At 42.3% G+C, this 1,153,433-nt stretch overlaps 2 protein-coding genes across 2 annotated transcripts; both read right to left on the bottom strand.

Annotated features, from left to right (window-relative positions):
* Positions 1-96,594: 96,594 nt before the first annotated feature.
* Positions 96,595-135,567, bottom strand: GYPC (glycophorin C (Gerbich blood group)). The gene is made up of 3 exons (XM_048486455.1): positions 135,330-135,567; positions 105,710-105,760; positions 96,595-97,360 (listed from the first exon to the last, which is right to left on the bottom strand). Exons 1-3 carry the CDS (start codon positions 135,361-135,363, stop codon positions 97,164-97,166), a joined length of 282 nt encoding a protein of 93 aa, XP_048342412.1. The 5' UTR covers positions 135,364-135,567; the 3' UTR covers positions 96,595-97,163.
* Positions 135,568-629,370: 493,803 nt separating this feature from the next.
* CNTNAP5 (contactin associated protein family member 5) lies at positions 629,371-1,142,019 on the bottom strand. The gene is made up of 25 exons (XM_048484843.1): positions 1,141,686-1,142,019; positions 1,009,918-1,010,028; positions 994,935-995,128; positions 938,500-938,647; positions 917,427-917,630; positions 906,993-907,177; positions 901,261-901,404; positions 881,068-881,332; positions 879,680-879,829; positions 872,332-872,503; positions 841,618-841,724; positions 801,756-801,875; positions 786,074-786,274; positions 718,228-718,384; positions 708,604-708,731; positions 707,879-708,049; positions 697,943-698,161; positions 694,855-695,094; positions 690,067-690,291; positions 669,640-669,770; positions 666,450-666,537; positions 643,559-643,777; positions 631,170-631,241; positions 630,077-630,084; positions 629,371-629,559 (listed from the first exon to the last, which is right to left on the bottom strand). Exons 1-25 carry the CDS (start codon positions 1,141,759-1,141,761, stop codon positions 629,371-629,373), a joined length of 3,924 nt encoding a protein of 1,307 aa, XP_048340800.1. The 5' UTR covers positions 1,141,762-1,142,019.
* Between the last annotated feature and the right edge of the window lie 11,414 nt (positions 1,142,020-1,153,433).

Below are 1,153,433 nucleotides of genomic sequence, written 5' to 3'. Positions count from 1 at the left end.
GAGTCCATTTCAACCCTGAAACTTTGGAGATGGATTTAATCCTCAAAAGGAAAACAAACCTTAGAGAAGCCCCAAGCCCTGCAGTTTGCATATCTTATTGATATCATAAAGGTGTGTGTGTTTCCCCTTGAACAAACAGGCTTCAAAACTAATCTCCCCTCAGCTCAAATTGAATTTAAATATAATCAAACTTGTATTGCTTCAAAGCACTCATTTATCTTGCTTAAAACTTATATGCAGTTCTCACTGGGACTAGTTCTATTGTCTGTTTGCTTTTGTTTTCTGAAATCTGCTGTCCTCAGCATTGTCTGCTTGGAAAGAGATGATAGATGGGGCACTGAGCACATCCGTTATCCACTATCTGCAAGAGCATAACCCATCTGTATGGCCTCTCCTATCCTACCATCATAGTTACAGCTAAGTTCAAGAGGAGCCAACTGTTAAGCAGTTCAAAGCAGGGTTTGGAAAGGAAGATTACATACAGCATGACTGATGCATTGGTAGGGTCTGTTGTAACAGCTGCTCCTCTTTAAAAACAATGAAAATCACCCGACTGTCCTCAACCAGGACCAGAGCCTTCTTGGCTCTGGCACCGGCCTCATGTCAAATGAGACCTGGGCCCTGTGAGATTCACTGCAGTTCCACAAGAGCTGCAAGACAGTGCTGTCCTGCCAGGCTTATAGCTGAGGACAGCAACCATCTCCATCTTAGCTGATCTCCCTTCCCTTGCCCTTTTTGTTCACTTTTTCCTTCTGTTACATTCTTGTATTTACCTGATTGTCTCCTGCTTGCTAGGGTTTATTATATAGCTTGTGGCATCATAAAGTTAAAATTGAATCTGTATTGAAATTGTACCTGTGTGCAATATGATTTTACCATGTGAATGGATTGTCGTAAGCCACTCTGAGCCAGCCTAGGTGGGGGAGAGCGGTCTATAAATTTAATACATAAATAAATTTCACATCAATCATAGCAAGAAGTTTTCTATACCAATGTAGCTTTTTCCTAGTATAAAGATTGGGCTATGAGTAGAATTTTACCAGGAATGATTTTGCACTTCAATTTATCTGAATTAACAAGATTGTATTTACTTTTTATATGTAAGTATGTACTTACTTAGTAAATATGCTCTTTGATACAAATAAATAAACACATTAGAGAATAGACTCTCATGTAGGGAAACCATGTCTTACACTATCATCATCCTGCACCCCTGGTCCCTCACCATTGCCAGGTGCAGCAGCAGGAGAAATGTGGGTGGAAAAGTGATGCCTCAGGGATGCTGCAGTGTCATTTCCAGTCACACCACTAGAGGCCACTGGTGCGGGATTTGGGGGTAGGACTGCCAGATTCCAAGTTAGGAAAGTAGAGGCTGGGAAGGTCAGGGACCACAGTGGGCTACAATCAGTGGTGGCATTCAAATAATTTAACAACCGGTTCTGGCGGTGGGAGTCAAATAATTTAACAACTGGTTGTTCACAAGCACCATTTTAACAACCAGTTCTGCCAAAGTGGCGCGAACCTGCTGAATCCCACCACTGGCTACAATGCCACAGAATCCACCCTCCAAAGCATCCATTTTCTCCAGGTGAACTGTTCTCTGGAGATGAGCTGTGATTCTAGAGGCTCTCCAGGCTCTGCCTGGAGGCTGGCATCCCTTCACAGAACATCTGGTCATGTATGCAGATACATAAACACATTATACTTGGTTGGATCCAGTGAACATTCCACTGGTGTAAAATCAAGGAAGAAGTCTCTGTTGGTCATCCAAAAGCTTGTGATGGGGATGACAGGATTTTCTCAGACAAACGCCATGTGCAATGGGGGCTTATAAATGGAAATTGTGTATGATTTAGCAAAAAAAAAAGCTGTCTGGATTAAACCCACAGTCTTATATTACTAGATGAGAAAACTAACCCTGAAGTGTAGAGCCACCCTCCCTCTAACATAGAACCACTGTCTTTCTACTTCTGAGCCAATTTCTAGGTCTTTTCCAGGCCATTCCTATTGTCCAGAGCACAGCTATGTTAAGAATCCTCTAGGATTTTTGCCTTTTGTGGAAGCACTGTCCAGAAAGGGATTGATGAGAGATAGTCAGGATGCTGGCTTATCAGCCTTGAAGATCATTTGTTGTTACAGAAGAGTAGGGTCCTCCAGAAACCTGCCCAAGAGGAACAGTTTAGATAATACCCCAGAAGAGTCTACCCTTTTCTATCCTTCCAGAATACCTTCCACTTGCAGAACATGCAGATATGCCTATGCTCACCATTACCATGACCAAGTTAATATAATGCAGGCATCGGGGACCATTAGTTTGGACACATCATAAAAAGAGGAGCTTTAGAATAGCAAGGGGTCAACCCTGTGCCTGATGCAGGAAGAAATGCTGTAAGACAAGTTCAGAAATTAAATATAATATAGGGCAATAAATATAATGTGTTTTTACTGTTTGAATGTTTTAATTGTGATGTTTTAATGTGGTACACTTGGATTAATTTATTGTATTTTTATGTTGTTCACCGCCCTGAGCCCTTCGGGGGAGGGTGGTCAAAAAATTAAATATAAATGAAGTAAAATAAATGTGATGGGCATCAGAGCATGTTTACCAGACCCGTATAACTGACTTCTCTGTGTGTTTCTCTGTGGCGTATTCTTTCCTGCCTAAGGGAATGTAAGTGCCTTTGGGAAAGGTTGGTCTCTTGCCTCTTGGGGTGCTACAATGCTCTGTCTATCTTTCTATTGCTAATCAAACTGATCAAACTGTGCTTTAACTGTGAATCCATTTCTGTGTTTACTGGGTCCAGGGGAATAGTGGGAATCTTCCCAATAGTGTATTATCTCATCCTCTTCAAGGAAGAGCTGATCCTCCTCCCTCTGATAGAGGCTTCTGGGTGATCTGATCGGCAAACAAGTTTCCCTGGGAAGCAGCGTTAACTTGTGGGTATACCTGCTTCAGGCCAACTCTGCAAGCTCCAAGGAACACTCTGGACCCAATTTCCTGCATGTCAGTACCAAGTCAGACTATTGGTCCATTTAAGCCAGCATTGTCTGCCAAGAATGTATGTTTGAAACACAACACGTCAAGATCTCATAAAAACACAACCTGTTCTTTAACAAAGCTAAACAGGTACCATCATATTAAAGAATACAAGCAAATTTTCAAAGAATAAAATATACCACCTTTACATAGTACATGAGGGAAGGTAGAAGTTTGTCTTTGTCCAGTAGATAACCCTTGAACTTTAAACCAAACAGGCAGGTGCCAGAATAATGAACATGATTTCATAACTGATGCCATTAGTATTTCTATTTATTTTCATTAGAACAGCAACAATGATGAAAATGACATTTTAGTTTTGCTTTCCCATTCATTAATAAGCAGATACACATTCCTAGGAAGAGGTAATAACCTGCTTTTGCCCTAGCTTTCATGACAAACAACCTGAAATCATGTTTGTGTTGCTGCCAAGAATGCTCATTTAACTGCATTTATATCACATTCATTTTCCTGCTGATGCTATTCCAAAATATCACTTTATAAGATTACTAAATGGTTTGCCTCAGGTGGGTGCTTTAAAATGTGAAGAAGGAAACAGGGTGACAATATGAGGACAAGTGTCAGCCCATATGGCAATTCCAGAGTGTTAGATTTCGTTTAGAGTCATGGATATGCCCAGTAGTGTGTGTGACTGCAGTTTATAGAAAGTTCTCCAGAGACATAAATGTAAAAGGTAAAACTTACATTTATTCAATCATCTTCAGTTCACAACTTTGTTCCAAGAAAAGGTAAATAGAAAGAACCCTAGTCTAAAGAGATTACTTTCCCTATGACAAGTGGGCACAACTAACGCGCCATCACGTGTGTGGAGGTGAGAGAATGCTGCAGTGGGAAAAGGCCCCACTGAACAGGCTGCCATTGACCATGCACTCGGTTCAAAGGCTAGAGCAGAAGTGAAGCTAGCATGGGGAAGAAAGGAAGTTAGTGGGCGGTCTCCTGGCCCAGACAAGGAGGGCAAACAAGAGAGGCAACATCACAGTTAGAATGATATACAGCACCCCCCAGTGTCCAGGCATGCAGAAGTCGCTTATTCCAACACAGAGGGCCTGTCAATGATCCACAAAACAAATGTCTTTCTACAAGGACAAAGGACAGTGACTGAGATGAATCCGCAGGGACTGTCCTCCTTTCTAGGGCCTAAGATGGCTTTCTTGGACTGGACATATTGACAAGCACTTTAAATTAAATATTCACGTAAAACAACTTCCAAATGCCTATGGTCGATTCCACACAGAATAATTATATCTGGGTTACATTCGGTATTTAAAAATCTGGGTCTGTTCTATCCCAATTTCTTCCTTTTGCATGGGTGTCCGTTTCTATGAAGGAGTTCAGTTAAGACCGGAAGGAAATACTCCAATTACTTTTGCACTAGACCGGCTTTTTTTGTTTTTACAACAAAGGTGCAGCACGCATGCACGAACATCCCAGGTGTGCTACATTTTGATTGGCTCTTCCCCCTTCCCAAAGGCAATGCTTCTGATTGACAGATCCACAGAAACCACAGGACACACCCACCCCTTTTCTCTAGCTCTGGAAAGGACCCAGTGGAGTGAGCAACATGGCAAGCACGTTGTGCTATACAAAGTAAAAACTTTTGACCAATACAGGGCAGAGCACTATGTCCCATCCACATCTAAAGGTGTGCAGGAAACCACAGCACGAGATACTCACTCTCCCCCCCCCCCCTAACATTTGACTGGTCTTTGGGGCTGTCATGGAATGAGAGCATCCTGCCAGGCAGGCACTTCCCCACCCCTCCCTTCCCAGGATCCCATTGGGAACGTGAGCCAGGAGCTGCAGGACTGGGCTGGCTGTGGCTCGGCTAGTGAGTAGCGCTTGGCAAGAGTGAGCTGGAGCAGGGTGAGCATGAAGTAAGGCAGGGAGATCAGGCAGTGGGGTGGGAAAAATAAACGGTGATGTGCTACATTACAACTATCTCCCTGGTTGGTGTAGGAGCCAAGAATATCATGTAACAGACATAGTTTACATGCTCAAGTCTAAATTCAGATGGAAAAGTTAAAAGGATCATTATTATAAAAGAAACCCAGAACCCTGCTGATGTGTGCAGTCTTTGCCCATAATTATGCTTTAGAATTAATTGAATAGCCTGGAGGGGTTTTTTTTGTACTGTGTATGTTAATAGTATCTAAAATTGTTTTCTTCCCTTATATCTGTAGTATATTATCTAAGAAATGACCTATTAATAAGATCTGCTGTCAAAATTGCAGAAATGAGCAGCTTTAGAATTAACAATTCAACCTGTGTGTATGTGTATCTGTGTTCCCAATCTGTTTAGGTAATGATTATTTTTCGAAAGCTCTTTCAAGTATTAGCCCAGGGGGACAGCCCTTGAAGTGGTATTTAATATTGAGTGTAACATCCTTTGAGATATGGCATTCATGTGTGGGGTTCTTGTCAGGAGCCTTGTGCAGCTCTTAAATGTGACTTGCCAGCTGTTCAAGAAAATCAGTGGATGTCAAAGAGAAATAGCCCAATGTTATGTATGTATTAGGGTTGCACCCCAACTGTCACTCATGAAGTCAGGGTAGCTGTCACGAAGCCTTTTTTACAGTCTACATGCTTTGTTTTCTCCCCCACCCCCAATTATCATAATATTGTATGTTATTAATTAGTATTGGTGGTAGCTGAGAGGATTTTGGGAACTATGTTAAATGTAAGTTGTTTCTTATGAATGACAAAGCTAATACAGCAGTGCGGAGATGGCCTTTCATAGCTATACTGTCAATTGCCAGCAGAGATAAAGGTTATTGTGAGAAAAATATCTGGCTGGCCTCTCACTCCCTTTGTTTGCTTGGTGCCTGGTCATATAATAGAAATTAATTGTCATTCTGATGGAGGTGACCCATCTAGCCTGCGAAGATATTCTAACTTCTGCTAGTCATGGGGGAGGAGGCATTCGGAAGGTAATGCTGTCAGCAACTTCACCGAGATAGGGCAAGTGGCCCGATTGGTCCAGGAGTCTCATGTAATGTGGGATTTCTTGATAAAAGTAGGGGTTCTACTGAGTGGTGTTTTATGTGGCTGTTTTATTATTGGGAATATTTTGACTGTTGAGTCAATTTTTATTGCTATTGTCCTTTTGTTTTGATTTTGCTTTGATTTTGATCTGCTGTCAGATGTTTGCTATTTTAATAGCAAACTGGAAGCAACATCAAAAGCCCCTTTGGCTGAGAGCTTGCAGCATAAACAGTTCCTAAACAAATATATAAGTATGCTAGTTTGTGCAGGGAATTTAAAAAAAATAAGCCTCCCCACTCAAAGTCTCAGATTTTATCCCTCACATCATCTTGCTCATGGTATGTTGTCTTTCCCAAGCAGTACAAAACTTGCCAGACTCTGTGAGAGTATACAGTTTCAATCTAGTGGAAGGCATTTTGAATCCTGAGACAGCACAGTTATAAAAACACACTTTTAATGTGATCATCTTTTTTTAAAATAAACAGTCAGATTCCTCACTTTTCATCCTTTCAGAAATGTGCCATCATATAATTTAATTTGGTTCAATTTAGTCTTCTGGTGTTTATCGTAATGTGCATAATTCTTTTGAATTTCTGTAATTTGCCTTAATTCATTATGTTTGTTTCATTTGTCCGTGTGAACGTGGAATGGACACAAACTAATTAAGACAAATCCATGATTTTAAAATGCAGCTTTCAGCTGATTAGGTGATATGTTTTTGCATTATGTGGTACATTTTCTGCTAATTACAGTTTATCTGAGGAAAAGTCAGTACCCAATATTTTGATGTCATGAAGATTTACTTTTTAACTCTGTAAATATTCGACCCTGTTGGCAAATCCTAAATTCAGTTTCCAGATCATGTGGAAGAAATGTTTCTCCTATTCCTCCTGATATTATCTTCCAGGTTCAGCAAGAGAGTTCTGCACATGGAGGTCTCATTCATATAAAGATAAATGATACACAATGGGTACCTGCATTACTCTGCTCATGATGTCTAGATTAGGCTCAAATGTACAGCTGGGAGAAGATTTATAGGGAGGGAGCACCATAAGATCAGTTCTCCTAGAGAAAACTGTTGCTTTGGAAGCTGGATTCTGTGGTATTATTTTCACAGAGGCCTCTCCCCTCCTCAAACCCTGCTATCCCCTGACTCCATACCACAAATCTCCAGGAATTTGCAAACCCAGAATTGGCAACCCTACCCCTTATAAATACTCCAGCACCCCTTGCAAACTTTCTAGCTTGCATTGTTTTAAAACTTCTAGTCCTTTTCCTTACAGGGATAAAATGCAAAAAAAGAATGCAATTTTTCTCCTCATTGCCTCATAAGGACTAGGAGATGAAACTCTAACCCCTTTTTGGCATTGGCACACCATTTATTCATTAAACTCATGCAGGGGTGTACTGCCCACAGGGACGGGGACAGGTTAAAAGACCCTGGGCACACCGGCGGGGGGTGCAAAATTGCCTTCCCTCCTCCCCCGCACCTCCCCGGGGGTCATTTGATGCCCCTGTCCCTGTTGGCAGTATGCGGCGCCCATCCGTGCTGCCTCATTTCCTCCCCAAGCCCTGGGGGTCGCAGAGGCAGCTCGGTCAGGCACCGCAGGACCGCAGCACCCTGCCCCCACTTCCTTGCAGACTGGAGGTGGCAAGGGGGTGACTTGGATGGGTACCGTGGCAGCAGGCCACTCCAGGAGCTGGCCTGCTGCTGTGGTGCCTGTCCGAGCTGCCCCCGAGCCCCGGCCTCGAGCAGGGGTTGTCCTCGGGTGCAATTTTCCCTGATATACCTCTGAACTCATGCCATGCACCATCATCTTGTCTCTCACTGCCCTTTCCTTATTTCTTCACTGCTTTGCCTTCTCCCTGCTGTTGCAGAAGCAAGTAATAACACTGTGCAGGAAGAGAACCTGAATCTGACATTCCGCCCTCCCACCTCCAATCTCAATCAAGGGAGACCTGGGAACCCTAAGTGAAGAACTTGTTTCTTGATTAGGCTGAGTCTCCCCTCTGCTCTCTCAGCAGTGAACAGCCATGCTCCAAAACTGGATACATCCCATGTATCAATTCTTCTCTATGCAGATGATGCTGTCCTCTCTCGATCCAGAGTTGGCCTCAGATGCTTAATGAAGTGCTGTGTGGATTACTGTGAATCCAACAGACTGACAATTAATTATGAAAAAACTAAGGTTTGGGTCTTCTCTAGGTGCTTTAAGAAGCTCACATGGGCAATGAATAGCACCCAAATTGAACAGGTTAAGTGCTATAAGTACCTCGGCCTTTTATTTTCCTATAACCTTTCATGGGCAACCCATAGGAAGGCCGCTCTCCTTGCTACATCTAACAGTATGTCAGCATTACTACATTTCTTCTACAGCGGTGGCCATTCCTTTATCCCTCCTGCCCTCAAATTTTTCAATGCCAAAGTCGCCTCGAGATTGCTTTATGGAGTCCCAATTTGGATTCAAGTTATTAACCACTCCTTGAATTCCCTTCATTGATGATGCCAAAACAGTTTACTGCATCAAGGCAATACTCAATAGCCAAACCTCCCTCCAAATTTAACGAGTGATTATTGCAGTTTTATCTTTTAATATGTATTTTAAAACCAACTGGTTAATTACAGCATAAAGTAGGATGTAAAAGTGTCACACTGTAATTGTCAGATAGTCATGATCATCTTACTAACACTTCCCAGGAAATAAAATTTGTAAGCTCAAGGTTTTTTTTTTCCAAAGGATATAACAGTAAACTTACAATTTCATTTTCCTAAAAATTCCTGCTTATTCCACAAATGTTTTCAAAGTTTGTTTATGGTAAAAGTTTTTTTTCACAGTGTTAATTTTAACATTTATGCATTTTTTTCCCCATCGCTACAGTATTTAACAATATGTCCATTATTTAGACGAGGAATTGTGCAGTTTTAAACACCTATCACCATCCTCAGTTTTACTCAGCTTTAAAACACTTTTTCATCTTCCTTTAATTTTGAGGGTGGGGGATTGGGAGGGAGTCCTCACAGTGGAATAGCCTAAGGCCTGTCTTCTTCTAAATCCAGGCCTGTGCTTGTGCTCCTTGATCTGGGGCCCACATATTTGAAGGACCACCGCTTTCTACAGGAATTAAACTGCTAAGCACACCCAATTCAGTTGCTCATCCTGATGGTGATTTTTCTGCAGGTAGGATATTCCTCTACTGAATGCTCAGCAGCATTTTCTATCATTGCTCTAGCCTTCTGCAATGTATTCCCAGTGGCAGATTGCAGAGTTCTGTCTCTCCTAGAATGTTAGAGAACATGCACAACTGTTTTACTTCAAAGGGCCTTCTGCTGAGGAACTGGATTATATATACTTTTGAATTAGAGCTTTATCTGTTTTTACATGAGATGATTGCTTATTTGTGATTTGACTGAATATTGAGTTTGCTGCACAAACATTATTTTATCTGTTTTCGTAAGTCATCCTGAACTTTATCAAAGAACAAGATAATCTTTACACACAGAGACATTAAATTAAGGTTGGAAGTCCTTGATGCTGAAGAAGGTTTAACGCTCTAAACAAAATTTGTGAAATGAACATACTTCAAAATACTATTTTTCAAAATAGCAATCTTGTTTAGAAACTAGTGAGTTTTAGTTGATTTTAAGTTCAATAAATGCTGCTCATTTTAAAAGTTTACTACATATACAAAGAGCCACACCAAAATTCTATGATATATAAGGATCAGATACAAAAGTTCAAAAGAAATTGAAAATCCTAAAAAAAAAACAGAAGTGGAAATATCAGATATGCAAAATAATAATGAAGAAACATAATCAATGAAGAATTTGAAGAGTATTAAATGAATGAAAAATGTAAATATTTTATTTATGTATGTATTTAGGATATTCTGTGCTGTCTCTTCAGAGTCCTACTCAAGGACTCACCACAACATGAAGAACAAGCTATTAAAAACAAGCTATTGGATCTAAGGAGAATAAAACAGAAACAGACCATTTAAAAATGATGATAAAAATCCCTACTTAAAATAATAATAATAATCAATGCACAATAAATGCATAAAGTGAATGAAAATACATGCTAGGTTAAATAATATTATATTATTAAATGGTTAATAAATAATGAAGAATAACCAGTTGTATTTCCATGGATGCAAATGATATTGAGCTGCTTAAACTGAGGGGAGATGTACCAAAACCTTTTCCTTTTTTAAATTGCTACTTTCCCATCGTTACCACAGCTCCATATTGATTTTGTTTTTAGTGTAGGAACAGAGACCCGCAGAAAGGCCCTCTCTTTATCTAAAGTGTACTGATAAAAATAAGCTGGGGAGCTTTGACAAATTTTTAGCAACTGTCATAAAAGCCAAAACAAAAATGGCCAAACAAGTTTTTTTTAACTGATCATTTGGGCACTCTGATCAGAAAGATTTGCCTCACACAAGGAAGGAGAAGCTGGCTTTTTAAATCAGCACTCAGTAGAGGCTCTCTTATCTTAAACTTTGCTCTGGAAGGGCAGTGATGGATCACACCTGCTACCAGTGCTGGTCTCTTCTGCTTTTGTCCTTGAAATGTTAACAGGTTGTTTTCTGTGTGTGAAAGAAACCAGGTTGTTGTTAGGAACCAAAAGACTCTTGTTATTTGTACTGAAGAATGTAGCTCTCCTTCTTTTCTTGACAATGTATTACTCAAGATAAACTGCTTGAACCATACAATCTTTCTCTCACTCAGACATATAAATGCATCTAAAATAGAACAGATTAGTCTCGATTTTTATTCTACGTGATTTTTATTCTACATGATTCCAGCCCATCACTGCTTTATGAATACTCTGCCTTGGATCTAACGGAACATTTCAATGGATGGATGGCTTTCCATCAGCAGAGGGCACCTTTCTGATCTCGCCTGCTGCAGCCTCAAATGCCTCCTGTTTCAGGGAGCATTTGGAGTTACAGCAGGAGAGAGGAGGCACGAAGCTCCATCAGTGGAAATCCTGTCTGCATGGAATGACTTGTTGAGCATTCACACACGCATTCCAGGATACTTATGGACATTTCATATATTATATAAATTATATAGATGCATACACACTTTGATATACACTCAAACACATTCAACCATAAATATCCTTCCATATGTGAGGCCTGACAGCCTAGAAAATTAAAATTCCTGGACCATGGATATCATGCTCATGGACGATCTATGCAATCATGTCTTTGAACACATAAACTTGAATGCAGGGCCAGCAGCTGCAACCCTACTGCATATAATTTGTAAACAAGACTATAATCCTCCCTTAAAACAAAGGATTGCTGCATTCTCAGTACAGGGGAAAGTTAGGGAGCAGTGCAAACTTAGTTGTGGTCTCTTTTTCCCATGAAAATCAAAGATTGTGCTGGCCAGAACAGAAACCTTGGGTGAGGGAAGAGTTTCTTTTACAGGATGATTATGCTTAAAAGATGGGTGATTTCAATAAAATCCTCTAAACACTGCTACTGTGTCGCTGCCAACGGAATAAGCAAAAGTTAAATTTGCAGTGCAATCCCAAACAGAGTTGCTCCTTTCTAGGCTCAATTGCCTTCAGTGGGTTTAGAAGGGTGTGACTCTATTTTGGATTGGACTGCTGACTTGTTTCCTCTATGGAACTCTTGTAGAAAATTAGCCCTGTTTGTCTTTGTGACATCCACTGAACCCAAACATAAATTATTGCTGTTTCCCTTGTAACATATTAGCACCTCTGTTTTATTAATCTTTCTTATCTCTGCAGCAGTTGCCTGAGCTGTGGAATAAGAAAAAATGTTGATTTGAAATGCTGACTGTGCATTTTAAACATAGCTCACATCCCAAATTTGAAGTTTCAAGTTTGCCCTACTTTTGAACAGAGAACATGCTTTTGAATGTTAGTTACAGCCTGTTATTAAATTTAAGGTTCTGTTTCAGTTTACTGACTCTAATATGACTATCTTGCCATGTCAGACTCATTATATAAGAATAGTACTTCATTCAAATCAGCTCATTACTTTTGCAAAATGTTTTGGAAATATAGGCATCAGGTAGGATCTCACAAAGAGCAGAAGCAAATAGCACGGAGGTAATTTGTAATACACACGAAGCTGCCTTATATGTTAGTGGTCTGACTACTCCCCTAATCCTAAGAGGCAGTAAAAGGCAGTAAAAGAGTGCTAACACCCTTCAATATATGCGTATGGTGTATGTTTGGTTCAAATTGGCCCCAGCAGGGATAAAATGCAGTCCAGACAGAAGACACCTGTCATTTAAGGAGGGATGATTCAAACACTAACCTTGTCATTCCTCCCCACACTCTTAATGGAATGCAAGCTGTAGAACAATGGGCCTCCTGCCAGACACTGCTAATCCTACCAGGATTGATGTCATATTTCCCCACTGAAAATACCCCTTGAGTAGAAGTATTACTGACAGAATAGAGAAGCAATCACCATCACCAGATGTACCTTTGTTGCTGTTCCATGTGTTGAGAGTATGTTTCTTGTCTTGGACCAGAGAGACAGGATGGGAATACTATTGGTTTACTTTTCACCACACTGCCCAACAGCATCCCTGTTTGCGCTGAATGAGGCACTCATTGAGGTAGTATTAGAGGTCCCCAGCTTTTTCGTTCACACCAAGGATGCCTCAAGTGGAACATGGTAGGACCCAGTGGTGGGATTCAAACATTTTAACAACAGGTTCCGATGGTGGTGGGATTCAAATAATGACTTTTAAAAAGTATTAAAAATATATTTTAATATCACTTTTTATTTTAAGTATTTAAAATATTAATACTTAATTAAAAATATTTTAAGTATTAAAAAGTGATATTTTAAATTTTAATAACAGGTTCTACAGAACCTTCGGAACCCCCTGAATCCCACCTCTGATAGGACCTCATGACCTCCATGACAGCTATGGGCATTGGTTCTCCCCTCCTCCCCAAAGAGGTCAATGAGTTTCTGGCTCTACACATGAAGCAGGGCACACACCTGACCTGGTGTTCATAACAGAGCAAAGGGATGGTGGCAGTGGTGGGATCCAAACAAATTAATAACAGGTTCCAATGGTAGTGGGATTCAAACAGTGGCGCCGCTGCACACACGCACCTCCAGTCCCTATTGGGCAGGGAGGTTGCTTTTGTAACCCCTTCTTGGCACTCAGAAAAAATTAGTAACCACTTCTAGAGAAGTGATGAGAACTGGTTGGATCCCACCTCTGGATGGTGGCCTGTTGGTGGAAGACTTTGAGATCTGCCTGTTGTCATGGTTGGATCACCACTTGGTGAAATTTGGACTATTGGTTCTGCCTGCATACTGCAGAGGTGTGAGACTAATTGAGATGGTCCGACCTCAGAGCAAAATGGAATCTGAGGGATTCCTGAGGGCTCTGGGGGAATTTCCGGCCAACATGGCTGGTGTACCTGTCAAAATACAGGTTGTGCTATTGAATGGTGAGATGACCAGAGTCATTGACACAATTGCTCCCAAGTGCCCTTGACCTACTGATAGAACCTGAATGGCCCCAAGGACATAGGTAAGGGGGGGTTCCAAGTTCAAACCCCCCATTACATGTCCAAAGCACCTACTGGGCTTCCAGCCAGCAGTCCCTCCTGCCCTTCCCTCAGGGGAGAAGAGACTATTGCCGTCCCTGGCCTCCAAGAGCTGCTTTTATAAGCACTGCGGCCGGGGGGCAGGGCTCAGGGGGCAGGGACATGCCCCCATCTATTCCTGGGGGTGTAGCCACACGTCCCCAAGCACCGCTCCCTGGCCTCAGTACTTATAAAAGCAGCTCTCCAAGGCTGAGGATTGCAGTCTCTTATGGCTTCCCTGGAGTATCTTTCTGGAGTGGCTGTAGGGATTGGGACTGGAGTCCACTGTAATGCAGTGGTTCATAACTTACCTCAGTGGCAGGCTTCAAAAAGTAGATGGGAGCAGGTGCACTAGTCCCTGGAAGCTCTGTATTGGAGTTCTCCAGGGCTCAGTTGTGTTTCCTGTATATATGAAGCCATTGGGGAGGTCATCAATATGTGGATGACACCCAGCTGTTTTTTTGGGTTCCATCTGCATCACGTGAGGCTGCCCAAGTGCTGGACTGCTGCCTGGCTGTTGTCATGGATAGGATGAGGGCCAATAAATCAAAACTGAATCCAGATAAAATGGAGGTCTATGTGTTCCAGGCTCCTGAGTCAGGGCAGTTGAGGGACACCCAGTGCTGGAAGGGGTAGTTATACCCCAGAAAGACCAGGTGTGGGATCTTGGAGTCATTCTGGATGGGATGCTGTCTCTAGAAAACCAGGTGACAATCAAGAGGGCCCATCAACATTTCCTGCTGGTGGCCCAGCTCCTCTTTTTCCTGGATTGGGATAACCTGATCACCAGATTCGACTATGGTAACACGCTATACATGGGGCTGCTTTTGAGGATGGTCCAGAAGCTTGAGGTAGTGCAGGATATGGCAGCTCATCTGCTGAGAGGTGCTTTACACCAGGATCTCATCACCCCTATTCTGAGAAGTCTTCACTGGCTTCTGATGCACTACGGGCCCAATTCAAAATGCTAGTGCTAAGGTATAAAGCTCTATATGGCTTCGGTCCTTAACACCTGAGAGAGCACATCCACCCATACATTCTGAACCGAGTGCTGAGTTCAGAAAGGGAGGCCCACCTGGCTGACACTGAGACTGTAGTAAAGCGTGGGGAATACATCTAAATAATAAATGAACAGTAATAAATTCCTTAGGCCCTGTATGTCCACAACAGTCTTTGCCTATTTCTCAATAAACCCCACTGCTGCCCACCTCTCTCTGAGCTGCCTTCTATTCTCTATTTCCCTCTAATTAATTATTAGAAGGCAGACCACCTATTTGGGTAATATATACTGAATCAGACCACTGGTTCATCAGGATCAGTATTGTTTATTCAGACTGGCAGCAGCTCTCTAGGATTTCGGGTGAAGGTCATTCCCATCACCTACTACCTGGGTCTTTCAACTGGAGATGCTGGGGACAGAACCTGGAACCTTCTGCATGCAAAACATATGCTTTCCACCCCCTCCCAATTTCCTTCCTGTTGCAAACCTTCAAATACACTCTCATGCTGTTCCTCGAGATCCTCTATATCCCTACAGCAGCAGCAGCAGCAGTAGTGTGTGTGTGTGTGTGTGGGGGGGGGGGGGTTGAGGTGGATGCATGTTAATAGTCTGTATAATCTTCAGGTATTAAAATATTTTTGAAACCTAAGAGCCAAATATAACATTTTAGATTGGAGGCTGATGTTTTGAATTGAGTAGATTTATTATTCTAATTTGCAGGAAGAAACAACCATGATTCTGAGTAAACACTGTGGATATTTGTCCAATAAATCAATAGATAATTACTCCAAAATGTTCTTTTCAAATCTGAGTTTGGGTTTTTGTTGCATAGATCCTAACAGTCTTCCTCGCTGATTGAATGCACCACATGAAGTTTAACAGTGCATCTAAAGAGATGCTTGCTTTTAGGTGTACTAATCAGAACTTATGATCAGTATCTGGAGAACTGCATGATAAAGAATCCCAGTCCTGGCCTGTTGACTTAAAAGTGCATGAAGGTGTAATTTCATGGCTGATAAAACCTTCTCCAAGGAGGTCTCATAAAGAAATGGACATTGGCTTCCCTTTACAGGGCATTTAGAAATGGATATTCAAGTAAACTGCTAATGCAGGGTAAACTCTCTGCTGATCCCATACAATCACTCCCTTTTCAGTTTGGATAGAATCCATGCCCAGTGAGGAAATTGTTGCCTACCTTTGCTTAATGAAGTCCCCAACTACTAGTCCCAGATCGTCAGCTGTTTCCCCCTTCCTTCTGCTGCACATCCATTCTTCCTCTCTTTTTCTGCACATTCTTCTGTTCTGCCTTGTGGAGTCTGCCTGCTGTTGTTGCTCTTAGTTTAGCATTGCATCTCAGCATGCTGAAAGTGAAGACATGCGGCTTCAGTAGCCAAGAAAGTATCATACCTGAATTCAGGAAATTGTTCTAAGTCTGACATGGGAATGGTTAAATTGAATTTTAACAAGAAAGAAGAACAGGAGCAGTTGGGTAGCATCCTTTTAAATTGATGTCTCCAGGACCATTAACCAAATGTATTACAACCAGACCCACAATGGCACAAAGCTCTGTACTAACACCCTGCATTGTTACCCTGAATAGGCAGTCTCCACTTAAGTTGGAAGCATTGGCTGGGGACAGGTAGGGCAAGAGGGAATAACTGGGATCAAATATCTGGATCATCCCAAGTGAGAGCTGTCAAATGAGCAGGCCGTTGTTGGAAGTTAAATAAAATTATATTGAAAACTAAACATAAAAAGGAAGTAATGGGAATATGGTATTTTAAATCTAGTGAAATAAACACAGAGAGAACATAAGAGTTATCTGGAGAAAAGAGGGAGATGGGATAGAGTGTAGGGATGGGCGATAATTAGCTCTGGTAGTTGCTGATTCTTTTTGTTGACCCAGTGTTCATAGCTGTTTGGTGGATTGTTCCACTGAATTGCTCCCTGCATAACTGCTCCATATGGTGGGTAATTGTATAAATAGATAAACCTGTTTAGCCTGATGCAAAGCTGTTTAGTGTGGGTTCATGGCTGTCTGGTATGAACCAAACAGGCTGGGTGATTGGCTGACATCTGATTGACATCTTAGGACTTGTTTTTGACTGTCAAGCATATTCATGACAAAATACACACCATCTGCAATTTTATGTGAGCTGTAGTCAGGCAGCTTGGGGGTAACTACATACCAGTGCTTCTGCTTAACTGTATACGGTAAAAGCTATGTTTTAGAAGGGCACCTCTCACAGCATTCTTTCTGCTGGAACAGCAATGCCAGTAGAAACTCTGTTTATATTGGTAAAATATAAAAGGATTGTAAAGCAATTAAAAATTAAAATATAGACTCTCCCATGGAAGCTCTTTCTTCACTGAAGTATGCTCCATGAAAGAATATTTGCAAACATCACTATATATTGCTTATATAGTTTCACTCTAATACCCTCTAGAGAAATATACCTTTTCTTTTCGTTGCCTTCTGTTCCATTAAGGTCTCTGTAATATTTCAGCTTGGGATTCATCTTGAACCACAAGGACTCCGGACGTACACAGCTGACATATCACTTTGGGAAAATAAACACATCTTGGCCTTTTAAAAAGCTTGGGGGGAAACAAATTGGAAGATTAAGTAGTTCTAATTGAAGGTATTTGTTTAATGGGGAGCTATTTATTTTGGCTGGAGAAAACACAGCAGAGGCTGGGGCAGCATAATATAAGCAGCATTATTTTAAGGTTGCCTGTTATAATTTAAACACAATTGTGTGCGCATTGTAATCATTCTTATATAGCACAGGCACAATCTTTTTTCTGCGTCCCATGAAACATATTGTGTCTCTTCAGAGGCTCCATCTCCTCAGTAGCCATGTTGCATCCTGCAGCAGTTTCCAAGTTTCACTGTTCTAGTAAGGAACTTCTTTTCTCTGTACTGTGACATTCAGAGCTATGTGCTGTGTGTTGTGTTTTCTGAGTACTGTGACATTCTAGAATCCATGCCCTATGAGGAGAGTTAGGAAGCTGGATATGTTTAGTCTGGAGAAGAGAAGGTTAAGGGGTGACTGGATGACATGATAGCCAGTGACTTAAAACAAGCCCCCAGGAAAAAATGCCACAGGAAAAATGCTAATTGAAAAAAAAAATTCACTGTCATGAATTCTCACAGGAAAAGTTATCACACAGACAAATCCCTACACGGAGAATTGCCCATGTGGTTTTTTTCATGGAACTATAGCCAGTGACCGAAAAACCCTACATGAAAAAAAAATTAACAGGAAAAATGCACACAGAAAAAAACCCCACTGTCATGAATTCTCACATGAAAAATGTGCACATGGAAAAATCCACACATAGAGAATTGCCCACATGGAGACATGCCCAAATGGAGAATTCTCCACCAAAAAAATTCCCACATGGAAAAATATGCACATATGTAATTAATATTTTAACAACTACAATCCTGTAGCCAATATCCTCTTTCTGGGTAGATCTTGGAATGGGTGGTTGTGGTGCAACTACAGGTACAATTGGATAAAACTGATTTCTAGATCCATGTCAATCAATCAAAGGCCAGGCAGGGATTCTACACAGAAACAGCCTTCGTCGCCCTCATGGATGACCTCCTCAGAGAGAGGGACAGAGGTAAGTTGGTACTCCTGGATCTTTCAGTAGACCATGGTATCCTTCTGGAGTGTCTGTGGGGGTTGGGATTGGGGTACACTGTAATGCAGTGGTTCTCGTTTTACCTTAGTAGCAAGCTCCAGAAAGTGGAAATGGGGGGCAGGTGCTCCAGTCCTTCAGAGCCTTGTGGCATTCCCCAGGCAAAGATGTAGGTAAGGTGTGTGTGTGTGTCCCAGGTTCAAAAAAACCCCATTACATGTCCAAAGCTCTGCCCCGTTTGTGGTTTTTTGTATTTTAGTGTTTTTTAAGTTTCTCATCTGCAGGGGGTGCAGTTTTTAGGCTAGCAGCACCACAATTTCAGGGATTTGTTGGGAGACTCTCCTGATGATACCATCCAGGTTTGGTGAGGTTTGGTCCAGGGGTCTAAAGTTATGTACTCCCAAAGGGGGTTCCCCCATGCTTCATTGTTTCCAATGGGAGCTAATATGGGAGATGGGGGATACACCTTTGAGAGTCCAGCTTTGGATCCCTGAACCAAACTTCACCAACCTGGGTGGTATCATCAGGAGAGTCTCCTAAAGATACCCTGAAAGTTTGGTGGTACTAGCTTAACAAAACTCAGATTCTGCGCCAGGCTCCATTTTCCCTAGCTACGTCTCTGCCCGAAAGGGAGGGCAGAAGGGACCGCTGGCTGGGAGCCCAGCTGGTGGGGGATCAGGGGGGGGCAGGTGAGTCTGCCATCCGTGGCCTCAGAGAACTGTGTTTATAAGCACTGAGGCCAGGGGGGGTCTGGGGGATGTGTGGCCACACCCCCAAGGGTGGGTTGAAGTGTGGCGCCGCCCCCGAACCTCCCCCATAAAAAATCTATACATACGTCACTGTTCCCAGGGTATGGCCCTGTTTCTTGTGCTTTTAATACCTATATGAAGCTGTTAGGGGAGGTCACCAGAGGATATGACATCGATTGTCAATTAAAAAGTGGGAGAGAGACAAAGCCCCTTGGGAGTAGCATTTTAGAGACCATTTTGGGCTGCATTAGAAAGGGACAGCAAGAAAGTCATGTTTCCCATCAGCGGAAACCTCAGGGAGATACCTCCAGATCCCTAAACATCAGAGACTATGCCGTTGCAGATGTGGATCTATAGAAACCATAACTCATATTCTTCTGGAATGCTGTCTTCACAGTAACCTGCACATGATTTTAATTCACCCCCTGCTGCTTCCAAGACTTGAGCACTCCAAGTTCCAGACCACTCACTTTCTGCTAAGTGACTGTAATCCATCGATCACCTTGGCAGTGGCTAAATTCTTGGAAAGCATTTTAAACACCTGTATTTAAATGTTTTAAAAGTTTTCTCTTTTAAATGGAAATATGCTAATAATAATTTATATGCCATTAAAGGTTAAAATGAAAATGAAAATGAAGAAAGTCATGCTCTGCAGGTGGTAATCATTCTGCCTACCAAAATGTTCTGGCAGATCTAAGGCCAAGAGTTTGGATTGCACTTTGCAAACTCTATGAATGTGTTCATTTAGCTCAGCAATTCCATGAGTATTTAAGTATCTGGTTAGCTTTAAAAATAGAAGTAGCCTTATCTTTGTTAGATTCATACATTTACAGATTGCTAAAATGCTCTGCTGATTTAAATACTTAAATCAGACATAGTGGTTTAGATACTTTATGGGAGTTTAATGCCTCATTTTGGCAATGAGATTACAGCTAATACAATCCAAAAATGGATCTGCGTATTCACAACAGCAAATCAATGCTTATGGATTGTTGTAGTGAATGACTGGTCCAAAACAGGAAGATAACTATGGCTTAGAATTATAACTTCTTTATATTCTGCATATTGATGTGCTTGGAATAAACTCTCCGCATGTCATAAATCATTACCTCTATTGATTACAATTAAGGCTTTATAAGTTATATATGAAATAGAGATTAAATGGCCCTTTCTTTCTTCATTAATAGTATCAGCTATCTCAGTTCTTCGGACTTTTAGAACTGAACTACAGTCAGAAACACAGTGGTTATAATTTTGTGGTCAGTACTTAACATTACTGTATACATTTCTCCCAGGCCCTTCACTTAGAAAAGTAACAAACTTGGAAGGTTCTGTCTCCTCCCCTAAGTAGTAATTTTATGTGTATATGGAAGTTCAAACATTCAACAATCAAGTTAAAACTGAACCTATATGATTATTATGTATGTATAAATCATTTATCCTGTAGTAATATTTCTTATTGTCAGCATGAATAGCCCAGAGTAGTCAAAACTTGGAAACTAAGTGAGATTGATAATGGTTAGTGGTGGGCACTAGGGTTTTCTTTAATCAATATTTTTCGGGTTTGTGGTTAATAATTTCACATTTTTTGGAAGAACTGAAAAAAGCTGATTCCTAATATTGGCTTATTTGAGGTTGTTGGGTTTTTAAAAAATATTTAAATGGATCTATTAGACCTCAACCTGAAAAATTCAACATTGGTAGTGGGTCTAAAGTAGCCCCAATCATGCTGAATATTTTTGACATGATTTAGGATCTTCTTATTAGATTCCTTTAACTGTTGTCTTTTGGGTGGTGGAAATCCTCCCCAAATATCAATCAGGTGTTTTTCAAGTTCTGTTCTGTTTGACTTTAGCTGAATGCACACACCTAGTGGTTAATACTTGGACAGGAGATCACCAAGAAGGCCAGGGTCACTATGCAGAGGAACGCAACAATGGGCCAACTCTATGTAGCTCTTGCCTTGAAAACCCCTTGAGGAATTGCCATAAGTCAGTTGCAATTTGACATCATTTAATTATTTAATACTTGTTTTGTTTATTTTTGGTTCTAGATGATCAGCACTATGAGGCAAACTTGGATGGTTGCCTAGCATGCCAGAGGTGGAAAGGTGTCCGAAAACATTTATGCCTCAATACCTAATGGATGGGCTCTTCCTTCCCATAGTATCAGGTTGGCCATGGCAACAAGCAGCAGCCCTGGGCAGTACCACCGACAGTCCCAGTAAAAGCAACCTGCATGGGTGCGGCTAATTAGTCTCCATAATGCAACCTGATAAAGTGCCCTAGTGCTACTCCCTTGGCCGCCACCCCTTCAAATCCATCAAATAGTCTCTGTGAATATGGTTACCAGCTCTGGGTTGGGAAATACCTGGAGATTTTTGGGGTGGACCCTGGGCAGGGTGAGGTTTGGGGAGGAGAACAAAGTGTAATGCCATGAAGCCCACCCTCCAAAGAAGCCATTTTGACCATGAGAACGTATCTTGTTTGTCTGGAGATCAGTTGTAATTGTAGGAGACCTCCAGGTACCATCTGGAAGTTGGCAACCCTTTCTGTGAACCTGCCTCTGTTCTGACAAAGACATGAAAGCTGGGAGGAGTCTGTGGCCGCTATCATCCTTCTCCACTCCTGGGTAGTTCTGAACACTACTGTAGTAATGCTGGAGCCTACTGGGGTATCCACTCCTTGTGATGGGAATGAAAAGGGGCTGAGAACTAGCATATTTCTCCCAGTCTCATCTTTCTCTGGTCCTCATCCTGCAGAAGAAAGGTGACATCTGGCACATACATCAACAGCACTTATGGAAGGGTGGAGCTATCTCAAGGAATGACTGCCTCATCAGGCTCTAAAACCACTTGAATGGAGCTCATCGCTGCCTGGGAGTGAAGAAGAATAGCAATTGCTGCCTGACTGCTGACTGTCATCCCTATGTAATGCATTGGGGTGGAGCAGACGCAAGGTCACAGAGCCATGCACTACTTGGAAAACCTTCTGCTGCTCTTTATCCAGGGAAAATGTGAGGATGGCTCCCACCAGATAAGACTGGATGTGGGAGCATGGACTGGTAAGCAGCCATTCAGATTATGCCACCACTGCCCGCAGAAGCCCTTAATGGACAGCCATTGAGCTGCAGGGCTGCAGTCTGCTCCACAGCTGCTCATAGAAAGAGCCAGGTTGAAGTCCCTCTGCTCTTGATTACAGCAATGCAACTGCCTAGTGTGGCTCTGGATTTCCTGAATCTGACTGATCAGATGAGGCTGGTTGTATTTGAATGGCCCCCTCCCATTGTATAGAGTAGGGACACCAATGTCATATTTTGCCTATGGCACCAAAAACTCTTTGGGCCAACTCTATAACCAACTGAGGCAAAATACCAAATCATCTGAGCATACAACCTCGTGTTTCTGCCTACCATGCTTATAAATACACATTTGAGAAGGTGGTTCTCTGTGACGAGTGAGGAAAGTTGGAATAGAAACAGTACATATGTTTATATTTTTAATAACTTGCAGAAATTGTCACAGACCTTTAGTACTGCCATAATGTAAGAAAACAAACTTGATTGCCTTCAAGTCATATTAATCAACACTAAACTTTTTTTTCTATGTGGTAAAACATTCAGCTTCCTTCAACTATTTACATTCTGCCCCCTACCATGTGTTTGAGGATCATTATGAGAGGATTATCCACAGATATGTGGGTGGCAGGACTTTTCAGGTTGTGAATCATATTGTCACTTCAAATCAAAAAAATTGTTGCTGGGGTGGGGGGGGGGGGCGGGGAGGATCAACCAAAGTTCACTTTTTATTCTCTTGGAAATGTGTTAAACTTGCTTGAGCAGCTTGGCTCATATCATAACCACTTCTCATATAGGGAGAAAGACCTGCTTTCTCAGTGCTGACAAAAACCTGGCAAGCCATTGTACCCAACTTTCCACTTGCAAAGAAAGGCAATGCACTGTAATGGTACTTCTTATACTTAATAAATTTGCTAGGATAACAGTTTTACACAAGTGTGGACGTGACTGGAATGGCACTGTGTCTTTAGAGCGGGCTTTAGAGCAATTCCTTTAGAGCAAGAATTGGATAGATAAAGTAGATGTTTCTACTGTAATATTTTTAATGGACTGAATGGAACAGCTAGGTCAACAGGTATTTGATTTGCTTGGTAGATATTTTTATGGCATTTTATTGTTTTTATTGACAGATTTTTTAAATTGATGACTACTTTTTAGCCACCTGAAATGCAATGGAAGCGGTATACAAAATATTACTCATTTTAGATTAATTTGGCCATAATTTTTGTATTATTCTATTATCCTTTATTGCTTTTAGGGTTCTAACATCTGAATGAAGTCTACTGTATATGAAGACATGATTAATCATGAAGTAAGTTGGTTGTTAATTTTATCAAAAATATTTCTTTTTGAATGTTTAATACATATGGAGCATAAAAAGAAGCATCTCTCTCTCTCTCTCTCTCTCTCTCTCTCTCTTTATTTTTCAGATATATTCCGTCACAGTCACAAAGATCTTAAAAAGTAATACTTATCATCTGGAACTTAGACTTGTTTAGTTTTTTGACCACTGTTTAATTTTTTGGCCATTTGGCCAAAATGCATTTTGTCAGGGTTGTGAACTGGATTTTTATGTCCATTTGTGTTATATTTGTGTGGAAATATGTTTGCAATGTACGCTGTTAAGGTCCCCATTTGTGGTGTTGTTTTAATTGGCTATCAATCTGTCTGGCCGTTTCCGCCCGGGCCAAAAATGGCGGCCTGGGGACAGTAAAAACGCCGCCCCCAGGCCGCCATTCGCACAGGCGGCGCTGCTGAAACGCAGCAGCGCTGACCTGGCTCCCCTTCCCCTCCCTCAGGGCGGCGTCAGGCTGTCCTCAAAAACACCCCTTTAAAGGGGTGTTTTGAGAAAACAGCGTGTTCCCTGCGGCGCGGTGCGAACGGCACCGCCGGGAACACGCTGTTTCCCTCTTCCCTCGCTTACTTGCCTTGTCCCTGTTGTCGCCCTGCTGTCTTCCTAAGCCCCGCCCACGCTGTCCTCTGACCCCTGGAGGTCGGAGGGCAGCGTGGGCGGGGCTTAGGAAGACAGCAGGGCGACAACGGGGACAAGGCAAGTAAGCGAGGGACAGGGAAGAGGCGGCTCCATGAGGAGCCGCCTCTCCTGAGCCGGCCTCTGCTGGGGCCGCTCGCACGAACGGCCTCCACCCCCACGCCGGCAGAATTCTTGCCGGCGTGAGGGCGCCCGGAGGCCTGTGCGGAAAGGGCCTCTGTTTATAGTATTCATACAATTTTTATAATTGAATTTTTAAACTCTAAATCTAAATGTATTTTTCACCTTTTGATATTACGGTAAATCCTGTTATTTCAGGGTTAAGTTTCCCCCTCTTTTGTTTGTTTTGAAATACAAAACCCTTCAAATGAAACACATAATCACATTTTTTTCACCTGTAGAAAACTTCACAGAAATGCACACATTCACCCTTGCCTCCTTCTGACAAGTTTGTCAGTGACCCTCAGGCTTCATCCATGAATCTGATTGGCCCCAATCCAAGCAGACAGTAAGTGGCTGTTTCAAAATGGCTTAATTGTGTTTGTAGAAGGCTGAGCTTTTCCACTAGAGGGCTCACCATCATCCATTGCTACTAAGCTATTTGCAAAGTTTTCAGTTTGTAACATGCATAATGGAATTCCGTTAGCAGGTTTTTCTTTCTTTCTTTTGTAAAGTATCCAGACTTATTCTTGTGGCAATCAGGTTGAGATATGGAGCTGCTTCAGCTTAAATGCAGCATGGCTTGGAGAGTTTTTTGTCATTCTTGAGGAATGACAACATTCTGATTGCGTGAATCACTCTGGCCAACTCTTACAAGGGCAAGGTTGGAAAGTATTTTCTTTAGCAACAATTAGGGAAACCTCTTCACCTTGAAAGAAGACTTTCCAAACCAGCTACAAAGACAGCATGATAGGACAGCCCCCCACACATTTGAAATCACACAGTCACAAGATCTGAATAAATCATGAAGAAATGGCAAGACTACTTTACTAGACGTATGGAAAGTAATGGATCAATCCAAAGTGCAAGAGATTACAATCTCAAATCATTTGAATAAGTCATAAGTAAGGTATAGGGGGAAAGCTGAAATGCCATAAACTTGTACAGATTCTGTTCATGTCCTTGGGAGTGAGATATGGGATCAACTATTGTTGTTGAAAGCACTAGCAGAAGAAGAGTGACTCAGACTTCCTATATTTGACTCTCTAGTTTAATGTGTAATAGAAAAATTCACATCTGCTTCAAGAATCTGCACAGCTGCCGACAGATGTGTGAATTTTTCCATTCACATAACATTTCACAGTCACAAAGAGAGGAAATATGACTCTCACACAGTTCTTCTGCTACAGTTATATATTACTTATTCGTTTACACTGCTCTTTCAGGAAAGAACTTGGGATAGGATGCCTGGATCTTCTGTTCTCCATTTTATCCTTATAGCGAGCCTGTCCAGTGGGTTCATAGTGAGTAAGCTTCCATGGAAAGCAGGGAATAGCTCTACTCATACCTAATCTGACAGTAATCACTGGATCATATTATTTTTATTTTGTTTTTCTGCAAAATCTAATTCTCTATTACAGTTTTTTTTAAGTAGGTCCAGTCAAGATCTTTTCTCATTCCTTCCTACACCTTTGCTACTCTTCTGATGAACATTTGGCCTTTGCCTGGATAATCTGTTGATAAGGATAATAAAAACAAAATCTCGGTTCTCTTTCTGTTTCAGAACAACAGAAATGCACCCCTACATACAGTTATGCAGAGTTTTTCCAATCTCAACCCACTCATTTCAATTGACTTGGACCAAAGCAACTCTACTTAAAGTTGTACAGTTGAGCCCATCACAGAGAATGGTGCTTGTTTCTACAAGATACTTAATGGAAGCCACAGTTGTGGTGATAGGAGGAAAAAAGCACATTTCTCCCTGAATTCCAAGGTGACAGATAAGCAGGGTAGCCCAGCACAGTAAACAAAAAGGATTTTATTATCAAAAACCCAGAGGTTCTTGGACCAGTCCATAGCCATGCATCCAAACTCAAAAAGCATGAACCCAAATGTCTTCTGTTCAAGGTCAGTTCTTTAAATGGTGCACTATTATTCATGCCCAGGAAAAGGAAAGCAATTAGCAGCCAGCAGAGCAAATGTGATAAACCCATGCAATTATGTGGTGCACACAGAGAGTTCACAGCAGTATCTATTCCAAACCACAAACAATGACCATGTGGTTAAGTTCTGAGTCATTCCAGACAATTAGACTTTTCCCCTTTTACCTCTGTGCTTAATTGGCAATCAAAGTGTTTATTGTGTGCAACAAAAGGTCTAGCAAGAGGGTCATTTTCCTATTTTTTTCCCACCTAAGGCTTTCCGGCAAACAAGGAATTAAAAACAAAACTTGTACTGAGCCAGGAAAGAAGATATAGATTCAGCAGTGCAACTGTAATGCTGAACATTTTGGTTCCTTATAAAAAAACAGAATAAAAGAAGATACATTGGGCATAGGCCAGTGCTTGGTGTCGTGGTTGGACTAGGATCTGAGAGACCCAGGTTTGAATCTCCACTCTGCCATGGAAGTTTGTTAGGTGACCTTGGCTAGTCACACACTCCCACAGTAAGCAACCTCAAAGAGTTGTAGTGAGGATTAAATGGAAGACAGGAGAATAATGTAAGCCAATTAAGGTCCCCATTAGAGAGATGGGCATGGTATAAATGACATGAATGAATAAATAAACGATGCAAATTATTTTCTAATATTATGTGTAATATGTTATTACTGTTTTTAATTGAATTAGAGGTTGATTGTTAGATTGGATTTTATTTATTATTTCTCTTACTGATCTCTTCCATATCACCTTGTTTGGTTTATTTATAGAGGTATGTTTATTAGCCTCTGCCTCTAGCCTTGCTCCTAGTCTCAATTCATAGGAGGAAGTAAAACCTGAGCAGTCCCTCCCCAAATCTCTTCCAACTGGCCCACTTATAGCTACAGCAAGCAAAAGAGTTATTGTAAGCTAACTGGAAGAAGGTATGTCTTCATAGAGGGCCTCTATTCCCTTCTCTGTTTTCCAGCAACCTTGTGTAAGCAAAGTTTTCTGTCTGTCCCCTGCAGATTAGGCAGGCTGGTTAACTCTGCCTACCTATCAAACACAGGAAGAAATCAAAGCTAATCTCTGAGACACCCACCCTTTCTCTGCCTTGTTTTCACTGGATATCAGCAAAGTCTATTTATCTGTCTAGCATGTGTGCAGAAAATAGAACTCAAGCAATGCTGATATAGAATCAGAAAAGTCACTTTCAAAATTCACTGAGATGGTGCATTCATTATCAGGAAAGGGAAATTCAGAATAAAAAACCAAATAGCCATCTCTTGCTGCCCCCTGCCTTCTACTGCCTTCCACTGCCCTGGAGACAGAAGCCCCAGAAGAATCACCAGATCAGAAAGCTCCTGAATGCCAGAAATCATTCTGCTTGTCTTTGGAACTTATCTGATGTTTACAAATGGTCACTGTTTGGGTTGGATCTTTATTAGTAAATTTCCAACAGCATATCCCACTGCCTGTCTGTGCAGAAGAAGAGTTCCAGATCTTCACGGGCACCTTCTGCAGCCGGAAATTTTTATCTTTCAGATCACAGTCTGTGAAGCCATGGCTGTTCACCCTGTGAAACTGTACAGTTTGAAAAGACATTGCTCACTTGCCATTTCCTGTTGATAAAAAGCTCAGCCTGAGTCTGATCTGTCTGTGTGCTCTTCTCCGGCAGGAAGAAGGTGCTGATTGTTTAGTTTTCTTTACTTTTCTGAAATAAATCTGTCTCTCAGCATTAAGCTGAGTTACAGGAGAGCCAGCTGAGATGGACAGCATGACTGGCTGTTAGTACAAGAAAACTCAAGAATCCTTTATTGATGCCATCAAATGTCAGAGAAGCCCTGTTTTACACATGGGTGGAACCTCTTGACTAAAAATCAGCGAGGCTAGCTGGGTGAGCATGACAGAAGAGCATTACTGCTCTGCTTGTAACAGTTTGATGCCCTCATCCAGAAGCTTGCTTCTTTGTATGGCGTTCTCGCAGCAGATCTGCAACTGCACAAGCAGAATAGATGCAGAGATAACTGTCGAGACATCCACCCACACTGTGATATACATCAGATATACGTCTGATGGAGTGAGCTCTGACTCATCAAAGCTCATGCTGGAATATATTTTATTCATGTGCCACTGAACCCCTGTTGTATTTTAATGTTAGACTCAAACATAATAATGCTGTAGCCTGAAGCGCAGGGGGAGAAGCCCAGCTACAGCTCAAGAGACTTAGTCAATATTGTTTCATTACTAGAATTGCTTAACCTTGAGCTGCTGCCCAGAGAGCAGAAGATGCTTTATTCACAGGTTAAGGTGAGTAGGAATATTAGTGAGTGAACTTAGAAACTTACTTAGTGAATTGAGGAACTTAGTCAATGGGTTGAATTTGCGGAGGGAAGGGAGGAAAATGATTGTTAAATCTGATAGGAATTGTAATGGATTATAGATTATTGACTATACTGTAGTTGGGAAGTAACACAGCATGTATAAATTGTTGAAATTGTGAAAGGAGAAACCTGTCATGCCCCCCACAGAGCCTTTAGTTATTTCCCCTTTAAGATTCAGTTTCCCTATAGTCAGGATGGTTTTGCCTTATTGTTAAGTCTTCCTTGGGAGGGTGTTTTAGTTAGCCCCTGCCCCTTTAAGACTTTTCCCAGTAGGCAATTTCCTCTCCTTACCCAGCATCCCCTGTTTTTAGTTAGTCAGTCAGTCTCACAGAGGTGTCAAGGGAAGCTGGGGTCCCTTAATATTCACAACATTCACGTGTCCATATGGTGATCCAAAGAGGAGTCCATAGGTCCCTGTGATGGTCTAAAGAGAGCAAGCCAAGACTATCAGCATCCAGAACAAAGACCAAGACCAACAGAGCCGTGAGGAAGCAAGAGACAGTGTTCCAACTGAAAGAAGCCAGAAAAGGACACAGTCTACAGCTCCTATCATCAGCAGACAAGCAAGTAACCCCCTTAGTCAGAGCCAAGGAGGAGTTAGGGGCTTGTCTTTCTCTATAAATAAAGCCATTATTTGAACTGTTAAGACTGGCTTGTGTCTCAACCTTTCTGTCCCAGCCAAGAACAGGGCACCTCCAACAGAGTCACTTGGGGGGAGGGCAGAACAAAACCTTACTACACTTTATTGCTGGATAGAGACAGCAGTATGCAAGGGAAGGTGATGCTGAGCCCAGCTCCTTTGTGAGAGACCAGTAAGGGTAAGGGATCCCAGCGTGACCCAGCGTGGTGTAGTAGTTAAGAGCAGGTGGACTCTAACCTAGAAAGTGATCTCTTACCCTAAATATAACCTGGTTCCTCTGCTTTTCAAAGCATATGTGTACCCTTAACTAGAGGTGTGCACAGAGGTGGGATCCAACCAGTTCTCACCACTTCTCTAGAAGTGGGTGCTAATTTTTTCTGAGTGCTGAGAAGGGGTTACTAAAGCAACCTCCCTGCCCAATAGGGACTGGAGGTGCGTGTGTGCGGCGGCACCACTGTTTGAATCCCACCACCATCGGAACCTGTTATTAAAATGTTTGGATCCCATCACTGGCCTTCAGTCTTGCCCCAATTCCATTTTGTTGACTGTAAACAGCCTGGGGGGCATTATTTGCCCCATTGAGAGGAGTACAGATGCAAGATAACACTTTTCCAAATTAAAATTGAAGGCTTCCACTTTCTAACTTAGAAACTATTTCTGGAACAAATAATAAAAATAGTCACACTACTTCAATTAACTTCCTCTTCAGGCTTCTGCATAAGTCACTGTTCTGCCTCTTGAACATACACCCAGAACTATGGCTCATACAGAGACACAATGGAAAGTTCCCTCTTAGTAATAACTGCTAAATATATGTAGTGTGAATGACTGAGTGATCCAACAATATCTGGTGCACAAATCCTATAGCAAGCACTGTGAATTCTGTGGGGTTTAAAATTATTATGCTCATAGTTTTCTCATAGCATACTAATATACCCAGGAAAACAATTACTGCTGCAAACAGTTGTAGTTGCTGATCATCATTTTTAGCCACAGAGAAATATAGCAGGGGGGTTTCCCTCCGGAGATTTGCTCAAAGTTACAAAGCCACTCTCTTTTCTGACATTTTATTGTTTTGCTTCTTTGGCTGGCCTTTATTTAATCACTGCTTATTTCCCTCATGAGTTCCAAAATTCTTCTTTCTCCTCTCCTCTGGGAGCTAGTTTTAGAAATTCTTGCTTTCTTTTCTATTAAGGGGATTGATCTTCTTGCACGTACTGATTATATAGCCTATAGCTATCTTGTCTGGGAAGCAGACTGAAGAGACTTGTTCAGCTAAGCTGCATCAGCAGCGCTCATGCCATGGTCTTTGATTCAGGATGTTGATAAGACTGGGAGGAAGCCTGCCAATAGAGTAAAGGAAATGTGAGGTCAACAGCTTGACTGCAAGGAATGTGTATTTTCAACCCTCTGGTGGAGATTGCTGAAATGGGAAAAGGCAGGAAAGAGATAAATGTATGTTATGTCATTCTTTTGCATTTATATATGATTCTTCTGTTTTTGAAGGTCCGCCCCTGTTTATGTATGGATTCAACTACATGCCATGTTTTCCCCCCAGGCTTTCCCAGGTCTACCCATATATTGTGAGTTCTGTGGAAGAACTTAATTCCAAGGATGTACATACCTGATTCATATTGGAACTGTAGTGCATGGAGGCAGGAAACCTCAGTCTTGCCTCTCCTGCTGTTTTCCAAACATAACACAGGTACTATTGGCCTATGGGCACTGATGGGTTACACCTATGTTTCCCCAGTACAGCAAATAGAATACCTGACAGTCATTTCTGGTTGGAAAAGCCCTAGTGTGCTGTGGTTCTAATCCAAATCAGGCCCATGCATACCTAGGATTAAATTCCCAGCAAGAAACTTGCAAAGCATGTTTGTATTGCAGCAACTCAGGGAAAACATGTGTAGTTAAACCAACAGGATATGTATGAGTAATAGAACTTACTTGAATATGTTCATTCAAGAAACGTAGCTAATAGGTAGATGAAGTTTTCAGCAACTTGAAGATGAAGTTTTCAGCAACCAAAAGAAAAAAAAAGATTTTTTTGGCCAACTGAAATGTTTAAATTACGTGGAAAGAAAATTTGAATTAAACTAGCAAACAATCAATTAAAAAAAACCTAGCATCTCAAGCCCCAAATTTCTCCCATCATTGATTAAAACTTGACAAAGTAGCCCCCATTTTTTCTGCATTCCTGACCACAAGAAACTTAAGGATACCCATTCACCTGAATGGTTTGGGGGGGGGGGGGGGCGTTATGACTTTGTGTACAGAAAGTTCCAGGTTCAGTTCCTGAGATTTCAGACTAAAGACTCTCAACAGGCTTGTATGGGCAAAGGCTTTTCTCTGCCTAAGACCCTGAAGAGAGTTAGACCAATGGTCTGATTATATCAGGCCACTTCATATATTCACGATGTTGGGAATGGACCATAGAGTGTTAGTAGCATGCTAAAGATCCTAGGTTAATTTTTCATCTAAAGGATATCAGATAAGAAGCTTCTTGTAAAGTTGTTTCTCTGTTTGAAATGCTAGAGAACTGCTCCTATTCAAAGGAGACAGTAATGGGCTGTATGGGTAGATGTGTGAGCTGAACAGCAAGAGCCAAAAAGTCCTTGGTCTTTGGTGTTATGCTCATAACTTACAACAGGTAACCTTGAATGATAGCCCAATGGAGACAGGAGATAAAAGTTGTACTGCATTTTTTTTGTTTATCTAAATTATATTTTTGTGTTTCTAGTAAACCAATTCCTGCCCCTGGTATGAAGAGAAGTGTGATAGAAATGCATAAAACCCCCCACAAATGGACCAATGGGTGGACAATGTAAGGCATCCTCTTTTTTTCCAATCATGGTTCACAAGCAATTTAAATCACAATATTTAGGCTGAACCAGTTTTGCTACATTGGAATCAGAAGTATGAGTACTTTAACTGCTTGATGTAGTATATTGAACACATCTGAGAAGTATTCAGAAAACCAGAATTTCTGGTTCATAGGCAGCAAATGTGCTGCATTTTAGCAGCCAACTGACATTTTAGCTGGATTGATAGCCTACTTATGTGACAGAAAGGAACAAAACATTGTGTAATCGAGACAATGTTATCTTTTATATAGGGCACAGCATGAGAATTGGTCATTTCAACAACCTGAGTGAGTCTCACTTTTCTTTTTCCTCAGTTTAACAACTATTTCCTGTGAAGTTGCACTCTGGACTCACCTTGGTATCATGCATAAACCATTATGAGCTGACATGACAGAGGTGAAAGCATATAAAGTATTTAGGGAGACAGGATGGCAAGTGTAGAGAATCAGTGTTGACAGCTGTCTGTCACAGTCTGAAATGTCTTGCCCATGATGTAGAGAATGGCTTTGTCTGACTAGTTGACCTACAACTTTGGGTGATGAGATCCATCGCTTAAAATGCTGAAGAGTACATCTCTTCTAACCATTAGGGCATTATAGGAAATAATAATCTTTCCATTCTGTTTATTTCTGCTCCAGATAGTTCGTATAAAAATGTATTTTCCTCGTAAGAGGCTACTCAGAAATATAATTATAAATAGGGACAATCCTGTGTTGAACAAATTAACTGTATACCAGCTTCTGATAGTGCAAGGATGTAGGTAAGGGGGTGGTGGTTCTCGGGTTCAACCCCCCCCATTGCATGTCCGAAGCTCCGCCCCCCGTTTGTGAGTTTTTGTGTTTTAAAGTGTTTTTTGTTTTTGACCTGCAGGGGGAGCATCTTTTAGGCTAGCAACACCAAAATTTCAGGCTATTGTCAGGTGGCACTCCTGATGATACCAGCCAGGTTTGGTGAAGTTTGGTTCAGGGAGTCCAACGTTATGGACCCCCAAAGGGGGTGCCCCATCCCCCATTGTTTCCAATGGGAGCTAATAGTAGATGGGGCTACCCTTTTGAGGGTCCATATCTTTGAGCCCCCTGAACCAAACTTCACTAAGCCTAAGTGAACTAAGCCAAACTTCACTAAGCCTATCCTGATGACACCACCCAGGTTTGGTGAAGGTTGGCTGAGGGGGTCCAAAGTTATGACTCCCAAAAGGGATGCCCCATCCCCCATTTTTTCCAATGGGAGCTAATAGGAGATGGGGGCTACACTTTTGAGGGTCCATAACTTTGGATTCCCTGAACCAAACTTCACCAAACCTGGGTGGTATCATCAGGAGAGTCTCCTAAATATACCCTGAAAGTTTGGTGCTGCTAGCTTAACAATTGACCCCTGACAGCACGCACCACCCAAATTTTCCCAGATTCTCTTTTTAAATCCACCCCCTTTGGAATGGATTTAAAGGGAGAATCTGAGGTCCCCAGTTTAAACATTGAAAGTGATGTTGTTTCAGGATGGGGGATAATCCACCCCAAAACAGCATCACTTTCAACATTGTTTTATCTGGGGACCTCAGATTCTCCCTTTAAGTTGGATTTAAAAGGAGAATCTGGGCTCCCTAATTTAAACACTATTGAAAGTGATGCTGTTTGGGGGTGGATTCCAGCATCACAGCAGTCGCCCATGGGAGGGGGGTGCGCAAACCTCACATTTTGCACTGGGTTCCATTTCCCCTAGCTACCCCTCTGCCTGGAGGGGAGGTAGAAGGGACTGCTAGCTGCTAGCTGAGAGCCCAGCTGGTGGGGGGGGTGGGGCAGGCAGGGGTGTCATGCCATCTCTGGCCTCAGAGAGCTGCTTTTATAAGCACTGAAGCCAGGGGCATCGCTTGGGGAGGCGTGGGGGCGTGGCTTCACCCCCCCCTAAAAATGCTAGTGGAAAGGCTCGTGGACTTTTAGGTCTCACACAGCCTACTTTCCAACAAGCTGTGTAACAACTGATCATAGCTAATACTTCTAGGGACAATATAGTGGAGCATAGCCTTTTCTGGAAACAACATTCTTCTCTCAACAATCCTTTTCCCTGATATGTGTGATTTAAGTACCATAAAGTAGCTTCTGACTCATGGTGACCCAATGAATCAATGTCCTCCAAAATGTCCTATCATTAACAGCCTTGCTAAAGTCTTCCAAACTGAAGGCTGTGGCTTCCTTTATTGAGCCAATCCATCTCATGTTAGGTCTTCCTCTTTTCCTGCTACCTTCAACCTTTCCTGGCATTATTGTCTTTTCCAGTGACTCTTGTCTTCTCCTTTGTATTCCATCAACAGCCAAGCAGCTTTGGGCAGAGGAGAAAATAGGAAAAAATATTTTGGCTGGCCAAAAGGCCATAATAAATATCTATCTATCAAGGAGAAAATATTCTGCAGGAAAGGAACACTGATGACCTTCTCACCTCTGCTGGAAGACTAGCAGTGGAGTATGTTCAAGTTAAGTGCTGCAACTTCTGAACAGCCTGCAAAGGATGATTCTTCGACAGACCAGCCTCATTGCCTCTGGGCTAGTTAGGCCCAGGTCTGGAGGAGGGTCCAGGAGAGGCATCCCCCCCCCCAGCCATCAGCTCCCTGAATAATTTTTCCGATTGCCGTAACAGCCAATCCACCCCTATCTGACCCTCTTAATATATGCTTTTAAAATTTAGCTATTGAACATTATTGATCAAGAGCTTTTACTTGCTAATATTTCAGAATCATTACCTTGGACTACTTGAATAAGGTAAACTTGGATGTAACTATATTAGAAATCTTAGCTACCTATAAGAACAATAATGTAAATGATATAATAAATTATGTTTTTTTCAATTTGAGAATCCTGTACCTATTATTGTCTTTACAAAAAAGCTTACCAAAGACTAGTAAAACATTGAAGTTTCGCTCTGAAATATACATGAGAGGATAAATCCAGGGGTTGCTTCATTTCCCAGTTTCTGATTACTTCTCGTTTATGCTTGGAGCTGATACAACACCAACAGACAGCCACCAATTTAAGTTCCAAAATCTGTAACTCACTCCTCTTGTGACCTTTGAAAAACACTTTTGTCTCCTGACAGCTGCTTCAGCAGCATCTTTCATTCCAAACACTCTGATTAGCTTAGAAGATAGAATTATCTAATTGCCAAAGGGATCTGTCATCCCTGAAGATCTCTGGCTTCCAAATAAATCTCGGGGTTCTCTTTAATTTAACATGCTTTCATATATCTTAAAACAGTAATTACATGCACTTTTCTTACAATTCTTGCTTCTTGATCACAAAATTCCAAGGGACTAACAAAATCAGTTGATGGCTTCTTTTAAGATTTCAGTGGATACCTACTTGTGGTAAATACTGCATATGTAAATAGAGATGGGAGACAATTATCTGACATTAACTACTTTTTATGTTTAAAAAATAGTCAATGCTGATGTATTTTTTTATTTTTAATTTCTGACTTGACAAATAACTTCTATCTCTTGAAAGCTGAGTGACTTTAGCTACAGATATTCATGAATCCCATGTAATACAATTGTGATGTCATCTTTGAGGAAAGAAAATGACAACTACAAAATGTTTTATTCTTTTCAGAATGTGAATTTCAGTTTTTCTCAGAATAAACAATAGCCCCTTCTCCCGTAAACATTCTTTGTATTCTGCTATGCATATAAAATGTAAAATGTTTTATTTTTCTGTTAGCTGAAATGCTTATGGGTGAAAGTATTAGTGTTAGACAATAGTGTCTATGTTTTAAAGGTATTCCCTTGTGAAATAGATGGCTGATTGGGCCCTGCTGTAAAGATGTTCAAAGAAAAGGGTTACCCTAACAAAGGCTGTTATCAGGGAGATGGGTGCTAGAATTCACACTCAACCCCTCCTGAGTAACTTAGGCCCTTTCCGCATGGGCCAAATACGGCGCCCTGGGGACGGCAAAAATGCTGTCCCCAGGGAGCCGTTCGCACAGGGGGCGCAGCTGCTTCGCAGCCGCGCCGCCCAAGCGGTGCGAAGCTGGCGTTTTCCGACCTCGCTTCCCCAGCAAGGTTTTTGGGAAACGGCAGCTTCTCGGTGCCGCTGTCAGTATGTAATGGCAGTGGCCTCGGGCGCCTCCTCCCTCCCCTTGTCACTGCCCATTCTGAGCTGTGTTCAGATCATGTCCAGCGGCTAGTCAGCTGAGGAAGTCTGGGACGCCCCGCCCATTTGAGAGCTGCAGCCCAGATCGTTCCAGCGCTGCGCTGGAAGGTCACTGCCCCGGCGCATCGCTGGAGCAGTCGCGGCAGGGCAGTGGGCGCGTCCCTCAGGCCTCCGGGCGACGCAAGGCTGGGAAGGCCACAGACACTGCAGGTCGACCGGGCTTAACGGCAGGCCCACAGCTCCGTCTTTCCAGTTGTTTCTGGGACCATTCATGTCTAAAATTCCTAGGGGTTGGGTCGGCATTGTATAATGCCTTCTAATTCAACCCTTCAATTGTAGCCATGCGGAAACGGCCTTAGAGACATCTTGTTGCCCTGTATATTTCGTCCCATGGTATTATAATGTCAATGTTGCTTTGATCAACACTTGAAGGAGGAGAACCATATATCCTGTTGTCAAAACATCTCTCAGATTCCAGAATAAACAAGGTATCACATGGGGTCAAGCTGGCACCTGAATGACCCTGTTGCCTCATTTTAATGTAAAATCTCCTACCAGGGAAGGTACCAAGGTGCATCTTTTAGACCATGTGTTGTATGAAAAAGGTTTTCATATGTCCTGGCATGTGAAGGGAGGATCTATATGACCTCACCATGATGCTGTGATGATGCTGACTTTATGACTCTGTAAACTGCATAAAACCTGGAAACCTATTTGGAAATTGGTGCTGCAGCAACAATAAACCATTCCTTTTATCTTGCCTCTTGAGTGCTAATTGGGCTAGGGCTCACGAGAACTCAATTGATGTGAATCCCCAGACACATCACTGTTACTACTGAAATAAGGAAGCACTATCATTAGATCGCTGTCCAATATGACATCACCCATCTCCCAGCTCATAACAATACCAGGTCCTGCCTCATAAATCTCAGGGTTTGTAATGCTGGGGACCTGGCAACTCTGTATATAGATAGACTGATGTATAAGTAGTTTTTTAGGTACGTGAGACCAGACTATTTTGGACTTTAAAAGTTAAATACAACACTTTAACTGGGTGATAATACATATTTAATACTGAGATCATGTATTCTGTATACTCACCTGTGCAAACATTTTGTTATATGCCAACAAATGATGCTTTCTCTTATGATGCTTTCCCTGAGGTTGCCGTCTGAGAGATGGATGACCACTGGCCATTCTCTGGAGCTATTTTCATCCATTTTGAAATTCAGATCTCAAGTAATGCATATCCAGTAACATAAGTAGTTCTGTTTTATCCTTCCTGCAGTGATCCCTTATGTTGCTGTGAGGCTATTATTTATCTCAATATTGCTATTGTCATTCATAATTTACAAAATGAGAATTGTAGCTGATTGTGAGTGAAAAATACTGGAGACCACCCAGAATATATTATTTCAACAGATATTACCCTGGTTCATATCCAATAGTATCTGGGCTTTCTAAGACAGCCATCATTTCTATGCATAGCCCTGAGGCCTCTAACTTTAGGTTAAAGAAATACATTGATATGTTTTTATCATGTAGTACTCTGGGGCCTTAATGAAATGAGCTGAACAATATGTCTGCGGTTGATGTGCAAGATTTGGCAACCCTGTTAACCTAAGTCACCCTAGTGAATTCAGTGAGAGACTTATGTTTAAATTTAGGCATGACTCTAAGTACATCGGAGAATTGGGGAAAATGTGTACGTGGAAGTATTTTTCACTTGAATTTTACATACCTGCAACTGGAGTTCATCAAGCTGATTCACTGCAGCAAGTAATATTTGCATCCCATCTCCGTTTGACAGCTTGGAGATTTCTTCCTGGTTGAGCTAATTAGCTGTTTTGCATCTCTCCTAAGCTTCTTTTCGGAAGCTCTTGTTGTGTAGAAAGGGAACTCTGGCCTGCAAGAGGGACCTGCTAGTTTGTACGTATCAACTGCATCAGACCGATATTTTCTAGACTCCAGTTTGCAGCTGGCTCCTAATGGATGCATGCACCTCAATTGGCTTTAATTACTCAGAAGAACCCTCTACTATCCTCTAGAAGGGAAGGCATTAACATTCTCTTGTCTCTGATACTGAGTTCAGCATCTCTTTGGACATGTGTTTCTCTTTGAGATCCAAGCCTTCCCATTTGGCCCTGTAACCCTCATATTCACCTGAATCAATCAGCACACATTTTTATTTACCCAAAGATATACGAGGGGTGTGTTCTCTTTATGTAGTTGTGCTAAATATAGGCAATCATATCAAAATTCCATTGTAAAAAACCCCCTTCATTTAAGAAGCTTCTGAACAGCAAATAATCAGACTCAGGCTTAGTAGGGATTTTCAGTGTCTAGTTCACTTCAAAAAAGGGTTTCTCTTTCAAGATTTCTGTATGGGCCTCAACCCACAGAGCAAAGCTGGAAAACTTCCTGCAACTAAAGAGCTCTTCCCCCAACAGAAGAGCATCTTTAGCTCAACACAACCTGTAGCCTTAAGGAATGGCTACTTAAGGCTGGAGGAACTTCCTTCAGCTTGAAATAGGATGTATACAAATGCATTTAGTAGGTGAAACATTCTGATTGGGTAAGCTCCAACATAGTTTTATCAAGTATATTTTATAGATTCATTTCTACCCCAAAGTGCCTAGGTTCCAACCATGTACAGCATGGGACATTTTAACTTTCCACAAGCTGCTAATAGACTGATGTTGGTTGAATACAAAAGCATATCAGTTGCAATGGCTGGAAAATGAAGTAAGTGAAAAGTAATATATATATATGCTCCATTAAAGCCAGCAGAAGGTCCATCAAATCCTTTTTTGTCATCTCAGAAAAGTCTACTCATTTACCTTAATGTGATAGATATATTATCTGATCATTATAAATAACCACACAGAATACACTGTTAGTGTCTTCTCCCTGAGGAATCCAAAGCATGTCCTTTGTGCTCTCCTCCTTGCATTCTGGAATAAACAATGCATATTAACTTTGGGTTTTTCTTTCTAACGCGTTTGTGTATGTTTATCATCTTGTTGAAAAATATCCATTGTGTAATCAACTGCATCATTATTACTTGCAGAAGATGTTCCAGTTGCATCTGGTTTCCCATAGCAAGACATTAATGAAATAACTGATTAGATAAGAATCAGCTGCACTTCATTTTCCCAACAAATGGAAAATGAAGCTGTGCTAATGTCCCTGTTTAGATTATACTTATTTATTCTTGAATAATGTGGTTGTGCAGCAAACAGTTATTATGCGCCGAACACACAGACGCTAAAAACTAACATCCGCTTAAATTGACTGGTAGTGGAAACCTGCTGCCTCTTAAGGTTGTGCATATAATAACTTGACAAATATATGCAGGCCTGCTGTGGGTTTAAGACTGTTCACACTGTGCCAGGGCAGCATAATCCACTTATGAGAGTCTAATCAGAAAATTCCCTCTATGCTTGTTTTACCTTCCATTTTCATGCTACTAATCTTGCCTGATTTGAATTTCTGTGGTGCAGAAAGTGCATGATATAAACCTTTAACTTGGGATTAAGTAGGTTTAGATTATGTTTAGGTTTAGGATATGAAGCTTACTGGCTGGTAATGGTACAATAAATCTCCCTTTGCAGCTTCTTGTGTATGCAGTGATGATTATGATTTCATGGTCCAGAGGGCAGTAGACCCTTGATCCAGGGAAGTTTGCGTTTCCATGCTAAAGATTCTGTGATTACTTTGAAATATGAAGGAACTTCTGAGTCCTTGAAACTTGGCACAAGAATATTTCTTACACTGAATATTTCTTACACTGCACCCATTCAACTTTTGATAAAGTTGTGCTTTTATTTTATTTGCCTTCATCTGAAAGTTCATTTACACATTAAAATCACATTTTAATTGTCCATAAGTGTTATAAATACAGTTCTGGCAGTTACTACTTCATTTTCCATTCAACCTGGACAAAAATATGAGGGCCGGGGCCCCTCTTTCATAGAATTTTCCCTAATTAATTCCAGACAGATGGAAAAGAAAAAAGGGATGCTTCATTTTTGTATGTTATTAAAGTCTAAACACATTTCTGAATGTAATGATTTCCATCCAACTTGGGTTCAAGGTTCAAAGATCTTACCATGGGCGGAAGGAATCAGATTTGCTAAGACATCAGAAGAAGAAGAAGAGTTTTGGATTTATACCCCATCGTTATCTCCAGCAAGGAGTCTCAAAGCAGTTTACAAATTCCCTTCCTTTCCCCACAACAGGCACCTTGTGAAATAGGCGGGACTGGGAGAGTTCTGAAGCATTGTGACTAAACCAAGATCAGCTGGATAAAAGAAAGGGTCTAGAAATGTGTTTTGCTTTTAATTGCCTATAAATGGGGATGCTCCAAGTCTGAAATATTGAGGGAGGATCCCTTTGTTGATGGCAAAGAAATATTTCTAGTACTCTGCTTCTCTGCTTCTATAGCTAACTGACAACCATTCCAGTTGTTCACGATAACTACTGCAGATGACAGTATCTGGGCCTTTATTCCTTTAAAAGATAAAGGGAGACCCCTGTGCAAGCACTGGGTCATTATTGACCCATGAGGTGAGGTCACATCACAACATTTACTAGATAAACTATATTTATGAGGTGGTTTGCCATTGCCTTCTCCAGTTTTTTACACTTTACCCTCAGCAAACTTTCCTAACCTTGGAAGGATGGAAGCGTGAGTCAACCTTGAACTAGCTACCTAAAACCGACTTCCATTGGCATCTAACTCAGATTGTGAGCAGAGCTTGCACTGCAGTACTGCAGCTTACAACTTTGCACCATGGGGCTCTTTATTGCTACAGGAAGAGATATTTTTCTGCAATACCTGCCTTTTTTTTTTTTGCTGATAAAATTTTAAGAATGCTCTCTGGCCTGGATATAGTATAGACATTAGGCTTGGTGACTAAATCCAAATCACCACAAAACCTGAGAGAAAACTCTCTTTTTTTGGAGGGGGGGGGGGTTTAATTTCCTGATAAAACAATCCAAACTATTTGACAAAACCGAATAGCCTGGAAGCTGATAAAGCCAAACATGATAAAGCCAAAGCTGAACATGAACCGAACTGAGCAGCCCTGCATGGAAGATTGCCCTCTGCCTCTGCTGTCCAAGCCCTTTGAGGCTTGGACAGGCAAGACGGGGGAGAGCGGGCCAGATTCTGCATGATATAGATCTGCCCCATGTGCAGGGTCTGTCTCCCGCCAGTGTTTCTCAAGCCCTATGAGTGTTAAGAAGTACCAGTGGGGGCAGTTCTCTCCCCACAATTTCTCACCCATGGAGTGGAGAGGGATAACTGTAAAATTTCAGGCTCTAGTTTTTTTTTAACTTGAATATTTTGGCAAGAGCTGAATAGAGCCAGTTTGGCTTTACTAAGTTAAAAAAACCTCAAACCTGAAATTTACCTATAGTTTCTATCAGTGCTCAGGCCTAAGAGACATACCAGTAGACAGAACTAATACATCACCTGGTCTATTTTTGGATCATTTTGCCTCAGTTTCCATAATGGCTTTCAACAAGGTCCTGGAATTTGTGAAAGCCACTACAAGCACTTTGGAACCTTGTTCTTCCTGGCTGCTAAATCACGCAAAGGCCAAATCAATGAACTCTTAGAATCTACTAGCGGACCCGGCCATGCGTTGCTGTGGCAATTGTCCTTCTCATCGCATTCCGCAACCCACACAGATGTCCATGCAGGTCCAATGATCCCCAGCATAGCCTTTTGGGGTGGTCAAATGGAATCCCTCTTTCCCTCTTCAATGCACATCGTTATATGGTGCTGTCTTGTTTTTTTAGTATAAGGTAACCCTTCCCATTCCACAACAGAACTGTCCAGAGTGTGAATCCCGCTGTCCATGAGGCTGATTTCGACATGCACAGTCCTGGCTTGGGTAAGGCAGAACTGGGGCAAGCAGGCTATCCCAGTCAGGCAGCAGAGGCAGGGTGGTGAGGCGCTCAGATCGAGGCCAGCTCCCCTGGGTTCTTAAAGGGTCAAATGCAAAAGAAGCTGGAGCCGTAGTGTTGGTCTGCCCCCCACCCTGGGCAGATTTTCTTAGAAGAAAAGAAGAACTCCAGCCTCAGCTTTAGTAAAAGAGAGCTGTGGCGAATATGGATGAGGAAGTGGGTAAGTGGTGGTTGGATGTGAGGGAGGGCTGAGTGAGGTGTGTGAGGATGAGCTGGATGTGTATGAGAGTATGTGTGTTGTGTGGTAGCAATGGGTGAGGCACAGAGAGTGAAAGTTACCAGCGTGTGAGGGGAGAAACCCCACCCGACGTTTCACACGGCAAAGTGTGTATGTGTTTCACTTCCACTCGTTTTACCTAACAGTATTACCTATTTACTGTTTTCACTGCTCATCTGTGGCCATCTGAGCGAACATTCTAAGGGCATACCAACCCCTCAGACCACAGACATGCTGGACGAACATTCTAAGGGTGACAGTTAAACACAGCCAGCTTCATGGCCTGGTGAGCCAGGAAAAAGACGTTTTACCTGGCTCAGGTATGGACTTTCGGTGATTTGAAGGTCCGATTACCTGCCTGCAACAGGGAGGAACATCCTGTGAAAATTCGGGAGCAATCCGTCCAGCAGCTTCTGAGGGAGACCATCAGGGACAAACACATGTTTAGATTTTTATATATATAGCTTATAAGTCAGCAACTAACTCAGGGAATCTTACCTTGGCCACTCAAGGAGCCAGTTATCTGTCTACTGCTTTAAAAATCATCCCTATTAAAAAAAAATGGATGTGGCCAATTATTGTCCAGTTTGTAACCTGCCCTTTCTTGGCATAATGGTTGAGAGAGCAGTAGTGGAACAACTCCAGGATTTCTTGGATAGCTCATCTGCTCTAGACCTTTTTTAGTCTGACTTCAGGCCAGGCTATGGGGTAGAGATGGTTCTGATAGCTTTAGTTGATGATCTTCATCTGAGTATAGGTAAAGGCCATGTCTCCTTGTTCCTCTTGTTGGGCTTACCTGCAGCTTTTGGTACAATAAATCATACCATCTTGTTGAGGTGCTTGGGGGTAGAAGTGAGTAACAGCGTTTGCATGTTAAATTGGTTTAAATCAATTGTCACATATTGAACTCAAAGGATTGTTATGGGAGACCAGTTGTCCTCAGGTTGGGACCTATCATGTGCAGTTCCTGTCTCCCATGCTTTGAAATCTCTATATAGATTGTCCCTTAGGACAAACCAGTTGTAGCTTGTAGGCTGGATATAATCTTTGTGTGGATGATGCCCAGCTGTATGTATCCTTATCCAAATCTCCTGCTGATATGGTAGATGTCCTGAATTGCAGCCAGCTGGTATAGTTAACTGGGTCAAAGTGAATAAATTGAAACTAAACCCTGAAAAGTCATAGCTAATGCTGGTTGAGAAGGCAGAGATCTTAGTGGACATGAAGGCAGAGATCTTAGTGGACATTGTGCTTCCCATTTCTGATGGGAGTTCAGTTGTCACTTGCTGACTTAAGAGTCTTGAGGTAATACTGGACTGAACTTTATTAATGGAGAAGCAAGTTAATACAGTTATTAAATAGTCTTTCTTCCAACTCAACCTCGCCCAAAATATGGCCCTTATTTTGATACAGCTGATCAGATTACCTGGATCCATGCTACAGTAACATCAAAACTAGACTATTGCAATGCATTGTATATTGTTCTGCCCTCAAAATCAATTCAGACAGTCCAGTTGGTACAGAATACTGCAGCTCATCTATTATTGGGGCATGACAAAGCACTGATATTACCCCAATCCTGCAAGCATTCCATTGGCTGCCCATCAATTTAAGGTATTCGCTATGACATACAAAGCACTTAATGGCCCTGGACCCTCATATCTATGAAATCTTATCTTCCCCTGTGTTCCACCATGACAGCTTTGCTCACTGGAGCAGTCTTCTGCAGATGTCAACTTGCAAATAGGCAAAATCAACAACTGCCCATACATGTTCCTTCTTCATTGTGTCTCCCACCTTATGGAATGGCCGTCTGAGAAAGTCAGGAATGCTCTCATTCTCATGGCTTTTCTCAAACTATGCAAAACTGAATGATTCAAGAGAACTTTTGCATGCAGCCAACAGACTTGGACTAAATGTTTCACAAATTTACTTAGTAAGACTATTAGGGACTGTGACCTATACTACCCTGCATTTCCTGATGAAACTGGGATTCTACTATGGAATGTTGCATCATTTAATGTGTTATGTTAATACTTATGTTCTGGTTTTGTTCTGATTTTTAGACTTCTGGTTGGTTCTACAGCACTAATCCTCTTGCATTGTTTATTGAATGTCCCATCCATTGATTGTATTGACTCATTCTGGGTAATCTGCCTTGAGTTGAAGTAAGGAAGATGGTCTATAAATAACATCATTAAGTAACAGTGTGCATTCTGAAAAAGCCTCCTCCTTGCTGTGCTGCTGCTCTGCTAACCAGGCAAATATTTAGATAGACAGTTAAGTTAGTCACAAATCATATAAAACACAAATAGATACTGTCCTTTAAAACAAGTCACCACCGTTGGATGTTCATCTCTAAGTACCGTAGTTCTTAGGATAGTTGATTATTATGGCTGCTAATCACTTTGCATCAGCGGCACTTCTATGCGTGCACACTTTTGAAACAGAAATTCAAGCCTCATCAGCAGACATTTGAATGGTTTGGTGCTAAACTGGACAGATCCAGTGATTGTCTCGCATATTACCCTCAATCAAATACATCGGAAAACTTACAGCAACTGTACTTGTATCCAGCCCTTCAACAACTGCTGATGTGTAATAAAATGAGTGTTATTTGCATCTGTAACCACCCTTTCAGGGAACACTTTGCTTTGGGTATTCATTTACAACTTAGTATGGTTTTTTCAAAGTTGCTTTTTTTCCTTAACCCCACCCCAATTCTGAGGGTTTTCCAAAGCAGAGTTCTGGATGAAGTACATCACTGCATCCCCTAAAGACTAGCTTTCCATTGAAGAATGGGAAATGAAACAGAGAGCATTGTGTAGTCTTGGCTTCCAGTTCCTCACAACCTGAGCTCCAGTCACACATGACTGCTTCAACTGGGAAAGCTCACAGTCAAGAGCTCTTGTTCCAGAAAAAAGAGCTCATGGCTAATTAACTCAAAGCCAACAGACGTTGGCTGATGCTATGTTTATTCAGGCAGCAACCCTGCCAATTACAAAGCAACAAATCTGCTAATTTTGAAGCAAGTGGGGCTTGTTTTTCTAAAGCCCTTCTATCATCTCATTGTTGGTTCCCTTTGCTATTTGATTGCCTTGATAATCAGACATGTTTATTGACAAACAGGCTACATTTGGAGGTCCTCAGTGCATTTTTCACTTCAGTTGCTATGTAATATTTAGCTTGCTGTAACTATCCATTGACAGTAGTGCTACGCTGAAACATATTGGCATGCATTTGTTCTCTATAGTTCCTCAGCAGCTCAAAATAATGTGATTTCCACTATGTAGTCTGGTTTTCTTCTACATGTGGCTATTCCTATACAATGGGTAACACCATTCATTCATGTATACACACACACACACACACGTATGTACATACATATGTACGTACTTTGCTTTTCCCATTCTTCCCCTCACTCTTGTCACCCTAGGTTCCCTTCCCCACTTCAGGAGCCAGTGTGGTGTAGTGGTTAAGAGCAGGTGGATTCTAATCTGGAGAACCAGGTTTGATTCCCCACTCCTCCACCTGAGTGGCAGAAGCTTATCTGGTGAACCAGATGTGTTTCTGCACTCCTACATTCCTGTGGGTGACCTTGGGCTAGTCACAGTTCTTCAGAACTCTCTGAGCCCCACCTACCTCACAAGGTGTCTGTTGTGGAGAGGGGAAGAGAAAGGAGCTTGTAAGCCACCTTGATTCTCTTTACAGGACAGAAAGGCAGGGTATACATCCAAACTCTTCCTCCTCCTTCTCTTCTTCTTCATAGTTGAAATTAACAATGAAATCCTGAGGGTAGCTTAGGCAGAAGCAGGAAATCTGCCTAGTTTGGTGACCGGGCAAATATCCCTGAAGTGGGTCATCAGCATCTCCAGCAACCATACTACAACACCCACAAGACATTACAGTGGTGCAGTGGTACAGCTGTGACAGACTGAATCACAGGAAGGCAGTCACAGGGACCTGGTCACAGGGGCAGGGGTATGGAGAGCCAAAAGAGGGGCCATGCACTACTGGGTCACGTCCACTGCATATAGCACATATCCCACCCTCTTGAAGACACAGGCTGCTGCTTAAGTGACCAGAGGCAGAAACACTTCTTCACGCAACGTGTGATTGGTGTTTGGAATATGCTGCCACAGGAGGTGGTGATGGCCACTAACCTGGATAGCTTTAAAAAGGGCTTGGGTAGATTTATGGAGAAGTCGATTTATGGCTACCAATCTTGATCCTCTTTGATCTGAGATTGCAAATGCCTTAACAGACCAGGTGATCGGGAGCAACAGCCGCAGAAGGCCATTGCTTTCACATCCTGCACGTGAGCTCCCAAAGGCACCTGGTGGGCCACTGCGAGTAGCAGAGAGCTGGACTAGATGGACTCTGGTCTGATCCAGCTGGCTTGTTCTTATGTTCTTATGTTCTTAAGAGTGATCCCAAGCAGGATCACCCAGGAATAAGGCCCATGTAAAGCAATAGGGGCAGCCCCCTGGACAGTGGCATAGGGAGAGCAAAAGGAACATGAAGCTGACAGGTGCTTGGTGCTATTGGCTTTGGCAGGGTTTGGTCCAGAAACAATGGGTACTAGGCACAGAGCTTGTCAACCTCCTGAACTTTTCAGAGCACTAGGGACATGATGGCTCTTGGGGGAAGTGTTTTTTTTTCTAGAGTCTTTGGGCCCCTATGGGTTGCATCACAGGTTTTGCTGGTGTAACTTTTCATCTGTTCTAGGGATCATTCCTGTGCTGAAGATGTTTAGGAAACTGAATAACTTCTGCCATGTTCCTGGGCCTGCCACCTCCCCTGCCAGCACAAGTAGTTGTGCCAGCAGTGTACGAGCAGGGGAGCTTGACAGTACCACGCTGGTATTGAACCCTTGTTACAAATGCATATATCCAGGTTACAAAGGCATATATCCAAGAAAACATCTCGAACAATTATCCCCCACCCCCACCCCCACCCCTTGCAAATGCACTGTTATTTTACATACAGTCTAAAACAGATGGTAAGAAGCAGCAATGTCCACATATGCAGGTATATGTATATTATTAAATGTGTATATATAATGGCAATTAATGTCCAAAATTAAATAATATTGACTATTGACATTCACATGTGAATGCTAACTATCTCAAATGAATTTTGAAAATGTCCATACATATTTCTGGTAGCAAATGTTGACAAGAACATTTAAATGACTATCAAGTTTCACTAGTGTGTCTCTTAGTTTTTGGATAATCACAAACTTTGTCTGGAACTATGAACATTAATATTTTAATGCCTTTCTCATTACACATGGGTAAGTTTGTGAAAGGTCAAAAAGTGCCATCCAAAGGGAAAATCCACCTGTCTGCTGCCCCCAATGCAGGGCTTCTGCTTGTTCCTTAGATTTCTGCAATTTTTTAAGGCAAGATAATGATGTTTTTTGAGCCTAAAGAACTGTATAATGCAGATTGTAGTTCAATATTAATTGTACTTTGTTGCATACAATCATGGACTTAGGAATCAGTCCATGCTGGTTTCCATTGATGGTAGGGTGGAGTGATTTCTGATCAGAAGCATTTACTTTTTGGTATCCGATCTAGTGTAGTGCAGTGGTTAACAGAGGTAAACTCTAATCTGGAGAACCAGGTTTGATTCCCGACTTCTCCACAAGAGCAGTGGACTCTTATCTGGTGAACTAGATTTTTCCCCACTCCTACACATGAAGCCTGCTAAGTGACCTTGGGCTAGTCCCAATTCCTTGGAGTTCTCTTAGCCTCACTTACATCACAAGCTGTCTATTGTGGGGAGAGGAAGTCCCTTTCTGCTCAGGTCAATAAATACAGGTGAAGGGTGGGATAAAACTCACGTCAAAGTTCCCGCCCGTAACATGGGTCTAACCTGCCTCTCACCCACACTATTGGCTGTAGGGTGTTTTTTTTTTAATTGCATTTTCAGCAATTCTTTTTTTTTTAATGCACCTCATAGCTGGCTGTGAGGCACATTCAGGGGGCTGCAATCAAACTAGAGATATACAGCCCCAGGCTTCCACCTGCATAGCCAAGAAGGGGGAATGGGCCATGACATGGCCCTGGGGATGGTCCTGCTTCCATGCGAAGGCACACACCCATAGCCTGGGAAAAGTTAATGTAACCTGCCTCTCACCTGGGTTTATTGGCCCGTGCGGAAAGGGCCGAAGGGAAGGATTTGGTAAGCCACTTTGAGACTTCTTACAGGAGATGAAGGGGGGAGGTGTAAACATAAACTCCTCCTCCTCCTCCTCCTCCTCTCCTCATTCTGCTTCTGAAGTAAATCAACAAAGATCGAAAAAATTTTCTTCATATTTCTCTCTGGGTCTTCTTTGTGTTCAGCCAAGTCAACTTAGTGAAACTTTCTAATATAGGTTTCTCTTGAAGGACCCTTGAGTACAACTTGAGGTTGTACCTTGGGACTTGGCAAAAGTCAATAGTATATTAAAAGACTAATTTGCCCCAGAGGCAAATTTATATTGCTGGCTATTTTTAATTATGGACAAAAATGGGGAGGTTCTGATGAAAGCTGATATACATGAATGAACACAGAAGACTCTATCTGCATTTCAGCCTTGAAACTGATGTCAAGTCAATTATTCAGCGCAGGGCAAGATAGGAAAAAGCTGAGTGCAAAATACAGAGCAACCACCTTGACAGAGAAAACACCAGGAAGGGCAGATGACGTCTTCCCTTCAATAGAAAACCCTACGGCTAAAATAAATGCATGCCAGACAATGCCTCTTCATATTCTTAGTATAATACAAATGACTTTGATTTTGTGCCACTATATATCACATGTCTGCACATTCCTTGGACTTTTTATGATGAGGCATCAAGGACTGTGAGAGATTTCTCTTTGCATTTCAATCAGCTTTTGCGGATCTAGCAAACTCATTAGGCATTGCAAAGTACTGATGCTTAGATTTAATTATTGGAAATGTCTACATCAACCAAATGTGAGCATGTGGGTATGCATCAGGATGGGAATGATTGACATTCTGTTTTTGTTTTTGCAATCATCTGCTTGTCCCCCTTCATAAAGATAATGTGTGAAGAGACAATATGTAGGTGTGACAGACAAGTAGAATGCAAGCCCAATTTAGAATGTCATTTTTCTTGGATTGGTTGCTAAGGAGTATACATATGCATTTGTATCCCTTTGACATCCATAAATACTGGCTTGCATTCAACAATGCATGCACAGAAGACAAATTGAATTTTCTCATGTTCCTCTCCACTTCAGAAGCCCCTTCTGAACGCTGGAAACATCATTCCTGGGATCACAGGACCTACACAAAGTCAGAAGAGGGAAAGGGGGATGAAATACTTCTTCTCTCTTTCCCCTGAGAAGTTACTCTGTTTAGGACTGTTTTGATCAAATGTACTCATGGGTTCCTTTCACATTGGTCATTTACATTGGTCATCGCATTGGTCATCCTAAAGCACACTCACGGTCTTCCAGATTCCTTATCTGAGTTAAAACAAATGGTCATGGAAGAGGAAAAAGTGTCAAGTGCATACTTAATGCATCCTGTGTCCAGGTGACCATGGCATCTTTAGTGGAGATTCTGAAATTCTATGACCTTGCTGAATAAAAGGATTCAAGATATACCCCTACACCCAGCCTCTTGCTTGCTCTTGCAATCAACCCTTGAGTTCCAAAAAAATAACAGTGGTGGATCACTTGCTTAGCTTCCCTTCTCCAAGCTCAGCTCCAAGCTCAGAAGATGGGATAAAATGATCCAGTATCAGGGCCTCCATTAATGGACAAGGAAGGCTGGACCTGTTAGGATCTAGCAAACTCATTAGGCATTGCAAAGTACTGATGCTTAGATTTAATTATTGGAAATGTCTACATCAACCAAATGTGAGCCCCTCAACTACTACCTAGAAACAGTTGATACCACTACTAAATTGCCTGGCACTTCAATCCTATTCATTTTATGGACAGCTCCCCAATCTTGCAATTAAAGTTGTTACATTTCTCTGCTGGAAAACTCCCTGATCTTGTTCAGTTGATTGTTGGCTATTGTGGTGGCAGATTGGGACATTCCACAGCATCTAGTTTCGAATTTGTCTCACTTTAAAATTATTTTTAAAAATGGCAACTTGTGCTTATGGTCAGAAGAATGGCAGTTAGTCACCAGTCACTCAGTTTAGCCAACCTGACTGACTATTACTAGTAATGAGCTTGACAACTCTTAAAGGTCCAGCACAAAGAAAAATATGCATCAGTGGACAAAAGCATGGATCTCACAGACCCTACAGAGGATGGAACTGCACTTTCCTCTGAAAAGTTCTTTCATTTGTAGTATTAAGAGGAGCAAACTCACAACTGTGTAAGGGCTTTAAGTGTACTCTTATCCTTTTGTTGTCTCTTGGCCTGAGGGCTCTTTGTCTGGAACTGACAGCATCACTTCCTTTTGTTTATTCAGCTGGATGATAAACTCAAAGTGTTTTCTTTTTTCTGAACTTTAGGCAGTGAAAAGACCAAGCACAACTGCTCAAGTGAACAAAATTGCTATTCTCTATTGATTTGAGGTACAGGAATTTAAAAAGAGGCAAGGAGAGACATCCAAATCTTATAGCTTTTGTGTTTATCTGTGTAGAAGTTTCTATAATTTCAACGAACTAGGAAAGAACATTTCTACACATAACAGCACTCTTGGCCTTAAATTACACACCAAATTGCATTCTAAAAAAACCTCAGCTGAACATTTGGAGACAGTACAAGTGTTTGCCTGAGAAGGGTACCAATCTTGACAGATTAGTAAATTTTGAAATAATTGTTCAAATAATCTAAGCAAAGCGAACAATTAAAAACAGTTCAGAAAATTCCAAATCATATAATTCTCAGCAATGAAAAAATAACTATCAGGAAAAAGTGAAAAATTAAAAAAAAATGAAAACAGTGGTCAGGCCATAGAAGGCTGGGATAAAAGCTTTCGAAAAAATCTTCTCCACATAATGAATAAACAGTTAGAAGTCTAAAGAGAAATATTTTCATTTGCATTTTCATTTGGTGCCTAAAAATCTCTGAAGTTAAGTGGGGTGAGGTGCAGCTACCAGAGTTGAATGATGGCTCTGTGGCAAGAGTGTGGCCTGGCTAGATATAAACATGGCTGGATCAGAAGTGATGGCAGGCTATCAACAATGAACCAGCTCTCTGCTCTTATGTTCCCACACCATAGACGGGATAAGGGGATGCCAGATCAGGGTGGAGAGGAAGTAGCAGGTACTGGCAGGGCAGGGATGGATTACCTCCTTGCCACAGGTTTCTGAAGCCACATGCCAGGATGGCTACCTGGGAATAATGGGATGCACATGGACAAAATTCACTTGGAACTGCAATGAGGAGGAAAATCCAAAAAGATAAAGCATAAAAGCTGATAGAATCCAACTTATTTATTTAAAAGGTATATGCTCTGTCTTTCCACTAAATGTCTCCAAAGTCACTTATACCTAAATTCAAAACAATTCAGTGATTAAAAAATAGAACAAACTAAAATAAAATGTGTAGTTAGAATAGGATATATTGAGGTGTGTGTGTATGTTTTTCCCTCCTTCAGCAAAAATATCAAAAAATATCTGGATTTAGAAGTAAGGATATCTAGGTCAAAGGGCTCATGTCGTATAAGAAGTGTAGCTCTGGCAACAAGGAATAGTTCAGAGTCTTTCTTTCAAAATCGATCTAATAGTAAACTGTCTTGCCCATATGTGAATAATCAAAGCCATGCAGTGGGTGCCCACAGGGACCCCCCCCCCCCAAAAAAAGTATGTAGAAACGTATGACCTTGTTAACAGAAAGAAAAAAACAAGCCCTTTAAAATGGCATGCTCTAGCTGGCACAAAAGGTAGAAGAGAAGCTGAAAATCAGTTAAAAGAAAGGGGAAGGGGAAATTAGCTTGCTCAAGTTCCTGAGGACTCATAGCTACTGGGGAGAGGGAGAGTTTGGTCAGGGAAGGATGAGGATTTCCAAACTTTTCTTCCACTTTTCTTTTCTTCCAAGTCTCCAATTTGTTTATTATATTTTACTCCTCATTTTCAGCCAAAAAACTGTCTCCCAAATTGGTTCATGGGAATCAAATTCTAATACAGCTAACAAAGTTGAATACTAGATGTCTCTCAAGGAGCAGATTTTCAACCAGATATTAAAGATGAAAGCAGACCTGCCTGCTTTTGGTCTTCCTTCCTTGTTTCTATGATGGCAATGAGAAATTGGAGGAAGTGAGCTTCTTCTCAAAGAGTGGATGCAGCAGAAAAAATAGATAGTACCAACGAAAGGTAGACAGATTTTTTTTTATAAACATAAGTGTAAGCCAAGTGTTTGGAGATTCCATCCTTGCAGAGAGAATCCTAGCACATCTCTATGCGTTGCCAGGCTGTGAGGTTGCTAAAGGGAAAGAAGGAAAGAAAAACACTCTTTGGGAGAATAGAAAATTAATTAAATGTTACAAGGAAGCTTGTATTATTTAAATCAAGACAATCTTAGTATTCCTAATGGGTAGAAATATGCATGGGTAAGAATATATAACTGAGCTTTAATGATATTAAAGGGGTTTTTTTTTGCTAGTACTACAGAAATGCAACCTTGGAGAGATGTGAGTGTAGTAATAATATGCCACAAGTCATTTGATCAAGCAAAAAGATATCCCTTAACTCTCCTGTACTGAGTGTTAAATCTCACATGATCTTGAGTCCTGAGATCTGATGCATGCTTACACATGGTGAGAGTAGCTAGAAGGTTAGCGGATGAAAATAGTTGAAGTCTAGGGAGCTGTACCTAAAATTGCTTTAGAACTACTAAGTATACAGAGATTGTTTATATTTTGAAATTTCTAATCAGTGGGAGGAATTTGAGAGTAGAAGAGAATGTGCCATATTTTTGAGAATCTAAACTATGCTGGCATCTTCATCTCTCCTAACTCCAATGTTGTATCTAGGAGCTGTAAGGCATGCTATTATCTTTGTAAAGTATTATGTGTGCCGATACGTTTCCACATGGAAGAAGCAAATCCTGTTGCTTGAAGGAACGCTCATGGGGATCTTAGGTCCCAAAGAGATCACTGTGCTTGTTGCATATAAGGTATAACACAACTACTCACTCATGTTCATCTACTTTTTCTGCAATGTTAAATGTATTTTCTTTATGGAAAAAATATTTCTGAAAAGTATCAAGTATGAAAAGTACTTATTAATTAAAATTATCTTCAATCTCACCTGCTCTTGCTACCTTCAGTAATGCAATCATATACACAAATCGACTGGGTGTATTGCATTTCAACATGTTAATAAGATGATGCTTGATTGGGTGGGATTTCGTGTATGATGGTCAGCCCAATCCACAAGCAGCTAGAATCATTTAACATGAGCTATTTTGGACAGGACAGGGTATAATAAACCTGTAGATTTATTATAGATTCATTAGATTTATTAGGGAGCAGCAGTGGCATAGTGGCTAAGAGCAGGTGCACTCTGATCTGGAGGAACCGGGTTTGATTCCCAGCTCTGCCGCTTGAGTTATGGAGGCTTATCTGGGGAATTCAGATTAGCCTGTGCACTCCCACACATGCCAGCTGGGTGACCTTGGGCTAGTCACAGCTTTTCGGAGCTCTCTCAGCCCCACCTACCTCACAGGGTGTTTGTTGTGAGGGGGGAAGGGCAAGGAGATTGTAAGCCCCTTTGAGTCTCCTACAGGAGAGAAAGGGGGAATATAAATCCAAACTCCTCCCCCTCCTCCTCCTCCTCCTCCTTCTCCTCCTCTTCCTCCTCCTCTTCTTCTTCTTCTTCTTCTAGATTTCCACACAACCTTAAAATTCATTTCTTTGCCTTGATTATAAATATTTGAACTCAATGCAAACCTGTGTCAATGTCTCCTAAAGGTTAGAAAGTCAGAGAGGCTGAACTGTTAATTAGTTTCCTCTCTTCTACAGCAGCCTTTAGTTTTTAGTTTAATCCACTTGCTTCTATACTAATTGACCTGCCAATCAAATGTTCCTCTTTTTTGAAATCTTTACAGGTTCTGTCTGTCCCCTTCCATCTTAAAAGTTAGTTACCAAAGTTGATAGCTCCTTTTTTTTCCTAAGCAAGAGATTCCTTTGGGAGTGTTTTTTGTAAATAGTTTTTTTCTTAGCCTGTACTACCCAAATGATCACCCACCCTAGAAATTCACCCTAGAAATTCACCATTATTGCACCATTATTGCACATTATACCAACCCTTATTGTTATCCAAGACAACTCAAGCCACCATAACATGAAATTCTAGTTATACAGCTCATAGTATTAAGGATACCTTGACACATTGTAATGCATAACTGCACTATTGGCTGCTGGATCAAATTTGAAAGCTCAGTCACATTCTTTTTAATTCTATCACAACCTCTCATCAAATCAGCCATTCTGAAATCATCCATTAATGATGCAAAGGACAGAACAGGAAATTCAAAACTTATGCATAACTTGTGGAGGAGGAAAGGTAAAATATTACAGGTAAGTTGCTCTTGTTTTGAACAACAATCCAGGAGGAAATTCACTTACTCTCTATTGCATGGTTCAATGGGCTGCAAAATTTGCTTAACAGAAGCATAACCCTAGTATGTGGAAAGAAGTGTCTTCAGGAAAGATAAGCTCAATTTGTTTTTGTCACATCTTTTTTTAATAAACTGTTGAGTTAACCACAAATTGAGGATTTCTGTCTCCGTCTTCTTCAGGCAGTTCAATCAAAAGGGAGAGAAGGCAGTGGTAGGATTCAAATAATTTAACAACCAGTTCTGGTGGTGAGATTCAAATAATTTAATAACTGGTTGATTACAAGCACCATTTTAACAACTGGTTCTGCCGAAGTGGTCGAACCTGCTGATTCCCACCACTGGGGACGGGGGTGTAAAGTGGTGGCTAGAGATGGCATCATGGCACCATCTCCAAAGAGGGAATCGGCAGTGTGGGTGCCTAGGAGGAAGGAGAAAATCTTTTTCCTGTCTGGGGAAGGCCATTTTTAGAAATGACTTACACCACCATTTTGGGTTGCATAAGTTGCACAAAAAGGGGGCATTCCTAGGCCAAAATTGCACTGGGAGGTGACTAAAGTCATTTTCGACTCCATAAGAACATAAGAACTAGCCTGCTGGATCAGACCAGAGTCCATCTAGTCCAGCACTCTGCTACTTGCAGTGGCCCACCAGGTGCCTTTGGGAGCTCACATGCAGGATGTGAAAGCAATGGCCTTCTGCTGCTGCTCCTGAGCACTTGGTCTGCTAAGGCATTTGCAATCTGAGATCAAGGAGGATCAAGATTGGTAGGCATAGATCGACTCTTTCCTGGCACCCTTCCTTCTCTCCAATTTGATCAGTATCTCAGCTCTGCGGCCTTGGGGAGGGGTTTGTGCCTGAGCATGGGCTTGCCACTGGACAGAATATTTCCTCATTATTTTAATGAAGATGTCTACCATTCATACATCCCAGCTCATGCGCATTTTTTCAACAGATTACATGGCTTGTTTTACTATATGCTGAGCAGCTGTATAGGCCACATGCAAACAAAAGGCCAATAGGCAAACAATACAAGTAATAAGTATTCAGACTTAAATGTCATGTGAAAATATAAATTTTGATATAAAGCTTGTTAATAGCAGTTAGTTTCAAACTCAGAACTAGGAGAACCAAATTCAGATCCCTACTCTTCCACGGAAGCTTGCTGGGTAACCTTGAGCTAGTCATTCGCTCTCACCTTAACCACACTCACACGGTTACTGCAAGGGTTAAAATGAAGGACAGGAGTTCAATGGACAGTGCAGTGAGTTAAAGAGTGTGGTAAAAATATGTCAAGTAGATACATAAACAAGACGTGAAATTGATATTTTCATATAAGTATGAAATTTCATATAATATAAAATTGCTAAATCAACCTATTGCAATAAAGCCCAAAACAACTAGATTCATTTGATGAACAGTGACAGCAAAACTGAGACAGCATCAGAGTTAATTTATCTTCTGCCAGCACTTATTAAATGGCAACCAATTAACAGAAAACAAGAAACACTAGAAATAAAGATGAACTTTATTCCTCAACCTTCTCTATTTAAAGAAAATAATAATAGAACACACACAATTGTTTGCATTGAATTTAGAAACTTTTCATGAGTTTTTTTGCTAAATATATCTGAAATCAGGAACTTATTAGCTAATGCTGCAGCATAGAAATAAAATGAAGCTGATTATTTAAGTAATTCTGAAATGGAGGAAGCCTATGTCAGTGATTCTGTGATTAGTCTGAACTGGACGTTTTCTGAAACAGTGGCTGTGAATGTATCAGTTTGACCCACAATCTAAATCCCTATAAACATTTCCCATCATTCGTTCATTAATTTGCTCATTTTTACTCTATTTTCCCCATCACACCTTGCTCTCTAATGGGGATCCAAAGAGGTTTACATCATTACCCACTCCTCCATTTTACCCTTGCAACAACTGTGTGAAGTGGGTTATGCTGAAAGTATGTTAATGATGCAAGGTCACCCAACAAGTTTCCATGTAGACATTCAAACCTGGGTCTTCCAGATCTTAGTCCAAGAGTCTGCAAACTGTGGCCTTTTGCTGCTCTACAGTGGCTCTCTACCCAAGCTTACTCAACTCTAGCTCTTGATTGTATGGTTATGATAGAATATGGGATAAAAAGTAGGAAGGGCCTTAATAAAATCTGCTGTTTTTAGACCCATCATTGGTATTCAGAGGCAATCCTACATGGATTTATTAATAATGCCCATTACTGGATATTCTACTTTTAGGTTTAACACTATTCAGGCTATTTATGCCTACATATGTCAACTCTGACAGATGTGTGTATGTGTGTTCTATTTATCCACTTCAGTTTGTTTTCTTGAAAATTATTCCACGGTGTTAGATATCCTGAAGGGCTGATAGACTCAAAGAACATATACCACTGAAGACAGACATTTGTTTTTAATAAGAGTAGAAAGAGTCTATGTTGCTTATACTGTCTTGTCTCTTTTCATTCATTCCTGGTAATGTTTAGGTTCACAGGACAAATAAAATGACATCACAGTGCTGTGTGTTTCCCCACTGTGAGTGCCAACATTCAAAGATGGAAGTGAAAGAACATGCAGTGTCATAATGTCATGTCATACATGGGGGAAAGAGGGAGGAAGCACCAATTGCTTTGAACATCTGTTTAGACAGATTGGGAACTTGGGCAGACTGGTTTAAACTTTGGTGAGAGGAATTACGTAAGCTTTTATTAAGAATGGTGGTTCATCTCATAGGCTAAAGTGACTTGATGGGTTTAACAGCTATGAAATAAAACTGTTAAAAATATGGATATTTCACCTACATAATTAATCAACGATCTGCTCTGCCATAAAAACAGATGGTGCCAATGTTTGCTCATTAGCTGGTAGCTACAAGTGATATCATGTGTACTTAATGTTAACATATGGCTGTATTCTTAAAGCAATGCATTGGTTTGCTATCTTTACAAAGTGGGAGTTTATCTATTCCAGGAAAAACTTTGGCACTCTGCACTGGTTGAGGACTGTGAACATGACCTCAAGAAAAAGAAACATTAAATATTGGACTTGATATTTGCTTGATATTTGTCTGTGCTGTATCAGATTAGAACTATCCAAGCAAAGACATTGTTACCAGAATATCATCTTTTAAAATCATTTATGGAAAGCAGAATTTTTGCTAGGTTATTGTTTTTGTTATCTTTAACTCTGAAATATTCACTGCTCAGGTACATTACTATTTGAACAAATAGTACATTACTGTTTGTACAACACCCTACACAAAACCTCCTTCACTTAAATGCCTGTCCAGTCCTTTGCAACATATACATGTCAAATATATATATATTGCAGTGAAAAGGTATGGCTGAGACAAGCCACAGCGTGTTAGAGAGCGGGTTGCCAACCTCCAGATGCCAGCTGGGGATCTCCAGCTATTACAACTGATCTCCAGGTGACAGAGATCAGTTCACCTGGAGAAAATGGCCACTGTGAAAGGTGGTCTCTATGGCATTACAACTTCATTGAAGTCACTTTGCTCCCCAAACCCTGCCATCCTCAGGCTCTACCCCAAAAATCTCCAGATATTTCTCAACCCAGACCTGGCAACCATACTTAGTTAACAGTCAAGCTATTTCAGAAATTTCTGGCACCCTAGGCACTTTGACTATGAAGTACCATTACTCTAAGGGTTTTTTAAGAGGATGTAAAGACAATATTCCTCTGATCATTTCACTTACCTGTCCCATTTCTCTTCATTTCTGTTGCTCCAACCCAAATACAATTTAACTTTTGCAGTACTTTAGGTTTCCCACTTTGACCTCCAATATCATAGAGCAAGACTAGAGGACTAATAAAGGCTTTCCCCACAGGGAAAGAAGACTTGATTGCATCAGAATTAATTAAAACTTTTCCAGAATGGTGGACCCCTATATTAGTAAGGCATTTTTCTCACATAAATGATTAGGGTTTGGTTTCCTTTGGAAGGAAACTGAACATCATCATCCCCATTCATAAAAAGGGGGGATAGAATGAATCCCCATAATTACAGACTAATTAGCCTGTCAGATATTTTAGCTAAATGATATACTAAGTATTTATTGAACAAGTTAGTATGTTGGGTGAATCAAAACCAGGTCATACATCCGCAACAGGCTGAATTTTAAAAAGGGCTTGGCATAGTAGATCATTGTCTAACTTTCCACCAACTGGCCCATTTGGGTATAAATGGTCCAACAAATATGCTTTATGTAGCATTCATAGATCTTGCCACAGCATTTGACTACATAGACAGGGACTATATGTGATCTTAGCTGGAAAAAAACATGGATGAGACTACTATTCTTATAATGGGAGCTGCACAAAGAAACCTCTGTTCAGATTAGGGTAGGTACATCAAGGTCCTTAACAAAAATCACTACCAATAAGGGAGTAAAACAAGGATGGGTGTTCTCCTCCCTGTTATTTATTTTGTAAATTAATAACATTGTAGAAAGGTTTTCTGGTCCACCATTTCTTCCACCTTCTCTACACCAATAAAAAATGTCAATCTTTTTATATGCGGATGATATGGCCTTAATTTCTCTCACTAAAATTGAATTAAGGAGCAACACTGCTGCAACACTTAAGTACATATCGTTAAGAAGAGACTCTTAATATTAACTATGCAAAACCAAAAGTGATTGTCTTTGGAAAAAGGCCAAATAAAAATTCATCTGGAAAATTAATGGAAATCGAATTGAGCAATGCAGCTCCTTTAAGTACCTGGGTATCACATTTAGGCAGACCCTAAATTGGAATCTGCAACTAGCTACTGTTAAACCCTCTGCATGGAGAATAGTGGGGACTATGTTTGGTTTTTTCTACTCCAGGGGTGGCCTCCTCATTGATTCAGCCTTGAAACTATGTAAAAATCTGGTTGTTCCTCATCTTTTGTATGCTACTGAAGTGTGGGGCTGGAAGGATGCAATCTAACCAAATTAGAAATCATCTAAAATTTCCTTTAGAGATGCATCTTAGCTCTTTCTAAGGTATCCCCCACAAAATTACTGAGAGTGGAAATTGTCTTGCCCTCAATTAGGTCCTTGTTCATCTAGTCATTCTAAAACTTTAGAAATGAGGTAAAAATCCCAGAACTTACTTACTTACTTACTTACTTACTTACTTACTTACTTACTTACTTACTTACTTACTTACTTACTTACTTACTTACTTACTTATTTATTAAATGTATAGACCGCCTCATCCCTGAAGGGCTCGAGGCGGCTCACAACATGACTGTTTCCAGAACAGTAAATCAATATAACATAAAATCTAACATTAAAATTCAGCAGCAATTAAAACAATAAATACAGATTAAACAACAAGGTTGTGTAAAAACACACACACAGGTGCCCGGTCTAAAGGCCAAAGGAGAATGTCCTCAGTGTACAATCTTTCAGTGTATAATCTTTCAGTGATAGGTCATGCTCTGGTTTCTTAAATAACACCCTATTTATCCTTGATGATTTATTGAAGAACTCAAGTAACAATGGTCCACTGAAGGACTGGGTGTACAACACGGATAGTTTAATAATCAGAACAACAAATTCTACAATCCAAATTTTCATTTATGGTTTAAACTATTCAAAAATGACTACCTCAGAACCCCTTATTTAATCTTACTATTCCAAAATGTAGAGTGGCTCTTACCGCCTTGTGTTTCCAAACCATGCCAATGGCAGTACTGTCTGAAATATAATAAACTGGAAAAGGAACAGCATCATTGTATTTGTGGAGAATCTTCTACATTATGTTTTATCTTGTCTACTGTATTTGGAACCCAGGGCCAAATTTCTTGATGGATCACTGAGGGGTTTAACTGGTAATCCAACCTTGAAAAGATATTTTTTATTATCAGATGCTGATTCTTATGTTACTTATAGAATACCTTTGTTTGCTTGTGCAACAAAAACAATAAGGCCAATGAGATCTCAAAGAGAGCAAGTCTATAAAATTTATTAGTATGGATGTTTTAGTTAATTTGTACTTTTAACACTTTGTGAAATGCTCATTTTATTGTTTAATTTTCATTTTAACATGCTATTGTTCTTCCTGCACCTTTTTTAAAATGGCTTTTGACTATACACAAGTAAAATTTGACTTACCTTTCTCTTCACAATCATGGTCACTAAATTAATCACTATGGAGCCATCCCTGGTATTGTCTTAGTACTCATAAGTGAACCATGACAGAACATGTATTCATACTAATAGCAAAAAAACATTGTTGCTGTTGTTTTGTTTTAGGTTTCTGCTCTGCCATTTGGCCAGATTATCATGGTTTGTAGAATTTCAGGCTTATACTCAGGCCTGGTGACAACAGAGATTTGAATTAGGAACTCAGAAACTTGGATTCATATTTCAGTGGCATTGAAATTGAATTATTGTATATCTCAAGGCATTACATTTTCTCTCATCATCCCCTTCTCATTTGTAAGATGAAGACAATAGTGGCTTAATGTCTGAGGCTGTAACAAAAGCAAGCCTAGGGAAAGCGACAAAGACTTTGCAGTTAAAAAGTATTACATAACAGATAAGCAGCAATGCTGTACTATTGATGTATCTCATCAGTGGTGGTAGCCAATCATCTGTAGATTTTGCAGAGCAGGCTTCCCCCACCTAGTATAGCTTGCTCAGCCTTCCCTCCTTGGTTTTGTTCTGAGGGGTCATAACCACTCAGGTAAAGCATAGCAAGCAAAAAAGGGCCCAGCAGTAGGAAAGGGAATGATCAGAAATTGCCATATTCTTTATATTGTCGAAGGCTTTCATGACCGGAATCACTGGGGTGCTGTGTGGTTTCCGGGCTGTATGGCCATGTTCTAGTAGCATTTTCTCCTGACATTTTGCCTGCATCTGTGGCTGGCATCTTCAGAGAAGAGCCAGGGTTGCTTGGCTTAAATACAGACCATTTTCCCTCATGCAAGCAGTTGCCACTATCATAACCAAGAGAACCAAGTTTCTGATTAGTTGATATACCACTTTCCCAAATACCCAAATGGTAGTCCAGTAAAGTTTTGTGTTTGGATTTAGGGAGCTTTTAGCAAGCTCTTCTCTCTGCGAGGAAGCTGGGAACTTCTGAAGCAAAGAATGATTTCATGACAGAGTTGATCACAAGCCTGTCATGTTTGAGGTCACAGAAGAAGCAAACAAACAACAGTAGACAGCTTCTTTGTTCCAGAGTCCCTAAAGTGCAGCTCTAAAGAGTTCAGTGTTCCATGAGGATTTAGTTTCCTTTCAAGAGTCAGTCAGCAGTTTCTCTCTTCCTCTGTCTCCTCTGCCTGACAAACATTCAGAGGATATCCAAAACTGCTTAGGGTGAAGCATGACTGACAATGAGCCCTCACTTTCCAGAAGGAGAAACTTAGTGTTCACTCTCTCTCTTTCTCAGTCTCCTCCGCCCCCGCCCCCGCCCCCGCCCCGGCCCCCACCCCCACCCCCACGCTGAGGAGTGAATATCCTAACCACATTGCTAAAGTGTGTATCGATATCCTAGCCACGTTGTGATTATTTGGAGAATATTCATCTACTCTCCACCCTATGGCTCTACTAACTATAGGGTGTGCGTGCAAGCTGTAATTCTGGGGGATCCCCAGCCAGGCCTCACCTGAAGGCATCCCTAGCTGAACCATTAAAAGACTTAATCAACAATAGTGAAATAGATTAAGCAAGACTTCCCTGTCCCCCATTGTGATCACCATTTGCATTAATATTTTCTAAACCTTTCAAATTAGACACTCTTTTCTAGTTGCATTCTTAAATAATTAACCCACAAGAACATGCTTGTACTTGGTTTGATCTTTTAAAATGACACCATTTTTTCTTAACTGTCTTTACAAAATATCATTTTCTGTTATCCTTTAGTATCAGAGCTTATTTTTCAAGACTTGGGTACTCTTTATTTCTCTTCTTTCCTTCCATCCCTAAAGCAATTGTTATAAAGCTCAGCAGCCAGGGAGTCTCTTTGCACGGATGAAGTCTTTAACATTTTCAGTCTCTAAAAACTTGCCATCTCAAGAAAAAAAGACTCTGGAATCCCCAGAGAACTGAAATTGGTCACAGTTAGCAATACTAGGTTAGATGGTTCCCGTGTCCCCCATTTGTTCATCACATAGATCTCTACAGAATTGAAATTCCCATAATCAAGCACAATAATGTTTGCATATGCATGCCCCCCACATCCTAATATGCAGAGGGACTTTGAATTTATGCAAAACTTGAAACTAAGGGAAATTCAAGAACAGTGTTCATTGCCCTACTTATCTCCTGCCATTTCAGCAGATCTGATAAGCTGAAAAATAGAAAAAGAATATAGACCATTTGCTGAGTTTTGAAGCAGGGAGAAATGATATTCTCATACTTTTATGAACACACACAAAAGGCGTGCAATAGAGAATCTCTCTGTCCCCCAAAAATAGCTGTTTCAGGAGTAATCTATTCCATCCTTCACCAGTTATTGTTTCTGAAGCTTTATTCAGATGACTGTCCAGGTGAAAAACTAGTCTGTTGTGTTTATGTGAAACAAAACATCCCTGCCAATGTCAGCCAACTGGTCTTTAGGCCAGCTGCCTTCTGCCTATGTTAAACAACATTTGATTTAAGGAACTAGTGACACATGCATGCAGCTTCTAAGTATGGCAGCTTTGCAATGCTAACTGTATGGATACTGTTAAATACATTATTTTTTAGTCTAAACATTGCACTTCAGCTGCTTTGGTTCAAGGTACTTGTGTTGCCACATCTAAAGCAAGATCATATTCATTGCACACAGGCCTTAGTTTAGTGACTTTTCTTCTGGCAAGGGAAATGCTAGCCAAAACACTTCATATAGTCTGCTAAGCTGAACTGGTTTTTCTGGAATCCTAGGGGTCAGTCTGTATAATTCCCTATTATTCCCAGCACAGCATTCCAAATATTCTTCTACAACACAACTGCAGCATGGGTGCAGACAAAGACACTTCAAATAGAGCATTTAATATTTTAGCTGTACAAAATGATAATGGGAATGATGTGATGACCACTTTATAGAAAGAAGAACAAAACCTAATGCAAAAATCATCATCTAAATTTACATGGACCAGTTATGCACAACATGTTTGCTGTGTGGTAGGGGCAAATGTCCATTGCAGCAAGATTTCTTGTTCAAACATATTTCTTCAAGCCCCTCTTTCACTTTCCATTCTCTCCACAGCAAGCAAGGTCACTTTTAGCATAATGTAATTTTTGCTTCGCCACCAGTGCAGATAAATTTGCCAGTGAGTATAATTTTGCCCTGGACCTCTAACCTCCACTCACAGCCAGCCTTCCCAATCCCTCCCACTGCCATCCATGCCTTTTCCCTTGCTTCCCTTCAATGCTGCTGGCTCCTTCAAGTGAAAAAAAAAAGCTTACCCAATATGATTTTCATTTATATATCTATAGGGACTCAAGGCTCTGATGCTTGTCCATAGCTCAGGCATAAACAATACAACTACAAACAATGATATAAATACTGAGTTAGAATGGCAGAAGTGTTTATATTGAGAAGTAATAGCCAACTTTATCATAAAAAATGATGGGAATAATTTTGCTGGTGGAAATTATCATAGATTATGAATCTAAGTTATGAATCACAATAGAAGTGATAAAAGAGGGGAAACTTTTTTCCCTAACTGTCTTGGATCGTTTCTGTGGAATGTTGAAGAAACTGTACTTGATTATGTGGGACCCACCTGACTTAGGAAACATTAGTCCCTTTTATATATCAATTGCACTGTGTAATACATTTAACCACCTTCCCTTGCCCTCTCAAAGAGATGGTTCCATTACTTTAGAAATTAACCATACAGACAAAAAAGTTGTTGATTATTACCCGGTTTCTAATTTGCAGGAGCAGGTCAACTCTAGGTCTTTGTTGATAACTTATCAGCTGTAGACCCTTTTCAGTCTGACTTCAGGCCAGGCTTTGGGACAAAGATAACTCTGCTAGCTTTAGCTGATGACCTCCATCTGAGTGTAACCAAAGGCTATGTCTTTCTGTTGCTCTTATTGGATTTATTAGAAGCCTTTATACAGTAGATCATGCCATCTTGTTCAGGTCCCTGAAGGCAGAAGTAGGAATCAGAGGATGTGTACTGAACTGGTTCAAAATCATTCCTCATGGATCAGACTCAAAGGTTTGCTACTGGAAACCAGTTGTCATCAATGTGGCATTCCTCAGGGTGCATTTCTTTCCCACAGTTTTTTAGTCTCTATGTGAAGCCCATAGGACAAATCATTTGTAGTGTGAGGGTGATGCGGTACCCATCTGAGCCACGCCTACCCCCGAGCAGAGCAGGGAAGTGGTGTGCAGGGGCAGGAGGGGGCTCTTGGAGAAGGTGTTGTGCCTGGGTGCCATTTCCCCACCAAACACCTCTGGGTAGAACCATAAGAACCATCCTGTTGAATCATATGGTTTAGTTCAACTTTTTTTCCTAGACGCCTTTGGTAGTGCAATGGTAAGACATGACATGAAGGTGATGGCCATCCATAGCTACTGACATTACTATTTAGAATTGTATATAACATAGGGGTTCTGTTTAATTATAATGGCTAACAGCTGTTGACAAATTAAATTATTGACTTGTGTGATTTTTTAATGCTACCTAAGCTAATTAATCATGTCTTGCATGATGACTATACATTGTGAAAATAAGTACTTTAATTTGCCAAAAGCTACCACAAATCAACACCATTGGGTAACCCTGACCCCTGCATTCTAATATTATGGCAGAGGAAGAAGAATATATTTTCTATTCTGCCCACACTATTACATCTATTTTTTTTAAAAAAGAGTGAACTTATCATAGGGACTGTGGTGACAGTAGAAAGGCAAGCTTTTAACGTTTTATAGATTAAATCCAGGCATTTGAATTGTTTTTGTTTTTATTTTTTAAAAAGGACAGCACTAATGATCTAAAAGGACTGTTACAGTTTAAATATCTCAGTGCATGTGTAAGGATGTCTTTTTCTGAACTGCAGCTTCTGAACAGTAGTGATTCCCTGTTTTATAATAAAATAGTAAAACAGTTAAGTGATGAATTTCAGTGCCTGGAAGGTCTGAATAACCATTGGTGGGGCTTAATTTGTATGAAGGTATTACAGTTTCTCAGCCAGATTAATGGTCCTGGTATAACTGCAGTTCCAAAGTTCTAAACCAAACGGACCATTGTAGGCCAAACACCTGCCTGAGGAGAGTATATCCATTCACTTTGGGTTACCTGAATTTTGTGTCACGGACCAGGCAATAGCAACCCAATTATGATAAGATGTCCGAAATATTATTAGCATCAAAATTAGTAAGGAAATTAGATACGAGAATATGACTGTGTGTGCAAAACTGTCAAATGAGCAAAGTATGACGTATGATTGTTTACATTTTCTTGCAGTAAGATCTACAAAACCAGCTTGCTCCCACTCCCCTCCCCATATCTGCTTTGAAACATAGTGAACATTTGATTCAATGTTTCTTCCAGACTAGAAAATCTCCCGGGTAGAGAACTCTGGTACATATATAAAGAACAGATGGCAGCTTTACAAGATGCAGTTTTGTGAGTAAAAATATTGAGGAGACAATCAAAACATCTTATAAATTCAAACATACTGAATAAAATCTAAAGGAAATCAGAGCAAGAAGTTCCCAAGACAAGGTAGGATATTAATGAGCAGCACAGAACACAGTCACAGTGCATGCTCCCTGCTTGATTAAATCTACATATTACTCTTGTTACACTTATGTACACTCTTCAGCCAACTAATGGGATTATTTGGCAGGTAATCAGCATAAACCTAGCTTTTCCCAGAGTTGAAGTGGAAGATGGGAGCCAGCTGCAGGCAGTTAAGCTATGCGCTCCAGAAGCTACTCCTTCTCCTGTTTTGTCCTAGATATCTGTTGGGACAAGCTTAGTTGACTAAAAATAGGTAAAGTTTCCCCTTTAGACATGTTCGACCCTGGGGTACCACTGCGAGCAAGCCTCTTTGTGGGGTAGTTTGCCATTGCTTTCCCTGGCTATTCTTTACCTCCTAGCTATGAGCTAGGTACCCATTTACCGAACAAGAAATGGATGGATGGCTGAGTTTACCATGAGCCAGCTGCCAGGATATCTGAACCACTGGGGGCTCGAACTCCTGACCGTATGAGTGGCAGTGCAAGAACTTAACCACTACGCCACATGGCTCCTTAGTTGACTACTTCAACATTAATATGTCTTCATAAAACATTTTGCGATATACAGAAATGCAATGAAACACAAAGCTATTGAAGTAAAAATCATTTTATTTCTTTGCAGTCAATTCAAACATGGGGCCTGCTAATCAAGGGAGTTTGAGGGCACTCATAACACCAGCTCACCAATGTTTTTTTCAGCAGTGAATCAGGGAGACCCAATGAAAAACAAATTACACTCCACCAGAAGATCATCACAGCAGTTGAGTACTGTTCACTGTCACTTTAGCCATGCTAGCAAGAAATTATAGCAGCTGCAGCAGAGATAGTGTGATGGTGCATTTGTTAGATCTTTATGATTTCTCAGCAGAGCAAAGAACCAAAGTGTTTATAGATCGGCAATCTAAACTTCGTGATGAATGTAGGTTAAATGCTTTGCCAGATACTCTTCAGTGTTTCAGTGCTACTCTTAACTGTCCATTCTTAACCACTAAAACACATACAAAACAAGCTTCAGGGAAACAAACAAACAAACCTTGGGAAAAGACAGCTGAGGCTGATGATCTAAGCTTTCATTCATCTGTATATTTCCTTTAGCAGCATTTTCTTACCCCATTTCTACTTTTACAAAGCACTTGGAAAGGAAAGACATTCTGCTCCTGCAGTCATCCCTTTGGGGAAAAGAATCAGGCACTTTAAAACAGAAGAACATTGACAGTTGAGATGCCTAACCACTCAAAGTGTCTCTTTTGTTTCGTCCTGCCTTCTCCCAAATGCATTTTTTGGGCTGTGGTTTTCAGCACTGTCCTTTTTGCCATTACCTGAAGATGCTTTCCTTCTGGCATTTCAGCATCCTAAATGTGGCTGTGCTTATCCCTCGGGAGCTGTCACCAAAATTTAAGGTGGTTCTATATGAGGAACTATTTGCCCTTTTATTTTTAACTCAGCATTCCATAAAAAACAGATTAAAGTTTCAGGCGAATGAGATGCTCAAAGGTACTCCTTCCTATGCCATGCTGCAATCCAGCAGTTTGGAAAACCCTGCTGCCATAGAGAAGCAATTCATCTAGTTCTCCAAGCCCGTTGGTAAGTCATGCATAATATATGAAAGGTATGGAACTGTCCTTGCCCAAATTGCTGATGGAAAAAATGAAAATAAATATATACACTGCAATGTGTAAGCTCTATGTTACAAATTGTAGCACGAGTTTGCTGAAAATGAAGATTGGTGGGTGGAATTTAAATATAGCTATCTTTTATTTGTTTTCTTTTAAACAGCACATAAAAATAAAAAGTTATCTGAAGCTGTATAGACAGATCTCCTTTATACATAGTCTGAGTTGCCTTTCTCTCCATAGTTTTTTTCCACACCAGCGTAGATCTGTATAAAGGCTTTGGCCTTTTAACAACAACAAAAACCTTTATTAGGCATTTAAAATAGAGTGTTACCAGACATTTATGAAGTACAAATCAAGAGTACATTCAAAATGCAGACAGAAAGACTGTATATAGCAGTATATATTACTTAAAAAAGTTCTGTCACTTGCAAAAGAAATTTTGCTACTTTTTCCAAGAGCATGACATCTGTATTGTTTAACAGAAGCCCCACAATAGAACTGTCAGAGCCTTTCAGATTTGTCTAGGGCCAGCCTGGGAGAGAAATTCCTAATGCCCACGTATCTCGGACAGTCAAGAATAATGTGAGCAAGAGTCCCCACTTGGTTTTTACAGTGTGGACAAACCCGATCCTGGAGAGGGATGGATAGGTAACGACCCTTTGTAATGGCTGATGGGAAAGTATTGGATTTGGCCCTTGTGATAATCCATCTCTGTTGGGGTTCAGTTAATAATTCAAGATATTTTGCTATGTGCCCCTGTTCCAGTATTATTCCGACAGAAAGGGGTGAGCATGATTTATTTGCTTGCCCCAGCAGGATATAGTATTCCTGTTCTAAAAGTTGGCTTTTTAAGGTTTGGAAAATCTCTCTGGGTGACAGCATACAGAGATCTTCAAGTAATAAACCTATTGAGTAAATTTTTGATTTGAGAAGTTGATACCATTCGAAGGCAAATAAGTCTGGGCGCGCAGTATATGTTAAACTGCGCACATCAGAGTTAAAGCATAATTTGATCCAATACTTGAATGTATTCAGCCATGCTCTTGTTTCAAGTAGGTTCTGACCAGTTTCTAAGCATAGTACTGCATATGGTACAGAGTGTGGTAATCCGAGTATATAGGAAGCCAGATTGTATTCTTTCAATGGAATTGTTCCATGCAATTATCCATACAGGAACTCCCTGGAGAAGTTGCTGAACTACCTTGGAGTTCAAAACTTTAGGGCTGCTGGGACATATCCCCTTCCCCTGGTATGAAAAAACTTTACGACTGCTGAAGCAGTGTGATAACTTCCTTTTATAGCAATGTCTCTGTGTCTGGCCCATGTGTCTTTATGATGAATGGTTAGGCCTAGGTATTTAAAGGACGTGGAGTGTTCGACTTTAACCCCATTAATAAGCCATCTAGAAGGCTTAAATACATTGGAAAAAATGACATTTTTTTTATTTTTCTGGGTTTAAGGACAGGAAGGCTTTGGCCCAAATGATGCAACATAACTTGTTAGCCACACCTTGCTCCACTTGGTTTTACCTTTCTGATAAGAAAAAATCCACACAGACTGGTATTTACATAAAAACTCCAATCATCATCCACAACAGAAAAGGGGCATAATCAAAACTCTGACAGATCGTGCAAAATGAATTTGTGAACCCCATCTCCTCCCTGATGAAATCAACCATCTAGACTGGGCTCTGCAGGCTAATGGCTACTCCACTACAGAAATCAGAAGAGCTTTAAGGCCAAGAAAAACCCAGAGGACTAAGGAGAAACAGCCCGCCACCGGAAAAATATTTCTACGATACATCAAGGGAATCAGATCAAATAGGGAAACTGATGAAAAAGCATTACCTACAGACCATCTTCAAACCCACCAGGAAAATACAGCAAATGCTACGCTGAGCAAAGGACAAGAGAGACCCCCTCACTTCTACAGGAGTATATCGCATACCCTGTAGCTGTGGAAAAATCTACATAGGAACCACAAAACGCAGCATTCAGACCTGTAATAAGGAACATGAAAGACACTGTCGGCTTAACCATCCTGAAAAATCTGCAGTTGCAGAACATGTGTTAAACAAAATGGGACATAATATTTTATTTGAGAACACTGAAATTCTGGACAATTCAGAAGCTTACTATGTGAGACACAGTGTGAAACAAACTTTTCTGTATGATACACCTCTGAAGATGCCAGCCACAGATGCAGAAGAAATGTTAGGAACAAAATCCACCAGACCACGGCCACACAGCCTGGAAAACCCACCAGAACCAGTTGAATCCGGCCGTGAAAGCCTTCGACAATACAAAAAAACCACACTGGTTTGGATACTATGTAGCATCAGCAGAACTGCACTAGGAAACTCCCCGCTCCATTTCTGTGTCCCTGAAATTGTGTCCTTGTAGGTCAGTGGTACCATAGGAACAGAGTGGGAGGCAAAATGAAGGTCTAGAGTGGGAGCTGCCCTTCCTTCCTCAGTCACAAGACATTTATTTACCAAAATATTTAAATCCTGCCTTTCCTCTTGACTCAAGGCAGCTTGAAAGTAGCTATTAAAACATTAGAGTTTAAAATCAAATAAACCCCCCAAATGCCTTCTGCCACCCCAAAAATATGCCTGCTTTAATATCCCTCCAAAATCCTGGCATATGAACAAGCCTTGAATTGCTTCCTGAATTCCCCTCTACTTCCTTCCTGAATTCCCCTCTACTTTCCAGGGAGGCCACTCTACAATATGGAGGTTGTGACAAAAAAAGGTCTAATACCAGGCCACCCTGAGCCAGCAGAGGGCAGTCTGAAGACCACAACTGGCACATGAAGACCACAACTGGAAGATACAAAAGGAGACAGACTGTTCTGTTCTGCCAGTGTCTCTGCTGCTAAGGTGGCCGAATGGCACTAACCAGCTTATTTCAACATTGTTGTTTGATACTCAAAAGTCTGTCCTGACAGGGTTTGCAATTATTGCTTGTGTTACGAGGCCACAGCTCAATTGAGCACCACTCCATTTGTTTTCTTTTTCTTTCTTTCTTTTTTTGGGGGATGAAAATGTACAGTACATGAAGATAGGAGCACTCAGAGCAGTTCTTGCTTAGAGAATGCTAGGCTGAAGTGCAGATTTGTCTGGTTTGGACCATTCAGCAGTCATTTTGTATGTGTGGGGGTCTATGTGGCATGCCATGTTCCAGGATGTCCTGAGACAAATTTATCTTAATAGTTTTAAAGATTTTTTTATAAAATGGATAGGGTTTTTTTAACAAATGAAAGGGAAATAAACAACTCACATGAAGCTGTGTGAGAACCTACATGCCCAAATTGATTTGAATCTAGATAAGTTGGCAGCCATTAATGAGTGATGCTCTCATATAAGACTCACAGAGACAACAGAGGAATAATACTGCACACAAAATGTGAAACATCCCCCCCCCCCCTTTTAATCATTTACCTTTTAAGTTGGAGGCAGTTCGACACAGAATGGAGAGTGGGCAGCCTCTGTGGAAAAACAGCATGTAATCATACATCTCCTCTCCACATACCCCAGTTAGACATCGATGCCATTCAGATACAGGCAGGGGCGTACCTAGGCAAACTGTAGCCCGGGGACAAAACTTGAGTTTGGCGCCCCCCCATGACCCCCCCCCCATGACCAAACAATGATTCTTTTGCACCAGGTCATTTCTAATCACCATCACATTATAGAACATGCCTCAATGCAGCAATAGTCCATACCACTCAGCAGAAATCAAACCTTTAGCCAATTTTTTCAAAATGCTTTCAAAATGTTTTATCACTGCTGTGAAAACGTTTACGGTGTTCTATCCAGCACCCCCAATTGACCCCAGCATTGGAAACACAGCACAGTGCTGGGAGGGAGGGAGAGAGGGAGAGGACAGGGACAAATTTCAAGTCATGTTTTCCACAGTAGTTGCACACATTGAATTTTAATACTGACAAAGGCACTAACTGACATGAACTCAGTCTTCTGAAAATAACTTAACTTAGAAAACATAGTCTTAGAATAACCCTGAATAACTGCTTTTCATCTGAAATATGTTTAAAGCCTATAAGGTAAGAAACTCATCTATGACACTAAGAAGGCACCCCAGATTATCTAAGAAGCCCAGTTCAGAACTATTCCATTGTAGAGATAGAACCAGCCAGCTTTGCTGAAGTTTGGATGTCTGGGCACTCATTCTGTGGGCAGCAGCTTCACCTTCAACTGGGTGCCCCATAGCATTTGCCCCTCCAAAGCAAACTTCAGCAAAGTTGACTGGTTCCTGTCAGGACACTCAGCAGCAGCCCTGAGGTAAATTTGGTGCCCCTACCCAGAGCAAGACCCCAGCAGAGCACCGCCATTGAAATCTCTACCACAGGGACAGCTTGGCATAACAGCAAGCCTCACCCAATCCCACACCTCTCACTGCTTCAAATAGAGAATAGCAGCATTTTTCCCTCCAGAAGAACAGAGGCACACACACCCTTCCCTACTGCCTTCCACACACCTCCCTTTTAAAATGAAGCCACTCTACAACACCTAATGAACTATGGACATCAAGGGGGGGGGGCACATTTGCAAGCCCTGAATCTCCTACCAAATCCACACAGCACTACACGACAGCAGAAACACAAGTCCCCCCCCCCCAAAAAAAAAAACTGAAGTGGGGAGACCCACAGGTTTGCCCAGGGCACAGCAAGAACTACAGGAAAACAAACCACTTCTAAAGAAAAGGTTGTTTTCTTTTTTTAAAAAGCTAAGACAACAAACTTAAAAGTAGAACCAAAGCAAGTTAGCAAGTAACAGCCTAGCCACAAAGCAGGGGTGGGGGGGACAAACTGGGAGAAATTTCAAACCCAAACTAACAGTAGAACAAGGTAAAATCATGAAATCACAATACTGGGCGCAGTGTGTAACACACTTCTCTCTCTGAAGATGCCAGCCACAGATGCTGGTGAAACGTTAGGAACAAGATCTACCAGACCACAGCCACACAGCCTGGAAACCCCACAACAACCAGTTGAATCCAGCCAGGAAGCCTTTGACAATACAAAATAAATTTTTGTTTTGTAAAATAAGATGTCAATGGTAAATTTTCCTTGCAATAAGAAAAGTTCTGAAGTTATGTGAACACATCAGTTAAGAAATTAGTTTTAAGTCTACTTATACCTTAGCTAAGATTTTACATCCTCTTTATTACGGAATTTAGTTTTAAGAATAATTGAATAATATAAAGAGATGCCACCCCCACCCCGTTGGCCTTCGCTGCAAAAGGGAGGAATGCCTGTTTTCAACTTTCATATGCTTAAAAGGAACAAACCTCTCTGGAAAGATGCAATTTACCAAATCTCCCTGAATAAGAATGACTTTTTCCCTTTCACATTGCAGGAGACTTGAAGCACTTGAATAAATCAACCTGAATCTTTCTCCAAAGAACTACATTATGTTTAGTTACTACATTATGTTTAGTTACACTAAACTAGTGTTATCTAAACAACAGTCCGCTCATGAGCATACATCTTATTTCAACAGCAAAGGATTAAATCCAGCAAGGTCTTGAGCACTTATCTAGACGTGTTGTCTGACAGCCTTTAGTCTCAAATACAAGGATCTCAGGCAAATTTATTCTTTACTTCAAGCATCTATTCAAGGAACATGAACTATTTGGCAGATCCCTGACACACATACCCAAAATCAAATCCTGTACTCTGCCATCCTATAGCAATCCATACACCTGTTTCCAGTGGTGGTAGTGGAAAGTGCCACTAAGTCATGGCCAATTTATGGTGACACTGTTGGGTTTTCAAAACAAAGAGATGTTCAAAGGTGGTTTGCCATTGCCTGCCTCTGCCCAATGACCCTGGATTTCTTTAACAGAGTTCCATCCAAGTACCAATGAGAGCTAACCCTGCTTAGCTTCTGAGATCTAACTAGAGAGGACCAGTCTGAGCAATCTTGTTTCCAGACACAGTCATTCATGCAGATTAGAATCCACACTGACATGCCCAGAAAGTGGGGCTTTCCCCTTTCCTTAACCATGGCATTGGCTACATCAGGGCGACGAATAGGGGCAACTAATACAGAGGGAACAATCTTGAGTATCACAGGTGTACAGACAAAATGATGGTGTCTGGAACAGAGTAGGGGTTCAGAATGAGCAAGGGGAATGAAGCTATATGTGGTGTTGAAAAGCAGTAACATATCTACCACAAGCCCTGGCCGCATGAAAGGAGGGATATTTAGTCATTGTTAAAACACAGGACTGGGAGGTGGAAAAAAAGTAGCTACGGAATAATGTGCACTCGAGGAGGAGTTGAGGGATTGTGCCAGACTATTCAGGCGTGGGGAGAGGGAGGCCAGGGGATTTCTGCCTCGTGGGTTATAAGGGTGGGGTGTCAGGACTGCTTGAGGCGTGGGCAGGGCTGCAGGGGGTAAGAGGGGACGTGCTTTTCCCTCTCCGGTTGGCTGCGTGTTAATTTGAATTGAGGCGGGGTGGGGGAAGTCCAGCAGAGGCTGAGGGGCTGGGGAGTTCCTCTTCCCGGGTGATGGGTGCTACTCAGGAGAGAGGAGCAGCAAGCTGACACATAAAAGCCCTTCAGAGGAAACCTGAGAAGCAACGTTTCAGATTGGGAGGGACAGTTCCAGCTTCCCTGGCTCACAAAGCGAGGGGATTTTCCCTCTTTGCAAAGAGCTGAGCTGCAAACAGAAGCCTGGGGTTGGAGGAGCAAGCCGTGAGGGGAGCGATGAGCTTGAACACCGAGCTTGCTCCTCCAACCCCAGGCTTCTGTTTGCGAAAGAAAGGCTCCTAGATTCAGCTGGCTGCTGGGCTGCGTCTCTCCCAATCTTAACCCATTACTTCTCAGAACTCCTAGACCCTCCCTGTGCACTCAGCTAAACTGCGTTTCTTGCTTACCTCGGACCTGGGAGGTGCTGGGAAATCTCACTCCGTGGTTGCCTCCGTTGCCCACAGCACCTCCCAGGTCCGAGGTAAGCAAGAAACGCAGTTTAGCTGAGTGCACAGGGAAAAAAAACGAGGAAACCTGAGAAGCAACGTTTCAAGATTGGGAGAGACGGTGGCTCTAAAACGAGGGGATTTTCCTCCCTCTTTGCAAAGGCCCGAGAGCTGCAAACTCTGCTCTTTTGTTTGGCACACAATGGTTGAGGGGCAGAGCCTCGGGCGCCCGTGGGCCACTTGCTGCCTGTTTCCTGCACACCGGGTGAGGCTGCCTCTCCTGCACGCCTCTTGCTGCCTCTCCATGAGTGGGCCCAGGGCGGGGCAGCAGCGGAGGCGACCATAGAAAGGAACCGGGTGAAACCACTTGTTGGGGGGAGGGGGAACGATGGGCTGGGGGAGGAAAAACAAAACTTCCTGATCGGTACGTGTGGGGGTGGGGGGGTAGTGATGGACTGGCAACAAACCTCTCTGTCCTCTGACGAGGCGCCATGGCTGCTGCGAGGGACACGAGCTGTTAGTGGTCGGCAGCGGCAGGCAGAACTCAGAGCCAAAAGACAGGGCCCGCCTCTTTCCCCCTGTGCCCGTGCTACTGCTGCTTGCTTCCTCCCGGGCTGCGTTCCTTCCCTTCTGAGCAGGGGAGGAGGTTTGTTTGCATGACCACACCCTGAGAGGCAAGGCACGCTGGTTCCAAGGAGGGCGGAGCTCACTAATGCTAAATAGACTGAGGTGGAACTGGCCCAGTGGGGCCACCGTCCAGAGTGGGCGAGGCTAAGGCAGCCTGAGCTGCCTGATAGTAATGGCTGCTGTGTAAAGCTGGCTGCCGGTGCAATGATGATGGTGAAGTCTGTGGGGGGAGGAAATTTTGCCTGGCGCCCCCACGTGACCAAAATTGTTGCGCCCGGGGACAAAGGGGACCCCTTGTCCCCTAGGTCGGTACGCCAGTGGATACAGGGGAACAATTTATAGGGCATTCAGCTTTCTCACTATCTATGAACAGGACACAAGTCAATCTGCTGGGAGCACCCCTAGTTTTTAGTGAACTTTTGTTATGGCATTTCCAATAATTGCCTCTGCAAATATGTGGAAAGCATAAAGGATTAGGCACCCATCATTTCTCTGGAGGAAAAATATATGACATGGGCATAATTGTAGCAATTCAGTATTATTAAGGGGAAAACTGAATCCTATAGGTACAGGAGGAGAAAGTACATAGGTATAGGATATGACGAGAAAGCATTATTTCTGGGTGGCAATCACTGTAAGATTAAATTTCATATAACTCATAAAGTGTGGGGTTTTAATAACAACAGCACTCTTATTGATAGTCATTCTTATGTTTGATATAACTTCATCAATGGGCAGAACACAAGAAGATAGACCCTTGCTCTGAGGGAACTTACAGTCCAAAATCTGACAGAAGGAAGACACAAAATGGAGGGCTGGGAGGATAAAGTGAGGGAGAATGGGTGTTGTTCATTCCATGCCCCCATGCTTTCCTTAACTGGGAAAGGGTGATGTATAAAACATGAAGACCAGAACATTTATTCCACATGCATACATTTTTAAAGAACAACCTTGAATGAAAACATAACTTACAGGCACAAAAATCACAACTCTGCACAAACAGTTCATTTGGTTCAGCAACCTCTCCTGGTGATCCCTGTACACTAACATAAAATTAGAAGACACAGCAGGTAACAGAGCCCCTATCAATGGTGAAGGAAGACAGGTCAATCATTTGCCCTCCTGAAACTAAGCAAGTTCTTCCTTGCCTCCTCTTCAGGGAACAGATAGTATAAAAATGTAATAGCTATATGAGAAAAGCTGACACCACTGGCTTTTTGCTATGCCATTGCCACTTTGGGAGATGGTACAGGTTGTCAGTATTTTAAACAGTTTCCTAAATAAGCACTAGTTCTCATAGACCTGGCTACCAATATATTCGGACAATATGATCAGGTTGCAGATTATAATATCTTGAAAGGGGAGAAAAAACTTTTAATTTAGTTTCTATTGTATTTTAACTCCTTGGGCAGTTGGGAGGGGGGAGGTTTGCCGCCGCCGCTGCTGATGGACTTATTCAATATGAAATTTAATTTAAAAAGCATCAGTAGCATCAATACCACAATAATAACAAGCCAAACATTGGAAAATGAATATAACTACTTATGTGAATACAAAGCCTTTTGCTGCATAAATATATAGATTGTGGAATGATAAAAGTGGCGGACAAGGAAGAATGCTAATAAAAGTTTCTAAAAATAAAAAAGATGGATAAAAGATGAAGCTTTAGCCCTGAAGCCTCCAGGTTACAAGACAAAAGGTTAGTAGAAGTTGATTCCCCATTTCTAATCTTCCATAGCTTGCATCCCATTTTACTATCAGCTTTTTATCTGCCTGTCAAAACCCCTGCCATTGCAACACAAACTGAAGGAGGATTTCTGTGCATTATAGATCCATCAGTCAATTCATAGATCATTGTGTTTTCAGAGACAGTGATTTAAATTATACCATTAGCCATTAAGTACTTTTCTTTGTTGTTAGTGATGGAGACAGCAGGAAGGAAAACATTGGTTCATAGGGGTTCTTTCCTCAAAAAGCGATGGATGAAGAGGAACCTGTTACAACCAGTCCATGTATCTTTCTGGATTTCACTTTCTGGATTTCAGTAGCACATTGGCTTTCAAGGTCATTCAAGGTCATTGCATAGAGCTGAAGGCTCTACAACAGACTGTAATCGTATGTGCATTTAGTAAATTCAATTTAATTCAGTTGAACTTATTTCTGTGTAAAAGTGAAAATTTTCAAACACTTTGGAATCAAGAGCTGCTGTTAGACACCATAGGCAGCAAAAGGAATTGACACCAGGAAAAGCCATACAAAAGCTGCCTTGGGGTTGGGGATTCTTGTAGTGCATCTGTAGTTGTTCCCTTGAAAGACACCTGAGGAGTGCATGAAGTTGGGGAAATGACATATAGGAAACAGTTAATTTTTTAAATTCCACTGCCCCAATTAAGTTTCCCCTTCCTTCATGACTGCTTATTAAGTTTTTTAAAAATTGTAGTTTATGAACCACCATGTCTGGTTTCATCCACAGTATAAGGCAGCTTCAAACATCCAAAAAGTCATGCCTCACATGTGCAATGTTCTGTATGTATGTATTCCAGCTTTTCGGATATGGGTCAAGGTCTCTTAGTTTCCCAGTTGGTCATTAGTTACTTGATGGACATAGAAATTGTTTGCCTAAAAACACCCAAACACTTCTTCCAAGCACTTTCATAGGGCCTTTCCCCACTTACCTTAAGCCCCGCGCTACTCTCCTCAAGTAGCGTGGGGCCCCCCGGCACTCCCCACGACAGGGGCGGCGACAGTGCAGCCGCCCCGACGCTGCCACTGTTGCGCCCCCTCAGCGCGCGGCATCCCTGGTGCTCTTGTAAACGGCGCCTTTTGATGACCCTGCGCAGAGCTGAGAGCAGCTCATGGCATAGGGGGGATCCTGGTGAGTGAGGAAATGCCCATAGTGATGGCTGCCATCTTGGAGTGTCATGCCATAGTGTCCATCATCCAAAGCTGCCATTTCCTCCAGGGAACTGATCTCCATAGTTTGAAAATCAGTTGTAATTCTGGATGATCTCCAAGTCTTATTTAGAGGGTGGTAACCTTTATGACTGAAGAATGCTATTGAGCTCATCTGATATAACCAGATATGTAATATCTTGAAAATTTCTCTGAAAATTGCTATTTGTACTAATTGCTCAAACAAGAGCAAATCATACGTAATTTTTTAGCTTAGTTTTTTCTCTTTTCCAAGACATGTGTCTCAGAATAGAATGATGTGGTGGAGGTGGGATTATTTGAAGTTTATATTTTTTAACATACACAGTTCCCCTGACAAGGAGCCATCTGGGACCAAAACACACTGGGCGTCTTTTAAACTTTGAATAAATCTGTTTCTGCACCCACTGGAAGCCTGTTTTTGTGCTGCCATCAAAAATAGGCCCCTGAAAAACCTTGGATAAATATGTTTAATTATATAATTAATTCACAATAACAAACTCAGTTCTTTCTTCCATTCTGGATATTTTCTCAGTTGAGAATATATCTCAAAATATTTTGGCCATTAATCTCATATCCACGGATTGCACAAACGCTATAATTGTTCCCATCATTAAAAAGGGAGACCCAGCTCTCCCAAATAACTATAGACCAATTAGTTTACTGTTCAACATTGGGAAACTATGCAAAACTTTTGTTAGTTAAGCTTCCCACATGGATTGATAAGGAAATCATGGGCCCTGAGCAGTTCGGTTTTAAAAAAGGTTACTCCACTATAGGACTACTGTCTGGTCCTTAATGCTTTAATTGACAAACACATAAGCAAAGGCGGAGCAAACCAATGACTGTTTTTGCACTTTCTAATGCTCTGTGGCTTAGCTGGGGCGTGTACCTGCTGTGAGGCTTCTCACCCTGCTTGTAGTTCCCCACTTCTGCCCCGCTCTGTCCTTCACTCGAGTCAGGGCTGATGAGGGAAACCCTGAATGGTTTCCCACAAGCCCAGGGCTTTCCCATAAGCACAGCTTAAGCACTGCGAACTCTTCTGGATTCTTTTTCATGCATGCGCAGGCAGCTTCTGTTTCCTGTGTTCGGACTGGCTGAATCTCACCCATTCCCCCCACTCACTTTCACTATTTTAGTTGTACATGACAAATCAGGTGTTGAGAATTGGCGCCCTCGTCCCCACCCATCTAAAATCCTTGCGCGTGCCATGGGACTGCCGTCCTCCACCCCCAATTTGTCTAAAGTGTAAATCTGGAATCCTTGCATGTGCAAGCAAATTGCCACCCTCCCATTCACAGCACCTGCACATGCTACTTTTCTGCCTAAGGTTTCTCCCTCCTTTATAAAAACCAAGGTTTCTCCCTCCGTTTTTTTTTCACTGCAAGGGGAAGGAGGGCACAGCTTCTCTGCGCCTGTCCATTGGTGGGGCGAGCCAGAGGGACGAGGTGGGAAAACTGGCCCCGTTTATGCTCCGGAGGATATTTGCGTGCTGGTGGAACAAAGGGGCATTTCAAAAGGACCTCAACCTTTGCAGTTCAGGAAATTCACGGAGCAAAGCCATTGCCGCGGGGCGGCTCCGGGGCAGAAATGTGGCAGCCATGCTGCAGCACCAAGGGCTGTGGGGAACTCCCAATTGCATCAGGGCATTCCCCGTGCCAACAGAGGGGCAATTTTGGCATGGAAAAACAGCCTATATGTAGTTTTCCTTCGATCTTAGGATGACCTTTGATTCAGTACGTAGAGAACTCCTAAGGTGAAAGTTGGAACCACATCTCCTTATGCTAATCACAGCCCTTTATAATAACATCATTTGCCAATTTAAATGCCCTATAACAGGCTCTAATGCCCCAAATATCAACCTCTAGGGGGCATGAAGCAAGGCTGTGTTCTGGCACCTGTGCTATTCAATCTTTACCTTAATGATCTCGCCCCTTTTCTCCTTGAGCTGAACACATATAGCCCAACCTTGAGAAATATTTCACTACCTGTTCTTTTATATGCTGACAATTCAATTCTCCTCTCAAAATTTAGAAAAGGTTTAAACCATTTACTGACTGGATGTAGTGAGCATTGTGGAAATAATAGATTAGAAGTCAGCATTCAAAAATGGTGCATTCCTTCTGTTAAATATGAGGTAACTAACCAGTGTTGCCAGCTCTGGACTTCAAAAAATTCCTGGAGATATGGAAGGGAAGGCTGGGGAGAGTGCAGTTTAAAGAAGGGAGAGATCTCATCAGGGAATAATGCCATAGAGCACCTCCTTTGAAGCAAGCATTTTGCTCCAGGAAACTGATCTCAGTTTTTAGAGATCAGTTTAATTCCAGGAGCTATCCAGGGCTTACCTGGACACGCAACATGTGATGAGAATTTTGGCAACCAATTGCACTTCTTCAGGAAATATTTAAATTCAAAAGTATTGATTGATTGTGGCTGGGTAGGTGGGAGTCAGACAAAGTTGTCCCTCTCTGGATGGGGCTGAAGTTCTCCAGTAGTTCCAATTGATCTGTAAATAGCAGAGGTCAGTTCATCTGGACGAAAACAGGCCATGGTAGACTCTATAGCATTATATCACTGCTGAGATCCCCCCCAAAACCTTACACACTCAAGGGTCTGCCCCAAAATCTCCAGGAATTTCCCAACCCAGAGTTGGAAAACCTAGACCACAGGTTTAGAGAACAGTCAGTGGCATACCATCAGAAAATGGCATCCAGGGCAACTACTGTATCCCCTGGGCCCCAAAATCGCATCCTTTCCCATCAAATCATGCACCCACCTCTCCAAAGCAGTGAACAGGTGGGAGAGCAAGTGGCAGTCAAGCAGGCAGGAGAGTGAGGTGACGGGATAGCGAGGCAGCAGGTGGGAGAGCGAGGTGGCAGGCAAGTAAGGTGGCAGTCCAGAGAGCAAAGTAGCAAAAGAGCAAAGTGGCAAGTGGGAAGAGCAAGATGGTGAGAGAGCAAGGCAGCAGGTGGGAGAGCAAGGTGAGACAGCAGGCAGGAGAGTGAGATGGCAGGCAAGTGACGCTGCAGTAGGAAGAGCAAGGTGGCAGGTGGGAGAGCGATGTGGCAGGTGAGCAAAAAAAAGGTCATATCTAGAAAGTTAACCTATTGATGTGTGATAGGAATTTTATCTCACCCTCCAATTTCCCCCAAAGCATTACTCATATACTTCAAATTTACTTGGAAAAATATGTCTTTTTCTTGGGGGATACATACAACTGTTAATTTTTTAAAAAACAGGTTTATTTGATTTGTAAAGGATAATGAAGACAGAGGCACCTGAGACAGCAGAGCAGCTTTCTCCATAATTATTCTCACTGAAGCCTCACTATAGCAACTCTCGCTGAGTGGAACATCTCCACCTCTACTGCTTATGTTCTGCTTATACAAGAAATATGCGAGGAGGGTTACTGCCTGATAAACCAGGCCAGACTTGTAAGCTTCTGTTATTTTCACTGGTGATTTGACAATTTACCAGGACAGCAAAACTCTTCTTGCTTTTAGGTGCCTCCCCCCGCCCCCCCCCCCAGTTATGTTTGAGCAGCTGTGATGTTACTGTAACTTTAGAAGTTGAAATAAGCCCTCAGAAGTGTGATTTTCTTTGTGCTCTGATATGGAAAAAATGTGTTTCAATTAATTAACCACCAAGGACAGAGGAAATTAAAATTCATGTTTCAACATTGCTCAATGAAAGAGGAATCAGTCTTTGTGTTTGTAAAAGGTTTTGCTCTATTGGGCAAAAGCTTACAGGTACGATTGCCAGTATGCATCTCTGTATGTATAACCTTTTGTTCTGCATGCATTATGCATCCCCTGCCCTGCCAATAATCAGATCTACAGAGAACACTGGCTTTTATATCTCCTAGACTAAAAAAAAACATTGGCTGTTATCTTCATGCTGTGGGGATCCGTTCATTAGCTTTGGAGGACAAGGTGTTCACTCAGGAGTCATGGGCAAAATAAATATCACTGCCATCAAACAATGCAAATTCCAATTATCTGACTGACATTCTCAAAGCAATGCATTTGTGATCGGTTTACATAGGTCAATTCTGCATGGCACAATTATACCAGGTTACAATTGGTATCTTACAATCCGGGTCTATTTTATCCCGGTTTCTCCCTTTGCATGGCTGCCTGTTTCTGTGAAGGAATCGAGGTAAGACCAGAAGGAAATACTCCAGTTTGTTTTGCATGAGGCCAGGTCTTTTGCATTTACATCGCAAGCATATCCACGTATGTGCAAACATCCTCGGTGTCCCATATTCTGATTGGCTGTTGTTTTGGGGTGGCAGCTTGAATGAACATCTCTGCCCTGCCTTTTGAATTTGAATTGCTGGTGCCTGCTTTTACACCTGCTCTGTACCCAGTTTGTCAGGAAGGTAGAAGCACGCTTTTGTGAAGCTGGGAGATCCTGGGAACTTACTTATTGGCAGGCATGGGTCCAGATTCCAGAGGTGAAGCGCCCAGCTTTACTGCTAGGTGTGTTTGTGTTGCTTGTGGCACACCTCCTCAGCCTCATGCACTTTGCCCTTGCTGGGTGCACCCACTAACAGGAAGAGATGGCCCAAGCATCTCTTCAGTCCGCTGCACTGAGGAGACGTCGCAGGCAGGCATGGCTTGCCCTGTCAACGCCCCCCAGCACCATTGTTACTCGGTTTATCCACACAGGAGCAGGGACTGGTAGCACAATTGTGTCACGGCTTGTTGGGACAGCAAGGAATGGTTGACAAATTTCTGCATGACTAGGAAGACCTTCATGAGGATTGTGGACAGCCTTAGACCCCATCTGCAGCACCAGGACACGAACATGTGGGCTTCATTCCTGGTGGAGATGATAATCAGCATGGGTATCTGGTATCTGGCCAGCCCAAACAGGTGAAACAGTAGTTTGGTGTTGGCCTGGCAACAGAAGCCATACATAAATTCTGCCTAGCTGTGAGGGTCGCGCTCTTCAGGAGGGTGGTCCATTTTGCGGATAACGTGGAACAGGTACGTGGATTCTTGTGTCCAGCTGGGTTGGCCCCTTTGTGCAGAAACTGTGTGTATCGAGCCATTTCTCGCTTTATGTTCTTGTGTCAGTAATCTCTTGTATGAGTTCTTGGCTGCCCTTCCTCAGAGCCGCTGTGCTCACACATGTCGAGTCTCCTTCCCCCTCGTGGCATTTTTTTGCTCTGTGGAGTGATGTTTTCCCATGCCTTTCTCAACAGGTCAGGTGGAATTTACTCAGTTGGATTTACTTACCCAATGTGTGGGAGCCATGGATGGATGCCTTATTCCCATCAGGAATCCTTCTGGCAGTCTGCAACCACAAGGGATGGTTCTTCGAAGTTGAGATTGGACACCCAGGCAGGAGCCATGATGCCCACATCTTCAGGGAATGTCACTTCACCCACGCTTATTCCAGGGAATCCGACACTGACTGTAGAGGGGGTTGCCGTTCCCTTGCTAGTTCTGGCTGATGGTGCATTTCCCATGAGGAAATGGCTTGTGAAGCCTTATGCTCCCCCTCATGATGCAAGGGAGCATACTGTCAATTACAGACTTTCCTGGGCAAAGAATGTGGTGGAGCTGGCATTTGGAAGACTGAAGGCCAGGTGGCATTGCCTTCTTACGAGGCTCCAGGTGACGCCCACATTGTCAACCCAGTCGTGGGAGTATGTGCTGTGCTGCACAACATATGTGAGAGCAAGAACCATGATGCTCCAGAGAGTGAGGCCTGGGCTGGAGCACTGCTGATGCAGTTGGAAGAACAGCGAGAGATTTCAGTGAAGGCACAGGAAAGGAGGCAGTACAACCCCCATGATGAGACGAATCTCGCAAAGGGCAGGGATGTACGAGATGCTTTGACCACCTACCTGCCAAGGAATGAGGGCCAATTACACTTGCTCCAGCTGTGGGAAATGGCTGTAAATTGGTGGGGTTGGGAACATGACCATTGACTGCCTCCCCCTAGCTTACTTCTTGCTCCTGCCTCTTAATATTTTGGTTGCAGTCTCCTGTCTGTGCAGGCACTTTTCGTTCTCATTATATCTAGTGTCAGATCAGCGCATGGGGGAAAATGTTCTTTTAAAAAGTTTTTTGAAACTACACAAATAAAAAACTCAGTGTGTTCTGGAACTATGGAAATGTTCACTTTTCTTCCTTGGGACCCCTGGCTTGGTGGGTAGGGTGGTTTGGACTGCAGAGGGAGGGCAGGCCCTCTCAGTTGCCTGCCAGCTGCCTCCTGTTGGACCCAGGGTTAGGGGGTCTGCCCACGTGCTGCCTGATTGTACGGGGGCTTCCACCATTTGGTGGCTGTTCTTCCTTTCACAACATTGTGTGTGAAATCCAAGTGGCCTCTACTGGCAGTGTTCTCTCGGAACCAGGCAATTATTTCTGTGCCAGACTAGGACCAGAGAGATCCAGCTTCAAATCTTTACTAAAGGCCTAGTTACATGTCATTCTCCAGATCCCAGCTGAAAGGATTGTCTTCATATTTGTGCGGACTTTTGAGATAGAGGATGCTCTTTAGACTGTCTTGGGTAGGTCATTTCACTAATTGAGTGCTATAGTGGTGGAAAGACTGAGCTCTTGCAGAGCAGGATTGGACTTGATAGACAGGCAGGCATTTGAGCAGCTACTTTTGAGTGTGTAATTGAGCTGGTAGGTGGATTTATAAAAGAGAAAAGTGGTTCTGCAAATATTTTTGAAGAACTTGAGAGACTGAAGGCCCCAGCCTGACACTAGAGCTGAAAAGTGAGTTCTGTTCTGATGTGGATGCCTTCAGCAAAGGAAAAAAAACATGACTTTGTTCCTAATAGTGAGGCTAATTTTCAGCAGTACCAATTTAGCTGACACAACACAGCCTGTTTGAGAAACGCTATCTTAGAAAGAGGATGTACTATATTTTTACTTCTTAAATATTTTGGTATTGGGGGAATAATGTTGAATGACACTAATGTGAATATTTATGACATGCAAATATTTGTCCTTCTACTTCTTTGTCTAGCAACATATTTTAAATATTTTCTGTTGAGCAAGACCAGAAATATTAGCATGGACCCTGCAGATCCTTCTATCCTACTAGGCAAATTGACCTAACAGCCAATTTTGGGGCAGGAATGGGAGGAGGAGTAATGGGCTGTGGAATGGTGCCACAGGATCCACACACATGAACAGGATCCTGACAAAGAGCTGTGTGTGAGTGAGTGTTACATATCTCTAAAAATGCTTTGGGCCAAGTGGAAAGCTTTGAATCCCCTCCCTGGCCTCCAGTTGCCTATCCCTGTTCTTCATTGTTAAAACTGTTCTTCTCCAAAGCCTACACAATTACATTTTAAAAAGAAAGAACATTTTTTTCTTCTGTTTCATGTAATGATGTGTTCTTTGCAACACATGTTGTTTATTTTGGGTTTTAACAGATTCAGAATTCTTTTATATCAGCGCTTGTCTACAAGCAGATGCTGCCCTTTAATACAAGCATTGATGAGGGCAGCCATAATGATTTAACAGCCACCAGAACATTTGAATTTCAGATGTATTTACAAATAACATTTCAAATTCTTTTCCAGCATTGACAAGTTCATTTGGCAAAGGTTGATTTTTTTTGTGTAGAAAAAAAAAAGATTTGGGATATGCTGAAGAATTAAAGTAAACAAGGTGTTTTTTATTTAATATATGTGTTGTAACTCATGTATATTGTTAACGAGTATTTTACCACGTTTGCCCACCACTTTTCTGTCTAATAGGTTTACAATTTAAAATAATGGCTAAGAAATGTATTGTCGAATCTACTGGTTATTGTGAGGTTTTGGGCTGTGTGGCCATGGTCTGGTAATTTTAGCTTTCTCCCCACCTCCCCCAGGCCTGTTTGCATCTCTGTCTACAGAATGGGAACTTTTCTCCCCCATATACCTGGTACCCTCTATGATCTGCTCTGCCTGACTTGACAGTACCATGACATGCCTCTGAAGATGCCAGCTGCAGATGTGGGTGAAACATTCAGAGCTAAAACTACCAGACCTTAGCCACACAGCCCAGCAAACCTGCAAAAACTAATGGCTAAGGAATATGGTACAAAACAAAGTTACGAAGCAGAATAAAAATGGGAAAATATAGTGGAGGGGAAGAGGAAAGCAATCAAGTGCAATGTGTCATCCCTTTCATAAAATCATCTTAAATATGACCGTGTACAGCTGCAGTTCTCAGGCTGCCACCTACTGGTTGTTCTCCCTCTTAAACTAGCCTACCTGGTATCAACCAGAGCTTGTGTCGCTTCCAATGTAGCTTCCTCCTGCTTTGTGGAACAATCTCCCTGAGGAGATGAGGAAGGCACCATCTTTAATGTCAGGTGATGCTGCAAGGTTATTTTATTTACCAATACTTTGAATGGGGTATAAGCAACAGGCATCTTTGTGAGGAAGGGGGGTTATTTAGAGTTTTATTATATGTTTTAAATTATGATTTGCAAGCTGCATTGAGCCACGAAGAATTGTAGGGTATGCATATTTTGAATAAAGAAATACATTTTTAAAAAGAAGTTGGATACCTGGACTTTAGGAGACAGTTCTGGGATAGGAGCATCGAATGACAGTTTCTCCCAGACCTTCTTGTTTAACCCCCATGTCCCCTGCTCACCGAAGCACTCCGGTAGAACAGCTACTGATCTTTGTGGCTTTTAGTCTCACTTTCTATGTTATAAAAATCTACATACGAGCAGGAATGAAAGAAATTTGCTGGGGAAATGGAGATATTTCCTTCAGAGGTTGCCTCTGGTATATAAAGGGGAAAAGTGGCATAAATTTCATGCCAGAAAAACATTCTTAGGTTTGTGTCCGTCTATTGTATAAACTTGATGGGTGAACTGTGAGCATGATACAACCATGACTCTTTTCTCAGTTTCTCCCTATCTCCTATTAACTCTAGTAAAGGGGAGAAGTCTGGTAAAGAGGCAACTCTTCTGGTTCAGGTGCAAAGAAAATCTAAGGTAGTGGGTCTCTTTTGTTAACACACACACACACACTCACTCTCTCTCTCTCTCTCTCTCTCTCTCTCTCACACACACACACACACACACACACACACACACACACACACACACACACACACAAAAGAGTGTATAGGTCAGAGGAACTAAATTCTGCCCTACTCAACACCTTCACTTGTGTGGTCATCATCCCCTCCCCTCAGCCTTATGACTAAGAAAATGAAAAAAACAAAACAGTGAAAGCTTCAGAGTGCACAGTACCGCAATGTAACCCAGATGAGGGAAGCACTTTTCACCTGTGCACTCTTTAAAAAAACCAGATATTCCCAACACCCTCACCTTGAAGATCCCAGAAAAAGAAGGAAAAACTCATACATATATTCATACTTCTCATGTGAATTTAAATGGCTTCTGTTGGAACTGCCAACTGGGGGGGGGCACTACTCCCCTTTAATAGAGGCTTAATGGGATATTGTTTACCAAGTGAGTCTGGCCTGGATCTCATCAGATGTCGGAAGCTAGCAGGGTCATTCCTACTTAGTATTTGGATGGAAGACCACCAAGGAATACCTGGTCACTCTGCAGTGGAAGGCAATGACAAACCACCTCTGTTAGTCGGTTGCCTTGAAAAACCTAGTGGGTTGCCATGAGTGGCTGCAACTTGATGGCACTTTACACACACATTTATTAAGTGATGTTACTAACCTCCATGCTATGAAATGCTTGAGTTTTCCAGTTATACATAAGAAACTTCTACTAAAGGAACATGACATTTCCCTCCAAACATGTTTGCAACTCTGCCTACAGAATGGTAACTTCCTCCACCCTCATCTACCTGATATCTCCTGTGATCTGCTCTGCCCCATTTAATGTTACAAGATTTGGCTTTAGTGAGAAGAAACAATGCAAATTTGCTCAACTCTTTCATTTATAATCTGTCATGAGTGAGATTATTTTTGCTAGTGTTATCTTTCAAAGAGAAGAAATGATTACTCAGGTGTGCTTTTAAAAAAGCTGGATTTGGAGTATGCCAGATGATTTTTTTTAAAAAAAACTGGACTCTGATTCTTTAATATCAGAAGTAAGGCTAGTCAGAAATTGTCTGACCATATCTGATGTAGGAAAAAAAATCTGTATAGATCCTATTTCTTCTGCTTTTCTTTACATTTATTATTAGATTCAGAGAACTTATGATAATCCCAAGCACAGGATTCCTTGGGTCAAACTGTGATTCATGATGTTTTAACTGCACATGTTTAATGATCAGTATCCTCTTTCATCCAACAATATGACAAGCCGCATCATATTACAAGCGACTGCTTGGCCAGAGATTACCTAAAGTTAATTATGCAGATATTGGGCACTGCTACTTTCCCAGCATGAGCAAAAACTTTCAGTGTTTATGGATTTTTTTTAAAGGAAAAGAATTATTTAAAAATTTGCATGCTAGTCTGCTTTTGGGTGATTGAAAAATGCAATCTGGCCTGAGGTTTGTGCATGTCTTCATAGAGATGAGTACATTAATAGCAAATGGCAGGTTGTTGGAATGGTCCAAATGATGCTTGAAAATATATTGTTAAAACAGAGTGAAAGTGCCTGCGATAATATAAATCAAATCCAGGTTCAGCAATCAAAGGTGACAGAATGTATGTACCATCAGCATTCTTTTCACTTCAGTGAGTGACAGGATGGCATTTAAGGCATGCCCACCCACTGCTTTTTGGCAGTAGTCCAGCACTTATAAAGCCATGATGAAACCACAAATGCACATAATGTGATAAATACTATTAAGCGGCTATGAAAAGTGATTCTCAGTTATCTCTTGCAGAGAAGCATAAACAGGATCATTTCAGCAGCAATGCTGGGACTCCAAGACAGGAAGCTTGCCAAGATTTTAAAATCATGAAACAAATGGTGCTTCAGATAATTGCTCTGCTATATGGTGCTAAATTAATCCTGTTCACACCGAATTGGAGGAGGGGTTGCTTAATATTCGTATTCATTTCATTTCTCTAAATTGCCTTTCCACCAATTATCCAAAAAAGCACCCTGCTTTAAGAATCCCGTGAGAGGATTAAAAGACTAATATTTTTTTTTCAAAAATGATACTGGCATTGTTTAGATTATTTAACCATCCTGAACATAATAAGCCATATTACTGGAAGGAGATGAAAGAATGAGACAAAAATGGTGGGGACACTTTGCAATTGAACTTTTCTGCATTGGGTTCTGAAGCTACAACAGACCCCTTCTCCTTCTCAATTCACTGAGGAGAGCAAATGATTCTTTGACCAGGCTTGTCAGATTTCCCACCTTTTTCAGGGACTGAGCTGCTGCAGGTGGTAATGTGAGGTTTAATAAAGTATTAAAAATCAACCCTATAACTGTCCCAGAAGATGGAGGGAGCCTGTTATTTTAACTCTTGGCAAACCCCTTCTCAAGGCACTAGATAAGACTGGGGCAGGTTCAAATAGAGTTAAAGTTTATTCGAATCATAGAATCATAGAGTTGGAAGAGACCACAAGGGCCATCAAGTCCACCCCCCTGCAATGCAGGAACACACAATCAAAGCACTACTGATAGATGGCCATCCAGCCTCTGTTTAAAAACCTCCAAAGAAGGAGACTCCACCACACTCCGAGGAAGTGAATCCCACTGTCGAAAAGCCCTGATGTCCAGAAAGTTCTTCCTAATGTTTAGGTGGAATTTCTTTTCCTTCACATTGAAGGAAATGTGAAGTATTTTTGTCAGTTCTAGGACTTGTTCCCCTTCTTCAGTAGAGTGCGGTTCAGGGAATCACTTTGCCTCTTTTTTTGGGGGGGGGGGTTATTTTTGGAAAGGGGATACAATATTGATATAACTGCCATTCCAGACATATTGATATTGCTGCAATTTAAAAAGTTTTAACAAAGCCCTTCATCTTGCAATTACTGGGTGCCTTTAAGATTGACAGAGTTAAGAAAAACAGGAAAAGCAGAGGCCCAATGAGACCTCAGCAAGCAGCTGTGGGCAGGCAGTAAACGCCTCCTCAGATGTAAACACAGAAATGTGAGGAGGTCATGCTACAGCCCCACTGCACAGCTAAGAGCCCTGAAATAAGTGTTCCATGCATAATGGGCCGTAGACTGCAATTAATAACTCTTTCCTGAAAGAAAGGCATACTGAATAAAAAGAGATTTACTACTGACAAGACCTGCTTAAGATTGTGCTTTTAATGTCAGAGTGAATCACCTCTTAATTTGACCCAAGAGGAAACCAAACCGAACAGAACCAAACTATTTCCTGGTCTGTTTCATAAAGGAGAATCATACAATTGGAAAGGAATAAGAAGCCTCATTCACTTATTTTTCCTCACTCCAATTGCAGTTTATCTGCTTTTTCCTGTTTATCAGAATTACCACCACAAACTGTGTCAAATTTTGTTCACATTTATGGCGAATGAACACAGTTAGGTGTGGTGTACATGATCCCAAGAACATTTTTCCACATTTCATTCTCTATGGGCTTTTTGCACAACCTGTGAATGATCTTGCAGACAGACCTCACATCAATACAAAATAGATCTCTGCATTCTTAAGACTAATCTTTCTTGCTGGACCATAAATCCTGCTATGCTTCCTATTCCATAGACTAACCTTAAGGAAAAAACAGAAATGTGCTAGAGTAATACCAAGAAAGTTGTTGGTATGAAAGATAATTCAAAATGGGCTGGATTGACTGTATCTGAAGAGCTGGTGTTTATAGGTTGCAGCACTGAACTATTTCTATCAACTTAAATAGCCCTCCTCAAGCTGTTTTTTACACCTATGTAGGAAAAATACAGGTAAGTTTTGGTGGCTGCTGTATTCCCCACATGTGTAGAAACAGTTTTCCCTTATGCATTGTTTTTTGCCCTTTCCAAAGCCATAGACATCTCAACTCATTGAGTTAAAAATGAATGTGAAAAAAATGATGGAATTCCATGTAACATATAGTGTTTGCCTTGGTTTAACAAAGAACTATGTGTTCATTTCCTGCACAGGCCTTCAGTGCAATAAGAAAGCTTGTCTAAGGATTTGGCCTAAAGTTTGTTAATGCCTTGAAAATGATCATTAGACAACCAACCTACTTTGCAAAAATACAACCAGATTGCTTTGTGTATACAAATTAGCCCACATTGGTGCATAAACATTCAATTATAATATTCCCTCAGGTTGAAAACATCTGGTCTGGATATACCCCTTATAACACTTCATCCTATTTGTTGACTTCTGGGGCTGCATGATAATGAAAAAGGTTGACCACTGGAAGATTTCCCATCTTCTTAAAAATCAATTAGGAGCTTCCATTCAAAGTACAGAGCCAGCAAGTGGGTGGTTTAGTGTTTTGTGAGATGGGAAAAACGAAAAGACAAATTAACCTTTGAGATGCATAGCATTCTCTCTAATTTCAATAACTTAAAGCAATGGGATTCACTGTGGTGGCCAACATCTGCAGGTGCTTTATAATTCACAGAATGCCACAGAAAAAAAATTACCCCTTCCCATAATACCAGGGACAGAAAGCACAATCTGCATGAGGAGGTGGGTTGTAATGGGGAGGCACTGAGAAAGACTACACAGTGAGAAAGACTACACAGTGCTACACCAAAAATAATGCCACTTTCTAACACCAATGCAGTCTTTAGACAGAGGACTGAAAAAAACCAAAAAACTAAGCACCACCTTTAAAACATTTTTATATGATTTTATTTACAACTCTGGGTTTTGTGGCATCCACAAAACAAAGGCACATTCAAACACCAGGCACTTTCAATGGGCACAGCCTAAATCAGCCCTGTCAACCTACAATTTATATTATTTTATTTATATTATTATATTATTTATATTATTTTATTTTGTGCCTGCCAACGTACGATTTATATTGCCCCAAATGAATGGATTTGATTAACACCTTGCCAAATGGATTTGATGAAAGGTACATCTTTTATACTAATGCTCACTACGCATGCCACAGACACAAATGTGGTACCCAGGCAAATTCATCTTGCCTGAATACCCTTAAGAGTTAACACCTTCATGAGTGTGTGTATCTGCACAAGCGCTTAGGTGTAGAAATGAGTATCTGAATTTTCTTCTTCTTAGAGATGGAGAGCCATGGTCTTTTTGTTTCTGTCCTGTTTACTGACCCAGCCTCCCCCCCTCAAAAGCTAGCCCACTTGAAAAATAAAGGACGAACATCTCAGCTTAAACAAAGCATTCAAAGAAAACCAATAGACACTTCAATGTTGAATCTTTATTTTAATAGTCAAAAAGATAATTAGCAATGGTCAAAACTGGGCATGTGAACTTTTTCTTTGGTTATGTTAATAATATCAACAAAAAGAAAAGAATAAATGCGAATGAAATAAATGGCTAACGTAGTGTCAAAAGCTTGTTTGGTTGCAGAGACACAACACAGATTTGGAATCAGTTTTATTTTATATATGTTGCCTCACTGAAAACGATCAGCTTGAGAATCCTACCCTTTACTGATGAAAAGCAACTTATTTTTGTAGATAAGTAAAGGCTCAGTTGGAGTGAAGGGATCCGGAAAAAGTGAAGTCTGGTTCAGAAGGATGTATGAGTCAAACAAAAGTTGGTAACAGAATACTTTGTATAGATGCTGGTAACAAGTACCACGACAAACATGGTGCTTGAATCATGCAGGATGTGTTCAGGCCCATAAGGCAATTTTTTTGAATGAACAGTATCAGGCACCCCTTCCAAGAGTAAGATTGCTGGTTATTATCCCCTTTTTACTTTTACTGTGTTCTTATCCCCTTTTTACTTTTATTTTAAATATTTATATCCCCTTAACTTCAACTCACATTTCAAAGACAGGCCAGGACTTTGCCTGTTATTATGAATTTTTATTGCTGGGAAGATTTAAATAGTCACCTGTAGGTAGTTTTTATTGCCTTATTGATTTTCTCACCTTTACCTCTCTCAACCGGTTGAAACACAAAAGGCCCATCTATGTATTAACGTTTCTTGTTTGTGGAAACTCTCCACATTTTGGTTGAAACTGGTGACTTCCACATTTTTTAAACTCCAGTTTGGGCTCCCAACTGCAGCAGATTATTTCTGAGTATCCATAGAGCTTTGATGACTTCTCATGGGCTCCCTGTGCTACATGTTTTCTCAAATTACCTTTGATGTTTCTTGCCTTCCATGGGGACTATACCCAGTGCTTCCAAAGGTACTGACCACTGTGGTGTCTTTTCCCTTATCCTTTTTCCTCACAGCTGTCATTTTCTTTCTTGTGCCCCCAGGGAGGTTCAGGTTTTTTAAATTAAAATTGACACTATCTAGAGGATTATTATCAATATATCCAATTCTCAGTGTCACTTAAATCCATTGACCGGAGCCAAGAACCAACATGAAAGATCTTTCTACAAACCTCAAAAAACCCCATCTTTGCAGAAAAAATCTGAAATCTGAATAACCACACTCATACACATATCGGGGGTTAACCATTCCCCAATAATAAAGCAGCACCTGCAGCTTTAAGAAATGAATGGCCTCAGTGGCCATTGCTAGGCAGCCACGAAGTATCCTTCCAGACTTGTTTTCTCTCTGTAAAAGGCAGGGCCCTTTCCGAGACTATGTTGGCCTTAGGGAAGGGACCCATTGGGGCCAGGCTTATCACATGAGTTCAATGACTCACTCAGGCCCAGCAGCTTGGTACTGTGCAGCTGAGACTGGTCCAGCAACTGGCACTGCACAGCTGGGCTGTAATTTTCCTGAAGAGAGGCTGCCAAGGGAGGGAAAGAAGGAAGGCTGAACAGAAAGGCAGAAATAGACAGATTGGCTGGTAGGTGGGAAGAGGAGAAACGAAGTACCCAAAGAGTAGAGGTTAAGAGTCTTTCAAGAAAAGAAAAGAGCAAATAGTGGTGAAGTGGAAAATAAGATGCCCCAAAGAAGTACTTTCAGGTCCCCTGCTTGTGGCATTATAATGTTCTACCAGTCCAGCTACCAGGCCCTCTGAAATTTTCACATTCATTTTAAGAATTCAGTTTCTAGTCTTTTCTAGTGCTGAAACACACTTTCCCCCTTTTATCTCCACAATAAATAAAGATAGAAATTTTTGTAAAAATGGAAGGTGGGAATTCATAGGATCTAGTAGATAGACTGGCATAACAGCATAATGGTTGAGCAACGTAGCTGTTGCAGATTTTTTTTAAAGGCTCTCAGTGGTGCAGGGGAGATGGCACCTGTAGGGAGAAAAGCTAGGGAAGTGCAAGTAAATCCACCATGTAGAAGCCTCATTTCCACTGCACTGAACTGACAGCCACATTACAGGGGATTCTGTCTGGAAGACACAACATTTAGAATCGTTTGCCACATATATTTTCCCAGTCATGCAGAGTTTTTATGCCAACAATTTACACTCCAAGGAACATCTAATACAAAGCATGGAATTGAAAGGATCCATGGTGCAAGCTCTTTCAACAAAGGCACTGAAAGACTAGAATTTCCTCCATAGGGAAATCCATCTCACACTTTTTCTGTTGACTTTCAGGAACCTCACAATGATGGGACATTCCTAGCTATCTTGTCATTTCTATTTTTAGCTGAATGTTGCCAATAATCTCCAATGCTCTGTTAGACTCTTATTGATTTCAAATTTTTGCATTATTGTTCTATGTCTTGCAGTGTTTTAAAGACTTTTTGAAATTAAAAATGTAATTTAAAAAGCCTTGCTAGCTGTTGTATGATATGGCCTGGAGAGTAGCATATAGCAATGGCCTCAAAGGTGTAGCTACAAGGGGAAAGGGGGTGCGCATGACACACTGGGCATGCACCTCTGTGTTCCAGGGCATGGTGGGGGCATGGTGGGGCGACAGTGAAGGACGCCCCGGTGCACTGGGCGCTTTCCCCCCTTGCTTCGCCTCTGAATGGCCTCCAATATAACAACACAATCTTACCTAATTTTTGGCCACCAATAATGGCTTAGCAAGCACTGGATAAACTCCTGCTTCTAATGCCTGCACGTGGAGGGACAGGTGATACACATAGCAGGTAACAATTCTGGTGGGGTATGTTTGACTTGGTGGGTCAGAAGTTGGCCAGACCTAAGTTGTATACCCAGTGCAGACTCAGCCTGTGCAGGTTTGTTTTGTTTAGATAGCATTTAATGATGAGTCTACACTGCACTTAAATCTCAGTCTTCTTTCAGTGAAGCAGGAGGAATGGTTCAGAGTAACAGGACAAATGATTATGTGTGGGCATGAATGATGGCATTTGTGGTCATCTCAATAGCTCTTTCGTGTGCAGATTATCCTGGGCTGAAAAAGCACCATTTCACCAAACACTGAGGTGGCAATGTAAAACCACCATGAAAGATAAACAGTTCAAGCCAGATACATAAAGGCAGTTATACAATCTGAGAAGAGCTCTAAAAGATTATCTATACTCCAAGACAGATAATAATAGGGTTTGATAAAGAAATGAGCCAGGGGAAGTGCTGAGCAAGTCAATTCTTTCCAACAAAGAAGAAGAAGAATTTGGATTTATACTCCACCTTTCTCTCCTGTAAGGAGACTCAAGGTTGCTTACAAACTCCTTTCCCTTCCTCTCCCCACAACAGACACCTTGTGAGGTAGGTGGGGCTGAGAGAGTCAAAGCCCAAAGTCACCCAGCAGGAATGCAGGAGTGGGGAAACACATCTGGTTCACCAGATAAGCCTCTGCCATCAGTTGAATGAGTGGGGAATCAAACCCGGTTCTCCAGATTAGAATCCACCTGCTCTTCATCGCTACCCCATGCTGGCTCAAAGAAGAATCTGACATCACCCAACATATATACTAATTCTTTAAAAAACTTTTTTGCCAAGATTTTCCCACAGTGTTTGTGTTTTTTTGCAAAATTCAGGATATAATGCTGTTTTGTTACTTGGGGGGTGGTATCTGCATTTTTTTTTTCACAGTGACTAGTTTATGCATGTTTAGGAAAACAAGATAGTAGGCCTTCTGCCAGAATCTAGTTTTATGCATCACATTTGTTTTGTTGTGACTTAAACTTCCTTTTCAGGTATGGTAACCATGCAGCACGGATCAATGGATATGAGGATGTTTTCCATTGGCACTTGCTATTTTTGCCAAATGTCAAGGTTTGACATTTGATGTTATTATCTGCTTCCAGTTAATCACTTATCCTGAGATTTATTTTCGTTTCTCTTGATCTGCTATTGAATTGAGCTGTGCTGCTAATCAAATCAAATAAACAGCCAAGGACCTGGTGTTTAGTTCTTCTTGAGGGCAAACAGCAATATTTCAATTAGTCCTCTTGTTTTCCTCTGTGCAATCTTCATATCCTGGTGCTTTTTGATATAGTGCCTTTGATCGATTCCCTTGAGAAGGAGAGACTTACTAAGTGTGTCTCAGTGGGGCTGCCTTTGCTCTCAGATGAAATATTCTTTCCGGCTCTCATCCATGGCTTCTTGAAGGGTAGGGTCATTTTTCAAAGCTGCATCTGCGCTTTCAGCAAATTCGGTTCCCTTTGCTTCATTGGTGTGGTAGGTGCCCTTGTGCCGGTACATGTAGTGTAGCATCACTACCAAGAGACAAATCAAAACAAGAGCCACAGCAGCAATGACACCTGTGAGAACAAGACACATTTGAAAATTTCTTTCTGTTATTAATTCCAAATAGCACAGGTTGTTTTTGCGTATGTGCTTTTTTTAAAAAAAAAAACCTAAATTGGTGCTTTCAGTTTGATCCATCAAAAAGAAAACATGCATAGATAATAACACATTAGAAAGGGAGTTTGACATTGTAATGACAAGACATTTGTTCATTTCTCCCAGTCCAGGCAAGACAAATTAAAAAAACTCAACAAATTCAGATCCTTTTCCTTCAAACTTTGGTTACTTTGTTATACTTTTCCATCCAGAAGTGGATGGAGAAATGCAAATACTCACTTTGATTCAGTGGAGGATTTCTGTGGACAGAAAGGGAGGGTGATTTCTGTCAATTCCCCATTCTGATGCAAACCTCCAACTTCTCCCTCATACTTTTCTTGGGCACTCCCTGTCTGGCCAGAATAGTATTTCAGAGGGCAGGAAAGGGGATTCCAACAAGTCATACTCACTAGGTGGAAGCTCTTCCATCTATAGAAATTACTGGTGATTCAAGACACTAATAGTGAAGGGCAGATATTTTTTGCTGTCAGTAAGGTATTAAATACTTGGATAGGGTGACCATCCGTCCCGATTTTCACGGGACACTCACGCTTTTGCATAGAGTGTCCCGCGTCCCGCTGGGCTTATGCCATTGTCCCGATTACGGACAATGGCCCGCAGCAGCACACTGCCTTTTGCGGCGGCGCTCCCCAGTCAGGAAACAGGGAAGCGCCCCAGAAGACACTGCGGCAGCCGCAGTGCCTTCTGGGGCACTTCCCTACTGACCGGGGCCCCCCCCCCCCCACCCCCCCCCCCCCCCTGATCCCCCCCCCCCCCCCCCCCCCCCCCCCCTCCATCCCCCCCCCCCCCCGGCCCCCCCCCCCACCAGCCCCCCCCTCACATCACCCACCTCCCCCCCCACCCCGACACCCCCCCCCCCCCCCCCCCCCCGCACCCCCCCCCCCCCCCACCCCCCCCCCCCCCCACCCCCCCCCCCCCCCACCCCCCCCCCCCCCCACCCCCCCCCCCCCCCACCCCCCCCCCCCCCCACCCCCCCCCCCCCCCACCCCCCCCCCCCCCCACCCCCCCCCCCCCCCACCCCCCCCCCCCCCCACCCCCCCCCCCCCCCACCCCCCCCCCCCCCCACCCCCCCCCCCCCCCACCCCCCCCCCCCCCCACCCCCCCCCCCCCCCACCCCCCCCCCCCCCCACCCCCCCCCCCCCCCACCCCCCCCCCCCCCCACCCCCCCCCCCCCCCACCCCCCCCCCCCCCCACCCCCCCCCCCCCCCACCCCCCCCCCCCCCCACCCCCCCCCCCCCCCACCCCCCCCCCCCCCCACCCCCCCCCCCCCCCACCCCCCCCCCCCCCCACCCCCCCCCCCCCCCACCCCCCCCCCCCCCCACCCCCCCCCCCCCCCACCCCCCCCCCCCCCCACCCCCCCCCCCCCCCACCCCCCCCCCCCCCCACCCCCCCCCCCCCCCACCCCCCCCCCCCCCCACCCCCCCCCCCCCCCACCCCCCCCCCCCCCCACCCCCCCCCCCCCCCACCCCCCCCCCCCCCCACCCCCCCCCCCCCCCACCCCCCCCCCCCCCCACCCCCCCCCCCCCCCACCCCCCCCCCCCCCCACCCCCCCCCCCCCCCACCCCCCCCCCCCCCCACCCCCCCCCCCCCCCACCCCCCCCCCCCCCCACCCCCCCCCCCCCCCACCCCCCCCCCCCCCCACCCCCCCCCCCCCCCACCCCCCCCCCCCCCCACCCCCCCCCCCCCCCACCCCCCCCCCCCCCCACCCCCCCCCCCCCCCACCCCCCCCCCCCCCCACCCCCCCCCCCCCCCACCCCCCCCCCCCCCCACCCCCCCCCCCCCCCACCCCCCCCCCCCCCCACCCCCCCCCCCCCCCACCCCCCCCCCCCCCCACCCCCCCCCCCCCCCACCCCCCCCCCCCCCCACCCCCCCCCCCCCCCACCCCCCCCCCCCCCCACCCCCCCCCCCCCCCACCCCCCCCCCCCCCCACCCCCCCCCCCCCCCACCCCCCCCCCCCCCCACCCCCCCCCCCCCCCACCCCCCCCCCCCCCCACCCCCCCCCCCCCCCACCCCCCCCCCCCCCCACCCCCCCCCCCCCCCACCCCCCCCCCCCCCCACCCCCCCCCCCCCCCACCCCCCCCCCCCCCCACCCCCCCCCCCCCCCACCCCCCCCCCCCCCCACCCCCCCCCCCCCCCACCCCCCCCCCCCCCCACCCCCCCCCCCCCCCACCCCCCCCCCCCCCCACCCCCCCCCCCCCCCACCCCCCCCCCCCCCCACCCCCCCCCCCCCCCACCCCCCCCCCCCCCCACCCCCCCCCCCCCCCACCCCCCCCCCCCCCCACCCCCCCCCCCCCCCACCCCCCCCCCCCCCCACCCCCCCCCCCCCCCACCCCCCCCCCCCCCCACCCCCCCCCCCCCCCACCCCCCCCCCCCCCCACCCCCCCCCCCCCCCACCCCCCCCCCCCCCCACCCCCCCCCCCCCCCACCCCCCCCCCCCCCCACCCCCCCCCCCCCCCACCCCCCCCCCCCCCCACCCCCCCCCCCCCCCACCCCCCCCCCCCCCCACCCCCCCCCCCCCCCACCCCCCCCCCCCCCCACCCCCCCCCCCCCCCACCCCCCCCCCCCCCCACCCCCCCCCCCCCCCACCCCCCCCCCCCCCCACCCCCCCCCCCCCCCACCCCCCCCCCCCCCCACCCCCCCCCCCCCCCACCCCCCCCCCCCCCCACCCCCCCCCCCCCCCACCCCCCCCCCCCCCCACCCCCCCCCCCCCCCACCCCCCCCCCCCCCCACCCCCCCCCCCCCCCACCCCCCCCCCCCCCCACCCCCCCCCCCCCCCACCCCCCCCCCCCCCCACCCCCCCCCCCCCCCACCCCCCCCCCCCCCCACCCCCCCCCCCCCCCACCCCCCCCCCCCCCCACCCCCCCCCCCCCCCACCCCCCCCCCCCCCCACCCCCCCCCCCCCCCACCCCCCCCCCCCCCCACCCCCCCCCCCCCCCACCCCCCCCCCCCCCCACCCCCCCCCCCCCCCACCCCCCCCCCCCCCCACCCCCCCCCCCCCCCACCCCCCCCCCCCCCCACCCCCCCCCCCCCCCACCCCCCCCCCCCCCCACCCCCCCCCCCCCCCACCCCCCCCCCCCCCCACCCCCCCCCCCCCCCACCCCCCCCCCCCCCCACCCCCCCCCCCCCCCACCCCCCCCCCCCCCCACCCCCCCCCCCCCCCACCCCCCCCCCCCCCCACCCCCCCCCCCCCCCACCCCCCCCCCCCCCCACCCCCCCCCCCCCCCACCCCCCCCCCCCCCCACCCCCCCCCCCCCCCACCCCCCCCCCCCCCCACCCCCCCCCCCCCCCACCCCCCCCCCCCCCCACCCCCCCCCCCCCCCACCCCCCCCCCCCCCCACCCCCCCCCCCCCCCACCCCCCCCCCCCCCCACCCCCCCCCCCCCCCACCCCCCCCCCCCCCCACCCCCCCCCCCCCCCACCCCCCCCCCCCCCCACCCCCCCCCCCCCCCACCCCCCCCCCCCCCCACCCCCCCCCCCCCCCACCCCCCCCCCCCCCCACCCCCCCCCCCCCCCACCCCCCCCCCCCCCCACCCCCCCCCCCCCCCACCCCCCCCCCCCCCCACCCCCCCCCCCCCCCACCCCCCCCCCCCCCCACCCCCCCCCCCCCCCACCCCCCCCCCCCCCCACCCCCCCCCCCCCCCACCCCCCCCCCCCCCCACCCCCCCCCCCCCCCACCCCCCCCCCCCCCCACCCCCCCCCCCCCCCACCCCCCCCCCCCCCCACCCCCCCCCCCCCCCACCCCCCCCCCCCCCCACCCCCCCCCCCCCCCACCCCCCCCCCCCCCCACCCCCCCCCCCCCCCACCCCCCCCCCCCCCCACCCCCCCCCCCCCCCACCCCCCCCCCCCCCCACCCCCCCCCCCCCCCACCCCCCCCCCCCCCCACCCCCCCCCCCCCCCACCCCCCCCCCCCCCCACCCCCCCCCCCCCCCACCCCCCCCCCCCCCCACCCCCCCCCCCCCCCACCCCCCCCCCCCCCCACCCCCCCCCCCCCCCACCCCCCCCCCCCCCCACCCCCCCCCCCCCCCACCCCCCCCCCCCCCCACCCCCCCCCCCCCCCACCCCCCCCCCCCCCCACCCCCCCCCCCCCCCACCCCCCCCCCCCCCCACCCCCCCCCCCCCCCACCCCCCCCCCCCCCCACCCCCCCCCCCCCCCACCCCCCCCCCCCCCCACCCCCCCCCCCCCCCACCCCCCCCCCCCCCCACCCCCCCCCCCCCCCACCCCCCCCCCCCCCCACCCCCCCCCCCCCCCACCCCCCCCCCCCCCCACCCCCCCCCCCCCCCACCCCCCCCCCCCCCCACCCCCCCCCCCCCCCACCCCCCCCCCCCCCCACCCCCCCCCCCCCCCACCCCCCCCCCCCCCCACCCCCCCCCCCCCCCACCCCCCCCCCCCCCCACCCCCCCCCCCCCCCACCCCCCCCCCCCCCCACCCCCCCCCCCCCCCACCCCCCCCCCCCCCCACCCCCCCCCCCCCCCACCCCCCCCCCCCCCCACCCCCCCCCCCCCCCACCCCCCCCCCCCCCCACCCCCCCCCCCCCCCACCCCCCCCCCCCCCCACCCCCCCCCCCCCCCACCCCCCCCCCCCCCCACCCCCCCCCCCCCCCACCCCCCCCCCCCCCCACCCCCCCCCCCCCCCACCCCCCCCCCCCCCCACCCCCCCCCCCCCCCACCCCCCCCCCCCCCCACCCCCCCCCCCCCCCACCCCCCCCCCCCCCCACCCCCCCCCCCCCCCACCCCCCCCCCCCCCCACCCCCCCCCCCCCCCACCCCCCCCCCCCCCCACCCCCCCCCCCCCCCACCCCCCCCCCCCCCCACCCCCCCCCCCCCCCACCCCCCCCCCCCCCCACCCCCCCCCCCCCCCACCCCCCCCCCCCCCCACCCCCCCCCCCCCCCACCCCCCCCCCCCCCCACCCCCCCCCCCCCCCACCCCCCCCCCCCCCCACCCCCCCCCCCCCCCACCCCCCCCCCCCCCCACCCCCCCCCCCCCCCACCCCCCCCCCCCCCCACCCCCCCCCCCCCCCACCCCCCCCCCCCCCCACCCCCCCCCCCCCCCACCCCCCCCCCCCCCCACCCCCCCCCCCCCCCACCCCCCCCCCCCCCCACCCCCCCCCCCCCCCACCCCCCCCCCCCCCCACCCCCCCCCCCCCCCACCCCCCCCCCCCCCCACCCCCCCCCCCCCCCACCCCCCCCCCCCCCCACCCCCCCCCCCCCCCACCCCCCCCCCCCCCCACCCCCCCCCCCCCCCACCCCCCCCCCCCCCCACCCCCCCCCCCCCCCACCCCCCCCCCCCCCCACCCCCCCCCCCCCCCACCCCCCCCCCCCCCCACCCCCCCCCCCCCCCACCCCCCCCCCCCCCCACCCCCCCCCCCCCCCACCCCCCCCCCCCCCCACCCCCCCCCCCCCCCACCCCCCCCCCCCCCCACCCCCCCCCCCCCCCACCCCCCCCCCCCCCCACCCCCCCCCCCCCCCACCCCCCCCCCCCCCCACCCCCCCCCCCCCCCACCCCCCCCCCCCCCCACCCCCCCCCCCCCCCACCCCCCCCCCCCCCCACCCCCCCCACCCACCACCCCCCCCCACTTCCCCCCCCCCCCCCTACCCCCCCCACCCCTCCCCACACCCACCCCCCAACCCCCCACACACCCCCTCCCCCCCACACCCCCCCCCCCCCCCATCCCCCCCCCCCCCCAACCCCCCCCCCCCCCCCCCCCCCCCCCCCCACCCCCCCTCCTGCTCGCCTTCTGTGCAGCTCTCAAGAAGGCGAGCAGGAGCCGGAGGCGGTGGAAGCGAGCGGCGGCCGCCGGCTGGGCCTCGCGGTTCTCGGACCGCCGCTGCCCGAGGGCCGCGCAGCAGGAGGGCAACCTCGAGGAAGCGGCTGGGCCGGGCCGGCCGGCAGAGGCGGCGCCGGGATTCCCAGGCGGAGGTTGGCGGCGGCGGCGGCGGCTGCTGCTCCGGGGCGGGAGGCCTGAGTGCAGGCCTTGAGGAAGCAGGCGGGCGGCGGGCCAGCCCGGACGGCAGAGGCGGCGCCGCGGCGGCATGATGTGGAGGACCCCGGGGGTCCCCCCCCCCCCCCCCCCCCCCCCCCCCCGCCCCCCCCCCCCCCCCTCCCCCCCCGACCCCCCCCCCCGCCCCCCCCCCCCCCCCCCCACCCCCCGCTCGCTTCCACTGCCTCCGGCTCCTGCTCGCCTTCTGTGCAGCTCTCAAGAAGGCGAGCAGGAGCCGGAGGCGGTGGAAGCGAGCGGCGGCCGCCGGCTGGGCCTCGCGGTTCGCGGTCCGCCGCTGCCCGAGGGCCACGCAGCAGGAGGGCAACCCCGAGGAAGCGGCTGGGCCAGGCCGGCCGGCAGAGGCGGCGCTGGGATTCCCAGGCGGAGGTTGGCGGCGGCGGCGGCTGCTGCTGCTCTGGGGCGGGAGGCCTGAGTGCAGGCCTTGAGGAAGCAGGCGGGCGGCAAGCCAGCCCGGACGGCAGAGGCGCCGCCGCGGCAGCATGATGTGGAGGACCCCGGGGGGTGGCAGCGACGGCTGCTCCAGGGCAGGGGCCGTGAATGGTCGTTGACCGGGACTCAGGGGAGCCGGAGGCGGTGGAAGCGAGTGGCGGCCAGCGTAGTCTGAAGCGGCCTGAAACTGGCGGTCTGAGGAGGCTCTGCCCTCCTGCTCACGCGGCTGGCCCTTGGATGGCGGCCCGGTGGCGCTCGAGAGGCACTAATGAACGCCGAGGCGCTGTCTTACTAAGTTCCACCGCCTCTCCTGGCCAGCGGCGTGGACTTGGCGCTGCGGCCTGTGGAGCTGCCGCCTGCCAGCCAGGAGTCAGTCAGAAGAGGAGGGAGGCCGGGCACCAGGGCCCGGCGGCCCGGTCATGGGGAGTCCACGATGGCAGATTTTTAGTCACGCGAGGGGAGGGCAGCCCGCCCAGCACCTAAGCAGCTATTCAGCAATCAGCAGGTGAGGCTCAGGGTGGCTGCCCATGGGGGGGGGGGGCACCCAACTCAGGTTTTGCCCGGGGGCTCAGGTTTGCCTAGGTACGCCTCTGTCCACCTGCCTCCAGGACTCTTCCAAGCCAGGGGTCAGCAGAGCTCCACCACCATGGCCAGGCTGGTGGAGAGGCAGCCATGGCAAGTGATCTTGCATTCTGGGCTTCTTAGCCTGGCATGCAAGATTGTCCCATCCCCCACCTCTCCTATCTGAGCCTTTATGGGCTGGGACAGGACAGGCAGGAAGAACAGGCATGATCTTGCATGCTAGGCTTCTCACCTCTCCTGTCTGAGCTCTTTTGGACTTGTTTCATGCCAGGAGTGGTGTATTTTCTTTGCAGGTCTCTCCCTCAGCTGTGGAGTGGAGCGTGGAATCCAGACTGAGCCCTGGGCATCATTTTACCTAGATATTCCCCTGGATGGCATGATACAGCCCAGTCTTGAACTTCTTGGAAGTTAAGCAGGGTTGGTACTTGGGAGACTTCCAAAAAAAACTCTGCAGAGGAAGACAATGACCAACCTCCTCTGCTTCTAATTTGCCTCGAAAGCCCGTTGCTGGTATGTCTGGCTGTGACTTGATAGTACTATACACACACAAAATACAATTTTAATATGTGTGTTATAATTTGTTAGCCGCTTTGGTGGCTCCTGTGAGGGAAGAAAGGCAGGATATAATTTTTGTAAATGATAATAAACAAATAAAAATAACGAATGAAAAGATGAGTATCCTTTCTTAGCAAACCTTTCCCCACTTTGGGGAAGGTGATTGTGGCAGGCATTAAAATAACTGAAATAGCAGCGAGGAGAAGAAGCTTCCTGCAATACAGCCCTAATCCGAATCAGAGTCCTGTCCAGTTTTTTTTTTAATGCTTATGAAACATCCATTCATAGCTTGGCTCTATAACATCTCTGAAGGTTTCTAGCAGTGGGGAATCTTAGTCATCACTGTTTATAAGTTTGTTACAAATACTGAATGCCAAATTTGCTATTCCCTGCTCCCAATGATATCCCAAAATCACTTGAGGAACTCTCATACCCTGTGTGAGAAACCTTTTAAATAGCAGTGTCTTGCAAGGCATCTCAGGGTTTGTTTGTTTGTTTTGCCTGAATTACATTCCAAATTTTTAGGATTATGGGCAGAATTTAGAAGGTACTGTGCAATGCTGATATCTGCAGAAAGCTGACTAGGTAGGTTTTTTTCGGTCTCTCAGAGGGAGAATCATGTTTTGCGTCTTTAAAACAATCTCTGAAATAGAGTCTTTGTTCTAGAAATATCATAGTCTTACCTCCAATGACTCCAATATCAGCTGCTGCTGGAGAGCTTTCAATATTTGCAGCTAGAAAGAAAATATATAAGATCCAATGAGACAGAAGACTTCAGGTGATAAATAACCATAGTAGTGATGGAGTGATGCTGTTTTTAACCCTTCCATTGAAATAATAAATGCGAAGCATCCAAACGGCAAAAGGAAGCCTTTAAAAAGTCTCATTCAAACACTGAGATTTGATAACATTATACATGGAAAATAAATCACTGGTCTACTGGGGTGGTAATGCTGTGACTCAAGAAAAGCTCAGTGAAATATTGCAAACATGTTTCTGGCAACATCCCCTGGTAAAAATTGCATCTGCATAAAAAAATCCTTCCCTTACAAGCTAAATGGCACTTTTGGGAAGTGGGAAAGTATATCTTTGGATCCCACCTAAACTTCTGAGGGCCCATGGTGATTCATACCTATCTCCCTTTACCACAGGAGATCTTGGATCCCCCTCACACCGGTTTCTGAGGGTCTTCTGTCCTCCAGCAGCATTGTTTTTTTTTTGGGGGGGGGGCAGCATTTGAGCTGCCACACCAGGATGGAACTGTTCCCCCAACCTGTGAAGATCTAGGCAGAATCCAACCTACTGGTCATCGAAAGCAAAAACAGCCCTTGAAAGACAGGGAAGGCACGTCAAGGCAATCTGGGTTTACTATCATATTCAACATGGGTGACTGAAAGGTGCATCAGTATCCACAGGTGAGTTTTTTTGAAGTTTTGCTGCATTTCCTTCCTTTCTTATATACATGGCTTTCCAGTACAAGGCCTCCAATACAAGTCCCTCTCTGGTTCTGATTTCCTTCTTTCTCACCAATGTATTTCCTATTACTGTACAATATTGCTAAGGGATGCATCTGTGTTTAGAGATCTTTTTCTGGGATATAAAAATGAAGCTAAAATAAAATGATTTTTTAAAAATTAAAAACAAAAGAAGTTGCAATTTTGCCAGATTTCACCTTAATAAACTCAGCAATGAAACCACCTGTTCTTTAAGTATTCACATATTCTGCACAAAATGCAACTAAAATTCTGCAAAACTAAATACATCCTCATACATAGATTACATGCTTCCATGGAGAGGGATTACATTTGATTGTGATTTCTTTTGGCCTTTCAGATCAATTTGATTAAAGCGAGATTTTTAACCTCCTTCCTAAGCTACAGTGATTATTATGACCTAATTCTTACTGGTATAGTAAACTTCTATCTGGGCTGTACCACATCAGATTGCAGGCAGGAAATTCACAAAATTTCATGGTCTTATATAAAAAGAATTCCCTGCATGTAGAAAATGTTCAGGAGAAAGTCTTCGCTAGACAAAATGGACATCTAATCTTCTGCATATATGGAATGTTTTGCGCATATCATTCTTCAGCTACACGAGCTGCTACCTGCAGCCTGAAATAGTACAGCCCAGACACAGGTGTGGTACTTTGTTTAGAACTATGCATTTCTTGCTGTGAAAGAACAGGACTTTATTACAAATAGCTGCAGCAGCAATAAAGGTGGAGGGAAGATATCTATCTGGGTCACTTGTCATAAGTAGGTGCAATATTGATGGAATGGCATTTTCCTACAGCAGGAATGAATGTCTCCAGGAATCCCAATTACATTTGCTAGTGGATTATAATAATTCTGGAATAGATGATTTTGCAGTTTAAAAGCACATGAGCTGAGGGGGGAAAGCCAAGCATGTTTTTTTTAAAAGGATCTCAGATAAGAAATTAATTTGAAAGAGTTATGAGAGACTTAAAGAAGGGGAAATAAAAACCTTGGCCTTAATTATAGCCTTTTTAAAAATCCAGATTAATAAAAAGTCAAAAAGTTTTTCACAAATAAAGTTAAATTTTAGACCAGTTTTTCCCTTTTTTTCAGTGTCTGCTAGGATTTAATGAATCAGTGCACTGAGAAAGTGTTATTTACCTATAGCTCTTTTGTTTTCTTTGATGCATTGTCCATAGTCTACAGTTCATTTTCTCTATGGCAGCTGTATAAACAGTCAATGGGCCTTGAGCATCCTTTATTGACATCCTGTATTAGTTCTTTTAAAATTATTGGATGTATACCATCCATATCCAGTTATTTGTTAATTTTTTAATTTATCAATTAGCCATAGAACATTATTTGATTCAGTTCTTCAAACAACTTGCCTTTAAAAATTGAACCAAGGTCAAGCCCAACATTTTCCACAGTGAAGAGACAGGTAACAAGAAGTTGTTCAGTTTATCCACAATCTACCTATCCTCCAGCAGGAATCAGCTTATACCTTTTCAATCTACTGGTTCAACACCTCTCCTTGCTGGATTTCTGCATCTGTTGTGCTGCTTTTAATCATCTTAATGCTTGTACCGATTATTCCTTAGGTGATCTTCTTTCTCACATAGACAGCTAAACCACTCCCCCAAATGACTTTCCATCTTGTACAACAATTATTATGACCTAGTTCTCACTGAAAGAATACACTTCTGTCTCGGCTGTACAGAGCTTATATTTAGGGAAGATGACACCACACTGATTTTCCCCATCCCACCAGTTTTCAAATAGGGCTCCTACATATATGCCTTCTTACAGAACTAAGAACTCTAATTTCCTCAGCTCAGCTCAGAATCTTCTAGCATTGGCCAACTCTTGTTGAGGCCTGGAGATACCCTAGAACAGGGGTCTTCAAACTATGGCCCTCCAGATGTTCATGGACTACAATTCCCATCAGCCCCTGCCAGCATGGCCAAGTGGTAGGGCTCATGGGAATTGTAGTCTATGAACATCTGGAGGGCCATAGTTTGAAGACCCCTGCCCTAGAATTACAACTGATCTCCAGACTACAGAGATCAGTCCCCCCCCCCACAAGAAAATGACTACTTTGGAGAGTTGAGTTGATGACATTATAACCTGCTGAAGTCCCAACCCCCCCGGCTCCACCCCAGAATCTACCCCCACATCTCCAGGAATGTAGCAGTCCAGGGTTAGTAAACCTAATTGGCATATAAATTAATTCATTGTATATAAAACAGGTGTTCTACTACTGAATTACAGGCCTTTCCTGCACATAAAACAAGACATGAATGCATGGTGTCTTAAAATGTATCCTAATTGGCTTCTGAAGATAGTATTTACTTGATACATGCCTGCGGTTGGAGTATATGTTTAATTTCTTGTCACAATCATTGGCCAAGTCACAACTCAGAGGAGCCAGAGGATTTGTAAAGAATTCCTACAGCCTCTGGAAGGGTCAGGTACTGAATTCTTTTCAGTAAAGCATATAGCTTTTCTAGGGTAAGTAAGAATTATTTGGAAGAGGGTCATTACGATGACCCAGTTTTGTGGGATACCTTTCAGTTTATGCAGTCTGAGGATGTGGGCAGGATACTTGGAAGTTAGGGATCTAATATTTGCTTGATGACCCTTGCCTTCCTAACTACTTAAATCTGCTAGAGAGGGGTGTGTGTGTGTGTGTGTGTGTGTGTGAGAGAGAGAGAGACTCTGCCCATAACACTGTTTCTACTGTCCTTTTACCGGCTTTTTTGGCCAGTGCGGAAATGGCCTTAGTTTGAGAATTAAATCCACATGGTATGTCTCAATTAATGATTTTATAATGCATGTCAGATTTTAAGGCAATAGTGTAAACCAAAAGGTAGAGGATGAATGCTGTGATTGTATAAACAACACATTTTATAATTTAACAACACACCTTCCAGAAGCAGGAATATAAACTTCAGCACTCTGTTATATTGTATCACCTTGTTAGAAGGAATGTTGTATTGATTTTTATATATTTTTAATATTTTATGCCACCTTTCACAGGGTGGTGAACAAAACAAATTAAATCATTTAAGCAATTAAAATGCAGTTAAAAGAATAAAATATTTCAATTAATGTACATAAACAAACCTCACTAGAAGGCGGGCCAATATCTACTATTGGAGATATGCAAAATCCTGGTGTCATGACTGAGAAGATGCTTTCTTGGATTGCCACCTGTCTAATTTCAGATGGCATGGTCAACTGAAGCAGGGCTTTTGAGATGACTGGAGTGAGCAAGTTGGTTCATATGGGAGAAGGCATTTGCACACAGAGCATCTCCACATGGCAAGCCTATCTTCTCATCAGGGCAGATGTTTATTTATGCAACATATTTGCTACATTATCCAGGTGTGATTTTCACTTACAAAATGGCCTCAATGCTGCTGTGCCTTTGATGGGAGAAAGCACAGGTCTTTTCCCAGTTCGGGCAAACTGCAGCTTTTCCCTCCAATTCATCAGGAATCTGAACCTGCATGAGTATGCCATGCCTGTCTCAGATTTGTTTTACATCTCTCTCCCCACTTTTCCCCTACTGTGATGCCCTTTCCCTCCACCAGGAAATGGCTTCATGTGCTGGCAACCAATGAGAAAGTGTAGCTTCAGAACTGCACAGACGCGCTCATTCAACTGCATGCAAATCCCCCCCCAAAGCCCCCCATGATTGATGTCATTAAAAGCTGAATCCTCTGCAGAGAGTAATTGCCACTCTGCAGCAGATATTGAAAAAAGGTGAGGGAAAAGTGGGTTAGGGAAGTGGGTAATTGATGTCCTGACATTCCAGTGGGAAAAGCTTTGGAATGAAAAAAAAACGTGCATAAATGGCCAAAAATTAGGAATGGGACAAACTCCTGTATCATGCAACTACTTTAATGAGGGAACTCTGATTGTAAAAACAATCTAGCTTGGACTGTTCGATCTTGGGGAAGGTTTGGATGGGGATATGATCCAGCAACTTTTTTTGAAGCTTCACAGGTCTGGGTATGGTCACTGCTTGGATACAAAACCTCCTGAGAGATTTATGTTTACCTATGCTCTTCCATGCTAGCAGAAAGGCCAAACAGAAATGAAATGAATAAATGCAAAAAGTGAATGATTTGCTGCTACTTCCTGTTGGGTGTATATGGATGAAACTTAATTCATTCTTGCAGGAGAATGAGATGCCAGGTTTCAGACTGCAAGTGGTAGGTTCCAGCTCCAAATGGGTATTTGCATAAAAAATCTCCATGCAAACAGAAAATGAGCACAGCTACTAATCTCCTCTCTCTATTTATTCCGCAAGTTTTCTATTTGTATAGAACTTGTAAGAAAAGTTCTTACAAAGTTCTTACAAAGAAAAGTTCTATTTGGATTCCCAACACTGCCTCAGCAAATGCCAGGACATTTGGGAGACAGTGTCTGTGGAGAACAGAGTTTGGGAAGGATGTGGTGCCACTTTTGGGTGATAATCTGGGTTGAGTGTTACTATGTGGAAGTCATCCCCCCCCCCATTTCTCAGTTCTTCACAGGCAGGAAGGTGGGGGTAGAGCAGGTAATGCCCCATCCAAGAGGAAAAATTGGAGATTTCAGACATGATCAGGCCATCTGAAATATTATATCAAAGTATTTACATACTTAGACTCTGATTCAAATTTCACATATCTTTCTAGAGTTAAGTTTTACCTGTTATCTATTTAAAATACTTGCTAGTAACCCTGATGCCCCACTAGACTCTGCATCCACTCTTATGAAGGGGTCCTCAGGGCAAACTCATCAATCAGACACTCTCTGTGTTGAACACCCCATTCATTGCCGCCTTCTCTTAGGTAGTGAAACTCATCAACACTACTCTTTGAAAATTAAGCAACAGCTACTCATCTGTCAATCTGGACAGGAGACAGAATAATTTGGCCTCCATTTATGTGCTAAATTATTTCAAGAATAATAATGGTGGGCCCAGAAAAAAAAAAAAAAGCTCAGCCCCACCAGTCATTTAGGTGACTGTAAATTGATTGACTTCAAAAGTCGTGGTAAAAAAATGCAGATAAACACACAGATTGCTTCAAAATCAAAACACTCGTGGCTCAGTGTTCTCTTTCTGCAACTAATGACTTTTCAGATTGCATTCAAATGCAAATATTTAATTGCATCAGGACAAAATAAAACTGACCCTGGATATTTGCTGAAAGTGTTCTTTACACAGAAGCATCATAGTTACACTGTAGCATATTTGAAGAATTAGATCCATTAGGTTAATAAACTTCAGATCATCTGAGCAGGCCAATTTTCCCTTTAAAATACAGTGGAGCCAGCTTGGTATATTTGTGCTGCCTGCAACAACTCTGCTTCTTCCCCCTCTTCCCAAAACACTAGTGGTTAGTTTTCATACTGCAGTCAAAAAATCAAAGAAAGTCAGTGTTCCTAGGAAATACCATAGTGTCATTTATGTGGTACCATTGCTTCTTGATTCGAGCAAGCTGTTACACTGTGATGTGCAGCTTCCAGAGCACAGAGGCTCTTTTGTTTTAGATTATCTAAAGCCAATGGACAATGACCAGAGATTGTGATCCTTGTTCCTTGTTCATTTTGCAAAAAAGAAAAGAAAAAACAGGCAGCACTCATGAAATCGAGCAACTTTATATTGATAACTGATACCCTGAAACCACAAAATGGACACAAGATATTGGCCATGTCTTCCAAGTCTGATGACAAGATGCTGAGCAACTCTGTAAACATCCTGCAACACTGGTGTGACTATTTTTCTAATATCAGCAATGATGAATTCCAACAACCACCCATAATGAGCTGTCCTCCTATCTTTGGCCCAGTTCCACAAATAACAGCCATGGAAGTAGAGGAATCCATCAAGAAAATGTAGAGTGGAAAGGCAACTGGCTCTGATGACATCCCAGTCGAGATCTGGAAGATGCTTTGAGAAAATGGTGCCACATTCCTAACATCATTTTTCACCTGCATTAGTACAAAAAACAAACTTCAAAAAGTTTGGACCATGAGCACAACTATACCCATTTGAAAAAAGAATGGAGACGTCCAGTGACGTAGGTATAGATTTTTTTATAGGGTGGGTTTGGGGGGCAGGGCCACACCCCCCACCTGCCCCTGGGGGCATGGCCATGCCTCCCCAAGCCCCGCCCCTGGCCTCAGTGGCTATAAAAGCAGCTCTCCAAGGCCAGGGATGGCAGACTCCCCTGCCCCACCCTCCACCAGCTGGTCTCCCAGCCAGCAGCCAGCAGTCCCTTCTGCCCTCCCCTCCGGACAAAGGCGCAGCTAGAGAAAATGGAGCCCAGTGCAAAATCTGAGTTTTGCAGGGGGCCCCCATGGGCAGCTGCTGTGATGCTGGAATCCACCCCCAAATAGCATTAGTGTCAATGGTGTTTAAACTAGGGAGCCTAGATTCTCCTTTTAAATCTACCTTAAAGGGAGAATCTGGGGTCCCAGTCAAAACAACATTGAAAGTGATGCTGTTTTGGGGTGGATTCTCCCCTACCCTGAAACAGAATCACTTTCAATGTTTAAACTGGGGACCTCAGAATCTCCCTTTAAATCCATGCCGAAGAGGGTGGATTTAAAAGGAGCTTGGGGAGCCCCCCCCCCAATAAAAAATCTATACCTACGTCTCTGAGCAGATGTCCTGCTCAGGAAGGGAAGGGGGGATTGAGTCAGGAGAAGGGGATACACCAATGATATTATCTTTGCAACAAAAGTACATTCTCATGGCTGCCCTGTCTTCCAATATTGATATGGTATTCAGTGGTAACTGAATATGGGGAGAACTTTTGCAAGCCCAACAGAAAAAATGGCAATTTATTGAATGCCCAGCAAAAAAAGAGTGCCACTGTAGCAAGATCAACAGGACTAATGTCAAACTAGACAATATCTGCAGTAAACACCGAAGGTTGGGGGCACTTCGCAAGTGCCACAGAACAAATGACAAGTACAATTTGGTGTTACTGTGTCAATGCAAGCTCAGAGGAATTAAAGTGAAACCAAATCCAAGCACTGAGTAACACTGTAAAAACTGTTTTAGGATTGCAACCTAGGAATCACTAAATGCAAGTTTCCGCCAGCTGTACCACAGTTTTGTCTTGTTGGGACACTCAATGGCTGATTACAGATGAGGGAGCTTACCTCCTCTCTGCCCCACCATGGCATCAGGCATGCACTTGAAGTGCTCTTGCTTTCTGTGGGGATAGCAGACAGCAAAAGCAGGAGGCACATGGCAACTTCCTTGCATGATGGTACAAGGACGTTTGACAGCTGCTACTTCTGCTACCTGTATGCTGCAACTTCCTTGTACTGATGTCCTGCCAGGGCTCAGTTGTCGGCACATGGTAATCAGCCACTGTGAAATCAGCCAATATGTCCCTCAGTCTGTTCCACAGATAAGAATTTTATTTACTATAAAATAGAAGTCTTTTTTCCTATTGACAGGAAGCCAACTTCCAACGTCACTGCAAACAAAATGTGCTTGCTTAAACTGACTATAAAAAATGAGGTCATTTTTTCTACTTGTATGAAATGTTGTGAGGAGGTTTCCTTTAGTGAGTGGTACAATGGCTGATAATTTCATTTATATTGGATAGAAGAGTTTCAATTGGAAGTTGTTTCCTGTTGTCAGCAATGGAAAACAAATAAAAGTGAATTAATGCTGTAATAAATTAAACAAAATAAAGATGAGAGCACAGATTAAAGCAAAGGAGGGAAGGAATTTACAGTTCTATCCTAAACAGGGCTACTCAGTCTCCTACTAAGATCTATTCAATGGGGCTTACTCCCAGAAAAGCATTCTTAAAATTCCAGCGATAGAAGTTTTGGTGTAAAGAGACTGGTTCCCTTTTAGGGAAGGGGGAAAAACTTCTGTCCAATAGGCTATCTTTCCAAAGGTACTTCCCATTTGGGACCATTCAGCAAACAAGATGCATTTTTGTACATTTCCCAAATACTTTATGAAGTGCAAAGGAGACAGTGTGGTCTGACTGCTATTATTACATAATTATTATTATTATTAACCAATATTATTAGAACACTTTTAGGATCTCTTTGTCTCTCTTAACCCCCAATGCCTCTTTCTAATGTTGGGGATCTATGGCCCTTCCACACACGCAAAATAACACGTTTTCAAACCACTCTCACAACTGTTTGCAAGTGGATTTTGCTATTCCGCACAGCTTCAAAGAGTGCTGAAAGCAGTTTGAAAGTGCATTATTCTGCATGTACGGAATGACCCTATGTGTTTATTTATAATCTCTCTGCTCCAAAGGGAGACCTGTTTTGATATACTAATGACATTTTTTGGGGAAGGTGTGATTGTCTCTTTGGGTGCCATTGGCTAATATTTGCTGGTGCCACAGATGCTTTGTCCAATTATGTGGCCATGCAGTTGATTGCAAAGGCCAGCTTTGGAACCCTACCATAGCATTAAAAGGTCTTCGAGTTTGCTATGCTTTTTGTCTGATGTCTTGGTGTAAATCAGTTGAGTGGTTTTGGAACTTTCAAATGGTGGGGAGGAGACAGAAGGACAAATCTGCTGCTTCTGGCACGTGATATGTGTTCCTTTTAAACATGATTATCCCAATGCAAAAGTGATAATCAAAATAGATAATAAGATACCTTTACTGGATCAATTTCATTTATAGGAATCTCTGAAAAACCGTGGTTTTATCAGCACACTATATTTTTTGAATATCCACCTGCCATAACATAGGCTAAAACATATTTATTGCGGAACTCTAGGCATCCAGATGATAGCAGATGCTGCAGAAGCATTGGACCAGATCATTAAGCAGTGACAGAACATGCCATTCAGTTCCTGTTGTTCACTATGAGCTTTCAGAATTAGGGTCACTCTTGACAATATGTTCCTTGATCTCTCAAAATAATATCAAATTCTATCACCCAAGAATAATCAAAGTTCTCTTTTGAAGTCCTCTTGTGTCACTTCCCAAAGCAGTGTTGATGAAACTCAGTGATGCTTAGGGTCCAAACATAAGATTATGTGGCACAAAGAGGGCAAAAGTAGATCAGAAGTACACTTCCAAGCAATTATGTCTAAGGAAAAAAATGGAGGGTAATCTTTAAAAATTCCACACACATAAAAATTCAGAAGTGTTCAGGATAGGACTCCAGCATTTCAGACAATCCACAATCTGGTGATAATCATAAAATGAATGATAACAAATGGGGCAATCATAAAATGAACATTTGTGACATTTAAATGTCACATATGTTCATTTTATGATTATTATCCAAGTATTTGTTGTTTTGATAAGGCCATTGGATCACATTGTCCTAGCAACAGATCTGTCTGGGTATTGAAAATAAGGCAAGATTTACCAATAAAATACTTCTGGAAAATATGACATATAAAGCTTTGCCAGGAAATGTTAACATCTGAATATGACAGAGAGCCAATTGTTGCATTCAGATACATAGGCAAAATAGGTCCATATCAAACTAAAGACTGTCTCTAGTTATCCCATTGGTTGCCAGGGTTGATTTGGCTGATCTGGCTGGCTAGGCAGGTGTCCTCTACTTCTTTCACTGTTCCATGTGCATTACTCCTGAGGCTGAAGATGGGTGGAAGAAGACAACCATCCCAGATAAAAGGAGTGTACTGTTCTTCAGTCAAGGGTATATGATAGCAAGGGGAATTACAGTGAAGCCTCTTGGCTCCATTGTAAAAGTCATTTTACTTATGTATCACAATAGTGGTGCCAAGGGGCAATTTGCAGATATGAAAGTGTGGGGGGAGGTTAAAGCCATTGGATGCTGTGGTCACAAACAAAAAAGAGCTGGTGAACATCTAGGAGGTACAACACTCCCAGAATGTGTGACACAAAGTCTTTGTGTTGGTCCTAAACAAACACAAGGACGTTGTAATAGGTTGATGGAGTTTCAGAGGCATTTTTGATTGTGGAACGGGTCTGCGCCCAGTTTCCATCCAAATGCTTGACCCTGAAATGTAGCATAGAATTGCTTGACATAGCAGGCGGCATCGAGGTTCAATTACCTGAAAAATTCAACCAGAACAATGGTTTTCTTAGGAACAATTGGCTGAAGCTACCTGAACATATCTGGGTTGCTATTTTCTGTTTTAACACATGTATTGTGTGAAAAAGGTACAATAATTCCTTGGGCAGTATCAACAGCTCATATAGTAGAACAGATAGCGGTAATAAAAATGATATGCATTTTACATTCAGTGTCCCTTTTGTTATCACAGCAGCACACAGCGTGAGAAGAAGTGCTCAAAGGCTTCTTTTCCACTGACAAACATAGGCTAATGATGGGGAAGGTGTGTCCCAGAATGAGGCTCCTTCCACTGAGGTGGCCAAGTGACCACCTTATACTACTTTGAGATCACCTCCCTGCCATAAGTTTACACAAGACATAACATTTGGTGGCTGCCTCTAAGGAGAGTACGTCTCTCATTCTGGAAGGGGCCCATTCTTCTTCTCAGGGACCTGGCTTGCCCAGGCACATGATCATCCCCTCATCTCAATGAGGGGAAAAAAACTGCCCTAAAGTGGGCTAAATTACCCTCACAGAGTAGGGCTTTGATGCCAACCTATCATTGGAGGTTGCCTTCTCCAGAGAACAACTGGACCTAACAGGCTGATAGGGGGTGTTCGACTGGGCAGAATCCCACTTTTCAGACAGAACGGCTCATTCAGCCTTCTAGAAGTTGAGGAGTGGAAAATGACCATGCTCTCATTTGCCCTCACTTGGCAATGTCCAGTTTTCCTCCTCCTTGGAAAAACAGATGGACTGGGTTTCACTGTCTTATTTCCCACAGGAACCCTTTCAGGTGTAGGGCTTTTTTCAACCGCTGTTGGATGCTTGGCAATAAACTATGCTGTGTGGTGGCATGCCAGCCTGGCCAACGGCCGAAGGCTTTTCCCACTACCACAATAGAAGTGGGGGCCTTCAGATCATCTTGGAACCGAACTGGTCTTGCTCCAGCCCACCTTACTCTAAGTCTGCACCTGCCATTCTGTACGCCTGTGAATCAGCAAGGCTTTGAGGACTCTGGTATGATGCACAATGACTCCATGGGGAGCTCATGGAGGCAATCAGCGGCATCTGAGGCCAGCCAAAACTATGTAGATCAACTGACTCATTTGGCAAAGGTGCTGAACATCACCTATGTCGTCCATGATGTCCCAATGACTGCAGACCCTGACTTGGACATTATCAATGAGGTAGATACCACCCACTACCGATCATTGATGGTATCCTGCAAATGTCATTAGATATCTGGGAGAAGCTTACCTTTGGGTCAGCACTCACCAGACAAGTTGAGAATCTGTACCAGCTACATGATTTGAACTCTGGTTTTTTCTGCCTCTGTCCTTTCCCCAAACTCATTGGTGATGAAGGTGGTGCTGGCTAAATCACGAGTCCAGAATGGTGTGGGCACCATTGGACAAAGTGGGGAAAAGATGGGACATGATGGGACACTGTATTTATTCTCCGGGAACAATGGTGTCTTGGTTGTCACATACCAAAAAAGGCTGCACGCGCGCTCTGTGCACTACCCACTGTGCTCTGATTGGCTGGAAGGTTTGAAGGGAGGGAACAATAAGCTGTGTCTGTCCCATTTCTCCCCACCGAACTGGCTTCGGAGTGTGATTGGAAAAAAGGTGCACTTCAATGCAAGTTCCAAAAAAACATGTGAGGGGGGGGGGGACTCGTGCCAGAACCGGGATGAAGCCGTGTTCGGCACTTGAGCTGTGGGAAGTCCTTGCCCAAATCATGATTTTTGCCATGAGTATCATGGGATAATTTGCCCATGGAGAATCGGCCACGGTGTGGTCCATCCAGTACTTTTTAAGGACCCTCAGTCTCGTGAAGACAAAGCAATGTACTCCCTGGATGTACACAATTTATACTGAACAGCACTATGTTATTTAGGGAGCCATTAGACTGGGGGAGGGGAGCACTTGCTATATGACTAAAGTTCTTTTAAAGCTAACTAAAACACTCCATGGCTGGCCTGCAAAAGTGCAGTTCCGCATGTGCCTGCACAGAGGACCACTAGATGGACAAACAGTTACAGTAAGCAACACTGTTTTTTCTTTAACACTGTTAAGTAGAAGGAAATGTATTTTAAATTATACATTCTAACACTACAGTGACTATCCCCATTCTTACACTACAGGCCCATCACTCTCTATCAGACTCTCACAAGATTGTTGTGATGATAAAACGAGAAGGGGAAAGTCATGTATGCTTCGCTGAATGCCTTGATAGAAGTCGGAGATTAAAATATAATAGACTGATATCCAGATAGTCTTATGTATATAGCAAAAATCTTAGCAGTATGGTTTCCAACTCCAGGTTGAGATATTTCTGGAAATTTGCAGGTAGAGCTTAGGGAGGGCAGGGTTTGTGGAGGGAAAGGACTTCAATGGGGTATAAGGGTATACAGTATGTCCTGTTTCTCCAGGGGAACTCATTTCTGTGGTCTGGATTTCAATTGTAAATTACGTCACAATGGGAGTTTCATTGTAGACTGTGAAATTTCATTGTAGACTGTAAATTTAGGCTAAGTGCTAGTGGCTTCTTATGAGAACTGAATACTTAAAAAATAAGGATTTGAAGTTGTGCTTCCCAGATCCAAATGCAGAAAACACTATGGAATAATAAAATAAGAATTGAGCTGAATACTGTCCACAAGCCAAGTATGATGCAGATTGCTTTGGATGAGATTGGCAAGTCTCATCTGATCTTATACGAAGTCAACTAAGACATTCCAATTATATGATGTATGTATTGTGGGAGGAGCAGTTAAGAAAAGCCAAAATGCTGTTGGAAAGCTTTTTGTTCCCTTTTCCTTTTATCCTGTCTACTTGATTGTTCTTTTCCTCTTGGGTAGTTTGGCTTTGGTCTTATGGTTCCTAACTCTGGCTTGGGAAATTCCAAGAAATTTAAGGGCAGTGCTCTTGGAGATTTGGGAGGGAGCCAATTGAGTATCTGATACGCTTTGCTCTCCAAAGCTGCCATTTCCACAAGAGGCTCCCTCAGAATTACAACTGATCTCCAGAGGACAAAAATCACTTTCCCTGAAGATAATAACTGCTTTAGAGGGTGGCATTATGCTTGCTCTTCTCAGGCTCCACCCCCAAAATTCCAGGAATTTCCCAAGTCAGAGGTGGCAACCCTAGGAAAACTGATGTTGCATCAGGTGTCACAAAACCAGAGTGCACTAATCACCATTCTTATCTGAGGTGTGCAGTGGCATAGCACCAAGGGGCCAGGGGGGTGAGTGATACATTGGGCATGCGAGGGTGTTGGGGGCATGGTGGGGGCATTCTGGAGCATTCTGGGGTGGGGGTGGATGAGGGCATGGCAGAGGTGCAGGGAGCACGTGTGCCCCAGGTGCAATTCCCCCTTGCTCCGACCTGGAGGTGTCTACTTGCATCTCAGAACATATACATTACTGAGACACTAACATGCTTCTCTCTGTTTGCTGCAATCCAAAATTGCTTAGGCCATTCTTTTCTCTGTTTCTGGTATTAAAAAGTGATGTTCCTTCAGCAACACAAGAAGAAAGAAGAGGAGCTGTGGTGGAATTAATAACCAGCATGATCTTTAATTACAGGACATGTGTTGCAGACGCCTGGAGATAGCTACAATTACCCATCTGACAAAAATAGTCATGTCGCGCTTCAGACAAGCAAGCTACTGTTTCACCTCTGCATGCACTGACTGGTCACCTCAAGGCAGCTGTCAGGATGTGTAAGTCACAGAACCATTCTGTGCACCATTTGAAAAAGAGGAGTGGGGCAGAGTGCACTTGGTGTGCCGCTTCATTGATTTAGGAGGCTGAAAAGCAATACTGTTGTGAGGACACATGGAATTCATAATTTCATCTGCTCGATTACTGCCTGGGGCAGGGTAAAGGGAGAACTACAACCTTAAACACAGGGAGTTCATAGCATGGGTAATGTGTTAACCTCAACTCCAGGACAAAAAACACAGTCTTTCTTTTTCAGGAAAGACAAGCCTCTTCAAGAAGGGGAAAGACCTTTGCCTCAGGCTTCTTTGTTTCATTTAAACCAGCCTCACACATCAGCTCTTTGGCTGGTCCCCTCACCAAAGCCTCATCTATCATCTACTTATTCAGACAAGACACTCTTCTAACAAGCACTCTGTCAAGATAGCTATTGCTGCTTGTGTCAATCACAAGTCCTGTGACCAAAAATCAGATGCTACCAAAGCCAAAGGCTTGATTTGTTTGTAACAAGTAAAAGCAGCTTAGCTGGAGTTAACCTCTGGCTCTCACCCCAGAAACAGGATGCAAGGATTAGCCAATTGTCCAGGAGTTGTGTGGGGGCAGAGGAATTTTCCTATGCAAATAATTTAATGGATTCTGGAAAACAGGGAGAAAACAAGGATGAAGTAATAGAGCTGCAGTGCAACAGCCACCTGGTCTTAGAGCTGGAGACTGTAGATTGAATTGGAAAACATTGCATGTCAGTCAGGCTGTGCTTATCCAAACTGTAAATCTCAGAAGGCTTCTCTACACATTATAAATGTAAACCAAGTTAATGCTTGTTAAATGGTTGTGGGTTTTATCAATAGTGGCTGTGGAATCATCATTCTGCATTTTGTCAGACAGCACTAGATCCTTCACTGAGCTGCAGTTTCCACTGTTTCTTGGTTGGGAGCCATGCCAGTTTAAAAGGCTTGAAACATCCTGAGATAAGCAGTGTGGGTTCACAGAGAGATTATTTTTAAATTAATTATTGACCAAGTAGTTAGAGGCAGGCTGAAGAACTTCATGGGTTTATGTAAAGAAATTCAAATCCCAGAAACATAATAGAGGTAATGTTATGTATTGGTTAGAGTGTCAGACTATGATCTGAGAGACTCAGGTTCAAATCCCTATTGTGCTAAGTCTTGCTGTGACCTTGGGCGAGTCAAATGCTCTCAGTGTAACCTTACTTACAAGGTAGGAAGAGAATGGTGTAAGCTACTTTATTACATAGTGGAGAAAGCTGGGGTGTAAACTCTATGGTAATACTTGACATCAGCCTGATGCACTGATGTCACACAACATCATTTCTACCCCCAAACACATAAGACACCTCCTCCACTCTGAATTCCACATAGCCAGGCAGGAGACATCTTGCAAGTGGCTTAGGGGGAAAAGGTGCTCTTTGAAGTGTTTTTTGAGAAAGACGTCTTGAGCAGAAATAAGGCGTCCTAAGGACGTCTTGGGAAAAACGATGCAGAGTGCCTTCCCAGGACATCTTTTTTTGGCATCCTCAGAACATCTTATTTCAACTGTGTGGAATGGACCCATTTGTCCTGGCCTGAGCTCCACAGTGTATTGGTTAGAGTGTCTGATAGCAAGTCTGGTTGTAGCAGTTGGAATGCTGGACTATCTCTGAGGATATCTAGGTTGAAATCCCTGTCCATTATGGGAAAAGAAGTGGAAAGAGAGGTGGTAACAAGGAACATACTACAGACAGAAATTCAAAGTATGTGGGCAAGAGAATTTGGGGCCAAGCTGGTGCACAAGGATTCATGAAGCCTGCAAATGGCCTCAGTGAGGAAAATGAAGCCAGCGTGGAGAGAAAGGGCAGTGAAGAAGGATATATAAATCTTGATGGCAATTTGCCCCCTGATTTTGTTACATGCAGGAACTTTAAGCAGCTGCTAAGTTAAGAGCACAACAGGAAGGAAGCTGGTTCATAAAAAGAAGTGAAGAAACTTATTCCCAGAGGACAGCTTTGTGTCTCATTTATTCTGTGCTTTGCTCCTGGGTGGCTGCAGGCTTTAAAGGTTACACATGCTGCCTCTGCATCCCTCCAGCAAGCAGAAACTCTGCCCAGCAGAGAGATGCTTTAGCTATGTGTCTAGTTGTCAAAGGCAAATCTCTAGTGGTAATCCCCCTCCCTACTCCCTGATTTTAAACCCACAGAGCATAAACCCGAAGAGAAGGTGACTAGGTCCCAGCCTTTCTTTGCAGTTTAGGAAACAAAAATCTACTGAGGCAGCTTTGAAAATTAAAAGGAGATTAATAAAGTCTGTTGATCTTGCAAGGATTGAGTTTTTTTTTCAATCTTCAAGAATTGAAATTGGGTGTGGGGGGATCCTTCATATCTGACACCATCAGAAATTGGAGCTGTGGACACCAAATATCTTCGGCAGGGCATTTTCAGAAAGGAAGTGGCTTTTGCACAGAAAAAATAAAACACTCCAGGCTATAAGTGAAAAGGAAAGATTTGTGCTTTCCTCCCCTGTAAGTTCCTTCCTTCCTGCCTTCCTTTCTGCTGACATTACACCTAGAATACCCTGGGAGAGAAGGAGAACTTTTGAAAAAGCCCATTTAGTATGAAATCAGTAGAGTGTGGAGACATGAACTATGGTCAGGAAAAGAGTGGGGAGGTGTTGGAGGATAGCAGGCTTAACAAAGTCCAGTGGATTTTGATTATTTTAAGAGTTCCCTTGTCAGCCCTCTCTGGGACACAAATTTCTATAGAATGTGATGGCTATGTCCTGTTGTGAATGATAAAACTCTTGGGAGTACCCGAGATTTTAAATTATAATGTTTCTGGCATGTCAGCTTATAAATGTCAAAAAAAGAAAAAGAAAAAGCTAGAGGCTAACGGAGCAACCTTTGGAAAAAGAATAATCAGTTATGAAAAATACTGAGATAATTATTCTCAGCAATTCCCAATTTGCACTGGGGCTGCAATCAAGAGAGCAGTAATTAAAAGTCATTGGCATGGAGGTAGGTAATAGGCAAAACATTGTGATGTGATGTCACCCCATAGGTCAGTAATTACCTGGTACTTGCACAGTATTCTGTAAATACGGAATACAGGAGACGCTCAAGAAGAGGTCTCTAAGATAACAGACTTACAATAGGCTTCACACTTCTATGCAGTCACATGACAGTTGCTTTTACCAAAGGAAAAGGAAACATGTACCCACCCTGATCCTTCCATATACATGTCAATCAATTCAGGTAATGTATTAAAAAGTAAAAATGTAAGGACAGCCCTCTGAATCAGGCCAGGTGTCCATCTAATCCCACCCCTCGAACGGCTTCCGACTTGGTGACCAACCAGATGCACATCTAGGTCGGGGGGGTAGAGAACCTGCTTTGGCTCTCGGATGTTCGGGACACGATTTCCATCGGCCCTGCCGGCAGGCCCGAGCTTTGGCCAATGGCGGTGGGGAACTTTGATGAAGTGCCTACAGGTTCCCATCAGCCCCTGCTCTAAGTAATGGCCAACTGGCCACAGCATTAAACTGATGGAAAAGCTGAGTTCTACTAAATATTAAACAAGTGGCAGTTAATTCTAAGTAACTTATTTACTGAAAAAGTATTTAGGATTGTAGAGGAAGAAGAGTTTGAATTTATATCCCACCTTTCTCTCTTGTAAGGAGACTCAAAGTAGCTCAAAAACACCTTTCTCTTTCTCTCCCACAACAAACATCTATGTGGGGTTGAGAGAGTCCAGAATAAACTGTGACTGGTCCAAGGTCACCCCGTAGAAATGATGGAGTGGGGAAACAAATCTTGTTCACCAGATAAGAGTCTGCCTCTCATGTGGAGGAGTGGAGAATCAAGCCCGATTCTCCAGATTAGAATCCACCTGCTCTTAACCACTATGCCATGCTGGCTCTCAGAGTACAACTATCCCATGCAGAGTTCCTCCAGTCTAAACCTAGTGCCATGGACTACTATATGCACAGAATTGCAATGTAAGTTACAGTTAACAATGCTAGCATTTAGCAGGGGTTAGTTTTTCCTCATGGAAACTACTATAAGAACTTTAAGCAAGGCTCTAATAAAATCAGAAGAAGCAAAGACAGTGCAATAATAAAAGTTTTAACAGCTAAATGCCCTCTGGAACAAGGGCACCTCCCACTGGCAGCCTTACACATCCTCTATGTGCTTGCTGAGTTGATGGGGGAGGGAATGAAGGGCAACTGGCGTTGTGGCAACACCATGATGTTACTCCTGCCATGACCTGGTGACATCCCTTTGACTTCTGGTGAATGCTAAAGCATCACTCCAATAGGATGACATTCCTTTTGGGCTGCTTTGGGAGTGACATCATGTCAGTGGCAAAAAGGGAAGTCTCCACCCTCTGCAACTTTCTGGCAACTTTCTCAGGGACAGAGTTTCTCAGGGACAGAGTTTCACAAAATAAAAAAGTGTAAAGGAAGAGAAGACTCAGAGTTTCAGAGCAGAAACTCTATAGTCTCAGGGCCCTTACAGTAATGACCTTTACTTTATAGATGGAAAAGCTGGTGCTGCTACATTATCTACTATTCGAATCAAAGCTTTTATATTAGTCTCCAGTCTTAAATTTAATTGCCAACATCCTGAATAGGAAGTTAACAGGCTTCCAGTAACAGTACTGCAGAACTTGTTGATTATTGTTGCGGAAGTCCAGTATTATGAACGGGCAACCAGAACTTATGACAGAAGAGTTTGTGTTTGATAATGACAGCTGATATTTTGTGAGCCTTTTAGGAAATGGCTGTGTCCATGCACCCATCAGAACTCAGAGGAGGTAAACCCTCTTTCCAGCTACAAGAAGCAGCCAGGTTTGTGTTTAAATGTGAAGTACAGTTTAGGTTCTGGCAGTGATAAAGAAGAGGAGCAAACAAACTGTTAGGAGCTGGTTGAGCACTTTGGATTTCTAGATTCGTTGAGGATATGCTAGTAGCCATGATGAGTACAGGAAGCAGTAAACCTCTCAAACCTAGTATTAGGATGCAATATTAAGGTTGCTAACTCTAGGTTGGGAAATTCTTGGAGATTTGGGGGTGGAATACAATGCCATAAACTCTACCCTCCAACTCAGTCATTTTCTCCAGGAGAACTGGTCTCTGTTGTCTGAAGATCAGCTACAATTCTGAGGCATCTCTAGCTTCCACCTGGAGGCTGGGAACCGTACACAACATCAGAGGAAGGCCTTGGCCTCTGTGCCCTATTTGTTGACTCTCTACGGCAACTGATTAGCAACTGTATGAAACAGGAGGCTGGACTAAATAGACCACTGGTCTGATGCAATTTTTACGGGATATAACACAGGGTAGTGGCTCTGTTGTCCATAATAGTGCTTGTTTGGCTTCACCAAGTGCTCTACTTGCATATTTGTAAATATAACAAAATACCGCAAATCACCAATGTTCTCTCCTCCAAAGGGAACTAATTCAGGTAAGTGTCATCCCCTGGAACCTCCTCAGTATCAGAGAAGTAGGGATCATGCATATTCTGCCTACCAATTTATCTCAGGAGGCAAATGGTAGCACTGTATATCCACTGACTCATCTTTGAAAGCAACCTTACTGTCATTCTACAGAATATGTGCCTGCCTGCACATGACTACTTCGAAGTACAATATAAAATTACCACAAGCAGAGGCTGTCACATTGCTAATTGCCCCTAACAAACAAGAAGTCTTGAGATGAATCCCAAGGTTCTTGCTCGGGTGAAATATCTGACATGCTTGAGAAAAGCAAATATATATATTTGGATAAGATTAGCACAAAATCCACATAGCATATATATCTCTGCTTAGTGCTGCATATTTAAGAAAACATTAATGAAGCCTATTAGTCCAACTGTGCAAGGTGCGTTACCTACATGTTATCTGCCCGTTACAGCACTGGATGGGCTCTTGGCCAGGCAATGATAGTCTCACTACAACAGCCATGCCTAATGTCATAAACTGGTTTTGCAATCGAATTCCACCAAAAGGAAAATTTTACTATAGAATGGGAGGATCCATTGGCAAAGGGCTCATTTGTTCAGAGTGATTACAAATGATTAATATGTCCCCTTCTGGATATAATTCCATCCATAAAGTCTCACATGTCATGGTTAGGCTTGCCAAGTTCCAGGTGGGGTCTGAAGACCTACCAGAATTCCAACAAATCTCCAGATGACGTTGGTCAGCTCTCCTAAAAGAAATATATCATTTGGAGTGTAAAATCTATGACATTATACCCCATTGAGGACTGCTCCCCTCCCCAGGCCCTGTCCTCCGTAGGTTCCACTCTGAAATCTCCAGGAATTTTCCAACTCAAACTGGAAACCCTAGGACTCATGCTTGGAAAAAGTTATGTTTTGTTACTGAAATGTTACTATGGAAGTGGGACTGCAGCCTACATTGGCTGCTTGGAGCCTTTTATACTATATTCATACCTCAACTCCCACCCCAACTTGGACATTTAATGACTCTAGGCCTAAGGTTACCAGCCTCCAAGCTGGGGCTGGATATCTATCGCTATTACATTTGATCTCCAGACAACAGAGATCAATTCACCTGGAGAAAATAGCCACTTTCGAAGGTGAATTCTATGGTATTATACCTCACTGAGGCCCTTCCTTTCCCCAAACCCTACCCTCCTCAGGGTACACCCCTAAAATATTAGCGGGGGTGTTAGGTGTGCACAAAAGTGGCAGGCCCACTGATGAAAAGATAAAGGTAAATGTTCATTAGGGAACTACATTTCAGATAGGAAAGCTGACAGGTATAGTCTGCAGCTACCTTGCTAGCTGGGGAAGGAGGGAAAGCTGAACTTCTAAGAAGGATGAAATTAGACCTAAGAATATCAGTGTAAGGATAGGCAAGAAGTGACACAAAAGAATGGAAAGGTCTCTATCTATCTGATCACTTGCTCTATCTGATCACTTGCCCATCTTCTCAGTTTCTTTGCATGCAAGACACTGCTATTTCTAATACAAAATCTCCCAGTATTTTCCCAACTTGGAACTGGCAACCTTACCCAAACCTTAGCTGAATTCATACCTGAGTCTGAAAAAGTTACCGAATTCTTATGCTGAGCTTATTTGATGTGTGAGTGGGTCGAACAATATATCTGTGGATTGAAGCCTTTTTGTTAAAGCACAACAAGCACTGAAATGAGTAACTGCATTAAACACAATATTAGTTTCCAATCAAATTAGAAGCCAGGATGGAATAAGTTAGAGCTACTTATAAAGTGTAAAATGGTAAAACATAATCTCTCCCCCCCTTTTTTTCTTTTGTTTTATGCAACCTTGCTGCATCTTGAACTCATCAATATAGCTGCTTTAAATATGAAGCTCACGTTAGAACCCTGGAACACAGTAGCCTGTATCAATCACAGGGCAATCCAAAGTTTACTAGAAACTCTTGCAGTGCAAGCTTAGCTCCACCTCAGGGCTTATCGGGGTAGAAAAATTTGGTTCTTGTAAAATAAGTATTTTTTTCATATGCTACAAAAGAAAAGGAGGTAAAAATCACTTTGCAGTGATAATGCTGAACATTAAAAAAAAAAGTTGAGCTGACGGTAATTTTCAGCAGATTTCTTCTGTTTGATTCAGACAGATCCCCGCAGTGAAACATATGTCAGAGAACAAAGGCTGTGAAAGCTTGGTCTCCCTTTTAGTTAAATCAAAGTAGATTGGTGGTTCAGAATGGCCACCCGCAGAAAACAGGCAGTCGATATTTCAGAGATGCAGTCTCAACTGGGTTTGAATTTAACAATGGGGATTATGGTGATATCTTGGAGATAACTTCATTAATATGGATTTCTGTTTCTCCTGCCTGTTGGTTTTGTATGGCACCAGTGTTATTGGTTGCAAGTAAATCATGCCACAAATCTGGTTCAGTTGGTTTGCTCTATCAAATAGAAGCCAATCCAAGCATATGGGGAAAAAAGTGATTCCGTTATATCGGATGGGTCAAATGGAAGCTATTCAGCTTCATTTGATTAATTAGCCTAGTTTTTTTAAAAAAATCTTAACCAGATTTACCCTGTTTTAAATCCATTGAAGCCAATGAGCTCAGAAGCATGTAGTTTTGCACAGGATGGTACCACAGACCCAGAGGTGGAGATCCCAGGGCGCGGGGGGTCCACATTGCATCGGGTGCATGCTTGGGGGCAGTGGTGGGATCCAAAAATTTTAATAACAGGTTCCGATGGTGGTGGGATTCAAACAGTGGTGCCGCCGCACACATGCACCTCCAGTTCCTATTGGGCAGGAGGTTGCTTTAGTAACCCCTTCTTGGCACTCAGAAAAAAAAATTAGTAACCACTAATGGTGAGAACTGGTTGGATCCCACCTCTGTTTGGGGGGACAGAAAATCGCTACCTCCCCCCGCAGCACCTTCTGCCCTCCATGGTTCCCCCCCACTTACATTAGTTCAGCCTGAAAGTGCAGTATGGAAAAGTGGCCTGTTCACTTGAGGCTGAAAACAACCTGGTGGGAACTACACTTCCCAGGAGACCTTGCGAGCCCTATCCACTAAATATCCTGGTTTGCACAGTTCCCGTTCCCAATGTGGGTTTATCCTGCAATATTTCCCTCATCCCAGGATTTTCAAAAATTGCCAATTTGGCGATTCTTTTCAAAAATCCCACATTGAACCTCTACCATGTAAACACCACAGGAGCAGAACCAGTTTATTTTTCCCAAATAGCTGCCTGCTCTCCCTGCCCTGCTGCCCACCCCCCTGATCTCCCCACCGGACCTCATGTCAGTTTTCAGCTCTGATGAGCTGCCGACTGCTACAGCCCACACTTCCCAAAATGATCTTCTAAGCACATTTTCTGCTCATGATATCGACCAGGTGCCATTTTGCCCAGGTTAATCAGGAGTGGAGTCCCAAAATGTCCCCATTTTCTTTTCTGTACATATACTGGTTGCTCGGAGTGCATAGCTATGGGGATGTGCACTTTGGGCTGAATGTTAGTGGGAATATTGGGGGGGAGGTGTCTCTCATTTTCCACAAAAACATGAGAACATGAGTGGGAATGTGATGTGATGCTGTGCCCCATTGTTTTTTGCTGTGCTAGCCATGTTGAGGCTTGCGCAGGGCCTTATCCAGAACTGGAAAGGGTGGGGCTTTGTTGCCCCCTGCTTTCTGTCTTTGACCAATCAGAAGTGCAGCCTTTTTTGTGGGTCAGCAATTCAAAAGGCAGGGCAGAGACGTTCAGTCAAGCTGCCATTCAAAAACAACAGCCAATCAGAACTTGAAATACTGCGGATGTTTGTGCATGCATGGACACGTTTATGGTGTAAATACAAAAGACCTGGGCTCGTGTGAAACAAATTGAAGTATTTCCTCCCAGAAATGAAAAGCCATGTGAAGGGGAAACCAGGATAAAATAGACCCAAGTTGTAAGATACCACTGTAACCTGGTATAATTGTGCCTTGTGGAAACGGCCCTATTGGACTTTTTATTTTGTCCTTATTTTTCCCCTTTGAGAGATGCTGCAGCGAGTCTGACAATAGGTATTGCGAGGTCTGTCACTGTTCACAATCCAATCTTCACATGTGGGTTTTTGGACCTTAGTTATTCTTGTCTCTAAAGCACCTGCATGTACACACCCACAGAGATGCCTTAAAGGAGCCAGTGTCATAAAAGACATACAGCAGAGACACACAGTGGAGGTGTCAAGACCAGCCTTTGGGGTAGCCAGGGTCAAAGGCAGGCTGCAGTTTCATGTCTGAAATACACATTACCATCTAAATGGAGGCCCATAAAACCTATAAGTCCAGAGTCTAATTCACATTCTGGAGAGACCCATTTTGTATGGTTCATAACTACAGATGGTAGGATTTTGTATCTTTAATCTAACTAGCAAAGTGCTACAAGACAAGGATAACACAAGCAGAGATTATCACATATTTTGAAAATATAATCAAGCTTTTCATACAAAAACTCTTCATAAAAGAATCCCTAAAATATCAATTGCAGAGGGGTAGCTGTGTTACTGTGTTACAGTGAAAACCAAACAAGGTCTTATGGCACCTTAAAAAGCAACAAATCAATCATCAAAGTACCCAAGATCAAAAGACTCATTCAAAAAGCTGTTGCTGTATATTTAAAGTAAATAACTCATTAATATGACACTGTTACTTTGATGGTTTATGTGAGGAGGCTGCTTAATCAAAATGAACCATCTGGATTTAACAGTTTCGTGTCTGAGGCTAAATATTGGTATTCATGCACATAATATTGTGCTCTGATTGGGCACTTGTGGAAGCTCTGATGGGGATCCCCACTTATGATTTAGACTTTTCTATCTTGCATTCTCAACCATGTCATGATTCTTATGCAAGAAGATGAGGACAAGTGAAGGATCTGTCCCACTGTCTAGCACAGGTGTCAAACTCACGGCCCTCCAGTTGTTATGGACTACAGTTCCCATCATCCCCTGCCAGCATGGTGCTGGCAGGGGATGATGGGAAGTGTAATAAGTAACATCTGGGGGGCCGCGAGTTTGACACCTACGGCTGTAGTGGAATGTCTCTGATTACCATTGGAAACAGAATGTTACTAGAATAGACAGGCTTCTGGTCTGATTTTGGGATCTTCTTATGTTCCTAGAGGCCTCCGTTTTCATTCATTCATTTAAGTTGAGGGTAAGCAACCCTATCTTCAAGAGGTCTGTGGTTGTACACTGCACTGAAAACCATTGTCTGTTAGCCTCTGGGTTGCAAAACATATATTCTATTTAATGTTGTTTTGTTTTAAAATTTTGTTTTGTTTTTATTTTCATTATCAAACTTATGTATTTTTCATTATTTACTTTTTTTCAACATTCTTTTTTCCTCTTCTCCCATTTACTGTGCAGGCCAGGCAGGGAGCGAATACAAAACAAGAATCTCTCTACCCTTTCCAATTTCCTTTGACATCTTAGATGATTTATTACAAGCAATGTGCTTTTCTCAGTAGTCCCAGTGTGCCTGATCTACATCTTGGGAAACATAATCCCAAGGGTTACCAAGGTATGACACCTTGAAGGCATCAGAGACAACACTTCAAGCACAAAGGCATCAGAGACAACATTTCAAGCACAAAGTAACTGAGGAGAGAGAGCGCATACCAGTATTCTGCTTGGCCTGGCTGGACTGCAGTAAATATTAAAAGGAAACAAGGCATAATCTGACAACTTTCTGTTCTGCTCTGTTTTGTTTTTGTGTTCCTGCTGTTCTCTAATGAGCAAAATTGTTTATCACAACAGTTTTAAAAAACCTGAAATCATTCTTTGGCATGAGGTAAAAACAGAAAATGAGCAGTGGTCCTCACTTGTGACTTTATTGCCCACAGTTAATTTATCTAAGTTAGAGAATTTATCTAAGTTGGAGATCTAAGTTGAATTTAAATCATGAGCGTTTTAAGGAAATGGAAGGCTTGATGTAACTCCTGCCTTGCTGTCCTGATCACAGTAAACCCCTAGAAATTATTTTGAAAACAGACTGTTGCATAGCTACTTGAACAAGCAGTTGGAACTATGCAGTCTGTGTTTGGGAATAGATGTAGTTGGCATAGAATTAACTTTGACAGCAGCAGGGCAGATAGGGTCACCAGCTCTGAATTGGGAAATACCTGGAGATTTCAGGGTTGGAGCATGAGGAGAGTGAGGTTAGGAGAGGGGAGGGACTTCAGCTGGTTATAATGCCATAGAGTCCACCTTTCATGGTGGCCGTTCTCATCAGGTGAACTGATCTCTCTCACCTGGAGATCAGTTGTAACAGCAGGAGATCTCCAGTTGCTAACTGGATGTTGGTAATCTTAGGGGCAGAACAAAATTCCAAATTGGCCCTGCAATGGGCTCTGCCCCTTAGCTTGGCCCTTAATGGAGAGAGGGAGGGAGGGAGGGGGGCCAATTTCCTTTCCCCAATGGAATGGGAAAGAAAGGAGCAGATCTGCAGTGGATCCTGCCTACCATCTCACACCCACCAGCAACTCCTCTTGGCCTTGCTCTGAGTTACCTTTGAGTCTGTGGTGGAATTGATGGAAAGCCTGTCTTCCAGACTATTGGTCCACCATAGACTTAATGGCCAATCTGCCCCTGGACTGCAAACAGCAGGATAGGCCAGTGCAGAGTCCAGTGAATTAATTGATGTTTATCAGTTGGCAAGTCTGCCATAATACCAGTCTGATTTTTTATGCTGTTGCAGATGCATGCCTACTGGTCACTGCTCATTAGTTTACTCACATTAGTTTTCTCTGCACATAGGCCAGATTTAACTGTGACATTGGCTGAGACCAAATTACTTTCCTCTGGAACTTTGCACTCTCCCAGCATGCCATATATCTGCTTTGCATAGGAAGCTACCCAGTTTAAGCAAGACATTGTGTGAATGCGAAGTCCCACAGCTAACTTCTTTTGCCTCACCAGGATTGTGTTTGAAGCCAGCATTAAGCACTGCTCTTTGCCCTGACACTGGTACATCAGAGCCCCTCATATTGAGGGGCCCGCCATCCCCTTTTTGGGGTGGGTTGTAATTGAGGCTTGGACGCCTTTTGTTTAAATGTTAATTGTTAGCCGCTGTTTTTATGTATTTTAAGATGTTTTATTGATGGAGCCTAAGTATTGTGTTGTATTGGATTTGCTCCTGCTTAATATTTTATACAATGTTGTTCACCGCCCGGAGCCCTTCGGGGATCGGGCGGTATAGAAATTGAAATAGACAGACAGACAGACAGACAGACAGACAGACAGACAGACAGACAGACAGACAGACAGACAGACAGACAGACAGACAGACAGACAGACAGACAGACAGATAGATAGATAGATAGATAGATAGATAGATAGATGAATGGAAGATGAATGAATGAGCCAGGCCAGGTGGAGATAGATAGATGAATATGACAGATAGGGTATAAGACAGATGGAATAGATAAAGCCAAATCTATACATGCAACAAAATTAAATGACAGAATTCTGAGATGGCAAAATGATCTGAACAATTGTGTGTGTGTGGGTTGTCATATTTTTAATGCTCCCCCATATAAAAACTCTGCAGATTAGTACTTGCAGGAGAAAGGCTTTATCATCACCTTTTTTTCAAAGCTGCAACCTGAAATGGTGAAGTCCATTCAGTCACTTCAGCACTCTACCATGTCATGCCAAGGGTTGCCAACTTCAAGATGGGCCTGGAGATCCCCCAATAGTATAACTAATCTCCTGACAATAGAGATCAATTCCTGGAGAAAACGTATGTTTTGGAGGATAGGCTCTATGGCATTGTACCCTACTGAGCTGCTTCCCCTCCAACAAACCCCACCCTCCCCAGGTTCCACTGCCAAATCTCCAGGATTTTCCCAACCCACAGCTGGAAACCCTGCCATGATACTTAATTGGGCTGCATGTATAACCCAGGCCTTAGGCTTTTGAATTAAATCTATTAGATCTATTTGCATTAGATTGTTTTTGTAATAGATCCCCCTATCACAGGGAAGCTTCCATATTTCCCCTTTCCCCAAACACAAGAAACTGACAACATTTGCAAATTAACACAACTGATCTGCAGTAGGATAGTCAGTGACATAGTCAGTTCTTTTACCCCATATATGAGGGAAAAACAAGGTTAGGTAATGCAACAGTATGAAATCTGAGAAGGAAGGATTTTTTTTGCTATTTTTGCTTTTAAAAAAATACTGCATTTGATAGGATTTGGGCGGCGGCATGCCATTTTGTTTATATCAAACTATCCATCATATCACAAAGTAGTCCATTTATTCATCCCTTGTGTTTTCAGACTGCCATGCAACTGTGTGGGCTAGAAGTTTATTTTAAAATATGCTAAGGGAGAAAGAAGGTATGTATCCCGTTTCCTCCCTTGGTACGCCAGCCTGAGAACCGGAAAACATATTCTCATATTTCACATTGGATACAGGCATACCAGAGCATGAATAGATATATCAGAAGAACCTTGATACAAATCCTGCTGAGGATAAGAATGGAGAATGCTCATATTCCATCCCTGCCTTCCTCTGGTGTCTTCCGCATTGGTGGTTTAGAATTGGATCATAAGCTCTTTGAGACCAGAGTCTTGTTAATTTTTCCCCCCTCACAATACTTCATAAAGTGCCACATACTTCATAAAGTGCTGCAGTAACGGGAGGTTTAAAAGTATTATTATTATTACTGTTATTGTTGTTATAGGGTGGGATTGTTGTTATAGAGTGGGATGTATATAAATAATCTGTAGTATTATGTTGTATTGTTAAGCAAATTCTAGTTGAATTCTTGTACTTCTCACCTCCCCACACCCCATTACTTGATCTGAGGTTCTGACACACTTTTGATGACCCCGCTGGAAACATTCTGAAACTTTAGTTATCAAGGGCTCCACTCAGTCAAGATTGACAACCATCAGATGAGGATCTGGCATGCTTCTGCCTCCTTAATCTCTCACCCAAATCTCCTGGGGTAACTTATTTTCTTATGTAATTTCTCTGCAAGCCTGTTGAACACTGGAAACAGGAAATGCAGCCTTCCTCTTCACTTCCCCTCCTTTTAGATCATTCAATTGCTGCATTTACCAAAGTTCTGAAAACAAAAATGCATTGTGGCTAAATATAGCCTGTCAGTTTGGGGCTTGGCTCTCATGTTACATAGAGACAGTTCCGTGCCTGTATAAGAGTGAGGTAGTAACGTCCCAGGAGGAGGCACAGAAAGAAAGAAAGGAAAAACCCTGCCAAACAACCAAACATTTGTTAAATGCAGAAATGAAATTAGTTTCTAGTTTCAGCAATATTTTCCATGTAAAGAAGATTCAGAAGTTTTAATCTAGAGAAAGTTATTGCAAGTGACTGTTTTGTTTGGATTCTTGCCTTGACTTTCTACGCATTCATTTTTCATTCTCCCTGCCTTGTTGCTCAAAACAGTCCCTCACAAAATCAGGAAAGGAGTAAAGTTTCAAGAACATATTTTTATACAGGAAGTTTCTTTAGATTCTGTCTTTGCATTAATCTTGTACAACGGCAGTTATACTACAGTGGAAAAATATCAAGTACTCACATGGAGGAGATGTTGTACTGTTATGGGAAGTCATCTTTTATGCATTCAGAAAGGCTCCCCCCTCTTGTTTTGTACTTGCAGTCTCGTTTCCCTAGACACAGTCCAAAGATGGATGGAGCAGAACAGCTGGAAGAACTGGGCAGAGACCAGGAGAAAGCAGCTCTTGTTCAAATGCTTCTTGTCGGGTTCCTGACCAGTTACCGCTGGAAAAGGAAGCAGCACATGTGTCATGCAGTGTGGCCTCTCCTGCTCACATGAGAAGGGGAGGGGCACTAATTTTCAGATAAGCACTAACTTACTGGGATTTTTTTTACAGTTAGCCCCATCCTCCAGCTGCCCAAAGACCTTTCTACCTTCAGCAAGCACCAAGATGAGAAGGAAATACCATTCATATTCCAAACCAAAACCTGAATGTAACTTTGTGCCAGAAATGTATGCCCATAACATACACATGCAGCCCCCCCACCCAACCCCACCCCACAATATATATATATAATTGAATGTATAGATAATGTATGTATAGATAACTGGAAAAGCTTAGTGATTAACAAAAATTAATAATGTCAAAATCCTGCTGAGGTTGATTCAACAAAGGAGCTTTCATTCTGCCACTTGGGTGTGGCAGCCTCTCAACATAAATTCCAAATTCAAACTGGATACAGAGGATGGAGTTTGAAAGACATGAAGGCAATTTGAAAGACACTTTGCTGCTTGTGGTATATATACTCATCCAGCTTTTCCTTTGGTAAATAGGTGTTTTTACCATTTCGAAAATTTTGAGGACCTGAAATGTGTCCTTCAAGGCTGACCTGTCCATTAGGTACATTCAGAGGAGGAGGACATTCAGAGGAGGCATGCCAAAACTAGCCCTGTCCTCATCTGCCAACCTGTGGCATCATGGTCTGCTACAGAAAGCAGCAGCCCCAGAGAGTGCCCCCAGTCCCAGCTGGTAAGTCTTTTTTGAGCCTGCTCCTTTCATCTCTCCAAATGGGGACAGTGGTATGCCCTCATTCCCTTTCCCCACCACCGGAAAGGTTCTGGTTGGGGTGGGGGAAAGATCCTCTTCCTGGGCCTTTTTTGCTTTGCAATTCACCCTTGGTCTAAACTAGGTTCCCATATGTTTCAGAACTAAATTCCTAGCATGGAACTCAGTACAAATCAACTCACAGTTCAAGTGTTTGTCACAAGGATTTTGTAAAGCATGAATCAGCTCTGACTCCGCAGATATGTTACTGGCAGGGCTATTTCACATTCAGCAGAGTTTTTCCACTCTTGCCACTGAAGAGCATTCTGATAGACTGGACTTTTCAAAATGGTTCCTTCACATTGCTGTCTCTTCAGCTTCAGAAGGACTTTTGGTTCTGTATAAGCTTGCTTATTTCTCTGATGCTTTGCCAGCTAGGAAAACAACAAACATTCGGGTTGGTCATTCTGATATGTAGGTACAGACTGGTGAGCGGAGGCTATAGGTAAATACAACAGGCAGCTCAGCAGAGCCTAACCTTTTTCTTACAAACTCCTGGGTGAGATAACTGCTATACTTGCACTATCCCACAACCCATGGACTGCAGGCAGCATCTGCTGTCCTCTCTCAATAATGTATGTGTTGTAATCAGTAGTGCAGCGAGAGACTACAGCATGGGTGGGGCTCCATTCAGAAAACAAGCCTTAATGAGGAACATAAACTATGTGTATTATGCATTTCTGTACTCAAGGAAGACAAATTCACACTGAATGGACAGAAGAGTGCACTCTGCAATCTTACCAATCTCATCCTATTTATGACTGGCAAAGGAAGTTCTTGCTAAATATGGTGCTTGTCAAAAGATTGTTTTGCATAGTTTGCCGAATTAAGATGTGGGAGCCTTTCCTCCAGCTATTGAAACCTGAAATTGCAAATACAATCTTCTATCCTCCCTATATTTATTGCAAAAGAAGCAGAAAGCTCCGTCAATCAAAACAGGGTTTTCAAACCAAGAACACCTATAATACCATCTATAGCTAACTGGTCAGAGTTCTTATTTTGTTCTGTGGTAAACAAACTGTGGTTATGATTTTCTTTATTTCAGTCTGGAGATCAAATTAATTTAGTTCTCTAAAAACTCTTGGTCTCTGCTGCAGTTCTGTGTTTGAAACTTAGCTATAGTTGGGCTATAGTTAGGAAGCTGTCTGTTTTCTTACAGGATTAAGTTATGAATTTGATGCCAAATGAAATTCCCAGTATTCAAAAACCACAGTCCTCCCCTGTGAATAAGGTTCCTGTGGGGGCCATATTAATAAACAAAAGATTTGTGCTCACTTACCCCTAGGCAGTGGTGGGATTCAAATAATTTAACAACCAATTCTGGTGGTGAGATTCAAATAATGTAACAACTGGTTGTTTACAAGCACTGTTTTAACAACGGGTTCTGCTGAAGTAGTGTGAACCTGCTGAATCCCACCTGACCCTAGGCCTAAATACCATATTATTTGTCTCCTGCCATGTGAAAAATAATTTCTCCAGGAATAAGAGTTCTTCAAGTCTATTGTGGAACACTGTCCTGTCCTATCTTTTTTTTTTTTGCTTCATTCAGAGTCTGGTACAACGTGATTTTTATCACTTCAGTATTTAATATCTTTCTCTTCACTCCTACATAATTTTACTTCACTGCTTGCAGGCCTTTAAAATCATGACTCCTCTTCAGCCTTGCTAACAGTTCATTTTGGTCAGTTTCATAGAGAATTCATACTTGGAAAGATTTATAACAGGATTTGCGGCTTTTTGCCCCAACTTTTCCTTTTTCCCTTTTCCCTTTTACATAGAGAATTTATACTTGAAAGACTTGTGATGGATTTCACACCAATCCCTAATGCTGATTGGAGGGGCATGACAAATGATTGATGGGGCACTGCCCCCTTTTGCCCTACCATGGCTACAGACCTGACATAGAATGGCACAGGGGAAGGAAGAACAGCAAAATCCATGGAGCAGCAAAACTGAGGATCCTCTTTCCCCAAGGAACATGAGTTGGGTCTAGAAAACCTTAATGTGTAGTTTGTCTCTGCATATAACACCTTTAATTAAAAATATAGCAATGTCAGAGAGGAAAATGATGTAAGCTGTAATGGAGGAGAAAGGTGGGATATAAATAAAGTGAATTATTTAAAAAGTAAATAAGATGAAAAAAGAAAAATACACAAAACAAAAAAAAGGTGGATTTTCCTAACAGTCATTCTTATTAGTCACATGGCCTGCTTGGAATCCAGGCTGCTTTGAAATTGAGGCTTTTAACTTAGTTCATATATCACTTGGAAAAGCTATAGTCCATGGAGCTCAATTACTTGCTTCTTCGGGGAGCCCTTCTGTTTTATGTTCCCTATACAGTACTTGCATTCTGTCAGGTTACAACCTAGGACAGCTGGGTCATTAGAATGTAGAGTGAAAGCACTCTTGGGCTTCCTGTAAGCATGATGCTGTGACAAAGAGAGCTTGGGATGAAAACACCAACTGTGTGCCAAGAAGTTCTTTGCATGAACTCACTGAGTAGCCTTAGGAAAACTCTCAGTCTCAACACTTCACCTCCTCTCTTCGTCAGCAATATGGCTGCAGAGATATTGCATGTGATGTGCTTTGAACACTTCAAAATGTGCTCCTATAAAAGCTACAGATTATTATTATGGCCCAGACAGGCCCTGTTAATGTTCCTCTTCTGATGGATTTGTTTTGTTCTGCAATGAACTAATTTACTGTGTCCTTAGGAACCCCCAATATCCTTGCCAAGATGAGGTGGATCTTGTGCTGCTGCATGCATTTTCTGAATTTTTTCATCTTTCTAATGATTACCTATTTGAAGGAGCTTTTGTGAAGGGTTTCCATACTGACCTGTCATTTCCAGGGAGTCACTCCCCAGGTCATCAATAGTGTCTCTTACATTGATCTAAAGGAGGTTTCTTGGAACATATTTGCTATAGTGTTGTTGAAACTAAGAAGGCAGGGAAAAAATCACTGGCAATCCCATGCAACTAAATCTGGACACTTAAGAAAAGTACAGTGTAAGCAGATTAAAAGAAAATAATCCAAACAATGTCCATAACAGAAAAATTGCCACTAATATCCTGGATAAACATAGATAAAATATTCAGTGTCCCTTTATTCATGGAAAGTGTACCATGGAGCTCTACACTGGGCAGTGGGCTCTCTGTTGTCTACTGGACCTCTGCTTCTCCTGCTTCAACCAGGAACAGCCTTAAAGGCTCAGATCTCATCATACCCAATAGGCTCAAGGCTAGCGCTGATAGTCTCTCCCCCTCCCTTCCTTTCCACAAACACACTCTTTCTTCCTGTGTCCCTGCCACTGCTGCCACAAGAGAAGAGAGAAGGGCTTGTTTTAAAAAGAGTCTTGTCTGAAATAACGTTTTTAAAGCCCCTTGATAATTGGGGAGGGTGGGATGGAGGCAAAAAGACACCCTCCTTGGACTGTTCCTCACAATAGCCAACTCTCTGTTATTATGATATCGAGATATTGATGTCTGAAAATGGGAGCATTTAAAGAAGCAGGAAGGAGCTGGCAACATGGAGGGAGACAAAGAAGAAGGCGTGGATGGCAGTGCGAGGGAGTGGAAAGGCTGGCCTTGGGAAGAGGGAGGGAAGGTGTCTGGGGCAAAATTGTGCTCGCTGGCGAATCTCTCCACTCTGGCAGCAAAGCATATTAAAAGTCATACTAGAAATGGTCTTGATTGCTGCTGAGATAATGGAAAGTTAAAGCAGGTCTTAAGAAAATAAGCCTGTACAAGAAATCTTGCTACAACGGACATTCACCCCCATCATGCCACAGACTCCTTGTGTATAAACAGCCATTCATTCTCTGTATTGCTGAAAGATGCCAAATCAATAACAGAGTGCTGGACCATGATAAGTAAATAAACATGTGCCATGGGCCATTTAACTCAATAAGAAAGTCCTGAACAGACTGATGCCCCGGATGGCCACTGGCAGCCAAGAAGAAAGATCAAACTTCATAGGAGGGGTGGGACAGTTGTTTGCAGGGGTTGGCTGAGCTGAACCCTGCAAACAGCTCTGCTAGCTGCCCTGCCATTTCAGATGTCTGCTTAGGTTTCTGAGAAAGCAGGGGCAGGCTGCCCTGAAGGGGTTGTGTCTCTCAATCCCTGCAGGCAGCTTTGGTGGCTGCCTTGCTGTATGCAAACCGGGAGCTGGTTTCACAGGCATCATGGGAGGGTTGCCTGCAGGAATTGGGGGTCTCAATTATGTATATAGCTGTAGCTTGACTTTGAGGGGGGGGGGACTAACCCTTAAAATGGATAACCCTAAAAAAAGCCAAAATGGATATTCTTTCTTTCTTTTGGTTCAGCCCAACCCTAATAGCTGGCACCCCAACAAGAAAATTGGGAGGGGGGAGCAAGGATAATCTATTTGGTGTTATGCTGATGTGCAGCATCACCTTTGGTACAAAACTGGAACTGATGTTGTTACGACAAAGTTATGCTGTAGGATTCACCATAAACCCTATGATTAAATCATACAATTCTGGGTGAATCCTAGAGTATTGCCCCAATGTGATGATGTCACTTCAAGTTTCATGCTAGAAGTGATGTTGCATATTTGTGTGATGCTAAAGGGTCCTCCCATTTTCCTCCATTATGCAGAGTGGTGAGAGGAAACAGTGGTGAGTGAAAACAGGGGCCCAGGCTGGGATGCCTCCTGTTATTGTAGAAGACCTGCCCCCTCCAGTAACCCCTGCAGTACTAGCTAGTAGAACTGCAGCAGCTGCTTAGTAAGGTTTGTTCCTAGGTCATTAAAACTTCCCAGTCTTTTCCTGGCATTCAGAGGAAAAGCAAGATTGTGCCTGCTTCCAGTTCTGCCTTTCACCTGATCTCACCTATACACATTCATCCCAATGCTGACACCTAATTGTGTACTAAATGTGTATACATGTAAGCTACATCCCAACCATTTAGGTATATGCAGCCTAGACATGAGAAATATGTACACAGAAAGACTCTGCTAAAATGGGGATGAAGTGAACATATATACATACATGTGATTGGGTCACAGTTTGATTTCCCTCTATGTAAACTTTATATGTTGCCAGAAAAAAATACATATAGGTTGATGGTGGAGGTGTGGTGGAACCATAGCAAGATTTCTTGTTTGGATGTATTTCACTGTGCCCCCACTTTCATTTCCACTTGCGCGAATTTATATCCTCTGGCCCCGCCTTCACTTTCTAACCTCCCTGCAGCAAGCAAGAGCACTTGTAGCACAAATTTAATTTTGCATCACAGCCAGAGCAGGCAGGATTGCCAGTGGGCCCAGCTTTGCCCTGGCCCTCTTCCCTGTACCTACATCTAGCCTGCTCATGCTGCTTTGCATGCTTCCCACTTCTCTCAGTCATGGGGCTTCTCAGCCTGCCTTTCTTCAGTTCAATTGCAGATGAACAAATGGAGCTGCTTTCTCTTTTAGCCACAGGCTGCCTGCTCCACCTCACCTGCTCCTTCAAGTTAAAGAAAAAAAGTTCACTCACATGGGCTTAGCCAAAACACACCAACCCTTGCATTCCTCACAATGATAGATTGATAGAATAAGAATGACAGAATAAGAATGGAGAGTGTTTGGAAATTACAAGCCTCTCTGCCCTGCAGGAGCAGCAACAGCAGAAAGTGGGGAGGAGGAGAGAAAATATTGGTTCTAGCAAGGCTCTAGCACAAAAATGTCCTCTTTGGCAGCATGTGATCCAGGGAATTCCTTTGCTCCTTCAAGTGGGGAGGGGGTGTTATTTTTGGAACAGTGCAGTTTAAAGGCTGCCAACAATTTTGACTACCAAGTATAGTGGGATCTGTGCCTTTAAGAAAAGTGGATGGGTGGAATTAAGAGAACCAAACTCAGAGAATTTTCTCCAAAGAAACTGTGGGTCCAGCAAAAAGTGCCCCCTTATGTGTAAACAGAAAAAATGCCAGGAGACTGGACTGTAAGCCAACTGTGCACTGAAGAGCCCCTGAAGAGCCCCAACATATTGCATTTTCTGCCATAGTTAACTACAAAGCTATTGTCTCACTCAAAACTGAACAGTGAAAACCAGCCAAGACTTTTGCGCAGAAACTCATAATGAGTCCAAGGATGCAGAGACAGCAGATCAGGAAATCTGGTGGCTGTGCAAAGAGCCTATTACAGTGCAAGTCACAGGAAGGATAAAGTAGAACTGGTTGCTTTCTTTCTTTCCAGATCCCTAGTTCAATGAACTATCAGTTGCTAGATTTGCTGTTGTTTTTCCACTTCCCCATTCCATTGTATAAACCACATGCAATGATTAGTCTGTGTGAGAACATTTCCTGCACATCTTTTGGTGAACAAAACAAGTTTGCCTTCCATCACTTCCAGGGTTTTTTCCCCCCTTGGAAAGGGTTATTGAAGCCAAAATACATTATTCTTAAACAGTAAACCAGTCCAACTCTAGGTTCGCATCTGGTGTCAGGTTCTGATGCTTTTATTTATTGTCCTTCAAAATGTAAAAAGTTTAGACCTTTAAAGAAAGAAAGAAATCTTTCCTCCTAACATTTAAACTCCTGATGCATCTGTGGATGGGAAGGTTCCACAGTCATCTGCCAAATTGGCTAGGCACTGCAATATTTACAGAAATTTAAGAACTCTGCGTTAGTTTGATTAAGCTCTTCTGGACACAGCCATGTATGGAGGCTTATATTAAACTTTGCCATAACATTCAGATAGATTTTGATCTCTTTGAGAGTCTCAGATCCCCTCAAGCTCATAACAGATGCACTCTATAAAGAGCCTTCTTTGTCTGTTTAGGAAAGGCTACACTTTTTTTTCATTTTTTTTCAAATAGACATGGAACATGGAATAAGAACAGAGAACAATAAGAAGCCTAATTCTCTCTCATTCTTTCTGATCTCAAATGCAACTGCCCTGAGGGGCAGCAGAGACACAGGACAATGAGGAAATGAAAAAATTGTGGCTGTGCCATTAAATTATTAAATTCCTCCTTGTCTGAACTTTCCTGTTACACTCATATGCAGTGGACAACAAAAGCTGAGAAGAAGAGGCCACCAAAGAAAAGCATAACACACGTTTTGTCAGAAGAATGCATTTTCTCCGGACTTGGTAGGACTTGCATCATTCAAAACAACAATGGTATTTATGGTCTGTAAATGTTCATCAACAGTCTGTAATCAATGAGAACCTAAGTCTCTGTGGCCCAATAAAGAGATGTTAATTTTAACAGCTTTCTTTTGGCCTTTGTCTTTGAGTTGAATAGCTAAGCTTCCTTTTGTTATTGCAGAATATTATACCCTCCAGCTATTTTCAAGACTGATCAGGCCCTGTTTATATGACCCATTATTTTGAGGCTGTCATTCCAGAATTCATTTCAGGCACTAGTATGTTGTTTATACATTTATAAGGCTAATCTGAGGTTAAAGTGAGTTGAAAGAACAATAGCAATCCCTGATAAAACAAGAAGCTCTTTCCTCACCTATGTTTCCTTCCCTGGTAAGTAATCACATAACCCACAACCTCTAATGACTATATCTAATGATAAGAAGGGAATTTTTGTAGAGCCTGTTAATAAGTCAAGCTTGATAGCTAAAGAGACCATATCTCCCATTACAGCAACCCTGTTTCCTGCTACTACCTGAGTGGGTGGAGAAATGAAGGTGGGGGGGGATTGATCACAACATCAAAAGTGATGTCATTCCATTAACACAAAACATGCGATGCTGAATATCTTACATCCACTGCTAGTAGTCTTTAGGTAGCCAATTCAGGATATCACCACATGACAACAAATTGTCAGTTGTTGAACAAATACATGAATAAATAAATAAACAATATTCTGTGGGAGGGTTGCCAGGCTCCTTTTGGGGGTGGGGGGAATCCCCTGCTTTGGGCCTCCTACCCTCCTAGTGCCATCCAGCTGGCTTGTGGGGGTCTCTAAAGTGAGACTTAGGCTTCAATGTTGCTAGTGTGATGACATCAGTTCTGGAACTGATATCATCACACCAGTGAGGGAGATGCTTAAGTATTTCAACTAAATGCTGTGATAGAAACAGTTTCTACCACAGAACTTTTGCTTTAACACCACAGTGGCTTCCTCCTTGTTGGCAACTTGATGATGTCACTTCATTATGCAGGTGACACTAAGGCCTAGGCCCCATTTTTAGCCTGGCAAGATTATTTTCGCATCCCTCCCCTTCTGACAATTCTAGGGGTGCACAATATGGATTTTCTGCCTCAAATGCTGAATGGCTTTGTGTCACTACTGCTTATAATCTAGGGCATCTCAGGGCCCAGTTACACACTATCCTTTACTGTCAGTTCAGAAAGAGACATAGAAGTGGACACCAAACCAGTAAGCATATGGGGTTTTAAATGTATTTTTCTATCCATGTACAGAGGTAACATTTCTGCATTGGACTTGTTTCAGCTGTAAAGATGTAGGCACCTGCAATATCAGTTCTTGTATGAGGCCAAAAGCCATTACAATCAGATGTAGCACCACCCATTCATTACATGTCAACTTCCCTGATTGCCACGATCACAACTCGTAGGTGTGCTTCAACTGTAAAACAGATAGAAATTGACTTTTATCAGTGTTGTACTTGAGAAGTTTTATTATTTACCCCTCTTCCCAACTGTATTTTTTTCTAATAACCTGCTTGTGAATATTAGTAGGTTTGGCTAATGAACATTTTATTTGATTTTCTGAAATGGTGGCATTCTAACTCCGAGGCCTAGAGGAAAAAGAAAAAATGAAAACATTATGGATGCTGAGGTCTTTGAATGGGAGTTCCTGAAAGGTTATGCAAAAAATATATTATGGCTTTAAAATAGCCCAATAGCCTGTTGTTGTTGCTTTTAGCAGCTCAGAAGTTAAACAAGTTTTTAAAAATGGTTTATATCTGCCTGCTGCAACACAAGTAATGATTTAGCAGGGCTGATTCAAATAATAAATTGCATACTGATCATTTTTGTAGTGCAGCAGGAGCACATTTAAGCTGTATCTGATTGGCTTTCATTCAAGACTCCAGCATGCTGAAGCTGAAGAAGAAAAACATTATAACAAGCTCATGGTGTTCATAATAGCCACTCAAAACAAATCAACCTCTCAGATGAACCAAGAAAATATTTACTGATTGCAGCACACTCAACCCCAAAGTTTTCTTAACATAAACCATCCGTAGTACTTCCCTTCTGAAAGCTTCCTGTTTTCATCCTTTCTATGACGAAAAGCTGCCAACCCCAAGGAGTTGAGGGTCATGAACACATCCATTTCCAATAATAACAATTGAGGGAAGGGCTTTTTAAAATGGAGCTTCTGAGAAACAGAATGTACAAAGTGGTAAAAGGCCTGTTGTTTTTTGACAGTGTGTACTATTTGCATGTGTAAAGGTGCACAAAGGTCTATTAGTGTATGGAGGTCTTAAGGCCCACTCTAGATATATTTAAGATTAAATAACAAAGAACAGTGGGAGGAATCCTACCCCTATCCTACCTTGCCCTGAACAAAATTTTAAGTGTTTCTTTAGGCTGAGACTTGGCTCTGCTTAAATGACTCTTTCTCCAACAGAAGAGCTCCTTATGCTGGAAAAAGACTCTTGGAGAAAGGTTGCTTCACCACCAGTGTGCTTTTAAAGGGAATTTGTTGTGATTATGTTTTTATACCACATAATAGCCACCGAATACTATCAACACCAGTCTTACTTTTATAAACTGTGGTATAGGTAAGGGGGAGGTTCTTGGGTTCAACCCCCCCCCCCGTGCATGTCCGAAGCTCTGCCCCTCATTTGTGTGTTTTTTGTATTGTAAAGTGTTTTTTGGTTTTTGGCCTGCAGGGGGCGCATTTTTAGACTAGCAACACCAAAATTTCAGGGATTTGTTGGGAGACTCTCCTGATGACACTACGTCCCAGGTTTGGTGAGGTGTGGTCCAGGGGGTCCAAAATTATGGACTCCCAAAGTGGGTGCCCCCATCTCCCATTGTTTCCAATGGGAGCTAATAGAAGATGGGGGCTACAACTTTGAGGTCCATATCTTGGGACCCTCTGAACCAAACTTCCCAAACCTGGGAGGTATCATCAGGATTGTCTCTTACTGACACCACCCAGGAGAGTCTCCTAAAGATACCCTGAAAGTTTGGTGCTGCTAGCTTAACAATTGCACCCCTGACAGCAGGCACCCTCCAGTTCCCCAGATTCTCCCTTTAAATCCACCCCCTTCAGCATGGATTTAAACATTGAAAGTGATACCCTAAAGCTCAATACACATATACACATACTACCTACATGCTGGAAACATAATAATTTTTAAAGTGTGTAATCATAGGAGCCTGTGGAAAAAAGTGGCAAGCTGCACTACTGCAATCAAACCTCTGCTCATGACCTGAGGTTGATCCCGATGCAAGTTGGTTTCAGGTAGCCAGCTCAAGGTTGACTTAGCCTTCTATTCTTCAGAGGCTGGTAAAATGAGTATCCAGCTTGCCGGGGGTAAAGTGTAGATAACTGGGGAAGACAACGGCAAATCACCTCGTAATCATGGTCTGCCTAGTAAACATCAGAATGTTGCGGTGTCCAAAATTTCTTTTATAAAATAGCCAGCCAACAGAAGAGATTTTCTAATAGCTTTATTTGCAAAGAAGGGGGAGCCATCCCTGCTAGGACAGATTCCACCCATCATCCAAATGCAAGCATTTATATACAGTTCCCTTCTCCCAATTAGCAAGTCCCTCTCCGTTCCTCCATTGGCTAAGAGTACTTAGAGTTCTACCTATGCAATCCGCCTTATACATATCAAGAAACCCCTTCCTTATATGTTGGAAGCCCCTTACCATTCCATGTTCATTATCAACGTCCCTTATTCAGTCCGGGGTGTGTCAGTTAGTATGTATTAGCTAATTAAGCATGCATCTTAGCCCCTTACTGATAAAACACATGCCCTTTGTCCTACTTTCAAGCAACTTTGGGGCATAACTAGTTCTGACCAGTTTTTCCCAGTCTGGTCTTGTGATCTGCTCCATCCCTGGTATGAAGAAAACATCCTGTTGCTGTTATCACAATGTGACTTCACCTCATGGGCCAGTAATGGGAAAGTCCTTGCACAGGAGACTACATTTACTTAAAGTGTGCAATCAGAAAAAACAGTTCCTCTCCTACACTAGATTTATCTATTTATTTATTTATTATGGGATTTATAAGCCACCTCACCCCCGAAGGGCTCGAGGTGGCTCACAGAATAGCTGCACATTCAACAACGATCAAAAAACATATCAAATACAGGAGTGCAGCTTAATTCATTAAAACTTAAAACTATAAAACTTAATAGCAGTTTCAATTACATACCAGTTGAAATATCAAAGCGCCCGATCTACAGGCCAACGGAGGGAGGGGATAGGTCGGCCCAAGATGGAAACCAGGGCCCGGCCAGATGGAAAACAGCAGCTTCAGTGGGGGGTGATAAAACCGCGGCCAGCCCCAAGGCTCCGCCGTGGAATGTAGCTCAGTCTTGCAGGCTCCTGCGGAACTCACCAAGCATCCCGCGAGGGCCAGGACAGCTGGAGGTAGAGCATTCCACCAGGCAGGGCCAGGAAAGCAATAAAGGCCCTGGCCGAAGGGTCGAGCCAGCCACACCCATGTCGCAGGGGCCAGGGATCTCCAGTAACTCTGCCGCCCGCCCGAACGCAGCGGCCTGTTTGGGACATAAGCAAGGGTGTTGCGGTTCCGTAGGTATGAGGGCACCATGCCACGTAAGGGGCCTTAAAGGTCATCACCAACACGGAAAACGCACATCCGAACTCCACTGGGAGCCAGTGCAGGCAGCGCCAGCACAGAAGTGATGTGATCTGAGTAACCACCAATTCACCTGTCCAGGAAGCCGGGCTGCCGCGATTCTGGACCAGCTTCAGCTTCCGGATCAGTCGCGAAAAGCGAAGGCCCCGCGTAGAAGCGAAGTTACAAGGTGCAATCCAGCCTCGAGAGTGACCGTCGCATGGATCACAGTGGCCAAGTCCCGGGACTGGGAGAGATAGAGAGCCAGTCACGAGCCTGGCGGAGGTGAAAAAACGCAACCCGAGTAACATGGGCGCACCTGGCCCTCCATGCGATAGTGCGTTAGAAGAGTCCAGGCGGACCCCAGGCTGCAGGCCAAAAGATACTGGGGCCAACTCAACTCTCTCCAAGACCAGCGGCCGAAATTTCCTGGTCTCCGGCCCAGCCAAAGGACCTCCGTCTTCATTGGATTAAGCTTTAACCTGCTCTGCCTCAACCAACCAGCGATCGACTCCAAACAGTGCTGTAGAGCTGCAGTGGCAGAGGCCGCTCCCCCCTCCATCAACAGAATGAGCTGGTGTCACATCCACATATTGGTGACAGACCGGCCCAAAGCATCGCACCAGTTGAGCGAGGGGTGGCATGTGGATGTTAAATAAGAGCGGGGAAAGCAAGGCCCCCTGGGGGACCCCACAACTAAAGTGGGGCCCTATGGGGAGCCTCATCCCCGCGCCATACCTGCTGACCCCGGCCCTGGAGAAGCGAGGCGAAATCCCACTGAAGGACGGTGCCCCGTTACTCCAGAGGTGGCCAGGCGGTGGATCAAAAGGTAAGTGATACGACCATATCAGCGGCTGCTGTAAGATCTAATAGGATCAGCAGCGCCCGATCCATATAGGTCTAGCTGCATCGCGAATTATATCTGTGATAGCGGCGAAGGCGATCTCCGTCCCATGTCCAGCATGGAAGCCGGACTGGAAAGGATCGAGCGCCAATGTGTCCTCCAGGAAACCCGCAAACATCCAACACCACTCTCTCAATTACCTTCCCCAGAAGCGAAAGATTCCGAAGCGGGCGTGGTAATTGGCCAGATCGCCAGGATCTGGGATGGTCTTTTCAAGAGTGGGTGGACCACTGCCTCCTTCAAGCCATCCGGAAGCACTCCTTTGCTCCGGGAGCAGTTGAGCTATATTCAGCAAATTAAGTCCGTAACTCCTCCCGGCAGGCTTTTATTAGCCAGGAGGGGCACAGATCCAGAAGGACGAGTAGTAGGTCTAACGGCAACTAGAGACCCTGTCAACATCGGACTCACGGAGCAGAGCAAAGCGATCCAAAGCTTGGACCTGAAGACGGCGAAAGAGCCTCAAAGTTCCCTTACTGTATCAACTGTGGCTGGAAGGTCCCGGCGGAGTGACGTGACTTTATCCACAAAAAAGCTCTGAAATGCCTCACAGCCAATAGCCACTTGAGAATTTATTAGATCCCTCCACCAAAGAGGTGAGGGACCGAACAGTCGAAAATAATTGTGCCGGGCGAGAACTATGCAGATGCGAGGAAGGATGAAAAAATGGCACTCTTCGCATATCGCATGCAACTCATGGGCCTTCATAAAGCGTCCCTATAAAGTTATTGCGTGCCACCGCCGTCGCGAAGACTTCCTCCACGCTCGCTCTGGCCGTCTGAAGTTCCCGCTTCATCTGGCGCTGACTCCCCAGTATACCAAAGGGCCTGCCGTGAGCTGGCGAGCGCAGAAGGCGCTTGGGAGCGAATTTCGCCGATGGCATCAGAGAGTCTGGAGTTCCAGTCCACCACCTGCTCATCCGGGAATTTTCCCGGGAACTCCAGAGGTCCCGCAGGGTGTTCAGGAACCCGGTCGGTTCCATAAGTCTCATGGCGGTATAAATAAGTCCGTCGCCTGGGCGAGGTTAAGCGCGGCCGATCCATCTGGACCTTCAGGGCAAAATGGTCGGACCATGGCACTCTGCTAACAGAGGATACCGCCATATCCACTCCCGCCCCAAAGACCAGGTCCAAAGTGTGACCGGCTTCATGGGTGGCGCCGGTGTTTAATAGGGAGAGTCCCAGCGTCGCCATGGATGACACCAGGTCCACTGCCGCTGAACATGAGGCGGCGTCCACATGGACGTTGAAGTCCCCCCAAGACAATAAGTCGAGGGAAGCGCAACGCCCACTCAGCCACCGCCTCCAGCAGCCGTGGCAGGCCGTCGCCGGGTGCGCTAGGCGATCGGTACACCAAGAAGACGGCCAACCTCTCCCCAGATTGGAACCAGTGCAGCACTTCCATTGACCCATGGACTGCAGTCCTTGGAGAACATCTTCTGCAGCAGTGTGCTCCTGTTATATATCTTGAAATCTGATTTCTGTGGAGGCCCTCTTCCTCAGAAGCAGGGTTAGAGGAGCACAGGAAAACTCACACTTCATGGGCCAAAGTCCTTGCACCTGTTAAAACACTATAGTAGATTCAACCTTGGCCCTTTCCACACAGGTAGAATAATGCACTTTCAATCCACTTTCAGTGCACTTTGAAGCTGGATTTTTACTGCGTGGAATAGCAAAATCCACTTGCAAACAACTGTGAAAGTGGATTGAATGTGAATTATTCTGCATGTGTGGAAGGGGCCCTTCTGTCTTTTCTTAGTGTTTGGATGGTGTTCGGGATTTGAACCATGAAGGAAGTTTTGAAATTAGACTCAGGCACATGTCTTCAGTTCCCAGTCTATAAAATGTGTATAAAAATCTTCCTATGTTAAGAGGCTGATGTGAATGAATGTGATGACAGCTGAAAAAAAATACTTTTGTTACCCAAAGGGCTAAAGGAACACTTTACAATATTTAGATGGGACTCCAGGGCTTTCTTTTTGGAACTAGGGTTCTTTTAGTTTTTCAATGATTGAGGCAGAGAAAGAAAAAAATCAGTTTTTGTTTTTGGTGGATCATTCATACATGCCCTTAAGAGTGTTAAAGTACACATACAAATGTTTCATATGTGTGTTTCATACTTTCAACACATGCTGGGCCATGGGTACACAATAGGACTCCTAAACAGATAACTCAAAGTGCTGGGAGAGAGTGCTGCAAGGGGGAAGGTTCTTCCAGATTCCATCCAACTCTGCTTTTGCCAATGGAAATAGAAGCATGGAGGAGTTTTTACCCCTTTTCTATGGCTTCACCCCTGCTTCCCTTCTGCTGGTGAAAGAAGGATGGGATGGGAACTAGAAGCTCATCCTCTCTCACAGAGTTCCCTGGCAGCACTGAGCAAACAAGCACTTATTAAGATCCCACAATGTCTATCTGCCGGTGAGTCTGGTCAGGTACCCATGACTTGACACATATTGGGCATATCATGTAACTATGCCCTAAGCAGTGACATTTTGGACTCTTTGCAGGTATATTGTGGCGTAGCAGCCAAGAAATCTAGTGGGTTGTTCAGAGGCAACTGAAACTGAGACAATATGATGTTTACTTTCTGCTAGCAGAGTTATATCCCCCAGACTGACTTGAAACAAGGGAGGTTTTATCCAGCAAAATTGATCCCTTGCTCCAGGATCTTGCACATCTGCTAGCATTGCTATAGAAAAAAGATATCTTGGCCCTCGAGTCATTTCTCTGAAATTTCGTAATACACCAGCCCTGTAACATAATCTTTTCTTTGGCATTGCTCCATAAAGAACCACCCTATCCTTCCTTTTTATCTTGTACATGATTTAAATGGAAAGTACAGTATGGAAAACTCGGACCATGCTGTACCTTGATTCTCTTTTATAAGCACACACAAAACTCAGAGAAGGGGGGAGGGAGGCACAAAGGAACAACCAGCTGGCAGCTATTATACTTGGATATTATTTCTAATGTTACTACCGGTACTTGGAAGCAAACCTTGATGGCTCAAGAAGCACCAAAATGCCTTACAGCCCAATCCAGAACCCTGGAGCAGCCAGGGACAGTGTGGCTGTAGTGCCACCCTGCCATCTCCAGAGGGCTTTTCAATGGCACCTGAAGGCAAAAAACAAAAAACCTCTTTGCCATCGAAAAGTCCTCCTTTGGATTCAATGGGCTTATACTACCCAAAAGGGTGGAATAAGTCCAAGCCCCAGGCACCAGAGTCCCAGGAGGCAAAGGTGGGGTGGAAGTCACATAACGTCAGCTCCACCTCTGGCCACACCTCTGGAACACCCCTTCTATGCTAGCAGAACCAATGGGGCCACAGGATATGGCATTCTGCATCATGTTCTGGCTGTTTTGGAGGGCTGCAGCAGCCACCTACCAGCACATTTGCCCCTGTCAGGGTCTAAAGAAGAAAACAATGGGATCTAAATGGGAAAGTCTCAGAAGGGAAAGTCTGCTGGGTAGAGCCCTGCCCCTCCACAACTCTCTTCAGCACCACTCTTCCTGATTGGGCCATTAAGTATTTTAGCACACGACTACTCAAATCACGTCCATTCTTTCTGGACACAATCCATTGGAAATATATTCTGTATAAATCCCATGGAAGTGAATGGGAATCCATCAGACATGTTCAGCCATCTGTATTTGCAGCTACCATGGCATGTTGGAAGAATAATAGGAAGGGCTATTGTCTTCAGACCCTTTTTGTAGACTGTCCAGAGGCTATCTACCATTGTAAATAGGATACTGGACTTAATGAAGCCTTGCTTTGATCTAGCAGCACTTTTCTTCTGTCCTGGGTTCCTTGAGTCTTATAATAAGTGTGTGTGTGTGTGGGGGGGGGGAATCCATCATAAACTCAACAGCTTCATTTTAAAATTAATGTGTCTCTGTGCCTACAGCTCTCTATATCCCATTGTTTTCTTCTTTAGATCCAGTGCTTGAACAAAATTACTAGGTGTTATTGAAAATATTAATTTCAATCCTCCAGCACATCCTCCAGCTCATGCAGAAGTGTGTATCTCATTAACTAGAGTTGGACAAGCATAGCAATTAAATTAAATTAATATAATAGCTTAGATATTAGTGACAACAAGGTGAAATTATGATAATGGAAAAGACTATGAAGCTTTATACTCCTCCCAGGGTTCATGTTGTAGGAATGATTCAAACAACAGTTAGCTCCTACGTTGTTTCTTACAAGTCTGCCTTTGTCAGCAATATTTGTGGGGTAAATTATCCAGACTTTTTAATGTACAGATCTTTCATTATCTCAGAGGAAGTCAGATTTTTTTTTTTATCTTGGATAGTTCGGTCAGGAATTTAACCACATTGAGTGGGCCATTTTTCCCCCTTTTCCTCATGGGATCACTGAGATGTAAACCCATTATCACTTGGCATAGGTCTCTTGGTAACAACTAACAACTCATCTCCCTGGTATGAAAAAAAAGTGTGAGGAGAAGCTGGAAGATAAGCTTTCAGCTACAGTAACCACCAAATTTTAATTTTGAGTTTCCTATTCACATTTTAAAAATCTGCAAATTAATGGAATTGTTAGCAAAGCCATGCCCCGATGCCATGTCATTTTCACTATCACTGTAATATTCCCGGGGGGGGGGGGGGGGGGATTAAGTGGCTCTATAGCTTTTTCTGCACAGCACAAATAAAATGTTCTGACGATGGAGGTAAACAAATGTTTTGGGGAGGACTTTTGCCTGGCTTCCCCCCACCCCCACCCCCAGAACGCTTTATGACATTTTATTTCTGCTCAACCTGTGTTCTTATGAAAACACTAAACTAGTGATTCTTTTTTGCCAAGTCGGCTTAAAGTTGTCTTCTGCTTGCTGTGTGGAGTTCAGGAGACAACTTTTTTCTTCTGCCCAATCAAAAAAGCTGATTATCATATTGTGTGTTTGTATCTTCAAAAACAGCTCATGATTTTAAAAAATGGAAAATCTCACATCCTGAAACTGAACAACTCCAGTCAACAAGGACATAAGAACAGCTTTATGTTATGAGAACATAAGAACAGCCCTCTTGGATCAGACCAGTGGTTTATTTAGTCTAGCATCCTGTAGCACAGAGTAGCCAACGAGCTATCTTGGAGGGGCAACGAACAAGACCTTTTGTTGATGTGGCTTCAGAGAACTTGCATTCAGTGGTTCACTACCTTTGAATGCTGAGTTTCTCTTTAGTCACTATATCTAGTAGCTACTGATAGACCTCTCTTCTGTTTATTTGCTAATCTTCACCTAAGGCTATTATGTCCACTGGCATCAAATTTCATAGTTTAATTATTCATTGAGTAAAGGAGTGCTTCTCATTTGTTGAGAGTTATTTCCCATCAGCTTCAGTGGATGCCCCGGAAATGTCACCTTTTGAAGGAAATATTCAGAAGCCTGTTACAGATACTGCACCCTCAAGTGTTGATTCACTCTTCAGGGAAGGAGAGTGGGCAGAAACACTCTGACCCCACAACCTATCTTTCTGCTGTTGCCTTGACATCTGCAAAGTGCAACCACACAGAGGAAGTGGCTCTGCATACACTTACTACCCATGATCAGCAAAGCAGGCATTGTTGATGGGGTGCATGCAGTGGTGGGATCCAAAAATTTTAATAACAGGTTCCGATGGTGGTGGGATTCAAACAGTGGTGCTGCCGCACACATGCACCTCCAGTCCCCATTGGGCAGGGAAGTTGCTTTACTAACCCCTTCTCGGCACTTAAAAAAAAATAGTAACCACTTCTAAAGAAGTGGTGAGAACTGATTGGATCTCACCTCTGGGTGCATGTGTAGCTACTACCTTTGCAGTCACACTTTTTTATTTTTTTATTTTTTATTTATTTATTTATTTATTTGTTTGTTTGTTTGTTTGTTTGTTTATTTATTTATTTATATTTCTTAGATTGAAATGCCACCCTGTCCCCTAAGGGCTCTGCTCAGGCAAGGGGCAGGGGCAGTGGGTTCATGCCTGCTCTCCCTCTCTGCATGATAAGTCAGTACATGGGGGATATCTGTACCAAATACAAGAATTAATGAGGGTTGCTAAGTACCAGCCAAATCACTCTGGTATATTGATATAGCATAATAAATTTATATAAGGGAGCTTTTAGACAATTTTATGGCGGCTGGCTTAATATTGCATGTAGCTGTAAGAGATACTTGGACAATGGATGGGGACAAACATTTTAGTTATGGTGGGGGTAAAATGTGCCCGTTAATATTTTTTTGTTAATCTAACAACTTCCTCTTAATTTGATTTATTAAAGCAGTTACTTACAAAAATGCAATGATGTATATGTATATTTGATTACTTTTGCTTTTAGTACATCTAATTATCTGACTAAACTGCTGGTGGAAGAAGGAGAACTATGTCAGATGGCTAATTGGCATATTCTTTTCAGAAAAAAAAATCTACAAAATTCTAACAGAGTTTTCAAAAGAAGAAAATGTCCTGCATGAGATGCTCATCTGATAAAGAAAACTGGGAAGATGAAATGAGAGTACTTCAACATGGCCAAATTGACCAGTTTTGTAAACAGAAGATTAGAACATGAATTGAAGGAGAAATGTTGATTTCATAAATGCAGATCCATTCTAATCATTTAAAATGTATTATTGTTATTATTACTATTGATATTACTGTTAACTTTATTTTCCTTTTCTGTAATCTTTTGTTGATAAAATAAAAATTGTTTGTAAAAAAGAGATGCTCAACTGTCCATTAGCAATGTAATATGAGTATTAATCTTAAATTAAAATTAAGCAATAGCTAGGTCTGTCTCATTTTTAAGAATGTCATAATTCTGTAAATAATTTCACAGTGTTTTTGTTTGTACCATATATTTAAAGACAGAATTATAAAATATTTTTTTAAAGTTACACCTGGATCACAGTTTGAGTGGTTTAAACTTGAAAAAAAATATTATTTTGTACATAGGGTAAGATATCAGTTCCAAATTCCTGTTCCTATTAGGCTATTCCTCCTGGTTCATCTGTCTTAGAGCTTTTCTATGTATCCTCCTAAGGTTAAGACCAGCCCCTGTATGATTGAATACAGGGGCAGCTGTGGAAGGCAGTTATGCTTGGTGGGGCACTTTTCATCAAAGAACTAGGAATAACAACCTTCCTATCCAAACTCTGCCCATATATGGCAACTGAAGCATAACCTAGAAGTCAAATTCATGTGGTGTCAGAGTACATTACCTTTTCAGCATGAAAAATTCAAGGATAAGATGAAAAGAAAGATTACCCCTAGAAAAAAAGGATGTTTATTTTCCACTGAATCAAGAACATAGGCTTATAATGCAATAAAAGTCTTTGGATTCTTTTTTTGTGATGGATCCAGCCAAGATGTTTACAATAATTTAATATCGCTATAATCAATAATGGTAATTCTCTTGTCTAAAATGTTTTGGACTGATTAGTAGGGTTGCTAACCTCTAGGTGACACCTGGAGATCTTCCAGTATTACATTTGATCTCCAGCTAACCAATATCAGTTCCCCTAAAGAAAATGTCTGTTTTGGAGGGTGGACTCTATGGCAAACCAAGCCCCCCAAGCCATGCCCTACAGAGGTAGTGGTAGAAAGTGCCATCAAGTCATAGCTGACTTATGGAAACCTTGTAGGGTTTTCAAGATAAGAAGTTTGGAAGTGGTTTGCCATTGCCTGCCTTCACTTGGGCTGAGAGAGTTCTGAGAGAACTGTGACTGGTTTAAGGTCACCCAGAAGGATTCATGTGGATGAGTGGGGAACTGAACCCAGTTCTCCAGATTAGAGTTCACTGCTCTTAACCACTTCTAGGCTCCACCTCCAAAATCTCCACATATTTCCCAACCCAGAGCTGGCAACCCTACTTATTAATGAGATCAGTTAATGGCTTTCAGTGGAAAACAACTGAGATTACAGGGGGATAGGTTAAAGCTCTATTCAGGCCCCTTTTTTGAATGTGGAAGCAAACCTTCCAGAAATGGGAAAAGATTGTGGCAAGGACTTTGGTCACACTGTTGCCTGCAGTTACTGCATAGAAATAGAAGAACCAAGCCTGAAATTAGCTTTGCTTCAGAGCTCAACGGTTTCCAATAAAATATCAAACGACATGGAACACATTCATAAACCATCAAAAGTAAATGCAATAATTTGCCAAACTAAACCAAATAAAATCAGCAAAAAATACTTATAAGAAGCAGCAGTTGATAACTTTTTCAAAATGAATGAGGTTAGGTAGCCCATTCTATAGATTCTATTCTGCCATAAAGGTGATGCTAACTTAACTTGTTTCAAAGGATGGATGGCTGGGAAGAGCAGTGGGAACAGACAGGGCCATACAGGGAGAAATATTCTTTCAGATCCATGTATCAGATGCTTCTAGTCTATTCAGTATAGTTCAATTGAGTACTGCAGGTACACAAAACAAACTCTTTTGTTAGATTATAGCAACATCTCTCTTATCTTCTTCGTTTTCACTAAGAATTGGCTCTCTATTTATGAACATGAGGCATTCACTTTATCAGCTGCTGTTTATCAGGTATAAGTGGCCCTGCAGTAGCTGATCTGTGAGATTCAGGTGTTGAAATTTAGACCTAAGCTGAGGGGCCTACACTCCTGTGCCCTGCCCAAATGTCCCTTCTGCTCCACATCCTGAGTATGTCTGCTGAAGTAAACAACAGTTAAAATCAATTGGAGAATTCACAGCTGCTACTGCCAGGGGTAGCACGGAGTCTGCAAGGGAAGCACAGTGGGAATTATTCTTGAAAAACTGGAGGAATTTAGCTACTTCTCTGTTCGCTGCCAGACAATTCTCATAGAAATGGAGATTAATATTACCATGTTGCCTTGTTCTTTGCTGTGTGTTGTGTTCTCTCACCTTTTATACATCAAATTTCCCAGCTGCATGTTGTGATATCAAAACTAGTAGGAAAAAGGCAACATCACAGGGAGATGAGAATCAATGTCCCCACCACAGATGTTACTCGTAACTTTGAATCTTCCATGCCTGTGAATGTTTTCTACTCCCTGAAGGCAAAGCTGCATTTTGACAGAGGCCGTTTCCACACGGGCAATGAATGGCGACCTGGAGACGGTAAAAATGCCGTCTCCAGGCCGCCATTCGCACGGGGGGTGCAGCTGCAACGCAGCCGCGCCGCCCTCGCGCCGCCCACCTGGCCTGAAGCAGGCGTTTCCCCAGAGCGCTTCCCAGCGCTCTTTTTGGGGAAACGCCGCAGTGAAGCTGCTGCCGAGCGAACGGCAGCGGCTTCATGCCGCTTCACTCGCTGGTATCTTCAGCCGATCTCTGAAGCTCCGGCGCGCCGCCGGTGTTTGGGGATTTTCTGCTCTGCGCCATTGAGCAGGTTAGGGGGGCGTATCCCCAGGCCTCGGCTATCGCCGGAGGCTCCTGATACGCCGCTGGTCGGCCGGGCACCGGCAAGCCCAAGGGCGCCGGCTGCCCGGTTAAATTCTGCGGAATCGCCCATGCGGACGGTCCTTAGTAGCGTCGGGTCGGCGTCATAAACGCCGACCCGGCCGTTTCCGCCTTCGTGCGGAAACGGCCATAGTTTGCTGCTCCCATACAGATGCAGACTGAAGGTAACATGCTTTTATGACCTTTTCTTTTGCCATGTTTGATGGGAGACATTATGTATGTTCCTGACAAAAAGAAGAGCGAGTTCCAACCATTTTCTGACTCACATCAATTAATCTGGAGGATATTTAGTCATGTTTTACAAGAGAGCTGAAATGTCCCAGTTCTACTTTTGATTTCTATCATTGTTCAAATCTCAGGTAAATACATGGAATTCGTTTAGTCAAACAAGGCAATTGACTGCACAGAAACTAGGTACAGTTTTGTTTGTTTCAGGTCTGTCTAACCAAGAATAAGAAGTATGAGAATAAAATTATTCTTTTTTTTTTTTTGAGGTCTGGTAGCACACCCTGTTAAAGATGTATTGACAATCTAACTTCAAATCTGTGTCCCTATACTGAAGAAAGTGCATTTGTTAATCAGGTCCCGAACAATTTAAATCAAAGGAACCATAATGTATGCCGTAGTGCCATCTGCCCTGAGTGATGGTAGCACTAGTTTAGTAATTTGTTTTACTCCCCAGTAAGCAGTCAGACTTTTTTTTCCACATCCAAAGTCCACACACACCCCTCTCCTTAAGGAGTTGTGACAAAGCTTATAATTAATGACTGTGGACAGCCCACAGTGGAGGTAGGCATCATGACCTTTGGGAACAAATCTTGTGCTATTTTGCTCATTGATATGAAAGATTCTCTGAACATTTTGCATCCTAAGCTAGCTGCATGCGGGAAATCAGCCACCAAAACTACAGCTCTTGCCAGGTTTGGAGTTGCTAGGATCTAGGAAAACATACCCCTCAGAGTAGAAACTTTAGAACTCCCATTACCACTGGCAAAAACAAAGGAGAAGAGAATTTTAATCATGACCTTCATCCTCATTTCCCTCTATGGCACTAAAGCAGTCCATGGCTTTTCTTTTCATTTGGTCATAATGGGATGTAAAATGATTCTTCCTGACACATCCTGGCTCAATATCAGTCTTCTTTCATATCTTGAAGCTGTAGTTTTTAACAATGAATAGGTCCACTCCCTAATCACCAAGGTTTTTTCCATTAAAAAGAGTTGCCCTCCAGTTAAGGGTTGCCCAGCAATCAACTGACAAAAGGCTAGGTTGGGTCAGGAACCCCTGACAATGGCAAATACTCAGGTATAGGAAGTTTTCTGAAAAGGAACATGCATTACAGCCAAACGGCAAGTTCTAGTCTACTTCGTTAACTGAACCAGTCTAGCAGTCTACCAGGTAGAGCTCCCCACAAAAGGAGGTATTTGGCATAAATATTTCAGTGCTCTCAGCTTAAAGAATGGAAGGGCAGACATTCTGACCACTTGAACCCTGATCACCCAGATCAAAACATGCCTGGGCTGCCATCCCAGGTGTTCACAGACTACAGACAGAATCTTTTGTTTAATTTTTCCTTTTTTCCACCTTTGAAGGAATAATCTCCCCCCCCCCTCAAAAAAAGTCCCCTCTGTTTTTGTTTTGGAGTTGTTCAGTTTTCTGCCTTTTACTTTTGCTCTTAGGCATTACTCCTCCCTAGAGGGACCAGCCACTCGCCTTAGGAACACCCAACAAATCAACAGCAGTTGGCCCCTCCAATAGCCCTGGAGGCACCCTGTCTATTGACATCTTTATTTTTTTTTCTGGGAAAATCTTTTCTTTTGGCCACAATGTTTCCTTTTTACCACATTTTTGGAGTTTATTGTCTAATTTGCATAGCCAGAATGCCTTGCAACCCAAATGCTCAAGTTCATCCCAGACTCAGGGGCATCGGATCAGATTTAGCCTTTTTCACCAGTCTCTCCAGTGCTGTCCGTTTGACCCTAAGAAGAAACTGACAGGATCTTCGCTCTCAACTCTTTCCTCTCATGCTTGTGATGTTCAGCCCCAGCTGTGCAGCATGCCTCCACTAATCTCTCCAATCTTTTTTTCCCCAAAGCAACCTGAGGAAAGGGCACTTTTGTAATGGAGTAGGATTGTAGTCCACTGCAAATTAGGCAGGAATCACATTAGATGTGCCTATCTCTAGGTAGTGGCTGGAGATCTCCCACTATAACAACTGATCACCAGGCAAGATAGATCAGTTCCCTTTGAAGAAACAGCTGCTTTGAAAGGTGGACTGGACATTATGGCAATATGCCATTTAAGTCCCTTCCTTCACCAAACCCCACCCTCTTCAGGTTCCACCCCACACATCTCCAGTTATTTCCCAGTCCAGAGCTGGCCACCCTCTATTCCGTGTTTCACTGCATTGTCTTCCTTGTAGCCCACTTTCTGTACTGTTTCTTTACACCTTGACATAGTTCATTGCTCCCTAATTCTGGAATGTTACCCTTGTTGTATTGCTTATTGCTGATTATCTTGTGCTGTTTGAATACACTGTTTCATCTCATGTAATCTGCCTTGAGTCCTGGTGAAAAAGTTGGACTATAAACAAAGCAAATAAATAAATAATTGACTGGTGGTCAGTGCGTATACCATAGAGAAACTATGATATTCAACAGCATAGCAACAGAGCACACAGTTTAGGTATCTGGGGAAAAACCTTGGAATTTGAACCATGCTGTGAATGACCTTCCCAATTCAGGTCTTCAAAAACATGTCCCAAAACAAAAACATAGGGAGATGAAAGCCTTTAATCCCATCCATGAAAAATAAACAAGATGGGAAACTCTCATCTTGGAATTATATTTATTTGCTTCCTTTATACCTTACTTTTCTCCCCAGTGGGGACCCAATGTGGTTTACATTATTCCCCTGTCCTCCATTTTATTCTCACAGCACTGTTATGAGGTTGGTTAGGCTGAGAGTGTGACTGATCCAAGGTTGTACAGTGAACTTCAATAGTAGAGTGAGGAACTGAAGATGTCCTGCCATTATAAAAAGTGAAAACGTATTATCCCAAGATAAGTCCAGTGTGCTTCAAATCTCATCCAAAAGCAATGGCATCTTTGTTAAAATAAACACACCAAAAAAATTCAGAATCATAATGTGACAAAAAAGAGAGCAGTGTGCTCAGCTTTGAAATTTTATCAGCCTAATTCCAACAGATAATTTCCTCATGTAATTCATCTTGTTGGGAAATGTGGCTGCAATGCATCAAACACTTCTGCCATTAAATATAATTATATGCTTTGCAGGAATAACCAGATGTTTAGTACACTGAGCAGATGTCTGTACTTCACACTGGAAGGTTATAAACCTATTTACAATAGTGATAAACCACACAAGTATTTAAATAATAACAAAAATAAACCATTGTTACTTTATCTTTTTTTTTAAAAAAATGCCTATTTGCTAAATTATTCTTTCTCTTTGAATCACTGTAAGGTACCTTTAGGTTTGCAGAAAGGTATATTGCATGATATTGTTTCAATGGGAAGGTTGACATTTATTCATGTAATTACAAACAAGGGCCTTGAGTTATTTTTATCTCTGAAAGTGAAATTTAAAGGTTATTGTGAATGGGTTCATCACATTTGTTTCCATGAAACAATAACTACTTCTGCTGTTTAAATCTCTTCATCTGGGTACAGAAGAAGTACGAAAGAAGGAACAGAATAAGTTTAGAATAACCTCAGCAAAGGGAGACGGAAAAAATGAATATTCTATTTGGGACAGTATAATGGGATATAACTTCACAAAGGAAATCAGAGCAGAACAGAAATAATCTTTGTGTAGCAACAACAGCTTATGTCTCTGTGTCATTCCTGATATAGCAGTATTTCATTCACCTTTAAACAAAGATCCAAGAGAGGTTGCAGTTCAACTTGGATGTTTCTTGATGCCTTGATTGGTAACACTCTTGTATAAGAAGTATCAGCTCCATCTATTGGTCAGCAAGTGACACTTTTTAGTATCCTTTGTTGTACTTTCATTGGAGATATGATGATCCACCATGAAGGCTCTGGTGACACATCTAGACAATACTTCATGCATTGGATGGGCTCTACCCCATTAAAGCTCAGATCTTGCTATATCTGTTTGTCACTATAGATGACAGGACATGGTTTAAACAAGTTTATCTACAGCTAACAACAGGAACAATTAACAGCTACTCAGAAGATTTGTCTTAACTCTCTCAGTCCCAGGCTCCAACTGCTTTTCCTGGTTCTGGCTAACTCCACCCATCAACACAAATTCTTAAAGGTACACAACACCATATCTTCCCCCCTTTTGAATATATAATAAATTCCAAAGCTATTTAAATAACAATATAAATCATTACTATAAATATACACAGGTTATTTTCCTGAGTTAAGGTAATAAATAAATAGACTACAATATACCCCAATAGCATCTGGAGAATATTCTTCCTTATATTAAGTTGCTATTGCCAACTATTAATCAGTCTATATATCAATAATAGTCTGTATAGCGTGCAGGTTTTCTCATTATTCTACCTGGTGAGGTTACTGTCTCTGTGATTGGCAAAGGAGAGGCCATTACTGCAGGCTGAGCTTGAGCTAGATCTGGTGTAGAAGATTAAATTCTGGTTTGAGAATCCAGTTCTAGAGTTTCTGATTCTGGAACTACTGGTTCTGCAACTAACTTGAGGCATTTTTTTTCGGTTTCTAAAAATAGTTCCAATGGCGGTCTTGACAAGGCATTTGGTTTTGTTCCACAACTACTGTAGGGCTGAGCCATTATTTGTCATCATCCTGCTTTACTCTTGTGATGCTATTGGAACTGATGGCAATGTGTGAACTCCATGGTGTTGGTCATAATGTCTTTTGTATCCTGCTTTGGCTTTCTTATCATTAATATGAACACTCATTTCATATTTGAGCATTGAAGGCACAAGGCTGTCCCTAGAGTAGGAAGTGCTGTTTGGATTTGACAGCCCATTATTACTAGTGCAGAACTATCCTGTAGCAGTTATAGAAGTAGCATGGTAGGTTAATAAAGCTAAGAATGGATCTTCCTGCTGTAAAATTTTCTTTGCAATTTGCACGGCTTTCTCTGCTTTCCTGTTTAACTGTGGAAAGTGCCGACTGGCTGTAACATGTTCAAATTGGTATGTCTGTGTAAATTCCACGAATTCTATTCCTGCAAACTGAGGTACATTCTTGGACATCAACACATCTGGACAACCATCTGGCAAATATGTTTTTCAGACAAGTAATGATTGTGGGAGTTGTCTGTCATGGAAACATTTTCTATAAATCTGGAAAAATAATAACAATCAAATAATTTCGACCTTGCAGTATACAAACATCTGCACAAACCCTTTTTTAGGGTCTGGAAGGCAAAAGGTAACAAAGATTCTTTCCTCTGGGAAGGTTAGTGTCTGACAAAATGCACAATTTTGTATGAAAAATTTGACCAGGTTGTCGCCACCACATAGAAAGTAGTGCATGCTTTCTGCATTTAGTAATACCTTGATGTCCAGTGTGAAGTTGATGTAATATGTACTATCTTTTCTCAGTAGGAATAACAATATGCTCAGCATGAAAAAGAAGTCTATGTGACACAGTAACATGTCCACACCATTCTTTGGACACACAGTATATAACTTTCTGCAACTCTGCATCAGAAGCAGTAAGAGTTTGAAAAGGATGAAGAAGAGACTATGGCTGTTTCTGCACAGCCAGAGGCAGCGGCTTCCCACCAGCATAAAAAAAGCCAGTGGAGCATCAGGACCGTTCGCATGGTCCCATGTGGCCAGTCCTGATGACGACGCTGCTGCAGGGGTGGCTCCACACTGAGCCGCCCAGGGTGTCTGCGAGGGACTTACCTTTCCTCCCTGTGCAGCTCTGGGCAGCTGGAAAGACACGCCCATGGTGCCCTCTGACCCTCAGGGATCTGCAGAGGAAGACAAGGTAAGTCCTTCACAAATACTGGAGGGGCCAAAAGTGACGGCCTCATGCCAGAGCGGTTTGCACTGCACCGGTGGGAAGACACTGCATTTTAAAAACCTTGCTCAGGGAGCGAGGTTTAAAAGCGGCATCTTTGCCCCGCTTGGGCGGGCCCAGCACAGCACTGCTGCGATGCAGCAGCACCTGCTGTGCAAACAGCGCCCCAGGGATAGTGTTTTAACCGTTTTCCTCCTGTGTGGAAACAACCTCTGAAATTGACTTTAAGTCTTGCAAAATGGCTCCATAACACTCACCTTCTTCAATTAGTGTGATAAAGTCCGTCAGTATTGATGGTCTTCAGTGGATGCCATGACAATGTATCAGTAGTAACTAGAGTTGTACCTAAATGGTAGGCTGCTTGATGATTGTTATCTCATCAAACGTAGGAGTCGTTGACATCTCATTAGAACTTTATCCAAGTCTTTATTGTTTATCAGTGATACTAGGGGTTTCTGGTCAGTGAAGTGTTGAAAATAAGACAAACCAAAGAGACATTTGGAAAAAATGTTCAGAAGTCTGAACTGTTGCTAAACAATCTTTCTCAGTCTGGGCATTTTGAGTTTCTGCATCAGTGACAGTTCTGGGACAAAATGGAATCATATTACATAAGCTTCTGCAGATTCGCCAGATTTCTGTTTCCTCTGGTAAAAACATGGCTTTTCATGGGTAAGGTTGTATTTGGGCACAAAATTAGCCTCAATTTTTTTCCAAGACTAGGTCAACGCTTTTTTTATCCTTTCTATTGCAAAGATGAAGGAATTGAAAATCTGCTGTACTTGAGGGCCATAGCATAAATCAAGGAGCATACCTGGACTTTTGCCTTTTATGCAGTTCAGTGGCAATTCTGTACCTGGAGAAGTGCTGTTTCCAGGCAGACCATCCAGCAGGCTGATTGAAGTCAAAGGACGTTTTCACACACACTGTTTGTTGCAGATCTGGCATGTGAGGTCGTTGCCGTTTCACACATTTGTTCGCACACACTTAAGCCGAAATGTGTTCCGACTCCCTTTTTGTGCCACATTCCAGCCGTTGTTCCGCATTTTTCCTGTCGCTCGATACTTGTGCAACTTTCTTGGAAAACGCAGTTTCCCCCCACAATTTGGTGCCTAGTTGCAAAACAAAAGTGGAGCGAAAGTGGATCAAGCGGCAGCAAGGGTTTACGCCCACCATGTGGAACGGTAGATTTTGATCCGCGCAATGGGAGCGACCGGGCCTACTGGCCGCTACAAGCACATTCCTTTGTTCCTTTTGCATCTCACTCAACTTCCCCTCATCCTGTTCCGGTCGCGGTACGCCTTTGTAGCTCGACTCCACAGATGGCCTCTTTGAAGGGTGAAGTTTAAAACCGCCACCCCCTTTCTGCTTTTCTCTTTGTCCCTCCCATTGTCCGGAACTGAATGGTGAAGCTGAAAGTGAAAGCTTCTGCTTACGCTTTGGCGGAGCTCCAGGAGATGCTGCTTTAAAGGATGCGGATTTTCAAGGAGGGCTGGAAAGAGGCCCTGGCCTTTGCATCTTTGAGAGGAGCGGTGAGAATATTCTCTTGTGCTGTCATGCGTACCAACGGGTGCCTTTATTTGCCTGCAGACCTCCTTTGGGGGTGGGTGGGGATGCGTATGGGTTTTTTCTCCCGCTTCCCTCTCTCATCCTGCTAAAGTAGGGTAGAGAAGAGGGTGATTCCTAACTGTTTTCGCCCCCCTCTTCTCTTAAGCGATCCAGCGCCGAAAAGTCCTCCTGGGAAACGGAACAAAGGTGAGTTCTCTCTGTGCCTTCTCCCGGAGCTGAGAAGAGAAACCAGTGAGAAAACACCCCGGCCAGTGGCGAGGGGTTAAGAACTCGCGGTATCTAATCTGGAGAAACCGGGTTTGATTCCCAGCTCTGCCGCCTGAGCTGTGGAGGCTTATCTGGGGAATTCAGATTAACCTGGGCACTCCCACACATGCCAGCTGGGTGGCCTTGGGCTAGTCACAGCTTCTCGGAGCTCTCTCAGCCCCACCTCACTACAGGGGTAATCTTTAGGCCCCACTCCTCGATCGCTCCCAGGACTGCGCCGCTTCAGCCAATCAGATTCGCTGCCATACCGGCGCATTCCCGAGTGGGATGCAAAAACCCGGGAGCTGGGCGTTTTGAAAGATAGCCGAAGATGCGCGGATCACCGGCTGCCATGTGGAATGAATGAGCCATCGAGCGACGAAACTACATTAAAAAGGTAAGGAATCAATGCAGTTCGCTTTTATTCTGGAATAAAAAGTGTGTGCAAAAACGCCCAAAGGCTTCTGGTGGGGAAAACTTTGCCATTTTCTGCTGCACCAGCTCCCCACTGTATCAGGTCTCAAAGAGAAAAAAACAGCAGACCTTTGCAAGCAGCTCTGGAAACTAGTGAAGTTCAGACTTCTGGCACCATGTTGTGATGGATGGCAGGACGAGTGTTCATGGTTTAAACACGTTTATTTACCGCAAACAGCAGGAATGATTAGAACAATTAACATCTACTCAGAAGATCTCCTTCTTAACTTTCCTGGTCCCAGGCTCCAATTGCTTTTCCCAGTTCTGGGTAACTCCACCAATCAACTCAAACTCTTAAAGGTATGCATCATCACAATTTCTGCCACAATTTTTTTTAACTTTTGTTTTACAAAACATGGTTACTCATCAGTTACACAGGAGTAACTCAGGAGAAACATAATCCTGCTATATAAAAGGCAAGGCACATTGGCGACAACTCACTTTTGAAGAGCTGCACAGGTACACAAGTGGAGAGTATAGGCTACTCATGCACCTGCACAGATCTTCAAAAAGTGAGTTCTTGGCCACCAACAGTTTTTCAGCTGAGTCTTGCCAGCCAGAAGGAAACAGCACCAGAGGGAGGGGAGGCAAACAGGCAGTGGCACTGCCAGCAGAAGCACTGCCAGTGGCCTGGAACAGCTTTTCAAGCAATGCCAGAGGCACAAGGAACTCCTTTAAAAATAGTAGCCAATCCTGCCCCCAATTGCCTGCCTGCCTCCCCCACAGGGGAGAAAGACTGGTGGCCAGCAGAACTGATGGGAAGGTGCCATAACTGATGCTTGTGTGTGCTGGAGGAAAGGAGAACCAGAGAGGAAGAGTGGTGTGTGTGTGTGTGGGGGGGGGGATTTGGAGATCTTAAAACTGTTCAAGTATACTCAGTGGGGTCAGTGCAGAGTAGGCTGTTCTACTTTTTTTTTTGCACACTCTGCACATCAAGCCTAGTTAATGTCAGAAAAGTGCCTTTAAGTTTGACATGCTGATACCAAACAATGTAGGAGTGACTTATTGATCAACATTATTCAAGGCAACTTAGTATCTTCTGTCAGCATTATCTGTTAGAGTAGGCTGCATAGATACCTGCTGTTTTTAAGAAAGTCAATCATTTCTTAACTTGGTAGCTGATGGCTTGCATTGCATGTTGCTATAAAGTAGAAAATGTAAGAGGCAGGTTCAGAAGGCCTGAATTCACATATAGCAGAATGTTTGTGTGTGAGGGGGGGGGGGTCATTTGTATCAGAATCCACACAATTTATACATAGCATATATTTTCTATACAGAAATGCTTACACCAAGGAAACATGGATCCAAATCCCTGTTCAGTAACAAGCCTACTCATTAATTCTATATAATTCTTGGATTCAGAGACTAATACAGAGGCTCCGCCTAGGTGGTGTGAGCCCTGGGTTTGGATCCCTCTATAGTGACTGCAATACTGAGATTATTGGTGACCATCAGAGGGCGCAAGTACAGAGGAGCGGCCCGTACTCAGCTTTGTACTGTGTTTTTAGTGGCAGCTTGGGCTCTTTTTGTTTCCCCTATGGAGCCTGGCTGTTGTCAATACTACTATTGTGGATATACATGTCTCCCGTTGGTGTGAGCATCGGGAAATCATTTTAGTGATATCCATTTATCTTAATGCTGACTGATATTTATTGACATCTCTGGCTCTGGTTATGTTCTGTAGTTGGTGTAATTGTAAGTAGTTAGTGGGGAATTAGTTAGGAAATAATTAATTAATTAGGAATTATTATGTGTTGGCTGTATGGTTATCTAATTTAACTTATTGTAATAGACTGCTAGCCAGCTAGATCTCGTAAGAGGCGAGCCCGAGCCCACTACAGTGGGGAGCTCTCGCCAGGAAGTTTAGATAGGTGAAGAGACAGTAGGGGAATGGGAGGGCCTCTTATGGGCCTGGGGATCCTAAGTGCCGATGGACGCGCAAATCATGATGGCAGACGGTGGCCATATGAGAGAAGATGGGAGAGATGCAGATATGCTCGCCCACCTTCTGACCTCCGTTCTATCCCGAGGAACGCAGGTGGTAGGGCTCAGGGCTACTCTGCTTCGTCACTGGTGTTGATAAATGCCAGGTCCATAAATAATAAGACCGCTCAAGCCCGAGGATAATCTCGGAGACCAACAGATAACCTTCATTTTGCATTAATGGTGACCTGCGTGCCAGAAGGGGAGACCGTCATTTTAGGCGCAGGTGAAGTCCCCACTCAGGCGTTTTGCATGCCTCCACCGGGTCACTTAACACAGTGAAAAGGTCAGTGTGAGTGGCAATAAACCATTCATTCGCGGATACCCATCCCCTTTTAGGCTGTCCCGTCCCAGAGATCAATGGTCTTGAAATGTGTTGGCCTGGAGTGGGATGGCCTCGAGAGGTTGGCAGTCCTTCCTGGTACCTACCGGGTCACTTAGCGCACTGGGAAAGCCTTGCTATGCTGCTGGAGGTGGTGGCTGACTCGGCGCTTTCGCGGTTCCTTGCGGGCTTCTTATTGTCTTGGGGACTTCAACCTTCCCATGTCGCATTAACACCTCGCGGTGGCGTAAGCCGCAGACCTTAGCGTGTCATCCTTTACATGGCGACGTAGCTTGGCCTCCTTGCGGCAAGTTCTGGCCCCACTCATGTGAGGCCAAGCATTACTTTTCGACTTGGTCTTTGGGACGGGATTGATATGGTCATATCCTCTGGCAGACAGAGTGCCATGGTCTCGACCATTATGCCCTGAATAGTCCGGATGGACGCGCTTAATGCATTATCCTTGTCTTTGCGCGACGTATGGATTTATGCCTCGCCTCACGAGACTTATGGATCCTATTGGATTCCTGAATGCTCTAAGTGGGACCCTGGAACTCTACCGGCACCCTTTTGATGGCCTGGTGGAAGACTTGGAATTCCTCGCCTTCCGATACCATCGAATGGAATCGAGTTAGTTCCCTCGCCTTCATCGGCGCCTCTTTCTGCGATCAAAGCTGGCTCCTTTGTATACTGAGGAGCTACGCTTGCATTAATGAAACGGGAGCCTGTGGACGGGCTAGATGCGAAAGTGTGGAGGAAGTCTCGCGGACGGAGCCGCTACTAACATCTTATAGGACGCTTATGAAGGCTTTGCTGCCTATGAGATGGCAAACAAAAGAGGCTTAAGAGAGGGCATTTCTTCTCCTTCTCTCTTGCATCTGCTAGCTCACTTCAGCACAATTATTTTCAGATTATTCGGGTCACTCACCTCATTGCGTCTGAGGGCCTCTACAAATCAACAATTGACTATCAGCTGTGAGGTACTTACGGCAGCTTTTTTCAGCAGACAAAGCTCGGTCATTCGGCCAGGACCTTTCCCTCTCCACCTTAGAGACAATAAGTGAACCGAGGCTCCCTTTGCTGTCTTCTGGCCCTTGTTTGGCCCAGCTTTTCCCCTGCTCTCCCTTGAAGGCCGCCATCGACAGGGCCCCTGGCTGCTGTTAGACCTACTACTCTGTCCTCTGGATCCGCGTGCTCTCCTGGCTTATTAAAGCTTGCCAGGCGGAGCTACGACCCCACCTGTTGAATATCATCAATAGCTCCCTTGAGCAAGGAGTTTTTCCGGTGGGTTGAAGGAGGTGGTCCGCGGTCCATACCTCTTAAAAGACCATCGCTAGATCCCTGAGATCTGGCCACCATCGCCTTCCGCTTCGACCTTTCGCTTCTGGGAAGGTAATTGAGAGAGTGGTGTTGGAGCAGCTTCAGGGTTTCCTGGCAGGACACATCGGCTCTTCAATCCCTTCCAGTCCGGCTTCCTCCGCTGGGCATGGGACGGAGATCGTTCTTGTCAGCCGGCCACAGACATGCCTCCGTATGCAACTTGACCAGGCGATCGGCGCTGCTGGTGTTAAGTTAGATCTCACCGCGAGCGCTTGATGTGGTCGATCACGCATCTTTTGACCTATAATCGCCTGGCCGCTTCTGGGGTGCGCAGGCACCCCGGTCCTTTCCAGTGGATTTCTCGCCTTCGCTGGCTCCGGATCGACTCCAGCAGTGTAAAGCGGGACTCAGCCTCCGGAAAAGTGCCCACTTCAGTGTGGTGGTGGACCTCAGGGAGCGCTTTCTGCTGTCCCCTGACAGCGTTATTTAACATCTATATACCCTTTGCTGCACTTCTTGTCAGCTGCGCCTATCGAGCTTTGGGCTGACCTCGTCACTAATACGCCTTCGATGATTACTAATTCTCAGCTCATTCTAAGTTGATGGAGGGGGAGCAGTCATCGCCTCTGTAGCTTTCCAGCACTGTTTGGAGGCGGTTAAGCTGGTTGGCTTGAAGCAGAGCAGGTTAAAACTCGGAATCCATCGGGCGATTGAGATCCCTCTGGCTGGGACCTGGGGAGGGGTTGGGGACTTCCAGCAGCCGTGTGGGAGTGGGGGCTACATTGGCACCGCCTCCTCCTGCCAAGACGTAGGGCCTGGGGTCCACTCTGGATCTTCGGCTCTTCTAATGGAGACCCAGGTGGGCCTTTTATGTAACCTCGGGCTATGCTTTTTTCATCTCCGCAGGCCCGACGGCTGGCCCCTCTCCTCTCCCTAAACGGATCTGGCTACTGTGATCCATGCAACGTGGTCACCTTCCAGTGCCAGGCGACTATTGCAACCTCGCTTCTGGCTTAGGCTCTTCTTCGCGGCTGATCTCGAAATTAAAACTGGTCTCAGAATGTGTGTTCAGCCCGGCTTCTACTCACAGGAGGTGTCATGAGCATCATATTTCTCACTCCTGTAAGCTAAGTGCCTGCACTGGCTACCGCTGGAATTCCTGCAATCATCTCTGCTAGGTGTTGGTGTTGACCTTTACAAGCCTTATGCTGCCTGGGACCTCCTCGCGTAGACTCTTACGGGACCGCCTTTTGCCCCTTAATACGTTGCCCTTAAATCACCTCTGGCAAGGCTTCAGCAGAGGCCAATCTACTGGTGTGATCCCTGGCCCCCTCAATGACGCTGCTGGAGCCCTCCACCGGCCAGGAGCCTTTACAGCTCTGGCCCCCTCGCCTGGTGGAACACTCTACCTCCAGCTATGGCCCTGCGGATCTTTAATGATTTCCGCAGGGCCTGCTCCGTAAGACAGAGTTGAAATCTAATCGGGCTTTGGAGAGTCCAGCTGCTGATGGCCCCCCCCTTTTAACATCTGTGGACCCTACTGTCTCTTCTTCTTCCTCTTCTCCCCTCTTCTGTTAGGGGATGTCTTTAATAGGACACCATCGATATATTGGATGCTAGAACGCTTCGCATTTTTTAATTGGGTTGGTTTCTTAAGCATATAGAGCTGTTATTTAATGATTGATTTTTTTTATTGTGCTCTCATTCTGTCTGTTTGTTCATCACTCTGGATTCTTCTGGGAGGGCAGTTTAGAAATATAATAAATAATAATAATAATAATAATAATAATTTCAAACCAATTACAACCTGCAGACTGACCTTCTTAAAAGATAGTATCACCCTGAGTTCTGCTGTCGAAAAGTCAGATAAAGATGGGATAAAAAATTACAGGTTTTCTGTGTAAAGTTTTAAGTTTGATAGGGTCAGATTACGTTACTGTTTCAATGCCAGAGGTCATAGATTACATATATTTAATTAAGTAGCAAAAAAAATGGCTGTTCGGCCTTTTCATCAGTACTGTATCATCCTACAATATAACATCATGGCTAACAATTAATGACACTAATGAATCTTGTTTATGTCATGTAAAAAGCAGAACAGCCTGTGAATTACACATATTTCCCAAGATATTGTAAAAACCTAAATAAAACTCTAAATAACTGAAACTCAATTGAGAAAAGTTTCATTTTGGAACTAGCATTTGGATTTTTTTTATGACCTGAAAAATCAAGAGCTGTGGAGGTAATAAATTCTCCTTGAATTTAGAGGCACTGACTCAGGATAGAATGAACTGTGTGCAACATTGAGGAGGAGTCATGTTTTAGAGGCAGAGCATCAGTTTTTCATGTAGAATGTTCAATCCCTGGCATCTCCAGTTGAAATAACTGGGTAGTGAGTGAAGTAAAAGACTCTGGAGATCTGATGTCCTGCAGAAATGCTCCCAGTCAGAATAGATAACACTGATCTTGATACACAGTAACCTGACTCTGTATAAAGCAACTTCATGTGTTTATAGCAGTGCTCATCAAAAGGGTAACATCTGCATATGGCAGCTATGCCCTGAATAGCATTTTGCATTGGTTCATTTTTGCATGGCTGTAACATGCAGGAGTCCAAGGGATGCTACCTGCAGTTGTCTCCAGAACCAATCAACACCAAGATGGGACTGGACAGTCCTATCAGTGGGCCCAAAGTTTCAGGCTTTCAAGAAAGGCACTATCCTACATAAGAATGAAAAGGTGCCCAGATCATGCTTGAAAGATGACAAGGGGGAATGGTGCAGTAAAATCTTTGGAAAGGGTTAACAAACTGGACAATTATTTTACTTTAGTTTTCCATTAACTGCTGCATTTTTGTACTGTTTGGAATTTGCTCACTTGTTTCCTGACTAAACAGAATTCCTGTTAAAATCACCATCACTCTGAGTACCTGGAGAGCAATACTTAATAGCCTCAGGAGTAACAAAAAAATGCATCAACTTGATTCCAGACTTACCTACTTGGGATATAGAGACAGTCAAACAAGGGAACTAATACGTGTGAATAGAATCCAATTATCCAAAATGATGCTCTGAGTTCTTTTTAAACAAATTCAGCCAACAATTTCAGCTCTCTTTACTTCAATGGGATTAGCAATGGCTGCTTATATGCATTTTTCATGAGGCAATCAAGCTTGACACCATTTTATGCTTGTATTGGGCATGTATGCAAACAGTGTAAAAAACAAGGGGGATTTGCATGATGAATAGCTGAGTCCTCTTCTCACTGCTGGTCACGTCACCCAGCCTCCTCCCCAGTCCCTCAATATCTGACAAGCATTTGGAATTCAATCATCTGCCTGCAGACCTTAAATGAGGCTGGCCAATGCTATGCCATCATTTCTCAAGGCAGTAACATTCTCTTATTTTCTAGTTGGTTCCTGAGTGGCACATTTTTTTTTGTAGATTTGCTTTCAGAAAGCATGCTGCCCACTAGGGAGGTGAATGGCATAATTCTGACACTTGCTAATTAGCCCTGAAGCCATTAATGAGATGGCTGAGCTACGTTTAATGATCTCTGTTAAGCTATTAAGGCTAAGATACTTTTAAAGATTAAGAATGTCTTCCTTGTTCGCTTGTTTGAACCAAGCAACCCTATCTAAACAGGGTCAACCTATAGCACAATGTTTTGGACATTTGCATTGGATGACACTGATGAAGCTGAAGAGCTTCTGAAGTCTACACCCATGGATATCACTGAGCATAGAGTGGAGTAACGCATGAGAGTGCAATACTTGCGATCTAGAGGAGCACACTAGTATGGGGTTCAGCACAACATAATAATGAGCAAGTCACATTATATCAAAATTCAGAATACATCAAAAAATCAACAGTCATCATAAAAAAGAATATTTATTTCTTAAATACCTTTCTTAAATAAAAGTAAATATCCAGCTAAATATTACTGATAAATGACAGGTTGATCCATAAAGTTTCTATAGTCCAAACACTGGTTATTGTGAGTTCCTTATTAGGAAGGGACATGCAGGAGATATCACAAAAAGTAGCAAATATATACAGGAATACCCTACACTGGCATAATTCTGCACTTGGTTTGCACTTGGAATACTAGTAACTATCATTTCCCTTTCATTAAGAACATAACAAGAGTCATCCTGGATCAGACCAAAGAACCATCATTTCCATTATTCTCTTCACACAGCGGTCAGCCAGCTGCCTCCAGAAAGCCCATAAGCAGGATGACTGCAACAACTCTTACCCATGCTCCCCATCCAGTAACTGTCATAGAGGCATACTGCCTCTTGTAACTGGTACTGGAAGGAGTAAATATCCATCATGGCTACCACCCATTGATAGCCCATGCTCCCCACATCTCCATTTCCTCCCTAGCACCCTAATTCGAAATTTTCTATCACATTGACTAGGACTCAGTCCAATTTTTAGGGTGATTAGTATCACTCAGTTTTGTACCTGAACCCCAGTTAATGCAGTGGACTGGGGAGGGGGTGGGTGTTGACTATGCTCCTCTCCTTATTGTTGTTATTGTTATTATTAAATTGAAAAACAATTGCCCCCCTTCTTACCGGGAATTTTTCTTATCTAGTTTGGCTTTTTCAACTTTTCCCATTGACATTGCAGAGTATTCGTATGGCCATGAAGAGTAACAGCCATGACTCAGACCTGTTATTTTCATATATGGGTCCACACAGCCAAAAAACAGAAAGAATGAAATCTAGAATTGTAGTTCCATTGGAATATACATCACTTACACCAATGGACATCTGTTGGTAAATCTAGAGGGTAATGCATGCTGTATGTGCTCCAGTTCATTGCAATGTCATCACATGAATAGGTGATGATGAAAGTAGTTAGTGGTACCATTCAAAACAACTGTGAACTGAAGATGACAATTCTGAATAGCCTCTTAGAATTCAGCAAAATCATAAATGAGCAAATTGTTTTATACTATCTTTACAAATAACAGCTAACCTGGGGTTTTCTTGCTGGAGATGTTCCTGGGGGATTATTAAAATATTATAACCAAAGCAGAAATGAGGAAAAAAAATAAGTATACTGCATAAACAGTTATGTAATTATATTTGAATTATAAATTTCCTTTCCATTAATGGAAAATGGCATAATGGTTAAGAGCAGATGCACTTTAATCTGGAGAACCGGGTTTGATTCCCTGTTCTGCCACTTAAATTGTGGAGGCTTATCTGGGGAACTAGATTAGCTTGTGCACTCCAACACATGAGAGCTGGGTGACCTTGGGCTAGTCACAGCTCTTCAGAGCTCTCTCAGCCCCACCCACCTCACAGGAGGTTTGTTGTGAGGGGGGGAGAAAGGAGGGGTACAAATCCAAACTCCTCCTCCTCCTCCTCCTCCTCCTCCTCCTCCTCTTCTTCTTCTTCTTCTTCTTATTCCTTCTCTTCTTCTTCTTCTTCTTCTTCTTTCTTCTTCTTCTTCTTCTTCTTCTTCTTCTTCTTCTTCTTCTTCTTCTTCAATACATACTAAACCTGCAGGGTTACAAGGCCACATGTGGAAGAAATGACAGTCATTATATCTGCACTGTATCCAGGATTTCCTGAGGTCTTAATTCAGAACAGGCCATCCATAACCGAGTAGAGGGAGAAACATGACACTATTTCCCTAAACTACTTCATAAAGAAGGAAGTAAAATTGGTTCTGTGAAGAGGTTAATTTTTTTTCTGTGAAGGATGGCTAAAATAAATCTCTTCACATCATAAAAAACACCCTTTAGATTTTTCAGCCTACATCTCAAGAAAAATCTAGCTTTCAAGTCAGCTGTATCTGTTATGTGGAATGGAATGCTATTTAAACTGCAACCAACCATTTTTTAAATAATAATTTTTTTAAAAACCCTGGGAAGAAAAATTAAAGTATTCTTCCTGATTTATTTCTTCAAATCTCAGACTTTTAAAAACTTGCTTACTTTTATTTTGCCGGAAAGTTACTTCATTTGACCAATTTTGGTTATTTCTTATGAGATGAAAATATAATCAGGTTTCTGGATCGAGGTTACATATTCATTTGCAACTCATCTTGTGGTTTGAATGGTCAGAATGATGCAGGTATACAGTTAGGATCAGTGTGATCCTAAGAATCCTTTCCTGTAAATAAGACCTATTGAATAGATCTGAGTAGGTTTCTAAATAGACCTGTTTAGGATGGCCTTGTAAGTGGATGGTGGTCCTCAGTCTGAGTTCAGGTGATCTCTTGCCGATGCCAGGGTCTGCTGTTCACTCAGTAGCAGTGCACTTACAGAACGCTGTAGCAACAGCTCTGGTGTTGCTGCCACCACCTAATGCTCTCTGCAAAGACATTCTATTGCTTTTTCTCATCAATAGTGCTCAGCAGTCGTAACTAGGATTCTCCTAGTCACCACAGAAGTCCCTCCCACTTTATTTAATTACCCTCTTGATTCCCTCTTCCAAGTAAAAGTCTGGGGTTTTGTAGAAGAAAAGCCCCTCCCCCCAACACACAGACATAGCATTGGGGGGGGGGGATTGTTTTTCAAGATCTGAAAGCTGAACAGTCCCTGATGTTTGGTGAAAATGTTGAAGAATTGCATCATTTTGAAAGAATGTGTCTGCCCCCTCAGATTTAAAAAAAAAGATGGAGTTTCATATTTGTTTTCAATCATACATGTGTGATGTTCTTAAGTGGAATAAGGAAGAGGAGATGCTGGGACAGGTAGAACAGCCATTCATAAAAGTACCCTTTTGCTATATTAAGGACCTTGATTGGTCACATTGAAAACAGATCAACAATTTCAGTGGTTTGTGGAAGGAATGTCATAGACCAAATTGTGGATGCCGAAGAACCTCATAAGTTTTTCCTGTTTATCTCTGATGCCTTGAACTAGACCTGCTTAGTGAAAGCAGCTGTTCTTGTGCCTACCGTAAAATAGCAAGGTGAGGAGTGAGCAGTGGAGAAACAGGTTATTTTCACAAAAACAACATAAATTTTAAATCACTTCTTACAGAGCCAAATATTTCTGGAGCCAAATACCAGAAAAAATTGCACAGACTTTGTAAGTAACCTTGACTCATTCACCTGTCTATATAATACATAATATTTTGTTGCCCTTTAGTTTACTTTCTTGGATAAGAATAGATTTAGTTATGCTACGAGGAATGGGCCCTAACTTGGATAGTCCAGCTAGCCTGATCTTGTCAGATCTTAGAAACTAAGCAGGGTCAACCTTGGTTAGTATTTGCATGGGAGACTTCCAAGATATACTGGAGTCATGAAGCAGAGACAGGCAAAGGCAAACCAGTTCCAAATGTCTTTTGTTTTGAAAATCTTATGAGGTCACCATAAATCAGCTGTGACTTGATGGCAAAAAAGAGGGATAGTTCTCAGTTGCCACAGGCATGGCAAGTAGATGCTGTTATTGCCCATAAAACTATAGAATAAAGGAGTCCCAGGCACGGTCAGTCCATGTGGATAAAAATCTCAAATTATGCTTTTGTCATGCATTTCTCCATTTTATGGTGTGGGAGTGACTGTGGAACAGCTCTCTCTTGCATCATTCAAATAGTGTCAGAAGCTGTTATTATGTAGTGGTTAGAGTGTTGTATTAGTGACCTGGGTTCCAGACTCCCACTTAGCCATAATGTTCACTAGAGTGCCTTGAGTTTCTAGAGAGACAGTATCTCTCAGACTAACCTACATCACAGGGTTGTTGTGAGGATAAAATGGGAGAACCATGCCTTGAACTCCTTGGAGAAAAGGGGGAACAAAAATATAAGTCAAAAAATATCCCAGTTTGGGTTTCTTCCACATGACCAAGGATTTCTCATGTTATGTTCACAGTGCTCTTATGTTACAAAGGTAACATGTGGATAAGCCTTCAGATGCAGCTTTCCTGGCCTCCAAATTATTCAATAATAGGTTTTAACTGATTGTATCCTGACCCTCACCCCCATCCTGTTTACTTGCCTCTTTCTAGCTCTGTTGTTTTTATTTCACATTATATAAATCTAGATTCAAGTTAAAATCTTGAAACCTAAAGCAAACTGATACATTGTCAGGAAAATAAGGGTTCTGGATTGGATAAGTGCAGTGTATTGGTAATAATTGTCCCTCCCATATTGCTCTCACTATTCTGCTTAATAAAAACAAACAGGAACAAGAGGCCAGTCAAGAAGTTTCATAAAGGAATACAGGCATGAGTTCAATTAGTGCCATCTACTGGATGAGAATCCTAAATAGAAATAAATATACTGGGCTTTTCACAATCATATATAGTGCAATTTTCGATACCTAAAAAGCACAAGATAGTCTAGGAATCAAAAATCTGGAAAAGCAGTAGGGTTTCTGTTTGCTTGTTTTGGATAAAATTAGGTGAAGTTCATCATCCATTTCCTTTTCAGTAATTATCTGAAATTAAAGTTTTATATAGATGTATATTTAACATTAATTAGCATGTTAGGACAAACCAAGTAAGATTTAGATTGGACAGTGGAGGTTTGTTGTATTTGCTTAGTTGGATACATCTTAAATTAAGTCAATTGCATTGAGGTAACGGCATATGGGATTTATGGTACTCTACTTCAATGCAACAGTTTGTCTGGGTTTCACAACAGGAACCAACCTGTCCCCCTTTACTATTTTCAAGCTCCCATGCATATTGGGAATATCACCCCAGGATAGGTCTATCCAACATTTCCCAAAAGTTTAATCTCCAAATTGTAGTTTAAATGGAAATTTGTTTCAGTTTGGAAAGTGATTTCCCAAAAGTTCAGCATCCATGTCGTTTTTGAACAGTGATGAAAGCAACTTAAATTTCTTACCAATATTGTCTCTTTTTGATGAGGCAGGCTTCAGGCAAAAGATGCTGCTTTTTTAAACAGGTCTCCCCACTGGCCTATACTGGCTTACTACTTTCACCCGTATTTTTAGCTCATCTTCGAAAGGCTGCGTGATCTCTGCCATTAAACGAGGAAGGTACTATAACAATCCATCTTTCCATCAGGCGACACATGTGTGATGAAAAGTGTCATGCACTGAAACCATGTCCTAAATTAAAATTAAAAGCACTTCATAATTAAGAAGATGTTGTAAATCAAACCAACCATGCGTAACTCTATTTTTTAATTATACACAAATATTGCATGGACTCTTAACTATATGCCACTCTAGCCTGCTGGAATGGTGTCAATTTATTTTTAAATAAATCTAACCCTAGAATTCCTATAATTTTTTTATCAGCTTAAGGGAGGGCTGTTCCTAAATTGATGCCACAATCTCCTCTTTGGCCATGAAGCTGAAAGTCTCATCTATATTTATAGCTAGTTCCTGAGCTTCATGTCTTAGCCAGGGGTGAATTTTGCCTGTAGCAGCTATTTCCATTTGTTAGAGAGAATTCTCCCTGCAATCTATGCACATGGGCACACATACCAAAAAAAAGGGGAAAAAAGATTCCTAATGGATACTTCACATTGCTCATAGGCAATAAAGTAAATTTTATTATCTTTTATAGAGAAAGTACTATGGAATATTTTATGGTCCAGTTTTGTAAAGAACTTCTTATGTAATTCCTCTTGCTGGGTCGTAGCCCCCAACTCCAGCTCCTGTTCTCACTAGAAAGAAAACTTAAGAACATATATATATATATTAAAATAAATGAGGCAGAAGGAAAAAGAGCTCTCTGAATCGTTTTCTCTCTCCCAGCCCTTTTTCATCTCATGTACTTTCACCCTGTCTCTTGAAACAGAAAAGCCATTGACAGAACAATCCAAAATCTTTCTTGCTTCTTTGGGATAGTACTTATGAAAACTCATTCATTTGCAGCACTTCAGGCTCTCTAGATACTTTGAATTTCTGTCAATTTCACCAACTTTCAGCTAGATAAAATGATCAGCTTAGTGAGGCATCCTGAGTATACTTGAAATATAATCATTATTGTTGTAGTCTGGCAGTTCAATCCAGAGCCCACTTTGGCACTGCCCTACCATCTTCAGAAGGTGGTGCAAGGCCAAGGCCACGGGCACCAGTGTCCTGGGTGGCAAAGCCAGCGTGGAAGCTGACTAACATAAGTTCTACCTCCGCCATGCCTCTGTATCACCCTTACTACCATTATTCAAAAGCAACAATAACATTTGGGTGCTGTGTGGTTTCCGGGCTGTATGGCCGTGTTCTAGCATTCTCTCCTGACGTTTCGCCTGCATCTGTGGCTGGCATCTTCAGAGGATCTGATGTTGGAAAAGCAAGTGGAGTATATATCTGTCCAGGGTGTGTGGGGAGTGTCCAGGGTGGGTGGGGAAACCTTGTCTGTGAGTAACAAAGGCGGCAACCAGGTCAATAGTTGAGGGCATCTGAATAGAAGTATGAGTAACAATGAAGACTATAGCCTGGGAGTAACCCTGTAGATAGCAAGGTCACTGGTGGGAGCATCTGAATAGAAGTATCCTGGCCTTTGTTTCTTTTGTCTATGGTCATCCTGTGTTTGTGTGGAGCTGGTTTGACACAGTCTTGACCCTAGTATTTTTCAACACTGGCAGCCAAGTTCTGTTCAGAATACAGCCCGGAAACCACACAGCACCCAAGTGATTCCGGCCGTGAAAGCCTTCGACAATATATTCAACAATAACATGATTCTCTGAAGATGCCAGCCATGGATGCAGGCGAAAAGTCAGGAGAAAATGCTACTAGAACACAGCCCGGAAACCACACAACACCTCAATAACAACACCTACCCTGGAGAAAGAGAGAAAAGGGAATATTGAGGAAAATGCATGCAGTGGAACAGAGGAAACAGTGTATGTGCAAATGAGCCATTGCACACTATCGTCTGAGGGGTGCAATAAAAGAACAGACTAGGTTATCTGCATTACGCTTGTCTCAAATACTTGCTTGTTTGTGCTCTGGCACCTGTAATTGTTTGGATGCATCTGGTCTGCCTTGCCTGGTCGGCTGTGTGCACTGCAGACAGGCACATACATTATAGCACCTGCAGCTCTAACCACCAGTGAAGCTTGTAGTGGAAGAATGGACAGTTCGATTTCAGCAGTGTTTCCCAATATGGCACCTGTGAATACCATGGCCCTCACCAGTATTTTCCTTGGTTCCTGCCAAGCTTTTCAGAAAGTAGGTGGGGTGGATATAAGGCAGTGGTTCACAGTCTGGGGTATATGTACTCCCAGGAGTACATGCCAGAGCATTTCGGGTGCATGAAAAAATATGTAATGGGTCTGCTAATCTGGGGTACAATTTTAGGGAAATGGGTTGCCAAGAGGTGCATGAGTGAAAAAAGTTATAAAGCAGAACTTGATATTGGCATGCCATAATTTAGATAAAAGGTTTTTATATTTCAAGGATCAGGAGGACTGACTTTTCCCTAGCTGGTGTGTGGTTCCATTCCCTCTTCAAGTTTTCCTTATACCAAAAAAGTGTGAGGAGAGATTTATTCCATTTGCACCATCTCCTGTGACAGCCATATTCTGTTTAGCACAACCAACTGTGGCATTTGAGGGTGGTACTCATTACCGCCTTCAAAATTTGGATATAAACATTAAAAAAGATTGGGGACTCTTACACTTTAGGCTACAAAAGGGCAGCAAAGCAACTGATACTAATTTGTACTGTTTGATATGTTTAACTGTGCCCTTATTTGGTTACCATTGAAAGGATAGTCTTACTGGTAGCTAACTAACCATGCTGTTCTTCTGATGGAATGACTTTTTTTTCTGTTTGTGAAAGAAGAGATGGTGATTTCCGTCAATTCTTCCACCCGCTGAATGCCCATACTTTCCGCATTATGCTATTCTTTAGGGTCCACTGGGACCCCGCCCCCAAACAGGAGACTTATTTCTGGGGGCTAAGTAGGCTGCAGCAGGGGAGATAGAAAAGTCTAGCTCTGCAAAGTCTATTGATGGATAGGATAGATATCAATATTTTTGTTTCTTTTATTTGAATTTGCATGGATACCCTGTCATTTAAAATCTATTAAATTATATGCCATAAAGTCAAAAGAACTGGTAGATAAATAAAATGTTTCTTGCAATGATGTCATTACTATCAGCAATGATAATGTATTTTGGGTGAAAGGGGAGAAGTTCACTGCCAACTTCAGCAATGAGGTATGATAACAATCAGGCAGAAACTGGTACCGTGCAGACCACAAAGGTAATAAAACTGAGCAGAACAGGTGCAGACAAATTTCTGCCAGGAATGAAATCAGAATTTCCCAGGCCACATCATTCCATGTCTCAGTAATACACTATTTTTAAGAAAACAGGAGTGGGAAAAGCATAAACAAGTACGTGTGGTTGCCTCATGGCATCTCTGTGTTTTTGAGATGTTCATAAATCAAACAAGTGGATGTTCTTCCTTCCTACCCAAATGGCAGTGGCTGTTTTGGGGGAAGCAAATTGTTTCCAAGACTGTGGTACATGGAGGTTATGATAATGGAGACTGCATAAGTATCTCAGGAAGCCAATTGACACTTTCATATTTCTTATTATGGCAAGCCCTCCTGTTATGAATGGCAATGAGGGAAATTTATAGCAGATTAACTTTGATTAAGGACAGATTAATTTAGGTAAACTGTCTAAATACTTAAAGCCACATTGGCGTGCTCTTCATAAATATCTTACCTTGCTGGCTTTTCCCTTTTGTCTTTTTTCAGATCTAGTTGTCTGCTGAGAGAGAAAAATATGAGGAGAAAATCTGAGATTTTTTTTAATGATTATTGCCACACAAAGCTGTATAAAATATATTTATAGCTTTTAACTCCTAATATTTTTATTTTAAATATTTTATTTTCTCACATAAAAAACAAAACACATGAACACACATACACACTCTCTCTCACACACACATATGGAAACAAAACGCAATCCATTACATGCTATATAGTGACTTCCAGTTATCTCATCTTTGACTACAAGTTAACTCTAACTTCAATGCATATAATTAACATGTTGATTCAGTAATGTTTTTCTTTAATATCTTCTGGTAATTACAATATACTGTTTTCTTTAGGTTTCAAACCCTGACACTACGTCTCTATTTGAATAATTTTTTTCAAAACATATTCTGTAAAGGGTTTCCAGTCTTGTGAGAAATTGTCAATTTCTGCGTATTTTGTAACTTTTGGAATCCTGTTCTCTTTTGTTGATGCTTACTGCAGTTCCATGCATAAACAGAGCCCTCTGTTGTTTAGGGAGGTCTTCACCCATTATTTTCAACAGAAAGTCCTCAAGTGTTTTTTTCAAAATTGTTATTTTCAAAACGTTTTTGCTTAGTAAAGTTTCTTAGGTATTATATCCCAAAAGGTCATAGCCACTTTACGTGCCCACCACATATGAAAAAGACCCCTCTTGCTGTTGATACTTCCAGCATCTATTTGACACACCTTTATACATGTTTGCCAAATTTTATGGCATTAAATGCTACGTATACATCATTTTAAAACAATTTTCTTTCAAATTGTAACATGCTGTAAATTTTAAAACATTCTTTCACAATCTCTCCCACTGTTCCATCAAGATGTTGTGGGCAACATTTCTAAACTATTTAGATATGCCTAATAAAGGTTTTTGGATTGGATTAGAGAGAGAGAGAGAGAGAGAGATGAAATTAAAAATATATTGGGGTTTTGAAGGGTCCTAAAATCATTAAAGAATCACCTTTGCTCTAAGAAATGGATGCACTCAGTGGCTATTGCTAGGCAGCCACAACAGTTTTGCCCGCATTCCAGGCTTGGTTTCTGTCAATAAAAAGTTGAGAGGCCCAGGTCCCCTTAAGGCTGTTCTGACCTGTGAAAAAGGTCTTGGTTCCAGGCTTAGCAACAACCACACAACTGCTTGCAATCTCCAGACTTGCAAGACTTCTACAGGCATAGCTTCTTGCTACTGTTCAACAGCACATACCATACAAAATCCAGTGTGGTTAGAGTTTCAAACAAGGTTCTGGGAGACCTGGGTTTGAATCACTATTCTGCTGTAGAATTTCACTGTAGAATTTCCTAACCTGCTGTAGAATTTCACTGTAGAATTTCCTAACCTGCTTCATAGGGTTATTTTGAGGATAACATGGAGGAGAGGCAAATTATGTAATCTGTTTTGGTTCCCCATTGGGGGGAAAGATGTGGTATAAATTAATTAAATTACAATATTGCAGAAGATTGGAGGGGCGGATAAGAGGTAAAGTGTGGGGAAGGGGATATAGGGGGAAATGAGGTATATCATACAAGTCCTTTCAGGATCCCCATTGCACAACTGGGACATAGTTTTCCCAGCTAGATGTAGCTGGGGGATAGAAAGAGGATTTACATCATTTATCATAAAGTAAAGCTTAGTGCCTACAGTAGGAAGGTAACATTTGTGAAAGAGTGTTAGATGTTCTACCTATACAGTGACAATAATAACCCACCACTTGGACAGTGTGTAAAATGTAATTAAAGAATTGGATAGTAGGGGAAAATGGAGTGCTAACTTTTGTTCCACATTTAGAACCTCTAAAATAGATTAACATTCCATTACCATACATAAAAGGTGTGTGCGTGGGGAATAAATCATGGTAAAATATTAACTCAACCCCTTTCTGTTCATAAGATTTTCAAAAGTTTTCTGCTATACTACTAGTAAGCCCATTCTAAGTTGCCAAGAAGGATACGGATGAGAAGCAGTTGTGACTAAAACTCAAAAAATGAAGGAAAAGGGATCCAGAAAAATTACATAATTCCTCCCCCCCCCATTTAATCCCCATTTTTCCTGTGTTGCCCAGCTGAGTGCTTGCAGCAGGTACCTGCCTGGGGCAAGAGATCCTTTATCCTAGTGTGAAAACTGCAATGCTAGGGTGGGGCATGAGGAAGAGGAAGTGATCGCACAAGGCTCTAGGAATTCTCCTAATCTCTGGTAAAAAACAAAGAGATTGACAAATTCTTGGAATATTCATTGACTCATTCGTACATTTATTCGATTTATTAGCTGCCCTCCCCCAAAGGGCTCGGGGTGGTGTACAACATAATATAAAAGCTATAATATAACAGTATTTAAAATATATGGCAATACAGTATGTTTAAAATAAAACCAGAAAACCTCAAATGGTGGTTAAAACCCTCCCATCCCCCCTGCTTAGGCCACTGGAGGCTGGGATAATAGAACCACACTCAGCCTGGCTGGCCAAATGCCTGGTGGAACAGGTCCGTTTTGCAGGCCTTGTGGAAACTCAACAAGTCCCGCAGGGCCCTGTCTCCTTAGGGCGCCTGTTCCACCAGAGCAGTGCTAGGACAGTAAAGGCTCTGGCCCTAGTAGAGGCCAGCCAGCTGTGTTTTGGGCCAGGGAGCTCTAATAGGTACTCCTCCAAAGATTGGAGGTCCTAGCAGGGCAATATGGGGAGACTCAGTCCCTCAAGTATGCAGGCCCAAGGCTGCTTATAGCCTTAAAGGTTAAAACCAGCACATCACACAAACCAGTGCATCACACAAGGCTCTAGGAATTCCCCTAAATCTCTGGTAAAGAACAAAGATATTGAAAAATTCTTGGAATATTGTGGACCTGGCAACCAGATATGAAATTACTATGCCCATGACTTCATCCTCCCCTCCTGTTTCCTCCTGCTTTGAAAGAGGGCAGAGTGGAGAACCACTGGAAGTAAGAGGTTGTCCACCACAACAGGAAACCCAGCAGGCCTATCCACATTACATCTTCCCTCCTAGCACTATCATCTCTGAGTCTGGCTTTTTGGATGACTGGCCCCTATTTAAGAGCTTTACCTTGATGGATATCATTGGTTTCTTCCAGAGTCTTTTAGATGTATTATTTTGTTTAGTTTTAAGAAAAATCTCATTCCTGAGATAGCATGGATGGTGTGAATGGTAGTGGAAATAAGCATTTCTATCCATTTTATCTTCCTGTGTAAGAAAACTGCTAGGGAATGATTCTCAGTGATAATTATATTGTCTAAAAATGGGTGATGTAAGGAATTAAGCCACTGTACAAAGGGCCACACCATCTCACCATTTCTAATCATCACAAACAGGTCATCAGGGACAAATTCAGTATCTAAGTTTAAAGCATTCAACTGGGTGGTTGTCAGGTACTCAGAGGATATATTAATAACTTAACTTTCTGTCTTGTTCTTGCTCCTTTGTGTCCTTGAAAATCCTGTTATGTATTGTTCTGTTTGCCTTTTCTTTTAGCTGCCCTGTCTAAATAGGTTCTGGTTTCAAATTCTTCCTCTGAGGAACTACAAGAAGATGAGGTACTATCAAACTCAATAAAGCTGGATGTCTCACCAGGTCACCCTTTTCCTTCATCTGTTACCTTCCCTATCCCCAGTCATCCGATTATATACAAAACCTTTCATGTAATTGACAACATCCCTACTGAACTTCTGCTATTTGGATTCTTTAAGATTATCACTTAACATTTTAATTTCCATCTCTATATTTTTGAGTTTAGACTCAAGGTCTTCTTTGGGAACGTTGTCTTTAAGTTTACTTAAATATTTTTCTACCTGTTGCTTCGAATGTGCAACTTCCTACATAACTTTTTTTCAATAATTAAAAGCATCAGGTTGTGACTTCAGTTGCACACCCTCTTTCTAACGTACCTACTATAGTCCCATGATTTGACAGTTTTGCAAAAAATCTCTCTCAAAAGCACAGTCGGTTCACCTCATATTCTTTACAGTTCAGTGTAGTTGCAATTCCGGCTTCCACCACAGATATAAAAGCAACACTCTGCTGAATTTAATTGTGCATTTGGGATCCGTTTAATAACGGCCATAAAATTCAATCTTTTGTATAAAATAAACAAGGCAGAAACAATTACAGTATCGACAAGAGATGTTTGACTTACATTGACTTACATAGTAGATAGTTATAAGGCAGTAAACATAACTTGCTTAAAAATAGTGGAAAGCACTTGGGAGACTGAGCCATAGAATATTAAGCACTGACATTTTCCTTGTCTCCTAAAATGTCTTCACTCTTCACTTTAACAGTTTTAAAGGGCACTTTGGAGCTGTTTCCTCTCTGGTTTTAAAAGACAATTAGGTGTTTCCTTTATGTACTGACTTACAAGGAAATATTTATATCTCATGACTTCCGCCATCAACTTGAAGGATTTTGATCTCAAGAAAATCTTAGGGCTATTCTAAAGAACTGGGGTGTTCTGTAAATCTTGAGAAGCTGGATGTCTCTTTGCTAGATAACTTTGAAACAATGCATTCTTGTTATTTGCTGCCAAAATATATATTGGCATATTCTAATATAACAATATTTTTATATAATCTCAAGAACTGCTTCCCAGAATCTGCACCTAAAGGACTCAGGAGGATTAGGTGATTTGCAAGAAATAAGCTATTCCAAGGCTGAGCTATTGGTTCTGCTCTAGATATTACTATTATTAACCACAGGACTTGAGGAAAACCTCCAACCTGCCAGAACCTCAGTCCTCATCAACCACCAGCATAAACTACAATGACAGCTGTTAATTGGTGGTTACAAAAATGAATGGCTGAGGAACTGAAAAATTGTTCCGTGGGCTAACTATGAATAATGTCTACTCTGCTATAAAGAATAAAATGCCAACAGCATATTTGTGATGTGCCACCACTGTTCTGAGAAACTGAATCTTGGCAGATTTTGCAATGTTACACAATATAAGTGAGCAGCTAATTCAGAGATATAGTTTTTTTCTTGTCTGAGATGTCTGTTCAAGAAAACTAAGATGTTTTAGCTGGGGTTCTCACATTAAATCAAAACAGCTTGATTGGAACAGTTTCTCATGGTGCGATTCCTTAATATTGTTACAGAATGGTACATTGAAATTTGCTTGAGACTCCATTTTTTGCCTCTAAAAATGACAGAAATAAAAGAACAGACCTTGACTCCCTAAGCAGTTGAGCAAATCTGTAAGCTCCAAAGTATCTGGTTGTTATACCTTTTAAATGAAAGTCAGCTGCCTTAGCCAAGGCAAATGCCAGTAACAAAGGAACATACAATGACGTTTTGTGGGATAAAGACATACAGTTAAACTGGCGGTCTCACCTGGCTATCTTTTCCTTTGGTTCCTGAAAAGCCTCCTGCTTTAATCACTGAGGCACAGTTAATGAAAGCAACTCAGCGTGGAAGATTTTTGCCTTTAATGATGCTCTCTCGATTGGAACATATGCAAATGACTGTTATTTAATTTAAAACCTTTTCTGCATGGATCTTGCAGATTTAAAAAATTAATTATAAAATGCAATATTTATTACTAAGGTTGTCAGCAAAACAAAAGGGTACAGTCCACTGCAGTAGCAGTGACTCTCTTGGGAGTTTGCACATGCCCATAAATCCAGATTTCAAACATTGCAATCTCTGGCTTGGCAAAAACTTATAACCATGCAGATTTTTGAAAACAGCAATTGTGGGACTTAATTTTCAATCATAGCAATAATAATAATAATAATAAGGCAATTATGGTTTGAAAAGACTGACACATGAAACAGCAGTATTTTGCCAGGAGCCAAAAGGAATAATTTAATGTGATGAGTTCAACAGCACTGCCAATATATCTACACCTACAAGTCCTGGGGAAATTAGGTTTGCAAGAAAGGGGAGGAAGGGGCTATGGTTTCCCTGGAGAAGAACCCACTTTGCATGCAGAAGATACCAGACCAAGAGAGTAATCAATCCAGGGCATTCTGTTGCTGATCTAAAAGTTACAATTCTTCTACAAAATAATTTCAAGGGGAAAGTCCTTTGTGAGATGGCTGAATTAGAATTCATCAAGAAGTTTCATGCCATGTCCTCCACTCCCCGACCTAGGTCTGAGCAAGGACTTTACTTTTTCACTCCTTGTAGCTGATAGTATTCAGCATATCCCACCCTTTGCAGATGTTAACTTGTTAGGATCGAGTCCAGGAGCACCTTAGAGACCAACAAGCATTTCTGGGTATAAGCATTTGAGAGACAAAGTTCCTTTCATTATACACTGGTAGAAATGGAGATCTCTCAGTCCTTTTATCCTAGTCAGAAGGTGGAAAGGTACAATGGATATTATTATTTGCATATTATTATGCAACGGAACAATGCATATTATTGTGAGCTTGATTAGAGCAGAGGGGAAATTCTTAGTGGTAGAAAATTAGCATCTGTAGTTAGTTTAACTATATAATTCAGCCCTGGGAAGTTTACCATCCCGAACTTGTAAATTAACTCAAGTTCAGCAATTGTAATTTCACCATAATTTTCACATTGTAATTTCACCATAATTTTTAATTATTTTTGTTTGTTTGCTTGACAATGACTGTTTTTAAGTCAGCAATGTAATTACCTGGAAGATTAAAATGTTCTTTCTCTGGTTCTGGTGGGCTTTCCAGGCTGTGTGGCCGTGGTCTGGTGGATCCTTTTCCCAACGTTTCGCCTGCATCTGTGGCTGGCATCTTCAGAGGTGCATCACAGAGGGAAGTCTTTTACACAATGTGTAACACAGGCTTCCTTCTGAGATGCACCTTTGAAGATGCCAGCCACAGATGCAGGTGAAACGTTGGGAACAGGATCCACCAGACCACAGCCACCCAGACTGGAAACCCACCAGAACCAGTTGAATCCGGCCGTGAAAGCCTTCGACAATACATTGTTCTTTCTCTTTTTTTTTAGTATCGCCGTTTTTAATGTCAGATTTATGTCCATTTGTTCTTTTCTATAGGGATTGACCTGTTTGTCTGATGTAGAGAGTGGAGGGGCACTGCTGACATTTGATGGCAAATATAACATTGGAAGATGAACAGGTAACCTGAGATGGTATGGCTAGTGTTGTTAATTCTTGTCATCAGAGTGGATATAGGATAGAGTTGCCATTTTGGTTTGTTGCAGGCCCTGGTTCCAGAGTCTGTGTCCATATTTGAACTGCTGTTGGTGAGAAGTTGTTTAAAATTATGAGGCTATCTGTGGGAAAGAAATGGTTTGCCTCCCAATAACTGTGAGAAAGGAGTATCATTGTCCAGTGTAGGTTAAGTTGTTGAACTGGTTTGAACGGAGAATTCAATTCAATTCAATAAGCCTTTATTGGCATACAGAACATACAATATAAATACAATTAAAATTACTAGATAAAACTTCACACTGGATCATAAGTTCAGTTCGCAAACCTCAGCCAGAAACTGCCACTGCGAGACAACAGTCAAGGTCATTACAGTTTAAAAGCATATTTACTTTATCAAGCTCTGTAAGGGTTTTCATAGAGTCAATGATTTGTAATAATAAACTGGATCTTGGATTCTGGTAAAGTGGGCAGTGGAGGAGAATGTGCGCAATGGAATCCAACTGCCCTGGACTGCAGGGGCAAAGCCTCTTATCGTTTGGTAGACCCTTGAGTCTTCCTCTATGGAGTGGGGATGGCATAATGTTAAATCTAGCCAGCATGTAGGCTCTCCTATATATAGGGTTGGTAAGCGCTGCAATATAGTAGGCTGGGTTTCCCTGCACAAATGGAATTGCGACGTTCATTGGCAAACAGGATTTGTTGGCCAAGCTCTGTTTGAACGGAGAGATATATGTGATCACTAGTGGTATCTGTTGTTGTTTTGTTTGGGTCTATCTTGTAGCAAGTATCATTCTGGCTTTCTTAATCTGTTCCCTTACTATGTCAGGTAGGCATCATAATTTCAAGAAAGTCTGTTGTAGATGCCACAGGTGAGAATTTCTGTCTAAGGGATTGGAACAGATGTAGCTGTAATTTAGAGCTTGGTTTTAAATACTTAAATGTTTTGGTATGGGAGGCATGTAGATGGGTGTTAACAGATGGGGGCCAAGGAAGTACACTCCAGGTTAACTGTGAAAATGGTGGCATATTGTGATGCCGTAGGAATGCTCAGGGCTGTGCCATTAATCAGAAGGACAAAGATCTGAAGTAATTGTGATTGTGGAGAAACTGGCAGAGCTTGGTAGTGAGACTGGCCATGTCTTTTCAGAGATGGAATTCCTAATAGCTTGTAGTCCATCTTTATCAGAGATGTTGATGTATAGACACTCAGCATCTATGGTGGCCAAAATAGTGTTTCCTGGAATACTGTGTACTTTTCTCAAGAAGTCTGTGGTGTCTCGTACATAACTGGGGGATCTGATGTCATAGAGGGCTTTGTTAATTTATTCAACTATAGTTTACTATTTTAATAACTTTTGAATTTGATCTGCTTTTCATATTTCATCCCACACCTAGCTAGATCAGATTCTACATTAATCATCCTTCAGCTGTAGTCCTCACCCACTCTAAATGGACGGATTAATCTTTTAACGGGATGTTGTTTTAAACTGGTAACATCTCCATACACACTCATACTCACTCACACACACACACTTTCTGAGGTTTGCAACCTTTAATGTAAATTCATAAGTCTTAAGTAAATAATTCATAAGTCTTAAGTAAATTCATGTTCATGCAGCTGATGAAGTGATCTCTGACACCAAATTCTGGTATATATATAATATATATATATAATATATATAAATAATATATATAAATGTCACTGCACTTCAGTTTTATTTTGCTGTCGCAGACTAACATGGCTACTCATGTAGAATTATAGCTTATAGACAACATGTGACTTAGAATCATAGAATTGGAAGAGACCACAAAGGCCATTGAGTCCAACCGCTTGCCGTGCCGGAATACACAGCTTAAGCACTCTTGACAGGCTCTGTTTAAAATTCTCCAAGGCATGTATTGGTGGCCCTTTTTTAAAAAGCTCATGATAAATTCAAGGGAGATGGGGGTGTAATGGATGGAAAGTTTTCTTAAGCATTAACATACTTGGGGTCTTGCTAACTCAGAAAGTAAGAAAGACAGTGAACCCATTTCTGTGCATACCTGATATTGCAGCTTCTTTGCATTAGATACCTTTTTTCTTAGTGGGTAAAGTGATATAAAACTAAGCTAAGTGAAGAAAGTGAGCTCCTCATATTAACGGTTCACATTTATCTTATATCTTTAATCCTCAGATGCCCTTTCAGAAAAGTCACAAATGCATATTTCTGTGCTTTGGATTGTCCTTCACTTTGGATTAGAAATGTCAGAAATGATCCTAGCTTTAATCAATCTAATTTACTGCAGTGCTTAATTATTCTTTTGCATCCAACCTCATCACTCATTAATGCCCTGGAAATTTTGAGCTGCACTGTGCTTTTTCATTAACCGTGTGCAACCCATCAAAAGTCAGGCACTAACAAAGTTGGCAGCCATATCCAGTTTTCACTGATGCCGCCAAGTTTACTTGAGTGCCACCAGCAGGCACATTTCATCAGCATCTGATCCCAATGAGGCTACTCCATCTGTAACTCCTTGGTCCTTGTCCTAAAAAGCAACTTGTATAATACCTTTGAAGATGAGCTATATCTGCCTGCCTTACCTGCAAACTTATCTGATCTTATGGCCTCTTTGGCAAGTGAAGGACCATAGCTTGACCAATCTGAGGAGGTGAGTCAGGTTGAACTAAATGCTGCCTACTGAAATTAATTGGAATGTTTTCACCCTCACTTGAAGAATTTGGCTCATTGCAATAGTAGAAGTGAGCAACCATGCTTTCCTATTAACTCTGATTTAATAGGAAAATTCGAGGTTCTTTTATGGTTTCTCAGGACAAAACTGAAAAAGTCTTCTTTCTCAGTCACATTAATAAAATTCAGTAGAAATAGATTTATTAAAATTGAACTTGTTGCCACAATTGTGGATAAATGGCTTATTATATAAAATGGGATAAACAGAAATGGAAAATGTACAAAAGGAAACAGATAGGTCGGGAATAGTTTTCTCAACAATGCTCAAAAATGAAAAGAAACAAAGATAAAACAAATTCGCACATCTGTACTTTCTGCTAGCACTTGCAGTGTTCGCAGTTTGGCTCAATATATTGCCTCTGCCTAGCTCTCTGCTCTCATTGACCCTCTGAACTGATTGATAAATGAGGTTTCCTTTACCATTTTGAAAACATTCCAAATTAGTCCATGTTGAAAAGACAGCATTTCCCAATTTAAAATTGTTTCAGTTCTGTTAAATGTGTAGCATGTGTTTTTGACACTCAATTTGCACTCCACTCTCTGGTGACACTGATTTCTGCAACTCAGCTGTGGAACCTATCCCACATGCTCCAATTTGACAAATGCACTCATCAAGACTGAAAAGTCAAGTTGCTTATCAAGTCTTCCAAAAAATCTCTGGCTACCATTCAATGCCCTTGTCTTGGCCATCTGAGAGAAGCTTATGCCTGAGTCCTTTGGAACTTCTTAGATTTTCTCTGCTGGTAAAAATCAGTCCTGTAGTAACTTTGAATGAGCTGAGAGACTGACCGTGATTGCTAAATAAATATTACAATCTACTATACTCTTTTCCACTGAAAGATTAAAGTACAGTTGTATATTCACCCAACACATGCTGGATGTTCTTTGTCATAGAATGATGCACTTGGGTACCAGTGCCTACATAGTTCTGCTCCCCCACACTCCACTTGCCTTTTGCCATCCCTCCTTCACCTTTAAGAGGCTAGGCGTGTGGGGTTGCCTGGCTCTGTCGCAGCATGGGGCTGGCTTTGGGGAATTTGGCTGTCTGCAGCTGCCTATGTGCTTCCTCTTGTGCTCCTGCTCCTCCCACCAGCCAAGCCTCACTGCCGCCACTGCCATTTCCTATCTTGTTGGTGAGGTGGCCTGAAGATTCCTCCCCCCGTGGGTTCCTGCTCCCCCACCCGCTGATCCTCATTGCTGCTACCATCTCCCACTCTCATTGGCCTGAAGATTCTTTCCCTGGTGGGTTCCTGCTACCCCAGCTCACTGAGCCTCACTTCCACTACCACCTCCCACTCTCATCAGCCTGAATATTCCTCCCCGCAGCAGGTTCCTGCTCCCCTCACCTACTGAGCCTCATGGTGCTGCCTCCCACCTCATCAGCAAGGCAGCCTGAAGATTTCTCCCCCCAGTGATTTCCTGCTTTCCCTACCTGCTAAGCCATGTTTAAATATGCACAGAATAATGGTTTTGACAAAGGCTGTGCTTAAAAATGAATAATTCTCATGTTCATTTGGGACTATTTTCTAATGTGGAAGCATACTATTTTCGCTCTGGCTCCACACCGTAACTGGCTGCACTTTAATCTTTCAGTGGGAAAGAGTATAAAGTCAGTAAGATTAGTTCTAATCAATATGTAGGCATCATGCTCTATTACTTCATTATTCCATGGTTGCGGCTACTTGGATGCATTTTGTGAGGCTTTCACTTCTCTTCTCTTTGATTTCTCTTTTCCCTCTCACGCTACACACACCATCAGAAATTATCCAGCTGTATTTATATATTTAATTTATTTCAAAAGTTAGACTACATTTCTCATAGGTTTTCCCCCCCCTTTTTCAAAAGCAGTGTGAGGTGTGATGCGGATGGAGAATTAAAGCTGAAACTGGGGATATCATCACAAACGTAGGATCTGGAATCCAGATCTCAGCTTATTAATTAATGTATTTATTTTATTCATTTGTACCTTTCCAGTCTCCCCAATAGTGACTCAAAGAGGCTTACATCATTTTCTTCTCCTCCATTTTATCCTCAAAATAACTCCATGAGGTAGATGAGGTTGAGAGTGTGTAACTGGCCCAAGGTAACCCAGTGAGTTTCTATGTCACGAGTATGGATTTGGACCCAGATCTCCCAGACACTAAGTCCAGCGCTCTCAACCACTACACAACACTGTTCCTTTTCAAGCACAATTATACCATTCAAAGTCAATTGAAAGCAATGGGCTCAGAAAAGTGTAACTCTGCTGAGCATAGCAATTTTGCCAGCAGATAACATTGGCAACCAGCAATCACTTATTTCTGACTTCACCTTTTCAAGACCAGTCATAGTTATGCATATATCTATCATGTACCACCTGCACAGATCTGTGTGTATGTGTGTGTGTTGTGTTTGTGTGTACTTTCTCTCATGGCTAATAAGCATGGACCTTTCACAGTTTATCACTTTTACATGCCTACTTAGTCTTTGTTTTCCCCTTGGCTTCTGCCACATTTCATCTTCCTTCATGGGGCTTCAGGTGTAACTGATGATGCTGAAAGTCAAGAGGACACTCTTTTTTTTAAAAAAAAATGTGACTCTGGCAGCTTGTTGAACTTTCTCTTCCAAATCACCTTTATCAATCTGAGTCAATGAAGCTAGATAGACGACTGTTTCCGAGGCCTATGAAATTAGGTGAGCAAATTCCAATAGAAGAGAAAACTGACATGATCATTTGGCTGAAACAGGTCATTTCTTGCAATTTGTCTGTGCACAGTCACAGACATGACATACGGATGTATTGAGGGCTATCATACATCTCTGTAGATGGAGCTCAAGTACTACAAAGAACTTTTAGTTTTAGAAAAACTTCTTACCAATTCAACATATTCCTTTACTGGTAGGGGCTCAGCTCCACCTATCACTACCAAATCAAATTAGGCTTCCAGCATATCCAATTCCAAATACATTCAAGATGCTTTGGACTGAAACATATATTTCCCTCCCCCACACACATTTTTGTTTTTTTGTTTCTAAACACACATGAAAGGATCTGGAGAATTCAAAAGTTTGCATACTTTCAGAATGTTTTGGATAGAACTAATATGATGACAATTTTTTTGTGTTATCATTAGCCTGCAATCTTTAACTTCTGCAGTTTACTATATTTATCATATTTGTCCTGTCCTTCTTCCAATGAATCCAGAAGCACATATCCTCTGACAACAATCCTTTAAGGCAGGCTAGGCAGAGGAAGAGTGTCTGACCCACAATTGTCCAATGAGCATCATGGCTGAGGGCTCAGATGATACGGAGATCATTCATCATGTTCCATCCATAAAATGCAATCTGCAGTCAGCCCTTTTAGCCCTACAATCAAAGAAGGGTGAATTTAACTATTAAATCCCCCACTCAGTTTTGTTGTTTGAAACCAGCTCCACAGTTCTGCTATTACTATTTTAAAGAAGGTATTATATGATTTTTAAACAGTGAAAGTGAGAGGCGATTGAACTCACCCTTACCTTAGGCAAACTGAGGCTGTAATTTGCATTTAACAAACAGAATGAAAAAGCCCGTGGGTACATCAAAATCAGTAAATCTAAAACTCTGATAAAATCTTGGGAACATATAAAGCTTCAAGTACTCTCCCATTGTCTCTTTTATAAGAAATAATGTTAATGCTGCCTGTTTACTAAAGAACCCCCAAGTTGCAAGTAAATTGGACGATGAGGATCAATGCTATGGGCTCCTGGAGAAGTGCCTCAGCTATCATATTTGCAGGGAGAAAAAAGGGCTTTGCTCCCACAAAGGAGGGAACAAAGGAGAATAGTAGCTCTTAGCAGCTTGTCTCCAAAGGTGATTGGCTAGGAGTGCTCTGTGGTCATCATTTGCAAGGATCCCCTTGGGAAGGGTGGAATGCCATTCACTGGGAAATCAGTAAATCAAAGAAAATCATCAGCATATGCATTTTTGGTAAGCACCTCTACTCAGAAAAATAATAGATTGTTTGGGGTAGCAGGGTTCATAATTCTCAAGAAACCCAACTTTTTATTCCTCGTTCAGGAAATCATTGTAACAATCTGAACCAATGGTTTTCATGTCTGTATTTAACTCGGGAATTTCATAATGCCCACATCCAACTAAGGACTATTATTTTAAGCTATTGAACATTTTTTGCAGTGTTTTTATGTCCCTGCCCCCCGACTTATGCTTCTGTTGTGTTTCTATTTTTAATGTTTTATTATTTTATTGTACTGGTTTACTTGAGATCTGCCTTAAGTAGATTTCTAAAGAGGGACCACATACACTTCCTAAATAAATCTTTGCCTGTGAATATCAGGCCCTCAGTTCTACAACACTCTCAAGTTTATATCTCTTATGCTCTCTGATTCCTTTTCATTTAAATGGAAAAATATGTACAATTGGAGCTAAAACTAAATCTGTCCTTGTTGTTTGCTGGGATAGCTGTCAGATTTCTCCCATATGCAGACTCCTAGGTTTACCAGCTCTCCCCTCATAACGACACAACTCCAGTTGCAAGCTGCTCACCACTTGATAGGATGATATTCATAAGACTAATTTTAAACTCATCATTGAATACGATAGAGTTTTTGCAGAATCATGAAATGGTGCTGAAGAGAAAAGTGATGTGACGCTCTTCTAGAATGCAACAGAGTTTTTGCAGAATCCTAGAACAGTGTGACATCATTTTCAGGTTTGGATTGGAAATAATGTCACATTGTCACCACAATGTTACCATCTCCCAGTCTCCTGCTGGTTGACAGTTTAAATACTTCATATTTGCTCAAAATTATACAATATCCCTATGTTTCCATGGCAAGCATCTGTCACACCAAAGCAGAGCATATTAAATTCCATGTTCTTTAAAACCCAATAGAATAAAAACGTAAAAATAATACCCACCCCCCAATCCTTGTTTTAGATGATCAGGCCAAAAGAGGGTAAACTGATATGGAATGCCTGGTATGCCTTTACTGGATGTTCCTGGGCATGGCGGGCTACAACAGGCAATCTTCCAATGGCTTATTTCTTGTTCTTCAGAAGAAGAAAGGAATCCCGTCTTTTTTTTCTACAGGAAGCCTTCCTAACTGATGTAACCTCTTGCCCCCTTTGAATCCTGTACAGCTTTACAAGGCATTTCACATTTTGTGCTCTCAGCATTTTGTTTCTTTCCACACTGAGGAAAGAGTTGAGAGTAGAGACATATGCTTCAAATAAATATATGAGCATGTGTGTTGTAATAGTACTATCCTCTTGGAAGTATTTTGGAAGAGGGAGGGGGGAGAAAAAAACTATGGAAAGGAATTGGTTTTTATTACGCCAGGTTAAACAAAAGGGAGCTGTTTTGCAAACTGGAAAGCTTGGAAATGCTGAAGCATTTGCATATATTGGGCTTCCTTCAGTGATTAGCTGATGAACTGTGCTCAGTTTTGGTAAGAAAAGAGAAGAATGGCAGCTTGAAAATGCTGAACACTGCAGCACAGCAGCTCCTGCTGCAAGGATGACATTGGAAGTTTGTCAAAGAGGAATAATTATTGTGCTTACTAATAAGGCATCTGCTAACAAACACACACAAATGAAAAAAAATTAAAGTGAATTAGAAACAAGGAATGCTTTCAAAGATGTGGGGAGGGGGAAGGGAAAGGGATTTTATTTAAATTCACAGAATAACATAAACAAGCTGTTTTTCCATTTCAATGAGGCTCTAAATTTGATCTTCTTAAATTCTTCCAAACTACTGCATTCTGTCTCAAGAATGAATTATTAGCCATAGAATTGCCATTCTAGTTAGTCTCCGTTCAAGCCCAAACTTTAATAGAAATAACCTGTCGCATTTGATTGAGTGTGATATCACAGTAGGAACCTTGAATTTAAACTGGGTCGGGGAGTGCAGAAGGGAAATGGTGTGGCTTAGGAAGCCAGCTTTTGACTAAAATGGAAATTTCATCACTGTTCCCATTGGTGCTGTCAAAAAGCAACTCCATAAAGCAATTTTCCTTCAAAGCAAAAACAAACGGGAGGGAGGATGGGGGAGACAGGCAAATGCAAAACAAAAACGAAACAAGGCAAACAGCTCCCACCCACGCTGCTCTAACCCCCTTACTGCAACATTTCGAGAATCCTCTCGTAAAATATTGTTTCCTCCCATAAAACAAGTGGCTCAAAAGGATAAAAATGAAAGAAATTTGTTTTGATCAGATCCCAAATTGAAGCCATGTTATTAAACACATTTGTTTTAGCTCCGTGGTTAATCTTTAAGGGGGAAAAAGGCAGTTGTCATAAATTAGTGATTAGGCTTGGTAAATTAAAATGAATTCTACTTCCAGACTAAGGAAATTTACACTGGAAATGAGAAAAGGAGGGTTGATGTTATATAAATAAAAGGAAGAAGGAATCATGGGCTGCTGCAGGCAAAATCAGAAACATCACCTGAACGTATTAAAAATCGATCAAATATTCTCCTGTGGCTAAGATTGTGGCAGTTAAAAAAGTTTCTGAATGTAATACAAGCATATACTTGGCTAGAACCTGTGGAATCAAAAGTACACATAATGCTTCTGGATCCAGCTTCTGAGAAAGATGGTGTGGATGCAAGCAGATAGCAAGGTGTACAGGGTGCGATAAGGCATTCTTGACTTAGCAGTTTCAAGGTCATCAGAGCTGCATCTAAAGGAATTCCCCCCACCCCCAATCTGAAAATGGTATCTTGACATTCAAATGATTGCAAACCACTGGTTCATATTATAAACCTTCTCATTTCCTCCCTGCTTATTTCAAAATAAATGTACATGAGCTTTACAGAAAAAAATACCCCACATGTCTGATTTTGGAGAAGCTGCCAGAGCATGTTTTCGTTTCCAGCAAGATTTTTTTTAACAGAGTGGGATCTTTTTTAGAGGAAACCTGAAACATCATGTGGCTCAGTGGTGGAACATCAGCTTTTTATGCAGAAGGTCCCACCTTCGGCACCAAGATCTCAAGATGATAGATGATATGAAAACTTCTCATGGAGAACTTCATGCATACAGTTGAATTATGCAGCTTGCTTTCATGCATGGGTAGTTCAGCCACAGTGCACCACTTATTTATTTGCATGCCTTTCTCTACAATTGAGGCCCAAAGCAGTTTCTTGCTCATGTTTTCCTCACAGCATCCCTAAGGCAGGCTAGGTTGTGAGTTGGTGACTGGCCCCGTCACCCAGCAAGCTTCCATGACAGAATTTGAACCTGGATTCTCCCAGATCCTTGTCCAACACTTTAACCACTACATCACACCAATTTCCTCACACAGTACATGCTGTTGTGTGATAGGTTGCAAAGTAAATGCAAGTGTATCTTTATCCACTGCTTATTTAGCTAAGGGTGACTGGTGGCTGATAGGAAGGCAATTAACTTCCTACCTACTAATTGGTGCCGCTCTTTCATAGCATGCTATAACCAATGCACAAACTCATCCCATCACATCTTATAGCACCAACCACCAGACTACGAAGTTAAGGGGTTTTTTTGCTATTAGCTCTACTTTTTGGAACAATCTCCATCCTCTAAGCTCTATATTTGGCCCTACTCTCATGCCAAAGTTTTTTAAAAATGACCATAGTAGTGTGCATTCTTATCAGGAATTCTGAATGAGAGGCTGAAATTATAAGGCTCTGGTTACCCTGGAAGCCTGCAGAGCAGGGCAGCTCATGTGATTTTCATTAATATGATTGCTAGGTTATATAGGGTGCCTGGGAATCTTTATCCAGACTGGAGTAATACTTTATGGGGTCACTCAAGCAGAGGCAGAGTGAGGAGAAGCTGCACCCCTGCTGTAGCACCGTCCACCCCTGCCCCACCCCAGAACACCCCACCAAGCCCCCTCCATGTCTCGGCCACGCCTCCACCCCAGCTGCGTCTGGGGTACCGCGCCCCCCTCGCCTCATGGGCACTATGCCATTGCACTCAAGTCAACCTTAAAGTGCTGGAAATGGAAAGCATGTGGAAAATTTAGAGTATTCAACTTACTTCCCCAACAATTAGTTTCAACAATAAGTTTATCTTTGTAGATGAAGCATTGTTAATTTAATGAAAGACATGGTTAATAATGGCATTATTTGGCTGTCATCTTTCTAGTGGCTTCTTTCCTTCAGCTTGACAGTTGACATAATTTGCAAGAAGTGCAGCTTCTTGAGAAACAATTTCCTTTTTTCTTTAGAATGATCTGTGGCAACCAATGTGTGCGACAGGAAACTCACCATCCATCAGCCCCAAGGGCTATGCTTCACAAATCCCCTTCAGAGCAAGAGCACTGCCACCCCACTTCCCAATTTCATGATCTTGAGAGAAAAATCTGTTTTACAACCCAGAAGGGGAAAAAAAGAAAAGAAAAACAAGAAAAAACAGCTGGACAATTATTCTTTATAAACAGCAGGAGAAGGCACAAAGAGAACCGAAGTATTATATCAAGGTGGGAAGAGTTGGCTTGCTGAGTTATTTAAGCCTCAGAGAAGCCAAGGAAGACTCAATTATATTGCAGACATCTGGTCATTTCCTTTGATAAGTGAATCCACACTAAGAAAGGAGAGCGTAGGAAAGGAGATGCTGAAGTCTGAGACAGGCAGAGTGCTGATTCAGGTCACCTTTCTAAGGGGCAAGAAAAACCAGCCATTGTGACATATTACCCCTCTTTCAAAGTGGGTAGTTCAGCATCTCATTAGTCTATGGTTCCGTGATGAAATCCCACATTGCCTACATGGTCTGATGGAACACTAGTCAATTTCAATTTCAAAGCCTTTTTTGGACTAGCTTGAGGAACAGGAGAGTAAAGCAGCATACTGCAGCCTGGAACAGCTACGGAGATGGGGAGCAGAATGAGATCTATGGGCCTTTCCCCACTTACCTTAAGCCCCGCGCTACTCGAGGAGAGTAGCGCGGGGTCCCTCGGCACTCCCCACTGAGAGGGGCGGTGACAGCGCAGCCGCCCCGAAGCTGCTGCTGTAGTGCCCCTCAGCGCGCAGCATCCCAGGCGCTCTTCTTAACGGCGCCTTTTGATGGCCCCGCGCAGAGCGCGGGGTCATGGGGACGGCCGGGCACGCGCTTGGGATGCTGCGCGCTGAGAGCAGCGTGCGGCATAGAGGGGAACGACGAGCGTGGGGAAAGGCCCTATATTTTTTGAAAGGGGGACAAAAGTACAGATTTGATGCCCACCATATATTATATGCATCTTCATATAATCTGCTGCATCTGCTGTACCTTCTGCATGCTGCCTGGGGCAGGTGGCCCCCTCCCCAATCTTGCTCTGCCAGATCTACAAAACTGGGGAGACAATTGTATTGTTGTCGCTTCTACAGTGGCCAGGAGGGAGACACAAAATAGTTTGTTTGGTTGAAGTTCAACCTTCATTTTAATTGACTTATGGAGCCTACCTCTTGAATGAGGTGTGTTTTACCCACAGTAATTATGACTATACCAGCAAAACCATAGCTGGAACAGCTCCAGGGCTGCTGGTGCTCCTTTTTAAATAATGGAAGTTAACACAAGATCATTGGGAGTGGGTCTAGTATAAGTATGTCTGAGAGCATCTTTCATGTTATACCAAAGTAGTGATAGAAGATCAAGAGAAACCTACACTATGAGAGTAGGCCAGAAAAATGTATGAGAGCTGGGGGTACATTACAGATGGAGGTCAGGGAACATGGTGCTGTCAGCCTCTTCTGCAATAAGACCTTGTGTGCTTGGGAGCATGAATTCAAGTTTCCGTCAACATTGCAATTTCTACACAATATATGAAAAGCAAGGAGTCTGTTCAGAAAGGCATGTGGCTGCCTGTGACAGGGCTTTTCTGACAACTGAAGAGACCCAGACAATCTTTTATGATTTTGGGGGAATCAGGTTTTTGAACTGTATTATTTTGAACTGTAAACATTTCCCTCAGGCTTTGAGTTTGCTGCCATGAAGTAATTTTTTTGGTGAGCAAGACAAACATGGAGATTACTGATGAAAATAACAACTATATGAAAATAACAACAGCTGTATGAAAATAACAACGTTTTAAAACAGATTGTTTCTTAAAAAACAGATTAGTTGCACAGGTCTTCAAGTAGTCAAAGGAGAAACCTGGCTGAGACACAATAGTTTAAACTAATTATGGCTGCAGAATGTAGTCTGATATCTCTTTAATACTTAATACTTTTGCTGGTTAAATACTAGGTTGGATTTTTTCATAAACAAAGTATTCCACCCATACCAGCCTGCTCATCACCATATACAGGCCTCATGATTGGATACTCTACTTTCTCCTGCAGGTAGGGTTAAACCACTCTGCCACACTACCAGGCAGAGCTCCCTTCTTACTGTCTTCTGTTTTGCTAAGGCAAACCCAAACTGTGAAATGTTGTGCTTCCCTCCAACATTTCATCTCCCCTCTGAAAGGTGATTGGATGTTGGAGCAGCACTCCCATAGGCACAGGGACAAAACAGCTGAATGGCCATTTCTCTTCTCAGGGGCAGGACAGCCTCCTGTCCATCACAAATGTATGCAAGCTCTGCAAACTTTTCCATTAAAAAATCTAACAAAATAAGCATCTTGACCTCAACAATATTGTCTCTGCCAAAAACCTTTCCAAGTAACCATAGAAGTTTGAGGACTGGCAGTAATTATACACTGGTGAATGCATTCTGCCCATGCTCAGGTGCACAGTTTGAATTATTATTAAATTCATTCAGAACTAAGTCTTACCTCCAACTGGGCTCCAGTAGTAACCCTCCCCCCACCAAAAAAAATCCTCCCTAAGTTTATGCCTAGACACAAATAGCACAGATTAACTTTTCTCCTCCTAAACCAGTGATATGCGTCTTTTGAGACCGAGTGCCCAAACTGCAACCCAAAACTCACTTATTTATCACAAAGTGTCAACATGGCAATTTAACCTGAATACTGAAGTTTTAGTTTAAAAAAACAGTTAGCTCCAAGGTGCGTGTTACTCAGGAGTAAGCTTGGTGGTAGTCGGTGGCTTTGCTTTGAAGCAACTGTGCAACACTTTGAATGGGTGAATCACGACCCTAGGAGGGTTTACTCAGAAGCAAGCCCCATTGCCAGCAATCGAGCTTACTCCCAGGTAAAGATCGTGCTTTAGTTCTTCCCATGAACATCAGTGGCTTTTAACAGCGCTTAACCTACAGTGCTTCCCCAAAACTAGGTCTGAAGTTTAATGCTAATAATCTCCCTGAAATACTTACACTATTATCACACTGAGGGCCTGGTGGGGGAAGGGGGAGGGGTGCGGGGGGAGAGAGAAGTAAAATTTTCGCTTTCTGAAACCCAATAACCCCACCACCAAAAATAGAAGTAAAAAGGTAGTCAAGGAAGGCAATCCTAAACAAGAATGCTGTGCAAGGGGTGGGATAACTTCAGGAAAGCTAAATTGGTGGAGCAGCCATCTAATCTGCAGTTTTTCCTTCACATGTCATCACAGCACTTGACTTCCCACAAAATGCAACAGGAACAGAAAAATAAAAGCATGGAGAATATTTTGAAATGGACCTCTCTGTCCTACATTTGCCTCTGTCAGAATGGCCCTAATTCTGACAAGGGGGGATGGGGAAGGGATGCTCAGAGCGGTAAGGGTTAGGGTTAGGCTCCTCTCCCTTTCCTGCCTGTCAATTCTTTATCCATGTGAAATGCCTTTTGTCTTTTGTACTTTTGCTTTGATCCTGTGGGAACGGGTTTGGCATCGTGAGCCTAGGGACCTTGCAAGATTTCTGCTCCCTGCCCTGGGCTTGGGCTCCCAGGCACTAAAAGCCCCATCACTCTCTCTCTCCCAGGGGAGGGGGGCCCTTAACAAACAGTTCATTCCAATTGGGATGAGTGCCTGAATCCCACCACTTTGCCTGCCCTGCTCTTGGCAGACACACTCCTCCCAATGGAAGCCCCTCACCCGGACTGCTGCTTTTTAATCCTACCCCCAAAGTTTTCGTTTGGTCCCAAAAGTTACACACCAAGAAAAGCGTGCCAGCCTCCAGCCTCCCAAGCTTTGTGGGGGAGGGGGTACTTGTGGGGCGGTAGATGGTACTTGCAGCAAATCAGGTCGACTCAAGAGGCCCTCCCTGAAGCTCAGCCCCATCCGGCAGAGCGCCTTGTGCACGGCCAGCCTGTGTAGCGTGACTCCCAACACATTTGCTGGCAGCCGCCTCTGGCTGGGTGAGGGGGGAAGGGGAAGGGGGAGATGATGGCATGCGGGCCCACAGAGACGGCTCTGAATGCCGCCTTGGGGACCCGTGTCATAGGTTCGCCATCATAGTCCTAAATGAAGGAAGACTAATAAAGATGGGTTGAAAAGCTCTAAAGCAAAAAGTAACAATAGCGTTTTATAATGTCCTGGAAGTCACTGGCAGAATATATTGATATTTAATTGTGGCAGTGGTGAAGAATAGGGGCAAAAAATCCAAACTTCACATACACGCTACAGGGGTCAGTGCTATCAGTCACAGACCAGGAAAGGGATTTAGGCGTCTTAGTTGATAGTTCCATGGGAATGTCAACTCAATGCATGGCAGCTGGGGATAATTAGGAAAGGAATTGAGAATAAAACTGCAAAGATTGTCATGCCCTTATATAAAGCAGTGGTGCGACCGCACTTGGAGTACTGTGTCCAGTTCTGGTCGCCGCATCTCAAAAAGGATATTGAGGAGATAGAAAAAGTGCAGAGAAGGGCAACAAGGATGATTGAGGGACTGGAACACCTTCCCTATGAGGAGAGGCTGCAGCGTTTGGGACTCTTTAGTTTGGAGAGGAGGCGGCTGAGGGGGATATGATTGAAGTCTACAAAATTATGCATGGGGTAGAAAATGTTGACAGAGAGACATTTTTCTCTCTTTCTCACAATACTAGAACCAGGGGGCATACATTGAAATGCTGGGGGGAAGAATTAGAACTAATAAAAGGAAACACTTCTTCACGCAACGTGTGATTGGTGTTTGGAATATGCTGCCACAGGAGGTAGTGATGGCCACTAACCTGGATAGCTTTAAAAGGGGCTTGGACAGATTTATGGAGGAGAAGTCGATTTATGGCTACCAATCTTGATCCTCCTTGATCTGAGATTGCAAATGCCTCAACAGACCAGGTGATCGGGAGCAACAGCCGCAGAAGGCCATTGCGTTCACATCCTACATGTGAGCTCCCAAAGGCACCTGGTGGGCCACTGCGAGTAGCAGAGAGCTGGACTAGATGGACTTTGGTCTGATCCAGCTGGCTTGTTCTTATGTTCTTATGTTCTTATGAATGTGAGGCTCTGAAGTTAATCCTTTAATAAGAAAAGCATAATGTATGGGATAAAGTTTTCATTTAGAGAAGTTTTTCTACCTACAGTGTTTACACATGTATACACAGAGGCATATCCTGTGACTATTCACACCTGCACTAACATTGCTTCATGACTGGTAGTTGTAATATGTGTCTGAGGTGCTATTTTTCTTCATTCTGTAAAATCATTTCATTTACTTATTCATAGAGTTTATAAGCCATTTTGTTCCAAATATTCTACAGCTGCTGCTTTAAGATCTACAGAAAGGGAGGTGGTATAATTATGGATTGTCTTTGGTTCCCCATATGCTTCGCAGGTGGAAAGAAAAAAACTGCTGAGCTGTTATCACTTCAGCTGCTATGGAAGGGCAATAATGGAGAAGAAGGAACTGCAAATGGCAAACATTGATTGGTCTATCCTTGCCTGTGCAAAGTGTGTAAGTGAGTGACAGTCATAGATACTGCAAGCAGAAAACATCTGGGAATGGAGGCTGCGGTTGTAGCTGACCTGGAAGAGGCATAGCTTAGCCAGCTTGTTAGAGTTTTCTACTGTCTTGTTCCTTATCCACCCATTCCAAATATACCTAGCCCTGATTTAAATGTGAGTCAGAAGAACTTGCCCATGTGTCTTTGCATGGTAGCCATGTACTGTTTAAACTGGGATGCTGCTTGGGCAAGAAGGTTACATCTGCTTACTTGCATGCTAGAGATCCAGAGGGCATGCAGGTGTTGCACAGCTGATCCATATCTGTGGGTCTGTGGGTCTACTTTGTGTAAAGAACAGCTCAGCTTACATGAGTTCATGGGATACACCAAAGTGACACAGGTAAATTCTTTTACTTTGCCAACATCTCATTTAATAGTGCAAACCTTAAAAAAAAGACTCCTAAGAATAAGAGCTATTGTGCAACCCCCAGCAGGATTCTGAGTAGACTGGTTTAGGATTCTCTTCAATTCGGGTCTTGGTTATAATATGGGAGGCTGGACTGACCAACAACTGGTCTGATTTTCCTTCCTGCTGTTTCCTTTTCTAGACCCCCTTCCCCCCTGCCAGTTTTCCCATTGAAAGGAGAACTGGCAAGAACTATCAGTTTTCTAATAGCTGTTTAGAGAGAAGGGATATCTGGCTTGGGAGAAAGAGATAACTGCTCCTACCAGAACACTGCTGTTCCAATCCAAATTACCCCCAACCCACCAGTCATCTTAAATTACATTAATGCTACAAAGAGGTCATGGATCTCTTGTAGAATGACCAGCTGCAGAATGGGCAACACCTGAAGATTTGGGGATGGGGGAGCCTGAGGAGGGTGGGATTTGGGGAGGGGAAGAACTTCAGTGTGGTGCAATGCCATCTAATTAAGCCCTCATGCTTCTTTTGTTTCTAGGTGACAGGTTCTTTATCAGTCTAAGAGTTTCCAGACATACTTTTATATTTAATTTTTAAGTGCCTTTTTTTTTACTATGGAACTTTTCTTCTGTTAAATTTTCTCAGAGGAGAGATTAGCTTTCCTATAACTGTAGGTGGCCACATTAAAAAGAAAATATGGATGTTTTCCAAATTGTTTTGGCAATATAATGTGAAGAGAGGGATTAAACTGGAATAAATGAGCATTGTGATATCTCCCAGGCATAATGCTCAATTCCGTGAGTTTAATGAGGCTTGTATCTCCATGTCTCACAGGCAGAAAGTGGATTGCTCCAAGTTGGCTTAGTCCTGAAGAAATAGGGTGACATGCAGCTCAACAGGACTTTTGAGTTGGGTGGGAGCAGCAATTTTGGCAGGTTACAACTTAACTATTTTACGAGAAGCTACACCTGGCAAAACACCCTCTTCTGTACATCTACTATGGGAACCCAGGTGATCATCTTATCCAAAATACCTAGAGCTGCCAACAGGCCTGGAGAAAAATGTCCTGTTCCTTGCATGGAATTAAATGAGTGTAAATTGACAACTGAAGCTTTTCATGGCAAGAAGTTGTCTGTGGTCTGGCTCTGGATTAAGTCTGACAAGTGGGCACCCATAAGAAACTTGTGGAGGCAGCTATCCCACACTCCCACCTTTGTTTCCTCCCGTCTCCCACTACTTTTCTCAGTCTCTCACTCTTTCTCCCTCTTGCCACCCCTTTTCTTATTCTCTGTCTCCTTTACGCTGCTGGAATTTGGTTAAATATGGATCAGCCCAGCCTGTGTGTGAGTGCAGTGAAGAGCATTTCCAAACAAATATATGCAAAAAAGGAAAACTTACATTTATTTCAAGTGACTTTGGATCACAGGCATTGTTCCAGTTGAAAAGTAGATAGATAGAAACCTTAGTCTAAAGAGGTAACTTTCTCTATAACAAGTAGGCATTCTAACACACCATCACATATGTGCAAGCGTGATATGCTTCTGTGGGAAAGCCCCAGCAGGAGCAGGTAGCCATTACATTGTGCTCGGTGCAAGGTAGAAGAAGACAGAAAAATGGCTGCAGGGTGAAGGAGGAGGAGTTGGTGAGCGGAGCCTAGACATGGAGAGCAAACAATAGAACAGCTTAGAGATACATAGCACCCCCCATTGTCCAGGCATGCAGAAGTCACTTATTCCAACATGTACCTATTACTCTCCTTCTCTCTCTCTCTCTCTCTCTCTCTCTCTCTCTCTCTGCCCCAACATATCACTCTCACTTTCTGGCCCCTAAAATGCTCCCTGCCACCAACGTGCTTCCCCCACACCCTGTACCACACACACACTACAGCAGTGGCGGCAGTGACTCTCCTGGAATCACAATGGATCTCCTAGCTACAGAGGTCAGTCCTCCTTTGGGTTGCCAGCTCCAGGTTGGGGGATGCCTGAAGATTTGAGAGAAGCCTCTATCTTGCAGCCTCTATCTTGGAAAATTCTTAGGCTGATTCCGCATGGGCCAAAAACAGCAGTGTGAAAACAGTATAAACCCTTTTACACCTTTTTAAACCCTTTTATACCATTTTCACACTGTTTTCACACTGCTGTTTTTGGCCCATATGGAATCAGCCTTAGTTTTTTCCACACTGGGGACCAAAACAGCTTTCATTAGTCCCCTCTCTTTTTTATCCACACAGCAACTCTGTAGGTAGGTTAGGTTGACAATATTTGACTGATCCATGATCACTCATTGAGCTTTGACAGCAAAATGGTGATTTGAACCTGGGTCTCTCAGATCCTGCTCTAAAGCTGTAACTGCTGTACCACACTGGTTTTCATAATGTGGCTGCTGTTGAACAGAAGCAAGCAGCCAAGTCTTGTTAAGTCATGGAAGCTGGTTAGTATCAGTCACCCAAAAGTTGTTGACAGGTTTAGGGTTGACAAGCTCCAGGTAGGACCTGGAGATCTCCCAGAAATACAATTGAACTCCAGACAACAGAGATCTGTTCCCCTGGAGAAAATGGATGCTAAGGAGGAGGAGGAAGAGGAGGAGGAGGAGTTTAGATTTATATCCCATTTTTTCTCTCCTGTAAGGAGACTCAAGGTGGATTACAAGCTCCTTTCCCTTCCTCTCCCCACAACAGACATCTTGTGAGGTAGGTGGGGCTGAGAGAGTTCTGAAGAACTGTGACTAGCCCAAGGTCACCCAGCAGGAATGTATGAGTGCAGAAACACATCTGGTTCACAGGAGTGGGGAATAAAACTTGGTTCTCCAGATTGGAATCCACCTGCTCTTAACCACTACACTATGCTGGTTTTGGAGGATGGACTTTTTGACATTATAACCTGCTGAGGCCTCGTCTTTCCCTAAACCCTACTCTCCTCAGATTTTAACCATAAAATCTCCAGGACTTTCTCAACCTGTAGCTGGTAATCCTATCCAGGCCTGGCCCTGTGAGTCTCTCTCAAAAGCCAAAATAGGCTTGGAAAGAGCCCTGTTCCCTCCCAGTGCATTTTATTTGCAGAACCAAGCCTGAAATCTGCAGTTGCCTAGCAACTGTCACTGAGGGAATGTGTTGCTTAAAGCTACAAGTACTTTTATAGTTTTCAGCTTTTCCAAACTCATGATATTTAAAAAATTTTTTTTGCAAACCTGGGTCTCTTTTTAGGTTTGTGGAAAGATCTGCCCTGCATGTTCACAGTTCCAGTCACAGGATTTAAGTATCCATGTAATAAAATGTTGTAAAGTACATGTAAACACATCAATCCAAAATATCAATAAAAACCCTTTTTAAAAAAGGATTTAAGTATCCAAAGACTGGCCGACTTCACTGTTAGAATATCAGATTTTAAAATGACACTTGTGGAACATAAGGACGCAGCCTTTGAACTCTGTACACACACTGTATCTCATTTAAACTAGGCTAATATGAATGCAATATCACTATGGGTTCATTTGCTACTAGCATAGAACTCATCTGGGTTATGTGCCTCTGACATGCTATTGTCACACATATAATAGTTGAACTTCCAATGTCAATGAATTGCTTGTTATGTACCAAGTCACACAGCTGAGTACTTCTTTCCAGCCAGCATCTAGCTTTATGAAGTCTTATAGTGCAATACTAAACTGAGTGATTCTCTTTTATGTCCCCTGATTTTAATTATCATACAAGGATATAACTCTGTTCCGTTTCTTTCTTCAGGAGGTCAAGCCTTTCCCTCACAATCCTGCTTCTAAGAGCACTATAGGCCCATTGTCATCCATAGTGTATCCCACATGGATATGGGTTGGAGCTGGGCTTATCATTGGCCTACTTCTGATATAAAGACTCCTGTTAGTGGGCCTGACCTCTTGGTCCTGACTGGAAGAAAAAAGATCCAGGGGCAAAAATGATGTTGCGTGACAGATAATGTCACATCTGTCTGAAACTTCAGATGTCCTGGAAGATGAGATTTCATGCACTGAGTGATGTCAGAATATGCTCTCATTAACAGCCTTGCTCAGGTCTTGCTAACTGAAGGCTGTGGCTTCCTTTATTGAGTCAATGGGCATGACAGAAGTTTATAAAATAATGCTTGCTGTATAGAACGAAAACTTTTCTCTTTGCCATATAATCCTGAAATTCAAAAATGTGCAATGAATTTTATTGTCAGAAAGGCTCACTTGTTCATTCAAAATATAGGTAATGTGTGGAATTCACTATCAAAGAATATAGCAATGGGATTTAAAAGATACTTCAAAGGAGGACCATTTGTTTGATTCAGCCAGGGCTGTTTGTAGGATCAGGGAAGTTTACAGATTACCCTTCAGTCCTGCTCAATAAAAAGTTCTTGAATTGCTTCATACTGGGAGAGTACACTTACAAATAAAGAATACTAAAACACATACTGGAAGATGACAATAAGCACAAACATAGAACAAGGCTTAAGTGAGGCCCTCTCCCATACCAGTCTCAAGGGGAGGAAATGAACTAGCTTTTGAGGACTCACTTAAAGGTATGCATACATATATATTCTTCTTCATACCGTTCTTATGTACAAAAACATCCTCAGGAAAGGTGATGGGAGGAGAAGAAAGAATACAGCTCAGGTGGGTTTGAGTCATGGTGGACTTTTAGGCCTGTCACTGGAACTCTTGGCAAGGGAACTGTTAATCTCAAAAAAAGAGTGTATATTTTTGTGATCTGTTCCTGAAGTGAAAGGGAATTGATGTTGTTGACAGAATTACTTCAATGATATTAAGCAGGAAATGAGACGAAGATTCTGAAAGAGAGAGCAGGAGAAGGGTGTCCAGTTACTTTTTACTGCTTAAAATAATGGCTATTTTTATGAATTTAAAACTGCCTAATGCTTTTTTCCTCTTGGGAATTTATCACTGCTCAATCATTTGAACTCTCAATAATGGTTTGGTAGTATTATCTAAATGCTATAAAGTGGCCCCTAGTTTAACATAGCCTAGAGCTCTTGATTTATCTTTGCAAGTCCCTCCTTGCAGAGATATCATATCTTGCAATAAGTGCAATTCAGCCACCCTTCAGGTTCCTCCAGGCCACTAACAGTGCAATCCTAAAAACGTTTTCCTGGAAGTAAAGTCCACTGAGTAGAGCTGTATTGGATTCAAAATTACCCTGCACTTGTGCTGGGAATCATTTAATCCTGGGATATTTGGGGAAATGGGCAAAGGGACTGAAATCTTATAATTTAAATAGGTAATGATTGTAAAAATGAGTAACAGGCAGGGATGAGAAATGGGAAAATTCACTGAGGTTAGTAAAACAAAAAGAGAAACTGAGTGATATTTCTGAAAAAAGGACAGAAATTTTAGAAGAGCAAGTGACAATACTAGAGATAACTTCTAACTTCACAGCGAGCAAATGCCATGGTTGATTTATTTATTTACTTTATTTATAGGTCATATTTTTCCCTGAGATAAAATGGATTATACAATATAAACACAATTCAAACAGGAAACATAAGATAGCCTATAAACAATGCAATAGGACTAGAACTGCAAAATTAGAAAACAACACAGACCTATAAAATATGATTTATGACACAGATAATGGATTAGAAAAGTAAAAGACGTAATGAGAGTAAGATGGTACATACGATTTGAAGTGAAATAGGCTATACTCTTTATTTCCCACAAAGTGGGAAAGTCATTTGCAGGATAGCACCTTCAGAAGACGTTGCTCAGATGAACAATATTAGCTGTGGACTACACCCATTCTCCTTTTTCTCCAGCCAACTGTAGCTATCCACATTTCCACTTCAACTTTTGCTTCTGTTCCGATAGTGATCGCAAGCATTTCATTGTGTCCTATTTCAAAATTGTCATGTTCCAATACTGAAAACAGTGAGGGTTTTTTTTTTTTGGGGGGGGGGGGGGGTTGGTTGGGAGGATGCTTTTCCCAGTGAATTGGCTCACTCAGTCCCTTTTGAACTGTACTGGTCTGCATTAATTTTCAATTAGTAGAATATGCAAAAATCTAGAAATAGAGAGCTATTTCTGCAGCTTTGCCCAATAGAACAGCATAGTTGGAACAATATTGCAAAGCACTTTGCAAATCAGACATGATATGTAAGTGCTAAAACATGATGCAGTAGTAATGTATGCCTATAAAAATGAAGTATATAGGTTAAAAATACTACAGGGTCCTAAGATATATATATGATTCAACAAGATAGGTCGTTCATGTCCTAGTCTTCAAGATAACAATGGCAGAGTTATATACAAAAAGGCCATGAACAGTTTCCCTAAAGGCTCATATTTTCTCTGAGCATGTGGCTTGAGATGGGAAGTTAGCGGATGAATGATTTTGTGTTATCACAAGGGGCTGGGCTCACTGGCCTTTCCTAGCTCTAAAATTCTATGATTTCAGCTCAGCAAATACAACAGTGGAATCTTTTGTTTTGAACATCTCTGCTATGGTTCCCATTGATAATCACATTATTAAATCCACTCTATTCTCATTGCAGCTGCTATAGAGCAACCAGTCCCTCACTCTTTGCTTTATTATTCTTATTACAAAAGAGAGTGGCAACTCAAGTTGCTATTTGCCTACTGGCAGTAAAGGATCTCCCACTCTGAGCCATGAAAGAATCTGGCAATGGGGTGGAAATGGTGGCAACTGGCAACATCGGTTACCCACAGAGTGAAGGTCAAGCTAGAACAGGGGTAGGGAACCTGCGGCTCTCCAGATGTTCAGGAACTACAATTCCCATCAGCCCCTACCAGCATGGCCAATTGGCCATGCTGACAGAGGCTGATGGGAATTGTAGTTCTTGAACATCTGGAGAGCCGCAGGTTCCCTACCCCTGAGCTAGAACTTTAAATCCTAAGCTTTAAATGCTGGCAGTCGGGAACCTGCCCCACTGAGTCATGTAATATTAGTAGAGGAAGAGATATGTTTATTTTCTCATTCCCCTGTTTTGATTTTCTTGTGTTTCTGTGTTGTTTTGATATTGGTTCTGTAAGGCTTCATGATGACTTATGGTTTTGCTGTTTTTGGTTTTGCTATAGTTCTGAATGGAATATGCTGGTAGGAGGTGTTGACCTGCGGTTGCTCACAGTCATGCCTCTTGGTTTTTCCCCGGAAGGAAAAAAAAAACCTGCCCCTTCCTCCACTGGAAACAATGGGAGAATGCAGATCTGGGTAACTGTTTTGTTCCAACTATGCTCAATTGGAGATCTTTGCAGGGATCTGGGAGGGCTGCTTTTCAAGGTAGAGACACCAAATTTGCAGCACAGCTGTTAGTGGCTCTCCTCAGGAAAAATATGAGTTTGGTGAAGTTTGGGTGGGGGTCAAATTCTATGCAGGGAAAGCAATGGCAACCTACCCCACAAAGAGGCTTGCCTATAAGATCACTACTTGCAGTGGTACCCCAGGGTTGAACACGACTGAAGGGGAAACTTTACCTTTACCAATTCTATGAGCATCCAAATGGAGGAAAACTGGGTGCCCACAATACTGGACACTCCCCCAAAAAAAGTTCATCGAACTTGGGAGTTCTTCTGAAGAGAATCACCATCAACTATGCTGCAAATTTGGTGCCTCTACCTTAAAAAACAGCCCCCTTCAGAGCCCCACAAAGATCTCCAATTAAATGCAATTGGAGCAAAATAGTTACTCTTTCCTCAGCTCCCTTGAAGTCAATAGTGGAAACATGTTTTTTTCTCCACAGATGTTCAGGTGTGATATTGGCCCATTAAACCCTATAGGGAATTTCTGGGGAGTTCCATGGCACTGTTTTTAAAGATAGAGGCACCAAATTTTCAGCATAGCTTCAGGTGGCTCTCCTTAGAAGAATGCTCCCCCAGGTTTGGTAATGGTTGGTTTAGCGGGTCCAGTTTTATGGGAGTGCCCTATCTTACATTTGAGTTTTCAGTTGCTTTCAGTGGAATCTGAGGACACCCCCTTTGGGAGCCCCTAAAATGGGACTTCCTGGACCCAACTTCACCAAATATGGGAGTTCTTCTAAGGAGTTACCTGCAGCTTATGATGCAAATTTGGTGCCTCTATTTTGAAACATATCCCCCTTTGAAATAAATTCCAATAGGCTTTAATGGAGCCCAACATTTTCTGGTTTCCAGAAAAAAAGGCAAAAATTTTTATCAGTATGGGTGAAAATTTGGGTGAGCATATTCAAGGGTCCTTTCTTCCCAATTGCAGAAGATTTGCAACCCTGATTTTCAAGTATCCAAACTAGGGTTTAGCATTTAGATCTCTCCCCTCCCTTCCCCCCTCTCCATTTCCCAAGCCCCAGAGGGTTTGGGAAGTCGTGGCGGTGGGGAAATCTGAATGCTGTGCGGGGCTGAGCTCAGATCTCTTCCCCACATCCCTTGCCACTGTCTCCTAAGCCCCAGAGGGTTTTCGACGTGGCAGTGGCAGGGAGATCTGAATGCTGAACTGGGCTGAGACTAGTGCAGCATTTAGATCTCTCTTCTCCCACTAGGTCCACTGCCAGAAAATTTTTATTATGTGGGGAGCAATGAATATGTGGGGGAGGGGCATCCATCACTATTTACTATATTCATAGACCCATTTTCTACTTTAGACTCATGGTATATTACATGGTATAAAGTAATGTAATGAAATAGCATGAGCGATCTCTAATACAATGCCACAGGACTAGGCTTACAAAAATTCAAGAAGTGCAAAAAAGTATCAGATCTGCTATATCAAGCAGAGCAGAAAGTGGAATCACAAAAAATGAAAGCAATGCTGTAAGATCATGGTGGAATAGCATATGCTGTGGCATAGACAGCAGTCCTGTTCTCTACTGGCATTCTAAAAATGCTTTCTCAAAGAACTATTTTACATAGTTTGAAGAATTAAAGAAGTGTGGGAGCCTTTCTTCCTGTTATTGATACTTGAAACTGCAAATACAACTTTCTTTTCTCCATAAATTTTCTGCAAAGGAAATAGAAAGCTCTGTCATTCAAAACAGAATTTTCAAACCAAGAATACCTACCATACCATCTGTAGCTAACTGGTCAGAGTTCTTATTTTGTTTTGGGGTAAACAAGCTGAGGTTGTGATTTTCTGTACCTAAGTCTGGATAACAAATTAATTTAATTCTCTAAAAACTCTTGGTCTCTGTTGCAGTCCTATGCTTGAAACTTAGCTATTGTTGGGTCAGAGTTAGGAATCTGTCTGTTTTCTTACAGGATGAAGTTTTGAAATTGATGCCAAATGAGAGTCCCAATATTCAAAACCCCAACCCACTCCTGTGACTAAGATTTTTGTGTGGTCACATTAATTATCAAAAGATTTGTGCTCACTTACCCCTAGGCCTAAATACCTTATTATTTGTCAAAAATAAGAGTTCTTCAGGACTATTGTGGACCATTGTCCTGTCCTCTCTGTCTTTTTCTTTGCTTTGTTTTGAGTCGATAAAGACAAGTCATGTCGATAAAGACAAATTATGTTCAGCTTTAACTGCTTCCAGGCTATTGAGCTCTGGGTCTTGGGAGCAAATTAAAAACCCGATACGGGTGGTTTTTTTTAATGTTTGGTAAACCTGAATCACCAAGATGGATATCAACTTTATTCAGCTTTACCAATGTTTTTTCCAGCTTTTTTCAGTTTTTTTTAAATTTTAACCCAAAATTTACCAATAGAAATTTACCAATAAAAAATATTGGTGCTCATTCCTAATCCAAATACACCAATGGGGGATGTTTGGGGGGGACACAAAACGAGTTTTAATAATGATTTCAGATTATATCCAGGTTCCTCATTATCTAGCCCTTTGGAGTGTGGCACAACTCCTTATGTATTTATCCTTGATCTTAGCCTTTGAAAGCCCCAGCACATGTTTTCATTAATTCAAAAATTCCCTTGCAGGGCCTGTTAGTTAGTAATGATGCCATAATGACCTCAGTGTCAAGTAAAATAGTTGATACATTTTGCATGTGCCACTGACTGATAGAAACCCAGGCTTCCAGTCTAAGAAGGAAGTACAAGCTTCTATGAAAAGTAAGATGCTAATTGAAAAAGCAGGAAAAGTGTGCTTCTGAAGGGAAGGGGTATTTTTAGATGACACAGGTTTGAATAGATAAAATGATGTTTGGTAAAATTAAGTAGGATGTCATGCGTAAATCTGACTAACACAGGAACAATGTTAGTTTTCATGAGTTAGAGCTCCCTTCATCAGATGCATAAAGTTAATATCTATAAGGGGAAGGGCAGGGTATAAATATGAAAAATAAATAAATAACTGATATATTTATATGGAGCAGCTGATAGTAGATTGCACTTTCTGACTTCTTGGAAGAAGGGGAAAAAAAGAAGCAATACACATTGATGAATGGTGACATTTCTCTTTGACATACACAGTTCCCAGACAGAGGAGGGTAGCAATCCCTTTATATATATAATTCTTTTATATATGCCTTTTAATGTATCAGAACATATTCCCATGACAATCAATATTGTCTATTCTGATTGACAACTGCTCCCTGGGATCTCAGGCAGAAGTCTTTGTCTAGGCTAAATAGGAAGCCTATAAGTAACATAAAGTGGGGAAAAGGTGGAGAGAAATTGGAAGTTATGCAAAGTGAAGAAGTTTAATTTTAAAAGGAGAAAGTGGCCTCACGGAGAAGAAGGTTTGGAGGAGTATCCTGGAAGTGACATCATAGGAAGGAAGGGTTTTTTGAAGAGGCATTTTGATATTACATTGCTTGTCCTTTTACCTGGAAGTGACATTAGAGGGCATGCCATCATAAAAAAAAAAAAAAAAACACCATCACATCCTTGTGCTTATATCTCCAGGTATTTTCTGAATCAGACCTTTCAACTCTGGTAGCAAATCAGGTTGGATTTTTTTTACAGCTTTGTCTATGCAAGGAGCAAATAATGACAACTGACTTTAGATCATATCTTTCACACTCAAACCAGTAGACATTTACTAAAAATATCCACAAAATCTTGTAGTTAATGTCTGAAGATTATATTTAGGGGAAGTGTGGGATGTTCTAAAACTACATAAGATCTCATCAAGACTAACTGGAAGTCACTAGGTTGGGTGCTGTGTGGTTTCCGGGCTGTATGGCCTAGCAGCATTCTCTCCTGACGTTTTGCCTGCATCTGTGGCTGGCATCTTCAGAGGATCATGCCAGCCACAGATGAAGGCGAAACGTCAGGAGAGAATGCTGCTAGAACATGGCCATACAGCCCGGAAACCACACAGCACCCAAGTGATTCCGGCCGTGAAAGCCTTCGACAATACATAGTCACTAGGTTGTTTATTGCCTCTTGCAACTTTACCATCTCCACTGTTTTCCTTCTATTTGCCGTCCAAAGGGGTTACCCTTTAAAGGCTTGGGTTCCCTTCTACCCTCTGACGTGGCCACCGGACTTTCGACTCGTCGTCATCCACCCATAACTATAATGGCCATCCCCTTGCTTCCGCCCTTACTGAGGCCAGAATCAGACTCTGCCCATTCCCACCCCTAGTGGCAATCATGGCCCGTGGTGATTCACTGCCTTCATTTATTTAAGGGTCTTGAACACAACTGGTCTCTCAAAGTTACTGATATTCTTTTCACATGTGTTCACCTGGATGACTTACTAGCAATATTTTTGTCTCCTGTTTGAAATGTTGCTGTCTCAGTGTGTTTCCTTGTCTTTACTTTTCTGACTACTCAAATGGGGTGAAGAGCTTTTTGCAAGAAATTTTAAAATAATTCCTTTGTTTTGGTTTGCCTTTCTATCTTGGCAAATGTCAAGAGCTCAGCTTGTTATTTTCAGTCTTTTTCATTTCAGGGAAAAAATAATCTTGTCAGATACATAATAAATTTGTTGAATACTTTTAAGGATTCATTTATAGAAAATTCAGCCTTTCTAAATAGGCTTCATAAACTTCTGTCTGTAGCACATCCACGCACTTACTAATTTAATATAATTAATCCTTTATTTTTGACCTTTTAGCTAACAATTAGCATTGCCTATATGAGCTACATTGTTTATCTTTTGTAAGACCAGTGATAAAGTTTTATAAATAAATTCAATATCTGATTAACTTCCTGCTCACTTGAATGGTGTTTGATTCTTTACAATATGCAAGGAGCACCGAACTTATCTGCCTCACTTACTTCCCCAGCTCAGTGAGCTCTGTATTTCAATAAATTGATACAGCCACATTTTGAATACTATATTTAGCTCTGGTTGCCTGATGTAAAAAAGATAGCATTGTGAAAGGTACAGGAAAAAAAAGCACTTTAAGTAATTAAGGGAACTGGAGCACATTCCTTATGAGGAAAGTTTAAGCATTTGACCACTTTATTGGAGGGAAAGTATTGGCTAACATAGGAGATGATAAATATTTATGCAATTATGGAGTTCCATGCAACAAGGATAATCTTTTCTCCTTCCCTTACAACTCTAGGACTCAGAAGTACTCTGTAAACTTAATAAGCAGTAGAGATAACAAGTTCTTTTCCACACAATACTAGTTATTTATTACTGGTGGGCCCCTCACTGGTGGACGGATCAAACAATAACTATTAGCCATCAGCTGCTTTCATGCCTGCTTGTGGGCTTCCCAGAGGTATCTGATTGATATTGATATTGAAAAAAGGATGCTGGTCTTGGAAAAAGGATGCTGGTCTTGGGGAACTCTTGGCCTCATCCTATAGATCTCTCGTTATATTTTTAGGCTTTGTTGAAGGATATTAGGGGTCAATGCACATACAAACTTTATAAAAGTAATCCTGCCATATCAGACCAAGGATCCTTCCAGCATTCTAATTCCCATAATGTTTAACCAGATTCTATCAGGAAAAGCAAGGAAGTCGAAACCTCCTCCTCCTAGCACTAGTATTTTTTAAAATTAGTTTTTTATTTATTTCACACAATTGAAATTCACAATCCATTTTCTACATTATGTTCAACGTCACTTTACATTTACTTTTAACTTATTTCTTTAAGTATATCATATAATGTAGAGATCAATGTTGAGGGGTGTGGTACTGAAGTGGGGTTCAATCCCAGGATAGCAGAGTTGCGCAACACACACACTGGAATGCAGCAGGAACTGAGACGCACACAGCAATTCAGCTTCACAGAAGCGGTCCTACTTTATCCAGTTCTTAGAAATGTTGCTCTCTCAGACAAAGTGCTTCTCCAGGCAGTGCGAAGACAAGTGTCTCACAATGCAAAGCACAGTGCTGCCTTATATATAGTTCACTAACCAATCATAGTTCCTTTCCCAGAAAGAGGCTGTGTAGTGTCAACTGTCATTTAGATTTTGCTGATCAGACAGTGCTCTGACAAATCCAATATCACAATTGCAAAGGTAGAATGAAAGGAGAGAGTACAAAGAGCATAAAAAGGTACAAAAGGTAAATAGCTGACTAACTGTTAAAATTGGATATTAAAGCATAGAAGTAAAGAGGGATAAGGAAAAAAAACTTTGTGGGAGAAAGAAAAAAGAAGAAGAAACAAACAGAAAGACAAAAAACAAGAAGAAAAAGCCGAGGAAGAACCTCCACTTAGCATTCACATTATGGTTGTTGTTATTTTCCTTAATTCTTGAATTCGTAGTCACTTTTTCTGTTTACATTACATTATTTCTTATAGTTACCCTTCTACAATTTCTTCTAATCTTATTTTCATCAATTCAACATTGCAAATATCTGTATAACTTCTTATATTCTTCCTTTAATTGTAAAAACTTCATTAAAGGTTGCCATATTTCTAAAATATTTCCTCCTAGCACTAGTATTCAGCTATAACACAGAAACCTTCTTTAGTCATCCTGGTGAGTAATAGTTGGTGGATCTGTTCTCCATGTATTTAATAACTTTTTAAAGTAAAGCGAGTAAGTAATCTTCACTACATCTTGTGAAAGTGAGTTCCACAAGTAAGTTACTTGTTGAGTGAAGAAATATTTCTTTTTGACAGTCCTTTCCCTCCTTAGCGAAGCAAAATCTGGAATAGGTATGCCAGTATTATGTAAGTCTTTGCCTGATGGAAAAGGGATGGGGGGGGGAGGGATGATGCTTTCATATGAAGTCAATATCTCCATCCGGGGGGGGGGGGGGTCCCTAGGACATTGGGTAGCTCTGTATTTCCATGCGCTTTACTCATATGATTTTTACCTAGGCCACCCTGGGACATCTTCCATAGTGTTCCTACCTGGTACCAGCCTCTGCTTTGTTGGAGCTCAAGTTTGCAACTTTTCTGGGTTACTGAAAAAACCTACACCACAGAAATAGTAGTAGCCCTGAAAAATAAAAATAATAACCTAATGCTTAGATTCTGGTGTCTTTCTCCCATATCTAGATTTGCACTACTGATCACAGTCACCATGTCAGCAAGCACTGCTGTTAGGTTCACTATTCCTGATTAATATGGATATTGTCTGTGGAAAGTTTATGATGCATTTGTTTCCTAGGGACATTTATGCCAAAAATATGATGGGCCAGATTGCTACAACAGCAAACATTAACTGCACTCACCCCTGATTTCTGGATCATTGCTTTTCATCCTTATTCCATACTGCCTGTACAATAACAAGGATAAGTGCCCCTCTGCATGGATTTCTTTCCTGATTTATCATCAAACTAGATGCTGACATATGAAAACAACTCCACCAGATCTCTAAACAACATATATCCACATGTCCATCAGACAAGATTTACTGGCTAATGCATAAGGATAGTAGTGCATTATGGTCATGGGTACAGCAGAGAAATTCCTTGTTTGTACCTCATTCCATTTATCAGCCAGTTCCCTGGAACATCTTAAATTAATGCCTCTTAGTCTCAGCTCCCCATCTGTAATATAGAAGTAGAGGTATCAATGCTGTAACTAGTAAATATTTGAACTGTCCTAGGTAGTAATACCGATCCATTTTGCAGGGGTAATAATAAAGATTGTTGCAATGATGTGCATTAATATACTGAAAACCTTATATAAATGCTACTGGTTATTATACTACTTCACTGCTTTTAATAACTGCTCTTCCTAGCCTCAGGGGAAAAAAAGTAAATTAGTCACCACAATCCACCATTGTGCTCTCTTGTCTCTCATGTTCATATTTAGGAGGCCTATAGTGGGAAAATAACATCAGCAGCTTTCACTTGCAATGACTGCATCAGATAATTTGTGCATTACAAGTTTAGCTAAGGGAAGAAACCACCAGTAGCATTACAATCATCCTGTAATAATATTTAAGCTAGTTCAAAACTGGTTCAATTATTATAGGTGTCTTGAAAAAAACTTTGCAAGAGCAGATTTGCGAGTGTGATGAGAATTCTTTGTGAAAGATCCCTGGTCCCTTGGCAGAATGATAAACCTGTGGGTACTTAGTTTAGAACTGTGACAGTTTAACAGGCTTTAAACTATTTAAATTTGGAATCTAGACATGCCCTACTTCTCTACTCCCACAGATGAAATCAGGGTGGGGGGTGGCGGTGGGAGCAGTCACTGCAAAAGTAATTTAGCAGGCATATGATTTTGATGCTGATACTATTTAACATTTAAGCATACCATAACTTTTCAGAACTGAGACTGTGAAGTTTTCATCCATGTGCACCTGGACACTTGGCAAAAGAGTGGGGAGAGGAAAGTAAGAAATTAAGTTCTGAGAGAAACTGGGTGATAAGGGCAATGTTAATACTTTAATAAAATATTCTCACTGATCCATAAGGTCTCCGTATGCTAATTCAGCAAGTTCACATGATGACACTATACCAGCATCTGTCAACATCAAGAGGTCACATGACAAGGTGAAAAAAGAGTAGTTTTCTTTATAGTAATCCAGGCACCTAACAGTTCCAAAATGTGTAGGAAATATGTGAATTTCTTATTCCCATTTGATTTTGCTATATGAATTGAAACCATGCCAGTGTCCAACCACTCATAAACCACTGACAGAACAGTACTGCTGTTTGTACGCATCCTCTTTTGTGTTGTGCCTTTTGTACGGACACCTCCTCTAGACACAACATTCAGCTTATCTGCTCTTCTGGAATATTTACTGAAATTTTTTTGAAAGAACTTGCTTATATCACAGAGTACTTACTTTGACAACAATATTGTTATGTAAGATTACGTTGTTTGTGAATGAAACTAATTCATGAATGTACTGTATTTAGTTATTGGATTATGATTGGAAAGCCACAGTTAGAAGATTGTAGAAAGAAAGTATTTTGTGTATATTTTTGGATATATGTGCTCGGATCATGCCGATAAAATCACAAAAGGTGTTACAGAAATTAAGATGTAACAATTTTGCTTGAATTATATTACATTGGTTTGAAATCAAATAGCCACTGCCTCAGGTGTAACGCGGTTCCTGTTGTTGACCCTCATTTTGACTCATAATCTGTTTTAGAAGGTCCAGTCATCCCCACCCCAAACCCAAACCATCAGTGGGCTGGAGCAAGAAGGGAAGCTCCTTAAAATCTGTTGATGGTTGGATTCTACAGCTTCAAGTAGTTGTCTATTTCCTCACACTGATTTTTTCCAGTAAATTATAGTTATTTTTCAACATTATTTGTATGGTAAATCAGTGTTATACATTAAAAGTAGAGGACTACTCAGATCTATGGGGAGGGGGAATTTTCAGTTTCTCCTCTGAGGCTGAATACCAAATAATAAAGTGAGTGCCCTGCCAAGTGTTGTAAATATAAGTGATCCAGCATTATACTTGGTTTGCTTTTTTGATTCATGTCTGCAGATATTGCTAGTAACATTTTTTTTAAAAAAACACCCTCATAAATACAGAGCAATAGTGATAGAAATAGATAGAATTGTAGATTTTTCGGCAAATCTGGAGGTTCCAGTGGAATGCACGGCTGGCCCTGTTGTGTGTGCATTTAGCTACATGCGCAGGAACCAGCCACATGAAATAAATTGAGTGAAATTATGTATGTTGTAATACAAGAACCATAGACATTGCCTTCAAAACTGCACAACATACATTCACTATAAAAATAAATTTATAAATTTAACAATGAAATTCGAGAATCTTGACAAAATAAGCAATGGAGGAATCATTATAGAGAATATTTTCTAATTCCTAATACACAACTGAAACATTATTTACTATTTATTAATTTATTAGATTCATTTATACCATACATTTTTCCCCAGTGGGGATCCATAGCATCTTACATCATTCTCTGCTCCTTAAATTTATGATCACAACAACCCTGTGAAGTAGATTTAGACTTAGTGTGACTCCTTTTCCAGTGATTTTTTTCCCAAGATTGATTGGAATTGTCTCCTTTATGACCTCCTAAATTGACTCAGAAGTCTGAGAAAAGTAAGATTTCCATCAGCTCTAGCTTCTATTAAATGCTGAGCTCATGCCCAGAGCATCCACTGTCCAAATGTTCTTGCCATGATGATGCCTCTAACAGTATGGGCACAAATATAAATGCTGCCAATTTGGAAACAAGGAACAAATAATCAGTATAAATACATGGGAAGTTCAACTTGAAAGTAAACAGGTATCTTGAGAAAACAAAGTTATATTTTCAAGCATATGATTTGGAATAATTGCAGCATCTTTAAAATGCTTCCTGACCAATGAGTCTAAAGACAAAAGGCAAGAGATACCATAGATGGATGCTGGTGATGCTCATGAATATAAAACAAGAGAGTTTGAAAAATGCTGCTTGAAAAGTTCACATCAGTTTTGACAAAAGCATGAACATTATGAAAGCTGAACCCAGTTTAAAATATCTCATGCACTGCTTGATGCTATGATCTAGCTTTCCTCCCAAACACATTTCCAAATGGGGACAGTACCCAGCTGTGGAGAATGGTTCTTTAAAACAAAAAAAGACAAGACCTATATTTCTTGAAAAAAAATCTATCCAAATACCTCCAGCATGAGTTCCTGACAGTAGTAGATATTGTGGCCTTTTAATTCTGTTCCTGTACTGAAATGAAGAGGAAGAGAGAGAGAGAGAGAGAGAGAGAGAGAGAGAGAGAGAGAGAATCCTTTCAGGTTGTAGAGTTAGGCAGCCCTCTGAACCCCAGGTGCTCCTCCTAATAAAGGCATTATTTCACTGACCAGAGTGCTGTGGTGATTAAAAGTGGCAGACTCTAATCTGGAGAATTGGGTATGATCCCCCACTCCTTGACATAAAGTCTCCTGGGTAACCTTGGGCTAGTCAGTGACTGTTCTCTCGGAACTCTCTCAGCCCCATCTATCCCACAAGGTGTCTGTTGTGGGGTGAGGAAGGGATTATGAGGAAGCCACTCTGAGACTTCTTAAGGTAGAGAAAAATGGGGTATAGAAACCAGCTCTTCTTTAAGCAAATCAGCATTACTTTATCAGACAGCAATGCCAGTGAATTCTCAAGTTTCCATACTGAAATTTGAATTGCAAAACTGAATAAGAATAAATTTTCCATACAAATGAATTATCAGCTCTTTCTTAGATAAGATGGCTACATTTAGGGTTATCTCCTAAGCAAGTGAAGGGGCCCAAGAAGCACATCTGTTCCACGATGAGAGAGAAACTTCCTGCTGAATATGCAAAGCCAGCATTTCTCTTCTTTGCTATGAAAATGGTCACATCTACTCCTCAAGCTATATAAAACATCAAAGGAAGCAGCAGCTCCTGGTGGTGATTTGATTTGGTGTATACTAGACCAGAGACAGATCCATCCTCAATGAAGTGATGGAGAACAATTATGCTGCCCTCCCTAAATATGGTGCTACTCAGGTTAAGCCTAATATCTATCTGCCCTGATATCTTCCAATTATGCTATTGGTGGCAGCTTCACTTCTTCTTGCTGCAAAACCAAGTGATTTTCGACAACATCGGGGCCACAGCTGGTGAAAATTATGCAAGCAGCATTGTTAACCTCCTGGCAAAGCATGGGCCCTCTGCCCCAATCACTTCCCCCAGCTGGTGACAACCCCACTTGTCAGCTTCAGGTCACTGCAATCCTGACCTCCAGGTCCTCAGCTGAAGTTCAGAATGGGGCAACCAGTTTTAACTAGCATTGTTATGGGAGTGGAATTTCTTTTTTCCTGGAATTCACTTTTAAAGATACAGTTACTGATTTAGCTTTTCTTTTTCAAAATAAGCATTTCTCTTTTATTTTGTCTTTGATTTCATTTTTGTGGTTTTCTGTTAAGCCTCTTTTTGTAGCTTCACCCCCACCCCCCACCCCTTTTTTTTGTTAAAGTTACACGTCATAGTGTGCTCTAGCAGGATGTCAGGAAGGTTTGGAAAGACTTTGCCTGCCTCCAAGCATCTGCACAAAAAAATCTTAATTTTTAAAGAATTTTCTTTCCTGCTCCTCTCTTCAAATTTATTGTATGATCAAACTGGAATTGGTTTAAAACATACTCCAAATTCCTAAAAGGAGGAAGATAAATAGATTGGTGGATTTCAGGGTGAAATTGGGTAAAAGCCAATTTGCTGTGCCTGGTCCCCTCCCAGTGGGTTTGAGATTTTCTGGGTTGCCATCCAATGTTAGGTTTTCTGCTTGCTGGTCCTTTATTGTTTGTATTTTAAATTGATTTTGTTCTTAATTGTTAATCACAATTTTAATTGTTCTATTTTTGTACACCGCCCAGAGTCCTCCTGGGTGGACGGCATAATAAATCAAATAAATAATAATAATAAGGAGAAATCCAGAATATTCTTCATAACCACTCTAGCTTCAACTCTGTTACAGCAAACAAACAAAAATCTGATTTGGCACATAGTAGAAAACAGTCATTGCAAATTCAGATAAGGTAACACAACTTGCTGAGCACTTCCACAAAATATTTCAGTGTAGCTCTTTAGTTATGGGGTTCTGTCCTGGTACTTTCAGCAGTCAGCCTACCATCCTGGCCTGTGCCCATCTTCTCTGACAACAAACCTACTATATGGCATGGAACATGATATATGTTGAAGTAAAGGGCTGTGAGGACAGCTACCATAGTAGCTCTGGTACAATAGACCCTATGCCATGTCTCCATTTCACCCAAAGGACTGACTTTTAATTGTTAACACAAGAAAGATTCTAACGAGCACTACCAATAGCTATGTAAAGTGAACATCACAGTTTTTCTGAGGTAGCCTTGCTTGAACTCACAATGCTGCCATCATCTCATTCTTTGACTTTCATTGCCTGATCTGACCACCTGGAGTATCTGTATGGTAGAGTGTTGAACTAAGATCTGGTGGATGCAGGTTTGAATTTCCACTCTGCTATGAAAGCTTGCTAGATGAGTTTATTATTTATTTATTTATTAGTTGGATTTTTATACCGCCCCATCCCCAAGGGGCTCTGGGCGGTGTACAACATAAAATCTTGGTACAATTATAAATATCATTTCTAAAACCTTTAAAAACAGCAATAAAAATAATAGTAGACAGGGCGTCCGCTAAAACCCTATTTTCAAAATCCTCCCTAAAAGGGAGAGACGGTGAGTTCCATGGGATGAAAGGGCCCAGATGTAAGGACCAAAATAAGGGGAGGGGGGCACCTTCAGCGGCTGGTCCCTCCAAAGGCCCGGTGGAACAACTCCGTCTTACAGGCCCTGCGGCACTCACCAAGATCCCGCAGGGCCCGGACAGCTGGAGGAAGAGTGTTCCACCAGGCCGGGGCCAGAGTTTAGGCCAGTCATACACTCTCAGGGCCATTCTGAGGATAAAACGGCAGGAAGGAGAGTGATATAAGTTACTGTGGGAAGAAAGGCAGATGGGTAGTCCCATCCAAATGGCTGACTATCCTGCTGCTCCCATGGAGGCTTCCTGGCAGCATGGAGAGGCTTGCAAAACAGACCTATGCCAACTATGCCAACTTTTGGGTGACTTAAGGCAGGCATGCCCCCAGCTCGCCCCGTTACACCAGCGGCGGCAGAGGTGCTGGGACACTGGTGCAATGTCTGGTGCAGTGACCCAGTGCTGGGGTGGGCTGTGGTGGCTGCATGCCAGTGGATTCACCCCTCCACCTGGGCAAGTGCCCCAGGGAGGCCAAATCGCTGGTGTGGCCATGCACTGCTCCCAAGGGTGGATTCGGCCCCTCTCTTTGAATGGGGCTGTAAAACATAGCTACATAAATAAATAGAAAATAGTCACAAGCATGAAAAAGCAATATGAATGATTTTCACTCCCACTGTTTTAATTCCCAAATCTCCATATGGATTTAGCTTCTTTGAGCAGATCAAATGTGTAATTATTCATTTTCAAGGGTTTTTTTTGGGGGGGGGGGGGTTGAGCTCCAGTTTCCTTCCTCTGCGCACATAATATATACATTTTTGTATTATCTGAACAACAGTAGATCAGCTTTACATGTTATATAGATCTTACGCATAGAAATAACTTACATTACCTGGACAAATATCATAAAAGTAGCATTTAATAACCATACATTTGGGTGCTGTGTGGTTTCCGGGCTGTATGGCCGTGTTCTAGCTGCATTCTCTCCTGACGTTTCGCCTGCATCTGTGGCTGGCATCTTCAGAGGATCTGATGTTGGGAAAGCACTTGCTTTCCCAACATCAGATCCTCTGAAGATGCCAGCCACAGATGAAGGCGAAACGTCAGGAGAGAATGCTGCTAGAACAACGCCATACAGCCCGGAAACCACACAGCACCCAAGTGATTCCGGCCGTGAAAGCCTTCGACAATACAATAACCATACAGTTTGTGTGTGTGTGTGGTAGAAACAGACCAACAAAATCTGCAACCAACAGTGGAATGCTTTAATGAAAATAGAAATAAATGTAAAAATAAATTAAATAGGGAACACTTGCTCTTCCTGAAGCAGCTGTCATGTTTCTGCACTAAAGATGTGATATAGTTCCGTAAGTATGAACAAGCCATTATTAATTTGAACGAACTGAACTATGATAAATGAAGTATTCATCACTTCTGTTGTTTAGGATGGCATGGTATATAGGATTTGATTTTATGCAGCACCAGTGGAAGGCAATAGTAAAAATGAATCTTTCCTGCCTTTCCTGTCTTCCAGCAGCTGCCTGTGAGCACTGAAAAAGGGTTGGGAACCCTTGTAGGTCTAAAGTTATATAAAATGGCTGGCTGCAATGAGGAGGCAGAAATGGTTGAAATCACCTGTCTTCCCACTTGCATCAGCAGAGCATCTAAGCTGGGATGTAACAGTAAGAAGGTTTGGATCCATTTTTTTTTCATCGTTACTTTGCTGTTTAGATATGTGTTGATGCAGGTCTTCTGCATTCAGTCCTACTATGAGTTAGTTCATGTTAGTTCAGGCTATATACTACGTTATTAACAAGATCCATAGGCTATTCTTCTCACAGTGGCTATGTCTGGAGTGGGGAAATGATCAACTTTCTGCACACACACAGGAGTATATTAGGAAGAAGCAATAAAGTTGGGTTTAATAAAAAAGATAAGTACATCCCAAATTTAAGAGCACTTGAATTCAATAGGACTTCAGTATCTGTAAATGTGTGTTGGATTGTGGCCAGGTTCTCAGATTAATCATTTCTTTTGTATCTGGTAAAGTTGTAAAAGTTATGTTCTATGGATTATCTTTTGAATATATTAATTAAATTACCTTTAAAAGGTGAGCGGGGACTCAAGGGCATATTATGTTGCTTGTCATTTTGATTTTATGTTTTCAGTCATTTCTACATGCCTATATTTAAGCTGTTTATAGTCTAGTGTTGATCATGTTACTTTGAGGCCACTTAAAGCTTTATTGTTTAATTTAAAAACTTCATGAGTAGTCTTATCCTTTTTGCTAGAAGGCTAATAACATGCCTGACTGTTTCTTTAAATGTTAATGTATGCAGAAGATTGTAATTGGACGTGTTGAGTTCATGGTGCTTGGAGTCAGTTCCCCATCAGCAGCACCTCTGACTTGACTAGAGCGGGGCTTTAAAATTAAGCTGACATTTCCGTAGTCATTGGATAATTGTCATAAGAAATCTGGACTAAATATTTTTCAAATAAGGACAGTAAAGGTAATGTACTAAACAGAAGCAATATTAAAGGACATTAAAAAGGAAATAATGAACTATTATATAATGACATTGCAAGATAATGTTATGATAGCACCAGTTAAAAATCTAATGATATAATGGCTTGTACTTGGTTTTTGAAGCATTAAAACCTACATAGCAGTGAATTTGGGGAGATTTGCTATGCTTTATTGTAGTATTTATGATGTTGATATTTGATGTTCTAAACCTCAAACAGCACCTTTCCAAAACTTGTGTGGTGTGCAAAATTTTAATTCATCTGTGATCATTGGTATGTACATTTCTAATTGCTGAGAAATGTATTTACATCAGTTATGCAAACTGTTAACCTTGAAGCTTCACTAAGTCACAGTGTGGGTTGTTTACTGTTTAAAAATGAACCTGGTTGCTAAGTCCCTCACCTCAAGGACATCTTGAAATTCTTTGCTTTCCTGAAATATCTTTTGTTTTACATCATTGCTTTTTAAACGGCATCATGTTTCTCAGCCTCAAGCCATGTAAAGAGTTTGAGATAAAATCTCAACTAGTATAAGGGCTGAACTGCAGAGTATATGAAATGAGAGATATAGTGCAATTATAAGTGCTATGCCCACTGACTTCAGTGCAACTCTTGCAATAATAGTGTTGCTCCAGTACCCAGAGGCATAGCTCCAAGGGGGCAGAGGAGTGCACAATGCACCGGGTGCACACCCCTATGGGGGTGTGCAAGTTTCGGGGGTGTGGCAGGGGCATGGCAGGGGAGGGACAGAGGTGTTCCAGGGCGGGGCAGGGAGGACACACCAGTGCACTGGGCACTTTCCCCCCTTGCTACACCTCTGCCAGTGCCCAATAAAGACACAAGACCACAGCATGTCTTATATAAAGCAGCTGGTCTAGGTCATCAGTTAACTATGGTACTTGAGGATTTGCTGCATTAGACACCCTAGCCATGGCTGCTTTTTGTTTTGGTAAATCCACCCTGGCTCCAAACTTGGTCTTAGGTTTGCACTAGCCTTGTTTGTCATTGCCCCCACATGTGTGAAGAGGTTTCCAGCCCCAGCTTCCTTCCCAGATGTGCTGTGAAGCCACTACCAGGTTCAGAAGGATGTTGCTGAGTACCAAAGGTGCTCCTTCAAATGTCCCATCTCACTGTTAAATAAGCAATGTTCTGTTCAGAATACACCTTCCATCATGGCTGATGGGTCAGACTGCTTGCTGCTATTCCCTCCCTACCAATAAGCAACCCGCCCTATCCTTGTCAAACTAGTTATGGCCTTTCGGGGAAGAGGCAGCCTATAAATCTAAAATATAAATAAATAAATAAAAAATAAATAGTTAATGACCAAGCCTAGTTAAGCTATTAATAACACCCTAGCCTGAACATCACAAAGCTGGTGAAAAAGCCTCTCTCAGTAGCTAGGGAAGATGCCCCCAAATCCCTGCTTGGCCCCAAAGGCGGCCAGCTAATCTGGGTCATGAATTCAAGGTGTTGGTTATCTCTCAGGGGAGAGACCTTGGCATTAAAAGCAGAGTGCACGGAGCTATAAGCACAGCGAAGCATCCCCAAACATGCGTAGGCACAAAGAAAAGACGGAGTCATTCGTAGTTTCTAATCTAATAAGAGGAGTATTTATTAGTGAACTCCATTAAGGATAGAAAAGTGGAGTGATAGGTCCTCCATTCTAATTTATCTGGCTGATTGGGATGGATGCAGTCAGCATCCCATCTGCACGCATGGTGCAGCGTGGAGAGTAAGGGAGAGAGAAGTGTGGAGAGGCGGAAGAAACAGGAAGGAAGGAAGTCCCTGAGAGCAGCAATCTACACATCAAAGGGATAGTGTCAGTATGATAGAGAAAGGGTGTCAATCAGGGGCAGAGTGAGGGGGAACTACGCTCGGGGAACGTGTGCGCCCTGCCCCCTGCCGCAGCACCGCCTGCCCCAGAACACCCTTGAAACACCCCCGCCATGCCCTGGCCATGCAGCGTGCCCAGAGTGTCGTGCCCCCCTGCCCTGTCAATGTCTATGACCCTTTCCACCTATCTGACCTAGTGGTAAAGCCCCCTCTGTGTTTGAGACAGGAAACAGCATACAGTTCTTCACTTCCAACACAAAGAAGTGTGGGTGGGTCAGGATCAGACCGCCCAAAGGAAAAACAGCAACAAAAGCTTCTCGCTCCAGCCTTAAGAACATAAGAAAGAGCCTGCTGGATCAGACCAGAGTCCATCTAGTCCAGCATTCTGCTACTCCCAGTGGCCCACCTGAGCCTTCACAGCCTTTTACTTGTGGCCAATCTTGCCTTCTGTTTTATTCAATTCAGACTGGGGAAAATCAATACTTACAGGCTAGGAATGCCTCTTTACAATAATAGTAATTTGCAATTTTCATTTGCAATAATAATCTGTTAATAGTTGCAAGTTCCTTGCTTAAACCTTTTTCAAGGTATTGCTACTTCTATTTGAAATATTTTTTGCAGGAACACAGAACGTACATATTCTGAAAGTGGATATTTTCCAGATTAGTGTTCTCCAGGTAGGTTTATGTGTCTAACGGTGCAATTCGAAAGAGTTAACCCATCTTGAAGTCCATTGAAACCAATGGGAATAGAGGGGTATAAGTCTACTTGGAACAGCATTGCAGGTCACTTTTATGAAACCAAAGATCAACAGGCAATCACTGAGTGAAGAGCACATGTATTGTAAAAAGTGGTGTGCATTGTGCTCTGAACTGAATATTCAGTTCACCATGAGGAAGAAATTCTGGGGTGGAAAAAAGGTATCACAGACAAATGTACAATACAAAATGTTGTTGGCAAAAAAGTAATATATTGAAATACAATTCAAAATTCCTCCAATTAATCTGATTTATGCTTTAAATTGTCAATCAATAGTTGCCAGAAAAGCAAGGTGTGATATTCATGCATTTGCAGCAACAATGACCTGCTAATTCAATCATTTTCCTCCACCAGCTATCTTCAATTCTGTACACCTTAGGACAAGGAAGGGGCAGGAACAGGAGGAAATTATGCTGTGCCAATGGCAGGACATCACTTCCATGGAAAACCCAAAAGTTGATAGTCGGAAATTTCCTACCATAGTCAGAAATCTGGGAAGCCTACTTCATTGAATGTACAACTTTTGTGCTCCTACATCTACCTGAAATCTACTGGGTCTCACCTCCACCCTTGGACCCCCTTGGCTCTAGTCATTAGAGACAAAAGATGCCATCCATCCCCATCCAAGTACCAACAATTTTAACTGCAAGGACTGTCAAACCTATTAGTCTTCATTCCTTGACTGGTATTCTGCTTGATATATCTGTGCTCTTGTTAAATTGCACACCACTTTACAGGCAGAAGTAGCTTGATTTCTGTGTGTTTGTGTGTGTGTGTTTAATGACACACACTTGCTTGTGATATTGTTTCTGAGGCCTGATTAAATAATAGATTGGGACTGCCCTGTCCAACTTCCTGTCCAAGGATCTGTGCTCCTGCTTCTGCTCCATGCATCAGTGGGAGCAAAAGGGGAGCCAAAAATCAGCATTGATCTGAGAACTAGAAGCACCATCAAGGTGTCATGTGAAACTCTAGGAATTTCCCAAGTATCTATGGTAAAAAACCAATATTTGAAACATTCCCAGAGAAGACCAATTTTAAGTCTCTGCCCCATTTTGCTCCCAGGGGGCCCTAGAACAGATTATTTTTAAATATGTAAAGAATCCATTGCCCCCACTATTTAATAGCTGCAGCCATTCTCCCTACTCTTGCAGATTTAGGCAGTGGTGCGTCTGAGTCTGAGTGTAGTTTCCAGCAGGCATAATGAGTTATTTCTGAGCAGTCCTGGTAGAAATGAAATTGACTTGAAACACAGTTTTGGTTTGTGAATTTATGTTACAAGATGCTGATTCTGCTTCATAGGCAATAAAAAGGAGTAGAAAATTGTATGCAATGTGAAGGGGTGAGGGGCAGGGCAAGTATTCATTGAGGCCTATGAAACACCAAAGCAAATGGGGTTCTGCACAAACTTGTAGCCTCTCCTAAACACAAAATAATCCATTAGCATAATAGAAAAATGTGTTCTGGTCAATAAAACATACTGTATTTAATGACCGTTTCAAATTGGATCTGGTGCTTTCTTTCTTATAATAATAGGGATTGAACATTCCTTCCCTGTTGCATTATCCCATTATTTACTGAGCAAAAAGCAAAGCTGTCAACAATGATCTTTCCTTTCCAATTAAGGCAAATAGAACAGACCATAGATCATAGTCAGGCTCATCTGAGGAAAAGGCCACCAAAGATCTGAGCACTAAGATTCAGAAAAGAATAACAACCCCACCCCCGTTTTCTCTTTGAGGTATAGCCTGAAGGCTGGTCTAACTGAATCCACTCAATTATTACTCTTGATTTCTGTTCAATGACTTTTCAACACATGTGACTGAGACTGTATCAACTGCATGTCATTATGGAGCCCACCACTGCGCTTGTTATATACTCAGGGACATTGTCCAGCTTTTGACTAACAGTTAAGGCAAGGTTAACTGGTACAAGCCATCATGGTACACACTGGTCTATCTCTATTCTACTACCTCTTCATTCTTTTATATGAAGCACAGTGAGTTCAGCGTTTAGATATTTCGACATTTTGGGATGGAAGTAGGAAGCAAAAACAGTATGGAACCAAATGCCATAAAACAAAATAAAAATCTAGTAGGAAAAACATAATTTAGGTTCATTTGGGGACCTTGCTAATCATAGATATATACAAAAGGATGAATCGCCCAAGGTATCTGAGGGGTGGTTATATTATTTTCAGCTCAGATGCATTTTTCAGGAAAGCTCAAAATGAATTTAAAAAACAAAATAAAAAATAAAAAAGCTTTTCTAATATGCACAGGAAAGCATATATAGTGCATTGAATCATTTATGCTGTTTTTTTTCAGTTAACATATATAACTGATACAGGATACGTATCCAAGTATCCTGTCTAGCTAGGACTGCCAAATCCAGGTGGTGCAGCCTGGAAAGGGAGGTGTTTGGAAAGGGGAAAAACCTCAGTAGGTATAATACCATAGACCTCATTCTCCAAGGCAGCGATTTCTCCAGAGAAACTAATTCATGTAATCTGGATATCAATTATCATTCTGGGAGCTCTCCAGGATTGACCTGGAGGCTGGCAACCTTATGTCTCTGGAGGACCAGTTACAGGGCATAGACGTCAACACCTTCCCTTGATGTTGCCTTCTGACACTAGTATTCAGAGGTTGATGTCCCCGAATTTGGAGGTTCCTTTTAGTCAGGTTGCTCATATCCACCATGAAGCTGCCTAATTTTTTCAAACTATGCCCATGGCCATCATTACGTCCTCTGGCTACAAATTCCACATTTTAATCATTTGCTGAGAAAAGAAGTATTGCCTTTTGTCCATTCCAAATCTACTGCCCATCAACTGTATTGATGCCCCCGCCCTTCCTGGTTTTTCTAAACCAATAATTACCAGGCTCTTCAGCCTTCTTTCTTAGGCCGTTTCCGCATGGAGGTGGAAACGGCTAGGTCGGCGCATTTCGCACCAACCCAACGACGCTGGGACCGTCCGCATGGACGGTCCTGGAAACAGCCGGGCAGCCGGCGCCGCGGAGCGCCAGCGCCTGGCCGACCCGGCATGTCCCCGGGCCTCCGGCATGTCGCTGAGGCCTGGGGACATGCCCCCCATGGCCCTGCGCGCCTGCTCCAGCGGCGCAGGGCAGGGGGGCATGTCCCCAGGCCTCGGCGACGCACCGGAGGCCCGGGGACAAGGTAAGTGCCGGGAACAAGGCAGGGGTGGAGGCGTTGTGAAGCCGCTGCCGTTCACTTGGCAGCGGCTTCACAGTGGCGGTTCCCCGAAAAGAGCGCTTCCAAGCGCTCTGGGGAAATGCCGGCTTCGCGACGGGCGGGCGGCGCGAGGGCGGCGCGGCTGCGATGCAGCTGCGCCCCCTGTGCGAATGGCGGCCTGGAGACGGCGTTTTTGCCGTCTCCAGGGCGCCATTAAATGGCCCATGCGGAAACGGCCTTAGGAAGGGTGTTTCAGCCCTTCAATCATCTTGGTGACCCTCTTCTGTGCTTTTTCAAAGTCCTTGTTCAAAGTCCTTTTTGAGATAAAGTGACCAGAATTTCACCTAGTATTCCAAATGAGGCCACACCATAGATCAGTGGTGGCGAACTTTTGGCACTCCAGATGTTATGGACTACAATTCCCATCAGCCCCTGCCATGCTGCCAATTGGCTGTGCTGGCAGGGGCTGATGGGAATTGTAGTCCATAACATCTGGAGTGCCAAAGGTTTGCCACCACGGCCATAGATCTATGCTGAGGCAACCATCATTTGCCACATTGTTGCCCACTCATTTGTGGAGATCTTCCTGGAGCTCTTCACAGTCAGCCTATGTTTTCCTATCTAGAATAATTCTGCAAACTTGGCCATTACGCTGCTTGCTCCAGTTCCAGATCATTTATGAACAATTTAACAGGTACCAGCCCCAGTACCAATCCTTGTGGGACCCCACTGTTAAATTCTTTCCACTGAGAAAATTGTCTCTGTTTTCATTTAGCCTCCGTCTCCACACATGTATTTACTTTATAATCCTACTCTCACTCCCAAGTGTTAGTGTGCTCTTACCAATAATACCCTGAACATTTAAACTATCATCCCCTTTGGCAGTAAGGTCACAAAGGGAGGAATGGTTTTTCAGAATTCAATTGACCTTATTCTTAGCTGAATCTCATGATTCTATTCTGATAATCGTGGTAATATTCTCTTGCACAAGGTGCCTTCTGGCAACACTTTTTTTTGGTATGAAAACATGAATACACTGGGAGAGGGGCTAGTTTTGCCAGGTCCCTATCATCCTAAACTCTGAGACTCATTGGATGGGGTCTGATGATGTCACATTGAATAGTTGTATTATTTATTTGTAGAATTTATATGCTGCACGTCCTCTTATGACTTCAGGGTGGCTTCCAACAAATAATACTACAATGAAACCATTCACTTAAGTTAATAACTAAAAACACAGACGGAAACTAAAAGATTTAACCCTAAGATACTAAAATCCTTATCCTTATTAGCCTTCAAAAGTATAAAAGGAAAGGGGAGAGAGTAGGGACAAGGTAGGCTATAGTGAGGGAGAGTAGGGACAAGGTAGGCCATAGTGAGGTAGTTGCCTCAACCATATGCTTGGTCAAACAGCTCTGTCTTACAGGTCCTGAGGAATTTTATCATGTCCCACAAGACCTGGATTTCACTGAATAGAGTGTTCCACCAGATTGAGGCCAGGGCCAAAAATGCCCTGGACCTGGTCAAGGCCCACCAAATATTTTTTTGGGCCAGGGATCACCACCAGATTGTCATTTGCTGAACGTAGCACCCTTCAGAGGACATATCGGGAGAGGTGGTCCTGCAGGTATGATGGCCCTGGCCCTGGTACAATTTAGAGCTTTAAAGGTAAGTAACAAAACCTTGAGCCTGACTTGGTACTCCGCCTGAATACTACTGCTTCCACATACCACTGGATATGTACAACATAGTATCTAGACACAGTCACTATCTTCTAGCTTTGGAAAATTAGGCTGTTTACTGTGTAAAAATAAATGTGAAAGGCAGTTAAGCTTTAGTGCCAGTTGTTGACACCTATCTTCAAGCTACATGTGCATTATAGTTAGAACAAGAAAACATGCATATAAGACTTAGAAGCCATGGATCTGCAGTGCAGACCACTAACAGACCACGGGGGGGGGGAAATATGCTTCCATTTAAACAGTGAGTCTTTTAATGATTTAATTGGTGTGCCTACATTCTATCTCAAGAGATGTTTTAAGGCATAAGACTGCAGGGGAAGATTCAGAATTGTGCTGGAAAAAGAGGGTGGGAAAGTTAGTGTTCAATCAGTGCCTTAATTATTAAAATGGGAGAATCCTAAGTTACACCTGCTCACAAAGGACTTCCTCCAGCATAGCAATTATTTCCTAATATTAGACAGAAAAATGTGGCTACTGTGTGTGGTAATGGAAAAACACTCTGTGGATGGGAGGGAGGCAGTTGAAGATATGAGTTTGACATTAGTTGTTCATCGGTGATTCTGTCCATATTCTGTCCATATTCATTCATTCTTTTACATGACAAAATGGAAGGGAGGTTTGCATCATTCTCTTAAACCAAATACCTGGGAGCGTGAAACTGGGAGTGATTTTTCTGCTTCCACTTCTTTTCCCATGGCTCCATCAGCTCCTGAGTCACAATGTTACCTTGTTGACAGTCCCCCAAGTCTCTATACTTCTCACTTCAATTTCTTCACCAATGTTCTCACAAGCAACAAGCAAAGGGCTGGGAAGAAAGGATGCTGGGACAGAGTAGAACAGAGTGAATATGCTCAAAAAGGAGTCCACTAATTCATCTCCAGCAATCTTGCCTTGTTGTTCCCTTCCTTACTTGAATGCTTTCCCTTATATCACCATAAAAAACAGCTATACACTTTTGGAAGTTGGGAATTGTGGGGGTAGGTACATAACTTATTGGAGAGCGATACTGCTCCTGTGGTATGAGCCAGCCCTTCTGTTATCAGAAGTGTTCCTTGCATCAACAGAAGGCTTGTTGTGCCAGAGATCATCAGTGGAGTAGTCTTAAATATAGGATATTTTGTTTATTGGTTCTCAGCAAACTTTAGCATTGTAGTTCTATAAACCACTCTATTATTGCTACACTCTTTAATAGGTCAACAAACTGTCAAACGTTAACTATCTCATTTCTATCTCCTTTTCCCAGAGAATTTAAGACAATGTGCACTACCCCCCCTCCAATTCATCCTCAAAATGACCTTGTGAAATAGATAAAACTAAGAGAAAGTGACTTAAGCTAAAGCCCCCAACAAGCTTCATGGCTAAGTAGGATTTGAACTCTATGTCAAGACTTTGAGCCCCAGAACCACCTGGGGTGCCCCTCCCCAGAATCTGAGGAGTCCTTCTTCTGGCCTCAGTCAGGGTGTATGGGTGTTGCTGCATTTCAGTGTCCATTTCCCAAGGTTAACAGGCACTGAGTTGGGCCATACCTACATGGAAGCATCCTCCTCGGCCATCTAGGCTCTTACCATTTTTATTCCCTTCCTCCAATCCAGGCATGATCCTTCCCCCAGATCTTCCCTTAGAGTTCCACTTGCTTCTCATTTTCCTTCCTAGCCAGGCTGGGTCTTGCCTTTTCCATGTTACTGTCCCAAGAGAGCAGAGGTCTTAGCTGGGCTTCTGTGCCTGCTCCTGGCCCTTTGCTGAGGTTCTGGGCTTCTGGTGCAACACTAGCTATGCTTGGGTGTGGCGCTTCTTGTAGGATGGGACTCTGGGCACAGTCCCTGGACACCCTAGACTTCTAGGTCCTAGTCCAACATTTTAACTGATGCATTTCCCTGGTTCTTTGCATGCTTGATGTAAGAAGACACACTGTTCTGTAAAACATGTTTTGAAAGAACCACAGTGGCAGATTTGAACCAGGACATCAGTAAGCAAAATTGCCAGGGTTGTTCAAGTTAGAAAGTTGAGCAAATATGACAAGCTGCATGTATGAGCACTTTAGCTGCCTACAAAATAAAAGGTCTCTAACGGGAGTCATATCACTTCCTTTATTTAGCTAGCATTAGTGTCAAGAGATGCTGAATTATGCATTGGGGCATTGATATGGATTTAGTAACTTTATTAAAAATGTGACTGGAAATACTAAAAAAAAAGTACTGGACAGCTTGATGATCCGATGAAGCAGCTGAAGGCACAGTAGAGTGAGGCTGAGGGTGAGATAGTGGGAACCTTTTATAACACATTCAATTTTCAAGATTAAGAGGATTCATGCTTCAGGAAGCTGTATCCTTTGCAACTGTTGAACTGTGATAAAAGTTAAACAAGGACTTTGAGAAGTCAGCTCATTTTTCGTTCTTACAGCTTCTTTGTCACCTTTGACGGTGAATCTTGACAGATGTTCAAAGATAATGTCAGATTAATGCAGTGTGAGGTTAAAAAAAAGCAGAGGTAACGTTGGGTGGTGCCAGAACTGGAGTTACTTTGACTCTTACCCATCAGTATACACTCATGTTCTACTGCGTAGTCAACACCTAAGGAATATAAAGCTTCCCAAAGAAACTGCACTTTTATCCAGTATTTTTTTCCTCTAAGAGTGTTTGCTATCTCCATGCCTATAGTCTAGGAGGAAACTCAGTGATTCATTTTAAAAGTTTCTTGTTTTAGTAGTTTGGTTAAGCATCACTTTTGGAAGTGATTCGTACAAGATTTTGAATCTGTCATTACCTGTACTTAGCATCAAAGTAAACTTTCTGCTTCTGAGTAAGCCATCAATGATCAATCAATACAAATGATTTTTTTAATCACCCAAGCAGTGGAGACAGGTCATACACATTTCAGTGGAGACAGGTCATATACAGTTGGTTGAAATAGCTCACATCTAAGTGGGTAATCACAGTTCCTATGCATGTGTTAACTGTGAATGATTCTTTATTCATATATAGCATATGCTTAGCATCTCTTTTGAAGTTTTGGATGTTGTAAACAAACCACATGCACACACAAAACAAATGGATTCTGTAGATATATGTAGATATAGAACACAAACATAGATGTACACACTCAGAGCAAAATGAGTTACAGAATTTAATTCAATTTATACAAAGTCTAGAAATGGGGAATGTGTTTTTCTACTTCTGGTATAATATATAGTGAGAATTGTTGTCCACCTGTAGGGAGATCCACAATCCCCAAATCCTCTGAAGCTCATATATCTCACTCTACATGAGATCAACACCTCCCACTTCACACATTGTTGTATCAGTGGGGGAAAGAAGGGTTTCATTTTGTTCACCCACTCAGTGAAACAGTGAATTGACTCATTCTTGCCATAGAGAATGTTATTAATTTTTTTGTTTATTAGTTCTACAGAGCCAAAACTAATCCAGCCAAGAAGCCATGTGCAAAAGTAAAACAAAAAGAATATTTAATGGTATAGTTATGGATAATTTCCATATTCTTTTCTATGCCATCCATCATACTAATCAGGTAGGAAGTTTATGAGCTCTACTGGGTCTTTCCTTTGCCTCCAAGGTATGGACATTCAGTTCAGACATCAATACAGTCAGGCTGCAGATGACATGAGAGTTCTGCTGTTACTCAAAATGCTGAGGTCTGTCCCCTTTAGAGTGGTGAGTTAGCAAAGGACAGACCTTGCTTAATGAGAGGTGATCTTGGTTGTCAAAGTTTACAAAGTTGCTTTTGCAAGAAATTCGCAGGAGAACAAAATAAAAGCTTAATAATGCTTATTAAAAAGGAAAATAATAAAATACACAAGCACACATTTCAAAGCAACAGAACACACACACAGTCCTAGGATATATATAGAGTTGAATGGATAGGCCTGGAAAAGTGAAGGAATTTGGGAATTAGATGGGCAATATTACCTGTTCCTGAAGAAGAAATCTGAAAAAGCAGAGCTTCAGGAAGGCAGGGGAGAAAGCAGATGGTATGTAGTGGAACTGAACCAAAGGCTACATCAGAAGTACTGGACACTGAGTGTTGTGTGAGGGGCTATTTATACCCCAAAATGGCCCTGAGGATATGCGAATGGATCTGAGCTTCTGAAGCAAAGGGCAAGGATGCTTTTCCGGAGAAGGGACAAAGAGAGAGATTAACTTAAGTGTTGACTAATGGGCTAGGTGACTGGCTTCATGGGCCAAGCTTGGAGTGGTAGGGGGTGAGGTTGATGAAATAACAACTTCAAGACAAAAACCAATTGGGGCTGTGGTCTTAGGAGAGATGAATTAGGAAACTGAAAATGTGATTAGTATTTTAAGGCAAATGTCAGGTAGAAACTTCACTGATGAGCGGGTTTTGCATAAAATTTGTCTAAGCGGCAGGGCTGAGACTTGAGTGTTGTTTCTCAGACTGAAGGCATTGTTCCTCTTAATAAATTCACCAGGAGATGTGCTAAGGTCTTTAGCATTGCTGATGTGGACCAGAGGATCTCCAGACTACTTGGCTGTCCTTGTAGGTGACACTGGCCACTGCAAGGAATGGGCTTCCCAACTTGATCAAGCATCTGCAGGGCACTCTAGAAGGCTGGCGGATACTGGTAACATTGTTCCAAAAACACATAAACCCCATCCACCTTATATTAGCCTGGTAACAGTGTTATGCAAGAACTTGTCTCCCACATCTGAATAAAAGATGGCAGCGAAGGTAACTGATCGAGCTGCTAAAACCCAGATTAGTTACCACATAACCAAAACAACAACTTTGAGCTAGAGAAATGCCACCTTTCTGCTCACAGTAACAAGTATCCCTTTCTCTTCAAGCCATGTTGCTGCCTGAAATCCTGACTTTGGCATCCCTCATGATGTCAAAACTGAATAGTTTGAATGGTTATTTAGAAGTTACTGGAAATATAAATCAGTGCAAAAGTTTTAGAAGTCTCCCTGTTGAGGTAAAAGACCCTTGCCTGAGTCAGAACATTCCCAAGCTCATGGGTTTGAACTAGCACTCACAACATAAAAGTTAACTGAAGCTTTATTTGAATAAGTTGCAAAATAAAACACAGAGAATCACAGCAAGACAGTTTCAGAACACAGAAAATAACAAAGCTTTACTTAGTACATACCACAGTAAAATCTTAATCAGCAGCAGGCACTTAAGCTGTTTCAGAACATGTGCAGAGTTTAGACAGAGACTGAAATTTCTTTCTCTGACTGGAACACTCCAGCTGCATCCAATTAGCTTTGCAGAGATCGAGGTACCCTGAGAAAGTACGGTGGTCTTGAACAGATAAGAATCTCTCATAAACAAGGGTTTGTACCTGAGAGACCAGCCTTCACACAAGATGGAAAATCAAGATATAAAATGGACACTATCTTGACACTCCAACATTCAGCAAATATTGGATGTTTCTAGTGAGTGGCTTATAGATTCTCACAAATTAATTCTCACTGAAAGACATCAGTTCCAGTGCTTATATTAACTCTTTAGGAGAAGGAGTTAAGTAACTCATGCCAAAATAAAAATGTATAAAAACAACAGTTTGCTCTTGCTGTGAATAAGGGGCAGATGGACAAGATATGCTGTGACAACTATGGATAAAGAAGGCTGAGTTGTGATGAAAAAAAGTCACTTTCATATCTGTGAAACTTCAGTCACATAGCAAATTTATCTCACATAGTCACACAGTGTGAAGCAGGGAGACAAGATAAGAGCCAGGCACCAAGGAACTCTGAATAATTTACACTTTGCAGGCCATCCTGACCTCTGGAATTTGGCTATAACCAGCTCTTGTCTTATCTCCAGAGCAACAAACTAGGAATTGTTCTGTTAATGTATACTCTTTAGATATTGTGTGTATGTATAAATGATCCTCCTGCACCAAGATCTATTTAGCCTGCCAGTGAGAGACTGGCAGAGCATGGGAAAGGTATACTCCATTAGATACACAAGATCATTTACAACCCCAAGGAAAAACATGTTAGTTCTGCATTGTGAAGGCTGCAATCCAAACCGGGGTGTGTGGGGGGGAGGGGGAGAGAGAGTTGAAGCCACATTGGATGCAGTGTGACCCCTATGCCAGTGTTAGTGCCACCAGTGCTGCTTAAAGAGGCACAGAAGTTGGCATTGGAGCACTTAGACCAGGTCACAGAAACCACATGGCTCCATGGGGTTGGAGCTCAGATGTTTTCCCCATGCTATCATTTCTGCACTGCAGGAGGATGCACTGGCAAGGAGTGGGGAGTTCCCGGAGTGCGGGGGGGGGGGGAAGCTGACTTTGTTTGGCTCCCAGAGGAGTTTCAGATCAGGAACACATCCTTTTAATGGTGCAGACTTAGATCACAAGCTATATGCTTCTATGAGCTTTCCCAGTAAAGAAAGGAGTTTCTTCTCCTCCCCTGGTGCCTATGCTGCCAATTGTCTCTTTTAAGGCAATGCCACATTGTTGTCCTTGTCATCAGCTCCATCCCCCCCCCCCTTTTAGGATTGGACTGTAATACCTCTTGATTGGAGAGATCAATGAAGAAGGAGGCAGCTTACAGATGCTAGGGGGGGAGGGAGGAGGAACCCAACAGCTTGCCTTCCTCCAAGGCTGGACTATATGTTGAAGGATGGTAAATTAATCAGTACTTAACTGGTTAAGTAGATAGTAACATTTCTTCCATAGTTTTTTTTAATGGCTTAGCTGCACCTTGATCTATCTTGCAGTTACCATAATTTATGCCTTGTAATCACCGGAGCGGTCCCCCAGAGCGGTCGTGCAGGGCAGGGGGGGCGTGTCCCCTGGCCTCGGCAACGTGCCGGACGGTCGCAGAGAAGGTAGGTCGACCGGGCGATGGCACAGCGCGGCGCTGTCGTCCCAGTAGTTACTGGGACAGTTTGTGCAAACGGTCTCAGAGGGGTTGGGTCAGCGTCATGTACGCCGACCCAACCTCCACCGTGGCCGTGCAGAAACGGCCTTGGTTAACTAAGGAGTTTGCACACTTCCTGATTCACTGCCCTGCTCCATGGCACACTAATGCAAAATTCCCCTTTGGCATTAGTCTCTTGGGTGGCACCAAGGAGAGAAGGAGGGGTAGATTTTCAGATCTAAGGGTGAGAGCATGCTACCAAAGAGGGAAGTGAAAGGGGCAAAAAGCAGATTTCTGCCCCAATTTCCTGACAGGACTGTGAGCCAGCGGGGGACATCTGGAGGAAAAAGTGACCTCTCACAAAGTGGTAAAGCCACTCCACTACAGCTGTCTTACTGGATTCTTGGGAAAGAGATGAAAGTGTAGAAAAAGTGTACTTTGAGTAATGTGTCAAATGGTAAAGTGTGTACTTAAAAAAATCTGGGTTCATCTGCTATACAGTCCAAAAATTTAATTCTCCTCTGATTTCCCATTGTAAGTAATAAGGACAGAAGTGAATTCCAAAATGACTTTTTCTGTTAGGTTTCTTTTTATTTTTTGTGATCATCCTAAGTAAAACCCTTCCAAGACTTGACTTGCTCATTTCCCCTGCATGTCTCCTTATTGCACTGTTCAGATATTGGAATATTGGAAAATTTATAATTACACCAGTCCGTGGATGCAGGATAACAAAATATAATTATTTTTTATTTAATCTTCCATCTGTAGCGGCAGTCATGTCTCTTCCTTACTTTAATGCAATCATTCTGACCTTCTGTGTACTGGTCCCTCCTTAAATCAATAGACCATCCTGCCTTGGAAGTTTCTTCTCTACATCACCTTCCCATAGCCTCAAAAACAAATGTGATAAAATGAGTGGATGGATTTAGGCAGTACTGCTTCTATAGCTACCACTGTGAAAAGAGTAAGGTTTCGTAGAAATGATTAATGGGAAGGACTATAATTGAAAGGTGTTTAAGGTGGTATTCATCAGCAACAGTTCATGAAATAATTCTAGTATTAAAACTAATTGGAACTGTTGCCATTAGCGTGATTGGTTTGTGAATTAGAAAGCAAAATGTTGGCTTTTCAGCTACATTTAATCAACCATTTCCATCTTTGCTTTTTGATTGCTTTCTGACACTTTTTATTAAAGAATTGGGTTATGAGAGGCTATGAGAAAAGGTTAAGTTGGGGCTAAAATACTAGGGCAGCCATATTTTCTAGAGATTAAACAGGAATTATTTCATTTTGAATTTCAATGGCTGCTATATTGGGCATCAAGACCCCCTTTCCCAATAACAGATAGGGTAAAAAAAAAAACCTAGTAGTCCCCAGCCTGGGAAAAAAATCCCTATAATTTCAGATCCAGGATTTGGGAGAGGGAGACATTGATCATGACTGCTCATGTTTTGGATGGCACATTACCAATTTGGGATTCAAATCTCTCTTGTTCTTTCAGGTTTCAGAATTTTGGATCCATTGTTTTAGATGGAGGACTAATTCAAGTGTCTAGGGCAACTATTTGTAAAGATAGTGGGATCAAATTTGCCCAGAACATAGTTCTCCCTCTAGGTTCTCTATGTTTCAGGCAGATTGGACAAACAGATTCAATTTTACAGACCCCCATAGTAGGTACCTCTCAGCACAGCACACTTTTCTCCACTATTTCCTGTGGGGAGGAAATGACAGTGGCTTGGCAAAACACTAGCCACTGATATTTTTAAAAAATCCTGCTAGCATTTTTGTACACAATGTTACAGACAATAAAATATATACCTTTCTGCTGGAAACTCTGGCTTTGCCATCCTTTCTTGTTCTGCCTGGGCTTCCTTTGGAGAATCCACCTCCCATACCTGCCTTCAAGCTAGGTGTCGACTGCAGGGATTATTTAATTATTATTAATTACTACTATTACTACTAATTAATTAATTAATTAAGGAGTTCCCAGGAAAAGAAGTGATCTGGGATGTAGGAATCCAAGGGATAAGCTACTTTCTTTTTTATATATATGTTATCTTCTGGTTGACTGTTTTTGTAACAGTGACATACTAGCTACAAGAACAGCATTTTTTCAGACTTCCAGCCATGCCATCACCATGGTGACACCTCACCAGAGATCAGAGACTGTCTTGCTTTCCCCCCCCAACTAGATTGTTATTCTAAGGCATAGGCGAAGCTACAAGGGGACAGGGGTGGGTGGGCGTCTCACAGTGGGCACATGCCTGGGTGGGTGGAAAATCACCCCTCCCCCCATCGACCTGCCTTTCACACACCCCCACTTACCTTAGTTCTTAGTTTCAGGTTTAGTTTCAGGCTGGAAAGCGGCCTGTTCCTTTCAGTCTAAAATGGGCCCTTGTGGGAACTACACTACCCAGGAGACCTTGCGAGCCCTAAGGGATCCTGGGTAGTGTAGTTCCCACTGGGATTTTTCCAGCCTGAACTGAATCGGCCATGTTTCAGCCTGAAACTAAGAACTAAGGTAAGAGGGGGGAGCGTGGGGGGCATGGGGGAGCATGAGGCGGTGCAGGAGCGGGGCCCATGGCGGAGTGGAAAACGCAGAATCCACACCGGGTGCAGTTTGGCCCAGCTACGCCTCTGTTCTAAGGTGAAAATACAGCTCTGTTGATCAACAGATCTGTAGAGATCAGGATTTAGCTTTGTTTAGGTGAGTTTGAAGGACAGGGAGCTGGGAGAATGCCAGTAACCATGGCCTCTTCATCCACTGAAGCATGCTGATTAACATTATCAACCTGGCAGTGAGATGAAAAGTGAGGCAGATTTACGGTCAAAGCTCTGGGAATGTGAAACCTCCAGTGATCTATGAACGGAAGAAATGAAAACTAAATGGAAATTTCATCAGAAACTTTGTGTCTCAGCCAGTAAGGACTTTGATTCTACTAAAAGATAAGTAACTTTTGGTTTCCAAGCTGGTCAAATGAATTGAGTAATATCATTAAGAAATCACCATTTTGAACTAAAATAAAGGACTGCTCTATAGAATTGCAATCTAGAAAGCTGTATATATCTGATAAGACAGCAATTGATATAAATCTCATCTTGTAAAGAAGGTTCTATTGCTGAATGAAAACTGTGGTATTTGTTGAAGGACAGATGGGGGAAGCAGGAAGCAGAAGATGGAATTGGAATAACAGTGGACTGTGATAAGAAGAGTGAGAAGATCATCTAGTGGTAGAATAATAAACTTTAGAACTGTGGTACAATGCTAAATTACAGAACTGTATCAACCATTTTAGAACAGAACTGTATAAATAAAACAAAATGACTGAGAAAGCACAGAATAGAGTGACAACTGACATTCAATGGAGCTGATGTTAAGTTCCATGCAGAGAGATTTGAAGGAAGGTGAAACAAAAAAATGGATCATATTGAAACAATGATTGCAAAAATTAAAGAAATAAGGAAAGTTATAAAAGGATTAATCTCTGACCTTTAAAAAGTAACAGATGATGTGAAGGCCCAAGAAACTAAAAATTAAGTACACAAGAAAGAAATCCACCAGCAAGCTAAGAAATTGCCCTGGATGAAGTTAAAACAAAAATATTGCATATTAAGAATTAGGGTTATGCCAGAGAAAGTTAGGCTCATTCCGCACACGCAGAATAATGCACTTTCAAGCTGCTTTCAGGGCTGTTTGAAGCTGTGCGGAATGGCAAAAACAGTTGTGAAAGCAGCTTGAAAGTGCATTATTTTGCGTGTGCGGAATGAGCCTTAGAGAAGTAATGTTATACACAAGATAGAAGTGAGATGGGAAGTCAATTAGGTGTTTGTTTTGCTGTTTATTCTTTACTCTTTTGTTTTGATGTTTACATATGCTTTTAAATGTCACTGTATGAATTTATGGTAATTTTATGGGAAATAAAGGTTGACACTATTTTCTGATTTCTTTTCTATGTACGGTGTGTAGTCTACCATGTTTATAGTTGTCTTAGATTATAATTTTTTTAAAAAATAAAAAGAGCAGCGTTTCCCCCAGCCTTTTTTCTGATCTTTAAAACCCACCAGTGAGAAGTTATTAAAATACATTTAAAGCGGCACATGCAGTATTCTGAGCACTCGCAGCTCAACATAGACTGCTCCATGGGAATTTCTTATTTGATACTTGTCTCCAAAAGTCATTGGCTGCCAGCACGTACCTCCTGATCCTTTGCATGGATTTGATTGGATGGGGGAAGTGCCATTGCTTGGGAAATCAGGAGACTCAAATAAAAACAAGGTGGCTATTGCTGCTGATGGCAAACCCCCAATCATGGAAAACAACATGATTTTTATTATTATTTGTAATGCCTTCTACTTTGTCATCATAACTGATTTGTAATACAAGCTAGACTAATAGAGAGTAACTGATCCAAGGTCATCCAGCGAGCTCCACATCTGAGAAAGGATTCGAACACCAGCAGCTACGTCACCCTACCTCTCACTAAGCCAACATTTCAGACCTGCATGCACTGCCCCAAAAATTGCTTTCTTTACAACCCCCTACTCTATGTTTTGAAGAAAGCTTTAGCTTTCCTCCTCATGGAGCAGTGTATGACCTGACAACCAAAATTCATGAATCACAGCTCATAGTCAAATAAACATTGGTATTAAATTTTTTTAATTTTCATTTTGGAAGATCAAGTTTGCAAGGAATTTTAGCAGAAGCTACCCTGATTTGTAGGAGCTTCAAGTGTTCTGATTTCTCAAGTTGATATGTTAACCCTGTGCTTACTAGAGATTAAGTAAAAGGTAACATGGTCATTACTGGGGAAAGGGGATGGTACTCTGGAAAAAAAAGGAGAAATGATTCTGGGAAGATTGTGCTAAGGTCCCTGATTTTTGGTGACTTTGGCTTTCACCGTTTGGGAACTAAGGATCTACTACCTTTAAAGTACAGTTGTGAAGAAATAGTTGCATACATTGTACAATTTGAGATGCAGATGCTCATTATTCAACCTTGTACAGGAGGTTTATTCTTATCTTATAGGTTATTCTTGAATACACACACAAGTCAATGCCTCATTCCAAAATAGAAAATAATAGAAAAACTTGTGTTCGCCCAGCATATCATGAGAGCACTGATCCATGTAATGTGTTAATGAACAAGAATAGCACTTACCTTGGCATCCTGAAGTCTGTTAGGAACTGCATGAATAAACAGAGGAAATAAACATAAGAGTAAGCACAGTCTCGGAAGTGAAGCATGACGTTTTAATTTTCCTTCTCAGATTCTATGTTAATTTGCATCTGTGACACATCACAGCCTCTGGGATTTCTCCCTTGCAAAACAAAACTCAGACCTCAGCAAGAATTCCCATCACTCTTTCTAAACCTGGGAATAGCTGATTTTTTTCAAAATATATTCTGAGAAAAATACAATTGTTTACCAAAAGTGTCAAATGTTGTCTGACAGTTTCCATTGAAAGTTCCAAAACTACTTAATTTAGGAACTTTTAAGTGGCATCACTTAAAATACACTGTTCAAAAATTAGGATTCTAATTTGGAAAACTGGGTTTGATTCCCCTCTTCTCCACATGAAAACAGCTGGGTGGCCTTGGGCTAGCCACCGTTCTTTCAGAACACTCTCAGCCCCACCTATCTCACAAGGTGCCTTTTATGGGGAAAAAAGGCTGCAGTCAAAACGTTGCTGGAGTGGGTTGTAGGGATCCACAGTGGCTCCAAATTTGCTTCTGGGCTCAATTTTAGGTACTAGTATTGACTTTTAAAACCCTATATAGTTTTGGAGTGGCATTCCCAGTTGTGCTGCTTCCATTATGATTCCCTGCTTACTTTTTAACATGTTTGGTGCATACATAGTGCCCTTCAAGAACTATGTGGTGCAAACTGTCTATTTGCATAGTGCTGCTCCAAAAATAACACTGTACCTGAATCCGGTCCAGAATAGTGCTGCTCCAGAATAACGCAGTATTGGACCATGGGCCACACAGCCCAAAAAACCCACAACAGCCTCTTTTGGTAATCCTTGCTAGAAAGTATAAAGTGTCTCATTGTGGTCATCTACATTAAAAAGACTAATTGGCTTCTTACTGATTGGACAAAGGAAAGATAGACTACCTCAGGAACTTTTCAAATGCTAATTGAGAGAGCAGAGGAAAAAAACCCCTTGTCATTTGTATTGTCCTAATGTAGTAACAGAGTTAGAATGTTGCCCTGACCCCACCCCCCATCAATTTTGTTAGTGTCAGCAATGACAGCAAGGCAGTGTAAATGCAGAGGAAGGGGAGAGGGAACTGACCATTTCCTTTCATTCAAACACAGAGTTCGATGACATGGGGGGGAAAAGGTCCTAACAACACTGTGCCAGGAAAGTTTTTTTCAGGCTTAAAAAAACAGTTTTTAATTGGGGGGGCATCCATGGTTTGTGCAAGAATAGAGGATGATGATGTGGAAACACACACACACACACACAAACAAGGCACATGACTAGAGTTACTGAAATGGAGAAAAACCTCTGTGTGGAATCAGCTCAGTAGTGATGGTTTCCCTCTGCAATTGTCAATCCATATGAAACTTCTGAATTAACCACCATTGTTAGAGATGGTAGGAGGTGGCCTTCTGCTGTTGCCAAGTTAACTGAACAGTGTTTTCTGCTCCTATAGTCCAGGCTTCAGCTTCTCCATACCCAGCTGCAGCTCAAGTTCTCAAATCTGCAACATCTCAGGGACCAGGCCTAAGCAGCATGCCACAGCCCTACTGGGTTGGGTTCAAAATTGCCAATCTATTAAAAAAATGCCCAGTCTCCTGCTTGTTGTCTTGGCTACGCCTGGCAACTATAACAATGGGATCAAAACGTATAGTGATTTGTGAGTATAGCCTGTGTATTTTAGGTACTCCCAAATTAAAGCTGAACTATCTAACCATCTGTCCAATCAAATTTTCACCCAGCTTATTTTAATTATTATTGTTATCCTGCACTCTCTGCCAATAACCCTCAATTTGTGTATAATCTGTAAAAACAACTAAAAGAATTATAGCTCTAAAATAAACATTTGTTTTCTTTGAAAATTTTTTTGAAATCGCTTCATTAATAATGAGTAAGCAGTTTGAAAAATAATTAGAATAGTTGGTAAAATGGCAGCAGCACTAATCTATAATAAGAAAAAAAAGACCACAAAAGTATCAGTCACAATGCACAGGCAGTACAACTATTAAACTCTGGCGGACCTTTCCCTCTGTTGATCCCAGACAGTTCAGCTATTTAAAAGAAATAACTAGCTTTTGAATTGTGCCCAGAAACCTGGTGCAGCCACTTAAAAATAACTTCCAGGTAGCAAACTTGATGCATTCTGCACCCATGGAAACTTCTGAACAGTCTTCACGTTTCTCGCATGTCAAGAGGAGTTGCTCTCTAGACCTCTCTTTCCTATCATCTGCCTCTTATCTTTGCTGGGAAGGATCAATCAGGATGGAATCATTGTTCTGTCATCACTTCTCCTGGACCCTATTTATACTTTCCCACAAAATGAGCTAAGGTTGCTTCAGAGCCAAAATGTGTTGGCAAAGGTGGTCTGCACACATGTTTTACATTCAAGGTTCTGATCTGCAGGTCAGTAGGAGCAAGACAGGACAAAAAGCAGGACCACTTTGTTACAGAAGAAAGGAGAGCAAAAACTGTCTTCAACCATAGTATCACTGAGCTCTGAAAATGCCTAGTTTCAACAACTTTTACTATGGCACCTGAGGCGTTGTTATCTTTTTGTAGAGGTGGCCTTGAAACTATGGAATACAGGAAACTGTTGTTCCGAACTGAAGCTAAGTTGTTGCCTTCTTATTCTGAAGCTGAAGAGAAGAAATTAAGGAATGTTTCTACCATCAGCTGATTTTTCTGTCCAGTGTGTCACTCAGCACTAGAGCCCATGAGTTCTATGTCCTGTCTGATTAATGCTGCACTTTAAGCCTCAGTGAGGAATCTTGGTAATTTGGATAAACATTCGAATTTTTTTTGTTCTCATTGTCTCTTCCTTTCAATCTTTGTCTCTTCCTTTCAATCTTTGCAGAAACTTTTCTTTTTATTTTTTAGAAGCGTTCGTGTTGAGTTGCTCATCCTGAGACAGGCCATTCTTACACCCAGCCCACTTTAAAAAGTACATAGACCTGCATATATTCCAGGACAGTATAGCTTGTAACCCACAAAATTGAATATTTCTCAGCAGCCATATAAAACAGTCTTCCTCTCTGGATTTCCTTTGTGGTCTCCATAGAAGTAGATATAATGGGGACATCCAGGGACAACTGCCCTGGATGGCCCCCACTGAGTCACGTGAAGGGGCACACTTCTGCCAGCCAGGTGTGGAGCAGAGCCAGGTGCCGTCCAGGCACCTGGGACGAGGGATGGGACAAGGCGAGCCATAGAGGGTCTCCACTTTTTTGCTCCCTGCTGCTGGCCAAGGTAAGTGGGGTGTGGGGGAGGCGGGGGATGGGGGACAGTGCAAGGGCCCATGGGGGGGGGGGAGAAAACTGGCAATCCACCTCCGGGCTCCATTTTTCCTAGCTACGCCCCTGGTGGTCTCCCATCCAGGGCTGACTTAGCTTAGCTTCCGAGATCTGGTGAAATCTGAATAGCCTGGACTATCCAATTAAAAGCATATAACAACCTAGTGGGGCACAATATTCTAGTTTGAGAACTGTCTGGGTCTGCAACAAGTATATGTGGTGAGAATGGTGGTCATACAGCAGACACATTGTGGATGATGAACTGTATTTCGGGTAGGCATGGATTCTCACCACCCTCTGTCAGCATCTATTTACTCCATTCCAACCCAACACCCTCAGAAAGCCTTTGCTAGATAGAATATGGGGTTGGTGAGCAAACCCTTCATCCTGATCTCCCCAGTTCCTGTCAAGCAGTCTGGACTGAATAGCTTGGAAGCTTTTCCTCACTTCCTCTGACTCTTTTACAGATGGTGCAGTAACTACCTGTTGCAACTACCAATTTCTTGCAAGGGTGTTTCCTGTCAATGGACAGTAATTCATTCCACCCTCTACTGCAATTAGGCTTGCTAGCCTCCAGGTGAGGTATGGAGACCTTTCAGAATTAGAACTCATCTGCAGGCAACAGAGGTCCATTCTCCTGGAGAAAATGGATCCTTTGGAGGGTGGTCTACATGGCATTTTAACCTGCTAAGGTCCTGTCAGTCCCCAAACCCTGCTCTCCACAGGATCTACCACAAAAATCTTCAAATATTTCCCAACCCATTCCTAGATGCAGCTCCGTGCGACCTCTGCATGGCCTATTGAGTTGAACTGTCTGATGGCCAGTCAGTTGTTGCAGCAGCAGTGAGTCTTCTAAAGGTGAGCTTTTGTCATGGCCACCCATGGGCAGCATCTTAGCCATTCAGATATTACAACTAGGGAGATAAATTTGTCTAACTTCAGAAATTATGCAGCTTAGTCAGTTGTATAGAACTGTTGTACATACGCACATGCACACACACACCATTTTTTAAAATCAATTTCTATAGCAACTGCAGAAACCCCCTGAGATTTCTTATTAAGTTCAACACTTGTGCACTTAATAAATTCATATTTCAATGGCACAATTTTGCTAATGTTCCAAAACCAATTTCCATTCCTTACATTCCAGGTTTATTGATTATGCCTCAAGATTCTTGGATCATCTGTCAGGCTTATTAAATTAATCTGTAACTAATAACTTAATTGTCTTGAGAAACAGATGTGCTACTTCCACTGAGTACTTAAATTGGGTTATAGACAGCTAAGGAAATGACAGCTTTTTTAAAAAGGGCGCAGTTCTTTTAAATCACTTAATTAACCAGGTTTTCAGGACGACTGTGGGAATAGGGCAAGTAATTCTGAGACATTAAGGACAACATTCCTTTTCAACCCAAATCTAGACAAAAGATTTGGTGTATACCCATAATTTAAGTCAGTAAACCTTTTAATAGCAAAGCAGGGCAAATTGTGACCCACCAATCATATATTGAGGTACTTACACAGAACAACCTTCAGCAGGTCTACTGAATGGGGTTTACTTAGGACTTCCAATTACCTGCCCCCATCTTCAGTTTTCTGCCCATAAGGAATTGAAGAATAGAAGAAAAAATGGTTTCCATGTAGTAAAAATCTAGGGAGATCAGCAAGATTGAAAAGTGTTGCTGTCCTCAGCCTTTGGGGCTGGTGGAACAGCTTTGTCTTATAGGCCCGGTGCAATTATGCTAAATCCTGCAGGGCTCTGGTCTCATTTGACAGAGCATTTTACCAGGACAGGACAAAAAAGTCCTGTCCATGTTTGAGAACAGCTGGACTGTTTTAGTGCCAGGGACCATCAGCAGAGTGTTACCTGATGAGCGCAACACTCTCTGGAGAACATATGAACTCTTTAGGTTTTTGAGGGTTAATACGAAAACCTTGAATCTGATCCAGTACTCTAACTGGTGCCAAATATGTGCAGGAGGGCAGAGGAAATATTTGTCTGGGGGCCTGTGGTGGCTGGAGTGGCCAGTTCTAGGTTATGAAACACTTGGCAATTTTAAAGGTGCAGCTGGTGGAAGGTGGGGTTTGGAGAGGGGAGGGACTTCAATGGGGTATAATGCCAAAAAGTCCACCTTCCAAAGCAGCCATTTTCTTCAAATGAACTATGCCTGGAGATCAGTTGTAATCCCAGTAGATCACCTGGAAGCTGGCAACACTAGTGGTGGCTCTGGTTACTGTACACTGAATAGCTGTGCAAAAGGAATTGCAGCAGTCCATCTCTACAGGATACCTGAATCTCCACATATTGCTATGATCATGGAATAGCCCTTAAAGTATTAGCCATTGAGCTAATAGCCATGGAAACACTAATTCGACATATGTATGTCATTAGATAAAGGCAAGCGTAGTCCCCTGTTCAAGAACTGGGTCATTCCTGACCCATGGAGTGATGTCACATCACGACATTCACTAGGCAGACTTTGTTTATGGGATGTTTTTCCTTTGCCTTTCCCAGTTTCTATGCTTTACTGAGTACTCATTTTATTGACCTCTGAAGGATGGAAAGCTGAATCAACCTTGAGCCAGCTACCTAAAATCAACTTCTGTCACGATCAAACTCAGGTCATGAGCAGAAATTTGACTTACCATTCTGCACTATGGGGCATGAGTAATGTGTCATTACCATAGTAGGTGGTCATCACCACAGTCATGGATTCTATTAACATAATTGTGTGGTATGTGAAGAAGTGTTTCTTTTAATTGTTCTTGAACCTCCCATAGAGAAGGATGACAAAGGGCACCCACTGCTAATAAGAGACAAAAGAAAGTCAATGAATAGGGAGCAAATATGATGACTCTTCCTTGACGCACAAGCTTAGCTGGAATGTAAGGGCATTGCTACTCCCTCCAAGCAATTTAGCAATCACAATAATACACATCAGGAAAATACAGCAAGAAATCCACAACAATCTCTTGAAAGCAAAAGGTTGAGACAGCAAGCATTTAGTTACTCTGTTCAATAATTCACAAATCAATTATAATATCATTATTATTCTCCCTTTGCTACTTAGCCTTTGTGATATTTAAAGGTCACACAGCATCTGTTTGGAAAAAGGAGGGCAATTAGCTCTGCAGTTACAAGCATATGCATCCTCTCTGCTGTTATGTCAGTGTAATGAGAGGTCCCCCTTAGCAGAAATCATCAATAGAGACTTCATTGACACAAACCCATTAAAAAGATGCACAGGGAAACTGTCTTTGTGATTGTTGGAACCCATCAAATCTGTTGTAAAGCAAGCAATGAGCTTTGTGGTTCATCATTCACTGTAACAGTACATAGTGAACTCCTGCATGACATTATGGCTGTACATGGAAACTGCTTTAGGGTTCCTCCTGACTTTACTTGAGCCTCCTGGTATTACTGAGTGAATGGTGCTTCTGCTTTGGGGAAAGTAAGCTGTGTGTTAAAAAGCTACACTTTGAGTTGCAAAAATAGCTTCTCTCTCCTGCAAAAGTCTTGTTTTAGGGGAAAGCATTAGTTCTCTCAGACTAGTGGAGTTTTGATTTTTCAGCTCTTGTAAATGGGAAAAGGGGAAGATGCTATTGTTTATGTATGTGAGAAAGAGGGAAAAGTATCTTCCAACTGTGGTGAGTTAAATTGCCAAAGCAAACCCCGGGTTTCTTAGAGAACAAGCAGATATGTCCACTGCTTCCTCTTGTGCCAGATGTGACTGAAAACAAACCAAGACCCAGTGGTGACAAAACATCTTGGTCAAGCTCTTCTTGATGCCTACATAAGTGTGAGGATCTGGAACACCCAGGTTCAAATCCCCTTTCTGCCTTGAAAATTCAATGGCTGACTTTGGGCCATTCGCCCTCTCACAACCAGACCTATCTCATAGGGTTGCTCTGAGGATAAAATGGAGGATGGGGGGGAAAAAATTAGAACCTTTTTGAGTCCCCACTGGGGAGGAAGGCAGGTTATAGATGAAATAACTAACCACTCAACAAACTACATAAATGTTTACTACTCCCATAGAATATTCATCTAGTTTTATTTAGATGATTAAAATATATCTAAATGGCTGAAATAGCCACCTTGAGTCACCCTGAATGCCTTTTGCCTATAAAGTAGAATATAATAAATTAATGAAAGAACCGAAATGAAGCAGATGTAGATCTACCTGCTGCGATACGCTTGTCTTATTTTCAGAGGCTGGAATAGCCATATTCTGCTTTCTGGGATGAAAAGAATGCCCAGTCAGAGATAAATTGCTTGTGCTAAAGCATGTATTTATTGAAGAAGATTCAGGTGTTGCAGGTGAGGTGCTGGTTACAAAGGTAATGAAAGGCTGCACAGTGTCCTTTCAGCTATATGAGACTCCAGCTCTCCAGCAAAAGAATTTTGTGGGCAATGGTCTGAGGCATGCCTGGGGTGTCCCTACAGTCCTGTCAAGCAGAGAAGCGGGATCAGCAATTACAGGCAAAAAACCTCTGCCGTTTAACAACAAAACAAGCAGGAAATCAGCCTGCTTCCTCTCTCTCAACAATTTGTACTTGTAAAAACTGTGTCTATTATCTCTTATTTCAAGCAGGTCCTTGGCCCAGCTCCTAGAACGAGCTAGGCAAATACATGGCATCTGAGGACTCACTAAGCCTCCTCACTCAAGACGTCTGAGAGCGTGAACAGGGGGATGGGTAGGCACTGTGGACTTTCTTGGAGCCTGCCCTACTTTCAGCCACTACTTCCACAACTGCTCCTGCTTAATGTGAAGGCCATCGCAGCTGGGGGAATTCTAGGAGCATTCCCAGAAATGGGGCCAACATTAGTTGGCTCTCACTGGGCTTTGGTCCAGGAATGGTAGTGGCAGGGAAGACAGTCTTACACCACAGACTTACGTCACCCTCTATGGAGAGTTTTCAGATGGCCAGGGATTCTCAACCTTCTCCTGCTTCCCTGTGCCACCTGGAAGCTCTCTAGAGGTGGAATAGCAACACAACAGCAACCTCAGGGTCTTTGAGCTACTGAGGAAAATTTAAATTTTGCAAAGGTGGTCACAGATGCCTACAGGAATCCACCCACCTGAAAGTGATAAGTATGCCAGTATGTTCGGAAAGAAAGAAAGGTTTATTTAAAAATGGCTTTTGTTGGTTTTTTCCTTCCTGTATTGGCAGATTTAATGAACATTTAATTTTTTTGTCATTCTTTTGTGAGTATATGAAGTGTGAAAATTAATTGTACTTGTTAATTGAAAAATAATTGGTTTGAAGGTAGGAATTGTCATTCAGTATAAAAAATATCCCTAGGTTTTTATACAGCAGAGCTGAACAGCTTTCTTTCATTTTGCTAAAGAAAAGAAATTGTAAATTAGTGGCATAGGGAACTGTTAGATAAATCTTCCTCATCCAAAACTTTAATAAATATACAGGACAACTTAATCCCCTAACAACTTCTCTGAAGTGTATGGAAGTGCAAAATAGGCTTCTTGATCTGTTTTACAGACTCTGCCCCATTACTCATGGAACACTTACCTTGGACCTTTTAGTATATGGTGGGGCTGATGTGTGGTCTCCTCACATTTCTCTATTTACATGCAAGGAGGCAGCTCAGTCCTTCCAGCAACTAGTCTCAGCAGGCCTCTGGTTCCTGGTTCTCTTAACTCCATCCCTCTTAGAGGCACAGATCTGATAATGCTCAGTAGTCCCAATACCATAGAGCTGATATTCTCTCCCCTCCCATCCCCTCCAACACACATTCTCTCCTGTCTCTGCCTGAGCTTCTCCTTCTTGCTGCCGATGTGGGAGAAAGTCTTATTTTTTTAAAAAAGAGGCTTTTCTAAAATAAGTTTTAAAAGCCCTTCTGATCATCAGAGAGGGCAGAAGCAGAACAGGAGAGCCAGAAACAGACCCTAAACTGGAGCCAGAAACAGACCCTGCTTGGCCTGTCTTTTACAAAACCCAACTCCGTCATATTGATATATTGATATATCAATATGAGTGTTTGGAGAAGGAAGGAAGGAAGGAAGGAGCAGGCAACATGGAAGGGGAAGTAAGGGGGAAGGCATGGATGGCAGTGGGAAGGGTGGAGCTAGGCAGGCTACTGCAACAGACATTTGGCCCCATCGCTGTCAGGATGGTTTTGTTGGAAGGGGGAACTGACAATCACACAGTAGATGTTTTGTGTGTAATTGACCTATGAATACAGTAATTTTTTTCTGTTCGTATTTTTCTTTATTATTCTCTTCTTTCTTGTACATTGTACATATTTTTAAGGATTATTCTGTGTAGCAGACAATATAAACTATTACTACCTTCTATGAGTTTCTGAGCCCAAATGGATCATGGAATAAAATATTTGTTGAAATTCATCTGTCTGAAACAGACAGATTTACTTCAGCAGATTTACTTCAGCAGACAGATTTACTTCAGCATATGTTTCATTTGTTTGTCTCTCTTACTGCAGAGAGCTACAACGGTTATCACTTGTATTTCTCAGAGGTAGGTTAAGCTGAGTGAATAGACCAATTTTCAAATGGTTCATAACTAATTGGGGATTTGAACTTGAGTTTCTTTCATTCAAAATCAACATCCTGGTAATTATACTGCACTGGTCTACAACACTTAAGGTCCAAAAGATCCTGATGAACTCCTTCTTAAATATAATGTAGTGCTGAGGTCATTTTCCAGCTCACTTTCACATCCACAGTGATAGATCTTTTTTCAAGTCCTTTCTCATGATCAGGTGACTCTTCTGCTGCTTGTGGTATATTTCTGTACTAGGGTTTGGGGTTTTTCTTCTTCTTTTGAAGAGGCTTTATATATATATAAAAGCAAACCTGGCATGGTTTGTTCACTCCTTTTATAACCTTGAAATTTGCAGCTAAAGCCCAATTTCATTTCATTGGTCAGGAAGAAATCAGGAGAGTGGACAGTTTTTCCAAAGTAAAAAGGCTCTTTGATATAGGTGTCAGCTTTTGTGCCCTCCTGTTTGTCCTTGAGCTGTCCTCATCACCTCCTTAAGGGAGCTCGGGAAAGATCCCTGAGAAAGTGAAAGAACAGTAATTTATCTCAGGGCTTTTCCTACCATCCCCTTTCTGCTTTTACCAGCTAGGAAAGGCAGGAAAGCAAGGAGTTCCTGGGAAAGCAGGTTGAAGAGGTCAAAAATGGATCTAACATGGCAAACAGAGCCTCCAGTCTGCTCCTGGTTCCAAACATGGCAGTCAGGTCCTGGGGGAGGGAAGAGATTTTATCGGCAAAAAAGTCGCCAAAGAGTCACAGCTAATAGCCACATTGTCAATTGCCAAATTAATCCACACAGTTTCACCTGACATAAACTAGTGGGTGCAACGGAAGCAACAAAATAGGATCCCTTTGCTACCTTCACCACCACTTGACAGGCCTTCGAATAAGTTTTATAAAATGTTTTTCATGTTTCATCATAAATCTGCTGCCAGCATCGCTCTAGCTGACTAAATGTTCTCTTTGTGTCCCTCAGTTTTCCCTCAGGTAAATTAGCTTGTAATTAGCACTAGTGTCAGCCTTCAGGAGCTGTTGTCTCTGTCAAAATAATTCTGCAGCTTCTGGAATCCACCTAGAGTTTTTTCCTGATATTATGACAAGGCAATTCCAGACACACCAATTCTTAATCAGATAATAAACAGTAATCGCCAACCAGACACAGTCTGCAGGATCTGTTGCCTCTGTTAAAATAAAACTGCAGCTTTAGCCACCTGGAGCTGCTAACTTAATTGACAAACACTGTGGTACACAAAGACAGTTAAATGGTAAGTCTAAACAGCAAAGTCTGAAGTTTTTGTTTATTTATTTGTTTTAATTTTACTGTGTCTCTTTTAAGTGTTGGAGGCAATAGCAAATGGGTGGTAAGGAGCAAAGCAGTCTAACTGCAAGAAAAGCATAAATAGTCAAGGTGTTCATCTGAATTTGTTCTGAAGTTTTCAAACAGTTCACCAAATATTCCTTCTGAAGATCTTCGGAATTCTGGCATAGCATGGTGGCCACAGCCACAAAATGGCAGTTGCGGCTTACCTTCAGTCACAAAACAAAGATCTTTGTGCAGTATTAGGAGCTTCTGTGAATGCAACATATTTAAAAATCAGAAGCCTTACTGGGCAAAAGCCCCAACTGGCCCTGCCCACTTTCTAAAACACTTGGTGAGTGCCATGAAAGGTGCTGGCAGGCACCATGCTACCAATGGGCACCACACTGGGGGGCCCTGTCCTATAATTGGTGTCCCTTCATTTTACAGCTATGCATATAGAACAGGTAGCAATCTGTTCTATATGCATAGCTATAAAATGTAGCTTTCATGCATCTTATTTCATAGTTTGGAATAGACTTATGGCTAAAGAGATTAGTTCCCCTTATTAAAGTCATGTTAAGCAATTAATATATTTCATTCTTTCATTCGAGAGCTAGCATGGTGTAGTGGTTAAGAGCAAGTGGATTCTAATCTGGAGAACTGGGTTTGATTCCCCACTCCTCCACCTGAGTGGCTGAGGCTTATCTGGTAAACTGTTTCTGCACTCCTACATTCCTGCTGGGTGACCTTGGCCTAGTCACAGTTCTTCAGAACTCTCTCAGCCCCACCTACCTTATAAGATATTGTGGGGAGAGGAAAGGAAAGGAACTTGTAAGCCACCTTGAGTCTCTTTACAGGAGAGAAAGGTGTGGTATAAATCTAAACTCTTCTTCTTTTCTTCTTAATGTCACCCCATTTGTAGATTGGAGACATGAACAAACATGATAGATCTTTCTCCAAACCAGAGAAATGATTTCAAAAAACAATTGAAGGTTACCCCCCGGCCCCAAAGTAACAGAAGCAACACCTGTAGTTTAAAGAATGAATGCCTTCATTGCCCATTGCTAGGAAACCACAGGATATTTCACTGGGGCCAAGCTGCCACCTGGTCTGCATGACTCCCACAGTCCCAGCTGCTTGCTACTGTTCAGTAGCCAGGGTTGTATAGTGGTTACAGCATCAGACAAGGATGTTGGAGACCCAGGTTCAAATCTTACTGGGTGACATTAGGTCAGTTATACATTCTCAATCTTACTTACCCATTGTGAGGTTAAAATGGTGGAGAGAGAATACCATCAGCAGCTTTTAGTCCTCAGTGCGGAAAATGTTTGCGTATAAATGAAAAAAACCTACCATTGAAGATGGGGAAACAGATAAAAGGTATGTGGGTGGATGGATGGGAAGGAAAAAGGAAGCATGGAAATGTGAGGATATAAGTATTGCCAAAAGGAAGAAAAGAGGCGATAGAATGGGGGATGGGGAAGGGGATAAGAGGGAAATGAAGTATCTCCCTAAAAGTTCTTGTTGGTTCCTCACCATGCAACTGAGCCTGGTAGCTGTCACCACACAACTTGGTCATGGTTTTCCCATGTACAGGCAGTCAATGAAAAGGAAGAAGGAAAAGCTGAAAGCGTATAAAATTAAGTCCATAGGTAACAAGGGAAGAAAGAAGCATGCAACGGAGAGATGCTGTGGAAGATTTCAGGGAATAGAAAGAAGAAATAATGCAAGAGGGAAATATGCCCCCCTTGTAATAGCATATTTTTTTACAGTGTATGCCAAAATATCCCCATATTGTTGGTCAAAATATCCTTATGAAGTAAATGGTTACATATATCTAGTGCTATCAGATTCTTCACAGTCAAAACCACTTCTTCACTGGTTTACAAAATCAAGGCAGTAATTTTTTAATCTGCCTTTACCTGAAGCAAATAGAATATGCATTGATGTGAATAATAACACAATGCAAAAAAAATCATTGGGGATTAAGAAATAACCTGAATCTCAATAATATAATTTCAAAAGTTGAACTGTTTGGATACTAAGATATGGCCAGTCATAAGAGATGAAGAGAAATGTCACCATGTAAAATGCAAACATGTCTGAGCAGGAAAGGAAGGCATAATTTTTTTCAGAGCTAACAGCTACTGAAGCAAGCAGGGGAAAGTGTTGAAAATAAATTTGTTTAGAGTGTGAATATAGCAGGCTGATTATGTGTCCCTCGGTTCCACTGACAATGTTTCTGGATGCAGTATTGATTTCAATGCATATGTACTTCATCTGCTCTATGGGAAAGATACATTGTGTGAAAAAGAGGAAAAAATATTGCTTCAAGTGCCCATTGCTCTGTATCCAAAGATCAGAAGTGTAGCATGCATTTGCCATTTTTCTCCTCTCTCACAACACCCAACTGAAATCTCAGGATGGTCATGTATTGCTATCACATCACAATTGAGCATTCCTGTTATTGCAGCTTTCGAACTGTTCAGGTGTCCCGGCCTCTTTTCTAACAAATAAATATGGAAGAACTTGATAGGCATCAATAAATGTCAGTACAACTGATCTATCCTACACACAAAAGTGAAAAATGAATGCCCTTTCAGAGAAAAAAAAGAAACTGCTACATTGAACTTGGGCCAATTAGTTGAGGTGGTGAAAATCCATGAAGAGCATCTCCTGATTTACAGACTTAAATTTACAGACAGTAGCCATTGGACGTCCTGATTTTAGAATAAGGCTGTGGCATGGAGGGAGCGGAGATTTAATTCTTCCCTCATGCCTGAATGGTCCACTGAGGAAAAACATACCAACAGCCTGAATGTTGCACTATGTTTACACCAGTGGGACAAATAGTAGCTCTGAAAAGGTTTATGGCTGGGAAGCTGCGTAGGAGGATGAGTTAAATGGTCCCTCCACTCCTGCTGTCATCCTGATCCATTCTGTGGCCTGCCTTAGTTACTATTTACAGGTAAAGTTGCTCAGGAGATATAATCACAGATCTTCCAATACCTCATTCTCCTTAGAATAGCATGTGCAGATCTCAGATACCAGTAGAAGCAATGGTAAGGTGAGATTTCTTTATACTATTTTCAAGCATTGCTCAATCCATCTTCTTGAAACACGCCAATATGCCAAAAAAAGTGGAATTTGGTGCCAAATCTTTTCATTAAAAAAGATAAGAAGAAAGAAGATAAACCTATCGATAACAGAGCCAGACATCAGTGTGACACTGAATAGGTTTTCCAGAGAGAATTCAAGGTAATTACCCCCGTAAAACATTACCATTGAGATGCTGGAAATCCCTAATTCGTTTGGAAATCTCTAGATCAATTTCATTGCCACTGAGGTTTGCTTGAGGGCACTGGGAATAATCTAGTCAAGTATTTCAAATATAATTTAAGATTTAAGAGGTGATTTTTGGGTGTAACTCTTACTCTCATTACTGTCCTCCCATAATGGCATGCTGAGCATATTATATATTACATTAAATTAAGGTCAATTAGCCACACAATGAAGGCTTTTTAAGAGCATTTATTTATTCGTGAATCTGTGTGTAACGAACTTGCCCCCACCCTGAAGGGCTGGCGTACAGCAGGCCAAAGGGAGAAGGCCTTAGCAACAGCCAGAAAAAGAAAAAAAAGGCTCCACAAGGAGAGAACCGACCTGATTGGCTGAAAAAGGTCCAGTAACGTTTGGCAAGAGCTAGGGGGAGCCAGTGGGCTTACAGCACTGAGAGGAGAGTTGAGTGCTGATAGGAGTCGGTCAGAGAGAGAGAGAGAGAGAGCAGAGTCTGGCAGAGAGGAGTCTGTCAGCTCTGGAAGAAAAGGATTCTGTCTCAGCAGAGTTGGCTGACAGAAGTCCAGTCCCTGTCTAAGCGGTGTATGCTTGACAGAGAGAGGAGGCCCTGACTGGGTGCAGATTGAAGTGCCCTTCAGGAGCTTGGCGGTTTTAAAACTGCCCAGACCTATCTAGTCTGCCTTGCCCCTGTGTGTATCACCAGAATCACCAGTCTGGGAGAAGCCAGTCCAGAGGCAGTGAAGCCATATTAGGACTAGTGGGAGAGAGGGAGGCCAAGTGTGCCAGAATCTCCTGGGCTTGGACTGTGTGCTTGGGTGTGATCAGTGGGTATTGGAGCAGTGAGGAATAGTGTCTGCGTGCATAAGGGAATTTATTAGTTCAAAGCTAAATCTTCCCTTAAGAGACACCTGCGTGTGTCGGTGTGCATATGAATCTGAAGTAACATCTTAAGACAAACTTATTCTGAAACCAACAAGCGTTAAACCTCTCCAGTTTACCTGAGAAGCCTCTGTTAAACCGCAAATAAAAGTTTTCAGTTTTTGTTCATTATAAAAACCTCTCCAGTCTTTATTATTTGTCGGTCAGTGTCTGTGTGTTCCCCGCAAAGGGTGGTGTCTGGGGAAAATCAGTATTGAGTGGGCTATATAAGGAAAAATATTATTGGTGGCAGCGGAGAAAGCAGAACTTATATATAAGTGGCTTTCGTTACACTGTGCCATTTGTATACAGCATCTTCTTTAAATAAAACACTCATTGATATGTTGGAATGTTTCTGTGATTAAGGCTGTGAAGTTTGACCTAAAAGAGCATTTTGAACCAGTACTTTGCTGAACTTTTTCATCAGAATGTGCAAGTGGTACAGCTGATAGAGATAGCAGCCTGCTTTTGCTGAATGCAGTAGCTGTGAGAACCAGATGCTGAAATGCAGCTTTATAAGACAATGCGTGAGCTTTGCGAGGAGCAATGGGAAAGGGCTTTTATTTCTCCTTGTCTATAGAATTCCTGCCATCCCTTTGCCATGAGCTTCTATTTGCCATATAGGGAAAAACATGCAGGTATCATATCAGAGGGCAAGATTAATCCTCAGTCTTCTCGGTCCTGATCCTAATTGAACTGCCTGTGGTTTTTAGCTTTCTTTTTAAAATGGGTGTTCTTAATCTGAGATTTCCCAGGTCATGTTGTCTATTTTGCTCCTGAGAGGGGATGTGAGTCAAGATATTCTTGCACTTAGTTCAACATTATGTCACAACATATTTTTATAGACTATGTACTTAAAGGCTAGCTTTTCCCAGTCCATGAGCACTGCCTTTATCTCTTCCTCTTATCATCTCACCGCCTTCTTATCCTGTGGCATGGTGTTTATCCTAACTGGGATTTTATCAGATTGGAACACATACTCAGAGTCTTCATCTTGGAACTCCCATGTAGATGAATGAGAACAGTTTGGATTTACACCCCGCTTTCTCTCCTGCAAGGAGACTCAAAGGGGCTTAGAAACTTCTTTCCCTTCCTCTCCCTGTAATAGACACCTTGTGAGGATGGTGGGGCTGAGAGAATTCTGAAGAGCTGTGACTAGCCCAAGGTCACACAGCAGGAATGTAGGAGTGAGGTAAATTGGTTCACCAGATAAGACTCTGCTGCTCATGTGGAAGATAGGGGAATCAAACCTGGTTCTACAGATTAGAGTCCACCTGCTCTTAACCAGTACACCACACTTTGATGTATAGCCCAGCGCTTGCAAGCTTATAAACACTTAGAGATTTATAAGCCCAGTTGAACACAAAGGGACTTATTTCTGAAGAAACATGCATAGAGTTGGAAAGTACATCAGTAATTTTTTTAAAAGGTTGTAAAGTTTCCATGGTACAGTTCCCAATAATTTGTTCTTTTTCTGCAGCATTAATTGCAAAGCTTTTACTATAAATGCCTTAAAGCAGATTACATTGAAGAGCACTTAACCTACAAAGCTACTTACTAGGAAAGTACAACCTTGTCTAATAAACAAAGCAAATAATAGAAAGATCTTTAAGCTTAAAAGCTGTAAAATTAACTTTAAAAAATGAACATTGCCAATATGGGGGAAAGAATTTTTCATCGTTAATTAAATTCACATTCAACTGTTTCTGGCATGCACAGGAGCAAAGAAAAAAAAGCCCTGTTAAAAAGTTGGTAGGAATAATTACTGCTGGAAAGGTTTGATTCACTTTTCGCTTAAACCAATTTCTCCCTATTAATTTTAAGGCTATTAGGTTTGGTTTTCATTGGTGCAGAAAAATAATTGGATTGAATGTGTTTAATATTTGCATTGCATTTAATATTTGGATTGATGAATTTGCATCTTTTCCCACCTATACTTGTTTATCTAACCTCAACATACAAAATAGTATACAAGCAAGGATCCTGAGCAAAGACATAATTCCATTGATGAATTTTCTTATGAAACGTTTGTGATCTACTATTTGGGAATCGCTTATCTAAAGGCAGAATATTAAACAAGACAGCTTGAATATGCCTTTTTTTGCCACAGGATAAGATAATTCATGGCAAAGGAAAGATATAAAATAACCTAAGAAGCACTGAAAAGTGCTTCATCAGCACCTATATATATATAATTTAGATTTAGTGTTTCTATTTGTACTAGCAGTAAAGCCCATTTCAAAATGCAATGAAATGGACTCTAGACAGGGGAGTGGGAAAGTGCAGGTGTGGGACTGGGTAGACTAGTGGCAGGTTTTCCTGGCTGCCTACCTTCTTCAACCCCTGGTAATTCTCCTGCCTCCCACTCACTCCAGGATCACTCTGGCACCACTCTGTGTCACTGTGTCAGGCTTCGCAGGTATGTTGCTACAGCCAGGCTGGAAGTCCAGAGACAAAAGTTCTGGACAAAAGGGGTGAGTTGTTTTGGGGAGCAAAAGGGAGGGTGACTAGGAGATGGGGAAGCAGGTGGCAGGCCTGGTGAGAGGGTGACTTGGTGCTGCTTCTCTGACAGGCTGGGGTTGGGTTTTGGGGTGGGGGGAAGGTAGCTTGAGGGTGAGTGGGAAGCCTGATGGGAGGGTGGTTTGGTGTTGCTTCTCCACTGATCCTGGGTTAGTTTTTGCACTGGGGAGGGTGACTGGGGGACCTGGGAAAGTGGTATCAGGGTTGGTGGAGCAACAGGTGGCAAGGCACCACTGTTTCGCTGGGCTGTGTTGGTTTTGGGGGCTGGTTTGTGTGGGTGGTGGGTGAATGGGGGGAGTGGAATGGTGGTTGTGGGGGGGAGACTGGTGGCAGGACTGGCAGGAAGGGTGGCTTCCCAGTGCCCTAGCCACTGGACCAGGCATGCTGGGTCAGGGGAGAGCGAGCAGAGGTGTGTCTGGAATACAAGGGATGCCCCCCCCCCCACCAGTGGGCATTTAGGACCAAGTTCTGCACATCAATTGTTGGAAGGTTCATCATTGGAAGGCAGTGACTGGTAGTTTCTTAGGGAATTATATATGGTAAGAAGACGTGTATCATTGTTTAATTGGATTTCTGTTCTATCCTATCTGAAAACGTAAGTGCAGGTTACAAGAGATATAAGACCATAAAACAATTCATAATCATAAAGAAAATAACCTTAACAAAAGATTGCAATGAACACCCAGTGGTAAGACTATTCTTTTACAAAAGTGCTTGTTGATAATCACTGACTGATTCTCTGCTTTCTATTTATACAACTGGCTGCCAAGTGTTGTGCTGTGAGGCAGGTCTGTCAGGGAAAGAAGAAACTAGAATTCACATCAGGCTGTGAGAATGTGCTTGCATCAATCACAGCCAATTACATTGTACAGCATTGTTTCATATGTGAAAAGTAACTCAAGATACATGGTCATACTGCTCACACACAGCCAGGTGGTTTATGAAAAGTTGGCCTCTGCTTGTGACTGGTGAACACAATAGGCGGATGTTCACTAATCCCTAATTGATGTTGTATATTGTCTACCGTAGCCAACATGGATAAGCCCCAAGGGCTCAATAACATTATGGTTTTATTGCAGCAGATGACTGCTGAGTAAGTTTGGGCCCTGTGTGATATGTATGTCTAGTTAAATAAAGCCTTTTTTGGTGTCACAGAAAACAGTTACCAAAACCACGAGCTTCTGTGTTGATGTTTTGGAGTTAGATGGGAAAGAATCAAGTAAACTAGCTAAGAAAATCAGTAGCTGTGACCTAAGAGATCTCTTCCGTCTGTCATACAAACTCAACAAGATGACTTTAGGCAACCATTTTCTCTCAGTCTTCTCCATGTTAATCAATATGGAAATAATAGTAGTGCTATACCTTAGAGGGCTGGTGTAAAAACTACAACAAGATTATGTATACGGACAATAATAATAATGCTCAGTATTTTCCATAGCACTTTTGATGTTCAAACTGTTATATAAATGCTAAGGGGTGTTATGACTGCATTGACTAGATTTTCCATATACATCTCAAATCACACTGGGAACAGCTGGTGCACTTGCTCCCTCTATGTTGGTTTTGTTCTAAGGGAGTCAGTTTCATACATACACACCATATAAAATGGCATAATGTTCTAGAGAGTCCCCTAATACTCAGCAGCAGTTTTCAGGTGTGAAAGAAGTTATTGGTAAGGTGGAAGGGGTGGAGAGCAATAACATTCCCATCAAGGCCTTGTTCTGTTTACAGAAGCCTTCTAACAACAGAAACTAAGTCCATTCTATCCAGCCCTGAACAGGGGCATACTACCCACAAGGACATGTGGGGTCACATGTCCCTGGACACAGGCCTTCTTGGAGGAGGTGCAGAATCACCCCCCACATGGTAGCAATCAAGCTAGCAGCAGCCGCAGCCGCGGCTGACCTGAAGCCAGCGAGCACAGCCCCAGCATGGCCCCATGCCCAGCCTCTCCTGCAGTGTGGCACCTGGCAGCTCCCTCTGTGCCGGGGCTGTGCTCCTGTCAGTTTCGAGCCCGTGGGTCACACTGGCCACAGGCCTGCCAGTGGCTGCAATTGCTGCTACCACTGACAGCTTGATCTTCGGCCTGTCCGTTGGCCCCTTCCTAGCCCCGGTGAGTGTGGGGTGGGCAGAGCTGCCCTTGACACAAAATGGAGCCTGGGGTGGGGGTGGGATGGGGGTGGAAAACTTATTTCTTGCCCTGCACTCCATTTTTTGTGTGTACGCCACTGGCCCTGAACATTCCTGGAATGGTGCCACTAATTTTGGAATGACTTCATTGAGCATATGCAGAATCTATCATTTTTAAATCTTGCTAATTAAATTGTGTGTGTGCTAATGATATGTCTAGGGTTGTTATTAGTCATTGACATCCAAAGTCTGAACCCAATAAAAAGACTTCAGAGGCAAGAAGTATGATAAAATAAGTATAAATTCATTTAGGCTGCAGCACCAGTTTCAAGAGGCAAAAGCAAAGGATACAAACAGTTTTCAAGTTTTATGGTGGTTTACAGAGCCATAAAGTCAGCATCATTGTAGCATCATCAATGAGGTCAGGAAGTCACCCCTTTTTAACATATTCTTAGAGGTGAAGCCCACTTCATACAATGCATGTTCAAAAAGATGCACCTTGGCACCTCCCTTGGGTGGAGATTTAAAGAATATTTATAACACGTCATCAAAGGAAATGCATATGGAGCAAATACAGACAGTTCCCGGAAATGCAGGTGAATGCAAAGTATAAATCAAGGAGTAGGTAATACAAAGCAGGAATATATCAGCATGCACTGGGAGTCCAGTCACTGGTATTATAATGTGCTCAATCGAGATAAGTGGCATTTAAAAATCTGAGCAGCAGACTCTGCATTAGTGGGACAATGCTGGGGGGGGGGAAGAGGAGGAGGAGGAGGAAGAAGCAGCAGCAGCAGCCTAGTGAACCCAAGGTGTCAGCCTGGCATCAAGGGATACATTGTTTATTCTGGAGACAGGAGGATGTTTTGACAAAACAATATATAGATGTCACCCTAGGAATGCATTTCAACATCCTTTTGGCAGCTTTACAACTGGACAGGGAAGGATTGGGTGACAGACTGTCTGCTACCCATTCAAGGTTGCCTTGAGTGCGAAGATTCAAACTAGCCTCTTTCCTGCGTGACAGGCCTAACTTTGCAATGTTGTTTGTTATGCTAAGCAAAGGGCCATTGTACATTTTATAGCTGTGCTTAATGTAACCATTTGACTTTAGCCAGGGCACCTAGCAGAAAGAGATTTAAACAAAGATTTAAGACACATTGATCCTGAATATTACTACAAGTATTTCTATATGACTCTTCCTCTGGAGACGCAAAATAACCATTATTTGTTTCTTTTAGCACCATGAGGGGGTTGCTTGCCAATTGAGCTGTTGCCTGACCTTGGTCAATTGCCAGCCTCCTTTGGGATACATTCCATCAATACCAACTAGCAATTGTTTATACTTAGAAAATGTAAACTGTATGAATAACTTATATTTATAATAATAAACTTCTATTCAACTACCTTTAACCGTTAAAATACAATCAAACACAGGGAAAGAGAGAATCAAACACAGAAAGAATATAGTTTATTTTAAAAACTCCTTTCCGGGGTGACACTACACTAACACATACAGTGTCAGACATTTCGGGGGAAAGTTTGGCTTCATTCCTAAGCAAACATCTTTCCCTTTGTGGAGCTCCTATTTGCTACTAGTCTCATTGAACTCTCCAGGCTCATTATCAGTTCACACTGTAAAAATCTATATGTGCAGAGGCAGATGGAAGGAGGGCGAGGTCGTTTGCTGCTTATTAGAGAGGAAATGTAGCCTGCTTCCTATGGGATTCCATTTCAAATACCTCAATTGAAGTGCAATATTAAAATGGCAACCTTAGAAGTGGATCACATTACATTCATGCCTTTTATAGCAACAACGCTTTTCTAGTGTTAATATTCCAGAAATGCTGTGCTGTCTTGGTCTGTTTCACATTCATTTCTTGAAGCGCGGACTTCTTACATTCTGTTACACTTTGCAGATTTGTAATGGACATTCTTGTTTCTACAGAGAAATCACAGAGTATCATGAGAGTGCATTATATGCACATCAGAATTTTGACAGACCCAGTTCTAAAACTTTAGACGCTCCCATTATGAGTTTTCGAGATTCTTTCCCAATGTGGATAAATTTATATTCCATCTCACACACGTCAGTGGCAAAATAGCCTAATTTAATAGGTCTGGATTGACTCAGTGTTTCCATTGCTTATATTGAGTTACTATTCTATGTCAGTCAGTGGAACAACTTCCAACTCCAGTCTTGTTTCATCTACAATGGTCTATCCTACACACCACAAAAAAAAACCCATCCTGGGGATATCTTAAAAAGACGTGACTGTCTCTTTTCACTCTGCCCACCTAGACGTCTGGGTTTCTGGTGTGCTTTCAAGACAGCAAAGGCATTTTAGGGGGAAAGAGGTTGTTTCCTGCCTGCCATTTTACTCTCTGGTCAGTTTCACCCTCCGTTTGCATCTGACATTTTGTGTGAAGCTGAAGGGATTCTTCCTCCCATCATTTACTGAATGTTGTCCCAGTACGTTTGTTCTTCAGACTCTGATTCCAGGTGCCTTTTCAGCCCAAAGCATACATAGTTGTACTCAGCTTGCCCTGTCGATTCCAGCAAATATACAAGAATCTTAGCAAATACAAGAATCTTAGCAACTTAGAAGACACGTCTACCTCCCATTGAAAAGCATTGGGTTGACCTGCCCTCCACAGATCGACTTGTTTCTCTGTGCAGGAAGAAAAAATGAAGACAGTCCACAGGGGACAAGTCTGAAAATGAAAATGAAAAAAACAGTTTTCATTTTAAAATGCTGATCCCCAGGATGCCAGCAGGACACATGCAGCTTTGAAAATATTTTTTTAAAAACCCATTAGCAGCAAGATGGTTGTGTCTGAAATGACGCAAAAAATCTGTTAGCAATCATCTCAAACAGATTATAAGGGCCATTTGAAAGGGGTCATAGGCAAAAGATCTCTTGTCCACCCTTCTGGGGGCTCTTTAACAGCTAATCCTTCCTTTTCTGGGTCTAGTTCGGGTAACACCCTGCCCAGGGAGATTTGTCTGTCTTTATCATTGTTTACGCCATCAGGTGAAGACTTTTAAAATTTTGTTTGGTGTTCCCTCAATTGCTCTTATTTTGTACAAATTTTGTTTGGTGTTCCTGCAATAACTCTTATTATCTTTCTTCCTTGTTTGTGAGTTTTTATGTGTTTATATCTTTTATTTTTTTAAAAAATTACTTGGATGCTTAAATTCAAACTGCCATGAAACTCACTGGGTAATATTGTACGGTTGCTTTCTCAAAGCCTAAGATAACTCATAGGTCTTTTCTAAGTGGTCAAGTAGGAAAGGAGAACTAGGTATATCACACAGAGTTCTTTGGTATAAAAATGTGAGAGATTATAGTAGGCTTTGTGAACACCAAACATAATTAAATTTAATCCATGTTTCAGATTCTCTCAATGAAATCAATGCAGCAAATATTTGGGTTGGCAAGATTATTTTAAAGGGATTATCCTCCCTTCTAGAAAGGAAATTTAAGCAGCTTGCAATAAGTTCATAAAATACAAATAAAAATACTGATAAATATTGATAAATATACAGTCAAATGCCTCAATTTAATGTTTGTCCTAGCAGGGTTTGTTTTGCAAGCAGATCATACTCAAAACAGAGCCTTTCTAGAAGATTTTCATAGATCGGGGGGGGGGGTTGGTTGGTTGGTTATGGGTATTTATAAGGGAGGGTACTTATCTATGAATCCTGGCCCTGATTACTTTTCCTCCTGTGCCATTTTCTCAGTTTGATCAGTTTTCTATTTGCCCTGTGGTGGGAAACATATCAGTAGCAATATGGTGCATGTGTGTACATGAGTTTGTGTGTGTGTACACAGGGAGTAAAATGCAGCATGCAGTTAGGGTAATTCTGCCCCTCCTTACAGTTCCAATGAAAATCACAACAGCCCATGTGGGTTATTGACTTAAAAAATGCAGGAGACCCATTCAGAGAATTCTCAAGCATACATTTTTTTCCAGACTGGGGCTCTGGTCCCCCAGCTAAAGGAATATCAAGGCTGCTTAGGAACTCCCTCAATTTGTACAGAATCTGACCTCTCTGCTAACTAGCTCCAACTTTCTGGGTCTCTGTTATATAATATACACCTGACATTGCTGGATAATTCCAGGTTCAACCAATTCCCATTCAAATCTTGTTTAGTATTTTACCATTTTAGCCAGCATGGTATAAGACATTGGTCCATCTTACACTATTCTATTTTTTCTTCTTCTTAAGCTGCAATTAAATCAAATGACCATTGCCTAAATGAATGTAGACTTTGACTATCGAAACAGAATTTTGACTTTTCTACAAAATATTCAGTATCCTGAAACAGTAAAAGAAGTCCTGCCAGGTGTATTGAACAATTCAAATTCCTTTTAATTAAGGGATATAAAAAAGGTCTTGTTTCAATTAGAAAGTAGGGCATCTATAATGAATTCAAGCAGGAAGATCGTTCCACTCCAAGTCAGTTTGTGCTCCAAGAAGGGTGAGTTGGAACTCTTTCTGAGGGCTGCTCCTGAGAGAAGGGAAAATAAATTACCCAGCATAAGAGGGAGGACTATACAGATGGTGAGGGATTGCTGCTATATTAGCTGCTGAGGCTGAAACTTGGCATGAAGCTGAGACAGACAGCAAGGCTTGAGTTAGGACTTTATTGGCAGATAAAAAGTATGTACACAGAGAATATGCTGAAGTGCGAAACCAACATGCTGGTCTTGGGCATCCTTGCTCTTATGGGCTCCCCCTGCCCAGTAATCTATCTAAAAACTTATATTTTCACAGGAAACCATATATAGATAAGGCAGTCAGTTGCCCACCCACAGGGGGTAACCTCCTGACGCACTTGCTGTCTCCCACTCATGGGCAACTGAGTGGTCTGAGAAAACATGGGGAGTGGGGTGGGGATGAAGTTGTAGATGAATTGACATGACTTATGGTCTCAGCATCTGTAACATTCTGGTAACTTCCCTAATCTCTACGGTCTTTGCAACCGAGAATTGGAGAATACCTAGTGTGTCACTGACATGTTACTTCCAGGTGATGACCTGGAAGTTATATTGTCATGTCTGTGACAGTTCTCCTTCCCATGGTCTGTCCTTCAAAAGCTCCCAAGGTTTGCCAAAACAGGGCTGGCAACACTATTAGATTGCTGTTATATTTAAACAAACCAATATTTTCCTCCATTCTCTGCAAACTAGGATTAAGCAGAGTTAGGAATTTGGGAAGGGAACAAACCATAGTTTGGGGCTCAGCTGTAATGCCAAAGTGATATGCTGTGAAAATGGGCACATTACTGAGCTGCAGACAAGGAGCTAAGGCTTCCCTGTGTAATACCAACCCAGCTTTGTCATTATACCTGAACAAGGCTGTGTTGTTTATCAATGGCTGATTCTGCACAGGCAACATGGGATCATGGAACTTATTTCAGTTGCCTGTGTCACTGTTTGCTTGGTGGCTGCAGGGGCCAGTTGGAATCACTGGGATCCCCGCAGTAGGAGGCAGCACAGTTTGCACAGGAAACACAATGTTTCTGCATGAACCATGAAGCCAAGAATTCCCCCACTTTCGGGAATTCCTGCTTGCCCTAGGTCACACAAACAAACAGGAAGCATTTGAAACTTGGGTTAAAGAAAAAAGGCGCTAATTTAGCAACTTTCATTTAACCCAGGTTCTGGAAAATAGAATGGGTTAGAAGCATTTGGGGGATGAGTTCTGTGGAAACTTCCTGAAAAAACCATTTTTAAAAAGGTCCCTGTTCTATTTGGCTTGTTTAGAATCAGAGTTTATTTCAAAATCTTAATAGCTCTTTCTTGTTTAGCATTATGTGCACTAGGCAAAAAATGATCTGATTATCAGACTGGCATCATTAGTAGTTCCTGAGTCCAGGTCAGGAATAGCAGTTGTTGCTGGGCCTTATTCTGCATCTGTGCCATGGAATGGGCTTCCAAAGGATGTGAGGAAAGTCTTGACCTTGAACAGATTTCAGAGTCTGTGCAAAGGGAAGCTTTTCCATGTGTTGTTGGTGTGTGGAGGTGATGGTTTTCTTCCTTTGATTGGTATTTTTGTTGATGTGAGTATTTTTAAAGTTGATGTCATACACTTTAATCCTTTGATCAGAAGAAAAGCACAATATCAACTTTTTAAAGAAACAAAATCCGACATTCTTCTAAATTCTTCAATGTTGCACCAAATTCCAACAGGTGGCCCATTAAATTACATCTCAAATTTTACTTTATGGGAAGTACCGTAACAACATACATTGAGACATGTTGCTTTTTATCTCATTTATTTTTTAGTTTTCCTAAAACTACTTTCATTTGTGTGAGCATTTCCACAAAGCACTGAAAAATACTCAAATTTGTAGTGGTGAAACTAAAACCTTGTAAAATGTGCATTAGGATTGCTAAGCTCCGGTAATGGAGCTATAGGGGAGTGGCATGTGTGTGCACTGTGCACCAGGTGTGCACCGGTAGGGGCAGAAAATTGCCCTGCTCCCTTCCTCTTGATATCTGAGTCAATAAATTGTAAATCCATTTCAGAGGAGGGAAGCAAATCAAAAAAGGGCAAGGGGAGGGAAGGGAAAAGAGAGAGGGAGGCCTAAGATAAATACCATTGCTGCCCTCAGCCATAGGCCTGGTGGCACAGCTCCATCTTACAGATCCTGGAGAATTGAACTAAGTCCCACAGGGCCTGGGTCTCACTTGAAAAAGTGTTCTGCCAGGCCAGGCCCAGAGTAAAAAAGACTCTGGCTTTGGCTTAGGACAGCCAGACATTTTTTGAGCCAGGGACCACCAGTAAGTTGTTGTTCTCTGAGCATAATGCTCTTTGGGGGATATATTGGAAAAGTTGGTCCTGCAGGTATGAAGATCCAAGACCAGTTATGACTTTAAATGTTAGTACCAAAACCTTATACCTGATGCACTATACCACCTGGAGCCAGTGCAGCTGATGGAGCACAAGTTGAATATGTGCTCTCCCTGATGTCTAATAAAGAGCCATGCAACGGTATTCTGAAAGCTGAAGTTTCCAAAACAGTCTCAAGGGTAGTTCCAGACACAGCATGTTACAGCAGTGGCGTAGCGCCCATGGGACAGGGGGAAATGATGCACCGGACAGAGCCACAGCAGAGGCGTGGCTGGGCCATGGATGGGGCATGGTGGGGGTGTTCCGGGGACATTCTGGGGCAGGGTGGGGACAGGCAGCGCCATGGCAGGGGCACAGGGAACATGTGCCCTGGCAGTTTCCCCTTGCTCCACCTCTGTGTTAGAATAGTCTAATGTAGAGGTGACCGTTACATGGATCACCATGCCCAGGTCAGGGCAAGATAGGTAGGACACCAAATGCCAATCTTATGCTGTTAACCATAACATGGATACATAAACATAGGCACTACATCTGCCTTGGCACCTTCTCACTTTAAAGGTCACAAACCTCACTGATGGGATTTGTAGTCCATGAACATCTGGAGAGCCACAGGTTGCAGACCCCTGACCTAGGTGAACAGGGCCATGGAATTTCATCCTATTAGTCCCCATATCTAAACAGCCACAAATTATTCTTTGGCCCTTCAACCATTTTCTTACTTAAAATTTCAAGTCTCCTTTAAAAGTGTTTCAACCCACTAGGGAAAACACCCAGGGTTAAGCATCATATGTACTTTTATGTACTTTAACTCCAGAGACCTTTCAGGCTCCTCTGAGGAATATTGCCAGTTCTATTAAAATTCTTTTCACTTTCCTTGCCTTGAAATTCTTGCAGATGTGTTCCTGTAGTCTGCCATTGCCTAGTGAATTCTAACAGCTTATCCAAATTAAAATAAATATTTCAGCAAACCTCAAATGTCAAGCTCTAGCATAATTTGTAAATTTTACTTTCAACATTTGATCTTATTATTCATATATTCATAATTTGCTATTCAGTATTATAGTTTCCTGATAAGGGAATGCTCTTTTGAAAGAAGGATTCATGTCCTTTTACACTGAGATATGTTGAGAGAAGGAAAATTCTAGAAAAACACAAGGGAAAGGGTTTGGATCAATTCCAAGAGAATACCTGGGATATGTGAAGGAAATTTAAACACCAATGAAGAGTGGTGTCAGTAGTTTTAGAGTCAAAACAGAAATGTATATAGCATTCTACAGCTATCTATTTGCACATCTGCCTTCTCTTGAACTGCTGTGTATCATAGTCAGACATTACTGCAGGGATGGATTGGGAAACTAAAAATGGCCCTGGGAAAAATGGTTTACAGTGGACCCTCACCTTCAATTTTTAGTCTAGAAAGTTTAGAAAGTGGCCCATGACTCTGTCTTAAGCATTTCAGATCAAAAGTAACTACCACCATATTCAATGGGGCTTACTCCCAGGTAAGTGTGCATGGGATTGCACTGGAAGATTGAAATCCTATGCATACTTATCTGGGAAGGGCCCCTTTGAATAAAATTGGAATTTCATCTGAGTAAAAATGCATAGTATTACTCTATAGAGGTGCTATCCTATGCACAATTACCTGAGAATGAGCTAGATTGAATAGAGCAAGACTAATTTCTTAGTAGACATACCTTAGTAGACATACCGCCTGCAAAACGATTTTAGCAGATTTGGGTGCTGTGTGGTTTCCGGGCTGTATGGCCGTGTTCTAGCAGCATTCTCTCCTGACGTTTCGCCTGCATCTGTGGCTGGCATCTTCAGAGGATCTGGCATCTTCAGAGGCTGGCATCTTCAGAGGATTTTAGCAGAGTGTGAAGAAAGAAAGAAACTGATCTTTATGGGAAAGAAAGAATAAGAAAAGTGGGGGAAATAAACAAGCAAAGAACAGACACTCCGTTTTTTTAAAAAAAATAACCTTGTCATGAAGAGTTCAGAACACGATAACCCACCTGGTGCTTTCTGCAGATACACCAATCCTGGATAAACGAACACACACACCAAGGAGCAGAGAGTATGGATTGGCTTTCCTGGTTAGGAAGAGTCAGGCTCTCTGTAATATAGAGACTACAGAGGCAAAGCAAAGAGAGACAGAGACTGGGCAGCAGAAATGTAGCCAGTACTAGAAAGGATGGAAGCAGCACAGGAAACCCTGGCTCAAGGTTTGCAGCAGCTTGTCATCCTCTGTGTAACAGAGGCAGGCTCAGTACAAAAGCCTTGCCAATCCCTAGCAGCTATTCAAGCAAAAAAGAGACACAAGTCTTGTGCAGCTGTAGTCCATGTAATGTTTATTTTCATATTTTATTTCTTTTGCAAGGTTTAGAATACTGGATCCAGGGAGCAAAAGGTCACAGAGCATGGGCAATTAGTAACGTTGTTCCTATATTACCAACTGCAAGAGTCTAAGTAGGGTTGCCAGGTTCCTCCTGGGAGATATTGGAAAGAGGGTACATGGGATGGTGATCGGCATCTGTGCATGATGGTGTCACTTCCATCATGACGTGGAAGTGCTGGCATCACACTATGGGGACACTCTTGCACTCATTTAAAATGTTTTGAGGCTGGAAATAAAACTTTTCTTTTTTGGAGGGTGGGGGAACTGAACAGAATTCCCCCCCAAAACACTTTTTAAAATTTGTACTGTGCAGAAATGGCCACAGAAAGGTTGTCTGGTTGGTTTATATGTATGTCGCAGTGACGTAAGTATGGATTTTTTATGGGAGGGTTCGGGGGCAAGGCCACGCCTGGGGGCATGGCCACATCTCCCCAAGCCCCACCCCTGGCCTCAGTGCTAATAAAAGCAGCTCTCCAAGGCCAGAGATGGCAGACTCCCATGCCCTGCCCTGCCCTGCCCTGCCTGCCCCACCCCACTCCCCCACCAGCTGTGCTCCCAGCTGGTAGCTGGCAGTCCCTTCTCCCTCCCCTCCAGGCAGAGGGGTAGCTAGGGAAAATGTAGCCCAGTGCAAAACCTGAGGTTTGCTCCCCCGCAATGGGTGGCTGTTGTGATGCTGAAATCCACCCCCAAACAGCATCTCTTTCAATGGTTTTTAAGTTAGGGAGCCCAGATTCTCCTTTTAAATCCATTTTAAAGGGAGAATCTGGGGTCCCCAGTTAAAACAACATTGAAAGTGATGCTGTTTTGGGGTAGATTATCCCCCACCCTGAAACAGCATCACTTTCAAGGTTTAATCTGGGGACCTCAGATTCTCCCTTCAAATCCATGCCGAAGGGGTTGGATTCAAAAGGAGCATCTGGGGAAATTTGGAGAGTGCCTGCTGTCAGGGGTGCAATTGTTAAACTATCAGCACCAAATTTTTAGGGTATCTTTAGGAGACTCTCATGATGATGCCACCCAGGTTTGGTGAAGTTTGGGAGATCAGTTGTAACAGTGGGAGATCTCCAGCTATCACGTGGAGGTTGGCAACCCTATTCCTATCTGAACTGTATGTTGTATATTTCAGGTTATCCAGCTTCCAAGCAAATACACTGTAGTATTGTAGGCCTGAGTCTCTTTGGGAGTGACTGCTGTGACTTAGAAAAACCAATCCTTTTTTTTTACAGAGAGCTGCTTATAAAAACAATCTCCCCAAAGCAGTCACCAGCTGCTTTAGAAGGGAAAAAGAGATTCTTCCTTCAAATGACAGCCACAACAAATGTTCAGTCAAAACTCTGTGCATAATTTGATTTTTCCTGTACATTTCTATCTAATTAATTTTGGGTAAAAAAACTTTAAAAATCAAATTAGGATAATTTGCTTCAAGAAAAGACTGTTCAAATTTATTTTTAAGAAGAATAAAACTGTAACGTTTCAATCAAAATATCAGAAGGCAAATAGAAAATTGAAAATATATAGTATAGAAGTGAGAGAATGGAAAAAAGCTGTAAAGTTCCTCTTCATTCCATAAAGTTTGGTTATATATAGACCAAGTCTATAGCCATTTGTATAATTAAATATCAACAGGCTCCAGTTGATGAAATTAGAATACATCATCAGAAGTGGGTAGAGCCTTCCATTTCTTGGTGGCTCAACACATTTTACAAGCTGTGAGTTTGCTTTTAAAGTTAGCTGCATTTCCTTCTCTGATCTCATAATTTAATTTGTAATAACACTGTATGCAAAAAAAAAACACCCTATATTACTTCCATTGCTGATAACTACTCAGGAACAGCACATAAGGGAGAATAAAATATTCCATTTTGTTGCCACTGACAACTAGAGGCGATTTTGAATGTCTCAGCACAAAAATCCTGGTTTCAATGTCACTTTTCCCTGTGTGAATCAAGCTTTCATTTTCAGACATCTGTTTTGCAACATTTTCGCACCAGTTTTCCCTGTAAAATATACACATTTTTCTGTATTATGTGTTCATCAGTCAACATTAGGCATTATGCATGCATTATACATATAAATGACATCCAATGTTCATATAAAAACACTGGTTCAAAAAACTTTATAGCATGTGTCAGGCCACACATAGTGTATGGTCCTGCGCAGCTGTGTTTTATAAAGACTGTCAAAGAAATAATACCCAAGAATCGAGTTTTGAAATAAAAAGATTTTTACTGTCCAGAATAGATCTATGACAGAGTGAGCGCTAGAGCAGAGTCACACTCACCATACAAAAGACCTCATCTTTTACAGTTTCCAAGAATACATACATCATAATTCATAATCATACCTGCATATACCCATATGATCATTTTCCCATACGTGCTTTCTTCCTTCGCATTAAAATCAAATGTGCCAGTCTGATCCTATTTTGTGTTACATAAAGACTGCATATTCCTTTCTCTTGCCTATATGCAAGGGGCCACAATATACTAAAGTCTGTCTTTCTGGTTTTCCAACCTGATCACCAGTTTCCTTTCACAGGGTGAAAGATTTCACGTACACTTATTTACTTTAAAAGGTTAAAAATGATTTTGACAAATATACTATGTGATTCTAGTAGAATAGAATTATAGTAGAATACAAGTATCATATCATTTCAGTGTTCGTTAAAATATAGAAAAACACATTTTCAATTATCTAATCAAATTCTTTTCTTTATTGCTAGGTTTATTTCACATAGGCATTCCATATAGCTAGTTTTGACAAACAAGTCTATAAAACATGTTTTCTGTCACATTTCAACCCTTAGTATGCATCTTTCTTAGTGATTTAATCTTTTCTTGCCTGCATAACTGCTATGTGACTTCTGACAAGCTGACAAACTTGGCCTAGAGAGAAAAAAACCTTTTTGAATCCTTTGGTTCTTTTAATCCATATTTCTTTAATATCAAATACAATTTTAGACATTGGTTTTCCCAATCTCACACATGTGCATTTAATACGAACAAATCTGCCAAAGAGAAAAGTGGAAAATTAAAACTGATGTCATGAATATAAACAAATATTTAAAAAGTAAGGGACATTCATTCATTCCTACAAGCGACCAAAACCCAAAAACGGGTGAGAGGCTGGTGTGCTGAATAGTCAGTGCCTGTTTTTCCTGATGACTGCCATCATGGCTTACAGTTTAAGCTCACCAGCCTTCTCTTGGCCAACACCAGGCTTTTGATGAATCCTACTACTGAAACGGTTGGATTTTATTTTCATTTTAGCATATAAGCACTGCGTGCTGGGAGAATTTTCAAAGGGTGTGAACATTCTATCTGTGTCATTTAAGTCAGCTGGCTAAAATCTCTCTCTCTATGTATTTCTGTGAGTTCAGACATTGTTTATTGTTCTGCTTGAAACCTGAAACCTGTAATCTGTAAATGTGAGAAAAGAGTAACTTTGTGTTTTCTAATGTAACAAAATAGAATAGAATAGAATACTTTATTTAGGGTCATTGACCAAATATTGTAACAAAGTAAGTAAATTAAGTTTCAACCGTTCATCTGAGGGAAAGGGTGACTTATTTACCAGGGAACAGTAACCAGCTGATTTTAACCAAGGCCCTTTCCGATGGAGGCGGAAGGGCTTGGGTCGGCATTTCTGACGCCGACCCGATGACGCTGGGACCGTCCGCATGGACGGTCCCAGAAAGAACAGGGAAGACGGCGCCGGCGCCCGGTCGACTCACCTGCTCTCCGGCCCTCCGACGCGTCGCAGGGGCCTGGGGACACGCCTCCCCTACCCTGCGTGCCTGCTTCCGTGTCGCAGAGCAGGGGGGCGTGTCCCCAGGCCCCGGTGACACGCCGGAGGGCTGGAGAGCAGGTGAGTGAAGGCAGGGAGTGTGTGTGGGGGGGGGAAGCGCCAGGAAGCAGCTGCTGTTCGCATGGCAGCGGCTTCCAGCCAGCGTTTTCAGAAAAGTGCGCTTCCCAGCGCACTCTGAAAACGCCAGCTCGGTGCCGGGCAGGCGGCACAAGGGCGGCGCGGCTGCGAAGCAGCTGCGCCCCCTGTGCGAATGGCGGCCTGGGGACGGCGTTTTTGCTGTCCCCAGGCCGCCATATTCCGCCCATGTGGAAACGGCCGAAGTAACTAGTTGATCTTAACCACCTTAGTCTCCAAACTTCTCTGCCTGCTCTGTTTGGGATCTTATGAAAGAAAGAAAAAATTAGCAGATTCAACTTAAAATTATTATTTTTTCCTTTAGAAATTCTCCCATGGCTCATCTCAAACCTTCTTGTTTTCTTCCAGTCTAAAGCTAGTCATTATCTTTTCAAGCGTGGTTTGGGCCATTTAACTTAATTTCCCTCTGGTGGTTCTCAACATTCCCCTAAACTTATCCTTGGGTAACTGGGAAGAGACCAATAGCTAAACTGGAGATAGAAGTGAAGCCTTCATCTTTAAGAAATGGATAATTTTGTTTTATTGATCCATCTGATTAAAATGTTTAATTAATATGGTAAAATTATGTTGAGTCACATTTATTTACCATATGTACATTAAGTATTTGTTTTAAATATTTATATCTCACCTTTTCCCCACTCCAAAGTGGCACACATATACAATACATTTGACCTGAAGTCAACAATAGTTCCCATTCTGCATGAAATAAATACTTCAGTGTATGGGGAGGATTTTGTCACCTACCTTGGGCTGGTAATTCAGGATCGCGTACCAGTTTATGGATTTCTGACAATAACACTTCCTACTTTGAAGTGCCTTTTACAAGATGTGCAGCTGCAAGTTATAGTACCATTAAAATTTCAGAAATGCAATATTTCAGAAATAGCATTTTCCAGTCTGGTTTTGTGTATGTTTGTATGTATGTGATGGATACACTCTCCTCAACTGATAATTTAATTGCATTTTACTAATAGCATCCTCAAATACTAAAACAAAACTTACTCTTAATCCAGTACCTTGTCTAGTTATAAAATAGATTGCACATGCCCATTCTTGCACTATCATGGGCATGCTGTAATTCATGTTCAGGAGAAGGTGCTGGCCTTCAACAAAGCCGCATGTCTCCCTTATCTCTCCGTTCATTTTTCCTCTTTGTGATGAATGCTTGGCTCGTCCACTTTGATGGCCTATGTCCCAGTCCTGTTGGCAAGGCCAGCCAACAGCATGGCTCTCTAGCAACTTGCATGCTTGCCTGTCTGCCTCCTGAGTATGCCAGGCTGCTGGTAGTAAAAGCCAAGTCCTTACTGAGTGATCCAAATAGGATTGCAAATGCTTTATGTATGTGTCAAGAGCAAATGCCATACAACTGTCTAGTAGGATGACGAATGTTTTGGACTACATAGACTACGAATGTTTTGGACTACATGAAAATAGCATATATGCTTGGCATACAGCTTCTTTAAAGTGCAAACATCAACAATTTGAGGGCATGAGTGATGACTTTAACCAAAAATGAGCACTGTGGGCAGGAGAAGTTTGCTTTTTTAATATGCTGTTTGTGAAGATTCTGACATCACTAATTGTTTTTCTTTTGCATGGATTAAACAGTTGCTACAGAATGAATATATGACTTGTTTACCCTGAGCATATAGATCATTACTTTGTATCCCATGAACTGTATGAGAAAACCAGTTCTCTGTCACCTCACCACTTCTCCCTGGTGCTGTGTTGTTTTTGGAAATTCCGTTGACAGCAGCTATGTGACTGCTTCCATGCAGTGGCCTGAAAATATGAAAATGTGGCAGCCAGGCTCCTTTCAGGAGCATCAAACAGAGACTGGATTACTTCAGTCTTATATCAACTTCACTGGCTGCCGATCGAGTACTGGATCATGTTCAAAGTGTTTGTTCTAACATTTAAGGCTGTGAGCGGTCTCTGACCTGCATACCTATGGGACTGCCTCTCCCCGTATTGCCCCACTAGATCCCTCCGTTCATTGGAAGGAAATTTACTGGAGATCCCTGGCCCGAAGGAGGTCCAGCTGGCTTTCTCAACCTCATGGAATAAGCTCCCTAATGAGATCAGGGCCCTGCAGGACTTGAATGAGTTCCGCAGGGCCTGCAAGACAGATCTTTTCCACCAGGCATTTCCATCTAGCCAGCTGACCTAATCAGTACTAACATTGGTCTCCCATGGGTGCATGGGGGGGGGGGGATTTTTGCCATCTATGGTTGTTTTAACTGTTTTAACCACTATTTTACTGGCTGTTTTATCTGTACTAAATTTACTGTTGTGCCACTCTGAGCTGTTCTTGGGAAGGGCGGGATACAAACAAACATGTACCTGCTGAGGCTGTAGCATGGAGTGATGTGAAAGTGGGTGTGACTGGCACCTTTCTCCACACCAACTGCTGCTATTGCACTTTCCCTTTCCCTTTAGCACAAGCATCCACCTGATGACTATCATGCTGTGCCCCTTGAGATTCAGCAATTCCCCCTCTCTCTTCCCAACTGAACAGCCCTCTAAAGAGCTGTAATGTGGGGATTTTAGCTCCACTTCCTCCCTGAACTGGCTGCAGGCAAAGTGACCATATAAACACTCCACCCACAACCTCCACAATTTCTTCAGTGAGCTGGATTAAAGGAGGCTTTAATAAAATCTGGACAGTTGTGGAAAAAATATAGGAGCAACAAAAGGCATCCCTGGATTGGAAGTTACATTTTATGGATGCTCCCAACTGAAGCAAGGGTTTCCCATTGTCCACATGAGACAAAATCCTTACAGATATCCTGTAACAGATATCCTTCAGCAACTGAAGAAATCATGACAGTTTACCATCTATCTGCCCATGTGTACTTCCTCCTGAACTGTCACCAGATTTATAGATTACAAGGGCACAGCTTCCCCTTCCCATGCAGTATTTTCAAATAAAGCAAGCAGAATTTCAGAGTTGATAATTTTACAAGCAACTGAGGAAAGCCTGTCTATGGCATATTCTACATGGGCCAAAAACAGCAGTGTGAAAACAGCGTGAAAATCATTTTAAACCATTTTACACAGATTTCAAACCATTTCCACACAGCTGTTTTTGGCCCATGCAGAATCCATATATGTATCAGAAGTAACTCTGTCCTCACAGTGAAGCAGAAAAATGTGACTGCTTCGGGTGAAAGGATTGCGTTGGCATTAAAGATCTGAAAATGATTCATTGTTTAACTTATGATGATGCCTTTTTAACCACCAGGAGACCCCTTTGTATTTTTCAACCACAGGCCCTAAAATGTCATGGGTTGATCCTGCCTTTGTCTATCTGCTCAGGAGGACCTTTGGATGATAGCCTACAAAAGAAATAGGGAGGGAAGGGGGGAGGGGGAAGATAGCATAGGGTACTGTCATTTCAGTGCCAGTAAAGAGTGAAAAATCATTATCAGATTTGCTTTGTCCAGACTTGCTGAGTATTGGCAAATCATGCCTATCCTCCTTGATTAAAAACTTGAAAAGGCATGACTGCCAGCTGTGCCTTGTGAACAACAGCTGTATGAGAATTAAACAGCAGGGAGAAGGGACAGTGATAGATTTAATTGAGAAGTGCATACCAGTTCATTCTGGATTTAAAAGTTGGTCCAGCATTCTTTTTTTAAAAAATCTCTGCTTGTTGATAAAGTTCTAAAGTCTAATTATACAGAAAATCCTTGTTGGTTTAAATAATCAAGTGACCAAAAAAAATCTTTCCCAGACTGAAGTGGGATGAGGGAAGGCTTTGTATGGCTGACAAAAAAGCCAAAGAACTTGGGGAGATTGTAGACTGTAAAGTATAATCTGATACAAGTTTAGAATGGCCTCTGCCATTTGTTGGCCTTCAGTGAGGTCGCACAATAGACAGGCACCACACTGCCTTCCTGAAAGTAGAGTGAAACTTTGAGGACAATGCACCCAATGAAAGGTCACTAAAGTTTAACTGAATTGTGAGGGAGTATTGTCCTTTCAGACCTGCTGTCACCTAGTAGAAGATAATGGATAAAAGGCTGTCAACTATTATAAGGAAATAGGTCTACAGACATACAGAATGTCCAAAGAATGGATTTGGGTCCAAGTGGAACCTCATGAAGCTGCTGTATACTTACAAGATTACTTTTCTACCACGGCAGTCCATGGAATCAGGAAAAGAATGGTTGTTCACAACTCAGTGAAAAGCCATTTGTGCTGTATATGAATAGCACTGTAAGAAAGGAATGTAAGGATGCAAATGAATTGATGATCAGATGACTGTCCAGTGAAAGATCAGCTCCCTGCATGTAAAGGGTGTGAACTGAATCAGCGGATGTTCTAGTATCCCATGATAGGAGACCTTCACTGAAGTTTGTCTATGAGTCTATTCACCAGGTGTGGATTAACAGTGTAGACTGAAATTTCAGGCCACTTTCTGAATAATAAGCACTGAAATGAACACTGTTAACATTTAAAGAAACTGTTGACATTTTTTTGGTGTACATGCAACTTTGTCTTTGCTAGCATCTTTGAATATGATTTTTAAAATATACTAATAATGTAGTCACCCTGAACCCTATTGGGAAGGGCGGGATATAAATCTAAGAAATAGAAATATAGTCAACTGTTCATACAAAATGCACATTATTCTTATTCACTTTCAGACAGCAATCTGAATCCCTCTGATTCTATGCTTTCGATAAAGCTCCTTCTTTGGATGCTGAAAGATCAAAGTATCCATAGTCACTTGTTTAAACTAAAATGTGATCTCTAGGCAATTCCTATGTGAGCATGACTGGCATGTGTTTATTTTCCTATTAGTAGAAGAAATATTTTAATAATGCCCTTTTATCCACTGTCACTCACGGTCATTCACCAATGTAAGAAAAAAATCATTAAGCTGTTTATGCTGCAATGTCAACATTTTGATATGTTTTCAGGCTTTTAAAATTGGCAAAATGTGAGAAACCTTATTGTTTGTTTGAATGCTAACCAGAAATGTCAAGTCTTGAAATGATCAAAGTAAAAAAAAAATAGCTGAAAGATCCCTTTTTGGATTTCATCTAAGCAACAGCAGTTTTAGCAGGGGAGATAGGGAGCTTAGATGGGGCAGGCAGGGGTGCTTAATCTTTTCCCCTCTCATATCTGTCCCAAACAGGACTCTCCATGATTTCCCTTTGTTTAGAAATAGTGGCTACACATTTCACTATACATATAATGGAAATATGTGCGTAGAGTAATGTCAACTCATGGCCGACTTATGGCGATCCCATACAATTTTCAAGAAAAGAGACAACATTCAGAGGTTGTTTGCCATTGCCTGTCTTCATGTCACATCCCTGGTATTCCTTGGAGGTCTCCCATCAAAATACTTGCCAGGGCCAAAGAGAGCTGCTATTGTTTCTCCTCTCAAAGCCAAGGAATAGGGGGAGGATGCTTTCTTGGATGCTAATTTTGGGAAAGGGATGACATGGGCCAATGTGCAGATTTCTGACAGCAGAGCAGTAGGCTCAGTTAACTGAGATATTGTCAGACTTCAAAGAAGTATTTTCCAGTAAGCCAGGAAGCATTCACTTGAGTTTGCATCACATTGATACTGGAAATCATCCACCAATTAAGGTTAAACCTTGCCCAATTAATGATCCAATGAAACCAATTGTGGCTAAAGAAATTCAGCAGATGTTAGACCATGGTGTGATCAGGAAAAGCATTTCTAAATGGGGAGAGCCCATAGTAATTATTCCAAAGAAGTGGGAATAAAATGGGCTCTAGACAGGGGGACAGTGGGCAGGGGACTGGGTGGTCTGGTGGCAGGTTTGCCACTTTTCCTGTCCACCAACCTTCACCTACCCCCACCCCTTATTCCAGCTCCCAACTCAACACCAATTTTGCCCCCCACTTCTCCAAAGGTAAGTTCATCTTAGTGTTTGGAGGTTGGGAGAGGGTGGGTGAGAGAACAGGGAGGCTTCTGGTGGGCCTTGCAGGGCATGCGGCTGGCCACCCATGTCTTTAGAGGCCTAGCTTGATGTTTGGAGGTTGGGAGAGGATGGGCAGAAAAACAGGTAGGCTTCTGGCAGGCCCGGAAGGAAGAACAGCTGGCTGCCCATGCCCCACAAGGTCTGGCTTGGTGTTTAGGGGTTGGGAGAGGGTGGGTGGGAAAATGGAGGATGGTGCCAGGGTCGGTGGGACAGCAGGCAGCAAAACTGTTCTTGCCTCTCTCTCTCTTTCTTAGTATTCAGGCCTGCAGTACTGCCAGAATAATGAATTTTAAATCTATGTAGATATTTGCTTCCTTTCTATATAGATCAGCACAACAAAGGAAATGGTATTTTGTTTCAGCTTTTATAGAAAAGTAGTCATCTAATGGTTGTTTTAAAACAATTGCTTTAAAGTTATGAAGGAATACGTGGGTAATGAGGTTTCTCTTTCTAATGGATTAAATTTGAATGGAATAGTGAAATGTTTACCAGGAGAATACTAGGACAAAATGAGTATAGCCAATTAGTCATGTTTCAGGATATCAGCCCACCACAGGAAAAAATATTTCTACCATACATCAAGGGAATTACAGATCAAATAGGGAAACTGATGAAAAAACATAACCTACAAACCATCTTCAAACCTACCAGGAAAATACAGCAGATGCTATGCTCAGCAAAGGACAACAGAGATCCCCTCACTTCTGGAGGAGACTATCACATACCCTGCAGCTGTGGAAAGGTCTACATAGGAATCACAAAATGCAGCATTCAGACTCGTATTAAGGAGCACGAAAGACACTGTCAAACATCCTAAAAAATCTGCTATAGCAGAACATGTCCTAAACAAAACTGGACATAATATTTTATTTGGGCCTAAAACAGTGGTTTGAAAATGGTGTAAAATGATTTAAAAGGGCTTACGCCGTTTTCACACCGTTTTCACACCGCTGTTTTTGGCCCATGCGGAATCCGCCTTACTGATTGGTTCCCCACCCTGAGACATGGACAACATATACCCCACTAAACATTCTCTTCTCACTAGACACAGTGTGTAACAGACTTTTCTCTGTGATACACCTCTGAAGATGCCAGCCATAGATGCAGGTGAAACGTTAGGAGCAAGTTCTACCAGACCACGGCCACGCAGCCCGGAAAACCCACCGCAACCATTATAAGGATATAATTCTTACCAAATAAATTTAAAAAATAAATAAAAATAAATAAATAAATAAAACATCCATTGTCAAAGTGGTTATATAGCCTGTTTTGTGTCCATCAGATAATATGGGTTGGAGCTCCAAGCTGCATTTTCAGTTGCAGAAAAAATACTGCCACTCACATAAGAACCCTTTCCTCAAGAGCTATAGACATCATTTGTTAGCAGTTTTTAGATCCAACCCAGCATATTGAAACTCACAGCTAACTACTGGGCCAATATTTGAAAAATATTTGACCCTTATTCTTCTCAATTATGCTGAAAAGTGATTTATTTATTTATTGTAAAAGAAAAAAAATCTGATAAAAATGAGATGACAAGCATGCCAAGGGCTTTAATCGTTCAACTGCATAGCTAGTCCCAATTAACTTGACTGGCACTGAGAGATATTCTAAAATTAGTCTCACTTACATCATCCTGGTGTCTTTATCTTGTGTTGCCATGTTTGGACGTTTACTTCTGCTTTTACTTACCAAAAACTCAAATCAGCCAATAGGAAGGAGGATGCTGAATTTTTGGTCCAATATCTTTGTGTGCCCTACTTCTGCACGGAATTTGGCTAATCACAGGGCTGTTTCAATGGAGATCAGGTAATTGAGGTTCATAATAATGCCCCTGGAGCTCAGGTAATTGAGGTGGATAAGAAGGGCATGTTTAAGTCTTCATCCTTCTTTTAAGAATGTTCTTTCAGCACCATGAGCACACAATCACTAGACTGCTCAGCTTCAAGATAAACCAAAGTATTTTTTCTTATTTATTTGTTGCCTGATTGATTTACTATCCCACCCTTCCCAACCTTAGCTGAGCTCAGAGCAGCTAATATTCATAATTAAACAATCATATAAAGACAGTTTAAATAAACAGCAGTTAAAACCCCTGACGACAGTTCAAATTCAAGTCACCCATATAAATTCCAGTTTCACCCAATTTCATAGATCTTATGAGAGTGAAATGGAGGGATGTACATGTCAATGCCCAGAGATTTCACACAGGTCTATGTCAGCTTCAGTTGTGGACTATTTCATTGGAATATTTTGGTCTTGCAAGCTCTGATCAAGAAGACAGGTGATGAGCTTCACAGCCACCATCTAGTTAACATCAGCCTCAAAGAGCAATTGAAATGGTCCAATAGTAGACCTGAAGATGGCCAAGATGCTTCCTGTTCATTCACTGTATCAATAGTTGGTGGGAGGTCACTGAGGCACATCAAGACTTTGTCCTCAAAAAAGCTCACAAAAGCCTCACAGCTAATGGCCAAATCCTAATATTTTTTGATCCTTAATATTTTTGGAAGGGATGTTAAAGATTGAATGAGCTTTAACAATTGTGTGAGGCAAGAACTAGCAGATGAAATGGCAGTCACATAGGATTGCTTCTTAATGGCCTGCACTGCAATCACATAGTATTTCATAAACATCCTATAAGATGTTCTTGTAGCTTTGTCACGAGTACACCACCAAACTCTCTTTAGATGTCTCATCTCCCATTTCATAATCTGTAATCCCCTAGCATATCAGAGGACTGGGTTTGCCTGGGAATGGAGGGGGGGGGATAACTGTCATGCCCCTGCAGAGGTTTTCCCCATTAAGCTTCAGTTTCCACTTAGTAGGGGTTTAATTCATTGTAAAGTCTTCTAAGGGAGGGAATTTTAGTTAGCCCCTGTCCCTTTAAGACATTTCCCAAAAGGCAGTTTCCCTCTTTACCCTGCAATCCCCAGTTTTAGCTCTTGCCAGTCAGTCAGAGCGAGATGCCAAGAGTAGCTGGATACTGGAATATTCGTGTTGTTTATGGTGGTCCTTGGAGCACAAGTTAAGGTTAATAGCAATTAGAACTAGACAAGGACTGAAAGAACTAAAAGGAAGCAAAACACAGTGGACTTTCTTGAAAGCAACCAAGAGAAGACATAGTCTACAGCTTCAAATCTGCTCAAGACAAGCAAGTCCTCTGATTTAGATAGACCCAAGGGAGGAGTTAGGGTCTTAATTCTCTTAAGTAATAAACCTATTGTTGAACTGTTGAACCTGGCTTGTGTCTTCCTCCCTCTGTCCTAGTCAAGTGCAGGGCACCAAAAACAGATTCACTTGGGGGGCAGAACAATAACCTTAGTGGAGTGGACCAGTCCTCCACCATCTCATTAAGTGAATCATCAGAGGGTCTAGGGTTTTCTCTCCTATTCTGCTGTTCTTCCCATATTTAACCCTCCTCCACTTTTCATTTTGAACTACTCTGCCCTACTGTAAACTGGTCATTCTGTCTTGTATCCTTGGCCCAGCTAAGCACTTCTTCTCACTTCTTCCAGAATTTCTTCCACATTATCCCACCATACTTTTTTCAGACAATCTCTCATCTGTCTCCAGGCTGCCTTGTTGTGGACTACCCAAGTAAGAGAAACAACTTGAAAAACACAACAATAGAATTGGCATTTAGCTATAAGTAATGTAACTGCACACGAGGGTAATGCAAATGTGAATGGTTTTATTAGGTTTTCATACATAAATTGCTGTGGTTCTATTGCAACAGAATAATTCAATCCTGTTCTTTTGTGCCTATCTTGATTCCCTGATTTCTCATAGGGCAATACAGTTACTTGCTGTTTGTCACCCTTCTGTCTTTATGTTCTGAAAGATTTATTGTGTGAGACTGGAACCGATGCATACAGCAGAGTGAAAAAGATCCTTCTGAGAATTGACTTAGGCTTTCATATGTAGAAGACACTTTTCATGCAACAGCCCTGATAAAGGTACTGATCTGGATAGCAGTTCACACTATTGCTGGTAATTACAGAGCAAAATCATAACAAATATACATGAAAAAATAACAAATGTACACAAATAGACCCTCATATAAAGTACTTTGAATCTTGGGCCATTATCCAGCCATGATGAAGCACATTTAAATGGCACTGACTTCAAGGGGAATGTTGAGCGTGTTTTCAATCCTCTTCACTTAACAATTCGTCTTTAATGTGCTTAATTTGCAGTGGATTGAGCCCTTAATCTTACATAAAATGATATTCCATATTCTATATCTCAATCTTGTACAAAATTAAGAAAGCTTCTTCTCACTGTTTTATTTTGTATATCCTTTTTGTTAAGTATAAAGCAAAATAAAAATCTTTTCTTCTAGCAACTTTTAAATACATTAAAATGTGTCAAAATACGTTACTCTTGGGAGTTACAAATAAATGAAACAGCAATTAATCATGTAACTTTAAGAACAAAGTCGTCATTTCTTCAAAGTTTTCAACGTTCTTTTTCATAGAGAAAAATAATTATAGGCTTGCTTGCTCAAATAGGAGTAACTAATTGGGTTTTCAGTTTTTCCAAATTAAAGTAACAGCATGTCAAGGCAAAATCTCAGATTACCAGCTACTGGCAAAACAGTATATTTCATGTTTTTTTTCTTAACAGCCAGAATAATTTAGTCACTTGGAGATAGAAATTATTGGTTGGTTCATATTACAGCTAAAACAAATTTGAGAAATATATGCTATTAAGCATTTTTTTAAAATATGAATTGGCTGAAAATTTATTTTATTTATTTTGTTTTATTAAATTTACAGACCGCCCTTCCCCAAAGGGCTCAGGGCAGTGAACAACCACAGTAAACAAAGCATTAAAACACAGTAAAACCAGCACAGTACCCCAATAATTAAAACAGGGACCATAAAAATATTAATATCAGATGGTGTTGGACTCCCCCTCCATCCCCACCCTTGTGCCCATGGGAGGCCAGCTGGAATGGTGGCAGATGTACTTAGCCAGGCTGGCCAAATGCCTGGGAGAACAGGTCTGTCTTACAGGCACTGCGGAAACTCTGCAAGTTCCGCAGGGCCCTGATCTCCCTTGGGAGCCTGTTCCACCAGGCACTGACCCGTGTAGAGGCCAGCCTGATTGCCTTTGGGCCAGGGATCACCAATAGGTCCTCCTTGGAGGAGCGGATGGACCTAACGGGGCGATATGGGGAGAGGCGATCCCTCAGGTATGCAGGTCCAAGGCCGTGAATAGCTTTGAAGGTCAAAAGCAGCACTTTAAACATGACCCAGTACTCGATTGGCAGCCAGTGCAGATGATATAGGACCAGCATAATCCAGTCCCTGCTTGAAGTCCCCGTGAGGAGCCTGGCTGCTGCACTCTGTACGAGTTTTAATTTCCAGATCGTCGCTAAAGACAAGCCTGTGTAAAGCGAATTACAGTAGTCTAGTCTGGAGGTGACCGTTGCATGAATCACAGTGGCCAGATCAGGTCGGGAAAGGTACGGGGCCAGTTGCCTTGCCTGCCACAGATGGTAAAAGGCTGTCTGGGCTGTCCAGGTGACCTGGGCCGCCAGCGACAGTGCTGGATCCAGGATCACTCCAAGGCTTTTGGCAGACAAGGCTAGCTGTAAAGCCTCGCCATATAGCGTAGGCAGGCCAAAAGGCGCCGGACGATCCCCCAAATTCGGTGCCCACAGGATCTCTGTCTTTATAGGATTTAATCATACAGCCGCATCGCCAGCTCTCAACTAAATCCAGCCATATGCGTCTAAACAATGCTGGAGAGCGTAAATAGGCCGGGGTGATGTAGTGGCCCTCCATCGCACCACGAGCTGCGCGGTTTATTCACATATATTGGCAGCCCGAAATCCCAGACTGAATCCTACAGGGGTTGCAAGTAGATAAGTTTGTGCTAATTGGGGAGAGGATCGCTCCCTGTGGCACCCCACAGACTATGGGATGTCGCCTGGAGTTCTCTCCCCCAGATGCCACCTGCAGTCCCTGGTCTTGGAGAAAAGAGGCCAGCCAGCTTAGGGCTGACCCCCGAACTCCAATACCAAAATAAAAAAGAATCAGATTTATAATTCTGTAATTTTGAATTTAAGGAAGCTATTGGATTTAAGGACCTTTTTAAAAAAACTCTACAACAATTCTGTAAAAACTAAAAAATAACTAAACTGAAACTATGAAAGTTTATTATTGTTTAATCTTGGGGTATTTTTATACCCCATAAATGTGTCCCATGGTTGTAAGGTAAATATTCTCCAAGTTACCTGGAAGGTTATCATATAGGGCTGTTTCACTCCAGAGCATTTTAAAATGGTTTCCCAGATCAGTGTTTTCTTAATGAACGCATGGGGTATGTTTTACCCCCCAATATATTAAATACAGTAGGACTGGATTTTTTAAAAAAGTACTTAAAGGGCAAAATTCAGATTTCTGGGAGTGATTTGTACCCCAGGTTTGTTTTCATTTACAGAAAGCAAACTGTATATGGCAATCAGCAGTACATTGGCAACAATGTTTACTACTGTACAGGTGACAAGGCCCTAGGAAGCCAAAGTTGTTCAGCCATTTCTGTTTTCATTTTGAGGAGGAAAAAACAACCAGGGAAGCAAATTCTCCTAAGAGTATTTCCAAAAAGACCTGTCATGAGTCTCAGCAAGAAAAGTGGCCTGTAAATAAATAAATACCAATAACTTCAGAATTTTGTAAAACATTACTCATGAGTAAAAACAGTGTGCTAAACAGCCTTGTGGATGCACAATAGGTGTGGTAGTAGAATTTTGTTTCATTATACCTTGTGGTTACTTTTGGACTTATTCAGTAGGTAAAATCTATTCTCTCCCAATGTCATACATAGGCCCTTTCTGCCAAACCTTTTAAAATTTTTGAGGCAGAAATAAAATGTTTCCTCCAAGGAGTTCCACATTGTTTCCCCCCTCTTTATGTTATGAAAACATTTTATTTCCAGCCTCAAAATGTTTTAAATGAATCCCCCTTTACAAAGCCTGAAAAGTTTTTAAAAGCATTTTTACTTGCTGTGCGATCTATTTACTACTTTTTCCATGCCTCTGTGCCATTCCTGAACGTTTTCCTCTGCTCCATTCCTATTGCACCGCCTTAAATTTATGGGGGTGGGGGTGGGTACAATCTTTGAAGCATTGATTATATGAGCTATACAGAAACACAGCATGAAGCATTGTAAACACTGGCCCCTTCCGCACATGCAAAATAATGCGTTTTCAAACCACTTTCACAACTGTTTGCAAGTGGATTTTGCCATTCCGCACAGCTTCAAAGAGCATTGAAAGCAGTTTGAAAGTGCGTTATTCTGCATGTGCGGAAGGAGCCTCTGATTCAACAAATAATTTTAAAAAGCAGGGAAAAACCATTGCCCAAGCCATGAATTGTTTTGAGGGGGTGAGTGTAGACAGACATGGTGGTGGTGGGGCAGAGGGGCTCAAAATGTTTTACAAACATTTTGTATAATTTTTGTGGAAAGGGCCACTGTGAGGTAAGGGAATTAAATAACTACTGGGGGCAGGGGCTGCTATAAAGCTGAGTAAAAATATGCATGTGAAAATACTGCCAGACAAAGAGATCAGCAACCACAGATGCAGATAAACAATAAGGTGGGCCAATTTCAACAATTCCTCCCAGAGCAGCCCAAAACACTCTTTTAAATTCTGCCACCAGGATGGGGACACTCAGGAACAGCTTAGTGGGCAATCAGAAATTTCCTGTGGAGAGAGGGATCAGCAAAAGTCACCCTCTTTTCCTTACCCCTATGGAAACCTAGGCAGGATCCAATCCATATTGTTTATACTCAGCAGACTGGTTTGCTGATTTGCAAATGGCTGTAGAATGGGGTACAGCAAAGACAGTTCTGTGATGGGTGAAATTTGGACTCCCATCAAGTTATGTGAAAACACATATGCTTGAAATAGTGCTGACTTTGTTAATCATTGCATCATTTGAAACAGTGTGCGTAACTAATTGAAATTCGAATTGATTTTAAAATTTCTCTTTGGCCTTAAATCATCAATCCAAAGAGAGACTGCAACTAAGAAATTAGAAGGAGATTGAGTCTGGGAAGGGCAGCCATGAAGGAGCTAGAAAAGATTCTTAAGTGTAAGGATGTGTCACTGGCAACCAAGGTCAAGATAATTTATGCCATAGTATTGCCCATTGCTGACAGGAAGAAAGTTGATTCAGTTGAAATGTGGTGTTGGAGGATGTTTTTTTCAGATACCGTGGACCACCAAGACAGGAAGTGCGGTAAATGGGTTCTTTATCAAATCAAGTCTTAACTTTCCCTAGAAAGTAAAATGACTAAACTGAAGCTATCACAGTTCGGTCACATTATGAAAATACAAGGTTCACTGGAAAGACAATAACGATTAGAAAATCTGGAGGCAGCAGGAAAAGAGAAAGATATACATGAAATGGATTTAGTCAGTAAAGGAAGTTACAGCCTTCAGTTTGTAAGATCTGACCTGTTGATCATAGAATGCTTTCCAGGTCATTAATTAATAAGATCACCATAATTCTAACAACCTGATGGCACAAAATATGGACACAAACTGCTGAACAGGCTCAAGCTACTTAAGAACAGTCAGATTATTTGATGAAAAATTAGATCCCTGTTTGCACCTGACAGATGGTTGACCATCCCTAGATAGAACCACATGTTAGGATTTGTTGTGTCTGGACTCCTCCAACCTGACTTTGACAGACACACATCATCTTCAAGGAAACTCATCCTCCAAGTGTGCAGGGAGAGAAAAAGCTTCAGCCTTCGCACCATGTCATTTCCTTGATCTAAACCAGCCTGGGAAGGGCTGTTTGCACTCTTGGGGGGTTGCAAATATAGTCCATTAGTTGTAAATCATAATATATAGTTAGTGCCTGAACCTGGAAGGATGCGGTTCCAAAAAGGAGGAAACCCATTTGCTGCTGATATAAAATGGCCCCTTTGCCATTTTGTTGTTGAAACATGAGTATCATTTGAAGCAGTTCAGTAACTTAACTGATCCCAAATAATGAGTAGTTGTAAGATATTTTAGAAAGATAAATGTATGGCTTGGTAGGAGATTCAGGTCCCCTCCCCTTCCTTTAGCTATTCTTTGAAAGTTAAATAAGTCATTGCACTTTATAAATAACTATTGACATTTCACATAAGACACTCTAAACATACTTCAGGGTACAAGCCCTATCGATTTAGCCACATTGTTAAGAGCATTTTCTTTATTTATTTCCATCACAGCTTGCCATGAGTTGTAGCTTCTCTGATAATTCTGTAGTTGAATTCTTTTAGAAATAAGAACCAATCTTGTAAGCTAGCCAATGAAACAAGCACATTGAGCATTTTCTATTTGCCTTTCCTGCGGTTACCTGCTGATTCAGAGCTAAATATATGTCTTAAATGGATCTCAGTTCAGCAGCAAACAAAGAGGAAAATAATTTATACTTCATTCTTAAGTGTTACTTTTATTCCTGAGACAGGCTGCTTTTGGCCAGTTATCCCCTGTCAACATGAGCAGCTTTTGATTTCCGTAATGATGCTGAAATAATAATTTTGTGATTTTTATTCTGCTGTATCTTGTTGTCAGGCTGCTGTCCATCTTGTGCAGTCCACTATGATTGACTGCAATTTAGCTAACAAGGATTGATTTTGGATAGAACCCTTCTAACATTTGCGAATCATGTGCTCTTGGAGTGCCGGTGACCCTTCACAATGGTATAAATCATAATAACAAGCCGCCAACATTTAGGGTCATGTATAATTTTGCATGAAAACACAATGAAATGCCATTAGAATCTAGAAAGCTTGGCTTAATCAAATGAAGTTGTATCAAACTGATAAAAAAAACTGACACAAATTTTAAAAGACCAGCAAACTAGGAAAGCTACCTGTGTATCTCTTGAAAGCCATTGAATAATCAAAATTAAAACTTCAATATTTTTTTTAGGAGGTAAAATAGTGAGAAAAAGTCAGGAAGGCCCAGTTTTGCACTATATGACATATTCTTGGGTGTGTTTCACAATTTCCCCCCAAAAGCATGCATAACAGGGATGAACTAATTTCTCATATTTCTCTGTTAGTCTCAAATTTCTCTGGCTGTTTCCGCATGGGTGGAATACAGTGCCCCAGGGACAGCAAAAACAAAAAAACAGCGCCGTTCTCGTGCCACCCAAGTGGCATGGAAACCCACTTTTGAACCTAACTCCACAAATGAGGTTTTTCAAAAGTGGTGCCTTCCACCTGCTGCCATGTGAACGGCAGCGGATGGAAGGTGGCGTTTCCCTCTCACCTTCCCCAACCGGCTTGCCTTCTCCTGCTGGCTGCCGTCGCATTGTGGAGGCCAGGAGACACCTCCCCCCCCCCCCGGCATCCATCTCCAGAGCTGTTGCTCTGGCCAGGGGTGTGTGTGGCCTCCACAATGCGACGGCAGCCAGCAGGAGAACCATCTGTGCGAACAGTCCCAGGGAGTGTGCATTGGCATAATTTATGCCGATGCGCCCCTGCTTGCTGGCCGTGTGGAAACGGCCTCTGTTACTGCACTGGTTTAAGTAGAACAACTTGTTCTACTTAATTCTGCCCTCGAACCGTTTGCTCCTTCAGTTTATTTTCTTCCATTTAGATTACCGGTACTTATGGACACTTGTGACTTGATAGAATTTCGCCCTGATTCTATCAAGAGCCACCATGAGCCCTAGGCAAAGATTCCATCGGCCCCCTCTTTGACCCTGATCCAACTATATACCTTAACAAAACAAATTGCTTATCCTGTGATATACTCTGTGTGCATAAATGTGAAGTGCCATCAAGTTCCAGACAACTTATAGTGACCTCATAGAGTTTTTAGAGCAAGAGACTGAGGCGCTTTGTCATTAACTTCTTCTGCATACAGACCATAGAATTCCTTGATAGTTTTCCATCCAAATACTAACCAGGGCTGACAAATTTGGACATCCACATCAGGGTGCTGCTATAATGAATCTATAACAATAAAAGTTTATGCATTTGGTTGTCCATTTGGGTCATATATAACTAAAAAAAAATAAAGCTATGAGTCTCAAAACTGGCTACCAATATCAGAATGATCATGGAAGTTTCAGTGCCAAAATGAAGAGAGTTGTAATATTCTGTCCCAGGTTATCATCAGACATGCCCCTCCCCCATCCCCTATTTGCAATGGAAGCTAAGCTTCTCTGTTGGTGGCAGATATAACTCATCCCAAAATAATGCTCTGTGTTTGGAAAGTGGATACTAGCCTTCAGATTATACAATGGCAAAAACGAAGGCATTGGAATACCTTGGAACAGGTTATTTCCACAAAGGCAACATCTAACAAGAGAGATTTTAAACAACCTGTTGTGTGCCTCTAATACTTGAACCCTTAATCTGCCAATGAAGGTGCGGACACTCTCAATCAGACCTATCTTTCAGGGAGGACAAGATAAAAATGGAGACTGCTTTTGGTCTCCATTGGGAGAAAAATTAGATTTGACATTTGTTATAAATGTGATTTTGCCTGCAGTTGACTAAGAAAGGATGATTGTCCTTTTGGCAAAAGGAAGGAATGCTTATTCTGTATTCAAACTACTGTCAAACTACTGTCAAGTACTGTGAGTGCAGAGATCAGAACCAGGTCCCTAGTATCTATAGAAGCCCTTGTGATTGGCTGTTGTGTGTTTTCCAGCCTGTGTAGCTGTGATCTGTTAGATTTGATTTTGCTCCTAATTTGTCACCCTCATCTTTGGCTGGCATCTTTAGAGGCATGTCATGGTGAGATGTGTTTCTCTCCATGGCACAGTATGGAGTCATTGCGTGGTGGGTTATGTTTTGACCACCTCACAGGGAGGTAAGACATATTTGCATGTGTCTGGGTGGAATTCATTTACAGTTGCATTTGTTGTTGGATTTGCAATCATTTTCACAACTGCATTTGCAATCATATAACCCCGCCAACAATTGCTCCACACTGCACCACAGTGAGAAACACATCTCTCTGAGACATGCCTCTGAAGATGCCAGCCATAGAGGTGGATGAAACATTACAAGCATGGCCACACAGCCCAGAAAACCCACAAAAGTCAGTTAATTCCAGCTGTGAAAGCCTTCAACAATGCCTTCATGATTGTTTAAAAGAACGAGAAGCAGCTTTCCTCTCTTCTCCCAGACAAGCTATTCATGTCATGTCAAAAATACCCTCCACATCCTCTTTTTTTAGACAGTTTGTGCCTCTCAGTATTTCTTTTTATAGCCATGTTTAATTTTGTAATTTTACATTTTCACACACGCACATATGCTAACTAATATGGGATATACTTCTTATAAGTGTAGTAGACTGTATTTTAGAAAAAAAATCAGATAATAAACGTTCAAATAAATCAGTAAGAAATCTATTTCTGTTTATTATTTTTTTCCATTCAATTTACCCTTATACCTTTATCTAAAACAAAAGTAGGGACAAAATTATTTGCGTAGAAGTGCTACATGAGAAGCGCTGGACTCACTGGGACTGATCTTGCTAGCAAACATTTTATATTATCTGTCATATAATGTGAGGCTTAATACCTAGAACAGGAAAGCAGCATTTATGAAAGGGTACTAGATGATCCACCCTAACCCCAAACTAATCCAATCTAATCAGATCTCAGAAGATGAAAAAGGTTGATTGGGTTGGTACTTGGATGGGAGACCAGCAAGGATTTAGGGTCACTAAACAGAGGCAGACATTTCTGAAGTTTCTTGTCTTGAAAACATTATGGAATTGCCTTAAGTTGGCTATGACTTGATATTTTCCACCACCACAATTAGATGTCCCATGGATACAATAACAAGAACACACTATTTAGAATGTTTAAAATGTAATTAAAGAATGGATAGAAAGGGAAAGAAACAGTTCTATCTTCTGTTTCTCATTTATAACCACTAAAACATTTCATTACAAAGTGTGTGGAGGCAAGAGAATCCTTGTACTGCTTTGGTAGATCATGGGCAGATATGAATTCCTCTGTTCTGTTCGTAATAGGGTTTGTTGCTATATTGCTATTGAGTATGTTCTAGCTGTCTATTCAGGATAGGGAGTAATAGGAATTGAGAACCTGGAAAATATAGGATGAGGGGCAGACACACAGAAAAAATGAGATGGTGGGGGAGGGTGAGAAAGGAAGATTGTCAAATGAAATAGGGAAGATTGAAATGAAATAGAGGGAAAGTGTGGAAAAGAGAAAGAGCAATTAAGAGAAGAAAGGTTCTTTTATTTTGCTAAAACACACTAAGGCCCTTTCTGCACAGGCACAATAGAGCATCTCAGGGATGGCAAAAACACCATCCCTGGGGAAGCGTTTGCACAGCAGGCGCTGCTGCAATGCAGCACCTGGAAGGTGGTGTTTCCTCCGCCTTCTCCTCCTCTCGGTAACCATTTTGCATCTTCTCCTGCATGGCTCCCACTCAAGCCAGCTGGGAGGCCAGGGATATGCCCCCCTTGGCTCTTCGCCTCCAGAGTTTCATGGTCTTCCGTGACCAGGTCCCCTGGCTTCCACAGCATGATGGGAGCCAGCAGGAGAAGGTAAGCCGGTCGGGGAAGACGCAGCCTGTGCGAAGGCTGTGCCTTCCCCTGCGCCTCTACCGGGACCGTCTGTGTGAATGGTCCTGGGGGGGGGGGTGCATCGGCATAATTTATGCCGATGCACCCCCACTCAGTGCCCGTGCGGAAAGGGCCTAACAGAGCTACCCCTTTGCAAGATTAGGCTGAGCAGATACAATTATGGAGCTGTGTAAAAGGAAAGTAAGAGGGAAACAGACTGCTGGAAACAACAACATTGATAAGAGGCTGCATCTTTGCTGTTCTTGATCATCTTGCTTCATTTCAATACTGGCTTGACTGATGGACTTATCAACATCTGCTGATAGACCAGTGTTTGTCTCAGCCTTCTGGTAGTAGCATTTTCAGAAAGATACAGCGATTAGATAATCAAAGCTACTGCTGTTTACTGTACTCGGCTTTCCCAATACCCCTTTCCCAATACCCCTAGCACTGCAGAAATGCATTAAAAGTAATGTGAATTAAAATGTGTTCACTGAATGCAACATGACTTCTCAGGTCCTTGACATGATTTGAATTTTGTATTCCCAATTTCCCGTTTCTCAGCAGCCTTGCAAAAAACAAAACAAAAAAACCCCCTAAACTTGATGTGATTGTGTGCATGATTGCATCCAGGTTACTTTCTATGGGGTACTAATGGGAAAAGACCATGCAAGAATCATAATACAGCAGTATGTGCAATCACATCAAGATTTTATTTTTGCAGTGATTTGTCAATGTACATGTATACCTCAGTAATGAAGAGGGGGACAGATACAAGTGAACTATAACTGAAGTAATTTTGGCAAACTACATGTACATAGTGCTCTGTATAACATTCAGATATACAAATGGAACAATGGGCAACTCCTAGATCAGCAGTTCTAAACCTGTGGGTAGCGACCCCTTTGGGGGTCGAACGACTCTTTTACAGGTGTCGCCTAAGACTTTCTGCATCAGTGTTCTCCATCTGTAAAATGGATAAATGTTAGGGTTGGGGGTCACCACAACATGAGGAACTGTATTAAAGGGTTGCAGCATTAGGAAGGTTGAAACCCCCTGTCCTAGATCATCAATATAGTATAGTAGTTAGAATGTTGCACTAGTTAGAAGAGAACCCATACACACTCCCCTAAGCTATTTGGAAGAAGTATGGCCCAAAATGTAATTAACTAAATAAAACAGTTCCACTTAAGACCAGGCAATCTGAAATTCAAACATTTAGGTGGGGAGAACTGCAAATGCATATGTAGTGGCTATCATAGACAAATGTCATGGTGAAATTTTACAAGAATGAGCCTTAATTGGGGACTACATCATTCAGTGCTTTAAAATCCAATAATGCAATATGGAATGTATTTATTATATTTATTTACTGTCACATTCCATATACATTCAGGGCTGTTTAGAAATACAATATCACAATTTCCGTAATAAAAATAAGTTAGAGGTTGAAAAATAACTGCTTAGAAAGTCATAAATTGTTTTTGCATAAACATCATTGACTACCATTGAAGACTTGAAATGCATGTGCCATTTGCATTACCATAAATGTGCTGAGGTGAGAAAAGACCAAAACAGTGACAAAATGCAGAGCCAGATGGACAACTTGCATGATACCAGTATTGAACACTGGCTGGTCTCTTCTGAAAAGTAAGCTGAATGCAAGTGTTAAGTGAATGCTGAGTTACTAAATATTCAGTTTCAAATCTTTTAAACCTGGTCTTCAATACCTTACGTCAGCATATCTTTCTCAGGAGCCGTTCCTCGGTCTGTAAGTTTGCCAGCTGCTTCAAAGCAGCCATCAGAAATCTGAGGACAGGAACATCACATTGAACACTTTGCCACAAAGAAAGGTCAACGGCACCTTCCTTTCTTGGTTCTTCTCCATACCAGTGATGCATTTTCAGCCTGCTTTGAGTGCAAGAAGCATGAGATTAGACAAATGTGTAATTACTTCTTGACCTGTTCCCCTCTGTTATACATTTTCATGAGATGCCATGATTCATTATTTGCATTGATATGTACAGAAGGCTGGAGCTGCTTCGTTGATATTCATTTATTCAACAGTCTGTAATCTATATTTAATGGAGTACCAGACTGTGGCATAATAAACCGTTTAAAAAAGATAGCTGCTGCTTACATGGAGGTTATTGCTTGCATAACCTGTACTTATTTTTCATTACAAACCTAAAAGAGCAAAGCATAATTCATACAAGAAAATGAAGTTAACATTTAATGGTTTAAAAATGATAGTGTGCTTTAACACCATCCAATATGCTGAGTGCTTATAAAACAAAGCAAGGGAACAAAAAGAGAATAAATACCAATAAAAAAGGCATTTATGATGCAGGATGGCTGATAGCCTAAAACAATACTTTACATTTGGTGGTTGGGCAGATTTACCTTGGGTGGGTCTGCAAGCTGTTAATTTTTGCAAATAATGTTTTCACTGAGAAAGCCTGCCTCCCATGGGTTGTTATCTAAACGCTTGTCATCATACATAAGCAAATGGTGGTTATTCAACCTGCCATTGTCCCATCTGCACATCAGATCTTGTAAGAGAGCAAAGGCCTGGTTACAATGGTTAGACAGCTGGTAAAATGCTTCAGCTAACTGGCTGTTATTTCCATTCATCCATGGAGGACTGGAAAGAAACTGTCCACTCAAGCCAGGAAGAAAAACATTGAACCTTTCTGTGAGGAGGGCTTTTTGTTTGAGTGGGAGCCACAGAGCTCTTCTCACAAAGTAAGGAGAAACTGAGCCTAAGTCTTGGTTGATATTGTCATACATTTAACAGTTACGTTAGCTACATATCTTGGTGATGGTATTTGGTACGTAAAAACTGTTTGGCTTTTCTTGTATTTTTTTAAAAAAGAAGAAGAAGAGTTTGGATTTATATCCCCCCTTTCTCTCCTGCAGGAGACTCAAAGGGACTTACAATCTCCTTGCCCTTCCCCCCTCACAACAAACACCCTGTGAGGTGGGTGGGGCTGAGAGAGCTCTGAGAAGCTGTGACTAGCCCAAGATCACCCAGCTGGTGTGTGTGGGAGTGTACAGGCTAATCTGAATTCCCCAGATAAGCCTCCACAGCTCAGGCAGCAGAGCTGGGAATCAAACCTGGTTCCTCCAGATTAGATACACGAGCTCTTAACCTCCTACGCCACTGCTGCTCTTCATGTTGTTTTGCTGAAGTTTCAATGCTTTGGACTGCTACCATTTAATGTTGCTTTTTAGTATGGTTGTGTTTTTAGGTCACGCTGTGTTCCTTGTGTATTGAGTTGCGAATTTGCCCATGACATCTACTCTAGGGAAAAAAGAACGCCATTTGCAAAGTGCAACCATGGAAAGTGCTGGGGTTCAGCCAATGCGTTACCTGTCTATGGAGTGCCTGCCCATGTGAATGCTCCATTTTTGCAGGGTTGCCAATAACACTGACAGCACAATGATGTAATTGGCTGTGCAGAAATGGCCTTAGTTACCTGGAGATGTTGGGTCCAGTTGGTGGCAAAAGGTGTCTGCAAGCTATCACATAACTTCCAGCACAATGAAAAAGTCCAGCATTGCATCAAGGAGACACTATAGCACTTGACCCCAAACTGTCTGGTTTCCTTAGAGTTTTGGGGAAAGTAACAGTTCATCTCCCGGTACAATGTCAGCACTTCTGCACTGCACCAGAAGTGACATAATTGCATATAAATACAATCTCTGCTCACTTCCCATTCCTCTCCACACCCTCTCCAAAGGTGACTGTTGTGGGGAAAGGAAGGGATTGGGATTGTAAGCCACTATGAGACACCTGAAGGGAGAGAAAAGTGGGGTATAAAAACCAACTAGTTTACAATAATCCAACCATGCGGTTACAGAAGTATGGATCGACATGGCAAGGTTTGCTGAGTCTAAGGCCGTTTCTGCACCCCACCCCCCCACCCCCGGGACCGTTCGCATGAACGGTCCCGGTAGGAGCAGGGAAGACGGCGCAGTGCTCAGTGCTGCTGCCGCTGATCGACGTGATTCTTCCCTGTGACTCAGGTAGGTCGCCTCAGGTTGAGAGACACGTCCTGCCCAGCTTGACAGCTCTGGAGTTGCAGGGCAGGGGGGCGTGTCCCCAGGCCTGGGCGACGCGCCGGAAGGTCGCAGGGAAGGTACGTTGATTGGGAAAGGGGGGAATGGCACCTTCCAGCCGCCGATTCCAGAAAACCTCACTCGGGGAGCGATGTTTGGAAACAGCGGCTTCGCACCGCTGGGGGGGAGCAAGGGCGGCGCAGCTGCAATGCAGCTGCGCTCCCCATGCAAACAGCTCCCTAGGGATGGCGTTTTTGCCATCCCTAGGGCACTGTAAATGGCCTGTGCGGAAAGGGCCAAAGAATGGAGGGAGTTAGTGAAGCAGGTGCAGTTCATAGAAGGTCACTGTGCCAACCTACTTTTCAAACAGTAAGCCTTTTTGTCCAGTAATCTCCTTTGTAGCCACCAATTAAAATGGCTACTAAGTGAGAAAAGCAGGAAATGGAAACAAAGAAAACAGAGTTCCCAAGCTTAACTTTTTTAAAAAACCCAACCCAGGTTTATAATTCTAAAGTCTCCATGTGCCCTGGATTTTGCTTTCAACCAGTAGCACTTGCCATCAGTACAAATGACAAGACGGTATTGACATCCCCGAGGTCTTTCAATGATTAGCTGCCAGGTTTGTCCAATTTCAATGAGCTTTGTTGAATGGACTGATAAGAGTGAAGATGAAATCACATTCCAAATCTAGCACCATCAATCTTTTGGGATTGATAGCTGCAACTACAATGTATGTCATTCACAATTATTGGCATTTGGGTTTCCCCCTACTCTGCAAGAGCAAGTATCTTAGGATGAAGGAATTCCTCTTGCTTCCTTAACCAATGTATTATACATGAATGCTGTAACAAACCTGAAAAGATTTTCTGCTGTATACTGAGTGTATGCATAAATAGTCTCCATGACAGCACAGATCAGGTCATAAGTATTTATTAAAAATCACTTTTGTCATAGCACAAAAATTAGGCTTGATGGAACACGTTCTTTAAAGATAAATGAACCTCATCATTCTCTCCATTCTTTTTTGTTAACCTCAGGTAAGAAATGTATTGTTTATTTTGTAGTGCAACTGTCCAAGAATTTCTGGAATAGGGAATCTACAATTCATCCTGATGAAATTTGGCTGTCCTGGAGGTAATTGTGAATGGGCAGCTGATGAATGATCAGGATAATAATAGAAGAACTTTAATAGTCCTTAATTACCAAGGATATTTTCATGAAGGCTGGGAATGTCTTTTCACTTTTTAAAATAAATTACTTATCAGAGTTTGGGAAGGTGACTACTCAGATCTAAAAAGAGGAGAAAAACAGCCTGAAGCTACTATTGTGTTTGAACTGTGGGGACCAGAAAGACAGAAGGAAAGTTGTGGGAGCTGCAGGCCAAACATCTTGTGATGAACTAAGAAGGCCACCAACATCTCCCCCTCAATGTCTAACAAATGAATTACCAGCATGAGCAACCATGTCAGATCAACTGTACAAAAGTTGACAAAAAGTATGAGGGTAAATGCCGCTCTCAAACTGACCTTGAAGCTCATCATCAAGGTCACAAATTGTCAATGTCTCTGCAGTATTTGTCAGATTTTCAAGAAAGGTGTTATAGCTGAGAATTTAATGAATCAGTCAGAACATATTCAAAGTTGCTACCAAATAATGGTCAGGAAGCAGCGGGATACAAATCAAATAAATAAATACCATTACAATGGAATTAACCAAGTGAATTGAAAACCACAGCAAAATCAGGGTTTCAATATCATTTTAATCACCCCACACAGGTATTTCAAGCCCAAGCCCATTACAAATTTGGTAAACAACCAATTTCTGAGGACTGCCAACCTCCATGCAGGGTCTGGAATTCTCTCAGAATTACAACTTGTTCAAATTATAGAGATCAGCCTCTATGGATAAAGTGGTTTCTTTGAAGGGTCAATTACATGGCATTACATTCCTGAGAAATCCCTCCCCTCACTCTACCCTCCACTGCATTTACCCCAAAATCTCTAGGAATTTCCCAGCTTTGAGTTATCAACCCTTTAAATTGCCTCAGACAATTTATTTTCCAGTTCTGTAATCCTAGTCCTACTTTATAATTTATTGGAGGTCTTCACTGTCTGAATTGCTTTCCGATATCTTGCAATCTGCCTTGAGAAGTCTGCAAAAGATATGGAAATGACTTATATTCCCTGACATATGTGCTTCTGTCACTGGCTGCTTGGTATGAGACATGGTGTTGCTGTCCTGTCCTCAGGCCTCCACTCCCATAATGGAACAAGGGGAAAATACACTCTTTGTACCAGGTATGGGTGTGTGTGTGTGTGTGTGTGTGTGTGTGTGTGTGTGTGTGTGTGTGTGTGTTGGGGTGTGTATGAAAGTATCAAGTGAAGGATTCTTTCAATGGCTAGGATTAAAACATATTCACAGGCCTACAGAATATAATGAAATAATGTGCCCAACATTCAATTCAGTCAGTTTCCCCCAAGGCGCTGAGAAAACAAATGAATAGAACAGAAATATAAAATGCAGGCAAAGCAATATCAAATGTCGTCAAAGGGGGAAAAGTCAGAAGAGAAAAAAATGGACACTTAAAATGAATACGCAAGATCCCTTTCACTACTGTATCACTGACAAAGCAAGAAAAGTAACATTGTACAGGAATTTTTTTTAAAATAAAACTGCCAAAAAGGAGAAGCTTTATCTCAGGTAGCGTTCAGTACCAAGTCAGGGTTTGGAAGAGTGTGATCATCATCCCGATGCCACTTTCTAGATTATCTGTGGACTGACTGAGCATTGAGGACAGCTATCATTTGCAAACAGTATTTAACCTTATGACAAGTGAGGAATGGAGATAGACTCACATATGCTATTTTTGTGTTATTTGATGACAGGCCTGTTTGCAAAATGATAGGCTCAGCATGCCAAAAATAGGATAGCAACTGTCACACATCCTTCGTTTTGTGTAAACACCCTGGGACTTCAAAGGCTTCTGTTCTCCAAGCACTCCTACCATTTTCATCACTTCAATTCTTTCTCTGCCCCCAATTTTCCAGGTATTTTTTTAACCCAGAGCTGGCAATCCTATCAGCAACATATATCTTTGTAGCTGTGTGATGTTTACAGTTGTGTTCATTTGAGTTACCTTCTTATATCATGGGTGGACTTTAACAAAGAGAAATGAGAAGACAGCATTATAGCCTAATTAATTCCAAATGTGGAGACGATCCAAGGAAAAATATGCCTTAGACAATATTATGAAGGCATAATGTAAATTATCTTTATGATAATTCAAACTTTATGCATATGATGAAGAAGAAGAGTTTGCTTTTATACTCCACTCAAAGAAGTTTACAATTGCCTTCCCCTCCCTAGAACAGTTGCCTTGGTCCTTTTTACCCAACTAAAATAAAATGTTTTAAGGCAGGAAATAAAATGTTTTCTCTGAGTTCCACATGGCTTTTAGACCAAAACTTTTTTTATTTCCAGCCTCAACACGTTTTATATGTATGCTGGATTTTAATTATTATTTTTGGGAAAATGTTTTCAAAACATTTTCACTTGCCGTGCTTATCTCTTTAAAACATTTTAGAAGCTTCTCTGCAGTCCCTGGACTTTCTCCTTGGTGCCATTTTCTGAGCTTGTTCTGTTGTTTTGCCTTTTACTTCAATCATTTTTTTTTTTAAAAAATGGGGGATTAAATCTTTGAGACTATGAAGACACAATGTATGGAGAATCACAGCACAAGGCCTTAAAGCACTGAAGCCACAAATCCACAGAGAAGGCAAAATAAAACCAGAGAATCACAAGATGTCCAGGAAGTATTTCAAAGGAGTGAGTGTGGAGAAACAAGGAAGATTGAAAATGTTTTGCAAACATTTCCCAAACCTTTTCAGTGACTTATGCAGAAATTACCCTTTTGAGGTAGGCAGGGCAGAGAGAGTCCTGAGAGCTGTGACTAGTCCAAGGTCACCCAAGAGGCTTCACTTGGAGGAGTGGACAATGAAACCAAGATTAGAGACCATTGCTTTTAACCACTACACCATGCTGGCAAAATACATTAGTTGATTGTCAAGGTGCCATAAGCATATTTGATAGTTTGCAGAAGGTGACTGTAACCTTGATGCCAGCTTTGTTTAAAAGAAAAAGAAGCTTCTAGCAGGGATCTATTGAATAGAGGAAAATAAAGGGGGAGTGGTATAACCCTCTCCTCATTTTCCCATTACAAATCTCCCCCAAAGTCTCTCTACTTCTACATAAGGTTCAAAATTCATGTAAGCACATATTTTATAGCGCGCACTAAGAACAGTTATGTGGTAAAGATTTTGAATGAAGAATGATAAGTAGGAAAAGGACTAAATAACTACTTCAGCAGGTTATTATTGTTTGCTTTCTCAGCCCCACCCATCTCACAGGGTGTGTGTTTTGAGGGGGGAAGGGCAAGGAGATTGTAAGCCCCTTTGAGTCTCCTGCAGGAGAGAAAGGAAGGATATAAATCCAAACTCCTCCTCCTCCTCCTCCTCCTCCTCTTCCTCCTCCTCTTCCTCTTCCTCTTCTTCTTCTTCTTCTTCTTGACAATTGAAGCTGATTTTTCTTATATGAATTCCTCTGGGGATCCAGTACATGGATTTCACCCTGGGATGTAGTAGGCATTAGCAAAATATGCCTAGTATTTGCTTATTCTCTCAGCCATGGCACTGCAATAGATTTTAGGCTACCCTTGTGTTTTTTTCCCCCAAGTAGCTATCTTTCCTTTCTTCGTTGGCATTGAAAAGTGCTGTCTGTTCCTTTCTCAAAACCCTTCTGAACCTCCAAGGCCAATCGATATGATCAAATCATTGTTGTAAATGTAAGCTAAATCCACATTTATTACCTCAGACCTCACCTGGGCTGCAGTAAATAAATGTTGGCCAGGTTACATACTGCCAGTGGAGCACCACCAATGTTAAGAACATAAGAACATAAGAACAAGCCAGCTGGATCAGACCAAAGTCCATCTAGTCCAGCTCTCTGTCAGAGACTACTCAGCAGTGGGCTCCACCAGGGTGCCTTTTGGGAGCTCCCTACATGTAGGATGTAGCAGAGCGCGAATGGCCTTCTCAAGGTTATGTTGCTCCCGATCACCCTGGTCTGTGGTTAAGGCATTTGCAATCTCAGATCAAGGGGAGGATCAAGATTAGGTAGCCATAAGCATCGACTTCTCCTCCCACATAAATCTGTCCAAGCCTCCCTTTAAAGTTAGCTTCCTATTCCAGGTTAGTGGGCCATCATCACACCTCCCTGTGGCAGCATGTAATCTCCAAACACCAATCACACGTTGGTGTGAAGAAGTGTTTCCTTTTATTAGTCCTAATTCTTCCCCCCAGCATTTTCAATGAATGCCCCCTGGTTCTAGTATTGTGAGAAAGAGAGAAAAATTTCTCTCTGTCAACATTTTCTACCCCATGCATAATTTTGTAGACTTCAATCATATCCCCCCTCAGCCGCCTCCTCTCCAAACTAAACAGTCCCAAACGCTGCAGCCTCTCCTCATAGGGAAGGTGCTCCAGTCCCTCAATCATCCTTGTTGCCCTTCTCTGCACTTTTTCTATCTCCTCAATATCCTTTTTGAGATGCGGTAACCAGAACTGGACACAGTACTCCAAGTGCGGTCGCACCACTGCTTTATATAAGGGCATGACAATCTTTGCAGTTTTATTATCAATTCCTTTTCTAATGATCCCCAGCATAGAGTTTGCCTTTTTCACATCTTGAAGTAGTCACATGTTACTGGTGCCAGCAAGGTGCACATCATGTTAAGGTGCACATCATTCATATATTGTGAGATAAAGATGATTACAGTTTAATCTCCATTTGTTTGATTTGCACTGATGAGAACTGCTCTTTCTTCAAAGAGCTACTCAAGTTAAGAGTTGCCAACTTTTTTGGACAGAACTCCTGAATCTAAGACTGTAGAAATTAAACAGATACAGCTATTTCTGAGAGTGGAGGGCACAATTGGGAATATTTAATTTCTTGCGTTTCCATTTGTTAAACTGTTCAGTGAGGAGGAGAGGGGCATAATCCTGAACTCCACTGTGCTAGTTTGTGGTTATAATAAATAAACGGTTAGTTGTAGCGGGGGAGGGGGGGAATTGCTGGCACCAGTAACATGTGACTACTTCAAGATTTATTTTTAGAGAATAGAGAGTATCTAACCCATAAAAGTTGAAGTATACGTCTGGAGGGAGCTTTTAGCCTTCACCTTCATTCCACATTCTTTTCCTTTTCTCCTCCTCTTTACTTGCTCCTTCTCTTGACAAAAAGTCTGCTCTTGTGCTTTTAATAACATGAAACAACATGTCATGAAAATAAATCCTGCAATAAAAAGTTTTGTTAGCTACATTTTTGTTGTTATTAAAGACATAGGAGTAGGGTAAGTTTTTTTTTTAAACTTTATTAAAAAAAACCAAATGAAAGCAATGGTCTAAAACACAGATAACTAAATACATTAATATAAAAATATATGAGCTTGAACGCTCTGCATATAGGACAGTTTTTTAAGCAGATAATCCTACTTTGCAGTTCCCACAGTGCTCTCTCACTCCTCTCTTTTTTGATAGAGGCGGTAGAAATGGGAAAAGGAAGCAAGATGCCTTGTTAGTAAAGCCAACTGGGGGAATTTCCTTTCTGCCTTCAGACTGTGAGCAGAGGAATGTTGTCCTAGGAGAGGAAGCCCTGGCCAGAGGCACTTTATTAGCAAGAGGGAGTTCCCCTCCTCTCCCTTCAGAGACACAAAGCACTTGCCTAACTTGCCCAGGATCTTTGTGCAGATTCTTTTTTGCACTACAGTGCAAAAGTGTAGGTGGGATTGTTCTAAGCACAAAATTGGTATCTGAAGGCTCCTGAGAATTTCTGGTAGGAACTACATGTCGTTGGATACTGCATTATTGCAGTGTACGGCAGGTAATAAAATACAACTCTCCAGGGGGAAGAGGCAAATTATAATTTCATTTCCAAAAATATTATTATAAAATAATAACAATCTAGTTTGTCACTGGAAACTGACTGATTTTAACTCTTAATTTATTTTTAGAGGATACTTGTGTTTTCAGAGAAGAGATGCTTCATTAAAAAAGTTAGACTATTGTATACATTGATTATATATGTACTTAGAGGAAAAATATGTATGTAATGTATGAGGAGTGTAATTTTGTAGTTTTGTCCCCTTTCAAAAAAAAAATGTATCCGGCCCTGCAATAATGTAGTATCCAATGACATATAGTTCCCACCAGAAATTCTTAGGAGCCTTCATATACCAATTTTGTTCTTAAGTAACCCCGTAAACAACATTAGACATTATTTTAGTTCCATGATTATTTTTCCCAACTTCTTTTCAAACAAACTGTAGCCACATGGGCTACAGTTTAAAGGAGAAAACCCATGCAGTGAGAAATGGGTTATTTAACTCTCTCTGATCAGAGTTTTAGGGTTACTAGGTCCCCTCAGCTACCAGTGGGGGTGGGTGGGGGGCATAAGATTCCAGGTTAAGCATAAGTTCCAGGTTAGGAAATTCCTGGTGATTTGAGGATGGAGTCTGGGAAAGGGTACAATTGGGTACTTCAGTGGGGTACAATGGTATGGAGGCCACTCTCCAAAACATCCATTTTCTCTCAGGGAACTGATCTCTGTAGGCTGGATATGAGCTGTAATTGCCGTCTGAGGGTGGAGTTTTGCTGGGGCGAGATTCTTATCCATAAACCACACTGTATACCTTTCGGCTGGGGTAAATCAATCGGCCATAGCCGTATTTATTAAACAAAAAACAGAAGTGTGACGTACAGAATGGGTCTTGATCTGATCGTTTAGCATCACAGCGAAACTCCAGCAGGCGGATGCTACATACTGGAGCTTCGCTCCGCCGTGGGGTTCCGCTGGGCGGACGCTCCTGGCAAGAGGTGTTCCCCAGATGGCCTGGTTGGCAGGGCGGATGCCTCTTGCTGTTGTCTGACATTCCCCAGGGAAGGGGTAGCTCCTTAGTTCCCCCCTCCCCTTGGCCCTTCCAGATCAATACCCATATGAGAAAATCATTGGCCGGCCCAAGCACATGGCCGGCACAAAGAAGGGGTTGGCCTTTTAAAGGCTTGGGTTCCCTCCCACCTTTCTATGTGGCCAGCGGGCTTCCGACTTGCCGTCATCTGCCCTAAACAATAATGGCCACCCCCTTGTTTCCACCCTCGCTGAGGTCGGGATCAGACTCTGCCCTCTTTCCACCCCAAGCGGCAATCATGGCCCGTGGTGATTCACAGCCTTCCTTTCCGGGAGATCCTCAAGTCCTACCTGTAAACGGGCATTTCCCCATCAGAAACTGCTACCAAAAGCTGATTTGACTCCTGGTGGAGGAAAATCAAACGTATCTGTATTAAGTCCATTATGGGTAAGCAGCTCAGGGATGGCAATTATGGGAAAGAGGTCCAGAGGAAAATAGGCTTCCTTTTCCTCTGCAAGCTTTCTTTTTAATGGCAACCTCTTTGACTACATTTTCCTAATAAACAAAGTTAGGGAAAATAAAAATTATGAAGAAAAATATTCCATCCTTAGGCCTGCCTATGGTTGTACCACTAAAATGTGTTGGTGGCTGGTTATACACTTTAGCTGTAGGGGTATGATGTCCTGTGTTTTCACATCCTCACACCTTCCCACTGGAGGAGATTTTTGCCACAGTAAAGAATAAAAAGACAACATCAAAAAGAAAATAGCATGATTTAAAGTACAAATTGTGGCTTTGGTGGCTGGTCTGAGATGCTGGATTTTAAACAATAGACTTTAATGTATTGTTTTTATTAGTGTTTAGGGGGAGGGGTAAGCTATCTCAAACAGCTTCCCTGGTAAGGGGCAAAAAAACTTTCTAAATAAAATTCAGAACACAATATAAAAGAGTTCACAAAATCATGGAATATTGCTATGGAATGAGTAGAAACATTTCTATATATTTTAAAAAATCTATAAAGGTTCATGAGTACTCTTCACCTTAAGTGGTACAGTCAACATCTGGGGAATTAAACTATAATATTATTTTCACTCACAACATTATGTATTTCTTTATTTCTTTCTTTATTGTTTGTTTATTTATACTTTCGACTTATTGGCCACCCTCCCCCGAAGGGCTCAGGGCAGCTTACAACATGGTAAAACAATAATCCATATATTACATAAATCATTATTATTTAAAATCAGACACAGAATTAATCTAAAAAACAGAATAAGATCCACAACATTTAGAGCTAAGCCTCCCTCTCCCCATTTTTTAAACCTGACTGAAATTTGTGAGGCAGCACCTTTTTGATTATTTTTTCTGTGTGGTCTCCTGCATGAATATTAATAATTTTTGTGACTGGTTTACCTCTGCATTTTAATTCTTGAGCATTGTTCCTGGAATAATCACATGAGGAGATGTTGCTTCAAGCCCTCAACAGACAATCTGTGTACATGTTCACTGAACGTTCATAGAATGGGAGTGAGCACAAGTTGCCCCTGCCCCCTGCCTCCTTGTGCTCTTTTGCTTATGAGCTCAGTATCTATGTGTGGAGGAACTCTAAACACTTATGTTCCATCCTTGCAATTGGGGACATTTGAAAAGTCATGTTACCAATAATAAGAACAGTACCTAAATGCATAGACATTCTCCACACATAGACAATGTGCTCACAAGTTGGTGAACACTGAGAGTTGGGGTCAGAGTTATCAGGCTCATGCACATTCCAGTTACGGTATATGTGAGTTGATTGAATGTATAAATGAATTATCTATAGAAGGCTTCTGTTTTCTTTGTTCACTGAGAAGCTTGGTGTAGTACAGAAGTGATTACTGTGTCATCTATACCGACACAGACTTAATCAATTGATAATGTAACACAACATTGTTGTTTAGTCAAGTCATTTGTCAGTAACATGCTAGAGACTGGTAGATGCTGAGAGTGCTGCTCTTGTGGCTTTTGCTGCAGCTCCTTTCCCAATTAATAGAATGTTCTTTGGTGAGAGTCCAAAGCAAAGCTTTTACTTCATGATATCACTATTAGATGCATGGTCTTGAGGACACTCTTTTATGATGTGGAGGCTATGGACAGTAGAGTCAATCTGGGGAGATAGTTGTCTGACCAGATGAAATGCACCCACCTCCTGGTATTTGTGAGTTAAGTTGCTTTTGACTTGAGATGACCCTATATCCTGGTATTGTGGGAAAAATTATTCGTGAAATCAAGATTTGTAGATGTGGAGCACAATGAAAGATTGATTGGTTGATGCAAGTTGATTTGATTTATTAGTTTTATATACCACTCCTCCCTACATATGCCCAGGGTGGTTTCCAACATATCCAATTCCAATTACCATGTAACAATTTAAAACTTACAAAATTCTAGCTTCATTTTTTTAAAAAAAGTCACAACAATTAAAATCTTACTACAATCAATACATTTCCATAGATGGTGCCAAATTTCTTTACAACCCCACTTAGAGAGTAGCCTAAATTGAACAAGGTAAAGGAAAAAAGGAAGAGGAGACCAGAGAAGGGAAAGGAAGCGGAAGGGGAACTGGAAGGCCTAGATGGCTATACTCATCTCATCAAAAGAACAAACCAAAATTTATCAAAAACAAACCACAAACAAACTACGTGCCGGACCGTCTTTGTTTTAGAATTCTCTGTTTGGGTCCTAGTGCCTACCTAGTTGTTATACACCTGCCTAGATTGCTGCCTCAACCATACATCTGGTGGAACAGTTCTGTTTTACAGGCTCTGCAAAACTATACTATATCCTGCAGGGTCCAGATCAAAGGAGAGAGAGCATTCCACCAGGTTGGAGCCAGGGCTGAAAAGGCATTGACTCTGGTTGAGGCTAGCTGGATCTTTTTAGGGCCAGTGTTTGTAATCCAGATGCAATTTTGATGTTTAAAAAACCCTCTGCAGAGCATGCCACCTGGGAGGAAAGAGTGTGTGTGTGTGTGTGTGAGAGAGAGAGAGACAGACAGACAGAGAGATCTTGGGCCACTACCCACTTACCTCACTAAACTGCAACGCCGCTGCGACCCCGCAATGAAAAGCCTCCGTGGCTTCTGACCACGGAGACATTTGTTCCCCACACGTTTGCAATTCTTGAAATAACGCGGGCAGCAAAGAGCGGGAGTTCCGTTGCAATGAGGGGAATGGAGCGCTCCGATTGGCCGTCGAACGTGTGCGTCATGAGTTACGAGAAAGTGGCGGCCAGCCGAGGGCGGGTCTCCAGTGTGATTGGCTGGGAAGAGGTTGTTTATGATACGTTCGCGACGAGCGCGGAGTGCTTAACGTCATCAAAGAGGCGCTTAACAGCCCTCTATTAAGACGCCGGCACATGCTGACGCCAGCAGTAAATCGTTGGCTGCGCTTTCAGGAGACACGCCATCAGCAGTGTTTGGAAGTGAAAGCAGAAGCCAGCTCGCGACGCCTTGCCTCTTGTACTTCCTCATTCGCTCGGGCGCCGACATTTTCCATCTTGCTCGGCACGGGCTTTGAACAAGTTGAGACGTGAAGACGTGACTTCGACTGGATGTCGACACGCGGTTCTACGTCATCACTACGCGCACTTTTAGACTGGGACACCCCCACTTAACAAGATGGCGCTCCCTGTTCCCTGATTGGCCGTGAGCTGCGCGTCACAGCGAATCAGCCGCGCGCAAACAGCCGAGGTTCCCCACAACCCCGCGGCACCCGCGGGGTTTTTAAAAAAAGTTGCTCTTTTTAGCGGAGCTAATTTGCCGCGCAGCCAGGAGGCGGGAGAGAGGTAAATCCCTGGCAGCCGCGCAGTGAGCGCCGGAGATGTGGGGAGCGTCCAGGACCCCCGTGGCTTTTAAAGAGGTGACCCCGCGGCTTATGGTGAGTGGATAGTGACCTTCTCCTGTAACTAATAATATAACCTGAGCTATTGTAAAAAGTGGCAATTTTGCAATAGAAGTGCTACCTTGAAATGAGGCTCCTGGAGTCCTTGCACTACATGGATAACTTCATATATATTGCACTGAATGCAGATCCGTTACTGAAAAGCCACAAGGCCAAAAGAGGCAAACAATTATTCTCTCCTGCAGGAGAGAAAGGGGGATATAAATCCAAACTCTTCTTCTTCTTCTTCTTCCCTTGTGAAGAATAATTCTGGCTGTGACTGAGCAGGTGTCCAAATATGCTACTGCTTATTCAGGCGTCTTCTGAATGGTTGTTTAAAAATTCCAATTGCTTCTGAAAAAGAAAAAAAGGGGGGGGGGCTTTTGAAACTGCAGGAAAAATTTTTTATCTCCTCAACATAACACGTTTCCATTTCTTAAACTACATTTCTCCTGAAAAATCCATTTTCAGGCACAGTAAACTGCAGATAAACAAGGAAAAGCTGCAGAATGGTTGACATAAAAGACACTTCTCTCCCCACTCCCAGCATTTTGAGTGTTAAAAATATATGCCTGCAGCCTGGAGATATACAAGCCATATACATTAATAAAGAAGCCCCCTGACTGAAAGCATGGTAGACTTCAGCAGTGTTGGAGGGATAGGAGATGAAAATCAATTGTTCCTGACTATTGAAGATGTACAATTATTGGATGTTGTAATTAGATAATGAAAGACCTGTTCCTAATAAATCTGCCTTATAGATTTCAGGGGCCAAGTTTAACTAAGTGTATGAAGGTTTCTCTGAGTACACAGGGAGGATTGAAACAAAACCAAAAGATCCTGCTCTTTAGCGGCAGTGATGGCGCCATCTGTTTTCGCTACCAAGTATGTTATAATTTCATAGGTTTAATATTTAAAGTTATGAATGTCAAAACTTGTTATCCACATACATCTTCTAGAGACAACTTATAAGTAGTGTTGAAAAGAGCAATTGTACCGTGTGTGCAGAATTAACCTTGGACAAATGCATATTGAACATCATTTTGTTTTGCATGTACCTAGCTGCTGGTCACTTCAAAATGCCACTCCTCCAAGCAATGTCAGAAAAAGTCCTCAACTGTTCAAAAGGCTTAGTAAGCAGGGCAATACATGAACACCTGATTTGAAAATGTGCCTTCAATTTGATGTGCAGGGAGATGAATGAATGATGTGTACTTTGAAAAGACTTAAAATATACACAATGCCACCTCTTGCATTTTCTGTGGCAAAAAAAGATCACCTGACACATTTTTTCAGTTGCAAAAGCTATAATTTTGCAAGTCTCCTTGACTCAGCATAATCATCTTGTGGTGACTAAGTCAGGCAGCCCATTCCATTCACTTTATTCTAGTAGGCAGAATGTTGAAATGCTCAATTATGGAGTTCCCTTGAACAACTCTCTCTCTGTCTGTCTGTCTGTCTGTCTGTCTGTCTGTTCCATTTACACCCCGCCCTACACCGAAGTCCCAGGATGGCTTACGTAATGGCGTTAAAAGCCTTGTTAAAATTTAAAACATTAAAAACCACCATAAAAATATCCTTTAAATCAGTCAATAAAAAGATCCATTAAAAATCCTCATCCTTCCCACCCCCATGTGGAATCTATCCTAGTTTTGTCACTATTGCAGAAATATCAAAAAGCAACTGCTAAAATTTCAGTGAGCTGCAACATTTTCAAATAGACGCTTAACAGCTCCAATGGTCACATGTAAGCCAGTACACCAATGCCATATCTAGGGGGGCAGAAGGGGCAAACAACCCAGGTGAAATTCATGTCGGGATGCATTTTGCCTACCTGCCTCACCCCCTCCCTCTCTCTTTCCTATTCCCATTTCCCAGCAACCAACTGGCAAGGCTGGGGGCTGAGATGTGTCACAGCTTGAAAGTACAGAGGAAAGTTAGGTGCATTTTTAAAATGCACCCAACTTTTCTCTGTCGCTCTGAGTGGTGGCACAACTGGACAAGAGTAGGGTAGGAGCGCACTCCCCTGGCCTAGCCCCTGCCAACCCCAGTCTTTTGCCAACTGGCAACTGTGACATCACTTGGAGGGATGGAGCAAAGTTAGGCACATTTTAAAATGAACCTAGTTTTCCTCCATCCCTCTGAGAGGTGGTGTGACTGGCAAGACACTGGGGGTGGCAGGGACAAGGCCAGAGAGGGCATGCTCATTCCCTGGCCTTGTTCCCCCCCCCCCCGCTCCAGTGTCTTGCCAGCTGCTCCACCATTCGGAAGTACAGAGGAAAGGGATGTTTGGTTTTGGTGCTGGTGGGGCATTTGGAGGCCAGAAAAGCTAGGGGGCATTTGGAGGCCAGAAAAGTCCAGCAGGGGCAGGGCATGGATAAGCCCCGCTTACCATTTTACAGGGGTATGCCACTTCAGTATGCACAAAACAATGAGTTTTTAAGAGCAGTACGCCACTGCAGCACACACACACACACACAGACAAGCACACTGAAAAATACAAACACATACACTAGCAGGGTGAGTAGAAATGATGAGGAAAATGCTGCAACAAAGACATCTGTATCCCTGCCAAACAGCAATACAATTATTATATCCCTTTCCTCATAAAAATGTCTGAATTAGCCAGAATAAACTGCATTGACGAAATACTTTGGCCTAATTATTCTATCCTGGCCTATACAAGCACACTGACACTTTGGTTTTGATTCATTTTACTGCTATAACCTTAAGATAGGAAGGGTCACTGAGAGCAGGAAAGAATTTATAGCAATAGCTGTTATATTGGAAATCCTTTTCCAGATTAAGTTTTCATTGGGAACATGACTGGTAAATTTAGTTCCAGCAATTCAATAAGGGTGACAGATGAATATTCTCTCTTATCTGGACCAGCAGCATGCAAGAGATAGACAGGGGAATAGTTGAAGCAAGCACAGATCTGGAGCATATTCCCTCTAGATTATAAAAAGCACATAAACTTTTAAAGTTGCTGTAAAGGAAAGTGTTTTAAGAAGTATTTGTAGCAAGGAAGCAAAATAGCGCATAGCCTGCTTCAGATTTTTTGGTGAGGGGGGTTATTGATTTTAAATATTTATATGCCACCTATCTTGAAAATGGCTCAAGACAGATAACAAAAAAGAGATCAAAGTGGCATCAGTAAAAACATGTAAATCAGCTCTAAACACTGAAAGCACATTAAAATATAAATTCTGATTCACCAGCCCATCCAAGAAATTATCTAGAGATTCCAGTGATGAGCATATTGTCCAACATCTCTGAACAGCTCCTTAAAAACAAAATAAAAAACACTCATTTTCCTTGATGATCATTAAAGATGATGTCTTCCTCCCTTCCTTAGCTCCTCATTCCGGAAACAGTATGACTAATTTTATGCGCAGAAGTAATTGCAATCCAAACCAATTTTGACTCCTATGTTTCTGAAACTATCACCTTAGTGTTTGATGTGGGGAAAAGTATTCTTAAATGTATCCAGGGGTCAATGGAAGGCAAGTGCTTAAAATTATCTTTAAATCAAATTGATTTCAATATAAGTGAAGAAAGGATTGTATTTACTGAATCATCAAGCATAAATCACACACACACACACACACACACACACACACACACACACACACACACACACACCCAGCCCCATTTGGTTTGCTTGGGGTTTGATTCAGCCCCGAATAGCAAGCAAAGCTAAAAAACTAGGGCCAAATCCAGAAAAAAAATTGATAACCTAAGTGATTTCATCCCTTTAAAGATTAAAGGAATTCCTCTGCAGCATGTAGCCCTTGAGAGTTCCTTTAAACCAGCTTGAAAACTTAAGCACAACACAAATAAAAATGTGTGCGGGGTATGATTGGATTTAGAAAAAAAAGAAATGTAAGAGACTAGACACCACTTGGTGATCTAATTAAAAGCAGACTAGAAAGGGGGAAATTTCTGGCTGATGGCTCCCATAATTGTAGCTTAATCTCAGCATCAGGAAAACAATAAAATTGGTGAAGAGAAGTGATAATCTCTTAATCTACTTTTTTTAAAAATGGTACTTTGATGTCGATGGCAGTTGTTGGAAAATAGATGAAAAAAAGGGAAGAGGTTCAAAGAAAATGAAAGGTGCTGAGCTGCTGCAAAGTACATTAACAGTCTGTCCTAAACCCATTTCTTAGAAGAAGGATTGCTGCCTGGTAAACAGCGGGAAGGTTTTGAGCCGTGACATCCCAGCTGCAACACTAGGCCACTTCTGGTAAAACCTGAAAGTGACATAGGGTTGCTTCAGGAACCACTGGAAAGAGTTTACGGTGATTCCTGGAAATACGCTATGTCTGGCTTTTTACTGGAAGTGACGTAGCACTGCACATGACACTGCTAGTGGCATGAAAACACTGCTTTTAAACCTCGCTCAATGAGCGAGGTTTTTCAAAGGCGGTGTCTTCCACCCGCTGCCGTGCGAACGTCAGTGGGTGGAAGGTGGTGTTTTCCCTGCACCGGACCCAAATGCCTCCTTACCTCCTCCTGGCTGTCATCCCTCTGTAAAGGCCAGGGGACATGCCTCCTAGCCTCCATCCCTGCAGCCGTCGCTCTGGCCATGGGGGTGTGTCCCCTGGCCTCCACAGAGCGACGGAAGCCAGGAGAAGGTAAGGAGGTGTTTGGAGGGCTGCATGGCCATGTGGAGCCTGCTCTGCCAGCTGTGCAGCCAGCGGGGCTGTTTGTGCAAACGGCCCTGGGCTTGCATTGGCATGAATCATGCCAATGTAGCCCCATTGCTCTGGCTGTGCAGAAACAGCCTTGGAGATAAACACAATGTAAGAGGTGCTCCCTATTATATAAATCATCCAGGTTTCCCATGATTTTCTAAAAAGAATGGAAAAAGCAAAAAGCTTCATGGGTGGGGACAACTGATCCATTAGGGGGCAGAAATAGAGGAGAAAGTAGAGAAATTCAATGAACAGAAAGGGAGGGGGATTTTAACTGAAGTGATGGTGTTTGATATCCTGGAGGACTTTTTTAGCTGCTTCTTCCAAACATGAGAATACTATTACACCCCTACAACACTTCAAGAGCAAGTCAAAGACCTTTGCCACACAAGTGAAGGAATTTTATTTTATTTATTTATTTTATTTATGGGTTTTGTATACTGCCCTACCCCGGGAGGGCTCTGGTATACAAAACCAAAACCAAAATTGACTGCTTCCCCAATATAACACAAGACAACACACAATGTTTTTTGCAGTAAAAACATATTTGCCATAGCCTTTTATTAACACATATTGGTTCAAGGTAACAGAAACATGAGGAGCAGCATGGGGGTCTGATCTGCGTGTTGGGCAGCCAAGTGGCTATCCGCCAGCAAACCAAATTTTCCTCGAGCCCACCTGCTGAGGAAAAATAACACAACACTGGAGCAGCGATGGAAACAACAGATGGGCGGTTGCCACTTCCTGTATATTCCCTTGCTGCTGGGGCGCAAGCCATAGTTGCCCACATCTGGGAGCCAACCTGTTTTGTCTTGCTCCACCCCAAACCTCTTAAGAGGTCCCAAACAAAAGTGGGTGTCTCACCCGCTGACCCCACTTACAGATCAGTCCCCCATCCGCAAACTGCCAAGGCTATGACAAAATAAAACAAAACACAAAACTGTTTAACATTAAGGGAGAGGAGGGTGGGGAGACCAGCTATGAACGGGATAAGGCAGGGCCGAGCAGCTCCCAGGCCCAGCCTTAAATAGCCCCCCAACAAACCCCTCCCTGGCTGACGTCAGGAAATCCCCTGATGTCAGCCAGAAGACAACGTGCCCATCCATTGGCCCCTCCAAATCTCACGTGCTGCAGATGGCAGCAAGATGAAGGAGGGAGGGACTTCTTTCAGCCGTTCCTTCTCTGGGCAGCAACAACAGCCACAGTAAGTCCTGGGTGCATTTTTCTATCTGGAATAACTTTGATTGTACCTATTGCACCTGTTGGTGCAATAGGTGCTTTGCACCCAATGTTGGTGGCTTTGCACCCAACGTTTTATGTATTGATTTTTTAAAAAGTTGATTGTAGCTGTTAATTGAATTTGATAGCTTGTAATTCTGAATTTCTAAGTTGTTAAATTAATAGCTGCATTTAGTGTTGTGGGTTTGCTGGGCTGCGTAGCTGTGTTCTGGCAGTTTTTGCTCCTACCATTTTGTCCACATTTATGACTGGTATTTTCACAGGCATGTAAGACATGTTTTTCTCCATGGCACTGTGCCAGCCGTAGATGCCTCGGTTTGTAGACTTTTTAAAAAATCATATATAAAAATAAATAAATGGACTGTCATCTATAGACTAGTCAGATGGAGGATGACAGGCTGCCACCCTCATGTATGTGGATGGGCATGTGATGGGGAGAGGAGCAGGAGATAGAGCATGAGGAACTGTAGCCACTACCTTCCCTCCTACATGAGCTGAGTGGGCAAGGGTTGTGGTTTACCAGTAACCCTGCAGTGCTCACCCAGAGAAGGTAGCAGCATGCCTATTTTCATGTCACTTTGAGGTGTTTCCTGGGCTGGTGCCTCCTCCACTCTCCAGATAGATTGGCCATTGTTTAGGTGGGGCCTGCAATGCTACCAGAATCTCCCAGAATTATACCTGATCTCCAGCCTACAGAAATCAGTTCCCTTGGATAAAATGACAGCTTTGGATGTCATCAGATCCTTGCTGAGTTCCCTCTGTTCTCCAAAGCTCACACAGGGAAAGCAAAGGACATCATGTGTTTAGCTTTCCTTGGTTTTTAAAGCTCCTCCCCATCTTCTGCTGCTCAGACCATAGTAGTTCCTCCCATTCTTTGAGTAACCATTTCAGGAGGATCAGAAGTCTTCCAGTGTGATGTCAGCAGACATAGAAACCTTCGAGGAGAAGTGCATGGAGAGCCTGCACGGTATAGAGGTTAAGAGGGATGGATTTTAATGTGGAGAACCGGGTTTGTTTCCCCACCCCTCCACAAGCAGCCTGCTGGGTGTCCTTGGACTGGTCTCAGTTCTTTCTGAACTCTCTCAGCCCCACCTATCTCACAAAGTGTCTGTTGTGGGGTTGTGGGGAGAGGAAGGAAAGGAAAGGAGTTTGTAAGCCACTTTAAGACTCCTTACAGCTGAAAAAAGTAGGATGTAAAACTCCTCCTTCTTCAACACAGAAGTTCTATTGCTGGAGTGGTGAATGAACTCAAGTGAAATTGACAAGCTGATCCAGTGTAGTAATGCTAGACTAAAGACAAGGGGTGGGGGATGGAGAAGGCAACAGGCAACCTCCCCAAATGCTTCTTTAGGTATTTCTGCACCAGATGCTTCCAATACTTCAAGGTGATAGTCTAAGAACAGCTTTTCATTATAACAGAGGACAAAAGTCATATGGTTTCCTAGGAAATAAAAGATCTCCACCCATAAAACAACAATTGCTCCCCATGAATCAGGGAGAGAATCTGTACATGCAGACTGATCCAGACAGTTTTGATGCCTTTGTCATTAGTTATCGTTAAGTCATTGCCTCAGGGAGACATCACAAGCTCCTATGAAATGTTAATGTTTTGTGTGCATAAAGAACAGGGCAAACAGCAGATGAACAGGCAGTGGTGGCAGCAGAGTTGTGATGAGTGGATGGGAAACTGGGAAACCAGTAAGATTATGCATGTGCAGTCCTCTTTTCTTCATGACTGAAAATACATGAATGGTTTGAACACAAGCAAATGATTGAGTGCTTGACCCTGTTGATTGCAATTGGCAAACTGATCGCAGAGCTGAACCAGCAAGTAATCAAGAATCCCTTACATTAAAAAAAGCCTAACAAAAATTATTTGTGTCCTCTTCCACCCATGATGTAGAACACTGAAGAAATTCTGACAGCTTTTTTATACTTCAGTGGTGAAAAATGTGCTACAGTATTGGGCTGGACAAAGTAGTTTTGGTTGGTGCCGCCACTCATCTCTACTCCTGTTAATCGGTAATTAATGTTTTTTGCTTGTGAACACATGCGGAAAGAATCAGACGTTTAATTACAGCCTGTGTCTAAATCAACCTGTTGCTGGCTTCTGCAGTTTACTGCCACAGATTCATATAAAAGAAAACAGCAGTTTTCTGAGGATTGATTCAGATGTTAGCTAAAAGCAATTGCACATATTTCGCCTGCCCCTTCTCCCAGCACAGTATATGAATGAGGACTTGTGGGTCCTTCTAAAAGAGAAATCTGTGAGTCCTAAAGCACTTTTGGCACTCACATGCATAGCCTCTTTTTGAGTGAGATCTATGAACCCCACCTCAGCCACTGCAGTGGAAAAAAGGACAAAAAAAGACTTATGTCTCTTGGTCACTTTGCATGTAAAGTTTAAAGCACTATTTAACAGCCTGAATATGTCTTTTTCTCAGAAATGACCCCCTTCATGATGAACAGTTACATTTTCCCCCCTGCCCTGCTGTTCAATTATTTGTTTTATTTTCAAGCTGCCCTCTTCTTGCTGGAAACGATGATCCCAGCCATACTGCAATCATGGACATGGTTCCAAATAAGCATTTTCATAGATGGAAGGATTTCTGCCTATGGAGTGCAACTTTTTCGCTTTGTGGCATCCCCAAATACTGCTCCTAGATGGTCCCATGCCTCCGGACCAGAGTGGGGAGCATTTAATTAAAACTCAGTTCACCAAAAGAGAAGAAGAAATAGCTGCACAGATCAATACAAACTGCAATCAATTAACCACTAAATGTTCAGGAAGAAAAGGAGAGACAATTTCTGTTATCTGAAGAATCACAGAGCACCAGACAGACATGGAGAAAGGTGGCCCTTCAGGTGCATTGGCCTTGGTCTTTTGATCCCTAGTATGGTATTAAGCTTTCTTAGAATGACTAGAGGGCTCGATCTTCACTATAAATTAGACCCTCATCCAACACTCACTACCCAGTAAATCTGAGCCAGCCTTTCGTTCAGTTGCTGCTGTGTACCATCTGCCTTCCACCCCACTTCCTTGGATCCCAAGTGGGCACCGGATTCTGTTTTTCTGGACCTCCTCTTCAGGAACAGTCAATGTAGCCTTCCCTCCAAATTCCTCACTTTTCTAAACCTCTCCACTTAGCACTATCTATACCCTGGGACGCTGTGAATTCTCTGCTGCTTGATTTGTGTGCTTATACATTTATATATTTTTCTTTTTTATAATAAAATTATTAAACTTTTACAAAGTTCGCCTGCAGATTTCTTATGGGGACTGATCTCTTTAAAAGTTGGCAACAATGATTCAAAGCTCGTCCAACCTTTCATTAAGCAAGTTCTGTTCTCCCTGATTCCCCCATTCTAAAAAGGACAGCTCCTAGCATTTTGGGTAACATGTACATCACATGGGAGTAAGGGGGCTGCTTGTGTTGGTGGTGCACCATATAATTGCTTACTTCATTGTATATCAGAAACATTAAAAACATGGGGTGGGAAGTGCTGGCTACTGACATGGCTACCATCAATGAGAGAAGGCTTTGAAGTTCAGGGCAAGGTTTGATACAAGAGTGTGGTAACAAGGATAGAGATACTAGAAAAACATAAGCCCATGCTAGAGTATGATAAGCTCATGGGTTTCCAGCCTATTCCCAAGTGGCACAATATGGCATGTAAGGCTGGGCTTATGTTGGGGGACATTTTATAAACTTGACACTACTGTGCCCTGTTGACACTGTGCTTATGGTATATCACTTGCTTTCTCATCAATTTATTCAGTACTAGCGGGGCCTGGCCACACGTTGCTGTGGCAATTGTCCTTCTCATCACACCCACACAGATGTCCATGCAGGTCCAATGATCTGCAGCATAGCCTTTTGGGGTGGTAAATGGAATCCCTCTTTCCCTTTTCAATTCACATCGTTATATGGTGGTGTCTTGTTTTTATAGTATAATGTAACCCTTTCCATTCCACAATGGAACAGTCCAGAGTGTGAATCCTGCTGTCCATGAGGCTGGTTTTGACACACACAGTCCTGGCTTGGGTAAGGCAGAACTGGGGCAAGCAGGCTATCCCAGTCAGGCAGCAGAGGCAGGGTGGTGAGGTGCTCAGATCGAGGCCAGTTCTCTGGGTTCTTAAAGGGCCATATGCAAAAGAAGTGGAGCCAGAAGTGTTGGTTCGCCCCCACCCCGTGGATTTTCTTAGAAGAAAAAGGCAAACTCCAGCTCGCTTTTAGTAAAAGAGAGCTGTGGTGAATAAGGGTGAGGAAGTGGGTAACTGGTGGTTGGATGTGAGGGAGGGCAGAGTGAGGTGTGTGAGGATGAGCTGGATGTGTATTGTGTGGTAGCAGTGGGTGAGGCACAGAGAGTGAAAGTTACCTGTGTGTGAGGGGGGGAACCCCACCTGACGTCTCACATGGCAAAGTGTGTATGTGTTTTACTTCCACTTGTATTACCTAACAGTATTACCTATTTACTGTTTTCACTGCTCATCTCTGCCCATCTGCACGAACATTCTAAGCCCTCATACCAAGCCTCAGGCCACAGACATGCTGCATGAACATTCTAAGGGTGACAGTTAAACACAGCCAGCTTCATGGCCTGGTGTGCCAGGAAAAAGACGTTTTACCTGGTATGGACTTTCGGCAATTTGAAGGTCCGATTACCTGCCCAGAACAGGGAGGGACGTCATGTGACAATTTGGGGGTGATCTGTCCAGCCGTTTCGGCGTTAGGGCATGACTAACAAAGTCACTGTTAGCATTTTATATAGAGAGATTTAGAGACTTGATTTTGAACATATGAATTGCTTCCATTTAATGTATTGCTTTCATTTGATCTGTGATAGTTTTTTTCACACAATCATGGCAGATTGCAGGTCTCTTCTGATAAATGAGATTATGTGGCTAAATAAGCCCACCCAAATAAAGGAGGGCAATCCTTTTTCTTTGCACTTTCCCCATAGAGTAAACTAATAAACAATATATTGGCAGCATTTTGTATGCTATTTAAAGAACATAATACAAATGGGAGATCTGATCATAGATATCCAACATTTTGTTTAGTTTATCCCTGGGGCATCTGGCATTCCAGCTATCGCAAATCTAGATAAAATTTAGCAAATGGATAAAGTCTTATTTAGGTCACTCTTGTATTGCTAAGAATTATTTCAGGCAGCCTTGGGATAGCTCAAGTCTCTTTTCCTTATAATACAGAAACATAGATGGTAGGAGGAGTGGTGCATAACATCTTCTTTTTCTGTCGCCTAAGAAGCAACTACACAAATCTAAATTCCAGATACACAGATGAATCCCACAGAAAAAGTCATATATAAATGCTGCACCAGATGACCTAATTAGCATTAATCACTGCTTTTCATTCTGATGGGTCCAACTCATTGTGGCTTTCTCCTGCAACATGATCTACTGAGTTACTCAACTGTACCATTTTTGTTCACGGTGCCTCCATTTAACTGTTGAAATTTGCTTGACTTTATGTTTTACGCCAACACAAAAATAGCAGGAAAAAATAACTGGGATTTACCAGCAGGGGCATAGGGACACTGGAGCAGCATTCAGTGCTGCATTCCACCACCATAGTGTCACCTCTCCACTGGGGCAAGTGCTCCAGGGAGGGCAAGTCTGTCAATGTGGGCCCTCGCCACTTGCAGCAGTGCATTTGCCCCTCTTTTGGATGGGCCATGATTGTTAATTGCTTGAAAACTTCAGTAAGACTGACATTGAAAACTGTTCTGTACGATGAAAAAAAAAAGTTTTCTCTCTACAGTAGTGTGATATTATTTTTTCTTTTTTTTCTTTCCAGTTGATAAATCCCTGAGAAAAAGAGCTTTTTTCTTAAGTTCCCAAGTGCATGAACTTATAGCTGTACTGTTAAATATCACCCCATTTCTATGAATTCTGGATTTGTTCCATATTTTAAGAATTTCTTCTATTAAAGTTGGTTGACAAAATTATTTTTCCTAAAGCAGGATGAATTTGTCAGGGTTACCAAGAGTCACAGTGCCCTCAAGATGAAGAGTCCTGTTTAGGTTCCTTCAACTGAACATTAGGCTTCCTCTCATTTTCCTATTAGAAAAAGTATGCTACTACTATTCCACTGCAAAAATGTACTTAACTCCCTGGACCTCACATGGTGACCTTTGTGACCAGAATTTTGTACCCCTAGAATCTATTCCTTAGCAGCCATCAAATTTAGTAGTTATGAATGTTAGGATATATGTAATAGTAATTTTGATGCCCCAAGTGCTTTCTACAATGAACAAGATGCTTAATAGATAAAAATGTGTTCTGTCTCTGTAAGGCCCATTGTGCATGGGCCAACCCCCTCCCCCCAAGGTGTAGGATAGTAAAAACCCCAGGGGTGTATGTGTTAACTTCGCACAGATCCTGCCCCTAAACGATCCTGCTCCATGTTATTTTTCCCAAACTGGGGTGTTTTTTTTGGAGAATCACGCTATTAGTAAGTCTTTTCAAAAATCCCGGGTTGCAACCTCTCGCAAGAGAATGGCCGGTAGGAGGTGCTTCATTCACCTTCGTTTTCCCTTTTAAAAATGTGTGGCTTACACCTGCATAGCAACGCAGGTGCAGATGGTCATATCGTGAGACATCAGAATGGATGTGGGGGTTCATTTGTGCATGCCTATGTAGCTACGCATCGGTGGGAAGTAAAAAAAAAAAGAGATGCATCTCCCTGCGAAGGAGCGACAGCAACCCAGATTGTTTCCATGGGCTCCAATTGCTGTCTGCACAGATGCATGTAAATTTGAAAACAGGACAATGGGTCACTTTTTCCCAACTGCAACCCTCTGTACATTTGCTGTGCAAAGGGGGCCTAAGACTTCTCAGTTCCTCTGAGGCTCTATTTAATCTCCTTTAATCTAATTTTCTTTCACTTCCTTCTTATGTATCTCACAAAACTGTACTTATTTATGACTGCCAAAGGTTCTCCATTTCAGTCTATGTCAAAAGTAGTAACACCCGTGTTAAATAACTTAGATACATCCTAATTACAAAATATCTATTGTTTATAATCATCATAAATTTTCTTGTTATTGTTATTATTATTTAATCTGCCAATATTATTTTCTGAAACTGCCCTGAAAGCCTGACCTTTGGTGAAAAAGGGAGAGATAGAAAAGCCTCTCTTGTGCTATATCCTAACTGATATAAAGAAAAGGGTTTTGGAAAATGCCTAATTTATCAAAAGTGCATGACAAGAAACCAAGAAGAGATAAATTATCAGTAGTAGTTGGTACGGAAAAATGAAATAAAATAAGAAGAGTTCCATCATAGAAACCATTAAAACATCATTAAAACAATTAAAAGAGTACAAATATGTGCAAAGACATAAAACAACTGAAACATTTGTGGGGGTGAGGTCGCTGAGGGAATATCAAACTGAACTAAAAAGGGCTTTATCCACTGGTTGAAAATGGCAACAGCAGAGGACAGACAAATATCCCTGGATAGATAATTCCAGAGTTCCAATGACACAATCAAGAAAGCCCTCTCTCAGGTTGCCATTTTCATAAAACAGGAATTTGTAAAGATGACTATAATTATCAGGTGGGTTCATAAGGGAGTAGATGGTCCTTTTCCTAATTAAGTACTTGAATAAATCTCATCCTAACACTGAATACTACTGCAGTGCCCCACTGAATAGCAATCTAAAACTTAGAATGGTGATTTTTTTGGTAGGGTAGCAAAGGGTAACCTACTCTATAGGGTAGCAAACACTTCCATATCAGTGGCACACTCTTTCCTGTCCAGCAGAGAAGACAGATACTCCTGGACAGAACCACTGATTCAGGTGGATTTCAGTGACATTTTCTTAAAACTGAAGCACCAGAGTTTTGTGAAGATCCCACTGAAACGGGTAAACATGATAGCACTGAGCTGCGAGTTTCTAAAGAAACAGCTCCCTTGAAAGGGCTGCAGCATTTGGCTTCCAAATATGGGTGTTCAGCTTGGCAAGCAAAACCAGGTTTCCCTCAGCTTCTGTTGCCTTCCACAGGAAGGCTGAACCCATTTCCAGAGGAAAATCAAAATTTGGTGCTCCCACCCATTTTCCTGAGAATGTAGTTGTATTGCCTGGATGGAATTTGCATAATATAGCTCATCATGTCATCTCATAAATAAACATTGCTCATTATTCTCTTTATGAATAAACATCATCTCCGAAGTGGAGTCACTGGGTTAAGGGCTTCACTTGAAATGATAATCTTTCTGACAAGTGTTCAGAATAGAAATAGCGAAGATTTCCAAAGGAGCCCAAAAAGAACATTCAAGAGCAGAAAGAGAAGAGAATTGCAGAACTTTCTCCCCCAACTTTTATATATCATGGAAGGCATTACAATTACTAAAACGGAGCTTCTATCACCATGGGCCAGATAATGTTTCTCAAGCACATAACTGTAACGTCAGGTCCAGTTCTTTGCACAAGGAACATAGGGAGATGCCACATAGAGAAAGCCAAGCTGTCTTTTTTAATATTACTCCACTTTCCTTTCCCCCCTCCCACTGGGAGCTGGTTATCTTGACATATCTGTGCCTATCCTTCTCCCACTTTCTGAAGTAGAGCTGAAGTCAAGAATGTTACAATACGCCTGTTTCCCAAGTGGTGTGCATATATGTGTGTATCACTCTAATATAGGGCTACTAGCAGGCCTGGCCACGCATTGCTGTGGCTGAGTGGTGAAGTGGAAAAGAAAGAAAAGGGGAAGCGAACGGTTCGAACATGTCATTGCAGAATGATTGCAAGGGAGGGGAAGGGCAAGGGGCTCCTCGCTCCCCTCCCTCCCTCCCGTTCCCTTGCATGGCAACCCAGCCGGTCCCTCCCTAACATTCCCCTTCCTCTGCTAGGGTGGGCGGGGCATGTGCAGGTGGCTGGTCCTGTCCCTTTCACTCCCTTCCCTTGCAGGCGAAATCTATCTAGCCTGTGAAAACACGCTTTGGGAGGTGCATGAGCTACGCTTGTGTTCAAATTTCAGAGCCGCTTGGTCCAGCAAACCCCTGACCTCCCTCACTCCTTCCTTCCTTCCTTCTGCTAGGGTGGGTGGGCCATGTGCAGCCATGGCTCCAACCCCATCCCTTTCTAATTCCATAAGGCAGTGGTTTTCTAAGGAAGGCATGGTTGGTCTCTCTTGTATCAGAGGGTGGTGCTGCTTTTGACGGGCCAGCAGATGGTGCTAAGTTATGAACAGAACTGTGGTTCCTAACTGGTTTACAGGTGTGGTATGTACACAATAACTTTCGGTACAGTCGCAGATATGTACAACAACATGGTGAAACAGTACTGTGGAAACAGTATGGAAACCTGGCCGCACGCGAATGCGACGTTGTGTGAAAATTTCAAAGCAATCGGTCCAGTAGTTTGGGAGATTACCTGTCAGCAGAAAAACGACTCGATAGATTTGGGTGCTGTGTGTGGTTTCCGGCCAGCTGTATGCACAGAGTTCTAGCAGCATTCTCTCCTGACGTTTCGCCTGCATCTGTGGCTGGCATCTTCAGAGGATCTGATGTTGGAAAAGCAAGTGGAGTATATATCTGTCCAGGGTGTGTGGGGGGAGGTCCAGGGTGGGGTGGGGGAAACCTTTGTCTGTGAGCACAAAGGCGCAAAACCATGGGCTAGTCAATAGTTGAGGGGCATCTGAATAGAAGTATGGAGTAACAATGAAGACTATAGCCCTCCTGGGAGTAACCCTGGTAGGATAGGCAAGGCTCACTGGTGGGGAGCATCTTGAATAGGAAGTATCCTGGCCTGTTTCTTTTGTCTATGGTCATCCTGTGTTTGTGTGGAGCTGGCTCTTGACACAGTCTTGACCCTAGTATTTTTTCAACACTGGCAGCCAAGTCTCCTGCCTCATATTTCTTGGAGTTCTCTTCCTTCCTGGGTTAAAATCTGTCCATGTGCTTATGGATTCTCCAATTGCTTCTCTGTGTAGTCTGGACGAGTGGCTTTCAGAGTGGTCCAGAATTTCTGTTTCTTTCAAATAATATTCTATGTCCAGGTTGGTTTCATTGCATGTGTTCCTTGCTATTGCTGATTTTTCTGGCTGAAATAGTTCTGCAGTGCCTTTCTCAGATATTCTTTTGATACGCGGTTCTGTAAGCGCCATGCTTATGGTTCCATGTAGACTTGTCCACAGCTGCATGGTATGCGAGTAGACTCCTGCAGTAGCTAGAGTGATCCCTCTTATCCTTTGGCTGGAACGTGAAAGCATCTGTTGAATTTTCTTAGTGGGTCTGTGGTAGGATTGTCTTGTAGGTTGTGCTTCTTCATCAGCCTTTTCCTATGCCATCAGTGGTTCCCTTTGATGTATGGTAAGAACACCTTCCCTCTAGATGGCTCTCTATACCTTTGTTCATGTGGCTTGTTCCTTGAAGTCCTTGCAGCCCTTCTGATTTCTGGGTATTAGGAGTAAATCCATTAGCTCTGTAGAGCCCCCTGCTTCTAGGTGATTCAATTCATCTTGGTAGGAGGTGAGAGGTCTCACAGATCTCTGCTCTTGGCTGCCGATGTACCAAGGATGTACCAAGGTTTTTATGGTGCTCCTTTTTTGCCCTGGATGGGCAAATCAGCCCTTCTGATTTCTGTATTAGAAAGGGCTGCAAGACCAAGAACAAGCCACATGAACAAAGATAAAGAGCCATCTAGAGGGAAGGTGTTCTTACCATACATCAAGGGAACCACTGATCGCATAGGAAAACTGATGAAGAAGCACAACCTAAGCAAACACCCATCTTACAGCGACTCCACTAAGAAAAATCTCAATGCCAGATGCTACGTTGCCCAGCGTGCTGATACAAGAGAGGGATCCTCTATAGCTACTCGTAGGAGCTCTATCGTGATACCATGTGCAGCTGTGGACAAGTCTACATAGGAACCACTCTAAACGTGATGACAGCGCACAGACAACGTATCAAAGAACATTTCTAAAGGCACCTTCGGCAGGACTATTATTCTAGCCAGAAAAATCAGCAATAGCAGAACATACAATGATAAACCAACCTGGACATATAGAATATTATTTGAAAAAACAGAAATTCTTGGACCACTTTAAAAAGCCACTAATACGTCAGAGACTACACAGAGAAGCACAAAATTGAAATCCATAAGCATGCTGGACAATTTTAACAGGGAAGGAAAGAAAACTCTGAAAATGAAACAGAACTTACGCCAGTGTTGGAAAAATACTTGTGGCCAAGCACTGTGTCAAAACCAGCTCCACACAAACACAGGATGACCATAGACAAAAGAAACAGGCCAGGATACTTCTATTCAGATGCTCCCACCAGTGACCTTGCTATCTACAGGGTTACTCCCAGGCTATAGTCCTTCATTGTTAGCTCATACTTCTATTCAGATGCCCTCAAACTATTGGACTCCATTGACGCCTTATGTTACTCATATAGACAAGGTTTCCCCACCCACCCTGGATACTCCCCACACACCCTGGACAGATATATACTCCACTTGCTTTTCCAACATCAGATCCTCTGAAGATGCCAGCCACAGATGCAGGCAAAACGTCAGGAGAGAATGCTGCTAGAACACGGCCATACAGCCCGGAAACCACACAGCACCCAAGTGATTCCGGCCGTGAAAGCCTTCGACAATGCACTGATAGATTTTTATATAGATAGATTTATCCTGTACTGGCAATCTCTGAGAGTTCTATGGTGCTAGAGCTCAGGAAGGGGCAGCATCTCTGATGCTGAGACATCATATCACAATGCTCACCTGGTAGTGACATAATGGCATTCATGTTATTGCCCCCTTTTTTCTGCTATGGGCAAGTAACTGATTAACCTATGTATATTTGTGCCATCAAGTTCCAACCAACCCAGCATGGAACTTTCAAGGCAAGAAAGAAGCAGAGATTATTTGCCATTGTCTTCCTTTGCAGAGCATTCCTTAGTGGTCCCCTAGCCAAGTATCAATGCTGGCTTCTAAGATATGAAGAGATCAGGCTATCTCAATCCACAACAATCTCTCTCTTCTTCCCTTTGGAACTACTATCACTTAAGTTGACAAAGCATGCAAAGAAATTGCAATAAAATAATTAATAAATTTTCTGACCCCTCTCTACCTCTGAACTTTGCTCCCAGGAGAGTAATTATTAAATGGAAATTAACATATTAAGTGCTGGTTACTTCTGACTCCAGATCACTGAAGTGAAGAAGTTAGCCAGGGAGTTACAAGAGAAATTTCTAAAAGTAGGCAGCAAAGGGGAGAAGTTTGGGGAAGGCCTTTTTCCCGGATCTCTACTCATATTTTAATAAAATATCATAATACTTCTTTTCTTGTTCTGGATTTTTTTAAAAGAAATACAGCTTTGATTTTGAAGTGGCTGGAAATGGGTGGGGGAAAGAATGAATGAGAAGTGGTTTGCTTTTTGCTAAAGAAAAGTGTTTTTGAGATTAGCCTTATTCTTAAAATTTCTGCTTTAGTCATTGCCCAGACACAACCTGCTTCTGAATAATTAAGAGTATACAGATGCAGTGATGAGGAAAAAGTATTATCTGTGTACTCAGTAGCACTCACATGTAAAGCTGAAAATAAACTTGTGAGCTAATTTGTTGGAGACAAACCCAAAAGTATTCTTGTGCCACTTGAACGACTAATAGAAGAATAGAGGGTTTGTTACTTAAAGGTATGACTAAGGCACAACCAGTAGCACAAGAACATAGTGTGCAAACTCACAGTTGCTTAAAACAGTGCTCAAGATGGATTTTCCTAAAGCCCATCAAGGCAATCAGGAACTCATAATGTGTGCTGTTGGGTAAGCTCACCTGGTGATCCTGTTCACAATTAAATTCTCTGACTGTCCATAGTACTGACTGTGGCCATTTCCCGACTAAATTAAATCTAGATACAACCAGGTTTCATAAGAATCAGCACCTTTTCATTGCGGTTTCACCTCCCCGCTGCAGCATGTGTGTGATGAGAACATTAATGTCTACCATGCTTTCAAACTGCAGCAATCCCCACAATTGCACAATCAAATGCACGACCTGCTCAGCGGCTCTTCCTTCCTCGTCCTGATTGGCTGTTGTGCTGTGTTGGGGTGGGATTTTTAAAAAAACTTTTTTTTGCACAGCTACATCACCATGAGCATGCATAGATATGATGGTAGTTGTTTTTCCCACTAAGCTACGTTTATGTGTTGGTTCAGTACTCTTTACCCATGCAGCTGTGCTGGCAACAAAAGTGTAATTTTAGTTAACAGTTGGCACAGAAATCACGTTCTATGCAACCACGTTTCCACGTAGCCTCCACCCGTGCGAAACAAAAATGGGGCTGCACACGAATAGCTGTGCTCTGATTGGCTAGAAGACTCTGTGTCACTGCCAACGGTGGGAAATTTAATCTAGATTGAAACCCCAATCCTCCCCACTGATCTGGATTCAACATGTTTTTTTTTTAAGGTGCAGGTTCTGAAAAAAACACGTGATCAGGGGAAGAGGGAGCACCAGAACCGGGATGAATCCATGTTCGGTGATCAGGCAGTGGGGAGTTCTTGCTGAAGCCTGGTTATTTCGCATGAGTATCACACGATTAACTGACCATGGGGAATCGACCTGTAATGTACACAAAACACTTGGGACACTGTATAAATGCCAAGTATCAGAGAACACAGCTGCCACTGCCCTTTCGAGCAAATGAGGATAATACATACATGTTTTAGTCCAGAAGACTTGTAAGAAGGTATATAATAGTACCTGTAAGTACAGGAGATCAGGAAGATACTCGTATCTTTGGTACAGGTACTTGGTACATTCACTATGCTTTAAATTAAGATCTCATTACATATCACATCTTGGTTTTTCAGCCAAAGTGGATTATTTCACACAGCTAGACATGGCATTCATGACAGTGAACTATCTGTGTTAAGAAGCTCTTAATCCTTTATCTTGTCAGCATGAGAAATGAAAATTGTTACAGCTTGAGGATCATCCCCCATTTTAGACTGACTCATCCATGTTGCTAATTGTACTGTAATGAAATGGGCTGCCATCAGATTGAATTAATCGAGACTCAAGGGAGCTGCTCTTAAAAAAAAAATCCCAATCCATATGAATAAATTTCATATTCTACCTTCTAAACAGCAAATGTTATCTGTTTCTGAGATTAAAGACTTCAAAGGCCATTCAACCAATCTGTATCTATGAAGTGTCACCCTGAGTCTTCAAGGGGAAGGGTGGCATATAAATATAATAAAGTAAAATAAAAATAAATAAATAAATCCCATGACAGAAATTCTGCTCAGGTCTATGTCACTCAGTTCAAAGCACCCTTTCAAAATTCAGAATCAAAACTATCAGCTGTTGGGCTCAAAGCTTCCAAGGCCCTCTCTGATATTAGACAGGAGCCTCAAGACACTGAACCTTTAGGCCTTCAGTTGCTACAATCATATCAAAAAATAAATTGGAGAGGAACAGAGGCTGACCATGACATCTGAGCAGATCAATCAGGGAAGATCAATCAGCGGCATCAAGCAATCCAGAGAGAGGAGAAGAAAACAAAGGGGGTGGGGGGGGGGGAGAGAAGTAGCATCCTTGGGGTAGAAGATCAGCAAAGTCAAGGTCAGGACAACTCTAAAAAATCTATTAGAAGTGGGTGGGGAGGAAGAGTGAATTAGAAGGAGAATTAACACTTGACAAAACTATATTATAGTCAGAAGGGTAAATATAAATCTAGCATCAAGAACAAATAGGTAGGGAGGTATAGAATATATTACAAATGTACCTAATACAATGAGTCAAATGTTACGCTATGCTATAAAGCATTCACGTATTGTGTCTTATAGGTGAAGAGTGAAATGGGCTGTAAGAAAGATATGGATGTCCACTATTCCTTACTGCTTTTACCTGGATGGTGCAGGTTAGCCTGATTTTGTCAGATTTTAAAAGCTAAGCAGGGTTATTTTACACATGTTGCACTTATCTTGGGGATATGCGGTTCACAGTGGGTTTTTGGCATGGTTTTTTGTTTGAACCAGAAAAACCCTCTGCAAAGTGTCCACAGCCAAGTTGAGCAGACTCCAACTTCATTGTTCCGGCTGATTGAGAAGAACTGCTTTTATGTGGACAGAAAAAGCCAGGAGGAGTGAAGAAACCCAAAGGAATCCAAATGCATGTTCATTCTCTGTGCTTTGTCTTCACTGTCCCCTAAAAAATCTCAGTTTAACTAGTTTTGGAAACTGTGGGGAGAGTTTGACCTGAGGCATCGTGAGTTTGAGGAGGGGAAAATGTGTGCATAACGGAAAACCCAATATAAAAAGAATAGATACTCACTGTGAGGAAGATCACAAGCACGTAAATAGTCAGGGTCAGATAGGAGACCACCAATACATACCAGGATTACTATGCAGAGGATTACTATGCAGAGGACCTCTGTTAGTCTCTTGCCCTGAAAACCCTATTGGCTTTTATAAGTCAGCTGTGACTTGTCAGCACTTTACACACACACATATTCTGATTAGCCCATTATGCATGGAACACTTATGTTGAGCCTGTTCTCTGTGCAATAGCCTCATAGTGGGCTCTTCTCACCTTTCTCTGTTTACACACAAGGAGGCAGCTAATAGCCTGTGGTGCAGTTTATCTCCTGAACTCTGCTAGGTCTCTGATTCTCCCCTTCTCATAACTCCACCCATAAACAGCCTTAAAGCAACAGAGCTGATATTCTCTCCCTTTCCTCTTCCCCTCCACACATGCATGCACACACACACTCTGTCTGTGCTGCCATTGCAAGAAAAGTAAGATACTTGTTTTTAAAAAGAGTCTTGCTTGAAATAAAGTTTTAAAAACCCTCCCAGCCATCGGGGAGGGCAGAAGCAAAGCATGGAAGGTGGGGTGGGGCGGGGCCCAAAAGATGCCTGCTTGTACTGTTCCTTGCAAAAGCCCTCTTTGTGGTACCAAAAGATCACTCTCTCAATCTCTCAATATGTATACTTTAGAGAAGCAGGAAGGAATCAGCAGCATGGAGAGGGTGAGAGGGGGCAAGAAATAAAATGTTTTCTCCATGCAATTCCACATTGTTTTTACCCCAAAACATTTTATTTGCCCCCGCCAAATGTTTTAAATCAACACGCTTTTAAAATGATTATTTGTTTGAAACATTTTCAAAATGCCTTCAGTTCTCTGTGTGCTTTAACATTTTTCTCCCACTCCGCACATTCCGCACATGCAGAATAATGCACGTTCAAGCTTTCAGTGCTCTTTGAAGCTGTGCGGAATAGCAAAATCCACTTGCAAACAGTTGTGAAAGTGGTTTGAAAATGCATTATTTTGCGTGTGCGGGAGGGGCCTATGTGCTGTCCCCAAATTTCCTCCTCAGTGTCATTTTCTGATCTCACTCCATTCCCCTTTGCCTGTTTATTTGCACCTTTTCTGCTTGTTTATTTTATTTTTGGGGTCTAATCTTCAATGCAGCAAGTGTGTGAGGTGCAGAGAATCACAGCATGAGGCTGTGAAGCATTGGAGTATCGATTCAACATCTAGCTTTAAAAAAAAAGAGAGCAACATCATGTAATAGTGGCCATGGCTTGTTTTGTAGGGGTGAGTGCAGGCATACATTGTGGTAAAGGGTGGTGGTGGTTTTAAAACATGTTAGGTGATTTGTGCAGACAGGGTCTATTACTTGTTATCATCCCTAATCAAGGGGAACCGTAGGTTTCCAGGTTTTAAGATTCCATTGAAAGCTTCAGTAAATATCTTTCTTCTCAGCATTGTAAGGGGAATGGGAAAAAAGTTCAGGGTATATATGTATGCATCAGAGTAGGCCCAGAATCAGGAAGTAATCTACTTTCTAAGGCTGCCAGAAGAGAAGCTGTGGTAAGAGGACTGCCAGCTTGTATCATCTAGACTGAATACGTTTCTTTCTGTCCTGATGTGATTACTTAAAACCTGTGGACCCCAGTCCATAGTCCTGGCAATGAACTTGGGTTGCCAGGCTACAACGGGCAAACTCTAGGAATAATTGGAGTGGGGATTTGCACACCAGTGCCATGTTGGCAAGCAGATGTCATTTCCATTTTAAAAAGGAAGTGACATCATCAGACTCTAAGATTTACAAAAAAATTATGATAAAACATAAGGTTGTTGGGGTCTTTTTGCATATACTACAGCATATTGAGGATCTTCAGCAAATTCCCCAAGGACCTCAAAATCTTTATTTTCTTGATAGTTTATTGTTGTTGCAGACTCATTTGACTGTAATATTGATGCCATTTTTGTCTGAAAAATAGCCCTTCTCTTTAACAGATTGGGCTATGTAGCAATACTACAGAGAGAATGACACTATTTCAAAGCAAGTGAAATTGCTGAGCAGCATATTTCCAACAATGAACCAGAAAAACAAAAACAAAGGACTACTGGGAAGTGTAGGCCTTGGCTATCCAGAAGGGCCCAGATTCCAGCTCCTTCCAGAGGGACAAGACTATACTTCCCAGCAGCCCTTACTGTAGGAAGCCATACTTCCCTCCTCCCCCCATGGTGTGCTTCTCCCTGGGGATGGCAAACCATGAAAAAGTCCCTGAAGATCAACTCTGCTTGGGAACACGGGACAAACTCTGTCAAGCCACAACTGAGCTAGAAGAGCCCACCTGCAAAAGAGCCTGTCTGCTTATGTGTGTGTGGGGGGAGGGGGCAGCATCTGAGAAAGGCAGCCTGTTTACAAAGTTAGGGGAGCCTGTTTTCATTATCTGTGATAAATTGTTGGGCCAAGAGGGGAGAAAAGGCAGTAGGAGATTGCCCACTCATTGGGCACCATTAACCCACCAACAGTCTTCTAGAACCTGCTGTATTTGTTTGTACAACGCACTTTACTGCTAGTAAAAAATGAAAATGAACCATTGTGAATGGGATGGATTGCAGCATTAATATTGCATCAAGAGCAGCACTAAAGTCCTGTTATTGCAGTTGGAAGGGATAGAGGTCCAGGTCGCACTACTTAAGTGTATGCTTCAAGACACTTGACTAGGAGTGTGCAGTCAGATACTCCTAAGCCAAAAACATACCTGAACAATTCCTTACTGATATTTTGGGGGTATATTCAGCATTCCAAATATAGCCAGGAATTTTTAAGCATTCAGTCTTAAAAAATCCCAGAAATATTTGTGATTTACCAGGAAGATTGGGAGCCATCATTGTCAGACCCCCGGGGACTGTACTAAATCACAATGGAAACACAGAAGCCATGCAGCTCTTTTCAGTGAACTTAGTCCCTTTTCCATTTTTGTGCACATACATATGTGAAGATTTATATCCCCTCAACACACAACAAACTTGTTTCTTTATCACCCCTGTTCTGTATCATTATTGCACAAAAAAGAAATCCCTCATCAGTACTAAACACACACATCTAGTAGTGAGCTACAAGTGGGAAAAAACTGAGGGGAATTATATGCTTTTGCTTCTACACTTACAAATAAATAGCTTTGTGGGAAGTCTGGTTAATCAATGCATCTGGTGCCCTCCACTGCTGTGTGTTTCATGGGTATACTTTTGAATAATAATGTGTGAACCCACAAGAGAAATCCTATGACCAATTCTGTTTTCCTAGCCTGGAGCAATAAGGTTATTGGAAAGCCTGAATCTGCCTGGTTGAACTAAAATTCACCCATTATACATATGTTCCCCCTTTTGTTTACTGCTTTTTTCAGTGTAATAATAGACCTGGGATTTAAACACATGATATACATGGCCATGTTGCATTAAGGATATTGCAGTCATAAAACTGCATGAATACGTGACCATTGCCAAGCATACATATTTCATCTAATATTTCACTGCTTCATGTATTTGGTAATACTCAGGCAATTTTCATGCAAGCATATTTGTCGTTGATGCATGTGAACACAGAAAACTGCCTTATGCTAGAAAGCAGAGAAGTATCCCTGTATTTCTTTGGCAGTCAGACTTACCTACCAATGTTTCAGAACTGAGCTGGAACAGAACACCAGACAAAAAGGATAATTCTTCCCATCTCATACACAGGATCCCCCAAATCATTCAGATAAAGATGTGTGTGTGGCCAAATTCACAACCTGCAAACAAAGTTGGGAAATTAATGGGTCAGTTTTTAGAACTACTCACTTAGGACTTTTCCCATCTATCCAGAGCTGCTGAGAGCCACCATTACTGTGGGTGTTTGGAATATCCTGGCCCAGGTTATCTCCTGGCAACTCTTTCACATACTGCTATTTACAATGGAAGCTAAGGGTCTCTATTTATGACAGGCATAACTCATCAGAAAATAATGCTATATGTTTGAAAACTGAATGACCCCAGAATGATGATTGAAGTTGCAGAGCCAAAATGAAGGAAATTGGAACATCCAGAACTAGATTATCTTCACAATAGTCAATAGATAATATAAAAGTTTTTAAGCAAACTGTTGTGGGTCTCTGATATGCAGATCCTCAATCTGCAGATCCTCACTTTGCCAAAAAAAATGCCACAACAATCAATGTCAGGAGATCTCTGGTCCATCATTTTGCCAGTTCTACCTTCTAGCTCCAATCAACTGGTACCACTGTGATCCGCCAGGTTCACTCTGTCCCACTTGACAATCATATATTTGTTAAATTATGGTTGTGAAATATTGATATATCACTGTTTAAATACATTATGATCCCAGGAGGGTTTTCAGCTGTGGGAAGGAGTGGCAATGTCTGCCAATGCTTATCTGTACCCCTGCATGCACATGGGACGGCCACTCTGCAGAAGGAACACTATTGCTTAGGTGGGTTTTGGCAATCTGGAGCTGCCCCATCAGCCCAGGCAAATGTGAGCTTGTGATGGCATGGACAAGCCCCTTGTGGAGAAAGGCGCTTAAATGTTCTGCTTTTTTTTGCTGCCACCAAAATATAATATATTTTTTTTTTAGCCCACAAAACTGATTCTAAACGGACACCACCTTGACTGGGGAACACAGAGACACACAGACAAAAATAATAATAATGACTGGAGAGGTTTGTATAAGATGAACACAAAACTTAAAACTTTTATTTGCTGGCTTTAACACAGAGGCATCTCAGATAAACTAGAGAGGTTTTACGCTTGATGGTTACTGAGAAAGTTCGCTTAAGCTTAACGGTTACTGAGGAAGTTTGGTTCTTAAAGCTTAGCGGTTACAGAGTAGTTTTGTTTTTAAGCGTATCGGTTTCAGGCACTTTACTTCATACACAACGGACACTCACAGGTGTCCCTTCACTCCAGATTTTTCTTTAAAAGATGTTTCTCAAAAGATGTTACTGTTGAGGTTTTACACTCCCTCATAAAAATAAAAATACTCAGTCCGCTGTTCCTCCTCACAAAAATACCACACTCAGTCTACACCCAGTGGGATTCAGGCATACAGCCTCCTCTCCCACACTCCCACAATCTGGCTTCTCTGCCACAGGAGTTGGGCCTCCCAAGACTGATGTTATTTTGAGGACCGACTTTTGGACTGTTAGAGGTTTCCCTCACACACACAAAATAAAACACCTGAGGGAGGACACACTCCTCCAAAACTCAGGGTATTTAGTTGTTCTGAATAGCCTCCAGCTATTCCTAAACCACAGCAGTGAGAGATCTCTGCGGATTCTCTTCACTCTGCCTCAAAAGTACCCGAGGGCACACCAGCTCACACAGAGCCACAAAGTCCGAAGACTAAATGACCGAAAGACTCCTTCCAGTCTCTAAAGGCCTGACAGTATTTTATATCATCTTGCTCATTATTTTTTCTCCTGGCCAATCAGGGCTGGCCAGGGGCTTAATCTTCTTTATAAGGCTGGTCCAATCTCCCTGGTAACCTGAATGCAGGCTAAGTACATTCGTCACAGGTGTCCCACCCTAAAAGGATGTTGCGTAAGCGAGGTTTTACAGAACCTCGGTGAAGAAACGGTACTGTTTACTTCAAACTGCTTACAGCAGATACACATACATAAAATTAGCTTATACTCTAAATACTTACTTAATGCTACTAAATTGGTACAGAAAAGAAAATGCAGGTTAATATAAACCTTACATTACTACTAAACACTTACACTTTAAAATAGCTATTTCAGCTAAACATCAAACATTAATACTATACCTGAAAAGAAGGCAATTTCAATACTCATATATTTACATTTATAATCTTCAGTTTGTTTGCTTAACATTTCTTATCAAGATGTTCACTTTATGTTCAGATGCTCCTAGACAGAGCATCGGCTAAAACATTTTCGGTACCTTGCTGTAATATAGTTTTAACATATGTATTTGAAATATTTTGGTTTGCCCACTCACAGCATCAACCTTTACCACATAGTTCACATTTGAGATTTTACTTAAGATGACATAAGGGCCCTCCCAAGAAAGTTCAAGCTTCTTCTTCTTCCTGGGTCTCAGGGCTAACACCAAATCTCCAGGCTGAAACTCTCAGTGCCTGGACTTGGCATCATACCCGTTCCTTTGCTTAGCCTTAGCTCTGCTCATGTTGTCAGCAGCAGTCTCTTTTAGTTCTTTTAAGTTCTGTTGGAGCTCTTGAAGGTAGGTAACAACGTCCTGGCTCTCAACAGTCTCTCTCCCGGCCCACACTTCTTTTAAAATGTCCCGTGGACCTCGCGGTTGACGGCCAAAGAGTAGTTCGAATGGGCTGTAGCCAGTACTTTCTTGTGGTACCTCACGATAACCGAACTGGAAATGCTGGAGCTTCTGGTCCCAGTCGTTGGGGTGATTAACAGCATACGTCTTGAGCAGTTCTTTCCTTAGGTTGGACGTAAAGGCGGTTCCCAAATCTGTGAGGATTTCTTCTGGGAAACCTAGCCTTGCAAACACAGTTGGTAAAGCGCTGGCAACAGTTTTTGCTTCAGTATCTTTCAGAGGAATTGCTTCCAGATACTTTGTGGCATGGTCCATCACTGTTAATATGTATTTGTTCCCACTTCTAGTTACTTGTGAAATAGGACCGACTACATCCAATCTTGGAAAAGGCTTCTGTCACGACAGGGATTGGTTGCAGCCTCCCCCTGGTCTTGTCTCGGGCTTTCCTCACAAGTTGACAAGCTTCACAGGACTGGCAGAAAGCTTGGATGTCTTTTCCCATTCCTGGCCAATAAAATCGGGCCTGGATTCTATCTTTTGTTTTCTTTATGCCCAGATGTCCCGCAAACGATGTGTCATGGGCTACTTGCAAAATTTTCTGGCGGTATTGGTGGGGGACTACCACCTGCTTCTTTGTTTCCCAAGCAGCAGCACCTTTCCTGCGCTTGGCTATTCTATAAAGTATGTTGTCTAGGATCTTATAGATGCAGGGAACTTCGATGGTAACTTCTGTTTCGGTTGAGGTTTCTGCCTGAGTCCAGAGTTCTTTCAAAGATTCATCCTCTCTTTGATTTGTGAGGAATTGGGACTCCTGATTGCCTAGACTTGGGATGTCAAATTCCTCAACTACAGTTTCAGCAAAGGTGGTTTGGGACTGAGATTCATTGGCTGGAATCTCACTTAAAGGAGGTTCACTTCTGGTCACCAAGTTAATCTTTTTGCATTGCTTTGCAAGGTCATTGCCAATGATGACTGGAACCTCTATGTTGTCCCACACCCCTAACGTATAGGTCCCTGTATAGTTGAGGTATTCAATGGGGACTTCCACTAGTGGGACTTCAAATTCGGGGTCACTAATTCCCTTTATTCGGTAGTATTTGTTTGGCACATATTGCTCTTTGTGCACTTTTAACGTGGATTTTATCAGGTAGGTTACTTCCAGCCCCTGCGTGGTCCCTCAATCCAGTCAGCTTTTCACCATTAATGTTAATGGTTTCTAAAAAGTCTTTATCAAGGTCTTCCTCAACCCTCCAGACCTGCAGGATTTGTGCAGGTTTCTCTGCTGGTTGAGCCTCTGCACCCCCAGTTGGGGTAACATCATGAGTGACAGTTTCACTCCTCTTAATGATTTTGACAGGTTTAGGAGCTGTGGTAATGTTAGGCTTTACTAGCTTAGGGCAGTTGGTCCTGACATGGCCCTCTTCACGGCAGTAAAAACAAATCACTCCTCCCCCTGTTGTTTGGGCTGGAGTGGTCCGCCTCGCAGGGTTGTCGTACGGGCCAGTTTTCTCTTTTGGCCTCCATTCCTGCTGTCTCTTATAGGGATTTGGGAAAACAACGCCTCCTATGTCTCCCTCTATGTCATCTTTAAATGCCCAGTTCAGCTTAATTCTGCCACGGTTGCTTTAGCCTTTTTTGTCTTTTTTTAGGAACCAACGTGAATTGAGGATGGAACTCTGCTTGTAAAACTGCTCCAAACTAAAAGATGTTTTCCAGCTCCTCCAAAAGCTGTTTTTAACTTTTAACTCCCTTCCCCACTCCACTCTATCAATAGGGCTTTGTCCATGCAACAACCTAACTGAGAGTAAGTTTCTCCTGGCTTGCGCTTTATTTCCCTGAAGGCTTTTCTGCTTTGTTCAGGGGTTAAACCAAATCTTAGTTTTACTCTTTCTTTGAAGAGATTGTAGTTGGCAATCTCCTCATCTCTGAGATCTGCATAGACCTCGCTTAACACGCCACACAATAGTGGTCGCAAAGTCAACATTCTCCTCTCCTCAGGGATTTGCAAGTCCAGACAAATCCTCTCAAAACCGGCTAAATAAGCCTCCACATTATCCCCTTTCTGATACTTAGGGAATTTCTTATGTTCAGCTGAGGTAACTTCTACACTGGCATGGTGGGGGTTGGGCAGTGTAAGCCTTCACGCGAACTGATACATATTTCTTTTCTTTTTACCGTGGAGCCATTCTGGCCAACCTTTCTGGTTTCACAGCTCTTTTCTCTCCTCTCTCTGCCTCCATTTTTTTCTCTACGTTCACTCTCTACCTGTTTTTCCCTCAGTTCACTTTCTCTCATTGCCTGTTTTTCCCTCAGTTCACTTTCTCTCAGGTCTTTTTCCCGCTCTTTTTCTGCCTGAAGTCTAGCCAGCTGTATTTCTTTTTCAAAAGCCATTCTAGCTTTCTCATTCTCTGAGGCAATTCTTGCCTTTTCGTTTTCTGCAGCAAGCTTTTTCATTTCCAGTTCTATCTTCAACTTCTCTATGTCTAGAGAAGTTGTCTGTGTCCTGCAAGGCTCGTCCCCCTGTGTTAACACAGTTTCTCCAGACTCCTGAGCCTTTCCCTCAGTTACGGCTTTTGCGCCTTTCGGTGTTGCCATTTTGTGAGGAGAAAATTACTGCTTTCCCTCACAAAAATCAGAAAAATAAACAAAGTAAAATAAAATGGGCTTTCCTCAGCATGTTGGTACTGGATTCAGGATATTACACGGATCCCGCCGCTGCCACCAGTTGTGGAGAAAGGCGCTTAAATGTTCTGCTTTTTTTTTGCTGCCACCAAAATATAAATTTATTTTTTTCTTAGCCCACAAAACTGATTCTAAACGGACACCACCTTGACTGGGGAACACAGAGACACACAGACAAAAATAATAATAAAGACTGGAGAGGTTTGTATAAGATGAACACAAAACTTAAAACTTTTATTTGCTGGCTTTAACACAGAGGCTTCTCAGATAAAACTTAGAGAGGTTTTAATGCTTGATGGTTACTGAGAAAGTTCCTTTGCTTAAGCTTTCTAATCGCAATTTACTGAGGAAGTTTGGTCTCTTAAAGAAGCTTAGCGGTTACAGAGAGTAGTTTCTTGTTTTTAAGCCGTGCATCGGTTTGCAGGTGCACTTTACTTCAATACATTAATAAACGGACACTCTACAGGTGTCCCTTTCACTCCAGATTTTTCTTTAAAAGATGTTTCTCAAAAGATGTGCTACTGTTGAGGCCTTTTACACGCTCCCCTCATAAAAATAAAAATACTCTCAGTCCGCTGTTCCTCCTCACAAAAAAATACTCACCACTTCCAGTCTACACCCGAGTGGGATTCCAGGCATACAGCCTCCTCCGGGCCTCCCCACACTCCCACAATCTGGCTTCTTCTGCCAAGCAGGAGTTGGGCCTCCCAAGACTGGGATGTTATTTTGAGGGACCCTGACTTTTGGACTGTTAGAAGGTTTTCCCCTCACACACACAAAAATACAAAACACCTGGGTAGGGCTGGAGCACACTCCTCTAAAACTCAGGGTATTTAGTTGTTCTGAATAGCCTCCAGCTATTCCTAAACCACAGCAGTGAGAGATCTCTGCGGATTCTCTTCACTCTGCCTCAAAAGTACCCGAGGGCACACCAGCTCACACAGAGCCACAAAGTCCGAAGACTAAAACGAAAGACCCTTCAGTTCTAGCGCTGACAGTATTTATATCATCTGCCTATTTTTCTCTGGCCAATCAGGGCTGGCCAGGGCTTAACTCTTTAAGGGGCGGGTCCACCCTGTAACCTGAATGCAGGCTAAGTACATTTGTCACACCCCTCTACTAGAACAACTTCTAAAAAATCACCCGACCGTCATCTTTCCCGACACTTTTTGCACAAAATGACCGTCTAAATTGTCACTTTATGCCCGGTTCTTGCTCCTCCACTTGATGTTCTCATGATTCTCTTGTTGGCTTATTGAGTCAATAAAATAGCAATATTTTGAAGCATCAGTGTCATCCAAACAAGTTGCTGCTGGTGAATGGGCTCAGTTGCGGGGTGGGGTCAGTACTATATGGCCAACACATGGTCACGATAGAATGGCGTCCACAGCTCATTTGAAGCCTTAAGCTGAATGTACAACTCTCCCCAAAACTTTGACCCTTCAAAGAACTCATGCTTTGGTGTCAGCAAGAACATCCCTGGTGATACCTAGCATTTCAGAGTGTGGGAGCGAGAAGAGTTTTGTATTTGGATGACTGACCACACCCACAATCATGTCTTGTCCGCCATTTGTGCCCATGTTCATTTATCAACCACACACTCCACATTTTAGACAGTATTGATGCTCTTTGCACTGGCAGAACTTGAAAATGAATTAGTCAGGTATGATGGCCATGCTATATCGTTATCTTGATATATCACTATGACAATTTACACTATGATGGGGTGATAATTGTGTTCTTAACCAGAAAGGTTAAGTACATTTCAATGCTGACGTGGGAGAACACCCACTGGATTGTTTCTCCCTTCCCTTTTCCTGACCTTCATTTTGACACATTCCTTTCAGACCTCCATTTTCTATGGTCTGCTGCAAACAGCTTTGCAGTGCTTCTTTGGGCTGTGCAGACCAAGGGAACACACATGTGAGGACCTGGATTAGACATCCCCTTTCAAGTGTCCAAAGCACAACCTTTCCAGCTTCTTCCAGAGGAGTAGTTTTCAGGGCAGAAATCGAAAGGCCACTTCACATAGGGGAGGGTACTTTCAACTCATGTAAGGCAACTGCTTCTTCGCCTTTCCTGGGGTTACTTTCCCATAGATCATTGAAGCAGCTCCTTCCAGCCAATTTCACTTTTGGATATCAGATTAGGTAGACAAGATCTTGTCAATTTCTGTTATGCACATTGTTTAATCAACAGATTTATGCCACCGCCCTCCACATTAAAAACCATGTTCATACTCCAACTCCTACTCTTACTTCTACTCCTACTATTACTACTATGAGATTAACAAAATGGCAGTTGCCATGGAAGTACTGTGGAGTGAGAGGTGGGTGGGATTCTCCACTGAAGTTCCCGGGAGTGGGTGAGGAGAAGGTGAAGAGGGCAGATAGGAAACCCTTGGGGTAATTCATTGTGGACTGGGATTCCCTCTGCTCTCCAAGAGGAGAAAAAAAAATTCAGTTAAAGACCACAAAATATGGGGAAGGACAGAGGTGAGAGTGGGGCCAGCTTGCAAAAATAGGTCAGCACAAGAAATGTTGCCCTGAGGAGAATTTACACTGAACGCAAAGCTGATTGTCATCCATAAGAGGCCAGAAAGTCAGCCAAGCTGCAGAAAAGAATGATTATCACAGGATCTCAGAATAAGAGTTGCCATATGCCTGCTGTCACTCAGCTGGGTGCCAGAAGAAAATCAGAGGAACAGGGGAATGCCAACATCCTGATGTGTTAACATCACTTCCAGCAACTGAAAATTATGTCAATATATCACTCACATCACACTTGGCAATTAGTCAAAAACCTGTCATTAAACCACAGAGTTTGGCTAATGCTAGCATGTCACCAGTGACATTATATTGATGGCTAGGCTCCCAGTTCACAAAAGGGCTCTCCCAGTTATTGTCAGGCTCATGCAACCCCCTTTCATTAACCAGCCCTGGTCCTATATGTCTCTCATTTTGGCTGGGTTTTACATACAAGTAATCCTTAAAAGAAACTGGAACTAAGGTCTTAGAAAAGGGACCCTGCATTCTTATAGAAAATGACCCTTCCTTCCATTGACAATAGTAAGGAACATTAATAAACCCAACATTATAGAAAAGTCTTATGAGTGTGTACATATAGGTAAAATAAGGTAAAATATATAAGGGACTACTGTAACTCCCTTATCCAAAACCATATATATGTTGATGCAGGTGGACTCAGCAACATTTTCCTAAACCATTAAGGAATGTTTGGCCAACAGGAGCTCAGATATTATACATTAACCAGAGCTGGAAGGGGCCATTCAGGCCATCTAGTCCAAACCCCTGCTCACACTAACCCTTGACATGTGTTCATTCAGCCACTGCTTGAAGACTGTCTGAGAGGGGGAGCTAGGGAAACAGCGCCTAAGGCAAGCATCCCCAAACCACCACTCCCCACCCTGCAGTGGTGGGATTAAGCAAGTTCACACCATTTCGGCAGAACCAGTTGTTAAAATGGTGCTTGTGAACAACCAGTTGTTAAATTATTTGAATCCTACCACCGGAACCAGTTGTTAAATTATTTGAATCCCACAGTGGACCACCACCCCACTCCATGGTCCAGCATCACACTCAGGCAATCCAAAGTTGGCCAGGGATGGCAACCAGAGAAGGCAACCAGCAACTGGGCCAGAAAGTTGGGGAGGCAGAAAGCCAGGGGGAGCCAGGCCATCGCTCAACTCAGCTTCCAGACACTTTCACATGTTTGGGCTCTTGCCTGTAAAGGATTTTTAAAAAAATATGCATGTATTTATACATACATAGATATAAAGAAATGCTAATAAAATACATTTCTTTTTTTTAACAGTTACCTCTGAGTTAATAGTTAAAATTCTCTGCTCCGAGGTTTATGTGTGCGTATTTGCCAAAAACATAGTCAATTTCTATATAGCTAGCAGAATGTGGAAGAATCCTCATCAGGGAGCAATTATTATTAGCCCATTCATTTGGTTGTCTTTTTGCACAAATTCTTTTTGTGAATACTGAATTCGTACTAGGTGTTCAATTCCATTATCACCTAGCCATTTATCTAGGATTTGTGTTAAATTAAGCATCTCAATGTTCCAGTCCCTTTATCAATGATCATAATAAAAGTTTAAAAGAAGAATCTATTATAGTACATTAGTTCCTTTAGTATATGTTGGTTACCCTGTTTGGTCTTCAGTTCACTGTTACAATTAATATTTAGCTTGTGTTATGCCAAGGCCACTTATCAGTACTGAATTTTATTTGCAGGGTTTCTATGTCAGAGTTCTGGTCTTGATGTTTCATCAGACACTACTGGCATCTGGATCCCAATTTCCTTTGCTTATCATATTAATATCACAGGCAAATTTTCTGAAATGTAGCTTGTTATTTTTTCATCTATTCAAATGATAGAGATAGAAAACCAAGAATCTCCACTATTTGCTTCCATAAACCATTATCCTTTGCAATTTTATTTCCAATTTCCAACCAATTTTCCACTTAGCTTGCTGTTTCTCTTTGGCGCTTTTTTATTTATTTACTTTTAATCTGATTCAGCCTTGCCTGTAACTATTTAAAATTAAAGCACAGTGAACACAGTGTGAAGAATATTATTTTCAGTGGCATTTCTGAGAAGTTTCTGGTAATGTTAACCCCTAATAAATATCAGCTTGAGAATATACAACGTGGCACTGGTATCTACAATCACTTACTCCCAGCCAAATAATGCTTCAATTGACTAAGCTTTGTCTTCCTCTCTGGTACTTCATACACAAAAGGGAGGGGGTCTTAAATACACCAGTGACTGTTTATGAAGCTGTGATAAGCGGATCCTGAGGACTTCTTTAAAGTTTAGATTAGATTTATTTAGGCATTAACAATTAGCTAAAGCAAAATAGAATACTTTCAGAGCCTAATGATATTTTCTTTTTCCACTCAAACATTTTCAGTTAACAGCAAGATATAAAAAAGGATGTAAAACTCATGACACACCAAGCTGAACACAACCCACAAACCGTGCATGAGAGCTGACCATAAATCTCCTGATTTTCCAGTACTGTTGCAAGTGCCAAAAAATGTGGGAATTTTTTTTTCAAAACAGGAACTGTTTTAAAGCTCAGAAGTGTCTGCTTCCTCTTTGCCATTCCCGAAAAGACCCAACATGCTCTTTCTCTGAAGTGGATTGGTGGTCAGCCCATAGCTCTCAGTTAGTATTCCTGGTTCCCATCCCATGGATGAGGAAATGTGACATTATTTGTGCACTTTTACTGAATTGTTCATTGCTGGTAATGTAGTATAATATTGTGCACAATAACTGGTTGTGGTCTTGCTCTCACTACATCCTGAAGAGAACCAGTGCTACTGCAACCTACTCAGTAGACAGTATAACAGCACAGTGTAACAGTCACTAGAAAAAGAAGCTTGGGAGGGCAAGCCTACTGCACCTCACAGTAAAGAATAATTTATTTGGATCATGTTGAGCTTCATTGTTTCATTAGCAAAATTATTGAGCCTGAGAAGCTGATACTTTACATTGCCATCAAGTCATAGCCAACTAATGGTGACCCCAGTAAAGGGTTTTCGTGACAAATGAGCAGAGGCGCACGAGCTTAAAGACATGGGGATACCTCCGGCACCCCCTACGTGACTGAAAGGCCTGCGCCGGTGCCCTGCACCCACCCTCCAGGGATGGGGGGAGCTCTGCTCCATGCCCCATGCCCCACCCCCACTCCCCTCCCACGGACTCCCTGGAGCCCAGCTACTGCTCTCCCCACAGCCTGGGGAGAAAGCAGTTGCCGGCCCCCATGACATTTTTTACAAACACGAAGGCCAGGTGTGGAGCTTGGGGTGGAGCTATGTCCCCAAGGGCTGGGATGCTGCCACACACCCCAAGCCCCCCCGACTCCCTGGAGTCCAGCTGCTGCTTTTCCCAGAGCCTGGGGAAAGAGCACTTGCCGCCCTTCAGGACCTGCTTTTATAAGCGCAAAGGCTGAGGGTGGGGCTTGGAGGTGGGATCATGCCCCCAAAGGCAGGGCTTGGGGTGGAGTCACACCCACAAACCCCGCCTCCCAGCATCCATGCTTATAAAAGCACATCCTGGATGCCAGCAAGTGTTCTCTCCCCAGACTCTGGAGTGGGGTGGGACCTCCAGCACTTTTAAAAGCACATCTGGGAGGCTGGTAAGTGCTCTCTCCCCAGGCTGTGGGGAGAGCAGCAGCTGGCCTCTAGGGAACCTGGGGGGTGGCTTTGGGGCATGGCCACACCCCTGAGGGAGGGCTCCCAGAGACCTAGTTGTCTCTGGCCGCCATTTTACCTTGGTATGGCTCTTCAAATGAGGACCAGAGGTGGTTTGCTGTGGCCTTCCTCTGCAGAGTGTCAAGCTTGCCCTGTCTTTCTATTGTGCTCTTCTTGGCTATTGCAGCCCTAACACCACTCTTGACCCTGCAATTAGTTGGCAGAGAGATTGGAGCCAGGTTCTTCATTGCTTCCTACTGCCCCAGTGTCTGCCTTGTCTCTTTTGGCATATGCTTTCTCTGGCTGCTCGGGCTCCTTGGTTAAGAGGCTCCTTTCTCCTCCACATCTGGCACTTTGCTTGAGTTATTTATCCAGTCCTTTCACCAAACCCTTTGTGTCTTCTTTCCCCCATCTGTTTCTCCAAGTGTTTTCCATTTTCCAGGTTTCTCCTCCTCTGTTAAGGTACCCCCTTCTCCCTGTTTCATATGACTCTCCTGTGAGTGCTGATACTTTCCCTTCTTGTCCTTCCCCCTTCCTCACATTGGAAAATTTATAGAAATCTTGTGGTGCAGTTTGAGGAAGGTGGGTTTTGGAGAGGTCTCAGCTAGATGTGAAGAAACAGAATCCACCATACAAAGCAACCATTTCCTCCATGATGACACATATTAGCTGTCTGGAGTCCAGTTGTAATTCTGGGAGATCTCCAGGTCCCACCAGGAGGTTGGAAGCAGTGCCTGTAGTTTTAAGAAACAAAAGTTCTCAGTGGCTGTTGCTAGGCAACAGTATTTCCAGACTTCTGGCCTTTTGTTTCTGTCAGTAAATGACATGGGGAGGGGCCAGGGCCCTTTCGATGATATTTTCGAGGGTATTTTGTCTTTTAAGGGAGAATTTTTTGATCAGGCCTGGCAGAAACCCTGGGAATTTTTTTTACCATACAATTTGCATGAGTTACCCAGGGCCAGCTGCTTGCTATTATTGAACAGCAGACACTCTGTGAAAGCCAGTGAGGTGTAGCAGTTAGAATATTTTGTTAGGATGTGGAAGCCTGTGGACCCTGGTGAGGTTGTGGGACTTGGGCAAGGAACTTGTTGGACAAAGATCAAAGCAAGTTCAGGGGCAACTGAGCATTCAAGGAGGTAAGAGAAGTGCTGTAGATTAACTGGTAGCAAAAAATAGTTCTTTACTGCAGTTCACATATATGAAGTATGTGGGCCCACACTCCTGGGAAGTTAACCTCAATTCTTCAGTTTAATTTGAAATCTGAAGAAAAAGAGCCCATTTCTTGCCTGAGGCCTGATGAAGAGGAGGTCCTCAAATGAGTTTCAGAAGCAGGAAGTAGATTTTGTGACATGTTGAGGAAATGCTGGTGATACATTTGTTTGGTGTAGAAGAATTTTTTTGACATCCATATGCACAATTGTTTCTGCTTGTTCTATGGTTCTTGTTTCAGCTGTCCTAGAATTAGACATCATATCTGCATATAGAATAATTAAAGTTAATGAGGCGCAATGAACCCTCTATTTCAAACCTTCGCTGATATAAGATTTCTTGTGTCAAAAGCAGTCCTCACAAATGTCTCCTCAGCCTTCTTCTGAAAACTTGGAAGTAATCTATATATCCAACAACAATACAAATATGCAAGGAAGGGTTGAGCTGTCATTTTGGCTCTGTGGCTGCTATTAAGAAACATATTTTATGGATACTGTACACATTGAAAGCCATTTTGTTTTCTCTCAGGCACACTGTGGACTGGGGGAAATGTGTTCATTCAACTATAGACCATCTGCTCTTGGCCATAATCCAGCCACGTCCAAATATAGGATCCAAGAGGAGATCTAAGCTAATCTTTAAAAAACAACTGTAATATGAACTCAGGAGTAGTAGAAGTTGAACATTACTATTTCTTGCTTTACTGTGTTTTTGTAATTGCCTTTAATGAATAGAATTGGGTTATCTTCTTACTTACGATACTTATGATACTTACTGAATATCATATATTTACAGTGCAGTCCCAAGCGTAGTGAAACTCTGATAAACTCATTGAAATTGAGTGGATTTGGAACAGTCTAATTCTGTTTAGGGGAGCTCTGAGGCTGGAGAATGCTTACGTGCCCTCCAGGTATTTAGGTATTTATTTATCACAGATCATAGAATCGTTGATTAACAAGGCATGTAGCTCTTCTTAAATACTTATTTCATTTATCCTTGCAAGAAGTCTATAAAATGGGTCCTCATTCCTTTCCTTTCCTTTTCATATGAGGGAACCCAGACTGGTACACAGTCATGTCATCTGCCAAAGAGAGATAGAGGTAAACCTTGATTCAAACCTCAGTTTTTTATATTAGAGTATATCTGAAAGAGATCTGCTGTTACCCCTTATCTAAAGTAAAGATCTTGCTCATTCCAGCTAGCTTCACCACGACACTACTGCATGACATCAAATAAACACAGACATTGCTTTCCAAGGATTTAGTGGGTTTATCTCTTGTAAATTATCAATGTATTAAAAACCACTTTCCAGATTTCTAGCTTATTCTGGTATTGTGCCAATGAATGGAACTTGGAGCAATACTTTGAAAATGAAATTATGTAGATAACATCAGGCTTATCAATTGTGCATATTGGGTTCTAAGGGGAAGGCTTAAAACTGGTCAATTTCTGAGAAGAGCTAAAGCCTGGCCCAAATCTCAGCCACTGAGGGCAGATTTTACTCCTAATGGTTTGAAGAACACACTTTTATTATCTCTTAGTGAACGATTGGTTTTCACTTATGTGGGATGTATTTAGGGACACTTATGGTGGGATGAAAACACCTCCCTCCCACTGATATGTGATCTATTGTCTACATCTTGAGACACATATTTGAATCCCTTTCAAAAAAGCTCTTATAAGTTGTTACAGTTTTCAACTTTCCTTCCACTTCAGCATGATGGATACTCATTCCCTTCCTTCCACCTGCTTTTCAAGCACGAAGAAATATCTCCATGAAGCTAGATAGTATGAAGCTACATTTTGTTGAATCAGACTATCAGTTGAATTGAATCTATACTTTCCACTCTAACAACAAGGGCACTGAGAGCTCCCAGGGAGATATCTTTCACAGCCCTACTTCCTGATGTGTTAACTTCAGAGGATTTAACCTGTGTCCGTCTGCATGGGGCTGTGTCCTTTACCACTAAACTATCACCCATTCCATGCTGCTTACATGTGTCATCTGTGGCTCATCTCTGGCAGCTGGCTACCCAGTTACTTGGATATGTGCCAGCCTCCTGAGTTCTTCTCTTCTCTTGTTGAATGTAGCATGCTGGTTCAGCAACTGCTGAGCACTCTCCTGGACTGCTGCTCTCTCTTCCTAAAAGCATCTTTGAGCATCAGCTGCAAAAAGCAAGTTCCAAATAACACAAGGCTGACAGACATCTCCCAAACAGTCAGCGCTCTCAGAAGCTGTGGCTGCCTCCTCTTACGTTATGCCCAGTTGCTGCTCCCCTAGAGAGAAACAGTGCTGCGGGAAGGTAATCATGTATTCACAAAACCATCAGCCCTTCTTCACCAGTGAAATCTCTTTGCAAGGCTCCTTTGCTACACATTGAAAATTCATCCTCTGGGATTCCTGGCATTCTTACCTTAATTGACTCTTTCAGGTCAAAACCTGAAGTCCTGAGCTACCTTGCTGTGCCGGAAAGGTATTTCTTTCACTGCATTATTTAGTAACCAGGTACCTGGCTTTGAGACTTGAAATACTCTGAAGTCTTCCAAGCTAGGCTTTTTTTTTTACACCTTGGATTATTTAAAAGGAGACAGTGATTTCTATGAAGTCCAGGCAGCAGAGACATGCGATAGACTTTTTTTCCCTAGAAAAAGCAAAGTTATCTTGTCATGTTCATAAAAAAGGTGCCAAGCTGACAACTGTTAGAAATGGAAATTCTTTGCTTATTCTCAGGGCAGGTATGGCATATCTAATACCGTGGGGAATTTCCCAGATTTACCCCCTGGAAAAAATGTAATGCAAATAAGTCTATGGGCAAAAAGGGAGACATGTTTCAACAAAATGTGCTGTCCGCATTTGGAGCATCCCAAAGTGGGCTGTGACTGTATTATGAACACTGACTCCCTTATGTGGTAACTTTCTACCTAAGTGAAGCTTGTTTCTAGAGAAGAAGTCATGTTACCTTGAAAAGTAACAGTGCAAAGTATCTGAATAACAATGGTCACATAAAAGTTCTGGTAGGGTGAATAGATAGAATCATCTCTATGCCAGCCTTAGTAATGTGTAATAACTCTGTCCACCAACTAGTGTACTTCAGTGGTACTTTGTTGCTAATAAATAAACCAAATAGATATACTTTTACTTCAATTATTGCCTTCCTTTTTATTGAAACTCAAGACACATTACAAAACATAGAAAACAATGCAATCAGTCAGCACAAGTCATCTAGTAATAATGCAGTGGGTCTGGGATGACACATTAGAAAACAATGCAAACAAAAACCCAGAATAATTGCTGTTGTAATGAGTTACAGTCTTAATTCTTATAGTCTTAAATATTAACTAAAATTGTGATCCACAATTTCATTCACCCTGCAGGCATTTTTGGGATTCTCACACCAGATGGTGAGTGCAATCATGCATGGAATAATTTGCAGCCAAAACAGTTGCCAAAGGAGTTGGATCTAACTGCAAAATGGCTACTAAGGGAGGAAGACCTAACCACAAAATTCGAGGGAATGAGGTAGTAGTAGGCCATCAGCATTTCAGGCAAAAGCTTTGTTTAATGGGATGCCTTTTAAAATTGACCTATTGTTTAAATATTTTCTTAACATAAACAAAATATATATACATATTGAACTAGTTGAGAAACCCTCATCTGGTAGTATCTATATTCATGTTGCAGGCATCAAAAGCATTATGCAGAAGGAAAAACATAAGATTATTTTCCTGGTTATATACAAGGCCGGTCATTTTCAAGCTGCAATATTGTTTATAACAAAGCCACAGTTGGTTCTGAAGTGATGGTGTTCAGTAAGACTTTGGCCTTATTTTGATAGCAACATAAATGGTTTTTTAAGCATGAACTAAATTTGCTATTATTATCAACTTTCATTTGCATTATAAATCAGTTTTAAAACTTGGGAAATATGACTTCAAGAGGTGTTCCAGTTAGGTGCATTAAGCATTTATCATGCAGTTTCATCATGTTTAGCCAGAATCAGTACCATTATGTTTTTAGAATGGTAATGGATGTGTCATCAAGTCACAACCAACTTATGGTGACCCCATGAGGTTTTCAAGGGAAGAGATGTTCAGAAGTAGTTTGCCATTGATGTCTTCTTCTTAGCAACCCTGGACATCCTTAGTGGTCTCCCATCCAAGTACTAACCAGCTTCAACCCTGCTTACCTTCCAAGAACTGATGAGATCAGGTACACCTGGGCTATCTCATTCAAGTTGTTTTTAGAATACCATTAGGTGATGCATACAACCAAAGCACTTTATATGAAACTACTTTCTGCATTATACTTATAAACACCAAAAAAAGTCAAAAAGCCTTACCTGGCCCTGCCTGCTTTCTAAAAACATTTGGTGGAGCCAGGAAAGGAATGGATGGGTGCAATGACACTCACAGGTGCCACATGGGCATCCTCTGTCCTAGGCCAATAGTGGAAAAATGTTTGATGGGATTCCTGTACCTTTAACAACATAGTTAAAAGGGATGATTGTAGGTATTCGCCTGAAATTTATTCTACTACTGAAGTATTAAATGAACAGGAAATATGAACCTGACTGAGCTCCAAGAAGTTATTGATTTTTTTAAAAAATTAGTATCCATCCATCCCTCCCCTCATTAATTTTCCTACCCAAGTAATTTTCCTACCCAAGTAAACATGATCTGCAGCATTCACACAGCCCCCCCTCTCTCTTTAAGAAAATAAATCAATAGAGAATGAGCCCCTGAATCTGCTTATTCATACATTCATTCAAAAGTATCTCCTCCATTCCACCCCCTTTGAAGGTTAAGGACAAATTCTTTCCCAGGCAAATGTTTCCGAGATTAAGCATTAGGATAGAGTGAGTTGCAGAAACATTTATCAGATCATTCAGCCCCCATCCCCAAGTTGAGTTGAATTTCCAAGGAGAAATGGTAAAACCATTTCAAAAACCAACAGATTCCAGAGTGATGGGTACAATGCAATCTGAAAGAACTGCATCTTCTCTGAGTATATGCAGAGTGCCACATTTTCAAGCAATGCTACCCCCTCCTCAAAATACAAAAGTTTGGCTCCAATCCAAGATAAATTCCCAGACATATTTTTTAAGTTCAATAATAAATTAGGAAAGGAACCACATGCTTGCCAGAGGAAATAACCAGCCGTTATCTGATTTGCTGCAGATAACAGACCCCTTGCAAGACCCCTTAAAATACACAAGAACTGCTGGAGCAAAGACTGAATTGATCACAGGCAATCAGCCCATTTTTAAACAACCCTTCTTTGAAAATAAACAAATAATCAAAATGGGACAATGTGGACACTCAGAAATACCAACTGAACAATGCACAGACTTCAGGTCAGGTCTGGGTTCTCCATAATTACTGTCAGTTCATCAGGCACTTGAAAATTCCATGGTGTAAATAAGGTCCAGCTGCATGGAGTATATATGGAGTCCCTACAGGGGTAAATAGCACCCACCTGGAACCATTTCCAGTTGGAAAAATAGTTGGAAGACTGAGGCTCCTTCTTTTAGGTAAAACTCACTGGATTTTTATCCTGAAGATGCTTTTTTTGTTATTTACCAAGTAGGGGCAAAATATGGTTAGAGTCTTGGACTAGAATCTAACAGACCCATACATACTTGTCAGGTAACCTTGGCCAGTCACATACCCTTTGCTTACCGTATCTCACAGGGTGAATCTGAAGATAAAATGGAAATAGGGAGATTGATGTAAGCTGTTTTGGGTCCCCTTTGTGGAGAAAACTGGGCTATAAAGAAAAATAAAGACTTATGACGCTGAAGTATGTGAATCAGTTCTTAGAATCATACAGTTGGAAGGGACCATACAGCCATCTAGTCCAACCCCATGTTCAATGCAGAATATTTTTTCAGGAAGACCTGTAAAGGAGTAGTGGGGGAAACTGCACCCGTGTTGCAGTGCCCCCCCCAGAACACCCCCTCCACAGCCCGGCCATGCCTCTGCCATGGCTCCACCTGGGGCGTCACGCCCCCCACCCCACCCTGTGGGCACAACACTACTGTGTAGAGGTGGCTACTATACAGATGCAAAGTTGTTTCGAATCTTCAGCAAAACATCACAGTGATTCAATAGGGGCTCATGTGTAAATTAGTAGTTAACTTATGCTGAGTTTTGAAGTTTCATATACCATAGGCTCATTCCGCACATGCAGAATAATGCACTTTCAAACTGCTTTCAGTGCTCTTTGAAGCTGTGCGGAATAGCAAAATCCACTTGCAAACAGTTGTGAAAGTGGTTTGAAAACGCATTATTTTGCGTGTGCGGAAGGGGCCATAAACTTATATGTATACAGATCAGCTGTCAGCCCAGTGCTATAATGAAAATTCCTGCCTAGTATTTGTCAAGATGTAGCTACTGTTATTTTCACCTTAGGGATGAGTTGCAGAGAAACAAAACAGCTAATTTTTCTTAGTCCATGGAGGTTCCTGATGCTGATATTTAATACCCTTCTCAGTTGTCTAATTAACTTGTATTCTGTTCCCCATCCTTCAGGGAAAGAATAAAAAAAAATTGACATTTCTGCTGCATGCCTAGCAGGTTTAATTCTGTGGGTGGACAGCAGTTCCAGGGAAATGTCTTATCACTAGCCTCATCGTAATAGATACCTGGGAGGCAGGAGTTGCAATGAAACAGGAAGTGAATGTGTTCTGAAAAGGTCTTGTTAATGCTCAAGACTTGTGTTTGAATATGTTAACGGGAATCAATAACTTGCAATAGATATTCCAAAAAGACAAAAGGATAAAATCAATTAAAGATGTCGTATCTTTGTAAATTAGAAACATCAGCCAAATCCAGTGGCTTAAAAATGGAATACAACAAGAATATTAATAAGTGGAAAGAAACTTGACAAGACTTCTAAAAGGATTGTCTTTATCTTTTTTTAAAGTAGAATTGTGTACAGAGGAAGAATGAAGGGCAAAATGATGACTGGATGGGTAGCAGTCGACATATGAATCTGTAACGTTTAGATCAATATTCTGTTCAGAATCAAGTGTGATTAATTCTTTAATCCAACAGAATTCTCAAAAAATTGGACCTCCAGAAGGGGAAAAACATTTGAGAAGTACATGTTAAGACAAAATGAATAAGTTAGTCAGAGGTAGTTCACAACCTTTGCTGCAATCAACAGACTTAAGATTTTGTGGGTATCTACAAAGCAGTGAAAATATCAAGATTCATCCAGTTACATGGGATTGGAATATAATTGATAAAAAAGTGTATTTTATATATATTGCTTAAAGTCACCTAGCATTCACTCATGCTATTTTGGAAACCCCCATGATCTCCTCTGACTGTACCACTACACCTATAAATTGAGTTGGGAAGAAAGAAATAAGGAGATTTCTTATTATTATAGTTACTACACCAGTACAGAACCACTTCCAGACTTGATCATTCAGACCTGCACACTCTTATGATCTGCCAGGTAAAGTGATAAACTCTCCACATAGCATCACCCCAGGCTGGAAAGTCCAAAATATCACCACTCCAAAAATCAGTACTTTTTTGGTTTTAGTTGATTACTGTTAAAAGGAAAAGAATAAAATGCAGACATTTAAATTTTGAAATTCTTTCAATTGAAGCCTATGAAGAATTTTTGTGGGGCTCTGGGGCCTATTTCTTTAAGGCAGAAGTGCCAGATTTGTAGTATGATTGCTGATGCCTTTCCTTACAAGAACCTTCAAGTTTGGTTAAGATTGAGTCAGAGGCCCAGATAGTCAGATTTTCATGTTTGATATTGATTGTTTTGATTCTCAGATTTGGCCTTGGTTCTCTTTGGGTGGAGCAAATGTGTTAGTTTTCTCCAAAACAATGACAACAAAGATAGTTGGGACTTCTTGTACATGTGTTTGTAAAATGAGAGCCTTTGTCTAAATCCCTCCAAATTTTGGGGATCTTTGTGTATGCAAAATGTTTTCAAGTCACAACCAACTTATGGAAGCCCTATAGGGTTTTCAAGGCAAGGACTAAAGAGGGAGTTTACCATTGCCTTCCTCTGTATATCAACCCTTAATGGTCTCCCATCCAAAGATTAACCAGGGCTGACCCTGCTTAAGCTTCCAGGATCTGATGAGATTAACCTGGCCATCCAGGTCAGGGGCAGGGGCAATTCTGGGATATCTCTGTCCTGTGGGAGGCTGGCAACCCTACATCTCTGGGTGACTTGATACCACCTGATTTGCATGACTCAGCTTGCATGACTGGCTGTTTACCACCAGTTTATTCAATAGCTATAGGGTGAATAAAACAGTATTCGTACAAAGTAAAGTCAAGGATGGGCAGAGGCTGCAAATTTGGTGACATTTGCTTGAAAAAAATAAGCCATTCCAGATCTCCAAACTGATTTTCCTACAGGAAATAATGGGCCTGAAATTCTAAACTCCAATTCATTGCATTGGAATACTTGAACATTTGTTGAGGAAGCCAGTGCCCTCCCTAAAATCCGGATCTGAGATTAAAACAAACAAAAAAAGCCCTCCCAGACTGTATTGCAGGAGAGATGAGAGGGTGATGGCTGAGAAACTAGCTTGTCTGACACCATCTATTCACTTTTCAGAAGAGGTGCAGATGAAGGCAAGGATGGACACCATAACAGGTAGAATCTCAAAGGGATTGGACTGTTTTCTGTATTCCTCTGTAGATGACCAACACAACTACAGAGTTCAGTAGAAACAGAAAACACTGACGCTTCCCAGAAAACACTCACACTGCCATGAAAGATTCAGAAAAAATGTGCAGCTATTTCAGTGTTAACTGTGATAGTCTAGGTGCAAAATGAAATGCCACTAGGTAATAATAACTTTTTACTCTCAGACAGTGATCCTAAACAAAATTTAAGTCAAGTGCTGACAAAACTAATATAGCTTGACACCAATAATAAATTGTGCAAATTCAGACAACCTTCATCATTCTTATTGTGTATTAAGTGTCATTTTATTAGATGATGCACAAATGAATGGAGCAAAAGAATAGTGTGAAATATTGTCCATTAATAGATGGAGTCCCCCCTGTGTCTCCTGTCTTTTGGTTAGACTTTGACAAATATTTCCAAAATTATTTATTGCCAGCTCCAGAATTTAAAAAAAGAGAGTTAAAAAGAATTTGTTTTTCTTGGGATGTAGTCTTGTTGGTCCAATGGGAGGAAGTCCTGATAATGAGAACCTTATATGCCATTAAATGTTGAATTGAATTGATAATGAGAACTTTCAGTAGACTGCTTCCTACTGATTTCTCTGTGTCATTTGGATGGGCCATTTTCTTTGCTTGTGTAGAGGACTATACAGGGCACATTTGCAAAGATATCCCTGTTATTTTGGTAGCTGTAAATCAGACCAGCTACTGAAGAGGAATTGAAAGTGACATCATTGCAAAACTTTGGATGCTACTGCTAGATCCTCAAGAATACTTTTCCGATGAGCAATGAATCACAAGTTCAATATGTTGACCACTTTTAACAATATTTTATACACTGATGGTGGCTGGGTTGAGTGCTAATTGCCGGAAGCATAAACTGGAGCTTGTGACATTAAGGACATGTATTTACATAGAAATTAATTTTAATATTAGTAAAGCTTACCCTATTGTTGAATGCAGTTACTGTAACTAAATGAACCGAAAAAATTAACTATATTCAATGATAATGAAGGAAGGCTGTTATATTCTTAGTTGCCTTGTTGATTCAGTCCAGCTCACGAAGTTATGCAGCCATGCCTCCCTGCCTCGAGCTAGCCACCCAGCCCCTGTTTAGCTGGAGAAAATGAGATGAGGGGCAGAGAAAAAGTACATTCTCAACACACTCCTCTTCTAGCAGCTGGGATAAAGAAATTTTTTTGGGAGGGCTGCACCATCAGCATCCTTTCCATTCAGGAGGGGAGGGGTTTGTGATTTCTACCCTTCACCTTCTCTACTCTGCCAAAGCCCAGCCCTCTTGTGACCAGCCAGCCAGGTGCAGTGAGCCATGAAAGCCAGGCAGGCAGAGAGACTGGTATGGGAAGTGGGGTGGGGGCTTTGGGCTGCCTTGCACACCCCTCCCTTAAGTGGCATCCAGGGCATCAGACCCCTCTGTTCCCCCCCCCCCCCAAATCTGCCTCTGAGTTTCAGTCACAGCTTTCAGTGATTAAAATTTTTGCTTTTATGACAGCAGGATAAAGCATCAGGAATTATCTCCGGTTACCCATTTTCTATCATCCACTGGTTCATGAAGCTGAAGCAGGTAGAACATTCAACATCACAATGCATGACATCAAGCTTCCCCCCCCCCCTCAGAAGTCCACAGCCCTATAGAGCCAATAATGCTCAAAACTTGGCCATTTCTTACCTGCCTACCCTGACAGCAACTTACAGGATATTATTGACATTCTGACAACCTCCTGACCCCTCAATGATGCACAAAGAATGTTCCAAGATTTGTCTATCACACCCCTTGTTGGTACTAAATTGGATCATCAGCCTTCAGAGGGGTGAAAACTTGGAGAAGTTGAACTCTGTAAGAACCGAAGCCAACCTAATTGACATGAAATATATTTCTTTGTCTTCCAATGAAGTCATTGATTCCAACTTATGGAGAAATCAACTGGTTTAAAAGATGTCAATGATTCTTTTTCATCTCATAAAAAATTCTGATCACAAATAGAGATACTTTTATTGAAAACTCAGTAGTAAAATGGGGAATATATGAAGGGAGAGTATGGATAAGTTCAGGGCAGATATAAGAGATGAAACACCATAGATTAGGGTTAAGAAAGATCAGGCATCTTTCCAAGAAACCACTGAAGAACCCAAATGGCACAGATGTTTCAAGAATCAAAAAAGAAGGAAAATGAAAAGAATGAAAAAATGTTGAACTGGAAGTCCAAATGGAAGAACTGCCAAAATTTTTGTAGCAGATGGGTGCATATTGCCAAAATTGTTTTTTTTTTCTATTCTGAGCTCTGAATCATATATTGTAAATGATGTAGGGTATTAGTAAGATCTTAGATGGCTATTTATATCATCTCTATGCAAATGAGAAAAGTTGTCAGGGAGACAGCAAAAGTGGGAGGGTTGTAGAACAGATTTGGAACTTGGGGCAGACACTCTTTTGGTTCTGCACTATATTGGCTTGGAGTTTTCTTTTGTTCACCTCTTCATTTGTTTGTTGTTTTAGTGTACAGGTCATGCTTAGACAACCCTTTTCCTTATTTTGTCATGGTTTTCTTCGCTGCCACTGATATGCAAGTTATGGCCCACTCTGCACGAGTCATTAAACATGGGTTTAGAACAGGGGAAAAATCCTTTTGGGGGGGGGGGCACTTCACACAGATCCTGCCCCTAAAGCGAGTCTGCCCTGTGAACCAGCTATTGAACTAACATCTGCCTCCTGCCTAGTTTACCTCATCCTTAACTAACTTCAAGTTATTATTCTCTCTTTGCCATTTTCTCTGTCTGTTAAATAAATCTGAGTTACTATGCAGGGAATGCCTTTGAAAAAGAGCAAAAAAAGTCAACAGGCATCCTCCACCTTCTGGGTGTGAACCGGGCAGAGGGAAAGTGCTTTCTTCCTTACACTACCATTATTAGAGGCACTTCAGCCCCTAAAGGGAAAAAGGCGAGAAAAAACCTGAGTGAGTAGTATCCCTGCCTGAAAAAATATAGAAGATGAAGGGAGTGCACATTCCATAGTGGTGGCTAGCACTGGGATGCAAATTAACATCTAGGTTTTTTGAGGAAAAGCAAATAAAATCCTCTCAGAAATGGCATTGCCATGTGAAGCATAAAAAGCACAAGGAGGTGGGTAGACTTAGAAGCCTGAGGCAGTAGTGACATCTCCTGAGATGAATCCTAACCAGGAATTGGAAATGATGAAATTAAAACTTGAGTTGGCTAGGACTGATGCAGAAAAGACTGGCTCCTTCCGCACACGCAAAATAATGCATTTTCAAACCACTTTCACAACTGTTTGCAAGTGGATTTTGCCATTCCGCACAGCTTCAAAGAGCACTGAAAGCAGTTTGAAAGTGCATTATTCTGCATGTGCAGAATGAGCCTCTGAAAGGGAAAATGAGAAGGGGATCTAAGTAGCCAAGATTGCAGCAGAGAGCAATTTAGCCAAAATCCAACCAGATAGAGAAATGGCAGAGAGGACAGAAAGACAAAAAGAGAGGGAGCTTAAAATGGTACAAATAGAAGCTGGAAGAACAGAAAGGCTCATTCCGCACATGCAGAATAATGCACTTTCAAACTGCTTTCAGTGCTCTTTGAAGCTGTGCGGAATAGCAAAATCCACTTGCAAACAGTTGTGAAAGTGGTTTGAAAATGCATTATTTTGCGTGTGCGGAAGGGGCCAAAGAGAGAAAGAGAACATGAAGCCAGAATGCAACATGAAAAGGAAATGTACAGTTTGAGAAAGCAGGAACTCCAGTTACAAGTAGAATTACCATAGAGAGGTGGAACATTTACCTCAGTGGAACAAAAGCGGTTTCCCCATTATCAGAAAGGCAGTGACGTGGAGAATTTTCTTTTTAGTTTTGAGAGGGCCTGCAATGACATGCAGGTATCTGAGGAGGACAGAATGAGCCCACAGATATGTGGTGACCTCACTGAAGTGTATGCTGAAATGAGGGATGAGGAAAACCTTAGATTATGAACTCTCCAAAGAGAACGCATGGGTACGTTCAAAGCTGGGGAAACTTTTGTTCAGTTGGAGTGTAGGCTCAATAGAGCCTTGATGGATAGAGGAAAGCAAAGTCGAAACTTTGGAGGAATTGAAACACCATACCAGTAATCAATTCTGCATTATATGTTAAACAGTGGCAAGAAGATATAATTTTATTTGGCAAGGCAAAAAACCAAGAATAAATATAAAATATTCATGATGCAAAGGAAAGAGATAAAGAGATGGGGAGAGAAGAGCAGCCAGGGAGGAAATAAGGTGGTTCCATTTATTATAGGCTGGAATAAAGTTGGGGGTGGGCACTCAAGGGGAAGGAAGAACAATAAAGTAAAAACCCCAAGACATGACTGGGAAGTGGAGGGCAATAGCTGGATGAGTGGCAGAGTGCTCCTGAGTAAGAAAAGAGATGTAAGATGCTGTCAACCTCACCTTCACTCACCTATTTCTGACTTTGGTGGAGTCCTGCATTGTCGGGCATGATGGAGGAAGGTGTGGGGACCTTATTGGCTAAAGAGAGATCTCACAAAGGGGCATATGGATCCCTTTGGAATTCTCTCAAAGGGTGGTGAGAACAACAAAAAGGTGAAACAAAGCATAAAATGGCTGCCAGAAGTGGTGGAACCAACTCACAAATGTCAATAAGCAAGGTTATGCATAACTCTGATAGTAACTTCAAAATTCCAGACACAAGTACTATTTAACAGAATGCCTTTAAATCAGGTCTCCTGCAGCCAATCAGAAGCCCTATTGGGCCAAAAACTCCACCTGGCCCTACCCACTTTGTGAAAACACGTGGCAGCACCAGGAAAGGTGTCCCCAGGCACCACATTGGGGGCCTCAGTCTAAGTACTCCTGTGCTGCCAAGTAATCAGTTAATGTCTGATAGTCACATTCAAAATGCAGAAAAACTATACCTAAGCTACAGAAAATGAAGCTAAAACTACAACTGCAGTGCAACAACACTTAGCTTCATGCTAGATGGGATACCTCCACAATGGTTGAATGCCTTCTTAAATGAGACAAATAGCAGTTATATTGATTGGGGAGGTGATTCTTAATATTGCAAGCAAGACATTAAGAACCTACACTGAAGAAGTGGATAAGAGGAAAATTCCACAAAATGAGCATAAAATCTTGAACCTTTTCTAGAAAAGAATGCATTATGCACATGTGCTTTTGTATAAGATTTGTTTTCTACTTGCATGTCAGGAGTGCTTGGAGCTTCACACACATATTAAATGTTTAAGTTATTTGTTGCAGTGCAGTTATCGTTTCAGTCTCAGTTTCTGTAACCAGGTATAGTTTTTCTGTGTTTAGGTTGCTTGAGCTTTTCTATACCTGTTTTGTGTGTTTGTGTGTATGTATGTGTGTGTGTGGTTGTTTAACTATAAAACATATTTAATGAAAAATTCATCACATCACTACCTGTGATTTGAAGTGACATGTTCATTTCAACTGCTTCATTCTGCTGTATGTCTACACAAAGCCTTACTTTGTCTAAAACAGATGAAATCATTCTCTCTTTTTCCTACCATCTTTTGTAATGGTATGCTGAATGTTTTTAATTCATTCTGTTTTCCTTTTCTAACGTCAACATTTTAAAATATTAAGCAGAGTGAAATCAGTAAACTGCTCTCTTTATGCATATACAAAGATGTGTTTATTTAAGCATCTAATGTGGCAGTATGAATTCCTCGGCAAATCACTAAACGGTTTGAAAAGGGTTGGGAGAGCTGGACATGAATAATAACTTAGGACGAGGTTAGAACATCTTCATGTTATATGTTTGGAGTGTATGCCATCCCATCCCAGTTCTACTCAGTAAGGTATGTAAGTAATTGCAGGTTGCCCAAATAATACCTTCTGCTGAAATTAATAATGCATTTCCTCTAGAACATTTGAACATTCTTGAAGGAGGTTTTCTTCCACTATTTTAATGTATTGATGGTAAAAGATCTCATGAATACAAACTGTGTATTAAAATATTACTATTAAGTAAACTGATGTAGGATTTTGGGCTCTATAACATTGCGGGCATTTTCACATGAGAGGCTTAAAAATTCCTTTGAGCCTCTCTTGTCCTATTCTGTCACATGAGAATGTTCTAAATGCAGCAAAGAATGCCGAAAACAATCTGTGTGTACTTTCTAGCCAATATAGGCTTTATGATTGCATTAAAGAAATTACTTTTATGTAAACACCCGTGGGATATAGCTACATTTCAAACTTTTGTTGGCTTTTATATCTGTTTGTTATGGCTTCCAAATGGAATCCTAGAAACTGGAGTGTGAGAAGGACACTGAGTATTCTAAGTTAGACACCTCTAGTCATCCCCATTCCAAGGCTTCCTGAATAGAGGTGATTAATTTTAAACAGATGTAAGTTTTCAATTGTGATGCTTTGGAAATTCTCAGTTCTGCAGGTTTGAATCAAATATTCCCACTTCAAGTTGCCTTGTCCCGTGTCAATCAAATCCATGAGTCTTTTATTTTGGTGCCAAACCAATGAGTCTTTTATTTTGGCGTCACTTTTTGTTTGCTTGGTTCAGTTTTTCCCAGTACAGAGTTGGATCATCCCAAAATTTCTACTTGCTTTAGAGCTCTCATCCAAGCAGAAATACAAGTAACAGACTGCAGTGACCGTTTGCACTAAGTCCAACATTGTCTTCCTACTTGTGTTTCCACTATTGTAAGAACCTCTGTCCCAGGGAAGTTATTGGAACAGATTTTAAAGAGCATTTGAAGTCTGTGAGCATTTGAAGAATAACTCGGGTGATCTGAAGAAGTCAGCTTGGATTTGTCCTCAAACCAACCTTGTTTCCTCTTTGAACAAGTGATCTTACTAGATTGTGGGAATGCTTTTAATGTTGTCTACCTGGACTTCAGTAAAACTTTTGAAAGTGCTCTCTATGATGTTTTGATGGGTAAACTGGAAGACTGCAAACTGGACTCTAGGATAGGCCCTTTCCGCACAGCGGAAAGGGCGCCTATCCACCGGCAGAAATTATGCCGGTGGAGAGGTGGGGGTCGTTCACACGGGAGCGTGCAAGCAGCCCCACAGCAGCCCCACAGAAGAGGTGGCTTTGCACAAAGCCGCCACTTCTGTGTCCCCCCCCATTCACCTCATCCTCCAGCGTCTCTCTGGAGGCCGGCAGGGACCCGCCCACGCTGCCCTCCGACATCTGGAGGGCAGCATGGGCGGGTCCCTGATGGCCTCCAGAGCACGCTGGAGGACAAGGTAAGTGGGGGGGGGGATGGGGAAAGTGCCATCTTCTGAGCGGTGCAGTTCGCACCGCACCGCACCGATGGGAACACGGCATTTTAGAATTATTAGGAGTGGCTTGACGCCGCTCCCGGGTGGCCAGGATGGCGCTGCTGCAATCCAGCAGCGCCTCCTGTGTGAACAGCTGCCCAGGGATGGCATTTTTGCTGTCCCTGGGCCGCTGTAAATGGCCCGTGCGGAAAGGGCCATAGTTAGTTGGATAGGGAACTGGTTGGAGAACCACAACCAAAGAGTCGTTATTAATAGCATTCCATCAGGTTGGAGGGTGGTGTCCAATGGGTTCAGTTCTGGTCCCAGTACTTTTCATTTTTATGTAAAAAAAATGGAGGGACTACTCATTTAATGTGCAGAATGGGAGGAGTAACAAACACCTCAGAAAACAGAGATAGAACAACAAAATGTAAACACACAGGAAAAGTGGCTGGATGTGAACAAGATCCAATTCAACATGGATAAATGAATAAATAAAAACAAAGAGGAACAATACAGAGCATAATTATACATACATAGCTAGATGACGGGTTAGGTATTTAATCATGATTGGCATATACATTTTCAAGAATCTGCTTGAAGGTATAGTTTGCTTGAATGTAAAATGTTCAAAATTTGAAGACTTAAATACCCAAAATATGTGCATTGTTGGCTGAAACCTGAAAAATAATAAGATAAGTCTATTGTGAATCTAATATAAGTCAAACTTTTGGCAATGCTCTCTACATTTTCACCCATTCAAAAAATTGTGATATCCAATGCCTTTTTTTGCTTTATACTGGCTATTTTTGCAATTGAACTACATATTTGTAGCTAGACCTAGGAACTGCAGTTGAATGCACTCAGTCAATTCAACCTGAAGTTAACATATGTGGGGTGGCAGTGTTTGGGTTTCCCAACCCCTCAAACCTGTGACAGAAAAGAGATTTGTTATCCTAGACAGATTAAAACACACACCCACAACCAGCATGGGCTAAGAAGGACTTGTAAAGGAATCTTCAGCTTAAATTCAAATATTTCAATGTAATAAATGTGTAAATCAGGCTGTCTGGGTCCCTTATTCTCCGGAAAGCATACATGTATAATAAGATTCTATACTGAACTTTAATTAGACATCATGGAAAGAAGCAGCCAGGCATATCTAAACCAGAGAAGCCCTCAGAAATTGATCTAAGCCCTGAGCTCATCAGAGTAATGCCCTAGATACATGAGGATAACAATGTTAAAGTGGGCAAATTTTGCAACAATACCTTGGGGAAGATTGCAGTGTAACGTGACTTGCATTTTTGCTGTGTCTCGGCACTGTTCTTTATCTCTTTCAGAGGCACAGTCACATAAACTAGTGCTCTGGAAGTGTTCGGGACTGTGTGGCGAGATGTCTTTGCCAGTACGATGCTTGGGTCAAATTGTGATTGCAGGTTGATCCAGGACTTCATGACCAGAAAACTTTGTTTATGGGGCTTCTCAGGAAGCATTAAAAGCTCTAGGGAAAATTATGCACAGTCTGAGACTTTTTAGAAATATAGATATGAAATGTAGGGAAGAACTGGGTGGAAATCTAAATGGAATGTGATATGACGCAGCTGAAGTGCATGCATGGAATCAAAGTGTGATCAAGTCAAGTTAACAATTTCAGAAGTATTGTGAAAGTGAACCTAGTGGTTACATTGGCCCAACATTAGTGAAAACTCTGGACTCTATAAACTGTGAATCAAGCCAAGTTCACAGAAGGAATGTTTACCAATGCCCCTTTAGCACTCATGAGCATTGGTGGACCTTTGAGGGTGGCATGGGATGTGGCATGAGAGGTTGTAGTGACAGGGGAAACTTGTATGAACGTTCATTCTGTTCATGCAAAAGTTTACACTAGAGTGTTACAACAGTATGCTCGCATTGTTAATGGCACAACCTTCTTATACCACCCTTTCACTAATCCAGTGGTTCTCAACCTTTCTAATGCTGCGACCCTTTAATACAGTTCCTCATGTTGTGGTGACCCCCAACCCTAACATTTATCCATTTTACAGATGGAGAACATTGATGCAGAGAGTCTTAGGCGACCCCTGTGAAAGGGTCATTTGACCCCCAAATGGGTCGCGACTGACAGGTTGAGAACTGCTGCACTAATTCCTGTGAAAAATTACCAGCTTGTTATGCGATCTATTGCTGGAGGGGCGGTGGTGGTGGAAAGAAACAGAGAGGAATGTCACAAACCAGCTAAACCCATTACTCAAGGGGGACACATGAGCTATCACAGGTCTGAATAGCTTCTTTACTTTTAATTCATAATAAATGAAGTACCTCCTGACATTTTATAAATTTTAAGAGAATTTAGCCTCAGAAGAGGTGACTCAGAAGTACTGGGAATGTAGGAAGACCTAGTAAAAATGCAGCCAGTTCTTGCATTTTACACTCTGTCCCAAATTACAGAACAAGGGGTCATTCAAAGTTAATGGCAGGCAAATTTTAAACAAATGAAATGAAATACTTCTTCATTGAGCATTTATTCACTCTGTGAAGGAGGTCAAGGTGTCAAATACCATTGCTGCATTTTAAAGGTAATTTTATGATAGTCCATAATATTTATAATTTTGCCAGCCCAAATGGAGTGACTGCATTTTCATGCCTCTATGCATTAGCTAACCTAAGGAAAGGATGAGAACTTTTTGATTCCTTCCATTACATAACTGTGTCCAACAACATGACTGTAACCAGTGCTTTTACTTGCTGCAAACTTTACTTTACAGGCAGCTTTTGAATATCACAACCAGAAGCCCTCCTGGTGGATGCCTGGGGCAGATGATAATTTCTGTATTCTACTTTCTATTCTCTAGCCTTCAGTGCTGCCATATATGAATCTAGTATAATCACACTCCAAGAGACTCACTGTCAATACCTGTGGCTTGTATTTGATGTTGCTACACCCACTGGTTTGCAACTTTAGTTATAGGAATGGATCAGCATGGGATGCACACCTCCAGTGTGATCTCCATTACTCCTGAATGCTGATGGTTGTCCATTTCTCTGTGAGGATGGTAATAAATCAAAGCCTCTTTTACACGATATGCAGCTTCTAAGGTTTTTCTCCTGCTACTTGTCACAAGCATTAAATTCTTATACTGATCCTTTCATATGAATAGTACAGGAAAGTCTTGTAGAGCAGAGTGGTAAGCTACAGTACTGTAGTCAATGCTCTGCTCACAACCTGAGTTCAATCCTGACAGAAGTTGTTCCAAACAGCCAGCTCAAGTTTGACTCAGGCTTCCACCTTCCCATTCCCAAAGCTGGTAAAAATGATACCCAGCTTGCCGGGGCTAAAGCGTAGACGACTGGGGAAGGAAATGGTCATAAACACACTCTGTATAGTAAGCATCATGATCTGACATCACACCAAGGGTCAGTAATGACCTAGTGCTTGTGTAGGGGATTATCTTTACTTTTAAGAATGATACAAAGTTATGAGACCTGAAGTATATTCAGCAAAGATTGTAGAACAGTCCTTTCTATCAGTATATGGTCTCATTATGTTGATTTTTTAACCAAATTCTGAGGCCACATTCAGAATTAGGTATATAATGATGTGTGTGTGACTGTCACGACTCCTGGTGAGTGGTCCATGGACTTAGAATCTTTAAAAGAGGGGCCTGAGAAACTAGGAGCATCACTTGACGAAGAGAAGGGAAGTCAGCAGCAGCCCCGTAACTCTGATCCATCACCTCCATTGACCACTACTGAGGAGCTAGTTGCTGAGATGTCACCCACAAAAGCTATAGCAGCCCTGCCAGATTCTGCAACAGTTATGTCAACCATACTGGATCAGGGCCTGGACCACAAATACACTGGGATTCTTCCCTATTTGGCAGGATCAGCGTAGGGAGTGGCCTCATACAGTTGCAGTTGAGAGAAGATGCAATGCCAGGATAGCAGCCCATCTTCTAGCCAGTGGGCAAGGTCATTGTTTTTCAATCTATTGAATCTATTGAATCAATCTATTGACAATCTATTACAAGATTCTGGCCCTATTGGGACCTAGCCAGGTGAATTCCAGATGCTGTCTTCAGAATATCTAGAGCAGCTTTTCCAGGGCCTATTTAAGCTGAGGATGAGGCAGAGACCTTTGCTAGATCATTAGGTTTGAAAGGCCACTAACCTTGTGCTCCATACCTGGTCCAGACCTTGCCGATCTACAATCCTTGCTCTTGAGGAGAGTAGCAGGCTCAGAAGTATGGGGCCAGAACAGTGCCAACAATTCTGAAAAAGAAAGAGTTCCTGGCAGAGGATGAGGAAACATTTCTTTAAAGAAGAATAAATTATCTGGCATTGTTTATTGACACTTTTTTTTCTATTTTCCCAACTACAAAATGAACAGAGGAGAAATTTGTTGTTATTATGTAAATTGCTGTTTGCACAGCTATAGAAGTCGAGAACTTCTGCATCTTATTTCTTAACTGTCTCACTCAGTCAAAAAATAAGGAGCAACAACAAAAGTGATAGTAACCATATATCTATATGAAGCCTAATATTTTCCTTAACAGGCACATTCGGTATGTCCTGCAGTAGTCTTGAGACCATTAGCGCACAAATTGCTTTCTTTCTACCTATGCTTCCACCTCAGCTCAAGAAAATAAGATGCATTTATTTTGCAATTTTACTTTGTAAATTAAACTCTCCTACACTTCCTTAAGTTATCCTGTAGCTTTTTATTGTCGAGGCAGTTCTTGGTCATTTCTATTCCTTCTTCATAAATTTCAAAGCAAAAACAAATGAACTGAAGTACTGTACTGCAATTTTAAGAAACTACCTTCCACAGCGACTATCATCCCAATTTGTGTGGAAAACATAAGCCTTTATCTGTGACATCCTATTTGCTCAATAGCAAACAACAATATAAAAGACTGGGTCATCCCATTGTTATCAAAAAGAAGGTAATATAGCTATTTCAAAGTAAAATCTGCCTAACAGGATGTAAAGCCTGACTGCTGTGTACAAACAATAAGTAAAGACAGAGTCAATTCAACTATTTCTGGCTCCAGCCAATAAATCAGACTACAGCACCAGAAGACACTGTAGCAGCATGGTCCAGTGTTTATATCAGTGGACTGATGGCAAAGGCAGATCTGCAAAAACATGTATTATGAAAAACGTATTATGAAAATACACTGCCTTTTCAGAAGCTTTCATCAATTACTTAAGTTCAATGTAAAGACTTCCCACCACATGTATTTAAGTTCAATGTAAAGACTTCCCACCACATGTATTTAAGTTCAATGTAAAGACTTCCCAACACATGTATTTATGGCAAAAAAATGTTTTTGCACAGCAAATAAAAAGGGTCAGTCTACAGCTCTTTCTCTTACACTGAGATTATCTTCATGTAGATAAGTACCACACATGAGGAAGAAATCTTTGCAAGCTGCCTATGAATTCCACAATCAATATGAGTAGGTTCAGAAAGGTTCAAAAAGATGTCTAAATTCCTAGTACAGTAAGACTTCCAGGTTTCCTGAATCAGTGGTACACCTTCACTAGCAGCGCTCAGTGGGCAGGCCAGGGAAAATGGGGAAGGGGGTGGAGGAAATTGCAATCACCAGTAATATGATGACATCACTTCTGGCATGGCCTGGAAGTAATTTCCCTTCATTGTCAACATCATTAGGACATACTGCAGCCCCCCCCCCCCCTTCTGTGCTGGTAGATCTCCTGCAGGTTGGCAGCCTTGAGCGAAGTAAAGAGGCTGCTATAGGCACTCCCTTGTTTGCATACTGTTTAGTTAACCTAATTTGGATCATGACCATCACGTGCATGAAGAAGTGGATTTAAGAAGAGAAGAAGAGTTTGGATTTATACCCCACCTTTCTCTCCTGTAAGGAGATTCAAGGTGACCTACAAGCTCCTTTCCCTTCCTTTCCCCACAACAGACACCTTGTGAGGTAGGTGGGGCTCAGAGAGTTCTGAAGAACTGTGACTAGCCCAAGGTCACCCAGCAGGAATGTAGCAGTGAGGAATGTAGAATTCACATCTGGTTCACCAAATAAGCCTCTGCCACTCAGGTGGAAAAGAGGGGAATCAAATCCGGCTCTCCAGATTAGAATCCATCTGCTCTTAACCACTACACTACGCTGGCTTTAATCTTCCTGTCACACTGTTTTCCTAACTTGAAAAGGCATTTGGGAGCTGCTTTTCCTCTCCTGGAAAATGTATGTGTTGCCATTGTTAAAACCCCTTCTCCGGATTTATCATGGATTTGGCCCCTGTGCAGCTGGAAAGCATGGAACTCTGAGTTCATATGTGATCCAAAGTCCCAGTGGCACCAAAAAGACTTTGTATCATGTGAACCAGTCCTATCTGAACCTCTGTTTAACTGTTTTTAGATAAGCAGAGAGGTCTGATCCCAGTTTTGTCTTACCATCTGTTGTGTGTGTGTGTGTGTGTGTGCGTGCATGCGCGTGCCTTTTTACTTATGAGTGTGGAAGCCCAATGGCCTCTGCTATTGAGTAGGAAGGGTGAATGGAGCATAGTAAGACCAACCTTTGGCTCATTAGCAGTACACTCCCCTCTTCATGGCAGCCCTTCCCAAGGTAAATAGGTCTTCTCTCAATGTGCCAAGAATGCTTGAGAATTAGGCTTAGGACAAACATCTCTACACCTTTTCCCCACTTGGCTATGCTGACATCACTTCTATTGTTTACAGCTAAACCTAATAGTTTAAAAGGATCAGTTCAACAGTATCTCCGCTAATATGTTATAACCCCCTGCCCCATACCAGTGGACTAGAAATATGGTTGGTGTAAATGCTGGCCACAGAAATGGTAATCAGGGATGACAATGTGTGGCATGGGCTTAAATTACATTGGTCAACATGTCTATCAGGCACACATATGCTGAGTCCCCTTGTTGGCCATTCCTTATCCCTTGAGAGCCAGCATTGTGTTCTGGTTAAGAGCGGTAGACTCTAATCTGGAGAAACGGGTTTGATTCCTCACTCCTACAGATGAGCAGTGAATTCTTATCTGGTGAACTAGATTTGTTCCACAATCCCACATATGAAGCTTGGGCGAGTCACAGTTCTTGGGCTAGTCACAGTTCTCGTGGCGAACCTATGGCGCTCCAGATGTTCATGAACTACAACTACAATTCCAATTGTAGTTCATGAACTACAACTACAATTCCCAACTACAATTCCCAATTGGCCATGCTGGCAGGGGCTGATGGGAATTGTAGTCCATGGACATCTGGAGTGCCATAGGTTCGCCACCACGTCTCTAAGTCCCATCTATCTCACAAGGGGGCTGTTGTGGGGAGAGGAAGGGAAGGTATTTATAAGTTGCTTTGCATCTCCTTACAGTAGAGAAAGGTGGAGTATAAATCCAAACTCTTCTTTTTCTTATTCTTCTTGAGAAACAGAAACTTGCATGGGAAATAGAAAATGAAAGTATTATACAGCCAGTGAAAAAAATAACCAACTTTGGCCACATCACATACAGTCCATTTGCATTCCAAAGCTGGAGAAAATTTAATTTGAATTAGTTACCCATGAGAGGTGAATGTACAGAATTAGTCAAGATTTATTTCTGGAAAAAATGTCTGGAAATACCTCAAAGGGATATTGGAGCATTCAGACTTACTGATAAAAAACTGATTTTTTAAAAAAGAAAATCAAATATAAGTGTAAAACTTTAAACAATACCAACTAAAGCAGACATTTTAACTAACATTTAATTCATGTCTGAGTTCTGCTATGCAGTGTGTCCATTGCACCAGATTTATGGCTGTTGCATTAATTTTATTGATTTGATTGCATTTGAAAAATCCATCAGCAACAACAATTTCCTCATCGGCATATTGGAAAGGTATATTCAGAACAGATTGTAATGAGTTAGATTTCAAATGCACATCCTTAATGACCAATAAATGAATAGAGGAGTGTGATTTAAAACTTTGAATATTTGTTAGAATAACAAGCTGGTGATACCTACCTCTGAATATGGATGGTATAAACAAGACTCATGTTCACTACAGCCTCTTCATTGTAGTAAGGAACCAGCCAATGGTGTTCATTTTATCCCCTTAACAGACTTAAAAAATGAAACATATTTCCAGGCAGATAAACATCCAAAAGGAAATCTCTGCAATTTTATCTCTACACTTGTTTATGTGCCACAATCAATTTTGTCATGTAATGCTTTGCCTGATTGCAGAAGGAGCTCATTTAATGTACTGTTACTGTCTTGGCTGAATTTTTATCACTTTCTCTAACAACTAAAATATACGTCTTTTTTTTCTTTTTCTCTACTCTTTTTTCCAGCCAGCTTGAAAAGCTGATACACTCTTACAAGCACTGCTGCTTACAATAGAACAAGACTTTGCATACTTTACACAGTGCTTCATCTTGCTCTCCGCATGTGTATAAAGTGAAGACTCTATGCAGTGCCTGATTTGCATAATTATTTTTTAACTGGAGATGTCCACAATGAAAAATAATCTATCTTCCTGATGATTTCTCCTCTCCTTTGTGTATTTTCCGAATTGGTTTACTTTCCCGTTCATCAAATGGAACTGGTGCATACCATATGAGGGCATTAGATCAAACTGTCACAAGGAAATACAAGTGTGGCATACTGAGGCAGCCAGAATGTGATTCTGTCTGTGGTGTCCCATTCTTCTTCAAGAGCCTGGTGCAAACTTCATCATGCCTCATTCCAAAGATCCCATCCCATATACAGTCTTCCATCTTATATATAATGCCATGTAGCACCACATCCCCTCTAAGCTCCTTTTCCTTGTGCAAACTCCCCTCTTCCTAAGAACTATCTCCAAATTTTCAAGATGGTCCCAAGCTGGAGTTGGCAACCCCTGGCCTCAGTAAGAGCACCTGTTTTCTACTCTCATGTATGGACCTTATGATTTCTGCTTACAGGTTTGTGTTTGTGTGTGTGTGCGTTCGTGCGTGCATGCGTGCGTGCGTGCCATCAAGTAACAGCTGATTTATGACTATCCTCAAGGCAAGAGACATCCCAAGATGGTTTGTCATTTCATGTCCCTGGTATTCCTTGGAGGAATCCCATACAAATTCTTCCCAGGTGGAGAATGTGTGAGTGGCCGAAGGTCACCTGGCAAGTTTAACCACTAAATCATGCTGGCAGTATTTTATGTCTAATTTAACATTCACTCAAAATAGGGAGGACCCCTTGGGACTATATGCAAGAAAACCAATGGAAAGCCTTTTCAAAAATATAAACAATAGTTTATGAAAAGCCATTTCTGTAGAAACTTGTTCTTCCAGTATTCAAAACCCCCAGCATCTCTAGAGTTACCAAGTTTAACCTAGAAGTTTTCTGCATAAAGGGCAACACAGCAGATATGACACACTGGATGTTATAATCTGAGAAGTGTTTCATTACTGAGAAATATTAGGGGTCCATACTTTTTTTTAAAGAACAATTGGTGACATGTTTTAAGGTCAATGTGTGACAGCCCTTCCATGCAGTTATGAGAAGTCAGATTAGTCCTTCCAGTGGTAACCTTTTCCGCAATGAATATGTTTGCTTCCTTGTCATTAAAATTCACTCTCTCTGTTTGTGATCCTGACAGTTTGTAAGATTAAATTTTCCATATATTGATTTGGATACACTACCTCTGTCAGGTGTTGATCACTAGAAACACAATTTTCCTTGTGCTGAGCTAATGTATGGTGGATGAAGAATTGAAGTCAAGTGATATGTTTTTCAGATGATATCTTTCTTTTGATTGACCACAGCCTGCTTACCCATGCCAATTAATAATAACACACATTTTCCAGTGAAGGTCTCTATTTTCCCTAGTTTTATTGTTTCTTGCTTCATTAGGGTGGACAAACACATTAAGGTGGATGGATGCAAAGACTAGGACTGCTGCATGATATTTGTGGGACACTAGAGGAGGACCGCCACAGACATGGCAAGGAATACAAGGGAGCAATCATTGCTCTAGACTGAAAAGATCTTTGTGAATGTTTTTGCAGATTAAAAACAGAGGTGGTCTGGCTCAGCTAAATATGCCATATAAGAAGTCTAGAGTCTAAAACAGAAAAACCTTGAAGAGGATAAGGAATAAAGGAATACTAGCCTCCTCCTCAAACTGCCCCTATCATCTGGTTGAGCAGTAGGTTGCTAACAGATTTTTTTGTGTGTCAGTTCAAACACAACTGATTTTGCTCCTGACTGCTAATAGACTTTTAAAATCTGTGGCACCACCCGCAAGCTTATAAAAGCAAAGGCCCCAGCATGGAGCCTTCCAGTTGCTTCTGTCCTCCCCAGAGGGGAGGGCAGAAAGGACTGCTGGCTGCTGGCTCAGAACCGGCAGCTGGGAGGGGGCGGGGCTCAGGGATGGGCCCCGCCCCAGGCGTAGCTGGGGGGGGGGAGCGCCCAGAGAACAGATGTCTCTGAGCACCATTTCCCCCCGGTACACCTCTGAGTTAAACTGATTGTTCTTTATTCATGTAAAATAAATAGATGTAAAATTAATAGATGTAAAATAAATAGATGTTACTATCATTTTCTTTTAAGTGAATCTCTGTTCAAAGTGCAAATGTATGTGTAAAGTGCTGTGACCTTGCAGGGTTTCCAATACAGGAGACGTCTAAAGGAGGTTTGCCATTGACTGCCTCTGCATGGGCTGGGAGAGTTCTGAGAGAACTGTACTGGTTCAAGGTCACCCAGTATGCTTCATAAGGAGGAATAGGGAATTGAACCTTGTTCTCAGGATTAGAGCCCACTGCTCTGAACTACTATACCACACTGGTTCTGTCAAAGGTGTAAATACTTATGCTTTAATTAAAAAAATATAAAACAGAGGCAAGATTCTTTAGAAATTCTTTAATTATGTACTATATCTAAACCAAACCAAAATCATTGTTGAGATGTACTTCTTGCCAGGAAATTAATGATAGATTCCTCAGATTCTTATGTGAAAGCCTATATCTGAATCAGGCCTAACCAGAGTCCTCTGGTATTAGGGCAACAGTGGGCAGACAAAAGGGGAGTTTTTGGGTCCTGTATCCCACTCATAAGTCTTCCATAGCTTTTGACTGGCCACCAGGTAAAAAGGATGGGGGGCCAGCTGAATCACTGGTTTGATCTAGCACTATTAACCTTGTGTTCTTATATAATGTTGGCATGTAACCTTCAAAGGTAGGAAAACTGAAATAGCTATTGCTGCTTGAGGGAAGTAGCTAAAACCCTCCTGGACTTACAGAATAAAACTGAGTACAACAAGCTTTCTTGTGTGGTAAAAGTTGCCCATAGCCATTTTATTTAACAAAATTGGTTCAAGGTAAACAAAGCATACGGCGCAGCATGGGGTCTGATCTGTGGGCTGGGCAGCTCGAGTCCTGTCCCCCAGACACCTAAATTTTCCACAGCACGCCTGCTGATGGAAAATGAAAGCACTCTGGAGCAGCTGTGAGATTCCAGATGGGCGGTTGCCACTTCCTGAAGACTCTACTGCTGCCAGGGGCGCAAGCCATAGAAGCCCACGTCTGGGCAGGTTACCCCTTGGCTTGCTCCACCCCAAACCTCATAAGGAGGTTCCAATAAAGTGGGTATTTCACCCGCTGACCCCAAACTAAAGATCAGTCCCCCATGCACAATCCGCCAACCAAATAACAAAACAAACATGCATTATTAACAAATGCCAAACAGGGAGGGGAGGGTGGGAAACTTGCGTGCTCTGGCAACTGGGGAGGAGGCTAGGCCGGGCCCAGCCTTATATAGGCTGCCCGGCCCTCCTCCTGTGTGACGTCAGGGTGCCCAGCGTCACTGCTGGGCGCTCTTGAGGCCTAAGGGAAGGTGGCAGCCAACAGGAGGCTGTTCCTTCCCCAGCAGCAATGGCGACCGCGGTGAGTCACAGCCGCTTTTTTATTGAAGGTACAAGAACTCTGTTCCCATTTAATAAGTTTAAGGGTAACCTATTTCCTCTTCATTTTAGAAAATAACACAGAATTTTAACTTTGTCTTTGGGGAGCCCTTTCCCAAATTTGGGCTGTGACACTTGCAAGAGGCATGATGAGGTCATTTATCTTTGTCTTGGTCTTGTAGATAATTTTGATAGTCTTAGGAGCTTTCGAAGAGAAGAAGAAAAGGTCCTTGTTAAAAATCTGTTTACCAGCAACATTTTTACTGCAGTCTCTCTTGAACAGCTGTGAAGAGGCAGTTAAACAAAGCTCTTTTAACACCAAAGTGTAAACATAGCCCAGTCATGCTAATATCTCCCTTGTGTATATTTCAGAAGAGGAGTACAGAAGTACAAACTAAGCATTAGCACACTCTCGGTCATTATGATTCACTATTAGAGTGAAGTACATAACAGGTTTTGTCACAACAGATTTCACATGATTACTGTGTGTCTGCATGTGTGTGTGCGTGAGAGAGAGAGAGAGAGAGAGAGGGAGGGAGGGAGGGAGGGAGAGAGAGCGCGCGTTATTAAGGATACTTTATTAATTAGGAAGAAACCTGCATAAATTTACAGATTTGTTTTTTCTGTGTAACACCTTGTCTGCTTACATTCCTTCTTCAATCTCACATGCCTCCATTCACATATGCATGCTTTCATGCACATTATTCATGTATGATACTCATATAAGTACAGTCTACACAAACCATTCAGATGCCACTAGTTGGTACACAGTTTCATTTCACAAAATATGCAGACAGAACACCCAGGGTTTGTTCCTGAGTTTTTATTAATTGGGGATGTGCACATAGTCATGGCCGCCTAGATATAAACTTCTATTGTATTTTCACAATATCAATATGATATTTGCATCCAGGGTTTATTTGGGGGGGGGGGGGGCGTTCACTTTCTGTTAGTTCATTATTCCTTTTGGGGATATTTTTGGGTGATTGGGGGAGACATCAAAAATGCAGCAGAGCTGCTGGTGCCTATCGTAAATAACCCCAAATTTTAAATAGATTGACCCAAGGTGTCCAATTCTATGGACTCTGACAGGGCCAGATATGGGGAGCAGGGCAGAAATGTTATCCAGGATGGAGATGCAGGCTCAGAGTTCTGTTTTACAGAGCTATGCCCCTGACCTTGGATGAGCTTTGACTTTTTACTTTGAATGCTGTGCTTGTACTTATGTGAGAAGGGGAGGGGCTATGGCTTGTATAAGGTCCCAGGTTCAGTTCAGTTCCAAACAGCTCCAATTAAAAGGTTCTGGTAGGAAGTGCAGTGAAAGATCTCTGCCTGAGACCCTGGAGAACTGCTGACAATCTGAGCAGATAATACTGATTTGGATTTACCATGGGTCTGGTTCAGTTTAAGGCAGCTTCTCAGTAGCTTATTTTAGACGTAAGAATGGCTTTCAGCTTACTGTAAGGTAAAGTTCTTCAAACAGCAGTAATTTCCAAATACTTTTATGCTGGGTGCATGCTGATTTCCAGCAGAAAAGTTACTTGAGCAATTTAAAACCCAGAAATTGTTTATATAGTAACTTGAAAGTAAACCCCTTTGACCTAAGTAGGGCTTACTTTTGATTGGGTATATGAAAGGTTTTAGAGGATGGCCATGACCCATGGCTCAGCTATAGTAACTACTTTGCACATAGAACATCTGAGGCTCAAGCCCCATCATCTCCAGTTTAAAAGAGCCAAGCAGTAAGTGATATGAAAGACCTCTGCCAAAGACTCTGGAAAGCAGTTGCCATTTTGACTAGACAAATGGCTGCATTGAGTATAAGGCAGATTCATGTGTGTAATAATTTTGTGAGGTCACAGAAGATAGCCCAGCACAGCTGTACCCTTCTAGTTCCAGATGGCTGAAACCATGCCAATAAAAACTTTATGCTTTAAAAAAAATCCTTACTTGCCAAAAACATAATTTATAAGGAGGCTGTGATTGCCGTATAAGGACTTCCTCTGAAGAACCACCTTTCTTTATAGTGGGTTCACCATTTCTGTTCTCTGATCTTTCTACTAGGTTATGTCATTAGAGCTTTCTTGGTGGTCCCTGCACTTTTGGAGGACAGACTGCTACATGAATATACCTTTAGGTGAACTTGCATGGAAGTGCTGTTTTGAAAGGCTTTTCTGCTGATTCTTGAATCCTTTACTGTATGCTATACTATTTTGTACGGGTGCATATGGCATGGCTTCACTGTACATTCTGTCTTAATGGATTTTGTTGGTGTATGTTCGCATATGATATGGGAACCCGTCTTAAGGAAAAGGCAGGTTCAAAGTAAATAAACAAATAGAAGTTGTCTTTAAAGTCAAATCGGTGTTCAAAAAATGCAAGAACACCAAGCAAATATTACCTTTATGATAACTGTGCATAACAGATCTTGGGGAGCTTAAAGAACTGGCTTATTGCCAGTCCCATATAGTGGGGAGTGTTGGCTTAGATCTGGAGACCCAGGTTCAAATCTCTGCTGTGCCATGGAAACTTGGTGAAGGATCTCGAGCCAGTCACACTCTTTCAGCTAACATACTTCACATGGTTGTGAGGATAAAATGGAGGAGAGGATAATAATGCCAGCTGCTTTGGGGAGAAAAGCAAATGAATTATTGCTTTATTCTATAATAGGTCAACTTTAACATTCTACAGTTGCTGGCAAGGGCCAAATTACTGCAGTCTTTTCCCTTTGCAGTTCTGTAGTACAATTCATGGAATCATTTAACTCTCTTTCATAGGTTGCCCCAGCAGTCTCTAACACTTCATTTACCATTTATTTTTAAAAAGACCTGAGCCACAGAGAACAACTGCAAGCATCCTGCATGCTTCTTGAATAGTCAGCAGGTGGAACTATTGATTTTGTTACCTCTGCTGTAAGAAACTGGAAGACCTGAGCCTTAGAAACTCATTCCAGACATTTGGTGTATCATAAAAGCCACCAGGCAGAGAAGGATGAATGGTACCACCCTGAAGCAGAGTGATACCTTTCTTACCGCACTGGCTTCAATGGACTTAGAAGGGTATAAGTCTATTTAGGGCAGGGGTAGGGAACCTGCGGCTCTCCAGATGTTCAGGAACTACAATTCCCATCAGCCTCTGTCAGCATGGCCAATTGGCCATGCTGGTAGGGGCTGATGGGAATTGTAGTTCCTGAACATCTGGAGAGCCGCAGGTTCCCTACCCCTGATTTAGGGTAAGCACAGTGTGAATCTAACAGATTGTGGCAGAAGATGTCACAGGTTGGGGTCTGTTGTGTCAGATGTTAGTCCCCAAGGGCTTCTGCCTCAATAATTCGAAGTATTTAAGGTAACACTATTCCTTTCAAATTTGCCAGAGCAAGGTTAAAGCCACATTAATTATATATATCTATATCTATATCTACACACACACACACACACACACACACACACACACACACACACACACACACACACACACAGAAAGAAAGAAAGAAAGAAAGAAAGAAAGAAAGAAAGAAAGAAAGAAAAAAGAAAGAAAGAAAGAAAGAAAGAAAGAAAGAAATTTCTAGACCAACTCCATGCCTGCAAACACCAATCACTGTTCAAATTATGCCTCCCATGGAAGATGCAACACAAGAAGTCCATTGTGGGACCCAGCAATCCTGATAGAAACAAACCAAACTAGACAGTCTCGGAAAGGGAAACCCCCGATGGGGGAAGCACTTTTGCAAACCCAGCAGAGCCCATTGCAATGTACAAAATGCCCAGGAGAACCCAGCAGCACACTAGCAGTGTAAGCTCAACGGGACTAATGTCCAAACAGAGGATCTCTGGAGTGGAAACTGAAGGCAGGTGGGCACTTTTGCAAGCCCAGCAGAATGAATGGCAATGTGCAGAAAGTCCAGGTTTACTCTGGCAGGGCAAGCTCAACAAGAATAATGTCAAGCCACAGGATCACAGCAAAACAAATCCAAGCAAGGGGGTGGAGTAATTTTGGAAGTCCTACAGATCAAATGGCAATGTACACAATGCCCAGCAGAATCAGGGTCTCAGAGACATTGCAAGATCATGCAAATCCATAGAAGAATAAAAATCCAAGCACTGAGCAGCAAGCAACACTGTAAAACTCAGGAAGGGATCACAGAGCAACACTTGCAAAGAAAACACTGAAAACTGACAGAGGCCCCTAGATGCAGAAAACAAATTGAAGAAAAGGAGAGAGAGAGATAGGGTGGGGGAGACAATCTCCTGGAGTTTGCAAATGCTTGCTTGACTCTCCAGCAGCACACATCGTAAAGCTTCAGTGGAGAAAATTAGTTCAAGTACACAGAAAAACAACAAAGTGATCAGAATACATAATTTAGGCCCTTTCCGCACAGCAAATTTAGACCGGGTTGCAGCTGGGATAAATGAACCTGGCATAGCCCAAAGCTGTTCGCATAGCTGGCAGTCCCATAGTCAGTCAGCAAATCGGTTTGGGCATGCGCTTTCGCACAGAGGCACTTACCTCACACTGATGTGCAGCTTCACATGAAGGCACCCATGTTTCCCCAGAGCCTTGCTGAAGCCAGAAGTCCCCACATGGTTCCGCAGATGGGAGATGGGAGGTAAGCAAACCCCTCCACTCCAGCTGCATAATACGCCTGGCAGCTGCAGCCGTTCACTCAGTTGTGGCTGTGAGGTGCCTTACAACAAAATAATCACATATCAAGATTTTTGTAAAACCTGGAGGGGGGGATAAGGAGTTGACACGTGTTAGGAGCAGGATCCGTGTGAAGCCCCCCCCCCCCCGGGTTTTATCCCGCCCTTAACCCAAGTTTTTGGGCCTGCGAGGAAAAAGCCTCTGTTTTACAGAGAAGCTGTAGAATATTTCTTCTCATAACTAGGAGTATAGGTGTTCCAGAACACGTAGCAAAACCCCACAGGCATATCCGCAATGAATGGGCACAAGGAGCAGAACAAGAAATGCCAAAGAAAAGATGTACTCTCCAGTCATGAGCTATTCTTTCTTCTTTTTTTAAGCAGGCCATAACTTCCTGACTTTCTCCAGTCAATCACAGGGCTGTCTCCATCAAATATTCTGGACAGGAGCAGGCTGCCCCTCCCTTACCTTACATATATAAAAACAGAATTTGAACAAAAATTGATATTTAAAGATGATATGGGCAGGTGGTTGTTGTTGGAGGTTACAGTTGCAGGATTTAAAACAATTCTAGTAGAAATGTGTCCCCCAAATGAAAAAAAAAACCTTTCAATTTAAAAAATAGGTAGAACAAAGACTATTAAAACTTATCTGTAAAAACATATTAATGGGAAATTTTAATGGAGTGATCTCGACACAGTTAAACAGGAAATCGGAAAGTGTTACCACAACTACAGAAGGTAAGGTCCATAAAAGTTTTTTTAAATTTAGTGGGGAACTTAAACTTGCAAGAGTTATGAATGCTTAAAAATGGGAATATACTTTTAATTCTGAAAGACACAGATGCCATTCAAGAATTGATATGGTTTGGACTTCAAATCTGGTCACAAATCTGGTCACAATTGATGAATATTTGCTGTAAAACCTTTTCAGACCATAATGCAGTAATATTCACTTGGAAGTAGGGGTGGGTAGCATGGTGGCCAAGTTTGCAGATGATACCAAATTATGTAGGGTGGTGAGAACCACAAAGGATTGCGAAGAGCTCCAAGCGGACCTTTATAAATTAGGTGAGTGGGCTAAGAAATGGCAAATACAGTTCAATGTAGCAAAATGTAAAGTGATGCACATAGGGGTAAAAAAAATCCAAACTTCACATACACGCTACAAAGGTCAGCGCTATCAGTCACAGACCAGGAAAGGGATTTGGGCGTCTTAGTTGATAGTTCCATGGGAATGTCAACTCAATGCATGGCAGCTGTGAAAAAGGCAAACTCTATGCTGGGGATAATTAGGAAAGGAGTTGATAATAAAACTGCAAAGATTGTCTTGCCCTTATATAAAGCTTTTGTGCGACCGCACTTGGAGTACTGTGTTCCGTTCTGGTCGCTACACATCTCAAAAGGATATTGAAGAGATAGAAAAAAGAAGTGCAGAGGAAAGGGCAACAAAGGATGATTGAGGGATTGGAGACACCTTCCTTATGAGGGAGAGTCTGCAGTGGCGTTTGGGACTCTTTAGGATATGGGGGGATATGATTGAAGTCTATAAAATTATGCATGGGGTAGAAAATGTTGACAGAGAGAAATTTCTCTCTCTCACAATACTAGAACCAGGGGGCATTCATTGAAAATGCTGGGGGGAAGAATTAGAACTAATAAAAGGAAACACTTCTTCACGCTAAACTTGTGTGATTTGGTTAATTGTACAGGAATATGTTGCCACTTGGGAGGGTGCTGATGGCCACTAACCTGGATAGCTTTAGAAAGGGCTTGGACAGATTTATGGAGAAGTCGATCTATGGCTACCAATCTTGATCCTCCTTGATCTCAGATTGCAAATTCTTATGTTCTTATGAAAAGAAAAGGTCTGTATATAGGTGAAACTAAATGAGCCATTACTGAAAAATGTAGAGATTATTAAAAAGGGAAAACAAAATGACAGTGATTTCTTGAACTAAATTTGAATAAAGGAACAAATTTAACTGTAGTGTGAGATGCCAGTAAAACATTTATGAGGGGATTTTTAATACAACAGAATATACTAAATAAAAAACTGGCACAACAGAAAATATGAAATATTTTGGACTTGATACCAAAAAAGGAACAGGAACTTTAAAAAAATCCAAATAAGAAAGAAATTGTGCACAGCATTAAGATTTTGCAACAATAAATATCCATATATTGTCGAAGGCTTTCACGGCCGGAATCACTGGGGTGCTGTGTGGTTTCTGGGCTGTATGGCCATGTTCTAGCAGCATTCTCTCCTGACGTTTTGCCTGCATCTGTGGCTGGCATCTTCAGAGGATACAGTAATTGGAAGAGAGAGAAGCAAGTGGAGTATATATATCTGTGAGTAAAGGTCAATAGGTGAGGGCATCTGAATAGGAGGCCACTGAATAGGAGGCCACTCCTATTCAGATGCCCTCACCTATTGACCTTTACTTACAGGTATATATACTCCACTTGCTTTCCTTTCCAACTATCAGATCCTCTGAAGATGCCAGCCACAGATGCAGGCAAAACGTCAGGAGAGAATGCTGCTAGAACACGGCCATACAGCCCGGAAACCACTCAGCACTCCATTAATGCTGACATTAAAAGAAATTGAATCCAACTTGTACAGTGATAAAAGACTTTTGAATGGTTTAACAAAATTAAGAAAGTCAAAATAAAGTACACCTGTTTTCAAGTTTGAAGCACCCACTCATCAATTATTTTTACAGCAGATGTAATTCTGTTACAGGTTGTTGTCTACAACAAAACAGTCCACTATAGAGGCAGCTCCCAGTCTCCTTCTAAATATGACTAAATAATGGCATCCACTTTTTGCCTTTTGAAGTAGAGTTATCAGACTTCAAGATGCAGAAAGTTCAAAGGTAACAACCAAACTATTAGCAGGTGCTTAGAGCAGCTGGAGTAGAACAGCCACCTGCTACAACATTCGCTGGTAATTAACGAGCTCATCATTAATTGCTTTACATGGTCTTCCAAATCAGCTCATGGGGAGTATCTGCTCACATCTGACTGATTTCCCATCTGAGAACATGTAAAGTGCTCATTGGTATATTTCCAGCTTCATTGGTGCCCCACCAAATTCAACAGTGTTTCCTATAACAAAGCAAAGTGTTACAGATGCATTCACACTGTAGTCTTAATATGAGTTTATGCTAGGGCACAGAGATTTCACTTTGTTCATATAACATCAGTGCAAACACTGCTGGAGGTGAAACTTAATTTAAAATTGTTCCAAATGAAACTGCTGAGCAAACAACTCGTGGAGATTATAGGAAACTCTACATGACCTTGAGCCCTCATATCTGCAGGATCATCTCTCCTCCTATGTTCTACCATTACAGCTTCATTGACCTGTTCAGAGCTTTCTGCTGGTGGCACCCTGAAAATGTACCAGATCAACAACTATCCATCCATGTGCTTTCTTTGTTTTGCAGAATGCTTTGCAGAATGGCTTTCCTAAGGAAGTAAGGAAGGCTCCTACACAGCTGTAATTTTCCAAACTATGTAAAATGGAGTTGTTCAGAAAGGCTTTTAAAAATAAATATAGAGCTATTTTTCTATAGAATGGTTAAGGAAAACAGTTAATAAAGAGAAAGGGACTGAAGACCATACTACTGTGTTTTGGATGTATGATCTGTTGGCTGAACTTGTTATCCTGTTGCTGCATTTTTTTCTCCTTATGCTATAGAATTTTTCTACATTATATCTGTATTCTGTATCATGTCTAATATGCTATGCTAATTCAGATTTCTGTGATCTTGATCTCAATATGTTGCTTAGTAGATATTGCTCATATTGATTCAATCGACTTACACTGAACAATCAATTTTGAGTCTCAGTGAGGAAGGCAGACTATAAAAGAAGTAAATAAAACTGCAAAAAATGGACAATAAAGGGCAGACAGGTTGAAAAAATAGTGCATTTGGCTGGAGATTTTTTTAAAGCATGTTTAAGACAACTAAAAATGCTTCTGATAGTATATACCCACATTTTAGTTCCACCATCACTTCCAGATCAACAGGTTTTGTAGATTTAGAAATGAAATGAAAACTTATAAAACTTGCTTAGCAGAATTGAAAGAATTGCATGCACCATGAGCAGCAATCTATCTTTTAACCTCGCTTGACTCCCAACATCTATTGTCTGTTGCCAGCCTTTGTCTCATAAAGCCCTCTTCACCCAAAGAAAGAACGTTCACTCATGCCCTTTAATTATCCTCAGTTTCTTGTTATTCTTATGCCAAAGGTGTTTTTGATCATGCTATTGTTATATGTGCACCTAGAATTGAAATTTTCAGTTAGTACTGATATTTGCTCCAGCATCCCAGTGTAGTCTATGATACAACTGAAGCTGTTGAAACCTAGGGCTTTTCCACATGCTCCTTACTTATGATTTTCTTGGAAGTTGTTCCACAAGCATTGGAATCAGTTGCTCTGCATGCATACCTTACCTGGGTATTTTCATGGTTGTGGAACCAGTTTGTTTTCTTCTACACATGATTTAAATAATGAGAATTTTAAAGGTAAACTGTTTTTTGTTGGTGGTGATGTTACCTGGGGCATCACAACATCTATTCTTTTTTAAAAAAAAATGGCACTAAAATATTGATATGTTGCTGGAGTGTTGTAACAAACTTCTTAGAATGTTCTCTGAATTGCCAGCTTTCATTTTTTTTAAGTAACCTTCTAGCCCCTTCTTGGAGAGATATACCTTTTCCCTTATATTTTGGTGCAGTTTAAAAAATAAAATAAAAATATATTGTTTTTCTTGGTGGAGGGAGGAGAGGTTTTCCAATGATAGTCCATTTTTTGAACAATAGGCTGGAGGTGGGTGAGAATGGGCAGGAGAAAGGAAACCAACAGAAACATTGTACAGGAGGAAAAGGCCAACTCAAAATCAGCCTCTAGAAAAACATCAGGGGAAAAGTTAACTGAGGAAAAAAATAACTGGGGAAAAATGAAAAACACAAAGTGAAAACTAGAGACACAAAAATGGTGCAGAAATCAGAGGAAGCAGAATAGGGCTAGAACCGTTAAGAAAACCCTAATAAGGAAATCCACATTATTCTTAATTAAGCAAAACTCATCAACTTGACAGGTATCAAAGCTGACTTCTCTTGGCACAGTAATGTAACGCCGAGTTTGGTTCAGATGACTCTCTGTAAAGCCAAAAAAGCTTTATTAAAGAAAATTAGTTGAAGTATACAGAAAAAACAACAAAGCTATCTGACTACATGTTGGCTTTTTATACCTAGGAGTATAGGTGTCCTGGACCACACAGCAAAAATCCACAGGCATTTCCACAATGAATGGACATAATGAGGAGAACAAGAAATTGCAAAGAAAAGATGTTCTCTCAATCATAGGCTATACTTTATTTTATTAAAAAGCAGCCATAACTTCCTGACCACCTCCAACCAAGTCAAGGGCTCTCTCCATCAAATATTCTAGACAGGAGCAGACTGCTCCTCCCTTACCAGATCCATGGCTGAAATGTGTGAGCTAACATGGCTTCGGCAATGATCTTGGCTAGTAACCATTGATTGGAGGAGTGGGGAAAGCTGATGTTTGCAAACAAATCAGAGTGCAGTGAAATTTTCCTCAAAGATGGTGAAGATGGCCTCTCTCTTGACAACAGGCTGCTTTCTACACATGGTCACAGTGTGAATCTGGGTCTACTTTTTCCCATTACACAATGAAATGGTGGGAGGATAGACATAGATGATGTGCTTTTGTTAACCAGCTAAAAAAGACATTTGATTTTTTCCTCTCCATCGCTACTTATTGTCCATCTCCATAGTTGTAATGTAGTTCTATCATATTATTGCAGGGGTGAACATATACCAGTAAACTATATACTAATAGCACAGTTGGCTAAAACTGAGGATACTTTAACCTGGGGACTGGAACTGTGAATGGGCACAACAGATTTTTCTGCAAATATGGAAATGGCCCTGGCTGAAGGTGGAGCTTGGGGGGCAGAGCCGACAGTATAAAACTAGAGCTGGTCAGCCTTCAAGGCTCAATTTGCTGCTGGCCTCAGCAAGGCTTGGGGCTCAAAGCATGCAGTTTAAAGCTGGACCTGGCCAGCAGAGGCCAGCAGCAAATGGGCCTCCAAACTCCACAGAGATATCAGGTTGGGGCATCTGGGCTGCAGCCTGCACCCCAACTCCTTGTGGAGTTTGGGGGTGGGGCCAGTCCGGCTGGCCTCATGGGCCAGCTGCACCACACAGGATGTGTGTGGGGGTGCTGTTAGGTCTTGGACCTTCAATCAATAAATGAGCTCTGGATTTGTTGAGCAGTAGTATTTATTGGAAAGCAACGAAGTACCCAGCTTGAGAAAGCCAGTTCTGCCAGACCTGGCTTTTGCTGACCCATTTAACCCCAAAGAATTCCACCCTCCTGTTTCCCCGAAGAAAGCAAGAAAGCAGTTAGCTTGGCGCTTCAGCCCCCCCCCCCCAGGTTGGAGATAGGGTCCCCCACTTATCTTAAGACACGCGCTACTCTCCTCAAGTAGCACGGGGTCCCCCGGCACTCCCCACGACAGGGGCAGCGACAGCGCAGCCGCCCCGACGCTGCCACTGTCGCACCCCCTCAGCGCGTGGCATCCCTGGCGCTCTTGTAAACAGCACCTTTTGATGACCCCGTGCAGGGTCGTGGGGTGCCGCGTGCTGAGAGCAGCGCACGGCATAGGGGGGATCGTGGAGAGTGGGGAAACGCCCACAGTCACCTGGCATGTCTACCCCTACAGGGCAACAAACACTTACCCTGGGAATATTGTTCCAGGGTCAGCCTACTTATCTATACATGTTACAAGCCATAAAGATCAAGGGGAGAGAGAAAAGGAAAGTTACATTATATATAGCAGGGCATTAAAATATCTCTTGTCAGAACTGGACTGAAGTGAAAGTACCCTTTCATCACCTAGATACCATCTCTATCAGTGTAAGGTGACACATACGGCACTTAGCTAGGAATGCACCTCAATCACCAGGCGCAGTTCTTGACAGGTGCTCAGCGCCCTGGGTAAGCCCCAAGCACTGGTTTAGTAAGCTATGCCCCTGGGCTTTCCTCGTTACTGCATCTTAAGAGGCGGGGGGGGGGGGCGCTTGCTGAATTTTTCACACTGCTACTCCTACTGAAAGCAGAGGTTTTAAAACAGGCAACTCTAATCATCAGACAGACTTCACCATACAAATTAAATACAGAATTATGTGGGGAAAGAAATAATTAAAAGCTATAACTCTGGATCCCTACGTTCATGCCAAACTGCAGAAAAATGCAGGGAAGCTGCTCTTAAATGGTTTGCTTATTGTTAATTTCTTCTATAGCTTACAACATACAGTTCAGTTTTTCTTTTGGCTATCTGGGAGTGTATATGCAGCTCAGTCATAAATTCTATTCATGAATTCAACCATACAGAGAAAATTTCAATAAAGTGTATTTGGGAGTGGAGAAAGGGCAAGATAGGGAAAGGAAGCTTAAGCAATAAATGAACATTACTGGGCAGTAGGTAATTTTCAACTGTTTAATTGAGAATTGTTCAGGTGAATGAGTTCCCTCTTTTTTGCTGTGATTTCATTGATTTCATTGAGACTAACTATAGAGATTGGACCATTTAAAGCACAAAAGGTAAAGTTTGTAAACCTGTACTACCTGCTCCTGAGCTTCGTTGTTTGGTTCACAGATTGCTGCAAACACTGAACTATAGTCATCTGCGTGCTGGGAATTTGGAGTTATGAGCTGTGATTAATGTGCACAGGGTATGAAGACTAGACCTACTTAAAATCTGTTTCGTTTTATAATTTGGAGATGACAGAGATAATGACCATCCCTCTGTGTTGAGAAAAGTTTGTTATATTTTAGGCAAGGACAGTAGGAAGGAAGGGGAGGAGGGAAACTCATCTACACACATAAGATAAAATAGATGTTTCCAGCAAGCATTTGGAAACATTAATTATTACTTTTTTAAAAAAATTACTCATTGATTTTATTTATATCCCCTCTTTACCCTATGGGCAAAGAGTATCATACAACAGTTTTCCTAAATGCATTTTCTAACATGAATTATGAACATGCTTGGTCCTTACATTATTACATTATTCACTGAAAAGAATTGATCAATGATATCACAAATTAATAGCACTAGGAAAACTGCAAAAGGATCACACCAGAGCTCAATACATTAATGTGCAAGTACACTGACTGATTGGTTTGGATCTTTTTACCTCACTTTTTTGAATGTAGGGTCAAAACAGCATACAATGGCCCATTATGGATAAACTCCTTACCTTGGAACCCTTCACTGCATAGTGGGGTCTCCTTGTGTTTTTCTGTTATCATGGGAGGAGGCAGCCCACAACCTGCAATGCAATTTGTCTGCTGAACTCTGCCAGGAATCTGCTTTCCCAAAGTCTCTTAACTCTGCCCATCAACTCAGCCTTAAAGGCACAGATCTTATCAGGGATGTAGGTATAGATTTTTATGGGTGGGGGTTCTGGGGGCGGGGCCATGACCTCATGCCTCCCCAAGCCCCGCCTCCAGCCTCAGCGCTTATAAAAGCAGCTCTCTGAGGCCAGGGATGGCAGACTCCCCTGCCCCGGCCTCTCTCACCCCCCCACCAACTGGGCTCCCAGCCGGCAGCTGGCAGCCCCTTCTGCCTTCCCCTCTGGGCAGAGGTGTAGCTAGGGAAAATGGAGCCTGGTGCAAAATCTGAGTTTTGCTCCCCCCCTGGGCAGCTGGTGTGATGCTGGAATCCACCCCCAAACACATCACAGTAAATGGTGTTTAAACTAGAGAGCCCAAATTCTCTTTTAAATCCACCTTAAAGGGAGAATCTAGGGTCCCCAGTTAAAACAACATTGAAAGTGATGCTGTTTTGGGGTGGATTCTACCCCACCATGAAACAGCATCACTTTCAATGTTTAAACTGGGGACCTCACATTCTCCCTTTAAATCCATGCCGAAGGAGGTGGATTTAAAAGGAGAATATGGGGAAATTTGGGGGAGGGGTGCCTGCTGTTAGGGGTGCAATTGTTAAGCTAGTAGCACCAAACTTTCAGGGTATCTTTAGGAGACTCTCCTAATGATACCACCCAGGTTTAGTGAAGTTTGGTTTAGGGGGTCCAAAGTTATGGACCCTCAAAAGTGTAGCCCTCATCTTCTGTTAGCTCCCATTTGAAACAATGGGGAATGGTGGCACCCACTTTGGGAGTCCATAACTTTGGACCCTTTGGACCAAACTTCACAACACCTAGGTAATATCAGTAAGAGACTCTCCTGATGATACCACCCAGGTTTGGTGAAGTTTGGTTTAGGGGGTCCCTGAAATTGTGGTGCTGCTAGCCTAAAAACTGCGCCCCCTGCAGGCCAAAAACCGAAAAAACCCACAAACGGGGGGGTGGAGCTTCGGACATGTAATAGGGGGGGTTGAACCCGAGAAACCTCCCCTTACCTACATTCTTGGATCTTATCACACCTGGTAGACCCAACACTGCTGACTTAATAAGACCTTCTAAATTACTGTCATATTGATTTGTAATTGTAGTTATATCGATATTATAGTCCATCCCAAAAATAATCCCTCCCAAAGTGAAAGAGGAAAAGCAATTCTCAGGACCACATGCTGCTGAAGAAGGGAACCATGAGGTAGAGCTAAAATTCTCTCCCCCTTCCTTCCCCTCCACTTCCCCCCCTCTCTCTTCCTGATGCTACTGCTGCAAAAAAGAGAGGCTTGTTTTGAGGCTTGTTTGAAATAAAGTTTTAAAAAGCTCTCCCAATCATCAGGGAGTGTGTAGGGCCAGGGAGGTGGGGTGGAGCCAGAAAGAGACCCAGCTTGTACTATTCCTTGGAAAAGTCAATTCTCTGTTACTATTATATCGAGATATTGCTATATCAATATGAGCATTTAGAGAATCAGGAAAGAGCTGGCAACATGGAAAGAGGGGTGAGGGGAAAGGGATGGATGGCAGTGCTAGGAAGTTGGAAGGGGGGAGCTAGGTAGGCTGGCCCTGGGCAAACAGAAGATGTCTGGGGCAAAGCTGTGTTCACTGGCAAACCCGCCTGCTCTGTTCATGAAGCAAATTAAAAATCACACAGAAGTGGTGTTGTTTACCATGGACAGAATGTAAAGTGAAAGCAGGGCTGAAGGAAATATGTCCATACAAAGAATCTTGCTGCGAGGGACATTCACCCCATTGTGCAGCAGACTCCTTGTGCATATAGGTCAATATCAACAAGCAATAAACCATAAACACAAAAAAATCCACCAAACTGTAAAAAAAAATCCAAACAGGAGGAAAAGGGAACAAAGCAGATCGTAAAAGTTCTACCCCTGATGGGCAGGGCCTCATTACCTAACAGTCACATTTTTTGTCATTTTCTTTCAAATGTAAACTGCTTTCTAGCAATTTCTGGAGTTTGGGAAGAAAGGTAGAAACAAGAGGGGGTGCTTATGGCCAAATTATGCAATAAGTCAAAGTGGGGTTCTATGATTAAATCTAGAGGAGTCAAAGATATAGTGCAGTTTAGCCCACTGTTGTTTGTGATGTATTTGCAAGCAAAGTATTTTCAAGCCACTCAGCAGTCTTCATAACAGTCACAAATGACTGGCTTTACTTATTACAGGCTCAGTGCTTTTAATCTTTTTTTCCCCTAGCCAACAAATTAACTGAAACTTTATGCATTAGACTGAGGTGGGAAAGGAGCTGAAGCCTGAATCATGTAGATCATGTCTGGTCTTTCATGGGATGCTTGTCTATTGCTTTATAGCTGCTAACCTTTGTGATATTGCTTAACTGTAATGAATGAGCATACAGGGGAAATATATTGGCCACAAGAATTTTACAGTACAAATCAGTAGGACTACAGAAGTGCTTTGAAAAGTTCAAGTTTTGAGTACTTCAGGTTCACAAGGAAAGTAACAAACCAGCATTCTTTTCATCTAGCAAGACCTTTGTTTGGAAAGTTTTTCCAGAATTATTTTTTGTCAGAAGTTGTTGCTAGCTCCTGACAAGATTTCAGCATCATATTCTTATGCCTTGATTTCTAAGGCTTATAATCTTGCTCCTCAGAAATCTACTTGTTAGAAGTATCTAGTTTATATGATAGTTCACCAAAGACTGACATTTCCTTCATTTCACTGCTTCTGAGTCCTGACGGTTTTAAGCATCACAGAGATGTCACTGCAAATTCCCCTTAGAACTATCATATTGTAAGGATTTGTGGTAAATACAGACACTGTGAAATAGAGATTTCAGCAACACATTCCTGACATCAACATCCAGGGTTTATCAGCAAGTTATTCTACAGTTATGGTCTCTTAGAGCCCTGCCTTTTGAGGGTCTATGGATTTTCTCAACAGAACAGGATATTGTCAGCTTGTCACTAAAATAACTATTAAATGTGGGGAAAGATTCTGAGCTACCATGAAGTTCTCTTTTTTTGTAATTTGGGGTATTCTGTTAGACTGGCAGTAAATGGTGAGCTAATTATCTGGTCATACAATGTGCTAAATTGTAAGTAAACAAGTTATATTGTTGATGAAACACAAATATATGTCACAAACTATACGGACTGTAATAATTCATTAGCAAATCACACTGAAGTCAATAGGATTTTACTCTAGACACAGTAATTCCTTTACTCACATGAAATCTTTCAACAGATGTGATTTCATGGAGCATGTCTCCTCATTCTATATTTTAGAGAAGTTTGCTGAATGAAACCATACGGAAGTGCCGTCTCATTAATGGCACTATGAATAAGGAATATTCTATGTAGGAAGGTCCATCATTGTTTAGTTATAATTGTGAAAACTGAGTGGAAGAGCTCAAAAATAGACTTCCTCTGCATAAAAAGCTAGAAATATTTTCAGCTGAATTTTCAGACCTGGGTCCAACCCAGAATGGCTTGCAAAAATGCTTGCTGTTGTCCAAAGGGTTATATAGTCTTCCTCCAAACCACAAATCATGTTGTAGTGGTTAAGAGCGGCAGAATCTAATCTGGAGATTCCCCATTCCTCTACATGAAGCCTGCTGGGTGACCTTGGCCAGTCACAGTTCTCTTAGGACTCTCTCAACCCCATGCATCTCACAAGGATCCTGTTACAATTAGAGGAAGCGATTGCAATTGTGAGCCAGTTTGAGACTGCTTAAAGTATGGAAAAGTGGGGTATAAAAGCCAACTCTTCCTAACTCCTCAACTTTTCCAATTCAAAGTTCAGCTAATGTTGATTGGAACTGCAGTTTTATCTACCTTCCAAATTAAATGGGAAGATTGAGAATATTGAGAATATTACAATTCCAGTGAACCCTGGTGGAAAGTCATGTTAGGGAAGTCTGAGAACAGTAATTTGCAAGAAAGATTGGCTCCAATCAGAAGTTATCCATGAGATCACTTGCATCTGCCCCTCACCTATGAAAAGTAAGTTAGGACAAGGGATGTAATTGATAAGAAGGGGGCAATTGGCAGTAGATGAGCATTTGGTACTGAGCACAGACAAATGCCTAGTGTCTGCTTGAAACTGCTTCAAGTGAGTACTCAGAAAAGTGAAAGCAGATTCAGGTCAAGCATAGGGATGCTGAGCCATCATCATAGTTAAACCTTTGGAAATGGTGTGTGCTTGTCCAGTGAGGCCTTTTGAGTTAATGCTAGTAGTGGTACACTGGAATTTTTTTGTGCTGATGGAGTCGCTATAATAATAACCACCAGTGTTCCAATACCGGGCTTTTGGGGAGGCTGGCTGCTGAGCGCGCCCCTCTTTGTCTTAGTCCTTTTACATTCTGGGACCATAGTTACAACGTGACCCACTGTTTTCCCCCTCGTTGGGAGGGTTTTATTGGAAGTTTTACTGTCGGACGCTGAGAAGTTTATATTAACGCTGTATTTTATGGTTTTAATGTTATGGCTTAAGGAGCCCATGTTTATTTATTTATCTATCTATATAAAAAGCTAACAGTGTTTTTGTTGATGATAGTATAACTCAGTAACTGCTGGGCCAATTCCTTGGAAAATTCCCAGCCACTATAGTCAGCCAGGTGAGAGTGTTTTTAGATGTTCACATACCTGAAATTTCACACCTGGCCCAGGTAAAACGCCTTTTTCCTGGCGCTCCATGGTGAAGGACATGTAGCTGCCTGTGTGTAACTGTCACCCTTAGAATGTTCGTGCTGCTTAGAATGTTCACTCAGATGGCCAGATATGAGCAGTGAAAACAGTACATAGGCAGTAACTTAAGTGGAAGTGAAACACATATACACACATACACACGAGGGAGAGGGAAGGGAGGGAGAGGGAGGGGTGGCATGCAAGGGAAGAGAGGGAGGGAGAGGGAAGGGATGGAGGGGAGGCATGCAAGGGAAGAGAAGTGAGAGAGGGGAGACAGTGAGGGGTGGCATGAAAGGGGGGGGAGGCAGGGGGCCCAGCATCTTGATATGACCCACCCACCCTAGCGGAGGAAAAGGGAAGGGACGGAGGGGAGAGGTGGCATGCAAGGGAAGAGAAGTGAGGGAGGGAAGATAGTGAGGGGCGACATGCAAGGGACGGGAGGGAGGGGCCAGGGCACCCTAGATTCCCTGAATACTGCGGTTACAGTTAAGAAAACCAGGCACACATTACTCAGGAGTAAGCTCAGTACAGCAACCATGACATACTTTGAATGGCTGCATCGCGCCCCTCAGAGGGTTTTCTCAGAAGCGCCACCCATTGCCACCAACCAAACTTACTCCCACGTAAAGGATCATGACCAGCCAGCCTAGATGTGTGGGAGGGGTGCCTTTCCATTCCCCCCCAAGGAATGCGGGTACACACATCAATGACATCGCACAGTATCAGGCTGCGTGTTTGCGTGAGCACGTACGGCTGGCCTCTGCAATTGATTTGCTGCTACTGTTCCTTTCACCACAATAAGCCACAGCAACGCGTGGCCGGGCCCCTCTAGTTGTTTATAATTGTTTCACATATTGTTATTTATTCTGATGTTCACCACCCAGAGCTCTTAGGGGAAGGGGCAGTATATAAATTTGAAGATAAATAAAAATAAAATAAAACATATGGACATCTTTCCACATATATAAATATATATCTAATTCCCAAGTCTGCCTCCTACCTGCAGATACTTAAATCCCCAGATAGGAAGCAGACTGACCCAAAATGTGTGTTTTTTTTAACAGGGATCTCCTAGGTCTGCAGAAAAATCTGAAAATTAAAAAAGAGGGGTTAAATCCCCATGATTTAAGAAAAATAGCATTGTCTGCACATGCACAGACAACACACTAGCCATTCAGGTCAAGAGGATGCTGGTAGCCTCACTAGGCCCAGGTTGGTGGTGATGGGGGAGAGGACGTTGCAGTGGGCAACAAAGGCTGGGAGCATTGCTGGGCCTAGGTTCATCATAGACAATAGTGGGATGAAACCGTATAAGACTCTACAGTAGAAGCTGGGAGACCCACTGGGGTCAGGATTGGCAATGGTGGCAATGAAGGGTGTAGGTGGGGAGATTGAATGAACTGCTATGTATCTGGGACTGCAGAAGGAACTATATTATCAGCACAGCATCTAACCTAAAACTCTATAAACCCAGGAATTTTTACACTGTGTAGAAAGGAGAAAAGGAGCATCTGGATCGATTCAAGAGCAGCAGTCCTTGGTTCACATCTAAAACACTTATTTATGAGCACAGAAACCAGTGATTTATCTCAACCCAGTCAGCCTCTTTGCGACACAGCACAGCAAAATGCTATAAGACGATAGATTATTTTCCATTGACAAATGGTGATGGAGGTATTGATTGCCTCAAATCTCTCTGTAGCAGTACAGACCATAAGCAATGACATGAAGAAAGGCAATGCAAAACCAGCCTCTTCCTCAAGTTTATACAAATTCATAGCTCACCCACAGTGTTACATTCTGTGTTCACCAACTTGCTTCAGAAGAGTTGCCACCAAATCTTTTTAGAATGCATTATTTACTTCCTCCATCAAAGAAGGAAGTTCTTCCTTCATCAATGTTTTACTGGAATTTACTTCCTTCATCAATGTTTCATTGGAAAACTTGAATGGGAATTGTGTGTTGGCCTGGCAGCTAGCAGGAGTCTGGATGAGGGACCGGAACTTGGGAAGTGCAGCCTTCACAACAACATGATGTCCCTTCCAGAAACCCCCAGAAGTGATGTTGGACCTGTATAGGAACCACTGGAAATTCTATGATAAAACCATAGAGTTTCCAGCAACTCCTCAAGAGGACTTAGGTGGATTCCACACAGCCATTGTATAATAAGTTGCAATCATTATAAAGGAACCCATTTTCCTTTCTCCTGTTCAAATATGTGCCATGCAGGCTGCGATTGGAGCTCATGGAAACAATCTGTGTTGCTTTCTTGTCTTTGCACGGAGATGCTTCTCTTTGGCCCACTCCGCACGGCCATAAGGACCGGTGTGCTGCTGGTAAAAAATTCCTGTTGTGGGAGAGGAGTTCACACCACTACTGCTGGAGCACAGCTGCAGCGGCATATTCCCCCCACAGCAGTGTTTTTCTGACTTGCTAGTGAAGTGAGTCTTTTGAAAAGCAGCAGCGTGCAGCCGGTGTTGAGCAAACAGCACCGGGTGCACACTGTCGCTTTTCAGTGTGCCACTTCTTAAAAAACACCTTAGCCTTCTTACCTGCATAGCTCCATCAGGCTGAGGGGTCATGCCTCCTGCCCTCTGACCCCTGGGATGTTGCCAGGGCCATAGGGGCATGACGCAGGGAAGAGGAGGTAAGCTTTACAAAAAAAGTAGCGCGCCTCCATGCGGACATGTGGATGCAGGCTGTGGCAGCTCCCAGGCTGCCCGCACACAAGTGTGCAAATGGCCCGAGGGCTACAGAGGTGTCATGTACTCTGGTACCCCACTACTCCCCAGGCCTGTGCAGAGTTGGCCTTTCTTTTTAATTTCCTGCAACACGTGCATAGTTGAGCAGGCATACAGAAATGAACCTTTGCAACCATGCCGATCGGGCCACAATATGATCAGCTGCACCTGCAGAGCTGAGCATGTGCAGCATACAAAAGTTAAAAAGAAACCAAAAAAAGACTTTGCATGAACATGTTGGTGTAGATTGGTAATACTCACTGCCACAGGGAGAAAACATGCTCGGGGGACTTTGTACCCTTGTAGGGGCACCTTCAGAGAAATCTGCCCCACAACTAACTCTGCTGGAGTGACCACCTGCACAGAATGGCGGAGCAGAAGCTTGACTTTCCCTCGGTGGTGGACAGCATACGGAACTTCCACAATGAAGCGGAAGGTGCAGAAGGAGAGGAAAGGAAAATAAAGTGCCTCCTGCTTAGCTGTTCGTGCGAGAGCAGCTCCTATTCAGGATTTTGCAAAAGGATTGCTTGTTTAGCGATTTTTGAAAATCCTGGGTTGAGGGAAATTAAATGGGCTAAACTTATTTTGGGGATGGGTCCTGTGCAAAGTCAATTTATACTGTGCCCTATTCATTACATTTGTCCTGTGTGGCATCCACTTTTCATCAATCTTCATGCCATCAGTCCAATGACTATATATATATATCTCCTGCAATTGCTGCAAGTACTGGGGAGCTGGCAAGGCTGGTCCGCAAACCATCCTTCTCTAAGCTTCGTTCATTTTCCTGAAGTTTAGGAAATGATCTGCAAGCTTCACCCATTTGGGGTTTTCTTCCTGATGAATGCTGAAAAATCACTCAAGTTTGTTTGTTTTTTTTTGATGGAAAAGCTGGGAGGGAAAAGGCCTTTGAAGTGAGTTAGTGGGGAAAAGGTATCTGCACATTGCTCCCTGGGATTTAGTTCCACATAACTTAACTGTATTTGTTCTGAGTAAGCTTTCCTGGTTACATGTATATCATTCAGTTTCGTTCTTTAATTAAAATAGTCATAAGCCTGCTTTTTTGTCTGAGCATCTCAGGACCTAAGGTGGATAGCAGTAATGTAGAAACAATTCCGTAAAAAAAATTAAAACAATATAGACACACACTAAAACCAATCTAAATACACGTTGTTCCCTCCAAACAGTGAGTTTTCCCATTTTGCTGTGCAATTCAGTGCATCTTACCCACTATTACTGATCAACTTGAAGTGCTAGCAATCGCCTGTCTTGCTACCACTGAAGCTTGCTTCTAAGTCTTGACAGTAAACTATCCCCAACCTCTCAGGAAAGGCAGCCTCTCATGCTGACTAATTATGAGACTCCATATTTCTTGTGAGTTGCTACACCACTTCTGGAGCTGAGCTCTGATTCCACTAATGTGTAAGGATAAAGCTTTCCTTTTGAATTATGCCACAAGCAGCAAGTGGGACTTGTCACAGTTTTGCTGGGTCTGTAAGATAGGGCTATTCCACCAGGTCGATGGTTGAAGGCAGCAATGGTATTTCCAACAGAACTCCTTGCTTCCAGTTTTTTGCTCCCTGTCCCTTGTTTATCTTACTGTTCTGTTCCCTTTCCCTCCTGTTTCTTAGTTAATCTCAGTTTACCACCATGAGTTATCACACATGAATTTTTTAACTGTTGTATTTAATATTATCTACTACTGTAAACCGCCCTGAGCCCGTAACAGGAAAGGCAGCCTATAAATCCAAGAATGAATTAATGAATAACTAAATAAATGAGATAAGGCCACTAAGCTTCCTTGTGTGTCAGGGAGCGAGGTAACCTAGGAAATAGCATTCTGATCCTATTTGTATTAACTTTCAATCTGAGAGCTATCTTGAAAAAGAAAAGAAACACTAAAATGGAACCAAACAGCTAGCATTTAAATTCCAGTGTTTCAGTGATGATTAATGCCATATAACTAGATGGATGCATGAGCACAGAGGTAATTTTGAATCTTCATTATTATGCATTTAGCCAGGATGCTGTGTGTATCCCTCAACTGAAGCACCTCAGTCACATTTTAATTTGTGATTTCTTCAAGAAAGGGAACTCTGCAATGATAAGTATACTTTGCCATAGAAACAAATTGCATGCGATTATCACATACAAGTTACAATTTTTTTAAAAAAAAATCTCTGAATTAATCTTCCACTTATGTCAAATGGCTCAATTTTATTGAGAACTTCCTGTCTGCAGTATACTTCCACTGTCTGTCTATTAGTGAGCAAATAAGTGAGCATAAGAATGGCTCATACACATTCTTATAATAATCTGGCTCTGGACTATTTGTGTGTGTGTGTGTGTGTGTGTGTGTGTGTACGTATATACACACATGCACACACACACACATATATATATATATATACACATATACGTTGTGTGTGTGTGTGTTTAAATAAAGTATGGCTTTCACTGTCCTGTGCCAAAAGTTTTTATTTCTAACACTATTAGGCCGTTTCTGCACGGAGGCAGAAGCGGCTAGGTCGGCGCATTTCGTGCCAACCCCGGCGACAGCTTTCGGGACCCGGTCCACATAGGCGGTCCCTGAAAACCGAGCCACGCCGCGAAGTGCTGGTGCTCCGGCCGACTCCAGCGTGTCCCCAGGCCTCCGGCCGACGTCGCCAAGTTTCCTGGGGACACGCCCTGACCCCGGCACCTGCTCGATCGGCGCCGGCATGGTAGAAGGTGATCCCCAGGCTCCTCCGGGCGACGCGCCCGAGGCCCGGAGACTAAGGTAAAGATGCCAGGAGGGAGTGGGGGGGAGGCGTCTTGAAGCCACTGCTGTTCGCTCGGCAGCGGCTTCAAGGTGGCGTTTCCCCAACAAGTACGCTTCTAAGCGCACTGGGGAAACGCCGGCTTCGCGGCGATCGGGCAGTGCGAGGGTGGCGCATCTGCAATGCAGTTGCACCCCCTGTGCGAATGGCGGCCTGGGGACGGCGTTTTTGCCGTCCCCATGCCGCCATATTCCGCCCGTGCAGAAACAGCCTCAGTATTATTGTTCCTGGGAGCCTTCTGGCAATTTCCTTCGGAACATTTTAAGGAGTGATGTTCAAGGTTAGGTAGCACTTGTGCTATCCTATAGGAAAACCTCTTTGCCTCCACCTGTGTTTTCCTTGTGAAAATAGATCAATAATACAAAACTTTGTCTCCGGTACATCATAAGAGAATGAAACCTGGATAGTGCAGTCCCTGGAATCTCAAGGAAGTAAGAAGCACAAAATTACACGGTCCTTTGCTAGGTTTGGACCATTAATGCTTGTGAGACAGTTTACTGGAAAGAGATCAAATGGATGACTGCAAGTATGTACCATCAACACGGGAAATGGTGTGAAGCAACATACACATACAAAAATAATATTCCAGCACACAGATAATTAAAAATGATTGTTTAGGCTCCTGCAAAGTAAATTGTTTTGTTGAAAGGATAAGTCCTAAGTACATATTTACTTAAGTAACCTACTGAGTCATGCTCCACGTTTTGCACAGGACATATTATCGGAAGGCACAAGCCAGCCCATGGCCACTGACACCATTTAAGACACGATTTTAGCAGTTTAAAAATTGCCAGATCAGCTCTGTGGTACAGTGGCACCTTGGTATCTTGACCCCCCCCCCCTTTGCCCTGTGCCTTTTAAGTTCCAGAACTGTCATGTCAGGTTGAAGAGGCATATGTGTATGGGAAAGCAAGATCATATGGTGCTGATGCTCTGCATTCATGATCAAGACTGGGTCCTCCTAACAATTTTTAAACTGCTAAATTCTCATCTAAAATGGTGTCATAATCATAAATTGTCCCATCTCTGCCTGTAACATGTTGTTTAGTGCTTAGGCAGTGAATTCCAGCGACACATTCTGTCTAATGTCAATGCCTCAATGGATTGAATAGATCTGGTACAGCATATGACATTCCCTATGGTCCTGGACATAAAAAAAGATTACAATTCCTTGTGAAATTTCGCCATTGCTAGAACAAATCCTTAGGCCAAGATCCTGGCCACTTGGCAGCTTGCTTTAGAGTTATTTCAACAAAGGCATTTTAAACTAAGTCACTGCCATCTGTTCTTGTTCCTAATTATAAATGGAGGGAATAGGAGGACCATAATTCACTATTGCTTCATAAAGAAAGCAGCAAGCAGAAAGAAGCAATCTAAGCATGAGGTTGCCTTAAGGCAGTCTGTTTCTTTTGTGGTATATTCATATTTCCTATACAAATCAGGAATAAAACAGCTCTCCTGAGAGGAAACCAATTCCCTTGGACAGTGATTTGTTACAAGGTTATCAGAAATTAAACACTTCTGTCTGGTGACAGCTAGTTTCCTTTAAGAACCTTACCTCAAGGTGAGTTCTATGGACTGGAATACATGAAAAGAATATTTGAGAGGTGCAGGGATGAGAAGTACATGTCCTACTGGCTATACAAAGATTGTAGAGTTACAATTCTCAAAGATACTTTTGAAGATCTTCTTTCTTAGAACATTACCAGTGGTGACCTGTGGCTCCCGCCCCCTCCCCCTGCAACAATTGCCACCATGACTCTTGGCCAGTGTCACCAACATATGAGGTTGGTGGGCACTTTGGGGGGTGGGGATATTTAAATTCCCCCAACTGATTTTTTAAAGTTTTCACTTTTTTTGCAACCTGGGGCACCCCTCTGCCCCAAGTTTGCAGAACTATTTGTTTTATATCAGTGTGGCCTCATTCCATGGATTTAAGCATGAAGACAAAAGCAGAGATAACAGTTTGTGTTTAGAGTCCCTGGCCCTTCATTTCAAGGAAGGTCATGGCTGCTTTGTGTGTGCAGGTTTGAAGGTCCGTTCCACACAGGGCTTTGCAACAGCTGCACACCGGCATATATTATGGCCCCGGGGCCATTTGCACACTGAGGTGCCAGTGGCCCCAAAGCAACTGCAGTCCACAGAAGTGCCTCTGCATGGGGACCAGGGATCGAAGGGCAGGGTGATCATGTCTCCTCCTTCCTGAGGAGGTCTGCAGGGAGAGAAGGTAAGTGTGAAAAAAGCAGGAGGCGCCTAAAAGCGGCACCTCCAACCCGGGGCCGTTTGCATGATGCCGACTAGGAAATGCTGTTTCCCAAAAGCCTTGCTCATTGAGCGAGGCAGGAAAACAGCATTTCCCCACTGGTTTCTGGGGGAAAGCACAGCACTGCCTCAATGCAGAGGCGGCAGCTATGTGAACAGCGCCCCTGGAATGGTGTTTTTACCATTCCAGAGGTGCTGTTTTGGGCCCGTGCAGAGTGGGCCAAAGTACCATCAAGTTGCAGGTGACATATGGCAGCCCAGTAGAGTTTTCAAGGCAAGAGACTAACATATGTGGTTGGCCATTGCTTTTGTCTACTTAGCAACCCTGATATTCTTTGGTGGTCTCCCATCTAAGTACTAACAAGGGCCAACCCTGCTTAGTTTTTGTGATCTGACAAGATCAGGCTAGCCCGGGCCATCCAGGTCAGGGCTTGTAGGGCTTTATAAGGGGTCAACCGGACTACTCTCCCTGGCAAAAGAGTTCAAGAGAGAGAACAATGTTACCTGAAGATGCCCAATGTCTACATGTTTTTGTCCACATTTCCATCAAATCAGCAAGGCTACCTTTTGAAGGTCAAATCTGTTATATGTACTCCCCTGTGTTCTAAAAAAGTAATTTATAAAACAAGGATGGGGCAATCTGATTTAGTGGACACCAATCCATTCACTGGCCAATTTTGCTCTAAACCTTGCAGACTCACATTTTCTTTTCACTAGAAAATAAAACTAAGTAGCCTATCCCCATTTTTCTTTTAAAATGCAGTGAACAAACAAAATGCAGTTACCAAACTTTGCTCAGGCCTTCAGCAATATCAATATTTCTTTTAAAAGTTCCAATATTATTTAACAAAATATATCCTTATGCTGTAGAGAATCACTTATTGCATAATATGTCAGGCATTTCATGGCACAATGCAGTATGCAACTCATGGAATGCTATTTTTGTTCAGGTTTTGTTGTGGCACTCACAGGCCATTTGTGCATTTGTGATACAGTAAGCATAAAGACCATTTATGCACTGCCCTGAAGTGAGCATACATTCTCTTTGGGTAAGATTCTCAGTTGCACACATTTTCTCCCTGCCAGAACTCACTGCACTATAGATCAGATAATCCCCATGGTTTCTGAAAGTGGGTAAAGTATGACTTTTCCCCTGCTTGTGCTGGGAAAGCAAAGTAGACCAGTGTCTATTTTGCTTGTTTTGGGCTTTCCACTTCTCTCAACCCTTCCCTGCCCATGTAGGAACAATTCTGCCCACTCCTCAATTGGGGATCAATGGGGCTTCTTTTTTTAAAAAATTAACACCTTGGGTATATCACAGGAGCAATGAATATTGAAATACACCCCCAACCCAAAAGATGGCATACAACCTCCCAAATCAGAGGTTGCAGATACACTCAGGAAGCAGGGGACAGGCAAAATGGCAGCTAGAGTTAGAGGAATCAGTGTGGCACATCTTTGCATGGAAACTAAAAAATGGAGGAGGGGGGGAGATCACCACTGCAGAGCAAGCAGTTTCAGGATAAGTAGTGCATGCATAAAAAGCCACATACTTTGCAATGTTTATATCAGTCCGAAGATGTGAAAATGTATTCCCCATGGAAATGAGATAAAGTAGTGTGTAAAATATTTAATATTCCTTTTCAACATTTAAAGGAAAAGCTCCCCATACATTCCATGCCTTCTTTGAACCAGGCTAACTGGATAAGAAGGCTTGTTGGTATGTTAAATTACGACATTATGCATCCTGTGATTAAAGCATTTTATCTAGTACTTTTTCCCCTTGGAAATATACCTCCAGTTGCTTTCCTAAAAGAACAGGTAATTTCATTCAGTCTCTAATTAATCACATTATTTCAGCATTTGCATACATTATATGAATTCCGTTATCTGAGCATATGGTGACTATTCCAGGAGGTGTTGCAAGGAATCCAGTTACTCTCACATATCTCAGCAAAAGACACCAGGTACCAGAGTAAGTTAAACTAAGATTTGTTAACTTTTTAAACAGCTGAGCTACAGTTTCTTGAAACTTTCCTTCATATTAATAAGGATTAACTGGCTACCCAACAGTTTTCCCAGTGTTTGGATAGAACCATAATGCCTCAAAGCTTGGAGTGGTAGTGCAATGAGACCTCATTTGAACATCAGATGTTGTTCATCAACTCCACTCCCATATGTTGTTCACCTCTTTCCAGCCAATGTGTTCTGTACACGCACATATGTCTAGTGATATAGAATGCATTTCTTACATCTGATGACATCGACATAGGCTCTAGTTCACAAGAAAATGTCATAATAACTATTTAGTAAGTAACGCAGTAAGTAAAGCATAATAACTATTTAGTAAGTAAAGATCTAGTTCAGTTATCCTTGAATCCTTGAGCTGTGTAGTGTAGACACTAGCCCTTTTTATATGTTACAGAGAACATATGTCCAATATGCATGTACATGGAGTCACCTTTTTGACAGAATGAGCAAACACACATTTACTTTCCAAATAACATCAGGGAACAATAAATGTGGAAATTCTACTTGTGCTAATTGAAACATGAGAATTACTCAATATATACAAAGAACAATCAAGTGTATGTGTGTTCATTGTAACATGAACAGGTCTTAACATTTCATTACCATGAATGCACAGTGTGTAAGTATGTAAAGTACGGAGGACTTTTATGACTTTGATAGATCATAGGGAAATATTAACTTGACACTCTTTCAATTCATAATAACACTATTGCTTCTGTGCTTCTATTGCCCTGACCTGGATGACCCCTCCTAGCCTTGTCTCAAGAGCTAAGCAAGGTTGGCCTTGGTTAGTGCTTGGAAGACAGTTCAACAAAGAAGACCAGGGTTGCTTGTTGGAATAAGCAACTTCTGCATGTCAGGACAATGGGGGGTGCTATGTATCTTTAAGCTGTTCTATTGTTTGCTCTCCATATCTAGGCTCCACCCACCAAATTCCTCCTTCTTCACCCTGCAGCCATTCTCTTTCTTCTTCTCCTTTGTTCCATGCACGATGTAATGGCTACTTGCCCGTGCTGGGGCTTTCCCACAGAAACATATCACACTCACATATACATAACTGTGTGTTGGAATGCTCACTTATTATAGGGAAAGTTATCTCTTTAGACTAGGGTTTCTATTCTATCTTCCTTTTTTGCATATATTTGTTTGGAAGAGCTCATTTATTGCACTTGCACACAGGGCTGGGCTGATACATATTCAATCAACTCCAACATTGCTATGTAGAGGAAGGCAATGGCAAACCATCTCTATTCTTTTCTTGCTTTGAGATCTGTACCAGGTAGCCATAAGTTGGCTTCAACTTGGTTGCACTTTTCATTATACTACCATTAAGAAAATAAAGAAATCAAGGGAACATTATCAGCTACAGGATAATCCCTTAAATCACCTAGACTGGAGTTTTTTGAGATACTTATTTCTGGAGTATGATCACTGATTCATAAAAGGTCTGATCTTATGGTTTAGGGATGTGTAACTGATGGATCACAATGCTTAGTGTGCTTTTACATTGTAATGCCACAGGATTTTGTACTGGTGTCACATATTTACCCAGAATATTGCAGCAGTGTAGGATGGTGCTTCTGTGCAGGATATGATAATTATTGGAGAACAGTGTACATATGGAACACAATAGTAAAAGTTTTTAAAATGGAGTTGCAACTGAAAATTGGTGCATGCATATTCCTTCACAGTGATGCTTGGATAAATAGATCTTCACAGATTTAGGATCACAATACTTTCATCTAATAGAACGTTGATTTAAGTAAGATCACACATGTAATTGTAAATAGAGAGAAATCAGGCGATATTCACTCATGAATCTGCCCTGACATATGTATAGTACAAAAGAATGAACTGATCTTATCTTTCCTCCTTTCCTAAAAAAAAAATAGGGAAAATGTGTAGCTCCTCCCCTCGCTCAATTGCTTTATACTCCTGAAGACCCAATTCAGCCATGCAGAGAAAGGTACAAAATTGTAACAATAATGATCATTCAGTAAGATGTCATACAGTCTCAACATAATGCAGCTAGGAGTTAGTTGAAGAAATGGGTAACCACACCCTACACATTTTTAGGTTTCTCTGAAAACTGCTACAGTCAAAAAGGCTGTCTTTTTCAAGGCAGGAAACTATAGAATTAGGCCATACTTTCTTGCTCTTATCCTTAAAAGTTCAGTGCCTTTTTGTAAGCACTAAGATCACAACGATGAAGGAGTTACTGATGCTGTGTCAGGTTGCCGCTGCTAAGTAATTGAGCTAAGAAATCCAGTGGCACATCTTCTGAGATTGTGGCTTGATTCCTGTTATCCTTTCTGCAGCAGATAAAAGAACATCACATCCTCAGATGTTGGCTAATGATGTAAGTGTGGCCCATGCCAAACTCTAAGGAACAATCTGAGAAATGATTTCACAGAAATAACATGCAGTCTGGCAAGACAAAGATATGGAAGGATAAGAGAAAGGGAAACTGGGATAAGATATATCTTCCTCTTTTGATCTCAGAGTTAAGAAAAAAGTTCCTGTGCAAACTTCTTGGGGTAACAACCCTAGAAGAACCCAAGCAAGGAAATAGGGCCTGTTTATATGTTGCCCCAGCTTATAGTTTATGCATGCAGCAAAGTAGGGGAGTTTAATTCTCCACAATGTATATTGAATTTAACTGGATACCTTTTCATGCTGGGTAGAAGCAATTAGTTCTAGAAGGACATCATAAGAGTCAGATTTCAGATGTCCCCAGGAAGCTGATCATATGGGCTAGTAGATGGCATTATGGTTGCAGAGGGGTACCAGGGGGCATTAAGGTTAGCAGAGGGGTGTCAGGGGGAAATGGGGCCTGGAAACAAATTGTCTTTGGGCGCCCACCCACTGCACCTGGGGGTGGGCTCCACCCTCTCCCCACCCTGCACCCCCCTCCCCTGAGCTCCCAGAGCATGGCAGCCAGCAGCCCAGCTTCTGCTCTCCCCTCTGGGGAGAGTAGAAGAGACTGTAGTCTTCTGTCCTCTGAGATGTTCTTTTATAAACATTGAAGTTGGTGGCGGGGCTTGGGGGCATGGCCATGCCCCCATCCCCACCCGAGAGTAAGGAGAGGACCTATACCGTAAGCCCTGCCCCCAAAGGGGGTGCCTATTGAATACAAACTAGATCTGCAATCCAGCAGAGTACTTTGTGCAAATGCAACTGGAAAGTTTGATGGCAAATCTTAGGCACAGGAGCTGATGAAAGTGGAGGAATTCAGGCAAGAATGCTCATGTCTAAATAAGGATTGTGATCTTCTGATTCAGTCTCCTGAAGTGAGTCAAGCTTTCCTGACCGGGTCTCTACTGATATCATCACAACAACTGCATGCAGAGCTAGGCAGTAATGTGATTACACTAAAGACATCTGCAGAAGCTCTATGCCCTGCCCAGAACTTGGTGGCTATTTCAGAGGTGGAGGAATTAACAGAGCCTGCTGCAGAATGTGAGAATTGCTGCATTTTTAATGATGTCAGCAAATCTCTATATCAATTAATAGAGTTAGGTTAATGCCAGGAGGACCCACAGTGTGCCTCTCCTCTCTTCCTTAAGCTGATTTCATGGAATTTCCATTTGGCTGGGTGGAGAAGTAAAGCTACTATCCCAAACTTTTTAAACTATATCAAAACTTTTAATGTAATTTTAATCCAACAGATTTGGTTGCCAACACAGATATCAATTCATGGGTATAGATCTCACTGTCTACAAAACCAAAACAAAAGAGTGCTACCGAGCAGGTTTGGCGATTATGGTAAAAACTGAATTGGGGGCTGACATAAGGGTCTTACCTAATTGTAATAACTTGGCGCATGTACTCCTGTTACAATGGGATCAATAGAGTTTATTGCTAGTCAATTTATACTTGCCACCAGATGAAGTTAGAATTGAACAGGATTCCCAATGGGAACAGTTCATGGAGTTCAGTCACCAACATAATAGTAGCGGGTGATTTCAAAGCAAGAGTGGGCAGGGTTAAGCCAAATACCCAGGAAATGAATATTGTCCGTGTCCCAGGGTGGGGAACCAATCAGTAAGTTTAAACACTTACTGATTGGTTTCCCACCCTGGGACATGGACAATAAATACCCCACTAAAATATCCCCTTTTCACTGGACACAGTGTATAACAGACTTCCCTCTGTAATACACCCATGAAGATGCCAGCCACAGATGCAGGCAAAATGTTAGGAACAAGATCTACCAGACCATGGCCACATAGCCCAGAAAACCCACAACAACCAGTTGAATCCAGCTGTGAAAGCCTTCGACATACAGTATTTAAGTTATATGCACTGCAAGCACAAATAGTAATCTAAAACTTTTATCAAGTACGTTTTTAAAATATATATATATATGAAGATAATAATTCAAGTGTCCTTATACCGGGAATTAACTTTATATCTCCCCACTTGAAAAAAAATCCCAGCATGCATGGAAGAAAGTGAAAATTAATTTTGCATGTTTCACATGGTCTCAGCTTATGTTGCTTTGTCTGCTACAGTACTTTAATATTGATTATAGATTCAAGGTTTTAAAGGAGAACTCTTCTTTAAAGGATATTTAAATTATATTGTTGTGGATTTCACACATTTGTGTTATACAACAGCAGTGTCAGTTTTTAACTCACTACTGCATTACATTAATTGTTTCTATAGCTTTTTAGGTTTTTAAAAATTATTTCAGTACACGAAACAAATATAGACATAGAATATAGATATTCATATTCTTACTATCTAAATTTACATTTTTAAAATTACATTTATCTTTTCAATATATTTTCATTAATAATATACTTATTGTGAAAAATATATTGCCTAATCTTTTCTTCTTCTGTTTAGGTTTAACTTAATTTAACTTTATTCTTAATTTTCAACTATATATTTGAAAAAGACGTTCCATTATTCTTGAAATTCTGAAATTTATCTACTACGTATAAAGGATGTTAGTTTTGCCATTACTAAATATTCAGTTAATTTACTCATCCATTCATTCAAATCTGGATATTTGCCTTCCATTTTGCTACATAGGTTACTCTTGCTGCCTTCACCATGTACTTGAATACTTTGCTGTACATTTTTGGAATATTACTTGGTACGATAATTAGTAGCCTATATTTTTGCGTTCAGCTCAGACGTTAGTTTTAATACCATTTGCATTTCATTTGGTAGCGTGATCCAGTATCTTCTTGCTTTCTTATATGTCTATCACATATGATAAAATATTGCACCTAGATTCTGACGTTTCCAACATTCCCAGTATAATTTACAGTTTTAGAAGTCTGTATGGTCTCCATATTTTGGTAATGAGTATTCCTTTTCTTGTTTTCCTGCTACAATCCTCTAAGATTGGAATTCTTTGGTTGTCACCTAATCCCTTTCCTTCCATTTGTTTCCAATTATAAACAATAAGAACATGCCATTGAGGTGCAACTGACTCATGACAACCCCATCCACAAGATGTACTGGACAAGTGACTTGCAGAAATAGCTTGACATTGCCTTACTTTGTATTCCAGCCTCTGCCTTAAAAAAAAGCTTGTTTATATCCCGCCCTATCCCAGATGATCTCCCATTCAAGTACCAACCATGGCTGACTCTACATAACTTCCAAGCTCTAAGGTCTCAGGCTATGCTGGACTGCTTTGGGTATTTTCTAAGTGTAAAACATTATATTCTCCTAAACTTTCCACTTTCCCCAATGATTAAAAATTCCAGAGCTTGTGCTATTTGGCCTCCTTGGTGAAAGAATGCTAAATACTTTTTTTAAAAATTGCTTTATTAACAAACATACAAGCAGACTACATGTGGAAGCAAAGAGACACTCTTGTAGGGCAGTAGACCCTACAACCTCAAAACAGATCTAGAGACATGACATTCCCAAGGGGCCCACAGTTCTCTTATCCATCATTATCTGGTTTCTTCCTTCTGTGTTTATTCCAACTCAAACAGCTATTTCCTCACTCACAAACAATCCTCTGATCTTCCTCCCAGGAGGAAGAAAAATAGTCTTCTATAAGAGTGGAATTATCAAGAGGCACTCTCCTATTAGCGCTCATTGAGAAAATATCAGCTGATCATTCTAAGCCAGCCAGCCATCAGCCATAACATTAACAAAGACCATGGATCTCACTAAGGATGTTACATTTGCCCAAACCAATAATGAAGGTCACATTCATAGTTCTTGGGTTGCAGTTTCAAATATCAGGTTCATATTTTGGTCTAATATGTATGGTGTTCCAGCATCCCTTCCTACTCTATAGAACAAACTTGGGCAATGCCCCCGCTCATCTTCATGTTGCTCCCTCTGTCCTTGGAAGGTGGTATTCCATGCTGTTAGAACAGCCTTGTTATCCATGATTCTCAAACTATACATACCATGATCTGTTATGTGGAAAATACTGGCTTCATGTCCAATCAGTAGGAAGAGAACAGTTTTTCATCAACATGCTGTGAGTTTCTTTGCATTGACTTGATCTTCTTGGAAATGTTAAATTCTCCAATTATGCAGGCAGCTCCCAAATGCTTTAAAGCCTCTTCATTCTACAACATTAAGCTTCTGGAAAGAAGCCAGATACCAACTTACACTTACTTACATGGGGAATGCACCTGGTGTCTCTGTTTCCCCTGAAATGGGGTCAGAAAAACCAACAGCTGATTGAATTCTGAAGTTAATTTTTCTGTGTGTTGTGACTGGCAGATCTATTTGTGTGAACAAAGCAGGGAGAGTGACAGGCAACAAAGTGAGGAAACTTAAAAAGTCCGGAACTCAGCTTTTCCCACTTGGATGTCAACCTAGTGGTGCCAGTTGATGGCTCTCAGTGGCTGTACTGAAAGAAATCATTTTTTTATTTTATTGCTTATTATTTTGATATCACCGTGAAGGCTCTCTCTGTGTGTATTAATATTGAACAGGAGATTAAGCCTCACAGGTTCCTGACCATAATGAGCTTTTAATGCAAGTACTGCAGTTTTACATTTTGTACAAAGGCAGCGCCTTGGTGAAGCTGAATGATGCCTTTCTGTGAAAAGTTCCAGAGTCAAACTGAGGAGGTAGTGGGCCTTAATGAAATGGCTAGATAGAGTGGGGTGGGGAATTTTGCCCATACTTTGCATGCAGATGATCTTAGTTTCATCCTTGGAACCTTCAATCTAAAGGGTCAGGAGTAGCAGGCTTTAGAAAAGGTTTTGAAGAACTTCTGCCTAGCCACAGAAGTCAGTTCTGAGCTATATGGACCAATGATCTAAAATGGTATTAGGCAGCTTCATATGCCCAATGAAGGCAAAAACACCAAATGATCAATTATAATAATAATTGTTTTTTAGTCTTCCTGTGTTTCTTACATTGTCCCTGAACTTCTCCTTATGTGCCCATATGTCTGTTGTTGAAGGGAAGGCAGCATGAAATAGCCTGATCTCATCTGTTCTCAGAAGCTAAGCAAAGTCAACATTTTGATGGGAGACCACCAAAGAAGGCTCTGCAGAAGAAGAAAAAGACAAATCACCTTTTCTTCTCTATCGTCTTGAAAGCTCATTTGGGTCACCATAATTCAGATGCAACTTTATGGCACATATGATTTTTGTATACGCAAAAGTGAAAGAAGAAGATAGGTGGCTGTAATAAAAATAAGCATTCTGTTCAATAGATTTATACCCTCCACTGCAGAATAAATGACTGTTTTAAGCCTGAAATGTGACCATATCCTTAGAAGCTGAAACATACAAAGTGCTATGTTGAGTTAACAGAATGGGACGCTGATTGAAGACACCTAATTAAGATGTTAATTAAATCTTGTCATATTCTCTCATTAAGAAAAAAAACATAGCAGTGTCAGATTGGAAATTTTCCTTGTAAATTAGCCAACGGTTGATTAACAGGTGCTCTCCATATATAATTACTGTGAAATGAAACTCCAGGCAGTTTCAGCAGGAAACATGTAGAAGCCTATCAGGTGGCCATCTATCAACAGTCCTTAGGAAGTGGTTCGTCCTCAAAGTTCTGTATAAGATCCAGATGGATTTTTGTTGTTGTTGTTTACAGGAAGCAGTGTGAGGTTGAAGAATTCTGAGGTGAAAAATTACACTGTACAAATTCAGGTTGTCAGTAGTGGATCACATATTTTGATGGTCTCATCATGTATAGTAATCTCCATGTAAGTAAAAAAAAGGGGGGTAAAGATTCTAGCTCAGCCTGCTGCTTTTTTACTCACACGGTATTTCTGTTTATGTAAAGGAACATTCAGCACCTCAAGTTGTACATCCATTTGATTATCTCAGCACTCAACTACCCCATTCCCGTCATCCAGCTTGTGCCACAGATCAGGCCTAACATACAGGGATAACTGTCATTGTTTTGTCCTACTTCTTTCTGATTAGTTGCATTTATTGTATTTCATTACACTTTATCTCAATCCCATAAGAGGTTGGAATCTTTGATCTCTCTTTTCATCCACTGTGTGTGGAACTACCAAATCTATTCCAGTCCCTTACACAGAGAATTACACCTGAAAGAGTTTTGGCAGCATTCACACCAAATCAATCTTTGCCAAAACTCCTTGTCAGCCATTTCTCATAACAATCAGCAAAATTATTTTATCCATAGCATTTGAAGAAGTGAGACCTAAGTCACAAAAGGTCATGCTGAAATAAATGTTTTTAGTCTTTAAGGTGCCATTGGATTTTTTGTTTTATTTTGCTATTTTTTCTACTATCCAGTTGAGATTGCTATAATTTTTGTAGAAGGAAGATACTGAAAAACAAGTAAACCAATACAAATTATTTGCCAATATGTACAATGTGAATAATGTAATTTTAGAGGTAGAAGAACTCACATGCATTAACTGGGGTTAATAAAAAAAACCATAAAGATACTCTCCCTCCCCATAAACAGATCCAACCTCATAAAAACAATGGTTTAAATGGCCACTGGCTGTGGATCCCACAATATAATTATTCATTGAATAGTGAAGTATTTCCCTTTGTCTACCCATCAACTTCATTGGGTGCCCCCAAGTTCCACTTTCTCCACCTCATGAGTAATCTTATGAACTTCAGTCAAGGAATCCCTTAGTCATTTTTTAAAAAATAAACTGTAATTTTTTTTATTTTCTCATCCTTTCTTGAAATTGCTCAGGACTGCATACATAGTTCTTCCCTCCTCTGTTTTAACAGCATACAAACCCCCTGAGGTATGTTAGGCTGAAAGAGAATAAGACTGGCCCAAAGTGTAGCCAACCTGACCAGTGGTAGTGCAGAAGGCGACAGAATGGTCTTTCTCCTGGAATGCTGCCCTGTCAGACCTGGCAGAACAGTGCCCTGAAAAGAGTCTGTTTGAATTCAGAAACTCCATCTTGTGATTGTGTCTGACCTTGTGGGCAAGAATGCCTAAAGGACCCCCCACACACACACACACACAAAACCCCCTCATGCTTGGCACATACTCAGGAAACAGAATTTGAATATGAACAACAGCACACCTGAATGAAACCAGTTCTCTTGTATACCTCTCTTAATCTACTCAAGAGTTTTCATCTGACTCATCCTCCTTGTGACCATCTATGTTGGGACACCCATTAAGGATCATTACCTGTTTATTGTCCAACAGCAGGCAAAACCCATCAAGACCATCAGGTCAATGGTCTGACACTCAAGACTATTACCTCCCCTAAGAACAGCAGGAAAAATCCTTTGTTCAAGGATTTCCTTTGCCCCGGGACATGTTTTTCCCATAAAAGCCCACCTCAGACCCCAGTCAGGTGTTCAATATTTTCTCACACCACCATGGTGCTCAATAATATTGTTCCAACAGCGCTAATCATCCAGATCGTAGTCATTAGGTCTCTGTTCCCTGGACGTCCACTATAAGACTGGTAAATATAATCTTTGATGCCCCATCCCTTCTCTCTGCATATATCCAAAACCTTTCATCTCTAAATTATATCCTAGGAAACCTTGTATGTGTGTGTTTTTACCCCCAGTAATTGAGTGATTGTGAGTGGGAATTTATTTCATTCCATTTCTTATTTACCCAATAAAATCCTAGAAAAAGAAATTCATTTTCTCTGCTGGTTTCTTATAGTGAGCTGAAACCCATACACAGACAATATATATCGATCAAGTTACCCAAAGCCCCTTAAGACACGCTAAGCGATTTTGTGCTCTACAGCTAATTTCCCCAACCAAAGAGGGCTGTTGCGTCCCACCATTTTGGGTAACAAAAGTGAGTATCAGAGTTTTGATCAATTACTTCTCACCTAAATGTTTTTACAGCTGCTGTTATTAACCATTTAATCCCTTTCAGTTTCAGCCACTAGATGCCTAATTTGATTATAGTTTATTACTGCTTCCTCCTGGAAGGCTGGCACCCAAAAGCCCATTCACATCAGAGCTGACATCCAGTTTGCAGCCATTTTGCCCTGATCTCTAACTGGCCTTCTCAGATTCTCCCAGCTCCACCCAGTCCCCGCATTCCACAACCCCATAGTGCCAGGCAGTCAGATAATGTAAATCACCTAGCTACACGTAAACATTCTAACTATCCCTGCTTTCCCCACCAGCTGTCAAGGGGCAGGGTGCTGGGGGGCCTCACCCTTTGGCTTTCTCAAATTTCTTGTTCTGGCTATGAAAAGTATGATGCCTTGCCTTGCATAGACCTTCAATAAAGACTACCATTGTCAATATTGGAATCCGGTTAATGTCTATTGACAGGTGACCTTACAGTGAGGGGTATTTGAATCCAAGGCCTACTCTGATTACCCAACCAGTATATCACATTGATGCTCAAGGATTAAATAGTGTGGATTTGGAGATCTCCTGGAATTACATTTCCAGACTACATTATATTTTACCCTACTGAGACTCTTCCCCTGGACTTGACTGCACTAAATAGATTCTTTCTTCTTACCCAACTTCTAGTTAGATGCATCCTGCTTGCACTATTTCCTGCTTTTTAAAAAGTACTATAATGGGGTTGGGGAATCACAGAATGCCTCATTCTGAGTAGTTTGAACCTTAAATATCTCTTGTGGTCCAATTCACCACAATGACATTAGTCATATGTGCCAGGGCCCTGCATATAACTTCAAAAAATGAAAATACTTAACATTTTTTGGGGGGAAGCATATTGTGCTTTGCAAACTCAGGCTTCAGCAGTGATTGACCATTGCTTAAATGATATCTTATGCCTGTATCCGAAAAGCTAAGAATAACTTGATTTAACTTATTTAAACATACATTTTATTCTGGCTTCTGCAGCATCTCAACAGCAAGATTTGAACACATCTGACCACACATGAACATTCCTAAAGCAAAGAGATTCACTGTCTTGACAGAACATTAATTATCACAGCTGGAGGCAGAGATGCTGTGCTTGTCATTTGCTGCTGTCAGGAAAACATTGGTATGCAGTGTGCATTGACTGAACAGCTGCTGAGCAGTTGGAGAGGCAACATTTTTGCCTCTTTGCCCTCCTTTAATGACCCATAAATATTTTATTTTATAATCTGAATTCAATATCTTTTTTTCCCCAGCAAATTTTAGCCCAAGACTTCCACTGGGATATACTTTAGAAACCATGTTCCATTAGGGGGTTGTGTCAGGTTGTGGAGTGACTATCCTGAAGCAGAGGAGACAATGAAATAATGCACATTCTGCAGTACTTGCCCATTGTTTTGGTAGTGTGGAGATTTAAATCGGCTGGATTTTTTCCCCTGTTCATTGTTTAGGATTTTGTAGATATTTTATGAATTTATTTGTGGTGGAACAATGAACGTGTCCACTGAGGTCCAGAAAGACCTGTATTCAAATTCCCACTCAATCATGAAGGTTGTTACATTGCTTTGGGCTTCTTAAGTATTTGCAGCCTAACCTACCTTGCAAAATTGTTTTGACAACAGAGTGTGGTGGAAGAACTGTATAAAATATCCTGTGCTCAGTAGAGGAAGGATAGGATTGAAAAAAAAATCAAACAAAGAATATTTTATTCAATTGTGAATTATTTTTGGAATAGTCAACAGTTTCACTTGAAATGATCAGAAGCAATATGTTTCACACTATATTTCCAATAAATTGTATTCTACTGCATAGGCTACAAAAGTGAAGGATCATTGTCAGTCTGTTTCTAGAGAGAATCTTTTTTCAATGAAACACATTTGTTTTTCATCTCACATCATCAATCACCCTGCAACCTGAATGCACATAATTCAGAACTCTTATGCCCTTTGGCTGCATCATGGCAACTTCATTAGACAGCCTGCAACTGTTGAAAGAGCAGCTAGTCCTCCGCGCCCCCCCCCCCCAAAAGGTAGTGTCTGGTGAGAATGTAGCAACTGGCAGTTTTTATATTGGCATTATCCTGTGGCTGTTCATTTTCATTATTTATCATTCTCAACATGGCCAAATTTTTGGATACTGAAATCCAGAAACTGGGGCAATGAACAGACAAATCTGCAGATCTGAAAGAAGCCCCAGATTTATAAAGCAACCTGAAATCTGGAAGAAAACATATGGGGGGTGGGGGGGTTTAACTCCTATTAATAGAAATAGTTCCACTTTAAGAAACACAGTAGTCACTGTGGTCATTGCCAAGTAACCACAACACTCCTCATGCTCTTCAGGCCTTGGTTTCTGTCAGTAAAGAAGCAGATAGGTCATTTTCCATGACTGTTTTGACTTTTGAGAGTACAACTCATTGATGCCAACCCCCCTGCAAACAGTGGGTGATATGCTTGCTACAATTCAGCAGCAGCCAATCCAAAAAAGCCATAGGATTTAGTGGTTAGAATTTCAGACTAGAATTTGGGAGATCCAGGAAGTCTACAGGGTGACCTTGGGCCAATTACACAGCCTAACCTCCCTCACAGGTTCGCTGCAAAGATGAAACGGAGATTAGGAAAAAGATATAAGTTGCTCTGGGTTTCCACACTGGAGAGTAGCAGGGTATGAATAAAGTAAATTAACACATACAGCTGAAAATGAAGGTCAAATAAGGTAGGTTGGTAAATGAATGGGGAGTAGAGGTGGAATTATGCAAAAATGAGGATGTATGGGTTGCTAGGAGGAAGAAAACAGGAAACATAATGGAAAGGGGGATTAAGCACCCATCACCAAATTCTTGGAGCTTCCCAATTGCTCAACTGGCCCAACCAGTCAGAATTTTGCAACTGGGGCACAATTTTCCCTGGCAGAGCTTTCTAGGGAAGGAAAGGAGGGAAATATGAAGACTGGGGGACAGAAAAGGGCATTGGCTGGTGGATGAACATGGGAGAAGGAAGCAGGAGAAGGAGAGAAGGTATGGAAGGCTTTCAGGAAATGAACAGAAGAAATAGTGGTGAGGAAGAAAATGAGATGCAAGTCCCTGCTTGCAATTTATGTAGTACTTTTAATGCAAGAAATATATTTAGATGCTTTAATTGGTTTGCAGCCAGCCAAGCATAACTGCAGGTGGAAGACTTTTCATTCACAAATTGTGACTTCCTTGATTCTCCCACCCCATAGCAGCCCCCAAGCCTTCCCAAATACTACTTCAGAAAGTCATACTTTATGGGCAGAAATGTTTTCATCTGAGAAAATGCTTGGCTAGCACTAAGTTACTGATTATCAGCACAACTATCATATGAGGAAAGTCAGTTTTATTTCTATGGGAAGGTAAAGAGGTTGCAAATGGATGCTTTTTCTTTTAATGTCAGTCATAGCAATTTAACAAGTATTACTCCTGCAAGACATATGGAGACTCTGCTGGCCTCTGGACTGATCTCTATTAGTACAAACAACTGGCAAGGGACTAGATTGGCTAATGTTGTCTTTAAAAAGCATTTCTTGTGCAAAGCACCTCTTTCATGCCTCTTTCATGGACTGCCTTTTTCCTCTGTCTGATTTAGCAGTAAAGCACCCTGAGCAATTGTTTTTGATGCTTTTGTGTCATTCAGCACATTTGCTATCATTATCATGTGTTAATATGGTCAATGACCAGACAAACTAGAAGGAATATGCCCTACAACAACAGCAAATAAAAGTTACATTAACTTGAATGAAGCGGCCTTCTGCCAATGGCATATATTGAATAGGGCAAGATCTTGCTGACATCCTAGGTGCTAGAAGCCGCTAGGAATAGGGCTTCAAAACATGTCATCCTACTACTTGCACTTGGGCATTTTGAGTTTTATTTATTGATACGTAATAGGCAAAATCTGTGTGGCTTGAAATCTAATTGCATAGGATCTGCAAATGCTACAAAACAAAGATCATCTTTATTGAGGATCCCAAACTGGTGTGCATGTTTTGGGAGGTAGGGGTTCCACCGCTGCTGTCTTGGAATTTTGTGCTAGTGGGGGAAAGAAAGTGAATGTAAAAATCATGTATTTTTTGGGGGGTGCTGTGTGGTTTCCGGGCTGTATGGCCGTGTTCTAGCAGCATTCTCTCCTGACGTTTTGCCTGCATCTGTGGCTGGCCACAGATGCCAGCCACAGATGCAGGCGAAACGTCAGGAGAGAATGCTGCTAGAACATGGCCATACAGCCCGGAAACCACACAGCACCCAAGTGATTCCGACGTGAAAGCCTTCGACAATACATGTATTTTTTTATTTCCTTTTCAGTCCTCAGTATACTTGATATACATTCTTTTAAAACCTTTTGTCAAAATGGACTGTTTTTCAAAATGGATGATGTTTTTTTCTAAACTGATTGGTTTGTTATTCCATACAGGTCCTGGGGGTTCACTAATTGCTGGTGCCAGGATTTTGGGGAACATGACAGACTGCAGAGGACAAACGGGCTGGAATGGGGTTGGCCATAAAGAAATTTATTTCTGCTAGCATGGCTGCACTCATGTGCCAGAAGATGTAAGTCATTGTATTGTTCTGTAAATTACGTTTCCATCCACGAAGCTCAAACAAATTGTAGCCATTGAGACCCTGAAAAGAGTTAAAAGTGATCAACTGAGCATGTTTCCACAGGAACAATCAACCTCAGCCATCTCACCTAATGAATGCCGGTGCTCATGTGCAAAAACATCAGGAAATCTTGATCTGTATCTTATTTCTAATTAAAGAATGAATAACAGTTTCAAAGCTTTCATGCCAATAAAAGAGACCATTATCATGTGCAGTGAGCATTGCTGTCACCACAAGCCCATTCCAGGCAAACATCAGCAGTAACAATGTATGCACAGGCTCCTCTCTCGAGTATGGATGTGCCCATCTCTCCATCCTTATATGGGATGGAACCTCTACATGCTGCAGGGCTGCTGCCCTTGCTCACCTTTCATGAGATACTGTACCACTCACATTGAACTGGGATTAGCATTGGTGCAAAAGTTCAGAAAAACAGTTTCTATGCATGTTTTATACTTTAAACATATAGAAAGCTTTTTGCTGAAACAGCAACAATTTTTGAACATTTCAAAGAGTTTTTTTTAAAGAAATAATAGAAATGCTTCCTCAGCTGACATCTGAAAAGGGCACATTTCACACTTGATCCAGAAGTAAACCATTTCTGCCTGATAGTATCTTTTGTTATTTTGGGTTCTATAACCGATGTTGACAGCATTCACTTATTTTTTTTTCTTTACATTATTTTTTGGAGATAATTTATTGAGCAGTGGCATGCTTTCAAATGGTGCATGCCAAACTGAATTACCTTATACTAGAAAAATACAATTACTTTTCAGAACAAAGAAGGTATTGGCAAAACCTAATGAAATTTGTTTTTGCTGCTTATGGTGTTTGAGTAATTGAAAAACGAGAAAAGCCGGTTCTTGGGCCAGAAATCATGAATTGTCTGCCAAAGGGAGAAGAAATTTTGCTGAGGAGTAAGTCAATAGCATCTGTATACCAAAGTCAGTTCAAACTGCCTTTGGAAGGGTATGTCATTGAAGAAACTGTTTCTAGTCCAAATTGGGCTGACTTATTAGGAGTGGACAATGACTATTTATCTCATACAAAGTTTGTACATAAAGGATATGTTGTTTATACATTTTCATACTATGAAAAAATGGGACAATGCCAATTTCTGTTCAGGTATGTCAACATCTGTGCTTCAAGCTGAAGATTGTTAATTATCTTGTATTTCCCCTAATTAATACATTAATGAGCCTATTAAACAGGTTTTTGTAGTTAACCCATACAGGATTCAATTAAACTATTATGAGTAAGAACATAATGGAGCTCATGCCCTTATTCATAGGACTTTAACTGTCTACCTTACTATTAAAGGAAATGTAGTTAAGATAAATAAATAAAGCCTACATGCCCAGAGGCTGTCTGAATCTCCTGATCAACTGCTGAATGACACCAGAAGACAAAAGATGCTGGAGTACCTGAATATAAATTGAATTTCCCTCTGTGTCTCTGGCAGAATAATGTTAACACATTGACCATTTACACTTATAAATTTGTCACACCCCACTGGTGGGTAATCTCATTAACTACTGTTTGAATGAGGATGCTGCACTTGATGGACATAGGTCTAACCCAGCAAAGGCAATTCTAATGTCTTAGGTAATGTTCAAGCTGTGAAGAATGCTACATCCACTCTTCTCTTTTCTTCTTTGCCTTACTTCCACCAATTATTCCTTTGGGGGCCTTTCAAGAGAGTTTTTTCTAAAGTAACCCTAGCCCCACATTCAGATTCAACCCAGCAGAACCTAACACTATGCATTCACTTCACTGAGGTTATCCCTTTGCAACATATACCAATCTGTCCCTCCCTCCTCATTTGGCTTCAGGCCCTTGAATCTATTGTGAAGATACAAAATAGTATTAACTCACATGAGGTCAGTGATGCTTTCACGCTATATGGCCAGCTAACAAATACTTGCACATTATCTTTCTGCCTGGAAAGATCTCAAGTCCTGTTTCCATAGCTTTTTCCAGTTCCTTTAATTTCAAAGGGTGTCAGCTGGTGTCCTGCCATCCTTTTCATCCTCAGATGTCACTTATACTGATTAGCAGCACCATGGGAGACAGATCCTTTGCACTTCAGCAGAGTTGTTTTTTGGTCCATTTGATAGATGCATGTCTGGCTCCTATCCTGTTTCTTTGATGGACAGAGTGTGCTCTCTGTGGTTGGGTGAATATATCTGATTGCTCATTGGGAGATGATCTGAAAAAGATAGCCCTTTTTGAACTATATAGTCCTTCATAAATTGAAAAGCCATTTAACAACATTTCCTGAATGATGAGGATCACATGGATTGCTTACAGCAATTCAAGCACCTTTTCACAGTAAAAAAATCTATGTATTAATCTGCAGATAATCAGTCCATCATCTTTTGATAACACAGTGTAAAAATTCTGTCCTACCCCACTAATTAGTGCACTGCCTGGAAATCATTGGGTGAGATCTCAGAGGGGAAGTTAAGTAAACTTGATGAGTAATGTTTTTAAGCGACTAAGAGGTTGGAGAAACTGTAACATGCTGTAGTAAATAAACGTGCTCAGTTAATGTAATTAACTATAAAAGCCCATTGCACAGCTCAGCTAGCACATAACTCAGTGCTTCAGTTTAATTGGCACTTGGTTTAGGCTGCTGGAATTGCAGTAGATTGAAAAGGGATGCAACAGAAGCAGGGCTTCATTTAAGCCAGGGTTCAGTCCCTGAACTCTTTCAAATTCAGGTTTAGCTCTAAATTGCCTGAAATAATGTTATAGAATAAGCTTTGGTACATGGACAATATCTCCAGGGAGCTGTTAAACTCTGCAAAATAAACCTGAGGGAAGTTCTGAAACTTGAGACCAAAATACTGTGTGATTCTTGAGTATGGTTAACTATTTGAGTTTCTGAACCTGAGTAAGCTACAGCTTAAGCAGCGTTCCTTTATGGTCTTTTGTATCTTCCATCGCCCATGTGACTATGGTAAAGGAGCATAAGGTTAGAGTTTTGATAGGGTGGGTCTGTTACAAGCATCATTCTAAGGGCTACAGGGAGTAATAAGAATATCGAACATAATCTCTGAGCTTCTTGAACTTAGTAAAATAAATTCAGGGACTGTACAATTTGGGAGCTTCCCTGAGCTAGGTCATGTGGGCTAGCACAAGGAAAGTATAGTTGCCTGGAACTCCAGAAGCTGAGCATTGTAGATTTTTCAACCCTCCTTTCTGTTGCCAAAGTCTTGAAAAATGGACAAAATCTAGAGAGAACAGTCTAACCACACATATACACACAAAGACTGGGTGAGAGAGAGAGAGCGTGCGCTTCTTTTTGACAACAGCAAGCAAAGTGACTGATTTTTTTAAAAAAATGCTGCAAGTATTCATAAGAATTTTACTCACAGAATTTAAAATGGGTATTAATCTGGAATAAGGATTCTTTTTACACACACACACACACACACACACACACACACACAAACAAACACAATCTCTGCCCTGATTTAGCACAAGATCAGACACTCAGTTTTTATTTCCCTCAAGCATGTGGTCAGTGATGTCCGAGATTATACCAGTGATTTGTCAAGCAAAGTCAGTGTATGTGAATGGTGCTAACAATGCATGAGCATTTATGGACCAGAGCCATATGGACTCTGATGCTTTGCTGTTCTGGGGGGTACTGGCTCATCGTAATCCTGCAGTTGCCTTTGTGGCAAAATGAGAACTATATTCTGTGTCAGTCTTAAAAGCTGACATGTAACTTATCCTGTTCTAATTATTCCCTAATTCAGTCATTACTTAAAATATTTCTGTTCCAGAGTTTGCACTTTATAACCATTCTTGTCTCGAGTCCATATAATTAATTTGGTTTTATTTAAGTACTCTGTCCCATTTGTGCTGTTCCTTTGAGATGAAGCTCTCTTGCCCAGCCTAGCAAAGAAGATATTGGTTGGCCATCCTTGAGGTGCGATTTATTTTAAAATAGCCTGTTTTGAAACTAAAACAACATTACAATATTTTTGAGAAATATTAATTAGTTCACCATATGTCCCTTAAATGAGATTATTTGATTTTTTAAATAATAGCTTGTGTACAAAAGGGAGAAAAGAACGTCAACGTATTTTGAGGATGATCGTAGGCATTCATAATCCACATCTGTAAAGAGTATGCGATAGATTAGTTATTATACTGAGCTGCTTCTTTTGAGTGCCTCCAATTTTATGTTAAGTAGCTAATTTTTTTTAATTAGCTCTGAGTATATAATCTAATGATTTATGAAGGGACAGGCAGCTAGCAGTCTAGGAACTCAGTGCTGGCTTACAGCATTGCTCTGAACCCTTGGGCATCCATAGTGTGATCAAACATTTTTTTTTCCAGTTTGAGTCTATATATGTGCACAAGATTCTTTTGTCTCCCATATGAACCTCAGGCCCTTTCGGCATAAGTTGCATAGAACATTTCCAGAATGTTTTCAATCCCCTCCCCGTTACCACAATGTTTGTCTATACTCACCTCCTTGAAAATGTTTCATGGCCACCATGAGATTTTTTTTTAATTTTTTGCTTATTCATTGAAATTATGTTTCAATCTGCTGTGGCTCCATTTAATTGACAGTTCAAGTCAACCAAAGCAGCAACATAATTAAAAACAAAAACAAACCCCCCCAAACCTCCAAACTACACCCACACAAAATGGCAAAAAATAGAGGCGAGAGGGAAAAGAGTAAGATGTGGGCTGCAAAAAAAATGGTGCCGAGGGGGCAGCTGTGGATCACACTGGGAGAAAAGCCAGCTTCAAAATAGTTCAGCAAAAAGATTAATTGTAAAAGGGTTTTAAAAAATGATGGAGAAAAAGCTGCTTGGAAACATTTTCAGAACCAAAGAGACAGGGGCACAGTGGAACTCCATGAAGGAATTGTTTTATTTCCAGCCTAAAAGTGTTGTAAGTTTCTTGTGACCAAAGGGCTTCAGTGAGAAGACCAACAAAAATGTTCTTAACCCAATTATATATCCCACCTCTGTGGTGAATTAGGAGAAAATGCTTCAAAGCTTCTTCAATTACTTCTACTGGAAAAGTGGAGGACTCATGGGGGGCGAATTAATGTGGGGAAAGGTCAAATGTTGCTGGTCATTCAGATCTTGCACAGAAGGAATTGTGGACTCTGTTTAAACCTTCTTTGCCAATCAAGAATCCTGAATATTGAAACAACTGATTAACGTAAGTAACATATCTTTTATTGTCTGCATGTGTAAGAAGATTTGACTGAAGAGAAAGAACTGAACATTTGACCTAGGTAATAAATAAAGAATTTGTGTCCAATGTGTGGACACCTATGACACCCAAACAGGTATTCCAGAAACAGGGATTCAGCTGTGTCTGCATAAAGAGCCAACCAAGATATACAATTACCAACCAAGGTGCCATACAGATAAATGTGTTCCATAAAACCAATATTGCACATGGAAAATTAAACTAATAAACAAGAGAAAGCTTGAAATTACAATGTCAATAAAAACAGTAGCAGAAAGAAAACAGTAATAAAACAAATACCTCTGCCTTTATAGTTATTCACCTAGTAATCGAATGTTTTAAACTTCACTTCACATTGAAGCAATTGGGGAAAATGGTGATGGAGAGATTTTGTAGGGACTGGTCGGGCCAGGTTATCATTCAAGGCAGAGAAGAATTTGGCAGCCGTGAAGCTTGGCTGCTTTGAAGGTAAGAATTACAAGCTACTGGTAAAACCGAAGTAGTATGAAAATCAGTGGAATCTTAAAGTCTGCTAGGCAGCCTGGTGTGAAATCAGTTTCCATGTATGTCATTAAGTACTATCCCATCCCGGCTATGGTGGGTTCTCCAGGTTGTGTGGCCATGGCATGGTAGTTTTAGCTCACAACCTTTTGCCTGCATTTATGGCTGGCATCTTCAGAGGCATGTAATGGTAAGATGTGCCATGAAGAGAAACGCATATTACTGTGACATGCCTCTGTAGATGCCAGTCATAGATGTGAAAAAAAACCATTAGCAGCTAAAACACCAGACCATGAGTACACAATCCAGAAAATCCACAACAGCCAGTTAATTCCAGATATAGAAACCTTTGACAATGTATCAGTCCATATTCCCCCAAATTAATATTCATCATCACCACTATCATGATGTCTCACTGAGGCCCTTTCCACACGAGCCAAATACAGCATCCCAGGGAGATAAACAGCATCCCTGGGAGACCGTTCGCATGGCCAGCGCTGCTGCATTTTCGAAAACAGTGGCTTCCAACTGCTGCCGTGCGAACGGCAGTGGCTGGAAGGCGCCATTTCCCTCCCTTTCCCAAACACCTTACCATCCCCCTGGCCTTCTGGCGCATCGCACAGGCCAGGGGACACACCCTCCCTGCCCTGCGACTCCAGAGCTGTCACGCAGGGCGGGGGGGGGGTGTTTCCTGGCCTGTGTGACACGTCTGAAGGCCGGAGGGACAGTAAGGCGTTCGGAGGATGGTGCAGCCTCTGCGCAGGCTGCGCCACCTTTCCCACCCCTACCAGGATCGTCCATGCAAATGGTCCTGGGGGAGGTGTGTCGGCGTCATTTACGCCTACGCACCCCCACAGCGTGGCCATGTGGAAATTGTAGGCAAAAAAGACAGGTCTCGCTGCTCAAGAAGCTTATAATAAACTAGTGGACCCAGCCACGCGTTGCTGTGGCAATTGTCCTTGTCATCACAGTCTGCAACCCACACAGATGTCCATACAGGTCCAATGATTCCCAGCATAGCCTCTGGGGAGCAGCAGTGGCATAGTGGCTAAGAGCAGGTGCACTTTGATCTGGAGGAACCGGGTTTGATTCCCAGCTCTGCAGCTTGAGTTGTGGAGGCTTATCTGGGGAATTTAGATTAGCCTGTGCACTCCCACACACACCAGCTGTGTGATCTTGGGATAGTCACAGATTTTCAGAGCTCTCTTAGCCCTACCCAACTCACAGGGTGTTTGTTGTGAGGGGTGAAGGGCAAGGAGGTTGTAAGCCCCTTTGAGTCTCTTTCAGGAGAGAAAGGGGGAATATAAATCCAAACTACTACTACTACTACTACTACTACTGCTACTACTACTACTACTACTCTTCCTCTTCTTCCTCTTCTTCTTCTTCTTCTTTTGGGGTGGTCAAATGGAATCCCTCTTTCCCTTTTCAATTCACATTATCATACATTATTATATGGTGCTGTCTTGGTTTTTAATATAAGGTAACCCTTTCCATTCCACAACGGAACTGTCCAGAGTACAAATCCCGATATCCATGAGGCTGGTTGACATGCAAAGTCCTGGCTTGGGTAAGGCAGAACTGGGGAAAGGAGGCTATCCCAGTCAGGCAGCAGAGGCAGGGTGGTGAGGCGCTCAGATTGAGGCCAGCTCCCTGGGTTCTTAAAGGGCCATGTGCAAAAGAAGTGGAGCCGGTAGTGTTGGTTTCGCCCCCACTCCCGCTGGATTGTCTTAGAAGAAAAGGCAAACTCCAGCTAAGCTTTTAGTAAAAAAGAGAGCTGTGGTGAAGGCCATGGGTGAGGAAGTGGGAAAGTGGTGGTTGGATGTGAGGGAGGGCAGAGACTGAGGTGTGTGAGGATGAGCTAGATGTGTATGTGTGTTGTGTGGTAGCAGTGGGTGAGGCACAGAGAGTGAAAGTTACCTGCATGTGAGGGGAACCCCACCTTGGACGTCTTCCCCCAAAATGGCAAAGGGAGTGTGTATGTGTTTCTACCTTCCACTTGTAAGCTACCTAACAGTATTACCTATTTACTGTTTTCACTGCTCATCTCTGCCCATCTGCACAAACATTCTAAGCCCTCATACCAAGCCCTCAGGCCACAGACAGACAGGCTGCATGAACATCTCCTATAAGGTGACAGTTAAACACATGTGGCAGCTCTTAGTATGGCTTGAAAAAGGCGCTATGGAAAAAAAAGACATTTTACCTGGCTCAGGTAAAAACTGTGTGTACTCCCCTGTCAAATGTCTAGACTTCCCATCATACTTCAAATCACACTGATGTGCACCTGCAAGTAAGTCTCCAAGATGATTTCAAGCATGATATTATCCTTTACTTAGTAATTTGGAACTGACTTTTTTTGTCTCAAATACCTGTTTTGTAAGGATAAGATTTAAAAACTTTGGTGTTTCTTAAAGTGCCTTGGGCTGCATATCAATTTGATAAAATGTATATAAAATAGAGTATGCTTCATAATTTACTACACAGGAATTCTTTAAGGAAAACAATTGTTTTATAGAAATGTGCAGGCCCTCAAAATCTCTGTTGTACAAATTCAACAATGGAATCCATGTGTGTCAGTGTCTGTAGATGGTTCTAAGGTAAGTGGAATTAATTGTCTCTTGTGATTACTAGTTTCCAGGCTATACCCTCCCCCATGCCCTTCAAAGTAGTTTGTGTTCATAGGAACATAAGGAACTTTCTTTTACTAGAAGGTTAATTGCATTTAGCTAAATACCAGCTGGGACTGAAACTGGGATTTTATGTGTACAAATGTTATTCATTTGAATAATTATTATGGCTTTCCTTATCAGCAAAAAGTTCAGTCCCAGCAGTCTCCAATAACTTCAATTCAATAAAAAATATTCATTAAGTATAGTACAATTATTATTATATCCCCCAAAATAAAAAAGATTAAAGAAAAGTTGTATGAAATATGCCACAGATCTAATTGACAATGGGTTTGTTTCATTTGAATGTATCTGGAGGACAACTGATGGACACCTTAAATTAATTCAATTTTAAATTATATCTATTCTCAATCAGCAAAGACCCATTGTATTCCTGCTGTTGTCTTCAAGAGCTTGAAGATGTCTTCAAGAGCTTCAAGATGGAGGTTACTGGTAATTTTGCAACCTGTACCTGCTGATAGTCCTTCCCATAGTCCACACATTTTTTTAAAAAAATCTTAGCAAGATGGAGTGGGTTGTAATCAGGCCAAAGCTGGAAGTTGCAAAGAAGAAAAAGAACAGTTGGTTTTTATATCCTCCTGTTCTCTACCGAAAAGAGTCTTAAAGTAGCTTGCAATTGCTTATCTTCCTCTCCCACTCCCACCCAAGGCACTTTGTAAAATAGGTGGGGCTGAGAGAATTCTGAGAGATTGTGACTAGCCCAAGGTCACCCATCAGGCTTCATATGAAGTAATGGGAAAACAAACCTAGTTAACTACATTAGAGTGCACTAGTCTTAACCACTTCACTATGCTGGCACTCAAGAGTATGTGCAAGTATCCTGGCAGGCTGGGAACCATGAGGAATTTAGTTCCTGGACATGTTTCATTATTAAAGAGTCCAATTACGTCAAAAATCAGATCAAGAAATCAACAAAAAACTAGTGGAAGGAGCTTGTTTGTTTATCATTTGCAAACAATTCAGCATTATTAATAATTTATGCTGACCCATAAAGTGTCTATAGGCCAAACACTGATTGTTGTAAGTCATATTAGAAAGTGCTACATATATGGTCTCACAATAAGTTCCAAATATACTCAGGTCTTTACTTGGGTGGTCTACACTTGGATTACTGGCTACCTTTACTATGTCCCTTTCTTTAAAATATCTCTAAGAAGTGCTTTTAGTCTCATAAACTTTTTTCTCCCTCTCTCAAAATACTAGAACTTGAGGACATCCAGTGAAGCTGATGGGCAGTAAATTCAGGATGGACAAAATAAAATACTTCTTTACACAACAAGCGATTAAAATGTAAAATTCACTGTCAGATGATGTAGTGATGGCCACAGGCATAGATAGCTTTAAAAGGGGGTTTGACTGGTACATGGAGGATAGGTCTATCAGTGGCTCCTTTCCCTGCCAATATAGTGAGCCTCTACATTTAGAAGTAGTCAACCTCTGAATCCGTACCAGGAGGCAAAATTAAAGGAAGGCTTCAACCTCTATGCCCTCTTGTCAGCCCTCCAAGGGAACTGGTTGGCCAGCTGTGTGAGACAGGATTCTAAACTAAGTGGACCACTGGTCTGATTGAGCAGAATTCTTACATTAGGTCAAAGCAGGCCTGTTTTAGATTAGATCAGACTCTGTGGTAACCTCCATAAACCCAGTGATTAGTCCCCTCCCCCATTTTTTGGATTCCATTCTATTACTAATGAGACAAATACTGTTCCACTCGGCAATGATTTCTATGTACATAAAAAATAAAATCCAGATAATAAAAAATAAAACCACTGAACTATGGTTCCTCACATTATCCTTTGTATGAATTTTGCCTTACTACTAGAGCAGAGAGGAGTAGCATAGGAGAGGAGTAGCAGGGAGAGGAGAAGTGGGACAGACAGCACTAGATGAGCTCTGTTTTTTTTCTTTTTGGAGGACTTTTCTCAGCCAAATCTTTTAATCTTTTAACAGTGTGTTTTTAACAGGGTTTTTTTTTCTTGTTTTCTTCATTCTGGCCATGTGCTTGCTCCAGACTTCTGAGAGGTGGGGCATGCTGAGAGGTGGGGTTTCCTATTAGCTCTGTTGCTCACTGTCTGGAAGCAGCAGCGCACACCTAATGGCGCACACAGGTGTTTTACTGAATAAGGACATATCTTGAGGGATAGTAGAAGGTACAGAAAACTCAAGGGGGAGGCACTCATTTGGGTGTCTTAGTCGATAGTTTCATGGGAATGTAAACTCAATGCATGGCAGCTATGAAAAAGGCAAACTCTCTGCTGGGGATAATTAGGAAAGGAATTGATAATAAATCTGCGAAGATTGTCATGCCCTTATATCAAGCAGTGGTGCGACCACACTTGGAGTACTGTGTTCAGCTCTGGTCGCCACATCTCAAAAACGATATCAAAGAGTTAGAAAAAGTGCAGAGAAGAGCAACAAGGATGATTGAGGGACTGGAGCACCTTCCTTATGAGGAGAGGGTGCAGCGTTTGAGACTCTTCAGTTTGGCGAGGAGACATCTGAGGGGGGATATGATTGAAGTCTATAAAATTATGCATGGGGTAGAAAATGTTGACAGAGAGAAATGTTTTTTCTCTTTCTCAAAATACTAGAACCAGGGGGCATACATTGAAAATGCTGGGGGGAAGAACTAGAACTAATAAAAGGAAACATTTCTTCATGCAACGTGTGATTGGTGTTTGGGATATGCTGCCACAGGTGGTGATGGCCACTAACCTGGATAGCTTTAAAAGGGGCTTGGACAGATTTATGGAGGAGAAGTCCGATCTACAGCTTCCAATCTTGATCCTCCTTGATCTGAGATTGCAAATGCCTTAGCAGACCAGGTGCTCTGGAGCAGCAGCAGCAGCAGCAGCAGCAGCAGCAGAAGGCCATTGCTTTCTGTGCCAAGAAATTGCCTGGTTGTACATAGTACTGGTTACTGGTTAACATTGCATGTTAGCTCCCCAAAGCATCTGGTGGGCCACTGCGAGTAGCAGAGTGCTGGACTAGATGGACTCTGATCTGATCCAGCAGGCTCTTTCTTACATTCTGAACAGAAGTTCATTTTTTTATTTTTAAAGACATTTCTGATGAGAAGCTCATTTTTTATTTAATTTTAATGTAGTTATACACACATTCACACACTTGGAGTTTTTAAAATCTAAGGCAGACAGCAAACCAAATAGGAAAGAAGTCATGTCCTTTGGAAAGAATATTGATTAGAAATTACCTTAATACTCCTACCTCTGAAAGCTTTCTGATGATGGTGACCATAATAACACTAATAGTAATAATAATATAAAAAGATATCGTGCTGTTGACAAATAGTAACAATTTTATATCTAATGGGATTTAAGTAATAAAGGCTGAAGGGCTGCATCAACTGCAATGAGATTAGATAGGTTATGCTTTCCTCAGTGTAATAAAACTTGTCAAATAAAGCTGAATGAAATCTCCTTATCTGTGTCTGTGGCTTATTTCTTCCCCCAGCCTCTCCTCTCTCCACAGCTCACAGAAATCACCCTTTTTTCCAGAATGGTTACACACATGACAGTTCAATTAGAGTCAAGTTAGTGAAAGTTATTGCAGGGGATTTAAAAATTATTATTTAACAGGAATCAAGGGCAACTGTGGCACTAGGCAGGAATAAGGCATTTAAAAGAACCCACACAGCTAGACTGCCATTACATGCCACTGATGGTTTCTAAATAAGGGACTGTATCTTTCAATGGTGTAAATTGGCATCAATGCTATTAAAGGGTCTTGCTCAAGTCATGCCTGGCATAATCTTTCTCATACCAGAGAACACTTGTGCCACTGGGAAGGTTGTAGCACAGAGTGGTAGAATACAAGCTTCTCAGGTCCCAAATTAAATTTCTAGCTTCAACTGAAAGGGCCTCCGGTAGCAGCTGTGAGGCAAGGCCCCTCTTTACTGGACACTTCAAAGAGGTGGTGCTGCCAGGGCTTTTTAATGGGGTGAAAACTAGTGGAACAAAATCCCAGGAGTCATGGTCATGCCAGATGCCCAAGAACTCAGATTCTTTGCTTTCATGGGATATTTGGGTTCGTGTGAGGTTTCTCTCAAACAGATTCTCTGTCTGGCAGCCTGGGGTGGATCTTAGCAGTCCTTCCTTGCTACTGCCAGGGGACATTACTGAACTAAATGGACTAAATTATCTCATTTGGTAAAAGGCAGCTATGATTACTGACAGACTTCTTGTACTGATTTTGTGTAAAGAAAAGAAACCGGAGTGTGAAAGCTGTCGGTCCAGTTGACCTCATTTATCTGCGGCATTGTTATCTCATTCCCTCCACCTCAGGGCTTCCAAGGAGGGAGGTGAAATGTTAGGAGTCGATGGGAGGCATGTGATTCAGGAGAAAGTGTAGCAATTAATTCACTATGAGATCTCAGAAAACCACTATCTTCCAGTCTTAGCTTTCATTACAGTATTTATTTACTTTACAAGGTTATTGGGGTTGTTTTTTTTTAAAAAAAACAACAACCCTGAGATGGGCACTCATAGCACTGCTGCTGTGGATTCACTTGCCCTGGTGCCATCTTTCAAAGGATGCATGAGGCTGCCTGGTCAGAGCTGGAGAGACTCCAGCCAATATGGGAGACAGTAAGATGACGATATAAAGGAGCTACATCTCCACTTAGGCAGGGTTGGTTTCTTTTTTTGCTGACTGCTGTTGATCTAACTTTCCAACATCCAGTTCAGAACATCAACAACATTTTCAGAATTAGGTGGAAAAGAAAAGTAGAGCTAGATAAATGCCTTAGGAGAAAGAAAGAAAGAAAGAAAGAAAGAAAGAAAGAAAGAAAGAAAGAAAGAAAGAAAGAAAGAAAGAAAGAAAGAAAGAAAGAAAGAAAGAAAGAAAGAAAGAAAAAAAGAAAGAAAGAAAGAAAGAAAGAAAGAAAGAAAGAAAGAAAGAAAGAAAGAAAGAAAGAAAGAAAGAAAGAAAGAAAGAAAGAAATTTCAATTTGACCCAAAGGTATGTAGAGCTAAATAAAACAAAAAATTACTTTCACTAACCAGTACTATATACAACCAGGCAATTTCTTGGCACAGGAATGTGTTTTGCTGACATAAATTATGCATTCATCTAAAACACAACCACTGTGTTAAATATCGAGTGAGAAGAGCAGGGTTGTGTGGGTCCCCCCCTTATTCTCTGCATTTTGTTGCCTTCAGCACATATGTAAAAAGAGAATATATATATATATATATATATTTCCCAGAGAAAGATGAGTAAATTTCACCCTTAAAGCTGAGAGATCACTCCAAGGCAATGTACTATCTAAAGACAAAAACATCAGCTGTAAATCAATGCTCATCGATTGAAGTAAATGAGAGCATTACCTGTAGGTAAAAGAGGTTTGCATATTTATCACTTTGGTGCTTACTTAAGATGCTTCTGCTTCAGAGTTCTTGGAGAAATAGATATTATATTAATAAAGTTCAGACACATCAGATCAATGTTTTCACATCCTTCAGATTAAAATGAATATGAGAACATTCAACTACTGTCCACTGTAAGAGGTACTCAGGAAATGTTTCTCAAAGTGCCTGCTAAGAAGAGGGAAAGGCACAATTCTTGGTCACCTGATAGGATACAGTTTCAGGGGTGAACAAATCTTTATGGACATCCACCAAATAAGCTGAATGATGTATGTTGGTGGTATTTCCAATCTCTGGTACTTCCAACCTCAATCAAAGCTGGAATTGGCTGAGGCAATGATATCTGAGACACAGGGAAGATGGGGCCATATCAGCAGAAGGGAGAGAGAATTAAAAGAAGACACTGTAGGGCTGGTGAGCTTTCCTGAATTCCTGGCAATTAGAATATAACTTACTACCATTGCAAGCATTTTTCACCGAGATTTACCATGGCACAGCATGCTGATAGGATTTTCAGTGAGGAAAGGTTGCTTTTTAATGTTTTCTTTCTTCTATTCCTCCTCAAAACTTCTCAATAATCTATCTACAAGAGGGCTTTATAGCTCCTCTGCCCTCTTATAAAAATGACCTCCATCCATCCTAGAAATATATTAGATTTTAATAAGAAATGAGCAAAGAGCCATTGTTGTAGGTCACCAGGAAAATGGTATCAAGGAACTAGAATGCCCTTGGAAAGGCACTTATACCAATGTCAAGGCCACTGCATCAAACACCAAAGAACCTCACCTTAATGCACCAACCAATTCCCTGCCCCCTCTCTCACCAAAACTACAACTGTGTAGTTTGCTGGAGCCTTCAAAAATGATGAAAAGCTCAGGGATAGCAAGTAAATAAAAAGGGAAGCAGACAAGAAAACAGAAGATATGGAACAACGTTCAATGTGTGGGGATTCCAGGATCTCCAATCATTTCTGAATTTAAAAAGAGAAATGAAAGCAGAATTATGAAGTTTAAAAGCAGTATTGTCTCAGGAAGGAAGAACCTTGATCAGGATATAAGAATGATAGGCCATTAACTTAAGACTTATGTGTGAGGAGAGTGAGTCCATGATTGTCTGAAGTGCCTTCCAAGAGTTAAACCTTCAGAATTTTTCCTCTCATAAGCCCCAATTCCTCATAATGGTGCAAACTTATCCATAGAATAGTAAGAATGCATAGTCAACAATTTGCTCAGCCATATGGCCAGACACTACAAATGACAGCTCTCCCATGATCACATGTGTAGAAGTGAATTCTAACCACATGGTAGCTATCCCGTTGATTCCATAATGTGAAGAAGAATTGACATCTGGAACATGCTGCAGTTGCATGACCATTGTGGCAGAGCGGGCTTGCTTTGCCTTGCAGGCCCTATTCCACTTCCAAGCCTTTCCCTGGGGTTGCCAAGTTTTCCTGGAGAGAGTTAGCTTTCTCTCTAGGTAAACCGCTGCCACCACCTGCCACTCTAAACACACCCTAGCAGTTGTTGAAAATAGGGTAGGCATGTAAAGCTTAGAAGGTTACAATTGCGGTCAGATCTGCAGAGTTTTGGTTGGCAAATCATATTAACCTAAAATGCAACAAACGACGTAACACCGTGGCTGGAATAAATTGGGCCGCAGCCCATTTATTGAACTGCTGGAAGCTGTGGGAGGCAAGAGGACACATCTGAGCATCGGAGCAGCACCCTTGCTGAGCCCGAACTATCCCCACCATGGGGGAAAGGACAGGAAGTTAAGGATGCCACCTGGGCGCAAGCCCATTTGTGATACCCCTTCCTGCTGGAGTGTCGGGCTTGATTGCAAGGCACTGTGGCCTGCGCCATGAGCCTGCCCCACCCCAAGTCTCTTAATGAAGCCCCCAGCTGTGGAGAGGTCCAGCTCGCAGGCTTGGCCTCTTCAAAAAGTTGTGATCCTCTGCCCACACCCACCAGGTGTGGGCAGGTAGCTCTTCCTGATGTCCCTCTAGTAGGTAGCTCTTCCTGATGTCCCTCTGGCATTTTTTAAGTCCTCCAAATCTGTGATACCTGATGGGAGAAGGGGAGGGAAAAAAAGGGGGGAGGAGCCATTTCTCCACAGCCTTAGAAAACTATTTCTCTATTGTGCATGGTTCCCACATGACTCTTTGGAACTGTTCAAATCATACAATTCAGCCAGCATTATAAGCTGAGTGGTTGTTTTCATCAGCATTACCATGAGAAGTGTAATTATGTTCTGGTCCTAAGAATACAGAAATTCAGAATACAGATACAGAATACAGAATACATAAACACACAGACACAAACAAATAAGAAGCAGAATAAGAAGCCTATATTTGGAATCTCTGCTTTAAACTTCTATCAAATTAAGTAGGCAGATTTGGCTTTGAGTTTCATGCTGGGCTTGATGGATTTTCATTATTTGATTCCATAAGTTCTCTTTATATATAAAGTGCCAAGCATTTCTTTTTGCTTCCTCCTGCTGACCCTTTCAGAATTTGTTTAAATTGTGCCATGGGACAAGCCAAAGCAAATCTCATACTTGGAAGTAGAGGATTTTTTAAAAAAAAAATTAACATAGTTTCAGCCACAGGATGATTGTGTAGGGTAAAGAAACTGGCCCTTGAAATACATTCTAAAAGATACACAATAGGCATGGAGAGTCATAAGTCAATAGTTCATATCTCATTTATTTATATATTCCAATAGCATATCAACTGCATATGAGAAGCAGGCAGGCAAAACAAGACAGAAGAACTCGGCTAAGAACATCTTTGGATGATAATACAGAGTTTAATATGTATTCAAATCTGTTCCACATCAGGAGAACAATGCTTAATTTGTTGATATATTCTGTTCTGTGCTGTAACTGCAAACAAATAGGACCAGAAACACCCATTCTGGGGAGAATTCTGAGGAACGAGATATTCACAATCTGCTGCCTGTTTCTTTTGCAACATGAATACCTAGCAATCCTACCTATTACTGCCAGAAACTTGCTTGAACAGATAAACTGTAAACCTTCATGGATACTGGGAAACTTATTGAGAACTGACTGAAAGATATCATCTGATGGTATCTTACCATTTTTAGACTTGGGTTTGAATTTAATGAATTCAAATCATCTATTTTTGGGGGGAAGGAAACCCACCAATTGAGTAATAGTCTGCCCTGCAAGCAGATTTAATAATGACCACATAGAAGTGGCAGCTTCCTACCGGTGGGACGCTGCTGTTTTTCCCGTCACCTCCACTGACCTCTTCTTCCAGCGTCACTGTAGAGGGCTGGGGGGACACACCCACGCTGCCCTCCAACCCCTGGAGGTCAGAGGGTAGTGTGGGCGTGCCCCTCCAGCCCTCCAGAGTGACGCTGGAAGAAGAGGTCAGTGTAGGGGACTGAAGGAGAGGCGGCTCCGCGTGGAGCTGCCTCTCCAGCTGGGGTGACAGTTGGGGCTGCTCGCACACTATGGTGAAAACAGTCCCCGAGCCTCCACTGGCAGCCGGTGGAGGTTCGTTTCCGCTGCCATGCAGAAACAGCCCAAGATTCAGATTTAAATGTCAAACACAAGTTTTGATTTGAATGGAAACAAAACCTGTTTTTGGGGGAAAGAAATTGGTGGGATAAGAATTAAGCATTTATTTCCTTCTGTATCTTCTCTGATGTAATTACTTTCTCCCTCAAGGCTTTTTTCAGGTGAAAAAACATCCATTTGGGCTGTGTTAACCAAAGCTGAAGTATAATGTGCAGCTTGGTAGGGATGAGAAATAAATTAGGTCATCAGTAAGAACTGCATATAAAGAAAATTATTGTGAAGACATTAAAAGTTGTATGTGTTGTGTGAGTGCGTGCATGCACTCTCACACACATGCACACACTATGGAAAATATCACTGGTGCATTACAAGTAGTTTGTGGGTTTCCACATCCCACCCCGATTAAAAATTGAACAAACAAAAAATAAAACCAGCTCCACCATCATACTAACTTTTAAAAATTTTGTGAAAGAACAAAGAAATGATTGGAAGCAGGAAAAGGGGTCTTTTATTTCTTTTCCACTGCTTTAGGAACACCAAGGAATGCTTTTTATAGCAACCAACTCAATTCTTAACTGGTGGACCTCTCTCATAGCCAAGGGAGATAAAAGATTACCAAAGCAAGGATACTTCTCTCCCTTGGTGGCAGGTCTGATAGAATCATAGTGTTGAAATGAATCAAAAAAAGTCTTCCTGTCCAACACCTGCAAAGCAGAGCCATCCACTATCAGCTGGTAATATTTTGGGGGGCCTTCTGAAGAATGGTTTGTCTGCATTGCACGTGCCACATACAGAAAGCAGATGGGCTGATGAAAGTGAATGGTGACAAAGAAACATTTTCATTTCATTTTCATATAGCAGCTACCTATGATTTTGTTTAGAAATGATGTCCAAGATGTTCTGAGAACAAACTGACTAATTTGCTTCAAAAAAGAGGAAAAAACCACCTCTGGGTAATTGGCCCAGGGGCTGCAGAACTGAGAAACATCTAGGATTGTCAGCCTTCACATAGGGCACAGGGATCTCTCAAAATTACAACTGATCTCCAGTCTACAGAGATCCATTTCCCTGGAGAAAATGGCTACTTTAGAGGGAGGACTCCCACTGAAGTCCCGCCTTTCCCAAATGCCACTCTCCTTATGCTCTACCCCCAAATCACCAGAAATTCCCCAACCCAGAATTGAAACCCTACCACACTAGTCAGATGTCTCACTAGTCCTAGTGTGTACACTTCCTCCCAAGGCAGGGGATCTCAAGGGAAAAAACAATATGCCCCCTAGCCATCAGACAAAGAATGCACAGGGTAAAGGGACTTGATTTTTGGCCCTGCTACCCCTGCCAAAAAAACCCTACTGTGACTGCCAAATCCTGAGATGTACCTGTATCTGCACCATTTTGGACTGCAAGTTTGAGATAATGTAACTCAGTGCTCTCCATACAAAATGTTTTCTTGCCTACAGAGTATTATCAGCAAGAAGTGTAAACCTCAACCTTCCCCAAGTACTTTAGAAGTAGGAAAGGGAGGGGGGGGATGCCAGCAAAGTCCATGTGTTACTGGGAGTTTATGACCACACCTTCCCAACTGGATCTAAATGCTCACTTCATTTTGACACTGTGAGAGTGGCTACATTCCACTACTGTTTCTCTTCACTTCCCATTTGTATATTTTCTGTTTTTGATAGAAAGCCTAAAAGTTGGAGCTTCCTGCATCTTTTGATTGAGGTGAGTTTCTTGAGGAGACAAAGATCAGCTGAAAATCATTAAATAAGAATAACAAATGACTACAGAAATACCTATTGTCCCTTTAACCCATTTTTATCACGTGGTAATTGTTCAGAAATTTTTTAATCCTGATTCATCAGCCTACTTTACCAAGACAATGGTCATGTGTAAAACACTCAGATTTCAAAGGACAAACTTCAAACTTAACTTCCTTACTGAAGGACCCACAATTACATCAAACTACAGACTTATGGGGGTTTTACCAACGCCAAAGGAAACGCCAAAGGAAATTTCTAGCTTCCCTTATAAGAAGCTACAAAATGTTAGAATCTACATCATGTTCATAATCATCCATTCCACATGATACAATACAAGAAGCTACATCATGTTCATAATCATCCATTCCACATGATACAATACAAGAAGCTACATCATGTTCATACTCATCCATTCCACATGATACAATACAATACAATAAACCTTTAATGGCATGTCATTAGTACACAAGAGAAAATATGAATAGGTTAAAAAAGATAAAAATTATATGTAACTTAATTAGATTAAGATTGCTTACTAATAACCAGTTTGAGAAACCTTGCAGTCTGTTCTAGGATAGCTTCAGAGTTGCTATTTAATACATATACAGTCTTTTGCTGGTCAGTCCATTTATCTGTGCCACTCAAATAGGGCAATAATAATGACATTCTTGCATTTGAATAAAGGGGACAGTGATGCAAAACATGGTCCACCGATTCTTCACAATGCATCTCACAAATGCACAATCTTTCAAGATGTGGTACTTTTTTGACCCTTCCCTGTCTTAAAAAAGAAGGCAGGGTATTACAGCTGGTTAAAGAAAGGGCCCGGTGGAGTTTAGGCTCAGAGAAAGGAAATAAGTATTCAGCCATGCTGGGACCAGTTGGGATGCCAAGGAACAGGGGGGAACATAATTTATGGGCCTTGACAAGCAAGGTTTGGACTCATACAGTCTGGCCCTGATGTTTTTGAGAATTTCATCTGGAGATAGCATGGCCAGTGTGTCAAGTGAAAGGTCCAGAGCACTGAGTTTTGCTTCAATATAGGCCCACCAAGCTGTAGAGTGCAAATTGGTTAGGGCCAAAGAAGAAAGTCTCTGATTCCCATGCTTAAAGCAGAGGTGTAACCAGTATTTAAACATCATACACCATGCCCTTGTCTCAAATAAATGTTGACCTGTTTCCAGGCAAAGTATGGCATAAGGCACTGAGTGAGGCAAACCCATACTCTTATATAAAAAGATGGACTGGATGTGCTCCACATTCCTATTCCAAGTTTGTATCCATGATGGGACTCCATAAAGGAGCTGTGGGCACACTTTAGCATTAAAAGCTCTTATTATCACAGGTAATTCATGTCCCTTTAAAAAAAAGAAACATACAATAGCCTCCATGGTTATTCTTGTAGATGCTAGAACTCGATTCCTGTGAGATGTGCACCTGGCCCTAGAGTGAAAGTTTAAGGCCAAATATTTAAATAGCTTAACTTGCTCAATCAGCTCGCCTTCAAGAAGCCATCTCGAGGGGTGCCAGACCTTTGAAAAGACAATGACTTTAGACTTAGCTTTGTTGATAGTGAGATTGTTGGTGCTGCAGTAAATTACACAACAGTTTAAAACTCGGTTTAAACCCACCTTTGTATGTGAGAGCAAGATGGCATCATCTGCATAAAGCAGGATTGGGATCCCTAAATTCTCAAGGGCGGGACTATGTGAATCCACCCCTCTCAGATCTAGGGCTTGGTCATTTAAGAAAATATTAAACAGCATGGGGGCCAAAATACAACCCTGCTTAACCCCTCTATTAGATGGATTTTTAGCAGTAAGTGCTCTTTCAAGGGTATACTTTACTCGGCAAGTATTGTTATGATGGAGCGCAAATATAAGGAAGAGTAGTCTTTTTTTCTATAGCCATTCTATCTAACTTCCTCCAGGGAAGGTCTCTAGGGACAGAGTCAAAAGTCACACTAAGATCGACAAAAGCAGCGTACAGTTTGAGCTTGTTCTTCCTTGTATATTCATCTATTAAGGTGTTCAAAGCCAAGCAATGATGGATAGCAGAATTACCTCGCTTAAAGCGAATCTGCTCGTGGCCAATTATATTATTATTGGATATTCATGAGGATAGTTCATTCAATAGGTGTCTAACATACAGTTTCTCCTTGACTGATAACAGGCTGATTGGGCGGTAGATGGAGGGGCAAGAGAAACCCCCCTTTTTATAGATGGGGACTATAATATCCACCCAAGCCTCCGGGACTCTCCCTGTCTTATCAACAGCCGTAAATAAAGATACAAGGACTGGAGCCCATCATTCTTCAAAGTTCTTCTGGTAGAAGAAAGTCAGGACCAGGGGATTTATTTCATTTAAGACAGCTGATGAGCTCTTTTACTTTGGAGATGGTAAATGGAGGCCATTCGGGGAATTCAGCTGATTGTTCTAGGCTGTATGGATTTTGGACACAAGTGGGTTCTTTAAATAAATCAAAAAAGTATTGAAACCAAATATGCCTAGGGATAATAGTAGTGTTGAATTTGGCTAAATGGGAATCACCAGATACTACTTTCCAGAATTTCCTTGAGTTGTTAGAGGTAATTGCAGACATAAGGGCCTCCCACTGAGAATTAAAAGCTTTTATCCTGCATTCCTTGTTTCCACTGTTCCCGAGTGGAAAAATACTCTTGGAGTAAGTTGCTATATTCAGATTCTTTGTACCTAACATCTATATATATACTTGTCAGTAAGCTTTTAAGCTTATAACAGTAATCCTCCAATATATGATTCCTGTTCTTGTTGTTGGGTCTCTATCTCTTTAAATTGGGAGGAGGGCAAACATTCCTTATTAATTTAGATATTAAGTCCTCACAAAGTTGAGGGGTCCTGTAATGGTCTTTACTCTGAGAGATCGCAGTCTGCAGGGTTTAGAAACTTCTGTGAATACAGACAATCATGAATCTTCGTTGCAACTAAGTCCGGCCATCTCATTTTGATTAGGTGTGGGGAGTGATTAACACCTGTAGGCACAAAATCAAAATTCTGGGTGTTCTGAGAGATCGTTAATGACAAAGGGAGATGGTCACTTAAATTATTACATTTAATATGAAAGTCCTTAACCTTATCAATAGATCCCATGGGTAGTCCAGAACTAGAAGTAGTCCAGAACACTACAACCTCTCCAAGACACAAACATGAATTCACCAGAATGGTTAAATTTATATAAACCATTTAAGGGCACCAGGCTGAAATTCAGGCAAAAATTAAACAAATTGATGCCTACCAGGTTAATTGGATGGGAGGGTGATCTGGCTGAGACATCTGTCACCCCATTGATCACCAGGGTTGACACAACACAAATAAAGTGTTTTAAGGGCAGAAATAAAAGCATTGAAGGGGAGGGGGGATTCTGCACTGCTTTTTCCCAAAAACATTTTGAGAAAGTTTTATTTTGACTTAAAACATTTTGTTTAGGATCTGTTAAACTAGTGACCTTTCTCCCGCAAAACAGTTTCAAAATGTTTCCTGCTTGCTGTGCGAAGATCAGGAAACATTTTATTTCTCCTGCCTGATTTTGAAGCTCTCACTTTCCTTTCTCCACTGCCTGCCGTCTGCTGTCATTTTTGTGCGACTTCAGTGGTTCTCTGTGCTGTCTGCCATTTGCTGAAGTGTCCTACAGATGTTTTCTCATCTAGCATCATGGCTGCCCATCATTTTTGTCATTGCTGTGCACTAATAAACTCAGTATTGCCACGCAAATGTGTTGTTTTGCCATTTTTTAAAAAATAATCAGTGAAGCATATTCTATGCTACAAAGACACAATGTCTGAATCAGCAAGGCTTCAGATACTGAGTCTCCAAAAATACAATGATGAGCGTTTTTAAATAATCATTAAAAAACTGTTATCACCTAAAATGCTTTATTTTTCCAGCTATTTGGACAACCCCCGCCCCCCGTCCCAAATGATTCATTTCAAAATGTTTGCAAAATGGTTTAAATGTTCTATGTGGAAAAAGCCACTATTTCACAGCAAACAGGAATGTGCTCCCTTTAGGAATAGTTATACATGGGAAGTCTGACCAGTTGCATTCTGCTGGGATCAGCAGTGATTCTCCGGAGCATGAATTAAAAGGTTTTCCTCAAACCTGTTTCCTGAGATTACATTAAAACTCATTTTGACAGGAATTGAACCTGGGACCTTCTGCATGCAAAGCATGTGCAGTATAACCTCTGAAATGCAGGGCCTCTCCTCAGCAAATTACCATCAATGCCAAGGCAGAGTTTAGCAGCAGAATTATCTTTTAATTTATTTTCTAAATTGCCTGCTCGGTTGATGCCTTTATCTCTGTATATTTACCAATAAATGCCTTTCTTGGTTTAAATGAGATAAACCAGTGGCTCAAAAAATACCTTATGAGCATCTGTAACATTATTGATTTGAATAGGAGTAGATACTGGAAAGTTGGAAAGACTCCATTTCAAAAACTCCTATAGAGTCTCCACAGTTTGCCATCTCTCTTTTCCTGCCATGAATCTAACAGGAGTCTGAGGGTAGTGAGGAAATGGCATTGGGGTTAATTCTCCTTTTTAATATCATGATTCTAATTCTTCTTTTTAAGGCTAAGCTACACACTGGAAGATCTAGTCATAGATCCCCTATATCAGATGTCAATTGTCCCTCAGTCATCTCCTCAAATCATCCAAGATCCTATAGCCAGCTATGCCAGTAAGTTTTTATTCTACACTATCGCCCTTTGAAACATTGTTAGAATAGAGCACATTCAAGTGACAGAAGTTAAGCTTTTATTTCAATGGCACCTCAAAATGAGTATGCGGCAGAAAATGTCAGCGGTATGAACTGATTTCTCAAGTAAGCATTCCTTCCTTTACCATTATCATTCACTCTGTTTCTCAGTTCATAATGCCTCTACCAAAGACAGGACATCTCCTCAGCCCCTTCTGTTGCAAACTCTATCTACAGACCTGCAAGCCCCTGAGCTAATGCCTCAAAAATGTTATTTTGTTCATTGCAATTGTGCTTTTTGCAGCACAATAGCTCTTCCATCACGAAAAGGCACTTGACGTCTGCTTGAGTATTCTTAGGTACCTGTGGTTTTGAATATTTCTATTCTTGATGCTCTGACGTGAGCTTAACCTCTGACAAGGCTCTTGAATAGTTCTTCTTGCATGGGGAAATCAGCCAAAGGCTTTCATAATTGAAGATGAAGTTTAACATATGAAAAGGCAAAAGGAAACGAGTGGAACTGTTCAGACAGAAGTGAATAATGGGTGTGTGGGGATAGAGCTATGTGATGGAACTTTCAGAGAGCAAGATAATGTTCCTGTCAGAAAATGAGAGAAATAACTGTGAATATTCAAGACATGCTCTCAAGGGAGAAAAAAACTTGTTTAAAGACTTCATCTCAATCCAAATGAGAATCTTAAGGCGAGACTGATATTGTAATACCAGTTGACTCCAATAAAACAAACCATACACTATTGAAAGAACTGGGCTCCTAGTCTTATCTTTTCAGTCAGCTCGACAGTTGCATCTGGGACCCACTCTTTTTCTTTCCTGATTTAAACGCTGTAACAAGGACATCATTTAGAAAGCATCCAGATTCTCTCAGTGGTCATTGTTATAAGCAATTAAATAAGCTTATGTGCATATCAAAGACAGACTTAAAGCCATTTCCTTCAGAATAGGTGTCTATTTGTTCTACATTAATAATATTACTATGGTTATGTTAATGTGAAAATCAGAAATAAAATAATTACAAAAAAGTGCTCTTGGAGTGCTCTTAAAAATAACCTTGATGTTATTCAAAAGCAAGCCTGTGAGCCTCTTAGAATCTAGGGCAGTGTTTTCCAACCTTTTTGATGTCACGGTACCCTTGACCTCATTCTTCATATCTCACGGTACCCCTGCCATCCTCCCCCCACCTTCCCCTCCCAGTTCCCCTGCTTGCTACCCCCACCTTTCCCTCCCAGGGTGAAGGGAAGCACCGGGGTGGGAGTGGGTGGGAAGTGGCTGCTGACGTTGCGGCAGGCCCTGCCCCCTGGGCCAGCTCCATATCCTTGCTGGTGCCAGTGGGAGACACTGCAAAAGAGAGCGGGGGAGGTAGCATTGCCGCGGTACCCCTGGGACATGCTCATGGCACCCCAGGGTACCACGGAACACTGGTTGGGGATCGCTGATCTAGGGAGACAAAACATGGCCCAACATGCCCAACATCCCCATCTCAGTAGCCCTGTCTGCTTGCCAGATAGTTCAAGCAAAGAGTTTCCATCTGTCCTCTGCAACACAGACAGACTGGCTAGCACTGCCGACTTACCATGCAGCTTTTATGCCTAAGTGCCATAATGCCATCATGATTAGCAAAAAGCAAAAACAGTGAGCATCAGAATTCCAAATGGGGTGATTTGGTTCAGACACAACTCTTCCAGATGGACAAGATTCCTGTTCTGTGAATACATGCAGATATCATAATACTGTTTTCCCTTTTCTCTCTTCCTAATTTTCACTGCCCAAGAAAACCAAACCAAACATCAAGATTCTTGAATGAAAGTCAGACTGGAAGAGTTCCAGCAACATGCTGCAATAAAATTGAGGCTAAAATGCTACAAAGCAAAACACATGTAATTGCCCATGATGACAGCAGCAGGGTCAGACTGCACTTGCTACTGGAGAAAAAAAAAAGACTTCCTTTCCATTCCGTCATGGAGGCTCATGTAGGTTTGAGCCTAAGCTCTACTGGAGGTACATTTTGAAACCAGTCCTACTGGGATTGTTGCTCAGCAGACAAGGAGGCATAATCCACAGATAGTGGCTTTCTTTAACCCTATCCAAACTATAGCTCAAAATGCAAGAAGAGACAGAACATATAACTGAAGAAAATATAGAAAGCCAAGCCTCAAACGGGTCAAGTCATATATCGTCTTCCCTGCAGACACACACACAATGCAAGAAACAGACATTCACCCTGTTAACATGAACACAAGAAAGATTGTCAGAACCTGTTCTGCCCCACCCCCCGCAAGTGTCTCTGCTTGAGGTGCCCTGTTTTTGGTTGGGACAAAAAGGGGGAATGCAAGCCAGTTTCTACAATTCTTAAAATGGCTTTATTCAAGGAAAGAAAGAAGACCCTAACTTCTCCCAGGGTCTAACTAAACAGAGTACTTGCTTATCCTCAGGTTGTAGGAAGCTGCAGACTTGGTTCTTATCTGGCTGCTGTTGGATGGTTGACGGTCTGTGCTTCCTTGTAGCTCTGCAATCCTTGACCTTCGCTCTCACTGTAGATAAACTTGGTTTGTTCTCTTGTTAGCCCACCATATAAACCTATGGACTCCTCTTTAAACTACCCTAAGGTTATATAGACGTTATGAACAGTGCAGACATCTTCACCCTTAGCACCTCATTGACTAACTCAGGGGTCCCCAAACTACGCCCCGGGGGCCAAATGTGGCCCCCTGAAGGCATTTATCCGGCCCGCCAGGCATGACGGCGATGGCTCCATTCATGTGCAGCGGGGGCTCGAGGGAGAGGAGGAACCAGCCCCAACGGCTGTTGATTACAGTTACATGATGGCACCCCCAAATCTCCATGAATTTTCTGACCCAGAGTTGGAAACCTTACATGTGGCAACGCCTGCTCACTTCCCTCTCAGCTACTCCGGCATGTGTTGCTCCCTCGGCTTGTCTCACCTCACTCCCATTGGCATCAGCCAGGCTGGTGAATCACTCGCTGGCTGCTAGGAAGGAAAGAACCCAGGAAGATACCTGATCCTGGGTTAGATGGAATGTTTCATTGGGAAAGTTCTGCTTCTTTTTTTTTTTACAGGGGAAGGTATTCCACAGCCTCCCCAACAATATTTGGAGCCCACCCTGTACTTGACATACTTTGGTCACTGTTCTAAAAATAGACCATGACAGAAAGGCTGAAAGGTGAAATGGAATGGAATGGAAAGAGGACCCCCCCCCCCTTCCCATGTCATAAGGATGCAAGTGATGCTTTTAAACACTGGATTTCAAGCACCTCCTGCAGTTTTCAGGGTTTGAGGCATGTTGGCAGAGATATTGCCAGTGGGCTCCAACCTGTCAGAGAGAGTTGGCTGCGAGGGTAGGCTTTGGAAATTTGGGTGCACCAAATCTTAGATTTGGCCTGAATTTGGACACATTGGGCCAAAATTGGCCAAATATGTCCTGCCCGAATATGAACAAATCCAAATGGAAGGCATTCGGACTTCTTGGGAAGGTATTTTTTGCGTTTTGACCAGTGGGGGGGTGCATTTTTAAAGCTAGCGGCACCAAACTTTCAGGTTATCATCCAAAGATGCTCCTGATGGTGACACCAATGTTTGGTGAAGTTTGGTTCAGGGGGTCTAAATTTATGGACCCCCAAGTTTAGAGTCCCTATCCCCCATTGTTTCCAAATGGAGCTAACAGGAGATGGGGGCTACCTAAACCAAACTTCACCAAACTTGGGTGGTATCATTAGAACAGTCTCTGGATGAGAACCTGAAATTTTGGTGCCACTAGCTTTACAAATGTGCCCCTGAAAAGCACCCCAAGAAATTTGCCCAGATTCTCTACTCTACAGTGCCTTGGTTCCATTGTAGCCGATGGAAAATTTCTGAGTGTGTGAGCAGGCTGCACATTTTTGAAGATTGAGGCACCAGACTTTCAAGTTGGCTCCAGGAGGCTGTCCTGGTAATAGTATGCAGGCTTGGTGAACTTTGCTTCTGGGCGTTCAATTTTATGGAAAAATGTCAGTCTTCTCCAGAAAGAAATCAGTCCAAAAATTAAAGCCTGAGAAAGATTCCTCTGTTCACTCATGAATAGTTTTTCTTCTTTATTTAGATGTTTGAGTTAGACTGGTCATAATCTTTATTCAGATTTTGGAGTTAAACTGGTCATAAGATGTTAGTGGATGTGTGAGAGTTAGTTGTGATTTTATTAGCTAAAGTTGGGGAGATATTACAGTGGCGTAGGGGGGAAATGGCACCCAGGGCAAAATGGCACCTGGGCCCTGCTTCCGAGGTCCCCATAGTGTCCCACTCACCACATCCCCCTGCCCCCACTTACCTTAGTTCAGCTGGCTGCTCTGTGCAGCTGGCTGAACTCCAGGCAACTCCAGGATGCCCCCCATTGGTCCCCCCCAAAGCCCCCCACTTACCTTAGTTCAGCTGGCTGCTCTTTGCTCCAGGCTGTTCTGGGTTATTCCAGGCTGTTCTGGGCTGCCCTCTGTAAGCCCCCTGCCCCTCCTTACCTTAGTTCAGCCACCTGCTAAGAAGGATTAGCCAGCTGAACTTCAGGCTACAAAGAGCAGCTGACTGAACTCCAGGCTGCTCCAGGATTCCGCTGAGCATGGCGGGGCAGGGGAAGGGGTGTGGGGGCAATTTTCTACCCCCATGTGACCCTAATGACATGTGCCCAGGACACAGTGCCCCTTTCCCATGGCCCCTACGCCACTGGAATATTATATGATGAATTATACACTTCATTTCTAGTATAGTTATATTTCTTTTTATATGTGTTGTAATCTAGCAGAGTTTTTGCGGTAAATAAACAATAGTTCCAGGGTACATTTAGGATGACTATGAAAATATTAGCATTTTAAGCAAAGAAACTTTTTATGTTATACCTCTATCATATAAATGCTTAACCAGATATGGCCTTTTTTGTTTTGCGTATCTTCGGCTGTTTCTGCACGGTGGCAGAAACAGCTCTCTACCAGCATAATTAATGCAGGTGGAGGCTCGGGACTGCTTACATGGTATCATGTTGGCGACCCCAAAGCTGCAGTGAACCGCCTGGGGGTTCACCCAGTTCACCTACCTCTCCTCCCTGTGCATCTCTGGACACTTGGTGGGACACATCCATGCTGCCCTCCGACTTCCAGGGATTGGACCAAAAGCAGTGCCCTCATGCTGGTGTACTTTGCACCACACCAGCAGGAAGACGCCACTTTTGAAAAAAACTCACTCAGGGAGTGAGTTTCAAAAGCAGCATTTTCATGTCAGTGGGGGTGTGTGTGTGAGTACGACACTGCTGCCAGCTGTGCAAACAGTGTCCCAGGGACAGTGTTTTTATCGTCCCTAGGGGACTGTTTTTTGGCCATGTGGAAACGACCTCTATGCGTGCCCATTGCTGCAACTGTGGTTAGCAGCTAAGAAGGATTATCTTAGAACTGCCTTCCCTAAGAGCATAGCTGTCTCTTTTCTACATACCCAGGTGTGGGCTTCTTCCATCCTGGCTTATCATAGCTTGATGGGGAGGCCAGGGGAAAGACAGCACTTGCTCCATGTTTTTAGGTAGCTTTGGGGAAAAGCTGCATGGCATCCATCCTTTCTTCCCTCAATCCCTTCCCTTTTCTCCTACTTTTCTTCCCTGCCCCTCCCACCAGCCCTTTGACCTAAGTGAAGGAGTCAGGCAGGGGGATAGAGGACCTACAGCATGCAAAGATGGCCACAGAAGAAAAGACAGCATGCTCAAAGAAAATGGTGAAGTATCTTTATTGATAATAAAACTGCAAAGATTGTCATGCCCTTATATAAAGCAGTGGTGCGACCGCACTTGGAGTACTGTGTCCAGTTCTGGTCGCCGCATCTCAAAAAGGATATTGAGGAGATAGAAAAAGTGCAGAGAAGGGCAACAAGGATGATTGAGGGACTGGAGCACCTTCCCTATGAGGAGAGGCTGCAGCGTTTGGGACTGTTTAGTTTGGAGAGGAGGCGGCTGAGGGGGGATATGATTGAAGTCTACAAAAATTATGCATTGGGTAGAAAATGTTGACAGAGAGAAATTTTTCTCTTTCTCACAATACTAGAACCAGGGGCATTCCATTGAAAATGCTGGGGGAAGAATTAGACTAATAAAAAGTGAAGGAAATCACTTCTCTTCACGCTAACGCGGTGATTGGTGTTTGGAATATGCTGCCACAGGAGGTGGGTGATGGCCACCTCTCAACCTGGATAGCTTTAAAAGGGGCTTGGACAGATTTATGGAGGAGAAGTCGCATTTACGGCGGCTGGCTACCAATCTTGATCCTCCTTGATCTGAGATTGCAAATGCCTTAACAGTCCAGGTGCTCGAGCAATAGCCACGAGAAGGCCATTGCTTTCACATCCTGCATGTGATCTCCCAAAGGCACCTGGTGGGCCACTGCGAGTAGCAGAGAGCTGGACTAGATGGACTTTGGTCTGATCCAGCTGGCTTGTTCTTATGTTCTTATCTTGATTACATCTTGATTACAATATATCTAATATAACCAGGCACCTCTCCCCACCCCCACCCCCCACAACAGGTCATGGCTTCAGGTACATCTTGAAGTCAAATGATACCACTTCAAGATTCTAGAAGGTGACCTTTCCAGAAACCAAGTAAGTTCTTTATTTGACAACATTTTTTATTTATAAGGATGTGTTCTACTAATTAAACATTTTAACTACATGAATCCAGTTTCTCTTTTGAAAAGGTTTGTGTACGTGTAGTAGTGTGAAACATTTGTTCTGACAGCTTTCATTATCTCATATGAGGCACTTCACATAATGTCATGGCAAATTGGGAGTCAGAATTTCAGGCAGTGTTCAATTTGCTGCAGTGATGATCCCATTTCCTGCAAATTGACAGTGTTCGTTCCTTTCTGTGCTGCACTTGAGTTGCTTCTGCCATTGAGGACAGAATTGTATCTAAATTAGAGGAAGGTATCAGTCTGGAAGGAGGCCTGAAACAAAAGGCAAGAACAGGTCAGTGACCACACAAAACTCCCACTGAGTTTGGCTGTAAGCCAGTATTAAGGATGTCTATCATACTGGACCAATACGAAGCCCTAAAGAAAGAGATATATTATCAGTGTAAATGCCACTGATAACTCATGCAAATTGGCAAAGGCACTCTGCTCTTATAATATGAGTGAGTGTTGGAATAACATATGTTATTACATCCTGTGAGTGCCTGCTAAACCACATGCAGATTCTACGAACTGTTTATGTCTGCCAGATTTAGGGTGAGAAATTCCTGGAGAATTGGGAGTGGAGCATGGGAGTGCAGAGTTTGAGGAAGAGATGGACTTCATAAGAATGTAATGCTATAGAGCCCACTCTCCACAGGAAGCCATTTCCTCCAGGGAAACAGTAGTCTATGGATGTAATTCTTGGAGCCCCCCAGGCCCCACCTGGAGGTTGGCAACCCCACATGTCCAAATTTTCTATATGTATTGCTACCCTTGAGACTGCTCCAGAAACTTCAGCTGGTCCAGAATGCAGTGGTGAGGGTTCTTATGAGGGCGTCATTAAGATCACATATTCAGCCTGTACTTCCACAGTTGCACTGGCTCCCAGTTGTATACAGGATAAGGTTCAAGGTTCTGGTGTTAACCTTTAAAGCCCTAAACAGCCTGGGAATGTCATATCTGCAAGAACACCTCTCCCAATACAACCTGAAGGTCTTTACGCTTGACTGGGAATAGTTGGTGGTCCCTGGAAGTGTCTGGCTATCCTCAACCAGAGCCAGAGTTTTCTCGTCTCTGGTCCCGGCCTGGTGGAACACACTGTAATCTGAGACATGGGCCCTGTGAGATATGGTCCAGAGATGCTTTACCAGGCCCATGATTGAGGCAGCAATGGGTACATTTGGGCTAGTTTCCCTATCTTTATTTTTACCCTTATTTTTTATCAATCGTTTCCAGATTTGTTTACTTTGGTTTTAAATTGTCTCCTTTATGTTCATGCCTCCTTGGCTGGTCATTAAGACTGGTGATTCAGTTAAACCAATGAAACCTTAAAAAAACCATAGACTAATTTGGCAGAACTGAATAAGACTTGTGCCAAAAATGCTGAATGGGATTTGGCTTTTTCAGCTCTTTTGGCAGCCTCCTCCTTTGCTGTGGTAGACTTTAAAGAAAACAGAATTGGGGCAGAGGAGCACTGGAACTGAATGCTGAACTCAGTGGTGGGATTCAGCAGGTTTGCACCACTTCGGCAGAACCGGTTGTTAAAATGGTGCTTGTAAACAATCAGTTGTTAAATTATTTGAATTCCCACCACTGGAACCATTTGTTAAATTATTTTAATCCCACCACTGGCTGAACTCCATCATTTAGTTCAAAGCGTGCCACACTGCTGTTTCCCAAATCCACATGGATTTGGGAAAAGGACAGGGAGAGGAGCACTTGGAGTCCAGCATTCAGTTAAAGTGTCCCCCACCCCACTGTTGTTTCCAAAGTCCTTGAGAACTTGGGAGATGCGGGTGTGGGGGAGAATTGAAAATTTAGCTTGGCATGACCAAACTAAGCATTCAGTTCACCCTGTTGCCACCACTTCTCAAGTCCTCATGGACTTGGGAAGCAGTGGAGGAGGAAGCCACTGAGCTCAGCAGTCAGCTGAAGGTCTACAAGCTGCAGCTTTTCAAGTCCACATTGACTTGAGAAGCTGCAGCAGGGAGAACCAGTAAATTTGGAATCTGGGTTTTAAAAAAACCCCAAAATTGGTAAAAAGCCAAATAAGCCAATGAATATTGGCTTTATTTGGGTTCATTGAAAATTTATGGGTTTTTAAAACCCAAACCTGAAATGTACTGCATTTTTAAAACTCACCCCTACTGGTCTCCCAAGTAATGAAATTAAACTGGAGCACCAACAGGTATGTTAATTATTGTGATTTTAATTTTATTATGCATTAATCTGTTAGCTGCTCTGAGCCTGACTTTGGTCAGTCAAGGGTGAGATACAAATCTAGTGAAATAAGATATAATAAATAAGAACAGTTCAGTTTAAACTATAGAACGGTGTTCAATTTCCCAGTCCTCCACATAAAGCCTGTTGGGTGATCCTGGACCAGTCACAGTTCTCACAGAACTCTCTCAGCACTGTGAAGGCAGGTGATGGCAAATTACGTCTGATGGCAAAAAAACCCCTACATAAGTCAGCTGTGACTTCACAGCACTTTCCACTACCAAGCTTTTGCTAGAGATTTTCATACCGTCATTCCTGGTTGAATCTCTGCTCTGTTGGCACTGAAACTCTAAAAAAAATAAGAAAAGAAAAAAAGAAGGATGTTGTTTTAATTACTGATTTATTAATACCATGGGCTTTTATGAATCATTTGGACTGAATTATCTTCTAGTCATAAAAGGTCACTTCATAGTATGAAACTGCTTTTCATAGTATATCAATCTTTAAAACCCACCACAAATTTTAAAATAGTTAACACTGGATTTGCTTCACTATTAATATTCCCCTTGAAGCACTATCACCTGTCCTTGCCCCTTAACTCTTTCTCATTATTTTTTCTTTCCTTTTGAAGTCATCTGCTTTGAATTATAATGATCTGCATGTTTGTTGGTACACAAACACAGAACTTCATTTACAAATGATATTTCATCATCAGGGAAAAGTCTGCTAGCTGAAATTTAGATCTCTTTGACTCACACTGTTAAGGGAAAAGAAAAAAATTCTTGTTTTTTAAATCTCCTGTAAACTTTATCAGATGTGGTTCTAAACAATACAGCAATTATTCCCTCCCTGTTACTTTTTGGTTGGCAGGCTATTTCCTGGTGCTGTTTTTGAATACTGTAAATGGGGAATAACTCAGATCAAGGCAACTTTGCCTTCCACATGCTTTTAACATGAATCAGCAGTATAGTGCATTCTTCTAAATTACTAAGAACAACAACAACAATTATGAAGTTCCCAGGGTCACACAAGAGGTAATGTCAACCTTCTGGCCTTGAAACCTTACAAGTTCCCTGTTTAAACTGAGAAATCATAAAGGCAACAATAATTTGCCAGCACTCCAAATGGACACCTAATGATTCATCCTGCTCAGTCTGCCCTCTAGGCATTCAGAGTTTATCCCAAACATCCTATTTAGCATCTGTCTGCAAACCCAAAACATCTGTTTATCAGTCATGTTTAAGTGGGTTAAGTAGCCACAGAAGGTTCATATCTAGAGGCAAACAGTACCATTTATAGAAAAGAGGCTTATGGTCAGGAAATAAGACCACTCAAACTTCTCATTTAAAAAGCAATATTTCTCACAGTTCTCTGCTCCTGTAGGGGTAGGTTTCCTATTTGTGCTAGTTATAGGTTTCTATGAGTCCATTTTCCAAACAGTGCCCAAGGCCGCCCTCCATGCTGGCCTGGAAAAAGCTCCCCCATTTCTCCCACCTCCCCCCACTCAGACTTGAGCTGGCTGCGGTGACCAGCAGCCTTCCAAGCCTGCCTGGCAAAAGCCCTGCCACTTCCCCCACCCTCTTCTCAACACACCCTCTCCTGGACAAAAGCCCTCCTTCCTCTCCCTCTTCCCATCCACCTCCACAAAAACCCTCCTACTTCACCCATCCCATCATTTCTCAGGCCCCACACTAACCCAGGCACACCACTCTCCTTCCAGCCCTGGCACACACCTCATCACCCTCCCTGCCAACCATGCAACAGCCCTCTTGCTCCCCCCTCCCCACCCCAAGTCAGACCTGCTGCTCTTCTGCCAGCTGTGGCATTCACCTCCCCATCACTATCATCTTTGGATTATCCTTTCTCCTGCTTTTTTTGTGGTTGCTTCGAGCAATGACGTTTCACTTACAGTTTTTCTTAATTGTTTCTTGCACATGCTCTTGTGCACATGTAGAAAAGAAATGCTGATGAGGATGTAGATTTATCCCCTCATTACTTAAATAATCCCTTGCTTCATCATCTCAGAACATGGGTTACTTTTGCAACACAACACTCTTCCATCTCGAGTTATAACTCCATAATCAGGTTCTGAATTGATCTGGGAATTCAGCAATCCCTTGACTCACTGTACTCTTGTAAAGTGGAAACCAGCAATGTCAAGCTGCCCAGTCAATAGGACAAAAATAATACATACAATGCTAGAACAGTTAGATTTGAGTCTAGTAGCACCATAGAGAATAACAAAGTTGTCAGGGCATAAGCTTTTGAGAGTCAAAGCACCCTTCATCAGACTTGGATAAGAATAGAAATTTGAGTCTTTTTACCCCAGTGAGAAGGTTGGCAGGGTACTGGGGATCCATAGTTCAGAATTTGTAAATGAACTCAAGTGCATTTTTTGGAAGTTCCTTTGTTTGAGGACTGCCACTGAATAGGGCCTAAACTTTGTATCTCACCACATATGCTAATTTTCTGTTGCCAGATATTTCCCCTCTTTTCTAATCAAGCTGATTACAATATGAATTGTACCTCTTCATCCAGAGTCCCTTCTTTGCCACACCCCTCCCACCTTCTTACAGTGATATAAAAACTCAGAAATCTCCATTCCAACTCGGGTCTGATGAAGGAAGCTTTGATTCAAAAGCTTACGGCCTGAAAATCTTGTTGGTCTCTAAGGTACTACTGGACTTTAATCTACCTTCTGAAATTATAGTGCTAGAAATATGTAGATTTTTTGCAGTCAAATCACATCTGACTTAAGAATCATAGAATCATACAGTTGGAAGAGACCCAGGGGCCATCAAGTCCAACCCCCTGCAATGCAGGAACACATAATCACTGCTGAAAGATGGTCATCCAGCCTCTGTTTAAAAACCTCCAAAGAAGGAGACTCCACCACACTCAGAGGTGCATTCCACTGTGGAACAGCCCTTAATGTCAGGAAGTTTTTCCTGATGTTTAGGTGGAATCTCTTTTCCTTCACCTTGAACCCATTCAGTGGTGTACCACTACTGGGGACATGGGGTATCCCATGTGCCCGGGCACACACCATTTTGTCACATGGGGGGGCACCGGACACTCCCCACATGACAAAACGGCATGCGTCTGAGCCACACACCACTGAGCCCCACCCCCTTCCAGCCTCCCTTTGTCATGTGAGGGTGGGGCTCAGTGGTGTGCAGCCATGGCACATTCCTGGGCCGACTGCCACAGCACCCCACCCTCCCTACAGGCCAGCTTGTGCCCTCCCCATGCCCTGGGGACGGCAGGAGCCAGCCTGCAGTGAGGCCGAGGGGGTGTGTCTGTGGTGGGCAGTGCTAGCACCCCACCCTTCCTGCAGGCTGACTTCTGCCTTCCTCAGGCCCTTGGGAGGAGAGGAGCCAGCCTGCAGGTAGGCCATGGGCACGGTGGCAGGCGGTCCCGCAGCACCCGTCTGAGCCACCCCTGATCCCCGCCCCCCCCCAGCCCTCCCTGCTGGCTTCCATAAGTGGGCCATGGGGAGCCGGGGGGGCGGGGAGGCGATCATGTCCTTGGGCACTATTTAGGCCCCATACGCCACTGAACCCATTCCTCCTGGTCCTAGTCCTAGTCTGGCGCAGCAAAAAACAAGCTTGCCTGAAATTCTGACTCCCAATTTGCCATGACATGATGGTGACCCTTGGTGGGGTTTTCAAGGCAAATGATGTTTAAAGGTGGTTTGTCATCACAACACTGGAATTCCTTGGAGGTTTCCTATCCAAATGCTTGCCAGGGTTGACCCTGCTCAGCTTCTGAGTATAACCAGTATGAAAACCCACCATTCTGGGATCCATCCATGATAGAATTTCTTCCCAGAATATGCCCCTTCCCAAATGCACCCCCTTAAAAATAGGGAACCTCATGAACAACAAGATAAAGGAGATGGAGTTCTGCAGCAGGATTGGGTAATCCATGATAATCATCCCCCTATCCATTCACAAATATCCTCCGTTGGATCCAAGTAGGAATCCTTGCTTCTGGTTTTAGTTCAGAATAATTTTGTGCTGCCATTCTGTGTTCATATATATAATATGTTCCTTTATGTTTTGCATGTTTTCATTGTCCTTAACCAATAATTGAACTGTGTACCTGTATTTGGAAACAGACTTCATCGAGAGTCAAGAAAGAGAGGTATGCAAATATATATTAAATGAAGGAATGGACAAATCCCAAAGAATTACTGTATTATTTGAACAATAAAACTTTTAGATTGTTTTGGTAAGGAACAACTAAACTTATTTTACCATTTGCTAATCCTTGTCATTGCCCAAACCAGTCATTTTTTAGCCAAGCAGTACATATTTATTTTTTAAACCTTTCCTCTCAGATTAATTCTAATTTAACTGGATTCATGACTTGACCATGGAAAGAAATTAAACAGTGCACAATACAGAAAATGTTCTTAAGTTTTCTCAAATATCTATCCAAAGTGGTAGTAAACATGTATGTTTAAAATGGATGGTGTAATGATGTTCACGGAAGCCTAAAATTAATTGGATTTCATGTTCTACTGTGATGGATTCCTATACTTTGTGGGCACTGACCAAAGATACATTTGCCTTTCTCATGCAGAGTAATTGGATTACTAGGTAGATTGAGTCTTTAATCTGTCTGATGGAGTGAGACAAAGGTCTGCTGATACATTTGGTGGTTGGAGTCGCTTTAGAAAAGGTGCTAGAGAAAAGGGTTAGTTTACATTGGCAGGGCAAGATATGTTAGTAAATAGACCACAAGGTGAACAGTGGAAGTTGTAGGTTCAAAGTTGGGTTTGGACAAGGTTCATGGAATGGGATATTGGTACAGTAGGGATGAATGATCCAAGGCAAGGAATTGCATGATTTTTCTTCAGCACAAAACAATATTCAAAAAGGACTTCCCTTTAACCATCTTCAATAGTCAGGGGTTCTACAGGAGACAGCATCTCCCCTTGCATTTCAAGACATGTGTGATTATTATGAAGGACCTCCCCATCCACACACACACACACACACACACACACACACACACACACACACACACACACACACCACAATATAAACTTTTTATATATTCTATTTTTCAATATATCTAACAGCCTAATCCAGAAGGCCAGGGATGGCAACTGCTGCACCACATTCAGAGGGGATACAGGCAGTACAATAGGCAAGTGAAAATAAGAAAAAACTCTGGCCACCAGAGAATTCCTCATAGTCCTGTAGGGTGCCCTAAGTCAGATGCCTGCACTGGGAGTGTTCTTGGAAGCCCAGTGGAAGCCCACTAAGGTTGTTTACCCACTTTAAAAAATAATGTTGAGCCAAACCGCGCTCCTTTGAATTGGTGCTTTTGAGCGCGAGGTCTGACTCTCCACCGCAGCTTGTCCCTGTAGTAAACCTTGCGGCAGCCGCAAGCTTCATGACATGCAGCATTCCCCACAACCGCGTGTTCAGTGGTCATCGGCAGGGCGCTTCTCTGTTCCGAATGGCTGGAGCGCCGGTTTGTGGGCGGAACTTGGTTTTAAAAAACCCCTGAAATCGTCGGCGAAACGTTGACGCGCACAGTCATCATCGCAAATTGAACCAATGCCTTTTTTCTTTTTGAAAAAAATGGTTTCTAATTGGCTGTCATGCTGCGGCGCGAAAATTTGTGGAACACAGAAGTGCCTGCTTTCCTTTCTCCTCCATTTCATGAGATGAATGTTCTGAATGAACAATGAAAATAAGCTGTGTCCACGTGCGCTCGAAGCAACATGCAGACGAGTGATTTCCTGGTAAAAAAAATGGCAGAAGGAAATGCTGCGTGCACATTGCGCACACCCCGCAGTGCCCTGATTGGTTCATGTCACCATGTGTGGTGGGAAATTCAAACCCACAGTGACCCCTGGCTTCCCCACTGCCTCACTCTCCCCCACAGTTGCTGCGGGGTTTTCAGAAATGTTGCTCGACCATCCAGGGGGAGAAATGATGCGAGCTGAGGAGGACGGACAGCGGCAGAGTCAGGGCCACTGCGTTGCTGCCGCTTAGGTAGTGGGGAATGCAGCAGGCCCCCGGTTTATTTGCTACAACTAACACGCAACGAAAGGTGAGTTGGAAAATGACCTAAGCTAACCTTTGGGGCAGTGAGGCTCTGTGGCAGGTGGCCTCCTCCAGGGCAGTCACTGCACAACTCTGGTGCCCAGCCACTACCCTGTTTGCCTTTCCTGCTGGAGTAAGTGCCGCTTACACCCACAGGGTGGGCAACCATGTTGGCGTGGGCTCATGCTGCTTCCAGATCCCGCTTTGCTCCCCCCAGATGGGCTGCCTGAGCTCATGGATCTTAGGGTTCTATTTGTTCTCCCACTTCATCCCAATTGTTTCCTTTCTTTACCAAAGGTTAAATAGATATGCTACCAACAAATTTTTGGATCAGACTGTAAAATTTGTCCATGCACTGAAGAAATGGGATATTTCTATGGGTATATTGAAACCACACCAGACTTTCCTATGCCTCTTCCTCCCAGTCTTCAATCAGACACGCAGGCTCTAATTGCACATCACAATTTTCTAACCGCCAGATCCTAACTTAGAAGTCCTATTCATGTAACTACTGCCAATCTTTAGCTAACTGTGCTTTCAACTGTTTAGGGAATGATGCATTTTTCACATTAAGAAAGGGGCAATATTTATGTACTTTGTGTTCCTTTAAAAGCCATTTCAAATTTTAATCAAGTAGGGTAAGATTTTACTAAGGGATATGAAAGTTCAAAAGCATTGGTTAGAGCATCAGACCAGGATAAAATCTCCTGTGCCATAGAAGCTCAATGGGTTATTTTTGGCTAACCCACTTTCTCAGCCTAACCTACCTCACAGGATTGATGTTGTATGAATAAAATGGAGTAAGGGAGAATTATCTTGTAAGTTACTTTGGGTCTCCATTGGAGAGAAAAACCCTGATGGAACTAAAGTGTATTTGGTCCATGACCTAGCTCAGTTTGCAGACAAACTGTAGATTAATTGAATGCAAAGCAGGTACATGAAACACCACCAAGTGGCCGCTGGGAAAATTGTACTGTTCTTCTGACAACCCCCTGCCCTCCCCATTCTCATTGTTAAAGAATGTATTGTTAGAAACATTCTTCCTTCCTTGAGCCTGCCATTTTATCAGTGCAACTCAACGGGTAACTAGATGTTTGAATTGGGCCAGCAATCAGACATGCAAAATATCTTCCCTTAAAAATTTAACACCCAGCTTCTCTAGGCTTCCTAATCAGTTCCAGAAATTCTACTGTGTTCTGAATATGTCTTCACAGCAGGAGTTTGTGGCAATATCAAAGATTAAGCTGTCCATACAGAATTCTGGTTAGTTATGGGGTTGCTTTTCTTGGTGTGTGTGTGTGCTTTTTAATAAGATGTCTACAATCTTGCACTGTTGATCTTTGTTTGATGAAATGACTTTTGATTCCCTACAGAAATGAGGGAAACCGAAATTCAGCAGACACAGCTTTCCCAGTCAGATTATAGCCAATGATTGATAACACTGTACCAGTTGCATTTGTTCATGTTGCTCAAATAATGAAGTCACAACTTTATTTCATACGGTTGGATCCAAAACTTATTTTCTGGTAATCGAAGACACTTCAACCAATGGAACAAAATTTCTTGCCCTTCCCCCTCACTGTGCTCCTGAAAATACAGTTTCTGGGGGCTCAGGCCCCCTTGTTACCCTCAGATATAGCATGATGAATGAATTTGGGCTCTGCAAGGAGAGAGGGTAACAAGAATTGCCTCCCTTCCACTAATGGAAAATGATCTTTGGATCTAACCATAATTACTATAAACACATATTCTGGCAAGCATTGGCATATTCTGAGGTTGAAAAACAGTTAGTCATCTAAGACCAACCAGAAGGTGCATGGAAAGATTATATTTGATTCAGAGACATGATAGCTCATAGCCCATGTTCTTAATCAATGGTCTTCAATAGGTCACAGCAGATGTTTAATGAACATCAAGCTTACACCTGTTTTACTCTTCCTTGTACAGCAGAAATAGAGCATGGAAAAGGATTTAAGAAGGATAAACTGTCTGAATTCAGTATCTGAAATCAGGGACATAGGTATAGATTTTTATGGGGTGGGTTCGGGGGGTGGAGCCATGCCCCCACCCGCCCCTGGGGGCATGGCCACACCTCCCCAAGCCCCATCCCGGCCTCAGTGCTTATAAACGCAGCTCTCCGAGGCCAGGGATGGCAGACTCCCCTCCCCCACACCGCCCCGCTGGCTGGACTCCCAGCCGGCAGCCGGCATGCCCTTCTGCCCTCCCCTCCAGGCAGAGGTGTAGCTAGGGAAAATGGAGCCCAGTGCAAAATATGAGTTTTGTGCACCCCCCCCCCCAATGGGCGGCTGCTGTGATGCTGGAATCCACTCCCAAACAGCATCATTTTCAATGGTGTTTAAACTAGGAAGCCCAGATTATCCTTTTAAATCCACCTTAAAGGGAGAATCTGGGGTCCCCAGTTAAAACAACATTGAAAGTGATGCTGTTTGGGGGTAGATTATCCTCCATCCTGAAACAGCATCACTTTCAATGTTTAAACTGGGGACCTCAGATTAAATCCATGCGAAAGGGGGTGGATTTAAAAGGAGAATCTATGGAAATTTTTTTGGGGGGTGCCTGCTGTCAGGGGTACAGGGGTACCAAACTTTCAGAGGTTTGGTGAAGTTTGGTTCAGGGGGTCCAAAGTTATGGACCCTCAAAAGTGTAACCCCAATCTCCTATTAGCTCCCATTGAAAACAATGGGGGATGTTCCACCCCTTTGGGAGTCCATAACTTTGGACCCTCTAAGCCAAACTTCACCAAGCCTGGTTAGTATCAGAAGGACACTTTTCTTATGATGCCACCCAGGTTTGGTGAAGTTTGGTTCAGGGGATCCAATGTTATGGACCCTCAAATGTGTAGCCCCCATCTCCTATTAACTCCCATTGGAAACAATGCAGGAGGCGGGCATAACTTTGAACCCCTGAACCAAACCACACCAAACCTGGGTGGTACCATCAGGACAGTCTTCTAACAAAGTTTGGTGCTGCTAGCCTAAAAACTGCATCCTCTCCAGGCAAAAAACTGGAAAAATACTAAAAATTAAAAAAGTGAAACAAGGGTGCGGAGCTTCAAACATGTAATGGGGGAGTTTGAAACCGCCCCCCCCTTACCTACATCCTGGTCTGAAATATAATATTCATATACATTTGGAAGTTGGTTGGGGACTAATACATTTTTCCTTCCCTTCCCAAACACCTCCAATTATTGAAGACCATTGGTTCTTAACTGCTATTCTGACTTCTGTAGCATAATGGTTAAGAACATCATGTAATGCCGACTCATTTCCTTGAATTCTCAAATTAACAGATTACATGGTCAGAGGATCAACAAAGTGGCTGTGTAAGTTATTGGCCCAAAGCGCTCCCTTCTAACACAGCTCAATTGGATCTGGTGGCAAGTATGCCACTGTAGGAAGCAGATGCATTAGGTCCGCAAATTAGCAGTTTCAGTTGCCCTAATCACTTATCAGAGGGAGATACCAGTAATTGTGAACTTGTCAGCTGTAAGCCACTATGCTCTTTTAAAAAGAAAAAGAAAAAGGAGGACATTGTCTTTCTGCATCTTCAATTCTCCAGTGTTCTGTGGAGCTACCTATCTATATTATCTGTAATTTCCTGTTCTTAGTGTACTGGAATCTTTTTATAAGCCCACTCTCAAGACACTTAATGAAAAACTGAAACTTTACAGCTAACAAAGGTCTTTGAGCAGCCTGTTTTAATTCTGTGCCTAAGGATTTGCAGGTGCAACTGAAAGGAATGTTTCCATTTAAAGTCTCTAATGGAGGCCATGGTTGTGTGAGCCTCTCTGTACCATCGAAAAAGGCATTTAAATCCACCTTGCCAGCGCTTTCCAAGAGGAAAGGTTAAGGTTGAAGTCTTACGAACTCTTGTAAAAATGGAAGTCCTACTGAAGCCTTTGAAGGAGATTGCATAGCTTTGCATTTTAAATCCAACAGGTATAGCTAAGATAACCAAGACCTTTGCATCTTCTAATTGTTGTGTAAACAATTTCTTTGTAATTGTGAACAGGCTGCAACCACAAAAATCACCTCTTCTACACAACTCTGCTTTGTGCCCACTGGCTGCTGGATACATGTCTGTGCTTGAGAATGCATGCTGTATTGTTAAATATCCCATTGACTTAAACCATGTTAGCAGCACTGTAGTATATGACAACTCACACAGTGAACAGACTGTTTCTTCATTAAGGATGAGCTCTCTATACTCAATAACTTTTCCTCTTTACTTTTTGTTTGCTTCATTCTATTTTATCTATATCTGAGCAAGCTTTAGTTAATTGCATTTCATATTCTTAACTCTGTGTATGTTTCTCCAAACTAACACACTAAAACAGTAGTCCTACATAGAATCATGCCATTCTAAGCCCATTGATTTTAATAGACTTAGAAGGATGCAGCTTTGGTTTGGAATGACACTAAAAGTGAATGAACTCACAGTGCAAACCTAAGCAGATCCACTCAGAAATTCCTTCTGAAATTCCCTCATTGGGGCTCACTCCCTGCACTGCCAAGAGTACTATTTTTAAGTGAGTGTATTAAGTGCCATTAAGTTGCTTCTGAGTTTTGACTCAATGTCCTCCCAAATATCCTATGATTAGACTTGCACAGGTCTTACAAACTTAGGGCCATTGCTTCCTTGATTAAATCAATTCATCTCATGTTGTCATCCTCTTTTCCTGCTGCCTTCAATCTTTTCTAGCACTATTGTCTTTTATAATGACTCTTATTTTCTCAGAATGTGACCAAAGTATAATAATCTCAGTTTAGTCATTGGGCAACTCAATCCAAAGGGGAGGGAGTGGACCTACCTCAGGAGCCAATGCAGCTGTGTGCTTGTGCAGGTGCCCACCCCACTAGCACAAGGGACAAATACCAAGCGGGTGCTTGGTAGCTGCGCAGCTTGGTGGAGCCTGACCCCAGAAGTGGCCACCATTTGTCAGCCCCACTGGTGCAGGACAATATGCTGATGACACTGTTCCAGTTGCTTGACTGGGGGTTGAACCAATATTAGTTGGCTTCCACCTGTCCTCTGCCTGCCAGAACACTGGGGTCTGGGACTTGGACTTATGCCACCCTTTTGAATGGTCTAAGTCCATAGAACCCAACTGTGGGTTTTTTTTCAGCAGCAGGGAGGGTTTTTTTCTGTTTTTTGCCTCTTCACACCTCCAAGAAGCCCTTGAGGAGGCAGCAGGGCAGCACCAGTGATGCTGCATCCTGCCAACAGGGCGTTCTGGATTGGGCTGTTAGCTTCTAGAGAGAGTTCAAGTTTGATTTGGTCTAGAACTCACTTATTTTTGTGGTAGTCCACAGTATACATAAAACTTTCCTCCAATGCAACATTTCAATTTTCTTCCTGTCTGCTATCTTCATTGTCCATCCATACATAGCAACCCACCCATACATAGTAATGGGGAATGCTGTGATATGAATTAACTTGATCTTGGTTGCCAGTGATACACCTTTATACTTAAGGATCTTTTCTTGCTCCTTTATGACTGCCCTTCCCAGTGTTAATGTTTTTTTTAAACAAAAACTGGTTAGGTAAAATGTAAAGGCAAGCACCAGGCCATTATTGAACCTTGAGGTGGCATCACATCACAACATTTTGCAAGAAGGACTAGAATTACAGGGTGGTTTACTGTTGTTTCCCCCCCAGTCATCTACACTTTATCTCCAGCAAGCTGGGTACTCATTTTACAGACCTGAGAAGGATGGAAGCCTGAGTCAACCTTGAGTCAGCTACCTGGAACCAACTTTTATCAGGATTAAACCCAGGTTGTGAGCAGAGCTTTGATTGCAGTACTGCAGCTTACCATTCTGCACCATGGGGCAATTTCTTGGCTAGAATCTCCCTTTTGGTCAATGATGGAGCCAAGAAATAGAAAATCTTAAACAATTTCATTTTCTTCATTATCAATCAAAATGTATCAACAGCCTATTTCATCTTCAAAATACTGAGTGAGCATTCTTAGTTTATCAGTTTAGGAAGAACAGCTCTGTGTTTGGAACTCAAAGTAAAATTAACCCAGACTATGGAGGTGAATACCTTCACAATGTCTGGAAAGGAAAAGAGAGAATCCTGGGTGCAAAGAACAAGGAATTGGAGAGGGAGGAATACTGCCAACTGCACATGTGCAAAAGTAGCAGATAGAACCCTACTTTTAAAGGAGGCATCCAATTAGGCACAGAAACGTACTAATCAAGCATTTGTGATGTATTAAATAGTTCACAAAACCAAAACTTTCTAGGATCATATTTCTTAGGGGCAAGCTTCATAAAGAACATTTGGATTGAGGAAAATTCAAATATCAATTGCAATTGTAGCAAACTCAACTTCTCTGTGCTATTTCCATATGACGAAGGCATATAGAGGGTATAAAACTATTAAAACTATTGAGTTTGTTTCTAATGTCTCAAATCTCAGTTCGAAACTTTCCAAGCAGGAGTCCTGTCCAAACGATGTAGGATCATTTCTTTTACTGCTTTAAAGCCTGCTCATCTTAAAATATGCAGGAAGGAATAAAGGCAGTGTCTTCAACATAACTTAATGCTGAGACAAAATGGCACCCATAACAGCTCATTTATTTTGGAAATGCAAACGTTTCCAGTTTCTGCACAACAAGATGGAAGATGGGCTTCTTCCTAATGGCTTCTCCTGGAAATCCATGAATATTAATAGTCTGGCTAATGAACCAAAAAAAAAGCCCAAGTCCTGACACTGTGATATGTGTAACCTTTCTGGAGTGCTTGTTGGATTGGTAATCTTTCTGCTTTGTCTAATTCATAGGCATATTTTTCTCCTATCATTTGTTTTAGTGCATTAAGTTAAAGTGCTTCTGTGGGGGATTCACTTGATTAATGACTAATTTCCATCATGTGTGCACTCAAGAGCAGCCTGCCATCATAGTGTTTGTGTGGAAATAAATCATATTAAAAGTCTTAAACCACATGATGGAGGGTATTTGTGTTTTTTAAAGGAATAAACAGATGAGAATACATGGAGGAAAAAGGAAGATGCATCCTTTGACTGCAGGAATTTGAAAGCTCCATCAGATATAGTGATGCATGGGCAGCCCACATTTGTTCCCAAGGTCCCTGGCTTAGGGTGCAATATACTGGTCTAGCTGCTACCAGAGCAGATGGAGATGGCTTACTTTTGTGTTGATTCTTGGAAACCAAGGATAGTGTTGCCAACAGGCATTGAGAAAAAATATCCTGTCCCATTAACAGAGGCTGAATGGGGTGTTATTCGCTGGTGATGTCATCCATATCATGACAAGCTTTAATATTTTACTCAAAGTCTGCTGGCATCCCAATTGGTAAAGGACTAGTTAGCTAATTTTTCCTAATTTTAAAGACGTGGCACTAAACATTGCTCTCTTCTCCCTTTTTGAAGTAGATATGACTGAGGGAGCCCTGACGTTGGATGGACCCAGGCTAGCCTGATCTTGTCAGATCTCAAAAACTAAGTAGGGTCAGCCTAGGTTAGAACTTGAACAGGAGATTGTCAAGGAACCCCAGAGTCATTATGCAGAGGAAGGCAATGCCAAACAATCTTAGTTTGTCTCCTGCAACTAAAACCTTACTGGGTTGCTATAAATCAGCTGCGACCTGACAGCTCTTTACACTCACATGGCTGAAAGAAAGTCCCTGGCTCAAAGTCACCCTGCGAGCTTCATGGCTGACTTTATGTTTGCACCTGGGTCTCCCAAATGCTACTCCAAAACTGACAGAACTCTTATAGTGGGAGAAAATAGCCATTCCATTACCCTACATGCCCAAGATCTATGAAGATAAAAGGAACTACAGAATATAGATGTAAACTGTTTAAGGTTTTAAGAGACCTGGATCCTTTGATCCAGGTGTATCTATATTAGTTTCTGTGATTTGTGGAACGTGCTAGCAATTTGTAGCCCACAACTCATGTCAAAGTAATGACAATATCAAATATCCATGAAGATGGTTGATGGAACCTGTGCAGTTGGGGTTGTTTTGAAAATCCTTTCCATAGTGGGGAACACCGGGGGCATAGAGCCCACAGAGAGATGTGGGGTCACAGGTCCCTGGGCAGCACCCATTTAGTCATGTAGGGGGCAGAAAATCACCTTCCACACCCTTCCTCTTTCCCCTGGGACCTTGTAGTCCACGTCTGCCTCCGTCAGCTGCCTCAGCCCTTTGCCAATGCCCGGCTCGCCTTCCCCTTTAGTGCACCCACTCAGGGGTGTCTTTCAGGCACCATCCCATCACTGCTCACCTTGTCACCCCCCTGACCCAGCCCTACTGGCCTCCCCCTTCAGTGTGCCTGCCCAGGGGCATCCCATGGATGCCATCCCATCACTCCACTCGCCTCCCCCTTCAATGCGCAAGAGCATTTGCAGCAGTGACTAGCTGCCACAGGGACCAGCTTCTGGTTTTGGATGCTGTGGTAGCCAGCTACCAAGGTAAGTCTTTTAGTGCCAGCATCCATGCCACTTTGCACAGTGCTGGTGTCATGGGCACCAATCGGGCCTTGGTCTTTCTTTGGGTACAAACTGTGGCTTTGTCCCCCTGGCCTGGTGCTGTCACTTTCTCTGTTGTGTGGGCAGTTGATCCGAGCACAAGGGGTGGGGAAGAGAACAGGGAGACAGAGGGCAAAGGGACCAGTTGCCTGGCTGATAGGTTAAGAAATTGCTGGTGCTATTGCCTGGAAGTAATCATCTCGGGGGGGGGGGGGGGGAAAAAATCATAATAATATTAAAAATGTTACTTTAAAAGAAGAAGAAAAGAAAAGCAATATCGCCACGTGCAGGCTTACAACTCAGTCCAGTCCTGAACTTGGCTTCAGCATATACAGGGTGACCCTATATATGAAGCAGGCCCCCTGAGTTCAATGAGATGTCTTCCCTTAAAAAGTCAGCAGTTTCATTTTAGCCAGACTACAAAAGCACTAAAGGAAAGGAAAACTTCTTTTCAAATTGAAGGCGGAAATTTGTTGTACGCAACGTGGTGATTTGGTAGCTAAAACTGTGAGAAAGAGTCCGATGTACTTTTTTCTGAGCCGTATATACTCATTTTAGCGACCCTGCCAGTAACCAAAAGGACCCATTCAACATAATCTGTTTTAAAGCCCGATTCAAACAGTTTTAGACATCACTCAGGCAACCAGGATGGCATATCTTAGGGGAAAATGAAGCAGGGCATGGGGGTGGGGCCTGTGGGGATTTTGCCCCTCGGCCTCCATTTTTTTTTTTTTCCTTGTAGATACTTCAGAGAACCCCCTGTTACACCCTGAACCTGGGAAGGACTCCTCTGACAATCTCAATATCATATGAGTGCAGCCTTTAAAGGAATGGGATAACATTGTCTTTCCACTGGGTTTACCAAGGTAATGAAAGATGATACACAAAGTCAGATAGAAAAAAATACATAGGACCATCAAGATGTCTTATCTATTGTACAGCGAAAGGGGTTTCTGGGTTATCCAAGTATATACACTGATGAGGGTTTGCAAATGGAAATGATGTGGCAGACAACAGCAGGAAACAGAGAAGCTCTTCAATGCAACCCATTCCAGCTTTAAGTACCATGAAACACAACAAAAGGAAAATAATACTTTGTATGTGTTACCTTAACAATCCATGCAAAGAGCACTCTACAGTGGGTCATTGTTGTTATTCCCATTTTGTGCCTGGGAATTGAGAGAGAGTGGTTTGCCTTCAGCCACGTAAGATGTTTATGATCAGACAAGATTTGAACCAAATGTGCATTCAGCAAAGGTGAACTGATCTCACCCCCTGAAAAATACCTTATCAGTATTTTGTCAGAGAGTTTCAGTTCAGCTTTGCTGAACACATACCCCTAATATTGGGGGGGGGGGGGTTCTCCCAACCCAAAGGCAGCAATTTAAAGAGAGCCCAAAGGTGGATCCCAAATACTGCTGATTTTTTCAGCATTTTTGGGTCATTTCATTTCTGCTGCTATTTAATTTTTTTTAAAGGGTGAGGTGGCAATCCTCTCTCCCCCTTCCCTCTCCCTCTCTCCTTACCTCTCCCTTTATTTACCTGAAAGCCAGGCCAAGCCAGAACTGCACTGCTGCTATCTCTGGTCTCCATATGGGGTTCAGGAGTGATGGACTGTACAGAGCTGCAAGTTGAGCTTGGTCCAGGCCAGGTGCATCTCTGTGCCACTGTCATCCACTGCTTCCAGCATCCACATGAAGCTCAGAGGTGACACGCAGCTCTGGCTATTGTCCACTACCATCTCTGACTTCTACATGTGATTTGGTGGCAGCCATCACAGCTGTTGGAGTAAAGGTAAAGGAGTGAGGGGGTAAAATTTGTATTAAGATCTAATGGATTTTTTTCCAGGAATGTGGATATTCCCAATATGAGAATTCAGGACTATCCAGGTTTCCTGAAAATCAGGTCCATTAGGCCCAAATTTGGATTTTTTCTAAAAAATAAAAATTGCACACCCCCACAATGGATTTCATGCTTCAGATCTTATTTTTATAGCCAGTCTACTTACCACTCCTGCTTTCAAAAGCCCCTGTTGCATTGAAATTCTGCCTCTAGGGGGCAATGTAGTACAGAAGATGGAATAGTTGGTGCTGGCAGGATAGATCCAGGTAGATTCAGATATATTAGGTAAACCATGTAGTTCAAGACATCTCTATGCCATGTTAACACTTGTGTTTCCCTTGGCAAACATAACAAGAATATATGCTATATGTTTATGCAACATCCTGAAGTGCTAGTGTACACAGGTCAGTCACAACTTATTAAATGCAGGCAAAATATTGTTAAGGTTTCAATAGGCCTGCAGGTTGATAAGCACAGCAGCCCGTTTCGAACCATTTCCTTTGAATTTGTTTTGCAAACAATAAAGCAATGATTGTTGCATAAAATAATTACTTTGCATCTCTTCCCCATACACTCCAGTTGCCAACATTCTACTTTTAATCAAACTCTGTGCCTGTCGTAGAAATTGAACAGGTAACAGCTTCCTGTTATTGCAATTGCATGCTGAGAAAAGCTTTGCCTAAAGCCCAGCCATAAAGTATTTTTTAAAATGACCATTCATCATATTTTCTCTCCCTTTAACTAATGTTCTGCTTCTCCCTTCTATTTGATAGGAGGCTACACGTTGAGGAAGGACCAGTCCCAAGTTTTGGGGAAGAGCCCTGGACAGAGAATGCCCAGACGATGGAGTTCCTTGTATTGTCGAAGGCTTTCTTCAGATCCTCTGAAGATGCCAGCCACAGATGCAGGCGAAACGTCAGGAGAGAATGCTGCTAGAACACGGCCATACAGCCCGGAAACCACACAGCACCCAAGATGGAGTTCCTCTTTGGATTGGAGCTTGGAACAAATCTGTAGAGAGAATCCAATCCAAATTTCTTTACAAGATTTTTGGGGTACCCCACTGTGTTACATATGCTGTTCTGTGTCTCGAATCAGGACAGCACTTGTTGGAACCCAGAGCATGGATGATTACCTTAAAATTCTGGTCTCATCTTTGCTTCAGCACTGAGGTCAAAAGCCTCACCTATTTAGCCCTCTCTGAACTGCAATCCTCTGAATGGTGGAAATCTTTAGGTCAAATCTTTAGATATCTCCTTAGAAACCTTTTTAATGCAATCTGCAAATGAAATTTGGCTATCCCTAAAAAGAAGGCTACTGGACCAGGAATACCAGTTGCTGTTGAGTACAGCCAGGACATCTTGTTCTCCTTTGCACTTAGGAATCTATCCTGAAATTAGCCTCACAGCTAAATATCTATCCCAACTGTCAGAGTCCAGGCAGAGATGGATCATTACTCGAGCTGAATGTAATGCATTCCCCTCTGCCGTTCTTAAGAGCTGACAGTTGAATATTCCACTTCTGGACAGAACATGTGCATATTGTCAGGATACTGTTGAGACCCTTGAGCATATTATGTTTTCTTGCCCGACGTACGCGTTACCTAGACTCTCCCTACTTCTCCTGGCTCTAGGGAATTTTAAAAAGTGATTCGGAGCATACAAAGACTATTCACTTGCTGAATAATAGAGACAGCAGGATAACTGGAAAAACCACTGATTTTTTTATTAGAAGTGCTCAAGTCAAAGACTTAATGGAAGCTTGATCACCTCTTCCTTACCAACCTTACATGATTTGTCCAGTTTTATGTCTTGTTTTAACACCTGCTCTGTCCTGTATTTTGTTTTATTTTTACTGATATGCCTAATAAAGGTCTGTTGAACTTGAATGCCCAGAGGCCCATTCCCATCTTCTTCTCTCCACCAGGCTTTCTGCTTACACCTCACTTCTAACTCACCTACTAACATATGTGCCCCACACCCATCTGCTCAAGAGCTCTCCCATACTTCATACTCCTGTTCCTCAGTGCTGCTGTGCATCATCCACACTTTCTAACCCAGCTATTCTTGGAAACATATGTAGCTGACAGTATACCTGGGAAAGTATATACTGTGAGCAGGTAGAGGAAGGGTGAATAGGTAGCTGGTAGGGCAGATATATGGGGGAAGGGGTCAGCAGCAGTGGGTCTTGACAAAGCTCTGGACCTTGGCAGCTGCGAGCAGGTAGAGGAAGGGTGAACAGGTAGATGGTAGGGCAGATATATGGGGGAAGGGGTGGACTTTGGCAGCTGCCCCACCTCATTTTATGCTTGTGCCATAGGAGTGTTCCTGCTATAGGAACAGTCCTCTGATATCTCAGCATGACAAACAATCCAGGAGCCCTGCTGGGAAAAACAAAACTCACACACCACTGAACTCAGCTGCTGTCTTTCCCACACTTCATGTGCAGTCCTAAAGCCACTTTCCTGAGAATAAGTCCCAGAATAACATGGGACTTATTTCGAAGCAGCCCTGCTTATGATCGCTCCTTTCCAGTGGCATGAGGCAATAGCATTTTATTGCACAAAGAATAGTTCAGGAGATAACTGGGCATCAAAGTGAAGGCTTGGCAAATATAACAAAAATCTCTAAAAGACAAATTTTAAGAGCTGACCTTACAAAACCCACCTGGGATGTTGCTGTTCACAACTAACCTTTGGGATTGAATTTCAAAGGTTGGATGAATTACAGAAAAATACCAAGTATTGATGTTTAATCACCAGGGGTTTGAGAACAAGTTTGTGACTGGAAACTATCCATGATTTCTTGGGCTGGTGACCTGGATATAGGGCCCCCCTCCCCTTGTTTGTTTTAAAAAATTGGGAGGGTGGCATGAAGGAGAAAATGCTTTGTAAACACACTAACATGAAAGAAAGTTCTTTAAAGTCAGTGTTATTTCATGAGAAGCAAAATTTAATGAGGAAAAGGGGAAATCCTTTACTGAGCCAATTGATTTCTACTTGTCTGAAGACACCATTTTCGCATACTGTTCACAAAATAAAATCAATGCTTTTTTTTCTGAAGGCTTTCCTTGCATTGGAACATAACTTTGTAACACAACAGCAGCAGATCTCTTTAAGTGCTTCTTCTTAATATCCCAGAAATATTTTCTATGGCGTACACAATATGTTGTCAAAAATCATACCTGAGTTTACTGCCTGAGCATCAATAGTGGCAAAATTCATGCTGAACATCCTTTTCCCTCTCCCCTTCTCCAAGCAATGTTGCCTTTCAGGACTCCATTATGATTTTAAAGCACCTGCCAGTGTTGCAAACTAGTCTGGTTCCTGCTGACTTCAAACTCTATTGGATCAAAGCACTCTCCTAGCATAGATGGATTCCCTGCTGTCTGCATGTATATTTCCTACCTGCCTATGATGGAGGAATGGGCTGGGAGGCCAAAAGTGTGATCTTTGAGATTCACACTAATCCCTGTTTGATCCATGGAAACCAAAAGAGATAAGAGTGGGGAAGGGAGAGCAGTTAACCTCAATTCCTTAGAACATCCATTCATGTGCATCAGTCTCCTGGTTAACCATTGAAAAAAGTGGGCAATATAGGGGATATAGAACATACAAACATAGATCTGAAAGAGACCTCCAGAGTCATCAAGTCCAACCCCCTGTTCAATGCAGGAAATTCACAGTTATCTCTTCCAACTCACCCAGTGATGCCTGCTCTAGGTCCAGAGGAGGGCAAAAACCCTGCAGGATCCCTCACACATCGGGGCTGGAGGAAAAAGCCTTCATGATCACAAAGTGGCAACTGGTGTTAGCCTGAGCATGTAAGAAAGGGCCACAAGAGCCAAGCACTGACATCTCTTCTGATCTGCCTAAGCTCACAGAACTGACTTAGGAGACATAAATACAGAGTGAAGTGGCTCAGTAGCAATACTACAAATGGTTTCCAAATGCTAGTTTTCAGGAGGAAAGTGTTCCAACTAGGTGGAGGCAATCAAAGTTATCCAGTGATAAAAGTGAGATAATGGGATTTGAGGCAAAGGGCCTGGGTTGGACAGGCGATCTGGAAGACTGAGGCCCTTTCCGCACGGGCGATAAAAAGCATCCTAGGGTCGGAAAAATGCCTCCCTAGGGAGCTGTTCGCATGGGAAGCACTGCTGCATTGCAGCAGCGCCCCCTCACTCCCCCCCAGCAGCGCGAGGAAGCTGCTTTCAAACCTCGGTCCCTGAAAGGCACCATTTCCCCTCCTTTCCTGAACACCTTACCATCCCCTCCGGCCTTCCAGAGCTGTTGTGCAGGGCAGGGGGGCGTGTCCCCTGGCCGGTGCGATGCACCGGAAGGCTGGAGGGCATGGTAAGGCATTCGGGGGGTGATGCAGCCTCTGCGCAGGCTGCACCGTCTTCCCCACCTTTACTGGGACCATCCGTGCGAACGGTCCCAGGGGGGTGCGTCAGCATCATTTATGCCGACGCACCCCTGCAGTGTGGCCATGGGGAAACAGCCTGAGTAACTTGCTTATTCCCACATGGGCAGAAGTGAAGGCTTGCAAGTCATATTTCCCACAACACAGTTAATTCTGATGAAGAATGTGGAAGGATTAAAGGTTGAACAAAGGAATATGGGAATATCACCTTGATAGTCCTTTTTGCCTTTACATATACCATTCAAACAGTATATCTACTACAGCAGGATGGTTTAGTAGTAAGACAACACAACCCCACATTTTAACAATCATGGCTATGGTTTCTTCCCTAGATGGACTTCTCTGCACCCCTAATCCACAAACCTATGCTAATCCACATTTGCTGAAGTCCCTAATTTTCAGGGACTACCCAAAGTCTTGGTGGGATCATCAAACTTTTCTTCTTTTTTCACAGTATGGCTGGCATCCGTCACTTATATTTCTTTGTTGCTCTGTAGCTGATGCATTTCTTCCCATCGGCAGCAAAAGCAATAGTGTTGTTTTCTACAAAACAATACTATAGGCAGTCATTAAAGGTTAATTTGATCAAAGGGATCAAAAGGCCAGGCTACTACAATGCAGATGCCCTCACTAATTGATTATGCTATTTTCATGGTTACTCACATGCTAAATGGATGTATCCCACCCAACACAGGCAAATCAAGCTTGCTAATTGCATCCTTTACACTTGTTAACAGGCAAATGGTTCTTTCTCCCACCCTGGACATTCCACAAGTATATATACTCCACTTGCTTTACGACCATCAGATCCTCTGAAGATGTCAGCCACAGATGTAGGCGAAATGTCAGGAGAAAATGCTACTAGAACATGGCCATACAGCCCAGAAACCATACAATACCCCAGTGATTCCAACCATGAAAGTCTTCGACAATACAAAGTACAATATTGTCTACTTCTACTGGCAGCAATTCTCCAACGTCCCAGATAAATGTATTTCACATCACCTGCTAATCTGGAGATGCTGGGAACTGAACATAGAAACTTTTTTATGCAAAGGAAATGCCCACCCCTCTATGACCAAAGCACAGATTTCTAAAATCATTCAATAAAGGGCCATCACACTACTAGATAGGAGTCTTTGTCAAACTGATAGAATCAAATTGGATTACCTTTTATCAGATAAGAATCCTTAGATATACCAGATTTTGTGCCTTGATTTGTAGAATTGGAAAAGTGTGTCATGCAGTGGATTCTTAAAGGAATTTTAATGTGTTTTATTTGTGGGCTGTTTTTGCATGGTCAAAATATCCCGAGGTGAGCATGGAAAATATCCCTGTTCAGTCAGGAATTCTGCATGGTTCCCAAAGCTGCACAGGGTCTGCCCCAGTTTTGCACTGCTATTTTCACTTTGCCCCACAACTTTCAAAAACCTCCAAAGAGGTGGTACATTTTAAAATGTTCTGCTGATCCCACTGCTACTCCCACTGCCATGCAAACGCCACTGGAGCAGAACCGGGACATTTTTCCTGCCTTGCCGCTCTGGCCCACCCCACCAATCAACAGGTGCCAGGAGCAACAAATGTTTGTGTTGGCTTTGGAAATGTTTGATTTTGCTTGCCTCCTGTTATTTTCACTTGCCCTCCTTTTCTGCCATAAAATCCATGGCTGCTTGAGAGAATCGCTGCCCTTTTAGTCTCCCCCCCCTTTTTTTCTTAATCCACAGTTTCTCCCTCTGTGATTTTTTTACCACTGCAATAAAGTCACGTCTCTTATCTTCATGGAAGAAGTTTTATCTGCGCAATTGGGTTCAAAGTCAGTTAAAACTAAACTAGTGAAAGTGAGTGCGGGAATGTGTGGAGAATCAGCCAATCAGAATGCTGGAAAGGAAGGTTGTCCACGCAGAAGAAATCGTAGTGCAAATGGAGAAAGAAGTTGGCTAGTTCAGAAACAGCTGGGTCATTAAGATCCTGGTTCTATCCTAGGATATTTTGACCATGCAAAAACAGCCATGGTGTCCCAATCTCGATAATAGTTCTATTTTTGTAATTCAGAAATGGTGTCTGGTAAGACCTTTTATCATTTTAGCTGTTTACATTTCTGGTCTATGACCATAATAAATTAACGATGATGAGGGTAATCACAAAGGTAAGGAATGAGGGGATCCTATTGCCCCTGTCATTCAAGCATCGCTTCCCAGACTTTGCTTGAGCAATGCATAAATGGACTGTTGTTCAATGTGATATTTGAGAATATCAGAGAACCTGTACTTCACATTTTATTTCTGTTAACTGCATAGCTCCATTGCTAGGTATCAACCTACAGGAACATCATGCTTTATGTATATAACGTTTACTTTTGTGGAATCTGGAGCCTTGCTAAGGAGAGGCCAGTACCTCCATTTTCTCCCTTCTTTGGGGTTGTTAACATTTGTATCCTGGCAGCAAGCAAGAAAATTCCAACCTTGGTCTCTTCCTGTCACCTTTGTTACCTTTCAGGAGTTTAAAAAGTGCTTTGAGAAATGCAATTTTTACCTCTGTTGCACCTCCTTCTCTCCCTCCCTCTCTGTTAAACATACTAATGTGATTCTTGCAGTGTTTATTGATAAAGAAAATTTATTCTGTTCAGAGTGACATTTACACTGATTATCCTCACAGCCTTTTCACTGCCTCTGCCTTTTATGGTGGTTGTATTTCTTTAGGCTGCAACTGTTCATCCCATTTTAGAAGAAGAATATTTTATTGGGATGACCATCTGATCAAATGGGATGTGCTCAGTCTGATGTATATTTGCTAGAAGAGAACAGGAGAAAGCAAAGTCATAAAAAGACTTCCAATCAATGCTTCAGTCTTTACAGGAAATGCAAATTACACTTGGCTTGCAAATTACACTTGAATTGTGAATACAAATTATGGCATTTTCTGAATTATTGTAGCAATTAGTCAATTTATTAATCCAGTGTAAGCTAATTTTGTACTATTTAGGCCAAGACCATAGGGATGAATGACCAGAGGCATACCAAAAGAATGGATTACAGTTAATGAAGTTGAATGAATATTATACATTCGAAACTGAGGTACCTGAGTTCAAATCACTAAGTAATATGTAGTTATCATTAAGGATGCTGAGAATCTCATGGTAAAGATGTTTGGCAGGTGAGTGTACCATTTTTGACAGCTTCAATCATTCATAAGATGAGTCTAGGATTTCCTTCCCTCACCACCATCCTAGTTAAACAGAATGCAAGAACTGCTTTGTGGTAGAATCACAGAATCATAGAGTTGTAAGAAACCACAAGGGCCATCAAGTCCAACCCCTTACCATGCAGGAACACATAATCAGAGCAGTCCTGATAGTTGGCCATCCAGCATCTGTTTGAAAACCTCCATTGAAGGAGACTGTACCACACTCTGAGGCAGTGTATTCCATGGTCAAGCAGCCCTTGCTGTCAGGCAGTTCTTCATAATGTTTAGGTGGAATTCCTTTCCTGTACATTGAATCTATTACTCCTTGGGTGATTCTGCACATGAGTAAAATAGGTTCGACCCAGTTCCCTGAGAAGGTTGAAGCCATTGTTGTTCCCCACTGCAACCAGCTTGATCCCAGCTCGGAGGGCGGAATCATCCTGTGCCTCTTCGCCGCTCCATTCTGATTGGCTACTGTTCTACGGCCATGTTCCGTCTATCCCCACAGACGTTATTAAAAAACTGCCACAGGAATGGAGGGACGAAGGTGGCGTTTTTGATTGGCGAGCTGTTCGAATGCCAGAAATACTCAGCTGTGATTGGCTGAATGGGGGAGTCCTGGCACCAGAGATTCTGCACTTTACTGGAATCGAGCTGAGTTAGAGCGTGATTCCCAGAAAAAAGTAGTAGTTCCCAAATGGAAATTTGACCGTTACATGGGGCGAAGCTGGTACAAAACCACGTAGATCCCAGTGGTTGTGCGGAGCACTTAGGTCGAACGCAGCTCGAACTTAGGTCGATAATGCAAGTGCGGAATCGACCCTTGCCCTAGTCTCTGGAGCAGCAGAAAAGAAGCTTCAACATGACATCTCTTCAAATATTTAAATCATGTCACTCTTAACTTTCTCTTCTCCAGACTAAACATACCCAGCTCCATAAGTGTCTTCTTGTAGGGCATGGATTCCATTTCTCAGAAACCTGGACAAGCACACACCCAACAAATAAAGAAACCCCCACACACAAACAAAAGCCCCCCAGGTTCTCAAAAAATAAACACACAAGCCCTCAAAAAACACATGTTTAAAGATATGGTTTTAAGACTAATTCTCCAAAAACAGAGCTTTCTTTTTGCTCTGTGTTCAGCAGTCTGCTGCTGCCTCTCAGAAATTATGGCACATGCTGTTGCCTTTTTGGTGTTGAAGTTTCATTTCCTTCTGCACAGTAGTCACTTTTGCACATGCACAGTAGGTGAAATCATTTATGCCCCAAAATGACTGAACCAAGCAATTAAATGACATCAGTATAAGGAGGGAACTATGATTCCCAAGAAGCCATGGAATAATATGCCTCAGCAAAATAACATTAATAACATGGACTCAGAAACACACCAAATTGTAAGATTTTAAAACAGCAACAACAATATTTATCATTATATGGTTGGCTGGGTCAGTCTTTATTTAAATTATTGGTTGTGGAGCTGCATGCAGAGACAACAGCTCTATTGAGGATCCTAAGACTCCTGTTGGGCTGTAACCATATGAGAACCAACCTGCATAATATGCTGCTAATTGCACTATGACACTGTTTTAATACATGGAAAGTAATAGGTTCTAGCTACTCATTCACAGCCTGACTGTGGCTCCCTATTGTAGCCGGCATGCAGAACTTGAGCTGAAGTGAAAGGTGCTTGAGGATTCCTGAGTCTCATCCTGATTCATAGAGATTTGCCCTGAAATGCGTACAGCATATTCATAACAAAATCTTATGCCATTGCCATGCATGAGAAAACTTCATGGCCATCTAGGTGATGATAGTCATGTGAGCCATTTCAATCCCATCTCATTTGTTTAGGTGGGTTAACCCAGAGGTGGGATTCAGGGGGTTCCGAAGGTTCTGTAGAGCCTGTTGTTAAAATTTAAAATATCCCTTTTTTAATACTTAAAATATTTTTATTAAGTATTAATAATATTTTTAATACTTAGAATAGAAAAAGTGATATTAAAATTATTTTTAAATACTTTTTAACAGTCATTATTTGAATCCCACCACCATCGGAACCTGTTGCAGAGGTGGGATTCAGGGGGTTCCGAAGGTTCTGTAGAACCTGTTGTTAAAATTCAAAATATAACTTTTTAATACTTAAAATATTTTAATTAAGTATTAATATTTTAATACTTAAATTTAAAAAATGATATTAAAATATTTTAATACTTTTTCACAGTTATTATTTGAATTCCACCACCATCGGAACCTGTTGTTAAAATGTTTGAATCCCACCACTGACCTGTTGTTAAAATGTTTGAATCCCACCACTGGGTTAACCTTTTTTAAATTAAAATAAAGGCTTATGGGACTGCAACTAGTAAGTGGATGGACAATTTTGTTGGATATACTGTGTCACTACAATAATTTACTAGAGCTGAGATAGAGGGACACTTGCTGGAGTGAGGATTAATTTTGGAGATGCTCATCGTTTTGGCACAGTCAAAATATCCTGGGTTGAGCAAGAAAAATATCCCTGTGTGGCCAAGAAGTCTGCACGGTTCTCAGTCCTACAGCAGGTTTGCCCCATGATATTTCCCTCGTTTCAGGACATTCAAAACTTGCCAAATTGGTGATTCTTTTCAAAAATCCTAGGATGAGCCTGCTAGATTCTGTTTTCGTGCAAACACCAATCGGTAGCAGAACCAGGTTATTTTTCCCACCCTGTCACCTGATGTCCCTGCCCCCTGATCTCCCTGCCACTCAAAAGCATTCAAACTGCCACTCAAAAGCAACAGCCATTCATTCAAACTGCCACTCAAAAGCAACAGCCAATCAGAATGCTAAACACCTGGCATGCTCAGATACGCTTGCAATGTAAATACAGAAGACCTGGCCTTGTGCAAAACAAGCTGGAGTATTTCCTTCCTGTCTTCACTGGATTCCATCACAAAACGGGCAGCCATGCAAATGGAAAAAACAGGATAAAACAGATCTGGATTGTAAGAAACCAGTTGTAACCAGGTATGATTGTGCCATGCAGAAACGGCTGCTCTTAACTTGTTTAAGCAGAAGTCATGTGCCCTTGACCTTGAAGTATATGAATCAACAATCCAGTAAATTCCCATCTTATGCCAGCAGCAGCTATTAACAAGTTGTCTACCACTGTCACTGAATGCCACTGCCTAAACAGACTCAAAAGTAGTGCATAAACTCAAAATTAAGTTCTACACATGCCTAAGCCCCAGCAGTTAGAACATAAGAAAAGCCCACCTGGATCAGACCAGTGGTCCATCTAGACCAGCATCCTGCCTCACACAGTGGCTAACCAGTTTCTCTAGAGGTCCAATAACAGGGCATAGAGGCTGAGACTTTTCTTGATGTTGCCTTGGGGCACTGGGGTTCAGAGGCTGACTGCCCTTTTAGAAGTTTCTTCGGATAGATGTCATTATTTAGTGAATGCAATTTAGGGATATTATAAAAGCCTGTAAAATAGGGGTGGGGGAAGGCGTGAAGATTTTAAGCAAGTGCTTTAATGAACTTGAAAACGGATGTAGCTCTGACCAGGAAAACAGCCTTTGAACTTTTTCACCTTTGTATTGTTGAAGGCTTTCACGGCCAGAATCACTAGGGTGTTGTGGGTTTTCTGGGTTGTATGGCCATGTTCCAGTAGCATTTTTCACCTTTCTTTAGCTTCTATCCTATGTTGGTCTCATTTGAGGCATTCTAAGCATAACAAAGTCTGAGATTTATTGTTAGGGATATGCTGAATATGAAATTCTGCCTTGAAATCAATTGGGTGTCTAAATAAGGGTCAAATGCCAGGTAACTCCATTTTGGATTCAGCTGTATTCCATACCATTAAGGGAGATGTAAGAATGACTTGAAGTTATTGGTGAGCTGAACAAAAATAAGGAATACATACACATTTCTCCTCCCCTTTGTGCTTAGAAGAAGTCAATCTAACAATTATCCCTTTAGAAATTCATGATTCTTTCTTCACACCTCAGCAAAACAGTTCAGAACAGAAACCATTCTTCCTGTTTACAGAAATCAATTAGTACCACATGCTTTGCAGATAATTTTCCCTACTGCATGAACAAACACACCAAAATACAGGCAGTAAAATCTTGCAGGTTTACAGTTCTCAATTAAGTAAATCTACTAATGGCCTCCTGGTGGTGCTTATTTATAAACACAATTTATCTCCCCCCCTCAGAACTGGCCGTGCAACTGCTACAGCTATCAGAAAGCTTTCAATGGCTGTGTGTTTTATTACTGCCATATTTCTTTTGCTACATTCCACCTTAGAAATAAAATATTTCATTGGCTTGTCCATCTGATAAAATATGTCCCACTAGACATATATTTACTTAGGGAGTATTTGAAAAGTAAATGTATGCAATATTTAAGGCAGCCAGCAGTGCCAGCAACAGTAAATTAATCCACAAGGCAACTTCCTGGTGGGACAGCTCAGGGTGAAGTGTACAGCTACTGTAAGATGTCATTCACATGTCTTAATGTGCATGCTCCTGTAGTTCTAGAATCAACAAATCAACAGCTGAAGAAGTCAGCAGAATATCTGATAGGGGAATGCATTCAGATATACCAAACCGAAAAATGAAGAAAAAAGCCAATTAGTATTTTTCAACCATTTTTCAACTGAAAAAAAGAAGTTTCCTTTCAATAAAGCAAAAGAAAAGCAAATCTAAAAAAGCCATTTTTTTCTAGACCCCCCCCCCCCCACACACACAAAAATGTTCTGGTCTTTTTTATATCATATTTTCAGGTAATGCTCCTTCGAGGAACTCCCAAGTTTGAAATAGATTGGGTCAGGGGATTCCATTTTTATGGGCTCCCAAAAGGGTGCCCTCATCCATTTGCCAATGTTTTCAGTAGAGAAAAATGGGGACCCATATATTTGGACCCCTTGACCCAATCTTACGAAACTTGGGGGTTCTTGTAAGAAGAGTCACCAGCAGCTTTTTGTAAATTTAGTGACTCTACCTTAAAAAAATGCCTCCCAGAACACCACAAAGATTTTCCATAGGGTTTAATAGACCTAACATTTTTGAATGTTTGAAAAAAAGCTATATTGGTATGGGGATTTGGCTTTTGTCTGATTTTATGAAAAAGTTTGGATCTATTAAACCTAAATCTGAAAAATACAAAAAGAAGTGCTCATCCCTAGTGTCTTATGCTTAGATGACAAGGATCGTCCAGAGTGTTCAGACCTAACTAATGATATTTAGGGATATCTAATCCAATCCAATCCAAAAACCTTTATTAGGCAAAAAAATTTAGGGATTTATGGGACTTCCTTTGGAGCTTATGCACTACTTTTAAATCTGTTCAGCCAATAGTATTTATTACTGGCTATGCAATCATATGCCAAAGTCAGGCAGAAGACTAGCAACATTTGAGATTAGATGTGTTTGCCTCTGTGTACTTAGTGGCCTTCATGATCATGCTAGGCTGGTCTAGTTGTCACTATTTGTTCGTAATTTGAGTTTAACATATATGCATTGGACTGTATTTTTGGTAGTGCAGGTAGGATTGTTTGTAGCTTTAGGTCGTCTTAGATTATAGAATTCATAGGAAATCATCTAATTCTTACATTACTATCAGGTTAATTAGGCTTTGTTTAGTTTTATTGTGAGAGTTTTATTATTTTCTATTATGTTGTGGCATTGTTATGTTATTATAGTATAGGTGATAATGTTCTTATACTGTGTATGATATGTTATGAAATGATGTTATTATGGATGTTATGATGTGATTCTTTGACATGGAGATTGCTATATTATAAAATGTTACTAGGTTTGCTATGATGCTACAAAAGACTACTATGTTATTATGTTGATTATGTTATGAGCTTATTAACCTGTTATGGGAATATTAAGTATTGTTAATCTGATATTGGATTATTGTTAGGGTTTACTGTCAGATTGGATCCCTCATTGTTGTTACTATGATCAGTCCTACTGTATTGTTATGTTATTGTTTTATTTCATTATACATTGCCCTGAGCCCTTTGGGGGAGGGCAGTATAAAAATTAAAATTCTAAACCAATTCAATCCAATGTTTCCTCAGATTTATACAGGGACATATTAATTACTTTGAGCAGCAGCACCTCTGCAAGGCTGAGAATTCTCCCATCATCTTTGCCCTGATCCTTTATCTGGATCCATTGGAGACTGGAAGGGAGACTTTCAACATACATACAAAACAGATGCTCTGTCACTACAGTTTCAGGTCAGCTTCTTCCATCTGCACCCGTATTTAAAATCATAATCCTCCTCCTCCTCCTCGTCTGACTAACAAGTGTTTCCCATGCATAGGCACTTGCCATAACATTACAAGCAAGAGGATTATGCTTGGTTGCAGGGAACAAAGAAGGCAGCAAAGTAGCCTGAACTCTCAAGAGCTCATTAAATAAATGTTTCTTGTGCACATAGTCACCAATAAAGAATTTCAGAAGGGTAAAAATAAGGAGAAAATGAATTGGAAACAAATGTGCGTATTAAAACGGCAGGATACTGAATACATATAAATGGAGGGCTCCCCCTTTCAAACAGAGCTAACATATGTTGTCCAATAACACTGCTGTGAAAGTTCACCATAGGAACACTGCAGATTCAGATCCCTCAAAATGGGCTACCTTTCCATTTGCAAACTGGCTGTTTTTTGTTTAAACTCTAGCTCAGTACCACACTGATTCTTTGAAGGCCAGTGGGAAGGTATAGCCTGCTGTGGTGAGATGAAGAGCAGGGAAAGGAGGGCTCTTATCTTTCATAACAAAACGCTATGCTCTTCTTCCTGGAATTACCTAAGCAGAAAGGAACATACTTCTGATTTTGAGGACCTTTGTATAATGTGCCATTCTAGACTAGAGCAGTTACTGCAATCATAGAAAGTAGGCAGAAAAAATGTAGTTTTGCCAATGGACAAAGAGTATGCACAGAATCTTGGGAGACACAAAAAAAAGACAAACCCTGAGGCAAACATAGGTGAAGTTTGGCAGAGCCATGCCTTACAATAATTGGGAGAATTCTTATAATGCCATCCTAAACACAGTTACAACCTTCTAAGTCCCTTGACTCTGGTCAGACTTGTAGTATTGGTGCACCAGTACTGTGGAGGACTACCACATGAAAGAGCAGGATAAGTTCTAGCCTTTCCTAGAACCTTGGATTAATAACTCTCATAACTCTCTCAGCCCCACCCACTTTACAAGGGACTATTGCCAGGAGGGGAAGGGTAAAAGTTTGTAAGACACTTTGAGACAACTTACAGGAGAGAAAGGTGGGGTATAAATCTAAACTCCTCCTCCTCTTCTATAGCTACTGAATTTAGCCAAAACTGAAGTTAATGAGGAGAATTGGGAGGGGGACTGTCTTGTTCAAGTCAAGAGAAACATCTAAGGAATTTCAAGGAAAACAATGTATTAAAAATTATCATGAAGATTTTTGACATCTCCTGTTTTGGGAGTTGTCCAGAAATACTGTTTGATGGACTGATCTGTCATCTTATCATACCTGAGTCACAGTGGACCTGCATATTCTGTGTATGCCCTATGAATTATGTTCAGGTACTGTATCAGTGCTGACACTTTCACTAACTATTCTTGTACTACCACTGATTAGATAATAGAAACATAGATAGACAGACACACACACACACAATCACACACCTACACACACACACCTTGACAATTTCCTTATTTTCTCCTTTGCTTCCTTTCTCCTTCAACTCTGGTTTCCTAAACAAGAACAAGAACCCATCCTCATACTTTCTATGCCAAATCTTTCAATTAGTTGCTGGAAGCAGTGATCCCTCAATGCCAAGGAACTCTTCCAGTAGGGAATACATTTTAAGGGAGCTTTCTGTTGGCTCAACTTAACCAACAAGCTTGTAATGAGGCCAGGCAAACCTGATTGTGCAACATATGGAACCATGTCTGGAAAGATCTTCTGTAAGGCATCATTTGCCCCACCATCAGGCACAAAAACATGTGGCAGGCCGTATGATAAGCCCTATCATAAAGGATATATGGAGTATGCCCAGGGCAAGAAAGGCCCTGCACCTCTCTACACACAATCTACCACTCATTTGGCTCCTGACAAATTCCAGCTTGCACACTCTAATTCCATTTCTACCATACTTTGATCCATCTAAGCATATTCTCTAGCCATGCCACACTATTTCTGGACTGCTACCCCACACCACTTTGTTTCTAGACTGCTACTCCAATGTTGTCTTCTCTCCTTTAGCTGAGGCATGTTGAAGACCACCATCATCCTGCCCAGGAGTCAAGCAAGTACTCTCCATTGTGCTGCTCATCAAACTTGCTTCCAAGGCTGCCATCTTTTCTGCAATAGAAGAAGTCAATGACTTAGATGAGCATTTAGACACCTTTGTGGGATGGGGGTGGGGCACTCTAACAACTAGGAAAAGTGGTCATATTGTTCTCTGTTGTAAAACAATGAGAAAACTTGATAATCTGTTCAGCATAAGGAACAGAATAAGAATTCACAAATAGAACAACTGTCCACACAAGATGCACGGGAAGAGAGATGTATACTGTTTCCCCCTACTTCCTGCAGTCTACCACATATTCCATGCTAATCCAAGGTCCCTGGGCCCTCAAGATTGGTTTGTCTAGGCATGCAGAATGCTGTGGGAAGGGCTGTTCACAGTGCTTAGGGTCCAATCCTGTGCTTGTGCAGAGAAATTGTGTCCATATAACTGTCTGTTGAATGGATGTTTTCACTTAGACAAGAAGACATTTTAGTAATACAAGGGCAAGGTTAAAACTAATTTCCTCTGCCAAGCCATGTGAATGTGTGAGTCTTTGTTTATTGAATGTAGATTGATAACTTTTGCACAGAGATAAATATATGTTTACTATCTATTCAATACAAGTTCATTGAAGAATCAGGTGTCAATTCACCATATAGTGAATTCTTGCAGTTTTTTTAAAATCCAATTTTCTAATTGGATGTTGAAAGCTCTCTGTTGCATTGTATGCACTAAAGTTATCAAAGCTTAATCATTTCAGTATATGTGCTTTTGCATGCAAATGTAATATTTTCCCATTGGTATTTGCTACGATGACATATTTAAAATCTTAATTCAGCTTTGTGGGTTTTTTTTAAAGTAAAAACTGGCATTCAGCCCCCCAGAGTTTTTGTTAGAAGCATTTTTGTTGCAGGACCTTAAAAACAAATGAAAAGGTGAGTGGGAGTTTTATGACTTTTTATGTTATTTATTTATTTTATTTATTGTTTCGATTTTTATACCGCCCGATCCCCGAAGGGCTCTGGGCGGTGAACAACAATGTCAAACAAGGAGCAAATCATACATAAGAGAACAAATACATAGGCTCTTTTATGAGAACAAATACAAAGCTCTTTTATGAAGCTGGAGAGGTTGTGACAGTTAAACTCAATGCAATTTGAGCCATGCCACATTTCTGAGATGCCTGCAGCTGTACAACTTTCATCTGGGGTTCCTTTGTGTGAGAGGTTCTAGAGAGATAGCCTGAAGAATAGTTGTCCTCTGGTATAAGAGCCGTCTCATATTTATTTGACTAATAGTACACTCCTATCATCAAGTTATATCCTCTGGTTAAAGAGATGATCACAGCTGTAGCCTCTTCTGTTGAAGAACAGAAAAGATTCAATGGTATAGTGAATTTATGATGTAGCTATAGTACCTGCATAACCATAGGCATGATACTGGTGGCAGACAGTACTGAATATTTGATTCAATCTACCTACAACATCAGCATATTGTCCTATCCTAAAAAAGGTGATACATGTTGCAGCTTTCCTATTGGATCTACAAAAGCAGGCATGCTTCCTCCATGCAGCAGTGAATATAATGGGTAGCATAGCTACCTTTGTTGGTGGAGTCCGAAGCTCTGCCCTGCTCTACTTATTATCACTGCTTCCCAAACATTTCTAATTTATTCTTCCTTGAAAAATAGGAGCAAGGATGCAGAACAAATAGAAACTGTAGACTAATAATGTCACTGATGTTTGCAATCCCTAAGCCTAGAATAGAATTATAGTAATTTGTAATGCCTGTCTCCAGCAGAAAGACAAGCGTTATGACCCCCAGCTCTTCTGTAGCTCAGATTAATCTGAGGAGAAGAACTCTTCTTACCCTCCCAGTTAGCTGATTGCTCTTACCTTCTTCTACCTCTGATATTTTCCCTATCTTCCAAGAGTGTGCCAGTACCAGGGAAAGAAGGAAACCTCTCTCTCTCTAGTTCCACTTTCCCTTTTGTTTTTCTCCCCTTCTCCCTTACATAGTGCCTGGAATGCAGACTTGCTGGGACATGTAATTTTCCACCAGAACCAGTTCAAGATGTCTTGTATCTCCTAGGAAAGTTCACCTGTTGCTTCCTTTCATGCTGTTGCCAGCAACATGAATAAATACAGGAAGCAATTATGGCTGAATTAATTAATTTCAACCTAATCATGGCTGAAATACAGAAACTGTTGCATTATCCCAGGGGGAGGGGGCAGTGCAAAAGGAGAAGACAGAAGGAAAAGAATACGTGGAAAACTGATCATCACTGAGGAGGAGCAAGAGTGATTGGTCTATGGCAGTGGTTCTCAACCTTCCTAACGCCACGGCCCTTTAATACAGTTCCTCATGTTGTGGTGAGTTGGCTGAGTCCCTTGTATCTGAAGGCAATGGGGGTGGGTGGGCTGGGGCTCCTCTCAACCCAAGTGGCAGCTAGGCTCAGGTATGGGAGTGACTTTGCCTAGGCAGCTTCTGGCCATGAGGAAAGAAAAGGAGGGACGGGAGTTGCGGGAACAGTCCTCCACTTACCTGTCAGTGTGTGTCTGCTTCTTTGGGTCCTGGCTGCAGAAATGGGTTACCTGTTATGGTTCAGAACAGGAAGAGTTGTGGTCTTTGTCCTCTCAGTTGGGTGTTTGTGCAAAGTGCTCACCTAGTAGTGCTGAGTGCCCTTTCTGTGCTTTTCCTGCCACGGAGGTGCCTTGATGCTCACTCTAAGCCTGTACAGCAGGGAGCTGTCAAACAGCATCCCATGCTGCACATCCTGGCTGAGGGCTGGAGGACATGATGGGGTGCTGGGAAGGGTTCTTTGCTGATTTTGGGAAAGGAGAGGATTTGTCATGCACTTAGTTGGCATCCTATTGAGCATCCCATTTGTCATGCCCTTAGTCAGCATCCCATTGAGCAGTTTGGGGCCTCATGGACATGGCTTTGCAAGTGAGGTGGGGAGAGCACTTGGAATTTCACTTGAATGGGTGCCCATGGGCTGCACCACCATTTTTCACCTTTCACAGGTGGTGTTTCCATGGCCCAAAGGGCTCATGGAGCTAACTATCATGCAACATGCAACATGTCCCCTGCCCACAGCTATGCCAGCACAGCACCCTGCATATGAGAAACACCATCACACAAGTGTTGCAGAGCACCACCAGCGCTCAAAAGTGAAGTGGTGGCACTGGGGGACTGCAATAACATAAGTGGCCTTTTCACCAGTGTATCTCCAAGATAAGTCAGCCAGTCTTTTCTTTCTGCCCATTTGCCCCCACCCCCACCCCTTTAGGATTGCTCTGTTTGATACTGAGGGCTTCTTAAGCGCACACCTAAATCTGAACCAGACCTGACCAGAGTTATCTGGCACAGTGGGGAGAGGAAAAGCAAGTCATTTGAAGTTCTGCTTTTGAATGTCCAAAGGGGTTCCTGGTGAAGAGACAGCTGTAGCATTTATATGGCAATATTCTAAATATGGCAGCCTTAAATACAAGTTCTAGTGCATGGAAATCGTTAATAGGATTTAAAATGCAGAATCACTCACATTAATTGTGATTATAGTGAAATGCCAGGACTAATTGGAACAAGTATTTGATCAAAAACTGAACTATCAGGTTTTCTTTCCTAATATTTTGTGTTCCCTCTAATGAATTTAAAAGTATAATGAATTGAGGAGAGAGGTTAGGAAGAATTATGCTTGCTATTGTGTTGTTAGAATAGCTGGAGAATTAATTGCATGTTTATTTAAACAATCTTTCATTTTCTGTTTGTATCCTCCACTCGCCCTGCCAAGCTCTGATCTGGATTAATCTTTGTATAATAACAATGCCCTTGCAGGAGTTACATAAATAAGCAATAATAGTAGAGGCAATTAGTCGCTATACTTACTATATATATATATATCTGGAGGCAATGGGGGGTGGGGGTGGGCTGGGGCCTAAAGGACATGGTTTAATGGCTTAATGGTAAAGGATCAGGGTGGGGGTTGTGACTCAGTGTAGAGCAGGGGTCTGCAACCTGAGGCTCCGGAGCCGCATGCGGCTCTTTCAGTTTTATACTGCGGCTCCACATGGCCAGAAGGTCGGAGGGTAGTGTGGGTGTGTCCCTCCAGAGCAGCGCTGGAAGGAAAGGTGAGTGGAGGGGCTGAACCAGATGCATCTCCGTGCGTGAGGGTGCCTCCTTTCGCATCCCCTCCACTCACCTCTCCTTCTAGCACTGCTCTGAAGGGCTGGAGGGACACACCTATGCTGCCCTCCGACCCCTGCAGGTCAGAGGGTAGCATGGGCGTGTCCCTCCAGAGCAGTCACCACCCCCCTGCCATACGCACAGCTGCCATCCCCCCTCTGTCCCACAAAGCAGGCGGCTATGTGCTCCGGCGGGCAAAGGGGGTTTCCCTGCCCAGTGCCACTGCCTCCCACAGCGCAAGGGGCAGTGGCACAAGGCAGGCTGTGGACGCCATCCCCTCTCTGCCCCACGGAGCAGGCAGCTGCCTGCTCCGTAGGGCACAGCGGGTTTTCCTGCTCAATGCCTCCGCCTCCCAGCACTGGAAGGAAAGGTGAGTGGAGTGGCCAAACCAGAGGCAGCTCCATACGGAGCCACCTCTCTGGCTCGGTAGATCTTCGAGGCTGTGGAAAATGGATCCAAATGGCTCTCTGGGTGGTAAAGGTTGCCTACCCCTGGTGTAGAGCATCTGCTTTGCTTGAAGGAAGTTCCAGTTTCAGTCTCTGGCATCTACAGATAAAGAGTCTGAGGTAGCACTTGTGGGGTTCTCTGCCTGAGTCTCTGAAAGTCTGCTAGAGTAGACAGCATGAAGCAAGCATAGGGTTACCAGGCCAGCATTGGTAACCCGTGGAAGGATTCTGGGGCAGGAACATTCAAGTGTGTGTTGCTCTGACAACGTGACATCACTTCTATCACAAAATCTGAAGTGACATCATTATGTTGGGGTGATTCTTTATCACTCTAGCAGAAGTGTTGCCCCAATGCAATGACACTGTATGTCAAAGTGATACATATTTTTTTACCCACTGATCTACTGAGCAGTAGTGGAGGATCACAGCTTCCAGAAAGAGGCAGCCCTAAGCTAGATGGACCATGGTTTGATGAACTATATAAAGAAGATTGTACAAACACCATCAATGGTGCAAAAAAAGTGGGAAGATCCCCTTTCAAGAACCTACCTGCATGATCTACTACATATCATATCATACCTCAGTACTAAGTAAGTTCCCAGTCTTCCATATTGTAAGTTCTTCAGGAGCAGCAGTGGTGCAGTGGTTAAGAGCAGGTGTACTCTGATCTGGAGGAACTGGGTTTGATTCCCCGCTCTGCCATCTGAGCTGTGGAGGCTTATCTGGGGAGTTCAGATTAGCCTGTACACTCCAACACATGCCAACTGGGTGACAGTTCTGCTGAGCTCACTCAGATGCACCTACCTTACAGGGTGTTTGTTGTGAGGGGGGAAGGGCAAGGAGATAGTAAGCCCCTTTGAGTCTCCTATAAGAGAGAAAGGGGGGGATATAAATCCAACTCTTCTTCTTCTTCATGGCCCCTTCCGCACATGCAGAATAATGTGCTTTCAATCCACTTTCAATGCACTTTGAAGCTGGATTTTACTGTGCGGAATAGCAAAATCCACTTTCAAACAGTTGTGGAAGTGGATTGAATGTGCATTATTCTGCATGTGTGGAAGGGGCCATCATGTTCATCTTTTGATTTCCCTTTCCAGATAGTAATTAGTGAGAGGACCCATTTGACTGGCTCTGCCTGCATTATTTCAAGCATGAAACCAGCCCATGAAAAATCTTGCCCTATCCTGAATGAGAGGCTCATTATTTAAAGAGAAATAACGTAATATTTCTTCCAAGTGCTATGCTCAATTCCTTGTACTTAATACCCATCCGTGCCCATTCTTCATCATCAGATAGAAGACTCTGGCTAGCATCCTGTTATGTGCAAGTGGAAGGAGTTTGTGGGGTGGATTTTTCTGCTTTCCTTTTTCCACAGCAATTCCCTATGCTAAGAGCTGAACAAATTCCCAGGGTTGGTAGTACAGCTAGTAAAAATGACCCTCTTGCTCTTGTGCTAGTGGATTAAAATTGATTCCAAGGCCAATTGCCTCCAATTTCACCCAGTTCCCATGTCTATGTTGCATGGGAATTTGTTCAAGGGGATCACTTTCTGCTCATGCTTGGTAGGATACATACTTCTCCAAGTTTTTTTTAATGATGTAATCATTGTCATTAATAAAGGTACTAGCTAGATGAAAAGTTGTACCAGAAGAGCATTTTTCTTTTGAGTTTTCTAAGATGTATTTTGTTTCAGTGAGAAGGGGTAACTCTTGCTGAACTTCAAAGTGTACTCATTATACTTATGTGTGCTCTTAGACTAGGCACAATCCAGTCTGGAATTCCTAGCCTAATTTCTTTCATGTTCAAGATGACTTGTCAGGGGAGATCAGTGCCAGTTTAGTTTGTAGAAAACCACCTGCATAGGAAAGAATCGATAGAGATGGACTTTACTAGTCCCCCCTCTTGCCAATCTCTAGATGGGGCCTAGAGAGCTCCCTGAATTATCACTGGTTTCCAGCTCACAGAGATTGTTTCACCAAGAGAGCAGGGCTGCTTTGGTGAATGGACTGGAACGATATTCCACTGAGATTTATCTTCTCACCAAACGGCACCTTCCTCAGGTTCCACTCACAAAACTCCATGAATTTCCCAACCTAGAGTTGAAAACCTGTACCCAGGCGGGGCACCTGAGGGTTTGCAAAGTAGGATAGACGTGATGCCTGCTTGACGCTGTGGTGAAGATTGGGACTGAGTAAAAGAATTGTGACTGGAAGGTGGGCAAGCAAAAAGAGCAGGTTGAAATATTTGTGGGAGTGCGTTGGTGCCTTTCAGAAACTGTTGATGCTGGTATGGATTATGGCTTCAGTATAGTCAGGCTCAATGTTCCCTGCAAGCCACATGAGTGCACAACCACACAGTCACCATATTGGTGCTGATCAGATAAGGGACTACCCGGCAGGGAGAACTTTCCCAGGTGCTCAGTTCTGATCACTGTTTGGGAAGTTCTGTGCGGTGGTGGGGAATGATTAGAGGGACTATTGGTCAGGCTAGAACTTCAAGCCACTGAAATGCTCCAGGCCACTGAAATAGTATGTAGTTTTTTTTCCCAGTTGAATTCCAGACTAAATGAATAGTTAAAAGCACAGATAGGCTCCTTTCAAGAAGCATCAATTCTCTTCTGTTCCATGTACTGTTCAGAACGTCTCAAAAATAGGCCTCCTTCCCATTATCCCTGTAAGCTTCACCACTCCAAGGGAAACATTATGAAAGACATTTCTGGATATTACTATCTCATCAGAAGCACATTTTTTAAGTTGAACTATCAAATAGTTCTTGTATCACTAATTAAAATTCAGTGGTGAATCCCTTTAATCATCACCCGCATTGAATATTCTTACTTTCCTTTTCCACATTTATTCTGGTAATAAAGTGCTGAAGAGCTCATCAGCTTTGGAAGGAAGGCAGCAATTTTTTCTCATGTATATAATCATTAAACTGATAAATAGGCAAGGCACCATATAGTTATCTGTATTAACAGTGCAGCCCTTGTCACTATTAAAAACCCTTAGTAGAAGATTGAGCTGAGAAATGCAAACGGGTGAAAGAAAACAAAAGGAAAGATGTCTGAAACTAGTTTCTTAAGTCCAGCCTTTTTTTTTACTCCATGCTCACTTAGCCATCATGTTAAATCACATCTCTTCAAACAGTTTTTCTTTTTAAAAAATGAGATAATTGAGTGTGTTCATTTCTGTGGACAATTAGCAGGCTTATTTGCTTTCCCTTTGTTAGCTTGTCATTGTGGTTTGAGGCAGCTTTGAATGGCAAAAGCAGATGTTCCCTTTATCTGTCATGATCATACAAATTGAAAGCTGAAAGATGATAAAGCTGCCTACTAGAAGGAGATTGAAATCCCAGTTTCCCCCTCATCCAGCACGTAATTACTAAGAAAAGACATTGATTGGTTCAAGACTATGATTACCAGAGATGGACACCCAAGACATTTTGTTGCCTTACATTAGGGCTATTGACTTCGGGTTGAGAAATTTCTGGAGATTTAAGGAATGGAGGGTGGGAGGACAGGACTGAGGGAGGGGAGAGTCCTCAGTGGTATATGGTTGTCAGATAGGGCCAGAACCTGTCCTGCAATGGCTCCCTCCCCTCCACGTTCTTCCCGCTTCAAGGTTCACCCCCATATCTCTAGGAATCTCCCAACCCAGAGTTGGCAACCCCAGACATAATGCTGTGCAGTCCACCTTCCAAAGCAGCCATTTCCTCCGGGGATTGTTGTAGTCTGGAGATCGATTGCAATTCCAGGTATTTCCTGCCCCCACCTTGAGATTACAAGTTTTTTGACATAAAAAATCAATCGTAGTGGTAATGAAAGATGCCCCCCCCAAATCAAGATAACATTAAAACCATACTTATTAAGGAGCAAGTACAGTTGAACTCAGTGGGTTTCCCTTCTGAGTCAGCATGTTAAGGATTCTCCTTACATTCTGACTTATGCCTCAATTAGTTTCCCAGTCTAATGATAGATGTACTCTGGTGATAACTGCCTAATGTGTAAAAGGAAGTTTGTTGATAGGAAGGACCCCTATTTTCCAAGTAAGGGAAGATATTTACTATCAACAGGGGAAAAATACATTTTGATACCTTGTTGTTACCCCTTGGAACCTTTGCTGGTTTCCAGAAATAATTATTTCCAGAATTGATCTTGGCTAGGGTTACCAGGTCCCCCATGGCCAATGGTGGGGGATGAGGGGTAAGTTTGTCATATTCAAGCTGACAAACTCCTGGAAGTTTAGGGGTGGAGTCTGGATGGAAAAGGATCTCAGTGGGATACAATGTCATAGACTCCACCCTCCAAGCCAGCCATATTCTCCAGGGAGAAATATTTGTAGTCTGAAGATGAGCTGTAATTCCAGGGGAACCCAGATTATACCTGGAGGCTAATTAAGGGAGTGATATAACTAGACTACTCGGATAATAATGGGCCAGTGTTTAATTGAAGTCCAAACTAAGCGGAGGGTTGCTTTTTAACAGCACATTTTAAAATACAGCTGCCACTAATAGAGGAACAATTCTGCGGGACTGTGATGTAAATATTAGGCATAGAGACTTCAGATAAGAAGTTAATGTTCATGCATTGCAATATATTACAAGAAAATTATTCCATTCCTTGAAACACTGCCATTTTGGTGTTGTTGGCCTTGATGGCCTAGTCCTGCATTTTTATGTTCAGTAACTTTATTTCTAACACTGGTCTGGGTCCAGGCCTTCTCTACTGTCCACACAATATAAGAAAGTGAATGTGGCATGGCCGTTCTAATGATGATTATAATTTGTTTAATGTATGAAGTGTAACTATGTAAGACTAGCAATGTCCATTTTTCACATTGGATACAAAGATCCTGCTGGACAACCTCTACTTCCACCTGGTCACCCTACGTGCTAGAATTAGTAGCCTTCATGTGGGGCCTGGAATTTTCCTAGGATTACCACTCCAGAGATAAATTACCCTGAAGAAAATGGCTGTTGCTCTGGAGTGGGACTTTATGACCAGTTGAGGTTTCTCTTCTCCCTAAACCCAACCTCCCTAAGCTCCAGGCCCAGTGTGGCAGCCCTTCCAAATTCTCCAAATCTGATTCCAAATGTCCTCTGATTCAGCAGAATGGATGTTCATGGGACTCTAGGAATCTGTAGCTGGTCATAAAATCAGCAACTCTAAGTGAAAGCAGGTTGGAAGCAGATAAGTCCCAGAGGGGAAATTCCAGATCTCACCCATTTCACTGCCAAACAAGAAGATACTATTGATGCTTAGCCCTTTATGTAGTGGGAACAGTTACAAACTGTTTTATCTCTACTGGCAAGCTCTGGAGCAAACACATTACTGATGAAGCTGCTTGGCAGCAAAATGGGGCAAGATCCAGAATTTCCCATCTACTTACCTGGGATTTACCTGCCTCCAACTTGCATGCTCTATTGTGTCCTGTTTTGAGATCTTACATACCAGGACTTTGCTGCATTCTCGAACTTTAAAGACTTTCTTGTGCTTGCTATTTGGTTTGCACATATGTGTTCATTGTCTTCTTATGTATGTTTGTCTTTGATTTATGTAAGTGTTGTATGTTGTGCACTTGATTCACATTTATGAACTATTAGATGCTGTTAAGTATAGCACTTTGCCATATTTATGTTGTGCTGATTTGCCTTTTGTAGCTTGTAGCCTGGGTATAGTATTTTTTCCATATATATTTGTGCTGTCTACTACAACCACCTCTTTTTCTATTTGCATTTCAAAGCACAGGGCAGCAACAAGAGTTTAACCTGAGCCTGATTACTTCTCAGCATATTTAAACTGAAAGCTTGGGGAAGCTGCCTTGCTGGACCAATTAATTCACTAGATCAGTGGTTCTCAACCTTTTTTTCACTCACATACCAGTTGGCGACCCATTTCTTTAGAACTGTACCCCCACATTAGCAAACCTATTATGTATTTTTTCATGTACCCCCAAATTATCTGACATGTATGCCTGGGGGTACATGTACCCCAGTTCACTAGCTGCAAGCTGTTAACGATTACCAACACAGCCTTATTTTCTGCAACTGGGCTGCAACCCATAAGGACCACAAGGCTGCAACCCAGAGCCCCTAGGGGATGGGGCGGTGTAAAAGTTTAAACAATAAATAAATAAGTAAAGGAGTTAAGTCAGGATTTATTGTGATGGGCTGTCTGGGAAAGGCAAAATTCTAAAGGCTGTGTGAGGAGATTTTGAGGGGAGTTTTGATTAGAGTGCCAGAGTGAATGGATGTATGTGTGTAGCTCCGTTCATGAGAATAAGAAAACATAAGTGATATTGTTTGGAGTTGATTCCAGAGTGAACTTGAGAATGAGTGTGTGCTGATTGGACTCCATTCTAAGTTGGTTAAGCTACTGTGTTTGAGGGATTGGAGGGTCATATTATAAATATAATTTGTACTATATCCCTGGTGTTAACAAAGAAAAGTGACAATAAACAAACACGTGGGTTGGTTGGTGGTTGTTTTTTTCTGAAGAAAACCCCACTTAGATACTAAGCAGTGAAGCTTATGGGAGTTGTGGATTTTTCATATAGAGATATAGGTGGATTCTTCACAGGGCAAATATAATGGGTGTAGGACACTATACAAACCGTTGTGGGGGACTTTACAGGTCCCATCCCTAAAATGAGTCTGCCTCTTTTTATTTCCCTTAACCCAAAATTTTCAAAAATTGCTAAACCAGCAATCCTTTTGAAAAATTTTGGGTTGGAACTGCTCCTGTGCAAATGACCAGGCAGGAGGTGTTTTATTTCCCTTCCTTCCACAGCACCATCCAAAGTTAGGAAGAATCTGCATGCCATTGCCCTGCCATAGCAGGGAGGTCCCTTTTTCTTTTTGAAAAAAAATGTTTCACATGTCAGCTATGCATGTGCAGCCGATTGTATAGTGGGATTATTTGGATGGCTGCAGGGGTTCATTTCTGTATGCCTGTGCAGCTACACATGTGTTGCAGGAAATTAAAAAAGAGAAGAATCTCCATGTGAAGGCGCAAAAGCAATCTGGATTGTTTCCATGGGCTCCAATTGCTGCTTGTACAGCATGCATGTGAACAGGAAAATGGAAAACAGGTTTCTTTATAACGACTGCAACCTGTTATACATTTATTGTGAGAAATCAACCACAGAGAGAGAGGGAGAGGGAGAGGGAGTGGGGGGGGAATTGGCTTCCTGAGGGGTAGCTGGAATTCCTTTTCTGTTAAGCAATATGTGGGATGGAAATATCTAGTGGAGAGATTGTCTACAAGTTAGCATTTGAAGAAACTGTTTTGAATTATTTACCTGAGAGTAAAAGGAAGGCCTTTCAAATAAATAGTAAGACAAACTGAATATTATGTCACCAGTACTGGTGTGTTGATAAATGTTTAAATTAAATTGAATGTAACATCTTGAAGGCACAAAGCCAGTGATCTGAGAAAAACTTGTAACACCTGTGAAGAAAGATACTGAAACAATTTGTATATAGTAACCACTCGATTCTAGCTTCTTGTTTATTAATATATATTCCTTTGCCAAAATCATTTTCCTTTGTTCCTATAAATTAACACTTATTTTCATCTTTTAATGTTATAAAACCTCTAGTGCTTGCCTTTATTTTCTGATAGAAGGAAAAGGGGATATTTTGGTATTTCCTCAGAGCAGTTTGTCTGCCTGATAGAAAGGTGCTCAAGTTGCGCAGCTAAAGAACATTTTTTTTTAAAAAAATCCTTTTTATCATAATTACAAAGGTGGGAAAACACACAAGTGGAACAAATAAAGAAAAATCATCACTTGGGTGCTGTGTGGTTTCCGGGCTGTATGGCCGTGTTCTAGCAGCATTCTCTCCTGACGTTTCGCCTGCATCTGTGGCTGGCATCTTCAGAGGATCATCTGAAGATGCCAGCCAGATGCAGGCGAAACGTCAGGAAAGAATGCTGCTAGAACATGGCCATACAGCCCGGAAACCACACAGCACCCAAGTGATTCCGGCCATGAAAGCCTTCGACAATACAAAAATCATCACATTCATACTACTGCATCACTATACTAACAGACGAAAGAACTGCTCAGTCAAAGCATAACTGACAGTTGGAACTTTTTCAGGGAAAATCTCCTCAGAGCATTGATGGGCAGTGGGAAGGCACTTGGGGGTACAACACAAGCCAGCTTCAGTTTCTTGCATCCAGGTCTAACTTTTGGCTGCCAGCATCTGTTGGCACTCCCAAGCCTCTCTTTCTAAACCTGCGGGCTGTGTTCCAGAGGATACTTGACTGGGCTGGCCTGTAGGGCACAGGACAAAGATATTGCCATACATTCTACCCTCCAAAGCTGCTATTTTCTCCTGGGAAATTACTCTCTCTTCTCAGTGAATACTACCTTTCTTCATTTTCTCTAAACTTTAACTTTTGAGTAATTCTATTAAAAAGAAGACACACATATATAGGAATTTTCTATAGACATGTTCACCTCTTTTCAAATAGTACAGGTTTGTGCTTAAACTTTTCTATGGGCAGGAGAAAGTTCCCCCTCTAGCAACACTGCAGCTCAGTTACATGAGGTCAATGGCAATGCAGTTTTTATGCCAAACTGGCAAACAATATCATCTATGTTTTCTGATTCTCGTGAGATTTACAGGGAAATTCTAAGCAGAGCTTCACCCTCTTAATTTCATCAAATTCAATAGGCTTAGAAGGATGTAACACTGCATAGGATTGTACTGCTATGGTAGTTCATTGGCATTTCATTTCATAACAGTAATAACTCACAGCAACAAAAGCTATACACACCATTATATAATAAGTTCTCTGCTGATCATTAAATGTTTTGTTTGTTTGCAGAACAGTATTGGGTGCTTAATTAAAGTTTCACCTCACTGCCTGCCTGCTTTTCCCATTTGGTTAGAGTGAAGTAGGGAAAGATGAATAATCTAACCACAGTGGTCATTTTCCCACTGAAAAATTAAAGCCGGATACAACCAGGTTTCAAAAGAAACAGCACCTTTTAATTGTGGTTTCTCCCTTCCCACTGCAGCATGTGCCTAGTGAAGACCTCGATGTGTATCATGGATTTAAGCAATGTAACACTCCCCACGAACACGCAATCTGCTCTGCGAGTTTGTTCTTCCTTGTCCTGATTGGCTGTTGTGTTGGGGCAGGAACTTTTTTTTAAAAAAAAATTGTGCAGCTATGTCACTACGTGAATGCGTAGGCAGAATTTCCCCGCCTTCTGATTGGCTATTGTGCTGGAGCGGGAACACTACTATGCCTCGATTGAAAATTCATGTTATTCTTCTTTTCATTTTTACGTTCAAATGGAGCCATGCTTAAACAATTTAACAAAATCATTATACTGTAGCTTCCTATTTACGTTTCTTCGTAGCCACTCCCAGCATGGCACAAAAAAAAGGCTGCTCGCGCTCTGCGCTCTGTGCACAGCCCACTGCACTCTGATTGGCTGGAAGGTTCAAAGGGCGGGAAGAATAATCCACATCTGTCCCCTGTTTCTCCCTACTGATCCAGCTTCAAAGCGTAATTGGGAAAAAAGGTGCACTTCAATGCAGGTTCTGAAACAACGCGGGATAAGGGGTGGGAGTGCGTGCCAGAACCGGGATGAATCTGTGTTTGACACTTAAGCAATGGGGAGTTCTTGCTGAAACCTTGATACTGACCATGGGGAATCGACCAGTAGTGCCTTTTTCTCAGAAGATTTCCCACCAAAGATAACCTTCTCCACTGAGATTTCTATGCACATTTTCCCTTTCTATTTGTCATTGAACTAGCCCCATTGATTTTGGGAAGACTTATATGTGCTGTAAGGTTCTGTTTGCCTATTATTCCATTTTCTGTTCTGGGGTTACATGAGGCATTTAAATTTACATGAGGCTGTCAGGGGGCTAAGATTGGTGATTTCTGCAGAGCAGAAATAAAACACCTTGAGGATGTCTTAAAAACCATTTGGGGGAAAAAGTTCGCACAGCTCTCTCCCCCAAAACAGCCTTTTCCAAAAATTGCTAAACTAGCAATCTTTTTTCCCTGACTAGGATTGAAAATGTTTTTTTTTACTGCTAAGCAAACAAAAACAGGCTGGAAATGATTTATTTCTCGCACCCAAATCTCTTTTGTTTTAGCCATTCACACCTGCCATTTTGTGTGTTGTAACAGAAATTTTCTGAAGGATTCCCGTGGATGTTTCCTCTGTTTGCAGCTCATACATGCGTGATGTCCGCGTAAAAAGTAGATGAATCCAGTTGGTTTTGCTTAGGGATTCCATGCACATGTTGTTTTTACCTTTTTTGTTTTCAAGGGGATGTCTGGAAGCTACGCATACTCAATTAGAGAAGCTGAAATATGCACATATTTATGTCATTGTAGCTTTGCAGACATCCCCTGAAAACAAAAAAAAATGAAAAATGACATGAGCACAGGATCACGTGGCAAAACAAACTTTATTCATCTACTTTTTACCCCAAAATTGCATGTGGATGAGCTGCAAGCAAAGGAAACCTCCATGGGAAACCTGTATGAAATGACAGAGGCAGGAGAAACTTTGCAGTAATGGACAAAATGGTGGGTGCAACTCTGAAATTGAGCAGAGCTCTGTCAGCTGGTGGGAAAAAAGAACCCTTTTGGCTAGCAAGGCTTGTGTTCTATGCACTGTAGGAACACAAAAAGTCAAAATGGATCTTTTTAAAATGTCTGTAGGAAATTTTATTTTTGTTGGGTGGAAAGGACCAGACAGGCTACATCCCCTCCTATATACCATCCCTGAGATTTGCAAACAGAAATGAGTTTCTTTCTGAAACCAATGGTTCTAATAACTATCCCCATCACAATCTAATAACTATCCCCACTACAAAGAGTTCAAATCATTTTTTAAAGACTAAGTACTACAATGTTTAAAAACTGGAAAAATCTATTTTCCATGTAATCTGATGTTTGTGGCTCCCTAGATATTATATCAAAGAACTGTTCCCTAAACTCAAAAGGTCCTGTTATGCCCAGACTGGCGTTCAGTTGTTTTCTTCTCTGAATTCTAGCCTTACAACTCTGAGGTAAATAAGACTTATTTCCAGTATGCAAATATGCTTGGTACTTTAATTTGAATCTATTAGAATCGCTGGCAGCTAGCAGCAGAGCAATATTCAATTACTATAATGTTCATAAGCATAAATGATACAGTGTGAAAAACCAGGGTTGTAAGAACCTATGAAAACTATGAAATTCCAATTTGTTGTCTAGTAACCAAGAAGATATTAATATGCACTCATCCTCTGGAATGTTTGCATCATATAAGACAGGATTTACTTTTTGTTTCTTTGAGTTAAAGAGCAATGTTATGCTATTTAAAAAATTCTGCCAGTTATTTAAATGTACAACATGAGCATTTATCTTATTTTCCATTTCAGTTAATGCTTACATCAGAGATTGGTGTTATTATGTGGCTGTACCTGAAAAGTTTCTTGAATCCTGAAAATGTTTACTACTTTGGGAGCAAGATGAATGATTGTGCATCTCCATCCATTTATAAAATATACGTAGATTGGAGGCTCATACAGCCTTAATTTGCCTTGGGCTATATAAGGAAGGATCGGAGGGTTTAACCCAACAACCTCCACTCAGGCCCTTTCCACACGGGTCATTAACCATGGTATAATCACGGGGTATCACCAATTGTTGGCAGGAACTTCACACAGTTCTCGCCCCTGCATCGGGTCTGTCCCGGTTTTTCCACCCCAACCCAGTGTACACAACAATTGCTTTATCTGCAATTCTTTTTTAAAAGGCCAGGTTGGAGCCAGTGCCGAGTGAAGGGCCCTGTGTGAGAGGTGCATTGCATGGCTCTGCCTTATTTGTTGTACCCTCCCCATCTCTCTCCTTCATGGCCACACAGGAGAGCATGGATGTCAAGAGACATCTGTGTAGCTGCAGGGGTCATCTATGACTGGCTGCGTTGCTCCACAGCCGGGAGAGGCAAGTAAGGGGAACAGCTAATGTGCCCCTGTGTGAAGGCGCGTCGGCCAGCTGCGTTGGCTCCAGGGTCGCCCGCCGGGAGCTGTGCAAATGGCCCTGGGGCTGCACTGGGATCACATATCCTGGTTTGGACCTGCATTATTTGGCCCATGCGGAAAGGGCCTTAGTTTCACTAATCAAAACGGACTCTCCTGGTGTTTTAGTATTTTAAAGGTGAAAAATGAATATTTTAAAAAGAGTTTTTCCCTTTAAAAAGCTAATAACAATGTAGGAAATCCAGTTTCAATTAGTAAAACTGTGTGGCACTTGAAGGTTAGACCCTTTCCCCCCTTACTACATAGTTCAAAACAGAATTGACACAATAGGAACCTGAATTTGCATTATAAATGGACATAGATCTGTGATCTTCTCAATAATAGGCTAAAAACCATCAGACACCTGTGTACATATCTGCAAGATCCTACTCAGAAATTGGCTGAAGGAAGTGATTTTGCGGAGTGTTTATGGATAATCCAACTACTGAAGCATAAAGTCAGTAATAGAATAGTTGGTAAACAACTTAGTTTCTAGGAAAGAAGTGAAACATCAGTTTGGCTACAAAATATCACACAGGAGCTTACAGGGCATTGGTTGAGGCTATGAGTACAAGCAGAAAGGGAGGAGTGACAGCTCAGACCTGACTCAGGAAAAAGAGCACACAGAGTGAAAGGTAGCTTCACCTGGCAGTGTGGTAGAGTGGTTTAGCTATATTTCTTGGAAAGGGCCTTGTCCACCGTGGCATCAAAACTCTGGAACTATCTCTCCAGGAAGACTCATCCACCTCCTTCTGTCATCACTTTCCACAGCAGATTAAGACCTTTTGTTTGTTTCGTTTGGTATTCTCTTAATGATTACTCCTTCCTGCCCTATTTTTTAATTATGTTTTTTACTGTTTTAAATGGATTTTAGCTCTGATTTTAGTGATGTTTTGTTAATTTTAATAATTGTTAAGATGTGATTTAACATTTTGAATTTGTTAGCTGCCTTGATGACCCTTATGAGAACCCAAAAATAGGTTATAATTTTTATAAAGTAATTTGTAGTGCTATACCTTTAGACAGAGTTAAGTCATTTGAAAGTAAAGCCTTGATTAGGTGAGATTCTGTAGATCCATTCATCTGTTTAATGTAATGGAAGTCATTAGATGGGGCACCAAAAACTCCAGAGAATATTTATGTATGTGTGTTTGTATGAATACGGTAGGTTGCAGGATGAAAGGAAGCTGTTGTTCACATGTCAAAGTTTCAAACATAGCCCTTTGGATTATGACCAATAGTAATAAATAAAAGGAATGTGAGGGAATGGTTCATGCATATTTATCATGAAAGCAAGCCTGGGAGAGCCACGCTTGTTTCATTAAAACCTGGGTTCTTTTCTCCAATAACTCCAACCAGCTGAGGTCTCAACGATTTTTATTGAAAAACAGAAATCAAAGAAATAAAACATGATTGCGGTTAAGGGATTGCTTAGCTGGTTACTTCCCTTTTGGTTCTTGGTCCCCATTCCGGGAACCCATGGCCCAGAGATGTTTCTCTGACCACGTCTCAAGATGGAATTCCAAAACCTTTGTTTTCCCCTTCTCGGGAAAACTCTGTTCAGGCCATGAGGTAACTTAGGCCTTTGAAGTTTCATCCTAGCACCTCTGCATAGTTTCCTGTCCTCCCTTCAGGAGATCAAAAGGCAAAGATGCTTGTCACAGTCATATGTGACTTTGCTAGTTTTACAGTACTATTCCATCACAATATTCTATCAAAAAGACATTCTGGAAATAAGTCTGGTTTGAATGACTCTTGCTCAGCTGTGATTCTCTTGATACCATCTCAGAGTCTGGAAGATGAAAGTGGACTCACTATGCTTACCCTATTGAGATTAGAAACACTAAGCATATCTATTTTCCATTAAAATAGCAGCCCACATGTGCATAAATATCTCATTCTCAACATAGATGTGAATTGTAAATAGTGTATATTGGATCCACCTACTCCTGTCTATGCATGGCTGGAAAACAACTGCCGCTTCCCAAGCATTTTAAATGTCAGCCGCAAATAATAAGACAGTGAAAATGCTTATCAGAAAATGCCTACCCACTATGATTTCTTTAAAACAACAAATGAACAGGTATTTTTTTCTTATTGATCTGTGAAATGTGTACAAACATTGAAACACTGACGCAGCAGAAGGAAAGTTGTGACATGGCTGATGTTGAGTACAATTATTAGCTCAGTTTGTCAGGACTTCTAATCTGGAAGCTACGGAGCTGAACTGGCAATATCTCCCTGTCCTGCTTACACACACCAATGGCCTGCTGTGTTGCACTTCTGATCATCTGAATCATCACATCTTAACAAGGGGGGGGGGGGACAGCCTGTCAAATGGAAAAATTGAATAAACTGTGCAACATGTCAAGTCCTAGGAAGTATTGTTCTGTCATAGAAGACCAAGTGCTGACAAGGAGAAAGGTTTCCCCTTGATCAGGGAAAGGTATTTAGAAATCAGTGGCTTTGTAGCACCAAATATCTTGACTGCTATTAAGTTAACCAACAAGATGAATAGCAAGAAATATCTTTCACTGAGATTGCCAAGCGCCTCCAGCTATAGTCTCTCAAGCATTATCTTTGAAGGCTGTGGCTATGAATAAACGAGGATGCTAAAATGCAAAGGTTTTGCAAAGAATAAGTTTGAGACTCAGTGCTGACAATGTTTATTTTTTTTCCCTCTTGAACCAGCCAGCCACCATGTACAATTGGGTGGATGATTTGGCTGCAGTTTAAAATTACCTGTATTTTGAGTGGCTTGTGTCTATGCAGCTGATAACATCCACCTACTGCTTTTGGCACATGGTTACAACTTCTTTGGATTTGTGTGCCCCATAGTCAATAATCATGATGTCACTGATTGTAGTCACTCATCCATAATTAAAATTTTACTATATTTAACATGCATGTGCTGCTTTAGCATCCGTGTCACTGACAGTAATGCTTTGTCAGTGGCATTTATCATATTGTTGCTTGATCAGAATTTATTGGCTTGAACCACAACTTAGGCAACAGTGAAAGAATGTACCGTGTATTTGTGAACCAACTGACAGTTCACACCCAATTAATGTGTGTGTGTGTGTGTGTGTGTGTGTGTGTGTGTGTGTGTGTGTGTGTGTGGTATGTTTCTTTAAATAAGGTCACTCTTCCACCTGTAATGTATTTATGTAGCCTGGTGCTTCTCTGGGTATCTGTAGTTTTTGTCCTTTTGTATTTTTCCATGTCAATGACCTTCATATGTCAAGGTTTTTTGCTGATGATAGCAAACTGAACTGCTGTTGTATGAGATGCCTGAGCATTGTCCTGCTTGCTGCGGCCAAATACATTATTGGGCGGAGGGATACCCATGTTAGTCTACTGTAGCAAGCTAAAACTGCCCCTTCTGTCTGTCACTTATCTAATTGCATTCTGACACACAATGGAGACTTTTACGTTTACAGTTACAAAACCCCACTAAGTGTTTTTAATTAATAATGCAGGCCTTTTGTTTTTAATAATTAATAATTTGTGCACATGGAATAAATATTTTCCATATTTTCTGTTTCTAATCTTTAGCTCAACATTTTAGCTCAGTCTCTTAGATATCCCAGACTTTTCTGTTTTGTCTTGAGTTCCCTCACTGATTCTCATTGGCCTGTTCATGTGTCTGTGTGTTTTGTTTTAATTACACACACACACATCTGTTTTAATGCTTTTAATTGTTTGCTGTCTTAGACTATAGCAGTGCAATCCTAGGTGGGGGTGGGGTTTGAATGTTCTGGAGGTGGTGCGATCATGATGAAAGGGGCATTTATGCCAGTACAGAGGCACTTATACTGGTAAAGGGAAGCCGCTTGGCAGTGCAACATCTGAATTCCGGTGCAGCCATGGCACAGCACTCCTCCAGTGTGGAAGCTGTCATTAGGGCTGAAGGGGGTGTTTCCAAGGGCAGGGCTGCCTTTAGTTGGCTTCCTGGGCCTTTCAGGAACATCCCCATTTGCCAGCACAGACTTACAAGCAAAATCAGAGGCTCAGCCAATTGAACTTCATAGACCACTTCCATGGGGGAAGGGGAAGAATCGCTTTCTGCTTGCTGTCTGTGGCATAGCAAGCCTCTTTGGAGGCAGTGCAGCTATGCTGTGGTTGTGTCATTGCCACCCACAGTGCAACTATCCCCCCACCCCCAGGATTGCACTGTCCACTGGGGAAATAGGTGGCTTAAAGTTGTTCTAAATCAATAAAATAGAAGTCTAGAACTCCACATTTACAGCCCACTTCTGAATTTGTAGGCAAGCAAGTGCTCATTTAGTTTATTTCATGTGCAGATGCTGCAGGAGAGAAGCATGCAGGTAACAGACCAACTGTCCCTCCCAGCTTGAGAAATAAAAACTCCATTCCCATTTGCCTTTAGAAATGAATATCAGAGTAGGTCACTGTATTTTTTTTCTACAAAAAACAGTGTGATGTGGATTCAGAGAAAGAACAGCATTTCAGAGTAAGAACAGCATATTTGTTCCCCCTGCATATGTGTGTGTGTGTGTAGTGCTGTCAAGTAACAGCTGACTTAGGGCAACCCAGTAGGGTTTTCAAGGTGCGAGACTAACCGAGGTGGTTTGCCACTGCCTGCCTCTGCATAACAACCCTGGTATTCCTTAGACTTCTCCCATCCAAGTACTTGCCAGAACTGACACTGCTTAGTTGCTGAGATCTGATGAGTTCAGGCTAACACTGGCCACCCAGGTCAAGGCTTGCTCCACACAGAATTCTTCGGTTTTCTAGGTACACATTGAACTGGTCAGGTTTTGTAAATAAATAGGTACATCCTTTTGCAGCACAGTCAACAGGATTCCATATGGGTTTTTGAACATGTACTGACTGTTCTTTGTGCACAGTGCTCAGGAAAAAGCCACTTTGGTGGTCCTTGTGAGGGCAGAAAAGCGGGATATAACTTTTGTAAAATAAAAAAAAGGATTGTTTAATCATGGCCTGGATGTTTACATTTGTAGTCCTTGCATGTGGTGGAAACAATCCCCACCCACTCCCACCCCCACCCCAGGTTTGCTTGTCTGAGAATTTATGGCTCATATTAATTTATTTCATATCTGTGGTTGATTCCAAGGGTCATATAAAGCCCAGCAAGGGGAACAAAATCTCTGCACCATATTACATAGAATTATTTTGTAGAATGTGCTAAAGAAAATTAACATCGGAACTGCTAAAGCAACTTCTCCCACCCCAAGTGTCACAAATGCAAATGGGAGTGCCTTATACATAAATATTTTTGAGTGGAAATATTTTACAGAGCTTCATATTTTTGATCTTGTTTATGCTGATGAGCTTTTGTATTCATATGCCAGCATGGTGTTTATTTAAAAAAATCCTGATCATCTTATTATGTACACCTGAAATGTTAGTCAATGCATAAACCTTCACAATTCTGTGGTTAACTTTTCCTTGTAGAAAGATTTCTCATTACGTTAAGATACACATATATGTCAATTTTATCCGAGCATTTGGACTCCCCCACCCTTGACCACATTAGCATCCATCTCAACTGTTTCTTGAATCTGAATAGCTTTAACAGTAAGTGTAATGTCCAATCTGGAACCAGCAGGGAGACAAATACTGTGTTCTTTGCCAGAAATGAACATGCAAGGTATTCTAATCATAGGTCACCAGATAAAAAGAAAGAAGATCCCAGGCAAGGGGCGAAGAGAAGGAAAAATTACTGGAAGAATTGGTGGTAGCTGAAGATCAGGAGAAGGAGGGAGAACCGGCATCGACAAGCTGGCAACGGGGGGTGGGGTGGGGTGGTAGATCTGGGACACAAATGAATGAATGAATGAATGAATGAATGAATGAATGAATGAATGAATGAATGAATACACAGATAGATGAGCTCTTGTCCAGGGTTTTCCCAAACTGATGGCGGAGTGATCATAGTAAGTCTGAGGTGAAATCTGAGCATGCATTCCAGATCCTGTTTTTCAGCATTCAGTGAAATCTAACAAGTTACCTGGAAAGACTTGCCACTTTCCTCTTCAGTGCTGCTTCCCCTTGACATCCCTTCAAGATTGGCAACTATCACCCATCTCTGAAACCCAACTTCTTCCCTTTTTCTTGTAGACAGCTCTTGTATGCTTTGTGTATGTATTCATTGCTTCAAATATATTTCTCGACTTGCTTTACTTTTTTTATTCTTTCATAAAACCAATTTGACTTACACAACTGCCTGCTCATTTAACATTTTTCACCCATGACTATCCTGGTAGACATAGATTATTGATCCCAGTTACCCTCTTCTCATACGCTGTCTTCTGCTAATTGCTCTATCCAACTTTACTGAAGACTGCCTGCTTACAGTAACATACAGGACTATCCTGTATATTTTTACATATCATCTCCCTCCAGTTGTGTCTGTTTAATGCATTATTTTCCATGTTTCTATCCCACCTTTCCAGTGCTTTACATGTCTAAGTGATCTTTGCAACTCCTCTCAAATTAGAATTAACAACTACATATTTGTTGCTCTTTTGGACCATTGCTAAATGTATCAATCTGTGCAGGGAACCCTTTCTGCTTCCCCAGTATTAAGAGCATGGTTAACCAAACCAACTGGCATGTTGACTTTCTGTAGAATTCTGTTAGGCAAATTCTCATTTCATTAGTTCAATAGATTGAACTATGATCTAACTTGACAGAATGATCCTTAGTTAAACAATTGCCACCACAATCAGTTCCTTTGCTGGATACTGAACATGGTGTAAGCTGATATTCCATGTATTCATGGCCAATATAATTTGTTACAAGATGATTTAATGAATGTAGAAATAACCCTCCCCCCAATCCACATTCAAAATAATTTTGGTTGCCAGATTATACTGGTGAATATCTGCAAGATGTTCCGCAACTAAATTGGCACCATTTGGGTACTTTGAGGACAAACATGAGGCATGAGAGGATGCAGTCTTTCACAGTCCCAGAGAACAGAAACAAATGACTACTAAATATGGAGTGCCTATATAGTAGTACAGACTGTGTTCCAAGTATTTGGGCCAAACTGAAGGACTTCCGAGACCAAAGGTTAAGGAAGTTGGTTAGTCCAAACAGAATAATCTGAGAAGGAGCAAGCAAATGTTTAAAGAGACAGTATCACATTCTGTGGATTATAAGCATGTTTGCTGTTTTTAAGTTTCAAAGCTGAAGACCTGATATATTTGAGATCAGAGAATTTGTATTTATGCATACTTTTTATACGTCTTTGGAATTGTTGATAATATACATCATTTAAGAAATAAATCTTGCGTTACTGCAAGAGAGTTGGCTTAGGTTTGTTTGCTCAACCTCCAGGTGATGGCTGGTATTACATCGGATCTCCAGTTGTCAGAGATTAGATCACCTGGAGGAAATGGCCACTTGGGAAAGTGGACTCGATGGCTTTATACCTCATTGAGATCTCCCCCCTGCCCAAACACACCCTCCTCAGGCTCCATCCAAATTGCTCAAAATATTCAGGTGTTTCACAACTTGGAACTGACAACCCTACCTGGGTTACAGTGAGAAAGGGAATCTAGCAAGACTGTTGATCCTCTTTTTTTCAGCAGCTGGATGGAGTCAACCCAATGGAGTATTTACAGCATCACTGGGAAATAACCATAGAAAGTTATTAAAATGGCTCACCCAAATAACTGGGAAGAAAAGAAACCATGGAATATTTGTTCATGCTGTGTGAAAGCACTCTAGCAGATGAGGACATAAAATGGAAGATCTTAGAATATAGTTGTTCGGGGTTTTTTTATTTTTCTATTTTTTACTTGCAGTCTTAATCTACTTTGTTTCATGGTAGATGTTGTGCAGTTCTTCAGATTTTTTAAAGTGCTCATTCACACAGTCATCTTAAAAGGCAGCATGCAGTATCCTATAGAGTCTGGAGTATTCACAACAATCTTGTGAATGTTCCAAGTTGAGTCCAGAAGAAGAGCTCTCAGTGCTACATTTCAATCCAATCTGAAGATCTTTTAGGGCATGGTGAATATGATACGTGGCATTCACTGAAGCAGTTCATTATCCCTGAAGGGAGAATGATTTCATTTTAACATTGTCAAATGTTTCTCATTGCATTTTATTTTTACTCTAGTCTCTACAACTTTTATTATACAAAGTTGAAACCAATTACAGTCTCTGTGGGGGAAAAATGGGAATATTTTTACCTGAAATTGGAACAATTACAATAAAAGGTCTAGTACTCACTGGAGTCACAGAGTCCCAATGATTATAGAAACTATTACTTCAATGTACTTCAAAAGCATTTCCCCTCAACAACTATTTTTGCTTAATTGCTTCCTGTGTACTGCTGCTCTGTGGGAGAGTCTACAGCCAATTCCCAAATAAGAAGATGTTATTTACCCTTTAGGCATTAAATATCCTAATTATTCTCCAAGTGTTCTCATCCACAAAGCATTTTATTTATGGTGCTTTATTCCTAAATGATTAAACATTTATTACTTAAATGTTTGCTAAACATATGAACAGCAAAATTCTGATGTAGGCTCCCTACGGAAGAATAAGTTTGCGTAGAAAAATAGCATACTATTCATTTTGGGGAGATGAATCCCAGTAGGGGATTGATCTATAAATCAAGAGGGTAAAGCATTGCTCTTTGTTATGCCTCAAAATATTATAATCATTCACTACTTTAAAAATATCACACTTACTGGTTTACTGCAGCTCTTGCTTACCCGCCCTTAACTCACTTTATCATCATGCAAGCTGAACCTTTTTGAAGTGTGCCTTTGGAATAATTCTCTCGGGTTGTTAATTGTTAATTCACTGTATTTTTTTTCCTGTTTCTGATCTGAAAAGTGATACCTCCCACCTGCTGAAGATCAAATGCATCCCAGGCAACTGACTTAAAAATACGCAGAGAAAAAGCAAAACAAAAAAGGAACCACATTCAAAGTTTGTTTTGTAGCAAGAGTCGGGCAGTGGGAGAACTCTGTAACTCAAAGTTATAGCTTTGGTCAATTTGTTATTATTTTATTCTACAGATGAGAGGATATGACTGTTATCAGGTTGTCCTTGAAAATTGGTTTAGGTATCATTAAGATGTTGAATGTCAGGTGGCATCAATGCTGCTAACATTTAGAACATTTGCTTCCATATTTTTTAAAAAATGTGCAAAATATCTCAGGGGAAAACAAAATCAGCGTTGGAAAATTCTTGAAGTTTTTGGAGTAATGCCTAGGAAGGGCAGGGTTTAGGGCGGGAACTCAGCCACGTGTACTGCCATAGAGTTCACCCTCCAAAGCTGCCATTTTCTCAAACGTCAAATGGTCTCAATAATCTGGAGATAATCTGTGATTCTGGGAGATTTCCAAGTCCTACCTGGGGGATGGCCACCCTAACTGTTTAGCAGATGTCCTTCTAAAATGGACCTCCATATTAGACATTCTTACATGTGCCATGTTTCCAACCCTGATGTGTTGCATGTGTTGGGCTCCTCTAAAATTTCTCTTGCCTTAGATCAGCAATGGAAATATCAGCAGCCTTCTCACTGTAAAGAATGATCACATGTTGTTCCACGTCACAGCAAAGTTCACATATGGAAACAGGGGGAGACATTTTGGGATGCACTGTAAATATAGGGAGTAAGGTTGCCAATTGTTACTTAGGACCTGGAAATCTCTCAGAATTACAAATGATTCATAGCCTATAGATATCAGTTTCCCTGGGGAAAAAATGACTGCTTTGGAGGGTAGACTCCTTGGCATTATATTCTACTGATGTCCCTCTCCAGGCTTTTGCCCCAACATCTTCAGGAATTTTGTCGGCCAGAATTGAATCTTTTTCACTCTATACCAGGCTTCAGGCCTGTACTGCCAATTAGTGAAATAGAGAAAGATAACATAGAAGACAGTAAACATATTGCCTATGGGAAAGCATAACACAGACATAGGGCTGGCCAGGTCTTGCACCACTGCAGGAAAATCTCCTTTTGGCAACTCCCCCCTCCCCCCTGCAATTTCTGCCACCATTTGGTATGTTGGAGAAGGAAAAACTGAAGGAAAATCATCATTGCATCAATGGCATGCTGTCATTTTTGAGGAAGATCTGGAGGTGACATCACACCTATAAAGGATTCAGCAGAAACTCTAATATAAGTCTTGAGGTCTTCAGATCTCTCTGGTTAACTAAGCAGACATGTGTCCAGCAATCAGTCTCACAAAGTGGCTTCTTATGGAGATGGTCAGGGATCTCTCATCTTCAGCACACAGCACTTGTAGAATAGAGAGAACTATAGAATACAGAGTACAGTATACAATTCTTTGAGAAAATATGTGGCTATTAACTATTGGAACTATGTATGCATAATCCTCTAGGATTAGTTTGTGATCTGTTATAAAAAGTATATTCATAATATTTTTCCTGAACTTCATAAATTTATGACTTCTTCCTCTGATGAAATAGAAATTAATGTAGCCTTTGGAGAAAGAGTGCATTTTATTGCCTTGAACATTGTTGATTATGTAATAACTTGACAAATCCTACGTCTAGTTCCTGTTAAGCACCTTCCAAACAACCTGCAATTTCAGCTTCTTTAATTAATCCTTACATGATAATTATTTCTTTGGCAAAGTGTCAAGGCAGAATCAAAGCAACCAGAGTGGTTTGTATTAAAGTTCTCCCCAAAGATGCTCTTGTGTCTTCTTATCTCTAGTTGCTCAGGAAGGCTGAAAGCTGCATTTTGGGTGCAAAAATACATAGTCCTGGAAACGGGGTATGTGTTGGAGGCGGATCAAGAGATTCAATGCAGTGTCAAATATGTTTGTAGGGAAAGAAAAAAAAAGCATCCATCTAGAAGGAGAAATGATACTGCCAGCATGTGCTAATTGTACAGAAAGCAAACTAGAGTGAGCATTATGAACAGGTGTCTAGGAAGGGGAGTCAACCTAATGACTGAAGGGAACAGAGGAAGTTTTATGCCATGAAATCTTTATCCCAATCACCAGTTGGAAGAAGGTACAATGATGGGCCATTTGTGTTCCACTGGACAATTTGTAGATACATTGGTTGCTACTTTGGGGTGTTCTTACAATAAACACACATTTAGACAGATAATCTGATACAGCAATTTAATTGTTATGTTCATAAGCAGGACTATATATTGTCAAAGGCTTTCACGGCCAGAATCACTGGGGTGCTGTGTGGTTTCCAGGCTGTATGGCCGTGTTCTAGCAGCATTCTCTCCTGATGTTTTGCCTGCATCTGTGGCTGGCATCTTCAGAGGATCTGATAGTTGGAAAGGAAAGCAAGTGGAGTATATATACCTGTGAGTAAAGGTCAATAGGTGAGGGCACCTGAATAGGAGTGACCTGGCAACTGAGTAACAATGAAGTGTAGCATGTGAGTAACAATGGAGATAGCAAGGTCAATAGGTGAGGCATCTGTATAGAAGTAGTCTGGTCTTTGTTCCCTTTGATTGTCTATAGCAGGGGTCCCCAAACTACGGCCCGGGGGCCAAATGTGCCCCCCTGAAGGCATTTATCCGGCCCGCCAGGCATGGCGGCGATGGCTCCATTCACGTGCAGTGGGGGCTCGAGGGAGAGGAGGAATCGGCCCCTCTGGCACAAGGGGCTCGCCCGCCCCACCACTAGCACGAAGGATTGGGGGAGCGAAGAGGGTGACTCCTCTTCAGTCGGTGGGGAGGGAAGCAAAGCGGGTGTGGATTTCCTATCCCTGGATGCCCAGGATGGCCCTGAGGCTCGGGGTGGGGGAATGAGAACAAACGTGCTTTTGAGAGGACAGGTGACTGTTGAGCCCCAGTCGGAGCAGGCTTTCTATCTCAAGGCTGGGGCAACAGATGTCACACTCCCCAAAACACACAGTCACCCACGACTGCTTGAGCGAACAGGGAACTGAATCCACCTGGATTCCCCAGCCCCGCGGCGCTTCCCGAGAACTGGCAGGGTCTCGCCATCTGCTTCTGCAGGGCTCGCATGGGAGAGTTTCCCACTGGGTTGTTGTGTTTGCAGTCACTCGTCTGCCTTCAGGCCCCCCACAACCTGTGAATGGGGCCACACACCTCTGCTCAGTGCCCCTGCCAACAAGGCCAGCGGAAAGCAATCAGGGCTATCCCCACCCTCCAGCCTGCGGGACCGGCTGGTGTAAGGATCTCAGTCGTTCTTGTTTCCCTTACAGCCTAACCTGGCCTTGACGGAGATTCTTTTGGCCGGGCGTCCGGCCAGGACCTGCACCAACTTTGTGAGAATGCTTATCTCGCTTTTGCATAGTAGAATTCCGTTCTCATGAGAACGGAGCCGGGGGGATGGGTTAGTCAGCATTATAACCTGTTGTTTGAGCGGGGTTGCTCATTCCTGCCATGTCGTGTGTGTGTGCTTTCCAGGATGTCTGAATAAACGGACTTATAATCAAAAGCCTTTTTATTTCTGCTCTTTGGAATTCCTTACATTATGGCAGGAATCTAACTCATTTTTTCTCTTGACTGTGTTTGGATCTCTGGTGTTCTAACATGCAGAGATTGAGTACTCTTGACCATGTGGAAGGCACGATAGCCCCATAGAGGGTTTCGAGCCTTCCCTTCCAGACTCCGAGGATCCGGGGGATGATCCGGTTTCGCTGGTGACTCTCTCCCGACCTCGGTCCAGTTCGAGTTTGCCTCTCTTCCCTTGGGACGATCGACATGGTTCAGATCGTGTGGAGATGCATGAGAATTTTGGGCGCTATCTATGGATCGAGCGCCTGTTGACCGGTTCATTTCCACCCGACAATGTGTGGATTACAAACCCCAGATGCAGCCAGTCCCTGAGGAGTTTGGATTATCTACCATTCATGCTGACACCCAAGAATCCATTGAAAGGTTCCTGGACAAATACTTCGAGGATATTCCCAAAGATCAGCAGTGGCATAGCACCGGCTTCGTCCCAAAGTTACAGCGGAAGCAGGGATGATGACGAGGGTTGGATCGATGATCGGAAGAGGTTCCACACCACCTCGGCAGTACCAAACCCGGGAGCCAACGGCGAGTGGGTGAAATCCGTGGAGCAGTTGGATGGAGGAAAAAAACCATCAGAGGAGGAACTGGATCCCGATCCCGAATCGTTACCCATGCCCTCGAAAGAAAATTGGGATGATGCGGTGGCCATGCTGCGGGACGCCTTAAACTTGCCTGGGGCGAGCGCGAACTGTGGGAAGAAGAGCGCGAAAGTCTGCAGCGGGACCGTGAAAGTCTGCAACGGGACCGTGAAAAGCAACGGCATAAAGGAAATCCAAATGGAGTTGGACCGTGAAAGAGAAGCGTTGCGTCAACAGTATCAACAGAATCTAACGATTCATGACAAAGTACTGGATCAGTCCAAACTGGATTTACAGCGCCAGCGCGAAAACATCAAAGCCATCAAACCCAGAATGAACTGACTTTAGCCGTTCAGCGAGGCGAAAGAGCCAAATTGGATCGAGAGAGGGCAGCTTTGCACGCGCACCAAGATGCCTTAACACGCAGGGAAAGGGAATTGGCTGAACGGGAGCAAACTCTCACGACTGGCAGCGTGAGATGTTGGTTAGAGCCCCAGTTGGTGCCCTACACCTTCACCCCGCGCGGCTGGCCCTCCACTCCCTGCGAATACGACGCCTCGCGGCCCGGTTCCAACTTTTTTCAACTTGGGGTACCTCCTCAACCCCCTTGCTCCTCCAGGCCCCTACCCATATCCAAGTACAACAACCAGATTTTACATGCAGCAGCAAGCTAACACGCATACCTAGAGCGATTGAAAGAGGGTTCTACAGACCCCCCATCCCAGCTTCGTTTTGAAGTGATACCGGCGTCCAAACTTCCGCTTACTTTTATCACTGCAACTTTCGATGCTCATATCGCGTAAGAATTTCTGCATGAATCTATATCGTTCTGAACAGCGAAAAAAATGTCATGAGACATTGGAATTCAGTGTTGGATGTAATTGGGTAGCGCTGAAGTGGTTTGTTACTCTTTATATGAATTGCAGGGGCGATACCCGCCTGATCAGCGGAGAAATTTCCCTCAAAGCGTTAGCGCATTCGGTTCCAAGATCCCAATGCTGAAAAGCGATGCCATCCGTACAGTAAAACCATCCAACAGGGCAACCGCTCACTTTGCTGATTTGCCCGTGAATTCAGCGATTCGGCGCGAATGAAATGCGCTTCCACCGGACTGGCCCGTAGCGCATGAAATCGACAGTATTTTTTTTTCGAAGCAATGGATATTAAACCATTGAAACAGTGATCCTTATTAGGATCCCTTATAACGGCACGCGGATTGGATCGGCTTTCCGGCTTACCGCCAGGTTGCCTGCCGTCTTGCCTATGCCCACGCTGGAGGCCGCCCATGCGCCGAAACCAGCCAACACGCCGGGCCGGACGCTAGAAAACCAAGCCCGGCTGATAGCGGCCGAGGACGCGATCGAGAACGCCCGTGCGCCATTTGGGATTGTGCCTCTACTGTGGAGGTCCTGTGGCCACCTGGCTGCCAACGCTGCCCGAAGAAGCAGAAAGCCTCCCCTCCACGGGGGCTCGCTTGCCCTCCGTCTGCCAAGCCTCCACGCAAATCCAGCCTGCCAACTCAAAAGGATCGATCCAAAGCTGCACTTTTTTGATGAGGGCGTCGAGAAGAAGGAAGAAACTGCGCTTAGTCTTTCCAAGCGGCACCCGTGGATCTTAATCAGCGCTTCCCCTGATCCGGTGAGGTGAAGGCAGCGGCATGCATTACTATTTTGACTTCCTTAGCCAACCCCAGTAAACGCATAACGGCGTATTTTTGGCCTCTGCGCGTGGACTCAGGTTGCTCCCACTGTCTTATGAAGGACCGCATAAGTAGCCGGCGGAGGAACTTCGGTTTTAGACCGAAGTTCCCTTGGTGAAAACCATTCGCTTTCACCCAAATGGACGGTGTTAGCCCACTGGGTGGTGAGGGTCCGGCCCGGTTCAAAACCCAACCGGTACTTCTCCGTTGCAACGATCATTGGGAAGAAAGATTAGTTTCATTCTTGCTCAGTTGCCAAAGCACTCCATTGTATTAGGTGATGCCATGGCTACTTTTACCGCGAACCAACCTTCGTTTGGAAGGAGCGAATCCTTCAATTCTCAGATCCCCCCCGCGGGAGATCCCACATGGATGGGGGGGAAGATCCATCGGTAGGGGAGGGGGAAGCAACCATCGCTACAGCTTTCAATGTACTGTCGGCTCCCCTTGCTGTAGAAATCCCAAAGGCGTATCAAGACCTATCCAGAGTTTTTCCAGGAACAGGGAATGCAGAATCAGCTTCCCCATAGAGATACCGATTGCAAGATCCTGCGCTACAACCCGGAACCCAATTACCTAAGGGTAGGATCTATGGCATGAGTCCCCACCACCCAAGGAAAAGGAGCTCAGCGCAGCTTCTTAAGATAAAAATTTAGCCCGCGGATTCATGCACGGCGAACCTACAAAACACACCCATGCAGCCCCTGTTTTATTCGTTAAGAAAAAAGGCCAAGGCCCGGTTCGTTAAGACTTTGTACTGATTATCGTGGACTAAATGCTGTTTCCATCTCCAACAAATATCCTTTGCCCTTAATAAAGAGGACCTCTTGGATGCCCTAGGCAAAGGCCGGATTTTTTTACCCAAATTGGATCTCTGGGAAGCTTATTATCGTGTCGCGCCAGCGCTGTCGAAGAGTACCGAACATTTAACAGCATTTAATACCAAATTAGGGCAATATGAATATTTAATAATGCCACGCCGGATTAGCTGGACTGGCCCAGGGCTTTCATGACCCTCATAAACGAGTAGTATTACATGATTTGTTGTACTGAAGGGGTAAGTCGTATATTTGCCCGATGATGTTTTGATTTACTCACAGACCACTGGAAGAGCATGAGGCTTTTAGTCCGGGAAGTTTTAGCAACGTTTACTTGATAACTCTCCCTCTTTGCCAAGTTGTCAAAGTGCTGTTTTCACCAATCCTCACATAGACTACCTGGGCTCTGCTCGAATATCCTCTGACTGGCCTAGAAATGGACCGGCTAAAAGTGGCGCCAGTGGTTGACTGGCCTGCCCCCACCAATAGAAGGGAATTGCAATCTTTCTTAGGCTTTGCTAACTTCATATCGTGACTTCATTCCCCATTTTTGCCAGAAGCTTGCCTTCACGGCTCACTGATCTTTTACGGCACTAAAGGAAAGGGCGCCCAATGGCTGGCCAAGCCTGGGGCCCCCCCTCCCCTGGTCGCAGGAATGCCAATTAGCGTTCCAGCAATGCTGAAAACAACTTTCACAACTGAGCCAATTCTGACTTACATCCCGACCACTGAGCTTCCTTTCATCGTTCAAGTGGATGCTTAGGACAAGGCGCTGGGCGCTGCCCTCTTGCAGAAAAAAATAAAGACAATAAATTGGTACCGTGTGCTTATTTATCCAAAAAAAATTTTCTGGTTCGAACTAAACTGGACTGTCGGAGATAAGGAAACTGCTGCCATCAAACTTCGCGTTGAGCACTTGAATTGCCATTGGTTAGAAGGAGCCAAGCACACCTTTCAAGTCTGGTCCGGATCGTAAAGAATTTGGCTAAACTTTCCACCTCAAAATGTCAAAAGCTAAACAATTACGTTGGGCTGATTTTTTTTTTCTCTGCAGCTTTTCCTTTCACGGTCCATTTTTCCCTGGTAAAAGCAATAAGCTGGCTGATGCATTGTCCGCCTCCCGGGGGAGGCAGACGCATCCACTACGAGAGATATTCCGCGCTACCCGTTCTCTCTCCCTCCCAGCTAGGATTGGCTGTCACCCAGCTCCTAATCCTCTACGTCACCCCCACCCACGCCAATCCAACCATCGTCTCCCCCTTCCTCCAGAAGGAACTCAAGGAGGCGGGATTACGCTGAGCTGCCAACAGAGGGAAAAAGATGCACAGCTACGGCTTGGAGGATGGTGTCTGGAAAAGGGGGGGTGTTGGTAGTGCCGTTCCTACTCCCCTCAAAAGCAGGTTCTTCCAGAAGCATGTCATGAGTGCTCATCAGGCTGGAGCACTTCGGGTTTGTGAAAACCCTTCATCGCTAACCGCCGCCAGTTTTGGTGATGCGCTCTATCTTATAGGGCGTTAGAGTCTTACATTAAAGGGTGTTCCTTGTAATGCCCGGAGGCCAGAAGTCCAATACCGGGAAAACCTCATGGATTACTGAACCCTATCCCGTTGCCTCCCGACCGTGGCAGGTTATTTCAATGGACTTTATCACTGACTTGCCGGACAGTCACGGGAACACTGTTTTGTGGGTGGTGGTGGATCTCTTTTCCAAACAGGCGCATTTCATTCCTTGCACCACCATACCTTCAGCTCCCAAACTAGCCCGGTTGTTCATTCAACACATCTACGCCCTACATTCCTCTCCTGAGGAAGGTGGTATCGGATAGAGTGGCCCTCAATTCATTTCTCGATTTTGGAAGGCTTTCCTGGAGTTGTTAGGGAACCACACCAGCGGTCGCCGCGCCCTACCACGTTCAAAGGGAAGTGGGCGGGCAAGAGATGAGCGGGCCGAACAGAACACTTCAGAGCAATATTCTTCGTTGTTATACAAACTACCATCAAAACAACTGGTGTGAATTGCTTCCCTTCGCAGAGTATGCTTTACAATAATGCAATTCATAGCAGTGCGCATGAAAACCCCATTCGAAGTAGTCTCTGGCCGATCCTTCCGCCCGTTGCCCCAGCTGCCCGGCGGAGGTGTCACAGCCACCAGAATTCAATCAATGGATTTTGTCACTAGCTGAAGGCTGGAAATCCAGTTCAGTCTACCTTAAAACAGGCTCAAAGAAGCCCAAAGTTTCAGGCAGATAAACTTACCGCTCCAGGAATTCCCCTTACCGATGTTGGGAGGCTTGGGTTTTATTTGTCCACTCAAAACCTTCCAGGCGTGCACAAATACCTTCCAAAACTTCTAAGCAAGAAATTTTGTGGGTCCCTTTCAGATTACAAAAGTGACTCAATGATGATGTTACTGCTTTCGCTTAGATCTGCCTAATTCACTCAAGTAACATTCATCCCGTCTTTCATTCCAGCTTGCTCAAGGAGGCTCCCTTCCAGATGCCTGGCGCGGCCCTCCTGGAGACACCCGCCAGTTATAATTGATGGACATAAGCATTTATGAAATAGATGCTATCCTGGACTCAGCAAACGCTTCTTTTGTAAGCGTCTACACATATCTGGTGTCATGGGTTGGCTATTCTTCTGGCCATAATCAATGGGTGTATAAGGAGAATATCGATGCCCCCCTCTTTAATTGCATTGCATTTCACCAAGCTTTCGGACAAAGCCGAGGGAGGGGAAAAAAGAAGATTTCTTTTATGAAGAGGCAGAGTGTAAGGATCTCCAGTCGTTCTTGTTTCCCTTACAGCCTAACCTGGCCTTGGCCGAATTCTTTTGGCTGGGCAGTCCGGCCAGGACCTGCAAACCCAACTTTGTGAGAATGCTTATCACCGGCTTTTGCATAGTAGAATTCAGTTCTCAATGAGAGCTGGGCCGAGAGGATAAGGGTTGAGTCAGCATTATAACCTGTTGTTTGGCGAGTGTTGCTCGGTATTCCTGCCATGTGTCGTGTGTGTGTGCTTTCCAGGATGTCTGAATAAACGGACTTATAATCAAAAGGCTTTTTATTTCTGCTCTTTGGAATTCCTTACAGCTGGTAGGCGGCGAACTGGTCTCCGTGGGTTTGACTGTTGGGTCTGCTGGAGGGAAAACAGAGCCCTGGAGATACCTCACAAGCGACGTCGGGGTCTGCCAGATCGGCTCCCTTGGGCTCCTGGGCTCCTTTCTCCCCAACCAGCCTATGCAACAAGCCTGGCAACTGAGTAACAATGTAACCACAGGTCTGCTCTTTTTCTGTGACTGGAGTTATTGCTTTCTAAACATTGCTTATCACAGGCAGGAGACATATTGGTGGATATTACCTCTATGTAAGAGTAGCCAACTTCTAGGGGAGGCCTGGAGATGTCCCAGAATTACAGTCAGCTGCCTCCAGGTGACAGAGATCAATTCCTAGAGAAAATGACTTCTTTGGATGGTGGGCTCCCCACCCCAAACCCTGCCTTTCTCAGATTGCACCCCCAAATCTCCATGAATTTTCTGACCCAGAGTTGGAAACCTTACATGTGGCAATGCCTGCTCCGCCCTTCCCTCTTGGCTACTCCATATGTTGCTCTCAGGCTTTCTGTTCCGCCTCACTCCCATTCTCAAGCATCAAAGCCAGGCTGGTGAATAAGCTTCACTGGATGCCAGGGAGGAAAGAGAACCCGGAGAGATACTCTGATCCTGGGTTAGATGGAATGCTTCATTGGGAAAGTTCTGCTTTTTTTTTTTTACAGGGGAAGGTATTCCACAGCCTCCCCAACAATATTTGGAGCCCACCCTGTACTTGACATACTTTGGTCACTGTTCTAAAAATAGACCATGACAGAAAGGCTGAAAGGTGAAATCAAACATTTTACAATCATTTGTGCATAGGAATTTGTTCATAGTTTTTTTTAGTCAGGCCCTCCAACAGTCTGAGGGACAGTGAACTGGCCCCCTGTTTAAAAAGTTTGGGGACCCCTGGTCTATAGTCATCCTGCCTCTGTGTGGAGGACTATTTGCTCACTTTATTTTATTTTATTTATGGAAAATATTTGTTTTCTGCCTTGCAGTTTAAAGAAACCTATGAGTCAGCTAACCCCCTCATTTTAAACAAGCATGGTAATTAAACTTTTGGAAATATGGCATGGGACACAATTAAAACATACATTCCTTAAGATATCCTTAGTATGCACTCTCCACTTGTAAATTTAAATCACATTGATAGTCCAAATTCATTCTATTTTTAAGTAGCTCATGAAAGACTGGAGTCTGTTAATCCTTGATCTAGATAACTGGCTCTCAAACCAAATGGAAACTGAGAAGGAACCTTGCTCCAAGATAATTATAGGATCATTAATGGTATAAATGGATAGAACAAACATACACGTGATGCTGCTTTATATCGTCAATCAATATTGTTTATTATGCAGAGGCTATCCAGGGTCTCTTGTGGAGGTATTTCATTTCATCCACTGCCTTACCTTTTTAACTGAAGATGCTGGTAATCCTTTCCACACAACACAAATAAAACATCTTGAGGACTGAAATAGAAGTGTTTTGGGGAGGAATTCCACACAGATTTTCCCCAAAACCGTTTCCAAAACTGTCTATTTCAGTCCCAGATGGTTTTATTTGAAAATGCTAAACTAGCAATCCTTTTTCCCCAGGACAGGTTCAAGACATCTCCTGCTTGCTGTGCAGAGAGCAAAAAATGTTTTACTTTTCCTGCCCAAGTTTTAAAATCTCACTTCCGTTTTCTTCACCTGCCAATTTGTGCCACTTCAGGATTCTCTGTGCTGTTCACCATTTGCTGAAAGTTTCCCATGAATGTTTCCTTAGCTGGCCTCATGTCTGCCCAAAGTGGCATAGCTCCAAGGGGGCGACAGGCGACACACCGAGCGCACACTGGTGTGGGGGTGTGGCAGGGGCATTCCTGGGCATGGCGGGAGTGGGCGGGGGCTTGACAGGGTGCAGGGCACATGCGGGCCTCGAGCGCATTTCCCCCTCGCTCTGGCCCTGTCTGCCCATCATTTCAGTCATTTAAGTACATGAATAAACTCAGTATTGCCTACCAATTATTCAAATGTGGTGTTTGTCTTTTTTTTCTGTGAGCTATCTTTGAAGCTACAGAGACATGGTATGAAAATCAGCAATATACACAGATTTTAAGTCTTCACACCTGTATAGCTTCTTACTTCTTAGAACAAAAAATAAAATGGAAAGAACTGTTGTTGCCAGAAATGCTTTGTTTTCCTGTGCTATGCAGACAAAAAAAGCCAAAACTGTTCTTTTTATAACATTTGTTAGTGTTGTGCAGAATAAGCCAGAGATTATACCTGTGATCTTTTAAATGCAAAGCAGTTGTTTTACTATTGAGACACAGATCCTTGATTAGGCTTGAAGGCATGTTGATTACACAGGTATGTGCCATCAAGCTGCAACTGATTGATGGCCCTAGCAAGGGGCTTTCAAGGAAAGTGAGAAGCAGAGGTGGATTGCCATTGCCTTCCTCTGCAGAATCTTCTTTAGTACTGACTCTTCCAAGTACTAGCACCGCTTAGCTTCTGAAATCGGCTAAGAGATTGGCCGACCATGCTGCCTTTCTCCCCTGTGTTGATCAAGTATTTTACAATTTTTACTCAGCATAAAAATGCGTGATTGCATAGGCCCCTTCCGCACATCATCATTGTTGTCATCATCATCATCATTGTAGATTTCACAGCTGCCAGATCTTTAGCAGGTTATTGGCCTTTCATTACAATTCGAGCCTCACACAGAGGCCTAGGAAGTTGTAATGTATCGGTATAGTATTCGCGTGGATCCCAGCAGGGCTGCCTTCTGAATTTGACAGATGTTAACTTTGTCAATTCAAAGATGTTTCAAGTGCTGCCCTAGTGTTTTCGGAATGGCGCCCATCATGCCAATTACCACTGGGATGACCTTATTTATTTATTTATTTATTTATTTATTATTATTTTTATTTATTATTGGTTTTATATACCGTCCTCCCCCTGAGGGCTCAGGGCGGTTCACAGCAGGTTAAAACAAACATTAAAACATAATTTAATATCAATTATATAAAACAGAACCCATTTTAAAATGTGGATGGCGTCTGACTACTCCCCTCCCTCCCTTGTGCCCACGATGGAGGCTAGATGACCTGGACACAGGTAGAGTGTATTTTTTTTTTTTTTTAACCAGAGCTGGCCAAACGCCTGGCGGAGCAGGTCCGTCTTGCAGGCCCTGAGGAAACTCTGTAAGTCCCACAGGGCCCTGATCTCCCTAGGGAGCCTGTTCCACCAGGTAGGGGGCAGGGCTGAAAAGGCCCTGACCCTTGTCGAGGCCAGCCTGATCATTTTGGGGCCAGGGATCACGAGTAGGTCCTCCTCCAAGGAGCGGAGGGGCCTACTGGGGCAATATGGGGAGAGGCGATCCCTCAGGTATGCAGGTCCGAGACCGCGAACAGCTTTGAAGGTCAAAACCAACACTTTAAACATAATCCGGAACTCAATCAGCAGCCAGTGCAGATGGTATAGGATCGGTGTAATGTGATCCCTACTCGAACTGCCAGTAAGCAGCCTGGCTGCCGCATTCTGAATGAGTTTTAATTTCCGGATCATGGCCAAAGGCAAGCCCGCGTAGAGCGAGTTGCAGTAGTCTAATCTGGAGGATGGATCACTGTTGCTAGATCAGAACGGGAGAGGTACGGGGCCAGTTGCCGTGCCTGCCACAGATGGTAAAAAGCCGTCTGGGCCACCCGGGTGACCTGGGAATTCAGCAATAAAGCCGGATCCAGGATCACCCCTAGGCTTTTGGCCGATGAGGCAAGCTGAAGCGCCTCACCATGCAGCATAGGCAGGCCAAAGGGCTCTGGACACTCTCCCCGACCCAGCCACAGGACATCCGTCTTTGCTTGGATTTTAACTTCCAGCCCGTAATTCTGCGCACTTAACCAATCCCAGCCAGCAACAGCATCTAAACAACGCTGGAAGAGCATCAGGGCTGCAGGAAGACGGGTGGCTCTCCATCATGAACACATGAGCTGCATAAGTCATCTGCATATTGGATGGCAATCTCGCAGCCCCAAACCTCGGACTAAACTCTGCCAGGGGGTGCATGTAGATGTTAAAGAGCATCCCGGGGAGAGGATAGCTCCCTGCGGCACCCACAGAATTATGGGATGACGCTTCTGGAGTTCTCTCCCCGGCCACACCTCACACCTACAGTCCCCTCGCCTTGGAGAATTGAAGCTCAGCCAACACAAGGTCTGACCCCGGTACACTCCAATAATACCAGCGAGAGCGGTGGACCAAAAAAGTCATGATCTACTACATGAACAACCTCCTGCAGTGAGGTCTAATAACACTCAGCAGCGCCGAGACACGCCCTCTCTGTCCAAAGTGAAGCGGAGTTGCGTCCATGGCGGGTAAACCAACACCGTCTGCGGTCCCCATGACCAGCGCTGGGAAGCCGGACTGGAAGGGATCCAATCACGTTTGCATCATCCAGGAACCGCTGGAGCTGCTCTGCCACTGCTCGCTCAATTACCTTACCCAGAAATGGAAGATTCGGAAACTGGGTGGTAATTGGCCGATCCAAGGATCTAACAGTGGTCTTTTTTCTAGGAGGCCCGGGCGGACCACTGCCTCTTTAAGCCGACCTGGGAAAACTCCTTGCTCAAGGGAGTTGTTGACAATATCCAACAGGTGGCTCCGTAGCTCCTCCCTGCTAGCTTTCACCAACTAGGAAGGGCACGGGTCAAAAGGACAAGTGGTACAGCATCCAGTATCCTGTCCACATCCGTCGGGTCGAGTGGGCTGAAGTGGTCCAAACAAGAACCCAAAGACGGCCAAGGGGCCTCCAGTTCACTTACTGGTGACATTTGTGGCGGGAAGGGATTGGCGGAGAGTCAGAACTTTGTGTGTGAAGTAGTCCACAAATGCCTCACAGCTTAATGCCAATTCATTTCTTTTAGGACCTATGGATGAGGTCGTAAGTGTCTGAATTACATTGAACAATTGTGCCAGGCGCGAACTAGCCGTAGTGATAGTGGAAGCGAAATATGTCCCCTTCACATCCTTCACTGCACTCTCGTAAGACCTCATAAACGATCTATACAAGTGTCGAGGCTCCTTGTCAAGTAGCCGCCGCCACCCTCACTCTAGCCGTCTCAGATCCCGCTTCATCCTTCTCAGCTCCTCGGTATACCAGGGAGCTGGGTTGGCATGGGTACAGGGAGGAGGCGTAGCAGGGCAATATAGCCTCTCAATGGCTTCAGAGAGTCTGGAATCCCAGCTCTCTACCAGCTCATCGAGAGTACCACCAGTGGGTGGGGAATCCCGCAGAGCATCCTGAAACCGCTTCGGGTCCATTAGTCTCTGCGGGCGGGCTAAAATATGCCTGTCGCCTAGACAAGGGGGCGTAGGAGTATCAAGCCGAGCCTTCAGGACATAGTGGTCAGACCATGGCACTCTTTCAATAGAGGATATGGCCACATGCACACCTGCCACGAAGATCAGGTCCAGAGTGTGGCCTCCTTGATGGGTGGGGTCACCGGTGTTAATCAAAGAGAGGCCTAGCGTCGCCATGGATGACACTAGATCAACGGCTACTGAAGAGGAGGCCGAATCAACATGAGTGTTGAAGTCACCCAGCACAATCAAGCGTGGGTGCTCCAACGCCCACTCAGAGATGACCACCAAGAGCCGTGACAGGCTGCTTCCCGGTGCGCTAGGCGACTGGTACACTAGCAACACAGCCAGCCTCTCTGGGTGATCCCACTGAAGGCCCAAACACTCCAAACCCATGATCTCTGGGACAGGGGACGTTCTGAAAGAGATGGTATCTCAGATGAGCATTGCCACGCCACCCCCCTGGCCCTGTGTCTGAGGCTGCTGGACTGCCATGGAACCATCTAGTGTGAGGTTATTGAGGGCGACTGTCTCGCCCTCCCTCACCCAGGTTTCCGTGACACACACAAGGTCAGCCACTTCCACTCTAAGATATTCATGGAGGGTAGCATATTTGTTGTTAATAGACCTCGCATTTATCAACAGCAGCCTAGGAGCAGAGTAATTAACCCACAACCTGCATCCTTGGGGATAGGCCTCAGGTCAGACAGAGAGTGAGCAAATCCATATCTCCCTCTCTGTCTCTTATTTGGCCAGGGCCTGCCACCATACCTCCCACGTCCCCAAACAACCAGGATCCCTGACCCACCCTGTGACCCATCCCTAACCCAAACAACCGGGATCCCTGACCCGCCCACTGGGATCCTTGACCCACCCTGACCCAACCTTAGCTGGTTTATGCCATAGACGCTGCAGCTCGATTTTCAAATTGTGGTATCTAGTGACCTTCTCATGTTCTTTTTCAATGATCCTGCTGACCCCAGGTACTGCTATGTCAATGGTGGTCACTATCTTGCCCTCAATAACAGTGATGTCTGATGTATTGTGTTTCAACACTTTGTCCGTTTGGATTTGAAAGTCCTGCAGGATCTTAACCTTCTCATTTTCCATTACTTTTTCCATTCCATTTTTCACCGTCCCTGGATGTTTTTACTTGTTCCAGGAGTGCTGTTTTTGGCCCGTGCTGAGTGGGCTAAGGAATAATCAGAAACTATGGTTTTATCAAAGAGTTTTTTTGGGAGATTCATAGATCTAGCTTACCTTCACATCAGGTTTTTCCCAACACAGCACATGCAGCACTGTGAACTCTCACCCCAATTTGGTTGTTGTGGGCTTTTTAGGCTATGTGGCTGTTGTCTGGTAGATCTTTTCCTAATGTTTCACCTGCACCTGTGGCTGGCATCTTCAGAGGTGTATCACAGAGAGAAGTCAGTTACACACTGTGTCCAGTGGGAAGGGAATGTTTAGTTGGGTATATATTGTCCATGTCCCAGGGTGGGGAACCAATCAGCAAGTGTTTGGGTGGAACTTGCTATGCAAAGGTGTTGTTGATTGCATTGTATTGTGGGTAGGGTTTCAGTCCATTTACATTCATATTCACATTTGCATTCCCTGCAGTAGCAACAGTATTAGTGAATGCAAATCCTGTGTCTGGGTGGAGTTCATTGTCCATGAACATAGTATGTCCTTGGCCTTTGATTCTGGAGTTTTTAAGTACTGGTAGCCAAGTTTTGTTAATTCTTAGAGTCTCTTCCTTCTTGTTGAAGTTGTCTTCGTGTTTGTGGATTTCAATAGCCTCCCTGTGTAGTCTGACATTGTAACTGTCTGAGTTGTTTAGAATTTCAGTGTTTTCAAATAAAATGTTATGTTCAGTTTTGTTTAGAGCAGTGATGGCGAACCTTTTCGAGACCAAGTGCCCAAATTGCAACCCAAAACCCACTTATTTATCGCAAAGTGCCAACACAGCAATTTAGCCAAAATACTGAGGCTTTAGTTTAGAAAAAACGGTTGGCTCCGAGGCACGCGTTGCTCAGGAGTAAGCTTAGTGAAGCAACTGTGCAATGCTTCCAACGGGTGAATCATGATCCTAGGAGGGTTTAGAATAGAATAGAATAGAATAGAATAGAATAGAATAGAATAGAATAGAATAGAATAGAATAGAATAGAATAGAATAGAATAGAATCTTTATTGGCCAAGTGTGATTGGACACACAAGGAATTTGTCTCCGGTGCATATGCTCTCAGTGTACATAAAAGAAAATACATTTGTCAAGAATCATGTAAGGTACAAGCACTTCCAATGATTGTCAAGTATAGGTCTAGTAAGCAATCAGGGAAATGAACAATCAATAGTAATAAAATACATAAAATGTAAAATGGCATAAAAATAAAAATGAAATGTCAGCTGATGGCTATAGTCATACAGTCATAATTGGGAGGAGATGGGTAATAGGAATGATGAAAAAAGTAGTGCAGTAATTATATAATAAATATATAATAAATAGTTTGACATTATCGAGGGAATTATTTGTTTAACAGAGTGATGGCATTCGGGAAAAAACTGTTCTTATGTCTAGTCCATGTCTAGTCTATGTCTAGTTTACTCAGAAGCAAGTCTCATTCACTGCTACAGCAAACCGAAGCTTAACTCCCTCTAGGTAGCTGATCATGCCCAGGCCAGCCTAGATGTGTATGTGTGGGTGTGTGCGTCTGATTTCCCACCCCCCTCCCACATGATGAACTCTGTGCGCGAGTGCCCACAGAGAGGGCTCTGAGTGCTGCCTCTGGCACCCGTGCCATAGGTTCGCCACCACTGGTTTAGAGCATGTTCTGCTACTGCAGATTTTTTGGGATGGTTAAGCCAACAGTGTCTTTCTTGCTCTTTAATACAAGTCTGAATGCTATATTTTGTTGTTCCTATGTAGACTTTTCCACAGCTGCAGGGTATGCGATAGACTTCTGCAGAAGTGATTTAAAAGTGACATGTACAAGAATGGAAAAAGGGCAAATCACTGAAAAGGAATTCAAACAAATAGCCAGGATGTGTAGGGAGAAAGTAAGAAAAACTAGAGCTCAGAAAGAGGTCAGGCTTGCCAGAGAGGTTAAAAACAATGTAAAAAGGCTTTTTAAAATTGTGTCCATAGCAAAAGGAAGGAGGTCACTGCATGGAGAAGATGGCAAAATGCTTACAGGGGACGAAGAAAAGGAAGAACTACTCAACACCTTCTTTGCCTTGGCCTTTTCCCCAAAGGTAAACAGTGCTCAAACTGGGAGAAATGGCTCTGGGCACTTATTATGCTAATAAACAGCACTGACTGACTGACTGCTCTGTGCATTAGTGTGGGGACATCTAAGGCCATGGTTCATTTCCCCTGACTGCTTATTTAAGGTTTTTTCCCTCCCACTGTTGGGTTCATGAACTATTCACTCAGTTTTCTCTGTAACCTTTGTCCTATTATCTCTAGTACTTGGTGAACTCCTGCTTGCTTGAATACTGTCTCCTTCTTCCACTTCTCAGTTTAAAGCCCTTGAAAGATTGGAAAGGAAAAGACTATACCAGTGCATTTAGGATAAGTTATCTGTTTTACTGTGTGTATTTATCTAGCTATCACTGCATTATTATCTACTGACATACCATTTTCTGCATTGCATCTGCATATTGAATCATGTTTAGTATTCTCTTCTTGTTTGGGATTTTTGTAATTCTTGTCTTAGTACCTTGCCTGTTAAATGATTCATCCTTGATCTCATTGACTTAACACTGTGCAAACCACTATGAGGCTCAGTGAGAAAAGCAGTCTAAAACATAATAAAATTAAATTTAAAATAACATGAAGGTGGTGATTCAGGGCTTGGACTGTCCTCCATACCATTTTTCCAGCACAAATTTGATTTTGCAAGTTGCTATGAGGAGATGGAAGTCTGGCTAATTTTCTCGGTACCAGAGGTAATAGCAATTTGTGGAACAGTAGGAGGACAATGTGAAATTCCACATTCTTCGGTGTTTTGACTCTCTTTCTGATTGTCATTTCCTTGGCTGATTTTGAAGTACCTGCCCAGAAAAATCAGTACCTCCTTTGCAACTCAGTATTTGGCTCTGAGTGAAAGAAGGATATGTTTCTACATCTGCCTACATTCAGGAAGCACAGTGCACAAGTGATAGAGCAGTGGTGGTGAACCTTTGGCACTCCAGATGTTAAGGACTACAATTCCCATCAGCCCCTGCCAGCATGGCCAATTGGCCATGCTGGCAGGGGCTGATGGGATGGGATAGCAATCACTGTCTTAATATCTGTTGAAGTGCAAGCTGCCCACCACTGTGATAGAGAGTGGAACAACAGAGGGAGATAAGAGGATCTTTGGATCCCTCCTTGGTTCTTTTAGCTTGGTATGAAAATATTAATCCTTCTTTCTCCTTGTAATTTCAACATCTCTGCCAATGTTTGTCCTACGTAAGGGCCTTCAGGAACTTTTCTGCTAGAAGGCAGTATTAAAATAGCTGCAAGCTGCCTTGCAGCCATTATCCAGAACTGTTTCATGTTCCCACAACAACAGGGTAATAAATATCACCAACTCAAACAGCCTGCAATTCTCGGTGGCTCTGGATTTTCAATTCCTTGCCAGAAAACACCATCTGACCATTCAAAGGCAAGCAGCACTGCTGAGATTTCTGTTTAACAGAGGCAAAGCTGCACAGAGGAATATTTTTTTCTTCTATATTGGACTTGGCAGAACTTGTTCCCTCTCTCAGTACAAATACAAGAAACATGTTCTTCCATTTAAAAAGCCCTTAAATGATGAAAATTGCATGAATGTTTTTTTTTTAAAAAAATAAATCCCATCATCTATAGCTGTGAAATCTTTTAGGGAAAGAACATAGATTTCTTTGATCCTGTAGTCTGATTCTTTAGGTTAGATCTGAGGTGATGCACTCCGACATTTCTCCATCAGGCATGGGTTGTAAATCTGTTTGAAATGAAGAGCTGAAATTCATTCCTTCAGGTGGTAAGGCTTGATGTTCTGTGAATGAAACACAGGCTGAAAGAAAGCAAGGTAAGAGTTTGCCATTTTTTCACAGCCTTAGCAAATGTAGAAAAGAGAAGATTGCATTTACAAAGGCACAGTAGAACTTACGCACATGCAGCCTATTTGAAATTCATTTTCATCTTGCACCTTCTCAACAAATAAGGAAAATGAGGAATGAGAATGCCAGGGAAGGAATGACATCAGGTCCACTGGATTACTTCATTGTGATTGCTCCACTGTGATTGTGCAAAGAGAAAATTGAACATGTTTCTCTTTGAAATGTTTGGAGACCACAGTTTGAGAATGTTTCCCCTATTGTCATAAAATTACTACTTAGAGATACACACAAGAGGGTGTCTTGTTGGTGTTTGTATTAAAGATTTCATCAGCGCAGTACCTAGTGATGTCTATAAGCTTGTCTGGCTTTGACAAAGGACTGGACTTATTATTAAAAACAGCCACATCAACAGACATTAGTAATAATTACTAACTGAAGCCTCCTTAAAGGATGGTAAGCAAACTCCTGAGCCTTTTCAGTGGTAAAATGTGAACTTCATGCTTCATGTGTGGTTCATGCTAGAAATGAAGAGACAACTGAACCAAAACAATCACACCACCTGTGGTGCTGGCACAGGACATTACTGTTTTCCCACAGCAAATATTCATTAGCTCTGCTGTGTAAAAAACAGCCACCATTGCCAGATGTGTCTTGTTGATTATGCACAAAGCTATCCTTCAGTACAGAACTGAAGAATAGAATGTCTTGTATTCTAGGCATGCCTGGGGAATTCATTCCATATGTGTCACTTTCTAGGCACCTTCCACTATGAGGGAAAAAAACCCTGCTGTTACTACAACCCCACTCTCACCTATTGCTTTATATTGGTCATTTTTACATAAAGGGGCTGTCAGTGCGAAAAGAGACTCAGCCCACTTGTGAAATAGTGGATGCATCTATGCAAGCTATCCAGAATCCCCTTTCAGCTGTCCTCGCCAAATTCCAGAGACTGCTTGCCACTGTGTTAACTTTTGAACACCCAGAAGGTCTCTCAGGACTACGATGCTACTCTGGCCCTTCACTCCAGCAGTTTTGGATTGCTTGGAACAAACTATTAGGGTGGTGCATGTTTATGTAAAGCTTCTTGTTACTTATATAGTTTACAATCCATCACATAATCTTCTGTATGCTATATATTATATCACACTACAGTGTGCTCCTTGCATTCAGCTAAGGCTTTATGGATGGTAATTCATCAAAGGGCAAATGAAGCACTGTTAACCAACAAGAAAGATTTATATTGGGGCAGGGGTGGGGAGGAAGACACAAGAAATCCAAAATACCATTTTAAAATGGTAAACAGGTCTTACCACTCCTATCTTAAATATTGGAGAAACATAGAGAGCAATCCCAAGCAGGTCTATGCCAAAGAGTTTTAATGGAGGCTCTTCCCAGAAAGTGTCTCCCTTGGAATTGTAAGCCTTAGTAATCTTAAAATTCCTATAGAGGAAAGCAAGAAAAATTCTGCTTCTCCAAATGAACAGAATTAGTTGGTAGCAGTGTGTGCTTCTATACTTTGTGAACAAAAACCATAACGATCAGTGAACTGATTCACATGTCTAGGGTACCCACCCTGTGTGAGATTTTAGAAATTTCCAGTTGTAGGTTCTCCTAAATTATGACATACATAGCACCCGGATTTGGATCACTGCAGCAATGTACAAGGGAAAAGGGCTCATACACCATTTTCTGGATGAGAAATGGCCAAGGGAAGAATTATTTCGTCTGTTAAGAAAACCTGCTTGTAACAGGGAGCATGTAATAGTAATGTGTGTGTCAGACAGGACTTCAATATCCATTTATTTTGATAAAGAAGTGACACTGGTAAGATAGCTAATTTGTCCTGCCCTGTTTTGGTGTGTGGTATTGCTCAGAATCCTTTTAGACTTTTCAGCTTTTAGCCCTCCACCTTACCATTAATGAGTCACAGCTGTTTAACAAAAGTAACAAAAAAAAGAAAAAAAAAAGATGCCCTGGCCTGAGGGAATTTAAGAGGCAAGCTAGAGCAAGGAGAGAACTATAAAAATAATATTACATATGCTTGGGTTTCTGAGGTTTCATTACAGTTGGGAGCAAAGTGTGAGATGTTAAGCCAAAAGCTTCACCAAAGTGTTGGGTTTTGAGGAAATGAGAAACATGGTGCTATGTTGCTATTCTAAGGAGCAAAGGTGCAATTCTTTTTTATTTATCATTCTGTGCCAGCAGCAGGGCAGTTAAGATCCATCAATAGTAAATCTAAGCTGCCTCTATATTTGAAAAGAAACCATATGCAAACTGTGAAAAACCCAAGTTGTAGCAGCTATGCTTTTTGCATTCTCCATCAATCTAATCTTCTTTCCTCAATGGTCTAGGAAAATTTCACGCATATATTTGTGGGACAATTTATTCCTCAAGCTTCATTTATTTACATTCTAACAAATTCTGTGTAATCAGCCTGGTTGTTGCATCCGTTTGCTTTCCCCAAAAGAGGGCTGCATTAACTCATGACAAATGGCATTTCAGCCTCTGACATTCATCACTTCAATTAGTCTTAAGTGGATCTGAGTAAATATGTGATTAAATTAAAGCAAATCCTGGGTAAAAGCTTGTTTCCCCATTCTATATTTTACACTGTAATTAGGTAAGATAGCAAGGCATTCATCATGTCTATAAAGAGGAAACATAGAGAGCAATCCCAAGCAGGTCTATGCCAAAGTTTTAATTAGGCCTTCTTCCCAGAAAGTGTTCTTGGAATTGTAGCCTTAGTAATCTGTACCCATAGAGGAAAGAAGAAAATTCTGCTTCTCCAAATGAACAGAATTAGTTGGTAGCAGTGTGTGCTTCTATACTTTGTGAACAAAAACCATAACGATCAGTGAACTGATTCACATGTCTAGGGTACCCACCCTGTGTGAGATTTAGATTTCAGTTGTAGGTTCTCCTAAATTATGACATACATAGCACCTGATTTGGATCACTGCAGCAATGTACAAGGGAAAAGGGCTCATACACCATTTTCTGGATGAGAAATGGCCAAGGGAAGAATTATTTCGTCTGTTAAGAAAACCTGCTTGTAACAGGGAGCATGTAATAGTAATGTGTGTGTCAGACAGGACTTCAATATCCATTTATTTTGATAAAGAAGTGACACTGGTAAGATAGCTAATTTGTCCTGCCCTGTTTTGGTGTGTGGTATTGCTCAGAATCCTTTGTGACTTTTCCTTTAGCCCAATTAATAGTCACAGCTGTTTACAAAGTAACAAAAAAAGAATGCCCCCTGGCCTGAGGAATTTAAGAGGCAAGCTAGAGCAAGGAGAGAACTATAAAAATAATATTACATATGCTTGGGTTTCTGAGGTTTCATTACAGTTGGGAGCAAAGTGTGAGATGTTAAGCCAAAAGCTTCACCAAAGTGTTGGGTTTTGAGGAAATGGGAAACATGGTGCTATGTTGCTATTCTAAGGAGCAAAGGTGCAATTCTTTTTTATTTATCATTCTGTGCCAGCAGCAGGGCAGTTAAGATCCATCAATAGTAAATCTAAGCTGCCTCTATATTTGAAAAGAAACCATATGCAAACTGTGAAACCAAGTTGTGGCGTATGCTTTTGCATTCTCCATCAATCTAATCTTCTTTCCTCAATGGTCTAGGAAAATTTCACGCATATATTTGTGGGACAATTTATTCCTCAAGCTTCATTTATTTACATTCTAACAAATTCTGTGTAATCAGCCTGGTTGTTGCATCCGTTTGCTTTCCCCAAAAGAGGGCTGCATTAACTCATGACAAATGGCATTTCAGCCTCTGACATTCATCACTTCAATTAGTCTTAAGTGGATCTGAGTAAATATGTGATTAAATTAAAGCAAATCCTGGGTAAAAGCTTGTTTCCCCATTCTATATTTTACACTGTAATTAGGTAAGATAGCAAGGCATTCATCATGTCTATAAAAAGCATTCCTAGAAACCACTATAAGAACTGATATAGGAGAAGAACATGGCTGTCGTGTGGAAACAGTACTTTGCCACCCGAGGGTGGGACTGGCACTGCTCAGAGTTCCTAACAAAATAACGACACAACACTCTTGTCTGTGGGTTAAAATTTTGGCCATAGCCAAACCGTTTTATTGACAAAGGATGAAAAGAAGCGTGAGGCGCAGCATGGGATCTGATCACAAGACACTTTGGAGCGTAGAGGCTGAACACAGTGGCTTTCCTCCAACCCGCCTGTTGGAAGCCGTGTCCTTTGGCATCGTGGAACCCAACCCATTGGCCGAAGTGCCCTTTCTGGAGATCCCGTTTTGCTGTGACCAGTGAAGTGGTGGGTTGACATGCCCCTGTCTGAAGATCCATTTTACCGCTAAAGAGGCACAAGCCTCCAGTAGCCCCGGCTGGCGTCCCTGACCCGGCTTACTCCACCCCAAACCTCTTAGGAGGTTCCGCCAAGAGGGTTAGCTCCGCGGCTCCCTCACCATCAGATCAGTTCCCATGCGAATCAGCAAAGGTGGGGACACCCACCCCTCCATGCAAACACTTCTCACATCTTGAGCCAATAAAACAGCACTAACCCTGAGCTGTGCAGCTAAAGGTTTGACTACATACAGACAAAGTGACCACTTGAGCCATCCAGTGTGGGCCCTAGATAGAGAAATGCCACACCCATCGCCTAAGCACAGACCAAGCAAAAGCTGCCTGAATCTCCTCTGACAGAGGCCACATGCCAATAATGCAGGTATCCCCTCGAGCCACTGTGACCCAGGATCACAGCCTGTGGCTTGAGCTGACATACAGTGACAAAGTTGCTAGCCAGCCTGAAGCAGTTCCTCACAAAGTGGCTGTGGTCCAAGCTTACAGTCTTTGGCCTGTGCCCAAAGTGTCCCGGAAGGCACAGTGCCGAAGTGTCCCAGAAGGCACAAAGCATTCCAGCTCAAGCAGCTGAGGCAAAAACTACACAGTGTGAAAAGTTGCCAACATGCTTGGGCAACTCAACGTGAAGTAAAGTGAAAGCAAGTCCTCCCTAGACTGGGTCATAAAGGGCAGTGTGGCAGTCTGTGTCTGAGCCTCTTTCTGCAGAGTGGCAGTGACAGCCAGATTCCCACATGTGCCCGTCCAGGAAGTCACGCTTACCTGGGACCTAGGAGAGCTGAGAGACAAAGGAGAGTTAGACCTTAGAATATGGTGTGATGTGGCACAGTTGGGCTGTGGAGCACCCAGCGACCCAGCTCTATATCTAATCCATAGGGAATACAAGTGCAGTCCCTGTGGGCAGTGGCCCTGATGCGACCGCGATGCATCCAATGGGGGGGAGGGCTGACCATGAGGCTGATGGCCACAGGACACCCCAGGACCAGGACCCGTGAGATCAGCTGAATGAGGTCGGAAGAACTCTAATGGACAACAGAGCACTAGCAGCCCAAACCCTGGATCTTATCAATGGGACATTAGTCGTAGGTGCGGCCCCTAATGCAAACATAGGCGCCGTCATGCAGACTGTGCAAACCCCAATAGGCCAGGGCCATGTGAAACCTGTGCAGACAGCTGCCATTATAAGCAGGATGTGCCACTGTCACTTAACCGGGCTGCAGGGAGGCTACAGGTAGTCGTGGCAACCATCATTGAGAAAGGCCCCAACCAGCGGAAGCCACCCTTGTTGGGGTGCCATAAGAGCTCAAGAACTGTCAAGGCATGTCATGGCCCATGCATGCAGCTTGGCCCTGGATGCTAACATCAGCCCCCACCAAAGCCTGGGCACTGGTTTCCCCTGCATGAGGCTGGAGACCAGTCCACTGCTAAGCCCACAGAAGTTAGTGTGAAACAGCCTATAAAACAAGACCCTGAACTGGGTAGCATGTATTGCTTTCAAGCAGTTGGGATTTGTGACAATAGAGCAGAAACAAGACGCAGCCATAGGCCGAGACTTGCCACTGTATGACCGCCATGAACTGTGCAGGTCAGGATGGAGGTGGCGGACTGTGCCAGCCAGGCACCCAACAAGAAGGGTATTGCTGCCAGGAACATGTGCATGAACTTGGCTGGCCTAGCATGCGTAGATGGGTCAGGTATTTATTTAAGAACTCCCTTTTCTCTGTGCAGAGGTGGCCCGAAAATAGCAGGGCCACTGCTGTCCAGGAAGCTTATGGGGCTCTGTGATACGACGACATGATGCGGGCGAGGTCCAGGACCCTTTGTGCTGACAGATGCAGCCAATGCTCCCGCAGCTCACGGGAACAGAATCCGGCTTGATCTCTTGGCCCTGAAGCGGAAACCGGCGAACCCTCGTCCTAGAGGTGAGGCGATGTGCCCACCGCCTTCTGTACCTAGAAGATTACTTTGTCACAAAGAGATGTTAGTTAACTGGTAGCGTGTTACTAACCTCCTGACTAGGTGCATGACCCGTTCAGAGGATTGACCATTGACGGCTCTGCCAGTGGCCCAATAACTGAACTGGAACCAAGCCCCTTGATCTCAGAATCGTTTAAACCCATAGGGTGCTGGAAGCAGACTACCCTGCCAACAGGCGCTGTGCATGCCATCTGCCATTGAATTTGATCCCCAAAGCCCAGATGTCGGAGTCAATCTGTGAGACTAATTCGAGTGCCAGCAGGACTACTGGGGAAGCAGTTCCATTAGATAGCACCAATTGTGCCTGGATGAACCATGCCCTTCGCAAGGAAATAAGATGATTTGGCAGTGAACTCTATGCTGTCTGTAGTGGTAAGTCCTTTATGGATTGTTCCCATGAAAAAAACTAGAGCAACAATGCTGCACCTAAAGGGAACCTCCCAATGGCCCAACTGTGTCCTGGCACACCCACACTTGCCCGAGGTGCTGCCCACTATCTGTGGCGGCTGCGGCTCCAGCTATATGGTGTTTCTCCCAAACTATATAAGGGAATGAGGCAATGCTGCCGTGGGCAACGCCAGGCAACTTGTTACTCCCAAGAAAGTCCCATGCTTCGGTTTCCATCAAGAACTGCAAATGAACAAAGAGTAAAGCATGATATGCTGCCTTGCAATCACCCAAATACCAAGGGCTAGGAAAAGGGATTCAGGTGGCTAGTGGTACTAGCAATGCACCAAGAGCTTTGTGGAACTGAACAAACAAAACATCACCACTAGCTGCTTTAACTTGTACTCCCCACTCTGCTGGCTAGTTGTGTTTAATCGGAAGACCAGCTCTTGACCTGGCTTTGTCAATTTGAGATTCATGTTGCAGCATATTCTCACCCTGCAATCCTGAAGAGTTGTTTTGCCAGAGTGTACACACAGACCAGCTTGGTGCAAAAATAGCCCAACCAAAACAAGGCTGATAAGGCTGGAGGTAAAGAAGCTGAAACTCCTCAAAATTGTGCCATAATTGTCTCTGTTAAAACCACAGAAACCTATATAATGAGTGGTAGCACACTGTCTTTCAAGAGGTATATAGAAGAGGGTTCAACAGAATGAATTTTCCTGCATAAATCCAGGGAATTCACGGCTACTAAAGAAACTGTTTCTTGACCGTATTGAAGGTGATCTTTGTTAGTCAAACATGAACTGTAGCATTTTCAAAGCTCTTACTGCTTGAGGCAGATTTTTTTTTAAAAAAAAAAAGCGTTAAAAAAAAAAATTGATAACCAACCATCCCCTCCTGCAAAACAAACGAAGTTTGTGTATCCGCCCTTAGCTGGGATCACCATTGCCATAGGTACCAATCCCTGGTATTAACCAGAGGTAATTTTTGCAGCAAGGTTCCCCAGATTATTGATTCCTTTTATTGCAGCTAAAAGCCATAAATAACTATCTAAATCCTAAAGGGGAACTGTTGCTCGAACTGATTGCAAGCCTTCTTGAAGAGTAGGTGTTCCCAAAACCAGGGTGACTGATGAAAGAGATGCCTAATACCACATTTTAACGTGGGTCACCAACCTGAATGTTTGGGAAACATTCTCCTGACAATCATTAGTTTAATAAATAAACAAAAAAGCAGCATCATGACCTACTAGATAAGTAAATGAAACCTTCCATTTAAAATTCTATTTCCTCCCTAGAAGGCCTGGATTATGATGAAACCATAACTTCATCTGATGGTTGAACTAGGCATTCCTGTGTTTCTCTTACCCCTATCTTAGTTAAAATAATGAACTTCTGCCTTGGGAAATTTGCTACCTCATTCATTAGGAACATCTTCCCTAACTTGAGAGAGCCTCTTTAAACAGGGTCCCCAACCCTGTGGCATGTTGGAGCATTCAATGCCACTACAACTTCATCTTTTAACTGGAGATGCCAAGGGATTGAACTTGGGACCTTCTACAAACAAAACGGGGAGCTTTCCACTGAGCCACAGCCCAAAAGCTACATTTATTGTGTTTACTAAATAGGTTTAATGTACCTCACCTTATGTGAATTTAAGCGAGTTCCCTGCATTTCCATGATAAAAGATATCAGATTTCTAAGATCTAAAGCTTCTTTCTTTCTGGGGCTGCAGCTCTTTTCCATTTTCAAAATTACTACAATATTTCCTTGGTATTTCCTCTTATGGAAAGTCACTCCATTCTCCTATTGCTGCACCTCACCAGGTAAAGAAATTAAAATCGTCTCAAGAGGGACGAAGTTATTGGCTGGTCTAAATCTGTTTCAGCAAAACCCGAAATAAGGTTTGCCTCCCTTCCAGACCAGGGAAGGGGAAAATCTTAACTGAATGGGAAAGGGGGAAATCCAGGGATCTCAAGTCCACTTTGCAACACAATTATGCATTATTCCACATGTGCAAAAGTGCCCTTTTAGTTTTCATAGGTAAGAGGATTAACAGAGGAGGTTTATAGTTGGCTCCTCCTAATCCTTAAGCATTCCCTAGGCGGTCTCCCATCCAAAAAAATTCTACTAAGGCCAGACCCTGCTTGAAGCTATGAGAAACCCTGACAAACATTTTAGTTGGGATCTGAAACCAACAAGGTCAGGGGACAATTGAATGTTTCGGGAGTAGCATTGCTGTTTGCTGGGGGTTAGGATTTTACTTACCCTTCCCAGCAAAGGCGATGAGACGCAACCCAGCTACTCACTGGCTGAAGCTTCACGGCGGGAAGGCCACCGGACTGGGAGGCTGGATTGCACCCTCCTCCCCAGGATCAGTAATCGGCGGGCTCCACCTGGCTGGAGCCGTGTTTACATTTCCCCTCCCCCCCCCTACACACAGCAGGAGATAGGAGCCTGCTCTTACTTGCCATGCTGCTGGGGCTGGGATGTTCCCACCCCTTTTCTCCCGTGAGGATCACAGCCAGGCAACGAGGCCAGCCGGATGCATAAAATGGTGGCCTCGGGAGGTGAGGCAAGGCAGCCTGAAGCTGTCCCAAGCGGCCGCTGCTGGGGCTCCAGCGCGGTGGAGGAGGAGGCCCGCAGAGGAGGGAGGCGAGAGAAAGTCCCTGCAGAGCGGTGCAGGCTCAATGCCGCTGTTGGCCTCCCCTGCTGCGTGGGAGGAGTCGGCCCGGAGCAGAAAGGGGGGGAAAGCGGCCTGGCCCTACAAAGCCGTCGCCTCGAGCCTACAGAGCTCTTAGCTCCAGCGGGAGGGAGGAGGCAGCCCAGGCAGGGCAGGAGGCGAAGGGAAGGAAGCAGCCACCAGGGACGGCTGGGCTCCTGGGAGGGGCTTCGGCAACCCCGGAGAAGGAAGGGTGCCATGGAGGAGGAGGCCTGAGCATGCCGGGGGAAGTGAGGGGAAAACTTGACCATGGTTTTGGCGGCCCAGTATCTCCCGGCTAGGGCCAGAACATTCCCCCATCCACAATCCCCGAAAGCCTGGGGTGGGTAACCAAAGGCCAGGCCATGCAGCCTGGTCTTGGAAGAGGAGCCACAAGCCTTCCCACTCACCAAACTGAAAACTCCAGCGCCATTTGCTCCAGGGTGGGCCTTCAAGGGGCCAGGTCAAAGCCTAATATAGGCTCCTGGCCGCCCCACCTGCTGACGCCCATAGTGGGTGTGGCCAACGCCTCCCTTCTGAGGGGAGGCATGGCAGGGCCTCTTTGCAGTGCCCATCCCGGGCAGCAATGGCAGGCCCTGTTGATTCCAGGGCCGCTCTTTCATTGCAATAGGTCTCAAAGACCCTATAGATCTAGGGATGAGACAGTGTTTATGGAAATTGTAGATTAAACTCAAGGTACGTAGACATGTATTTATCCTATCATTCTTTCCTTGTACAATTCTTCTTGCTACATGTATCTTGCAGCTGTTGGAGTATTTATCCTAACCATAGTCACCAAAGTGTAGCTGTAAAGCTCACTGTCAAGGCTTATTGCTAAGATGTCCCTTGTTTCAGAACCATGCTGAACTCTGTGGCTTTTGATTTGACCACTGGAATCTCAGGAAGGTGGGAATAGTTTCTCCCAATCTTTATAACCTATTCAGTGTCTTTCTGTTAATTGTTGAACATTTTGTTTTAATCCCTCGTTCATTTTTTTCCCATCATCATTACCACATGGTTGAACTGAATGTTCTATTTTTAATGCAGTAATAACAAATGTATTAATACAAGTGAATTCATGTTAGGGGAAAAGATAAATTTGGTTGGATTTATATTAGTTGGTACAGAAATCATGGAAATATGACAGGTTTTCCTATGTGCCTCCAGTGAAGATTTGTGGAAGAGCTTTTCTGTGGCATTTTCCGCAAATCTCCTAAAATGTTTTCAGTCCCCCTCCCTTTTGTTCACACTCACCCGTCAAAACAATCCTTGACTATCATTATGTGCTTTTCCCTTTATTTTTGATTTTGTGTTGAATTGATGCTTCAATGTTTCACAGCCTCGTGCTGCATTCTCTACTCTTTGTATACTCGATGCTTCAAAGATTACTCCCCCCCAATAAAAGAATAAACAGAGAAATGATGCAAATAAGGAGGGTATTCAGGGAAGCAGAGAAGCTTGGAAAACCTAATCAATAAATTGCACAGCAACTAAAGACATTTTCAAAACATTTCAGCCAGAGAATTGTTTTAAAAGGGTATTTATAAAAGACTATGGGTTTGCCTTACTCAGTGCCTTATGCCGCACTTTTCCTTGAAACAGGTCAACATTTATTTGAGACAAGGGCATGGTGTATACCATTTAAATACTGGTTACACCTCTGCTTTAGGCATGGAGAACAGAGTCTTTCTTCTTTGGCCCTAATCAATTTGCACTCTACAGCTTAATGGGCCTATATAAAAGCAAAGCTCAGTGCTCTGGACCTTTCACTTGACACGCTGGCCATGTTATCTCCAAATGAAATTCTCAAAAACATCAGGGCCAGACTGTATGAATCCAAACATCAATCCTTGCTTGTCAAGGCCCATAAATTATGTTTCCCCCTGTTCATTGGCATCCTAATTGGTCCCAGCGCGGCTGAATACTTATTTCTCCTCTCTAAGCCTAAACTCCAGGCCCTCTCCTTAGCCAGCTGTAATACCCTGCCTTCTTTTTTAAGACAGGGAAGGGTCAAAAAAGCACCAAATCATTGTGCATTTGTGAGATGCATTGTGAAGAATCTGTAGACCATGTTTTGCATCACTGTCCCCTTTACTCAAAGGCAAGAATGTCATTATTATTGCCCTATTTGAGTGGCACAGATAAATGGACTGACCAGCAAAAGACTGTATATGTATTAAATAACAACGCTGGAGCTATCCTAGAACAGACTGCAAGTTTTCTCAAACTGGTTATTAGTAAGCAATCTTAATCTAATTAAGTTACATATAATTTTTATCTTTTTTAACCTTTTAATATTTTCTCTTGTGTACTCTTGCATACTCTCCTTCTTTTCTCCCCCCATTATTGTAAAAGGGGATTTACTTAAAATGTTGTGAGACTGAGAATAAAACATTTTGGGGTAAAAAAAAATGGCACATTGGTTTTCATCTTCCTCACAACATGAAAGAAATAAAGTTGGTTGTGGTGGGTTTTGTGGGCTGTGTGGCCGTGGTCTGGTGGATTTTGTTCCTAACGTTTCGCCTGCATCTGTGGCTGGCATCTTCAGAGGTGTATCACAGAGAAAAGTCTGTTTCACACTGTGTCACAGGCCCCTTCCGCACACGCAAAATAATGCGTTTTCAAACCACTTTCACAACTGTTTGCAAGTGGATTTTGCCATTCCACACAGCTTCAAAGAGCACTGAAAGCAGTTTGAAAGTACATTATTCTGCATGTGCGGAATGAGCCAAAGTGAGAAGGGAAAGTTAGGAACAAAATTCACCAGACCATGGCCACACAGCCCGGAAAACCCACCAGAAACAGTTGAATCCGGCTGTGAAAGCCTTCGACAATACAAAGAAATAAAGCATTGCCAGCCAAAACTTTTTCAGCCCCCCCCCCCCCCCGCCACTAGCTGACTGAAGCTTGTCAGTTCTATTTTTTTGTGTGCCTGCCATTTTGTGCTGCAGGGGATTCTCCATTCCTGTCTCCATTTGCTGAAGATTTCCTCTGTGAGCAGCTCATCCACATGCAATTTCACTGTAAAAAGCAAATGAATAAAGTTTATTTTGCCTGGCGATCCTACGCATGTGTCATTTTTTTCTTTTTTTGTTTTGAGGAAGGTGTCTTCATAGCTACAATGACGAGAATCACAGCCACTTGGAGGGATGGTCTACCTCCCATTAAGAAGCAGTGGGTAGACCTGTCCTCTATGAAGATGGACAGATGAATAAGTGGTGGGTATTATCAGAAATCAATGCAATAATGTGAGACAGCATTACAGTATCAGTATTTCACACTCTTAAATACTCTAAAAATCTCTCTCCATGATCTGTATAACAAAGTGCTTAATGATCATAAAGACAATACAACTTCAGCATTAGCAACTTGACTCTGCAGAATGATAGCCATGAAAATATAGGCCCCTTCTGCACACGCAAAATAATGCGTTTTCAAACCACTTTCACAACTGTTTGAAAGTGGATTTTACCATTGCGGGTGGAGGAGAGGCCCTTCCTGTTCAGTAACCTAACTCCCAAATAATACACCAGACAATATATGTAGTGTGGGTAATAAAAACGGCCATAGCCAAAGAATTTATTGACAGAAAAACACAGGAAAGCAAATTGGCGCAGCATGAGTGGTGATCCAAGCATCTGGGCATCCCGAGTGCTGTCCCCCAGAGGATGACTAGTTCCTCCAGCCCGCCTGCTGGAGGAATGTAACCAAGCAGAAGATTGGAGTGAGATGCTCCAGACCGGCGAAATACCCATGACTGGAGCCCCCTCTCCATCCTTCGCTAGGGGCGCAAGTTTCTAAGCCCCCCACGGGGCATTCCAACCGTGGACTTGCTCCACCCCTGCCTCTTAAGGAGGTGTAATAACAGAGGAGCTACCCCAGCTCCCCTTGCCAGCGGATCACCCCCCATGTGCAACCCGCAAATGGCTATGACAATAATAAAACATTTAAACATTTCCAAAATACAGGGATCGGGTGGGTGGGGAAATCCCGCGTCGTCTGAAGCAGAGTGGGCCGGGAAACACGAGGCAGAGCCCTTTATAGGCCCTGCCCCCCGGCCCACTCTGACGACACGTTCTCGCAACGCGAGAACGCGCCGCCAATCACACCCGGCCCTCTGCGCATGCACAGAACGGGCCGGGTCTGCCGGGCCCACTGCGCATGCGCGGATCGGCCGTGCACGCGCAGAGCGGGCCCTAAAGCTCTCGCCAGGCCCCTTGTCCCTCCCGCAATGGCGGCCGCATCTTAGGCGCGACCGCGCTTTCCACACAGCTTCAACGAGCACTGAAAGCAGTTTGAAAGTGCATTATTCTGCATGTGCGGAATGAACCACAGATTCTTAAGAGTTCAACAAAGGAAAATTTTGCTAGTTCCTATCATTACAATGGAAGCAAATGCCATGTTCCATCAATGAATTACATTCATTCTGGGGCTCACTATGCCTGTTGTACAAAACACGAATTGCTCAGCTAAGACATCAGTTTTAGTGGTATCAGGTTATTTCTCTGATGTGTTTCCAGTGCCCTTGGCATCATAAGACATCTCCGTATGTGCAGGATATTATATAGATTGTATTTAGAAGTCAGAACCTGTAGATTTCAAGAAACTCATTAAAACAAAAATTATGAGTAACATAATTTTTCTTCACATAAGTCGTTAATGTATTCAAGACTGGGTTTGTGAAGAGAAACATAAGGGCTATAATTCAACACAAATTTAGGCATGCATTCACTGTGCAGTACTATGGCCAGAGGTAGATCACAGATAGAATCAACAGCCAACAATTTACATTATGGAGGCAACTAGAAAAAGTGTTTTTAATTGCCAAAAGTAGCTATTAGCCTTTTATAATGAAGCTTAGTTCCAACATTAGATTTAAGCATAGAAACATGGTTCTACATGTTGCCAAATATGGGTCAGGCAGACTCATGGGAAGTTCCTTCAGTGAGCACTCCCAAGATTCTGACACCTCCCTCAAGCTGCCTTCTACAGCCACCTCTTTCTTCCCACTCTCCCTCTTTTCTCCCCCCCCCCCATAATTTTGTTCCTTGGTGCTCTCCTCAACACCATCTCCTAATTGATACCAGGAATTAAATAAATTGGTAGCTGGAGGAGGCAAGCCATGAGTGATAGCTGTAGCCTCCCTCTCAGTCTAAAAAGCATTGGTACACAACACCGTTCTTTTTTCGCAGCTTACTCGTTTACCAGTGGTGCTATTGATATTGGGGGCTGCTTAATTCCTTGGTGGCCACATGCTCTCTTCCAGCTAGGTTTCCCAGTTGCCTACTTATGGCAGGTTACCTCCCAACAATTTTGACTGGTGTGCACTGATGCTCAATTGGTTGGTTGGCAGATGCAGGCTGGTCAAAGAGGGAGACAGGGATGACATCACTACCATCACAACCCAGAAGTGCTGGCAATGCTTCTTGGTTTCCATAGTTTTTGTGATAGCTAGAGCATTGCCCTGGGACAATTCAAGCACATCCAGGTCATTCAGGAAGTGATGTCATCAAATAGTGATGGCTATAATACATGCAGTAAGTAACTGCTAACCCTTCCCCCCTTATTTTCCACTGGTGCCTGGCCAGGCCTGACAATCCTAATCCCAACCCAGATGTGCTTAGCGTCCATACCCAGCTACCACTTTCTTCTTTCCCTCTCAGAAGACCCCCTCTACCAATGTATCCTGGGAGGTTCTAGGCACCTCATGACATACCATCATTAGATTTGATTTGTGCTTTAAGTGTTTTGTTCATTCTTTTACTTTTCAGGTTTTTATGCAAACTTTGAGGTTTATCCAAGTTTGTAGAAAAATCACACTTTTCTGTACATGGTATTGATCTGTCTGGTTTTCTGTCCACATTTCTGTCCATGTTCAGAATTAGATATAATGATTACTGAAAAATACTGAGTGAAGCAATATAATTATGTGACCTAATAAAGTGTTAAATTAGAGCTTTTGACTTCTACATGACTGTTCTTGGCCATAGTTGTTGAAAATGAAAATAAATTAAAAAGAGGACAATGCTGCATGCTCACACAGATGTTAACTCCATAAAAATTGAGGTGCAGAAAGATTTAAACAGGAACTAAGTTAATTGGATTATAAACCATCTGGCCTTATTGGTGAAATCAGGTTATTCAATTCTCCAGATAGAAGTGAACAGACATTTGAAAGAGAAAGTAGAAGCTAAAATAGATTGTAAGGCACCTTCCATATCAGGCACTACTTGGGTCTGGTTGGGCTCCTGTGTTAGAAGAAGTTAAAGACATCTAAGCTCTGAAAAGTTTATTACTGTTGCTCAATGAGTTAACAGACAATATGCTGGCTACACCTCCTACAAAAGCCAGAAACCTTACCATGATCATTCATCCTGCTAAATTATATTATTGTCAAATGCACTCTGTTACCTAACTGATCTCATTTTGTTCATGTCTGTTTCATTTTGATGCATAGGCCTGCTTGCCTTCATGTTTTGCACTAGGCCTCTGAGCAGAATAGAATAAAAGGCAGAGAACCAGCACAGAAAACATGGCCACACCTAACACAATCGTATTAACTGGAGCTGAACAGACACCCCAGGGAGTCGTTTACAAAAGTCTCACCTTATCCAGTGCCTGGCATTCAGATTACCGATCAAGCCTGTTAAATATGTGCCTTTAGATATTAGCACTCAGAACTTGTAGCTGTGAGCATTTATATTACATAAATGCAGAATCCAAGCCTGAAGAGAAAATAATCTTTTGTTTTGGGTCTCTGTTGTTGGTCTAAAGTTGGAGACTGAAATCATTTCCCAAAGTGTCCCGTGGCTAGCTCCAGACCCCTTCTGTTTCTGCAGCTGCTAAGTACAGTGGCAGAATAAATAGTATGCTTCCGCATTCGAGGATAGTCCCAAATGAATATGAGAATTATCATTCATTTTTCAGCATTGCCTTTGTCAAAACCATTATTCTGGGCTTATTTAAACATAGCTCAGCGGGCAGGGGGAGTAGGAACCTGCCAAGGGAAAGAATCTTCAGACCACCTTGCTGATGAGGCAGAAGGTGGTGGTGGCAGTGAGGCTTGGCAGGTGGGGGGGGGGGCAGGAACCCATCAAGAGGAGGAATCTTCAGGCCACCTTGCCAACAAGGCAGGAAGCGATGGAGCTGGAGGACAAGAGGGAACGCATACATGGCTGTGGATGGCCGAATTCACCCACAGACAGCCCCACACCATGGCAGAGCTGAGCGATGCCCCATGCCCAGCCTCTTAAAGGGGAAGGAGGGAAGGCATAAGGTGAATAGTGGGGGGAAGCAGAACTAAGCACTAGGACCCGTGGGGCATTCTACAACAAAGAAGGTCCAGCATGTGGTGGATGAATATAGAACTGTACTTTAAACTTTCAGGGGAAAAAAGTTTAGATAGGAAAGTTACCTATGGCCCATTATGCATAGAATGCTTAACTCAGGGCTTTTCCCTGTGCAGTGGGCTTGTAGTGGGGTCACCTCACAGTTCACTGTTTACATGCGAGGAGGCACTCACTCCTACCACGGAGCTTTTCTACAAAGAACTCCTGGGCCTGGTTCTCTTAACACTAGCCTTAAAGGCACAGATCTCATTACATCCAGTAATCAAAATTTCTGGTTTAGCCTTTTAAACTGCACTTACATTAATGTTCCAAAAATAATCTCCTCCCAAATGAAAGAGGTAAAGCAATTCCCTGGACCACAGGCTACTAAAGAAGGGAACTGTTCTAGATCTGATATTTCATTTCCAATCATCTCATACCTTCAAAACCTGAGACCATTCAAGATGAAAAAGATATACTGCTGGAAGATATGTCAAAAGGTACTCTATTTGCTACTGGGAAGAGCAGAAGACAAATACAAACAGCACTGTTCTTAACAATGGAAACAGATTAACGCTGAAAGAACATTCTGTTGGTGGTATGAACAGATGCAAAAGGAAAGTCCAAAGCTGTATGAGACATGTAATAGGAAATGGAATTTGAAAAGTGTGAATCAAGGTAAACTTAAAATCATAAAACGAGAAATGGAACATTTAATGGGTGTGAGTATGCTAAAGTGGATCAGATGAGGATATTTTTAGTCCATAAATTACAAGTGTTTTATTCTGAGCAGGATGAACTCAGAAAAAATGGTGCTGTTCTAACGGTGAGGCAAGATGTAGGACAGGCAATTCGGAACTATAATATGATGTCTGACCAAATAACATCAGTAGGCTTGATAGGCTTCATGGAAAGCTTATCAACATAACCATGGTTCAAGCTTACATAACAAATACAGATGCTGAACAATGAAGAAGAGTTTGGATTTCTTCTCCTGTAAGGAGTCTCAAAGCAGCTTACAAATTCCTTCCCTTCCTCTTCCTACAACAGTCACTTTGTGAGGTAGGTGTGGCTGAAAGAGTTCAGACAGAACTGTGACTAGCTCAAGGTCACCAAGCAGGCTTCATGTGTAGGAGTGGGGAACAAATCCAGTTTACCAGATAAGAGTCCACCACTCATGTGGAGGAGTGGAGAATCAAACCCAGTTCTCCAGATTAGAGTCCACTGTCCTTAACCAAACCACTACACCACACTGGTAGTGGAAGAAATTCAAAGCTTTTATGCAGGTGTTCAGGAAGAAATTGACCATATACTTAAACAAGATGTGCTAATAATTTAAAAAAATGATTTGAACACAAAAACAAAAAACTAAGTAGCATCAAATATTGCCAAAATATTTTGACTAAGATTACAAAATGAAGTAGGACTAAAACACTCATCATCATCAAATCCATCATGCTAAGTAGCATATCAGATAAGAAGTGCTCTCCAGCATTTCTGGTTTGGGGTGAGTATTTCAGCCTCTTCTCATGCAAACACTCATTATACCAATATATAAAACACTCATAATACCACTATGTAATCTAAATAATATTCCTGAAGACTTTAAATACCACGTGAAGGACAAATTTGCACTACTAACAATCTCATCCAAAGGGGGAGGGGCAAATCCATTGTTGGAGGAGGCGTGGGGCCATGCCAGTGGATTTACCCTCCCTGGGACACTTGCCTTGGTGGAGGGGCCGATCCACCAGCAGCAAGTTGCCATGGTTTTCCATAGTGGTCGAACATGGGCCAGTGGTGTGGCCAGGGGAAGAGCCAGTGCTAGTTGGCTTCCACACAGCAGTTGCCTCTGATATGCCAGCACATAGGGCTTTGGACTTATGCCACCTTTTTGTTAGGTCCATTAAGCTGAAAATTAATCTGTGTTGAGAGAGATGTCCACAACTATTCATGCTCAAGAAGATTTTGCAGCTCCTGTTTTCTGCTGTGATTTTAGTCATCTGTAACCATATTGGATCTGATCTGATAACCTTGGCTCCTGTTTTCCTTTTAAGAAGAAAACTGGAAAAAATACATTTCATACTTTAAAAGCCCAAGGGAACATTCGTTTGCTCCAAACTTGCTTTTAAAAGTTGTTGCCCTTGACAAACAATCAAAACTACATTGAAGCTTCGTAATTTATAGCTTATACAATGAAATATTTAAAAATACAAAAAAGTAAAGGTTCAGGTTCTTCTGTCTTCCTTTCCTTGGATCGCAGGATATAAATATACATGGAAAATTTAAATGGAATATGGTAATAAAAAGTCAGATCTTGACTTCTGTACTTAGCACATGAAAGGAGGAAAAGAACATCTAATATGTATGGAAATTTTTGTATTAAACTTGAAAGTTTTATTTATTGATCTGCTGATAGGATCCTTATGATTAGTGCAAGAGTGAAGAAACAGAAATATAATATTGAGCACAAAACACTCTTTTAAAAGACTCTCAAAGACCAGGTACTAAGCATCCCAATAGGTAAGAAAATGACCAGCTCTTTCATCAGAGAGCAGAGTGCCAATAGCTAATATTTACCCAAAATAAAATCAAGCACATTTTATTCCCACTGAAATCAGTGCAGATTAGGTGTGTAGTGAGTTCCTATGTCTCCTTTGTTTCCTTCGAACATACGCATGCCTCATTTCCCTTGTAGTAGATCTGAAGTCTTTTGAATACATGCAACTGACTTACAACAAGAATGGGAATTAATGCAACTACACCTTTTCCCACAGAAAGTTTAAATGGTGCAGCAGAAGTGTGTGCTTCTGCAATAGAAAATAGTCCTGAAGGACTATGAGCAGGGCAGTGGGCAAGCAAGGTAGTGAGTGGAGAATTGTGGGGAGGTGGGCAGACCTGATGGTGATCAGGATTATCAGAGGGGGGAATGGGGAGGCTGTTGCCAGGCCTGGTGGGAGAGCAGTGACTTGCCACCACTATCCAGCAGGCCCGGCTTAGAGTTTGGTTCAGGGCAAGGGTGGCAGGAAAATGAAGAGGCTGTTGCTGGACAAGCTTGTTATTTGGGCTTGGGGGCACCAGATTCTAAAACCCAATGGGAGCATTCTACAAGGAAGGAGATCAAGGAAGTGGCGGCAGATGAATTCAAAACTCTCCTGAGATCTTTTGGTGGGAGAGGATAGAGCCAGTATTGTAAATAATAATCTCTTCTCAAGCAGCACATGAAGGAGCATTTTTGCATCTCAAGCAAACTAACAACCCCATATGGACTCTAAACAAGTGCAATATGTTCCTTCCATGCTGTCCAAGGAGTTTCTTCCCAACAACCATGTGAAATATGCTGTGTTGAAAAACACCTAGAGGCTTTCCCCACTACAGAAGGGAGCTAAGGTTGACTCAGTTCCCTTCAGTGGAGGGCGATTCCAGGCTGTCCCCACAGCAACTGAGTTGGCCCCCTGGAACCGAGCGAAGTGGGCGGGATCATCTTGGTGCCTGTTTCGCTCCTCGATCGTGATTGGCGCTTGTGTTACGGCGGGAAACGGGAGCGTTTTTTTTACAGTTTTTACAGTTTACAGTTACATGCACTTTCTGCCCACCACAACTCTCCCGTTCTGCACATGCCACAAAAGCGGCTCAAGATTGGTTGAACGGATGAGGTGTCATTTCAATGCTTCCCACTTAAGCGATATCGATCTTGTTCCAGCAGAAAAGTGAAAGTTCACAACTGCGACAAGGATGTTGCAGTTATGGGGGGGGGGGAAACTGAGGCAAAATGATGTTGAGCTCGGTGGCAGTGGGGATTCACTGCTAGTGATCTTTCTACCTTAGAACCCAAGTCTTCCCACTAAAGTCATTATGACACAGCTGTCTTTCACTTATCTTGCATGGGTATGCAGTTAAGAGCATGCATTTGTAGCAAGTATGTCAGCTCTCCAACTGTGTCTTTGTTTTGTCAATTACACTTCTATCCTAGTATTCCTCTAACTTTTGAGGAAATATGCAAAGGATTTTCAAAAATTGGCTTCTGCAAAGCTCTATCTTGGGGGGTGGGGGAGTCCTTATACCCAAGCACCATTTTCCTGGGTTACATGAGGGAGCTTTCCCAACTTGTCCTGCCAGGTGAAAAGGGGAACTGCTTCCAGGGTAACTACTAATGTACTGTCTATCCAGGAAGAGTTCCTGCTGTGGCAAGAAGGATTTTTGGGACTCTGCTCCAGGCTTGGTCTCAGAAAGAACACACAGTGCTGTCTGCAAGAGATTGTGAAGAGGACTCTGCTACACAATAGTACTGGTATCTTTGAGAATGTTTTCACAAATGCTTTCTGTTGTAGTTTAATAAATTGGATTATATTTTGAGTTTATTAGAATTACTCTAGACTTTGAACCTGGACCTTGAGGACTTAAGGGGTTACACAAGGAGATAATATGCTGGTAATACTTCTCCCTTCCTAAGGGCTTTTCTACTCTCTCAATCTACTCCTGATTTTGGCAGTTGATCAACAAGCACTAGAATTGGTTTGGGCAGGGTTCTTCCACACATCTGCCCTCTGTCTGAATTATCACTATTGTGTACTCATTAGATTTTCTTCCACTTGTCATCAGGGTAGGGAGAGAGGCATTAGTTTGACCACCACAACCCAAAAGTGGCTTGGAGTTAGGTAGGAGTGGACAGGAAAAGAAAATGTGTGAGAAAAAAAGCAACTGAAAATCAGCTGCCAAAAAATGGAGTAAAGAGAATGAGGAAAAACCCACGGGAAAAAGGAAGCAGAAGCTAAAGGCACAAATTGCATGCAGAAATCAGGTGATAAACTGAAGCAGTATGACATTGATGGGGGGGGGGGGAACAGGACACATAGAAAACCCCTAACACTGGAACAGTGCAATCATTTTTCCTAAGGATTTAATCTTTCATTGTTTAACAGTTATTATAATTTATGTACACATTTAATATGATGATCAAAATAACAGGCACAAAAATGCCACTAAAAAGGCATGAATGAAACAAGTTGAATTTTGCTTTAATTAAGAGGACTTGGACCGAAGGCTTATGTCCTGGTATGTTAAAATATCCTTTGTTTTGAGACAGCAGATTGAGACGGAGCATTGGTCTCCAACCTAGGGGGAATTTATGTTTAATTATTATTATTTACAGTCTGGCCTTTTCAATTATCTTCAACATTTCCAAAGCAGAAAAATTGATTACCATAGATACAAATCACCAAAGCCAGAATGCCTTTCAGAATGAATTATTTCTTTCATTTTGCATGCCTGGAAGACACCTGAGTAGCAAGTGATTAAGATTCCATCCCTTTGTCATCTTTCTTTCCTTCCCCAACAAGTGTGAGCATGCACACACATGCATACGTACACATTGCTTGTGTTTCAACAGCAATTACAGTAACTTACGTAGAAATGTATTTTCAATTGGGTTTTATCTCTCAGCTTTGAAATGAACAAAAATTGAAAGAAAAATGAAGCTATTTTAACTTTCTCATGCAAAAAAGTTCCCTTTTTGCTAAATGCCCCCCCCCCCCCATATTCTGTGTTTATTTGAATAAAACCATGGTCATGCACATGAACACACTCATAAAGATTTTAAGAAGACTGAAGTGAATTATTTTTCCCCTGGGAAAGTCTAAGAAATGACCAGCAGAGGTTTAAAGAAACTTTTAGTGCCTCAGGCCAGGATAGATAAATGAGCCAAGCATTTTGCCAATGATAATATGTCTGCCTGTGAGCTTAATAAATGTATTTTCAGAGAGATTGTGCTTGAGAAATTTGATGCAAGAACTCCTGTTCTAAAGTGGAATGCAGTGGTTCACTTCTGTGAGAATACAATGGATTTTTTACCATTTCAGATCAAGTGTGAGGGTATCATTTTTAAGTATTTCCTCTATAAAAGAAAACTGAAAATACCCCTGCTCTCTACCCAAGAAGTAATGAAGCATATCAGGGAAAAAAGTTGTTGTTTTTTTCAAAGTAATCCTTAGGGCCGCCAATCACATTGTAACTGTGGCATCGCTAGTCTGCTCCCTAAAGGGTTTGGTTAGGCAGCAGTTGGGAGGAAAAAGAGGTCATGGCTGAATTTTCATGGATGCTATCATGTCAGCATCCCTAGCAACTCCAGTGGCCTATAGGTACTGTGAGATGCAGCAGCTGTCCCATGATGGACAGGACAAGAAGCACTAATCAGGGGCCAGCAAGCATGGGGGTTAAGGCCAGCATTCAGCACAGTCCAAAAGAAGAAAGGGGCATGGACAGGAAGGCTGCCTGCATGTCTCTGACTGGTACTTCCCTCTGAGTCCTGTTATAAATCCTTGGGCAGCTGATGGAGTTAGTGAGGTCCTCAGCAATCTTCCCATAGAGACACCAAGCAGACCCTATTGGTACACAGCACCCTTGAAGAGGGTTTGTTGGAACTGGAAGGGACCTCTTGTCCTTCCTTTATCCCTATCTCCCCCCAGCATATTTGAACCCTATACAGCACACATGGGTCAGAGTCCCTGATTGCAAGCAGGGCTGATTTTTGGATCCCTCCCCCATTTGATTCCTAAGTGGCAATCACACAGCCTTTCTGTGGGGGCTTGATCCAAGGGTGTGGGGTGGAAAATGCTGCAAATGTTGACATTAATCAATGCAGCCACATGCAACTGCAGCAGCACATTCAGCTACAGCCACAGAATGCAGAGTCGTGCTGGAGGGGACCATTGGGCAATAGGCACACCTAGGCTGTTTCCGCATGGGCAAAAAAAGCTGGTAAAAGGACGGTAAAAACAGTGTTATGGGCAGAGACTTTGCATGGCCACCGCTGCAGAAACGACGCTGCAGCGTTGCAGCAATGCTTCAGGCCCACAACAGTGTATTCAAAAATCGCTAAACTAGCAAGTCTTTTCAACAACCGCGCTCTGCAGCCAGTGTTGTGCAAAGCGCCTGCCAGGAATCAGTGCCGCAGAGTCCTTCCCCACAATGGTGGCCCACACTGGCCAATCCTGGCTGAACACCTGTGACGTCTACCCTGGGGAAAAAAGAATGCCATTTGCGAATCGCAACCGTGTGAAGCACTGTGGTTCAGCCGATGCGCTACCTGTCCACAGAGCAGCCAGCCATGTGAATGCTCCATTTTTGCAGTGTTGCCAGTAACACCGACGGCACAATGCTGTAATTGGCTGTGCAGAAACTGCCCTAGATGCTGAAAGTGTAGCTTCCCAAGAGGTCCCCCCCCCCTCTATCTTTTACTTTTGTTTTGATCCCCTTAAAAGGGGAAGAGAAGACAAAGACCACAGCTCAGAATTTCCACATTCCAAGGACAGCAAATATTCTACTTCATCATCAGGTCATTCAGTCCTAGAATGAGTTCTTGCACTAAATCCCTTTCTTCCTGGCTTTAGTTCTCACTGAAATTGCTAAATCAGTCTTTTTTCTCTGGTTGCTCCCAGGTGGCAGGCAATATACCCCTAAGACAGGGGTGTTTGACCTTTTTGAGCACCTTTCGTTACCTGAGCTCAACTCTGCTGTTACTCCGCACAGCAGCGGGGTCATCTCTCCGGAGCTGAGTTCAGAGGGCTGGATTACCTCCTCGCATCTTTCGCTCCGCGTTACCAATTGGTTGCCATTCTATAGCAGGAAACGTGCCACCAGAAAGGAGGGAGGGAGGGTAACAGGTAGCATGTTTGATTGGCCAACCCACAGAGATGTGGGATAAATGTTACAATTTCTGGCCGTTGCTTCGTGCACAAGAAGGGGTTTTTTTTGAAGGCACACTTTTTGCTACCGCAAGTCTCCCGATCTGCGCATGGCCAAAATAGTACACTGTGATTGGCTGGCCAGGAGAGTCGAGGTGAGGGAGATTTTGCACTGTACCGGCTTCTGCTTGAGTGCAACCCGGGTTCGCCAAAAAGTTATACCTCCCAGTGGAGCTCGAAAATTTGACGGGGGGGGGGGGGGCAGAGACAGACACGAGTCGAACTCTACGGCTGTGCGGAGTACCCAGGTTGGACCTATGTCAAACTAAGGTTGAATCCTACAGTGTGGAAAGGGCCATAGTTTTCTAATTCAAAGTGTAAACTTTTCAGAAATGTACTGAGGAATGTGATATTGTTTTAATATTAACAATATGTATGTAGTATCATTTGGTGGTTTTCAAGTGACTTTTTATAGTTTTTTCTGAAAAGTACAACTAGATGTTGAAATAGATGTCCACATCTGCCTGATAAAGTATGCAACACATACCTCTTAGATAGCAGATATCATGTAGAAAAACAATGTTTGTGCCTTCCAGTGCCTCTTTGCTATTGTATTGCTATAAATTATGTTTCAAAGCCTGAGTTGTCTTTTAAATTCCCAAAGGGATTCTTATCCAATTTCATGCATGTTATCATTTCCTGCTACAAAGCATTATATAAACTGAGATTCATGTGTTAAAATAACAATGAGAGAGAATGAGAGGAGAATTTTGCTTTTGAAGCCATTATCAGCAGATGTACATATTTACCCCCAAACTTTATCTCTGACAAGCTAATGGAGTATCACAGTATGATTTTTTTGAGTGCATATTTTCAATGCTGGTATGTTGTTCATTTGCCAGAAAATGAGATCCACTTTCCTGTGTCCTCTGTAGCTTATATGTTTAAGGTGTATTTCAAAAGCAACTTACATGGAGTTTAATTTAATATATGAGTGAATAACTCTACAGGTATAAGAACTCAATTAAGCAATTCAGTGGACAGCTTGGACAACAACAGTACTAAGTGTGTTCTGCAATTCTATAACATTTAGTGCCTTTAATTTAGCAGTTAAAATATAGCTTTTAAGACTATTTTATATTTAGCTTTTTTTTAATCCCACCCTTTCTTATGGGAGCTGAGGGCAGGACATAAGAATGTCTCCTTCTCTGTTTTCTCCTCACAACTACCCTTTGGGGTAGGTTAAACGGAGCAATAATAATGGGTACCCATGGGATTTTGTAACAAGTTGGGATTTGAACCAGGGTTTTCCCTGGCCCTGGAACAACATTGACCATTGCATCACACTGGTGATTTCTGCACAGTACAAATAAAACTTCTTGAGGATGTTTTTAAAACCGTTTTGGGAAAGATGTTTGCATATTTCTCCCCCCCCCCCCCGCAAAAAAAGTCTTCAAAATGTTTTATTTCTTTCAATCTGGGGTTTTAAAAAATAAGTAAACAAACTATTTCCCCCCAACCTGGGTTGAAGATGTTTCCAGCCTGCTGAGCGAACAAAAGCATGCAGGAAATGCTTTATATCTCCCAACCAAATTTTTTACTTTCATTTTCACTGTTCGCATCTGCCATTTTGTGCACTGCAGCAGATTTCTTTGAAGGTTCCCTATGGAGGTTTCCTCTGCTTGCAGCTAATCTGTGTGTGATTTCTGGTTTTAAAAGGAGGTGAATTAAGTTTGTTTTGCCTAGAGATCCCACTCATGTATCATTTTTCTTTCTTTTTTATTTTGAGGGGTATGTCTGTGAAGCTACAATGTCACAATTAAAGAAGCTGCAATATGAGCATATTTGTGTCATCATAGTTTTGCAGACATTCCCCTGAAAACAAAAAAAAGGAAAAAATGACACATGAGCAGGATTGCTAGGCAAAACAAACTTTATTCATTGACTTTTTACATGAAAACTGTGCACAGATGAGCTGCAAGCAGAGGAAACATCTGTGGAAAACCTTCACCAAATGTATTATCATTACAGAAGTACTATGTAAGTCAGATTGCAAAACATGTTGAATAAATATAAATATACATAGTATACACATCAGATATGCATCTTCCTAAAATATATATTTACCTTAGATTGAAGATGCCAGCCATAGATCCGGGCAAAATATTAGGAGCAAAAACTACCAGACCATGACCACATAGCCTGGAAAACCAACAGATTATTGGACAGATACAGAATCAAAACAGTTAATGTAACGAAACTGTGAAAGTGTAGAATGGAATGTATTACATTTATTCAACCCTAAAATGTTTATGTTTTATCTCAGTGTGTACACACACACACACAAACACACATGTTTGGGTCAATGGAACTTTGTCTTAGTTGTGGGGAGATACTTATGCCGCCATTATTTATGTGTCCTAATTGTACTGACTTTTGGTCTTATCCAATAAACATTATTCTGCAGCTTTTGCCATTAGAAGTGAACGGGGTAGGAGTAAACATAGCAATTAAATAACTTCATAGGAGAAGAGAGATGGGGTTATGCACTCCCCCCTTTCAGTTCTCCTCCATCAAAGGATACCAGGTTGTCATATCAGCAACACCTGTACTTTAACATGCTGCCAGGAAATGAGTGGTTGAAAAGCCAGAGTTTGAAATTTTAATATACATAATAAATAAACAATCAAGCTTTCTAGACTGAGCAATCAAAAGCGGACTTATTAATTTAAAATACGGGGGGGGGGGAGGAGAGCGAGAGAGTGTCTGCTTCTTTTCATATGTTCCAAAATATCATCACACAGTTGTTGTTATTTTAAAAAATTGCCTTGAATTTTTTTCCCTAATTCAAAAAGAAAATTTCTGATGTGGAGACTATAAAATGTGGAGACTACAATATCCACATAAATTAAGCAAAAGGGGAATGACACTGTGGTAACCAATGCAACTCCTTTTTTCTGTGTATTAAAATATTAAAATGGAGATCTGGCATTAGGCTGACAGCCAGTTTTTGTGCCAGTATGAAATATCTATCTAGCCCATTCATGCCTGTATGTGTTGGAAGTCATCCCAGAACAATTCTAAAAAATGACCAGTGTTTGGGTAATTGTGGCAAACTGTGGTTCTCAATAGTGATGATGATCAATGCAGCTATATTCACATTGGAAATTCCCTTTGGTTAAGTGCAGATGATAGCTATCTACACAATTTCACACAAAAATGAAAGCATTTGAAAAAGTACCAGGAAAAAGGAATTGCCTAAACAACAATTCTGGGGAAAATCTATCATTTTCCCTGTGCTATCCATTTTTCCAGTACAGTACTATACAAAAAAGGAATGCACCATTCTAAGAAGATTGACTTCAATGGAGTTAGGGCAAAGCTAGACATTATGCTTTTTGATGAGTTGCATCCAACCCGGACCCAACTCTCTTTCCCAACTCACACAGCTACTGTGAGGAAACCCCCAGAATCCTAACTGGACTCAGTTAACAGCATGAGAGGTTTCTGGCTTGCTTCCAAGCCATTTTCCCAATTCAACATGACCAAGGATGGAATGGTTTCCCCATTTTTGAAGCCACACATCTGCATAATACTGCACACAAAACACCAACAATGGTCATTTCAGCTTGGGAAAATAGTTTGGGAGGAAACCAGGATTCTCTCCTCTACCTTTGCCATCATCCTGACTCCAATTGAGCTCCTGGGGGGGGGGGGTTAAATATGCCTTTCCTCACAGTGGTTGTGTGACTGTGGGGAAAGTGAGTTGGGTCTACATTGGACCCAACTCATCAAAAAATGTAATTTATAGTTTGGCCTTTAGAAGAAAAATGTTGCTTAGAATTGTACTGTCAGTTTCCCATGGGATTTGGCCAGTCCTCATAGTGTTCCTGATGCCCAAGAAATCTAATTTTTGGAATTGCATTTAAGGATTGAGGACTAACTTCTGGAATCCCTTCCAAGTCCACTATGCCATAACTGCTATCAGACTGGCAAATAAACATTATAAATTGTATTATACAAAGACAGAGCATTAGAGGTGGAAATGTCCCCTAAGGCAGGTTGTTGGAGTGACAACTGTTGGAATAATTATGAAATAAGATTATCTCAGGAACCTCTATTTTTATTGTTTCCAGCAAATCAAATAATCCAGATTTTTATTAAAAAATGTTACTCAAGAAAAAATAACATTCACATGTAATGCATCCATGTTGTTTCATCCTTCAAAACATCATTTAAGTATCATCTCCTTCCACCAAACCTTTTCCTCCATAAAATATAGCAATTTTGCAATGTTATTTGTGCATCAATAAATCATTACTATACACTGTATATACATTATATATGTTCACAGCATACTTTATACACATCCAGAACATTTGCCCAGCCCTAGATACAGTTTCTGTTGTATTAAACATATAAAGAAACGTTCATCTATCAAATGGCTTCTGGTTGGTTGAAGCTCCCCAAAGTTGCAGTGAAGACTGTTCTGCAGCCCTGTTATAGAATACATGTAAGTGAAGATGCTAGGAGTTGAATCTGAGACTTTCACCATGCAAAGAAAGTGCTTTGCAACTCAGTTATGAGCGCTCCAGTGCAGCAAGTGCATTGGCTGCTTATTTTAATATATCCAAATAATTTTGAGTAATTATTATGTGTAGATCTCTATATTCCTATTGGAAATGTGGATCAAAAATGGTAGGTCAGCACTTGGTTTGGAAGTACCAGCAGGTATGTGTGAAAAGCCCTCATATATCACCAGGGTTTAATCTCTTTTTACAATAATCTCTTTTTATAATAGACTTGAGTGTATTGATCACAATCAAAGGCCCTTCAAATTACACAGGAATTAAATGAAACTATTGGCACATAGACATGCATCAATATGACTCTTCCCAAATTATTTCATTGGCTCATCCATCATCCTGCCAAAAAGAACTATTGATCTCTTTAGGTTATTTACTGTTGTTTTATACTAGGATGGAATTTTTGTTGCTGTTGTCGTGCTTAGAATTTTATATTGCTAACTTCAGACATTACTGGAATATTGCAGAAGTATAGGTAGTGATTCCAAAAATTGAGAATCTGTTGGTTCAATGGTAGGCTGAAATCAACCTAAACTAATTTCTAGGAATACGTATGATGGCTGTCTGCCATATTTTTAATGAATTATTTTAGGAGTTTTTTGTCCCATTGATAGTAATTCATAATAACGTCTGTTACAACTTCACAGATGAGGATGGCACTAGGTCTTCCAGTTTACAAGACTAATACCCCCATCCAAAGGGCCAGGTGCCTGGATGCAGCACCATGGCTTCCTGGTGAATGAGGAGGCAAAGAACAAAAAAAGCCTTCCTGCCACCAGAAAGTTCCCATTGGGCTTAATGAATTTACACCACCCAAAAGGTGGTGTAAGTCCAAAGTCCCAGTTACCAGCATAATGAGAGCAACAGCTGCGTGGAAGCTGACTAGCACTGGCTCCTTTCCCAGCCATGCCCTCTGGTCCACCTCTGCTACACTGGTGATATATCTCAACAAAACCCAATCTTCCAATGGAAACAATGAAGGGTGGATGAGGCACCCTCTTTTGGTCCCCATAAAATTAGATCTCCCTAATCCAAACTTAACCAAACCTGGTTGCTCTTCTAAAGATAGTTGTCTGCAGCTATGCTATAAATTTCATGCCTGTACCCTTAAAAACAATGTCCATTTCACCACCCAATAAAGTCCTGCAAATATTCACCATTCAGTAACATCGAGCCATTCCCTTTAACTTTTAAGGGAAATGCCTCGTGTGATAGTTAATGGAAAATATTTGTGGTGCTCTGAAGCAGAGGCATAGCAAGGGGGAAAAGCACTCGGTGCACTGATGCGTCCTCCATCCCCACCCCGGATTGCCCCTGTCCCACCCCGGAACGCCCCCACCACACCCCCACCATGCTCCATCATGCCCCCACAGGGGCACACGCCTGATAGGTTGTGCCTCCCCATTCCCTTGGAGCTATGCCTCTGCTCTGGAGAAGTCAGAGGCACCAAACTTACAGCATAGCTTATCAAATTTATAGCTTAGGTATTGGTGTCCCTCCTTACAAGAACCCCCCAAGTTTGGTTAAGGTTTGGTCAGTGGGTCCAATTTTATGGATATTTAAATGGAGGAAAACTGAATAAATAGCCCATTATTTGGATTTTAAAGAAAGATTAATCACATCAATGAAATTGTGGCACAAAGGTGCAATGTCACTCTAATTGCTTCATATCAGAACAGTGTATTATTGCCAGAAAAATTAAATGCATCCCACTTACAAAGCTGTTTATGTCACATGTGAATTATTTAGGCTAGATTTCACTATACCTATTAATATGCATGGCACTGCTTCACAATATGAAACCTATCCAGTTTGGAATAGAGAATCTCTGTTCTCGTCTTTTTGTTTTTGTTTTTGATGTTGCATAGCTTAAGAAAGAAGAAAAATGTATGCCCTCAATCAAATCTTTCTGCTGTTTCATGGACTAAATTCAGATTCCCAAGAAGCAATCATGCCTGTGAAATTTAATTTGTATTCACAATGCCCTTGTCACATCCCACTTGATGTGGCACGCTTCCATTTTTACAGCACTCATACTTGGATCTGTGGTGTTGTCTAGGCTGATAATATGCCCGCATGAGGGACAGAAGATCATTTGAAACTGGAGCAGAAACAATCCATAGGCCCAAATGTGTCATACAACTGCATGATATGATCAGAAGAAAACATGCACCTAAACACTTAATCATGTTTGATTGCTTCGCATCTACTTCCAGATATTCCTTCGTCTCCATGGTACCATGATTGGATTTAGGGATTAACAAAAATTTCGCTAGTGTGGTAAAAGAGAGTATTTGAGGTATCCACGTGAAACTGCCCATGAAATCCTGCCTTGATTAATTTTTCATGCATAGGTTTTCCATGCTTGTTTGCAGCTGCTGCTTTAGTTGATGGAAACAAAACCAAATCAGAATGTTTATGACTGATTTTTTTTGGCATTTTATAACACCTCCCAGCTGAAAATTACTAAAATAAGGGGGGGGGGGTTTACAAGGGGAAAGAATTGAAAAGCATCCCATGCTTAGCTACATTTTGGTTCTGACCTAGTTAGGCTTGGACTGAGAGACTTTACTCACACTGAACCAACAAGAGGAATGAAGCAATTGTAGACGTTATCTGGAAAAATAAACCCCAGACACCTGTGTCAGAAATTAGTACCCTTTACCCCCAAGAACTTGGATCCTAAATTGTTTTTTCATGAGTAGAAGGCACTTCTGCGGAGGCAAGGGCAGGGTGGAAGAAATTCCTGAGATCTTTACAGATTTTCCAATCCAGATGTAGCTCCTTGCTCCATACCCAGTGCTACTCTTCAGAATCCTGTATATGGGCTATCCTCAGACCTAGCCATCACAACAAACCTGGGCCCACCATCCTTACCAGGCTGGAAGATGCTACCAAGGGAGCCACAGTTAGCAATTGGCTCATGTTCAGTTCTGCTGATAATGCCAACAAGACAGGTCCAGAGCCACTGTCACTGTCCAAAGCTGAGCCAGTCTCATGGGAGTGGGACCCAGTACTCTGCCCTCTGAAGCCTCAGAACCACTGCAGGGACTGAGAAAGGGGTTGAGGCAGAGTCTTGCCTTGTAACCGAGTCCCATGATGATCTGCTTAAGCAAGAATCAGCATCAGCATCAGCCAATACTTACAGCAACCTCCCATGCTGGCCTATAACATCATTGTCTGACACTGTGGGAATAGCTGCCTGCTTAAAAACAGAAGAGAATCTCCAACTACCATCCAAGGGTACCTAGTGGTGCCCAAGGTGAACCACCTGGACAGGGTAAAGAGGGAGGGGATTCACCTGACCAAGCCACATCAAGGTTCATAGGAACATAGGAAAGAACTGATAAAAGAGAAAGAAAGGTCCCATCTATGGAATTGTGGATTGGTAGATCAAGGGGGAGGTAAAGCCAGGTCTTTGGCACAGGTATAAAGGGAGTGCTTCATAACCCAGTTGAGAAGGAGAGAAGGTGACACTAAGCCTGGAGAGAAGGTTGAGTGTTTCTAGAGGTCTGGAAGGACCTGACGTGTGCAATCCTCTTCCTTCTTTCTCATTACTGAGGCTTGAGGGAGACCCAAATGAGTAGTAAGTGACAGTGGAGGGAGGAGGGACCATGTTGACAAAAGAGGGGGTTTCCCACCCCTATCCTTTGTGCAGCTTTTTTTGGTGTGGTAAAATTATTTTGGTTACTTATAAGCAAAATGCTACTCCAGTGGAAGACACAATTTTTGAAGTATTTATTGTAGTCTGGTTGGTACAAGTTTTCTTCTTTCAACTTTGGTTGTGTACCTTCCCCTTTTGCATAGCATGGAGGATTCTAAAACATCCATGCATTTAAGGATGGCCTCTGAAATGCTAGTCCTGGTGTATTGGAGATCCTTGGAGCAGTAGAGAGGGAAGCTGGAGGCTACCATAGGAGAAGGGAGCATATATACAAGTGTGCATGCAGATATTTTCTATGTTATCTACTCCAGTGTACTTATCTGAGCAAACAAAGGTCCAGTGAGTTAGTATTCTATATATACATATCTGGGATTGTGGGAAACTGGACTTTTAGCAATTCATTTGAAAGATTGGGTATGAATAATCGTTTGCACATATGTGAAGTATATAAGCAGAAGAAACAGCAGAAAGAGAAATAACAACTTCATGTTTTACCTATACATGTCCTTAACCAATTGATTTTTTAAAAAAAATCAAAACTCTTAAATTATAAAAATAAAATTATGATTTGCACATGTTTTGCCTTTGTCAATGTATAGACTAGGTGAACAAGGAAGGGGAAATAAAAAATCCTTATCATTTGAAGAAGCTTGGGATGCCTGAATTTCCTGGCAGTACAAATTCTATTTTCACATTACCTGAAATGTCACTATGCACTGAATATATGAGAATGAAGAAGCCATGTTCTATAGAACTGGAAGGATGTTAATGCTTCTTCCTCACCATGAAATTATATTTAAAAGGTCATCATTCTCCATAAAAAAATGCTGTCGCAATTGTTCTAATTTGCTTCTGATTGGGAATAAGCACTTGAATACTTCCAGGCTGGAACAGCACATATTCTACAATTAATACAGGACTGTGATTTATTGGACAAAGCACAAGGCATGGCTTACCACACAAATGTAGTTTATTCAGGAATAAGGGAAGATCTATCGAAGACAGCTGGGAAGTGATGGCTTTATTAAAATGTCTGTAGTACTGTGGGAAGATGTTATATGAAAGCAATGGGGTGATTCTTTACCACCATTCATGCTTTCATATGTAACTCCTTGGTGTAAATCCAGTCCTATAGTGAGAGATAAAAGCATTATGAGAAACCAACTTTTGGTAAAGAAAATAAGATTTTCTTCGAGTTCTGTTCATCCCCTGAAATGAAATTAAGCTTGCCAGGAGTATAGTAGGTATTACAGGCATTGCTATTGGATGTGTTTTGAATATTATAGAAGAGAGCCTTGAGAGAGAAAAAGACTGAACATGGGGGAGGGGGCCATTGATTTTTTTACTGTTTGTGAGGACAGAGATAAAACTAAGTATTAAAAAGAGCACAGCATAGTGTGAGTTGCCCATTCTTTGTATCTTTCATTACCAGTTCTGCCTCACATTGTGACTTGTTTTCAAAAAGGCTGACTTCTTGTTTTGCCTTTCTAACCTCCATTATTGGTCATCTTACACAGCTTATTAAGCTAGCATTCAGATTCACAAGTGCATTTCTGGGGAGTTGAGGCCAGTGTTCCTTGAATTGAGCATTTCATCAACAAAAAAAAGGTTCACAGAAATAGGACACTTTTCTAAATTACATAGAAGAGTAATTTCTGTGCAGTAGCCCCCGAAAGACATTTCTGCAAATTGTTTACAGCAGCAAACTGATCTCTCTTGTGCCCTATTACTGTCATCCCCTTTCAGTATGGGGCCCTCGTTGTACTATTTTACAATCAGAATGCTATATTCATCAGGAATTGTATGGTAGGATTCAACATTTCTATATGCAGTCTCAGTTTAACATTGTGAAGTGTTGCCATCAAGCCTTCATTTTTCCCTCTTGACATCTGTCAGTTAGCAAGACCAGATCTTCTCTGCCAGTCAGAACAGGTCCAGGAAATGAGTGATAGGCCATCTACAGTACAACGGCAGAGAGTCAGCAGAGAAGGGACAGAATTGAGTATAATTTTGCATAATTTCATCACTCTCACAAGAAATGACAGAAACCTCAGAACCACTCAGACCATAATCAGAGCCTCTGTAATTAATCAAGAGCAATTTGGTACAAACTGACTGGCTGCCTTGACACTTAAGCCTTTGAAAGAACAGAAACCCACAGTAGCTTTTCTCACTAAGAAATTCCTTGTTCACATTAATGGAGTATGGAATCCCAGCTCAGGGAAGTAAATAAGACTGCTTCTAAAACATGATTTGATGGAACCTTGATTAAACCCACCAAAAACTCTGACTTGTGAACACTCACCCACTCACCTGTCTCCTGTCTCTTATTTCCTGCACAGACAGCTCATTTCCCCGCCATCAAACTTGAAACTGCCTGAAATTTGTTCAGATAGGAAGGTATAAGCCCATTTTACCCTCCCCTTTTTTGTTCTGTTTTTGGGAGCAGGAATTTAAGGTTTTCTGCAGACGTCTGAGGAACAGCGGTTTAGGAATATGGGAAATCCATGGAGTGGTCAAGATCCTGGTTTCTTCCCTCCTCCACCTCAATCCACTTTTGCTCCTGCTGCTCCATCATGCAGCAACAGGAGCCTAGAAGTCAGGGTTGGGAGGTAACCTGGCACCTCTACTCTGTTGCTCCCATCAGGATGGACTATAACTAGGAGGGGGGAGGTTGTCCTGGATCTGGCCTTACAGGGGAGGCGGCTGGCTGCTTCATGATCTGACAAGTTCTAGAGATGAGGTTTTAGGGGCAGGTCCTTCAAATAGTGTCTTGATAGCCATAGTTTCTAAGTCAGAGGGGGAATCTAGTGGTGCCAAATGTCACTTGATCCCCCAAATCTTCTCCTGGGATGATCCCTATCTTGGTAATTCTGGGATGAAAAATTCATTCCTGGGTCCAAGTCTGGTACATTAGGGATCTTGACAGGTTCCCTGCCTCTTGCCTTCTTGATTGATGGATCACACAGTGTGTGTGCCATTAGAAACAAATTCAGAGTGTGCACTCTAGTTTAAAGTTTATCATGTATTTGATATTATTGTAATTTCCAAGTATTATAATGATTGCCCTCAATCAACAGTCTCTGATTTCACTATATTGAAGGTCTCTGTTCCTCCTATACATGTTCTAAGGGATTGATCACTTTGCCATGATCCCTTGATTGGTGACTTCATCACTCAGACTGGATGCAAAGGTGGCTTTGAAGCCTAAACCAGTTGCTCCTAGGAGTGACAGGCAGCGGAAGGAAGGTTTTCAGGTCCTTTGTGCACTTGCACTTTGAGGCATGGCTCTGTGTTTCGCAGTGGGGTCTCCTTGCATTTCCTTATTCATATGCTCTGATGTTTCCCTTGAGCCTAGCTGCCATTTTGCCTAACCTCTGCTTCCGAATTGGAAAGTTGTTTGCCACCTCTTTTTGTTTTTGTTTTTTAGTCCATTTTAACAATCTACTGCAGGAGCTATAGATCATAAGTATCAAAATTTATAAAAAAGAAGAAGCCAGAAATATCTGAGGAGAGTGGGTGAAACTGCTTTTGTGTGGGTGTGGAAAGGTGGGAAGGATAAAAAAAGCTGAACAAAGCAGAACAAGTCATGGTGTACTTTGCTTTCCTTTCACAGGCAGTGAAAACATCTGGCATTGCTCACTCTTGGAAATTTTGGGGTTTCTCTGATCTGTGGCACAGTGAGTTAGGAAGAGGAGGAAGTACATGCACAATTAAGAAGGTGATCCAAAGGTAAGATACATTTGACCTGAAGAGACCAAACATGCACAAAAGGCCTCAGTCTGCCTAGTGAAAATTTGGGATTAATTAGAAAGTGGGCCCTGTTTGCTTGGACATGCCTAGGATGTATGTATCCTTCTAATTAGAAACATCAATTGACTATCACTTCTGCATTGGCATTTGTGTAAGACAGCACATTCAGGCTATTCAAATTCATATTACCTTTCATGGCAATCATCCCTCCGAGGAAACTATATTTTCAAGAATCCCCAGAAACAATCCAGAAAGAACAAAATGCAGTTCTTCTTTTACAAATTAAATTTCCACTTTGTGTATATTTCCTTTTTAGTTTAGTTTTTTTCAAGTAGAAACACAAAGTATAAACCAAAGCCCAAAGCCAAGCAAAATAACTCATTTGCTTAAAAAAATGAAATGAAATAAAATCAAGTATTTGATTTGCCTTGCTTCAGGGATGCATGTTTCTTTAGCCAATGAGAAGCCTACATTTGCAGATCTCCAAAGTTTTATTAATGTATTTCCATCCAAAAATGCATCATTGGTACATTATTCATAGTTGTCCATAATTCCCTTTATGGCCATCTGATCTGAGGAAAATAAAATGGTAATGGTGAAATGCTGCTACGTTAAAAATTCTCATTTATTACAGTTGCAACCCTTGCAATCCTCCTAGAATCACTGTATCTCATAAAATTTGAATGCAGACTGTATAGTAATGCAGTGAAGTTTACTTAAGTGCACAGAAAATTCAGATGAACAAGGAGTTTGGGGATATTTCTTGTAAAGAATAATCCATATGAGACTTTCTACCAGAACCCTATAGTCAACAAACCCCTTCTAATGAAAAAATACAATTTACATTTCACAAGAAATTATATTTGGCCATCTATTATTGAAAGAAAACGAATATATCATAGCATCTATGTTTTATTCCCCTAAAGAAATAATTCAGAGTTTCATTTTAAAGTAAGAAAAAGTTTCCTTATTTGTTTCTGAAGGAGCACTGCCCTGACAACTTCTCTGGAGTATGGGAGTTCCCTTTGTACCTATTCTTCCCTATAGGTTGACAGATAAAAGGAAAAGGAAACTACATTTCCATTTAATTATTCAGTCCCTGTGAAGGATTGATATATGGTCATTATCCAGGGAACTTTCTGCAATATTGTAATATTCAGGCAAAATACAATTATTGCACCTGATTTTCTATGCATTTTGATTTTCTCATAAAAACTTGCCTTTTCAAAAACTGTAACTTTTCTTCAAATAAGTGGTTTTAGCTCAACCCTAGATAAACATGGCAGCAATGAAGTATCATCCCACACTACCATGAGAAAAGAGGAGCTTATCATTTGGCCCCTTCAGAAAAAATTGAAATATTTAACATTGTCTGAAATAATTTATTGGAAGAGCTGACATTAGTCACTTTCATGGATAAGGTGAAATATCAGAATGATGCCATTTTACTTTAAACTGGGATTCTTTTGAATGAAGTAAGTGATTCTAAGTGAAGCTATCTTTGTTTATGTGACTGGGCCCAACATTAGTAAGTGAAAGAGCAGTTGAGACTCTCAGAGTTGTGGAGTGTTTAAAATGACTAGGCCTGAGAAGACCTAAGTTCACATTTCTACCCGTTCATGAACCTCACAGACATTTAGACCTCTCAGCCTAAACTAACTTAAAGGAAAAATGTACAGCCCCCTTGAAAGAAGAGTGGGATTAAAAATAAAATAAAATAACCACATCAGCCCTGGAAGAGTGTGATACAACATGCCCACATTCTCTTTAAGAGATTTATTCAAATTAATAGTTGCAAATTGTTTTTCCTCATACAAAACATACTTTTTCATGAAGTGAAAGGGAGACAAATCCAGAAAAAGAAAAGGTTAGGATAAAATCCAAGGAGATAGATGTGTTATACAGATAACATAACCTAGCATGTCATACGTTGAGACTTGCCACATGTTGTTGAAGAAATTGAAAATCAAAACAAAGCTCGTTTAATAAACAATGTGACATAGTAGAGGGAATATCATCCAATTCCCTTAAACAGTGAATAGTCAGGATTCATTCAGATAATATTTTGTTTATATAGCTACACAAGCAAGTCAAATGAATGGTTCAGATAAGAAAAAAGCTCCAAGAACAAAAGATAGGTCTATAGAATTGCATTCCATGCTTTCAACAGTGAGTAGTTGTCCTATGTGAGAACAATTTAGAAAACATATTCCAATGTGTATCCATCCAGGAGAACTGTCACTTGTATTGTCTAGTTACTTGTCACCAGTGTCACAGGGATGGGTCTAAAATTGCCAAGCATACCTTGAATTTGAAATAGCCTGTTTTCAAACTGAGACATCCATCAAAAAGATGTGTACATTTCTTAAAGAAAGAACATAAGGAGTAAAACTGCAAGACCCACAAATCATGTTAATGTTCAGACAGGATGCATGCATTTTGCCAGTCTTCTGGATATGGTCAGTGGGATACATGATTGCAGGCTTGCCAACCTCTTCAGGTGATATCCTAATGCAGTATAATCCTTAACAGAATCTTAACAGAATCTTAAATCTTAACAGAATCTTAACAGTATAATCCTTAACAGAATCTTAACAGAATCAGTGAAGACAATATGGATCTCATCATAAGTGGGAAGCATAATGTCCTTCAAGATTTCAGATGTTTCAGCCCTCATCACTGTCTTTTTGAGACTCAGTGTCCAATGTTCACTGAAAGCCATTTTAGAATGGCAGTCAGGAGGTGGCTAGAACTTCTGCAACATTGCTTGGTGATATGAGCATCATCAGCATATTGATGATAAACTGCTCCAACCCCACACATGATATTGCTTAGGAGCTTTACATAGAAAACATGAGGGAAAAGCCTGAACTCTGTAGAACCCGACAGGGCAAGTAACACACCTTGGTTAACTGGTGACTAGTAGTGATCCTCTGAGTTCACTTCATAAGGAACAGCTTGAACCACTCCAAAGCACATTATTTGATACAATTTCTATCTCCATATCCCTCAACAAGAATGCAGAGTACAAGTGGTACTTTCCGCAGATTCCATGACTATATTGGCAGGATGGCCATAGTCATTGGGCAACAGGAAGAGATGCCCCCCACTGGGGACCCCTAATTACCTACATCCCAACCCCCCAGCAGAGGGGGAGGGGTAAAAAAACTTAGGATCTTGCCACTGCCATTCACACCTGTCCTGTTCGGGGCTTGAGCCACCCATTATCTGTAACAGCCATTTGCAATTACCCCATCTGCCCAGCAGTTGATGCTTGTGCTTGCTCCATTTGAGGCTCAGGCTTCTGGTGTTGGCTCCTATTTTCCTCATATAAGATGAGGGCTGCTTCCTGCTCAGTCCCAGCGGGGTTGCCAGCAGGTAGCCTAGTGGAGGGTGGCAATGATTCTGGGGTCCCATCCTGGATTTTTGTCTAGACTACACCTATTCACATCCATCATGGCAACTTGATAGAAGTAGTCTATGAAATGGACAAGATAGCGCACTGGTCATTTTTATTGTAACCATAATACAACTGGCAGCACCTAGATTGGAAAACATTTGAGAGATTTTCTTTGGGGGAGGTGGCATTATGCAAAAATGTCACAATCACAAGTTCCTGAAAATTCAAAGTTTCTAATTTAGGAGTCTGTAAAGTATTTATTTTATTTTATTTATAATCAAATTTATATACCGCCCCTCCCCCGAAGGGCTCTGGGTGGTAAACAACACAATCATAACAACAATAACATTAAAATCCCAGTTAAAACAGCGAATTAAATAAAATTACAGCGGCATCCAACAAAACTTCATAAAACGTAATACACCCACCCTGGAAACAGACCCAAAAAGCTGAGGGCCCTATAAAATTAAGGGCCCAGAACATAAAAAGGAGGGGAGGAGGGGGAGGGCGCACTTCAGCGGTCAGCCCCTCCAAACGCCCGGTGGAACAATTCGGTCTTACAGACCCTGCGGAACTCTCCAAGATCCCGCAGGGCCCGGATAGCTGGTACAAAAATATAAAGTACAAAAGTACAAATAAAGTACAAAAATATCTTAAACAGAGCAGACTTCCCTCTGTGATACACCTCTGAAGATGCCAGCCACAGATACAGGCAAAACATTAGGAACAAGATCTACCAGACCATGGCTACATAGCCCAGAAAACCCACAACAACCAGTTCCCTAGGACTGCTGTTCTGGAGGACTTCAACTACCATTGAAAGATATCAGAAAGGATATCTCTGATAGACCAACTCAGGACCTCATGGCCGCCATGGCAACCATGGGGCTACCTCAATTTCTGTCTGGACCAACCCATGTAGTGGGCATACACTCGATCTGGTGTTTACAACAGGGGGAGTGGGGGTTGATCCATTGATTAGAGGGCTAATGACTCACACATTGTCATGGATGGATCATCCCCGGGTACCATTTCCCCCCGATACACCTCTGGGGCTGACCTTCATCAACCTCCAGTGCCCAGCCAGGTCTCATGTGCCAGTGGAGATATGCCTCAAAAATCTCTATTCTGCCCTATGGGGGAAATTTCAGCTTAAAAAAAAAAACTTTGGGGGGCTTCCTATGCCATGGGAAATCTCTTTGGAGGGGGTGGGGTAGCACCAGAGTTGTGCTGTCTTCACTTGCTGGATCTTTCTGGATTGGGCTGCAAAATCTGTTGATTCAGGTACAAGAACGCAACATATGATGAACTCCATAACTCTAGGCTGCCTTACCCTCTACTACCCTCTGCTTCCCTTTGATTCCTACCAGATATGTAATATTGTTACTCGTATTACTACTATTAACTTGCAAGAATAGGTTACATCTATCTTGGGACAACATTTTTGTTTCATTTGGACGGTGTAACATCACTAAAAGATCTTCCCAGTTCTCCAGGTCATAAAGTTATTATACTACAGAGAAGTAGTGAAAAAACATATAGAAAATATATATGGAAAAACATATGGAAGAGGCTGGCACAGTGAAGAATACAATGGCAGTTATGATGTGTTTCAGCATGAAAATGGCACTGCCGATTTCTGTGTATCTGTGGCATGCATATCTTTCTCTTGTTATGGCTAATAGAAAGAATTTTTTAATGCATCTACTGGTGAATCTGAGATGTGTAGGACTTTCAAATGTCGTTTAACAATATAAGTGTGGCTTTGCTGGATTACATCAAAGTCCCATTAAATCTAGCATTCTGAGTTCTAGCAGATGCCTCCAGAAAACTAACAAGTGGGAATGAAGAGAACAGCCTTCCCTTTTATTTTCCCATGTGGGTTGAGCACAGGGACCCTATTCAATTCAGTCATAATTCTGTATGGCAAAAATCTCATGGGATCTTAATGATGTAGGAATCAGGAAACCCAATGGCCCATTCATAAAGCCTGAGTAAAAATGTAACAATTGTTTCTCTCTGACCCATTATTCATGGAGTGTTTGCCCTGAAGGTTTTTGCTCCACTGTGGGGTTTACTTGCATTTCTTTAATTGCACATGAGGAAGGGCCCTACGGCCTGTCGTGTGGCTTGCTGCCATTTTGCTTTCCCTCACTTCTGGGCCATTCTTGGTTGCTCTCTAAATTCCTGCATTTTTGGAAGCTTTTTAATTTTTTAAAAAAATTTTTTTATTTTGCCATTGCTGCTTCCTGTCCTGCTGGCAGATGTCAGATGTACCATAGTCAGGCAGTCTAAGTTCAGGGCAGGTGGAAGGCAGAGGCATGGTCTGGCAAGCCAAAGTCAGATAGTTCAGGAGTAGAAGCAGGCAGACAGGCTAGGAATCAAGGTTCAGAAAAACTAAGCAGGAAGCCAGGAGTGTGGTGCTTCTCTATGAAATGCACTCATTGCAGGGACGGAGCAACGGGCAACTGTGCCCAGGGCACACGCATGCCCTGCCCCCCTGCCACAGAGCTTCCTGCCCCACAATGCTCTGGAACACCCCCACCACACTCTGGTCACACCCCCACCATGGTGTATGCCTGGGGCGTTGCACCCCCTGCCCCCCACCCCATTGGCATTATGCCACTGACTCATTGCACCGGGCAGAACCAAGCCCCAAACAGGAATTACATAGGAGGCCCTTGATAATGAAGCTAGGATCCTGCAAGAACTCAGTCCTCCTCTAATGTTGCTGTTTCTAGCTGCAGATACTTTTGCCATATTGAGCTGCCATGTGGACACTTCTCCGTTTAATACTGAGCTACAGCTTCTGTCTTTGCTTCTTTTGGGCTCACCGCTTAGGTCATCTGGAGCTTCTGAAGGCTCTGGAAGCTGCATTGCATCTAGTATAGCCTAGGATGACAGGGAAGAGTTTGGCTTTGTTACTTGCCTCTCCTCTTGAGAAGCCAGCTAACCCTAGTCTATGGTGTCATCTGGCTCTTTATCAGATTCCTTGTCTTCCAAGGGCTGGCTCATGACACTACTACCCATTGATAACCCCCAGAAATGTCTGCAAGGACCGGGCAGGGACAGACAATTAGGAGCAGAAATCCTGAAGCTACAAGAATGAACGCTCCAAAGTTTCACTTTTCTCTGTGCAGCCGGGGGAAACATCAGAATGTTCCTACTTTCAGGAACAATGGGACTTCTGGGATCTGAAGCTTCATAAGTGTGAGTGGGGATAAATTGTGTTTGCAATCAAAACTCTGCCCTGAAGGAAATGTATGTTCACTGAGGGGCAGAGGACAAGTGTATAAAAGTTGTTGCCTTTTATCTGTTTTTTTCCTTACTGTATATTTATGTATTTATTCATTAAAATAGGGGGGGGGGGGGCAGATACCCAAAATCTTTTTTGGATCTTTAACTCCTGCTATTGGTTTTTCAGTGTTACAGACCATGGTATCATTTATTTATTAATAAACTATCTTTCAGCTAAAATGTCCACAAGCACAATAGGACAATAAATAGTACAATAAAATGAAAGTTGGGCTGTTTCCACATGGCCAGAGGCAGCGGCTTCCCACCAGCTTTGATGAAGCCGGTGGAGCATTGGGACCATTCACATGGTCCCATGTGGGCAGTCCTGATGCGGCTGCTGCCCGCAGGGGCGGCTCCACATAGAGCAGCCCAGGGTGTCTGCAAGGGACTTACCTTGCGTTCCTCTACAGTTTCGGGCAGCTGGGAAGACATGCCCATACTGCCCTCCGACCCTTGGGGGTCACAGGGCAGCGTGGGCATGTCGTTCCAGCTGCCTGGAGCTGCAGAGGAATGCAAGATAAGTCCCTCGCAGACACTGGAGGGGCCAAAAGCGGCGCCCACACTCTGGTGCAGTTCACACTGCACTGGTGGGAAGACACCACTTTTAAAAGTGGCATCTTTGTGGCACTTGGGGGGGGCAAGGACAGCACCTTGGGCGAACAGCACCTGTGTGAACAGCACCCTAGGGATGGTGTTTTTCCATCCCTAGGACGCTGTTATTTGGCCGTGTGGAAACAGCCTTGGTTTCAGGTAACCAGCTCAAGGTTGACTCAGCTTCCCATTTTTCCAAGGTGGGTAAAATGAGCATCCAGCTTGCTGCAAGTAAAGTGTAGATGACTGAGAAGGAAGTGTAAAACAAACTGTAAATACAGCCTGCCCAGTAAATATTTATTTATTTATTTATTTATTTATTTATTTATTTATTTATTTATTTATTCGATTTATAAACCACCCCATCCCCAAGGGGCTCTGGGCGGTGCACAACATTGATATATATACAATTAAATAAGGTTCACAATAGTGACCACACAACAATCAGTATATAACTAAAATCCATTAAAAAATATTAAAACAGTGGTTGACACATCAATGACAGGCATCCTATAGCCCAGTTCATTAAAATCTCCCCAAAAAGAAGGAGGAGAGGCCAGACTCCTCTCTAGGAGGGTAACATAGATAACCAAAATTCAGATGGTAAAAGAATGCATAAAGCAGGGGGGGGGGGGCGCCACTCAGCGACTGGACACTCCAAAGGCCCGGCGGAACAACTCAGTCTTACAGGCCCTGTGGAACTCATCAAGGTCCCTCAGGGCCCGGACAGCTGGAGGGAGAGTGTTCCACCAGGCTGGGGCCAGGGCCGTAAAGGTCCTGGCCCTTGTGGAGGCCAGCCGCATCATTGAGGGGCCAGGAACCACCAGCAAATTTGCCTCAAGGTGTGATGTCACCACATCACTCAGTAATGACCTGGTGCTTGCACAAGGAACTGACAACCTTTCCTTTTATATAAAAAAATCTCAGTTAAAATACAATACAATAAATGAAAACAGTAAAATCAATAAAATCAGTTTTCTGATATGGTCACTGCCCTTGCTATACCATTATTTATTAATTAAATACTCTCCTTAAAAGGAGACCCATCTGAAAAGCCATTTATACTACAGCCCATTGCAGCTTCTAACATGGTGACTCAGGTTCCCAGAAGTGCTCCATATAATTGAACAAATAAAACTAAAAAGATACCACAAGAAGCCTCTGCAGCCTAATCTTGGATCCTCTGTAGTTTTTTTCCCTGGGTACAATGATTCTGTCCATGGAACACAACTTTCTCACCTCCTCATCCCACAATAACCTGAGAAGCCTTCTGAAATCCTCTTCCTGGAGGTCACCTGTGTCCCAGGAAAATCATTGGGGGGGGGAGGGGTTGTGGTGAGAAAATTATATTCTGTGGGCAGAAATTTTTGTGCCTATATAAGAACTCCAGTGGAACCAATCTAAAGCCCTCAGTTCTCCTTGGTATATTCTTTTTAAATGGCTGCTATTCCAAACTCGAGAGAATAACATCCTCTGTAATTTGTGGTAAACAATCATTTTCAGCATCTACAAGAGCCCAAACTGATCACATATCATTGCAGCAAGCCAGGGATTCTTTGTGAAATCTTGCTTACCCAGGAATCTGACAGTTCAGTGGATCTCATTGAGTAATCCCTTCAAGTTCTTCACCTCCTTATTTTATTGAAATATAGCAAATGCTCGTACTTTGGATTTGGGGCATTTGGTTCTCAGCAGGAGGAGCACAGCAGGCTGCTGGGTTTTATTTTATTTTTTATGTTCCCTTCCAAGAAATGGCTTTTCTGAATATAGTGATATAGTGCTTGCAATTCCTGCTAAAGTTGTTAGGAGTATCAGAGAACAAGAATTCAGCTGAAAGAAAGAAAGAAAGAAAGGAAGAAAGAAAGAAAGAAAGAAAGAAAGAAAGAAAGAAAGAAAGAAAGAAAGAAAGAAAGAAAGAAAGAAAGAAAGAAAGAAAGAAAGAAAGAAAGAAAGAGGAAAAGGTAAGCAAGAATTCAATTAAATAAGTTATACACGTGTCTACCAGGACCATGAAATAGCAAAGTCACATCTGGAAGAATGCCTTCATTATCATTTTCTCTCCATGTCAATTTTCTGCAACTTTGTTTGTAATTAATTTGAAAATGTGTAGAAGAAAATGCAAAATCAGCATAAAGAGCTAACTCAACAAAGCTTCCAGAAGGATGGGGATGTATGAACATTAATCTGATAAATTTTCCAGCTAAAAATGTACCCAGTACAGGATAGTCTGGTGTTTGTATTAAAGCATATCACCAATGTGTGGCTGAAGAGAAAGATGGAGTGAATTGCAAGATGAGAAACTGAGGCATTCAAGGAACTTATTTGAGGATCCATCCTAATAAGCCAATGTGTGTCTGCTTACTTTAATTTTTCAGCCCAGATATTTTTACTAGCCATAAAATATCAGTGTGGACCACACCAAAAGTCCTTCTAATCTACAGTGACTGACCAAATGGTTTCAGCTACAAGCAGGGCTGAAAAGCAACAGCTGCACCCATCAACTAGTATTCAAAGATTCAATACTTCTGTACATGGAGGTTGCATGTATGCAGTGGTGGGATTCAAATAATTTAACAACTGGTTTACAAGCACCATTTTAACAACTGGTTCTGCTGAAGTGGTGCAAACCTGCTGAATCCAACCACTGTATGGCCCCTTCCGCACACGCAAAATAATGCATTTTCAAACCACTTTCACAACTGTTTGCAAGTGGATTTTGCCATTCCACACAGCTTCAAAGAGCACTGAAAGCAGTTTGAAAGTGCATTATTCTGCATGTGCAGAATGAGCCTATGTGTGGCTTTCAACCACTAATAAATCTATGAATCTGACTAACCTGTTTATAGCTATCAAGAACCTTCTACAATCAATATGGGTGTGGCAGGGATGGGCTCAAGAATCTTGGTACTGCCTCCATGTAATCACTATTTCATGAACACTGATTCTGTGGGAGTGTTCTGTCGCTATGATTGGAAACATTGTTTAAAATGTTCCTGGTAACATGGGTGAAGCCTATGTATCACCACAAAGACTTCATCCACACAAGATGGCAATCACGTGGGAACAGAGCCAACATACTTGAACCTTCTTTCTATCTACAAATACAGATTTCAATGTGCATAATGCCATTTTTACAGGGCTAAAGTTAGTTGTCATAACCACACCAAATGGCAGTGGATTAAACACTTTAATTGTACATTGTATGAAAATTTCTGTCTGTCCTGAATCTACTGCCACTGAATAAAATGAGAGAAGTAATAACCTCTCTCCACTTTCTTCATACTATACATAATATTATGAACTTCTACCATAATAGCCGCTTCGAAAAAGCCATAAACACTTTAGCTTTCACAGCATGGATGGATTGTCATTGTGAGAACAAACCATCCAAATGGGGTACCACTGCAAACCTTTCGAGGGCAGTTGGAAAGAGCATGCTCAGAGCATCCTCTGCTCAACACCAGCTATTTAGAGCAACCATCTGTCATATGTATGGTGTGACCTGAGTTTTAAAACTGTGTAGTCGAGGTCAGAGTTCACTCTGAAAAGCACCTGGATATGTGTTGGAGGAGTTCTGGTCCTAGTACCAGTTGGAGGAATCTCTAGATTTTCTGCCAACTGCATGTTCCACATTTGGAAATCAGAGAGGAAATCAGATGCAACAAGTCAGTGAATCTCCCTGGCAGTGTTGTATTCTTGTATATATTTCTGTCCCTGTTCCTTTCAGACTTGCAAAAGTAAGTTGCAAGGGATGCATTAAAGCAAGCATGCAGGCTGACCTTCAGAACAAGGTGGATTTCATTTCCCACTTGTTATTTTGGAAAGAGACTGGCAAATGTGAGTGCCTTGTTTTAACTGAATCTGTTCACCTGTCACTATTAATTTCTGACATTCATGAATCTTAGTACATGAGGGTATAATGCCATTTTCTCAGCAATATATGACAATCCATATTGGGATGTTCTACCTCTTCCATCAGAGTTGTTAATATAAACTTTCCTATTGAAGGTTACCAGTTCCCACAGGCATAAAATGCAGAAGTCATATGTCCACTTGGATCTCTCGTTCTCCACCCCACCCTCACCCCCACCCCACTTCAACTTGCTTGATGAAAATAGAGATCAAGGGGAAAAAAGAGGAAGTGAAAAACAAAACTACCCTCAGCAGTTCACAATGCATTAAAGTGCCATGGAGAAATAGACTTGCTGTGGAAAACCCTTGAACAAGAAAATACAGTAGAACACAGACACACACTGGTTTACTCATTCAATGTCTTTAGAAAATTCTACTGGATAGTTTGCACATCTGAACATTGTAATTGATAAACAGAACTCAGGAAGGCAAATGAACCTGAAACCCTACCCCCCAATCAATCAATCAATCAATCAATCAATCAATCAATCAATCAATCAATCAATCAATCAGTAAGTAAGTAAGTCTTGTTTCATACAGTGTACAATTAATGTGTGGAATTCACTGCCACATAATGTGGTGATGGCCACTTACTTGAGATTTCTGCTGATGTTCTGCTGAACATAGAAATTAGGGTGATGCTGTGAGTCACTGCTAAATTATTTTAGACTGTGGCCCAAACACATTTCATATTGTATACTAAAAATATAGCATTATTCAGATGCCCAAAGATTTATGTGAAACCAAGAATATTCTAAGCAATATGAATTGATATTTTCTGTTCTTGTGTAAGGTGTGTGTAAATCATCAAGAAATCACGGAAGCTAGCAGTGAAATTCTAGGAAAACCTAACTGAATAGACCTGGGCAGGATTCTGACAAGTCTTTCTTAGGGTAGTTCTCTAAACGTACTATAAAAATACTGGATATCAATTAAGAAAATAATAATTTCCTAGGCCCCTGATTATCTACTGTTATTATGCAGTCACTTTACTTCTTATAGTGTTCTGAAAAGAGGAGGGAATACCTTTCAAAACTCTGGTTCCCTAATGCAGAATTCTAACTATCAAAACTTAGGACTTCAAGCAACTTCCAGATCAAATTCATTTGTCTTGTTTGGCAGCAATTCTCCATCAAAGGAGAATGCATCTGGGAATTAGCAATTCTTCTCCTAGTTTTATTTTTGTTTATTGTTTATACTTCTCATGTTCATTATTTCCTCTCTTTGAATTCATCTTTGCTTATGTTACCGTAGTTTCAATGGGAAACACTGGCTTTAGGTAATTTCTTTGTTTCCTATCCAAATGTGATGCAATTTGAAAACAAAAACAAAAAACAAAAAGACACGATAGGATTGTGCCCACAAAATTTCCAACAACTTTTTCTCCATTTTATTTTTATTTATTTATTTATTGTTCCACTTATATACCGCCCTCCCCCGGAGGGCTCAGGGTGGTTTACAACAATAACAGAACAAGTGGATACATAAAATACATATAAAGATTAAAAGCAGCGTTCAATTTCCATAAAATTAGAATACAGATGGCATCCAGCTATTAAAAACTCCTACAGAAGGGAACAGCGGGCCTTGGGTTGTTTCCGGGCACCTTATCAGCAGCTGGTCTCCCCAAAAGCCCGGCGGAATAACTCAGTCTTACAGGCCTTGTGGAACTCATTAAGGTCCCGCAGGGCCCGGACATTTTGAAACAATAGCAATGCAATTACATGCAGAATGATGTCAATCTACCTCCATGGGGGCAAATCATACTCAAGCCGGCATAGTTCTGCGTAGGAATACAATATTAAAAATAAATCCTATAAAACAACTCCTGGTATAGTTCTTGAATTGTGTGCACCACAAATAATAACACAATGCAGCACAGCACCACAAATGACTATAACTAGTAACACTAAAGGGTGGGAGAGGGTATCAAGAAGGAATTCATTCTTCCCCAACACTACGGCCCTTTCTGCACGGGCGGTAAAGAGCACCTCAGGGACGCTAAAAACAGCATCCCTGGGGAGGGGTTCGCACGGCTGTCGCCGCTGCATCACAGCAGCGCCGGCCTTGCAACCCCCGAGCAGCGCGAAGACGCTGCTTCTGAACCTTGCTCCCTGAGTGAGGTTTTTCGGAAGCAGCATCTTCCAACCGCTGCTGTGCGAACGGCAGTGGCTGGAAGGCGCCATTTCCTCCCCTTTCCTGAACGCCTTACCGTCCCCTCCGGCCTTCCAGCACGTCGCACAGGCCAGGGGACACGCCCCCCTGCCCTGCGACTCCAGAGCTGTCATGCAGGGCGGGAGGGGCGTGTCCCCTGGCCTGTGCAATGTGCCGGAAGGCCGGAAGGGACTGTAAGGCATTCGGGGGATGGTGCAGCCTCTGCACAGGATGCGCTGACTTCCCCAGCCCTACCGGACTGTCCATGTGAATGGTCCCAGGGGTGCATCAGCATTATTTATGCCGACACCCCCCCGCTGCATGGCTGTGCAGAAACAGCCTACGTTTCAAATGAATCAACTTTCTTTCTGTCAGCTTTCTTCACTAAGGCTGATTCCGCATGGGCCAAAAACAGCAATGTGAAAATGGTGTGAAAACAGTATAAACAATTTTAAAACCTTTTACACCATTTTCACACTGCTGTTTTTGGTGCATGCGGAATCACCTCAACTTTCACACCCATACATATATTTAATATGATTGTATAAATTATCTTGATCTTAGTCACCAACAGCAAATCATTATACTGAAGAAACTTTTCTAGCTCTTTCATGGTTGTCCTGCCCAGTCGCCATTTCCTGGTCTCTTGGTTGCAATCTCCCTTCTGATTGATGATGGAGCAAAGGAGTAGAACATTTTGAACTATTTCAGTTTCTTCTTAAAATTGAGTAATTCCCCAGTAGTCTTGCTCTGGCACTTTCTGCTTTAACTTTCATCAATAGTTATTTCAACTCTTCATTATTTTTTTTACCAGTAATGTGGTATCACCTGTACATCTCAAATGTTAATATTTTTTCTATTTTTCACTGCATGTTCATCTAAATCTAATCCAATTTTCCACCAACCTAATCCAGATTTTCACCTATTCCATCAATTTTTATCCCACCATCTAAATTTAAGCCACCTTTCTTCATGATATGTTCTGTATAACACACCCCAAATGCACAGAAGAATCAAGAAGGCAATCATCTCTACCTTAAGCCTTTTGTTTTCCAAGGATACATATGATCATCAATTCACACCTTATTGTCCATACACTACACCAGTTAGTGACTAGGTCACTCCCAACATTCACCTCCATGGGTATATCACCTTTGTATCTATAATTTTCTCAACTGGCAAATAGAATTAAATTGGCCATTAAGATACTGTTTTGTATGTGTGCTCCAGATGAGTCCTGGCTTTGGACCCTACAGGCCACTCATCTTCCCATATTTTGAGTTTAAATACAGCTCCCCTCAAAACCCAGAACTATGCAGCAGCAGCAACCATTCTCTCAAACTTCCTTACTACTGCTCCTTGTAGTTTGGGTGCCGGACTCTCAGAGATCTGGAGCTGACCTAGATCTTTGCCCTGTTTTTTCCTTCTTCACACTCCTTCCAGCTCAAATCTTTAGGACCCTTCACCCTTCACTCATATGTTTTTCTTTGATTCCCTTTATTGTGTGATTTTATTGGTTTTCTATTAGGCTGGCTTACATTACAGTCTGCTCTGTGTGTGTGTGTGTGCGTGTGCATGTGCGCGCGTGCGTGTGTGTGTGTGTGAGAGAGAGAGAGAGATTGCAGCTCTATGAGTGCCTCTTGCTTTCTGGGAGCTGTTTTTTATACATAAATATTTAGACTCTGATTCTACTTTTCCACCTGCTTTATTTCTGAAAACCTCCCCATTCTGATAGTGAGCTGCTACTGCCAAAATTCTTGGCCATGATATCCACAGGCTGTGATCCCTAATTTAATTTTAGCCGTGTGCATGCATGCACATTACTCAGGCAGGGAAAACACTCACTTGCTCTTTCTGGACTAGTTGTGGCCAACAGAGTGACTTCAGCTCCTATATCCCTCAGACCTTTCAATTCCGGCTCATTCACTGTCACAGCTTCCATAATTTTTTAAAAAACTTATCTCCTCTTAAATTCTCCCGACCTATAAGACCTTTGAAGCTTTGACAGGCTGGCTTTCCTTAGGAGTCTCAGTGCTTTCTGTGATAGGCTTTGGCTTTTTAATAACTTGGATGGTTGGTTGTCATGCATACGTAGATCATTTATGTAACACTTTGTATATGTGATTAAATATTAGAGGCAGAATAGGAGGCACAATGCTTTTTTTCTTTACACATTCATTTTTAAATCATCAACAGATTCAGAATAAAATGACACAAACAAGTATGAACTCACCCTCAGGGAGTGCCACACAGTCTTGGCTACAAAATGCTCAGAAACTCCTGTGCATATTGTACACATATTGTAGAGTAGCGTAGAGTAGTGGGTAGAGTAGTGGTTAGAGAATGAGACTGTCATCTGGAAGACCAAGGTTCAAATGCCCACACTGCAAGGACATTTATTTGGCAACCGTGGCCCAGTCATCCATGTTCAGCTTAACATGTCCCAAGGGTTGTTAAAGGCATAAAACTAGAAAAGGAGAATCCTGTATACTGTCTTTTTAATTTCATTTTTTGCATTTGTATTAAAACCAGCTGGATATCAGAATTTACACCATATTAGATATTGTGTATATTTATGGAGATAGGTAGAATTTCATAATGCCAGCTGATAGCTAAGTTGGAAGGACTGGAAATTAAGTCAACAACTTTAAATGCAATTAATATGCTACGATAGGAGCTCATTATTCACACAAGAAAGACCTAAAAAGTGGCCAAGTGTCACATCCAATTCTAGTTATTCAAAACAGGATTGTGTCTCAGTACTTTTCTTCATGCTAGAAAAATCACACACTACACAATAAATCTTTCACATCTTGGAGACTTAACCTGGGCCTTGGCAAACTCCCCAATGCTTGCTTCATTTTTCACAAACACTGCATTCATTAGAAAGAGGAGCAAAACAAATGGACAAGAAAATAAAGCAACCTTGCTCTGCATTATGTGTATATATATATTTATATATTTTCATGCCACATTTGGAATGGCAGCAACTGATTGCTTTGCCTTTCAAGGCAGGTGGTCTCTGGAGAGAGCTACGGAAGGAGACTGAAGTTTTCGAAAAGAGCAGCAAGATTGCAATCGTTAGCTCACACTATTCCCCATCCAGAGTGTCACTGTAAGCAAGAAAGAACAACAAAAGACAAAGAAAAAGAAATTGAGCTCAGAGCTGGAGCACTCATCTTATCTTTCAGATAGGGCTTGCAGTTATCTCTCCTGACACACCTGCTCTGTATACATGCCTCTTCTCACCCCAGCCTTTGCTTTCTGCCTGTCTTCATTATGCTGCTGAAATATCTTTCCTCCTCTGTGTACTGCCCAAAGTGCTGTTGCCTTGGATGTTCTGGGGGCTAAATTAACCAAGTTGTTTGTATTGCTGTCCTGAGGGTCACCCAGCTACTCAAACTAATAAGACATATTTCTTTTGCCAGGTTTTTGCACTCTAAGCATGCTGGAGAACAATTTATACATCTAAATTGTAGTGATGCATTTGGGAGGGATACTCACACAAGTAAAATTAATTCCTTTTGGAATTTTCCTTTCGGCTGAGATTGGACAAGGCTGGATAAATGGGTTTCTCATCTAACCTTTTCAGTCATGGTGGCGGCTTAAATCATAAGAAGTTCAATAATTTTTTTTCCCCTTCAACAGTTTCATTGAAGTAATTTCATAACTTCATTCAATTTGTTTTTTTGATACACAGCAATTTGCAAGTTTTGCTTTTAGCCGAAGGTGAAGTGAATTAATACAATAACAGAAGATTAATATTCTGAGGCCAAAATCAAGTCAAGTGTTGTTTAGCTTATTTGGGCAATGAAGAAATCCAGACTTGATTAACTTGTGACCCATTAAGCTGAACTTTGTCCAAACAAATCTGTGCTTGGATCATGCTTATTTTAGAAATACAAAACAGGCTGCACGAACAGGAAATGGTCAAGACCATGGTGTGCTTCCATACTTGGTATCTGAGTAGAATTTGGAACGGTATGTTTAGGATTGGCTTGATGCAATTTGTGGCTGTCTGTATTAATCACTCTCTTGCTCTGATATGGCTCCTGTACTAAAATATTTCTTCATTGTATCCTGCACTTATTTTTGTATTAATAAAGGATTCACAAGGACTCTGTTCCTTTAGAACTGTAAGAACAGCTTACCTGGAGCTTCCAGTGGCTTTCTTGTCATGCACTGGCACATAAACACTTAATCATAACAAGACTACCACATAGTGTGATGCATAATAACTGGCCCTTGTTTCCAACACAAAAAATTGAATCCTTTATCATGCCCAGGAAAGCAATTTGCACTTGATGGAGCATTAGATCTTGAAATTTGAAATGCCTTTGTAAGTTGCATCTGTGTGGGTATCTGCTCTTTCTGGTATTCTTCTGTCTTCTATAACATTCCACATCTGCCCAGGATGGAATATTCTGGGGCTACAGAGTAGGCCTCCAGTACATGAGCACTACATAACTTCAGTTACCTTCCTATAAACTCTTCACCATACTCAAGAAACTGTTGGTTCAGGGCTAGCAATCACTTCAGTTCATTTTACATTTTGTGTGTCTCATAAAGAAGATTGTTGGGACAGAGTGTGTGCAAATGCCAAAAAATCTTATGTAAACAATCAATCACATTGAATTTATCCAGTGAATCAGGATACCCAGTTCTTGTCTGCATGAACTTTGAATCATTATTCAGTTAACTTTCTTCAGATGTGGATAGGGTTGCCAGGTCCACACTAGCAATGCTTGAAGAACTGGGAATCAGTGATTGGAGAAGGTGGAGTGAGAGGGAATGGCACTACATTTCCAGATGACACGCTTTACCATAGAGGTTGGAGAAATTCCAGAAACTGCATGGAGCATGTGACATCACTTCCAGGTTGAAGGTCAATATATGTGATGTCACTTCTGGTTGATGATCTAGGAATCCTCCTAGTCTCTTTATTATAGGGATTGAAGAAATTCCTGTAACATCACTACTAACAGCATTTCTCTCATTTTTTCCTGCTTCTCAAATTATCAAGAATGAAGGACTGAGAGCCTGTGTAGAAATTTGCTTACTGCAGCTGGGCAAATAAAACAGTCCTATCCAAAGGAGGGGGAAAATCAGCCAGTGGGAGCTGCATGCAACCATGCTGGCATATTTGCCTTCCTCAGGGCACTTGCCTTGGTGAATCTGCCAACATGTGGCTGCTGCAACTCTCCCGGCAAAGGGATGCAGTTCAGGATGCAGCATCCCTGAGCTCCCATGACCCCTGCCAGCATAGTGGGAGCAAACTTGAGGCATGGCTGACATTTAGTTGGCTTCCTTGTGGCCATTGCTATCATTGCGCTGGTGTCCCGAGCTTGAGACTTAAACCAACAAAAAAAGGTGGCATTCAGTCCATTAACCCAATGGGGGCTTGCCAGCATCAGGGAGGCTCTTTCTGCATTGCAAGTCTCCCCACGCCGCTGCGAAGCCTCCATGGGAGCAGTGGCCTGGCATGGTCGTGGCACCATAGCCAGGCGCCCAACCCCTTGGATGGGGCTGCCCATATAGAACAATAGATTGTATAATTTAGTCACTGTGTTCTTCCCAGATCTATTATTTTGAGATTTACTAATTCTGTTCAAACTGGTACATCATGGCTACCAGTCTTCCAAGCAGTATTGAAGAAAACAAAGACTGTCCGAGGCCATTTCAGATTCTGCTGTGAACTCTTAATTACTTACATTATTAGTCCATCTTTCTTACCTAGACTCAATGCAAATTAATATTGTGAGTGAAATAACAATCATCAGGATGGGTCATTCAAAAACAATAGGCATTGGGGTGCAGAAATCTGAAAACAAGCAGAAATCCAAAACATAGTTGAATCAAAGATGAAAAAAAGAATAAGCATTTTAACATGACACATTAAATGATTCCAAAATTACCAAGCAAGAGTAAACGTAAAGCAATGGACAGAACACAGTACTATAGTCCACAGTCCCTATCTCTTTACCAAATTATTTTTCTGAACCATTTCATTACAGGACAGCTCAGTTACTTGTGCAAAAAGAAAAGCCTTCCTCAATAATTCAGTTCTGCATGGTTTGTGCTAAGTCAGGAGTGTGGGAGCCTTCCAAATCTTGTCAGACAGGCCATTTCATAAGGTGGAAGTCATGACAGAAAATTCACATGCATGTATTATACCCTTTTCAGGATAATGATGACAGATTTGTGAATTCATCCACCATTGGTTCTAGAATGCTCCGCTTGCATCCTGGTGCCTTGGGGACAGAACTAGGTAGGCACAAGGGCCCAAACAGATCATTCTAGAACAAAGGCAGTCTAGGAAATGGTGGATGAGTTCACAAATCTCCTGTCATCTTTATTCTGAAGGCTGCCATTTGCCCATTTTTAGGCTCATCAGATTACTCCTCTCAAGACACGCAACACACTTACTCCAGTTGTAATTGCTTGGTTTGTTGAACTCTTGGCCTATAGATGCTTTTGAGCTAGCAAGATCAAAAGAACTGATTATTTCATACACATGTGCCATACCACAGCAAAGAAAGAAATCATCACTTTAATCTGTAAACAACAGATTCATAGAGGAAAAAAAATAAGCTGGACTTTTTGAAATGTCAAAATCATTAATACAAACTCATTTTGAGATTGAATACTAATATATATTTATTACTGAAGCATCCACTGTGGCAAGAGCAGGTGACAAGCATTGAGTAGAGAATATACAACAAATAATTAGTGACTGCAGAAAATCAAGTAAAAATACAATATGCTACTTTCTTATTTGTATGTATCAAAATCAGTGTGGGAATGGGTTTGCTTGAATCAGCTCGGTTTATTTATTAAATGTATTCCTTTTTGTAAGATTTTTCTGGCACAGAGAATATACTAATCCCTGTTTTTAAAATGGTATCATGTATAAAATGTCAACTATTTACTATAGCTGTGGATTGCACTCAATGACTATCAGCTTCATTCCAGCCTTGTTCACTGTTGTGTGGAGAAAATAGGAAACTGTGGAGAAAATAGGAAACTCCACACAGTTGTGTGGATGAAATAGGAAAACCTTCCAGGTTTACAATTTTTTTGATGTTATCCCGATTTATTTACTCAGGAACTGTTTCTACACAAAGTTCCTGAGAACAGGTAGCTAACTGGAACTTCAATAATCAACAACCAGCTCTGTGACAGGTACAGTCCCTTTGAATGTGTTCTTTAAATCAGCTTGCTTTCCCAAGAAGTGAGACTCTGAAACCTATAAAGTCTCTTGAGAAAGGATTGTTCCAGGCCCACTTCCTGAAGATGAAAACTCTGTCAGTGTAATGGACACCCTCACCTATCTGACTCCTCCTGCATTCCATGGGTCTTGATATACCCACAACCAACTGGCTACACAGGGGACTGGGAACTGATGAAAGGGGCAGGGCCTTTCTCCATCCTTTACAACTATATTCCTTTTTTCTTTCTATTATTTAAGAGACTACCTAACAGATTCACCAGCACTTTCATAGAACCAGAAGACAGTGGTTGGAAAGATAATAGAGCTGTCCCTCTTTTTTTTGTCAGCAAAACGAACAGTCTCAGAAAGTGCTGTTCACCAATAACATTCCCCTTTATTGGCTAGTGTGCAAGATCAGGTGATGATGAACACTGGGTAGGTCAGTCCAGAGCTTCTGGCTTAGTTAGCTTCTTGTAATGTTCTCTTTTCTTGTAGGTCAGTAGTAGCTACTCAGATTCTTGCTCAGGTTCATACAGCAGAGAAGGGTGTGATCAAAATAACATCTATTGATTAACAAGGGGATACAGGGATGGAAGGAGCTGTTTTTAGAACAAAGGATCTCCTGCAGTCTCTACTTCTAGCTAAAGATGGCTGGGAATTACCCCGGGCCGCAGTTGCTGCTCAGGGTGGGGGGAGGCAAAACCAGCGGATGCTGCCAAGTGAGGGCGGAAGGGAGAAAGGATCCATGGCTGGCAAGGGCTTGCGTCACTGGAGCAAAGGAAAGGCGAACAAGCCTTTAAAGGGGCTCGCCATCCTTTGTGTCAGCCATGTGCTCTCTGGCTGTCGATTTGCCCACCCACCCTCTTTAATTTTCTTTTGTGTTAATGCATGCTTCTTTTGTCATAGCCTAAATATATGGCGGTTTGGCGCATGGGTATTGATCTGGGAGAGCAAGGGGAAGGGAACTAGGGAGCTAGGCCCAGGGGCGTACCTAGGCAAACTGGCGCCCGGGGACAAAATCCTTGAGTTTGTCCGTTCAAGTAGCTGCATGGGCTGCCACTCCCTCCCCCACCTCATGACCAAACAATGATTTTTTGTACCTGCCCACAAAACACCTCCCGCTCCCATCAAAACATACATGGCTCCCTACCCACCAACTGTTTTCCTAATTTCCTAATCACAACAACCCTATGAGGTAGGTTGTTAGCCTGAGAAACAACTCCAAGCCAGTGCAAGTGGGTATTAAGCATGTAAATCTCTCACAAATCCCCCCCAGCAAAACATTTACCAAACAAATGTCAGCATCATCTCCAGTGGAATCCACCCCCAAACAGCATCACTTCCAATGGTGTTTAAACTAGGGAGCTCAGATTCTTCTTTTAAATCTACCTTAAAGGGAGAATCTGGGGTCCCCGGTTAAAACAAAATGGAAAGTGATGCTGTTTGGGGGTGGATTCTCCCCCACACTGAAACAGCATCACTTTTGAGGGTTGGAGATTCAGATGAAAACAAATAGCAGATTCGGACTGGAATTCGGGCAAATTTAGCACATTATCTGACAAAAATTGTCCGATTATGTCCTGCCCAAATATGAACAAAATGCGAATGCAATGTATTTCGGAAGGTTCTTGGGGGTATTTTTGGTGGTTTTTTGGCCTGTAGGAGTGTGATTTTTAAAGCTAGCAGCACCATGATTTCAGGTAGCATCATCGTAGAGATTGGCCCTCTGATGATACCAATTGAGTTTATGATGTTTTGTTCAGGAGTTGCAGCAAAGTTAGCGGACGCCCAAATGGAATAATTCCCCATCCCCATATTGTTTTCAATGGGAGCTAACTGAGGATGGGGCTACTCCATTTGAGGGACTACATAACCCCTTGGTCCCCTAAATGTAACTTCACCAAACCTGGGTGGAATCATAAGAATAGTTACCAGATGATACCCCTGAAATTTTTGGTGTGTCAATGGCTTTAAAAATACATCCTTCCAGTGCACTCCCAAGAAATTCTGCCCAAGATTCTTTGCCTTTTGCAGTGACTTTGCTCCATTGTAGCTAATGAGGAATTTCTGAGGCAGGCTGCACATTTTGAAGATAGAGGCATCTAGACATTCAAGGTGGCTCCATGCGGAAGCTCCTCCTGTACAGGCATCCCGCGGTTTAGAGACCTTGCTCTGAGGGTCCACCTTTTATGGGCCTGCAAAAGGCTTATTTTGTTTCCCCTGCTTCCTGCACATGAAGCCTGCCAGCCTGAGTTCTCTCAGAACTTCTCAGCTTCCACTGCCCACCCCTCAAAAGCAAAGCTCACCAAGCTTCTGATGCTATTACTCAAGGTCTCTTGGAGCCACCTTGAAAGTGCCTAGGTTTCTATCTTCAAAATGTGTGGTCACTGCTTGCCACACCCAGAAATTCCCCAGAATCTGCCAGGCTTTCAGCAGTTCTGTGGTGGGAAAATTATTTTCCCACCATAGACTTCAATGGGGCTTCTGTTATGCCCAGCTCTGTGGTAGAGGTTTCCAACAGGAGGCACTGTGGTAGTGGTCTTTCTCTAGATGGGGCACTTATTTCCTGCAGGGCTGCTGGTGAGTCTCCTGAAAGGAACCAGCCAACTTTAAGCAAGCTCGTTCTTGTGATGGCCAATGCTGTGGGCATCAGGTCTACCTTCAACTCGGGTGCCCACAGCATTTTCCTCTTCCACACACATTTTAGCAAATTTGGCTGGTTCCTTTCAGGAGACTCACACCAGCAGCTACAGGAAATGCCCCCACCCAGAGCAAGATCCCAACCCTACCACAGTGTCTCCTGTTGAAACCTCTACCACCAGAGCCATCTGGGCATAACCGAAAGTCTCTATTGAAGTCTAAGGGTGGGAAAGTCATTTTTCCCACCACAGAACTTGCTGAAGAGTCTGGCAGATTCTGGGGAATGTCTGAGGTGTAAGTGCTGCCTGCACATTTTTTTGAAGATAGAGGCTCAGACTTTCAAGGTGGCTCCAAGAGGCCTTGAGCACAGCATCCAAGCTTGGTGAGCTTTGTTTCTGGAGTGGGAGTTGAGAGAGTTCTGAGAGAACTCAGCCCACAGGCTTTCTCATGTGCAGGAGCCGGGAAACAAAATAAGCCTTGGAGGCCCACAAAATTGAACCCCCCAGAAGCAAAGGTCTCCAAACCTGGATGCTATTACCAGGAGGCCCTCCTGGAGCCACCCTGAAAGTCCTGGTGCCTCTATCTTCAAAAAAAATGTGCAGCCTGCCTACACACTCAGAAATTCCCATTGGCTACAATGGAGCAAAGTCACCAAGAAAACAAAGAATCTTGGGCAAATTTCTTTGGGGTGCCTGGAAGGGGTGTATTTTTAAAGTTATGACAATTAAATTGCAGGGTATCATCTGATAATCCATTCTTAAGGGATTCCACCCAAGTTTCAGGAAGTTATGTTTAGGGGACCAAAGTTATGGTCCTCAAATGGGTAGCCCCCATCTCAGTTAGCTCCTATTGAAAACAATGGGGATGGGATACTTTGTGGGTCCATAACTTTGGGACCCCTGAACCAAACATCTCTAAATTTGGGTGGTATCATCAGGACAGACTCTAGATAATACCCTGAAATTTTGGTGCCGCTAGCCTTACAATTGCGCCCCCTGCAGGCCGGAACGTGAAAAAAACACTTTAAAATTTTAAAAACACACAAACGACCCTGAAATGTTGGCGCCCCCCCACGTGACCAAATGGGGGGCGCCCGGGGACAGAGGGTACCCCCTGTCCCTAGGCAGGAACGCCACTGGCTAGGCCTTCCCCTTGGGAACAACGGCAAGAGGCGACTGCCCTGCTGAACAGGGCCAAAAGGGGAACACCTCTTGTCAGGAGCGGCTGCCTGGCAGAGCCCCGCAGTAGACTGAAGCTCAGGTACGGGGTGTCCACCCTGCAGAGCTTCAACCCGCATGACCAGATCCAGACCCATGCTTAGCCTCACGCTTCTGCTCAATAAAATGGCTAAGACCAATTTTATTACCCCAGCAATGTAGTGGTGTGTATTATTGGTAAAGGGTTTCGCGCAAAGTAGGTCCACTCTCAGACAGCAACAAACAAAACAAAGCAGGGAATCCACCCCATGAGATGAAATCAACTCACACAAATATTGGTGGGGATGGGAAAGCAAATATCCTTTGTAATAGGTACAATAAATATATCACATTCCCCATCCATTAGTATCTTAGGCTGTTTCTGCACAGCCAGACCAGCAGGGCTGCATCGACATGATTCATGCCGATGCCGATGCCGATGCAAGCCCCGGGCCATTTGCACAAATGGCCCCGCTGGCTGTGCAGCTGGCAGAGCAGGCTCTACACAGCCACGCAGCCCTTCAAATGCCTCCTTACCTTCTCATGGCTTCCATAACTCTGTGGAGGCCAGGACAGACACCCCCATGGCCAGAGCAACGACTACAGGGAAGGAGGCCAGGAGGCGTGTCCTCTGGCCTCCACAGAGGGATGAAAGCCAGGAGGTGGTAAGGAGGCAGTGGCGTAATGCCTATTGTGCAAGGTGGGCAGTTTACCAGGACACCCCCTTGTGGCGGGTGCCAAAAATGCAGGGTTTGTTTGTGGGGTTTTTTGGTATTTTAGTGGGTTTTCTGTTTTTGGCCTGCAGGGGACGCAGTTTTTAGTCTAGTAGAGCCAAAATTTCAGGGATGTTTCGGAAGACTCTCCTGATGCTATCACCCAGGTTTGCTGAGGCTTTGTTCAGGGAGTCCAAAGTTATAGACTCCCAAAGGGGTGCCCCATCCCCCATTGTTTCCAATGGGAGCTAATAGGAGATGGAAGCTACACCTTTGACGGTCGATAACTTTGGACCCTCTGAACAGCAACTTCACTAACCCAGGTATCATCAGAGAGTCTCTTACTGATACCACCTAGGCTTTGGGAAAGTTTGTTCAGGGGAGTCCAGCGAAGCTGCGGACTCCCAAAGCGGTGTTCCCATCACCCATTGTTTCCCAATGGGGAGCTAATAGGAAGATGGGGGGCTGCACAATCTTGAGAGTCCATAAACTTTGGACCCCCCTGAACTCAAACTTCACCAACCCTGGCTGAGTGCATTAATGCCAGGAGAAGTCTCCCTAAAGATACCCCTGAAAGCTTGGAAACAGCTAACTCAGGGCCCCGTGAATGGGAACCCTCTTGACTCTCTCAGATGTTCCGAGGAACTACAATTCCCATCAGTTCTGTCAGCATGGCCAATTGGCCATGCTGGTAGGGCTGATGGGAATCAGTTCCCTGAACATCTGGAGAGCCGCATAGGTTCCCTACTCCCCTGCAAGCTAGCTTAACAATTGTAATTGCACCCTGGACAGTAGAGGCGCACCCCTCAAAATTTCCCCAGATTTTTTTCTTTTTACATCCCCCCCCCCCCCACCCGTGGGCATGGGATTTAAAGGGAGAGTCTGACGTCCCCCAGTTTTAAACATTGAGAAAGTGATGCTGTTTCAGGGTGGGAGAATCAATCTGGCCAAAATAGCGCATCACTTTCAATGTTAGCTTAGTCTAGAACCCCAGATTCTCCCTTTAAGGTGGATTTAAAAGGAGAATCTGGGCTCCCTAGTTTAAAGAAAATTGAAAATGATGCTGTTTGGGGCTGGATTCCAACATCACTTGTTTAAACTAGGGAGCCCAGATTCTCCTTTTAAATCCACCTTAAAGGGAGAATCTGGGGTTCCCAGTTTAAATAACATTGAAAGTGATGCTGTTTCCCCCATTGGGGGGACTGGATACAATGCCATAAAATGTTTTTATAGCATTTTGAAAATGTTTCCAAAAAATTATTTCTGCTGTGTGGCATGGCCTATTGCTGTGTTCAGATTTGTGAGTTGGGGCATATTCTATAATGTGATGGTGACTTTGAAATGACCTGGTGTAAAAAATCATTGCTTGGTCACAATGGGGAAGGGCGGCTGCCCATTTGGGGGTGCCAAACTCCAGTTTGCCTAGATACGCCACTGGGCGTAGCTACAAGGGAGCCGGGAGGGGTGTGGGTTGCACCGGGCATGCACCTGGGGGGGGGATCAAACTCAGGTTTTGCCCAGGGCTCCAGTTTGCCTAGTTATGCCACTGTAAGGAGGTGTTTGGGGCTGGTGCGGGGAAATTGCCTCCTTCCACTTGCTGCCATTCGCACAGCAGCAGGTTGAAAACACCAGTTTTGAAAAATGAGCGAGGTTCAAAAGTGATGCTCTTTATGCCCACCGGCTTCAGGGGTGGAGCACGTGCTGTTGCTGAGATGTGTTTTTACTGTTCCTAGGGCATTCTTTTCTGCTTGTGCGGAAACAGCCTTAGAGCTTTGCTGATTTAATAAACTTGAAGCACTGCAATACTTAGGCTTACCATTGCTTGGAAAGAACCAATCCTATCATAAGCAGTGTAAAGCAGTTGAAAAAGGGAAATTCACCTGGAAAAGTTGAGAATAACCTCCAAATCATTGGCATCTAACCATTTTTTAAAGAATGAAGCAAGCAAATAACATCCCTTTTATGGCTGATGGTAGCAACTTCTAGTAAAATTGAGTAGACTTAAGTATAGAAGTACTAGGTCACCTATCTGACATTGTATGGTGTCTTGGGCAAACTGCTTGATCAGAGAAGCAAATAATGTTTATTTAATTTGTTTTTATAATCATGTATATGTTATGAAAGGATTTTTAGGTATGTTATGGGCCAGATTTGAAATGTGAGTCAGGTTGGGGAAAGCCTCTATTCAACTTGCATTTAATATATCATATAGCGAGACCTTTAGATTGTCAGGGGTCAAAACAGCAGCAATGAGAAATTCAAAAATCATTCCTAGCTCAAAGCTTCAGCATTCTAGTTGTAAAATGAGAATTACCCTACCCATAGTTGTATGGTTGCAGTGAGAGTTCACAATAATGGTTTACAGCATCCAACATTCAACACAGCACTTGGCTTATCAAGCAGATGTCTCATCACTCTGCAGGCAATTGTCTCCAAGATGATTGCAGAATTGGGTAAAAGTGCCCCCATCCCAGATCAAATTTTCACTTATCTCACAAGTGGGAGACTTTAAAAATTAAATGGCAGGAGAGAAAGAGACCTGACAAACAGCTCATCATGCCTTGTCCTCATCTCTTCAGATCGAACCCCCCCCCCCCCACACACACACACACAAAACCAAATGCATTTCAAACTGTGACATATATAAATTAGGCAACACTTTATTTTAGCTTCATCCTCGTAAAGTTTCTTTCAGGGTGTTTAAATTGCCCTTTGCTGTATATTGAATCCCCCTCCCTCGATAAAGTGAAATACAACGTTGCCCATTTCTTTTATTGCAGATTTGTTTATCTCTATGAGGAATGGGGGACTATTTTGCCAAGATCATTAATTTTATGATGCTTGTGTTTCCAAAGAAGTACAGAAGCTATATAGGTTGTTGTATTATTGCCTAGCTATGCCCAAACCATAAAGTTTAAACTTTAAGTGTGTTTACTATTCTCTTTCAAATATAATTCATGGCTCAGAACAGATCTTTATGTCAGGTGTTCATATATTCTCTTGAGGTTGCATTTGGTAGGTAATTTTTTTTCCAGTGAACCTGGCTTCTAGATGCTTTGCTTACTGGTATATAAAAGTGATACTGAATTCCATAAAAAACAGTCAAGTGTAGAACAGTCAATGTGTGATAAGACATTAGTTTTCAGATCTTTGGGAAACCAACCTCTGTTGTTTTGGAAAACTTATTACAGGAGATTGATCAAGATGGTCCAGCACAATCTATAAAGATTCTCATCATGCTGGTATACAAGTATAGTATAGCATCTAGAATGATGGATTGAGGGAGAAATACACATGAAGTCCTATTTAACCAAGCAATACCTAGGGCAACCTGGGGAAAATCATTATCTTTATTTTCCACCGATGGCGACTCAAGCTTACATGCTAAGCAAGAGCACAAAATACAAGCATGTTCAAACAACTCTAACAAAAAACAATTAGCTGAGTCTGGGAGTGGCAAACTTCCAAGGTCACAGGCTAAGAGTAAAAGGCTGAGTCCTTTAGCTCTTGCTCTTATGTTAATGCCAAAGGCTCATATCTCTAGCTCATTGTGGCTTTATACCTAGCCAAGTGCAAGCACAGCCAAGACCTAGCAATTCTCCCACCACCACTTGGCTCAGATCCCTCAGTGGCAATTATGTTCAGGATCAGTTGCCTCCTCTTACACTGCTACCAGATGGCAGAATAGGATAAAAATGAACAAAGTAATGCAAGTATCAGGATTCATTATTGGTGCTACTGAAAGGTGTGGCCTCTTGAGGTACACACTTGGAAATGTTTTAATTCCTGATAGTAATTTAAGGAAGGGAAAGTATATCAATATTAAGAATTCTCAAGAAATGTCATATTGTGAAGAATCATTGAGTTTCATTTTTTTAAAAAATTAAGGTTGAAATGGGTATCTGCTCATTGTTTTCCAAGCTGGAAAATTACACAGTTTTGTGAGCAGACATTTTTTTAACCAAATGGTATCAAATCAGAGAACCTGGTCCACCCTCTCTTCTGAAGACTGCCCAAGTTTCATGTGATTTGGACTATGTAGCCTGATTTTATATCTCCTTGAATAAGGCACTCCTTTACAGCCAGTGGTGGGATTCAACAGGTTTGTACCACTTTGGCAGAACTTGTTGGTAAAATGGTGCTTGTAAACAACCAGTTGTTAAATTATTTGAATCCCACCACTGGAATGGGTTGCTAAATTATTTGAATCCCACCACTGCTCACAGCTGTCCTCTCTGCCTAGTGGAAAAAGGCACAAAATGACTTCCAGTTTTCTACAGCAACTTTTTCATTTTACGACACTTAATGAATGTAAAAAAAAGTAGGCCTTCCAGGGTGTATGTCTAGTGAGGAACCCGCTCATCTTTCCAAGTGAGTTATAAGAGACCTGTCCAAATCTTAGCAATAAAAAAAAATCTCTTATAGTAAGATCCACAAAAAGGTAGAAAAGGTAAGCAACTGAGGGTAACTGTGAAGAAGCCATGACGCAAACAAATAAAAAACCCTCAACAAAAAACCAAGAAGAAACTCCTCAGAAGCAAAACAAAAACAAAACTGAAAATCAAAGCAAAGCAAACCAAAATATTAAATACAGAACCCAAAACAATGACAGTTCTTTTGGAAAACTCCTCCATGACCAAATGTGCCCCTTACTAACCTTGGGGGAAAGAATGGAGGAAAGACCAGGTAGTGTTTTTTTAAAATATTGTCTATAGGGAACAGCCATCCAGGCAGGATCCATCCTGCCAGGATCTGGAATAATTCAAGCAAAATCTGCCTGTAAAGATGCAACGAGCAGCAAGCACAGCACAAGATGACGAATGGACTGCCCCTTCTCCTCCAAGAAAGACTTTGTGATTGGTAAAGACATCATACCTGACTGGTCCCAGGGCTAAGATTGGCTGGGGGAATTGGTGCTCCAGAGGAATAGAAAGAAACAAAAAAAATGTTTAGGCAGACTCCATTAAATTCTGAACAATTGATTCACAGTGTTAGGAGATCCTGGAGTCATTCTAGGAAGGCTTAGACTGTCTCATATATAGCCAACTCAATCCCATGCCGGGTAAATGTGATGATGACTTTTAGGATCTGCAGTATCCAACTGCACACCCCTAGTGGTCCCTTGACACCCTGGCTTATAATGCTAAAAAGGGTCAAGCAGCTTAGGTTGCTTCAGGGACTTTTTCACTTCTCTGACTGTTCCATTGCTACTGCCATGGCCTCCCCCCCACCCCCCGCAGTATCTACTTCTGAGGTTTGCTGCCCTAGAACTGTGGGGTGCCCAGACACCAGCATCTTTAACTTTTCCACCAGCAGAGATGTCCCTTACATTGGCAGTGGGGACAAATGTATTGGTGCAGCCTAGCGCCGTTCCCATAGTCCATTCACCCTCCCCCCATCTGGATTGAGATGTTAGATACTTGCACCCATCTCCAATGTTGGGTAGGAATATTACAAATCTATGAAAACTCTGGTTTTGATTTGAACGTTTGAGCCTCTTCATGCTTGGAATGAAACTGCGTAGGTCATCCTTCCTCTCAACCATATCAGTGCAATTCAATACTGATATTGCTAGAATCTACATCATCTATGCATCAATTGTATATAAGTGGTGTTATCATAATAAACATTACATTGAATTTTATTTCAAATATTCATATACTGTCTTTCCTCCTCAGACTCAAGCTAGCTATATGAAATATAAATGTTACAAAGGAAAACAAAATCTGGAAATTTGCCAGATAAAATAGGTGGGATGGGAATGGTTTTATGGACTGTGAACAAAACTGAAAAGAAATTCCAAAATGCATAGGACCAAAAACATATTCTAATACAACTTTAACAGAAACCTAGGGGGGAAATCAACATTTTTTTTGTACATGGCAGTTGATAGTCTAATCTAAGCAAAAAGGGGGTGGGTGCTTTTCTTCCTGTGTAGACTCTCTAGTGTACTCTGGCCACAGAGAAAGAGGAAAAACAGGGGCAATAAGGGATACTTCGAGTTTAGGCCAAAGATTAATGAAAATGATGCATTTTATTGATAAATTTAAAGAGAAAGAAGAAAAGGAGTTTGGATTTATATCCCCCCTTCTCTTCTGTAAGGAGACTCAAAGGGGCTTACAAACTCCTTTCCCTTCTTCTCCCCACAACAGCTTGTGAGTAGGTGGGGATGAGAGAGTTCCCAAAAACCTGCAAGCATTTGTAAGGCTGTCATCCAGCAAAAATGTAGGAGTGGGGAAACAAATCTGGTTCACCAGATAAGATTCTGCTCATGTGGAGGAGTGGAAAATCAAACCCAGTTATCCAGATCAGAGTTCACCTGTTCTTAAATATTACACCACACTGGCTCTCCAAAGATCACAGAGGAAATGTGCAGACATAAGGCAAATTGAAAGAGAATGTGAGAATCAAATTAGAATGGAGTTGAATGTGGGGGATAAGGGGTTCCTGCCATCCTGCTAGGTCATTTTCCCAAGGCAAAATAGCTTGAGAAGTTACTTGCCTCATTTTAAAGTTGCATGTACATAGAACCTGAACCCAACGTTACAAAATGTAACATGTAGTTTGGCTGTTGTGGGTTTTCCAGGTTGGGGAGGAGCCAGGGAGTCTCATAGCTTTTAATTTTAATGTGCAACAAAAAAGAGACACTCTTTTAACTGTGACATGCCTCTAAAGATATCAACCACAGTTGCGGGTAAAACATTAGGAGCAAAAACTACCAGACCATAGCTCAAAAAACCCACAACAGCCAGTTGATTCTGGCCATAAGAGCCTTCAACAATAACATGTAGTTTGCTCCTGAGTTGTTTAAATAAGCAGGATAGTTTGCAGTAGCCACAAATGCCATAGATGCATAAATCTGTGAAGCATAAAACTGGAAATAAAAAACCCCCAAAACAATAAGATATAGTTAAATTGTGAAAACTTCAAAGGTATGAGCAAGGTGTTTGGGCTTGGTATGGACAGGGACTGTAAGCAACTATAGGATCTGAGAATGTTGTTATTCTGATATGTCTGGTGATATAGGTGTGATTTATGAAAAGAAACCCAAATAAACATAGGCGGTTTCCGCACATTCAGGCTCGCGGGCTTGCATCAGCATGATTGATGCCGATGCAAGCCCTGGGGCCATTCGCATGAACGGCCCCACCCGCTGCGCAGCTGGTGGAGCACGCTCTGCATAGTTGGCAAGAAAGTCCAACAGCACCTGCCTACCTTTTCTCCTGGCCTTCATCACTCCAAGGAGGCAAGGGACACGCCCCTCTGGCCAGAAGCGGATGTTGAAGCCATGGAGAGGCAGGAGGTGTGTCCCCTTCCCTCCCTCGGGATGGCTAAAAAAAGGCAGGAGAAAGGTAGGCAGCTGTTCAGGAGTGCCACAGAAATATGCCAGCTGCCACTCGCTGCTGTTTGCTCGGCAATGGGTGGCAACTGGCGTATTCCAACAACAAACTCAGCCTCTGAGCAAGTTCTAGAAGCCCGTGCCTTGTGCTACTTCAGGGGAGCAGTCGCCCTGTGTGAACAGTGCCCCTAGGGACTACTTCCTCCTGGCCCCTGGAGCTGCTTGTTCCCCGTTTCCTGCATGGAAACCACCATAGTAATTCCCTTCTGAAGTAGCAATTTATGCCTCCAAGTAGCTCTCACTAAATAAGCAAAATAAATAAATAACAAATAAGGGTTTTTTTCTTAGCAAATTTTTCAATGAGGTGCTGGGATTAGGATGCTGTCTCCTCCCGAAAGTATCCATAATGAGGCAAAGGGGTCAGTCTTACCCCCTTCACCTGTGGCCATAAAATCTACCTCTGTGAAGGCTTCTCTTTAGAATAAATGGCCACCCAGAAGGCATCCATTTCCCCTGCCATTGTATCAGTAGTGCCAAGAGATAGAACTTGGAGTTGTGTGCTGTGATGTATCACTTGAATTTTTAAAAAGACCTTTAAGGTACAGCAGGAAACGTTGCTGCTTCATTAGAACTGAATCTCTTCCTCTAGCACACTTGCCAAGACTGCGCATAGAAGCTGGGCAGAGCAGGCAAAATAGCTGTGAACACCCCTGCAGACCTCTTATTTCAACTTCAGAAGGCACCGGGTAATTAGGCCCCTCTAGGAGCAATGGGGCTTAGAAACCACTAAAGGGTCCTATCATCTCAGAAAATCAACAGAAAAGGGGATTCACAGTAGGACATCTATAGCACACTTCCAAGAGTTCAGAGAGGTTGGACCTACAGAACAATGAATGTCAGGCTGAGTGCAGAGTTTATACTGGATCAGATAGCCATGCCCCCACCCCCCCGCAGTGTTTATCCAGAGCACAGAGATCCGTGAGCAATGGTAAGTTCAGTCAGTAATGAAGGGAGCTCTCCCAAGGTGGTTTTTTTTCCAATTTCAAGTATTTTATTTCAATATTGAGGAAAAATATCTTGTTTTTGGAAAATTAGAGGATTGTTCTTTTATGCTGCTGAATACAACAGTCAGAACCCTCATAAGAACTTTCTAGATGTCCTCCTTGAGCAAGGCACCAGGGGGTTGAATGTAGAAACCAAAAGCTGAATGAACTTGAATTTTCTCTTCCTGCCTTCTATAGTCCTGTGAAAATCTAGCGCTTGTAGTTGTGGGAACCTAATGGACAAAGTGCCATGGGGCCTGCAAGGCTACAGAGAGGTCGATAATTGGGCAGGTGATCCCCCACTCTGCTGCCAATGGATTCTCCTGTGCCAGTGGAATTGAGGAAGGAGTAATTCACCAAATTCCCTTTCCTCATTGCAGTCCCCAGTGACATTTTGACTTTTATAATTCCCAGCATAAACTTTTCAAATGTCTCAGAGGATGATTGGAGAAAACAGAAGATGTCCTCAGGCACTGTTTGACTGATTTGTAGATTCCAATTCAGTGTTCCCTTTGGAGAGCCAGTAGGAGCAACATTTATATTAGCCTGACTCATATTATTCTTTTGAAAACAATAACATTTTTGGTATGTATGATTAGGATGAATAAGAGGAAAATAATGGGACCCCAGTCGTTTGGAAGGCCACCCAAGGCTCTGGATATTTTGCTATGTTCTTTTAAGACTGAAATATTTTCACATCCTTTACAAAATACAATGGATACTTGAATAGCCTTTTAGAGATACATGTTTCAGAAATATTCATAGGCTCTTCACCCTCAGCTATTGTTCACTGCTCCGGAGAGCTTCTCAGTGCTCAGCTAAAGGCCTTCTCCACAGCAATTTGTTTTTGCTTTTGTGCTTTCTCTGCTGGCATTGGGGTTTTTTTTAATTAGCTGGAGCTAATTAAAAAGGTAACATTCCTAGACTGTTGTAGAAGTGATAATGGTCCATGGATAAGGGCAAATAAAAGGTAAGTTCATTAAGGTTTAAGAAAGTTAATGAGAATGATAATTAAACTAGTAACAAGAATTGTGTAGGGGGTACTACCCTCACAAGCTACTATAAGGTAAAGATGATCAACAAAGGAAAAAAAATCTTTTCTTTCCGGTATTCTTCAGCTTTCTACTGGGAAGAAAGCTCTTCAGTCCTTAATAATTTCAGTTGTTCCTTTCTCTAACCTTTTTTATTCAATATCTTCAAAAACAGATGGGCATGGAACAAATTGATGGTTTGTTTAACTGAATTTAGTTAAACTTAACCATTGCCAAACTCCATTAAACTGAATAAGTCCCAATGTCATTCCATACCTCTGAGGCAGCATCAAAAGTGGACATACACATTATACTTTGTGCCACTGGTTCAGATAACAATGCTTAGGATCTACTTTGCCAATTAATTAATTAATTAATTAAGACATTTATACCAAACTTTTCCTACCCAATGAGGACAAAGAGGCTTACAGCATTGTTCTTCCTTCCTCCATTGTATCCCCACAACAATCCTATGATGTAGGTAATGCTGAGTGAATGGCCCCAAGTCCCCCTTCTACCTGCTTTGGTTCACAAGACTTTTGAGCATACAACCCCTGCTTGCAAGGAAAACATCTGTGAAACTTTTGAACCTCCTCAAGATTCCTACACCTCTTGTACAGAAGGAATATTTTTAAAGTCAACATACTAGCTTTTCCAGGGGCATTTTCCAGGTTCTCGGGTCTTCTGACTAAAGGAAAACCAATGTCTTGGACAGTCACTCACTGATTTTCTTTGAGCCACTGCTAAGAGGTTGAATTACAGGTCCCTGGAAGCAAACAAGATTGATATAGCAAGCAAAGGGTAAAATCAAATGGAATGTAATTGCTGGTCAGGAAACTCTTCCTTTCACAAAGAAATCCTGAAAGAACCAATACTGCAGCTTACCTGAAGATAAACTTTCTGTGACCTACTTTGTACACTTAGCCTTTTGCCATTTGATACATGCTACAATGATACTTTTGTGCTGCACTTCTTCCTGGGGAAAATTATCTAAAGGTACCCATAGTATTCTGTAGGGCGATGCTGTTTTCCCTTTCCTTTCAGTTCTAAGGATGTCCAGATTAACCACCAGAGAAGCAAATGAGATTGCATTCATTGCTCTGACTTACATCTTGCTGACCACTGCTGAGACATAAAAGCAGTGGAGTGAACACATCAGCTTATGACATTTTAAAAAAATCATTATCACTAATGCACTAGGAGAAAGTCCTCCATTTTGGAAGCTTTAAACAGAGTTGTGCTAAACTAGATTTGCCTGTGGGAAACAGAAGATGTATCATTCTGTTGATGGAGGGAGGGGCGCTGCCCCTGTGGCTCTACAGCACTGTTTGGAGGCGGTTGCTGGTTGGTTAAAGCACAGCAGGTTAAAACTTAATCCAGTGAAGACGGAGGTCCTCTGGCTGGGTCACGGGGGTGGGATTAGGGATTTCCAGCCGCCGGTGTTGGAAGGGGTCTCTTTGGCACTGACCCCTTCGGCTCGCAACCTGGGTGTCCACCTGGATTTGTCTCTTTCAATGGAGACCCAGGTGGCACATGTCACTCGGGTTGCCTTTTTCCATCTGCCAGGCCCGGCGGCTGGCCCCCTACCTTCCCCAGGCTGACCTGGCCACAGTGATCCATGCATCGGTGACCTCCAGACTGGACTATTGTAACTCGCTCTATGCGGGCCTTCCCTTGCGGCTGATCCGGAAATTGAAGCTGGTCCAGAATGGTGCAGCTCGTCTTCTCACGGGTGGTTCAGCTAGAGACCATATTACCCCTGTGTTGTGCCGTCTGCACTGGCTCCCAGTGGAGTTCCAGACCACCATATGAAATCTGAAATCAGACTACACTTTACCATTTGATATTTCTTTACCTATATCCAGAGTTGCCATGTTCAAGTTACCCTATTCATAGTGACAACATTTGCATATTAGGCAAATCAAACACACTGCAGTGTTTCCTGCCAGTTGCTTTGCATCTCCTGTTGGCTATCACAAAAAGTTAGACAAGGAACAGAAAAGATATCTCATTCTTTTCTATGGAAAATATCCCATGCTTTCTCCAGGGCTGTGAAGCTAATAGTCAAACACACAAGAATCACTACCAACACAAAGTCCCCAATGCTAACAAAGTCAACAAGTTCAACCCAATCAATGTCAAACCACAGAATCTAAGGCTCATTCCGCACATGCAGAATAATGCACTTTCAAACTGCTTTCAGTGCTCTTTGAAGCTGTGCGGAATGGCAAAATCCACTTGCAAACAGTTGTAAAAGTGGTTTGAAAATGCATTATTTTGCGTGTGCGGAAGGGGCCTAAGCAAAACCAGCCAGCCAGCCAGCCAGCCAGCCATATTTGACAAGACACACAAGCACACATATGCTAATGTCACTTTTCCAAGGCCGATCTTAGAAAGTGAAAGGAAGGGGGTTTGTTTATTTATTTGTTATTTTAATTAATATTTTATACCCACCTTTCTCCCCAACAGGGACCCAAATCAGCTTATATCATTCTCTTTTCCACTAACAGCCCTCTCCACTAACATTTTTGGCACCACCAACAGTCCCCTGCGCTACACAGAAGTTAGGGTTCAGTTGAAGGTTTTTGTTTTTAGAACACATTTTGGAATGTGGATTTTATATAGCACCAAACAAATCAGATAACTTCCTTGCTGTTTCTTTCTACTTTTGAGTTTTAGGTTTTGGGAAGAGCATTTTTCCCCTGACTCCCTAACACAAAGGATGCAGGCAAAAGCTGCTACTCGGTTTACTCACTCATGAAGTCTAGGGTTGGGTAGTTGAAGAGTGGCAAGACAGAATTGTTCAACCCTCCAGGGAACAGGAAAAAGGGGTGTGCTGACAGTGTTACCCATTTTGGAAAAATGCTCACTCTCCACACCCATTGAAGGCATGAGAGGAGCTTCTTAGTCTGTTTCCTGATCCAGTAGCTTAGCAGATTGGTGACATGTCAGGGTTCAAGTAGTTTGTCCTGCACCATTTCATCAGCCAAAGTCTGGCTTGTGCATCTCACATGCCCACTGGTCCTAATTGCCTCACTTATGACCTCTGTCATTGTGGCCATCTCAGGAGTGGCCATAGCTGGAACCCTGTCTCAAAGGGGAGGTAGTGTGGGGAAGCAGCAGAGATGATTTCCTCTTCCTCTTGCTCTCCTTGGAATCAAGAGAGTTCATGATTCCAGTAAATGAGTTAGCTGGCATGCTTGGTGAAGAACCCTTTATGCTCAGGTAACACATGGTTGACACCATGTAGGACTTCTTCTAGGTGAGAACTTCCAGAAAGGACTTGATGTCTCTCTTCAGTCTCTGCATTAATACTCACAACTGCAGGAACAGTATCTGCATGTCCTGCACCTGGATCCAGAAAGGCAGCCATCTTCCCCTGAAGTGTGTGGATCAAGAGAATGATGAGATCCAGAGTTGCCATGTCAGATGAGAATCTGTTGATAAACTCTTTAAAGGGCAGAAGGTCTTCTACCATATGGGAGAAAATCATCTACTCCTTGTTGCTGGGTTGCTGAGGAATCTATCTACAGGCATTTGACATCATGGCTAAAATAAACTGTTCAGAGATGGAGTACCTTTGAACACTGGTTGCTGGAGAGTAACAGTAGGAGGATGCTATACATTTCCTTATTGTGAACTTCCCAAGAAGTACCTGCCATGCCACTGTGATAGAGTAGTAGACTATACAGTCCAGAAGGACTTTTCTTATATTCTTAATGCTTCTGAAGAATTCCAAAATTATATTGCCTGGAAGGATGGACATATTGGTATATACAGAAGGCAACAGGTAAATTTTTTTTATTTTTTTATTTCTGTGTCCTATTATGGCATCCCTAGCACATTTCTTCACCATGACAAGCATCACTTTTTTTGCCCAGAGATTCTCTCCAAATGATTCTTATCATCCCTTTCAGATAGTACATATTTACTGGGACCTCTGCCATCAATTGACAGAATGACTTCTATCTATGAGGAGTAATCTATGAGGAGTAGATTACTCAGGAATCTTTCATTTGAGGTGTAAACGGAATGCACCTTTGTTTGCTTTCTTTAGCGCTTTGAAAATCAGCCACTGTGGTCAAGACCATTGGGAATGAGAAGGTAAGGAATATTTTGGAAAACAGCCAACTTGTTATTCTGAAGCTCACTTATAAATGAATCAGATACTAGCTAGGTTTAGATCTAAAATCCACTGAGAGTACTCTTTTAATAGGACAAGATACTTGTTTTGACGTAAATGCCCTAATTACATGGTAACTGGTGTCACCATTTATTATTTGGTTAAACAAAATAAAAGCAGATAATTAATGCTTTCTGGCTTTGAGAGGACAAGGAGAACAAGAGAGTATGTACTTTGTGCAGCGAAAAAAGAAAAATCATTTTATTTTTATTTCTTCAGTAATATTTGACAAGCAAGTCAAATCTCAGTTCTGAACACCTGGAAATAAACAGATATGGTTCCTCCTTTAATTCCTGTCTGACAGCTCCTTCCTAAGAGTACATTCCTGGAAGTAAACCCCACTGAATAACATGGCCCTAACTTCTCAGTAGGTGTATTTAGGATTGTCCTGTAACATAAAACACACTCTGAGAAGTGGTAGAGGCAGCCAATGAGAACCAGAAATATTTTCACTAGTGGCCTCTTGGTACTCTTACTAGTGGTACTACTTGGTACTCTTACTACTGGTCATAGGTTGTTTCTGCCGTGAAAACATCCTGGGTTAAACAAGAAAAATATCTCTGAGCAGCCAAGAATTCCTCACAGTTCCCAGTCCTAAAGCAGGTTTGCCCCGCAATATTTACCTCATTCCAGGGTTTTCAAAACCCGCCAAATTGGAGGTTCTTTAAAAAAAACCCGGGGTTAGCCTGCTACAGTCCGCTACCATGTGAAAACCAATCAGGAGCAGGACCGGTTTATTTTTCCTGCCCAACTGCCTGATCTCTCTGCCTGACATTCATTCAAGCTGCCACTCAAAAACAGTGGCCAATCGGAATGCAGGACACCAGGCATGCTCATAGATGCTTGCAGCTGCCACTCAAAGCCAATCAGAATGGGGGACACCGGGCATGCTCAGATATACTTCCAAAAGTAAATACAGAAGTCCTGGGCTCATGCGAAACAACAACAATAACAACAACAACAACATACCTTTATTAGGCATAAATATCAAAACACAATCATAAAATGATAATAATGACAGAACAGATTACATTTCCTTTCAAGCAGAGCCTGAAGCAGATATTGGGCTGTAAACTTACAAGGATTATTGCCATTAAATAATTTAACAATATCAGCTTTAGGGGAGCAGTTATGTAGGTACTGTGGCAGAAGGGCTTCCCTAAGCAACTCATATTTGGGGCAGTGGAACAGGATATGTTCCAGCGTTTCAATATGAGCTGGACAATGTGGGCATACTCTGCCTGACAAGGGAGCATTCCTTGTGCCAGGGCTGGAGAGTAGACATTGCATCTGGCTCTGGTAAGGACCCAACGTTGCCTAGGATCAGTGATATGCACTAGGTATGAGGCCATTTTTCCAGCCATTAGATTGATACACAAAAACAAAGGGGAGCATGTTGTTCTTGCTTGGCTCATTAACAATTGCTGCTCTTGGTCAAATAATCTAGTTCTGACTACTCTTAAAATTTCTTGGAGTTCCATCATGGCAGGGCCCATAGAGGTAAGTTTGCATATAATTGTATTCCACCATATCGAAGTTTGTAGCTCAGGTAAGGCCTTGTGTAGTAAGCTGTTGGGTTCAGTGTGAAAACACAGCCTAGTCCAAAACTTAAAAGTAATTAACCAGGCCCTAGTTTCATAAGAAACAAGCTGGAATATTTCCTCCTGGTCTTCACTGGATTCCTTCAAAAAAAACCAAAACCATGTGGACGGACACCCTAGGATAAAATAGACCCAGGTTAAAAAACTGTGGTACACAGATATAATTTTGCCATGCGGAAACGACCATAATGTAAATACCTATTTTAAACGTTTTTATTGTAATCAGTCTCTAAATAATTTTCAGAATTTTCCCATAGAAATCCTTGCAGACCCTCATTCTGCCATGGAAACTCAATAGGTGAGATTGTGACAATTGTTCTGTCACAGCCTAACTTACCTCGCATGTTTGTTGTTGTCAAGGTTTTAATTGGAGAAGAAGAGAATGATATTATAAACTTATTTTTGCCATTGAGACCCACTAAGATCTTACTGAGACCCAAAATATATATAAAAATGTGATGAAGAAAAAAATGGACTGCTTAATACTAAGATAGAACACAGTATGGTATACTACAACTATGAGGAAAAATTGATGGTCCATCCATGATGGTCCAGTTAGCCCTTCACTTCCATAGTTCTGATTCAGGTGGCCTTACTTGCTTTAGAAACAATTAAAATAGCAACATGTTTCTTCTCCAATCTCCTTTCCTCAGGTAATACCAGATGACACAAGCCATCAGTGGAAGAAAAAGAAGGAAGACTCTGCTGACTAGTCAGAAAGGACTTTTCGAGAAATAGCAGGCTGCTTGTGAAAGTGCAGTGTGGGGGAAGATCTGCTTTGTGAACTCCTCCTGTTAACTTTTTCTGTGGATCCAACCCATTACATTCACAGGAACTGACTGTAGAATTAATAGCCCAACAAAAGGTGACTGGAAAGATGGGTTTTCTTTTTTGTTGTCCTCCTGGGAGAGATAATCTTTAAAAGAGGTTGAACATCAGTAAAAAGATGTTTTTTTCTCCCACTGCCTCTTGCAGTATCTGTAAAAGACTTTTTTTAAATACAGAAAGCTTTCTGTGTTTTGAACTGTTTTCAGTAAGTGCATAGAATCATATTCCCAATTCTTTCCTTTCTCCTCAATGACTCATTGTAGGATTATACAATTAAAGGGCGGGAAGAAATCCTAATAAGTTATGACATCCATCTCATTATTGGCAATTGATTTAAGTTGCAGATGTGCAGATTTAGGATTTTAATGTCACTAGAAAATTCAGTCAAAACAGTTGGGCAATCAAACAGCTTGCCAGAAGAAATAGTCATGGTTGATTTGCACATGCATATGCATGACTGATCATTTAGTGACATCACTTGATTACTTGCAGCTGAACAGCTTCCTGAAAAGCATTCAACATGAAGAAAGCATTGGGCAGTTTGCTGGCTCCTAGTCATGCATGCATTTGTAGTTCTTGATGATTTGATTACATAAACTATATGATTGGCTGAACATTTGAACTGATCCACCTAAAAATCATGAGGTGCTATGAGTTGATCCTGAAGTTCTGTCTTTAATATTGGATCCATGATGGTCCAGTCATGCATGCATGTCACATCTGAACACTGCAGCTACCCAACAAATAGCTTATATTGTTCAACAGCCTCAGTTTTTGTTACCAGCAATTCATCTGTTGATCTATGTACTAATGTAGGCTACAAATTAACAACCTTAATGGCTTGATGCCTATAAAGGGAAATTCCAATGTGCTGCCTGCTCTTAGATTGTTTATTGTGATTGTTTATTGAGTGAAATTAGTTATGATGAGCTTTCTGCTTGCTTGCACTCAGAGCTGCCCAAAGCATCCAGACACAGCAAGTGCTGTTTTTAGGATTACTCTGATGTGGGACTGCAAAGAATTGGATGTAACTGGGGAAACATTACAAAAGTAGCAAGAATAGATGTTCTTCTCCAGATATAGTTGGGGTAACAAATTAAATGGAGCTCTGAGTCATCTGATCAAATAAGAACTATAATCAATTTGACTGGCTATGCTGGAAGGGTTGTGAAGGGAGGGGGTAGTTTTGCTCAATGAAAAGCCAAAGTGGTTGTAGAAGCTAATAGTTGTGGTTTGATGGGCTAATTTGGCATCTGCTTAGTTTTGCAAAAGTTTAGCAAATGTTTTATATTGGACTGAATGAAGCTTTATTACTGTACAGATTTATTGGTGAAACTTCACTATTGTCTAATGAGATTACCCTTGGGGTTTTCCAATGAATGATGATAAACCTGTTACACTTTAATTACTTCAAATACTTAGGCTCACCATTGTGAAGAATATGGGGGTGAATCAAGACTCTCCTGAAAGGTGATGTGTATGAACTGTGAGTACTTGACTACCACATGTATGAGTTGTCATTGTTTGAATGAAATACAGAATATTATAAACATTGCTTATCACACTGAGGATGTTGAATAAGCTTAATGAAGAAATTATTTTGCCATTTCTGTTCCACATCTCATTCAACTTTGTTTTGGGAATGCCTTCATATTTTATTTTCCGACCTTATATTGGAAAGAGCCTACATTACTTTGCTCATATTACTGTCCTCAGCTACATATTATTTTGAGATGTGAAGGAATCTGAAATCACCAAATCTCTCTTTTTCTCACAACACTCTGGACAGACTGAATTATGTATTGAGTGGGAGAGGAGCACGACACTATAACTGTATGAGTTTGCTTAAAGATGGGTAACAGTCATGTGTCAGTGTATGCCGTGTGATTTGAAACTCAGAGTCCCCAGTTGCAGGGAAAGAGCTTGGCATGATTATTTTTATGCATACAGAGCCTTTGCACTTTTCAATTGCCTGCATATATATTGAGGTGATTTACTACAAATATGCAGGCTCAGGGTAGCACATGCAACAACTCCTGTGGCTAGGGGAAATCTACATAGCACCCAGTACACAGCATCTGGGATTTCCACTGGGAACCTGTTTCCATCATTTAAGAAAATGATTAAATTGGGAATAGAATTTGTCTGATGATTTTCAACCATCCCTATCTAGTACCATTACTAAGTCATGCCCCATCATGTTTGCATTCTACAGCTCTATCTGGTCAAGTATATGATTAACGACTGCCCACCAGTCTAGGAGTGTCATGAGGAGGAGTCAGTGGAGGTTTCTGAACTGGAGAGAATGGGTCTGGAGAATGACCGTTGTGCATTCATGGAAGTGCTTTATAATCAGACCCCAAACATTCCTCCAGACTTGACTTTCATCAAGTAGACACACTTGCCCACATGTACTTCAAAGGCACGTTCTGCAAACCATGATTATTTACTGGAGTCAGGAATGTTGTACAGTGGCCAATGACCCAGTGACAGCACTTTCAGCAGTGTTTCAAATCAATACATTTGAGCTGTGGGAACTTCACATGTTATTACTGTCCACCAAATTCACTTCACTATTTTTCTACAGAATTTAATTGCCTAGAAGAACAGAAAGAAGACCATTATTCAGAATTAGCATTTTCCACTGTCCATTTATATATTAAAAAGAATCATGGCATGAGGCGCTTGTCTTCCACACAAAATCATACAAAAGGCTCTCTTTATTAAATATACATTATTTACAGTTTAAGTCTCTCTTCTGTACAACAATAACCATAAAAAACAAATCAAAACCAAAAAAAATCTAAGGCTAATTGTTCATTGTTGTTTTAATCCCCATACAGTGTATTAAGACATGATACATGGTTTACAAAACGGACTTGGACTGAGGCAACATCCTAGGAGATTCTATATCAAAAAGCAGACAGTGGAAGAAGAGCAAGTTAGACTTCCATTTTGGTATAATATATTTTACTGTAACTGAAAGACTATTTTCATGTTCCTTTGATAAGGTCGTTCAGTGTACTTTTTAGAGAAGCTTTGGGCATTTGCACAAGAAGGGGAAATAGGAATGGCAAGTGCCTCACAGTTTCTGTTTCCTGTACCCGTCCATACCATGTATAATAAAACCCTGCAATCAGACCACCGAACTCCCAGTGAAAAAAAAGTCTTGCAAATCTCTGAGACGGCATGAAACTGTCTTTCACTGTTAGATAATATACAAACGTTCATGGAAAAAAGAAGCAAGAAGTACTTTCTATTCTTCATGCTTTCCTAAATAACTCTTATCTAGTCATTGTTTCAGACAAATGTTGCTGTTGTTTTGCTGAATTTGAGAATATTGAATATTTTGTAAATGTGGGAAGACTATATTAGGAATTTAAAACTAATTGTCCACCAAAATTGAATAACATGTGATCAAATAAAAGGTTCTTCATTTGCACAGCAAATTCTAGCCCAGTATTATGCATGTAGCAGATTTTCAACCATCTAATCTGTGACAGATATAAGCATCACACCAATTTTAGGGACTTGTATAAGGTTTGGTCCAGACATGAATATTTTAGGTATCTGACAAAAACTTTGATGACCTTACTAAGACTTGCTAAAATAGTCAAAGCTCATGTAGAACAGATAGTGCTAAAAAGGCTGAGTTAAACAGATGGTTTTCATAATCCAAGTTCATAAAATCCATTGCTGCAAATTATTTAAAATATTGCTTCATTCTTGTTCTTATTATTGTTAGCTTGTAAGCAGCTGGGACTCAGAAAAGAAATTCACAAAAGAAATTCACAAGTGTTAGTCCAGAATTACAAAACCTTCACAATCTCCAACCTCACAACTGACTTAATTTCCATTTATCTCAGCGGCACAACTGACATTATTACATTTCATGACATCAAACTTATTTTGGTGCTAAAACAAGGAGTCTAAGCTACACGTCAAAATACGTCCCAGGACATCATTTTAATCACAACCAGAAAATAAATACAGTCACACCGTGTCTTAACACAACTTGATGTTTGGTATATTTTGGACACAAGAAGCTCCATCAGTCATCTGTTGCAAGAGTCCAATTGGTTGTTTATAGCCTGAGTCAGACACTTTTGAAGCTACTGGAATCGCTGCTGTCCCATACATGTCTTATAATATTTGGATGAATTGAATCATGTAAGATTTGTGGAATCATCAACAAGCCATCAATGGCAGATATTGGAACCAAGCCAAACGAAATGGTTGCCACTAACATTCTTTGTGTGTTAACTTCTCAGAGTATCACATTAGAATATACTACACTTCATAGACCCTTACATTCTTGTGCTATTAATGGATGAATTGAATCAGAATATTGATATATGAATTGGATCAGAACCCTCCTTTTTCAGCATCAATGTTTATCTAAGGAATGTAAACATTCCTTACATTCTTACATGTAACCAGCTTTACCAGCTTGTGCTGGTTAATTTATGATTCAATCTGAAACAGAGTTACATCCTTCTAAGTTAATTTACTTAAATTTGAAGAATGCCAATGATTGCATTGTTAGCTTCAAATCCACAGTCTGATGTCAGTGACATTTAGAATTTAAGAAAAGATTATAGCCTTTACTGAGCTTTGACCCACAGCATGAATAGCTGTACTGGAACTTTTGTATCAGCAAAGATGACAGTATTCCATCCCTGAATACTTTTTGAATTCATTGGATTCTTCTCTCTCTTTCTTTAACACGCACGCACGCACGCACGCACGCACGCACGCACGCACGCACGCACGCACGCACGATGACAGTATTATATCCCTGGATACTTTTTTAATTCATTGGATGCTTCTCTGGCTTTCTTTGACACACACAGACACAGACACAGGAGCAGCTCTAGAAACTGGTAAGTTCACAAATTTGCCAGAACCCCTAGCAGTACCATCATTATCACTTTATGCAGAGCATCCAATAATATCAGAGTTAGTATTAGTGAATTCTGGACTTACATATTTTCTAGGCTAGGGATCTCCTTGGGATACCTTGCTAGAAGCCCTCTAAAATCCTGACATGGACACAGTATTTGCATACACACCCAGCACCTTGATGAGTTTTGTGGAGTGTTTGGAACCACAGTACAGAGATTGATGTAATACAACGAAGATCAATATTATTTCCATGGTATATGTAGTAATATTCTCCTTCATAATTGCTTCCAGGCTACTCATGGCAAATGGAATACCTAGGCAGCTGATGGTCATCAAATTAATGTGGCTTTCCCCTTTCTCAATACTGCATGTATACATGTGACTATAAAATATTGGAAGTTTTTGTCCATGATAGCATTAAATCTCTCTCTTTCTTTAGGGCCTTTTTGCATGGCAAAATTGCACCAGAGTAGACCTGGGATTTTGCCACAGTTTGTACCTCCGCATGGATCCCCGCTTCTGCCCCACACATGCGCTGACAACCTCTATTTCCTGTGATCTGATTGGCTGCTGGTTGAGTCACACACAGCATCATTCTCCCCCATTCTCCCACTCACTTTCACAGAGAGAGAAAACCATGGATTAAGAAAGAAAAAGGAGAGGGGATGAAAAGAAGAGGAACAAATAGCAACATGCCTTTCCCAGGCAGGACAGGAGGAAAGTGTGTGTGCAGGAGGTGGCAGGAGGTGCTCCTGCAGACGCCTCCTTGCCACATTCCTGCGAGTGTTTCATTAACTGTTTGATCTCAAAGTCTAATTGCATCAGTTAATTTCCCATACTTGGGTAACATACACTTCCACACATGAGCTGACTCCACTGGTTAATGCAGCACCAAAGGGAGTATTAGTAGATATCAAAGCTCTCTGTTTGGCCATGACAGGATATCTTTCAGTGCAATGAAAAGAGCAAAACCTCTGAGGAGGTTGCATTACCCCTGCATCAACATAAATGCCACATAAGTCAGAATCAGGAGCATTCAAAATAATGCAGGGGCCCCTACACTGGTGTTGGAGAGCTACGTGGTAGTGCAATATCTAGGTGCCAACACAGCCACAGTGCCAGCACTCCTCGGATGCAGGAGCTTGTGCTGGCACTGAAGGCGGCATTCCCAGGGGCAGAGCCAGCTTTAGTTGGCTTCCCGAGCCCTTTCAGCCCAGGAATGGTCCCATTTGCTGGGACAGACTTACACCTGCAAAAAGATAGGAGCAGCCTATTTGCTGCATAGAAGGATTTCACAAAGGTCAGGAGGGTGTTGCTTTTGGTTTACTGGCTGTGGTGGAGCAACCCTCTCAGGAGGAAGCAGGGCTAAACTGTTCCCTGGCCATGCGACAACTACGCCCCCCTCTTAGGATTGTACTGTCCATTGCAATCAATTTAAAGAAAACATCTCAAAATTGCATTATAGACTGTTTTTCAAACTTTAGAAGTCATTTGCTTTGTTATCCATAAAAACCCTATATTTTTATTCAAACTGAATAACAAAATCATACATAATTTCTGATCTGCTGTGCTTTAGTGTAGTCCCCAAGCCACACACTGAAAACATGAACACATGAAGCTGCCTCATACTGAATCAGGCCTTTGGTCCATCAAAATAAGCATAGTCTACTCGGGTTGGCAGCAAATCTCCAGGGTCTCAGATAGTAATGTTACACATTCCCTGTCTTGTGATCCTTTTAACGGGTGATGCCAGGACCTTCTGAATGCTAAGCAAATGCTCTGCCACCGAGCCTTCCCATTGAGGTATGAAAAGTGTTTGTCAAACCAACCTGTTTTAGCCCAAGGCAAGCAGCAAAGCACATGACTGACTACAATATCTGACTAGTGGGTAGTTATCAGGTGCTGGATCAGATCAGTGGTCCATCTAGGTCATCGTACTAAATAAACAGGACATAGAGGCTGAGGGCTTCCATTGATGCTGAACTGCTATCCTCCTGAGGGGGGTGGGGGATCCCAAACCTCCAGCTCATTTCCTGCCACTTCTTGTAGCAGTAGGTGAGGGGAAAATAAACAAAAATGGTTCAATAATGTGACATCACTTATGGGGAATGCAATCGTGTGACATTACTTATGGGGAATGCAAAAGTGACATCAGACCCCTCTGCAAATCACTAGAAACTCTGTGGTTTTAACTTCCTAGGTAAGTATGATGTTACTTCTGGGTTTTGCCCAGAGGTGACATGTCATCACTGGCATGTCCTTTTGTGGGCCATCCCCTGGAGAGTCATGAGTCTTCAGGAGATGAGCAGAACACAGTAAGCCAAGACCAGATCAGGAACCAACAAGGGCTGGGCTTGGAGCAGCCAGGCCCCCTGCAGGCTTACAGGGTGAACAACAAGCAGGTCAAGACTCAGAGCTGGAAGTGATTGCAGAAGTGGGCCATGCATCTAGCCCTGCTCCAGCTGCAGAGTCTCAAGGACCTAGCTCACCTGAGCCTCTATGTCAGCAAAGGTAGAGATGGAGAAAGCTGTTGCACATTAAATGGAGAAGTGTATGCCTGATAGCTCAGAAAAGGCACCTTCTGCAGCAGCGGGAAGCAGAGTCTTCACAGGATGAAGACTAACATGCTGGAAGACCCATATCAAGCAAGTTCACAGAGTATACTGACCTGGACACAACAAAGCATGTGACTTCTGCAACACTTTCTCTGACTTGTGGACTCTACTAACCCTCAGACCGGAGTTCTGATGCTGAAATCTGACTCTCAAACTGGCTCCCTGCTACCTCTGCTTGGCAGTTCAAGCAGGGACAGTCCCACCCAGCTCCCCGGACTCTGATTGCCAAATCATCATACCTGGCAAACTTTACCTTATGCTCCTTCTTGGCACTGCTATTCAGAGGTTTGCTGCCTCTTTTATGTGGTCATTCCGTTTAGTCACCATAGATAGTAGCTACATACCAGTCTTCCATTAATCTGTCTATCCATTAAACAGTCATCCATGTTCATAGCCATCACTATATTCATTTACAATGAATTCCACAGTTTAATAATTCATTCAAGTAAAAAGTATTTCCTGTTGTCTGTCCTGAACCTATTTCCCAACAATTCTGTCAGATGTTCCAAGTTAAAGTATTATGGCAAAGGAATCAAGAGCTCTGTCTATCCACTTTCTCTTCCCCATGTATAACTTTATAAACCTCTATCATATTGTCACTTAGTTATCTTTTTTCTAGAATAAAAAGTCCCAATCTGTCCATCCTTTCCTCAGAAGAAAGGAGTCCAACCCCTTAATCATCGTCGCTGTCCTCATCTGTACTTTTGAGGTATAGTAGCCATTACTACATGTACAGGCCTAGTATATCAGATAGGATTTTGAGACCACAATTTCCACTTTATTAATATGAGAGAAGTCCTTGATGCTAAGTAGGTTTGCACAGAAGTGAATGCCAATGGGAAAAATTGTAATTGACAGCCCTACTATATGTGACAAGAGTGATGCACTAAAGAACTACCCTGGATGGGGAAACACGTCTCTGTGCTTCCAGTGAATGTGATGGACCTCAGAAGAACACTACGATTTGAGGTCTATCTGTATTGCTTCTTGCTCCACAAAGAGATCAGCAGTATTAAGTTCTGGATTATCCTTAAGGAATTGGAGAAAGTGAATTTAGGTCTGAGAAGCTAGCCTATAGCACTAAATTGTTGCCTGACAGTGCAGTCCTCTGTTGAATTGCTCTAGTCCAGGGGTAGGGAACCTGCGGCTCTCCAGATGTTCAGGAACTACAATTCCCATCAGCCTCTGTCAGCATGGCCAATTGGCCATGCTGGTAGAGGGCTGATGGGAATTGTAGTTCCTGAACATCTGGAGAGCCGCAGGCTCCAGGTTCCCTACTCCTCATGTTCTAGTCTAAGCCCACTGATTTCGGTAGGCTTTTGGATAAAAGTAAGTGTACATAGAATTGGAGTTGTAAGATGTCTATCAGCAACTTTCTTAAACAATTATTTCCTGCTTATTCTTTTCTTGTGCAGTTTATTTTTTAATCAGAGAAGTTGTGAAAAGAAGGCATATTCTGCTTCAAAGGGGACCCCATGGTACCTAAATGGAATATTTCACAGATAGCTGTAGACATGGTCTCTTTCATGGTGCACAAGACAGAAAATGAAGGGAATACAACTTGGAAGGTCTGCATTGGATGTATACTTCAAACTGTTCCCCAGGCATATGAAACTTGATCCTCTTCTCATGGTGACCCCAGTGATCAACTGCCATGATGTGAGGGTGAACCTCATGCTATCGACTCACATCAAACTTTATCACTTATGTTATCCTAAGCGTGAGAAAAAAACTTATATGGCTACAAACTAGGAAAAAACAGGAAACATGTCTTCTTATGAAATGGGCAACTCTATCCATAACCAAGTTAAGGAAACTATGGGTGCTAAGATTTATATAGAGTTAATCCAATTGATTTTACATGGGGCCACTAAATGCTTAAATTCTAGTAATTCTGTTTAATTTAGTGGTGTATTGGTTTGCTTTTCCGATACAAGAAAACCTATCATCATTAACAACACAAAAATACACCTCTTGGAAGTAATCAAATTAATGGCAGCATGGTAAATTCAGTCACATTTTACCATCTGTTGAAATTTGAGAGCATAAATCACACTTTCTCTATAATCAGAGGAGAGAGTTACTCTGATTTTCAGATTTTGCAAAGGAGAAAAATCAGTTTAAAGGCCAGCTGAGAAATCTAAAGATAGAATGAATAGGCTGAGTTGCTCATTTGTTCTGGTTCCCTGGTTATTTTAAAGCCGCCTGTTGCTAATACTGCACACTAAATTGTAAAGGAGCTAGAAAGGGAAACTGTTTTTCTCCCAAACTTAGTAACAACACACAAATTCCGCGGTGGAGTGAAACACAGAGCCACCCGTGTGTATTGGTACAGTTGAGTATCAAAAATCGGATCCAGGAAACTCCAGGTTCATAATCCCACTCTCCCACATACCCTTGCTAGCTGACTGTGTGCAGTTGTATACTCTCAGCTTAACTCTATTTCAGAGAGGATAAAATGGAAGTGAGGAAACGATGTAGGCTACTTTGGGTTCCCACTGGGGAGAAAGTCTGATATAAATGAACAAATAATGCTTGTGTCCCATTTCAGCAAGTGGCATTCTTATATTAGAAACAGCTTTGTTACTCCTATACCCATTGTGGATATAGGGGTGCTGCACTCCATCTCCCCTTTACAATGCCTTAGATTCTAGTGATAGGGTCGCGTCATGCATGTACAAGAGGATGAATATTCCTTTCCAAGGTTACCAATTGCCAGAGCATGCTTAGGAGCACATAATGAGAGCTGGTTCGGTAGTGCTTCAGAATTTAGTTGCATACCCAGGACTGAACCTGTGGAAGGACTGATGGAAGGAGCAAACACTGTCAGAACAATGTCTTCGATTGGGAGTTGTAGGGCAAATCTAACCTTCTGCACATAGCAGTTGAAACTGCACAATATTATTTTTTCTTAAAGAAAACTGGAAGTGTTGTGATAGAGACATACTTTCCTATGGTGTACCCACATTACATTAATCCCACTATCAAAGGCTGCACAAGTTTCAAACCAGATGCAAGTAATAAATGAATCTGCACCTGATGGGGTGCGATAACTGTCTATAATACTACCTTCTCTATGAAAATAAAGAACTGAGTTCAGCCACAGTTCATATTTTTTCTTTTGCAACAATAATGTAAGCTCTGTTAAAGAAAAACACATGTAAAACAAATACTGAGAACAACTGTACACCAGAAACCTTGGTGGATCCAACCAGCTTCTCTGTTCAATCTCACCCAACAGCCTTCTTCTCTACATAATGTGTTTCATATTGCAGGTCTTCTGCAACATAAACTTTTAGTTGTCAAAGGAAGACTTCTTCTTCCTGCTTTATTAACAGAAAAACTGGCCAGACACACCCTCTTGGTTCCAAACTGTAATATAGACCCTGTTATGTTCTCCTACCTGGGATCTCAAATTCAAAAATAGATTCGAGAGAGAATATATATGATTTTCTTTTATTATTTATAAGAAATCTATGCTCCTAATTGATAAACCTTTTAATAGAATCAGATCCCCTCAAAAGCTGTTCAGGCTTCTCAGTGACTTGAATAATAAAGGGACTCTGTCTGCTTTTATTGCCCAGACACTTTCTTTTATCCCATTAGCATATCTGCTTGGGGATAGATTTGCTACACTTTAGCTTGACTTTTATATCAAGGAGAAGAAAAAAAGAATATGTAGCAGAGCAAAAGCATGATTTATAATAGCTGTGTTGAGTAAGGAAAAATACAGTGCAATAATTTATTGTGTGAAAAACTTATTGGAATAAAAATGCAAATTCCATTTCCCTCTCCCTTTCAGAATGCAATTAAACATGTTATGAATGAATGGTTCCCTGTAAGGAAATCATATAAAAGAAGATGACTCGGCCAAAGAACAGTCAAAATAATGAGGAAAAATATAGTGTCCTTAGCCAGAAAAAAGACTCATTAATGTCTGGGTTTGTTTGTGTCTCCCTCCTCTTTTTTTTTTTAAGGGAGGGTTCTATCATTTAGAATTTAAGGCAGAAAAAATTATTGTGAAGAAAGCTGATAGTAAACCTTCTCAGAAAGCTGACACTTAACAGATGCAGAAGTAAACCTACTGTACTGAATATCATCAGACCCCCACTGGTCATGTTAAGGAAGTTTCTAATATTACAAAACCAGGCAAAGACAAAGAATAATGGCTGGCTGCTGATTGCCAGGGACTAGAAAAGACTGCCCAATAAGGGCTAGATTGTCTTGGGCCTTTTGAAAGACATTCCTATGAGTCCAGTTTCATCTCTTTATCTTACAAAATACTAGCAATGTACTTAGAAACACAGAGCACTACTGTCATTGTCATCTGCAATAGACCAATGAAACTTTCATTTATCCCCTGATGTAGGGAATATGTAATAAGAGCCACAAATCAGTGGGAGTGAGATACTTTACTTTTGAGGACACTCCTTGATGTTTAACTCAGAGATGGAAGCAGGGGGGGAAGAGGCAGAAACAATGGGAGTAGTGAAAGACCAGTTATCCAGAGAAGGACCGCAAAATGCTCACAGCAGTCAGTCTCTGGCAATATTTAGGGCTAAGTCATGCCAATGACTAGATAGAGATATTAACAGTATAAGTCAGTGGTTCTCAATCTGGGGGTCGGGACCCCTTTGGGGGGTCGAACAACCCTTCACAGGGATCGCCTAAGACTCTCTGCATCAGTGTTCTCCATCTGGTAAGAATGGATAAATGTTAGGGTTGGGGTCCTACACCACAACATGAGGAATTGTATTAAAGGGTCGCAGCATTAGGAAGGTTGAGAACCACTGGTATAAGTGGTTTGAAAAAGAGCTCTCTCCAGAGCTGGGCCACCCGGGAAAAAAACAATTTTGGGCCTTCCCTCATCCTGGCACAATTTAAAATCAGTCAGTGTTCAGCTGGTTTTCTGATGCCTTTACTGCCACCAGACCTAATTCAACAGTATGAAGGATAAGTAATTTCTCAATCCTTCAGTGCCCAAATACAGTTGAGAGCTAAACAACAAGCTTTTAAAAGTCTGTCATCTGTAGATAGGGTTGCCACCTCTTGGTTAGGAAATACCTGGATATTTTGTGTGATCAGCTTGGGGTAGGCAGGCTTAGGAAGGGTGGGACTTCACCAAGCCACAATGGCATGGAGCTGACCACTCCAAAGTAGCAATCTTCTCCAGGGTAACTTATCTATGCTGTCTGGAGTTCAATCAAATACCATGAAATCTCCAGGCCCCACCTGGGGTTTGGCAACTTTATCTGCAGCTGGCGTAAACAGGGAGAGAATATGTGTTAGTGTAAGCTCCACATCTGGAAGGAATGATAATAACAAGGTTAAAGGCTGCTAGCTTATCCTCGCGGGTTCATTACTACCAAACAGATGCCTTTGGAAGATACAACTAAACATATAATTAACTTTATGCCTCAATGCATATTGGCATACAGACACTCATTTGCACTGAACTAGTAATAACAGGGAGACAAGAAATCTTCCTGGGCATTTCAGGTAAACTCCAGCATTTCCTAATATTTCTGGATGACACCAAAGAGACATAGCATCAGCTTAGTCATGTTGTTGACATGCCATCACTTATGGTCATAGCCTCTTCAGTAACCTTTTAGCTTTATTCTCATTACCCACTGTAACAGAAAGCATGTGTGTTCTATCCTGAATGCCCCTCCTCTCTTAATAGCAGGGAGGGAGGTTTTTCCAGACCGCCCGTAACAGATTTTTTCTAGGACAGAAAAGAAGCAGTTGTCAGGTGTCAGAGTGAAATTCTATCCACATAAACCATAATTGGAGGGAAGTGGTGAGCAAGAATTCCTCTTTGGCCAAGTCAAATCTGTGCAGAGTTACTTTAGTCTAAGCCCATAGATTTCAACAATGGACAGGACTGCACTGTGAATCTTGTAGTGATATGGTTAGCTCCAAACAATATGCATCTCCATATGACTGGTCCACTTGCTATGCAGAACTACTACCTGTGATTTCAGAATTCAGATAAAAAATTGGCTGGGTTGTAGAACAAGGAAGAATACATTTTTTCTTTGTTTGAAATACAAACACCCCCCCCCGGCCCTCACCAAGCATTTAATTCTATAGTCATCCTAAACTACTTATGAGCCCTACCTGGCATTCTTAAAGATGAAAGGAAAGACTTAGTAAAAGTCTGCATAATTGGGATGGAAGCTTTTTCATCATGACATGATCAGAAAAGTCATGTCTTCTTCCATATAATTTTTGATCGCATGTTTGGGGTTCTGTTACTGGAATGTGCTTTGTATATTTTACACTGAATTTAATGCTTGATCTCACTAATTTTTGAATTCTTGCTCCCAACATGTGAAGTTGCCAATCATAAACCTTGTTGTCTCCCCCACTTCTCATAAGTTAGGAGTAGAGAGTGCACTCTAACATCTAAAACCACTAACCTCAATGTATTAGGTTCCTTGCTTCAGTATGATACACAACTTTGCTATAAGATTACGATTGCAGACAGCCAGTCTTACAAGATGGTGCTGTAATGGAAAGGTGTTGTTGACTGTTGATCAGGGCTAGCTTGTTTTAAGAAGGGAGGGGATGAATCTTAGAAGTCTAAAAGTTACAGTAAAAGAGGAAGAGATAAGAAAAAGGATCAAATCGTGTCAAAAGATAAGATGGGGAAAATGTCATTCTGGATCCTCACCTCTCAAAATCAATACAGCAGCACCTACATGAAACAGAAGTATTAATACCAAATAGCAAAATAAGGAGGATTTGGCTCCCTTTAACACTTAATTTAAAAAATGAGACAATTTTGATCTTATTCTTTCCCACTCACCTTGTTGCAATAGCTGTGATGCTACAGAGTCAGCTTCTGACATATTACCTCTAGTATATATCACTCAGGTCCAACAGGGAATGGTGAAGCAATGGGTCCAGAAAGCAATGCTTCTGAAAAAATCCAGAAAGGAACATTCAACCATGCATGTTAGGTGGAACTTAGGTAAGACACACAGTTGTTTGAGCTGTTAGGCATTAACTGTGGTGAGTTCTGGTGAAGAGAATGAGGCACTGCATTGCTGTCAATCTCTTCTGTGCAAAGTGGGTTCCTTCCAAAGGAGCAGGGAAATTCCCAGGAAATGGATGGGCAAAACAATCACCAGCATAATAATAAAAGAAATGCTAAAGTGTAACAAGGAGCTCCAGGGTCCATTAGATGAAGTATTCTCGTTTGCACTCGGTCACTGTGTTCTGCAAGTCAACATCAGTCTTAAAAAGAACTGTCAAGGTGCTCTGGGTATTCCTTTCTTTCGCCTGGCTGTCTGGATGTGTCTGCTTGTGCTGGTAAAGAAATCTGCTCATAATGGCCACAATGCAAAAGATGATGAAGATCACAACGGGCTATAACACCTGGGGAAAAGGAAAAAGCAATAAGAACATAAAGGGAAAGGAGGGACTGTGATTTGTCTACTCAGGAGCTGATCCAAACAGAAGATTAAAAATACTATAAAATCAATGAATCCACTATTATGCAATATATAAAAGGAAGGTGAACCGATAGATTCAATACAACACCCACTCTTCAACTGTGGCTGTGAGTACTACTGTACTACTCTCTTTTATAAAAAAAAATTTAAAACCAAAATCTTTTGTATTGTGCGACATCTTATTATGAATGCATCTTTAACATAATCTTTCTTCAGATACTCCAACTAAATCCATATGCACGATACAATTCCATATATTTTCAAAAAATTCACATGCTCCAATACAACTTCATAAAGTACAAACAACTTAAATATAGGGCCTTAAATATAGGCCTTTTGTCACATCCACAGAGACTTTGTAACATGCTGTCAAGTCATGGGCCACTAGGATTTTCAAGGCACAAGATGAAAAATAGATGGTTTACCGTCACTCCGACTCCTGCATAACGACCCTGGTATTTCTTGGTGGTCTTCCATCCAAGCACTAACCACGGCTGACCCTGTTAAGCTTCTGGGGGGTCTGGTGATATTAGCCTAGACTGGCCCTTCCATGCCAGGGCACCACAGAGACTTACAGTAGTAAAACTGGCTCTACCTGGTCTTTCTGCCTAGTCTTATCACAGAGTTGCCAAATTTTGATTGCATCCTGTCCAACTTTGGCACAGTTTCAGTTGATGCTTCTGACACCTGGCCATTGTGAGTGTGAAGAACATCACTGCTGTGTCACCAGACAAGTAGCTTTACTAGAAAGAAGATACTGGAATAGATGCATTTAGTTACCTTATTTCTGTTAGAATGACTGAGCACCATTTTTACTGCATTTGGGCTCTCAGAGGTACTCGACTGAAACAGTTTTGGCTCACAGCTATACAGAGTTTAGGGATTTCAGTGATTCATGTTCAGTCTGACTCTAAATAGCTGCTTTCTGCTTAGCCAGTCTAGAACTCTGCGCCAGATAAATTAGGAATCCACACTTCCCATCAGTTCTCTACCAGCATGGCCAATTGGCCATGCTGACAGAGGCTGATGGGAATTGTAGTTCCTGAACAACTGGAGAGCCGCAGGTTCCCTACCCCTGATCTAGCCACAAATGGGTGCTTAATCCATTGGGTTGGGGGGTCAGATCAGATAGATGTGGTGCTGATTTCATTACTCCCTTTCTAGATATTCTAATTCATGGGGTTTTTTTTGTTAATTAGGAAGACTAATGTGTCATAAGGTTTGATGACTTTCTTCTTAATATTGCTTTGAAGCAGGGGTGGGTTGAGGATAGATCAAAACTACTGGAAAACATAGCTTAAAGATAGTTTCAAACCAGAAAAATTCACACAGTCTACTGATGACACCATGTAGTAGCAACAAGAGGGCACAAAAATATGGCACAAGCACACAAAATCTAGAAACTGAAGAAGGGAGAGAGAATCACCAGAAAATTAAAATCACCACCAATAAGCTACATCAGAGAAAAGGGTTTCTGCTCAGTTGTGCATGTATGCATGTGCGCATGAATGCATGAGAGATTACCTCCAATTACAGCTGAATCACTCCTGACAGCATTTGTAAGTGGCTCTTTCTCATCTGCCTTCCCAAATGGATCTGTAATTGATTAAGGACACAAGAGATCATCTTGTATTCTTAGGACATTTTTTTTTGTTTGTTCTGCAAATAAGTCTCAAAATACTTTCTTGGAATCAGAGAACTGGATACATGGAAACAGCCAATGGATTTTTAACTTGTAAGCTGCCTTTCTTGGGTTATCTTCTTGAATGTCACTGTGAAAGCAAACAGATACATTGCACACAGTCATTTTGGTTTGACTGAAAACAACAACAACATGGAAGGCTGCAATTTGGAGAAGAGCATTGACAGCGGGGGAGAAAACCTGCTTCACCACTTTTCCTTCGACCACTCCTCCTCATTCAAACTGCATCTGCTTTGCATGCAGAAAGTCTGTGGTTCAATCTTAAGCATCTACAGAAGACAATACTAGCATTGATATGTCAGTGGAGTGGTTCGATGTAAAGCAAGTTCATGCATTAAAATCACTCCCCAAGCCAGCTGATTCTGTTTTTTAAGGAAAATACAGGTCCCTACTAATGTAGTATTATGCTGTTCTAGATCTATTGAAGTTGATGCATTGTAGAGGTGATTTTAAGTGAACAGTTAGCCTGAGTGGAAAGGGTTTAGCATCTCTTCCATGTATGGGTACTCCACTTAAAACATATGCTGTTCCCAGTGGAGTTATCAGCAGTTTGCTGTATGCTGTTCTCAGTGGAGTTTGCTGTATGCTGTTCTCAGTGGAGTTATCAGCAGTTTGGAGTGGGGAGTATCAAAGCAGGAAAAACGGTAGAGGGGGAAGGGTTAATCTATCCAGTGCTATGACCCTGATTCAATGTACATGTGTGTCAACTTAACTGGGACAGTTTAGATTCAGTTAAGGATCTCTTGTTGCTCTCCTAGTAATTCCCACAGAATGAAAAAAAAATTCTATTCAACATATGGAGTTTGGGGAAAACAAAAGCAAACTATTGGCATATCACAATAATTTTGTTCTGGTTCTGTTCAAACAAACCCAACTTTGTTTTGTAATGTTTGAAAACACAACTACATAGCAGCAGACAGGGATGTTAAGAAAACAGGTATCATTTAAAAAATCTCTCCCCAAAATACATATGTACAATTTCAGAAAACTGTTGGCTAAATAGCAGGTAGTTTTACTGTAGGTTGCCCTGCAGCAAAATTAATTGGGTTGGGTTCGCCAAGAATGTGATGATTTGATTCTTTGGGTTGTGAGCAAAACACTCTGATGTGTTGTAAAATTGTAGACCTTTATCCTCTTTGACATGATTGCATTATAGAACATAAAACTGAGACACTGATGAAACTGGGAATATTTATAGCTGTTTCAGAATTTAGGTAATGGGAGGCAAAAAAGCAGAGATTTTAGGTGGAATCTTATTAATTGTTTGCTTGACTGTCAATTCATTATTAATTGTTTGAGTGACTGTCAATTCAGGCCTCCAATGACAAAAGGTTGTAAAGAAGGAAAAAATAAGAATTCACAGTAGACCCAGGATGATTACATGAGTCACTGGATGAAGGAGGCTATACCCAAAGTGAGTTCAATTGGACTGTCCACTTTCTTTCTAGTTCAGTTAGGTATGATATGAAACTTGTCTATTAAACAATGACTGTGAGATGCCACTTAAATGATTTTTTGGATGCACTCCCACTCTATATCTATCCATTATTTTTAATATCAGTTACACTACGTCTTTTTACTGTGCAGATTACCTAAAGAACTTAACAGTTGATCATTATTGCTGACTTTTTACCAAAGCCAGATTAAATGTTTTCCCATCAAAAGTTTTCCACGGTAAAATTCCAAGGATTCCATATCAGTCAGATGTGTATCTGTAATCTTCAGAGACCTGAAACCCTGTGACACATTATTTTAACTTGCAATCAATATGCATGTAAGTGACAGGAGGATCTCTCTATCAATTCTTTTTAGAGGATATGAACCCTCGTGTTACCTTGGCAGTGGCAAAATTCTTAGCGGAGGTGTTTAAAAGTAAGAATCAGAAATTACTGGACACAAATTATGTCTAATGGTCAGATTTTTTAATTTAATTATTATTTTATATTTAATGTATAATCTCTATGTTTTATACAGGTCTATCGACTACAATAACTTTTATATACGTTTTAATTTTCATGTTCATAAAAATAAAACATTGTTCTTTAGCTCAAGTCCAGAGATCTCTCGGAACTCCCATGTATCTTTAGATTGCTCTCATAAAGTGGTGCTATTCACTTAATTGGTAGAGCATCTTTGTAGAGGCAGTAGCAGCACACATGACAAATCCATGCACAAGAAGTTACTGAATTAGTTATCCAACAGGCAGAAAGGGTTAATGAAATTTGTTTGACGCATTCAATCCCAGTGTTTAGGATTTTCTCCTCTGAGGCTCTTTGTTCTCACCACTTGAGTTGTTGAGAATCAGGAGATGGAAGGTGTTAACAACAGACATTCTCCATTTAATATATACTTTCCCCAGCTCCACTGTTAAAGAGATATGGAAAAGGAATTTGCTGATCTATGTACTTTGAAATTTGCAACCAGAGGCTTGAAATTAGACTTGATTTTCCTATATTGCTAGAATGAATTACATAGGAATATTGAGCATTATAGGACCGAAATATACTTCAAAATATGCTACAATGTCAATATCCTTGCCGATCCAGTTACAAATTCCTGTACTTTGGTGATGGCTTTTCTGTTTCACATTCTCTAAATTAGTTCAGTCTTGGAGCAGAGTTAATCTTGTTATAAATAAGGGAGAATCAGTTATGCCTCTGCAAGACTGATAATTGGTAAATATATTCTATATCTATATATATATAAATCTATCAGTATGTTTTTCTGCTGACAGGTAATCTCCCAAACTACTGGACTGATTGCTTTGAAATTTTCACACAATGTCGCATTCGCATGCGGCCAAGTTTCCATACTGTTTCCACACTCCTGTTGTGTACATGTCAAAACTGTGCCAGTTATTGTGTACATGCCACACCTGTGACAGTTGGAACCACAGTTCTGTTCCGCAACAGCACCATCTGCTGGCCGTCAAAGCAACACCCTCTGATACAAGGGAAACAATCATGCCTTCCTTGAAAACCGCTGCCATCTGGAGTGAAAAAGATGGGGTCCGCCATCTGGACATGGCCCACCCACCCTAGCGGAGGAAGGGGAAGGTGAGGGAAGGTCCAGGGGTTTGCTGGACCAAATGCTCTGAAATTTGAACACAACGTAGCTCATGCCTCCCAGTGTGTTTTAAGCTAGGTAATTCGGCTGCAAGGGAAGGGAGTGAAAGGGACAGGGCCCACAACCTGCACATGGCCCACCCACCCTAGCAGAGAAAGGGGAACGTTAGGGAGGGACAGGGCGGGGTGCCATGCAAGGGAACGGGAGAGAGGGAGGGGAGCGAGGGGTACCTTGCCCTTCCCCTCCCTTGCAAGCATTGTGCAATGACACATGTTCGAACTGTTCGCTTCCCCTTTTCTTTCTTTTCCACTTTACCAGACTCAGCCACAGCAATGCGTGGCCGGGCCCGCTAGTTAATTATACAAGGTTGGAGGTTTATTTGTTTTGGTTTATACACACACACACACACACACGCACACACACACATATATATTATATATATTGTGCTTGTCATACTTTATTCCTTTGTTATGTTTGCTATCTTCCCAAGTAAAATGCTTCCATTATTCTCCTTCTATGGTCCTGAACTGGGCAGGAGGTTTCTTGGTGGTAGAACACACACAGTTTAGTAATACTTCTCCAACTAAACACTTAAAAAGGCAGGTGACATACTATATGGTACCTTAATGCTCATACACATACATTTTGATGGCTGAACAAAATAGCTGTGCCTCCCACACATTGTTAAGAATTTAACTTTTGGATATCAGGGAAAAACGGATGTGAATCTAATGACAACTCTAACAGGTTCTGGTGGGTGTTCCGGGCTGTGTGGCTGTGATCTGGTGGATTTTGTTCCTAATGTTTCGCCTGCATCTGTGGCTGGCATCTTCAGAGGTGTATCACAGGGAGAAGTCTGTTTCTCTGTGATACACCTCTGAAGATGCCAGCCACAGATGCAGGTGAAATGTTAGGAACAAAATCCACCAGACCACGGCCACACAGCCCAGAAAACTCACCAGAACCAGTTGAATCTGGCCGTGAAAGCCTTCGATAATACAACTCATACAAGTCAAACATCCCCAAAATCCCCTCCTTGGGCAAAACAGCAATGCTAATTTACTATAGTAGCCATATGAATACAGGGTCCCAGGAAATATGAAGGGATTGAGTGCTTCTTATCCCAAAGAAGCTGTCAGGATTCTGAAGTACAGTTCAGATTTTGGGGGAGAAATACCAATCTCAGCAAGAATAATGGAAATCAGCAGGGGGAAAAACCATTACAGTTTGTTGAATTAGTGATTAGTGAAAATTGCATAAAAAGCAATTTTAAAATGCTGCTGATTAGGATGATGTTACCAGAAAATACGGGGAAAGCAATGGCAAACTACCCCACAAAAAAGGCTTGCCTATAAAATCACTGCTTGCAGTGGTACCCCAGGGTTGGATACAACTGAAGGGGAAACTTTACTTAACAATTTCCCCCTTGTTTTCAGTGATTATATCTATTTTATATAAACACTGCATTGAGATACAAAAGGAAGTCACACATTTGTGTGTGTGTGTTTCAGAATTCAGGTCAACAGACCTCAGTGCTCTTTAAAATTATGATTCGCTGAATTAAAAATCAGATCAGGGAAGAACACAGAGGTGTTTGCTTCAGAGAAACAGATGGCAAGTGACAGCAGAAACTTCCCCAGTAGGATCTCTTAAATTCTAGAGTCAAGGAAAACAACCAGCTTACATAAGACTTAAACCCTCAGTTTTTAAACAGATACAACCCCTGAGATCCTAGTACAAAGACAAATCGTACTAAAGGTTATCTTACAGGACTGAGTACCCCTGATATTTCAGGACCTGCTCAAATGCCAGGAAGAAGTATTTCACTTTAATAATGGCAGAATAGCATTACTGAGATAAACATGTTTGCCCTTGCACTACAGAATAAAAATGTCAAGCTGTACCTAATTTATTTGATACCCTTCTGGAATTAAAATGTATTTATTTATGTAGTGTCAGTACAGAAGCTCCACATCTATTCTTCCAATATCTCAAAACTTAGTTTAGATATTAACAGCCAGTTTTGTCTAAAATTAGCTCAATATTTCAATTGTAGATAATTTTTATGAGAAAATAGATAACCATGAGGAAACCAGGCTCTCTGTTGCCATTTAATGTGTTGGTAAAGCAAAAATAGGGAGGGAGATAAAGTTGTATAAAACAGCATCACTTTCAAGACCATATTGAGTGAAGTCTATGAATTCCCCCATGTTTACTGTAGAGATTATGGGAATTCATAGAGGTCACTCAATGCAGTGACATACTGCATTGGTCATGGGACCGAGACGGTGTTGGTCGCCATCGTGGATGAACTCTGGCTTCACTTGGATAGAGGCGGTTCAGTGTTGTTGGTGTTGTTAGACCTCACTGCAGTGTTCGATGTTGTAGATCATGACCTTTTGGTCCACCGCCTCACTGGTGTTGGAGTTAGGGGGTCAGTCCTGTGCTGGCTGGCCTCATTTCTCCGAGACGGGGGACTGCAAGTGGTGTCGGGGGGAGAGAACTCCAGATGACATCCCATAGTCTGTTGGGTGGTGCAGGCAGCGATCCTCTCTCTGATGCTTTTTAACATCTACATGAACCCCTGGCAAGTTTGGTCTGGAGTTTTGGGCTGCGGTGTCATCAATATGCAGATGACACGCAGCTCGTGTTCATGATGGAGGGCCACCCATCTTCAGCCTTTGAGGCTCTCCAGAGTTGTTTGGATGCTGTTGCTGGTTGGTTGAGTGTGAGTCAGTTGAAATTAAAACCTACAAAGACAGAAGTCCTGTGGCTGGGTTGGGGAGAGTGCCCAATGTCCTTTGACCTGCCTACGCTGCATGGTGAGGCTTTACAGCTAGCCTCATCTGCCAAAAGCCTGGGGGTGATTCTGAACTCAGTACTATCAATGGAGGCCCAGGTCACCCGAACGGCTCAGTCGACTTTTTTGCATCTGTGGCAGGAATGGCAATTGACCCCATATTTTTCCCGCCCTGATCTAGCCACTGTGATTTATGCAACGGTCACCTCCAGGCTAGACTACTGTAACTTGCTCTACATGGCCTTGCCTTTAGCCATGATCCGGAAATTGAAACTCATACAGAACATGGCAGCCATGCTTCTTATGGGAGCGTCAAGCAGGGACCAGATTACTCTGGTCCTATACCATCTGCACTGGCTGACGATTGAGTTCAGGGTCATGTTTACAGTGCTGGTCTTGACCTTCAAAGCCATTCATGCCTTGGACCTACCTATGAGACCACCTCTCCCCATATCGCCCCATTAGGCCCCTCCATTCATGGGAGGAGGACCTCTTGGTGATCCCTGGCCCTAAAGCTATCAGGCTGGCCTCTACACGGGCCAGGGCTTTTACAGCCCTGGCCCCCACCTGATGGAACAGGTTTCCAAGGGAGATCAGGGCCCTGTGGGACCTGCACAGTTTCCGCAGGGCCTGTAAGACAGACCTGTTCTGGCAGGCATTTGGCCAGCCTGGTTAAATACATTGCTGCCATTTCATCTGGCCTCCCATGGGCATAAAGGTGGGGAGGGGGAGGGATGAAAGCCATCTGACGCTATACGAATCCTGGTTTTATTATTGCTAATTAGCTGTTTTATGTTATGTTTTTAAGCTGTTTTTATCACTGTTGTCTACTGCCCTGAGCCCTTAGGGGGAGGTCGGTTTAGAAAATAAATAAATAAATAAATAAATAAATAAATAAATAAATACGTCTAGGTCTTCACTCAGAAGTGATGTCACCAGATCATGCAACCCTTCCCCTTTCCATGTTCCACCTTCAAACCTCCTAGGGTTATCCTAAGTAACCAAGATCATGTGCAAATTAAGGTTGCCTTAAAAAAAAAATTCTGTGTATGGTCATTGTGAACTTTTTCATATTTTCCACATTTCATTTGGGTATACTTGATTCATTTTAATTGATTTCTTTTCAACCACTGATATGCAGTCTAAATCTGATCAATGTTGTTTTTTTTAATGCATAAATGTAATAGGGAAAAATGATGAAAAAACAATGCAAAAATACAGACTCAAAGATTTAATTTGCACAGGGGGTGTTGTTGTTGTTAAATTTTCTGGTTGAAATGGCAGGGCTACACAATTTACTATCATGTCTAGAAAATTACCAAGTTGCAGGGAGGAGATGGCAGACTCAAATTATTATGGCAAGCGTGGTTACTTTTGCTGTCTCGCACGTCAATCCAATAAAAAGTAACAAAATTGTAAAAAAAATACTAGTCATTAAAAGGCTTTCAATTGGATGACCAACAGTGGGGAGGGGAAGGAATATTTAATAGTGGGTGTTAATTATGAGCTTAATGGCCTGCAATTAGTAGGCAGGTGCTAAAATTGCCAGTGATTTCAAAAGATGGGCAATTTTTTTAATGCAGTCATCTATTTGGAAAATAGCACAATCATGAATTGTAATATCCATTCTTAGAAGTCACTAAAGATAGAATTTTCTTAAAGGACGGCTTTTGACAAGTTGTGGCAGTTGACAAGCATATTAGAGAAAGACTGTCAATGGCATCCTCTGCAGAGCTAGGCCCCTCTGAACCAACTGAAAGCAATGAGAATAAACTGGATAACTGATGAAGAAAGCTTTTACTCCTGAAAGCTCATACCCCTAAAATCTTGTTGTTCTACTTGACTTGAATCTATCTGTTTACTACAAACCAACATGGCTACCATTTGAAACTATCCTACGGAAAGTGATCATATTCTTTCCCACTTTGCAGAGACTAGTAGCCTCAACGTTTCCTCCTGGTGAAATGTCTCAGGTACAAAGCAGTGAAATCAATTGCAAATCCAGATAGAACCTGTCTGGTGGAACACTATGTCTGGAGAGACTAGATCCCTGCAGGATTTAATACAATTCTGAATGGCCTAAAAGACAGAGCTGTTCCACCAGATATATGGCTTCCTTTCCCCCTTCTCCTCCTATCTCCCCTTTCCCCTCCCTCCCTCCCTCCCCTTCCCTTCTTGTTTTTCCCTTTCTTGGGGTCCCATTCCAACTAAATAATGAAATTATATTAGCAAGTGGGATCCATGTAAAGAATTGAACTGTGAGTCTGACGGAGATTCTTTGCTGGCATATTTTAAATCTGAATGAAATTTTAACTGTAATTTAAAGTATTTATAATGTTTTATGCATTGTTTTTATAAGATGATGGAAACTGCCCTCAGCCTTTAGGGAAGGGTAGTGAATAAATCCAATAATATATATATATATTTAAAAAAATAAAATGAAGCAGGATGTTTTATTTGTTGCCAGGCAGGATATTTCAATCAGAATGAACCTGTCATGAGCCAGCCCCTGAGAGATGAGAAATCAGATGCAGAGCCAGACAACACCATAGACCAGGAAATGTCTCCTCAAGTGAAGTTGCAAGCAACAGAGCCAAGCACCTTCCTTTGCAGCCTAAGCTGAGCCAGCTAAGCTAGGTGATGAGCCAGCTGCACAAGAAGGCAAAGGCAGAGACAGTAGCTCAGTATTAAAAGAAGTGCCCGCATTGCAGCTTGACATGGCAAAAGGCTCTGCAAGCTAGAAACACCAACAACTGAGGAGGATGAAATCGTTGCAGATTTCTGGCCTCATTAGCAAGGGCATCCTATATAAACCCTGCCTTGGGCTTGTCTGTGTGGGTGCAATGAGTGTACTTCCTGGTAAGCTCCCCATACCTGGTCTTCCACTGAACTCTGGCTCTCAGCCCACCTGCCTGACCTCCTGCCTGTGCCTTGTCTCTGCACTGTCTGACTATGCCTTTGCTTGTTGCCCACCTTGACTTTGCACTGCCTGACCATGCTCTAGCTAACACTTGCCGGCAACACAGTACCCTATTTCATGACATGGGGAGAAAGATAACTGAACACTGTTGTACAGATGGCTGCCCTTATCTGCATCATTCACTTTTGGATGAGCTCAGGTAGATTTTATTTGTTTTATATCCTTACTTGGTAATTAAGGACTATCACCAGAAAAGTCTTCCTGATGAATCTCATTAATGGAATAAAATTCTCATTCATGGAATTTTTTCAGGATGTTTCTTGAAAGAAGCAATTTTTGTGCCTCCAGCCTACAGTAAGAGTAATCCCAGCTTCATGTTGTGTTCTTTTTCCCAACATGCAAAACACTTAAGATTCCCAAAGGACTATTTAATGATTGCAGGCAAGAAATGAACTGCTGGGATCATCATCAGCAAGTAATGTAGCTCTCTTTAAAACCAGAGTGAATAAGAGGCAAACAGAGAGCAAAATCCCATTGGTATACCGAGGAGCTGCGTCGGATGAAACAGAAGCTCAGATGGTTAGAGTGAGTGTGGCGGCGGGTTCTTGATGAGGGGTGGCGACACTCATATTGGACCTTTATGAGATCCTACGAGGGTGCTGTAAAGGAATTGAAGAGGGTATATTTTACCTCCTCTATTGCGGTAGCTAGCTCGCAAGGTCATGCTACTAGCCCAGTAGACTTTCTTTCCCACTTTGCAGAGACTAGTAGCCTCAATTATTCAATTATTTAGAATAATTTGGTCTTTTATGGTCTAGCCCAGTAGACTTTCTTTCCCACTTTGCAGAGACTAGTAGCCTCAATTATTCAATTATTTAGAATAATTTGGTCTTTTATGACCTCCACTATGGGTCCCAAATTGAGGGAATTGGCAGTAGGCTGTGAGGCATTTGCGAGCTACTTTACAAAGTCTTGACCCTCCATCAATCCCTGCCCACGACAGTTGATACTGGTTGGTGAAAGCCAGCAGGGAGGAGCTTCAGAGCCACCTGTTGAAAATAATTAATAGCTCCCTTGTGCAAGGGGTTTTTCCGGGTCGGTTTAAAGAGGCAGTGGTCTGCCCGCTCCTAAAAAGACTGCAATTAGATCCAATGGATCCGGCTAATTACCGCCTTGTTTCGAACCTATCGTTTCTGGGTAAGGTAACTGAGCGAGTGGTGGCGGATTAGCTCCAGAAGTTTCTGGATGATGCAAATGTACTGGTTTCCTTCCAGTCCGGTTTCTGCGCTGGCCATGGGACTGAGATGGTTCTGGTCGCAGTCATGGATGAACTCCAGCTCCACTTGGATAAAGGTGGTTTGGCACTGCTGGTGTTGCTCAATCTCACCGCAGCATTCGATATCGTAGATCATGACCTTATGTTGGCTGACCTCGTTTCTCCGAGACCAATGCTGGTGGCATTGGGGGGAGAGAACTTCGAGCATCGTCCCATAATATGTGGGGTGCCGCAAGGGGCAATCCTCTCTCTGATGCTTTTTAATATCTACATGCACCCCCAGGCTATTAGCGGTCTTGGACCTACATACTTGAGGGACTGTGTCTCCCCATATTGCCCCATTAGGTCCCTTCGATCTTTGGAGGAGAACCTACTGGAGGTCCCCAGCCCAAAACACATCCGGCTGACCTCTGCTAGGGGCTTTTATGGCCCTGACCTCTCTCTGGTGGAAGACCAGGGCACTGCAGGACCTAGAAAACTTCCACAAAGCCTGTAAAACGGATCTGTTCCACCAGGCATTTGGCCAGCCAGGTTGATTATGACCCCGGGCATCCAGGCCTCTGGTGGGCCCAGTTGGGGGGTGGATTTTTTTTACTGCCATCTGTTGTACTTAAGTTCCTTTTTTAGTATTTATTGGTAGTTTTAAATAGTTTTAACTGAATGGGTTTTATGATATTGTATAATTTTGTGTTGTTCACCGCCTGAGATTCTCCTGAGTTCTCCCTCAAAATTGGAAAAATACTCTATACATTATACAATATTTACCTTTTTTGGACTTCATATTTAGTCATATTCCACCACTTGCTGGGGATATTCATGGTTAAATATAATAAACCAGAACTGAGTCAAACATTTGATATTGACATTTTGGTGCAGAAGGGAATAGGGAGTTGCCATATATCCAATGAGACCTGATCATGTGGTGATCTCATCAAAATTATACTGATGCAGAATAAGGAAATTTCCCCACCTTTGACACAGCTTTGTTTCTTCTCAGTGATGTCATCGCACAGCCATATTTACCTGACTGTATGATGACTATGCCATTTCCAAGGAAAGACTGTTGCGGAGAAAGAATAGTCCCAATGCATTTGGGAATTCACTAAGATTACTGAATCCTGAAGGAGGGAACCCAGGGAGGGTACCCAGATGAGGTTGTTGGTGGTAAATGGGGATGGTGGAGTAGCACAGAAGGCTGCTGGCCTCTATTGAGGAAGTTCAAAAATATTCATCTTTGGCCCCTTCCGCACACTGTTTGCAAGTGGTTTTTGCCATTCCGCACAGCTTCAAAGAGCACTGAAAGCAGTTTGAAAGTGCATTATTCTGCATGTGTGGAATGAGCCTTTGTTTGTTTTAACTTCTTGAATCATCTCTGGAAAAAAAGAAAGCATTCCTAAGAGGCAGGACAGTGTTTGTGAAATGTGTGCTTCCATGGTACCGGGAGTGGCCAGTTATTACTTGATAGGTAAACAACAATGCCATTCACGGCTTGTGTCTTTAACCTCAATAGAGGAAATGTGTAGATTGGCCACATTGAAACCAGTCACTATTTTTGCGTGCATGTTTATTTTATTTATTTATTTATATTTTAAATTTCTAGACCCCCCTCCCCTGAAGGGCTCAGGGTGGTGAACAACACAAAACCTGCTTATGTAAGCATCCTTGATACAATTTTTCTTCTATATTGCCTATGTGGAATAAGTATTTGGTATGATTTCTTATTGGTATATCAAGTCCAAGCTAGCTTTTGTGTTCCTAGAAAATGCAAACACAGATGCATAGTTCCATTAGGAATTCAATTAAATGTCTTTGATTAGCCTATCACTTGTTCATTAGAACTAATTCACATGGAACATTTTTTGCACATTCATTATCCTTGAAGTTGACTTATGAGGGCATGAAGTTACTTGGCACTGATACCACATGCATAACTTGAACTAGTAACATTCCCATTTCATTGAGTTGAATGTTTCGATTTTATTTTTCCCTCCATTTGGCTTCCATTAGCAAAAGAAGAATAGATCTTCTAAGTTGTTTGTCTTCTGTTGTCACAACTCAAATTATCTAATAAGAAAGCAGAACAATCAAACTGAGCTCTTGTTACACTGATTAAACAAACATTAGTTATAAATACATCCATTACACATACCTGATGAAGAGTATATTGAGGTTGCTGTATTCACATCAACTTCAACTGAAGACCTGCAGTTTGATTCTATCAAGGAACCCAGGACCGTCACTGGTGCTATACTGGGATGTCGCAAGGCAGCTTTCAGAGGAGCTATGTGGTTGTACTGGACGGAAGAAATGCATCCAACAAATCCAAATGAGTTCGCTTTGGAAACCTCTGGGTCTAGTCCCTGACTCTCTAGAAAATATCAAGCAAGGAGAAGCTGTTTGTCTTTCTGTAATTAAATCTGAGATTAGTTTTCATGCATTTACTTACTCATGATACAATTATGTAAATATAATCTTAAATTTAAACATCAGTCACTGACATAAACTTCTCATTGTATTAGCTTTTCTTTTAGTATAATTATGTAACTAACTTATAGAACAATGATAGCTGGGACATTGGCACTGAAATCCTGCAAAAAATACTTTCTTTGGCCTTGAGTAAATGAATCCTCACTCTCCCCCTTACTTTCACATTTGTAAAATAAAATGGTCTACCCCCTAAATTTGTTGTAATACTTCGATAATCTTACAAAAGTGGAATATGCATGGCCAAAGTCAAACTAAGGATAAGTTCAGGGATAATCTCTAGCATCTGATTCAAGCCATCACATTGAATCATATTTTTTCTATCTAGGTCTCTTATTTACTTAATGATGCAATTAACTAAAATTATGTGATTTACAATGCAGTCCTGGGGGAAAGGGAGAACAACAGAGGAGGTGGTGTGATCCCAGTGCAGGCCCCTTATATGAGTTTAAGGGGCATTTATGCTGTGCAGAGGCACTTACACTGGTGCTGGGGAGCTGCACAGCTGCATGATGCCCAGGCACCAAAAAACATTCAGTTCCAGTGCTCCTCTAGCACAGGTGCCTGTGTCAGTACCAAAGAAGACATTCCTGGGGGTGGAGCAGCTTCAGTCAGTTTTCTGAGCCCTTACGGCTCAGGAAAACCCTCATTTGCCACTGCAAACTTATGTCCACAAAAAGGTAGGCACAGCCCCTTTTGCTACATAGGGGGATTTCTCAAAGGTTGGGGGAGCATTTATATTAGGAGTTGGCATGGCTGCCCTGAACCCCAGCATACAACTTCAAGATAGTACTGTCCTTTGTGTAAACATCATTATACTTTTTTTAAAAAAAGTTAACCATATTCAAAATGCTTTACACAAAATATATTAAAAGTAAATGAAGTAAGTCATGTGAGACAGCAACAATCATTTCATGAGAAAAAAAACTCTACCTGCACCAAGAATATACTTGTTTTTGCCTGATACTAAAAAGTTGTAAATGAACCAAAGGAAATGCCATGGTGAACTGCTATTACAGAGTCAGTCACTGGTCTAACTTCAGAAAGCAGACACTCACTTAGAAGGGTCTCAGAAAACGACCTCAACAGACTAGTACATTTGAAGAAATGGATCTATTCTCTCAGTTCCAAAACAAAATAACAAGTGTAAAAACCTGTAAAATCCCATTCCTGTCTCCAGTAGAATTTTACACTGATTTAAAAAAAAGTATAAACAGCTAATTTAACAAATATTAACATGACTGGAAAAACACTATATGATTATATATCTTTCTACCTTTAAACATACTTGATGCAATATGTCATGTGAGAAGTGGCCATTTCAAAATGTTCCTAATATGAGGCTTTAAAATATATATGTAACTTTTGCACAGGGTAACATGGTAGTTAGACTTCCTTCTTGGACAAATGTGTGAAATGCTAATATGTAAATGGAATGTTGTCAGTTCCTCAAGTGAGTCTGAATAAGCCCTCAACAGGTTACAAGTTGCTAAACTTCATATCACCTTATGTACTCTAGACTTTCTTCTGGCATCTGATGACCCCTGAAATAAGAACAGGTTTTACATTAATTTTTCTTTGTATCATTCTTTTGATAACCACAACACCTGCTGATTCACTAGTATGTTTCTGAGTTAAAAGTCAGGGCCTCTACTTGTATTACAGCTATAATTTAAGACAGAAAGTAAGTGAAAGAAGAACATCTATATTTCTTCAAAAGAGTTGGAAAAGGAAAGAAATATGTTTGAAAAATTGCTAGCCACAGATGCAGGCAAAACATTTGCAGCAAAAGTACCCAACCATGGCCACATAGCCCGGAAAACCCACAAACCCCAGTTGATTCCAGCCATGAAAGCCTTCAACAATACATGGTTTGAACCTCACCCCCCACCCCCAAAAGCTATTTGTCAAAATAAAACTAATATTCTACAGAATTTTTAGATTTGTTTGTTTGTTTCTACGATGGAGTAGTACACTGCTCTGTTTTCTGGTTTGTAATTTCTACCTTAAAAGAATATTTTCAATATATAGTAAGTTCAGATGTAATGGGAGGGAGTGATCTTTATCCTCTTGTAATGTCAAAAATAGTACAGTAGTGCATGAAAAGTGCAGGGAATCAAATCACCCGAAGAATGGCTGCATAAGACAATTCCTGGGTGACAGAGGATATTTACAATAGTGAGTTTTGTTTTTTTAAAAAAAATCCAGTTAGGAAGATGCTGCCCAAGATGAGGATAATGCAATTATCACTAGGACTCCAAAGCTAATGACCTTTCCTTTTGCAATAACCAGTTACTGGATGTTTAATAACCACAAGTTTTTAGGGGGCTAAATTTTACATATTAATTCAAATCTGACACCTCCGGCAGCATGGTGCCCTATAAGATAATAGCAATGGCACAGAGATGTCAGCTGGTTCATTAGCTATTGCACCTTGGGGTTCTGGGAAGAATAAATCATCTGCAGCCCATTCTTATTAATCATTCATAAACTTGCTGACCTCTTGCCCTTATCTAATCATTGTACATCACAGTTGCAGATTGTACTGTTGGAGGCCATGTATTATCAGGTTTCTGAAGGTTTTTCTCAAACTTGGTGGCATATGTGTCTCACTTTGCCCACCTCAACTTTTGGTTTATCAGTTCCGAAAACTTTTTGTAACATTTGAATTAAATATTAAAGTTCAGGAACATGAAAAAGGGCATGTGTACAGTGGATTAGATTCATAATTGATCCTAAATAGGGCTAAATATTCTTTTTTCTTTTGACTTCCAGTTTCTCACACAAGGGACCAAACAGGTTTCAAAGTTTCACACAGTGTTACAAGGTTGCAACTACACTTTTATCTCCACCTGTTATTTGCACAAGTTAATGTTGAGAAAGAGAATATTATAGTTTTATTGGGCAGACTAGTTAGTGATTTCCAGTGGAATACTGCCACAAGAAACATTTGGGTTTAGAATTGCTATTCCTACTGCTAACTATGTAGATGAGGTCCCTGTTCTTACCATTTAATGAAAAAGACAGTCCTGAATTTTAAGAGATCTGCATAGTGGAGAATTCTTACAGTCTCTGAGTTTGTTTCTGTTTCTAGGATCCCAAGCTACGACTTGTTAAATTCTGCATTAGGGGGTTAAGGCAATTGTTCCCCAGGGTCCTCTCCCAAACTAAAGATAGAACTTGGTGTTACACAGCACACTACGGAGCTAAGTGCACTGATGCTATGGCAGTGATGGAGAACATTTCGAGACTGAGTGCCCAAATTGCAACCCAAAACCCACTTATTTATCACAAAGTGCCAACACAGCAATTTAACCTGAATATTGAGGTTTTATTTTAGAAAAAAGGTTGGATCCGAGGTGCGCATTACTCGGGAGTAAACTTGGTGAAGCAACCATGCAAAGCTTCGAAGGGTGAATCATGACCCTAGGAGGATTTACTCAGAAGCAGCCCTATTGCCAGCAACCAAGCTTACTCCCAGGTAAAAGATCGTACTTTAGTTCTTCCCATGAAAATCAGTGGAGTTTAACAGCGCTTAACAGGGTTACCTACACTGCTTCCCCAAAACTAGGTCTTAGTTTAATGTTAATAATTTCCCTGAAATAATTTCACTATTATCACACTGGGGGCCTGGCGGGAAAGGTGGAGGGGTGTTGGGGGAGAGGGAAGTAAAACTTTCACTTTCCAAAACCCAATAACCCCCCCCCCCACCACAAAATAGAAGTAAAAAGGCAATCAAGGAAGGCAATCATAAGCAAGAGTGCTGTGCAAGGGGTGGGATAGCTTCAGGAAAGCTAAATTGGTGGAGCAGCCATCTGATCTGAGGTTTTTCCTTCACATGTCATATTTCCTTCATAGCACTTGACTTCTCACAAAAATGCAACAGGAACAGAAAAATAAAAGCAGTTCTAGCAAAGACCTTGGTGTGCTTTTTTAAAAATCCTAAATGTATCTCTGTTCCTCCACCCTAGGCTTGATCTGACCAGGTGATTGGCAAAAAACTTAGGTCTGAGCATTTCCCCAGTGTACATGGGACGATCCGTTTGGATCCACCTTTTACCTTTTCCCCACGTTTTGTTTGTTCACCCCCTCAAGCAACAGCATCCAGTCTGCTCCAGCCTCCAACAGGTCCTGTGTGCACCTGCCGCTCTGTCCTGCGCTGCTACAGTGCCTCCAACCCACCCCTCTGCCTCCGTCTCACCTGCTCGATCAGGGGCCTGCCTGTTCTAACCTCCAGCAAGTCCCATGCGCACTGCTCTGTGCCTCTCTAGCATCTCTGCCTCCTCTGCCTCTGCCCTCGCTTGGGCAGCAGCCACCCGGAGCACAGGCACCAGGACCACCAGCCAAGTCCTCCCTACTCGCTGCAGTGCGTGCACGTCGTGCCCAGCGACCCAGGCCAGCCTAGATCTGTGTGGGGGGGTTTCCTCCCCCCACATGATGAACTCTGTGCCTGCATGTCCACAGAGAGGACTCTGAGTGCCACCTCTGGCACCCGTGCCATAGGTTCGCCACCACTGTGCTATGGCATCATATACCTTCTGAGCACCCTCCCTAGGCTCCACCCCCAAATCTCCAGGAATTTTCCAACCTGGAGTTAGTAACCATAATCGACAGAAGATACTATATAGCCCTTTAGAAGACATAGGTGGTAATGTTGGTAGCAGCAAAGGGATCATACTTCTACACCATCACTGGTTGGGGTATCTCACACTGCCCAATTGTTTAAAGTGGTTGGCATTTGATGCCTTCAAGACTGGACTTCCTAAATCTACAGCAACTATTGTATATACCATTTCTGTAAGGTTTTTTTTCTTTTCTTTCTTTTTTCTTTTGGCTAATAAAATCTTTTAAATCTGTTCTGACCTGTACACCAGTTATATAATAAATGCAGCAATAAAGGTGTCTAGTATGCCATTTGATATGCTTATCTATCACTTCTATGCAGTCACCCTGACAGATCTTAACCCATGCCCATCTTAGTTGTTGAAATCACATAAGGAGAAACTTAGGCCCACTCTGCACAGGCCATAAAGACTGGTAAAACGCCGTTCTGGGGGAGGACTTTGCACTGCTTCCGCTGCTGGAGCACAGTGGCCTATTCCCCCCACAACAGCATTTTTCTGACTCACTAACTTAGCGAGTCTTTCCAAAAATGGCAGTGTCCACCCTGTGATGAGCGAATGGCACCGGGTGGAAGGCACTGTTTTCCCCACACTGTTTCCCCCCTCTAACCCCCTGTTTCCTCAGTTGCTCTGCTGAGCCAAGGGGAGACACCTACTGACCTCCAACTCCTGAGGGGTCGCCATGGCTACAGGGGCATGTCCCAATGTATCTTCAGAGTGACACAGGCAACAGGAGGTAAGAGGAGGGAAAAAGTGGGGGGCCCTGTCCAAAGACAGTTCTGGGGCCGCAGTGGCTTTGGGGCCACATGCAAAAAAAATGTACATATGGTTCCAGGGGTGCACTGGTGTCATGTACACCGGTGTACCACCGCTCTTGAGGACCGTACAGAATCCGCCTTAGCGGATCCATGTGGCATAGAGGGTAAGCTGCAGTACTGCAGTCAATGCTCTGCTCATGACCTGAGTTTGATCCCAATGAAAGCTGGTTTCCAGTAGCAGGCTCAAGGTTGACTCAGCCTTCCATCCTTTCGAGGTTGGTAAAATGACTTCCCAGCTTGCTGAGGGAAAAGTGTGTAAAGGACTGTGGAAGGCAGTGATAAACAATCCCATAAATATAGTTTGCCTAGTAAACATTATAATGTGACATCACCTCATGGGTTAGAAATGAACCAGCGCTTGTGTGTTTAAGGAGAGTCTTAGCTTCTGATTTTATTATTAATAAATCTCAATTTAGATTATTTTATCTTTGGTCCTTAAAAGAAGTGGTTATTTGTGCATAACTGAAAAAGCCTTCATTGAAGAAAAATGATATGGTAAACAATTGCCTCCTGTCAAATTTGTTCTTTTGGTATAGGGTTATTATGACAGTGGTGGCAGAGCAATTCCATGTTTTGCTGGATGACAGATCTGTCCCTGACACTTTCCAGTATATCTCCAGGTTTGGTAATGTGGTGGATATTGTACTGGTCACCCTGGTAGACAATTTCTGTTAAAGCATGTATAAAAAAACAAGGTTTAAAAACAGAACTCCTTTCCATTGCTCCTTATTCAAAAAGCTCAGTAGCTGAAAAAAATAAAGGCTAACAGTAGCCATAGTATGCTACCCTAGTACAAATTAATAACACAATAACAAGATTTCTTTTCACACTGTCCTTTGCAGTTGATGATTTCAGATCATTTTGTGCCTTGGTCACAAATTAGATTGAAGAGAAAAGAATGGTAATTAGCAATGAATTTCTGTACCAGAGCACACCAGCCAGGCAAAAAAATCCCACTTAGGCATACTTGTTTCCTAGCATAGCTACTAAACATAACATTGGGTCCTTGGGGCTCAGTAGGAAGTGAGTCTGCAATTACAAAACAGTGACCATGTTCTTTTCCACAGCTATGGAGAAGAAACAATCACACTGTATGGAACTCAATCTTCCTTCTTTAGGGTGGCCCCAAGCATTTCAGGTGATATCTGTGGAATGAGGTAGGACATTCTGCACTGCATGCCATGATCTGTCATCGTTTTAGAGCTGCCCTTTTCCTCCATGCTTTTGACTTCTAATGTAGTGATGTTTCCTAATTTTGAGCTTCGGTATTAAAAACTCTTACTCAACAAGATGGTGTAGGATTCACGCCTTGAGGAGAACAAATATAGTGAATATATTATTTTAGCTGAATGAGGATTGACAACCATCACAGACACTTAAAATCTTGGTACAGAAATTAAAAATGTGACTTGAAGTTCTATCAGTAGAAATTAAAGCAAAACAAAACATTCTTTGCTACAGGACAGGCTTGTTCTGTCCTTCATAGAGGAATATATATTTGACCTATGTTCTCTCTCATTAATGAAGCATGGGGGACTTGCCAGGGGAAAAGTGAGAAATCTGTGGCATGCTTTATGTTTTACAACTATTTGAGTAATAGATAGCTCCGTCAGTTTTAATGGATGATCTTATGTATAACAACAAAATGTTAGAATGTAAAGATGCTTTTGGATTTTTTTTAAATTGCTGTTACATTATTTGAGGAGCTGGGTTTGATTTCAAAGCAATATAAGTGCCCCCATAAAACAAATTTTCTTTGAGTAAATTCAGAACTGCCTTTTTCTCCTGTTTTGGAAAGAAAAATCTGGTCTCAGATGCCATCTTAGCAGGATGCAGTCCAATCCTTAGGTCAACATAATTAAGTTTCAATAGACATTGGGGACAATCAAACCACCCGAGCAGCCCCATCCACAACCTGGCGCCTGGTTGCAGCGCAGCAGCCATGCTGTCCCTTCACTGTCAAAGGGTCTTCCTAGCAGTGTGGGGAGACTGCAAAAGTGCAAAAGCCTCCCCATCGTCAAGCAGCCACTGTTTTTGGTGGCTTAAGGTTGAACTGAACATCGCCGACATATGGTAGCAAATGTCTGGTAGGAAGCCAACTAGAGTCTGCCCGTCCCCCAGCATGCCACCAGACTGTCCCTGATGCATTGATGGAGGTGGCACAGGCACAAGAATGCTGGCGCCAAGGTTGGCACCATGTCCCAGAACCATAGGAGGGTGGCAGGGGCAGTGGTGGGATTCAAATAATTTAACAGGTTGTTTACAAGCACCATTTTAACAACCGCTTCTGCTGAAGTGGTGCGAACCTGCTGAATCCCACCACTGGGCAGAGGCTGTGTGCCAGCAAAATCATCCCTTCCACTGGGGTAAGTGCTCCAGGAAGGGCAAATCTGCTGGCATAGCCAGTGTGCTGCTCCCACAGTGGATTTAGCCCCCACCCTTTGGATGGGGCTCTAAGCCTATCAAATACCTAGGACCCACAAGGTGTCATGTCCTGTGTGAAAATTTGGCAATTATCTCCACTTCTTACACAAACTCTTGACATGTTTCTGTTAAATATGACTCACACTACACTAATGCTATTTTTGCCCATTTTTGTAACACTCTGAAAGACTGCATTTGTCTAAAGTTACAAATGTACCATATATGTTTTGTTTAGCTGCTAACGACATATGTGACCTGTTCAGAGCAATGTGCAAAAATATGACCACCCATTTTGTTTTCCATTTTAATCAGAGCTTACAGTACAGAACTTTACAGCAAGAAAATATATTATTGATGTAACATAATGGGAAACTGCAGGTGCCAAACAAAGAAACAGAAGATTCTTTTGATAGCAGACACCTGCAGTCAACTTAGACAGTAATTGCTGAGTCTAACAATAAAGCTATGAGAGTGAATCCCAATGGAGAAAAAGGTGGAGATTTTGCAACCTTCTATTTCAACAACACTCCCTAAAGTGATCCTATAGATACCCTCTGGAGAGTACCATAAGACACAGCAATTAAGTAATATTACTGTGCAGATGCTGTTTCTGAAAATAGTGACAGTCTCTAGAGGTGGATGCAGAATGTTTTTCTCTTCATGTTAAATTATTTTTCCCCCTACTCAAGCCAGTGTATTTAGAATTGGGCCACATGGAAGGAGCTTATAAGGTTTGATTGCAGGTCAATATGAAGAAACATCTCTGGGTTTTAACTACAGTTAAGCCCTCATTGGATAAGTATTCATAATGCCTGTTAAACCTTCCAATAGATCACTTTCAGATCCCATCATTACCTAATATATGGACACACACCAATCTCCTGGCACATTACCAAGGTCTTTATACCTTACAATCAGGTGACTGGGATAAATAATATACATATGCTAGCTTCAATTCAGTAAACGTCTTTCGTTGTGAAAGAGACCTTGATGTTGTTAGTCACTAAAACAAGGGACCTGGTAAAATGAGTCATAGATGTGGACTTTTGGGAAGGATAACCCCACCCTATGCAGAATAAAATTCAAAGGAATTTATGTCTGCATGGCAGTGTGCAGTGGGGACAACACCAGAGCCCTCATTTTCTTGGCAGGCAATGTCATGAAACACAATGTTCGCCAGATTCAGTGGGGTCACCCTTTAGAGATCCACATGCCATCTGGCCCATTAATAGCCATCTGACAATCAGCTGTCTGGCAGTTCTACCTTTATGGGGGAAAGGAAATAGCAGAGCAGAGTTTGCTCTGATTTCTCACATGCTTGGCTACACTCCTGTGGGGCTTTTGAGTAGATGGAGAACACTGGGCATTTCCTGGGCCTGCTAGAACCTTCAAAAGGCTTTAAAAAGGAGGCTGAGGAAGATATATGTGCTTTGGTTCCCAGTTCAGAGGGGAGAAAAACTAGGAAATAGGATGGGGTGGGGTTGAACCACTGGTGTGTGGTCAACAGGAAGCACTTCAGCCAAATCAGGCCTGGTGCCCCAATGATGACAGAGAATGTACTACAACATTATGTCTGGGGATGATTTGAAATGTATAGTTTAAATTAAGGTAAGTAACGTCATATAATGTAACTGGAAACTCATGGTGAAATACATGCTACGAGTACCAAACTTGAATTTGGGGGAAAGTTTTCAAGTTTTACAAAGGAATGCAATTAATGAAGCTGAAACCTTAAACAAATGAAAACTGTCCATCCCACCCCACCTATAGAATACCAAAGTGTTAGAAGAGAAATACTTTTTGGATGTGGGAGAGGGTAGGCATGTAGAATCAACAAAATAGGGTTGCCAGTCTCAAACTGGGCCCTGGAGATCTCTTGGAATTACAACTGATATGCAGCCAGGAGAGATCAGTTCCCCTGTACAAAATGGTTGCTAGGGATAGTAGACTCTACTACTATATTAGCTAACAAAGGAATATTTGCTGGCCTAGATTCCATTAAATGTATAGTAAATAAAATATCTAGGGGAAGCCCATAAGTGGTTTGATATTTCTAGCATCTTTATACCCATGGATATTCATATAGAACATGTTTCATAGTTGCTATTACTCCTAAACCACAACCATATCTATCTGAAAATGGTATGCCTAACAAACAGCACATTTAATCTTGCAAACATAGTTGCTTGCTAGTATCTTGCTGGAACTGTAAGGTTAAACAAGTATTTTTGTATTATAAAGTGCGGTGGGATTCCCATATGCAAGTATAGCAAATGTGCCTAGCCAGGCAAATGGTACTATTGATATCCATCTTCATAACCAGCTGTTTGTAAATCAAAATCCATCTAAAAACTATGTTCATTTGTAAATATATGAAAGGCTCCAGATCTGAAAAAAAAAATACTTCAGACATTCAGGAGTGGTTAGAAGCTGTAGTACATCTGACAGGTGTAGTGCATCTGACAGGCATTGCAGACAAATTCAGCTGGAAAAATCAGCAATAGAAGAACACATGATAAACCAAGCTGGACACAGAATGTTATTTGAAAACACAGAAATTCTGGACTACTCTGACAACCACTACATCAGGCTACATAGAAGCTATTGAAATCCACAAGCACATGGACAATTTCAACAGAAAGGAAGAAACCATGAAAATGAACAAAATTTGGCTATCAGTACTTAAAAACACTAGAATCAAGACAATGGTTAGGGAACCCCACCCAGACACATGATGTCTGCAGGAAGGAAGCGATCAAATGGATTAAAATGCCAGGTAACTACTATGCAGATGCCCTTGCTAACTGATTATGCAACTTCATTGTTACTTAGATATGCTAAAATGGGTGGATTCCACTCAACACATGCAAATCACACTTGCTAATTGCACCCTTTACACTTGTTAACCAATGCAAATGGTTCTTTATCCCACCCTGGACATTCCACAGATATATATACTCCACTTGCTTTACTAACATCAGATCCTCTGAAGATGCTACCCACAGATGCAGGCAAAACATCAGAAGAAAATGCTATTGGAACATGGCCATACAGCTCGGAAACCCCACAACACCCCGCAACTGACAGTTGTTCTGGCACCTTGCTGCAATTGAAGAGATTTAATATTTACAAATATTCCAACATTTCACAAAATGAAAATGACACATCGTGTTAGTGTAACCCCCATGCCCAGAATGGGTTGAACCAGTAAGGGGGTGGAGACTCAGAGCAGCAGAAAGGCTGCAGAGCTCTTTGGAGAAGACAAGGCTACCAGACTCGGACCTTGATTTCTATAAGCCCTTAACACCTTGTTAAGGTAAACTGCAATATTATTGGGAACTACTGGGAAGGTAGTTGTTTGTTTTTGCTATGTTGTAAATGTTGGAGTTTATTGTTTCAGGGTTTCTTTTTGTGGTTGTAATGGGTGAGAGTTCTCCCGGAAACCTTCATCATGTTGCATCCTGTTCATCAAGCCCTTGGAGTCTTCAGGAGCCAACCCACTTGCAAAGAAGAATTGGACTTGGCAGTATCAGTAGACTGTAACTAGAAGGACTTGAAATGCAACCTGAACAGGACCTTGAATTGTAATGTTAAATGTTGATTTGGGTGCTGTGTGGTTTCCGGGCTGTTTGGCCGTGTTCTAGCAGCATTCTCTCCTGACGTTTCGCCTGCATCTGTGGCTGGCATCTTCAGAGGATCTGATGTTGGGAAAGCAGGTGGAGTATATATCTGTTGGAGTGTCCAGGGTGGGTGGAGAAACCTTGTCTGTGAGTAACAAAGAAGGCAACCAGGTCAATAGTTGAGGGCATCTGAATAGAAGTATGAGTAACAATGAAGACTATAGCATGGGCGTAACACTGGAGATAGCAAGGTCACTGGTGGGAGCATCTGAATAGAAGTATCCTGGCCTTTGTTTCTTTTGTCTATGGTCATCCTGTGTTTGTGTGGACCTGGTTAGACACTGTCTTGACTAGTATTTTTCAACACTAGCAGCCAAGTTCTGTTCATTTTCATTTTCTTCCTTCAATGAACAGAACTTGGCTGCCAGTGTTGAAAAATACTAGCGTCAGTGTCTAACCAGTGTCTAACCAGCTCCACACAAACACAGGATGACCAGAGACAAAAGAAACAAAGGCCAGGATACTTCTATTCAGATGATCCCACCAGTGACCTTGCTATCTCCAGTGTTACGCCCATGCTATAGTCTTCATTGTTACTCATACTTCTATTCAGATGCCCTCAACTATTGACCTGGTTGCCTTCTTTGTTACTCACAGACAAGGTTTCTCCACCCACCCTGGACACTCCAACAGATATATACTCCACTTGCTTTCCCAACATCAGATCCTCTGAAGATGCCAGCCACAGATGCAGGCGAAACGTCAGGAGAGAATGCTGCTAGAACACGGCCATACAGCCCGGAAACCACACAGCACCCAAGTGATTCCGGCCGTGAAAGCCTTCGACAATACATTAAATGTTGATGTTTAATGTTATTTGTAAAGAGAAGTAAACTGTTTTGTTTAAATTTGGTTCTTTGCAACTCCTTCCAAGTACTGCCCCACAGAACCTACAAGCTGAGGTTACATTAGCAATTCTGACTCTAAGGACCATTGGCTACACACCTTTTCTCCTGCACATGTTCCAGAAGTTTCTGCTCCATTGGATTTGGCATTTACTTGCTTTGCTCTTTTTTTAAAACAAGAAGGCTTAATGGAATGTTGTATCTGTTCCTGGTTTTAAAAGAGATGTAACTATACAGCACTAAGTGACATTTATTATCTGAATAAGTGGAGTACTGTCTAGAAAAGTCTGTCCATTGGCATTGGAGTCAAGAAAGATCCACACATATGGCTCATTCAAAGATTTAATATTTACTGTGCAAGCCCATGCAGTCCAGTCTTCTATTCCAGGCAGAATTACAACAGGGTTAGAAGGATGTTCACTCATCTCAATAGACATACCCTAGAGCAGGGGTAGGGAACCTGCGGCTCTCCAGATGTTCAGGAACTACAATTCCCATCAGCCCCTACCAGCATGGCCAATTGGCCATGCTGACAGAGGCTGATGGGAATTGTAGTTCCTGAACATCTGGAGAGCCGCAGGTTCCCTACCCCTGCCCTAGAGTAACTCAATATCCAGGAGATACTGAAACTGAAAGAACTCAAGCGAACAAAGGTATCAGTAATACAATTTATTTTAAAAATGCAAAATATGAATATAACACTGACAGTGTGTTATCAGGAGTAGATACTGGGAAATGAACAATTGGAATGTCTCTGTTTGAATGCTTCCTTTCAATACATTACTATCTTACCAGGGAAAATGTTTCAGTTAGGTGTGGTGTGAGAAAACATTCAAATATGTGCCATCTGAAGTGGTACACACCAATTCCAGATACATCATGAGAGGCTGCTGATTATGTGTTTTAAAGCAGGGGCTATGGAAGGGTTGCAAAATGCAAAGCACCCAATTAAATGTGGAATACTGGGATTGAGACGAAGTTCACAACTCCTATAGACTGCCTATGTATCTTTATCTATGCCACTGAGATAGAGTTACAAAAAGCCTTTATCTATGCCACTGAGATAAAGTTACAAATATAATAAAAATATTAATAAGGAATATTCTATAGAATAATGAAATATTATGTCCTACTTTGGCTCATATGTGCTCTTCAAATACTTCACTCAAGAAGTTAGGGAAGAGAGATCAAAATCAAGGCCAGTCATCAAATTGTGAAGACAGTGATTCAGAAATCAATAAATGGTTTTTTTTTGAATAAGGAAAATGCTTCTTCAGAAGCTGCTCTGTAATTTTAAGATCTGTTATTTCATCAAAACTGTTATTTTGGAGTGCTCAGGTCATGTTTAAACAGCTATAACAAAAAACCTGACAAGGGGGTTGTTTCAGTACTTTATTCTACCTAGGGATTAGATGAATTTACTTGTTCTGTTTTCTCTGTCATTGGGTCTTTGTTCCACTTTGTATTCTGATTTCCTTTGAGAATTTCTATGATTAATCTTAGAATGGGCATGTGCACAGTTTCTGTCCGTTTGCTCAATTATTGTTTTCCTTGCAGGGAGTCCAGTGCATGAGTGATCGTGCTCATTAAATCATTGCTTCTTATTTTTAATAAATAGAAAGCACAGCAGTTAAAGTTAGGATCTTTCACTGTCCTTAAAAATTCCCAGCTGAGAAATTAATTTAAATGAAAGCAGCAGAATAATTAATGCCAGAAAAAGCCCAATCAGTTGCCCAGTTTCACCTCAACCGAGAGGAGTACCACCTGATCGAATGCCCAGTGGTGGCAAAAGATATTACAAGTGCTGAATAAAGCCTGCCAGTTAACTGCAATTAAATTGAGCCTCCAGCTAACACATCAAGAACTTAATTTAAAGAAAGACTGATGCAATTGTGTGCATAATCACATGATAACGTAAAAGGAACAACTATTACTCAGCACTCTGATGTTTTTCACATGGGGTACGAGGAACTTGTACAAACCCTCAAACCCCTCCTTTCAAAGAACAACAGAGGTATCTCTCATTCAGGAACATTCCATAAACAGTGGTTTGACCATGATTGTGTATTAGCTAAGGAAAATCTTATAAAATTATTCCACAGCTTTCAAGCTGGTGTGATCCCACAATCTCAAGTACTTGAAGGGAAAAGATCATACAAATCCCTAATAAAACATAAGAAAAAGTTGGACAGTCATGCCAAATGGCAAGCCTTAATTAGGGCTGCAAAACCAATGATTCCAGAACTTTTTGGAGACTAATAATGGCACAGAATAACAATTTTTTACAACTTTACCATGGTGAAACACACAATCCAGCAGAAGTCTGGGAGAGTTATTTCTCTGACCTCTATAGTAAAGATCAGCAGGCTCCTAACGCATTGGCATCACTCTGTCTTGTCTGATATCCCACTATGGCCTCCAGTGACCAATTGGATGAAATTAAAATCATGATCTTGCAGAATTGCAAGATGGCAAGACCCCGAAACCACTTTTATACCACCGGTAGAATTACTGAAAACTAATGTAGAATGGTGGGCCCCAGTTTTGGCCTGAGCTTTTACCATATCATCAATAGCACTTCTGTATTCCATCTGATTGGAGTGCTGTAATTATAGTCCCTATTTTTTAAAGCGTTTATCCTCAAATCCAGCTCATTACAGACCAATTAGCTTACTTAGTGTTGCAAGCAAACTATATACTAAAATATCTGTGTATAAACTACTTGAATGGCTGAATAGAGAAAAAACTATTGGAGGATGAACAGGCTGGCTTTCTCGTGAAGGCCGCTCAACTATGGATCACTGCCTGATACTAAAACTACCTGGTGGTGAGCAGAAATATGTGCTTGTCAAAAGGCGATCACTATATCGCGAGCTTTAGGCTGATCTTAAAGCTGCATTTGACAATGTAACTTCGAGTCGGCTTTGGTCCAAAGTTAGCAGAAACTAATATCGATAGATCACTTTCTCCACTTAATTGTCAGAATGGGTTACGCGAGAATGCGATATACATACAGGTAAGGTTCTCACACAAAGGTCATCCTAACTTGGCGTATCTCTACTCCAGAAAGGTAAGGCAAGGGTGCCCTTCTAGCACCCCATTTGTTTAACTTTTTTTATGTTAACACATTAATAACAAGGGTTTCATAAGAAAGATACCTTGGCATGCACCTATATCACTTACCGCTGATTAAGTGCATAGCCCATTCCACCATGTATGCCCGATGATGCTGTTGTATTATCATTGACAAGAGTGGGGCTAAAAAGAGCTACGTGGAAGCGAGATATTTGCTCAGATATGCACAGAGGAACAGCTAAGTATCAACTACACAAGACTCAAGATAGTGCATTTTAATGCCAAATTTAAGAAACTGAAATGGCAGTTGTTAGGTCATCAGATTGAACAAATAAAGTGTTTCAAATACCTAGGTGTGGTTTTCCAGTACAACGGAAAACCCCTTCAGCCCATATACAAACAGCCATACACACAGCACAAAGGAGCCTTGCCAGGCAATCCTAAGATATTTTTCGATCACAAGGGGGTGGATTTATTCCAGCTGCAATTAGATTATTTGAAGCTAAATCCTGGCAACAACTCTACCATACCTATGGAGCCCCATTGGCAATAATTTCTGATTCCTCCTCATTAAGAGAGTCCTATCCATATTCCTCAGAGCTCTTTTAACACTCCCTAAATGTACAGCTAATGTAGTTTTGGGTGACAAGAAGCAGGGTTGCGGTTAAAGTTGGAGACAACCTTTTGGAGGCTTACTATCAAATACTGGCTTAAAGTCCCCTCCCATCCCATCGGTTCATTGCCTTTGCCTCTGCCAGCAACACCATATCCAAGCTGGCTAGAAAAAAAAATAACACTTAAACTTACACAGTGTGGTTTGGATCCTGTACAATTATTGGAACTGGATCATTGCAGAGCAAATAGCGCTTTGGTCTATCAACGTACCAATGATATTGAAATGCAAACAGATTTCTCCTTGTTACCGCTATATAAACCATTGAAAATCTTGGACAGGTATCTCGGCTGCCCCTTACCTGTCCATAAATATAACATCTGACTTAAATGCCAAGCTGGGCCTTTTCAAGGAGCCGCTTTTGGACAGCTTTTCCATCAGCCAATCTAATGGGCAGATTTCAAAAAAATCCCAACGACACAGGAGACTATGTGTTTGTAACTCAGAAGTGGACTCTGTATTACATATTTTATTGCATTGTGAACTCCTATAAAGGAAAGGGAAGCTAATTCATCCATTGTTTATCCAGGACAGAAATTTAACTAGGAGTTAATTCCGACTCAGTTCTTGTGAGAATTTTGCTGGAAGACCGAAGTTTCTCTTATATCTCAACCCAGGTAGCTAAATTTTGTATGCTGGCATATAGTAAGAGAAGAACCATGTTGGGACCAAGAGCCAGACCACATGAGGGGTGACTCGTAAGAATGCTACACAGCTGATGATATTTTGTGTGTGGATTTCTGTTTCTGCGGGATTTCATGCAAATTCGATTGTTCTTTTGTTTGTTGTTCCTCCTTTTTCTTGTTCTTCTCTGCTCTTTTTTGCTGGCCTAATGGCCGTAATAAAACTGAACTGAACTGAACTGAACATGTGGTATCTTTTGTCCAAGGTGCCTTAAGGATGTTCCTTTTTATGGCTTGGATCCTATGAATGAGTTCCATGCTCAATAGAGAATATCTGCTGAAGAATATTTCTTCCTCTGAAACATGTGCTTTGAACACAAATGTCTTTGTGCAAACATAAATGTTAAAAGATGAGAAATCATGCTCTTCAGCAGGCATGCAACTCTCATTCATAGGATCCAGGCCAAATAATTGTCAGATATGAAAATTGTATCATAGGTGCTCCTCCAGGGCAAAGAAGACAACTGTCTCACAGTTCTTTGATATAGACACCATGCAAAGTTTCTTCTTTGACTGAATAAAATTATGAATGGACTGACCTTTTCTAGCATTAGTCACCCTCGAAGTGACCTATTTCCCCCAAAATAATTTCTTACCAAAGAATTTTTAAACTCAGTAAAGGAGCACAATTTTAAACAGTTGCACTAAAAAAAGTAGTGCTTTAATGTGCACAGTTGCTGAGGTGCATGGTTTATCTCCAAGGGGAAAAATCAGACAGATGTATGGGAGGCACATAAAGCTGCACTACGAGCATAACATGAATGTACAGCAAAATTTAGAAAGAATGACAATTGAAACTGAAGAAATGTTAAGAAAGAAAAACTAAGTTGACAGTGTTGCTGAGTCACCAGAACATAATTGAAGCCTCTGTGATAGAAAATTCAAGGAAGAGGATTTTGAAGTCATTCCTTAGTGCTAGAAAGGCAAGGAAATATGAGCAAAGAGGGTTTCAGGAGATACAAAGAATTGAAACAAATGTTCACTATATGTCCCAACTACTCATTACATTATCCTTATGTCCTCCTCAATTTGCCTCAGCATATTACCTTTTTGGGTTCAGACAGAGCTTTGATTTTACCTCAGTTCTCCAGCCATGCTGCTAGCAGCACTCTCATTTGTACTTCGGAATTAGGCTTACGTAATTTTGGGGTATCCCAAGTCATCTACAATGGCTGAATTGCATTTCCACTTCCAGGCATTTAAAGCAAATTGACGCAGAATACAAGCCGATCTGGATGCAAAGTATTCAGATTGGCTTGTATATATTTGAGATTTGGCTGCACATGGCTTTAAAGAACAAGACAGCCCCTCAGAGAATTCCCTCCCATGGGATTTGGCAGTGGCACACATATTTAAAGAAAAAACAAAACAAAACAGAGACTACCTTCACCCATTGGGGATTCCTTAGCATTATCTCGGTGATTACTTGGTTGAGAAAATTCTTTAGTTTTAAAACCAAAGAATTTTCTCAACCCTGTAATCTCTAAATCTCAACAAGTCAATCCTATGGGTGGGAAGTGGATCTCTGTTTTGTTTTTTTCTTTAAACCGTGTCGCTTCACCAAACCTCGAATATATCTTTGAAGCGATCTGGCAATTGAGTTACCAGCAAGAAACTCAGAACCAATTTGCATTGATATGTTTACATTAAAAAGGTATGTGACATTCCCTACACATTTTACTGGTTTTCTTCATATGATTTGCATTAGGAGTGCCAGCCAGATTCCTATGAGCCTCCCAGCTATTTTGCCTGCCATTTTTGCCTGCCAGCTTCTTAGAAAAAGCTATGTCAGGAGGGTGGAGGGGAATTGGAGGAAAATAGGAATGGACATGTAAAGTTGTTATACCATTGTTTCGACTTCAGGAGTTTGTATATAGCTGAAGATGGCTTCCTTTAATATCCTGAGTAGCTGGTGATATATCTATAGTAGCTGGTAGTTGGCATGAAACCATTTCCAGAATCTATCATATTGGGGTTGAATAAAATATATTTTGACATATTTTGTATTTGGTGCAGAGAATGAAGGAAGCAGGAAATGTGGAGATGTGGGAGACAGCATTGTGAGAAAAGGTTTTCCTGATGCTGGGGATTGAGATTACTTTTCTGGCATTAACCATAGAACTGCTGCATTCAAGTGTAGTATACAGTATCATTTGCTTGGTTGCAACAGCAGGAAGAAGTTATGGTCTTATTGCTTGACATGTGGTGTACCTGGTTGATTACTGTGAAAAACAGAATGCTAGACTAGATAGTTTGTTTCAGAAGTGCGCTCCTTATGTTTGTCGGGATTGTTATTCTTGGGGATCGCTACTGTCTGGTCTGGAGGTTCCCCCATTCAACATGCATGTTAGTAGGTAAACAGATATTACAAATTGTACCTAAAGTCTCCAATGTTCCACCCTTATCAGAAATGCAACCATGTAGCAGCTGCCTAAGTAGCTTCAGGGAAGTGCAAAAACAGTACATTAAAAGCCAATACATTTATCTAACTAGGGAAGGAATCCTTAGTAATATTTTCCCTGCTTTTGTCCCCTGCCCTTCTTTCTTCATACATTAATGATACATTACATTATCCTCACATCTTCCCCACATGTTCCATGGGAATAGTTGATCAGACATGGTTTCTGAGTTTCTTGCTGGTAACTCAATTGCCAGATCGGCTAAAGAATTTTCTCAACCTAGTAATCACCCGAATGGTGCCGAATCCCATGGGTGGGAGTGGATTCTCTGTTTTGTTTTTTCTTTAAATCCGTGTGCCGCCACCAAATCCCGAATATATACGAGCCGATCTGGCAATTGAGTTACCAGCAAGAAACTCAGAAACCATGTCTGATCAACTATTCCCATGGAACATGTGGGGAAGATGTGAGGATAATGTAATGTATCATTAATGTATGAAGAAAGAAGGGCAGGGGACAAAAGCAGGGAAAATATTACTAAGGATTCCTTCCCTAGTTAGATAAATGTATTGGGTTTTAATGTACTGTTTTTGCACTTCCCTGAAGCTACTTAGGCAGCTGCTACATGGTTGCATTTCTGATAAGGGTGGAACATTGGAGACTTTAGGTACAATTTGTAATATCTGTTTACCTACTAACATGCATGTTGAATGGGGGAACCTCCAGACCAGACAGTAGCAGTCTTCAGAATAACAATCTGACAAACATAAGGAGCGCACTTCTGAAACAAACTATCTAGTCTAGCATTCTGTTTTTCACAGTAATCAACCAGGTACACCACATGTCAAGCAATAAGACCATAACTTCTTCCTGCTGTTGCAACCAAGCAAATGATACTGTATACTACACTTGAATGCAGCAGTTCTATGGTTAATGCCAGAAAAGTAATCTCAATCCCCAGCATCAGGAAAACCTTTTTCTCCCCATCACCATCTCCACATTTCCCATCTCTTCCTTCATCTCTGCCAAATACAAAATATCAAAAATATTTTTGTTCAACCCCAATATGATAGAAATTCTGATGGTTTCATGTCACTACCAGCTACTATAGGATATTAAGGAAGCATCTTCAGCTATATACAAAACTCCTGAAGTCATGACAATGGTATAACACCCACATGTCCATTCTATTTTCCTCCAATTCCCTCACCTCCTGACACCAGCTTTTAAGAAGCTGGCAGGCAAAAATAGGGATTGCTAGGAGGCTCCTGGGAAATCTGGCACTCCTAATGCAAATCATATGAAGAAAACCAGTAAAATGTGTAGGGAATGTCACATACCTTTTTAATGTAAACATATCAATGCAAATTGGTTATTCTCACAAAACTTTTCTCTGCTGACTGACAAAAAGAAAGAGATCAACAAAATCAATAACTGTAGTCCTTCTTAAACTCCATGGATACTTATGTGCATTGTTAAGGCCATCAGCATGAGGAAAAAAGGCAGAAAGCCATCTCCTTATGCTTGGGCCCAGCTGACTACACCCTTCCCCCAGCTTCCAGCTACCACTGATGGTGACATTAGTTGGAGCAACCACGCCCCCTTCCATGGTGCCTGTTCAAAAGAAAAACATCATCCCTTCGAAGAGTGACAATATAAAGTTGAGAAATGTAAGCTTGGCAATGGCAACTCATATCCAGAGTAGGCATTTTTCTAACTTTCAGCTTTCACAGCCTGTATTAGGAGAAACAGCTAACATTTGCTGAGTCAAGCCAAGATTTACTGATTATCTGCAAGCCAAATCCTGTGGGGGGGGGGGTTGGGGGGAGGGGAGGGGAGGGTAACTAGGCATCACATGTAATGTAACACAGGCAACACTCTCTAGACTTTAAAAAAGAAATAAACCTAAAACAACTGTAGATGTGGTTGCCAACTCCAAACATAGAAATCTGGGGTCAGAGTCTGGGGAGGGCAGAGACTGGGGATGGAAATCTGCAGGAGAGTCATAAAGTCCACTCTCCAAAGCTGTCATTTGATCCAGGGGAATTAACCTCTGTGGCCTGGAGATAAGTCATAATTCCCGAAGAACTGCAGGCCTCATCTGGAGGCTGGGAACCCTAGCTCAAGAGTTTGAGATTTTGAGCAGAGGAATGGAAGGAGAGAAAAAGAGTGCTTCCCCCCCCCCCCCCGGCTGTTTTAGTTTTGAACCCTTTCCGCATTCTGCTTCCCATATCGGGATTCTCGAGCAGGAGAAAGCAGCTTGAGAGGCACTTGGAGTGCATGGTTTTGACCTTCATTTGACAAAAAATAATGCAGTCTACAAAAACTCATGCCAAAAAATCTGTCTTTACTATGCCAGCAGGTCCTTGATTGCTGACACATTGTTTCTGCTACAATCTTTATATTTGTTCTTTAGATATAAGGAGAGACTTAAATAAATACCTTTGCTCTGCCTTGTAGTTAGTCCCAGGTTGGAACCACTGGAAGTCAATTACAGTGGTTGTATGTTTTCTCCATAGCCACAATTCACAATTCTTCAAAAATCTATTCTATTCCATGCTTTCATAGTACAACACAGTCATTGGCTGATTATGCACAAGGTGTTGCTGCATGGTGAAAGTGAATGTCTGCCTCGGTAAGATTTTTTGTACGGACACATTTTCTCTAGCCCTGCTTTCACTTTTCACTCTCTCTCTGGCAAGCAAGTCCACTTGCAGCACAATTTTGCATCATTGCCAGAGCAGGTCAGATTTGCCAGAGGGCACAACTTTGCCCTGGACCTCTTCTCTCTGTCCTCAGCCAGACCACCTACTCCCACTTCCTCTGTTCACCCTTTTTACTCCATAGATCTTTCAATAGATTTATAGATATATCAAGAGATTGGTTGATTCTATCGATCCATTGATAAGATTAAAGATAAACAATGAATATTATATTTCATGCGTGATAGAGAATCCATGAAACATCACCCACTTCCCAGACACATGCAAAAAGTCAGTTGATGGGTAATGCCTGCCGTGCTTCAAACATGGGTAATAATGCTGAACATGCCCTGAAACAAAGACGTCAGTTCTCTTTGAAGTCTTGGGAACCGCACCATGCATTCTCAGCCGTTGTGAGCTTTGTTATATTGCATTATTCCTTTCTTACATTGCTGTGGGCTGTAATATTTGACACAGACAAACTGTGTTATCCAGCAAGGTGATTCATATTTAGATTTTGCTGTTAGATAAATTTGATGCTATGCAACCACAAACTGCACACACACACACATATACCCAAACAATATACTGTACAGAGATCCACTTCAAATCAGAAAGTCATTAGCAGAGCCTACCTGTGACTTTTCCCAAGGTCAAAGATTTGACGGCTCTGAAGTCAGTCTCTAAAGAGAAGTTGTGTTTGACTTTGAGAACCTGGTCAATCTGGAAGGGGGTCAATAAAAGTGATTCTATTATTACAGCATGCAGAGACCCCTGACGAATGTATAACACATGCCTTCTCAACGGAAAAGAAGTAATACCTGCCCCTGCTGGGAGCCAGTTGTCACAGAAAGCAAAATAAATGTGCCTTAATTCTACAGAAGAGGCTAAAAGGTATGGCACCGTGTCTTTACAGCAAAGCTTTCAAGAAACCTTCCCCACAGGAACCTTTCTATAATATCCGACAAGTGCTTTGGCCCCCCCCACCAAGAACTCACAGCAACTTATCTTTGATTGCAACAAACAAGCAGGAAAAGTGAACTGTGGCTGACTGTTTCTCATTCTGGCTTAGTCTTACTTTGGGAAAGATAAATGGAATGACATAAGATTGGCGTGTGACACAATGTGATAGCATAAAGTACATTTTATCCAAAAGTGAAGACGAAAGAAATGGTGAAACCATTTTCTCCTGAATAGAGTTGCTTTCTATGTGTACCTTCCTCCCAAATATCCACTTGAGGGTGGAAAGACACCCCCCCCCCCGGAACAATGTGAATATAGTGACTGAAAGTGCAGCAAGACGTGGAGAACCAGCAGAAATGGCAGTCATTTTGTGTGAGATTTTCATGCAGAACTGATGATTTCTACTTCTTGCTAGAGGCCTTACACCACACTCCATGCTATTCCCTGATCCTTGAATGTGGCTTTTCAGGGGCAAAAGGCACTGTACTGGGAACAAGGAGGTAGCAAAAACTCCTTCCACAAAGTAGCTCCATTTGTGAAAAGGATGGATTTAACTAATTAATGCTACGGGTTGTGAATTTAACACACAAACTGTGATTGCTTAGAGGTATCAATGTTCCTTGAAAGGGGAGCCTGAAAGGGGAGGAGCAGTATAAATACTAAATAAAATAAATACATATTGGAAAATTAGGCCTAATTTGTCACAGACATTTAGAAGCTGATTAATGCTCTGATTCTAAAATGTCAGATTTTTCATTAAAGTACTTTGGCTCCCTTGCTTTAGGTGTTGAGCTCCTCAGTTACAAGCAGCTAATTATAATCTCAGGCCCACTACGCAAGGGCCAGTAAACACAGGTTTAGAATGGGGAAAAAATCCATTTTTGGGAGGCACTTCACATAGATCCGGCCCCTACAGCGAGTCTGCCCCGTGTTATTTTCCCCAAACTGGGTTTTTTGAGGATTGAGCTATTCACGAGTCTTTTGAAAACTCCTGGATTGCAGCTGAAAACTCCTGGATTGAACAGTAGGTGGGCAGGAGGTGCTTTATTCAGCTGTGCTTTCCTTTTTTAAAATTTCGCAGTTTACATCCATAGTCATGCAGGTACAGATGGTCGTATTGCAGTAGCAGGAGGTGTCAGCATGGCTGGGGGGGTTCATTTGTGCATGCATGCATAGTTACACATCAGTGGGAGGTAAATGTTTAAAAAACTAGACACGCCTCAGTGTGAAGGCATGAGAACAACCGACGTTGTTTCCGTGGGCTCCAATTGCTGCCTGCACGGATGCATGCGAACACAAAAACAGGAATTTGTGTTACTTTATCCCGACTACAACCCGCTATACATTTGCTGTGAAGAAAGGGATTTTGTCTAACAAAAGGCTGTTCTGAATCAAACATTCTCAGTCTTTGCCAACAAAGAGGATCGAAGAGTTAGGTCAGTGATATATAGTACTTCTTCCCAAATTGGCAGCTGTCTTTTTTATATATATATAAAATTCATTGCCTATGCCAAACTTGTGGGAACTGCTGATTTGCTGTCTTAACATTCACTTTAGTCTGTATTTCTCTGATGCCTATTGAAGTTTAGTGTTTTTTTTTATTTGGGTATGTTATAATAGTGTGTGTTGTATGCCACACTGGATGCTCTGCAGAAAAGAACTCTATAAAAACGAGAGACAAATAAATGATAAATAATAAATGTGTTTTTAGAATTCAATTTTCAGAATTGAGATATTCATTATAGTCCATAAATCTTTAATGTTCACTAATGAATTTCAAAATCTTTAGTTATATCAAAACAAGGACTCACTTCAGCAACCTCAATTAGTTTCTTTAATTACAAATTCCCTAAATAGCAATTAGGGAAACCAAGGCACAACTATTAGGGCAATTGGCCGAATGTTAACAGTACAATCATGGATAGAATTCACATCCTTTGAGATTTTGGGTTTTATTTTCTAGTGCTGGCATTCTCCAAAAGTCAGGTGAGACCTCTTATAATTAGTTACTAGTGGCAGAGAATCAGTGCAATTTCTTTCTAATGGTACCTTCATAACTCATGTCTTGTGTGTGCCGTAAGCAAATCTGAAGCAAAGCCTACCTTTCTCCCACTCCCGTCTACTTGTGTAATTATGGAAAGATCAGTACCATTCAAAAACATTGGGAAACTTATGATACAAAGCAATAATCCTCCTTTGTCTTAAATGAGACCTTTGAGCCAAATGCATCCAACTAGCCATGCATTGTGGCTGATTGGCTGCTTAAACAAACCTTTGTCCTAGTAGTCCCTGAGAGGAAGGAAAAACAGAAAGTTTATTGTGTCTGTGGTGCTGCTTGGCCATATATTTGGGTGGGTGGGCCACAGCTGACTTTGGGGGTCGCAAGTTGTGCGCATGTGCCCAGGGTTGCCATCTCTAGCTTGGGAAATTCCTGGAGATGTGGGAGTGGAGTCTGGAGTAGGAGGCATTTGGGGAGGGGATAGGGTGAGGACATGATTTCATATGATTCCATATGATCCAAAGTCACCATTTTCCCCAGGAGAACAGATCTCTGTTACCTGGAGATCATTTCTATTCTGGGGGATCTTCAGCCATCACCTGGAATTTGGAAACTACATGTGTCATAAGTCACGTCATGTAACCCTATAGCTCTAGAGTGTCAGGAATGGCAGTATTTCCATGAGATTCATGTTGGCTGTGATCAGGCATTGACTGTATACTGATTGATAAAATGGCACAACTCTAGAAACATTTATTTCAGCATGAGCTGTTGATAGTGAAAGTTTTCTTCTCTTTTGCCTGCTGAAGGCAATGAAATTCCAGGTAGGTGAGAAAGCCAAAACTAATGGGCATATTAAATACCTGAATGGTTAGCTCTCTTCCGTCTCTATTAATCTTCACATGGTGAAGCTCTTGGTTAGCAAAGTTTCCAGAATCAATTGTGAAAATAAGAGGTCTGTCCTTAATCAGCCTGTATCGAACTTGTAGGCTTCCTTTAAAAATAAAGAAAAAACACATTTCCATCTTTAAAGGCAATACTAATTACCAGATGGCATATGTACAACAATATTGCACAGTATACATACAACACTCAACAAATCATTTGAAATACAGTGATGATTAAGAACTCCTCATAGAGGAAAAATAGTCTCTTCATTGGAAGATATCTTCCTCACTAATAGATTCCATTATCACCTGAATCATGAATCTGTAGCCCTTTGGCCCTGCTGTGATTTACCCAGTATTCTAATACAACAGAATAATACAGTAGTGACATTATAATTCCTTGGATAAGTACCTTTGATACAAGAAGAACATTACAGCCCTGTGACTTCCCATCCAGCTTAGCTTTAATCTGAAACAGCAAATAACTCCTCTTTTTCACTTCTGCACACCCACTCATTTGCATAGCTGCTGTTACGACAGGAAAGTGCAAAATCTCCTGTATTACACCAAGGATTCTCCAAATTCAGAGAACAAAACATTATTTCTCTGTGGTAAAGTGGCTATAAACTGCTCAAGCTGCCAGCTTAATTCAGATGAGATTAATTTCCTGCATGAAGATACCGATCTAGCCAATTGCCAGGAAGGGAAAAGATGGATGGCTATTTGGATGACATTGGTTGGGTTATAAAGTTCTGAGTCATGCACTTTATGTTGACTGGAGCATAGGGGGCAGAGTGACCCACCTGGGATTGGACTCCCAGTCTTGCGATAGAATGAAGGGAAACACACCCAGCTGGGGAAGGAAAAGTTAAAAGGCTGACAACCTGTCACAAATTCTCAAGCCAGAATCAGGGACAAGATAGAGAATAGAGTGGTGTCTGCCTTGACCAGCCTCTATTTTTGATATTCCAGCAGGTTTGTGTCTATCTCAAGAAGTATCTCTAAAGCTTAGGTTTTTTTGTTTTTAAGTATTTTTATTAGTTTCATAGTATAAGTAAAACATAAAGTACACATTAACAGTCTATTATTGTCATCCATAGTTTTGACTTAAGTTTTACTTCCTTTATTCTCCTATAATTCATTTTGTTCTGTAGTAGCCTTTTCTATGTACTTTTGATCTAAAGTATAGTAAATAAAAATCTTTCTCCTTTATGAGCTCCTTTAAGAATCTCAACTTCAGGATAGGCCACATTTTTCACGAATAGGGTAGAACCTCCTGACTAGGTTAGGACAGTTAATGAACAACAGAAAATGCAGTGGGACCTAGAAATGCACACATACCACATACATGCACAGAGCACCTCCTGTGCACCAAATCACAGGTAGATAGGCAAACAAGTCAGGGCTTGGGTGGTGGATTACCCTGCATAGCAGGTTGGAGGGGGGTGCAAGTGGGCAATTCCTCTTGCATGCACACAAGTTACTTTACCCCTCCATACAGTTGCTATGGTAGTAGAGCCACACTTGGGTTTAGGTAGCAGAACCCATGCTTTGGGTTCATCCGTCACTGCGCAAAAACTGTCCCTGACTACTTGGTTATCAGGCCCTACTTTTCAAATTTTACAATGCAATGTTGTGCCACCTAAACACACACAAAAAAAGATCATGTGAAAACAGACTGAAGGACAAGAGATATACAGTCAAATAAAACCAAGTTAGACAATTCACGAAAGCAAGTTATGCCACAGATGATGACTAAGACCCTCCAGTAACACTGGTCTGTTTAATAAGGAGGGAAATAGTTTTGGGGACCCATGCTGTGATAATAAGATTAACTAATCAATTACTAGGAAATGGAATCTTTTGTATTTTAATACTTGTGCTGTAAAACAGGGATTCTACTTATGAAAGGCCGACTGAAAGGCTTCTATGCAGTACTGGATCCATTCAGACACAACTCATTATGTGAATCGTTTAGAATGAATCAATGCTAGCTTGGAAATACTTCACTCTCTGCTTTCAAATGTCACAGTATTTTCAACTGTTATAACCCCCACACAGAGCCACAGCTACATAAAAACATGTGATGCAGCCTGTCATGTGGGAGCTTAATGTGAGAATCATCCTTACACTGGAGCCAAACAAGACTGCATAGAATGGAAGAAATCACTGATCTGATGATATTTGATTCCTTCATTAAGCAGGTCAAGCATTTACACAGGGTCAAAATATTTAAGCTTCGTTGTAGAACAATCATTTCCACCAGAGGGCATGCAGGTCTAGCGTAATTTTGAAACAGCTGGGTTTGCTTATTTTTACTTTCCAGTTTAGTCAAATGAATTAGAGAAGGATGAAGACAATATTTTTGATATTGTTTGAATGAAAATATGTCTTTATTCTCTGGCCATAAGTGGCCCTTTCCACATAAACATTTTGAAACGTTTTGAGGCAGGAAATAAAATGTTTCCTTCATGGAGTTCTGCATTGTTTTTACCCCCAATTTCCTACCTCAAAATATTTTAAATGAATCACTTTTAAAATGATTCTCTGGCTGAAATGTTTTGAAAATCTCTTCAGTGGCTGCACAATATACTGACTGTTTCCCATGCTTCTCTGGTTCCCTGAGCTTCCTTCTCAGTGCAATTTTCTGAGCTCACACAGTTTCTCCTCACTTGTTTATTTGCAGCATTTCTCTGTCTTTTTTACTGGGGGGGCAATCTTCAAAGCATTTATATGAGTACAGACTGCAGCATGAGGCAGTGAAGAACTGAAGCGTCAATTCAACACAGAGTTCAAAAAAGAGGAAAAATGACGTAATGGCAATCAGGAATCATTTTCAGGGAGTGAGTGCTGAAATACTTCATTGTAGTGGGGGAACTGAAAACATTTTAGAAATGTTTTAGGGGATTTCTGTGGAAAGGGCCACTGTCTCAATCTATGGCTTGCTTTAAACATATTATTAATTTGGTATAAACATCTTGACAAATTAGTCATTATTTGGTTGGACTGAATGAAAGAAAAATGTCTTTGAATATTACACTGATGTTATTAGCTGCCTGTAAACTCTGAGGTAATTCCTTTTTTTCTTCAAAGAACCCTATAAGTCTTGTAATATTATAAAATAAGTCTCAAAAGACTCTGAAAGGTTGACATTTATATGCACAAAGGTTTTTTTTTAAAGAAGGGGGAATCTTCAATCTTGTGATATATGTCTAGAGCTTTTTTGGAGGGGGGGTAGGCTAGCCTTCTGAGGAAAGGGATTATAGCAAAGCTACTGAAAATGGAAGAGTGATAGGATAAATATTCCTTGATTTATTAATTTGGCTTGCAGTAAAGTCACCACACGACTACTACTCTAAATATAGTTCTCACCAGCCATACTTAACTCACAAACATGCAATATAGCCATGAGAACTAGTTCTAGCTAATGCAAAAGTGGCAGAAAAGGAAATAAGCAACTTGTGTGGATTGATATGTTAATTAAATGTAGGGTTATCAACTGATTAAATACTTTTAAGTTGATTAATTATCTGGTTTTCAATGAATTAATCAACCTAAGGCAGATGATTAAGTAGCTACAGTTGTTAATCATTTGAATTAATTTCAATAAATTTCTGCACCACTAGCAAATATTCTTTTATGGAGATAAATATGTCTTACGATTTACAGTCAACCAAAACTACCAGGCACAGTTTGAAGTGAATACCACTGATATTCAATATTGTCTACCATGATGTTCTAGTTCTTAAGGCAGTCATAGAGTTGCCAGGTCCTCCTGGCCTCAGCGGGGAATGTGGAAGGTGCTGAGGTGGAGTGGGGTGGGGGAAGAAGGTAATATTGCCAGATTGAGGTTGGGAAACCCCTGGAGACTTGGGGATAGAGTCTGGGGTACAATGCCATAGAGACCACCTTCCAAAGTATACATTTTCTCCAGGGAAACTGATCTCTGTAGTCTAGAGATGAGCTGTAATTCAGGGTGATCCCCAGGCTCCACCTGGAGGCCAGCATCCCAAAGGCAGTGCAAGGTTTTACTTAACACTTGGTAACTGAGCTCCTTAATTGAAGATGCCAAAAACTGAACCTGAGACCGTTTGACTCTATTGATCTGCGGTCCTTCTATAATGTACTAGCAAACTGTAATTGAACAGTGACCAAAATAAATAAGTAAATAAACAAATAAAAGTGTAATTTTAACTTGAAGACCCATCGACTAAATTCCCCCACACAAACTCTGATGGTGCTCTCTTAAGCCGAGTTAGTTTCCTAAAAAGTCAATGGGCTTGAGGTAGGTGGAACTCTGCTTATGATGGCACTGTCAATTCACCAAGGCTTTGTCAATTAATCTATCCATGTAACTCAATAAATTGTGAAGTCCCTGAATTCAGTTCAGGACCTTAGATGTTTCTGCAATAAACAAACAGTTCTATCCTTCATTGGGCATACATAGGAGTAACTCTAAATAGGCATGCACTGTCAGTTCGCTTGCCTCAGACGTCATGAACATGTTTAAAAATTGGGATAGGTTCATTAACTTATACAACACCCTAGAACAACCTAGTTTCTGTCCACAAACATGCAGATTCTAATTGTTTCATTTAAATATGTGACAGAAAGAGAAATGCATAAAACAAAACTCTTTTGTGGATCCTTGAATTTAGATTTTCTGGTTGATTAGAGTTCTATGCCACATTATGCCTCCAATAAGAGTATGGGTACAATCTATTTTATGTTAATTTCTGTATCATTTCTGTCTCATAATTGTAATTAAGGCAATCACCAAATTATGGTTGTGGGAGCTTTATTACAGCCAAGGGTTGCTTTGTCATCTTGTCTGTGTCTTTGTGTATCTTAGCATGCATGCAAGACACGAAATGAAGCTTAAGCTAAGTCTCACTGCCAAGTTCTTAGCCAGCAAATTTCAGAGATGTACCACCAACTTATTTTGCAGATGTTCTTATTACACATAGAATCAGGAAGCACACTGCAAGATCTTCAAACCAAGCTTGAGTAACTAACATCTTATTATATGTTTGTGGCCTCTGATACTATTTTATTTGGTATATCCTACATAACTGTAATAATAGCAAGGTGAAAAACCACAGTTTCATGATGGAATACAAAATATTTTCAAAAGGTGTGAAAAGTCAAATTATCCCACAGTGTAATATGTCCCAAGGTTAATGTAAGATATTAATAAATTAGGGGGGGGGGGGCTGCTCTCAGATATAACTTTAAAATTTCATTTGGTTTGGATGCAACCCACCTTTTCACAGCAGTGCAATGTTAGGCCTATATAAATCTGGTTTCACAAAAGCTCTCTTGGCTTCCTGTTTGTTTCTACCTTTTCACAACCTGGGATCCATATATCTGGAGTCCTGCCTCTCTCCTTTCCTGCTTGAACTGCCTCAACCTATTTAAAGTGTCCTCTTTTAAAGAAGCAGGTCAGGTTTCAGTTGACAGAGCTAAGGAGTCTATGCCTTCCATTGCCTGAAAGGAACACCTGAAGTTTTATATCACCTGAAGTTTTCTGATATATATATATGTGTGTGTGTGTGTGTGTGTGTATATGTATGTATGTATGTATGTATGTATGTATGTATGTATGTATGTATATATATATGTGTGTGTGTGTATATGTATACACACACACACACACACATACATGCATACATACATACATACGTACGTACGTACGTACGTACATACGTACGTACGTGTGTATGTGTATGTATATGTGTGTATATATACACACAGCTACAAAGACACAACCCTCGAAGAATCGCAGTATGAGGTTTTGAAGCATCAAAGTTAAGAATCCATGGAGACATTAAAATAAAACAGGAGAATCACAAAATAGCGGCCAGGAAGCCTTTTTGAGGGGGTGAGTGCAAACAAATGGGGAGGATTGAAAACATTTTGCAAATGTTTTCAGTGACTTGTGCAGAAATGGCCATTATATTTCATCGTATTGCTTTCTCACATGTTCAAAAAAAGCAAATCAACCATTTATATTCTAATTCTCCACAAAGTAACTCACAGTTAGTCCAATATACTTATTTAAAAGGCAATTTATTCAAGGAAAATATGATGTTTATGTTAATTTTAGTCATTTAGGGCATCTGCACACATATTTTAGTTCTCTAGTGCTATAGCAAAAGGTTACTGTTGTGATTATGCAGCTGAAAGATTACCTCCAGTCACTCACAGGAGTGAGGGGAAAAATATGCCTTACAACTTTCCTTTGCAATAATGATTGGCTGGCACAAAGGGAAAGGTTAATGCACACATGAGAATTGAAATGAAGCTCAGTTCTCGTAACCTAGTCATATGAATTAGGATGGGAGCTGATGTGCCAAACCTGAATCTGTGAGGATGTCATAAGCATTAGTAAGTATGTGCTAGGGAGTGGGGGTGGGGGAGTTTAGCAATGTTATAAGAACTGACTATACTGTAATTTCTCTCTCTCTCTTAGAAATGGTATGCCATTGCCTACATAATGATCCTGGACTTTTCTGTTGGTCTTGCATCTAAGTACTAGCCAAGGCCAATCTTGCTTAGCTTCTGAGATCTGATAAGATCAGAGTAGCCTGGACCCACCCATGTCAGGGCAAATATCCATACAAATCTAAAATTTCTGATATGGCTCTTAAACTGTTTGGTGAAACTGGCCAATATTACTGGGGAGGGGAATAGCTGTGCCATGGCCAGTCATGACATAGCAATGGTGCAGCTGAGATGTCTCCTGTGCAGCTTGCAGCTCCACAGGAAGCTTTAGGAGGGCACAGCAAAAAGCCAGTCCACTGTAAAAATGGTGGAGCAGGGCCTCTGATGGAATAGGCAGCTGAAGGGATGGAGGAACAGGGGAGAAGAGAGCTGGCAAAGCAAGCACAGGGGTAGGGAGGGGAAGGAGTAGGCAGATGTGTTCCCAGACACCACCCAACTCCTGCCCTCTGAAGGGGTGATGAAAAGGCCAAGGGGTGATGAGAAGGCCAGAGGAAAGTTGTGGGGAGGGAGAGAAATTAGATACCATACGAAGGCAACCAGACCCCAACCCAAAACCAAGAGTATAGCTGAGGGGCAGAGGCCACACCAGAGAGACCACCACAGTGAAATAGGGAGATTACCATCTAGTGGCTGCACCACACATCCCCACATACGGTTCTGTTATATACATTAGTGAGAAGAAGGAGTGGGAGTATTTTCTGAGCTTGGGACTCCCATGTTCAGTAGGTGGCAAAACAAGTCCAGGTTCATGCAGACCTGTTTCATTTGGAAAGCTGGCGAGTAGGCTGTTTCCATTTTAAAGAAAACAGCCACTGGGGCTTTCTCAGGAATCGCCCATCATATCAGATAGAATCATAGAGTCATAGAGTTGGAAGAAACCACAAGGGTCATCAAGTTCAACCCCCTGCCATGTAGGAACAGACAATAAAAGCACTGGTGACATATTCATCCAGCCTCTCTTTAAAAAACCCAAAGAAGGAGACTTTGGAACTGTATTCAACTGTCGAACAGCCCTAATTGTTAGAAAGTTCCTCCTAATGTTTAAATGGAATCTCTCTTCCTGCATCTTGCATTACTCCTTGTCCTAGTCTCTGGAGCAGAAGAAAAGAAGCTTGCTCTCTCTTCAACATGACACCCCTTCAAATATTTAAACATGGCTATCATGTCACTCCTTAACCTTTTTGCCAAACTAAACATACCCAGCTCCTTAAGTCTCTTTTCACACGGCATGGATTCCAGACCTTTTACCATTTTGGTTGCCCTCCTCTGGACCTGTTCCGGCTTGTCAATATCCTTCTTGCATTGCGGTGCCCAGAACTGAACACAGTATTCCAGGTGAGTTCTGACCAATGCAGAATAGAGAGGTACCATTATGTTCCGTGATCTAGACACTATACTCCTATTGATGCGTCCCAGAATTGCATTGGTTTTTCTAAATACAACCAGACTTCTGACTACCACTACAGTGGCAAACATACTTTCATTGTACACCTAGAGTTCATTCTCATTCATACCTGAAGTTTGGAAATACAATGACTGTTTGGAGTATCAAATGGAAAGTACTGAACTATGTATGGCATTATGGGGGGGGGGGGGGGAAGTATGGCATTATGGTTCTTCTAGGATAGGATAGCTGTCCTAGACAGCTAAGGAAGAGTTTCACATCCACTATCCATACCATGAGCATTTTCCTAAATTTTCAGAGGAAGGAGAGGCACGACTCTTTCTGTTTTCTTACTATACAAAATAGCCAGCAGGATGGCTGAAGAATAGCTGCAGAATCAAGCTACAATATCCAACAGTAATACTGGGAGTCCAAGGTTAAAGTATAAACCCATATTCTGACCAAGTGATTGCTGAAGGGCACAGAAGTTTGTATGAATATTAGATCTATACATACACAGAGGCATCTGTGCCGCTCCAGTATCTCAACTGAATTTGAATAGCATGTTCAGGGATATTTTGTTTTCCATTTTTGGCTACGAGGGACCCCTTAACCAATACCAAAACAAATGTTATGCATATGCCTCTCAAGAAGAATTATAATTTGGATTTATACTCCAACTTTATCTCCTATAAAGAGTCTCAAAGTGGCTTAAAACTCCTTCCCTTCCTTTCCCCACAATAGACACCCTGTGAGGTAGGTGGGGCTGAGAAAGTTCTGAAGGAACTTGACAAGCTCAAGGTCATTCAGCAGGCTTAATGCATTAGGATCAGGGAAACAAATCCAGTTCACCAGATAAGAGTCCACCCACTCTCACTAAAAAGCCGAAAAAGTAGGTAAAAATAGCTGACAGACCATCTGTGCATATCAATACATGATATGTCTTTTGCTACATCATTAAAAACCAAACACACTCTCTCATCACATCACCACATAAGAGTAAGCAAGTCTTATGAAGGAGAAAAATATAATTTCAGGAGTTGATTGAGAAAGGAAAGAAAGCAGTGAGGTAATTAATAAAGCTGTGTACTCCTTATGTACTATTAAAAACTGAACAGAGAGATTTTTCTATGATTTGCTGGAAATAGAAGGATGCAGAGATTGTGGTTGTGTTCATTCTTGATCATGCTAGGTATGGCTGGTTGTTATCAGTGCCATTCAGCATGAACTATGCTACCAGCAAATCTCTGAGCCTTGTTGTGGCAACAGATCTCCTTTACAGTCTGGGAACAGCTGGCTGGGAAACATACTCTTTAATTAGCTGTCCTTTCCCTTGTGACTTCTGATGCCAATATGGAATAATTAGGACTATCTTCTGGGGATGTTGGGATTTACTTAGAAATGGCAACTGCAAGTGATAGGATATTTTTTTTAAAAAAATGGTCTGATTTGTTTAGTTCATTGCAGAGGAAGACACCAATGAACAATGGACAGGTGGTTCTGGTGGGTTTTCTGGGCTGTGTGGCTGTGGTCTGGTGGATTGTGTTCCTAATGTTTCACCTGCATCTGTGGCGGGCATCTTCAGAGGTGTATCACAGAGAAAAGTCTGTTTCACATTGTGTCTAAGTGAGAAGGGAAAGTTTAGTGTGGTATATTGTCCATGTCCCATGGAACTTGCTATGCAAAGGTGTGGTTGAGTGCATTAAATTGCGGGTGGGGTTATCAGTCCATTTTTTAAATACTGGGGGCCAGTCTGGCATAGCATTTGCTGTATTTTCCTGTATTTTCCAGCAAATGCTATGCTTAGCAAAGGACAAGAAAGACCCCCTCACTTCTGCCGGAGTATATCGCATACCCTGTAGCTGTGGAAAGGTCTACATAGGAACCACAAAACACAGCATTCAGATCCACATTAAGGAACACGAAAGACACTGTCGGCTTAACCATCCTGAAAAATCTGCAGTTGCGGAACATGCGTTAAACAAAATGGGACATAATATTTTATTTGATAACACTGAAATTCTGGACAATTCAGAAGCTTACTATGTCATACTGCACAGGGAGGCCATTGAAATTCACAAATACCAGGACAACTTCAATAAGAAAGAAGAGATGTTAAAAATTAGCAAAGCCTGGCTCCCAGTACTTAAAAAATGGACTGATAACCCCACCAACAATACAATGCACTCAATCACACATTTGCATAGCAAGTTTCACCCAAACACTTAATGACTGGTTCCCCACCCTTGGACAAGGACAATATACCACACTAAATTTTCCCTTCTCACTTAGACACAGTGTGAAACAGACTTTTCTCTGCGATACACCTCTGAAGATGAAAGCCACATTTGCAGGCGAAATGTTAGGAACAAAATCCACCAGACCACGGCCACACAGCCCGGAAAACCCACCAGAACCAGTTGAATCCAGCCATGAAAGCCTTCGACAATACGTTGAACAATGGACAGTTTTTCATATGTGAATTTCCCTTATTGGTGTTCCAAGTGAAGGGCAGTCTTTACCAGTGGGAAGTTGTTCCTCCCTGAAGGCACCAACATTTTTGGTGACTCCAGATGGGAGGGTCTTCTCCTTTGATAGACAGAAAGGTGCTAGCCATCTTTGTTAGAGGGCCTTTTCCCACTTACCTTCTGCTGCGCACTACTCTCCCCAAATAGCGCGGGGTCCTGTGGCACTCCCCACTACAGGGGTGGCGACAACGCAGCCGCCTCGAAGCTGCCGCTCTTGCGCCCCCTCCACATGTGTCATTCCTGGCGCTCTTCAAAACGGCGCCTTTTGATGACCACACGCAGAGTGCAGGGTCGTGGTGAAGCCCAGGCACGTGCCAGAAATGATGCGCGCTGAGAGTAGCGTGCAGCAAAGGGGAAACAACCAAAGTGGGGAAACGGCCAGAGAATGACTTCTTTTTCCATAGCATTTCTTATTCTTTTTTTCTGTTTCTGACAGGGAAAGCTTCAGTGTTTAGCCTGAGGTTGTGGTGTGTTTGCTTCTGATGAAATCAACTCTTCCCTTCAAGTTTTGCTTCTGGAGGCTAGGAGCTCCTCATTGCTCTTAGTCCCAACAGACACGATAGGAATGTTGGTGAGAACTCATTAGCTTCCTACTCGCTCATTTTGGGAGCTTGGAATGGGGCTATATACCCTTCTCCTTTCCACTTGAGTCAAACCTCCTGATGCCTAACTTCAATTTGACACGAGTCACCAAAGGCCATGACATGGTCCCCCTCACACCCAGGTTTATCTGATTTAGGCGTGAAAATAGTAACCATAGGATTAGCCAGCTCTCTGATGTTGCATTCTTCCTCTTCTCCAGCTAGAAAGCCAGACTTTTTTTCATCTAGCCCTCAGACATGGAAGGATTCTCTGGTGCCTGATCTCTTGGGCACAGATGCACATTCTAACCTTTTATTTGTAATTAAGGGTGAAATGCAGAAGGAGCTCAAAGTTTCCATTTCTGCAGCTATGGCTAACCTTCAGGGACAAGCCTCTCAGTCTTTGCAATCAAAAAAGCACAGAAACATTAATCTAGATAGATAGATATTTATTATTACGGCCTTTTGGCCAGCCAATAGTTTAAAATCAGAGTACATGTGAATACATAGCACTCCACTTATACAAAAATATAATATAAATTAAAATCCATTATAAAATCTATTAATAAATAACATTAGCTTCAGGCATTATTACAGTCCTCATCACACAGTGCGGCTCTTTGTTTTAATAAGGAACTACGCTTGTTGTGTATCAGTATGCAAAATTTAGCTACCTTCTGTGAGATGGCAGAAACACGATCTTCTAATAATATTCTTACAGAATTCGTATCCGAGTTATCTATGAATGGATATACATGACGAGTTAACAATGGTTGGATCAACAGCTTCCTTTCACCTTCATGTAACTTGCAATGCAGTAAGATATGTGACATTGAGTCTACTTCCCCTGAGCCGCACACACAGGTTCTCCTGTGCCTTGGAATGTTTTGGAATCGTCCCATCAGATTAGCTGACGGGAAGGCATCGAAGCGAGCCCTAGAAAAAGCCCATCGGCTTCTTGCTGATGTTATTACAGATAGATAAGGTGCAGCTGAAATACCTATCCATGATTTTAGTGGTTTATATAGGACAGGTAGCCGGGGAAAATCTGTTTGCAACTCAATGTCAGTAAGACGTTGGTGGACCATACCCATTGCTCTGCTACTTCCAATCTCCAAAAGTTGCATTGGATCAAGACCACACTGTCGGAGTTTTGATGTAATCTTTTCTAGCCATCCAGGGTAGGGTGTTGCTGCCAATAATGAAGGCATTAATCCCTGGGGACAGGAAAGCACTTTAAGCCAGTATTTGATGGTTAATTTCCAAAAGATGGTCTCGACTTTGGCCATCCCTGCTTCTTGCCTTAATACCACATTGGCTGTACATTTTGGTGTGTTAAACAGGTGTCTTAGGAAAATCTATTGGACTCTCTCCAATGGGACAAAATCCGAGATCATTGCCAACGGTGCACCATAAGTCAGTTGGGCTAAGGCTTTGGCCTCAAACAGTCTAACTGCACTTGGGATGAATCCGTTCCCCTGTGAGCGAAAAAACCTCAAGATTGCCTGTGAACTTCTTTGAGCCGATTGAATAACTGATTGTACATGGGCTGTGGGCTTCCCATTGTATTGGTACACCACTCCTAGATATTTGAAACATTTTGTTTGCTCTATCTGTTGCCCTTTCAGCTGCCATTTAGATCTCTTGAGTTTAGTGTTGAAGTGCACTATCTTAGTCTTGGTATAATTGATGTTTAACAGTTCTTCTGTGCACTTTTGGTCAAAAATCCTCAGTGCTCTCTTCAGTCCCACCCTTGTAAGAGATAATACCACTGCATCATCTGCATACATAAGAATGGCTATTCTTTTATTGGGGGTAAGGGAAGGTGCGTGGGTATCTGCCCCTTAAATGCAGTTATAAGTGTATTAACATAGATGTTAAATAAATGAGGAGCTAGGAGACACCCTTGCCTCACCCCTTTCTGGGTAGGAATGGGTGCTGTTAGCCTGCCATCATGCGCAAACCTTATCTGTACAACATTAATCTAAAAGTAGAAGCCACCCATGTAGAAGCCAGCAAAGTATGGGTGTTAAGAGGAGTGGACCCCCACCAACTTCCTTGCTTCCCAGGCAATTTCCATTTGCTGTTCCAATTCAACCTCCATTTGGGGAGGCTGCCTGCTGCCTCCCCCCACCCCCCATCATCTTTGGTCTAGCATTAGTTTGCTAGACCATGTCAACTTCTTGTCAATTTCACTGAGTCCATCACTCCTGCAGTGAAAAAAAGTCCTTCTGAAATGGTACAAGAAGCAAGATATTCTTCCTATGCCTAAATTTAATGTATTGTTGATTTATTGCTATTGTATGGATTTAGCATGGATAGGTGTGGATTTGTTCTTAGATCTGCTGTTATTAGTTCAGCAAATTGTCAGGCTTGAGATGTTTCCTATACCACTTCTTGTTGTGAAGATGTTATTGCTATTTTGCTATTATGTCTTGAAATGTTGTTTACTTTTGATATGTTATGATCGATGCTGTTTGCTGTTTGATTTGTCCGTTAAGCTGCCCTGAGCCCTTCGGGGGAGGGCGGGGTATAAATCGAATAAATGAAATGAAATGAAATCCTGGAGCCATAGCCCTCCAGTTGACTAACCCTCTGAAGTATCAGAACTCTCTTTGGAAATTCCATGTATGGCTGTATTCAGCAGCTGGGTGGCACTGGCAGGGTCATCATATTCAGGTTGGGCACTTCCTGGACATTTGGAGGCAGATCCTGGGGAGGGAACAGTTTGGGGAGGGAGGTCAGCAGGGAAGTGATTCCATAGAGTCTGTGATTTGCCTATGCAGGGTAACACTTCCAATGCCAGGAGGATCCAAGTTGTGCCTAATGGGCCAATTAGTGTTAACAATGGTGGTATTAAGGGAAAGGGCCATAAAGAGCTCCCTGGGGCAGTGTAGCCAATGGTGAGCGTGGAAGTAACCTACTGGCCTCCTCTCCCCCTCCAAAGTGTAAAGATGAAGTGAGAAGTAACCATATGGGCACTCCACCATCTGAATTTGGAATATTGATTGATTTCTGTACACTTATTGCTAATACTGTTGTGGCTATATTTAAGGAGCTCAGAAGTATAAACTCCAAGTCAAACATTATTCAACTACCTCACCATGGAAAACCTGATGATTTTTGCAACTCCAGGTTAAGTGATAAAGATGCACTGCCTTGGAGTAAACTGTGTGATCAACATCTAGTGTTGGAGGTTAAGAAAATCTGCTTGAGTGTGTTTAATTATTGAGGGCATCGACCCATCTGGAGCTCCTTGGGGCTAGCCAGACGTCGCCTGACATCTTCCAGCCACTCTACCCATCCCTTCCCTTAACAAAAACAATGATAACAGCAGTGGGGAAGGCTACAGCTTGAGCATCTTCCGTGCCTAAGAATGCTGCCGCAACAGTGTATGCTAGGATGCCTGGGAAACTACATTTCCCACTATTCTGAAACCAATGATACTATTGTGAGAATGCTCAGCATTACTGCAGGTCTCAGGATTTCTGGGGAATATAGTAATCCATAGTAAGAATCATATGCTCTTGTCCTGATGCCCAGAATACTGCTGTGATAGTATACGGTGGAATAACAGAGACCACAAACTCAGATTTTCTCATTGTGAGACATTTCTTCACCCCAATAACCACTGATAATAGCAGGAAAAGTGGTAGAGAAGGGGCATTTTGGGCACTTCCAGGTTTGCTGAAGATGGATCCAAAATACCTGGGCCCTATTGTCCAACATGATGGGCCTTGAATTGTAGAATGAAATCAGGAATAATAAAATTGGGGAGGGGGACGGCTTGTTTTAGCAGAGTTCATTCTGGCTCAAGATAGGTAGAAAGGGCCATGCATCTTTAGTGGGAAGTAATCCAAGCATGTGTAGAAGAACTTGGAGGGAGACAGCTTCATAGAGTCAAACATAAACCTGGACAAATATATAATATTTTGCATAGAAAACCTGCCAGGAAGGAATCTGCACAGTTTCTTGGTTTAGCTACAATAGTGAGAATGAATGGGAAATGCTAGAAGCTCATGTTGACTAGAGGAGTTAAGCTCAAGAAGAGGAATGGGGAAGCAGCTCAGTCAGAAGAATAACATTACCTTACTAGGATTTTATGCTTTAAATTGTTATACCATAAGTCTTCTGGATAAGGTGAACTACACATACACACATGAATAAGTAAACAATGCAGGATCTTAAAAATTTGTTGGTTAGGTCTATATGCCATTGCTTTAGTTGGTACATTATGAGGAATCTCATATTCACAGTCCCTGGTTCTATTTCACATCTGAACCACCTTGAATGCTGAAGGAAATTCAGACATGCTAACCTAAATCTCATACATTAACTACCCAAACCATGTCCCAAATGTTCCCTGATTCCAACTGTGTTAAGTAAATCTGGTTACTGATGTCTGTACTGATCCCCTGCGTTCTGTTGGGCAAAAATAGTGGGGTATATATGTAGTAAATAAATAAAATAAATATATACTACCTGTTTCTTCAAGAACACAATCAGGAGAATTACAAAATGGTCAGTGGGCAGGCTGCCCTTCTCCCACACTTTCAAATAAAATGTGATTGTATTATGCCTTGCATAAAAACAGAGTACTCCAAAGATGTGCTGTATAGCACTTTGCAATGCTGGCCAAAGGTTGCTCTTTAGAGAAACTATGGTAACATGAAGACAAATGACCTGCCATATCCAATCTACTGCATGGGGTGTATGTGTGTGTGTGTGTGTGTGTGTGTGTGTGTGTGTGTGTGTGTGTGTGAGAGAGAGAGAGAGAGAGAGAGAGAGAGAGAGAGAGAGAGGGAACAGCTCAGTTTCTGACTTTCCTCAGCAGCCTACAGCTAATAAGGCAGCAGAGAGACCTAGCTCAGCTCAGAATTAACTGGGTTTTATCGCAGATGGCATAAGTGCATGGTGCTGGGCTGCCAGGATGCAATGTGCAGATTAGTTTCAAAATGCTTGCACTGCCTTCTTCTTTATATATAATCCAATCAAGGTCTCTTGGCTACTGAGTTTGGGTCTCTTGTGCAGCTGTTGGCACTTTAAGTTTCATATCAACTGCAAAACAGATAATGTATTTACCAAGCAAGGACTGAGGGCTGGCAGATGTTACTGCCCTCTCCCCATGTGACGTGCATACTCAGGGGTCCAGAATGCACTCTTTAAATTAGAGATGCCCCCAAAGTTTGATGCAAGTTTTCTCTAGCCCTCGATCTGTACTTTCTTATATAGCTTCACATTTAAATCCACAGCTGCTTTCAACAGTAGCAGCAGCAATTGAAGATCAATATAAAGCACAATGAAATAAACATGGTCCATTCCTAGGCAACCCCCTATATACTGAGGTCCAAATCCAGGTATGACACTGTCTGTAATCTTTTAAGGTTAAATTGGAAAAAAATAGGTTAAGGGTTAAATTAGAAAAAAAAAGCTGTGAACCTTTAAGGTTAAATTAGACAAAGTAGTAGGAGTTCCATGTTCAGGACTCTGAAGTGTTTATGTATGCTTTTCTTGTTTGCAAACAGCAACAGTACATGGGCCCTTTCTGGATTGGGTTTGTGGCAAAAGAAGGTTTAACCCTTTCTTTTTGCACCTTTTTGCTGACCTGAAACAGAATGGAAACCCTGCTATTTGCACTCTTTGAACAAAGCCTCAAGCACTCTATATGTTGCCTGCATTTGACTGAAACAAATGAGACAAAATGTAGCTTTAAAAGACAGTCTGGGGTCAATAAAATATTGCAAGGTGATAGGATTAAATCTGCCATCCCATAGCACAACTCCAATCCAAAACAGGGCCAACAAAACTACTGTTTATGAAGAATGGGGGAGGAGTTGGTGTGATGGACAGGCTAAGTTTCACCTCTCCCTAAAATTGACCAGTGAGAGCTGATGGAATGTTAGACAGTCGAAACACAGCAGTTGAGAGTTGGCAGTTTGTAAATTAGGGAGGATAAAGAGTATATCTGACTGAGTAAAGCTGAGGTGCAGATCAGCTTAAAGCTAAATGGATAGAAAAGTCAATTTGTTACAAAGATCCCAATTCTGGAATAGGGAAACAGCTCAAAAGTTTAAGGAAAATATTCATTGAAAATATTCAGTGAAATATTCAGTGAAATATTCAATCTTTCTTCAAATATTCAAACCATGAGTAAAAGTTAACTCCTCATCTGTGTGTCTCAGGAAAAGCAACACATACGCACAGAGGCATATCTAGGGAAAATGGAGCCCCTCCCCATGGGCAGCTGCCCTCCCCCACCGTGACCAAACAATGATTTTTTTCCCACTAGGTCGTTTCAAAGTCACCATCACATTATAGAACATGCCCCAACTCACAAATCTGAACATAGCAATGGGCCATGCCACATAGAAGAAATAAAAAAATTTGAAAACATTTTCAAAATGCATTCAAAATGCTTTATTACTGCTGTGAAAACATTTTATGGTATTGTATTCAGTCCCCCCAACTGGGGGAAACAGCATCACTTTCAATGTTATTTAAACTGGGGATCCCAGATTCTCCCTTTAAGGTGGATTTAAAAGGAGAATCTGGGCACCCTAGTTTAAACAAGTGATGCAGGAATCCACCCCAAACAGCATCATTTTCAATGGTGTTTAAACTAGGGAGCCCAGATTCTCCTTTTAAATCCACCAAGGGAGAATCTGGGGTCCCCAGTTTAAACAACACTTAAAGTGATGCTGTTTTGGGGTGGTGAATTCACATTCTCAGCCCTGGGAATTTCACAGTGGGGTGTCTTAGGGCTCAGTGCTATTCTCCTGCTATTTAATATCTATATGAAACTGTTGGGTGAGGTTATTGGAGGTCTGGAGTTGGGTGTTATCAGTACTATTTCTCAATTCCATCCAAGTCAGGTGAGGCCCTTTGGGTGCTGGACGCTTGCCCAAAAGTGATGATGGACTAGATGAGGACCAATAAACTGAAGCTGAATCCAGATAAGATGGAAGAGATATCAGCAGAGTTTAAAGTGGAGCTACTCTAGTAAGATGAGAAGGTCTATAGTCTTCTTGCACTCACTGCAGCCTTCTACCACTCTTGGAAAAGAATACTCTCCACGCAAGATGTTTTTTCCATAGGAAGGTTTTACTTAGCAGTTGCAAGGTTACCCAAGTCTGTAATATAAAGACTATATATACCGAACTCTTCAGCAAGAACAAAGTTGAACACACACTGAACTAGACTCACTCTCTCTGAACTTAGCGTATACAAAGCATTTGTTCTTATACATCCAACTGGATACTTTTCCCCTGCCCCGGCAACAACCTCTCATTGGTCTAGAGTCACAGTTGAACTCACCAATCATGTTAAAGGTCAACTATTGCTACTTTGCCCTAGACTTACTGTCACCGGCCTTGCTGTTGGCAAACTTCTGCTGATTAGAAGATGAGCCTTTTGTGAACCTTTATTTTTTATATATCATGACAAGAGATGTGGGTAGTGGGACCATGATTCCAGGAGATCATGGAGCATCTGGTGCTGGAATGGGAGGTGTTGCCCCTGAAGGACTGGGTGTGAGATCTGGGGGTGCTCTTGGACTCCTGGAATCACAGGGGGAGTTTGCTAGCTTCACCCATATTTGGGTAGAGGGGTCCTGGTCACAGTGCTTCATGCTCTAGTAGCCTCCCACCTAATCTACTGCAATGCACTCTGCATGGGGCTTCTCCCTTGAAGACACTCTGGAAGCTGGAGCTGATGCAGAATGCAGAAGCCAGACTGCTGATGAGACAATCTGGCACTGGTTTTGAAAGACCTGTGCTGGATCCCTATTAGCTACCAGTCCCAATTCAAGGTCTTGACATTGATGCTGAAAGTCCAAAATGGCTTGGGACCTATCTATCTGAGGGAGTGACTGCACTTATATGCACCTGCCCAAACACTGAGGTCAAGTGGCGGGGCTCTTCTTGTAGTCCCTTTTCCCATCAAGGTGCAGGGGGAAGGAGTAAGCAGGAAGGCTTTCTCAGTGGCCAGCCCCAGATTATGGAACAGTCTCCCTGTAGAAATTTGCCTGGCACTAACACATTATAGATTTTGGCATCTGGCAAAGACCTTCCTATTCACCCAGGCCTTTGGTCTTTGACCCCCACCCAATGCCTCTTCTGAAGGAAGCCAATCTGAGGTGGGGGAGGGTACGTGGGTTTACAGCAGTACGTGTATTTGTGGTACATGTGTTGAGTTTCTACAGCATTATGATTGTTTAATATGCTGATGTTTTTACTGTTGTTTTTATAGTTGTTTTTAAGCCACCTGTATAGGACATGGTATAAATTAGACCAGGGGTAGGGAACCTGCGGCTCTCCAGATGTTCAGGAACTACAATTCCCATCAGCCTCTGTCAGCATGGCCAATTGGCCATGCTGGTAGGGGCTGATGGGAATTGTAGTTCCTGAACATCTGGAGAGCCGCAGGTTCCCTACCCCTGAATTAGACAGACAGACAGACAGACAGACAGACAGACAGACAGACAGACAGACAGGATGGCACAGGGGAAACTCCATAAAATAATATACTAAGCAGCGGGGTCAGCCCTAGCTAGTATTTGGCTGGAATACGAGGGTCATCATGCAGAGGAAGGCAATGTCAAACCATCTCTGAATGTCTCTTTCCTTGAATACCCTAAAAGATCTTCATAAGTCAGCTGTGACTTGACAGCACATAAATAAATAAATAAAATATGGAGCAAAAATAATTCCTGAGAATTACTACTTAGTGCCAAACTGCAAGTTGGGTCCGGGTTCCAATGATGCAACTTCAAAGATGGACAAATTTCTCTCCAATCTGGCCATTTTGGCTTGAGAAAATGGTGCCTGGGGTGGGGAATATAGGAAGCCCCATTCAACATAATCCTAAACCCACACAGGCTACTGGGGACCTTTACCTTTACTCACAGGTTCTGTTTGACAGCAGGGAAAGCAAATTTGTTTGACCTGTCAAAAAAGTAATTTGTAGTTTGGCTCTTAGGAATTAATGTGATCATTTCTCAAGGAATTTAAAACTGGGTGAAAAAATCCTTGTGAAGTCATTCACTCACATACTTGATCTAAATGCTGTGCATTTGGAAATTTCACCAAATGTCCTGACTTGCAAAGAAATGGCTTTCAGCTTAATAAATTATAGGCAAATAACACCATACAATCTAGCTAAGTGAAAATCACAACACTATTCAGCTGCAGCAATATGGTTATTCAAGAAATGACATGTATATATGGCAATGAATGCAAACTCCAGGGCTGAAAAATAAAACCAATCAAATAACTAACATTTATGACAGACAGCGGCTATACTCTTATGAGCTAAGTGCTACAATTCACTTGACTTTAGTATTGTGCTCTCAGGCACTTCTAATTGAAGTTGAATGTCACAGTTCCTTTAGCAGTTTATCCATACTTACCATTCTTGGAGAGAATCACAGCCAAATATTCATGAATAGAGGAGTTGATGTAAAAAAGGAGACTGGGAGCATGTGCTGTCAGGAACATAAAGGCAATGTTTTCCTTGGCCATAGAGGTGTCTGCATAAATGGCAGAGGATGAGGAGCTTGCATTTTTGGTCACAGGATAAGGGTCCTGAAAATTATAGGTAATGGAGGTGCCAGCTTCAAAAATTGCAGAGACCTCTAAAATTCAAAGAAAGAGCAAGATGTGTCACAGAAAGGAACAGCCAGGTTTTCAAAACAAAGATGAAATCCCTATCTGTGGCTCATTCCACATAACACAAATAAAATCTCTTGCAGACATTTTAAAAAGAACAATTTTGCCTTTTCTTGGTTCATATAGCATGGGGAAAAAAGCATTCCAGGGGAAAACGGTTCTTTTGTCCCCCCCCCCCCCCCCCCCCCCCCGCCGCCAAGGTCTCACTTTCAGTTTGTGAAGCTCGCGACTGCCATTTTCTGCTACTTTAGGCTTGTCTGTGCCACCCACCAGTTGCAGAAGGTTCCCATGGACATTTGTTCTGCTTGTAGCTCATCTGCCCTCCATTTCCATTTGTAAAGTACACAAAGTCAGTTTTTACTGCCAATTCCAGGAACGTGTCATTTTCCTTTTTTTTCCCCAATATAGTGTCTTCAAAGTCTTTGTAGCTTTGAAGACATTTCATTGCAAACAAAAAAGGGGAAAAATAAGTGTGTGAAAACAGCCATGAAAACTAACTGTAATCATGTACTTTACAAACAGAAATGGCAGGCAGATGAGCTGCAAGCAGAGCAAATGTCCTTGGGAACCTTATGCAAAAGACCCTCAGATAAAAATGTTTTACCTAACTTCAAAATTTTGGACCAAGCTTTTGTTGCTTCCTGTCCTGCCCCTGAATTTTCCCTCCTTTTCTCAATTACCCCTTGATTTTCACAAATAAACAGTTGCTAGGGCACTGACATTGATGGTGGTCTCTCTCTAATTTTTTTCATTCCTTTATTCCATTCAGATGCTTACAATATTGCAGCAGCTGCATCCTGGGTCTAAGGATTCCTAGAAATCCTAACCCTCAAGGACATCCTGAGTCCAATGTACTAACTGATGATCTTTAGAAGGGTACTTCTTTTCTTGTGTCAAGGATGGTTTTGCTACAATATTCTAGCCACCAAAACAGAGGAAAGGAAGAAAGAAAGAAGCTATGCTGTGGCTACACCCACTAACACTGGCTCACCAACAGGTAATTTAGGGGAAAATGAAAGGAACGGGTGGAGAGTAGAGACTCTAGGCGTTCGAAGAAATGGGAGGATCATGAGTTCATAGTGGATCACTGTTTTCACTTGCCTTTTAGGATATTTTCTCAAGTGGTAAAGTCTTGAAAGTACATTCAGAGTTTCTTTGTAATGCTGTCAATGAAAAATGGTCAGAGGAACTGTTCTGCCAGGCATATGGTTCAGGCAGCTATGGTTAACTAGGCCTCCCCTTCTCCCATCTTCAATCTATGATTACAAATTTTTATTAGTCAGTCCATCAGGACCCTGTTTTATATATATGTTGTAAGCCGCCCCAAGCCAAGTAGGGAAGGGGGGGCATATTAAATCCAATAAATATTTTTTAAAAGAAATAAATCAAAGCAAGTCAGATGTAATTTGTCTATCATTAGTAGGTAGGAGTTCTTCACTAAAACATATTAATGTGCAGTCCTTTGACTTCAGCCTTCAGATGACTGAATATTAGAAGGAACATTTTCAAATATTAAAATAGATATAAAAAGCCATTGAAAATAACACATCGAGCAATAAAACTGTCCCTCATTAAACACCCTTTTGCAGTCCTTGCCATGAACTATGCATTCCAGAGTTCAAAGCGGCAATCAATACAGAGTACCTTTGTCAATGTGATGGATTTCAACAAGTGGTTGTTGTTTGTCTCCTGAGTGCAGAATTCAGTAAGGTTTAGCATAGAAATCTGGGAACCTACCTCAAAGGAACATACTTTCTCATGTCTTCATGTTTAAATTGTGTTTTGACTGTTTTGAGCAGTGCACGTTCTATTGACTTCATAGGGTCTCTGCCAGTTTACAGTATGCAAGAACAGTAACTAAAATTACAGTGCTAAAAGAAATCCTGACAGTGGTTTTAAGATATAAAACAATTAAATGGGATTATTAGGACTTTCCGCAAATAACTTTTCATCTAAAGCATATGCTCTCCCCCACCCTTAGGTGCAGGCAACATCTGTTGAGAAATGACTAAAAGGCCATTGTCTTCAGTCATCTGAAAACCATTTCCTCCCTTTTTGTCCTATCTAATTTTACTCACAATTGCCTGACTGCTGAATATTGATTTCCTAGCTTGCTCCCAAGGTGAATGATAAGATGAATCTGCTTCACAAAGTTGTCCTATTTGAGCCTGGCAAATAATTAGAACTTGATGGAATGTTCTGCCGAAGCCTCAAGTTCAATGAAAGATGGGATTTTGAATGTTTCAAATAATTCATGTGTGACCTGGGTCCAAGATTTTAGGTTGATTGAAACAGCAGGTTCCACTTTTCTTATTTGCTTGGGACTCTGGAAGGGGGTTAATTTATACTCTTGTTCCTTATTATGAATGTGAAGAAGCTAGGTAGAGGAAAAAGCTAGAATTCACTGCCAAATGTAATGGGACAAGTTCTGTGTGTTCTCTCATTAATATTCACAGATATGGGTGTGTGTGTGTTTGTGAAGAAAATATTTTGTGGTAATATTTCTTAATGCGATACCTAATTAATTTATGGAATTCATGATCACAAGTTATAATAAGTGCTCACAACTTAAAACTAGTTTATAAGTTCAACAGAATGGTAAATTCTTCCTGCTCTATACTGCTTCAGGCAGTCAGTAGAGCAATCATATATTTGAATGTTTATTCATTAAAAACAGAGGCATAGCATCCAAATCATAACATATCATAATCCTGTGTACAGCTCTGGAGGCCTAATTTCTATAAGTATGTAGACAGAATGGACTGGATGCCAGAGGCGTAGCAGGGGGTGAAAGCGCCTGGTGCACTGGTGTGTCCTCCACCTCTGCTCTGCCCCGGGACCCCCCCTTCAGTGCCCCCAGAATGCCCTCGCCACATTTCCACAGGGGCGCACGCCTGCTGCGTCGTGCACCCCCTTGACCCCCTTGGAGCTATGCCTCTGGTGGATGCAAAGGAGACCAAAGGTGATGATCAAGGACTTGGAGACCAAGCCCTACAAGAAAAAAATTACAGTAAGTGGAGTTCAGCAGTGGAATTGGATGCTGAGGGAGAGGGTGATCTCTCCCTCACTTGCAATCTTCAAGTAGCAGCTAGAGGAACACTTGTCAGGGATGTTTTAGGCTGATTCCCCTTAACAAGGGGGTTGGACTGGAGAACCTGAACGGCCCCTTCCAATTCTATGAATCTATGATTCTGTGGCAATGTATTGCATATAAACAAGTGTGGAGGCAATCTTCAATATGTTCTCTCTGAGATGACTAAGATGCATGTGGCAGGCCAGTCTTGGAGTCTGTTGTTCTTGACACTTTTGATTCTCAGGCACAAGTTCATTGTCATCCAAAATGTGATCACATGAACTGTTCCCAGAGGTTTTCTAAATTATTCTTGCCAAAGCTAAGTTGTACAAGTTAAACCCAACTTCTTCGAAGAGCTCCTCTGCAAATAATGTGACAAGATTCCTTAAGTCTGTGGTTAGAGTGCTGGGGCAAGATTGAGAAAGTTTGAATCCTGCTGGATGACATTGAACCAATCACATTATTTCAGCCTAATCTTGTTCTGGGGTACATTTAAGAAGGGAGAACCGTGTTTGTTCCCTTGAGTTTCTTGGAGGAAAGGAAAGATAAAAAGGTCTATCTGTCTGATAGACAAAGGAGCCACCCTCTTTTAAATCCCATTTGGATTTGATGGATAGGATAAGGATGTGTTGAATTGTGTTTGGAAAGCATTTAGATATTACGGAGAAACACTTTTCACATTAACTAGACAATCTATAAATCAACAAGCCCTAATATTTCTTCTTGGAAAAAAGTCCTATGTACTTGGGACTTGTGCATACCATGGTGGAGATGCATAACAGTACAATCCTGGTTATTAAACTGATTCTAGATCAATTAAAACCAATGGATTTAGAAATATTACCTGACAAAGAGAATAAGAAGACAGGACATACAATTCATTCATACATCCCTTTGGCACTTCATCTGATCATCCAGATTTACCCTCAATCCAGATCAATCATAACTTCTTGATATATCTATGTACTTAATATATCTATGTACATTTGTCCCTTCCACACATTTTTTTTTAGAATGGAAATCAATTTCTACAGATTTTTACTTTTCTTACAGTACCATCCTAAGAACAATCTCTCTCTAAAGTAAACTCCATTGAATAGGCTTGACTGGTATTCTGAGCAGATCTTTTTATTATTGTTCTGCTGTTCTCTTCCATTAGTCTCAAACTTCAGAAGTCATTCTTGGAATTAATGCCAATGGCTTTTAAGCCATCTGATAACAAATAACTTTTATTTAACTTTTCCAAAACAAAAATTAAATGGAACTTTTTAATCACACAAAATTTGCCAAGAGATTTTCATAATCTGCGATGTGTTACTAGAATCAAAATTGTTCAACAATGCTATATAATCACATCATCCAATTACTTTTTGTAACACACTCTAATTAATGTTAGTTGCTCTCTCTCTCTCTCTCTCTCTCTGTGTGTGTATAAGAATCAGCAGTACGACCATACCTTTTCTGCAGAATGGTCCTTCATATGGAGAACTGGTGCAGTCACACAAAATGCCGTTGTTTTTCTCCACACATTTGCCTCCATTGTGGCAGAGGTTGCTGTAGCTGCTGCAGTGCCCAGGGCATCCAGGTTTCACACCAGGAGTCACTTTAGCCCTCTCCTCCAGGTCAAGTTTCTGGCCATTTAGGTGGAGAGCACGGATACATCCCACAAACCCTTTCTGTCTTGAAGCTGTCCCTCCTAGTAGAAGAGACACAAGAAGAATTGGAATCTTTTCTTTCACTTCTTACCAAACAGAATCCTTTATTCAGAATGAGCTCTAAGAAGCCTGTTCAGAAATGGCCATGTCATTTCAATGGGCAAGAACACTTGGGCTGGGGAAGTGTAATGTGTAGTTATAATTTTGGCCGGCTGGGTTTCTTTTAGACAATCTAGTGTAGGCATCAGCAAATTTACTTATTTCTGTCCTTGACTGTTCCAGAATTTCCTTGTGCTACCTTCCACCGATCCTTACTTTTTGCTTAACTAGGAACATTGTGAACAGTAATTAAAGAACCGAATCATGTGTAATTTGACACAGAATTCAATTCAATTCCTTCCATTTGCACTCCCACATGCATGTGCATTGTTTAAAACATCACTCTAAGCAATCTTGTTACAACTGTGCACACAGTCTGATGATTTTTTTTTAGTTTTTCAACATAGGTATTAGTCACACACAGTGGTGGGATTCAGCGGGTTCGCACCACTTCGGTAGAACCAGTTGTTAAATTATTTTAATTCCACCATTCGAACTGGTTGTTAAATTATTTTAATCCCACCACTGGTCACACAGATAGGGAAAAATGCATATGGACTGAAGGATCCAAAACAATTTCAAACTGAGCAAGGTCAGTATTCTATTTAAAATGCAGATATCAAAAATAGTAACACAACAACAATGTGGATTTCGTGTTGGAAATCAGGTTGCTCCAAAATCTGAGGACAAATTTGGATAGAAGTTTAACTTAACTTCATATAATCCCACACAGTTTAACACATCCTTGTAATATTTGAAAATATGTAGCCTGGGAAGCTGTTAGGGCTCAGCCTGATCTGAATGGGAACCCCTGGGAGGAAGACAGAGATAGAGAAGAGGGGACAGTGTTGGTTCCAGATTCTCAGGCACTACTTGTAGATGCAGAGACTGAGCAGTCAGAAGTTCCTGCAGGACCAGGTCCACAGGCTCAGGCAGAGCAATCAGGCTAGGATCCACAGCCAGGTCAAAGCTCTGAGATTCCCCAGCAAGAGCTTAGCTCTGAGACTTCAGCCCCTTGATGCAGAGCCAGAGGGACCCCCCCCCCACACACACACACCCCATCTCCAGAGCCCCAGGAGCAATACAGGAGGAGACTACATGCTAGCTAACAGCAAAGGAGATGCAGCAGCAGGTTAGCAGCTATGGGGCAAGCTAGACTAGATACAGAGTCTTTTTCAGGAGTAGCAAGAGGTTATTGCACAAGGGAATGGGAGGCTGGCTATAAAGGAGAGGCTGTAGCTGAGCTAACTTGTGACAGTAACATTGTGTTTTAGTTTGCAGGTTACTATTTCTGTTTTTTGTCTGGATTCTGTGCACATTAAATGTCTGAACCTGCTAAGACCTATGTGTGGACTATCTTTGGTTCCTGAGGACCAGTCTATGACAGAAGTTTGAAATATCTGAAAGAATATTTCATCCTTCCAGGCTATGTTTTCTAGCTTTGGGATTATATTGGGACTGTCTGCATGCCAAACTTCCACTTTTTATAAATGGGAGGGGGAGCAGAAGGGGGAGAGGAAACTCATTTTCCTCCTCTGTAATTAATTTTTGTGAGACCCAAACTTTTTTTCATACGTACACTAATTTATCCTTGTTGGTAAAAAAAAAAGTTTGATCTAGAGACTGGGAAACATAATTTTTATACATGTCCGCTTGTGAAGTTGCTTTTGATGCTCTCAATATCGCATCCATTTCATCTGCATTTTAGTAGCTGAATCACCTTATAATTTATAGTGTGTGTGCTGAAAAAGAGTTTGATAAAGGATTGGAATAAGGCATTCAAAAATCTTGGAGATTAAAAAAGAACAAAAGGCAGATTTTAGGAATGCCTGAAATACAAATACAGGGCTAGTGCTGCAACCTTAGCAACATTCTAAGCTAGGCAAATTAAACTAGGTGTAACGGACTTCTGCCACAGTACATTTAGTAGTCTTTAAGATGCCACAAGAATTTCTGCTGATGATTGCAGCATACTAACTTCTCTGAAAAACTCCATAGCTTTCCCTATCTGCCTTTTAAAAAAATCCTGAAAGATGCTCATAAGTTCAATTGTCAGCCCCTTGGATCCAAAATCATTATAGGAACAATTACAACCCCCTTGGTATTTTGTTATGGATTTGCAAAATTTCCATTGTAGGATTTGATTCTTAGGCAAAAGGGGGCAGTTCTAAACCTCAAAAATATGCACATAGAATGAGAAGCTCTGGTATTCATAGCAATAATAAACATTTACTAAGGTGCTCCAGAACCCTGAACTAAATGAGTTGCAATGCAACAACTCAAAATAGGGAACTTCAGAAATTATCCTTCTGCATACATATATAACAAAATGGCAATCTGGCATTTACCTATATTTTGTTAGAAGCTCAATTAACTAAAATGGGGTTCTTTAGATTTTGTTAATAAACCAGATATATACATGCAAACATTCCCACATTTCCAGTTAGGTACAAGAGAGAAAGGGAAAATAGAAAAAGTTTCATAAATGGTTTCCATCATGGTAGTTTCTGTTTTTCCACCCTCACCATCACAAGCTAGAAATCCAGCCAAGTTTACACCAATTAATTTCAGTGCAAATACTCAAGAAAATAAGTAATCAGACTTGTCTTTGGGCAGTTAAGCATCCTTTGCCAGAAACAGTAAGGCAATCTTTACTTCCTCCTTATATATTTACCATTACCAAGCAAGGAGCCAATGACATAAAATGTGTAATATTGGGGGGAAAAACCATCTACCTTTCTGCAATCAAACTCTGTAAATCAGCAATCAATTCCCCCAGGTATTTCCTACCTACAAATAATTGATTGTTCAGCTGTAATCGGAAATGTCCTTCAGATGGTGCCTTCAGGATCTTCTTTGGATGGTTGTCCACTTGTAGAGATGTTTCCTTCAGATTCCTCTCAGCATGTAAATAATGCCACCGATTGTCATTCAGGGACTCTGGGGACTGGACCATGACTTCTACAGGGCCATTACCAACATCTATGGTGAAGGTGATCTCTTTAGGAGCTAGAAAGAAAAAGAAAGGAACCGGAGTATCTTATGTTGGTGTCAAATGAAGTCATATATAATAGACCATTATAATTGAGTCTGTAAATAATGGCATGATATATGTCACTTTTGTTTCCTATTTAGTATTGTAATGAATTAGATCCTCTGGTTAAAGATTTGCATTCTCTGAATTTAAATATGCTGTATCTATCTTTGGATGTGATGAAATGTTTGTTTCCAACTTCTGTGCACAGGCAAATTTGGATGGTGACTAAGGGATGCCAGGAAGAAGGGGAAAGGTTTCAAAGAGACTCGAAAGTTCAGGAAGGATGGTATTGATTTTTAATTACAGGCCAGGTCTACCCATTTGTTTCACTCATGTGTAGCCAGCTTTCTGCCATTAAGAACTGGCAGACAGGTCAACCGATTACTTTCAACTATGAGTAGACCAGATCTTTGGAGAGCTGGTCTACCTGCCATTAAAAAGAACTTATAGACCATCTATACATTACTTTTAACCATGGGTATACAAGCTCTACCCACTATTAAGAAGAACTGGTAGACCTGGTCTACACAGCAGCCAGGTTTACCCATTGTGTCTTAAGATTCTGCATGTCTAACATCTACGGAATTTTAGGGAACACCATCATGATGGTGCTCATGAAAGGCACTCTATGCCAATAAAGGCTTGCTTCTTCTTCATGAAATGCACCATCATGATGGTGCTCTTGAAAAGTTTTTAAAATCTACCTTTGATTCTTACTAATATCATTAGTAAGGACAGGTTTACTTGTAACTGCCACTTTGGCATTCTTAAAAAATTAAGCAAATAATGTTGGTTGAATTTATATAATTTCTGAACCATTTCTGGGCCTTCCAGGACATGGACTGCATTTACAGGAACATTTCCTTAGAGATGAATCACAATGTAATCACAGACACCAGGCAGGGGCTAGCATGATGAAATTCCTAAGCTGAAGAGATACATGCAAACATCTGGTTTGGGTTGGTACATTGATTTCCCAGAATGGTAATATAAATTGGAGGTAGTACAAATCTCTCCCCAAACAACTTTTTAAAAATGTTCATGTATCAGCAAAACAGCATATAATCATGTTTTCCTCTGAGTCCATTGCATTCTCAGGCAAAAGCATTTTCTCCTTCCAATCAGATTCTTGAGCTCCTAGCCAATCACCCTTGGAGGCAAACTACGGGCAGCTGCTTTTATCCTTCCTTCACTCACTCCTTTGTGGGAGTCAAGTCATATTGCCTTTGTTAGCAAAATGCCTGGGGGAATCTTGTTCAGGGTCTCATAGACCTGTACCACTTAGTCCAATTCACTTGAAACTTGGATGGTTTTTAATGGATAGACAGCACCTACTGCCCTGAAATGTTGTTGTTATATGTTGTTCACCGCCCTGAGCCCTCCGGGGGAGGGCGGTATATAAACCTAATAAATCATCATCATCATCATCATCATCATCATCATCATCATCATCATCATCATCATCATCATCATCATCATCATCATCATCCCCCCACCGGGTGCCGCCTTGTCGTTGGCGGGGGGCTTAACTGCTTCTGTGATGTTGAGAGCTGTGCTGGCGGTAGTGCAAACTACCGGAAGGTTCAACCATGCCAGAGTGGTCTCAATTGAGGAGAAGGACTAAGTGCACCCAACCCGTTAAAATATGATGAAACAAACTCAAAAGAAGTCTATACTGGCTCGGTCGTCGCCCAGGATAATAAGCACCGCGGCGGGTGCTGGTGAACCTGGGCATCTGTCGACAAGTGGGCTACAGGAACCAGGACCCATTGCTGAGCAACCAGGGCATGGGCCTGCAGGGCAACTGGAAGCAAAACAACTACCAAAGCGGCAGAAATTTTCAATGTCAGAGAATCGAACTGTCATGAAGTGCTACCATAAATCGGAACCCCAAAAGCGTGGCTACCAAAAACGGATGTACCGGCTGTGGAAACTCGAATATCCAGATTCAACTGTAACTGAACTGAGACTTGCTGACCAGAGGCGATTCATAACCAGGAACAAGGTGTTCAGTGAAGTCGAACTTGAAGAAATATGGAAAAATCATGAAACAGTAGAACAGGCAACTGTGGAGACAATTGTAGGAGTTCTAACAATATCTGAGTCCACTGAACATTTTGTGCCAGAAGAAAATGCAGAAATTTTGCATGAAAAACCTGTGGCCATTTTTCGTACACCTGGCACATTGACCACAAGGCAACAAGAACTTAAAGAGAAAATTTTGACCTATGCTGCATCAAAGGAAGAAAGGCAAAGACTGCCAACATTGAAAACAGTACCAAGAAAACATCTGGCACCTGTAATGGAAGATGTGAATGCTGCACTCGCAACTATCCAGATAACATAAATGGAAGAAACTAATCAGCTTGCATACAGTACAGCAGTGATTGTAACACAAGAATTGGGGATACAAAAACTGAAGCCCACAAGAAAAATGACTGGAAAACCAAAATGGAAAATCAGGTTGGAGTTAAAAATCAAGAACCTACGATCAGATGCAAGCAATCTGAAGAACATGAAGGAACAAAAACTGAAAAATGTCAAAATAAAGAATAACCTGATTAAAAAATACTGGCTGAACACAAGAAAAATTGAAGAAGCACTTGAAATTGTGAAACAACAAATCACAGCAACAGCCAGAAAAATTGAACGATATGAAGCTAGAGTCATCCAGTACAAACAAAATCAACTTTTCCAATCTGATCAAAGGCGGTTCTACCAGAGTCTGAATCAGCAGGGCAGCTGTGCAGAATGAAAACCAGAAAAAACAGCTACAAATACATTCTGGAAAGATTTGTGGGAAACAGAAAAAGGCTACAACAAAAATGCTGGGTGGATAAAAGACTTTGAAAAGAAATTTTCAAAGAACAAGATGAAAAACTTGGAAATAACAACAGAAATGATCAGTAAAAGAGTGAAGAAAGTAAAAAATTGGACATCACCTGGCAATGATCAGTTGCATGGATTTTGGCTCAAATATCTGACCAGCCTGCACTCAAAAATGGCAGAACAATTCAATGAAATGCTGCAAACTGGAAACATCAGTGAATGGATAGTAACTGGGAAAACATATTTGATACAGAAAGATTCAGCAAAAGGGACAATACCAGGAAAATACAGGCCCATAACGTGTTTGCCTACAATGCTCAAACTGCTGACAGGCATAATTGCTGATCAAATCCAAGATTACTTGGAGGCAAATAACATCTTGCCAGTAGAACAAAAAGGTAATAAAAGAAGAAGTAGGGGCACCAAAGATCAGCTTCTGATTGATAAAATGATACTGGAGAACTGCAAAAGCCGCAAAACAAACCTGTATACAACGTGGATTGATTACAAAAAAGCATTTGACTCACTGCCACACAGTTGTATCATCAAATGTCTGGATGTCATTGGGGTTTGTGAAAATATTAGCAAGTTTACTCAAAATGCAATGAAACACTGGAAAACTGAGTTGTTCGTGGGCAACCAAAGCTACGGAACTGTCAACATCAAGAGAGGAATTTTCCAGGGTGATTCACTGTCACCATTGTTGTTCATCATTGCAATGATCCCACTGTCAACAATTCTCCAAAAAAACAAACCTGGGCTATCAAACTGCAAGAAATTCACCAAAAATTTCCCACTTGCTGTACATGGATGATCTAAAGCTTTATGGAAAATCAGAAACTGAAATTCAGTCACTGACCAACACAGTCAGAATCTTCAGCACTGACATTAGTATGGAGTTCGGCTTGGACAAATGCGCCACAGTGGCATTGAAGAAAGGGAAAATTACTGACAGTAAGGGCATAGAGATGCCTAATGGAAAAACCACAAAGTGCAATCAATCTGAATCCTATAAATACCTGGGAATACTACAGCTGGACAACATCAAGCATGGACATGTGGAAAATGTGGTCAGCAGAGAATATGTCCAAAGGGTCAGAAAAATTTTGAAGAGCAAATTAAACGGCGGGAATACGATCAAGGCTATCAACACCTGGGCCATACCCGTCATCAGATACACTGCTGGAATTGTGAACTGGACGCAAGCAGAGCTGGATGATCTGGACAGAAAAACAAGAAAACTGATGACAATCCACTACTCATTACACCCACGTAGTGATGTTGACAGACTTTACCTACCCAGAAAATCAGGAGGTAGAGGGCTTCTGCAAGTGAAACAAACAGTGGAAGAAGAGAAACATGCACTGGCAGATTATGTGAAAAACAGTGAAGAACCAACATTGATGGAAGTCAACAGCAGAAAACTGCTCAAAGTGCAAAAGACAAAGAGTGAATACCGTAAAAATACACTGCAAAGCAGAAGAGAAAACTGGCAAAAGAAGGCTCTCCATGGACAGTTCCTAGAAAAAATTGAGGACAAAATTGACAAGGAAAAAACCTGGTTGTGGCTCACAAATGGAACTTTGAAAAAGGAGAGTGAGAGCTTGATTCTTGCAGGCCAAGAACAAGCAATTCGAACAAGCGCCATCAAAGCCAGAATTGAAAAGTCAACTACAGATCCCAAGTGCAGACTCTGCAAGGAAGCAGACGAAACAATAGATCACATACTTAGCTGCTGCAAGAAGATCGCGCAGACGGACTACAAGCAGAGGCATAATACTGTTGCTCAGATGATTCACTGGAACTTGTGCCACAACTACCATCTGCCTGTGACAAAGAACTGGTGGAATCACAAACCTGAAAAGGTCACTGAAAATGAACACGTAAAACTACTCTGGGACTTCCGAATTCAGACTGACAAAGTTTTGGAACACAATACTCCTGACCTCACGATTGTGGAAAAAAAGAAAATGTGGATAGTTGATGTTGCAATTCCTGGTGACAGCAGGATTGATGAGAAGCAACTGGAAAAACTTACATGATACGAGGATTTAAGAATTGAACTACAAAGACTCTGGCACAAACCAGTAAAGGTGGTCCCAGTGGTGATCGGCACACTGGGTGCAGTGCCTAAAGATCTTGAACGGCACTTAAAAACAATTGGCGCTGACAAAATCACCATATGTCAGCTGCAAAAGGCCACCCTACTCGGCTCTGCAAGCATTATTTGTCGATACATTGCACAGTCCTAGATGCTTGGGAAGTGTCCGACGTGTGATGTAATACAAAATCCAGCATATTGATCTTGTTTGCTGTGTATAACTGCTTTGTATCAATAATAATAATAATAATAATAATAATAATAATAATAATAATAATAATAATAATAATAATAATAATAATGTAATTTGGTTTAAAAAAGCCACTTCAGCCTTGTTCCCAAAAGAATCCCCACACAGAATAAAAAATGACTGCCATTGCTTCTCCCTCGTTCTTCCTTCCTCCTTTGTGGGGGTGGACACTTTTTTCCTGGGAAAGCCCTGCGGAGACATGTTCAGTGGCCCATAAAATTGGAACTCTTCATTTGAATCTTGGGTAGCATTTATCGGACAGTCAGCACCCATCCCCCTACAATTTTGATGTCATTTGGTTCAAAACAGTCATTCCAGGCTCCTGAAAAATATGTCTTATAGGGAATAATGGAAGATCTGTCATTCTCCTTCCTTGCTTTATGAAACATACACAGACCACAACAAGGAAGCATGGCAAACAGAATTTTCAGTGGAAAGAGAATCTTTTTATTGTCTGTCTCTGTAAAAGTTGAAAGAAATGAAATGAGTGTAAATGGGAGTGTTTTTGATGCTGGAAGCCAACATCCCTTTCCCTCTCCAATTGGAATCAGTGGAGAGAACTGCACAGAAAGGAATCTTTTTTAGGGGTCGGTAAAATCAATCAACATGGTCCAATTTTCTTGAGGGTCTTTAATTTAGAGGGAGGACTACATTCTGTGCAAATGTGGCTCCATGATCTTTATAAATAGCTGCTTCAAAGACTTCAATAGATTCCCTATTGAAAGTAATGGTCCCAAAGGATCAGAACCAAAAATAAATCTGAACCATATGAATCCTGAACCAGCAATGTCATATACAACCATAAGAAAGTATTGAAATCCCCTCACAAACCTTGGATATGAAAGGATAACAAGGTGCACACCCAGTGGTGGGATCCAAAAATTTTAATAACAGGGTTCCGATGGTGGTGGGATTCAAACAGTAGTGCCGCCGCACACACACACCTCCAGTCCCTATTGGGCAGGGAGGTTACTTTAGTAACCCCTTCTCGGCACTCAGAAAAAATTAGTAACCGCTTCTAGAGAAGTGGTGAGAATTGGTTGGATCCCACCTCTGTGCACACCTCTAGTTAAGGGTACACATATGCTTTGAAAAGCAGGGGAACCGGGTTATATTTAGGGTAAGAGATCACTTCTGGGAAAAACCCAGAAGAGATATTAGTCCTCTCAAGGAATCACTGGAAACTTTGTGGTAAACCCCGACTGGGATCATGATGATGCCATTTCAGTCACAGAAGATGATCTGTGACATTCACTCAGTAAATGGCCAGCAACAACTATAGCAAGAAGTCAGTAAAGTGAAATTCAAAGTGAACTGTCTCCAACCTTGCCCTCTTTGAAAAGCACATGATATTTCCTTGTAAATAGAAGTGCAAGCTGAACTATCCTCCTGATAGATTGCATTCTTTTGACATAATGTCATGCCAGAGCCCTGTTCTTTTAAAATGACCCTTGAGAATAAAATACAGTTCATTGAAGTATCAACCAAATAGGACTTTGATGTGCAATTGACAATAAACTATAGCTCATTACCTAGTGATAATTCACCATGGCATTTACCATAGGTTTTATTAATCAATGGCCTTGGGGGGCTTATTTTATTACATTTTATGCTGAAGTTATTATAACCATATTAAGAAAAGTTGACACTACATTCCATGTTCATTCAGCCTGATAGTATCTGGAACAGAAGGACTTTATTTCACTCCAAAACCACAACAGCCGCCCTTCCCCAATTTATTAACTAAACCAGCAGATTAAAAACGGTTAAAACTACCAATTAGGTTGTTCTTTAATACACCAGGCAATGATTGTAATTTAGTCCCACAGCAAGGCTGTGTGATTGGCAACGCACAATAGAACTATTATGACCCTCAGCATGTTTTGCATCTCTCAGTATATGCCAACCTTTGCAAAGGTAGATTGCATAAGTACTATTTGCCATCAGCCAGGAACAGCTAATACCAGGAAACACGAATGAGTGATAAGTGATATAATACACCAGTCATGGAAAGCAGCTATTTTTGTGAAAATCTGGTCAAACATTCTTTGAAACCACTTGCTCAGCAGACTATTAAAAGGTATAATACTAAAAAGACTGAAAGAAATATGCAACAAAACTGGCGTTTGGGGTAGAGATTGCTTGTTGGGAACAGGGAAAAAGGTTTCTTGAGATGGTCTTCTTTTAAGGATAGGGTGTTCTGCAGGGTTGGGTTTTGTTTTTTGTACACATGCACAAGCAAATGCTTGCAATTCACCAAATCTGCATAGCAAAAGGGAGATAGTTCTTCTCATTTCAATGTCTGTGCTGTTGTTTTGTTGTTGTTACCTTCCAATCAGAACATTTCACAAAAATAGCTGCTTTCCATGACATGCACCTCTGTATTGTTTACAAGACGTATGCCCTTTCCACACAAACCTTTAAAACGCTTTGAGGTAGGAAATAAAATGTTTCCTCCATGGAGTTCCACACTGTTTTTACCCTGAAACTTTTTATTTCCAGCCAGAGAATCATTTTAAATTAACCCCCTTTTAAAATGATTTTCTGGCTGAAACATTTCATCTTCAGTTGCTGTGCAATCTATTTACTACATTTCTCATGCTTCTCTGCTTCCCTGAACTTCCTCCTCAGCACCATTTTCTGAGCTCAATCAGTTCCCCCCCTCACCTATTTATCTGCAGCATTTCTCTGTTTGTTCTTTTATTAGGGGGGCAATATTAAAAGCATTGAATATACAAAGAGTATAGAATACAGCACGAGGCTGTGAAACATTGGTTCATTCTGCACAGCTTACATAAGTCATCCTGGGAGACTAAAGAGGCATCCTGGGAAGGCACTCCACACTGTTTTCTTCCCAAGAAATCCTCAGGACACTGTATTTTAGCTCAAGGCATCTTTTTTAGAGAATGCTTCAAAGTGCACCTTTTCCCCCTAAGTTACCTGCAAGATGCCTCCTGACTGACTGTGTGAAATGCAGAACTTAGGAGGCCTTTTATTTTTCCTACTGGAAAACTATATATTGCCAAAATTAGCAAGACCAGCTGAGTACAACTATGTATGTTTTGGGCTGAAAAGAAACCCAGGATCTGAGCCCTCAGAGCAAACATCCCGAGGCAACCTTCAGCAAATGAGAGCAGAGAAAATCTCCTCAGCTGCACATAAAATATCAGGTGCAAGCTGAGGGTGAAACTGACCAGAGAGCAAAATGGTTGGAAAGAAAACAGTCTCTCTTCGCATCTGACGCCTTTGCTATCTGGAACGTACACCAGAAGCCACCTCTTTTTAAGACATCTCCCAGATATCTTATTTTGGGTGTGTGGAGTGAAAAGAGAAAGGTGACTTTTTAAAAGACATCTCACATGCTTCTTTTTTGTGCTGTGTGGAACGGACCATTGAAGTATCAATTCAACACAGAACTAAAAAAAGAGAGAGTAAAATCATGTAATGGTGACCAGGAATCATGTTGAGGGGTTGATTGCAGACATACATGTAAAGGAGGGACTGAAAACATTTTAGAAATGTTTTAGGGGATTTGTACGCAAAGGGCCATACTATGAACTTCCACCTTCTCCTAGAGTATTCTACTTGAAGATGCTTGCCCTTATTTATATTGACCTGCTACTATAACCCTACTTTATCTTCCATAAGTGGTGGGGGAATACATTTTGACTATGGATGTGTGAACCTATCAAATGGTACAGTTACTGCCAATTTTGCAACAGTATGTCCAACAGTCATAAATTTATTATGTTTGAAGGTGTTAGTTCATGCCGAACAGCTGGAAATGATTGCCAAACAGATTTGTGACATGTTTTTGCGAAACTGTACATGAGCAAAGTGTGCTGATAATTCAAACTGATTGACAACCATTAACATCTCTAAGGGCTACCAAGGTGAGCACAGAAGGATAGGATTTTATTAAAACATAGTGTTTGTTTATGACTGAATTATGTGATTCAAGACAGATTTAATAGTCTATAAAGCAATTGGGAACAGATTGGAGCAGTTATGCAGAAAGGATGGGGTGTAGTAGAATTCAGTTGGGATGTACATACACAGAAAACAAAGTACTCTGCACTGTATGGTTAGAAGAAACGTGCCAAACAACCATGAAGAAGTTGATGAACAGGTAAACTAATCCTAGAAAAATCAGCCTATTCTTAACTGGTGAACAGGACATGAGACAAATCAACAAGTGTTTGAGTATCCCTAATGGTTAGTTCTTTTTGACAACTTTAATGCTTGAGGAGCCCAAATCCTTCCATGTTGTTTTAAAAAATCCAATTTTCTCTGTCTTGAGGATCCTTTAGGCCAGTGGTGGCAAACCTTTGGCATTCCAGATGCTATGGACTACAATTCCCATCAGCCCCTGCCAGCATGGCCAATTGGCAATGGCTGATGGGAATTGTAGTTCATAACATCTGGAGTGCCAAAGGTTCACCACCACAGCCTTAAGCAGATGGAAAGATGGGACGAAATGTTTAAATAAATAAAAAAGTGCATCCTTACAGCTTATTTCAATCCTGATGAAGTCCTTCATTCCAAGATTCTCTATGATGACCCCAGATGTAGCATTGGTCTTGAAGAAAAGGGAAATGTCTGCACTGAACTCCATGTGGAAAGTGAGGAAGTGAAGATAGGAAGCCTCAGTACTGAAGGAAGCTGAATTCCAGAACTGTTCTGCAAATAGCAACAGCCTTATCTATAGTTAATCAGAATCAGGGAGCCAACACAACTGCAAAAAAAAAATCACCCACTTCTAATAAATTACAAAAAGGATACCGGTAGGTCACAAAAAACAATGACAATAGCAACAGAAATTAAACACACGACAGCGAAGTCCATAGATGTGATTTCGTAATTAAAAGTGCTGAACTAAGAGGAGGAAGACCCAAGGTCAAATTTCTACTTGATGATGAAGCTCAGGGGGTGACCCTGAGAATCTTGTTTCCTCTCGACTGATAGACTGCATAGGGTTGTTGTGAGAATTTGGAGAGAGCACAAATGCCACCCTAAACTTCTCAGATAAGTGGCAGAATAAAAATAAAATGGGAAAAGTTCAATTTACTATCAAACATGCTAAAAAGACCTCCCCAAAATTATACCTAATATATTCCCTGAAATGCACTGACAGCATTATGGAGCCTATTTTCTATATAAGAAGATTTTTCAGTATATAAACATAATTTTTGTGCAACCTGCATGCAAGGATACTGAGAAGAGCTGATACTCACTATCTCCATAGCAACGCAAAGGACCAATTTTCAGTGCAGCTTCAGAATTAGGTCTGTTTGTGTCGGTGACAACTATCTGGTTCACAGGTAAGTGGTCTTTGAAGGAAAGGAAGCCGGTATCATTGGTCCTGCAGACATATAAATACTCATTTAAAGATGGATAAATAAAAAACCTGTAATCTCCAGTAATTTTTTTGTAACAAAAATACATATTTGTGATACGATTACATTGATTTCTAAAAGTATGCTCAAAAGATTTAAAGTGTTTGTAGATAAAAATGCATGTGTTAGCAAATGACTGCAAAGATAAAACCTACTGAAATCATATACAGTTAAAACATGATTCTAATGCCTATGCATTGCTATGCCAGTTGAAATTTCTCTCTCTTTTTCTTTCTCCTATTCTGTTTCTCTGAAAGCCAGTGTTCTGATGAAGCAGAGCAGAAGCTGAACCTAATGTCCTGTTTTTAGCTCCTTCAAGATGGCATTTCAAGACCACTAGCAAAATCACTGCAGCTGATCCTGATTTCTATTTATATAGGGATGGGATAATCTCCTGTTATCCACAGTCCTTTCAGAAGCTCAAAGGAATGCAAACAGATCCTGAGGGGAAAGCTTGACACAAGCACTGATGGGAGTAGGATTGAAACCAGGTGGTGTTTTGCATGTTCATATCCACTATATGACACAATTTGTGTGGTTTTCCTGATAGGAGCCAATTATAAAATTTTGTTAACAACGGGAAGACCTGGACAGCTCTGGCGTGACTTGTCAGGAACAGGTTGCTTCTTGTTATGGCCCAAGTTATTGTGTGGGTTGTCACTAAAGTGGATGAATAGTCTTTAAGACATGTGAGCTTCAAACTACTTTGATTTATATGCAATTAGCCCAACACCTTGAATCATAGTAAACATAAACACTGAAGCTGACATAAATCGCACACAAGTTTTAACATGCTCCAGAAGCTTAAAATGTCAGATTAGTTTTCAAAGGTAACCAAATTGCTGAATGCAGTCTGGAAATAGCATAGTTTAATATCTTTCTGCACGATCATTCAAAGCATTTTCCAAAGTCTCGAGTCTAGCACAACATTCCAAAAATTCCTTTCAATGACAATAATGTGTTACTGCATTGATGGTAGATAAGCCTTGTTATAAGGGGGTAGGGCGGCATAAAAATCGAAATAATAAATAAAAATAAAATAAAATGTTTGCCATCTAATACAAATTAAAAATATCTGTATGTAGGTAACTTATATACCTACACTTCAGACTCTGGAACTGGAATGAGTGTGTGTAAAGTGCCATCAAGTCAAAGATGACTTATGGCAACCTCAGCAAAGAGCTTTCAAGAAAAGTAAGAAGCAGAGATTGTTTGCCATTGCCCTCCTTTGTAAAATCTTTCTTGTAGGTGTCCTTCCAAGTACCAACCCTGCTTAGCTTGTGAGATCTGACAAAATCAGATCATGCCATGCAGGGGGGATGAAACATTCCTTTAGTGAAGAATTATCAAAATCTAGGAAACTGGGGGCTTGGTCCATTCTAGTGTCTGCTACATCAACAGTGTGCTCCTATGTGCAATAACCAGGCACAGCTACTTCAGAGTAAAGCCACTTTACTAACTGCGCTATTTGTGGAGGAATATGTTGTATCCAAAATTTGTTTTTTTTAATTGTGTGCATCCAGTTCTGTCATTCATCAGACCTTATTCCATAAAATCCATAGCTGTGAACACAAAAATTTTGTGAATTATGTATAATTTTTTTTCCTGAATACTGGAAATACAATGTGCTCTCAACAGAGGGCTACCTTGAGATAAGATATGTAGAGGCCATGCAGAAGTGAGAAATGCATGTGAATGAATCGTACCTTGTTTGGAAAGGCTATTAGAGTGGACCTTATATCACTTAATACTGTTCCATATAATCTGCTAATTAATAAGATTTAATTAACAGCATGTATTTCATCTAGCATTAAGTACTGGATTTGAGAAATATAAAATTGCACATGAAACTGTTGACATTTTAATACCCACTGAAAGGCTGATGAATCTGGAAATCCACAACGACACCAACAAACTATTGTTACAGTGCACAAGAAGTTTCCACTTGACTGAATAAGACTATGGAATTAGCACCTCTAGGCTGTATAATTAAAACAAGCAAGCAAGAATAATAAGAATGTGGGAATATTGGTTTAGTAATGAGGAAGCTGTTTTCTATTGCATGATTTTTGTGAGGTTTTTTTAGGTTCTGTGACATAAATTCAGATTTAGATGTCAGAATATGGACCATATGCCTACCTTTATTCTATGCTCATGGGATACATAGCAATGACATGGGATGTAATTAGATGTGCATATTTGACACAGGATTTAAATTGTGACTATTGGTCCTGAAAAGAATATTTGGCTTTGAGTTGAACTGGATAGCATTATGTGGTCCAGCAGAGATAGCTTTACCTTTAAGCATCAAGCAAGAACTGGATGCCATCCTGCTAGAACCATTTTTCATCTTTCTGTGTAGTAATAAATGGATACTCAGAAAAAGCTCATTTTCTTATATTCCAAGAGCCAGCAGTATTATAAAATGGTCTGGATAAAACTATTCACAGCCCCAAACCCCCACAACAGATGGTAGGGCAGTGGTGTCATTATACATAATTTCACCCCTTATGGTACCCAATTGGTATATCTTCCCTTTTTTACATTAATAAAATCTCCAGTGGGTAGGAAAACTCAGAGGCATAGATATTTAATGAAATTTCTGATAGACACAGTATACTAGGAATAAAATGTGCAATCAGCAGATGTCTGCAGCTATGTAAATGAACAGCATGGGAAACAGGCCAATAAAATAAACTCCAGATCCCAAAAGTTTGATACCTGAACAGGACAGATCATTAATAATACAGTGGATTTGCTTAATTAGTTTATTTCACATAAAATGTAGCCAAGTGAGTTCAAGCTCAACCAGAGTAAAAGTAAGCAAGTTGCTGAAGATAACAATGTAAGATCAAGGAAGTTAGGGAATAACCTAGACTATCCTGCCCAAGATTTTAGTCCAATAAAGAAAAATATTACGTTTTTAAAAATCTACCAGAATCAAGGACCAGGATATAGTAATATACTTGTTCATTAAATTCATGTTGGACCTTATTGTAGAAACTACTTGATAGAACTAAGTAATTGGTCTACATTGCTTGGTATTGTCTCCTAGTCTACAGACATGGGTCTCCAGAGCCTCAACAGAGAACAATATTTCATAACATCATCTATCTGATAACTTTTAACTGGAAATGGTAGGATTAGCAATCAAATTGAGACAGTTAGCAATCAACTTGAGTACTCTGGTACTGAACCACAGGCCTTTCTGCTGGGTTGTATCAACAAGAGCAGCCTACCATGTCAGAATCCCATTCAAAGTTGAGGGGAAAACCACAGACCATGCCCACATGCAAACTTTGGCACTCACTTGCTCTTGCTGTGGAATATTACACAGTACTGCCCTTTTGTTCTTTGTGCAAAGATCAGAAGGGAATCAGGTGGGGACAGACGGAGCACATGGGCTGCCAAGACTAATGGGAACAGGGAGCAATAATAAACCTTCTGTGTGCAGGAAGGAGATGGTGCATGGGGCTCACCAGCCAAAATTATTGGTGCGTGGGACAACCAATCAGTGTGATGATGTTTAAATTTTGATAGGATGGCAACAAATAAACATCTCTATATTTCATGTGAGTTAATTCAAACTGACCATAAAAACACATTGGTAGACTAGCAAAAGCAAATCAATTGAAACAGAATAGAAAGTTTAGCATCTATTTCAGAGCAACTTGGCAGACATCGTAACTTCACACAGAGCTTCTATCTCTGAAAATTTCAGATGAGCATCAAAAGAAATAAAAACATTAATGAATTGAAAGTTCTCCTTTGAAATCAATGAGAAACTATTAAAATGAATAAAAATGGAAATTGGCATCAGTAAAAATCAGTACAATAATAATTTTGATGCAATCACATTCATGATCATATCAGGATTATTTTTGCAGTGTTTTACCAACATATACAACAATAATGTAGAAAGAGGGGAAAAGATGCAAATGAATTGAAGAAATATTTCCAGTTTAGCTATAGAGAACAACAGAAACCAGGCTGTTCTAAACATGTGATCTTTCTTGCCCTTGAAACTGGTACATATAGTATTACTTTTAAAGCATAAAAATGTTAGCATTTAAACATTAATAATGTGGATCACTATGTCACAATGGTGCCATGAAAAATAAAAACAGTAATGTAAGCAGAGCTTTGAAAGCAGCTCAATTCTGCAGACATTCCTGATCACCAATAGCAGTATTGGCGACTGATTTTTCCTGTTTTCTAAGTTCTCACACAGGTTATTTGTGAAATAATTTTTGGCCATGCGTGCATTGAGTGAGTTCTGCTACTGAATAATTAACTATGTGAAAAAAATGTACCTTGATGGAGCAATGGACCTATACATGGGGTAATGTCCTGAGGACTATAGCCTTAATAAAGATTTGAGTTCAATAGCATCTTTGAGACAAACAAGAACTTCAGGGAATAAAGGGCATTGGACAAATTCATGTAGGACAGGTCCATCAGTAGCAACTAGCCATGATGACTAAAGGGATCCTTCCAGTTCAGAATCAGAAAACCTCTGAATACCAGTGCTAGGGGGAAGCACAAGAAAAGAGCTGGGCCTCTGTCCCCTGTTTGCTGGATCTCTGGGATAACTCAGGGACGTAGGTATAGATTTTTTAGGGGGGGGGGTTCGGGGGTGGGATCACACCCCCACCCGCCCCTAGGGCCTAGCGCTTATAAAACGCCTCCCCAAGCCCCGCCCCTGGCCTAGCGCTTATAAAAGCAGCTCTCCAAGGTCGGGGATGGCAGACTCCCCTGCCCTGCCCTCCCCTGCCCCTCCCCTCTGGGCAGAGGCACAGAGGGAAAATGGAGCCTGGTGCAAAATCTGAGTTTTGCGCCCCCCCCCCCCCCCCCCGGCAGCCACTGTGATACTGGAATCCACCCCAAAACAGCATCACTTTCAAGGGTGTTTAAACTAAAGAGCCCAAATTCTCCTTTTAAATCCACCTTAAAGGGAGGATCTGGGGTCCCTAGTTAAACAACATTCAAAGTGATGCTGTTTTGGGGTGGATTATCCCCCACCCTGAAACAGCATCACTTTCAATGTGGCGTAGTGGTTAAGAGCAGGTGCATTCTAATCTGGAGGACCAGGTTTGATTCCCTGCTCTGCCACTTGAGCTGTGGAGGCTTATCTGGGGAATTCAGATTAGCCTGTGCACTTCCACACACACCAGCTGGGTGACCTTGGGCTAGTCACAGCTTTTCAGAGCTCTCTCAGCCCCACCCACCTTACAGGGTGTTTGTTGTGAGGGAACAAGGGCAAGGAGATTGTAAGCCCCTTTGAGTCTCCTACGGGATAGAAAGGGGGGATATAAATCCAAACTCTTCTTCTTCTTCTAAACTGAGGACCTCAGATTCTCCCTTTAAATCCATGCCAAAGGGGGTGGATTTAAGGAGAATCTGGGGAAATTTGGGGGGTGCCTGCTGTCAGGGGTGCAATTGTTAAGCTAGAAGCACCAAACTTTCAGGGTATCTTTAGGAGTCTCTCCTAATGATACCACCCAGGTTTGGTGAAGTTTGGTTTAGGGGGTCCAAAGTTATGGACCCTCAAAGGTGTAGCCCCCATCTCCTATTAGCTCCCATTGGAAACAAGGGGGGGTGGGGCACCCCCTTTGGGAGTCCATAGCGTTGGACTCTCTAGACCAAACTTCACCAAACCTGGGAGGTATCAATAAGAGACTCTCCTGATAGTACATCCCAGGTTCGGTGAAGTTTGGTTCAGGATGTCCAAAGTTATGGACCCTCAAAGATGTAGCCTTCATCTTCTATTAGCTCCCATTGGAAACAGTGGAGGATGGGGCACTCCCTTTGGGAGTCCATAGCTTTGGACACCCTGGACCAAACTTCACAAATCCTGGGTGGTATCAATAAGAGACTCTCCTGATAATATATCCCAGGTTTGGTGAAGTTTGGTTCAGGGTGTCCAAAGTTATGGACCCTCAAAGGTGTAGCCCCCATCTTCTATTAGCTCCCATTGGAAACAATGGAGGATGGGGGCACCCCCTTTGGGAGTCCATAACTTTGGACCCCTGAACCAAACCTCACCAAACCCGGGTAGTATCATCAGGAGAGTCCCCCAAACAATCCCTGAAAGTTTGGTGCTGCTAGCCCAAACAATGCGCTCCCGGCAGGCCAAAAACCGAAAAAGCACTAAAATGTTTTAAAAACCCACAAACGGGTGGGCGGAGCTTCGGACATGAATGGGGGGTTTTCAAACCTGAGAACCCCCCCTTATCTACGTGCATGGGATAACTGGTTGGTTGTTGTGTGGCACACCTTGCTGGATTAGAAAGACCACTGACTTGACCAAGCAGAATTCTTCTTGTGTTCTTCTTGTGTTTGTAAAATGCTGTCAAGTTGCAGTTGACTTATGGCAACCTAGTAGACTTTTGTAGGCAAGAGACTAGCAAAGTTGGTTTGTCATTGCCTGCCTCTGCATAGTGATCCTGGTATCCCTTGGAAGTCTCAAGTATTAACCAAGGCTGACCCTACTGAGTTTTTGAGATCCTGGTTAGTATTTGGGTAGGAGACCACCAAGAAATTCCAGGATCAATATACAAAGGAAGGCAGTAGCAAAGTACTTCTGTTAATCTCTTGCCTTGGAAACCCTATGAGGTTCCCATAAATTGGCTGTGACTTATGGCACTTTGCACACACAAAACCTCTTCCCAGAGCAGCCCTGCCTACTCCTCACTTCCCCATTATGCGCTCTCATGTCCCTCATAATGACCCTTTCCCAAAAGTTTGGTCCCATTCAGATCATGGCATGTCTCTAGGAAAAGGAAACTGCTGTTGAGTTTTTAAAAGTCATGTCATCCTAACTGAACTCCCCCCCCCCTGCAGTTTGTACCACCAGTCCCACTGACTAATAATCTCCCTTCCTGATCTGACAGTGTTGGTCTCAGGGATTATTTATTTATTTATAGTTCAGACTTACTATACTGCCCACCCCCGAAGGGCTCTGGGCGGTATACAGCATAAAAATCCAGATAAAAACATCATAAAATCATAAAACCACAACCAGCACATATTCATGCTCATACTTCATTAAAACCATTTTCAAGATGGCAACTCTAGACACTTAAAATGCAAGGAATGGCACCATCAGCAGCTGTCTCCCCTGAAGGCTTGGTGGAACAGCTCAGTTTTACAAGCCCTGCAGAACTGCTCAAGGTCCCGCAGGGCCCGGATGGACAGAGGCAGAGTGTTCCACCAGGCTGGGGCCAAGGCACTAAAAACCTGGCCCAGGTGGAGGGCAGCCACATCATACAGGGACCAGGAACCACTAGTACATTGGCCTCTGCAGAGCACAGAGGCCGAGTGAAAACATAGGGGAGGAGATGGTCCCATAGATATGAGGGCCCAGGCCATGGAGTGCCTTAAAGATAAGTACCAACACCTTGAAAGTGATCCGGAATTCAACCAGAAGCCAGTGCAAACGGTGTAAAACAGGTGAGATGTGGTCCCACATAGACCCTCCCGCGAAGAGTTGCGCCTCTGCACGCTGGACCAATTTCAGTTTCTGGATCAACTGCAAGGGAAGGCTTATGTAGAGCGAGTTGCAATAATCTAGCCTAGAGGTGACCGTAACATGGATCACTGTGGCTAGATTAATCTGGGAGAGGAAAGGAGTCAGGAGCCATGCTTGGCGTAGATGTAGAAACTAACAAGATAGTGAGTCACGTCCAATAAGTACTAACACGTTAAACACGTCACTCACAAGGCAGTGACGTGTTTAATGTGTTAGTAGATGTAGCAACGCCATCTGGGCCGTGTGGGCCACCTGGGTCTCCATAAATATAAATGAATCCAGGTAGACCCCCCAGGCTTTGGACAGAGGGAGTCAATGAAAAGGTGACCTGGTTGGTTGCCATGATCACTCCCAGGCACCATCTCTCAAGTGTTAGAGCCCAGGTATCCCCTTGGTTTACTGAGGAACTGTGAGTGATGTAAAGACAATGGAGATGGTGAGGATGACAACAAAGAATGGAAAAATCCAATAAGACATTGGGTCTGAAAAATATTTGGTTGCTCTTAGACGATATGCACTGGGAGATGAACAGATGGTGCACAGGTCTGTTGATATTTCTGAATCTCTCTGTGGCTTTTGATATCATAGATAATGGTATCCTGGACTGCCCTTCTGGGCTGGGATTGAGAAGCACTGTTTCACAGTCAAGGGTAAGTTTCAGAAGATAGGACTGGGGAACTTTGGTCTGTGGAGACCTACAAGACTGTATCTTGTCCTGCATGCTCTTTAATAGCTCCATAAAACTGCTGGTGAGGTCATCTGAAGATGTGGGCTAGCTTGGCATCAATATGCAGATAGTTTCAGAGCAGGGGTAGGGAACCTGCGGCTCTCCAGATGTTCAGGAACTACAATTCCCATCAGCCCCTACCAGCATGGCCAATTGGCCATGCTCACAGAGGCTGATGGGAATTGTAGTTCCTGAACATCTGGAGAGCCGCAGGTTCCCTACCCCTGTTTCAGAGGGTAGCCATGTTGGTCTGCAGTAGAACAGCTAAATTTCAAACCAGTGGCACCTTAGAGACCAACAACATGTTCAGAATATGAGCTTTCAACAGGCAAAGTTTCCTTTCCCAAATAGGCAAAGCTCTATGTCCGTGGTGGCGAACCTTTGGCACTCCAGATGTTATGGACTACAATTCCCACCAGCCCCTGCCAGTATGGCCAATTGGCCATGCTGGCAAGGGCTGATGGGAATTGTAGTTCATAACATCTGGAGTGCCAAAGGTTCGCCACCACTGCTCTATGTTATGGTTCTGACTGATCCCAGGGAAAGTGTTCGCTACCTTGATTGTTGTTATGAGGGCAGGAAGAAAGAGCATAATTTTTGTGAAATAAATTTTTGTGAAATAAAATAAATAAGAAAAGGAGGACCAATGTGATTTGTTATGAGGAAAGGCTAAAGACTGAGGGTTTTTTCCAGATTAGAAGGAAATTTATCTAGAATACTGTACCAGGATGTAAAACTGGAGAACTGTTTACTTCATTGCCTGAAAGTCTTCATGGTTTACAACTAGCACTGTAATTTTAACAACCAGTGTGGTGTAGTGGTTAGACTGCCAGGCTAGATCTAAGAGGATCTGTTTTGAATACCTGTTCTGCCATGGAAGCTTGAGGGTCACCTTGGGCCTAACCTCCCTCACAGGGTTGTTGTGAGGAGGAGGAGGAGGAGGAGGAGGAGGAGGAGGAGAGGATAATTTTGTAAGCTTCTTTGGGTCTCCACTGGGAAGAAAAGTGCACTACAAATGAAGTAAACAAATAAAATAATTTGGTAGATCCAAATGAACACAGAAAATTAAAAAAAATTACCTGCAACTAAATTTACACAAACAGTTCCTAATTTCACATTCCATAATTCAGCTACTGCCTATTACTGCCATTGGTCACTCAGGTTTCCATGCAAAAATTATACTAGAATAAATTCTTGTCATTACCATTCATCTTTATCTGCATCACAGTTGCAAAAATATCTCAGATCCAGACAGCTTTCTTCTAATCCACAGGCACATTGCTGGATTCCTGGAGGAGATCCTCCCCAGTAAGGATGTTTTTCATTGGCACGACCAATCCACCAAACAAATGGCATTCCATCTGTGAAAACACAAGGAGAAACAGCTGTCATAAGAAATTTGAATTTAATAGATGACAAATAAAAAATAAGGAAGAAGGCCTTGATCTTGCAGTTGGGAAAGAAGTTCAGTCTAAATCCAAAGCATAACAGTGGGAACATGAAGACCAAAATTTTGAGTTTAATATTTTAAATATGCAAAATACCTGATTTTGTAAGTCCTGATCTTACTAAGATTACACTAATATCTGGACACTATGTAATGGGCAAATCAAACCAAGTACTTATTTGGTATGGTTTGGTTTCTTTTCTCTGTGTTTGGTGGTGTTGTAGCTTAATAAAGTTCAATTTAAAAGTACACTAATATCAAAGTGATTATATGTGTGCATCATGTTTTTAAGCACATAGCAGTCATATTTTGATAGTGGACATGTACCTTGTCTTATCCCTAGAATAATTCAGAGAACATACATATTACGTAAATTTTGTATATCACATCAAACTAGGCAATACTGCAATGACTACATCATCTCTTTTACTCCACAAAAGAGGAACTGTTATCTGACTGTTATGCCTCTGAGTTGGAAAAGAAAAACTGTTCAGGCTACCCGAACACATTCAAGACACTTGAATCATAGACAATTTGCAGAAGGTACGGTGGCAGAATCATAGAATCATAGAGTTGGAAGAGATCACAAGGGCTATCAAGTCCAACCCCCTGCCATGCAGGAACACACAATCAAAGCAACCCCCTGCCATGCAGGGACACACAATCAAAATCCGACATATGTCCATCCAACTTCTGTTTAAAAACATCCAAAGAAGGAGACTCCATCACTCTCTGGCAGTGAATTCTACTGTCAAACAGCCCTGACAGTCAGAAAGTTCTTCCTATTGCTAAGGGGGAATCTGGTGTTTGGAATATGCTGCCACAGGAGGTGGTGATGGCCACTAACCTGGATAGCTTTAAAAGGGGCTTGGACAGATTTATGGAGGAGAAGTCGATTTATGGCTACCAATCTTGATCCTCTTTGATCTGAGATTGCAAATGCCTTAACAGACCAGGTGCTCGGGAGCAATAGCCGCAGAAGGCCATTGCTTTCACATCCTGCATGTGAGCCCCCAATGGCACCTGGTGGGCCACTGCGAGTAGCAGAGAGCTGGACTAGATGGACTCTGGTCTGCTCCAGCTGGCTTGTTCTTATGTTCTTATGTTCTTATGTTCTCTTTTCCTGCACCTTGAATCCATTACTTCATGCCCTAGTCTCTGAAGCAGCAGAAAAGAAGCTTGCTCCCTCTTCGCCATGGCATCCATTCAAATATTTAAATATAGCTATCATGTCCCCCCTTAACCTTTGCTTCTCCAGACGAAACATCCCGAGCTCCCTACACCTCTCTTTGTAGGGCATGGATTCCAGATCTTTTACCATTTTGGTTACCCTCCTCTGGACACGATCCAGCTTGTCAATATCCTTCTTAAATTGTGGTGCCTAGAACTGAACACAGTACTCTAGATGAGGTCTGACCAATGCAAAGAAGAATTACTTCTCTTGATCTAGACCAGTGGTTCTCAACCTTCCTAATGCTGCGACCCTTTAATACAGTTCTTCATGTTGTGGTGACCCCCAACCCTAAATCCATTTCACTGATGGAGAACACTGATGCAGAGAGTCTTAGGTGACCCCTGTGAAAGGGCCGTTCAACCCCCAAAGGGGTCCCGACCCGCAGGTTGAGAAACACTGATCTAGACACTATGCTCTTACTGATGCATCCCAGAATAGCAAATTTCTACGGTGATTTTATCCCACAATTCGCCCAAATTGCACTATCTTTGACTGATTTGTTATGCACACAGGGTAAAGGGCCACAAGCCGCAAAACCGGGTACCCCCCTTGCATGATCTGATAAGTGACCGGATGCATTCCAGCAACTCAAAACCGCATTTACCACGAAACTTATCCTGGCACATCCTGACCCTTCCCTTCCCTTTGTGGTTCATGTGGATGCTTCTGATAAAGCGCTAGGTGCAGCCCTTTTGCAAAGAAATAAGGACAGTAAGCTCACCCCTTGCACTTATTTGTCCAATAAATTTTCTGGACCTGAATTGAACTGGACAGTAGGGGATAAGGAGACTGCGGTTATTAAGGAAGCCCTTTGCACTTGGTGCCATTGGTTGGAGGGGGCTACACACCCTTTCCAGGTTTGGTCTGATCACAAGAACCTGGTGGCTCTCTCGACTCCTAGCAAGATGTCCACTAAACAATTATGATGGGCAGATTTCTTTTCCCATTTCCAGTTTACGGTGCATTTTCCCCCAGGAAAACCAACCGTTTGGCGGACGCCCTTTCCCACCTTCCAAAGGGGGCGGAAACTTCCTTACGCGCCATTCCATGGACTGTTTTATTTCCAACGCAATTGGGCCTGGCTGTCACCAGAGCCCAAACTCACGCGCATCCCAGTCCGGCTCCACCTTCAGTCCCGCCGCCCGTCACGCCCCTCTTACACAATGACATTGTTATGCCTTTCTTACAAGACTTTCTTCTAGCAGGGAGGAGCCCCGTCCTGGAAAATGAAAACGATCCTGCACTGTTTTTAAAGGATGGGGTATGGCGAAGGGGGGACTGTTGGTATGTTATGCTTTGTCTACATAAGCAGGTACTCCATGATGCTAAACAGGCAGGGCATTTTGGATTTTTGAAAACGCTTCATTTACTACACTGGCAATTTTGGTGGCGTTCTATGCGCAAGGATATTGAAACGTAAAGGCTGTCCTACATGTGCAGAGCCCAAGTCCATTCCTGGCAAATCCCACGGTCTACTACAACCCATTCCTCCTGCCTCCTATCCGTGTCAAGTTATTTCCATGGATTTTATAACGGATCTACCCGAGAGTCATGGCAGTACTATATTATGGGTTGTGGTGGATTTGTTTTCCAAACAAGCTCATTTTATACCTTGCTCCACCATCCCTTCAGCCCCCAAGTTGGCGAAAATGTTCATTCAACATATCTACCGTTTGCACTCTGCCCCCGCTAAGATAATTTCGGACAGAGGTCCGCAGTTTATCTCCAAGTTTTGGAAGGCTTTCTTAATGCTTTTGGGGGTTGAACCCACATTGTCTTCTCTGTATCATGTGCAATCTGATGGCCAGTCGGAATGGACCAATCAGACATTGGAACAATACCTGCGTTGCTACACCAATTACCATCAGGATAATTGGGCTGACTTACTGCCTTTTGCGGAAAATGCGTAAAATAATGCGGTGCACAGTAGCACCAAGAAAACTCCCTTTGAAGTTGTTTCTGGATGGTCTGCCCCACCGTTTGCATGCAGATGTGCGGATTTCGCTACCCCAATTAACCCCACATAAACCATACTTGTTGGAATGGAAATGGCTGCAGCCTGGTTTATTAACAAATAACACATAACTTTTTGGAAGCTGGACAAGCATAACGGGACACATCCTGGCCAACCAGGCAGCGAACAGCTGACCCTGGTCCTTGTCAGCCCACAGCTGACCCCTGGCCCTTCGGGCAGCGAACCGCTGAACCCGACACTGTCCCCAATAGGGGACTGGGACAGGAGGTTTCTAGATGCCACTTGGGCGCCTACCCATTTGTGACACCCCCTCCTGCCGTGGATGGAGAGCTCGAGACAGGACTTCCAGGCCTGCACCCTCAAGCCTTCCACAACCCCCAGACCTCTTATTGAGGCCCCTGCTATGGAAGGTCTGGCATGCAAGTCTGCCTACCCACAAAGGATGTGCCCCTATGCCCTGAAAACTGCCCAGACTGCGACAAAATGTATAACAATAAACAACTTTCAATAAAACAACTGCCCAAACTTAGGGAGGGAGTGTGGGTCTGCTTAATTGGCTTAAATAGCCTGCCTGGCTCCCCATTATGTGACAGTTCTTACCACCATCACATGACCCATCCCCTCAGCATGGGGGAAGGAGAGCAGTCCGCTCGAACCTCCCCTGCTGCAAACGGCACTCCAGGTAAGTCTGGGCATGCTTCTTCCTCTGTTGGGCTCCGATCTCTTGCAACCTCCTGAACTAAATGACTGGATCCAAACCATAGTCAAGGGGTGGGACTTGATTGGTATAGCTCTCCGCCAGGCTCAGGAAGCCCAAAGGACTCAGGCAGACAAACACCGGAGTGATTTCCCTTTGCATGTTGATGATTGGGTGTATTTGTCTACAAAAAATCTCCATAATGTACATAAATATTCCAAACTGGGAAAAATGTATTGGTCCTTTTAGAATTGTACAAGTTATTAATAATGTAACTGCTAAACTTGAGTTGCCTAAGTCTCTTAGCAATATTCACCCTGTCTTCCATTCCAGTTTGCTCAAAAGGGCTCCAGATTTCGTTGCCTGGCACGGCCCTCTGGAACATCCTCTGCCAGTTTTGATTGATGGCCACAAGCATTACGAGATCGACGCTATCCTGAATTCCTGCATGCGCCACCAGTGCTTACAATATCTTGTTTCATGGGTGGGGTTTTCCACTGGTCATAATCAGTGGGTTAATGCTTCGCATGTTCACACCCCTACCTTAGTTTCTGCATTTCATAAAGCTTTCCCTCACAAGCCGGGGAGAGGGGGATCTTAAGAGGGACGGAATGTCCGGATATGGTGAGTGTATGGTCTGTCCTTGGGAGGTGGCTGCTGGCTACTTCTGGCTTTCTGCCTGGGATGGGGATTTTCACTTGTAGGTTATCTCTACTTGCCTGTGGGAAACTATGCTTTGTTTATTCTGTATTGCTTTGAGTATTGGCTGTGTTTATTCTGTATTGGCGGGAATGTGATATGCCACTGTGTAAAATCTTTTATGACTGTATCCGACTATGATTGTCAGCACAATAAAGAACTGAGAACGGTTACTTTGGCCTGGACTTTGCTAGTTCGTTACAGTCATCTCAAAATCTAATTTTAGATATCATTTGATATATGCATCCTAAAGTGCATTACAAAGATGGGCTGTTCTACCAGTATTTGTGTTATAATGTGTGATACAGTTGGAAGCACTTGGTATGAGATGCAAGTCTAAACCAAGAACATTATTAAATTGTTCCATTAAATTCTGAAGAGAGAAATTCACCCGGCCAACTTGGCTAGTTGGAAGGACCTCCAAGTCCAAAAGAGACTGTACCTTCCAAAAGTTACACAATTCTGTGTCTGCTGGACTTAGAAAGGTGTTACTCTGCTTAGGATTCCACTGCAAGGGATTCAACTATTTCCGTCAATCAGTCCAACTATTAATTTACCCCTACTTTCTGCTTCCTAACTGTTAACTCATTATGTTCCAGAAGAGGTTCTCTTGGACATGTTGATCAGGGACTGGATTTTGAATGTCAAAGAAACAAAAAAGCCTATGAGAGCTCCCTTGCCTATGAGCTTGTTGATACCTTTAATAGTACTTGCAGACATTCAAGTGTATTCAGAATCTACCAATCAATTTAAACTGGCAATTTAAATGTACATGTCAGAAGTTTTCTGTCTAATTAAAAATGTGCTAATTCCAAGGAAGAAAATATTTAGCTTTAAAATACAACTTTGTATGGCTATTAGAAAATAATAGTGGGCATTAATCAAAGTCAAGCTGCATAATATTGCCTCTTGGATAGGATCATTAAGCTACAATATAATCGTATGATAAACAGCCATCACCAAGGTTTGAAAAAAGAACCATTTTATAACATTGTCTCTGAATTTAACTATATCTATTTTATGGTACTATACCAACCAAAAGATTTATTAATGTCGCCCAAAGTAGTACACTTGCCAAAGCTTGAGTCATTTAAAACCAGGCTAAATAGAGAACTTGCTAATACACTGCAGGGAGTAATCTGACAAGGGATAGAGAATAGACTTCTATGGTCTAATGTATCTTTTTAAGTATCTGTTGTAGCATCAGATTCTGCCACTAAGAAATGAAATAGTATCTCACTTGAATGACTATAAGAGGAAAAATGAGCGCCATATAGACTCTCATACAGGTTCAACAAAGAACCTTAACATATGCTTTGGAAGGATTTAATTATGCTATTACTGGTGCATATTTGCTTAACAAGCTGTTCAGAAGCAATATAATTATTGCATTTTAACATATTCTTCAGAGTTCCCTCATCTTTACAATATGCTTACCCTGGACCATTGCTTCAACAGGAAATTAAAATAGCCACATCCTTTAAATAGCAAAGGCTGGGTCCCCGTAAGTCATGTGTGACTTGACAACACTTTACACATACAAAAAGCCACTCCATGAAACTTAAAAGCATAACTGTTCAATATATCCCACAAAAAAAAGAGTTATCAAATAGTTATTTAGTTTAAATGCTTGGGCCTTGGCCTTATTTTTTTTTCTGTGTAAACAACAAACAACAACAACAACAACAACAACTGAGTCTCCAACAACAAAGAGTCTCTAATGTCTTTATGGTCCCAAAGAAGTTCAATTTGGTGAACTGGATCTTGGGATTTCCCTTAAAAGTAAGCTGATTTCTGCATCATCCTGACAAATTCTGAACTAAATCATAGGGAGTGGATCAAATAGTCCCCATTTTGGGACAAGAGACAGAAAGGGGTTATTGCCTACTAGTCGAGTAAGGTTTCCAGATTTTCTAGAAAATATGAAAAGTTTAAAAAAGAGGTTGCAAAAAAACCCCTAAGCATGGAAGAAATGTCTGCTTCTTTAAGAAAAGTGTGCCACTAACATTTCAGTAGACTATACTGTGAGATTGGTGGCTATTTTGGAGATGACTAGGCAAGTTGCAAGTAACATTGCTGAGAATTCCAAACCTCTGTTACCATCAGCATGAAGGAGAAAAGGAGAGAGACATGGTAAAATGTAGGAGGAAGTTAATGTAAAGCTGGAGGCAGGATGATCAGAAAGAGGGAGAAACTGAAGATGAAGAGGGAACCAGACAAAGGTGAATGTATGTGTGTGTGTGGTGGGACAAAATGTTTTAGATGAAGAAACAATAAAAAGTAGATAGGCAGTTGGGCAGGAGGGAAGGATAGTGGAGATGAAGTAGGCATTGGCAGAGACAGGTAAAGAAGAGAAGCAAGCTGTGGGCACATGAGATTCCATCCCTTGAGTCTCACAATTGTATTAATCTATCTGGATGCTAGTCATAGTGGAGCTTCTCCTTGGGCAATCGCGTAAGGTTTTCAAGGCAAAAGATGTTTGGAGGTGATTTGCCATTGCTTTTCTCTGTGTCACAGCTCTGATGTTTCTTGGAGGTTGCCCATCCAAACACTATCAAGGGGGGTTTTTTTGGTTCAGCTTTGCCAAATGCACACCCGTGTCATTTTTTTTTCTTTTTTCCCAGTGCAGTGTCTTTGAAGCTATAAAGACTCGATATGAGAATCAGCTGTGATTCTCAGCTGTGATTCTCAGCTGTGTAGCCTCAGAGGCACGTTGTTGAAAAAAAAAGGAAAAGTCACACGAGCACAGAATTCAGCAGTCCAAACTGACTTTATTCATGTCCTTTACAAATGGAAATGGTGGTCAGATATGCTGCAATCAGAGCAAACATCTGTGGGAACCTTCTTCAAATGGTGGATGGCATGGAGAAGCCTCAGGCAGCAGAAAATGGTGGGCACTAGCTGCTTGCAAACTAAAAGCGAGAGCTGTAACAAGCAGGTCTCCTCTCTGCACAGCAAGTAAGATACGTTTTCAAAGCGACTTCAAGAAAAAAGTCACTAGCTTAGCGTTTTCGAAATAAAATGTTTTCAGGAAAAATAAAACCTCTTGCAAAAAAATTTTTTTGGGGGGAGGGGAACAGTACATAATTCCACCCCAAAACTTTTTGCTTTGCAACCTGATAATGTTTTATTTGCATTGTGCGGAATCCACCTGTGTTGCATTTAGGACAATATAAGAAATGAGACTGGGATATTGTTGGGAGAACAATTGTGCCAGTGGGAAAGTCTTAAGCAAAAAGTTATATTAATAGAAATGCGAAGAGAAATTCTATTTTTTCTTATGTCAAAAAACTAAGTTGAATGGCGGATATGTTTTAGTTAAAGATTATTTAGCATGAAACAAGACTACACTGGCTTTATTTTACCCAATGGAACACAGGAAGAATGTTTTGCCAAACTGAATAGGGATTTAGGCTGAATCTTGCCAAGCCATAGATGAAGTGGCAAAACTGTACCATTCTATGATAGACAGGAGGCTGTCCTACCCCTGAAGGGAAAATCATCCACTCAGATTAGCCCTTAGGAGTGCTGTTCTAGCATTCAATCACCTTTGAGAAGGGGGATGAAATGTTGGAGGGAACACAGGAGGAGCTGAGTCCTGCCTCAGGGAGAAAGCAGGCACAGTTAAGGTCTATCATGATTATTAGACCTCTGGTGATGAGCAAACTTTATTCTGACTTCTATGGAAAGGTCAGGCAGATTTGGGCAGAAACCTAGTTGCTAGTCATTAAAAGTCTATTTGTGCCTGAAAGCATTTTAGAAAAATCTAACTAGTCTCTGTAGCAGACAAATATCTGGAGGAAATGGTGCTCAGAGACAACCCTTTCCCCAGGTGCCCCCCGTGGGCCCCCCACATGCTCAGTGGCGTGGCTTGGTGGTGGGGCTTTCTGTCACCAAGCCCTGCCCCTGGCCTCCATGCAGGCCAGTAGGGCCTGGGAAGGACAAAAGTCACCCTGCATGGAGGCCAGGGGGCAGGGTGAGGCCTGCACAGAGGCCAGGGGTGAGGCTTAGCGGTGGGCACCCTGGGAACAAGTGACACTTGATATTTTCGATATATTAACTAAAAATAAGACATGGCAAGATAAACAGAATGAGATTTTGAAGATATGGATAATATACGTGGACTGGATGAAAGAAGCTCGAGTCAATGAAGAAATATGGGAGAAGAGGCTACAGAGAATGAACTTACTGCTGTTTGTGTGACAAAACTATGAAGAAGAAGAAATGGGGGGAGGGAGAAAAGGGGGGGAAAGTATTGTTTGAAAATGTATGAAGAAGGAAATTACTATAAACTGTAAAATTCAAATGATACAATATTTTTTTTTAAAAAAAGTGGTGGGTACCCCCACACCCAAGTCCTGCCCCTGGCCTCTCTGCAGACCAGCAGACCAACAGGACCTGGGGTAGGGCAAAAGCTGGGGGGGGGCAGGGCTTGGGGCGGGGCTGCCCACCACTGAGTCCCATCCCCAGCCTCCATGCAGACCGAGCCCCACAGCCTTTCCTCTTTCTTTCAATAGATCAAACTAATTTATTTTACTTCTAGTACTGGATGTTACCTGTCTCCCCTTCATAAATCCAAAATAGTATTTGAAATAACAGTCAGCATTATCATGATCATCATAGTGGCTGAAATCTTTCTGCATTCAAGTTAATCAGAAAACAACCCAGATGGGTTGTGCAAAATATGAAATGTAGTACAACACATGCATGTGGAAGACTACACAGTTAAACCATAGCACTGAGTCATCATGTTTTAAACTTCTGTGTTTTGAAAATGGAATTTTGGTAAAAATATGAAAACACAATGTGATTCTTAACATATTTATATGAAAATAATCTATAGTGATATCAATGCAACTAAGTCCCTTTTGAGGGACTTTCTGCCTTTCTCCATTTCTGGGCATTGCAATTGCTGTCATGGAATACTTTTCAAACAATAATTCATAAGACCCTAGATCTGATGGCCTGTCAAAGGACAACAAGATGGTTTTCCTTCAAAGTGCTTTTGCGTAATGGAATTTTGTTACAGATAAGACCTGAATTGCTGGCAGGCAATCAATAGGACTTATATTATTTTATTGTAATTTCTGATGCATTTTAAAACTATTTTCATGGTCATGACTATAAGCTGCCTTGAGTTACCAGAAAGATGAGGTATACATATTTTAAATAAAATGAAGTATAAACTACTGTGCTTAAAACTGGGATAGTGGCCCGCTCGAGGATTTTTTTTAAAAAAAACAAAGATAACGTGACTTTGTCACCTTTGATAACATTTGACTTAGTCCTTTTCTTCATTTCATAACAAGAAAACATCTTCACAAGAAGCAAATATCCCTTTCCGGATTAAAAGTTATGTGGTGCTTCGTTCTTTCCGTGGCACACATTAGCCAACTACAGCCTTGCAGAACACAAATTTCTCTTCATGTTCCCCTGAATAAAAGTCTACTCATGGCAAAGAAGCTTTAGACCACATTATTTCCAGTAACACATTTATTTTGTCTAAAATAGCTGACAGAAACCAATTGCACAAATAAGCACATTACTGCTGATCTATTTTTCCTCTCCTGTTCAGAGAATTCAGAGAATTCCTCTCCTGTTCAGAGACAGAGAATTCACTTGTAACAGGCATATTAAGCTTTTACTATACAATGAATGAAAAGAGAACTGAGCTGATAGCCACTAGGTACTGAAAGTGCACAGAACCAGAGTAGATGGCTACAAACATTTCATTCCAACAAATATAGTTGTGCCCAAGACAGGCAGCTATTCTTTCTCTTTCCTACAATAGAGCGGCAGAGGACATAAGCATACTGCAGACGTTAGGTTCATATGAACTGGGAGCCCACCAACTGTATATATCAGGAATGTGTGATCTCTATGACACCATATGATGGTAACTGGGCAACAAATGGTTTTCTATGTGCATTGTGTGCAAGAAAAATCTACACATTGCTCAATTCACACAATACAGTGATCACAGATAGTGGGGTGTGACAGCATAATCCTAACGCATGTGGCTGGCATGCTTCCAGTTTTCAGGAATTTAACAACTTCAGAGAATGGTCCACCCTTTATTTAGTTAACAAATTCAAGGGAAATTGTTTTATAACAGATGCTGTCCAAAGCAGAAGCTCCATGTATGCCTCTCTCACTTTTGCTTGTTTCTATGAAGCTCAAATGCATGATGTGAAATGACCAAGCTTTATGTATATCCAAGCAGAAGCCAAGTGGCTGCATTGCAGATGTGCCTTTACTTCAGAGTACCAGTGTGATGTAGAGGTCATGATGAATAACTAAGATGTGGGAGACATCAAAGAGAGCATAGTATCACATAAAATAGACAATGCAAGGGGAGCTGGTTCCCCTACAGAATCACTGTGGATATCAATACCAGGTGTGAAGGACAGTTTAATATTAGGAATATATTATCGTCCCCCTGACCAAAGTGCACAAGAGGATTCTGAGATGGAAAAAGAAATTAGAGAGGCCAACAAAAACAAAAATGTAGTGGTAATGGGTGATTTTAACTATCCCCATATAAACTGGAAAAATGCATGTTCAGGTCATAGTAAGGAGAGAGCATTCCTGGATATGCTAAATGACTGTGGCTTAGAGCAGATGGTTGTGGAACCAACCAGGGGAGAGGTGATCCTAGATCTAATTCTATGTGGGACCCAGGACCTGGTGCAGGAAGTCAGTGTTGTTGAGCCAATAGGGAACAGCGACCACAATGCTGTCAGATTCAGTATCTCAGCATGCGAACAAGTGGCAACTACTAATGTAGTTACATTCACCTTCAGAAAGGGAAATTTCTCAAAGATGAGGGGGATAGTGCGCAGGAAGCTGAAAGGGAAAATCAAGAGAGTCAAAACTGTCCAGGATGCTTGGAGGTTATTTAAAAACACAGTAATAAAAGCTCAGCTGGAATGTGTTCCACAGGTTAGAAAAGGCAGCACCCAGTCCAAAAGAAAGCCACCATGGTTAACAAGAGAGGTTGAGGAAATTTTCAGAAAAAAGAAAATGTCTTTTAGAAAATGGAAGTCCAGTTTGGCTGATGAAGAATATGAGAGGGAACACAAATGGTGGCAAAAGAGAAGCAAGTTAGCTGTAAGGGAGGCAAAAAGGATTATGAGGAACGCATGTAATGCGAACATCAAGACCAGCAACAAACAGTTCTTCAAGTACATCAAAAGCAGGAAGCCAGCAAGGGAAGCGGTAGGTCCAAGTAGATGACAAAGGAAAAAAGAGTGTGCTAAAAGATGACAGGGAGATTGCAGAGAAGCTGAATGAATTCTTTGCATCTGTCTTCACCCAAGAGGAGGTGAGGAAAATTCCTGCACCTGAACCAAGCTTCTTAGGAGGCGAATCTGAGGAACTAGCGAAGATAGTGGTAGACAAGGAAGAAGTTCTGGCAGCCATTGATAAACTAAATGTTACCAAATCCCCTGGCCCAGATTGCATTCACCCAAGAGTTCTTAAAGAGCTCAAGCATGAAATTGCTGATCTTCTCACTTTAATATGCAACTTATCCCTGAAATCAGGCTCCATCCCTGAAGACTGGAAGATGGCTAATGTCACACCAATCTTTAAGAAAGGATCTAGGGGGGACCCGGGAAATTACAGGCCAGTCAGTTTGACATCTGTTCCTGGGAAATTAGTAGAATCTATCATTAAAGATAAAATTATAAAACATGTAGAAAAGCAAGACCTGCTGAGAAAGAGTCAGCATGGCTTTTGCAGAGGCAAATCCTGTCTTACAAACTTACTAGAGTTCTTTGAGGGTGTAAACAGACATGTGGATAAGGGGGAACAGTGGACATTGTCTACTTGGATTTCCAAAAGGCTTTTGACAAAGTTCCTCATCAGAGACTGTTGAGAAAACTCAGCAATGAAGGAATAAGAGGGGAAGTCCTCCTATGGATTAAAAACTGGTTGAGAAACAGGAAACAACGAGTGGGTGTAAATGGGAAGTTCTCACAATGGAGAGATGTCGGGAGTGGTGTCCCCCAAGGACCCGTTTTGGGACCAGTGCTCTTTAACCTATTCATAAATGACCTGGAAGTAGGGTGGGTAGCGTGGTGGCCAAGTTTGCAGATGATACCAAATTATGTAGGGTGGTGAGAACCACAAAGGATTGCTAAGAGCTCCTAAGCCGGACCTTGATAAATTCAGGGTGAGTGGGCTAAGAAATGGCAAATGCAGTTCAATGTAGCAAAATGTAAAGTGATGCACATAGGGGCAAAAAATCCAAACTTCACATACACGCTACAGGGGTCAGTGCTATCAGTCACAGACCAGGAAAGGGATTTAGGCGTCTTAGTTGATAGTTCCATGGGAATGTCAACTCAATGCATGGCAGCTGTGAAAAAGGCAAACTCTATGCTGGGGATCATTAGAAAAGGAATTGATAATAAAACTGCAAAGATTGTCGTGCCCTTATATAAAGCAGTGGTGCGACCTCACTTGGAGTACTGTGTCCAGTTCTAGTCACCGCATCTCAAAAAGGATATTGAGGAGATAGAAAAAGTGCAGAGAAGGGCAACAAGGATGATTGAGGCACTGGAGCACCTTCCCTATGAGGAGAGGCTGCAGCGTTTGGGACTCTTTAGTTTGGAGAGGAGGCGGCTGAGGGGGGATATGATTGAAGTCTACAAAATTATGCATGGGGTAGAAAATGTTGACAGAGAGAACTTTTTCTCTCTTTCTCACAATACTAGAACAAGGGGGCATTCACTGAAAATGCTGGGGGGAAGAATTAGGACTACTAAAAGGAAACACTTCTTCACGCAACGTGTGATTGGTGTCTGGAATATGCTGCCACAGGAGGTGGTGATGGCCACTAACCTGGATAGCTTTAAAAGGGGCTTGGACAGATTTATGGAGGAGAAGTCGATTTATGGCTACCAATCTTGATCCTCTTTGATCTGAGATTGAAAATACCTTAACAGACCAGGTGATCGGGAGCAACAGCCACAGAAGGCCATTGCGTTCACATCCTACATGTGAGCTCCCAAAGGCACCTGGTGGGCCACTGCGAGTAGCAGAGAGCTGGACTAGATGGACTTTGATCTGATCCAGCTGGCTTGTTCTTATGTTCTTATGTTCTTATGAGACCTGGACTCAAATCTCCCTTCTACCATGGAGCATGTTTTGTAACCTTCTCTTAAGCTCATCTACTTTCACAGGGCTCTTCTGAGGATACAATGGGAGAAAGGAGAACCACGTGTGCTTCTCTGAGTTCCTTAGTGAAATGAAAATATAAAAATATGATAAATATATGCATAGACATTATAAGGCAATGGGGGGGGGGAGAAAGAGAAAAGGGCACAAGAATTGTAAAACCTTTAATTCCTGGTGCTCCCACCATTTTTTAAAATAAAATTCTCTACAATACTAAAATTTGTGTTTGCTGGAGACCAAATACCACAAATGGAGGATTTTTTAAACATAATAGTAAACATATGAGCTTTTCCATCAGTTGTTTGAAATGGTAGAGTATTACATCCCCTCATTATGTTGCCTGAGTAAATTGTGTAAAATTGTTTTTATGATAACCTAGGTTTTCTATAATTAGTATTAATATTTCAGACTATATGTATTTTGAAATGACATGACTACATCATTTACACTGGACCATTTACATTAGTATTGCATAGAATCATTTTGAATGTGGATAGTGACAGGCAAGAGCATAATTCTGCTGCTGGTTTTTAGTGCTACAGAGCTAAAATTAAGCAGACATCTATACTTTTAGTTATCTTTTAAACATTTTGTCAAGATTTGCTCATGTCCATACAGTCTATGTTGAGGTTTTGGGCAATGCCCAGTGAAGGAAATAACCAAAACTGAACCTGACATTAAAATCTCAGATTATTAAAAGGAAAAGGCCCAGTTTGAAAACTGTACCCCATAAAACAGGCACACACCTAACAAATTTGTATCATTACATAGGTATAAATTAAAGGTATTTTCCACCAATGCTGTAAATTGCATTTTGACTTTTCTGTTGAAATAAACATGATATTAATTAAATAATCTTTCTTTTTTATATACTGTTTTCAGATTAAGGAAAAATTACATTGGGAAAAAGAGTCAGCCATTGGGTAAATTTCAAAACCACAAATCCAAGAATTTCCAAATAGAACCAACATGGGTAGGGGACAAAAATCAGGGTGGGGGGGGCAGCTTGTGGGTTGGTGAAGCTTTAATCATGCTAAATTCAGAAAATGCTTTCAGCCTGGAAAAACCGTAACAGTCAACTTTTCCATTTATTTTACTTTTAGTGCAGTTCTGCACTGCAGTCCCTAGGGGTATAGGGAAGACAGAACAAAGTAAACAGGGACACTGGCTATCTGCTTGCTGAATCTCTCTGAAATTTTTAGAGAGAGTCTGAGAAAAACATTTGCCTATCATGAGATGCTGGTAAGCCCTTCAACCAGGCCAATAACAGAATGAGAAAAGACATACAAGGACACTGAAGACTGGGGTGTTGTGTAGTTCCTGGGGTGTATAACCGTATTCCAGTTGTGTATAACCATGTTCTAGTAGCATTTTCTCCTGATGTTTTGCCAGCATCTGTGGCTGGCATCTTCAGAGGATCAGATGGTAGTAAAGCTAGTGGAGTATATATACCTGTGGAATGTCCAGGGTGGGAGAAAGAACCATTTGACTGTTAACAAGTGTAAAGGGTGCAATAAGCAAGCTTGATTTGCATGTGTTGGATGAGATCCACCCATTTAGCCTGTGAGTAACCATGGAGATAGCATAATCAATTAGTGAGGGCATCTGCATTGTAGTAGCCTGGCCTTTTGATCCCTTTGATTGCTTACTGCCGAGAGTGGTGGGTAGTGTTCTGGGTGGTGTGCACTAGCCCTTTGACTGCTTACTGCATGGAGACATCCTTTGTCTAGGTGGTGTTCATTAATCACTGTCTTGATTCTAGTGTTTTTCAGTACTGGTAGCCAAATTTTGTTCATTTTCATGGTTTCCTCCTTTCTATTGAAACTGTCCATGTGCTTGGGATTTCAATGGCTTCTCTGTGTAGTCTGACATAGTGGTTGTCAGAGTGGTCCAGAATTTCTGTGTTTTCAAACAATATTCTGTGCCCAGCTTGGTGTTCTGCTATTGCTGATTTTTCCAGCGGAATTAGTCTGCAGTGCTTTTCATGTTCTTCAATTCATCTCTGGGCACTGCGTTTGGTTTTCCCTATGTAGACTTGTCCACAGCTGCACAGTACATGGTAGACTCCTGCAGAAGCTAGAGGATCCCTCTTATCCTTTGCTGAATGTAGCATTTGTTTAATTTTCTTAGTGGGTCTGTAGATTGTTTCGAGGTTATGTTTCTTCATCAGTGATTCCCTTGATGTATGGTAAGAACACTTTCCCCTTGGGTGGCTGTTTGTCTTCTTTCCTGTGGTTTGTTCTTGGTCTTGCAGCTCTTCTGATGTCTGTTGTGGAGTAACCATTAGCCTGTAGAGCCCAGTTTAAGTGATTCAGTTCGTCTTGAAGGAGGTGGGGTTCACAGATTATTTTTGCATGATCTACCAAAGTTTTTATTGTGCTCCTTTTCTATCCTGGGTGATGATTGGAGTTTTTATGTAGATATCTATCAGTGTGTGTAGGTTTTCTGTATACTGTGTGACCCAATTGTTGGTTCAGTTTGCGGATGACTAAGACATCTAGAAGTGGTAGTTTTCCCTTGTATTTTTCCATTGTAAATGGGACGTTCCATCGTAAATTGTTAATATGGTCCAGAAACTTTAGTTCTTCATCTCCATGGCTCCAAATTTTGAACATGTCATCCACCTAATGGAACCATATAGTGTGCTTTTTTGGAGCTGTTTCCTGCTAAATGACTGCTAAACACTGATGGCTGCTAAAACAGTTAATTGCCAGGTTGCAGCCTGGAGTAAAGTCATTTCCTTCAGCAGTAAATGCTTTCAGGTTATTTGCTGTTGTGCCAGACAAACTCGGCTTATAAATTCACTTTCCCCCCCTTCTTTTTCTGGTGCCTTCTTCACACACCAGATGCTGTAGCCAATATTTACATATGGAAAGCTCAAGCAAACGTTGATTGTTTCATTCCACTCAGCACCATATTTTTGACTGTCCAGTCAGATATTGAAAAGGGAGAGCCTAGTTGGTGTTTTTCTTAATTTTTCTCCATCTTCAGCTTGCTTACTTCTTTTTATTATCTGCTTCATTTTTTCTCCCACTCTCTAATTTCTCTTTGTCCTCCCTTTTCCTTTATTTTTCAGACTTGTTCTAAACACTTTCTCATCACTGGCTGGTATCTTATAATATTCTTAATAGTATAGTGGGAAACCTTTGCAAATATTATGAAAAAGGGGGAGTCTACTCAATATTTATTCATAATCTTTCAAAGTAGTAAAAGATTGTTTCCTCCCTCCATCTTTACATGCCTGGTAATAGAATATTAATCATAGAGGTTATAAATGTGGAACAGCAGTTAAAGTCCTTTCCTTCCCCAACCATGATTAGAAGTGATTTAATTACATTTTAATCACTGTTCAAACAGTGTGTTATTATTATTGCATTTGTGAGTCATTTAATATCTTTCTGTAAATGCTGTTTTGCTACTCTAGGTGTTAATCTTCTGCTTCTTCTTTGTCATCAAGTCACAGTTGACTTATGGTGACCCCTGGTGGGGTTTTTGAAGCAATGTTCAGAAGTGGTTTGTCACTGCCTTCCTCTGCATCAGGACCTTGGTATTCCTTTGCGGTCTCCCATCCAAATATGTGCCAGGATTAATTCTGAGACTCCAGAGAAAGGCAGGACTCCAAGGTCAGCCCCATGTTTTTAACAAATGTGGCTGGATATAATGCTGCTTCACCAAACATCAGCACTTGGAAACCCTCTTCCAGATCACCCCAACCCAGCCACAGGATCTCCGTCTTTGATGAATTTAGCCTCAGTCTGCTCTTTTCCAACCAGCCAGCCACAGCCTCCAGAGTGCATCAAGATATTTGGGGGACAGCTGGCTGGCCATCCATCAACAGAACAAGCTGAGTGTCATCAGCATATTAGTGACAACTCAGCCCAAAGTTCCAACTTTGGAAAGAGGATAGCCCCTTGTGTCACAAACAAATGGATGCCTCCGAGAGCCCCTCCCTCAACATGTGTCACCTGCTGTCCCTGGTCCTGAAGAAACAAGGCCAACCATTTTAAGGCTGTACCCTTAATCATAGTATCAAAAAGGAGGTGGGTCAAAAGAGCATAGTCAACCATGTCAAATGCTGTGGTGGGATCTAATAATATCAGCAGCACTGACTCGCCTCCGTCTACTGCACCAGGAGCTTGTCTGTGATGACAAACCAGCACAGTCTTCATCTCATGGCCAGGTCAGAAGCCAAACTGAAAGGGATCCAAAACTTATGAATCCTTCAAAATGACCTTCAGCTGTTCTGCAACCACCTTCTCAACTATCTTGCACAGAAACGATAGATTTGAGAGTGGATGGTAGTTGGCCAGATCCATAGAATCTAACGAAGGCTACTTCAAGAGTGAGCGTACCACTGCCTCTTTTAATCTCCCTGGGAAGATTCCTTGAGATGGGGAGCAGTTGATAATTTCCCATAGTACCTCACAGCTGGCCTTCACCAGCCACGAAGGATCCAAATAGCAAGTGGTAGATCTTATGGCTGCAAGCACTCAACATAGGAAGGAGAAAGCAGATTGTCTGAACAGCTTTGAATTTGCTCAGTCTTCTCTTGCTCCTGACATGCCTGGTTGTCTAGAGTTCATTAAGGCAGCACTGGTGGTTGCATGGCTTAAGACTGCCCTGGTGATTGCTTTGCAATGATGGTAATCCCACTGGTGGAAAGGGAAGGGGGGGACTGGGATCTGTGGAATGGGTTGCATGTTGCAAAGAACTGTCTCTGGGTTCTCCCTAATCACCCAGCCCTCCAAGTTTGTTTCCAGGCTTAAAAGATGCCTGAAGCAGTCCTGTTTCAGTTCTTTTGTCTGCACCATTCCCTGCCAGGGGCTCTTTTGCATTGATGCAAGCTGCGCAGTTGGAAAACGGGGGAAATTGGGCCTCCCACTGGTAAGTCTCGCCTGTTCTTACCTCCATCACATCAGCCACCGACAATCTCAGATTCCAGGATGTAACTATGACTGGAAGAATAGATGGCATTTTTCCTCATAGGTTTCAGGCTCCAACTGACCAGCCAGCCTGCAGTCCTCCTCTCCACCTGTTTGGGCCTTTCTCAAACTGCAGACCTCAACCTCCAGGCCTCTGGGCCTCCACCACCATGATCTTTGTGCTTTTTGAGATGGTAAGCACTAATGCTCCACACAGGTTGGAGTTTCTCCCATGCCCTGCATTGGAGGGTATGTGAGTTTCTCTCAGGCTCTGTGCATTTTGGGACCAAACATGTCATAGCTCAAGTCCCTGCAAAAATCTCTGGAAGTTATTTTGAGCATAATTATCATTCCTTTGGTTGCTTTAGTCAAACGAAACATCTAGCATAGGTTTGGAGTGAATTAAAATAAAAGAATCCCTCAGTCCTTTCCTGTTATATCTTGTTCTGGTGCCCTCTTGAGGAATTTATGAAATGAGCCACAGTCTGACACAATATAAGGAAGATTCATTCATTTATTTTTATGGAATTAATTTATACCCCACCTTTCTCCGCAGTGGGGACCCAGAGTGGCTTACATAATTCTCAATTTTATTCTTGCAACAATCCTGTAATTAGACTGAGAGAGTGAGACTGGCCCGAGGCCATCCAGCCATCTTCCGTTACATGAGTGGGGATCTATTATTTTAGCGGTTATTTGCCTTTCTCAAAACAACTTACTGGCAACATCCTGTGATGTATCCTTTTTCTGAAATGCCTAATCAATCTATGAATTTTCCTAGCTATTCCTCCTCCTGTCAGATTTGTGTGTTCATGAGCTAGACAACAGCACTCTCCCTACACTGTGACTCAGAGCTAATATATGAGCTCAGTGGCACATTAGGGCTGCCAACTTCCAGGTGGCACGTGAAGATATCCCACTATTATAATTGATCTCTAGAAAATCAGTGGTTCTCAACCTGGGGGTTGGGACCCCTTTGGGGGTTGAACGATCCTTTCACAGGGGTCACCTAAGACTCTCTGCATCAGTGTTCTCCATCTGTAAAGTGGATAAATGTTAGGCTTGGGTGTCACCACAACATGAGGAACTGTATTAAAGGGTCGCAGAATTAGGAAGGTTGAGAACCACTGCTCTAGATGATGGAGATTAGTTCCCCTGGAGAAAATGGCTGCTATGGAGGGTAGACTCTATGACAATATATTTTGCTGAGGTTCCTCCCAAAACCATACCTTCCCCAGGCTCCACTCCCCAAATTTCCAGGTATTTCCCCATCCAGAACTGGCAAACCTATTTTGTGGTTATACAGAAAAAAAGGACATCATAATTAGCCCAATTCCAGCCAGTATGCTGACCACCATAACTCACAAAAAATGTAATTTGAGTGATCTGTAGGCAGTTTAATGTAAACAAGGCCAGCTGCTTCTTTTAAAAGAAAAAAATGCAAACAACTACAATACCCTTGTTAACTTCAAGAGGAAAGCCCTCCACATTTTGCCACAGTGTTGCTTTATCATCTAAACTTTTCAAAAGTTAGAGGAAGGGAGGGGGGAAGCCTTAGTGAATAGCACACTGTTGTAATTTTAAAGAAATTGTCAGATATACTCGTCTTGCAAAACAGCAAAACAAAACATCTTGAACGGCACAATGGAAGCGATAATACTTTGCTGAATGGTCCAGCAAGTTACATGCCACAGTAAAATTCTACATTCAGGAGCCTGCCATGACTAAAGGATAAAAGTGAGAGACACAGGTCATTTATCTCTGCTGAAATAAGCAGAACTGTACTCAATGGGATGGTATATCTGAAGCATTTGCTCTACTTAGAATTCTCAAACACTGGACAAACAACCATCTCAAGGCTAAATGAATGCTGAATCTGTTCTTCATTAATTTTCATACAGTTGTTTCATGGAACTCTATAGATTTGCCCTTGAAGATGATCAGCTATTCTTGCCCATTTTGAACCCCACTAACTATATTTTTTTTGCCAGTTTCTGAGATGGCCAAGATATAAACACCATTGTCAGAAAATAAGATAACATCCTATTCTGCAGAATTAGGACATCTTACATTTTAAAAAGATTTCCGCTTGGATAAACTTTCTGCTGCAACTATAACCATATAAAGCCATCCGCAACCTATTTCATCCCTTCTTACTCCTCTGCTTGCACATACCCGTATATACTCGTGTAAAAGTCGACCCGCATATAAGTCGAGGCACCTAATTTTACCACAAAAAACTGGGAAAACTTATTGACTCACATATAAGTCGAGGGTGGGAAATGCAGCAGCTACTGGTAAATTTCAAAAATAAAAATAGATACCAATAAAATTACATTAATTGAAGCATCAGTAGGTTAAGTGTTTTTGAATATTTATTTCAAATAAAAACAGTAAACTAGCTCTGTAAGTGGAAAAGGGAGTCAACAAAAACAATATGGTCTCAATAATAACTCTAAAAGTACAAAAACCTTAGCTCAACCAGCAAACAAGCTAAAACACAAGAGTTAAAATCCTTCAAAACTGGATTTTTGGTCAGGGGAGGAATGTTTATGTTAGTAGTACCAACATTACAGAGTATCTTTAGGAGACCCTCCTGATGATACCACCCAGGTTTGGTGCAGGGGGTCCAAAGTTATGGACCCTCAAAATGTAGCCCCATCTACTATTAGCTCCCATTGGAAACAATGGGGGATGGGGGCACCCACTTTGGGGATCCATAACGTTGGACCCCCTGAACCAAACATCACCAAACCTGGCTGGTATCAGCAAGAGATTATCCTAATGATACCACCCAGGTTTGGTGAAGTTTTGTTCAAGTGGTCCAAAGTTATGGACCCTCAAAATGTAGCCCCATCTACATTGGAAACAATGGGGGATGGGGGCACCCTCTTTGGACCCCTTGAACCAAACTTTACCAAACTTGGGTGGTATCATTAGGAGTGTCACCTGATGATATCCTGAAATTATGATGCTGCTAGCCTAAAAACAGTGCCCCCTGGTGGCCAACAAATAAAAACCCTAAAATATTTTTTAAAATACAGCTGAATCGTGTATAAGTCGAGGAGGGCTTTTTCAGCACAAAAAATGTGCTGAAAAACTTGACTTATACACAAGTATATATGGTATGTGTGCATACATCAATAGTAAAGGAAAGTGAACACCAGTAGTTTACACCAAATGTGATATACCACCCATGGAAACTCCTGTTCATTAAACACAATCTCCCCTTCCAATATCTTATCTTCTCCAGTTATTCAAACCCCTCCTGATCAACCCATTGATCATCTGATTCTACCACATAATAGAAAGGCTGTACAAATGGTCAAACAACTGCTTTGATACATGACACTATGAAGTAACAACACTGAAAGGAGTCTTCTGTTAGTACTTCACATTATTATCAGCTTTTCTAAGAGTAATTATTGTTCTATGTCACATAACAACAAGTATGCCTGGGGTCTTGACATGATGGTCAATTGGCCTAATCCCACAGGGTTATTTAAAATGGTGTATGTATTTAATCTCCACAATTGCACTGAGCTAGGCTTCTTTACTTCAAGCCATGGCAACTTGTTGTTTTTCAGAGGATAGAATGATAATTTTTGATTAAAAAAACACTACTCCAGCTATGTCAATATATAATTATTTATTTTGATAGACTACAAATTTGGTCATCATGTGGGTACAGGTAATCATATTTAAAGAAAAATAAGGATGAATAGAAGTGCAATGCCAGCTATAATTTACTATTCCCAAAATGCAACCACAGTTTCACTATACCTGATGATTCTGCTTAAAATGCCTCAATTACCAGCAAATATTCAAGAAAATTAAGTCAGCCCAGATTTAGCACTTCAGTCTTTTGCTGACATCTTTTCATGCCCTGTTAGTTATTTTTGTTGTATTCAACCCATAATACTCAATACAAAGTAAAAAAAAGTGGGCGGGGGAAGAGAAAAGAAAAAAGTACATCTTTTCCACATATTTTTTTGAAAAGAAAAAAATACCTAGAAGTCAAATCCAATTTGTAAGGTCCATTTTGAAACTTTTTTCAGTTTATTCTATAATAAGAAGATCTCATTGCAAATTAGAAGCACTAAATGCTCGAAGCAGTGGTCTGCCCAATGGCAAGAAAAGAAAATAGGTTTGAATACACAGTCAAGAAAAGTCTGTGCTTTATGGGTAAGCTCTTTTTATCATCAATGGATATGTATCAAGTTTTTGCTTCATTTTTATTTAATAACATTATTTATAGTCCACCTTTCTCACTTGGACTCAAGGCAGATTACACAGAGTGAGTCAATATTGTCAATGACTGGGATATTCAACAAATAATGAAGAAAGGATTAGGGTTGTAGAACCAATCAGAAGTCTAGAACCAACCAAAAGTCCACAAAACCCTGAAGTTCGAAAACAGAACTGAAAAGCGTATGAACCAAAATGACACATTAAATGATGCTAAATTCCATAATAATTCCATAATAAGGTCCTACTTTCAACAAGCTATACACAGTAGTACAGACCACAGCCTCTCATCTATTGCTTGCATAGAACAGCCATTTTGAATAATTAAGTTTTGCATAGTTTGTGAAAAGCCATGAGGGTGGGGGCCTTCCTGATCTCCTCAGGCAGGTTGTTCCACAAGATAGGGTCACAATGGAAAAAGCACCTGTTCAGGTAGTTGTTGAATTTGCTCATTTTCAGGTTGGTACATGCAACAGACTTTGCTCTGATGGGCAACGCTATCATTGTGGAGCACAGGAGGCATGATTGGGCCCAAGCAAGACTATGGCTGTTTCTGCACGGGTGGAATACAGTGCCCCAGGGATGGCAAAAATGCTGTCCCTGGGGAGGAGTTCACACAACAGGTGTTGCTGCAATGCAGCAGTGCTGTGCTCGTGCCACCCAAGTGGTGCGGAAACGCCACTTTTGAACCTCGCTCCACAAGCAAGGTTTTTCAAAATTGGAGCCTTCCACCCGAATGGCAGCAGGTAGAAGGTGGAATTTCCCTCCCGCCTTCCCCAGTCGGCTTACCTTCTCCTGCTGGCTGCTGTTGCATTGTGGAGGCCAGGGGACATGCCCCCCGGGCCTCCATCTCCAGAGTCGTTGCTCTGTCCAGGGGGCGTGTCCCCTGGCCTCCACAACGTGACAGCAGCCAGCAGGAGAAGGTAAGCCGGCTGGGGAAGGTGCAGTCTGTGTGAAGGCTGCATCTTCGCCTGCGCCCCTACCGGGATCATCTGTGCGAACGGTTCTGGGGGGCTGCATCGACATAATTTATGCCGATGCACCCCTGCTCGCTGACCATGCAGAAATGGCCTTGGAAACTGACAGTTACAAATCATTCAATTTCCCCAAACAATGAGTTCATACAGGAACATCACTGACAGTTTAAGGGTGGGGGGAAAGTTCTTGAAATTCATGATGTGAAAACTGTAATCCAAATGCAAAAAGTCACCCACACAGAGGCTATATAGAAGCCCTAATAGGCATAATATTGGTAACTATATTTCTGGTATTCTAGGTCCTTCTTTCAGTTGGCTAACCATCTTCTTGCCTGGGAAAAGGAGCCAACAGATGCATGGGAAATGCATATTACATGCTTTTCTCTCCTGACAACTCTCCTCTTATATTATTCTCAGTCTGAGACTGGCAGTTGCCATAGGAGAATTCTGTGTTCTTCAGCGACAGCAGAATTGCTATTTAGCTTGCAAGTTCTGAAAGATATAGTCCTATCCATTCATTGTCTGAGCATGCTGAAGTGGAAGTTCTTTCCAACTCCTTCCTTGGTTTTCAGAAGTTTATGGAAAACAGCAAGGCTGCTCTGTTTTCTGATTGACCAGTTGCCAAAGGGTGTTCATTTACATCTTCCCAACTTCATTCTCAGCTTCTTAAACATCAACCCAAGAAATATGTTTACATGGAAACCTCAGCAGGACCTTTCATTGTCTTTTCCTATTCTTTAGAAGCCAAGCACAAGACATCACCATGGATTTGGTGCCCAGCAGCCAAACCCCAAACAATAAACCATTCCAAATGAAAGGTCAACACTATGAATGGAGAAGAAACCTATTTACCCTTCCTTGAGTCCTAACAAAAGAAAGTCATTCCACACTTGGTGAGTCACCAGAAGTGTTAATACCCCTAATTAAAGTTCTTTATAGCCTAATGCGTTAAAATACATTCAAGAGCAACTGTAAATAAATAACTGCTCATTCAAAACAGCTGTCAAACTATGAGTAATTCTAGCACCGGAAAAGTTACAATTAATGTCAATAGTTAAAGTTCTAAGTAGTGGAAGGGGAGATCATGCTACAATAAACAAATGCAGTCAATTACAATTTAAGGGCATATACAAATGGCTGTTGTCCCTTTTGCAACCTGCAATTATGTTGCTGTTGGTCAAAGCAGCAGGGATGTCATTTGTCATCCCAGGGTGCGCTCAAGGGCTGTGAGATTGTGCAGTTTCAAAAATGCAACCGTAGCAGAGCATATGTATACGCAGCACCATGAAATGAACTGGCTAAGATCCAGCAAGTTAGAGTAAAAAAAAATGTCAAGAGAATAGAAATGAGAAAATTCATTGACTACTGTGCCCCCAAAACTCCCAGCTATATATCCTGACCAATTTGAAAGGTCAGTATGACAATAACCCATCTTCTTTATGGAGCATCTTAATCACCTTTGAAATGTTTTTTCTTACCTTGTGAATAATGAATTTTTCAGTTCTGAACTTTGCTACTTATTATGCTTTGGCACACATCTCACCAACTTTAAAACAGACTATATTAATGTTGTGTATGTATATGTAGAGATTAGGATATGCATGTGAATGGATATGTGAGGGTGAATGTGTATTCAATATTACAGAACATTTATGGTACTTTTCTGTATTCTTTATGACACTGGATTGTGATGTTTTCTAGATATACACACAAATTAACTCAGTTATGGTTTTCACATTTAGGGATTTTCAGAGCCTGGCTCCTTCATTTAATGCATGCAAAGATTAAAATGAGACAGAATGCTTAACATTTTGGTTGAAACCTCTTTTTATGTTATTTAGCTCAACATGAAATAGATGTAAAATAGATTCAGAACACGCAAAATTAAGTATTTCTATACTCAGTACATAATTAAATTGTGGAATTCTCTACCAGTGAATGTGGTGATGCCCATTAATATGTTTTTAAACCATCAAGTCACAGTTGACTTATGGCAAGCCATAGGGTTTTCAAGGCAAACGATGTTTGGAGGTGGTTTGCTATTGCCTGCCTCCATGTCATGACCACAGTATTTTTTGGAGGTCTCCCATCCAAATAGTAACCAAGGTCAACCCTGCTTAGCTTCTGAGATCTGGCAAGATCAGACTAGCCAGGGGCTATTTTTTAAAAAGGAAATTGGGTAGTTGACAGGACCCTGGCTGCTGTTAGACCTACTACCTGTCCTCTGGATCCGTGCCCCTCCTGGCTTATTAGAACGTGCCGGGTGGAGCTACGACCCCATCTGTTGAATATCATCAATAACTCCCTTGAGCAAGGAGTTTTTCCGGATGGGTTGAAGGAGGCAGTGGTCTGCCCACTCTTGAAAAAACCATCTTTAGATCCCGGCGATCTGGCCAATTACCGCCCACGTTTGAATCTTTTCGTTTTCTGGGAAGGTAATTGAGAGAGTGGTGTTGGAGCAGCTTCAGGGTTTTCCCTGGATGACACATCGGCTTTTCGATCCCCTTCCAGTCCGGCTTCCGTGCTGGGCATGGGGACGGAGACTGTTCACCGTCGCCCGTCCACAGATGGCTACACTCCGTGATGCAGCTTGACCAAAGGCCGGATCGGCAGCCTGGCTGCTTTTGTTAGATCTAACAGCAGCGCTTTGATGGTGGTCGACTCGACCTTTTGGCCCACCGCCTGGCCGCTTCCGGGGTCGCGGGGCACTGTCCTTCAGTGGATTGCCTCTGCTTTCTCCGGGACCGGAGTCAACAGGGGAATTGTGGTGCGGGGATCAAGCCTCCCGGAAGTTTTGCCCCGCTTCATTCGCGTGTGTACCCCAGGGGGGCATTATTATCCCCGCTGTTGTTTAACATCTTACATGCGACTCACTTGCTCGAAGCTGGTACAGGAGTTTTGGGAATACTGATCTGTCATCAGTATGCTGATGGTTTTACACTCAGCCTCATTCTGTTGATGGAGGGGAGCGAGTCGCCGCCCCTGCAGCTCCCTACAGCATTTGTTTGGAAGGCGGTCGCTGGTTGGATTTGAATGCAGAGCAGGTTGAAACTGAATCCATCGAAGACGGAGATCCCTTTGAGAAGCTTGGCCGCGAGGGGAGATTGGGGATTTCCAGTCGGTGCCGGATTGTGGGAGGAGGCCATACTGGGCGCCGGCCTCCTCCGTTCGCCAGTCTGGGGGTCCAACTCTGGATTTGTCTCTTTCAATGGAGACTCCAGGTGGCCCATGTAACCCAGACTGCGCATTTTTTTTCCATCTTTCGCTTTCAGGCCCGACGGCTGGTCCCTCTTCCTCTCCCAAAGCAGACCTGGCCACATTAGTGATCCATTGCAAGCGGTGCAAACCTCCAGGTTAGACTCATTGTAACTTTCCGGGCCTCTACGCGGGCCTCCCCTGCGTTTGATTCGGAAATTGAAACTGGTCCAGCACGCAGCGGCACGCTTGCTCACAGGGGGCGCCTTTTGCGATCACATTCAGCCTGTGTTGCGCCAGCTGCACTGGCTTCCGGTGGAATTCCGAATCATATTCAAGGTCTGGGTTTTGACCTTTAAGGCCTTACGCGGCCTGGGACCCTCGTACCTTCGGGAACCGCATTACCCCATATGTCCCCACTCGCCCTCTGCGTTCAGCAGAGGCGAATTTACTGGTACGGCCCCTCCGTGACGCCGCTGGCCTCCACGCGGGCCAGGGCCTTTACGGCCCTGGCCCCGGCCTGGTGGAACACTCTTCCTCCAGCTGTCCGGGCCCTGCGGGATCTCGGTGAGTTCCGCAGGGCCTGTAAGACCGAGTTGTTCCGCCGGGCCTTTGGAGTAACCAGCCGCTAAGTATGGCGCCCCTGTTCGATACCATCAAGATTATCCTCCTATGGAGGAGTCCGATTACTCCCCAGGGGAGGGTTTTAAAGGAAAGGATTCTCCGGGTGCCTTTATTATGAAATTACCACTGTTTTAATGAAATTTAGTATGTTTTTATGTCGGAGTTTTATGGGCTGTTGTTTTATTTGTATGGTTGCCCTAATTTATCTGTATTAATTGTTGTACACCGCCCGGAGCCCCTCGGGGACGGGGCGGTATAAAAATCGAAATAATAAATAAATAAATAAATAAATAAATAAATAAATAAATAAATAAATATATTGATGGAGGGTAGGTCCATCAATGGCTACTGGTCATGATGGCAAGTAATCTCTGAATGCCAGTGCAGAAAAGTAATATCAGGCACCTCTAAGGCCCACTCTGCATAGGCCAAAAATGGCGCCCGAGGCACAGTAAAAACACTGTCCCTGGGGCACACTTCACATGGCTGCTACCTGCAAAACGAGGCAGTGCCATGCTTTCCCCCTCCCAACCAGCGGGGAAAATGCTGTTTTCCAAGCTCACTCAATGAGCAAGGTTTTTTGAAAAGAGCGTTTTGCACCTGTTGCCATGTGAACGGCACAAAGTTGGAAACGCTGCTTTTAGGTGCCTCCTGTTTTTTAAAAAACAACCTTCTGTCCCTGCGCAGGTCCGCAGGGACGAGGAGGCACACCCACACTGCCTTCCAACCCCAGAGTGGGTGTCCCCTCTTTCCTGCAGAGAGAAGGTAGGGTTTTTTAAAAAACAGAAGGTGTGGCGGCTCTGGGGCTACCCACACAGAAGAGTGCAAACAACCCTGGGGCTCCACCGGCATCATGGATGCCAGTGTGCAGCCACTTTACCAGCCCTTGCGGAATGGGTCTAAGTTATGTTTGATGGCCTTCTAGGATAGCTAGTTGGCCACTGTGTAAAACATGATATAGAACTAAATGGATCATTGGATTGATGCATCAGGCCTCTAGGCTCCTCTGAAGGATTGCTTTCCTATAACATTACATTTGCAGGCAAAGATCCCGGGATGAACAGCTACATGTAACCTAGTCTTCTGAATGTTTTCAACAATAACTTCATTTCCTTTGCAGTAGGTATGCCTTAATGGTTAAAATAGTTGTGTGGCTTAGGACAACTTTTTACAAGGACAAATAGGTGTTTGCTGTAGAGACAAAAATCGTTTTATATTATATTTAACCGTCAAAAAACTAAGACATCTGTATGCCAACTATTATACAACAAAATATGTTTCATACTGTTGCATGATAAAATACACTGCCCCTCGCCCCCCAATTAAGGGGAAATACAGTATCCACTGGTATCAGTATCAACTGGTAGCTTGCTGTTGCATTAGATAATGAATGGACAGCCAGCAACAAAGATACCCAGGCAGACAATTCCTATGCTCTCCAAGGCAGCCTGACAAGAGACCTAAGCTAAGTTGCCTTAAGCACACAGCTTTTCATTTAGACAAAATACATCAGTGACTTTCAAACAGCTGGTCCACTTAACACCCCAATGTAAACATCTGTTCATATCCATGCATACAAATGAGGTCATCAGTTGGGAAGTCTCTTAGGGCTGTTTCAGACATTTACTTTTTTTGAACTCAGAATCATATTCCTGAGTATCTTGTCCTCAGAGATGGGACATGTTTAGCTTGGTTCAGAAAGGCACTGAACCTCAGTGCCAGGGATTCCAGAAGGTAAGCACCCAACATCACAAAGGCACACCTTGTAACTGTATGGCAACCAGCTTGAATGCTTTTCTGAACCAGACTAAAAACATGGGAAGCAAGCGAGCAAGCTTTTTTGGTTACTGTGTTTTTTACCCTGCCTGTTTTATTACGATAGTACTTCACATCTTCCTACTACTTTTTACATTTATACTGATTTTTAAAGCTTTGCCACTAGTTCTATGTAATTATTCTGCTAAATAAACTCTTACTACATTTAACTGTGTAACTCCTCAGGAACTCTGCTGAGAGTACAGAACTACATGTTTAATAAATGAATGAATGTATAACTACATGGTAACAAAATGTATTCATCTATAAATAAATATATTTTGCATTTGGGGTAACAGGCTATAAAAGGCAAAAAAAAGCCCTAATGAATGAAGCAACTTATTTGCTCACATAAATCTTTCTGAGCCCTTTCTGGCACCTTCTGAGACCAAACAGCAGCATGGACTGATGTGAATTAGTCAAGAAAGTGTTCAGCGTTCTGTGGAAATCTGTGGAAGAAGCTTAAGATTTTCAACATCATATTTTGGAAAGAGAAGATACATTGACTTTGTCCTGTCCTCTGTCATCCCTGGCCTGGTTCTCCAGCCCCCATTTTATTTTCAAATTTTACTGTGTTCTCTGACTTTGACTTCCACAGGAGAAGGACTGAGGTTGCCATATGCCTCATTAGACACACTATTCACCCATATCTTTTCAAATTCTGCTGAACTTTTTCTTTAGAAAAAATAATACAGGTAAGCTCTAAATCCATGCAATGTCAACTCTTTAAATACAGATACTTAAACAAAGGCACCTGATAGATTAGCCACTGTTTCCTAAGACAGCCTGAAAAAAAATGCAGCCCAACGATATTTCTTTGGCCATCACAGCTTATTACCAAATCAAAGATCGGACAGGAAGGTTACCCTTGTTGAGACAGAACTACTTGCTGAATGAGCTTGTTATTCCACAGTCTTGCAACTTTTTTCATAGTTTTAATAATCTGCTAAGGTCATCATATGTCAAGCCAGCATGTTTGTCAGGAACATTATTTTTTACCATTAATATGAAATCCCTGTAAATACTTTTTTTCCCCTTTTAGATGGCATGACTTCCAGGTAGAAGGCTAACATTCCCCAAAGATCTCTCCTGTGTTTTAGATTCTACTTTTTTTTTAAAAAAAGCCATATTTGAACTGTTTAGTTTTTATTTGCCACTTTGACCAGGCCACTAGAAAAATGGGATATAAATTCAACCAGTGAGCAAACAAAAAGCTCTCTACACATTATGACTTTTGTAAAAAAAAATACATGCAGTTTGCAAACTTGTTGATAATGGTCCCAACAAACCACAAACCTGTTCCTTCTTCATGCCTTTCAGTTTGACAGGATAGTCTTGATGAATTTACACAATGGCTTACATCCCATTAGTAAGGAGACAAGGTAAATGTCTCCATGGAGATCAAATCTTCAGAGTTTCATTGCTAGTTTAGGTAACTGATATTAATAACCACAGAAATAACTTCTCATGAATAATCCCTTGCCAATCCATCACCAGTGCATTTATATCAATGACTTTCTTTCACTTTCTGCTTTAGAAGAGTTGGATTCATACTTTGCTTTTCTCTACCGCAAAGAGTCTCAAAATGGTTTACAATTCCTTTCCTTCTTTTCCCCGCAACAAACACCTTGTGAGGCAGGTGAGGCTGAGAGCGTTCTGAGAGAACTTTACTGTTGACAGTCCTTTTCTCTTCTCTTTTCAAGAAAATACCACTTCCCAGCTGTATTTAATGCTAATGCAGGTGAACTACCTGTAGCAATATAAAAGCTTTCCAGTTCATAGGCCGTTTCCGCACGGCCAAAAGCAGCGACGCGATGACGTCGCAAATTGCGACGCATAACTGAAAGCTGCCGCGACAGACAGAGGCTGAGCTGCGGGCGCCCAGAGCCCCGCAGATAAATGTCGGTTCGCGACGTGAAGCGCCATGAAAGCGCAGTTCCCGCCACGCCCGGCTGCTGGCAAGACTCGCTAAGGCGCCGCAAGGGCTTTATCGCCACGTCAGCATGCCGCGCAGCAGCGCGATTGGCCAAAGTGACTACCCTGAAGTTTTAGCCACCCCCATTTGTCATCGGCTCCCCTCCCAGCTACTGTCAGTCCCAGTTCATGTCACCTGTGACACCACGGCTTGTATGGCCAGCCACCATCTGTGCAGCCTACATGGATCTTGGGAAGGTGCTTGCCCATTCAGTGAAATCACCAGAGACACACTTTTAGGGGGGGGGGAGCAAACTTCTCAAAGCTGTAAAGGTGTGGCCATCCTGGCCACAACCCTGGGCCAGCTCCTAAAAAACATCACTCTGCTGGCAGGGAAGGTAGACTCCCCTGCCCTGCCCTGCCCTGCCCTGCCCCTCCCCCTGGCAGCTGCTGTGTTGCTGCAGGCCACCCTCAAATAGCATATCTGACACTTGTGTGTCAACTGGAGAGTCCAAACTCCTCCACTAAGACCACCTGACAGTCATAATTCCATGTCCCCATGGAGGAAAAAATGAACATTGCTGCTGCCTAGGGATGCATTTCACCCCACCCTGCAACAGCATCAGTGGCAAATTGATTGTGTGTTTGAGAGCATGGCCATTCCAAAACTGAGCAACAGGTTTCTGTTCCCTGCTAACATGACTGAGCTGGACATGCGTATCTGTGAAATGCAGCTTCAGCTGAGCACTCCCACTAATACTACGCTACAGCTAAGGTGACCTTGGGCTCATACACAGCCTCTCTGTGGTCTCTCAGCACCACCTTCCTCACAGGAGGATTGTTGTAAGGGGAAGAGGCAAGGAGATTGTAAGCCCCTTTGAGTCTTCTGCAGGAGAGAAAGGGGGATTTAAATCCCATACTCTTCTTTCTTCCATTGATAGAGTCATAATTGCTATACTGAAGAAGCCAGGGCAGCACATCAAGGAAGATGCAGCTGTGCCACCACATGGGCATCTGTGGAACCCCCAGCTTGACACCCACAGGCGAGAGGGGCAGGCTGTCAGAGATGCCCTAGCTGGGTATCTGTTCAGAGCTGGCCCACAGTGCTGAAGGGGGTGGGGTGCTGCCATCCCCTGACCGGCATTGGGGCAGCCTGATCTCTGGCTGCTGCTCAGAATGCGAGTATGAGAGTGGGGCCTGGTGCTGCATTAATCTGTGGGGCGTCCACACCCTTGGCTGTACTAAGTGCAAAGGAAAGTTTCTGCAAACTGCTTATAGTGGTGTGTGTGTGTCACTATTTTTGGGAAACGAAGTGCGCGCATGCCGAGAGAACCTGTGCGCTTCCGCGCAGATCTTGCGCAATGGCATATAGGGTCGAGGCTTACCGCTGCCCTCGACAGCGTTATGGCGGCGTGGATTTCAAAAAAGGTTCCCTCTGAGGCGCCAAGGCCAAGGACGTCCGCTGGCTTCCAAATGGAGCCAATTGCTACAGGGGCCAGATCGTCTACTTTATAGAGGGTCCCTTCCTTTTCTCTGAGCTTATTTTCCTTCGCGGCAGCCATGTGAGTGCACCCAGGCGCAGTCTACTGGCAGGCGGAGGAGGTCACCATCCTCCTCCTCAAGACAATCCAGGAATCAGCGGGCACGCCTGCCTGCCTCTCATCTTAGGCCAGCACGGGATCGTGCCCAATCGACAGGCGTGCAGCTGCTGTGGTAAGTGGGTGGCACTCCAGGTTGCAGGCTTCCACGCGCATTGTGAGGTGCAGGCCTGCCGCACCAAGCTGGAAGAGCCCTCAAGAGTGGACCCTTCTTCACCGCCGCGGGAGAGAAGTGGAGGCCGCACCCTCGCTCTGGACTGGCCCCCCATTTTCGCTGCCATGCGCCAGCTGTATGCTGGCTGGGAGCCCGTTAGGCGGACCGCTGCCTGAAGGTGAGTGCGCGCGTGTACCCAAGCTTTCATGATCGCGCGCGACATGCTAATGTGCGCAGGCCAATGTCCCCGCTTTCGGGTCTCATCGGGAGGCTGAGGTGTTGCGCTTTACATTACGAGGCGCATGGCTGCTCGGTACCGCCCTCGCCGGTGGAGCCCCTGGACGCAGGCGGCTGGAGGGTCCCCTGGAGGAGGGACTCGTCCGATTCGAAGCCCCTCTGGCCGCTGGGCCGGGCAGAGCTGGGCAGGTGGGCTCATGCGAGCCACACTGCACAGCTCCTCCATCTTCCTCCATGGAGGCTGCAGCAGGGGCAGCCTCCAGGCCATGGCTTTATGCCCACCCAGGACGCTGGTAGGCGAAGCGTGCATGTGAAGTCCGCGGGTTGCTGTGGATTTGTGTGTGGCAGTGCACAGCACTGGTATTTACAGCTGCACATGCACACCTTTAACCAGTTGTGCAGGCTGTGGTGGGATAATGGAAGCCCCCCCCCCCTGCCATTTCTGCTAGGTGCTGGTTATGAGTCTGCTTTCTAATCCCCAGATCAGGTCTTCCTGGACTGGCAGCTATTACTGCCACAGTTGCCATCCTCATCCACGAGTGCCACTGTGACGAAGATAATATGTAAGTACAGATCGACGGGGGGAAACCGTGACATCGGAAATAGTCATTGGGACCCACTTTATGGAGAAAAAAACACTTGGAGCTTCAAAAAATTTCTGGCATCAAATACGCAGAGAACACTGTGTATATTGGCGCTGTGTTACTCATTTGCTCCAGACTTCATTCTGAGCAGCACCTGCCCCACTAGGCCAAGGCAGATGAGCAGGAAGCTGCTAGTTAATGGGCTAGGTCAGCTGTGGGCACCCTGAATTGCAGCCACAGTGCTGCCTGCAGGTCAGCCACAACTGAGGATGCCAGCTCAGCCTTGCCAGGCTCCAGGGAATCATACACCCTGCTCCAACAGGTCAAGCACAACGGGAAGCCCATAGCATGGGCCAGCCAGTTGCAGTCAATGGCCTTGGCTGCCCTGCAGCCTGCAGTGAATGGGCAAAGGATGCAGCTGGCAGAGTCGCCCCTCTTGGAGTTACAGTAATGCGACAGACAGAAGCTGCATGCCAATTTTGAGCTGCAAGTGCCCTGCCCCTGGTGTAGATGGAGGTGTTGTGCTCCCATGATGCCACTGCAGCCTGCTTTGTGGGTGGTCAAACAAGGTCAGCCACATGGGGTGGTGGGAGTGATCATGGTCAGCAGCTGCTGGCAAGGGCATCAGTAGCCTTGGCGAGTGACTGCTAATGTTCCTGCTCTTCTCTTGCAGGAGAGGGGCTGCGCGTATGAGCCGGGCGTTTTCATCATGGAGCGGCGACTGTCTGCACTTGAGCGGCGGCAGGGGGCAGAAGGACACCCCCAGCCAACTACCATGGAGCCACCACTTGTCCTCAGCAGTGGCACTGCCAGTGCCACCCAGCACCCTGGCACCTCCTCAGCCAGCTCCACTTCCCCCCGCCTGATGTCAGACCTGGAGGCAGCCAGCACCTTGGCTGCCAGTCCACCCTCATCAGCGCCAGGTGCCCCTCCAGAAGCACCTGAGCAGTGGGGTAGCCCTGCCCCACCTGCTTAAGGAGTCTGCCCTCCAGCCTCGAGGAGGGACACACCCCTGACAGCTGGCATTCATGCAACTGCTGGGACTCATGGGGTTGGTGGCAGCTGTTACGATATTGCAACGGCCAGGAGTGTTGGGCTAATGAACAATTTTGTGGGCGAGTGCCTTGTTGTGGAGGGAGCATTGCTGGGGAAGTTTTAAAAGGTGGACTCGGGGGGGGAGGTCTGCGGCTTGCTGGGAGTTGGGGAGTTCTTGGTGGGGTTCGTTGTGGGCCTGGGGGGAGGGTCTGAGGCTTGCTGGGAGTTGGGGAGTTCTTGGTGGGGTTCGTTGTGGGCCTGGGGGGGGGAGGTCTGGGGCTTGTTGGGGGGTGTTCGAGGTGTTTTTTTCAATGTTTTGCAAATACAAAATTTTTTGAAAGCAGTCCCGCACAGGTATCCCCTCTTTTGTAGTCCCCTGCACCACACCAGCCTCACTGCTCAATCACATGTCCCACATCCATTCACGTTGTGGGGAGACAGCAGTGCCGTCCCTAGGCAGACAGGAGCCTTGGCCAAAACCTGCATTTGACGGGGGCCCCCCCACGTGTGGCCGACGCAACGCACACCCTCCCCCTTGTAGCCACACCCAGTGGCGTATCTAGCCAAACTGTGGTTTGCCACCCCCATGGGCAGTAGACCTCCCCCATGATGGGCAAGCATTGATTTGGTACAGCATGTTGTTCCTGGAACAACATTCACATCCCAGAACATGCCCTACCCTACAAATCTGAACACAGCAATGAGCAGTGTAGCAGTACAATCTATCCATATAAGAAGAAGAATTGGATGTATATTCCCTCCATTTCTGTCCTGCAGGAGACTCCAAGGGGCTGATATTGCCCTTCCCCCCTCATAACAGACCCCCTGTGAGGAAGGTGGTGCTGAGAGAACTGAGAGAGGCTGTGTATGGGCCAAGGTCACCCAGCTGGCATGCGTGGGATTGCTCAACTGAAGCTGCATGTCCCAGATACACATGTGCAGCTCCATCAAGTTAGCAGGGAACAGACACCTGTTCCTCCGTTTTGGAATGCCCATGCTCTCCAACACAACATCACTTTTGCCATTGATGCTAAAGTCAGGGTGGGGGATAACACATTCCTAGGCAGCATCAATGTCCACATGCATTGCTACCTGGGGACATGGGATTTTTTTCCTCCTCAAGGTGGCCCTCCAGTGGAGGAGTTCAGACCTTACAGTTGACACACCATTGTCCAGTAATGCTGTTTGAGGGGCGGGCCTGCAGCAACACAGCAGCTCGCCAGGGGGAGGTGCAGGGCAGGGCAGGGCAGTCTCACACTCCCCGCCAGCAGAGTGATGTTTTAGGAGCTGGCTTGTATGGGCAGCCACTATCTGCATAGGCAAGAGGGATCTGTGAAAGTCGTGTAAAAACTGGCTGCAACCGACTCACCACCAGGGAAACACCTGAAGAGGGGGGGGGGCTGTCACTGAAGCCCGACCAGGGGTGTGGCCATGCTCTTCACAGTTCCTACCCCTGGCACCACCTCCTTCAGAGGCATCTGTCTGCAGGGCAAGGAAGGCAGAATGCCCCTTCTGCTCCCCGTTCCGCCCTGCTCTGCACCCGCCCCGCCCTCGCCTGACCCCAGCTGATGTGATGCCACGGTCCACCCCTCAAACTTAGCATCTTTGGCAATATTATGTTACCTGGACAGTCCCAACTCCTACAGTAACGCTTCACCAGAAAGGGAGACAATCCCATGCCCTCTAGACAGCACAACATGGACATTGAGTGTGTTGTTTGGGATGTATTCTTCATCCTCACCCTGATGCTTCCCATCACTGCCACAGTGACAGCTTCCAGTGGTTTACGTGTTATAGCTAAGACAGAGCTGTACATGCTTGTCTGGATGGTTCACAGTAGCCGGTGCACTCCCAGACATGCCAGCTGGGTATCCTTGGACTAGTCGCAGTTCCTCGGAGCTCTCTATGGTCTCCCACCACACGGGTGTTATTTGTTGTGAAGCGAGGGGAGGAAGGGGAAAGGTGATTGGATGCCCATGTGCATGAGTGGATTGGTCAGCTCCACGCCCTGGCTGCAGGCAGGTGAAGGGGCTCGGGGGGATGGGACCCAAACATCCTCCTTCATCTGGCTGTGGGTGGGCAGCGTTGAGAAAGCAGACCCACTCCAGCTCCCTCACCTCTGGAGTGCAGTTGCGCTGCTCACAGGGAGATGGGGAATTAAGGGGAAAGCAAGGGAACCGGCCAAAGTGATGCAGTGTTTCAGAGCAGGGGCATTACAACGTTTAGAAACATGTTTCTGCTCCCCAGACAAGCGTGACTGCACCCCGCACATGTGTATGTGGGGAAATCAGCTCAGCCTGTCTGACACCCACACAGGCCAGCGCTAAGTGACCTTGGCCAGCCCATACACAGATTATGCCAGGTCTCTCATCACTGCCTCCCTCACCCAGAGGTGGGTTTGAGAAAGCAAGGACAAGGAGATTGCCCGCCTGTTTGGATCCTCTGGTGGAGGAGAAGTGTGACGAGGGGGGGGGGTGAGATCCTATCTCTCTTCTCATAAGCTGAGAACTGAAATCTCTCACATTACATCCATGACTGATGTAATACATGAACATGGAGATTTTCTGTGGTTGCGCTCCTTGCTGTCAGGGAGTGCAATTGGGTCAGCTGGAATTACAACCCTGAGATTGGTATATGCAGAATACTCTCCTGAGGAGACTCGCAACTACTCTGATTAGAGTTTGTGTCATGGACTCCCCTGCAATGGACCCTCAAAGGTGCAGTCCCCGGCCCTTATCTGAAATCCCATTTGACACTGTAGGGGATGGTGAGTACATGTGTTGCAGTCCATAGAATTGTGGCCCTGGGAGCAAACCTAAGCAAATCCAGTCATTATCATTATGAGAGTCACCGTAGCAATCCCTGACAGTTTGCTGCTGCCATCCAGAACAAAACGCTGCGGATGCTGCATGTTGCTCCACCCTGTCCGGGCGAAACACTCACAAGGGTTGTGGCAGACTGACGTCACAGACATCAAGCAGAACGATTGGCCGAGGCAACTATTCTGAGGGCTCGTCCGCCCCCCAATCTGTAGTCCAGCCCCCCTCCCCTCCCCCAGTCTCCATTCCGTTCTCAGTGGAACCAGGGAACCCGGTAATAGTTAGCTGCTCGTCTGCATGGCAGACATGCTGGATCTGGGAGAGGTGAGTGCGGCAGGAAGTACCTCGCACGATGAGCAGTGGAGCCCGGTGCCCCGCCCCTGCCTCACCCACAGACACCTTCGCCATGTAGCGCGCACGAGGGCAGCTGATCGCGACGGCTGGCGGGGAGGTGCTGCACTGGCCGCCCCGTCGAAGGGCCTAGTGACTCAATCTGACTTACCACAGCCAGCACCGGCTGCCAATGAGGGCGCACAATATTGCGCTGGTTTGCTACCGCAATTGCTACCAACACCCCCCGCCATTGGATAGGTCCCCAGAGCCACACCTGGTGGGATGTGCTTGTAATGACAGTCTGGACAGATGAGGAGTGGCTGGGAAACTTCAGGATGGCCAAGGCAACAGCCATTTACCATCGCAGAAGCCCTGCGTCCACACTCTGGAACGACAAGACACAAATATGCGTCCTGCCATTCCCCATGCTAAAGCCGCCGCGGCCATGGCCTTGTGGTACCCAGCAAGTGCCAAGCAGCTATCGTGAAGTGGGCCAACAGGGGCTTGGAGGGATTCATTACTGTGGCAACAGTGTCCTGGAGTTTGCCATGGCTGTGGAAGTGCACCTATGCACCCAAGACTGGTATGCGATGGCAGAGGCAGCGATGGACCAGGTGGCAGAGTGCCCCATTGGCAAGGGGACAGAGGGTGTGTGTGTTCATGTGCTTATGTCGAATGCAACTACACAGCAGCTGCAGATCACCCTCCCTGCACTGGCCAACCCTCCCCAACCTATGTACCCAATGTCTGTTTCCCTACAGGTGATGGCTGGTTTTGCCGCCCTTGGCTTTCCACACTGCATTGGGGCTGTGGATGGGTGTCACATCCGATCTGTCACCCGGGTGGAGCACCGGGTCAGCACATTAATCGAAAAAACGTTTCCTCCAAACTCCTGCTGGCAACCTGTGACGACTTACGGGAATGTTTATCAATGCTGAAACTGGCTACTCTGGTCGCTAGAATAATGATGCATTTGTGTTTTAGGTGGAACGCATCTCTCTGGCGTCAAGCCATGACATGGGCATCTACCGCACGCCTGAGAGGCCCATGCTGGACAATCAATGGTGTCCATACCCCTGTGGTATTGGGGATGGTGCTTTCCCCACAGCGCCAGAGTGGCTGCTCACACCTTTACCGTTCTCCTTCCAACGCCAAGCAACAGCTTAAACTTCAACTCTCACATCTGTCCCATGCAAGAAACGCGTGGTGGAGCTGCAAGTGGCATTTGGCCGCCTGAAGGCATCAATGGGTGGAGATGCATTCTCAACCCTCTGTGGGTCAGACCCGAGAATGCCACCTCAATTATAGCGGCATGTGTGGTGCTGCACAACCTGTGTGATGAGCCGCTGCGGGCCACACTTAGCTCCAAGAATCTCCCCAATGAGCAGGTCAGCTCAGTGATCCCTAGCTGAAGAAGAAGGCACAATACCTAGCAGGAAGAAGCCCAGCAGATCCTCCGGTCATTGGCGTCCATACAACTCCTGGTGGATGATGCACACACAGGCGAGAGGGCAGAGCTGTCAGAGAGGCTCTAGCTGGAGTATCTATTCAGAGCTATGGCCCACGCACCGTAGGGGGGGGAGGGTGGCCGGCTAGGCCAAGAGAGCCCGCGAAGCTCAGCCTGATCTGTGCCTGCTGCACTAGTCATGCGAGACATACAAGAGGGGTTTATGGGAGCTTCCCTGCTCCTGGCCTCCTGCCTCCCCTGCCCTCTGCCCTGAGGCGTAAGATGGAGGGGAAATGAGCGGTGCAGAAGCTGATTTTGCCCCCACCCTCCCCTCCTCGGGACAGCCGCCAGATGCAGGAATCCACCCCCACACAGCATCACTGTCAATGGTTTTGTAAACTAGGTCTACCTTACAGGGAGAATCTGAGGTCCTTAGTTACACAACAGTGACAGTGATGCTGTTTGGGGGTGGATCATCCCCCACCCTGAAGCAGCACCATTCTCCATGTGACATAGTGGTTAAGAGCAGGTGCATTCTAATATGCAGGACCCTGCCTTGATTTTGTGCTCTGGGTCGCTTTGAGCTGTGGGAGGCTCAGCTGGGAAATCAAAAGAAGCCTGGGTGTGAATCCTACTGTAAACGCTGAAGCTGGGTATTAGCCTTGCCCTAGCTCACAGATTTTGGACATCTCTGATGCTAAAGCCACCTCACAGGAGTGTTTAAGGTGAGGGGGAAGCAAGGAGAATGTGTCGTGACTGAGCCTCCTACAGGAGAGGCGGGGACCAGATCCACACTACCTCTTGTCTGGGCCCTAGGGACCTCAGAGTATCCCTGTAAATCCATGCCAAAGGGGGTGGATCTGAAAGGATAATCTGGAAAAATTAGGGGGGTGGCTGCTGTCAGGGCTGCACTGGTTAACCTAGCAGCATCAAACTTTCAGCCAATTAGTGCGGGACTCTCATGATGATACTACCCAGGTTTGGTGCAGTTCAGTTCAGGGGGTCCCAATTTATGGATCCTCAAAGGTGTAGCACCATCTTCACAGCTCCCAGTGGCAACAATGGGGGATGGGGGCACCCCATTTGGGAGTGCGTACCGTTGGAGCCCCTGGACCACACCACACAAAACCTGGGTGGGAACATCAGGAGACTCCCCCGACCAACACCTGAAAGTTTAGTGCTGCTAGGCCAAACAATGCATCCCCTGCAGGCCAAATACCAACTAAGTACGACAACAATTGAAAAACACACAAAGGTGTGGCTGGAGTTTTGAACAGGAATGCGGGGGGGGGGGGTTCCCCATCCTTGTCGGAGCAGGAGGCAGCCAGCACCATGGCTGTCAGTACACCATCCTCAGTGCCAGGTGCCCCTGCATACGGTGAGTGGGGTGGCCCTGCCCCACACCTTGCAGATCTGCCCTCTAGCTCAGAGAACACACCCTAGTAGCTGAGCAGGGGCAACTCAGGACTGAAGGGGGTTCGATGGCATCTTTGAGATGGCCAGGTTGTTGCCCTAATGGCACTGTTGCCACAAGTGCCTTGTGGGGGGAGGGAAGCATTCCTAGGGAGTCCATGATGTGGGGGGTCTGCAGCTTTGCGGGTTGGAGGGCAGAGGGGATTTGCTGTGGGTCAGAGCAGAGGGTGTGGGGCTTGTTGGGGGTTGAGGGACTACTGTTGGGTGGGGGGAGTCTGCTGTGGGCCTGTGGGGAGGGTCGGGGGCGTGTTGTGGGAGTATCCTGTGTTGTTAATGTTTTCTCAATAAAGTTATTCAATCATTCACAGTAGGCTCATCTTTGTGTCCCTGCAGCACACCGGCCCCAGTGCTCAGTCACATGTTCTACATGGGGGGGGGGGGGTTGGCAACCACACTTGCCAGGGTGGAAATCCCATAGACACCTTTCCATCCAGATCACTGGCCACCAAGGGATGCCACTGCTATTGCCACACCCACCGTCTCCTTACAGCAGTTCCTCTCCCTCACCTCTACACTGTGTCCACAGCTTCCTTCCCACAAGACAGCAGCCCTGTGCATGGTGCAGTGATTCATGGCCCTGGTGGGTGGGGACTCCTCCCTCCCTCCCTTGCATGCTGACCACCACAATGGTGCAGGCCCAAGAAGCATGAAACCTCATAACACTCCTTTGACAATCTTACAAGCACACACAACACAGATCCATTGCCATTTTTTTCCTCTGTCAAGGGAAGTGGCCAGTTAAAGGAGCAACAATTGATGCCAGGCCACCAATCTGACCCTTGATCAGCATGTCCCTGCCCTCACCAGCCCCTGCACTCCACTCACGCTTCCCACTTCCCACCTCACATTGTGGCACAACAGAACAACAGTAGCAAGGGTGGGGTTCTTACAGGTAATTTTAATTCAAGTTCTGTGCCCTCACAGGGATTATCTGACCACCACCACAACCACAACCACCCCCTCCCTCACATTGTTCTCCCATCACCCTGCTCCTTGCCCTGGCTGCCCCGGGCGGCCAGTGCCTGCCACGACACCACCCCTTGAGAGTGGTGGGTGCTCCGGCTCAAGCAGGGGAGCGGCCCATGTCTCCTCCTTTGGTTTCCTGTCACCTGGGGCAGCTGGGTAGCAGCACCAACCACCTCATGTGGGACTGGCTACGATGTTGCACTGGGAGGCTGTGGCTGCCTCTGTGAGCTGGCTGCCGGGTAACAAGGACAGGGGACAGGGGCTGGGCTGGCTCCTGCAACTGGCTGTGGGTGGCCAGCAAGGAGGGAGCTGGGCCAGCTGATTCCGCTCTCTGAGCACGCCTGCTTCGCGTGGGGGGAGGAGGTGTTGCAGGGTCCAGGAACAAGCTGCAGGTGTGGAGCTCAGGAGAAGGTGGCCGAGCTGTCTCCTGCAGCTGGGTTCAGGGTGACCAGAGTGCATGAAGTCTCTTGGTGGACCCCTCCGCTGGCCTCCCCCCCTGCCTTGTGGGGTGGGGAGCAGGCAGCTCCGGGGCTGGCTGCAAGTGAAGAGCCTGTAGTACAAATAAGACCCTCCTCCATCTGGCTGTGGGTAACCAGAGTGGATGAAGTCCTTGCAGCCGCCCCTCTCTTCTGGGCTCGCTTGCCTCGAACGGGGGGTGCAGGAGCAGCCCGCTCCATGGGCTGGCTGCAAGTGAAGAGCTCAAGGGAAGGGGGTCGAGCAGGCTCCTTCAGCTGGCTGTGGGTGAGCACTGTGGCAGGCGGGTTCAGCCGCCTCCCTCTGGGCTCGCTTGCCCGAACGGGTGCAGGAGCAGCCCGCCCATGGGGCTGGCTGCAAGTGAAGGCTCAGGGAAGGGGTCGAGCAGGCTCCTCCTAGCTGGCTGCGGGGTGAGCACTGTGGCAGAAGTGGTCCAGCCTCTCTGGGGCTCGCCAAGGCTCCTCGAACGGGGCAGCAGCCCACCCATGGGCTGGCTGCAAGTGAAGAGCTCAGGGAAGGGGGGTCGGCTATGGCTCCTTCAGCTGGCTGCGGGTGAGCACTGTGGCAGAAGTGGGTCCAGCCGCCCCCCTCTTCTGGGCTCGCTTGCCTCGAACGGGGGGTGCAGCAGCAGCCTGCTCCATGGGCTGGCTGCAAGTGAGGAGCTCAGGGGAAGGGGGTCGAGCAAGCTCCTTCAGCTGGCTGTGGGTGAGCACTGTGGCAAAAGAGGGTGCAGCCGCCCCCCTCCTCTGGCCTTGCTTGCCTTGCACAAGGGGCGGGGGAGTGGGTGGCTCCAGGAACTCTCTGCACGCAAGGAGCTCAGGGGAAGGTGGGCAAGCTGCCTCCAGGAGGTGGCTGTGGCTTGCCTCCATGAGCTGGCTGTGGGTGGCCACTGGGCTGGAAGTGGGCCCAGCTGGCCCCCTCCTCTGCGTACATCTGCCTCGCACAGGGGATGGGGGTGTCATTGGCTGCGGGAGGTGGCTGCTGCTGAGGAGCTCAGGTGAAGGGGGGGGCAGTGCTGCTTGGCAACGCCCACACACATGGTCACCTTGCTGCTGCAGCCTGAGGTCTGTCATTCTCCTTAGGACTTCTGTCCGCTCAGCCATGAGCTCGTGGGTGCGGGCTGCTGTGCGGAGGTAAGCCTCATGGGTGCGAGCTGCTGTGAGGAGGAAAGCCTCACGATCCAGCCGCATCTGGTCAGAAATGTCCTGCCGCCACTCCTGCTCTGCTGCCTGAGCCTGCTGCTGGTTCTCTGCTTCAGCTGCACAGTGCTCCAGCAACTCGCGGCCTATCTCTGCCGTGACAGCACCCCTTCGGAGCCGCCGTCGACTTTGGACCAGTCGCCTCTCTGGGGATTCTTCCCTTGGAGGTGGTGATTCCGACTGCTGCCGTCTAGCATGGACTGTTGATGAGAAATGGAGGGCTGTTGGTTGCATTCCCCCCCCCCTTTCCCTGGACCCACCCATACAGACATCTGTGGAGATTTACCTCGCTGAGGGGGCCTTCTGAGTGGCCTTTCCCCATAATCAGCATCTCCCTCCTCATCTCTCTGTTGCTCCTCCCCCTGCTGGTCTTCATCCTCCCCCAGGGTGGGTGACTCTGATGTGGCTCCTGTCAGAGAGAGGGACAAAGTGCATTTCAGCCCCTTGTACTTCTATGAGGCACACACAGGAAGCCCTCCCCTCTGCAGCTACAGTCAGGTGGGGTGGTCACTTACCTGAGACAACTGAGGGTGGCCGTGTGCATGGTCCTTCACCAGGGTCTGTGTCTTGGCTGGCAGTTATGTCTGTGGGACACAGTAAGTGACTTTCATTTAAGGGGGCTGGTGATGAAGGAGCTCCATCTCTGTGAGGCAGAGACTGGCAGCATGGCAGTGGGCTTGGCGGTGACCCGACATGCCCCCATCTCGTTGCCCTGCACATACTTGCACTTATCAGCTGGGCTGCCAGCTGTGCCATGGGGAGCAGCAGTCAGTAGAATTCAGTGTGGCTTCTGCTTCCCATGGTTCATGGATTCACAGAGAGGGAGGGGTAGGCAGCCATTCTGGGATGGCAGTTTGTGTTTAACAAGGTGGAGGGCGAAACCTCCTCTCTCACCTGAGTCCGCAGGGCTGCTGGGTGCAGGGGTCCCTGCAGCAGCAGAGGGTCCCTCCTCTGGATTGTCCTCCTGTACTGTGGTGCTGGTTTGGCGACGTGCTGCCCCTCTGCCCCTCTGTGGGGCTGGCAGGGTGTAGGTTCTTGCCACTCGTCCAGGCTGAATGCTCACATCCACTCCCTTCGTGCATAGCTGCAGCTTCATCAAAGTAGGGACAGGTGGCTCTCCTCATTGCCTCAGTTCCTCGCTATGCTGCTGCACACGCTGGAATTCATACCGCGATGGCTTTGCTTTGGTGCGCACCTCAATGGCTGTCCGATGGCCCTCGAAGCTGTCATCTGCTGGGCTATCCGCTGAAAGATGTGTATGTTGTGTTTGCTCGTAGCGAGAGAGATGCTGCACCCAGGGTCTCCCCATAGCCAAAAGGTCACGGGTCTCCCTGTTCTCAGCGTTTAATTCTCTCCCAGGTGGCTACGCTCAGCACGCCCCGTTATTGGGCATTGTTGGGGTGGCTAAACACAATAGAGGCACCAGCCAAAATCCACCCGGATGCTGTGGGGTCTGATGTGCGTCTGCAATAGAGTCTCCTGGGTAGTTTCTCCAAACTTCCTGGCCAATGGCAGAAAGCCCTCAAGTGACAATGGGATGGACAGACACTTTCCCCTGAATTTCCATTGGCTACAGGGGAAGATGTGGTGCCAGACCATGGCTCCACCCTTTGTGTCCCGCTATGCATGATCTCTCAATCAAGTAGCAGACATTGTCTGCCTGGGGCTTCCGCCGCTCTTCTCGGAGTTTGTGTGGGTGTGGCTGTGCAATCATGAAGCTTCACGAAGCTCTGCCGCGCCGCTGCGTGAGTCTCAATGCCACTCTTGAAGAGTGAGCTCTGTCAACTTGGCGGCTGCCGACCTCACCATCATGGTCGCTTGAGCAGTTCATCCCTCCTAAAATGGCCGCCGCTACTGCGGGGAGATCGGTTTTCGGCAGAGCTTCGCTTGAGGATCGGCTCTCATGCTGCTCGCATCGAAAAGCGGGCGCCGATCAAGGCCACATGGGGAAAAAGAGTGGTTTAAAGCGTTTTTCTGAATACCGGCGCCTTAAGGCCGGGTTTAGCGTTCCGCTGACGGGCGCCACGCGAATCGACTGCGCCATAACGCTCTTGCGGCAGCTCGCTATGGCGGTTCTTTTACCCGCTTCCACGACGCCATATTTAAGCCTACGTCGGGTATGAAACGCCATCCATAGATTTCAGTTACAGTCTGGTTATCTTAAAAAAAAAAAACCTTTGAAACCATCAGATTGTTCCACTGGATTTAGGCATATTTCCCTACTTTAACTTTAGCATCTGGTAAATCTACATTTAGAATCTCTGGTCGATTCCCCACGGGGAAATTCTATCTAGATCAAACCAAGTTTGTAAAGAAACTGCACCTTTTCATCGGGGTTTCAACCTCCCCACCACAGCATGTATTCAGCAAAGACATGTAGGCCTATCTCAGATTCCAGAAATGTAGCAATCTCCACTACCACGTGATCTCCTTTGCAGGTCTCTCCTGATTGGCTGGCGTGCTGTGTTGCAGCGGGATCTTTTGGGGGTGGGAAATTTTCCCCTGCTTCTTGCAACCTGAGGTTTGCTCGTTTGCAAGGATGAATGTTTAAACATTTAGGCACTTAAACGGGTTTTCGCTCGTTTGGCAGGGTGAACGTTAATCGTTTAAGCATTTTTCATTCTCTTATGCTAATGTCTCTTGCTGAAACCAACAGCAAAATCGAAACCCAGAAGAGGCTGCAAGCGCATCGCTAAGGACCTGCCGAGAACTGATTGGTTACTAGACTTGCGTCACGCTCCACGGCGGGAATTTTAAACACAGATTGGACCCCCGTTTCTCCCCTCAAAACTGGATTGAAAGCATGCTAAGAGGAAAAGTTGTACTTGCAAGCAGGTTCTGCTGGGATGTGGGAGAAGGGGGAGAACGAGCACCAGAAACGGGATGAATCCCTGTTTGTTGCTTAAGCAGTGAGGAGTTCTTATTGAAACCTTGATATTTTTTGTATCACATGATTAATTGGCCATGGGGAATCGACCTCTATTGACTGTTTTATATCTGAACTCATCACAGTTTCTCAAAGATTCTGGAAGTCAATCCCAAACATCTTGTGGGGGGAGTGGGGGTCACATAAATGCCACATTCAGTATGATGTTGGTGATGGCTAAAAACACACACCAATATTTCCAATCAATGATACTACCTAAGCTGATGTTAACCATTTGTTTAAAGAAGAACATACAGTTATTCTCTCATGTTTGATTTAATGCAGAACAAGAAGACAGTGGCTGGAAGGAAAACAAAGCCAGCCTGTTGTCCTTTTACATTAGAACCAATACACAAGTGTATAAAACATTTTAATATGGCTTTGAATGGTACAAATACAATTTTTGTCATTTGACTACTGTTGCAGTTAAAGGAGCATAATTGTCCTTTGGCTATTATCTTAAATGTATGAGGAATGAATATGAATGTTTTCACCGTGTTATATTGGGACATTTTTTTACGGCTAATTTCTGGGTCTGTGAATTATTCATAATACACTTCAAACTGGCTCTCTTGGATAAGGTAATTGACCTTGTCTGTATGAAGCACCAACTGCTTTGCTCTGGGATAATTAAATCTGTGATGTGGTCCATTATTTAATGAGAATGTCTTTTCATTAGCTTAGGTGATATATTATTACTTAAACCGGTCACCTAATTCTGCAATTATGACCTGAACATTTTTACAATTTTGCAAAGGGCTATATTCACTTATAGCAATATTTTGGTGCTAAGCAGCATGGAACTCCCTTGTTGAACAACCTTCTGAAAAGTGTAAGTACTGAGTGCTTCCAACCAAATTAGATTTCAGTACAAGAGTGGCCTGGAAAGTTAAGCTTTAGTAGGCTGTGCTTTGAAATGCACATACTGTGTTTGTAACATGTCTAGGTTACACACATCCAGCCAGTTCCCACAATTCAAGTTCCCACAATCCAAGTCTGGAAATCAAGAAAGGAGTGAGCACCTGTCTTTCCCCTTGTAGATATCCTGTACTTGAGGTTATATAATCACAATACATTGTCTGCAGGGCTCTCCATGAAGACTGTTCAGAAATAGGTTGTATCAGCAAGATTGCTGAGTAGCATTGACAGAAGAGATAACATCTTGTCAATATTGAAAGATCTAGACCGGCTTGCTATCAGTTCATGCCAAGGCTAACTCAAAGTGGTGTTTCCTAAACTTTTCAGTTCAATATTGTTGAAGTATCTGAAGAAGCACCTGCAACTATGTGAACCTGCCCAACTGTTAAGATTTTTGGAAGTTCTGCTCTTTGGAGGAGAGGTGTGTGCCTACAAGATACAGTACATTCTTTGCTGTGGCACCTAATCACAGAATCCCCTCCCAAATGTTGAGTTTATGTATAGAAACATTTATATCCTACTTTTCTCCCCAATAGAGACCTAAATCAAATTATAACTGAGCTGGCTCATTCAAGGCCACAAACAAAGAGTCAAGACCCCCTTGGCTCTGGCCCTTTAATCTGAGCCTTATACAACTGTAAGAAGAAAGGGAACAACCAAGTAAAATCCCTCAGCTTAGATGTTACACAGCTGGCAGAGATGTCCCCAATGTTAAACTTATTTAACTAAGTGATGTGTGGCACAGGGATTCCAAAACAGGGTACTGCTATACATAATTTTTTTGGTTCTTTTATATATGTCTAAAATTTTGGATTTTGGTATGGTATTTAACAAAAATATTTATTTTGCAATTATTTATTTAATTATTGTATTTATAGGCTACCTTTCCTTGTTAATAACAATTAAGAACAATTATTTGAATTTTCATAGGTCACTTACTAGCAATGCAATGATATCATATATTATATTATTTAAATGTAAGCAGTTCTGATTTATTGTATGTTTTGATGTATATCTAAGAAAACTGATGTTACTAGGGCGGCTATACCCAAAGGTTGATTCTGCACAGTCCAAATATCCCTGGGTTGAGCTGGGGAAATATCCTGGTTTGGCCAAGAGGATCACATGGTTCCTTGTCCTGTGGCGGGTTAGTCCCACAATATTTCCCTTATCCCATTTTTTTCAAATGGTCTTTTTCCTGCATTGAGCCCACTTCTCTGCAAACACCATGGGAGCACAACTGGTTTACATTTTTCACCCAGCCACCTGATCTCCCCTGATCTCCCCTCCTGATGTCATGTCAGTTTCATTTTTGCTGAGCCGCCAGCCAGCATGGCTGCTTGCCCTTCCCAAAACGTTCCTCCAAGCACATTTTATGCTCCTGATATTCGCTGAGTGTCATCTCGCCTGGGTTAATCTGAAGTTAATCAGGAGTGGAGTACCAAAAATGTCCCTGTTTTCTTTTTCTGCACATGTAGTGGTTGCTTGGATGGCATACTTAGTCCAAATGTTATACTTGAGGTGCAAATACAAAAAACCCTGGCTTACGTGAAACAAATTGGAGTATTTCCTCCCAATCTTAACTAAATTCCTTCATGGAAACTGGCACCCATGCGAAGTGAGAAACTGGGATAAAATAGAAACCATTTTTAAAATACTGAATGTTATCCGCTCAATTCCCTACTGATTCTCTTTCCAGTCCATCCGCAAGTAATGATTAGCAAAGTTGAACTCTGGACAAATCATTTCCTTATACTGAAACTGTCATGATATGTAAAAAAAAGTTCACAAAAGGTTCATCTTCTAGTCATCAGAAGTTTGCCCAACAAAGAGGCCGGAGACAGTCAGTCTAGGGACCAGAAGCTACAGTTGATCTTTAACATGATTGGTAAATTCAACTGTGACTCTAGACCATTGAAAGGCTGTTGCTGGGGTGGGGGGAAAAGTATCCTTGTTGGATGTATAAGCAATGCATTGTATATGCTAAGTTCAGAGACAGTCTAAGTTTAGAGTGTCTAGTTCAGTGTGTGTGTTCACTGTGTTCTTGCTGAAGAGTTCTGTATAGGTTTATAGTCTTGTATAGCATAGACTTGTGTAACCTTGCAACTGCCAAAGTAAAACATTCCTATGAAAAGAATATCTTGCGTGGAGAGTATTCTTTTCTAAAGTGCTAGGAGGTTGCAGTGAGTGCAAGAAGACAATAGACCTTCTCATCTTACCAGAGTGACCCCGCTTTAAACTCTGCTGATAAAAACATTACTCATACCTTCAATAATGTTTTTTAAAGCTTGTGTATGTGATCAAATTGCTTACCTGCAGCTTAATCCCACCTATAGCTTTATTCCATTTACTGCCACCTCCAACTCCCATCTATTTCCCAGATTATTTAAGCAGACAAAATCTTTACCTGTCACAGTTAGTGAATTACAGTTATGTGGTGTTTCATTCCAATTCTTACAACTTTCTGACTTACTACTTGTTAATAGCCAAGGCAGTGAACTGTTTGGTTCTAGAGCATTTCCTGAAGGTGTTATTCTGCACTTTTTGAATGGGGAAAACTTACCATTCCTTGTGTAACTTCCCACTCCTTACATCATTGCAAAGAGATCCTCGGAATGGCTGTAACACGTTGCAAAGATAGCTTATTCACCAAGAAAAATGAGACCTATCTGTGATCTTGTAGCACATGCAAGAAAACATGCAGAAGTGACTATACTGGACAGTTGCTGTTCTGAACCCTGTATACTATGCAGGGGCATAGCAGTTTGACATGTTATTGGATTCAAACTTCAAACAAAGCACCAAGGTAATCAAATGATGGGTGTGACACATATGAAGGCAATTCAATCATAGTCAGTTTAAATCTCAACTGCATTTTTTGCAAACTTCACCAGCATTTCTAGCTATGATTGATGTGTATTGACCTCAAATACCAGCACTAAATTTGTGAATCCCCATTCAAGAACATTTAACAGTTTTGCTTGTGGAAACATGGTTATGACTGTAGACAACATTTTGGTCATTCACATTACTGCACTGCTGTCAGATGTACTGTTATTTATTCTTCTTCTTTGACTTCAGCATATTGTTACCATGGTAATACACTGCATTTAAAATAGTTTGTTGTTTGACACTTTTATACCCATTTATCTTCACAACGATGCATGTTATGTAGACCATAAATTTCATGTATTGGAAACATGAAAACCTTTTGTACACTTTGGATGAGGACCTCCTTAGTCTTGTAGAAAAAAATGAGACAAATTGCCTGGGGTAGACTTTTTGTTTTTGAAGATAACCTCTCCCTTTGGAAACATCAGCCACAGCTAAGGTGATTACTATGACACTGAAAGGTGGCGATTACTCAGTCAATAAATTTCCAATCTATTTAGCAAAGACTCCTTATGTTCTAAACAGTGATTAGAATCACAAAACAGTTTAACTGAGGAAACAATTCTTAAATTGGAATTTATATGCCAAGCATGAATTATGTCTTTTTTTAAAAAAAAAAAAACCCTGATGGTTTACTGAAAACAATCTCAGAGAATAATAGCAACACAGGACTTGTTTTACTATATATGGTTAATTTGCAAGTGAATGTGGAAAACAACTACTATTTTATTCATATTTTTAGACACACCTCAGAAAAATATGTAGTTTTGTTCACGATGTGGCGCCTTGAATTCTACTTGGAGGTACAAATAGCTACATTTCACTACAGACATTTTAAAGACACTGGCTGTGCAGTACCCTTCAGGACCTACTGGCTCCAATGGCCTTAGAATGGTGCTTCTTTGTTTAGAATTACAGCATCAATTTAGATAATCCCATTTGCTAGTCTTAGTGCTGATTTGGATTTTAAAAAACCCAGAGAAAACACAAGCACTTATGGTCCCCACACTTCTGGATTTGACCTGTAGGATACACATTTCCCCCCTGAGGAGAGAAATGTTCTGATGCAGGGGGAGAATATGCACATTTCTTTTTAATCAAGATAGATAAGACATCCAATAAAAGACATAAGAGATATCAAATGTTCTTCATAAAGACTGGGGCAGAGAGAGAAAGAGAGAGAGAGATACAAAAAAGATAATCATCTGCATCATTTTGAAGGAATAATTATTCATGGATATTAGGTATTGAGGGCCGAGCCCCAGTTAGCTTTTTCACACCTGAAACTTGGGGAGAAGCTTGAATTTGAGTGTAGCTCAACAGAGAATGATTCCTGACCACTAAAGCTACATTTTGCATTGGTAAGGAAAGAATATGGTTAGATGTGGGTTTACCACCTGTCTTACTCCCCAGATGGGCACGAGGGCAAATGACATTGCATGACACATGATGTCAAATTCATCTAAAGATCTGGATGAGCTTTCTAGGAGGCGAATCCGAGGAACTAGTGAAGATAGTGGTAGACAAGGAAGGATGCTACCAAATCCCCTGGCCCAGATTGCATTCACCCAAGAGTTCTTAAAGAGCTCAAGCATTAAATTGCTGATCTTCTCATTTTAATATGCAACTTATCCCTGAAATCAGCCTCCATAGATGGCCAATGTCACACCAATCTTTAAGAAAGGGTCTAGGGGGGACCCGGAAAATTACAGGCCAGTCAGTTTGACATCTGTTTTTGGTAAATTAGTAGAATCTATCATTAAAGATAAAATTATTAAACATGTAGAAAAGCAAGACCTGCTGAGGAAGAGTCAGCATGGCTTTTGCAGAGGCAAGTCCTGTCTTACAAATTTACTAGAGTTCTTTGAGGGTGTAAACAGGCATGTGGATGAGGGGGAACCAATGGACATTGTCTACTTGGATTTCCAAAAGGCTTTTGACAAAGTTCCCCACCAAAGACTATTGAGAAAACTCAGCAATGAAGGAATAAGAGGGGAAGTCCTCCTATGGATTAAAAACTGGTTGAGGAACAGGAAGAAAAGGGTGGGTGTAATTGGGAAGTCCTTGCAATGGAGAGATGTAGGGAGTGGTGTCCCCCAAGGACCCGTTTTGGGACCAGTGCTCTTTAACCTATTCATAAATGACATGGAAGTAGGATGCTACCAAAGTAGGGGTGGGTAGCATGGTGGGCAAGTTTGCAGATGATACCAAATTATGTAGGGTGGTGAGAACCACAAAGGATTGCAAAGAGCTCCAAGCGGACCTTGATAAATTAGGTGAGTGGGCTCAGAAATGGCAAATGCAGTTCAATGTAGCAAAATGTAAAGTGATGCACATAGGGGCAAAAAATCCAAACTTCACATACACACTACAAGGGTCAGTGCTATCAGTCACAGACCAGGAAAGGGATTTGGGCGTCTTAGTTGATAGTTCCATGGGTATGTCAACTCAGTGCATGGCAGCTGTGAAAAAGGTAAACTCTATGCTGGGTATAATTAGGAAAGGAATTGATAATAAAACTGCAAAGATTATCATGCCCTTATATAAAGAAGGGTGCAACCGCACTTGGAGTACTGTGTTCAGTTCTGGTCGCCACATCTCAAAAAGGATATCGAAGAGATAGAAAAAGTGAAGAAGGGCAACAAGGATGATTGAGGGATTGGAGAATCTTCCGTATGAAGAGAGGCTGCAGCGTTTAGGACTCTAGTTTGGAGAGGAGATGTCTGAGGGGGGGATATGATTGAAGTCTATAAAATTATGCATAGGGTAGAAAATGTTGACAGAGATAAATTTTTCTCTCTTTCTCACAATACTAGAACTAGGGGGCATATATTGAAAATGCTGGGGGGAAGAATAAAGACTAATAAAATGAATTTTTTTTCACGTAACGTGTTTTTGGAATATGCTGCCATATGATGGCCACTGACCTGGATAGCTTTAAAAAGGGTTTGGACAGATTTATGGAGGAGATGTCGATTTATGGCTACCAATCTTGATCCTCCTTGATCTGAGATTGTAAATGCCTTAACAGACCAGGTGCTCGGGAGCAACAGCCGCAGAAGATCATTGCTTTCACATCCTGCATGTGAGCTCCCAAAGGCACCTGGTGGGCCACTGCGAGTAGCAGAGAGCTGGACTAGATGGATTCTGGTCTGATCTAGCTGGCTTGTTCTTATGTTCTTATGAGGCATAACAGCATGGGGTTTCAGGTAGATGTGATGTCATTTGTTGTCAGATATCATCTCTGCCCTTGCCTTGTACCTGGAGCCAACTGGCAGCCTAGCATCCCTAATTGAATATTATTATTTATTTATTAGGCTTGTAGGCCACCCTTTCCCTGATGGGCTCAGAGTGGCTCACATCATATTCAATGACACATAAAACCAACATAAATACAGATTTAAACATTTTAAAAGATTCTCAATCTGATGGCACCAGTATATGCATAATATGGGGAGGGGGAGAGGCCAAATTGATGGAAAAACCATAGCTGCCTCAACCATATGCCTGGTGAAACAGCTTTGTCCTGGGGGCCTTGTGGAACTGCATCAAATCCCATGGCATTCTCATGTAAGTGACTTACCGTATACATCTAATTTTTCCTTAAATGACTAATGCAAATAAGTGGTACATACACCGCTTTTTGCTCCAACTATTTATGACAGACATTTGTATCCCTTACACATCTCAATCTGGACATTCTCAGAAGACCTGGATTCATAACAGAAAATGGAAGAAGGGATGGAAAATAAAGCACAATCTAGGAATAACCACAGCTAACAAAAAAGCTCTCATAAACTGACACAGGCTGTATAGAAAGAAGAATTGGGGGAATGATTGTCGACTGCAGGGGGAAAAACACTGGAAGTTCTTTTTCATGCACCATTAATGCTAATATGGAAGAAGTGCTGTGGGTTGTTAACAGAAAGCTTAATTTTAAGTGTATGTAAACTGTGGGTTTTAAAGAAGTTAAGATGATATATTAGCACTGCAATCAAAAGGGGTGCATCATGGCCAAAAAGGCTTGCTGTGCTATGACCAGTATGCTGACAGGGACAATCTCCCAAGCCCTGTGACTGCTCTGTGCATATCCATGTGTCTACTTTTTGCTGGGGTAAGTCGGTGCTAGCAAATGGGGCATTCCCAAGTCAAATGGACTCAGGAAGGCAACTAATGCCCTTTGGTGGGCTCCTGTAGCAAAAGAGTGTGGTTTCTGCACTCGAGTGTTGTGCTCCTGCATGGCTTCCCAGCACCAGCAAAAGTGCTTCTGTGTCAATGCAGAAGAAGCAGGGGAGGAGGTGGAGAAGGAGTAGTTTCAATTTATACCCCTCTTTTCTCTCCTGTAAGGAGACACAGCGTGGCTTACAAGCTCATTTCCCTTCCTCTCCCCACAACAGACACATTGTGAGGTAGGTGGAGCTGAGAACTGTGACTAGCCCAAAGTCACTCAGCAGGAATGTAGGAGTGCAGAAACACATCTGGTTCACCAGATAAGCCCCCACCCCTCAGATGGAGGAGTGGGGAATGAAACCCGGTTCTCCATATTAGAATCCACCTGCTCTTAACCACTACACCACGCTAGTACAAGTAGCATTTGTGCCGGAACCAGGATCACAATGTCTTCTGTGGTGCTTTGCCCACCTCCACCCCAGATTGTTTTATAAATGTCTTTATTATGCAGAAATAGAAACAGTGCCAAACTATGTAACCAGGTGAGGTTTTTGAACACAATATCAATGGAAACAGAGACGAGGGATTCTGTAGCTTAAAAAAAATGTTTTTTCACCTTGCTTCTAGATACCAGGGAGCCAAACAACAACAGGAACAAATCAGATTCCTGTTTTCAAATACTAGTTTGGTATTTAGATTTTTTTTTGCGGGGGGGGGGGGTGTTCCAATATTTTTGGCTTAATTATTCCCAGTGGGAATCTTTCAGAGGTGTGCAGGTCGAAGGGGCTGCTATTGCTACTGGCAACAAAACTGCAATTTTAGAGCAATTGGCAACAATTTCTTTGTATAGCATATGTTGAAAGAAGACACAGTTACCATAGTTTTTGTGATTAAAGATGTGTGTGTTAAATACTGTCAAGTAGCTTTTGACTTATGGTAACATGTGAATTAATGATCTCCAAAATGTCCCATCATTAACAGCCTTGTCCAGGTCTTACAAACCGAAGGCCATGGTTTCTTTCACTGAGTCAATCCATCACATTTTGGGTCTTCCTCTTTTCCTGCTGCCTTCTACTTTTACTAGCATTACTGCTTTTTCCAGTGAGTATTGAAGTCTCATCATGTGCCCAAAATATGTTAGCCTCAGTTTTGTCTTTGTCACTTCTAGGGAGAATTCAGGCTTGATTTTATCTCACATCTACTTATTTGTCTTTTTGGCAGTTCACAGTTTTGGCAAAACTCTCCCCCAATACCCCATTTCAAATTAAACAACTTTCCTCCCGTTAGCTTTCTTCACTTTCTAGCTTTCACACCCACATCTGGTAATGGGAATTCTATGGCATGAATTAACTTGACTGGCACTTTTTACCAAATGGAAAACATTCTGTTTCTCTATATTTGGCTCTAGCAGTACCCTCTTGTCCAGAGTACAAGATGCATGTCAAAACTATTGTTACACACTGATTCCTTTTAAAACCAACCATAGGTTTTCATGATCCACACAGTCAAAAACTTTGTTGTAATCTATGAAACACAAGCTGATTTTCTCCTGACATTCTGTCATACACTCCAGTAACCGAGGCAAATTTGTAATATGATCTCTAATGCCTCTTCCTTTTCTGAATCCAGATTGAACATCTGGCATTTCTCATTACATATATTCACTGTTTATTTTATTAGGCTCATTCCGCACACACAGAATAATGCACTTTCAAACTGCTTTCAGGGCTCTTTGAAGCTGTGTGGAATGGCAAAAACAGTTGTGAAAGCAGCTTGAAAGTGTATTATTTTGCGTGTGCGGAATGAGCCTCAGATTTATATACCACACTTCCCAATACAGATTCGGGGTGGTAACAGGACAACTCAACTTAAAAACTGTTAATGGAAAAGCTTGTGGGAGACAAGAGAATAATCTCAAGAGGCTCTACTGATAAATAAGCCCCATTTTATTCCACAGAGCTTACTCACAGGAAATTGTTCTTAGGACTGCAACTCAATTAAACTAGAATGACCAAGGAGGCAACCACTAACCCTGTGAAAATGGAAACTGCAAAAACTTCTTAACATCATTTCCATGTAAGAAAAGACTTTGCTTCCTAAGGATGATTAACACCTGATGTCTTGGGGCTTTGTTCTGCAGTGTTTTCCCAAAGGGGCAGGGAATTATTTTCTCTGCCCCTGCTATGAGCTTAGTGTTGATGCAGAACAACAGCAGCCAGAATATCTCATGGGTTTGGGAGAAGAAATTAGCATTACACACTGCCTGGCACCCCCATACACCATTACAACTGATTTCATTTTAATTTGTTTTTTATTGTAGTGTGCCATTATGACTCAAGAAGGTCTATAAATAGAATGAATAAATAAGTAAAAAAAAGTAAGGTTATATAAGGATCTGCATTCCTGCAAGGAAGAACAAGGCACCCAAATGGATATTGAGCTTTCTTTTTTATGTCTGATTACTGCATCAAAATGATAAAACGACCGGCTCTTAAAAGAACAGATTTTTAAGTTTTCGAGGTTCACAGGCTTCAGAGTTTTCACTGGTGTGGATTCTTTTAATCTAGAGGTGTTTACTGTTTGAAGCAATTCACCCTCATCCTAGACTCATCTGCTACCTCTCATATCACCATCATGATGCATTATAAATTAAATTATCTGTATTTATTAAAAGTAGTCTACAAAGATAAATGATAGAAAAAAATAAACACTGCATTAAGAACTGAGATAATTTTGGACTTAGGACTAGAGGAGCACAGAGTTTGTTCTTGGTGCTACTGTTGTTTCACATTACTACTTATAGGACAGAAGAGCCCCATGGCTAAATATTTCTCCATTAAGATTTGAATCTCTCTTGAATCAAAGAGTTTTGGAACAAACTCAAACTCCAAAGTCCTTCCTTGTTTTCATCCTCAATCATTCCAGCCTTGCAGACATGCAAATCTCTAAAGGATTTTTTAAAAGACTGCTTTTGTATCTCACCATCAAACACTTTCTAGTTCTTTGGCAGGATTCAATCACATCACTCCAAGATCATTTAGGGTGAAATTTATCTATTGTACCCTAAGATATTCCATAAAAGGCAAAAAGAAAAAACCCAAAGTAGTCCAAGGCAACTTCTGTGCACTGTCTTCTTTAGACTCTCAAACGTTTTAAAAGCCCTTTCCCCAAAAAGAGAGAGAGAAAGTGGTTTTCAAAGAATTTTGCACATCATTCCATATGAAACATCTCAAATTAACCAACACACCAACAAGGATTAGCCTGCAAAATGACTGAAAAGGAGTTCTACCTATCATTAACAGAAATATTAGAGGGTGGGTAGGAAGCAGCCAGGTACCCCTTCATCATGCTTAGATTCAGGTCAGCTGAGAAGCCCTTTTTCAAAGCAGAGCATGTTTCTTCTTTACTTTGGGCAGTGGGGTTAGTCTGGGATTCCTCCATGTGTAAAGCATAGCCTTCTCTTTTTTCTTTTAGTTTCAGATTTACAGCTTCAACGATTTTGGTCCCCAGCTGTCCTCTTTTCACATTCTCCTTTTCCTTGTCTAGTGATACATTTCACAGGCCTTCGTTGTCACATCTCCAATATATAAAATTTTTGTGCATAAAATAAAGAAAATAGAGATGTCTGCACTGGTCATTGTTTCATGCCATTTTAAAATAGACTTCTAAAGCAAGAACTAGACTGCATTGGTGAACTCTTCCTCTAATGTTATCTGGGGTTTCATTTGTTATGATACCTTTTTAGGTTCCAAAGTGCCTTGATCCACTCAAGAAACACATGACTTTCTTTGTCAAAACAGGCATGATTGGATTCCCCCACTTTCCTCCCTTTTAGACTATTTTCAAAGTTCACCAACTTAATAGGAAATTAAGGAGTATAATGGGCAGGTATGGAGGTAAATAACATCACTTGGTAAGCAACACCACACTAAGCCTCTATTAAAGGGGAAGGACATTTTTCTCTGGACTCTGCCAATCCTAGTTCCAGGAAGTCACTGTTAACCTTCAGAGAGGATATTGTTTTGTACCAAGAAATTAGATGGAAATGTGTTTTGTTTAATATTATTTAAAAGTCAGGAATCTTAGCCATGGTGTTTTCTGCACTTAGACGATTTCTCCATCACTCCCAATTTTTCCACAAATTGTTTTGGAAGAAGCTGTTGGCAGATTAGGCAAGATACTTCCCACATACAGCAGAACTCACAGGATTTATTTGCCTCAGGGGACCATCCACATTTATTTTCTTAGTATATTCTGTCACCAGCTCCCTCATATATCAGACACTGCATTTTTTCTTGGAGGCATCTCTAAAGCAGAATGAAAATATTACCAGTAGCAAACAAATGAGATACTTGCAGCAGAATATTTACATTCTGCAAGGGAATGGGGTGGGGGTTGAAATTTTCTTGGGCAAAACATGCACCTTTCCCTAGACCACCTTGCTGGTAACAACACCTTCTAAAATTTCCTCAGATTGCACACATTTAGTGCTAAGACATGTCTTGCCAATTATCGCTCTGTTGAGAACAAATTACAACAGAACATCTGACAATATTTTTTGTAAAGTTTATAAATTATACAGACCAAATGTATCTCCCTTCAGGAAATAAGTCCTTTTGAACTCAGATGTTTTTGCTTTTGATAAATATTACAAAATAGTGACCATATAGTAATTTTTAAAATTTATGTATGTCTTATGTTTCCCCTTAATTAGAATGGCTGATATCATTTTCCCTTCCTCCATTTTTTCCTCAGAACAACTGAGAGTGATGAGCCCAAGTTCACCATGTCAGAGTCGGCATTCAAACCTTGATTTCTTGATTTCTTGGTCCTAGTCCAACATTCTAATCACAACACACTCACTCAGCTAGGAATATCTAGTCCAAATGAATCCATAGCTGTCTCTAAGAAGAACAATAGTTTGGATTTATACCCTACTTTTCCTAACCATAAGGAGTCTCAAAGTGGCTTACAAACTTCTTGCCTTTTTCTCCCTTCAACAGGCAGCTTGTGAGATAGGTGGGGCTGAGAGAACTGTGACTAGCCCAGGGTCACCCAGCAGACTTCATGTGGAAGAGTAGGGAAACAAACCTGGTTTTCCAAATTGGAGTCCACCATTCTTAACCACTAGAGCACACTGGGTCTCAGTGTATATGAACCTGGTTCACTAGATGGCTATGGAAATCATTTCAGAATAATTACGTTTTATGCTTTTGCTTGCTGCTTTCCTACGTTGGAAGCTGTTTTAATAGAAAGAACTAATGCAGTGGCCAATTTTCATTTGCCTCTGTTTTTAGTTTAGAGGACACCATTTCTTCAATAGATTAGGAGGAAGGGAAGCTCCAGTAACAAAACCCCAACATACTCAATTCCTACAAAAACTGCACTTTACAATGAAAACGGCTAGTTTCAAGTTAACATACTGCAAGAACAGGAAGAAGCGAAGACTCAGAACAAGTCTCAGTTGCTGCCTTGTTAGGTTGAGGGTGGGAAAGACTACCACACAAACTCATGGATTGCATCTCCTATTTTTAATGCAAATTTAAAGAAGCCATTAACAAATTTTTGTTCTAATTTAGGTTGGCCGCCCTGGTGCTTTTATTTGCTGCATGAATGAGCTGCTGGCATTCTCCCTGTGGTGCTCATTGGGTTTGCAGGTTGTGCAGCTGTATTCTGCAGAAGTGAGGTGATGCTATTATTTGCAGGTCCAGTTTGACCAGAGGAGCAGAATGCAGTGCTGCTTACAATGAAAGTGATGTGGAGAACTGTCTTGTCAGGATACTGTGGAATCTTTGGGCATAAGAGTAAGTGACCCTGGTTGTCTGGCCCAAACTGGGATAATATGTCATTGGATCTATTAGTTCTGGATTGTAATCTGAGGCCTTTCCTCACGGGCCAATAAAAGCGGAGGAAAGGTGGATTACATGAACCCACCCTTGCCCTGGCCTGTTCACACAACTGGCTGTCCCATGGACAGCCAGCATGTTGACCGGGGTGCACACTTTCGCACAAAGGTGCATCTTTTTTTCTTTCTTGCCTACCTGCCCCTCGGGCCAAGATACGGCCTGTTTCCTCTCTGTGGCCCCACAGATGGGAGCTGAGAAAGAGTTTTTTGAGGATTGTGATTTTCTTGTTCAAATGCGCCTCACAGCTGCAGCCGTTCGCTCAGCCATGGCTGTGAGGTGCATTAAAAAAGTCACAAAAATCGTGTGGAAAGGGCCTGAGTGGTATTAACCAAAGCTCAAAATCTGAGCATGAGTATGTCACCTACTCCTAAAAATGGTTATGTATTTTGCTGCTCTTAAGTTTCTTAAATTTAGATTTTCTGAAAGAAGCCATACAAAGTTGGCATTCTGTAGCTTATAAAAGGAAGCATGCCTCAGAAGCTTTGACTCATAGGAACGGCCTCAATATGGCCAATTTGGATCTTTGAAGCAAGCTGTCAATACATGCCTCATCCACTATCCTTATGGGGTTTTGAGACAGTTTTTAAAAGATAGTCCAGATGTTTTGTGTCTTCTAATTTTTTATGAATTATTTACAGTACCTCAACTGCTGCCCATCTTTTTTTTCTGAGGCTGGTTGCCTAAAGAATGGTGATATGGCATGCTGCTATCTTCAGCAGAGCAGCAGTAAGCACAGTATATGAGAGAGTAACAGAGGTAGAATATACCTACTAATGTAATTTTGGTCATGTTTACTTGGAAGAAAATCCCACTGGAATAAATCAAATAAACGTTATTTCCAAACACATTTTTTAATTATTGAAATTTTAGTGAAGTCAAAGGGGAAGGGAAGGGTTGTTTGAAAAGAGCTGACAATACACCACACTCCTTTCTCTGGCCACAGTCAAAAGATTCATATGGAGCAGGTGAAAATCTATCTTGTTCTTGTCCTGATTCTGTTTGTCACACTGTGAAATTCTTCAATGCCCAGAGTCTATCTAGGTATCAAAAACCATGTACAGGTGGAGATTGTGGGATGCCAAGCAACAGATGCCAGCAGTTGACATGAAGCAGCATGCATTACACTGCTAGCTGAAGCACAGAAGTCAAAAAAATAGATATATCTGACCTACTGTTCTTCAAATTATGTCAATATGCTAGAGCCTGGTGGCAGAACAAACACATATAAAATGAGCCCTTTATATCTGAGACAAATACATGTGTGCTCACAAAATAAACATATATTGTGCTGGAAGATCAATATATAGGGATAACATAAAAACAGGATTCATGTCATTTTTGAGAAGTTAAAAAAATATATAGGGAAAATCTAGTTTCTTTAGAAACGCTTATCTGTTGCTTTCTCTCTATCTGGCAAACCAGTGGTTTAATTAAATATCAGATATAGAAGAACAAGCCACAGAGATCAAATCATAGTAGGTGGTTCTGCACAAAGGCCATGGTCAACAAAAAAGTCATTCCTATTGTGATATTAACTGCCTGCAGAAATACAGTGAAGCATCCACACCCACACTGGTGGATATTGCTCTGCTGAAATCATTCCCCTTTCATTTTTTTCTGGATGACCCAGTTTTGATCATTATCATAAACCAAGAAGAAAGGTAAATGGTTTAAAATAATAAAAAAGTAATTAATGAATGAATGTCAATGTCCCTCATTGTCAATGTCAATTTCCCTCATTGTTCACTGTTGTTTGCAGAGAGGTACCTGTTTTTCCCAACCATCTACATGCTTAACTACCAGCAAAGATCATCGTTTGGCATAAACTTGTATATTTCTACATGGTGACCAAACATATAATGAAGCATTTAACTGCAACTCAGCTTACATGTCTCAGCCCACTGCTTCTTTTCCCCATTTTTCTCCATCTTTACCTGAACTAACAACTTATGGTATTTCCCTCCATGTTTACATGTCACAAACAACTGCTGCCTCCCTTCATGAAACCAATGTGCCTGAACAGCAAAAACTTGCTGTGGTGACTCCCCAGCAGGATTTCAGCCACATTAGAAGGTAAGGGATGTAGTGCCGTTACCTTACCAAAGAACATCACAAAAAAAAATGACACAGGCATCGGGGCCATGAATGCAGCTGCATGCAAGGCTATAACCTAGTGAACAGCTGGGTTCTGGTATCTGCTCAGAAGCTTTCTATCTGCATAGTGTTGCAGATTGAACCACAATGTCTATCTAAACATATCTTAATGCTCTCCAGTAGAAGCACCACATCATCTTCACTTTTCAGGAGTATTGGTGAGGGTCATTATGTGAGCTACTGTTATTTCTGAGCTAACAAAGATGAAAGATCTGCAACTGGAGGTTCTGCTGTTTTTATGGCAAACATGTTCATATAATGAACATACAATTTTTGTGACCACACAATATTTTGTGAGCTGAGTCTCAGACCTACTTACCTTGCTGCCATCTGACTTAAGTAATTTCTAAACAGCTTTATAGCTGTGCAGTAAGTGTGATGGTGGAGTTTAATTTCATTTTGCTTTGCAGTTCACTTTACCTGCACAGAACTTAAAAAATATTTTCCCCAGAGTTATGAATAAATGAATGGGTCAGGTAGTTAAATGTTGTGGGTTGAGGTTGTGATACCCATGAGGGTGAGCAAAAATATCCATGCATGAAATAAAATTGATAACATGGACTTAGACAAATGGTAAAACTGTTTTTTTAAAAGCAAAACAGTGTTTATTTATAAACAACTAATAAACCAGTTGGTTTTGGTGGGTTTTCCGGGCTGTGTGGCCGTGGTCTGGTGGATCTTGTTTCTAATGTTTCACCTGCATTTGTGGCAAAACTGGACATGACATTTTATTTGAAAACACTGAAATACACTGAAATTCTGGACAATTCAGAAGGTTACTTTGTCAGACTGCACAGGGAGGCCACTGAAATTCACAAACACCAAGGCCGTTTCCGCACGGCCGCCATGCGCCCCCACGCCGGCAAGAGTTCTGCCGGAGAGGCGGCCCCACAGGAGAGGCGGCTCAAGACGAGTTTATCTCCGCCCACTCACGATGTCGCCGTCGTACGCCTGCTGGCTGTGGAAGCCCCGCCCACGCTGCCCTCCGACCCCTGGAGGTCGGAGGACAGTGTGGGCGGGGCTTCCACAGCCAGCAGGCGGCAACGGAGACATCGTGAGTGGGGCGGAGAAGGGAGACAGCGTCTTCCCGGCGGCGCGGTTCGCACTGCGCCACCGGGAAGACGCTTCCCCCCAACAACAACCCTTTAAAGGGTTGTTGTTTAGGGCGGCCTGACGCCGCCCTGGGGGGAAGGAAGCGCAGTCAGGCAGCAGCGCCGCCTGTGCGAACGGCGGCCTGGGGGTGGCTTTTTTACCGCCCCCAGGCCGTCGTTTTTGGGCCATGCGGAAACGGCCCAAGACAATTTCAACAGGAAAGAAGAGACTTTGAGAATTAACAAAGCTTGGCTACCAGTACTTGAAAACACCAAAAGCAAACTCCAAGGGCATGCTAAGTTCATGAACAATGGACTCCACCCAAACATAGGATTTGCATTCACCAATACTGCTGTTGCTGCAGGGTATGAAAATGTGAATCACTCCCTGGACTGATAAGCCCCACCTGCAATACAATACTATCAACCATATCTTTTCATAACAAGTTCCACCCAAATGCTTACTGATTGATTCCCAACCCTGGGACATGGACAACATATACTCCACTAAACATTCTCTTCTCTTTGGACACAGTGTGTAACAGACTTCTCTCTGTGATACACCTCTGAAGATGCCAGCCACAGATGCAGGCGAAACATTAGGAACAAGATCCACCAGACCAGGCCACGCAACCCAGAAAACCCACCAGAACCAGTTGTATTCGGCCATGAAAGCCTTTGACAACTAATAAACCAGCTTACTCACTCTTTGTTTAAACAATTAGCTGTGCAGCAATGCACAACAAGGACAGGTCCATGGACAGAAAAGCTAAAATGGCCATCAGGCTACATGACAACATGTGTTCATGCTGTTAATTTCACTTACTGAATAATTGGAAAGTAGCCCATTATATAGCCTTAACAGCTCTCAAACTGCTGGACTGCTTGACAAAAAAAATCAACTATTTGCTGGCAACAGGCAAGTAGAATGTAAACAAAATAATCATGTGTTTAAGAATACATACACACAGTAGCTGATAGTTCATAAGTACAAGTTTGTGCTTAGTGAAGCTGAGGAAGGTATAATAAGTAGAAATATACCTTATCCTAATCTACCAGAATCTTTTACCTGGATGACCCAGTCTAGCCTGGTAAATGGTAAATTAAAGCTCAGAAGCTAAGTAGAATCACCCTTGGTTAAAATTTTGATGGAAGATCATCAAGAAATAACAGGGACACTATTGAGAGGAAGGCAATGGCAAACTGCCTCTGTTAGTCATTGCCTTGAAAACCCTACAGGATGTCAGCTTCAATTTAGCAGCACATTACACATACACAACCTAGCACTAGATGGTCAAGAAGACACAACACCTCATATTAAAACTATTTCACAATATCAGAGTAGCAGGAATTTTCTCTTACCTGAACCAATGAGTGAAACAATGCATTCATAATCATGCACACATACATTTCTCCAGGGTGTCTCTTTCATTTAATGGCCTCTTATACACAGCCAAGGACAAACTGGCTTGGAAACCTTGCAGTTTCCACAGTTCACACTGCTTATTTATGTGTGTATTCCACATATTGCTAAATTCTACAGCCTTAGGCTAAGCAATAAAAGTTCAGGGTAACAAATATCACATATAATTAAAAACAAAAGTGAGATAACAGAAAGATATTGGGAAAGGAAACATGATGACATATTTAAGCCACCAGTTCTGTTTTCACAAAACATAGCTAGTTCATTAAATAAATGTGAGCCGCAGATACAGATTCCAATGTGGCATGCAAAAAACAAACAAGAATCCTCTGGGCCAAGACTTGATACTGAAGTTGTTACTGCCAGTAGAGCTTCAGGGATCAGACCAATGGTCCATCTAGTCTAGCAACCTGTTTCACACCAATCAGCTGATTCAGAGAACTGACAAACGGGTTACAGAAGTCAAGACTTTTCTCTGATGTTGTGTCCTAGCACAGGTGTTTAGAAGTTTGCTGCCACACATTATGGAAGTTCTCTTTAATCCCCAATGGAATTTCTCTTTTGTTACAATGGCTAGCAGCCACTGATGGCCTTTTCCTCTATGACTCAGTCAAATCCTAATGCTAATGGCTATCACATCATACACTGGCAATGAATTCCCAAATTAAATTATTCATTGAGTAAAATATTTCTTTTTGTCTGTCCTGAATCGACCATTATCCTAATTGGATGACCTCATGCTTCCTTCCCCATGCTTAATGTTATAAACTTCTAGCATGTCCCCCTGCTATACTGTTAGTGTTAGCCACTCTGAGCCCCATTTTTGATGGCAAAAGAACAGGTTAAAAAATAAAAAATCTGAAAAGTCACAGGTTTTTTTAGGTTTTCTCCTAGTAAAGGTGTTCCATCCCCTTAATCACCTTGGTTGCTTTTTTCCACAACTCTTCCAGCTCTGCAACATATTTTTTGAGCAATGGCAACCCAAAACTGTCCTCACTTAATGAGGCCACACCATAGAGCTATGCAGGGCCATTAAGATATTGGCCATTTGCTCTTTTCACTGCTTCTGCAGAATCAGTTGAAATATTCATTGGGCTATCCAATATAACCCTAAGATTTCTTTCTCACTCAGTTTCAACCACTGCAGACCCCATCAGCATATGCTTAAAGACAACTTTTTGTTCCAAATATCATTATTTTACACTTACCTACACTGGACCTCATTTGCCACTCACTCAATTTAGACAAAAACTCCTGTAGCAAATCAATTTGGGCAAATACTATGCCATTGAGAGAAGCACATCTTACCGTGACATGTCTCTGAAGATGGCCAGTCATAGATGTGGGTGAAAAACTACTAAATCACAGCTACATAGCCTGTAGCTCTTCACAATCTGCCTGAGTTACCATCAGGGTCCATTACAGCAATAACAATGGCAAACTTTACCCTGTCTTTTTAATTTTACTGCAATAGACAAGCATGTAGACTAGTTGCTCCACTAGAATGACTATACTTTAACTACCTGAACAATATTTTAACTTTTATTTCTACAGGAGCTAAAAATATACATTAACTCTCCCATGATCAACTACTTAAAGGAAGACAACCCTGAATGTAAGATGGCCCTCTCTTTTTTATGCTATATCGGGGGGGGGGGGGCAGTCTTGTATGTGAGTAAATACAATATTTGTAAGAACCTTGGATACAAGATAACAAGGTCAGTACTGACAGTAGAGGTTTGTCCAAGGTACCCATATGGGCTATTGTGATTTCAGGAGTTATTAGTTCAATCTTTTTGCATCTGGTCCTCTCTTTGTGTGCATGTTTCAGATCCCAAGCATCACAATGGTAAACTGGCTGTAATCACCACAGTTTTAATTTGAACAGACAACTGAGTTACTCATTTCAAGTTTAGGATGCTAGGATACTTGTTCCAGTCTTCTGGGAAGCAACAAATCTCTTGCCTATTGGACAAAGGTTCATGTATCCCTGACATATACTTCAACATATATTTTTGAAGAAGAAAAAAAAGAAGAAGAAGAAGAAGAAGAAGAAGAAGAAGAACAAGAAAAAATTAATTAACCCTACCATAATGTTGTTGAGACCAACACCTTGCTGTGCCATCATTGAACTGGCTTGGTCTCACTACACTTGTGTCAGTTTCTGCAACACAGCCACAGAAAATAAACATTTTGTATCACACAGGCCTTGAGGTGTCTGAGAAAGCAAGGAGGCACCTTGCTGGGATTGCAGCACAGGCTGTCTCTGCTACACAATCAATAACAGTTAAGGAGGAAAGATGTTGCTTTATGGTACTTACTCGGGGTGTTGAGCAGACGTGACTTTTTGCAGTGGTAAGCTGCCTCCTGTTCACAGTATTCAGCACTATTTATCATTGCCTCCAGCTGCTCCATGCTGCTATTGTAGTTGAAGTTCAAGGTGTATGGCTTCCCTGGATCAGCCCCATGGGCTTGAGTCAGTCCAGTGTTGTTATGTTGGACCACAGTCCAGATCTTGTCTTCTGTGAAACCAAATGTAATTAAAAAGGGATCAGATACTGCAGCATCAAGACACAAAACACTGAAATGGATGTCCTCAGATACAAAGTTAACTCAAAACCAAGAAAAAGTGAAAGGTCATTTTTTAAAGAAAAGGTATAAACTAATGGGAATCAAAGGTAAAAAGGCTTATTTACTATCATGCCCCACCCAGAAGAGACACGGATATTCATTCAGTTGACAAAATTTGTACCCCACCTTTCTGCTCTCACAAGGGTTACCAAAGTGGCTAATACATAATAAAATCACACTTTAAAACCACCCCCTCAAAAATACAGGCTCATTCTGCACACGCAGAATAATGCACTTTCAAACTGCTTTCAGTGCTCTTTCAAGCTGTGCGAAATAGCAAAATCCACTTGCAAACAGTCGTGAAAGTGGTTTGAAAACGCATTATTTTGTGTGTGCGGAAGGGGCCACAGTTTGTTAAAACAATTAAAACCTATCTCCAAGATCAGGCAAATGAAGCAGCAGTATTCTCCAGAGCTTAAACTATAATACAGCCATTAAACCAATTATGCCAAGCAAAGCTTATTGGGTGCCAACATTTTTCAGGAGTGTGGCAAGACGGCGGGACAGATCTTAACACACTGGGGACAAAACAGATGACCAGACAAGACTCTCTTTTATCTGCCACCTGTGAATGCTCACTAGTTATGATTGTTTCCTGCTATTACTATAACAGCTGCATTTGGATCACTCCCGTTAAAATCTGAATTTTCATATAGAAAGCCTTTCTAACCTTCAGCCTCCCAGATGCAATTAAGTCTTTTGGAGATGGAAAATTTAGTACCAGTTGTACATTACAGGCTTAGAATGAGAAACATTCCTGATGATTGCCAGTCTTTTGCTATAATTGAGGTTTGAAGAGATTCAACAGGGAGAGAGGGAGGGGGAAAAACAAACATATACCAACTTTTAAAAGTAGTTTGCTAATCCACTAAAGTGCCTCTGACAACTCTCTGCATTTTACCAGTGGGAGTTGTGCCTTGCTGAGCCACTTGAAAGATTCTTGCTGAGCTTTCCACTTTATGCTACAGATATTTGCCACCCTGCATATCACTAAAGCTGTTCATGAAAAAGAACAAAAATACACACCCGCCCACAGCAAATCACATGGATAGAATGCTTACTCTGGGTCAAATGGATCTACTGATGGGTACAAATCATCCTTCTCTTCCACTCCCAACAGAGATGGTCTTTTCACTGGCTTATGTACTATACACTTAGGAATTGTTGACAAATTCATTTGCAGCAGACTACAGTCTATGCATTATACAGATGTCTAACAGAAATACAATCTTGCTGTGGAAGGAGGAGTAGAAAGGGATCAGGGTAGGGGGAGAAGAGATGGAAAGACAAAAGGGGTTTTAAAAATGGATTGCCTTCTCAGAAACCCGAAGAAAGGACACTAATGGACTTCAAAGAAAACAAGGGAAAGGGAGGAGAGATTGAGGGAAAATGTTATATATTTGTAAAAGCTTTATATTGTCTTATTTCACTTAGCTCCCAATAAGTTGTCTGAAATGTACATTACTTTTTAAACTCAGAAATCAGCCGAATGCTGGACTGGACCAAGAACTATTTTTTTTTAATCAGCTACTTTTATAACAAAAAATCACAATATAAATATTTTAATTAATTAAAATCATTATTAATTCAGGGCTGTGATTTTTCTAAAAAGTGCAGTTAAGCACCCATGTAAAATAATGAATATGAACATTTGCTTAATTTCATTATTTTGCATCATTTATTATGGTTTTAATTACTAAAAATCTTATTCAGTATGGCTTTGAGATTTCACCAGACATTAGGTTGCATCCTGCAATGTTTCCATCCACGCAGCCTGATTCTTACCACTACCCTTTCCTGACAGCTTGAAATGCCCCATGGAATCCTATTCTTTGGGGTGGGGCCGGAACAGGATTTCAGGGAATATTTTGGAGGGAGGGGTCACAAAACTTGTGCTCCATGGAGAAACATCTTTGTACCCATGGAAATTATGCACTAGACTCAACCCATTGCTCATTGGCTTTCAAGCCAGTATCCATAATCACAAGGATTAGAATTTTTTTTTCTTTTTAAGTTGGGGTTTCTGGAAAATTAAATTCTGTACCCAATATTGTTTTTTACACTTACAAAGAATTTCAGCATGCAGACAACCATGACAATAGTCCACTGGCTGACATGGTTTTCAGTAGAAAAATAGGCCCTCTATGATTTAATTAGAAGGATTTCTGGTTTGGGAACTGGTTTGTGATGTGCTATTTTTTCATCTTTTTTCCCCTTGACTCTTGCCCCAATCAGTTGTGAGTGGACTTCTCACCAAGTGGTGGCAGCAAACCTATTCAGCAGCTGTTCAAGTTGCTTGATGCAATAAAAATATATCCTCATTTGCTCACTTCCTTATCATGAGTACTGAACAGCATAAAATTTAACAAGTTTACTGAGAAATTTGTGGCATCCCTAAATGGTCCCCTACTGCATTGGAAAAGCATTTTGGGGCCCATTTTGGAACATAGAGGGAAGAAGGAAACAAGGAAGTCATGCTTCACAGACAAAATTTACATGGATTCTACCCAAAGTTTACTTTCACAGTCGACATATAAATATATGTGTCTCGCAAAAAAAAAATATCTATACACATAGCACAATATTAGGGCATGACAACAGCTACATCAGAACAAATGCCATTATGCTGGTGGTCCATCTTTTCCTTCCCTATCTTAAATAGCCTTTTTTGTAACTATTTCCTTGGTCTGACTCTCAACCATAAATGTCTTCTGGCATCATACATGCAAGGCAATATCAAATGATGACATGCATATCTCAAATGGTCATTACATATCAGCATCACAGCCAGAGTTTTCACATCATTAGCAATATCCAACTGAGGAAGTCTGCACACTCATTTAGAAGTAATTTACAAGGCACCAGCAAATGAAGGTGAGGGTCTAGTTATACATTATAGCAATATGGCACGCCATATGCCTAGATCATGTTAATTCACTGTACATTGTATGCCTATGTCCAATATTTTAAGTGCAGCATGGATAGGAAGGAGAGCTGAACACTCTGCTTCCCAGGTTGCCCCACTTCAGTTTTTTCTGCCATAAGAACTCTTTCCAGGAAACCTCAGAGAAGGAAAAAATGTCTTCAGAAAAGTGATTTCAGGTAGAGGTACTAGCCCCATTTTTAAAAGTTTTTTCCTTGTGTATATTGAACCTGTGAGTCTTTATTTTCCCATCATTTTCTAATTCTTCACACTGAATTGCTCCATTACGTTTGCACAATTTTAATGTTACTTTTGTCAATTGTATATAAATGGGACACATATAGCTTTTAAATACTTCCTTCGTCGTCTGTAAAAGAACAAATGGATTTAGGAAAGGAACAGCAATGAAAAGGACAGATAGATGATACTATCAGATCTCTCTCCGTCCCACTGTATCCCACTTTACAAAATGGAAATCAAATTGCTTCTGGTTTGGTCCCAAGATATATAAATGTCTGAATCAGCCTTTCCAGGATACATCATCAGCAATTTAAACCACTGGCTTCAACATGTAGAAGAGACAAAGTGAGTGAGAGTGCCCTTTAAAATAAAAGAATCTGGTAAACATTGAATTTGTCAATTCTAGCAGCCAATTTCTGCATGCTATATTTTAGCTTGTATTAACTAGGTCAATTGTTTCATTCATTTTTTAAAAAAATTCAAATGAAGTGATGACAGGGGAAAAAAGACTAGCAGATTAAATACCATCCAAATTAGTTGAAAAGCATGAAATATAGAAAGGACCTACCAAAACAGAACTTGGACGAGAGCAAGTGAAGTGACCATTGACCAGAGTAGTGAGTGGGAAGTGCACAGCTACCATATGAAGTATGCAGAGCATTACTCAAAATGGCACATGAAGACAGCTAGAGACTATGCAATATCCACTTTTGGAATGCAGGGTGTGTAAGCTTCTCATACTGCGTCTCATAAGGATCATGGACAATTCACTGACAATAATGCAAAGGAGGTTCTATGCGTACAACTGTTTCAGAAAAAGGTAACTTCTGTGGTTATAAATGCTATTTATACCTTGTGTGTAAAAGTGTGGTTTTCAATCTCCTCAAAAGTCACTGTCTTGGCAAAGTGAACCCAAACCTCAGCAATGGTTGAATACTTCTTTCTTAAGACATTAAATGGTTATTCTGGGATCACTGGCTCAGTGATCTCTGATCCTGCTTTAGAAATAGTTGTGAAAAGGGCACAGCCGAATAAGATGTGACTCATAAGATATGTAAACAAATAATGCTTTCTTTCTTCATTTCAACAAACATGGAAGAACATTATTACTTTTATGTCCTATTTTCCCCCTGTCTCCATTGACTTTAATTAATTAGGTCTCCCTGGACTTGTAAGCATTCTGAAAGAATGAGAAATCAGCTCTCCATATAAGGTTTCTGGTCTCCCCTAATACACTCCACTTCATTATTTTATTACACTCTTGGATAAGTTTCAAATTCAGTTCAGGTAAAACAACTGAAGGACAACTAATGTTCCTTGTATCACATTAACCCCAAAATGTTAAATTAAGCCAGAAAAAGCCAAACATCCTAAGTGGTTGTTAAATTGTTTTGTAATGCAAAGGTGACGATGCTTAAATTTCAAGATAACGTTACAGTTTTATGTCTCAGCAGACTTATTTAATGACACAACTTTCTAAGAGATAGCAGCACAGAGGTAATCTCAAAAATATACAATCTTTGTGCAACTCTTAACATACCTCAAGTTCCCTTCCTATGTCATATGATATGATGAAGGAAAATGGAAATAGCACAGGCCCATCTTGGGATATAAATATTGTAAATAAATCAATATTTCAAGGGCTATGATTCCTGCCTGGGTACTAGAATCTGCTTGGCTCAAATGAATGTACCACTTGGCAATACCTAAACCTAAGTTCAGCCAGTCACTTTTAGAAGGCAATATTACTTTTGTAATAATCAATGGAAAATACATGAAATTACTAAATCTATTTTCTTTAAATGTAGAGTACAAGCCAGTCAAAGCTAAAAAATAAGTTTTCCTATCTAGCCCAGAACACTATTTAACTTGAAGGCAAAGAAGAAAAGTCAAGATTTCAAAGCTTCTAGTTATGTTTGCAAAGTATACAGCACAATAACGTGTTTAAGACACAAGATGGCATTAGTCAGACCCAAAATATTGTTACAACAAGCAACGTGAAAGAGCAACACAAATATAGAATATAGAAAAATTGACGTTCCACATTAATGCTGCACTGGTATCATTAATTTGTATTTTTTGTAGTTTAAACATCAATAACAAGTACCAATATTCATATGTGAAAGTGTATATCCACTTATAAACATTCTTATATCTCTAAATGCAAGTAAACAAAGTTATCTAAACATGAAAATTATTATATAGTAAACAGGACAGAATATAAATGATGATAATCTTAAATACAGTCTCCTCTCTTATTCTCGTATAGGTGAGTCATGTTCAACATTTAGTATGATGTATAAAATGGAGCCATTGTGGTGTATTTATAGAACAGGTGCAGCCCATTATAGTGTTCAGCTCATAGTCCAGAAGCTTTCCATTAGCCGCCCACTTGGAGGATTGAGAATTATGGTTACCGGTTCAAGTTTGCCAGCTAAGTATTGTTGGAAAGTTACCAATTCACGCCTTTTGGATAATTGGAACTATAAATACACCACAATGGCTGCATTTTATACATCGTACTAAATGCTGAACATGACTCACCTATAAAAGAATAAGAGAAGAGACTATATTTAAGATTATCATCATTTATATTCTGTTGTGTTTACTATATAATAATTTGCATGTTAAGATAACTTTAGATAACTTTGTTTACTTGCATTTAGAGATGTAAGAATGTTTATAAGTGGATATTTTTCTATCTTGGCTAATAGCCATAAATGGACCTATCCTCCATTAATCCATCCAAGCCTCTTTAAAAGCCAGTCAAAGACCCTGCTATTACACCTCTATTGCTCACATACTCCTTCTCTATTGAGCTGTGCTCCTACATGCCCTTTGAAGGACTAGCAGAGAGGGAAAATGACCTGCAGCAGCAACTTGTTCTATGACTCTGGGAGGTGGGCTGATCAATTCTCTTACATGTGACATTTCCTCAATAGTAGTTCCAAGCCTGTGGGATGTCCTAATATTTAAGCAGAACATGCAAAAAAAAAGTCATAAAGGTCGAAGGATGGACAGAACTATGGAAGAAGTGAAGGCTTCTAGCTTTATCAGCTAAAACTTGGGTGAACAAACTGCACTCTAGCAAAGATACCTCAATGATTCGCAATGGCTTAATGGGGGTTACTTTCTTCCCACTTTCCTCATCATCTAAACGTGATTTGTATTGAACAGGTACTTGGATATAATTGAATTTCCAATTGTATGGGTTTTTTCCATTCTATTCTCCTTTCTAACGCCAGTGTTAGACCAGTGCCTTGATCAGCATATGACTGCATATTAAGATCCCTGTAACTTCTCCTGCATGAATTCTGAAGTTGTAAGAGATGTCTTCCACAGTTCCATTATGAAATAGCCTGTTTTGGCACTGACAACATACAAATTAAACTGGATAAAAATAAGACATTTTTTCACTCCCTCCCACCTTTTGATATCATCTAGTTCTCATTTTGTATTCGTCTTATTTGAAATATCCCCACAGAGAATGATTTGGTGCTGGAAACAAAATCATTTCTCTGTGATTTAGAATGTTTGTCACTGGACAAGATTATTCAGACTGATTAAATTTCAAACAAGTCAAATGTATGGTAAATGCTACAGAGGCAGGAGGAAAAATTGCTCTGAGAGTTGGCACAATACGTTTGTTTCAGGGTTCTTCCAGGTACCTGTAGCTTGCCATAATACAAACTAGCTGAGTATCAAAACTGTAACTATTCTGGTTTGCAACACAACCCTGTTTAAAAATGCTATGGTCTCCTGAATAACTGTGCTTTATTTTACTGACATTCCATACATTTTTCATGTAGTTTTAAGATAATTTTACTCAGAAGGCAACCATACAAGATGTCAAACTTTCCATCTCTGTGAAGAGTCAATTCTTTCTTATCTATTCCCAATGTTATTTCTCCAAGCCAGTGATGCCTTCCCCCTGGAAGAAGTAGAAGAGTCTTTAATCTCTTCAGTTTTCCTGCCTGACATCAGACCCTTTGAAGAAAACAGTCATGGCTTCTTGCACAGCTACTGAAATAACTATGGCCCTTTCTGCATGTGCCAAAAACAGTGCCCCAGAGACAGTAAAACACCATCCCTGAGGTGCTGTTCGCACAGATGCTGCGTTGTGCCTCTCCCCCCCCCCCCCAAATAGTGGGAAAATGCTCCTTTCCAGGCCCAGAGTATGGCAGGAACCAGCCTGCAGAGAGACAGGAGGCAGGGCTCAGTCTGAGTCCCAACCCCTGCCCCCAAGAATGGACAGGAAGTGCAGGGGTGGGGGGATGCCTGGCGGAGGTGTTGCCCTCAGGCATCATTTCCCCTCCATGGGCTTCAGATCTGATCTCCACCTCCCCACTATTTTCTGCCACTTAAGATCCTCCATGCTGTACACCATTTGCTGTAAAGTACATGAATAAAGATAGTTTTGCCTTCCGATTCCACGAACGTGTCATTTTTTCTTTTTCTTTTCAATGAGGTGTCTTTGAAGAAAGAAAAAATGAACACCCTTGGAATCAGAAATCAAAACTAACTTTATTCATGTAGTTTACACATTGAAATGGCAGGCAGCTGTGCTGCAAGTGTAACCCCTATGTTCAGAATGGGATGACCCAAAAAGGGGTGGAGACTGAAAGCAGCAGGAGGCTGCAAAAAACTCATGAAGTTGGAGGAAGCAAGGTTACCAGGCTGGGACCCTGATTGATTTGTTTATAAGCTCTTAACACCTTGTTTAAGGTAACTGCAATGTTGTTGGGAACTAGTAGGAAGGGAGTTGTTTATTTTACAATATTGTAAATGTTAGAATTTATTGTTTCAGGGTTTTTTGTGTACGTAATTGGTGAGAGTTCTTTTGGGGACCTTTATTATCTCGAATCCAGTTCACCAAGCCTCTGGAGTCTTCATGAGCCAACCACCAGCAGGAAGAAATGAACTTGGCATTATCATACTGTAATTACAAGGACTTGGAATGAAACTTGAATGGGACCTTGAAGTGTGATGTTAAATGTTGATGTTTGATAAGTGTCATATGTTAAGGAAAAGTAAATCTTTCTTTTAATTTAGTTGTTGCAAATGCCTTCCAAGTTCTGCCCCACAGAACCCACAAGCTGAGGCTACACAAGCAGAGGAAACCTCCATGAAAAGCACAGCAAATGGCAGACAGCACAATCTCAAGTGGCAAAAAATGGTGGGAGCAACAAAAACAAAACTGAAAGCTTCTAAATCAGGCAGGAAAAATAAAACATTTCCTGCACTCTGTACACCCAGCAAAGAACATTTTGAATTTTTTTTCAGGGGAAAAAGTCGCTAGTTCAGCATTTTAAAAATAAACCGTTTTGTGGAAAAATAAAAAGTTTTCCCACTTTTTTGAGCAAAACGCTGTGCAGAATTCCTGCAGGAAGCCTTTTATATTCCAGCCTCAAAACATTTTATTTGTGTTGTGTGGAAAAAAGCGAATCTAAGCAGTTCAAGTTTCTTGCTTTTACCTTTTCTGTCAACTTATATTCCTTGTACTGCCACCTCTTCATGCACAAGATTAGTGTTTAAAATAGACTACTTATTTAAATGGTACTCAAGTGAAATGAATGCTATGCAGTTTGTCCAAATCTGTGACTTTGGTATCCACTTTGGATGTAGATGAATGTGGTCTCTCTTTTAATGTGAGCTATTTGCCTCAACAGCTACATAACTGTTGGAAGTGAAGGACTAACCTCTATTTCAGTGATGGCACACCTTTTCGAGACCAAGTGCCCAAATTGCAACCCAAAACCCACTTATTTATCGCAAAGTGCCAACACGGCAATTTAGCCAGGTTTTCGTTTAGAAAAAATGGTTGGCTCCGAGGCACACATTACTTGGGAGTAAGCTTGGTTAAGCAACCGTGCAACGCTTCGAATGCATGAATCACGACCCTAGGAGGGTTTACTCAGAAGCAAGCCCCATTGCCAGCAACCGAGCTTCCTCCCAGGTAAAGGATCATGCCCAGGCTAGCTTAGATGTGTGTGTGTGGGTGAGTTTCCGCCCCACCACATGATGAACTCTGTGCACATGTGCCCACAGAAAGGGTTCTGAGTGCCACCTCTGGCACCCATGCCATAGGTTCGCCACCGCTGCTCTATTTCCTGCCTCAGTAACAGGAGGACTTATCAGTGAGTCAGATAGCTAGAGAAGGTAAAGACACTGGTCACTTCTCTCTCTCACTGACACTATCCCTTTTTATGTGTAGATTTCTACTCTTAGGGAACTTCCTTCCTGCTTCTCCTTCTCTCACCTCTCGTCTTGCACGCACCTTCCATCTTGTGCCATGTGTGCAGAGGGATGCAGACTGCATCTCCCACCATCTAGCCAGATAGATTAGAATAGAGAACCTGTTTCTTCACTTTTCTATCCAGAATGGAGTTCACCAATAAAGACTCCTCTTATTAGTTAGAAACTACGAAATGTCCCCAAGTTTTCTTTGTGCCAGAACACACACGCATGCCTGGGAAAGCTCTGCTGTGCTTAGCCACTGTGTACTCTGCTTGAATGCAAAGGTATCTCTTATCAGAGAGATTTACCAACAAGAACATGGTTTTAGTACTCATACCAAATGTACATACCAAATCTGATTTAAGCACTCTTACAGAAGATGGAGGAGGATATCTTAAGAACTGACAAGGCACAATTTAAATACCCCTGCCAGAGACCCTGGAGTGCCACTTGCAGTCTCAGTAGAAAATATTTATCTTGATAGAACAATATCTGACTCAGTATAAGGCAGATTCCTGTGACTGTGTTCAAGTAGTATATCCTTTTACACATCCATTGGTTTTTTCAGGGGATATCTGTTCACTTTATTCACATGTTACACCTATGTCACACTGCCATGTTACAAATATTTGGTGCCTCAGGCATTGTACACAGGGATATAGTGTATAGAGAAACTCAGTCATGGGAAAGGAGGAAAAAAGAGAGCTATCATTGGCTGTACAATCCAGTAAACAAAAATATCATATTCCAAGGTGTGAAAGTAAGAGACCTCATTTGTGGCTTACAGTCAGTTCTTTGTATCTTTATAGCATTCCCCAAATAGATTTTCTTTTTTCTACCACTAGTATCGGCAGGCGTAGAAAAAGATTTTTACTGTTTCTTCTTCCAGCCTTCTCAACAAAAACAAGGTTTTCAATAATGGCTAAATACCTGGCCAAGTTAAAATTAAGCATTGATCTCATCATACCAACTTCTAAGTGTTATTGATTTCTTGGGTTGGGGTCTAAGTACAACATAACTGGAAAGACACTGCAGTAGAATGACTCTGGGCATCGAAACCAAATAGTTCAGCAACTGAGGATAAAATATAGTGCTCTTGGGGACAGGGAGGGTCAATTTTTAAACATTCTCCAATATGTTGGTGGGGCTAGGAATCCAGGACAAGTCATGTATTGAAGGACTATATATCAGCAGCATATTGCATGTTCATGTAACAGAGGACACAATCCACACAAAATTCACCTTAGGGTAATTTCACTCAAGCTAACCTGATCTCATCAGATCTTGGCTAGTATTTGTATGGGAGAGCCTATACAGAGGCAAGCGATGGCAAATCATCATAAATCAGTGGCAATTTAATAGGAAAAAAACAGATAGTTGGAAAAAATATGTTTACCAGTGTGATACATGCAGCCAGCCATAAATGTTTATTGCATTTCAAGCAAGTACTAGAGTTTTACAGGTTTTATCCCATCTACCACAGACACAGTGTCTGCACAGAGGCATCCCCACAAAAATATCCATTCCTTTTTTATGGAATACTGTGTGAGGCTGCTACCATGAAATATTATTTCCACATTGTCATCACTCCCCACATCCCCATCTTCTTGGTCAAGCAAGCTTGGAGTTCTCATTCCTTGCCTGAGCACACAAGGGACTGCTTGACATGGGATTCATGTGCAGACTTTCAATGGTTTGGCACAGTGTCTATGCATTCACCTACGCATTCACCTCTCAACATGAGAGGGCAGGGACAATTGATAAATACCTATTTTAGGGTTCTGGACCTTCCAGAGACTTGACTGAGACTCTACTGTTTTGCATATACCTTCCCCCTACCCCCGATGACTGACATCAGTGAGTTTAAGTTTAATGAAAGCCTAAATCTAATAAATGTCAATGGCATTTCATATTTCTTCCTCTCTCTCTCTCTCTTGGTTACATCTAAAACCTAAGATGAAGAATTACAGCGGGAGGGGGAGAAGCAGGGAAAATAATGCTCATTGCTTCATTGCCCTCAATAAATGTTTCCCCTTTTGCTCATAAAAAGAATAACCCAGTCCATCATTTTGAAGAATAGATACAGAAGGACCTTGAAGTTATATAGACATATCAGGTTATTGCACTGATATTGTAAAGATTAAACCTTTGTGTTAAGAGATACATCATTCTAAATATTTGCTACGTCTTTAAATGAAACATTTTTAATAATTAACTGGTGAATGTTTAATTCATGTACAGTGACTGCTCAATTAACTCAAAATGTAAATTTAATTTGAGGCATAAGAAAAAGGAAATACTGTCATGGTTAGCGTTTAGAGCTGCCCTTGCTATCTTAGATCAGTGACATCATGTTTTCAAGACCAATAATTCATAATTACCCACAGCTGAGAACCATCAGTCACTACCTCATTCGTTCGTTTGTTCATTTTACATAAATCCCACCCTTTCCCAACCAAATCAGTCTCAGGGCTGCTTCCAACAATCAATAAAACATAATATGTTAGAAACAGAGTTAAAAACATTTTACTAATCCTGTTAAAAGATGATAGTCTAATTTCATACCTACTATAATACTATTTTTTCCGGATGATGAAATGGGTTCATAAATGGTCACAGACAGAAGACCAGCAATAATCTAGAAGTAAGTAACAAGTTCTCAAAGAGTAGAGTCAAGAAGAGATCCAGGAAAAGGAAGAGACCAAGCAGAAGAGGAAAAAAGGAAATGGTGGAAGGGGGAAAAAGGAGGGGAGAAAAATGGGGAAGGGAAACCAGCTAATCTACTAAACCATTGTTGCCTCAGCTGAATGTCTGGCAGAACATTTCTATCTTACAGGCATTGCAGACCTGAGATAAGTTCTGCAGGGCCTGGGCCTCATTTGACAAAGAGTTTCACCAGGTTAAGGCCCAGGCAAAAAGGCCCTGGTTGAAGACAGCCAGATAATCCTGGGACCAGGGACCACTAGTAAATTGTTTTCTGAGGAGCATAAAGCTCTCCGTTTGTGTGTGGATGGGTATATCAGAGAAGACAATTTCACATATACAAAGGTCCCAGACCATTTAAAGTTTTAAAGGTAAGCACCAGAACCTTGAACCTAGTCCAGTACTCAGTCTGGAGCCAGTTCAGCCTGCAGGACAGTGGCTGAACATGTGCCAAAGGGATGGCGGTCAACAGATCATGGTCAACCATGCCAAACGATGCTGAGAGATCTAACAAAAGAGTGTCAATCTGCCCTGATTCAGCCGTTCATGTAGATCATCTGAGAAGGCAACCAGCACAGTTTCTGTCCTATGGGCAAGGCAAAAAGTGGACTGGAATGGATCAGAGCCAATGTATCCTTCAGGAAGGGCTGAAGCTGTTCTGCCACTGCTGTTCAACTACCTTACCCAGGAATGACAAATTCAAAACTGGGTGGTAGATGGACAGATCTAAAGGATCTAGTGTTGATTTCTTTTAGTAGCAGTCTTACCAGTGCCTCCTTCAAAATTCCTGGGAAGACTCTAGAACTCAGGGAAAGGTTGCTAATCTCTTCTACAGAACCTAGTACTCCCCCTGTTCTGGCTTTGACCAGCCAGGATGAGCATGGATCAGAGGCAAGAGGGTGGTTTGACAGCAGACAGGACCTCATCTACACCAGCCTGGGAAAGCCACAAGAATTGATCTAATATAGGAACCAAAGATGGCCAAGAGGCCTCCAAAAGCATCCTGTGGTAACATTAACAGAGAGTTCTTGGCAGAGTAATGACTTTATTTGCAAAAAAAAAACTTGCAAAAACATCTCAGATAATAGCCTAAATTCTAACATTTTGAAAGTCGACCTGGATACATGCAAATTTGCTTCATACCCCCCTCCCATCTGTGATGTAGACAAAACATATATCCCACCACACAGTCACTTCACATTGCTATGGAGAAAAGCACATTATACCGTGACATGTCTCTGAAGATGCCAGCCATAGATATGGGTGAAACATTAAGAATAAAAATTACCAGGTCATGGCCACATAGCCAGGAAAAACCCACAACAGCCATTTTGAAAGTCCTTTGACAAGAATGCAAGTGACCTGATTACCTTAAATAATTGCACTGGCATGAGGTTGCAAATACAATGGAGGCAACATTGTAAGCTTTCTTTGTGGCCTTCACTGCCATCTCATAAAATCTCATAATTGACCTATAGGGGGGTCCTAAAGCTTCATCATAAGGAAGCTGCCAAATTTGTTCTAGTTATCTAAGCTCTTGATTTTTTCCCCTCAGTTCTTTGGTGTACTATGGATTGAGTTTGAAGCAGAAACATAGAGAACATTGGGGAGCAATCCTGTCAATGGCTTGTGACAGGTGGTCATTCCAATTGTTGTCATGTCATCTAATGGTGTGCTGGGATAGGGTTACTGGATCCCACAGAGCATTCTGGAAACCAGTTGAATCCATGAGTCTCTGCGGGCAAGCATAAATCTGCTCACTACCTGTGCAGGGGGGAGTTGGCAAGCCCAGACAGGTCTTCAAGGAAAAACGACCATGGCCCTCTAGTAGGATTGGGACAATATCCAAACCAACTAAGAACATCAAATCTATCATGTGGCCTGCTTGATGTGTGGGACCTGATACAACCTGGAAGAGTCCCAGTGCTGCCATGGATAATACCATGTCCAATGCTAATTAAAAAGCAGTTTCTACATGCATGGAAGTCTGGGATACCTCAAGGGCCAATCCAACACCACCTCCATTAGTTCATTAGCAGTCAGTACACGAGCAAGATAGCCAGACTCCCCTCAGCAACCCACACCAGGCCAGAGGCGTGGCTGGGCCAGAGTGTGCCTGGTGCGCACTCTGGCTTTTTCGCCCCCCCCCCCCACCGCAGCAGTGCCTCCCCACTCCCACTCCCACTTACTTTAGAAAAATGAGCAGGCTGGAGAAAAGGCCTTCCTGTTCTGGTGGGAACTACATTTCCCAGGGTGTCCTGGGAAATGTAGTTCCCACCAGAACAGGAAGGCCTGTTATGCAGCCTGCTCAGTTTTCTAAAGTAAGTGTGGGGGGGGGGCGCCGTGGGGGGTGTCACGGGGGCGGCATGATTCTCTTCCACAGCGGCCCCCCTGCGGCGCCCCCCCACACTTAATTTAGGAAACCGAGCAGGCTGGAGAACAGGCCTTCCTGTTCTGGTGGGAACTACATCATTGCCCCTGAAAATTTTCCTATACGTTGTAATAGAGTCAAAGGGAGGGGGAAGATAAAATTTAAAGTCCTGCTCATATGCCAAAGCATTTTTTTCTTTTGACAGGGTTTTCCTCCCTTTCTACTGTTGTAGCCAGAAATCCTGAAATGATCTCCCTCAAAAGATTTTCAGCTTTTTTTGGCGGTGGGGGTGGTGGGGGTGAGATCAGGACTGCCCACCAGTTTAAAATGCCATTTTTTACTGGCTCAGCTTTCCTGAACACCCCTACTGCCATCCTAATAAAATGAATGTTCACCTCTAGGAGGAAAATATGAAAATGGCTTGTTTCAAGAAAGAGCTCTGAAGAGTTTTTGTCTATTTTGTTGGTATGCTTTATTGCATGTTAACAAGATTTTAAGCATGACATTTAGATGCGGGGCAATCCAATATTGTCCTAAACATAGTACAGAACACAAAGTGGGTTTCCTTCACAATAACTTCATGAATGAATTATACCTCTAGCTTTAGGGTACAAAGTGCAGCAATATTAGATATGTCCCAGGCAATTTCTGAAACTTACAGGTGAGATCTGCAGCCACTCTTTCTTCACTTTCCTTTATATAATATCTAAGACTCCACTAGGAGGAGCTGGTTTTGAAGCTGGCAGCAGCACAACCAGCCGCTCTGTCTCCCTCTTCCAACTGAGTTGCATGAAAGGAGTACAGGCACTTGTTTGCTAGATAATTTAGGCCATGGATTTCATAATTAAAACATTGTTATCTGGTACTAAATTCATATTGACTGGCAGGGGATTCTTACCTGTTATATTGCAGTAGACCAGAAGTGGTGCAAGTGAACCACTTGCATCAGAATCAATGTGAAAGAAGCCGGACATCATCCCTTGGTGCCTGTAGGCTTCACATGATCTTTCATAAACAGCTGAAAGAAAGAGAAATAGATGTTTACAATTAAGAATACAAACTGTAGTAGTTAAGAAGCTTAGCACCATGTGACTCGTGCTCATTCCACTGTATGATGGTAGCATCTATTAGAGGAACTAGTTGACTACATTACCAAGTAGTCACAAGGATCTTAGTACACCCTTGCTGCCAACCCATTATTATGTGTTATCTAGTCAGAGTGTACTAAGTCACTCTTTAAAAAACTGTCTTCCTATGTTGATAAAAATGCCATACAATGATATTATAAGCAACAAAATAGCAGTTCTGTCTGTGCCATTTGAAAGCACTCATAGACAGCTTTGTTTAAACGGGGGTGGGGGTCAACATCTGTTAATTTAAAATATCCAGTGGGAACACAGTCCTCAATATACACCCAGATAGGGATCATGTCCTTTAAAAATATTATAATTATTAAATCATGATGCTATTATTGTAGGCCTTTTTTTATTTTTATGTCTTGGCTTTTATGTGCCAAACCATTGTATTGGATGTATTTGAAAGAGAAGGGTTAGGGGGGAGAAACTATTAAGAAATAAATAAAGACCATCTATATTCAAGCAATCGAGGAGATACTGAGTTCAATAAAAGGAAGATGAGGTTTAAATGCCAAGTGAAGTGTAAACCCTTTCGATTGGTTTGGGAAAAAATATTTTTGCTTTGCCTAAGTGAATGATAATGACCTTTCCCTTGCACTACTGGGGGATGAATGAAATAAGGATCCCAAGCATAACATAAAATGCTGAAAATGAGTTATTTTGCCTTGAGGAATAGATTCCATAAATTATACTTCCCTCCAACCTCAATTCCTCTTCGGAAAGATGCAGTCAGTTTCTACCATCATGCATTAGTGTTCATTAGCCACAACAGTTTGCTGGTAGTTCTCCACCCCCACCCCTCAAGTGCAAAAAGGATACTCCTTTACACACAACCAAGTGATCAAAATATTTTTTTCCTCCATAGGAGGCAGAAATATTTGTGAAAGGTTTTTGTAAAGAATATGAGCAAAACATAGACATGCCCATTGTGTTTTATTAATGCTAATGATAGAATACAGCAGTGTTTCCCAAACCTTTCCAGGCTTTGGCCCCTTGGCTCTCGGGCCATGTCTCTAGTGTGTCCCCCCCCCCCCCATGTATGCAACACACATCTCTTTCTTGGTATGAGGTCTACTGCAAATTCAAACCAGCAGTAAGGAGAGTGCTGCAGCTTTTAATTTTTTTAAAAAAATGCCTTGCAAAGCAACAGCAGTGGGGCTCTTTCCCTTGGCCCCCCCAACCCCCGGACTAAACTATTAGGAGAGTGCTGCTGGTTTTCCTTTTTAAGAAATTGCCTTGCAAAACAGTGGTTACTGGACTATTTGCCTTAACTCCCCTCCTCCACCCCCCGCCCCCCCCCCGGCTACACAGTGAGGAGAGTGCTGCTGCTTTTTCTTTAAAAAAAATACACCTTGCCTTGCAAAGCAGCTAACCTGCAAGCCCACGTTGACTCTGCAGCCATCCTTTGCTTAGCTGCTCTCTCCCTCATGCTCAGGCCTACATGCACTCTCCCCCCTGCCCCATCCCTTAGGAGACACAGTGAGGAGAGTGCTGCTTCTTTTCCTTTAAAACATACCAGCCATCACATAGCAAGGATGGAAGGACAAGTCCTTTCCCTGGCCAGCTGGCCCAGCAATCCTTGCCTCTCTACCATCCCAAAATTCTCTGCTGCTCCACTACTGCTCCAAAATTTATCACTGCCCCCCTTAATATTTCCACTGCCCCGAACCACCCACTTTGAGAATTCCTAATATACAGCCATATAATCTGGCATCATTATTGGATTTTCCAAGATCAGGTCTACCCTTTTTTCTGGATACATTTAGTCTAACATAAATAACATAAGTAGAAATGCTGTGCCAACCTTCCAAATGTATATATGCACACACCAACAAAATAAAATACACATTCATTTCTATTCTGCATAGGGAATTTTGAATGCAAGAGCACATTCCAAGGAAAGTTCCTATTGGGACAAATCTGAAAGCATCCAAGATATATCTATCTATATAAAAAGGTAACAGTGACTTTGTTAGTCATGCCCTAATGCTGAAATGGCTGGACGGATTGCCCCCAAATTTTCACATTAAGTTCCTCCCTGTTGTGGGCAAGTAATCGGACATTCAAATTGCCGAAAGTCCATATCTGAGCCAGGTAAAACGTATTTTTCCTGGCATACCAGGCCATGAAGCTGGCTGTGTTTAAGGGCTTTTTCGCACACATGGTTTGTTCTTGATTTAATATATGAGGTCGTCACGGTTTCTGCCTTTTTTTCGCACACACTTCAGCCGTAATGTGGCTCAACCCCTAATCTGTCGATCATTTCAGCCTTTGTCTCACATTTTTCCTGTCACTTGATAATTGTGCAACTTTCTTGGATAAAACGGATTCCCCCCACAATCTGGTGCCTAGGTGCCACACACAACTGGAACAAGCAGCTGCGAGGGATCATGCCCACTGTGTGGTGCGATTTCCTCCAACCAATCAGGATGCGGTAGAGTTTGCCAGTTGCATGTGCACATTACACTGTTTCGTTTCGCCTCACTCTCCTCCCGCCCCGCGATTGGCTCATGCAGTGCATTGTTTCCAATGCCTCCCCGATATCTCGAGATAGCGAGTTCTCAACGCAGTGGTACACTGAGGCCCTTTCCGCACAGGCCTCCGGGCGCCCTCACACCGGCAAGAATTCTGCCAGCGTGGGGGGTGGAGGCCATTCTGATGCAGCAGCAGCCCCAGCAGAGGCCGGCGCAGGAGAGGCGGCTCCGCATGGAGCCGCCTCTTCCCGTCTCTCTCTTACTTACTCTGTATAGTCGCCGCCTACTAAAACCATATTTCCGCCATGCGCTGCCCTCCGACCTCCAGGGGTCGGAGGACAGCATGGGTGAGGCTTAGGAAGACAGCAGGCTTAATGGCGGCTGAGATAAGTAAGAAGGGACGAAACCGTGTTCCCCGGCGGTGCTGTTAAGCGCGACCGCATCAGCCGAGAACACGCTGTTCACTCAAAACTACCCCAAACAGGTGTTTTGAGGACGGCCTGACGCTGCCCTGAGGGAGGGGAAGGGGAGTTGGTCAGCGCTGCTGGCGCTTCAGCAGCACCACTCTGGCGGCGTAACGCGCCTGGCGACGGCGTTTTTGCCGTCCCCAGGCCGCCGTTTTTGGCCCGTGCGGAGAGGGCCGGAGATAGTGAAATCACGCTGACTCGCTAGCTCATTAGCTCGTGATGACAGGGGCCAAGCATTACATGGAACACGCCCTTGGACGGCACAACAGCCAATCGGAACTCTCGTTTGTACTGCATTCCAGGGCAATGCAAAACCAGGGGGTTTCTGAAGCAACAAGAACATCCACAACAACCTGGTGATGTGTGAATGATCTCAAGCGACGAAACAGCAACAAAAAGGTCAGGATGTCGATGTGGATTGCCTTAATTCAAGAACAAACCGTGTGTGCGAAAAAGCCCTGTCACCCTTAGAATGTTCATGCAGCATGTCTGTGGCCTGACGGATTGGTATGCCCTTAGAATGTTCATGCAGATGGCCAGAGATGAGCATTGAAAACAGTAAATAGGAAATACTGTTAGGTAATACAAGTGGAGATGAAACACATACACACTTTGCCATGTGAGACGTCAGGTGGGGTTCCCCCCCTCACACGCAGGTAACTTTCACCCACTGCTACCACACAACACACATACTCTCATACACATCCAGCTCATCCTCACACACCTCACTCTGCTCTCCCTCACATCCAACCACCACTTACCCACTTTCCTCACCCATATTCGCCACAGCTCTCTTTTACTAAAAGCAAGCTGGAGTTTGCCTTTTTCTTCTCAGAAAATCCATGGGGTGGGGGCAAACCAACTCTACTGACTCCGCTTCTTTTGCACGTGGCCCTTTAAAAACCCAGGGAGCTGGCCTCGATCTGAGCACCTCACCACCTTGCCTCTGCTGCCTGGCTGGGATAGCCTCCTTGCCCCAGTTCTGCCTTACCCAGGACTGTGCGTGTCAACCAGCCTCATGGACAGCGGGATTCGCACTCTGGACAGTCCAGTTGTGGAATGGAAAGGGTTTTCCTTTCCATTCCATTCTAAAAAAACAAGACACCACCATATAAAAATGTGAATTGAAAAGGGGAAAGAGGGATTCCATTTGACCACCCCAAAAGGCTATGCTGTGGATCATTGGACCTGCATGGACATCTGTGTGGGTTGCGGACTGTGATGAGAAGGACAATTGCCACAGCAACGTATGGCCGGGCCCCGCTAGTACGTTATAATTTTGGAGGATGCAAAGGAAATGCAACTTGAAACTTGAATTGAATAGCTTGTCTTAAATGAGCATGTAAATGCACATTGTGTATGTGTGTAGATTATTTGTTGTGGATCATGGGAAGTATGAGGAATGTAATATTTCACATAACAAAACTATGCAATGGATTAATAGTCATCCAGTTCTTACTGAGAGAGATATCGGGGATCATGTACCTATCTCATTAATTTTCTTTGTGGCCCAGTTTTTTAAATGATTCTCCATGCCCATCAAAACCACACCATTAATACATTAGCTACTTTATACAGGGTTGTGATCAAAAACAATTTTGATTTGTATAGCTATTTCAAATGGAAGAATTACAAGTTGTTTTTATAAACTAATCTGTAGCTTTTACTCCAGTAGTATGTTCTGGCAGAATGTAAACCCCTTGGGACCACCTATACTACTTTTTTAAACAGCTTTTCTCCTCTATAACTGGATAGATCTTATCAAATCTGTGCCTTTTTTCATTTGCTTGTGTAGCTTCTGTCACATTTTTTTTTCATTTTGTTCATTTTCATCACTGGTGTTGAATGGTTTCTTTTATGGCATTTAACACCATTTTTACATACATAACTGAAGTAAAAAAAAGAGGTATCTACTTTGAATTTAATTGGCTTGTATTCCAACAGTCCATTTAGAACAGATTTAAGCCTTTTTCCAGTCTGTGGCCCCTTCCTCAGACAGAAAAAAATTGTGACAAGACTTTTTTTTCTTACTGAGGGGATCTAGGTTCACCTTGAACTACAAACCTTCCCTTCAGTTTTCAGATGATCTATAGGTAGCAAATGCTTTAGGTGCGCTGCTGTAAGGTAAGTTTTGTGGCTCGCTAGGAGGTTACTGAGATCACGGGGACTTTATTACTATACAAACAACTTAAAAATATTTACAGGTTGGTTTTAAAGAAACAAACTAGCAGCACAGGTCTCCAGGTAGACAAAGTAGAAATGTGGCTGAGGCACAAAATTTTAATCTGCTTATGACATCAAAGATGTTATGTACCCCTTCCACCCCACATCTTAAATCACGTATCCAAGCTGGGATATTTATAAATACAATATATAAATATAGAAGGCATACTAGTGGGATAAGTATAGAAGGCATACTAGTGGGTGGAACAGCCACACAGGCAAACTAGGCAACATTCTTGGTGGTAGAAAGTGCTGTCAAGTCTCACCCAACTTATGAAGAACTCATAAAGAGACCCTATAAAGTTTTCAATGCAAAAGGCACTCAGAGGTGGTTTGCCATTGATTACCTCTGTATAGCTAACTTGGACTTTCTTGGTAGTCTTCCATCAAAATAATAGCCAGACTGGGCAGGGAGGTGGCTCCACTGGTACACCACAGGCTCCTGTGGTGTTTTTTGGCACCCAGAAGCAATTGGTCCTTGAGACTGCACCAACGTATCTACTCAAGGCATGCTGGCTTTAAGAGTTGGTCCATTCCCTGAGCACCTTTACTTGCCCCTCCCCCTTCAGATTGTGCTTTTAATGTTCATGCCTCACACTTCTAAGCATCCAATCCTAAGCCGCACTTTTCTGGTAATAACCCCTAAATAATAAAAATGGGACTTAGTTCTAGATTGCTGGGTTTAAAATTTCCCTTTCCATCCTTTAAACCCAGTTTTGATATCCTGACAAAATTGAAACACATTTCTAAAAATTGCTAAAGTTTTTTTGGGGCTGTTAAAGAATAAAAGATGAATAATAGCAATAAACGACCAATTCTCTTTTCTCCACTATATTTCCTGTTGTGCGTTTTATGAATGTGAAACCTCTGTATTAAATTTCATGTGTCCCTTGTGTAATAGATACTGTTCAATAATATTGGCATCATTGAGTGGTATTACTGGACTGCTAACCATCATGTGTTGATTTTGTCATCAGAATGAATTGCCATATGACCTTGTATTTTTAGTGAACATAGAAAACAGGGAAAAAGTATTTTGTGTCAGTCCTTGGAGAATGAATGGAAATGTGCCTGTCAAGAGTAATGTCATCAAACAACAGATTTAGGAAAGGTGGGAACAGATGGCACTAGAATATGTCTGATGTAGGCCTCTGGAGACATTCTGATGTGGGTATTGAGCTCCCAATTAGCACCTTTTGCTGTGGTGTTGGGTTATCTCTTGAACATAGTAGGGATGTGCAGATGGAGCTTTTGACCCTGAAGTGAATAGGGACCCTTTTAATGTGCATGTTCAGATGCTTGGCGAGAATTACTCCCAAATGTGTCTCTAAACTAAGCTGTAATTCATTTATGCCCTGATAGTAAACATTTCTACCAGACTGTCTGCTTACCTTGCCAGAATAATGCTGTCACAGTTTGACAGGACATACTACCATGTTTGAATAGTGGTTGGTATCTGTTCTGTTTAACATATTTTAACCATTTGTAACTAAATTGTGGGTTAAAATTGATATTTTCATCAGATATAGATTAGAACTCTTTCCTAATGAAGAGCCCTTTCTGCACAGCACAAGTAAAACATCCTGAGGATGTTAACTGAAGCACTTTGGAGAATTCTGTACAGCTTTTTCCCTAACACACCTTCGGGGCGTTTTATTTCTGACCAATCTGTTTTTTTGTAAAAATGCTAAACTAGCAATCTTTTTCCTCAAGATGGGTTGAAGATGTTTCCTACTTGCTTTGTGGAAAGCAGGAAACATCTTCTTTTTCCCACCTGACTTCGACAGCTCTTAGGCCCTTTCCACACTGGCCATTTACAGTGCCATAGGGACGGCAAAAATGCCGTCCCTAGGGAGCTGTTCGCATGGGGGGTGCAGCCAGATCACAGCAAAGCACTCGCCCCTTAGCGGTGCGAAGCCGCTGTTTCCAAACCTCGCTCCCTGAGCAAGGTTTTCTGGAAACAGCGGCTTCTAGCCACTGCCGTGCGAATGGCAGCACCTGGAAGGCTCCATCCCCCCCCTTTCCCGATCGACGTACCTTCCCTGCGACCTTCCGGCGTGTCGCCCAGGCCTGGGGACGCTGCACCGTCTTCCCTGCCTTTACCAGGACCGGCAGCGACCGTCCTGTGTGTGTCGGCTACCGGCTGCACCCCCCAGTGTGGCTGTGCGGAAACAACCTTTCTTTCATTTTCATCACAACTGATGCTGACCATTTTCTTCCAGTTGTGATTCTCCCTGCCACTTGCCATTTGGTGAAGGTTCCTCTTGGCGGTTTCCTCTGCTTGCATGTTATCTGCCTACAGGGGCGTACCTAGGCAAACTGTAGCCCGGGGACAAAACTTGAGTTTGGCGCCCCCCCCATGACCCCCCCCCCATGACCAAACAATGATTCTTTTGCACCAGGTCATTTCTAATCACCATCACATTATAGAACATGCCTCAATGCAGCAATAGTCCATACCACTCAGCAGAAATCAAACTCTTTAGCCAATTTTTTTCAAAATAAGCTTAAAATGTTTTATCACTGCTGTGAAAACGTTTACGGTGTTCTATCCAGCACCCCCAATTGACCCCAGCATTGGAAACACAGCACAGTGCTGGGAGGGAGGGAGAGAGGGAGAGGACAGGGACAAATTTCAAGTCATGTTTTCCACAGTAGTTGCACACATTGAATTTTAATACTGACAAAGCCACTAACTCGGACATTTTGAACTCCAGTCTTCTGAAAATAACTTAACTTAGAAACATAGTCTTAGAATAACCCTGAATAACTGCTTTTTCATCTGAAATATGTTTAAAGCCTATAAGGTAAGAAACTCATCTATGACACTAAGAAGGCACCCCAGATTATCTAAGAAGCCCAGTTCAGAACTATTCCATTGTAGAGATAGAACCAGCCAGCTTTGCTGAAGCTTTGGATGTCTGGGCACTCATTCTGTGGGCAGCAGCTTCACCTTCACAACTGGGTGCCCCAGCATTTGCCCTCCAAAGCAAACTTCAGCAAAGTTGACTGGTTCCTGTCAGACACTCAGCAGCAGCCCTGAGGTAAATTTGGTGCCCCTACCCAGAGCAAGACCCCAGCAGAGCACCGCCATTCGAAAATCTACCACAGGGCCAGCTTGGCATAACAGCAGGCCTCACTCAATCCCCCCCCACTCACTGCTTCAAATAGAGAATATAGCATTTTTCCCTCCAGAAGAACAGAGGCACACACACCCTTCCCTACTGCCTCCTACACACCTCCCTTTTAAATGAAGCCACTCTACAACACCTAATGAACTATGGACATCAAGGGGGCACATTTGCAAGCCCTGAATCTCCTACCAAATCCACACAGCACAGCACTACGACAGCAGAAACACAAGTCCCCCCCCCCCCCAAAACTGGAAGTGGGGAGACCCACAGGTTTTGCCCAGGGCACAGCAAGAACTACAGGAAAACAAACCCGCACTTCTAAAGAAAAGGTTGTTTTCTTTTTTTTTTAAAAAGCTTCACAAGACAACAAACTTAAAAGTAGAACCAAAGCAACCGCTAGCAAGTAACAGCCTAGCCACAAAGCAGGGTGGGGGGACAAACTGGGAGAAATTTCAAACCCAAACTAACAGTAGAGAACAAGGTAAAAAAATCCATGAAATCACACATACTGGTAGCGGTGTGTAACACACTTCTCTCTGAAGATGCCAGCCACAGATGCTGGTGAAAACGCTAGGAACAAGATCTACCAGACCACAGCCACACAGCCTGGAAACCCCACAACAACCAGTTGAATCCAGCCAGGAAGCTCCTTTGACAATACAAAAGAAATTTTGTTTTGTAAAAATAAAAGATGTCAATGGGTAAATTTTCCTTGCAATAAGAAAAGAAGTTCTGGAAGTTAAGTGTGAACACATCAGTTAAGAAATTAGTTTTTAAGTCTACTTTATACCTTAGCTAAGATTTTAGCATTCCCTCTTTTATTACGGAATCTCTAGTTTTAAGAATAATTGAATAATATAAAGAGATCCCACCCTACCCCTCGTTGGCCTCGGCTGCAAAAGGCAGGAATGCCTGTTTTCAGCTCTCCATGGCTATGGCTTAAAAGGAACAAACCTCTCTGGAAAGATGCAATTCTACCAAATCTCCCTCGAATAAGAATGACTTTTTCCCTTCACATTGCAGGAGACTTGAAGCACTTGAATAAATCAACCTGAATCTTTCTCCAAAGAACTACATTTATGTTTAGTTACTACATTATGTTTAGTTACACACTAAACTAGTGTTATCCTAAACAGCAGTCCCTCATGAGCATATTACATCTTATTTCAACAGCAAAGGATTAAAATCCATGCAAGGTCTTGAGGCAATTTATTCAGACTTTTTTGTCTGACAGCCTTTAGTCTCAAATACAAGGGATCTCAAGGCAAAGCTTTATGCTGGACTTCACAGCGCATCTATTCAAGGAACAACATGAACTATTTGGTAGATCCCTTTTTTTTGACAGGCACATACCCAAAATCAAATCCTGTACTCTGCCATCCTATAGCAATTCATACACCTGTTTCCAAGTGGTGGTGTAGTAGGTGGAAAGTGCCACTAAAGTCATGGCCAATTTATGGTGACACTGTTGGGTTTTCAAAACAAGAGATGTTCAAAGGTGGTTTGCCATTGCCTGCTCTCTGCCTCAATGACCCTGGATTTCTTTTAACAGGAGTTCCATCCAAGTACCAATGGGAGAGCTAACCCTAAGCTTAGCTTCTGAGATCTAACTAGAGAGGACCAGTCTGAGCAATCTTGCTCTGTGACACAGTCATTCATGCAGATTAGAATCCACACTGACATGCCCAGAAAGTGGGGGCTTTCCCTTTCCTTAACCATGGCATTAGGCATACATCAGGGTGACGAATAGGGCAATCTAATACAGAGAGGGAACAATCTTGAGGTATCACAGGTGTACAGACAAAATGATGGTGTCTGCAGAACAGAGTAAGGGGTTCAGGAATGAGCAAGGGGGGGGAATGAAGCTATATGTGGTGTTGAAGAAAGCAGTAAACATATCTACCACAAGCCCTGGCCGCATGAAAAAGGAGGGGGGGGGATATTTGAAAGTCATTGTTAAAACACAGGACTGGGAGGAGGTGGAAAAAAAAAAAAAGTAGCTACAGAACAAATGTGCACTCGGAGGAGGAGTTGAGGGATTGGTGCCAGACTATTCCAAGGCGTGGGGAGGAGGCCAGGGATTTCTGCCTCGTGGGTTATAAGGGTGGGGGGTGTCAGGACTGCTTGAGACGTGGGCAGGGCTGCAGGGGGTAAGAAGGGAAGTGCTTTTACCCTCTCCAGTTGGCTTGCCAATTTGAATTGAGGCCGGGGTGGGGGGAAGTCCAGCAGAGGCTGAGGGGCTGGGAGTTCCTCTTCCCGGTGATGGGTGCTACTCAGGGAGGCAGCAAGCGCACGCAAAGCACTTCCGAGGAAACCTGAGAAGCAACGTTTCAAGATTGGGAGGGACAGTTTAGCTTCCCTGGCTCTAAAATCCAGGGATTTTCCTCCCTCTTTGCAAAGGCGAAGCAAACAGAAGCCTGGGGTTGGAGGAGCAAGCCGCGGGGGGGAACGTAGATGGGCTTGAACACCGGCTTGCTCCTCCAACCCTCAGGCTTAGCTGCTTAGGCATTTCGCTTAGGGATCCCCGTTTTAGAGCTTCAACAGGAATTGTTTTCTCCCAATCTTGAAACGTTGCTTCTCAAGGTTTCTCTCGTTTTTTTTCCACAATGCCTGCACTCAGCTAAACTGGCGTTTCTTGCTTACCTCCCGGACCTGGGAGGGTTAACTGGGAAATCTCACTCCGGGTGGTTGCCTCCGCTGCTCCACAGCACCTCCCAAGGTCCGAGGCAAGCAAACGCAGCTTAGCTGGGAGTGCACAGGGAAAAAAACGAGGAAACCTGGAGAAACAACGTTTCAAGATTGGGAGAGCGGTGGCTCTCTAAAGCGAGGGGATTTTTTCCTCCCTCTTTGCGCTGGCGAAGCAAGCTGCAAACTCTGCTCTTTTGTTTGTGGCACACAATAGTTGAGAGGGCAGAGCCTCGGCTTCCGTGGGCCACTTCTGCTGCCTTGCTCTCTGCACACCTGGTGAGGCTGCCTCTCCTGCACGCCTCTTGCTGCTTCTCCATGGAGTGCTCTCATGGCAAGGCTGTGCATGAGGCGACCATAGAAAAGGAACCCGGGTGAAACCACTTGTTAAAGGGAGGGGAACGATGGGCTGGGGAGGAAAACAAAACTTCCTGATCTGCACGCAAGTGGGGGGTAGTGATGGACTGGCAACAAACCCTCTCTGTCCTCCTCTCGACCCAGGCCATGGCTGCTGCCAGGGACACGAGCTGTTAGGTGGTCGCAGCGGCAGGCAGAACTCAGAGCCAAAGACAGGGCCCGCCTCTTTCCCCCTGTGCCCGCAAGCTACTGCTGCTGCTTGCTTCCTCCTGGCGTTCCTTCCCTTCTGAGCAGGGGAGGAGGTTTGTTTGCATGACCACACCCTGAGAGGCAAGGCACACTGGTTCCAAGGAGGGCGGAGCTCACTAATGCTAAATAGACTGAGGTGGAACTGGCCCAGTGGGGCCACCGTCCAGAGTGGGCGAGGCTAAGGCAGCCTGAGCTGCCTGATAGTAATGGCTGCTGTGTAAAGGAGGATAACGGTGCAATAATGATGGTGAAGACTGTGGGGAGGAAATTTTGCCTGGTTTCATCGTGACCAAAATTGTTGCGCCCGGGGACAAAGGGGACCCCTTGTCCCCTAGGTCGGTACGCCAGTGTCTGCCTATGATTTATCTGTATACAATACATTAATAAAGTTAGTTTGGACTGGCAATCCTGCACACATGTTGTTTTTCCCTTCTTTTTTTGTTTTGAGGGAGGTGTTTTCAAAGTTATGAAGACTCGAAGTATGAGCATATTGCCAATTCTCACAACTCTATCTGTACCCCATACAATCAATAGTGACAAAAAGGCTGTTGAATATGCCCCACTGAACACATAAGCTGTTACGCTGCCTCAAAGTGCTTTCTCTAAAAGTTCAGGCAATTGCTCACAATTCAAGTCATTTACATAGTTGATAACACAATCCCTAACTTGATCTTGTCAGTTCTCAGAAGCTAAGTAGAGTTGGCCTTGGTTAGTATTTGGATGGGAGACTACCAAGAAAGTCCAGGGTAGCTATACAGAGGTAGACAGTGACAAACCATCTCTGAATGCCTTTTGCTTTGAAAACTGCATCTTCCCAAAATTATTGAAATTCTCACATTCCAATACAAGTCTGATGGTTAATTTATTTATTCATGACTACCTGAAACAGATTTCAGGAGAACCTAATAATGTCTAAAGTAGCTTTCTTATGATGGCAAATAGATATTACAAACACCAAGAAAGAGATATACCAGGAAAGAAACCTGGTTCCAGAAAGATAATTACTTTTGCTTTATTATCATTATTTTAAATATTTCTGTTTTACACCTATTTCATTATTAGTTTCTATTCATTCTATTTACGCCCATCATTACAGCAAGCTCAGGGAAAGTGATATTGTTATATTACATATCAAACAGAGTTTAAGAAAATAATCCATAATTATTAGGGATTTAAACATGGAAAATATAATTATTGCCTGCTTTATAAAAGCATAATATAGAGCTGAGACAAATGATAAAGCAATGAAACTAGTAATATCCAAACCTGAAAACCAACCTACATGAAGAAATTTTCTTTGTTCCTATATGGATGTAAGGAGAACTGGCAATCTAAGTGGGAGACACATGATACTCTCAGGTGGGCCAGTGAAACTTATAACTGTGGGGAGCACGTCTGCCGCTATGGGGTATTGAAGAAAACCAATAACAAGCAGTTCTCGATCTCCACCATCTTAAAAGAAGCTTTAAATAACATATGAAAGGTAGGGAAAAGGAGCTGTGTTAGAACTGTGTTAGAATTACACTGTGCATATATATTTGTTCCTTTCACTTACAGTTGGCAATGTAAGTTGAGAATCAGTTTTACAGTCTATCAAACTTTTGGACTACAGACATACAGAAGTAAGATTGGAAATAGACAAAAGTGACCATTGTGGCAAAAGAGGTTTTCCTCTTGAGGCTCATATATTGAATTTGTTACAATCTTCACTGCGGGAAAAATTTCTGTCTCTACTTGGGATTGTGACTGATGGGCAAAGGTCTTGTCCCTTTCTGTCAGTTACTTGTTTTCTCTGTTCCTGTATGGTGTGAATGCAGAACAGCAAAAAGCTGACCACGATTCATGGATGACTGAGGAAGCCAGTTGGGACAGCTGAGTGAGAGGGAAAAAAACTATCCCATTGCCACCTCAGTTCTGATAGGCTTTGAGCTGAGAGAAAGAGGAGGGATGCTATATCAGTGACTGGTTTGAATGTAAGCAGGCTAAGTCACTGAATGTAAGCAGGCTAAGTCACTGAATGTTTTGAAATAGGGTTTGTTCTTACAGAAAGGTAGGCTGAAAACCATTCAAAAAAGATTTGGGATGTCATAGAGTTTGTCTTTTTGTGAGAAAGCAGGTAAGCATAATGAATGCTTTAGGTTTGAGAGCCCAGTTTCTGAGGGGAACTAGCTAGAGATTTGTGTTTTCTTTGAGGAGCTCACAGGGCGTTTTCGCAAACACTTTTTGTTCCAGAATAAAAGTGAACCGCATTGATTCCTTGCCTTTTTAATGTAGTTTCGTCGCTCGATGGCATTCGCACATGGCCCTGTAGTCACGCATCTTCCGCTTGCTTCGCAACTCCCGTGTTTTTGCATCCCTCAGGAATGCGGTGCAAACGACGAATCTGATAGGCTTGCGCGCAGTCCTGGGGCGGTCCGGGGGTGGGCTAAACGTTCCTTGCGTCACCCGTGGGGGCGTTGCCTAGTTGTCACGTGAGAACGTGACGTGGGCGGGTGAAAACCCTGATTAACCGCCGTTAGCTCGATACATCTCGCGTTGATTGAGACGTGATCTCGTCTCCATTTTATATCGTAGCCTCAAGTTCTCGCGTTACCAAGGAACCGAGGTATTGCTACCTGGTTAGGAGGTTTCCCTCACCAGTTGTGCCCCGCTTTGGCTACAGAACTGCTTTGTGGGCATAATATCAGATGGAAAGCCATCAGGTCGCCATGCCTCCTGACACAGAGGAGACAGAGCTGCTTCTTCTGGTTGTGTTTCTGGCCCGAGACTTCACCCCGGAAGGGTCAACCATCAGAGATCCTGAGCGTTCCAGCAGCATCCTCTTTACCTTCTCTGCGTAGAAGGGAGGCACGATTCACATTCTTATTTTAACGCCACGATCTTTTGGCTTGGGTAGAATAAAGGTTGCTCCATGGCATATGTCATCCCTCCAACTCTCCTACCCCTCCCCCCCCGGTAAAAAACTAAAATTAGCAAAATGTCAGGCATGGCAAGATTGATTCAGCCAAGATGCAATTATCATTTAAAAAGTGCTTGATTGAGGTGCCTGATGTTGGGTGATTTATTCTGCATACTTTATACATAATTAAAGTCGGGGAGTGGAGGGGAAGAGGAGCGCCGCCGCCGCCGCCTCTTCCCTGCTCTGCTGCTCCGAGCTGGGCACTCTGTTTGTTTTATTAAAACGCTTTCGGGATGTGACCCCCCCCCCTTTTTGCAGAGTGAAACTGATCATTTCTCCAGCTCGGCAGGAGAGAGTCATTCGTTTGGGATTGTGGGAGGGAGAGAGAGAGAAAGAGAAAAGAAGAAGGAGAGGAGGAGGAGGAGGGAGGACAAGAAGGAAGAGCAGCTTCGCCGGGCATGGAGTTTTGAAGCCTCCTCTCCCTGCCTCTCTTCCCCTCCCTGCCTCCGATCCGCGATGTTACAAAGCCTGTGAGCTGTTCTTTTCCCCTTCGCCTCCTGTCACTTCCTTCCTGGCCGCTTGCAGGACGAGTCCGCTCGCTTACTTTTATTCCAACCAGGCGCTTTCGCCTTCTGCCCGCTCTTCCGCACACCCCTCATTGGATTGATTGTCAAGGTTGTGCTTGTGTGCGGTTCCTGGAGGCTGCATGTTGAGCCAGGTGGTGAACATCTTACAAGGCTGGAAGAACTAAAGGCTCTCCACACCCCTGTCCCCCAACCCTCCTCACTGCGTGTGTCTCTTTCTCTCTCTTGTTGGGTCGAGCTGCAAGGCTTACACGACCGAACGGGACGAGGGGGGGGAAGTCGAGTGAGATGCAAAAGGAACAAAGGAATGTGCGCGCGCAGCAAGAACGCCCCGTCGCACTCCCATTGGATAGATCAAATCTCGTCACACGGTGGGCGTAAACCCTCGCTGCCGCCTGATCCACTTTCGCTCCACTTTTGTTTCGCAACTAGGCACCAAATTCTGGGGGGAAACTGCGTTTTCCAAGAAAGTTGCACAAGTATCGAGCGACAGGAAAAATGTGGAACAACGGCTGGAATGTGGCACAAAAAGGGGGTCGGGACACATTTCGGCTTAAGTGTGTGCAAACAGATGTGTGATACGGCGACGACCTCACATGCCAGATCTGCAACAAACAGTGTGTGCGAAAACGCCCACAATTACACTGTGAGAAACCTGAGGTTGTGGGAAGATCACATTCACCTGAAGAATAAAAGCTTGGCTGTTAACTGTTCTGTGTCCCATACAAGGGTTGACAACTAAAAGAGTTTAGGATTGCATGTTTTAAGGGGGCTTTTAACCACATTATGTAAGCCACCCTGGGACTTCAGTATAGGGCAGGATATAAATGGAATAAAGAAAGAAATAAAACTTGATAAAGCCAGCAAAAAAACTTTCCCAAATTTCTCTTATCCCTAGTAATGAAGAGAAGTTATTTTCTTTAATCCTGTTTCCCTGTTGTCTTATATGCATAATTTAGAAGGCTACTTTTGTTCAGTCTGTCAGTAGAGGGATGGAGTAGAGACCACTATAATCGAATTAAACAGCATGCTACTTTGTCTTAAACAGAATTTTAATCCCTGCCCTTCACGCAGGTAAGTAAGGTTGCCAACAGGCCTGGAAAAACAAAATGATGTCTTTCTAACAGAAGCTAATGGGTGGAAATGGGTAGCTGACACTTTTCATGCTATGGAGATAAATAATATCAGTAAACTAGTAAACAACATCCTATTGATGTTCTGTTAAGGGAACAAGACTTCCTTTTTCCAGGCAGCTGGTAACCATACTTAGGGATCTTGGTGAACATGCCTCTAGCACTGTGAATTAATACACATAGGACAATAAAACCTATTATGCAATTCCACTAAATGAACAGGGAAACATTTGAAACTACACTCATTTGCAAAATGGGCAGATGGTACCATGGAGTCTTTTTGCCAATAAAAGTGTCCTTTCAAGATTATCACATGAACTAAGTGGCGGAAAATCATCTCTTGAAGACCAAGACAACGCATAATACTTACCAAGCTTAAAAAGATACAGTACTATCATGGGCTTAACTTGTTTTGAAAAGAATAAGGTTAGAGATAAAATCATAGTTCACAGTTGCATAATACTATCACATTTCAGGGGACAGTCTCATAGTTTCACAACACTGTCATATTTTGGGGGACCATATGGGCATTTTTCTTCTCAATTGTGTTGTCTCTCCAGCCTTGACTAGGGGGTTTTTTTTGGCACTGTTTAGCATAACATCTTGTGACTACATGATAGCCTCAGGCAAAGAGAATGCACATTTCAATGTGCTTTACTCAGAGAAGCTTAGAAATAATGTGTGGTACACTGTTTATGTGGACACTATTGTCTCAGTACCTACATAGGAAATTGCTATGTCAAGTTACCCAAAAACTCCTTCTCCAAAGCAAGCAGTTTTTCTTGAATATTTTGAGGGAGTACTGTATTATAAGGATGGTACCCTACTTTCTTTTGAAATAAATGGATTGGCTTTCTGCCATGTTATCTGGGTATTTTCCGCTGTGCTTGTTATTCCTACACACACACAGACACACACCCCACAAAGGTGCAAATACTGTCTGTATAATGGTGGCTAGCGCAGACCAAGTGGGCACACACCTAAGGTTCCTCAGGAGTTCCTATTAGCCTTAGTCGTACTGCTACCAGTTGGGTATACTCATAGCTCTGTAAGGGGACTTTTTCTTTTCCCTCAAAAACTTACTCTTTCCTACTTAAATGTGGGAAACAGGCAAACAAAGATGCAATGTTTATTTATAGAAAATAAGTTATAGAAATAATTAAACTTTTCTTTTTCTCTGGCAGTAATATTTTACTAAACACTTTAGTTGTTTCAGATATTCTATTATAGTTGGGTGTTGTGTGGTTCCTCTGAAGATGCCAGCCACAGATCCTCTGAAGATGCCAGCCACAGATGCAGGTGAAATGTCAGGAAAAAATGCTAGTAGTGCGGGGTCCTCCGGCACTCCCCACGAGAGGGGTGGCGACAGCGCAGCCGCCCCGACGCTGCCGCTGTCGCGCCCCCTCAGTGCAAAGCATCCCTGGCGCTCTTGCAAAGGGCGCTCTGCACGGGGTCACGGGGATGCCTGGGCACGCGCCACGGATGCCGCGCGCTGGGAATTGTGTGCAGCGACGGCGGCCGAGGGAAAAGTGGGGAAAGGCCCCTGGAAACATACCCTAAATAATCCACACGCTCAGAGACTTCACTGTCCCGTATGTAGGTGCTTTCTCCTCAGACACCTACAAACAAACCCTCCATGTGATTTAAGCGTTGCCCTTGTGATGATGTTTCCTTAGGACCTTGGCACATTCAGCCTGGCCTAACTGGTTTTTCACCACAACTCGGCTATCCAGCCTCTTGAGAACCAAAGCTCTCTTCTTCTCTCCATTTCTCTCCTTCTCTCCCTTTTTATTTATTTTTTAATTTTTTTTATTTATTTTATTAGACTTTTATACCGCCCCATCCCCGAAGGGCTCTGGGCGGTGCACAACATATAAAATACAATATAAAATGATAGCATATAAAAGCAGTGATAAAAATTCCAATTCTTGTTCCAAATTTAAAAGTTCAGAAGGTCGAATTTAAGTTTAAATATAAAATATAAATACAAAGTATAAATATAAAGTGGCGTCCAGCGATCCAATAACATAAAGTCCCTCCCTCCCCACAGAAAAGGGAGGCATGGCGAGTCTCATTAGATGGTTAATGGCCCAGGTATTAAGGGCCAGGTGTTTTTCCCCTCCTCCCTCACCAATATCCACCCTTTGGCCTTTTAAACAGCTGCAGTACCAGCCAGCCAATCAACTGGAGCTCCAAGTTAATTCCTCACATTCCTTTTGCTCTGACAGAACTGCACTTTAAAATTAACCCTTAATCAGCAGTCAGTCACAGTCTGATTCTTAAAATCTGTCACATTTTTGTTGAACTTTAGAACATTAGTAGTAAAATGAATAGCTACATTCATCTCCAATAAATTCCAAACATATGAGAATTCCTTCTAGCAATAGTAGCATTATGAAATGGAAGATGGTATGGACAAAATAGACGCACACTATACAAAAGACTGAAGATTCATCAGCACCACTACGTCAGTAATACTTCATATGTAGTTCACAAACAGTTACCAAGTCAGACCAATAAGAGAACCTGGGTTGATGAGTTGTTGGGGTTTTTTGCTATTTCAAACATGGATCCTCCTAGCCTGAAACTGTCATCTTTTCTCCCAAGAATACCTCTGCTTGTGTACAATCAGTAATTATTAATGACACCATCAGGCATAAAGCATTAGCTTTATCTTGGATTCCTTTCTCATATTTTTCCCTCTATGTTCAGGTTATTGCCATGCTAGGTTGCTCCTTATACAACATTGTAGAGAGTGAGCCCTTCATATCTTGGTGCCCTGTGTGAAAAATCTAGTTTATGCTCTCGTAATTTCCTACCTTGGCTACGGCAAACTTCTTTTACAATGTCTTAGGCTTTTCATCTCTTATCTATAATTCTGCCAACAAAAAATTAATGTGCAGTGGCGAATTTGCCTAGAGACAAGGGGTACCCCTTGTCCCCAGGCGCAACTATTTCAGTCACGTGGGGGGCGCCAAAATGTTCCCCCATCGACTGCATCAGTTCAAGCAAGCAGCACCGGCTAGCTTTGCAGAGCAGCCGGCTCAGGCTGCCTCAGCCCCGCCCACTCTGTAGGGTGGCCCACTGGCCCAGCCCCACTGTGCGTTGAGTGTGCTCCGCCTCCCGGTCCCAGCAAGCCCCCAGAGCAGGAGGACGGGGAGCTCCGCCTCCCTCCAATCCAGCATGCCTTGCCTTCTCCTGTGTGTGGTCACAAGCCCTCTCCCCGGCTGACTGACTGGCCAGCATCACAGAAGGGAAGGGAAGCCGAGCCGGCCCCTGCAGGCCCAGGTAAGCGAAGGGCGGCCTGGCGATAGGGTGGGGGGGCGCTCGGGAGGGCATCTTCTCTGGGGTCTCCGTCTCCCAACGTTGGCCGATGGGGTGTGAGGTTGAAGGGCAGCCTGTTTCCCTCCCCTTCGAGGGGAGTCCCTTCCCTGCAGGAGAGAGGCGCTGCCCACTCCCCTCCCCCCCCCCCATGCATTTCCCCAGCCCCAAGAGCCTCTTTCCCCTCAGCTGGTGCACGGGGCTTGGGAAATGCAAAGTCCCCCATACACCGGCTGAGAGGAAAGAGGTAGTTTTGCGCGGTGTTTTAAAACTTTTACAAGCCTCGTGGGGCAGCTGTGGGGGATTGCCAATCCTCCCCCCCCCAGCTGCCTCATGAGGCTTGTAAAAATTAAATCCAACCGCAAATCTACCTCTTTCCCCTCAGCTGGTGCACAGGGGGCTTTGCATTTCCCAAGTCCCCTGCACCAGCTGCAGGAAAAGAGGTGATTTTGCAGGTGGATTTCCTTTCCTTCCATTCAAAAAACAGTAGAAGGGCTCTTTTCTTCTTTTTGTGAATGGAAGGAAGCCTCCTTCCAACGTGGAGTGCTGGGCGGCAGAAGCTATTCCTGCAGTGCTGTGCACGCTTTACTGGGGCGTAAGGAATTGAAATCTGCGGTACTTACTTCCGAGTAAAGCCATTTAGTATCACAGAAGAATGGCTGTTATGTTCTGATTGTAGAAAGGCACACTCTTCAATACGCACTTTGCACAATCACCTTTGCGTTCCCCCTCCCTTTCCTTGGGCTTCTTCGCCAGAACCTGCCTCCCCCTTTCCCATTGCTACCCACATAATTGTATCCCCTCCCCCTCAATTATACTGTCTTGATTCAGGGCCTTTCCACACTCCCTTCCATCCCCCCTATGCCGCGCGCTGCTCTCAGCGCGCGGCATCCCAGGCGCACGCCCAGGCGTCCCCACGACCCCGCGCTCTGTGCGGGGTCGTCAAAAGGCGCCGTTCGGAAGAGCGCCTGGGATGCCGCATACTAAGGGGGCGCGACAGCGGCAGCGTCGGGGCGGCTGCGCTGTGGCCGCCCCTGCCGTGGGGAGGGAGGAGGAACCCCGCGCTACTCTCCTCAAGTAGCGCGGGGCTTACGGTAAGTGGGGAAAGGCCCTCAGTCTCGGCAGTCCCACTCTGTTTTAACACAATTTTCTATTTTCACCTCACTCCCATACACACACATTATTACAACTACTATTACTAAATCGCAAGCCTTCCGTTTGATTATTTTACTGCTTGCACATTGCATGGGCTCTTTTTTACGGGTTACTCTCCCATCCCCAGTTACAGTGGGAGAAAGTAAGAGGGGAAGGATTATTTACATGCTGGGGCATTATAGCTCGCACAATTGTCAGGGGAACTGGTAAAAGTGAGCAACTATATAACCAGAAATGTGCAGTCTCTTTTCTTCATGGGTTGTACCTCCTCACCTTCCTGCCACTCTCTAAGCTGTGCAGTTTTAGAAGAAGAAGAGTTTGGATTTATATCCCCCCTTTCTCTCCTGCAGGAGACTCAAAGGGGCTTACAATCTCCTTGCCCTTCCGCCCTCACAACAAACACCCTGTGAGGTGGGTGGGGCTGAGAGAGCTCCGAGAAGCTGTGACTAGCCCAAGGTCACCCAGCTGGTGTGTGTGGGAGTGCACAGGCTAATCTGAATTCCCCAGATAAGCCTCCACAGCTCAGGTGGCAGAGCTGGGAATCAAATCCGGTTCCTCCAGATTAGATACATGAGCTCTTAACCTCCTACACCATTGCTGCTCTTTTTTTAGTCAGAAATAGGTATGTGTGAACTGCTTCGGAGCCCCAGTAACTCACTCACTGCCTGTTTCCTTTAATGCCAAGGATTGAACCTGGAATCTTCTGCATGCAAAGCTGATACTCTTATCACTGAGCCATGTCCCCTTCTTAAGTAAACCTGCCTTTATCGAGTTAGAGCCAATGTTTTCAACCAAAAACATGACAAATGTCATATTCAACATCAAAATATATTGAAACTATGTATTTGGAGGTAAAATGCTGTGGGTGTCTGCTGGTGGCGGGTGAGGTGGCCTCGAGAGGTTTAATACCCACTTGCACTGGCTTGGAGATGTTTCTCAGATTAACAACCTACCTCATAGGGTTGGTGTGAGGATAAAATTAGGAAAGAGAGTTGGTGGGGAGAGAGCCATGTATGTTTTGCTGGGGGGGGCGGTGTTTTGTGAGCTGGTGCAAAAAAATCATTGTTTGGGTGTAGTGTGGGAGGGTGACCACCCATATGGGGGGGCGCCAAACTCAGGTTTTGGCCCCCGGGTGCCAGTTTGCCTAGAAACGCCTCTGTTAATGTGTCTCATTATTTGGAAGGGACTGCATCTTTCCTCAGTGTTTTGCAATGGAGTCCTGTCTGCTTCCACAGCACAAGTCCTTGACCTTACTTCAGCTCTTATTTCTGTACTTTCATATCCCCAATACCTTCCTGACAGTAACCTTCACTCCTCTAGCTCCTTTTCAGTCATTCAGCCATTATTAAACAATGTCATTTTGATGTATATTATAAGAACACCCCATCAAAATTCCTTCATGATGGTACCTCTCAATGACGCTTTCTGTATAATCAAATAAATTGTTTTGAGGCACGAAATAAAACATTTCCTCAATGGAGTTCTGCATGGATTTTACCTCAAAATGTTTAGAAAACATTTTATTTCCAGCCTGGAATGATTTTATATGCATCCTCTTTTATAACTATTCTTTAGCCTGAAATGGTTTCAAAATGTTTTCAGGGGAGTGTGCAATCTATTTATTAAATTTTCCATGCCTCTCTGCCATTCCTGAATTTCTTCCTCGGCATCATTTTCTATTGAGTCACTCCACTCTATTGAGCTTACTCCATTCCTTCTTGCCTGATTATTTTCATCACTTCTTTTTTTAAAAAAAGAAATCTGGCCAATTAAATCTTTGAAGCTTTGATTACATGAGATATGGATAATTTCAACATGAGGCACTGAAGCACTGAAGCATCCGAAGCAGAATTTAAAAAAATGGAAAAACAGACACAAAATGGTGACCAGGAATCATTTCAAGGAAGTGAGTGCAGACAAATGTGTGTTGGGGGGGGCGGGGGGGGGGTCAAAAATGTTTTGCAAATGTTCTGCAAATATTTTTAGGGGCTTGTGCTAAATAAACCTATGTTTCTCTTCCTTTAAATCACTCACAAAAACTCACCTCTTCTGAGAAATCGTGGCTTAACCTCTTATGTACATATTAATGAACACTACTCCATTAACTCCACCTCTTTTTTCCCTCACTGCCATGTGTTTCCTCAGTACTCATAAAATGTTAGGTCCCTTTTGTACAAGCACTTTAACTCATATTGTCTTCTGAAGGCATTTTTTAAAAGTTTCCACTCACCTTAAGGATAAACCATAATAAAATAAAATTAAGAGCAAAACAGGTTTTTAACAATTGTGTTTATTAACTGATCTGTTTTGTTGCACACAGGAATTACGAATTGTTCAGAGAATAAAAGAAGGCTCATTTCTGTATCCATGCTATGCCTGCGTTATTCACATTTACAAAAGGAGAAGTAAGGGTAGGTCAATCCTTCTATCCCAGTGTGTGCAAGGCCCTTTCCCCACTTACCTTAAGCTCCGCGCTACTCTCCTCAAGTAGCGCGGGGTCCCCTGGCACTCCCCACTACAGGGGCGGCAACAATGCAGCCGCCCTGACGCTGCCGCTCTCGCACCCCCTCAGCGCGCGGCATCCCTGGCACTCCTCGAAACGGCGCCTTTTGATGACCCCGCGCAGAGCACGGAATCGTGGGGACGCCTGGGCGCGCGCCAGAGATGCTGCGCGCTGAGAGTAGCGCACAGCAAAGGGTAGCAAAGGTAAGTGGGGAAACGCCCAAAGAGTGCTGGAATTTAAATCCTCTGGGAAGAGATGCTCTTATGACTGTGTGGTGGCACAAATACTGAGAAACCAAACATTACTTTGGAAGTAAGGTAGGTGAAAGGCATTGCCAGGCAGTGATTTGGGACAGCTGCAGCACTCTTGAACTCCATGTGGACAGAAACAGGGCCTCGAGATTTACCACAGCATAAATTATTAGAAACAGAAATGCCAAACATCTAAGAGTAAGTTTGCTTGTGCAAGAATTAAAATGGAAAAAAAGAAAACAGAAGTCTTACCATATTTTAGTTTTTTCTAACCAGCAGTCATAGGATGAAGGGACTGTACACATCTCTTATGGATATCTCATTAAAGATTAGAAAAATAGGGCAGACAGATTGAAAATGGCAGCTAGATTTGTGGGTAATACTAAACTGAATGATGAAATCTCAAGCAAACTGTAAAGAGTCCCAAAAGAACTCTAAGTAGTATGAAAGGCAAAATTAGTATATAGCATTCAACATGTATAGAGTAAATTGATGGATATTGAGAAAAAATATTTTATTTATGTTTATGCTGATAGGATCAAATCGGCTATGTTTTTTTTTCTGGAAAGAGAACTGTAGGTTGTGCCAACTCATTGTGCCAGAACTGTAATAAGAAAATTGTTGTGATATGTAAAAACAACTCCTTTCTACTTACCACTCTTTATTCTGCCAGGCCCTTTCCACACAAGTCACATAGAACCTTTTCCAGAACGTTTGATCCCCACCCCCCCTTTCCACGATGTTTGTCTGCACTCATCTCCTCCAAATGTTTCATGGCTGCTGTTTTCTTTTTTGAGGGGGGAAACAATGTGGAACTCCACAGAGGAAATGTTTTCTTTCCAGCATGAAAATGTTGTAAGTTTCTTATGCGGAAAGGGTCTCAGATTCCCAGTTGCTGAAAAGATAAATACATTTGAGGTGCCAAGTAATGATACTGGGGGAAGACTCTGGTTATTATTTCCCTTGCATTTCAATCATTCATTTTACATGCCCTATTAGCCCTCCTTGTGTGGATTTTATTTTCGTTCATTTATATTTTATTCCTTAGTTAATTGCCATTAATGGCTTTTATTTTACCTGAGTACACTTTGGTCACTTCCTTGGTTGTGTTTACTGCTGTTATTTTAGTGAATGTTAACTGTTCAACTTTAATTGTTTTATTGCATTGTATTAAACTAACTGTCAGGTGCCTCAAGCAATTATTTGAAGAGAAAAAAATAAAGAATGAAGACTTTTATTCGATATGAGTTTTGGATTTTAATGTTCCCTCATTCCTTTTGTAATCTTCTCTTTCAAGCTCCTTTCCTAAAATTTATCTTCCAAATACTTCCTACTTGGAAATTTATAAGAAATGGTAATTGGAAATCTGACATTCTCATTAATAAGCAAATGTTTCATAATGGAAGCTAGCTCTAGAAACCCAAACTGAGCACTGAGCAGTACTGAAAGGGTTTTTTAGAACATTTCCTAGACCCCTCTTCCCCCAGATGTCTACTAAATCATTGCTCTGATGTGGTTGAGAACTATAATCTGTCTGATCTGGCAGGGATTGTTGAACATCCTTGGAATAATTGGTGGGGGATGGAACGCTATTTTCAGTAACAACAAATAAAGCACCAAGCAGAGGAAGGATGGCTTCTCCCCTCCTCTTGTTACTCTAACAGCAAAAGCATTAAAAGGCAGCCAGTGAAACTAACACAAGTGACTGTCATACTACTCTTATAATACAATTGTCATGTTAAATGCCAAAAAGAAATTAAATCTGTGCTATTGAAAAACTGACTTTGACAGGCTTCACTGTTGACAGACTAATAAAGTCCCTGCTGTGATGTTCCAAGATGACAGATGGCTCATTTTCCCTTGTTAAAAATACATATTTACTGATATAATACCAAAAACCCCCATCTTTTTAAAAAGGCAAACATAGCTTTAAAATAATGACTTCAAGTGAGAGGTAGAATGTTTATGAAGAGTTCCTTCTATAGTAGTATAGTTTTGTTATCATGGGTGCATTTAGAATGTGTGAATAAAGGTATGTACCATTTTTCAGTATTTTTTTTAATCAGATTCAGGTTTATTGAACTCAAAAGATTCAGAAAAGCCAAACAAATTCAAGTATCTATACTGGTAAAATAGATTTTTTGGGGGGAGGGGGATATATGAAAAAAATTGGTTCCATTAATGTCTGTGGGGAATTTTTTCAAGACTCTGGGCGAGCATTTTTCAATGTAGAGACACCAAATTTGCAGCAAAGGGGGTACCTCCATCAATTTAATGGATTTTTCAGTTGTTTCCAATTGAAGATGGGCCCAAAGACTAAATAGTGTAACAGCACAATTCACAAAAAGATATAATAAACCAAATTACTTAAAAAATAAACCAATTATTTTGAACTGTTTGATGACTTCTTCAACACAGGTAGGCAGTAATCCAGGGGATGCAGCAGTTGAAGCAATAGAAAACTCAGATAGAGGAGCAGTGGCTAAAGCCAAACTTTGCACTGGATTTTCTCAAAACTCTGTCTGAAATGTGGTCTGCTGGAACCAGAGCTTCTTTTTATTCTCTCTGGCCATGCACAGAATAATTTGCACAGAAAGTTTGGAGTGTGGTGGAGTCTCCTTCTTTGGAGGTTTTTAAACAGAGGCTGGATGGCCATCTTTCAGCAGTGATTATGTGTTCCTGCATTGCAGGGGGTTGAACTTGATGGCCCTTGTGGTCTCTTCTAACACTATGATTCTAATTTGAGAAAATATCAGGCAAAAAAAAACCAGTATTAGCCAAAGAATAGTATTGTCCCCAACCTGAAAACCTATCAACCCCTACTTCCAACCTCCGCACTCTATAGCTTGTTGAAATCCACATTAAGATGCAAAGGCGTAATAAAAATGAAATTCAAAATGCATTGCAGCCAGTGGCCAAATAGCAGCAACAGAAGAAGAAGAAGAAGAAGAGGAAGAGGAAGAAGAAGAGGAGGAGGAGTTTGGATTTATATCCCCCCTTTCTCTCCTATAGGAGGCGCAAAGGGGCTTACAATCTCCTTGCCCTTCCCCACCCCCACAACAAACACCCTGCGAGGTGGGTGGGGCTGAGAGAGCTCCGAAAAGCTGTGACTAGCCCAAGGTCACCCAGCTGGCATGTGTGGGAGTGTACAGGCTAATCTGAATTCCCTAGATAAGCCTCCACAACTCAAGTGGCAGAGCTGGGAATCAAACCCAGTTCCTCCAGATCAGAGTGCACCTGCTCTTAGCCATTGCTCTTAGCCACTACGCCACTGCTGCTCCAGTGGAAAGCTCTAGTGAGCGCTTTCGTTTTCTCTTCATGATGTCTCTCCCTTCTCTCCTGTTATCCTGGAAACCAGTCAAGGGAAAATGATAACAGGAGATTGTTCCTTCTCGGGCAATCCAGGAATAGAGGACCACCAAGAATATGACTCTTTTCTGGTTGGGGTTTTTTTTTGCGGAGGGGGGGGGGTCAGCATACCCAAATGCACACTTTTAGTAGTAAACTCTGGTGGAGAAAGAAAAAAAACTGCCTGCCCTGGAGCTGGCTTTCCTGTTGCTTTCTTATTGTTGTCCTTTACAGGAAAGCTACACAGTCAGGCACACTGATAGCAAAAAGTTCACTCCTTTCACTCCTATGTAATAAAATCTCACCAAGAAAGTGTAACGAGAGAAAGGGCTCATATACAAGGAAGTTTTCTTCAGAAACTCCCATTGGTATGTGAAAGAAGAATAACAGTGCAATTCTAAGGACACTTAGAGCTGCTTAGGATAGTGCTATAAATTAGTGAGATCACAAATCTTATATTAATGAGTAACATATTTGTCTTTGACACTTACAAAAAACACTCCCCAAATTCTAAATGTCAAGTAAAAATTGTTCACACAGAGTCTTGATCCATAACACACTTGGGACAGAGCTGTTTTGCCAACCAGCACCCCCCCTTCCTCCCGCTCCCAAGAAATGATGGGAAATAATTGTTATAATATTTGAAGCTACTGTCTTGGTTTTACATTGATATCTCAAAACATCCTAAGAACCAAGAATGTGTATTTTTCTCCCTTTTTATACAAATTTTTACTTCAACATATCCTGATGGAACATTATAATTGTTTCAAACAATCAATCATGTGAAAATAATCTAGGAAGTAAATATGACTGCTTTCAGATGAGTTCATGTGTATGCTTGGATTAATTAATGTATGAAAGTGACTAAATAGTTGAGCATCTGTTTTGCATACAGCAGAGTAACAGATCAATTCCAGCACTCTATGGTTGTTTCCGCACAGGTGGAATACAGTGCCCCAGGGATGGCAAAAACGCCATCCCTGAGGAGGCAGTCGCAGAGCAGCACCGTGCTCGCGCCACCCAAGAACCTTGCTCCACAAGTGAGGTTTTCCAAAAGTGGCACCTTCCAGCGGCTGCCGTGTGAACAGCAGTGACTGGAAGGCAGCGTTTCCCTCCTGCCTTCCCCAGCTGGCTTACGTTCTCCTGCTGGCTTCCATTGCTTTGTGGAGGCCAGGGGACATGCCCCCCCTGGCCTCCATCTCCAGAGCCGTCGCTCTGGCCGGGGGGGGGGGCATGTCCCCTGGCCTCCACCTCGCAACAGAAGCCAGCAGGAGCAGGTAAGCTGGTTGGAGAAGGCGCAGCCTGTGCGAAGGCTGCGCCTTCCCCTGTGCCCCTACTGGGACCATCTGTGCGAATGGTCCCAGGCGGTGCTCAGCACCTGTGCGGAAAGGGCTTATATCTCTAGTGAAAAGGATCAGGCAGAATTTTATGTAAAAGGCTTTGGACCCTAGAAGACGGCTAGCAGTCACAAACAGGCAGTGCTGACTTTGGCAGACCAAGTGTAAGGCAGCTATGTGTAAGGCTGTCATGAGACACACACAGAGAGAAAGAATGTGATAAACTGTCCAGGAATCAAAAGAATGCTTATTTATGGCTTTTGCAACATAGAATGTGTTTACTTCATTTCCACATTTCTCTTCACGATGGGATAGCTGCCGCTTCGACATATTATTCACACAGGTAGAACCAGGGCTTCATACTTCAAGCTGGGTTTCAAGCAAATTCACATATGCTGCATTGATTAGAAATAAAGGGAGATGGGAAACAAAAACTAGCAGAGCACAGCTGGCTCAGCAGCAGCTGTCAATGTGAGGAATTCCAAAATTATTCAAGAGCAAAAATAACAGAAGGCTATGAAGAAGCTTTCTTTTTAAATGAAATTAGGTTGGGACAGTTTTAAGCATCTTAATGTTGTTAGGTCATGGCTTACAAAGAATGACATGTTTTATATTACAAACCATGTAAATCTTTCTGGAACAAGAACTGTGCTTCCAAAGGATTTCTCATATCTCTAACCTGGTGTCAGAAACACACACTCACTAGCTGGAAATCTAACAACAATTCCACATAATACAGATATTGTGGTTAGAGACACGATCATCTCTAAATAAACTAATATAGGTTCTGAAGAACCAATGAACAATGTTTAACAGACTCATTCTTGAGCTAACAAGGCCTCTGTGATGGCTTCTAGTGATTTGTAGCACCACCAAAACCTTTCAATCTTACATATCACAATCACAATCTTACAAAATACTCTTGATGTTCCATCTACTTTTGTTCAAGTATACACATACTGTCTATGCAACAGCCCATGTTGCTTTGCTCAGCAGTAAAATATCCTCATATTGAATGAAATTAGCCTATTCAGGTTTTCAGTTTCTATTCTTCAGCTATGCATAACTATGTACATCACTTATGATCCTTTGTTACCAAATGGCCATTATTTTGGGCGAATACGTCAACATGTCTATTTCTCCATACACATACAATTTTGGTACATCCAAATATACCCCCATCTCCTATTAGCTCACATTGGAAACAATAGGGGATAGGGCACCTCCTTTGATTTGTGTATACCGAATCAAGGGCCCTTTCCACACTGCAGAAAGGGCGCCTCTGCACCGGCAGGAATTCTGCCGGTGGAGGGGTGGGGGCCGTTCACACGGGAGCGTGTGAGCGGTCCCTGCAGAGGCTGGCACGGGAGAGGCAGCTTCGCACGGAGCCGCCTCTTGCCCGTCCCCCCCTCACCTCGTCATCCTGCGTCGCTCTGCTGGACTCCTAAGACATGCCCACACTGCCCTCCGACCTCCAGGGGTCGGAGGACAGCGAGGGAGGGTCTCAGCAGTCCAGTAGAGCAACGCAGGATGACGAGGTGAGTGGGGGGGGGAACGGGGAAAACAGCGTGTTCCCGGCGGTGCCGTTCACACGAGGCGGTGCCGTTCACAGGAGGGAGGTTTTTGGAGGTGGCCTGATGCCGCCCTGGGGGAGGTGGAGGGGAGCCAGGTCAGGGCTGCTGCGAATGGCTCCCTGGGGACGGCGTTTTTGCCCGTGCGGAAAGGGCCAAGGATTCAGCTGATTCAGTTAGGGTTTGCAACCTGCAGTTCTCCAGATGTTCATGGACTATAAATCCCATCAGCCCCTGCCAGCATGGCCAACTGGCTGATTGGAATTGTAGTCCATGAACATCAGGAGAGTGACAGGTTGCAGACACCTAAAGCCAAATCAAGCCAAATTCAAATTTTCTTAATTTTTTTCAATATTGCTCAAGTCTTTACCTGCTTGAGGTAGAAGAGAGTAATAAGATCCATGGAATGGAGTCATGAGTTTGAACCCAATGGAGTAGTCATGGGTTTGAATGGAGTCATGGGATGGAGTCATGGGATCGAACCCAAGGAATTGGATCAAAACTGGAGGAAATTCACCCTCCTCATTGCAGCCCCTTATACTCTGGTGCATTTTGTTCATAATGGTTTCCTGAACATCAGATAGGATTTTTGGAAAGGGGTAGGAGAGATATGCTTTAATTGGCAAAGTCCTGATGCAGAACTTACCATGGAATGTGACTTGCTATTCTTAAATAAAATACATTTGTAACTGATCCTTGAAAAACATTTTAATTGTAATGATCAGAATACTGACAGATGTGGCCAGGGTATGCTGATGGAATGCATAAAGAACTCTCATCAGAATAATTAAATTTGTGTTGCATAGAAACAATTACAATAGCCCAATAAAAAAATGCCAGAGGATGAAAGAAGAGCCCAAATAGAATGAAACATATGGAGTGTAATATTTTAAGCAACTTGAAAGCAGAAAGTTCAGAATATATCATTTAAACATTTCATTCAAATGTGGAACCAAAATGAACGATAAAATTTGACATTTCCTGTGGGATACGTTTCCATCTATGAAATGGTTGTAACATTCTGCATATGCTATGCTATATGGAAACACCACTGATTGACTGATTGATTGCAAAGAATTTCACTGTGGCAGTAAAGAAAACAATAATTTCGCATAAAAAAGATTTTACAAGCACTGAGACAAATACTAGGAATTAAAGCAAATTATTACATACGGCAAGATGTTTGACCAAACTCAATCTCTCTGTACATGAGGTTGAAGCTATTTCTGCTACATTTTTGCAAAGGTAGATCATTTAAAAGAAAATCTATGGGATTAGAGCAACAACTAATTGAATAAATGAAGGTCAGTTTTGGAAATAGAATAAAAATGAGAGCAGATGTTTCGTGGAGTGAAAGCTACACAAGAGGCTTTAGAGAAAATGATAACGGGGAAATGAGTACTTAATTGCATATCTCTCATCTTATCGAGTAGGTCTAAGGTTTCACAATACAGATACACAGGCATGCACACACACAGCCAGCAGAATTAAAAGTATTTCCATTTAGATAATGTTTGTAGAAGATACAAGGCAATAAGAAAGTGTTTCTCTTTTCTTTCTTTTCTATAACCTAAGAAGTTGCATTCATGTTTCACATTTGATATATTTAGTACACTTCTACTCTACCCTTCCTCATCACAAGTCTGTAGAAGTAGTTATTTCCCAATTATTTCCAAATTCCAACCTTTTCTGGGCCACTTCCAACACCATTTTCAGCTAACATGGAGTAGTTGGGAAAGGTTTGGAGATGGATAAGCAGGACCAAGTTGAATAACCTATGCAGCTATGAAGCAAATATTTAGCTCTCCTAGGCAAAATTACATCCTTTCAAGTCCATGGAATGTAACTCTGCTTTGGATGGCACTGTCTATCAGTGATCTAGGGATAGTAACCAACATTTGTATATAGAACACCACATGTCAAGCTCTGTTATTATGCTGTGCAGTCTTATCATGCCTCCAGAGGGTGACGGGTGGATTTGGCGTCTGGACAGTCTTTGCTTGTGTTAGTCCTGGCTTGTGCTAGATTGCTTATGTTAGACCTTTGTTATGCAGGAATGTACCGGCTTGATTCAAAATGCCTTTCTCAAGCCAGCACTGGGAATGTTATCTCAAAGTGGCCTTGAGAGGAAAAGCAAGCGTAGGAATGGGCTAAGGGAGGAAATGCTACCTAATAATGAGGTTTAGAAGAAGGGACACAGCCTTTCTTAGCTGAGCAGCTTGATACAAATCTTTAGTCTTGGCAATGATCTTGTAGTGCAACCTGCTTGACCTATAATCAATAAACCGATTTTATTCTGAACTGAGTCTATTTATTGGAAGGTCTACAGAACATAATGCCACACTATGCTGTTGCAAGAGTAAAGGAAAACAATCTAGTTATTCTGTTTTATGATCTTTAGAAAAAGGACCAGAAACAGATATGATAGCTATACCAACACTCTGTCAAACAAGCCACCCAGTTTCTATTACAGATACAGCAAATACAGCATCTACTGTGCTGTTGTGCTGCCATTCTTCCAGAGCACTGGTCATTTCCCCACTCACCATTTGATGCAGGATACTCACGTCAAGTAATCCGGGGTCCCGCTGCACTCCCCACTACCCCAGCGGTGACAACGCAGCTCTCCCCGCACAGTGCACGTCTTTTCAGATCCTCGCCTGAAGAGCATCTTTTTTAAAACCCTGCGGAGAGCATGGGGCAGTGGGGAAGTCCAGGGGTGACTCCAGATTTGAGATTCCTGCCCCTGGTAGTGACGTGGAACCTTTTGCCCAATTAGGAAGCAGTGGGCTGGGGCGGGATTCGTGCGCAGCCAAATTTTCCCCCTGCAGTGCTGAGATTGACGTCCACTTGAAGGGTCGTATGTTTGAAGGGACGTCTGGTCAGTTGAATAGATCATGCCCCACTGTCCTCAAAGGCACAACAGTTCATGCTTCCTATGGTGAACTTGCTCCGGCCGCTTCCATATTTCAGTTCCTGCGCAGAGTGCTCCCCCTTCCCCCATAGTCCCGCCCAGCAGCAGCAGCCAATCAGGATAGCCCCTGAACTCAACGGGCATACCACAGCCTCAGAGTGGGGATTCCTGGTGGCTGCTGCCTGAGCATTGTTTGAGGGGCAGAAGCTGCAGTGGGGACCATGACCCCGCGCCCAAAAGGTCCCGCAGCAAACAAACCCGGTGTGTATCTCCTTTTTTAAAGTGGGGAATCGCCCACTGAAGGCTGCATGCACAAGGTTCCCAGGCAGCATTCCACTCAAGCACTGAACACACACAAACTTGTTTAGGTTTGGCAAGGAAAGGCAACTGCAGACCATGCATTCATTAAATGTATGTAGCTTCATGAATTGAAGGGTGTACTTGTGATGAACTTTTTGCTTCTCGCTAGAAGATTTTGTAAAGCAGCAGTTATATCTTCTATCATTACTGCATTGATTTTCCCCCATTCTTGCATTAAGAGCAGTGGCGTTCCTGCCTAGGGACAGGGGGTACCCTATGTCCCCGGGCGCCCCCCATTTGGTCACGTGGGGGGCGCCAACATTTCAGGGTCGTTTGTGGTTTTTTTTAATTTTCCAGTGTTTTTTCACATTCTGGCCTGCAGGGGGCGCATTTTTAAGGCTAGCAACACAAAAATTTCAAGGTACCATCCAGAGACTGTCCTGATGATACCAACCAAATTTGGTGATGATTGGTTTAGGGGCAGCAAAGTTATGGACCCCCAAAGAGGGTGTCCCCAACCCCATTGTTTTCAATGGGAGCTAACCTGAGATGGGGGCTATCCATTTGAGGGACCATAACTTTGGTCCCCCTGAACATAACTTCACCAAACCTGGGTAGCATCATAAGAATAGTTAACAGATGATACCCTGAAATTTTGGTGTCACTAGCTTTAAAAATACACCCCTTCCAGGCACCCTAAAAATTGCCCAAGATTCTTTTGTTTTGCAGTGACTTTGCTCCATTGTAGCCAATGGGGAATTTCTGAGTGTGTAGGCAGGCTGCACATTTTTGAAGATAGAGGTACCAGACTTTCAGGGTGGCTCCAGGAGGGCCTCCTGGGAGACCTTTGCTTCTGGGGGTTCAATTTTATGGGCCCCCAAAAGGCTTATTTTGTTCCCCCCACGCCTGCACATGAAAGCCTGTGGGCTGAGTTCTCTCAGAACTCTCTCAACTCGCCCCCCACCACTCCAGAAGCAAAGCTCACCAAGCTTGGATGCTATTACCAGGAGACCCTCCTGGAGCCACCTTGAAAGTCTGGTGCCTCTATCTTCAAAAATGTGCAGCCTGCCTCAGAAATTCCTCATTAGCTACAATGGAGCAAAGTCACTGCAGAACAAAGAATCTTGGGCAAATTTCTTGGGGTGCCTGGAAGCGGTGTATTTTTTAAAGCTAGTGACACCAAAATTTCAGGGTATCATCTGTTAACTATTCTTATGATGCTACCCAAGTTTGGTGAAGTTATGTCCAGAGGGACCAAAGTTATGGTCCCTCAAATGGGTAGCCCCCATCTCAGGTTAGCTCCCATTGAAAACAAGGGGATGGGGGTATTCCATTTGGGCGTCCATAACTTTGCTGCCCCTGAACCAAACATCGCCAAACTCAGGTGGTATCATCAGGGCATTCTCTGGATGATGCCCTGAAATCATGGTGCTGCTAGCTTTAAAAATGCACTCCCTGCAGGCTGCAAAAACACCAAAAATACCCCCAAAACCCCCAAATACCAAGATTTGTTCATATTTGGGCAAGACATAATCGGACAATTTTTGTCCAAATGTGCCTAAATTTGCCCAGATTCCATTTGTTTCATCTGAATCTCCAACCCTCAAAAGTGATGCTGTTTGTTTTAACCGGGGACCCCAGTTTCTCCCTAAGGTAGGTTTAAAAGAAGAATCTGAGCTCCCTAGTTTAAACACCATTGAAAGTAATGCTGTTTGGGGGTGGATTCTGCTGGCGTTGTTTTGTGAGAGATTATGCTGACATTTGTTTGGTAAATGTTTTGCTGGGGGTGATTTGTGAGAGATTTACATGCTTAATACCCACTTGCACTGGCTTGGAATTGTTTCTCAGGCTAACAACCTACCTCATAGGGTTGTTGTGATTAGGAAATTAGGAAAAGAGTTGGTGGGGAGAGAGCCATGTATGTTTTGATGGGAGTGGGAGGTGTTTTGTGAGCTGGTACAAAAAATCATTGTTTGGTCATGGTGGGGGGAGGGTGGCAGCCCATACGCCAAACTCAGGTTTTGTCCCCGGGCGCCGGTTTGCCTAGGTACGCCCCTGATTAAGAGGACCGTTTAATAAAAATAAAGGGTATTTTTGGGTGGCACAAATTGAACTGCAATGATCTTAGTCTTGGAAGTGCTTCTTTGAAATATGTATCTGTTTCTAATAAAACAAAATTGCAATTCTATGTGAACAATTGTATCTGAAACACTGTAGCCTAGGTCTAGCTCAACCATTGATTACTTTTGCAAGGGAGTCCAAAGATACTCTTCAGAACTGTAACATTTATTTTAAAAATGGGTACATGGTTACTGCAGTCTACAAGAGTGGGATAATTAAAAAATAATTAAAATGACTATAGCCAGAAATGTGGCTATTTAATATAAATGTTCTGGTGGGTCTGCTTTAATCTATTCCTGTGAATGTTTGTCTTAAAGAAGTGTGTGGTCTATTTCTGTCGTCCATACTTGCCAAAGAGATCTTGCAACATCTGGACTCCCCTGCTTAGGCTCTGCCTGTCTCTCATTTAGAAGGCGAAAGTAATCCTTTTTAGCATACTGGCTGTCCTCCTTCCCTCACATCATAATGCCTGGTGGTGACAGCACCAGTACACAACTATACACATTTCTATATAGTAGGGTTATTTCCCAGGTATCAAGAAAAATATGCATTTTAACTTAACATATGGAAAGGGGACGGGGGATACTGCAAACATTTCTAATGAACACAGGTGATACTTTGTGATGCCGCTCTTTCCTCCCACCATTCAGTAATTCCCCTATACAAGAATTTAAAATATTTCATGTTCATAAAATCTGAGGAAGTATGCTGTGACTTAGGAAAGCTCATGCTGGAATAAATGATATTAGTCTTTAAGAGGCCTGTGGACTTATGATGCTCCAGGAGGAATGAAAAAGCTGTAAATCAATTAAAGTCTACAAGGGTTGTAGGGATATGGGGGAAATGACTGTACAGGGGAGAGATCTAGGCATATCGGGGATATTTTGAAATCCTTCCTCATGATTCCAAGTGGTCTCCCAGCTTGCTAGTTATTATTTTAAGATATAAATATAAAATGAAAATAGTTAAGTAAACAACATTTATTTCTAACAATGGTTTAGCTAGATGTTCTGGCAAACCCACAAAGCAGGGTGTGATGGACTGCCTAGATAAATAAGGTTTAGAAATGCAGCTAAAAGCAAGTGCAGTCACAAAGAGAGTGTGAGGGGAAAAAACTATCTAAAATTGGGCAGCACTCTGATTGGGTAAGCTGATATGTGATTTGGTTGGTGGAGCAACAGAGGGAGACGGTATCTCTTTGAGGCCCATCCCAAGTGGAGCCTCTCCCAAGTGAATGGCCAGGTAGGAGGTACCTTATTTCCCTTCCCTCCATTCTGTCCTTTGTGTTCAGGGAGAATCTGACCTGCCATTGCCCAGCCGCTGCAGGGAAGCCCCTTTTTCTTTAAAAAAATTGTGGTTTGCATCTACATAGCTATGAAGGTGCAGCCAGTCATATCATAGGGCATTGGTATAGCTATGGGGGTTCATTTCTGCATGCCTGCAAAGCTACACATGTGTAGCAGGAAAATAATTTTTTAAAAAGCAGAAGTGTCTCTATTCAAGGTGCGACAACAACCTGGATTGTTTCCATGACCTCTAATTGCTGCCTGCATAGATTTGGATTTTAGCATGGTAACTACATGTCCCTTAACTGTGAGTAAAAATCTACCCAGAGAGGATTTCAGTAAGAGAGTGAAACTGATCTGAAATATGGTGTGTGGCAGTAAATCCTGAAAGCAGAAATACACAGACAAAAGAACTGGAAGTTTACTGGTCAAAGTAGATATGGAATAGTAAGACAGACTTTCCACAGTGACCATAAATAAAGATTTTGGGAATATATATTCTGGGAAATAGAAGAATTCCTAAGCCAGTTAGAAGGGAAATTATATTCAAAGGGGGATCCCTTCTCTGGTGCATTAGTAATCTGCGAAAGTTACCTCACAAGGGAGATTTCTGTAAACTGGGTGTCTAACAGTGGAGAGGCTGTGAGTAGTGAGAGAACCCAGAGTGTTTCTGAATTCAAAAGTCAGTAACATTTAAGTGTAACTCAAGACAAAACTGCACCTTCATATGAATTATAACGTTTTATCGAATCTGAGAAACCTAGAAAGTTTGACAAAATCCTGTACCTGTGACAGAAATCTAAGATTGTACATAGCTTACTCCTGCCTGATATCTACCTGCTAATTTTCTTCACAATCTCATCTTTGCAAAAACATAAACAATTATTTATTTATTTATTTATTTATATTTTAGATTTATAGGCCGCCTCTTCCCCGAAGGGCTCGAGGCGGCTCAACAACATGGCTGTTATTAACAGCAACTCAACAACATAACGTAAACATTAAAACTCCGGCAGCAATTACATATAATTAAAACAATCCAAGCCATTCAACCCGTATAAAACAGTTCAAACAGGCGCCCGTTCCTAAGGCTAAAAACAAGGGAAAAGAGGAAAGAAGAAAGGGAGGGAACAGGTGGGCCCAGATGGAGTCACAGCAGGCCCAACCGAGATGACAAAGATGGAAATTGACAGCGTTTCAGTGGGGGGGCAGTGGAACTGCGGCCGGCCGCTCCAAAGGCCCGGTGGAATAATTCTGTCTTACAGGCCCTGCGGAACTCACCAAGGTCCCGCAGGGCCCGGACGGATGGGGTAAGGGATGCCACCAGGCTGTGGCCAGAGCCGTAAAGGCCCTGGTCCGAGGTCGTAGGCCAGCCGCGATCGTCCTTGAAGGGCTAGGGTCGCCAGCAATTCTGCCACTGCCGGCGCAGTGGCCTATGTGGGACATAAGGGTGATGCGGTCCCGTAGATATGAGGGCCCCATGCCGCGTAAGGCCATAAGGGTTATTGCCAGCACCTTGAAAACGATGCCGAACTCCACTGGGAGCCAGTGCAGACGGCCTAGCACAGGGGTGATATGGTCTGAGCAATTACCACCTGTCAGTAGCCGTGCAGCTGCATTCTGGACCAGCTTCAACTTCCGGATCAATCGCTAGCGGAAGGCCCGCGTAAAGCGAGTTACAGTAATCTAACCGCGAGGTGACTGTCGCATGGATCACAGTGGCCAGGTCAGTCTGGGAGAGATAGGGAGCCAACCGCCGTGCCTGGCGAAGATGAAAAAACGCAACCTGGGTAACATGGGCCACCTGGCTCTCCATTGACAAGGCAGAGTCCAGGCGGACCCCCAGGCTGACGAAGCCAGGATGCCGGGGCCAAAACGACCCCCTCCAATATAGGCGGCTGGAATTCCTTTGGTCTACCAAACCGGCCCAGCCAGAGGACCTCCGTCTTTGTTGGATTAAGTTTTAACCTACTCTGCTTCAACCAACCAGCGACCGACTCCAGACAATGCTGTAGAGCTGCAGGGGCAGAGGCCGCCCCCCCCTCCATCAACAGAATGAGCTGGGTGTCATCCGCATATTGGTGACAGACCAGCCCAAAGCTCCGCACCAGCTGAGCAAGGGGTCGCATGTAGATGTTAAATAAAAGCGGGGAAAGCAAGGCCCCCTGAGGAACCCCACAACTAAGTGGGGCTCTCTGGGAGGCCTCAACCCCGCACCATACCTGCTGACCCCGACCCTGGAGAAACGAGGCAATCCATTGGAGGACAATGCCCCGCACTCCAGAGGCTGCCAGGCGGTGGATCAAAAGGTCGTGATCGACCACATCAAACGCTGCTGTGAGATCAAGTAACACAAGCAGCGCCGATCCGCCTTGGTCTAGCTGCATGCGGAGCTAATTGTTTATACTAACGTTTTCCAAACGTTATTACTTATGGGCATATACTGGTGTCACTGAGCTCCTGACAAGAAAAGAACCCATGAACTCATTTGGGTAGTATTAGATAAGTCATAGCATTGATTTTCCATTTATATTAAAAAAAGAAAAGAAAAAATAGGTTGTTTGATTTGGTGGGGCTAAAAGGCTAATATGGTGGTAAGCACAATACTGTCTAAAAACTTTGCTAAAAGTGTTATATATGATTTAGAAAGCAAAAACAAATAACAGAAACTGTTAAGATTTTCCCTAAGATGTTTTCTCTGCAAACACTTCATAGCATATTCATGCAACTCAAAGACTTTGGCAGCGCATAGGTGCACATGCATCCATGCACACACGCATGCCCACAAACACACACACACATACAGAGCTGTTAATTTCAAACAGCAAAGCAGTGAATCAGAAAGAAGTGCTATGTGTTTTCTTGTTTTTGTCTGCCACCCTTTCTTTTGCTTCTGAAGGCTGTCTTCTGTTGCTGATGGAGTAGATATTTATATGCTGATAGGGAAAAGAGGAGAATATGTATCTTTTCAAACATGGGGTTCCCAGTCAGCCCATTAGATATGTCCATACTATCACAGAATAGACTCTGTGAGCGTGTTGCATAGGGAAAGGTAGGGGAACTCAGTTCTTTGAGGGGATAAAAAGAGAATACAATCCTGTGTGTGTTCCAGTAGTGATAATTTAATATAGTAAGATTTACTTCTAACACAACATGGCTGGGCACAACTTTTTAAAAACCTTTGCTACCTCATACAATGTCCTTCCAAAGGAGGCTTTACTGTTGTGCTGAATGCCCCCCCCCCCACGCAAAAAATCCCTATGCCTCTGCCATATTTCTTTCTGTATCTTTGCATAAATCCAGTCTACTCACAGTTATGGCAGGTTGTTCCGGTGTAATCAGTTTCACTACAATCACAATAGAATGTCGTCCAGGACTGGGAACACTTTCCTCCATGCTCACAGTAGTTTGGTAAACATCTGAATGGGGGTTCAACAAAAGAAGGTTTCATTTTAAATAGATTATTTATTTATTTATTTGCATTGATAACCCGCCATCAGGGCAGCATACAACAAGAAGACCAACAATGTAACATCAATATAAATCAATTCAGTAAAAAGGTCTATGTAACTAGATAAAACAGATAAAAACAGATGGTAACAAACCCACCCCCCTCCCACTAAACCCATGAGAGGCTGAGGCAATAGATGGAATATTTACAGTCTCCTCAGCAGGCCAGGTGGGAAAGCTTGGGTGAACAGAATTGTTTTACAGGCCCTGTGGAATTCCTGCAAGTCCCGCAGGGCCCTAACTTCTCTAGGAAGCCTGTTCCACCAAATGGGGGTCAGGGCCATAAAAGCCCTGGCCCTCAAAGAGGTCAGCCAGATGCTTTTTGGGCCAGGGACCTTTAACAGATACTCCTCTGATGAGCAGAGGGACCTGGTGGGGCAGTATGGAGAGACACGGTCCCTCAGCTATGCGGGTCCGAGACCGCTCATGGCCTTAAAGGTCAAAACCAGAACTTTGAACATGATCTGGAACTCGATCGGCAGCCAGTGAAGCTGGTACAGGACTGGTGTGATCTGGTCCCAGCTGGATGCTCCCATAAGGAGCCTGACAGCCGCATGTTGGATGCGTTTATGTTTCCAGATTACATCCAAAGGCAGGCCAGCATAAAGCAAATTACAATAATCCAATCTGGATGGATCACTGTTGCATGGATCACTGTGGCCAAATCAAAGTAGTAGAGATATGGGCCCAGTTGCCATGCCTACCGCAGATTATAAAAAGCCACTTGGGCCACCTGAGTGACCTGGGTCTCCAGCAATAATGCCGGGTTCAGGATCACTCCCAGGCTGCGGACAGACAAGGTTAGATGTAAGGCCTCACCATCCAGTGTAGGCAGGCAAAAGTCCACCAACCTCTCCCCTCGACCCAGCCACAGGACCTCCATCTTTGCTGGATTCAGCTTCAGCTGACTCGCTGTCAACCAACCAGCAATGACCTCTAAACAGCACTGCAGAGCTCCAGGGGCTGAAGACAGGGGGCCTTCCATCATGAACATGAGCTGGGTGTCATCAGCATATTGGTGAAACCGCAGTCCAAAACTCTGAACCAGCCCCGCCAGGGGGTGCATGTAGATGTTAAAAAGCATTGGAGAGAGAATCGCCCCTGCAGCACCCCACAGTGCATGGAATGACGCCTGGAGTTCTCTCCTCCCAATGCCACTTGCAATCTCCGGTCTTGGAGAAAGGAGGTCAGCCAAGACAAGGCCGACTCCTGGACTCTAATATCGGTGAGGTGGTTGACCAAAAAGTAATGATGTACCATATCAAATGCTGAGGTGAGATCTAGTAACACCAGCAGCACCGAACTGCCTCTGTCTAGGTAGAGTCAGACTTCATCCACAACAGCAACCAGTACTGTCTCAGTCTCATGGTCAGCGCAGACACTGGATTGGAGGGGAACCAAAATGTTTGTGTCATCCAGGAACTTCTGGAGCTGAACTACCGCTCACTCAATTACCTTACCCAGAAACAGTAGGTTCACAACCAGGTGGTAATTGGTCGGATCCACTGGATCCAATTGAGGTCTTTTCATGAGCAGGCAGACCACTGCATCTTTAAGTCTACCTGGGAAAATTCCTTGCTCAAGGGAGTTATTGATGATACTCAACAAGTGGCTCCGAAGCTCCTCCCTGCTGGCCTTAACCAGCCAGGAAGGGCATGAATCAAAAGAACAAGTGGTAAATCATACAGCTGCCAGCGTCCTGTCAACATCTGTTAGGTCAAGTAAGCTGAAGTGGTCCAAACGAGGACCAAAAAAACGGCCAAGGGGCCTCCAGTTCCTGTACTGTATCAATAGTGGCAGGAAGAGCTTGGCGGAAGGACAGGACTTTGTCTGTGAAGTGAGTCACAAAAGCCTCACAGCTAAGTGCCAATTCCTTTAATTTGGAGCCCATAGAGGAGGTCGTGAGCATCCAAACTACCCTAAACAATTGTGCTGGGCGCGAACTCTCTGTAGCGATAGAGGAAGCAAAATAAACTCTCTTTGCTTCCTTCACAGCTCTCGGATAGGATCTCATAAATGTCCCATAGGAGTGTCTTGTCCCTTCATCATGAACCTGCCGCCACACTCGCTCTAGCCATCTCAACTCCTGCTTCAGCCCACAAAGCTCTTCAGTATACCAAGGAGATGGGTGGATATGGGCACGGAGAGGGCGTCTCAGAGCAACAACCTCAATGGCTTCAGAGAGCCTGGTATCCCAACTCTCTACCAGCTGATCAAGAGAGTCGCCAGTGGGCGAGATCTCCTGCAGAACATCCTGGAACTGTTCTGGGTCCATTAGCCTCTACAGGCGGGCCCAAATATGCCCATTGCCTTTTGTATGTAATGAAATGTGCAACCTAGTACCCTTAGCTTCTGGTTTTTCTTAAGTGTGAAATTTTCTAGGACTACAAATGCCGGTACACAGACAAAAACATTTTTCTTCTATAGCTATGAGTATTCAGTTCAGAACAAAAGCCTTCCAAAGAATAGCTTGCACTGAAAGAATGAATTCAAGAAGGAGCCCTAATTGATACCCCCCCTCCCAATTGAGGTGGGTGGGTAGAAATTTACTTCTCATCTCAGCCTGGGCAACTAACTTGCATGTTTTATTCTGATCCCTGATGAGAACAAATATCAGGCGACAAGCTACATCCTTTTTCTTATAGTGGGAAGCCCTTTTGTGTGTTTCACGGCATTTGGATTGCTAATCTGAGTAGCTCACAGTACTTCATCAATGAAAATGCAAACAATACATGAGCAGAGAGAGCAAATTAAAAATGAGATCAGATTATGAATCATGTACTCTCTGCTTATCCTCTAAGCATCATTGCTTTTTCTTCAAAGCTTTATTGCCAAGCACTTCTGAAATGAAGAAAGCAGCATAAACAATATGAAGCAGAGAAAGTCAACAGCAGCAGAAACACTGAGCTGTGGATCAAATTACATTTGGGTTTTAGTTATGCAAGTAAAAATGCATTTCACTAGTGGGTAACATTTATGGCAAAAATCTCCCCAAATTTGTAACAAAATACTCAACCACAAGGTGTTTGTGAAATCTTTCATGTACAAAGAAAGACCCTGATGCTGCTCTCTGTTGGAAGAAAAGGACTTTACGCTGTTTCCTGCCTCGACTCACAGGGGGTTTTACTAGATAGCCAGTGGCTAGGGATTGACACCTTTACTCTATCATGCTGGCTCTATCCCTTTAATGTTAGATTGCTACTCTCAGGGACTTCCTTCCGCCGCCTTCTTGGTCTCTCGCCATCTTACTTTCACCATGCCTAGAGGGAGGATGGGTGCTCCATGCATCCATCTCCATCCAGCTAGATTAGGATAGATTAGTGAACCTATCTACCTACCTTTCTATCCAGAATGGAGTTAACTAATAAATACTCTTTTTATTAGATTAGAAACTACAACTGACTCTGAGTTTCTTTTGTGCAAGTTCACACACACATGGGATCCTCACACACACACACACAGGAGGTAAGGCTTCTGCTGTGCTCTCAGCCACCCGTGCACTCTGCTCAATGTGAACAGGGATAATCCCCATTACCAGGAGATTATTCCAACACTCTCAACCCTTAGCTCTGGAGAGGTCACAGGTTCATTTAGTGCTAAAAAAAATCTGGGTAGCATGAAACAACTGTCAGATTATTTGTATACATGAATTAATCACCTGTGAATTAGTAGCATCATATATTCACATGTTTAAATCAAAGGCAACTTTAATCTGTATGTCACATAATCTGTATGCCAACAAAAAGCTGCATCTAATGACCCATTGCTCAGAACCAGCAAGCTGTACAGTTACTACTAAGTCCATAGATTTGGGTCAGAGCTGAGAAGACCCAAATCCAAATTCTTGGTTTCATATCTGAAACTGCTGTCCAAGCAGAGACTTGTAGCCTCTGCCTTACACAGTTGCTATCTCTGATATATTTATGTTATGTGAGATATTGCTATGCTGGGGTTGTTTGGCATGTTTTGCTGCAGAATGGGTGTTGTATATATGATTCCTGAGATGCTCAGCAAAAAGGTGGGTATATAAATATTTTAAATAAATAAATATTTTAAAAGCAGCCATTTTCATGGCTATTCACTCAAGTGTATGTCAGCAGTACACTACAATGCTAATAGTAGTTTTATGTGGTGCTTTTCCTAAGTGTTCAACACACTTCTCCTACAACAACTTAAAAAAATCCATACAATAAACCTCAGAGGTATGCCATAGTTACTATTCCTATGTACAGATAGTGGCTTAAAAGATACCAGCTTGCCTGCAAAACTCTAACTGATTTCAGTGGGAAGGTGAGACTGTTTTAATTCAGTCTATGAGCCATACTTAAGTTTCTGCTGAAAGGTCAGTATAAAATAGCTGCTAGGGTGATTGTATTCTGGGACATTTCTCTGGTTTGCATGTTTGTTCTCAAATACTGAAACTCTACAACAGAAATTCAATTACTTGATGTCCCAATCAATACAACCTTAGCCAATACCAGGCAGGTGAGGGAAGGAAGACAGCCCTCAGCCCTAGTTTGTCTCTTTCTTTCTACAAGTACTAGACCAATCAGTCAAAGAAGCCACTAAAAATATAAGTTGTCTTTACCTATCAGGCTGGTCCTCCCAGTCTAAATACAGCTTGATCAACTGCCATGGTTTTTCAACTGATAGTCTGCTGAATCTCTGAAATATTGTTTAATGAAATTCATCCTTATATATTTCTTCCTCTTGAAATCACATCTAGCTAACTACATTATCCAATGACTTTGATTCTCCACTGCGACCTGAGAAAATAATTCTTGTTCAGGGCTGGGAAAAAGCTGGCAAAAACAATGTGGACTGGAAGAAAGAGGAAGAATCACTGGTACAAAGACAAAATGAATACCTCATGCCAGGTGTAGATACTAGTGAAGCACAAGTGAGAGCTAGGTGGGAACTTCATTGAAAGGGCATGTACTGGAACTGTATTGTCTACTGAACTGGCAATCACAGTTATTGCATTCAAGTACTACATGCAACTCCCCAGAAGTCTGTATCCCTCTGTTAAAAAGTACAATAAGAACACCTTATCCTATTAACAGTGAAATTTAAAGCAAATGCATGCCACTGAAGTCCAGTGAAGAACAAGGGCTGTCTGTCTAGGACCACACTGTTAATCACTTGTACTGTGCCAACTGAGCATCTCTGCATTGGTCAAGAACCATCAGGATTAATATAGAAGTTGCTAGATTACTGTGACCTCACAATTTGACCCCAATCCTGCCTCAAGGGTATACTATTGATTTATATTTTTAGTACATGCTGAATAATTGAACTCCAAACTCATTCTCTTTCAGGACAAGCAAACCCCGTCATAAACTCTCTTTGTATTGGCTTCACACCTGTTATCAGTTTCTCATCCTTTATTGCCTCACACGTGGTAAGGTAAATAACCTTCTTAAGTCAATGGAAGTATCAGGATTGAAAATGTTTACAGACCCTTTCTGACTTAACCAACAAAGTAACTAAGTAGCTTACTATGAACGATCAGCAGATACAATGGTATTTATTAAGGAAACATACCTTAATAGATGCCTGGTTGTGTGGTACAGCTTTGTGGGTAATTTATACATTTGTGTTTTTCATTTTTATTTTTGTGAACTATGTGGTGTTTCATGGATTTTGCAGCCATTTCAGTGACCCCATAGTGCCGCACTGCTGTTCTTCAGGCTGTCTTCCCTTTTGCTTTCTTTTGTATCTTACAGAGAATGGACCAGCTCTCTTTTTCAACTCATTTTCATGTTTGGATTCATTTTCTGAAATGCTTAATCAAGAAGCTTAAGCAATGCAGTCATTTATATAAGATTCTTTCAACCAATGGCTGCTATAATAAAGACATTGTCTTTATTCAAAAGCAAGAAGAATGACACATTGGACTTAATATGAAGGTGACTTGTTGTCAGTGGGACAAAGTCATCCAGGTTGGTTAGGTCATGCCACCTTAGTTCAGGCAGAACTATGCAAATTTTGCAAGGGCTGCTGGATGAAAGGGGGCTGGACCTCTCCAGATGTCTCAGAGTAACAAATTCAGTCATAGCCCCAACTGCCAACCTTGAAACAAAAACTTAATAGCTTCCTTTGCTGAAACTAACAATGGATTTAGAGAATTTTTCCTTGTCTATGACTAAAAGGCCATCCAGGTATGATTATAGTTAGCCTTTGGAAGACTGCCTGCGAGACTGAAGCATACTGTTCACAATCCCATGGGAGAAGCCCAACTGGCTTAAATATTCCCATTCAATGTCCATGTCCTCAGGCTCAACCATGTAAGGTTCAGATAGTACACTGGACCTTGGATTAATAAGTCCTTCGAAATAGGCATTAGTCAGAGTAGGGCAATTGATAGACCCACCAGATCTGAAAACCAAGCTCTCCTTGACTGATGAGGGGTGGATGCAGAGGTGGGATGCAGACTATTGTAACTCGCTGTACGCCGGCCTTCCCTTGTGTTTGATTCGGAAGTTAAAACTGGTCCAACATGTGGCAGCACGCCTGCTCACAGGAGGCGCCTTCAGAGAACACATCCAGCCTGTGTTGCGACAGCTGCATTGGCTCCCGGTTGAATTCCGAATCATCTTCAAGGTGTGGGTTTTGACCTTTAAGGCTTTGCGCGGCCTGGGACCCTCGTACCTTCGGGACCGCATCACCCCATATGTCCCAACTCGGCCTCTGCGCTCTGCAGAGGCCAACTTACTGGTGGCCCCCGGCCCCTCTATGATGCGGCTGGCCTCCACACGGGCCAGGACCTTTACGGCACTGGCCCCGGCCTGGTGGAACACCCTTCCTCCAGCTGTCCGGGCCCTGCGGGACCTGGGTGAGTTCCGCAGGGCCTGTAAGACTGTGTTGTTCCACCGGGCCTTTGGAGTGTCCAGCTGCTGACATGGTGCCCCCTTACTGCCCTGCCCCTAGGGCAGTTACATCAGGGTCCCCTCATATTGAGGGGTCCTGCCATCCCCCCCCATGGGGGTAGGTTTTAAATTGGGGTCGGACGCCTTTTATTATGTATTATGGTTTTTTTGCTGTTTTATGAGTTTTAAGCTATTTTATGGGATGGAGCCTATGTGTTTATATTTGTACGACCGCTCCTGTTGATGTTGTAGTGAATGTTGTTCACCGCCCGGAGCCCTTCGGGGATCGGGCGGTATACAAATTAAATAAATAAATAATAATAATAATAATAATAATAATAATAATAATAATAATAATAATAATAATAATAATAATAATAATAATAATAATAATAATATTCGCACCTATTCGGTAGAACCGGTTACTAAAATTTTCTCAGTTCAGAGAACTGATTAATAATGATTAACTCCACTAGGGACAAGGGGGTAATCTGGGTACAACAAATCTTGTCAAGTGGGGGATGCAAAATCGCCCCCCAGGGCCCCCTGCCCCCCATGGCACCCCCATGTGTGTATGAACTGTATGAAATAATACAATATATAGTAATTCTATTTTTTTTTGTTCATTGGTATAAAGGTTGGGAAAGTATTATAGGTAAAGATTTTTCATTTTCTTTTATCCCCTTGAAATTTATATTGGAAAGAGTGGAATTTAAACTACTCTTTTAGATTAAGGATTTTGGATCTCTCCCTATTAGTTTTCTTTCAAGTGGAATAGATAAAGTAGTTATAGGAATCTGAAGGGAAAGTAGAAAGCAGGGAGGGAGGGAGGGAAATATGGGAAGTAGGGAGGCAATATAGGATGTTTTAGTTGGGGGGGGTTGAGAGAGATAAACAATTAGATTAGTTTGTAATATGTTAACAATTGTAAACAGCTTTTGGTTTCTCTCTTTACTGATGTTATTATTTAAAATCAATCAATATAATTATATAAAAAAGAAATAATACACTACCATACGGTATATTGTTTTTTTTAATTCTTTAAACAGTCATTATTTGAATCTAGAGGAGGGGCGAAGGGGAACTGCACCTGGGGCGCATGTGCTCTGCGTCCTTGCCACAGCCTTGCCCAGGAATGCCCCACCCCTGGAATGCCTGGCCAAGCCCCCGTCGTGCCCCGCCCAGACCCATTGGCACTATGCCACTGTTTGAATCCCACCACCATCGGAACTTGTTTCTAAAATTTTTGAATCCCACCACTGGGTGGATGATGACTCTTGCCCCAACTTCCTTGATTTTTTCAGAAGCCTTCAAACTTTGGAGCATGTGAAAAGACTCCCTGGCCATCATTGTCAGAGTGAATCCAGGCCCTTTGCTTAACTCTTCAGATCCCTGGAGTAGTATCTAGGAATTTTCCTGACTTTGGCAGCCCCCTATCTTGAAGTAAGGCAGAGATGGATTTTAGAGGTCTGAGGTTTCTTGTTGGTGCTGTCTAGAGACAACAGAGGTTTCCGAGTGAATAAACGGTTCCATTACAGGCACAGAAGTCAGAACAGATAGCTATTGCAATAGCAACTGTCTTAAAAAAGCAGAGCTGTTCAGATTGGAGAGGTCCACCCCACTTTTGTCCAGCAGCCTTTGCAAAATTTACAAAGCCCTGCCTGAACAAAGGAGGTGTGACCTAATCAGCCTGGATGACTGGAGCCCCACTGAAGGAGAAGATTTAATTTTTTAAAAGTTTCACAGCACTGAGCTAATAGACAATCTGACTGGAACCATTGTCAATAGGTTGGCCAACAAAATCTGAAAGTAATACGATAGAATCTGCATACCTGTAACTGAACATCATAATGATATTTTTGTTCCAACCCCACGTCTGTTAAGATTTTGCAGATGTTTAAGCATCACAAAAATGTACAACATCTTTCTGAATAATGTAAAAGCAAAACAAAAGAAATATGTGCTAAAGGTAGGATTGGTTCTATCAAACAATCTCGGTTTTGTGGAAGAAACATTGCTAGCCTATTTTCTTACTGTTCAATACCATGACTAGTTCCAGATTATGCCTAGAAAATACAGAAATAAAATAAAAAACATATTATTTTATTCTGTGATCATTTGCAGTTCAGAAGTTTTCCACAGCATTTTGAAATGCCAGATTACCTGTTCTGTCCAATTCCTCAGAAATTCTCAATTATTCCATTTTCTTTCCAAATGTTTTACTTAATGCTGCACATGTGTACTTTGCCACAAATTTCAGGACTTTCTTTTCATTTTTGCCTTCCATCACATTACCAATACACAAGTGCACTGATAAAACATTGAAAAACATCTTGATGTAATATTGGGAAAGGGCCATGCCTTAGTGGCAGAACATCTGTTTGATGTACATAAAGTCCCAAGTTCAATCTCCAGCATATCCAATTAAAAAGGATCAGTTAAAAGTTGATGTGCAAGACCTCTACCTGGGACAGTATCAGAATCCTTTTCATGAAATATTATCTAGTAATACATTGGCATTCATATGGAATGATGCAACATCATAAGGAAAGAATCATGACACAGTCATATCTATAAGCACATCAAATATTTATCAGCACAAATGTATTTGTTGGTAACATAAAGTGGGAAAATGCACATGAAAGGAATGAAATCCACTAACTTGACATCCACCATTGCTACTACCATCATTTTCCCTTCAATGTTCCCAGTAAGGATTTTATCTTCCCTCTATTCCTGACCACTAGACTAGGAATAACTTGCATTTATTGGAACACCTGCCCTTGAATTCTGTTTATTGGTTTTTGAACATACTTGGACATTCTATTGAACGGAGACCTGAAGTTGGAAAACCTTTGGTCAGTTCTGAACTTGCCAAATAAATCAATGTTTATGCCCATAGACACTGCTCCAAAAAAGTAATGACAGACATAAGGAAGAGACAAATTATGCTTAAAGAAATCTGCTGCAGCTGTGCCTTTAAATGGCAGCATTTCACTCAAGTTGTTCTCACACGCACGCTTGTGCCAGTCTGGTACCTTAATACACTAACATACTCTGAATTAAGTTTCTGTGAAGGCAAAAAGTCCACCACAGACAATTCTTTAGGGAAGGCAGCAAATGCACAGATATACTACAGCAAAAGTAAGATGTCATGCACCATCTTGACTAAAGTCTTCAAAGTTGTTTTTCCAACCCACATGGCAACCAAAAGAGCTCTTGACAGTGTATAAGAAGAGTGATTGACATTAATTTAAAATACCTAATTAGAAACACAAAGCAAATCCAGAAAATAGGATTTCAGTCATTTGCAGAAATTCACCCTGGATTTTGTGCAAAGCCACTTCCAGATGACATATGAATTGGAAACGCTAGCTAGCTAAGCCCTGACTTACTAAAGACCAAAGAGCTTATTCTGCTGTTTGGCACATCTTCAGTCCTTGCTCTGCATTTACTATATCTCCAGTATTTCAGAGACACCGTCATCTTTTGACACATCAGATAGCTAAATACTTGTCTAGTGATATTTAGCATGGGCACATAATGTCCCTATGCCAGGCACTCTACTGCAGTCTGGAATTTTTAAAAATGATCCCAAATATCTTTTTTGGAATAAAGATGTACTATTACAATGGGCCCTAGAAGAACCCCATAATTTTTCACTAAGGTTCATTTTTGAGCCTTTGGCATATGGATATGTAGCATAAAACCAGATCTACCATATTTTCTTCTGTTTCTCCATATAGTCAGTTTTCCTCTGATTCCATCATTTTATGGCACTAAAAAGCTGAAATCGACTGGCAATTTTGGATTTTCCAGGCTGTGTGTGACCATGGTCTGGTAGTTGTTGCTCCAAATATTTCACATGCATGCCTGTGAAGATGCCAGCCATAGATGAAAGTGAAATGTTAGGAGTGAAAACTACCACACAGCCTGGAAAACCCACAATAGCCAGTTGTTTCTAGATTGTATTTTCTTTATTAGCTCCTTGTGATTTTGGAGCCAGTTTTCACATAGTGTCAGGGGGATGTGTATCTGAGTAAACAAGATGCATTCTTGAATTTATGTAACTGCCAGATATAACCAATCAATGCCTCTTTGATATATGTAGCCAGCCTGCTACATATAACCAATCAATGCCAAGTATGGTGCTTGAATACTTCATTAATAAATGCTGCTGATTGATACTTCAGATTCAGTTTATTGGCTTAAGGTCCGAGACCTAACATATAGTTCTTAGCACTTAAAAGAACAGGAAGTGTCTTCATATTGTATTTGATCTGACTAGCTCCACTTTCAAATATCACTTTACGTTGTCTTTTTCCAAGGCCACAAAGACTGATTGGAGCTTACCTCACAACAAGAGGTATGAGATATCTGGGAAATAAGAGAATGGATTAGCTAAAACATTGTGTAGTCAAGCTAACCTGCACAGTGCAAAACTGAGTGGTACACATTTTTTAAATTGTTTGTAGCTTCAGTGTCAACTGATGAATATGCAGTTTCCATATAATGTCCTATTCATTAGCCACATGTAGTAAAGTTAATTGCTAGTGATTGACAAACCTCAATAGATCATTATCAAATATTTAATCTAATGTGTATGCTAATTGAGGTTTATCTCCTAGTAAATGCTCTTAAAAATTGAAGGTCAGCTCCCATTTTAACTGCTTTCCGAACAAACCTACTGCAGAAAAAGAAAAACAGCCTTCTGTTCCTTTCATCCACAATGGATTTTCCCAATGAAAGTTGGAACTTTTAAATATAATGTTAAAGAGACTTATCCTGTCATAGCCACTGGTTTAGTTGTTTATTTTGGAATTTTGTTCTTGATTTACAGAGGGCAGATGACAATTAGATTGCTACTAGCAGTGCCAGCACTAAGGATATAGTGGTCATAAGGCCACAGTTATGTTACTGTGATGCAAAGTCAACATAATGGTTCTGGTGCAAAAAAGTAAATATGTACTGGAGGATAAATACATTTTCAGAATGCCATTCCTGTTCCTAGCTTAACTCTGTCACTGACTAGAGTATAATGTTCTACCAGAAAAAAACTGATCACATTTTTATTCCTACCACTTGTCCAGGTGCTGAAAATAGCAATGTCTAATCAGCTAAATAGGGTAGATAGGGCTGAAAGGTGAGAGACCCTTTCAGTTTTTTTGTGACACCTGTTGTCTGACCTTATTGATACTCTCAGGTCTAATTTCCTCCTCCTTCTCAAAAATTGTGTCCTCCCTTCTTCTGTAACTAGCAAGGTAGCAGCAGGGAAAGGGGAAGATCTGAAGAAACATTTAAACTCAGAATGCTTACCCTGGTTGACCTGCTGAAAACATCAGGAAGGCAGATTACAGATGAAGATATGATATTGTTATTAATGATTTCACTTCCCAAGAGTTGTGAAAATTTGGTTGCTATAATTCAGAGCAAGGAAAAACTACTTTTGGCAGAAGTTATCAAAGAATTAAAGGGGGAGCATATTAGAAGGGAATTCCTTTAGGGTACAATTAGTCTCCAAGCTTTGAGCATACGGAATAAAAAGCAGCTAAATGTCATATTTGTGAGAAAACAGGTCACAAATGAATGTAGACAAAGACAGAGAGATTATACTGGTGGCCATTTACATTCTCAGACAAAGGGCAATAAAGCCCAGTAGAGAGCAACCCCACCCAAAGACATGAACACTGGGACTACAAATAAAAAGACATAATTAAAGAAGATTTTCATAGTAAAATCAGGACAATTCAGAACAAACACATGGGCCCCTGTCAGAGGTTCAAGTAATCATTTATGTAGAGATAAAAAAGTTTATTTGATGCTCTGGATGAAACAAAGAGAGAAATGCTGTTTTATGATCTCTCTGTGCAAGCAATGGGAGTGGAATAGTTTACAATTAAATATTTGCTGTCAGGAGAAGTTGTGAGAGAGATTATTATTATTATACATTGCCTCTTTGTTCCCTTGCTTGCAAACAATTTGATTTCAATAAGTCCTTTAGTGGAAAAATGAATATTTTTTAATAAGAAGATGCCTTATAAGGCAAGGGTTAGAATGATTGTTAGGGGCACAAGAAAAGATGAACTAAATCACCTTAATCTGTGTATGCAGAAGGCGGATCTTGTTCAGAAATGTGCTCATAGGCATTGCATAAATTTATGGCATGGACACTTTGTACATATAGATGTTAATGCAGTGAAGCAACTTGAAAGCTAAAATTTAAGAAAGAATATGCAAATTGTTAAATGGCCCCAGGAGGAGAGGTGGGAAATTTGCAGCACAACAAAAGATTTTAGGCCAAGTTTTTCAAAACTATCCAGCAGGGTAGAACCCAGGATCCTCTGGAATTAATATACAGTGACCACTGTGGGCCTTTTAAAATGCAAACCCCATCTGGGAATAAATATTTGTTAACCTTAAGATATACTGTGACCTACTTTTTAAACAGAAAGTACTAGACAAATTCAAGGCTTATATTACCTTAATCAGTAACAGAGTCCAAAAAATACCAGTAACCATTTGTACTGACAATGGAAGTGAATGCATAATGACTGAGATTAAAGTGTTTTTGGCTGGACATGAAAGATAGCATCATATGCCTGTGCCTTTTACCCTAACTGAGATGTCTAGAGGCATGCTACATGAGGCAAAAAATCAGAAAAATTGGCTGTTGTCGGTTTTTAGGTTGTATGGCCATGGACTGGTAGTTTTTGACCTTAATGTTTCATCTGCATCTATAGCTGGTGCAACGGACCCCCATGCCTTCCTCAAATAACCAAGGCAGGGAAACCACTCACTAATCAGGTTTGTCAGATTTTTTCCTGCCTTTTTTGCCTAAGGGACTGAGTTGCTTCTAATATGGTAGGTTTTGGTGATAAGAAACACTTTCCCTCAGCCCTGTTATACTTCCCAGAAGGTGAAGGAGGCCCAGTATTTTAGAAACTTTCTTAGCAAATCCCTTTATATAAGGAAAAAATAATAAGCATGCACTATGGGTTCTATCATGCTTGGTACATTTACTTCATTACCCTCACTCAGCCCTCAAAGATAGAAATCCAACAAAGATAGAAATCCCATTCATAAGCACTCTTTTTTTAGCAGAAAATAAAGTAAACCCCAATACAACAGATTAACCGATCTTTGGGATTCTTCTTCCCTCTTCCTGGAAGATATATCCCTTACTGGTTACCCATATATCTTTTCAGCCTGAGCGCCTCAATAACCTAACCAACAGATCTCCTATTCTGTGTAAATTTGCTTTCAACTACAGCACACAGAGCTATCACACAAATCTAATTCATATTGACTGACACTATTTTCCTCAAGATTGTTACGTTTCATCACAGGAAAGGCAAAATAGCTCTTTACTTCAGGAACTTCAAATTTCAAAAGGCCCTCAGATAGTTTTACACAGGGAGATAACCCCCTCCTTCTCAGTGACATCAAGTCTTCTGTAACCAGAGTTTAGGGTTGCCTCAGCCAATCAGGTGGCTTCCCTGTTTCTAGGCCTCTATGCCTCACTCTGAATATAAACATTAATGGCTCACAGACAGACATGCACTTTTAAAATCACACTTTTCTCTGCTGGCATCTTTAGAGGCGTGTCATGGTAAGATGTGTTTTTTCTCTGTGGCACAGTAAGAAACACATCCTTACCATGACATGTCTATGAATATGCCATTCATGGATGGAGGCAACACGTTAGGAGCAAAAACTACCAGACCATGGTCATGCAGGCAAAAGGTTAGGAGCAAAAGCTACCAGACAATAGCCTGAAAAACCAATAACAGCCAATTGATTCTGGCCATGAAAACTTTTGACAATACATTACCAGAAAAATATTGGACAAGAGCTGCCTGCAAAATAGACTGTCTACAAAGGATGTAAGGAGCACACCATATGAACTTGGGTTTGATCACAAACCAGATGTGACTCATTTGAGAGCATTTAAATCAAAAGCATATGCTTACATCCCAAGGGGAAAGTAGCAGTGATTCTAGAGCCCTCCACATGGGAAGACATTGCAAGAATACCTGCCAGGGAAGTGGTAAGGTGGAGAAAACCTGCAGAAGAAGAAACTGAAGCACTGATTCAAAACAAAACATTGGCACTTACAGAACATCAGCCTGGAAAGAAGGCAGTAGGATGCAAACGAATCTTAAAAACCTAATATAGTGCAGAAGGGGAATTAAAAAGATACAAAGCAAGACTATTTGCTAAAGGTTACTGTAAAACATTTGGAATGGACTAGGATGACACCTTCACCCCAGTGGTGAGACAGTGAGATTACTTTTGAGTATTGCAGAAGCAAAAAAAGATGCGAGTGGAGCATTTAGATGTAAATACTGTCTTTCTTCATGGAGAAATGAAGGAAGAAGTCTACATGAAACAGCCACCAGGATTTGAGCAACACAAAGGCAAGCAGCTCATGTTTGAACCTCAAAATAACATTTACGGATTGAAACAAGCTGGCAGATGTTGGAATGAAAAACTTCATCAAATGCTTACCATAGAAAGGTTTAAACAAGGCAAAGCAGAACCTTGTTTGTACTCAAGATATAAAGAAAACATATGAACTTACATTTTGATAGAAGTGGATGATCTGATTCTATGCTATGAAAGCAAAGAGGATTGTGATGAATAGTTCAACATTTGAATCAAGAAATGGAAGTGAAATAACTTGGAAACATTTATTATTATCTTGGAGTATAAATAGAAAGAGAAGGAGATGGAAGCTATCTTCTTAATCAAAAGCAACAAAAAATCCTGGAAAGCCTGGACTTTATGAATATGAAAGATGCTAAACCAATCAGAACTCCTATGGAAACAAATTACTTGAATCAGGAAGGAAACTGTGAACTTCTACCTGAGAACAGGTGCTACAAAGAAACAACTGAAAAAGTGTTGTGCATAAGCATACTGGCATGTCCTGATATAGCAATAGCTAAATGGATGTTATCCAGAAGATTGAGTCACCGAACATTAGAGAATGAAATGAAGTCAAGCAACTTTCCAGATATCTTCAAGGCACATCTCCAACTAAAGTTACCAACCAGGGTCAATCCCAGCCTGGAGTGATACATGGATGCGGACTGGGCAGGTCAACCAGTAGAAAGTCAACCAGAGGAAATCTGTCCTTCCATGGAGGCAGAGCAATCTGTTGGAGCATCAGCAAGCAAGAAAGTGTAGCTGTATCATCTTTAGCTGAGGCATACAAATAACTTAAATGGATACTGCAACTGCTGCAGGACTTTGGAATAGACGTAACTAAACCCACACAACTTTTTCAAGACAACAAGATTGCATAAAACCTCTACAGATGGGGAAGACAAATTCCAGAAACAAGCATACATGAGAAGCATGAGAAACATGAGAAACATGTGTGGAGACAGGCTTGTAGATTTGCTAAAGAAATGATTGCGAACACATTTACAAAAACCTTACCTAGAGACAAGTTTGAAAGAGCTGAATCATATGGACTTTGTACAATAGATCTTGAGAAGGGGTATTGGAAGTAGCAATGCCTAGCATGCAAAGGAACTGAAAAGAAGACCCAGCAGGGGGTGGGCAAGTGGTCAGCTAGATAGGGCTTAAGGTTAGAGACCCTTCTGTCCTTTTGTCACTGCTTGTCTCTCCTTAGACTTATGTTCTCAGGTTTAATTTTCTACTCCTTCTCTGAAGCCGTGTCCCCCATCATTCTCTAGTTAGCAAGGTAGCTGCAGGCTCTCCCTGTCTGCCAGCTTTTCTAATTGCAGTGTAGTTCCCTTTACCTTTACCTTTCAATCAGTGTGGCTGCTGCTCCTCTGAACACCTAGCTTCCTGCTAACAACAGGCTCCTGCCACTTTCTAAATAATGTACTTCTAATAATGTCTACCTCTTTCTGCCCATACAGTTAGAGTGAAACAAACAGTTGTGTATCAGATTAGTGACCCTGTTTTTCATAGCACATACCCAGACCCTCTTTTTTTCTGGTTTCTTTGCTAAGAATCACAATCAAGCAAATGCAATGGATAGGATGGGAAAATAGCCCAAGGTAACTGTTATTAATAGCTGTGTTCCTGTCTGTGACACAGACAAAAATATTGGGGCTGTCTTTCATTTACAGCAGTGCAGCAAAATTTCTCAACTCAATTTACTCTTTTTTTAACTCTCACATTGTGTGTGCAGTCTGTATGCAGATTCTGTATACAGACATATTTCTTTCACACAGTATTACTTTAAATTTGCATCATCATCATCATCGCTATCATCATCTCACGGACACAGCATTCTGAGCTAATCCAATGTTTTGTGAGAAGGATAGGCAAAGAGAAGTGTTATTTAACAGTGAAGGATAACAACTTTGACCTAGATCTGTTAACTGCAATGGTGGGGGGTCTGTCTTTTTTAGAGTGAGGAATTAGCAAAAGCAGACTCTTGTCTTGGCAAAAGGTCAGGCAAGCTTGAGATCTTTGTTGCATATGTATATAAAGATCAGCTTTTGCAAAAAAAATCCACAGGAGAGAAAAATGAAGTGTAACAATGTTATTACTGGGTCATAGGGGTACACAAGCACACAATAAGCAAAGCAGAAGAACACACACACACACAGTCCTAGGATATAAGCAGTGTTGAAGGAAATGGTTTGGAATAGATGAAGGGAATTTGGGGAATATGGGCTATAGTCATCTGATCTTGGAAAGGAATGGTCCAGTGAACAGAGCTGAGCAACCCCCGCTTAGCTTTGATAGGAGAAATGGACAATATCAATAGACAGAGAGGTGTGCAGAGATATTGACACTGGCTACTGGGAGAGGGGAAAAAGGGACCCTCATGATTATGCAGAGTGGCCCTTAATCTCCCAGGACAAAGGAGAATTCTGTATATACAGGGAAAGACAAGAGACAGACATCAACCTTAAGTGTTGAGTCATTAAGCTAATGGTTTAAATGTTTAGTCTGATGGGCTAAGCTGAGAGTGCCCAGGGTTGAGCAGAGTGCTGAGTCAATCACAACTATAATACAGTGGCAATGTAAATAAATTGGTAATTCGAAAGAGACTAGTCAGAGAAAGAAGGTTTTTTTTAGTTAATATAATACTGGCAAGAACACTTGGAGCAAATACGTTAGCAAGTCCTTTCTTTGCAAGTGTGGATAGTTCAGGGCTGAAGGTTGGAATGCTCTCTAATGCAGGGATGTTGTACTCTCTTAATTCCTTTAAGAAGGCTGTGGGGAAGGTATTTTACAAGGCACCTTTTTACTGTGTGCTTGTGGGTACAAAAGTCAATTCAGAAAATGGGCTCCCCATTTTGGCATGGCACTGCTAGGCATCCCAACAGTTGACAGGATGGGAAACTATTCCTAAAACAGAGCCTCCCACTGATCCACCATGGGTTGGTCTGGAAACAGATTCTTCCAAGAACTTTCTGTACCAAAATAAATTGATTTCTAATATTGCAGAGACATGTCTCTGCATTTCCTTACAATGCGTATTTTCCTGCACAGTTGTTTCCAAACAAGAAAAAGTCAGAAAGGGGAGAATTACAACCTTGGCCTCATTCGTCTCTTGCCTTCTATAAGATTTTTTTTTGGGGGGGGGGGGAGCAGCTTACTGCTGAAGCTCCCTTCCCAGCTTCTTCCTTGTTTGTTTCCTAATTGTGCAGTGTCCTTGCTCTTGACAAATAATAAACAAACACTTGCCAGATAATTATCACAGAAGGAGCACTCAGCTCTCCAAGAGCTGGCAATGTGATTTCTCAGTTTTATTATGCCTTCCTGTCAGACACCCTGTAAGTACAACCAGATAGGGATACCAAAACCATCAGCTGCATGATTAAGCATGTTTTTAAAAAAGACAAAAGCAACCAGAATAGCAAATCGGGCTTGAATTTCCAAGTTACAGGAGCTCACATAAAAGCAGTCCATGACACAATACATGAACATGGAATCCAAATGAACAGTCAAATTCTAGGGATAAGAAAATGTTCACTATTTACTTTCTAATGGATTTGGATCACTAGTGGATTAATTTACTGTTTATTCATTGCATTACTTTTATATACATTAGATATGGTATTATGTGCTATAATATATGCCTTTAATAGTATATTATATATATCTTATATAATATTGATTGGCATGCAAATAATGGTGAAAATGTGTATTTTTATATAGATAAATGGGGAGAAAATGATTAGTTTTGTTTTGAATCGAAATGGGGTTTTAAAAATTAAAACTATAGGTATAAAAAACTTGACAGGCAGAGAGGCAATATGTATAATGGTGAGTGTGTCAGGATATAGGAGACTAGGATTCAAATGACTGCTCTATATATGGTTGCCAGATCTCCTGCTCCCAGCTATTTTTGTCCACCTCTTGTTTTATCATAGAATTTTCACTAATTCCTAGAGAGGCACAATGCCACTTTCTGGGTTTTTTTGGGAAGTAATGCTGCAACATTGCCAACAGTGCCCCAAGTTTCCTCACCCCATGGATTTCATTCATTGCCAATGAAGGCATGGCATTTCAACCCTAGGCCCTTGAAACTGGTTGGGTAGTCTTGGATCAGACCCACTCTCACAGCTTAATCTAAGTCATAGGACTTTCTTGAGGCTATAACAGAGACTGGAAGGATGATGCACATCACCCCAAGATTCTTGAAGGAAGAACAAGACACTAGATAACCAAACATCACCCTACAAATGTCATGCTATTTTAGTCCAGTTAATTTGATGACTCAATTCTATTCCATATACACACGTGTTCCCTTATAAACTAATTCATAAAATATTTCATTTCTATACTACAAATATTCAAAAAATTTGATCCAGTGAACTGTGACTGGGGCTTCACTTGCATTTCCCCTTCCTGCTCCTCAAACTCTTCCTGATTTCCCCTTCCTGCTTCTCAAACTCTTCAAAAGCCACTCCTGAAGATTAGGGGACCCTTGAAACATGGAACATGAAATAGGAAGGGGCATGTGTAGAAGCTGCAGATCTCCTGCTTCCATGCTTGGGTTAGTGCCATTTCAACAAAGTCCACAACAAAGTTCACACACACACACACATTTAAGTGAGTAGGTAAAAGGAACACAATGTCTGGGATAAAGTAATTTTTCTGGAACCACGACTCTTAATCAACAACGTATTATAAACAACAACAACAATAAAATAATGAACAATACATACATAGAGGATCCCAAATACAATAATATCAAGTCTCTGTAATGGAGTAAGAGATCCACTAATGGTGTAGAAGGATACCAATTGACCATTGACCATCAGCCAAGGATTTTATCATCCTATTCATCTATATATACATGAAACCTATCAACGGAAGTTGAGGTTTTAAAAGCATCAGACATTGGTATCCTTCTACACCATTAATGTATCTCTTACTCCGTTACAGAGACTTGATATTATTTTATTTGGGACCTCTGTGTATGTCTTGTTCATTGTTTTGTTGTTGTTGTTTATAATATGTTGTTGATTAAGAGTTATGCTTCCAGTATATAAATGTTTAAATTATTTTCATTAAAATAGATTTGTATAGTTTGCATTAGAGCCAGACAGGTTCTTTTCCTTTCTTTAAATAAGATACTGTCTCTGGCTCACTATAGTTATATTTTTATAAAGTAATTTTTCCTCAGAAAACTGGATAGGGAGAACACGACCGATGGATAGACACCGCTGTTCACAGTAGCAGTCCTCCTTTATCACTGCAATGGACAGAATAAGAACAGGCAGTACAGCCTTCAGGGCTAGTCTTATTATGTTAATCTCTACTATTTAAGTATGAAATTATTTTCACATGTAATATTTTTGTTGTTTGTTTGCTTGTTTAGTTTTGGTTTCATCTGTTGAATTTTTACCTCAGCTACTACCAGGTTCCTGTATTCTGACAGATTGCCAACTGCATTGTTTTAAACTTGCCTAAGGCTCCTTCCGCACATGCAGAATAATGCCCTTTCAAACTGCTTTCAGTGCTCTTTGAAGCTGTGTGGAATAGCAAAATCTACTTGCAAACAGTTGTGAAAGTGGTTTGAAAACGCATTATTCTGCGTGTGCGGAAGGGGCCTAACTCTTTCACTGTTGTTTTCTGATTTTACTTTTTTTAAAAATGAACCATAGGAAATCAGCATTTATTCAATTATCATGTGCTAATAAGTTACTGAAGGAAAACAGCTCCATTTTTATAGCTCAATAATATGGAAGAAGACCACAGTCAGAAGACCACAGATTCTGGCTAAAGGACGCTCAACAGCAGAACTATGAAAGACCTCCCCCATATGGTGCAGAAGAGCTGCTTCCAGTAATCATCCAAAATTCAGAAATGGAATCTTTCTCAGTGCAAAACCTATAAACTAATTACAAGTAAAATCCAAACTTCCTTGAAGGTCAGCCCTAATTCCAGAACTTGCCCTATTCATCCTTTCATTTTCATAATTAACTTCTGCAATAGCAAGACTGTCCATGATGGGACCTGACTTGAACTTTCATGTGAAATTCAGCTTATTTGGGGTCAAAGATAGCTGGCAACTGCTTCAGCCTGACCAGGATGCAACTGAAACAGGAAAGGCAGGACTACAGGCTCTAGATCAGGGGTAGGGAACCTGCGGCTCTTCAGATGTTCAGGAACTACAATTCCCATCAGCCTCTGTCAGCATGGCCAATTGGCCATGCTGGTGAGAGCGGATAGAGGTATGATTCCTAATCCTGGAAACAGTTCTACTCTAGATTAACTAATGGAATTTGGCAGCCAGGTGGAAACCATCACATCATCAAACCCCATCTATTGAAGGGACCAGTCCAGTAGGTGCCTACAGCTGAAACAGGGCTCCAGAATACTTGCTTGTGTGAAAGTGTGGAGAGAAGAAGCCAATCAAAGGTGGTGTTCTTTTTTCAAGGAGGCTAGCTCACTGAGGTCTTCTCTGAAGCTGTGCAATCAGGTCCTGATAATGAGGCCTAAGAGCATTGGTAGGTTCTGGCAGTAAGGAGCAGGAACTGAAGGTAAAGAATAAGACACAAGGAGCAGGAATTGGAGACATGGCACTGGAGCTGGCCTACACGTTTCCCCCAGCAAAAAGCAGCTTTCCCAAGGCTTGGTGTAAAGGATTCAATGGTGTTGATGGTGAAGTAACCTTGAGTGCATTCCACAGCCAGGCGTGGGCCAACTTCATCGTGAGGAGACTTTATCTTCTTGTGAGGAGATAGGGACTCGTTCCCATGGGAAGCTGGGATGGGGATGGGGTGAATATAGGATTATAACCTGTGCTTCTGGCGGAAGTGTCATTCCTGCCACTCGTGTGCTTGAGCTTTTTCTAAGATGTCTTAATAAACGGACTTTTACTCCCAAAAGCCTTTTATTTCTGCTTCTATGGAATTCCTTACACTTGGCTTTTAACGGGCAGGGAAGTAATCCAGTTTAGCTGCCCTGCTGGCAGATGTTAAACTCCTGTGTTTGCACTGTGTTTGGGTCAGGATACTGTGAAGAATTATTTTATTCTGGCTCAGGAATGGGGTTGTGAACAGCCAATCAAACACATTGCCTCATTTGGGCCACCTCAGCCTGACCTTTCTGCCATATCCATTCCTGCAGAATGGGAACATCCCCTAGCCTAGAGGGCTATGGGCCCAGGTTTCTGCTCTTCCAAACGAAGCCCTGGTGACTATTTCAGGGGCTGGTGGTGAGGCCTCCATTGCAAGTTTATGCAAGAGGGCTTCTGTGATGTTGGGACGCTGTCAGCAGGTACTTCAGCCATGTTAGGCTAAATAAGGAACCCCCAAATCCCTGTTTCCTTCTCGCCTCTTAGAATCCTGCCATTTAAACCTTGTCCAAACTCCTGGCAAACAAGCAAGCCTGCTGCATCTAAGCATCAAGAGCAGTATTGGCCTTTTTAATTTCAAAAGCAGACCATTGAAAATGAACTGAGAGATTATGCAAGCAGGGGCAAAAATGCAGAATGATCATTTGAGAGCTCCAAGGATGGATATTAAATATTGCTAAGAACAAGAGAGGCCTGCAAAGAAGTGTCCTCTTTCATAGGTTTCTACTGCTCACATCAGGTTAATTATTTCAAGGCAAAGGCAATATTAAATATTTGCTTCTTCGATCCCATCCAGGGAATTTGATTTCACTATAAAACAAATAAAGCTGAAACACATGGGGCATAATTAGAGAGAAAATTCTCTGGTTTCTAAGACCCAGATTTATTTAACGGAAAGAAATTCATAATATGAGATCAGCTATATTCTTCTAATTAAATATTAGAGAAGAGTTGGCATGTGCAAAAACAAGCTTCGGCTTTCATCTTTTCCTTTCCTTTCCACTGCTTTTGAAAAAAGAAAAGGGGGAAAAAACCCTGCAATAGCAACTAATTTCCCTATGGTCCGTTTTCTGTAATATAACACTTGCAAGCAATACAAGTTTGAGTGGGGGGAGGAGAGGAGAAAACCAGAAGTCAGAAATTAAATTTCAAGACAGGTAGTTCAGCAAAAGTAGGTAGATTTATACAGGCAACAAGGAGAATCCTAAATTATAAAAGTCAGCTCTGATTAATAGACCACTTGTCACATTAAGCTATTTTATTTAAAGGTGCTTCTGAAAGTTTTCCACAATGACAGACAGTAAGCATAGGAAACAAGGGTGGGTACTATAGAGTATTACTTTTTGTTCTAGGAATGTTTCTGAATTTATTTTTATCTGGCATTTCTCACAGTTTTGAAAGATCTGATATTCCTGGTCTTGTTTCTGAAGTGGAATCAATGGGGCAAACCTCCGCTGACAGAACAAATGTCCACCAGTTCAAAAGGATTTATCTGGTTCCTGTTGCAGTCCCCAAGCCTCCCAAATGCTGCTCCTGGGAACCGACACCCCTTCCCCCCCCCACACACACACAACAGTATGAGAGCAGAGTTGGGGGTCTGCTTGAGAGGAGGAAAATCACCCCTCCCCCCAATCTATTGGATAAAACTCATACATTAAAAACCCTCTATTCTTTCATATTTTTATTATTTCGGACCTTTTTCTGATTTTGTGCATGTATAAATTGCTTCAGTTTTCCGTTCTTTCCATTCATTTGTTTTCTGTCTCTTGATCACATTAATATTGCATTTTTTTTAATTGGGGCAGGGGGGAGTTACAGGAGACACTGGAAGTTGTAACAACTCATCCATTTACCAGTTCCAAAATTAGAAACTGGTTTCATTGAAGTAGAATTCAGTAGAAATGGAATTTCCTCTCTTGGGGCAGGGGAAACTCACGTAAAACATCCCATACAGGTTAAAAAAGGTAGAATTCAACGTGCTTTTTATAGAGGTGATATTTTATGTCTGAAGTCAATTTGGAGAAATCTGATAATGGAAGTTTGATTCACTATTCCTAAGCAGTGTTTTGTTCTTTGTTCAAGTGTGATTTGTATGCTGCAATGTCTAGCAACAGTGTAATGCTAAAACAGAATAGGTATTATGACAACACTGAAGATAGGTAGCAGATCAGAATAAAGGGTTTGGACTCGTGTGTCAACAGTATGACCCTGAATTTTCAACATGAATCCATAAACTCTCATAGAATTTTTAATTTGTATCTGTGTATTTGTAAACCCCCAATTATTTTTTTCCAGAAACATGATGTGCTGTGGCTAAACCTCATATTTTTTTGTTTTCCACCAGCCAATGTATCCTATGGTTTATGTTGTCTTGTGGTATGCTACAGGAAGTATTTTTTCCCTAGCTATGGCACTGTATGTTGCAATATATAGAATTATCAAGGGACAACATCCCCTCAGATGAGCCAAGTTGGTGCAGGAGAGTCATGGAGGATGCAAAATTGCCCCCCCATGCTATACCCCTCCTCCCCTGCACCAACCTGGGAGTGGTGTCCCTGGTGCTGCGGAGGGCACCCTGGCTGGGGAGAGGCCTGCCCTGGCACTACCTCCCTGCCTGGCATGCCCAAATGGGAAGGCCTTCTCCCTGGCCAGTGTACCCTCCACAGCACCAGCCATGTCGCTCCTGGCCCTTAGCACGCTGACCCTTCTCCTGCAGGGCCAGCCACCAAGGTGCAGCTGTGAGGCCAGGCCTAGGCATCTCTTCCCATTTGACCATTCCAGGCAGGGAGACAGTGCAGGGGCCAGCTGATCCTGCAGGAGAAGGCTCAGCTGGCACACCCAGGGCCGGAGGCAGCATGGCTGGTGCTGCAGAGGATGCGCTGGCCAGGGAGAGGCTGCCCCGGCGCCTCCCTCCCCAACTAGGAAAGCCCTTTCCCTGGCCAGCGAACCCTCCATAGTGCTGGCCATGTCACTTCTGGCCCTGGGCACGCCAGGTGAGCCTTCCCCTTGGCTGGGCCTGGCTAAGAGCCCCTGTCTGGGGTGAGTGGTGGAGGAGGGAGGAGGGGTGTGGGGGTGATTTTCCTCTCCCCATGTGACCCAAATGGACTCCGCCCGGGACATTTGTCTCTACATGTTCCTGTGGGTGCTACGCCACTGGGCATTTGCAACATAACATAGCTATTGAGCTCAGATGTCTTATCTGACACTATACATGTTGTTTGCCTGCTTCTCATTGCAACTTGATCTACCAGCTCAGATTTCTTGGGCACCCTGTGAAGCTTCAGGTTGTAATGCTGCAAGAGAAGACAGATGATAATTTCATCACCCATGCCAAAGTGTCTCCTACTTTCCTCTGTTTCCATTCTATAAACCTTGTATTTGATGCCAAAGCAACAGAAATGTACTGAAACTTTTCTGAGCCAATTTTTTCTCAGTTTTGTCCTTGTGTATTTTCATTTATTTTCTGTTAATTGGTTCCACCTAGATTTCCACAGAGACCATAATGATAGTGTCCATCATCCAGTAATCCACCAAGTCTCCCTGAAACCTCCTGAAATTGCTTTTGTAAACGTAATGCCTCTCCATAGATACTTTGCTGCCTAAAACATCTTCTACGTCTTCTTCAAAGTCGTTCATGTGCTTGGTAGAGATTTCATTACCTTTATTGTAGTTTCTGGTAAGAAATAAGAGAGATAAAATCCCTTTCCACTGAAAAGCTTGACCAGTCCATTCATCTGGTCGATCAGTAACAGAGCTGAGTTTACTTCAGAAGAATTTCAAAACTTTTACATGCATTTTTACAAGAAACAAGAATGTTTCTCAAGGAAGCTGAAATAACACATATGGATTTCTAAACATAGGAATATGAAGTATGGGGAAAACAGTGAGTTTTCTCATGATGTTATGTGGTAAATTAGGACACTCATATGGAAGCCATTTGTACACTCTTGAGACATTGTTCTTATATAAAGTTGGATGTACAGAAATCAAGTATAATATTGTATTTTCACACTATTTCCTTGTATAGACTGTCATGTTTCAGTTCCACAATCAAAATCTCAGCAGCTCAAGTTCTAGGGAAGGGTGAATGGTAGGGTTGCCAGCTCCAGGTTAGGAAATAGTTTTAGATTTTGGGGTGGGATCTGGAGCGGACAGAGTTTGGGAAGGGGAGGAACTTCAACAGGAAGTACCGCCATAGAATCTACTGACCAGAGAAACCATTTTCTTCAGATGAACCAATCTCTGTCACCTGGAGATCAGTTGCAGGGAATCTCCAGTTATCACTTGGAGGTTGGCAGCCCTACTGAACAGCCAGAGAATTTCTTTCTGGATACTTGAAGTTGGCTTGATGCAGCATCAGAGTTGTATCTGTCTAGCAGAATATCTGACTCAGCCAACTTTAGCAGTCTATGCTGGAGGTGAGTGAGTGGGATAAAACATGATGGGCTTATTCAGCAATCATCTGAAGACCGCTTCACATGTAGTACATTCCATACATTCATTATCCCTAAAATTCATGTCATCTGCCCAAGGTTATGCAAAATAAAGCTACGAAGCTATAACTGGCTAGGTTCATTACCATTTGTGTGCAGGTGCACTGGAAGGTTACATGTTTCTCTTCTCTAATTGTGAAAGCCCAGATTCAGAGATAATTTTAATGTTACATGTTTTGTTTTCTGAAGTGGAACTGCAGTCTCATGAGAGCATTTGGTCATCTGGGGCTCATCTGGATTTTATTTGGTGATTGGGGTTCATCTTTTGTAAGCTACACATCTTTGTGTAAACCACATGAACCTACTTCAAGGTGCCAGATAATCTGGAATTTACGGCGGTGAGCTGAGGTATTTTTATCCATGAAAAGATGGATCAAATAGCTGGGAGCTTTCCCTGTAGGGAAAGTGGTGGAGATTGGCATTGGGTATGAAGCTTGTTTAATTGAACAAGCATCCCATTTTTAGCTCTTTAATAAAGCTGTGGCCTAGTTAATTGTCATTCATTTCCTTTGTATACCTTCTGGGACATGGGAGCAATGGATATCTCATCATGCTCCAAACTGCTCTCAAACTTTACATTCCATGAAATTCTGTCAATGGGTTCTTCAAGTTCAATGCTAACTATTACTCATTGATCCCTCCATGCAGGAACACATGGATTGTGAATGTGCTGGCCAGACTAGTCAAAGAACTCTCTAGCTCTCAGTTCTGTGTCTCAGTAAGCGGTGACAATATGGATAGCATAATCCCCACCCCCACATGGGAACAGAGACAGGCAGAAGTGTTCAGCCTGGAGGCCCTTCCCATCTGCAGAACTCCAAGGCCAGAGCCAGTAAATAGCAATGCACCTGCAAAAGCAAAAGCACTCCCAGACATTTTCCCCCTCCCAACTAGAGCATCCTGACATCATAGCATACTGAGGTTACATCGGAATTTACTTGAGCTGGATGTTGTGATGCAGGTTGGCCCCTTTCTTGACTAGAACTAAAGGAAGAGGTGGTACCCTAAGCAACTCTCCCTTCAACATGGATACATCCAGATCCACTAGGTCTGGAGATGGTGCATGGAACCAGGACAGGTTCCTCCTCCACTAGGTCTGGAGATGGAGTGCATGGAACATGGACAGGTTCCTCCTCCACTAGGTCTGGAGATGGAGTGCATGGAACCAAGACAGGTTCCTCCTCCACTAGGTCTGGAGATGAAGTGCATGGAACCAGGACAGATTCCTCCTCCACTAATACCAGTTCCAATGCTGCTGTTGATGGAACTGAGGGGAGCTTCTTGAAATGCTTCAGACATGAAAATTCAGATGTGCCTAGGGTTTTTTTTGCTTTTTTGGGAGTAGAACCAAGTGAACAGAGACTGACAATTCCATCTTGGTGCCAACCTCTTGCTTGGTAGCTGTTGTTTTTTTCAATGCCAGCCATTCCTACAACCTTGCTTTAGCCAGGAAGCCTTATCACTCCTGGGTTTTGGAATGAATTGTTGATGTTGGCATGAGTTCATGTTATGTGACTCCCCCAGATTCCCATAAGTAGATGAGAGTGCTCATCAATTTGTGGCAACTTTGTGCCACATTGGGATGCACTTTTTGAAAAACACCTTTTGGTTAGGACCCTTGGCTGACCAACAATAGACTTTATTTTATTTTTGCAAAAGAAAGAGAGAGAAACCCAGACATGGATCTAAACCAAAGAAATCTAAATATGGGATTGAAGATGAAAGTAGACTGAAAGATCAAAGATGTGGAGAGCAGAATAGAGTGAAGTTAGAAGGTGTCTTCTTAGTCTGGTGGAGAGAAGAGAGCTGAGGGAAAATGGCACTCCTCTCTAACAGAGTGCATTAATTTGGTTGGGAAACACAGTGTACAAGTTGAAGGGGAGCAGTACCCTTTCATTCCAGAGAGTTAGAAAGTTCTTTCCTAGCCAGCCTGCTCATGTGCAGTTCCAACTGTGGAACTGCACAGAGGACCAAAGACGAAGAATCAGTTGCCAAAATCTGAATGTTAAGAGGAATGTTTCCACATGCCTATGACACATACTTTATGAGACAATATTCCTATGGGTAAATGCAAGATGCAAACACCCTTTTCATACTCCAAAAATATTTCAAGTACAATATAGGAACGTTTCTTGGGAATGGTAAGTCTGTAAAAATCAGTACATTATGAAACTTTTCCCTAGTCCATGAGCCCACACTTTGCTTTGTGACCCTAAAGGAATTAAGAACCAAGTTTCATAAAAAACCACTGGACAGGAACAGATTAAGCCATTACAATGACCCAGGAAAAAGCCTAGGCCCTTTCCACGAGTGAATGGTGGCCTGGGATGGCAAGCTTGTCTCGTCCCAGGCGCTAGAGCAGCTGCAATGCGCAACCCAGCGCCCAGCCCAGCGCCACTCCCTGACCCGGCCAAGCTGGCATTTTCCAGAGTGCGCTTGAGTAGGCCGCCACTTTCTTCTGAAGCATCAGCCGGCTGAGCTGCCACCCAGCGCAAATGGCCAGCTGCATCCAGGCTTCCCCCACACACTCTCTCCACTCCCACTTGCCTGCTCTCCACAGGCCCCTCCCGGCCCCGTCGCCGAGGCCTGGGGACACGCCCCCCTGCTCTGCAACGCTGAAGCAAGCGCAGGGCAGGGGAGGCGTGTCCCCAGGCCCCGGCGACGTGCCGGAGGGCCGGAGAGCAGGTAAGTCTACCGGGCAACGGCGGCCAGCGGCACCGTCTTCCCTGTTCTTTCTGGGACCGTCCATGCGGACGGTCCCGGCGTCGTCGGGTTGGCGTCAGTAACACCGACCAAAGCCCTTCCGCCTCCGTGCGGAAAGGGGCCTAGCTGAGTTACCCCATAAGGGCTACTTTGCTTAACACTGGACAACATAACACAAAAGAAAACAAAGTGAAAAATGTCCTTCATCACTGCTGCTGGCAGGGTCTCAGGCAAGTAGCCTCTGAGGTGCTGCCCATGCCACTTGTGCCCAGCATTATTTACTTTTGGCTCACAATCATGCTTCAAGGTAGTGGTTCACCAGGAAATTCCCCAATACATTAAAAATAAGCCTAGCCTGCTAGTCTGCTTGGTCTCTTAAGGAAATTCTTAACCACTCCAGGTGACAAGGCAAAATTTTAAATTATGGTAGCTATTTGTAAGTCTGTAATAAGTTTGTACAGCTGACTGGACTAAGTGACTTCAAAGATGCTTCCCTGAATTCTGTAATTTTTCTTATATGGAGGATTTTTCTGCACCTACATTGCAAAAATGATAGGGTAAACACCATAGCATGCAATTCCTAAATGATCTGTTCAAACAAAACAGCAAGTGCATTAAGGAGATGGCACCCTTTGATGATTTAAGTAATATCTCCTTTGCTTTCCCTTCCTTTTAAAACTTCAAAGCAATCAAATAATGTTTCTGCTTAAAACTTAGTTCTTACATCAATCTGCAGCTTTATTCAATTTGCATACTCCGTCTCCCATAGTCTGACATGTAGAGTTTACCATGCAGTTTACCATTTCCTGGATGTACACAGCAATGGCTCCCATTAACCCACCTTATTATATGTGTATATAAAGTGCCATTAAGCCACAGCAAGGAATTGTCAAGGTAAATGAGAAGCAGAAGTTGTTTGTCATTGCCTTCCTCTGCAGAGTCTTCCTTGGTGGTCTCCCTCGCAAGTACCAACTCTGCTTAGCTTCCAAGATCTGATCTATACCATGCCTTTTCCCCTCCCAACTCACCCTATTATACCTAATATCAATTATCATGATAGGTTAGAATTTACACATACAGCACACTACTTATAAGCAGCTTAGCTGAAAAGAAAACAAATCATATGAATAGAAGAGGGAATAATTACCTGTCTTTGATGCCACAGAGATCAATGCGCAAATCACTAACATTCCCCAGGGAGCCTTGCTGAACTAAAATGAGGTCTTTGGGTTGGTTATCAATAAAGATGAGCCTCATGCAGCCTTGAAAAGCCATAACGGGATTTAAACATTTCAAACTGGTAAAATTGTCAGGACACCCTGTGGGTTAAAGAAAAGAGAAAAGAGTATAAATGAAGAATACTTAAATGGTAATTTATTTCCTTGGGGACACACTGATGGAAGGTCTAATTATTCCTAGTTTTTCACTGCTTGCTCAGTGCAAGTGCTGGAGTACAATATAAGACAATAACAAGAAACCAGGCAATAATGGTGACAGAATTCAGTGGAAGTCAGTGGGATGTGGATCAGACCTGCAGGGTACCACTCAACTGCAAGAGCTCTGTTGAAAGATACAGGAGCCTGGGTCTCCTTGGCAACTGTTTTGGAGGATGCTCCTCACCTAAGAGGATGCTCCTCACCTAAGAAATGTGACAACGATGGAGCATGGAACATATCAAGTCATCACTTCAAAAGTGATTGCTAGCTTCCTCAGAACACAGCTTATTGATTAGGTTGTATAAATATTTGACTAAATCAAATTCATGCCAGTCATGCTGTTAACACCGAGTTGCACCAACCAGATATTTAACTCTTTCCTTCAGACCCAAAGCACAACATAATTCTGTTGTTCACATGTGACCACATTTTATGCTCAAAGTCCTCCATTACCATGCCATGAAAGTAAACACCCACATTCATAATGACTTCTATCGCATAGATGTGCACACAAAATTATCCCATTGTGCCCTCATCTCATTGACAAGGATGAGAAGGGGTAGCAAATCAATCAACAGTGCTCCATAGTCCTGAAATAGGAAACAAAAAGCTAACCAGGCTGACAAAGAAGTACATTTATGGAGAGAGCTGTTAAGGACAGGTAGGTAATTGCCTAAATATGATCATTATTCACTTTTACTCAATGTACAATATATAGTGGTAAAGAAATAACAAATAATAGAATAATATTCTTATGCAGTCTTAACTAGAATTCAGCACAATGATTTCAATGGACTTACTATGGTGTATCCTTGCTTAGGATTGCAGTGCAAACGGTTATCCTATCATATTTGTATCCTATCCTTCCTCCATGGAAGATATGGCTCTCCTGTTCCACATTTTACTTTCATGATTATCACATGAAGTGGATTAGCCCAGGATAGAGTAACTGACCCAAAGTCACCCAGAACCAGCTGAGTGGGAATTTGAACCCAGGTCTCCACAGTTCTAGTCTAACCACTCTACAACACTGCCTGTTCCACACTGTACACAGAAAATGTCAGTTGTCCATTATCAGTACAAACTAGCCCATAGGGAACTCACAGAGTTGTCACAGGCCGATACAGCAGAGGCGTTCCTCCCATTGGGCAAAGTGGCCGACAAAATTGCAGGTTCGTTTGCGGATGATTTTGTATTTTCAGTGTTTTTTCCGTTTTTGGCCTGCAGGGGGTGCAAATTTTAGGCTAGCAGCACCAAAATTTCAGGGATTTTTTGGAAGACTCTCCTGATGATACAACCCGGGTTTGGTGAGGTTTGGTTTAGGGAGTCCAAAGTTATGGACTCCCAAAGGAGTGCCCCCATCCCACATTGTTTCCAGTGGGAGCTAATAGGAGATGGGGACTACACCTTTGAGGGTCCATAACTTTGGATCCCCTAAACCAAACTTCACCAAACCTGGCTGGTATCATCAGTAGGGTCTCACAAAGATACTCTGAAATTTTGGTGCTGCTATCTTAATAATTGCACCCCTGACAACAGGCACCCCCTAAATTTCCTCAGATTCTCTTTTTAAATTGACTCCCTTCCTGCCAATGCTTGTTTTCTTTCTTTCTTTTATTCTCTCAATGTCTAATAAAGGTTATTATTATTATTATTAAATCCACCCCCTTCAGCATGGATTTCAAGGGAGAATCTGAGGTCCTCAGTTTTAACATTGAAAGGGATGCTGTTTCAGAGTGGGGGAGAATCCACCCCAAAATAGCATCACTTTCAATGTTGTTTTAACTGGGGACCCAGATTCTCCCTTTAAGGTGGATTTAAAAGGAGAATCTGGGCTCCCTAGTTTAAACACCATTGAAAATGATGCTGCTTGGGTGTGGATTCTAGCATCACTTGTTTAAACTAGGGAGCCCAGATTCTTCTTTTAAATCCACCTTAAAGGGAGAATCTGGGGTCCCCAGTTTAAATAACATTGGCCCTTTCCGCACGGAGGCGGAAGGGCTTGGTTCGGCGTTTCTGACCACATGGACGGTCCCAGAAAGAACCGGGAAGACGGCGCCGCTGGGCGCCGTTGCCCGGTTGACTTACCTGCTCTCCGGCCCTCCGGTGCATCGCCGGGACCTGGGGACACGCCTCCCCTGCCCTGCGCACCTGCTTCCGTGTCGCAGAGCAGGGGGGCGTGTCCCCAGGCCCCGGCGACACACCGGAGGGCCGGAGTGCAGGTAAGTGAAGGGAGGGAGTGGGGGGGAGCAGCTTCCAGCCGGCGTTTCCAGAAAAGTGCGCTTCCCAGCGCACTCTGGAAACGCCGGCTTGGCGCCGGGCGGGCATCGCGAGGGCGGTGCGGCTGCGAAGCAGCTGCGTCCCCTGTGTGAATGGCGGCCTGGGGACGGCCTTTTGGCCATTCCCAGGCCACCATATTCCGCCCATGCGGAAACGGCCATTGAAAGTGATGCTGTTTCCCCCAATTGGGGGGACTGGATACAACACCATAAAATGTTTTCATAGCAGTAATAAAACATTTTGAAAGCATTTTGAAATTGTTTTAAAAAAACATTTCTGCTGTGGGCATGGCCCATTGCTGTGTTCAGATTTGTGAGTTGGGGCTTGTTCTATAATGTGATGGTGACTTTGAAACGACCTGGTGTAAAAAATCATTGCTTGGTCATGGTGGGGGAGGGTGGCCGCCCATGGGGGGGGCATCAAACTCAGGTTTTGCCCAGGGCTCCAGTTTGCCTAGGTACGCCTCTGCGATACAGATCTGGATTCAGAGCACAATTTCCATGGGCAGAATGATTTCCACCTGTAGAGAGCACTTTTCGTATCTCTCATATTTTGCTGCAGCCCCAAATACCCCTCATATTTTCCCCAGAGAACAGGGATTCCACTCCCCTCCCTGAAAAGCAGTTTGGGAGGCATTTGAGGTTACAGTGGGAAGGGATAGTATGGAAGTTCCACTCCATGGCCAGAAACCTTGTGCCCATGAAAACATTAGTCTGGATTCAAGCCACTACCCTCAACTCTTAGGCCCCTTCCTCACATGCAGAATAATTCACTTTCAATCCACTTTCATAATTGTTTCCACATGGATTTTGCTATTCCAAACAGCTGCAAAGTACATTGAAAGTGGATTGAAAGTGCATTATTCTGCATGTGCGGAAGGTGCCATAGATTCCTAGGGAACCATGGTTAGGTCTACTTTCTCTCAAAAAATCTGTTTTGTATTCCCATCTTATTATTTGGGACATTCTCTGAGACTCTTACTTGGTAACACTCTGGGAGCTAGAGATATAAAATGGAAATTTTGAAGTAGTAGAAGGTGAAAAGACAAGCACATTTTTCAGGGTTTTTGAAAAAAAATGTGAAGGGAAACTGAAACATATGCAATATTCCTTTTATCTACACCAAACATATTTGACTATTTTAACAAAAATTAGCATTTATGATTCAGTCTCTTTATGGTAATTGCAGTCCTCAGACTGCCACCCACTGGCTGTCCCCAAGATAAGGCACTCCCCTTGGCATCAACCAAAGCCCATACCTTTTCTATTTTAGCTCCCACTTTGTGGAATGAGGACAACACAATTTTTAGAAATGTTCTGCAGGTCCTCTGAGGCCATTGATTTTTTCCTGGCATCTTTTGGGGAAAGAGGAGTTATCTCTTTAGAGAGCACATTGCCAAGTTACTGACATTTTAAAAAGATTCTTCTGTTTAACAATGCCACTGTAAGCGGAATTGCACTCATTTACAACAGTGGGCTTAGAGGTTGTAACTCTGCTAAGGTTAGTATTGTGAAAGTGTTACCATTACAACGTTAGATATCAAACAGCAACAATGACCTTTGATACAGATTTACTGAAAAACAAAACAAAAACAAAGACAATTGTACCTAACTCAGATTTACACTAGTATTTTAGTATGGAGGTTCACTAAAAGTTAAATAAATGCTTTGCATTTGAAAAACCAGGGGAAACTACCATCAGATCTCTGGCAGGCCACAATGCATAGTTTGTGGGCAACAGTGGGCTTGGTGAGACACAGGTGGATTCTACACGGGCCAAAATAACCGTTGTGGGCTTGGTAAAAATGGTGGTTGGGTGGGGGGGAACTTCCAACGGCTGCTGCCTCCAAATCAAGGCAGCGCCGCTCTTCCGCCCCCGCCCCCCCATGGTGTTTTCTTGAATCTATTGAAAAACAGCGGCATCCACCCAGTACCAAGCAAATGGCACCGGGTGGACGCCGCTGTTTTCTGGTGTGCCACTTTAAAAAAACCTTACCTCCTCCTTCCTACATAGCTCCATCAGGACGAGGGGACACTGCCCCTGCCCCCGACCCCTGGGCTGCTGCCAGGGCCATGGGGGCATGTCTCCTCATCCTGATGGAGCTGCGCAGGGAGGAGAAGGTAATGAAAAAAAGTTGCACGCATCCATGCAGAGGTGCCATCGCAGGCCACAGCAGCACCAGGCCACCCACACACAAATGTGCAAATGGCTCCAGGTCATGTACACCGGCACCCTGTCGCTCCTGGGACCCATGAAGAATCCGCCACAGAGTACACAAGACAGCTCTAGTCTACTCTCCACAGTTCTTTACCATGCACGCTGAAACAGGAACAGTGTGAAAGCATCTATATATTTGGCTGTAAACTAGCTCAGTTCATTGACAATAGCAATCAAGTATAGCAGGCAGATGTTCAGGCAGTGGCTTTATGCCATCAGCTGCCAAGGTATGCCCTAGAAACCTTTTGCCACCTTTTTTCAATATGGCATTTCGATTGCACTGAGCTTTATGCCAGCTTGTAAGGGTTATGTCAGCATCTGGGCTACAGTGCTGTTATACTTAGGGAGAATAGTGCTGGGAAAATGAAAATGTCATCCAGAGCATTACACAACCTGAATATAACCAAGGAACCCAGAGTAAATGCACTGAAATATCAGAGGTGTAAAAGATTACATGAAAATGAAGTCTTTAATGCCTTGGCATCCTGAAAGATGGTAACAGTGATACCATCACATGTGAAACAGAGCCACTAAAGCCAAACACTGTTAAATTGGGGCAAACTGTTCTTCCAGAATTCCAAGCAGAGAGCCAAAGACTGCATCAGAAGATATCAGTAGATTGTTTCTATGCAAAAGGGCCCTGTTGTGAGCAACACCTGCATGCCTACAAAGAAATGAATTTTAAGCTTCCAATGATTTCTGCTGCTTCCATTGAAACCAGTAGAAATGCATGCTGTACTTCCCCCTTGTTGTTTACATTTGCTTCTGCAGATCAAAGAGATTTGAGCTCGCAAGGTGGGGGGTTATACAGAAGGCAGCGTGCTAACACCTGGGTGCTTATTTCATGTGCTGCTTCATGTGCTACTGTTGCCTCCTTTTTTTATCTCAATCATATGGCCTCTGAATCACACAAATGCTTGCCATACCTTTAGTTTCATGTGTCTATCAACAATGAACTTTCAATTAAATAAAACCCCAAAAGATCACAGTTAAGAACAAAAAATAAAATTCTGAACCCTTGAAAGAAATGAAAGAGCTTTCAATGCATCATCAAATGCAAAGGCCAAAAACTAATCAATGTGTTTTATTTAAATGCATGACAGGGTGAGTGTGATTCTTCAACCTTATATTTGGCATGAAAACATCTCTGTTTTTTACATTGCCTTGTCTACACAAGAAATATACAACTGGATCCTAGACAGATACATATGTTTGAAAATATAGAAGCAGGTGTCAGGCTTATGTTTGAGGAGGATCTTAACCATGGAGCTGGATTTAGCTCAGAGACTCAGTCAAAGGAAGGAATATAGGATGACCAGCCTGAAACTTCTTGAATTTCAAAAGAGCAGAACAGATCATGTGGCATATTTTTGTCATTAAAAGTGTGCATGACAATTTTTGGCTTGAATAACCTAGAGCCTCAGCTGATGTTCTTCTGTGCCTCACATCTGCCTTTCCTTTCCTCCTATACACACCTGGCCTAGAATTGTTGCCTCAATCCCTGTGTTACATTCAGCAGCTCAACAGTACATGCCAGTATGTGAAGTCAGTCATCTGCAAGCCCTCTGCCTTTTAGAATAAGATTCCTTCTGCTTTCCTCAGGGACCTCTTCTTTTTTCTCAATGGCTGAGAAGTCCTCCATTCCATTCCAACCCTATTTAGCACCTGATCAATGAAATCTGCAGGTTTCCCCAACATCTTTTTATTTTGATTTGCTATGTTTTGCTTCTGTCTTTTACCAGAGGCTTTAACCCCTTGGGCAAATGGAAGTAAAACTGATACAGCACAAATGATTGGGAAAAAAACTGCTTCCTTCACCCATTTCTGTCATCTTAACTGCATACTCTTGGAAGGTTTTGCCCTGTTTTGTGGTTAGTGATGCAATAATCTGGTCCCAGATTAGCAAACCATTAACATAACTAAGCGTTTGAGTATTCTGTGCTGGGAGATTGATGGCTCCTATCTCCCTTTTGCCAACTATAATTCTGCAGCAGAGTTCCTATCCTTGGCACAATAATTGGAGCACTGGAGTGAATTCTCGGATAGATGGTGAGCCTGAGAAGGATGTCTCTATGAGAAGATGTTATTGGCAATTAAAGAATTACAAGTGAAAATCTCTAAGAGTTGTTTTTAAAAGCTTGTTGTTAATATTGTGCTGATTGTAATTGTAAGTTGCCTTGAGCAGGATTCAGAAGTGGCAGCACAGAAATATCCTAAAAATAAATAACAAGCTTACAGAGAAATGGAGAGGGGGCAGAGAGAGAAAAGCAAGGTTTTATCTTTCTGTACTTCTTTTCCCTCCCTTACAAATTCTCACTTCGGGGGAGTGGGGACCCACGTCCAGAAATTCTTAAAATTCATTTTGAAGGCATCTTTGAACTTTGATCCAAGGAAATTTAAGCAGCTTCATCACAGTTAAATTTTTGTTTTACAATTTTTAGGAGGTTTCATTCTATAATTGCTCAGTTTTAACAACTTAAAAAGAAATAACATATCACTCTACCCCCACCCTGCCTTTAAACAGATTATCTTCAACAGTGTCTTCCCCTGGAACAAACTTACCTCCAAAATAGTAGCTATTCCCAGAATTAATCTGTGAGACAGTGGTTGCATGAACAGCAGATGCTACATCATTATCTAGAGTTAGGGTGATGTGATGTCTTCTAGCATTGATGTTAACTGAATGCCATAGGCCATCATATAGATTGCTGCCTGGGAAATAAACAAGGAGGACAAAACAGATGAACCAATCACAGAGGAAGAGAAATAGTTGTGAATAATAAGTGGACTTCGATGGAATAACAAAAGTGTCGATCAGGCATAAACAATTAAACACAGCTGAAAATTGTACCTTGATCTAGGGAGCTTCTTTAAACAAGCTTCTATATTTATTCAACAAGGCCAGATATTGATTTATATATTTTTCCTCTGCTTTGCATGTACCCCTCTTACCCCATGAGAAGCTCTCAAGGTGGGTATTTTTTTTTCTAAACCACCACAGCCAATGAAAAGGTGAATTGAAATCTGTGTCTGCAACTTTCTACAAGAAGCCAAGTATGCATGCTTGCTTTATGTATATCACTACCCCCCACACTCACACACATACATACACACAATCTGATGTTATATGGAATAATAAAACCTGAGAATCAAATAAATCTAAAAGACTGGACTGGAGAGATTTTGTCTCAAAAAGAAGTTTGGTCATCCTGGCTGGGCAGATTAGAAAACTGTATCCCTGTTCCAACACTGGACACTTTTTGTTGGATGGCTAATTATTCTCAATGGAACTTCATCATCGTCATCATCATCATTTAATTTGATGTAAGGTAGGTCAAGAAACAGAACTTCAAGAAAATATGTTTAGGATTAATTTGAACTTTTGTGAATTTTGATTTTTATGCTGGAAAAATGCATGTTCAATGAGGGAGAACTGTTTATTTTTAAAAAGCATGCTTCACTAACTTGAACTTAAAATTGTAGCCGAATCATTTTATGGAACTTTAAAGAAGGATTCTTTCATTGATCTCCTGAATATGAAAACTCATTCTGCAATAAATTGATCAATCTTTATGATGAAACAGAACTTTAGTGTGTTATGCTGAAAGAGAGAAAAACATGGCTGTTCCTCTACATTTCTGAATTGGAGTTTGGTGAGGAAGAGGAGGAGGTTGAAATTTCCTGCCTTTCCAACTGCCATCACTGAATTCAGTGTCCTTTACACAAATACCAAGCAAATAATTTGTCAGATCAGCCACAAACCTACATATTTATTGAGACTGTCCCACTCTCTAAACTTGGCAGAGCAATTAAAAGATGGTTGTCAGCTTGGATTGCCTAATTAGGCTTTCCCTTAAAACAAATGAGACATTTTACATGTCATGTTCTAAGTTCTTGTAATATTTGAAATGAGGGTACAATACAAAGCATTTCTAGTGGACATTTGTTACCTGCATTGATTCCCACATATTGCTCTGCTCCTTTCTGGATGACAAGTGACAGCCGGCCATGATGGAGATATACCAAGAGAGAACCCGAATCTCCTGACAGCTCTGTGGACAGAAGCAAGCCATCCTTGTTCCATGTTCGAAACTGGAAACTTACTGACAGTCCATCAAGTTGTGGGGTGCCTGGTAAGAGCAGGTAACTGCTGTTGGAATTGTCAAAGGTGATGGGAGTGATTTGTGGCTCTGAGCAAGCAAAAGTCACATTACCCTGGAATGTAAAGGGGAAAAAAAGAAAGAAAATAAATAAATGAATTAAAAAAATGGAGGGAAACATTTCTTAATAGGAAGAAGGCTTGGTTCCGCTTCCCCTTCTTTTTTCTGATTAGCACTCTGCAAAAAAGAAATGCATACACTGGAATGAACACTGTGTCATATAGTACAGTCTGATCCTCACCAAAATTCAGTAAAAGTAGAGAAAGTCAGCACAAACTAACTCTGATCCCCCTGATGAAGCTTGCACAGTTTAGGGCTTTACATGACAATAAAGCTGTACAGTGCAAGCCAAAGAAAGGAAGTAAGTTGCACAGCCATGGTGCAGCCACACTACTGCCTAAGAGGCTTGCTATGCCACGGGCATAAAGCTGACAGGACACTGCCCCTTCCTCTGTGAAAGTGGTCTGTGCAGCCCAATGGGCTGCACACAGAGGCGTATGGGGGGGAAATGGTGTCAGGAGACAACTTCTCTGGGCGCGTCCCTGGAGGCTGGCTGCTGCTCTCCCCAGGGCTTGGGGAGGGCAGAAGCCAGCCAGCAGGGAGACCAGGAGGGAGCGGGGCACATACCGGTTCCCCACGTGGGGGGAGGGTGTCCAGCACCCCCTGATAGGACTGAAAGGCATGAGCCCGGGGACATGGGTATCCCCATGTCCCTAGGCTGGTACACCCCTGGTGCAGCCTGCACCACATATTATGCTGACATTAGTTAGTAGGAGCAACTGGGAGCATTTCTGGTCCAAAAGGGTTCAGAAAGCCAACTAAATCTGGCTCTGCCCCTAAGAACACTCCCTTTAGGGATAGTGTGGTCTTCAGCACAGGGGCTGCACTGATGCACTTGATGCCTAGGCGTTGCACTGTTGTGTACCTCCACAACACCAGCGTAATACCCCTTATGCTGGTACAAAAGGCAGTTATATTGGTGTCAGGGTCAAGCCGCCTTTTAAGCAATCCCCCCTCCCTTTGGATTGCACTAGCACTCTGTCACCCAACATCTATTTTCCCCTCTTTTTTATTTTTGGTTTGCTGGCACATTCCAAGGTTAACCCCATTTTTCTTTCACTTTGTGCAATATTATCTGCAAGGGCTGAAGTTACAAAAAGATGCAATGATTTCTCTTTAAAGAGAAATAAAAGAGAACTCCTCATTTAAAAGAACCAAAAGAGAATATGAGGAATCAATGGCTATATCTGAAAAAAACAGTGAATTTTGGAAAAAAGAAATGTTCTTCACCATTACAGTGCCATTTAGAAATTGGCAGAGACTGAAAGAGAAGCAGACTGACTGCTAGGAGCTGACTAAAGCACGCAGAGGGTGCAGATGCACTCTTTCCTTCTCCCTCCTTCCAGATGCAGGGTAGCAGATCTGCTGCCGTGTGGGAACAATTCTTTGTTTACACCTATACCATGCTTTTGTACTTATAAATTAAGCAAATATTGTATGACAAAAGTGCTATGCATCTCCCATGTTCTCTCATTCAAAGGGAACCAACCCATGTAAGTGATATCCCTGGAACTCCTTACCATGCAGAGAAACCGGGTATGTGTAAAGGTATACATTAATCAAATCAAATATGGATTGTGATAGGAGGAGTCAAATGAGGGAACTATAAAGAGGAGTTTAGGGTTCTCTATGAAAATCATTCCAATACTAAACATTTTGTGCTAAAAACATACCTCTGCATCCAAACATGTATAAGAATGAAGACAAATGCACAGGATGGCTACTGGATTTCTAACAAATGTCTCTGGTTTGGTGGGGATTGCTTTTATGTTTCAAGGTTTGTTCCGCAGAATCATGACACAGATTAACTCATGCTGTGAAGATGATTAGATTCATTAAGTATCTGCCATTCTTGTCTTCAGCAGCAGATAGTAGGCTTCAGTCAGTCCATCTGGCTATGCTACTGACTTTTTCTCAGTCTGGAACGTGCCTCTTGGCCTTTCAGGTATATACACCTGGTTGAAAAGACAGCTAAACTGTCATGTTCACATTGTGAAATATATCTGTGGATGTCTGTACACGAAACTGTAACCTTCATAGTAAATGGACAAACATTCCAATAGTTGCCATTTCAACTCCAATTTCAAAATAAAAATCCAGCTGAGTACTTCTCCCACGTATATATCCCTTTGAGCTGTGAAATATCTGTTTGGTATAGAACTAGGAGGATTAGGGATTCACCAAGTTATCATTTTACCTTTTCCAGCAAAAAAAGGGCTCTAGTTTCAAAAAGAAAGTTGCTTTAAAATGACTTGTTTTTCTCTGCTTTAATACAAAGCTGTATGAAAAGGTTGTGCCACTATTTCTTAATAGCGTTTTTCTCTGAGTTGCTAACAATAACCGCACCACGCAAATACATTTAAACTGTATTTGGCATCCTAAACAGATTATTTACATTCTTTTTAGTCCATTAGCATTGCATGTCTGTTGTCCTCCCAATGTCACCACCAGGAATGCAGAATATGTAATCAAAAGTGATTGAAGGTGTTTTCCTGCTGCTGCATTCTACCCAACATCCTACCTCACCACTGAAAGCCACCACCCACACTGAGGAGTTAGAGAAGATCTCACTTCCCATCATGCTTCTTTGATCCAGTCCAGTCTGAGTGGCTTCCCACAACTGCCAGTCATCCGCTGCTTCTTATCTATGCTTGCCACATGCAGTCTGTCATACCACTGAAAGCCACCAGCCACACTGAGGAGTTAGAGAAGATAACTCACATCCCATCATGCTTTTGACTAGCTTCCCACAACTGCCAGTTATCCACTGCTTCTTATCCATGCTTGCCGCATGCAGTCTGTTATACCCAAGAATGATCAACTTTATTAGTGAGAAGAGATACTGAAAACATATCTGGAGGCCAAATAGCATGGTGAGATGGCCAGGTTTGGGGTGAAGAAAGAGAAGGCAAAGCAAAGCTTTTGAAGGCAGGAGGTTATTTGAACTTGCTATGCTGAAAAAGGAGCCCTCTCCATTGCTGAGACATTGCCTTACTGTGCTGCAGTTTCTCAGTCTGTGGGCAGACAGGTGGCATTCATGCACTAGTGGCAGTCTTTCCAAAAAGCAGCTGAAGAAAATGGCAGATCAAATGAAGCCCAACATGTGTTTACATGATTGAATTTTCACCTTTAAAAAAACCACATCCCTCTCCTCCCACCCACCCACGCACCCACCTCCAACTCTCTCTCTCTCTCTCTCTCAAAAGCAAGTGGGTGGGAAGATTAACTTAAAATGCAAAGCTACAAAAAGAAATTATACAAGGTTTTCCTCTCATTCATGGTTAGTAATAACTTACCCTTGTTTAGCCTCCTTTACTGAAACTTCCTTTCTTTATGTTATCATTCTTTGTACCCTCTTTCTCTCTCTCATGCTTTTCATCCTTGGTCTTAACTAACCCCACGTCTTGCAGCCACAAGCTCTTCTCATTTCAACTATTTCAATTCCAACTCTAGTATTCAAGCGTCTGCTATTGTTACTGTGATATAATGTTCCCTTTTGGAATACAGCACCAACTTAGAAGTTAACATGTGTCCCAACATTCTTTGAGGGAAGACTAGCAATGGATAGTCCATGAAACGGCAGAGTCCTAGGGAACTGCCTATCACTCATACTTTCTTCAGCCACAGAATCCCTGGTGTACTTCCATGCCCCATTGTCTTCAGTTATTAACACGTGCCCTGGAAAGTATGGCTTTTTGCCAACTTCTGATTGGTGGGATCCAAATGAACAAGCATATCAAGCCAAACATCTGCTTGAAAAAAGTGGATTATGTGGCTTTTCTTTGGGATTTTTCTACAGAACAACATGTTTGTTTTAATCAATATCTCACACAGCATATCATGTTTTACGACACTGATTTTTAAAAGTATATTTTTCTAGCTTCTGTGAAGCTGCTTAAATATTGTGTTTTGTTTCCCCATCCCATTGAACCCTCTTCAAAAAAAAAAACTCAGGCCCTTTCCGCACACGCAAAATAATGCATTTTCAAACCACTTTCACAACTGTTTGCAAGTGGATTTTGCTATTCCACACAGCTTCAAAGAGCACTGAAAGCAGTTTGAAAGTGCGTTATTCTGCATGTGCGGAATGTGCCTCAGTTCCAGAGTACATTATTTTCTAAAGGCTTTAAGTCTATTAGACAACTTTCAGCTGCTAAATAACCTAGTGGGTAGTTCACTTCAATGGAGTAGGGATACACTTGGAGCTTTCAATCTGACTCTTGGTGTCAATATTCTTCCAAATCTAAGTGTTCTCTTGAATGGAAACAAAAGACCCAGTGTCTTTGTTCTTGGTAATGCCATTATACTGTATTCCACCAAGTTCTATAACAACCAATTAAAGCAGGGGAAGAAATGTACTTTCACATCTTATTCAAAGCCCATACAAGCTTTGGGGGAGGGGAGAGTTGAAACCCACTTACTTTTGAACTCAGACACTTTATGAAACATCAGCTAAAATCTGATAAACCTTGTCATGTAAAAGATTTCCTCATGCCTCTCATTAGAACTAAGATCTCATTCTAACAGGAGTGTTAGAATTAACAAAAGATAACTGATATGTAGGGAAGTTGTAAGGCACTTGGTGATTTCTATGTTGAGAAGATAAGGCAAGCAAATCGATTGACATCCTATCTCTGAATATGTTTGAAAATTTCTTATTTGACAGTGGAAATTACATTTCTGGAAATACATTTAATTCATCATTAGACAAAACAAAAGATTCAATGGTGTCTTGCTTATTTTCCTAGATTGCAGGACTAAGTATATCAGAGCAAGAAACTGGCATATTCCCATGACCCAAGTTTGAATGGAAACAGCTTTCTTATCTATACCACAGAGAGAATTATTAGAATTCAAGTATGGAAACAAAAGCTAATCAAATCCATATAAAATATAATGGACTTATTGTTCCATCAGATGTGAAGATGTCAGTTACACTGTTGTACTTAATCATAATTAGATGCTGGGCATGTTCCAGGTAAGGCTGCCAGACATCACTTATTGAATGTGACAGTTGTTTATTTGAAAGACTGCCTTTTATTCCAGTACACTATAACACTGTAGAACATGAAATTCATTCCATATATCAGAACAACTAGAACTTAGTTAAAGTTCATATAACAGATGGCCTGATCTCTGTAGGGTTGTAGGGTAAGAATGCTAATCTGCAATGGCAGGATGTAGAACCTATGCCAAGTTAAAACGAGTTAGGAAATGATAGGTCAATGAATGTCAGTCATAGAATCTACCCCCAAATTCACAGTTTGGAAGCTAAAATTCTGTAGGCACACTGTGGTCCATTGCCGAAATAAGATGTTCTGGGAATGCTTAAAAATGTGCCGAGGAAAGGTACTCCACACAGCTTTCTTCCCAAAATGTCCTTCTTTTAGCTCAAGGCATATTTTTGAAGAATATTTTGTTGCCAATCTGTGGTGGACCAAGGGAACCCAGTTTGGAGGACAGTGGTGGCTCTACCCATTTCAGCCAACCCTTGAGGTGCCTAGCAATGCAGTGCCCAAATGAGAAACTCATTCTTCGAATTGGCTCAGTGTACCCACAAGGAGAAAGAACTATGTCTGGACTTGTTTCCCTCCAAACCAGCCTTGTTCAATGCCTTTCTCACATCCTTCCTGAAAGAATGAAGTGAACACAAGACCTCACCCTGGAAATAGTTCCCATCTCCAGCCCTGGACCATACACCCCGGTGAAGACAATGGATGTGTTAATGTGCTTGCCACCCAGTGTTGTACTAACTTAATGCTTCTTCCTCTGACTAATAACTTTGACGACTGCCTCATTTACATTGTCATTGTTCTACAGCTTCATCATCTAATTTCCCCCTTGGAAGCACTCTTGAGCATGGAACATCAGGCAGCTGAGTACAACTACCGTATATACTCATGTATAAGTTGACCCGCATATAAGTCAAGGCACCTAATTTTACCACCAAAAACTGGGAAAACTTATTGACTCACGTATAAGTCAAGGGTGGGAAATGCAGCAGCTACTGGTAAATTTCAAAAATAAAAATAGATATCAATAAAATTACCTTAATTGAGGCATCAGTAGGTTAAATGTTTTTGAATATTTATTTCAAAGAAAAACAGTAAACTAGCTCTTTTCAACAAAAACAATATGGTCTCAACAATAACTTTAAAAGTTCAAAAACCTTAGCTCAACCAGCAACCAAGCTAAAACACAAGAGTTAAAATCCTTCAAAACTGGATTTTTGGTCAGGGGAAGAATGTTTATGTTAGCAGTACCAACATTTCAGAGTATCTTTAGGAGACCCTCCTGATGATACCACCCAGGTTTGGTGAAGTTTGGTTCAGGGGGTCCAAAGTTATGGACCCTCAAAAGGGTTGCCCCATCTACTATTAGCTTCCATTGGCAACAATGGGGGATGGGAGAACCCACTTTCGGGATTCATAACTTTGGACCCCCTAAACCAAAAACCACCAAACCTGGCTGGTATCAGCAAGAGATTATCCTGATGATAACACCTAGGTTTGGTGAAGTTTGGTTCAGGGGTCCAAAGTTATGGACCCTCAAAACGTTGCCTCATCTACTATAGCTCCCATTGGAAACAATGGGGGATGGGGCACCCCCTTTGGGGGTCTATAAATTTTGACCCCCTGAACCAAACTTTACCAAACTTGGGTGGTATCATTAGTAGAGTCTCTTGAAAAATCCCTCAAATTTTGGTGCCACTAGCCTATAAACTGCTCCCCCTGATGGCTGCCAAAGTAAAAACCCTAAAATATTTTTTAAAATACACCTCACTCGCGTATAAGTCGAGGGGGGCTTTTTCAGCACAAAAAATGTGCTCAAAAATTCAACTTATATGTGAGTATATATAGTATGTGCTTTTTGGGCTGAAAAGGCACCCAGGATCAGAAGCCTGCAGAGCAAATGTCTTGGGGGTAACCTTCAGCAAATGGTGGCAGGGAGAATTCCTTTCAGCTGCACACAAAATGTTGGGTGCAAGTTGAGGGTGAAACTGACTGGACAGCAAAATGGTTGGGCAGGAAACAGTCTCCTATCCCCTCTGACACCTTTGCTCTCTGGAAAGCACACCATAAGCCATGTCTTATTTTCAGTGTGTAAATTGAAAAGGGGCATCCCACAGATGTCCTTTTTGTGCTATGCAGAACAAACCCATGAGATTACACTGAATTGAAAACTATTCTCAGTTAAACTGAAATGGAGTTTTGTCACTAGTTTTCATGGAATGCTGATCATACACAAAACAGGAAATTAAATTTAAAGAAAAAGGTGCAGCAAATCTAAAGCTATCTTCTGAAGCCAGCAGGTTGTAGGACTCATCTGAATGCTCAGTGATGTGCAGAAATAAATAAATTAGAAATAAATAAATTCAGAAATAAATAAATTAAATGTGCTCTAGAAAAGAGGTTTATAAAGAATCCTCTGAAAGTGTAAAGTCAGGGAGAGTTTGGTTTCATTTATTATATTACAATTACTTGCTTGATTTTCTTAAACAAATATTTTTTAAAAAATATTCATATATATATATATATACTGAAACTGCCTTGATCTATTTAACTGACAACTTACATAGAAGAGAGACTATCTTTTCCAAATTTTTTGATGTCTCAGCATCAACCATGATATCCATTGACCATCTTCCCAAGACTACCATAGGGAATATTTTGGTGGTTCTAGTCATTCTTGGGTATCATGGTTTAGGAGATGGAGCTATCGTGACCTTCCTGTGGTCTTTGGTCTCTATGTTGACCAATGTTGACCAATATGTTACTTCACATCTACCTGAAATTGTTAGGAGAAGACATCAGAATATTCAGGCAACAGTGTTGCTCATATGCAAAGTGACAGATCCTCTGAAGATGCCAGCCACAGATGCAGGCGAAACGTCAGGAGAGAATGCTGCTAGAACACGGCCATACAGCCCGGAAACCACACAGCACCCAAATTTATTTATTTATTTTACATTATTGAGAAGACATTTTTAGGTTACCGTATATACTCATGTATAAGTTGAGGCACCTAATTTTACCACAAAAAACTGGGAAAACTTATTGACTAGCGTATAAGTCGAGGGTGGGAAAGGCAGCATCAATTGAGGCATCAGTAGGTTAAATGTTTTTGAATATTTATTTCAAAGAAAAACAGTAAACTGGCTCTGTAAGTGGAAAAGAGGGTCAACAAGAAAAATATGGTATCAACAATAACTTTAAAAGTACAAAAACCTTAGCTCAACCAGCAACCAAGCTAAAACACAAGAGTTAAAATCCTTCAAAACTGGATTCCTCATCATCATCTGTATGTCCAAATGTAACCCAACTTAGATTTTAAGAGGAATATTATCAGAAATGAAAAATCTACTATTAGCTTCCATTGTAAACAATGGGGGATGGGGCATCCCTTTTGGGGGTCAATAACTTTGGATCCCCTGACCCAAACTTCACCAAACCTGGCTGGTATTATAAAGAGACTCTCCTGATGAGACCAGCCAGGTTTGGTGAAGTTTGGTTCAGAGGGTCCAAAGTTATGGACCCTCAAAAGGGTAGCCCCATCTACTAATAGCTCCCATTGAAAACAATGGGGAATGGGGGCACCTCCTTTGGGGGTCCATAACTTTGGACCCCCTGAACCAAACTTTACCAAACTTGGTGGTATCATCAGGAGAGTCTTCTGAGGGTACCCTAAAATTTTGGTGCCGCTAGCATAAAAACTGCACCCCCTGCTGGCCGGCAAAGTAAAAACACACAAATTTTTTTAATGACCTGCATATAAGCCGAGGGGAGCTTTTTCAGCATTAAAAATGTGCTGAAAAATTCGACTTATACATGAGTATATATGGTATATGGATTAGGAGATTAGTTCAAATGAGGTTTCAAATGAGGTTTGCTGGTTGTTGTATAGTGCTGGTCATTACACTGATCTATTTACATTTACTTCAAATAAACATCTGGAAAAATAAAGTGTTGTTGATCTCTAAAGACTTAAAAGTGTCAAACTTAGATGTTAATCTGCCCAGATGCTTAGATCAGCTAGGAAAAACATGCTTTGTGACAATAGGCTCAAGCAAGGCTTTTTTCAGTGGTTTCATCAAGACTTTGGAACAACTTCCTATGGGAAATGCATTTGGCTCTCTCGTTAACAATTTCTGATGGTTAAAACACACTTGCATGGTTTGGACCATTTCATGGCTTCTTATTGTTCTTATATTTGCTTTATGTTTTTAAATAGATGTGTTATCATATTGGTGTCTGATTCTATACGATTCGTTTGGAGGCATACGGTACCAAAAGATGGGACATAAATAAAATTAGGGGCTGGAAGGAGAGTCTTTTGACAAAATTATGAAAAAAAAAGAATCATGGCCCTGGACAGGATCACTGGGGCAAAGAAATCATATTATTCCTGGTTATTTCTAGCATTTGGGAAGGGTTTTAGCTCCCAAAGGTGATCTAAAATAGCTATTTTTTTTGGTTTAATTTCTGCCTAGCTATAGCTCAACACATACCCCTAGCATCCATTTGTAAGAATGCATAAGAACCTCACAAATCATTGCTATGCTCAATTAAATTCTCCTTTTCATCAATTCATTCCACTTTGTATACTACTGACAACATTTGCTAAGGTAAGTTGTACCCATTATGTCACAGACATTTTAGATGTGGCTGAACATGTATGATATTGTCACTGCATCAATATGGTAGTGATTCATTGCGTAGCCATTCAGCTCTTCATCAGATGTCTAATGATGGTAAGAATAGATAAGATTTGAAGGACTGCTTGGAAAATTAAATCAGGTCTTGCTTCATCCCTAGGGCCTTTTTTCAAACAGTTGATATTACAACTGAACCCAGTTTAATTGAAAACTAAACTTTTCCCAGGCTGAGAAATCAGAAAGGAAGTTTCTAGCCTCTAGAGAGAAACCAGAAGATCAGATGTGTATAGCTGCCTAAAAACTCCATCTAGCACTCATCTGGCATTTGAGAACTCCATCGAGTCCAATGTTTCCAGTCTGATTAACGATTCTTTTAACAGGTAGTGAAATCTACTCCAACGGGAATCCTGCTGCTGTTATTACAGTTTGAACTTCCTAAATTCAGGCAATTAAACTGAGATATTTAACATTACCTTGGAAGCTATCATCCTGACCCTCACTCACAGGAGTTCTGTCACTAGCTATCTTCAGGAGAGGCAAGGCAACAGCGGAACTACCTTTGTTGCAAGCAGTCAATTGCTGAAACTATCAAAGCAGAAATAAGTTGTTTAGTTTAAATCATTGCAAGGCAGGGAGAACTCTTGAGGAAAATGTTTTGACATACAATATCACTTGCAGGGCAAAATGTATTTTTAGGGGTACCAAAACAGCATTATCTGGAAGCCTGTTTTCTCTAACCAAAAGAACCCTTGGGAAATCTTTTACAGTCTAACCAGTAGGAGATCTCAGCAACAACACTGCAATGAGGAGTGTGGAATATGTATCTTGCCCATTCTGCTGATTAATTAGTTGAGAATAACTGTAATATAGGGGAAAAGTTTAATCTGATAGCGAGTGATGAATATAACAGAACTTTAGAGATATATACCCGTGTCCAATTAAATGTAGTGCCTCCTCTTCCTCTACTGATATTGCTATGTTAATAGCTGAAAAAGTACTGAAGGTGCTTTCTTGAACATAGATATTTAAAAAGGAAAATCAGCTGAAGTGAATGGGCTTACCTGAATGCCTTACCTTTGTCTCCTGGCTTCAGCACATCACAGAGGCCAGCGGACACACACCCCTGGCCTGAGCAACAGCTCTGGAGTCGCAGGCCAGGGGTGTGTGTCCCCTGGCCTTTCCAATGCACCAGAAGCCAGTAAACAAAGGTAAGGCATTGGGGGAAGGGGTGGGGGTGGGATGGCGCCTTCCACCTGCTGCCATTTGCACAGCAGCAGGTGGAAGATGCCACTGTTGAAAAACCTTGGTCCTTTGCGCGTTTTTAGCATCCCTGGGGTGCTGTTATCCACCTGTGTGGAAACAGCCTAACTTGAGTCACAAAAGAACATGCCTTTACTCTTTTGTGATACACAAGTGCAACACATGAATCTTGTGTGCAGTTTGCTGCTGTAAATATGATCCTGCTACGTAATTTCTGTATTTTTAAAGTGTAATGTTTATTGGCTATTGTGGCTTTTCTGGGCTATGTAGCCATGTTCTGGTAGTTTTTGCTCCTAATGTTTTGCCTGCATCTGTGGTTGACATGCGGGTGAAACGTTAGGAACTAAAACTACCAAACCATGGCCCCACAGACCAGAAACCCCCAAACTGCCAGTTCATTCTAGCCGTGAAAACCTTTGATAATATATTGCCATGTTTATGCTTATATTAATGCTCTATTTCAGATTTCAGCAGTCCAAATCCTATTGCACTCTTTATTAGATCTCCCATCCTGCTGCTTTATTGACTTTCACTGTGTAATCTTCCTTGAGTCTCAGTGAGAAAGGCAAATGATAAATAAATAAATAAATAAAAACAGCCCAATAAAGAATGGTCATGCATCTCCTAAGAAAGAAGGGGATAAGTAGCTATTTGCATGCTGATTTTCAAAAACTTCTTATTAGCATCAATCAATCAATCAAGAAGAAAAGTGTTCCTTCATAAAGTTTTCCCCCCTTTTCCTTGGTTGTTAGGATCATGAACTCTGTGTTGGTAAATTCCTGGAGATTTCCCAGTATGGTGAGGGAGGGATCTCTATGGAGTATAATGCCCTATATTCTACCCTCCAAAGCATATCTTTTTAAATCTGTAGATCAGCTGTAATTTTGGGAGATCTCCAGGACTTACCTGGAGGTTGGCAAACTTATTAGTGATCAAACAAGAGAGCAACATGCTTTTTTTTCAAAAAAGTGAATACTTGAAGAAAAACACCCCCATGTCATAATACAGAAAAATCCTTTGTACATAACTCAGCTAATATTCTCAAATAAAATGAGGTGAAGTCACCCATGGTGATCAAAGAACAGATATGTCCACAGCTGAATTCTTTCCTTTGAAAACTCATGTACCAGAAATATATCAGTTAACAAAAAGAAAAGCACTCATCAGGGTGAAATTTCATCCCTGTGAGAGACTTGGTAGATAATATGCTTGGATAAGCAATTCTGAATTTTCTTTATCTGAGTTTTCAGCAGAGTCACCAAAGCTTTTAGGTCACTGGCCAACAGTGCAACAAAAGATTTTATAGCCTTTTTGCTTGCAGCAACTGAACATTATCACTTAATTACCTGGTTCAGTAGCTGAAGCAGGACTGCAGAGGAAAGGCACAACTCTACAGTCAATTTTAAAAATCATAAATCATTCAACGAAAAAACAAAAGTAAAAATGAAAAGGAAGCATCAAAAGAGAATGAGAGAGAAAATGACAAATACATATAGATAACTTGATATCCTTTCTTTTGTACATAGAAGAAAAAGAAACTAAAGCTAATCTTTCAAACATACCTTTCTGAGAACGAGCAAAATAAATGGCACTGTGGAAAACTGAATCTGCACTAATGCAAATTTAACACTTTGTGTCAATTTGCAGGTATTCTGGACCCAAATGAATTAAATATTATTATCTCCAACAGACTATAAGAATATGGGTTTCTGTGTGTGTGTGTGTGTGTGAGAGAGAGAGAGAGAGAGAGAGAGAGAGAGAGAAACAGTCGTTTCTCGAAAAAAGGAAGTTATTTGTAACAGAATTTAGACAACCTTTCATGTTAATTTCTGAAAATACAGTCTCTTGAGCCACAGCCAAAGTGTGTATTTATAATATCAAAACAATAAGGCTACTTGGATGCTGCCTCACAGGGCAATGGAAGGAAGGAAGGAAGGAAGGAAGGAAGGAAGGAAGGAAGGAAGGAAGGAAGGAAGGAAGGAAGGAAGGAAGGAAGGAAGGAAGGAAGGAAGGAAGGAAGGAAGGAAGGAAGGAAGGAAGGAAGGAAGGAAGGAAGGAAATATAACACTGGACAGAGTGGAACTAATAAACCTTTTAGCACATGTATTCATATTTCAGACAGATATGAGGAAAAATATGAAATCTAATTTGCCACATATTTAAAAATTAAAGTAGAGCTGTCACCTCAATGGCTCAATATTTCTTGTTGTAATACCTGCCAGTATGGGGTTTTTTTTGAAGGAAGGTTTAACAGAAATGAGTTGCAGGGATTTAACCCATGAAGTAATCATATAAAACTCACCATATAACTTTGTATTCTTTGGCATATGCATAAAATTTTAAAGTATTAATGTCTTGGTTTCCTGCAAGCAAAATTACAAAGATATCCACAGAGTTGAAAACTGATGCACCCTATCTAAGGCCCCTTCCGCACATGCAAAATAATGCATTTTCAAACCACTTTCACAACTGTTCGCAAGTGGATTTTGCCATTCCGCATAGCTTCAAAGAGCACTGAAAGCAGTTTGAAAGTGCATTATTCTGCATGTGCGGAATGCGTCTAAATTCCGCATGGGCCAAAAACAGCAGTGCGAAAATGTTTTACACCGTTTTAAACCATTTTACACCATTTTCACACTGCTGTTTTTAGACCATGCAGAATCCACTTGAGAAATAGGGGAGATGATAGTAGAGAATGCAAAAGAAAAAAAGATACAAGAAATGGGAAAAGTTGAACATTACCAAAGAGAAATTCAAACAAATAGCCAGAACATGTAGGCAGAAAGTCAGAAAAACTAAAGTTCAGACTGAGATCAAGCTGAAAATGCCTGGCTAAGATGGTAACTGTAGATGCCTCAGCCATATGCCTGGAGGTTCAGCTCCATCTTACAGGCCTGTTGAATTGCATCAAATCGCACAGGTCCCTGGACAGAGTGTTTCACCAGGTTGGGGCCAGGGCAAAAAAAAAGTCCTGGCCCTGGTTGAGACCAGTCAGACATCTTTCTGGTCAGAGACAACTAGCAGATGTTATTTGTTGATCACAATGATCTTCAAGGAACGTAGCGGTGAAGATGGCACTGCAGGTATGCTAGCCCCAGACTATTTAGGGCTTTGTACCTTGAACTTGATCTGGAAATCCATCTGGAGCCAGTGCAGCTGGCAGAGCACCAGTTAGATATGTGCCTGCCATGAAGTTTTGGTAAGGACCCTTGCTGCTGTGTTCTGCACTAGCTGGAGTTTCCAGAGCAGGACCAATGGTAGCCCTTCATAGCATGAGTTGCAGTAATTAGGGCTAGAGGTGACCATTGTGTGTATTACCATGCATTATTAAACTGTGGTTTGCAGTTCTTAAAATAGGACACTTCCTGTAACTTGCAAGCCTAGGAACCTATCAAATCCAACCTGCTGCAGTGAAGGGCTTCCTCTCTTCACATCAAAATATATATTATTAACCACAAAACCTCAAGCTATAAAATATCACAGGATAATGATGGAAAACAATGAGGGTGCATAGTGAGGTAGGATAGCTTCAGGTTGGGGGAAAATAACATTGATCTGAAGTAGAAGGATGATGACAGTTTACATTTAAACTGAGTTTCAGATTTATTCTAGTATGATGGTGGTATATGGGGGATAGGATTGCATAAAGATGCTTAGACATGACCTTTACTGAGGTAGCATACAGTGTGTGAAGAGAAAAGTTCAAAGAATCCCAAAAGAATATGTGAAAGATGAAGTCCAGTATGAGGAAAAAAGGAAGGGAAGATGGCATGGTATAGCTTGATCTTGTCAGATTAAGCAGGAAGGAAAAGATTGCCAGAGAGAGGCAGGAAGAACACTTAGAATGAGAAAAGTACTTTAAAATATTATATAGTTTTATTCAGTTTATTATTTATAGCATTAACACATTGTATGGATACTTAGTAGAAAGTCCATTTTCCCCTTTGCTTTCCCATCCCATGTCCACTATCCAGTGGGCCAGGGAGGTGCTCTTCTCTCTTTTGATTTGAGATTTGAGAAAAGTTGAGTGCAAACTGGAGGGCCAACCAAGCCTCTTTTTGTTACCAACAAAACATTTTATTTCTTTGTTTCAGACCTGCAAGAATGTGAGGCCTTTATGTGTTGTCCCTCTGGTTTGCTTTGGTAATAATAAGGTTGGTAAGATATTTGATAGTTCTTTAAAACTGAGATTACCATCCTGGCAAGTTTTAAGGGGATTCAAAGCAATTTAATGAAGTAACACATTTAGAATTTACACAAAAGAGAATAAATTATTAGTTTACATGCATCTGTCACTGGGTTTTTTCCTCTATTTTTGTTTGATGCTGCCATTTTGATTGGTTTCCCAAGATAGCAAATGAAGCAGTTCTGCTGTCACAGTGACCCTTGTTTTGAATTATCACTCCTAGATTGTGATCAGCCACCTGACATTGATGGCTCACATGAGATAACAACACACAGCTGCAGTGAAGGGAAACTAAAAGTCCTTTCATTTTGCTATGAGTTTGCATCAACATGTCAGCCACTCTGTGGGCATTTAAAAATTCAAACATATAAACAGTCATCTGAACTCTACGCTATTTTTTTTTGTTTCCAATGTAGGAAACTTTGACAGGAGATCAAGAATGTTGTCATGTGTTCAATGGAAGATTGCAGAAAATCAAAGTCTGAGTAGTAACATTTGGTCTCCTGTGTAAAACTTATATCAGTTGATGGCCTCTCCCTATAGCTCACACAAAATCTGCTGGAGCAGAAACCTTCCAGGCTTATAGGCCATTATCTTATGATTATACTTGAAACTCCTGTGACATCAGGCACAGAATAACAGGAGGCTATTTTTTTCTCTCTCTGGATCTGTATTCCCATAAAACTTCATGTTATGAAAAGCAACTCACCAGAACTCTTCCAAGTCTGAATTGTAATTTTACCAGCACTTCCAGACCCTGGAAGAAGCCCACACAGGCTTCTGAAGGGTTCTTTTACATGACTATGACTTAAGAGCCTGACAATATTGTTCCAATTCGTCTGTGAAACCAAAGCACATAGAATGCTCTAACTTACACCAGTTCCAGTGTAGGTTGTTGTAATCCTGTAACTGGTATCCTGCGTTAATTTAATGAATGTTATACTGGTAATGAGCCCTGTTTAGAATATTGCCAATGATCTATTGTGCATTTTTATTTTGGGTTGTTTGGACATTTTCAGCCCTTGTAGATTTGAGAAGTGACTGAAGAAGGGGGAGTCAAATGTTGTTGTTAGCTGTGCTCTGAGGCAATAATCCTAGTTATGATCAAGACCAGCTGACCCTCATTTATTACTCCTAACAGATCTAGCAATTCTACTGCACAAAAAATTGTTTTCAAACTGTTTTGATTTATTTTATTTTTTTAATACCATGCTTTTAATACCATGAGCTTTTTTAATGCCATGCTTCCTTTTTAAATTTCAGGCGATTTCTAGCCTCTGATAAAACAATATACTGCATCATATATAAGTTAAAATTTAAAATTTAAGATTAAAATAATATTTGGTGCTTCAAAGGATAGCACTGGAATCTTGAATCTGACCCGGTACTCCACCTGTTGGATGTGTGCTCACCATGGGATCCTCGTAGGGACCTGCACTGCTGCATTTTGCACCAGGTGAAGCTTCTAAACCCTGGGTAACCCTGAATGCTGCTGTCAGATCTAAAAGAAGTAGCAAGGACCCGCCTCAGTCCAGGTGTCTCTGGAGGTTGCCTGTCAGAGAGGTCATAGCCATCTCCATCTCTTAGACAGCATGGAAACTGATTGAAATGGATCCAGGGCCAAAGTTTCTTCCAGGTAAGCCTGTAGCTGTTCTGTCACAGCTCTTTCAGTTTTCCTTTTCAGGAAAGACAGATGGGTACTGGGCAGTAGATGGAAGGATCTAGAATAATAGATTCATAGAATCATAGAGTTGGGAGAGATTCCAACGGCCATCAATTCCAACCCCCTGAAATGCAGGAACATACAATCGAAGCACTCCCAACATATGTTCATTCAGCCTCTGTTTAAAAACCTCCAAAGAAGGACACTTCACTACTCTCCGAGGCAATGGATTCCACTGTCAAACAGCCCTGACAGTCAGGAAGTTCTTCCTAATGTTTAGGTGGAATCTCTTTTCCTGCACCTTGAATCCATTACTACTCCGTGTCCTAGTCTCTGAGGCAGCAGAAAACAAGCTTGCTCCCTCTTCAACATGGCATCCCTTCAAATATTTAAACATAGCTATCATGTCCCTCCTTCACCTTCGCTTCTCCAGACCAAACAACCCCAGCTCCCTAAGTCTCTCTTCGTAGGACATAGACTGATGGATAAAAAGGGCATGAACTAATGGATAAAAATATTTTTTAAGAGTGATCTCACCACTGCCTCTCTCAGTCCCTCAGAGAAAGACCTGATGCTCACAGATGTATTAATAAACCTCCTCAAGGAAATCTGAACCTCACCCCCATTTGCTTTCACAAGCCAAGATGGGCATGGACTCAAGAGGCAAATATTGGGTTTTACTGTTCTCAGGACCCTGTCCTGGGAGAGCCAATCAAAGTGGTCCAATATAGACCAGAAGACAGCCAAGGGGCCTCTCATGCATTCATTGCATCAAGTTTGGCAGCCATGTCCTGGCAGAGCAATAAGACCTTGTCCGCAAAAAAAAAGCCTACAAATGCCTCACAGCTAAGGGCTGAATTACTAACAATTTGAGAACTCTCTGATAGTGTCATCAAATGCTAAATTACTCTAAATAATTGAACTAGGTCAGAGCTTGCAGATGTGATGTTTGCTGCAAAATAATCCTTTTTTGAAGTTTTCACAGCCATTTCATAGGCTTTCAGAAGCGTCCTATAAGATATTCCTACCACTTTGTCTTGAGTCTTTCAACAACTTTGCTATAGCCATCTTAGTTCCCATTTCTTCCTCCTCAGCTCTGGGTTATGCCATGGAGATAATTTGGTATGGGAGCAAAGAGGGCAATGGGGAACCATCTCATTGATGGTTGATGAGAGCCAGTTATTCCAGTCCTCTATTCACAAATTCAGTGACATTCCTATTCCTGATGCACAGGCCAAACAGAGTATAAATGGCTTTCTAGAGGTCACAGTATTATGAAGGCTATTCCTTCTGAGGCTGTAGTTATGGGCCCATATGTTTACAGTATTGACTCCCTGAGTGTTCATTTAGAGTGGCATTCCTTGCTTTGTTGGGGTTATCAACCATATGGAAAAGGCAGAGGAGATGTGAAGGAAGAAAAAAACCCTTTGAGTGACAATAAAACATTTCTTTCAGTGAACAGCAAAGTGAATGAGAATTGGGTAGACAGTGATGGGTTTGAAACAACAGATCCAGTTATACTGGGTGCATTCTGTTGTGAATCATTTCACTTTTTTTCCATTAGGCTTTTTTCTTTCACAAAAAGATACCTGCACAAAGCAACATCCTGGCTCAAGTGAAGTGAGCACAGAAATGTCAGAAAATAGCCTTCCATTCTAAGTAGGTTGCTGACTGAAAAACAGTTCCATATGTGGATAACACACCTTTCCTCCCAATAGAACTAGCACAACACAGTGGCTTCTCTCAAGGTCAGAAAGCCCTGAATAGTTTAGTTTGTGGTGAATGCACTGTAGGCTGAGGCAGAAGAAAGTGAAGGATGTCACTTTTCTGCAAGTCTGAAGAAGCAAAAGAAGTTACTAATAATCATGACAACTGTAAAAGCACTGAAGCTAACAAAATGTATAACCTTTTATGCAACCTTACACCATCTTGCCTTCCAGCATTTTCCTTGAACATGTAAATTCAACTGTTTACTTACAAAATGTTTCTTGGGAAGGGAGGGATAAACTAGAGAATATTATAAAATTATAAAATTTATAAGCCTACTAGTTCTTCTGAATTTCTAGCATTCATTTTTTTTGGTCTGTAGATCTTTTCATTGTAGAGATATAAGGGGAAAGATGCAACAGAAAGGGCTGCAGACTTCTTTATTTTAATGACAACTGGAAGTTAGTAGACTATGATAATCATTCTAACATTATAGTATTCAGAAATCTAGCAATTGCTGCTAAAAAAAGTGTGAAAACAGCCCTCTGATAAAGTGGCAGGAAGAATAGCAAGGTGCTGAGGAAAGAAAATTGCAGGGTTGTGAGAACTTTGGATAACACACATCTCCTCATCCATACTGCCTCATAACATACTTGGACTGAATTTTCCCAGAAAGATTGGGGAAACAGCAAGTTTGGGAAAGAATGTACTATGGATGAAGAATGGTAGAGCCATTCATGTGGGTATTCCAAAAACAAGTGGTGAAGTTTGGCAGAGAAGGCAAAAAAAACCCAACCCTTTGAATGCAAATAAGCCCAAATTGGCTCATGTCATCTGGCCTGCTGGAAGATTCAGTGTGAAAGGTAAAGTCAGAGAGAATTCCCATGGATTTAGACAAGAGTGCTGTATGAAAGGGGAAGCGCTAAAAAGAGAAAGTGGATTCTTAAGAAACAATTGCTCTCACAAACAGCTAGACCTATATTACTGAATTCCACATCCCCACTGTTTCAACTTGAAAATACACATTTTTTCAGTCATCCCTTGTGTTTATTTTTTGTCATCTTCTGTTTCCTCACAACAATATATTTCTGCTTCATTTTTACGCATTTCAAAAAGCATTTCACAACCTGTTCTTGCAATGTATGTTACATGTGGTCAATGATGATGAACCCTACATATTTTTTCTATGCTCACTCTTTAGTAAGCCTTTTCCAACATAGGATTCTGAACGGGACTAAAATAAAATCCCTAGAGAGTCCAACTGTGCAACTGTGCCGTTCAGTACCTCTTAACTTTGGCAGAGCCTTCGGGAACATCCTTTGAAACAGCAAAATATGTGCATGATTTTCTATGGTAAGCATATTTTGCTTTGTAGGGTGAACAGTATTTGTCAACAGACACAACTTTAAGAAAGAAACAAGTTAACACATAAAATAGGCATTGGGTCCTTACCACTACATAGATCTGGGGCTTCCGTCTTTTGGCTAGATCGATGATGTTGACTCCATTGTAATAAAGGTTCTCAATGCAGCCATGGAAATTTTTCTTCAGAAAAGTTCCTGGTTTTCCTGGGACTGGGATTCCTCCAAAACTGAGCTTTGGGAAAAGGACAAACACAGTAATCTTTTACATCTCTAAAAGTGATATTATTAGAGGAAACACACAAAAATACTGAGGATCCTTGATTTCTGGAGACTGCTGATGTCATCATTAAATGGCATCATCAGGTTGCAGGCATAAGTTCAGTGGAGAATAGAAGATATGGCATTGCTGGTCTTACTAGACTTTATTTGGTTTCTGAGAATTTTATTGAATAGCACATTCATGTGTGGAAACAACTTTGATCATCACTGTTCCAACTAAAATATGCCCGCTACCATCTTGAAGGCACTTCCCCACGTGCATCCCTATTAAAAGAGTTTTTAAAAATGGTTTAAAAAAATAAAACAGTTCTTATTGGTGTCTGGGCTTGTACTTTTCTCAGCTACTATGGCTGAGAAACCTTCTCTCCCTGCTTTGGACTGTCTAAGTGCTATGTAGTGTTATTATTGCCCTCTGGATACACTTAGATAATGCTCACAAAAGCTACATTTGAGGCAAATCAACAGTTAACCCTTGCCTATTCTCTTTTCTCAACATTACTAGTATGCTCAGTGCTAGCCAGAGCACTGTGGCCTAAGTGAAATTCAAAATCAAGTTGTTCATCCTGCATTCATCCTGTGCATTAAATGGTGCCAGCGATCAATAGTGCCTTTTCTTACCCCTCCCTTTTTTCTCCTTCCCCCCCCCATAATGTGAGGCACCAAAGATTACTGCATAACCCTTGCACTGTCTCAGCTCTACCTTTTCAAAACACTACCTAGGCATGGTATATATAGCATATATAGCATATATAACATATAATAACAAAATCAGTCGCCAACTAGATGAGTTGACAAGGGAAGAGTCTAGTTCAGGGGTAGGGAACCTGCGGCTCTCCAGATGTTCAGGAACTACAATTCCCATCAGCCCCTACCAGCATGGCCAATTGGCCATGCTGACAGAGGCTGATGGGAATTGTAGTTCCTGAACATCTGGAGAGCCGCAGGTTCCCTACCCCTGGTCTAGTTGCATGTGAACAGAATGGGTAAAGAACACCCCCTGGAAAAAATCCCTCCACAGAGAAAAGTTGTATTTCAATGAGTATGAGAACCTTTCCCCTGATAGGCTAGTTTTCTATTTGCAGAGCCATATAGGGGAACTTTTAATCATATCAAACTACCTGCAGTCAAAAGTGTCCTACCTCAGAGAGACTAAAATCTGCTACCTAATGACACTTGGAAGACGCAGCTTTGCTCACATCATGGCAGAGCCCCCACCAAGCCCTTTATTGAACCCCACTGTACTAAAATACTACAAATACTGTACTAAAATACTATGGAATGTTAACCTACCCAAATTAACCTTGGCCAGCCTCAAGACACGCTAGAAATATCATGCGGTTTCAAACCATCCAACTGTTTAGTACGTTTTTGCCATTCCGCACAGCTTCAAAGAGCACTGAAAGCAGTTTGAAAGTGCATTATTATGCATGTGCGGAATGAGCCCTTGTTATTGACAAGACTGATTCTGTTTAAAGGCCAGTTCTTGTTTGGGTCTCAGGGGCTTGGACCCAGTGACACATGATGGAAATGGATTCAGCTCATTTCTGCTTGAGCAAAATCTTGTGCAACACCTAGCATTTTCTCCCTGCAGTGTGCATCAAAATTGCTTGCACAAGATTCTGTGCACATCAAAATCTTTTTCTTGCATTTCAGCAAGCAGAAATTTTACACTGGATCCAACTCATTATTTCTTGCAGACAGTTGCTACCTTTGCTCTTTCTCTTTCAGTTTGAAATTTCTAGTTCTCGGATTCCATTCTGCTTTTTTTTTTGTTACAGGGCAATCAATATCAATTACAGTGTTGCACTATTGAAAAACAGTTTTCTTAGTGATCAGTAATATTTTTAATTACCAAACTAATTCTTTTATTTCCCTTGGTTAAATCTTTCATTCCCTAAATGTACCTAGATAAACTTCACACTACAGAAGTGCTGGGGTAAACAGATGGAGATATTAAAAGTAAAGAGTAAGTCTGAATAATTTTTGGACTGGTGAATGGGATCATTAAGCATAAAAAAGCCTTCTATAATTGGAGGATTAAACTGGTTTACACTAGGCTTGGAACTTAGCCATAGATACTTGTGTGAGAGATGTAAGGGAATAAACTGAACCATGACCACTATTACGGGTAGTGTAAAGTTAAGCAGACTTGAGTGTCACTGAAGTCAGTCGGGCTTTACTATGTTTATCTGCCCAGGGAATTGCTGCTAGATTGGATTTTGTGATTGAATCTTGGTTCTTACCCATCAGATTGGTCTTTGGATCAAATGGGAGATGAATCTGAGAGGGCTTTGCATGGGGTGAGGGGGTTCTAGTATTAACATTCAGCAACATGGCTTTTTATTTATTGGAAGTGTCATATGTGTGCACTTACATGGCTTCAAGATTTCTGGGAGGATAACAAGAACATACATCTAGCAATGTAGAAACAAAAAAATCTGTTTCAATACTAATCTTTTACTGGTTGGAAAATCAAAATTAAAAACCATCTTGTCATTTTTTTTTTTAAAAAAAAGCCAATACAGCCAACTCCAGTTCAGGATTTTTTTGAAAAAGAGTTGAGGCAGTGGCTCCCCGGGGGAAGAGCTCAGCAGAAAAGCCTAGCCTAAAACAGTTTGTGGAGGCAGTTTTGGAGTGAATTTTTGGAGTGAATGTGGACTAATAAACTGAAGCTTAATTCTAGCTAGATGGAAGTGCAGATAAAGAGTGGAAGGTCTAACCCCAACTTTAAGGTATTACCCTTTCTGTATGGTGTTGCACTTGCCCTAAAAGAAATGTGTTGTTGGACTCAGGTTTAGTGCTAGACAAGCAGGTGGCAGACATGACCATCTGTGTCTTTTCCTGGGGAGAAAAGATCAAGCTAGCATGTTACATCTAGATTAGATTATTGTAATGTACAACCCAAGGTAGGGTTTTCTCACTCATGGCACCACAACTCCCCAGGGAGACTTGTCCATTCCTTTCTGTTGCTATCTTCTGCCAGCATGTTTTAATAAATGTTAAGTGAAGGTAAGGGTTTAGGTATTTCAAACCAACCAACCCAAGATTTGATTAAATTTGGATTCTTTGGTTTCACAACAGAACATGAAACATTCCAAAATCTTCCTAAAAATCTAAACCCATATCCCCAAACAGTATTGAGAATAAGAATTCCTCCCAATACTCACATTCATGCCTTTCTCAAAATATGAATCTGAAAAATGCTATTGTTTTTAGTTTTATGGCCCTTCAGACCACGCACGTTAAAGGCTTTTATCACAGAACTGTGTCCCCTCGTGATGCCTTTTTCATCATGTGAGAAAATGTTATGTTTATGGCATAACACAACATGCATATACCATACACCATATAGATATCGTCATTATTATAATTAAAGATACTATAATAAGCTGCAGCCATGCTTAAATCAAAGCTTTTCTCAAGAAAGCAACTCTGAAGATACACAGGGACAGCAAAACTCTGATGTTAAGAGAAATAAACATTGACAAGAGCCCTTTCACAAACATTCATCTCAATGAATGCCCACTCAAAATTTAAAGGGACAAAAGTAATAAGAAAGTCATTTCAGCCTTCATGAAGGATTCTGGAACAAGGAAAGCTAATCACCCACAAGATCAGCCACTAGTATTGGCTTCAAGTTGTGACTTAGCGAGAATACTGCACAATTCCCTGAACAGTGCATCTGGTTCGGCGCTGGGCAATTATTAATTACTGCCAGAGGATAGAAAAATCTCTCTCTCACAAGGCATGCTGAAGCATGGGGAAAAAGGTACCTTTCTCACATTTGGCTCCAATGTATCGAGAGAGAAGTCAAAATAACAGAATGGTGAGCCAAACACCTGTAATTGCCATTGGTAAGCCATCTGCTCCTGAATTAACAGTGAGCTGGGAATTGATCCTTTAAAGAGAAGATGAGCCAAAAGTGACACAAGCCATTTGGACCTGCATCCAAATAAGGGATATCATGTTCCTGGCATTGCTTTCTTAACCCGTCTGCTGTGAAACGTACATAGTTGCAACTGAACAAGAGGGTTACCAGAAGTATTAAATGGCAGGAACAGAAAAAGGAAAGAAAGCAATTTATGGTGTTAAAAATGCAAGTGATCTCATCTCTCCAAATGGCTTGGCAGACATGAGCAATCAAATGTTATACAGGAAAGGTATGAATTAGATTATCTCATGCCAATATGGATTCTTGCCTTGGAATAGAAATGCTAACCACTTGAACAGGATGCTCCAATTTTTAGGTTATCTCTCCCCCTCTTTACAGGAGCGGGGGCTTCTCAGCCAATGTTAACTTTCCTCTGTTGGAACAGATGGTATCAACATTTTAGCTAGGTTTTTGTCCTTTGATAAGTACTTGATGCCAGGATGGCTCAATTACAGGAGAGCAAGTAAGTTCCCATTCTACTTCTACAGAGTCGATAAACAAGAAGGAAGCATAAAAGATTATGCAGCCAACACATACTATATAAATGTTCAAGAAAGGAAATGTTTCCATTTCCTGAATCATGGGGGAAGACCTTAAAAATGTTTCCATTAATAAAACACCGTAAAAAAAGAAACACTATTTACATGTATTGAACCGAGTATGACAAATCATAAAGTAGACAAATCATTTAAAGTATTTCCCTTCACAGCAGTCTCCATGTGACAAGTCATGTATATGGAAGAGCTTGAGCAATGATCTAGGAATTGAGAATGTTCTTATCTTAGAGAACAGTCCATTTTTTTAAAATTGCAAAGCTGCATAGAAGATGAATGCACACAAAGGAGCTTGCATTCCAAACATTATTTATGCACATAGTTACTTGTATAATCTACAGTGAACTCTGACAATCAGGAGATTTAGCAGGGATTCTGACAACCAATTTCTCAAGTGCTGGGAATGTATCAGAGAGGAGCCAAAATGAATGGAACAATGAACAGTCCAGTGACCCACTGACAGTGGAGTCAGTGGGTCACTGGACTTCTCCAGATAACTTAATTCAAACTGATATGTTCCACTTGTGACCATCAAGGGTGATGGCAATTGGAAAGAAAAATCACTGGTGGGTGAATATTAAAAGTTCATGTATTGCAGTCCACATTTCTGGAAGGCAAGAATCTGTCATGATCAGGGTGTCAGAGCATATGTCCTTACCCAGAAACAGAATGGGGGCTTCCAAGGACACTTCTTTTGGGGTTCTAAGTAATGTTCACTGTTAGAACAGATGAGGTTCCCATATTTGAACAGAGCCTTGAAATTGGTGTGCTGCTTACATTCATCGATACCTGGAATTTTTTTAATGCTATCCATTCTGAATGTCACATGGTCCTATTTGTAGTAATTCTTATTGGGTCTTCTAAATTTGAGATGACTTTTTTTAAAGTATGCAACTATGAAAATTCATAAATCATTAATCCTGCAAGACAGACACTCTCTAGAATTATATTGCTGCTATAGCTGATAAAGCTAGCATAGACTATGATGACTAACTCCCTAAAATATTTCTCCAGAGTTCCCTTGATGACATTTGTTATACAAAAGCCCTGACATACCTCATAATCAATGTCCAAGCCATCTGAATCTCCCTTAGTCCGGAAATGTTGTGTATGCTTGTCCACTGTAAAGTTCACTTGTTTATTGAAACGCTCAATGAGAACTGAATGCCAGTGCTGGTCATCCAGGAGGCTGCCCAAGGTGATTGAAGTGTGGCTGTTACTAAAACGCAGCTTAGCATCTCCTGCAGAGACAATCGAAAGACAGGGTTTGTCCAATACAATTTTTCCAGGCAGTAATGAATGGCAGCTATTACGGCTGACCAGGTTTGTTCCTCAAAGTGATAAGTGAGGTTTCCTTCCAATACACAAAGGATCAATTCACCTTACAATTAACCCTTTGAGTGACAGTCTTCCAAATGCAACTTTATTAAATTGCTTTACACTGAAAGAGTAACCACTTGATGTTCCATCAAAGGAAACTATTCTGACTATACTCATGATTTGGACGAAAAACCTCAAAGAATGCATTGAAGATACGGATGTGAAATATGCCAGCGCAACAATTACAAGGTTTACCTCCCCCTTTAATTAATAGTCCCAATGGCACTTAAAGAGGAAACTTAAATGCAAACTAGATCTAAAACCCCCCAATTTCTCCTAAATCCACAACAGTGTCTACTCAAATAACTAAAGTCCAATGCATACTTTGCAGTTTTGAAGTCTGCTGAAATGTCAATGTCATTACATCTGGACAGTATTAGAACTCTTACATTGCCTGTTATCCAGATTGAAAGAGCAGTTGTGACTATAACACTTAAGCACACCATCTGGATTAACTGAAAAACTGGAGGAATTAAATATATATGCTTTATTGCCATCAAGAATAACACACTCTAATTACTCTTGGCATTTCAACCCACTGCACACTGCTGAGTTTTTTCAGTTTTAATAAGAATATTGCTATCCAGACAATGTCGCAGAGAAAAAAACCCAATGAACAATGAAATGTGAACTGTGAATAATATTTATGAAGGACAAATTTTCAAGCTTCATAAAAAAGGAAGAATTCCTCAACAGTGCAATTACAGTTAAATGAAGTTACAGGTCATTCCTATTGCCAGTAGTCTTAACAAAAATGGGAGAAGAATAATTTTAGGAACAACAGATTAGGCATAATATTAGGAAGCTTTTTGTCTATGACTTTTTCACATTCAGTGAAGAGGATTTTACCAAATAGGTTTCCAATCATAAAGCCAGGAACAGAAGGGTAAAAATATTATCACCACATTACCATTTGGCAATTGTCTTCATTGAAATAATGCTAACATTACATTTTTTTTCTATCTAGGATATAACTAGGCTGCGCCGTCGCCGAATGCCTACCTTGTCTCCTGGCTTCCAGCTCGTCGCAGAAGCTGGGGACACACCCCCACAGCCTTGAGCGACGGCTCTGGAGTCACAGGCCAGGGGGCCTTGTCCCCTGGCCTCTGCAACAAGCCGGAAGCCAGGAGACAAGGTAGGGAAAGGGGGGGAATGGTGCCTTCCAGCCACTGCCATTTGCAAGGCAGCGGTTGGAAGCCGCTGTTTCGGAAACAACACCTTTGTGCCGCTCGGGGGTTGCGAGGCTGCTGCTGCTGTGATGCGGCGGCGGCCGTGCAACCCCCTCCCCAGGGACACTGTTTTTAGCATCCCTGGGTTGCTGTATTCCGCCCATGCAGAAACAGCCTCTATTTGCATCCTGAATCCCAGTACAATAACAAGGATGATGATGAACTTCCATAGTATTTCAACAATGTTGTAAACCCTCCCTCAAAGAGGATTCCAGCATATGAGTTATTAACCGCAGAGATTAAAACCTAGGAATCTGGATGTATATACTGGGAAACTTTAAGAACTTATTTTCCACAGGAATCTTTTCCAGACATCCTCCAGAGAGAGGATTATATCACTCCTTGATAATTGTAACTTCAAACATGTCTTGCAGAATTTCTTTCATAACCTTTAAGCTTGATGTGCGGTCATGAGTAATTTTAGCATTAATAACTGACAACATAAGCAGCAATTGCCCTTACTAGGTTAACCAACCAGGGCAACTATTTCTGATCTTGATTTAATTTGTAATGTTGATTTGTTTTTCATTAGAAGAATAGTGATAATCCAAGACCTCATTCTCGGAGGCTTATTTGCAGGAAGATATGCACAAATTTCACAGGACCCAACAGGAAAGTGGGTCCAAGTTTCACAGTCCTATAATCAACTGGAATGCATCCCTTATTAGCAGCCATTTCTGTTTGGCCCTAGGCTTAGTGTAAGTCTGCCATTTTTTCAGATGATGTACCTATGAGAAATTCAACAAAACAAATGAATACCACCCATATCACTCTCTCAAGTGGAATATTGTGTTTAGTGGGACAGACGGGTTACAGCTTTGTCTTCCTGGGAGCAGCTAGTAAACTGAATAATATTATCCAGTATCCTACCATTCCTTTAAACAAAGTCTGAGGTCTCCAGCTAAGGAGTAACAGGAGTCACAAGTAGGAGGAAGGCTTCTTTGGCTAGAGGAAGTCTAACTTAAGGTAGGCTATTGTCCAGAATTCATATAGTGTTTTAGAGTGTGCTTTATATCTGTCAGATAACTTATGCAGGAGACTTTTTCAAAATGGAAAGATCACAAGTTGTTTGACTTAAAGGAATCATATGGGAAACTATATAGAAATCTCCCACCTGCAAATCTCTAGTACTGTCTAGTACTCTTAGGAAGTTGTGTAGGCTAATTTTCCACCACTTCTTTTTCTTTTAACTGATTCAGGACTGCTTTCAGCATTTAACACTTTGGAAAGTGTATACTTCTACCTCAACCTGATTGGTTTTTGGAGAGAGGGGTGGTCTTTTTCTTTCAATTAATTTATAGTCATGTTTTTTTCTGTGTTTCTGGAGAAGTCCCGGATTCTGTGGTGTGTTGATGGCCAGGTTTTTATGCTTTTGTGATCATAGTGTTGGCCAGCAACTTACTATTGGTAGGATTATGTTTGATTCATTCTGGATGAAGAATTATACTCAATATGGAGGACATGTTTTTTGCATAAAGCCTTTCTGATATTCATTGCTGCTGCTTCAAAAGCAGGATGTTCTTCATCTGGTTTCTTCTTTCTACTAAGCATATTATGCATATTATCGCAATAGTCCTGAAATTACTTTTGTCCAAATGAAGCTAATTTTAAAAATGGACTGTTATCTTCTTATTAATTTTACAGCTGGGATGCTGATGCTGAGTTAAAGTATATTGTTAAAGTATGTTGTCTACTGGGTGAACTTATAGTGGAAATCACTTATTTGCTTTGCATCACATTGTTGGATTCCTTGTTATTCCAGCAAATTCAATCAGTCCTCTAATGGGTATGGATTCCTGATACAACAGAGAACTACATTCATACAATAGATACAATAGAGAACTACATTCATAATTATCTTCAACCCAAATTGTCACAACTATAGTATGCCCTTTGTGCCACCTCCCCAAATATGTGGATGTGTACAGTGTCATTGAATAGCAACCTCTTAAATATGCCCCGTTCCACAATTGATAGTCTGTTCAGAACACAACCTTTACTGCTCCCTACCTATCAATAAGCAACCTGCCCTATCCCTTCTAAACTAGTTATGGCCTAAACGGTCAATTAACAGGCCTAGTTAAGCTATCAATAGATAAACCATCCAACCTGAGATCATAAAGCAAGTGAAAAAAGCCTCCCCCAAAAGCCAATGAGGGAAGAAGACGACAATTCCTGCTTGGCCCCAATGGTGACCAGCTAATCCTGTGATAATTAAGGAAAGATGAGTCTGTGAGTGGGTGACAGTGGCACAAGCTGCCTCACAAGGGAGAAATGGCAATAAAACCTTCTCCCTCCAGACTTCCCACCGGATGGCAGCTTTTGACTTGCAACCAATCAGGCCTCATGTTTTATTCAGATTGGACTGGAGCAAATCAATCCCCAGCTTTTCAGCCAGGAATGTCTCTATTGTGTTGTCTTCATTTATGATCCAAGTACCATCACTAGAGAGACTTTTTCAGGGGACAAACAGTGCAATCCTAAATTGAGCTACACCTTTCTAAGACCATTGATTTCAGTGGACTAAGAAGGGTTTAACTGTGCTTATGACTGCACTGTGAGCTCTTAAGCTTCCATCACTGTTCTGTAATCAGAGAAAATATTAGCTAACAGGAACACAGTAGCACTAACAGTACAGCTGCAGTTACAGAACTATCCCAAGGATAGTTGCACCCATTTAAACCCACTGACTTCACTGCACACTATCTGGACCGTCTATCTGTTATGTTCAGCAGATTATCCAGGACTTTCTCCTAAAGGCAAAGCTACTCCTACAGTCAAAGATTTGAGGGTTTTATGTTCCATTCAGACATGAAAACACTTGTAATGAACTAATCTCTTTAGATAAGAAATAACAGACATCATTTTTTAAAAGAAAATTAAAAAGTGATTAGTTGAGGACAAAATCTGTTAATAGGTTTATGTAACAACAAAAGGAATACTCTGGGAAATTTAAACAAACACAATTAATCGAAAAAGAGAAGATGAGACGAAAGAATGATTAACAAATATTCCTTTAAATGCTTTTAGGTCGGCCTGTTCAGCTGAAATTAAAACTTCAAATATATGGATTAAGTATGGTATTAAATGTTGCTTTACTTCAATACAGACTAGGGCTGCATCCAGAAAGCAGTCCATGGGCCACCAGTGGCCCACAGGCCAATTTCTGGTGGGCCAACAGTTGGGTCCTGATTCTTGGACTCTCGTAAAATATTTTATACTAGAGGAACCTCAGTGTGATCAAAGAATATAGGTATATTTTTAAGCTAAAAGGCCTAGTCAGGATAGTTTATAATCAATCTTTTGTGCAGGCTATTATGCACAGACCTGTGCTGTGTAAATATATTAGTAGATTTGGGGGAATCTAATATTTTAAACAAGTGGAAAACACAAGGATGAAATTAGTCTAAATTGGGCATGTTTCTGTGCACAAAAAGTGAATTAATTATCATATGTTCACTATTCAGGGAGTCAAGGCTTACGTGATAAAATTAGAAGGGATTTGCAGTCTGATCATATGCATGTTTACTTAGAAATCAATTCTGCTGAACTTAACAATTGAAAGATGTATAAGTACAGCTACAGCCTTTAAAATATATACACTGTTATGCTAGAATAATATTGCTATGACTATTTTTTTCAGAACATGCCATCAAATGAAGTCTTGATTCATTTTTAAAGGCTGTTTAAAGGATTTCTGTAGACGTAATTACTTCCTGCTGGAAACTACAAGATATCTGAAATGTATCATTAAGAAGACTCCTGTTCCATCTTATGTCCTTCTTGTAGTCAACAAGTGGTGTTCACTAGACTGCTGTATGATAGGCAATTGAATGCAGTCTTCATCAGTAATGATGTTTCTGTATATTAGCTGGGGTAGATGCTGATTCATAATGGGAAAATCTTTTGTCATTCTATGTTAAAGTCCAAGAGACAAGCAGAATTTTAAAGCAAACAAAAAAGCTGGGCAAAACAACCAAGGAATATAAACACACACACACACACACACACACACACACACACACACACACACACACACACGATAAACAGAGAAAGCACAATGCTGTTCTACCATTCATTTTAGGGTTGGGCAGGCACATTCTGTCAGCCAGTAGAAGACTATATAATAATACTTTATATAACTATATAATAATACTTAATTTTACAGCCATTTCAAAATGTGAATGTGAACTTTAACAATCAATATGGCAGACTTTGTTTACCAATGCACAGAGCTTTGCAATTTGCATAGTAACCTGTGGTTTTTCATTCAGAAAGGCGCTTTTCAACCCAAACTGACTCTACCAGATATGTGCTTCCTAATTTTTTTAAAAATACTTCACATAACATTATTTTGTAGAATAACCACTGTGGTGGGACTGATTAAATGGTTTCAAGATGTCTCTTTCAAAAGAACACTACCTTAGTTCATGCCTTGTCCTATTAACAATCTGCCTAACACTCTTTTACCACCCACAAGACATTCAACCTTCCTCCCACTTGTCAGATGCCCCATATTCATTCTGTCATTTTAAAGGTGTGTCTATTTATGATAGTTCAGAGAAATCTGCAGTACATATCTTTTGCTTAGTGCAGTTAAAAAATAACTACTTTTTGAAAATTATCACCATGCAAGCTACAGAAGCTTATTTGGGAATTGAGGTGTTTTAAGATAGCTTTTTTTCTAGCTTCCAAGAGCTTAATAGGTGTCTTCCATTAAGCAAATATAGTGCACTAAATAATGCTTCCCAAAGCTTTCCTATTGAACCTAAAGTATAAAACAATTTGATTTTTAATCAGTGTGAACAGATTATATAGACACAACCTTTCGCTTATCAGATGCTAGCAAATGGTTATACAAAGTTTATATTTCAAAAGGGCAACTCCCTCCTTCTAGGGCTGTCAACTACAGCCTGGACAGTTCTTGGAGATCTGAAGGGAGTTCCATAAATGGTAGAATTTGGGGAGGAATTTCACCAAGTATCTGTGGGATATCATAGTCTACCTTCTAAACCTGCCACTTTTTGGAAGGAAACTGATCTCTGTAGTGCAGAGATCAGATGTAATTCTGAGAGAACTCCATGACCCACCAGGAAGTTGTCAACATCAGAGGCGTTCCTCCCATTGGGCAAAGTGGGCAGCTGCCCTGGGCACCACCTTTGGTGGGTGTCAAAATTGCAGGTTCGTTTGTGGGGGATTTTGTATTTTCAGTGGTTTTTGTTTTTGGCCTGCAGAGGGCACAGTTTTTAGGCTAGCAGCACCAAAATTTCAGGGATTTTTTTGGGAGACTCTCCTAATGATATGACCCAGGTTTGGTGAGGTTTGGTTTAGGGAGTCCAAAGTTATGGACTCCCAAAGGGAGTGCCCCATTCCCCATTGTTTCCAGTGGGAGCTAATAGGAGATGGGGACTACACCTTTGAGGGTCCATAACTTTGGACCCCCTGACCAAAACTTCACCAAATCTGGGTGGTATCATCAGTAGGGTCTCATGAAGATACTCTGAAATTTTGGTGCTGCTATCTTAATAATTACACCCCTGACAACAGGTACCCCCTAAATTTCCCCAGATTCTCTTTTTAAATCCACTCCCTTCCTGCCAATGCTTGTTTTCTTTCTTTCTTTTATTCTCTCAATGCCTAATAAAGGTTATTATTATTATTATTAAATCCACCTCCTTCAGCATGGATTTAAAGGGAGAATCTGAGGTCCTCAGTTTTAACATTGAAAGGGATGCTGTTTCAGGGTGGGGGAGAATCCACCGCAAAATAGCATCACTTTCAATGTTGTTTTAACTGGGGACCCAGATTCTCCCTTTAAGGTGGATTTAAAAGGAGAATCTGGGCTCCCTAGTTTAAACACCATTGAAAATGATGCTGTTTGGGGATGGATTCTAGCATCACTTGTTTAAACTAGGGAGCCCAGATTCTCCTTTTAAATCCACCTTAAAGGGAGAATCTGGGATCCCCAGTTTAAATAACATTGAAAGTGATGCTGTTTCCCCCAATTGAGGACTGGATACAACACAATAAAATGTTTTCATAGCAGTAATAAAACATTTTGAAAGCATTTTGAAAATGTTTTCCAAAAATTATTTTTGCTGTGTGGCATGGCCTATTGCTGTGTTCAGATTTGTGAGTTGGGGGATGTTCTATAATGTGATGGTGACTTTGAAATGACCTTGTGGAAAAAAATCATTGTTTGGTCATGGTAGGGGAGGGTGGCTGCCCATGGGGGGGGGCATCAAACTCGGGTTTTGCCCAGGGCTCCAGTTTGCCCAGGTATGCCTCTGGTCAACATTACCTCTTCCCTGAAAATAAGAGAAAAATAAGAGGGCAAAGTGTATGTTTTATTTTTCCTTTTTGTTTCTCTTTGGGAATCTGTTGCTGTCTTTTATTTCACATGAACTCCATCCTCTCTTTCTATAATTTGCAGGCATTTACTCTTGACTTCCTCTCTCTCTCTCTCTCTCTCTCTCTCTCTCTTTCTGCTTGGTTTCATCACAGTAGTTGAACGCAGCTCATACAGCTAACACACCTTGCTCAAGGCAGGGGTTCAATTACAGGGAATCAAATACCTGTTTTCTGCGTGGACAGAGATGACCCTATACAGAGAAAAGCTACAACAGCTGTGAAATGAATCCTTAAAATGGACAGATGGGCTGGGATACACCTTAGCTCTGAAAGGATAATCTGAGAAAACCAAAAAGGGGGAAAGAGCTGCAACAGACACTGCAATATAATTATTTTGAAGTAGCATATTTGTAAAAAAAAAGGAACAAAAACTAACTGGCAATTAGTTTTTTTGTTGATTAACTAGATCACTTCTAAATTAATCTATTAATTAATGGGGACAGAGAGGCTCAACCCTAGCTCAGAGAATATTTAATGAATATCTCTGCACTGAATAGTGAACATAATGAGCGACCAATTAAGGCTATGCAAGCAGAGCCAGAAGAGGGAAAAGTGCTTTTTATGGAATGAATTGATGCTACGTGCGGTGGGCTGGCATTGGCAATGGCCTCATGGAAAAATGTATTCAAATCATATGATGGACTGTGATGGCAGTGCGGGGTTGGGGATAGGACTAGTTCCTGTGTAGTTTGTGGAGACTGCATTTGCCCAAGTGGGATCAGATTCACAAAATCTTATGTCACAATCAACATGTTGGACTTTGGGGCAATATTCTTGCTTTGGCTGCAACATACTAACATGGCTAATAGGCTGGAATCAGTGAACCTCATGCATTAGATATGACATTCTGGTTTTCTAAAGAAGAATTCCTTTGAAAGTATAGCGAACACAACTTCTTAGATATCATCATTTGGACAGATCTAAAAATGTGTTCTTCCAAAGCAGCAGAAATTATACTTCAGAATCAAATACAAAGGTTAAAACTGAGTCTCCAAATGAATGGGAATTTGCAAAATTTAAATACAATCACCACATTTTCTGACAGGCAAAATTTTAGTGGGTTATAGTAAATCAACACATACAGAAGCCCACAATGACTAAAATCAGCAATGCAGATTACAAAGACGGAATGATACACATTAGCAAGCAAATTAACATGCATCAAGGAAAAAGCACACCACTCATAGCTTAAGTGGTTGACAGGTAAGGAATTTTCCAATTACCTGTCAAGAAGGCATAACTGAGCTCAGTCAATATGCAATCAATGCACTTTACAAATTAATGCTATTTAGGTAGAATGACTGGAGTGGAAGACCTCAAAATGGACACGCAACACACTGTTGCTGAAATTTGAAAGCATGTTTGACAGAAGCCATTGGAAGTTACTTCTCAGTAAACTTGTTGCATGACCTACTAAGTAAAAAGGAACCCACACATTCCTGAAAATGAGCTGTATTTTCTCAGACTTCAATCCCATACACGTTTCTGTGCAAGTAAGCCCCACTAAAAACAGTGGGATGTATTCAAGTGAACATTCTTATACGTAGGCTGTACATCTCACTGGCCTCCATGTGATCCCACACAACTGGTAAGGAACAGGTTTTTATTGGAACCAGTGTAACACATAAATAAAGCAGGGTAAAACAGACAACACCCAAGCTTGTTCAGAACAAAAGTCCATATCAAAAATACCTGACTTGCCAAAGGACTGAAGTTTATTTACATATTTTCAACCTGTGCAGTAAACATTCGTCACCTATCATTTTTATGAGCATGGCAGGTGCCAAAATACAGATAGCAAACAAAGTGCACCCATATGAACCTATTTAATGACAATTCTACTACTACTCTAGCATCCTTCCTCTACATAATATTTGCTAAAATATAAACCTTCATATTTGTGAAGTGTGTATGAAGATAGGAGCAGCAGTGGCATAGTGGTCAAGAGCAGGTGTACTCTAATCTAGAGAAACCGGGTTTGATTCCCCGTTCTGCTGCTTGAGCTGTGGAGCCTTATCTGGGGAATTCAGATTAGTCTGTATACTCCAACACATGCCAGCTGGGTGACCTTGGGCTAGTCATAGCTCTATGGAACTCTCTCAGCCCCACATACCTCACAGGGTGTTTGTTGTGAGGGGGGAAGGGTAAGGAGTTTGTAAGCCCCTTTGAGTCTCCTACAGGAGAGAAAGGGGCGATATAAATCCAACTCTTCTTCTTCAACATAAAGTCACAATAATAGAATAAGAGCATATGCCACTACATCACTTCTCTCTCTCTAGACCCTTCATCCACAAGCAACACTGCACATTTCAGGATGTTCTTCATATGAGACCTGTTCTGAGATGATGATGATGATGATGATGATGATGAGGAGGAGGAGGAGGAGGAGGAGGAGGAGGAGGATGGTGATCTAAGCTTCAAACTGTGATGTAAAATATGATGGAATGTTTGAACATACATACATACATACCCAAGTTGAGGTGCAAAGCCAGCTTCCCTTTCTGAAGCTCCAGTGTTATATAATCTCCACGCTGCCCTTCTCCATGGAACAAGACCCCATCTCCCTGCATACTCTTGAACTTCAGGGAAATAACATCTTTAAAGGTGCTCATCTGTTTTTGGTTGAATCTGTAGAGGAGGGAGCTTCTACCATCAAAGTCAGCAATATCTGATTCTATAGGAGAAAAAGGAAGCAAACGATTCTTAATGCAGAAGGACTAGAACCCTTAAAGCAATTCTAAATTTTGTTGGGGAAGGAGCAGGAGGTATTCAGTACTCTATCAAAAACAGAGCACAACTATTGTCAGATGTTTTCAGCTTGCCAGGATATAACAACTTAAAAGCAGAGAAGCATTCAAAAAGCTCTGATCACTATTCAGCATAAATTACACACACACACATACACGCCCAAGGCAGAAAGGACTATATGTATTCTATATTATATGGCGTAATAAAATCCCTTCGAGTAGCAGCCAACTTATGGCATACCATACGATTTTCAAGGCAAGAGATGAGCAGAAGCGGTTTGCCATAGCCTGCCTCTATGTGGCAACCCTGGATTTCCTTGGTGATCTCCCATCCAAGGACTAACCTGGGCTAACTCTGCTTAGCAACTAAGATAACAAGACTGAGCTAGCCCAGGCCATGCAAGTCAGGGTGAATTAGTATATATATTTAATTAAACGATTTGTATGTTGTTGCCTCTCCAACAGTGGCAACTAAAGTGTACAGCCCAGGCCTTAAACTTCCTAGAATCCAACAGAAGTCAACTTAACTAACATTCAGCATTCTTTACGGATTTGATCTGGCAGTCCTAGCAATCACAGCAGCAGTGTTAATAGTCAGGTATCCTACATGTGCAAACCTGTAAACTTTAAAAATTCACTGATCATGAAGAATATTTGTGTACCTGAACATACATTCCTAATAGTTTGAAACAATGTTGTAATTTTGTGCTATTACCCCTTGCTCTGCCAACATTCAAATTTATATTAATTGATGAAATATTACTACAGTATATACAACTATATTAAAATGTCTGAAGCTTAGTCCCTGGAATTTTCTTATTTATGGCATATTTTTTCACTTCAAATACTGAAAAAAATAATTACTTGGTGGACAGAAAGGCTCAAGAAATTGTCTAGCCAAGGTGAAAAATTCCCCTGAGAAGGGAATAAGGTGCATATTTTTGTATCATATCCCAAAGTACTAGTTGAAATTGCCAGTTTCTGACCAGGTATCTCATTTAAGGGCAAGAAAGAATCTTAATAAACAGATTTTAGTTCAAGTAACAATAATACCAACAATGTGTCACATAAAGTAGCATACTCTGGGGTCATGCGAAAATTGCAGATGGCACATTAAATTGCAGTGTCTTGCCCAATAACAAGTCAGAGAAGATTTACCTATGAAAAATATACCAAGGTTAGAAAAAAAAAATCTCCCATAAGAATGTGGCAGAAGTAAGCTTTAACTGTGCATTGTTACCTGGCAACGATATCTCCTCACATCCAACTCTTTCTATATATTTATTTATTTATTTATTTATTTATTTATTTATTTATTTATTTATTGTTTCGATTTATAAACCGCCCCATCCCCTGGGGGCTCTGGGCGGTGAACAACATTCACATATACAATTAATTAAATCGATAACAACAATATAATACTAAAAACCATTAAAAACTACTTAAAAACAGCGGTTAGCATCATAATAGGCGGGCATATAGTCTTGTTCTATATGTTTCTCTGTTATCAGACAAGTGGGTTTTCAGTGTCAGCTCACAATGTTACTCTATTCAAACTCCTACAATCCCAGTTAAAGGTGCAAGCAGTCTCCATCATGGATCCAATCAAAGAATCATGACAGGAATCATGAGCTAAAATGCCAACTCATAATGTGACAGCCAGGCCCCTGTGAATAATTACTACTCCCCTTCATCAAGGGCTACGGTCATCAACTCTGATTTGGGAATTCCTGGAGATTTGGGGGTGATGCCTGGAAAAAGAGAAGTTCAGGGGCCAGAGATGTGCTGTTACTCATAGTGCTGTTACCCATTTCTCCTAGATTATATCAAAGCTGGCATCTCCTAAAGAAAAATGAGAGAACAGTAATAATTGCAGAAGAGTTCCAGGACCCACCCTTGAGGGTTTGTCTTGTAACTCCACAAGAATGCCACTCATCCAGACCAAAATGAACACTTGGTGCTTTCAGGACAATAACCTAACATTTCAAACTACTCAATAAGTAGTTTGAAATACATGTCATGTCAGCAAGGGGATGGGCACCTTTGCTCATTATGTGGCATGCATGTGGATAATTATTTGGATAAATCACCACCATCACTTTTTAAAATGCTTACTCATTAGAATGAGGCAATGAATGGATCACTCTTGGGCTGTTTTTGCACAGCTGCGGAAACACAGCTCCACTGGCATGAATTGTGCCAGTGGAGGCTTAGAGGCTGTTCGCATGCTATCGTGCAAGTAGCCCCGACTTGCTCCCCTGCCGGAGAGGCGGCTCCGTGTGGGTCGGCCCCCTCCACTGACCTACCTGTCCAGCTTCACTCTGGAGGGCTGCAGGGACCCGCCCACACTGCCCTCCGACCTCCAGAGCGATGCTGGACAGGAAGGTCAGTGGCGGCGACGGGAAAAGTGGTGGTGTCCCACTGGTGCGGTTCGCACCGCGCCGACAGGAAGACGCCGCTTTGCAAAATCCTTGCACATTGAGCAAGGTTTAAAGCGGCATCTTCATGCCGCTCCAGGGTGGCCAGGACGGCGCTGCTGCAATGCAGCAGTACCTCCTGTGCGAACAGCACACTAGGGACAGCGTTTTTTCCATCTCTAGGGCGCTGTTATTTGGCTGTGTGGAAATGGCCTTTGTTTCATTTCCTTATCGCTACTCTCTCTTCTCTCATTCCTTACCCTGTCTGTTCTGTCTTTCAGCCTGGTTCTTCCGTGTCCTCATTTCAAGCTCTCTATGTTTTAGTATTGTTCACTGAATAGTTATTGATTATTTTTATTTTGTTTTAGATTGCTGTTTTAAACAGTAGGTTGCTACTGTTGCTACTTTAGAGCAAGCAGACCAAAATACAAGACACATTTTTTCAATGAGTAAAATAAAATAGTAAAAATGTATGACAGTTGCTGAGCACTTATCTGAGAAAATTTAAAACATGTTATGCTGCTCTTCTGTTCTACAGAAGACATGAAATCTGTGGGGAAATGTAAAAAAGCACATGTCATCTAAACAATCTGACATTCAAAAGTCAATGGTGGCAGTTTTCATGAAAACAAATCATTGCCTTCTGCTTAAATATAATAAGATCACTGTGATGTGTCAAAAGAGTATATTCCATAGGCCTTTGGAAGAAGTTCAAAAGAAATTAGTTCCTGAGTTAGATGTGGAATACAGAATCAACTTCTTATAGTGGACTTCAGATCAGAAACTTCCAAAAACAAAGATAAACCAGTGAGAGCCTCTGGGACATTAGGCAAAGCATTAGAAAATACAAAGTAATCCTGCCTATGTTTCAACTGTTATAGCCCTACTATGAATCAAATGTGTTCCTTGAAATTATTTGAGCTGATGCCCTTGCAATGTTTTGAAGAACACAAGAAACTAGGAGGAAAGTTTCCTTCCAATATTACCATTTAAAGTTTCCTTCATGCCTCTTTAATAAGTGTGAAGCAACAATACTAGCCTGATAGTGTTATAGAAGGATAAGGTGTTTCTGCACACAGTTTTGCAGTGTTAAATAAATACTATTTGAAGAGGAACCTTTTCCTTAAGCAACGTGGCACATGTGATTCATCCACTTATGGGCCAGTTCACAAGCTACATCACACAAAGTTCTGCCCTGCAGGGGTGGCCCTCCACCTTCGGCTGCTATATCCCATTCTCAGGGTGATTAGGAACCAGAAATTAACACCGGCAGGCACATTGCACTTCAAAGGGAAGCCCCTGCCTGGGATGCAGCTCATACAGATGGATCCCCCTTCCTTTTGGGGGGTTCTTTTTCTGAGGTTCATGTGGAACAAGCATATACACATACACACATACCCCAGTGGGAGAAACTTTTTACAACCCAACTGCACTCTGGTGGGTTGAAAAAGAGCCCGGCTCACCAAGAGGAAGAGAGGGAGAGTTGCCCGCACAGAAAGAGAAAAGGGTGGAGGAAGAGAGGGGAGGGTGCAGCAGGGAAATTGAGGCATCCTGGTCCAAGGACAAAAGCATGCTTGCAGGGGAGATTGGGGCCACAGGCCAGCCAGGCAAGAGGGCACCTGGGTGCAGGTTCTTACTCAGGAGCAGGCGCTTACTCAGCAGCTAGGAGGGGTCTGGGTACTGCTTGGAGACATTGACTGGGTGCATGGTCTCTGGCTGCTGGACCAGGGTCTCCAGGTGCAGGGGCATGGGGCCATGAGGCAGTGCATCTGGGCGCCCACTCCGCACATTGCCAGCCAGGTAGTAGAGGGCCAAGAGCTGGAGAATGCAGAAGACCACAAGGAGGTGTCATCCATGTCACACCCAGTTCCAAAACTGCTCCTACCCCGAACTTGTCACCCCCACCCCGGCCCTGACTCAACTCGAACGGGTGATCCAGCTGGAGGTGCTGGCGTGGGGGAAGGAGAGGAGGCAAACTCTGTGCGGGGGAGAGAGAGGAGGCAAACTCTGCACAGGAGGCCAGCAAAGAGTGGGTGGAGAGCTGCAGGGGCAACAAAGATTGCTTCAGCACAAGACCAACAACAGGCCCAGCCGGAAGGCTGGTAGAATGCCGTGGGTGTGGGGGTTGATTTTGCACTCCCACATGATTAAATTGGATGCACCTGGGGACATGTGACCCACATGTACATCTGGCAGGTACACCACTGATACAGCCTATATATGGATATATCTGTTGGTAAGAATAAGCCAACTCACATTTACTTTACAAAGGAAACCATGGATCAGAACCTCTATAAATTTGGGGCTTAAATCCATGGCCAGTAGTACAGACAATAAAATATACACTGCATGGGCACTTGCTCCACATATTCACATTTGCAGATGACTCAGTGACTGTGCAGAGACAGGAGTGGGGGCAGCATCCCTGTACATGCTCTCTCTCCCAGCACAGTGAGGCAATGCACAGACAGGTCATATGTGGAAGGCTCCTAATGAAAGGATTTGGGTGTGGAGAACTCTGCTACATTATAGTGAGTTATGCTAGGTAATTAGAATACTTCATCCAATCCTTATGTTTTATTTTTGACCCCACATATTTAGTCTAAGCAAGAGGATGGTCCAGTACTACCAATCTCATCAGATCTCAGAACTAAGAAGGGTTGGTATTTGTTTGAGAAAGACTCTACAAAGAAAGGCAGTGGCAAACCACCTTTGTTTTTCATTCATCTTGAAAGCTCTTTGCTGGTACTGCAACTTGGAAGCACACACATACACCTCAAGATCTAATAGAATGTTGAAAGCCACCTTAATAATTTATTCCTGTGCTAGCAACATGCAGTCCCCACTCTAAGAATATCTCCATTGCACAGGGTAGTTACCAAAGTGGATTCATAACTTTTGCCACTCCCCCAAGCAACAACACTTCACAATAAAAAGGATCCACTGTCATGTTATAAATGTGCTGAAAAGTTGTCTCAGATCCTACATGTCCTGGCACCCCTAAAATAACTGCTATGCCAAACAGCCACTTGGATAACTTGTGAAGTCAAGTCTAGCCATTCCAGTTATTTTACTCATTTTCTCCTACATTGTCTGTCTGAACACTTAAACTATCCCAGCTTTCAGTTCATAAGCATTTCTCCACAGTACATTAATTTTATCTCATGGTATGAAAGGCACTGTCAGTGAGAGAAAAGCAGAGGTGGTATAAGGAAGACCTGCAAAGTAATTTTCTGTACAAGGAGATGACATACTTCCTAACCTCTGAAAGGAAAGCATTTCTGTAGTCACTGAATTATAATATACATATTCTATTTCCTAGCCACTTAGCAGAATTTATGTCAGACTGAGATGATGCCTTTCATAAGATTACCTAGATGTAGAATCTGATCAGCATTCAAAATGTAGTCCATAAATTTCAACACATTACAAACATGTAAACACTGGTCAGCAGTATTTTCCAGTGATAAGTTAACAAGACCATTTTGAAATATAAAGATCCCAACTCACCAACCCATCATCTCATTTTCATCACCCAGAATGCAAGCAATCAACCTGCCATTTATGTACATGGGTCTTCTAATATTATTCTAGTTTGTCATGATGATCACATTGTCCTGGATCTACATGGTAAATGTCTTGTGCAATTTTATTATATTATGAACTATGATTTTTCTCACTGCTTAACATACAAGAAAAATGCTCTTAGATCCTGAAAATTCCATGCTCAGATGAGAAGGGAAAAAAGAGTACAGCAGTACTATAGCTGTACAATTACCTTTCAGATCCACAGGAGAGTTTTGGACTCCTATGGCCTATTCTGAGAATACAGAGAAAAAAATAATAGTATTTATGTGTTCCCTAGCCCAAGCTAGCCTGATCTTGTCAAATCTCAGAGGCTAAGCAGGGTCTGCCCTGGTCGTTATTTGGATGTGAGACCTCCAAAGAAGCTTAGAGTCACAACATAGAGATAAGCAATGGTAAACTGTCTCTGAACATGTGTTGCCTGGAAAACCTCATGGGGTAGCTGTGACTTGATAGCAAAAAAAATGTGATGCAATCCTGACTTGACCCTCCACAATAACTTTTTGTAGGCACTACTATCAAGTACTCAAGAAGTCCTGAGGGGTGATAGGGGGGTTATTTTGACACTCAAGGGGTTATTTTGGCACTCAGCATACAATTTGTATGGGCCCCTTTCTCCAGTTTCCAGAGCAATAAAATCTTAGTTTTGCAAAAGGAAAAGACTAATGAGAAGCAGGATGAACTTTTAAATGAAGAAAAGGGGTCTTGATGGCCCATCACACAACTCCTGTTTTTGCCTGATGATGAAAGTGAAATTTTCTAGACTTCCAGGTTCTATGGCAGTGATGGTGAACCTTTTTGAGACCGAGTGCCCAAATTGCAACCCAAACCCCACTTAATTATCGCAAAGTGCCAACCTGGCAATTTAACCTGAATGCTGAGGTTTAGTTTAGAAAAAAACACCGGTTGGCTCCCTCTTCCTCCGCCCCACCTGCTTGAGCAGGGGCCAGCCTGCTCTAGCCTCCAGCAAGTCCCATGCGCACTGCTCTGTGTCTCTCCAGCATCTCTGCCTCCTCTGCGCCTCCCCCCTCAGGCAGCAGCCACCCGGAGCACAGGCACCGGGCCCACCAGCCAAGTCCTCCCTGCTCCCCATGTCATGCTCAGCGGCCCAGACCAACCTAGATGTGAAGGGGGGGTGATTTTCTGCTCCCCACATGACAAACTCTGTGTGCGTGCCCACAGAGAAGGCTCCGAGTGCCATCACTGTTCTATGGGGAAAGAGAGGAGAGCAAACATTTTCCATGATCCTCACCAGGCAATAAATATGGAACAAGGGATTTATGTTTTTTGCAAGAAGGCTTGAATGTCCCTCCTCCTGCCTGTCCTTCCACTTGGCTGCAGAGGCATAGCTAGGAGAAATGTAGGCTGGGGCAAAATCTGACCCCCCCCCCCCCGGGTATGGGCAGCTGCCCTCCCCAACCATGACCAAAGAATGTTTTTTTTGCACCAGGTCATCTCAAAGTCATCATCACATTATAGAACATGACCCAATTAACACAAATCTGAACACAGCAGTGGTCCATGCCACACAGCGAAAATAAAAATTTTGACAACATTTTCAAAATGCTTTCAAAATGTTTAACAACTGTTATAACTCTTTAAAGTGTTTTAAGTGACATATGACTTAAAATGCTTTCAAAATGTGAATGGCATTTCTTTTTGCCCTCAGGAATACAGCTGTCAACAGGCCTGCAGAAGTGTCCTGTCCCTTTAACAAAGGTCTCATGTGTGAAAATGCATAGCTGAATAAAGCTTTTCTTGCAATTAAAGTAAATAACACAAAATTGAGCTTGCGTTAAAGGGACTGTATACATAGTTCCTCCAGGCAATGAGCAACCTAAGAATACACATGATTATAGATAACACAGCCACTTTCTCAAGCTGACATATGTACAGAAGGACTTTTAAACCCCTTACTCCACACAGCAGCTATACCTACAGGAAGCACCCTAAAAAAACTGCACAGGCATCAAAATATAAAAGAACCTTCCTAGCATTTTCTGCAGACACGCACTCAGTCTTGCTGGCCTTCAAGCCCTTTGCTCAGATCAAAAGATGGTGCCAAGTTAAATCTAGTTTTAGCTCATACAGCCCACCCAATGTTTTGTATACTTATCTATTAAAAATCAAGCAAACATGCACCAATCCCAAAGAATTAAGTGTAATTTATGCATGTTTAACATGTCCTGGATTGCTTCTAAGAGTTCATTTGTTTTTACAACCAAACTATCTAAATGTTAACTCTTCAAGCTAGAGAACAACTTTCATTTTCCAGATCCAACCCCTCAGTCCTAGAACAGGTCAAGCTCTAAGACCTGATTTTTATACCCTAATTTTCTCTACCTTTTAGGAGTCCCAAAGTAGCTTACAATCACTTTCTCTTCCTCTCCCACAACAGATACCCTGTGAAATAGGCGAGGCCAAGAGAATTTCAAAAAGAACTGTGTGTAACCCAAGGTCACCCAGCAGGCTTCATATGTAGAAGTGGGGGAACAAACCCAATGTGTTTTCCATTAAATATGTATGAAGCCACTTCCTTTACCAGAGAATGACCAGAACTAGCAGTGTTGTGTGGTGGATACAGCATCAGACTAATATCTGGGAAACCCAGTTTCGATTCTGCCATGCAACCTTGCTGTAGGCTGTGGTCTGGAAGATTTTGCTCCTAATGTTTCACCAACATCTATGGTTGGCATCTCCAGAGGCATGCTACAGTGAGATGTGCTTCTCTCTGTGAGTGGGTGATTTTGGACCTGCCACGTGCACTCAGCATACCTATCTCACAGGGCTGTTGTTGTGAGAAAATGGAGAAATGGCAAATGATGTTGGAGGCCAATTCATGTCCTCACAAATAAGTACAAATGTAAGAAAAATTCCACCAGGTATAAGGTGGATCCCATGCTGTGAACAGCCATTGCCGTGTAGAACACTGGGTAAAAGGGAAAAAAGCATAGCACCCTGAATCTCCTTAAAAGGTAAAAATAAAAGCAGGTAAAGACAAGTGCCAGAAAACAGGGACTTCCCCAGGTACACAGGGTCAGCTGAACTTTATATTAGGGAAATAATGGGAGATAACGGGATATCACTGTCCTAATCTACAATTTGCCACAGTTCAAGAGGATATGTTATGGAATTAGGCTCCTGTTTGGCTTGCCAAAAGGTCTTAGCTGGACATTGATATTTTAAAACTTGTTCTGTGGACGTGAAAAGCCACCTTTGATTTCTTTTGGCAATAAATAATGCTAACTTGGCCAGGATGGAAGCTGCTGGTCCACTTTCTCTCAACAATGGAGGAGCATGGAAGGAAAAGGAGGAGGTGGGGAGGAACATTCCCAAGGGCTGCAGGTGAGAAAAGTGCCACTTCAAGTGTGCCAGCCTGGGAAAGTGGAGCTGCTCTGGGCATGTGCTGAACTATCTGGTAAGGAGCGCACTCCTCGGCCATGATGAGCACCTGGACGGGGGTGCAGCTCCTCCGAGTCGTGCCCAGGATTTGGGGGGTCCTCCCAGTCATCGGAGGTAAGGCCCAAGTGTGGTCACTGGAGGCAGCTGTGGAAAGGGGCGGGACTCAGGGTGGGGCTGGCAGCTTGGACAGGCACTGCAGCAGCAGGCCATCAGAGCTGCCCCCAGCCTCCATGCGAACCACCTTCTGCCCTGAGGAGGGCAGAAACTGGCCTACAGGGAGGCAGGGAGCCATGGCAGGTGGCTGAGAAGCTGGCCTGTTGCCGCAGCACCCATCTGAGCTGTCCCCGCCCCCAACCAAGCCCCACCCCTGTGGACCTGAGGAGGGAAGGAGGTGGCCTGCAGGGAGGCAGGGGCAGGGTGTGGGGGCAGCTTAGGTGCTGGGTGCCATGACTGTCTTTAGGCACCTCCCCCACTCTGACCCAGCACTTTTGAGCCAGATGGGCGCAGGAGAGAGGGGGGTGGGGGTAATTTTCCACCCCTCAACATCAGCCACCCAGGACATTTGTCCCCAGGCTGCCCTATGGAAGTTCTGCCTTTCCTCAGAATATGCTGGGCTGCATTAAGAGGAAGGAGGCAGGGAGGGTTTTTCAAACTTTTCCTCTTATCTTACCAGCTGATGCAATGATCCAGCCTAATGCATATGGAGAGGATTTAGTCAAGAAAGGGAGGCAGGTGGTCTGCTTATTACCCCAAAAGGCAGGCACATTGCAGATACAGATAGCATTTGGAAGACAGGTAGTAGAACAGAATGGACAGAACTGACATTTGGGAGCCCCAGGAAATCACTCTTGTCTCTGGCTTTATTTCTGCCCCTGTGGAATAAAGCATTCACTACACAATTCTTCCTTGTTTCCTTTGAGGTTCCAGGTACTACTCTCTGCCTACCTGTTCTATTGTATTATGGCCTAATTTGTCTTCCTCAGGTTGCCAAACTCAAGGTGCTTCCTGTTTTCTCTGTGCCTCTGCTTTGCCTCCTATTAGTTTCAAGTAAATATTTTCCTATCCCTTTTGATGGAATACAGTTTATGTTGCCTTTCTGGAGGTGAGAGCTTCTGTCTTCTGTGAAATTCTATCTACATTATTTGGATGACCAAAGGCCTCATTATTTTGTACAAGAATTCCCTTAGAGGTAAAAAATACCTCCACACATCTTACAGTAATTAGGAAACTTCCTAAATATCATACCATCCAATTATTTTTAGATTTACTAGTCTTTATTTTAATTGAGTTGAAACTGGACCTTTTCATCCATTGTCTGAAATTTGGCAGGCAGCTCTTGGCTAAGGGGTACAGTCCTTGAAAGATCCATCCAAATCATTCAGAAAACAAAGCTACAATAGCAAGAAATGTTTCTCATTGAAACAAATGGAAAAAAAGTAATGAATTATGTTTTTAAAAATCCCATGATAATCTACGTGACAAAACAATGAAGATTCTGAAACAAAACCCCAGAATAAATTGAACATCCCTGTTTATAATTAAATATTTTGTTTCTACAATAGTCCTGACTAAATCCTTCAATCATCTATTCCTGAACCTTAATTATCTGGCTCTCTAATTTATGCAGTTTCCCAATGTTCTCTATCTGAGTGCATCATCACATAAATTACATTCTTTGTTTCCCAGTATTTATCATACCAGGACTGTTGTCTTTCTAATGCAATCCATGACATTCTTCTTAATACTTCTCTTTCTATAATACATTTGTATAAAAATCTCAAGTTACTTTCTAGAGAAAAAAAGAATAATTAGAATGTATTGTCGAAGGCTTTCACAGCCGGATTCAACTGGTTGTGGTGGGTTTTCCGGGCTGTGTGACCATGGTCTGGTGGATCTTGTTCCTAACATTTCACCTGCATCTGTGGCTAGCATCTTCAGAGGTGCATTACTATGATTACTATGAGCAGACAGATGGGGTAGCCATGGGAAGCCCCCTCAGCCCGGTGATAGCCAATTTTTACATGGAACATTTTGAGAAACAAGCCCTCAAAACAGCACCCAGGAAACCCACAACTTGGTTCCGATTTGTGGATGACACTTTTACAATCTGGAGCCATGGCGAGGAGGAAACTGCTGAATTTTTTGGACCACCTTAACAGTATCCCCCCCAAACATCCAATTTACCATAGAAGCTGAAAAAGAAGGAAAACTGCCTTTCTTAGATGTCTTGGGCCGTTTCCGCACGGGCAATGAATGGCGGCCTGGAGACGGTAAAAACGCCGTCTCCAGGCTGCCATTCACACAGGGGGCGCAGCTGCATCGCAGCCATGCCGCCCTTGCGCCGCCCGCCCGTTGCGAGGCCGGCGTTTCCCCAGAGCACTTGGAAGCGCTCTTTTTGGGGAAACGCCGCCTCGAAGCTGCTGCCGAGCGAATGGCAGCAGCTTCGCGACGCCTCCCCCACCTGGCACTTACCTTGTCCCCGGGCCTCCGGCGCGTCGCCGAGGCCTGGGGACACGCCCCCCTGCCCTGCGCCACTGGAGCAGGCGCGCAAGGCCAGGGGGCGTGTCCCCAGGCCTCGGTGAAGCGCCGGAGGCCCGGGGACATGCCGGGTTGGCTGGGTGCCGGCGCTCTGCGGCGCCGACTGCCTGGCTGTTTCCAGGACCATCCGTGCGGACGGTCCCATCATCGTCGGGTCGGCGTCGTAAACGCCGACCCGGCCGCTTCCGCCTTCGTGCGGAAACGGCCTACGTCTTTCGTAGATCCAACCATCATGTCTTGGTCTTTCGCAGGGCAACACAGTATACAGAAAACCAACTCATACAGACAGGAACTCAAACCACCATCCACAACACAATCAAAACTTTGACAGATAGTGCAAAACAAATTTGTGAACCTCACCTCCTCCATGATGAAATCAATCATCTAGACCGGGCTCCGCAGGCTAATGGTTTCTCCACAACAGAAATCAGAAGAGCTTTAAGGCCAAGAGAAACCCAGAGTACTGAGGAGAAATAGCCCACCACAGGAAAAATATTTCTACCGTACATCAAGGGAATCACTGATCAAATAGGGAAACTGATGAAGAAACATAACCTACAAACCATCTTCAAACCTACCAGGAAAATACAGCAGATGCTACTCTCAGCAAAGGACAAGAGAGACCCCGTCACTTCTACAGGAGTCTATTGCATACCCTGCAGCTGTGGAAAGGTCTACAGAGGAACCACAAAACGCAGCATTCAGACTCGTATTAAGGAGCACGAAAGACAATGTCGGCTTAACAATCCTGAAAAATCTGCAGTTGCAGAACATGTCTTAAACAAAACTGGACATAACATTTTATTTGAAAACACTGAAATTCTGGACAATTCAGAAGGTTACTATGTCAGACTGCACAGGGAGGCCATTGAAATTCACAAACACCAAGACAACTTCAACAGGAAAGAAGAGACTCTGAGAATTAAGAAAGCTTGGCTACCACTACTTAAAAACACCGAAAGCAAACCCCAAGGGCATGCTAAGTTCATGAACAATGGACTCCATCCAAACACAGGATTTGCATTAACCAATACTGCTGCTGCTGCAGGGCATGAAATTGTGAATCACTCCCTGGACTGGTAAACCCCACCTGCAATACAATACTATTAACCACATCTTTGCATAACAAGTTCCACCCAAACACTTACTGATTGGTTCCCCACCCTGGGACATGGACAATATATACCCCACTAAACATTCCCTTCTCTCTGGACACAGTGTTTAACAGACTTTTCTCTGTGATACATCTCTGAAGATGCCAGCCACAGATGAATGCGAAACATTAGGAACAAGATCCACCAGACCATGGCCACACAGCCCGGAAATCCCACCACAACCAATAATTAGAATGTTTGATATTTATGGAAAGACAATCTCACACACAAGACAAGGCAACCCCGCCTTAAAACATTATTGTTAGTTGGGTCGCCAAGTGCAGGTTGGAAAATTCCTTGAGATTTTGGGAGTTGAGCCTGGGGTAGGTGGGTTTGGGAGGGGAGGAACCTCAATAGGATATAATGCCATAGAGTCTACTTTCCAGATCCACCATATTCCCTCAGTGAAACTCCTATCTCGTAGAGATCAGTTATAATCACAAGTCCCATCAGGACTCGTAGAGATCAGTTATAATCACAAGTCCCATCAGGAGGTTGGAAATCTTAATTGTAAGTGAACTATATCTAAGGCAATCACATAAATATTGTTTCTCAACATAGTTAATAAAGTAATCTTTAAGGCTTGCCTATGTTTTTGGAGGCAAACAATAGCAAACCTGTAAGGATGGCAGTTCTGCCTGGTTCTCTCCCAGCCAGCTGGCCTTGACGGAATGCCTCCAGCCGGGCGGCGGGCCAGAATCGGCGGCAACAACCTTGGTGGACGGCTTATCTTGCTGTCCAAGATGAGCATTCCGTTCCCATGAGATGGGCCTGGATGGCCCAGGGAGGGGGAAGGGATTGAGTACGTTATAACCTGAAGTTTGGGCGGGAGGTCTCATTCCTGTCATGTCGTGTGTGTGTGCTTTCTAAGTTGTCTGAATAAACGGTCTTACACCCAAAAGCCTTTTATTTCTGCTCTTTGGAATTCCTTACATTATGACAGGAATCACTTTTTAACCTTTACTGTTACATCGAAGTGGATCTCTGGTGTTTCGACATGCAGAGATTGAGTACGCTTGACCATGTGGAAGGCACGATAGCCCCCATAGAGGGCTTCGAGCCTTCCCTTCCAGATTCCGAGGATCTAGGAGATGGAGATGGCCCGATTTCTCTGGTGACTCTATCCAGACCTAGAGACAGTACAAGTTTGCCCTTGTTTCATTGGATGAACAAGGTGGGTTCGATCGCGTGGAGATGCATGAAACGTTTGGTGCATTATCCATGGATCGGGTGCCTGTCGACCGGTTCGTTTCCCTCCGACAACGAGTGGATTACAAACCCCAAATGCAACCAGTCCCTGAGGAACTGGGACTGACAACCATCCATGCTGACACCCAGGAATCCATGGAAAGATTCCTAGACAAGTACTTTGATGATATCCCCAAGGAGCAGCAGTGGCATAGTACCAGGGCGCGTCCCAAGACTACGGCTGAGGCTGGAACAATGACGCGAGTCGGATCGATGATCGGTAGAGGGTTCCATACTAAAACTGCGGCTCCAGAGCCGGGAGCAAGTGAACGGATGGAAGAGCTCCGTGGAGCGGTCGGAGGAATCGAAAGAAGTCCGTCTGAGGTGGAACTTAATCCCGACCCTGACCCGTTCCCAATGCCCTCGAAGGAAAGTTGGGACGATGAAGTGGCCCTGCTGCGTGAAGCCAAACTTGCCTGGGGTATGAACGCGAACTCTGGGAAGAGGAACGCTGAAAATCTGCAACGGGACCGTGAGAAGCAACGCGCAGAAATCCAAATGGAGTTGGATCGCGAAAGAGAAGCGTTGCGTCGACAGTTCCAGCAGAATCTGACAGTTCATGACAAAGTACTGGATCAATCAAAAATGGATTTACAACGCCAGCGCGAGAGGCATCAGGGCCATCCAAACACAGAATGAACTGACTACAGCCATACCGCGAGATGAACGAGCTAAATTGGATCATGAAAGGCTGACCTTGCATGCTGCATCCAGATTTCAACACCTTAACAGTGAAAGAGAGTTAGCCGTTCTAGGAGCAGGATTTCGCGAAGACAGCGGAATTTCTACGCTGGCGAAGAACTCCAGATAACGCCCACACCTTCTACCGGGCGACCTACAGCCCCCTCTCCCCGCCGGATATGGTACTTCAAGGCCGAATTCCAGTCGGCCCCCAGCCAGAGGCGCCTCCAGCCACTCCCGGTTCCTCCAGCCCGCCACTTCTTAACCTTACAGCCTTCACCAGGCCACCTACAGCAACAAATCCTCAACACGCACCTCGAGCTTGGGTAAGGTTTGAGAGAGGATTTACAGACCCCCATCCCAGCTTTCGTTTTGGACGGGACTGCATCGTAACTCCCTACTTCATCTGCGCTATTTTCAACTTCGATGCCCATATGCAGAGGGAAAGTATGATGATTTACTATCGTTCTGAATGCGTGAGGAAAAGTTCGGCATAACGGTATTGGATCAGTACTGGATGGCATAGCGGCTGAATGGTTACCGTTACCCCTCTACGAATTACAGGCTGATGACTTACTTTCGCACAGTGGGGAGTTCACTCCAGAGCGTGCTAGCCTTCATGCTTCCAAGACCCTGATGCAGAAAACATTGCTTTATACGTGCAGGTAAAACCATATCCAGCAAGGTAATCCGTCCTTTCGCTGAATATGCCCAGGAATTTAGATACGCAGCTGGCCAGTAAACTTCACTCCTGGGGATTGGCCGGAACGCATGAAATGTGAGAGTACTTTTCGGTAAGGCATGGACATCAAACTACAGCGAAAGCGGTTATCCCTCATCCGGATCCAGCGGACAGTAGCAGTCGAATGGATCGAATCCTGGGATCACAAAGTCGCTGCCCGTCTTTAGCCAGCATGCAGATGTACGGCCGTCCGCGACTCCAAAACTCTGCCAATACAACACCCACCAGCACCAAGTACTTTCGCAAACGTCCAACTCCTGCTGTCGCAACTGAAAACCACTTCAAGAGCACGCCCGTCGCAGCTTTGGGATTGTGCCTTTACCTGCGTGGGGACCTGGCCACCTGGCTGCCACAACGCTGCCCGAAGAAACAAAAACCCCAAGTTCGATCATTACCATCTGCACCGTGACAGCCAAGCCTCCCTATCGTAAATCAGGGTCCGGCTGCTACTCAGGGATGCGATCTAAAGCTGCTATCGAGGAAGATTTCCGGAGGTGACGGAGATGTAGCGGCTCTGCACTGTCAGCAGCAACCGAGGACATTAACCCTACTCACTGATCGCGGTGAGTGAGAGGCAGTGCTCCCATTACCATTTTTTAAACCGCTAGCTAGCCAACCCAAGTAAACATACTGGTGCATTCTGGCTTCCGCGCTTGTGGACTCGGGCTGTTCCCATCATGTCCTCCATGAGACCACAGAGTGGCTGACGGCAGACTTGGTTTTAGACCCAGAGTCCCCTTGGTGAAACCCATCCCCTTTACCCAAATGGATGTGTAGTAGCCCTTTAGAAGCGGTGAAGGTCCGGCACGCTTTTAAAACCCAGTTTCAGTATTTCCTCCACAGTTGTGCCGACCATTTGGGAGAAAATAAGTTTCATCCTTGCTCCCGTTGCTAAACACTCCCTATTGTGTTAGGCATGCCTTGGTTGCTCTTACACGGAACTCAACCATCATATGGAAGGCGATGATCCTCCAATTCTCAGATCCCCCTGTGGAGTCCATCACACATGAGCGGTGGAGGAGTCAGCCCACCTCTCACTGAGAACGAGCTCATGGGTCCTAAAGCTTTAAATGTATTGTCTGCTGCCCTGGTCCCTCTGGAACCTATCCCGCAGGCAGTATCAAGACTTGTCCAGAGTGTTTCAAGAACAGGTGAGTGCGACCAATTGCCCCACCCCCCATAGGGATACTTACCTGACTGCAAAATTTTTACTGCAACCCGGAGCTCAGGTTACCTAAAAGGTAGAATCTACTCGCATGGAAGTCCCAACCGAGGAGGAGAAGGAACTCAGCGCCTTCTTAGATAAAAGAAAAAAAAAAATCTTGGCTTCCGCGGATTCATCACGACCCGCATTTTAGCCACAAAGCTATACCCATGCAGCTCCTGTTCTATTGAAAGTTAAGAAAAAGGAGGGACGGTTCTGTTAATGACTTTGTACTGATTACACCCAGCTGGATTGAATGGCAGTGTCCAGATCCAACAAAGTATCCTTTGCCCTTAATTAAAGAACCTCCTTGGATGCATTGGGCAAAGGGCGGATCTTCTACCAAATTGGACTGGTAAAGGAGGAGGCTTATTACAGAGTCCGATATTGCGGAAGGCTATGCAACACTTGACAGCTTTCAAATACAAAAGTTTGGACAATATGAATATTTAATAATGCCATCTAGGAGTTAGCTGGAGCCCCAGGAGCCTTCATGGCCCTTTATCAACGAAGTTTTACAAGACCTGTTATACAAAGGGGTGGTCGTATATTTAGATGATGTGATTAATTTTACTCACAAAACATTGAGGAGCACATGTAGGAAACTAGTACGACGAAGTCTTTGCCAATGCATACTGCTAAGATAACTCCTCTTTGTCAAGGATTGTCAGTCAAATGCTGTTTTCCATCGGCTCCTCCATAGACTATCTGGGTTATCCCGAATCTCTCATGAAGGTTTGGAAATGGACGCTTAAAGCAAAAATATTAGCGCGCAGTAATTGCGAAATGGCTTCCGTGCTCCCACCAACAGGAAGGAGACTGCAATCCTTCCCTAGGCTTTGCCAATTTCTATCGCGACTTCTTATTCCCCGATTTGCTGGAAATTGCTCTTTACCGCTCACCGATCTCCCTCACGTACCAAAGGCAAAGACTCGCATGAGCTTCTAAACCCGTGGAGCTCCCCTTCTCTGGTCTCAAGAAGTGCCAGTCAGCATTCCAGCAGCTAAAAACAGCTACTTTACTACTGGGAACCAATTTTAAGGCAACCCAGACCGCAGATCTTCCTTTTCATCGTTGCATGTGGATGCGTCGGGATAAAGAGCTTGAAGCTGCCCTCTTGCAGAAAAAATAAAAGATAACAGAATTGGTACCCGTGTGCTTACTTATCCAAAAAAAAGAAGTTTTCTGGGGGCTGAATTAAATTGGACTGTGGGGATAAGGAGACCGCTGACTATCAAAGCTGCATTGAGTGTTTGGCACCACTGGCTAGAAGGAACCAAACACCCCTTCAGGTTTGGTCAGATCCACAAAAGTCTGGCTGCTCTGTCCACACCACTCAAAATGTCTGCAAAGCAATTGCGTTGGGCCGGTTTTTTGTCGAGGTTCTCTTTGACAGTCCATTTCTTGCCTGGTAAGAGCAACGAAGTGGCTGATGGGCTGTCTCAGCCTCCCGAGGGGGCTTATCGCTACGAGATATCCCGCGCACAGTTCTCTCTCCCTCCCAGCTGGGATTAGCTGTCACCCGATCACAAACTACGGCGGCTCCTCCCCCTCAGACCATCCCTAACATCGTCTCCCCCTTCCTCCAGGGATTCAAGGAGGCGGGGCTCCACGAACTGTCGGCGAAGGAAGGGGATTCACAACTGCGTTTAGAGGATGGTGTTTGGAAACGGGGAGGGTGTTGGTACGTCCCTCCTCCTCTCCGGAGGCAGGTTCTCGAAATATGTCATGATGCCCGTCAAGCTGGGCACTTCGGGTTTTTGAAAACGTTGCATCTGGCCCGCCGACAGTTCTGGTGGCGCTCCATGCGCAAAGACATTGAACCTTATATCAAAGGGTGTTCCGTCTGTGCGGAAGCCAAGTCGATACCGGGAAAGCCGCATGGGTTATTAAAACCCCTCCCTGTTGCATCTCGACCCTGGCAGGTCATTTCCATGGATTTTATAACTGATTTGCCGGAAAGCCACGGGAACACTGTTTTATGGGTGGTGGTGGATCTTTTTTCTAAACAGGCGCATTTTATTCCTTGCACCACCATCCCGTCGGCACCTAAACTGGCCCGGTTGTTTATCCAACATATCTATCGCCTACACTCCTCTCCCGACAAGGTGGTATCCGACCCTTGGTCCCCAATTCATATCTAAGTTTTGGAAGGCTTTCCTGGAGCTGTTGGGAACCACCCCAGCGGTCGCCGCCCCTACCACGTTCAAAGTGGCGGCCAATCAGACGGGCGAACAGGAAACGTTAGAACAGTACTTACGTTGTGATACTAACTATCAGCAAGACAATTGGTGCGACTTACTTCCTTTTGCAGAGTATGCGTATAACAATGCCATTCATAGTAGCACGCAAAAGACCCCGTTCGAGATTGTTTCTGGTCGGTCTTTTCCACCGTTGCCCCAGCTGCCTGCAGAGGTACTGCAGCCTCAGAATTCAAACAATGGATTTCTTAAGCTAGCGAGGGTTGGAAAACAGTGCAGTCTACCTTACAGCAGGCCCAAGAATCACAAAAGGTTCAGGCGGACAAGCGTCGCTCAGACTTCCCTTTGCGTGTTGGGCGTGGGTCTATTTGTCCACTAAAACCTTAGAGGCGTGCACAAATATTCAAAACTTGGCAAGAAATTTGTGGGCCCTTTTCGGATTACAAAGGTGATCAATGATGTTACTGCTCGTTTGGAACTGCCTAACTCATTAAGTAACATTCACCCTGTCTTTCATTCCAGCTTGCTCAAGGAGGCTCCCGTTTCAGATGCCTGGCACGACCCTCCGGAGCCACCCCCCGCCAGTTATAATTGATGGCCACAAGCACTTTGAAATAGATGCTATTCTGGACTCCCGCTTCTCCCGCAATCGTCTACAGTATCTAGTTTCATGGGTTGGCTATCCCTCTGGCCATAATCAATGGGTATATACAGAAAATATTGATGCCCCCTCCCTTATTTCTGCTTTTCACAAAGCCTTTCCTGACAAGCCGAGGGGGGAGGTTTTCTTGGGGGAAGCAGAGTGTAAGGATGGCAGTTCTGCCTGGTTCTCTCCCAGCCAGCTGGCCTTGACGGAATGCCTCCAGCCGGGCGGCGGGCCAGAATCGGCGGCAACAACCTTGGTGGACGGCTTATCTTGCTGTCCAAGATGAGCATTCCGTTCCCATGAGATGGGCCTGGATGGCCCAGGGAGGGGGAAGGGATTGAGTACGTTATAACCTGAAGTTTGGGCGGGAGGTCTCATTCCTGTCATGTCGTGTGTGTGTGCTTTCTAAGATGTCTGAATAAACGGTCTTACATCCAAAAGCCTTTTATTTCTGCTCTTTGGAATTCCTTACAAAATTTCTCTGAATGCTTCTTCCCTCAAAAATCACATCATAAATCAGCTGTGACTTGATTGCAAGAAAAAATCTATAGCATAGATAGAACTAAAATAAAATGCAAAATGCTGGCCCATAGAACTAATAAAAAACCTAACATTGTGCTCGCTCAGATGACAGTTCACTTTAGGCATGTTTGCAGCATTATGTTTTTAGGCATCCAACACGTATAACTTTCTACTAAGTGTACACTTGGTGAAAGATCTTATGTTTATATGAGTAATGTATGAAAATGGCTAGAAATTTTAAAAGCTGCTTTTCTTGGGCAGATTCTGCATGGGCCAAAAACTGCAGTGTGAAAATGGTGTGAAAATGGTGTAAACCCTTTTACACCATTTTGACACTGTTTTCACTCTGCTGTTTTTGGCCCATGCGTAATCTGCCTCGGTCTCCCTGTCAACAACATGATACCCACAACTTTGGAAAAAAAGGTAGCATTTATATCATAACTATCAAATACTTACTGTAGGAACATCCAAAGACCTCAACCCGTAGGCCTATTTTTCCACCAAAATTCCACTTGAGAGGAACAAAACGCACAAAACGAGCCTTCACAGAGTGCAGAAATTTGTGTTGTATTACACTGTCTGCATTGGTGTTTCCTGGAAAGATCTGAAAAGACAAAGAAACCTTGATAAAGCTTAGATCAGCTTAATTTATGTAGTAATGGGTTACATATAATTCATTTTACGACATGGAGGAAATACAATGAACTCCACTCTTGCCCATCTAGCATATCTAAAAATTAATGTGTGGCCTATGCACTTTGTAAAATCAGGCTACCCACAGAAAAGCAGAGGACTTGATGGATATAAATACCCTGAAGAAGACATGGGAGTGACTTTATATGTGTATTTACAAGTGGAAACTCGCAAGGATTTGAGAGAGGCATCTCATTTCCCTTCCACCATTATTTCCTATTTCCATTTCCTAACAGTCCACACAGTCTCACCTCTTTCTGTGTCTCCTTCATCCCCTCCTATCCAACAGCCAACATACATTTATCTGCTCCTTTGTCATCATATTTCCCTCCACCCCAGCAGCCTCTGCCTAGGAAACCTACGTCCCAGTATGTGGCACCAGCTACTTGGCAATGCCCACATGGTAGGGAATCCTCAAGGAATGTGCGGTGGCACCTCACTTGGAACACTGGTTGCCTAGCAACAGTCACTGGGAAATGCATTTCTTAAAGCTACAGGTGCCCCCTTTATCATTTTCAAGTTTTTAAAACCCTACAACGTTTTTGTTTTCAATTTCAGGTTTTTCTGCAAACCTGGGACACTTTTCGTATTTTAATTTTTTTATTTAAAAAATCCCCCAACTTTATTCATACTTTTATTAATACAAATGTAAACACAAAAACTGTCAACATACAATCTGGGGTCAAAACCCTGATTTAAGTTCCAATCAGTGGCGTTATTGATAGAAAATGGAGCCCAGGGCAAGAATGGAGTTTTCCGCTTCCCCATGGGCAGCCACCCTCTCCCACCTTGCTGGAGAGAGTGCTTTCGGTGCTGTTCACATTGCCAGCAGCCAGCCCAGACACCACCACCACAATCTCTGCTGCTGCTTTGGTGCCCTGGGTACAGCAGCACTGGGAGAGGTGGCTCTGTGTGGCCAGGAACCCTGTGCGACTCTGGAGGCTCTCCTGTGCTGGTGTGGTGCTTTGCCCGGCAAGCTGGACAACCTGGGCAGCACAGGTGGGAGTTTGGTCAAGGACATGTGGCCATGGAGGTCTTTGAGGAAGGGCCTGGTGGGCTTGGTGGGTGGCTTCTTCTCAATGCAGGAGTGATGGTGGGTGCTCTGTGGCTGCCTCGGGGGCTCACCGGGGCTGGTGCCATTCAAAGCCTCCATGGCATCAGCTGCTAGAGCAGAAGCAGGATTCCAGGAGGGGCAGACACTTGAAGCTCCATGAGCCCTTCCCAGGTGCAGGAGTCTAGGCAAGAGCAGCAGCAGCAGCAGCAGCAGCAGCAGCAGCAGCAGCAGCAGCAGCAGCAGCAGCAGCAGCAGCTTCCTCCCGTTTTCCCTTTGGCTCTCTCATCCCTCCTTGTTCTGCCTGGCCACAAAACTCACACTTTCTCCTTGTCAACAACATGACTCCTCTCCCCACCCTTACCCGACAGAAAGAGGGAAAATAAAAAGATGTGGCAAGCTTATCTCTGCTCCCTGATCAGGACGATGCAGGTCAAGGTAACATGGGCTCCTGCAACAGCTACTGCTGAAGTGTAGGGGGAAGAAGGAGAGGTGGGGTGGGGGTGAGATTCCACCTCCCACATGACTAAATGGGTGCCGCCCAGGGACATTTGACCCCATATGTCCCCTGGGCGGTATGCCCTGGTTCCAATAAAAAACAACTTGAAAGTATTCATGAACACAACCAAACATATCAGCTGACCTCCTTCTCTAAACTCAAATGCATAACATAGTATATTTCCTTGCTCTCCATTTTAACTATCAAGTTCTTAATAAACAGATTCATTCTTAATCTTCTAACCATACCCTAATTTTATTTTGAGTTGTTCTGACATATAATTCAAAAAAGCAACTAAAAACATTATTTTTTTCCAGAGAATCTTCTCTCAACAGACAGAGCTTTTCATGTTTTAAGATAGATCTGTTGTGCCCATTCACAGCTCCATTCATCTGATTGAAGTAACCAGAGATTAGGCCAACTTCCATATTACAATATAAAATTCGTATTTGAGACTGGGAAACAATGAATACTTTTTGACTGATAATTCTGTTCCAGATTGTCTATGAATACTTGTGAAATGAAGAGTGTGACATAATGGGATAGCTTGCAGTGAATTGTGGTTTAAACATTCCTATCAGCCAAAAACCTTGTACAGTCTTTACAAACATTGCTGCATTACTGATACAAAAAACTGGCTGCCAACAAGACTTCATCCAAGAAGGTTCATGGCTCTTTCTGAAAGAAAAATCAAACTTCCTCATTGTTCCATTAGAAGATAAGTCACTTGTCAATAAATATGACTACAAATGGAGAGAGACTGACAGAGACAGACATACACATAGAGAGATGGTCATGCACCACAGCCTTCAGATGCAGAGATTTCCCCAAATATGACAAGGAAGTTGGCCTAGAAAGCAATCAAATCTACCACATTTTAACCTGTCAATATCACAACTTAATTCAGGCCATTAAAAAGAGAAACACTTGCCATTTATCCAACTTAAACAAGATTTTGGGAATGTAAGAGGAAAGGGAGTCAAAAGGTCCCCTTAGGAAAAGACTGTTTGCTCATCAAAGCATAATAAATTAAGTGGTAGCATCCAACTCGGGCTGATTTTTCTATCTCACTTGATAGCATAAGCCCCAGGATGACGAGCAGCAGCATATTTACAGATAGGCACAAGTTGGCTAGCATAATGACTTTGGTGATTATCTTGTCTCCCACTTTATTAGGCAGGTAATGGGGTAGGTTTGAACTGTGAATGGAAGGAAGCAGCTCTGGCTCACAAATGCGAATAGTGAGGTGGCAGATTGGACGTTAACTACTTTCCCAGGGTGTTATTTTAAGACATAGTTAATGCTCTCAGCTCTGCCCAAGTCACAGAGGTGATCTGAACCAAAGGAAAGTAAAAGCTTATGAATGTGCAGGTGCCCACATCACAGATGTCAGTAATTTGCATTATTGCATTCTTAATGGAAGAAAGTGCAGATGCAGGGCTCTGCCCCTGCATTCCACTGAACAAATACTCCACTTCCTAACTGCTAATTGAGCCCAAAATCCTGTGCCAACTTGTACACCTGCAAAACTCATTAGTTTCAAGGGAACTGTACAAACTATGCTTTTTTCATTTTTGCAAAATTTTCCATTATTACCTTCACTGTAGAACACCCCATTGACTAAATGCAGAACTTTCATCCCTGTCCTCATGTGCTAGATGTGATCAGCAACTCTAAAAACCAAGCTCCCTACATTGTATGTTTGTATTGTTTTATTTTCAGCTTTTTGAAAACCTAAATCTCTACCTAAGGGAGGCTGAGAATTTTGAATTAGAAATAGTACACATTATTACCGGCAAATGGTCTTTCATTATGATCAGCAGTGCAGAGAGACATGCTGATGTGAGACATGCAAAGGTATTTGGGGAAGGTAAAGTGTGTCTCTTTGTAACTCATACTATTCTCATGGCTTCCCACCAGGCCAAGTGGTGTAAAGAGTTTTGCCAGTTAATTGTGGACAAGATCACTGTGTTGTTTAAGCAGTGCTATAACTAGTATAACTGACACAATAGTCATAAGAGCCACAAATATCTGATATGCAAAATAAGCTACTTTGCATGGGTTGAAAACCTGAGCCTGTACGACACATCATCAGCTTCACATTTAATTCAGAATTCAACGGACACACCTACCCATACACGTACTATCATTGTCAACTCCAGGTTGAGAAATTCCTATAGAATTGCAGGTGGAGCTTGAGATAGGGCAAGTTTGGGGAAGGAATGAACCACAGCAGAGTAGAACATTACTTCCACGTGGGTGAAATCTTCCTAATTCTGGTTGCTCCACTTTTTGGGGGAAGAGAAGGGGGATGAACAGAATTTTCCTTTTCCCAGAACTACAGCCCATTTATTTTCTCTTATGAAACATAGGAATGTACTCTCTACTGAGACACTCTTATGTTCTTAGTCCCTCATCTATATACTCTCATGATGATTCTTCCTGTGTCTTTTCAGATTGTGTCAGCAGCATGTGATAAAAGGTGAGGACGATGGGACCTGAGCATGGTCAAAGCAGATGAAAAAGAAACGTACAATATTAATTTTATTTATTTATATTTATACCCCATCCTTCCCAACAGTCATAGATTTCAAGGAATCCAGTAGCAATTCTTTTGAACCCACAGTGAACTCTATGAAACAGTAAGATTTTATTGTCTTCCTCAAACAAGAACTCTGAATTCTTCACCTGCCACAAGTTTCTGATGCTTTTTGAAGAGCCGTAAGGCCAATGTGTATGTGTAGATAGTAAGAGGGCTATGATGATTCTTGCCTTTTTTAGCATAGCTCCTGAGAGGAACAGCAAAAAAGTGAAGTAAAATGATTTAACAGTCCAAAGTATTCTTTAGCACAGGCAGACTCAGAGACCCTCTTTTCCTGCCAAAGATATCCTGCGCTTTCTCTAATTTCTCCCATCCAGGCCTCCCCACCCCTCCAGTCATATCAACTGATCCTTCAGGGCTCCAAGAGCACTTGCCGGGCAAAGCTTTACCACTCCACGGATAAGGTCACAACTCGGGCTTCTTTTTTACCATGTGACCCTAACATCCATGGCTTTCTGTCACATTGTTGCAATTCAACAATACTATCACTTGAATGTTACAGATAAGTCCTGGATTTGGACGGGTTGAAACCTAATCTACTGATTTAATGAATATTTTAATCTGCTCAACAGGAACCCTAACCTTAAGAATAGAAGAAGAGGTCTGCTGATCAGTGGTCCATCTAGTCCAGTAGTCCATTTCATCCAGAATCCTGTCTCACACAATGGCCAACTGCAGTGCTAACAAACAGCATAAAGGTAGAGGCCTTCCTCTGATATAGCCTTCTGGCACTGATATTCAGGAGTATACTGCCTCTGAAAGTGGTGGATACCTTTTGTCACTATGGCTAATAGTCACAGATTGATCTGTCCCCATAAATCTGTCCAATTCCCTTTTAAAGTGATCTATGCCTGTGGCGATCACTGCATCCTCTGGCAACAAATTCCACATTTTAATCACTTTATATCCAGTCACTCTCCAGTGAAATGTTGTTCACACGGATGAGCAACTGTTCCCTATTTTATTTATTTTTATATTCATTTGTATTTTATCATGGGTGTTTTCTCTTATGATGTTGAATTGTTGTGATATATATTTGATACACTTATTATATGAACAGCGTATATCCTGTGTACTTACATATGTTATCATGCATACATTTTATGGGGAAATTTTACAGTGAGAAAACAAGGAAATGGAACAAAAACAAACACAAACTGGAGTCACATAAGAAGTTAAATCAGAAGGGTGCCACTGAATTAAAACAGTATTAATAAGAAATTCAAAATCAGCCTTAACTATTGGATATAGTAGAGCCTTGTGAAGACTAAAACAATCCTTGCAAACGTACAATCATTCTTAAAACAAAAGGAAAAAAACCCAAACCCTACTTTATTATGGAAAACCTGTTCCCCACAGCTTTAGTAATGACTTGTATGTTTTGGTCTAGAAAATACTTGTTGCTACCCGAGGGCAGGACCAGTACTGCTCAAGGGTCCCTGTAGTCCAACAACCACACCACACTTTCATCTGTGGGTAAATATTTTGGCCATAGTTACACCATTTTATTGACAGTGATGCAGGAAGCGTGAGGCTCAGCATGGGACCTGATCTGAGCACGGTGCCCCCAGCAGGCCTTCCTTGATGATGTCACAACACTGCCTGCATCGTGACAATGTTGGCCTTCCTTGGTATGGCTGCCAGCCCTACTTCCACCCTTCCCAGGGCAGACACCATGGGGCTTCTCTGCCGTGTCCTTCACAGGTGGCAATGGCAGCCATGGTGATTTGCGGCCGCTCTTTCTTGAGAAAGGAAGGAAACAGTATGTCTAAATTATATAATCTATGCCAAGTGAAAACAAGAAAATACAATCATTGTTCTGACCCAAATTTTCTGAACAGTCATCTTACATTACAAATAAGCTCGTTAAAAATTCTCAAACTTAATAAAGCTCTCATCTTATTTTTTTTAAGTCTATTGCCCATTGGGAGAGCTTGTAGAATGCAGTTATCTCACTAGCAAGTCTAGAATAGATCACTTTTTAAAATGTGAGTACAAGACAAATGTGAAAATTAGGCCACAAGAAGATATTGCCCTCAACATCAATATATTTTAATTGCATGATACACTTGAGCAGAACACCCATTATAGTCTATGAAAGTATGAAGCTTCTCTTGCTTATATTCTGCACAGAATACTAACAATATTAGTAAATACTTGCTTGCAGCAACGAACAATTATTTTCACCCCCGCCAAAGTCTGTTTAATTAGTTTGAAAATACTGAATATTTTCAATGATTTCCAGCTAATGGATCACGGGTTTACTTTGCAGTGCCTAAAATAATTACATAGAAGTAATGTTTATTGAAATCAATGGGATTCTACTTCCAAGTAAGCATGGGAATATAGTCTGTTTGTTGCTAGCAGAAACAGATCATTTTCCTATCTTTCTTGATCACCTGGCAACCAGCAGGAGAATTCTCTGCCCCCAACAAACGGGCTGGCACCACTGCTTCCCTTCTTTCACTCAAACAAAATATGCTGTGAATCAGGGGAAGGAACCATGTAGCTAAAAAGCCACAGATAGGGGGCAGAAAGAAAAAGGTAAATTGGGCAAAATTGGCATTCTTCAACTTGTGCCAGAAAAGGTGGTCCAATCCAACCCACAGTTAAGATCAAGTTATAAGTATTCAGTTTTGGTTAATCAGTGCATTTTTTCCCTTTGTGATCTTGAACACAAGGATCTGCCTGTCTCCTCAGCAACCAGAATGGTCTTGCTGCTGCCTCCACGGCCAGGGTCCTTTTTCACACGCCCAAGTAGAAAAAGCCAAAGATAAGCATTTAATTATATATAAATTAGGAGTTATCCTCTGAGGAGTGAGGGAAAGAATAAGCACCCATGTAGAGATTTTCTTTGTCTTATAGCACAATTTAGTGGGAGTGGTGAACCACACAAGCTAACAAGGTGCTCCACTAGAGGCACTGCACTCTGGCTGAGCACTAGCATGGCAACAATGCAAAACAACAACAGCTCAAGGTGCTGTGCCAGCAGGGTAAGAGGCAGGCTCAAAGGTGTGGCAGGAGTTACTTAGCTCCCTAAGCCATTCCAGGATATGAACATTCCCAAAACTGGTCAAAAGTTATGCCAAAAAACCAGTGTATAGCCTATAGGCGCCAATAGAACAAGGCAAGTGCCCCCCACAGATGCGGAGCCCCCGTGCCCATATGCTCATAGCATAATGACTACAACCACAACTGATCACTCTTTCCTGTTACCCAACCACAGCCTCCCAGCACCACATAACACCTCAGCCGGGGTAACCCATAGATCAGTAGGTAGGGCATGCATCACAAGAATCTGTCTCTCAAGGGTCTTTGCTGTGCACATTTAGAGTCCACAGTGTTGTACTTTGAAGGTAGAAGAGGCACAGAGAGGGCATTTAGCACAACACAAAGATCATATTGTATGACTAATGTGCCTGATGTCAGAATCCTAACAGGTACCCCATCTCTGGAGGCTCAACCCAAAGAGCAAACATGCTCCAACAGGTTAGCAGGGACAGGAAGCCAGCTACCTTGGCCTGGGAGTGCATCTCTAAATTCCCCATTTCCATCACACAAGCAAAAAAACAAAGAAGGCTCCAATACCCAAGGTTAGCAATTGGGTATATGGGGGTGACTCCAGCTGTGCCCATCAGACACCATGCCCCTTGTCAAGGAAAGGGGCATACTCCCAGGGGACTGAACTTAAGAATGACTCCTATGATTGGAGGGGGTGGGGCAAAAGACCACACTGAAAGTTACTTCTTTGCCAGCCCTCCCCCCCAGGAGATACAGGGTACAACTGTGGGTTGGGCACCTGAAATGCCCCACTGTGTTCTGTGAGTCAGCTGACCCCAGAACCATGGGGCCCTTTGCCTTGAAAAATCAGAGTTTAAGCTGAAAAACTATGCTGCTGATGTGCTGCTGCCCACAGGATCAATTAGCATCATTGGATGGCTACAGCATGTGCCTTGGGGGCTTTCCCGGCAAACTGACCCTCCCTGCACATTAGAGTGAACCCCCATACCCTGATGGAACAACACAGACTTGAATGTGGCCAGCATAGTGCCTGTGCTGTTTGCCATCACTGCATATGTTTCTGTTTAGCATATCCACAGGTGGTGATTTACCAGGCAGACCTTGGATCATGACTGGTGCAGTAGTTGCCTCTCTGCTTAGTAACTGGTTCCAGCCTGACTCCTGGATCATTCGGCCTTTGACAGATTTCTGTCCAGGAAGTCTGTCACACTCACATGCATACTGTGTTTAGGAAGCAGCTGTCAAACTCACAGATTTCATACTGGACAGAGGAAGCTGAAAACCCAGTTCATCAGATTCCTTCATAATTTGTTGTTCAGTACAGTCTGGGCCGCTCTACAATTGTGTCCCTGTCTGTTTGTGAGCAGATGAGACTTAGTTCTACACTCCTTCCTGCCTCACCTCTCCACCCCCCTGCCCCAATCTGTGATTTCCCCTTAAGGCTGATCTTTCACACATCTAAGAGGGTGGGCTCTGACTCAGAGATGTATATGCTGGATTGGTGCTCTTGGTCTTTCTGGAGCCACTGGACTTCAGGTTTTTTCCAAGTGCAGACCAAACCAGGCGTCCAGTGGCACCTTGAAGGCTGACCCCACTTATTGGTCCCCAGCTTCTCCCCACCCACACTCTGTTAATGGCTGTTTGCAGCTTGACTGGTGGATATTCATAGTGGGTGTGGCTGCTCTGCTATGTGGGGGCAGCAGTCTCTGGATCTCACACTCTTCAACTGCCGCCCAAAATGCTGGGGTCTGCCCTTTGAGAGTGGAGAATTAGCAAAGGGCAGACTGTGATTTAACAAGAGGTTGGGTAAGCTTGAGATCTTTGTTGCCTACATTTATGAAGATCAGTCTCCACAAGAAATACACAGGGAAGCAGACTAAGAATGTGACAATTTTTATTATGAAGAGTAAAATAATAAAAATACAAGCATACAAATGGTCAAAGCACACAGAGAATTCACACAAGCCTAGGATTTAGATAGCGTTGTGGGGATAGGTTTGGAAAAGGAAGGGGTTTGGAGGAATAAAAGTGATAATTACCTAATGCTGGTGAGGGATAGTCCAGACAGGTTTTCTTATGGATGACACTGAGCCAATGCAGTGACTGGCACCCCATCTTGGGACTGCACTGCTAGGCTGCCCAAAAGGTTGGCAGGGTGGGTAGAGACACTGTTATCTTAGAAACAGGGATCCTCCGCCCACCATGGTTTAGTCTGGTAACACAGCAGCACTGCTGGCATCTAGTAAGCCATGAAGCTTGGTGGTGCATGAACAGGGCTCAGGATGGACACAAGGGGGCTTCTGTCATGGAAACAGCATACAGGGAATGTGGGGGCCCAGCTAAAACAATTACTGTCTAGGATGGTCTTTTGACTGGGTTGTCCTGCTCTCTTTTTTGCAGTTTGTGGGGGATCACTTCGGGGGCTTTTGTCTGCTTCTTGCCTCTTCCCATGTGGGGACTGAACTAGGAGCCCTGGATTGTGCTTTCCACTGAGCCATGCCTGTCTTTGCAGTGGTCTCTAACTCTAACTCATGTGGCTGGCATAGGTCTGGACTGCAGTAGAGGGCCTAATACCCCATGACATGGCTTTTTGACATGATCTTCTTGGCCCAATGGTTTGGATTCTGGTCTTAGGAGTGAAGGGCTGGTATGTTCAAGCCTAGCCTTTGTCTTTTATTCTTTCTTTTAAAAAAATAATGAGAATGGGGTGTGAGACTCAAAGTAGGAATGGTTGCCTATGGGTAGCTTTTTTATTACTATTAAGAAGAAGTTATTTTCTAATATCAGGTCAGCACTGTGCCATGCTAGCATTATGGATTAGCTTGCTGCTTCTCTGCCATTATGCCACTTTCTGTAGCAGCAGGAAAGCTCAGCCTGGTTTCTGATCATTCTGCAGTCTACCTAAATTCTCACAGAAGTATCAGATGGCTGAAGCAATTCTTTTTTTAAAAAAATCTTGCCTTCCTGACTGAGAATTATTGCTGTTTTCTCAAAATAAGATGGGTTTTTTTTATTGTATGGCTTCCTTTCAGCAGCATTTCTAAATCCCCCAAATATTGCTTTTTAAATATCCGTTCCAAATTGTAAGGCATGCTGGGATAGCACAGAGCACATTATAACTGTTATTAATACAAACATTACAAAGCCTGGTATGCCACAGAGCCTGAACTATTAGGGAGGAAAACTTAACCAAATGTAATTCACTTTCATCAAACTTCAATCTAAAGCGAAACATTTATTTTCCTTACATGTGAAAGTTTCTGCACATGAAAACACTTTTTCTGAGACCCTTCTTGACTAGGTTAAACTCAACCAATAAATACCAACGCTATTTTGGTTGTAGTAAAAATTCCTTTTCATCATATTCTGCACGTTTCTCGGGAACTCTTGAATGCCCGGGATCAATGGTGAGATTCAGCAGGTTCGCACCACTTCAGCAGAACTGGTTGTTAAAATGGTGCTTATCAACAGTTGTTAAATTATTTGAATCCCACCACTGCCCAGGATTGAATTAGTGTGATTAGCAATACAGTGAATATTAATATTGCCTAGCAGTACTCAGAACCTTCCTCTATTTAGCATCATCAAAATGAGTTTAACAAGCAAGCACTTTGTCTCCCCACCCTTGATAATTTGCCAAGCATGGTCAATGAGGTGTCACCAGAGAGGTCTTCGTTATTCCACGCTACAGTGATTTCAAATGATTTTTTAACTTCATTATTGTACTTCATTTTCATAGATAATAGTATGACAGCACATCCACTCACAGCTGCAAAATAACACCGCAGTGAAGAAAATGGGGCAGGAGGATCAATGTGATTTTTGCAGTGTATTGGAAGATTATGGAGAGAATCCACCACTGAGTAATGAAATGGAACCATAAAAACTTGACATTCATAATGAAATTCAATACTGAGGATCTCAATTTATTCAGTATATTTAAAAAAGAATCTCAGTTCTCCTCTGGGAACTGAAGAGGACATTAAGTCTTCCAACACTTTTGCTCTTTATAGTTAAGCAAGTTTCTAGCAGCCTGCTATGTCCCATGACTATATGTCCACTTTGACTAAGGATTGTCTCAAGACATCACCTGAAACAAATAGTGGAAGTAGAAGCAAAGCCATTTCCAAGATTTGAGATTTCTGGCAAGAGACATATGTGTGTGCGGGGGGGGGGGGTGTCCACTACTCCCAAAATGGGTGCCTCTCCCCCTTGTACATTGTCAGGACTGAGCCTGTCAGTGCCAGATGGCAGGCAGAGCAGGGGAAGGCAGTTTACCATCCTCTGATATAGGGCGAAAGTCCGGTGTCTTCCCCTCAGCACCCCAGGGCATCCCGGACACAGATCTTATCAAAGGAAGGTGTGAATTGTTCCCAGCCTTGCAAATGCTTTGTAGTAAATGCTTTGTAGTTTGTAGAGGGATAGTGGGAGCCATTTGGCTTGGTGGGAGGGGGCAATGGGATACAGCTGGTGGGTTTGCACAGAAATCGCCAGATTCCTCTTTGACGATGTTACCTACACTCTGAAATGAAGGCTTTAGAACAAATCTACAGTTTCCATGATTTCCAGATCCGAGGGTTGACATTCATGCAATACAATACATGTATATGTAGTCTCTCTCTCTGTGTGTGCATGTATGTGTGTGCATCCGTGCGTGCGTGCGTGCGTGCGTGCGTGCGTGCGTGCGTGCGTGCGTGGAGAGACAAAGACAGAAACAGACAGAGGAAGAGCACCTGTACAGACAACACAGACTTCATGTCCAGTAATAAAAATTTCACCTCCACTTTCAGTAATAAAACATCATACATTTGGGTAACTCTGAACAAAATATTTCATTGGGATCAACAAGCTTTTACCAATTTTCTAGGGTAGCAAAAATAATCTCATCCGCTAAAAATGTCCACAATAATGGCTGTCTTTCCTCCTTATCATCCACTGACATGCTCAAGATGTAAAAGAACTACAGTGGAACCTTGGTTTTCATTGCCTTCGGTTTTCATCATTTTCGGTTTTCATTGATTTGCAGTAAGGTGCAGGGGTTTGTGGAGAAAAATCACCCAGACAAAGCTGTTGCAGGCCGTGTCTGCAATTTGTTTAATGACAATGTCTTGCCCCATTTCAGACAAATCTTAAAGAGGCGTCAGAAACAGACCTCTTTGGACAGCTTTCTGGTGTGACATTGGTCCACTGGCTCTGAAGCTGCTCCTAGTGTTATTGTTTGTTACTGTTTTCAGCATTGAACACTATGTTTATTCACCCCTCCAGTATGAATGAGTTCCAGCGTCTGTGCAGAGCCGCCACCATGTTTCCAATGAGCGTGCCTCGCTCCTCAGTGAGGAGGGACTCTCCAGGGTTTCACAGGCAAAAGGCTCTTGAAAAGTTGTTCTGGGGGCTTTGCCACCCCCCTCACTGTCATGCTCCAGGCTCCATTGGTGGGGACCAGCATGTCACAAGGGGATCCCTGCCACCAACCCCTAACTCCATGTAGGCATCCTCCGAGATGGGCGAACGTTGTAGGCTCCATCCAACCTCGCCCCAAGATCATGGCTGTGGTCGTAAGTTGTTCGGGGGGGCCCTGCCACTGACCCCCACCTCTTGCCTGTTCCAGTGGCTCCCCACGGACCTCCCTGTTACCTCCAGTACTACACGGGTCATTCCAGTCACTAGTTGTTGAGCCTAGGGCTGGAGGACCGCCACTGCCGGAACGCATCAGCCTGCGCCGACCGCCACACCATGCCGCAGGTTACTGTCTCATTTTCAAATTTGCTAAGTTTATACGGTTAATACAGTTCATTGAGTTCATTGAGCAGGATGCCAATTATAGCTCCCAAGTAGTGGAGGGTAGGAAAACCCCTCAACCGCTGCCTAAACTCCGAAAATCCTAAAAAGGTTTAAAAAATACCGGAGCAGCAGACCGCTATGTCCTCTCCGGGTGCCAAATTGAAACTAAACCTTAGAAAGACAGAAGTAATGCTGTGGTTTCTGGGCTGTATGGCCGTGTTCTAGCAGCATTTTCTCCTGATGTTTCGCCTGAATCTGTGGCTGGTATCTTCAGAGGAATGCTCTTTGGGAAGGCGGAGGTCTTGAAAGACATTGTGTTCACTGCTTTACGTGGAGTTTCCTTGCTGACTCCTGCAAGAGTCTTGGGATGATACTGGACCTGGAAAAACAAGTTAATGCAATTGCAAAAAAACAAAAAAAAAAGGGGGGGGGGGTTCCAACTTATCCTAGCTTGAAAAAAGTCCTTGATACAGATGATCAGGTCACCTGGCTCCATAGTTTTTGTTGTTTTGAACCCAAAATTAAACTATAGATTAGTTTTATAAAGAAACAGAACTGAAATTCCGTATGCAAAAGGAAAAGAGTAAATATGTGAAAGTGTGTTTTCAGGCTCTGGGTGTCTGGGCACAGTGAAACATAATGTAATTGTGGGATATTTTTTACCTGCCATCCAATTTGGCCTGGGGAGACATACACTATACATTGTTACAGCTTAAGCACAGTGAGGAGTTAATTGAGCTGCAACACAATTCAACTAGTGTTGAACATCCCATAGCATATTGCAATTTGATCAATATAAACTTACACGGCAATCATTTCACACTTTCCAAACATAGTTCTGTTTGGTGCCTGCTTATTGTATTGAAAAGCACATTGATTCTCTCATGGACACCACCTAGTATGGTTTTAAACTAAGGCATTGTGCATTATATGGCAACAACTGTACTAGATACATTTTCTCTTCACCACCCACCGTCATACAGCATAAACTGAGCCCACGACTTTGTATTGTACTTTCCCCTTATTAATTCAGCGTAGGCAGCAAGCTTCTTTGGTTTCAGTCATTAACTCTCTCTGTGACATTTGTGGTTACAACCGCATACAGTCTAAGAAATGGCATTACAATTAAGGACGTGCTAACCAAAGCAAGTGCATAATATAACATACAGAGATGCTGCTTTCAGTTTCTGCTTTAAGAATGAATCCAATAGCTACATTATAAATGGGCAGGCAGGTAGCAAATAACAAAATTCATAATCTAGCTCACTGAAATGATTGTGCCAAAGGCAGGCATCAAAACTGCAGTCTTCATAATATACTTTGATTCCCCAATGTCATTTGAAAGGCTATAAACAGAAGTCATATTAGTTTACCTTTTCAGTATGACATTGGCTGAGGGGGTGCAATTTTCCTCGCACTGAAGAACACAGTAACAGACTTCAGTTAAATTCCTGGAGTTGCTACTATTGCTCCAAGTGCAATTGTGTTTATTATTTTAATGATGATTTTTGCATATGTTTCTCCATTCAATTCGCAGGAAAGGGGGTGGGTGGATTGCATGGAGGTAAAATAAACATCTAGCATGCACATGTGGACCAGCCTTAATAAAGAATAAAGATATCTGGCAATGGCTATCAGATAAAATTTGTAGCTGGCAGACTTCTGGGTTCACAATGGCTATTATTTTTATTAGCCACTCAATCATTGTGCTCTTTTATCTTTGCTGCCTTTGTTTAGGTCATCTGCTTTTGTCCCAGGCACACCCTCTTTTCATCATTTTATTTGGTTTTCATTATTGTTTGATGCTACTGAACATTCCTGTTTACCTGTGTGTAAACTTATTTACAAGTTCACATATGCCAGCGTGGGTTAGAGTGCTGGATTAGAATCTAGGAGTGTGTGTAAGGTGCCATCAAATTGCAGGCGACGCATGGCAACCCAGCAAGGATTTCAAGACAAGAGACTAAAAGAGGTAGTTTGCCATTGCCTTTCTCAGAGATCATTGCTGCCCCAACTGGGGTCAGAGACCTGGAACCAAACTTGGCTTAGGGACAGGGGAGCTGCTTCAGGGTCCAGAGAAGCTTTCAGAAAGCACAAGGGATAGGGAGAAAGACACATAGATGAAGAAAGAAGTGGGACTGTCAGAGAAAGGGGGCAGGTAAAAAGGGGTAGGTTAACAGAGAAAAGGAGGGGAAACATGTTCTGGTAGCTGTGCTTCCTGGCACCAAGGAAACAAAATGTGGCATTTACTTCTGCATCAAGGCACAGAGAAATAAAAAGTAGATAATGTAAAACCCTCTTCTCCATCCTGATTCTGCCTCTCAATCTGATCCCCAATCCTCTCTTAGGTATTTTGAAGGGCAACCCCTTAGAAACCTAAGTACAGAGGGGATCCCTAAGGTGAATTTCAGCAAACAAGTCTGGTCTATCATTACAAAAGCACATGCTATCACAAAGGCAGAATGTCAGCACTCAGCAATTGACATTTTATCTATTCCAGTCTCCAAGACATGAGTAATAGTAACACATCCTTTGCTTTAAATGAAGTCCCATCGAAGCAACAGAAACTATTCAATGTCACCCTTACGTGTCATCTCCAATCCAATCAAATCAGCCAAACATTCGATCCACTCAGGATGATCCATCAAGGGGACAGTTCTTCAAACAGTTCTTCAAGTACATCAAAAGCAGGAAGCCAGCAAGGGAAGCGGTAGGCTCGTTAGATGACAAAGGAACAAAAGGGTGTGCTAAAAGATGGCAGGGAGATTGCAGAGAAGCTGAATGAATTCTTTGCATCTGTCTTCACCCAAGAGGAGGTTAGGAACATTCCTGCACCTGAACCAAGCTTCTTAGGAGGCGAATCAGAGGAACTAGTGAAGATAGCGGTAGACAAGGAAGAAGTTCTGGCAGCCATTGATAAACTAAATGTTACCAAATCCCCTGGCCAGATTTTCACCCAAAGAGTTCTTAAGAGCTCAAGCATGAAATTGCTGATCTTCTCACTTTAACCACAGCTTATCCCTGAAATCAGGCTCCATCCCTGAGAGACTGGAAGATAGCCAATGTCACACACCAATCTTTAAGAAAGGATCTGGGGGGGGACCGAGGGAAATTACCAGGCCAGTCAGTTTGACATCTGTTCCTGGTAGAAGTGGTAGAATCTATCATTAAGGCTACAATTATTAAACATGTGAAAAGCAAGACCTGCTGAGAAAGAGTCAGCATGGCTTTTACCAGAGCAAATCTGTCTTACAAACTTACTAGAGTTCTTTGAGGGGTGTAAACAGGCATGTGGATAGGGGAACCAGTGGACGTGTCTACTTGGATTTCCAAAGACTTTGACAAGAGTTCCTCACCAGAGACTGTTGAGAAAACTCAGCAATATGAAGAAGGAATAAGAGGGGATCCTCCTATGGATTAAAACTGGTTGAGGAAACAGAAAACAAAGAGTGGGTGTAAATGGGATGTTCTCGTGGAGATATGGGAATTGGTGTCCCCAGGATCATATTGGGACAGTGCTCTTCAACCTATTCATAAATGATAAACCTGGAAGTAGGGGTGGGTGGCGTGGTGTAAAGAGTTTGCAGATGATACCAAATTATGGGGTGGTGAGAACCACGAGTTACTGAGCTCCAAAGCGGACTTGGTAAGTGGGTGGAGTGGGCCCAGAGCTAAGCTGATACAGGTTCAATGTAGCAAAATGTAAGTGATGCACCTTAAGGGCAAAATCAAACTTCACATACGCTACAGGGTCAGTGCTATCAGTCACAGACCAGGGGAAAGGGATTTAGAGCATCTTAGTTGATGGACATTAGAGATGTCAACTCAATGCATGGCAGCTGTAAAAAAGGCAAACTCTATGCTGGGGATCATTAGAAAAGGAATTGATAATAAAACTGCAAAGATTGTCATGCCCTTATATAAAGCAGTGGTGCGAACAGTGAACAGTCTGAGAAGGAAATGGAATGATGATATGAGAAGCTATTTTGTGAACTGGTTTGATTCAGATATAGGTAAAATGCTGTATCATAAAGTACTATTAGATATGTGTGAAGGGAGCCACAAACCATTTTAGAACCTATGAACAAACTGTGCAAATTCTTAAAGCCCCTCCTGTCCAAAAGCAATGTGACCAACCAACATAAAGGGACCCACTTTGACAAACAATGGACGTCATGACTGTAGAATGGCCAAAAGAAACTTTGCTAAGACTATTCAATGAGTTTCAAGAGGTGACCAAAAAAGAACTGGTAATGGAAGGGAAAAAAAACTTATAGGGCCATGTAAAATATAAGAAAAAAAAAATGTCCATGCACAAAAAAATGGCAATCTCTAATCTAGGCGGTGAATCAAATGAGCTCTGCCACTTTTGGAGACCCAACAAGCCAGAGACGTAATCTTGAGTAAATTGGGCCTAGTCAATAGCACTAACAATCTGGGTGGAGCATTTTTCCAAACTTTTTTTACAAACCATCAGCCTTCTTTGGGACATTATATTTCACTGGATAACACTACATGGCCCCTGTAACCAAAGAAACAGAAATTCGCCTTATGATTTCCAAAATTAAAATCTGGGGAAAGCTGGGAATGACTATATATCCTGGATCTATTGAGAGAAGTCCAACATTGACTGGTGAATACAATCTAGCTGAACTTTTCCGTATATTAATAACACGGGCTATATTCCAACAGATTGGAAAGAAACCATAATAGTCCTATATTTAAAAAGGGGGTAATCTGGGACCAATAACTACAGACCCAGTAAACATAATGTCGCTAAGTGAATATATACCAACTACCTGTGCACAAGGTTTCTGGCATGGCTCGAGGAGAAAAGCTTTGTTAGAGACGAACAGGCTGGCGAGGGCCGATCAACAATGGACCACTGCTTGATTCTAAACCATCCTGATTGACAAATATGTTAAACTTGAGAGGCTCACTATATGCAACCTTTATGGAGCCTCAAAGGCAGCTATACGATAATGTGCCCGTGATGCATCTATGGGCCAAACGAAACCTGTATTGACAAACGTTTGTGCACATAATAATCAACTGCGAACACCTCTTTAGGTAAGGGTGACACAAGGAGGGACATCTAACTCCATCTATACCAATTTTTCTGAGAGGGAGTGAACCAAGGGTGCCTTCTAGCACCACATCTATTCAACTTTTATGTCAACTCCTTCATAATAGATTTGCTGGATAAGGAGACGTTCATGCCCTACACTTTCTCGGGGAAAAAACTACCCATTCTAATGTATCACGGATGATATTGTAAGCCCTCTCACTAACAAAGTAGGGATTAAAGAGAGCCCTAAATCACGATAGCAAAAATATTATGAGGAACAATAATTATGAATTATTCTAAAATTAAAAATGGTACATTTTATTACCAGGTTCAAGAAGGAAAGATGGACAATCGGGGCATCCAATTGATCAAGGTCAAATGCTTCAGATACTTGGGGTAATTTTCCAGTGCAATGGCAAACCTACAGCTCATATCCAATCCCTTGTCCAATCTGGTCCAAAGAGCAATAGCGATACTGAGATTCCATTGCAGAGGATACATTCAACTGCTGTTAAATTGTTTATAGCAAAATCCATTCCACACAAATAACATATGGGCTAACTAGGTGTATATCTGGTACACACACCAACTGGAAAAGTTACAACAACATTCCTTAGATCTCTATTCAATACACCAAAGATATGCGTCCAACACTTTGTATTGAGACATGAAGCGGGAATAGCTAAAGTGGAAACCATAGTCTGGAAGAGAGCCGTTAAATACTGGATTAAGTCCACCTACCCCAGGGCCTATTACCAGCATTTCTGTCAACATGCATATGAAATCTAGTGGGAGAAAGATTATCCTGAAGCTTAAACAGATTGGGCTGGGCCTCATCTTTGATACTCGAATGGGACTTGCCCTTAAGCTCTTAAGATGAGTATCTTGATTGGATGACATTGACTATGAAATGATAATGCCTCACTTCCTATATATAGACCATTGAAATCTGGTAATTGAATTTTAATGAAAACCACTACATTCCAACACATTACCATAGCCAAATACCGATGGGCCTTTTCTAGAGCGGGTTGCTTATTTCCATCATCCATGCTTATAGGCAGATTTGGGAAAACCTTGGCATTTGAGGAAATGTGTTTGCATTCTGGGGATGTTGATTCTATGGTATCTTGCTACACTGCATGCTTCAAAAGGCAGAAAGAGAGCTCTTTATTTTACCTCTGCTTGTGCAACACAACGATAATTGCAAAGTTCTGACCAAGAGGTGGAAAATGCTGTTTGGAGAACAGGACACAACCATCTCCCAACAGGTAGCAAAGTTCACAATACATTGGCATTATAAAAAGCACGGGGGCCTACTTAATCAGGGATGAGCTGAAAGTCAAACATTCATGTAAATGGTTATGTAATAATTGTTGTAATTTGCTGTTGTGGATGTGTGCTGTTGTTTTGTTTTGTCTTTGCTGGCCTTTGGCCATTATTAAACTATCTAACATCAAAGGGAATTGATAATAAAACTGCAAAGATTGTGTACCCTTATATATAAAGCAGTGGTGCGACCACTTGGAGTACTGTGTCCAGTTCTAGTGCCCACTTCATCCTCAGGAGATCAGTCCAGAGGGAGATAAGAAAAAAGAGTGCGAGAGAAGGGAGGCAACAAAGGTTGATTCGAGGCACTGGAGCACCTTCCCTATATGAGGAGAGGCTGCAGCATTTGGGACTCTCTTTAGTTTGGAAGAGTGACTGAGGGGGGGATATGATTGAAGTCTACAAAATTGCATGGGGTAGAAAATGTTGACAGAGAGACATTTTTCTCTCTTTCTCACAATACTAGAACCAGGGGGCATTCATTGAAAATGCTGGGGGGAAGAATTAGGACTAATAAAAGGAAGCACTAACTACTGCTTGTGAGTTGGTGTTTAAGATAATACTGCCACAGGAGATTGAGTGATGGCCACTAACCTGGATAGCTTTAAGGGGCTTGGACAGATTTATGGAGGAGAGAGTCGATTTATGGCTACCAATCTTGATCCTCCTTGATCTACAGAGATTGCAAATGCCTTAACAGACCAAGGTGATGGGGGGGAGCAACAGCACTTGAAGGCCATTGGTTCACATCCTACATGTGAGCTCCCAAAGGCACCTGGTGGGCCACTGCGAGTAGCAGAGAGCTGGACTAGATGGACTTTGGTCTGATCCAGCTGGCTTGTTCTTATGTTCTTATGTTCTTATGGAACAGTTTTATTATTGCCTTACTCCAGGATCTTTATAACCATCTCACCTCAGAATGTTGGGGGCTCACCCCTTAATCAGCTCCAGATCTGAGTAGCAGTTTCCTCCAAACAACCCAGTCAAATTCAAACTTCATCTCTTTGACTAATTCTAATCCTGAGAAAGTGAGGTTCCATGTCTAGCTATGGAGTCCCTGTCCATAAAGGACCAGCCTGGTCTGCTGAAATGTGTGTCAGGTTCTCTCACTACCTGGATAGCTCTGCAAACACTTTGCAGGATTCCTCCCCTCCCCCTAATACTGTATGGTATTAAGTATCATATAGTCTTGGACCCCTACTGCATGGAGTATACCCATTGTGCCATCTCTCTAGCATACAATAGATCAGGTTGTATGACCCAAGTGAGTTTCTTCCTTTCTCTCCTCTTCACATAGCCATCAAGGGACAGGGTGGAGACTGGTGTACCGGGCAGAGCCCTTGGGGTCATGTGGGGAGCGGAAAATCACCCCCACACCCCTCCTTCTTCCCCCCACCTTGTCCATATACCTCTCTCTGTGATTGGCAGGACAACTGAAGAAGAAGGAAGAGAAGTATGTATCTTTTCCACATTGAATGCTTGTGAAAAGAGATAGGAATTGGCAGACTATCCCTAACTTAAGTCTCTTTTCTGCAGTTGATAGCTTCTGCCCTTAACAAAAATGGCGACAGTAATGGGGATGAGATCATGGCTTCATAGTTCTAAACATTGTGGAGGTAGGTTTTAAAAGAAAAGATGACCTCCTTCTACTTTCAGTTTTGTAGAGGCTTCTGCCTCACGAGAGAGGGGGGTGGGCTTGAAAACTGGCAAAAGGGCTGGGAATGGGATGGAGCCAACCGGGGGAGTGGGGAAGAGATTTAGCACTATAAAACTGCATTATGCAAACAGCACACAAGCATCATAGATTCAGGCAATTCAGAATCTGAAGAGTTTACAAATTAATCTCATAGATGCTAGAATGCATTCAGCCATGAAACTTGAACAATTGAACCTGCAAAGTTTTAATTAGTAGTTTTTTAATATTATGCTATTAAATGAAGTTGCATATGCAGATACATGTATGTGATGTAAGTGTTGCATACTTGATTCTACTTGAACAAAGATCTATCTTTATGCCTTCCAGTCTTCCTCCTTACTATTTTAGTTGCCTGTGGTTATTTTGTTTTTGGTATAGCTTTTGGCATACACTTTTACAATACTGTGTCTCTCAAAGCAAGTTCATAATGTGGTTTTTCACTATAGATAATGGAATGAATTTCAGATGCATAATAGATAGCTAAGGAGTGCAAGTCATATATTGTTCCAACCTCCAGGTGGTGGCTGGAGATCTCCTGGAAAAACTGATTTCCAAGCACAGAGATCAGTTCACCAGGAGAAAATGGCAACTTTATATGGTAGATTCTGCATAGTATAGGTATAGGTGTGGGGAAAGGTAGTATGGATCCCTCATGGAAGAGAAAGTGACAGTGAGTCTATTTTCAGGTAATTTACAAAATATTTTAGCTGACTTTTTATTTTTAAAAAAGTCAGTGACAAACATAAGAACAGTCCTGCAGGATTAGACCAGTAGTTCATCTAGTGTAGCATCTTATCAACACACAATGGCCAGCCAGTTACTTTCACAGCATTAATAAAACATTTTGAAAGCATTTTAAGTCATATGACACTTAAAATACTTTAAGGTGTTATAACAGCGTTAAACATTTTGAAAGTGTCAAAAAATTATTTCTGATGTGTGGCATGGCCCATTGCTGTGTTCAGATTTATGAGTGGGGGCATATTCTATAATGTTATGGTGACTGAGATGACCTGGGGTAAAAAATCATTCTTTGGTTGTAGTGGGGGAGGGTAACCTTACGTCATGGTGAAGGAGGGTGGCCGCCAAATATGGGGGGGGGACCAAAACTCAATTTTTGCACCAGGCTCCATTTTCCCTACATACGCCTCTGCTCCTCTTGATCTATCCCCCATTCTTATCCCATCTACAGTGTGTGTGTGTGTGTATCCAGGAGAGAATGGGCAGCCTGGTGTAGCTCAATGGCATTTATGGTTTATTCATAGCCCAGACATGATTATCAGTAAATAAAATTTGCTTAATTTGGAATAGGTATTATGTTTCTTTCTGGCACATTGAACTGTAGTACAAACCTTGTACATAAGGATGGAAGATCCTTTGTTTATCCATCTGGAAATTCAGTAACCAGCTAATTCTTCTCTCTCTTCCTTTGTTTCCAGTTTGGTTAACAATCGGGAATTGATAATTATTTCAGATTTATAATGAGTTACTGTTTAAGCCATGATTAAAATCCCTAATCCTCAAATCTAAGCAGCAAGAATGTATTAAAGGAGTTGATTTACTTGCTGATTTGGATACATCTTCTATATGTAAATCTCACATTGCTGTTCCTGCAGGCTCTTCACCTAAGAAACAAAAGCACCACTTTAAAACTCCTTAATCTACACTTGAGTTGCTGTTAATTTGTCATTGACATAAGGACTCCATGTGGTACCACCGAAAATGTAAATTAAGTGGACACAAAATGGTGTTTGTGAAGACACTTTTTGCCATTAAATCACAGCTGATTCATAGCTATCTTGTAGAGTTTTGAAGGCAAGAGACAGTCAGAAGTGATTTGCCATTGCCTGTTTCTGTGTCATGCCCCTGGTGTTTCGTGAAGATCTATCATCCAAATACTTCCCAGTGTCAAGACTGAGAATGTGTGACTAGCCCAAGGTCGCCCAGCATGATTCCATGGTAGAGTGAGGATTTAAACTTGGATTTCCCAGGTCCTTGTCCAATACTTCAACCACTTCAACACACTGGCTCTCATGTGAAGACAATAAACAACAAATTTTCACCCACTACATGGCTAAAAACAAGGACAAATTAACTGAGACCATATACTTTTGTTCAAATGATTTCCAGTTTATCGTCTCTGCTGTTCTTATCCATAAATCCCCATTTTGACTTGACTTCTCTCTCATGCAAATCAGAATTGTGACACATTATTTTTGTACCCTGTTGTTTTCTTCTATTGAATTTTCCGTGTAAAACGTATTGCTTTTTTCATTGGCAGGTTCCTCAGAGATGTACCATAGACATTTTCTAAAGAAATAAGTAAAAATGTACACCCTGACATAATAATGTAATAAATGAGCCACTGATATATGCATATAGAAAGAAATGGACACTGGAAGGGGCAAGCAGCTCTTACCGTATTCCCCATTGAGGAAACAGGAACCAATTGGGTGGAACCATGGGTAAAAATACTCCTGTCTTCATCCCTCCATCCTCATGCTGCTTACTTCTGTTGCCACCCTGCCCCCTTTCCCTTTGGCACAGAAGACAGTCACAATAAGAATCTTGCTACCTGCCCCTCATACAAACACCTCAGCAACTTCCATTGCCTTTAGCAGCTGAACTGCTACTCACCTGTTGACTTTTAGAAGTCCTTTAAAGGGTGTGAAAGAAGGGAGAAAAGCTCTGCCTTTTCCCCTGTTGACTGTGAGCCAATACTTCCCTACAGCCATTCTAACTATTCCCCTTTGAGCAAAAAGATTTTTCCTCCTGCTCCAGGGGAGAAGTATGGGGACTCCATGATACATGTTTTGATAAAGCATGCTGTCCTGTAAAAAAAAAAAGCTACAGTAGAGGATGGAAAGTGGAAGAAAAGCCAATGCAGAATGGTTATTGTTTCACTCACCTTTTTTGTGGTACGAGAATGAGAAAGCTCTCCAACTGCATCCTTGTCCTTTTCCTCTCTCTAATGTTTTCTGTTCAGAGCATTCCTCTTCAACAGCTCTCTCCCCCTGCCTTTTATTAGTGTATCCCAAGCCTCACTCATTTCTTGTTTCATTCCTCACAAGTAAACAAACAGCCAAACCAAGCAGGAGGTGGAAGAGTTAGGAAGCATTAGCTGTAGGGAGTGCCCATTCAGAAACAGTTTTATCAAGTCATAGGATACTACTTGGCTTAAGAACCTAGCAACATATTGAGATTGGCCCTACCCACCCACCATTTTTAATTGGCCCTATTCCCTTGACAGCCATTTTGTGGTGGAGCTGATTCTCAACATTTCAGAAATATCCATAGGCTCAATAAGGTAGGATCACTCTTCTAATCTGTGAAGGATTTTAAAGTAGTTCAAAGCAAGAAGAAAAGCATTATGCACTGGAAAATGTTCAGTTAATATAAACCATAGTAGAATCTGCTTGGCCTCTGTATTACAGATTGTTTAGTATTGCAGCTAGTGTTCCCCTTTTAACACCTGAACCAACTCTGTTTGTAAAATATAACTCCTTTGTGTTTCTCTTTCAGATTACTCATGACAAGCAGAATCAATAAGGCTTGTTAGCCTATGATATGAAAGAGTCTTGGGGGCTGCTTCTATTCCCTGGGTGCATACCTTGAAAGGGCAATGAGGATGTACCACTGTGCTATACAAACTAGCAATCTCAATCAATGCACCCTGCAAACGATCCGACTGAACATTCAAAATATTGTCAGGAAAAATGTGTGTTTTGGTCATAACATTCACATAAAGATACAACTTTAGTGCCTTTTCAAGACCATCATGCAACTCTCAGAGGCTCATTCCGCACATGCAGAATAATGCACTTTCAAACTGCTTTCAGTGCTCTTTAAAGCTGTGCGGAATGGCAAAATCCACTTGCAAACAGTTGTGAAAGTGGTTTGAAAACGCATTATTTTGCGTGTGCGGAAGGGGCCAGAGCTTCATTAAGATGTTCCTTTTTAGATATCCACATACGTACCATATTTGCTGTTGATATAAATATACGATGAACTTAGTGGCATAATGTATGTCAGAAAATTGGCCCAAATTATGAGCTCTATTTCATTATTTACATGCTTTAAGGACACTTATACATGCCGACAGAGGTTTTCTACCATGAGAATCTGCAGCAAGAAGTCAAAGACAGAATTGTGTGTACCTACATGAATTAAAGTTCAATCTTATTTCACAAATATTTTCCACCATCCAAGCTGCTGACTGATTCCCCCCCTCTACACACATAATTTCAGTGCAACATGTGTATTCTTTCCTCTGGGGAGACTAGCAATATCAGTCAGAAATCCGACATAAACACTACAGAGGTCTCCCTAGTTTGGTTCCACCAAAAGACATGTCAGATTCACAACTTGGACTGCCAAGATCCTGGTTGGGGCAATGGATCCCCTACCATACACTCCAGTTACCCTATGGTGCTCTGAGCAGCACCAGCAAACAAATGCACACACACATACACACACCCCATAACTGGCTACAGTGTCACATCACTTCCAGGAGAAAACCAGAAGTGACATGACATAGTTCAAAGAATTGCCAGAAACAGTACTAGTTATGAAGAATGACATTTTTTCAAAGATCTCCCTCCTACACACACTAGTAATTCCCAATGAGTGGGAAATGAGCACCAAATGTGAAGTACTTGGCTAGAATCTTTGTCTCACTATTTTTTTTGTTCATTCTGTCAGGAGTTTTTATATGAGGGTGCATTACAAATGTGATCCTTTCATTTACAGACCATTCTATCACCTCAGAATTCCAAAATGCGTTTTTCAATGCAGATCATATCCTCTGAAAAATGCTAACCTACATTCTACATTTATTGAAAGAAGGGTACACAAAAGTTTAATCCATTTTTACCATGACAAAACTTAGCAGGAATTCCTGCTACAGTTGCCACTTACACTGCAATGGCAGGGAACTTTCCAATGATTCTCTGTTCCTAATCCTAACCTCCCTCCCCTCCCACCACCACCACAATGCTCATGAGGACCACAAGCCAAGGGCTTACATCCTTATTTCCAGGACCTTAAATGCTAACATAGTTTTATTCTATCATCTGAAGAAGTGAGCTCCAATCTATAAAAGCTTATGCTAGAATGAACAAACCAGCATAATGAAGTGCTTAAGAGCAGCAGACTGTAATTGGGAGAACTGGGTTTGAGTTCCCTCTTTTCCACATAAAGCTTGCTAGGTGACCTTGGGCTAATCACAGTTGTCCTGGAACTCTCTCATCTACCACACCCCCCCCCCGATGCCTGTTGAGGGGAGAGGAAGGGAAGGTGATTATAAGCCTGTTTGAGATACCTTAAGATAGGGGAAAGTGAAATATAAAAACTTCTATTTAGTATTTAAAGTGACTCAAGAGTTTGGTGTTTATTTTATTCCAGTTGACTAATTCTGCTATGGCTGCATAACTGGTTTAGCTGCCACAACTTCCCAAAAAAGCATCTAAGGAGTTTAGTGTAAATGAGCTAGAGATCTCTACCAAAGTATTCTTAGCACCTTTAGAAAACAACATAATTCCTTGGAAAAAAACATGATTGTTAATTCTGCCCAAGTAGCACAGATGTTACCAAAGCCTGATTTTTCCTAAATTTTGTGTTATTTCAGTTATTTTATATAACTTTGTTAGTTGCTATTCATCTGCAATTGCTATCCTGTTATAATCCATTCCCTTGTCTTCATACGCTTCTTGAATTCTAATATGACATACCCAAGACTTGATGAAATACTAATCAGACTTCATCTGAAATTCAGAACAACCTGACGCTATTGCTTTTTATGTCTTCAATATATACTTCCTCCCTGCAGATTAGTGTATGAAATTGTGCATTGAACCCAAACCAAACCGAGGCAAACAGCATCTTCTCAAATGAAACCAAGATGAATCAAATGAATGAAGATATTAAAATATTACAAAAGAAAACAGTGAAGCACTCCAAGGACACAAACTCACATTTAAGTGTTTTATAAAAGAAATAAATATTCACTTTTTTATTTGCAATCTGGAAAAATCCCAGTTATTTTGTTTCTTACTGAGGAAACATTTAAAAAAACTCTTGGAGCTTTGGTTATTTTACATAGATGATTAATCTGCTTGCAAATTCACAAGGCTGCATACCCTCAACCCTGGGGATATTCAGCCATCCCCTTTATTAATCTAGAAGGCTTCATCCTCTTATCACTTTGCTGAATTGATTTTCATCTCCAGAGGTCTGTAATATATACAAGTATTATCTAAATCCAAGAGCTAAAACTGATTGAATTTTAAAGTACTGTGTTATACACTGCAAAAGACAAAACAGCCCATGAACGCTGTGTGTGGAAGAGGGACTGGGGACAAAATTCCCAGTGCTAATTTTTGAGAATATTGTTTGGAGCTATTTCATATACAAGTAAATTTGTGCAGTAAATGCTGCAGACAATAGCAGCAGCATGAATGTGCAAGCTCAAGATGTAACTGTTTTACATTTCATAAGTACTGAGGTGTAGCAGACAAATGAAAACTAAAGCTTCTTACATGGCTACCTTTAGAAAGATGAAATTATACAGATAGTGAAACTAGTATTGCTTTGGACTATTATTACCAGCTTTCCAAACTGTTGTTACCAGCTTTCTGTCATTACCAACTGGTACTGCTTTGGACTGTCATTATCAGCCACTTGAGTTGTGGAGGCTTATCTGAGGAATTCAGATTAGCCTGTACACTCCCACACATGCCAGCTGGGTGACCTTGGGCTAGTCACAGCTTCTCGGAGCTCTCTCAGCCCCACCCACCTCACAGGGTGTTTGTTGTGAGGGGGGAGGGCAAGGAGATTGTAAGCCCCTTTGAGTCTCCTACAGGAGAGAAAGGGGGGATATAAAGCCAAACTCTTCTTCCTCTTCTTCTTCTTCTTTTCAGCATTACCAGTTCTAAGGGGAGGTTGACTGTCATTACCAGCAGGAGGACCTCACATATATCACAAAGCCAGGAACAGACATGTGGGCATGTGGAATAGTACAGCAGATTCGGAAGAGAGCAAACCTTGCACACCAAAAAGGATATTCACAGGCTCAGTGATTGAACTTTTTTTTTTTTTTGCAGGCAGAAGGCCCCAGATATACAATCCCTGGAATCTTCACTTTTAAGGATGGAAGGAAGCAAGGGCTACGAATATCGCTTTCAGCCTGAGACACTGGAGAGCTTCTAATAACCAGAGTAAACCATGGCCCTTTCCACACAACACAAATAATGCATCCTGTCACTGGAATATAAAATGTTTCCTTCAGGAATTTGGCACAGCTTTAAAGCAAAAACATTTTGGAAATGTTTTAATTCAGCCCAAAAGAGTTTACTTTGGAAATGCTAACTTTTTTTCCAGAAATAGTTTCAAAACATTTCCTGCTTGCTGTGTGGAAATCAGGACATGTTTCATTTCTCCCACTCAATTTTTGAAGCTCTCACTTTTTTTCTCAGCCGTTTGCCTCCTACCATTTTTTGCTGCTTCAGTTTGAAACTCCACACTGTCTGCCATTTGGTGAAGTGTCCTACAGACATTTTGTCATATAGCATCATGGCTGACCATCATTGCTGTGTACTAATAAATTCAGCATTGCCTGCTGATTATGCAAATATGTTAATTTCCAGGTTTTTAAAATTTTGTGTGAAGTAACACAAATTTTGTGTGAAGAGTCTTCATAGGTTCAAAGATATGACACATGTTTTTTCTTTTATTTATTTATTTATTTATTTATTTATTTATTTATTTATTTATTTAGTTATACATACTTTTATACCGCCCCAGGGCCAGGGGAGGGGCACCATTAGCGGCTGGTTCCTCCAAAGGAAAGAACCATTGTTGCCTGAAACACTTTATTTTTCCATGCTATGCAGACAAAAAAAATGCCAAAACAGTTCCTTCCAAAACATTTGCAAAACATTTTAAATGTTTTGTGTGGAAAAAGCCACTGTTTAACTAGACATATCTGATTTGACATAAAGGAGCTTCAGAAGTGACATTTTAGAATGAGGTTGCTTTAAGTAGTAATTTTGCGACCATGTGTAATGGAGGAAAAGGCAACATTTCGAGGGCAGATGAACTTTACTGGACTTTGAAGCCATTACTGACTAACTGAAATCTATATTGTTGAAATCTCTCTCTATTGTTGAAATCTCTCTTATTTTCATCTCACTCACCCTTCAAGGTACTCACAGCATCAGCATACATGGTTTTCCTGTCATCCATTTTATCCATACAGAAACCCATATTAATTTGAGGTAGAGTAGCTAACCAGAACCATCTAGTAACCTCCACAACTAGGATTGCCATCTGCTCACTTTCAGTAGGTATTTTCCCAATAATCCACTCGCCTGCCCATCAATGTTGATTGTCATAGCAACAGAAAGTGGGGGAAGAGTGGTGGGTGATCCTTTAGGATTCCCCCCAATCTTAATGATATGTACCATAGATGGGTTTTTTTTTGGGGGGGGGGGTTTCTAGAGTGTTGTCCAGAAGTTATGTCATTTGCAATCTTCCCCCGATTAGCAGGTCTGGAAAATTTTATTCATGACTGAGCAAGGATTTAAACCACAGGTCCCCCCAGTTCTATTCTGCCACCCTAACATAACACAATGCTGGTTCTCATAATAGGGACTGAACAAGGGAATATGGAATTACTGGCTTTTATGGAAAATTAACCTTATTTCTCAGAATACTACTTTGTCTAGCTGGTACAGATTCAAACTCTAGTCCACTAATATCACCAAAGGGAAGAAATAAAATAGTTCACATTTTCCACAAGCTTGTCAATAGGCATATATCAGAGATACAGGGAGAGACAGCAAAATTTATAAAAATAACAACCAAATGTGTGCTTTGATTCTTCTATTTTTGAGCTATTTGAAAGTCTTATTATGTAACCCATAGATTGATGAACATTTCAATAAAGAAAGAAGTTCTATATGAAGTTCTTTTCATTCTGACTAATCTATCACACACTTGCATCCTCAAGTAAGACAGTTTGAATACTACCATGGGACGTCCATTTCATGCTTGTTCCAACTATCAGAAGCTGTAGGTGGCCATGAAACAGGAGGTGCCCATCAACCTTATGGACAGTTTGTGAACTTCCAAAGGCATTTGGTTGGCCAATGTTGGCAAGTGAGTGCAGGACCAGATGGAATGATACAATCAGCCAGTTCTTATGCTGTTAAGCTGAACAGTATTCTTCCCATCTCTCCACACCAGCAGTTATTCACTTAAATTACTTATCTAGTTAGGCTCAAGGAAAAACCTGCTATAGCATGGTGTAGTAGCTTCAATGCCTTTATTCAGTGAGCCTGAGATTATAATAATTGGCTTATATTTCTGCAGTTGAACTGAAGGAAGGAACCTTGAAACATGTCAAGTAATACTGAGTGAAACAAAGACTTCATAAAGCAAAATTGCTTGTGTGAATTTTCCCACTGTGCCGTTTACAAGGGAATATAAATGTTTGGCCAAAGTCCAATGGATGAAACAAACTATCATAAATAGCTAAATCCATGAATACCTAAGAATCACTTGATCCATAATAGGCAAATCAGCTAAATCTGAGAATAACTAAATCTGGCGGCATGAACTGTGAACAGGCAAAATAGATGGTTCTACAAACTTGAAAAGGGTTCCAGGCTTGCAGGAAAAAAAAGTGAAATCTCAAAAAAATGGGGAGGATTAAAAACCCAAAATGATTTTAAAAATGTAGTTTAAAAAAACCCTGACTCCCTCAGTTGCTGTTGCTAAACAATGACAGTACTTTCTGTTGGTTTTCTGTGAGTAGAAAAGCAGGAAGAAAGGGTGGGCTCCTTTCCAGGCCAAATTTGGCCTTTGAGGGAGGACATATTAGGCCAAGCCCTGGGGTTGACAGCTCTAGGTTAGAAAATTTCTGGAGATTTTGTAATAAGAGTCTGAGAAGAGGAAAATTGGGGGAGGGGATAAGCCTCAATCAAATATCATGCCATAGAATCTACAGCAGTCATTTTCCCTAGAGGACACATCTGTGTCTTCTGAAATTCAGTTGTAATTCTGAGAGATATCCACCTCCCATCTGGAAGTTGGTACCTAGGCCTGACAGTAGCTTCTGCTTGATTTGATACCACCCAAATTGCATGAATTAAACCTGGCTGCTTGCTACTTTTCAACAGTAACCATCCTATGAAAGCCACTGTGATGTTTAGAGCTTTAGAGTAGGTTCTGTGAGACCCAGGTTGAAATCCACATCTTGCTGTGGAAGTTCACTGGTGATTTTGGGGACAGTCACATACTTTCAGCTTAACATCTCACAGGGTGGTTGTACAGATACGAAGGAGGATGGGAGAATATTGTAAGCTGATTTGCTTCCCACTGTGGAAGTATATTGAATCCAGATGCAAGCATATTGGACCTGAATGAACAGAAATGTACTAAATGCCCAGGAGAACTCAGAGGTACTCTGGCAGTGCAAGTTCAGCAGGACTAATATTAAGCCATAGCACAACAACACAAATACAAGCAAGAGATGGGCATTGTTGAATGTTCAGCAAAATAGAACAAATGGGAGGAAAACAACATGTACAGTACAGTAAACCTTTATTAGGCATAACAACATGCTGAAGTCACTTTATTAGGCATAACAACATGCTGACGTCACTTTTGGGTTCAGAAAAGGAAGTGGCATCATGATGCTCTAGGAATCTTAGAAATCTCTGGTTAAAAGCATAGAGATTTTTTTAAAATCCTAGAATGTCAAGGCATCACTTTTAAAAAACAAACAAAAAGAAGTTACTTCAAAGAAGTCTCCACCTCCCCACCAGTGTTCCTATGGATTCCCAGCCAAAGACTGGCATTCTGATTTACCATGCTTGGAAACTGCTTGCATGTAAATATGAGTGAGTATAGCTCACTCTGCACAGGCCTTAAGAGCGGCGGTGCATCAGCATACTTGATGCTGGGGCACCCTTGGGGCCGTTCACATGTTTTCGTGCTGTGGCCCACGGAGGCTCCTTCAGATGGAGGTGTGCCACTTATTTTTTAACTTACCTCCTCTTCTCTGTGTAGCTCTGCAGAGACAGGGGTTGAGGGCCAGGAGGCATATTCCCTCAGCCCCTCAGAGCTATGCAGGGAAGAGGAGGTAAGTGAAAAAAAGCGGTGCACCAAAAAACAGCACCTTCCACTAGGTGCCATTTGCTTGGCACCGGGTGGACGCTGCTGTTTTTTTTAAAGATTCACTCATTTAGCGAGTTACTAAAGCACCGCTGTGGGGAAAATGGGTCATTGAGGCTTTGCTCCAGCAGCAGCAGCTGTGCAAAGTCCTCCCCTACAACAGCATTTTTACTAGCAGCACACTGCTGTATATGGCCCATGTGGAATCTGCCTATGACTGATAAGCTTACCGGAATCATTGAGACTTAGTGGCAAACCACAACCTTGTTATGCGTAAGATCCAATGCCTGATACCAGACATCTCTAGCTAAAGGACATCAGGCAGTTTTAAAGAATGACTTTCTCATCTTTTTTCATTTTACTGAAGCCTGGAATGTCCCTTTATCCAGGCAGAAATTCTTCTATCCACAAAAACACAAGTGCAGGGGTCCTGAACATGGTGCATGTGGAAGCCATGGTGGGGTCAAGATGAGTGGGATTTTTGAGTTGTTTATGGTATAAGAGCTAACAGTGCTTTTATGTAAAATACTATATCTGTGCAGATAGCAGAATGATAGTCTAAAAACATAATGAAACTTGCTTCTGACTAAGTGTGATATGGATGCACAGCCAATACACCTAATTAGAACTTCTACTGAAATCATCAGATCTTCCCAATCCGAATGTATTTTTCAGTAGAAGGTGATAATAACATCCCTACATTAAATTCTGATCACATTTCAAGAATCCTTTATGTTTCTAATAAAATCTGGACAGAATCTCTCTCTTATTGTACTCATCAACAACTAATAGTGTAGGTAAAAATGGCAGAAAGGCTCATCTAAAGGGGACAGCCTACAGAAGAAGCATTTTCCCTTTTCTCTTTTGCAAAATATATTAGATGTCTACAAAATGGAGACAGATTCTGCCAGATGAGAATTTCTTAGCCAGTTCAATATTTATAGGTTGCGTGTATGCAAGGAACTATTTTAAAACATTGTGTTAATTTTAAAAGGCATCCTATTTAACAGAGTTTCAGCATAAAACATTGAACACATTCTATCAGAGTTATGCATCACCTCATTCCCTGATATTATGCATTTGGCTCTGCCACCAATGGCAGCAATTTCGTGGTTGCTGCCACCACCCTCTATCAGCATTGCAAAGGTGCCATCTGACTTTAAAAAGATGAGAAACCCCTGCACTAGTGAACCTTTTTCTAACACTCTGAACCCTACTAGTCAGAACAGATAATACTGAGGCTCATTCCGCACATGCAGAATAATGCACTTTCAAACTGCTTTCAGTGCTCTTGGAGCCTGTGCGGAATGGCAAAATCCACTTGCAAACAGTTGTGAAAGTGGTTTGAAAACGCATTATTTTGCGTGTGCGGAAGGGGCCTTAGATTAATAGACTATTGGTCTGGCTTGACATAGGGCAGTTTTGTCTGTTCACAGGCATAAAATGCCCTTTTTAAAATAAACTCAACATTTGCAGCTCAATACAGCAGCAGACTTTGAAACAAAAGCAGCTACCCACATACTTATATTATGGATATTCCTCATTTCTGCATGAATTTCAATTAAAAAACCTAAAATTCCCAGCGCTTTCAAACACATGTGCAATAATTGCTTCACCTAGTTTTTTAGAATCTGATAGAATCCTGAATTTTTTTCTCATCTCCCATTTTTTAAAAAATCTATTTGAAAAGTCACTTGCGTTCATTCCTTCTCCATAGTTTTCATTGTTCATCTCCTTTATTGACAATAGGTCATGAAATACTCTATTCTGCTGAAGAGATGCAGACACACTCCATTAATACTCACTGAACGTATTATTCTCAAGGATAACTCAAATGATGGCACTGAAAGTAGAATGTTTAAGTTTATCATTCCTATCAGCAAGAAGGGTCAGCAGTCTGTCTTTTAAAAAGGTCTACTTAGCCAGTTTTACATATTTGGCTTTCCCGCATGCCTCTATGGAATGGGTGCCATTATTTGTAAAAAACTATTTTAATACAAGTATGTTTCGGTGACTGCCTTTTAATTTTAAATATAGAAGCTTTTTGTGAACTTAGGTTTTGCATTTCATTCTATAGTACTGAAGAAATTTATTAGATTTTTCTAACTGCTACCTCAAGAAACAGCAGGCTCTCTAACTTGTGGCAAAAGTGCTTCCTCAGTGAGATGAACATTTCAACAAAGAGAAGTGCAGAGTTATCAAGTCCAGCACTTAAATCCATAGGTCATGTCTAAGTCAGCTAATGTCACCTTCTTGCTATGTATTTGGTTCTCATATCAAATTTGAAACCTGTTCAACTTGAGATTTTAAAAAAGTGATGCAGGAAATCTTTTGAATGATTAGCGTCTGGAGCTTTCTGAGATGAAAGAAAATTTAATTAATACATGCAAATCAAACTGTGGGAAAATGTACTATTGTGTAGTATCTGCTGCTATCAGGACAAAAAATATTTTAACAGTGTAGAAACATCTTCTAACAATAGCATATGCATGTAAGTTTGCATAATTAATTGGGACTGCCAATGCATCATGTACTTCAGCAGCAGTTGTGGCTAGTTAGTTACATGCTTTGTTCTAAGGCAAAGGTACCCCCAGGAGGCACTGAAAATGAATTCTGACTAAGGTGCAGAATTTTGGCATTGCATTTTTGCATATATCTTAAGTAAAATGATGCATTATTCATACACCATCTCACTTTGTCCCAGTATTTTCCCTTGTTCTCACATCCAGAATTTCAATATTTATCAATGGCTGTTATTTACCTAACTCAATGTTTCTAATTCATCACACTAGTGGTTGTTCAGAAGGGACTGGATTATCTGCAGTGTAAATGCAGATTGGACTCTTCCACTTGAGCTTGTTTGGAAGTGCTAGCAGGAGAGATAGCTATTGTATACCCTTGACTGACGGATGGCATACTCCTTCTATATGTGATGGTTGTCCTCTTCCAGGATGCGGTTTTAGACACACATTGACCAGTGATGGAAGAAAGGGATAATTGCCTATCAGACAGATTAGCTGACTCAACCCTGCCAATTAATGAAGTGATAGATTTCACAGTCATATAGTCCACATATCCCTTCCGCGGAAGTCCATGCAGGTAAATCCTTGAAGATGGTGGAGGCAGAATGAGCCCTGGAACCCTAATTGGTGACCATCTCTCACCAACATTATTATGTACCTTTGATTTTCATCTGCAACCCCAACAGTATTTAACACTGGTTTTAATCTGGCTGTCTAACATTGTTTGTGCTAATAAAAGATAATAGGCTACACACTATTGCTCTGCTCAGGTAAGCTTGGAACCTTCCACAAGCACAAGGAAGGTTTCCTCTGGAAGAACTCTTCTGGCAGAGGTCAGCTCCTAGGCCCCTTCTGCTCATGCAGAATAATGCACTTTCAAACCACTTTCACAAGCGTTTGCAAATGGATTTTGCTCTTCTGCACAGTAAAATCCAGCTTCAAAGTGGATTGAAAGTGTATTATTCTGCATGTGCAGAAGGAGCCCTAGGGTCAGGTAAAGGCCCTTTACAAAGCTGAACAGAGTTGAGTAATACAACCAAACTAGTAATTTTGGCAACCATTACAAAAATATGAGAAAATCCACCCTGGAGGATTAAGTTTTTATAAGCCTGGCAAGTAGCTTAGACAACTATCATAATTTTGCAATATAAACCATTTGACATATCACGGTAAGTCACATGGGACTTGCTTTTTGTTTGTTTGTAACAATGACAAATTTTAGCAATGCCTCAATGAAGAAATGAAGCAATCTCAAGCAGATCTGCTCAGAAGTCCTATGTTATAGAACATGGCTTAATCCCAGGAAAGTATCCTTAAACATACATTGTGAATAAGATTAATCTAGCACAAAATATACTGGGGTGCTGTGTGGTTTCCAGGGTGTATGGCCGTGTTCTAGCAGCATTCTCTCCTGATGTTTCACCTGCATCTGTGGCTGGCATCTTCAGAGGATATGATAGTAGGAAAGGAAAGCAAGGTATATATCTTGCACTTGCTTTCCTTTCCTACTATCAGATCCTCTGAAGATGCCAGCCACAGATGCGGGTGAAACGTCAGGAGAGAATGCTGCTAGAACATGGCCTTACAGCCCAGAAACCACACAGCACCCCAGTGATTCTGGCTGTGAAAGTCTTCGACAATACACAAAATATACTGTTAGGAAAAGAACAACAAAAAGTATTCTAAGGGAAATTTTGAATGTTTTTGAAGCTGGCTTGGAAATGTGCACATTTTAAAGTTGAGAGCCAATGTAGTATAGTGGCTACTGTGTTGAAGAACTCTAGGGGACTCTTGGTTAGAATCTTTACTCTGCCATGAAAACTTGCTGGTTGACCTTGGGCTATTCATACTCTCTCAGTCTAATGTACTTCACAGGGTTGCTGTGAGGGTATGGATACCCATTAGGGGAGAAAGGCAGGATATAAAGTCAATGAATAAAGGTAGAGCAAGTAGTTTGTACTAAATTCCAGAAGAAGAATCAGAAGAAGAAAAGTTGGATTTATATTTCCCCTTTCTCTCCTGTAGGAGATTCAAAGGGGCTTACAAACACCTTTCCCTTCCTCCCTCACAACAAACACCCTGTGAGGTAGATGGGGCTGAGAGAGCTCAGAAGAACTGCGACTACCCCAAGGTCACCCAGCTGGTGTGTGTTGGCGTGCACAGGCTAATCTGAATTCCCCAGATAAGCTTCCACAGCTCAAGCGGCAGAGCAGGGAATCAAACCTCCAGGTTAGAGTACACCTGCTGACTCCTTTTAACTCTTCACTAGTAGTATTTTAGCAAGGCAACTTTCCCCCAAGCTTTCAAACTGCAAATGTAAACCTACTTATGAAACATTTAATATGTAATCCCCATACCCATATATTCTCAGCTCCCAGATATTTACACTTTATTTATTCCAGCTAACAGACTTAACTACTGAGAATAGACCTTGTAGTGCTTTCCTTCCCCTTTAATTCCCCCCCAACTTCTTTAATATCACTAAAAATTTAGCAAGCTTCATGCAAAACTAATGCATTTTACTCCTGCAAAGTGTCAGATGCTTTTTAATACTTCACAATCAAGCAAGAGACTGGTAGACATGTTACGTTCCACAGAAGCTCTGAAAGATTTATTAATTCTGCTGATGTCTCCATATTTTTTTTCCGTCATGAGGGATCTCTTCAAGGCTGCTTTTGGTGACAAGGAAGTAACATTTGGAATTAAAATTAATCAGAGAAATGATCCTCAAGGTGAATGGATGCATTTTTATTTTAAAATTTTCATGCTGCATAAATTTAAAAGCTATTGAGTGCAAATAATTTTGCTTTGTAGGGGGTGAATATCAAAAAAGCTGCACTGTCCTTTGTATGAAGCATATTTGCATGTATTTAAAAGATACCATCATCCTTTTTGCCTCTTTTTGCACAGGCAAGAGGGCATATATTAAATATTTCTCTTATCTTTATCCTTTGCCTATTGCAAGCAATAGGCGCCGTAATTCAAAAAGTGAAATATTAAAGCAGAGTCTTTGACAGTTATAAAAAAAGGATCAGATAAAACTTGCTTCCTAATGATAATGAGAACAGTAAATAATTTTAAAGTTCTTTCCACATGCAAAAAAGCTATACCCTGAATAATAAATCCATATTATGCTAGTACTAGCAGGGATTTTTTTTTAAGTTAGGTATAAATTTATTCTATAAGGGTGGGGTTTTTGGAATGGCAAAAAAAAGATGCTCTCTCTTCAGCATTCCTATGTTAGTATCAGGAAGACAAATCTTTGCGTGTTATATGAATTCTAATTGGAAGACTGCCTAGAGTTGTGCATTTTTATTTAGGTTACTTAAAAACAATCAACTTCTCATCTGCTCATTAAAGACTTGGTGATTACACACAGAACAAAAAACGTAGAAGAAAAAAGGAAATAATTAAAAGGAAAGCCATTAAGGAAAGGGCAAGAGTCTTCTCTAATATTTTCATACAGAATATCCTTCTCAAACAACTCAATTAAGAGATGTCCTAGGACACAAAAAAATGACAAGTGTATAATGACTAATGACTCAGTTTCTGAGAGGGGCAACAGTAACATGTGAAGGAGTTACACTATTGTTTTTAATGTTATCTGAGCAGCACTTGCACGCCTGAAAAGCCCATAAGCTCAGTTTATGCTTGTTTTCAGATTAAAAGCTATTGAGGACAAATAATTTTGCTTTGTAGGGGGTGAAAAATCCTAGCAACTTGCTTATTAAATGTTGGCTGCATTCAGTTGGCTGCACTGATTTACATTTATAGCTGTCAGTCCTTGGATGGCATGGAGGAGAGACTTCCTGGAAGTAATTTCCTGTTTTAAAACAGTAAGTGATGTCATGGTAAAACTATAGAGACTATTTAAATTCCTAGCATTATAACTTCACTCCTGTTCTGGAACAGGAAGTGACTTTCACATATATTCCCACCCTCCCCATCCCAATCCCAATGAGTTTCTCCTCAAGATGCCTTTTTTGTGTCCTCAGGACATCTTATTTGTGTTGTGCAAAATGGACCACGGTGTTGTGGGTCTCAGTGAGAAAGGCAAACTATAAATAAGGTAAAATTAAATTAGAATCAAACTGCAGAACACAATTTACTGATGAACAGAAATATCCTGTGATGGCATTAGAATTGAGAAAATGCAGTGGGGTTTTAATTCCAATTAGGTTAGGCTGACCCTCCTAAGGGCACCCAGCCACATGCTATGGAAGATTAAGGATTTGAACCTGGGTTCTCTCAGGACATAGTTTGACACCTAACTGAAAGATGTTGAGGTTTTGCAAATAAACATTAAGTTCAGGACAAACTTGAAGTTTCCTTCAAAAAAATGAAACTTTTACTTTCAGACACAACGAGCGGATAACTATGTAGGTACAGGGCAGACCTTTCTTTCAGGAAGCAAAGGGTGGGTGTAAATGGGAAGTTCTCACAATGGAGAGATGTAGGGAGTGGTGTCCCCCAAGGATCCATTTTGGGACCAGTGCGCTTTAGTAGGGGTGGGAAGCGTGGTGGTCAAGTTTGCAGATGATAAAACAATTATTTAGGGTGGTGAGAACCACAAAGGATTGCAAAGACCTCCAAGTGGACCTTTATAAATTAGGTGAGTGGGCTAAGAAATGGCAAATGCAGTTAAATGTAGCAAAATGTAAAGTGATGCACATAGGGGCAAAAAATCCAAACTTCACATACATGCTACAGGGGTCAGTGCTATCAGTCACAGACCTGGAAAGGGATTTGAGCGTCTTAGTTGGTAGTTCCATGGGAATGTCAACTCAATGCATGGCAGCTGTGAAAAAGGCAAACTCTATGCTGGGGGTAATTAGGAAAGGAATTGATAATAAAACTGCAAAGATTGTTATGCCCGTATATAAAGCAGTGGTGCGACCATACTTGGATTACTGTATTCTCAAAAAGCATATTGAAGAGATTTTTAAAAGTGCAGAGAAAGGCAATGAGGATGCTTGAGGGACTGGAGCACCTTCCTTATGAGGAGAAGTTGCAACGTTTGGGACTCTTTAGTTTGGAGAGGAGATGTCTGAGGGGGGATATGACTGAAGTCTATAAAATTATGCATGGGGTAGAAAATGTTGACAGATAATTTTTTCTCTCTTCCCCACAATACTAAAACCAGGGGGCATGCTTTGAAAATACTGGGGGGAAGAATTGGGACCAATAAAAGGAAACTTTTCTTCACGCAATGCATGATTGGTGTTTGGAATATGCTGCCACAGGAGGTGGTGATGGCCACTAACCTGGATAGTTTTTAAAAGGGCTTGGACAGATTTATGGAAAAGAAGTTGATCTATGGCTACCAATTTTGATCCTCGATCTGAGATTGCAAATGCCTTAACAGACCAAGTGCTTGGGAGCAGCAGCAGCAGAAGGCCATTGCTTTCACACCCTGCATGTAAGCTGCCAAAGGCACCTGGTGGGCCACTGTGAGTAGCACAGGGAGCAGCAGCAGCAGAAGGCCATTGCTTTCACACCCTGCATGTAAGCTGCCAAAGGCACCTGGTGGGCCACTGTGAGTAGCACAGCACTGTGAGTGCTGGACTAGATGGACTCTGGTCTGACCCAGCAGGCTCTTTCTTGTGTTCTTTTGGTTTTCAGCATATTTAAGCACCAGAGAAAAGAACAAGCAAAACAGAAACTATTAGAAGAAACTTCTAGGCCACAACTAGTTACAAGGTAACATCAGCCCCCATTATGTACTGGCAAGTAATTTTACCCTTTAAAATACTGCTCCACTCCTACGGTGTGTGATCCATTGCTATTGCTCTCCTGGGTTGTTTCCAGTTAAATATGGTGTTTTTGAAGCTCCTTCTACAATTTTTGCAATTAAGGCAGAATGTACTCTTGATTTATAACAAGAGTATTAGAGCCTTTGTGTTTATTTTTATAAGTACAATAAGAAGCAAGATACTAATTCCTCACAGATGAATCATTCATATGTACTTCTACTCCTTCTGTCAATAAGCTCCAACTTGAAAACAAGCACCAGCCTTTTTACCAATTGCACTCAAAAGTGAGAAAATATTTATGAAATTCAAGATTTCGAACTAATTTCTCACTGCAGAAACATTTGTGTTCTTTGTGGTGTGCCTCACAAAGGTTTCTTGTTGCAAAAAAAAGGGATTTACCCATTTGCATGCCTTATTTTTTCAAGATTCTAATATTATTATGAAACCATTTGTATGAAAATTCCATTTGTATGAAAATTCATTATTGGTGTTCAGCTATTTTTGAAAGATATCATACTGTGTTATCCTTTAATCTGTAAAAGAGATTAATGCAAAGAAGGATTAACAAAAAAAGAAAGAAAGACGTGTTCTAGGGAGGCCTGTCAAAATAACAGCAGCAGATCAAGGTTTCATATAGTTCAGCATATTCAGGGTCGAAAGAGTAGTGGCCATTCAAATCCTGAAAATAATTTAGCCGTGATACTTACAAACATGACATACAGAGAAACAGAGACAGGTTTGAAGGCACTGAAATACTACGGCATTGGGTATGGTATTTTCAGTCACTTAAACATTTATCTGAGGATCACATTCTTAACCACTAAAACTGAATACACTGGCCTAGAAGGGTTGCCAGCTCCTTTTTGGGAAATTCCTGGAAATTTGGGGGTAGGGCCTAGGGAGACTAGTGAGAGGGGCCTCAGCAGGATACATTGCCATCTTTCAAAGCAGCTATTTTCTCCAGGGGAATTGATCTCTATCTGAAGATCAGTTGTAATTCCAGAGAATCTCCAGCCCCCACCTGGAGGCTTGCAGCCTTAGCCCAGATGATTATCCAACTAGAATCGATAAACAGGAACTACAATTCTTATCAGTTTCTGTCACATGGCCATCAGCCAGTGCCGGTAGGCTGATGGGAATTCAGGTTCCTGAACATCTGGAGAGCCTTCGCCAGGTTCCTAACAAATTCCCTGAATCCAGGGACCAGGGTGCAGGGGAACCTGCGGCTCTCAGATGTTCAGGAACTACAATTCCCATCAGCCTCTGTCAGCATGGCCAGTGGCCATGCTGAGTGAGGCTGATAGAATATGGACCCTGAGCATCTAAGGCTCTGATTCTGAACTGAACAATCTAACAAGGCAAGTAATTACTATGGTAATGACACCCAGTGTACATCTACAATTAGTGTTGCCAACCCCTCCCCCTTTTTTGCTGGTAGTGGGGAATCCCCCACTTTAGGACCCTGCTTCTTGCTGCCACTCAGTCAGCTAGCAGGGGAACATATGGGCAGAAAACATAGCCTGAGGTCTCCAGAGTCCACAAACGCATGCACCAGAAGTGACATTATTACATCATTGACAACCACAAGGACACTCTGGTATTTTGGTAAAACTATATGCTAAAAACAGCTGTTACCATAGTGTTTTGCCTTAATACCAGACCATCCCCACAATCATCAGCAACATGATGGCATTATTTCCAGTGCATTCTGGAAATGAAATCACAACATTGTGGATACCAAAGTCATCAGACTACATTTACTGCCTGCAAGTTCTGCCCCCCATATACCTTGCCAGTTGCTATACCCTATTCTAACTGTTGTTTTAATTGTATATATGGCAATGATTTTGTGTCGATTTTATGTATGATGTTTTTATGTTGTATACCGCCCTGAGCCCCTCGAGGATAGGGCAGTATATTAAATTAAAATAATAATAATAATAATAATAATAATAATAATAATAATAATAATAATAATAATCACAATCACAATCACAATCACAATCACAATCATCAAAAATATGACAAAAGATTCAAGAATTCAGCCACCATTTCCTGGACCATCTTTAGTCTAGAATGCTCTGTTTGGGTACTAGTGCCCTGGAGACAGAACTCAGTATGCATCAGGACCCAAACGGAGCATTTTAGAACAAAGATGGTCCAGGAAATGAATTTTCAAATTTCCTGTCATCTTTATGTTGAAAAAGGTATAAGAGGTATCTGGCAACCCTATGTAGGTTTCACAAATAGACTTACAGAAGCTAGCAGCTATGTGCAACATTAATCTGTAAAACAGCTGAGGAGTCTGAGCTGGCCTGTTTCAGAAGCTGAAGCCTTATTTTCCTGTAAGTCTGATAAAAAAACTTCACCCAAAGACCAGGTTGTAAAAATCAACACCCCAGATATTAAAAATCTAGTCATGGCCATCACACCTATGGGTGCTGTTGTGTTTCTTTGTTCTGTTTAAATGAAATGTTCTCCATTCCTGTGGATACCTACATCCACAGATAGGAAGCACATTCTTTCTCAATAGATTTTTCAGCAAACTTGGGGGATTCCAAAAAAATTTCTTTGACCCTTGAGTCTTTGGTATTTTTTTCTTCACCAGTCTTTCCAAATGTAATTTAGCTGGGCTAAACAGAGGTTCTAAGCTAGCCCCACAAGTGATCATGCTGGATCCAGTATCACCCCAAGGCTTTTAACTGAGTTAGCAAGAGTCAGCTGAACTCCATCAAACATGGGGAGTACAATGTCTTTCAAGATCTCTGGTTGAATTAACCAAGTGGTCCCTAGCATGCAAAGTGCTTGATAATTTGTGGGATGAGCACTGGTAGGACAGGTAGGAGTGAAACCAGCCTATGATACACGATGGTGCAAATATTTTTTAAAAAACAGATGTATACTGCCATATCCTCAGTTCAAGAAGTGTTGCTCATAATTTCCAGCTCATTATTCAACTACATCCCACCTACTCGCACCTCATATACCTGACATTTGCTGCAGTGGTGAAAGAACAGATAGCATGCCAGCCGTCTGAGGGCAGAAAACCAGTCAGAATTCATCTTGTCTCTTTCTGCTTCTCCCTTTCCCAGAAAGCACTGCTGCCAGCTTGCCAATAACTGCAGCAGTGGCATCAACAACTGCAAACTAAGCAGGGTAAGCAGGACAGGAAGGGAGTTGTTCCCTGGAGTGGATGTACAACCTGAACACGAGGAAAAGTCAAGGACTGTAATGTCCACCTTTATATTGAAGGTGAACACCAAGAGATGCTAAAGCCTGTATTCTGAACCGAGGGAATATGATCCTCAATTACATCTCTAATTGCAACAGCAAGGAGGCAGGAGGGCTGGAATACTAAGCAACAAGACTGACTTGTTTATGCCTTGGCATCTTAGACTGCATGTGACAATGTTTTAGTTTGAATTTGAATCAATAAATGCAAGAGGAATTACTGAGCAGTTCTGTTAAGTACACCTACAAACACTACTACTGTAAGGGAATAACCATGTATGCTAATTTCCATGGAACACTGGGGATATCTTGAAGGGCATCAGTTCCCCAATTTGTCTGCATGAACATTGATATCTTAGGAGGGGGATGATACATGTAAGCATTTTCCCAGTGCAGCATGAGTGACGGTTGAGGGCTACAGGGCAATCCTGTAAGTAGGGTCTTTGGTCAAGAAATCTGGCTACCTCCTCAGATCTGACTGTGATGGAAGGTGCTGCAGCAATGGCAAAACTCTGAACACCACAGAGGTGAGAAGGGAGCTGGTAACCAAATACCCAGCCAAGGAAACAGCCTTTACCCCTGCCTGGGAAGTCACAACAGTGTGGGTGTGGTAGGGGCAAGCAGCTGAAACAGCTGGACTGCATTTGTGGCTGCCATGGGCTGTGAGGGGATTCTGCTGAGCCTTGTCATAGTTTGGATCACTGGAAGGGACCATTACACAAGCCAATCAGTAGCTGTGAATCATCAGATTAATGTCAGTGTGATTACAAGAGAGGTATGTGTGCTTACATATAAAGGAGATGCAACAATCGTTCATGTTTTCCTTGATGGGCTATCACCTTTGCATTTTAAATTTGGGGAAAGGCTCTTGGAAGCAGATGGTTTTAATATGTTAGGAAGGCATTAGTACTTCAAAAAAATAGCATTACAGTACGGTTTTCACACAAGTGTTTCAATAGCACGCACTTCCCTAATCAAAGGTCTCCCTGAAGCTTAGTAGGGTATTGGAGGGTAAACATAGAAGTCTCTTTGGAATTTATTCAGTACTCTTTAAAAACATTGAATAAAAGAAACTATTTAAATTTTATTCTTAGGTAATAACATTTATGCTTTCTAATCTCCTAAACTCACTGGAAATAGCCAAAAGCGACCTTTCTCATGCAATTTCAGCTGACACACAAATTGAAAATATAATTATAAGCCTAGTATGCTGTAAACTACGAAGTCCTTTTGTAACAGATTGTTTAAATACAAATAGGTTTAGAAAATTGGTTTTAAATGTCTAATCTGTTTTATCTTACATCCCAGCTGCTAAATTTGCCAACATCATGAATGCTGGCTGAATGAATACACAAAGATTTATTTGAATTCCACTTACGAATGGCTAGCATAGTTTTCTCATTAACACTCAAACTGATGAGAGTTGAATGCATACACTGAAACTGGCCACATCATCAATGCACATTAAAACCAAGCTTCTGTAACACTGTAGCACGAGGAAGAAACAGAAGGCACCATGAAGCAATGGAGGAAGGAAACAGTTCTGCTTCTCAGACTAGGCTTGGAGATTTGGGTGCACCAAATCCCGGATTTGGCCCGAATCAGGGCACCAGGCTTGGAGATTCAGGTGCACCAAATCCCAGATTTGGCCCGAATCTGGGCACATTTGGGAGTATTCAGGCAAAAATCGACCCAAATATAGCAGTGCTTGTCAACCGAGTTTGATGAAGTTTGGTTTAGGAAGTCCAAAGTTATGAACCCCCAAAGTGAGTGCTCCCATCCCTCATTGTTTCCAATGGGAGCTAACAGTAGATGGGGCTACCCATTTGAGGGTCCACAACTTTGGAATCCCTGAATCAAACTTCACCAAATTCAGGAGGTATTATCAGGACAGTCTCTGTCATGATAGTTAAAGTGTCCATATCCTATCCAGCATGAGTCAGCATGAGACTGGGCTGACAAACCAGTTCTAACCTGTTCCAAGTGACCTTTACCATGATTGGTTGAGTCTTGTATAAAAGCACTTGTATTATACTGTATCAGTTTTCCTTTGGGAAACGGGTGTTTGGCGAAGCACTTTGATTGTCTGCTGAATATTCTATGTTGTATATAGTTACTTGTACATAGAGCAACTGAATGATAAATGCCTTCTTATGAATGACAAAGCTGTGTGGAGTTTACTTCATGAAGGTAGCAGTGTGCTGTACAAGACCACTAGTTCTACTCTGAGTAGCACTGCTCGAATTCTGCTATCAGGTTATGGGCCATAGTGATTGTGGACTACTCGTGAGTAAGGCGGTGAAGTTTCCTAATGTGTTCCTATTATTGTTCCTGTGAGCTGTGGTGTGGCTGTCAAGTACAGAGTCTACAATGCGCGGTCACAGCAGCCAGTATGCCGTTTAGGAACGCCTCTTTAATGAGGACAATCTACTTGTCCATTGGGCATGTAAGATGCAGTCCTATCTCTATCCGGGAAGATTTGTGGTCTGTGGTGGAGTATTACCTTGGCTACTGCTGACCTTAGCTGGGTCGACGCGGCTGATCAAAAGCCCGGTGGCTCTCCATAATTCTAGCCGTGGAGAACTCCCAGCTTCTATATGTTCGGGACACTGTGAACGCCTTGAAAGAATGTTGGGGCTCAAAGATACATATATCCAGTAAGACACAGCAGGTGTCCTAAAAAATCGCTGAGAAATGAGTAGAGATGGCTATATAACTGCAAGCTTCGAAAGCTGGTGAGCAAGTTTCCTACTCATTTGCAGCTAATAGGAGTCCCTTATTCGTCCAGCGCTTAGAAGACCGTGGGATGGTTTTCCCGGAGTCCCATAAATCATATATTATTTTATCGCTCTCTGATCAAAGTTGGGATCAGCTGGTTTACAGTTTACAAAGTGTGAAGGAAGCAGACCTCACTCTTTCCTTTAGCTGACTGCTAAGCTGCTTGGAAGGTCAGCAACAGAGGGAATTCCAGCAGGAGAGCCATGCGTTGTTGGAGCTGCCCCTTATGAGACGACTGGGAACGCTCTGAGGTGAAGGCTTTCATCAGAGACGGTGCCTGGCGAAAGCCTACGCTTGGTCCGGAGATGTTACTTCGCTGTGGGTCCGTGAAATCACATGCAGCCAAGAAATGTCCAGGACGCCTTCGGCAATAAAAGGCAGATGAAAGGACAGAAGGGGCGAAACGGAAGATTTCTATTACAGCCCAGAACAAAGCTCTGACCGGTATGACCTTGCATATTTGGTGTCTGAAGTGCTGTGGAGAAAAAAGCAAAGCAGCTGGTTAGATGGATAGCAGATTGCCTGCACGGCACATTGTGTAAACTGACAGAAGTTTGCTTGCATTGATGAAACTGCTGCTAACATTTTCCACGTGAAGCCTTGCAGGTTGATGGTTCATCATCAGAGGTGACTTCCTGCTAGGAACTGTGTATGCATGTACCTGCTTTTGGACTTAATATTCAAAATGTGTTACTAGTCCCCACCTAGACTTTTAATTTGTTAGAAGTGTAGCATGCCTTGTTCAGGAGGGGTATAAAGTCACATTTAATAAATGACATGTGCTATGTGAACCAAAATAATGCGTGTTGTGCGTGCAAAGGGACAACTAAGGGATATGTTGTACCACATGATTCCCAAAAGGTACTAGTGGGAGTGTAAAACAACTATCCAGTCTGGTTCCAACAAAGCCTTTACATCGACAATTTATTGTGCCTGCGAGTTACACTCGTGTACTTTGGGTCATGCAGGGTGGTCCACTATAAAGCAGTTAGCTAAGGTGCGTGACATTCAGCTAAAACCCTGTAAACATTAACTGGAGTGTTCTGTTTGCTTAGTGAAACATGTTGTTCAAAGCCTTTCCTGTTGCTAAAGCCAGTAACAGACAAACAAGACAGACCTTTTGGTTTGGTCCATTCTGACCTTTGCTGGTCCTTTCCTGCAACCATATGAGGGGTGCACGTTGACATCATGTTGATTGTGGATGATTATAGGTAGGTACTCTTATTGTCTACTGTTAAAATCCAAAGCAGAAGCCTGTGAAAGGTTCCAGGATTGGGTTGCCATGGTTGAAAGAAACCACTGCCCTACAAGGTAAGCACGGTTTACAAACGGATCACATGAGGCTGAGGTACATGAGTAAAGCCTTTCAATCCTGGTTGGCAAAGCAAAGTGATTGTGCACAGGACAACTAATCCTTTTTATGCCCTCAGGAGAACGGGGTATCAGAGAGACGTCTAGGGTGCTGTAGGTGATGCATTGACTGCAATGCCCAGGGATGCAAAACTACCCTTTCACTATTGGGGAGGAGCTGTCTGTGCTGCAACTCCGCGCGTAGTGTCGTCTCTGCAGTTGCAGTATTCGGGAAACACCCCAGTACATGTTGTTTGGCAAAGGAAACCCTCCATTAGAAACACCTGAGAAGGTTTGGGAGCTTTACCAATGTCTTGATACCAGATTGCACAGAGAACCAAAGGTAAATATTGAATTATCAGAGATTAAGGTTTACAGGCTATTCAGAGAAACACAAAAGGTTATAGATTTAGTCTGAATTTTTTGGCAGGGTGTGGTCTCTAGAAGTGCCAACTTTGAGAGACACACAGGTTAAGGAGCATGTTCATTCTAATTCCAGAAGTTTTTCTGCCTGCCTTAACTGAACAGCCTGCAGGTGCAGTAATCCAATTGGCAGAGCGCACCACCCTCCTCTGCTCAAGGTCACGTTCCCTAGAGTGAAGAGAGAGAGAGAGGACAACAGTAGTTCAGACTCTGAGAAAGAAGAGGAAAAAAAAAGCATAAGTGTGTTGATTTTCCCACTTAGGTCCAATAAGAGAAAATAAAAGGAGTGCCGCCACAAAGGTTTGTTGTTACTCAGGTTGTTAGGATCTATCAAACATGGGTAGAGCCTCAAAGTTTCCAGGAGATGGTAACTGAACCTCCCTGAGGAACAAGAATTGTGAAATGCTGCTATGGATGATGAATTTGAATCCTTAGTGAAGCAAAATATTTTTTGAAATTGTAGACTTACTTACAAGACCAGAAGGGTGGTTGGATCACGTTGGGTGTACAAGAAGAAGTCATTGCCCAATGGGGATAGCTTGGCCGCAAAGCTACGTTTGGTTGCCCAGGACTACAGGCAAACCCTATCTAGAAAAGTATGAGCAAAACATGTTAGCCTACTGCCAAGGCTGGAGTCTATAGGACTGGTGCTAGCTGTAGCAATGCAAAGGGAATGGAAAGGAAATCACGTCACTTTGACTTCCAGTGTGCATATTTACATGCTCCCTCTGACAGAGGGATGTGTACATGAAACCAGCACCTGGATATGCAGTTGAAAAGGGCAACGTGTACAAACTTTATGTAAGAAATGGCTGTACGGCCCTATGCCAGGCAGCTAGAAATTGGAATCAGTGTTTGCATGATGGTTTTGGTAAACTAGGTTTCCAATGAAGTGTTACTTAGGATCCTTGTGTTTATACTAAAGGTGAAGGCCAAGAGCAAGTCATCATAATTGTTTTACATTAGATGACATGTGTGTTACTGCCTTAACTGATGCTCAAATCACTGATGTCTATGACAGTTTGCAGAAGACATTTCAAGTGAAAGAGACCCTAGGCTACCTGAAAATTATCTGAGCATTAGCATAATTCAAACCAACAGAAGGAACCTTGCTGCTAAGTCAAGAAGAACAAATTAGAAGAACTCATAGTGAGTACTGGCTTAGAGAAAGCCATAATTAGCAAAGACACCTATGTCTACTGAGTTCACTAAAGGAAAAGAAAGATTCTGATGTTTCTTTTGATAATCCCTGAATTATATCATTCTGTCATTTGGAAGTTTGGCCCATTTGGCCATTGGACAAGACCAGATACCATAATGTTCCATATTAGCTACTTAAGCAAACATGTGTCTAAACCCACACTACGATGCTTGGCAAGGAGGTAGAAAGCGTGTCATTAAGTTATTTAAAAGGTACACAGCATTTTTTTTGCTTGGTGATAGCTCCAAACAAAAGGCAAGTGTTAACCCGCTGCAGCAGATAGTTCTTTTACAGATGATTCTGAAAGTAAGTCCTGCACAGGGTTATCTTATTAAAATATGCTGATGTTCTTGTAGTATGGAAGTCGAGAAAACAGACAACTGCCTTGTGTCAACATCTGAGGCAGAGTATTGTGCGTTATCTGAGACATGCACAGAGTTGCAATGGATAAGAAGCAATTGCTATCTGACTTAAAAGGTTGCAATGTGTAGAACCTGTAGTCATCCAAGATGATTCACAAACTTGTATAAGTTTAAGCTGGAAACAAGAAAGCATGGGAACAAGAACAAAATACATTGGTGTTAGGTACCAAAATGTAAAGCAAATGGTGCAAAATAAAACAAATTTCTTTGTCTTATATTGAAAGTTAGAAAACAATCAAGCTGACTTGTTTTACTAAAAAGCAGTACCAGAACAGAAGTTTGAGCATTATGTTGCCTTTGTTAGGAATTTATTGTCCAATGTACTTATGTAATTTTTTCTTTGTAAATATATATATAATTGTATGTAATGACTGCTTCCCTAGGATATGAGAGGGTGTGTCATGATAGTTAAAGTGTCCATATCCTATCCAGCATGAGTCAGCATGAGACTGGGCTGACAAACCGGTTCTAACCTGTTCCAAGTGACCTTTACCATGATTGGTTGAGTCTTGTATAAAAGCACTTGTATTATACTGTATCAGTGTTCCTTTGGGAAATGGGTGTTTGGCGAAGCACTTTGATTGTCTGCTGAATATTCTACGTTGTATATAGTTACTTGTACATAGAGCAACTGAATGATAAATGCCTTCTTATGAATGACAAAGCCATGTGGAGTTTACTTCATGAAGGTAGCAGTGTGCTGTACAAGACCACTAGTTCTACTCTGAGTAGCACTGCTCGAATTCTGCTATGAGACCCTGAAGTTTTAGTGCCAGTAGCTTTAAAAATGTGTTCCTGACAGGTACCCCAAGAAATTTGCCCAGATTCTCTGCTCTGTAGTGCTTCGGTTCCATGGTAGCCAATAGGGAATTTCTGAGTGTGTAAGAAGGCTACACATTTTTCAAGGTAGAGACACCAGACTTTCAAGGTGGCTCCAGGAGGCCTTCCTGGTAATAACATCCAGGCATGGTGAACTTTGCTTCTGGGGCGGTGCAAGGTGCAGGTTGAGAGAGTCCTGAGAGAACTCAGTCAGCAGGCTTCATGTGTAGGAGTGGGGAAACAAAATAAGCTTTTTGAGGGCCCATAAAATTGAACCCCCAGAAGCAAAGTTCACCAATCCTGGATGCTATTATCCAGGAGGGCCTCCTGGAGCCACATAGAAAGTCTGGTGCCTCTATCTTCAAAAATGTGCAGCCTGCAAAGAAATTCCTCATTGGGTTCAATGGAGCGAAGGCACTACAGAGCAGAGAATCTTGGGCAATTTCTTGTGGTGCCTGTTAGGTGTACATTTTTAAAACTAGCAGCACCAAAACTTTCTGCTATATACCCCCAGCTGATTACCCTGATAAAATGGGGGGTATTTCTTGAACTATCAAGTGAATTTACTGCTGCTAAAGAATCATGAGAAGTTTCTCTTCAGACTGAACTCTAAACTATTTATAAACTTGAACAGAAGAATCATATTTACAATATCAAGGTTTTTATTTTCCTTCTCTTTCAGATAGGTTGTGTAACAAATCATTTTCTTGAAACACCAGAGTATATGTTATTAAACATAAGTGCATTTCCCCCCTAAAGTCATGTCAAGCTGTGTTGTACATTTCTCCTGTCTTTCCACAAATAGGGATGGCAACCTCCAGTTGCTGTCTGGAGATTTCCTGGGTTTACAACCTTGTCTCCAGGTGGCAGAAATTAGTTAACCTGAAGAAAATGGCCACTTTGAGAGGGTAGATTCTATAGCAATATAACTTACTGAAGTCCTCCCCAAACCTCACCTTCATCAGGATCCACTCCTGAAATCTCCAAGTATTTCCCAAAATGGAGCTGGCAATCCTAACCAGCAAGGAGATTGAGGGCAGTATGCATGGATAGGTTTCCCTCTTCCTATTTTACCTTGAAATGATCCTATGAGATAGGTTAGGCTTTATGTCATTAGAAAATTTCAGTGCTGAATGGGGATTTGAACTTGTGCCTCCTAGATCGTAGTACAAATACCCTAACCACTACATCATACCAGTCTAACTACCATTTCATCATTGTGTGGATTTAAGGTTCTTTCTATTCTGCCTTACGGTACTATAATCAGGGTGACTCAAAGCTGTACTTTTTTCTATATTGGTTGAGCCTATTCAAGTATACAGTATCCTAAACCAGAATCTGTGGGCAGAATATGCTAGATGACCTTCAGTTCTTTGTCAGATTTCGCATCCTATAATTGTGTTGCCACAAGAAACTTATTTGGCCATTGTCAGCATTAGTAGAAACTGCAGTTATCTGCAGGCCATCTATTCCCATGGTGAACAGTAATAGAAACAAGGAATCACACAGTGTTACAGAATCACTTGAAAGTAAAACTTTGCCAGGTTTTCTTCTAGCCTTTTTATACCATACAGTATTTTACGATCTTTTTTCTGATAAGATTTCATTGTCCACCTGATAATATCTATGCTGCCAGAAATTAAAATTGTAACCAGATGTTTTCAGCAAAGAATGCTTAAAGGCTTAGCAGAGAATAAAAATGATATGGTGGTATAAAAGATGCACAGATACCAGTGATAACCCTAGCAGGGTCCACTATAATTCTCCTTGTTCCTATTAGCCAATTAATTATTAGTTGATATTCCATGAAGCCAATAATACATCACGGTATAAAAAAACACCAGGGAACAGGTGTCCCTGAAATTTGTCATTTGACAGCAGATTCAAGAGTAAAAACCCACACAAGTATCCCATTCATACAGAGAGATGCACCCATTACCTGAAACATAACCATATCTTAAAATGGAAAGGAGTCTTATGGCACTTCACACGTTATATCTTCCTGGTGAACATGTTCAGCAGGTAAGTATACCATATTTGACAGCCACAATAACTCACCAGCTGAACCATGGATCACCTGACTTCACCATGAAACACTCAAATAGCTGATAAACAACTCTTCAGCTTTTACATATACATAGTTGGGTTAAATAAACTTTCACCCAGTCATGGATGGTTGAGTTCGGTAATTAAAATGACAGGAACGGAAAAACTGTAACTCCCATAATGCTGACAAAAAATACTTATGCTTGAAATAATATAAATAAAACTGGACTTAGACAAGTACCAGATAAGACTTCAAAAAAGCTGTTTGTAAATCCCTGATTTTATTAACTGGTTTGTCCATTATTTAAATAATTTACTATGGAGTAGGGTGCAGCAGCAATAAGGGACAATCAGAGGGGGCAACTCCGGAGGGAGTTGTGTGTGTGGAGAGGTGGGACACAAAATAAAACCAGAAAGGCACTCAGGCATTTACTAGAGTGGCATGATGTTACTTCCGAGTTTTGCCATGAAGCTGGTACAATGGTTGATTTTTTTAGTGTATTTTTTTCCCACCAGTCAGCAGAGCAGCAGTGGGCAGCAGTGCTTGTCAGCTAGAGGACTGCCACCACAACAAAGGACCTGGCAACACTAGGTCTTGGAGAAATCTAGGTTTCCAATCAGGCTGCATGAGTACATGTGTAGATGGGGTTCTGCCATTGTGGTTCCCATCTTTAAAAAAAGGCAACCTGAGCACCCTGTCTAATTATCATTCAATTTGTTTACTCTTGGTAGTAAGTAAACTCTATGCCAATCACCTTCTTGAGAAGTTATTCAGCTGGATACATCCTCTGATTGGTCCTGAACAAATAGAATTCTTGAGAGGCCAGTCCACCATCAATCACTGTGCACTGCTGAACCACCTGACAGAAAAATACAGTGGACCAAGGGTGTGGGGGAGGACTATGCGTAGCCTTTCTTAACCTGCACCTACGACACAAATTGGCAACCATAGGAATGGATCCCCTTGTTTCTTATCCAAAAACTATACACAACCACCACTTGTCATATTCATTATAACAGGCCCATAGACATCTGAAATATCTTACAACAATGGAGTAAAGCAGGTTTGCATTTTTACTCCCTATCTTTTCAATTTCTTTCTAAATGATACCATTCCAAGTCTGCTGCAGGTTGACGACCACTTCCCCAAATTGGGACTTCAAGCTGTGTTTGCACTCCACTATGCTGATGACCCTGTGCTGCTTTCCCAAACTGAGAAATGCCTTGGTCACTGCCTCCAGGCATTTGCCAACTACTGAGAAGGAAATACATTAATCTTGACAAATCCAAGATATTGGTGTTCTCCAAATAATGGAAATCTTTGAAATGGAGAATCAATGGGAATGGCATGGAACAAGTGAAACAATGCCAATACCTTGGAGTTTGTTTTCAGCACAACCTTTTCAGTCAAAGGCCTGGTAGAACAACTCTGGTCTGTCCCACACATGCAGAATAATGCCCATTAATCCACTTTCAAAATTGTTTGAAAGTGGATTTTGCTATTCTGCACAGTAAAATCCAGCTTCAAAGTGCACTGAAAGTGGATTGAAAGTGCATTATTCTGCATGTGCAAAAGGGGTCCATATTAGGCTGAACTGAAATAGAAGAGTTCAAATACTGATTATCTTTAACTGAAATATTGATTCAATTTGTGATGTCATTTGACCTGTTGTTGATGCTGTTTCTCCTATTCTTATTTTCAGGGGCAGGATAATATTCTCCTTTTTTGTTCTTTTTTTATTTTTATTTTTTGCCAACCGAGATGCAAGAAGTGGGCCCTTTCTCAGCAAGTCAAAGCAGAACAAAAAACCTGCTTGCCACATACAATCTCCTTTTGTATCTGTCTGTATCCATTGTATCCACTTTTTATAGGCAGCCTTCACTTGTGTCAATGTATCCTCTAAATAATCACTGTTCTGTTTTCATTCCAATGCTGCTATCAGCCGAATAATCTCCTTTCTTCTTCCCAGCTGGAGACTCTTTTTGCACAAGGCAACTCTAATAGTTGAGTCTCTAACAACAGCCTTAAAAGCCTCCCATGTAGTTATTAAAGATCCTACTGTGTTGATATTAGATTTAAAATAATCCTCAATATCTCTTTTTTAATGGTTTGATCCAAAAGTAAGAGATTTACGGAATGACACGTTGACTGACTTTATAATGCCAGTGAGATGGATGCATGATCTGTTACTGCTTGCAATGTCTGATGGAGTAGTAAGATTATACATGCTGTATCAGACCAATGCCCATCAAGTCCAGTTTGTTCATACAGGGGCCAATCATGTGCTTCTCGGAAGCCCAGAAGCAAGACACACGCACAAATCCAATCTGGATTTGAACAAAACATACAATCTTTCATCATGGTGTCCAAATACGTCCAAATGTTTGCAAAATTCCAGTCCAACTATTTTCTAATTTTTGGTATAATATTTTAATACTATACTCCCCTCTTGATTTATCTATAATAGGATGCAGCATCATGTTGAAATCTCTCACTTCCCTGAAAACTTACATGGTTTTTTTCACTAATATTTAGAAATAAAATTAGTCTGTTATTTTGTGCATATGCAGTAGCAATCATGACAAGTATTTGTCACTAATATTTTATTACATTTCATCAGTGTTTCATTATTCATTGAATGAACAGCCAACAGTGGTTCCTGTGTGCTTCAAAAACTGCAAAGAATAAGGAAGGAAGCTTACTGATTTTCTAAGGACAGAACTGAGAATTGCATACTGCCGTACACTCTGATGTATGTGGGTCACTAGCATTTAAACACTAGTAAATAAGAACATGGAACTGGTTCAGCAATCTCAAGGACTCCATGACTACAAAGCATTCAAAACAGTTAAGAATCAGATCAGGCAGCAGGCAAAGGCAAAGTCAAGGCAGTCTTGAATCAAGGCACAGGCAGGAGATCAGACAGGCAGGCTGAGATCAGAGAAAGACCAGGTATGCAGAACTTACTAGAAAGTACACTCATTGCACCCAGGCAGACCCAAGCCCACAAAAAGGTTTATATAGGAGATCTTGGCTAATGAGGCTAGGATCCTGCAAGGGCTCCTCAGATCCAGATGCCACCATTTTGCAGAGCCTTCTGCCATACTTAGCCACAATGAGAGAACTTCTCTTTTTACCCTGTAACTGTAGTCTCTGCCATGGTCTCCTTTGCACAGCTGGCTTGTTACTTGGATCCTCTGAGATTCCTGATGGCTCTCCCAGTGGCATGCCATCAGGCTCTGACTTGGCTTGCAGGGAAGGGTTTGGACTTGTCTTTTCTGCCTGCATCTCCTAGCAAGGAGCCAGCTCTATCTCACAATGTCTTCTGGTTCTACAGCAGAGCCCTCAGTGTCCAGGAACTGGTTCATGACACCATATCTATTATAGTCCCCTGTATTGTAACTAATAATTCAAAACACTTCAGACTTACCCATATGATATCTTCTTCTCTATATTGCTTCCAGTTGCGGCCTGTATCACTGAACATTAGAATGTAGCTTGTTGTCCAGTCTGAGCTTCTGTATCTTCCTTGAGTAGCAACACCTGTAATCTCCACTCTGTCTCCCAAGTCAATCTGAAGCCATTGTTCTGTGCTGGAATCCATTGGGGACCATCCACCAGCTCCTAAGAGTAATCAGGGCAAGTGAGAGCCAGTTAAAATATGTCTAATATTCAGTTTAGTATATTTATGTATATTATCTCCACATGATGTTACGGGTGCTGTAATCTCATATCTTTTCATATCTGTTGACTTTTATATGGGCTATCATTTAGAATGTATGCTATGTGCAGAAAATCTATTCTGCAAATTAGAAAAGTCAAGCATCTGTGTAATAAATGCTAATTTAGAATGTATAGCATGTATGATCTTTCATCCCCTGACAAATCAAGGAAGCACTCATTGAATCAAAGAGTAGTTAGCTGCTTAAAAGGAGGATTAGACATGAGGGTAGGACTATCAATGGCTCTTACCCATGACAACTAAACACAAACACTGTGTTTAGAAGCAAAACTTAACTTGTAGATTAAAATGGAAGACTGTATAACAATGTTCCCCTTTCCTTCATTTTATGATCACCACTACCCTGCCAGGTATGTTGGGATGAGAGTGACTGGGCCAAGGTTGTGCAGTGATTTTTCATGGCTGAATGTTGATTCAAGCCAGGGTTTCACAGGCTTTAGTGGATTAATCTAGCCACTGTACCACATCAACTCTCTTATAGCCATATTTGAAGTAATACTATAAACAGGCTCTATTACATTCTCTGTCTAAATATATGTGTGACATGTGTATTGCTTATGGGAATTACTTGGGGACAAAAAAGAATGCAGAGAGTTTTTTTTTTAAAAAATGCAGTTGCAACACATCTAGATCTCTTACAAGATGCACTACTTTGCAGAAGCAACCTGAGTGCCAGGTGTTGTAAGAGTTGCCAAGGTAAATATTTTTGCTTTCCTGAACGTAATACATGCTCCTCTCTTTCTTTTTTTTCACAATTACTGCAAAGGGATCTGAAGACAGGTTTGCATCTGTTCCTAAGAGGCCATGCCTCCTCTCTCCCCTCCCTCCAATTATTTTTCACTGGATTTTTTCTTTGTTTTTCTTTTTTCTTTTTTAATGTAATGAATGTGCATATTTTGGCATGTTTGGAGTGTGCTGCTTTCTTTCCTGCCATCTGTTCCACCACCCTCTTGTGACATATACACTCCAGGGAGCATATGCCAGTCGTTGAGGCCCAGAAAAACAAAAGTTTATGAGTACAGCATCAGCACTAGTGTCAAGATGAAATAGTAGAGGAGCAGGTTAAAAACTGAGGCAAAAGAGGAAAGTCTGATTCAAGCATATTTCAATGATTCTCTTATTAATAATAGCTTAGGCAATTATAATGTGTGGTTTTGTTGCATTTGCTCTGTTTAGCTTGCCCACCCTACCAGGAATATCCATAATGCCCCCAGAATCTGTCATAGAATGGGAAAGACTGGATGATTAATAAGCTTTTATATAATTAGGAATTTACAAAATCATCTCTATGGGGCCTTCTCTCTTTTTTTGCCCATCACCACTGGCATAGATAGAGCAGTTGTATACAAACTCCAAGAGAAACAGTGATCCCCATGGAACCTGGGCAATTCCTCACCATAGCCTGGATGCTGCACATGGTGTCAGAAACAATTCCTCATTGAGTTGTGTGCCAGAAGACTCCTGTATGTGATCTTGTATTCACTATGGCAACAAAATATGATCCCAAAGGGTGCAAAAAAAGCTTAAGCTTCACAGTTTTCAGCTTTTAAATAATGAAGGACAAATTATACACTAGAGACGTGGTGGCGAACCTTTGGCACTCCAGATTTCATGGACTACAATTCCCATCAGCCCCTGCCGGCATTGGTCATCTGGAGTGCCAAAGGTTCGCCACCACTGCACTAGAGCATACACAATCATGAAAAAATTAAGAAGAATCCATCTTTATGAAACAGATGTTCTTATCTGGAGTGTGTGTACCTGAATATGATCTCTCATGCAGTTCAGAAACATGAATTAAAGCAAATTTATTCTATGCCAAATATACTCTGTACGACAAATATACTCTTTGTAAAACCTTGAATTATCAATATCATTTAATTGTTACTGTAATGAACACATTTTGTGACTTATTGTCATACATCAGTTGCAGTAAGGGTCCTGTTTTTGGGAACAGAACACTGGGTTGTTGTTATTCTTGTTGTTGTTTTAATAAGCGTTACCACCAGATATTATCAAAGTCATGCTGAAGGGAAAATTTGAAGATTGCTGTAAAAGCAAGACATTTATTTCAAGAAACTGCAGAGAAGCTCAGTTTTAACCAAATCACTGGCATTTCTACTAGTACTTTCTACATGAAGACCCAAGGCAACATTATTGGGATTAAACTAGATGTCATTGCACCATCAACTTCATTCAATCAGTTTTTAAGTACAGCTTGCAATCAAAGCAGAAAACTTGTTTGCAATTGAACAGTACCCACCTGGCTCCAAACATGTCCAGCATTTCCACCGACCTTGTTTATCCCAGCCTGCACATCACTGTGCCAAGATGTGCATCCCTCACCCCAGCTCCAACAACGAAAGGTTTGATTGATGTTGCTCAGCCCTGAGGGCATTCCTTCCACAACCCACTTCCTGGTTCCAATGAATGATTGGCTGTTTTAGCAATGTGCTTTCATTGGTATATGCTCCATTTTTCAATCAACCCTACCTATGTTGTTACCTCCAAATGGTGGCAGGAAATCTCCTGCTATTACAACTGATCTCCAGGTGACAGAAATTAGTTCACTCGGAGAAAATGGCTGTTTTGGAAGATGGACTCTTCTCCTCAAATCGTGCCCTTTTCAAACCCTGCATATATCCAGGTATTTGGCAATGGGGATATGGCAGCCCTAGTAGTTAGCAACCCACACAATTCTTATTATTCCTAGTTATAACCTAACCAGTCTTAAGCCCATCTATATTGCCTCACCACATTCCAAGAACACCATGAAACAGGTGGAAAAAACATAACCTCTCAGCACTAATCTGAAGGAAAGTTAAAACATAGCTTCAGGTTCAAAAATGTGAAAACTGCCTGCATGGGAAGGAAGTACTACTCAGTAAATTTGTAGATGACACCAAATTGGGGGTGGGGTGGGGGTAGTGAATGCTCCTGAAGATAGAATATAATGAAATTTGAACGCACTGGAAAAGTAGATAGACATGAACAAGATGCAATTCAATAAGGATAAGTGCAGAGTTCTAAGTCTGGGTGATGAAAATGAGAAACATGACTAAGGGAAAAGCTGAGGGATTTAGTCTGCAGAAGAGAAGGTGGTGCATGACTGTTGGAGGGCATGGAGCCGTTCCTGTCAGGGGCATTTCGAAAGAAAATGGCACCCAAAGCAAGCACTGAAATTGTGCCTCCCCAAACAGACTGGAGGCAAAGGGCTGTTTTTCCCTTGGAGACTGGAGGCTGCACTGCTGTTGCACTCACTGCTTCCAATTTTATCTTTAGAAATCTGGTGGTGGTGGTGGGGAGGGTTTTTTTTAGCATTTTTTTTTAAAAAAATCATTGTAGCTGTCAAATATATGGGTCTTCTAAAGTAATATTTACTTTACACAAGGGTTGATTAGTCAAAATTCTTAATTCAGCACTATGTAATCTGTCTACCTTACAAAGCTTACAGTGAGTAATTTTTAGAAAACTTTTGACAACACACCATACGTTATAACTTCACCTAAAATCATGCATAGGGCTTTATTTACCATATTGCAACCATTTCATTCAGTAGTATTTATCATTTTCTTCTAGGTTCTTCTGTTCCATTCTGGCTGGGGTAGAAGGGAGTGGGGTGGGAGAAAAGAAAGCGAACATTGTGGCTTGGGAAGGAAGAGAGTGGGCTGGGGGAATGGAGGGAACATTGTGGTTGGAGGAGAAGGGAAAGAAGAGAAAAGGGCTGCAATGCTGCCAGGTGTGCCCTGATGTCCTCACTTGTCCTCAACCTGGCTGCCTTGGTGTGCCCTGATGTCCTCACTTGTGGGCGGGGAGAAAATGGGAGGACCACCAATTGGCGGATAGGCCACAGTCATATAAATACCTAGGGCTTACCTATCATCATAGGGCCTCCTGGACACTACATAGGAATCAGGGTATAAAAATACAGTGCATCCCAAGCTCAGTGCTCCTTACTAGCTTGAACCTCTCTTGTGTTAAGTTGGTTCTGAGTCACGATATTGTCCTTCGCTTGGATTCAAATGATGCTGGTTATATGAATCCTTGCCTTCTCCAAGAACTTCTCAGCTTAACCTAGGTAACATATAAGTCCCTGCAACCCCCTTCCTAATCTTTCATCCAAACCTATTTTTCCACCCTTTTTATATATTTCAGGAACTGTGTGTAAGCTTCACTATGTCTCACTGTGTGACTGTTTAAGCCAAAAACTTATAAAAATATTGAAATTCATATTGGTTTCCTTTGTATTCTCTCTGGAAAGTTTCAAGCCATTTTCTGGTATAGTTGTTCTAAAGATCTTACTACTAGCCTACTTCTCGCTGTCAAGCCGAGTTATTCCCCATCACAATTTTTAAAACGTTTTAACTGTTGAGCTAGCATAGCAACAGATCAATCATTTTTGTTGAGCCTATCTGTCACAAATGTTATGAGGGTGAAATGAAGGATGGAAAAACTGTCCATGTTGCTCTAACAAGCTTTAAGAAAGGGGTAAATAAAAATCAATAAAATAAAAGTATGTTGGAAACCTTGTGCGGAACCATAATGGGAGTAAAAGGGGCTAAGAAGCAAGAATTTTGGGGAAATCTGCTGGAAATGACAGGATCAAATACCACCATCATTACAACAAAAATAATACTTTTCTATGATTAACTAGGAACTATTTATTCACAAAAAGTTACAATGCTTTTATTTATTTTCACCCTTTTCAGGCCAAGCTTGACCTGTGTCCCTTATAAGACAACAACTAAGTGCCTGTAACTGAAAGTAATCTCTCTTGTTGTCATTAATGATGACAACATTAATGATGACACCCCCCCCCCGCTAGTAGGGTCCCCTAACATCATTGGGACCCCTCCTCATTTTTGGAAGAGGGTGGTATATGGGTCTCGCGGGCCCTATTGTAGAATGTACCTGTTTTAAGATTTTTATGTTTTTTGTATGACTTTATGTTGTTCACCGCCCTGAGCCCTCCGGGGATAGGGCGGTATAGCAAGTTTAATAAATAATAATAATAATAATAATAATAATAATAATAATAATAATAATAATAATAATAATAATAATAATGTTGTCATTTTCCACTCTGATGGAAAATGCAGGAAGGTACCCGGGGAATGGGGGGAGGGATTAGCGCTCCTCATTGTTGTAGCTGCTGGGTTCTTACCAAAGGCAGTTGTGGTGTTCAAACAGCCATGAAACCAGTTCTGTGAACCAAAAGATTTTTTCCCCCAAATATAAGTATGCCAAATGGAAAATTGCTTTTAGAAATGACAGAAGTGTAAAAAGGCAGTTTGCAATACCAGCTGTTCAAGGAAATGTTGAACATTTTACACAGCCTGCACAAACCCAACTAATACACTTGTGATGCCACTCATGGGATCCTGGCCACTTCCTTCACTAATCTGTTTTGAACCCTCCCCCTCCCCCCACAGGCACAAAATACTGGCAGCAGAATTGTTTCTTAACCTTTCAGCAGACAAGAAAGGTGAGTGGAGAAATGGCAGGAACAACAAACTGGGAAATGTGATAGTTACCTTTTTAAAATGTACCCACACACTGCTTTTGTGACATGATGTGGAAATGTCAGCATAGAATCATGTAAGCACAGTGAATAGGAATGGTTTTACCTGTCCTCCCCAATTTATCCACTTCAGTCCTGTTCTGTAGCTAGGGTTGCAACCTTGAGGGGGGACTAGAGACGTCCTGCTATTACAATTGATCTCCAGATGACAGAGATCAGTTCCCCTGGAGAAAATGACTGTTTTGGAGGCTAGACTTTATGACATTGTACCCTTCTGAGGTCCTTTCACTCTCCAAATCATGCCCTTTTCAGACTCCACTCAAAATCTCCAGATTTCCCTACCCAGAGCTTGCAATCCTATCCATCATCAACACCTAGGAGGCTCTGATAGCTTCAGCAATGGATCTCTTAACTGCTTTCAACTGGAAGGGAATTCTGTCTAATGGAGAACACATACTGAAAGATTACAACCTCTTCACCAAAACATGAGACCCAACTGAGACCCCTTCTACACAGACCTTAACGGAAATATAGAAACTCGTTCTTGAGAGTTCTGTTAAAGCTGAACTCACATGAACAACATCACTTTTAACAACAGAAAATGATATGGAATACCCCACACTAATTTCAACAGCCCCTTGATATAGTTGGAGGTATGAAGAATACAGAGCCCTTCGGGGGTTGGGCGGGATATAAATTTGAAAAATAAATAAAATAAATAAAATAAATAAAAATAGATGTTGCCAAGTTTCTACATCTCTTTCAAATTTTTGTTCTCTAGCATTCAAGTTAAGAACATTTTCCGTGACAGAATGAATGGCTTGTTATGGTACACTTGCATTTGAAGTAGCATTTCATATGTTGTTTTTAACACATCAATGTTTCCAAATTTGGGCTGTGCTTATTACCTGAAACTTAATATTTAGGACTGCACTATTTCTAAATCCTAGTATTCATATGTATGTTTTTTTATAAACTTCTCTTTGTGTTCAACTAGAAAAGCAAGGTAAAGTAGAATAAAATAAATATTACAAAATAAATATAACAAAATCAATAGTCTGAAGATTTAGCACACATCTGGAGAGAGTCATAATAAAAAGGCCAGTGAAATGGAGTTTGTAACTCAAGCCTCTTTTCTACCTTGATAGTTCTTTCTAGTGCAGTGAGTAAGAGAGCAGCTGTTTCAAGAATAATATTAAAGCCCCTCTCCTGCAAGCAAGGCCTTGTGCAAGCAGAATGTGCTTGCCTGCATATTAATTATTCTGTCCTTTAACAACTGAAGTCTGTAAACCTTTTAAATGCAACCTTTCATTATTTATTCAAAAGCTTACATTGTATTGTGTGAAACTGTGCAAATATGACTAATAAACCTTCTGCTAATATAGAACTAGGTCAAGCTTGATTTAACTTTGTATATATTTATCCCAAACTACTAAAATGCCTTTTTGTTTGCACATATTCTCCAGGCTCCTGTTTTACAATATTAAATGGCTGAATGTATTCCAAAACCACATGGTGTGTTATCGTTTCTACAGCATTTTTAATATTGTGTGAAGTGCCGTATAGCATTTATGTTACTCTTGTTTAAAACCCACATGAGGAATTACATGGGCAATTTATGTTTCTGGTCTTGAGCTGTAGATTTATAAAGAAAATTCATCTACTGAAGTTAAAATCCATGGTTGGGGTTCAAACAGGGGAGAGTAATATTCCAAATCTTTGAGAGGAATCACAGGAGGGCAAAGAATGTGGAAGTCTTTTCTCTCATCCTCAAAATCTCCTCCATTAGGATTTTGTATACTTGAGCAGGCTAATTTCCTGTGTCCTTTCCCCCTTTAACTCTCAACACTCAAAGCATAGTCACTCATCAATATTTTTCTTCTCTTTTTTTGGTAATTTATCAAAGCATATTTTTCTGTACACCTGATAAATCCTCCGTCAGCAGGATTCCTACCTTCTCTATGTTTTGTAACATTCCTGACTGATGATCATCATAAAATACTGATGGGTACCTGCCCTGAATATGTCTAGGGGTCAGCAAACTGCATAATTGTTTAGAAGCATCAGCTGCAGTCTACTTACAGGAGATTGATACGGCCTGCCCCCAACTCCCATTGCTCACTGGCACCCCAGTGGCCAGTGGGAAGAAAAAAAAATGACTGTCAGGTGATGGCATGTCCAATTCCTCCATTGTTGGTCCCAAGCCTGGATGTGAAAGGAGGAGGGCTGAACATCGGGTTATCAACCTGTCTCCATAAAACCCCAATTGTTATGGAAACAATAAAAATAACTTCAGGTATTTTTGGTAAACCAGACAGAAGTTCGGCTTCACATGATGTCAAAGCAAACTGGTACTGGTGTCCGGTACCTGATGTCAGAAACTTTCTTCTCTGCCAAAAATATTACATGAGTTGGAACATGGAATGTACCCTATATCAAAGTGAACGACTTGTCCAACTCCTATGGGTATTTGATGACTATCGGCTGGACATTCTAGGTGTCAGTGATGTCAGGTGGACAACAAATGGCCAGCAATGGCAATACCATCTTGTATGCAGGTCACGAAGATCGGCATGAATGCAGAGTAGGCCTTATCCTGAGTAAACGCGCTGAAAAAGCACTCATTGGTTGGCAACCCATCAATGACTGGATCATCACAGCATGTTTTGCAACTGTTGTACAGGCGTATGCACCAACAGACAGTGCAGATGATGCATTTTATGAACAGCTCCAAGATGTCTTTGCTAACATACCAAATCATGACCTAAAGCTCCAGATTGGTGATTTCAATGCACAATTAGGTGGCAGCCCACAAGGATTCGATAATGTGATTGGAGCCTACACATCTTCTGCTCAGCTCAGTGAAATGAAATGAGACCTTTAATGGCATATCAGTTATACAGTGGAAGTTAGATTAATTTAAAAGCTTAGCTCAGTGACAATGGCAAGTGATTTCTGTCATCATGTGTTGGAACACATATCTCCAACATTAAAGGATCCACAAGAAGACTTGGCAGTCACCACATGAGCATACCTTCAATTAAATCAACTTCATCTGTATCCGAAGTGGAGGTCAGCAATGTGTGATGAACAAGTTTTGGTGCTCACCAACCATTGCCCTAAAGACCAACCTCCACCTATCCACCTCCATTGTGATCCTGACAGCCATTTATGCTAGAGCAGGGGTAGGGAACCTGCGGCTCTCCAGATGTTCAGTTGGCCATGCTGACAGGGGCTGATGGGAATTGTAGTTCCTGAACATCTGGAGAGCCACAGGTTCCCTACCCCTGTGCTAGAGTAATCTGGAAGTATCAACAACAGGCTTGATGCCTTCCAACAGAAGTGCCTATGCTGAATCCTGAAGGTCTGATATTATGACCACGTCACTAAGAGGTGCTCTGAAAGAGCAGCATGTGTAAACTCCATGCCATCATTGCACACAGAAGACTTCAACTGGCTGACCATGTCTGGATGGAGAACAGTTGGATCCTAAAGATGGCAATGAGGTGGATCCCTCCTGATGCCAAATGATAGTGAGGATGCCCCCTGAAACACCTGGAGGAGAACATTCAAGCAATACCTGAAGGTACTGAATATTGCATGGGGAGAGGCTGAAACACCCAAGACCAGAAATGCTGGAGAGCATGTGTTGCCCAATATGCTACTTAGCATGTTGGATTTGATGATGATTGATGATGATTGGTGGTGGTGGTAGTGGTGGTGGTGGTGGCATGTCCAAGGACAAGGCTACCTCTCAGCACCCAGCAATAGAACATTCCACGCCCCTCAATGCCCACCCAGGGCTCCTGGAGAACCCCACAAGCAGCAGCCCTGCACTTGGACTTACCAAAGGATAAGGGACCTCCAGGTTAGCCAGAAGCTGGGAAGAACTGCAGAGAAATGGCAGGTGAGTCTAAATAGTAACAGCAGGCCTCTAGTTCCAGGTAACAGGGTGGAAGTAGCACAGCCCTAGCCAAGCTACAATTAGCAGTTCTCTGCAGCCTTAGAGTGTGGGGTTGGACAAGTAAAGAGCTCATGAACAGAAGTCAGAGTCATGTCTTGTTTGTTTTGGAAGGGTAGCTGAGTCCCTACGAGGCCAAGGTAGCCTACTTTGCAGGTTGGCAGAGTGGCACTCATGAAGTAATGACTTCTGGGTGATGTCCTGCCACTCTAGGAATTGCTAGTTCTACTTCAGAGTTTTTGGAAATTGCTCTGTAGGCATGAAATCAGGGTTTCCCCAGAGGTAGGACTGCACCATCAGTGCTTCATGTTGCTCCGCACTCTACCACCAGCTGCCAGCTAGTGGCTGGGAAATCCTGGCCTAATTTTACACTGATGCTGGCTAAAGAAAAGTTTATTTGTGTGATTTTGTGCATATCTAACATTTTGTTTAAACTGGGCTATCTACACCTATATATGCAATTTTAGTATGCCTTAGATTGGTGATACAGGTGAACATTGTTAATGTCACATGAGAAGGAGCTCAGTTTAAAATAAATATTGCAACATTACCTGGGTAAGTTATTTTTGCCAGTTTTCATTTTCCATTTCCCATGGGTTGTGTCTGGATTCCCATTGACTTTCATTTAGTTGTGAACCTCAAGTTCCCTCAGTTACTGTGGATGCTATGCCCAATCAGAATATTGATGTATGTGAAGAAGGGACTTTAAATCCCTCCCAAAGGGCCTTCAGGAAGGCTGAAGGCCCTTTGCCCCTATCTCCCCATCTGAATGAAGCATTATGTGCACAGGAGTTGAGAGTGGGGTTGCCAGTCTCTTGTCTAGGTGGTGCCTAGAGGACCACTGGAATTACAGGTCACCTCCAGACTACAGAGATGAATTCCCCTGGAGAAGATGCTGCTTTGGAAGATGAACTCTATGACATTATATATGACTAATGTATCTACCCTTCCCAAAACCAACACTTTCTATCCCCCACCCCTCAGAAAAATTGCTAGGCATTTTCCAAACCTAGCTGAGAGGGTGACATTACTGAGAGACACAGTAGAAAACCCTAAAACAACCCATTTACAAATATATTAACAGGTGCTAGCATCCTTAGAGTTGCCAACAGGACCTTGCCAAAGACAAACATTTATAAGACTTATCATATATTTGTTGATTTCAGTGTAACCTCTAGGCTTCTTGGGATTGCCATTACTTAAACACAGTTCTAATAATTATCTCATAGAGGCCCTTTCCGCACGGGTGGTTAATGGCGCCCTGGGGATGGCAAAAACGCCGTCCCCAGGGAGCCATTCGCGACAGGCATGCAGCTGCTTCACAGTCACAGCCACCGCCTCGCGCCCACCGACGACGCGGTAACGGCCGCTGTTTTCTTACCGACCTCGCATTTCGGGAGCAAGGGTTTCGAAAATCGGCAGCTTTGAACCGGCCATGCCGGGTAGAACGGCAGCTGGCTCCAAAACCCTTCCCCTCCGATTTTCATTTGTCTCCTCGCCGTCCTGGTGCGGTCGGAGAGCCTGGGGAGCATTCCCCCCCTGCCCTGCTTAATCTTGAGCAGTCAATGCATGGCTGGATGGCGTGTCTCCAGGCCTCGGCAATGCGCCGGACGGCCAGAGACATGCCGGGTCGGCCAGGCAACGGTGCTCCGTGGCGCTGTCATCCTGGCTGTTTCTGGGACCATTAGTGCGAGACCGGTTCTGGGGGGTTAAGCTTCGGTGTGGGATGCTACCGAACCTAAACCCCCCAACGACGTTTCATGCTTGAAATGGCCTTAGTTTCATGAAAGTTCTGCATACTAGGACATGAATACTGCAGTTTATAGTTGGAGAATTTCAGGTAAAAGATGATGACTACTACAAGGCCATCTAGACAGTTAAAGGCTAACCAGATATCGCCAGGTGGTGTGATAGGTAGTGTCAACCAAGGACCACAGAGTCCTGGACCCTCACTCTGCAGTAAACATTTATGTTGCTTGCATATTCTTATCCCACCCTATCTATTACAGTTAGTTTATTTCTTGTTGTAACAGAATCCAATAGTCTGTCTCAATTGGCCACATGAGACTTAGTGATAGAAGATGGACAGTCAGGTCATAAAATAATTGCAGTGAGGATCAACCAGATTCCTTCTTACAGCCCTGTTTTATACACTTTAGAACAGAATAAGCAGCTTATAGGATTGGATAGAAGGTTTTATGACCAGAATAAGGGATGACTCATCTCTTTGCTCTGGTAGTGTGCTTCAACATGATCATCATGAGACAATGGTTAGACTAGGATCAGAGAGACTCATATTCCATTTGGAAGATCAGTGTGTGACTTTAAGCCTGCTTCTCTTTCTTTCAACCCTATCTACCTCACAGTGTTTCTGGCAGGATAGGATGGTTGGGGGAAGAACTGTGTTTATTGCCCTGAGTTTCTGGGAACTGGGGTGAGTTAAAAAAGTAATAGACTGACAATGGATAAACAAACAGATCTGAAGCCCATTTTTGTATACTCCATTATAACACTGAATAGACACACACACACGCACACACACACACACACTGAACCAATAGACATATCTTCCCAGTGAAAATGTGCTGAGCTAAGCAGAAATGGATGGAGAACCTTGATTAATGAAACATCAAATCAGCCTTGGAAATATCACTCAGAGAAGTATAGATCTGTCTTCACTGTGAAAGAAGATTTGCCTAAACCAACTACTGCTTGTTGTCATTTCCTGATTATACTTGCAGAAATCTGCAAGCCTCAATTAATCATAGATATACTTTGGTCTGATTTGATGATCTTCAGTTGTTCTTGTCTGTTAATAAACAAGGAGCATCAATTCAGTGAGCTGGGGCACTGGTGGCATAAAAAAATTGATGCTCATTTAAAAAAAATTCCTTTTCAGAAAATTAGCTGTAGAGTGTCACAGCATGGGTTATTTCAGGGCATACTCACCTAGCTAATGTGTCAGAATGGCTACTGAGGGGTGAGCAGGTGTGGATAGTAATTCTGGACTCTAGATCACTACGTTGGCACATTTGCCAGCTGGTAAGTGAAATCACGGAGCATGAAATCAATTGTGGAGCAATCTATGCAGGAATTGACTGTGCTGATTTTGGCTGAAAGAAGGTGCCCTTCAAGCCACAGGAAAACCAGACAGCATCATTCACATCTCTCCAGTGTCCACACACCATTTAATAGTTGAGCTGAGTTTTTTTTCCAGACATATATTAGTTCAGTAATTATACTAAAGTATGAAGCCAACCTTTGACAGTCTTCTGATCTGAAAAAAAATCCTTCCTAATCTTTACAGTTTTATGACAATGGTTTTCTAATCCTGATATATTTCTAGCTCTGCCCTGAATGGCCAAGGATGATTTGATTTTGTCAGATCTTGGAAGCTAAATAGAGTCAACCCTCGTTAGTATTTGAACTGGAGACCACAAAGAAAGAACAGGGTTGCGACACAGAGGCAGGCTATGGCAAACCACTTCTATTCATTTCTTTCCTTGAAACATTGTTGGATTAATAACAAAAGTAGCATATGCTACAGGCCCTGCACTAAATCCAACAAACAAACAAACAAACAAATGTCTGCAAGCTGGCTGGTGAAATCATCATGACACTTTATTCTCACAATCTGATAAAGCTATTGAAAGAATAATGTTTAATTGTAATTTTCTTACTTTGGACATTTAAAATTGATACCTTTGTGTAAGTAACAGCATTACTGAAATGTCAGTTATTTGTTGTATTATCAGGCTGTATAACAAATGAAAAAACTGAATTACTTTACTATGTAAGTAAATAATTTATGTTTTAATATGTATGTGCATTAAAAAACATAGGGCCCCTTTAAAACGTTTGCTACAGTTTCTGTCTGAAAAGCCTATTGGGGTTCCATAAGTCAGTCATAACTTGATAGAATTTTCTACCACACTTAGAATTCCAATATGACCTATACAAATGGGTTATATGATAGAAATTAGAGATATAAAGAAATGACAGATAAATAAAGCCAGTGTAGCAGGAAGGAATGAGATGATGACTGGAAGCACAATCATGTCCAGGGTACTTCAGGCAAAATGTTGCTTAAGACAAGGCCCCTTCCACACACGCAGAATAATGCGTTTTCAAACCACTTTCACAACTGTTTGCAAGTGGATTTTGCCATTCCGCACAGCTTCAAAGAGCACTGAAAGCAGTTTGAAAGTGCATTATTCTGCATGTGCGGAATGAGCCAAGGGACAAGGAAAACGAACAAGAACAAAAATGAAGAGTACAGAAGGGTTGAATTTCAGAACGATGAGACTGCAATGTCTACAGAAGAGAAATCCAAACCATTAACAATAGGCTTCAGGAGCATTGGTGTAGGGGAGGAAGGAAGTTCTTAATTTTGAACGTGGATCTTTACACTGTTTGTGACTTCTTCTGATGTTATCTTAGGGGCAAGGGAGTTATTTCTCCTTTCCAAACTAGTCTGGCAATATATTAAAAGCCCCACTACATGTGGAAGGAAACTCCAACATGACTCTTCTTCCATAATTGGATTGTCCAAGCTCCCACAAAGTTGACACTAGTGTGGGAATCAGCTACTTTATTGGTTCACATGGTTCAAGATAGTATGGGTCATGGATTTGGTTTCACTGAGGGGAAAAAAGAAGACCTAAGAATTCCAGACAATGTTGAATTGTATAAAATGGCCTGATCTTATTAGATTTGGAAGCTAAGCAGGGTCAATACTTGGATGGGATACCATCAACTATGGCTCTGCAGAGAAAGGCAGTGGTACACCACTTCTGCTTCTCGCTTGCCTTGAAAGCCCTTTGCTGGGGTTGCCATACGTAGGTTGCAGCTTGACAGTACATGCATAAATAAGAATTCCAAGATTCTTTAGGTATATGGCAAGATTTTTTTCAGACTGAATCTAATTTTTGAAGGATGCAGATCTAGCCTGTAATGGCTAAGATCTACAATTTTCTCATACTCAAGTACAAAGACATCTGGCTTAATTCCTGGAATTAATTTCTACCACCCTTTGAACTTTGCATTGCAATTTCCCAAGTTGCCATGAAGTAACACTACCTATGGGATATTAAGGTAGGTTTCTACTCAAGCAGACTCTGAAGGCTCTAGAAAGAAGGACTCATATGAATTATGCATTACAGCAATATTATGACAGCCAGTGATCTTACCGTCCCATCTGTTGAGCTTTGCAAAGCTGGGTCTGTGATTGCTGGAGAGCTCGGAGGAGCTGTCAAAGGCTGTCATGGGTAATGAGAATACCAGTGGCTCCTCACAATTATCTGCAGAACAAGAGAAAGCAGACATCAAATATAATGGAAATACAGGGGTGGGTTTCTTTTGCAGCCTTCTGATTTCTTTTGTTGCTTACTAGTTAATGAGCTTCTCCTAGAAGTCTAACTTTTATAATAAATTCATCAATAAACTGACCACCGTTCCCTGCCAACAGAAAGTATTTATATTTGACTCAATTGACATTGCAATGGAATATGGGATAAGCTGTCAACAGAACTTGTGGAAAGCCACCCAAGTCAGTAAAGGACAACATCACCTACCACTGCATTGCTTTTGGCCTAGTTTCTAGTGAAAAATATGCCACGGCCAAATAACAGCATCCTAGGGATGGAAAATGCCATCCCTAGGAAGCTGTTCGCACAAGGGGCGCTGCTGCATCGCAGCAGTACCGTCCTGGCCATGCCAGAGTGGCGCGAAGGTGCCACTTTAAACCTCACTAAACTAGCGAGGTTTTTGCAAAGTGGCGCCTTTAGACCGGCGCTGTGCGAACAGCACTGGTGTGGAGGGCCGCGCGCTTTTGGTAGCTCTTTCTAGTGTGTAGCAAGGCTACTTGCTTACCAATATCTGTTTGTGCTCCGGGCAGCTACAAAGACATGCCCATGCTGCCCTCTGACCCACGGGGGTCAGAGGACAGTGTAGGCATGTCTGTGCAGCTGCCCAGAGCTGAACGAGATGGCAAGGTAAGTGCCTTGCACATACCCTGGGTGGCTCCATGTGGAGCTGCCCCTGTGGGCAGCGGCACATCGGGGCTGCCCACGCAGGACCGTGTGAGCAGTCCCAACACCCCACTGGCTTCATTTAAGCCGGTGGGACATTGCTGCCACCAGCTGTGCGGAAACAGCCCTGGTGGCAAACTCTGTCCTCTATCAGCTGTTCAATATATGCCATGTTGAAAATATCAAGGTGGGAGTATGCTCATTCTCCCTATCCACCTTCACCCTGACTGCATAAAGTTATGAATAACTCTTCTTTGAAAAGAGAGAAATAAGGGGTAGTGCTAAGCCCTGAGCTATAGCGGATTAGTAAAGTCTTAAAACAGTAATGGAAGAAAATCTCACAGGCTTAATTAGATTACAACTGTGACTGGTGTTAGGGATTGAAGTTATATTGACAGAATAATTGTGTTCTCATTCTATACTGGTTTTATGCACAGCTCTGTGTGCTCCAACTGGCTACTCTAGGGATGTTTTCACATAACAAGGAGACAACAGTAGAGGCTTACAAATGTAACATGTCCTGATGCAACCATCTGTGTCCTCTGACTGCGTAATTAAGCCAAGTGTTATAGGTATTAATCAACTGAATTCTTCAGGCAACTGTCTTTGTTGTGTTATCATTGTCATCATGTGTCAACTGTACACCTCCTGATTAACTGAATGCAACCATGAGGTTGCCAAAATAGCTTCAAAGGATTGCTAACTGAGTTCCAGTGGACAGGTTAGAATGTCAGTTTTATAGCATGCCACTTTAAAAAAAGGATATTATTATTATTATTATTATTATTATTATTATTATTATTATTATTATTATTATTATTATTATTATTATTATTGATACAAAATAGTTATACACAGCAAACAAGATCAATATGCTGGATTTTGTATTATTATTATTATTATTATTATTATTATTATTATTATTATTATTATTATTATTATTATTATTGAAATCTGTTAGAATGGATCTCATGACTGACACTTGCATTCTCCCCTCTCTTTCAGGTACTGCTCTTGCAAATGAAATCCAATCTAACAGGAATGTGAATTAGCAGCCTAAAGAGAGTTCACACTGTTGTGGTTGTATTTATGTTTTTCTGCTGAGTTAGACTGTAAGCATCATAAGAAAACTTTAAATGTCCAAGTGGTATGTACTACCATGACCCTGAAATTTATGTTCCTGGAAAAGGGCTCCCATTCCTTGCAATCATAACCAGAAGTGTATTCAGATTTTTCACTGCAGAAACTTTCTCTGAGCCAGCCTTTTCAGCTTTTACTTCACTCCCCAGATAAGTGGCGTGAGTCTGGGGGAGCAAGGTGACCTGGCAAGTGGTGTGAGTCTGGGGGAGCAAGAACATAGAGAGGCAGCATCAGTGAAAGCATGAGGAAAATCCAGAAATGATGTCTTTCCTTTAGTAATCAATGCAAACTCAATCGAAAACCCCCAGAATTTTTGGTGACTCCTAGAGAGGTGTGATGTCACTTCTGAGTTTTCCTGTAAGTGACATCATTCTGTTGGCATTTTTTTCTTTTTGTCCTGCCACCTCTCTGAGTGGTGGCAGTAAATGAGAGCCAGAGGCTGGAGATGAAACAAAGAGGACAGCCCTAGGCACAGCTGCTCCTCAGATGATAGAGTGAGATTGCAAAGGCATATGGAGGAGAACAAGAGAACCATGAACAAGGGTAGCAATAGCAGCAGCACCCACTGTGGCCATCCTGTTCTATTTCTGGGTGACTGTTTTGATTATTGTTGATTCAGCCACATAAAATGCCAGAGTGGGCATCAGCCAAACATTCCCCCATGAGGATCAGAACAGCCCAAAGGCATTACTGCACTGACAAGATAAGGGCTAATGCTGGAAGAGATGGTCATTCAGATATATGGATCCCAGATTATGAGCAGCTTTCATCTTTTTTGTTATCAGCTATGAGTATAGGAGGAGCCGCATGGCGTAGTGATTAAGTGCTTGCACTGCCACTCACATGGTCAGGAGTTCGAGCCCCCTGTGGGTCAGATATCCTGGCAGCTGGCTCATGGTCAACTCAGCCATCCATCCATTCCTTGGTCAGTAAATGAGCAATTCCAGCCTCATAGCTTCAGGGGGGTAAAAGAATAGCTGGGAAAGGCAATGGTAAACTAATTCCCCATCAAAAAAATGGCTTTCCTAAGGAAATCACTTGCTTTGCAGTGGTAGACTCCCAGGGTTTGGACACGACTGAAGGGGAAACTTTACCTTTTTATGAGTATAGGAGGCCAGCTCTTTCATTACTTGATCTTATGGAAGCATTCTTATGCTTGAGCCCACACATCCATTGCTCTTTTGAACCCACACTATTTTATAATGTAAACAACATTTTCAGACAAAAACAGGTTTGCTCATTTTCTAGTCTACTACATGCTTTCAGTCCTAGTTAGTATATACAACAATGGCTTTCACTCAAGCATAAAACCACTGATTTCAGCTCTGTCTCCTTAGGAAAAAAACTTGAGCATATAATTAGTGGAGAAGACCTGCAGATTAGCAAAATCTCAAGCTCCACAAGCAGGTTTCAGCTCATACAAATATGACTGTATATGTGTGAGAGAGTGAGAATACTTCATTAAGGTTAGAGAATCAAGCCATGAAATGCTTCCTTTTCTGCCCATTTTGAATTGGGCTGCCAAATTCAGCGATTGTGATTTTTCTCAGGCAGGATTTAGCATCCTATTCCAAGCCACTTGCCAGGATTTGTTATCACCAAAATCTTTTATTCTGCTCCCCAATCAGCCTTAAGTACAGATTTAATGTGCTCAGTCTTTGCAAACTCATCCTACCCCAGCTCCCTCTACAGTTGCTGCCCAAGGAAGGGATGATCCAGATACGGATCTCATTCAGTAACTGGAGCATAACATCTGATCCTGAACCTGCTGGGGATGCATGCTGTGGAGCTAAATGCACTACATAGCCACATTATGTCAATCAAGGGAGAGGGACAAAACCATCTACAAAATACTGTCACAGACATCTTCTCTATAATTATGTAGCTACACACAAAGATCAAACAGAAGGAGCTTGTTCTATATTTTATCTGTATATTGATTTGTAACCTCCCTCCCAGTTTATCGATTTAAAGGTTAAAATACAACAATATTTCAACAAGACTGAGTTACATTCTGGGCACAAAAAGGTGAGAAGCCCCAGGAGACACTACAGCTGTTCAGCAGCTGGCTGAGAGGATTCTGCTCTCAGGCAGAATCCGCATGGGCCAAAAACAGCGGTGTGAAAACAGTGTGAAAATGGGTGCTGTGTGGTTTCCGGGCTGAAGCATACGAAGGTTTTAGCAGTGATTCTCTTCCTGATGTTTAGCCTGACTCTGTGGCTGGCATCTTTCCTGGAAGATGCCAGCCACAGATGCAGGCGAAACGTCAGGAGAGAATGCTGCTAGAACACGGCCATACAGCCCGGAAACCACACAGCACCCAAGTGATTCTGGCCGTGAAAGCCTTCGACAATACAGTGTGAAAATGGTTGAACTTTTTTCCTAGGAGGAAAGTGTTTACAACATTTTCACACCATTTTCACACCACAGTTTTTGGCCTATGCGCCTCAGAGTGGAAGCATTAGGTTGGTCTTTCAGTTAACTTCAGTTCATGGGGTAAACATAGCTAAAAAAAAAAGTACCCCAGTAACCAGCTGCATTCACCTTCTAGTAGCTCACTCAGTCCTCCAGCAAACTGGATATGAACTCACCATACCTACCTAGACAGGTAGGATGGGCAGTGTGTGTATTTTAGCTTGCTCCTTCTATTGCATTCTTTCCTACCAACCTCTTTCTGATCCAACTCTCTCCCAAGCACCTTTCAGCAGGATGCTTCCTAACTTCATCCATCAGGAGTCTTCCTCCTTTTATCTATCTGCCCTGGCAGAAGGCCACACCTTTCTTGGCCTGTTCTTCAGTTTTTCATACTTCTTTGGAGAGAAGTCCTTTGCACCAACAATGGATACATTTTCAGGTTGTTCAGTCTGTTTGCAACTGCAGCTACATTTACAAATGTTTCTAACTCTGTAACTCAGTAAAGGCAACTAAAAGTAAGATTTATGATCTTTCACATTCTTACATTTGGCTCAAAATGTGATTCCAAAATATGATCTAAACTAGAAAAAAGACAATGTTTACATTCCAATGATTACAAATTAGTAAAAGACAGAGGTACTGTTATTTTATCTACTGTCATTTGTGTCAGTTAAAACAGGGAGGGGTTTAAAATCATATAATTAAATAATCAAATGGTTCACTCAGTCATTTATATTAGTAAAAAGAAATCTAACAGGAACATTAAACTTTTGATGACAAAAGTGCTTGAAACAGAAAACAGAAAATCTTCGCCATTTGGGAGATGGTTCTGCTGCACATTGAAAAGCACTGGTGTGATCTGCCCTCTGCCATCCTTGGCCTTAGTTTTTTCTTATTGCACAGAAAAACCAAGTTGGTCTGCGGAGGGCAGATCAACTCAATGCTTCTCAATGGGAGGTAGGGGGGTCTTTCCAATGCCTAAGATTCTTGTATTTGTAGCTGCGTAGTTATAGTTTATCAAAATGTAAAATGTAAAAATGATAAAAAACTATATAATGTTGGAATCGGCAGGACTAGTTAAGTGCAACTATGTACTGTTTGAACTGAAATGTACCCAGCATCAGAGCCTGACGATCAAATGTCCTGGGACAACCTTCAGAAAGTGGTGGCAGGGAGAATCCCTTCAGCTGCACACAAAATGTCAGGTGCAAGCAGAGGGTGAAACTGACCAGAGAGCAAATTGGTTGGGCGAAAAATATAACAAGCCTCTTGAGCTCTGCATTCTGCATAGCCAGGCAAGAGATGTCTTGCAGGTGATTTAGGGGGAACAGGTGTATCTTGAAGGGGTTTTTTTAGACATCTTGCGCAGAAATAAGGCATCTTAAGGACATTTTGGGACAAAGGCTGTGGAGTGCCTTTCCAGATGCCTGTTTTTGTTTTTGTTTTTGCATCCTCAGGACGACTTATGTCAGTTGTGTGAAACTGACCCTAGTTGAAGCCATACTTGTCTGTTGTGTCATTACTTGGGGGTGGACTGTCAAGGCAACTTCTCTTTGCCTCTTTTTTATTGATCGGAATTTTACAAAACAGTACAAATTGGTTCCAGTGACTCCATGACACCAGAACTGCCAAGAGACAAGGACTGAGGGTGGGGGGACAAAATTCACGGGGTACAAGCCAGGTGGTAGTCCTTTGAAGCCAGCATCATACCGCAGTCATGAAAGGCATTCACTTTTTAAAACTTGTAATATAGTTTTGCACTTCAGTCACCAGGGACATAGAGAAGGCAGAGCCGAGTAAACAAGAGTTGTACTGACTCTGCTGGCCAGGCTTTTCTGCAACATTTACTAGGTGCTTGCTTGCTTCTCAGATTCTGCTAATCCCATCAGCACAGCACCAGAGCAAGGCAAAACCATTCAGTTCAAGCTGAACTGTTGGAGGTTGCAGCCTCCAAATAAGATAATTATATCCATCCATTTATGGTTTGTGTCTTCCTTTAGAGCAAATTGTGTTGAAATCATCTTACATGCTGGACTCTTACATGTGCTACATGCCCCATTATGACAATTATGATAAATACTCCTGATACTTTTCAAAATTTCTTTCTTACTGAACAATTGTGTGCCTCATTGAGAAAGTGGCAAAATTTCTGAGAGGTAATATAAAATTATGCCATGAAAAGATCTGAGAAGCTACTACGCATTTTATTATCCCTGTATCTATTTTATATAACTCCAAATCTCCTTTTATTTTTAATTTTTGTTGTGTTAAGTTCACAGGATCATGTATATATCTTATGTATTATCTTTATGCCAACACAGGAGATAAAAATGAGAAAATCTGCCTTAGTGGTAATAATAGAAGTTAGAACATAGCTTAAATTGCAAATATAATGGGGGAGGGGTGGTCTGAAGATAACCTGGGCCAGGATATTCTTATTCCTTTCATTTTGGCCCTGGGATCCTGACAATTATCCTGAAGCTGGTCACCAGTGTTGAGGAACCTGGTTTTATTTTCTGATGAGTTATGTCTGCCACAGTGAACATTAAGTTGCAGTTTTAAGTTTCTGGGTGTTATGATTAAAGAGGACTTGACCTGGGGTGTTCAGACTGCCGTGGTGGTTAAGGCAGCCCAGCAGAGACTGTATTATCTGAGACTTTTAAGGAAACAACAACTGAATGAAAAACTGCTGGTGACCTTCTACTGCTGTGCTATAGAGAGTGTCTTAACATACTGCATCTGTGCATGGTTTGCCAGTTGCACAGTGGCAGATAGGAAGGTGCTCCACTACTGCCCAGAAGATTATTGGCTATCCTCTCCCCTCTTTGGAAGAACTTTATAATTCCCGCTGCCTAAAGAAAGTTCAGAATATTCTGAAAGACCTGTCTCATCCAGCATACTTTCTTTTTGACTATGACCTGGTGGTTTTTGCACCAAATGTTTTGCTCACATCTATGGCTGACATCTTTACAGGCATGTCACAGCACACCACAGAGAGAAATACATCTTACTGTAACATGCCTCTGAACATGCCAGCCATGGATACGGATGAAATGTTAGGTGCAGAAATTACCAGACTATGGGCCCGCAATTCAGAAAGCCTACAACAGTCAGTTGATTCTTACTGAAAGCTTTTGACAACATATTTTTCATAAGCTGTATATTTGCTGGCAAATATCTAAGGTGATACTAATCATAAATGATAGAATCAGAGGTAAAACCCATATAGTAATGACATTGGCTCCTTTTTTTAAAAAAAAACTAAGGCCGTTTCCGCACGGCCCTTAAATGGCGCCCTGGGGACGGGATAAACGCCGTCCCCAGGAAGCCATTTGCACAGGCGGCGCTGCTGCTGCTAAGCAGCAGCGCCGACCTGGCGTCGCTCCCTCTCCCCCAGGGCGGCGTCAAGCCGCCCTGAAAAACAACCCTTTAAAGGGTTGTTTTTCCCTCAACAGCGTGTTCCCGGCGGCGCGGTGCGAACAGCACCGCCGGGAACACGCTGTTTCCCTTCCCCGTCCGACTCACCATGTCCCCGTCGTCGGCCTGCTGGCCGTCGAAGCCCTGCCCACGCTGTCCTCCGGATGGCAATTCTGTGTAAGGATGGCAATTCTGCCTGGTTCTCTCCCAGCCAGCTGGCCTTGACGGAATGCCTCCAGCCGGGCGACGGGCCAGATTCGGCAGCAACAACCTTGGTGGACGGCTTATCTTGCTGTCCAGGATGAGCATTCCGTTCTCTCGCAGATGGAGGGCGGATGGCCCCTGAAGGGGAGAGGACTTCAGTGCGATTATAACCTGTAGTTTGGTGGAGGTCTCACATTCCTGTCATATCGTGTGTGTGTGCTTTCTAAGATGTCTGAATAAGCGGACTTATATTTAAAAGCCTTTTATTTCTGCTATGCTGGAATTCCCTTACATTATGACAGGAATCACGTGCTAACCTTTACTGTTACATCGAAGTGGATCTCTGGTGTTTCGACATTACGGAGATTGAGTACTCTTGATGACCATGTGGAAGACACATTTGATAGCCCCCATAGAGGGTTTCCAGGCCTTCCCTTTAGATTCAGAGGATCTAGGAGATGGAGATGGGCCGATTTCTCTGGTGACTCTCTCCAGACCTAGAGACAATTACAAGTTTGCCAACGACATTTGGATGGGCAAGGTGGGTCCGATGCATTGGAGATGCACGAAACGTTTGGTGCGATATCCATGGTCCGGGCTCCTGTCGATCGGTTCGTTTCCCTCCGACAATGAGTGGATTACAAGCCCCAAATGCAACCAGTCCCACAAGGGAACTGGGACTGGCAACCATCATATACTGACACCCAGGAATCGAAAGCGGAAAGATTCCTGGAACAAATTGCTTTGATGATATTCCCCAAGGGGCGGCAATTGGCACAGCACCGGGGTGATCCCAAAACTACGACTGAGGCTGGAACAATGACCCAGCGTCGGATGGAGTATTCGGTAGAGGGTTCCACACCGAAACCCTGGCTTTCCGGAGCCGGTGGCAAAGTGATCGAATGGATGGAAGAGCTCCGTGGAAGCGATCGGAGGAATCGAAAAAAAGTCGATCTGAGGTGGAACTTAATCCCGACCCTGACCCACACGTTCCCAATGCCCTCGAAGGAAAGTTGGGATGATGAAAGTGGCCCTGCTACGTGAAGCCAAACTGCGCCTGGGAAGCGAACGCGAACTCTGGGAAGGGAAGCGCCCGAAACTCTGCAACGAGACCGTTGAAGCAACGCGCAGAAATCCAAATGGAGTTGGATCAGCGAAAGAGAAGCGTTGCGTCAACAGTTCCAACAGAATCTGACAATCCGCTGACAAATTACTGGATCAATCGAAAATGGATTTACGCGCCAGCGAGAAGGCATCAGGGCTATCCAAACCTGGCATGAACTGACTACAGCGATACAGCGGGATGGGCGAGCCTGATTGGATCGTGAAAGGGCGTACATGTCGCGCACCAGGGCGCCCTAACAACATAAAGAAAGAGGTGGCCGACCTGGAACAGGATTTGCGAAGGCAGCGGGCTACCACTGGCGAGGGGCTCCAGATAGAGTCTCCCGAGCACCTACAAGCTCCTCACCTCTCTCCAGACGCGGTGATTCGAGGGTCGATTCCAGTAGCCCCCCAACCCGGGAAGCCTCAGCCACTCCCAGTTCCGCCAGTCCCGCCACCTTACCCCTTACAGTAACAACCTCAACACGCGCATACCGAGCTGTTGAAAGAGGAGTTTACAGACCGCCCATCCCGGCTCATTTTGGCGGGACTGCATGAAAACTTCACAACTTCATCCTACAACTCGATGCCCACATGCAAGAGTACTTGATGACCTATATCGTTCCTAAGCGTAGAAAAGTCCGGAGACATTGGATCCAGTGCTGGATGGCATAGCGGCTGGAATGGTTACGTTACTCTCTCTCCATTCGCAGGCTGACGACACTTTCGCGCGACAGTGGGGGGGGTTCCTCCAGGCGTTATGTCTTAGTTTCCAGGATCCTTGATGCAGAAAACATTGCCATCACGTACAGTAAAACCATCCCAGCAAGTGCAACCGTTCTTTCAACTGGAATATGCCCGGGAATTTCATGCAGCGGCCAGTAAACTTCCTCCAGACTGGCCGGAACGCATGAAATGTGAAAGTACTTTTTCGAAGGCATGGACATCAAACTGGCGAAAGAAACGGTTTATCCTCATCCGGATTCCGCGGGACCAGTAGCTGAATGGATCAAACTGGGATCATTAAAGTTAAGCCTGCTGGTCTTGTGCGGCGTACCAGCGCAGATGGCCGTCAGCGCCCAAAACCAAAGCCGCAACAACACCAGCACCAAGTACTGGCACGGTGTCACTCTCTGCCGTCATAGCGAATCGAAAACCATCGTCCGAACGTGCGTCAGCCGCTTTGGGATTGTGCCTTTTACTCGCGGGGGCCCTGGCCACCCTGGCTGCCCAACTGCCCAAAGAAGCAAAAAAACCTCGGCAACCTCCGACTACACGCGACCCGTGGCTGACCAAAGCCTCCACGGAAATCCAGATAACCGCCTACGCGCCTACCAGGGGGGTGCGTCTAAAGCTACCTATCGAGGAAGATTTCGAGGACGGAGAGGTAGCGCTTTGCCTGTCAGCAGCACCTGAAGACACTAACCCTACTCCGGATGCGGTGAGTGAAGGCAGTGCCCCCATTACCATTTCCGGACTGGGCGCTTAGCCAACCCAAATGTAAAATACACATTACTACGCGCATTCTGGCCTCTCCGCGACTTGTGGACTTCGGGCTGCTCCCACTGTCTCATGAGACCACAAATTGTGGCTACAGACGAACTCGGTTTAGAACCGAGGAGTCCCCTTGGTGAAACCCATATCCCTTCACCCAAATGGATGGTAGCCCTCTAGGGTGAAAGCGGCGAAGGTCCGAGCACGCGTTTAAAACCCAGCCAGTATTTCTTACAAGTTGTGCCCGATCACCATTGGGAAAAAAATAAGTTTCATCCTTGCTCCTGTTGCTAAAACACTCTATTATTGTGCTAGGCGTGCCTTGGTTGCTCCTACACGTAACCAATCCATCATATGGAAAGAACGGATCCTCCAATTCACGGATCCCTCTCCCTGTGGGGATCACACATGAACGGGGGGGAAAAGCCAGCTCCCACTGAGAACGAGCTCATGAGTCCCAAAGCTTTAAATGTATTGTCTGCCTCTGGTCCCTGGGCGGAAATCCTCGCGAGGCGTGTCGAAGACTTGTCCAGAGTGTTTCCAAGAACAGGAGTCGCGAATTCAATTGCCCCCCCCCATAGGGATACTGACTGTAAAATTTTACTGCAATCCGAGAGCTCAGTTACCCAAAGGTAGAATCTATCGCGCATGAGTCCCACTGAAGAGAAGGAGCTCCGCGCTTTCTTAGATAAAACCACCTGGCTCGTGGATTCTATACGAAGAGCCACAAAAGGAAACATACCCATGCCGCCCCTGTTCTATTTGTTAAAAAGAAGGACGGTTCGTTAAGACTTTGTACTGATTATCAAGTGAGTTGAATTCTTGTGTCTGTATCCAACAAATATCCTTTGCCCTTAATTAAAGACCTCTTGGATGCATTGGGCAAGAGGGCGGATCTTTACTAAATTGGACTTAAGAGAGGCTTATTACAGAGTCCGTGATATAGAAAGGCTATATGAACACTTGACAGCTTTCAATACAAAGTTTTGCTTGGACAATACGAATATTTAATAATGCCATTAGAGGATTGGCGCTGGAGCCCCAGGAGCTTTCATGGCCCTTATCAACGAAGTTTTACAAGATCTATTGCTTTATACAAAGGGGTGAGGTCGGTATATATTTAGATGATGTTTTAATTTATTCACAAAACATTGAGGAGCATGAGAAACTAGTACGAGAGAGTCACCTTTGCCAACGCCTACTAGATAACTTTCCCTCTTTGTGAAGTTGTCAAAATGTTGTTTCCATCGCTTCCTCCATAGATTATCTGGGGTGCTCCAATCGGATCTCTCACTTGAGGGTTTGGAAATGGACCCAGCGAAAATAGCCGGCCGTAATTGAATGGCCTGCTTCCCCACCAACAGAGGAAGGAACTACAATCCTTCCCTAGGGCTTTGCCAATTTCTATCGCGGACTTTATCTTCCTCCGATTTGCTGAGGATCACCTTTACCGGGCTCACAGATCTCCAACGCATGCAAAGGCAAAGACTCGCGAGAGCTTCTAAAGTCCCTGAGCTCCCCTCACTCTGGTCTCAGGAATGCCAGTCCAGCATTCCAGCAGCTAAAAAACAGCTTTTTACCATTGCAGAGCCAATTTTAGAGTCACCCAAAACCCAGATCTTCCTCTTCTATCATGCATGTGGATGTTTCGGATAAAGCTACGCTTAGCGCTGCCCTCTTGCAGAAAAAATAAAGATAACAAATTGGTGCCGTGTGGTGCTTACTTGGTCCAAAAAGTTTTCTGGGGGCTGAACTGAACTGGAACTGTGGGGGATAAGGAGACCGCGGCTATCAAAGCTGCTTTGGAGTAAGTTTGGCGCCATTGGCTTTAGAAGGAGCCAGAAAGCACCCTTTCCAAGTTTGGTCGGATCACAAGAATCTAGCTGCCCTGTCTACACCGCCAAAATGTCTGCCAAACAATTACAAGTTGGTACGATTTCTTCTCCAGGTTCTCTTTCGCAGTCCATTTCTTTCCTGGTAAGAGCAATAAACTGGCTGATGCGCTGTCTCAGCCTCCCAGGAGGGGAACACATCGCTACAGACATCCCACGCACCGTTCTTACTCCCTCCCAGCTGGGATTAGCTGTCACCCGATCACAAACAACAGCTGCCTCCTCCGCCCTCCGCCATCCCTAATATCGCCCCTTCCTCCAGGGATTCAAGGAGGCGGGGCTCCAGCTCTCGGCGGAGGAAGGAGATTCACAACCACGCTTGGAGGGTGGTGTTTGGAAACGGGAGGGTGTTGGTACGCCCCTCCTCCTCTCCGAGGCAGGTTCTCGGCATGTCATGATGCCCGTCAGGCTGGGCATTTCGGATTTTTGAAAACGTTGCATCTGGCCCGCCGACAGTTCTGGTGGCGCTCCATGCGCAAAGACATTGAAACGTATATCAAAGGATGTCCCATCTGTGCGGAAGCCAAGTCGATACCGGGAAAGCCGCATGGGTTATTAAAGCCCCTCCCCGTTGCATCTCGACCCTGGCAGGTCATTTCCATGGATTTTATAACTGATTTGCCGGAAAGCCACGGGAACACGGGTTTATGGGTGGTAGTGGATCTTTTTTCTAAACAAGTGCATTTTATTCCTTGCACCACCATCCCGTCGGCACCTAAATTGGCCCGGTTGTTTATCCAACATGTCTATCGCCTACACTCCTCCCCCGATAAGGTGGTGTCCGACCGCGGTCCCCAATTCGTGTCTAAGTTTTGGAAGGCGTTCCTGGAGCTGTTGGGAACCACCCAGCGGTCGCCGCCCTCTACCACGCCTTCAAAGTGACGGCCAATCAGAACGGAATTTAACAGAACGTTAGAACAGTATTTACGTTGTTACACTAACTATCATCAGGACAATTGGTGCGATTTACTCCCTTTTGCAGAGTATGCGTATAACAATGCCATTCACAGCAGCACGCAAAAGACCCTGCCCTTGTTGAGATTGTTCGCTCATTCGTCCTTCCTAATCGCCACAGTTGCCCCAGCTGCCTGTGCAGAGGGTACTGCAGCCTCCCGGAATTGTAACAATGGATTTCTTCACTAGCCGAGGGTTGGAAAAGCAGGTAAGCAGTCTCACCTTACAGCAGGCCCTGCAAGAATCACAAAGGTGTGTCCTAGGCGGACAAAACCCGTCACTCAGACTTCCCCAACGCTTCGCGGGTTGGGGCATGGGTCTACTTGTCCTACTAAAAAACCTTAGAGACGTGCACAAATGTATTCAAAACTTGGCAAGAAATTCTGTGGGCCCTTTTCGGATTACAAAGGTGACCATCAATGACAATGCTTGTACTGTTCGTTTAGAACTGCCTTCTAACTCAAGTTAAGTAACATTCACCCTGTCTCTCCATTCCTCCAGCTTACCTCAAGGAGTGCTGCTCCTGCTTCAGATGCCTTGCACGTAATTCCCTCTCCCAGAGCCACCCGCCAGTTATAATTTCAGATGGCCACAAGCACCATGGAAATAGGGTATGCTATTCTGGACTCCCCCAAGCTTTCTCCCGCAATCGTCTACAATATCTAGTTTCATGGGTTGGCTATCCTCTGGCCGTATAATCAATGGGTGTATACAGAAAAATATTGATGCCCCCTCCCTCATTTCTGCTTTTCCACAGGGAAGCCTTTCCTATAATAAAAGCCAGGGGGGGGGCTTTCTTAGGGAGGCAAGAGTGTAAGGATGGCAATTCCTGCTCTGGTTCTCTCCCAGCCAATAGCTGGCCTTTGACGGAATGCCTCCATTGCCGGGCGACGGGCCAGATTCGGCAGCAACAACTTTGGTGGACGGCTTATCTTGCTGTCCAGGATGAGCATTCCGTTCTCATGAGGATGGGGTCACGGATGGCCCAGGAGGGGAGGACTCCAGGTAATGCTGCTATAACCTGTAGTTTGCCAGCACAAGGAGGTCTCATTCCTGTCATATCGTGTGTGTGTGCTTTCTAAGATGTCTGAATAAACGGACTTATATTCAAAAGCCTTTTATTTCTGCTCTTTGGAATTCCTTACACCGACCCCTGGAGGTTGGAGGGCAGTGTGGGCGGGGCTTCGACAGCCAGCAGGCCGACGACGGGGACACGGTGAGTGGGACGGGGAAGGGGGCAGAGGCGGCTCCATGCGGAGCCACCTGCTGTCTGCCGGCCTCTCCAGAGGCCGTCTGCATGCTTGCATGCGAACGGCCTCCCCCTCTACGCCGGCAGAATTCTTGCCGGCGTGGAGGCGCCTCAACGGCCGTGCGGAAACAGCCTAAGGGACTTGACCTTACTATGCATGAAGACACCATCACTGCTTATATTTAGCTTTCATCTTTGATTCTCCTGGATTCTTGTTTCAAGCCTATCATTTCACTCTGCATTAAAATGCCAGTAAATTTTGCAGATAATGTGGTAATCAAACGGCATGCATGGCTTGGATTGAAACTGTAAATTGTTTTCACACTGGGATTTGATGTAGAATAAGATTCTCTTTTTTTGTTTTTAGGCGAGATAAAATCCTTCTTAACAGCCTACTTTGTTTTAAAGACATAAAATGTTGCATTTTTTTACGAAGTCTTCAACACTGCTTAGAACTGATAACTCCCACTTTTAGCCTCATTGGTTTTCCTCCCTTGTAACCACTATTCAAATTTGCCAGCAACAGAAACAAGAGCTTTAAGTATTACTGCTGGAAATAGATTTAGTATCCTTTGTAGTGCAATCAACACTGAGAGAAAAATGAGCACAGGTTTAATCATGCAAAAGTGAAAAGAACAGAATGTTAAAGAAACTGTTAACATGCGTGTAGGGAGGACGAATGTGGGCAGGCTGGATGTTTATTCCTACCACTATCACTGACACTGACAACAATTTTTCCCTAAGTTCCTTTATTTCAGTTTTGCCACCCTGTTATTTTCTGAGAAGCAATTGAGAAAGTGAAGGAGATGTGGACTTATTTTCTGGCAGTGAAAACCTCTCTCTGCTTTCCTTGAGGCTAGCTTGCCCACATGAACAGCTGGGAAATCCATCTGTTAGTGGAGAGACATTGCCTGTTTTTCAAGATACAAGGCACTAGAGGAGACACTTATTGATACACAACATTTTTTTCCTGATGTAGTGCAAAAAAAAAAGCTCAGTGATTAACTGGCTAATTGGGACCTCTCTTCCCAATGACCCTAACTTAGTGGCAGCACTGCTTTGAAAACTTTGAAATAAAATCCGCCAATCTTCTAATTCACATCACCTATACTAACCACTGTGCCCATACATTCTTAGGATGCAGAAAGCCCACAATCCAATCCATATGTATGAGAAAGGGTTGATGGAGCTTTAATTAAAGACAATGCCTTTTATTGGTGAAGTGCTCTTGATATCAGGCATAATATTCAGATAATGGACCATCAGTCAAGATGAGAGATGGAGAAATCAGGAGATGGATGTAATCACTTGGTAAGTTTGAATATCATGGGGAAATGTGTTTGGGAACTTCAGGATGTAGATGAGGGTTTAAAGTAAGGCTTTATTTTTATATAAACTGGATTGCTAAAAAGATTACATGAAAAGTAAACACATGAAGCTGCCTTATACTGAATCAGACTTTTGGTCCATCACGATCAATATTGTCTACTCAGAACTTCCTGCACTTCTCTCCACAACAGAGAGAAACCTGACAACATAAGGTCTAGAGATTTGCTAGACCCATAAGAACTTCCCTGGATTAAGAGGGAGAGGCAGCAGCACAGTTTCTTCAAGCACAGTTTCTTCAGAAGCACAGTTTCTTCTTATGATTACCTGTCTGGGAGTAAAAGTTGCTCATAAGAGGCTTAAGGGGTGCTGAGGAGAAATAGATTGCTATCTTGTTGTGGTTAGGGTCTGAAAAGGTCTGCTTTCTTCATTTTCCACAGAAAAAGAAAATGCTCAAACAAACAAAAAGCAGATTTTTGATGCTTGACACTATGGCCCTTTCCGCACAGGACGGATACAGCGCCCTAGGGATGGCAAAAATGCCATCCCTAGGGAGCTGTTCGCATGGGGGGCGCAGCTGCTTCGCATCCACACCACGCTCACTCCTCCCCAGTGGCACGAAGCTGTCATTTTCCCACCTTGCTCCCCAGTGGCACGAAGCTGTCATTTTGGAAAACGGTGACTTCCAGCTGCTGCCATGCGAACGGCAGTGGCTGGAAGGCGGCATCCCTCCCCCCTTTCCCGATCGACTTACCTTCCCTGCGACCGTCCGGCACGTCGCCGAGGCCTGGGGACACGCCCCCTGCCCTGCGACTCCGGAGCGGTCACACAAGGCAGTGGGCGTGTCCCCTGGCCTCGATGACGTGCCAGACGGTCGCAGGGAAGATATGTCGAGTGGGCGACGGCACTCCGCAGCGCTGTCTTCCCTGTCGTTCCCGGGACCGTTCATGCGAACAGTCCTGGGGGGTTGGGTCAGCATCGTGTACACCGACCCAACCCCCAGCGTGGCCGTGCAGAAGCTGCCTGTGACATAAATACCACAGAGGTAACCCCCTATTCAGGAGAGTAATAAGACAGGTGACTTTACTGGGACCAATGGCTGAGACCCAAAATAACATGGGGGTGATGGAAAGAGATCTTTGAGGAAGTGATGATCAGATAAATGAGGGTCAAAGGAAAGATGAGGAAGGAAGAGAAATGAGACAAAGGTCATGGATGGTTGCTGAGATAAAAAGAAGGAAAGACAGTAGGATAAAATGCAGAAAATCAGGGGGAAAGGCTGTGGCACCTTTAACGCAGAACAGAAGGTAGGCAAAAGTAGAGAATAAGCACAAAGAAGTAAGAAATACTTTGACAAAAGACCAGAAGGTTAATAAGGAATGCCATTAGATGTCATCAGTTGTGACAAGAAGCAGAAGGACCTGAAGAAAATGCAATGAATATAAAGAAAGACCAGACAAAGACTGTTAAGAATTAAAAGTTTGAATCCAAAACAAAGATGGAAACAGAGCCAAGAAATGGTGGCAGAAATAGATGGAATATATGGAGATGAAGAAATTACAACTGGTTGTAGTTCTTGAAGACTACTGCCCAAACCATGGTTAACTGAAGGAAAATAAAAGTGTGATAAACATGAGAGACATAAGCAACAAAGCCAGAGAAACCCAAACAAAGAGGTTAAATGGTTAATACAAGGAAAAACAACACAAAAATGATTAACAGAAGTGAAAACACCAGAAAGAGTGATGACAGAACCAAATCATAAGTTAGAATAAATAGAAAGTACACTAAATTTTCAACAAGAAACAAAGAAATATTTTGAGAAATTGGACAATGAACTTTAAGAGATGAAGAAGGACTTGGGACAAATTAAAAATATAGAAAACACAATAAGACAAATCAATGATGGGCTTACAGACACAAATAATAAAGTAGAGGTATTAGAAGACAAATTGGAATTTTCCCAAAGACAAATTGATAATTATGCAGACAATATGGCACTCTTAGAATTTAACCAAATAAAATGTTTTAAGATTTAGTGGATTAAAGTAACAAGAAAATGAAGAATTATGAATGAGAATTGTATCAGAATTGGCAGAACTACTGGGACACAAGAAGAAGGAACTAGACAAGGAGATAAACAGAATGTACCGTATAACCTCAAGATTTATGGGGGGGGACACCAAGGCCGTTTCCGCACGGCCATGATGGGGGTCAGGTCGGCGTACATAATGCCGACCCAACCCCCCCGGGACCATTCGCATGACGGGGAGGACGGTGCAGCATCCGCACAGGCTGCGCCATCCCCAAATGCCATACCGCATCCTCCTGCCTCCGGCGCGTCGCACAGGCCAGGGGACATGCCCCCCTGCCCTGCATGACAGCCTGGAAGTCACAGGCCAGGGGGCGTGTCCCCTGGCCTTTGCGACATGCCAGAGCCCAGAGGACATGGTACAGCGTTCGGAAAAGGGGGGGAATGGCGCCTTCCAGCCACTGCCATTCGCACGGCAGCGGCTGGGAGCCGCTGTTTCCCAAAAACCTTGCTGGGGAAGCGAGGTCGGGAAACAGCGGCTTTGCGCCACTGGGGAGGCGTGAGGGCAGAGCAGCTGCACAGCAGCTATGCCCCCTGTGCGAACAGCTCCCTGGGGATGGCATTTTTGCCATCCCCAGAGCGCTGCTTATGGCCCGTGCGGAAAGGGCGCAAGAGATATTTTTATTCATTTTGTTAGGAATATAACAAGAGATGAAATACTTAGAAGGCACTAAGCTGAGAAATTAAGTATAGATGGAAATACAATAACTGTATCAGAGGAAATATCAATACACATACTAACAAATTTTTTTGGCAATAAATAATAAAAAAGATTTAGTGGTAAAAGTACAATAAGAAGTAATTGATTAATTCAATGTAGTGTTTTTTCTTTTTTCTTCTTTTCTCTCTTTTGACTGTAATAACTCTGCATTGTGAAAAAAATGAGTTGTAAAGTGTTATCATTCCATGTGAATGGAATGAATTTTTTATATAAGAGAAAAAAGGTATACCATTATTTAAAGCAACTAAACAATGATATAATGTGCTTACAAGAAACACATAAAAAGTGAAGAAAAAATTCTTAAATGTGACAGATTGGAAGTCTTAATGCATACATCTATTTCAGAGAGAGAGAGAGAGAGAGAGAGAGAGAGAGAGAGAGAGAGAGAGAGAGAGAGAGAGAGAGAGAGAGAGAGAGAGGGGTAGCAAAAAATCATTTAAGCCCAAAATTAATATTTGCTGACACGGGGGCAAAATATATAGGAGTTAAGATACAAGAGGTTAAAGTGTTTTTGGTTGGCATTTCTGCTCCAAATAGTGACAAAGCCAACTTCTACAAAGAGTTGATAGATAAACTGAATATACATATGAAAAATGAGTTGTAGTAGGATACTTTAATGGAATAATCACACCTGAAATAGATAAGAAATTAGAAAAAAGAAAAAGAAAACTCAATTCAAAGCAAATTAAGTGAAATAAATTAAGTTAAAGGAATGTACTAAATTGTGGGAAAATATCAATAAATTTACACTAAGTATGTATCTAAAGAAATTTTTGTATAAAATATTCCACAGATACTTAGCCCTTATAGTACTATCTAAACTAAATAAGAACTGTTCCCCAATGTGTTGGAAATGTGGAACTAAGGAAGGAAGTTTGTCCCACTCATAGTGACAATCTTGGTCAGTAAGAAGCTACAGAAAGTTTATTTGAAGAATATTGTTTACAAAAATTAGTCATGACTTGGTCTCCATGTACAAACCATATGTCTAAACAACTGGAAACTAACTATGTGATGGTAGGAATGTCAGATTTATGTCAGACAGAATTATGACTATTTAGGAGTGCTTAAACATTACAAGGATAATATGATTTTGAAGCCCAAGTCTACAGTTAGAATTGCATAATGTAATAAATAACCATGGGTTTATTCTCTAAGCTTAGATTTTCATACAGGAAAGTAGAGAAGGAAGTCTAATGAACTAGTTTTCTTTTCTCTGCCATATTAGATCCTTTCAATCTTCTGTGCTTTTCTCCTTTTTATCATTTTTTTGGTTAGTTGTACTTATAACTGTATTTGTGTGTCTTAAAGCTTATTCTGCACATGCAGAATAATGCACTTTCAAACTGCTTTCAGTGCTCTTTGAGGCTGTGCAGAATGGCAAAATCCACTTGCAAACAATTGTGAAAGTGGTTTGAAAACACATTATTTTGCGTGTGCGGAAAGGGCCTTACTGACTCTGACAGTTTCTTTTTTGAGTTTTGGAAATGAAATAAAGATATTTAAGATAAAAAAACATTGTCTACTCAGACTGGCAGCAGCTCTCTAGCATCTCGGATAGAATTCCTTCATTTGACTTATTGCCTGGTGCTTTCAAGTGGAGATGCTAGCGACTGTATCTTGGACCTTCAGCATATAAAGGGGAAGCTCTTACACTGAGCCATAGTCTCTCTTGTACTGAAATTTCTTTCTCTCTGCTGCAAGATTATTGGCATTATTCTATTTTCCTAGAAATACTGTCAAACTTTTAGTCTAAATGAACTTTCCAAATTTGCCTCCAACATGCCTTCAAAGAAACTTTAGCAGTGCATTTTATTGATGTAAGAGACTTGCTTCAAGATTGTACTGTGTCTGGACTGTTTACAAGTATTCCAGCCTGGTTGGCGAGCCAGAGCAGCACAGCTACCATTAGAACCATTCTTTATAACTACTTATTCTGGAAATGTAGGCATTCAGGTCAGCTACAGCTCACTGTAAAACATGTTATCTGCCAGATAAACTGCCGACATTGTACTTTGTGAGGAATCTACTACAGAGATAAGTGGTGTAACTGCCTGCTTTCCTTTCTTATTTTGCTTGCTGTGCAAACCCAGATTCTATTAAGGAGAAGGAGGAGGACACATGAAGGTTTTGATTCTATCCAAACTGATGACCTCCCAGCCCTTTTAAACAAAATATTGTCAAAATGTGTCCCATCACAACCTAAGCTAACAAGGAATTCCAAAAACATATGTTCCACTGTGAACTAGAAGAATCTGTATGACTGCACTTGACAGTGAAAAATAAAATGTGATAGTTTTTGTGAAAAATATTTCATAAAGTGAAATGTTTTAGAGTATATTTCTAATAGTCATGAATCAGGAGACAAGACCATTTCTGATGCAAGATGAGGAATGGGCAACCCAATCCAGAACCTTAGGGAGGCCATGGATAGTGCCTCTGCAGTGCTGCCCTGCCATTTCCAGAAGATTTTTTTGGCAGCATGGGGAGTCAAAATACAAAAACCCCTCCACACCACTGAAAAGCCCTTCATTGGGCTCAGTGGGTTTACACTACCCCAAAGAATGGTAATTTCAGGCCCTGAGTGCTGGCATCCCAGGAGGCAAAGCTGGGGTAGAAGACAACTAAAAGTGCTGCCCTAGTGTTTTTGGGATGGCGCCCAGCGTGCCGATTACCACTGGGATGACCTCAACTGGTTTGTGCAATAGACGCTGAAGCTCGATTTTCAAATTGCGGTGTCTAGTGACCTTCTCGTGTTCTTTTTCAATGACCCTGCTACTATGTCGATGATGTTCACTTTCTTGTCCTCGATCACAGTGATGTCTGGTGTATTGTGTTTCAACACTTTGTCTGTTTGGATTATTATTATTATTATTATTGAACTTTGTTTGCATATATAATATCACAAGAGTATTGTATGCACCAAAATGGAAAACCACATCTTTATACACCATAGAAGAATGGTTTGTGAAAATACTGGAACTGGCTGAGATGGCTGAACTTACTTCCTTGATTAAAGGGAAAAAAACTTGTGTAAGTTTATGGATAGCTGGAAGCCTTTGATGAGCTTTTTCCTTTAAACAGAAAAAAAAAGAACTGGTGATTTATGGATTTGATGATTTGGAAAATAAGAAAATGGACATGACAAAAAAAGGTGGATTCTTGTCTAATTAGTAAGAATTAAGTAAGAATTAATTGATTTATATTTCTATATTTGCAACTAGAAAGCATGTGTTACATCTGGTTGGAGACACAAGGGCTGATTCCGCATGGGCCAAAAACAGCGGTGTAAAAACGGTGTGAAAATGGTGTAAAAAGGTTTAAAACAGTGTAAAAAGGTTTATACTGTTTTCACACTGTTTTCACACCGCAGTTTTTGGTCCATGCGGAATCAGCCAAGGAGACATTACTTTCATTTACATTCAGATGGAGATCATCAATAAGTAAAACAAACAAATTAATGAATAAATTTTCTACATTTAACATGCAATATCAAGTGCCAGAACCAAAACCTGTTTGAAAGTAATTCCCTGGTATTCACTAATCCCCAGTCACTCGCAGAGCTTATCAAGAACCTATTTGGATGTCATAGCACCTGAAATAAACTGGAAAAGCAAGCACCAAATGCAACCTGATTTCTTTTTCTCTCTTATTCAGGAGGATTGTGTATATTTCTTCTTAGGAAGAGAAAGAAGCTATCCCAATATTATGAATGCTGAATCCATAGGCAAGAATATATGAACATTTAGCAAATGAGCATTGAGAGTGCTATTCCCCGAGTTTGTACATTTTCAATGAGATAAGTCTTGCTTCTAAGATCACTCTATTAGTTCTGACCTCTACTTATTCCCTACAGGGTGCACTCTAATGGCATTGTGCCCCATTCATATATAATTGGTAGACAGACTGAAATCCAAGGAGGCCACTATCTCAATAGGTACCAATCTTTCATCCTTGCCTTGCTAGATGCACTTTTTGCCCATTGTAAATCCTCAACCCTTGACTCTTAAAGAAAGCCTTGAAAATTATGATAAAGACATAAAATGCCATAAGTATTCCATAGACATGTCGATGTGTTATAAGTAATTTTAAAACATCAATAAAGTTTGAACTGCATGCTGAATTTTCTAATTCATCATGGTCAGATGAGCTCCGTTTTCATCTTTCTCCGCTGTTTCACTCAAGCCTTCAAATTATGACTGCAGAGTATTAAAATAGACGCTTACACTGAATGGTGCTCTCTCGCTCCCCCTCTCGCTCTGTGTGTGTGTGTGTGTGTGTGTGTGTGTGTGTGTGTGTGTGTGTGTAGAGAGAGAGAGAGATGCAGAGAGAGAGAGAAGAGAATTTAGAAGAGAATCTTTTCAAATCAAATAAAATGCAAAAAGCCATACTGAAAAGCAATTATTATTTGGATGGAGCTTGACTTCTTTCCATAAGGCTGGGAGAGGATGTAGAATTTGCAAACTGCAAGCATGGATTAGCAGAGATGGAGGCATTGGGAAGCACCTATGTACCATTGCATTTAAAATGTAATGTCATTTCATGGGATAACAAGTAATCATTTCATGCCTCAGTAACCTCAAACAAAAAAAATGCATTTTTTGGGGCGAGGGGAGAAGGCTACCTTATGCCTGTGAACACTTTAGATAAGGAGACAGCTGGAAGTTAAGAGCTCTGTTGTTAAGCAAGGTTCAATCTGTTTTGATGCTGGCTTATCGGGATTTTTTTTTAAAAAAACCCTGCTTCCTCAGGGTTTTGTTGTTTCTTTCAGCAGATATGCTGCAATTTTTTAGAAGCTATGATGGAAACTGTTATAAAGGTTTTATTTGCGTAGCTTTGGTGTAACGAATGTCACTTTCTTCTGTTTAAACCTCCACTTCACCTTGACTGCATTAAAACAAAAATCTTCAGGACCAGCTTAAGCTCTCCACAACATAACTGCAGCTCCTTAAAGCATTAAGATGTTCAATGGTACTGACGTGGGCCAGGATCAGAGGAGAAATAATGACTAGTCAATTGCATTCAAAAGGACTTGGGAAACTGTCTAAAAAATGAATGAAAGTACCAGTATTAATCTTTTTTTTTAGTTTCCGTACTTTTATTGACATAATAAATACCACATATATTTTGTCAGCCATTATGCTTATCATAATATAACTATATAACAATATTAATTATATAATAATCATGAAAAAGAAAAGTAAACAACAAAAGTCCAGGATTCTATTTTTCCAGTTACCTTCACCCAGTATCTACAATTTTCTACAATCTATCTAATCATAACATTTCACTCCCAACTTCAATGTTATCATTTCTATAAATCTTGGTAGATTGTAAGGTAGCATTCTCAACCTGCTAAACTGAGATATTCAGCATCTTTGCTACCACCTGGGACTGTGAGACAATTCGTATCTCTTTGTGCTGACTTCAGGGGTTTCTGTAGACTCCTCCATCATGCCCAGTCCAGTTGATTTACATCAAGTGCCAAAGCTATCCTCAAGGCCATAGAAGGCTGTAACTAGAAACTTCTATATTGAATTTGAACTCAGACCTCTCTGAGACATTAGGTTTTGTAAATTTAATTTAAGACCATTTATTTGGAAGCCATTTTTTGTGGGGATGAAAAGTAAGAAAAAATATAAAATATTTTTATGATGGAAGGGACATGTATTTATCTGATACAAGGCACTACCAGGTCTGCATGGGGTATAAATGAAATAAATAAATGATCATTATGGCTGAAGTTGGGAAGCAGATAAAAGGAAAATTGGTATGTAGGTGGAAAGGAGGCAAAGGAGCAAGAATATTTGGGGGCCAGAAAGAGGGAAACAGGAAATAATGTGGGGAGGGGCACAGAGGGGGAAATGAGATGTCCTTAACAGGTCCTTTTGAGTTCTTGACTGCATAGCTTGTCTGTCCAAGGAAAGGCTGACAGAGAGAGGGAAAGATGAAGAGAGGGAGTCTGATAAAGGCAGGTTGGCTGGTGGGTGGAAAGAAGAGAAGGAAACAGGAAAATAGGAGTTATAGGGTCTTTGTAGGTATGCATTTAAAGAGATACTTAATTAGCAGAGATGCGAAAGCAGCATCTAGTAAGAAAAGAGAGCCAGAGATCTTTTGATTTGCTTTATATATAAAGGTTAACTTAGAAGTGTAGGGTTACATGGAATAAAACAAAGAAATGCTGTACTGTTCTGCTACATTCTTACAGTACTAACTGTACACTTCAGACTACATCTTGACTCTCCTGTCTCACATGTTGTCGTGTGCATTCTATGCTAGAACAAAGAAAATAAATTAACTTCATAACTTCTGATGTACGTGCTCAATGACATGTAAGCAATGGCTACCTGACTGACCAATAATTAATCAATAGGTCACATCAGAAACAGTGACTTCAGCAACTTGTTTACATACAAACAGTTAACCCTTTTATGACTGAGTTGTGACAGACACTTGCAAATACCAATAGTCTTTCAAACAAGTAAACGAGGAAATAGTGAGGGAAGGAAAAATGGGATGCCCCCCACAAGTCCTTGCAGGATCCCCACTTGTCACATTACATTTTAGGTTTGCTTGTATGTAGTGGAATTTTGGCATGCCTCAATTAATCATGAATTGAAACAGTACACATCTAAGAAAGGAGAACTAGGTGCCTGAAGAGGAAATTTACAGGATTTTCTCTCAGCTTCTCATGAGATTTGATGACTTTTTATTTTGTCCAAGGTGGACAAAATCAATGCATAGGTCCTTTATCTGGTCTGGTGCCACTGAAGTAATCAGTGGAGGACAAGATAAGTTTCTTAGGACATGTGTCAGCTTCTAGCCTATGAACTGGACTTGAATTGTCATCCTTCAGATTTTTGCCTTTCTCAAACAAGACAGAAAAACCCACTCATGCTACCTGATCAATATGACATTCAGTTACGCAGGAGGGGGAAAAAACTCACTGAGTACACAAATAGTTGTTTGTATCACAGCCACAGGCATCTAAAATTTGTGTTTCTGTTTATAGTCAAAAGGTCACAAAACCACATCACTTTTCCTCCCTATTTTAATAAACTATTTAGAAAATGCACATGCTTCATCTCCAGACATCTGTTTGAGCCAAATCACAATTTAATATTAATTTTAAAATTCAGCTAGCCATACAGCATAATCCAGCAACAATCAGTTACTTTTAATTAACCAAAAGTCTCGTTAAATGAGAGATAATGGAAGCAGACACGCTTAAGAGGCAGCTTATTACCCAATTCAAAAATATGAGTGGTGAACAATACAAAAGTGCCACAGGCAGATTTAGCATGGGATGCTGAATTATTTTGCCGCACATATTCCTCCACAAAAATTGCTTCATCCCGCTGGTTTTTCACCTGCAGGAAGGCAGAGCCTGAGACTTCCAGGAGAAAAGCAGCCAGAGGCAAAATGCCTGCTCACCCGCCTAGGTTTCATTTAAAATTTTCACCACACAAACTTTCTGTACACCTGGTATGACCTAAACTGGGTAATGATGCCAGAGCATTTAGTTTGATCCTGAGTGGGATGCTTTAAAAAATGTATAGCTTGTGGTAGAGGTGTATTTTACAGTATATTCCTGGTCGGGTGTTAAAGGAATGCGCTAACCAACTGGCTGGTGTTTTTTTCACTGCTGGGATCTTTTAATCGAGTCTTTTATCCCAGTCCCACCCATTCCATCTTTGTTTGGAAGGCTTTCCCATCCCATTGTTCCCACACTACCAAAAGAGATTTCCTGCTGACAATCTTCAGGATTATAGACCAGTGGCACTCACCCCCATCACTCATGAAGCGTGTTTTGAAAAAACTGGTCCATATAGGCATATTAGTTCTTGCCCTTCCAGATTAACATTTGATAAAACATCAGTTAGCATTATCGGGATAAACAAACAGATCTACGGAGGACGCCATTGCCATTAGTCTCCACACTGCTCTGACGCATCTGGAACAACAGGGGAATTATGTAATTTAATGTACTCTTTGCGAACTTTAAGTCTCCGCATTTAATACGACATCTTTGCCACTACAAAGACTGGTGACAAAACTTGTGGATCTTGGACTCTCACACATTCCAATCTGTTTGTGGATTAGGGGACTTGCTTTGTCTGACGCTCCCAGAGGGTTAGACTGGGAAATCGGGTTTCCTCAGTTCTTACCTCTTAAACGTATGGAAACGCTCACTAAGGTTGTGTGTTGGAGTCCTTTATTGTTCTCCCTTTATACATATAAGCGACTGTACTCCTGTGTCTATCATGGTAACACCATTATCAAATTTGTTGATGACACAATTCGTGGTGGTGGGGCTCATAACTCTGGAGGAGGATGGAGTCTGCTCTATCGGAGTGAGGTGGACCCGACTGCTCTCATGGTTGCAGGGAAAATAACCTGGTTCTTAATACTCAACAAGACAAAGGAGCTTATAGTGGACTATAGAAGGTGAATGAAGTTCAGAAATTCAGCCTTGGACTATAAATTTGGAGATCAAGTAGAGCGGGTGGCTAGTTTTAAAATTTCTGGGCATGCTATGATTAAAGAGGACTTAACCTGGGGCATACAGACTGCCGCGGTGGTTAAGAAGGCCCAGCAAAGACTGTGTACTATCTGAGACTTTTAAGGAAGCTAAACAACTGGATGGAAAACTCCCTGGTGTCCTTTTTTACCGCTGTGCTATAGAGAGTGTCTTTAACTCTACTGCATCTGTGTATGGTTCTCCAGTTGCACAGTGGCAGATAAGCAGGGAAGGCTTCCAAAGGGTGATTCACTACATGCACAAAGGATTATCTGGCTGCCCTCTCCACTCCCTTGGAAGAACTCTATAATTCCCAGGTTTCCTAAAAAAGTTTTCACTGCAAGTAAAATATTTCTGAAGGACCCGCCTCATCCAGCACACTCTCTTTTTGAACTGGCACTACCATCTGGTAGGGCGATATACAGGACTATCAAATCTAGGACAAAGAGGCTTAGAGACAGCTTCTACTCTAGAGCTGTGGCTATGCTAAACTCCACGGCTTCATGTTGATGTGTTTGGGGCTGTGTAGGGATGGGAGGAGGAAGGGGGAAGTGAGGATGATGTATGAGTCTGAAAGTGTATGAGTATGATGTATTGTATGAAATTGTATGAGTATGATGTATGAGTCTGAAATTGTGTGCATCAAGGAATGCTGCTGTAAATTTTGTTGTGCGTGCACAATGACAATAAAATGCTTATGCTTATCTAATGTGTGGTTTTACTACACATGTTTTTTCAGTTGTTGCCTCTTTGGTGGCCCTAATGAGGGCAGAAAGGCAAAATGTCCATTTTTAAATAAAAACACATTTAGACTGCATGTTACAATTTAGACAAAAGAAGCACTTTGAAGTCACTGTATTGATTATAAACAGGGCTTTATGGATCAATATGTTTGTCCATGGACCAATATGTTACAGTGCCATCATAAGCAGAGTTCTTCCTTTCTAAATCCATTGAAATCAATGAGCTTAGACAAGTCTAACTCTGCTTAGGATGGCATTGTTGGAAATGACTTACTTTAGGAGCACAACTTAGAATGTGGCAAGTGGCTCATTTATTTTTACTTTTCCAACAGCATAGGATCTGCAGAGCTTGTCACCAATTTAATATTGAAAAAGGTATCTGTAGACTGGGTACTTAAGAGGGAGAAGCTAATAATTTTTTTTGTCAGCCTTGAAGTGTTGGCAAGGTTGTGCAGGAGGGGCAGGAATAGTACTAGGAAAACACGGGAGTAAAAATATATCGCTTATATTCTGCAGAAGATGTGTATATGGAGCCATTAATCCTTGAAATATGTTTCATTGATTTCAATTGTAAATAAACTGCATGTGAGGAGGCCTGACAATATCATCAAAACAATCCTTCTCAAAGCCCTCTTAATGAACATGTAATATAGAATTATTACACTGTAGGTAATTATGATTTTGGTGAGTACATTTAGGAAGTGAATTTCAAGGTTTCCCCATCAAACAGAGATAGCAGTAAGTACAGTATTTCAGGAATATCTCACTGGCTGTGTTGTGTTCATACTGTATAGCTGCAGCTTAATGAAGTTTGTGTCTTGATATGCTGTTGCCTGCCTTGGGCTCTCAAAAGTAAAAAGGGGAAATAAATGTTTTAAAGCAGGAAAAAATGGCTCCCCTCTCCTGTAATTTTATGTTTGTGACACTGTGCAAAAAGTGGGAAGAAAAACTGCACATCAATTACTAAAGCAACCACTCCAACACATAAAAGAGGGGCTATGGTAGGGCTGCCAGTCTCCAGGCAGGAACTGGAAATTTTCCACAATTACAAATGATTTCCAGATGACAAAGTCAGAGCCATCTTAATGCATGGGCATGCTGGACAGTTGCCCTGGGGCCCCATGAGCATAGGAGCCTCATGCTAATTTATGTATGTTGTGACTTGCAGTCAATAAATAAATAAATACTATGCTACAATAAACTTGTTATTGGAAAATGCATATTTAGCCTGTGTTTTACTGAAGATAATGAACAATATTAATGTTAATGATTATGGTAACAAGTGGATGTTGGCATTCACCTCTGATTTAGTATCATGGTCACTTCTGCAACCACACATACATGTACATGTCTGTAACTCAAACACTGTTTTGCCCAGGGGGCTATAATGGTGTTGAGAGAGCTCTGGACCAAGACCAGTTCTCCTGGAGAAAATGACTGTTTTGGAAGTTGGACTGGCCGTGATGGACTAATGGCTTGGATCATTATAAGGCAGCTTTATGTGTTCATGTGAGATGAATGCAAGGGCATATTTACAGAAAATTGTGCCCAGAGCAAGCTCTCAAACTATGTTCCCAACCTCTTGTGATCTGGTTATTATACCCCTATTGATATACCCCAAAATCACATTAGCCTTTTTTTGTTGCTGCATTACACTGACTGCTCATATTTAATTTACTGTCTACCCATACCTCAGGATCTTGTTCTTACACTCTACTGCTCTGTAGTATAGAAGGGAAAAGAGACAAAAAAGAGCAAAGACAGAGAGAAGAATGGGAAAATAAGAGGGAAGAAGGGGAAGAGAGAAAAGAGACAGTTTCCCCCCACTGCTGCCACAATCCCTCCCCCCCACCTCGCATGCAAAAAAAAGCTCCTGTGTTTGTTTTGAAAGTAAGCTTAATTTACTTCCAAGCAAGCAACACCATGGCTGGATAGAGATTGAAGGAGGGGACAAGGTCAGGGAGGGTGCTCCATCTGTGACCTTGTCTCCACCCCCCGTGTTCCTCTAGCTTCTGTTCTGCTGGAAGTAAATGAACATAACGTTAAAGCCACCACAGGTTTCGTATGGCAGTGGTGTGTGAGAGAGAGAAATGTCACAGGTTTATGTTGGTGGATTTGGACTGTCCAAGGCACTTATACCAGTGGGGAGCAAACCTGCCAGAACCCTGTCACAGTGGGGTCCTGAGATGCCGGGCTGTGGCACCCAGTTTCCTACCAGCACATTCACACTGCCCATAACTGAGTGGCTTCCTGGGGGCATTCTGGGAGATGGGACCAACCTTAATCAGTCTCAAGAACCCTCTTCGCCCCTTTACCCTAGTGGGGTTACCAGCAGGGTTGCTGGCAGAGATACACTATGATTTTTGCAGAGTATCTGTATTCTCCCCTAAGGGGGAGTTTCAGGTAGGAATTTTTTTAGCCTTTGGAGTGTGTGGAATGGCGCTCAAGTGGTTTCACCTCCTTGACAGCTCTGGATTGATCTGACAAGCTTAATTTTAAAGCAACCACAGGTTTTTTTGTTTTTGGAGTGGGCGAAGAGAGGGCCGTGACGAGGGTGCTCCTAAGCAACTGGCACCCAGGGAAAGGGCCCTCCCTTTTCCCACCCTTGTTATGCCCTTGCTTAAATATTTCTAGTCCCATCGTGCAAATTTTGATCTGGATAACATACATGTAGATCTATTGCAGGATAAAATGGAGAATGTTGCAGGGTATTTTGGGTCCTCATCAGGAAAAGAAGTATAGTCCAAACGAAGTAAAATAAAACAAATAAAAATTATTTTCCATGAATATGTATTTTAATGTATACTGTACACCTATTCCCTATTTACACTCAGAAATCCTATCATGAAGAAAATGAATCCATGTAAGAACAAAAATAAAGGGGGAAAATATTTCAAAATGAAAACAAAAAATGCACATAGCCCTGCTGCTATATATACTACTCTTAACTGGGGAAGGAAGGAAGGAAGGAAGGAAGGAAGGAAGGAAGGAAGGAAGGAAGGAAGGAAGGAAGGAAGGAAGGAAGGAAGGAAGGAAGGAAGGAAGGAAGGAAGGAAGGAAGGAAGGAAGGAAGGAAGGAAGGAAGGAAGGAAAGAAGGAAAGAAGGAAAGAAGGAAAGAAGGAAAGAAGGAAGGTAGGTTTCACTCATGCTTTGGTGCCTCTTGTGAATTACCCTCCTAAGAGTACAGCAAAAACCTTTTCTCATGTTAGGGTGTTTAACAACAAGTGCTAAGCAAATACAGCAAAGAACATTTGCAAACAATTACCCACAGATGTCTGTGTGCTTTCTTCATTCATATTCATGCTGCTGGGATTTTGTTTTAACCTATTCTTCTTTTGCTACTAGTTTAGACCCATGAACTGTTAATACACTGAATATAACCTAGCAGAAAGTGTTATCATGCTGGGACAAAGCAAAGTGGGAAAGATGCACTGGAATGACTTTAAATTATTGATACATTCTTCAACAGTTCAATCTGATACTGAGGGAGCCGAGGACAATGCTGCTTCCGCACCATGTCCAGGCACTGTGGGGAGGTGGTTAACAGAAAAAAAAACACCCAGTGTTGTGTAATGACTAGAGAGTCACACTCAGTTGTGGGACACTAGTTGCAATCCCCCGCTGTACCATGAAACTCACTGGATGACCCTGAGCAGATGATTCTTTCTCAGCCCCCCTACCCTATAGGTTCTTGTTGTGTGGATAAATATGGGAAGATAACCATATAGGCCTGAGCTCCCCGGGGAAAGGATAGGGTTAAAAAAAAGGTTAAAATCTATTTGAATCTATAGAAGATTGCGAACAACTCTGAAGTAAGGGACTGCTTAAAATTTTATATTCACAAATAAATGTAGTCATTTACTGATAATCTGAATATGTGAAAGGAAACATTGTCCAGGATATAAGGAGCACCACCAATCATTAGTCTTTTCCACACAAGTATATTGCCACCAAATCCCTCCCCCCGCAGCTCAATTTGGTTCTGGAAACAGTTTCCCCCCCAAAAAAAATTCCATTGTTTTCCCAAGCACTTGTATCATGATTTTTTCTATCGATTTTTGAACCAACTTCCCTTGAGCATGTAGTCACTGGCCCCTTCCGCACGTGCAAAATAATGCACTTTCAATCCACTTTCAGTGCACTTTGAAGCTGGATTTTACTGTGCAGAATAGCAAAATCCACTTTCAAACAATTGTGAAAGTGGATTGAATGTGCATTATTCTGCATGTGCAGAAGGGGCCATATTGAAATGGTCTTTATTTCTTTGTCCTACCAAACACATGGCCTTTATACATACCTACATCTAGTTGCCCAGCCTTTCCTTCAGCCATTTTCTCCTTCCCATCCTCCTCAGTTTTTAAAATGCATTTTTAATTTTTTTTTTCTGTTTGTCATATTAGTGATGTAACATTGAGGCAGAGATACAAATCAGCTTTGTTAATTGCACAAAAAACTTGCAATCTTAATGGTCAGGCAGAGATACAAGCTAGCATGGTTCACTGGATTAACTTTGTCAATTTCATTTCAAATACGCAATGTCAAGTAACATCAATTGAATCAACTTTGTCAAGTTCATCTCAAGTGAGCAATGCCAGTTAAATGGATGATACAATGTGTCTGCAGTTAGGAGTGAGTGAAATTGACTATGGAAGTTTGCTTTTGCAGGGGGAAATTGACAAGGGAAGTCTGCAGTAACAAAAAAGCAGCTGCAACTTACCACGGTTGCCATTGCCAAGCTGGGAAGGGGCAGCCAATCACATGCTGCTCCGCTCACTTGATCTTGCGGGCCTTAGCTCATCCACGAGATCAACCGGCCTCTCTGGGCATGCACATTACTACGTGCAAGGTCACGCTGACATCAGGGTAACCCCTGACGTCAGCAGGAGGCGGGCCAGGCCTCTGCCTTTATAAGGCTGGGCCCAGTCTGCACTCGTGGCAGTTCTTCAGACCGAAATCGTTGCCCACCCTTCTCTCCCTTTTTTTCCTACCTTTTGCTTAAGTTGTAATTTGTCATAGCCTATGGCAAATTGCACATGGGGGACTGATCTTTAGATGTGGGTGAGCTGGTGAGCCACCTGCTTTGATGGAATCTCCATAAGAGATTTGGGGTGGAGCTAGCCAATGGGTGGAGTGCCCAGACGTGGGCTACTTTGGTTTGCACGCCTAGCATCAAAGGGATTCTCCAGGCAGTGGCATCTGGTCTCGCCCATCTGGTCTCTCCCATCATTTCTCCAGTGTGTTGTGGTTTTTCCTCAGCAGGCAGGCTTGAGGAAAATTTTGTGTTTGGGGACAACACTTGTGCTGCCCAGCATGCAGATCAGACCGCCATGCTGCACCTTACACTTCTGTTTCCTTGAAACAATATGTTTTAAATAAATAACAGCACTAGAATCAGCTAGGCCATAATTGTGACAGGGGGCAGGGCACATGGTGAGTTCCGGAGCAGTGAGCATGCGTGCCCTGGGCCGGCTGGGCAGTTGAGCCACACACAGCACTGATTGTGTGATGCATGTGAGTTAAGGGATGGAGCACGCTCCCTATATATTAGGCAGCATGTGGTTGATCTGGCCTTCTTCGACGCCTGGAGAAAACTGACCCACCTGCCCTCCCTATTTGGGCAGGGTTTTTTGATGCTTACTTTGTCACAGCCTTGGCAGTTTGGGCAGGGAAGCGCATCCTTATGGGGAGGCTTGGGTGGGGTGGGCTCATGCCGCATGCCATGGAGGCCTCTGCAATTGAGCCCGACACCCCAGCAGGAAGGAGACCACAGCGGGTGGGTGCCCAGGTGGTCCAGTACCTATCTGTCCTCCCCAATACAGATTGAGGTTGGTGCTGGGGTCAGCCAGGGGTGCTGACTGGCTGCTGGATGTGCTCCTCTTGCTTGCCCAGCTTCTGCCTCAATAAAAAGGGCTGCGGCCCATTTTAATTCCAAGATGTGTCCTGTGGTTATTCACCAGATGGAACCTCTGTACATCTGGGTGCAAAAGGCTATAGCCATGTTGTTTTACCCATAAAAAGGGTTGTGTGTTGTTTTCTGTAATAAATCTATTATAGGACTGTAAGTTCCTTCACTCAGACGGCAACGGTGTTTTACTGCAGCATTCCCTTGTCCAGCAAAAGTAACTTCCATGGTCAATTTCATTTGCTCCAAACTGTGGATGCATTGTATTTTTGCCTTTACTTTGGATTGCTAATTTGGTATGAAATTGACAGTCATGACACAATCAACCTAGCTTGTATCTATGGCATTATGTTACATTGCAAATGTGATAAATATCTTTTTTTAAAAACCATTAAAAATCAAGGACAAGGGGGAGGAGAAAATGGCTGCATAGGAGGGTTATTCTACCCATCATGGATTATATACCACCACCATTAGGAGTAACACATTTTCAGCAGTAGTGTGTGGAATAAATGCAAGGGAAGAGACAAAGGAAAAATCAATGGTGGAAAAGGAGGTGTATGGAATGATTTCCAAGACACAAGGTTTGACCATTGGGAAAATATGTGATAAACTGTGAATGCTGAAATATCATTGCCTCATATTACCTCTTATGTTTGCTTTCAATTGAAAGAGAATTAAGTCTTTATGTTTTTTAGTCCATCATGTGAAGGGAACTGCCTGGCTCCCAAATGATGCACAGCTTCCATTTAATATAAGCAAACAAAGCTATTACAGGCCTTTTATTAGCACCCATATGAAAAAGCAGATATTCAGGTCATCAAATGTTTTAATGAATACCTTATGCACTATTTGTACCACATAATAGTCTGCTTGGCCTTATGCATTTTGTGTGAGATTTAGAGCACAATCCAAAAACCATCCTGGAACCCACAGAATAGGATGACAACGAACTTCCTACACCAATGTTATTCACATATACACTAGTATATCTGGAGATACTGTCTAACTGACAAAACATACTGGGATAAACCCAGTGTCTAAGTTTTTTCTACATCAGATTTTGGATGCAGCTTGTTTCTCCTCAATATTGTTTGCTCTCCTAGTTCGCCACCCCCATCCCGAGTTGCTTTTAGAACAATGAAGAAGAAGAAGAAGAAGAAGAAGAAGAAGAAGAAGAAGAAGAAGAAGAAGAAGAAGAGGAGGAGGAGGAGGAGGAGGAGGAGTTTGGATTTATATTCCCCCTTTCTCCTGTAAGGAGACTCAAAGGGGCTTACAATCTCCTTGCCCTTCCCCCCTCACAACAAACACCCTGTGAGGTGAATGGGGCTGAGAGAGCTCCGAGAAGCTGTGACTAGCCCAAGGTCACCCAGCTGGCATGTGTGGGAGTGTACAGGCTAATCTGAATTCCCCAGATAAGCCTCCACAACTTAAGTGGCAGAGCTGGGAATCAAACCTAGTTCCTCCAAATCAGAGTGCACCTGCTCTTAGCCAGAAATCTCAAAGAAAACCCAGAAGTCCAAAAATTGGCAAACATGATAATGAAGTTAAGAAAATTAGCTGCATCAAATCTGATGCAGAAAAGCCATTGGGTGATTGTACTGGCAGTAGGGTTGGAGATTCGGACAGTCCAAATTCGAATTTTTACCGAATCTGCATGGATTCGGATGGATTCGGACGAGCAGGGGCCGAATCTGAGCTGTCCGAATCCTAACAGATCCGAATCCATGGGATTCGGATTACCAGCCGAATTGCGTTTTTATTTTTTGGTGTTTTTTTCACATTTCGGCCTGCAGGGGAGACATTTTTAAACATATCAGCACCAAATTTTCAGGGTATCATCAAGAGACTGTCCTGATGATACCCTCCAGGTTTGGTGCATTTTGGTTTAGGGGGGCCAAAGTTATGGACACCCAAAAGTGGTGTCCCTATCCCCCATTCTTTCCAATGGGAACTAAGGAGATGAGGACTACCGTTTTGAGGGTCCATAACTTTGGCCCCCCTCAACCAAACTGCACCAAACTTGGAGGGTATCATCAGGACAGTCTCCTGATGATACACTGAAATATTGGTACCGATACATCTACAAATGCACCCCCTGCAGGCACCCCCAGAAATTTGCACAAGATTCTTTGTTCTGCAGTGACTTAGCTGCATTGCTGTCAATAGGGAATTTCTGAGAGGGCTGTGGAGTGCACATTTTTCATGGTAAACCCACAAAACTTTCAGGGTATCTTCAGGAGAGTCTCTGGATGACACCATCCAGGTTTGGGGAACTTTACTTCAGGGGGAAGTGGGAGATGGGCCCTACCCTTTTTGGGTCCCATAGAATTAAACCCCCTGAAGCAAAATTCCCCAAACCTGGATGGTGTCATCCAGAGACTCTCCTGAAGATACCCTGAAAGTTTTGTGACCATACCTTCAGAAATGTGCACCTCACAGCCCTCTACCAGAAATTCCCCATTGACAGCAATACAGCTAAGTCACTGCAGAACAAAGAATCTTGGGCAAATTTCTGGGGGTGCCTGCAGGGGACGCATTTTGAGATGTATCGGCACCAAATTATCAGGGTATCATCAGGTGACTGTCCTGATGATGCCCACCAAGTTTGGTGCAGTTTGGTTCAGGTATGGACCCTCAAAAGGGGTGCAACTATCCCCCATTGTTTCCAATGGGAGCTGATAGGGGATGGGGGCTACACCTTTGAGAGTCCATAACTTTGGCTCCCCTGAACCAAACTGCACCAAACTTTGGGGGTATCATCAGGACAGTCTCTTGATGTTACCCTGGAAGTTTGGTGTCACTAGCTTTAAAAATGCTGGTTTGCGTGTTTCACCGCTCACTCACTCCAGCAGGTTTCATGTGCAGGAGCGGTGAAACATGAAAACCGGAATTTTTAAAGCTAGTGGTCACCAAACCTGGATGGTGTCATGAAGAGACTCTCCTGAAGACACCCTGAAAGTTTTGTGGGTTTACCATGAGAAATGTGCACTCCACAGCCCTCCCACAGAAATTTCCTATTGGCTGCAATGGAGCCAGCCAGCCACTACAGAGCACAGAATCTGGGGAAATTTCTTTGGGTGACTGTGAGGGGTGCAGTTTTAGAGCTACTGTCACCAAAATTTTGGGGTATCATAAATGTACTGTCCCTATGATACTCCCCAAGTTTGGTGAAGTTTGGTTCAGGGGGTCCAACGTTATGGACCTTCAAAAGTGTAGCCCCCATCTCCTGTTAGCTTCCATTGGAAACAATGGGGGATGGGGCACCCCTTTTGAGGGTCAATAACTTTGCCCCCCCTGAACCAAACTGCACCAAACTTGGGGAGAATCATCAGGACAGTCTCCAGATGATATCCTGAGAGTTTAGTGCCGCTAGCTTTAAAAGTGCACCATCTGCAGGCCAAAACGTGTAAAAACTCAAAAAAATAATAAAACGGACCCGAATTTTTCGGATTTACCCGAATTTTCGGGTATATCCGAATCGGCTATGATTCGGATTCGGGCATACAAATCATTTTATGCCCCAAAATACCCAAATCCGAATTTTACCGAATTTTTTTAGTATTGACCAACCCTAACTGGCAGAGTTAGGGCAGTGGTTCTCAACCTTCCTAATGCCGCAACCCTTTAATACAATTCCTCATGTTGTGGTGACCCCCAACCATAAAATTATTTGTGTCTCGGTTCCTAAATCCATTTGGAAATATGTGTTTTCCGGTGGTCTTAGGCGAACCCTGTAAAAGGGTCGTTCGACCCTGCAACTCACAGGTTGAGAACTGCTGAGTTAGGGGAATGCTAGGGAAGAAGCAGTACTTACTAGGTAACCTAAGCCTCCTGAGCCCATATCTTAACCTCAGAACTAGCATACTATGCAACAACAAAGGGTCAGTGGAAGCTTAATTCCTCCTCCACATTCACTTAACCCCTCCCCCACCTGGCCCACTCCAGTTCCTAGGGACAAAGATACTGACAAATCCTAAGACCAAGATTCTCAGAATAATTTGTAATGGATTCTAGGACTTTGCTGAGTGGTAACCAGAGCAAAAGTTCTTGAAAACAAAGAGTTAACCTTAGTAGTTTCTGATTGGGTGGCCAAAATAGTGCTCTGAGAGCTGAAATGCAGTCTGAGGCGGAGACAACTTGAGGCAGTTGTGAATGGACCTGCTCTGCTCTCTGAATGGAAATATTATCTGTGAGGGGACAAATCAGACAGACAAGGGAAGTCTGCTCTGAACTCCTAGTATAACAGTACAACACTGAAAATACACTGTGGGGTTATATATCACTGGGGAAATATGCTGAAGGAAAATAAACTAGGAGACTTATTGGTCAGTGGTATTCACAAAGGGGGAGAGGATTCATTCTGAAAGGAATCAGAAAGAGAAATCCTACTTAAACCTTAGTGTGTGAAGGAACAGATCAGAGTGCAGATTGCCCTTAGTCAGTGTGTAGTGCATTTGCTGGGATATTTATTTTTACCTGAGGGTAAAAAGGGAACCCTCAGAAGAGAGAAACAGAGAAAAAAAGATTTGAGAAATAACACCAACATTCTTTTAAACCTAGATGTCTGATTTCAAGTATTCTAAGAAATAAGGCACCTGAATTAATAAGATATTTGTAACCTCTTTCAAAAGACTGAAAAGCTGAACTAGAACTTGAAGTAGTGTCAAACTGTTAGCAACATTTTAATTGTAAATAGTGCCTGTTCATAAACTTAATTGTTTTATTTTATTTTAATTACTTTGCCAAACATTATTATTTTAAAATACATTTAGTTCATCTTTTTATCTGTTAAAAAGCCTCTTATGCCTGATTTCATTTTCGAACCAGGCTTTCTAGAATCTGCCTGGAATCTGAGCAAAAGAAGTTCACATCAATATATATATAATTATTTTAGTTAAATGTGGGAAAACTGTGCAATACTAAAATAAAAATTGCTCACATGCTACATTTTCAAAGGCTCATTCCGCACATGCCGAATAATGCACTTTCAAACTGCTTTCAATGCTCTTTGAAGCTGTGCAGAATGGCAAAATCCACTTGCAAACAGTTGTGAAAGTGGTTTGAAAACGCATTATTTTGCGTGTGCGGAAGGGGCCAAAGGTAACTTTTAAATGGCTGCTCGGAGCCTGAGGGGACGGGCTGTTATAGTTTTGGAGAGAGAAATATTCTTAGGGCACTTGAGGGCAGACAGTACATCACACCATTATACTAAGGTAGCCAGGGCATCCATAACTTGAACGTCTCTCATCTCATGGCATGAACATATGGGGGTGTTAATGATGGTGGTCCTAGGGAAAGGACATGAGCCATGGCACAAAAAGAGAGCCCTTTGCACAAACTGGCTGAGATTGGAGTAACTGCAGAGAACAGTAATGTAATGTGGAACTACATATTACAGGTCAAAGCTAGAGTTTTCACCTCCATGCTGGTCATGATAATGTGCAGGTTATGTAGACATTTGCAGGGGACATTTGGTGGGTGGGAAAGGGTATTTGTTTAGCCCTTTCCCTGACCACTCATTAATACTTTCTCTGTCCATCTATTTTCTCCTAAAAATGCTCCAACCATACTTTTTAAAATCTCCTTTCCTCCTGACTAAACTGACAGATGAAAAATAAATCCACCTAAGGGTAAGAATGGATCAAGAGAAATACGCAAGGTCAACTTTGTAAGCATGGAAAAGATTTAGTTCCTTCTTCCCGTCCACCAGATCTACACAAATGCCCACTATGAACATTTCATTTATTTTCCTTGGGAATGACAAATGCAGAACACAAGTCTGTGAAACTGACAGGCAGATTCACCCCATTTCTGTGACTGATAGCTGTTCTCTAATTGCAGGTTGTCGATACAATATTTCAGAACTGCACCTAGCATAATGACCACAGAATTCAGCTGCACATAATTCAGTTCTTTCCACAATCTAGCAACTGAAGTAAGATTCATGCAAAATATGATCCAGTATTGGTAGAAACCTTGTTTTCTAAGTATTTAAATACTTAAATATTAATAGGTTGCTATTTAGAAACATTAAGAATTTGTTAATTTCGTGACCTTTATTACATATAAAGGAGCAGCAGTGGCGTAGTGGTTAAGAGCAGGTGCATTCTAATCTGGAGGAACCAGGTTTGATTCCCCGCTTGAGCTTGAGCTGTGGAGGCTTATCTGGGGAATTCAGATTAGCCTGTGCACTCCCACACATGCCAGCTGGGTGACCTTGGGCTAGTCACAGCTTTTTGGAGCTCTCTCAGCCCCACCCACCTCACAGGGTGTTTGTTATGAGGGGGGAAGGGCAAGGAGATTGTAAGCCCCTTTGAGTCTCCTACAGGAGAGAAAGGGGGGATATAAATCCAAACTCTTCTTCTTATTTTCCTATCCATTAGCACTATATAAATTGGTAGAAATTCAGTTTAATATGTGTTGGTATTATTAGAAGTACAGCAGTTAAATGTAGAATAATTTGGGGACTAATCTGATTAATTTATTTTCAGAGGTGACAAACAGACAGTTTATTCAGACTTTCTAATTGCTTGTCAAACAGTGCAGATGACTCTTTCCCCCCACCTCTATTGTCAGTTACTGGCTCAAATGTTAGATCCATAATTAGAACACTATAGATTTATCAATGCATATTAAGTTAAAATAACAAAGGACAGAATCTAGAGTTAGCATCCAATTCCACATGCAAGGAGTCTAATTTTGTTTAATCTTGTCCCCCAAGATTAAAAGTTTAACTTTTAGCCCCATCCCATTTCTAAACATGACCTCTTACAACTTCCTTTTTAGTTAAACAATTAACAAAGCTGGGTGCGAGTCATTAAGCATTGGTTCATGCTCCTCTAAATCTCTGGAGAGACACTAAGAGCTGGCATTTATTTTGCCAGCTTTGAAATGTGAATCATTCCTGCAAACTCCTGAAGCCTTGAGACTGAAAATATAATTACCTGCAAATGTTTGCAGGAATAAGTATAATGATTCAAACATACTCCTCACCCTTTCAAAGCCTTTTAAAAATCAAAGAGCCCCTTCTTGCCTTCAGGTTTGTCACTTGGAAATGCATATTAACTTTTAATAAAGTCATGTGGTCAAAAGTCATGCAAAACATTTTGAAGAACACTGACACCCCTTTATGGGGAAGTCACCATCAGTGGTACTACTGATCAAAGCTATCTGGAAAAGGTTCTAACAAGAGGTATTGCCAGAACTCAGGAGGAGACAAGAGCCTGGCCAAAGCAAAACAACCACTTGCCAAAGGCTGGATTTTACATATCTAGTTTTCTGCCCTATGGTACCCATAAATCAGCTCCTCCGGTAACTGGAAAGAAGCTTTTTATATAGGCTAAGTTCAATAGCATATGGAGAGTTCCCTGAACAACAATTGTTCAAGTGGACAGAGTGCCTTATCCACTGATTGATCACTCAGTACTGGAAAAAGTACACACACACACACACACACACACACACACACACACACACACACACACAGAGGATCAACTAAAATAGATGAAATTCCTCATGAACAGAGATTAAAGGAATTTTGCCATGCTCAATTTTGGATGGAACCAGACCTTATTCTGTTCATAACATTGTCATTAAAAAAAACAAATCAACACTCCAGTATTTATCTACTAACTTTGCAGGCAAATAATTATACATAAGCTATTTTAAGATCCATTCAAGTAGTGAGTCTTCCACAGTTCTGAATGACAATATAAGAGGACTCATTCATTACCATCCGAGGGAAGGAACTGACCGCCCCCCAACATAGCAAATGTTAACAGAAGCATAAGGCACAGCATGGGGATCTGAGCTGTGTGCTGGGCAGCCCAAGTGCTGTCCCCCAGCCTTGTGAATCATTAAGTCAGTGGCATTCCTGCCGAGGGACAGGGGGTACCCTATGTCCCCGGGCACCCCCATTTGGTCACGTGGGGGGGGCGCCAACATTTCAGGGTCGTTTGTGTTTTTTAAAAAAATTAAGTGTTTTTTCATGTTCCGGCCTGCAGGGGCACATTTTTTTTTTAGGCTAGTGGCACCAAAATTTCAGGGTACCATCCACAGACTGCCCTGATGATACCACCCAAATTTGGTGAAGTTTGGTTCAGGGGCAGCAAAGTTATGGACCCCCAAAGGGGGTGCCCCATCCCCATTGTTTTCAATGGGAGCTAACCTGAGATGGGGACTGCCCATTTGAGGGACCATAACTTTGGTCCCCCTGAACATAACTTCACCAAACTTGGGTGGCATCATAAGAATAGTGCTAATCAGATGATACCTCTGAAAATTTGAGTGTCACTAACTTTAAAAAAAATACACACCTTCCAGGCACCCCTGCAAGAAATTCTGCCAAGAAGATTGCTTTGTTTTGCAGTGACTTTGCTCCCATTGTAGCCAATGGGGGAATTTCTACCGAGTGTGTAGGCAGGCTGCACATTTTTTTTAAAGATAGAGGCACCTAGACTCTCTCCAAGGTGGCTCCAGGAGAGGCCTCCTGGCATCCCAGGTTTGGAGACCTTTGCTTCTTGGGGGGGGGTTCCAAATGTTATGGGCCTCCAAAGGCTTATTTTGTTTCCCCCTCCTGCACACTTGAGAAGCCTGTGGGCTGAGGTTCTGCTCAGAAGAACTCTCTCAACTCCCCACTCCAGGAAGCAAAGCTCATCAAGCTTGGATGCTGACTATTAATCCAAAGGCCTCCTGGAGCCACCTTGAAAGTCTGGTTGCCTCTATCTTCCAAAAAAAATGTGCAGCCAAGCAGCTTATACACTTCAGACATTCCCCAGAATCTGCCAGGCTCTTCAGCTTAAAGTTCTGTCGTGGGGAAAAAAATGTACGCTTTTCCCACCATAGACTTCAATAGGGAGCTTTCTGTTATTCCTAGATGGCTCTGTTGTAGGTGTTCAACAGGAGACACTTTGGTAGTGATCTTGCTCTGTGTGGGGGCATTTCCTTTAGCTGCTGGTTTGAGTCTCCTGAGTGGAACAAACCAAATTTGCTAAAATGTGTGTGGAAAGAGAGAAAATGCTGTGGAGCACTGAGTTGAAGGTGCTTGAACCCTGAGTTCACCCACAGCGTCTGTTCGGCTATCACAGGCAAACTTTAGCAAAGTGGGCTGGTTCCTTTCAGGAGACTCACACCAGCAGCCCTGGAGGAAATAAGTGCCCCCACCCAGACAAAGACTACTACTACAGTGCCTCCTGTTGAAACCTCTACCACAGAGCTGGGCATAACAGAAAGCTCCATTGAAGTCTATGGTGGGAAAAATAATTTTTCCCACCACAGAACTTGCTGAAAAGCCTGGCAGATTCTGGGGAATTTCTGAGTCTGCCTCAGAAATTCCTCATTAGCTACAATGGAGCAAAGTCACTGCAAAACAAAGAATCTTGGGCAAATTTCTTAAGGTGCTTGGAAGAGATGTATTTTTAAAGCTAGTGACACCAAATTTTCAGGGTATCATCTGTTAACTATTCTTATGATGCCACCCAAGTTTGGTGAAGTTATGTTCAGGGGGACCAAAGTTATGGTCCCTCAAATGGGTAGCCCCCATCTCAGGTTAGCTCCCATTGAAAACAATGGGGATGGGGCACCCACTTTGGGGGTCCATAACTTTGCTGCCCCTGAACCAAACTTCACCAAACTCGGGTGATATCATCAGAGCAGTCTCTGGATGATGCCCTGAAATCATGGTGCCGCTAGCTTTAAAAATGCACTCCCTGCAGGCTGAACAAACACCAAAAATACCCTCCAAAACCCAAATACCTTGCATTCGCATTTGTTCATATTTGGGCACGACATAATCAGACAATTTTTGTCCGAATGTGCCCAAATTTGCCCAGATTTCAGCCTAGATCTACTATTTGTTTCATCCTTGAATCTCCAACCCTCAAAAGAAGTGATGCTGTTGTTTCAGGGTGGGGGAGAATCCACCCCCAAACAGCATCACTTTCCAGACCTTTATTTTAACTGGGGACCCCAGATTCTCCAGCTTTAAGGTAAATTCTAAAAGAAGAATCTGAGGCTCCCCTAGTTTTCCTAAAACACCATTGGAAAGTGATGCTGTTTGAGGGTGGATTCCATGGGAGGTGTTTTGTGAGAGATGATGCTGACATTTGTTTGGTAAATGTTTGGCTGGGGGTGATTTGTGAGAGCTTTACATGCTTAATACCCACTTGCACTGGCTTGGAGTTGTTTCTCAGACTAACAACCTACCTCATAGGGTTGTTGTGATTAGGAAATTAGGAAAAGAGTTGGTGGGGAGAGAGCCATGTATGTTTTGATGGGAGTGGGAGGTGTTTTGTGAGCTGGTACAAAAAAATCATTGTTTGGTCATGGTGGGAGAAGGTGGCCGCCCATACGCCGGGCGGCGAAGGCGGGGGGGGGGCGCCAAACTCAGGTTTTGTCCCCGGGCGCCAGTTTGCCTAGGTATGCCCCTGCATTAAGTTTCCTGTGAAAGGTGGCTGCAGTGACAACCCAGTTCTGCTAGCTTGCTAAGCAGCACAGTGCATGATGGTTTTCTTTTAGGAGGTTCCCCAAAGAAATTCTATTGTATCAAAATGCATATGACTGGTTAGAGCTATTAGGTCCCCTCCCCCGCCCCCCAAAAAGCAGACATTCAGCATTGTTATGTGAGCACTGGGCTACAATTCAAAAACAGTGTACTTTTAAATAGCTGTATTGAGGCTTCAAACTCTATAGAACTTCTCACATAGCAAATGATGATAGTGTTCTGGGATCTATAAATAGATAGGAACATTTTGAAAAGACACTGCCATATTTTGCAACAGGCCCAATCAACTGGCAGAGTAACAAAGTGCTGCTATACCTGAAGTACCCCACAAGGAAACATGATTCCATATCCAAAATCCCGAACACAATTATATTAATCCTGCGGGAGGGTTCAAAGTAAGGACATCAGTGCCTGGCCTTTATAATTTAAGATCATCATGTTTATACACACTGGACACCAAGAAGGAAAACAGGCATAATCTCAGAGCCATTTCCAGTTCAGGTATTCATTTGGACAGAACAATAACATGGATTTTTTTAATTCATTGTCCAACAGAGAAAATAGAAATAAATATAGCCCCACTTCCAGAGCAGGTACTATAGTGGTGCTGGAGAATTTAACAAAGTAATTAGCTAATTTTTTTAAAAAAAATATGGGCCTGTGTTTAGTTATACCCATGTAGGAGCTGTTTCTCTATCTTGCTAATTTCCAATAATACATATCTACCAAACCAAATATCATCCTTCTTGCTAATCTGTTTGCTTTGCTGTGATAATCTGTTGTTGATTAAACAGGACCTGTGAACAACATGCCCTAGAGAAAACAAAAAGCTATCTTGACCACTTTTAGAAAGTCACAATTTTCTTGAATAAATATGTGAAAATTAATCTTTAAGCTATCTTCAGATTTTGGTTGATTGGCCTTCCAACGAATTATGTATGTGTAAAGTATTTAATCCAAAATTATTGGATGCATCTTTGGGGGACATCCTGGTAAGGAGTTCTCTGTTTTGTGTGTCTTAACTACAAATACATTTATGGTCCAATGCAGAGGTCATGGTTACTGGAGGCGTCATTGCCCTTGCACTATCTCCAGAAGGCCTTCCAGGCAGCACAGAGAGGCTGCAAAAAACAAAAAAAGCCATCCACCTGGAAAACCCTCCAAGGGCAAAATGGTGTTATACCATCCTTCTGGTGGTATATCTCCAAGTGCTATCCCAGGGGTGTTTCTGGCCAGAAAGGTTAGTGGAAGCTGACTGAAGTTATGTCCACCTCTGGAAATGAACTTAACCTGTTCCCAGCTGTGCCAATGGCCAGCTTTAGGTGGGCACAGCTTCCTAGGGGGCAGGTATTTCCAAGTCAGGCACCCTCAATCTGTGCAGTGCCCACCTGCCTCCCAGTTTGTATTCACACACCCCTCCACAGCTGGGGCGTAATGCCCATTGGGCAAAGTAGGCAGTTGCCCAGGGTGCCCCCTTGCCCAGGGCACTCCCTGCTCTCCGAAGCCGCAGTTGACAGGGCCCTGGCTGCTGTTAGACCTACTACTTGTCCTCTGGATCCGTGCCCCTCCTGGCTTATCAAAACCTGCCGGGCGGAGTTACAACCCCATCTGTTGAATATCATCAATAGCTCCCTTGAGCAAGGAGTTTTTCCGGATGGGTTGAAGGAGGAAGTGGTCCACCCACTCTTGAAAAGACCATCATTAGATCCAGGGGATCTGGCCAATTACCACCCCGTCTCGAATCTTTCGTTTCTGGGGAAGGTAATTGAGAGAGTGGTGTTGGAGCAGCTTCAGGGTTTCCTGGATGACAAATCGGCTTTCGATCCCTTCCAGTCCGGCTTCCGTGCTGGGCATGGGATGGAGATGGTTCTTGTCCCCGTCACAGATATGCTCAATATGCAGCTTGACTGAGGAGGATCGGCGCTGCTGGTTTTGCTAGATCTTACTGCAGTGTTAGATGTGGTCGATCATGACCTTTTGCCCCACCGCCTGGCCGTTTCTGGGGTACGGGGCACTGTCCTTCAATGGATTGTCTCGTTTCTCCGGGACTGACGCCAGCAAGTGTGGTGCGGGGATCAAGCCTTCCAGAAGTCTCCTAAAGATACCCTGAAAGTTTGGTGCTGCTAGCTTAACAATTGCACCTCTGACAGCAGGCACCCCCCAAATTTCCCCAGATTTTCCTTTTAACCCCCCCCCTTGGCATGGATTTAAAGGGAGATTTTGAGGTCCCCAGTTTAAACATTGAAAGTGATGCTGTTTCAGTGTGGGGGAGAATCCACCCCAAAATAGCATCACTTTCAATGTTTTTTAAACTGGGAACCCCAGATTCTCCCTTTAAAGTGGATTTTAAAGGAGAATCTGGGCTCCCTAGTTTAAACACCATTGAAAATGATGCTGTTGGGGGGGGGGATTCCAGCATCACTTGTTTAAACTAGGGGGCCCAGATTCTCCTTTCAAATCCACCTTAAAGGGAGAATCTGGGATTCCCAGTTTAAATAACATTGAAAGTGATGATGTTTCCCCCAACTGGATACAACACCATAAAATGTTTTCATAGCAGTAATAAAACATTTTGAAAGCATTTTGAAAATGTTTTCAAAAAATATTTCTGCTGTGTGGCATGGCCTATTGCTGTGTTCAGATTTGTGAGTCGGGGCATGTGATGGTGACTTTGAAATTACCTGGTGTAAAAAATCATTGCTTGGTCATGGTGGGGGAGGGTGGCTGCCCATGGGGGGTGGTGCCAAACTCCAGTTTGCCTAGATATGCCACTGGGTGTAGCTACAAGGGGGCCGGGGGTGCGCGTTGCACCAGCCACGCACCTGGGGGTCATCAAACTCAGGTTTTGCCCAGGGCTCCAGTTTGCCTAGTTATGCCACTGCTCCGCAGGGTGGCCAAATGGACTGGCTGTACTGGCTCTATATGTCAATTTGTCCCCCTTTGAATTGGGCTTCCAGAAAGACATTTTCTCTGCACCCATATAGGTGCAGAGACTATATACGTCTCTGAGATTTTAGAATCTCCCCTTCAGTGGTCCCACTGATTGTTTCCCTATGAACATCCCATTGAAGTATTCCAGAAATTGTTCAAACCAGACTATTCTTTATCCATGGTCGAAAATATTTGTGCCACTGACTACTGTTATCTTCTTACCATTGTTCACAAGCAATCAACAACCTTATTAAAAGGAAGGCATCTGCTCAGTCTCTCAATCAAGTTACTCATTCATTTATCAGAGAAGCAACTTTCTGACTTTCAACAGTTTGTTTCTAATAAGGACAAATTGATTTAGTCCAGAAGACCTGACTTTAGTAGCTGCCAATGTTACTTTGAACTGGTTGCATGTTCAATGGAGACATTTCCACCTATACCACTGTGAAAACAGATTGCTTCTTATGAAAATACTGGAATCAGTTAAACAAATGCAGAATGGGGTTGCAAACTGACACCATTACTTTGTGCCTCACCAGATACTCCTAGGGTGAAAGGAACAGGATGCTAAAAGGACCTTTTTCTGCTAAGACAGCCATTGCAATATCTCTTCTTTTACTGGAGCAGTAATAGCAGAAGCCCCAGGCCATACAAGACAAAATTCTATGGCAATGCCAGCATGAGGTAAAGCCACAGTGTGGACACCTCCTGTATGGCTTAGAGCTTCTCAAATTATCTGAATCATGCAGGAAGATGCCATGCCACAGTAGCTCCAATACTGTAACAGTAAAGTGAGAGACTCCTGAGAATTTAATAAGAGTTTAAGAAGAACACATAAAAACTACTTCAGCATTTCTCCCCAGAGTTCTTTTAAGCTAAAACATTCTTTTCAAAGAAGTTGTAAGATAAGATCTTCCTCAGTAGGCACCTAACAAATACCCACACAATGCTATGTAATCACTTTTAAGGTTGTGCAATTAATTTGAAACCTTTTGCACAAGCTTTAGGAAGTTATTAAACCACAATTAAGAGCAAGAGAGAAAGCACAGTAGAAGTTATTTCAGTGTAAGTGGAGCCATAATACAATTGAATAAAATTTCATTGAACTGGACTGAAAATTCTTCTATTTGTATTGCAGAGGGAGGTGATATTGATGGTGAGAAAAACATAAACCGTAATACAAGGTCAAATTAATATTCAACCAAATTCATAATTGCCTGTGCTTTTAAAAAAACATTCAAAATAAAAGGCTATAGATGTGAACTCCTGCACTGCAGGAGAGTCTGCTTCAGACTACATTCCTTGCCCTATCAATTTATGTTCATTTCAGCCTCCAAAGCTATTGGGTCCTTTCAATGCTCCTTTTCTGCCTTCTGTCCCCATGAAGTAGTTCACTGTGATTCAAGATCCCCCAAATGGCTCAAAAAGATAATCATGCAAAGGAAGTATATTTTCTTTTATAGAAATTTATATGTGGAGAATTGCCTTCCACCCTAGTGACGACACAAACATTAGTATAATTGGGTCTGCCATTTACCCATGTTCAGGAGCCTGGCTGCCAGTTGCCAGTTGGCAAAAAGGAGAAGTACAAGGGATTCGACATAGATCCACAAGCACTTCAATGCTTAGAGAATCAAACAACTCTGGCTGGAGTAAGACAAAATAGCTTCTACCTCAGCTATATTGTTACACCTATTTCTTCCTTCTGTGTCAGGAAGATTGGGAATAGCCCCAGAGAGGGATGAACTCCTAACAGGGCAAATATAAATTCCCTGGATACAAGGGAGATACTACTATAGTGTTCTTACTTTTCTCTTAGGCCATTTCCACATGGCCAGCTGAGTGGGGGTGCATCAGCAACGTTTATGCTGATGCACTCCCCCGGGACCATTCGCATGGATGGTCCCGCTGGGTGCGCAGCTGATGGCATAACCTTTGCAGAGGCTGTGCTGTCCCCAAATGGCTCTTACCTTCTCCTGGCTTCCATCGCATTCTGGAGGCCAGGAGACAAGCCTCCATAGCCAGAGCAACGGCTCTGAAGTTGGAGGCCAGGAGGCATGTCCCCTGGCCTCCACAACACAACAGAAGCCAGGAGAAGGTAAGAGCCATTTGGGGAAGGCGGAGGGAAAACACTGCCTTCCACCCGTTGCCATTCGCACAGCAGCAGGTGGAAGATGCTGCTTTTGGAAAACCTTGCTTGGTCAATACGAGCACAGCGCTGCTGCGATGCAGCAGTGCCTGCTGTGCGAACAGAACCCCAGGGACAGTGTTTTTACTGTTCCTGGGGCACTTTTATTGGGCTGCGTGGAAACAGCCTTAACATTGCTTGAAATACTATTTTGACCACATGACAAAGAACGAAGTCCCATACTTTGAGAACAAAAGTAATGGAGGATTTTAAATGTTGCAACTTTAAAAATTACTAGCCTGTCCTAATGCAACATTGTATAGGATACAGAGTTAAGATTTAGAGTGTCATGCATTTACAGCCTGATGCTTGTGCAGACCAAATGTACTCTGTTTAGTTGTTTATTAAACTTTATTTTATAGTATATGCCCAAAACTATCTCGGTGCCCACAGTATACCTACTTGAGCCCCACTTCTTGAAGAACAGTAATGGAGAGAGGCAGCATTTTAAGTAGACAAGCCTTTGTTGGCATTCCAAGTTACAATAAAGCTATTGTCCATAAAAGACAGATAAATACATCAAACATTCAAAGTCTTATCAATGGTGTAGTCCAAATGAACTCATCAAAAGTGCCATTCCTATATACTTCTTTACAGACCAGACTGAATACTTATCAACAGAACCTAAGTATCATAATAACATACAGTATTAAAATTTTACTATAAAACACAGGCTCATTCCGCACACGCAAAATAATGCACTTTCAAGCTGCTTTCACAACTGTTTTTGCCATTCCGCACAGCTTCAAAGAGCCCTGAAAGCAGCTTGAAAGTGCATTATTCTGCGTGTGCGGAATGAGCCACAGAGTTTGTTGGGGTGGCATCAAATACAGAATAAGGGATAGGGGACAAGGAAATGGGTGAATAATTGATCTGACTCTAATAAGTTGTCAAAGCCTTCAATTGTTATACCATCTGGCAATTGATAATAAACCTATAGGTTACTGACAAAGGTAGGCACTGTATACCAGTAGCAAATAGTTAACGTAACCAACATTATTGTTGTTATGATGCTAGCAATCTAATGCTTAGTATCCATCTAGAGTTGCATCTATAATCTTTAAAAGATATTTTGCTATGCTTTCGCAAAAGTAAGGATCAAGATTATCTAAGATTAAAGGAATCCTAAGAGCATCAGTTAAATGATTGTATAGGAGTGAAGTAATGATGGGTTGGGTCATTCTGATCTTGGCAAATCTTGCACAATGAAACAAAGTGTGCTCCAGTGTCTCAACTTGGCCTGAGTTTCATGGGCATAGCCTCTTTTGTTTATCTATACGTTGATATCGAGGCAGCATTTAAAGTCTTGCAGTTTTCCTGTCAATTCTCATTCTACGAATATTGCCAGCATAGCTGTCTTGCTGTTGCTACACATACTATCATTTCTAGCATTAAAAAATAAAATAAAATGGAGGATATGCTACCAAGGAGATCCATTAAGATTTTTATAAGATAAAACAGCAAAAAGCCTCCGCTGTGGATACAAAATAATTTGCAACTGGAGAGACTTAGAAGAAATTAAATAAGAGACCAAGGGAACAGATGTCTCCTCCACTCTGTAAAGGGATTTGGGGTTCCTCAGTTCTGAATGTCAATGAAGCAGTATGGCTACTTCTTAACTCTGGTTTGGTGTATTAAACAAGAGTCTCGTTGATGAGGTCATTCGCTGCCTCAGGCATTCAACACTAATAAAACTGTGCCTGCTAGAATTTAACAGCTCTGAGAGCCTGGAAGTTTTGGTAGAAATTAATATGTTTAAACTGTATTTTTTTAAAAAAAAATCAACTAATTGGAAGAAGGATAAGGAACTAGTATACCCACAGAGGAGGGGACATCAGTGATAAATGCACTCCACAGACAAGTCTACATAAGATCCTTGAGAATCAGCAGGCTCCTTTTCTAGAACCAACTAGAAAGCAGCTGATAAACAGGATTGCTTACTGTAACTTTTTGTTCCTCTTGTGATGCTCTGTACTAGCACAAGTGGGGACTGCAGGCCCACCACAGAACATTTTTAGCTAGCATTTTAAAACTCATAGCCATTAGGTGAGTGCTCCCTTCCCCCAGTCATAGCCTGGGCCTGGGGCATGTGACTAGGGAAGAGGAACACACTCCTTCCCTCTAGAACTTCATTTGCTGCTGCAAGGAGCCACCACCCAGGTAAGATGACAGCCGAAAGTGCAGAAGGAGGGAGGGATGCGTGCTTGTACAGAGGACCACTAGATGAACAAACAGTTACAGTAAGCAACACTGTTTTTCATCATCATGGCCTCTGTACAGTCCCACATGGGAGAATGGCAAGCATAGGTGCTGTGGAGGTGGGTGTGACCTGTAGATGAACCATAGCTTGCCTCACACATGTTTCAGCTTTTGCATCAATGCTAACTGTCAATCATCCGGCTAAGAAAATATGGTGCAGCTGTGCAAGGTAAGGAATTCAGCTACCACTGTCACTGCCTTGATGAACACCTTAGGGCCGATGAGAGCCCAAATGTGAGAAAACAAAACTCAAATCTGAGATATTTGCAGTTATTATTAGAAATGGCCACATGAAAATAAGTATCTTTAAGGTCTATGACTGCAAAACAATCCCCTGTTTCCAAGAGGGGTAGGATGTCAGGTATAGATAGCATATGAAACTTTTTGGGGTTGATATATTTATTCAATTCCTTCATGCCCAGGATGATGGTGCACTGGCCATTATCTTTTTTCTTAACCAGGAAGTATTGGGAGTAAAACTCCTTCTCCTAGGGACTCAGGGGCACCCCTCATATGGAACTTTTAATCAACAATGTGGTAATCTTCGCTGCAGAAGATCATGGAGAAACTAGTTGCACCTTAGAAAATAAAGCAGGCAGAGTCAGGAATTCCGATGAATAACCATGTTTAATAACAGCCAAAACTCAATTCTCAGAACAACACAGTAACCAATTGGGTAAAAATGCAAATAAACAGTGGTGGCCAGTAAAGTCTGGGTCTGCCCAGTGGGGTGCCCTTGATCGATTCTCACACTGGAGTGTCGCTCTGGGGAGGGAGACTGAAGGCGAGGTGTAGGTGTTGATGATGCCTTTCTAGAAGGGGTTGCCTATCTATGCAGTGGGGCTTTCTCACCCTGGTGAAGTGAGGGAGTTGTATGGCTCCTGGGGGAGCTTGCTCTGTTTGGGGGAGTGCAGTGCCCTGCCAGCGGGCTAATGTGCTCTTAGACCCCAACCTCATGAGGTGCCTGGTCTTCATTAAGGCATTTTTCGAGGCACCAAAGACTGCCCTGAAGTGCCGGTGGCAGCAGATGTGAAGTTTCCATGTCCCTGGATGTGCCTTTCCTGGCAGGTTGAATCACAGAGAATCACTTTGAACACTCCTTCCACACCTTGCTAGAAAACCAGCCACATATCTTGCATGAAGTGGGCAGGTGGTTTTTTCTCAGACAGACCATGTATTCATTTGTGGTTGTCCAACGGAGCAAGGGAGGAGCTGCAAGAGCAGAAAGTCTTTGAGGGCACCATCATGTCCCTTGTGAAGAAAAAAAGTTCCTCAAGTTAGTCACATGCCCTGGGCAGGGAAAGCAGCTAGCTCAGGATGTGAATGGGGGAGGGGAGCACTCACCTTGGGCTATGTGCATTAAAATGCTAACTAAAAATGATCCACAGAAGACCTGTGTCAATGCAGTACCCACATGGAACTGTACAGAGAATACTTCTTCATAGTGCAGAAGAAATTAACATCCTAAAAACATTTAGGAACAAAATTTCATGGATTTTGGCAATTCCAGTCTCTCTCTCTCTCTTCTGTTATTTCCGCCATGTCTTGCCTTTTCCCGTTCTGTCCGACTTAAAGGAATTATTTGAAAATGACTGATTCTGGAATTAAGAAGTGTACAGCTACATCTTGGTATACAGGGCAAATGTTTTCATGAGACAGTAGCAGGAACAACCAGTCTAGTTAATAGGATGTTGTGAGTTTTCTGGGTTGTATGGCTGTGTACCACTAATGTTTACTCCTGACATTTCACTTGCATCTGTGGCTGGCATCTTCACAGCATCTGTCAGCCACAGATGCAGGCAAAACATCAGGAGAAAACACTACTGGAACACGGTCATACAACCTGGAAAACCCACAGCATTCTAGTGATTCTGGCCGTGAAAACCTTTGACAAATCTAGTTAATATTTTGATATTCTGAAATTTTAATATTTTAACTTGGGTTTCATGCTCCTAAATAACAAGTATGGTGTCTGGAATATAATAGATTACTTATGGAAGCTGACATGAATGAAGGCAAGTGAAGACTGGCAGGATAGTTAGCATTACTCAAAATCCCAGGTTTGTCTTAGTGGTCCCCCGTTGGTGATTCTTAATCAATTAGTAGTGTACACCTGTCAGAAAACAATTGTGTAAAGGCTCAAATTCTCTTTCACCAAATAATATTTTTTAAATGAAAGGTATCACTACTGGTTTCACATCTGCCAACATCCATAGTGCTATTTATACTGCAAAGCAAAGCAAAGCAAAGCCTTTATTGGCATAAATAGAACAACAACAACAACAGCAGCAAAAGACAGCAGCTATTTAAACTGCATTATACTGTTTAGTATAATGCATTTTAGCCTTCAGATTATTCCCTAAACAGACCAAAGAAGACATACATTACCAAGAAGCATTAAGAGTTTCAATAATTATTCCAGTTCTATCAGTTATTACATTCTTGTCCTAAATTAATATTACCTAGGTTTTCCTGATTTTTTTAAATTTTATAATCTATCACTCTTCATGTCCTGTATTTGCAATTATAAAAAACTATAATCTGGATTGTACAGGTTAATCCATGAGATTTGGAATAAGAAGAATCATGCCTAAACACATTTTAAGCATACTTAAGAGTAAATTGCATCAAGCTCAATGTGTCTTTTTTCAGGTAAGCCTGCATAGGATTTAGTCTGAAAATGACCTTCAGATTCTGTTGAGCTGTATGATCCTGCAGTATTATTAAGAATGCACTAAGGCACAAAAGACATTCAGCATTTTCATCCGTATCAGCCTATGCTATGCATGTGCTATTGTCTCTCTGTTCTGTATTGCTGTAATCCAAGTATTATTGTACTTTTGACACATTTGCAGGATCAGCACAGACAATATCTATCTCCCCAAAGACTATTCAGAGAAGGAGAAATGGTCTTTGGTGAGCCATCCTTGTGTAAGAAGCTGAACAAAGGTGTTATTAAAAGATACTGCCCGGCTTTTGGAAAGCTTAACTATGCAAATGAAGCAAGTTGAGCTCTGTCCTAAAAAGACAATGACAAGAAGAACGGTCTCCTATGGGATCTAGCATCTAGATATTTTGCTCAAAAGGAAATGGTAATGGATGTGAATACATTTATTTCTCAGATGCAATCTGCATTCACATAGATTTAACCCACATTCCAAACTCTAAAGGAAGAAGGGTCGCTTGATACTCAAATGGCAACACAATGGAACTACAACTACATTTTAAAAAAATATCCTCAAGTGAGGTCTCCATTTATCCCTGAAATCACATATTATACCTGCTTCTGGTTATTATATTAAATATTTGTCCAATTAGGTTGAAATATGGTCTTTCTCTTTCTCTGGCTCCAATCAAAAACACTATTTGTAACTGATTTGTACTTAAAGCATAGGAAATGATCACCTCATGTAATGCAGTGTTATTTCCCTTTATAAACAGGATATAAGTACATGAACATGACTATCCTTTCCCACTGAAATTTGTGGGTTGGATCCGTGCTAACATTTCCACATGCAAAAGGATTTCCATTGGAGCACAATATTCCTGTCCCCTTGCAGCAGCTTAAAATGTTCCCCCTTCTTGTCCCGGGACTCTCTGCTCTATGGTTCCAATAATAGGAATTTGGGGGCATTCTGTGAAGCCATGGCGGGCAGTGGGGGGAAGGAAGGAAAATCATGCTCTGTGAATAAAAATCCTTTCACCTGCTTAAACATCTAGTCTGGATTGAGCCCAATATAATTTACAAGTGGAAACCAATGAGGTTCTATGGGAGGCATCTCATTTCCACCTTCCCCATTATTTTATCATTCCTGAAAACCCCCCATAGCCTCTTCCAATTCACTGCTTCCTTCTTTCCTTCTATGGTTGCCAAGTTCATGGTGGGGCCTGGAAATCTCCTGGAATCACAACAGATCTCCAGCTACAGAGACCATTTTCCCTCCAGTGTTTCCAGCTCCACATTTCCTGGAGATTTTGGGGTGCACCATGGGAGGGCAAGGTTTGGGGAGGGAAGCAACTTTATCAAGGTTTAGTGCCATAGAGTCCATTGCTCCAAAGCAGCCATTTTCTCCAGGGGAACTATCTCTAGCCTCTGGAGAACAGTTGTAATTCTGGGTGATCTCCAGTCCCCACCTCGAAACTGCCAACCCTAGTTCCCATGGAGGAAATAACTGCTTTGGACAGTGGATTTTATGGCATTATACTCTTATGAGATCCCTCTTCTCCTCAAACTCCACCTTCCCAAGACTCTGTTCCTCAAATCTTCAGATATTTTCTACCCTGGAGTTAGCAACCCTATCTCCTTCTCACTCAACAGTCAACCCACCTTCATCTGCCTATCTCTCTTAAAATTTCCCTTACCCGCTACCTAGGAATACTGGCTCAGCAGTGTAGTGTCAGCCACTAAGCCAGGCCCACATGTGTGATAGGGAACCCTCAAGGACTTTTAAGGGACAGCTCACTTTCCCCTATATTCTGCTCCCTACATTATTTCATCTTCATTCTGACAACCCCCATATCTTTTCTCTTTCCCTACCTCATTCTCTCCTCAGCCATTCACCAAACTACCTTTTGCCACCTAGGTATATTTATTAGTTATTTACTTCATTTACACCAATTTTTCTCCACAGTGTGGATCAAACCAGTTTATCTTATTCTCCTCTTCTTTTTTGTGCAAAAAAACCCTCTGTGTGATAGGCTGAAATATATGACTGGTCCAGAATCACCCAGTGAGCTTCTAGAGCAAAATGAAGATACAAACCTGGGTCTCACAGACCCTACTCTAAAGCTCTGCTACACCACACTGGCTTTTATAGGGCAGCTTCAATTGAGCAGTAGCAAGCAGTCATGCAAGTCAGGTGGTATCATGTTGAGTCATGCAAGTCAGGTGATATCAAATTACCCAGAGGTTGCTTCTAGGGCTAGGGTTTCCAACCCCCAACTGGGACCTTGGAATCTCCCAGAATTACAACTGAATTTCAGACAACTGAGGCCCCTTCCACATGGTCCAATAAACCCAGGCTGGGGACAGGGAAAACACCATTCTGAAGGGGAAGGACTTCATATGTCTCCCACCCCTAAAGCGAGGCTGACCTGTGTTATCTCCCCCAAAACAGGTTATTTGAGAATTGCGCTATCAATGATTCTTTGGGTTTAATGAGGGTTGCAGCCACTCACAAGTGAACGACTGCCCAGGAAGTGTGTTACTCAGCCACGCTTCCCTTTTTTAAAAAAGTCCCTGCCTTTCAGCTGTATAACCACGCAGGGCACAGGTATGTCAGCATGGCTTAGAGGTCCATGCATGCCTGCCTGCATAGCTACGCAGCTGAGGTAGGTAAGAAATGTGAAGGTGTGATAGCAACCCCCATTGGTTCTGAAGGCTCCGTTAGCTGCCTGCACAGAGGCACGTGAATGGTTTAACAGGAGATCAGGTTACTTTATCCCACCAGCAACCCTCTCTGCCTGTGCTGTGTAGAAGCGGCCTTAGATCCAACTCCCTGGGGAAAATGACTGCTCTGGTCATTTTCTGCAAGATATCATAGCCCAGGACTTTCCTCTGGATGGGTTTAAAATTTGGGATTGGATATTTAATATAAATGCAGCCTAAAATAGGGGTATCATTATCAGCTCCACAACTTCCTCATAGTTTAAATGGTTAAAATGGGATCACACCAGAGCTTTCTATTTGTCTAGCATCATCTTCCATAGGCTTTTACAACCCTCAGATTTTAAATAATGACAATTGCCATGTTAGCAGGCCAGTATCAGTATACTCTAGTTTCTGAGTTTCTCAGAGAGAATGTACCTGTGGAGCCATGGAATTGCAGGACCTTCCTCACTACATCCTGTCTTGTGACCTTCATTTGATTCCCAGAGACAAGTTTGCAGCAATTTTAGATAGGCTCAGTATTCTGTGGCAGACAAAATCATTTATCTTTTTTCCAATGAGGATCACTATGTCACCTATATGATGTCACTAAATGCACTGGCAGCCAAGAAGATTCATGCTACATTCTCATTTTGATGCAATCTACCTGATATCAAAACTGTTTTTAACCTTGCTGTGTTTTCATTTATTATTATATTTATTACTACTTGGGCAGTGGGTTTTGTCTTACTCAATAAATAAATTTTACCTTACCCTACTTCAATGGCATTATACTTGACTGAAACCTCTTACCTCCCCAAAGCTTGCTGTCTTCAGACTCTACCATATCTCCAGCAATTTCCTAACCTTAAGCTGATAGCCATAATATTTTGGATTTTTGGATTTTTCTGCACCTGGGTCTCTTTTCAGGTTTGCCTTGCCCATTCACAGCTCCAGTCACAGAAAGAGTTGTCTTTTCTGCTCACATCTCCAATCACTGGATTTAAGTATCCAAAACCTTGTTCAGCTTCACTATTAGTGCAGAGAAGGGCAACAAGGATGACTGAGGGATTGGAGCACCTTCCTTATGAGGAGAGGCTGCAGCATTTGGGATTCTTTAGTTTGGAGAGGAGACATCTGAGGGGGGATATGATTGAAGTCTATAAAATTATGCAAGGGGTAGACAATGTTGACAGAGAGAAATTTCTCTCTCTTTCTCACAATACTATAACCAGGGGGCATACATTGAAAATGCTGGGGGGAAGAATTAGGACTAATAAAAGGAAACACTTCTTCACGCAACGTGTGATTGGTGTTTGGAATATGCTGCCCCAGGAGGTGGTGATGGCCACTAACCTGGATAGCTTTAAAAAGGGCTTGGATAGATTTATGGAGGAGAAGTCGATTTATGGTTACCAATCTTGATCCTCCTTGATCTGAGATTGCAAATGCCTTAGCTGACCAGGTGCTCGGGAGCAGCAGCAGCAGAAGGCCATTGCTTTCACATCCTGCATGTGAGCTCCCAAAGGCACCTGGTGGGCCACTGGACTTGATGGACTCTGGTTTGATCCAGCTGGCTTGTTCTTATGTTCTTATGTTCTTAGTATATAGATGGATGTTCATGTTTGCTGAAAACCAACCATTCAGCTCCATTAGCCAGGCATAGAGGCTAATGAGAAAGATTTTGCTGGCTTGCTAGCTGCAAGGAAGCAGCAACTGAGTTTAGTCTTTGCTGTGTTTGTTTTCCTCTCTCTGCAGGTACCTAAAAGTTTTGGCAAAAGCAGAAACATGAACCTGGGCTCTTAACACAGGGCCTTTGACAGGGACTCTTGAAGCACAGGGTCAGCCTATGGAATGTTTGTTTACTTTTTGCTGTTTCATTGTATTGCTGTACATGTGTGTGTGGTGGGGGGGAGTTGTGAGCTAATTTGACTCATTTCAGGAGATAAAGCAGCACATAAATGCCCTAAAAATGAATTTCAAATCTTTCTGTCACAAGGTCCAGGAGTGGGTGGTGAGCTTTTGAGTGATCATCTCATAAGGGATATTTTATTGATTCAGCTGTTATTATTTAAATGCTTTTAGTACTGCAGTCACTTTATGAATTATTGAAGTGAATATTTTATTGTATATTTAGACTTTTAAACTATGTCAGTTTGAGGGCCTCAAGGAGTGTGTATTTATAAATAAAAAACATAAGGATCACTCCAGTGAGCTTTTGTTCACATAAATGAGAACTGATTAATAACATATGAATCACATTTAACTCTTTGCTTTCATGAAGCCCTGCCAGAAGAGGAGTTTACTTCCCTAATAGAAATTTATTTATTTCCCTGCCACCTATCAGCAAAAAAAGAAAATCTTCATCAAAGTTTCCAGGGAATATGACAAGTTACAAATAACCTCCATCCTATTTACCAACTCTGTGCTGATAATGTTAGTTCTCTTCTTCCTCTTTGTCGCATTCGTCTTGACTATTTACAATGCAATAAAATAGATGCTCTTTGAAGGTTATTTCGACTGAAATATTTTCTACTTCTCTTTAGAAAATGCTACAATAGTTGCTTAGATGTAGGAGGGGGATGATTGTTGCTTAGACTATTGCCTAGATGTGGAGAAGAATGAATGTATTTCTAGGTTTCAAGCTGTATTCGCACTTGAGGAAGCAAGTAACAGTAAATAATCATGACTAATGGTGAAGAGATGTCTTAAAGGTCTAACTATACGATCAAAAGCAGGACCAAATGCATCCAGTTCAGCTCTTATGTAATAAAGGTATGCATAGAAGAGGATAGTTACGCCAACTGGAAGGTGAAGGTGCAATGGACATGCTTTCATGTTGAAAGCTCTATGTACAGATCGCTTTTGTAGGACAATACAAGGAGTATAAAAAAGCAAAAGTTTGAATGAAGGTGAGTTCTTTCCCCAAACATCATTGTTGTCTGATAGGTTTGAATCTCTTTTCAACTATTTAGCCGCTCAGTTCTCTGGTTATCAGCAAGAGGGTAAAAAAAAATCCTTAGTAGGGTTTCAAAAGGAAAATGATTGATGGGAAGATGAAGGGAATGCTGCAGACATAGCATACCTCAATTTTAGTAAAGCTTTTGACAAGGTGCCCCATAATATTCTCACAAGTAAGCTAGTGAAATGTGGACTAGACAATGCTGCTGTTAGATGGATTTGTAATTGGTTGACCGACCGAACTCAGAGTGCTCATCAATGGCTCATTTTCATCCTGGAGAAAAGTGACTAGTGGGGTGCCACGGGGTTCTGTCCTGGGTCCAGTGCTATTCAATATTTTTAATCAACAACTTGGATGATGGAATAGAAGGCATGCTAATCAAATTTGCAGATGACACCAAAATAGGAGGAGTTGCCAGAGGACAGAGTCAGCATTCAAAATGACCTAGATAGATTAGAGAGCTAGGCCAAAACAAAGAAAATGAATTTCAACAAAGATAAATGTAAGATACTACACTTAGGCAGAGAAAATGAAATGAACAGATATAGGATGGGTGACACCTGGCTTCACAACACTACATGCAAAAGTGATCTGGGAGTCTTAGACCACAAACTGAACATGAGTCAGCAGTGTGATGTGGTGGCCAAGAAAGCCAATGTGATTCTGGGCTGTATCAGCAGGAGTATAGTGTCTAGATCAAGGGATGTAATTGTACCTCTCTATTCTGCATTGGTTAGACCTCACCTGGAATATTGTGTGCAGTTCTGGGCATCGCAATTCAGGAAGGATATTGACAAGCTGGAATGTGTCCAGAGGAGGGCAACCAAAATGGTGAAAGGTCTGGAATCCATGCCCTACATGGAGACTTGGGGAACTGGGTATGTTAGTTTGGTGAAGAGAAGGTTGAGAAGTGACATGATAGCCATGTTTAGATATTTGAAGGGATGTCATGTTGGTGAAGGAACAAGATTGTTTTCTGCTGCTCCAGAGACTAGGACCAGGAGGGTTCAAGGTGAACGAAAAGAGATTCCACCGAAACTTCAGGAAACACTTCCTGACAGTTAATGCTGTTCAACAGTGGTGGAGTCTCCTTCTTTGGAGGTTTTTAAACAGAGTCTGGATGGCCATCCATCAGGAGTGCTTTGATTATGTGCTCCTGCATTGGAGGGGGTTGGACTTGATGACCCTTGGGGTCTCTTCCAACTCTATGATTCTATGAAGAGAATTTAGTTTTAATTTGTGTCAGCTTATCTATTGGTCTAAAAGTTTGCATTTCAATATGTATGAAGAAAATACATAAGCAGTGTCCTCGTCAATTAACTGAACAAGAGGTCATCCTGATTCATGCATTCCCTATTTCACACGTACTTATAATCAGAAAATTTTTACCCTCATTTGGTTTAGTGTTTTTTTTTTGTCATTTAAAAAATTGTCCAAGTTCTTTCATATCTAGATGCTATGTGTGGTCATTACACTGGGGTGATGTTTACATTGGTTTCTTTGAGAAACCTATTACATATTGTGACATTCTACTCCCTTTGGATGAAATTCCAATGTCTAATGCAACCTACTTCCTGCTACCCTTTAAGGAGCCAGGGGTCTAGTTTGAAAAAAAAAACGGAATGCTTTTTAAAGCAGCACACAATGAGATAATGTGCACGAAGCCATGACCTTTACCTTTTTGTCACTTACATACTCTGCAGCTACTGTTGGTTTCATTCTATATCTCTTCATAGTAACTGCCTCTTGTTCCTTCTAGGTAGTGAATGTCATGACATCACAGTGCTATACAGTCATTTAGACTTGGTAATATAATGACATCATCAGGGTAAAATTAGAGCATTTGAGAAAGGGAATACTGCTTGAATTAATTACTTGAGTTATGTCACTCAATCAAGGATCATGCAGTGTAACTAGATGACATCACAATGGTATCTAGCGAATCAGATTTGACAATACAATGAGAGCAAATTAAGTCTGATAGTAAAAGGAGATGATATAAACATTCAAGTGAACATTTTTTATATCTATCATCAACCAATTGCTTCAAGATGGTATACTAACACTGCATGAAAACAAAATGTAGTGTACTAACACTACATGAAAACAAAAACTGAGTGGTTTCATCACATCTGCAGGTACACTGTTTGACATTGATTTTGAAATATTATTTTCAGTTCTGTATTTTATTTTATATATTTTATTTATTTATTGGATTTAGGCACCGCCCACCCCCAAAGGGCTCTGGGTGGTGTAAAACAGAATATAAATTACAACCATACATAATAAATTAAGACACAAAACTTAAAACTCTAAATTTAAAACTTAAAAGAAGTCTTTTGACACTTGGGATTAAACTAAAGGGAAAGTATACTATCTAGAAGTCATATGTTGTGAACAGAAATGACAGTAATGCATATAATTCTTAGAGGGAGCCATGTTAGGTATTACAAACAAAAGCAATCTTTTGGCACTATAAAGGCTAAGAGAGGCATGAAACCTCATGCACCAAAGGCATGTAGGATAACACCCATACAAGCAGATACACAATAAATGTGTTACCTTGGATTCACATTTCAGTGCATGTTATGCTAATCTAATTATTCACCTACTGGATTATCAAATCTTGAAAATCTAGGGAAAGAATGGTTATAGCAGGGCAATAGCCAATGATATGTGGATACACATATTCCAGTTGGGACATGAAATTCAAAGGGTGAATAATTACAGCAACACGATATCCAGTGATACACTACTTCTGTCATAAATATTCCATGGAACTCTGTGAAAGGACTGAAGAAAGAAGAAGAGGGGTAAATAGATACACTGTCATTATAGATGGGTCTCAGGGACAAGATGAAACATTGAGGTTAAATGTTAACAAAATATTCCAAATGTAAAAGCAATGGAATACTATGCTTCAGGAAGTGATGAAATCACCTTTCATGATGCTTTGAAGAACAGATTAGACAAATCTGAATTATTTAAACTTGATTTCCCCCAGTACACAGTAGCAATACTGTTGGAAAGGCAATTGACTTAGAAAAGTATAATTCTGCTTCAGATAGTTCTATTAAATGTATACATTAGTTAAAGATATGCCCCCTTTCTCAAGGCAAGTTATGGAATGAAATGATAATAGGATGGGGGTTTTTTTGCAGGGGGAAGGGGCCTTATATGCTACACCAGTCAATAGCACACATAGAATACTGAGCTAGCAAGTCCTGTGTTGGGCTGACCTAAAACAGAATTTGGTCACATGTAATTTTTCTTCTAGAACATAAAACAAGGATAAAATTTGCCAACTTACCATATATACTCAAGTATAAGTAGACCCGAATATAAGTCAAGGCACCTAATTTTGTCCCCCCAAAACTGGGAAACTTATTGCCTCTAGTATAAGTCTAGGGTGGGAAATGCAGCAGCCAGCTTCCCCTGCCCACCTCCATCCAAGGTCCTGCGGGGTCTCCGATGGAGGTGGGCAGGAGATCTCTGCACCCTGCGCCGGTGAAAGGTGCCTTGCTTCCTGTCATGGCAGCAAGTGAGGAGGCTTTGAAAGCCTCCTCACTCTAGCTACCATGGCAGGGGGAGCAAGGCACATATGAAAGCCTCAGCAGTCGGCTTCTGCAAGGCTTTGACAGCCCCCTTCCCGCCATTGTAGGGGTAGCAAGGGCCCTTCAAAACCTCCTCTCTCTCTGCCTCCCCTCCACTTCCCTCCCTTGCATGCCATCCCTCCCTCACTCACTCCCTTGCATGCCACCCCTCCCCTCCCTTCCCCTCCCTCCCCTTCCTTGCATGCTATCCCTCCCTCACTCCCTCCCTTGCATGCCATCCCTCCCTTCCCCTCCCTCCGCTAGGGTGGGTGGGCCATGTCCAGATGCCGGGCCCCATCCCCTCCCCTTCCCTCCCTTGCATGCCATCCCTCCCTCACTCCCTCCCCTCCCTTGCATGCCACCCCTCCCTACCCTTCCCCTCCCTCCCTTCACTAGGGTGGGTGGGCCATGTCCAGATGCCGGGCCCCCTCCCATCCCCTCCCCTTCCCTCCCTTGCATGCCACCCCTCACTCCCTCACAATCATGATGAGGTGGCTGTCAAAGCCTTGCAGAAGCCAGCTGCCGAGGCAACCGGCTTCTGCAAGACTCGAGTATAAGTCGAGGAGGACTTTTTCAGTACAAAAAATGTGCTGAAAAAGTCAACTTATATTTAAGTATATACGGTAATATTATTATTTTTTTGCTAAATCAGATAATAGCTTTGAACTGTAGGTATTCATCACCAAGAAAAGTTTACATTGGAGTGACTAATGCATTTTTTTAATTTTCAAAGCAATTTCACATGAGACTCGCTACAATTTGATATATATAAAATATATTGTCATTGTTCTTCACAGGTGCAATTGTATTCTTAATCCTTATACAGCTACTTAATATAAATGTATGTACCAATTTCAGTATCATAGATGAAGAAGCAAGTGGTATGCTTTCTTTTGATGATAACTGCATAATAATCCTTATGAAACATCTCACATGATATTTTAATGAAAGTTATAGCATGCTCACTTGAAACTGAATTGTAATGCATGAAATATATTCCATTTATGGTCTAACAGCAGCTAACCTGTCACTTCTCTTGATCTAATATATTCCAGATGCATTTCAGTCAGACTTTATAGATGTGGAAGGATGCTGACAAAATATTTTCCATCACCCTCCTCCAAAATAAAGCAGGTTAATAGTAGCTCAATTGCAAATATTCTGTAGGTATCAAGGACCTATTTCTGAAGAACACTGAATGCGTAATTCACCATATAGTTTGAAACCTGAATTGCTTAATGCAAACTGATCTATTTCTTCATGCTTTTCTTGAGTTTAAAACTCAGACTTTTTTCCATACCATTCATATAGACACATAGGGTTTTCTTGCCAGGGCTAGCAACTGGTGGGCAGACTCACAGCCAGGGGAAGCGGCAGATAACTGTTCTCCATTTTGGAGCGGTTTTTTTTAATGGCCAAGGATTGCCCAGTCTCATCAAATGTCAAAGCTAAGCCAGGTTGACTCTGGTTAGTATTTGGATGGGAGACCATCAAGGAAATCCAGGGTCATGACACATCGCCTGGCAGTGGGAAACCGCCTCTAAATGTATTTTCCCTTGAAAACCCCATTGTGTCACCATGAGGCAGCTGTGACTTGACAGCAATACACACACACAAATATAAATATGAACCCAAATTAGATCTCCCTTCACTGTTCATGTCCTAATCTGTGGGTTTAAAAATCTGCATCCAGGGCTTTGTTCAGAATTATGTGTATAGACATACAGAACAAATATTGAAGCACTACACAAGAGCTTCTAAAATCAAGCATCTTAATAATTTGCTCAAATGTAATTACTTCACCATTCCTTTCTTGCTTGATACACATTGTGAGCCAGAATAGTATGGGGGTTAGTATACAGGTGTGGTAAGGCCTGGGCCAGTCTACCATAATGCTCATGGGGTGACTGAAACCATTCATACTCCTTCAGCCTAACCTATATCACAACATTGTGGTTGACAACAAAATGGAGTGAAAGGATAGTGTTAAAGCCTTGCCCACCTTCTTCCTAATTGTATTGTGCCTATGTGTAGTAGGTTTTTTTCCTGTCAAGATTAAAAAAAAAACCATAAAAGCAACAGCACACTGTCACCCAGAGCTGTAGCAAGGGGGAACTGTGCCGGGGCATGTGTGCATCCTCGTGTCTAAGGAAGGATTCCTCAAAAGGGGGCATAAAATGATCCAGCTGTCTATTTACACACAGTCATCATCTACTCAAGGGTCAGGACATTTCTTTCCAGACTTGTTGTCCCCCCTGATTTGGAAGCCAAGATGTCTTTCAGTGGCTGTCCAGTAAATAGCCTCATATGCTTGATCTTCATGGAGAAGTCAACAGAATACCATTTTTATGTGCCACTTTTGGCTCTGTTCATCCAACAGAACTTTAGGAATAGGGGCATATCTACTAGAGGGACATGGAGAGTCAATTGACCCTGGGTACCACCCACTAGATCATGTGGGGGCACACAATTGGCCCCACACCCCTCCCATGGAGTGGCACCCCCGCCCAGTCTGAGAGCCTGCCACTGGCTCACTAGGTGCCCTTCGGCCTGGCCCTGCCAGGCCCAACCCTGCCAGGCTTCCCGGGACTGCCACTGCCCTCCTCCGCTGGCTGAAGGAGCAGCCTGGTGGGACAGGCCTAGCTGATCTGGGCCAAGGGGTGCCTGGTGGGCCTGCGGCAGGCTCCTGGCCCACCTGCTCCTTCAGCCGGCAGAGGAGAGTGGTAGCAGTCTCAGGTAACCTGGTGGGGCTGGGCCAAGGGGCATAGCAGGCTCCAGGCACCACCATGCCCTGCCAGGCTATCCAGGACCACTGGTGCCCTCCTCTGCCAGCTGAGGTAAGTGGGGCATGGGGGAGGCACGGGGTGTGTGAATGATGCACTGGAGGGGTTGCCAGTACATCTCTGTTAAGGAATATGGAATAATTTTCTGCTCATTTCCAGCAGCAAATGAAAGATTGCCCAGAATGTGATTCTTTCAAGTGAGAACTCAACCATGACTTTGCCTCAACAGGAAAGGGGAGATTGAGGCCAATATCATAGCAGATTTCTGATATGAACAAATAGCCCAGGTTAATAGTGAACTTTCTTTTGAATCAAAGGCTCCAAAAGAAGCCAGACAATACAAATCCTTGCTACCACATCTGGCAAGCAGATTGGGAAGGAAATACTCGTAGGCCAATGAAAGTCATAGAATACAAATGTATGCAAAACTTGTTCCTTTATTTTGTGGATTATTTTCCCTTTTCTATATGACTGGAACACTTTTCCAGCTATTGTGAATATTCTCCAGTAATTACTGGTGGTGAATAAAGTAAAATAAAGTGATGCATGAAGTAAATTGGAATGTATTTTACTATCCATCTTGCTTTAGAACATCATGGATTTCTGGTGCTTCCACAGTTTAAAAGGACATTTCCAATTTCAATTGAATTTAAATGTGGTAGAGTTCACATGGTCCCTTTATGTGACAGAACACAACTTAGTGAAGCAGAAAATCACAGATATTCATGGATCCCTAGAGGAGGAACTTAATTAAAGGGAAATCTGTGTTTCACCATCCATGACTAGAAGTCACAGTTGCTTCATTGAACAGAAATCTGGGCATATTTGAAGCTTTATGTGTGGAACACACTGTCTAACCCACCATACCATTATTTGGTTATCAGTCTTTGTAAATATTCTGCTCTGCTTACTAACACTGTGCACAAAAGCAAAACTGAAGTCAATTTAAAGATCTTTTGAAGCCAACTTCTTTATAGTACCAAGTGATGAATCTGTTTCCACCATTCCCAAATTAACTGCAACAGACTTCACACGGTCCTTTCTATAATTCAAAACCAACTTGCTTCTTCTAAAACCTTTGACAATTTGCTCAAAGATTGTTACTCCACTATATGCCCATTTGTTTCAAAGAACAATAGCATTTTCTATGGCAAGGTAATATAGAAAGCATGAAGAAGCCTGAACTGAGGCATAGGTCATATGCCCAGCAAAGGTATAACTGCTTGCAGTTGTTAGAAGGAAACCTGTTTTCCTTTATTCATTCATTCATTCATTTGTTCATTCGTTCGTTCGTTCGTTTGTTCGTTCGTTCATTTATTTGATTTTATAGGCCGCCTCACCCCCGAAGGACTTGAGGCGGCTCACAGTCATAACTATACTAAATAACAGTTACATTAAAACATAAATATAAGTTAACCCAATAAAATGACACAATTACAGCAGCAACAAATCTTTCAGCAGCAACAGATACATCAGAATTAAAGGAAATAAAATCAGGCACCTGATCTAAAAGCCAGGAGGGGAAGGGCCAAGCCCAAGATGGAAGTCATGGCCCTGCCAAGGTGGAATATGGCAGCCTCATTGGGGAATATGGCAGCCTCATTACCATTCACATGTGTGCCGTACAGGCAGTGATTAGAGTTCACAGAAACAATCCAGATTGCTTTAGCACCTTCACACAGAGACCCTTAATAGCCAATAGGCACAGGATGGAAAAAAAGAATACTTTGTTATTTAATAAGTAGCTGAAGGAAGTGATGACCATCAATGGCTGCTAACCATGGTAAGTAATTCATTTTCAGAAGTATATGTGTACCCTCAACTCCCTAAATACCCCATAATACAGTGCTAAGAGGCAAAATCAGGGGGAAGAACTTGGTTTCTGTGCTCTGTTTATAGGTCCACTAGGGCAACTGGTTGGCCACTGTGTAAAACCAAGTACTGAACTAGGTGGATCTCTGGTCTGATCCAGCAGAAGTCTACTGATATTCTAAAGGGACAGAATATTTTTTCTTTAGGTTTGTTGGCAACCCTATTCAAGCAGGATTGGCTAAAAAGTCAAGCAGCCATAGTGAGCGTGAAAAGGGCATTCTGTATTAGCAGTCAGTGATATAGGATATAGTGATATAGCAAATTAGGCAATAGATTCTGTATAACAAGTCAATGTACATATGACAACCAATGTAGGAGTTTGGCAGAATTCACATCAAGAAGCCTTTGAGATGTACACCAAGTGGCTATGTCCCCATGCTTTTCAAGCACAGGAACTGAACAAATGAAATTTCCTGTCATGTTGATGTGAGAATTTTTTTCCCTGTTTAACTTCCAACTGTCAGGCAGAGGAATGGTGTAGGTGAAAAATGTTGCAGACCCACCTAATTCAACTATTTTTTAAAAGCATCTAAAGCAAGGGCTTCAGGGAAGCCATGAGCAACTATTGTAATTGTTAAACAGCAGTGTCCTTAAAAGAAACAAACAAAACTGTAAGGGGCAGGACATTTTTTTCTCCCGGACTGTTGGCAACTCTGCTTACAAATCTGCTACCAGTCTGTGATGTCAAAGAGGCCTCTATTGCCCAGTTGCTTCCACAGCTTCATGGCTAAGTCCTAAAGGCTGATTCTGGCCACTTTGAAATGTATGGCTTTATCTCCTGAAATTTTACATTTCTAGTTCAATGTATTGTTGAAGGCTTTCATGGCCAGAATCAACTGGCTGTTGTGGGTTTTCCAGGCTGTGTGACCATGCTCTGATAGTTTTTACTGCTAATGTTTTGCCTGAATCTGTGACTGGCATTTTCAGAGGGATGTCACAGTACTTCCATTACGACATACATAGGGGATTCTACTCCAAAGCTGCTTAAGCACCAGAGGAGAAACACATCTTACATATGACAGCGATATACGTCTTCCTGAAGAAGGCCAGCGCCATAGATGCAGCACAAAAAGCGCCAAAAAAAATGTTAGGTAGCCAAAACTACCAGACCATGGTCACATAGTCCAGAAAACCCACAACAGCCAATTCCTGGTTCACATTTTGAACTACAAGACAGTGAGGCCTTTATGCAGTAAATGGCACTAATCAAGAGTAATCCATGCCAACTTCGGCAACTGCCAATGCTAAGAGGCAATACCAGGCAAATATTTGTTGTACACTTTACCAGCTGACTGCTGGACAGATAATGTCAAAACGTTGAGTCCTTTTGGCTGAGGCCATGTCCACAGGGAATTTAGCAAATGTGTCGTTTTGGGGAGCCAAAAGCTATGCAAATATGGTTCTGGCATAGGGATGCCTACACATTTGTCTGCCTTTTCAGTTTAAACTGTGGCTAATCCCCAGCTCAGTAGACTAGAGCCAAAATCACTCATAGGTATATGGGGATATTAGCCCTGTTGCTTTCACTAAGCATGTGATAATCAAAACCTTTTTTAATTAATAGCTATTGATTTCCAATTAATGTATTTAATGCATTAAAGTACACTTAAGCTAGTAGCCATCACCCCATGCCATTGTAATGAATAACTTAAATTAATTATGCAACTTGTGAAGAAGTGCTTCCTGTTACTGTCCTGAATCTTCACACAATCAATGCAACTGAATGATCCCATGTTCTAGTATTGTGTATATGAGAGAGAGAGAAATTGACTCCGTTTATTCTGCCCATACTCACAATCCATGTTTTTATAGAACTCTATCAAGTTCCTACCTTCAACCATTTTTTTTAACTTTACAAAACTCACCCCTTTTTTGTAAGGAATTCATTCCAGTCACTTTTCAGTTTCTCTTTTGTCTGTCTTCTATAGCAGATTCTTTTGTCTGTCTTCTATTAATTATTTATAAAAGAGTATGACCAGAATTAAACAATGTATTCTAAATAGTGATTCATCATAAATCAATATAACGTCTTGCTGTTATGTTTTCCATCTCTTTCCTCATAATTCCAAACACCAAATGTTCCCTCTTCATGGTTATAGGATGTGGAGTTGATATTTTCACTGTGTGTTGTACAGCAGTTTCTAAGCTTTGTTCAAGAACTATCTAAGGTCATGTGACCTCAAGGCTTTCAACTACCAGCTCTGTAAATATAATGGAATGCCTCTGAATTAGGATTATGAGTCCTTGGAGTGGTGGCAAGAGAAACATAAAAATGAAAAGGTGGTGTTGGCTGAATCACTATGTCATTTTCAGGAAAACACAGGGTTGCTCTAGCAATCACCACAAATTATATGATTTCACTATATAGTCTCTGGTGATTCCTGGAGAACTTTGCACTACTCCAGGATGTCCTCTATACAACTTGCATTTGCAAGGTTGAACATAGCCTACAACTATGTTTTATGGTCTGCTAGATACTTCAGACATTCTATGTTTGCTACATCATGCTTGCAGCCGAAATAGTAGGTTTATTGACTGCAGTTGGAGTGTGTTTGACTTAGAGAACAAAGGAAGTTTTGGCTGTTCAAAAGAAGGATTTTATAACCCACTTTTCTCTACCTTAAGGGGTCTCAAAGCAGCTTACAATCAGATTCCCTTCCTCTCTCCACAACAGGCACAACAGAAGGTGGGGCTGAGAGTGTTCTGAAAGAACTGTGACTGGCCCAAGGTCACCCAGCAGGCTTTAAGTGGAGAAGTGGAGAATCAAACCTGGTTTTCCAGGCACTAGTGTATTTAAGATGGGGCAAGTCTGGGTGTGACCCCTGAGGTGCTATTTGACTAGGGGCCCAGGGCAGGTCCTCCCTTTGCAAAGCAGGAAGCTACTGCCCCTTGGAGGGCTGGTCTACCCATTATTAAGCTGTAATAGGTATATGCCACTGCAGAGGCCAAATCTACCAATTCTTAATGGTGGATAGACCAGCCCTTCAGGGAGCTGCTTGCTACTGCATATTGAAAGGGTCGATTGGCTCAGGTATCTGTGGAACTGACTCTGGGCGATGGAGAGTACATATGGGATCATAGAGGGAGAAATTTCAGTGCTTGCCCTGAGTGCCATTTTCTGTATATATGCCACAGTCTCCAGATTAGAGCCCACCACTCTTAATCACTTTGCCTCTCTTGCTCTCCTAACAAAAATCTACTGCTACAACAGTCTGCCCCAATCATAATAATTTCTACAAGGGTTGCCAACATCCAGGTAGAGCCTGGAAATTTCCCAGAATTACAACTGATCTCTAAATGACGGAGATAAGTTTCCCTTGAGGAAATGGCTACTTGGGAGTATGGCCTCTCCAGAAATATACTCCACTGAGGTTCCTCCCCAAACTCCACCCTGCTGAATCTCCAGGAATTTCCCAACAGGGAGCTGGCAACCCCATGCTGACACACTAGAGCAAAGTTATCTTTTTTAAAAATGTAGGTTGTATGGGAGGGAGAAGGCTTCTTGGAACCCTTAACTAGTGAACAAAATAAGGTGTAAGTTCTACTTCATGAAAGCTAAGCACTTGCAATGAGGACTTCTTAGTTTAAAGCATATTCAAGGAAAGTGTGCTGAATTTACTGACACAGACACATGAATCATGATCCATGAAGATAAACAGCTATATGGCTCAGCCTGACCTGTATTTGCCTTTCACAATCCATCTCTTGTGTGCCACAATCTTGATATTCTGTCCCATTTGTCAAAAATATGTTGCTATTTTAGGTTGCTACCATACAGATGATCATGTGGCAATAACTTAAGCTATTTCAAAGGACTTCACAGTGTGCATGCAGCATCACTAAACAGTGACTGCACGGGCAAACTTTTTGATAAGCTGAAAATATTGTCTTCGTTGAAGTCCACCTTTGCTTGCTTTCTTTTCAGGAGGCAGTGCCAAGCTTTCGATTTGCAACTGTTGGATCATCAGATGTAGAAAAATAGGCATCATCAGGCATGCAACATAGGCGGATTCCACTTGGGCCAAAAACAGCAGTGTGAAAATGGTGTAAATGTGTTTAAAACAGTGTAAAAGGGTTTATACAGTTTTCACACAGCTGTTTTTGACCCATGCGGAATCCGCCATAGAGTAAACACAGTTTATAGAAGCATAACCCACTATATCCCTGAGGGGGGAAAAAAGATTATAGCATAACTGTCCAAATGGTCACTGGCTCTCTAGGCAGCCCCATCCAAGGTCCTCACTACCTCCTTGTCCAGTTTCCTGCTTTGGATTTTTTTTAAAAAATGACATTCTCACCCTTCCTTTTAAAAGAAATATGCTCCTCATATTCTCTTTTCACTGTGTCTAGAAATATTCTGCTCATATTTTATTTTTACCCACTTATATTTGCTTTTCACCCATCCACTGACCTATCCTCAACGGCATGTTAATGACTTGCTGTCAGATTTTTTTCTTACAAAATGGAATCTGTTAACAAGTAAATGCCACCTAAGTCTTACTAGTAAGATGGGATCTGTTCTAATATCTAAACCCTGCCATGGTACAGTCATCTACAAATGAGGAAATAACAAACGAATCTTGATGGAAATAATCACTGTCCTTTCAGAGTTTTTATTATTTGTGTATCGGTTAACCTTCTAGTGTCCTGCATAATTTATGCAAATTACTTTTCCTCTAGGGATCTCATCCATACGCTTCAGATGCTGTTGAAGCGTAACTCCGTGCATCAGCAGTTCTTCATATTTTGTTCTCTGTTAAGCATCTTTAATTTAAGCCATAACCCTGTTCTAACGAATAAAATCCATATGACAGTGCTTCACAGAACCATACAAAGTATCAGTTCACTAGACAAGCTATTCTGTTGGACTCCAGAAACTATGCAGCTTCCTTCATTATATCTATTTCTCACTCCTTAACCAATTAGCCAACTCTTTCAAACATAATAGAGAATGTATATCCAATATTCAGCAAACTGCTTTGTATTAACATGGGATAACAATAGGGCATTTAAACACCCTTTTTGATTATTGCCATGTGCAGTGAGTATCCATAAAACAGCTTTGTAAGATTATATATAATAAATATTTCACCTCCTTTTTAGGAAGAAAGTTGATGTGGAACTCAGTTCAAACGTCAGTGAAAATAAATGTACCCTTCACCTGTAATACAGTAATTTTATCCCAAGCATCCTGAAGAGAACAGTATATATGGTTTTGGAGGTAGTATTGCATTACATTTTATTTTCTGGACAAGGAAGAAATTTAATCAGAAATATCAACCTACTCAATGTATAATTAATACTGAATACTGAATCAACTGTTCATATGCATGAATAATCATGAATTGAATTAGGGTAATGTCTAAACTAATCTGTTACTAATGCAAAGTGTATTGAGTGTAATGAAGTAATTATTCGCAACAACACATCTAATTGTCGGTTACTGGAACAAGGGCCTCACCCACAGCGTCCCATAATGGATTGATCTTCAGTACATAAGGTCTTCTATAAGCTCATTATCTACCCTGTTGTAACTGCTTCCAAAGGAGAATAGAATGAGATATACTGCACCAGACATTATTTTATCAGTCATGTCAGAAACCTGGCTGGGGGACAGAAATTAGAGAGTAGTTATTTTTTGTTATTTTTTGTTTTGTTTTAGGATTTGTTTGTTTTTTACAAAGGAAAGTCTCTTCCTAAGTGAATGGGGTAAAAAGCTAGAATGCAAAAGCCTTATTTTGGATTTGACACTATCCTACTCCTGATATAGAAGAGAAGAGGGACTAAATAAATTTCCTTCTTGAGATCCAGTTGAATAAAAAGAACAAAGCTGGAGGCGGGTCTGGCACACATAGGACAGGTTCATAATGACAGTGACCTTCACATCAGCAGGATATCATGGGAGTTTCAGATAGCCGTCAAAACATGGTACCATACTATGAAACCTGATACCTCCATCTGTGCTATCATCTGTTGAGAGCTGTTGAGAGCTGACTGGCCAATACAGCTTATGTATTGTCGAAGGCTTTCATGGCTGGATTCAACTGGTTCTGGTGGGTTTTCCGGGCTGTGTGGCCATGGTGGATCTTTTTCCTAACGTTTCGCCTGTATCTGTGACTGGCATCTTCAGAGGTGTATCACAGAGGGAAAGACACAGTATGTAACAGTATGTCCCTCTATGATACACCTCTGAAGATGCCAGCCACAGATGCAGGCGAAACATTAGGAACAAGATTCACCAGACCACGGCCACACAGCCCGGAAAACCCACCAGAACCAATGCAGCTTATGTTTTTGGAATTATGAATATTATAGTAGGAAGGTGTACACCCCCTCCCAGGTTTTCACAAACACTGCCTACATAAAGATCCCACCTGGTAAACATGCTTGCTGGCAGCCACTACACACTCCCAAGGCTTTCACCTAGTAAGTATAAACCTGCCCTAAAAGGTTACTCTCCTTAACAAATTGCCTTCTCCTTCAGGGGCAGATGGGATGGTGAGAAGGCCAATCTCCCCAACTTCCTACTTTTTTCCATTATACATTATCTTCATTTAGGAAAAGAAAAGGAGTGCAACATAACTTGGGCTCTTCAGTCTGCTGTTTTATTCAGACTTTTTGTATCTGAAGTACATGGGGATTTGGTGTTGCTCTAGAACAAACTTAGAAAGGGGGGGAAAGTAATCACAAAAGAGATGCTCAACATGTAGCTGCTCTTCTCATATAATGGATTGAAATGTTTGACAATTTTATCTGTTAATGTGTTTGTTAATTACAGGTAATGTGCAGTTTTTAAAACTCATTAGTAGAGAATTACACTCATCGGTGAGCAATTGGGTGATGCAAGAGCCTCAGAATAAGCCCAAGTCAAACATTTAAGAAAATAGGATGCATTTTATTGTGCGGCTACCCCAAAATGCAAATAAAACATCTGCTTGTTGGAGGAGAATGCTGTATAAGTAAAGAGCAGGTGTGTGATATATATTGCCAAACTCATCTAAAACAGGACTGGGGAGACAGCTGTGTAGAATGGAATTAAGGCCTGGATCCAAAGCAACTAACAGCTGGTTTACATGTTGGCATAATTAGCATCATTTACATACTACATTTCAAAGATTCTAAATGTTTTCCACAGATTATCTCAAAACCCTGACAATGACCATGACATGTAGGTTAGTAATACTGTCTCCATATCATAAGGGGAAGTGGAAAGGTAAATGTTTCTAACTGGAAGAAGAAATTGTCTCAAATCATGTCTGCATCTTCTTTGCAACTCAGTGCTCTCTTCTGTCCAGTCTGCCAATACTATGTTCTGCCCAGCTATGTTTCACTGCAAGTGCATTCAATCGGACTTCAAACAACCCCCTGCTTTGGGATTTGGAACTTGGACTAGCTAGAACTTCCACAACAGTTGAACCTCTTGCTCACCCTCTTTGGTCTGTTGCCTCCCAGTACAATGCTGCTCCCTATATATAAAATATACGGTCACATCTTTGATTTTCTGTTGCTTCAAAACCACTTTTAGGTCTTCCTCATTTTGTGATCTTAGCCCAATCAGGGATCACATAGTTACCTTTCTCCAATTTCTTGGCTGGATTACTATAGCACACTCTATGTGGGGAAGAAAACTATCCAGATGGTATGTAGGTGAAAAATACTTTTGAGTTTTATCAGTGCCTGTTGAAAGTGCCAACAAAGAGAGAAAAAGTTCTGTCCAATAGAACTTAATGGGAATTTATTTACTAGGTGATTTTATGTGTCTCTATGCCTTGAAAAGTTTCAAAAGCTTACTTTCACACAATAAACGTTCATTAAAGGAACAGGACATATCTCTCTCTTGCCCCTTCTTCACAGCAACTGTAAAGCAGGTTGCAGTTGGGATAAAGGAATCTGTTTTCCTGTTTTCACATTTACATGCATCCATGCAGGCAGCAATCAGAGTCCACGGAAACAATCCGGTTTGCTGTTGCGCCGTCGCATGGAGACACATTTTTAAATTACTTCCCATCCATGCGTAGCTACGCATGCATGCACAAATGAACCTCCACAGTCTTGCCAATGTCCCACAATATGACCACCTTTTCCTTTTAAAAAATGTTGCAGCTATGCAGGTGCAAACCGCAAAATTTGAAAAAGGAAAAGGGAAGCAAATAAAGTGCCTCCTGCCTGGCCATTTGATCATAAGTGGCTGCAACCTGGGATTTTTGAAAAGACTTGCTTGTTTGGTGATTTTAAAAAAAACGGGTTGGGGGAAATAACTTGGGACAGTCTCGTTTTGGGGGTGAAATCTGGGTGAAGTCCCCCCTGAATGGGTTTTTTAAGCATCCTATACCCGTATTTTATTGGCTCATGCAGAAGGGACCCCTCTCTCTCTCTCTCTCTCTCTCTCTCTCTCTCTCTCTGTGTGTGTGTGTGTGTGTGTGTGTGTGTGTGTATGTGTGTGTAGCTCACCTTTGTTTACTGGTGGTTGATGAAGGAAAGGAGAAAGTCTATTGGCTTCTTTCCTTTGGTCCCAATCCAGAAAATGTGACTCAGTTTAAATGTCAGACAAAATCAATGTTAATTAATGAGGTATGATTAGTACAGATTGTTCTGCTAACCGTGATTAGGGTTAAGGTGTGTCTGGTAGGATCTGATATCATGGCTTGAAGTTGGTTTATTAGCCACAGCTAATTAACTGTAATTTTATGTGACATATGAATGTCAACATCCTGGCATAATCTTGGCTTGTTCCTCGGTGCAAGCCTTGCTGCAGTACTGGCAGGATACCAACTGGGTCTCTGTGGGATAAAGATGTAATGAAAGCAGCATTTGCTGAGGCAAACTGGGCTTTGAATGATTGTACGTGAGTCGAATCCTGGTTGCATAACTTAATCATAAAAGCTAAAATGAACCATTAGGCATATTTCAGAGCATTGCCAGTAAGATCTGCATGATTTCAAAGGATCTTAAGCACGGCTAAATTTCTCTGAACTGGGACAGCACACTCTATCATTTTTGCTGTTATTTTTCTATAAAATTAACTGAATATGTTTCATTGAATATGTAGCATTATTTTTGTCCTTGCTAGGATTATACTGCTTCTTAGGATTCTACTGCTTTATTGATGCTTTATGATTGTGTAAGCTACCTCGAACAGTGGAAATGTTGGGATAAAAATATTTGAAATCAATTAAATGAAATAAAAGGAGTTTTTTGTGACAACATTAAGAAAGGCCTGTATGCCAGGATATGATATGTGTTAGAAGAGTCTTGTTAAATGGGGGGGGGGGGTGTTAGTTGAGAAAATAGAACAAAACAATGTCCATCTACTGCCAGCTACCAGATAGAATGGCAGACCTGGACTAAACAACCCTGTTTAAAGTGACCATACTTACAGTGGCCAATGTCCCTCTTGCCCTCTGGTATCATCTGCAAAATGTGAGAAACAATTCTGACTTGCATGTCCCAGAAAGCAATGAGAATTAATTTGTTGGCTTCTGTGATTCTGTCGATATCTGAAGTTTGACAAGAGAACAACAAGCATTCCTAAAAACTGGGTTACTGAGTGTGTGAGGGCTTGGACTCCTCCCTTCACTGGGCTTTCAATGAATTTAAACACTTTGGTTCTTTCTCTGTAAAGCACTCCCTCCATTCCTCATTCCTTTACCTCTCTCCAACTCTTAAAAAAAATCCCAACAGTGGAATAAGTCTGTTAGACTCACATTAATAGGCCCCTGAAAGCACAACAGATGGACAGGAAAGACGAATGGCATACATTTAAGTTGGAGTAGGACAGTTTGCTGAGATGGATAGCAGTGGTTTGAATGAGAGAGCCAAGTATTTTTCTGTAAGCTAAAGGGAGGGAAACAATATTTTCAGAGGCTTAAAAAAGATCAATGCTGAAACAACCTATCCCCCTACTCCAAATTTGATAATAGAGTTTGGATCCAATCTACCCAACCAAAAATCTATTAATTTGTGATGGGAATTACATGAAGTCCCTTGAAAGGCCTTTTTGATGCAAACAGTTACACAGCAACAAGGCTTGAGATTTCTCCCTTGGAGTTGCGAAGACTCCCTTCGTTCACATTAGGACAGATGAAATCATCTGGCAGGCTTGAAATATGACTGTAGTACCAGACTGGAGTGAGAAGTGCGAGAGCAGGGGTTCCAACTGCCAAAATTGGACAGAGTGACTTCAATGTCTGCCTCTTCTCCAAAAGCCTGGGTGTGACCTTGGAGTCCTCCTTATCCATTGAGGCTCAAGTCACACAAGTTGGCCTTTTTCCACCTTCATCAGGCCAGACAGTTGGCTCTCTATCTGTCCACCTCAGACCTTGCCACAGTAATCCATACAATGGTCATCTCCAGGCTGGACTACTGTAACTTGCTCTATGCTGGCTTGCCCTTGAGACTGCTCTGAAAACTACGAGAGTCATTACAGCGACCCTGATAAGGGGATGCATTAGACCTGAACTTCACCAGCTGCATTGGTTACCTGTTGAATTCCAGATCGTCTTCAAGGTTTTGGCATTAACCTTTAAGACCTTGAGCGGTCTGGGACCTTCACATCTCCGCATACTGCTGCAGAGGGCCCTTTGTTCCTCCAGTGGCAACCTCCTGGTGGTCTCTGGTCCCAAGGTCATTTGTTTAGCCTCAACCACAGTCAGGGCTTTTTCAACCCTGACTTCAACCCTGACTCCTTTCCAACAACTACCCAGCAAAATCTTAATCAATTTGGCAGGGCTGGACCTTTGGTTGAGGCAGCTATGGGTTCAATATATATTTTTGGCCTCCTGAGTTTTTGTCTTCCCCTCCTTCCCCATCATAATAAGGATTGATTATATAATGGGATGGGGTAAATTATTAGAATATGGGCTATCCCAGAGTCCTTTGATGTCTATTTTTGTTGCCATCTTATGAATGCTCTGAGTAATGTTTTTAACTATTTATATGTGGGGGTTTTTTTTGGAATCTGTGTAAGCCACCCTGAGTCCAGCCTTGGCAGTGGGGAGTGGGGTATTAAATTAAATTAAGATGCAAACAACTATTTCCCAAACCTTACATCAGATTGATTCTATTCGATTTTCCTTTGATCAGGAAAAACAACAGCATTAATGGCTAAATTTTCTCATTCATGTCACTGGCCATGATCCAACCCAAATTGCATTTGTAACTAGGGGAAATGCTTCAAATCTTACCTAATAATTTCTGACACAGGGTATCAGATGGAAGTCTCCCATATGCTGTTATTGATTCTTTTGGCATTGGGAGGGTCTGATTCAGTGACAGTGAGACACACAGAGAGAGCATCAACATATTTATGATGGGGACATTAGGAACAGGACAATCCTGACAGGCATTGTTATGTTCAGCATTTCCTCTTTCTGCAAATTACTGTGCCAGCTCAGTTTTCTGATTTTCAACAACTACCAGTTCTAGTTTCCTCAGCTGTCTTGTTATTTTGGTTATGTATGGGATAGGCAAATAGGGAACCACTTTGTCTGTATCTGTTGGCAGACAGGCAGGATAGATGGGGGGAAGAAAGAGGCTACAGTTTATCTCCACAGTAGGGTTGGCAATTCGGGTAGCCCAAATCACAGAATATGCCCAAATTCAGGGCATTTTCGACCTGAATGCGGAGGCTGCGAATACGAGATGAAAGTATTTGGATCGGCTTATATTGATATTCAGGATTCAGTGGCATTCAAGGATCGTTTAAAGGGACTTTAAGTGATACTTGAATGCCACAAAATCTGAGGGGGGGACAATGTTTAAAGAAAGAAAAAACAAACTAAAGCATCCACCACCCCTCCCCCCAGGATTTGGCGGTATGAACCCCCTTTAAACAATCCTTGAATGTCGCTGAATCCCAGGGGTGGGGGTTCTTTAGTTTGTTTTTTTTCTTTTCTCAAACATTGTTTAAAGGAAGTGCAAGCTTGAACTCCCTTTAAACAATATTTAAAGAAAGAGAAAAACTAAAGAATTCACCCCCCAAAAAATCCCCCCAATGCTTACTTTGGGGGGCCTGTCAGGGATGCATTTTTAAGCTATTGGACCAAAATTTCAGGGTATATTTAGGAGGCTCTTCCAATGATACTACCCAAGTTTGGTGAAGCTTGGTTCAAGGGTACAATTTTATAGACCCTCAAAGGGGTAGCTCCAATCTCCTATTAGCTCCCATTGGAAACAATGGGGGATTTGGGAGCTCTCTTTCGGCATCCATAACCCCGCCCCCCCCGAACCAAACTTCACCAAACCTGGGTGGTGTTATCAAGAAAGACTCTTGAAGATTATCTGCAGTTCTGATGCCGCTAGCTTAAAAAACCCACCCCCTACAGGCCAAAAACCTAAAGACACCCCAAAACACAAAAAATTAAGACAGACCCGAATTATTCGGGATATCCGAGTATATTCAGTTATACCGAGTATGGTATTCAGCTTATTTGGGTATACTGATAATTTTATACCCAAATAAAGCTGGATCTGAATTTTACTGAATATCTTTGGTATTGCCCAACCATACTCCCCAACCCTCACAAAGGGTACACATACTATGCCAGCCAGCCAGCATATGTTACATGCCAAATAAGGTATGAGAAATTAGTGCTGAGAAAGAATCAGATTGTCACTCAGAGGCCGTTTCTGCACGGGCGGAATATGGCGGCCTGGGGACGGCAGAAACTCCGTCCCCAGGCCGCCATTCGCACAGGGGGCGCAGCTGCATCGCAGCCGCACCGCCCTCGCGCTGCCCGCCTGTCCCCACGCCGGCATTTTCCCAGAGCACTGGAAAGCGCTCTTGTTGGGGAAATGCCGGCTGGAAGCCGCTGCCGTACGAACGGCAGCAGCTTCCCGGCGCTTCCCCTGCTCGGGCTTCCTTACCTGCTCCGGCAGAAACGTCGCCGAGACCTGCAGGGATTAATGCTTCCACTGCTCCTGCTGGTGGTAACCTGGGAAGCGAGGCGGCAGCAGGGCAGGGGAGGCATGTCCCCAGGCTCCGGCGACGCACCGGAGGGCTCGAGAGCAGGTAAGGCGACCGGGCGACGGCGCCCAGCGTCGTCAGGTCGGCGCGAAATGCGCCGACCTAGCCGTTTCCGCCTCCGTGCGGAAACGGCCAGAGTAAAAGAGAACTGTTGACTGACGACTGGAGATTTCCAAATACCTGTAGGCACCCATACAAACACTATTCAATCTTACTCTTGTCCTGATAATTAACGTTCACCCTCTCAGGTGTTATTAGCACTACTGCTATGTCAATTGACAGGAAAAAAAACCCCTTCCCCTTGTGTTCATGTGCGATGATACGCTAGGGAAGCACTTAAAAAACAAACAAATGGGAGGTGTCCAGGTGTGGAAGAGTTAAATTCTGACCCATTACACTTCATTGTGATGTTTGAAACTTTTTTTTCCAATAGCCTAGCTGAGTTCTGATATTAGAGGCACACTGAAAGAAAATGTTGAAAAACATGGAGCATGATGAGATCAGGAGCATGGAAGGAAATGACTCACCTGCACTTACCTGCAAGCTTCATAGTTTGTACCAAAACAAACTAGAAAGGGAAGCAACATCTTGAACTCATGTTAATTCATATCTGCCTGTGTCTACTATGCAGGTGAGAGTTTAAATGCCTACCATACCACCTTATTCAGTATCTGACTGTTTTGCCCACCTAAGGGAGCTGTCCTACTCAGAATCATATTCAGGCCTATTCAATGGGGTTTACTTCCAGTGAGGTGCTCCTAGCATTGCACTGTAATTGTGCATCCAAACATGAATCCCATCAAAACCAATGGAGAGCTGAAGGTCCTAAAAGTAAAGTCATCTGAGCCTCTCTGCGGTATTGGGGGGGGGGGGGGAGGAATGTCCAACACTGAAGGGCAGGGCAAAAATGGAAAAATTCACAGAAATAAAATCACAGGTTTTGCAAATCCCTAATATGCATATCACATTGAGAAGGCTCCATAACTAATGATGACTATTTTTTCCCAAGCTAAATGCTTCTGCAAATAATTCAGGATATAACATCAGAGTAACACCAGGTAAAATTTATGCTCCAAGAAAATACTACTGTCGTTCATCAAAGAAAAGTAGACCATGCTTGTGTGTCTTTGGATATGCCAATTTTCAGAGAAGACAGAAACTGTCAGATAAAGGAAGTCCAGCTTTCTCAGGCCAGTGAACCATGCCACTTGCAAGACTGTACTCAATCAGAACTGGTAATTCATCAAGCATGGATGTGACCCTAAAAATCAATGTCCCTGAGTGCATAAAATGGATGAGCCATGCTTTGCCGACCTCATCAGATCTTGGAAGTTAAGTAGGGTCAGCCCTGGTCAGTACTTGGATGGGAGACCACCAAGGGAGCCCAGGGTTGCTATGCAGTGGTTCTTGGCTTGGAAACTCTAGAGGGCCTTCATAAGACAACTGTGTCTTGGCAGGAAAAAAACCCAGTCGGTAGTTAATTTGACATGGAGAAAATGGATTCCTTCTGGACCCAGAACAGGACCACTGATATCAGATCTCAAGTGAGTTCAGCAACTAGTTGGTGTGTTTATTTATATAATTGTTGTAATGAAAAATCCAATCTCACTTGTTTCAGAGATAATGAGAATTTCTCTTCCAAACTGATTTTCATGAATGGGAAAAAAATGGGAAAAAAAGTTATTAATACACACCCTTGCCATTTCAAAAATATATGGCCTCCACATAATGAGAATATTCTCCTCCACATAATGAGAATAGTGAGTGGGTAACGGTACTTGTGCTGATTTCCCCCAAGTGAGAGAATGTCCCATTGTCCTTGTAATTCTTGCTTCCATTTCAGTGGTGCAGGGTGAGATGGATGAGGTCCCTAACGAGCCTTTCATTTGAACAGCCTCATAAACTTTCTGAGGCATCACAAGGAGAAACATGCAGCAATATCTGGGCTTTGGCTTTTATGAATTAACCAAATCTGCCCAAGGGGAATCCCGATAAAACTCTATATTCTCTGTAGTGATAGTTGAGGGCAGTGGCAAGCAAGGAAATTTAACGATAACCTAAAAATTCATGAGAATAGCCACAGTAGGCTCTGCCTTCTGATGTGCCTTCTGCACACAAACTCTTTCTTTCATGTTATAGCAGGACCAGCAAGCCATAAAATGTGAATGCGAGGGCCGGGACTGAATCCATTCTGCCAGCTGGACAAACCCTGGTCTTTGTTATTATTTTAATCTCTCCCCTTCAATTAGATTTGTATCTCACTTTTCATTGAGTGGATTCAAACTGGCATACATTAGGGATGTGTTCAAACCAAATGAACTGCCCCCCCCATCCAATTAGTTTTGATAAATAAAAACAAATGAACATCAAAATAAATCAAATTCACTTTTTTGCCATGGATTTCAATGGAAAGCACATTTCTGGCTCTAACTTCTTTCATTTCCACCCGACCTGGGTATTATTTCAGGTGCTGTGCTACTCCTTAGAGTAAGAAAGGCTCCAAGTTTTATAAGCAATTAAAATACAATGTTTAGCATTTCCTCCATGCATCAAGGAAGCATTTCATGAATCATCAAAATAATTTAGAAACATTCACTTTTCATCAAAGGAATGAGAAAACTTTCAACCAATCATTACAGTAAAGAGGAAGCATTCTCTCAGTCATCAAAGTAAAGCAAATCTATCATCAAAAAGGAAGGGGGAGGGCAGAGAGGCTAGGAAATACAATGTTGATATATTGGAAATTTTCAGTCAATTACCAAAATAGATTTTTTTAAAGTTCTGATATGTGCATGCAGACTATCATTCTGAAGAATGGCAGGGACTTTCCCCCCTCGGATCAGGCATATAATCTCTGAGTAGCAAATTTCCAACTTTATAGGCTAGGACACAATTTTGTGCTAGCTACAGCTGTAAAGGAGACATGTGAATACTATTGGTTCCAATGGGCCAAACATTTACTTGTGAACAGGAGTTTGACTTGTGAGAGGAAATGGCATGCATTTTTCCTAAAACAAATAAATCAATGAATAAGATCATCCAATGAACTTTATGAACCCACTTCTGCCATAATCAACAGATTACTGTATTACATTTCATTCTGGCACACACAAATTTACTTTATAAAATTATATGAAGTAGAAGTAGTAGGAGCAGCAGTGGTGTAGTGGTTAAGAGCAGGTGCATTCTAATCTGGAGGAACTCTGTTTGATTCCCTGCTCTGCCGCTTGAGCTGTGCAGGCTTATCTGGGGAATTCAGATTAGCCTGTGCACTCCCACACATGCCAGCTGGGTGACTTTGGGCTAGTCACAGCTTTTTGGAGCTCTCTCAGCCCCATCCACCTCACAGGGTGTTTGTTGTGAGGGGGGAAGGGCAAGGAGATTGTAAGCCCCTTTGAGTCTCCTACAGAAGAGAAAAACCCTATACATCCAAACTCCTCCTCTTCCTCCTCCTCCTCCTCTTCCTCTTCTTCTTCTTCTTAAGTGTGCCTTGGGCAGAACCAATCCACAGTGTGTAACAGACTTTTCTCTGTGATACACCTCTGAAGATGCCAGCCACAGATGCAGGCAAAATGTGAGGAACAAGATCCAGCAGACCACGGCCACACAGCCCAGAAAACCCACCAGAATCAGTTTATTGCAGCTTTCTGGAGGTAAAAACCCATGTATAAATTGGTGGGAAATATTCTGTAGCCTGACCTCTTACATTGCAAAAACTGTCCCTGATAGTTCCCCAACCTAAGATAGGACTGACCCCTCTAATTTGGATAACTGGATCCATAGACTACATGTATTTGATGTGCAAAGTTACCTGATTTTCATTCCTCCCCCAGTTCAGATTAGTGTTCACAATTGCCAGGATTGATGTATATACCTCCCGCAACTCACAGTCACCATATCCTAGATAATTGTACATGAAAGACTAAAGTGTATGTGAGACAGGAGAATGAATGAGAGAGTGAGAGGGAGAAAGATCCTCTGATTAGTCACTGTTGGAATGCTTATAAGGTCTGTTTTTAAAGTCCATGGTTTTGGCAGATTTCACAAAATGAATAATAAAAAGAATCAGAATAGGGGAACATGATTTAAAACACTTAGATAATGAGAGATGAAATGATACAATTCCTGGCAACCACATTGTATCAGGACTTCCAGAATTTAATTAGGGGAAAATAATTTTGCATGAGGGAAAAGGTTTAAGAAATATAGTTATAATAATATCCACTTGTCCTGATTAGAAACTTCCAAATGATCAAATAACATTCAGCAAGGAAGTATTATAGGGACACAGAATGGTACGGTATAGCCCAGTCTTGTCAAATCTTGGAAGTGAAGCATGGCCAGTACTTGGATGGGAGACCATCAAGGAGGACTTTGCAGAGGAAGAAAATGGCAAACCAACTCTGCTTAATCACTTGCCTTGAAAACCCTATGGGGTCAGCACAAGTTGACGGTGACCTGACCATACTTCACACACTCACATACATACACACACATACACACACACACACACACACACACGCACACACAAGCACGCAAGCACGCACGCACGCACACACACACAGTGAGAGAGAGAGAGAGTGGGGGAAGAGGAGGTCTCATCTCTCTCACCACATTCGTTTAATTTAAACCTAGCATTGGACTTAGCTTCAAGTTCTTTCTTGTATTTGTGATCTTTTCAGAAAAGCAGAAAAAATGTGTGTCTGTGGGAATAAAAGGTCTGTGTTGTGGGAATAGCATTTAGTATGCAGATCTAAAGAATTATAGGTTGGACCTATATCACCCAAGAGCATTCACGGTGGTCATGTTTGCAGTGCTCAGATGGATTGAATTTTTAACCCTGTGGATGTGAATGGAATTTTGTCCTCCTCCAATTTCCCTCTCCCTCACAAGTACCAGTCAGCCTTCTGTGTCTTCAGCACTACAGAAATCACAGCCTTTTCAATATTGGGATCTTATTACCATGAATTTGTATGCCATTTTATGGCCATTAAATAATTACATTCAGTTCTCTTGGGTGTATTTTTCATGGAAAGTTAACATATAAATAGCAAACAAACAAATGAATTTGAAGCTACCACCAGTCATAGCTTCCTGCACATTTTATCTGAATTCACACTTCAGTGTTTTCTATGTACACTTAAACATCTTACATCACAGAAATCAAATGCATGAAGCAGGCCTTAGGGTGTCCTACAAACGTTCACACAAATTACTGGCAGTACATTCAACCAACAATAATATAACCTCAGCAGCAAACAGTTATATTCCATACTCTCCCCAAATGTTGCAAATTCTGTTACTTTCAAATCACATTTAGCCTCATTCATATCAAACATTCATCTCAGCTAATGTGAAATTTGGGACAATTTATAGCACCCCTTAAACACACAGAGCCATCTTAATCATAAGAAATCACTACTAGGAATTTGGATTTGGTGGCTTCATTGTATGGAATAAAATTGTGTTTTTATAGCATGCCTAGTGTCTCACAGTTTAATTAGTAATATTTCCCCAGGCTGAGATTATCAGTCATGTTGCAGTTAACTTAAGTTTATAGCTGTCTAAATATACATGCTTCTGTGAGTCAATCTAGTTTCTCCTTACCAAAAATGTGGTGGGACAGGAATCCTTTAAAAAATAACCAACCCCTTCCACTCTGAGCTAAAACTGTCCCTTGACATTGAACCAAAAAGCAAATTGGCCTTTTAGTATGGACCCATTTTTCTGGAATGGCCTCCCAGATAAGGTTGCCAGTTGGAGATCTCTTGCTATTACAACCGATTTCCAGATGACAGTGATTAGTTCACTAGAGAAAATGGCTGCTTTGGAAGGTGAACTTCATGGCAATATACTCCAGAGAAGTCCCTCTCCTTCCCAAACCTTGCTGTCCTCAGGCTCCACCTCCCAAATCTCCAGGTATTTCCCAATCTAGAGTTGGCAGCCCTACTTCCAGAGAAGGTGAGGGGGGTGAAAATGGCAGTCACATTGAGACATCAAGCTAAGATGAGAGGTTGTTTCCTGAACAGCCCATCAATCATCACAGGATGGGATGGTTTTGAAAGGAACACCCTGGATGCTGAGGACCATCAATCAAAACATTAGTCATTGGATGGCTTGGGGTGGCGGACAATGAAGCTTGGCACATCTTGACAAATTTTATGTGCAGGTGAGGATAAACAAAGCCAGGGTGGTGTGGGTCAAGAGGTAACCACAAATGGCTACCAAGCACAGCCTGCCTGCTTAAAAAGATTTGTTTTATCATGTTGCTCAGCCATTGAATAAACAGTTCAAACCAGTGCCTTATTTTCCCATGAAGGTGCGTGGGACAATTGCTCTTTGACCCTGACACAAAAGTAAGTTTTTTACAATTAAGGCCCTGGCCCTATAGAATAGGCTTCCGGAAGAGGTGGGAAGAGTGTTGTACAACACTCAGAGAGTGTTTTACAACATAATTTCTCCCTCCTATTTTATCTTCTATCAGCACCCCATGTGAGATAGGTTTGGCTGAGAGAGGATGCCCAGAGCAAGGCCACCTATTAAGCTCCCATGGCACAGTGGGCATGTGAAGTCCCCAAGTCCCCAAGATCCCAGTCGACTTCACCAAGCTGGCTCTGATTAAAATGGTTAATAGCCTGGGGGTTTTTTTGCTTGTTTTTTAATCTGAACTCAGGTAGCCCATTAATTCCCAGTGACATTCCAAGAGCCTGAGCATCTCCCTCCATCTTCATTAGCCCTTCCATCCTGTTTGAGCTCAATTATCCCTATAGATACATATAAACAATCAGGTCTTCTCAAAGTTTCAGAGAGACCTGGGCCATCTCCACCTTTTGAGCCCCCTAAACAGGTTAGCCTGATCTTGTCAGACCTCAGAAGCTAAACAGAATCATCCCTGGAGTGGAGATTGGATTGGAGATTGCAAAGGAATACCAGGGTTGCTATTTAGAGAAAGGCAATGGCAAACCACCTCAGTTAGTCTCTTGCCTTCAAAACCCAGCTGGGTTGCCATAATTCAGCTGACTGGACAGTACCTTATACACACACAAATATTTAAAATGATGAAACATGGCATGTTTAAAAACAAACTGTGAAACTTATCAATTGCCAAAAAAGTAAATAGTACTGGCTCTTTTTGAGCTTGAAGCTCAGTCCAAATTACCTTCCTGCCCACCTCCTCTTACTGGTCCTGTAAATCATTGAACTCTGACTTCTTCCATCCCTTCTATCTATTCAAATCATATTTTGCAGTCATAATGGTATTAGCAATAACAGTAATTGCCACGCCAGTTTGCAAGGACTTCATTTGTCCCTGGTTCCTCAAATGCTGAAAGAGCAAAGTTCTTGATTGCCCAGACAACTGAATATCAAATGGTCTGGAGACTATATGACCCAGGGCTATTTGCATCTAGAGGCCTGCCAGGCATACCCACAGCAGTGTCCTAGGTATGAGAAACCCTAGGATATATAGTTTCATGGCTTCCAATGTCTTACTCTAATTCTGGAAAATGATACTAGTGCTGACTTGCACATGCTCAGAAGCTTGATAGTCTGAGTCAGAGAACAACTTGGGGAAACTTGTAATGGACCCTAGATTTATGAAATAAAAAAAATATTTTGAACTAGGTGAAAAGTTTTGTTGACAATGTTGCTATTATTTGTTCAGAATGAACACTGAAATACTGAAAAAATTAAATTCCAACATATGGTAGTATAGTGTGGTATAATGGTTAAAAGCAGTGGACTCTAATCTATGTTTGTTTCCATATGAAGCCTGGTGGGTGACCTTGGACTAGTCAGTGATCGCAGAACTCACTCAGCCCCACCTATATCACAAAGTATCTGATGTGCGAAGAGGAAGGGAAGGAATTTGTAACCCACTTTGAAACTCCTTATGGTTGAGTGAAGCAGAGTATAAATACAAATAACTTCCTCCCCCTCATCTTCTGTTTCATATTATAGTTTTGTGGTATACTGTTCAAAGCCAATCTCCAAGGATAAATACATTATTGTATGTCATGAAGCAGTTGAACAATAATGCTACACCACGGGGACATGGGGGGGTGTCAAGTGACCCAGGTGCCAGCCATTCTGTCATGTAGGGGCACAAAATTGTCCTCACACCCTTCCTCCTTCCCCCCAGTCCATACACCCTCCCAACCACCTCCAACTCAAGCTGGACCACAGAGGGCCTGGAAACAGTCACCCCAGACCTGCCCTCTCCCACCCCCAAGCTCTCCAGGCCACAGAAGGTCCAGAGAAAGCGCCCCCCATCCCAATTCAAGCTGGGCTGTGGAGAGCCCGGCAAGAGCTTCCCCACCCTGCCCCTTTCAAGCTCACTGGGCTGCTGAGAGCTTGGTGAGAGCTTCCCTGCCCCTGCCGGTCAGGGGAGCTTGAAGGGAGAGGGTGGGGAAGCTCTCACTGGGTTCTCCATGGCCCAGCCTGAGTTGGGATGGGAGCACTTTTTCTGGGTCTTCTGAATCCCAGGGGGCAGGGTGGGGGCAGCTCCCACCAGGCTCAGCGAGAGCTTCCCCACCTTCGCTCACCCCAAAGCTTGCCGGGCTGCTGAGAGCCTGGCGAGAGCTTCCCTGTCCCATCTGAGGTCTTGGTGACACTGTGCCCTGGCTGAGCAGTGGCAGCCACGTGTTCCCTCCACTGCTGTAGCAGCAGGCCAAGGGAGGGCATGTCCAGTCAGCTTGCCCGCCCACCCACCCGCCCACCTACTGACTTGACCTCGCTCCTTTGCCAGTCTCCTGGCAGGAGATGAGAGAGGCCAAGGATCCGAGAGCCTCCGGCGGCTGCGGCATGGGGCACTGGGGCCACTTAGCACTGGTCATTGTCGCTGTGCTGCTGGGCGTAAGTGTGGCGAGTAAGGGGAGCTTGCAGGCAGCAAAAGGGCTGGAATCTTGGGGTGTGGGACTCTGGAGGGCAGGCTGCAAGTGGGTACAGGGTGGGGGGCGGGGGCAATGGGGGGTTCACTCTGAGCAGGTGTTGCCCCAGGTGCCATTTCCCCCGGTGCTACACAAAGTTGTACCATGCTAAACTCACTGACTTCAATGAAATGTGTTAACAATTGCACTACTTTCTCACGCATGTAAATTGAGGAGAGAGAGAGGGGCAAGAGATATGATTATCTATCCAACTCCAATCATCAAAAAAGGTGCAATAACAAAAGGAACTTAGTTGAAACTGTTTTTGAATGAAGAATCCTTTGATCCAAATAACATGCTCAGAAAGGTTCTGAGGCTCTCTGTTCACTTTAATGGAGAGGCAGTTTTGCAATTGTAATTGTTGCCATTCTTTATCACACAATATGCTGCCTGGTGCAAAATCACTGGATGAGAGCAAATCTATGAACACGTATCAGCTCCATCGCACTTCTCGGTCCCTGTTCCTATTTCTTGCCATTTCTAGTTCTTCAGCCTTGTTTTTTCCCTGCAGACTAATGATTCTCCCTAATCAAAAAATGATTTGTCCGTAGCATTTGGTTGTGAGAGAATGTTGCTCTTATTAATTATCTTCCACTCTATCTCATGCATTAGGATATGGTAATATTTATTGCCATCGGATGGTATATAGATCAGTACACTAAAATGAAGCAGTTGATCTAATAAAAAGCCTCTAATTGCTTGTAAGTCCACAATCTCTAGTGGGCATAAAAATATTCCAATTTAGGTTTTATATATTAAAAATGCTTTAAAAAGGCTTTCAAGCATTTAATTGCTATCACCAACCTCTTGTACAAAGGTAGAGGGAAATGCCATGACCTTGACTCCTCTTTACACACATGCACACTTCCCTAGGAAGTCTGTTGTGGCACCTTCTGTGTCAGCACTAATTTCATTAACACCCCTCCCCGCCCCCCGACACACACACAGAGTGCAGTTCCCTTTTTGGCCTGAGCTCATTATCATTAATCAGAACTTCTTTCCTTGACAGCCCTTCAGCTGTCCTTTCTGTCTCATTCTACTTCCTTCCTGAGAGCCCTTTTCAATTTTCCATATTGTTAATAGAGCTTGAGGATAAAGTTATATATATTGCCATATATATATCTCCCCCCTGCGGATGAATCAAATATATATGAGTTTGTCCACAGGATCAATAATTGCATGTGCTATGCATTTTAGAATCCATACTGTAACAGACACAAATTTATTGGCAGGGAAGCCATATTTAAGCCATCATAGGTCCCTTCCGCACAGGCTCGGGGACCAGCGGGACACTGGTCTACATGACACCCGTGCAGCCCCAAGGCCCTTTGCTCACTTGTGTGTGGATGGCCCCGGAGCTACCGCGGCCGCGGAGGCACCTCTGCACAGAGGCATGCCGCTTAAAAAAAAAACTTACCTCATCTTCCCTGCATCTTCCCTGCATAGCTCAATCAGAATGAGGGGACACACCTCCATGGCCCTGGCAATGCCCCTGGGGTCAGAGGGCAGGAGGTGTGTCCCCTGGTTCCCACGGAGCTACGCAGGGAAGAGAGGTAAGGTTTTTTAAGCAGCACACACAAAAAAACGTGCCTTCCACCTGGTGCCATTCTCTCTGCACCGGGAGGATGCCACCGTTTTCTAAAAGACTCGCTTGTTTAGCAAGTCAAGAAAACACTGTTGTGGGGAAAATGGGTTGGTGCGGCTTCACACAGCAGCGGCACCAGCTGTGCAAAGGTGTTTTTGCCAGCAGCACACTGCTGTATATGCCCTGTGTGGAGTGGGCCATACACTGTCAAATTCTCCTCACAACAGAGCCTAACATTTATCAAACAAATTCACTGCAAAGCCACACGTGCAAAGAATGGCTCAACATGTATCCAGGAAAAGAAAGACATGCAATGATTTTTCTGTGAGATGAGCAAAAAGGGTGTGATCAATCCAAGATGCTATCACTTCCATGGCATCCTGAGGCCACAAAATGTTCATGATACCCAGCAGGATAATTACTTTGGAAAGGTGGATTATGTGAGTCTCATGGCAATCCAAGATGCAAGCTACAAGATATGGAAGCAAAGAAGCTGAAAAGGGATGGGCATAAATTAGATGGGCTGAGCAGTGATATCAGGGCCTGCCAATTCTGTGGTCTCACTACATATAGTTGGCTTACTGGAGGAGGCAATGCCAATGTTACATGGGCCGATGCCACAAAGCAAATGTATAACAGGTTGCAGTCATGATAAAGGAACCCATTTTCCTGTTTACCCATTGACATGCATCATTGTACAGTCAGCAACTAGAGCCCATGGAAACAATCTGGGTCGCTGTCATACCTCTGCACAGAGATGCTTCTCTTATTAAAAAATTTCCTGCTACATATGAGTAGCTATGCAGGCATGCAGAGATGAACCCCCACAACCCATCATCCCATGATATGACTAACTGCATTTGCGTAGCTATGCAGATGCAACCCACAATTTAAAAAAAAAAGAAAAGAAAAGGACCCCCTGATATGGCTGGGCAATTGCAGGAGGTTTCTCCCTTACCATGGAGGGTGTGGTGGAAGGAAGGCAAATAAAGCACCCCCTGCCTTGCCATTTGTTCGGGAGCAACTCTAATCCGAGTTTTTTCAAAAGGATTGCTAGTTCAGCGATTAAAAAAATGGGTTGTGGGACTCATTTTGGGGTGGGACCTGTGTGAGGGTAGACTCATTTTGGGGTGGGACCTGTGTGAAGTCCCCCCCCCAAAAAAACCAGGGTGCATAGAGGTTAAATGAGCATAACTTCCCTGCCCTCCAACTACGCATGATCATTGGCTTCTGAGCATGGACACTGCACACACACACAAATGTGCATGCATAGGTTCCATCTCTCTGTTCAAGGGTACTGATTTCTCTTCCTAAGGATAGAGCATCTAATCACAAGCTGGCAATTGTGCATGGGCAGGAAAAGTGCATTTGTCTTTTTGCAATTGGGCAGTTGTGCACTGATTATGTTTCCACATCTGTCACTCAATAAGGTGTTCACAAATGCTCACACAGTGGACAATTGGCTGCTTGAGCAAGCTCATAACAGGTCCCTCCTCTGTCAAATGACATCCAGGATCCAACAGTTACAAAGGTAACAGCTGATTCCTGCAGTCATGAACCCCAGAATTCTCCCAGTTGCCTATCTTACAGGGGGGTTGACTTCCTTGATAGACCCAAAAGAGAAAAACTGTGATTCTTTACTAGGGCTTAGACAAGTTCATGCAAGAAAGAAAACTGCTATTCTAGTCACAATCGTCAACCAACGTCATAGTTTAGTGATTGTGATGTCTGAATATAAAATTTCACTTGCATTAAATGTGCATAGACAGATTTTCAGCATTAAAGAGGAGATTAAGTGATACTTTCCAAACATCTAACTGTTATGTGTTCCAGCAGATGTCCATGGCAGTCTTCATGGTCTTTTGGAGGCTTGTCCATGAAATGGGAGGAACACTCCTAACTATAGTACTTTGTATTGGAGGGAGTTCTACCTAAACCAGTAACTATACAAAAAAAAAAAACACTTGCTACATATCAAAATTCCAGTTTCAAATTTTAGTTAAGAGCTTCCAGGATGATATCTGGAAAACAGTTTTATATAGTGTCTTAATGACTAGAACATGGACCAATAACCATCTGTTCACTACCTCCATGACAGTACAGAAGGTACTAGCCATCTGGAACTCTCCATTGGTTTAAATATGATTCTTTAAAAAGTTATGTCACCTTTTTTGTAGGCATATCCATTTCCAAGGCAGAGCATATCCATTTCCAAGAACAGAATGATTTGCCTGTGGAACTCAACTTTTGCATCTCACCCTTCATACTTCAGCACAGTATTGTTTGCCACTCCATTGGATCCAACACATTTTGTTACGCCATCTTTGTGAGAATGGGTAAATCCCTAAACAGGCAAAGAATTCCATCCAACATCTATTGCTTTCCCTCATCCATGTAACATTACATTTCACCTATGAATAGAGATTTTGTAGTAATCCCAGTGGGTATATGTCAGGAACAGGATTTAAAGAAAGTTATATTTGTTGCTCCATTGGTAAAATGTCTTTGAAACTGCAGAATTTATAGAATTTGGAAGGTGGAATGTGGGTAGATCATCAGGGAACCAAAAAACCCTCCTTTGACTCCAGAGCAGAGGTGGAGCACTCATGGGGTCACATGGGGTCACACATCCCCGGGCACACCCCAGCTGGTCACCCCTCCTCTTAGCCCTGCCCTGCCAGGCTGCTCAAGGGGTGGCCCGCGGTAGGCTCCTGCCAGCTAAGGTAAGTGGGGGGTGGAGGTGATGCCAGTGGGGGGGGGAAGGTGACTGGAGGAGGTGTTGCCCTGGGCACCAATTCCCCCACTCACACCTCTGCACCAGAGTGTTCCTAGGGTGACTTCCAAGAATATGATGAATCCGTGAGCTCTGCAGGCCATCATTTTTTCAAAACTTGTCTGTGCTACATTGTGTGCATTGCCTTAAAAAAGGAAATGGAGGGGAAAATGGCCTCAACGATTGCTTCTCACACAAATGGCTCAAAAATAATTCTGATTGTTCCAGTTTTATTTCCCAGTTGATAGGCAACAATACTGCAAGCCCACCATGGACTGAACCTGCACTCAGTATGGGTTTTTTTTAAGTCTGATATTTAAGACTTCCTTTTACTAGGTTTTCCTTTGCTGCCAGCATAATATCAGGACTGTGTCTGAAGGATGGGTGTGGTGGGCATTTGCAATGAGGGACTGTGTGGCTTTCTTCTCAGCAGGTGCCCAGTTATCACACTCTCATGTGCCACCTCTTTGCTGGCGACCTTGGTAGCCCGGAAGAGTCATCTTATCATGTGTGGAATGTTCCCAGCTTTATAGTGCTTTGTAGTTGGAACAGAGGGAACCGTTTGGTGACCAGGGGAGTGGGGAGCTTGGGAAATATAGGCAAGTAGTTTGCGTGGGAGCCCCAGAATTGTCTTTGCCAATGTTTGCCATTTGACTCGAAATAAAGACTCTAGAGCAATTCTACAGTTTCTATTATTTTTGGACCCAGGGTTTGACACATACCTTGTAGGAAAAAACTGGAAAAGGATACTGAAACCCAAAGAAATGCAGGTCCTCCTCTTTCTGCTGTAGAAAGTTTTGAATTCTCCAAGTCATTCTCAAAGGGGAAAGGAGTAGCAGAGAGTGTGGTTGGACTTGCCAGCAAGTCATTTGGGAGTGTATTGGTTTTCTGCAATTCACTCAAGGAGCTTGTTAGTGTGAATATGGGGCACCTAGGCAGCTACAGTTTCCCCAGAATTCCGCAGCGTTTTTTATTGCTGCGCAGCAAGCATCTGATCAAGTATATCAGTCTTACCTAACAGTTAATGTGGCATGTAAATTATTCATGTAGCTGCATATTGAACAAATGACAGACTGGATAGGCAGTAATTTTTTCTCTCTCAAGCTATTCATTTATAGAAGAAGCAAAGGTGAATAAGAGAGAAGCCATTAATATGTGCTGATGCCTCAAGGGAACCAAACTGCTGGTTTGTGTTATAGGAAATGTACTCTGCCCAGAAGGAAACTGATAGGGGAATTTAAAGCCCTGATAAAATGTCCAGTGACATAACAAATATGCACAGAGATAACCCCAAAACACATGTCTGAGTCCAAAGAAACACTGCTGCAGACAGTCACATAATTGCTTGATTTCTCAAAACTCAATGAGCAACAGCTGAATGTGGGAATAGTACTTGTACAGTGAAAATTCTGTGGCATTGGATCTCTGATGGTCTTTTCACATGGGCAGTTTATTATTTGAAATCATTATGCAATGAACACCCATGTACTGCAAAATTGAAAACCAAAGTGAACTTTGCTCAGATGGCTAATATTTTTTTTAAAAAACCTTTATTTGTTTTTTAAATGGTTCCATCTGCAACTGCAATAAACTAGGACAAATTTTTGGTGATTCATGTAAGTTTACAATAAATACAGGATAAGAGGAAAGTTATGGAACTTAAACTAGAACTCAGGAAAAAATGGGTTTGGCTGTTATTGTTTAACAATGTGTGGGGAGTATGCATTTAATAGTGCATTCATGACTCCAAGATTCAGAGTTTATTGTGCTGTTTTTAAAATTCAACTCCAATGAGTTACATAACCGTAATTCTTACAGCCAAGCCTTGTCCCTGACAAGCCAACAAGCCAAGCCTTGTCCCCACAGCTTTGCTTCACCCTCTGGTCCATAGCTACTTTGTTCCTAGTTCACCTGGAAAACCAAAAGTAAACCTATCTATGAGGAGAGGGGAAGTTCAGGGAAAAAAAGTACTAGATACAGAAAGCGCTCATCAGCCTTATCATATTGGATACAACCTGCATACTAAGGTTACAATGTCTAGATTGGCTCCAAGGGTCTTCCACAAAACACATTGTACGGAATATATCTTTGAAGTCTCTTCCTATGAATGTAAAGTATAAATGTTAATTGTGAAAGAAAGAAAGAAAGAAATATTTAACAGCACATATATTAGACAAGTTAATTCATCAAAGAGCCTAATATACCAATCAGAGAACAAAGGCCATTTCTGCATGGTGGCAGAAGCAGCTCTCCACTGGCATAATTAATGCCAGTGGAGGCTTATGACCACTTCCACTGGCTCGTGTGGGAGGCCCCAAAGCTGCAGCAAACCACGGCTATGCACATAGCCGCCTTGGGTTCATCCTGTCCACCTTTCCTCTCCTCTCTGGGCAGCTCTGGACGGCTGGAAGGACATGCCCACGCTACCCTCCGACCTCTGGGGGTTGGAGGGCAGCGTGGGCATGTCCCTCCAGCCATCCAGAGCTGTGCAGGAAGGAGAGGTAAGTAAATGGAACACTGGAGGGGCCAAAAGCAGCACCCTCACATCGGTGCACTTTGCACCACGCCAGCGAAAAGATGCTGCTTTTGAAAAAACTCACTCAGGGAGCGAGTTTTAAAAGCGGCAGTTTCCTTCTGTTTTGGGAGGGTTGGTGTGGTGCTGCTGCATGGTGTTTTTATCATCCCTAGGGCGCTGTTTTATCATCCCTAGGGCGCTGTTTTCTGCCAGTGCAGAAACAGCCTAAGAATGGCAGTCAGCTCCCAGCATATAAACCATCAGCATCACATATAAATGATCTAAACATGCTGTTAAACACTGGATCAGAGATCATATTCGAAAATATGGTCACCGGGATTGCAGTAGGTCATTTAACCAAAACAGTAATCCTTCTCAAAGACAGTGTGTAGACAGTGGTGGTTTTTCCGCATGCTGAATTTAAAGCACATTTTCCTCCATCACATACTAGTATTTTTATTGATGGAACAAGGAGGAAAAATGAGTGGGAAAGCTTACAATCAAAACCTGAGTGATTCAAGCAGATTTGTCTTAGTGGCAGGCAGGAGTCTTGTGTAACTCCCCAGAGCAAAGAGAGTAATGAGGTTAGTGATGAAAAATAAGCCACCAGTGAAGTACAGAAAAGCATGCAAGAGAAGGCAAAGGTATGAGAGAAAGAGAACAGGCAGTAATTGTGGGTCATTTAAGTGACAACTCTGCACTGGAAACAGCAATAAAAAAGACAAAGAAAGCCTCCAGATACCTGCAAGCAGCATTCATAGATGTAGCCAGCCAATAGTTGTGAAAGCAAGTTCTTGGCAAGCTTGATTCCAGCACCAGTTTAAGACTTCTTTTAAGTGCCAGACACTGGGTAATTTCAAGCGCAACAGGAGACACTGATTCCCACAGTCTTTCCCTTTTGGATGACAGCTGAAGGGAGGGGATGATAGGGGCTCCAGAAATGTGATTGTTCAGGCTGACTTAACCTTTAGCAGTAAATGGTATGGTGGATCAACACCAGTAGGTGTGCCTACTCTCTCTCTCTCTCTCTCTCTGTCCTACCAATATTGGAATATAACTTCCCCTCATCTTTAACTGTCTTTTTGTGCAAGCCACAACTGCTTGTTTATATAATCCTAAGCACATTTGCAGTTGGTTGTATAGTAGCTGTCCTAGTAACTTTCAGACTTTATTAATTAAAGGCTTTCACTTTTGCTTACATGTATCAACATGTACATCTCACCTAAGAGTTATATACCCAGGGAAAAGGGAGCCTCTGGGATTTTTTGGGAGTTATTATGAAATTTCTGTCTTTTCTGTATCCTAATTTTCACTTTATATTAAGCAGAGATTTTAATGCCAGAGCAGGGTCAGGTACAATAGACATTCTAGTGGGCATTAATGCCCAGATTGCTGTCCAATGCTTTTCCCTTAGATTGTTCATCAAAGGATGTTGTTATCAATAAATATGGTCTTAAATTTTTGGTACTTCTCTCAAATTAACTAATTTTATATGTTTTACATGGGACCACTATTGATGTAACCAGAAGTACCTTTTTCTTATCTGACCAATCATTGGGCAAATACAATTGATTACATTGATTACACTGCATTTTCCATACACACCTCTGTTCACGGAGTATGACTTTTTTAGTCCCCCTCTTACGGGCACCTGAAATGCTCCTAAATCCTGTTCCAGGGAATGTAGATGGGGAATCACCTCTCCTACACATGGAAATGCTATCCTTGATACAGTTCATAGCCTGGAATAAAGGTACTATGTCTTTTTAATGATGTCATTCGGACAGAACAGCAGCACAATCTTATACATTGAAGTCACAGCATTTACTGACAGCTAGAAATGTAGAGTGTAAATATATCAAATGATCTATAACTCATTAACTTCATGTGCTACCTTCAATCTGACCTGTTTATTATTAAACTATGGTGACTAACTACAGAGATAATATATTCTAGAATATCTACATTATGATTTACATCTCACCAAATATAGTTTAGCAGAACACTCAGGGCAGCTAACAAAATAATCTAAAATAGTAGTAAAACAAGATGAAACAACACTATCAATTTAAAATTACACTCTTCATCAACAGCAACAGTTTAAAAGCCTTTCTAGCAACTCAGCCAGCAAAAATCATGAGCTAAATAAAAGACCAATATGTTCATCTATGGGTTTTTGAGAGCCTTTATTTTAAGGATGTGCAAGAAATAAGTCATTTTGTTCTTTAACTTGTATTTATCATGCAGTCTATACTTGCATATAAGTCTTCTTTTTCAGCACATTTTTGTGCTGAAAAAGCCCCCCTCAACTTATACAAAGTGAGACGTATTTTTAAAAGATATTTTAGAGTTTTTACTTTGTTGGCCTCCAGGGGGCGCAATTTTTAGGGTTGCAATTATTAGAAAATTATTAGAAAATGCAATTATTAGAAAATGGGATTGTACACCAGAACATCTATCTTGGAAATATCTTGTTAAGTAGAAACATTTGCTAATTGTTTTAGTTGGCTAACATCCATGTCAGGCACATATATTTTCCCTCAATTTCTGAGCCAGAAATGTACATGAAGATTGCTGTTTCAGGTTGTTACTGTGATTTTCCAGAACAGTAACACACATCTCAGATTATTAGAATTTATGAAAAAATCCCTCCCCTCAAAAAAATCTCTCTGTGTGTATATGTCTGTGTGTGTTCGGGGGCTTACCCTTTGCAATAGCAAGTGAATTGTTTTTCTTTGATTTTTCTAGTTTCTTCCTCCAAATCACAAAGTTAGTGCTCCAAGCCAATCACCACTGGAAACAAATTCCACCCCAAAGGGGATTTCCTTCTCCTTTTGAGGTGCCTGTGTTAAATTGTGAGCTTAAACTACTCCACATGAAACCCCAAATTCCACATGAAACCCCAAACACTGCAGTGGGAATTCTTTAGGATCAGGAAAAAGGCTGGAGGGAGAGCAAGAGCCCTCTCCTCTTCCTGTGCTACATCTTATCAACAAAATCAGCATCTATGTCTTTGGAAGTGACATTCTTGGAGTTGATGCATGACTCTAATCAAAGCAGTGAACCTGGAACAATTCATAAACAAACAAACTTAGTCCTTGGACTCCCATATTCCAGCCTTTCACCATTTTCTTCTTCAAAAACTATTTTCAAAGACTACAGAAGGAGATTGCGGGAAGGGGGGGGGCAGATGTGGAGGTTTTTTGCAAACAAAGTTTTTAGTTTGTGAAAGAAGACAATGGACCTCAAGCAAGGATAGCAAAGTGTTTTTTTTAATCCCAGTGGAAAGGTAATTTTTAATTGTCAGGTCAGCCACTGAAAGACTACATTAAAATGCAAGCATTCAGGGGTCCCCCCCCCTTTTAAATGCTGATGGCCAGAATTCTCCAACTGTGCCATTACCATTCCTACCCCATAGGAATCAATGCAGTGAGAGGCATCTACTTTGAAAAACAGGGACTGTAACATCAAACCCCTTTGCTCATTCTGTCTGAAACTTAAGGAATCTTTTGATTACAATGAAGACTATGTCCTTTGCAAATTCTCCGCCCTTCAACATCTCACTTTCACTTCTGTTCTATTCTTCACCTGCTTCCCTTCACACTTACTGGTTGTCATGTGCCATTTTGGGTTGCTTTGCTTTCCTGATTTCTTAGCTCAGGTGGGTTCAGTCTACCTTCCCAACCATCCCTCCACTGTTTAGACCTGAATATTCATTCCTCTTATTTAAAGGTTCAGTCATACCTCCAGGCTGTCCCTCAGCCAGAGGTGGGATCCAACCAGTTCCCACCGCTTCTCTAGAAGTGGCTACTAATTTTTTCTGAGTGCCGAGAAGGGGTTACTAAAGCAACCTTCCTGCCCAATAGGGACTGGAGGTGCTTGTGTGCAGCGGCGCCACTGTTTGAATCTCACCACCATCAAACCTGTTATTAAAATTTTTGGATCCCACCACTGCCCTCAGCCATTCTAACATGATAACGCTTACATCTCGCAGTTTGTTCCCTCACCACTTTGGAACTCTCAGAGTACAGCAGAATTGAGCAAGCATGAATCTTTCTTCCTTCTCCTTCTAACTCTCCCCACTTGTCAGTCACTTTCCCCATTACTTCTCCAGTTTCCTTCATCCAATCCTGGTTTCCCTCACTCTCTGCTCCTTCTAGCCCTCTTGCACACAGGCCTCACCCAGAAAAACATCAATCCTTTACCTTGCCTTCCTCTTTCCACACTCATGATATCCTGTTCACTTCCCTTTCCTTCCAGTCCAACTCCCTCCTTCTGTTGGGGTCATTGCATTATAACATGGGAGAGTTAAACTAGCTGTGGGTGGATATACATGGCTTAAAGAGCTTTAACTGAGAATTATGTAAGGTGCTTGTTGATTGATTATTCTCCAATCTGCTTAAGTTGCTCATTTTAGCATATTTCTTTATCCTTGTGTACATTATTTCATATCTATTCTCCTTTCATATTATTTCTCTCTGGTTTATATACCCAATACACACCCAATCTAACTCAGTTTTCAATTTCCATTTTTCTTTTTCCCTTTTCTAATTCCCCAGCTCTCTATTTTCCTTCATCATTTCACCCAAAATGTTGCTCCTTAAAATTGTGCCTATTCATGAACCCTTGCTGGAAAGTACCGTTGATGTTACTTTGTTTAGTAAGGTGCTGCTCAAGTAAGCTTGGGGCTAAAGTTGATCCTGGGATTAATCAAAGGGCATAATAATTCATTTGATTATGGCGTTATGGCATTATGGTTTTATTGAATTTTAGATATTTTAATGTTATATTCAAATGTTTTGTGAGTGGTTATAAATATATATATTCATTAAGTGCCTTTAAGAAGAAGACCAATTTACGAATGTAGCTGCTAAATTAGAACATTTTACCTCATCCCCATTTTTATTTTTATGGTGAGTTTTCCTGGTTTTGTTTTGTCTCTGTGTGTGTGTTGCTATTGCTCTAGTTATAGCCAAGCAACAGGATATCACTTCATAAGCTTATCTCTTTTGAAAATTACATGTGAATGAAATTTCCTGTGTCTTTCCTTAAGGAGAAAGCAATTCATCCTTTTGATAGCATACAATCCTTTTTATCAAGGTAGAACCTGGCACAGATGTTTCTTGCCCATAGTCACCAGCCCTCTTGGAGTGAAAATCAAGAGAAAAAGATCCATCTCAGATCAACTGTTTCACAGATCTGAAAGGAGCCTCATTATTGCAGTCTGTGCTACAAAAGCAGTCAGAGGAATAGGATCCCTGTTGTGCACACTTTGCACAATCACAGAATTAGGCCTTTTGCCCCAAATACCTTAATGAAGTGTTTTGACTGTGAATATCTTGTTCAAGATAACAGAAAGAACAGCCAGCTTCAATTATCTTCTTCTCTTTTTCAGACGATGTCTCTCTTGAAATATATAAATGTTACTTCAAATTTCGGTCTGTCATATTCCTCTCTGTTTTTGTTTATTTAATGTAAGGTAGAACAGATTCTTGTGTGAGCCTGGAGTCTTTCATTGGGATGCTTTCATGCCCCATGATTTGCTGATTCTCAGGCCTATGAGCTTCTTCTACTTATTTCTTGAGTAATCAAACAACAGTGTGAGAGAGGGTCATTTCTTGATGCAGCCATCTTTGCTACACTGCATACTGTTCTGGAGTATCCCTGGTCCTAAGAACCAGAACTTGCTTAGAGAAGATTTGTGAAGTAGCTGTATGGATGAGCCTGCAGCAAGGACAGGCAAATTTTTATTACCAATTTGAAGCATGGTGTGGGTCAGATGGTATCTTTTCCATCTTTTCCTGACCAGGCCTTTCTGGCTTGCTTTCTGTGTTTACCGTAGGGAAATATACACAGAGCTGTCTGAAATGGCAAAGCCTCTGTTTATGTAGGAATTCTCTCTTCATATGAGAACACACATGAAAACTGTGTGTTCTGATTTTCTTTTTATTCCAAAATGAATTTCATCTTCCCTGGCTGCAGCCCAACAGAGCATTCCTCTGTCTTTATCTTAGTATTTCTATACTGTTTTATCCCCTCCCCCCCCCCAAGAGCTAAGTGATTGGCATAAAAGTTGTTTATCCTACCACAGAGAGAGCACATGGCTCAATACAGGGTAATATGGTATTTAAGTTATGTGTATCCCAGACCATGTAAATTTTTAAAGGTTGAAATAGGCATTTTAAACTGAACTTGGAAACATATCGGCAGCCAATGCAAATACAGGCTGGGGTAATATACTAAAAACTGCATGTTCAAGTTGGGGGGGGGAGGAGCCATTCTGTTTTGAGCCAATTGAAGTTTCTGAGTTGATTTTAAGGATAGCCTCATGTAAGATGCATTTCAGGAATTCAGCATAAAGGCCAGGGTACCACAGCTGTATCTTAATGTCATATCAAATTTAATTGGTATAAAGCCCTTTTTAGTGCTCCATCAACAGAGCTAAGCCCCAAAACATTTCTAAACTCTTCATATGTTCTGCAGTTAATAGAACTACCCAATCAAAAATTGACAGCACAACTCCCTTGCACAGCAGCACCACCTCTTTTTAGGGTTGCTAGCTCTGGATTGGGGAATACTTGTAGATTTGAGGGTGGGGCCTGTTGAAGGACCTCAGCGGCTACAATGTCATATAGTCCAGTCTGCAAAGCAGCTGTTTTCTCCAAGGAAGCTGATCTTGGAGATCAATCGTAATATCAGGTGAGCTCCAGGTGCCACCTGGAGGTTGGCAGCCCTACTTCTTTTTATCTGGACTCAATTTCTTCCTCTAGAAAGCAAAACCTAGAACAGCAACAGTTGCTTCTTGAAATTTAAAGTGGAGTTATGTGTCATCTACATATGGATAACATCCAATCCTCAAGTACATATATGTTATTCAGGAGTTCCTTGAGTAGAAATTTCATTTCCCAGAAATAGCAAATTAGGTCATGATATTTGACTGTTAGGATCTTCCTTAAATAAAGTCTCTTTATTTGATAGTGGCCTAACAACAGCCTTCTTTAATATACTCAGCAAATTACTTTCATGTTGAGACTGATCACCAATTTTTCCCCAGTGAGTATTTATAAATAAGTAAGAACAAGGCCCAACGTTCAAGCCATGGCCTTAACAGCTCCAAGAATCCAGTCAGCATCCATTCAGAAGATCAATCTGAGCTACTCCATAACAATCCTGACTAGATGATGCTAATGATACCTCTACCACCAAGTCTTCACAATCCAAGTTAGCTCAGATTATAGAGTTTATCCTATTATATAAAAGGCTAGCAGTGGTGGTGATGACTCACTTCCAGCCAATCTCCATGCACAACTCATGTTCAGCCAATTGCCAAGCAGACATGTCTTGGGAGAGGAGTTTTCACAGAAGGGGTAAAAAACAACACAAACAAAACAGTGGAATGCAGCAGTTACTCTCTCACATTATTACCCTTCTCCCCCACTACTGAATAATTACAGTTACTGTACCATCTGCAGCTGTCTGAGGAGGAGAAGCATCATCTGCTCTCCACTGGAGGGTTGCAACTGCTGGTGGCTGCAACTGCACCATTAACTGTTGCATGGGAATACAGAAGCCTGGGAAGAGAAGCTGATACAGAAGGAGGAGGAGGAGTGGGCTGGTGACATGGAGTAAAGGGATAGGAAAGGTATGCGGGGTCACCCTCCTCAGTGGGTGCCATAAATCCTTGCATGCAGACATCCAGGAAGAAGATGAGGATGGAGATGCTGATGTGGGACCAAGTGGGGAGGAAAGGCAGAAGGGGTCAGTCTCCTAAGTGAGCGCCATTAACCCACTGACAGTTTTCTAGAGCCCATTGTATTTGTTTACCCACAATGGGTTTTACTGGTAGTCTACAAATGATTTTGCAAATATATTACACTTTTGGAATCATTTTCAGCTGTTGGGGGAAGGGGAGGCAAGGAAGTTGTCCTCTGCAGACAGAAAGCCTTCCATCTGCAGAAATGCCTTCGTGGATCCAAGTCAAAAACTTGCAATCTATCACTCTAGAAAGTAATGGATTATTCAGGTCTAATTTTTAGGGACTAGTGTTGTATAGGTTAAAGGTTGTGGTGGAGGCTCAAATTTCTTTGGAAGCCAGACAAATGGCAAGAACCAAAACATCTCCCTTCTTATCCCATGCTGCATACTCTCTTCTCACTGTTATGCTTCCTATACCCATGGAGTTTTGCTCATAAATAATGCCTACAGGAGTCAGTGATATTTGTTCCAAACTTTTTGTCTTGGGGTGCAGCCTAGTAAGACAAATGTAAACTGCATTCTAATGTATCCCAAATTATCGTAGAGAAAAGAAACTCTCTTCCTATTAAACTGGGGCCACTGAAAACAGAGCTGTGATTTTCTCTGAGCCTGTGGCTCCATAGTTTGAGAAAACTAACTGGAAAACCAAGAATAGCTATTGGTAAATGTCAGTGCTATCCAAAATGCATTATTTGTCATGGACCTTTACCTGCTTTTTAAGGAAGTTGTAAGTGCTAACGGGAAATGATGTGAAATGGAAATATTCAGTCCATGGGGTTTATTCTGCCTGGTTGATCTCAAACTGATGCCAGATGGAGAATTAAATGAAAAAAGTGCACAGTCCAATGCATTTCAACAAAATGTCTTCCTCTGGGACAATAGTTATGATGAATTCTCTTGTTTCAAAGTGGTACTTCCTCTGAGAGTCTTCCTTCCCACAGAATGTTTCTCATTTTGACTGTCTGGGCCCTATTCTTTCCAGCTTTTCAATTCTAGTTTTTTTCAAACAAGTCCAGAAAATGATAGCTGGTCAACAATCACACCTTCCTGTGACCATTTCACAAAATGCTCTGTCCTGCCAGCAGGTCCCACCCCCTGACTTATGGTTATGAAAACAGACTTTTCTATCCTGGCAATGTGAATATTGAGCTATGTTGTATGTTAGTGTTCAAAAATAAATTTAACAAATCAGTTAATAATTAAAAACTTTTAATTAAGTGTAACATCACAAAAAATATACCAGGTTATATGTGGAAATATCCAAGATAGATAGTTCAAAGTTAGTGCACAAGTTGCAGTCTTTTTGTTCCAAACAGATTCTAACTTTAGTTTGCCCCTTGATATAAGGTTTTGTGGGCAGGATTGGACTATTGTAACAGATATTCCATCAGTTTGATTTAAAAATACTACTTTTAAAAAAACTGAAGGAAAATAAAATAAATTCGTGGTCTAACTGCTGGAAAAACAAGAGCTAGGTCAATTCTTCTTATGAGCAAGATTGTTAGCGCTGAATATCAAAAGCCCAGTCTAGCCAGATCTCAGCAGATCTCAGAAGCTAAACAGGGTTGGCCCTGGTTAGTATTTGGATGGGAGGCCAACAAAGGAATACCAGGGTCACTAAGCAGAGGCAGGCCATGGCAAACCACCTCTGAACATCTCTTTTCTTAAAAACCCTATAGGTGTTGTTGCAATAAGTGTTGCAACTTGATGGCATAATAATAACAATAACAATAATCTAGGCTTCTGGGTGAGGCTTGAGTTGTTATGAAAGGCCAACAACCAGCTAAAGAACTGGCAGCTGTGAAATCAAACACAATAATAATCTTAAGCAAGTAGATAGCTTTGTGCTTTGCACTGCCCGTGGGTTGAGAATTCTCTAACTCCATTCTAGCTTCAGAATCCTTTGAAGAGAGGGAATGAATGTGAAATCAATGTAAGTCTGTGAGACAGACGTACCAAACTGCAATTGCCCTGTTGGCATTTTGTCCCCATGTGTACCTTTAAATCAGATAGCAAACAATTGCAGTGCTGACTTAAACAGAGTTATAAACTTACAAGGCAGACATCACTCTATTTGGATTGCTCCTTAAATGCCATAAGTCCAGCGTATGTGTGGAATTATGCCCAATCTTTGCATATCAAGACTCTTTGACATTTCCCAAGTGCAGTTTTTAAAATCTCTGTCCCTTATTATTGCAGAGTGTATAACCTGAAGAGCAATATGCTATAATCTCTGAAACAACAAAGACATTCTAATTTCTTCCAAAGACATAGGACTGTTGAAAGGTGAAGTACTATATAAAAAAAAGCACATTATGAAATGAAAAACATATCCAATCACAATTTCCTGTTACAAGTGGAGGACAGCAGCTGAAAAGTGAAGGATAAGGCAATGTGTTCAATTCTCTTAGCTGTTATTTCATATATACAGCCTCATGGGCCATGACAGAAAAATCTCTGTATTATTTCTGGAGCAAGGGTATAAAACAACTTTGGGAACAATATTAAGAAGGTCTGCTTAGAAGTAAGTCTCATGTTATTCAATGGTGCTTACTCATAGAAAAGTACTCTCAGCATTGCAGCCAACCTAGTAATGGGCTTGTAGGGGTAGGGGTACATTATATGGTGGTAGAATGTGCTCTCAAGTCACAGTCGACTTCCAGCAACCCAAGGCAAGAGACAAAAAGAGGATATTTGTCATTGCCTGTCTCTTCATAGGATCCCGTGACTTCTCTGGTGGTCTCCCGTCCGAGTACTAACCAGAGCTGGCCCTACTTATCTTCTGAGATCTGATAAAACTGGGCTAATCAAAGTGATCTGCTTCAGAGCAGCACATGACACAGTCAATTGTAATTATATAGAAATGAGTGGGAGTCTGGAAGCGATGTCACTTTTATTTAAGAATTGCCAAAAACTCCATGGGAAAATTACATGATAGAGTTGGACAAAAGGCAATTTATTTATTTATTTTCCCACAGTCAACTGGAAGGGTATTGGGCAACTGGAGCTGGGAGTGTAACATCTCTCAGTCCCAGTAAGGAAATGCCATCCCTTGTTTGTAGCCTGTGATTGAGGCTTCTGGAACCCTGAGCCCCACTAAAGTGTTATTTCATCTTCCCTACATGTGAGTCATGTCTCTACCCCCCAACTTCTAGTGTTTAAGTGTTCAGCTAAAGCCAGGTGTCTTGCTTTCACTATTAAAGAACAAATTCATTTTCCCTCTCCTACAGGTTGTTATTTTTAATTACATGCTTAGCAGTGATGGCCTGTGAAGGTTCTTGAGTGACAGCGCACAGTCTTGTTCTGTCATTTGTCTGAAAACATTTTCAAGTCTTTGTAAATGTTAACTGAGAAATGTGGGCGTTCAAGAGGATATTGTAATCCAAACCAGTAAACAGTCTATCTGTTTACTATGCAGTTTTTCTATAGAAGGCCCAGAGGAGATGCACCATATCTTAGCTGTTCACTTGGAGATCAGTTTACAATGTGAAAACAAATCCAAACTAATCATGTTAAAATATCCAAGGTTGACTATTTTGGGGGAGGTCATGTTTAGTCACATGACAAAGACAGCAAACAAAATGGTAACCCTTTCAGAACAGTCTTGCTATATCTCTGTTTCTATTAATCAGACTGCAATGAAACTGTTCCAGAATAGAGAATTCAAACAGTTCCAAGAATAGGCACACTAGTTGTTTATATAAAACAGTTAAATATTTCCCATAAACTTACAAATCTACGCTGACCATACCATGTGGAAACCTGAAGTAGCAGATTTGAGTTCCCTTTAAAGCTTTCTTCAAAACTGCATCCCTTGCTGAAGGCATGCTTTACCTGTAGAATTTCTGCCTGCTATAGTTACACCTCAGAACATTTTCCAGGAGGACAGCAGTAGCTACATTGTTCCTAGCAGAATTTCTGTCCATTTAACCATTTTGGAGTCAGGTTTGGGCAAGGGCTGTTGTCAAGTGGGAAGGCGTTAATGCATTCATGTAGGTCAGCGCTTACCTCTCCCATAATTTGTAATTAAATCAATTAATGGAAAACATTCTTCTTGCTCCATGTTTAACAGAATTAGCTGTAGGCACACCAATATGTTCCATAATGTTTCCTTTGCAAGATACCCTCTGAAATCAAAACTTGAAAATGCAATTTCTCCTTTGCTTTCTTTTGTCCTCTATTAAATATTGAGAAGTTAATTTATTGAGTAATCCTGCTCAAGATGTTTGACTTAAATTATACGCTCACTAGCAAAATCATATTAGAGCAGATTGGAGTAAAGCTGCCTTTTAAAACAAACCAAAAAACATCCCCCCCCCAAAAAAAACTTATTTTTTCCATATTCAGCCATTTGTGGGATTAACTTTTCTAATGAGTTTTTTTTGTGCACACAAGTTTCCTTTATTTGTTTGTTTGTTTGTTTTTCAAGGGCTAGCAGAGCAGGATGAAATATTCATGATTCCCAAAGCCAAAGCCAACACAAGCCCCTCCCAAAAAGGAAAAAAACCTGCTGCAAATTCAGCCTTTTTGTCTGGTTATGCGTAGAGTTTGATTTGGATAGAGGAATTCATTGTGTGTGAGAGTAGTTCGGCTGTACCATTTGTATTTAGCACTGCTCTGAAGAACTGTAAGGTATCTGTAAAGTTTGTGCAGAGAATGCAAGAATTCTTCCTCGAGTGTATAGTTTTTTGCTTGCTTCATTTTTCATTAAGCTTGGCATCTTCCCCCTCACACACAAAGAATCCCTTTAATAGTACAAGTACCCATTTAATAGGTGCAACTTCCTTATTACTGCATTTACATACTGGTAAAGGCTGCACACATTTCTGTCCATTGTACAGGCATCCATAGGGTTGGCAACACACCTGGATAAAAAAAAATCAATCTCTTTAAGAGAGGGTTAACATATAGAAATGGGCAGCTGAAGCTTTTCATGGGATGGAGGTAAACATCATTAAGCCTCTAGTAGAAGGACAGGTCATTCTTTTGTTCTTCAAGCAGTTAGTAACCCCAACAGAAAGAAAAGTAACGACAGTCTAACTCAGCACAAGTCAGCTTCAAATGTACTTGATTACCTGCTGTTGATTGTAAACTAGCTCCATTTTTTTAAAAAGCAAAGCAATCAATAGTATGATATCTTCACTGGCCAATGTACATGTCTTTTCATATTGCCTTTATCATGTGAGGAATTTGTTTATTTAAAACACCTACATGCTGCCTTTCTACCCTATCAGAATCCCCAAGGACGCCACAAAAACATTAAATCAACCTTTAAAAACTACAAAATAATTCAATAAAAGCACATACATAAACAAAAGCACATAAACCAATAATTGCTATTGGGGGTATCCACAGCAAAGCAAAACAAAATCTCCATCTGCTTGCAGAAGACACCAAATGAGAGAGACAGATTAATCTCCTGGGAAGGGAGTTTCAAAGTCCCCCCCCCCCAATTTTGAATGTGTGAACTCTCCCACAGCTTCAGTCATGACAAGATTCATAACTGATCTGCTCTCACTTTTGTTTGTTCAAATTGATCTGCTCTCACTTTTGTTTCTAAGAAATCACTCTTATCCTAGTTCTGGGGATTTAAATTGGAAGTTGATCTGGCAGTGTGGTCTCTAGGTTGAGAGGAAAAAACCCAGAAAGCTGAAGGTTCAGTCCCCTCCATCTCTTGTTAAAAAGACCCCAAGTAAGCATGAATTTTGAATACTTTTTTGCTTTCTGAGGACCCCATCCAAAGGGGGGAAGGAAACCCCTTCTGGGAGCAGCACACTGGCTGTGCCAGTGGATTTGCTCACCCCAGGGCACTTCCCCAGTGAAGGGATGATCCCACCAGCGTGCAACGCCAGCCACTTCCACCCCAGCACTTAAACATAGTGTTGAATGTTGTAGCAGCGTCCCAGGGTTCCTACCACTGTTGCAGGCATAGTGGGGCAGGCCGAGACATGACCAGGGGAGGAGTTGATGTTAGTCATCTCCCTCCCAGCCTTTGCCAGGGTTATGGTGGTGGTTGAAGTTGGAACTTAAGCCAGCCTTTGGCTGGTGTAAGTCCATTGCGGCCCATAGAGGCTCACTGGTGGTGGGGAGGCCACCCTGCACCACGAGGAAGCCTTTTGGGGGGTAGTAGTCAGGGGAGGGCATGACACTGTGGCTGGGTACCCAGCTCATGGATGGGGCTGCCCGCCCATGGAGGGCTGCTGCCAGCCCAAGTAGAAAATACTAAGCTATATGGATGAGTGATGTGACTTAGTATGTCAGCTTCCCATGGTCACAGTTTTTCAAAAAAAATATGTCCACAGTATTTATCACATTGTAAAAATGTTAATGTTACATAGATGCAGTGTTTGAAACTCTGGTGTGGGGGTGTGATTTAATAAGTGCTGCTTCTGTTGGAGGCTGACTTCAATAAATATATGACTACTCTACAGATTCACTGGATGCTGAATCTAATTGGTTAATAAGTGCAGGAGTGTTGATAGCACAGGGATTTTTGAGTTAGAGATGGCACTGTTTAGTTTTCCAGCCATAGATCTTCCATGTGACCTCATGGTATTCATGTAAACTTTGGGTATCTTTCACCCCTCCCCCATACACACAAATCTGCACAACCATCTGGAAGAAATTATTTATTTATTTATTTAAATATTTAATTAATAAATATTTAATTACAGATGCAGAAACATCAGGAGAGAATGCTGCTAGAACATGGCCATACAGCCCGGAAACCACACAGTACCCCAGTGATTCTGGCCGTGAAAGCCTTCGGCAATACATAAAATTACTGTATATGTTGCACTAAAGAAATCACTGGGCTTCCTTACAGTTTCTTTCTGAACCAGTTGCAGTAGGTTCATTTTCAGATGAAGTGAGATATGCCCTGACCACATATCCTCATACAGTTGCCAATTGCCTGGAAAATAAAAAAAAATCCTGTGCCTTTAATAGTAGGCTAATGGGATGTTACTTACTAGGTGATGCCATGATATGAAAAGCTTCAACTGCCCATAATCACACATTAGACCTCTTTAAAAGGGGCAGGGAATTTTTCTCCAGGCCTATCTACAACCGTAGCCTTCAGTACAAGAAAGCCACTATTTGCTGAGACAAAGCAGAATGTGAGTCATTGTCTGTGAGATGCATCCTGGCTTTCCAAACTAACCATAGTTATGTTATGTCTGAGCTATGTTTATGGGGCCAAAGATATTTTCATTGTCTTTCTCCATTCGGTTCTCTGAAACAATGTCAGTCCCAATGTTGTTCTTATAGAGTCCCCCACCACCACTTTTTACAAGAAAACAAAAGGACAAGACACCCAAGCCTGAATGGCTATATTTTTATTGTCTTTTGGTAAGCTTCATTTAATGTCTTCTTGTTTCCAGGCCAGAGTATAAGCGACATTTGTCACAGGGATGTCAAAAAATCTGTCTAGTTCTTCTACACCTCCCTTAGTGCATAACAAATGATGTGCAAACTTACTTTCTTCAGAGTCACCACATCCCTGCTGAATATCCTTTGTGGCCCTAGGCAAGGATGCAGAAGAGGATGGCTGCATATGTCTAAATGTTAAAGCAACTGTAAAAGGATATGTAGCAAACGGACACATCTTCTAACCTTTTAATTAAATTTGCTGGCTAGTCTGGTAGATTTCTTGTGTCATGATTTTGGAACAGGCAAAAACATACTTGCTACACTGCTGCTGGTATTATGATAAAACTGTTGCACAAGGATGTTAAAGGTAACAACCTAGTTCAGCGGCTCCTCTATAAACCACCCCACGAACCTCAGCTTTCTGCTGAGAGTTTTATCTGTCTGCTGTGTTCATAAATTCTAAACAGCAGAAGTTAAATTGCAAGATGGAATTCCCAGCCTCGTTTTTGTGAATACATGGATGGGGTGCAATTGCAAGGGTAGTGGAAAATAACATAACTCAGCCCTTTCCCTACCTATTAGTTTCCCCTCACAGTTTCTCTTCTCCAGCTCTTTTCCCAAAGCCAGACTCTAAGACTGCACAACTGCTCTGTTGAGGGGATGGAAGAGCCAGAGGAAGGGGAAAGTAGCAGAAAGAGGAAGAATGAAATACCCTGTCATGCCGACCAGCATTCACGCTGAGACAGAGATTAGGAACTCATACTTATTTAATTCTGAATTGAAGTCCCATGTCACATTTCTAGTGGAATACAAAAAAATGAAAGATTCTGTGTTGGCAACATCTGGAGCCAATATATACTATTTTCTTCTGGAAAAAAAGAAGTAAAGATAGAAACAGTATGCAATAACCAAAAGCAAGTGGCACCCATTTTTCTTTCTAATAAATGACTTTCTTCCTTTCTACAGCAGACACTGGCTTAGAATTGAAACATCTACAGAACTTCTATCTGTCTGGAAAATTTTGTTATCGCACTCCAGAATGCCTGGTGATTGACACTGGAAATGGGGGGAGCCTGTGCAACAGCCTGGATAGTTAAAAATAAAATACAGCACTATTTTGGCATACACTTTCTTCTCTCTGTGTTACACTCCACTGTTGTCATCATTTAAAACTCAATCAGTTCTACTGAATGATTGAACAGATGGCAGGACCAGCCCAAATGAATCTGTGCAGGGCAATTAGAAAATACAGAAGCAAAATTAATACAAGAGAATTAATTATCAGTGACTTCTACTCAGCAATGTATACAGAAATCCTCCTGCTTCTCAGATGCTAGGTAGCCATGTTGATCACTGTGATAATGCTCCTTATTTTAACAGCCAGGACCTCTGAGATTTGACTTAGAAAACAGCGTTTAATTACACAGGAATAAACCCCACTGGAGCTACCTACTTCTGCTGGTGCTCTGGCCAGGGGAAGAGTTCAGAAAATTGTATGTTTGTTGAAAGCTTGCTAGGAGGAACCAAAAAGGTATGCACTAAAAGGTACACTACAAAGCTGCTTGAGAACCACATCATCTCAAAATATTCTGGGACTGACCATTAAAGATGGGTGAGCCCATTCAGGTAGCTTCAGCTGCACATCCAATATGCATATTCATCTATATTATGGTTCTCATTGAGGGTCCATGGAAATTTAATGGCTGTTCATGCACGTTCCAACTATGCATAAACAGACCTGTATCAGAGTGCTAGATAAGGGGGGAAGTGATTAGAGTGAATTCCAGTTTAACTGGGAAATTCTAATGAAACATTCTAATGAAACCATTGCAGCTTCAAGAAATTCTAATAAAACATACCCCATCCCCACCAATGGCTAGGGGGATCTGTCAACCCTAATATATAACTAAGCCATGGATCTTATTTCCTTGTTTTTATACATTACAGAATGATTCCAAGAAACCATATATTCATCTGATCATGAGATAATAAAATACTGTTTTTGAGAACTATTTTAAACCATCTGAAACAACTCAATAACAAAACAGTTTCTTTGGGAATTATTCACCAAAGTAAAAGATTAAAAACACCTTCCATTGACAAGTCTTATTCCTGCATGAACCAACACATGAGAAATGTCAGTCACAGCCCAGTTTACAGTTGTGGAGGTTTACACTCTGTTGATTTCAGTGTGTTTCAGCTGTATGCTAAATTGCAGACATTCACTTAGACCTACATGCAGAACTCTCTGAAAGTAATAGAATGCTCCCACTTCCACTTTTCTTCTTCAGTTCACTGAGCCTCCTGTCCCCAAATGTTGGGGTCCACTGACTATACATTATGCTTTCTGACAAGCTGCATCTAGGTGGCCTGGATCCAACTGGCTTTCTGCACATTGTCACATTGCAGCTTCAAGAAATGGCATTTTCAAAGTCCCCGGGAGAATGATAGGGCTGGGGATGTGAGTATGAATGAAAGGAAGGGCTCCTGCTTGCTCTCTGCACAAAAATGGCCAAGGACAATAATTTGCCCATTTTTGAAGCTTCACATGGAACATTCTGAGGAAGAACATGCTCCCAACTAGTAAAAACATTGCAATGTATAGTTTGGCCCTGAGGCACAGGTGTAGAAGGGAAGGATTGATGAAAAACTGTCCCCTCCTTCCAAAACAGCAGAAAGGAACCAAGGTTGGCCCCCAGCCATTACCCATGAGAGAGGAAAGCTCAAGGATCACACTGCTTATTTTCCTTATGGTTCTGGAGCTTTCCAAGGCTTGCTCAGAGATCCTCAAAGTCTTAAAAATCCCTTGTTGGGCACATTTGCTTAGATCTATCAATAAGGAGGATCGACTGTAGCATTCCTGTGGATGAAAGAATTTCTAGGCAGGAATTTCTTACCTCTTTAATGCTTCAGCCCAAAATTATCCCAGAAATGCTGTTTCTGGAGGGGGTCCTCCCATTTCTGGGGCATTTGGGGCTGCAGTGAGATGGGGAAGAGAGAAACTTGAATTCTTTGAGTGGAAATGCTTCCATCCAGTGAATGGTCCAGTGGATTCAAGCCTATGACTTGGATGAAAAATAGAAGAGAGATTTAAACTGAAAACATTCTGCACATCTGCAGTAGATTTTTTATTCCAAGGTATAGAAGAACATCTCAAGGAATAAATGCTTACTTTATACCATACAAACATTTGTGAGCTGTGCAGATTTATTACAGGCCAAATAATTATGATTTTTGGTGACATCACTAATTTTATGTTTTGGGTAACCTCTATACTCTGCCACATTAAAATGACTAGAAATTATTCAGCATATGGAAGAATAACTTTGCATCATGGCAGTGCATATGTGTAGTAAGCAGCCTGCAAAGCACAGCTGGGTCTGGAGAATTTACAACTCAGCATGTCTCCAACTTTACAGTCTGAGAAAACAACTGCAGGATTAAGCTGTGCCAAATCAGCTGTTCTTTTGCTGCCAAAAATCCACTCTTTCCTTTCCATGGAAGCCTAATAGACTGGAAGACGCTAAATATCTGCTGTTTCCAACGGCAATATGCACTACCATAACTGTTCATCTCTAGCCATGCTCCTTTTCAGTTCTCATTTTAGCATTTGAGATTTCTTCAAGAGCAAAGCTACTTCAAATAAACTGTGACTCTAAAATAATCAAGAAGCACCTTTCTGTATATAGGCTCACTGAAAAAATGTGTGCCCTACAATAATCGCTTGAGGAAAGCACATCAAAGATTAGTGTGAATCCAAGAGACATGGAGTGAGCAGATGTAACCTCTGTAGTACTGTTCCTCTTACCAGTGAGATATGGAGAAATTACAGTGGAATCCTATGCAGAATTACTCCACTCTAAGGTTGATATTCCACTAAATTAAACAGCCCTTCAATCTAAGCATAGGATCAGGCTGTAAAGATGAGAGAAAATAGGTACTGCAAGCAGGGCATGCTTGATTATTTGCAATGATCAGAGTGTTATTGGAAGTGGGCTGTTACATAGAACAGTTCCACTTGTGTGCACTGAACAGGTCACACTCAAATAACTCTGTATGTTCAGATGAATGGTGAAAACAATGCTGTGAACCACTGTGTTAATTTGCACACACAAAAATAACAGATTAGAGTCACTTAGTTCAGCCTTGCTTTGCATAAGAAAATCATGGAGAAAAAAAACCTCTCAGTACGCAGACCTGTTTCTTGGCAATGGAGCTCAGTTTAGTTGAAATATATTCATCTGTTGATGGGGGAAAATGCTTGAAGTTCAAGTGTCAAATATTTTTGGAATCTAAGAATTGGTTGGCTCTAAGGAGTCCTCACAGAGACATTTAATCTTCCTTTATACATTTTATTAACATTATTTTAGGCAGAGCTTCCCCTTTGAAAATACTTCCCTCTCAATCAGTTCTTCTAAACAGGCCCTGCTGCATCCTTACCATGGTGTGATGTTGGATCAATGTGATATGTTCTGTCATAATCCAACGATGATTAATTTCTTGCAACTGAAATTAACAAGAATCTAACCGTTTTGTCTACAGTTGCTCAAACACCTGCCAGTTCAGCATAGTTCCTGCTCACCCATGAACTAACAAGTTGATCAGCGGTTCACAACCCATTCACTTCTATTCACAGAAATAGGTTACTTTTAGCTATCAGCAGTGGATTCCCGGGTGAAAAGGGATGAGCCAGGAATCAGCTTCTGATTTCCTGCTGGGGAAATTTTTCTCTTTACTCAGGAGAGAGGGGGAGGGGGAATCAACTTTAATGTATCCCAGACTTACTGAAATGTAGAAAATTTATGGATGGGATGATCAGAAGTTCACTTATATTTAGCTATACTTAGTTATACTTAGAAGATACCAAACTCATAATTTTGAAGGCAATTCCAATGATAATTCTAAGTAAAAGGAAGAGATACAGTACACTAGTAGAAATATTATGATTAAATAACATCATATGCAGATAGAATTATCCTGAAGGACTGTCATTTCAATTTAAAACAAGGGACTGCTACAGTACAAGTGCATCCTCTGCACATGATTTTTTGGAGAACAAAGATATTTTAATATTTGCCTCAAGTTAATTGCACAAATCGTTACCACTAACAAATCACATAATGAATTGTAGGATAAGAACGTGGAATGTGAGTGGCTTAAATAGTGAAATTAAAAGGAAGAAAAGACTATGTTAAGAATAAGGGGGCTGAATGAAGAAAAAGACGAGAATCTTCCCAAAAAGATTTATGACCCTATTTACCCAAGCTTGGACTATGGAAGAAGACAATGCAATCAAGGAGATTGATAAAATTTATAGAATAAACGTATGCTTTGCCAACGGAAAAAAGTGTCTTGTGATATCATAAGAACATAAGAACATAAAAACATAAGAACAAGCCAGCTGGATCAGACCAAAGTCCATCTAGTCCAGCTCTCTGCTACTCGCAGTGGCCCACCAGGTGCCTTTGGGAGCTCACCTGTAGGATGTGAACGCAATGGCTCCTCTCTGTGTTGCTGTTGCCCTCATCACCCGCTGGTCTGTTAAGGCATTTTGTAATCTCAGATCATAGGAGGATCAAGATTGGTAGCCATACATCAATTTCTCCTCCATAAATCTGTCCAAGCCCCTTTTAAAGCTATCCAGGTTAGTGGCCATCACCATCTCCTGTGGCAGCATATTCCAAACACCAATCACACGTTGCATGAAGAAGTGTTTCCTTTTATTAGTCCTAATTCTTCCCCCCAGCATTTTCAATGAATGCCCCCTGGTTCTAGTATTGTGAGAAAGAGAGAAAATGTCTCTCTGTCAACATTTTCTACCCCATGCATAATTTTGTAGACTTCAATCATATCCCCCCTCAGCCGCCTCCTCTCCAAACTAAAGAGTCCCAAACGCTGCAGCCTCTCCTCATAGGGAAGGTGCTCCAGTCCCTCAATCATCCTTGTTGCCCTTCTCTGCACTTTTTTTTCTATCTCCCTCAATATCCTTTTTTTGAGATGCTAAGCACCAGAACTGGACACAGTACTCCCTGCGCAAGGCTCCATTCACTGTCTTTTATATAAGGGCATGACAATTCTTTGCAGTTTTATTCCTACCAATTCCTTTCTAATGATCCCCTTGTGCATAGGAGTTTTGCCCCTTTTTTTTCTACAGCTGCTATGCATTTCTTTGAGTTGACATTCCTGTGGCATGGAATCCATTTCAACTAAGACGCTTCTAAAATCCCTTTTCCTGGTCTTTTGTGACTGATAGCACTGGACCCCTGTGAAGCGTATGTGAAGTTTTGGATTTTTTGCCCCTATGTGTATCACTTTACATTTTGCTACATTGAACTGTGCATTTGCCATTTCTGGAGCCCACTTCACCTAATTTATCAAGGTCCCGCTTTGGAGCTCTTCTCGAGAATCCTTTGTGGTTCTCACCACCCTACATAATTTGGTATCATCTGCAAACTTGGCCACCACGCTACTCCACCCCTACTTCCAGGTCATTTAAGTGAATAGGTTAAAGAGCACCTCGGTCCCAAAACGGGATCCTTGTGGGACACCAATTCACTCCCTAAGCATCTCCATTGTGAGAACTTCCCATTTACACTCCACTCTTTTGTTTTCTGTTTCTCAACCAGTTTTTAATCCATAGGAGGACTTCCTCTTGCCCTTCCCTTCATTGCTCAAGTTTTCTCAACAGTCTCTGGGTGAGCAACTCTTTGTCAAAGTCTTTTGGAAATCCAAGTAGACAATGTCCACTGGTTCCCCCTCTTATCCACATATGTCTGTTTACACCCCTCAAAGAACTCTCTAGTAAGTTTGTAAGACAGGGATTTTGCCTCTGCAAAAGTTTCATGCTGACTCTTTTCTCAGCAGGTCTTGCTTCTTCTACATGTTTTATAATTTTATCTCTTAATGATAGATTCTACTAATTTACCCAGGAACAGATGTCAAACTGACTGGCCTGTAATTCTCCTCGGGTCCCCCCCTAGATTCCTTTCTTAAAGATTATGTGACATTGGCCATCTTCCAGTCTTCAGGGATGGAGCCTGATTTCAGGGATAAGTTGCCTATTAAAGTGAGAAGATCAGTACTTCATGCTTTGAGCTCTTTTAAGAACTCCTTTGGGTGAATGCAATCTGGGCCAGGGGATTTGGTAACATTTAGTTTATCAATGGCTGCCAGAACTTCTTTCCTTCTTGTCTACCGCTATCTCGCTAGTTCCCTGGATTCATTTCTCCCAAGAAGCTTGGTTCAGGTGCAGGAATGTTCTCTCACCTCCTCTTGGGTGAAGACAGATGCAAATAATTCATTCAGCTTCTCTCTTGAAATCCTCCTGCCATCTTTTTTAGCACACCCCTTTGAAATCCTTTTGTCATCTGGAACGGGCCTCACCGCCTTCCCTTGCTGGCTTCCCTCTGCTTTTTTGATGTACTTGAAGAACTGTTTGTTGCTGGTCTTGATGTTCAAGGCCATGCACTTCTCATAATCCTTTTTTTTTGCCTCCCTTTACAGCTAATCTTGCTTCTCTCTTGCCACCATTTGTGTTACCTCTCTCATATTCTTCTTCATCAGCCAAACTGGACTTCCATTTTCTAAAAGACATTTTCTTTTTTTCTGATAATTTCCTCAACCTCTCTCTCTTTGCTAACTATGGTGGCTTTTCTTTTTGACTGGGTGCTGCCTATTTCTAACCTGTGGGAACACATTCCAGCTGAGCTTTTTATTACTGTGTTTTTAAATAACCCTCCAAAGCATCCTGATTGACAGTTTTGGACTCTCTTGATTTTCCCTTTCAGCTTCCCAAAGCACTATCCCCTTCTCATCTTTGAAAAAATTTCCCTTTCTGAAGGCGAAGGCTAATGTAACTACATCTAGGTAGTTGCCACTTGTTCCCGCATGTTGAGATACTGAATCTGGACAGCATTATGGACGCTGTTCCCTATTGGCTCAACAACACTGACTTACTGCACCAGGTCCTGGGTCCCACATAGAATTAGATATAGGATCACCTCTGCCCTGGTTGGTTCCACAACCATCTGCTCTTAAGCCACAGTCATTTAAAGCATATCCAGGAATGCTCTCTCCATTACTAAGTGACCTTGAACATGCATTTTTTCTTCCAGTTTATATGGGGATAGTTAAAATCACCCATTACCACTACATTTTTTTGTTTTTGTTGGCCTCTCTAATTTTTTTTTTTTTTCCCTATCTCTTAGAATCCTCTTTGTGCACTTTTGGTCAGGGGACGATAATATATTCCTAATATTAAACTGTCCCTTCACACCTGGTATTGATATCCATTAGTGATTCTGTAGTGTAGAACCATAGCTCCCCTTGCATTGTCTATTTTATGTGATACTATGCTCTCTTTGGATGTAAAGGGCAACTCCACCCCAATGCGCCTCTGTTCCTATCCTTCCTTTACAGCCTGTAGCCTGGTATAACAGCATTCCACTGGTTCTCCTCATTCCACCATGTCTCTGTAATGCCCACTATATCAAAGTCCCTCCTTCAAAACTCTGTACCCTCTTAGCTCCCCCCCATTTTAGGCCTCCTAATGCTTCTACTATTAGCAAGCATAGAGACACCTGTATACTCTGTCTCTGTCCTTAACCTGGGATTCATGTGCTTTACCCCTCAAGTCTTTTTTGTAGACACTATCCCTTTATCACATGCACATTGCTATGTACCTCACTCTGTATGTGGGTTGATTAAGAAAATCCTCCCTCTCTGTCTGCATCCCCATAGATACTCTCGTATTCCCAACCAAAGTCACCTCAGCTCCTGTCTGGCTTTCCCCCAGTGATCAGCTTTCTAAAAGCTGTTCTTGCCATACCTTTTTAATGCTGGAGCCAGCAGCCTGGTTCCTCTTGGGTTAAGATGGAGCCCATCCCATTTGTATACAGGCCTGCTCTTGTCCCAAAAGGTTCCCAAGTTCCTGAAAATCTGGAAACCTCTGCCTTGCACCACCTTCTCATCCACGCATTGAGACCCTTGCATCTCCGCTTGCCTATAGCTTCCTCGCCTAAGTGCTGTGGAACAGAGTAGCATTTCTGAGAATGCCACCTTGAGGTCCTGACTTCAACCTGTTTCCCTAGCAGCCTAAATTTAGTTTCCAGAACCTCCCCGCTATTTCCCAATGTTGTTGGTGCTACTGTGGACCACAACCAAGGACTCCACCCCAGCACTGCCTGTGTGCCTAGCCTAGATCAGGGTCTGCCTGACCTACTCCTATCAGTTTCTGTCAGCATGGCCACTGGCCATGCTGTTAGGGCTGATGGGAATTGTAGTTCCTGAACATCTGGAGAGCCGCGAGTTCCTACTCTGATCTAGACGGTAAGCGTGACATCAGCAACCTTCGCACCTGTGCAGGCAAGTCACTCATGCAGTTATCACGCCACTCACAAAACCCAACTTTCATTTCTAATGATCAATCACCCACTACAAGGAGCTCCCACCTCTGAGGGGTATTCCCAGTGCGAGAGGGTAGTTGATCACCAGTTAAGGAAGGGATCCCATCTAAGGGAGCACTTTCCCCACCTCTCAGAGTGGCACCTCCGTCCCTAAGACCTTTCATTCTCTCCATGACATCTGAAGAGATGTCACCTGGGAGTGGGACCTGGCTGTTAGGTGCCCAGAGCCCTGGCTCGTCACCCCTCTCTGCCTCTTTCAGCTTCTTCAGGTCTGCTACCTTGGTTTCAAGAGAACGCACACGCTCCTTGAGTGCCAGGAGCTCACATTGCAGCGAGGGGTGGCACCCACGACTTCAAGGTCCTAGTGGTGATAGGGGTCATACATGTGACACTCCAGTGTAAAAACACTGGAAAGCCCCCCCATCCCCCCCTGCTGGCTTTCTGCCTTCATATCTGATTTGTTTAGATATTTAAATATTAAGTTTTTTAGTCACTGCCCCTGGAGCTATCTGCACGACATTCAGTCAACATGTCCTTATTAATTTAAAACAAAATTAATTAAATGGTTCTAGAGGATTGAATTCAAAGCCCCACCTCTCAGGACAAAGAGGAACAAGAGATGAACTCTGTTAACCCCTGTTAAGCCCCACCTTCCAGATTCAGCAGCCTTAGCTCACAGGAGCCTTACAAGGAGAAAAAGAGATAACCCCTGTTAAAATACACTGTTTTAAAAGCTGTGGCTTTGAGAAAAGCCCTCCAAAATGAACACCAGCAGGTCACTCTGCTCTTCCTGGCCAAGTCCTCTTCTGCTGCTACTCCTCTCTCTACTCCTCTACTTCATCATGAAGTTCATGAGAAAGAGAATGAGAGATGCTAAATTAAGGTAATCTAGAACTAAGATGACGAATGTGAGCTAATAGTGCTTAAAGAAATTCCAATTCACCTGCTGCAAAAGAGGAAGAATTATGTGTTCCTGACAGAAGTTCTGAAAAAAAAAGAGATTATTTTCAGATGGGCCCTAAACAAAGAAATTTTTTATTAACACAGTAACCAAAGCTCAAGAATTTATGTTGAGGAACAAGATGGATTTAAAAATATAATGGGAAGAGGAAAGAAGGAAAAAGGAAGACCTGTGGAAAAAATTATTTTTGAAGTACCACATAAATTCTCAGTTCATATGAAAAAAAATATTTAATAGTTTATAGTCTGATTCATTTTTTCTCTTGATCTTGTATGTAAAGGGAATAATATTGGAATGGAAATCATTGTTTTCTTTTCTTTATTACAAATTTGAGAATTGGGATATTGAAACTTAAAAGGACAGTAGCCCACAAACGCAGTGTGATGCCAAATAATTTTAAGAGTGACATCCTGGAAAAGGGATGCCAATATCAAAATAATGAAAGCTTTATAACAACCTCTAAATGAGAGTGATTAAAAATAAATAGAAATAAGATAAAAAGAAGAAGAAGTTCATGTGATTTCCCCATCCCAAGCAGTCAATTTCGCTTGTGCAGAAAAGGAATGAAATACTGGGACAGCAGAGAAAAGGTGATAAACAATTCCTTTTGCTATGTGACTTTAAGCATGGCTATAAACAAACATATGGGTTCTGAACTCCAGTTTCAGTATCAGCATATAACTGTTTTTGTTAGGTGTGGTGATAGGTTTGACCCTTACTCCAAGCTGATCAACCAATCAGTGGTGATTCAGCTTCCGATCAAAAAGCAGCTGCAAACTGGTTCGGCAACTGTTCAAGTTGCTCAATACAATTTGAACATATGTACCATCTCACAGTATGATCATGAGTGATCAAACAGGGCATGCTCAGTTGCTGAACAAGTGCCTTTTGGGGACAGAGGGTTTTCCCATCCCCCACCACACACTATAAGGGGTTAATCTTGAATGTGTACATTGCATGATTGAAGAGATCAATATTATATTTTCTGGTTTATTGTCTTGGATGAGTTTTGAGCTGCAATCAACTTCTTTGCTGTAATTTCAAATAAGGACTGGTACTACTTTGTTAAAATAAGTACAAATAAACATCTATTTTCATATTATTTACGCCAACTGCACCTGAATATTACCTCTTTTCTCAAACAATGCTGCATTAGTAAAAAAAACAGAGGAGCATCAGTAGTGCTGGGGAAAAAAACTGAGAGTAAACAGTCTAGGGCACACAGTGAATGCAGAGAGGGTCATATTCACTCAGCAGTTACTAATGTGACTAAGTGAAGGGAGGTTGTTGTAAGTTCTGGGTATGAACAGTTCTCAGGAAAATATCAACAATCACTATCTCACTTATTATCAAATATATTACTGAACACAGAGATTGTAGGTAGTTGGGATTTCAGAAATAAGCAAAGATTGTCTACTTTGGGAGCATTGGATATTACTGGCAAAGAGAAGGATTCACTTCAACTGTGCTTAAGGGGTTTCCTGACTCCTCCACCTACAATGTAATATCAATAGTCAGTGTGGTACAGTGGAAGAGTGTTAGAACAGGATCTGGGAGAACTCGGGGGGGTGGGATGTTGTAAACTGCCATGGATCCCCATTTTGAAGAAACACATTTTTTTAAAAAAATTGAAACTATCCAATTTGTTTTCACAACCACTGGGTTTTTTAAAACATATTTTCTATTTGAAGCTGAGCTTTCCCCCTTTTTCCTTGTAGGCTAAAGATTTATTTGGTATTCTATACAGATTGCAGACAAGAAGCTTTTAGGATCAGTGGAGGGCGAATTCCATTCAGAGCTAGGACTACAATTCCCATCATGGCCATGCTGGCAGGGGCTGATGGGAATTGTAGTCCCTAACATCTGGAGTGCCAAAGGTTCACCACCACGGTTTTAGGATAAGGATGTGTTATATCTCCCCTGATGAAGACTTCTGGAAAGCTCAAAGCTGATTGAGCACATTTCACTCTTTTTCTTGCTGTTTATACGCTCAAAAGTTTGCACTGTATTTTGTGTTATTTTGGTTGTCCTAATAAGTAATCACAATAATGCAATCAGGGTGACTGTAATTTTTTTCCTCACAAGATATATCATGACTTATTGAGTGTTGCATACATGGGTGTGCATATCAGTTTGGGAAGATCTGAGTTGTGGGTGAGTTCACAATGCTGTTTGAACCTGACTGGGCAAACAGGTGAATCCCAGTAGAAGACCATGTAATAGAAATATCTAGAAAATAAAAAAAAGTTGGTCTTTCAAACTAATAAGGTGGATAGAACAAGAGGATATGCAGAATCTTTAGGGGAAGAATAGGTGGGGGAAAGAAAACTGGTAAGTACTCTATTGTAAATATCACCCGTTTTGTAAAAGTTATTGTTAATGTCTCCATTGGCAGAAAGTGTCCTGGATTTTTTTAAAAAAAATATTACTCGTTAGTTGCCTCCTAGCAGTAGATTTAAACACTATAATAACTGTTCACTTTGGAGAAAGATTATCATCCTGTTAAATGGAATGTTGCTGTTAACATATCTTGAAGTAAATGAGAGTAACTTTGCTTAAATGGGAGAATTTCTCATAGGCCAAGTTTCGCCGCGGCCCCAGGCATGCCGGCAAGAATTTGCCGGTGTGGGAAGGCACCGATACGCATCGCGCAAACATGCTTGGCGGACTCATCAGAAGAAGCCGATTTAGCGGACGACGAAGATGACTCGCATCGCCTCTGCACTCACCGCGCATCTTTGCCCCGTAAGCCTGCTGGTTCTCCGGAAACCCCGCTTCATCGCTGCCCTCAACCTCCAGAGGTCAGAGGGACAGTGAGGAGGAGGAACGAACCAGCAGGTCAATAAATGGGACAAGGTGAGTGGAAAGGGAAGGAAACCGCGACTCCCCGGCGATTGCTGTTAAGCACGTATCGCCGGAGGCGGCTGTTCCCCTCAAACAACAGCCAACACAAAGTGTTGTTTTTTAGGGCTGCCTAACCGTGAGGAGGAAGGAACCTTCGGGTGCGGAAACGCTGCTCGCGTTTCAGCAGCATACCGCCTGAAAACAACGGCGACCTGGGGGGTGGCATTTTTACCACTTTTGGGCGGCCCGTTTTTGGCCCATGCGGAAACGGCCATAATTTGATGCAAATATGCATCCTCTGAAGATGCCAGCCACAGATGCAGGCGAAACGTCAGGAGAGAATGCTGCTAGAACACGGCCATACAGCCCGGAAACCACACAGCACCCAAATATGCAGAGTTTGGATCAAGCAGAGGGTTTCTACAAACTTAGAACTGTTGACTTTCCTTCCTGATGCAAACCTTCGTTTCCCACCTGATGTTGTCCTTGAGGTTTCTTGTTCCCTCCCAAAAAAACATGTAAGTAAGAATTTTTGGGCAGAAATTTCCCACTGAAAAATTTCCCTATCACCCCAACAACATTATGTACTGGAAAACTTATTATATTTAGTATGAATAAAAATGCTTCTGAAATTCTTCTCATCTGATTACCCAATCTTCTTTCCAAAGTGAGACAAATGTGTTAGTAATTATGCCTTGTTCAATTTTTTACTTCCCTTTTTGTAGGGGCAGAGCACTGTGCATGTACAGAAAATTGCCCCTCTCTATTTTTCCTATTCATTTGTGCATACATATACAGTGGCATAACTGGCACGCATGTCATTGGCAAAAAAAAACTTTCACAAAAACTATCTTCATATGATTGTACAGACTGTTATACTGAGATTCTGTTCAGATAACATTTTCCCAATACACATAATACTTGTTTCTCAGTAGATCTCTGCATTAAAAGAATCATGATGCCATCATACATATATATGAGTATATTATTATTTCTTTTACAGTGCTATTTCAATGGACAGGTGATCGCTGGGATATACAGTGTGAGCTGATGCAAATTAATAGGAAGAGAAAACTACAGTAAATTGTCACAGTCCCGTTTTGAAATTAATTTTAGAAACTGTTTCATTGACCTTCTTCATTAGGATTTACTCCCATGCAAGTACCTCTAAGGATTACAGCCAGAGACAATTAATGTAGGGTAGCAATTAGCATGACCCAGCTTCGAATATCCTTTCAAACATGAAGCTCTCTGAGTGATCCTTTTCTCAACCTAAACTATTCCCTAGAGTGTTTAAAATGAAGTGGAGGAGGGAAGATTGGCTGGGAAGAAAGACTGTCCTGAACTTCTTGGAAAAAAGATGGGATGGACATGCAATATCTAGTCTAGAAAGATAGCGCAGAATGAAATTCTGAAACAATAAAAGAATAGAAGTGAAATGTACGCATCCATTCCAATGACCCTTTCATCCAAAAGAAGATAACAACTCTTGATTTTACTTTCTCCCCATCATTCAGAGAGCAGCTCAAATAAATGAAGGTGTGTGTGTGGGGGAAGTATCTAAGGGTTTTTCTGCACAAGATAACTCCACCCGCACTCTAAAGGGTTTCTACACAGATACATGTTGCAAGTAGTACAGTTTCCTGTTCTGCCCAAAATTTATGCAAATAACAGCATTAATCATAACAACAAGAACAAGAACACTATGGCTCCACTTGAAACACCATCAAATTGACAAAATCAACATCTGCCTGATTCAAAAGGCAGCCCTACTAGGATCTGCACAAATACTATATGCATAAATAACAACGTCCTAGGTTTCTGGGTGGGGCTCAAATTGTAAGTAGAGGCCAACAACCAGCCAAAGAACTGGCAGCTGTGATGTATAATAACAATAACAATAATAATTTCATGAAACAGGTACTGTTGTCATTGCAGCTTCCTGAAATAGGAGTCTTATAACCCATGCTTTTTCAGCACTGTCATGGTCCCACTTCTCACTTTTTGAAAAATATTGTCTAAATATTTCCCAAAGTCTAAACATATCTATCTCAATTCAGAAGCAGTATGTGCAAAGTGTTTATGGTCATGCATTCACCACAACCACTCCACTTTCCTGCCCAACCACAACTTTCCATGCCAGCGTGGCTGAGATCCATTCAAGTGAGGATTGTTTAAAGTTTAGAAGTCTGTGACTAGAAGAGGAAACTATAAAGCTCCTCTGAGCAAGCAGAAGCCTCCACAAACTTTTCTGGACTTTTCTACCCCGTTGTTTCCACTTAATTTTTGCAACTTGCTTTCATGACCTTCACTGTTTTACTGCTCTTCAGAGACTGATAGTTCTTTAATAGTTATTATATTGTAGAGTCCACAAATTGTTGAATCTGCTTGCAGAAGCACACAGTCATCTGAGAACATGTTCAACATCATGATAGATTATATGCACACACACACACACAATCTGTAGAGCAACACAAGAAAAATATATTTATATAATGCCATTTTGGGAAGCACATATAGGGAGAAAGAGATTAAATCTGCAAAACATGGGTCTTCCTGTAAGCCTATATTAATAAGTTGCACTATAATTGTACCCATTACATATGTGATACAGCATTCATTAATGTATGTGTGTATTGTATATATTTTCCTGTAATTAGTATCCTGGGGAGAAATCTCATTGCTGTTGCAGTTATTTAATCTAATAAAGTGCAGCAATGAAGGGAGCCAGAGGTATTTCTGGAACTACATTAGCATGAAGAAACTCTAATGCTTGTAACAATATTCCCTGAACTTCCCCCTTCATTTCATTTTGCTGGGATTATTGAAAAGTATTTGTGAGACAGTTAATTAGTATTCAGGTCACATGCTGATCAAGAAGATAAACAGTCAAAGGCAGCTGTTCAGTTTGGAACTCGGTGTCAAAAATAAAGGAATTGGAGGATAGCACAGGTGCTAACAAGTAATAAGGAAGCAGAAATCTTAATTTATATTTGCTGAATGTCAATTCACACAGAAATAGATCAGAAATATTTCTATCTGGAAGAATCACCAGAGTCCTCAAGTTATTCATTCTACAAGGACCTCTGGCACCAGACTTCTTATCTAGGGCATACTACAACTTGGATTGACATGGGGCTAATCTGTTAGGAGTCTGGTAAATCTTGCAAGTGCAGAGGTTTGAACTAGATGACCTTCTTCTGAACTGCTTCAATCCTGTGATTCTCTATTTCCATGCTGCCAAGAGTTCAATATTCTAACAGAAGTACTTGACTTCTACCAGCACCAAATTACCTTCTGATAGACCAGGATTGTTCCAATTTATTGCTATTATAAACAAGATAGATAACTGGATCGACAACTGGATAGTTAGATAAATAATATCATTTAAAAGTTGGGTGAGATTGATACACTAACACACATTCATATTCCATGGCAGTTTCCATAGACAAATTAAAGGTCTTCTGAAACAATTTCTGAACTATACTTCAAATCATCTCTGAGCTTCAGAGCACACACCCAAAGTCTTACTGTATATGTCAATTTGTAGAGTTTGCTGATGGATTATTAAATTTGGTACATTCTACTGTGATGCTGCTGCAGTTAGAATTTTATCCATATTTTTTGTGAATATGGTTCTACACATATCTGATGAACTCATGGGGAATTGCTTCAAAGAATGACTAGGATTAGGAGTAAGGCCGCTAAGGCAGCAGCCTTAAACCCACTTAACAGGTAGTAAATCCCATTGAAGTCAGTGAGATTTACTTCTGAGTAGACACTCAGAATTGGTAGTGTGTCTAGAATTGTTTCTAGAACTGGTTGGAATTGTTCTGCAAGATAGTCTCATCAACATAATCTTATGGTACTTTGCAAAGACAACAGTGAATAAAATTGAGCATTGACAGTCTTCTATATTACAAGTTATTTAGATACTGCAATCGCTTATTACTAGCCTTAAACTGAAGCAAATGTCCAGAGAAAGGTGACAATGCATTGAAAAAGAAGTGGAATTCACCTAGTCTAATTGGCAATATATGTTAGGTTTTGCCCAATATGCTAAGGGCTTGTTTTCCCAATGGCTGAATATCTCTGTGCACGGATGTATACATGGCTCTCTCAAGCTTTAAAGCTGACAGAGTTTTGGGGAAAAAAACTGATAATTATTGCCTGTTACTGGAAGTATCTTTAGCTGTGCTCCTGGGAAAGAGCATCCAGCCTAATTCATTGCTTAATGAATTCTTTAAAAATTGTACAACATAATAAAAAGATTGATCATTGTGGTTTATAAAGATTGAGTCCTACATATTTAGGGAGTAGTTGGTGTGTTTATTTGGAGTGTTTATTGGCATAGGGAAATGAAAGTGTCACTGGTGAAATAGTAAAACTCATTAACCCAGAGTTTCCTTTAAAATGTTAGGAATGAACTTTATGACCACATTGGTAATAGCAAGCTTTTTTGCTTAAATCACCTTCCATTTAGCCCTGCTGAACATTATGAAAACTATCTGCCATAGTGTTACTGAGGCTAAAGAAATGTTGGTCCCTGCTTATCATTTTTAGTCCCTAAAGTTAGATCTATATAAGACCACAAAGAGAGCTGATACTTATTCACGATGTTTATTATATTTGACTTTTTCCATTACTTCTGTTGCAGACATGATGATTTATTCTTCTTGAACCCCTCATCTTGCCTCTTTAAAGCATAGAATCAAAAAGACAAGAGTGACCTCTAGTGTTCAAAAAAACCAGCAGAACTCAACAATCACCTAAGTCTTTTTCCATCATGACATGAAACATATCATTTGTTCAAACATGTGCTCATTATTCTTGACTGTTACAAACTGTATTCAATAAACACAGAAGTTAGCCACACTTGCAAACAGCAGTCCAAATGCACCTTTCATAAGCCAGTTTCATTATCTAATTAATGACAAGCTGCAGATGAAGATCCTGAACTATTTCTATGCACAGTTTTGACCTCCTGCCTTTTCCCCGTCCCAAATAATCATTCAAACAGGTCAAGAAGAGTCATGATTTCAGAACAGTTCACAGTCCTGAGTTCTAAAATACTTGTATGCTTTCCTGGTGTGTGTTTTCTGTCCCCTCTTTCTTTCAGCCACAAAGTATATTCCTCTCACTGTTGTGGGAGCAAAGGCTGTCAAGGTAAATGACAGATAAGGCAACCCTTTCTTTTGACTTTCTGTTCCTCTCCTTTGCAATGATAATGAATGCAGATCATAGCCTCACAAAAAATTTCTCTGGAAATGTCTAACATAATTGCTACTACAACCCCCCACCCCCCAAAAGCAAATAAACAAAAAAAATCACCCTTCCGATGAGAGACAGTAAATGGTGAATGGCAAAATACTTCAATGGGGTTTCTTCCAAATAGAAAACAGAATGATTTTAAGGCACACAGCCAGTGATTCAGGAAGAAGTAGAAGCTACAGACTACTAGTAACATCATCAGGTTTGTGTCACTCTACTTTTAAAACTACCACTAGTACCTTTCCAGATACAGATGTCTTGAAATTCAGTCACATGGGTAACTAGTCTAAATGCTATGCTCTGTTAAGACCTGGTTTCCTACATTCCAATGTGTAGTTAATCATAGCTTGGGGAGAAACACAACCTCTGTATCTCAAGCAGCAGCTGTTATTTGGTGTGATTCAGATATAGCTATGTGTCTTTTTAAAAAAATCAATACTAGGAATACAACAGGAAAATCAAACATCCATTCCATGCCTATATGATTCAACACAATTCAGGGTAAGAAATATAGCTTAGACTTGGGGAGAGGTAAGTTGTGAATCATTCAATCTGGGGCTGAAAAAGCCACACTTTTGCACCAGAGGTGACTGAAGGCATTTGCCCGATTTCATCAGTAGTATGAAAAATAAATGAGTAAAAATAAACACTAATTCATCCAAAGACCCAGGAGAAACTATTTCAATTTCAGGAAGCCCAAACATAGAGATTTGCTGCAGGAAAGATGATGCCCAAATTACTACAACTTCCTATTTCAGAATAGAAAGAACCCTCACCTTAGTTCTCCCCAGAGAGGGTCATTTATGGGGGGAGGGGGTGACGGCTAAGCTAACTTTATTGGTGAAACCTCCCAGATTGACTTCTCCCCCTTGCCCAAAAATCGTCTAAGCAGGTCGCTGTGAAAAGGATTGTCTGACACTTACGGTTGCTCGCCGCTAATCCAAGATGCCACAAGCGGAACAACAGCAAAGTCGCAACGAGTTGTGCAATAGGATCCATTTTCTTTTGCTCTCCCGCTCTCCTTAATCTCCGATTTTAGACAGTGGCTGCTCCAGCTCGCCTTGCCTTCCTGCGCTCATTTACTCCATCCGGCATGTAGACACTCCTGAAAATGCAGGAGAAGGAGAGAAGAAGGGAGAAAAAGCGAGAGACACTCCTGGAGGAAATCTTCTTAAAGGAGCAGCACCAAAACAACTGTGAGCTAAAAAAAAATGAAAGAAACGCCAAAAGCGCGAGAGAGGCAGGGACCGAAACCCACCTCCAGGCGCGGCGATTGGGATTCAGCAAACCCGGAGCTGGACAGCTCCTTATAGGCGCCAGGAGCCGAGAAGGCTCACTCCACCTCCCGCGCAGCCTCCTCCCCGTCACACCTCCCGCCTGCCAGGGAGGATCCTTTCTCATTACTACTATCAAGCCTTGATGATACGCTTCAGAGTTGCGGCGTAAGTTGGCTACCCTTAGCATCTCTCTCCTTCGCTCTCGCTGTCGTACACCTACATCCCCCGACATCATTGCTGGCTAAAGTGTAAAAGGGGTCATGCCACGTACAATAGAAAGTAGGGATGAAAGTCTGGGGTCAGGACTTAAAAAGCGTTGCTTTCTGCGGAGAAGGAAGAGAGAGCTAACATTTTAAGGACAGAGGACTTCATCTCGAACCGAATGAGACAGAAAATCGCAGGAGATCCTGAAGACTGTTGGTATCCTTTTGTGTAGACTAATGCAGGAAGTGGACAGCGAAGATAAGGAGCCCAGGGTAAGGAGTGCAGGTAGACTGCTTTGCAAGCCGAGATTTAAAATGAATTGCATAAAACAGACATGTGAAGCATTTTTAAAGCAGCTCTGCTCAGAATCCTTCTTTGGTCTTTTCAGTGGGGCTTACCCCCAGAAAAGTGTTCCTAGGATGTACTGTTAATTTATAAATAACTTGCCCTTGCAACTATGGAGAAGAACCTGAAAATGTCAATGTGCTCCAAGACTATTGTACCTGCCTATGACAGATTCTGAGTTGGAACTTCTGTCTCTTATCGGAATCAAGTTTTTGATTCACTGCTTCATTGCCTCAATTGGGAGAAGTGTCAAATGCAGGACAGGAGAAAGTAATGGTTCTTTCTTCCATAGTACTGAAGATGCAAAGTGGAAAATAATTGTTGCCTCCTTCCCTTATTGCACTCTTTCCTGATTAACCAAACACTCTGCTGCTGTCCTTTCAAGAACTTTAGCTCAGTCATTCCCAAGACTTAACCTTGTCGCTTTGCTGCTGCTTCAGCCCACATCAATAGCAGGCTGTATCAAAGGCGGATAAAAATTGCATTAGTGATCCCAACTTTAATCCGAGAGGAGAAAATTTATTTGGAGCATTGAGGTCTTTGTTGTGAGTAATTTGCTGGTCCCCAGCCACAATAAACTTTACCATAGAGAGGTCAGAAATAATTAGGAGGTTTTTAGATCACTTGCCCACATGCTTATGGAGGGCCCATCTAGAGAGTGGTGCTCTAAATTGCTGGCGTGCTGAGAGAAAAAGCAAACGCTTTGGCTGTTTTGTGGGGAACTGCTTGCTTAGTGATTAGATAGTCTGGAGAATTAAAAAGCAATACTAAATAGGATTTGGAGCTTTAAAGGGACCATCAAACGAAAACAAAATCTCACTTCTATCGGGATTTGTTTTTATATATTAAAGAAAAAAAATGCTGCAACTGTTCCTTAGGGGAAGGTTTCGAAGGGGAGAGGAAATGGGAGATCAAAATTCCATAAAGATGTAGGAAGCAAGAATAAGCCTAAAAGTTAAGTTTCTGATGTTATTAACTGCAGAGGAAAGATTAAGGAACAAGGAGTAAGCCAGCATGCCAAAATGCAACAGTTGATTCCAAAAGGAAAATGTGACATACAATTCATTTGGATCACTTGAAATCTCTGTATGCATGTGTGTGTGTGATTTACTTGCTCAACGTCTACACATTAAGACAGAGAAATCAATTAATATAAAAGACAATTTACAATGTGTCCAGAAAGGAATATACCCCAGCCTCAAGGAGCTTACAATCTAAAATTAAACACAGACCAGGGCAGAGACAACAGAGGAAGGGAAGAAGTGTTGCCAGAATGATACTTGAATTGTCCGGATGCAGCCACACACCCTAAGACTTACGTTCAGTGGGGGATAAGCCAATAGTTCATGGAAGAGGTGGATCTTAACAATGAATTTGAAAGAATAAGTTATAGGGGTGTACCTTTTGTTACCATGTGAGGGGGGGAAATCCAACTGGGAAAGCCCCGTCTCGTTCATTATGGTGACAAAAATGAAGGGACAGAAACAATGAATGAAGAATTCCCTTGATTCCTTTTCTTTCCTTCTTCCTGTTTCTTTTCTTTTCTGTTCCTTTCTTTTCTCCCTGAGTCCTCCTCTCCCTCCACACTTTACACTTACCTGGAAGGTTGTTGCTATTGCTGACCAAGCTTGCTGCATCCACTCAACTAGACTGAAGGAGATGGCTATTTTTTCTCCCCTCCCTACTCACTCCCATGATGCCTCAGATTCTGTTTCCAGCACATGTCAGGTACTGTGCCACACTGCCTGAGGAGCATATTTCCCAGGGTAAATCACGGTACATATGAGATGCCAGAGCAGCAGGAAATTCTTCTCTCCTACCTGCCTGACAAAGTGGCCTAGTTCTTGCTTCTACAACCACAGAAAATATGACTAACACTCACTGCCTCTGCTGCTGTTGAAGTCAATGCAGAAAAGGTGAGGGGAGCAAGAGAAGAGGCTTCTGGAATGTTCCCATTGGAGCCAATGGGAACCAAGACAAAGGCAAGAATGAGAGCCAACAGCGAGTGAAATTTTGAAACAACAACAAAAAAACCCAGGAAAAAACATACTATTTATTGTATTGCCGAAGGCTTTCATGGTCGGATTCAACTGATTCTGGTGGGTTTTCTGGGCTGCGTGGCCGTGGTCTGGTGGATCTTGTTCCTAATGTTTCACCTGCATCTGTGGCTGGCATCTTCAGAGGTGTATCACAGAGGGAAGTCTGTTTCTCACTAGTGAGAAAGGAAAGTTTAGTGTGGTATAATGTCCATGTCCCAGGATGGGGAACCAATCAGTAAGTGTTTGGCTGGAACTTGTTATGCAAAGATGTGGTTGATAGTATATTGAAATACTATTTATTTCCCATTTTTATCTTGCTCTTTTCCTAGCAAGTTTCACAGTTTAAAAACCTCCCTAATTAATACTCCAATGGCACCATAAATGCATATACCATAATGGAAACCAATCAGAGAGGAAAGACAGGAAAGGGGAACAACAAACAACTAAAAAGAGAGAGAGAAGATAAGGAACAGGTAAATTCAAGAATAGGCAAAGGAAAGAGAAGAGAAGGGGGAAGGGGAGGGAGGGAGACCTGCAGGATGTAAATTGTAGCTGTCCTCAACCATAGGCCTGGTGGAACCTCTCAGTTTTACAGGCCCTGCAGAACAGCAGCCAGTCCCACAGGGCCTGTGTCTCATTTAGTCGAGAGTTCCACCAGGTTGAGGACAAAGCTAAGAATATTCTGGCTCTGTTTGAGGACACTCGGGTAGTTTTTGGACCATGGACCACCAGTAAGTTGTTCCCCATTTGTTGCATGGGTATATCTGGAGAGGTAGTCTTGCAGATATGAAGATATCAGGCATTTAGTGCTTCAAAGGGTACCACTAAAACCTTGAATATGTTTTGGTACTCCATCTGAAGCTAGTGAAGCTGGTAGAGCACTGGTTGAATATGTGCCCTCCATAGTGTCACTGTAAGGATCCACTAAGGATCCAGGCTGCCATAGGCTAGACCAGTTGAAGTTTCCAGAGCAGTCTTAAGGGTAGCCCTGGATACAGTGCATTACAGTAGTCTAATCTGGAGGTGACTATTGCATGAATCACAGTGATTCGTGACTAAGTTGGGGCACAATAGGTAGGGTGTCAATTGCCTGACTGTATGAAGATGAACATTGCCTCTGAAGATGTCAGCCACAGATGCAGGTTAGGAACAAGATCTACCAGATCACCACCACACAGCCCAGAAAACCCACAACAACCAGTTGAATCTGGCTTTGAAAGCCTTCAACAATCACTTATTAGTGTTGTTTCTTTTTGTTTTTTGTTTGTTTTTTAAAGTGCAAACTAATATGTTTTTACAGAGCTAGGGAGTTCTTTAAGCAGAAATCTGTATATAATCCCTGCCTATTGAATTGAGTAGTAGATAGAATAATAGCATTTTGTTTTGTAATGGAAAATGAGATTGATGTCCCCTGCATAGAGGCCCTTTCCACATGGGCCATTTACAGCAGCCCAGGGACGGCAAAAATGCCATCTCTGGGCAGCTGTTTGCACTGGAGGCGCTGCTGGATCGCAGCAGCGCCGTCCTGGCCACCCAGGAGCGGTGTGAAGCCGCTCCTAATAACCTCACTCATTTAGCGAGGTTATTCTAAAACACCGTTTTCACATCGGCGTGGTGCGAACGTCACCGCTGGGAAGACGGCGCTTTCCCCATCCCCTTCACTCACCTCATCCTCCAGCGTGCTCTGGAGGCTGTCATGTACCTGCCCATGCTGCCCTCCGACCTCCAGGGGTCGGAGGGCAGTGTGGGTGGGTCCCTGATGGCCTCCAGAGCAATGCTGGAGGACGAGGTGAGTGGGGGGGATGCAGAAGAGTGGGCGGACGCAATACTACTATTCTATCGACTACTCCATGCGAAGTCACCATGTATTCCATGTACTCCATGTGAAGTTCTGCGCCAGCTTCTGCGGGGCCGCTCACATGCTCCCGTGTGAATGGCCCCCACCCCTCCACTGGCAGAAAATATGCCGGTGGAGAGGCACCCTTTCCGCTGTGTGGAAAGGGCCAGAGACACAAACTCACCCTTTGTAACATGCTAGTCAATAGAAGTTAGGCCATTTAGCATCACAGATGAAATACAGCACTGTGGCCCTTTGGAGAACCTGACAGCCTATTCATGCATTTAGGAGAATGTAAAGAGTTGTGCTCCATTCTTCTAGTGATCTCAGGAACCCAAGCCACTTGAGAATCAGAAATGCACTTAGCATAAACTGGGTAGCCGCAATCTGGATTTTGTTTTTGGTCATGCAAGAGTGTGTTGGAATCTCTCATTGTCTCTCACCACCACCACCACCACCACCACCACCACCACCACCACCACCTCTCTCTCTCTCTCTCTCTCTCTCTCTCTCTCTCTCTCTCTCTCTCTCTCTCTCTCTCACACACACACACACACACACACACACACACACACACACAGAGAGAGAGAGAGAGAGAGAGAGAGAGTTAAGATGCTTCCCATCTATAATTTTATGAAGTACAAAGCAATACCGTGTTATGATCCATGCATTAGAGATGCATTAGAGGTATATGATCTAAAAACAGAATCTGGACCTTTATAATTTGCTTTTATGAGGATTCTCCCCATGTTTTGCCTTGTCTACCTTGGTTCAAAAATAAACCTCGAAGCTTGTGCAAGCGACATGTGTCCTGAGATTTGTTGGTATGTGAAGACAGAAGTATTACAGTTATTGAGGGAATGGAAAGCTTCACAGCTGTTTCTTGCAGAAAAGGATGTCAATAATGCCAGAGGGTATTGTGCTGGCAAGATTTTATTATTAGGAGCCAAGATGTTAACTTGAACAGTGAAGCTTGAGCTCAATAGGTATCACAGATCCCCTTGGCACAGATGAGAATCTGAGCATGTTTAAGGAGAGGGAAATACTCAAAAGAGATAGTCAGCTTTGAAAATTGTGTTTTCAGTTCCCGGTGCTGCAAACCTATTCCTTCAGGCAGGTCACAACCTATGAGGTTTAGTATTGAAGAGTTCCATTGTTCAGTCCTGCTGTTATAAAGCAGGGACCAGCAACTGGCCATCTGAAACATGGTTTTCTCTAATCCCTCAGCTATCAATCTGTTACTATCCTGACCCATGATGGGTTGAGAGAGCCCTGTTTCTACCCATCCTGCCAACCCTTGGTGTGCCTAGCAGTGCAGTGCCGAAGTTCCACTTTTCTACATGTACCCCCAAGGACAGGAAATCTTGTCTGGTCTTGCCTTTGCCCATATCTGCCTTGCAAAATAGGCTGTTTCTCCCTTCCTAAAGGGATTAGGGTAAAAACAATACCTTCCACTGCGGAAGTCCAGTTCCACCTCCAGCCCTGGTCCGTCTGCCTCACCAAGACAATAAACATACTAATGTGATTGCTCTAATGTGTTCCTGCCCGCCATCCTCCCAGGAAGCTAATCTTTTTTTTTTCTCGAATTTCTGCTAACTTCTCTCCAATACCACCCTATTTGCATTGCCATTGTTTTACATCTGTGATTAATTCAGCTCCTCTCCTACCTTCGAGCACTCTCTACCTAAGCCCATCAAGCCAAGTACTCATATTAGCTTAACTACCCAACACTTAAGTTTATGTCTCTCTTTTGTCTTTTCCTGAAAAGGCTAGGCTTCCTTTTGTCCTGAGAGATTAAAGGTAACTCTGCATAACCCTGAGGGCCCATTTCTCTCTATAACTAGCCCCTTTTCAGAACACTCAGTGTTAAGTATCTTCTGGACATCTCTCTGTCTATTGATATTGTCCCCAACATGTTGTTTCTTCTTCTCTCAGAGCTTAGTGTGGGTCACTATGCTCTGTTCATCAGATCATTCTGCTCCAAGGTATGGTAGTATAACCTTCCCCCACAAATTCCTCTTCTTTTCTAAACCTATCTACTCAACTTAATATATACCCCAGGACTCTCTCTGTGTGTGCGCACTACTTTGATCATTGTGTGTTTATACAATTATTATTTTCACCCTCTTAATAAAACTGTTAAACTTTATTTTACTGTCCTGCAGATTTCTTGCAAAAACAATTCTCTATAACCTTTGTCAACCAAGATTACAAGCTTGCCCAACATCTCCTTAAGCTAAGTTTGCCCTTCACTAATTCCCCACTCTAAAAGGGACAGACCTCAGCATTTTGGGTAAAAAAATCCAGAGAGAAAGGGGGAGTGGTCTTGGTGGCAACAGGCTTAGACAGTAGCCAAACATGATCTAGCCGCAATAACCCATCCTTGCCTAAGGCAGCCATCAGCCAGAACTTAATAGCTGAGACCCAAAGCAGGAGAGAAAGGCTTGAAATCATTACAGTTGCGTGCCATAGAAGTAGAAGCCATACTCTGTGGTCTTTTTTATCTGTGCTGCTGGTGCTTCATGACTGATGCAGCTCTGGAAACATACTGGGAGAGGGCAAGGGAATGCATCTGCTCAGAAAAGCTCTGGGCTACCATGTTTTTTGTTTCATTATCTGCATCCCTTTCATTTTCAGAGATAGGCAACCCAAAGAGTGTCAAGATCTCTAGTGATTCAGCCTTTCAAAATCAAAACACAATACTCATCCACCCAGTTTATTCATTTATTTTTTTATATCACCTCCTTCCTGTTCAAAAGAACATCATAGATGGGCAACAATTATGAAGCATTTGACGATGCATCAACAATGGAGATGGCTACTGGAAGAAGATGCATTGGTCCTATCTTCCATTTCCAAACAGTGCTATGACTCTTTATAGTGTTTATGATTCCTTCCAGTACCTGGTCATATTTCCATCATCTGTCACTGGTTTAAGATTTCAGGTTTCCCTCTAGTGGGTTTTTGATCTCTTCTTTCGCTTTCGTAAAGGCATGTTTGCCCCTTTCTTCAGATTCCCGTAGAATTGCTTTGCACCGTAGCATAAGTGTTTACTCTTTGTACTCTAATGCTATTGTGAGCAATGCACTCCAGAGGCTTTCATGGTCTACCTATGCAGATCAGGGAGATCCATAAACGATGTTATAAAATTAATTTTATCTGGGTTGATATTAAGCTTGTGCAGCATAGAATTAATGAAAATACTTCACTGTGAAGTATGCTGTCATTTACTAGTTACTAGTACCTGTTTTGGACACTATAAACATTGTCCCCTATTTCCTTCTCTTTCAACGTCAAATGTGGCAGTGCAGCAGCATGTTTCTAGATGAATTATTTCTACTGCAGAATCGCCATGGAGGAGATCATGAGAAATCATTTTACATAACTAATTATGCACACACACTTTGGATATAATGCCAAAAACGAATTACTAGTATTAGCATTATATGTACTCATAGTGTAAAAATAACACATGGATTTTATGACACAACAGTGTATCTTGGGAAATGTTTTTAAAAGTATTTATTTTAGCTTATTAGATATGTTGTCTTGTGCTAGTACTTAAATCAAACTTGACACTATCACTTACATTGATAAATACATCAGAGCAATTCACACATGCATGTACACTGATGTAGCCATCAATTACTGTAGTGTAAAGATATGATTTGCATATATGAATAGGTGATCATTTTCAGTGATGGACACCATGGATAGGACTTTCATATTTGAATTGTGAGTCATCAAACAGTGATTAATCAAATAAATCAACTGATGAATCAGCACAGTGGCTCACCTGTGCCAGAAGATGTCCCCGCCTTACTCAATCCATGTATCTCAGTTACACAAAGATAAAATTCACTGGGCTATGTCCAAATGTCCATGAGTTGAGGGATAAAGGAAATAGTTCTCCTTCCCTTCTTTCTCAATCTCCCTTGCATTTCCCCAAAAAAACTACTCTTGAGGGACCTGGAATAGCATAAGATGAAGCAGAATGGAAAATTGGCAGAAACCAACTTCCTCCTCTGCTCTTGCACAACTTATGCTGCCAGTGGAAGTTTGTATCCAACCCACTGAGAATAAATGTGAGGTATTACTGAATATGTACTGCTACTGAAATAAATTGGAAATTGTTGACACATCAAGACAAATGTGTATGTGGAAGTACATATAAGAAGAAAAGCGAGAGAGGCCAAGCAGTGAAGAAGAGAGCAGGGGCTAATGGATATTGAACCTTCTGTTACAAAGAAATAGTAGAAAAAAAATCCCCAAACGTTGGAAACATATGGGTTATAGATACAGATGGGACATATTCTCAAGCAAGAGTGTAGATGATAGCAGCTATTGACACATGTTACATGTGTCAGCATTGCTTACGCCATTTCACTTATAATAAGCCATTCCATTCCCACTGTGCATATACAGCAGATGGTTACACAAGATGTAACATGCTGTTCATTTGGGAATTGAGTTTCTATTGTATCTACTTTATCTTTTTTCTGTATTAAAAATAGACAGTGTATATTCTCTTCCTGAGTGTGTTAATATAAGTGGTTAATGTAAGTGGTTCTCTGAAGAGATGCATACTCCATTTTGAATTTCAGGTGGCAAAAACTGTTTCAGACAAACCTGAGCAATATATTTGAAAAAATAAATGATTCAGCCAGTGCAAAGATGTTTAAGTGGGACTGTGACAGATATTTGGTGTGTGTTGTGGGGCTATATAATTCCTGAAGGTAAGAAGTTAATATTTTTGGATCAGAATGTTGGTTACACTGCCAGAACAAAAATGTCATCAGTTACAGCTCAGTAAGCAAATCATCAGTTACTAAAACAACACAAATAGTCAGTATTGCAGAATGTAGTATTCCATTTCACGTTTTTCAAAGATTTCTAACAAGGTTAATTTGATCATGGTCTCTTTGGAGCTCAGCCTCTGCACTTATATTATTAGAACTAGTTAAAAATAAGTGTTTCTCTGAACTAGCACAGAATCTATTCATTAATCAGAACCACTGGTCCCAGAGGGCATTCCAGTAATTTTTAGGTGACATGGTTTCCTCACCAACTTCTTATTTAAAAGGATTGACATCAAGAAGTACTTGTATTTAGAGACAGTGCTGGCCAAACTCTTGGTGTTCAATTGATTTGGGTCAGTTCAAACATTGTTTATTATTTACAAGCTTTCTTGTATATTTAGAAAATGTTGGTCTGTGTTCTGAAAGTTTCCTGCTGGCTTATGTGGGTTGACCATGCCATATATGTGCATCTATTCTACTGTCTCTTGAGAGTTGTGGTTCCATCGCCTGATGAGCTGAGAGCCATAGAAAAACTAGAATATTCCCCACATGTTGGGTGAAGACAGAGAGCTTAACGGCTGAATCCAGAGGTCTACAGCACCACCTCCAGAGAGGATCCAGACTGCATGGGAAGGCAGGAAGAAAGAAAGAAAGAAAGAAAGAAAGAAAGAAAGAAAGAAAGAAAGAAAGAAAGAAAGAAAGACAAAGAAAACAGCTGCCAGAGAATCCTCCATAAGCCAAAGCTGACTTATGTCACTTTTTGGGGTTGTATAAGTTGGACTCCTGTGCTAGGGACATTCCCAGGCCAAAGGCCCAGTGGAAGCCAAGTAAGGTTGGCTCTGCCACCGAGAATGCCCTAGCCTACTCCCAGCTGCCCTGGCCTCCATGATTAGACCATTGCAGGCCTGAATCCAAAGGCTGCTTCTGGGTCAGGAGCCACAGAGCTCTGTGATGCCTGCCCGCCTCTCTGTTTGTCCTTCCCACTGGCATAAGTGCCACTTTTACTGCCATGGTGGGCAAATGTGTACACATGGCCCTCACCAATTTCATGAGCTGCTTTCCCCACCCCAAATCTGGATTGGGCTGTCTGTTCTAGATTGGGGTGAAGAACAACCACACAGAAGGAATAATACATTATCATACATAAAATCCCATCAAGGTTCCCTGTTTTTTTGCAGTTCTTTATTAAAAGCACATTATGAATAGAGTTTAAAAAGAATCAATAGAAAGCAGCCCAAGAAATCATAATCTAATTCCATAACTGATTTTAGAAATTCTACAGATTGATCTGGAATTCAGCAAAGGGGGGGGGGGGTCCGCAAACAGGGGAAATCTGCTTTCAATGTATGGTATGGAACATAACCCCTACCAATTTCTCTTCCCCAGCATTATTTATATAACTAGATTGAACAATACATTTCATAACACTGATGTTTTCAGCATTCTTTTATTCACTGTCAACTGAATGGATGTCTGGATGAGAAGCACATTAGAAACATAAAGGAGCTTTTTATGTACAATTTAAGAAGGGGAAATAATTGCGACCTTTTTACCAACAGGGGTGCTTTCAGAAGAAAAGTGGGGGGATGGTTGTCTGAACAGCCATTATAGGCAGAAAATGGCATCTTCAAAAAGTTATTAGAAACCTTAAAGAAAGCTAGACCTTAACAGATCTCTAGGTAATTTTGTTGCTTTCTTCTGATATCTTCAGTTTTTCTAGTGTGGGCCATTGTAATTTCTATTATCCTGCTTCCTTTTGGTGCCTAGGTACCCTGCTCTGCTGTGGAGATATATATATATATAATAAACCATATATAATACACATATAATACATATATAATAAACCAACAGAAACACCCATGTATGTTAACCAGTTAATTAAGATGGTCTATTATATGTTAGAAGCAAACCTGCAGTTTCTAAAGCGGAATTTTATTTAGAGTAGCAGTGAATCCACCTTCTTTGTGGGTGGTGATGAAAGAGGGGCATCTCAGTAGTAGATTCTAATATTGTTTATTATACGTTTTTGAACTTTTTTTTCTTTGATGGAACTAGCGTGGGGCATTTCGGAGCTATTCCTGCAGCCTTGCATGTAGGAAGACCCATGCCTTCAGGCTGATCCCCCACCCCCAATTCCGTGTAAATAAGATCAGTTCTAAGATTTAACTCA

The sequence above is a fragment of the Sphaerodactylus townsendi genome, linkage group LG02, assembly GCF_021028975.2.
Source record: "Sphaerodactylus townsendi isolate TG3544 linkage group LG02, MPM_Stown_v2.3, whole genome shotgun sequence".
NCBI classification, from domain to species: Eukaryota; Metazoa; Chordata; class Lepidosauria; order Squamata; family Sphaerodactylidae; genus Sphaerodactylus; species Sphaerodactylus townsendi.
Note: the sequence above shows the minus strand (reverse complement) of the source record. Positions and strands in the feature narration are given on the sequence as shown.

Excerpts from the sequence above, each read along its gene's own strand:
- GYPC (XM_048486455.1), bottom strand. The coding sequence starts at position 135,363 with ATGACTTCCCATAACAGTACAACATCTCCTCCAT. Across the intron at positions 105,761-135,329 it reads CAGTACAACATCTCCTCCAT|CTGCAAATATTGAAAGCTCT; the intron begins GTGAGTACTTGA and ends TTTTCTTTCTAG. Across the intron at positions 97,361-105,709 it reads TGATATTGGAGTCATTGGAG|GTGTCATTGCTGCTGTGGCT; the intron begins GTAAGACTATGA and ends TTGTTCTCACAG.
- CNTNAP5 (XM_048484843.1), bottom strand. The coding sequence starts at position 1,141,761 with ATGGATCCTATTGCACAACTCGTTGCGACTTTGCTGTTGTTCCGCTTG. Across the intron at positions 801,876-841,617 it reads CGGAACAACCTGCCATAACT|CTGTTTATGAAAGATCATGT; the intron begins GTGAGTAGACTG and ends TCTTTCTTTCAG. Across the intron at positions 690,292-694,854 it reads AGGACCATTCTGCAGAAAAG|AGGTCTCTGCAATTTTTGAA; the intron begins GTATGGTCGTAC and ends TTTGAATTTTAG.